A 1,153,433-nucleotide genomic window follows, 5' to 3' on the forward strand; every position below is an offset into this window, starting at 1 on the left:
CCAACGCATCGTCTTCCCTCCTCTCAATGTCATCATCAGTGACTCCTTCCCTAGACCCACCACGTCCTCCTGAGGATTCTCCTGAACTCTTTGAGCACAGTGTTGGGTACATGCTCCAGGAGGATGCCCAGTGTTTGGTGGGCTCTGATGATGACACTCAGCTAGAGGAAGGCAGTAGCGTGAGCGCAGAGAGAGGGGATGCTCAAGAAGCACAGCAATCTGGCAGTCATGTTCCACAAGCTGCAGCATACTGCCAGGTTTGCTACAGCGATGAAGAGGGAGGGGATGATGAGGGCACTGACTCCACGTGGGTGCCTGGAAGGAGGGAGGAGGAGGAGGAGGAGGAGGCACATGTCCAACGAGGCAGGATGCCCTCCGGGGGCCAGCTTAGGGGCAGCACACCGACTGAATCACACCGCAGAGCTCCGCCTGCGCAGAGCGCTTCCTCTGCGCGTTATTCTAAAAGTTCTTTGGTGTGGGCCTTTTTTGAGACGAGTGCATCAGATCGCACCGCTGCTATTTGCAACATATGTCTCAAGCGTATCTCACGTGGCCAAAACATCAGCCGCTTGGGCACCACATGCTTGACCAGACATATGTTGACCTGCCATGCAGCTCGTTGGCAAGCGTACCTCAAAGACCCACACCAAAGAACAAAGCGGACCTCTCCTTGCTCCTCATCAGCTGGCATCTCCAACCCCACTAGACCTTCAGTCCTCTCTGAAACCTGCTCTGAGAGGAATGAAGGTGTAGAATTAGGTGTGTCACAGCCAAGTGCTTCCGGGAACTCTGCTAGTGGTACATCCACATCCGATTATAGCAGGCAAATGTCCCTGCCCCAGCTGCTGGACCGGCGGAAGAAGTTTACTCCCAGCCATCCACATGCCCAGCGGTTGAATGCTAGCTTGGCTAAATTGCTAGCACTTCAACTGCTGCCTTTTCAGTTGGTAGACTCGGCCCCCTTCCGTGAGTTTGTACAATGTGCGGTTCCTCAGTGGCAGGTCCCCAAACGCCACTTTTTCTCACGGAAGGCGATTCCGGCTCTCTACCGGCATGTGGAAGGCAATGTCCTTGCCTCGCTGGACAGGGCGGTCAGCGGTAAGGTGCATATTACCGCTGACTCATGGTCCAGCAGGCATGGACAGGGACGTTACCTGTCTTTCACGGCCCATTGGGTCACTCTTCTGGCTGCTGGGAAGGATGCAGGACAAGGTGCAGTAGTGTTGGAGGTTGTTCCGCCACCACGCCTCCAAAATGCTACTATTGGTTGTGACACACCTCTCTCCTCCACCCCCTCCTCTTCTTCTTCCTCCATGGCCTCTTCCAGTGCTCTGTCCTCAGAACCAGCGGTGCTCTGTAGGCGTTCCAGGGGCTACGCAAGTACGCAGGCAAAACGATGCCATGCCGTGCTTGCGCTGGTTTGTTTGGGGGACAGGAGCCACACTGGGGCGGATGTTTTGTCAGCTCTGCAGGGGCAGGCCGAGAGGTGGTTGACGCCACGCCAGCTTAAGCCAGGAATGGTGGTTTGCGACAATGGCACCAACCTCCTCTCCGCCCTCCGACAGGGACAACTGACCCATGTGCCCTGTGTAGCTCACGTCCTTAACCTGGTGGTGCAGCGGTTCTTGGGCAGGTACCCCGGCTGTGTGCATTTCCGCCGATCATTTAATGCCTGTGCTCGGCTGGCTGAGCTCCAAAAGGAGTTGAACCTGCCCAAGAACCGCCTTATATGTGACATGCCCACCAGATGGAACTCAACATTGGCCATGCTGCAGCGGCTGCACATGCAGCAGAGGGCCATCAATGAGTACCTGTGCGACTACGGCACCAGGACAGGGTCAGGGGAGCTTGGTTTTTTCTCACCACGCCAGTGGGGCATGATCAGGGATGCATGCACTGTCCTGTCACCGTTTGAGGAGGCCACAAGGATGGTGAGCAGTGACAGTGCATGCATCAGTGACACTGTACCTCTTGTCCACCTCTTGGAGCATACGCTGCGTGAAATAATGGACAGGGCACTTGAGGCAGAACAGAGGCAGGAAGAGGAGGACTTCCTTGCCTCTCAAGGCCCCCTTTATCCAGACAGTGTTCCTGCTGTGCCACCCATCACACAGGAAGAGGGTGAGGAGGAGGAAGAAGAGGAGGAGGATGATTGTGTCAGCATGGAGGTGGAGGCTGGCACTCAGCATCAGCAGCAGCAGTCTTATAGGGATGATTTACAGTCCCAAGAAACACGTGGACTTGTACGTGGCTGGGAGGAGGTAGCTGCGGATCATGTTGTCCTTAGTGACCCAGAGGACTCCGGACCGAATGCCTCAGCTAACCTACGCTGCATGGCCTCCCTGATCCTGCAAAGCCTGCGGAAGGATCCTCGTATTCTTCGGATCAAGGAGAGGGACCATTACTGGCTGGCCACTCTCCTTGATCCACGGTACAAGGGTAAGGTTGCCGACCTTATCTTGCCATCGCAGAGGGAGCAGAGGATGAGACATCTCCGGGAGGCCTTGCAGAAAGCTCTGTGCAACGCGTTCCCAGAGACTGGGAGGTCACAAACTCCTGGTCCTGGACAACGTGTTGCTGAGGCATCAGTCAGAAGGAGCGGTGGAGAAGGTGGCCGTCTGACTGATGCTTTCAGACAATTTTTTAGTCCGCAGCCCCAAGGTATGATTGGTTCCAGCACCCATCGCCAGCGTCTAATTTACATGGTGCAGGAATACCTAGGGGCAAGGTCAGACTTGGACACCTTTCCCACTGAAAATCCTCTGGCTTACTGGGTCTTGAGGATGGATCACTGGCCAGAGCTTGCACAGTATGCAATTGAGCTACTGGCCTGTCCTGCATCCAGCGTTCTTTCGGAATGCACCTTCAGTGCTGCTGGTGGCTTTGTTACCGATCACAGGGTGCGCCTGTCCACCGAATCAGTTGATCGACTGACCTTCCTCAAGATGAATCAGTCTTGGATCACCCACAGCTACCAAGCACCTGAAGCTGATGTAACCGAATATTTTTTTTTGAAATACCACATCCCTTCAAGACTGCCTATGCTGATGCTGAGTGACTGTCCTATTATGTTGATTGTCTATCCTCTTCCTCCTCCGCTGATATGTTGGAAGAACATTTTTGGTTCTGGGTGATGCCAGCAGCCCAATTTTTCTGCCCCTGTTTAACAGGGGCGTTTAATTACAATTTTTGATGCAATGCTTTGCAGCAGGGCTAATTCCTGCAATAAAACTAGAGTATATGGCAGAGGTTGGAGTGTGGTGGCACCAGCACCAGTGCCTAAGGCCCAATTTTTCTGCCCCTGTTTAACAGGGGCGTTTAAGTACAATTTTTGATGCAATGCTTTGCAGCAGGGCTAATTCCTGCAATAAAACTAGAGTATATGGCAGAGGTTGGAGTGTGGTGGCACCAGCACCAGTGCCTAAGGCCAAATTTTTCTGCCCCTGTTTAACAGGGGCGTTTAAGTACAATTTTTGATGCAATGCTTTGCAGCAGGGCTAATTCCTGCAAAAAAAACTAGAGTATATGGCAGAGGTTGCAGTGTGATGGCACCAGCACCAGTGCCTAAGGCCCAATTTTTCTGCCCCTGTTTAACAGGGGCGTTTAAGCACAATTTTTGATGCAATGCTTTGCAGCAGGGCTAATTCCTGCAATAAAACTAGAGTATATGGCAGAGGTTGCAGTGTGATGGCACCAGCACCAGTGCCTAAGGCCCAATTTTTCTGCCCCTGTTTAACAGGGGCGTTTAAGTACAATTTTTGATGCAATGCTTTGCAGCAGGGCTAATTCCTGCAATAAAACTAGAGTATATGGCAGAGGTTGCAGTGTGATGGCACCAGCACCAGTGCCTAAGGCCCAATTTTTCTGCCCCTGTTTAACAGGGGCGTTTAAGTACAATTTTTGATGCAATGCTTTGCAGCAGGGCTAATTCCTGCAATAAAACTAGAGTATATGGCAGAGGTTGCAGTGTGATGGCACCAGTGCCTAAGGCCCAATTTTTCTGCCCCTGTTTAACAGGGACATGTAATTACAATTCTTGATATAATATTTCACAGGAGGGCCCCTTCCTGTGCCCACCCAGAGTAACGGTGAGGACTTATAGTGTTGTGGCACCAGCACCACAACCACCAAAGGTCAATTTTTCTACCACTGTTCAACAATGGCATGTAATTACAATTCTTGATATAATCATTCACAGCAGGGCGCTCCAGCGCCCACCAAGAGTTACTTTGAGGGCTTACAATGTTGTGGCAAAACCAACACCTTGTTCCGCCATTTCTGCAGAGCATATAGGGCAGGCCCCTACTTTCAAACATCCAATTTACAAACATCTCCTACTTGCAAACGGAAGGAGACAACAGCAAGTGAGATGAAAAAAGATGGACGACAAAACAAATTATACAGGGGTGATAACCCTTCCCTATGTTTTCCAAAAAGCTTAAAAATAGTTTTTTTGACTGGAGCTACACTTTAAAAATGTACCAGTTGAAAATGACAAACAGATTCAACTTAACACAACAAACCTACACAGTCCCTGTCTTGTTTGCACCGCCTGTATACTGCTGTTCTGAGTATATAGGGCCTGGGGGCCACACGCATTTCCTTTTTTTAATATGGGTACGGGGTTCCCCTTAATATGCGTACAAGACCCAAAATGGCTGGTAATGGGCATGGAGGGCTACCCATGCCATTTTTCTCAATGATTTTCAACCATATTGCAGGAACATAACATTAAAACCGCAAGCAGCTTTAAATGGTGTTATTTCCGTTTAATGTCATTTTGTGCAGGGACTGTTCTAAACACGGGAAACACGTGGCACTTCACAGGCATACTACAGACACCCCCCAGGCACCATATTTAAAGGAATATTTCACTTTTTTTTTCACTTTAATCGTCATTAAAATCAGTGTTCCCACCAAAACGGCCATTTTTAAAAACATTTTAGGCATTGACCCATGTCCCCTGGGGCAGGAGCCAGGTCCCCAAATCTTTTTCAGGACAGTATCTTGCATATTAGCCGTTAAAATTAGCACTTTCCATTTCGAACGTTCGAGTCCCATAGACTTCAATGGGGTTCTAACGTTCGTAACAAACGTGGGGTCCGTTCGAAAGTTCTGGTGCGAACCGAACCGGGGGGTGTTCGGCTCATCCCTAGTTCCAAGGGAAGAATTTACATGTTAAATAGTGTGAAATGAGTTAGTCCATAAGGCTGAGTAAACTTCTCATTATTTTGTGAGATTCCTAAAACATTTTTCAAAATACAATAGCAAGTGGTCTGACTATATATTTCAATTGTACTGTATAGTGCTAATTAAATTGCTCTGAATGATAATGTTAGAAACATAATAGCTGAAGTTTTAGGGCAGGATCTATTCTTTTCAAACATAGTGTACTGAAGTTTGCAGAATATTCTGAAAAATTATATGTGATTTTTTTTTTCACAAAATACTGTTTACCTCCAAGAAGCTAACAATTTCTTACAAAAGTCTGCGGAACATTATTATAATTATAGGACAAATAAATACACATCTTTCTCATTTGACCAAGAACCAAAACACAGTGTACTAAAAAGACAAGCTATTCAAATAAAATAAAATAAAATGATATATACAGTATATATACAGTATCTTACAAAAGTGAGTACACCCCTCACATTTTTGTAAATATTTTATTATACCTTTTCATGTGACAACACTAAAGAGATGACACTTTTCGTACAGTGTACAGCTTGTATAACAGTGTACATTTGTTGTCCACTCAAAACACAGCCATTAATTTCTAAACCACTGGCGACAAAAGTGAATACACCCTTAACTGAACATGTCCAAATTGGGCCCACTTAGGCATTTTCCCTCCCCGGTGTCATGTGACTCGTTAGTGTTACAAGGTCTCAGGTGTAAATGGGGAGCAGGTGTGTTAAATTTGGTGTTATCGCTCTCACTCTCTCATACTGGTCACTGGAAGTTCAACATTGCACCTTTATGGCAAAGAATTTGCTGAAGATCTAAAAAAAAAAGGAATTGTTGCTCTACATGAAGATGGCCTAGGCTATAAGAAGATTGCCAAGATCCTGAAATTGAGCTGCAGCATGGTGGCCAAGACCATACAGCGGTTTAACAGGACAGGTTCCACTCAGAACAGGCCTCACCATGGTTGACCAAAGAAGTTGAGTGCACATGCTCAACATCATATCCAGAGGTTGTCTTCGGAACATTTACGTATGAGTGCAGCCAACATTGCTGCAGAGTTTGAAGGGATGGGGGGTCAGCCTATTATTGCTCAGACCATACGTCGCACACTGCATCAAATTGGACTGCACGGCTATTGTCCCAGAAGGAACCCTCTTCGAAAGAAGATGCACAAGAAAGCCTGCAAACAGTTTGCTGAAGATAAGCAGACTAAGGACACAGATTACTGGACCATGTCCTGTGGTCTGATGAGACCAAGATAAACATATTTGATTCAGATGGTGTCAAGCATGTGTGGAGGCAACCAGATGAGGAGTACAAAGACAAGTGTGTCTTGCCTACAGTGAAGCATGGTGGTAGGAGTGTCATGGTCTGGGGCTGCATGAGTGCTGCCGGAACTGGAGAGCTACAGTTCATTGAGGGAACCATGAATACCAACATGTACTGTGACATAGAGAAGCAGAGCATGACCCCCTCCTTTCGGAGACTGGGATGCAGGGCAGTATTCCATTATGATAACAACCCCCGAACACACCTCCCAAACGACCATTGCCTTGCTAAAGAAGCTGAGGGTAAAAGTGATGGACTGGCCAAGCATGTCTCCAGACCTAAACCTTATTGAACATCTGTGGGGCATCCTCAAACAAAGGGTGGAGGAGCCCAAGGTGTCTAACATCCACCAGCTCTGTGATGGCATCATGGAGGAGTAGAAGAGGACTCCAGTGGCAACGTGTGCCTCTCTGGTGAACTTGATGCCCAAGAGGGTTAAGGCAGTGCTGGAAAATAATGGTGGCCACACAAAATATTGACACGTTGGCCCAATTTGGACATTTTCACTTAGGGGTGTACTCACTTTTGTTGCTAGAGATTTATACACTAATGGCTGTGTGTTGAGTTATTTTGAGGGGACAACACATTTAAACTGTTATACAAGCTGAACACTCACTACTTTACATTGTAGCAATGTGTAATTTCCTCAGTGTTGTCAGATGAAAAGATATAATAAAATATTCACAGAAATGTGAGGAGTGTACTCACTTTTGTGAAATACTGTATATGCAGCCCTCAAATTTTCCACTCGCCTAGTTTTACGAGTGGAAAATTAGGGCTGGCGAGGAGATAGGTTGCCTGAGAGCCGAGGGGTGAGCCCTGTCGGCAGACGGGGTCGATTGTGCGCTGTTCTCCAAGTGATCAGCTCGGGGGAAGAGCTCGTGGAGGAAGAGGAGAGCCTTGGGATCACAGAGAGTGGATGGCCCGCTGTAACAGCTCACATTACAGTTGCCTCCTCTCTGCTCGCTGGCACACACAGCCCTGCCTCCTCCTGGCCCTGTGCCTGTCAGATAGAATGCGGGTCCAATGCTGGGATGTATTCTGTCTATCACAGGAGGTGGGGCTGTGTGTGAGCGAGCAAAGCGGAGACAATTGTAATGTAAGCTGTTCCAGCGTGCTATCCTGCTCTGTGATCCCGTGGCTCTCCTATTCCTCCAGTCATGATCCAGCTGCCCTCTCTCTTCCTCTGCCCAGGCAAGGCTGGAATAGTGGGCACAGTGAGGCTGCAAAGGTGGGCACAGTGTGGCTGAAACGGTGGGCACAGTGTGGCTGAAACTGTGGGCACAGTGAGGTTGCAATGGTGGGCACAGTGAGGCTGCAATGGTGGGCATGGTATGGCTGCAATGGTGGGCATGGTTTGGCTGCAATGGTGGGCACGGTGAGGCTGAACTTGTGGGCACAGTAAGGCTGCAATGGTGGGCACAGTGTGGCTGCAATAATGGGCACAATGAGGCTTCAATGGTGGGCACAGTGAGGCTGCATTGGTGGGCAGAGTGTGGCTGCAATGGTTGGCACAGTGAGGGTGCAATGATGTGCACAGTGAGGCTGTGATGGTGGGCAAAGTGAGGCTGCAATGGTGTGCACAGTGTGGCTGAAATGATGGGCACAGTGTGGCTGCAATGATGAGCACAGTAAGGCTGCAATGATGGGCGCAGGTGAGGCTTCAATGGTGGGCACAGTGAGGCTGCAATGGTGGGCACAGGTGAGCCTGCATTGGTGGACACTGGTGAGCTTGTGCTGAGGGGCACTGATAAAGTTGTTATTAATTTTTTTTTTTGTAACCTAATTCTGCATAAAACATTTAAGTGTAATTTCATGAGATAATTTATGAGGGCATGTTTAGAGGCGGGATTAGGAGCGGGGCAGGGTGGGGCAACTGGTAACGAGGCCTGGCTAGTAGCTCAGGACTTGAAATTTGTAGCCCTGTATATATGTATGTATATATATATATATATATATATATATATATACACAGTATCTCACAAAAGTGAGTACACCCCTCACATTTTTGAAAATATATTATTACATCTTTTCATGTGACAACACTGAAGAAATTACACTTTGCTACAATGTAACGGCTAATTGGGCCCAATTTGGACATTTTTACTTAGGGGTGTACTCACTTTTGTTGCCAGCGGTTTAGACAGTAATGGCTGTGTGTTGAGTTATTTTGAGTGGACAGCAAATTTACACTGTTATACAATTTGTACACTCACTACGTTTTTTAATTTTTTTTTGTGTATGTCCCTATTCATCACATTTGTAGATAATAGAGAATAGAGATATTTGGCTACAAAGGAAGGGCACCTGGGACCTATGCAGTATGTATCAGTATTTGTTTTAGATACATATTATATGCAGAATTATGTTAAACATGCGAAGAGTGAAGAGTCATGAATGCAAAAATCATTATTTTCTAGTGTGTAACAAAGCCAAATTAGATAAGAATACTTACATTAATCCCATTTTGCAAATTAAAAGTTAGAGATAATACACCTCGAAGGCTACTGATTTGTGTATACATGCCAGAATTGCGGATATGAATATTCCCATTTGTATAAGGTACTTCAACCCTATAACGAAACAAAGCAAATATCATTACTGCATTTTTATTAATTATAGTATTATTTTATTAAAATGCAAAACAAATTAAAAGTCTTCACTGCTTTGTTAATAATACTAATGCTATTTACAAAAAATGTTTACAGATTTCAATGTCTATAACTCACATTTTGTGTTACCAGTTGTCTTTAGATGGCAACTAATGCTCCTACTTAGTAAACATTTGCACCACTCTTCGTGTATTACATGTCCATAATGCCATACCACATTTCAATGAAACATGAAAGTATGGGATTGGTCACACATTTCTTGGGAACTGTAATAACACTAGCAATATTGGAATGTAAACAGGCAAGGGTAAAAGCTCTATGTTAACCTGCAGGGCAAATAACATAATTGAAATGGCTAATTTACAGATGTGGTGTAGAGAAATAATTTTATAATCCTATGTAATAATTCACAAATTTATGTATTTCAGACAGTGGTTTAATGCAGTGGTCATCAACCCTGTCCTCAGGGCCCACTAGCAGGCCAGGTTTACAAGATAACTGAAATACATCACAGGTGATATCATTCGCTGCTCAGTGATTGCAGTATTCTAGTCTGCATATCCTCAAGGTAATACATAAAACCTGGCCTGTTAGTGGGCCCTAAGGACAGGGTTGATGACCACTGGGTTTTTATATATATAAAGGCAAATTTCAATTTTGGGTGGAGTGGTAAATGGTTAGAACCACTGTCAGGTTTTTATTCCCTAGACAGAAACACAGATAACTTCCAGAAACCTTAAAAAATTATGTTTTCAAATGCACATGTAAGCAGGTGCTTATAAGCATTGGGGTTGAAACAAATACATTTTCCTGGCTGCCCAGGGAGAAGGGGTTAAGCTGGTCTCTGCATTTTTGAAGGCCTTTCTGGGCTCTGCCATCCTCCCTGTGTTGATATGAAAAGGAGTACAGCTTTGTTCAAGTGCTCTGCCATGGCCTGCATAGGAAGGAGTCGAGAGGCAAAACCTCAAGATGTAACTACCAGCAACATACAGAGTGCCCTCTAGGGAAGTATTCCTGAGCCAGGACTCTTCCACATTATGGACTTTCTCCCTGGGGAACATATGCACCAGGCAGCCAGACTCTAGCTAGTTAGGAAAGGACTGTTACTGCATTGTTGGACTGTGGTGCTAAGTGCGTTCAGTAAAGTTTTATTAAGGAGTCTCTCCACTTTTGTTGAGAAAAAAAATTCTCCTCTGGGTGATCTATGCAAAATGCAAGGATTTTAAACGTTGAAGCAGATTTCTACCTTTTGTTATTCTGCAGAAATAGCTGTTTGTTTTTCTGTATCCATGCACACAGTGAATCCATAAGGGAGTAGCTTTATAAGTGTCATTTAGCTGCTGCACCTGCAGAGCTCGATTGAGAAAATTGGTGGGATTTCCCTTTGGGAGTATCTCACCAAAAATTACATTTTTGAGGATACTCAAAATATGATTTGCATCTTAGTGCAGAATTTTGAGAAAATCAGTAAGCCAATCACTCAAGCAGGAAATTTTCAGGGGACATTGTGTACACCAGCCCTGTACAGAACGCCTCCAGGTAGCCATATTGCATTGCATTTTACAGAAAATTACAGCACTGCAGATTGAAAGGGAAAGGTTATCTTTAATAATTTTCAATTGCAATATGTCTTGAGTGGCAATTGTATATGTTTTCTTTATTTGCTATTTTTTTCCCCCACTAAAGTGGAGTTACCCTTTAAATGTTAAGAGCCTGGTCTGAAGTTACTTAAAGGGGTGCATGGTGGTACATGGCATATCTAAAAGAAAAGGGCCTGTAAGTACATATGGAGGTGAAGAGGAAAGAAGTTGACAGGAAATGTGTAGTTGCTACAGATAACTATGAACTGGTGGGGGTGTAATAGCAGCCAGACAGCAAAGAGTGGTACCAGCCATGGGTGACGTGTTCTCCAGTAGCAAGGGGGTCATTTCTATGGCTTTCTCCCTAGCGGTCAGTTCCCCAAAAGCAACCAACTAGTGGAGCAGGACACAAGCTCAGCAGTATTCCCCACTAAATGCTATATTTTGGAAGAAAAGGTGTGCAGCAATATGGGACAGAGCGTTTCATGGAAGGAATCGGTTTGGTATTACACAGCTGCACAAGTTGTATGGCTTACCTATTGAGCTAAAAGTAGCGCCTGCAACCCGACAGCCACTGCTGTGTCTCCAGTGTGAATATATATACAGTATATTTAATATATATATATATATATATATATATATATATATATATATATATATATATATGTAGAGCACTACTCCCTTGGGAGCTGCTGGTGTAGTTCATTACAGTACTGCTGGTTTAACCCCCATTTCTTCCACCCCACTCGAGTAACAACAGACACAGTTCAACAGTTGAACAAGAAGCATTTATTTTGTTTGCTGCAGCGTGTTGTATATTGGTGATGCAAGGAAGTAGAAGTATAAGCTGCCTCTTCTTCTTGTTCCATGTGAGTAGTTAGAACCCTTTCCCTTGGCAAACTGGCCAATACCCCTCTGAAAGACATCTTGGTGTAGAGGAATGCTGGAAGTCCCATGCCTCACCTCCTTCTCTTGGCTCCTGCGATTCCTCCCCAGACCACTTCAGGAAAGTCTAGGCGCCCCCGGTCTACTCTGTCCACTTGGCAGCTACTTCCCAGTTCCTGTAACGTGATCCATCCTAGCCGGGATGCCTGGTTTCTTTTACCAGGGTTTTGAGTGTAGATTGTAAAATTGTACCATCCAGCTCTGAGGTCTCTGAACCCTCAGGCATTCTAGTTAAGTTCCTGCTCTCCAGCCGGGGACCTCTGACGTACTAGGCCTTTGTGCCTGCTCCTGATGGTCACATTATGCAGCCTCTCTCGACCTAGTCTCTTCCCATTTTCCCCTGGGAAGCATGTGACCTCCGTATATATGTCTGTCCCGCACCTGCCCATACAAATTAATGATTGGGCCACAGCCAAATACATGGCCTGCTCTTCAGTCCCTGCCCCGCCTTATTTCCAGAACATTACCCTGGAGAAGCAAGGAAGATCTTCCAGGTTGAAGAACAGGTGGTCACACCCCCCTCTATTCTACTGCTCCTTCCAAACCCAGATCAAACCCACCAGACCTAAACAAAAAAAACAGTAAGTCACTGGAGATTTCTCCTGCCTCGAACCTGTTAGCACCCACCTAAAGGTGGGGGGGCGCTACATACACCCCCTTCTAAACTCACAACTGTCCCCAGTTGTGGAAAAGGAATCCACGAACCAGGGAACAGTCCCGACCTACCTCCTAACCACGAGGCATCTCATACATTCCCAAGGTGTAATGTGTGTAAATACAGGAACATGAAAAGGAATATGTACAAAGAATCACATCACATTACATTTATCAATTCCAGACTATCAATCCCTATACTAAACAAGCAATACAAGGAGAACTGAAGCACTGTCAACAACTTTTTGCTGTTGCTAGGGGTAACGGGTCAGCAGTACCATGTAGCGCACTACTCCCTTGAGAGATGCTGGTGTAGTTGATTACAGTACTGCTGGTTTAACCCCCATTTCTTCCAACCCCACTCGAGTAACAACAGACACAGTTCAACAGTTGAACTAGGAGCATTTATTTTGTTTGCTCCAGAATGTTGTATATTGGTGATGCAAGGACGTATAAGCTGCCTCTTCTTCTTGTTCCATATGAGTAGTTAGAACCCTTTCCCTTGGCGAACTAGCCAATGCCCCTCTGAAAGACATCTTGGTGTATAGGAATGCTGGAAGTCCCATGCCTCACCTGCCTCTCTCGCCTCCTGCGATTCCTCCCCAGGCCAGTTCAGGAAAGTCCAGGCGCCCCCGGTCTACTCTGTCCACTTGGCAGCTACTTCCCAGTTCCTGTGAAGTGATCCATCCCAGCCGGGATACCTGGTTTCTTTTACCAGGATTTTGAGTGTAGATTGTAGAATTATACCATCCAGCTCTGAGGTCTCTGAATCCTCAGGCCTTCTGGTTAAGTTGCTGTTCTCCAGCCTGGGGTATCAGACACCCCAGGCCTTTGAGCCTGCTCCTGATGGTCCCATTGTGCAGCCTCTCTCGACCTAGTCTCTCCCCATCTTCCCCCAGGAAGCATGTGACCTCCCTATATATGTCTGTCCCGCCCCTGCCCATTCAAATTAATGATTGAGCCAGGGCCACATGCACGGCCTGCTCTTCAGTCCCTGCCCCTCTTTCCAGAACTTTACCCTGGAGAAGTAAGGGAGGTCTTCCATGTTAAAGAACAGGTGGTCACACCCCCCTCTATTCTACTGCTCCTCCCAAATCCAGATCAAACCCACCAGGCCTAAACAAAAATAACAGTAAGACACTGGAGAGATTTCTCCTGACTTTAATCTGTTAGCACCCACCTAAAGGTGGTGGCACCACATATAATGATTTGAGCAAAGATTGTATGGCTCAGAGCAGTGGCAAACAAAGTCTTACTTTGGAAGTTTGCAGTCAGGGTGTCCAAGCTGAGGTGTCCTCCCATACACCAATAGACAAATGGTCATCAAATAAAAGCAGCCGGAAACTCCATACCATCAAGCGTATTTATGTTAAAGCTTTCAGAGTGGTTATAGTCAGCAGCAGACTAGTTTTGGCGATAAGCCTTGTTCACAGCAATATATATATATATATATATATATATATATATATATATATATATATATATATATATATATATATATATATATATATATATATATTATTATTATTATTTTTTTCTTTTAAGTAAAGTGTATACTGTATATTTTAACTATTTGTCTGTGGTGGTAGCTGTGTGAGCCTTTTGGAGGAAATATATATATATATTTTATATATTCTAAAAAACACGTAATATACATCACACATCTATTATGTGTGGAGTGTGGAGGGGGGCTCCAACTGCTTCTCAGTCATGATCTTCCTCTCCTCCCCTGCTATCACATGCTAATGAGCTGATGTGGTATGCAGGCAGAGCCAGATGGATGATTGATTATTTGTATATGACACACACACAATGCAGAGGCCTATGGGGCGGCACCCAGATTGTGATTTTTGGCCAGGGGAACAATGACATCTGCAGACTGGTTCAGGAATTTACTGCTTGCTTCATTCACCTCTTTTGCAGTGCAGAGTAAGTGAATGGCATCATTTGACTGCAGTATATTATAGAGAAAATTAGGTACTTATACTATTGATTTATATGCAATTTACCCTTGACTGATTTTCTGCCATATATGTGAAAACTTTGAGAGCATGGTAATGTGTTTAATAAAACTTTAACTGAAGCTAGAAGGTAAAGAGATAACATTTTCTCTGCCATACCTTCTTAGCAGTCTTCTTGTGGCATGATTAATGTTTTAGTAAGCTCTAACGAGCGGGGCCCTCTGATTCCTCCTGTATTGTAACTGTACTGTCTGCCCTCATGTTGTAAAGCACTGCACAAACTGTTGGCACTATATAAATCCTGTATAATAATAATATAATAGCAGTCATTTCCTGAAAGTGGTAGCAAACTCAGTGAAAAAAAAAATCCCTCCTGTAAGGTAATGTTATAAAGTGCTAGTATGCATCGCATAAAAGCACATTATGTGAAACTTACCTTAAAAGTAAGCCATCCAGGGGCACGCTGTCATCGCTCACAGGGCTTCCACCTTCATTCGTTCTTCCTGCCATGTTGGTGGGCTCCGGTCCTTTGATTAGATAGGACGCAATGACACATGCTCACGGGAGGGACTGTTCACGGCACAGGGCTCTGAAGGAATGGCACGAGTATGCCGTTTCTTCAGCTACATGCTCTGGTGACATCAATGACAGATTCACAAATGAATTTCTCCTAAACCGTGCACATTTAGGAGATATTTCTTGTACCTATAGTTAAGCCCTATTATAGGCTTACCTAAAGGTAAAAATCAACCAAAAGAGTTTACTCCCACTTTAATGCAAAGAGACACCACTGTTCTGTACAGTTTATATGATTAGTAGTCTATAAAATTATGACTTTTATTTACTTACTTGTCGTTGTTAACATAGATGTCACTGGTATTGATAACAATATCACTGTTGTCTATTTTCGCATACATTTTTACAAGTGATCCAGAGTCACGTTGACAGTAAATAAGAAATTCTGGGTTTTCCTCATCGCTGTGATACATTAGAGCTACTTTATTATTAGTGTTAGCATAATGTGTTTGACCATTAAACAATTTATAGTTTCCACTGCCCCATGTGCTACATCGCCCTGTATATAAAAAAAAAAGCATATATTATATTATAACACATGACATATGTATGCTTACATGTTTAATATTTTCAAAGAAAGTGGAACATTTACACAATTGTAGACAATGGGGGTTATTTACGAAAGGCAAATCCACGTTGCACTGAAAGTGCACTTGGAAGTGCAGTCGCTCTAAATCTAAGGGGTAGATCTGAAGTGAGTGGAAGCTCTGCTGATTTTATCATCCAATCATGTGCAAGCTAAAATGCTATTTTTTATTTTCCTTGCTTGTCCCCGTGGGATCTATAGCAACTTTACTTCCAAGTGCACTGGAAGTGCAAAGTGGATTTTCCTTTAATAACCCCCAATATGTGGTACTAATAATAAGACAACATTTTATTAAAAGAATATCATTAAAGATTATTATAATTACCAGACGTGCCAGAACGTGTTTCAGGGGTTGTTTCTGTAAAGAAAAGATTTAGAAAAGTTCAGTGTCCCACAAAACACATTCAATGGTGATGTCACTGCAATAATACAAAAAAATTAATGAACATAAACAGTCATGGTTAGGCATCATGTACACTGCTGCTGGTAAACGGACTAAAATGACCAACGGATGTAGTTGGGCATTTTTTTTCAGCTGGAACTGAACTCTCCTCTGTGTTATCTTATCAGTACCTATACACTGGATTTATTTACTAAAGAAAATCCACTTTGCACTGCAAGTGCACTTGAAAGTTTTAAAGATTTAGAGTGACTGCACTTCCAAGTGCACTTTCAGTGCAAAGTGGATTTGCCTTTCGTAAATAACCCCCAATGAGTCGTTTATAGTTGTTTCCAGGCAGTTGAGGTTAGAAGCATTTTTTGGAAAGCAAAAAAATCTGTTCAGGATGGATGTTCAGAGGCATTTGAAATTCCAAATGCCTGTAACAGCTTGTAAACACGTGTAAACGCAATGACTCACATTTAGCCACGTTTCATTTTTAGCCATTTTTAATGAGGATACATTTTTGACCATTTTCAATGCAAAAAATGCTTCTAAACGCAAACACAGCAAAACACAGCATGTAAACGCAGCACAACAGACATTTTTAAATGTCAGTTACTAGCTGTCAAGTTCCATCGTTCAGGAGAGATTTAAAACGTCCTGTGTACATGAAGCCTAAATTCTACTGCCTTTCCAAGATGAAAACAAAGGGGGTTATTTACAAAAGGCAAATCCACTTTGCACTGAAAGTGCACTTTAAGTGCACTTGGAAATGCAGTCGCTCTAAATCTAAGGGGTAGATCTGAAATGAGTGGAAGCTCTGCTGATTTTATCATACAATCACGTGCAAGCTAAAATGCTGTTTTTTATTTTCCTTGCATGTCCCCCTCGGATCTATAGCGACTTTACTTCCAAGTGCACTGGAAGTGCAAAGTGGATTTTCCTTTAGTAACCCCCAATATGTGGTACTAATAATAAGACAACATTTTATTAAAAGAATACCATTAAAGATTATTATAATTACCAGACGTGTCAGAACTTGTTTCAGGGCTTGATTCTGTAAAGAAAAGATTTATAAAGTTCAGTGTCCCACAAAACACATTCAATGGTGATGTCACTGCAATAATACAAAAAAATGAATGAACGTAAACAGTCATGGCATCATGTACACTGCTGCTGGTAAATGGACCAAAATGGCCAACGGATGTAGTTGGGCATATTTTTTCAGCTGGAACTGAACTCTCCTCTGTGTTATCTTACCAGTACCTATACACTGGATTTATTTACTAAAGAAAATCCACTTTGCACTGCAAGTGCACTTGAAAGTTTTAAAGATTTAGAGTGACTGCACTTCCAAGTGCACTTTCAGTGCAAAGTGGATTTGCCTTTCGTAAATAACCCCCAATGAGTCGTTTATAGTTGTTTCCAGGCAGTTGAGGTTAGAAGCATTTTTTGGAAAGCAAAAAAATCTGTTCAGGATGGATGTTCAGAGGCATTTGAAATTCCAAATGCCTGTAACAGCTTGTAAACACGTGTAAACGCAATGACTCACATTTAGCCACGTTTCATTTTTAGCCATTTTTAATGAGGATACATTTTTGACCATTTTCAATGCAAAAAACGCTTCTAAACGCAAACACAGCAAAACACAGCATGTAAACGCAGCACAACAGACATTTTTAAATGTCAGTTACTAGCTGTCAAGTTCCATCGTTCAGGAGAGATTTAAAACGTCCTGTGTACATGAAGCCTAAATTCTACTGCCTTTCCAAGATGAAAACAAAGGGGGTTATTTACGAAAGGCAAATCCACTTTGCACTGAAAGTGCACTTTAAGTGCACTTGGAAGTGCAGTCGCTCTAAATCTAAGGGGTAGATCTGAAATGAGTGGAAGCTCTGCTGATTTTATCATACAATCACGTGCAAGCTAAAATGCTGTTTTTTATTTTCCTTGCATGTCCCCCTCGGATCTATAGCGACTTTACTTCCAAGTGCACTGGAAGTGCAAAGTGGATTTTCCTTTAGTAACCCCCAATATGTGGTACTAATAATAAGACAACATTTTATTAAAAGAATACCATTAAAGATTATTATAATTACCAGACGTGTCAGAACTTGTTTCAGGGCTTGATTCTGTAAAGAAAAGATTTATAAAGTTCAGTGTCCCACAAAACACATTCAATGGTGATGTCACTGCAATAATACAAAAAAATGAATGAACGTAAACAGTCATGGTTAGAGTCCATTCACACAGGAGCAACTTTGGATCCGACTTGAAGTCGTCCCAAGTTGCCTCAAGTCGCGCAACATGATAAAATCAATGTAAGTGAATGAGAGCCGTCCTAATGTACACTACTGAAGTCGCTCCGACTTCAGAAAAGGTTCCTGTACTACTTCAATCCGACTTCTAGGCAACTTGTACCCATTGATTTCAATAGAAGTTGCCTCCAAGTCTGATCCCCTGTCTTAACTGAAGCAACTTTCCAGGAAGTAAAAATAGTTTTCTAGGCAAACCCCTCCCTCCCACAGAGCTGATTATTATGTGATTGGCCACTGGTAAAGTCTCCTCTCCTGGAAGCAACTTCAAGTTGCCTTGTAAGTTGCCTCAAGTCGTGCTGTGATTCATACTCAAGTCGTGTACAAGTCTCACTCAAAGTCGTGTTGCCCCTGTGTGAACGGACCCTTAGGCATCATGTACACTGCTGCTGGTAAATGGACCAAAATGGCCAACGGATGTAGTTGGGCATATTTTTTCAGCTGGAACTGAACTCTCCTCTGTGTTATCTTACCAGTACCTATACACTGGATTTATTTACTAAAGAAAATCCACTTTGCACTGCAAGTGCACTTGAAAGTTTTAAAGATTTAGAGTGACTGCACTTCCAAGTGCACTTTCAGTGCAAAGTGGATTTGCCTTTCGTAAATATCCCCCAATGAGTCGTTTATAGTCGTTTCCAGGCAGTTGAGGTTAGAAGCATTTTTTGGAAAGCAAAAAAATCTGTTCAGGATGGATGTTCAGAGGCATTTGAAATTCCAAATGCCTGTAACAGCTTGTAAACAAGTGTAAACGCAATGACTCACGTTTAGCCACGTTTCATTTTTAGCCATTTTTAATGAGGATACATTTTTGACCATTTTCAATGCAAAAAACGCTTCTAAACGCAAACACAGCAAAACACAGCATGTAAACGCAGCACAACAGACATTTTTAAATGTCGGTTACTAGCTGTCAAGTTCCATTGTTCAGGAGAGATTTAAAACGTCCTGTGTACATGAAGCCTAAATTCTACTGCCTTTCCAAGATTAAAACAAAGTGGGTTATTTACGAAAGGCAAATCCACTTTGCACTGCAAGTGCACTTAAAGTGCACTTGGAAGTGCAGTCGCTGTAAATCTAAGGGGTAGATCTGAAATGAGTGGAAGCTCTGCTGATTTTATCATACAATCACGTGCAAGCTAAAATGCTGTTTTTTATTTTCCTTGCATGTCCCCCTCGGATCTATAGCGACTTTACTGCCAAGTGCAATGGAAGTGCAAAGTGGATTTTCCTTTAGTAAATAACCCCCGAAGTATCCTAATGTGTGATCAAGGAAAGTAATGCACTTGGACCTACAGTCTTAAATAAATTCCATTGTAAAATTAAGTTAGACTTCTTTTGCGTATACCTGCCATTATTGTTTAATGATGTTATAAATATATCCCAATTGGCATGTGTGTGTGTACCAATTATCTGTGTTTCCCCAATACCCTATTTGTTGCTTAATTATCCCAGCAGTGAGTCTCTCAGCAAAGATTTTAATTTCTTGTAAGATCCCCACAGGTCCCTTCTAAGTGAACATCCTTGGGTAAATCTATCAAAGAGTACTCCACATTACCATTCAAACTCTACTTCTGTGGAGCAATACACCACATTTGGCACCCCTGGCGAAGCCCCGATAGAGGCAAAACATGTTGGGTTGAGCATTTTTTGTTTTAATTTTTTTCACTTTACAATGGGCACTTACAGTATCTATTTGGGAAAGCGGGGTGACTATGCAGAAGAGTAAAGGCAGACATATAAGCGCAAAAGGAGGAAGTGCTGTAATAGTATAGTGGTGTTAAAGGGACTGTGTCATGTTGACATTTAGAAAGGCAACCAAGGGAGGTGCATGCGTGGCAGCTCCTTAGATGGCTGCTTGAATCAGGAGCTTCAACCCACTCTGGCTGTCTAACAGCCTCCCAGCCTGCAACCTTGAGTGGCCTCCATCCTCACTAGACGCCAGACAACATGCAGCACCCTTTGCATGTCTAGTGAGCCATCCAGGAGAGAGGTAGCCCACCAGTTGAGCTTCAGCAAGTCGACCCCAGGGATTTCAGATATGGTCGCGGTGGCCCTGCCATGCAGAGGTACGTTGGATACAGACTCCATTTCGGACCCTTTCCCAGACTCTCAGGACCTGTGCAGACCACCATGCACTCCAGTGAGTAGCATGTTTCCCCAAGCCTCATCCCAAGCTTCCACAGAATCCCTTCTGGGCAGGACTCTGGATGAGTTGTTGGGGTCTCTTGTTGTGGACAGCCCTTCGGGCCTAGAAGCATTACATCAGGCCTCTCCTTCTTTTCCGGGCCACCTCCCTGACATGGGGTCGGTTAAATGCTTTATTAAGACCCTTATTCCTGACATTCCACAGGCTTCAGCTGGATAGAGCTCATAGAGCCGTACAACCCCCCAGGCAAGACGGACTCCTCGGGGATATTGTGGCCAAACCACATTTCTATACAATAAGGGAGGAAGTCATGAGACGATCTCCTGATTCTGAAAATGTTTCCTTCCAAGGTCATCCTATCCAAATATTTGTGAACCTGTTTCCCACGACCATCCAAAAGCGAAGATCTTTAAAACCTCTGCTGACAGGGTTATCTCAAAAATCTGCGAAATACCGGTGGTCCTTGCCATTTTGCCTACAATTCCAATTCTGGAATAAATCCTTTGGCCTCTAAACCCTCCAGGACGGAGAGCACCTACTACTTCAACTCGGGATCATCCCCCAAGACCCCTCCTCATTATCATCCAACAGAAAGCAAAGGGCTTATCCCCCCCCCCCAAGGAGTCCTCTCACACCAGTCTGGAACAAGCAAAAATCGAAGAGATCCCGAGAATATCTCCCTTCTTGATGGTGACTCTAGTCTGTGGGCACTACCTTGGTCAATTATTGACCCTTCTTGGTTGGAAGAATGTCTTCCATGGCACTTATTTCTTATCCTAACCCTATGAACTTTCACTTGTTTGCTTGGGGGGGAAGAACACAATTTAGTTGGGTTGTCTTCTGATCCCTCCTGTATTGATTTGTATTGTAAGTGTACTGTCTGCCCTCATGTTGTAAAGCGCTGTGTAAACTGTTGGCGCTATATAAATCCTGTATAATAATAATAATAATAATAATACCCATGTTGATGTTTTGTTTCTAGTCAGCTCACACCCCCTCCTCTTTGTTTTCGTTTTGTGATCACTGATATGTTCGTATTTTTTCAGGGTTCTTTTTTGGCTTCTCTTAACCCTCCTCTTTAAGCTTCTCACCTTTTGTGGTGAGATCTTGGGGGGAGGGTTGGACTGAGGATTGAGATCCACTTTTGGAGGTCTGGTCTCATATCAAATGTCCCTTTTGTATATTGTATACTCTACCTCTCTTTACCCTGTTTTAGTTTGTTTGGGGGTCCCACTTTCACAGAGGCTTTAAGGCTGGAGTGGTTACCATTCTCCTTCTCCTATTGTGACACAGTTGTTCTTACCTCTGGGGACAGCAGGACAGCACCCTACTTGCCCTAGGTCACACTTTCAAATGGTTTCTTGTGCAGAACTGGGCAAGCCCTGTTCTGCTTTGAGGAAACACAGAGCAGTAAGTTTTGTGTTCTCTTCTCCCCTCTCCCTTTTTTTCTCTCTCTCCTATTTGTGTACCCCATTCCTGCTCTCATCCTTTTTTTTCCAAATGCCTATGTGGATGCCACAGCAGTTTCCAGGTGACTTGGAGCCTGATCCTCCCCGATCAGTCTTTCCATGGACCTATTCCAGGACGGTCGAGTATGTGTCCATCATTTGATGGCTTTCTTCTCCTCTTTTTTCCATGACTAGCTCAGTTTCTACAGGCACGTCTCTACGAGTGGCATCTCTTAACACCCAATGCCTCAATTCCCTGGTAGAGAGAAGCAAAGCTTTCCAACATTACCATTCCCAGGGACTTGATGTACTCCTTTTACAGGAGACTCATTTCCCTTGACAATTCAATCCTTTGTCTGTCCACCACAAATTCCCAAGTTTTTTCCTAGCAAATGCAGATGACAAAAAGAGAAGGGTGGTATATTCTTCTCCAAGAGGGTTTCTTTTTCTCCCACTCAGATCTTTAAATTACATCCTAATCAAGATTAATGTAGATGATTGTTTATACACATTTATTTCCTATTATGCCCCGAACCAAGGTCAAGCTGCCTTTTTCTCAAATATGCTCCATATTTTGGCTCCTCACTTTAAAGTGCATGTCATAATGAGAGGTGATTCCAATATCACCTTTGATCAGCTCCTAGATAGATCGAACAATGGTAAGCCCCGTCTTAAGAGACTCTCTAAGCCTAGCATGTGCATTGCCAGGCTTTTAAACTCTCTGGTTCTGGTAGATATTTGGAGGGAACTGGATCCATCTACTAGAGACTTCAGACATTTTTCAGTTCCTCATAATACGCATGCTAGTATTGATCATATTCTCCTCCTGACCTCAGATATACATTTAGCAACACAAGTCTCCATTCGTGATACCTCGTGGTTGGATCACTCTTTGGATTTACTCAGTCTTCACAAAGCCATCCTGGGCGGGCGTCATATGACATCCTCTCATTCCCGGACATCTAGGGGGCGGCGCGCGCGCACCCGCTGCATCGCTCGGGACCCGCTGCGCGAGCCCGGTGGCCGTGATTGCCCAGGAACACAGCAGGACTATGGATCTGTGTATGTAAACACAGATCCACGTCCTGTCAGTGGAGAGGAGACTGATGGTGTGTTCTCAGTATAGAGGAACACCGATCGGTCTCCTCCCCTTGTGAGTCCACTCCCCCCACAGTTAGAATCACTTCCAGGGAACATAATTAACCCCTTCCCTGCCAGTCACATTTACACAGTAATGTAATGCAATTTTATAGCTCTGATCACTGTGTAAATGTGAATGCTCCCAAAAATGTGTCAAAAGTGTCCGATGCGTCCACCATAATGTCGCAGCCACGAAAAAAAACGCAGATCGCCGCCATTACTAGTAAAACATTATTTTAAAATGCCATAAATCTATCCCCTATTTTGTAGATGCTATAACTTTCAATATACGCTTATTGTGTTTTTTTTTACCAAAAATATGTAGAAGAATACATATCGGCCTAAGCACTGAACAAAACACACACACATATATATATATATGTGTGTGTGTGTGTGTGATTAAGGCAAGACTATTAATCTATTAGAACTAGAACTAAATGCTAAGACTACTAGGATTTTAAGGCTGGACGTATGTCTCTGACATCATTACCCTTTGCTCATTCTATACTCCTACAGTTTGGGGGGGTCTGCTACTACAAAAATGACATTGTCGACAAAGAAGCAGATTTTGTGAGCATGGGGGTGTTAATGATGCCTGTGACACCAGGAGTCTGACAGATTACTGCAGATAAAAGCGCCATAACTAAAGTAAAAATATTCAGTGTTAAAAGGCACCCTTGTCTTGTACCATTAGTGATCAAAAACTCTCTGGAATGAAGATCTGCCAATAGAACTCTAGCTGAAGGCTGTGAGCACAATGAAAGAGTTGCAAAAAACATCCATCCTAAAAGACAAATCTCCCTAAACCCATGCACAAGTATAAAGAACAGAGAAGAAAACTCATGTATAGCTGCATACTGTAGTAAGATAATAATTCTTCTAGTTCCATTTGGAGCTTGTCTGCCCTTGAAAAATTTGCCCTGGATCAATACCTTCCTGCAAACCTAACAGAAGAGTTTTGCACAGATTTTATCATCAGCATTTATGAGAAATATGGGTCAGTACTTGCCGGGGACATATGGATCTTTACAGGTCTTGGACAAAACACCTGTTTTTTATCTTTTAAGCTAATATTTTTATGTCTTTTAATAGGGAAATTGAGTACTCCAACATTCCAGGATATGCATCCCAGCTCCATATCCTCAGGACATTGTCCTACTCTGCCTGAATCTTAGAACAAATCAGAAAAGAATAGGTAATTTCTGGTTGGCCCACTAACCTGATGTTATTGCACCTTCATTTATTCTCCAAACCATTAACCATATCGATTAGTCTGATCAAACCCCAGCAGTGTTTAGCACTGAATAAAAAAAACAGCTGTCCCCTGAAACGCTTCTTCTCTCCATATGCTTAGAGGGGGGTAACCTGCTTCCTCTTTTTTTTTTTTTACAACTTTTGCTGAAGAAACTTGAAACAGTAATCGTAGTCCTTCAAACTGTAGGGTGCCCCTTGTAAGCAGTGAGAATTTCCATTTTATCTTGAAAATGAAGGCCTTTCAATATAACTGTACTAGGTTTTATTCAGTACCTGTCACATTAACTCTTTTAATTTGAATGTTTCCTTTTTTCATGGGCAACTTGGGCAGTCTGGAACTAACAAACTCTTCTAGGTTCTTTCTGGTGGCCCCACTAACCTGATGTTATTGCACCTTGTTCTAGTCTCCAAATCATCAACATTATCTATTAGTCTGATGTTTGCTTTTTGTAATTTTGTAAGCACTCATATTGAAGAATTTGGTCTTCTAGTAGAGATCTGCAATTTTGCTTTGCCAGCCTCTAAAAATAATTGACAGGTTTCTTTCATCTGAGTCACATTCCTTTAGACATTGTCAATAAATGGCTTTAGATTTTTACCGGCCTGGTAAGTTGTGCTTGTGCTCAAAAGTTTGCATACCCTGGCAGAAATTGTGACATTTTGACATTAACCACTTCTGGGCTGCCGCATGCCCATGTACGTCCCTACTTTTGGGACGGATATCATTGTTATGGCAGTAGCTAGCTGCCATAACCCCAGTATCCCCGTGTTCGGCCAACGGTCTGTTACAAGATAAAAGTGGTCTCTGCAGCGGATTTGTCACAAGATCACTTTTATCGGCAGCGGGAGAGGGGCCCCCTCCCTCTCATCATGATCCGGTGCTCTCCGCCGCTTACCAGAGCCATCGGCAGCAGCGGAGGTGATCGGATCCTTCTCAGTGCTGTACATGGAGACGAGTGAGGGGAAGATGGCCCACCCATCTCCATGACACTGCAGGGTGGAAGCGACTTCATAACGTCACGTCCGCCTATAGCTCTTAAAGGGCCATATTATTTTTTATTTTTTTAAATGACAAATTTGTTTTTTTATTGCATTTTAGTGTAAATATGAGATCTGAGGTCTTTTTGCACCTACTTCGGTGTGCCATCACCAGGACAAAGCACATACCATCTGCTTACCAAAAAGTTTGACCTTGTCATCTGCTGGGTATTTGCAGCCAGTTCACTCAAAAAGTGACAATGCATGTATACGCAAAAGAATAGGACATACTGCACTGCTTTATTAAAGTAATGTACTGACATCCAACTTTACTAAGATAAAGAGATACATTGTTTACTTGTCCTGGTATTGTACTAGACTAGAGCATGCTGTATTCTTTGCATATATGGGGTTGTCTGTGGTTGGGACTGGACCAAGTTACTATACCTGCAGTGTTAATTTTTCAGAAAAGTGGTTGTAAATATCTGGCAGATGAGAAGCGCATGGGACCTTTTAGGTAAGCAAATATTATGTGCTTTGTCTTGGTGATAGTAAACTGAAGTTGGCGCAAACAGTGGATCTGCAAAATTTATCACAGCACGGTTTTATTGAATTTTTTTTTTGTGTGAAATGTATGTTTTATGCTTATTATTTATTGTACTAACACTTTGGAATGTACATATATTAATTATTCTCAATATCTATCACATTATAGCCCTTTATTGTGGTACACACTTATGTAGACAGGAGAAGAGCTCCCATACATTTTCCTGCTTCACCCCGGCTCTGTTCTGCATATGTGCAGTCCCAAAGCCAGATGATTATTAGACAGCTAAGCTCCACCTGACTTGGGCAACATGGGGAGTACTGAAGGGTGCATGTGACATGCATTGTGCTTGGTGCCTGTTTCCATTAGTTTGAAGAAGACAGGAGGGAGGGGGAGGAAGGACTAACAGCCTGCCTGAGCCCCAGCCAAGTTGCAGTTCCCTACAGCCCACCGTCCCACAGTATCCTATAGCACCTTAGAGTCCACAATCTCATAGTGTCCTACAGTCCACCATCTCACAGTGCCCTACAGCCCACCTTCCCACAGTGCCCTTCAGCCCACTCTCCCTCTGTGTCCTGCAGCCTGCATGCATGGAATGGACAATGATGTAAGAGGGAAGAGTGACTGGGGACCCAAGGATAAGGGGGGAGTGAGGAGGACATTGATCTAAGGGGAACTTTGCAAACTCTGGTGTAAAGAGGAACTCTTATGTAAGGGGACTCAGAGCCCTCTTTCATCATAGTTACCCCTTACAGTGTAAAGTGGAACTGTACAGATTCTGCTGAAAGGACTCATGCAGAAAGGCACTGATTCATGTCCTCCAAGCAGAGCTGCTGTCTGCTGTGTGTCCATTCACCTCGCAGCTGCATGCAGGCAGCCCACAGAAGTGCATGAAGATGCAGCAGCTGCTTTTAGATCGGTACATCTGCTCCTGCTCACATGTAAAATTTTCACATGCAATTTTGTCTGTGTAGACACTGTGTTTGCATCCATTTCTTTAGGCTGCCTGCACACAGCTCCAAAGTGGATGTCTATATAGCGGGCAGCGGCTCAGTATAGGGGACTGATCTGAATGAGCCCTAAGGGGGAACTCCGGGGGCTCTAATGTAATAATGGGGAACTTTGCAGACTCTAATGTATGGTTGGAACTCTGCAGACTCTGATGTAAATGAGGCTCTGGGAACCTTGATTGTAAGGTGGGAATGTTGGGGACTTTGATGTAAAGGGGAATTCAGGTGTAAGGGGGACTCTGGCAACCTTGATTGTAAGGAAAGAATGTAGGGGAACCCTTTTGTAAAGAGAGACTTCTGGGGACTTTCATTTAGTGAAAAATATGTGCACTCTGATGTAAGGGGAACCCAAATATACAGAGGGAATGCTGGGGACTTTAATTTAGGGGCAACTCTGTGGATTCTGATGTGAAAGGGAGGCTTGATGTTAAGGTGGAAAACTGGAGACTCTGAGGTAAGGGAGCACTCTGGAGACGCTGATATAAGGAGGAAATCTGGGCACCCTGATGTATAGAGTAATTGTGGGGACACTGACATAAGAAGAGATTCTGTTGTTCAAATAAAGTGTATGCCATATGGGACGGGGGGTTGCATTGTGAAGAGGAGGGGGTGGCGGAAGGACGGTGGGAAGGAGGGCACCCAAATGCACCTTTGCCTAAGTAGATGAAAATCCTTGCACTGGCCCTGTGTTAATAAGTGTGTGCAGCCTATTGCATTAGGGTGTGCACCCCTAAGCTCAAACACACATGTGTGTGTGTGTGTGTGTGTGTGTGTGTGTGTGTGTATAAATATATATACTGTATACATACACACGCACACTTATCTAAAGAAATGTAAACAAACACTTTTTTTTTATTTTTTTTTAAAGACACATCAATGTAAACAAATGCTTAATTTTTTTTTAACTTATAGAAAATATGGTGTGGACAGTCAGTGGGCATGGGCAGTATGCAGTGTGGACAGTAAGGGGGCAGTATGTAGTGGGAGCACTAGGAGCAGTTCTCCAGTTCTTTGTGTGCATTGTAAGGGTTGAAGCAGCACAGATGGAGCATGGAGGGAATTCCTGCTGGGAAAAGGTAAACCTCTCCTCATCAGTCACCTACCTATTGGCTGGGGGTAGAAGACTCCAGTCTACCATCTCTGCTCCACCTCCTTCCAAGTTTCAGCTGCTTGATCAGCCAGAGCAGCCACCAGTAAGTGTGTATGAAGGAGAGTTTGGGCACATTCTTGCCCACCACCTCCTTTGTTGGCTGCACGGGTTGATATTGAAAAACTGAAAGAGAGTCCCTGCAGGCTGCAAGCTTCAGAATGCTGTGTGTGGTACACTACAGGGGCACCTCGGCCTGGGAAGAAAGTCAAAAACAGCCCTTGCTGGCTTGGCAACAGAGATGGTCATAGAGATAGGGGTGAACCCAAGCTCCCCTCTGCTGCCTCTGAAATAGAGTGTGCCCAGGCACACCTGGCACACCCCCTGCGCATGCCTATGGTTATGTTAAATATTTGTGAACATCATAAAATGCAACTTTGATTTTAGTATTTCCTAACTGAACACCAAAATGACTTTTTAAGAGCATATTAGAAAACTTGGTTTGTCAGACAAATTTTTATATATTTTTTTTCATCCACAATTTATGCATTCTACTAGCAATTCTGTCTAATGATATCTGCCATTCAGCTGGGGTGTACACAGGCGTTCACTAGGCATACCATACAAGAATATTGTTTAACCTACACAAAACTGGCAGCAAGATAAAGCCAGCATTTAGCTTCTATGGACACAATAATATTCTCCATGCTATAAATTGTGTTATTACTTTCCTAATGTGAATGGCCAATACAATCATGTGGCATGAATAATTACTATAAGCAAGAAATTCTGTAAAAATTGCTAAATTAACATATTCCAGTAGTATTATTTGCAGAATGTGTACTTGTGAGAATTTAAAAAAGGTGTAGAACTTTACAAATACAGCAAAAGTTATTGATAAATTCTCAACTCACCTTGACATAAGGAAAGCTGCAATAGCAGGAGTAGACCTATAAACAGACATATTTTTAAATTCATCTTTCTAGCTAGTAGTCTAATACTAGCATCCGTTAATATGCGGGCTGTTTCCTTTGCACAGCTTTTATATAAACCTATGTCCTCTCTATTTGCGTAAAAAACACACCTTTTAATCAAAGAGCTAAGTAAATAACTTTTTCCAAAATGCAAAATTCATATTGTAGTTTCCCAGAATTGTTTGCTGAATCTTCTGTAATGCCAATGTAGTGGAGACTCATATTATTTTTAATTATTACTTTCTGCAGATAATTAAATCAGAAATGATGGCACTGTTCCATCTTGCTTATTAAATATTCAGCAGATTTAAAGTGTATTCAAAGCCAAAATTCTTTTTTGTTTTTGAGAAAGTAGGGAACAGGTAAAATGTGTCTCTACCTTTTTTAGTTATGGATATAATTGGGGAAGGGTTATACCCTCTGTAATGTTTTTATTTCTGACTGCATCCTCATTGGGGAGATTCAACTATTTGTCATGGTGACCATTGTCAACGAGAAAGAAAGTAAAGGTAAATCTAGGTTATGTGTACCTAACAAATCCCATAGACTCACTGCACCATTAATCTTTAACCACTTCAGTTCTCATACCTGTTCATCCCTATTGACCAGAGCACATTATACATGTTTGTTATGGGACACTTTATTTGGCAATAGCTTTGTCATTACTTAAGACAACGTAATAGATATATTTGTTTCCTTTTTTTTAATATTTTTTTTTAATTGTTTTTAAAAGTAAAATAACAACAAATCCAGCCATGCATGGGGTATAGCTAATTTCACAAACAGTAGGTTGTATGTGGTCAAGCGTTCTCAGACATTCGAACATACCGTATATATTCAGGGATCTAGCCAGAGATATATTTAACTCTCATATAACACCCACTGATGCAGAACATCCCAGGTTTCAAATGTACAAATGTACTAGGTTTCAAATGTACCTAGTGAAATGGCAAGAATGGAGATAGGGGTTGAAAGACAAGAGGAAGACAGAATGATGGAATAGGATAAAAAGCAAAAGTAAGGGGGGTATAGTCATACCATCTCTCACTTCTTGAAAGGGGACAAAGGGCCTTTTCCAGGCTTTACCTATGGCCTGTTTGGTTGCCACAAAAAAATAGGTTGCTAATTTCAATTGGTTTCAAAAGAGGCCAGGGATTGGGCAATGTAACAAGGTTACCCGGGCCTCTTTATGGATCGTCAGGTGGAATAACCTGAATAAAGAAAGCCAGAAATCCTTGACCAAAATTCCACCAATTGTGGACAGGACCACCAGGTGTGTAAGACATTCCCACACTGACCACAACCTCAAAAGCATATGTCCCTGCATGTGGGATTTGCATGGGCTATGCAGGCAGGGACCTAATACCACCTGAAGAAATCTTCATATGCTGACTTGATAATGGACATGTTGAAAGAACATTTTGCTTTTCTAGACAAAGCTTCGTGCTAGTCCTTTATGTCAATGGTCTCCAAACTGCAGCCATTTGCTTGCTTTTATCTGGCCGCTGGGGTGCTATTTTATTCACCAACACCAATGAAGGGTACATTTCCTCTCAATGACACCAATGATGGGGCCCAATGACACCAATGATGGGGCACAATTTCTCCCAATGGCACCAACAGTGGGGCCAAGTGGCACCAATGGTAGGGCAAAATTCCTTCCAATGACACCAAAAATGGAGTTCAGTAACACCAATGATGGGCAAAGGTAGGGAGGGTTGGAGAGTAGAGAACATCTTAGTCCCCAAGGTAGGTGTTGTTACCCGTTTAGCGAGAAAAGGGAGGGCAGCCAAAATGAGTCGATCCTAAAGAAACCCAATGGATAGTGAACAACCAATGACTGCATAGAATCAAGGGCCTCATTGCTCAATTGAGGAATCCCGTAGGTGCAGAGTTCAGAGACAATGCAAAAAAAAAAAAAAAAAAAAAAGCTGTCTCAAATACAACCCCTTTTGGGGGGAAGGTAAACTTATAGACCCAACATAGCCCAGGTGTGCTGAGTTATCACCACATTTTAACTCTCAAAACAACAAGGCATAATATTATATAGCAAAAGGCCTGATTTCAGCTGAAAGCATGAAGCAAGGCTTTAGCCATAGGTAGCCATTAGCAGGCCAGTTAATATATGTCAGACACAGTCTAGGGATGATGCAATGCTGTTGTCTCAAGCTGTATGTGTCCATAAAGTTATTCCAAAGCCCAAACCTGCTGAGGATAGAGGAATATGATTAGGGTAGGCAAACTCAAGTCTGAATAAGGATCAACATCCGTGTCACGTACTTGGTGGAGATGGAGCTGTGGAGGGGGCTTCTCTTGCACTTCCTGTCCAACACCCCTGATAGTGATGACAGGGAGTGGAGGACACAGAGTGGCACAAGGGCTGATGTGGCGGATGACTCTGGCTGTACTTTGGCAGGAACCAGGTAACTTGAGAGTGATGGGCCAAAACTGAGGACAGGAGCTCCAGGATGCTGAATCAGTAGCTGGAAGCGTAGCCGAGACGTAAGCCAAGGGTTCATCAGAAGCCAGGCAGAGCAGTTACCGAGCCGTGAGGCAAATGCAAAGATGGGACACAGGCCGGGTTCGGTACACAGGCGGGCAATGATGCACAGGAACATCAGGCAGAAACAGAGCCAAACACAAGCCGGGGTCACAAGTAGGCAGGCGGAGGTCAAGAGGTGGTTCAGGCAAGCCGGGTTGGGATGCAGGGAACTGGTCCGGGAATGGGTAATCAAGCACTAGCTGAAGAGACCACTCAGCAAGTTGTGCATGTTACTGTCAGGTTTAAATAGGTGAATTGGCGCCAATGCGCGCACGTACGTGCACACCCGTGCCAATATGTGCACCAACGCGCACACCGACGTGCACACATGCGCACACACGCGGATGCACCCATGCGCACACACTCGCATATGTCTTTTCTTGAGCATCTCCTGGATTGTCCATGCCTGCGCACCACTGTGTGCTTGTTGCCTGGGTTTTCCTTACAATCCAGCTGGTTTCGCTTTAGAAATATTACAACAGTCTATTGGAACACAAGAGTCAACCAGATCAGAAAAACAGATGAGCTATGGAAATAGAGCCCTTGGGTTATAATAAACGTACTAACTTGTGAACCAGTAAGGTTCCAGAGTCAGGCAAACCATAGTGTTATAGTTCCATGGCATCCCCTGAGTTGTAGGTTCCCTGGTGGGATCTGTTCTCAAAATCTTTAAGGCATAAGAGGTCTGCACTGAGTTATCCTTTAATATCAGTGAGTTACTGTCTGTGACTCTCTATTACTGTTGCTGCAGCATCAATCTTGTCCTAAAGCACATTTGTGCAGTTCCCTAGTTTCTTGAATTCCTTTGTCAGATGGGCTACAAATTTGGAGGTGGCTGCAGATAATTCATTTTGTACCATAGTCTTGAACCAGAATTTCCACGTCCCTGAGGGGTGGCTCCACCGAGCTGTCATTGCCTGAGGAGAGATCTAGGACACCTGAAAGAAGTGGTGGTGATGAGTGGTTGACCCATAACCTTCCCTGGGTGTTCAAGGACAAAGGCCCACAGGTGGAGTGAGGCTCACCAGAAAGCTGCACTGGTTGCCAATGTGGCCATAGATCGAGGAGCATGAACACCAAGCAGCCATCCACAGTTGCCACACGAGCCCTCCCCCAATATATATATATTTTAAGGACAAACATGGAACTAAAAAGAATGCACAAATAAAAATGGTCACAAAATAGAAATAAACAACAAACAACAGCGAGAAGGAAAGAGAGGAGTTAATTAGGACTGATTACAGTAAATGAAGTGTTAATTTAATATATATATATATATATATATTTATACAGGTTACTGCAGTATTTACACATTTTACCCAACTTTTATTTTAAGAAGAATTTCTGGCAAGATGGTGGGGGGGGGGGGGTGCAGCAGCAGGACAGAAGGTCTGGATATGCTGCGTACATCCTGTATACTCTGGTGAGGATTTTGGAGATATTTATCACTCCCAGTGTTCTCAATGACCTGAACAATGCTTGTTCTTGTATTGTGTAAAATTGCATTACAAATGTTTTTACAAACAGCATTGTTGAAAGAGTTGTGCTTCTGTGGATCTATTTGATTTTGTGTTGGATGCAAACATACTGACACATGCAATTTACATTCATGTTTATATATTATAGCTTTACATTTTTTGTGACTCGTGCTGTAGCTATGCTTCAGAGTCTGCAGCTTTTTCATCAACATCACCTGTTTTCTGTACTATAGTTCAAACTTCCACACTGAAAACAAACTTAATTTAGTTTGTTTCAGTTTGAACTTTGTTTCTACAGTAAACGGAACTATACACTTGTTTTGCCCTTTTGTACAGACACTTGATTTATCACAGCGCTGCAACTAATGAGCATTTTTTTTTTATTATTATTTTGAATTTGTACATTAGTGTGACCGCCCTTTGCCTTCAAAACGCATCGATTCTTCAAGGTACACTTGCAGACATCTTGGAGAACTAACCACAAATCTTCTGTGAATATAGACAGTCTCAAAACCTTCTGTCTCTTTGTGTAATCCCAGGCAGACTCGATGATGTTGAGATCAGGGCTCTGAGGGGGCCAAGCTATCACTTCCAGGACTCCTTGTTCTTCTGAAATGCTTAAGACAGTTCTTAATAACATTGGCGTTTATTTACTAAAGGCAAATCCACTGTGCACTACAAGATAATAGAAATCAGCGGAGCTTCCCTTCATTTCAGATCTTCCCCTCAGATCTACAGTGACTGCATTTCCAAGTGCACTTGTAGTGCACAGTGGATTTTCCTTTAGTAAATGACATGGAATTTTATTTATAAGAAAGGGGAGAATAGTGCTATTAACAGGTATATGTAGTACATCGTCTAGATAAAGTAGTTTAGAGGCAAGAGGGTAGAGAAGAGAAAAAGACTGGCCAGTCATTAAATTAAGTAAGGAATTGAAGGGTAAGAGACCCTCAAAAAATGCCCAGTGCAAGAGGAGCGCTAGAAAATATACGAACTGAAGGTGCGGATTCTGCCTATACTGAGCCCCTAGATAAATGGTTAGAGTGGACAGGGACTGAGTAACTGAATTACCAAAGTCCATAGGGACTTTGAAAGTCCACAGGGACCAAATTCCACAGGGACTAAGAATCATGCAGAGTAAACAGCCAGAGAAACAGCTATCTATGTGAGCAGGATGGATCAAGGGTGACAATTAACACTAGACAGAAAGGGACATTTTGGTGTTAAGTTGTATTTGGGGTCAGGCACTACAACTAGTAAAGAAAAAAAAGAAATATTAAGATGAGGTTGGTAATTGGAATACAGCTGTCATAATATTTAACAAAGCCAAGATGGATGGGATACATTAGATTTAATCTTTGTAGAAAAACTTCTTAAGGTCTGATAATAACTTGATGTGCGGTCCATGATGTCAGATCAATAATAAATAAAATTTTAATATAACAGACCCATCAAATCAAGTCCACACACCCTGTTAGGATAGATGCCACCTGCAGCCAGTTGTTTTATAGTTTTTGATCTGGCCGAGAGCTTTCTGTTCTGTCATATACAGATTGTTGGTCCTTTTATTTTTATTTATTTTTATTTTTGAAATCCAAAGCAAAATGTGTGGCTTGTGAAATGATGTGCATCTTTTCCTTGTAAGTGCAGTGGTATAATCAGAAGAATACTTTGGATTTATGAACATCTCTGTATGACTGCAGGGGTATTGTTCTAATTTATTATGTTATCACTAGGGATCAGCCGAGCACCCACCGGTTCGGTTCGCACTAGAAAATGCAAACAGGCAAAAAATTTGTATGAACAAGCGAACACCCTTAAAGTCTATGGGACACGAACATGAAAACTCAAAAGTGCTAATTTTAAAGGCTTATAGCCAAGTTATTGCCAGAAAAAAAGTGTATGGGGACCTGGGAGCTGACAGCTGTAATGAATTCTTGGATCCCAGCAATATAGATAAAAATCATTGAGAGAAATGGCATGGAGACCTGGGTCCTGCCCCAGGGGACATGTATCTATGCAAAAAAAAAGTTTTAAAAATGGCAGTTTTTTTAACCACTTGCCGACCAGCTGCCGTCATTATACTGCAGCAGGTTGGCAGATCCCACGAGTCGTTGTAGCTCCTTTAAGCGGGATAGCAGGCACGAGCACGCGCCCGCTGCACTGCGGGGGTGCCGATGCTCGTGACCGGTTGAGATGACCGCCAGCCACGAGCGAACGCAGGCATGAGAGGCAGAACAGGGAAGTGTGTGTAAACACACAAATCCCAGTTCTGTTCTCAGAGGAGATGCAGATTGTGAGTTCCTAATAGCTAGGAAACACTATCTATCATCTCCTATAGTCAGTCCCCTCCTCCTACAGTTAGAACACACAGTCAGGGAACACAGTTAACCCCTTGATCGCCCCCTAGTGTTAACCCCCTTCCCTGCATTTATACAGTAATCAGTGCATTTTTATAGCACTGTTTGCTGTATAATTGTCAATCGTCGCAAAAATGTGTCAAAAGTGTCCGATGTGTCCTCCATAATGTCGCAGTCACAATAAAAATCACAGATCGCTGCCATTACTAGTAAATATTAATATAAAAAACACCATAAATCTATCCCCCTATTTTGTAGGCGATATAACTTTTGCGCAAACCAATCAATATACTGTTATTAAGATTTTTATTACGAAAAATATGTAGAAGAATACATATCGGCCGAAACTGAGAAAAAAATTAGCTTTTTTAAAAAAAAATTGGGGATATTTATTATAGCAAAAAGTACAAAATATTGTGTTTTTTTCAAATTTGACTGATTGAATTTTTTTTGTTTATAGCGCAAAAAATAAAAAACGCAGAGATGATCAAATACCACCAATAGAAAGCTCTGTTTGTGGAAAAAAAAGGACATCGATTTTGTCAGTTAAATTGACGCAGTGCCATATTGCAAAAAGTGCTCTGGTCATTGAGCAAATCTTCTGAAGTGGTTAAAAATGCTTAAAGTGAAACAGGTACTCCAGTTTCCTCCCACACTCTAAAGACAAGCTGGTAAGTTAATCAGATCCCACCTAAATTGGCCCTAGTATGTAAGAATGTGTGTTAGGGACCTTAGGTTGTAAGCTCCTTAAGGGCAGGGACTGATGTGAATGTACAATGTATATGTAAAAGCACTGCGTAAAATTGACAGCTCTATATAAGTACCTGAAATAAAAGAAAAATATATAGATAAAAAACAGCATGGGTCCCCCCCCCCAGACCATTACCAGGTCTGGTATGGATATTAAGGGGAACCCTGTGACAACATTTTTAAAAAGACGGTGTAGGGGTTCCCCCAAATTCCATACCAGACCCTTATCTGAGCACACAACCTAGAAGGCCACAGGAAAAGGGGAGGTCAAGAAAGCGACCTCCCCCCATTCTAAACCATACCAGGCCACATGCCCTCAACATGGGGAGGGGTGCTTTGGTGTCCCTCCCAAAGCACCTTGTCCCCATATTGATGGGGGGACCCTTATGCCATTTTTGACATTTTGGGGCAGGGTTTACCTTAAAATCAATACCAGACACCATTTTTTATAAAAAAAATTGGACGCGGGGTTCCCCTTAATATCCATGCCAGACCTGAAGGTCCCCCACACATTTTGTTTTTTAATTTTAGTGCAGGGTTCCCCCTAATATTCATACCAGACCCAAACGGCCTGGTAATGGAATGGGGGGGATGTCGTTTCAATGATTTTTATCTATATCGCCGGGATCCGACAATTTATTACAGCCGTGAGCAGTTTTAAATGACTTTTTTCCCTTTAGAAATTTAATTTTACTGCAGAGGTACTAGAGTCATAGCTTCTTTAGACACGGAGAAAGCTTTCGACTACGTAGAATGGGACTACCTATGGGAGATACTGAAGAGGTTTGGCTTCGGTCCTAATTTGCTGAAATGGCTGGGTCTGCTGTATAAATCTGCTGGGTCTGCTGTATAAATCCCCTAGGGCTAGGATCCGCACCAATGACGCCCTCTCCAATTATTTTCTCCTCCAAAGGGGCACTAGGCAAGGGTGCCCATTGTCACCCAGTCTATTCGCACTGGCTCTTGAACTGTTGGCTATCCTAATTTGAGAGTTGTCTAGAGTCCAAGGATTTAAAGTTGGCCCTCTGGAGAAGAAAATCTCCTTATATGCGGATGATGCATTACTCTATTTACATGATGCTAAAGCTTTATTGCAAGCGGCACTAGAGATTTTTAATACATTTGGGAGGTTCTCGGGGATCAAAATTAATTGGTCAAAATCTGTAATTTTTACTATATCTGGGGATCATAGTAACTAGAGATCTCCAAGCCTTCCGTCACCTTAATCTTCAGCCCATCGTCACCAAACTGAAAGAACATTGCACCAGATGGAAAGAATTACCTGGTAAAAATGCTATATCTGCCTAAATGTAATTATATATTCTGAAACTGCCCGGTATGGCTCCCCGGCTCCTTATTCAAGGAATTGGATAGGTATATAGGCTTTTTCTTTGGAAAGGATCATCCCCCAGATTGGCCATGTCGACCCTACAGCTCCCAGTTCACTGTGGTGGTCTTGCACTGCCCAATATATTGGTTTATTACTGGGCAGCGATACTAGTTATGGTGAGATGGTGGTTCGAGCAATCTAGGTCGAATGAAGCCACATGCTTGGAAGCTGCTATTCTAGGCTCCTTCATAGAACTTGGGAACTTAGTGTACAGAGTATAGGTAGCAGCCAGGAAAAGATTCCACTCACCCTTCACCCCGCTATGGGGAAACCCCTCCATCTCTCATTTTAGGACAGTACCAGACCCGCAGCTCTGGGCCCGAAATGGGATTAAGGTCCTCCAGGATGTAATACATTCAGGAACACTGCTTTCATTCCAGCACTTGGTAAGGAAATAGGGACTCCCAGAGAGAATGCTATTTAGATATTACCAACTGCAACACGCGGCTAGAGCCCAATTTCCTGGGCCCATACATTTGAAAATGGACCCCACTGAAGCAATTCTAGCTCAGGAACCCTCAAAAATCCCTTTCTACTATGTACCTTGCCCTATTAGGAGTTGACTTGCCCAAAATGAACACCCTCTGGGACAAGTGGCAGTATGACGTCCCTAGTGTTGACAGGGAAACCTGGCAGGAGTGCTTTGAGGAAGGATCTAAACTGCTGGTGTCCTCTAGAGATAAGTTGCTGCACACTAAATTTCTGCATCGCATATATTAAATGCCGCAGAGACTGCATCAGATCTACCCCCACAGGTCACCAAACTGCTCCAGATTTCAATCCCCTGATAGCACATATATGCATATGTTCTGGACTTGCCCCCATATTGTGCAATTTTGGTTAGTGTTTTTTTAATGTATAAATATTCGCCTACAACTAACATTATCGGAGTTACCCGAACTGGCTCTATTAGGTATCCAGGAAGACGATCAAAGACCTAGGTACACAAAGCTGCTAATCTCATTCTTGTTGTTCTATGCCAAGAAGGAAATCCTTAAAAAGTGGGCATCGCCCTCTCCCCCCAAGGTGGAATCATGGGACCCCGCTGTTAATGCTGTACTCCCGATGTATAAGATGACCTATACTAATAGAGGTTGTCCACAGAAATTTGAGAAACATTGCTCCAACTTGTCTCTCTTGAACATTTACACTTGTAATGCTAAATGTAACGCTGAATGTCTTGATCTATACAATGTACATACTCTCCTTGTTTTGTTTTTTGTGTGCATAAGAGTGTAATATATGACTGTTGTTATATGATGTCTTCTCAATAAAGACCAACCTTGTTGTTAATAAATGTAATTTTGCTGTGGAATTGTTCTAAACACGGGAATGATGCGCTATTTTACAGGCATACTTAGGACACCCCCAGGCACGATATTTAAAGGAATATTTAATTTTTATTGTTTCACCTTAACAACTTGCCGACCGGCTCACGCCAAGATATGTTGGCAAAGTGGCATGGGTGCACAAAACAACGTACCCATACGTCGCTGTGTCATCCACAGCTAGCGCACTCTATCCACCGGTGGCCCGCAATCATGGCATTGGGAGGCAGAACCTGGAGAGGCCTATGTAAACAAGGCATTTCCCTGTTCTGCCTAGTAACATGACAGGGATCTACTGCTCCCAGTGATCGGGAGCAGTGATCTCTATCATGTTCTAGTGAGCCCACCCCCCCTACAGTTAGAACATGCTGAGGGAACACAGTTAACCCAGTGATCGCCCCCTAGTGTTTACACAGTAATCAGTGCATTTTTATAGCACCAATCTCTGTAAAAATACCAATGGTCCCTAAATATTGTCAAAAGTGTCTGATCTGTCTGCCGCAAATGTTGCAGTCATGATAAAAATTGCAGATCGCCGGCATTACTAATAAAAATATCAGAAATCTATCCCCTATTTTGTCGACGCAATAACTTTTGCACAAACCAATCAATATACATTTATTTCATTTTTCTTTTACCAAAAATATGTAGAAGAATACATATTGGCCTAAACTGTGGAAGAAGTTCGTTTTTTTTATATATTTTTGGGGGATATTTATTATAGCAAAATGTAAAAAATATAGCTTTTATTTCAAAATGAATGCTCGTTTTTTTGTTTATAACAAAAAAAATCCACAGAGGTGATCAAATGTCACCAAAAGAAAGCTCTATTTGTGGGAAAAACAGGACGTCAATTTTGTTTTGGTACAACGTCGCACGACCGCGCAATTGTCAGTTAAAGCGAAACAGTGCAGTATTGCAAAAAACGGCTTGGTCAGGAAGGGGGTAAATCCTTCTGGGGCTGAAGCAGTTAAAGATTCAAAATATGAATTTGTTTTGTTTGTTTATGTAAAAATCTAACATTTTTATTTTATTTTTTACCAAAAATATGTAGATGAATACATATTGGTCTAAACTGTGGAAGAAATTCGTTTTTTTATATATTTTTGGGGGATATTTATTATAGCCAAATGTAAAAAATATTGCTTTTTTTCAAAATTGATGCTATTTTTTGGTTTATAGCGCAAAAAATAAAAACCACAGAGGTGATCAAATACCACCAAAAGAAAGCTCTATTTGTGGGAAAAACAGGATGTAAATGTTGTTTGGGTACAATGTTGCACGACCATGCAATTGTCAGTTAAAGCGACACACTGCTGTATTGCAAAAAACGGCTTGATCAGGAAGGGGGTAAATCATTCTGGGGCTGAAGTTGTTAAAGATTCAAAATATGAATTTGTTTTGTTTATGTATAAATGTAACAATGAAAAATGCATACATTTGATTCCAGCCACCCTATTGGAGGAGGCAGGAGACAAAGAAAAGCCACATGTGTTAAATTGATGACGTAGGAATCAGCTGCTGTAAGCTCAGTGCAGGACTCCCTGAAGACCCAGATAATAAATTTTTTGTAGATTTGATCCCGGCTTTATACTGAGGATGGCAATACCCATACTGAGTGTGCAGTGTATCACCCAGAAGGACACTCTGGGGGTTATTTACGAAAGACAAATCCACTTTGCACTGCAAGTGCACTTGGAAGTGCAGTCGCTGTAAATCTGAGGGGTAGATCTGAAATGAGGGGGAAGCTCTGCTGATTTTATCATCCAATCATGTACATGCAAAAATGCTGCTTTTTGTTTTCGTTGCATGTCCCCCTCAGATTGGCAGCAAATGCACTTCCAAGTGCACTTGTAGTGCAAATTGGATTTGCCTTTAATAAATAACGGGTAAATAATATGGGAAAAAGGTAAGAAACATGGGAAAAACATGAGAAACACGGGAAACTTAAGAAAACACAAAAGTTGCCTGAGACACGTAAATTGCATCAGACACGCAAATTGCATGGGAAAATGTAAAACCTGAGAACCATGACTTCCCTGAAAACCCTATAAGAACCGTAAAATGTGTAAAACGTCAACCGCCTGAGAAACGCAAAATGCATGAGCAACGCAAATTGCAAGAAAACCCGTAAATTGCAGAAAACTGTAAAATTGCATAAGAAACCGTAATTTGCAGAAAACTGTAAATTGCGTGAGAAACCGTAAATTGCATGAAACGTAAATAGCATGAAACCATAAATTGCACGAGAAAACCGTAAATCGCATGAAATGTCAACTGCATAAGACACACAAATTGCATGAGAATCATAAATTGCGTAAACCGTAGTTGCATAAAGCCGTAAATTACAAAAATCGTAAATTGCGTAATAACCCGTAAATTGCATAAGACCGCAAATTTGCATGAGAAATCATAAACTGCATGAGAACCATAACCTGCATGAAAAAAAAACTGCATGAGAAGACCATGAACTGCATGAGAAGACCATAAACTGCATGAGAAGACCATAAACTGCCTGAGAAACCGTAAATTGCATGCAAAACTGTAAATTGCACGAGAAACCGTAAATTGCATGGGAACCGTAAATTGCAGGAGACCCCCCTCCCCCAGCAGAACCAGGCGAGCGAAACCTCCCCCCCAGCAGAACCACCAGGAGAAGGAGGAGGGTGGGAAAAGCTGCTCCCCGGAGCCACTAGGTGGACGAACCCCCCCTTCCCCGGCAGAAACATGTGACCTGAACCTCCCCACCCCCCCCCGGCAGAAATACCGGGAGAAGGAGGCGCGTGGGAGAAGCATCTCCCGGCACCCACCAGGTGGACTAACCCTCCTTTCCTCGGATGAACCCCCCCCACCCCTCGGCAGGCGATCAAAATCTCCACCCCACCCCCGGCAGAACCACCAGGAGAAGGAGGAAGGCAGGAGAAGCGGCTCCCCTGGAGCCACCAGGTGGACGAACCCCCCTCCCCCAGCAAGCCAGCGGGCAGGAGAAGTGGCCCCCGTGGAGACAGAGACATCAGGTGGCTGAACACCCCCCCCCTCGCAGAACACCGGGAGAAGTGGGTCAATGAGTGGAGCTGGCGGGGGATGAACCCCCCCCCCCTCTCCGGAGGAACACCTGGAAGAAAAAGGGCGGCTGAGATAGTTGCCCATGAGCCAAAAACGCCCCTGTCCACAGCCACCAGAGCAGCCGAACGTCCTCCTCTGATCTGCCGGAAGTGACGTCAGCATGAGAGCCAGCGTCCACGAGAGGAGGAGGCAAAGGAGGGCAGGCTATATGCAGCCTGACTCCTCCTACAAATACAGGCCTGCGGTCAGCCTTAGACTTAGCCATGTTGAAGTCATAATTGTCTTTTGTACATCTTCCATTTTATGAATAATTTGTCTGTGTTTACATAAGCTGATAAGTCAGCATGCCAACAATTAAGCTAGAGGGCCATTCTGGCCACAGGAGTGTACAGCCAGTACTCTATAAATCTGTCTTATCAATCATTTTTCATTACAAAATGACTATTCATTGTGAAAAACAAAGCTTCTTAGCTATTATATTCTCCACATTGGAGTTTCGTCTCTATAGCCAGGACTACCTCCACCTAAGCGTGTGGAGGTTCCAGGTTAAAGGTGATAGCAGGTATGGTAAGTGATCAAAAGAGAGGAAATTATAAAGGGAATTTGTAAGTTCTGCATATAATTGTATTCTATTTTGTATGTATTGTAGTCTGCCTATGTTACTCCCCTTGTTACCATTGTAATATTAATGTTATACCTACATAATCATGTGCATAAAACCTTCAATTATGTCATAATAAAGCATAACAGTTATTTGGAAAGATGCGGAGTGTATCTTTTGTATCTATTCCCTACTGCAGTAGTTGTTATTTATTTGAAACCACTAATCAATATGAGGATAGGAGTTGCCTATCTATAAAATTCCATGTCAGTAAATCAACCCCATTGGCTGCATGTTTGGGGTCGTTGTCTTGCTGCAGAATAAATTTGTGGTCAATCGCATACAATGGGTAAAAAAAAAAGAATCATCCTCCCCTCCTTTAAAATGATTACATTTGTTGAGTTGCAGCCTGAATTGAAGACAGACACAATTTTTTGTTTTATCCAGCTGTATTTACTGAGTGCAACTTATTTTTATTTTTTTCTGACATGTTGGTGTTATATCTTTCACTTGGATGTTATAAGTTGCACTGACGGCTACAGCGCAGACCTCAATTTCTGGGAGGCTGTCATAGGACGTCCTCCCCTGTGCACTCTCCCTGCGCATGCCTTGCAGGGTGTGCGGGGAGCGCGATGTGATCACCGAGTAAGGGGCCAGTCCCGGCCCCTTACAATGTGATCAGCTGTCAGCCAATGACAGCTGATCACATAATGTAAACAAAAGCTTGGTAATCGTTTTTTTCTCTCCTCACGCTGACAGAGTGAGGAGAAAAAAAAGCCGATCACTTGCTTATGTAAAAGGGACATCGGTCCTGAAGAGGAAGGAACAGAGGCACCTCATCTGTGCCAATCAGTACCCCCCTGCCAGTGCCCACAGTGCCACATATCAATACCCACAAGTGCCATCTATCAATGCTCACTAGTGCCACCTATCAATGCTCACCAGTGGTGCCAATGAGTGCCATCTATCAGTGTAAGCAATCAGTGCCCATTATTGCCATCCATCAGTGCCTATCACTGCCTCCTATCGGTGCCCATTACTGCTGCCTCATCAGCACACATCAATGAAGGAGAAAAATTACCTGAAGTGCCTGGTATGGAATTTCGGGGGACCCCCATGCATTTTTTTTTCTAACATTTTTTTTCCATAATGCTAATGACCTGTGTGCATTGCAGTGCAAATAGCCTTAAAAAAACCCATAGAAGACATACAACATTAGAATCCTACTATAGCTTGTAGTCGAAATATTCGACCAGGAATGTATGATTCCAGCATCATAAGTGAGTTTCGCTGCTCCGTTGAATCCTCTTACATTTGACAGACACCATAAGCCTAAAATGACAGATTCAACCGTAATTCATTTGGATTTTTGGAATGCAATTTTTTAACAAAAAACAAAATAAATAAAAACGAATTTCGGGAGTAACTAAATAAAATAATTTTTTGGACAAAAACAAAATATTTCAGTCTGCACATGTCTAGCATATTGTGGATAGTATAGACAAGTGAAGTCAGAAGAACATGGAGCATCCTTAAACGATTTCAGGGACTCAAAGGACTTCCAAGGTATTATTCTCAGAAATACTACTACAACTTTTAAGGTAGGATGTTGGGGAGGGATCGGAGGAAGGTATGCTCTGCAGTGAATAGTCAGAATGTACAGATGGGGTGAAGTTGGGGAGGAAGGGGGCCACAAACTAGATGACGTTAAAACAAATGCTTCTAAGGCTAGCAGGCATGCCGAACCTAAAAGAAATCAAAAAGGTGCGTGGGGGGGGGGGGGGCGCTTGTGAGCAGCGATCCAAGATGGCCGAGCGGTAATCTTGCTCCTCAACCACCGGTCACATCGGCCGTTTTCTTGCCATGCCGTGGAGTCCTTTTTGCCCTCCCTGTCCACCCTACACCTCGGCAACCTCTTCCAGCACTGATGGGGAGAAAAACCGACGCTACACGCGCCACCAACAGCACGCTAAATAGCCATGAAGATAAGGTCTCTCCACAAACGGACTCGCCTGAAGCCCCAGCCTTGAGCTTGGAGCTCCTCCTGCCCCTGCTATCAGGTGAGGCGGACCTGTTCTCAGATGCAGTCAGGCAGGGGGATCTTTACCACCGCAGCCTCCCCCACTGAGAGACGCTGAGCTACTGGGGTGCTGTAAGTCCATGCTGCAGAGTTGTCTGCAGCAACCACCAAGCTTCCAACCCATCTCACAAAAGATATCCGTGAGCTGGGGAGCTGCACTAATGAACTAGAAGACAAGATGGATGCGGCCATTACTGTTATAGAAAATCATGAGCAAGATTTGTCTGACCTCAAACAAGAGCTGAAATCAACCTTGCTGCGGCTTGAGGATTTTGAAAATCACGCTCGCCGTAGGGACCTCCGCTTGCGGGGTATCCTTAAGATCATTACTGATCTTACCTCCACCGCGATGGTGCTATTTCAGGAATTGGTGCCCGCCATCTCTATTGATCGAGTTTGATTGCATCCATTGGGCCCTGGGGCCAAAGAGACAGGTGGGTCCCCCAAGGGACATCATCAAGTTTACATATTATCGCACAAACGAAACCCTCCTGATGGCGGCCAGAAACAAACCGGAGCTGTGCTTCAAAGGACACCACTACAAGCTTTTCTCTGACCTTTCCCAAATCACTCTCCAGAAGAGGCATCAGATAAAGCCATTCACTACAGCCCTGCTGAACCACATTGAATATGCCTGGGGCTTTCCTTTTCGGCTGTCCTTTGACTTCAAGAACAAAAGCTACTCTGTTAGCACCCCTGAAGAGGCCCAGACAACACTGCAAGCCTTACATCTTCTTCCCCCTGGAGGTACTAGCAATGGCCCAACACAGCTCCCAAACCAGCCTGACCACCTTTGGGAGAAATCTTCTGCCTGCAAGAGATCCCGCCGCCGCTATGCTTCCCGGTCACTCAAGCTCCTCCTGAAAGTCCTACTGGTTCCTGCTCTGGAGTTTGACCTCCTGACCCTGCCATCTCTCTTTGTGGGTCTGACTGTGTGGCCATCTTCCAGTCAACCCGTTGTCATTGGGTTTCTCCTCTACCCTTGGTTGCTGTGTCCCATAATTTTTTTTCTTATGCCCCGGATGACTTCAGCAATATGGGCTGCATCTTCTTAAGACTCCTCCTGAGTGACTGTGTTGACTTACTCGGTCCCCTGGGGAGCATCTTACCCTTACCAAAGATGCCTAGTCCATGGATACTGGCTATGTCTACTGCGCTGGAAATGGCACCTGAGCAAGTTACTGTTGCATGGTTGAATTCTTTTTTTTTCAATTCTTTTACCCATAGATTACTGTGGAACTTTTTTATAGTGTCCCTAATTGTGCCTACAGGCCCTTACCTTAGCTGGAGGTCTCCTCCCCTTAGTTTCATGGCAGTATTGTTGACCCCTATTTTACATGGCCTCCCCCGGAGGCCCACTATGGGTTAATGACGTGAAGTTTATTGTTCTATTGTTCACTTGATATATAAGACTGAACTGCTGTGCCACTGTTTTCTACATGTTAATGCCATCCTAGATTGACCCTTATGCCGTGTACACATGACCGGACTTTTTGAAAGCAAAGATCTGACGGAACAAATCCGGCAGACAATTCGATCGTGTGTGGGCTCCATCTGACTTTTGCTGTTCAAAAATCTGACGGACTTTAGAAATAGAACATGTTTCAAATTTTTTCGCCAGAACTCCGCCGGACCCAGTTCCTATTGAGAAATCCGCTTGTGTGCATGCTAGTCCGACAGACAAAAACTGACACTAAGGCAGCTATTGGCTACTGGCTATGAACTTCCTTATTCTAGTCTGGTCGTACGTCATCACGTTCGAATCCATCGGACTTTGGTGTGATTGTGTGTGGCCAAGTCCGTTCATTCGGAAAATCCGTCGGAACTCTGCCGAAAGTCCGTTGGAAAGAGTGTCGGACCTAGTCCGTCAAAAAGTCAGCTCGTGTGTACGCGGCATTAGGCTGGCCTCCCCTGGTCCCTTTCATGCTGGTGGCGGTGTGAAGGCCTGCCCTTCTCTTTATATGCCATCTTTTGCACATTATGCTCCGCTACATCATCTTCATTGGTCTCTAGGGTCCTGCAGTTGACCGTGTGTGTGTGTGTGTGTGTGGGGTTGGGGTTGGAGTCTGAGTTGTGTCCCCCCCCCCCCCAACTTTCCTCAGAGAGTTTATTGTTTGAATTTATAGTTCATGATCTGCTGACCTATGTGGCTCCCCTTCTTGAGAATATGATGTGTGTCCCCTTTTTTTTGCGTTTTAGGATGCCTTATCCCCACCTACGGTACAAATTTCCTCCCGCTCTCTTCCCTTCCCCTCTCCCCCTCTTTTGCAGGTTGCACTGAATTCTGGCTTCCTGCTACTTCTAGTACCTTTTTCTCTTATCTCCATGGGAGCTATAATAGGTGTTATGTTTGCACCCGAGTGTCCGGTGGGGTAGTTACTCCTCTGAACATCCCTCACTGCTGGGATGTATTCCACCTGTTTGGTGGTCCCTTCTTGTTGCTACTATTTGTTCTTTTCTCTCCATTCGTCTCTTCCCTTTTCTTCCTCCCACCCTTTTTCTGTTCTCTCCTTGGGTCCCAGGGCCCATCGGAAAGTCAGCCAATCACCATCAAGGGAATCTGTTGAACCTTTCTGTGTTGACAAGCACTTTCACTCATCCGCACTATGGCCACTCCTAAGCTGAAAATACACTCACAAAACATCCATGGCTTTAATTCACCCATCAAGCAATCCAAAGTGTTCCATCAAAAATCTCAACGAGTGGATATAATATGCCTACAGGAGACCAGAAGGGCCTACTCCTTTTTATGGGTAACTCTTATATCACCCTCAACTCGACCTTAGACAGACTAAATGCTCAGGGGTCTACCCCCTCTCACGGGGCTCAGACGTGTGCAGTCCTGCAAACCTTTAGTTTAATAGATGTCTGGAGGGAACTCCACCCTACGGACCGTGATTTTACCTATTACTCCAAACCCCATGACAGTTTTGTAGGATTGACGTTTTCGTGCAGATACATCACCTTCCACTGGTCCGTAAAATCTCTATTCTTTCCTCACCATGGTTGGATCATGACCCCTTGGTCTTTCTTGTTTCTCTCTGGGTATGGCTAAGCACCCTTTTTTATGGCGAATTAATGAGTCCCTACTGTCCACCCAGGCTACGTAGCTACAAATCCAATCTTTCATACAAACGTATTTTGTTGACATTGGCTTGGTCGCTTCAGCTGTGTCCCTGTGGGAAGCCCATAAGATTACAGTTTGGGGTCATATCATTCAACCTGCTTCCGCGCATAAACGAGTCAGAGAACGTTGCATCACACATCCCACGGCTGCACATAAAAAAGCTTGGCGACAGAGCTTGACCTTCTCTCCACCTCCCGAGCCGAAAACTTCCTACGGTGGTCTAAGCACAGGTACTATACCTGAGCAGATAAACCAAGTCCTATGCTGGCCAAGAAACTGAATTTGGTGGGGAAACCGTATAAGCCTGTTCTGCTCCGGGCGAGAACTGGGGGTCTTACCATATAGATTCTCTGAGTTTCTTTTCTCTCTTTACACTAAACCAGGTCCTTTACAGCAAGCGGAACAATTCTTTTGGGACCTAAATCTTCCTTCACTTCCTGGTGGCGCACATGATGCTCTCAACGTAAACATCTCAGAAGCTGAAGTCCTCCGGGCAATCAAGTCCCTTAAGCCCTCTAAGGCTTCCGGGCCCAGACACCTTCTCCGGTCTTTACTATAAGACATTCCCTGCGTTGTTAGCGCCTCACCTTGCTAACTACTTCCACGCTCTAAACCAGGGCTCCTTGCCTTCTCCTGATGCTTTAAGGGCCCACATTGAAATTATCCCTAATAATGTCGGCAAGGTGGTTCATCTTATTCATCTCATGCAGCATCGGAAAATTCCGGGCTTCCTTCTCTCCCTAGATATTTATAAACCCTTTGACACTTTGTCGTGGGAATACTTGCAATTTGTGCTCTCTCTGGGTTTTGGGGAAGCCTTGCTGACTTGGATACAGGCTCTATACTTGGCCCCTACAGCTTTGGTCAAATGTGCAGGGCACTTTTTAGCACCCTTCTCTATCCATAGGGGCATGAGGCAGGTGTGCCACCTTTCCCCAGCTTTGTTCCTCCTGGCTTTGGAACCCTTAGCACTTGCACTTTGTGCAGACCAGAACGTGATAGGAATCCCCTATGCAGGTCATGTTCAAGTTAAGCCTTTTTGCTGACAACGCTACTCTAACCTTGATTAATCCCCTTACTACCCTCCCCAACTTGTTATGCCTCGACACATTTCTTGTCCATTTCAGGCCTTCCTATTAACTTAAGAGAAATCTGTAGCTCTAAATGTTTCCCTGGACCCTGGCATGGTAGCACGCCTGCAGTCCAACTTCCCTTTTCGTTGGACAACCACATACATTGAATATCTGGGAATCTGGCTGACTCCCACTTACTCTTCTCTGTGAATTGCTATTCCCTACTGAGATTCTTGACCACTCTGCAGACTTGGCAATTTCCACACCTGTCCTGGTTGGATCGAATCCATTCTGTTAAGATGACGGTCTTACCAAAATGTCTGTACTTTTACCGCACCCTACCAGTACAGGTCCCTCCACGTTTTCTCCGCCTACTCTGGAGCAGGATTATGCGCTTTACCTGGGCTAATAAAGGCCCTAGAATTTCTAAGGCCAACATTTTTACACATAAATTGCAAGGCGGTTTGGGTGTTCCCCATGTCTCTAGGTACTATCTGGCATCTCAGATCTCCCAATTATCACTACTCCATGCTTCCTCCAATGTTCCTCTATGGGTGCTTCTGGAGCTCCCTAATTGTGCCCCTCTTTCTTTGCAAGTGCTTCTTTGGCTCCCCCAGAAACTTCGGCCAACTTAATTAAGCCCTCTCATGTTACATAGCTTAAAGTTGTGGGACTCAGATACTCAAGCTCCCTTATGTCTCCTTTCCTACCCCTGCTGCCTATTACAAATAACCCATTATTCCCCCCATGTCTCGACCAACCCCAGGTGTTCACTTGGTGGACCTCACGGGGCCTTACCCAGGTAAGCTGTCTACTGACTACATGTACTCCACCAACGTGGTCTGCATTCTGCGAATCCCGTGACGCTCCCCAGGCAGAATTCTTCCGCTTTCAGCAATGGATAGCTACGCTCCGATGTACTTCCTCCTACCCGTTCCAGACATCTGCTTTTGAACATATCTGTCTTTAGACCCCGGGCTCCCCAGGACTTATCTCCACCCTCTATGCAGCTTTGAATAGTCGAACATCTCTCCCCTCACTCTGTCCCTGTGGGAGCGGGATTTGGGACATGGGATCGATCTGGCGGACTGGAGCAGGGCCTGGTCTTCTGTAGCTAAATGTTCCTTTAATACTGCTATCTTGGAGGCAGCATACAAAGTGCTATTGGGTTCCAGCACGTATTGCCCATGCCAATCCAACCTCTAGTGATTGCTGCTTCCAGGGATGCGACCATTGTGGGGATGTAATTCACACCTGGTGGGCCTGCCCGTGAATAGTGGGTTTCTGGTCCAGAGTGTTTGGCCTGTTTTCTCTGTTACATTTAAATGTCTGTAAAGAGGCCAAATTTGCACTATTACATTGCCCCATACCAGGTTTGTTTGCTTGTCAACAGAAATTGGCAACCTATCTGTTCATAGCGGCAGGAGTATTTATTTATGTGCATAAAAGACGCCAAGCGGTTTTTCCCTTTTATGAAGTGAAAAACCGCTTGACGTCCATGATGGTCAACGAACAAATGTCTATTATACTCAAAGACATGCATGCCAAGTTCCTCAACGTTTGGGAGCCATGGCTGACATATGCTTTGCCCAAACTCCCTCTGGCTAGTATAGATTGGCTCTGACTGGTTTCCTAGATGGCCCCCGGGTCCCACTTTCCTTTTCCCTTCTCTCCCTTCCCCGCTCTCTAATTCTCCCTGTTGTTCTTTTACTGAGGCTCTTAGCCCTTTTTTGATTGCTAACAGAGACTCCAGAGAATCTTAATGCCGAGTTAATGCACTTTGTCCTAGTTATTCCTGCACTTATGGGGGTTACCCCAAACTATGTATGTTGCACTCAGGATTTCTGTGACTATTAACCACTTGACAACTGGGCACTTAAACACCCCTCGTGACCAGACCAATTTTCAGCTTTCGGTGCTCTCGCACTTTGAATGACAATTACTCAGTCATGCAACACTGTACCCAAATGAATTTTTTGTCCTTTTTTTCCCACAAATAGAGCTTTCACCTCTGGGTTTTTTTTTTTTTGCGCTATAAATGAAAAAAGACCGAAAATTTTGAAAAAAAACACATTTTTCATTGTTTCTGTGATTCAATTTTACAAATTATTTTTTTTCATGAATTTTGGCCACAATTTATACTGCTACATATCTTTGGTAAAAATAACCCAAATTAGTGGATATTATTTGGTCTTTGTAAAAGTTAGAGAGTCCACAAGCTGTGGTGCAAATCATACAAAATTGATCACATCTTATGTACTGGTGGCCTATCTCATTTCTTGAGACCCGAACAAGCCAGGAAAGTACAAATACCCCCCAAATGACCCCTTTTTGGAAAGTGGACATTCCAAGGTATTTAGTAAGAGGCATGTGAGCTTTTTGGTGTTATTTTTTCCCCACAATTCTTTGCAAAATGAAGATTTTTTTATTTTATTTATTTTTACAAAATTGTCATTGTAATAGGTTATTTCTCTCACGTGGCATGTGTACACCACAGATGATGCCTCAAAATAAATTCTGCTACTCCTCCTGAGTATTACGATACCACGTGTGGGACTTTTCCATAGCCTGGCCACTTAGAGAGGCCCAACATACAGGGAGAATTGTCACGTGTTCTAGCAGCATAAATTACACATCTAACTTGTTGACTATTACACTTTTGAAGGCCCTGGAGCACCAGGACAGTGACACTGATGACAGATAGCACTGATACGTGCCACCGATGACACGTGACACTGATGTGGCACTTATGACAGATGCCACTAATACGTGGCACTGATGACACGTGACACTGACAGATGGCACTAATATGTGGCACTGATGACACATGGCTCTAATACGTGGCACTGATGACAGATGGCACTGTGTGAGGAGGGAGAGCCGCCGATGAGAGATGATCTCATATGTTTACATATGAGATAATTTCTCAGTGCGCACGCCGATCGCACTGTGATTGGCCTTTTAGAGCGATCTGTGACCTGCTGTGTCCAGGGGACAAGGCCAGCACAGAACTTGCCCGATGCGCGCTCGCGGGAGCCGCATTGCGTAAGTAAACAGGAGGCCGTCCAGGGACGGCCTCCAGGCTATTGGTGTCCGCTCTGCATCCGTCTTTCGGCTATAGAGCGGATGCCTAGTGGTTAATTAGGAGGCTACCCTCCTCAGTTTCTGTTGTATTTCCTTTTGTTGTTTTTGTCTCTATCATGCCAATGCTAGCCCCTGCGTTGTCACTATTTCTGCAATAAAACTTATTGAACCAGAAAAAGGTGTGTCAAGATAAAATGTACAAAATTAAAAGATGTGCACAAATGCTAGAAGTCTAATTAATTAAATGGAAGAACTAAAAATTCCCTTACATGAGGATTTTGAATTTGTGGGAATATCAGAAACATGGTTTGAAAACTAATTTGACTGGCTTTTAGCTGTCCATGGGTACTGCCTGTATTGGAAAGCCAGAGTGGGTAGAAGAGGAGGAGGGGTATATTTTATGTGAAGAGCGATTATATAGTGAATAGGAGGAATGACACTTAATAAAGTTGGTGAGGACGTAGTGTCTTTGTCGTTGGAGCTTCCAGGAAGCTAAAAAAACAGTAATTAGTTGTGGGTGTATGCTACAAGCCCCCTAACAGTAAGGTGGAGGAGGAGACCAATCTATTTTCACAGTCAGAGATGGCGGGGAGGTAGGGTGATGTTATAATCATAGGGGAATTCAATTATCCTGATATTGACTGAGCATTGATGGAACTGATCGCTCAACTAAGTGACACCATTTATTAAACGTAAAACAGAACAATATATTGAGTCAAATGGTGGAAGCCACAACTAGAGAAAGCTTTGCTGGACCTACTAATTACAAATAACACTGAGCTGATTGTAGATGTGGACGTAAGGGTTAATTTAAGTAACAGTGATCAGACTAATTACCTTTGCCAAAAATTATAGGAAAAGGGCACGGACAAGAACAATACATTTTAATAGAGCCAGCTCTAATATCTTGGCCAACACATTTTGAAGCAGAATCTCTTCATCAGAGCCAACTTTTGCAGCTGTGGAAAAGCCATAGTCACTGTATTATGATACAGCTTCAATGATATCTAAATCATATTAGAATAGTCAATGGAAAGTGCAGTTGTATCTTAACCACATGCCGATTGGGCCATAGCCGAAAGACAGCTACAGCTTATTCTGGGTGGACGTCCCAGAATCTTGCTCCTGCACGCCCCCTGGGGCGCGCACCCGGGAACATCCATGACCGGACCCGGCACACCACGGATCACGGTAAACGGGCTCTGATCGCGGCCGTTTACCACGTGATCGTTCCGTCAAATGACAGAGCGATCACTTGTAAACAAACCGGTGTCACGTCATGACGCCAGTTCCTCCCTCCCCTCTCTGTACCGATAGGTACAGTGAGAGGGGAGAGGTGTAGAGATGGCAGCAGCGCTGTGCGCTGGATGTGAAGTGCCCACAGCGCTGCTCAATGCCAATCCTCTGCCCATACTCTGCCAATACTCTGCAACACTGCAATAATCTGCCAATACTCCCCAATAAATTTTTTACCACATTTTCAGTCTTTTTTGATTAATAGCGCAAAAAATCAAAAACTGAGCGGTGATTAAATACCACCAAAAGAAAGCTCTATTTGTGTGAAAAAAGGACACCATTTTCATATAGGTACAGTGTTGCATGACTGAGTAATTGTCATTCAACGTGTGAGCACCAAAAGCTGAAAATTGGTCTGGTTAGGAAGGGGGTTTAAGTGCCCAGTGGTCAAGTGGTTAAATGCAAAAGTACAAAACGTAACTTCTATGAAATAAAATGAACAAAGGCAGGGTTTACTTTCTTTATTAAAAATAAAATAAAAATAAAGTGTAAATATATTAAAGCATATCTTATTTGAGATTTTCTCCAAAGATCTTACATTCTCAAAACTTTTAGGTTGAGTTCACACTTGGGCACACAGAGGCTCACAGCAGGAGTCAGTTGCGTCTCCATTCACCGTTTCAGGTCCGATTTCAGCTTGAATTTGGACCTGAAACGGACCAATACACACACAGGGCTCCTGTGCGATTTGTGCTGGAGCCGCTGTGGAGATGTGTTAACCAGGTCCATAGAGAGCTGGTCACAATCTCCTGCTTTATAAATGTGGGGAAACCTGCATCCAATTTATAATAATGTGAACCCAGCCTTACTGGAAATTCTATATATAAAGAAATTAAGTAAATGGCATAAGTATGTCATACATAGAAAAAAACATGTACACAGTATAACATCTGTATGAAATTAGGCTGACAGCAAACAAAAAAAACTGTACATATGTACAAGTACACATACAATTGTTCTTTTTAGAATGCAAAAAAAAAAAAAAACGTAGTCAGTGGGTTATATGCTTAACACATCCACAAGCATTGTTGTTTCCACATGTGAAATTTGTTTCAAAAGGTTCCCTTTAAATTTTTGGAACTCCCATTAAGGATCCAAATAAATAAAATACCAACATACATTGCAAATGCATAACGTGTGATTTGTATTATATATGCATCTAAATTGCACTGAAAACAATCAAATATTAGCTACTTTTCAAAAACTCATTAGGGAAACAAACAGGTTATTCTGTGAAAGTGTTAGCGTCCATTCACACTCGTGCGATTTGTCATGTAACTTTGATGTCCAAAGTTGCAAGACAAAATTGCACACCAATCTTTTCAATTGCACCCATTCAAATCAGTGCAACTTAAAGTTGCAGCAACTTTGCAAAGGTGCCTGCACTACTTTGGTGTGACTTTTGATCTGACTTTGATTTATAGAATGTAAAATCGTGCAACTTTGAGGAAGCGGTAATGTGGAAGGAACCTTGTTAGTTTCAAATTGCACGTATGGTTAATTTTTTTTAGTACATCAATTTTCTACAAAGATATCAATGAGTGAGTTTGGTTTCCACATCTGTTCTGCAATCTGCGTTTCTTCATGTTACAATGATCCTTATATTTATAAAGATGATACAGAAAACCGAATACACGGAGCAATGAGCAGCATTTACTGTGTTAAAAAAAGAGAGAGAAAGCCAATTAGTTTTCTTGCATAGCATAAACCCATATGCAGGTGAATAAAAATGATAACACTTAAAACATTTCAAGTGCTAGGTAACAAATGCTATTTTCATACATGAACACATGATTTATTCACATTTACGTATACATATTATATGTGAATAATATATGATAGAGCGTAAAGTATATGCTCATTTTTGGATAAAGCGGGGAAAGGTTAGAACACCTGTTGTCTTTTTACTGCTATCTAGGACTCCATAAGGGCTCATTCACACTTTCGACAGCCCTTGCCATCCCTCTGAAATGTAGTGTATCAATTTTCAGAGGGTGTTTGACATGTGGCTGGGAGGTGAGATCTTGCTTCTTACCTTGCTGCACTACCATGCAGGTACTGCTGGAATGACTCATATTTAGTGACAATATTGCCTGCTGAATGCAACAGGGGTATCAATCTTGAAGCAAAGTATTGGGCTGCACCATGTGTGCAGCCCCATATGGCTGCCTTTACTAGTTACGGGGGTGGTAAAATTGCAGCTCAGCTGCCCATTTCTGTGGCTCCTGAGGGTGAACTAGGTCTTGGAGATTTTACCTCACTTTCAGCATGTTCAGCACAGTCAAATACACACATTTAGTAGAATGAGGAAGTTTAGGCCAACTGTAAATTTTTTATTGCCATCTGTGCCCCTGTTGTCAATTCTCCCTCACATCTTAGTGAAGCTTTTATTGTGACTCTCCTACAGAGCACTAAATAGCAGTAAAAATATGACAGTTTTTTCATATTGATTAGTTTGTTAGTAATATGAATTAAAATTGCCACAGCCGTGAAGTAGAACATCGCAGCTACAGCATGTGTACGGCCCCATCTAGCTGTAATGTTGGACTTTAGGTGTGTAGCTGCCTATTTTTATTGCCCCACAGCCACCCGTATGAAAAGAGCCCTGAGTCTGTGGATGGGAGAACTGTCCATGAAAAATCCAACGGTTGGGTTCAGCTATGTGTCTGCCTTTGACAGTGCCCAGAAGTCTCCATTGTTGAGTATCGATTCTCTTCAATTCTAATAGGAGTTTGTCATATTTCAATTTGTCAGTAAAAAAATTAGACAGTCACGCCACATGAAGTCCAATGCATTTTTAATCTGCATCAAAAATGCATGGGCAGTAGTTACCATGGATTCCAATGACCCAAGTTCATGCCAGTGCAGTGCGTTCCAGTGCAATCAAAAAAAAAAAAAAAAAAGTACAACATGCTACATTTTCTCTGTATGGAATGCATCTGTAACATGGCAACAAGCATCATAAACACAGGGGAATGTGTTTTTGCCTGTAATTTCTGTGGGATATCAGAAGCTGTCAGCTGCTGGTGTCCTAACAACCAGTGACTCACTACTCTTGAGGGGGCAAAAAAAAGAAAAAAATCACTGGCAAAAAAAATAAAAAATAATGAAACTTTGGCACCAAAAAAAAAAAAAAAAAAAAAAAAAAAAAAAGGGAAAAACATGCACTGGAACCCATTGAAAACACAAACATGCATTTAGAAACGCTAAGGGCCGGTTCACACAGGGGGCGACACGAGGCGACACGACTTGCCGTGCCGCGATCTGACAAGTCGCCCCCGTTCTGTACAATGGAACCGTTCTAAGAGGAGCGACTCGAGTCGCTCCGTCTTAGAAAAAAGGTTCCTGTACTACTTTTGGGCGACCTCGGGGCGACTTGCATTGACTTCTATACAGAAGTCATTTGCAAGTCGCCGCTGAGGTCGCGGCGAGGCAAGTCGTGTCGCCTCGCATCGCCCCCAGTGTGAACCGGCCCTAATGGATATCGAAAGCGTGGTGTGAACTAACGCCTAAAAAAAGTTGTGGGGGTTGGCAACATTGCTGACATAGGAGGGGTTTCTAAAGCCTAGAAGTGCATATCTGCAATGTGAGATCTCTATGGCATATCCCACTCCTAATATTTTAATGAAATTTGGTGTGTACTTTTCAGGGCCTGCTGGAAAGGAAGTTATACTGTAAAAAAGGATGTACAGTGTCTTATTACTCATTCTACTGCCTCCTGATCCTTCTCTTCCTGCTTCACTGCCTGTGTGTGAAGATCTATGCACGTCCACCCCTTCTGATGTCTCTGGTTTTCCCTGTCTGTGCTGCTGCTATCTACTAATCTGTGCCTGCCCCCCCCCCCCCCACCTCTCCTGTTGCTTCCAGATCTACCAAAGCTGGGTATACACTAATAGAATTGCATTCAACATATTTAGTTGAATGTTCTAAGGACATTTTTCCAATCATTAGTGGGGTCAAATTGATGTTAGTTTTCAATCACAGTTAAAAGAAAATTTGAAGAACCAGGATGTAAAATGTTTCCGAATGTACGACTTTCTAACAGTATATGTGATTTTTGTTTGGTAAGGTTTATTCCAAAATTGAATGTTAAAGCGGAGGTCCACCCTAAAATGGACCTTCCGCTCATCGGATTCCTCCCCCCCTCCGGCGCCACAATTGGCACCTTTCAGGGGGGAGGGGGGTGCAGTTACCTGGATAATCCAGGTAACTGCACCCACTTCCGGGCTAGCTCTCTGCGGAAAGGGGCGTACATTACGCCCCTTTGCGCAAGTGCCCGCCCCCTTCCGCAAGTGCCCCGCTGCCTGCTGGGAAACACACAGATCCCAGAGGCAGCGGGGACCGTCCTCATTGCGCAGCGCGGCTCGCGCATGCACAGTAGGGAACCGGGAAATGAAGCCGAAAGGCTCCATTTCCTGATTCCCATACCCAAGATGGCGGCGGCAGCACTCGAGTGTCGATCTAGAGATCGGCTTCGGGTGCAGACATCGCGGGCGCGCTGGACAGGTAAGTGTCACTATTTTAAAAATCAGCAGCTGCAGTATTTGTAGCTGCTGACTTTAAAAAAAAAAAAAAAAAAACGCGGAGTCCCGGTGGACTCCCGCTTTAAAAGCTAACAAAATCTTGAACTACTTTCAAACGGCATTTAAATGCTCTGATATTTTTTGTACACATTTTTGTTCGAAATTCTACTAGTGTATTGAATGAATGAAATACTTGTATAGCGCACAATGCGAACTGAATCGCCTCTAGGCGCTGTGGCGAGCTTTGATCATCTGCTAAAAGAGGAAGGTCTTGAGTTTTTTCCTAAAAGCCAGGTGATTTTCTTCCTGGCGGATGTTGATTGGTAGAGCATTCCATAGCCGAGGCCCTTGGACAGCGAATCTCCGATCACCCTTGAATTTATACTGGGCTTTGGGCACGAGGAGGAGGTTTTTGTTGGCTGATCGAAGACTGCGGTTTGGTGTGTAATGATTTATTTTCTCCATTAGGTATTGCGGAGCTTCTCTATGCACGCATTTGTAGGTGAGGCACAGGGTCTTGAACGTGATCCCATTTTTTACGGTTAGCCAATGTAAGCTCCTCAGTGAAGGAGAGATGGATTCCCAGTTTTTTTTTCCTGTTATCAGCCTTGCCGCCGTGTTTTGGATCAGTTGTAATCGCGCAAGTTGATATTGTGGTAATCCTATGTAAAGCGAGTTTGCGTAGTCCAGTCGTGAATTAATGATTGTTCCAACTACCACTGCTTTGTCTTTGGGATAAAAGGGATGAGTCTGCGAAGCATGCACAGCAGATGGTGAGATCGACTGACTACAGATCCTATTTGCGCATCCATTGACATTTGTGCGTCTAAAATAACCCCGAGACTCTTCGCTTTGGTCTTTGGGGAGATAGTCTGCCCAAAGACGGTTGGTGGAGACCAGGAGGTTTTGGTTGCGGGCTTATGATTTGGGTGTAAGATAAGAAGCTCTGTCTTTGATTCGTTCAGCTGGAGGGAGTTGGTGGTCATCCAGTCCTCTATTGATTTGAGGCAGTTTTCAAGTTGTTGTTGGTGATCTTTTTTTCCATTGATCCGGAAATAAAGTTGCGTGTCGTCAGCGTAAGAGTGGAAGCAGAGATCTGAGCATCTGATGATTTGAAGGAGTGGGCGAATGTAAATGTTGAAGAGAACGGGTGACAACGGAGAGCCTTGAGGGACTCCGCAGGTGACTGCCCGAGTTTCGGAGAGGAATTTTCCTAGTTTCACTGTCTGTGACCGATTTCCTAGGAAGGACGCGAACCATTGGAGATCTATGTCTTGGACTCCGGCTACTTCTGTGAGGTGGACGAGTAGAGTATTGTGATCTACTGTATCAAGTATTAAGTTGGGACATACCACACCAAGGTACACTGAGGATTGAGGCATGATATATCAGTCTTGAAATGATCACCTGTGGAAAGCACACAAGTTATACTAGTGACTAGTCCTTACCATATATCCCTGACTGAAACATTGGACTGGATTTTCCAATTAGTGGAGGCTGCCATTGCTGATTTCACCTTTTGAGAATCCTAGGCCTCTATTCTGATGCTTTGCATTTTAATGCTAGCTAAATATCTCATTTCTAAATAGCTCCATTTTCCCTGGGATGCCCTGTGCAGTTTCCATGGGCGGCAGCAGATATTAGCCTAATGCGATCTGTTAGTGATTTCATGGACCACTTTGCATACATTGAGAGTGTACCCTATAGCATCAATATGCCATGTAGTTGATTATTTCTATACTACCTACTTTTGCATCTTACATTTTAGAACTGATATACCCCTACCTTGAAAGAAATTGTCTTCTGAAACATGATGGGATATGCTTTTTAGGTGTACTTTTGATCAGCAGGGTATTTGCAATATTTAAGATTTATTCTGTGCAAAATTTTTAAACGTTTTATTTGACCTGTGGGTCTTTTTATGACTTTTTGTAATAAAGATAGTAATTTTTTTTCTATGCAATGTATCCGTGATTCTGCCTTAGATTTCCCATGGGGGGTTCTTTTCTCTTTTGTATACAATTGCAGAATGCTGGTACTGGGTCTGTGACTTAATGAACTGAAGTCAGATAAGCAGGCATTCAGCACCATTATACTATGTAAAGTACAGAAAACATAGTAATGCATGCATACTGCCTCTAGTCCAAAAGCAAATGCTTTCATGCAGACCAGTGACTTTAAAAAAATAAGAATTATGATGAATGGGACATATTTCCCTAATGTAAGCTAGTTGAAAGTTCATAGCCCTCATAGAGTTGCCTAGTCAAATAGTACTAACGAAAGGACTTTGCAGATCTCAACTCAGCTTTAAATGGCTAATACAGAACAAATTTGCAAGGAAATGGCTTTATCAGGAGAAAAACTAGATTTCTCTCATAAAAAGGTATCTACAATTTGTTAGGTTATGTTCTCACTATAACACAAATGGCATCAGTACACCACATAAAGATTTACTGCATATATTAACTTACCTCCAATTACAGGTCTAGAGACAACCCCCGTGCTTTTTCTGCCAGCTCTTGTCTAATTTCATTGTGTTTCTTAAGGTGTTGAACCTCATGTGGGAGGTTTGTGTCCCACACAGAAAGAAAAGATTGTATTTCTACAGCAAAATATAAGAAAAATGGTTTATTGCAAAAATCAATATGAATTAAAATATACGCATTAAAAAAAAAAGATATAAAAATATGCACACACCAACACACAAAATACCTTTTTGTGGTGTGCAGCGGCACCCCAAAATGAGTACAACATTTTTAACACTTCCTTTATCTGGAAAAAATAAAAAGTTACAAAGCATTGTTATGAAGATTTAGAGACTCACTAAAGCTGCAATATAACAGCAGATCTGGCTGCCTGACTGGAGTAAAAGATAACTGGATCTATATCAGTTACATAGTTGGTAAGGTTGAGTAAAGACACCACTCCATCCAGTTCAACTTGTGTGGGTGTATGCATGTATGTGTTTGTGTCACTACAATTTCCAATATCTTGCATTCACTCAGATACCCATCTAAAATATTTTGTTTTGAATGTGGCTGACTAAAGGGTGAGAGAAAGCGTTGTTCCTACTTCTGTCTCCTCTCCCCTGACAGAACCGGGATTTGTGTGTTTACACAAACAGATCCCAGTTCTCGCTCTCTCACGAGCGATTGCGGATGCCCGGCAGTCATCACGCCCTCGGGGCAAATGCTCTGGGGACACGCTGCGCGCGCCGGCTGTGGTGTTTTAAAGAGCTACGATGGCTAACGCAGCAGTACTAACCTGCGGCAGTATTAATGCACCGGCTGGTCGGGAAGGGGTTAAAGAAAAACCCCATCCCATCCAACTGAATTGAATGGCCATGTGTCTTCTTAAGCAACCTGAGACAGAATAGTTTTCTCCCTATGCTAGAGGGAACTTAGTACACTACCGTTACAATCTAGAAGCCTGGTGCCCAAAAAAGACTGTATTATACAACAGACTGAATAAGTGGTCAAACAATAATCCCAGCTGAGGATCCGCTGTAAACTCTCACATCCAAAGCTGTGGGGAGGTTTGGGATTTCCAGATTCCATTAAATACTATCAGGCCACTAGCTATGCTAGAGATCAGGACTGGTCCAGACACTAAAAAACCAGTGGATTGCTCTAAAAAAGTAGTAGAGAGACACCCCTTCCATGCTTGCCCTTGCTATCACAAACCCACACTACATCTGACAAAATCCACCCCACCACTATTGGTTGCATTTTCACGTGCTCATATTCCTCTGCTTTACATGAGGACCTTTGACCCCAGTTCTGGGGAACTCCGACTAGTATGCAAGCATAAGTGATAAGCAATTTATAAAAAAAAAATCCCCCAGGAACACAAATTCTTTCCCTCTCCGATTTTCACAGCTTATCCAACTCTTCTTTTTCCATATTTCAAGCCCCTTTTGAAATTGTATGTACTGGAGAGGGCACACTCCTTATTTCACACTTGCTACTTCTTGACAAGACCCTCCAAACATTATTGCTTGCCCTTCTTATTCACGTGGGAAAGAGAAACTGAAGCCGCGTACACACGGGCGGACTGTCTGGCCAACTTAGTCCGTCAGACAATCCGACGGACAGTCCGTCATACTTTCGAATGAACGGACTTGACCACACACACCACTTTTTGAGCGGACTAATACGGCGTACTAAGTCCGCCATACTATCCGCCCTACTTTTGAAATGAACGGACTCGCCCACACACGCGGAGGAAAGTCCGCTCATTTCGAGCGCGTCTCCAGGTAGGCGGGGCCCACGAAGGAGACGTCGATGGCCCCGCCGCCTGGTATGGACTTAAAGGGGAACCCCAACGCCGAAAAAAATCAGCGTGCCCCCCCCCCCCCCCAAGTCCACAACAGACCCTTGTCCGAGCACGCTACCCGGCCGGCCAGGAAAGGGGGGCGAGCGAGCGCCCCCCCTCCTGAGCCGTACCAGGCCGCGTGCTCTCAACATGGGGGAGTGCCTTGGGGAAGGGGGGGCCGCGTGGCCCCCCCACCCCAAGGCACCTTGTCCCCATGTTGATGAGGACAAGAGCCTCTTCCCGACAATCCCGGCCGTTGGTTGTCGGGGTCTGCGGGCGGGGGGCTTATCGGAATCCGGGAGCCCCCTTTAATAAGGGGGCCCCAGGATACCGGCCCCCCACCCTATGTGAATGAGTATGGGGTACAATGTACCCCTACCCATTCACCTGTAAAATAAAAGTACCAAAAAAAACACAACACACAAGATAAAATACTTTATTGCACAGCTCCGGGGGTCTTCCGTCTTCGGGGGTCTTCTCGCCGGACTCCTCCGCTATCTTCTTGTAGCTCTTTTGCTAGCGGAGGAGTCCGGCTTTCTTCCTCGCCGCCGGCCTCTTCTCCCGACTTCGGGGGTCTTGTCCCCCTCTTCGGTTCTTCTGCCGGGCCATCGCGCCTTCTTATAGCTCTTTTACAGGCGGAGCCCGGTCTTCTGTCGCCGCCGCCTTCCGTTCTTCTTCTTCTTCTCCAGGAGATGTTGCCTCGACGATCTCTTCGGCCGGAATGCCAGGGACGCACTGCGCGGCCACTTATATAGGGACAAGGGGCGGTGTCACATGGCTTTATGTCACATGGGTTGGTGTCACATGGTGACCCCGCCCCCTTACGATGTCATAGTCCCCATGTGACATCAACCCATGTGACCAACCCATGTGACATAAAGCCATGTGACACCGCCCCTTGTCCCTATATAAGTGGCTGCGCAGTGCGTCCCTGGCATTCCGGCCAGAGAGATCGTCGAGGCAACATCTCCTGGAGAAGAAGAAGAAGAAGAAGAACGGAAGGCGGCGGCGACAGAAGACCGGGCCACCGCCTGTAAAAGAGCTATAAGAAGGCGCGGTGGCCCGGCAGAAGAACCGAAGAGGGGGACAAGACCCCCGAAGTCGGGAGAAGAGGCCGGCGGCGAGGAAGAAAGCCGGACTCCTCCGCTAGCAAAAGAGCTACAAGAAGATAGCGGAGGAGTCCGGCGAGAAGACCCCCTAAGACGGAAGACCCCCGGAGCTGTGCAATAAAGTATTTTATCTCGTGTGTTGTGTTTTTTTTGGTACTTTTATTTTACAGGTGAATGGGTAGGGGTACATTGTACCCCATACTCATTCACATAGGGTGGGGGGCCGGTATCCGGGGGCCCCCTTATTAAAGGGGGCTCCCGGATTCCGATAAGCCCCCTGCCCGCAGACCCCGACAACCAACGGCCAGGGTTGTCGGGAAGAGGCCCTTGTCCTCATCAACATGGGGACAAGGTGCCTTGGGGTGGGGGGGCCGCGCGGCCCCCCTTCCCCAAGGCACCCCCCCCATGTTGAGGGCATGCGGCCTGGTACAGCTCAGGAGGGGGGGGCGCTCGCTCGCCCCCCTTTCCTGGCCGGCCGGGTAGCGTGCTCGGACAAGGGTCTGTTGTGGACTTGGGGGGGGGGGCCCACGCCGTTTTTTTCGGCGTTGGGGTTCCCCTTTAAGTCCATACCAGGCGGCGGGGCCAGCGACGTCTCCTTCGCGGGCCCCGGATACCCTCTCGAAATGAGCGGACTTTTCTCCGGGCAGGAAAAGTCCGCTCATTTCAAAAGTACGGCGGACTGGCATACACACGGGCGGATTGTCCGCCGAAATGCGAGTACGACGGACAGTATTTCGAACATTCCGAAATACTTAGTCTGCCGTACTGCGCGCTGAAAAAGTCCGCTGAAGCCCACACACGAGCAGACTGTCCGCTGAAATGTGTTTCGGCGGACTAAGTAGGCCATACAGTCCGCCCGTGTGTACGCGGCATAACACTTGCTTCTCACCAGAGAAAAAAAATAATTTACTTTGCGCATCACTCCCCTATCTCCAGGAGACTCCAGGAAACTGTATATAAAATTTGAAAACAGTAGTACGGGGTTCCCATTGTGTAAAAAAAAGGAATAAAGGGTATGATGCTTCATATCTTTTGGGAATGAACTTTTCTGAGCCAGGATGTGGATCTTACCAGTAAACTAACAAATGTGAACCTGGGTGTTGATCTTGTTGCCTATCTCCTTTATGCTAACAACCTTCCTAAAAACAGAAATAGGCGCTCCATGTTACTCTACATATTTAAGTGCAGCCAAGGCCTGTATCTAACTTTTCTGGAGACAAGAGGCCAATATATCACCAATGGCAACATATCTGTTATCATGCCCGTTTTCTTTGGTCATACCTGATCATACTCTTTTGGTCTTTGTTATCATTTTGACATCATAACACCTGCATTTTTCATAAAGAATTTACAAAAAAAAAACTGTCACCTGGAAAAATGTGCATGTGTGATGGGCTTCCCCCAAGTTCTGCACTGAAATATAGGCCAGCTAACAAGTGAATGTTTTGAAGTGAATATCTGGAGACAAAATTGGGATTTTTTGGCTTACCTTGAAAATGCATTTCTTGGAGTATCACAGGACACAAAAGAATAAATTAACACGATTACTTGTCTTATGCTACCACCTCCAGGTGAATAGACACTGGCCCAAAAAAAAGACAGTAACCACTGTTCATGCATAACTCCTCCCAGCTCAGCAAAACCTTGGTTTTGTAGCAAACAATTATGAAGACAAGCAAGAGGGGAGGGATCTCTGTCCTGTGATGAACTGCCATCTCAGTTTTTCTTTTTACAGGCAAACCAAAAATTCTGATTTCTTAATCGTACATCATAGGACACAGGGCAGTTAGCATACATGACTCAAAGCACTGAACATGAGGGGAGGGCAATACAGCAACAAGGCCAACATGCCCAAAATCCTCTAACAGGAAAGAGTGAACTTCACTATCAAGCAGTTTGCAAGACCTTCCACCCAAAACTGGTGTTAGCAGAGACATGAAGAAGATCAACCTGCTAGAACTTAGAAAATGTATGAAGAGAAGACCAGGTAGCAGTCACGGCAAAAGCTATATGCGCGTGTCCTGTTGAAAGGGCTTTAACCAGGAAAGGAGGAACTTTGCTCTTGATCACATAGGCATGAGAAAAAAAAACCTGACAAATCCACCTAGATATAGTGGATCAAAAAGCAGCCTGACTTTTGCAAGGAGCCTCGGGCAAAACAATCAGACTGTTGAAGCTAAGCTGTAGATTTCAGATTAACTTACATCCAAAGAGTGAAGCATCTTCTCTGTATCCCTTTACAATTTACTACCACATTTACATTGGAAAGATGGCTTGGAACTGTCCACTGTTAATCCAACGTGCTGCTTTATTATAAATCTCTACTAAGCCTTGTTGCTGGCTGTCCATTTGAAATGCAGTGCCTTGCGAAAGTATTCGGCCCCCTTGAAGTTTTCAACCTTTTGCCACATTTCAGGCTTCCAAAATAAAGATATAAAATTTAAATTTTTTGTGAAGAATCACCAACAAGTGGAACACAATTGTGAAGTGGAACAAAATCTATTGGATATTTAAACTTTTTTAGCAAATAAAAAACTGAAAAGTGGTGTGTGCAAAATCATTCGGCCCCTTTACTTTCAGTGCAGCAAACTCACTCCAGAAGTTCAGCGAGGATCTCTGAATGGTCCAATGTTGTCCTAAATGACTGATGGTGATAAATAGAATCCACCTGTGTGTAATCAAGTCTCTGTATAAATGTACCTGCTCTGTGATAGTCTCAGGATTCTGTTGAAAGCGCAGAGAGCATCATGAAGACCAAGGAACACACCAGGCAGGTCCGTAATACTGTTGTGGAGAAGTTTAAAGCCGGATTTGGATACAAAAAGATTTCCCAAGCTTTAAACATCCCAAGGAGCACTGTGCAAGCGATCATTTTGAAATGGAAGGAGTATCAGACCACTGCAAATCTACCAAGCCCTGGCCGTCCCTCTAAACTTTCAGCTCAGACAAGGAGAACACTGATCAGAGATGCAGCCAAGAAGCCCATGATCACTCTGGATAAACTGCAGAGAACAACAGCTGAGGTGGGAGAGTCTGTCCATAGGACAACAATCAGTCATACACTGCACAAATCAGGCCTTTATGGAAGAGTGGCAAGAAGAAAAACATTTCTCAAAGATATCCATAAAAAGTCTTGTCTAAATTTTGCCACAAGCCACCTGGGAGACACACCAAACATGTGGAAGAAGGTGCTCTGGTCAGATGAAACCAAAATTAAACTTTTTGCCCACAATGCAAAACGATATGTTTGGCGTAAAAGCAACACAGCTCATCACCCTCAACACACCATCCCCACTGTCAAACATGGTGGTGGCAGCATCATGGTTTGGGCCTGCTTTTCTTCAGCAGGGACAGGGAAGATGGTTAAAATTGAGGGGAAGATGGATGCAGCCAAATACAGGACCATACTGGATGAAAACCTGTTGGAGTCTGCAAAAGACCTGAAACTGGGACGGAGATTTATCTTCCAACAAGACAATGATCCCAAACATACAGCAAAATCTACAAAGGAATGGTTCACAAATAAACGCATCCAGGTGTTAGAATGGCCAAGTCAAAGTCCCGACCTGAATCCAATCGAGAATCTGTGGAAAGAGCTGAAAACTGCTGTTCACAAACGCTCTCCATCCAACCTCACTGAGCTCGAGCTGTTTTGCAAGGAAGAATGGGCAAGAATTTCAGTCTCTCGATGTGCAAAACTGATAGAGACATACCCCAAGCGACTTGCAGCTGTAATCGCAGCAAAAGGTGGCTCTACAAAGTATTAACGCAAGGGGGCCGAATAATTTTGCACGCCCCACTTTTCATTTTTTTATTAGTTAAAAAAGTTTCAAAAATCCAATAGATTTCGTTCTACTTCACAATTGTGTCCCACTTGTTGGTGATTCTTCACAAAAAATAAAAATGTTATATCTTTATGTTTGAAGCCTGAAATGTGGCAAAAGGTTGAAAAGTTCAAGGGGGCCGAATACTTTTGCAAGGCACTGTATAACTCCTTCTTTTTTTATATAAAGTTCTCTTACATGATTTACCATGATTATAAGGGGATGCTGTATTTTATGATGTTTTACTAAGAATAATTAACAAGCTCCTGAAGAAGCAATCATTTGCGAAACATGTAGAGCTTTTTTGCATACCATAATTTAATACAGGGATATACTCCTGTAAATGTTATGCCTTTGACGTACATGACCTATACTGGAGAGATTTAGCTAGCCTTTTGCATTTTACTTGCAATGTTTTAATGATCTTTTGTATTATGTGTTTAATAAAAATGTACATATATTTTTTAGAATTGGCTCCTGAAAAGTCCATCCTTGCTGCTTTTCTATTTAAACATTGACGTTTAGGATGTGGCACTTCTTTACCATAAAATTCCCACAGTTCCATCCTATGCTGGAGTTTGGTAAACGTTTTTTTATAAACATTGCTCATAAGAAGTGACAAGTGGAACTGTTGGGGGAATTTAAAGAGGAGACTGTAATAACCACAAAACCAAATTAAGGACCCATGGGGATAGAGGAGTCACAGAGGAACTATGCAACACCCTGTGCAAAGGCTACAACTAAGAAATGAGATGTAATAGGTCTCTGAAAATGGTAGTCATCTTTGACTGTTGAGGCTGGACCTTATGAGCTTCACACCAGTTGAAATAAGCCTTCTATACATGATGCTACACCTTCCTTGATATTGTCTGTACAGCCCTGATAAGGGTAGCAATCCCTCAGGGCTTAGGTTTCAACAGCCATTGTGTAAAAGCCAGTGACCATAAGATGGAAGATCAGACCCTATGAAGGCAAGTCTGGTTGATCTGGAACAGCTGACAGCTTGTTCTCCAAGAGATATACAATATCCGCACACCACATTCTTCTTGGCCAAACCAGTGCAATTAGAATCAAAATAATGCCCTCCCACCTAATCCAGTGCAAAAGACCTGGATAGAACTGGAGTAGAGGAAAGACATAGATCAGAGGAAGCCTATACTAAGGTGTCACTAGGATATCTACTGCAAGGACCAGAGGATCCTTGGTTCTGGACACAATCTTGTCCAGTATGTTGTTCAATCTGGACACCAAGAGATCCACATCTGGACAAATCCCTACGAACACTTCCATGTGGAGGGCCTAGCCAATCTGCCTGTGAAATTTTCCACACCAGGAATGTGCAAGGTGAAGTGAATTTTTTCCCAGGACAAGATCGGCTCCATGTCTACCTGAGCAGCACAACTTTTTGTTCTCCCATGATAGTTGATATATATCATAGCAATCGCACTGTAGGACTGCACCTTAAGAGGAAGATCTCACAACAGACAGATCAGTGTACAAGAGTTAGCCAAATTGCTTGAATGTCTACTCCTCTGATGATCATATTCTTTGAAGAGGTTCTCCAGAATACCTCCCCAGCCCAACGGGGTTCCATCACCAAAACCTTACAATAGCAGGAGGAAGGATTTCCTGGTATCCAGTATTAGAGTGGATATGTACCATTCCAGAGTCGATCTAGTCTTGCAATTGACAGAGCCAAAGACTCAAGTTTGTCCCATTTATACTCTAGAGCCCTGCAGGATATTGGCTCAATGACTGCAAAGTTCCATAGACCCCCCTCCACCCAAGTCCTCCCTCAACCAATAGGGGGTTAGCTTCTGGAGCAGGAGGACTTGGGGGTCCAGTTCCTTTTTTGAAAGTTTACTTGGAGCCTGAATATGGTTGCCTATGAAAGGAACCCTTCTTGGACTCTGAAAGCATCACCAGTTTATTATCTGTCACCTTCCCCTTCTGGGGTAAAAGTGTGTTCTTCCCCACAGTAACCTTCTGAATATGAACATCCAAGGCTGGTCCAAACAAGGGTTTGCTCCAAAAGGACAGCCTCTAATTTGTTTCACTCATAAAAGCTGCCTTATGGGCTCTTCCAAGGCTTCCATGCAGAATCCCTGGGGTTTCAGAAAGCCTTTAAGGAGCTGCTAAATGGCAGGATCTTCTACATCAAAATCCCTAGAATGTATAACCTGCTTAGTGCAGACTTTGGGAGCTTGGCACACTCTTACCAAGGCCACCACAGGCTGCAGAGCTGCTCCCACCAGAGAGGATGCCTTAGAGAGGGCATTCAACTTCTTATTCATGGCCTCTTTATGGACAGAGACCTCATCCACAGGGACTGTCAGGGTCCTATTTACAAAGAAAATGGCAGGGAGACGCATTTTTATGCAGAATTCTTCCTCCATACTGGTAAGCAAACTGTTTTGGGGGTGAAATCACCCTCCCTGGGTAAGCCCCATTGGCATACATCCCTTCTTGTAAGTGAGGGTGTGATGGGATAGGATGAAGATATTTAGGTTCAATACGTTTTTATTGTTTTTAACATATTTTAAAACAGAAGAAAGGCATTCTGGCCTAATAGATTTGAGTTATACACATAAAAAAATATAGTGTATTCTATTGCATACATATAGGAAACTAGAGATTGTGTTTTTAAGGGCAACTTTCAGATGTAGTGATGACAATTGTATAAGTGCAATTTCTGTCGGTCCAGGAGCCCCTATGGTATCCTGCTGCATCCGGAGACCAAGGAAATCAATGTACAGTATTTAAGCTGAACATGGGGAATTAACAGCACCCTAGTGGTGATGTATTTTCAAGTCTCCTGGGAGGTTGAGATACTCATATTTGGAGATCAGAGTACTTGGGGTTATATGATATATAAAACCTTCGAAAAACAGCGCTGGTCTAAACAAAGTGCTAGACAAATATATATGAAAAAATCAAGTGTAAATAAAACAAAAACTTGATATTAGTGTTAATACTGACAATAGTAAGTTCTTGCTGCAACCCAATGCGAGACACACACAATATACAACAATCAAAAAATATAGCTGCGCTAAAACGTATAAAATAAAATTATAAAGTGACATAATTTTTCTAATTTGCAAAAAATCCCAAAAACATGCAAAAATAGTGCCAAAGTAATGATTTCCAGGCATATAAGCAGTCCAAAGAAAAGGAAAGATGGATAGGATGCTGAATCTTAGTCCATTTTCGGTGACTCTCAAAAACCACCCTTTACACACGTAGCAGGTGCACCCAGAGTAGAAAGAGATTATCCACCACCAAATTAGAGGAGGCTTACCAGCTGTCAAGATCTCTTTTTAAGGAGATCATACGGGCTTGTAAAATGTTACGTTCCTGGTCCCCACACTGGGCCTTGTTGGTAACACCAATCTATCTGCTCCCTCTTTATGGTATATCTCGTTCCACCACAATCATTTAGTACGGCAAAGAGAGAAGAAAAAAAGCTCCCGTAGCATAATTCCGTAAAGATTTATTAAAATATAAAAAGTAAAGTAACAACTCACGAATTCCCAGCAGAGTGTAAGCGTATATGATATGCCTATACACAGCTGAAAAAGAGAGTTTAGGGAAGAATAGAAGCGATAGAAAAAGGGGGGGAAGCAGATGGGGGAGAAGGAGGGCTGTAAGGGTACTAGAGGGGGGAGAGACAGTGAGCCTCATCTCAATAGGGGTTTTACATTCCAGGTTATGGGGTTGTGGTTGTGGAGTCTTTTAGTCTCTCAAGGAGTACTCGCCATTGAGAGACCGCACTTTAGTTTATCTGAGGTAGAAGTAATGCCTCCAGATACTTCAGATGAAGGGAAATTTTGCATGTTTGTCTAGGGCATTGGCTTGCATCTCCTCCATAAGAATAGTATTGTTTATCTCGCAAACCCATTCTATAAGGGATGAGGGGGAGGTGGTTTTCCAGTGTCTAGGGATTAATTTCTGCCCTGCACTGAGAAAAAATGTTAGGAGTTTTTTTTTTTGTGATTTAACAGTGCCAGGTAATATGGAAAGGAGGGCAATAAAAGGGGAGGGCGTGATCGGTTTATCGTAAATTTCCGTATAAATCTGGAAGATTTGAGTCCAAAATAGGCGAAGCACATCGCATTCCCACCAAATGTGGCTGTACGTACCTTCGCTGAATTACATCTCCAACAGATGTCAAGGGCTGATGGGAATATGATCCTGAGGTTGGTTGGCACACGATACCATGTAGATACCATTTTATAATTTTTTTCCTGAGTATAGCTCGACATTGCTGATTTTAGAAAGAAGATATAGGCAGCTGCCAGGACCAGAAAATTCTGGTGGCAGTTGGGTTAGTGCATCACATCCACCAGGAAGCCTGCCATGGCCTTCTGTGTCGGACAGTCATGGACACCAAGATTCCTCCTGGGGGAATATATGTATAGAGGATTTCTGCTCCTCAGTGACTTCTACTTCCCCCTTTTCCAGAGGATTGTCTTTTGTTGCCCCATCAGTCCATGAAAGGGGAGGGGAGGAAGCAGAGCACCCACTTTGCATCCCAGGTGTTCCAAGAAAGGAGGACCAAGAGGTGCTATTCAGAGCAGGAAAGCTGCAAGAGAGCCGGGAGGCTGAATGTTCGGTTTGTTCACATTGAGGGTGAGAACCCCATGCATTGGAAGACATATCTGTATGAACTTTTGAAGTTCTTTTTAAATAAAAGCGGGCAGGAAAGCCCTGAAAACTATTTCTGACATTGAAAAAACTCACTGTTTTGGGACTACCACTGAGCTAAAAAAAAAAAAAAAACATGTCATAGTAGATATCAGCTTTGATAGGTGGCAGCATGATGCAGATTCACACTTGATTCTGTGGAGTTAGGGTGGGGCATAGAAACAGAAGTACTCAATGATAACGCTGCGCACAGGCCGTACCAGACCACACTTTTTAAATGCTGTCATAGCCTTTTTTAGCACCCTATAGGGGAAAAAAAAACACATTCTGGCAGTGTCCTGCCTGCCCAATGCCTCCAGAATCCAGGGCACACTGCAAGGGGGAGTGTAAGAGCTACACCTTACACAGCTGCACTCACCAGTTGACCCTATGGGGCCATTTCATCACCTTCAGATATCAGCACAAAACTTGCGGGGGGGGGGGGGGGAGGGGGTTGGATGAGCTGGCTTTTTGGCCGGTATCCAGTCACTTGAAGCTGTATATTAACTCCTTTGTGTCCTATGATGTACAGTTAAAGGGGAGTTCCACCCAGAAATTGAACTTTTGTGGATCAGACCCCCCCCCCCTCCAGTTTGGCACCTTTCAGGGGGGAGGGGGGGAGTGGATACCTGTCAAATCCCGGTATCTTCTCCCACTTCTGAGGAAAGATCTGCAAAATCTTGTGCGGTGATCTACGCAATGTCCGCCCCCACCCACTGCCTTCTGGGAGACACACAGATCCCAGAAGACAGCAGGGACCATTCAAAAAGTGCAGCGTGACTCGCGTATGCGCAGTGGGAAACACGCTTCTGGTTTCCCTTAGTGAGGATGCCGCTGCCTGCAACCAGAGTCGAGGGACAGGTCAGCTTCAGTGCCGACATTGCGGGCTCCATGGACAGATAAGTGTCCATATATTAAAAGTCAGCAGCTGCAGTATTTGTAGCTGCTGACTTTTTTTTTTTTACCCAGGCGGAACTTCGCTTTAAGAAATAATTTGTAAATAAACAGGGCACAAAACTGTTTGCAGTTAACTTACCAGCTTATTGTTTTTCATTTAACATACTGTACCAACTGTAATTAGCACCCCACCACTGCTATCCTGGCAGCTGTACATTAAAATCCTCACATTTCTAAAGTCTGATGATGATACAGAATCAGCAGATCGCTGGTTCCATGCAGGTCTCCTGCAGATCTTTCTGTATACTGTATCTGTGTGTCCGTACATCCTGGGCAAGCAGATACACCGACAGGAAGAATTAATCATTCAATACTGCTCGAACTACAAGCTAACAGCCTCAAAGGATGTCAGGGCTTGTAGTTCATTCTCACACAGAGCTGTGTGAATGAATAACATGGCAGTGTGGGCGGAGCTCCGCACAACTACACTGATTTCAACAAGTGACAGCTAGTACAGAGAACTTCTCTGCTGCTATGAGGGGGGAGGCTGCAGCATAGGGAACATTGTAGGTCTCTTCTGAATCAAAAATCTGCTTGTTCACAAAGATTTATTAAGCAGAGTACCACTGTAAAAGTAAAGATACAACAGTAGCTTTAACCCTTTGATGTGACTGCAAACCCGCTGGAAATTCAGGTTCTGTTAGTACAATTATGTATTAAAATCTTATATATACAGTCTAAGTGAACCAAAAAGCTGCCAAACAAGATAATGTATTACATTTTTCTTTACCTAGCTGGGCAGGAATCATGGATCGAATAGAGTCACAGAAACTAGAAATAATTTTTAGCGGGCGCCGTGTTGACAAGTCAATGAGAAGAATGTGTCCTCCTCCAGTCCCCACCCACAGAGCAGTATTCTTCTGCAGAAATAAAGCTTTTACGCGTGAAGTGTAAGAATCTTCCTTCTTCAGTTTTCTCTGTTTTACAATTTCCTCTCTACAACAAAGGAAAAAAATATATATATTATATATATATACATATATATATATATATATATATAAACATAAAAAAGCTAAAAAAACACAAATAGTAAAAATATAGCCTTTACTTCAGAAACTGAGCGCAGTCCAGTACTCCAGATAGTTTTTCTGACTTCTTATCCCAAATTTCCACATGAGGACTGTATTTTTTTGCTACATAGATGTATTTGTCAATTGCCAACGACGTTATGTTTGAGTCATTTAAAGATCCATTCGAAAATCTAGGGGGGGAGGGGAATACCACATATTGATGTAAATGCAACTTTATGACAATATGTACAATGTTATTTTTTAATTTTCTTGTCCCCATAGGGTTTGGAAGTAAAATCTCAAAGGGTCATTTTGTTTAAAATTAGTACAATTAAAAATGTTTGCCAAAAAATTCTTTAGTATTTTATTTATTTTAATAGTGCTTTACAGAAATCGTGTACATTCACATCAGTTTAGCGAGGCTGACAATGTTTTCAAATAACACTCCGCACAATACTAACCACCTTACACACTTCCAGAAACCTATGATAAAACCCCATTCCAGCTTGGGTCACAAATACATTTTGCCTTTTCCCCCCAGCAGTGGAAGCTCCAGCTTCTCTACTTAAATGAAAGACAGTTGTTTGGCATGATCAGTCATATTTTCAATATCAATGCCAACATTTCACCATTTCTGTCAGGTTATGTAAATGTTTCAGCACAACTGTCTCTGAACTCCAGCACTGTCCCCTACAGTCACATCTAGCAATGCGATTACGTTTCTCTGGGTATCATTCAACCCACTTCATATGACTTCAGAGCTCATAGGAGAATGCTGCATGGAGCTGTGCACATCCTTACATGATAATATGCCACTCTCTGCTGTGGTACTGGAGGAAGTAGAGGGTGAAGAGGACCAGTGATGTCACTAGACCCAGAATAAGACACTTAGAAAAAAAGTGTCACACTTTTTGTCATGGATGCAGGGGAAGACCAATGGGAAGGTGAGGAACAGAGTTGTGCTTTAATACTCAACTATGAAAAAGTGTAGAAAAGATATACAGTATAGTAGTTTGCAGAGGTTTCATTGAGAATCCTGAAATGTGTATTTTTACTTGAGTCTTTAGGATTTTTTCCAGGTCTGTGTAGTGATCTAGTGTGAAACTCTGCCTCTGTGTATGAGCTTCCTGCAATTACAGTGCCTTGCAAAAGTATTCGGCCCCCTTGAACTTTTCAACCTTTTGCCACATTTCAGGCTTCAAACATACAGATATAACATTTTTATTTTTTGTGAAGAATCACCAACAAGTGGGACACAATTGTGAAGTAGAACGAAATCTATTGGATTTTTGAAACTTTTTTAACTAATAAAAAAATGAAAAGTGGGGCGTGCAAAATTATTCGGCCCCCTTGCGTTAATACTTTGTAGAGCCACCTTTTGCTGCGATTACAGCTGCAAGTCGCTTGGGGTATGTCTCTATCAGTTTTGCACATCGAGAGACTGAAATTCTTGCCCATTCTTCCTTGAAAAACAGCTCGAGCTCAGTGAGGTTGGATGGAGAGCGTTTGTGAACAGCAGTTTTCAGCTCTTTCCACAGATTCTCAATTGGATTCAGGTCTGGACTTTGACTTGGCCATTCTAACATCTGGATACATTTATTTGTGAACCATTCCTTTTGTAGATTTTGCTGTATGTTTGGGATCATTGTCTTGTTGGAAGATAAATCTCCGTCCCAGTTTCAGGTCTTTTGCAGACTCCAACAGGTTTTCATCCAGAATGGTCCTGTATTTGGCTGCATCCATCTTCCCCTCAATTTTAACCATCTTCCCTGTCCCTGCTGAAGAAAAGCAGGCCCAAACCATGATGCTGCCACCACCATGTTTGACAGTGGGGGATGGTATGTTGAGGGTGATGAGCTGTGTTGCTTTTACGCCAAACATATCGTTTTGCATTGTGGGCAAAAAGTTCGATTTTGGTTTCATCTGACCAGAGCACCTTCTTCCACATGTTTGGTGTGTCTCCCAGGTGGCTTGTGGCAAACTTTAGACGAGACTTTTTATGGATATCTTTGAGAAATGGCTTTCTTCTTGCCACTCTTCCATAAAGGCCAGATTTGTGCAGTGTACGACTGATTGTTGTCCTATGGACAGACTCTCCCACCTCAGCTGTTGTTCTCTGCAGTTCATCCAGAGTGATCATGGGCCTCTTGGCTGCATCTCTGATCAACTAGTGTTCTCCTTGTCTGAGCTGAAAGTTTAGAGGGACGGCCAGGTCTTGGTAGATTTGCAGTGGTCTGATACTCCCTTCCATTTCAAAATGATCGCTTGCACAGTGCTCCTTGGGATGTTTAAAGCTTGGGAAATCTTTTTGTATCCAAATCCAGATTTAAACTTCTCCACAACAGTATTACGGACCTGCCTGGTGTGTTCCTTGGTCTTCATAATGCTCTCTGAGCTTTCAACAGAACCCTGAGACTATCACAGGGCAGGTACATTTATACAGATACTTGATTACACACAGGTGGATTCTATTTATCACCATCAGTCATTTAGGACAACATTGGATCATTCAGAGATCCTCGCTGAACTTCTGGAGTGAGTTTGCTGCACTGAAAGTAAAGGGGCCGAATAATTTTGCACGCACCACTTTTCAGTTTTTTATTTGCTAAAAAGGTTTAAAATATCCAATAGATTTTGTTCCACTTCACAATTGTGTCCCACTTGTTGGTGATTCTTCACAAAAAATTTAAATTTTATATCTTTATGTTTGAAGCCTGAAATGTGGCAAAAGGTTTAAAAGTTCAAGGGGGCCGAATACTTTCGCAAGGTACTGTAAGACCAGTCACTGTTGTTCTCTGCTATTGTGCTGGATGGCTGGTCTCATCTCTGCCCCCTCTGTAGTTTTCTGCAGACAGCCTAGAGTGTCAGGGGTGTGCCGGGCCTATCCTATTGCTCTGCAAACTACACAGGCTATTTTCAGTACACATTATTGTCACTGTTACATTGCAAACCTGCACACAAATTGGATTTATATCTTTAGTGGCTATTGAGGAATGTATTCCAATGTATTTCAAAGCTTTTGTGCCCAAAATTCAGCTTTAAATTGGTTTTAAAGGCTGCATTAAGGAGTACAGCTCTACCAACCCTCTCCCTCCTTGTAAGCTCAAAGACAGCACTGTGCAAATGAATGCACAGAGCATGGGTCGCAAGATGGTTTGTCATGGTGGATAGGGTTGAGTGAACCTGTTTCGGTTCGTACTGGACTTTTGGGTCCCGGACCCAAACAATTTACTGTATGTTCGGGGACGGTGTTTGGTAATGTAATGGCGTTTTTTAAACAGCTGCAGGGCAGCCAATCAACATTCGTTTAACTTGTGTGCCCTTAGAAGCCATCACAGCCATGCCTACTAATGGCATGACTGTGATTGGCCAGTGCAGCATGTGACCCAGCCTCTATATAAGCTAGAGGCACATAGCACAGCATGTTAATCTGCTTTAGGTAGTGTAGGGAAAGGTTGCTGCTGCTTTGAGGGAGAAAATTAGATAGGAGTCCTGCTTCAGAAATCAAATTACTCAGTGATCTACCTTGATTTTCTTGTGTGGGTGCAGTGCACAATCTTTTTACACTGCCCTGAGCCCAGTGCCAGAGAAAAGATAGATAGTGTAGGGAAAGGTTGCTGCTGCTGTTTTGAGGGAGAGAATTAGATAGGAGTCCTGCTTCAGAAAAAAAATTACTCAGCGAACTACCTTGATTTTGTTGTGTGGGTGCAGTGCACAATCTTTTTATCCTGCCCTAAGCCCAGTGCCAGAGAAAATATACCTTTTATCCGTCTGTTAGGTTGGTGTCGGCGGGCATTTCATGCAAGCTCAGTGCACCAGCACTGCATATGTTACTGTGAGATACACCCTTTAGATAATGTTGCTATATTCTGCTATTCTAAAAACACCCATTTAGGGCAAAAAATAATATTTTAGTGTTTCCTGCATATGTGTACATGTGAGATACACACTTTAGATACTGTTCTTCTATTCTGCTATTCAAAAAATACCCATTTAGGGCAAGATCCTAAATTTGAGAAATATGAGAACGTCAAAGAAGGGACGTGGCCCCTGGTCGTGGTGCTGCTGGTGGAGCTCCTGTTGCAGGGAGAGATGACGTGGTCGATCTGTGCCAGCTACACGCACAAGTGAAACACCTTCTTCAGGTGCGAGTAGGCGACAGAGCCTGCAGCAGTATTTGGTCAGGCCTAATGCGGCTCTACCAATGTTGAGGCCAGGACAAGTACCCACCCAGTCTCCTGCTGAAACATCAGAGTTGGCACCTGCAGCCGAAGTCCATCAGTCTTTCACCTCACCCCCTTGCAAATCAGCCAAGCAGTCAGAGCCCCAAATCATGCAGCAGTCTCTTCTGCTTTTTGATGACTCTGTTAGCAGGGTTTCCCAGGGCCATCCTCCTAGCCCTAACCCAGAAGTGGAAGAGATTGTGTGCACCGATGCCCAACCACTTATGTTTCATGGGAAGACCATCGCAGCACGTCTCGGATGATGATGAAACACAGGTGCCAACTGATGCTGCTTTCGCAATTGTGCAGACCGACAAGGAGGGCAGGGGTGAAGACTGGGTGGAAGATGATGTAGAAGACGATGAGGTCCTCGACCCCATATGGAATCAACGTCATGCAGGTGACCTGTGTAGTTCAGAGGAAGAGGCGGTGGTCGCACAGAGCCACCAGCACAGCAGAAGAGGGAGCAGGGTGCAAAAGCAGAGCGTCCATTCCCTAGTCGGTATACCTGCTACTGCCCAACGCAGCAAGGGACCGAGCACACCAAAGCCAGGTCCAAGGAGTTCCTTGGGGGGCAGTTATGCAGACAAAGTGCTGATGACAAGACACAAGTGGTTTGCACGCCATGCAATCAGAGCCTGAAGCGAGGAATAAACATTCTCAACCTGAGCACAACCTACAAGACCAGGCATCTAAGTGCAAAGCACGAGCTGCAGTGGAGTAGACACCTCCAAAACCAAGAAAGGTCTCTCGCTCCTCCTGCTTCCTCTTCTGCTGCAGTCTCGGCCTCTTCATCCACCTCTGTAGTAACAGTGGCACCTGCCAACCCACAAACAGAGGCTCTGCCAGCAATACTACCACCTGGGTCACCAACCATCTCCACAATGTCCTATGGAAGCATTTAGCTCTCTGTGTCCCAAACACTGGAGCGGAAGAGGAAGTACCCCTTTCCTGTTTGTGAGAAAAAGCCCACACCGCACAGAAGTTGTGGAGGGACATGGAACAACAGACAGATGAGTAGTTGGTGGCAGCAAGCCTCAAGCCTGGCCTGGTGGTGTGCGATAATGGGCGAAATCTCATAGCAGCTCTGGGCCTAGCCGGTTTGACGCACAACCCTTGCCTGGCGCATGTGCTGAATTTGGTGGTCCTTAAAAATTACCCCCATATGCCAGAGCTGCTGCAGAAAGTGCGGCCCATCTGCGTGCACTTTCGACGTTCTCACCCTGCTGATGCTTGCCTGTTGCCTTCCTGCTCACCGCCTCATATGTGACGTGCCCACAAGGTGGAACTCCACCTTGCACATGCTGGCCAGACCGTGCGAGCAGCAGCAGGAGTTTCAGCTGCAGCACGCATGCGTGAGTCGCTCTGTGGAACAGCACCACTTCACCACCAATAACTGGGTCTCCATGTGAGACCTGTGTGCCTTGTTGCGCCGTTTTGAGTACTCCACCAACATGGCCAGTGGCGATGATGACGTTCTCAGCGTTACTATCCCAGTTCTGTGTCTCCTTGAAAAAATGCTTTGGGCGATGATGGAAGAGGATGTGGCACAGAAGGATGAGGAGGAGGAGGAGGAGGAAGAGGGATCATTTCCCAAGGCTTTCAGGGCAGTCATTCACAAGTGGCTCAGAGAGTGGGTTCCTGTACCAACAAACGCCAGGTACACAATTGTCCAGCAAGGGCACAGTTCTGGATGATGACGAGGTGGAGGATGAGGAGGAGGAGATGGAGGAGGAGGAAACATGTTCACAGCAGGGTGGCACCCAGACCAGCTCATGGCCATCACTGGTGCATGGCTGCAGGGATACAGAGGACACAGACGATACACCTCCCACAGAGGACAGCTTTTCGTTGCCTCTGGGCAGCCTGACACACATGAGCGATTACATGCTGCAGTGTCCACATTGCCCACATTCTAACTGGTGCTGATTACTGGGTGGCCACGCTGCTGGATCCCCGTTACAAGGACAACGCACCGTCCTTAATTCCCTCACTGGAGCGTGATCATAAGATGCATGAGTACAAGCACACGCTGGTAGACACGCTGCTGGTGGCATTGCCACCTGAGAGCGGGGGCACAGTGGAAGCACAAGGCAAAGGCAGGGGAGGAGGAAGAGGTCGCCAACGCAACCGGGGCACCGTCAGCACCTCAGAAGGCAGGGTTAGCATGGCCGAAATGTGGAAAAGCTTTGTCAGCACGCCACAACAACCAGCACCACCAGCTGATATGGAACTACTTAGCAGGAGGCAGCATTTCACCAACATGGTGAAGCAGTGTGTGTGCACACGCCTACACGTACTGATTGACGGGTCTGCACCCTTCAACTTTTGGGTCTCCAAATTGGGCACATGGCCTGAGCTTGCCTTTTACGCGGTGGAGGTGCTGGCCTACCCTGCAGCCAGTGTATTATCTGAATGTGTATTTAGCATGGCAGGGGGCGTTATCACAACCAAGCGTAGCCACCTGCCCAGAGCCAATGTGGACAAGCTCACATGGATTAAAATGAACCAGGCATGGATCCCACAGGACTTGTCTGTACCTTGTGCAGAACAGAGATGTATACCGGTGTTCTGACAAAAAATTTCCGGCCATTGGATAGTGTCCGCCCCGTACTGCGCAGGGGCATCGCTTGAGCAGTACAGAGGATGAGATTCCGAAAATCTCCGAAGATGAACGGCGCCCGCGCAGTGAGTGCAGGTTCAAGCCCCACCATCCAAGTGGACATACAGTACCACATAGTAACAGGGACAATCGCGGGCTCACTTCGCTCGCCACGCTTCGGGCATGGCCTTGCTTCGCTCGGCTACTTTTTAGTCTAAGCCCTTGTACACACGGTCGGACATTTCGACGGAAAATATTCGATCGGACCGTGTTGTCGGATAATCCGACCGTGTGTGGGCTCCATCAGAATATCCAACCAACAAAGTTTTAGAGCAGGGCTATAAAATTTTCTGACAACATGATCCGATTGGACTTTGTCCGATCATTTGTAGAGAATTCCGATCAAAGTGCCACGCATGCTCAGATCAAATTCCTAGACCAAAGCTATTGGCTACTAGCCTGAACGTAGTCCCGTCATAATGAAATAACGTCACCACGTTCTGAACGATCGGATTTCCCGACAACTTTGTCCAAAACTGTTGCATACACACGGTCGGACAAAATCCGTCGGACAAAATCCAACGGATTTGGTTGTCAGAATGTCCAACCGTGTGTACAAGGGCTTACTCTATGTCCACTTGGATGGTGGGGCTTGAAACTGGACTCACGGCGCAGGCACCGTTTGTCTTCGGAGATTTTGGGAATCCCCTTGTCCTCCGTACTGCGCAAGCACAGTACAGGGCGGTCACTATCAGACGGGACAGAATTAGACCGGCCTTACCCAGCCATTGTAGTATTTTTAATCTTTCTCACTCTTTTGGGGTTTACCCTAATTTAAAAAAATAAATAAATTAAAAACAAAAACCAGTGTTGGCTACCTTGTCCTCCTCTATCTCCGCTTCCACATACACCGCCACCTCAACCTCCTACTCCATATGGACCTTGTCTTTCTAGGTCAAGATTATTATTTTTTATTTTTTTTATTTCAAAGTATTTTATTTTGTATCACAAGAATAATACATTTGAAAGTGACATTCAGAATATCAATTCTGTCAAAACATATAAAGGTTACAGGCAGCGCAACAAGATGAATCGAGTGCAACACGTCAGAGATATAAAATGTAAAATCATTTTAGACAGATATGGTAGTGTTAAGAGTGAAGGGTTGGTATTCCTGTTAATGGTAGGAGGAACTTAACCACCGACCCCTAGGAGTGAATGTAAGGAGAGGGATGGAAATGACCATGTGTCTTTTTCCCTAAGATAGGAATCCATGACTAGGCATCAGTGTTTGTCGTCTGCAAACAGGCCCCATTTGTGAACCCGAGAGCCACTTTGAACTCTTGTATGCTGGGATCCCGGAGAATGGAGATGGCGAGTGTCTCAATTGCTATTGCAAAGATTAGCGGAGATAAAGGACAGCCTTGTCTGGTGCCTTTGGCTATATGCATTGGTTTGGAGTAATGGCCTTGAAGCCTAATATAGGCTTTAGGATTTGAATAAAGAGCTCAGATCAGGCCCATAAACTTGTCGCCAAAGCCCCTACATTCAAGGGTTGTAAAGATGTATGGCCAGGAGACGGAATCGAAGGCCTTTTGAAGGTCCAGTGATAAAAGCATGCCTGATTGTTTTGGACCTCCTGTCCAGTTTGTCTGGAGGATGGAGACTATGTCTATGGCTCTTCTGATCTTATCAGGGCCCTGTCTGTCTGGGATGAACTCCACTTGATCCTTATGAACATATCGGTTAATGAAGGAAGCTAGACGATTTGTAAGGAGTTTGGTAAGGATTTTTAAGTCGCTATTGATGAGGGAGATTGGTCTACAATTAATGACTACTTCCGGGTTTTTATCCGGTTTTGGTATTACTGAAATGTAGGCTGTGTTTAGGTGAGGATCAAGTGGGGTTCCCTGTGTCTTTGCGTTAAAAAATTGTGTCAAATGTGGAGTCAGGGTGATGGTAAATGTCTTGTAATAGGGGTTAGGGAGACCATCGGGGCCTGGAGCAGAACACAATTTGAGGTTCTTAATGACTTCCTGTACCTCTTCTTCTGAGAAGGGGGCCTCCAGCATATTATTTTTATGTACATTATGTTATTTTAAGCGATTTCCCTATCCACATTTCTTTTCAGAGCTCTTGCCATGCTCTTAACAACATTTTGCTGCCATTTGCAGCCCTCTAGCCTTTTCCATTACTTTTTTAGAGCCATTTTAGTCCTCAAAAGTTCGGGTCCCCATTGACTTCAATGGGGTTCGGGGTCAAGTTCGGCTCAAACTTTTTTGTGAAGTTTGGCCGAAACCATCTAACCCGAACATCCAGGTGTCCGCTCAAACCTAATTAAGACTCTTACACAAGGCTCCAAGTTATATAAAACAGTAATACAGTTTCATCAGGAATACCATAACCTGTAACGCACTGTTACAAAATGCAGGGATTTATGAGCATGAAACTTTGTGCCAAACATACGGTTAAAGCTTTATAACAAGTCATTATTTCATTTGCTACAGTCCTAGAACAACAAAGCACTTTTTTTTTTCTGCTGGTCATTAAAAAAACAAATGAATGCAAGATAAAAGTTGGGGGAAAAAAAAAAGCATCATGCAAACTTACAATACAGCAGTTTTTGTTTCAATAGTCTTTTGAATAGTAAAATCACTGGAAAGAGACAAGATCTTTGTTCCACAGATCCCCCAGACAGCAGTCTTTTCAGATGAATATGTAGATTCACATAGGCACATCACTGGAGTGCTGATATCTCCGACATTAAGTACCTTCACAGGACTCACATCTTGGCACTAAAAAAGAACAAACATTAACAAATTCCTAATGTATATGTAAAGACCTTTTTTTTTTTGGATAGAGTAGGGTACAGTTTACTTTTTACTGTGTGTGTTCCTTAGGGATATGTCCCTTCAAGTCCTGTCCTAAAGACCCAACTGGAACTAGGGTAAACCACCCCAAATTTAGAGAAATTCCCATCTTAGCCAGTCATCACAGATCAATTGTACCCATTGAATTAAACCTCTGCCCTACTCCAGCGACATTTTCAGTTTACTTAATTTTACTGGGATAACCACTCCTACCAACATGCTTCACTTTAGCAGCAAAGCAGTACCACAAACATGATAAAAAAGGAAGGGCGGGACCTATGTCCCTTAAGGGACTACAATAAAAGGATTTTATGATGAGGGAACAAATCCTGTTTTCTTTCTCATCAACGGATATGGAAAGCCGTACATCTTCAGGATGACCAAAGCCTCCCAACTTCGGGTTCAGCAACACAGCAAACTGCTAACAGGTCCAATATAAAAACTGGGGACTGCCTGCAACTTCTACAGCTGCCTTACGTCCTAAGCTGGCACCAGAAGAGGTCGCAACATCCACAGGTAAAACTTTGAAATCATATGAACTGAAGACCAGGAGGCAGCCTTCCAGATTTGGGAAACAGAAGCCTGATGTCGAAACGCACAAGAGGCACTTGCAGCCCCATAGGAGTGAGCCTTAATTTGAAAGGGGAGACCTGATGTTTGTCATAACTAACCTTGTCTGTGCCACCCAGTCTGTTATTAGTGGGGTCCCTAAATGAAGGGAAATCCTCAACTTGACCTTGTTAAGGAGAGAGATGGATTTGTGCACAGCCGGGATGGGCCACTTACTGTCAAACTCCTCATTAAAAAGGTACAGCATCACCAAACAGTATTGGAGATGCAGAAGTTCTATCAGGGTGCTCCTAATCTTCATACAGAAGCAACTAAAAAGAAAAAGTGTGTGCAAATGGAAGTTATAGGAGGCCTCAGGGAGACCGCATTATTTGGAGCGACAGGCAGAACTTCCAGTTTTAGTGTGTGGAACATCAAATCAATAAGGGTCAAAACTGTCCCTTTCAGTTTAGGCGTAATATCCCATGGCTAATTCCAGAAGTGGGGAGCTCATTAGTCAGCAACCTGAGAATCATAGTTTCCGTAGCCCAAGGCCTGGAATCGGCCAATGCCACAAGCAGATCAGGCAATGAATTTGCAGGGAAAGGTGCAGTGACGTGTTGCCTTCCTCTGCACTCAGACAGCATTCACACTTCAGTGTTTTGAATCGCAGGCAGACTTGCCACGACTCTGCCCGCAATTTCAAAGCGCCAATGTGTGAATGACAAATCGCTGGGCTTACATGTGCGATGTCATTCATCTGACACCTATAATCATGGTGCGGGTCTGCCACAATTGTTGCACGATAAATCACGCTGCAGTCATTGCAATCCTCATCATCTGAAGCTTGTCACCAACAAAAAGTTCAGGAGCTACTTTTAGGCAACATGTTTCCTGCAATGCGGGTTGCCACAATGTCAGCGTGATTTATCATGTAACAATCACGGCAGATTCGCAACACAATCTTAGGTGTCATTAAAATTAATGGCATCTCAAATGCGAGTCCCGAGATTGGTCATTCACACAACGGCTATTTGGAATCGTGGCAAATCTGTCACGATTCAAAACGCTGAAGTATGAATGCGGTCTCAGGGTGAGAGATAAGCTGGACAATCTGCAACATAAAACTGTGCATGACTGTAGTAAAAACCTCCTCTTAGAAGAAATCAGGCACAGCAATATCCAAAAAAGCCATTGAGGATTCTGAGAAGGGGACATACCCCAACATTACTCCATGTTACTGGCATTGTCACTATCAAAGGATGCGCGTTGCAAATAGACCCCAACCCGTTAAAGGTTGGTATGCCAGAGACATGAAGAAAAACCAAACTGCCCAGTCAATGTCTAGAAACAGACAGACATTCTGCAGCCACAAGTGTGGTAAGCAGTGTACAGGCTAATCATAGAATGCTAGGCTAGGCTCCACGAGAAGCCACAGACTCTAATGCTTAAGACAGTAGGTAAACCAGAAATCCTAACTTCTTGACTGATAGGACACAGTGGACTTCATATCAATGACTACTTGGGATGTCCCTAAGCACTGACCATGAGGGGAGGCCAACGCAGAAATAAGACCAGCATACCCAAAAATCAAAAGACACAATGGGGGACCAACACTACAAAGCTGATGCAAGACCTTTTGCGCAAAACTGGTGTTCGCCTATGTATAATGATCTACCTAATAAAACTTAGTAAACGTGTTAAGAAAAGACTAGTAAGGAGCCTTACAAACTTGAACAGAAGAAGCTCTGACCATCCTGGTGTAATGGGTCTTGAGTGGGAAAGGAGGAACCTTGCTCTTAACCACTTCAGCCCCGGACCATTTTGCTGGCCAAAGACCAGACCACTTTTTGCGATTCGGCACTGCAGCGATTTAAGTGACATGCGACGTGACTCCCAAACAAAATATACGTCTTTTTTTCCCCACAAAAAGATCTTTCTTTTGGTGGTATTTGATCACCTCTGTGGTTTTTATTTTTTGCGCGATAAACAAAAATAGAGCGACAATTTTGAAAAAAACTATTTTTTACTTTTTGTTATAATAAATATCCCCCCAAAAATATATAAAAAAATTTTTTTCCCTCAGTTTAGGCCGATACATATTCTTCTACATATTTTTGGTAAAAAAAATAAAAAAAATATCGCAATAAGCGATTGATTGCTTTGCGCAAAAGTTATAGCGTTTACAAAATAGAGGATAGTTTTAATGGCATTTTTATTAATAATGTTTTTTTACTAGTAACGACTGTGATCAGCGATTTTTATTGTTACTGCGACATTATGGCGGACACATTGGACATTTTTGGGACTATTGTCATTTATACAGCAATCACTGCTATACAAATGCAGTGATTCCTGTGTAAATGACACTGTCAGTGAAGGGATTATCTAGTGGGTGGCAGTGTAGGGGTTAAGTTTTCCTAGGGGTGTGTTACTAATTGTTGGGGGCTTTCATTTAGTGAATCACATGGAGCAGAGATCAGCGTCACTTGTTGCTAGGCAGAACGGGGAGCTGCTGTTTACCACGGCATCTCCCCGTTCAGCCACCCCGTGAGACTATCACAGGTATGCCCACGGCGTTCGAGTCCGCGGGACCCGCGACTGGACTCATGGGGGTCCAGACCAGCACACGAGCATGCCGCTGCCGGCGCGCTCGCGATGGCAGGGTGGCATTAAAGATTGGACGTACCTGTACGCCAATATGTCTGTCCGTGCCATTCTGCCGACGTACATCGGCGTGCGCTGGTCGGGAACTGGTTAATATCACAGGCCTGAGAAAAGATCCGACAAATCCATTTAAGATATTTCAACGCCAGACTACAGAAAAGCCAAAGTGCTCCTCGCAACATACTGTTGGGGTCTAAAAATGTACAAGCATCACACCATGTACAATGGTACACCTTCCTGAAGGTGGACTTTCTAATCTTGAGGAGGGTAGGGATTACAGAGTCAGAAACGCCCCTATCCCTGAGGACTTGGGTTTCACCAGCCATGCTGATAAAGCCAATACCTGTAAAGCACACATGATGATATTGAAACAAACGAACCCACGGCTCATCTGTCAAGAGATTTATGAAGTCTGTATACCACATTCTTCTTGGCCAGAATCAGAATTACCGGAATGCCCTCCACTTTTATCCTTTGAAAGAAGCGGAGGGAGGCAGGGGAGGGAAGGCATATGTTAAGGAAAATAAATCCCAAGGAGTCACCAGGTCATCTATTGAAACACTTTAGCATCCTTGCTGAAGGACACAAATCTGTCTAGTTTTTGGCTTGATCTGGACACAAAGAGGTGTCTTTCACGACAGAAAAATCTATGTGAACAATTTTGGGTGATATGCCCATTCACCCAGATTCAGTTATTGGCTGAAAAAATCTGCCTGCCAATTTTCCGTGCTGGAATGTGCACAGCAAGAAGAGCCAGAATGGGAAAAGCTGTTCAAGACAAGATCAGGTCTGCTTTCTAAGCTCGGTGACTTCTTGTTCCTCAATGGTTTATGTATGCCCCAGCTGTGGCATTGTCCGAGCCCAGACAGGGACATGTACCTAGGTGCAAAGTGACAAGCATTTTTCCAATGGAATCAATACCTTCTGTACCTTTGCCTGCTTCATGTTGAGTACAAAGCGCAAGTACGCCAGACATTGTGTTGGAAGCAAAACTGACTACTGGTGGTTTAACTACTTAGCCAAACCTCTCCAGAGCTTGTGCCATTTGTTGGACATTTCATGTCAGTTTCTGAGCAGAAGGTTGTTCAGGTAGCCCACAATGGGAATACAGAAGTCCTAACTAGCCCCAGAACCAGAGCCAACACGTTGGTGAGCCCTCTTGGTGCCGTGGACAGGCTAAAAGGTCGCACAACGAATTGATAATGGCGAACACAGCTAAATGCAGAAACTGTTGGTAAGGCTATAAAATCGCAACATAAAGAGAGGCATCATTAATATCAATGAATACCAGGAAGTCCCCTTTATGAAGCAAAGTAATCATTGACTGGATGGACTCCATCCTCAATTTCTTTTAAGAACTTGTGACCTTTGAGGTCCAGATAAACCAGACATCTCAGTTTGTCTTGGGAACTGTGAACAGGTTGGAATAAAAGCTGTAAGACCTCTCCTCTGCCAGCAAAGGAGCAATGGCCTATTAGTGGCCAAGTGTTTCAAGGGCTTCAAAAAAAAGCTCCAGTTTGTAGCCTCTGAATACCACACTGTAGACCCAGTCGCCTTGGAACTCCGGAGTCCAGGTGGTCTGTAAGCACCTCCCCATGCATGTGGGGGGGGGGGGCATCCCTTAATTGTTAGGAGTGTTTTCCTCCAGACTTGAGCATCCAGTTTGTTTTGTAAGCAATCAGCCTCAGGCTCTAAGCAAAAATCTATATGCCAGTTCTACAAGACAAACTCTTTTTTGATTCCAAAAGTGATCCTTCCCCTTGGTCCAAACATGCATTTGCAATTAAAGAGCAGGCGCTAATTTCGCTTCCTGCATAGAGGTTCAGCCAACCAAAACACTAGCTCTTCCGAAAGCATTTCATCAGATGTGATGTCATCAGGTGACCCTGATGTCACATCTGACAAAATGCCCTGGGCGGAGCTAGACTGCTGATGTCACCACACATGTCCACACTTGCCAGCCAGGTCCTGGGGGCAAGTGTTAATAAAAAATGTAATTTAATTTACACATTTGGGAGCATTCCTGTTTTTTTTTCTCTACATATATTGCTTATGAAGCCATTTTCAATGGAAAACAATAGAGCCCTATATGTAACAAGTGGGTTCATCATAACACATCATCCATACGGTTTATGATCACTCAGGCATTGAGGGCCATTGCCTTCTGGTAAGCATTCACTCCCAGCACTGTCATGGTGTGGTTAACACTGGGAGGATTTCCCATATCCGAAGAACCTTTTTGAACTTGTGTGGCAATTTGGACTTTTATATTCAAGTTTTCATTTGACTGCTTATATTAAGTCAATGTTTGGCATTGTTCGAGTCACATATGTTTATGTTAAAGGGGTTGTAAAACCTTTTTAAAAAACAAAAAACAAACATGTCACACTTACCTCCACTGTGCAGTTCATTTTGCACAGAGTGGCCCCCGATCCTCGACATCTGGGATTCCCCGGAAGCGCTGGTAGCTCCTTCCCACATTGAGTGTCCACGTTGGAGAAGGCTCTCCTAAGGTGGACAACCGCGCGGACACGCTCCCGAGTCCTGCATCTGTGTACATTCATACAGAATGCAGGACTCAGCCCCGCCCCCCGCGTCACTGGATTTGATTGACGGCAGCGGGCGCCAATGGCTGCGCTGCTATCAATCTATCCAATCAAGAGCCAAGACGACGGGCAGAGAGGAAGAGCGTGTTTCCGCTAAGGGAACAGGCGGGTTTAGGTGAGTAAAACGGGGGGGGGGCTTAGGGGGCCAGTCAGTGTCAGAAGTTTTTTCACCTTAAAAATACAAGGGTTTACAAGCCCTTTAAGTAATACTGGACACGCTGTTTTTTTTATTTGGTTTGAAGTGATTGTTAAAACCTGTGCAAGGGGATTAGCGCTGTACTTATATTAGTAACATCCCAATACTTCCCGTGCCTGGAGTAGGAAAATGCAGAGCCATTCCTGTAACAACCATGGAGCAGGGCTGGAGACAAAGGAGGTGATGCGCAGCTGCGTTCAGAGCAGTATGACAGGATTCCATGCTGTGCGGTTAAAATTCACTTGCACTGTAAAATGCCATAAGTACATGAGAAAGTGCATACTGTGCCTGAGTGTCCCACAGTACTCTTCCACCACTGTATGGACCCTTATGCACTGTCCAGACAAAACCGATCCAAAGCCATTCTAGTACACTGACCATTCACAGGCAACACTTAGGGGAATTTGCCAAATAGTTCCACAATTAGGGGCACCTGCACCCATAATGGCATGTGCATCCCGTAGGGTCTTCAGGGTCTCTACTGCCATCCAGACTGCTGTAGAGCACCCTGTCAGTAAGGTTATTTTGTACACTGTATGCAGGTTGGTGCTGAATCCTGCAGGCAGGGTTCTTCAGCACACAGTGCACCCGTTGACCTTACTGGCAAGGTGCTATACAGGTCAGGACAGTAATCCCTCTGGAGAGGAGTGGTGTCCCTTATGGCCCCATCAGGATTGTAAGAACAGGAGTTATGAGAAGAGAGCCCATGAAACATATCAAAGAGACACAGAGGCACATACATCACCTATAGACCTCAGCACAAAATTAAGGCTTAGTGGAGCTAGGAGAGGTTATGCCTGGGAGGGGATTCCTGCCTTTTTTAGCCAGTGTCCATTCACATGAAGGCAACAGCGTAACCAAAGTATGAATCATGAATATCTATTTACTTCTCCATGTCCTGTGATGTACAATTAAGAAATAAGGGGGCTCCTGGTGCCTGGCAGAAACGGCCAGTCACAGACATGAGTCTTCAAAGACAGAGCAAATACAAAGGTAATGCAGCTTTATTAACCAGAACCAGTGTGGTTGTAAGATTTTTCTTTTTTTTTTTTGCTATTGCCCAATCCTCATGAACTTCTTGTGTGACCCTCAATGGACAAAAAGGAAATAGTTTTGTTCAGTGCATCAACATATTTAGTTACTTTACCTTCACTGCAGCGTCATCAAATACTGTGATAAGGCCATTGGCTGTACCAACAAACAGAAAGTATTTTTTCTGGCTAAAAAAAATAAAAAAATAAAGGAGGAAGGAAAATCAATACTCTAGCCAACACACACACACACAAAAGAAAAAAAAGAAAAAATCTTTATCAAGGAAATGTGATATCTGTTTTGTACTCTGTGCTGTAGAGCCTCACATAAAGGTTTAAGGAAATTTGACCTGGTGACTGGTGGTGACTAAAATTTGTTTTTACATTATTGTGGTGTTCTTGTAACCTCTCTTAAAGGCAGAGGCAGAAGTTTTTTTTGAATCTTAACAAATGCATTAAGATATAAAAACCTTCTGTGTGCAGCAGCTGCCCTGAGCCCCCCCTAATACTTACTTGAGCCCCATGTCTATCCAGCAATGTCTACGAGTCCCTCGGCTGTCCAGGACTCTTCCTCCTGATTGGCTGAGACACAGCAGTGGCACCATTGGTGCCTGCTGCTATCAAGGTCAGCTAGCCAATCAGGAGAGAAAGGGGGCGGGGTCGAACCGCAGCTTTGTGTCTGAATTGACACACAGAGCGGCAGCTTGGCATGGGTGCCCCCATAGCAAGCTGCTTGCTGTGGGGGCACTCGACAGGAGGGAGGGGCCAGGAACTGCAAAGAGGGACCCAAGAAGAGGAGGATTCGGGCTGCCCTGTGCTCTAAGGTGAGTGTTGCTTGGGCCTGTGGCAGAGTGAATATTCGCCTGAGATTTTTTTTTTGCATTGGCTCCCCTTCGTTTTAGTCTCCACCACAGCTAAAAATCAGGGTATTCCCCCGTATGGTTCTCACGGAATAGACTGCAGAGTATAGGGTAAGCATGCTCATAAGGAGTACAAGGTACACAGCTATGGCAAAAGCATTGGAGGAAGCTCTTGAATACCTTATAAGGGCTCTAGGGCTCACGCTGGGCGTATATCCAAAGGCAGTGGTCATTAACCCTGTTCTCAGGGCCCACTAACAGGCCAGGTTTGTAAGATAACTGAAATACATCACAGGTGATATAATTTGCTGCTCAGTGATTGCAGTATTCTAGTCTGCATCTCCCCAAGGTAATACATAAAACCTGGCCGGTTAGTGGGCCCTGAGGACAGGGTTGATGACCACTGCCCAAAGGGGTTTTCATGGACTGGGTTTCAAAGTAATGGACCATGGCTCTGGAACCATATAGCAATCACATAATAATTAAACGAAGGGTGAGTTTCTTCGTGAAGGGAAAAAAGGTCCAATGCCTATACACTAACAAACGGAGGACTCCGCGAATGGAGTAGGGTTATAGGGGAGGCACCCAGGGGTTCCTCTAAAGCTTTGCCAATGTTCAATCACCTAAAACTACATTCCTATAACCCATTTTGTAGGAATATTCTGCCTGTGTCCTGTACAATTGAGATAATAAGATTCCTTAATCTGGTGTGCTAGTTTTGTGCATCGAAACCAAAGGTGTAATAGAGAGCACACATCCTAATTTGGGTTTAACCCTATCAGCGCCACTGACATGTGCCTTATGTCTACACCAACCCTGACAAACATTAGTTTACATTTGTTAAGCTGACATATTTGTAAAGCTGTTTGATTCCCCCCCCCCCCCCCACCTTACCACCACGTAAACCAGGTTCATCTGTGCCTCCTGGGTGTCTGGGACATCTGTGTAAGGCATCAGTAGGGAGAGTGGAGGGAACCCACAAATATAAAAGCATTTCAAAAGCCCATATGTACACAAAACATGCTTGTCAGGTGCACTCGTGTATGAAAATTACAATTGTTCCACACATTTTAGGTATCACTGCACGCACGATTGAAGAGCCATCAATCATGGTTAACTAAATTGATTAGGTGTAAAGACATTGCCTATGGATAATTTGGGGTATAATCATTTTTTATATTTTCACAAGGTAGATGGAATTTTGAGGGTAGACATGTTTGACATCTATACATGCAACACAACCTCATCTTTTATATTTTACCAAAGAAAATGGGCATTTTTTTTATTGTGTTTGTGTGCACAAAGATTGTGTGATATACAAAATTGCAACCACGAAAATGTTACTTTACAGGTTCTTTGCTTTCAGAAAATAAATGTATTGGGTGTTTTAAATAATCTTCAGGCCTAAAATGTGCATTTTAGCATGTGCAAAAAATAAAATGCAAAAATGGCTTTGGCAGTGGTAGGGTTAAACAAAATAGCTGTTCAGAAAAATATAGTTCCACTTACACAAGTAAATAGTACATAATAAAATATGTAGCAATTTATGGTGTACACACTTTTATCAACAGATTTACCAATGCAGTTGCAACATTTAAAATGGCAAGTATTGTTTTTTACTGCATATTATTTTAAGATTATACAAGATTATAATAATCATACTTAAAATATACCTCTGCTTCACTACACAGCAAAACAACAAGCAAGTAATGGAATCAGGCATTTTCTGAATGCAGTGTTTTGTTTTTAGATCTTCAGTTAGCATCGAAACTATTTCACCAGACTGTGTCCCTGCCAGAATCCACTGCTCTCTCTCACCAGGTAGGGTCACAAGTGCAAGACACAGGATTCTGCTGTCTGAAAAGTCCTGCAAGCAGCATAAAGGTAATGTTATTTAAAACACACAGAAAACGTCTTATGATAGAATTAAAACAGTTATAATCTTAAGAATGTTTACATACAGTGGAGCAAATAATTATTTGACAAAGAAATGAAGGGGCTATAATGTTTATCATAGGTGTATTTTAAATGATAGAGATGGAATATCAACCAAAAAACACAATACAAATGTTATAGATTGAGTTGCAGTTCAGGGAGTAAAATAAGTATTTGATCACCAAGAAAAACATGACTTAGTACTTGGTGGAGAAACCCTTGTTGATGAGCAAAGAGGAAAGATAGTTCTTGTAGTTAAGTTACCAGGTTTGCACACATCTCAGGAGGGATTTTGGTCCACTCTTCTTTACAGATCTTCTCTAAATCCTTAAAGGAGAGTGCAGCCAAAGCTTGTTTGGCTGTACTTCTCCTGTGGATCACAGTAGTGCTATTCGTTTTGCACTCCTGTGACCTGTTTTCACCACAAAGCGCACTAAAGTCCGCTCTCTGCTGGCTTTTACGGCTGAGAGCCTGATCCGGTCGCTCCCCACCCCTCCACAGCTCAGTGCTCCAGTGAGCAAGGAGGGGGCAGAGCGGAGAGCTGCTGACTGACAGTCTACAGCTCTCTGCTTACGGAGCTCTGAAAATTGAGTAATCGTGGTGTTCGATCACTCGGTTCTCATTGCAAAGGCGCCAGAGAACAGATGCAGCATCGGACCGATGCCGCATCCACCTAGGCAAGTATAAATCTGAAAAATTTATTATTTTACTTCTCTTTTAAGGTTTCTTGGATGTTGCTTGGCAACTCGAAGATTCAGCTCCTTCCATACATTTTAGGTCTGGAGACTGGCTAGGCTATTCCATGACCCTAATGTGCTTCTTCTCGAGCCACTCTTCATTGCCTTGATGGTATGTCTTGGGTCATTGTCATGCTGGAAGACCCATCCACGACCCTTCTTCAGTCGAGTTAATGCCAAAGAGCTCAATTTTGGTCTCATCTGACCGCAGCACTTTCTCTGAATCATTTAGATGTCCATTGGCAAACTTCAGATGGGCCTGCCTTCTTGAGGAGGAGGACCTTGTGGGGGCTGCAGGATTTCAATTCATGATGGCGTATCGTGCTACCAAAGGTTTGTGTGGTGACTGTGGTCCCATCTGCCTTGAGGTCATTCACAAGCTCCTCCTGTGTAGTTCTGGGCTGAGCCCTCATTTTTCTCATGATCATCCCTACCCATAAGGCAAAAAATTGCATGGAGCTCCAGACTGAGGACGATTGATGGTTATTTTGTATTTCTTCCATTTGCGAATAATCGTTCCAACAGTTCTCCTTCTCCCCAAGCTTCTTGCTGATTGTCTTGTAGCCCAATTCAGCCTAGTGCAGGTCTACAATCTTGTCTTTGATGTCCTTTGGCAGCTCTTAGGTCTTGCCCATGATGATGAAGTTTGAATGGAAGAAAGATTCTGTGGACAGGTGTCTTTTGTACACATAACAAGTTGTTAGGAGCACCTTCTTAAATTGACAGGACTAATCTGTGTACCACATGAGCACAAACTCTAGCCTGTCTGTGGGAGCCAGAATTATTGCTGGTTGGTAGAAGATTATTATCATTAGGGGATCTAAAGGAGTTTGCACAATAGCAGCTAGACCCTGCAAGATGCTTAGTTCCTAGTGTGGAGAGCCTAAAGTTCACTATTCTTCCACACAAAGATCCATGGCAAAGCTGCGTAAGTGGAAGTGAAGACAGCCGCTAGCCTGACACAGAGGGACCTCACTCCAGGAGATAAGTATATATTTGTGGCATCTAGCTGCTATGTTGTAAGCAGCAGACGTAAATAAAATTTCATCATTGCAATTGCACTTTAAAAAACAAACATTTTCACTAGTGCTGTACAATAATAAACCACACAAATTAAGAAAAAAAAAAAAGGGAATCCTTTTCAACAGGCATGTGTCAGAAGCTATGGTTGTGGCTACTTGAATGTAAAACAATCATTGAAGTGATACTTTTTTAATACAGACACACAAACAATTATAGGAAGAAGCTGTAAAGCCCAACAATTTTGTAGCACTGTAAAGCATGGGTTTGTAAGGTTCCATTTGAAAATCAGTGGTATGGCTTTACCATGACAATCTCAGGGATGTAGTCTCCCTCTCTATAAACTTATCTTTGAACTTCAGAAAAAAAAAAAAAAAAACTGTTTGACAAGATTTGGGTCTGCTGGATCTCTACTCGTACTTTGACCTCTCTGGATCATAGGATAATTTGATGAATACTCTACTGGTTTACCTTGTTGCCTGATCATTAGGCTTGCTATGATAGATTTTTCACGACTACACTGTAGAGTTGATAAGACACTGTATAGGCCTGCTTTTTCTTTTTTTGTAATGCATTGTTTTCTTTATACAAAATGCCAATATATATTGTATCTTAAAAAAGCATAAACATATGAAATTATAACATAAGCATACAAAAAGATTTACATTATATTGAAATCTATTTATGGGGAGTCCAAAAAAAAACAAAAAAAAAAAACGTATTTGCTAAATGTTTCTTGCAGTATAGTACAAGACAGAGGATTCTTAAACCCTTTCCCTGACAGGTTTGTACATTGTACGGACCTGATGGTGGTGGGTTTTACATCCCACCCAGGGGCTGCAGCCACCAGGAGTGTGTGTATACTGACAAGTTGACTTCTGGCTGTCAGACAGAAGCAATCTTTCTTCTACAACTCCCTCTCCCCCTGTAATACACTGCATTACATTAATTAGTGCACGTGAGACGTTCTGGATGTCTCCTTAGAGCCCCTAGTCGCCTCAAGTCGCGCTACATGTAAAAATCAATGTAAATGAATGAGAGCCATCTTAATGCACACTACGAAAAACGGCGTGGGGTCCCCCCCAGATCCATACCAGACCTTTATCCGAACACAAAGCCTGGCCGGTCAGGAAGGGGGTGGGGACGAGCGAGCCCCCCCCTCCTGGACCGTACCAGGCCGCGTGCCCTCAACATGGAGATGTTGGTGCTTTGGGGAAGGGGGGTGCCCTGCGCTCCCCCACCCCAAAGCACCTTGTCCCCATGTTGATGAGGACAAGGGCCTCGTCCTGACAACCCTGGCCCTTGGGGTCTGCGGGCGGGGGGCTTATCGGAATCCGGGAGCCCCCTTTAATAAGGGGCCCCCAGATCCCGGGTCCCACCCTATGTGAATGAGTAAGGTGTACAGCGTACCCCTACCCATTCACCTGGGGAAAAATGTCAATAAAAAACACAACACAAGTTTCAAAAGTAATTTATTAATCAGCTCTGTTCGGCCTCTTCTCCCGATGTCCGGCCTCTTCTCCCGATGTCCGGCCTCTTCTCCCACTCTCCGGCACAGACCCCGACAACCAACGGCCAGGGTTGTCGGGAAGAGGCCCCTGTCCTCATCAACATGGGGACAAGGTGCTTTGAGGTGGAGGGGCCGCAGGCCGCCTGCACGCGGCCTGGTATGGTCCAGGAGGGGGGGGGGCGCTCGCTCGTCCCCACCCCCTTCTTGACCGACCAGGCTTCGTGCCTCGGATAAGGTTCTGGTATGGATCTGTGGGGGACCCCACGCTGTTTTTTCGGCGTAGAGGGTTCCCCTTAAAATCCATACCAGACCTAAGGTCCTGGTATGCTCTCGGAGGGGGAAACCATGCCATTTTTTTTTTTAATTTGCCGTGGAGTTCTCCCTTGAGAGCTCAATGTCTGATTGGCCACGGCCAAAGTCGCCTGGCCTGGGGCGACTTAAAGTTATGTTGTAAGTCGCCCCAAGTCGTGTTGACAAGACGTGTCCAAGTTGCCTACAAAAGTCGCGTTGGAAGTTGTGTTGCCCCTGTGTGAACCGGCTCTTAAAGAGAACATGTCACCAAAAAAATCATCAAATGGGAACTTTTTGATGAGATTTGATGAGATGTAATGAGAAAAACATTAAAATTGTAGACAATTAAAGTTACACTCAAGCACATAAAATACCCTTCCCCCCGCATGAACAAAATGTTAACACATGTGTTGGGGGCACCAACGCATGAAAAGTGTTGATTGCGGTAAACATTATATAAACGCCATGCACACCAGAGTGAAAGCAATATTTCTACCAACAGACCACCTTCATAACACTAAACTGATGTCCTAAAGCGGCTTTTAATGCATCGACTATGGAAGGGAGCCTTGTAGTAAAAAGTCTCCAAAGCACCCTAGGATATAAATGTGAAGGGTGTGTTTCAAAAAAATAGCAACAAATAATGTGGTGATTTTTGTAAGCAATGTAAGGACTACACTGATGTACGAGTAGACAGGGAGAAAAATAACCATTAGAGTTTGTTATTACAAACAGAAATTTTCCCTTATGAAGGATATAGTGGCAGGTCCTTAGGGAAACAGGCAGAAGTCTAGCTATTGCAGTAGACATGGTAGCAGGTCTACACAGGACAAGGTGTTCCTCACAATATTCCTGACAGGGGAGTGGAAAGAAGTATCAGAATAGTTGTCCAAGAGCCAAGGACCCCTCGTGGAGAGCTTCAGAAAGACATGGAATTAGCAGGTACAACTGTTTCAATGAAAATAATAAATAATGCACTCAACCGTCATTGCCTGTATGCACGCTCACCACACAAGACTCCATTGCTGAAGAAAAAGCATGTTAAAAGAATATAGTCTGGTCAGAGGAGACCAAAATTGAACTCTTTGGATGCCATAATACACACCGTGTTTGGAGGTCAAATGGCACTGCACATCACCCCAAAATCCCCATACCAACAGTGAAGTTTGAAGGTGGGAACATCATGGTGTGGAGCTGTTTTTCAGCATACGGTACTGGCAAACTTCATATCATTGAAGGAAGGATAACTGGAAAAATTTTCCAAGACATTCTTGATAAAAATCTTCTGCCATCTACCAGGGTGATGGAGATGAAACGAGGGGGGACATTTTAGCAAGACAATGATCTCAAACACAAAGCCAAGAAAACTCTCAATTGGTTTCAAAGAAAGAAAATAAAGCTGCTAGAATGGCCCAGCCAATCATTCCAATAGAAAATCTAGAGAAAAAATTCAAGATCAGAGTTCATATTAGAGGCCCACAGAACCTTCAAAATTTGAAGACTGTGTGGAAGAATGGGCCAAAATTACACCTGAACAATGCATGCGACTACTTTCTCCATACAGGGGGCATCTTGAAGCTGTCATTACCAACAAAGGATTTTGTACAAAGTATTATATACATTTCTGTTAGTGGGTTACTTAATATTTAATACTTTTTCCCTGTGCCGTTCCACTTTTACAGATAACCTAATTTCTGAACTTCTTTATTTTGGTTGCTATTTCAGGTCAATAGCATACAGCATATATTTACCTAGAAAAAAGATTGACGCGTTCAATACCTATTTTTCCCACTGTATATAAAGGGTATTTGCTACAACTCATCTTTGACTACACATGTAGACCATCATGGACCATACCTTTCTTTAGATTACCTAAAGTGAGGGTTTTACCTTAAGTTACATATATAATACGTGATTCCAAACATGAATAATTAAAGTTTGTTTTTGAGGGTTTTCTCATTTTAGGCAATGGCTCAAAGTATGGGCTCTTGAGTATATGTGGGCTGCTATTCATTCTTGAAGGTGGTTTTAAAAAACAGAATTCATAGACATGCATACTGCAATTTGGTATCATCCTATTAAGCTGTCCACAGTGCCAATACTTAAACATTATTGCCCAAAAAAACGCACTTATGCAAATACGGGTTGGTAAGCCTTATAGATCTACATTTCGAGTTAAGATAAAATAAATTTAGCTTGAATTATTAGGTTTGAAACATTATTTCCAAATAACGAAGACCAGCTTTTGCATGTCATGATGTGATGTTTTAGCACCTCATGTAAGTACTGCAGTTCAACATCCAACATGCTGTTTGAGAGACAGTTCCAACTTTATATTGAGATTTAAAAAAAAAAAAAAAGAAAGAATTACCTCACAAGTGTGTCCACCTTTAACTAAATTCAAGGAGGAAATCTGTCCCTTATCAGTGCTGCCGCTTCCGACCCAAACAGTGGGATTCCTGACACGGGGACTTGTCGATACAATGCATTCAGCTGTAAGATGGCTTGGTACCACAAGGTTCCTCATCAAACAAAGAAGTTCTGCAGAATTTAAAATGTCATAAACCTATTAAAAAATACAGAAAGTATGATTATTTTCAAAATAAAATATCTTAAAAGAGCACACAGCAAAAGTAGTATTCTGTCAATGTTATTCTCTATGTTAAATATTTATTCCTTTGAGTACCAAATATCCCATGTAGTCTTACCATATCTCTAGTACCAGTTATGGACATGTATTACTGAGATTCCCTCATTATCCATTATTAAATAAAAAAACCTTTGTAACATTTTATGACTAGGTGTCACGATCGTCCTGGCGTTCCGGTCGCACACGGGAGACTTACGTGTCGTTGAGAACCCGTCGTTCCCCTTTGACGCGCGCTAAAGCGAACGGACGCTCTCGCGGCGGCACGAACGAGCGCACGCGTGCACGTGGGGTCACGAACGGGCGCACGGCCACTCGCGGGGGCACGCTGACTCGTCGTGCGACCGTTTTGGCGCCCTAAAGGCTTCTTAAGGTCCTTGCTCCATTCCCTCCTTGCTGTCCAGTCTACAGCGTGTTCGGAGATCCTGCTATTCAGTTCCTGTACCTGTTACCTTGGTTCCTGTTACCCGGCTAGTTCTTGACCTTGATCCGTTGCTGCCTACCTACGACTTCTTGCTTGTCTGACCACGTCTCTGCCTCATCCTCTTGTACTGCGTTGACCGTTTCCTGCTGACCCGGCCTGCACCCGACTCCGCTGTTCCTGCCTACCCGTTTGGATTTCCTGTGACTGCTGTCTTCGCTGACGACCGTCTGCCTGCCAGTCTACCCACTTGTGCCTGCCTCACCAGCCGATTACCATCAGCCCTACCTACTCGCTGTCGGTGTTCTGCTGCTTATCCGGACCTGCCTCTATCTGCCAGGCACTTGTGCCCTCTGAACTTTTGAATTCCTGTTACCACCTCCAGGGGTTCATTAGCCAGGGGATACGAGGGGCTGCTCCCTGCATTCCGGGCTCGTCTACTAGGTACGTGACACTAGAGCTTTTTATACAGAAGTAAAAAAATATCTCTGTGGTGTGAGTATTAAAGAACGTATGTATTGAAGGTATTATGATACACTTTGAATCATTTAAGAGCTTTTTGTCCACTTAATGCAATTCTGCTGCTTTCCTCAAAGAAAACTATACCCTGCAATAAACAAATTATAATTACCTTTCCTCTGAATGTCTAAACTCATCTGCCTTCCAGAGCCACAGCCTATAGAAAAACCTTTAACATTTCCAGGAGTGTCAAAAGCCTTGGTCTCCTACCACATATGTTTTTTATCCTACTGGCCCATTCATCATTGAGTCCTATAGTGATGTAGGGGTTAGAGATGGAACCATGGGTGAGAGAGTGAAGCCCTTCAACACTCCTTTAAGTGTTGAATGCCTTATAGTTTGTCAATGGTTCACAGAACACAAAGCATTCTATGGATGACCAAGGGGGGAAGGGGTGGCTAAATTGCACTAAGGCTTCCATGTATGAAAGATGTAGCGCACACAAAGTACACAAAGCTGCCTGTAGTATCTGGCATAAAGCAAGTTATGAATTATACAGTAGAGAGCAGCGATCTGCTCAATTTGAACACCTTACTAGAGGTAATTTGTTTGCACTTGTGTGTGCCCAGAGCTCCCCTTTAACCACTTGACCTCTGGATGATTTACTCCCTTCATGATCAGGCCATTTTTGCAATACAGCACTGTGTTACTATAACTGACAATTGAGTGGTTCCGTGACACTGAACCCAAATAAAATTCATGCCCCCTTTCCCCCCACAAATAGAGCTTTCTTTTGGTGATCTTTGATCTACAAACTATGAGATATATCTATAAAAAACATTTTTACTAGTAATGATGACAATTATTGTGGCGGATATTCTAGCGCTGACACTTTTTGGGAATGAATACAGTGACCAGTGCTAAAAAAATGCACTGTTACTGTACAAATGACAGTAGCTGGGAAGGGGTTAACATCAGGGGAGATCAAAGGGTTTACTGTGTGCCTAACCAGTTTTTATGTCAACTGTGTGAGGTGCTTTTACTAGGAGAAGAGATGGAATTTATTCCCTGCTTTGCAGGAACACAAATGCCATCTCTTCCCCCCTTTCAGAATGGTAATCTGCCTTGTTTACATAGGCAGATCGTAGTTCTGTGTCTCTGCCTGACAATCGGCTCGTGCCGGAGGACACTGAGTAAAACTGCTACATGGCAGGTAGGAAGCAGTTAAAGCGATAATAAACCCAAATGCAAATATTTATTATATTGCAGTTTACCAATTCTTAGATGTGCTGGCTGTGTTAGTTCTCTATTTTTTTTCACCTGGTGATCTAGCCAGTGAGTCTGTTGTTTTTCAACGTAATGAGCTGTCCTGCAGATGTAGAAGTTAGAGGGTTGAGACAACCAATTTACCACTGACAAGGATGTTTACTATGATCAACTTTCATTTATTTATGTGAAACCTTTATTCCAAAAGGAAAAACTGCTTAAAAAGTGTGAGCAGGAGTTTGGCTTCAATTTGCGTATCTAAATCTGCTAGTCTAACACTGCCTTCCTCCCAGATTAACAATGATGCTATCCAAAGGTGTCTCTGTTGCTTCCTCATCAGGCTGTAGGCTCTCTAAGCTTTGTACACACGGTCGGACATTCCGAAGGACAATGTCCGATAGGACCGTGTTGTCGGATAATCCGACTGTGTGTGAGCTCCATCGGACTGTTTCCGTCGGAGTATCCGACGGACCAAGTTTTCCAACTTGGCTATAAAATTTTCCAACAACATGCTCCGATCGGACATACACCGATTATGTGTAGCCTACTCCGACGGACAAGGCGCCGCGCATGCTCACAATCAAATTCGGACACGGAAGCGCTCGATCAGGTAAAACTACCGCTTGTAATTGATATAGCACATTCGTCACGCTGCAATGTTAAAAATTCTTTCATGCAGCACATTCTCTTGTTCTTTACAATGCTGCAAGAATGAACTTGTTTTGATGCTCATATTCACACACACTTCTCCCCAACGTATTTCTTTATTCTTTTTACTAATTTCAGCAATACAATATTTTAAATCGTCACATCTACCCAATCTTTTTTTTTTTTTGTGGTTGTTTTTTTAATCAACATCTCCTTTTTTGACAGTTTGCTCATCTTTGCATTTTTTTGGGTGTGTTTTGTGTGTCAACTTACCACAACACCATTATTATCTTTTTCATTTTGTTTTTCTTTTTTAATATACAGGAGGTTGTTTAGTATTGGTGCCCCTTGTTATTCATTTCACTTTGTATTTTTGAAATGTACCTGCCTACTCACAAATAAACTGTCCTTTTTGAAGTAAAACACATACGCAAGTATTTCTTCAACCAAAAAAACCTTTATTTAGGTGTCAGTAACAAATAAAGAGGGAGGCAGCGCTGGAGAAACTGGTCAATTTGGCGAAGCCTTTGGCCCCCAGGGCAGACATGAACTAATTTGAAAATGCAAAATTGGTGGCCTGAGGAGTACATATCTCAGGGAGAGCAGTCTGGTCCAGAAGTCCTAGAGATCAGGAAGAGCAGATGCCATCTATGTCCCCAGGCTGTGGTTCTACAAGAGGCTGCATCTTCTGTCAGACCAGACTGAACCCAGGCCATCACTCTCTAGTCTTCCTTGGGCACTTCCCTCCACACTTCCTTCCAGGCTGTGGCTCGGTTCCTGTAGTTGTGGCAGGAGGAGGAGGAGGAGGAGGAGGAGGAGGAGGAGGAGGGCGATGGTCGACCTCCCGGCTGCCACTTGCCACAGCCTCCCCCCGGCTGAGGTCTTCCTGTGTATGAAAATGGGACATAGTTTTAGTTTTTTTGCTCAATCAATCACACAATTTTGTGCTCATGACTGTTGCAAATTGAATGTTACCAAATAGAACAGGCTATCATTCTGAGCCCAGCATTTTTCATTCTTGTCCCAATCATTTTTGGTCACTTCTCTCTATTGAGATGTAAACCGCTTTGTTAAATCACAACTTACTGATCAATAATAACATCTAGTTAACATCATTAAATGTACGAAAAGAAATATGTTGAACAATGCTATACCTGTCTCAAGCTGGGCCCCTACACATGTTGCTGCCTGGAAGGCCCAGGTTGGACATCGGAAGCCTCAGCTGGGGGTGAAGGAAGCCTTGAAGGAAGACTGGAGAGTGGTGCCCTGGGTTCCCCCTGGTCTGCCATAAAATCCAGCCTCTCGTAGTACAACATCCTGGGGTAATAAATGGCATCTGGATCTCCTGATCTCAGGGAATTCTGGTGCATATTTCACTCCCTGAGATATTATACCCCTCAGGGCACCAACTTTGCCCTTCAGATAGGTCACGTCTACCGTGCGGACCATAATCTTCACCAAAGCAAGAAGTTTCTCCAGCGCTGCCTTCCTCTTTCTTCGGTCATTATAAAAGGGGTTGTTCTTCTGCCACAGGCAGGGCAGCTCCCTGAGCAGATCTATGAATAGCCCCATTAAATTAGAGTTTTTGAAGGGATCCATCTTGTCTGCAAGACACAAGACAAACCCTAATAATAATAATGCCATGCTAAACCCTCCTAATCCTGTCCCAACATAGGCCTATATAGAAGCAGTATAGGCTAGTGATGTACCAAGTTAAAAATTGTACCTTCGTGTGCACGATCGGCTCGTCAGCTCCTCACTCTGTTCACAGATCGTATGTACGACACACGCGTGTTGCGTTTTATATACAGTGTGCATGCGTGAAACTCTGCCCGCCCGACGTTCTTTCTAGACTATTCCCCGCCCCTTCTGTTTTGGCGCAGTGGGGAGAGCACATGACCGAGAGAACACAGGTACGCAATCAGAGTTCCACTAACGAGGAGGGCGAGGAAAGCCCGGAGCCTGAAACATCCCGATCCTGGAGGAGAAGATTTAAGGCCTCAAATATGTTTTTTGGAGAGATGTTGGAGATGGTGGACATATTGAAGAGGACCGACTATGATGGGAAGTATGGACCTTACCCAAACATCAGAAAGGCCAAGATCATGACTAAAGTTGTGAAGAGTCTTCAGAAGAATTTTGGGGTACGACGATCCAAGGATCAACTGAGAAAACGCTGGTCAGACCTGAAACTGAGGGAACACGATCAGTACAGAAGGATCAAGCGTGTTCTTCAAAAAAGTAACTAGTTGTCGTGTGTTCATATTATTATTATTATTATTGCATACTGCTCCATGTGCTTTGAGTTAATGTTGTACAGTTTAAAATGGCCACTTTCATGGTCATGGATTCAATCGTTCGTACTAAACATCGCTCGTTAGCCCACTCCCAAAACGATGTTTTCCCAAATTACACTTCACTACATTTCTTCACACTGCAGGTAAGTATTCCAGCTTTAGAAAGTGTCCAAAATAATGTTCTCACCTTTGAACTCGGCCAAAAAACACAATTGGATGACGCTTCCAAGCAATGTTTCATATTCCTAGTTCTGCCCTCTGTGTGCTAAGTATTCCTTTTTTACATTCTCATAGGGGAGAGAAGACTCGGGAAGTCTGAGGACACCAGGGACCCCACACCTCCCAAAGAAGGTGAAATTCCAACATCAGAAGCAGAGGAGCAGGAGGAGGAAGGAGAGATTGTTGAAGTTGGACAAATTGTCACCACAACAGGTGAGTTTCGGAGACCACAGCTTATGATAAGCTAATCAATGTATGTCGGCATATTTATAATACATGGTGTGTTTATTTTTGTTTTCTTAGGTGATGTGGAATAAGAATCACATTTTACCAGTGAAAGTGCCCAGATCCTGATTGGGGGTGCAATCGCGATTTAGAAATTATACAGAAAAACATCAATGATGTTCAACATAAAATGAAGATCATTGATGTTTTGGGGAGAGCTTGAAACACCCCAAACTAGCTTGGGTTTTTTTTTTCAAACAAACAACTTTTGTATTTTACTAAAAGCCAAATTTGGAAGATGCACACAGTGTGTCAACATGTGCTATCTCCCATCATGGGGGATCAATGTATGTGTTTTGTGAAAAGTGGCTGAGATGAAGGGGTTGCACCCCCAAAACATGTACATTGATCCCCCATGATGGGAGATAGCACATGTTTACACACTGTGTGCATTTTCCAAATTTGGCTTTTCCAGGGGTGACACCCCATGTGATGAAGGCAATATCAGCCCAGTTTGTACATACTCATGTCTGCTATTGTCTTCACTTTTCAAAGTTGAACTCTGTAAGTTCCTGTGTTCTGTATGTTATGCTTTCATACATGCCTGTTTACACAAAAACGCCAAGTTACAAATAAGTTACCGAAAAAAATGTTTTCGATACACCCAATATGTTGGTTTGTTGTAAAACCCTTTTCTAAACGTACATGTGAATGTGCTTTGATTAAAAAGTAAAATTATCAACAATGTGTGCCTTCCTTTTTCAATGCGCAAAAGCAGTATTTGGAGTAAAGTTGTTGTTTTCTGTAGCAATGGGTGTTATTTACTAAAGGCAAATCCACTTTGCACTCCAAATGCAGTTTCAGGTGCACTTTTGCAGTGCACTTGTAGTGTATAGTAGATGTGCCTTTAGTAAATAACACCCACAGTGATGTGCAAATTTCCCCAATCACTCAATTTTCCTGACCCCACATATTTCTGCCATGGTGCTGAAAATGAGCAATATTTTTGTCAGTAATACACTACCTACATTAGCAACAAAAAGAAGGTGTGTGTGTAGCAGACCCACAACATAATAAGATTATCTGAAGAAGAGACTGTCACCTCATCTCGCTCAGAACTTGGGTTTGCACTGTTGTAGAAAAAGGCCCAACAAAAAAAAGCAAAAATACCTATGAGACACCTAAAACCAAGCCAAGCAGTAAATGAAAACAAAGATTATTGTAGTTTCAAAGAAAAATTTATTAAAAAAATGCCTCTCAGACATTGTCTGGCATATCAATGGCCCCCCTACCCACAAAGTACACCATGTATTGGGTTCTGACCTCACGGCCACTTTGGGGGGGGGGGGGGAAGCCAGGACGAGCTGCATTAAGGGCCATGAGATTGTCATTTCAGGCAAGTTGCATCTGGGCCAACTGAGACCACATAGTTTGCTGGGTATTCCAAAAGTGTTCTCCACGACTCTTCTGGCTATGGCCAGCCAGAAATTAAAGATCCTCTGATCCGGGGTGAGGGTCCTCATCGGGAAAGGCCGCATTAGGTGGTTTGCCAGGGCAAACGCCTCATCCGCGACAAATACGAACGGGAGTTCTTCCACATTCTCCTCTGGGGGTGGCAAGCCCAGACTGCCACTCTGGAGACGCCAGTAGAATTCCATCCATGAGAACACTCCACCATCCGACATCTGGCCATTTTGCCCCATGTCCACATAAATGAAGTCATAGGTCGCTGACACCACCGCCAACATCACAATACTATTAAACCCCTTGTAATTATAATAGTACGACCCTGAGTTGGGGGTGGGATGATGTGGACGTGTTTCCCATCAATTGCACCTCCACAATTGGGAAAGTCCCAACGGCTGGCAAAGTGGGAGGCCACAGTCTGCCATTTCTGTGGCGTTGAAGGAAACTGTGGAGTGAAACAAGACAAAAAATTAGTAATTTGGCACATCAACATTGCAAGCAGATTAGACACAAACATTGTCAGTATAACATTTTGGGAAATGAGTATTTAAAGCCTAAAGTATAAGGTCCCCTCATCAGAGTCATCACCCCCACCCCCCATCTGATGGGTCCTTACAAAAAAAAGAGGGGGGGGGGGTGTTTTGGACAGGTAACCCTCTATACTTGATTGAGAGCTGAATGCATAAATAATGTGTGATACTTTGGGCAGCCCCTCCTTACTTACACTATTAGCAGCCCACCGGACAGGTAAGAAGTGTCATAATAACAAAACAAAAAAAAAAAAAAAAAAAAAAAGAATGGAAGCACATTTTGACATTCTGCTATTACCTATCAAGATAATAGGAGAAAAAAATTAAAATAAACTGTAGCATTTGAAAGTATTGAGGTAGGCCCTTGCACTACATGCTTTGGTGAATTTGTCCATAAATCTGACCAGAAAAAAGGTAGGTAGAATGTGTATTGGATTTGGCAAAGTCAGCAGATAGAGGATTGCTATCAGCTGACCTAGCAGTTGGGGGGCGGGGGGTTCTTAATGAGTTTGGCCCAACCAAAAAAAAAAAAAATGGCACTCTGCATGAATTTAAGCACACACATAAAATTTGTAGACATTTTAGGGGGTGTTTAGGGGAAAGCAATACTATGGAGCTGACAAAAGACATTGCCAAGTGACTAGACTATAGGTTTATGGGCCCAGAATAGCATGGTGGGGAAGTTATTTCAGGCAAATATGCATGAAGGACAAAAAAGGAACTTGAAAAGCTTCCAGCATGCATGAGGACAAAGGGGCAGAGCATATCAATTAGAGCATATTGCAATCATGGTAATTAGGGAATGAGGAAAGAAATCCAAGACATTAACAATCATTAAATACATAGAATGTGATGTTAAAGGATAAAACTTACCTTCATATAGTCCTTCTGCAGGACCTGAATGATGGAATAATGATCCCCAGAGCCTGGGGGGAGATGCCTTTGGAGAACTTGAGGTCCTGAAGGTTTCTCCCTGTCGCCAAGTAGCGCAACGTGGCGATGAGCCTCTGCTTCGGAGTGATGGCTTGCCGCATGCAGGTACCCTGCCTGCTGATATAAGGGGACAGCAAAGCCAGCAGACGGTGAAAAACGGGGTCCGTCATCCGGAGATAATTCCTGAAATCATCAGGATTATTCTCCCGGATCTCACGGAGCAAAGGCATGTACAAGACTGGTCACGCTGGCGCAACCAATTCTTTGTCCACAAACGCCTCCTCGCCCTGTTCATGGACCGGGCTTGTGTGAAAGCTAAAAGCCCAACACCAAGCCCGTGCACAGCACAAACTCTATGACGAGTACGTACACGAAACATGGTTTAAAGCGGTCGGCTAGTCAGAACGGACAACAGAAAGCACAGATAAACAGCAATGCCTGAAAGAACGACGTGAAAAGCAGAAGCAAGCAGACAATAAGCAATGCAAATCAAAGTGTACTATACCAAGATATAGTCCAAAATGAGAAACAAATGCTTACTGACTACACGCACTGATAATCAGATACGCACCCACAAGCACAAACTGAAGAGCAGTAACGAACTGAAGCACAAATCTGAAAAGCGAGAATCGTCTCTCACCAAACTTCTACTAACACGCGATAAACATGAGATCAGCAGAAGGAGCCCAAAGGATGCCGGATGTGGTGCTGAACTTCCTTTTTCTAGTCCCATCGTATGCGGCTTATGTCACTGTGTTCTTGGCAACCGGAACTTCCGACAAGTTAGTCCGACCTTGTGTATGCAACACAACGTCCGGACCTCTTTCGGACTAAATCCGTCGGAATTTATCCGACGGAATTGGTTGCCGGAATGTCCGACTGTGTGTACAAGGGCTAATACATAAGGTTAAGGTGTGTTACTGGTTAGATCACCAGTAAAAACAGAAGAAAAAAAAGAAAAAACAAATGCAGCCACCACATCTAATATTTTATGTTTTTGGGTTGGATTAATAATTTAAGTCTCTTCTCCAAGTTAAATTTCCCAGTAGGTTATATTTTTTGTAGCCCAGTTAAAAAAGCATTTGATCCTACAAGCTTATTTTTAATTATCTTCAACTACTTGCCCCCCAAGCCTATTCTGACACTTTTTTCCTAGAAATCTTTTTTTTGGCTTGAAAACTACTTAAAACCCCCAAATGTTATATATTTTTTTAAGCAGAGATCCTAGAGAATTAAATGGTGGATGTTGCATATTTTATGTCACACACTGGTGCTATAATTATTATTGGAGAGATCTGGGGTCTACACAGATTGGTCTGATTGGCTGCTTTACTGGCTGGCCCTCGGGTAGTAAACACAAAAAACGACAAAATACTTGTCGCTTGAACCTTCCTAGACCATAGAGATGATGGGGGACCTTCTGGTTCTCCATGATCTCTATGGTCAGTTGTAAAAAGGGGAAACAGTGCAGCGCTAACTGAATACAAGTAATAAATTGATCACCCAAACTAGCATAAAAAATAACATATAATGACAAATTATAAAAATGCAATGTGAATCAAATAAACTAGAATAGAACAAAGTAAAAACTTTTTTCTAGATATGTGATGAAAAAAAGTCCAAAAGATGATAAATAAAGTGTCCAGAAAGTGTTGGTGAAGTCCAAAAATGATAAGCGACTATCAAACAAATAGCGACTCCGTGAGTGTCCACCCAGCAAGTGACAAACATGATCCACCACAGACAGCACAAAATGCTTACCGGAACACACTGACACACACAAGCATATACATGGTGGGTCAAACAGGCTTAGCAATACAATTCCAAGATCCTGAATTATTAGATGCAGATCAGACCTTTCCAGGGATCGTTCTCAGATAATGGGATCAGATTATAACAGGATCAATCTCACCAGAGGAGCCAGGTAGGAAGAGAGAAGGAGGAACATAGCATAATTCCGTATAAAAGGTGTTTATTAGAATAGTATAGGACAGTGATGGCAAACCTTGGCACCCCAGATGTTTTGGAACTACATTTCCCATGATGCTCAGCTACACTGCAGGGTGCATGAGCATCATGGGAAATGTAGTTCCAAAACATCTGGGGTGCCAAGGTTTGCCATCACTGGTATAGGAAATGCAATTACATGCTTCCGAGTAATGACAAGCACTTATAAAGGACAAAAACAGCGGTAATGAACAGGTCAGCATACAGGCTGACGCATTTCACTTGATTAAGCATCATCTTAATCAAGCGAAACGCATAGGGACTGTATGCTGACCTGTTCATTACCACTGTTTTTATCCTTTATAAGCGCTTGTCATTACTCGGAAGCATGTAAGTGCATTTCCTATACTATTGTACTAATAAACACCTTTTATACGGAATCATGCTATGTTCCTCCTTCGCATTTCCTATCTGGCTCCTCTGGTGAGATTGATCCTGTTATAAACTGATCCCATTATCTGAGAAAGATCCCTGGAAAGGTCTGATCTGCATCTAATAATTTGGGACCCCTGGAATTATAATACTAAGCCTGTTTGACACACCAAGTTTATGCTTGTGTGTGTCGTGTTCCGGTAAGCGTTTTGTGCGGTCGGTGGTGGATCACTTTGTCACTTGTTGGGTGGACACTCACGGAGTCGCTATTTGTTTGATAGTCACTTATTTTTGGACTTCAACACTTTCTGGACACTTTATTTATCTTTTGGACTTTTTTCATCACATATCTAGCAAATATTCTATTCTAGTTTATTTGAATCACATTGCATTTTTATAATTTATGTCACTATATGTTATTTTTTATGCATAGTTTGGGTTATCAATTTATTACTTCAGTTAGTGCTGCACTGTTTCCAATTTTTACATATGTTATTTATTTACACCTTTAGTGCCGGCTGTTAAATATTGGGATAGCGCGATATATACATATATTACTCTATGGTCAGTTGGCTAAACCACTGGCTGGGTTCCCTCTGGTGGCTAATTGCCCACTAGGATCACCTTTACAAAAAAAGAGCATCTCCAGGCAAAAAAAAAAAAAAAAGATATTGGGATGATGCCCGCACTCTTTTTAACCTCTTCCCGCCTGCCCTACAGCCGAATGACGGCCGTAGAGCAGGCGCTTTCGTCCGGGAGGCCGTCCCTGGACGTCATGATGTTTACTTCCGCAATGCGCGCCGCCACGGGCGCGCATCTGGGAAGTTCTGTGTTTGCCGTGTCCCCCGGAGACAGGCAAACACAGATTGCTGTAAACGGCCAATCACAGCGGCCGTTTACAGCGCGATCGGCGTGTCAAATGGGAGATGATCTCATTTGTAAACATATGAGATCATCTCGCAGCGCTGCTCTCCCTCCTCACACAGACAGCGTGTGAGAGGGGAGAGATGAACGGCTGCAGCGGCCGTAAGTGTGAAAAAATAAATAAAAAAAAGTGCCATCCGCTCCAGTGCCATGCTCCCCAGTGCCATCCGTCCCAGTGCCACCTGCCCCCAGTGCCACCTGTTAGTGCTATCTGTCCCCAGTGCCACCTGTCCCCAGTGCCACCTGTCATCAGTGCCACGTATAAGTGCCATCTGTCATCAGTGCCACGTGTCATCAGTGCCACGTGTCATCAGTGCCACATAGTGCCATCTGTCATCAGTGCCACGTGTCATCAGTGCCACGTGTCATCAGTGCCACATAGTGCCATCTGTCATCAGTGCCACATATTAGTTCCATCTGTCATCAGTGCCACATATCAGTGCCATTTGTCATCAGTGCCACCTGTCAGTGTCACGTGTCATCAATGGCACTTATCAGTGCCATCTGTCATCAGTGTCATGCGTTATCGGTGCCACGTATTAATGCCATCTGTCATCGGTGCCACGTATTAGTGCCAGCTGTCATCAGTGCCACGTATTAGTGCCATCTGTCATCAGTGCCACGTATTAGTGCCATCTGTCATCAGTGCCACGTATCAGTGCCATCTGTCATCAGTGCCACGTATCAGTGCCACCTGTCATCAGTGCCACGTATCAGTGCCATCTGTCATCAGTGTCACGTGTCATTGTCCTGGTGCTCCAGGGCCTTCAAAAGTGTAATAGGTAGTGAACAAGTTAGATGTGTAATTTATGCTTCTAGAACACCTGATGGCGCTCCCTTCATGTTGGGCCTCTCTATGTGGCCAGGTTGTGAAAAAGTCCCACACATGTGGTATTGTAATACTCAGGAGGAGAAGCAGAATTTTTTTGGGGGTGTCATTTGTGGTATACACATGCCATGTGAGAGAAATAACCTATTACAATGACAATTTTGTTAAAAAAAATAAAAAAATAAAAAATCTTAATTTTGCAAAGAATTGTGGGAAAAAATTACATCAAAAAGCTCACCATGCCTCTTACTAAATACCTTGAAATGTCTACTTTCCAAAAAGGGGTCATTTGAGGGGTATTTGTATTTTCCTGGCTTGTTAGGGTCACAAGAAGCGAGATAGGCCACCAGTACATCAGATGTGATCAATTTTGTGCGATTCACACCACAGCTTGTAGACTCTCTAACTTTCACAAAGACCAAATAATATCCACTAATTTGGGTTATTTTTTTTACCAAAGACATGTAGCAGTATAAATTGTGGCCAAAATTCACGAAGAAAAATTAATAATTTGCATAATTTTGTCACAGAAATAAAGAAATGTGTTTTTTTTTCAAAATTTTCGGTCTTTTTTCATTTATAGCGCAAAAAATAAAAACCCCAGAGGTGATCAAATACCACCAAAAGAAAGCTCTATTTGTGGTAAAAAAAAGGACAAAAAATTCATTTGGGTACAGTGTTACATGACTGAGTAATTGTCATTCAAAATGTGAGAGCACCGAAAGCTGAAAATTGGTCTGTGCAGGAAGGGTGTTTAAGTGCCCAGTAAGCAAGTGGTTAACCACTTCAGCCCCGGACCAATGAACACCTTAAGGACTAGAGGTCTTTTTACAATTTTGCACTGCGCTGCTTTAACATGTAATTGCGCGGCCATGCAATATTGCACCCAAACGAAATTTGCGTCCTTTTCTTCCCACAAATAGAGCTTTCTTTTGATGGTATTTGATTGCCTCTGCGATTTTTATTTTTTGCGATATAAATGGAAAAAGAGCGAAAATTTGGAAATTTTCTTCTTTTTGTTATAAGAAAAATCGAATAAACTAAATTTTAGTCATACATTGAGGACAAAATTTATTCAGCCACATGTCTTTAGTAAAAAAAAAGTCAATAAGCGTATATTTTTTGGTTTGCGCAAAAGTTATAGCGTCTACAAACTAGAGTACATTTTCTGGAATTTACACAGCTTTTAATTTATGACTGCCTATCTCATTTCATGAGGTGCTAAAATGGCAGGGCAGTACAAACCCCCCCCAAATGACCCCATTTTGGAAAGTAGACACCCCAAGGAAACTGCTGATGGGTATGTTGAGCCCATTGAATATTTATTTTTTTTGTCCTAAGGGATTAAATAATGACAAAAAAATAAAAAAAATTACAAAAAGTTGTCACTAAATTATATATTGCTCACACATGCCATAGTTATATGTGGAATTGCACCCCAATATATATTCCGCTACTTCTCCCGAGTACGGGGATACCACATGTGTGGGACTTTTTGGGAGTCTAGTCGCGCACGGCACCCCGAAAACCAATCACCACCTTCAGGATTTCTAAGGGTGCAAATTTTTGATTTCACCCCTCACTACCTATCACAGTTTCGAAGGCCATAAAATGCCAAAATAGCACAAAACCCCCCAAAATGACCCCATTTTGGAAAGTAGACACCCCAAGCTATTTACTTAGAGGCATGTTGAGTCCATGGAATATTTTATATTTTGCCACAAGTTGCGGGAATATTACAAACTTTTTTTTTTTTTGCACAAAGTTGTCACTAAATGATATATTGCTCACACATGCTATGGGCATATGTGAAATGACACCCCAAAATACATTCTGCTGCTTCTCCTGAGTACAGGGATACCACATGTGTGGGACTTTTTGGGAGCCTAGCCGCGTACGGGACCCCGAAATCCAAGCACCGCCTTCAGGATTTCTAAGGGCATTAATTTGTTTATTTCACTCCTCACTACCCATCACAGTTTTGAAGGCCATAAAATGCCAAGATGGCACAAAACCCCCCCAAATGACCCCATTTTGGAAAGTAGACACCCCAAGCTATTTGCTGAGGGGCATGTTGAGACCATTGAATATTTTTTTTTTTGTTCCAAGGGATTGAATAATGACAAAAAATAAAAATATTTTTTTTTTTTACAAAAAGTTGTCACTAAATTATATATTGCTCACACATGCCATGGTTATATGTGGAATTGCACCCCAAAATACATTTTGCGGCTTCTCCTGAGTATGGGGATACCACATGTGTGGGACTTTTTGGGAGCCTAGCTGCGTACGGGGCCCCAAAAACCAATCGCCACCTTCTGGATTTCTAAGGGCGCAATTTTTTTATTTCACTCCTCACTACCTATTACAGTTTCGAAGGCCATAAAATGCCAAAATAGCACAAAACCCCCCCAAATGACCCCATTTTGGAAAGTAGACACCCCAAGCTATTTACTGAGAGTCATGTTGTCTGAACGAAAAAAAAAGAGATTGATCGGTGGGTATGCCCACCATTAGAATACCTCCCTTCATCCACCCACTTCTAATGATGGACATACATGCACCATTTATATATGCCGAAGCATGGGGGCATCCTCCCGCAAAAAAGTTATGCCGCGTACATACGTTCAAACTTTTCCATGGGCAAGCCCTCCGTCGGAATTTTGACCGTATGTACGCGGCATTAGGAGCAAAATCGCTCCTCCACCCCTTATGCCCCCATGCTTCGGCATATATGCTCTTTTTTAACTGTGGTGGTGAAATCACCTCCTACAGCACTGGAGTCACGGCTTTATGTATCGTGGGAGCAAACGCTGTTGCTGTCAAGATAAATAAATCCGCGCTGCAGCTGAATGGCGTACCTGCTAAGCAAATTATGGTTAACGTTAAAACAAAGTAACATCATAGTAAAACCTTACCATACCATACCTGCAAAGCAAATGCCAAAAAAAACAGTAAAAAATAAAACATTTTTTAACACAACCTGGGCCTAAAATATATATATGTCGAAGCATGGGGGCATCCTCCCGCAAAAAAGTTATGCCGCGTACATACGTTCAAACTTTTCCACGGGCAAGCCCTCCGTCGGAATTTTGACCGTATGTACGCGGCATTAGGAGCAAAATCGCTCCTCCACCCCTTATGCCCCCATGCTTCGGCATATATGCTCTTTTTTAACTGTGGTGGTGAAATCACCTCCTACAGCACTGGAGTCGCGGCTTTATGTATCGTGGGAGCAAACGCTGTTGCTGTCAAGATAAATAAATCCACGCTGCAGCTGAATGGCGTACCTGAAAACATGAAAAATGGTTAACAATAACACAGTAAACAGTAAAGTATAAAAAATTAGAGAGAAGAGAGAGAGAGAGAGAGAGAGAGGGAGAGAGAGAGAGAACAATAAAACGACAACTATTTTTGGTTTTTATATTTTATATTTTTTTTGGTTTTTTTATTTTACTTTTTTTATTTTTTTTATACACTTTTTTTTGAACTGTAAACTGTAACAACTGTAACGGTTCGGGTCTCTCAAAATGCGATGGCATCTTGGGAGACTCTGTGTTAGTGTGCCTAGCCTGTGAAATGCTGTACCCTACGCTAATACTTCACTAGTGTGTGGTAGCGTTCAAAACACTCACCCTGACAAAGACCAGGATTGCCAGGACAGCGTGGACAATAAGAACGGGTGTCACGCCTAAATCCACGCTTGGTACAGACACGACATCTTTTTTGGGGGGCTCGTTGGGTAGGGGTACTTGGGAGGACATAAGAATAATGCCTCTCATGCAGCCGGCTTACTGCATTTGGTTGGGAATGGTGAGGTGCAGAACCCTCTGGATACAGAAGCTCTGTGACAACCTCTCTTTGGAAGAAAAGAAAGGTTAAAGTCCCGCCTGAAGTTTTGTATAGCACAAAAGCATTCAGCAAAGCCAATTGAAATAAGTAAGCAGACACTTTTTTGTACCAGCGTCTGGCCTTACGGGAAGCTAGATACGGCGCCAACATCTGGTCATTGAGGTCCACCCCTCCCATATTTTTGTTATATTCGTGGACACAGAGGGGTTTCTCCACAATACCAGTCGCCGTAGAAATTTGGACCATTGTGTCTGCATGAAGGGAGGTAAGAACGAAAACATTCTTATTATCCCTCCACTTCATAGCGAGCAAATTATTACACCGATAGCAGGCTCTCTCCCCCAGCCTAAGAGGGGAATCTACAAGCCGCTGGGGAAAGCCCCGGCGATTAGGTCGCACGGTGCCACATGCTCCAATCTGATGATCAAATAAATGACTAAACAGTGGCACGCTGGTGTAATAGTTGTCCACGTACAAGTGGTACCCCTTTCCGAATAAGGGTGACACCAATTTCCACACTATCTTGCCAGCGCTTCCTATGTAATCAGGGCAGTTATCCGGCTCTACGTAACTATCTTTACCCTCATAAACCATAAAGCTCCATGCATAGCCTGTGGCCCTGTCACAGAACTTATAGAGCTTGACCCCGTATCTGGTACGCTTGTTGGGAATGTACTGTTTGAATGACAAGCGACCAGTAAACTTAACCAGGGACTCATCAACGCAGACAACTTTTTGGGGAGTAAACAAGTCTGCAAAACGTTGGTTGAAGTGGTTTATGAGGGGCTGAATTTTGTAGAGCCGATCGTATTCAGGGTCTCCACGTGGACGACAAAGTTCATTGTCACTGAAGTGCAAGAACCGCAAGATCTGCTCGTATCGTTTCCTGGACATGGAGTTAGAGAACACGGGCATGTGGTCAGCCGGATGCGTGGACCAATAAGCCCGCATCCTCATGAATTTATGTGTGCCCATGTTGAGGGAAAGGCCCAGGAAGGTCTTAAATTCGGAAACCGTAACTGGTTTCCAATCTCTGGCAAGAGACGGCAACTGGGGATTAGTGGCGATGTGTTGACCAGCATATAAATTGGTTTGGTCCACAATAGATCTATAGAGATCTTCCGTGAAATACAGAGAATAAAAATCGAGTGGCGTAAAATCATCTGTATCCACCTGAATACCGGGTTGGGCAGTGAATGGGGGAAGTACTGGTGCTGCAGAAGTGGTGGGCACCCAATCAGGATTGGCAAATTCTGCAGGAAGGGCACTATGGGAACGACGGGCCTGTCTTCGTCTTCTTGGTGGCAGCGGGACACTACTTGTGCTTGCCACCTCGCCAGCTTGAACTGCACTTATGGGACTCGCCACGTCACCACGTGATACTGCAGTGCTGGATGTACGTCCAGGGTGTACTAGGCCGCTGGTGCTTGCCAGTTCACCAAAAGGATGAGCGGCGCTAGTACTGGCTCTATACTCCATACGAGGGACTTGCGGTTCCTGCACCTCAACAACATCAGAAGATCGGGGTCGGGTACGCCTGAAGTTAGCAGGGACCTCTTCTTCGTCGTCAGAGCTATCTGACATGGAGGCGCTGTCCTCTACAGGTTCGTATTCTGAGCCTGAATCTGACAGATCAGTGTCTTCCTCTTCACTATCTGTCATGCTCAGAAACATGTAGGCCTTTTCACTAGTGTACCTTCGCTTTGCCATTTTGGGCTCTAAATTTAGGGGTACAGTAGTGAGACTCACAGGTAAAAAAGCACCTAGCCTGTCAGCGACTGTATAAAACGCTACAAAAAAAACTGTTAGCGATCGCAGGGATCAGGCCTGACTCTACAAATGCTGCAGTTATGTGTGTTGTGTTTTGTAAGTGACAGTGATCGATCGATACTGCACTTGGGTGGGCTGGGCTGGGCAGAGGGGCAAAACGCAGGTGCTAGCAGGTATCTGGATTGATCCTGCTAACAATGCGTTTTTTTAGAACCCTAAATTGCTGGGCACACTAGTATAGATCTGATCAGATCAGATATTGATCTGTTCGGATACTATACCACTAAGGGAGGTGTATGCTTTGCGCGTGGGTGTTAGCGGTACTGGCACTAACCTAGCACTGCCTGGGGCGACGCAGACCCTTTCTGACCCTAAAACCAAATGTATATCACCCGCCGGGTGATCAGGGGGTTAAACCTTTATTAGGTAATAAATGGCGGGTGCCCTGATGCTATAAAAAGCGAACTACCTAACCAGCGTCACCCGTAACACTTATACGGTGATCACTGGTGAAAGGGTTAACTAAGGGCAATCAGGGGTTAAAACCTTTATTGGGTATTTATATGGGGGTACCTGAAGCTTTATAAAAACCTGACGGGGAACCTAAATAACTAACTGGCTAACCAGCGTCACCAGTGACACTTATGCAGCGATCGCTGGTGAAAGGGTTAACTCTAGGGGCAATCAAAGGGTTAAAACCTTTATTAGGTTATATATCGGGGTACCTAACGCTATAAAAACCTGGCGTTGAACCTAAAAAAAAAACTAGCTTCCTAGCGGGACCAGTGACACTATTGCAGCGATCAGAAAAACGATCGCTTAGTGTCACTGGTAAAAGGGGGTGAAAGGGTTAACTGGGAGGGCAATCAAGGGGTTAAACCTTTATTAGGGGGGGTAGGGGGCTACCCTGGACCTAAAGGGGCCTAACACTAGCTGCCCTGACACTTTTTACAGTCACAACTGACACTAAATGTAGTGATCAATAAATAAATGAACACTGCATTAGTGACACTGTGACTGGGGGGGGGGGGGGGGGGGGGCGATCGGGGGGGTGATCGGGGGGTGACTGGGGTGAAATGTGTGTCTATGTGTACCTATGTGTCAGTGGACTGTTGGTGCACTTACTTGTGTGTCTTCACTCCGCGCTGTCCGGTCAAAAAGACCGCCACGAGGAGTGTGACATCACTTCCTCCTCCTGTGTTTACATTTTCACAGGGGAGGAAGTTCGTCACTGGCCAGGAGCGATCGAGAGGGGATGGCCAGAAACCAACGGCCATCCCCTGATCGCGGATCGCTCCGGCACCGAAAGGGACTGCCGTATCCAGCGAGAGGGGGTCCGATAGGACCCCCCACCCGCTGGAAGGCAGGCACGTACATGTACGTGCTTGTGCCTGCCTGTGCCATTGTGATGATGTACATTGGCAATACGGCGGTCCTTAAGTGGTTAAAGTGTGACGGAAGGTGCTGGGGAAAAAAACTGGGGGCTTAGAAAGGGGCTGCTGTTATGAGTGAATACAGGTGTAACATGTTATGAGAGGTGAACTTATCCATTATGGTTTAAATTCCGATCTGAACTTGTCTTATGGTTTACATTCCGATACAAAATAGGATGAATAAAAAAATGCACATTGTAAAAAGTATATGAAGGGAGGGAAATATAGGACAATAATTTCATCTCTCTTTTCATCCTCTAAATCAAACAATTCCAACTTCTGAGGTTGTCAGTTTGAACTCCCTCTTTTATGGATTGTTCACAGATTTGAAAAGGCTGACATATGATTTTTTAAACAAACTGTATATAGGCAAGGAGGTTATCATACCATTAAACTGTACCATTTACCTAGGACTTACACTGTATTAGGTAACCTCTGGACAGTGACAAAGTGAAGAGTAAATATTTAAATTGTGTCGACGTATAAGACATCCTGACTGCATACATAGTGACAAAACAAACTACCTCCTCAAAGCAAACATATTTTGGAACACTGAAAGCAAGAAATATAATTAAAATGCAAGCGTAAAGAGGATAATTTAAGGATTAAATGTGGTGCGGATAGTTTTGTCTTAATTACCTAACAGAGAATGCCATCATTTAACACACGGATTGGCTCTAACATGCACAGCTGCAACAGATTCTGACTAAAACCATTTTGGTAAATCTACCCCATAGTGTTTAATATAACATTATACTTTCACATTCTTGAGGCTTGAAAGAGGAATCAATATGTTTTAAATAGGGATCGACCAATATAGTTTTTTCAGTGCCAATATGATACCAATATATCGGCCACCTCTCAGGCTGATATTGTGTGCCAATATTCTGAACATTTAAAAAAAAAAAAAAAAAACGTACACACTTTTTTTTTTTTTAATCACTGTTATTGCTGTCACAAGGAATGCAAATAATAGGCAGTACTCTTTATGGAGGAATCAGGGGTCTATAAGACCCCAAACCCCTCCTCTGTACTTGAAAGAATTCAAAACATCAAGATCGGCATTTTTGAATACTTTATATTTTTTAAAACTGGCGCCTTTAAGATGCCCGTAATCCAGGAAGTGATGTCATGAGATCACTTCTGGGTTACTAGATCCTAGACCCGAACGAAGCATTGGCTTTGTTCTGGTCTTCGGCCTGCCGGCGGCAATTCCGACTGGTTGCTCAGGCCTCCCGGTGGGATGGCAGAGCCTGGGCGAGCAGTGGAAGGCGGTCCCGCTGCTTATAACAACAGCCGAGCAGCTGCTGAGCCGCATTGGTCATTATTACAATAAAGCCGACCGTCTGCTCTAAAGAATAGTACGGGGGTGATTGGTAAAACCCTTTGAAGTAATATCGGTAATATTGGGTACATTTGTGCCAGATACTTAAAAAAAGTCAATATCGGCCACCGATAATCTGTCGATCACTAGTTTTAAATACGGTGCTTAATATGCTGAGCTTATGCCACTGACACAAAAGTATCAATAGGGGGTTCTGAGTAATTTAATTAAATATACCATTAACACCCCAAATGTATCCATTTTGCTGCCACTGACATCAATTGCATTACTGGGTTTAACACACACTCCACATAACACACAAACCACTGACAACCCTCTTGTATCCAGGGCTATCCATCTGGGCCACATCACTGCAATGAGCACAGCAGGTGTCAGCAGGTAGAGTGGGGGGGGGGGGGCAGCAAACAAGCATTTTGTCACTTCCAGGTAAGAGTGGTCTTTCCCCAGCAGTGCTAGATGGAGAAAAAATCTTTCTGTGCATCTGTGTGCCTGTACAATCCGCACGGGCATGCAGATATAGTGACAGGAAGTACCGATCAACTACCACGGCGCTCCACAGTGGTCTGGGAGGGACGAAAGGAATGCTTCCAGGACCCGGAAGTGACAAGCTTTCTTCTTGCTAAGTAAGGGTTGCTTTTTGTGAGAGTGACATGCACTGACATGACTAAACAAAAATTTTGGTTTAGAGAATCAGCAAAACCATTTATGAGAAATGCAAAGCTGCCGGGGAGAGCTACAATTTTTAGAGTACAGAGGGATTAGCAAGGATGGATATGGAGTCGTATCCCGTGCACTTGTCCCAGACTGCTAGAGTTTGGCAAACAACCATAGACACCAACAGTTGCATGGGTGCACTTGAGATGGCAAATAGGCTCTAAAGCAGAACTGAAGTTCAACTGTAAGAAACAGTGAGCAGGCAGGCTTTTATTACAGAAACATTCACTGTGTCTTTTGCAAACAAAAAATGCTCCACCTGACTGCTCGCTGTGTTCTCCGGAGCTGTAAATGGAGCTGAGCATGTGCAGCCCAGCTTATGGCATTGGGCTGGTCTCTGAGTGCTGGGCGAGATGGCCTCCTGCATATACACAGAAGTGACATCATCCCCCCAACGGCCAATGAAGAGTCCCGAAGATCGGCACTGGACTGCTGGACAGGTGGGTAATAAAACCTTTGGTTGTCCAGCCTCTGCCAGTACTTGAACAGCACAGTGTGCACAAGTGGGTGAACCTGTTAGGATTTCTTAGTTTTGGAATGGGATTCCATACTGGAGACCTTAGGTCCTGCAGGTGGTTCTAGCTTAAAGCAGGAGGGCACCTCATCCACCAAAATCTTAATAGTTTCCTTCAGTTTGAGAGAGATAGAGGCCAATCATCCTTCTGGGAGGAGTTATCTGGCTCTGAGGTTTCACATTCCACAGTGTGCACAGAGTGTTCTGATCTGCCTCTGTGTCTCACTTCCCATCTATATGTCGTCTACCATGTGTGGGTCCCCTGTAGAGTGCATACAATCTTAGTCAGTGCAAGGACTGTAAGGGGCCATTCAAAGTGGTGGATACCAGGCCATGCCGCAAAAAAATATACAGCGTTGAATCCTTGCTGAAGTACTCTCACTGCCCACTCTATATTGCCAAAGGCAAGGGCCAATTGTTCAGATACTACTCTGTTAGCCAGTGTCCTCACCTAAAGATGGCAGCATATAAGAATCATCAAGACTTAAAAAAACTTGTGTCCTGCATGGTACAATTATAAAAAATATAATCATTCTAGCCAACAGAATGAGTTTAGGAGCATACGCATCTAAATACTATATGTTGGTAAAAGTGAATAAAAGTGCAAACAAGCATTTTTTAATCTGGATTTTATTTTATTTCCAGCTTCTGGAAGAATGATCATCATGGATGGGAGTATTTTAATGCACCTGTGTGCATGCAGTCCTACTGTTTAATAAAGCTGCCAGCTGAGGACCTGTAAGGCATCTAAAATGGCAGATTCTGATGTATTTATCCTCTCTTACTGTAGTGCATATGGGCCTTCCACTTTTCTATCCTAGTTAGACCCAATTTGCCCTATTCTCTCCAAGCAGTAAATGGACACTTGACTGAAGGCTTCAGCTTCTGGCCAATCTGACGCACACACCCAAATATGTTTTTATCCCTGCTAGAAATTCTTGCATAAGCACCATTAAAAATATACCTTAGCAGATGTGGGACGTTCTTGGGGATTTTCTTTCAAGCATTTCTTAATCAAAACTTCAACTTCTGGCCAGGGCGGGCAATTATACTCTTTGACTGGATCTAGAAAATAGAGAGAATCCATAATCATACATTTGAATTCTTAAATTAAAACGATAAAGACTTTTTTGTACATATATGCAACTGTGGGCACTCATGTAAAAAATCTTTATTTGTGTTAAGTGTATGTAATACAAATCTACAAATGGTACACAATGAGCATATCTGCTCCCTACATATTACCCTTCTTAATTCAAGTCTAAGTTCTTACTCACTGATGAAAATGCATTCTTTCTATGGATCTTAATTGTATGCATCTTTTGTGGAACATTGCAGTGACACATCAGCTTAGTGTGTAATCTCAAAATTGGTATATTTCAAGCAGACTTCAGTCAAAATCTAGTTAAATATAGGGTGGAGATGGATTAGAACATCTGTTAGGCTTTAAAAGCAATGTTCCTCCTGGGGAAATTTACCCTTCGTTCCTGATGTGGAACAGGAAGTTAGGGAAAATCTTTCCTCTGTCAACACAGAAAAAAATAAATGGAAACACTTGACAGATGATGTAACCCTTCCCCACTCTACACAAAACTAAACATCATTTTTGTTGATGACATTCTAGTGTAGTGATAAAACAATGATGGAACATAGTGCAGCATGCATTTAAAAATACAAAGGTTATATAACATGTTTGGTGGTATTTTAACACTCAAAAAAAATGAGACTTTAGTATCACTTTAAGGTAAAAAAAAATTCAGGTTTTGGAACCACTTTTACGTTACAAGAACAACCTATACCCATATGGACATAGTTTAGTTGGTGACAAGTATAATTCAAAATATAAGCTCACTGAAAATATAATTTTTCCTTTCAAGTAAAAATAAGGATTCACATATTTGTTCATTGCTTAAAGTTATTATAAGTCTTGTTTTTTTTTTCTCTAAAAATAACAAACATGTCATACTTATCTGCTCTGTTGCAGTGGTTTTTGCACAGGGCAGCCCAGATCCTCCTCTTCTCTGGTCCCTTTTTGGCTCTCCTGGTCCCTCCCTCCTGTTGATTGCCCCCACAGCAAGCAGCTTGCTATGGAGGCACGGAGCAAAGTCAAAGCCCCCTGTGTCCATTCAGACACGGAGTTCTCTTGAATGTCTAACTGACTTTGACAACAGAGGGAGCCAATGGTGCCGCTGCTGTGTCTAAGCTAATCAGAAGGAAAGTCCCAAATGGCTGAGGCACTTGTGGACATCGCCGGATAGAGATGGGCTCAGGAAAGTATAAGGGGTGCTGGGGCAGCTGCTGCACACAGATGTTTTTTTTTTATCTGTCATAGAATGCATTGAGATAAAAAAAAACCTTCTGACTCTACAACCACTTTAACAGCCAGTCTAAACAGTCTAGCATCAGAATAATTAAAAATATAATTAAACATTGTGACAGATAAGCCACATTTGCGGTGTAAACCTAGGAAATTGAAAATTAAACAATGTTGGAACAACCTAAAATGTTAACATCCTGTTCTGAAACTAATTAAAAACATGATGATTCACTAGAAGCCACAAGTTATTAAAGACTTTTTACTTTTAATACGAGATCTATTACAAGCCATATCACCTCTATATGCCGTTTATAAATTATGACTGTGTCAGCACTTCTGTATTTATATTTTAGCTTACAACATTAAATTTATCTAAAATGTACTAGTGTCTTTAATTTTACACTACACTAAAAAATTAATCCATACATTATAGAAGCTAGTCTTTGGGACTTTCCAGTGGCCTAATATTCAGCAGGTTTTAAACGCTAGATCCATGTTAATTAAGGCTAAACATGCAGGTACTCATTTTTTGACTATGTGGGCTAGGAGACGAAAACAATATGCCAATATAAATGTACTTATTCCCATAATAAAACCAATGAAATCATGAACAAAGCATACTATACAATATAGTGCATCAATGAATAGACAGAACATAGTGATGTGCTTTGCATGACCCAAAATGGAATGGGTTTGCTTTTATCTGGGCTTAGGTCAGTTGTTACACAATACAACAGCAAATTAATGAAATGGTGGTAATGCCTATTTTATGCTGGGAAAAAATACTGTATACCTGCTGTGTTACCTGTTATTTTCATATTGCCCCAGACATTAAGATTCTAGAAAGAGGTCTACTACTCATGTAGGTTTGTTCTCACTAATTATAAAAAAAAAAAAAAGGTAAAGTGTGCTGAAGTGCATCACACAAAAAATGTATATGGAAAAGTTGTAATCATACCATGTGATATCAACATAGTTAAATAAATATGACTAAAAACATGTTGCGCTGACCCTGAGTTCATATTAGCAAATATCCAGTATTAAAAAAAAACATAATCATAAACTGAATATAAAGTCCCAATCATGACAAATAAGTGAAGAAAAACCCCAAGAAAGGATGTGAGGTGATGACTATACACTTTAGTAGCATATAGGTAAGAACAGTGACTTAAAGGAAAAGTATGGAGTCCACCACCCAATAGTATCCAGAAAGGCTTACCAAATGGCCGTGACCTTCTTATAATAGGAAGATCAGACTATGGCTCGGCCCCAAAAGGGCTATTGGAAATCCTTCCAGCTTGTATCCTCCTAATATTGAGATAAAGCCGCTCGTCACCTGAGGTGCCTCTATAAGCTCTCGGCCATGAGATTATAAGGCCCCAAAAAGGGATAAAAAGAAAAAACATCCAGTCGCACGACGACCTCACAGCAGGCTCTTTCCTAAGCATTTTGTCACAACTGATGTCTTCCTGAGGTACGATGCCCCAGGAAGATGTCAGTTGTGTTCAGCCATACTGTAGAGTGGTCTGAGTCTCTGTACAGATTGTCTTTTCAATACAGTTTTTAATGTGTTACTCTTTTTAATAAATTATCAGTTTTTATGGGTACACACTGTGTAGATTTTTTATTTTGGGTACATAAAATCTCAAGGCTGAGAGCTTATAAAGGCACCCTAGGTAACGAGCGGCAATCTCCCAATATTAGGAGGATCCAAGCTGGAAATATTTCCAATAGTCCTTTTGGGTGCAGAGGCGTTATCTAACCTTTCTTCTATAAGAAGGTCACAGCCGTTTGGTAAGCCTTTTGGGATACTAGTGGATGATGTTCTCACTTAATTTAACCCTTTAAGGACTGGAAGATTTTCCTGCTTAATGACCAGGCCATTTTTGATCAGGCCATTTTTTGCAATACAGCACTGTCGCTTTAACTGACAATTGCGCATTCATTCAACGCTGTACCCAAACAAAACATCCCCCCCCCACAAATAGAGCTTTGGTGTGATCTGTGATTTTTGACAGTACTGCAACATTGTGGCGAACAGATCAGACACTTTTGACACATTTTTGGGATCATTGACATCTATACAGCAATCAGTGCTATAAAAAAGCACTGATTACTGTGTAAATGTCACTGGCAGGGTAAAGGGTTTACACTAGGTTGTTCCCTAGGTGTGTTTATAACTGTGAGGGGATAGGACTGACTAGAGGAGTCAAATCGTTGTTCCTACTTAGTAGGAACAGATGATCTGCCATTTCTCCCGTCAGAACAGGGATCTTTGTGTTTATACACACAAATCCCTGTGATGTCTCTCCTGCCCGCGATCACCCATCAGCCACGCACATCAAGTCCCCCGCTGCGCCTGCTATGGGTCTTAAAGGGGACAACATACCCAATATGGGGTTTTGTGGGAACATGCCACTTTGCCGACGTATATAGGCGTGAGCCTGTCGGCAAGTGGTTAATTAAGGCAATGTGCAACTTGTATTTGGATTGTATATTTTATTCACTTTGCCTAAATGTAGTACTACATCATACTTGAATATGTAAGCTTACCACAAACAACTTACAATCAAGCACCATGATCTATGGCAGGGGTCTCTAAAAGTTTTATTATGAGGCCCACATTGTATATTTTACAAATATTGTAGGTCTGCAAAAAAAGGAATTTTTATGTACCTGTAAATTCTATATCATTGAACATAGTTTAGGACACAGGAGTTATATGCCACTACTTTCTGGTGACTGGACATGGACTGGCAAAAGCTTTGCTGGGTACCACCCCCCCAATGTCCCCATATACCCTTGCCCACGAGGCTCCAGTTTTTTTTAGTAAGGAGACAGTAGAGGGACCTGTGTCCTAGGACCTGAACTGCACTTCAATTTACAGGTACATTAACATTTCTGAAGGATGGGGATGAGCAGCAGTAGGTGTATTTATCCCGAGACTAAAATGTGGGGGTGGGTGCATATTCATAATCTGTAAGCCCACTTTAAAAAGTCCCCCCTTGGAAAGGAAGGATGGCCTTAGGCATAAGACTACTTTGTGTTTTTGAAGGATGAGGAAGAGATGGCTGCTAGCCCAGAGTCTTACAGATGTGATACTGGCTACTTTCCAGCAGAGATATGTTAAAGTGGAAGCCCTTCTATTGTTTTCAGTCAAGGAAGCTGCCATCTTGGCCTCCAATGATGCTTCAACTGCCATAATGCTGCACATGTGATCAGTTATAACACTAGCCATTGGATGGTTTGAAAGTTTGGTTGAGAGCACAACCAATGTGAAAGTTAGCATTTCCGGCATGCCGGGAATGTAAGCGTTTTTTGAAACTGGGTTTGCTACCGCTTTAAGGTGATTCCCCTGATGAGTTCAAAAGGAGGTTTCTGCAGGACAAAAAGCACCACATTAAGGACCTAAGAAAGCAAAATCGAACTGTCCACTGCTGGAGTATTGAACTTGTCCTCTAGAGGTACTGGAACAATTACTTGATGAGGTGGTTCAGGGCATTCTACATATCTGACTGCCCTTTGTCAGAATTTGGATAATTTGAAAGAAATAGCAGTGAGAAGAGTTTCTCAAAACTATTTTGTACCCCTTTAAAACCATAAATTAAATGCACAGGTCTATCTGTGTGATCCAGAGATAGGCAAACTGTAACAGACGTCTCCCCACTCCTAGGAGTAAGGACCCCCTTCATCAGGAGGAGGGCTTCGGGGAAGACTTATTTGGTCAAAAGGAAAGGCCGATTTTGGGCTTCGAATTGGGATCCTGGGTAGAGTCTCTGTCTGTAGAACAGATAAGAGACTGGTAGAAGCTTCCGCAGAGGGAGGTTTATGGAAGTTTTCTGTATGGAAGAACGTTTCCTCCTGTAACATCTTTACGTGCCTCACCAAACAGATGTTCTCCTTCAAGGGGATACATAATGGAGCGTCTTTTGCAGGCAGCTTCAGCTTTGTGTCATAACCTGTTCTAGAGCATTGACACCAAAGAGCAAGGCAGAAGGTAATCGCTGTAGTTGCTCAGTTAAAGTATGGTCCTGGAATGCAAGGTTGTGTTGGTTGCAAAATCGAATGGATGAACCAACTCAGAGCAGTGTGCTGCCACGTCCCCAATGTTAAAATCAAACAGTCAAGTCAACCACTTGCTGCGCGTGCCTGAAACAGAGTTAGAATTGGATGCAGAGACTGGGGCTCGAATTGGTTCCTGTTTTGATGCAAGGGGAAAATCCTCACTCAGGGACTGAGTACTGTGCTGGCCATTGGCAGAGTGAATGTTTGCCTGAGCTTTTGCCATGGCTCTGTGATTTCTGCCATTGCTACAGGCAAGGGTTTTTCCCCCGTGGTTAAAGTATAACTAAAGGAAAAACTTTTTTTTTTTGGAGAGTGAATAGAACTCCTGTCAGTTTTTATTTCTCTCTGTGCCCCTGTTAAGGAGATTCACCCTCTCTATTTGCCCTGTTTGCCATTATATTGGAAGTGAAAGTAAAGAAAAGTACCAAACTGGGTTGTCCGCAGAAAAGTAATAGAGGGGAAATCTTCCAATGGGGACACTAGTTCACTAGGGGAAACCCTTAATTTGCAGGGATTTGCTCTCACTTCTTGTTTATCTATGGGACAGGAAGTGTAGGGAAATCTCCGAAATGGTACACAGATGGGAAAAACTGACAGAGGTTATAACGCTCCCTTGCTCTATACAAATTAAAAAAAAAAAGTTTTGTCTATAGTTCTAGCCTGTCCAGGGAGGACCATGCAGACCATCATGTTGCGAGTCCCCATGGCAAAAGGGAGGAAGGAACAGTATGAATAACTTTGTGCGTGAACTGCGGTGTGATGTCACACCTGGCCATCTGCCTTAGACTAAAATCGGAGTGGTGCCAATTTTGAAAAGTTTACACCATTAAGTGTATACATTCCAAACAAAGTCCCAGTTTACTGATAGTCATAACATTTAAAATACTATTTAGGATTGAGGGCCACAATAACAGTTCAATTAGCAAGGTGACCGTGTCTTACCTTGTTCATGCCTCTGTGCCCTATATAGGAAAAAGGCTTTGCACGTTGTAGTAGGACTACCCTGAATGGGTCTCTATTGATTGGGCTTCCTAGGTATGTACAACCCTGCAGCTAACTACATGCCTTGCACAAAGTGCTGAGGTGAGCACACATGCAGGATCCAGGGCACAAAGCAACATTACAGGCCATCCCCACTGTGGGGAGGGGGCCAGGTACAGTTTCAAAGGTTAGCCAAAGGTTACACTGATCCAGATGCACTGCTTCTATTGTATGAGAAAAGTTGATTGAAGAGTCTAAATAAAATTATAAACTAGTTAACTAAAGTGATTTGTCCAAAGGGGAGAAGAGCCTCATGACCTTAGGACATAGAAAAAAAAACTAAAAAAAAACAACTGAGGACTCGCAGAATGGGTTAGGGTTATATGAGGGATGCCCAGGAATGTATCCTGAAAAGCTCTGCCATTGTCCAATAACTCAAAGATAAATAACCCAGTGTCTATGAATATTCAGCCTGTGTGCTGTATTGTTTGATTAATAGCCATCAGAAGCCCCCCATTACATCAGAGCCCCTCCAGCCATATCAGATCACCCCTTTACATCACAGTAATCATTCTCCCAGCCCTACCTTATAATCTTCAACACAGCGACAGCATGGCCCAGGGCATGAGGCAGTGCATACACTGGAACTCGTTTAATTGCTGGGGTGGCCATGGTTGTCACTTCCCTGAACCATTTCATGAATTTCCATGGTGTAGTCAGGCCAGTTGCCAACAACGTAGCAGCTATGCGTCCTGGCTGCTTAGTGTGAATGCTTGTTACTGGCAGTTTGCAATGAAGCAAAATTCAGGACAGGTCGCTGCAGGCCAAATAAAATCTTGCAGCAGGCTGGATGTGGCCCACGGGCTGAGTTTAGAGACCCCAAATCTATGGACAGAGCCAACAAACACTGTACAGTTCATATAGGGCAGGCTTTTTATTCATTTTTAAATAAAATTATTTTTTACCAGGCAACTTTCCATTGATTGCAAGCTCATCAAATTCATTTGGAAACTTTAGTCCTTCAACCATTCTTGCTCCACTTGTCAAGATGTCATAAAGCAACAGCCCAAAAGAATATACATCAGCCTGCTGGTTGTAAATTACATTTCCTCTGGCAACTTCAGGTGCTCGGAATCCTAAAAGGGCAACAGAACTAATTTATATTTTGCATTCTGAAACATCCATTACCTGCACCTCCAAAAAAACTAGCAGTGGGCTAATGGCTAACAGTCTTCATATACAAAAAATCAATGCTAACCCAATGCTAATACATTCTTTTCGTCCACTGTATAGAAATAAGAAAATGCTCTTGGTTCGTCCACGCTTTCCCACAAACACTAAGTGCCAGTCCTACTCGTTTCTGTAGATATGTATAACAAGACAAAGAATGATGGCAGTCCAGCATAAAAATCAGATTATTTCAATACATTAAAATGGGGCACATCAAAAAGCCAGATCTTTCAAGTTTTATGCTCATGAGTGCTTTTTTTAATAGAAAAAAAATCTGTTGCTATAAAAGAAATCACAATGTCATGTTCATTTAAAAGTATTTTTTTTACGGGTTGAAGGGCAGTAAAAGCAGACAGTCGAGGCCCCATTTATATCAACCCCCTAATCCCATGTACTGTATGAATGGCTCATCCATTATTATGGAAAAGGTTCCTGTGCTACTTTGGTGTGATTGCTGCATGAGTTTGGTTCTATAGATGTCAATAGAAATCCAGCAAAAAGGTATGCATGTGCCTCCTAACAACCAGTGACTAATGCCTGCCATCAGTCAGGGATTCCTGACTGGCAGCAGAAAGTAAACAAAGGAGCCCTGTCTTAAAAAATAAAAAATGGAATGCATAGGAGTCTGCCTCACAATCCATACCAAGTTTTTTGGGTCGTTGTGGATTTTAAGGGGGATCCCACATCAAAAAAAAAAAAAAAAAAAAAAAATGGTGAGACCCAAGCCCCCACAAAAAAAATACCAATACTTATTCGAGTACACATTCTGGCAGGTGGGTAACAGCTCATTAACAACTAGCATCTGCAAATTAAGCAGTCTCATTTCCATACTATGTCCTGCCAAATTTCTGACCCGGGAACTGTGGAAAGCATAAGTTGAGGAGACAACATTTTTCCAGGTGCCTTATGGGTCTTTAGGAAGCTCACATTTTACCAAAGAAAGCCTTATGGATGACCTTATGTTCTAAAGTATTTGGTGAGTCTGTCATTTACAGAGTCCAATATAGACCTCCACATAAACCCCTCTTTCCAAAAGTCTGGATTTCTACTAATATAAAACTTCACTACAGTCCCCTGCTGGGCTCAAAGCACATAACGGACATCCACAGAGCTTTACCTCAAGCTTTGTTAACCTTCGGTGTACTTGCTGTGGCCACTCTGACCCATGTCTGTGTTTTATTGTAACCTTAAGGCCTGTTTCACATGGGACATTTCAAGTTCAATCTGTGATGAAATCATGTAATTGATGATACACATAGGGTGGAGCTAGATAATGCCAGAAGTGGAGGATCGGAAGTGAGGAAGGAGTTAGCCACGTGCCGAGGGATTATCATACATTTAATGCCATTTAAAATCTGCTGAAATGGGAGAGTGCATTTTTAAATACATTTGATGTTTGTTTTAAATACTACACAATGGTAGCTTCTATGTGGCTCTAAGTTCATCTTATACAGACATGCAGCAGTGCATTCTGAATTCTTAAAGGTACAGTGATCTTGAATATCAAAGTGGGTGAGTGGAACACCATCAAAACTGAAAGGCATCCTACATAAACCCCAGTGGGGGCAGCGCATTAAGACCTATATTTCACCTATGGGCCATGGTATTAAGATGAGAGTACAACTATTATTACTACTCCTTGAACATTTCAATTATTTTTCTGGACCTGGACTGACTCAGAAGTAATTGGATGTAAACGAACACTCATTTGGTCACCCATTGGCTAACATGGAGTTTCCAGTCAAACTTTATCAAACTACCCGTTTGAAAGGAGTATATAGTTATATTTAATTATATTTATTACCACAATTGTTCATATGATTTTTTTTCATTTATGACTGTTTACCAAAGAAAATATTAATTACCAGGAGTGCCTTCTGAGGTTTTAATTCCCATTCTGCAACAGTACTGCGCAATGCCATAATCTGCAATCTTTGCAATAACAGCAGAGTTTGGATACAAGGTGAACAGCAGAACATTGTGAGGCTTCAAATCCCGATAGATTATCATTGCTGAATGAAGATACCTTTTTTTGGAACAAAATAAATTATTATAATTCAAGCACAGTCAAGCAGTAATATTACCATTCTGCGGGATGCTAAATGCTACAAATGCATCTAAACACATTTAGAGCCAGTTCACACAACATGCAGTCCAGTGCTTTTTTTTCTGCATCAAAAAAGCATGGAAAGTAGGTTATATGGTTTTCAATGGCATAGTTCACACCAGTGTGGTCAGTTCCAGTGCATTCCAGTTCCAGAAAAAAAAAGTATAACATGTTGCATTTTTTCTGCACTGGAACGCTGTAAAACGCATCAAAAATGCACTGGAACAAGCCTAAATGTACCAAAAACACTCTGGAAAACACTTGTCCTTATTTAAGGTTAAGAAAAAAAGGGGGGGGGGGGGAAGCACTGGACTGCATCAAAAATGCATCAAAAACACACTGGAACGCATCAAAAACACGCACGCACAAAAGCACCTGGAACGCATCCAGACTGCATTTATATGGTGTGAGCTGGCCCTAAATGTTCTTGAATTTTTTTTTATAACAACATGCTACATAAATACGAGTTATCCTCGCATATGAAAAGAACAGTTGCTTTACGTTAGCTGACCATGGCGGTCATCAGACATTACATTGCATAGAAAAGGCAATTTGCTACTTTTTCCTTGAAATTTACACATCATTCACACACAATCTTGACTTTTACCTCAGCCCATCAGCAACATGGACAGCTATCCTGTGCTGAAGAGTTCTGGTTAGGCAACCACTGTCTTGTAGCAGACGGTCAAGGGAACCTTTGGACGCAAGTTCCATCACCAACATTCTAGGTCGAACACCAGCCGCCAGCAAACATACCAAGCTTGGGTGATGGAGTTGACTAAGTACAGTCAGTTCCTGAATAACAGTGGACAAAAGAAAACGATAGGTGTTTTGTGTAGCATTTATGTAATATAATTTTACCCTCATCAAATTTCAGTAATTTCAGCTTACCGTATATACTCGAGTATAGGCCGACCCGAATATAAGCCGAGGCCCCCAATTTACCCCCAAAAAAACTGGCAAACTTATTGACTCGTGTATAAGCCGAGGGTGAGACATGCCTGTCCATCCCTGTGTGTGTGTCCGTCCATCCCTGTGTGTCCGTCCATCCCTGTGTGTCCGTCCATCCCTGTGTGTCCGTCCATCCCTGTGTGTCCGTCCATCCCTGTGTGTCCGTCCATCCATCCCTGTGTGTGTGTGTGTCCATCCATCCATCCATCCCTGTGTGTGTGTGTCTCCATCCATCCATCCATCCATCCCTGTGTGTGTGTGTCTCCATCCATCCATCCATCCATCCATCCCTGTGTGTGTGTGTCTCCATCCATCCATCCATCCATCCCTGTGTGTGTCTCCATCCGTGTGTGTGTGTGTGTGTGTGTGTGTGTGTGTGTGTGTGTGTGTGTGTGTGTCCAGCCTACCTTTGTCCCGAGCCTCCGTCCCGTGCCTTGCCTCCTTGCCTCCGTCCCGTGCCGGGCCTTGCCTCCTTGCATCCGTCCCGTGTCGTGCCTTGCCTTGCCCCCGTCCCGTCCCGTGCCGTGCCGTCCCGTGCCCTCTTCGTCGGCGGCCATTGTAAGTTCAAAAGCTGCGCCGCCGCCTTCGCCTGTGATAGGCGGAACACTGAATTTCCCAGCAGCCTGTGTTCCGCCTATCACAGACGTCGTATCATCCTCGTCCGTAGTACGAGGATGATACGACGTCCGTGATAGGCGGAACACAGGCTGCTGGGAAATTCAGTGTTCCGCCTATCACAGGCGAAGGCGGAGCCGGAGGCGCGGCTTTTGAATAGAATGGCCGCTGTCTGTCTGCTCGACACGCTGATCGAGCGGGCAGACAGCGATGACTCGAGTATAAGCCGAGGGGGGCACTTTCAGCCTCAAAAAAGAGGCTGAAAATCTCGGCTTATACTCGAGTATATACGGTAATAAAAAAGCCTTATTTAAAAGTATATTGAGCAAAAGCACATTGGAAAATGTAATCACAAAGCGCACACAACACCACAAAATTCATAGGCACCTACCTTACTACCCAAAGGAAATCGACATTTCCATTTGCAAAAAAAAAAAAATTCAAAAAAGGGAGAAACTATGTCCCCGGGGATACCCGCGATCAGCTCACGGAGTGGAAGAACGGGGAAATGCTGATGTAAACAAGCATTTCTCCATTCTACCCAGTGACACAGACACTGATCACAGCTTCCTGTAATTGGGAGCGGTGATCAGTGTCATGTCACACATAGCCCTCCCCCTCCACAGTTAGAATCACTCCCTAGGACACACTTAACCCCTGCAGTGCCCCCTCCTGGTTAACCACTTCACTGCCAGTCGCATTTACACAGTAATCAATGCATTTTTAATCACACTGATCGTTGTATAAATGTGAATGGTTTCAAAATAGTGGCAAAAGTGTCCGATCTGTCCGCCATGTCGTCGCAGTCACAATAAAAATTGCATATCGCCGCCATTACTAATAAAAAACAATTATAAATAAAAAACGGCGTTACATACAGTTGAAATCCTTTTCCCGGAGTTTTTCAGGACAGCCACCGTAGAGAGACCCTGGCTCGTCCCCTCTTAGGAAACACCGCCTTTAATTTCACAATTTAAGTCTCATCCTCCCTCCATCCCCTCAGTTCTTCCAGAGTACCTCCAGCCAACTGGGGAGACACAAGAACACGTCAAACAAACAAACTATTAATCTTACTTGACGGTCTCATGCGTTGAGTTCCCAAAAATATCCAAAAACCTGGGTGGGAACCAGTGCTGTCCTGAAAGACTCCTGGAAAAGGATGTTACTGGTAAGTAACTTCGTTTTTTCCCAAGTCCAACCTTTCAGGACAGCCACCGTAGAGAGGATAAGCGAGCACCTTACCTTAGGGTGGGACTACTGCCTGCAGCACTTTACGACCAAAGGCTTGGTCCTTGGCTGACAGAAGATCCAATCTGTAGTGCTTTACGAATGTAGAAAAACTGGACCACGTCGCAGCTCTACAAATCTGTTTTGGAGAAGCACCAGCCCACTCTGCCTGAGAAGTCGCTGCTGCCCTGGTTGAGTGTGCCCTGATCCCAACTGGGGGTTCTAACCCCCCTGTCACATAAGCCTGCTCAATGGCCAACCTTAACCATCTGGCTATCGTACGTTTAGAGGCTCTGGAACCCTTCCTGGTCCCTGAAAATAATACAAAAAGTGAATCACACTTTCTGAACTGACTTGTGCAATCTAAATAATGAAGGACACATCTTCTAACATCCAATCTATGAAAAATGTGTTCCTGTTCTATTACAGGATTTGAACAGAAAGTAGGCAGCACAATCTCCTGGTTTCTATGAAAACCAGAGGCTACCTTTGGTAAAAAGGCTGGATCCGTCTTAAAAATCAAATGGTCCGGAAACCTGAAGTTCCCTCTAAAAGGCCCTGAGTGCCAGATCTACTGCTCTCAGTGCCCTCCAATTTGAGGATCTCTTTGACTCCCTCCTCTCCCAGGTACCTTGTTCCAGACGGGAATCTAGGTGCGCACCCCAGCCTGAGCCACTCGCATCGGTTGTTACAGCCCTGGATACTGGTAAAACCCACTCCAGACCTTGCGACAAATTTGTCCCCTTTCTCCACCACCAAGGGGACCTCTTGACCTGAGATGGAACTGAAACCAGAGAGTCCAAAGACCCCTGGCTGTGGTCCCAAACCCTCAAGATGAATAGTTGCAGAGGACAGAAATGTAACCCTGCCCACTGAACTGCTGGGAGTGTGGATGTCAGCAAACCCAAGGCCGACATGACCTTCCTCACCGAGATCTGATGGCTTCTTTGGAGAAACAATGCTTTGTCTACCTTTTGGATTTTCTCTAAAGGAAGGAAGACCTTTGTTCTGTTGAGTCCAACACATACCCCAGGAAAGTGACCCTTTGGGATGGAACTAAGTTGGACTTCTCCAGGTTCAGAAGCCACCCCAACCTCACTAACAAGTCTTTTGCTACCTGCAGATCCAGAATCAACTGCGCCGGAGAAGGGGCAAACAGGAGATTCCCCTGAGACGCAGGAATGTCAGAACTTCTACTATCACCTTGGTGAAGATGGGGGAGGGGGGAAGAGGATAGCCCAAAGGGAAGTGCTTTGAACTGGAGGTGTATCACCCCTACCAAGGTTTAAACTGCCAATCTGAGGAAACACTGGTGGCTCTTTGCGATGGGAATATGCAGATATGCATCTTTTAAATCTAACAATGCCATGAAACTGTTTGGTGGAAGAAGTGCCTTCCCCGAGTAAACTGAATCCATCCGAAACCTCCTGTAGGTGACTGAGACATTCAGAGGCTTCAGGTTCAGGATGAGCCTGAACTTTCCCGATGGCTTGCGAACCACAAAGATGTGAGAATAGAAGCCTTTGCCTGTGTCTCCTGCTGGGACCCGTACCACCACCTCCTCTTCCTCTAGCTCCTGTAGAGAGGAAAGAAGGGCAGCTGATTTTTCTGTACATTTTGGCAGTTCGGTAACAAGGAGTCTCAGAGGGGGGGGGGGGCTCTGAAAACTCCAATCGGTAACCTCTTCTGATGATCCCCAACACAAACTGATTGGAGGTGATCATCTCACTGTGGGAGGAAGGCCCTCAACCTTCCTCCCACTGTGACCTTGTCATTGAGACTTTTTGGGCTGTTCAGGAGGGCGAAAAATCGCCCCCCCCCCACGCCTTTTGCCCTTCAGCCCCCAACTTTTCTTCTGCCGATCACTTCTAGGGGCTTCAAACTTTTTCTGAGGACAAGCCTTACTTTTTGACTGCTCCCCATACTTCCTCTTAACGGGAAAGGCCTTTTTCTTATCTGCGGTGCGATCTAGCACTGCTTCAAGACCTGGCCCAAAAAGCAAGTCCCCTGTGAAAGGGATCCCACAGAGCTTTATTTTGGACACACTGTCCCCCTGCCATGTCTTCAACCATAAGGCCCTCCTGGCTGAATTGGTTAGAACCATAGACCTTGCAGACATTCGCACAGATTCAGCCGAAGCATCCGCAATGTATGCTACCCCCTTAAGCAGCATGGGAAAGGAGGATAGAATAGTCTCCTTTGCCGTCCCTGCTTCAATGTGTGCCTTAATCTGGGTAAACCAATATTCCATATTACGAGCCACCACTGTAGCTGCCATGACAGGCTTAAGATTTCCCTGTGATGAGTCCCAGGCTTTCTTCAAAAGTGAATCCATCCTTCGATCCATAGGGTCTGAAATTACCCCCATGTCCTCAAAGGCCAGATCAGTATGCCTGGACACATGAGAAAAAGGCAGCATCTAACCTGGGAGATTTATTCCAGACAAGAGCCTCCTCTTCCTCAAAAGGAAACCTTTGTTTCAACGTACCAGAAAATAAAGTTTTTTTTTCAGGATCCTGCCATTCCTTCTTGATGGCATCGATCAAGACATCATGAACCGGGAACACATGCTTTTTCTGTTCATCCAGGCCCTTGTACATCTGATCATGGAGTGACAATACCTTCCTTTCCTCTTGTATATCTAAAGTGGTATGAATAGCTCCTAAGAGCTCCTCCACTTCTTCCAGGAAAAGTTTATACCGTAAGGTTCTTTTGGTTTCCCCATCCAATCCCTCTCCATCAGATTCCCCTTGGGAATCTGAGGCAGCACTGTCAACTTCTTCCTCAACTTCCTCTCTGGAACCCCCTGGATTCTCCCCACTAGCAGGAGGAACATCCGCTGGGCTAGGTGGTACACTCTGATGCGCTGGTGGAGGAGTGCTCTGGGGCTGCGGCCACTGGAAACTAGAAAAAAGCTTTTTGAAGGACTGGAAAGTACTAGAGAGTTCCTTCACAGATGTCGCCAGGTCTGCACCCTGTTCTGCTGCCTGCTCCCTAACAAACCTCTCAATACACTCCTTACAAAGTGCCTTGGTCCAGGAATCCACCATAGAGACTCTACACGAAGGACACTTCTTCCTAGAACCATGGGGGGACTTGCTCGTGGCTTTCTGAAATACAGAAATAAAAGAGAGGGCAGCATAAGTTTAAAAAACACCAGCGCTACTTAGAGGACCACCGGGAGTTGCCCCCCGCAGGACCAACCACCACCAGGGTCCCAGACACACTCCCCTTCCCCCCGACCACCAAGGGGGAACAACACCAGTGGAGCTACTGGTTACTGAGTAACGGAACACCTCCCTAGGGTTCCCCTTACCTTTGAGTGGCTGGTGCTGTTGTCCCCAGGAGCCGCTCTTGAATCCTCTGCTTCAGACATTCTCCTGCTGAGGAGGAGTGGTACGAACGTGCCTCTGACAGCTGCCTGTACAGCTTAGAGAGAGAGGCTGCACCAGCTGAACGCTTGGTCCCCTTTCAAGAAGCGCATCCGGAACCAGAAGACGAGGATACAACAAAGATGTCCGCTCCCACCAGAAATGACGTCGCCGGTCATCCGGTCCAGCCTGCAGCTCCATGCCGACTGTGAACACAGGGGGACCTAGGACATCCTGCTGCAGCGCCCCACTGGGCGAACGAACGGGTGGACCTCCCCAAACTTCTTGCTGTCCCCAAGCGAAGTTTGGAGAGTGCGGAAAACGGTCAGTACGAACGTTCAGCTCCTTAGCCGACCGGACTGCCGAGTGTAGTCAGATAGACAATCGGACTGCCGAGCGGAGCCAGAGAGACCACTGTCTCCTCCACTCTAGATAACATAGCCTCAGCCTCCCGACTGTTTAGCTAAGGTTTCTTAGCGGTGTCTCCCCACTGGAAGAAACACCATAACTGAGGGGACGGAGGGAGGATGAGACTTAAATTGTGAACTTGAAGGCGGTGTTTCCAAAGAGGGGAGGAGCCAGGGTCTCTCTGCGGTGGCTGTCCTGAAAGACGGACTTGAGAAAATACCATAAAACTATCCCCTATTTTGTAGACGCTATAACTTTTGCGCAAACCAATCAAACGCTTATTGCGATTTTTTTTACCAAAAATATATAGAATACGTATCTGCCTAAACTAAGGAAAAAAAGTTTTATTTATATATTTTTTTATATTTATTATAGTAAAAAGTAAAAAATTATAATTTTTTTTCAAAATTGACGCTCTTTTTTTGTTTATAGCGCAAAAAATAAAAACCACAGAGGTGATCAAATACCACCAAAAGAAAAAAAATTTGTGGGGAAAAAAGGACGCCAATTTTGTTTGGGAGCCATATAGCATGACCACGCAATTGTCAGTTAAAGCGACGCAGTGCAGAATCGCAAAAAGCTTAAGTGGTTAAAGTGATTATAAAGACAAGTTTTAAATTATGTATTGGCACCCCTGCATTTCTGTCAGATAATGCGCTGCTTTGCCTAGAAAATTGTTGCAATTACAAATGTTTAGGCAGTCTTATGTTTTATTTCTTGTTTTTTCACCAGAAATCCATTGGGAAGCTTCCATGGCGAGCCCTAAGGGTCTCAGGAGCGGGGAGTCTACCGTTCTCCAGGAAATTGCCACAGCAGGCATTAGAATCATCCGTCCACTTCTTAAAAAATGCTATTTGTTCTCCTGAGGGAAACCAGCAAAAGCCCCCAAGTGGGGAGGGGGGGGAGTATATACTGTTGATCCTATCCCCAGAGTCTGGGTCATTGGGGAGAGGTAGTGTCTGACAACCCCCTGTGTTCCCTAGCCAGCCACGGAGCAGAAGCCAGGTCTCTACCTGGCATTTTTCCAGGGGTACCCAGAGCCTGGATCAGGTGATGAAACACCAGTTCAATATCCGCTGGAGAAAGTTAGCCCTGTAATAGCCCTCTGGATGTCTGGTATACCTAAGCCTCCGGCCCTCTTTGGGCGTTTCAGCACTCTCATAGCTATGCAGGGTCTGTTTGCATTCCGCACAAATTCTGAGAACATGCTGGTAATCGAGAAGAAAGTGTTAGGCAGAAGCACCGGCACCATCTGCAAATAGAAGAGCGCTCGTGAGAAAATATTCATTTTAATGATATTCACCCATTCGAGCCAGGTAAAAGCGATTTTTGTCCAGTGTTTAAGCTAATTTCTGACCACTGCTAGTAGAGCAGGATAGTTACTATGGTATAGAGTCTCATAGCGATCTGTTGGTTGGATACCCAGGTAATTTACAGAGGACTTAGCCCATGTAAAGGGAAATGCTGCCCGTAGGCTATCTGTAAGTGAAGGGGAAAGCAGTATCGGTAACATTTTTGAAGTTGAGTACTTCATTTTAAAATTGGTGAGCACCCCAAACTGGTGAAGTTCTTTCATGAGGTTTGGTAGCGAGATCATGGGTTCCGTTAAGTGGAACAGAACATCATCTGCATAGGCCGATAATTTGTGCTCCATGTTTCCAACCGTCAGCCCTTTGATGTCGGGGTTAGCCCGTATTTTGTGCAGCAACGATTCTAAAGTGAGGGCAAACAGGAGGGGCGAGAGGGTGCACCCCTGTTTTGTGCCATTCTGGGGGAGAGGAGGCAATTTACCTTGACCTGGGCACTGGGGTGGAATAGAAGGCCATGGTCCATGTCAGCATGTAAGGGCCTAGTCCCACGGTCTCCAGGATCGCTTTTAGGAAGGACCAGTCCACCTGATCAAAGGCCTTCTCTGTGTCTGTGGAGAGGACGAAAGTATGGGCCCTGTGGTGAATGGGTGCCCCCAGCCTGCAACAAAGCCCATCTGATCGGGGTGTACAATGTGGGGAATAAGGCGTTTCAGGCAGTTGGCTAATATTTTTGCTAGGATTTTAACGTCCATGTTCAATAGTGATATTGGACGGTAATTCTGAGCTAATGTGGGATCGTTGCCTTCCTTTGAGTGCAATGTAATATGGGCTAATAAGGCTTCAGAAGGGATCGGGTCTCCTTTGGCTATTGAATTAAAGTACTACACATAGGGCCGATCAATAGGGGGAGGAAAGTGCTATAGTATGTCTCCGTGTATCCATCAGGGCCCAGGCTCTTCCCATTGGGCCATGATTTTATTGTCGCCTCTATTTCAAAGGGCACGACAGGGGACTCCAATGCCTCCCTTTGTTACTCTGTCAAGCTAAGGAGCCTAGAGTCTGCCAGATAGTCCTGAATGTCAGATCATTTAAAGGCCATGGTCGCAGATGACATACCTGCATCTAATGAATAGAGTTCCGCATAATAGTCACGGACCAGAGAGGCAATCTTAGAGGAATGTGAGAATGCCGCACCAGAAGTGTATTGGCGTTTGTGGACGTGAGTTTGGAACCGACATTTCCGAAGGGCTCTAGCGAACATCCTACTGCACTTGTTATCATGCTCATAGTATTTATGAGAAAGGTAACAAAGCTGCCTGCAGGCTTTGCGGTCCAACAGGTGTGATAAAAGCTCTCTCAGCTGCAACAACCTCTTTAGAGCCTCTGGGTCTCCGTGACGCTTATGGCGGAGTTCTGCCTATTGACGGGCTTCCCAGACTCTCTGAAAGTCGGCCTGTCGTGCCCTCTTATACCTGGCCCCCGGCGAAATCAGCTTGCCTCATATCACTGTCTTGTGTCCCTCCCAGATCATCCCATCACCCACATTATCAGTAGTATTTTCTTTAACATAGTGTTAGGGTATCAGAGTCCGAGGTGGTAATATTCTCTATGGATGCTGCCTGCAGTAGCTCGAGGATAAACTGGTCCATGAAGAGGAGATCTATACGGGTGTATAGTGTCAGGAACCATGAAACAGACAGACAGAAGTACAATCAAATCACACTTGTTTATTAATAAAAATAAAAGGTAAATAGGAAAAAGCATAGTCAAGCAAGCCAGAGTCCAGTAACCAGATCGGGTAGTCAGGCAGTCCAAAGTTCATAAACCAAATCGGGTAATCAGCCAGTCCGGACATCAGGGATCCACGGAGAGCAACTGCAAGCAGGATGGAAGCCAGGAGGGATGTTAGCAAGCCAGTCTAGAAACAGCAGCAGGAGATGGTTCCTTGTGATGTGACCAAATGTGAAGGCAAAGGAGAAATGAGCTGGAAGACTTACAGTGCCTTGCGAAACTATTCGGCCCCCTTGAACTTTTCAACCTTTTGCCACATTTCAGGCTTCAAACATAAAGATATAACATTTTTATTTTTTGTAAAGAATCACCAACAAGTGGGACACAATTGTGAAGTGGAATGAAATCTATTGGATTTTTGAAACTTTTTTAACTAATAAAAATATGAAAAGTGAGGCTTTTTTATTTGCTAAAAAAGTTTAAAATATCCAATAGATTTCGTTCCACTTCACAATTGTGTCCCACTTGTTGGTGATTCTTCACAAAAAATTTTAATTTTATATCTTTATGTTTGAAGCCTGAAATGTGGCAAAAGGTTGAAAAGTTCAAGGGGGCCGAATACTTTCGCAAGGCACTGTATATATAGGCAGGCCAGACGAGCATCATCGGGAACAGCTGGTAACTGAAGAAAGAGAAGAGAGCTGGCAATTAGCTGACAGCTGAGTGGCCAGCCCAGAGGAGGAAGGGCTAAGCCAGCCCTGACAGTACCCCCCCCCCCCCCAATGACCCCTCTCCCTCGGAGGGCCACCGGGCTTGAGGGGAAAACGTCTTTGGAACTCGCGGAGGAGGACAGGGGCATGTACGTCAGAGGATGAAACCCAGGAGAGTTCCTCCGGACCGTAACCCTTCCAATGCACCAGGTACTGTATGCGCCCACGGAACCTACGGGAGTCAACAATGGATTGTACCTCATACTCCTCATGGTTCTCAACCTGAATAGGGTGAGGACATGGTAAATCGGTTACAGACCAACGGTTTCAATAAGGAGACACGAAACACATTTGAGATGCACATACTAGGACGACGTTCCAACGCGTAAGCTACTGGGTTAATCCTGCGAAGGATACGGAAAGGCCCAATAAACCGAGGGGCAAACTTCAGTGAGGGAACACGAAGCCAGAGGTTGCGAGATGACAGCCAGACCCTGTCCCCAACTTGGTAGAAAGGCGCTGGCAGGTGTCTGCGGTCAGCCTCCTGGACTTGTACCCAAGTGGAACGAAGACCACGGAGATGCTCCTCTAACGCAGGAATACTCTGCGGAACAAACGAGTCAGGCAACATGGAAGGTTGGAAACCATAATTCGCCATAAATGGAGACAATCGGGAGGCAGAATTCAAGGCACTGTTGTGAGCAAATTCTGCCCAAGGTAATAGGTCAGACCAGTTGTTATTATGGTCAGAAATATAGCAACGTAGGAATTGCTCCAAGGACCGATTGGCTCGTTCTGTGGCCCCATTAGACTGCGGGTGATACGCAGAAGAGAACGCAAGATGGATTCCCAACTGTGCACAAAAGGCTCACCAGAACCGGGAGACACACTGACTGCCCCTCTCCGAGACAATCACCTTGGGTAGCCCATGTAAGCAAAAGATCTCCCGAGCAAAAATGGAAGCCAGTTCCTTAGAGGTGGGCAACTTCTTAAGTGGAATACAATGACACATCTTTGAGAACCGGTCCACCACCATAAGGATAACAGTGTTGCCTTGGGAGTTGGGCAATTCCACAATTAAATCTATAGACAGGTGAGTCCAGGGCCTCTCTCCATTGGGTATGGGTTGTAGGAGGCCCACTGGAAGGTGTTGTGGAGTCTTACTCTGAGCACACACGGGACAGGCAGCTACGAAAGCAGTAACATCAGCCCGTAGACTAGGCCACCAGAATTGTTGGGAGATGGCCCAAATGAGTTGATTCTTCCCAGGATGGCCAGCTGCCTTGGGAGGAATGATAAGTCTGGAGCACTGCAGTGCGGAGACTCTCTGGGACAAAGCAGCGGTCACAAGGTTTATCAGGAGGAGCATCAGCCAGTCCAGATGTCAGGGATCCACGGAGAGCAACTGCAAGCAGGATGGAAGCCAGGAGGGATGTTAGAAAGCCAGTCTAGAAACAGCAGCAGGAGATGGTTCCTTGTGATGTGACCAAACGTGAAGGCAAAGGAGAAATTAGCTGGAAGACATATATAGGCAGGCCAGACGAGCATCATCAGGAACAGCTGGTAACTGAAGAGAGACGAGAGCTGGCAATTAGCCGACAGCTGAGTGGCCAGCCCAGAGGAGGAAGGGCTAAGCCAGCCCTGACATATACATCATGAACTTTAGAATAATAGCTGTAATCGCTAGCCAAAGGAAATAGTACCCGCCAGCTATCGAAACAGGAGATGGGAATGGAGGGTTTTTCAAGATCGCTTGACAAAAGCCTACGAAAGGGTCGAGCGATTATGGGACGTGTCAAATAAGGGGTCTGGGCTAAAGTTGCAGTCTCCCCCCAAGATCAGATGGCCCTCCCTAAATTCAGACAGTCGTTCCAAAGTGGTATCTAGAAAGGCAAGATGGTTAGAATTAGGGGCATATACGTTTGCAAAGGTGTATAGTATAGTGTATAGTTCAGGCTATTTTCCCTTTCAGGAAGACAAACCTGCTCAAGGGGTCTGAAAAATGTTCTGTAGGTTGAAAGGGGCATGATTTGTGGATAGCTATGGCCATACCCTTTGCCTTTGAAACCATAGAGGCGCTTAGGAACCACTGGTTGAATAAGTGGGTGGGTGGTTTAGGTGTGGACTAGGAGGTAAAATGTGTCTCCTGCAAAAATAGTAGCTGAGCCCTTAGCCTTTTCAGTTCCAACCACAGCCTGCTCCATTTGTGTGGAGAGCGGAGACCCCTGAAATTGTAAGATATTACCTTAACAAACGTCATGAGAGCCCACGGATACCGTCAAAGTGGGGGAGCACCACTCATCATGGCGTGAGCAATGCGGTGAGTAGCGTGCCTTAGAGTACCCCGAGTGGAGACAAGGGAGGGAGCAGAGAAGAAAAGAGAAAAGGAGAGAGAAAAAAACCCAAAACATATTAACATAAAAATCAACGCAGTTAAACAGGTCAGGAAATACAACCCATCATAGCAGGTAGAGTCTAGCCAGCCTGCTATATAATTAGTCAGTGAGCCTGACCCCTTACTACAGGGAGGGCCCTGTTTACACCAAATGTTGGTAGGCCTACTGGGGGAACAGAAGCCAGCATGGGGAATGTGAAGAACCCACTCCTCTCCCATTGCCTCTACAGGGTATTAGTAATCAGACAGGGGACACCAATTGTTCATGTCCAGAGTCTAACATCTAGAAAAGAGAGAAACAACAGCAGCACTGTCCCAGTAGTGAAACCTGAGTTTGAGACCAGGGACTCCCTGCTAGACCATCGAGGCTAGAGGTGGTTTGGTTAGGCCCAGGGAGAGAGGGCAGTCTCTGGTGGTAGCAGGGGAAGGAGAGGCACTGGTAGTGTGGTGTCTGTTGCCCCTAGATTGACCTTTGCCTGTTGCGGTTTGCCATGGCTAGGGGAGGGAAAAAGCAGGTAAATCCAGGTCTCCCCTCCAGTCTGGAAAGTCCATGTCTCCGAGTTGCAAAGCAGAGTGGAAGTGTGGTAAATCATCTTTACTGTGTAGTGTAACTTGTCACCCCTCTTTCAGCACTTGTAGGCTAAAGGGGAAACCCCAGCTGTAGGCAAGGCCTGCATCTTGAAAGGCCGTTAGCAAGGGATGCAAAGCTCTGCATTGCATAAGAGTGAGCCTAGAAAGATCTTGGTAGAAAAACAATTTTGCTCCATCAAAATCAAAGTATGGTTTGTTCCGCATAATGCAATCTTTCAGCGTATACTTATGGAACTTACAGATAATGTCTCGTGGGGACTCAAGAATCTGTGAAAGTGGCTTCAGAGCACTGTGGGCCGATCGATTTCTGCCGGGGTAGTGTCCCGAAGTCCAAGTATTTCCCTAAATACTCCTACCAGGGATGGAATGATATCCTGCCTGTGAAGCGCTCCAGGCCTTCTCTAGTGGGGAGAGACCATATATGGCACTTAAGATTACCATCCCCCAGCAGGTCTGTAGAGTCAGGGCCTTGCTCTAGTGGGGACAGTGAGCCTGGGGATGCAGAGTCACTCACCAACCGCAGCTATGGGACCAGGGATGCTGCCATCTCAGGTGCTGGAGACGCGTGTTGTCTTATTCTCTGGCGCCTACTTGGGACTTCCGTTCCCAGACCTGTGGGTCTGTGGGAAGTACATGTCCAGCGGGCCCTGCTTTGTCCGGACGGTCCTCGGAGGCTAGGAGAGTGGACACGATCGTTGTGACATGGTTAGAGCCGGTCACAGTCAGGTTTGCCCCTGTATAGCCGAGAGAAGCTGCGGTGAGAGCGGAGCTGAGGGAGAACATGTCCTCACTCCTCTATCGCTTGGCCATGCCCTAATGTTTATTTCTTTTGTTTGTATTGCTATGACACAACAAGTGGGGAAACAAAAAGCCAAATCTGACACATTCCATGCAAAACTCCAAAAATGGACTGGACAAAATTATTGGCACCCTCAATTTAATATTAAAAAATAACTGAAATCAGTCGCTTCCTGATTTTCTTACACTGCTCTACTGGAATATTGGACCACTCTTTTTTTGCCAACTGCTTCAGGTCTCTCAGATTGGTAGGGTTCCTTTTCATAACTGCTGTTTTGAGATCTCTCCGCATGTGCTCTATGGGATTTAGATCTGGACTCATTGCTGGCCAGTTAAGTACTCTAAAACACTTCGTCTTAAAAAATTTCTGGGTGCTTTTTGACATGTGCTCTGGGACATGCTGTAAAACCCATGACCTCTGACGGAGACCCACCTTTCTGACACTTGGCACAACATTGCACCCCAGAATTCTTTGTCAGTCTTTAGATTTTATAATGCCATGAACACGGGGTCAACACATCCAGAACCTGAAGCAGCAAAGCAGCCCCAAAACATTAGTGAACCTCCACTATGTTTGACTGTATTACTTTCCTTAAAGGCCTAATTTCTTTTTCAGAAAACAGTAGAATGATGGGCTTTACCAAAAAGCTGTAATTTTGTTTTGTCTACCCAGAGCACATTCTCCCAAAAGGATTTTGACTTCTTTAGGTAAGTTTTGCCAGACTCCAATCTGGCTTTTTTATTTTTCTGTGTTAGCAGTGGGGTCCTCCTAAGTCTCCTACCATAGCGTCCCTTTTCATTCAGATGGCGACGTATAGTGCGAGCTGACAGTTGTACCCTGTGCCTGAAGGTCAGCTTGAATTTGTCTGGAAGTTGATCGAGGTTCTTTCTCCATCATTTGAACAATCCTTCGTAGTAATCTTTGATTTTTCTCTTTTGTCCACGTCCAGGGACATTAGCTACAGTGCCATGGGTTGTCAACTTCTTGACAATGTTGCGCACAATGGACACAGGAACAATAAAATCTCTGGAGATGGACTTGTAACCTTAAGATTGTCCATGCTTTTCCACAATTTTTGTTGTAAAATCCTTAGTAAATTCTTTGCTGCTCTTTCTCTTCTCCATGCTCAGTGGGCGAATCAATTTCTACCTTTAAACTGGTTGCCAGTGTGACCTCTATATTGTGAGCACCTGTTAATTGATATAGGCGAGTTTAATTACAAATGACAGGAGCATCACAAACTTGGAATGCAATTATTTCTTACAATTTTGAGAAGGTGCCAACAATTTTGTCCAGTCGATTTATGGAGTTTAGCATGAAATGTCAGATTTGGCTCTTTGTTTCTCCACTTTTTGTGTCATACCAATACAAAAGAAATAAGCATGAGAATATGCCTTAACATTTGTAATTGCAAACTTTTTGGTGAAACGGCCCCTGTAAGGCTTCAGAAACAAAACAAATCCATCATAGATATAGCAGCAACATTAGGAGTGGCCAAATCAACAGTTTGGTACATTCTGAGGAAAGAATAAAGCACTGGTGAGCTCAGCAACATAAAAAGGTGTCCGGCCGGCAGAGGAAATGGCTCCCGCTGCCTCACGCTAGTATAATCTACACAGAGCACTATGGGAGAGGTCCCCAGGACCCCAAACATCTCACGGAACTGACGATCACCTGCAGAAGAGATGTCCAAGAGACGGAAACAGCTTAAACAGCCCCAAAGACTCACGGACTTCTATCTCATGGCCGGACCGTGAGACAGCCAAGATGGCACCGGCCCCAGCTCCAGAGATGCGCTCCGCTCCCCTCACGGCCAGCACACAGTGAGTCACGTCACAAATTCTCAAACTAAGATGGGAGAGATCTCACCCCCCTCTACCCCCACTATGTGCAGCCTAGCTAAAACCAGGCAGCGTAGGAAGATGAGCTCTCTCCTGGGCTTCAGCATGTCTTGTCACAAGCCTCCACACAGAGGAAACACAGAGGAAACACAGAGGAAACAGAGGAAACACAGAGGAAACACACTGAGCCTCTGATAGAAGCATTCCCAGCCTCAGACCAAAACATGTCAGAAAGCACTATGAAGAACATGCTTCTGTCCCTCAGGAGATCATTATTAATGATTTCTCGGACCCAAATTCAGCATCTAGAATCCAAAATGGCGGATCTCACATAGCGATCTTGTTGACGCATATACTGATCAGGATTCTGAGATACAATGCCTCCAAAATAAAATTGTGGATTTAGAAGACTGCTCGAGGCAGAACTATATTAAATTAAGAGGAATACCCAAATCAATTTCACCTAACGAACTTTGTCCAAAGGAATGCTCTCATACCTTCTCTGACTGATACTGAATTATGCATTGACAGGGCCCACCGCATCCCTAAACTAGGGCCCACCGCATCCCTAAACTAAAATTTCTACCTGACACGGCACCCGGGGATACCCTGGCGCGTATTCCACCACTACCATGTAAAAGAACGAGTAATGGCGGTGGCTAAACAAAACCATGTAGTGCCAGATGAGTTTACTGGTATCTCATTATATACAGTTATATCTCAACAAACAGCAGCGAACCAACAAACTCTGCGCAACAACAGTGTAGTATACCGCTGGGGATTCCCCACATTACTACTTGTCACATGAAATGGCAAAATATTCCCAATATACACTGAGGAAAAGGGCATGTGACTTTTCAAGCAATGGCAACTGCTTCCTCTGCATGCACAACTACCTGCTCAACCCTCCCCAGAACGTCTGGAAACAGAATGGACCTAAATCCCCAGCTGAGCCTCTCCCTACCATCACAAGGTCCTCAGTAGTGTGAGACAAGGAGTCCAATCACTCAGTTGTATCTCCCTTCTGATACCTAGTGCACTGCACTACTGGCTGATTACCCCCGGGTACCACAGCAGCTCTGACTGCCCATTGTACCTGCATTTTGACAGTTTTTTTTTTATGGACCCGTTGTCCCCGTTTCTTATTCTTACTTCTCCAGTCACCACCTATGATACATCACCTATATTGAATGGACCAGGTTCCCTGATCTTGCAATAGACGCTCAACAATGGCATCAACGTTTTGCTACTCATCGTGACAACTCCGAGCTACTCACACTCCACTACCAACCACGGATCTACTTGTCAGACTCTTAAGCCTCCTCCTTACAGGTAACTCTGTCTTTGTCATTTTTATTGTTGAAATCTAAGTGCACTACACAACATATCAGCAAATAACCGATTCCTACTAAGCCTATAAACCTTATGTCCTTAAATTCGAAGGGCCTCAATAGCCCCCTTTAAAACGCACAGTTGTCTTATTCCTTTACTCCACCCCATCAGCCATCGTTCTTACCTCAAACTTCCAAACAAGACAGGGCACAGGAACCATTGGCAGAGAGCATTAGGTCTCAACCTAACATTACAGGAATCTCCATAGCGGGTGAAGAACATAAAATGAGTCTCTTCCCAGACAATGTCATGCTCATGATCTCCAATCCTAAAGACATCATTATCTGAGACAATGAAAATCCTAACCGAATTTAGTGCAGTATCTTATTATAAATTAAATGCCACCAAATCCCAAATTCTATGCAATTTAAAATGGTCTCCTCGCTCTCTGTCCTTTCTGGGAGTTCAACTGACTCCACACTCCTCACAACTTTATAAAAACAACGTTAAGCCCTTTTTAGAATCGCTACCCCAGCAACTATCCCATCTAAAATCGCAAGAATTATCAACGGCAAGGAGAATAAGGAGAATAGCAACTCTAAAAATGCTGATAATGTGGATAATGACAGAACTCTGGACAGGCGCACTCCAAAGCTAAAATGATGCTTTATTCAAATAATATTTAGGGACACAGCAAATGACATCACAGCAAAAGATGCTAACAGTTGACGCATTTCGCACTAAAGCTAGTGCTTACTCATAGCTGGCACCAGCTATGAGTAAGCACTGCATGTTGTGGCTCGCACCCGGATCCCTTCACCTGGATCAATTATCTCTGAGTTCCCAGGACCTGCCTTTGAGTGGTGGTGTATATCTCTAAAAATGCTGATCCTTCCTAAGCTCCTCTACTTATTTCGTAGCCTAATAATTCCACTGCCAAATACCTTCCTCTACTCTGTACAAAAGCTTTTTAAGCAATACATCTGGAACCACAAACCTTCTAGGTGCTCCCTCACTATTATGCTAAAACGTAGAAGACAGGGAGGAATGAGAGTCCCCAATGTCCTAGCCTACTATAAAGCATGTGTAATGGACCAGATTAAATATTGGTGGACCCCCTCCGAACATAAATCTTGGACCCTCATGGAATCCACTGCTATTCTGCAAAAAGATCTTAAATTAGCACTCAATGCCATGAAAATGGGAGCCCCAATACCAACCTCCCTTATCCCAACAGTCCAAATCTCTGCCAAATTATGGTTGGAGATCCCCATCACCTAGTGGGTCACTCTGCAAACTTTCTACTCCACTATCAGTGCTCCAGCACTTCCTACCTGGCTTTAACCTAACTCATTGGACTTCCAATGGCTTTACCATTTTAAAAAAACGATATCAGAACACTTTCCTCCACAACTTTGACTATTTGTCCACCCAATTTAATCTGCCTCCTTCAGCATATTTCCCCTACTTACAAATCTGATCCGTTCTGCTGAAACACTCTTTACCCTTATATTTAGAGCTACCAGCTCAATATATACATTCTTCCAGGAACCTACTTCTCCAATAAAAGGAATCACATTATTTTACAATCTTTATAATGGTCAAAACTCCTTCTCCAAGGCTACCACTATTGTCAAATGGGAAAAAACCCTAGGCAAAACTTTTACAGACATCTGCTGGAATAAAGCTTTTTCCACTACCTACTCATCAACCAGATGTGTAAATCACTGGGAAAAGTTCCAGAAGGTTATACACTCTTGGTACCACACTCCGTAAAAACTCTCTAAATTATATCCCTCTCACTCAGCCCTCTGCTGGCAGAATTGCGGAGAACCTGGCACACTATACCACATCCTTTGGTCGTGTAGATCTGTACGATCCTTCTGGAACAAAATCTTCTCTACAATTTCGGATATACGCAACCAACGGGTAGATCCCAATCTTGAATTAGCCATATTACATCTATCTAAATATCCACAAATTTCCCCCCAATTTACGAGTAGTAGTTATACAACTTTTGCAGCAAAACTTACAATCACAAGACTATGGAACACAACGGACCCTCCATCTCCTACTGATACCATCTTAACTCTCAACCATCAGTGTGAAATTGAGAAATTGCTGGCAATCACCGACCTTAAGCTAATGCCATTTAGAACTAAATGGGACATTTGGCTATCCAATTAAAAATGCACAAAGTATGATAACTTGTACAATCTGACCTTACCATGATCCAGTCCATATACTGTCATAATATCTAACATATGGTGACTATCCTATCTCTGTCCTCTTTCGACCTTTCTTCCCCGCCCCTTTTTTCTCTCTCTCTCTCTCTCCCTCGCTCTTTCCCTCATCCCTTCAAGGGCACCTTATCTACCTTCATAAGTACCCTGTAAGATTATTTTAGTATGTTTTACCGACAACAAAAGAAGGGCCATATGTTATATTACCTCCATTTCCAACAGGTGTCTCGTTACTCACACTCTTAATATACTTTATTTCTTGTTTCTGTATTACCTTACTTTATTCTTCATAAATAAAAATAATCTCACTGACGGACAAGGGTGTTCCCATGTGGGGTGTCTGGGGAGGCTGGACAATATCCTTGCCTGATGAGTAGCAATAAAAAAAAAAAAAGGCCTGAACGTCTATGGAAGACAATAGTGGTGGATGATTGCAGGATCACCTCTACGGTAAAGTAAAACCCATTCACAACATCCAGACAAGGGCATATCATTGTCAAAGTCTACAGTCAAGGGAAGACTTCAAAAAAGCAAATACAGAGGGTTCACCACAAGGTGCAAACCATTCGTAAGCCTGAAGAATAGAAAAGCCAGATTAGACACTGCCAAAAAAACATCTAAAAAAGCCAGACTAGTTCTGGAAAAGCATTCTTTGGATGGATGAAACCAAGATTAATCTGTACCAGAATGACAGGAAGAAAAAAATGTGTGGAGAAGGCTTGGAACAGCTCATGATCCAAAGCACATGTCATCTGAAAAACATGGTGGAGGCAGTGTGATGGCATGGCCAAGCATGGCTTCCAGTGGCACTGGGTCATTGGTGTTTATTGATTATGTGACAGAAGACAGAATCAGCCAGGTGAATTCTGCAGTTTAGACACACTGTGAGCCCAACAATGATCCAAAACTCACTGAAAAAGCAACCCAGGAGCTTTTGAAGGAAAAGAAGTGGAATATTCTGCAATGGTCGAGTCAATCACCTGATCTCAACCCAATTCCCATGCATTTCACTTGCTGAAGGCAAAACTAAAGGCAGAAAGAAGCACAAAGAACAACTGAAGACAGCTGCAGTTAGAGCCTGGCATAGCATCAGAGAGGAAGAAACACAGTCTTTGGTAATGTTCATAGGTTCCAGACTTCAGGCAGTCATTGCCAGTAAAAGATTCTCAACAACATATTAAAATTTAACATTTTATTTATGATCACATTCATTTGTCCAATTGCATTTGAGCCCCTGAAAATGGGGGTACTGTGTATAAAAATGGTTGCAGCTTCTCGACATTTATGTTCAACCCCTTGAATTAAAGCTAAAAGTGTGCACTTCAAATTTATTTGGATTGCTTCATTTTATTTTTATTCTGGTGGCATACAGAGCAAAAGTATGAAAATGGTGCCTGTGTCTAAATACAGTTGAAAGTGTGAAATGTTGGCATTTATTCAAGGACAGTGATCACATGAAGCCATTTATCATCACATAGTTTTTTGGCCCCTTTTAAAATCATAATAACAGAAATCACCCAAATGGCCCTGATCAATAGTTAACATACCCTGCAATGTTTGGCCTTGGTACAGACACAGAAAGTGGCACACACAGGTAAAAATTGCTATTAATGTTTAATTTCCCACATTTGTCTTTTTAAATCGCAATTAGTGTATAAATAGTCAATGAGTTTGTTAGCTCTCACATTGATGCACTAAGCAGGCTAGATACTAAGCCATAGGGAGCAGAAAAGAACAGTCAAAAGACCTCCATAACAAGGTGATGAAACTTTACAAAGATGGAAAAGGATATAAAAAATATATCCGAAGCCTTGAATATGCCAGTCAGTACTGTTGAATCATTTAATAAGAAGTGGAAAATTTGGGGATCTCTTGATACCAAGCCAAGGTAAGATAGATCTAGAAATATTTCAGTTACAACTGCCACAGGAATTGTTCGGGATATAAAGAAAGGGTAACCTCAGGAAAAATACAGGCTGCTCTGGAAAAAGATGGTGTGGTTGTTTCTAAGGAGCACAATACAATGATACTTGAACAAAAAAGAGCTGCATGGTCAAGTTGCCAGAAAGAAGCCTTTACTGTACAAGTTCCACAAAAAAGCGTGGTTACAATATGCCCAAAAACACCTTGACATGCCTCATCTGTCTTTTTTGTGGCATTGGAGCAGTAAAGGCTTCCTTCTGGCAGCTCAACCATGCAGCTCTTTTTTGTTCAAGTATCGTTGAATTGTGCTTAACTGTAGGTTTTTCTTTGTATCCTGGGCAATTCTTCTGCTAGTTGTGGCTGTAATCTTTCTTGGTCTATCAGACCTTGACTTGGTATCAAAAGAGCCTTGAATTTTCCACTTCTTAATAAAGGATTAAACAGTACTGACATCCAAGTGAGAGCTAACAAACTCATTGACTATTTATACACAGACACTAATTGTGATTTAAAAAGCCACAAAATGTGAGAAATTAACAGTTAATTGCCATTTTAACCTGGATGTGCCACCTTCTGTGTCTGTACTAAGGCCAAACATTCCAGGGTATGTAAACATTTGATCAAGGCCATTTGGGTGATTTATGTTATCATGATCATTTTAAAAGGAGCCAAAAACTGTGATAAAAAATGTGATAATAAATGACTTCATGTGATCACTATCCTTGAATAAAGGACAGTTTTTTGGCATGATTAGTTATATTTTCAATATAAATGCCAACATTTCCCACAACTGTATATATGGACCTAACTGTATATAAACACACACATACACACAATGGATATACAAAGTCTACCGACCCCTGTTAAAATGTCAGGTTTCTGTGATGTTAAAAAAATGAGACAAAGATAAATAATTTCAGAACTTTTTCCACCTTTAATGAGACCTATAAACTATACAACTCAGTTGATGAACAAACTGAAATCTTTAAGGTGGAGGGAAATAAAAATAAAAAAATAAAATATGCATTAGTGTGCACACCCTTAAAGAGGAAGTAAACCCTGATGAGTTTACTTCCTCTTTCATTCCCTGCAAAGGCAAAGCATAATGGACTACTATGGATCGCATAGTAGCCCATTATGTGTCACTTACCTGACACAGGAGCCAGCAAAGTCACCGCTGTCCCCTGTAGTCCGGTGCATGCATCTTCTCGGTGGGGTCTCGCAGCTCCGCCGCTGTCATTCAGAGAAGCCGCGATGACGTCACTCCCGCGCATGCGCACAGGAGCCGAGATGTGCGGCATCTTCGTCATCAAAGATGCCACGCTCAGTGCGCCTGCGCGCCGCTGTCTACGGCGTCTTCGGGCAAATATCTCCTAAACCGTATAGGTTTGGGAGATATTTCTTGGACCTACAGGTAAGCCTAAATTAAGGCTTACCTGTAGGTCAAAGTGGTTTGTAAGGGTTTACAACCACTTTAAACTAATACTTTGTTGAAGAACCTTTTGATTTTATTACAGCACTCAGTCTTGGGTATGACTGGATAAAATATGGCACAACAGTGACATTACCAAAAACTGGATGTCCCTCCAAAATGTATGAATAGACTAGAGGAAAACTGGTTAGAGAGGCTGCCAAGAGGCCTACAGCAACATTAAAGGAGCTGCAGGAATATCTGGCAAGTACTGGCTGTGTGGTACATGTGACAACAATCTCCTATATCCGTCATATGTCTGGGCTATGGGGTAGAGTGACAAGACAGAAGCCTTTTCTTACAAAAAAAAAAAAAAAAAAAAACATCCGATAACACAAAATTTAACACACCTGCTCCCCATTCATACCGAGACCTTGTAACGAGTTACATGACACCAGAGAGGGAAATGGCTAATTGGGCCCGATTTGAACATTAGGGGTGTACTCACTTTTGTTGACAGCAGTTTAGAAATGAATGGCTGTGTGTTGAGTTATTTTGAGGGGACAGCAAATTTACACTGTTATACAAGCTGTACACTCAGTAGTTTACATTGTAGCAAAATGGCATTTCTTCAGTGTTGACACATGAAAAGATTATAAAATATTTACAAAAATGTGAGGGTGTACTCACTTTTGAGAGATACTGTATGACATTTTTATTTTTATATATATATATATATATATATATATATATATATATATATATATATATATACAGCCCTTCCAAATACACAAGCACTTATGGAGTAGGTGCAATACATATAAATCCCTTATATCGATTCACATCTATGCATGTTGCTTACCTGCGTTTTTGCGGTTTTCTTTTTTTACACTGTGGTTGCTTAGCAACCAGCTATATACGGTGAGAAAATAAATGAAAAAAAAACGCAAATCGCGGCAAAATCACAGTAAAAACGCGGTACTTACGTTTTTGATGCAGGTCCATTGACAAAAAGGCATTGATATGAACATGTTCCATAGGAACCCATTTTAAAAAATTTCCCTGCATTTCTGCAAAATGCATCAAAAAACGCGTTAGTGTGAATCAAGCCTTAATGGGTGAAAGATTGTGGCCAATTAAGGCTGAAGCTGCTACCATAAAACCTGCTAAAAAGCAAGTATCAAAAATAAATAAAAATAAAGAGTCCTGCGCAAATCGTGCCACTGAAAAAATGGATGATATATATAAATGTGAAAAACAAGAGTCAATGGAAAACTCATAAATAAATACACCAATAAGTGTAGGTGTATGATGAAAAAACTTGAGAAAGAACAGGACCAAATGTTCCAAAATATCAGGCTCTCAGAACTCTCACCTCAAAGAAGGAATAATCAGGCAAAATAAAGATGATCCCAATAAACTTCTCCTTTACTTCTCTGTGCACAATAACCAAGTGGTATAGACTTCTGCCACTAGAGGGCCAATTCAACCTCTTGTATGTAATACTGCAGCATTTGTATCCTCGTGGTATAAAACTTGTGTTGTAACGTTTTTTTGCTGCTAGCACTATTTGCACTTTATAAACACAGCATGGAACATGCATTTTGTTATATTGGATTGATTGTTATCTGTATTTTTTCACTTGGCACTTTATAAACACCGCATGGAACATGCATTTTGTTATATTGGATTGATTGATATCTGTGTTTTTTCCACTTGGCATGTCACATTGGATTGTGCTTATGTGATTATTCTCACTGTACACTTTTAGTCATATATTTTGGACTATCACCTTAGGTTATATATTCATTTATTGTCAGCATATTTTATTGCAGTTTTGCACAGCACCCACGATTTGTATGTCTATTGTTTCAGGCATTCATCCATTACTGTGAGTTTTTATTTGTATGGCACTCTATCAGAATCTATATTTGATTGCCACTCTCTAACATTTATTCTAGTTTAGCACGTACCGAACAAGGATTTGTGCACACCCAGACACATATAATTTTACACAAACACTTTTTGACCTTTACCCTTTTATCCTTTACCTGCATACTCATCTGTTCCCCTTCCCCCTCCCTGCCCTTTCTTCCCCTTCCCCTTTTTCTTTTCTCCTTCCCTCTCTTTCTCCCCCCTTTCCCCCTCCCTCCCTTTCCCCTCCTTTCTTGTATTCCCCCATTTGCGCAACACTAAAACCACTTAATCGAAGTAGTGAGACTTGCAAGACAAGGCTGCCAACTCCGAAACCCTCCTGGCAGATTTAATGGCCACTAGAAAGACAACTTTCTTAGAGTGTGTCAATAAGGGAATCGCCCTAATGTTTTCAAATGGCGATTTCGGAAGCACTGAGAGCACCAAAATCAAATCCCAAGGAGGTAGCGGTGGTCGAACCGGAGGTGCCACATGTCGAACCCCCTGAACAAACATACTCACCAATGAATGAGTTGCCAAGGGATGCTGAAAAAAGACAGCCAAAGCTGATATCTGCCCTTTTATGTTGCTTAACCCTTTCATGACTAAGCCTATTTTTGGAATTTGGTGTTTACAAGTTAAAATCCATATTTTTTGCTAGAAAATTACTTGGAACTTGGAACCCCCAAACATTATATATATTTTTTTAGCAGAGACTCTAGAGAATAAAACGGCGATTGTTGCAATATTTTATGTCACACGGTATTTGCGCAGTGGTGTTTTAAACACAACTTTTTGGGAAAAGGGACACTTTCATGAATAAAAAACAAAACAAAACAGTAAAATTAGCCCAATTTTTTTGCGTAATGTGAAAGATAATGTTACGCCAAGTAAATAGATACCAAACATGTCACACTTTATAATTGCGCGCACTTGTAGATTGACGACAAAGTACGGTACCTAAAAATCTCAATAGGCGACGCTTTAATTTTTTTTTACGGTTACCAGGTTAGCGTTACAGAGGAGGTCTAGTGCTAGAATTATTGCTCTCGCTCTGACGATCGCGGTGATACCTCACATGTGTGATTTGAACACCGTTTACATACGCGGGCGCGACTTCCGTATGCGTTTTCTTTGCTTTGCGAGCTCGCGGGGACGGCGGGCACTTTAAACATTTTTTTTTTATTTTTTTTAAAAAAAATTTTTAAAATGACTAAATTGTTAAAAAAAAAAAAAAAAAAAGTATCACTTTTATTGCTGTCACAAGGAATGTAAACATCCCTTGTGACAGTAATAGGTGGTGACAGGTCCTCTTTATGGAGGGATCGGGGGTCTAAAAGACCCCCCACCCCTCCTTTACACTTCAATGTATTCAGATCGCCGAAAACGGCGATTCTGAATACCGGATATTTTTTTAAAACCGGCGCCATTGGCAGCCGAGTAAACGGGAAGTGACGTCATGACGTCGCTTCCGTGTTTACGATGAGGAGACTGGAACGAAGCCGATTACGGCGTCGTTCCAGTTCCTCCCCAGCAGCCGGAGGCGTCGGATCACTAATCGGTGCTCCCGATCGAGCGGGAGCACCGGTAAAAGCGGCGAGAGGCGGCGGGAGGGGGGGACATCCCCTCCCGCTCCTCCGGCATAACAGCCGAGCGGCTTTTAGCCGCATCGGTTGTTATGCCTGGATAGCCAATCGCCTGCTGCAAAAAACGGTACCGGGATGATGCCTGCAGGTGCGGGCATCATCCCGGTATAACCCCCGGAAGCCGAGTACGCAGATCTGCGTACGCTTGGCGGGAAAGGGTTAATGCAAGTTTCTGATCCACTCCTCGCTGCAAAAACATCAGGATCCTGGAAACTGAATATGTAAGTGGACACCACCCCATCTCCTCACACATGGAGATGCAGGCCTTCCATGTACGGTGATAAATCTTCCAAAAAGATGACTTCCGTGCCCTCAACATAATGGATATTACCGAATCCGACAGACCTCGGTCCCTTAGCATCTGGATTTCAACAGCCATGAAGTTAAAGCCAGTTACTGTAAAGCAGGATGCAGTATGCAGTATTGGACCTTGCGACAAATGGTCCTCTCACATCGGTAGTCACCAAGGAACATCGGCCACCATTCGTACTATGTCGGCGTACCACGGACACCGGGGCCAATCTGGGGCAATCAGAATCACCGGAATCCCCTCGGCCTCCACACTGAGAAGCTGGCATGGTATAAGTTTGAGTGGGTGGAAGGCATAAATCAGCCGATCACGTCCCCATGGAGCCACCAACGCGTCTGCCAGGGATCCTTTGACCTGGCCACAAACCTCTGTACCTTCCGATTGAGTCAAGAAAGCCAGGAGATCCACATCTTGTGTGCCCCACCTTAGGCAAAGCAGCCGAAATACATCCGGATGTAGCGACCATTCCCCTTGGTTCAGCAACTGACTTAGGAAGCCCGCTTGCCAGTTTTCTACGCCCGGAATGTACACAGCCAACAGAGCCGGCACGCACCGATCTGCCTACCGCAGGATGTGAGTGACCTCCAGTTCTGCAGCCGAGCTCCTTGTTCCTCCTTGATGGTTGACATATGCCACCGCGTTGTTGGATCCTGACCGGATGCCCCTGCAGCCTCTGTGACCATGTGGTGAGGCACCACCTGATTGTCCGAAGTTCCAGCATGTTGATTGGCAGGCGGGATTCTTCCTGAGTCCACCGACCCTGGGCTGACTGTACGCCCCAACTCCCCCACAACCAATCAGGCTGGCGTCCGTTGTGATCACCATCCAATGAAGAGGAAGGAACAACTTCCCGGACCTAAGGACCGGCGACAACAGCCAGCAGAGCAGGGAATCCCTGACTAGCTGGCTCACTCAAATTTGACAAACCAGGGATAACAGAGATTTGTCCCATTTGGACAGGATCTCCTTTTGCAAGACTCGAGTGTGGAATTGAGCATACGGTACCACTTCAAAAGTGTCTACCATGAGCCCCAGGACTCACATGCAAAAACGCAGCGATGACCAACTGGGGAACACCAACAACTTTACCGCAGCTGGAAGAGTCTGCAGCTTGTCCGAGGGGAGGAAGACTGTCACCTCTGAGGAGTCCAGAAGCAAGCCCAGGTACTCCAGGCCTTGAGTCGGCACCAACACCGACTTCTGGAGGTTCAGTACCCAACTAAAGTTTGCTTGGTGATTGCCACATCCTCCCTTAATTCTGAGGCAGAAGCTGCCCTCAGAAGGAGGTCATCCAGGTATCCCACAATTGCGATCCCTCGCTGCCTTAGCAAAGCCAACATGAGGCTTGGCACCTTGGTGAAGACCCTCATTGCCGAAGCCAGGCCAAAAGGGAGAGCTACAAATTGGTAGTGCCTACCCCCGACCGCAAAATCACAGAAATCTCTGATGGTTGATGCATATGGGGACATGCAAGTATGCGTCCTTCATGTCCAGGGATGCCAGAAAATCCTCCTGATGGCGTGCAGCAACCACTGAGCGAACTGATTCCATCTTGAACCTTTGTACTTTCACAAAGCTGTTGAGGGCCTTGAGGTCCAGGACCAGGCGGACCCCTTCCTTCTTTGGGACTACAAACAGATTAGAGTAGAAACCCTGAAACCTTTCCGGCGTCGGTACAGGTACTATCACCCAGCGCAGCAGCAGGTCCTGTACTGTCCCAAACAGGGCCTCCCACCAAGCCAGAAGATGAAGGTTGGAGAGAAAAAAATCTGTTTGGCGGACAAGAAAGAAACAATTTTGTACCCTGAGAAAACCAGTTCGCAGACCCACTGGTCGGAAAGTAGGGAGGTCCACCGGGCTGCAAACTCCGGAAGGTGACAGCAAACCTTCATGCGGTAACAGATTTGCTTGCAGGCTTGTTTGGCTTGCGAAACCAGGGACGCTTTTGTCCCTCAGCAGGCACCTTGTCGGACAACTCCTGACCCGGGCAGACAAAAAAATCCGCTTCTGAGCGGAAAAGGAGGGCCCTTGCCTATGGCGTGGCTCCTTCCATTTTCTGGACTGAGGGAGTAACGTGCTCTTACCGCCAGTAACGTTCTCTCCCTGAAAGGGCAAGTCCGCCAGTGCTTTCTTAAATGCCTGGTCCGCAGACTAGCATTTCAGCCAAATCAGGCGACGTAGCACTACTGCTGATACTGAGGCTCTAGAGAGAAAGGGGGCCGCATCTAAGGCTGCATCACAGACATACTTAAGGTCCTGCACCAACTGGTCCACCAGCTCCACGCAGACCGGGGAAGCCTGTTGCTTCTCCAATTCACGGTGCAACAATTTAGCCCATTCAGTAAGCGTCTGCGATACCAGGGCCATGGCTAACACTGAGCACAATGCTGGCCCCACCAAGGTAAATATGGACCGGGCAACCGCCTCGGCCCTTCTGTCGGCAGGGTCCTTGAAAGCAGGCGTCCCTTCCACTGGAATCGTGGTTACCTTATGTAACCTGGATACCGGGGGGGGGGGGGGGGGGGGTTTGGGGTCAACAATCGGATATGTCCATTTCTTCAGGAGACTCTCCTCAAAGGGATAACACACCACCATGTGTTTTGGGACTGAAAAGGGCCGGCTTGTGGGACCCGAAAGGGACAGACACCTCTGTAGATGCCCCCGCCGTATCCTCCATTTTTAGGGTATCCCTTTTTTGCCTTTTCCTGCGCTGACCCGGACACTGTCTCAACGGTCCAGGTCTGCATCCTCTGATACGTAAGAACAGGGGCTGCCTGTCACAGCAGGGGCCGAGTCTGAATCCGAGCTTTCCCCAGAAGAAGGTAGGGCGAGGGGGCGTTTTTTACTCCCTGGCGCTCGCACACCACTTCCCCCCTGGAAACAAAGGCCTCCAGGACTGCCGACAGAGCGTCCATAGGCACCGCGAGTGCAGATGAACCATTTGCAATAACAGGGATGTCTGGGGAAGAAGCTCCAGCTTCTGACGCCATGCTGATCCACATTCGCCTGTCAACACTTAGGGACCTAAGGCAAGTGACACAAAAAGTCCACCCTCCTAGTTGCACAGACTGAGGAACCCCCCCGCAGGACTCGACACCCTGACCCAGGTACTGCGCTGTGCTGCTGTCCGCTCTCCCCTGTGTCATCCATGAGGTGTCTGTGTGGAAAGTGCTGTTCCAGAAGGAAACAAGCACCCAGCGCTAGGCTACTCAGCAAAAACGTCTAAGGGGGCTAAGAAAATGGCAACAGAACTACTAGAAAATGTCTGAAAGTCAAAAAACTGCCTATGGCTACAAAAAAACTGTCCATGGCCCCAGGAAAATGGCCCAGAAACCAAGAATTAGATGAGCGGACCCCCCCTCCCAACACAGCCCCCCTGTGCCCAGTCAAGCAGCAGCCCATAGCATGGGGAGGAGGGAAGGGAAAGAGAGAAGAAAGGGAGAGTGGGAGACCTCCTAGTCGACCTCACAGGGAATGCCCAGCTGCTCCATCCTGCCGAGACATGTGGAACCATACTTACTCCTCCTGCAGGGACCGCTGGACACATTCCACAGACAGACCCATCACCCGAGCAGTACGGGGTGGCTGGCGGCCATGGCACACTGTGACACAGACAGCAGGAGCCCGGTCATATGCGTGCCCCGGAGCATATAGCTCACCGGCCACCCCTGGATTAGATGGAGCATGTTGAAGCTGACCCAGCGTGTAGCTAGGGCCTGGTCACGCTCGATTGCCAGACTGGGAAGACTACAAGGATCTATATTATCCAGCCTGTCACCCAGCCCGGCTGTTGATTGTAGATCACAGGAATCAAAAATGCAGAAAAAAGAAAAATATTCCAAGGAATAATTGTCCCAATGGGAGCCAGGTCCTTCTACACTAGGCAGAAAAAAACTGAGCTGCTAGATGCAGTGTGAGGGGTTATAACCAGTAGGACTGCCCCCTGAGCGGTACTGTGCAAGTGTTGCTGTTTTTAACACTTTCTGCCTAGTCCTCTCCTAAAGGGGTGACATAACCCTAAGGTCAAGAAGAGCTGGTGTGTCTGTTAATGAATGAGAGAGAAAAGTGTGCTTTTTTGGTCTGTTTCAGGTCCGAATTCAGCCCAAAATTCAGGCTGAAATCAGACCTGAAACGGTGAACCAGCATGAACCCAGCCTTAGAGAACTAACCACAGATCTTATGTGAATGTATAGGCTGCCTCAAATATTTTGGTCTCTTTATGTAATCCCAGACAGACTCAATGATGTTGAGATCAGGGCTCTGTGGGGGCCAAACAATTACTTCCAGGACTCCTTGTTATTCTTTACACTGAAGATAGTTCTTAATAACATTGGATGTATGTTTGGGGTCGTTGCCTTTCTGCAGAATAAATATGGGGCCAGTCATACGCCTCCCTGATGGTATGGCGTGATGAATATGTATGTATCGTCCTGTGTTTCTCAGCATTGAGGACATTGGCAATGTTGACCGTAGATGCAGTGGTTGGCTAAGAAAACAATGCAGCAGATAAAAGACACATCATGCTTACTTCCCATCATCAATGGAAGATGTCCAGCAGTGCCATCAGCACAGAACTGGCAGAAACCAGTGGGGCCCAGGTGCACCCATCTACTGTCTGGAGAAGTCTGGCCAGAAGTGGTCATTGTGAAAAAATTGCAGCCAAAAAGCCCTACCTCCAACATGGAAACAAGTCTAAGTGACTCAGCTATGCATGAATACATAGGCACTGGGGTACAGAAAAATAGTAGGTGCTCTAGACTGATGAGTCAAAATGTAAAATATTTGGCTATAGGAGGCAATTTGTTTTGGAAGGGCTGGAGAGTGGTACAATACCGAGTGTCTGCAGGCAACAGTGAAGCATGGTGTTGGCGATTGTGTTGGGATCAATGGTGTTCTCAAAGGGTTACTAAACCCTCTCACTTTTTTTTAGAAAACAAAAATGTCATACTTACCTTCATTGTGCAGTTTGTTTTGCAGGACATGAGACACCGGCCAGAGCTGGTGTGCTCGCTCCTGGCGTGGGACTTACAGGGCTCAGGTATGTATAAGGGGGGCTCGGGGGGGCTGCAACACTACAGAAGGTTTTTCACCTTAATGCATAGAATGCATGAACCCCTTTAATGTTGTTTAAAGGCAAAGGGTGGTTATACCAAATATTGAATTGATTTGAATGTCTATTCATTTTTTTTTTTTTTTTACTGATCGTTAAAAGTGGCAGTAAAGTCCACCTTTTTTATTTATACCTACAGGTACACCTATAATAATGTACAGTAGATAAAGTAAACGTGAACCATTTAGTAGCTAATTTAGTAGTTGATGATGCTGCACTGCGGCCGTGTCCCCAATGCGCATGCACAGAAGTGACATCATCGCGGCTCAGCTATTCAAACAGCCAGAGCCTGCTAACCTGGAAGGAAGACCGGGTGAAGATGAAAGACTGCCAAGCGATGACAGCCCACCGCATGAGGGCTTCATTTTAACCCTTTCATGCCTAAGCTTATGTCTGACATTTGTTGCTTACAAGTTAAAATCCGGATTTTTTGCTAGAAAATTACATAGAACCCCTATATATTTTTTAAGAAGAGAATCTAGAGAATAAAATGGCGATCATTGCAATATTTTATGTCACACTATACTTGTGCAACGGTCCTTCAAACTTTTGTTTTTTTTAATTCGTGAAAGTGTCTTTTTCCCCAAAAAATTAACAGTAAAGTCCAATTTTTAATATGAAATATGATGTTATGCCGAGTAAATAGATACCTAACATATCATGCTTTGAAATTGCGCACACTCGTGGAATGCCGGAAAACTACCATGCCTAAAAAATCTCCATCCTTTAGTCTTTCCTTTAAAAAAAATTATGGTTACCAGGTTAAAGTTACAGAGGAGGTCTAGTACTAGAATTATTTTTCTTGCTCGTATGATCACGGTGATACCTCACGTGTGATTTGCACACCATTTACATCAGCAGGCGTGACTTGTGTATGCATTTTTTTTTTGCTGTGGTAGCTTTTTTCTAGTTTATTCTTTTACATTGTCTTTTTAAAAAAAATATAAAGTTGACCACTTGTATTGCGGTCACAAGGAATGTAAACATCCCTTGTGACAGTAACAGGTACTCTTTATGGAGAGATCAGGGGTCTAAAAGAAAGTAAGCAGATCGCAAAAAATGGCTATTCTGAATACAGTAATTTTTATTTGCCGCGGATTGCCTGATTAAACTGGAAGTGACGTCACTTCCATGTTTACATATAGTAGACTGGAAAGGACACTGGAACTAAGCCGTTCTGGCTTCCTTCCAGCCTTACTCTAGCCGGCGGAAGTGGCGGATTGTGGATCGGTCTCCTAGTGGGTTGGGAGGCCCGAGAAGAGAGACGGAAGGAGGGGATGTCCCCTCTCGCTCCTTCATGATAACAGTCGAGCAGCTTTTAGATGCATAGGTTGTATTTCCTGAAGAGCCGACCGCCAGCTCTAGAAAAACGGTACCGTAATGATCCCTTAAAGACATATATGCGTACGGTCGGCACTAAGGGGTTTAGATAAGTCTGTCATAATATGCAATCCTATTATGACATTATCCTGCAGAATCCATTTTTTTGTTTTACTACTGCTTTATTTGATAAAAATAAACTATTGACACTTCCATTTCTGAGAGCTTTCTTAATTGACAGCATTTTTTTTACACCTGCCTAAAAAACTTTTATACAGTACTCAGTAAACATTATAAATACCTTATTTTTTTATGTGCTCTCGTAACCTTGGCTCTCAGCTGCATAAGAGAATTACAGAGGTGGAGGATGAAAAAACAACCGTACACTAGTGAATGGCTGTGCAGCAGGGCGCATCAGCAGAATTCTTGGCCAATGGAGAACAGCACACCTAGAAAACTGAAAGTGTTGGGATGGATATACCTCTATGCCTAGTGTGGCTCAGTTTGAAATAGGAAAGCAGCGGGACAAAGGATGAAGTACAAAGAGAACAGGATACTCTTTAATACAAGTACATGGTACAACAGATACTTTAGAAATATGAAATGTTGGGGTAACATACACTTTAAATTGTTAGCTGAAAATGCTTATACATTTTAAACAGCTTACACTAAATGAGACCTGACAGGACACACCTCAAAGAGTGATAAAAGCACGTAAAATACTCTCCTCAAACTTATTTTTATGAAAACTTTCCATCTTCCATATCATAAGCCTATTAACAAGTTATTTTTCTCTGATTAACCACTTGTGGACAGCTTGCCCCACCCAAGGCACTGCACCACTGGATTTGACTGACAGCAGCGGGAGCCAATGGCTGCGCTGCTATCAATCTATCCAATCAGGACACGAGACATAGAATGCATCAAGGTGAATGCATCAACCCCTTTAACACCAACAGCAGAGAACCCAGAATTTCCACTGGAATTTAAAAATCTATTATTATGACCTAAACATGATGGCGATCCCCTAATTGCATTTGATTGATCTTACCACACAAACAAAAAATTATTTCATATCCATCTTCTCTCCACTACACATGTCCAACATTCCCCTTAGAAAATATTTAAAAAAAAGTTAACTATACACCTACTAAATGCAGCAAAATCTATAATCCCATTACACTGGAAAGGGACCTCAAGGTCTTAATTCAAACAATCTGACATTGTCTGGGGGGGGTGTGCCAATAATCTGCAACCATTAACGGTAGCGGCGCAGCCCCATTGACTTTATTAGCCGACTTTGATAGATGGTGCCGTCTATCAACTCTGCATGTCATAGTAAAAGCATCACAGATATGTCACGTGAATGGCCTTCCCCAGCTGCTGTTAAACATTTAGGCGAGTCACAAAACTGAAGCTCACATGCCTATTTTTACTGCTCCCCTCCAGACAACTGCGTGAAAGAAGCTCTTAAATATAAATGGAAAATACAGGCCTGTAAAATGCAGCTGAAGATCTGTCAGGGTGCATACACAAAACACAACAGATACTGAAGCTGGTTGCCAATTGATCAAAATAAATGTAGCATTTACAAATAAGCAGTTTTACGCTGGCTGAATGACTGTTTTTTTTTTTTTTTTTTTGCACAAAAGCCTTTAGCAGTCACAAAATATTGCACTAATCTTAAACGTCATAAATTAAAAGAGGAGTCATACTGCCCAAACAAACACTACAGGAATTACCTGTCTCAAGAGTCTTGGGGACGTATGCTTGTTAAAAATTTTAACAGCCACATCTTTGCCTTTATATACAGCTCTATAAACAGATCCAAAACCTCCATCTCCTGTAACAAAAGACAGTTATATTTTATAAATGCGTCAAAAATCTGAACATAAATTAGAAGAGAAAAAAAAGGAGAAAAATAAGAACAATGCAGTCTGTCTTAAAGAAAAAAAAAACTAAGAAAAACAAAAAAGGACACTTACCCAGTAAAAACTCAGCAGATTGCTCAAATTTCAACTCCTCGCTGTTTAACATAATATTTCTGGGCAAATCAGCCAAAACAAGGTCAGGCGCAATCTGAGAAATAGGAATGGTAGACCTCGGATCTTCAGGATTTATTAGCAAGTCTCCTGTTATGCAAAATAAAACATTGCACTGCAATTAGATTTACAAAAAATTGCTTATATTAGTTTTACGATTTAAGTACTTTTTTTATTGTTTTTGAAAGCCCATGGAGTATGAAACATACTCAAAAACTTTATCCGATGCCAAAAAATATCCACACACAGAGTAAAACACAAAAAAGTGCAACGGGTACACAAGCCCTCTGAAATCAGAGGGCCTTGCCCTGAATCCCCCTGGGGCGTTAAGCTCCTGACAGGGACAAGGGTACCTAAAACATGGTCCATCTGTTTGAAACCAGACAGACCCCTTTCTCTGGAAGGTCTGCCGAAACAGACCCACCCAAGTATTAGGTAGGGCTCCCCCAAAGGGAGACCCCATGAGAGGGTGAACTAAGCCAGAAGGCCATGTCCACCCCCTCCCAAGACTTTCAGGGCAGAACCGAGGACCTGCAACCCTACTCATCACACATGCAAAAAAGTGTAAAAATACAAAAAGTGTAAAACAAAGGGAATAAAAAGCAAGTGGAGGAAAAGGAAGTAGAGAGTGAAAAGGTGGCCATTGTGCAATACAATGTACAGGCCGTTCCGGCCAGGAATAAAATATTCCTCCTCCGGTCCCAGCCAAAAGGCCCGGCCCAGGAGGCAGGTGCTAAAAAAGCATGTAATGGTGCAGTAAACGTGGTGCCTCAAATCAAAGTGACCCTTACTCGCAGCAATTTTTCAGCACCCCTGGACTGCCACTCCAGGGTCACATACACCATATGATTTCAGGACCAACCCTCACCATCATATAAAAATACCCCACGCAAACAAAAATAAAAACAAAATTAGCAGCTAGCACAACAAACAGATACATTTGTTCTCAAGTATAAAAAGTGCATATAGTGCAGTGCTAAAACGTACCAGATTTATATGATCAAATCATGCATAAATATGAGTGAAATATTGTGACATAAACCGAAAGAACAACATTAAAACAGATTAAGTTTGATACTGTAAAAATTGAAGGTACTTCTTAAATGTAAGTGCACTTATTTTAATAAATATTTTGCTATACTTACGGAATTACGCTATGTGGCCCTCTCTCTATTCCTCCTATTTTTTGAGTATCAATTGATATTAACCACCTGTTTGCGGAGAGGCAGTGTTCACAAGGTTCGGGACAAGATCCTGACAGGTCACAATCTAGCTGCCAGTGGACACCATAAAGCCTTATCGATGCATAGAAGATATGTTCTTTTTGGATCCTCATCAGTGGTGGTGTTGTCACATGGGTGGTCGCAAGAGTATGTCCTAACATTTGGTGGATTTGAAGATTTTCAAAGTTTTGATCACTATGGTGGACTCTTTTCACTAATGCTTATGGACTTTCACATTACTTTTTTTATTTAAAATTTTGTTTATGCACTTTACTTGACACATGCAAGTGTCGGTAAAACATTTTTTTCACATTTACTAAATGTGTGTGTTGTTCAAATATGTAAAAAAAAAAATGTATACGTTTTTCGGTTTATGTCACAATATTTCACTCATATTTATGCATGATTTGGTCATATAATTCTAGTGAGTTTTAGCGCTGCACTATATGCACTTTATTCAACCCTCACCATCACCAAGAGTTAAAATGAAAGAAAACCCCCAAATTTTGGGTTGCCACCAGAACAGTAATAGAGGGGAAAGCATCTATTGGTCCACTAGTTCTGGTGACAACCATGGTTTTCTCTCATTCTGGAAAGATTTTCCCTCACTTTCTGTTTTGGCAAGGGGACAGGAAGAGAAGGAAAATCTCCCTGATGGGATGCAGATGGAAAAAAACAAACTGACGGGTTATAAGCCTCCATTACTCCATCCAAAATTCACTACTGAGAGGAAGCTTTGCCTCTGGAACTGGAGAACTTGGGACTTTAGAAAAAATGGGGATGTGGGCCTTTGTTTGGAGCTCGAAGCTAGTTTCTTACAAAAATAATCGTCCTGGGACTCCCTAGTTTCTGATCTGTCACCTTCGTCTTCTTATAGTGACCTTCAGAACATAAGCATCCAAGGATGGTCTGAAAAAGCATTCATGCTCAAACAGCAGCCTCCCAATTTGCCTCTAGCAGAAGTTCCACTTATTAATATTTCAGTTATGGGATCGTTTTTATGTGGACAGACATGATGCCTACTCATGAAATCTGCCTCCAAGACATTCTCTGAGAAATTCAGGGCTCTGTTAACCACTTCAGCCCCGGAAGATTTAGCTGCTCAATGACCAGGCCATTTTTTGCAATATGCCACTGCGTCGTTTTAACTGACAATAGCGCGGTCGTGCGACGCTGTACCCAAACAAAATTTACGTCCTTTTTTCCCCACAAATAGAGCTTTTGCTTTGGTGGCATTTGATCATCTCAGAGTTTTTATTTTTTGCGCTATAAACAAAAAAAAGCTACAATTTAGAAAAACAAAAGACAATATTTTGTACTTTTTACAAAAATCAATATCCCCAATTTTTTTGAAAAAAAAAAAAAGCAAATTTATTCCTTAGTTTAGCTCGATATGCATTCTTCTACATATTTTTTTGTAATAAAAACCGTAATAAGTGTATATTGATTGGTTTGCGCAAAATTTATAGCATCTAAGAAATAGGGGAAAGATTTATGGCATTTTTAATATTTTTTTACTTGTAATGGTGGTGATCTGCGATTTTTATCGGGAGTATGACATTACGGTGGACAGATCGGACACTCTTGACAAATTTTTGGGACCACTGACAATTATACAGTGATCAGTGCTATAAAAATGCACTGATTACTGTGTAAATGTCACTGGCAGGGAAGGGGTTAACACTAGGGGGCGATCAAGGGGTTAACTGTGTTCCCTCATGTGTGTTCCAACTGTAGGGGGATGGGACTGAGTAGAGATGACAGATCGTAGTTCCTAGCTAGTAGGAACTCACAATCTGTCTCTCTTCACAGAACAGGAATTTGTGTGTTTACACACACACGTCCCTGTTCTGGCTCTCGTGCGCATGATGGCCGGCGGTCATCGGACCATCAGTCATGCACATCGGCACCCCAGCAGTGCAGTGGGCACTGCTTAAAGGAGCTGATGTACAGCTATGGCGGCTCGTGGGATCGTGCCGGCCTGCCGAAGCATAATGACGGCGGCTGGTCAGCAAGCAGTTAAAATCTTCCAGGAGCTGCAAAATGGAAGGATATTCCAGATTGTACTCCCCATAACAGAGCACCTGCTTTGCACAGACTTTAAGGGCTTGGAAAACTCAAACTTTAGCCACAGCAGGCTACAGAGCAGCTCCCACCAGACAGAGGGATGGGTTAGGGAGGCCTCTAACCTAATTTCCATGGTATCTTTGAAGACTGGGACCTAATCAACAGGAATCATCAGGGCCATTTAAATATGGATAGAAAAAAAGCTGGGTCAACAGCCAAAGAGCCCCATTTTTTTTTTTTTTTTGTAGAAGTCTATTTTCAGGGAGTACTGGTAAGCAAACCATTCTGGTTGTGAAAACACCCTCTTCAAGTGAGCCGAATTGGCATACATCACTTATTGTAAATGAGAGTGCGCTGAGAAGGACTGTTTGGCAGACGGCAGGATCCAAAAACACTGACCTCAGGAGAAGAAGATTCTAGTAATGGTAACTTAAGGTTAGAGCAAACCACATATGTCAGGAAGCCCACCAAGCACTTCTGTGTCTGAGAGAGCACTAGACCCCGAGATTCCCTGAGGTTGGTAAGGAGAGCACCAGGCATTCCAGACCAGTGAGAACACCTGAGAGAGGATCTTACAGTCCAAAAATGATTGCAGAAAAATCATCCCTAGACACAAAGGAAGTGGATGATTGAGTCCTGAAATAGTGGTGGATCCAGGAATTCAGAGCTAATCTGATATTTAGGGGAGACGTTTCAAAATACTCTGCCTATAGGCATAAGGCGCTACATAGAGCGCACGGAGTTAGTAAAAGCCAGGAAGCTGAGTAAATAGACAGGGAAACTTCATCTTACTTTATCCATGATGCTGGGCATACTAAAGGTCCATACTTGGCCTGTCATGGTGGGCATACCCCCAAAGGAATCTTTAGGGTCTGTGACCCATAGACATGAACCAAATGCCTGGACCTGTGGTTAACTACACTAGTTACAGTACATGGCAAGATGAGGGCCTGATGCAGAGTCCAGTGCCAAAGCAAAAATTACAGACCAGCCCCACTCAGCGAGATCTGGGTATGGTCCCCAAGGTATATACCCATGAGTACCTGACCTGGAAACTGCTAGATAGCCCAAGGAAGTAAGCAGTCAAATTTTTATACATTTTGTAAGAAATGTAAGAAAAGTAAGAAAGGTAAGAAATGTAATGGTTACAAAAGGAAAAAAAAATCCACAGTAGAACAGATCTATCACCTAAGGATGCTAGCAAAAAACATAACAGAGTGGGCAAGGTTGTTGTTTTTTTTCAGTGCCTGAAGATAGTTTCATATAACCAATGGTTTAAGAATGTATAATTAGAATATCATTTTTAATGCTTGAACAAAAATTTAAAAAAATAACCACTTGCCAACCTCCTCCTGTAGCTTTATTGCTACAGGGCAGCTTGGCTGCGCAGGATCATGTAAATATACATGATCTGCATTTTCCGGATAGCTGTTATTTGCTACAACACAAGCCAATCAGTGGGTCCCAGCCAATGATTTATTGTGAATGACAGAAGAGGACCCTTTGTTGGTAAACAACACAGGGCACTCTACAAACAGCAAAGATGTGCTGGCAAATTTCTTAGTAAAAACAAAACACAGTACACAAAGTAAACATTGTTAGGTACTAGAGCTGCACGATTCCGGCTAAAATGAGAATCACAATTTTTTTGCTTAGAATAAAAAGATCACGATTCTCGCGACGTAAAATCTTTAACGTTATACAAAAAAAAAAAAAAAAAAAAAAGCGGCTAACTTTACTGGTTAGTTTTTTTTTTTTTTTTAATAAATTAAAGTAATAAAAAAAAAAAAATGCATTTGAAAGACCACTGCGCAAATACATTGTGACATAAAATATTGCAACAAACACCATTTTATTCTCTAGGGTGTCATATAAAAAAAAAATTATATATATATATTCTGATATATGTTATATATATATATATATATATATATATATATATATACTGAGTAATTTTCTAGCTAAAAAAATTATTTTAACCAGTTCCCGACCAGTGCATGTACGTCGTCAGAATGGCACGGGCAGGCATATTGGCGTACAGGTACATCCAATCTTTAATGCCGCCCTGCCATCGCGCTCGCGTGACGGTTGGGACCCCGTGAGGTTGCGGTCGTCTCACGGGGCGGCTGAATGGAGAAATGCCGTTGTAAACAGCATTTCCCCATTCTGCCTAGCAACTAGTGATCTCTGCTCCATGTGATTGGAGCAGAGATCAGTGTTCACTAAATGAAAGCCCAGCCCCCCACAGTTAGTAACACACCCCTAGGAACACTTAACCCCTACACTGCCACCCACCCACTTTAAACGTCTCCATAACTTTATCCCTGACCTGTCTGGTGTGTTCCTTGACCTTTGTGATGCTGTTCGTTCACTAAGGTTCTCCAACAAACCTCTGAGGGCTTCACAGAACAGCTGTATTTATACGGAGATTCAATTACACACAGGTGGCCTACATTTACTAATTCTAAAGGCAATTGGTTCCACTATATTTTAATTAGAAGTATCAGAGTAAAGGGGTCTTAATACTAATGCACACCTCACTTTTCAGATATTTGTAAAAAAAAAATGAAAACCATTTATAATTTTCCTTCCACTTCACAATTATGTGCTACATTGTGTTGGTCTATCACATAAAATCCCAATAAAAAACACATTTACATTTTTGGTGGTAACATGACAAAATGTGGAAAATTTCAAGGGGTATGAAAACTTTTTCAAGGCACTGTATTTAACAGGTTTAAAATGCACCTCTGAAGGGCTGAAGAACTTTGGGAAAAAAATTAAAATAAAGAATTCTCCCATGCAGTGGGGCTGTGCCTGCACTGAATGGGTTAACTGTTTGTTTTTGTCTCTTGTGTCTGGTGTAAGAACTTTGCACATGTAGGTAAGGAAAGATTTTTCCACTGTTAGAGCTTGGCTGGTGATTCACAAAGACGAGGAAGTTCTTATTTGCCTGGATGGGAGCATGGGTAAGTTCAGGGAGAAAGACTGCTTTTTCCAGGCTGACAGAATGTTTTGTGGGAAAGTTCTTGAGTGGAAATGAGTAAAAAGTACTGTCTTGGAGGAAGCAAACATTAGACCCAGAACTCTCATAGAGAATCTAACTGTGGGATTTCTGTTGGATCTTAGTTGTTGAGACCTTAGAGAGAAATTTCTTTTTTGGAAGTAAAGACTATTGCTTGGGATGTATCCAGGATCAGACCCAAGATTTTTAGGTAAAGGCTTGGGTACAGATTTGTTGAAATTGATCACCCAGCTTTAGACCTGGAGCAGCTGAATTGTCTTTTGACAATTTGATACCTTTCAAGGCCTCTAGGCAAAAAAAAGGAGAAGGCGGCAATTTTTGTAATTGCTCTGAATTAGCACGTTCCTGAAAAAGGTCATATCGATTCTTCATTGTTCTAGCCCAGTTTGAAACACAAATAGCAGGGAGAACTGGTTGCAGCGCTGGGCCTGCCACGTTAAAAGAGAACTTTTATAAGCATCTCAAAGTTTTGATTAGCAGAATCTTTGAAATTACATATTCAATAGGTACAGTGGGATGTTTTAGAACAGACGGCAGGTTCTACCACAGGAATAGCCCATTTCTTTGCAAATTCTTTTTCCAATCAGTATTTTTCAGCAAAGATTTTAGGGGGGAGTGAAAATCCTTTCAGGACTGACCCAATAATTATATACTGCATATACTATCTGTTCATGAACAGAAACAGTTTTCCAAGTTTTTGTACATCTCTTTGTGCCCAAGGGAGCATGGCGAGATGGAAGAAAGTAAATTTACACAATGCTAAGGCTATTGTCGAAAGAAGCAATGAGCGTATCAATGTTAGCAAGCATGCTGCGTGATGCTTCAATTTAGTGGCTATGCGGGAGAGAATAATCTTCTTCAGCTGCCTCCAACATTCCCCAGTATCACCCTTGTTTTCTTCTGATTCTGGGGTGTCCAGGACCGGCATACCCAATCTGGTTGAGAAATTAAAGTAGGAGAAAAGGCGGGGCATTTATGAGCCCTGGACAGAGGTGGCTTTATTAAGGCCATAATCTGTCCAAGGAATTGTGACACAGATGCAGAAAATTCATGCCTGAACTAGATATGGATGCTGGTCTCTGCTACAGCTACAAGTGAAGGCATTCCCCTGTGGGTAATCACAGAGTAGAGTGTGGGAAATGGGGTATGCATGTTCAGTAGTAATACATGGTAACCCAGGTCTAAAAGTGCCCTGCAGCGAATGCACATGGCAAATGGTGGGAGGGAATACCTGAGTTCCCTTATAAGAGCTCTAGGCAGAAGTAGTGTTAAAGTGTGTGACCAGTGGTATGAGGTAACATCTGGTCATCCACCTAAGACTGAGCTCGGAGCTGTTGAATTTTAATGCAAAGTTTGAATACTGTGAAGCGAATACTTACTAAAAATAAGCCAGATTTTGTAGTAATAGATACAGGGTGAACCAGTCTTACCTGTTCATGACACTGGACTGCAAAGTCCAGGCTTCATCCATCATGGTGCGCATATCCCCCCAAAAAGGCCTTCAGGGACTGGGTTCCACTGTGATGGACCAAGGCCCCTGGACCTGTACAGGACCCTGTTGCTAACGCAACACATTGCACCTAGTGCCAAAGTGAGCGCCTGCAAATGAGTAACAGAACAGCAGGGCTGAAGGACAAGGCATACTACACACTCCCTGTGTATTTCAATAAATTTTTTAAGGCATTTGTATCATGCCCGGTGTTGACAAATTACCAGTTATCTTTAGGTTGATATAAATAAAAAGTTAATCAAATAAGGCAGTGTAAGGCTAGGGTTACACTTGTTCAATTTTCCAGTGGCTGCATTGCCCATGCACAGCAGCCCATTCATTTGAATGGACCGCTGTATCCACTGAAAATGCAGGGAAAAGGTCACTTTACCTTTTTGAGAAAACGCAACCGCAGGGAAACTGCGTAGTGCAGTGCAGTTCCTAGTGCAGGAAAACTGCTCTGCGGTTTCCAGTGCATGTGGGTGCCACTAGGATTAATGGTACACACATCTCCTGCGTGGCAGCCCATTTTTCTGTGCGGGTGATTGCGGCTGCAGGAACAGAAGCTGTCCTGCAGCAGCAACCATCCTAAAGAGTAATGCATATTTACAAACTGGAGCAACAAATAAGCAAACCATCAGATTATCTAAGGCCTAGCTGTATATTTCCTTACAAAATTACAGTTAGATTCTGGGTGCTAAAAATACCAATACGGCAAGTCTTACAATTATTTTTTATGGCTGGTAAGCAATCTCAAGCACTAGTTGCAAATACCATTGCTTGGCAGGCTGCAGAGAGGATCAAAGGTATCTGGGTGGGAGCAGTGGTATACAATCAGCAGGGAGTGCGAGATATGATGAGCTTCTGGATTATGTGAAATGGATTAATATTTTTGCCCTACTGTACATAGGTGGTTTGATGGCAGTTTTTTTCTAGGAAGACTTTGTGAGAAGGAAATGTAAGATACTACAATTGTGAACGTGCAATTTTTCTAAGATAGTTATTCAATGTTTTCAGTTGTTCAGTTGCGCTTTAGAATTAGTACATTCTCCATAATCTAAATGATAGTTCAAGCTGAAATCATTTCTAAAGAGAAAAATTTTGCAAAAAGAAATTATTTATTCTTTGAATCTAGCACCAGGCATGGTGATAAACAGGAGGTTATGGCACTGGCGATTGTAAAACAGGATCCACAGAGGTGAAGCGGGTATAATACATAAAACTTAAACGAGGGTATTTTATTATATACATTTGTTTATTATGTCATCATGCAAAAGAAAAAAGCATAGTGGGTAAGTGATTAGAATGCTTGTTCTGCAGCTTTGTATCTTTTGTTTGAATCCATCCTGGAATACAAATACATATTCTGTGTTTGCACAGCTTTACTTCCACTTTCCAAAAACATACTTTTAGGTTAATAGTCATCAAAACTTTAGAATGTGAACTGATCCGGGGAAGAAGGGTGTCACTGGATATATGTAAACCAGCACTCAGGGATGCTAGAATATTGGAAATAAAAAATGTCAGATAATTACATGTGAACTATTATTGCCTTTTTTTTTTTTTAAACAACGTCGGGTCTATAACCAATGTAAAGCTTTCACTGCTGTTTGTGTCCTTACTGGGGCCATTTTTACACATTGGAAACAGAAGCGAATAGAATTTCTGTAAAAAGATCTGAACAACATTAAAAGTATGTTTCTAAGCTGTATTTATGGCTGCCTATGTTGAGCAGATGCTCTTTGGTTTCAGTATGTTCACCAGACAGAAGATGGCTTCACTAGAAAATAAATAGTATCCCAAAATATTAATGGCTTACCTTCCTCAGCTTTTGCTTGAAGATCAGACAGTAGAATTTTTTTGTGCTCTTGGCCATCATCAAAGCTGTACAATGCCCATTTTTTCAGCAATGTTTCACATTCTCCAGAAATATCAGTTTCCAACAAACCTGGAAACCATTCCTCCATAAGAGAATCAATATGATCCACAACGTGTCCCAGTAAAATACAACCTAAAAATAAATTAGATACAGATTTAAATAACACACCAGCTTATAAAGAAAAGATTTCTTAAGACCACAGTGATTGGATTTACAGTAGGTGACCGCGGTATTGTGTCAATCTCGCCACTGTTATGGCGAGATTTGACACCTGCAAGCCTCGTCGCGGGAGCCAGTGCCGAGCTGACTCGCTCATCGGGAAAGGAAAAATTTATTTTTTTCCTTTCCCGATGAGCGACAAGCATTGCTGACAGGTGTTTGGTATGAAACATGAGGGGGGACTCCACGCCAAATTTTAAATAAAAAACCAGCATGGGTTCCCCTCCAAGAGCATACCAGGCCATTAAGTCTGGTATGGATTTTAAGGGGTACCCTCTATGCCTAAAAAATAGGATTTTTGTACTCACTGTAAAATCCATTTCTCTGAAGTTCACCGACTGACACAACTCCATTAGTCTTGACCGCAGGGTTATTACGCCACCTTCAGGAGAGGACTAGGTAGAACATGTAATTCATGGGAAAAAACAGAACTTTACAGTTCTGCCCAGGGGGCAGTCCCTCTGGTAATAACCCCTCAGCCTGCTTCCTGCAGCTCAGTACGTCAACAAGCAGTATAAAGTAAACCAATAGGAGGGGAGGGTGCTGTGTCAGTCAGCGAACTTCAGAGAAAAGAATTTTACGGTGAATACAAAAATCCTATTTTCTCTTTCGTTCACTGACTGACACAGCTCAATTAGTCCTGACCGTAGAGATGTCCCCAAGCAGTGTCATAACGAGGGGTGGGAACAGCATAAAAACGTCACCCACAACCAAAAGTGCTCCCTAACAGGGGAGTCACTATCTTAACTAGCCAAATCAGAACTTGCGGTCAACTAATGCAACAGTGCATTAATACTCAAAGTAACTGTATTTTTAAAACAGAGGAGAGTGCAGAATTGCAACATTACACGGCTGCCTGCAAAACTTTGCGGCCAAAGCAGGCATCAGACGATGCGCTTACATCCACTTTGTAGAGTTTGGTAAAAATGTGAACGGACGACCAAGTCGCCACCTTTCACACTTGCGCGACTGACGCTTGATGTCGGAAAGCCCAAGAGGTTCCAACTGCCCTGGTGGAATGGGCCGTGACAGGAAAGGGGGGCACCTGCCCCTTCAAGGCGTAGGCCTGTACCATAATCTGTCTGATCCACCTAGAAATGGTGGCCAACGAGACCGCTATACCTTTTTTTCAGACCAGCTACCGAAACGAACAGAGAGTCTGACTTCCGGAAGGGAGCCGTGGCAGACAAATACACCCTTAGAGCCCGGACCACGTCCAGGGAATTTAGGGCCATCTCCTTAGGATGTGTTGGTTTAGGACACAGAGATGGTAACACAATGTCTTCATTGATGTGAAACGCCAAAACCACCTTCGGCAGAAAGGAAGGTTGCAGACGCAATACCACCTTATCCTTATAAATAACCAGATAGGGCGACTTGCAAGACAAGGCCGCCAGTTCCGAAACCCTCCTGGCTGATGTAATGTCCACTAAGAAGACCACATTCTGAGAAAGAGTCAACAAGGGGATTTCCCTGATGCTCTCAAATGGTGGTTTTTGAAGCATCGATAGCACCAGGTTCATATCCCATGGGGGTAAAGGTGGAAGCACCGGAGGAACTACATGCCGGACCCCTGGCTAGAGAGTGAGACGCCAGGGGTCATTGGAAAAAAAACAGCCAAGGCTGATATTTGTCCCTTAATGGTGCTTAAAGCCAATTTCTGGTCTACTCACTGTAGAAACAGCAGGATCCTGGAAACGGAATAGGTGCGCGGACGCCAACCTTTCTCCTCACACATGGAGATGTAGGCCTTCCAGGTACGATTGGGGGGGGAGATAGGAACAGGGAGAGAAGAGAGGGACCCCTTAATCGACCTCCCAGGGAATGCCCAGCTGCTCAATCCTGCCGAGGCAGGACAAGCTAGAGATATCCCATCACAGACCCACTCCACGAGCAGTATGGGGTGGCTGCTGGCCATGGCACACTGCGACAAGGACATTGGTAGTCTGGTCATATGCGTTTCCCCCGGAGCGTGGCACTCACCGGCCGCCCCTGGAGCTTGAGGGGCATGTCGTGGCCGACCCAACGCGTAGCTAGGGTCTGCACACGCTCGATGGCCAGGCTGGGGAGACAAGGATCTAGAATATCCAGCCAGCTGTTGATAGCAGATCACAGAATCTTAAACTCTTCGGCAAAAAAATCCCAGGACCGATGGTCCTGCAGGGAGCCAAGGTCCATCTCCTTCACAAGGCAAAAAAAAACTGAGCTGCAGGAAGCAGGCTGAGGGGTTATTACCAGAGGGTCTGCCCCCTGGGCGGAACTGTAAAGTTCTGGTTTTTCACATGTATTACATGTTCTGCCTTGTCCTCTCCTAAAGGTGGCGTAATAACCCTACGGTCAAGACTAATGGAGCTGTGTCAGTCAGTGAATGAAAAAGAGAACAGCTTGGGGGCCCCCCAAAATCCATACCAAAACCTTTGCCGAGCAGGCAGCCCGGTCGGTCAGGAAGGGGGGTGGGGACGAGTGAGCCATCATGCCCCGGGACTGTGACGTCATAAGGGAAGAGGGTCATCGGGTGACATCACCCGGTTTCCATGCCCCATGCCTACATAAGTCTTGCGCACCTCGCACACAGCATTACAGCGGGAGAGAGTGTTGTGTCTACATTGGAAGAAGAGAAGAGGGATCCAGATGACGGAGAAGACCGGGCCACCACTAGCAAAAGAGTGGCAAGAGAGCAGAAGATAGCGGAGGAGCCCGGCAGAAGAACCAGAAAGCGGAAGAATAACCGGAGACCTGGAGAAGAGGCCGGAGAGCAGAAGAACCGGACATGGGAGAAGAGGCCGGAGAGAGCAGAGAAATCGGAAGAGGCCCCCGAAGTTGGAAGACTCCCAGAGCTACCTAATAAATTACTTTAAAAACCTGTCTAGCGTGTTTTTTTATTGACACCCCCCCCCCAGGTGAATGGGTAAGAATGTACTCATTCACATAGGGTGGGGGGCTGGGATTCGGGGGCCCCCCTCATTAAAGGGGGCTCCCGGGTTTCAATAGGCCCTCCGCCCACAGACCCCGACAACCAATGGCCAGGGTTGTCGGGAAGAGGCCCTTGTCCTCATCAAAATGGGGACAAGGTGTTTTGGAGTTGGGGGGCCGCAGGGCGCCCTTTTTCCCCAAAGCACCCACCCCCCCCCATGTTGAGGGCATGTGGCCTGGTACGGTTCAGGAGAGGGGGACCCCTTGCTCGTCCCCACCCCCCTTCCTGACCAGCCAGGCTGCGTGCTTGGATAAGGTTCTGGTATGGATTTTGGGGGGGACCCCCACGCCATTTTATCGGCGTAGGGGGTTTCCCCTTAAAATCCATACCAGACCTAGGGGCCTGGTATGCTCTTGGAGGGGAATTCCCTCTCGTGCTCGCTGCGATAGGAAAATGTGTTTTTCCTATTCCAACCAGCGCAAGATGTACAGTACCCTGTCGCCGAGAATGAAAGATGGGATCGCGCTGGAAACACATTCTCGCGGACAGGTACTGTAAGTGACTGAGTTGTCCATGTGGCTACAAATGCTGGGTTGTGTTTCATTTGAATTGAGGAAGCCACTTAAAGTCTTCAACATACCAGAATAAGTCCAGTTAAATGTTACTATTCCTAGTTATACCATGACCTGTATAATTGAAAATCTTCACAAAGATAACTCATTAGATGTGCTCAATGAAAATATACAATACTTTCTCTTAAATAAGAGATACTAAACAGGGACGTGTTATTTGTCATAATTCATTCACATAAAAACAAAATACAGTGGCATTTGATTTATCTATAAACTCTCTAAGTACTATTTCTGCAGCACTCTTGTGTGGTCACATGATCTTTCAGGTTCTTTGGCATTTTCAGGGAAAGATCCCTGAGAGGGGCTTCTATTACTCTGCTGATGTATGCCATCTACTGTGTGAGTGTGTCTGACCAGCCTTGATTGGTGCTGTGCCCGTCACATAACAAATAAATAAAAACGTTTCAGAAGAGCAATTTGAATTAGAATATAAATTTCAAATAACTGTTTTTACCGGCACCCAATAAATCTTTATTGAACCTCAAATATGATTTTTTGTGCAATAACATGGTGTAGGGGGAATAAAAGATGATTGACACTAACTTTCAGACCACATCTGCATTCAAGGCTCTTTCTTTTTTACTTTACAGGTATGTAAAGTACCTGAGATAAATTACATGACATATATTTAATACTGATTTGTATTAAAACTATGTTTTTTTGTGCATTTCTTAGTGAATGCAATTAATCAGCATACTATAGCCCGCCCCCACGGTGTTTAGCAATGAGAGCATGGAGGAGGAGGGAGGGAGGGAGGAAGAGAGGAAAGTGTAATTTACCCACTGTGTATATGACCGCATATGTGACTCTATAGTCACATGGGCTGCAGAGATGAGAAAAAGGAGGAATTGAAGCACTTAGAAGGGAACTGAAATTGCAGCATTCTCCGTAGAGGACACCAGCTGGTCTACATAATTTCAGGCTGTAATGGGGACAAAGACAAGATGGGAGGGGCAGCTGAATGCAGCTATAACCAGGTATAGTTCATACTCACAGAGCCACTAAAGCATTTGTTTTGTGTAGAATGAACAATCTGATATAGCATGTAATGAGAATGTTCCATAGTCTAGGTCCAAAGACACTTTAAATCCAGATATATCTATTTAAATATCTTCATTCCATCAATATGCTGGTACATATCAGGTATTTAATAGATCCTTGATTTACCTTTCCTGCCAGATGGAACAGTGATTTTTAGAAAACTGTTTGGACTGCGGTTTAGACTTGCAGACTCAACTAAGCAGTAGGCTTCTGGGGACCAATTCAGATAGATACCCTGTCTCCAATACATTCTGTTGGGACGCTGTGCTCGTTCTGTAGTAATACAAGTCAAAATACAAAAGTTTGTTTGTTAATATGCCACTGTTGAGTACTACTTTTATGAAAAGCATTAATATTTTTTGCATATGCAATACTAGAGAATCACAGTTCACAATCACAGTTAATGTAAACTTTATCTGCTGCAAGACGAAGTTAATTTGAAACAAGAGGTTCAGTAGTACTCTGACCAACATTGGCTGCCCACCTCAATGTAGGATGTTCATGAGTGAAGTAGTATAATAGTTTGAATCTATCTGTATGCTAACCATTTACAATTTTATTCATGTTAAATATAATTTTTACTTGTTTCCTCCATTTATAAACCTGGTACAGGCAATATCTCCATTTGCATTTACAGTGTTTTTACTTGGGTCCCATTCACATCTCAGTAAAAAAATAGAAGTTAAGAGTATAGTTACATTGTTAGTTTGGTTGAAAAAAAGTCCAACCAATACTAGGGCAAAAAAATTATACAATCCTATACCCTCAGTTGATGCAGAGGAAGACAATAAACCCCAATAAAGCATCATTCAATTTGCTTCAGCAGGGGAAAAAGTTCCTTTCTGAGCCCCCCCAGAAGCAAATCAGATATTCCACGGATCAACTTTACCTATACAGGTTAGTATCCAGTTAAATTATTTGCATCAATGAAAGAATCAAGGCCTTTCTTAAAACAATCTACTGAGGTGGCCAGAACCACCTCTTGAGGGAGTCTATTGCAACTGTGGGCACCTGGCTGCGTTGTGATTGGCCGTGCAGTCATCTGGGACCTGTCACGTGTCCCAGATGACTGACAGGAGGGAGGAGGCAGAGCTGAGCCCTTCCTGCGCTGAGGGGAAGTGATGTCATCAGCCCAGGCACTGAAGGAGGCAGACTATGAAGGACCCCCTAGCAACAGGCATTTAGAGGTGAGTTTAAAAAATAATAATTCCAAATGTGTTTTTTTTTAGGAATTAAAAAAAAAAAATTGTGTGTGTGGAACACCACTTTAAAGTGAATAACTTAACAAGCAGCTCACTATATGGACACTTAAGTATTTATACAGTGCCTTGAAAAAGTATTCATATCTCTTGAAATTTTACACATTTTGTCATGGTACAACCAAAAACGTAAATGTATTTTATTGGGAATTTATGTGCTAGACCAACACAAATCTGCACATAATTGTATAGTGGAAGGAAAATGATAAATGGTTGTCAATTTTTTTTTTTTTACAAATAAATATCTGAAAAGTATGCCATGCAGTTGTATTGAGCCCACTAATCTGATACCCCCAACTAAAATCTAGAGAAACCAAATGCCTTCAGAAGTCAACCTAATAAGTAAATAGAGTCCAGCTGTGTGTAATTTAAATCCAAGTATAAATACAGCTGTTAGAGAATCTTAGTGAACAAACAGCATCATGAAGGCCAAGGGACACACCAGACAGGTCAGGGATAAAGTTGTGGAGAAGTTTAAAGCAGGAATAGGTTATAAAAAAAATCTCAGGCTTTGAACATCTCACGGAGTACTGTTCAAGCCATCATCCAAAAACAGAAAGAGTATAGCACAACTGCAAACCTACCAAGACATGGCTGTCCACCTAAACTGACAAGCTGGGCAAGGAGAGCATTAGAGAAGAAGCCAAGAGGCCCATGGTAATTCTGGAGGAGCTGCAGAGATCCACAACTCAGATGGGAGAATCTGTCCACAGGACAACTATTAGTCGTGCACTCCACAAATCTGGTCTTTATGAAAGAGTGGCAAGAAGAAAGTCATTGTTAAAAGAAAGCCATAAGGGGGCGCATGCGCGGCGCTGAGCGAGATGGCAGCCTAGTGTGAGAGCTCCGCACGGACCGGGATTTCATCAGCGCCCTGGGGGCTATACATCACCTTTTTTGCCTCAATTTTGCTACCCCCCAGGTCCCCTCAGCACGGTGCATGTCTGCCCGAAAGAAGAAAGCCCGTAAATCGAGCCAACATACTCTAACCCATTACCTCCTCCGGACAAGGGACAGCGGCGTGATGTCTCAAGATGGCGCGGGCCAGGGCGGCCTCTCTGTCTCTCCGTCTTCCGCGCCTCGGGCCTCCCCGGACCCCTTCCCTCCGCTGATCGGAGCCGGTGAGTCTAACTCCCTCTCTAAAGCTTATTTGGACGCCAGCCTTGAGGCCATGTACGATAAAATGGCGGCTAAATTTCAGTCGGAACTGCACAAGACATCCCACGTGCTATCGCAGGAGATTGCCGCTTTGGGCTCCAGAACTGAGAAACTTGAAAGTAAGCACGACGAACTAGCTTTAGCCCACAATGAATTGAGCAGGGAGCATGATAATCTGGCCTCTGCTTTCACTACTATTCAAATGCAACTCGAGGACTTAGACAATAGGAATAGACGTAATAACCTTCGTCTGAGAGGTATCCTGGAAACAGAAGTGGACCTAATTCCGACGGTTATCCGCCTGTTTAAATCTCTTCTGCCCGAACACGAAGCCGTCGCTTTTAAATGCGATCGTATCCACCGAGCCCTTCGTCCGAAGCCTCCGGCCGACAAACCACCAAGGGATATCATCCTATGCCTCAAAGATTTCCTAGTAAAGGAGGAGATTCTACGGGCGGCTAGGAATCAACCGCGCATTCTTCTGGATGACGTCCAAATTCAAATCTTCCCAGATGTCTCTCCCGCCACCCTGGAAAGACGTCGTTCGTTGAGGGAGGTCACATCTGCCCTACAATCCGCGCGGATTCGGTATAGGTGGGGCTTCCCGTTCAGGCTGATCGTTCCACATAATGGCAGCACTTACTCTGTGTCTACGCCTCAGGAAGGACAAGATCTACTAGTTAAACTGGGTCTTCTGGAAGCCATGGAGGTTCGTAGACCCCCGCTGACTCCTAGACCGGCCCCCATCTGGCAAACACCACCGTCACGGAGGGGTGGGAGGCGGATTCGTTATGGAGCTGGAGAGCTGGGCGGAAGAAGCCCTCGTTGAGACCCGCTTCTTTTCTACACTCCCTCTTGTCTACACCATTTTGCTGGCAACGGCTGCGGACATGCCTCCCTATTTTTCCTTGTTCTCCGGCGGCAGGTTGCTATTGTCGTTTGGTGCAGTGACATGCTTCTCCCCCCCAGCAGTTTTCTTTCACATTTTTGTTTTCTCTATTTCATTTTGCAGACACACGCTGGGACTGAGACCTTGGTGTCTCGTGGTTACCTTTGGGTTTTTTGTTTTTCAGGTTGTGAGTCTCACCTAGGGACTTGGGCCCCGATGCTCAACTTTTTGATGGTCATCGGTCCCCCTGCCAACCTGACCCCCTGGTTAAACGTTCTTGGACCTGGACTCTATGTGCTCTGGATTTGGTTTATGCTCCGGGGTACTGGTCTCCTGGGAAAGCTTTTCCCCCCCGATCTTTCTGCCTTCTCTATATCTTCTTTTTCCCCTCTTTTTTCTCTCCTCTTCCTCTTCTACTCCGTTTGGCTTAGCACTTTTTCTACATTCTCTTTTCACACCGTGTTATATGTATGGCTGCATTTTTTGTGCTTGATATGGCTTTAATATATGATTATGTATTTGGTAGCGGGCTGATGGCTGTGCCCTTATTTGACCTCCCTCAGATTGGTCCCCTCCACTCTATTTTCCCCGACTATTTGTGGATGGTTGGTGCTTCCCATGTGCTCGTCCCCCACATTTTTGGTCATGGCAATTACATGTATGTCACATAATGTTAAGGGGTTTAATTCCCCCATCAAGAGACGCAAGGCGTTTGACTTCTACAAGGGAGTAAATGTTAAAGTCCTCCTCCTTCAGGAAACCCATTTCTCTCATAACTCCCACCCTAAATTTTTTCATAGGGACTTCCCGCAGGCGTTCTACTCTTTGCACCACTCTAAGTCTAGGGGCGCAGCCATCTTCTTGCATTCCTCCTTTCCTATGGAGGTGAAACGTATCTATAAGGATGCTGATAGTAGATATGTCATTATCAAAGGTTTGATACACAACAGAGAACTGACTATCGCAAGTGTTTATGCCCCCAATGATGCCCCAGCTGCCTTTTTTAAATCCTTTTTTTTGAAACTAGCCTCTTTTCACTCATCACACCTGATTGTTGGAGGGGATCTTAATCTGGTCGCTAATCCAAATTTGGACCGCTCCTCTCATACCCCCCTCACTAGGGCCTTCCCCAAGTCACTTACCCACGGTTTATTAGAATATCAACTTGTTGATACCTGGCGTGCGCATAATGTGGGGGTTCGGGAGTTTACATTCTACTCCCACCCACACAATAGCTCAGCCAGGTTGGATTATATTTTTGCCTCCCCTGTCATTCTAGCCAACTCTACTCAGAGCCGTATCTACCCCTGTGCCTGGTCGGATCACCATGCCACTGCCTTCACCACGACTTTCATTAGGTTGTCCCCCACATCACACTCTTGGCGACTTAATGAGTCCCTTTTGACGGAAGCTGACATAGTTTCAACAGTGGAGGAAGCGATTGAGGATTATTTTTTACTTAATGACTTACCAGAAATGTCCCCATCCACTGTTTGGGTAGCGCATAAGACAGTTTTGAGGGGTAAACTGATTGCGATTTCGGCTGCCCGCAATAAACTATTAAACGGTAGAATTCTAACCTTGACTAAAGAGCTAGACCACCTGTATAAGAACTCCTCCATCTTACACTTAGATTCTACTAGACAAGAGATTGACCGTAAACGTTTAGAATTGGACTCTCTCTTGACTAACAACACTGAAAAAGCTCTTAGATTTGCGAAAGCGAACCATATCCTGTCAGAGAGTGCGGCTTCCTCCAGATTCGCACGTAAGTTGCAACATTCCCAAAGACCTACACATGTTTACAAACTGACGTCTAGGGAAGGCCATCTCACGTCACACCCAAAGGAAGTTTTAGCGATCTTTGAAAAATTTTACGCCACTCTATTGGCCCATGACCCAACTGTTAAGACTTCGGAGATCGACACATGGCTGGATGAGGTGCCATTACCGACCCTATCTGAGTCACAATTGTCGAGTCTGAACTCTTCTATCACTACGGAGGAGGTTTTAAATGTAATCAAATCTCTAAAAAGAGGTTCTGCCCCAGGCCCGGATGGTTTTGCATCCGTCTACTATAAGAAATTTGCCTCGGTTCTGGCCCCCAGACTCGCCTACTTTTTTAACTGGGTAATGAAGGGTGGTAGCTTCCCGGAGGAAATGTTACTTGCCACAATGTCCATGATCCCCAAACCAAACAAAAATCATACACTCCCCCAAAATTATAGACCAATTTCAGTAATGAATAATAAATTTAAAAATATTTAGTAGGATCCTTGCAGATAGATTGGCCCTTCAAATCCCCCCGCCTTATCTCCCCTTTCCAATCTGGTTTTATCCCCCACAGATTAATCACAGATAATATTAGATTAGCCACTAACATAATTCAGGATGCTAATATACGCTCTCGTAGCCTTCTGCTTCTCAGTTTGGATATCCAGAAGGCATTCGATAGTGTCTCTTGGTCTTACCTTACTAGGGTGTTGCAGCGGTTAGGCTTCCGGGGCGGGTTTTTGCACTCTTTCCACTCCTTGTACAAAGACCCCAAAACTAGGATAAAGATTCCGGGCTGCTGCTCAGCCTTCTTTGATGTGGGAAGGGGGTCTAGGCAGGGGTGCCCACTATCCCCCCTTTTGTTCGCCCTGGCTCTCGAGCCCCTAGCTATAGCCATTTTGAACAACCCAGATATCTCAGGATATTCAAAAGGACCCTTAACTAGCAAATTCTGTATGTATGCAGACGACGTCCTGATGTTTCTGACTAACCCATTAGTTTCCCTTCCCAATCTGTTTGAGTCCTTGTCGAGATTTGCTACTATCTCAGGATTATCCATCAATATATCTAAATCTGAAGCCCTTAATATAGATATTCCCCCGCAGGAACTCTCTCACCTCAAACAGACATTTCCCTTTCGTTGGCCCTCCTCCCACCTCTCTTACTTAGGCATAGCCCTCTCTAGTGAATATAAACTCCTCTTCTCCTCTAATTATCCTCAGTTGTTTACTAAAATTAGGTCCACCTTGAAATCTTGGTCTAACTTACACATCTCCTTCCTAGGGCGCATAACGGCTATTAAGATGGTTATACTCCCCCGTTTATTATATGCTTTTCGATCCCTCCCAATTAGGATCTCAAAATCTTATATAGACAGTCTTCAATCATGTCTTAATAGATTTATTTGGCAGGATAGACCCCCCAGATTTGTGAGAGCGGTCCTGTACCGTTCTGCCTCCAGGGGTGGCCTAGGTGTCCCACAAATTTGGCTTTATTACTTGGCGAGCAGATTCTCCCAGCAGGCCCAATGGTCAATTAGGAACTCTAGGGTACCGTGGGTTCAATTTGAGCAGGAATCCATACGTCCTTTGGTTCTATCGAATGTCATGTGGTCCCCATATATACCGCATTGCCCTTACATCCATAAAAAATTTTGTGTTTTGGATGCCATGCGCCTCTGGCATATGTATGGCAGTAAATACGGCTTAGTACCCCAGACTCCGGTTGGGGTCTCTTTCTTAGGTGACCCCAGATTCATATCGACTCATAATTCTAGTGACGCGTTCCGTATCTGGATTGAACTTGGCCTGGTCACTTTGAAGGATTTCCTGGTGGACTCCCGGTTTGCCTCATTTCAGGAATTACAATCCCATCATCCCATCCCGAATTCAGAATTCTTCCACTATCTGCAGATTCGCCATTTTTTCTCACAACATTACCCTGGCCCTTACTCCCGTCCCCAAGGGTTTTCCTTCGAGGATATTTGCCTCACGGCTCCTAGACAGAGGGGCCTTATCTCTGACCTCTACGTGTCCATGTCCTCGATGATTGAGACCGTAGGGTTGCCATACCGTGCCAAATGGGAAAGTGAACTTGAATTGGATCAGGACGCCTTGGACTGGGACCGAGCCTGGAGGAACATGCGCCAATGCTCTAAATCTCTCTCCCTTAGAGAAACGGCTATTAAGTTACTTACCAGATGGTATTATACGCCTCAACGGTTACACCGCATGTTTCCCCAGGTCTCCCCCACCTGTTTTAGGGGCTGCCCCTGTCTGGGTTCATTTAAACACATTTTTTGGGATTGCGCCCGTATTCAGCCGTTCTGGGGTTTGCTTTTTGATATGATCAATAAGGTAGCTGGTTATACTATAGACATGGATGTATCTCATGCCTTATTATTTGTTGCTCCACCGGACACTCCTAAACCTTTAAGATGTTTGATTCATTCGATCTGCCTAGCCATGTTATGGTCTATAGCACTTAATTGGAAATCTCCCTCTTTGTCATTTTCCCAGATCCTCTCCCGTATAGATCTCATGATGCATGTTGAAAAAATTCACCACACTTTGTATGACTCTATCCCTTTATATGACACTAAATGGAAACCCTGGTCTACCTTTAGACTTCTCTATTAACTGTGCTGGTCTCTCCTTCTCTTTGCTCTGCTATCCTGTCACCTTCTCTTCTTTCCTTCATATTCCTTTCTTTTGTCTTTCCTGATTTCTCACCAATATTCTTTTCCTTTCGATCCATGTGGTATTATTTATCTGAAAAGTTGCCTCTCAGGTTATTCACTTTGTTTTCGTAGTGTCCTTTTTTTTGCTTACTCTGCCATGTTCACTCATTGTTGAACTTATACGATGTGCACTATATAACTCGCATCTTTTGTTTTGTATAACTATATATGCTTCACCACAGTGTATCCTATATTCTGATTGTTATTTTCTAATAAACACTTTTGAAAACAAAAAAAAAAAAGAAAGCCATAAGAAGTCTTGTTTGCAGTTTTTCAAGAATCCATGTGGGGGACACAGCAAACATGTGGAAGAAGGTGCTCTGGTCAGATAAGACCAAAATTGAACTTTTTGGCCTAAAAGCAAAATGCTATGTGTGGCAGAAAACAAACACTGCACATCACCCTGAACACACCATCCCCACCATGAAACGTGGTGGCAGCATTATGTTGTGAGATGCTTTTCTTCAGCAGGGACAGGGTCAAATACAGGGCAATCTTAGAAGAAAACCTGTTAGAGTCTGCAAAAGACTTGAGACTGGGGCCGAGATTCATCTTCCAGCAGGACAACAACCCTAAACATAGAGCCAGAGCTACAGTGGAATGGTTTAGATAAAAGCATATTCATGTGTTAGAATGGCCCAGTCAAAGTCCAGACCTAAATCCAATTGAGAATCTGTGGCAAGACTTGGAAATAGCTGTTCAGGTGCTCTCTATCCAGTCTGACAGAGCTTGAGCTATTTTTCAAAGAATGAGCAAAAATGTCACTCTAGATGTGCAAAGCTGGTAGAGACATACCCAAAAGACTTGCAGCTGTAATTGCAGCAAAAGGTGGTTCTACAAAGTATTGGCTCAGGGGGGCTGAATATAAATGCACGCCACACATTTCAGATATTTGTAAAAAAACAATTGAAAACCATTTATCTTTTTCCTTCCACTTCACGCAAATCTCCTCTTCTCAAGAGAGAATACATTCAGTTCAGCTAATAGTTCCTCATAGCTGAGCTCCTCCATGCCTATTAGTTTGGTTGCTCTGCACTTTCTCCAGTTCCCAAATATCCTTTTTATGAACTGGTGCCCAAAACTGAACTACTTATTTCAGATAAGGTCTTATTAATGATTTGTACAGGGGCAAAATTATATCTCTCTCTCTCTCTCTGCCGTCCATGCCTTTAATATGTAAAAATGCACACGAAATCCATGAAAAGATCTGTGCTATTATAATCAATAGCACTCAAGGTGTGTGAAGAGTATGAAGAAATAGGAATATGGCCACTGACTATAATAGCACAGGATGCATCACACATTTTCGGTTCAGTTAAGGACTTCTGATTTTTTATTTTTTTTCCTGATCTGCATACACCTTTTTGCTCAGTGACTTTAAAAGTACTCAAGCCAAAAGATACACACGATAATCTAGTAATTAGCATTTTTAGAAGGAAATCAGCAAGGGCTGCCCCCTTTTTTTTCACTATAGTTTTCCTTTAAAGGATAAGCGCACTTTAAGACAAGGTGTTATTATCCGTTTTGCCCCTTTGCCCTGACTTAAACCAATGCCTCCCCCCTTACAGACACGTACTTACCTTGATCTGACAACCACAACCTCTGGTATTTGTCTACATTTAGCGCCGCAAGTCTCCCTCTCCTGGTTGTGACTGCATGTTTCAACCTCACAGACATCTATGGGGCCGCCTCACTTTGTATTTCAACTTGGGACACAGCCTGATAGAATTTTATAGGGCTGTAATTGCACGGACTAGGCCAGTAGAGTGAGACCTATGGAGCTGCATGTAGGCAAACACTGGAGGCTGTGGCCATCAGATGGAGATAAGAATTCAACTATGAAGGGGGAGGATGGTTGGATAAAGTCAAGGAAAAATAATTACACTTTATCTTATAGTGCACTTATCCTTTAATTAAATCACAATTTAGTAGAGGAAAAATCTATGTCCAATGTTTTAATGGGGTAAATGCCTATGGTTATACGCTAAATGTCCATGACCAAACAGCCATGACCACAATAAGTAATGTTTGGGATACAAATAGAAACAACTAACCTCTGCCACACAACATGTACGAGGACACTTCAAGAAGTCTGGTAATGAGCCTAGACCAAAAACCCATAGGAAAGTATGACATCTCATACAGTCGTATGATGATTTCTGAATTTTCACAATGAGGCAGTTCTATTACAGGCCGGTGATCTGATAAACTATAAAAGAAACATAGAAACAACACATGTATGTTATCACATTTGCAATATAATTTATCTTTTAAGAGATTCATCTAAAGACATATCTAAACACAAAAACAAAAAATATTATATATTACAGTTTACCAGTGCTGAGGTGCCTTCATTAGGAAGCCTTGTATTTTTCAATGTAAACATGGCTTCTTGTAACTGGGCAAGGTGCAGAGGGAGGTGGATACTGTTACAATCTCCACTCTAGCCAATAAGAGGAAGCCTACTACTTATTGATACAAATTCAAGGCTTCCTCCGAATGGTTGAGAAGCAGTCAGACTGACTATTTTGTACCGGCAGCAGACAGAATGTCTCCATAAACGCTGATGGAACAAAAGTGACGGAAAACCTGGATTTAGGATTTAACTAGTCTTCTAATCCCTTTCATGGATATATGGAATAGGATATTAAAGACGGTTTCCATACTGTTTCTCACTGCTTTGATATTTACAAATAACTTGGAAGATAAAGTCAGACCACTCTGTTATTAACAGCTCTGAAAGAGTATTGTAATTTTGAGGCCTTAGTCCTTACCCTTTCAGTAATGATTTCAGAACTAAATGTACCGTATTTATCGGGGTATAACACGCACCTAAAGTTTAGGAGGGCATTTTAAGGAAAAAAGTTTTAGGAGGGAAGTTTAAGGAAAAAAAAAATTACATTTAAATGCCAGTCAATGCAGCCTTATCAGTGTGCATCTGCAGCCTTGTCCATCATTGCAGAATGACCAGTGTCATTTGCAGCTTGCCCCACGCTGTTTGCAGCTTTGCAGTGTCATTTTCAGCTTTGCAGTGTTATTTGCAGCTTGGCCATGTTTAAATTTCCCGCCGCCGAGACAGACCGAGCAAGCGCTGCTGAAAAAGACCAAGCCGACTTGCTCGGCTCCGCTCGTAGTCCCGCCTCCCTGCTGTTTCTCTAGCGAGCGCTGCCGAAAAAGACCGAGCCGTCTGTACTGTGTATTCGGCTGGGCTCCGCTCGCAGTCCCGCCCTATAATAGGGATAGTGTAAGATTCTTGGATTTGACGATAATGCTAACTATAGAGGATCATGTGAGAACTAAACTATCGTAAAAATACGGCAACAAACATTTTATTACATGCAGGTAGTTACCATCCGAAATCCCTAATTAAAAATATACTCAATGGCTAATATTTAGGGGCACGCCACCACTGTATGGATCAGTTGGACTTTGAGAAGGAAGCAAAAGTTAGGGGCTACAATAATAAGTGGCTTACAAAGGCATATAATAGAGCCAGGGGCAGTACAAGCGAGCCTTATTTTCAAACAGGAGATGGATAATAAAAGGTGCAGATTCTACCAGACTGTCTACAATAGTCTCAGAAGGTGGATGCGGGGAGGGACATTTGCACCACACACTGGCACCTTCTGAGAGAGGACACTTCAGTGAGTAAATTTATCTCACAGAGACCACAGTTGGTATACGGGGGGCTCACTCAATGGGTGACCACCTAATACACAGTGATATTTCATGGAAAGCCTCACAACAGTCAACGAGGGCGGGTATGACCAGATGTGGTACCTGTGAGTTATGCAGCTAAATGATCAAGGGCGATATTCTACATCTACCAATAGTTAGATTATTGAGATGCAGACACAAGGTCCCCTGTAATACCTCAAGAGTGGTATAAGTTATTGTTTGCTCCTGTAAGTCGTTTTATATCGGCAAAACCACCAGGCCGGTATGGAAACGATTTCAGGAGCATATTTATGAGATTGATAAATATCATCTAAAAGCACCTTTGGCAAGACATGTATGCCCACAGCACAATAGAGATCCCAGTTGTCTAAAATGTTGGGTCTTGGAGGTTATACCTTGGGACCGAAGATGGAATAATTTCGATCAAAGAGTTCTCCAATGTGAAACCAGATGGATTTGGGAACTGGAAGCTATGAATGCACGTAGCCTGAACAAGAGTTTAAACTTTGTGCCCTTCCTTAACCACTTCAGCCCTGGAAGGATTGGCCTCCTTCCTGACCAGGCCATTTTTTGTGATACGGCAATGCATCGCTTTAACAAAATGTATGTACTTTTTCCCCCACAAATACAGATTTCTTTTGGTGGTATTTGGTCACCTCTGCGGTTTTTATTTTTTGTGCTATAAAGAAAAAAAATAGTAATTTTTTTAGTTTAGGCCGATATATATTCGACATATTTTTGGTAGGGGAAAAAATAAATAAATATCGCAATAAGCGTATATTGAAAAGTTATGTCTACAAAATGGGGGATAATTTTATGTCATTTTTATTATTTTTACTAGTACAGCAATCTGATTTTTATCAGGGCTGCGACATTGCGACGGACAGATTGGACACTTCTGACACTATTTTGGGACCATTGACATTTATACAGCGCTAAAAATAGCCACCGATTACTGTATAAATGTCACTGGCAGAGAAGGAGTTAACACTAGGGAGTTCTCAAAGGGTTAACCGTGTTCCCTAGGTGTATTGTAACTGTAGGGGGATGAACACATATGTCTCCTCTCCCCTGAGAGAACCGGGATTTGTGTGTTTATACACACACAAATTCCCATTCTCGTTCTGTCACGGACATCACACCCGTCAGGCATGCGCATTGGCTCCGTTTGGTGCCATTGCAGCCATTAATAGAGCTGAATGAGACACATGGCAGGGAAGTTCATTCCAAACTCAGCCTCTGACGCAGCCGGCGGTTATCAGCGAAACCGGTCAGGCACTTTCCCCCTCCAACTCTCAATTTCAAACATATGAAAAATTTAAGCTTATAGATGGGACTTTTTTCAGATGACTGAAGGATTTTCTGCTTGCACAAAAACTAATAAGTATCTCCTTTTCACATATATGTGACTGTTGAAGCATTTGAGTGAGCTGCTATCTGCTATTCATCTTTCAGCGAAAGGACTATCTATTCACATGGATAATCCACTATGTGCTATTCATTACTAATCAATCACACTTCTCTATGGTGTGAGGGAGGTTTCCCCAAGTTACAACCATCTTCACTGAGAACCTCCTCTGGACCACCATAGATGATGCCATTATCTACTCGTTCAGGAGAGGTTGTAAAAACGTCCCGTGTACATTAAGCCTAAAAGAATTTATAGACTGGTTTTGCTAAAATACCTGCTTGGAATGAGAAGCTGGTCTTCACCAAGGGGTAAAGCAATCTGGAATTTTTCCAACAGCTTAAAGTACTGAGACATGTAATTTTTAGGAAACTTTCTTTTATTGGAAAGAAATTTCTCCACATCTACACAATGAATAATTCCTTTGGGATATTTCTGACACCCATCAACTTTAACGGTCAAAATCTGAATAAATGCAAGAGAAAGGTATTAATAAAAAAAAAAAAAAAAATGGCATACATACATATATTTGTGCGCCATGCTAGTTTTGCAGTTATTACTTTAAGGCCTGTCTCAAACTGATGCAATTTCAGATGTGACTTGGGTCATACTGAATCGTAAGACAATGGAAATAACTTTGCTTCCAAAGATGCTTATTCACATCAATGAAGCGCAGCTATGAATGCAACTTTGGGGAAAGGTTCTGTGCTACTTGGGTTTGATGCGGTGCAATTTTGTGGTCTATAGACTTCAATTGAAGCGCAACAAAATTGCATCTACATGTGTTCTTTTGCATGCAATTTGTGGGTGTTCTTAAAGGTGACATTCACCTTTGGAACATGTTACATCCTTATTTAGGATCTTCTCCCCACACTCTCTGTCAGAATCTAAAATTAACACGTCCGCACAAGGCTCCGCCAACACAGCCACATCATTCATTCACAAAGTAATGTCAATGAATGAACTACAAGTACCATCAACCTCTGTGGCTTGTAGTTCTCAATGAACTGCAAGGGTGCTGGTGAGTGTTCTCATAGCCCATTGATTCTCCCTGCCATTCAGTAATGGTGTCTGCACATATTGGATGTATGGACAGACAGTGTACTGGAAGTCTGCAGGATCTAAGCATTGTTGATCGCAGGTGCAATGCCTTAAAGGCTGCAGAGTAAAAATAAATGAACTTTTTTTTGGTCCGCAAAAAGATGTGCATTTATTATTTTTTTGTAAAAGGTGAACTTGGCCATCCCCATGGCAACGTGCCGCTACACCACCCCCATATTGAGGGCATGTGGCCTGAAATAGTTGGGTTGGGGTGGGGGGCACCACACTTTTTTTTTTTAACTTAACAACTGATAACATTGCTGCTGCAGGTGCCAGATCCCCAACAACCAATGACGAATCGCAGTTGTAAAACACCCATTAACCACTTCACCTCTAGATGATTTACCCCCCTTCGTGACCAGGCCATTCTTTGTGATATGGCATTATGTTAATTGAATTGGCCATTGCATGGTTGTACAAAACTGTACCCAAATAAAATTTATGCTATTTTTTTCAAAATAGAGCTTTATTTGGGTGGTATTTGATCACCACTGCGTTTTTTTTAGATTTTTGCACTATAAACAAAAAAAAGACAATTTTTGAAAAAAAGAAAATAAATAAAAAAAAAAGAAAAAACATTTATTTTACTTTCTGCTACACACAACCAATAAAAATATTTCTTCATAAATTTAGGCCAATATAACACGTTTTTGGTATATAAAAAAAAAAAATCCCAATAAGCGTATAATGATTGGTTTACGCTTATGTTATAGTATCTAAAAACTATGGGATATATTTATGGAATTTTTTTTTTACTAGTAATGGCGGCAATCAGCATCTTATAGCAGGACTGTGTTACTGAGGTAGACAATGGGACACTGACACTTTTGACACATTGCAGGAACCAGTGACACTAATACAGTGTTAAAAATATGCACTGCACTAAGAACACTGGCTGTGAAGGGGATAAACATCTAGAGCGATCAGAGGGTTAACTGTGTGCCTAGCCAGTGTTTATGTGTACTGTATGTGGTGCTTTTACTTGGGCAAGAGATGGAGTCTAGCCCATCAGGAACACAGAATCCATCCCTTCTCCCCTGTCAGAGCGGCGATCTGCCTGGTTTACATAAGCAGATCCCAGTTCTGTGTGTATTACCAAGGACCGGTGGGTGCCGGCAGACAGAGTGCCTGGCACCCGCAGGTCGGCTTCTGCTGTGAATATTCACAGCAGAAGCGGGCCACCGGCAGCATGCACGTGCCCCCTGCAGATTGAAGTGCAGAATTATACTATATATATGTGTGTGTGTGTGTGTGTGTGTGTGTGTGTGTGTGTGTGTGTGTGTGTGTGTGTGTGTGTGTGTGTGTATATATATATATATACACACACATACATACATACATACATACACACACACGTGACTTTCCAAAGGAGAGCCACCCTTTAGTAGTAAAACTGCTATGGGGGACAGACAGGAAGTGGTTAAAAACATATCACAAACGTACCAAGCTGCACTGCAGCTTCACTACAAAATCGCATTGAAAAACGGATTAAAAATAATAATAAAAAAAAATGAAATTGCACTGCACTAGTGTGAACCTAGCCTAAGAGTTAAAGCAAGCTACTGCAATGCATTACCTGTGCCATGATTTTACAAAGCCACTGAGGATCAACAAAATAAAGGTCTTGAAGTTGAAGAGCGGGGTCCTCGAAATGCAATAACACCCCTATGAAAATATAAACAAGTACAATATTAATGAACCATGCTTCATGATGAGCCTAAATCACATCATAAAGCACTCAAGTTGCATGCAATAGTGCACCACAAGTTGCACTTAGATTCAAACCTAAAATAAGAACAAAATCACATAAAATAAAAAAACATTTATCAAAGTACAATTATGATAATAAAAACATAGCACAATAGAGCAGGTAAAACCACTTTGTAATAAAAAAACTATTTAATTGCACTGACATAAAAGTGATAGCGCAATACCATGTCCTGCCAACAGATAGACATTACCTCTAATTAAGAAGCTGGCAGTAGGATAGAAAGCAATCAGAATGGATAATCAAAGGTGGATACTGGAGAAACCATAAGGAAGCATCCCAACGTGAATCCAAAGACGGGACACAGATCTCATTATGAGGTGATACAGTGCCTCCACTAAACTAACATGTTGGCCTCCATAATTATCAAATGGAAGCCGGTTTGACACAACCAAGACTCTTCCAAGAGCTGGTCCCCTGGCCAAATTGAGCAATCAAGGGAGAAAGGCCTTAGTAAGAGAGGTGACCAAAAATCCGATGGTTACTCTGAGCTCCAGAAATCCTGTGTGGAGATGGGACAAAGTTCCAGGAGGACAACCATCACTTCAGCTCTCCCTCCACTCATCTTAGCTACACGGAAGCCACTACTCACACATGAAAGGCCACTTGAAGTTTGCAAAAAAAAATTTCCATTTGAGAATTATGGAGGCCACTGTGCTTTTGGGAACCTTCAGTGCAGCAGAATTTTTTCGTAGCCTTCCCAAGATCTGTGCCTCATAATAATCCGGTCTCTAATCTTTACAGGCAGCTCCTTTGACCTCATGGCTCATTGTTCTGATACAGTATGCATTGTCAGATGTAAGGCCTTTTATAGAGAGCTGTGTGTCTTTCAAAATGGGAGTATGCTATAGGCCCCCTAACCTGAGGGAGGAAGGGGAGACAGATCTGCTATCACAATTTGGATTATCAGCAAGGGAAATGTTACCATAACGGTCTATTCCCCTCTATATAGAGTGTGGTTTACCATATCTGTACATTTTAGAGGAGTGGAGATACATCCATGAAACATGTCTAGCTACATTGGATGCTACAGTGATATCTATTACGTCCTGATGTCATCAATATCAACTCAGTACTTTTTTTTTATACTATGTGATTATAGACACAGGTACCAGGTATGCTGCCTTAGGCACTTGCAGGCCATACTACTGCTCTACATACCATCTATTATTTATATATGCATCTTGATTGATGCGTTTTTATATATACCTTGATATTATCATAAACATATCTTGTGCCAAATAGATGTACATGTATGTATATATGAATTTATCCTGTATCATATATTGTTATGAATTCAATTAAATACTTTTTCTACCTCTACATCCGCACTTCAGCCGCTTCCTTTTAAACTCCCAACCTCCTTTTAAATTTACCTGATACCGGGATGGAGGCACTAACCCATGCCTCATTTAAAGTCCCAAACTGTTTCTTATTTAAATCCTCAAGACACATCACAGGAAGCACCTCTATGGTTAACAGGATAGAATTACAATTAGACTTAGGAAACCTAACATTAATAAATCACCGGGACCAGATGGCTTGCACCTGAGGGTACTTGGGAAACTAAGTCAAGTAATTGCCGGACCATTGTTCCTAAATTTTACTGACAGTCTACTGACTGTAATGGTACCAGCCGATTGCAGAAAAGCCAATGTAGAATCAATATTTAAAAATGGCCCAAAATACATCCCTGGGAATTACAGACCAGTTAGCCTAACATCAATAGTATGTAAACTCTTGAAGGGGATGATAAGGGACTATATACAAGATTATTTTAGCAATGAGAACGGTATCATTAGCAGTAATCAGCATGGATTCATGAAGAATCGTTCTTGCCAAACCAATCTAATAATCATCTATGAGGAGGTGAGTTCCCAGCTAGATAAAGGAAGGCCCGTAGACGTGGTGTATCTGCATTTTGCAAAAGCATTTGACACAGTTCCCCATAAATGTTTACTGTACAAAATAAGGTCCCTTGGCATGGACCACAAGATGAGTACATGGATTGAAAACTGGCTACAAGGAGGAGTTCAGAGGGTGGTGATAAATGGGAGTATTCAGAATGGCCAAGAGTGGGTAGTGAGTTCCTCCAGGGTTCTGTGTTGTGACCAATCTTATTTAATTTGTTCATAAATGACCTGGAGGATGGGGTAAACCGTTCAATCTCTGTATTTGTGGAAGATACTAAGCTAAGCAGGGTAATAACTTCTCTGCAGGATGTGGAAACCTTGCAAAAAGATCTGAACAAATTAATGGGGTGGGCAACTACATGGCAAATGAGATTCAATGTAGAAAAATGTAAAATAATGCATTTGGGTGGCAAAAATAGGAATGCAATCTATACACTGGGGGGAGAACCTCAGGGGGAATCTAGGATGGAAAAGGACCTGGGAGTCCTAGTAGACGATAGGCTCAGCAATTGCATGCAATGCCAAGCTGCTGCTAACAAAGCAAATAGAAAATTGCCATGTCTTAAAAAAGGGGAACAAGAGATAAAATGATAATTCTCCCGCTCTACAAGACTCTGCCTGATGAAGGAGCACGTATGCTCAGAACGCGTGCGCAACGACGTCATCACAGCGCGACCCCGAACGATCCATCAGCTGACCCCCGTGACGCTGCAATACCGAGCCGGAGACGCTGGGAACCACCGACGCCCACCGGACGAGAATCCACAGCCAAAGAGGACAGCTTCCCACCGGGAACCCTGTGATGTACCTGATGACCATATAAATGATGTGCCTGATTTACTCCAATAGAGAGTGAGTGGATTACCTTGTGAATAAATACCTGTGTTTTATTATACTGCACTTAGGTTGGTGCTGTTTTTTTCTGTTTGTATACCTGAGCTAAATTTTAAGTGTTGTTGCAAAGGCTAATACTTAAGCCAATGTGATATTTCATTTTTTTTATTTTTTTTTTATAAAGTCACAGACATTTCTAAAATTCTGTTTTCGCTTTGTCATTATGGGGTACTGAGTGTTTAACCACTTCAGCACTGGAAGGATTTACTCCCTTAGTGACCAGGCCATTTTTGCACTGTGTCGCTTTAACTGGCAATTACGCAGTCATGCGACATTGTACCCAAACAAAATTGACGTCCCTTTTTCCTGCAAATAGAGCTTTCTATTGGTGGTATTTTATCAGCTCTGCGGTTTTACATTTTTGCACTATAAACAAAAAAACGACAAATTTGAAAAAAATTAAATATACCAATTTTTTTTTTTTTTTTAAAGCGATTTTTTTCCCTCAGTTTAGGCTGATGTGTATTCTTCAACATATTTTTGGCAATAAAAAAATCGCAATAAGCATATATTGATTGGTTTGCGCAAAAGTTATAGCATCTACAAAATAAGGGAGATTTATGGCATTTTTATAATTTTTTTTCACTAGTAATGGCGGTGATCAGTGATTTTTATCGGGATTGCGACATTATAGTGGGCAGATCGGACACTTTTGACCATTGGCATTTATACAGCGAACAATGCTATAAAAATGCACTGATTACTGTGTAAATGTCACTGGTAGGGAAAGGGGTTAATACTAGGGGGCCATCAAGGGGTTAACAGAGTTCCCTAGGGAGTGATTCTGTGGGGGAAGGGGACTGACTGGGTGAGGGGACCGATTGTTGTTCACCCGACAGCACGGAGATCTGTCTGTTTACATTGACAGATCTTCGTTTCTGTCTCTGTGTGGACCGATCTGGACCGCCGGGCACGTGCTTTGGCCCAAGAGACACGCCCCATAGTGGTCAAAAGACAAACCGACATCTGTTTGCCCAGGGGAGTCAACCTGCGGCAGTACAACTGCGGCAGATGGTCAGGAAGGGGTTAACTGACAATTACAAATAGAGCTTTCTTTTAGTGGTATTTGGTCATCTCTGTGGTTATATTTTGCATTATAAACAAAAAAAAAATTTTTTTTTTTTACTTTTTGCTACAATAAATATCCCAAAATTAAAAAAAGAAAAAAAATGTCATCAGTTTAGGCCAATATGTATTCTTCTACATATATTTGGTGAAAAAATTGCAACAACAGTATAGTGATTGGTTTGCACAAAATTTATAGCATCTACAAAATAGGGAATAGATTTATGGCATTTTTATTATTCTTTTTTTTTTTACTAGTAATGATCAACAGTTTTTAGCAGGACTGCAACGGACAGATCTGAAACTTTTATGGGACCAGTGACATTATTACAGTGATCAGAGCTAAAAATAGCCACTGGTCACTGTATAAATGACACTGGCAGGGAAATTGTTAACACTAGGGGGCGATCACGGGGTTAAGTGTGTCCTAGGGAGATGTTTCTAACTGTAGGTGGAGTGGACTGACTGGGAGTAGAGAGAGATCACTGTTCCTGATCACAAGGAACAGACAAATTCTCTCTGCTTCCCTGTCTGAAAGTGGATCCAATTTGTTTACACTGGCAAATCATCATTCTTGCTCTCTGTGGAGCGATCACGGGTGGCTGTTGCCTCCTATAGCCATTGTACGGTGCGCCGTACCAGTACGGCAATTTGTGCAATAAAGCCACTCTGCCGCATATCTGCGGTGGCTGGTCGGCAAGTAGTTAAGGAGCAAAAAAAATGGCTAAAAACTGTAGTATAAGGCTGCAACATAATAAAATTGAAAAAAGGGGGTCTGGATACTATATGAATGCACTGTACATGAATCGCTCATGATCAGAGCTTACAAGTAAGTACAATATTTTATACACAAAATTTCAGACTGAAAACGTCCCCTGGCCAAATTCCTTTTGGAATGTATAGTGTTTGCCCTGACCCATTACTACCCTTTTTAGAGGGCTTTCTAGTTATATTTACAAATTTATGACAAAACTATGTGGGTGGGGTTTGCCCCTAGTTATGTGTATCTCTTCATAGGATATTGGAAAGATTTGTACATTTGGGAGAAGAACTACTTTGGAGCAAACTGCACCCCTTGTATTGACTACTTCGATAATATTTTGGTTCTCTGTAAAGGTCCTGCCATTCTCATCACAGATTTAGTCACATATTGCAATAATTATCCAGGTGTACACTTTACTTATGTCACAGATCACCAACAGGAGGAAAATGTTACCTCCATGGCAGCAGTTGTCAGACTAAATGGATACACGAGCTTCCTTTCAGCCAATTCTGTAGATTACTTAGGAATGCTCTAGCCATCAAATTTATCTTGCACACTCCACATAACTACTTCTGCTCTACAGCATTTTTTTTATTTTATTTTGTGCACACTGTGTTCTTTTTTGGCCTGGTGTCCTACTCCTGTAGATGGCACTATAACCCTCTGGTGAAGAACAGAAGAGCTGTATCAGTCAATGGACATTATGATTGTTATTTTGATAGCCATTAGGAGTGAAGCCTCCCTCTGCTGTGCATTTAGTGCTACTAGCTTCAAGCTCTCATAGAGCGGACAAGCATTTGTCAGCTCTAAATTTTCATTCAGCTCTGTGACAATTCTGACAGCTCAGCTGGTCTTTGCCTTGTTCTGGCATTTCCCTTGCCCTGGTCCTTTGACAATATGAGGCACGTTTGGGCACCATTTTATGATCTATAAGAGCCTATATAAAAGCTCACAGTAGCGCAATCTCTCCACTCTGATGAATGGGCATAAACCCCAACATGTTAGTTTAGTGGAGATTCTGCATCACTTCATACACAGGCTCCGTTTCCTAGCCGATTATTGCTTTATATGCTTGCATAGTTGCCATCCTTATGGTTTCTTTAGTATCCACTTCAGATTAACCATCCTCATTGCTTTTTCTCACACCACATTTTCTCTTTTTCAACCCACCATAACCTGTCGAGACCTGGACTCCACTAGAACTCTGAAGGTATGCTGTGGTATCTAGCACCAAGCTTTCAGTGGAAAGTGATTTAAGTCCTGTAAGTTGCAAGGTGGGCCTTTATTAATCAGTCTTGTTTTTGCAGCACATTTCACAGGTGCTCATTTGGATGGGGTTAAGGAGAATTCGGAAGCCAAGTTGACACCTCCCCTTTTATTGTCCTGTGGCCCAGTTCCGATGTTCATGTGCCCATTGTAGGTGCTTTTGGCTGGGGACACAAGTCAGCATGGGCAGCCTAATTGGTCTATGGCTATGCAGCCCCATACACAAAAAACTGTGATACACTGTATGCTCTGACAAGCCAGCACTCATTCCCCACATGCATCAATGAGCCGTGGCTGCCCATGACATGTCCTTCCTTGGACCACTTGTCCAATAAGTACATTTTATAAAAATTCAATTTAGATAAATTCTCTTTAGTTCAGAAAGTACAAAGCAAAGTATACCAGAAAAGCTGATGGTACATTCCACTGAAATTATATTACCATTATTAGGCTGTTACTGTCTAAATTTTCAATTCTACCTTCTCAAGAAAATTATTACATTAGGAGTGCATTACCAGACTCATTTAAAAAATGAACTGCATGTGGAAGTTCATTTTCATCCAAATGCAACTGGTTTTCCTCTACGATTTCCAACATCCTTTTTCGGCTGACTACAGGGAATGCAGCGGGGACATTCTTTCGTTCAATAAGTATTCTCTTCTCAAGTTCAAGGTAACTGTCTGGAATAAGCTGCCCCAGAACTGGCTGGTCTCTGATCTGTACAAAAAAATAGGTAATGGATTAAAATAAACGACTCTACTTGTAGAAGTTATCATGTATGTCTGATTCCTAAGTATTGCAAACATTACATGTTTATTTTGAAATGAAAACCATGCAAAACGAGTGCAGAGGTATAAGCAGCATTTATGATACAAACCTAAGGATTGACGTTTTACAAAATGTAGCAGTTAAGCTAATACGTTATAATATTTCCAATAATTATCCCTTCTAGCTATACTAAAATCAGCATTTGTTGGTGAAATGTGGCACTTCTAGATGTTTATTTGATAATAATCTGTGTTAGACGCTTTTGCTGGAAAAAAGAAACAGAAAAAAAAAAAAAATGTCCATTTGAAATATCCCATGAAATTGTACATGCAAGTTTTTCAGAATATAAAATCTGTGCACTGTAAAGGTATAATGCACCAGATTTTAACTAAGAAATGAACACAAACTTCTGGAATCATCCCTATGATACCCCTTTCTTATGCCCTATTGAAAATGCTGAACTTGCCAGATCTCTAAACACCTGTGACTGACGTAATTTAAACCGTGAAAGATTTGTGGGTCGCCAAACCAAATGGAATCCCACAATTGGGGGCACTGCATTGTTAGAATGCATATTTATTTACCTGCAAAGTGAAAGGCTGAGGCTACATACATGCTTGAAGTGACCATGTCAGGAGGTTAAAAAAAAAAAAGACAAAAGCAGTAACCTGAGAAGAAGGCAGCAGTAAATTTTTCTTGGCCTGTTTGCTAAAATTTCAATCTGTAGTAGAGCTCTGGCACAAATTAAATTTTACTCATCTGCCTGGTTGAAAATGGGTCCCTAATCCGCTAACCATTAGTGACAGCAGGACACTGTAGTGATGAAGCACAATGTAAATTCAGCAATCACCATTGTTTCTCTGGATGAAATCCTAGACTAGTGCTCAGACAGGCTGCCCTAGGAGATCCTACTGCAGCATGGGTCTCTGTGCTAATTTAATCCATTCCCTGTCTTCAATGTAATCCAAAATAGTCATATGCTGTGAGTGCCCTTGAAGTATCATCTTTAAAGTAATATTGGACATACGATGTAGGGGTAGGCCAGAAAAACCACAGTGGCGAGCACAGGATGTTCTTCACACCCCCAAAAGTGAGGGATAGGAAAGTTACTGAGCTTTGTTACATAGTAACTTTTCAACAAACAGGCGACAAGACAGTATAATGCCAGTGTGATTGTGTTAAAGCAGTAGTAAAACCGCTAATGTTTTTTTTTTACCACCTGCAAAGCAAAAGGCATAATGAGCTAGTATGCACCGCATACTAGCTCATTATGAAATACTTACCTTAGAACGAGGCCCCGACATCTGGCCCGATTCACGCCGAGGGAGCGGACATGCTCCCTCGGCGTTTCTTCTGGGTATCGCGGCTCCGACGCTGTGAGTGGCCAGAGCCGCGATATAGTCACTCCCGCACATCCCCTTGTGCGCATGTGCATACCGAGGGGAATATCTCCTAAACCGTACAGGTTTAGGAGATATTTTTTTTACCTATAGGTAAGCCTTATTATGGGCTTTCCTGTAGGTAAAAGTAAAAAAAATGAGTATACAACCGCTATAACCTTCTAACAGGGTCAGTTTAGAGCCATTCAAAAACAAAAAAAAGGAAATCTAGGTAACAGATGTTTTCAAATGCAAGGATATCTGACCAATTTACCATAAATATTTAAATATACCTGCAGATAAAACTATAATAAAATGTTTTAAAGCTTAAATACACAGTTCAATGTTATATATAGGAGCAGTTTTACCTGCCAATAAATTTAATTTTGTCAATGCATTTCTGAGATTTACACAGCCCTACCTAGGCATCAGAATCAAGAGTCTTCTTCCTGCAAGTCCCAGCTCATATACATCAAAGTCTCACACGGATAGACCAACTGCTTTTGCCATCCTGCTGATAGAGCCTGGTGTCAGTCCTCCAGCATTTCCTCCATCAGCCTTGTACAGACCAAACTCTTCCCTGGCTGCATAGCCTCTCACCCGTCACACACCATTCTGTAGATCCATGAATATGAGGTAGTTGTTCCATTGCTTGTAGTACACAGGCATGTCAAGCAGAAATGCTGGAGAAATACTCATAGTAAGGCTTGATCGGCAAGGTGGCAGAAGCAAGTCTGAGTGATGCTTGAAACACATTTGACCTAGGACTGCAGGTGATGCACTTATACTAGATGTGGTTCCTGTGATCTATTTGGCAGAATTGGGGATATACCCCTCTAAGTAACTAAAGCGTTTTTGGAAAAAATACTGGCTAACGGATTACTATGCTGTAAGTCTGGATTTGCAGGAAGAAGACTCTTGGTTCTGGCTCCAATGTGAATACAGGATTAAGATTGTGGGATTAGAGCCTGACTCTTTGGGTGTGCATGAGGATAAAAGAGTTCTTATTCTTGTGTTGAATTATCCAGATGTTGATGTGACTATGCCAGCAGCTCCAAACAGAACCTATTACCTTTTACGGTTAGACAATTAAGCAGTAATGCTAGGCCAACTCCCTGGTCCCAGCCTGTAACTGGACACTGCATGAGAAGCAGCAGCTTACACCTCTGTTCACACTGCTCTCTCCACATTAGAGCATGTTACTGGTCAACGCTTTTCCTTGCATCAAACCTAAGTGGCTCCTAGTGTTGCCCCTGATGCTGCCAGTCCGAGTGCTGGTTTACACTCCAATTACAAGGGCTGACGGCCAAGCCAGATTCAAAAATACTCCTACTAGCTGTATTTAATAATACATTACTGTGTTTTAATGAACACATACAGTGGCTATAAAAAGTCTACACACCTCTATTAAAATGTCGGGTTTTTGTGATGTAAAACAAATGAGACAAAGATAATTTCAGAACTTTTTCCACCTTTAATGTGACCTGTAAACTGAACTCAGTTGAAAAACAAACTGAAATCTTTTATGTGGAGGGGAGGGAGGTAAAAATAAAAAAATGTGGTTGTATAAGTGATAATAAAGTTCAGTTGTTCTAGTAGCTCTTTGACATTTACCTTGGTCACATCCTACAGCAACTGCCATGGTCCGCAGAAAGCTTCCAAAGCATCAGATGGATCATTGTTAACCACTTGACCACTGGGCACTTAAACACCCTTAATAACCAGACCAATTTTCAGCTTTCGGTGCTCTCACATTTTGAATGACAATTACTCAGTCATGCAACACTGGACCTATATGAAATTTTTGTCCTTTTTTTCACACAAATGGAGCTTTCTTTTGGTGGTATTTAATCACCGCTGGGTTTTTTATTTTTTGCGCTATAAAAGAAAAAATACAGAAAATTCTGTAAAAAAATGAATTTTTCTGTGTTTCTGTTATAAAATTTAGCAGATTAGTAATTTTTTCTTCAAAATTTATACTACTACATATCTTTGGTAAAAATAAGTACAAATTGGTGGATATTATTTGGTCTTTGTGAAAGTTATAGAGTCCACAAGCTATGGTGCCAATATCTGAAAATTGATCACACCTGAAGTACTGACGGCCTATTTGAATTCTTGAGACCCTAACATGCCAGAAAAGTACAAATACCCCCCAAATGACCCCTTTTTGGAAAGAAGACATTCCAAGGTATTTAGTAAGAGGCATTATGAGTTTTTTGAAGTTGTCATTTTTTTCCCACAATTCTTTGCAAAATCAAGATTTTTTTTACTTTTTTTTTTTTTTTTCACAAAATTGTCATATTATCAGTTTATTTCTCACACAGCATATGCATACCACAAATTACACCCCAATACACATTCTGCTATTACTCCCGAGTACGGTGATACCACATGTGTGAGACTTTTACACAGTGTGGCCACATACAGAGGCCCAACATGCATGGAGCACCATCAGGCGTTCTGGAGCACCCAGGACAATTCTGACATTTCTCTCCTACATGTAAAAATCATCATTTATTTGCTAGAAAATTACATCGAATCCCAAAACATTATATATGTTTTTTTTTAGCAAATACCCTGGAGAATACAATGGTGGTCGTTGCAACTTTTTATCTCGCACGGTATTTGCGCAGCAATTTTTCGAATGCTTTTTTTTGGAAAAAAAACAGTTTTGTGCTTAACCACTTCCCACCCGGGCAATGCATATATACGGCCGGGTGGGAGCCGTCTACTCCTGATAGGACGTTCCTGAACGTCATTCAGAAGTAGCGGGATCGCGCGTGCAGCGGCGCGATCCCGATGTGCTCGTGTCACCCGGACACGGCACATCTGAGATCGGCAGGAGGGCTCTGTGATTGGCCCTCCTGATCACATGACGGCCGTGTCCAATCACGGCCGTCATGTGATGTAAACAAACAGCCGGTTGCTAGGCAATCGGCTCTCCTCTCCTCACACGGAAGTCATCGCGGAGGAGAGGAGAGCAGAACGCTGCAGCCGGCTGATGATCAGTGAGTATGGGCTGCTTTTTACAGCTTTTTACTCACTGATCATCAGTCTAGTGTCAACACACAACACACCACACAGTACAAACACAGTCCCCACATATGTCCCCAAACCACACATGTCCCCAAAACATACATGTCCCCAAATAATAAAAACACATGTCCCTAATAATAAAAACATGTCCCCCACATATGTCCCACTAAAATCACATGTCCCAATGATTATCTGCACACATATGTACGTGATCACCTGCACACACATGTACATGATCATTTGCGTACATATGTTCGTGATCACACAAACCAATTATTATACAGTTAACGGATTTTTTTTTACCAAAAACATGTAGCAGAATACATTTTGGCTTAAATTTATGACAAAATTTGATTTTATTGGATTTCTTTTCAAATAGAAAAAAGAAAATATTGTTTTTTTTCCAAATTTCCGCATTTTTTGCGCTTATATCGCAAAAAATAAAAAACGGAGTCGTGAATAAATAACACCAAAATAAAGCTCTATTTGTGCGAACAAAATGATAACAATACGGTACAGTGTAGCATGACCGCGCAATTGTCACTGAAAGCGCTAGAGCGATGAAAGCTGAAAATTGGGCTGGGAAGGAAGGGGGTGAAAGTGCCCTGTATTGTAGTGGTTAAAAAAAAAAAAAAAAAAAAAAAAAAAAAAAAAAAAAAACACAGTAAAGTTAGCCCAATTTTTGCATAATGTGAAAGATGAAGTTACACTGAGTAAATCGATACCTAACATGTCACTCTTCAAAATTGCACAGGCTCGTGGAATGGCGCCAAACGTCGCTATTTAAAAAAGACGATTTAATTTTTTTTTACTGGTTATATGTTTTGAGTTACAGAGGAGGTCTAGGGCTAGAATTATTGCTCTCACTCTGACGTTCGCAGCGATACCTCACATGTGTGGTTTGAGCACCATTTTCATATGTGCGCGGGACTTACGTATGCGTTCGCTTCTGCATGCGAGCACATGGGGACAGGGGCGCTTTAAAAAAAAAAAAATGTATTGTTCATTTTACTTTATTTATTTTAGTTTGACATTTTTTTCCCCCCAAAAATTTTTTTGGATCACTTTTATTCCTATTACAAGGAATGTAAACATCCCTTGTAATAGGAATATGGCATGACAGGTCCTCTTTACAGTGAGATATGGGGTCAATAAGACCCCGCATCTCACCTCTAAGCTGGGAAGCCTGAAAAAAAAAAAAAAAAGATTCTGGATTTGATCGTATGGGCGAGTAGGTAGAAGCACAGGAGGGCAGCGGGGGGGGGGGGGTGTCTATGGCTGGGTATTGCAGGGTATCACCGACTATGGCTGGGTATGGCTGGGTATCTCAGAGTATGGCGTTGCAGAGTATTGCGTTGCAGAGTATTGCAGGATATTGGAGGGTGTTGCAGAGCATTGCAGTGTTGCACAGTATTGGCGGGTGTTGCAGAGCATTGCAGAGTGTTGCAGGGTATTGGTGGGTGTTGCAGAGCATTGCAGAGTGTTGCAGGGTATTGGCGGGTGTTGCAGAGCATTGCAGAGTGTTGCAGGGTATTGGTGGGTGTTGCAGAGCATTGCAGAGTGTTGCAGGGTATTGGCGGGTGTTGCAGAGCATTGCAGAGTGTTGGCGGGTGTTGCAGGGTATTGCAGAGTGTTGCAGGGTATTGCAGAGTAATGCAGAGTATTGCAGGGTATAGCAGAGTATTGCAGAGTATTGCAGAGTATTGCAGAGTATTGCAGTGTAATGCAGAGTATTGCAGTGTAATGCAGAGTATTGCAGTGTAATGCAGAGTATTGCAGTGTATTGCAGAGTATTGCAGGGTATTGCAGGGTATTGCAGGGTATTGCAGAGTATTGCAGGGTATTGCAGGGTATTGCAGAGTAATGCAGAGTAATGCAGAGTGTTGCATGGTATTGCAGAGTAATGGCAGGGTATTGCAGAGTAATGCAGAGTAATGGCAGGGAATTGAGGGGTTAATTTTCGGTGAGCAGAGATGTGGGCACTGCAGATGCAGCCCACATCGCTGCTGACACTGATCTCTTCCCCCTCCGCTGTTCCGATCGGTACAGAGAGGGGGAGGGAGGAACCGGCGTCATAACATGACGCCGGTTTGTTTACAAGTGATCACTCCGTCATTTGACGGAGCGATCACGTGGTAAACGGCCGCTATGAGCGGCCGTTTACCGTGATCCGTGATGCTCTCGAGTGCGCGCCCCAGGGGGCGCGCGAGAGCGGAATTCTGGGAGGCCGTCATATGACGGCCTCCCAGAGATAAGAAACCGCCCTGTAGCCGTCATTTGGCTATAGGGCGGTTTTTAAGTGGTTAAAAGGTATCAGTCCGGTACAAAAGAATTTCCAAGGCATTAGATATACCATGAAACACAGTGATGACAGTCATCATCAAGTGGAGAAAATATGGCAAAACAAAATATTGCAAATAAAAGTTGGCAAATATTGCCAAGTCAAGATGTGCTATGCTGATAAGACTCATACCCAAAAAGACTGAGTGCTACAATAAAATCAAAAGGTGCTTCAACAAATTATTAGATTAATGTTGTGCACACTTATGCAACCATATTATTTTATTTTTTTATTTTTGCTTCCCTCCACCTAAAAGTTTTCAGTTCGCTGTTCAACTGAGCTGTACAGTTTATAGGTCACATTAAATATTTCTGAAATAATTTATATCACAGAAACCTGACATTTAAACAGGAGTGTGTAGACTTTTTCTATCCACTGTAGCTGGGTTAGTTGGTGTTTTATATCTTCCTAGAATCTAACTTTAATAATGAAATCCTAAAGACATTACTTTGAAGTTTAAACATTCTTTAATGATGGACTTCCTAAGCTTCACCAAAGCATCGGAATCTTCAGTAGCATCCACAAAGTGATAATCTTGCACAGAGGGAAGCTCCCGTTGGTTACACAGTTCCACTTTTATTTTGTTTATGCAGGCTTTTCGTTGTTTCTCATCTGAAACATCTAGGTGTGTTCCCACAAGAATAACAGGAGAAGATGAAGCACGAGCCTGAAAGGAGTTAGAACAAAAAACGTTTAAAAACATGACAGAAACACCCACATATAACTAAACACGTTAGAACATTACTGAAATATTAATGGCTGAATATGCAGCAAAGTATATGTAAACCCTAAAAAAGATGTATATCTGGTAAAATAAAACCTACAATGTCAAACCCAATCAGAATTTATAAAGGTTAGGTACAACATCCCTACACTGATGCTATCATCGAAAATACACTATGGTATTGGCATGGGACTTTTAAGGCACAGCATTCTTTAGTTTGCTTATATTTGTTAAAAAAACATCAATATATATATTTTGTGTTACATAACAAGAGTACATAATAGTAAAATATCAAAAATTATAAAAAGAAAAAAAAAAAAGTCAACATTAGTATTACAATATGTTCACATGTACAGTAGTCTTTACGGCTCAAGGTGTTTGTTATGCGCAGGATGTTTTTGTTTTTTCTTACCTGCAAGGTAAAGCCATAATGTGCTAGTTTGCATCTCATACTAGCACATTATGTGAAACTTGCCTGAAAACAAAGCATTCCAGTGATGCGGTCATCGCTGGAGGCTGCTTTCATCTTCGTCAATAGGTTTTTATTGTTTTGTGATAGGAACCTTATCTGTTTTCCACAATCTTGTTATACTTAGTCTTGCAGACCCAGAGTTGTTTATACCATCTGGGTCTGTAAAGTCCATAGGTAGGTATGGGAGAGCTGGGCTTAGTTTATTACATTTATATATTTATCCACATCCCGGTTTAGATCCCATATTGCAGCATTGATTACACTGCACCTTGTGGGAACATTCCGCCCCCTGTATGGATTGGCCGTATTAGAGTCAAGGGGGTGGGATTTACATGGCTGCGCTCCCTTATAAAGTGTAGGGTGTAGTAAGATGGCACCGCTACTGAAGATGTCTATGATGAAACGCATACGGCACCACCACGCACACTACGCTACCAATGGGAATCAAAGCTAGTGAGTCGAAAGCAGTTAAAGCGCATGCTGCATATCCACAGCTTGGGTTCCCTTTGCTACCCATCAATTAGAGCTGTTTTATGAGTAAGAACACCTATGCTAGATGGACTTTTTTTTTATACTTGCTTTTTATATTTGATTTTTTAAATATTTTTAATAAAATGAATATTTTTTGGATACTACACTATGGGAGACAATTTCTCTTTTCCATGAGAAACATAATTGTATATATCTGCCATTGCCTGGAAATCCAAGGAACGCTCGAGAGACTGCAGATGCTGGAATCTGGGAATGGGGATATTTATTATAGCAGAAAGTAAAAATTATTGGTTTGCTTTCAAAATTGTCGCTCTTTTTTTGTTTATAGAGCAAAAAAAAAAGCTCTATTTGTGAGAAAAAAAGGATGCAAATTTTGTTTTGGTACAGTATTGCATGACTACGCAATTGTCATTTAAAGCGACACAGTGCCAAATTGTACAACGACTCTAGTCAGGAAGGGGGTAAAATCTTCCGGGGCTGAAGTGGTTAAAAGTTCCTCCAACCTTCTAAACCTTCCCCCCCCCCCCCCCAACAGATCTGCACACTCCCGATTTAGGTGCAGTTCATCTCTGCTGCAAACCCAGTAAACAATCACAAAGTCGGCCCAGTTTTCCATGAACCCAAAACTGTCCTCCTTGTACCAGTTTATCAGCCACTTGTTTAACTCTTGAAGCTCCAGCTGCCTCTCTGGTGTGGTTCATGGTACCTCAGAGGTCCTTTAGCACTTAAGTGCCTGGAATCTGTTTTAAAAATGTGCCATCTTTCTCTTGGCCTTTTGTACTAATACTTTGTACCAATATGTACTGCCTCCTGTAAGTGGCAATATGACCCAATTAGTCTCTGGATCCTTTGTACCTCAATGAATGTTTAATCCCTTCCCGCCGAGCGTACGCAGATGTGCGTACTCGGCTTCCGGGGGATATACCGGATGATGCACGCACCTGCAGGCATCATAACGGTGCCGTTTTTCACAGCGGGCGATTGGCAATCCAGCATTAACAACCGTTGCGGCTAAAAGCCGCGCAGCTGTTATGCTGGAGGAGCGGTAGGGGACGTCCCACCCTCCCGCCGTGGTTACCGGTGCTCACGCTCAGTCGGGAGCACCGATTCACGATCCGATGGCTCCGGCTGCTGGGCAGGGACTGGGATGAAGCCGTAAGCGGCTTCATTCCAGTCTCCTAATAGTAAACACAGAAGCGACGTCACGACGTCACTTCCCGTTTACTCAGCTGCCAATGGCGCCGGTTTAAAAAAATATACAGTATTCAGAATCACCGTTTTCAATGATCTGAATACATTGAAGTGTAAAGGAGGTGATCGACCCCCGACCCCTCCATAAAGAGTACCTGTCACCACCTATTACTGTCACAAGGGATATTTACATTCCTTGTGACAGCAATAAAAGTAATCAAATGTATTATAATTTTTTTTTAAACAATTTATTCATTTTAAAATAAAAAATTTTTTTTTTAAAGTACCCGCCGTCCCCGCGAGCTCGCGAAGCAAAGAAAACGCATATAGAAGTCGCGCCCGCATATGTAAACGGTGTTCAAATCACACATGTGAGGTATCGCCACGATCGTCAGAGTGAGAGCAATAATTCTAGCACTAGACCTCCTCTGTTTAAAATTTAAAGCGTCGCCTATTGAGATTTTTAGGTACCGTACTTTGTCGTCATTCCACGAGTGCGTGCAATTATAAGGTGTGACATATTTGGTATCTATTTACTCAGCGTAACATTATCTTTCACATTATGCAAACAAAATGGGCTTATTTTACTGTTTCATTTTTTTTTTTAATACATGAAAGTTTCCTTTTTCCCAAAAAGTTGCGTTTAACACCACTGCGCAAATACCGTGTAACATAAAATATTGCAACAATCGCCGTTTTATTCTCTAGAGTGTCTGCTAAAAAATATATATAATGTTTGGGGGTTCCAAGTAATTTTCTAGCAAAAAACATGGATTTTAACGTGTAAACACTAAATGCCAAAAATAGGCTTAGTCATGAAAGGGTCTCCATTTATTTATTTTTTAATAGGCTTAACATTAAAAAGTTAATTTTCAACAGGAAGCAATTGTTAGGCTCTCATCCTTTTTTGTTGAAAAAGTTTGTTTACAGTGGGCTCATTACATCAAATTGAAATTTACACTACAATAAAGTAGATCAGAGAAGTGAGTCTCCTTCTCTCTTTCAGCCTGCAGTTTACGGAGAGCTCTAACCAAAGTTTAAGGGACACTATCTAAAAAGCACTTTTGAAAAAAACAGTGCTCTGTGCAAGTTGTGTCATAGGTCTATCCTGTATTACATATTTACCTGTGGAACAATAGGCTCTTGTACATGGATCAGTTGAGCTCATTCAGTGTAATGCCCAGGGTATTTCCTACTCCGAGGCAGCCCAAGTAAAATGTACAGCTTATTTTTTGGCTACACTAACCCATACACTCTACTCATGTAAACGATTGCACTGCCAAATACACAAGTACCCTGCACCTGGACTGCCCAGGCAGAGGAAATATCCCAGGCATTACACTGATCAGGCTCATCCAGCCCATGCTCAAGAGCCCAAATGTGTAAAATATCAGTTTAAACCACGAAACATATAACCTACTTTTGTCACAAAACCATTATGGTTTCTTCTAAACAAGCAGCTATTTAATTCTGTATTACAGAGAACAAACATATAGCCATTCTATAAAATAGCAAATGTTTTTTTTTAGATGAGGACTCCTTTTTCACTGCCTTGTAAAACAACCCATTCAGTTTAACCACTTTAAAGTGGTTGTAAAGTCAGAAGGTTTTTTATCTTAATACATAAAAATAAAAAAACCTTCAGTGAGCAGCTGCACCCCCAAAATACTTACCTGAGCTCATCTCGATCCAGCGATGTTGCAAAAGAGACTTGGCTGGCTGGGATGCTTCCTTCTCATTGGCCAAGAAAGTAGCAGGGTGCCATTGGCTCCCGCTGCGGTCAAAGTCAGTGAGCCAATGAGGAGAGAGAGGGGGTGGGGCCGAACAATGGCATCATGTTTGAATCGAAACATCGAACAGCAGCTCGGCTCGGATGTCCCCATAGCAAGCTGTGTGCATTGGGGCACTCGGCAGGAACCAGCAGCACCAGCGGGGAGACCCGAGAAGAGAAGGATCTGTGAAAAACCACTACACAGAGCAGGTAAGTATATCATGCTTGTTTTTTTTAGATACAATAAAATTAAACTTTACTTTCACTTTAAGACCGGACATTTTTCTAACATCTATTGTTTACAAGTAAAAATCTGTATTTTTTGTGAGAAAATTATTCCAAACGTTCTATTTTTTTTATTTTTTAGCAGAGACCCTAGAGAATAAAATTGCGGTTGTTGCAATATTTTATATTACACTGCATTTGTGCAGCGGTCTTTCAAAATGCAATTTTCATGGAAAATATACACTTTAATTAAAAAATAACAGAAAGATTATTTTTTCTTTTCAGTAATGAACTTCATTCCACAAAAAAGAGTGCACTGCAAACAACAGCACCTGCCAGACCCTGCTCCTCCTACACATTTCACCCTATGCCATGGATAAAGAAATCCTGACGGCTTTTAAACACCAGGTACATACCAGTTCAAGGATTCCAGCAATGTTCTGAATCTGGGAGCCGGCTGTGACTTGGTGATGAATCACAGCCGGCTTCCCTATCATGCGGTACAGTGAGACCCAGAAGGCTATGGGTGGGAAGGGTGGGCAGGAGGAGAAACCTCATTCTTGCCTAGATGTAAATTAAAGGTGGAACAGGTAATGAACCAAAAAAAAAACACTCCCCCCAAATAAAAGCTGACATTGAATTGCAGGTTGGGGCGTGGGGAGATGGGTTTGAGTTTTGAGTGAAGTTCCATGTAATTAAAATTTTACATGCTTTGGCCAACATTAAGACAGCAAAAATCACACATTTTGTTAGATTTTGTTTATTTTGCCAGTCAATGTAAACTTTTTACATTCTTTCTAAATGAATACAACATTTGTTAAAACTAGACTCACCTTTATGTTGAAAAGCCATGGCTTTATAGCATCGACTTCTGATGCTCCTTTACTGAGATCGTAAACCACAAGATATAAAGCACGTGGCGTCATAAAATGTGGGTGAGTACTGTAAAACTCCTCTTGACCTGTAACCAAACATAGAAAAACATTAGACCAGACTTATTCTGCCATAACCTAGCAATCAAAAAAAAAAAAAAGTACTGTAATACTGACATATTTTAGAACATGATTGCCTCCATGGAAAAATATTTTTTTGTGTCAGAGCATCAGAAGTTTAAATATTTATAACCAAGGACTTATTTTAAAATGGCAACATTCAGGAATAATTGAATGAAAAGGACTTCTAGAATATAATGTCCAAAATAAATAACTGAGAAGTAAAATCTATTAATCACACTTTATTGGAATTAATCATAATACTGTAGGTGTCAGGTCTTAGCATGGCTTTCTTTAATCTAATTTCTCATATTTTATTTTAATAAATGCTTACAATATTTACTACTCTATTTAACCACTTGCCAACGGGGCCATAGCAGAAAAACAGTTACAGCATGGTCAGATAACTCTGGGAAGGGTGAATTATAATGTCCCTCCAAAATCGCCCACCCTGGAAAGGGGTGGGGGGGGGTTAGCCAGTCAGTGCTCAGACCACACGCCGCAAACTGCATCAAATTGGTCTTCATGGCTGTCGTCCCAGAAGGAAGCCTCCTCTAAAGAGCATGCGCAAGACAGTTTGCTGAAGACAAACAGACTAAGGACATGGATTGCTGGAACCGTGTCCTGTGGTCTGATGAGACCAAGATAAACTTATTTGGTTAAGATAGTGTCTCAAGCGTGTGGCGGCAACCAGGTGAGGAGTACAAAGACAAGTGTGTCTTGCCTACAGTCCAGCATAGTGGTGGGAGTGTCATGGTTTGGGGCTGCACAAGTGCTGCCAGCACTGGGGAGCTACAGTTCATTGAAGCAACCATGAATGCCAACATATACTGTGACATACTAAAGCAGAGCATGATCCCCTCCCTTCAGAGACTGGGCCGCAGGGCAGTATTCAAACATGATAAAGACCCCAAACACAACTCCAAGATGACCACTGCCATGCTAAAGAAGCTGAGAGTAAAGGTGAGGGACTGGCCAAGCATGTCTCCAGACCTAAACCATCCTCAAACGGAAGGTGGAGGAGCACAAGGTCTCTAATATCACCTGGGCTGTAATCGCGCTGCTGTTCACTGTATTCACACAGCGCTCTGACGCCAACCACTCAGATCTCAGCAGCGCCAGGTGGTTTTACCTGCCCCCTTGCCCTACTTAATGTAGTAGGACCATTTAATGCGTTTCTATCGTGATGTTTTTGTATGTACTGTAATAACAGTTGGTTATGCAGTATATTCATTGTTCAATTAAGAGGCTGGAACTGATATATGTGCCATTCCATTTTAGTGTTCTTGCTGAAACTTTAACTGAAGAAGCAGGTCATCTCTTGCGAAACGCAAACTGTGTCCAAATTACAGCAACTCATTGTGCTCTACTGTTGTGGAGCCAACAAGACCCTATACATTATGAGTATCAGATGGTTTTGGTTATTTTTAAGTGCAGCTTTTGTGTGCCATGTTTGTTTTTTGATATGTACATGTGAATTTTTTTATCATATAATAAATAATTTTTGATACTTTTTACCAATTTTGGGTATTATTATAGTCCTTACACTTTTTTAGGGTCTATTACCTTCGTATTTGGTGGAGCTGCCTACTAGCCCAATCATTTGGGTTGAAATTATCCATATTCTTTCTGCCCTCATTGGAAACACCTTAGCCCCCGACCCAGCCATGGCTCTATTTGGTAAAAAAAAACTCCTGATGTAAAATATCTCCAATTCAAGTTACTCCTGCAATTCACGACTGCTGTGAAGGAAACCATCATGAAGGCCTGTAAACCCGCCCCCCCCCCCCCACCCCCTCAATGTCTTGGAAATGAAGAATAGAGTTACCAGAGCCATGATCCACGTCAAAATAGATGCAGTTCTCCTAGACAGGGTCAACTGTCTAGAACAATATAAACAACGAGAGAGAATTTCTCCTGCTCTCATGAAGGCGTTATTGATATAAAATGAAAGTACTTTCAAAAGGAAAAGATTAACTAGAAGATGATCATGCGAGTCCCACTGCCTAAAATAACCAGGGGTGGTCCAAAGAAAGCCAGGTGTAAGAAAGAGATGGAAGGTGCATGATCTGTGGCATTGATCAAGATGTTACATTATATTTATATACACAAAAGATGAATGCATACAAAAAGTATCTACATGTTCATAAAAACTAGGTTAAAAATATACACATTAAAATTAGGAATTAGACATGCCCATACAAGGGCAACTGTCTAGAACTCCTTTAAAAACCCTGGGTCGACCACTACCTTCCTTCTGACTTTGATAACACATTACTTCTTCCCTGAACAGCCTTTTCTGTAACTTTGTTTACCCATAGAGACCAGATTCACACTGAAAATCCCCCCCCCCCCTCCTCTCAGTGATAACCCTCCTTGTCCTCCACCTCTTCCTTCTGAGCTACCTTCCCCCTCTTTCTCAACTCTCCCTTTCTCTTTTTCCTTTCATCCTATTTCCTCACTTCTTCCTCCACCTTTCAGCTCTTCTCTTCTGTATGTGAACTTCCCAGTCTGAACTAATTTATCAGCCCATCATGCAGAAGTGGGACACTCCCCTCCAACTGCAATCTCCCCAAGTTCAAGCCTCCAAAAGCTCCTGGTATTTATCCTGCACTCTATCCTTCATCTGTTTTAATGACTCCAAGATAACTGTTTGTTGATTTCGGGCCAATTCAGACTGGAACTCTTGGTAACTTGCCTCTGTTTATAGGAATTTTATCGGCTCCTGGATTTAATTTATCAATAATTTCTTGCGTGTCCTCAAATTCACTCGTGCAAGTAACCTTATGATGACTATTTATGCTTTGCTGTTCTTGATGTTTTGTTACAAAGGGTTGCGTTCCTACCTTTGCATTATGTCACTAGACTACCATTTTCTCTGCCACGCTTGGGGGACGACTTCTCTTTGATGCATTTTGTGACTTATTGTACTTTCCTTCAATTTGAACAAGGAATATAGAATCTTGGAGAGAAAAAAAATCATAGTACCTGCAAAGTCCCACACATTCAGTGTGATTTCCTTTTTAACTTTTCCTCTGATCAAAATGGGCCAATCCTTTACATCTATTCCAATAGTGGCTTTTTCATGTCCTTTTCCTGGGCGCTTTTCTTTCATTAATTGCTGAACTAGTGTTGTTTTGCCACAGCCTGTGTTTCCCATGATCAACAGTTTCATACGATTGTAAGGACCTGCCTTTTTCAAGCGTTGTTGAAGAAATCTAAAATCAAGTGAACAATTTACAAACATGGCAGAATGTATATATTATGCACTGTATTATTTGGTGTTATGCATTAGGTAGCCTAATTATCCCATATTAGGAAATGACTAGAGACTAGGGGTGAATTAGGTACATTTATGCATGTCTACAATTTTTTCTGCTCAAAGGGCCATTCCTGAACGCGATGGAGATATTTTTTTCCTCAGTCTGTAAATGCCTATATGTGCATTGGCACATAGGCTAACATAAAGGTGCTTTTATGGGCTGAAAAAAAAAAAATTCAAACACCTGTAAAAGCAGTGTTTTGTAAGCCCTGTGTGCAAGAGATCTTATGCAGCTACAAATTACTCAGAAAAGTAACACAGCCCTTCTCTTTCTCAGAGAAAGAACATCTTTATTTGCACTAGCAGTCAACAAGTGAGCAGGAACTGGCTGCCTTTCTTAATTGAAATCTATCATGTTTTGCAATCTGACTCGAATGCACACAGCAATCATTCCTTTTAATAAAATAAAGCTTTATAAATATTATTTTAAAATGCACACAAGTTAAATTTTGCAAGACTACCTCTGAAACAGATGTCAATTTAAAGTGATACCAAACACACAATGTTTAATTAACATTGTCCCTTCTATTTCTGCATGTGAATGATGACACTAATTATTTTAATTAAAAAAAAATATCTAAGTACCTTTTTCGTAATAAATATACAGCTGTCACATGAGCCACCTCTTTCCCAGCCTGTCTGCAGGGAAAAATAAGCAGGAGGAGCTTCAAGTCCTCTGTTGTTGGTCACTGTCAGGGCTGGCTTATTCCTTCCTTCTCTGGGCTGGCTGCTCAGCTGTCGGCTAATTGCCAGCTCTCATCTCTCTCCACAGTTACCCAGCTGTTCCTGATCTTGCTCGTCTGACCTGCCTACTTAAAGCTGTCCAGCTCACTTCATCTCTGCCTTCACCTTGGTCACATCACAAGAAACCATCTCCTGCGTAAAGACCGACTTGCTGACATCCCTTCTGGCACCTTATCCTATTTGCTGTTGCTCCACTTGGATCCCTGACTTCTGGCCTGGCTGATTACCCGATCTGGTTATTGAACTCTGGCTATGCTTTGACTACACTTACTCCATTTACCTTTTTATTAATAAATAAGTGTGATTTAATTGTACTTCTGTCTCAGTCTGATTCATGGTTTCTGACAGTCACATGTTAAAAAAAAAAAAACAGCCTTTGGAATAGAGTCAAAATAAATAATAACAATAAAAGGTATTTTTGGCAATAACATGGTGTGGGTGGATTTCTGCCAGTTACAGGCTGTGTCACGCCCTCCAGCCTAGGTCTTAGAATAAGAGGGAGGCGAAGACTCCATCAATCAAGATGTAACATCCTACCCTCATTGTGTTTATTATTATTATTCAGGATTTATATAGCGCCAGCAATTTACGCAGTGCTTTACAATATAAAAAGGAGACAATACCGTTACAATACAATAAAATACAAGAGGATTAAGAGGGCCCTGCTCAGAAAAGCTTACAATCTAATAGGGTGGGGCAGGTGGTACAAAAGTTTATAACTGTCGGGAATGAGCTGATGGAAGTGGTAGATTCGTTTGAGACGTGATAGGCTTCCCTGAATAGATGAGTTTTCAGGGATCGCCTGAAGGTAGCAAGAGTAGGGGATAGCCGGACGAGTGGAGGTAGCAAGTTCCAGAGGATTGGAGGGGCTCTGGAGAAATCCTGGAGACGAGAGAGCTTGAGAGTACGAGGTCTTGAGAAGAATGGAGGGGACGATTTGGGTGATATTTGGAGACAAGATTGGTGATGTAGCTCGGGGCAGAGTTGTGAATGGCTTTGTATGTTGTGGTTAGTATTTTGAATTTAATTCGCTGGGTGATTGGGAGCCAATGTAGGGATTGGAGGAGAGGGTTTGCAGAAACTGAGCGGTTGGTAAGGTGGATAAGTCTGGCAGCAGCATTCATGATAGACTGAAGAGGAGAAAGCCTATACAGAGGCAGGCCAATGAGAAGGGAGTTGCAATAGTCAAGGCGAGATATAACAAGGGAGTGAATAAGGAGCTTGGTGGTTTCATTTGTTAAAAAGGGGCGAATGTTAGAGATGTTACGGAGGTGAAATCTACAAACTTTTGACAACAATTGGACATGTGGCTGAAATGACAGGTCAGAGTCTAGGGTTACACCGAGTACCCTGGCGTGAGGGGAGGGCCTGATGGTTGCATTGTTGATTTTGATGGAAAAATCATGGAGGGGGGCATGTGCAGGGGGGAATATTAATAGCTCAATTTTAGAGAGGTTTAATTTAAGGAAGTGGTGTGACATCCATGCTGATATATCAGTTAGCAGGTTAATAATGCGAGAGGAGACTGAAGGAGTGAGGTGAGGAATAGACACATAGATTTGCGTGTGTGTCATCGGCGTATAAGTGGTATTGGAAGCCGTGGGCGGTTATCAAGTGACCAAGGAAGGAGGTGTACATAGAGAAGAGAAGGGGTCCAAGAACAGAGCCTTGGGGGACCCCCACAGAAAGGGGCAATGGAGAGGAAGAGACAGAGTTGTACGTGACACTGAAGGAGCGCTGTGATAGATAGGCAGAGAACCAGGAAAGAGCAGAATCTCGGAGGCCAAGGGAATTTAGTTTATTGAGGGGGAGCGGGTGGTCAACAGTATCAAAGGCAGCAGAGAGGTCAAGTAGTAGCAGTATGGAGTACTGGCTGTTGGTTTTAGCAGTTAGTAGATCGTTAGTAGTTTTAGTAAGGCAGTTTCCATGGAGTGCTGCAGCTGGAGTGTTTAGCTGGTTAATGAGCATGGAGGAGGGAGGGAGGGAGGGAGTGGGCTGTCATTTACCACTATGTACATGCCCATATGTGTGACTCTATAGTTACATGGGCTGCGCAGATGTGATAGGGTGCTACCAGTGCTCTCCCCCCTGCTCTCCCCCTCCAGTGCTTTCCCCCTCAGTGCTCTCCCCCCTGTTCTTTCTCACTCCCCAGTGCTCTCCAGCTCCCCCCATCACTCTCCAGCCCCCACCCCAGTGCTCTCCAGCCCCCCATTCTCCCCACCCGCGTTCTTTCTGGCCCCCTGGTGCTCTCAAGCTCCACCCATCACTCTCCAGCCCCCGGTGCTCTCCACCCATGTTCTTTTTGGCTCCCCCCAGCACTCTCCACCCCTTTACTCTCAACTCCCCCCCTGCATTTTGACCCCACCCATGTGCTCACCAACCCTGCCAGTGCTCTCCACCCCCCATAGTGCTCTCCAGTTCCCTGTGCTTTCCACCCGTTCTTTCTGGCTCCCACTGGTGCTCTTAAGCTCCCCCCCATTGCTCTCCACTCCCCCTGCTCTTTGTACCCCCCCAGTACTCTCCAGCCCCCGTGCTCTTCACCCCTGTTTTTCTGCCCCCCCAGTGCTCTCAGCCTACCGTGCGCTCCATCCCTGTTCTTTTTGCCCCCCCCCCCCAGTGCTCTCAAGTTCCCCCCCAGAGCTCCTCGCTCCCCCTGATCTTTGCCCCACCCATGTGTTCTCCAACCCCGCCAGTACTCTCTGCTCCCCCTTCTCTCCAGCTCCCACCCAATGCTCTCCACTTCCCCAGGAACAGAGGACAGGCTGACTGGGGCTGGAAAATAAGAATGGCTGAAGGTGCAGGTGGCCAGGGACCACTCCATCTCACAGCAAACAGATCCTCTGGAAGGAGCACCGTCCCCATCCAAAATGAGAACGGACCCTGCCTGCTGTTGGCCGTCATGGATATCCTGCTTGCATGCAAGGTACCGTACCAAGCATCAACACACCTTCCCACAGACAGGGACTGCAGACTGGGACATGGGGCACAGGAAGGGCTGCAATGATGGGCACAGTGAGGCTGCATTCATGGGCACAGTGAGACTGCATTCACGGCACAGTAAAGCTGCATTTGATGGGCACAGTGAGGCTGCATTGGTGGGCACGGTGAGGCTGCAATGGTGGGCACAGTGAGGCTGCAATGGTGGGCACAGTGAGGCTGCATTCATGGGCACAGTGAGACTGCATTCACGGCACAGTAAAGCTGCATTTGATGGGCACAGTGAGGCTGCGTTTGATGGGCACTGGTGAGGCTGCTTTGAGCTCTTGCATCAAGTCTGCAGTCTCTGACCATCTCCTGTATCATGTCTGCAGTCTCTTAGGGAGTCTGGAGAGGAGTCAATAGTGGGAGCGCTGCCGGGATGGGGGTCATGGGAGAAGTCAGACTTGTGTGGACTGTGGAGAAGAGACTATAGGATAAAAACCAGAGCCACCAATCTGGAGCCGACTGACTGAGCCCTGCACAGTGCACCTGAGAGTAGGTCAGTGACAGCACCACCAGGCCAGTCTGAAGGGGGGGGGGTCACTGATGTAAGGGGGAAGTGAATACGATAATGTAAGGGGGCACTGATATAAAGGGTTTCCACCTTATATTAGTGACCCACCCCCTTACCTTAGTGTATTCTTTCTGCGGAAGGTGCCCCCCCCCCCCCCACGTTCTGAGTTCCTGGGGTCCCGCTAGGATGATTGACCACGTGATTTCATATCTATATATAATACACTTTTCATCAAATGTGCTTTAAAATGTATGGTTTTCACTTTCATGAACAAGAAAATAATGACGTTATGCTGTTGGGCTGGTATAATAATGCTGTGTTTTTCCAGGGCTGGTTTTTACTCCCAGTCCGGCCCTGTCTCCAAGATCTCATATGACAAGTACTACTACAGATCATTTTCTCTGGATTATCACAAAATGTGAGTAGGGGTCTAAAACTCAATTTACATGAGGAAAGCCTCAGTCAAAGGCAGAAAAAACTCTGGTTCTAAAAGGTACTTTTTTATGCCTTAGATTTGTTTTTTAGACTAGTGTTTAGGGACAAAACAATAAACCAAACCTGTATTCGGAGAGAAGCTTACGGGCATAATGTATGCATAAAAGGTCCACGTACACATGTAAATTAATTCTAGTAGATAAAATAATGTAATATTCTGCACAATAGAATGAGTTTACTCTCATAAGCTTCTAAATGTAATTCACCTGTAAAATCACATAAAACCACACAATTTTGGGCCAAAATGACATTTTTTTACACTTGATTTTTCTGGCATTAAGTTCCAGCATAAATAAGAGTATCTTAAAGCCGGGTACACACAATCAGATTATCGGACGAATTTTCATCCATTTTTTTGTTGCATGCTAGTCTCATATCGAAAGTGAAGTGGTTACTCAACATACGAAAATTCTCGTACGACAGAATTCAATTTCACAAGTGATGTAATGTATTGAATTGTTTTGTACGAGTTCTTTCGTTTCTGAGCATGCGTAGTCTTGCTCTTATGATTTTTTTTCAGACAAGAACTGTACTAATTAAACTAAGATCGGACATTGTGTTCACATACAACAAAAATTGTATAGCCTGCACATCCAGTTTTTGTCATCGGAAAATTCAGAATCGGCTGTCGAAAGCACCATACCAACGTTTAGAAAAACGGGAGATCATTCATCGGATGAAACTTTACTTCCGATTTTCTGATGGTGTGTACGGGCCTTAAAGGATAAGTTCACCTTATAATAAATAAATAAATACATGCACATCTTTTTGCAGGTAAAAAAGAAAGAAAAAAAAGCAGCCTTTAGACCCCTTTCACGCCAGGGCGTTTTGCAGGCACTATAGCGTTAGAAATAGCGCCTGCAATCCGCTCTAAAGAAGCTGCACCATTGTATGTAGTGTGAAAGCCCCGAGGGCTTTCACACTACAGCGGTGTGCTGGCAGGACGTCAGAAAAAAGTCCTGCCAGCAGCTTCTTTGGAGCGATGTGTTTACCGCTCCTCCACCGCTGCTCCCCATTGAAATCAATGGGGCAGCGCTGTAATACCGCCGGCAAAAAGCCGCTATTGTGGCGTATTGCCGGCGGTTTTAACCCTTTCGCGGCCGCTAGCGGGGATAAAAGCACCCCCCTAGCGCCCGAAATGCACCGCAAATCTGGTGGTAAAACGCCGCTAAAAATAGCAGCGTTTTACCGCCGACGCAATGGGCGGTGTGGTGTGAAAGGGGTCTTAAATCAGGGGTTTCCAAACTTTTTTCAAAGAGGGCCAGATTTGATGAAAACCTGAAACCACTTTTGGCAAAAAGCCTAGACGAGGGCGTACCACCACTTTTTCCTCATGAATAACCGAATATGGGTCTTTACAACAAAGAGCAGCCAATTCTGATACCCTCCTTGCTGAGGATATAGCAACCAAAAATACCAGCTTCCTTGTCAAAGGGACTAAAGGAATATGCTGTATTGGTTCAAATGGCTGTTTTTGTAACACATGACAAAACTAAATTCAAGTCCCAAGGGCTTAAGGGTGATTTAACTGGCGGATTAATCCGCAGCACTCCTTGCATGAAACCTCAGAATAAAGAATGCGTAGCAAGCGGTCATTGAAATAAAAATTGATAAGGCTGAGACTTGGCCCTTAATAGTAATATATCTCCAAGGGTGCCAACCCTTGGATTCACACCAGGAAACATAAGCTTTCCAGACTCTATAATATATAACTCTAGAAGCTGGTTTCCTAGCATTAATCAAAGTAGAGATAACTGACCCGGATAGCCCACGTTTATTCAGAATGTGGGTCTCAATAGCCAGGCCATTAAATTTAGCGTTCGTAAAGTAGGATGCAATATCGGCCCCTGTGATAGCAGGTCTGGCCTTAGTGGGAGGAGCCATAGACCCTCCACTGCCATCTTTATGATCTCTGCATACAATGACCTTCTGGGTCATGCTGGTGCTATCAGAATTACCGGCTTACTTTCCAGCTTGATCCTGCGAAGAAGTCGAGGCAGCAACTGAATCGGGGGAAATGCATAGATCAGTGAGAATTGATCCCATGGAGTCACCAAAGCATCTGTTCCGTATGCGAGTGGGTCCCTTGTCCTGGACACAAAGTTGAACCTGGACACTAGAAGGTCTACGTCCGGAGTCCCCCATCTTTGGCAAACAACCTGAAAAATCTCAGGATGAAGAGACCATTCCCCCGGGAATAACTGCTTGCGACTTAAGTAGCCTGCCTGCCAATTCTCTACTCCCAGAATGAAAACTGCCGATATTGCATGGGACATTCTTTTCTACCCAAGTTAGAATCTGGTTCACCTCTCTCTGAGCTGAGACACTTTCGGTGCCCCCTTGGTGATTGATATATGCCACAGCCGTGGCATTGTCAGATTGGATCCTGACAGGACAATTCTTTAACCTGGAGGTCCAGGTTCTCAGAGCCAGATACACTGCCCAAATCTCTAGGATGTTGATGGTCAAGGCTTTTTCGGTTCTTGACCACTGTCCCTGGACAGTAGTCTTCTCTAGTACTGCTCCCCAGCATGAAAGGCTGCAATCTGTTACAACTTTCTAGATAATCAGTCTGAAGGACTTTCCCTTCAGCAAGTTCCGAGTTAGTAACCACCAACTGAGGCTTTGGGACAGTCTTGAGGACAGCCGTGTTGGCAAACCCAAAGCTTGAATCGTCTTGCTCCAGGCAGACCGGATACGGTTTTGAAACCTCATGCAAAGGCGAATTGAGGAATTTCTCTTTGATCTGATCATCAGCACCCGCTCTTGCACGGAGCTGATCCTTGTGGGAGGCAAGAAAACCCTTTCCTGGGCTGTGTCTATTTAGTGGCTTTAAGGAGTATTTATTTAGGTTGAGAATCCAACCCAGACTCTCCAGGTAACTGCTTGTAATGGCTACATCTTGCTTCAAGCGAGCTAACAACTGGTTTATTAACAATAGATCGTCTAAGTAAGCCAAGACAGTTATGCCCTGTGCCCTTAATCTGGCTATAGGTGGGGCTACTTTTGGGAATACCCAAGGTGCTGTAGCAAGCCCGAAGGGCAAGGCTACAGACTGAAAGTGCTACTTCGAACTGCAAAAACCTCTGGCGAGGAGGAAATATAGGGACATGCAGATATGCACCTCTGATGTCGATGGATGCCAGAAGTTCTCCTCCTTGTAAGATGGAAACGACTGACTTGATTGACTCCATGCGAAAGGAGCGGATCTTCAGGAACTGATTTTGATTCCATAGATCTAGAATTTGTTTGACATCCCCATTTGGCTTTGGTACCGTAAACAGGTTTGAGTAAAACCCCAAACCTTGCTTTTGAGTGGGAATCTGTATGATCACCCCTTGAGCCAATAATCGGTCTAATGCTTGCAACAGGGATTGCCTTTTCCCTGGATCCTTGGGAATGTTTGTTCTCAGAAAACAAGACGGTGGAATTGCTCGAAACTTGTGTCCTAGAGACACTGTGGAGAGAGTCTATTTGTCCTGAATTTACATTTGCCAGACTTCTGAGTACCTCAGAAGTCTTCCCCCCACTTTGGTGAGGGGAGATGCCTCTTCTTGATGAGGCCTTGGTATTCTGCTTTGCAGACTTGTGGCCCCAGGTCTTCCTTTGTGCCTGGGTTTGACCCTGAGGTCTTCCTCTAGAGTCTAACAACGGAGGCCGCCACCCCTGCCTCTAGAGGTGGATGCACCTGGTGCAGGAAAAAAAGTGATTTTAAATGAAGGACGTCTATCTTTTCTTTTGACTGGCAAAAGAGTACTCTTTCCGCTAGAAATTGTTAGGATGTATTTATCCAAACTCATGTTTGCACTCTCTTTTTTTCCCTAAAATCAAAAACTTCTCTATTTAACCTTTTCTTCCTCAATCCACACATACTGTTTCCTCTCCACACAATCACTTCAGCTCATTTTTTAAGGACCCTTATTGCTTTTTATGGTCACTTAACTTTTCACTTTACACGCAGATTTGCCTCGTGAGTTTGTGCCGGCCGGCGCCGTGTGGGTTGCCTCCGCTGATTTGTCCGCCTCGGCTCCCGGGGATGGTGCCTCTAGGTTGCTGGCGGTGACCGACATCTAGCTACTGCCATGTTTCACCATTTCACCTAAGAATGTACTCTGGGTGGGTTTTTTTCTTATCGCCCTACCTTTATTGTAAGTCTGCTGATAACAGACCACTTCTATTCCATTTTTTATCAATACTTTTTTCAATTGGATATCCGAGCCATTTGTCAGGCAGGCACTACCTTATATCTATGGTTTTACATTAACATAATTTGGTGTACGGTGGAAAATGTTCTTGTGTTCATATTACTCTGTATAGATGTTTCATTATTTTTACTTGATTGTACCCAATATTTTCTTACATGGAATTGATAATATTGAATGTATACTGTAATTATATTGATTAACTTTATGAACCAATTAATACATTTTCCCAATTGCTCACCAAATTTGATCTTATTGCACTCACGCACTTCATGTAAAGTCCCACTTTTGTTGCTCCTCTCAATATATCACTATAGGGATGGAAACATATGATTTTACCAAATCATAGTTTCACTCAAAGTCCCATGGGATGGAAATAGGTGGCTCTACCAGGCCATCATTTCATAAAAGTCCCTAAATTCTTTTCTCCAATTAACAAACTCTCGCCAAACAGTCGTTCTCCCTTAAAGTGTAAACTAGTTAAAAAGTTCTTGCAAGGCGCTTCAGCTGACCAACCCTTTAATCAAAGGGTCATTCGCATGTGTACTAGTACAAGTGCAAGGCGAGAAGCCTGATGAATAAAATCCTTCATAGCATCTATGGCAAAGCATAATGCTTTTGGTAGATCGGCCAACTCCCGGGCCTGTTGTGCAAGGAACTCGTTAAGAGCATCTGTAAACTGGTCCTTTAAGGACTGACAGATGCCTATAGCTGCAATTGCAGGGCGAGTCACAGTTCTTGCTAAGGAAAAAGAGAATTTTAACAGACCTTCCAACTGTTTGATCTTTAAGCATATGCGCATTGTCCACTGGACAAGTTAAACTTTTATTCACATTGGAAATCGTGTCAACTGCTGGAACTTTCCATCTTTTTTGTGAAATTTTCCTCCACAGGATAGAGAATTGAGAATCTCTTTGGAGGGGAAAAATGCTTATCCGGATGATCCCATTCAGTATAAGCTTTTCTAGTAATGAGTGAGTGGATGGGAAATGCATGCAAAGGCTGTAAAGGTTTCAGGGAACCCAGGGAGAAGGCCAGACCTTCAGCTAACTCTGTTAGGGGTAGCATGAAAGCAGAGCAAACCATTTCAGTAAGGCTCTGTGCTTCAGTTTGTGAAGCTGAAACATCAAGTATTGTTTCCTCTGCAGAGGAATAAGTGGCTTGTCTTTCCTCTAGATTAGCTGAGGGTAATACTGCATCTTGCTCCCACAATTCCCTTGGACCCTTCACTGTTTGTAAAGAGTTTAAGGTGGGGGAGCGGGATCTAGGACACTTCCTATCCACCTGGATGGAGGATGCGATTAAAGCCGCTAATCTTCCTTCTAATGCCGTGTACACAGAAGCAAACTTCTCGTCAGACTGAACTCTTTTCAAGGGAGTTCCGCCGAAACGGACTTGCCTACACACGATCACACCGAAGTCTGATTGTTTAGAATGCAATGACGTATGACGGGACTAGACAAAGGAAGTTCAATAGCCAGTACCCAATAGTTGCCCTTGCATCGTTTCTGGTCCGTCGGAACAGCATACACACAAGCGGTTTTCTCGTTAGGAACTGTTTCAGATGGAGTTCCGGCAGAAAGATTTGAAACATGTTCTATTTCTAGGTATGTCAGAGTTTTAGAAAGAAAAAGTCAGATGAAGCCCACACACGAACGGAATGTCTGACAGAATGATTCAGTCTAACCTTTTCTGCCAGCAAGTCCGGTCGTATGTACAGGGCATAAGCCCTGCAGGGCTGAGGAGAATGCATTTTCAGTCACGTACCATATATAGGGGCTGAAGTGTGTAAAGCAGTTGCACCATCAATAACTTCCAATGACTCACCCTGGCTTGCCATGTCTGGTATCTCTGGAGAGGATGACAGTATGGCGGCATGTCTGGGTTTCCCCGGCGCCTGGGGGTGGCTTAGGTACCTTTACAGTAGCTCTGGAAGTTATAGTGCAAAGCACAAAGCAGAGGTAACAAAACGCATATTTTTTATTATTTTTTTATTTGCTTTGACAACAGTTTTAACAAGAGAACAATGTCAGCATAGGATCAGTTTTAAAATGCTGATAACAATAGTGTTTTCTGTACTGGAAATGCCTGCTTTACACCCCTTACATGTCCAGTGTTCCTGTGTCTCCTCAGTGTGATATAGCCGTAGGCTGTAACGGACTCCTTTCTTCAGTTTACAGCTGTGAAACTGAGCGTCTGTCTAACAAGCGTCAGGTGAAAACCCGATTAGCGTCCTCTGCGTTTTCTGCCCTTCCATGCGGACATTTTATGTCCTGCACTCGGCACCACTTTCCTTGTAGGAACACGCCCCTTTGGGAACCCTCCCCCTCCTCCTCAGTATAACACAGTCTGCACGCACGCGCAATGCTTTTCATTTAAAAAGAAAAAAACAGACACGAGAGGAGGAGGCGGTGTTGCCGTCTAGAGCCTGCAAAGTCTGGTACTTTGTCAACACCTGCAGAGCACTACTGCCTGTCAGGCTGGTGAACCATTACAAAAAAAAAACAGCAAGCTAAGTATAAGAAACTAAAGTGCTTTTATATAAAGGAAGTATATTTTATATATTGGAAGTGGCCACCACACCTCTCCAAGAGGAGAGGGTGGGGGAGGGGGATTTTCGTCAGCAGTATCTATAGCTCTTATGGTAGCTATTTATTATACATAATATGTGTTTATATAAGAAAAAAAACTTCAATTGTTAAACTGGTGGCTAGTGGATATAATCCCATGACTGTCAGGAAGTCTCTTAAGGCTGCGCTGGCTGCCAGAATACTTGAACCTTTGTATGCTGCTTCTGTAACTGCTGTACCCCATATTTAAATCCTCTAGAAGAGGGACACCATTTGTTCCTAAGAACCCCCCTCTGGCTGCTGGGACCACACATGGGCCGTTATAGCTGGACACAGAGCTGCTGAAAGCATCGTATTTAAGGTATGTGTAACTTACTCCCTCTAGGAGGAGACATTTTAAAGGCATAAGTTTTAAAAATATGGAAGGAAAGACATAGGAACCTTTTCACAGTTCCTAGTCTCTTCCTTTACCTTTTCCTCACTGCAGGATATTGCTGATTTAACATACAGATCCAAATTTCACCCATCATGGCGGGCAGAGTAGTTAAACCTTTCGAAGACTGGGTGCCTTTTAATAGGAGCTCCACTCCTTTGGACCTGTACAGCACCCCTGAGTAACAGCTTTAGGTAATGTAGCAAGACCAAAAAGAATACTGGTCCCTAGGGTCCAGCTCTCAGAGAGAATCGTTAGAGGCAAAACTTTGTTCTTGAATCGAGGTCAAGGTAGCATCCTATGGCCTCAGTGGCGAGGATGGATCTGGTTGTGGAGGTTTTTTAAATCTAGCATGGATCCCTCCATGGAGCTCCTCAGAGCACATCTTGTGACCAACACCTTTAGACACTGGTGAAAAAAACAGTACTCCTGGAAGGAGGAGGGGTTATATAGAGGAGTCAACATCCTGTATTTATTATACCAGTGTCAACACCTGAAGGTAAGCCTATGACCCATCAAGTAAATACTTGAGGCTTCGTGTCCTATGATGTACGATAAAGAAATATCTTTTGTGGCCCCAACAAATCCCAGAGCGCCACTCAGGACTAAGGATGAGCTTGGGCCTGTTATTTGATATTCCGTATTTATCGGCGTATAACACGCACAGGCATATAACATGCACTTTCACTTTAAGAGGGACGTTTCAGGGAAAAAATAGGATTTTTTGTACTCACCGTAAAATCCTATTCTCTGTAGTTTCCCGACTGACACAGTTCCTCTCTTAGACCATTGGGTTTTACGTCACCTTCAGGAGAGGACTAGGCATAACATGTTAACATGTAATAATAAAACTAGAACTTTCTCATTCCGCCCAAGGGGCAGTCCCTTAGGTAACAACCCCACAGCCTGCATTGCAGCTTCAGTACGTCAACAAGCAGTATAACGTAGAGAAAAATAGGAGGGGCGGGTGCTGTGTCGGTGACCTACAGAGAAAAGGATTTTACAGTGAGTACAAAAAATCCTATTTTCTCTTATGTTTATCGACTGACACATTTTCTCTCTTTTAGACCATTGGGATGTCCCCAAGCAGTGCCAAAACGAGGGGTGGGAAAACAGCATAAAACTTAACCCACAATGGCATGTGGGAACAAGTATAAAAACTTTAGCCACAAAACAGTGTGTGGGAATAACCAAAACTTTTTTACCCACAAAAAAACAGGGTGCTCCTCAGCTGGGAGTCACTACCTCCAAACTGCACCAGAACTGCGGTAACAAATGCAACAGTGCATTACTTAAAAGGTACTGCGTTTTTACCAAAAAAACAGGAAAAAGTGTAAGTTCGATTGCAATTACACGCCCGCCTGCAAAACTTTGCAGCCAAAAGAGGCATCAGCTGATGCACTGACATTTACCTTGTAGAATTTTGTAAGTGTGAACAGACAACCAAGTCGTCGCTTTACAAACTTGAGTGATAGACGCTTGATATCGGAAGGTCCAAGACGTTCCGAATGCCCTTGTGGAGTGGGCCGTGACTGGAAAGGGGGGCACCTGCCCCTTCAAGGCTTAGGCCTGTACTACAATCTGTCTGATCCACCTGGAAAATGGTGGCCGACGAGACCGCCATTGCCTTTTTTCGCACCAGCCACCGAAACAAACAAGAAGTCTGACTTCCGAAAGGGAGCCGTAGCAGACAAATACACCCTCAGAGCCTGAACCACGTCCAGAGAATGAAGGGCCACCCCCTTAGGATGTGTAAGCTTAGGACACAGAGATGGCAACACAAGGTCGTCATTGATGTGGAACGCCGAAACCACCTTCGGCAGAAAAGACGGTTGTGGACGCAACACCACCTTATCCTTGTGGATAACCAGAGACAAGGCCGCCAGTTCCAAAACCCTCCTGGCCGAAGTGATGGCCACTTTCTGGGAAAAAGTCAACAGAGTGATCTCTCTGACATTTTCAAATGGTGTTTTTTGAAGAGCCAATAACACCAGGTTCAGATCCCACGGGGGTAACTGTGGACACACCGGAGGAACTACATGTCGGACCCCTTGAACAAAAGTGCTCACTAGAGAGTGAGACGCCAGGGGTCGCTGAAAAAAAAAGACAGCCAAAGCTGATATTTGTCCTTTAATGGTGCTTAATACCAATTTCTGGTCTACTCCTTTCTGAAGAAACAGCAGGATCCTGGAAATAGAAAAAGAACACGGATGCCATCCTTTCTCCTCACACATGGAGATGTAGGCCTTCCAGGTATGATATATCTTCCGAGAGGAAGATTTCCACGCTCTCAGCATAGTTGGAACCACCGAGTTCGAAAGACCTCGGTTCCTCAACACCTTGCTCTCAATAGCAATAAATAAAAAGCAGTGCAGCACAAAACAATTAAACACAAAAATACATAATGTATAGTGATTGCAAGAAAAGAGTCCAAAGATGCACCAATAAGTGTCCATACAGGGTGAGCCTATTAATGAACAAGCACGGTGTAAGACATTCTCTTCAACCAAGTGATCTCCTCCACCAATCGAGAGTGCTAGCAGCTCACCTAATCTGATGAACCCTGCAGCATGGCTAGGGTCAGACAAACAGTCCCTTAATACAGGGTAAATATGGTATTCCACGTTCACCTCTATAGCGCTAGGACTATATTACTAGGCAGTGTAGATCACATGTATCCAAAAGTAGGCTCCACTGATTTCCAAACGAGCGGACATGCAATGGCAATAAAGGTACACAATAGTGCTCTGCGTATAGTAAAATGGATACGAATTTATTAAACGACTATTGCACTTACATGTTATTGCACTGTTCCCAAGTGCGAAGGATCAATAGTAAAAAACAATCGTAATAGCCACAAGTATGAACGGAAGACGCGGGTGACGTCACTTGGTCATGTAATTCCATACGTGTTACGTCCCAGGGGGCGGGACTTCATTAGCGGTGACAGAGTGACGTAAAACACCCGCTATATATACACTGCTAAGACGCCGTAAATCAAGGGTGTCCAAAGCCATAGCAACCTAGTAAACAGAACAACCAGAACTTCCGGCTTGTCAGTGGCAACCTAGTAAACAAAACGACCGGAACTTCCGGCTTACCACTAAACCGTTCGGAACCCGGAAGGACTGGCACTCTGCATGGCAACATACCCATGATATAAAAAACAGTGACATTGCCGCAACACCAGACAGCAACATCACCGCCTACAATACCAACACTGATTTCAACATAGATATTACTTTTTCTAACTCACTGGCCAGCAAACTTACCAGCATATATAAGTGGCCATTAAAATATAGCTCTGTATTAGAAAAATACTTATAAAATTCATTATAAAGTTATAAAAAAGGCAACATGCCTAATTACTGAGTTTTGAGTCCCTTCTTAATGTTGTTTACATGCTCGCCTAATCTCAGATGGAGGGGCCTAGATCTCCTACCTATATTTTGTAGGCCACACTCGCATTCGAGCATGTAAACTACACCAATCGTAGCACATGTGATCAATTGCTGAATCTTGTATTCTTTATTTGTTGCTGAAGATACAAAGTTTTTACGTTTTTTAATGTTGCACTTTGATTGCTTGCACGCGGTACATTTACAGCCGGCATAGAACCCAGAGAGGAAGGAGAACAAACGATTATCTGATTGTGTAGGGGGAACTAGGGGCCAGCCGAATCCATAGGGACGGTGCCTTTTTATATATAAATGATGGCCATTATGGTAAATGGGGACCAAGTACCATATCTTGTTTCAAGATGGACAAGTATTTTCCGAACAATATTTTCAAATTTTTTGTGTTGGACATTATAGTTCAATATAATTTTAAAATGAGCAACATTAGTATTATCCTCCTTGATCTTATCAGAAAGAGCCTCTCTCTGCATGTCTCTAACATGCTCTACTTCACCATCAAGGGTAGATTTCTCATACCCCTTTTGTTGGAACCTGGTCACCAGAACCAGGAATTGGGACATAAAGTCTTCATCTCGGGAGCAATTCCGCCTAAGCCTAATAAACTGACCTCTGGGGATATTGTATAACCATGACCGGTGGTGGCAACTCCCTAGAGGGATACAAGAGTTTCGGTCTGTTGGCTTAAAATAATTACAAAGCGGAAATGATCATCATCCCTCGATATCTCCAAATCAAGGAAGACAATCTGTTCCATACTCACATTCCAGGTGAGTTGTATATTTTTAGAATTATTATTCATAGTGCATATGAATTTTTCCAAAGCGGCCCGGTCCCCCTGCCATATTAGTATAAGATAGTCAATAAAACACCTATAGCAGACAAGGTGATTTTTGAAGACAACGTCCTCCTCCCAGTGGGCCATAAACAAATTGGCCACACTGGGAGCAAAACGTGCCCCCATCGCCACTCCCCTTGTCTGCAAATAGTATTGTCCACCATACCAGAAATCATTTCTGGATAGGCAAAAGCTAAGCCACCTCAGAAGGAAGTTTTTATGCCTTCTCGAGAGGGTGGATGATGCCAAGGCCCATTGTACAGAGGACACAGCGTCCTCATGGCCTATTATAGTCTACAACGAGCTAACATCGGCAGTCACTAAAATAGTGGATGATGTACAGTCGATTGATTCAAAAACTTGTATAATGTGTTTAGTATCTTTAAGGAACGCCTCTGTTTTACACAAAAGTGACTGCAAGAAAGAGTCAATATACTGTCCCACTCTAGATGAAATAGAGTTGATTCCATTGACAATCGGCGTCCCAGGCAGGTTGGCACTGTCCTTATGGATTTTGGGTAGACAGTATATAATTGGGATCCTGCAAAATAGGGGGTCTAAATAAGCTGCCTCCTTTTTGTTCAATATACCCCTATTCTTACCTTCCTCAACCAACATGTGCAATTCATCCTTAAATTCCAACATCGGATCCTTTGCGAGGATTTTATATGTATCCTCGTCATTCAATAGCCTCCTCATCTCTGCCTGATAGTCAATCTTATTCAAAACCACCAAACCCCCTCCCTTATCGGCTGTACGAATGATGATGTCCTTGTGCTCTTCCAATAGTTTCATGCCCCTCCTGATGTATTGTGGGCCTGTTACCTTTCTTATTTTCATTGCATCCAAATCATTGAACACCATACATTTAAACACCTCCAAATATTTGTTGTCTGTATTTAAAGGGTTAAAAGTCGATTTGTTGCGTAAGTTAGAATGAGTTCCCACCTCTAATCTGGTGGTTCCTTTCATACTCGTGGCTATTACGATCGTTTTTTACTATTGATCCTTCGCACTGGGGAACAGTGCAATAACATGTAAGTGCAATAGTCGTTTAATAAATTCGTATCCATTTTACTATACGGAGAGCACTATTGTGTACCTTTATTGCCATTGCATGTCCGCTCGTTTGGAAATCGGTGGAGCCTACTTTTGGATACGTGTGATCTACACTGCCTAGTAATATAGTCCTAGCGCTATAGAGGTGAAAGGGGAATACCATATTTACCCTGTATTAAGGGACTGCTTGTCTGACCCTATCCATGCTGAAGGGTCCATCAGATGAGGTGATCTGCTAGCACTCTCGATTGGTGGAGGAGATCACTTGGTTGAAGAGAATGTCTTACACCGTGCTTGTTCATTAATAGGATCATCTTGTATGGACACTTATTGGTGCATCTTTGGACTCTCTTTTCTTGCAATCACTATACATTATGTCTTTTTGTGTTTAATTGTTTTGCGCTGCACTGCTTTTTATTTATTTTTCTGTAAGGATTTGATAAGTTGGTCCTCAGTGTTCAGCTGCTGTCTTTGTGATATATCTATTGAGCTGATTGATTTCCTTGCTTTTATTTACTCCCTCAATAGCCATGCCGTTAAAACCAGTGATGGCAAAGCAGGATGGAGAATCGGACCTTGAGACAGAAGGTCTTCTCGTAATGGCAGTCTCCAGGGGGCGTCTGCCACCAGGCGCACTAGGTCTGCGTACCAGGGATGCCGGGGCAATCAGTATTACTGGAATCCCCTCGGCTTCCAGTTTGCGGAGCAGGCGTGGCAACAGTTTTAGCAGAGGATAGGCATAGAGGCAGCTGGTACTGATCCCACGAAGCCACCAGTGCGTTTGACCAAGGATCTCTTGTCCTGAACACAAATCTCTGTACCTCCGATTGTGACGGGAGGCCAGCAGATCCACGTCTGGTGTGCCCCATCGCAGGCACAGTAGCTTGAACACCTCTGGATGCAATGCTCATTCCCCTGGATCCAGCATCTGGCAACTTAGCTAGTCCACCTGCCAGTTCTCCACTTCCGGGTTGTAAATGGCCGACAGAGCAGGTTCATGTCGTTCTGCCCACTGAAGGATGTGAGTGACCTCCCGTGTGGCAGCCGAGCTTCTTGTTCTTCCTTGGTGATTGACGTATATGCCACCGCCGTGGCGTTGTCTGACTGGATCCTGATCGGATGCCCTCGAAGTCCATTTCAGAGGTAGGAACGACTTCCCGGACCGAAGTGTCGGGGACCTCGGCCACCAGAGCAGGGAATCCCCCACTAACTGGCTCACCTGAATCTGCCGATCCAGGGACAACGGAGATTTGTCCCATTTTGTCAAAATCTCCTTCTGCAGGACTCTGGTGTGAAACTGGGCATATGGTACTGCCTCGAAGGAGGCCAACATGAGTCCCAGGACTTGCATGCAGAAGTGTAGCGACGACTACGTGCAGTTCATCAACAGTTTTACCACGGCTCTAAGAGTCTGCAGTTTGTATGAAGGGAGAAACACTCTCGCTTCCATGGAGTCCAGCAGTAAGCCTAGGTACTCCAAACGCACAATCACCGACTTTTTTCAGTTCAACAGCCACCCAAATTCCTGCAGGGTCTGCATGGTGATAGCCACATCCTCCTCTAACTTTGAGGAGGAAGATGCTCTCAGAAGGAGATCGTCTAGGTAACCCACGATCGCGATCCCAGCAATGCCAAAACAGGAGCCAATACCTTTGTAAAGACTCGGGGGGCCAATGCCAAACCAAAGGGGAGAGCCACAAACTGGTAGTGGGCTTCCCCAACTGCAAAACGCAGAAACCTCTGATGCTGAGGGCATTTGGGTATGTGCAGGTATGTGTCCTGGATGTCCAAAGACGCCAGGGAGTCCCCTTGATGGAGTGCAGTGACTACTGAGCGAACTGATTCCATTCTGAACCTCTGTACTTTTACAAAGTAATTGAGGGCTTTCAGGTCCAAGATTACACGTACCCCTTCCTTTTTGGGGGACTACAAACAGGTACCATCACCCCGCGACTCAGCTGGTCCCTTACCGCCCCCAATAGGGCCTCCTGGCGAGCCGGGAGTACGGGTATGCTGGAGGGGAATAATCTGTTTTGCGGCCAAGAGAGGAACTCCATCTTGAAGCCTGAGGAAATCAGATCGCAGACCCATTGGTCGGACAGCTGAGAGGCCCACCGGGCTGCAAACTCCCGAAATCGACCCCCCCACCTGAAGGGATATTTTAGCTTAATTTTTGTTTTAGCTTATTGCCTGCCATCTTAGATATTGTAACCTATAATATGAGTATCCATTTTAAAATAAATATTCATAGAGAGTCTGTTAGGAGTTAAATTAAGAGTTAAGTCCCTCTTATTGAGAACAAATGTTCTCGAGAACAATCTATTTTTTTCTACTGGCCTTTCCTGTGGCCATTTTCTATATGAATTTGGGGGTGTATATTGTTTTCTGCACGTAATGCAGAAATTAATCAGTAATTTTCCACTGCTTGTTTTAATTAATGTCTGTATTTTAACATATATTAATGTAAGGAGGGTTGGGCTTTCTTTGTGAGGTCATTTTGCCCTTATGAGCTGAAGTCTTGGAAATAAATTGTCAGACCACTTTGAGAACTGTATGGTGTTTGTGTGTTTGAATACTTCCTGATCAGAGTGGTCTCCAGGCCTGCTGGGTTTGAAATATACTCTAGGCAGATACCTTAACCGAGGGTCCACTCATTCCTAGACCTCTCTACACCCCAACGTGTTGCGGGCAGGGGCAAACCTTCATGCGGTAGCACTTTTGTTCACAGGCTAGTTAGGCTTGCAGTTCCAGGGGCGCTTTTGTCCTTCAGAGGTCGTCCTGTTGGGCTGGGGACACTTGGCCGAAGCCCGGGGCCAACAAAAAAGCCATTTGTGAGCGGAAAATGAGGGCCCTTGCCTACGGCGTGGCTCCTTAGCCTTTCTGGCCTGTGGGAGTAGTGTACTATTACCACCTGTGGCATTTTTTATAATGTCATCCAATGAGGCTCCAAAGAGCCGGTTGCCAAGGAAGGAAAGATCCGTCAGGGCTTTCTTAAATGCCTGGTCAGCAGACCAGCATTTTAGCCAAATCAGGCGCCTCAGCACCACTGCTGACACTGAAGACCTGGACAACAGAGGGAGAGTGTCCAGGGCCGCGTCACAAATGTACTTAAGGCCTTGCACTAATTGGTCTGCTAGTTCCACGTTGTTGCTCTCCCAATTCGTGCTGCAAAAGTTTTGCCCACTCAGTGAGTGTCTGTGACACAAGTGTGGATGACAGTACTGGTCGCATACTTGACCCCACAGCCGTAAACAAGGAATGAGCCACTGCCTCGGCATTCCTGTTCGCGGGATCCTTAAAAGCAGGAGTCCCCTCTACCAGGATCGTGGTTACTTTGTTTAACCTGGATACTGGGGGGTCCATGACCGGAGGAGCAGACCACTTTTTGAGAAGGCTCTCCTCAAAGGGGTAACGCACCACCATGTATTTGGGGACAGAAAAGGTCCATTGCGGTCGACCCCATTCCTTGTAAATGAACTTGTCAAAATAAGTCAGATACGGGAACAGTTTAGGTGAACGGGCTGTCTTACAGGACCCACAGGGGACCACTAGAGGGATCTGCTGGCTCCTGAATTTTCAGAGTATCACGCCCAGCTGCGATAAGTGCTCCAAAAAGCGATTTGCCGCGCACGGACCCAGACGGGGAGTCATCCTCACTGTCCGATCGGTCCTGGTCAGCGTCATCTGAAATGGCAGAACAGGGGTCAACAGCCTCAGCAGGGCCCGAGTCTGCGTCAGAGCTGTCCCCGGAGGACGGGGGGCAGGGGCCCTTTTTTACCAACTTTGCATCCACGCACCGCCTCCATCTTGGCAACGAACAAATTGAGGACCGCCGACAAAGCATCGAGAGGCATTGCACTGTCTGCAGGTGAACCAGTTGCAATTGCCTGGATTTCGGGGGAAGAAACAACAGTTTAGGAAGCCATGCAGACCCTACCATGTCTGCCACCTGTTGGGGACTTAGGACAGCAATGGTCCCACCTTCCTAACTGCTGCTGGCCGAGGGGCTCTTTCCGGCAGGACCACCCTCACTGGTTCTGTGTCGTCTAGCTCCTAGATGCATAGGAGACCACACCACGCTGTGCAGAGCTGCTCTGAATGGCACTGAGACTGAAAAAAAAACGTGTTCAGGCTTCAAGAAAATGGCCACCGAGCGGCCAGTATAAAGGACATAATCACAGGGAAAATGGCCACCGGACTACAGGAAAAAGACCACAGAGCATGCTGCTCCTTGGTCTCCCTAAAAATGGCTGCCGAGCACTCTATACCATGAGGGACAGTGAAAAACAGGCATAGAAATGGCGGTGAAACAGCGATCAACAGACACAGCCTCCAGACACCTCCAGGGAGAGACCTACACACATACAGGGCACAGCCAGCCAGTGCAGCCCCCCCCCCTCAGGTGAGAGCCCCCACGGAAAGCCCCTGTCTATGGCACACACACACACACCACTCAGCAGCCCATGCAGCATCCCCCACAGGGAAGGGGGGAGGGAAGATAGGGACAGAGAGAGAAGAGAGGGAGGTGAGGGACCCCCGAATGGGCCTCCCAGGGAATGCCCGGCTGATCAGCCCCACAGAGGCAGGGAGAGCTGTACTTACCAGTCCTAAATAGCTGGGAGACATTCCATTACAGACCCACTTTCCGATCAGTACGGGGTGGCTGCTGGCCCGCCACACTGTGATGCAGACATCAGTAGCCCGGTCACATGTGTGCCCCGGAGCATTTACGCTCACTGACCAAACTGAGGCATCTGGTGGCCGACCCAGCGTGGAGCTCTGGTCTGCACACGCTCACAGGCCAGGCTGGGGAGACAAGGATAAGAGTATCCAGCCTGTCACCCAGCCGGCTGTTAATAGCAGATCAAAGGATCTTTAATCTTGCGCAAAAAGCAAAGCTTCTGCAAAAAAAAAAAAAAAAAAAAAAAACACAGACCGATGGGCCCGCAGGGTTCCTAGGTCCTTCTTTAGGCAGGAAAAAAACTGAAGCTGCAATGCAGGCTGTAGGGTTGTTAACTAAGGGCGGAACTAGAAAGTTCTAGTTTTATTATTACATGTTAACATGTTATGCCTAGTCCTCTCCTGAAGGTGCCGTAACAACCCATTGGTCTAAAAGAGGAGCTGTATCAGTCGGTGAACGTAAGAGAAAAATCTTTTAGATCAAGAACTGTGAAGCAAAATAAGGGTCAGTGCCCATCAATACAGCCTAATCAGTGCCCATCTGCAGCCTTACCATTGCAATGAATGCAGCCTTACCATTGCCATCAGTGCAGCCTGATCCATGCCCATCTGTAGCCTCGGAGGGGACAGGGAGAGGGGTGGGAGGAGCACCAATAGATTACATACAGAAGAATCTGTTTACTTGGCAGTCTCTTTAACTAGATGCTGACCGCCGACCGTCAAATGATGGGCAGGCAGCGCACCTATTGTGGCGGGAGGCCGTCATATGACGGCCTCCCGTTTAAACAGGGAATGCGCGCGATCCTGCGCGCGCATCCCTGTTTCTTCGGTGGCAGCGTGTCACGGAGACACCGCTCGCCACCGAACGGGGTGAACAGCCATTGGTTATGGCTGTTTACCACGTGATCGGCCGTGATGAAGTCACGGCCGATCACACATGGTCACACCCCGGCTGTGCACAGCGCATGCGCGCGATCGCGCTGCTCGTGCACGTCGGTGGTGGCGCGTTCCCCGGGAACACTGCTCGTCACCGACGCTGGTAAACAGCCATTGGCCGGCTGTTTACCCACGTGATCGGCTGTGATCCTTTCACAGCCGATCAATAAAATGTAAACAAACCGCGGTAACGTGATGTTACCGGGTTGTTTTCCTCACACACAGTGAGGAGGAGATTGTGGTAACATCTCGTTATCGCCTAGTGTACACCAATCACACCGATTGCCCCCCCCCAATAAAGAGGACCTGTCACCACCCCTCATAGTACCTGTCAATCACAGTCCAGAGTACCCGAGTACCTGTCCCAGCCCATCAGAGTACCCGAGTACCTGTCACAGCACATCAGAGTACCCGAGTACCTGTCACAGCACATCAGAGTACCCGAGTACCTGTCACAGCCCATCAGAGTACCCGAGTACCTGTCCCAGCCCATCAGAGTACCCGAGTACCTGTCCCAGCCCATCAGAGTACCCGAGTACCTGTCCCAGCCCATCAGAGTACCCGAGTACCTGTCCCAGCCCATCAGAGTACCCGAGTACCTGTCCCAGCCCATCAGAGTACCCGAGTACCTGTCACAGCCCATCAGAGTACCCGAGTACCTGTCACAGCCCATCAGAGTACCCGAGTACCTGTCACAGCCCATCAGAGTACCCGAGTACCTGTCACACCACAGAGTACCCGAGTACCTGTCACACCACAGAGTACCCGAGTACCTGTCACACCACAGAGTACCCGAGTACCTGTCACAGCACATCAGAGTACCCGAGTACCTGTCACGGCCCATCAGAGTACCTGTCACAGTCCATCAGGGTACCCGAGTACCTGTCACAGTGCATCAGGGTACCCGAGTACCTGTCAAAGTGCATCAGGGTACCCGAGTACCTGTCACAGTCCATCAGAGTACCTGAGTACCTGTCACAGTCCATCAGAGTACCCGAGTACCTGTCACAGTCCATCATGGTACCCAAGTATCTGTCACGGTTCAACAGTGTACCCGAGTACCTGTCACAGCCCATCATAGTACCCGAATACCTGTCACAGCCCATCAAAGTACCCGAGTACCTGTCACAGCCCGAGTACCTGTCACAGCCCATCAGAGTACCCAAGTACCTGTCACAGTCCATATGAGTACCTGTCACCGTTCATCTCAGTACCCAAGTACCTGTCACAGTCCATATGAGTACCTGTCACCAGGCCATCAGAGTACCCTGAGTACCTGTCACCAGGTCATCAGAGTACCCGAGTACCTGTCACAGGCCATCAGGGTACCCGAGTACCTGTCACAGTCCATCAGGGTACCCGAGTACCTGTCACAGTCCATCAGGGTACCCGAGTACCTGTCACAGTCCATCAGGGTACCCGAGTACCTGTCACAGTCCATCAGGGTACCCGAGTACCTGTCACAGTCCAACAGGGTACCCGAGTACCTGTCACAGTCCAACAGGGTACCCGAGTACCTGTCACAGTCCATCAGGGTACCCGAGTACCTGTCACAGTCCATCAGAGTACCCGAGTACCTGTCACAGTCCATCAGAGTACCCGAGTACCTGTCACAGTCCATCATGGTACCCAAGTATCTGTCACGGTTCAACAGTGTACCCGAGTACCTGTCACAGCCCATCATAGTACCCGAGTACCTGTCACAGCCCATCAAAGTACCCGAGTACCTGTCACAGCCCATCAGAGTACCCGAGTACCTGTCACAGCCCATCAGAGTACCCGAGTACCTGTCACAGCCCATCAGAGTACCCGAGTACCTGTCACAGCCCATCAGAGTACCCGAGTACCTGTCACAGTTCATCTCAGTACCCAAGTACCTGTCACAGTCCATATGAGTACCTGTCACCAGGCCATCAGAGTACCCTGAGTACCTGTCACCAGGTCATCAGAGTACCCGAGTACCTGTCACAGGCCATCAGAGTACCCGAGTACCTGTCACAGTCCATCAGGGTACCCGAGTACCTGTCACAGTCCATCAGGGTACCCGAGTACCTGTCACAGTCCATCAGGGTACCCGAGTACCTGTCACAGTCCATCAGGGTACCCGAGTACCTGTCACAGTCCATCAGGGTACCCGAGTACCTGTCACAGTCCATCAGGGTACCCGAGTACCTGTCACAGTCCATCTCAGTACCCAAGTACCTGTCACAGTCCATATGAGTACCTGTCACCAGGCCGCCAGAGTACCCGAGTACCTGTCACCAGGCCATCAGAGTACCCGAGTACCTGTCACCAGGCCATCAGAGTACCCGAGTGTCTGTCACCAGGCCATCAGAGTACCCGAGTACCTGTCACCAGGCCATCAGAGTACCCCGAGTACCTGTCACCAGGCCATCAGAGTACCCCGAGTACCTGTCACCAGGCCATCAGAGTACCCCGAGTACCTGTCACCAGGCCATCAGAGTACCCGAGTACCTGTCACCAGGCCATCAGAGTACCCGAGTACCTGTCACCAGGCCATCAGAGTACCCGAGTACCTGTCACCAGGCCATCAGAGTACCCGAGTCCCTGTCACCAGGCCATCAGAGTACCCGAGTACCTATCTCCAGCCCATCAGAGTACCCGATTACCTATTTGCAGCCCATGTCTCATAGAATATACGCTGGGATGTTTGCTTTCCAAAATGGGGTCATTTTGTGGGTAATTTCACTGTCCTGGTGGTCCAGGACCTTCAAAAGTGTGATGGGTAGGAATGAAATGAGATGTGTCATTTATGCTCCTAGAACGCCTGAACGTACTACTTCAATGTTCGGCCTCTCTATGTGGCCAGGCTGTGTAAAAGTCCTACACATGTGGTATCGCCATACTCGGGAGGAGTAGCAGAATGTGTTGTGGGCTGTAATTTTTGCTATATACATGCTATGTGTTAGAAATATCTCATAAATTGACAATTTTGTGTAAAATAAAATGTGTTTTAATTTTTTTCCACATATTCCAAAAACTTCTGGAAAAAAATTAACCATTCAAAAGACTCATTATGCCTCACAGATTATACGTTGGGGTGTTTGCTTTCCAAAATTGGGTCATTTTTTGGGAAATTCCATTGTCCTGGTACCCCAGGGCCTTCAAAAGTGTAATAGGTGGTTGAGAAATGAGATGCGTAATTTTTGCTCGTAGAACGTCTGAAGGTACTACATCAATGTTGGTGCTCTGTATGTGGCCAGACTGTGTAAAAGTCTCACACATGTGGTATCGCTGTACTCGGGAAGAGTAGCAGAATGTATTTTGGGGTGTAATTTGTTGTATGCATATGTTGTGTGTGAGAAATAACCTGATAATATGACAATTTTGTAAAAAAATAATAATAATAAAAAAAAATCTTCATTTTGCAAAGAATTGTGGGAAAAAATGACAACTTAAAAAAAACTCATCATGCTACTTACCTAATACCTTGGAATGTCTACTTTGTAAAAAGGGGTAATTTGGGGGGTATTTGTACTTTCCTGACTTGTTAGTGTCTCAAGAAATGAGGTACACCTGATGTACTGAAGGCCTGATCAGATGTGATTAATTTTCAGCGATTGGCACCATAGTTTGTAGACTCTATAACTTTCACAAAGCCCAAATAATATATACTAATGTGGGTTATTTTTACCAAAGATATGTAGCAATATAAATTTTGGCCAAAATGTATGAAGAAAAATTACTAATTAGCAAAAATTTATGACAAAAACAAATAAAAAAGGCATTTTTTTCACAAAATTTACATTTTATTTTATTTATAGCACAAAAAATAAAAAACTCACTAGTGATTAAATACCACTAAAAGAAAGCTCAATTTGTGTGGAAAAAAGGACGCAAGTTTCATATGGGTACAGTGTTGCATGACTGAGTAATTGTCATTCAAACTGTGAGAGCGCTGAAAGCTGAAAATTGGTCTGGTCAGGAAGGGGGTGTAACTGCACTGTATTGAGGTGGTTAATAGTTAATACAAAGTTGTAAAAAGTTGTAAAAGTTAATACAAAGTGACACCTCCTTTGATAGACAGCACTGTCCACTGCCAGCCCAGAAGACGCGACTTCCTATTACAGAAGCCGCTGAGTAAACAGGAGATTCTCCTGTATGTAATCTGACTGTGCTCATCCTGCACCCTCCCTGTCCCCTCCGAGGCAGTGCTGCTAAATACATATATATCCAAATTACAAGGGGGGCCACATGAAACCGGAACGTGGGCTGCATTTGGCCCCCGGCCCGGACTTTGGACATGCCTGCTTTAAAGCATTGTAATGTAGTGCAAACGCATATATCCTGAAGACACTCAGTGAGCTGTCTGCCGGTACCCCCTTGCAGCTCATTGAGAACTACAGGCCATTGGCCGCAATAGCTGACTGTACTTGCAGTCCAATTCATTCAACAGAAACTGAATGAATGATGCGGATGTGTGGGCGGAACTCCACATGGCCAGGCTGTTTGTAAACTGTGACAGCTGATGTGGGGAGAAGATTTCCAAGCCCACTGACACAAAGTGCTGGCAGCGGTAGGCGAGTCACTAGAAGCATGTTACACCCTAAAAATGGGTGTAACATGCTCCTAAAAGGTGAACTTAGCCTTTAATACAGACATGTGAATGAAGCCTAACATATGACCACTGTACTGTATCCTTTGCAGCATCAAATTTGGCATTTAGAGGAGAGAGATACTGTATATTTGTTACATTATTTCAAGAAAAAATAATAATCTGAAAGTGGATGGAAAATACCTAATTAGGTCTTTGGCCTTGCAGCCTATATGTTTCAAGTCAAAGTCCAGATTTAAACCCTCTAGCGATAGATCCCAAGCTTTAGTAAGCTTTCCCATTTCATCTGGAAAAGATCTCAAGTCTGGATTGTGGCTCACATCAAAGCATGTGATGTTAATAAGAAATCCAATTTCAGGGGGGATCTGGAAGACAAAGACATAATAATCAAAGATTGCTTAAATAATGACACAAAACATCACCATTTTGCAACACACATTTTACCTCTTTGAGTTTATTATGAGACAGCTGCAGTTTCTCCAGCCTTGACCATCTACTTGGATTTTTGCAGTCCAGATTCAAGATGGAAATCTGATTATAGTTCAAGATAACTTCCCGTAAATTCAATGAAGCCCATTCTAATGGGCTTGGTAGATTTTCTATAATATTGTTGCTTAAATCCACTGTTCGCAAGCTTCAAACGTAAAAGAAAAAAAAAAAGATTTTATTTGGCATTTATTACATAAAAGATGAAATATAGCAAACTCAGCTTACCATATTTTTAACAGCAATGCCCCTGCAAAGCACAATCCTAAACATTACTTTAATGCATTTTACATTCACTCATGCACTCATTTACTTATGTTTCTTAATCATACACATCACCACAGAATACTGAAGGCATCACTAATGCAGCAGGAAGCCGATTCAAACTTGTCTGTACAGTATTGGCAACTTTTTCAATAGGATTCACATTTTACAATGGGTATAGAGAGCCATATCGGTATTAACATTCCACAAAAGTTAACTGTTAATTTGTAGTGTGCATCAAACAGACCAAAACACAAGGGTTCAGTTAACGATCGTTATAAATATGCATGCAAATTTTAAGGTCTCATGTACTGTCCCATCATATCATGACTTGGAAATTTCACAATCAATCAATTGTGATAGAATGGATGGGACTTGATCATGCAAATCTTTGAATCCTATGAAAGAAAGGGTAGGGGGTTGGGAAACGGCTGGCTAATGGTAGTAGGGTGGTAGGGCCAGCCTGAAAGGAGGGCAAGGAGGGAGGTAAGGCGGATGGATGAAGAAAAACAATTGAGAATGTGAGAAGGCTCAAGAGGGAAGGAGCAGGGAAGAAGAAAGGGTGCAGGATGACTCGGTAACGGGCCTCAAAGGATGGGGAAAAGGTGAGTCAAGAAGAGGTCCTAATCAGATTAACAACTTCCTGACTGGCGCACGCCGATGTACGTCGGCAGAATGGCATGGGCAGGCATATTGGCGTACAGGTATGTCCATTTCTATATGCCGCCCTGCCATCGCGTGCATGGCGGTCAGGACCCCCGTGAGTCTGGTCACGGTCCCGCAGACTAGTTCTCCGCAGGGATACCCGCGATCATTTCACGGGGCGGCTGCACGGGGAGATGCCGTTGTAAACAGCATCTCCCCGTTCTGCATAGCAACAAGTGACACTGATCCCTGCTCCATGTGATTGAAGCCCCTAGGAACACTTAACCCCTACACTGCCACCCCCTGGTTAACCCATTCACTGCCGGTGTCATTTACACAGGAATCAGTGAATTTGTATAGCACTGATTGCTGTATAAATGACAATGGTGTCAAAAATGTCCGATGTGTCCACCATAAGGTCACAGTCACAATAAAAAAAAAATCACTGATTGCCGCCATTACTAGTAAAAAAACAAAAATATTAATAAAAATGCCATAAAACTATCCCCTATTTTGTAAACGCTTTAACTTTTGCACAAACTAATCAATAATCGCTTATTGCGATTTTTTTTTACCAAAAATATGTAGAAGAATACGTATTGGCCTAAACTGAGGGAAAAAAACATTTTTTTTATATATTTTTGGGGGATATTTATTATAACAAAAAGTAAAAAATTATATGTTTTTTTTTTCAAAATTGTAGCTCTATTTTTATTTTTTTGTTTAGTTTTTGTCTGTTCATTGACAGGACTCCCTGTGGCACAACACTCAAATCCCATGGGACTGTAGAATTATTCAGAGCTTCCTGCAGCTGATAACACTGACACAGGCAAACATTAGATGATCGGCACAAGTAAATACTGTAGGGGTAAAAAAGTCGGCTATGACCATGGAGAACGGTTTCCATAGAAATGTTGGATCGAGAAGGAGGCTTGGTTAGATGTACAGGAAAAGCTATATGAAAGGCCGGAAATACACTGTACTAAGGACTCTAAAAACAATAAAAGATGGCGCTGCCTTACCCCTGGAAACATGATTTTTATTTAAAGTTTCTTAAAACAGTAATATGCGATTTGGGCTGAATTATAATGGCTATAGTTTGAGAACTACTTAATATAATGGACTAAATAAAAAGCAGAATCAGAATGAAAGGACCTCCCCTTAACCATTTGGGTGAATGTGTTTCCTGTCCCAGAGGGAGGAGCCCTATGTCTCAGAGGCTGTCCTAAAGGCGATAAGAGAAATAACTACTTTCTAGCAATAAACACCAAAGTGAGCATGTGCAGAGTGCCCTAAGGCACTGTGCTATCAGCAGATAGACTGGAAACAGTGGAAGAAGGGGAGGACCAGAGAAAAAAATCAAATAGCCTTTTTCACAGTAGGCAGATGATTTACCCCCTTAGGTTCCACAGTGAGTATAACAAGCATGATTTACTGCATATACAGACTGATTTTACTGTTGCGGGTTTAGTAACACTTTAAGTACCTAAGGTTGTCTAAGCAAGTGAAGAAAGTTAATGAAGTAATACCTCAGATTCTCCTGTTCAATGTGCAAGATCATAATAGTCAGCGAAAGGGTCATGGAAAAAGCCCCCCTTATGTTCATATTGTGTTTTGCAATCTAATACTCGACTGCACCTTTAAATTTATAATTTTGCTGATTAAGTGAATTTATTGTTGTTTTATAAGTGAACTTGTATTGAAGTTGAAATCAGACAGAGAAGTTACGTGTGTGTCATGAGATGGTCTGCAGTTATATCTGTCTGTGTGACATAATATAATACAGGGGTAGGCAACCTCAGCCCTCCAGCTGTGGTAAAACTACAAATCATGTCGAGGTTGCCGACCGAATATAATGTGACATGATATACCATAATGTGATATAATATAATGTGACATAATGGGTTTGCTTAGATAAAGAGTTAATGACTATGATTGGTTGAATGTATGTTAAAAGGAAATGTGTCATTTGAACATGTACCCCTTATTGGTGGAAGATGGTAGGTAAAGCCCACCTTTCATTTAAACTTAACATCCTATCTGACCCATAAAAAAAAAATGTAACAGTGCATGAAGCACTGTGTTGTGTCAATTATTTATATATGCTGTGCCCTATGCATAGAGATATTTGGAGGAAAGCAACAGAATCGGTCGATAAGGTGATTATAATTAGAGAATAGTCAGTACTAGTGGTTAAATGTGAAGTTGCACCTTTCAGTCAGGAACTGGTCCTAAAAAGAAGGAAACCATGTCTTACTTTCCCCACATCACTGGGTCCTTTAGTGAACCAGGCTTCACCTGTCATATTTGGACTACCCTGAAGAGGTCTTTAGGGTTTGGGAACTAGAGAGATGGACAACAGCCCTGAACCTGTATAGAACCCTGCCGCTAACTACATCCATTAAATTAATGTTAAGGTGAGCCCTTATCACAGGATCCAGTACCCAAAGAAAACATTGCAGGCCAGCCCTACACAGTGGGTTGAGGGTATTGTCCCCAAAGTATAATATTGAGAGGTACCGGGGTACCAATCCAGAAACTGCTAGATAGCCTAGGGCAGTTACATCTTGATAAGTGTCAGAAAAAAAACAAATGGCTAAAAGGGAAAATTCTTCTTGCAGCCCTAGCAAGTTTTTTGCTAGTGTCCAATCACCTGAAGATAGCCTTGATATAACCTTCATAGATAACAAGTCTAGTGTCCTGCACTGTATAATTAAGATACGTTTTTGCTTAGTGATAAACTTTAATCATGAAGACATAAGGCACATCTTCAACATAAATTCATGTATTATTCAATTTAAATATTTAATATTTACTAAAAACGCAAATGCAATTGTTCAGTTTCAAAACTACAAACTTACTGTGAAAGCTGAAGGATCTCTTTGGGTACAACTGCAAAATTATTATGAGATAACCTTAATGTAGTTAATTTTGAAGGCATACAGGGCAGATCAGCTGAAATAAAAAAAATAAAACTTACAGGTTATGCATAAGCAGTTAAAAATAAGTACTAATGGTATACCAAAGTGAATGCATGGAAAAAGTGCAATATAAAAAGTTAAAGCCGTATTAAACCAAAAAGGAAATATTATATTGCAGAGTACAATTCTTATATGTGATAGCTGTAATAGTTTCCTTTATAGCCCTTGTACACACGGTCGGACATTCCGACGGATAATGTCCGATCGGACCGTGTTGTCGGATAATCCGACCGTGGGTGGGCTCCATCGGACTGTTTCCGTCGGAATATCCGACGGACCAAGTTCTCCAGCTAGGCTATAAAATTTTCCAACATGATCTGATCGGACTTTGTCCGATTGTGTGTAGAGAATTCCGATCGGACGAAGTGCCATGCATGCTCAGATCAAATTCCTAGACCAAAGCTATTGGCTACTAGCCTGAATATAGTCCCGTCCTAACGGAATAACGTCACCACGTTCTGAACGATCGGATTTTCCGACAACTTTGTCCAACCTTGTGTATGCAACAGTTTCGGACAAAATCCAACGGATTTGGTTGTCAGAATGTCTGACCGTGTGTACAAGGGCTTAGACTTTCTTCTATTTTCATCTGGTGATCCAGCCAGCGGGGCTTTTTTTCACAACACAAGCTTTCAAGCAGAACATATCAATTTACATGGGTAAAACAAAAAACACTTAACACAGACAAAGGTGATTAAGCACTTAAGGACCGGACCTTTTCCTTGTTGCTTACCATTTAAAAATCTGTTTTTTTTTATAGCAGAGACACTAAAAAATAAAATGCCGGTCATTGCAATATTTTATGTCACACTGTAGTTGCGCTGCAATTTTTTTGGGAATAAATACACTTTCATGAATTAAAAAAACAGACAGTAAAGTTAGTCCATTTTTTTGTATAATGTGAAGCATCATGTTACGAGTAAAAAGATACCCAACATGTCATGCTTTAAAATTTTGCATTCGTGGAATGGCGTTCAAACCCTGGTACTTAAATAATTTCTATAGACAATGCTTGAACATTTTTTAACAGATACTAGTTTAGAGTTACAGAGTTTATCTAGTGCAAGAATAATTTCTCTCGCTCCAACGGTCATGGCAATACCTCACATGTGTGGTTTGAACACTGTTTACATTGGTGGGCGTGACTAACGTATGCATTCGTTGCAGCACACGAGCACGGAGGGATGGGGCTCTTTAAATTTTAAATTTTTTTACTTTGATTTATTTTTTTACAATGTCCCTTTAAAAAAACATTCATATATTTTATTGCTGTCATTCCTTGTGACAGTAATAGTCATGTGTCAGGTATTTTTTTGGAGGGATTGGACCCCAAATCCCTCCTTGGTACTTAAAAACATTTAAAACGCCAAGTTTTGCTATTTGAATACTGATTTTTTTTTTTTTATCTGGCGCCTCTAAGGCTCTAGTAAACTGGAGGTTACGTTGTGATGTTGCTTCCATGTTACTTGATCCAAGACACAATCAAAGCCGCCTACAGCTTTGTTGGGTCTCCGGTCAGATGGAGGATGACTGTAAAAAAAAAAAAAAAAAAAAAGGAGAGGTCTGTCATTTATGGCAAGCAGAAAGTTAGTTATTACTTTTGCAAATATGTACATCAACTTATTTCTCAAGCTACTGTGCAATAAGAGTGTACATTTAACTACTTAAGCCCCGGACCAATTTGCAGCCAAAGGACCAAGCCCCTTTTTGCGATTCGGCACTGCTTCGCTTTAACTGACAACTGCGCAGTTGTGCGACGTGGCTCCCAAACAAAATTGGCGTCCTTTTTTCCCCACAAATAGAGCTTTCTTTTGGTGGTATTTGATCACCTCTGCGGTTTTAATTTTTTGCGCTATAAACAAAAGTAGAGCGACAATTTAGAAAAAGATGCAATATTTTTTACTTTTTCCTATAATAAATATCCCCATAAAATATATATAAAAAAAAAAAAAATTTTTCCTCAGTTTAGGCCGATACGTATTCTTCTACATATTTTTGGTAAAAAAAAAAAAATCCCAATTGGTTTACGCAAAAGTTTTAGCGTTTACAAAATAGGGGATAGTTTTATAGCATTTTTATTAATATTTTTTTTTTACTAGTAATGGCGGCGATCAGCGATTTTTATTGTGACTGCAACATTATGACGGACATATCGGACATTTTTGACACATTTTTATACAGCAATCAGTGCTATTTAAATGCACTGATTCCTGTGTAAATGACACTGGCAGTGAAGGAGTTAACCACTAGGGGGCAGTGTAGGGGTTATGTATGACATTATGTGTTTTTTTTTTTATTGTAGGGGTGTGTGGCCTGGCATGCGATGTCACTGATCGTCCTTCCCTATAAAAGGGAACAGATGATCGGTGACAGCCACACAGGGAAGGATGGGGAGAGGTTCGTTTACACAGACCTCTCCTCGTTCTTCAGCTCTGTGACCCGATCGCGGGATAACAGCAGCGATTGGGTCTGCTGGCCCCACTGTCACAGGACCGGGTTGGGAGCACGCCGCTGCCGGCGCGCTCCCGACCCATGGCTGGGCACTTAAAAAGCAACGTACAGGTATGTGCTTGTGCCCAGCTGTGCCATTCTCCCGACCTACATCGACGTGAGGCGGTCCTTAAGTGGTTAAAAAGCAGAATATGGCCATAAATCAGGACACTGGTATAGTGGACATAAAAAGGCTTTTTGATTTCTCGTAAAATAATTTTCTTGGAATTTATTAGGGGCCACAGGGTCAGAAGGATTCCAGACATATAGGTTATACTGCTACCTACAGGAGAATTTGATATTGGTAAACAACTCTGTTAATAAGACAGTATAACCCCTTCCACTCATTGTGAATTAGTAAGATAGGGAGGGACAGGGCCTGTGCCACTAGTGAACGCTAAGACAATTATTTAATGGTAAGTTAAAAATGCTGTTTTCTTTATTGCTCATTAGAGACACACTCTGAAGAATTCCGAGATGCAGGAGACAACTAAAGCAGTTTAACTAAGGGTTTGCCAACACAGCAAATGCTAAAACGCAGACAAAACCACAGACTAAAACTGGGGGCAGTTTGCAGCACAAAACTGCCTGAGGGACCTTCTGTCAAAAAGTGGCATCAAGTGAGGTCTGAACATCCAACCAGTAAAGCTTAGACAGCATGTGAACGGAAGACCAAGTGACAGCCTTGGAAATCTGGGAAACAGATGCTCAAGAGCCTTTTCTTTTTGGGGACTTAACCACTTGCTTACTGGGCACTTAAACCCCCCTCAGTCCCAGACCAATTTTCAGCTTTCAGCGCTGATGCACTTTGAGTGACAATTACGCGGTCATACAACACTGTACCCAAATGAAATTTTTATCATTTTTTTCCCACAAATAGAGCTTTCTTTTGGTGGTATTTAGTTACAGCTCGGAGTTTTATTTTTTGCTAAACAAACAAAAAAAGATGCAAAAAAAAAAAAAAAAAAAAAATCATGTTTTAATAGTTTGTTATACAATTTTGCAAACGGGTCATTTTTCTCCTTCATTGAAGTGCGCTGATTAGGCGGCACTGATAGGCTGCATTGGTGGGCACTGATGGGCTGCATTGGTGGGCACTGATGGGCTGCATTGGTGGGCACTGATAGGCTGCACTGGTGGGCACTGATAGGCATAGTTAAGGCGGCACTAATAGGCACAGATAAGGCGGCACCGATGGGCACAGATAAGGCGGCACTGATGGGCAAAGATGGGCACAGATAAGATGGCACGGATGGGTGGCACGGATAAGTGGCACGGATGAGTGGCACGGATGGGCACTGATAGGTACCACAGATAGATGGGACTGATGGGCACTGATAGGTGGCACTGATAGGTGGCTCTGATAGGTGGCACTGCTGGGCACTGATGGGCGGCACTGCTGGGCACTGATGGGCGGCACTGGGGTGCAGCACCTTTGAGGCAGATTTTGGGTGGCACTGTGGGTGGCACTGCTGGGTGGCACTGTGGGTGGCACTGTGGGCACTGCTGGGTGGCACTGTGGGCACTGCTGGGTGGCACTGTGGGCACTATGGGCACTGCTGGGTGGCACTGACAGGGGGGCACTTACTTTATTTCAGGATGGCACTGCGGGTGGCAGGTGGGCACTGGCAGGGGGCAGGTGTCCGCTTGAATTGCTGGCCGTGATCGGGACTGATGTCCCGAACACGGCCGCCGGCGATCGGCTTTTTTTTTTTCTCCTCGCGCTGACAGCGCGAGGAGGAATACTAGCCGATTACCGGCTCCGTTTTATCACATGATCAGCTGTCATTGGCTGACAGCTGATCACGTGATAAGGGGTCAGGATCGACCCCTTACACGGATCGGTGATCAGGCGAGTCTCACGGACTCGCCGATCACAGAGCGCGCTGCGCGCGCCCCTCAGGGGGCGCGCAGGCCGCTCGTAACCGGGACGACGTCAATAGACGTAGTCCCGGCAATCTAGGTCTGCGCTAATGCCGTCATTCGGCAATAGCGCGGTACCCAAGTGGTTAAAGCACTCAGGAGGGGAGGTAAACCTCTTTGGCACACTCAATTGAGCCTGGTAATCTACCAGCATGCATAATAGTACTCAAGGACAAATGTTGATTCAGACTGATTGTAGGAAAGTCAGGATGAATCCTAAGGATTATTTCCTGGGATGAACCTTCCTGGGCTTGCCCCAAGTAAAAGCATACCCTTATTCTCCAAAAATAACCCCCACAAATCCACTACTTAATGTTCAGTAATCAATTTTTTTACGAAATAATTTCCTAGTGTGTTTCTCTGCCTCCGTATAAGGTCCTCAATAAGCTTTCAAAACTTTGTCCCTCACTTCCTTGTTCCTTTGTTTAAAAGTAGTTCCATATTTGCTGCAGTCATCTACACTGCCCTGGAATTGTAGTGTTGTTAATGTCCACAGTCCCTAGTCCATCTCAGAAGTGTGCAAAAAAGAGTGGTTAAGTTCCTACATAAAGTGTGACCATGGAAAACAAATGTAGACACCCTCCAAGAAGTCAGATCATAGCAGTAAAAAAAAAAAAAAAAAAGGAAGGAATTTGGAGAAGACTATGAGCAATAGAAGGTACTTTTTTGAGTTAATACAAACTTATTTTTTTTTCTTCTTTAAACCACTGTTTAGGGTCACTTTAATCCTTACAAGTGTGATGGTAGACTTTGTGCGTTGAGGGTGGATTTCCTTGTCCAGAAGTCCAAAAAGGAACACTAGCACCTTGGTGGATATTGGAGTCACAGTGGGCAAGCCAAAAAGGGAGGGGCAACAAACTGCTACCTGCAACTTGTTAGGAGCATCACCTAATACGGGTTTAAAATATACAAATGCTCCATTTACATTACATTTACACTAAAAATAAACACGTTATACTTACCTGCCCTGTGCAGTAGAATTGCACAGAGCAGCCTGGACCTACTCTTCTCGGGTCCCTCTTTGGTGCCCCTGGCCCTTCCCTCCTGTTGAGTGCCCCCATAGAAAGCAGCATGCTATGGGGACATCCAAGCAGAGCTGTGTCCATTCAGACATGGATCTGCGACCTGGCCCCACCCCTTTCTCTCCTCATTGGCTGACTGACTTTGATTGACAGCAGCAGGAGCCAATAAGGGGTCCCATGCAGATGAGACAATCTGCATGCAGCTGAGACCCAGCCCAATCTACATCCGCTGGATCTAGATGGGGCTTAGGTAAGTATTAGGGTGGGCTGAGGGGAACTGCTGCACACAGAAGACTTTTTATATTAATGTAAAGAATGCTTTAAGATGAAAAACCTTCTGCCTTTACAATCCCTTTAAAGACAAAATACAAACTCCATGCATATTTTTAACGTTTGTTCTGGTTAAAAAAAGATATCCAACAGAAACACAAACTGCCAGATAAGTGTAAAGTTACTCACAAAAATAACCCAAAAACAAATTAATTGCACAGATAGGAACACTAAATTCTCAGTTTCAGTCATTAGAGATGCTGAAAATCCAATATGCTAAAATGTATTATAATAGTAACATAAATCAATGAAAAACACTTTTTGCACAATACTATTGCATCTCAATTAAAATGAATCCTGAGTAAAGATTATTATTGCATATTGTTTTATAACAATAACTACAGTGGAACCTAGGATTACGAGCATAATCTGTTCCAGGAGAATGCTTGTAATCCAAAGCACTCGCATTTCAAAGCGAGTTTCCCCACAGAAATCAATGGAAATGAAGATACTTTGTTCTGCATTGACTTCTATTACATGCAATAACGCATGTGGCCAGAGGTGAGAGGCACGGGAGAGCCTCGGAAATACTTGGGGACAGCTCAGAAATCTTCGGGAACTGAGTATTCCTGAGTGTCTTCAAGTATTCCCGAAAGGCTCTGAACTGTTCAGAGTGTCCCTGGCGTCCCGCATCTCTGGCCAAACGTGGTACTGCACCGCCCATTAACTTGAATTCTGCTCGTTTTGCGAGACAACTCTTGCAAACCGAGTCAGAATAAAAAAAAAAAGTTGCTAGTTTTTTAAAAACTCTTGTTAACAGCGTTACTCATAAACCAAGGTCCCACTTTATATAAATTTGCCACTATATGATGCTTTGGCTGTAATATACAGTATATGCTTGACATGTAATGCATTAACTGTGTTTGTATGTAACCTCCAAAGATGCATAAATATTGATAATTTATAATGTAACGGGAAAACCCCATTTAAAGCATTGATTATTGTATGCATGTAAACATTACCTCCTCTGCAACTTAAATACTGTATAACTAGAAATAACATTGACTAAGAATACAAAATGGTAATGGTTACCGAGCCGATTTGTTGCAGCACAAAAGACTTCTAGCTTTGCACAGTCATGGAGAAAATCATAGGAAAGTGAAGATATTATGTTTTTATTCAAATTCAGAGTTCGTAGCTCAGGCAAGCAGAGTGGCATAGAGATTTCAGAAATGTTGTTCCTGTTAAAAAAATAAAAATAAATAAATAAATAATAGAGTATAGCAAACATTCACATATAAAAATATATATTTAATAAAAAAAGACATGAGGCCCATCACTAGCAAAGAACCTGAATTCATTTGTGTGTTAAAAGAACTATCAACTAGAACTCTACCAAAAAAAAATACATAAACGGTAAGATTCAGAACAGTAACTGCTTTTTGTGACCATCAGGGAGAAGAACAGTGTAAGAGTCAGAATGAGCTAAAAGATCAATACTATTTGCAAAACATGCTTGTGGGAAACAAGAAAAATTTGATGGAAAAATTTAAAACACAATGCTGTTCAGTTACTGTGGAAACACATTTTCAGGGCACCAATGTAAAATCACAATGATTATGGTGAAATTGACAGATATTACCTACATTTTGGGTTGACAATTAACCTGTAAAACAGAACCCTTTTCTAATATAAAATGTAAATCTTTGTTCTAAACTCATCTGAGAAACACCTTACCCTTCAAGCACTAGCTCTTCAAGCCTTTGAGCAACAGTTCCTAAACAAACAGGAAAACTTTTCAGTTGGTTGTAAGAAAGGTTAAGATGCTTCAAGGTCAGACAAATGGCACTTGTGTTCAAGTCAAAGGAAGGACCAATTTCATTTCTTGATATGTCAAGGAATGCAATACTGCTCATCTCCAGAACAGAGGTAGGGAACGATTTGAAACCATTATTACGCAAGTCCAAGTAAGTCAAAGACTTTAAAGCCTAGGTTTAAAATACACAAAAAAATGTATTACAATTATTGTCATTATTCTAATTATAAGCAATACTGCATCCAACAATTTTATAACGTTTCTCATACAGTAATTAATGGAAGACAATTCTTAGAGGGAAACAAAAGGTAAGGCTGGCCATCGTGGGGCAGATTTATACCAAATCCAACAAAGTTTTGACTAAATATTTAAACTTTTACAACTCAAAATTGCAAATGGTCCATATATGTAAAAAATGTTCTGTGATAAATGTAATGAAATAAACCAACTGCTTATGTTAATGTACAAATTTAGAGAAAGACAGTTACACATAGATAATATGATGTTGTAATAAACTTTATTGTACTTGGCACGGGCCGCCTGAGCTCAGACAGGCTGTGCTACATAAACTAAAGTTTACTGCAAAATTACATTTCAGAGTGTGGCTTTCACCTTTTTTAGGCAGACATTCTACTGTCTGGCTGATCTTATAGTCATCTTCAATACCAGCCTGTCAATGGCCTCCTTACACTACCAATACATGACAGGTAAAGTTGTTTAGACTTGGTTTGCTAGAAATCCTCTAAATTATGGAAATAAAGCATCCGGTTTGCAAAAATAATATGAGGCGCTTAAAATACGAAGGTACTTAATGTGGTAGTAAAATCTCATGATCCGATCTTATCCAGTGTAATTATATATATATATATATATATATATATATATATATATATATATATATATAATAAATCAGCCAGCACAGGATAACTCTACCCACAACCATCATATCTCAATTTTGTAGCAAGGTAGTACAGAGAGCATGGAAAAAAACAGAGTGGAGGTACCAGTGTCCCTCAATGAGCTCCAAGAAAAGATAATTTTTTTTATCTGTAAATTCCATATCTTGCAGTACAGTACAGGACACAGGCAGAATACTCCATGGGTTATAGGCATGTACCTCCAGGTGACTGAACACTGGAAAAACTTAAAAAAAAAAAAATGGGAGCCTCACCTCTAAACCTATCCCACTCCACGAGTTCTCGTTTTTTGGATAGTAAAGCAAGCAACAGAAGGGAGGGTGGGTCTGGTTCAAGATATGGAATTGCAGACAAGTCAAAATTCCTTACCTTAATCATACAGTACAGGACACAGGCAGGTGATTTATACAGCAAGGGATGTCCCTAAGCAATGAAAATGAAGGGTGCGCAACAATGAGCAAAGCGGTCAACGGGCCCAACAATAACTATCAAAAGAAGTTTGAAATTGTAACCAAAAGCTGCTTTGACCGAGACTGGACATCCACCTGGTAAAAGTCTGAAAAAATATGAACAGAAGGCCAGGTGGCAGCCATACACAATCAGGCCACTGAGACTTGGTGCTAAAATCCATAAAACCCCCACTAATCTGGTGGAATAGGCGTGTAGAAATACAGGAGGTGATTTCCCTTTGAGAATGTAAGCTCTTGCAATCAGATTTCATATCTATTGTGCAAAGGTGGATTTTAAAACAGGATGTCAGGGTGGACCTTGAAACAGGAGCTCCAGAAAACATGACTAATGCCGCGTACACACGGACAGACTTTGAGGGACTAAGTCTGACAGACTTTCGACGGAGTTCTGACGGAGTTCTGACAGAGTTCTGACGGACTTTCCGAATGAACGGACTTGGCCACACACAATCACACCAAAGTCCGACGGATTCGAACGTGATGACGTACGACTGGACTAGAATAAGGAAGTTCATAGCCAGTAGCCAATAGCTGCCCTAGCGTCGGTTTTTGTCCGTCGGACTAGCACACACACGAGCGGATTTCTCAGTAGGAACTGGGTCCGGCAGAGTTCTGTTGGAAAAATTTGAAACATGTTCCATTTCTAAAGTCCGTCAGACTTTTGCAAATCAAAAGTCCGCTGCAGCCCACACACGTTCGAATAGTCTGCCGGAATCATTCCGTCAGACTTTTGATGTTGAAAAGTCTGGTCGTGTGTACGGGGCATAAGAGTGAATCTATCCTTCTGATTAGAGCAATAGCTTTATGATATATTCGAATGGCTCCGATTATGCCTAGCCAATATACCAAGATTTCCTTAGTATGCTTAGGAGCAGGGCATAAGAATGGACTGTCCTCATTGAAATGGAATGCTGAGACCACTTTCAGAAGAAAGGATGGCCTTATTGTTGCAGACTAAACTTAGATGAATTTGTCATCTTAAGCAGTAGCCACAGGATTGAACGAGACCTTCAAATTCAGGCCCTTCCTTCCAGGTTTTCAGTTTTGTTGAATTTAGGTAATAAAATGTATACTTTTTTACATTTGGCTTAATCTGTTGACGACCCCAAGGGGTTCATTCACCATACCCTTGGAACTAGGTGTGGTTTTTCTACGTTTGCTATTATTGGGTAAGACCGACCAAGCATTTTCACACACAACCACACTCCTCTCTCCATTTCTTATATCTGCGTTCCAGCCAAGAAGTCTGACATAAGTTTGACAGTTCATGGTATTATATAGTTTTTTTACCCACTTCCAGAAGTAGAGTTAAATCTCACTTGTTTAACCACTTCCGGACCGCGGCACACCGATATGTGTCCTCTCTTTGAAGAGATAAATCTTTGTTATAGTAGCAGCTAGTTGCCATAACCCCGGTATCTTCTTCAGCGGACGGCCCTGTTACCGATAATAGTGGTCTCTGCGGCGGATTCGCTATGAGATCACTTTTATCAGTGGAGGGAGAGGGGACCCCCCCGCTTACCGGAGCCATTGGCAGCAGCAGGGGCAATTAGGTCCTTTTCCATGTTAGATGAGTGAGGGGAAGATGGCCCCAACCGTCTCCATACCATTGCAGGGGCGGAAGCAACGTCAAAACGTCACTTTCGCCTATAGCTCTTAAGACCGGACCATTTTGCTGGTCAAAGATCAGACCACTTTTTGCGATTCGGCACTGCGTCGCTTTAACTGACAATTGCACGGTCGTGCGATGTGGCTCCCAAACAAAATTGACGTCCTTTTTTTCCAACAAATAGAGCTTTCTTTTGGTGGTATTTGATCACCCCTGCGGTTTTTATTTTTTGCGCTATAAACAATAGAGCGACAATTTTGAAAAAAAAAACGCATTATTTTTTAATTTTGTCATAATAAATATCCCCCAAAAATATATAAAAAAACATTTTTTTCCCTCAGTTTAGGCCGATACGTATTCTTCTACATATTTTTGATAAAAAAAAAAAAAATAGCAATAAGAGATTATTGATTGGCTTGCGCAAAAGTTATAGCGTTTACAAAATAAGGATAGTTTTATGGCATTTTTATTAATAATTTTTTATTATTTTTTTTTATACTAGTAATGGCAGCGATCTGCGATTTTTATTGTGACTGCGACATTGCGGCGGACACATCGGACATTTTTGACACATTTTTGGGACCATTGTCAGTTATACAGCAATCACTGCAATATAAATGCAATGATTCCTGTGTAAATGACACTGGCAGTAAAGGGGTTAAGTGTTTCTAGGGGTGTGTTACTAACTGTGTGGGGGCTGGGCTTTCATTTAGTGAACACTGATCTCTGCTCCAATCACATGGAGCAGAGATCAGCGTCACTAGTTGCTAGGCAGAATGGGGAAATGCTGTTTACACGGCATTTCCTCCATTCAGCCGTCCCGTGAGACGATCGCGGGTATGCCCGCGGCGATCGAGACCCGCGACCGGACTCACGGGGGTCCCGACCGGCAAGCGAGTGCGCCGCCGGTGGCGTGCTCACGATGGCAGGGCGGCATTGAAGATTGGACGTAACTGTACGCCAATATGCCTGCCTGTGCCATTCTGCCGACGTCGGGAACTGGTTAAAGGGTCTTTTTTTTTTTAAATGGACTTTTTTTATTGCATTTTAGTGTAAATATGAGATCTGAGGTCTTTTTGACCCCAGATCTCATATTTAAGAGGTCCTGTAATGCTTTTTTTTCTATTACAAGTGATGTTTTCATTCCTTTTAATAGTAAAAAAAAAAAAAAGTTAAAATAAATAAGAAAAAAAAAAAAAGTTTAAATGCACCCCGTCCCACCGAGCTCACGTGCAGAAGTGAACGCATAAGTGAGTAGCATCCGCATAAGAAAATGTTGTTCAAACCACACGTGAGGTATCAACGTGATTGGTAGAGCGAGAGCAATAATGCTAGCCCTAGACTTCCTCTGTAACTCAAAACATGCAACCTGTAGAATTTTTTAAACAATGCCTATGGAGATTTTTAAGGGTAAAGGTTTGTCTTCATTCCACGAGCGGGTGCAATTTTGAAGCGTGACATGACCAGTATCAATTTACTCTGTGTAACAATATCTTTCACAATATAAAAAAATTGGGCTAACTTTACTGTTGTCTTATTTTTTAATTCAAAAAAGTGTATTTTTTGCTAAGAAAGTGCGCCTGTAAGACTGCTGCACAAATACCGTGTGAAAGTATTGCAACGCCATTTTGTTCTCTAGCGTGTTATAAAAAAAATGTATAATGTTTTGAGGGGTCTAAGTAAATTCTAGCAAAAAAAATAAAAGTTTTGAACTTGTAAAAAAATCTTAAAAAGAGGCTCAGTCCTTAATTGGTTAATAATAATAAAAAATATAAACAGAATAAACAGTCAAAACATAGCCAGAGCTCAGGAACCAAAAATGGATAGTCAGACAAGCCAAAACATCAGGGAATCAGAGATGAGAGTAGTAGAACAAGAAGCAGGATCTGGAGCCAGAAGGAATGTCAGCCAAGCAAGTCTTTAACAGGAACACAAGAGAACGTCTCTAGAGATGTGACAAAGGCAAAGATCATCTGGGCTGGACGACTTAAGTAGGCAGGACTGCCAAGCAGGATATCATCAACAGGAGAGTCACTGTGGAGCGATAGGAGCTGGCAATTAGCCGACAGCTGAGCGGCCAGCTCAGAGAAGGAAGGGCTGAGCCCAGCCCTAACACCGCCGCAGTTGGCTCCCCTGCGCGAGCCATCATAGCTGTACGTTGGCTCTTTAAGGCACCTAAATTTACTGTTTGAACAAAATTATAGCCCATTATTAATAAAAATAGAAGAAGATCTTAAGAGATGGAAAGGACAGACGTTAACATTGTTTGGGAGGGTAAATACGTTGAAAATGAGTGTAATGCCCAGGCTGTTGTATGTGTTACACACGCTACCCATTCCATTACCCCAAAGGTTCTTCAAAAGGATACGAAAATTTTCCTTACATTTATTTGGGAAAACGGAAGAGCAAGAATAGCCCACAAAATCTTGTGCAGAGGGAAGGACGCGGGGGAGTGGGTCTACCTGACATGGCCAGATACTATAGAGCCATGACACTGGTTTGCATATTGAACTGGCGCCATGATTCTCAGGGTAAAGAATGGGCGATGATTGAGAAAAGAATGGCAGAAAGAGAATTAGCAGGAGCACCCTGGATACCGGCAAAGGATAGGGGCTTATCTAAATGGACATCCCCACTAACGTGGAACACACTGGTAGTGTGGGACAGATTAAATAAAACAGGTAAATATGCCCCAGGGATATCTCCCCTAGCACCATTGGAAAGGTTTTCATGGTTTCCCCCGGGGGAAGAAAAAGGAGCATTGGGACCATGGGAATCAGAAGGGAATACAATGTGCCTAAGATACGCACCATCAGGAGTCCTACTGCCACAAAGGGAGCTAGAATCGAAACAAGGAAGAATGAAACTGTCAGGGGGGAGGTAAAATCAAATAAAATGTTTCTTCAAGAAATTAGAATTGCAGATTAGATCCCAAGACACCCTCACCATATTCGAAAAGATGTTCAGAAAAATATCAAGCCCTAAACATCTACTATCCCAAATGTTTAAACTGGTTTAAAGTGAGGAAAAGAATACCACACCCTACTTTATAAGGGAATGGGAAAAGGAATTGGACTGCCACTTCTAAACAAAACAAATAAAAAAATTAATCAAAGCAACATACTCCTTATCGACAAGCTCGGCTATACAGGAGATGTCGTATAAATCCTGACTAGATGGTACAGAACCCCGGCAAGATTAGCACAAATATATCCAACTGCAGACAATAGGTGCTGGAGAGGATGTGGTGAAAAGGGAACCTTTCTTCATATATGGTGGCCCTGTCAGGGGATAAGGAAGTTTTGGGAGGACATAGCCCCGTGGATCGGTAGGGTGTCAAAAGAGCGACTGGAGTTGGCCCCGAGATGCTTTTTTGTTCTACAGGGCTATGGATTCCAGAGGGGTATATAAAGGCAGTGTAATCCCTCACTTACTGAACGCGGCGAAGAAATTAATACCCAGATATTGGAAACAGGTAACCTGTCCAACATTGAAAGATTGGAAAAGGGAGGTGGATGAAATAAGAGGCAGAAAGGTGGATATATAGGATAAGAAACAAACAAGACACATTTGATGTAATATGGGAGGAATGGGAGAAATATACTCGAGATATAAAAATAAATATTTGTCAAAAAATAGGATGAGATGGGATAGAAGAACCTTTAAAGGATATGAGTGGAGAGCGGAACCATAACCTGTTTTCCTTATTATATGTTGTTATGTTATATATCTATGTTAATGTGGAGAAGTAAAGATATAAAGAAGCGCCTGCAGGATATAAGGTGATGGAGGGGGGGGGGGGTCTCTCTTCTCGGCTATAACGCCGGTACAAGTAAATTTTGAACCTCCGTGGGGGGAGAGAGGGAAGGGAAAAGAAAAAGGTAAAAGAAGAGACAGTAGGAAGGGAAAACTTTATAAAAAGAGTACTCAAAACACATATAAAAGGAAATGGTATTTTTGGTAGAAAGTAATGTACACCAAAATCACTAATATGAAAGAGAATTCACATAGCACGTAAAACACGTACAAAGGAAACAGTATTTTTTAGCAGAAAGTAACACACACTAAAATCACTAATATGAAAGAGAATAATCACATAGAGAACACTAAAGGAAAGAGAAAAGGGAAGGGGAGGGGCAAAGGCTAGGTAGGGTAAGGAAAAGGGGATAGGATAAAGAGGTAGATTGGGATCCCCCCCCCCCCCAAATGACCCCATTTTGGAAAGTAGACACCCCAAGGAAATTGCTGAGAGGCATGTTGAGCCCATTGAATATTTTTTTTTTGTCCCAAGGGATTGAATAATGACAACAAAATAAAAATAAATAAAATGTTTACAAAAATTTGTCACTAAATGATATATTGTTCACACATGCCATGGTTATATGTGGAATTGCACCTCAAAATACATTTTGCTGCTACTCCTGAGTACGTGGGATACCACATGTGTGGAACTTTTTGGAAGCCTAGCTGCGTACGGGGCCCCGAAAACCAATCACCACCTTCAGGATTTCTAAGGGCGCAATTTTTTTATTTCACTCCTCACTACCTATTACAGTTTCGAGGGCCATAAAATGCCAAAATAGCACAAAACTCCCCCAAATGACCACATTTTGGAAAGTAGACACCCCAAGCTATTTGCTGAGAGTCATGCTGAGTATTTTACAGCTCTAATTTTTTTTGAAAATGAAGAAAGTAAAGAAAAAAACTTTTTTTTTTTCTTTTTTCAAATTTCAAAACTTTGTGACAAAAAGCGAGATCTGCAAAATACTCACCATACCTCTCAGCAAATAGCTTGGGGTGTCTACTTTCCAAAATGGGGTCATTTGGGAGGGGGTTTGTGCCATGTGGGCATTCCATGGCCTCCGAAACTGTGATTGGCAGTGAGGAGTGAAATAAAAATTTACACCATTAGAAAGCATGAAGGCGGTGCTTGGTTTTTGGGGTCCCATACGCAGTTGGCTCCCAAAAAGTCCCACATGTGGTATCTCCATACTCAGGAGAAGCAACAGAATGTATTTAGGGGTGTAATACCACATATGCTCATGTCATGTTTGAGCAATATATTATTTAGTGACAACTTTGTGCAAAAAATAAAATAAAATTATTTTTCCCACAACGTGTGTCAAAATATACAATATTCCATGGACTCGACATGCCTCTCAGCAAGAATGATACCAAGATGATACCTAAACCAGCAGGCATCATTCTGGTATAACCATTCAAAGTCCAGCAACATACCAGTACGTTGGCTGGTCCTTGTTGGACGTATATTGTAATCTTTTTTTCATGCAGCCTGTTGGCTGAACGAAAAAAAGAGATTGATCGGTGTGTCCACCATTAGAATACCTTCCTTCATGCACCCACTTCTAATGATGGGCATACATGCACCATATAAATATGCCGAAGCATGGGGGCATCCTCACAAAAAAAAGTTATGCCGCGTACACACGGTCAAACTTTTCCACGGGCAAGCCCTCTGTCGGAATTTCGACCGTATGTACGTGGCATTAGGAGCAAAATCGCTCCTCCTCCCCTGCTGTCCCCATGCTTCGGCATATATGCTCTTTTTTTTTTTTTTTTTTAACTGTGGTGGTGAAATAACCTCCTACAGCACTGGAGTCACGGCTTTATGTATCGTGGGAGCAAACGCTATTGCTGTCAAGATAAATAAATCCGCGCTGCAGCTGAATGGCGCACCTGAAAACCAAAAAAATGGTTAACAATAAAACACAGTAAACAGTAAAGTATAAAAAAAATGTACATACCTGGAAAGCAAAGCAAGCATTATAAAACATAATAAAATATTGCAGAATAGAATACAGTAAAAAAGAGCAACAATAGAGAGAAGAGAGAGAGAGAACAATAAAACGACAACTATTTTTGGTTTTTATATTTTATATCTTTTTTTTCTTTTTTTTTTTACACTTTTTTTTTTTTGAACTGTAACAACTGTAACGGTTCGGGTCTCTCAAAATGCGATGGCATCTTGGGAGACCCTGTGTTAGTGTGTCCTAGCCTGTGAAATGCTGTACCCTACACCAAAACTTCACTAGTGTGTGGTAGCGTTCAAAACATTCACCAATGCAAAGACCAGGATTGCCAGGACAGCGTGGACAACAACGGGTGTCACGCCTATGTCCGCGCTTGGACATCTTCTTTGGGGGGTTCATTGGGTAGGGGTACTCTCGAGGACATTCAGAAAATGCCTTTCATGCAGCCGGCTTACCGCATTTGGTTGGGAATGGTGAGGTGTAGAACCATCTGGATACAGAAGGTCTGTGACAATCTCTCTCTGGGAAAAAAAAGGATAAAGTCCCCCTGAAGCTCTGTATAGCACATGAGCGTTCAGCAAAGCCAATTGAAATAAGTAAACAGACACTTTTTTGTACCAGCGTCTGTCCTTACGGGCAACTAGATACGGCGCCAACAACTGGTCATTGAGGTCTACCCCTCCCATATTTTTGTTATATTCGTGGACACAGAGGGGTTTCTCCACAATACCAGTCGCCGTAGGAATTTTGACCGTCGTGTCTGCATGAAGGGAGGTAAGAACAAAAACATTCTTATTATCCCTCCACTTCATAGCGAGAAAATTATTACACCGCAAGCAGGCTCTCTCCCCCAGCCTAAGACGGGAATCTACAAGCCCCTGGGGAAACCCACTGGCGATTAGGTCGCACGGTGCCACATGCTCCAATCTAATGATCAAACAAATGACTAAACAGTGGCACACTCATGTAATTGTCCACGTACAAGTGGTACCCCTTTCCGAATAAGGGTGACACCAAGTTCCACACCATCTTGCCAGCGCTTCCTATGTAGTCAGGGCAGTTCTCCGGCTCTACGTAACTTTACCCTCATAAACCATAAAGCTCCATGTAAAGCCTGTGGCCCTGTCACAGAACTTATAGAGCTTGACCCCGTATCTGGTACGCTTGTTGGGAATGTACTGTTTGAATGACAAGCGACCAGAAAATTTAATCAGGGACTCATCAACGCAGACAACTTGATGGGGAATAAACAAGGCTGCAAAACGTTGGTTGAAGTGGTTTATGAGGGGTCGGAATTTTGTAGAGCCGATCGTATTCAGGGTCTCCACAAGGACGACAAAGTTCATTGTCATTGAATTGCATGAACCTTAACATCTGCTCGTATCGTTTCCTGGACATGGAGTTAGAGAACCCCGGCATGTGGTCAGTCGGATGCGTGGACCAATTTGTCTGCAACATCATGAATTTATGTGTGCCCATGTTGAGGGAAAGGCCCAGAAAGGTCTTAAAATTCAGAAACCGTAATTGGTTTTCAATCTCTGGCAAGGGAAGGCAACTCGGGATTAACAGCGATGTGTTGACCAGCATATAAATTAGTTTGGTCCACAATAGAGATCTTCCGTGAAATACAGTGAATAAAAATCAAGTGGCGTAAAATCAGCTGTATCCACCCGAATACCGGGTTGGCCAGTGAATGGGGGGAAGTACGGGTTCTGCAGAAGTGGTGGGCACCCAATCAGGATTGGCGAATTCTGCAGGAAGGGCACTATGGGAACGACGGGCCTGCCTTTGTCTTCTTCTTGGTGGCAGTGGGACACTACTTGTGCTTGCCACCCCGCCAGCTTGAACTGCACTTATGGAACTCGCCACGTCACCATGTGTTAGTGCAGTGCTGGATGTACATCCAGGGTGTACTAGGCCGCTGGTGCTTGCCAGTTCACCAGAAGGATGAGCGGCTCTAGTACTTCTCTGCTCCATACGAGGGACCTGCGGGTTCTTGCACCTCAACAACATCAGAAGATCGGGGTCCGGTACACCTGACCTTAGCAGGGACCTCATCTTCGTCGTCAGAGCTATCTGTCATGAAGCCGCTGTCCTCTACAGGATCGTATTCCGAGCCTGAATCTGACAGATAAATGACTTCCTCTTCACTGTCATGCACAGAAACGTGTAGGCCTCTTCACTAGTGTACCTTCGCTTTGCCATTTTGGGCTCTAAATTTAGTGGTACAACTAGTGAGACTCACAGGTAAAAAAAGCACCTAGGCTGTCAGCGACTGTATAAAACACTACCAAAAAAAACTGTTGGCGATCGCAGGGATGAAGCCTGACTCTGTGAATGCTGCAGTTATGTGTGTTGTGTTTTGTAAGTGACAGTGATCGATCAATACTGCACTTGGGTGGGCTGGGCTGGGCGGAGGGGCAAAACGCAGGTGCTAGCAGGTATCTGGACTGATCCCGCTAACTATGCTTTTTTTTGGAACCCTAAACTGCTGGGAACGCTAGTATAGATCTGATCAGATCAGATATTGATCTGTTCAGATTATATACCACTAAGGGAGGTGTATGCTTTGCGCGTGGGTGTTAGCGGTACAGGCACTAACCTAGCGCTGCCTGGGGCGACGCAGACCCTATCTGACCCTAAAACCTAATTAATATCACCCGCCGGGTGATCAGGGGGTTAATCCTTTATTGTGTAATAAAGGGCAGGTGACCTGATGCTATAAAAAGTGAACGAACTAACCAGCGTCACCCGTAACACTTATATGGTGATCACTGGTGAAAGGGTTAACTAGGGGCAATCAGAAAATCACAAAACCTGGCGGTGAACCTAACAAATAACTAGCTACCTAGCGGCACCAGTGACAGTGCAGCGATCAGAAAAACGAATGCTTAGTGACACTGGTAAAAGGGGGTGAAAGGGTTAAATGGGGGGGAAATCAAGGGGTTAAACCTTTATTGGGGGGGTAGGGGGCTACCCTGGACCTAAAGGGGCCTAACATTAACTGCCCTGACATTTTTTACAGTCACAACTAAAGTAAATAAATGATCACTGCAATCAGTGACACTGTGACTGGGGGGGTGATCGGGGATGGGGGTGACTGAGGTGATTTGTGTGCCTATGTGTACCTACATGTCAGTGGACTGTTGATGCACTTACTTGGATGTCTTCTCTCCTCACCGTCCGGTTAAAAAGACCGCCACGGGGAGAGTGACATCACTTCCTCCTGTCTGTGTTTACACTTACACAGGCAGGGGAAACTTCTCATTCGCCAGGAGCGATCGAGAGGGGATGGCCTGAAACTAATGGCCATCCCCGCATCCCGGATCGCTCCTGAAGCGAAACGGACCGCCGCAGCCAGCGAGAGGGGGTCCTATCGGACGCCCCACCCGCTGGAAGGCAGGCACGTACGGGTATGTGATTGTGCCTGTCCGTGCCATTGTGCTGACGTATAATTACATGCGGCGGTCCTTAAGTGGTTAAGCTAACCTAAGCAATTTTGGTAGTTTCAGATTTGGAGTGAAATTAATTCTAATTGCTGTATGAATTTGTATATCTTTTTATATCTCAACAAAACTGACTTCTAAGTTTTATAATTGGATTAGTTATAGTATGGGTGTTGAACCATAGATTAATTCTAAACGCATCTTTATTTAAAAAGAAATCTTTGTTAAATCACCAAGTTTGTATATGGTTAACAAAATTGTCAATATACACTAAAAGAGGTTTAAACTTGTATATCTGTTTGTTTGAGAAGAAATCGCAACTTGTTAAAATCAACACCTAGTTTGTATCATAGTCTGTAAAGCCACGGAAAACTATTTACTAAGCCGTCATGAAGTGTTGAGACATGGTATTTTTGTAACAAAAGCTTGTGGTAAAATTTCTCAACATTTGCATCACAAATCTAACTGATTAACTGATAACTAGTTTGAATTTATATCTTTTTGTATATCACCAATATAATTGACGTTAAGTTCTTTGTATAATCACCAATTATATTTGATATTATTTTGCACTAAATTTTTAGTTAATATGTATATTTTAGCATACTGCTGTATTCCCTTTTTGTCTTCAAACTAGCATGGATAAAACAACATTTGAAATATTTGGTTTATTTAAAAAAAAAAAAAAAAAGACGTGAAAATATCCTAAACCATAGATTTTTGCATAAATATAATACTGTTAATATTACAGGGTCCATCCAGAATATATAAGGCTGAAAAACAGACTCTGAATGCCCAAATCACTACCCAACAATTGAGGGAAATTTTCTTTTTTGTGAATTGGAGCCAGATAGGAGCGACAAAAGAACAATATTCAGGTTGAGAATAAAGGCAAAAACCAGCTTAGCCAAGAAAAAGTCCTGAGGACACTAGCAAAAAAGGGAGGCATGATGTTTCTGGGTAGGGTTAGCATGTGCTGGAAAATGGCTTTTCTGTTGCCATTGTTAATTTCTCCTGTAGGCGGCAGTATAATCAGTTTAAGAATTTTAAAAATTTGAGTCCCTTAATGAATGAGAAAGAAAAAAGGATTTGTTAATAACAAGCACCACATTTCATTACCTCACAAAGAGACTTTGGTACAGACGTTAATCTGTTCTGCTGAAGCTCAATTTTCTCAAGGCGTTCCAAATGATTTACAAGAAGAGACTTTTTATTAATTAAGTCTATGTTTTCCAGGTCATTTGCAGACAGATCTAGGGATCGAATGTGCTCTTTTTCTGTCAGTGAAGAGGCGCTATCAGTTCGCTTCATGTGTAATGGAAACCTCAGCGCTAAATCTATAAGAAAAAAAAAATGTACCCAGCAGAGTAATGTAAAAAAATAAAATAAAAATTTAAAACAATAAATTAACACAGTATTGACACCAAATCATAAAAATAAGATTAGCAAGACCAGAAAAAAACAGGATTTTTGTACCCGTAAAATCCTTTTCTCCGAAGTTCATTGACGACACAGCTCCAGTAATCTTGACCGAAGGATTATTACGACACCTTGAGGAGAGGACTAGGCAGAACATGTAATATATGTGAATAACAACAGACCTTTACAGTTCCGCCCAGGGGACAGTCCCTCTGGTAACAACCCCTCAGCCTGCTTCCTGCAGCTCAGTATGTCAACAAGCAGTATAACGTAAACCATTAGGAGAGGAGGGTGCTGTGTGCATCAATGAACTTAAGAGAAAAGGATTTTACGGCGAGAACAAAAATCTTAAAATAGAAAAAAAACTGTGCAAAACCCAAAGAAATATAAATCAAAAAAAGTTCAAAAACTCAAGAGCAAAAAAGAAAGTGTAGCGCTAATTACTGCAAACATTATATCAAAGTACTAAAAAACAGGGATTATATGATAAAATGGTGAATACTGCAAAGAAAATAATGAAGTGTCAATGTGCTCAGACAGTGACAATGTGTAAATGACAGCAGTATATGCAATGCTTATCCCAGATCAGAAATCAGTGTATATAAACAAATATACATGCATAAACTTTATTTTAATATCATCGTGAGCTATTCCATATACAAAGTCCCACACAGTGAATAGTAGAATCAAGTGATCTGTGATTCAATTACCCAAATTTGTGGTGATAAAACAGAAAATCCCACACAATGAATAGTCCAATCAAGTGATCAGTAACTCAATCGCCCAAAATTGTAGTCAGAGTGAGTCTTGAATCAATCTCGGTAGCTTCACAGGTGGAAATCAGATAGAGAGATAAAACACTCTTACAAGATAAGTTGGATACAAGTACCATATGGCAATGTATCATGTATCATACAGGCTTGAAGTGCTGGAACCACTAGCACACAGGGAGGACGGAGCCAGACGACCCAGGCTACGAGGCGGCCATCATGGAGAGTAGCGCCTATCCACACCAAAAATCTTATGATGGAAATGTCTCAGCAAAGGTTCCAGAATGGCTCAGAACAATCCCATGGTGTAAAAAACAAAAAGGCAAAGAACGCCAATAGTGCAGGTCAAAAATTATCTAAAACTTTATTCACATCTTAAAGTAAAACAGATGTGACATAAAACGTGATCACATAAAAAGATTAAAAGCAATGTGGGAAGCGTAAGATAAGCGTAGTTTCCACGCAATAGGTCATTGACTGAGGAACTAGGAAGACTAGGAAGTCTTCAAGGAAGACCACTTTCTGGGAAAGAGTGAACAAGGGGATTTCCCTGATGTTCTCAAACAGCAGTTTCTGAAGCGCTGATAGCACCAGGTTCAGATCCGACGGACGCAAGGGTGGATGCACCGGAGGGCCTACATGCTGGACCCCTTGTAGAAAGGTGCTCACTAGAGAGCGAGACGCCAGGGGTAGTTGGAAAGGACAGCCAAGGCTGATATATATCCCTTGATGGTGCTCAAGGCCAGCTTCTGGTCCACCCCTCGCTGCAAGAACAGCAGGATCCTGGAAACAGAATCGGTGCATGGACACCACCCCATCTCCTCACACATGGAGATATAAGCCTTCCACGTACGATGGTATATCTTCTGAGAAGATTTTCGTGCCCTCAGCATCGTGAGATTACCGAGTCCAGCAGACCTCAGTTCCTTAGTACCTGGCTTTCAACAGCCATGCGGTTAAAACCAGGGATGCTAAAGCAGGAAGCCAAGGAGCATCCACCACCAGGCGTACTAGGTCTGCATACCAAGGACGCCAAGGCCAATCTGGGGTAATCAGTATTACTGGAATCCCCTTGGCATCCACTCTGCGGAGCAGACGTAGTAACAGTTTGGAGCAGAGGGAAGGCCTAAATCAGCCGGTACTGCTCCCATGGAGCCACCAACGTGTCTGACACGTCCGCCCAAGGATCTCTTGTCCTGGACACGAACCTCCACACCTTTTGATTGAGCCGAGAGGCCAGGAGATCCACATCTGGTGTGCCCCACCACACGCAAAGAAGCCTGAACACCTCCGGATGCAATGACCATTCTCCTAGGTCCAGCATCTGGCAACTTAGATAGTCCACCTGCCAGTTTTCTACTCTCGGGATGTATATGGCCAACAAGGCCGGTACATGTCGCTCCACCCACTGAAGGATGTGAGCGACCTCTTGCGCTGCAGCCAAGTTTCTTGTTCCTCCTTGATGGTTGACATATGCCACCATCGTGGCATTGTCTGACTGGATTTTGATCGGACGCCCTCGTAGTCTCATTGACCATGTGGAGTGGCATAGCCTGATCGCTCAAAGCTTGAGCACATTGATCAGTAACTGGGATTCCTCCCTCGACCAGAGGCCCTGGGTCGATTGTACTTCCAGTACTCCACCCCAGCCGGTCAGGCTGGCGTCCATTGTGATCACCATCCTATTAAGAGGCAGGAACGATTTCCCCGGACCGAAGTGCCAGAGATCTCAGCCACCAGAGAAGAGAGTCCCTGGCTAACTGGCTTACCTGAATCTGCTGAGCCAGGGATAACCGAGATTTGTCCCATTTGGACAATATCTCCCTCTGCAAGACTCTGGTGTGAAATTGGGCGTACGGTACCGCCTCGAAGGAGGCTACCATGAGGCCCAGAACTTGCATGCAGAAACGCAGTGACGACCACCTGCGGTTCATCAGCAGCTTCACCACGGCTCTGAGAGTCTGCAGTTTGTCTGAAGGGAGAAACACTCTCGCTTCCACGGAGTCCAGCAGTGAGCCTAGATACTCCAGGCCCTGAGTCTGCACTAGTACCAACTTTTTGAGGTTCAACACCCCCCCAAACTCCTGTAGAGCTTGCACGGTGATCGCCACATCCTCCCTCAATTCTGAGGTGTAATCTGCTCTCAGAAGGAGAACGTCTAAGTAACCCATGATTGCGATCCCACGTTGTCGCAACAACGCCAAAATTGGTGACAATACCTTGGTGAAGCCAGGCCAAAGGGGAGAGCCACAAACTGGTAGTGATCTTCCCCCACTGCAAATCGCAGAACCCTCTGATGCCTCTGAGGCAAATGGGTATATGCAAGTGCGCGTCCTGGATGTCCAAAGATATCAGGGAGACCCCCTGATGGAGTGTAGTGACTATGGAGTGAACTGATTCAATTCTGAACCTTTGTACTTTCACAAAGCAATTGAGGGCTTTTAGGTCCAGGATTGGATGTACCCCTTCCTTTTTGGGGACTACAGATTGGAGTAGAATCCCTGAAACCTTTTTCAGTTTTGGAACAGGCACTATTACCCCGTGGCTGAGCAGGTTCCTTACTGCCCCAGAGCCTCCCGGTGAGCCAGGGAGTAAGGGTATGCTGGAAGGATAAAAATCTGTTTGGTGGCCAAGAGAGAAACGTTCTTGTAGCCTGATGAAATCAGTTAGCAGACCCATTTGTCAGACAGACAGGAGGCCCACCGAGCTGCAAACACCCGAAGGCGACCCCCCCACCTGTGTTTCGGCCAGAAGGCAAACCTTCATGCGCAAGTACTTTTGCTCACAGGCTTGCGAGATCAGGGACGCTTTTGCCCCTCTACAGTCGTCCTGTCGGACTGGGAGCACTTACCTGAAGCCCATGAAAAAGGCTCTTTTGAGTGGAAAAGGAAGGCCCTTGCCTGCGGTATGGCTCCTTACCCTTCTTGGACTGGGGGAGCAACATGCTCTTCCTACCTGTGACATTCTTAATGTTTCCAGCGAAGCTCCAAATAGCCACTCACCAAAGAAGGGCATTTCAGCCAGATTAGGCACCGTAGCACCACTGCCGATACCGATGCTCTGGAGAGCAATGGGAGTGTGTCCAGGGCCACATCACAGACGTATTTAAGGCCATGCACCAACTGGTCTGCTAGTTCTATGCAAACTGGAGGGGACTGTTGCTTCTCCAATTCACGGTGCAATTGTTTTGCCCACTCAGTAAGGGTCACTGCCTCGGTCTTCCTGTCCGTAGGGTCCTTAAATGCAGGAGCCCCCTCTACTGGAATCGTGGTTACTTTATTTAACCTGGATACTGGGGGGGTCCACGACGGGGGGAATCAACAATTTTTTAAGGAGGCTCTCTTGAAAGGGGTACCGCTCAACCATTCTTTTTGGGACCGAAAAGGTCAGTTGTGGGCTTCCCCATTCCTTGTATATGAACTTATCAAAATAAGTCAGATAAGGAAACACCTTAGGTGTACGGGCTGGCTTACGGGACCCAAAAGGATCCTGCTGCATCCTGTATTTTCAGGGTATCACGCACAACAGTGATAATTGCTCCAACTAGAACTTTTTCCTGCACGGACCCGGACACGGAATCATCCTCACTGTCTGAACGGTCCTGGTCAGCGTCATCTGACACATCAGAACAGGGGCTGCCAGTCACTGCGGGGCCCAAGTCTGAATCAGAGCTCTCCCCAGAGGATGGGGGGAAGGGCCCATTTTTTATCCCCTTGCGCCCGCACACCGCCTCCACCCTGGCAATGAGCGTTTCAAGGACCGCCAACAAAGCATCCAAAGGCACTGCACTGTTTGCAAGTGAGCCGGTTGCAATTGCAGGGTGATCTGGGGAGGAAACGCCAGCTTCTGACACCATGCTGACCAACTCTGTCTGCCACTCTTGGGGACATAGGACAAAGTGCTCAATCCCACCGTCCTAGCTGCTACAGACTGAGGGGCCCCCACCGCAGGACTTGCCACCCTGACTGAGTGCTGCACCATGCTGACACTGATCGCTGTGTCCTGTGTCAGCTCACAAGTGTCAAGGAACAAAAACTGTGCTTTTCTGTGGCACAGGAACCAGCGCTGGGGAGAAAAACCGAGCTGAGGCCACAAGAAAATGGCCGCCGGCCGTCCTTGTGTAGAAAAAAACTGGGAAAATGGCCGAACTCGAAGAAAATGGCCGATGACCATGCTTCTCACAGAGGCCAACAGAAAATGTCCGACAATCATGCTGTACACAGAGAATGTACTGAAAATGGCGGCGGTCAGTGCTATGGCGGCAGCACATGCAGAGCCCACAGACACCAGCAAAGAGACAGGTGACAGCACAGGGACACAGACAGCCAGCACTTCCCCCAATCATGGATCAGAGCCCCCCGGAGGACCCCCGGCCCAGTTACACACCGCACTACAGCCCAGTCATGCAGCATCACCCACAGGAGGGAGGGAAAAACAGGGAAAGAGGAAATCGACCTCCCAGGGAATGTCCAGCTGCTCTGTCCTGCCGAGACAGGGAGAGCTGTACTTACTGTCCAGACGAGCTGGAGGCATCCCATCACAGACCCACCCCCGAGCAGTACGGGGTGGCTGCGGGTCACGGCACACTGTGACAAAGACATCCGTAGTCCAGTCATATTTGTGCCCCAGAGCATTGCGCTCACCTGCCTTCCCTGGAGCCTGAGGGGGATGTCGTGGCCGACCCAGTGTGTAGCTAGGGCCTGTACACGCTCGATGGCCAGCCTGGGGAGACTACAAGGATCTATGTTATGTCAGCCTGTCACCCAGCCGACTGTTGATATAAGATCGCAGGATCAAAAGCTTGCGCAAAAAGCAAAAAAATTGAAAAAAACCCCAGAACCGATGGTCCCGCAGGAGCCTAGGTCCTTCTCCTTCACTAGGCAGAAAAAAACTGAGCTGCAGGAAGCAGGCTGAGGGGTTATTGTCAGAGGGACCACCCCCTGGGCAGAACGGTACAGTTCTGTTGTTTTCCATGCATTACATGTTCTGCCTAGTCCTCTCCTGAAGGTGGCGTAATAACCCTACGGTCAAGATTAATGGAGCTGTGTCCATCAATGAACGAAAGAGAAAGGTCAATTTGGTTTGGATACAGCATCGCACGATCGTGCAATGGTCAGTTAAAGCAACCCAATGCCATATCGCAAAAAATGGCCTGGTCATTGATCAGCCAAATCTTCCGGGGCTGAGGCGGTTAAGGTAAAAGACCTTATGCTCTTATAACCACTTTAAGAGAGAGAACCCTTGATTCTTTTTAATATTGGTCAAATTATTGCAATTAACTGAATATTCAATAAGAAATAAAATGCACAAAAAAAACAAACAACAAAATAAGGCTATGCTAAAATACACAACAGATGGTACTAAGCAATTTGGATGTTTCCCCCTTTCACCATGGGGCAGCTCACTAGAATCCATTCAATTAACATTTTTACATTTCTGTAAACAACATAGTGAGTTCATAGCTTTGAATAGTGACAGGCGATCTTGTTTTTTATTCCTTGCAAAAAAAAAAGAAAGCAAGATCGCCAAGTAAAAGTACCACATAAGACATATATTACACATAGTTAGGCACATATTTAACCCCTAGATGTTAACCCCTTTCCAACCTGTGTTATTAGTACAATGACGGTGTATAGTATTAGCAATGATCACTGTATTAGTGTCACTACTGATGTCAGTGAACCGCCCAGCCAGCATCTAGCGTCAGATTGTCTGCCATATGATCACAGTCCCACTATAAGTTGCTTAACACCGCCATTACTAGTATATAAAAATAAATAAAAAAATTCAGTATCAATACCAGACACTATAACTTTCACACAAACCAAATAATATACATTGGGATTTTCTTTACCAAAAAGACATGTAACAGAATATATTTTGGCCTAAATTCATGAAAAAATTTGATTTACAATTTTTAATTGGATATTTTTTATAGCACAAAAAATAGGATTTTTAAAACAGCTTACATGTAAAATCCTTTTCTTGGAGTACATCATAGGACACAGAGCCTCAAGTATTTACTTAGTTGGTTATGAGCCTACCTTCAGGTGTTGACAATGGTACAACCAATACAGGAAGAGGACTCCCCTACAGTGCCTTGCGAAAGTATTCGGCCCCCTTGAACTTTTCAACCTTTTGCCACATTTCAGGCTTCAAACATAAAGATATAAAATTTTTATTTTTTGTGAAGAATCACCAACAAGTGGGACACAATTGTGAAGTGGAACGAAATCTATTGGATTTTTGAAACTTTTTTAACTAATAAAAAAATGAAAAGTGGGGCGTGCAAAATTATTCAGCCCCCTTGCGTTAATACTTTGTAGAGCCACCTTTTGCTGCGATTACAGCTGCAAGTCGCTTGGGGTATGTCTCTATCAGTTTTGCACATCGAGAGACTGAAATTCTTGCCCATTCTTCCTTGCAAAACAGCTCGAGCTCAGTGAGGTTGGATGGAGAGCATTTGTGAACAGCAGTTTTCAGCTCTTTCCACAGATTCTCAATTGGATTCAGGTCTGGACTTTGACTTGGCCATTCTAACACCTGAATACGTTTATTTGTGAACCATCCCTTTGTAGATTTTGCTGTATGTTTGGGATCATTGTCTTGTTGGAAGATAAATCTCCGTCCCAGTTTCAGGTCTTTTGCGTACTCCAACAGGTTTTCATCCAGAATGGTCCTGTATTTGGCTGCATCCATCTTCCCCTCAATTTTAACCATCTTCCCTGTCCCTGCTGAAGAAAAGCAGGCCCAAACCATGATGCTGCCACCACCATGTTTGACAGTGGGGATGGTGTGTTGAGGGTGATGAGCTGTGTTGCTTTTACGCCAAACATATCGTTTTGCATTGTGGGCAAAATGTTTGATTTTGGTATCATCTGACCAGAGCACCTTCTTCCCCATGTTTGGTGCGTCTCCCAGGTGGCTTGTGGCAAACTTTAGACAAGACTTTTTATGGATATCTTTGAGAAATGGCTTTCTTCTTGCCACTCTTCCATAAAGGCCAGATTTGTGCAGTGTACGACTGATTGTTGTCCTATGGACAGACTCTCCCACCTCAGCTGTAGTTCTCTGCAGTTCATCCAGAGTGATCATGGGCCTCTTGGCTGCATCTCTGATCAGTCTTCTCCTTGTCTGAGCTGAAAGTTTAGAGGGACGACCAGGTCTTTATAGATTTGCAGTGATCTGATACTCCTTCCATTTTAAAATGATGGCTTGCACAGTGCTCCTTGGGATGTTTAAAGCTTGGGAAATCTTTTTGTATCCAAATCTGGCTTTAAACTTCTCCACAACAGTATTACGGACCTGCCTGGTGTGTTCCTTGGTCTTCATGATGCTCTCTGCGCTTTCAACAGAACCCTGAAACTATCACAGAGCAGGTGCATTAATACAGAGACTTGATTACACACAGGTGGATTCTATTTATCACCATCAGTCATTTAGGACAACATTGGATCATTCAGAGATCCTCGCTGAACTTCTGGAGCGAGTTTGCTACAGACCTGGAAAGCCCATGTTTCTTCAGAATGTGGGTCTCAATGTCCAGGCCGTTAAATTTAGCATTCGTAAAGAAGGATGGAATATCAGACCCTGGGATAGCAGATCTGGCCTTAGTGGGAGGAGCCATGGACCCTCCACTGCCATCTTTACGATCTCTGCGTATCATAACCTTCTGGGCCATGCTGGTGCTACCAGTATTACCGGCTTTCTTTACAGTTTGATCCTGCAAAGAAGTCAAGGCAGCAACTGAATCAGGGGGAAATGCATAGATCAGTGACCAACGGGGTCACCAACGCATCTGTCTACGTCTGGAGTCCCCCATCTTTGGCAAATAGCCCGAAAAATCTTGGGATGAAAAGACCATTCCCCCAGGAATAACTGCTGGTGGCTTAAGTAGTCCACCTGCAATTCTCTAGTCCCGGAATGAAAACTGCCGATAGGCATGGGACATTCTCTTCTGCCCAAGTTAGAATCTGGCTTGCCTCTCTCTAAGCTGAGAGACTTTTGGTGCTCCCTTGGTGATTGATATATGCCACAGCCGTGGCATTGTCGGATTGGATCCTGACAGGACAATTCTTTAACCTGGAGGTCCAGGTTTTCAGAGTCATATACACTGTCCAAATCTCTAGGATGTTGATGGGCAAGGCTCTTTCGGTTCTTGACCATTGTCCTTGGACAGTCGTCTTCTCTAGTAGTTATTCCTTCCAGACATCTGAGTACCTCAGAAGTCTCCCCCCCCCCCCCCACATTAGTATGCTGCCTTGCAGATCTGCGGCCCCAGGTCTTCTTTTGTGCCTGGGTTTGACCCTGGGATCTTCCCGTAGAGTCTGACGCCAGAAGCTATCGCCCCTGCCTAGAGATGGATGCTCCTGGCGTGGAGGAAACCGTCCGTTTAAACTAGGGACGCTCATATTTCCTGTCGACTGACAGAAGAGTACTCTTTCCGCTAGAAATTGTTGGAATGTATTTATCCAAACTATCACCAAATAGTTGTTCTCCCTGAAAAGGAAAAAAACTAGTTAGAAGGTTCTTACAAGGCGTTTCAGCTGACCAGCCCTTTAACCAAAGAGTCCTTAGCATGTGTACTAGTACAAGCGCGAGGAGTGATGCCTGGTGAATATAATCCTTCATAGCATTTTTGGCAAAGCATAATGCCTTTGGTAGCTCGGCCAACTCCCGGGCCTGTTGTGCAGGGAACTCGTTTAGAGCATCTGTGAACTGATCCTTTAAGGCCTGGCAGATGTCTATAGCTGCAATTGCAGGCTGAGTGAGATACGGTCCCTGCTAAAAAAAAAAAAAAAAAAAAAATAGGATTTTTGTACTCGCCGTAAACTCCTTTTCTCTGTAGTTCGCTGACTGACACAGCTCCTTTACTTTAGACCATTGGATTGTTATGCCAACTTCAGGAGAGGACTAGGCAGAATGTGTTAACATGTACAAAAAGAGAACTTTATAGTTCTGCCCAAGGGGAGGTCTCTCCAGTAACAACCCTCTAGCCTGCATCCTGCAGCCTCAGTACGTCAACAAGCAGTATAACAAAACAATAGGAGGGGAGGGTGCTGTGTCAGTCAGTGAACTACAGTGAAAAGCATTTTAAGGTGGATTTTACGGTGAGCAAACAAAAAAACGTATTTTCTCTTACGTTCACTGACACAGCTCCTTTACTTTAGACCATCGGGACGTTCCCAAGCAGTGTCAAAACAAGGGGTGGGAAACAGCATAAAAACTTTACACACAAAAACAGAAGTGCTCCTTAACAGGGGAGTCACCACCTTATCTAACCACATCAGAACTTGCGGTAACAATGCAACAGTGCATTTTACTTAAATGTAACTGTTTCCTGTCAAAAAAACAGAAAAAATTAAGTGCAATTGCAAATTACATGGCCGCCTACAAAACTTTGCGGCCAAAAACAGGCATCAGCCAATGCACTGACTTCCTACCTTGTAGAATTTTGTAAAAGTGTTTACACACTTGATTTACACATTTGAGCGACAGACGCTTGATGTCGGAAAGCCCAAGAGGTTCCAATTGCCCTGGTGGAATGGGCCGTAATCGGAAAGGTTGGCACCTGCCTTTTCAAGGCGTAGGCCTGAACCACAATCTGTCTGACCCACCTGGAAATGGTGGCCGACGAGAACGCCATGCCTTTTTTCAGACCAGCTACCGCAACAAACAGAGTCTGAATTCCAAAAGGGAGCCGTGGCAGATAAATATACCCTTAGAGCCCGGACCATGGCCAGGGAATGGAGGGCCACCTCCTTGGGATGTGTCGGTTTAGGACACAGAGATGGTAACACAATGTCTTCATTGATGTGGAACGCCGAAACGACCTTTGGCAGAAAAGAAGGTTGCACACCCAACACCACCTTATCCTTATGGATAACCAGATAAGGCAACTTGCAGGACAAGGCTGCCAGTTCTGAAACCCGGCCACTAGAAAGACCACTTTCTGGGAAAGACTGTGGACAGGAAACACATGCAAAGGCTCTAAAGGTTTCAAGGAACCTAAGGAGACCGGACTTTCAGCTAACTCTGTTAGGGGTAGCATGAAAGCGGAGTGGACCATCTCCGTAAGGCCCTGTACTTCAGATTGTGAAGCCGATACATGGGCTGAAGTGTGTGAAGCAGTTGCCCCACCACTAGCTTCCAATGACTCACCCTGGCTTGGCATGTCTGATCTCTATGAAGAGGAAGATAGTATGGAGGCATGACTGGGATTCCCAGAGCCTGGGGGTGACACCTTAGGTATCTTTACGGTAGGTCTGGAAGACATAGTGCCAAGCACAAAATCAGAGGTACACACAAAATATTATTAACTTGACAACAGTTCTAGCAAGACAATGTCACCATAATAACAGTTCTTTTGCAGCCAACAATAGTTTTTCCTGTACTGGAAATGCCTGTTTACACCCTTATGTGCCAAGCGCTCTGGTGTCTCTTAGTGTGACAGACTCCCTCTCTTCAGCTTAAGTCTTTCTGAAACTGAGAGTGTCCATGTGATAAAGCCTCAGGTGGAACCTGATTGGTGGCCTCAGCACTTCCCCCTCAGGTCTGCGGCGAGTGCTGTGTGTGTGGATGTTACGTCTATACACAGCGCCAGGTGACCTTGTGGACATGCCCCTCTGCGTCCTCAGGCATACTCGCCCTTTCCTTGAATATGCCTGGTTCGCCAGTACTAATGGCATTCGGGTCTGCTATTGCAGACCTGAAGGGAGAAGGTGACGCTGGCCATTCCCTTATTGTCCACTGGTCACGGAAGCTGAAATGCCGCCTGAAACAGGGATCGAGATTAACGCTGCTCTGCTAGGAACCCGTTATGGCCAACACAAAGTAAGATGAGTATCTCTAACTTCTACAAGAGGGGAGGTGAAGAAGAGGAGGAGAGGTGATGAGGAGGGAGGGAGGGGGGGGAAGAGAGAGGGAGGGAGGGAGGGAGGGGAAGAGAGAGGGAGGGAGGGAGGGAGGGGAAGAGAGAGGGAGGGAGGGAGGGAGGGGAAGAGAGAGGGAGGGAGGGAGGGAGGGAGGGGGAGGGAGGGGAAGAGAGAGGGAGGGAGGGAGGGAGGGAGGGGAAGAGAGAGGGAGGGAGGGAGGGAGGGAGGGGAAGAGAGAGGGAGGGAGGGAGGGAGGGGAAGAGAGAGGGAGGGAGGGAGGGAGGGGAAGAGAGAGGGAGGGAGGGAGGGAGGGGAAGAGAGAGGGAGGGAGGGAGGGAGGGGAAGAGAGAGGGAGGGAGGGAGGGAGGGGAAGAGAGAGGGAGGGAGGGAGGGAGGGGAAGAGAGAGGGAGGGAGGGAGGGAGGGAGGGGAAGAGAGAAGGAGGGAGGGAGGGGAAGAGAGAGGGAGGGAGGGGAAGAGGGAGGGAGGGAGGGGAAGAGGGAGGGAGGGAGGGGAAGAGGGAGGGAGGGAGGGAGAGGAAGAGGGGGGGAGGGAGAGGAAGAGGGGGGAGGGAGAGGGAGGAAGAGGGGGGAGGGATAGGGAGGGAGAGGGAGGGAGGTGAAGAGGGGGAGGGAGGGATGTAAAGAGGGGGAGGGAGGGATGTGAAGAGGGGGAGGGAGGGAGGTGAAGAGGGGGAGGGAGGGAGGTGAAGAGGGGGGCGAGGGGTCTGTCAGCAGATTTATAGTCTTTAAAACCACAGAGGCACAGGGAGTTCCCCAATGTTATTCGCTGGAAACCATGCAGCTATAGGCCATGGTTTGAGGAAAAAACTGCTAAGCAGCTGTGTCAACCATTCAGCCACCACGCCGCCCATATAGAAGTTTATATACATCTCTGTATTAATAACTGCTGTATTTTTACCAATCCCTCAAGATTTCTATTAAGAACCCCCTCTGCCGCTGGGACCACACATGCTCTGAGACAGAGCTGCTTTAAGATATTGCACATAGGTAGTGTAAATTACTTCCTCTAGAGGAGACCTCTTTAACCAGTTGACGGCCAGGCGGCGCATCTCTTGTGGCGGAAGGGTGTCATATGACGTCCTCCCATTTAAACAGGAAATGCGCGCGATCGTGTGCGCGCATTCCTGTTTCTTCGGTGGCGGCATGTCACGGAGACACCGCTCGCCACCAAGGGGCGTGAACAGCCACTGGTTATGGCTGTTTACCATGTGATCGGCCGTGATGAAGTCACGGGCGATCACAGATGGTTACACCCCCACTGTGCATGGCGCGTGCACGTGATCGCGAGCGCGCTGCGCGTGCAGGTCGGTGGTGGCGTATTCCCGGGAACACTGTTTGTCAACAACGCTGGTAACCAGCCATTGGCCAGCTCTTTACCCACGTGATCGGCTGTGATCGTTTCACAGCCGATTACTAAAAGGTAAAAAAAACGCGGTAACGAGATGTTACCGGGTTCTCCTCCTCACACACCGATCGTGTGTGAGGAGGAGATTGCGGTAACATCTTGTTGCCGCTTACAGTGTACACTAATCACATTGATTACCCCTCCCCCCCAATAAAGAGGACCTGTCACCACCCATCATAGTATCTGTCACTCACCGTCCATCAGAGTACCCGAGTACCCGCCACAGCCCATCAGAGTACCCGCCACAGCCCATCAGAGTACCCGCCACAGCCCATCAGAGTACCCGAGTACCTGTCACAGTCCATGTGAGTACCGAAGTACCCTTCACAGTTCATCTGAGTACCTGTCACAGTTCATCTGAGTACCCGAATACCTGTCACAGTTCATAAGAGTATCCAAAAGCTGTCGATGACAATCAACACTGCGCTATCCCCAAGAAATTATATACAAAAAGAAGCTGCTAACACGATCACAAGGATAAAATAGTGAACAAAATACCAAATATTAAATTATAGTGTAGCGCTATATAAAAAAGAAGAAAAATAGTCTATTTAAACTACTTAGTGATATAACAATATTATATAAGTGTCAAAATTAAATAACACTCAGTGATGCTTCTCAGACTGCACCACACTTGCATAAAATCGTGAAAAATTATGAACTGAAGAAATCAAATAATGTGAAAAAGTCCAAAAAAAATAGTCTATTGTTTAATTTAAATTAAATCCAATCCACACGTGAGAGGGAAAGAACCATCCACCTTCTTCTTATGAGGACCACATGCAGGCACCCTGTGGCATTTCCATCACCAAATAGGATGTAAGCTTACCAAATTGAATGGATCCAAGCGAATATATATTCGAAGGATCAATCAGGCTTCTAAATACTCTTATATAGAGCTCTCCACCATAAGTGACTCTCCAGGGAATTTTCAACCAAGTACTCAAACGATGGGAAAATCTTCCGCTTTAAACTCCAACGCACATTATGGAACTCATACAGGGAGAAAATGAGGGCCACAATAGTGTAAATCCGTTTAAAATTTTTTTTAATAAAATAAGTAATGAACTTACATGTATCCAATGAATTAAGCGCTTATATCATATAAAAAATAGAGCTGCAGTAGGAGTCCCTACTGCAGCTCTATTTTTTATATGATATAAGCGCTTAATTCATTGGATACATGTAAGTTCATTACTTATTTTATTAAAAAAAAATTTAAACGGATTTACACTATTGTGGCCCTCATTTTCTCCCTGTATGAGTTCCATAATGTGCGTTGGAGTTTAAAGCGGAAGATTTTCCCATCGTTTGAGTACTTGGTTGAAAATTCCCTGGAGAGTCACTTATGGTGGAGAGCTCTATATAAGAGTATTTAGAAGCCTGATTGATCCTTCGAATATATATTCGCTTGGATCCATTCAATTTGGTAAGCTTACATCCTATTTGGTGATGGAAATGCCACAGGGTGCCTGCATGTGGTCCTCATAAGAAGAAGGTGGATGGTTCTTTCCCTCACGTGTGGATTGGATTTAATTTAAATTAAACAATAGACTATTTTTTTTGGACTTTTTCACATTATTTGATTTCTTCAGTTCATAATTTTTCACGATTTTATGCAAGTGTGGTGCAGTCTGAGAAGCATCACTGAGTGTTATTTAATTTTGACACTTATATAATATTGTTATATCACTAAGTAGTTTAAATAGACTATTTTTCTTCTTTTTTATATAGCGCTACACTACAGTTCATAAGAGTACCTGAGTACCTATCACCGCCCTTCAGGGTACCCAAATACCAGTCACCAGGCCATCAGAGAACCTGTCACCAGGCCATCAGAGTACCCGAGTACCTGTCACCAGGCCATCAGAGTACCCGAGTACCTGTTACCAGGCCAGAGTACTCAAGTGCCTGTCACCAGCCCATCAGAGTACCAGAGTACCTATCTGAAGTCCATCAGAGTACCCGAGTACCTATTTGCAGCTCATGCCTCATAGAATATACGTTGGGGTGTTTGGAATTACCCACAAAATGACCCCGTTTTGGAAAGCATTGTCCTGGTGCTCCAGGACCTTCAAAAGTGTGATAGGTAGGAATGAAATGAGATGTGTCATTTATGCTCCTAGAACGCCTGAAGGTACTACTTCAATGTTCGGCATCTCTATGTGACCAGGCTGTGTAAAAGTCGTACACATGTGGTATTGCCATACTCGAGAGGAGTAGCAGAATGTGTTTTGGGGTGTAATTTTTGCTATATACATGCTAGGTGTTAGAAATATCTTATAAATTGACAACTTTGTGTATAAAAAAATGCGTTTTCATTTTTTTCCACATTTTCCAAAAACTTCTGGAAAAAAAATGAACTGTTCAAAAAAATCATTATGCCTCACAGATTATATGTTGGGGTGTTTGCTTTCCATAATGGGGTCATTTTATAGGCAATTCCATTGTTCTGGTACTCCAGGGCCTTCAAAAGTGTGGTAGGTGGCTGTGAAATGAGATGTGTCATTTTTGCTCGTAGAACGCCTGAAAGTACTACTTTAATGTTGGTGCTCTCTATGTGGCCATGCTGTGTAAAAGTCTCACACATGTGGTATCGCCATACCCGGGAAGAGTAGCAGAATGTATTTTGGGGTGTAATTTGTTGTATGCATATGCTGTGCATGAGAAATAACCCGATATGACAATTTTGTAAAAAAAATAAAATAAAAAATATCTTCATTTTTCAAAGAAATGTGGGAAAAAATGACAACTTAAAAAAAACTCACCATGCTACTTAATACCTTGGAATGTCTACTTTCTAAAAAGTCATTTGGGGGGTATTTGTACTTTCCTGACTTGTTAGTGTCTCAAGAAATGAGATACACCTGATGTACTGAAGGCCTGATCAGATGTTATCAATTTTCAGTGATTGGCACCATAGTTTTTAGACTCTATAACTTTTACAAAGACCAAATAATATACACTAATGTGGGTTATTTATACCAAAGATATGTAGCAGTATAAATTTTGGCCAACATTTATGAAGAAAAATTACTAATTAGCAAAATTTTATGACAGAAACAAAGAAAAGGGCATTTTTTTTCACAAAATTTACTTTTTATTTATTTATAGCACAAAAAATAAAAAAAACCCACTAGTGATTAAATACCACTAACAGAAAGCTCTATTTGTGTGGAAAAAAAGGACACAAGCTTCATATGGGTACAGTGTTGCTTGACTGAGTAATTGTCATTCAAACTGTGAGAGCGCTGAAAGCTGAAAATTGGTCTGGTCAGGAAGGGGGTGTAAGTGCACTGTATTGAGGTGGTTAAGGCATATAAATATTGCTTCTTCCCTTACCTTGTCCTCACTGCAGGATACTGCTGATTTAACAGACAGATCCAAACTACACCTATCACGGCAGGCAGCGTAGATAAAACTTCAAAGACCGGGGCCCTTTAAATAGGGGTTCCGCTCCTTTGGACCTGTATAGAACCCTTCAGTACAACTTTAGTAATGTATCAAGACCAAAAAGAGTCCTGGTTCCTAGGGCCCAGGTGTCAGAGAGAAGCTTACAGGCAAAACCTCGTTCTTGAATGGAAGTCCAGGTACTATCCTAAGGCCTCAGTGTCAAGGATGGATTCAGCTATGGAGGTTCTTTTAAATCCATCATGGATCCCTCCAGGAGCTCCTCCGAGCACATCTTCACTCGTGACCAACACCTTAGACACTGGCGAAAAGACGGAGGTACTCCTGGAAGGAGGGGGGTTATATAGGGGAGTCAACTTTCTGTATTGGTTGTACCAGTGTCAACACCTGAAGGTAGGCCCATAACCCACTAAGTAAATACTCAAGGCTCTTTGTTTTATGAAGTACGATAAAGAAAAATATTGTTTTTCTTTCCTTTTTAAAAAAAAAAAATTTCCACTTATATCGAAAAAATTTAAAACCCAGTGGTGATTAAATACCACCAAAAGAAAGTTCCTTTTGTGTGCAAAATGACAAATTTGCTTAAAGTCTTGCATGGCCACACAATTGTAAATTAAAATAGCACAGAGCTGAATAGCAAAAAATTCTCTGGTCATGAAGGGAGTACAATCTTCCAGAGGTCAAGTTAAATGCAACTTGAAAGTTATAAAAAGGTATAATAATGTACATGTATGGATGTAAAATACGTTTATAAAATATACACAACCACCTACTTGGATAATCAAGGCTTACAAAATCTTTTCTGCGACGTATAACAGGTTCATCTCCAAATGCACCCTGTTAAGGAGAACACAGATAGGATCATTTTGAAAGGAAAACAGGCATATGACTCAACAGAAAGAAGCAAAAACTTCAAGCATCCACACTGTGACATTCAGAACTTGTAAGTGACAATAGCAGAGCTGTAAGCATCAAAAGTGTTCATATTTTTCTGCTCTGCAACAGATCCCTTTTGTTAAACAGTGCAAGAAACCATTTGCCATGCTTATGTTGCAGTTTTATCTGCCGAGTCAGTAACACAAACATGGCATGCCCCAGCATTAGAATAAGGATAGACCAGTCTCTCCTCATCAAACTTTACATAAACCGCTTCATGAAACCAACCACCACCAAAACCAACATCTTCCTTAGATATCTGACAGGCCAAGTTATCTATGGGACTGTCATTGGCCAACCTTTTCCCACATAACTGCAGAGAATGCAATTAGACGGTACTAGGTTTGGAGGACAGAGTCTCCCATAAAAGGTCATTGTCAAGTGAAAAAATAGGATTTTTTTTACTCACCGTAAAATCCTTCTCTCTGTAATTCACCGACCGACACAGCTCCTCTCTGTAACTAAATGGGTTGTATAGCCTACCATTAGGAGAACTAGGCAAAATTGTTACACAATACACAGAACTTTAATCCCGCCCCTGGGGGGCAGACCCTGTGCTATCAACCCTCCTCATTGCTCCCAGCAGCTTCAGTATAACGTAGAAAAAAGGAGGGGTGGGTGCTGTGTCGGTCAGTGAATTACAGAGAAAAGGATTTTACGTTGAGTACAAAAAATCCTATTTTCTCTTATATTCACCGACCGACACCTCCTCTCTGTAACTAAATAGGACGTCCCCAAGCAGTGCCAAATGAGGGATGGGAAAAAAAAAACAGCATAAAAACTTCATCCACCATGGCAAGTGGGAACTAGTGAAACTAAACCCACACAAAAACAGCAGTGCATGGAAAAACTCCACCATATAACCGGGTATCCTCAACAGGAGTGATCCCCAAGACCGCAACATTGCGGAGGTAATGCAACAGAGCACTAACAAAACAGTACTGCGTTTTTATCGAAAAAACAGGAAAAACTCAATTGCAACTAATCGGCCGCCTGCAAAACTTTGCGGCCAAATCCAGCATCAGCCGATGCACTGATTTCTACCTTGCAGAACTTGGTAAACGTATGGACAGACGACCAGGTCGCCGCCTTACACACCTGAGTGAAACACTTGGTGTCGGAAGGCCCAAGACGTTCCGATTGCTCTTGTAGAGTGGGCCGTGACCGGAAAGGGGGCATCTGCCCCTTCGAGGCATAGGCTTGGACTACAATCTTTCTGATCCACCTGGAAATGGTGGCCGACGAGACCGCCATGCCTTTCTTAGGACCAGCCACCGAAACAAACAGTGAGTCTGACTTCCGAACGGGAGCTGTAGCAGACAAGTACACCTTTCGAGCCCTAACCACATCAAGAGCATGAAGGGTCACCTCCTTGGGGTGCTTTGGCTCAGCACACAATGATGACAATACAATGTGCTCATTGATATGAAAAGCCGAAACCACCTTCGGTAGAAAGGACGGATGCGGACGAAACACCACCTCATCCCTGTGGATGGCCAGATAAGGCGACTTGCATGACAATGCAGCCAATTTGCGAGACCCTTCTGGCCGATGTGATGGCCACTAGAAAGACCACTTTCTGTGAAGGGGTCAACAAGGGAATCTCCCTGATATTCTCAAATGGCGGCTTCTGAAGCGCCGACAACACCAGGTTCAAATTCCACGGAAGTAACGGAGGACGCACCGGAGGGACTACATGTCGCACCCCCTGAACAAAGGTACACACTAATTAGTGAGATGCCAGGGGTCGCTGGAAAAAAAACAGCCAAAGCTGAAATTTGTCCCTTGATGGTGCTCAACGCCAACTTCTGGTCTACACCTTGCTGAAGAAACAGCAGGATCCTGGATATAGAGAAAGAGTGCGGATGCCACCCTTTCTCCTCACACATGGAGATATAGGCCTTCCAAGTACGATGGTATATCTTCCTGGAAGAAGATTTCCACTCCCTCAACAAGGTTGGAATCACCGAGTCCGACAGACCCCGGTTCCTCAATACCTGGCTTTTAACAGCCATGTCGTTAAAGCCAATGGTAAAGCGGGGTGACAGATTGGACCTCGAGATAGGAGGTCCTCCCGCAACGGCAGTCACCAGGGAGCGTCTGCCCCCAGACGCACCAGGTCTGCGTACCAGGCCCGCTGAGGCCAATCTGGGGCAACCAGGATCACTTGAATCCCCTCAGCTTCCACTCTGCACAGCAGGCGTGGCAACAGTTGTAGTGGAGGAAAGGTGTAGATCAGCTGGTACTGATCCCATAGAGCCACCAGCGCATCTGACATGTCTGCCCACGGATCTCTGGTCCTAGACACGAATCTCGGTACCTTCCGATTGAGACGGAAGGCCAATAGATCCACATCTGGTGTGCCCCACCTCAGGGACAGCAGCCTGAACATCTCCGGATGCAATGCCCATTCTCCTGGGTCCAGCATCTGTCGACTCAGATAGTCCGCCTGCCAATTTTCAACCACTGGGATGCAAATGGCCGACAGGGCCAGTACGTGTCGCTCTGCCCACCGAAGTATGTGAGTGACCTCCCGAGCAGCGGCTGAGCTTCTGGTTCCTCCTTGGTGGGTGATTTATGTACGCCACAGCCGTGACCTCAACCACCAGATCAGGGAGTCCCTGACTGGCTGACTCACCTGGATCTGTAGATCGAGGGACAACGGATATTTGTCCCACTTCGTCAAAATCTCCTTCTGCAGGACTCTGGTGTGGAACTGGGCATAAGGTACCGCCTGGAAGGAGGCCACCATGAGCCCCAGCACTCGCATGCAAAAACGGAGCGACGACCACTTGCGGCTCATCAGTAGATTGACCGCTGATCTGAGAGTCCTCAATTTGTCTGAGGGGAGAAAAATCCTTGCGTCCAAAAGTAACCCCAGGTACTCCAGATGCTGAGTCGGTACAATCACCGACTTCTTTAGGTTCAACAGCCACCCAAATTCTTGCAGGGTCTGCGAGGTGATTGCCACATCCTCCTCTAATTCTGAGGCAGAAGAAGCTCTCAGGAGATCGTCTAGGTAACCCACGATCGCGATCCCGCGTTGTCTCAGCAATGCCAATACCGGAGCCAGTACTTTGGTAAAGACACGGGGGGCTGATGCCAATCCAAAAGGAAGAGCCACAAACTGTTAGTGGGCTTCCCCGACTGCCAAACGCAGAAATTTTTGATGCCGAAGGCATATGGGTAAGTGCAGGTAAGCATCCTGAATGCCCAAGGAAGCCAGGAAGTCCCCTTGATGGAGTGCAGCAACTACTGAGTGAACTGATTCCATTCTGAACCTCTGCACTTTTACAAAGTGATTGAGGGCTTTTAAGTCCAAGATTAGACGTACCCCTTCCTTCTTGGGAACCACAAACAGATTCGAGTAGAATCCCTGGAAGCGTTCCAATTCCGGAACTGGTACAATCACCCCTCGACTCAGCAAGTCCCTTACCGCCCCCAATAGAGCCTCCCAGCGAACCGGGCACACGGGTATGTTGAAAGGGGGAAGAATCTGTTTGGTAGCCAAGAGAGAAACTATCTTGTAGCCTGTGGAAATCAAATCACAGAACTATTGATAAGATAACCGGGAGGTCCACCAGGCTGCAAACTCCCGAAGATGACCCCCCACCCGAAAAGTGGGTGGGGGGCAAACCTTCATGCGGTAGCACTTTTGTTCGCAGGCTTGTTAGGCTTACGGTTCCAGGGACATTTCTTTTTTTTTTTTTTTTTATTCTTTATTTAAATTTTTCATTTAAGTTGCGTACAATACATAATCAAGTATTAAAAGAAAACCATAGGACCAAAATACATTCATGCCCTTCAATTTTTCACATTATCCTGGTTTTCTTTCTTTACTTCTCGAGTTCTTCTAAAATATCTCCCTCCCACCCCTCTCCCCACCCCTACCGACCCATTACCTCGTTAAAAATCATAGATTGTCTAAAGATTTTCCAGTATTTCCATTTCACATGGAATCTCTTTCTTTCTCTTTCTTCCTCCATTCCCAGCCCTTCAATACTATACATTTCCTCAACTTTTCCTAGCCATTCCTTTACTTTGGGTGCTTCTATTTCTTTCCATTTTTTCGGAATCAGACTTTTTGCCACGTTTATTAATGAGCTTGTGAGGGAATTCCTATACTCCTTAATTGGGGTATCTACTGCATGGAATAGGCATAACCATGGGTTCTCAGGTAACTGTATTTTAGCTATTACTTCTATATATCTTATTATTTCTCTCCAATATTCTTTAATCTTGGGACAGTCCCACCATATATGGGCCAAACTTCCCGTTTGTCCACAATTCCTCCAACATTTCCCAGATTGTCCCTCCTGGTACTTTGCCATTATATCTGGGGCCCTATACCATCTTACTAAAATTTTATAATTTGTTTTTATCATCTTACTATTTTCCGTGGATCTGTGCACCATCTTCAATATTTTTTCTATATTTTGGTTTTCACCCCGTGCTCCTATCTCTTCTTCCCATTTTTTCTTGTAACATATTTTATTAACATGCAATACAACAGTTACACAGTACAGATCACTTGTTGAAGTGCAGGATTACAAATCGTTTTGTGATAATGTAACAAATACTTTATATTCATAATGGGCGTCAAAACCCGAACAGTAAAACAGAGTGGTCACAGAAGAATATGTTATAAAAAAATGCACAACAAATGTATGGTAAGGAAGGTTATGGGTAAGAGGATACTTAGGAGCGAGGAACGAAGCCTTCCTGAGTTTGAGGGCCGATCCCGAGTAGGGATCATGGTACTGCGTAGTGGAAGGTTTTCAGTGGGGGGGGGGGGTATAAAGAGAAAAGGGGAAGAAAAGAAAGAAGCAGGAAAGATGGAGTGGGGGTAGTGGAGAGGGGGAAGGAGAGTGGACGGGGGGGGGGGGGGGAGAGGCTGGCCGGCCCGCCCGGGCACGGGGGTCCATGAAGAACAAAGTTTCGTACAATGGTGAACAGGCTATTTCAGCAGTCCAATGCATCTAAGTCAACATCAAGAGGCAAAAAGTGATCAGCCCATGGTTGCCAAATTTTATTGTGTCTGGGGAGGCGGTCAAGGAGCTTGGCCACAATCCTGCAGTGAATCATAGCCTGTGTTACTCTATTTCTAAATGCGGGCAAGGGTAAAGTAGTGGTCTTCCAGGCGTGTGCTATGGTTTGTTTCGCTGCGGTGGTGAGTTGGAGGAATAGTTTTAGCTGATTACGGGTGCAGCACTCGGGAGATTTGTTAAGTATAGCAAAGATAGGATCTGGTTGTAATGCGAATTTAAATAGAGTAGATGCCATTTGGAACACCGCCTCCCAAAACTGCCGGACTATCGGGCACGTCCACCAGATGTGCAAGTGGGTGCCAATATCAGTGCAGCCCCTAAAACATAACGCTGAGTATCCTGGAACGTATTTGGCGATTCTAGCTGGAACTAGGTACCAGCGTATTAGCACTTTAAAATTAGCCTCAGAGGCAACAACATTTTGAGATGCGTTTTTGGTATTAGTCCAAATCTCGCTCCAGGTGTCAGCGTCTAGATCTCTAGAAAAGTCAGTCGACCATCTCATTGCATAGGCTGGAAGGGAAGGGGGGGGGAGAGTGAGGTGGGCATATAGTTGTGATATAATGCCTGGGGCGTGTGGGTCTGAATCACATGTCTTTTCATAAAATGATATGTGGTGTTGAGTTGGACTGGGTTTAGGCAGGGATTGTAAGAAATGTAGGATTTGGAGATAACGGAAATATTCCGTATGGGGGAGGTGATATTGATCATGGAGGTCCTGGAAGGTTTTTGGTAAACCACCCTTCAAGAGGTCTGAGACTCTATCTATGCCTGCTCTGGACCAGGCTACAAAAAGGCCCGGCTCCTTGAAAGCTGGGGGGAAGAGCGGGTTACCAAAAATAGATAGCAATGGGGAGTGTGTAGATATGAGTGTGGAAGATTTGCGAGTTACGTCCCAGATTTTCAAAGAATGCACAGTAACTGGGTTTGTAAGAGAGCCTCTCTTGGAAGGGGGTAACCAGAGTAGGTTAGAAATGGCAATAGGGTGGACATCTACAGCTTCGAGGCTAACCCACAGGGGAACTTCTGATTTAGCATGATAAAGAGCTAGTTGGGCTATCTGAGCTGCACGATAGTAATGTGAGAAATTGGGCACCCCTAGGCCGCCCTGTGTCCTGTGGCGGAAGAGTACGGATCTAGCGATTCTCGGTCTGGTTGGTTCCCATATATACTTAAGAGTTTTATTTTGTATAACACGATGAAAATATGGGGGTACTGTGATGGGAAGGACCCTATAGAGATAGAGTAATTTAGGTAGAAGAGACATTTTTATCGCTGTAATTCTACCCAGCCACGAGACACAGAGCGGTTGCCAAGAAGCCAAGATACTTGCAAATTTCCTGAGTAAAGGGAGGTAATTCGAGCGATAAAGGGAGGACGGGTCGCTTGTCAGTTGGATGCCCAGGTAGGGAATAGAGGACGAGGACCACAAAAAAGGGAAGTTACTTTGTAGCCGCATGAACTCGTCTGTTGGCAGGGACACATTGAGGGCTCTGGACTTGGCTTGATTAACTTCTAGGCCTGATATTGCAGCGAAACTATCTAAAAGTTTACAAAGATTAGGTAAAGTGGTATGGGGAGCTGTAATGAAGAGCAAGGCGTCATCGGCAAATAAGCATAGCTTATGGGTTGTCGAGGCTAGTTCGAGGCCGCGTATATCGGGGTGTGCCCTAATCAGGGCCGCCAGGGGCTCTATCGCCAAAGCGAATAGGATGGGGGAGAGGGGGCATCCCTGCCTTGTCCCCCGTTGTATAGGGAAGGGTGAAGAGCGCGAGCCAGCATATCGAACGTAGGCTTGGGGTTGAGCATACAGAGCGTCTATCCAACGTAGAAAATGGGGGCCGAAACCCCAGCGTTGTAAAATGTAGTGAAGGTACTGCCAGGATACCGTGTCAAATGCTTTACGTATATCGAGCGAGAGCAGATGCATAGGGATGTTTCTAGATTTTGCTATATGCTGGAGGAGAATCACACGTCGGATATTATCACTGGCCTGTCTCTGAGGGATGAACCCCACTTGGTCTTTATGTATCAGTCTACCTATACACGGGTTCAAGCGTAGTGCCAAGACCTTAGCAAGGATCTTGACGTCTACGTTGAGCAAAGAAATGGGTCTGAAATTGGACCAAATTGAATGGTCGGAGTTGGGTTTGGGGATCATAGTAATAATGGCTGTCAATGTGTCCCTGCCAAGAGACTGGTCTTGAAGGAGGGAATTAAAGGAGTTAGTTAGGAGCGGGGCTAGTATGTCAGAGAACTTTTTGTAATAGGATGCAGGTAGGCCGTCGGGTCCGGGGCGTTTATGGGGTTTGAGGGTTTTAATGGCCGCCAGAACTTCAGTCAACTTCAGGGTAATGGGAGCTTCAATAGAGTCGAGATTTACAGAAGATAGCTGGGGAAGTTGTAAAGGGTGGAGCAGAGCGTCAGCTTGGGAGGTAGAAAAGGGAGTTTTGGCTTCGTATAGTTTAGACAATTAAGTTCTGAACTCAGAGAGGATTTTGGCGGGGTTACTAGTGGGTCCCCTTTGTGATATTCGGAGTCTAATGGGCTTGTAAGATTTCTCGGGATTCTTTAAGCGCATCGCCAGAAAAGTATCGGGCTTGTTGGCTTTGGTATAGGCTATGTGGGAAGATCTACGTATTTGCTTGTCAGCCTCTTCAGTCAAAAGTAGGTCCAACTCTAATTTCGTTTTCTCAAATGCCAACTTATTGGAAACCGTGGGGTCGGATTGGAAACAAAGGTAACGTTGGTGGAGGGTAGCCTCTAGCTGGCAGGATCTCTCTTGTCTAATCTTCTTGAGGTGTGAGGCGACAGATATACATGTGCCTCTGATGACCGGTTTATGGGCCTCCCAGAGGAGGGTGGGGGAGATGCCTGGGGTAGTGCTATGGGTAAGATATTCCGTGAGTGCTACCTGGATATCCAAGCAATATGATTGATTGGAAAGGAGAGCTTCGTTCATGCTCCATTCTCTACCAGCGGGTGTAGGGATGATGGAGGAGACAGTCGTGATCATAGCACAGTGGTCTGACCAGGTGATGGGATATATACGTGAGTGAAGGAGAGTGGAGGCAGATGTTATAGGTATAAAAATGTGATCTATTCTGGAGAAAGACTTATGGGGGTTGGAGTAGAAGGTAAAGCTTTTCTTAAGGGGATTGCATTCTCTCCAGGTGTCCACCAATGCTGCCTGTTGGAGTTGTTTGCGGAGTTTTATGGAGGGGGCAAGTTGTTCTGGGGAGTAGGGTGACTTATCTAAGTGTGGGTACAGGGCTAGGTTAGAGTCACCGCACATGAATAGAGTACCTACTTGGTGTGCTCGAATGGTCTGAAGGAGGTGGGAGAAAAACGGATTAGGATTCGTATTAGGAGCATAATAGGAAACTCATAACATCCGTGTCCTGGAGTAGGCCTGTGACTATAAGGTACCGGCCCTCAGGGTCTCTGATTTCAGTTCTGGGGGTGAAAAGAAGGGTATGATGGAAGGCCAGAAGGACTCCTCTGTGTTTCGTGTCTGCGGAGGCAGTAAAAACTTGGGGATATTTGGAATGGAAGAATTTGGGAGTGGCGTGCGAGGAGAAATGGGTTTCCTGGAGAGCCACTATACCGGCTTTCAATGAAAGAAATGTACGGAAAGCCTTGACCCGCTTCTGTGGTGAGTTGAGTCCTTTAACATTCAAGGACACGATATTTAGGGGGGCCATAGTGTGGGAGAGAGGGTGTGTCCAAGAGACCACTTAGGGCCCGGGCGAGCCAACCAGCCAAGGGGGAGGAGAGGGGTGGGAAGGGCAGAGCAAAGGGAAAGAGAATGTGAGAGGAAGGGTAGTTTGAGTGGGGGGGGAAAGAGGTGTGAGGCGGTGCGAGCAAGGGCGCACCGCCCAACAAGTAGGTGTTGCAATCCGCCTGACCGCAGGCCAGACAGGCGGAGTGTGCATCAGCAAATGGGGGGAGCAGTGACAGCTCACCGCCGCGTACCTGTAAAGCTATCAATGAACAATATATACAAGGAAAAAAGAAAAAAACTTAACATCAACAAGCTCTACCGGATAGATGTGGCACTATCAGTGCAGGTAAAGGAGATGTCAAAGGATATTGGTCATAGTAGAAAAATTAACTGCGATGAAACAGTATGGAAGATGGAAATTGACCAAAAAATATTTATATAAAAAAAATTAAAAAAAAAAATTCTTAATTTTCTTTGTGAAATAGCTTTAGTGAAGCTGACATAAAAGTCGTATGATGGGTAGAGATGTCTGTACTAGAACAAAAAAACATAAAATAAACAAAGTCCGGAGGAAGGATCAGCATTTGCAAGTCCCAAAATCTGGCGGTTCAAAGGTGAGAAGACGCAGAGTAAAGAGGAGGACAAAAAAACCTGTAAATGGCGGTCGTCAGCGGGGGATAAATACCTTCGGGCTAGGGAAGCCCATACTGGAGGAGCGCTTAGGGGTATCCCGCTTGACAGAAGACGAGCTTGGTGTAGCTTGGCGGTTCCGCCTTGGCGTGGCTGCGTAGGAGTAGGGAGCAAGACGAGCTGGTGTGCGAGGAAGAGATGTTTCCTGGGTTTCAGGTGCGGCAAGGTGGAGAGTCTCCAATAGATTTTGCAAGGCTTCGGATGAGGAACAGGTATGTTGCTGGCCTTGGTAGGAGAAATGGAGCGCAAAAGGAAAGCGCCAAGCGTATTTTATCTGGTGTTGCATCAGTATTTGGAGCTGGGGTTTCATGGTACGTCTCTTCGCGATCGTCGAGGGTGCAAGATCGGTTAAGAGCTGATATGTGTGGCCTTGGAACAGTAGGTCTTGCTTGTTTCGTGCCGCAGAGATCAATTGCTCTTTCGTTTGGAAATAGTGAAGTTTCACGATTATATCTCGTGGAGGGCCTTCGGGTTGACGACGCGTTAGTGCCCTATGAATCCGATCGAATTCAAGTCGTTCGATCGGAATCGACGGGGACAGTTCTTGGAAGAGTGCTGTGGTGAAAGATTGGAGATCGTCCACGGTCTCGGGGATGCCCCGGAGGCGAAGGTTTGACCTCCGTGAGCGATTTTCTGCGTCCTCTAAACGGGACAGGAGGACCGCATTGTCATCGCGGAGGCTTGCTTGATCACGGGCCAGTTCTTGTAGGGTGAGCTCCGTGTCGTCCGCCCTTGTTTCGAGGTCAGCCGTGCGCTGGCCTAGGTCACGGATCTCGCGGGTGAGTCTATCTGTGATTTGGTCAGATGTGGCTTTGAGGGCCTTGTGCAGCATGGTCTCCATGTGTTTCAGAAAGTCAGTCTGAGACATACCTGTCGGTGGGGGAGATTGCGCTGCGTCTGTGCACTCCGCCGAGATGTCCTCCTCCTCGCTACTCTCGCGTTGTTGCGGGTTTGTGGTGAGCTGGGCTGCCGCTGAGGCCTTCGCCGCCATTTCGGAGGAAGCACGCGCCAGTGTTTCTTTTATAGGTTTTGGCTTGTTTTTGCCCCGATGGCCGGTCAAAACCATACCGGGAGAAGCACGGGGTGGTCCGCTACGGGGGTCCACAACAGCAGAGGTGATGGCCGCCTGGGATTGCAAATTTATAGGTCGGGATTGCGGCGGTGAGAGCGGAGCTCTAACGGGATGCGTCCGTCATGTTGAGCTTCGCGCATGCGCCCCCTCTTCTTCCCATTTTTTAATGAAAGTTGGTACCTCTGCTTCACATTCCCGTCTCAAGACCTTATAAAACTGGGCAATACCTGCCCTTGGGGATTTCCCCTCACATATCCGCTCCAAGGCAGTCAAATTTTCTCCATCTCTAAGCGGTTGTGGTAGTCTTGAGATGAAATGTCTAAGCTGCAGGTATCGCCACTCATTCAAATCCATCCAATCATTTTCTTTCTGTAATATTGCTAGTGTTTTCAATTTCCCCTCTTTAATTATGTGTCGTAATTGCATATTATCTTGTTTTATCCATTTCCCTCCTATTATACTTTTACCAGGTGCAAAAAAATCATTATCTTTTAAATAAATTAAAGGGGAATTATATTTCCACTTGTTATGTTTGTGTATTCCCTCCCATACTCTAAACACATTTTTTGTGACCAAAGGTGTTGTCTTCCCTAGTGATCTATATTTTAAAGGAGTCCAGATTTCTCTACCTAGATTTGTGCCTGATAAACTGTGTTCTATTTTTCCCCATCTTTTTTTACTTTCCAATTTTGCCCATTCCACCACCCGTGTTAACACTGCTGCTTCGTAATATTTTCTAAAGTCTGGGACATTCAGACCCCCCTCATCTTTTCCCTTTTGCAAAGTCTTCAGTGGGGTTCTAGGTTTCTTGTTGTTCCAGATAAATTTAGAGATTAAAGAATTTATCATTTTTAAATATAGGGGGGGGGATATATATTGGTAATAGCTGAAATTTATAAAGGATTTTAGGTTGAATAATCATTTTTAAGGCATTAATTCTTCCTAACCATGACAGGGGCTTTGTTCTCATTCTCCTTATTTCTTCTCTCAATTCTTCTAGAAGGGGGATATAGTTTATTTGGTATATTTTTTCTATTGATGCAGTAAGTTTAATCCCTAAATATTTAATTTCTTTTTGCCATAGAAATGGGAATTCTCTCTTAAAGCGGTAGTAAACCCGCAATTTATTTTTTTATTTTTTTAAACCTGCAAAGCAAAAGGCATAATGAGCTAGTATGCACCGCATACTAGCTCATTATGAAATACTTACCTTAGAACGAGGCCCCGACATCTCGCCCGATCCACGCCGAGGGAGCCGACATGCTCCCTCGGCGTCTCTTCCGGGTATCGCGGCTCCGGCGCTGTGAGTGGCCGGAGCCGCGATATCGTCACTCCCGCGCATGCGCGCGGGAGATTTCAATCCGGCCGGGCGAGCGCTGCCGGATTTTCACGGAGAGAACCCCCTTGTGCGCATGCGCCGCTGCAGTCAGCGGCGCATACCGAGGGGAATATCTCCTAAACCGTACAGGTTTAGGAGATATTTTTTTTACCTACAGGTAAGCCTTATTATAGGCTTTCCTGTAGGTAAAAGTTAAAAAAGTGGGTATACAACCACTTTAACCAGTTGCCGACCGCCGATGTACGTCGGCAGAATGGCACGGGCAGGCATAAGGGCTTACATGTACGTCCCTTGCCTCCCGCGGGTCGGGGGCCCGATCGGGCCCCCGCCCGGTGCCTGCGGCGGTCGGTTTTCGTCCGGGAGCGATCCGGGACGAGGGGGCGGCCATTCATTCATGGCCACCCCCTCGCGATCGCTCCCGACGAATAGAAATCCCCCGTGACATCACTTCCTCTCCTGTAATGTAAACACAGGAGAGGAAGTGATGTATTCTCTCCTCCGTGTCGGTATTTTTCGTTCCGACACGGAGGAGAGCGGATCGGTGAGTTGCACCAACACTCTACACACACAGTAGAACATGCCAGGCACACTCACACCCCCCCTTTACCCCCCGATCACCCCCCCAATTACCCCTGCCCCCCAGTCACAGTGACACCAATGTGTTTTTTTTTTTTTTTTTTTTTTTTTTTTTTTGCATTGGTGTCATTTGTGACTGTAATAACTGTTAGGGCAGTTAGAGTTAGCCCCCTTTAGTTCTAATGTACCCCCCTAACCCCCCCAATAAAGGTTTAACCCCGTGATCACCCCCCGTCGCCAGTGTCACTAAGGCTGGGTTCACATTGCAGCGGTTTATGAGAACGAATGTGATTCGCACCGCACTGCAGTGCAAATCACATCCGATCTCTGTGCGATTCGAGTTCAGGCATTCGCCGCACCCGCCGCAAATTCGCACGGGACCCTTTTTTTGGCCCGCAGCAGAATCGGATCGCATGGGTGTTCACACCATGCGATCCGAGTTTGCAGATCGCACTGCGATATGCGAACTGATCTGGGGGTGTCAGTAACATTTCACTGACACTCCCATCAGTTCGCATAGGGCAGTGTGAACTACCGCCGGGAGGCATGCGATGCGGGAACCCGCCGCGGATTCGCGGCGTTTCCGCATCGCTCCAGTGTGAACCCAGCCTAATAAGCGATCATTTTTCTGATCGCCGTATTAGTGTCACAGGTGACGCTAGTTAGGCAGGTAGGTATTTAGGTTCGCCACAGCTTTTTATAGCGCCAGGGACCCCCATATACTACCGCATAAAGCCCCCTGATTGCCCCCTAGTTAACCCTTTCACCAGTGATCACCATATAACTGTTACAGGTGACGCTGGTTGGTTAGTTATTTTTTTATAGTTTCAGGGCACCCGCCATTTATTACCTAGTCTCACTAGTGTACCCCTAAATTTAGGGGTGTCTACTTTCCAAAATGGGGTCATTTGGGGGGGGGTTTGTGCCATCTTGGCATTTTATGGCCTTCAAAACTGTAACGCCCTTAGAAAGCCTGAAGGCGGTGCTTGGTTTTCGGGGCCCCGTACGCGGCTAGGCTCCCAAAAAGTCCCACATATGTGGTATCCCCGTACTCAGGAGAAGCAGCAGAATTTATTTTGGGGTGTCATTTCACATACGCCCATAGCATGTGTGAGCAATATATCATTTAGTGACAACTTTGTGTAAAAAAAAAAAAAAATTTTTTTTTGTCATTATTCAATCGCTTGAGGCAAAAAAATAAAATATTCAATGGGCTCAACATGCCTCTTATCAATTTCCTTAGGGGGTCTACTTTCCAAAATGGGGTCATTTGGGGGGGTTTTGTACTGCCCTGCCATTTTAGCACCTCAAGAAATGAGATAGGCAGTCGTAAACTAAAAGCTGCGTAAATTCCAGAAAACGTACCTTAGTTTGTAGATGTGACAACTTTTGCGCAAACCAATAAATATACAATTATTGACTTTTTTTTTACCAAAGACATGTGGCTGAATACATTTTGGCCTAAATGTATGACTAAAATTGAGTTTATTGGATTTTTCTAATAACAAAAAGTAGAAAATATCATTTTTTTTCAAAATTTGCGGTCTTTTTACGTTTATATCGCAAAAAATAAAAATCGCAGAGGCAATCAAATACCATCAAAAGAAAGCTCTATTTGTGGGAAGAAAAGGACGCAAATTTTGTTTGGGTACAACATTGCATGACCGCGCAATTACCAGTTAAAGCAGCGCAGTGCCAAAGTGTAAAAAGACCTCTGGTCATTTACCAGCAAAATGGTCCGGTCTGAAAGTGGTTAATGTCAAGTTCTTCTCTCAAATTTATATTTACGTTTAAGACTTCTGACTTGCTTGGGTTAATTTTAAAGTCAGATAATTCCCCGTATTCCTGTAAAGCCTTTAACAAGTTTGGCATGGAGATTCGTGGGCTAGATACATAAAACAGAATATCATCCGCGAATGCGGCTGTCTTATGTATTTCCCCCTCTATCTCAACCCCCTTTATATCTGGGTTTCTCCTTATCGTCTCCAGGAGTGGCTCCAATGCCATAACGAACAATAGGGGGGACAGCGGACACCCCTGTCTAGTCCCATTGTTCATTCTGAAGGCTGTTGATAGTACCCCATTAACTCTTACCACTGCCTTGGGGCTGTTATATAGTGCCTTTATCCACTTCAAAATTTTGGGTCCAAACCCTATTCCCCTTAGGGTACCCATCATGAATCCCCAGTCTACTCGGTCAAAAGCTTTCTCAGCATCTATTGATAGGAGTAGACTGGGGATTCTACTCTCCTTCATCCTCTGAAGCAGTAATATTGACCTTACTCCATTATCTTTTCCTTCTCGCCCCTCAATGAATCCCACCTGATCTGCATGGACTAAGCTAGGCATTAACTTCTTTATTCTAGCGGCCAATATTTTTGCGAACAATTTAACGTCCGTATTGAGTAGTGAGATCGGTCTATAGTTTGAGCATATTGTATTCTCTTTTCCCTCTTTCAATATCGTGGAGATTGTCGCAGTGGAGACCTCCTCGCTTAGTCCATATTTTGTACCTAGTCCATTATACTATGCACATAAAATTGGGGCTAGTATGTCTCCAAACTTTTTTAGATATTCTATTATATAGCCATCAGGCCCTGGACTCTTTCCTCCTTTGGTCTCTTTTATTGCCTGTATTACTTCTTGGACTGAGATTGGATTCTCCAATTCCTGCACCAATTCCCCCGGTATTTTAGGGATATTTGCTTGAAATATATAGTCTTTGATTTTCCCCTTCTCTTCATCTCTTGTTTTTCTGTCGCTTTTTTTCTCACGGAATATAACTGCCCATAATATTCTCTAAAAACTTCTGCTATTTCCTTAGTTTTATAGACCGACTCTCCCTCTTTATTTAATATTTTCTCTATATAATTCTTTGATCTTTTTTTCCTCAATATCTTTGCTAAGATCTTACTATTTTTAATGCCGCTATAATATCTCTCTTTAGTAATCCTATTATATATCGTCCTCATTTCCTGTTCCATTAATTCCCCCGAATTCCTCTCTTTTCATAGCCAGTTTATGTAATAGGTCCACTACCTGTTCACTTTCCCTGCCATTTGCCTTTTTATGTTCTTGCTCTAATCCATGGATTTCCTCCCTCAACTCCCTACTCTTTTTAATACCTTCTCTCTTCCTATTTGTACCTAGTGAAATATATATCCCTCTTATATAAGCTTTATGTGTCTCCCAAATAATATTTTCCATATTCTCTTCATTTAAATTAGTGGTAAAAAAAAACTCCAATTCCTTTCTAATTATTTCCTCTCCCTTCTCGTCCAACAGTTCCCTATTCAATTTCCAGGAAAAAGGAGATTTCTGAAATCCTGGGATTTTGATCTTCAGGCATATTGGAGAATGATCAGACAATGTTCTAATTCCTATATCTGTGGATATCACCTCGTCCAGAACCCTATGTTCCACTAACCAGTAGTCGATCCTTGTGTACGTCCCGTGTACAGGGGAATAGAACGAGTAGTCTCATATCCTTGGGTGCATAGTTCTCCACGCATCCATAAGCTGATACTGATATAGCCTGTGTTTTATTATTCTCCTCTGCTTCTTCCCAATCCCCTGCATACGGGACGAACTATCCATTTGCGGATTCATACAAAAGTTCATATCTCCAGCTATAATTACTCTTCCTCTTTTAAAATCCCATCATTTCTCCAATATTCCTTTCAGAAAAACCGTTGGACTTCTATTTGGGCAGTATATGTTAGCGAGGGTATAGTCTACTCCCCATAGTTTCCCCTTCAGAAAGAGGAATCTACCCTCCGGGTCGACTAATCTTTCTTCTATTTTATAGTATGCCTCCCGTCCTATACCGATAGCTACCCCTTTTGATTTCCTTGAGTAAGAATCTCCATAAAACCACACCGGGAACCTAGGGGAATATATTCTAATCTTGCTTTCGTATGATAGATGGGTTTCCTGTAAGAACACTATACCCCTTCATATTGTTCTATTTCTTTCAAAATGTTAAACCGCTTTGCTGATTCATTTAGCCCCCTAACGTTATATGACAAACAATTAACTATAGACATAGATTTTAGTCAGGCTGTTTTTTTCTCTTTTCTCACTTAACGAGGTTCTCTGCTGTCGGGTCTTCTTTCTCCCCCCACCCCTCCCACCCCCCCTCCCAACCCTCCCAGACCTCGCTTTGGTCCTTGTACCTATATTCAGAATATATCCCCATCCTGGAATATGTACCTCACCCCTTGGGGTGAAGCTCCAAGCCCGGCATTCCGTGTCCCTCCACTCCCCCCCAGCCATGAAGGCCCGGTAGACATGGGGGGGGAGAGGAGGGAGCAGATAGTCCAGGGAGGCTCTTCCCGTTTCCACCCATACCCACATTAACTTTTATTTACTTTACCTCTCCCATCTCGTTTCTTTTGTAATAAATTACACCAGCCCCCCCTCCCCCCTCTCCCCCGACCCCCCCCCCCCCCCCCCACATTAAGCTCTCTGCCCTATTCCCTCTTCAATTAGTCTTTCTTCTCTTTCCGATCGCTTAGGTATACTAATGGTTGGAATCTGTAACTCTGTACAAAAGTCCTGTACTTCTTCCGGAAATTTCAATCTAACCGTCTTTCCGTCCCCTATGTACTATCAATGCTGCAGGGAACCCCCAACTATATTTAATATTAGCTTGTCTTAAATGTTCTAGTAATGGTTTTAATTGTCTTCTTCTGGATAATGTTTCACTTGACAAGTCCGCAAATACTTGCAAAGTTGTTTGCTCGTATTGCAACGGGTGTCTCTCTCTGAGGTTCCTCCATATTTTCTCCTTGTCTGTATACCGATGGAATTTAACAATGACATCTCGTGGGGTTTCCTCCTTCATTCCCAGAGGCTTTCTGATTCTATGTACTCTATCGATCTTTAACTCCTCGTCCTCTTCTCGTCCTAGTAGGGGGTTAAATATTTTCCTTATTTTTTCTTCCAGTTTCTCTCCATTTTGCTCTGGGAGGGCTCTTATCCTTAGATTTTGGCGTCCATTTTGATTTTCCTGTGCTTCCATTTTATAAAAGGTATTTCTTTGGTTTATTTGCAGTGCTTTCACTTGCGATTTTAATTCTGCGATTTCTTGTGTTTGTTTATCAGTTCTCTCCTCAGCCTCTTCTACTCTCCGCAGCAAATGGCCCAGATCCATCCGGACATTTGTAATCTCACTCTTAAACTTTCCATCCTTTCAAACATTGCCATCATCTCGATCTTTGTGGGCATTTGAGCTATACTTCGCTGTTCTTCCCCTTCCCCCTCGTTAGTTTCCATCTCTCTCTCTGTTTGTGTTTCTTCTCTTGTTTTATCTCCTTGGGCTCCTTTTAACTTAGCCATTTCCTTTTTTGCGTTTTTGGTTGGCAAGGATGTTTTTTTTTCTACATCTGGGCTTTTTTGGTTACCCTCTTTAGTTGTCAAGTATTTTTGTATTGAACTAGCAGTTACACTAGTATTTAAACTCTCCCTCTGGGTTTTAGGTTCTGTTGTTTTATGTGATCTTCCCCTGATCATGTATCTTGTTCACTTATCTTGTTTGACAAAATAGTTGTCCTATATAGAGGGGAGTACCTCTCGGTTCCAATCTTTGCTTTTATTGATTTGAAAGGAGGGGTAAGGGGAGAGAAGAATATCCTGCCGTTTCACCTCTCAGGCTCCCTAGTTTATATAGAATACTTCTCTTCACTTTTGCTTTAAGAATTGAAAATTCTGCGACTTGATGGATTTTTTTTTTTTTTTTACTTTTTTTTATTAGGGCACCTGTAAAGATCCTGTAAAGGACCTATAAAAAAAACGTACCCTTCGTCCCTTTTTTCCGATCTCTATATAGCGTAAGAGGGGCGGGAGGACACGTAGAGAGAGAGGAAAAAAAAAAACGCATAGGGAAAAAAAAAGGGGGAATGTCCTTATACTTTTGCAGCTCTATTTCAGCTTGACCCAATTGTCTAATCAGCTGCTATCCACCACATAATGGAAAGTTACTCTCCAGTAGATATCGCTCCGAGCTTATCGCATAGTTAAATCGCAGAGTTCATCACTTAATTTTCAGCTTAGTTCGTAACATAGTTCATAACCCTTTCAGTCAGTACTAAGCTGTATCAATACTTAGTCCTTAAGTGAGCTTAAAACTCAGTACTAGTTTCAACTATCAGTTTAGTAGTTTCCAGTACTTCCAGCATTTAATCAATTGAGCCACTCCTAGGGTTATTAGGCAGTCATTGACATTTAAACAGGTCCTCTCATTTGTACAGTTCATACAAACATTTCAATTCCATAGCTCTCATAGATCCATAGGTTTGAAAAAGAATCATTGCTCCATCAAGACCTCTCTTATGTCTCCAGTCATTTAAATTTTAGCCAGCCCCAGCTGCTGCATCTCTCCCTCAGTTAGTCATCAAATCTCTTTAGCTTCCACAGCAAACACAGTTCAAACACAGTTCAAACACAGTTCACGATGCAACAGCGCTGGATAACCTAGGGCAGTGATGGTGAACCTTGGCACCCCAGATGTTTTGAAACTACATTTCCCATGATGCTCCACTACACTGCAGAGTGCCTGAGCATCATGGGAAATGTAGTTCCAAAACATCTGGAGTGCCAAGGTTCGCCATCACTGACCTAGGGGCTCTGGAGGGTAGTATACAGAGCATAATATACAGAGCACACAAAGGCAGAGATAAGAGGGGGGGCGTATGGAGGAGACAGAGGGGAGGCCAGCACCAACAATCACTTGTGGGTTCTCAGGATCAGGTGTTTTTTCTTGCAGCCATTTTTTGATTGAACCAGGGATATCTCTCACTTACCCCTGTTCAGTTTCCTGCATCCTTTACTGCTGTCCACCCCGATCTATCAGTCGCTCCTCCTTGGTCTCCTGATCCAATATCGTGGGGAATAGGCATCTGCGGGGGTCACCATGTGCTGTCCTCTAACACGGTGTTCTATCCCACTTCACCAGCAACTGCATCGGACTTGCCGCCATGGATCTCCTGGCTCCCCTTCCGTCCTCACAGACACCGCCTCGGGCTCCTCCCCCAGCCTTCCCACATCACATCCTCCCCCAGCTGCACACCTGGTGGGCCTCCAGGGACACTTCTGATCATCCCTGGGCGTTCTGTTGGGCTGGGGGCGTTTTGCAGAAGCACCGTGGATGGACAAAAAAGCCGCTTGTTAAGGCCATTCACTAGTTGGTCTGCTAGCTCTATGCAGACAGGGGAGGCGTTCTGCTCTCCCAATTCACGGTGCAAAAGTTTTGCCCACTCAGTCAGAGTCTGTGACACCAGTGCGGATGCCAGTACAGGTCGCAGGGCTGACCCCACAACCGTGAACAAGGAACGAGCCACTGCCTCGGCCTTCCTGTCCATGGGATCCTTGAATGCAGGAGTCCCCTCAACCGGGATCGTGGTTACTTTATTTAACCTAGATACAGGGGGGTCCACGACCGGAGGAGCCGACCACTTTTTGAGAAGGCTTTCCTCAAAGGGGTAATACCGCCAAATTTTTGGGGACCGAAAAGGTCCGTTGCGGGCGACCCCATTCCCTGTAGATGAATTTATCAAAATAAGTCAAAATACGGGAACACCTTAGGTGAACGAGCTGGCTTGCGGGACCCAAAAGGGACCGGTACATCAGCAGAGGAATCCGCTGGCTCCTGAATCTTCAGGGTATCACGCACAGCTGTGATAAGTGCTCCAACAAGCGCCATGTCACGCCCAGACCCAGACGGGGAATCATCCTCACTGTCTGAACGGTCCTGGTCAGCCACGTCTGATAGGTCAGAGCAGGGGTCTCCAGCCGCAGCAGGGCTTGAGTCTGCATCAGAGCTCTCCCCAGAGGGCGGGGGCAGGGGCCTCTTAGGTGCACCTTTCCTGCCACGTGCCGCCTCTATCTTAGCAACATAGGAGTCAAGGACCGCCGTCAGGGTGTCCATGCGCACCGGGCTAACCACAGGTGACCCGGTTGCTATAGCCTTGATTTCAGGGGAAGAAACACCAGTTTCTGAAGCCATGCTGACCCTAGCCTGTCTGCCACCTGCAAGGGGACTTAGGACAGTGAAGGTCCCGCTCGCCTGCTGCCACCACGTGGGAGGGGTACTTAGCACTAGATTCACCACCCTGTGGCATTCTGTGAAAGCCACAAGCAGTGCCTGTAGTCCCTAGGAGGTTCCCAGTTGCAGAGAGGAGAAAACTGTGTCAGCAGCAACAGCAGCTATAAACAGCGGTGAAACGTTCTGCAGAGCTAGCTTCAGCGTTCAGCAAAGAGCCATCCAGAGTCCTGTAAACACAGTGGACACAGGAACCAGCAAGTGAGAGCACATGTAATGCTGCCACAAGAGAACAGCGGCGAATAAAGCGCTCAGGCTTCAAGAAAATGGCCGCCAATGTAACTAATAGGAAATCCTAAAGAAAATGGCTGCTTAAGCTCACCAGGGGAATATCAGCTTTCCTACATCCAAGATGGCCGCCGGACGGCGCCATGCGGTGACAGAACAAAAATTAAAAACGTGCTGCCTGCTTACAGTCAGAACAACCTCCACAAACACCTTAAGGGACCCCCCAGACCTGAACCAGGACCAACGCCAGCCGCACAGAGCCCCCACAGGTGAGAAAACAGCGAACCCACACACCACCCGCAGCGCATGCAGCCACCCCCCTCAGAGGGGGGAAGGAGTGGTGATAGGGACTTGGGAGAGAAGATAGGGAGGTGAGGTGGCCCCCGAATCGACCCCCCTGGGAATGCCCAGCTGCTCACCCCACTGAGGCAGGGAGACCCATACTTACAGTCCTGAAGAGCTGGGAGACATTCCATCACAGACCTACTCCTGCGCAGTTACAGGGTAGCAATTGGCCCCGTATACTGTGATCCAGACAGCAGTAGCCTGGTCATATGTATACCCCGGAGCATTGAAGCTCACCAACCACCTCTGTAGCTGAGGCATATCGTGGCCTGCCGAGCCTTAGCTGCGGCCTGCTCACGCTCGATGGCCAGACTGGGGAGACTACAAGGATGTCATTAAACAGCCTGTCACAGCTGTGACAGGCAGTTGATGAAAGATCCTGAGATCTTCTATCTTGCGCAAAAAGCAGGAAACCTGCAGCAAAAACATGGACCGAGAGGCCCTGTAGGGTTCCTAGGTCATTCTCCTTACTAGGCAAAATAAAAACTGAAGCTGCTGGGAGCAGTGAGGAGGGTTGATAGCACAGGATCCCCCCCCCCCCCCCGGGCGGGATTAAAGTTCTGTGTATTGTGTAACAATTTTGCCTAGTTCTAATGGCAGGCTATACAACCCATTTAGTTACAGAGGAGCTGTGTCAGTCGGTGAATATAAGAGAAATAAACAGTAAATCAAACCCTACCAAATTCCACACAGCATGGGCAGACCTCTGCAAAAAGTCGCTGATTTGTTATGTTACAGAAAGACTGGGAAATAAAATCTGTGCAGTCAGGTACTACATTTCATTCCAAATGTCCCTAAATTCTTTTTAAACTAATTTCTGTGTGGGTATTCTTCAACAATAGTTAACATGTAGTGCATTTTCAGCTGTGGAACAGATGGTAAATAGTACTTTTTGGCACAACCACTAAAGTAACAGGACAACTGATGCAAGTTCTCTTCCTCTGTCTTGATAATCTGAAAGAAACTTGCTTTGATGATAAAATGTTGTCTTGATAAAATGATCAAAAGATTGCCATTGCAAGGCATAACATTCAATTATTATTTTTTTTATCTGGACAAAGAATACTATGATCAACAACAAATTAAAAAAGTATGCAAACTTGTCAGCCACCACTGCAAGAATGCATACATTTCCTGCACTGCAAACACCTTTGAAGTCTACTGTAAACACAGTTTAATTTAAAAAGAAATGGTATAGGGTAACCCAAAATAATAAATGTAGCCTACCAATGAGTTAGTTTGTCTTTGCCCTGATGTTATGCGATTTAGCTTTGAATTTTCCTTGTGAATGTCAAGATTGACAAACGAGTGAGACTTTTTCACTGGAAGCGTCCCATCGCTACCTAAAAAATAAAAATAATAATTAATAAGCTTTATTCGTTATTACAAAAAATATTCCTATTAAGACAAGGCTAAAATGTAAATTTTGTCAGTAAAATGCCTGCTGATCAGTAAATGATTAGTAAACAAATTTCCATTGCTTATGCGTTGATTCGTCCCTTTCACACAGGCGGATAGAATTCAGCTTTTAGTTGCGGACAGATTAAGTTATCTACCCCACCTAAACAGGAAGCTTATCAGAAAGGCAAGAATGTTCCACCGTGGCCGCATGTAAATGCAAGTAATTGCTGTTAATCACAATGTACAACCGCAAGTGATCACTGTGCCTGGAGTCTTGTAATTTCAAAATAACAAAGCATGCTTTTACCAGACAGGACATTCACTCGTGTGAAAGGGGCTGACCGAGTACAAGTAAGTAGATGAAGACGTATGAATTTTCTATAACTTTCATTTGATGCATACTTGTCCTAGATTATTGAATTAGTGACACAAAATCAAAGTCAAAATATGGCAATTGAAATAGCATGTTCCATTCCTGAATCCACATACTGTTGACCGATTCCCTGCCCCTACTGGAAGTCTATCCCAGGCATCAACTGCTCTGTTAAATAATATATTCTAAGATTAGTTGTGAACTTTCAATCATGCTAGTTTATACTAATTTCCTTGTGTTCTTGATCCTGAACCGTATTCACACCATTAATGTACTTAAAAAGTTTTCAATTATGCTCCCCTTTCTTCTGACTGTACATAAGTCCCTGACTTATTTTCTGATATGTGTAATCCCTCATACGAGGTAAAAATAAGCCCCTTTATTCAGTAAACCATGGAGAAAAGTAACTATGCCCAGTTTGCAGTAACCTACATTAGTCAATAAAAAATATTTAAAAAAACAAAAAAACTGGCCTCTCGGGATAAGATCGGCAGGTGCCACTGGGCTGTTTTTTTTCCACTGGCTAGTGACTTTCCTCGCTGTGGGGTTCCTGTCCTCATCCTCTAAAAAACTGGCCTTTTGGTCTGGAGTCTGGATCACTGCGGTGGAGTCTAGCTTCACGGTTTCCTAAATCCCTGTGTTTGTCGTTGCATACCTCTGGTTTGATTTTTATTCTTCTTACATGTCGGCTTGGAATTCCAGCTCTCTTCTATGCTCTAAGATCCCACCCCTACTAACCTGGCTGCTAGCTGGCCTACCCAGGGATTTCAGTTTACTCGTTCTTCCATTGGTGGTTTTCCGCCTCCTCAACTATGTTCGCTCTGCTCCGCCTTCACATGGGTCCATTGACACTGTCCCTTGTTGACACTTGTAGGAAAATCAAAGTTACTTACCGGAAAAGACATTACCGGTAAGTAACTTTGATTTTCCCCCTTTTCGTCTTTCAGGACAGCACCATTGAGAGGATAAGCGAGCACTTACCCTAGGGTGGGACTACCACTTGCAGGACTTTACGCCCAAAGGCTTGGTCCTGGGCAGATAATAAATCCAGCCAATAGTGCTTAACAAAGGTCCTAAAGCTTGACCACGTCGCCACTCTACAGATCTGTTCAGGCATAGCACCAGTCCACTCTGCCTGAGATGTCGCCATGCCCCTGGTGGAACGAGCCTTAATACCTTCCTGGACCATATATGCCTGACTAATTGCTAACCTCAGCCATCTGGCTATTATTGTACACCTAGAGGCTTTGGACCCCTTCCTAGTCCATGAAAAGTAAACAAAAAAGGAATCCAACTTTCTAAACTGTTCTGTACTATCCAAGTACATTAGGACACATCTAACATCTAGCCTGTGAAAAACATGCTCCTGTTCCCTCACAGGATTTGATGAGAAAGTAGGCAGTCAGATTTCCTGGCTCCTTTAAATTTGGAAGCCATTTTTGGCAAAAAGGCCAGACCGGTTTATCTGATCCGGAAAGATTTGAAAAAAAGGGTGTCCTAATCGAGAAGGCCTCCAGCTCACTAACTCTTGCAATAGTGATCGCTACAAAAAAACAGCCTTGAGATTTAGAAAATTTCACTGCACAAGACTCTATAGGTTCAAAAGGGTTCCCCTGTAAGAGCCTGCAGTACCAGAGAGAGATCCCACATGGGAAAAGGATAGGAGTTAACTGGTCTCTGATTACTTAAGGCTTTAAAGAACCTAGATATCCAGGGGTTCACTGCTAAATGTTCTAAAAAGTTGCCAGGCTGCCAGATTCCACATCTCCACCTGGGGACAGCAGATTGGACCTTGAGAGAGGAAGTCTTCCTGGACCGCCAATATCCAAGGAGGTTCCACCACCAGATCCTTTATGACTGAAAACCAAGGCCCCCTGGGCCAGTGTGACGCTATTAGGATCAGGGTTGTGTCCTCTGTCTGGAATTTTCTCAAGACTGCAGGCAACAGTGCAGGAGGGGGGGGAAGGCATAGCACTAGATAAAACGCAAGCTCAGAGAGCACGTCCACCACTATTGCCCCGTCCCACCGGTTCAGAGAGAAAAAGTGGGGCGTTTTTGTGTACTCCCTTGAAGCAAAAAGGTCAACACATGGGACCCCCCACTTTTGGGCCTTCATCCAGTAAGTGTTCTGACTCAGGACCCAGTCGCTCTCCCTCAGTGGCCTCCTGCTGAGGAAGTCTGCCAGCTGGTTTAACTCCCCTTTTAGATGCATCACTAAAAAGGGACAACACTGTGACTTCGGCCCATTTAAAAATTGTGCCAGGGCCCACAGGGAACTGCTCCTGGTGCCCCCCCATCAGTTGATGTAGGCAACAGCTGAGTTGTCCGAGTGGACCTGAACAAGATGCCCCTGGAGCTCCTGCTGGAAAGCTTTCAGGGCCAGCGAAATAGCCTGCGTCTTCAATTCTCCAGGAACCCTGCACCAGACTCGCACCTTGGTGTGCTCCCCAACTAGTGCCACTTGCATCTGTTGTGACGATCATGGACGCTGGCAGCACCCATTCTAGTCCCAGGGATAGATTTGCTCTCTTTCTCTACCACCACAGGGATCTCTTTACCTGTATTGGAGAACCTTTGAGTCCAAAAACCTCTGAGTGTGGTCCCAAACCCTCAGGATAAACCACTGCAAAGGGCGGAAATGTAATCCTGCCCACTGTACAGCCGAGAGGGCAGCCGTCAGTAGACCTAAAGCTGACATGGTCTGTCTTATTGAGACTTGATGATTGCTCTGCAGAACTGCCAAAGTCCTGTCCACTTTCAAAATTTTTTCTTGGGGGAGAAAGTCCCTCCGCTGGGTTGAGTCCAGTATGTAGCCCAGGAAGGGGACCTTCTGGGACGGGACTAGGTTGGATTTTTCCAAATTTAAAATCCTAGATGTTCCAACACGCTCCTTGCTTCCTGCAAATCCTGGACCAACTGCTCTGTTGAAGGAGCAAAAAGGAGAAGATCGTCCAGGTATGCAATCACTGAGATTCCTTGTAGTTGCAGAAAAGCCATGACCTCCACCATGACTTTGGTGAATATGCAGGGGGAAAGTGGATAGCCCAAAGGGGAGAGCCCGAAATTGTAGCTGGACCGTCTCCTCCCCGAACCTTTCTGCTAGTCTGAGGAACCTCTGACTACCCTCTGCAATAGGAATGGGCAGGTAGGCGTCCCTTAGATCTATGGGGGCCATGTAGCAGTCTGGAGGGAGCAGTGTCTTCACGGAAAAGATGGAGTCCATGCAAAACCTTCTGTAGGTGATTGAGAGGTTTCAGGTTTAAAATGAGCCTGAACTTCCCTGAGGGCTTCCCCAGGTGGAACCCGCAGCACTACTTCCTGCTGTTCCAGTTCTTTCAGCAAAGAAAGCAGCGCTGCGCCTTCTCCGTACACCTTGGCAAGTATGTAACAAGAAGTCTGTGTGGAGGGGGCTTGAAAATTCCAGTCTGTACCCCCTCCTTACAATTCCTAAGATGAATTGATTGGAGGTAACCGACTCCCACCGGGGTTGACTTGTCATTGGGTCTTTCGGGGCTGTTCAAGACGACGAAAAATTGCTCCCCCGTGCCCTCTGCCATTGTTGGGCCAACCTTTTTTCTGAGCCTCCACCCTCGGAAATCCAAACTTCTTCTGGGGGCGAGGTTTCTTCTTAGAGGCTTCTTCTTAGCCCTTGTACACACGGTCGGAGAATCCGTCGGAATGTGTCCTATCGGACCGTGTTGTCGGATAATCCGACTGTGTGTGGTATGCATCGGACTGATTCCGTCTGAATATCCGTCAGACCCAATTTTCCAACTTGTTGGAAATATTTTCCGTCAAACTGGTCCGATCGGACATACTCCGACCATGTGTAGAGAATTCCGATTGGACAAAGTGCCACGCATGCTCAGATCAAATTCCTACACCAAAGCTATTGGCTACTAACCTGAACGTAGTCCCGTTGTAACGAAATAACGTCATCATGTTCTGAACTATCGGATTTTCCCACAACTTGGTCCGACCGTGTGTATGCAACAGTTTCGGACACAATCCGTCGGACAAAATCCAACGGATTTGGTTGGCAGAATGTCCGACCGTGTGTACAAGGGCTTAGACCCAATTTCCTCTTCAGGGGAAAAGCCTTCTTTTTGGTCCAGAGTTGGAAGCTGTCCTGGATTAGACAGCCGACAAATAGTAAATCTCATAAAAGGGACTCCGCAGAGCTTAACTTTGGACACATTGTCCCCTTGCCAGAGAGCTCTTCTGGCTGAATTGGCCAGGGCAGAGGACCTAGCAAACGGACCCTCTTTAAAAGCATAGGAAAAGAGGAGAGAATCATTTCCTTTGTGGTTCCAGCCTCAATATGTGCTTTTATGTGCGTCAGCCAGTGCTCCATGTTGCGAGCCACTGCTGTGACTGCCATGGCAGGCTTAAGATTCCCTAGGGAAGAATCCCAGGTCTTCTTGAGGAGGTAGTCCATCCTTTTGTCAATGGGGTCTGCTAACACCCCCATATCCTCAAAGGCCATGTCTGTTTTTCTGGACACACAAGAAAAAGCTGCATCTAGCCTAGGTGATGTATTCCAGACCGCCGCTTCATCCTCTGCAAAGGGGAATCTGCGTTTAAGGGCCCTGGAAAAGAAAGGCCTCCACTCTGGGTCGCTTCATTTTTTGATGGCTTCCACCTGGACTCCATGGACCGGAAAGACCCACCTCTTCTGTTCTTCAAGACACTTATACATTTGGTCATGGAGCAAAAGCGACTTCTTCTCTTCCTGGATCCCCAGGGTGGTGTGGATGGCTCCCAAGAGCTCCTCCATTTAAAAGACTTAACGGACGCTGCCAAATCTAAACCCTGTTCTGCAGAAGGTTCCTTTACTAAACCTTCTATGCATTCCCTGCGCAGAACCTTGGGCCAGGAATCCCCATAGTAGTCCCACACGATAGGCACTTCCTCTTGGAGTTGTGGGGGACCTTTTCTGTGAACTTGCTCTGAAAAGACAAAAAACAGATCTCCCAGACACAGCCATCAGAATCTGCCAGCATTAAATAGGAACCGACAACAGGAATGCACCACACCCAGGACCGACCACCACCAGGGTCCCAGAAGTACATCTCCCCTTTGACCACTTAAGAGAGGGGGGTTCACCCATGGAGCGGAATGAGAAAATTGGTAAGGGAACACCACCAGATCGGGAAACCTTGATCTCCGACATTACTCCAGGTCAGATCAGGCATGGTCCACCTCAACCTCCTCTTGCTATCACTACAGCTGTCACGCCGCGCGCCTTACGTCCTGCGGCTGGAACAGGAAGCCGCGGGTCAAACAGAAGTACCCGCCCCCGCTGAAAGTGACATCATCCGCCAGCCTTGAGCTAAACACACCGGCTTTACCAGATAAAGGGGACTAGGATACTTCTGCCATCTACTTACCAAGGTAGCAGAAAGCGAGTGATCTCCATCTTCCCCAGTAGAGGACAGGGTCCGATACAGCGCCATATAGGTAACTGGTTCACCAGCACAGTTGCTGTGTGTGAGAGACCTCTGTCTCTCCCTTTCCAGGATAACGGGCTCAGCCTCCCAAGGTGAAATGGCCCTGCTTCCTAGCAGTGTCTCCCCACCGGAGAAAACACCAAAACTGACGGGCTGGAGGGGATATGTGGCTTAAAGCTCTGGTGGAGGCGGTGTTTCCTGAGAAGGGAGGAGCTGAGGTCTCTTAAAGGTGCTGTCCTGAAAGACGAAAAGGGGGAAAGCATTTTGATTAACACTATAGATCCTGGTAGTCACCTGGCTCTGTTCCACACCTGACAAAGCCCCTAATTCTAATTCAAACACCTACACAACAGGTTCCATCAAGATCTTGATCCTTGATGGATTGATCAACTTGGCCACTACCTGCAACCTAGCCAAGAAAGCATACCACAGTCCTCTGAGACATTTATCAATTTTGGATGAACTCATGCCCTCACACTCATTCATTCCCTTTTAAGCAAACTATCCCCATCTCCTTACCTCAAGAAAAGAAAGAGTTACCTTCACGTCTACAAAAAAATCAATCATATTTTGAAACCAGACCACCCAATCTTTATTTCTAACACATATAAAGACTCTGCCTTGAAAATCATATAAAGGTGGTGTGACATTGGGGTGTTCAGCTCAAGTGGTTAGATGCATTTTCAGTCCACATCAGGCAGGCATTTATAGTTAAGGGCCTGGTAGCCCACGTTTATTAAATGAAAAACAAAACAATAGTCCATCCAGGAATCCCACGCAGGGGTTTAACTTCATTCAGCACACAAATGAAAACATACCAAGCCACCTGGCTCTCAATTGTCAGCAGTTCCTCTGCTTGCTCCCAACAGACTTATCGATTCTTTCCAGCCCCCTGGACTCACTGGCTTCCGTAGTCTTCCCGACTCTCAAGGCAGGCCAGCCTTTCCCAATCCCTGAGCAAAGAATCCCCCTTACACGGGCTACAGTCTCCCACCGGGCAGACCACTCTCCAAACTCTCTTCAAACAGCAGCAGCAAGCTGCTCACACTCCACTATCCTCCCCCCTCTACTCCCAACAGCCCCTCGTTATATGGGCTGTGTGCAGCTGGGCACACACCCTGCGCACTATCGTCAAGACCCGGACACAGGGTTGGAGATCCCGTCCCACCCATGACTCTCAGGGATCTCCAAACTACAGAATCCCATTTGGAGCTAGAAAAACCTGGAGAAAACTGACAGAGCAGTTTTCTCCATTTAAACACTACACTCTGTAGTCTTGCAGTCCACAGATATGCAAACTCTGTGTCTGTGTCTCTTTTTCATCCAATTTCATAAGGGCAGAGCCCCGCTCTGCCACAGTGGTAAAAAAACCCTATATAGCCTACATAAAAATGTACCTCTAGGTCTCCTCTATGTGCTGGAGATGTAATAACCACAGAGGTACACTACTACACATCTTTTGACGTTGTCCAAGCTTAAAGCGTATTTACAATTTTGCCGTTAAATTGTAAATTCAATAATACCTACTTTACTTTGTTACATGTCCCCTTTCACGTTACTTTAAAAAATATTTTAAAAATTGCAGTTTTTCTTTTTTGGTGCTCTATTCTGGACCCTCTAGCAAGTAAAAATCCTACATGGTTCTATATGTGAGGGGAGTGGGCAGTTGTGTTTGCCATAAATAACCCTGTCTGTACAGTGCAGGCAGAATGTCATTATCAATTGCAACTACCTTTGAACACTGTATGTCTTAAAAAAAGAGAGTTAGTTTTACGGGATAGGATTCTTGCATTGCATGTTAATGAGGACAGCCTTAAGACAGCTTAAAGCCAGCCATAGATGAATTGAAGTTTGGGAACCAGACAAATTTCGATCTATCCACAAGCAGACTAGTTGTACTGAAGTTTATCTAGCGATTCACTTCAGTACAACCAGCCTGTTAGGCTTTTTACATACAATCACTGCCAGCAGCTATAGCCACCTGCAGGGATCATTGTATTCTGATAGTAGGGAAACCTGACCCATGTTGATGGCAAAATCAATTTTCTTTCCTTCAAACTATGGTTGAAAAAAAATTAAATTGCATAATCAATGACCAGCCTTAGGACAGAATCGCTCTGTTAAAAAAAAACCTGCAGTCCTCCATGATTCCTTCTCCTGAGAAACAGTGGGGTTTTCTCTAATTTGACTGCAAAAGTAGAAGTATGCTTTAAATTCCTGCCGACTGCCAACAGTACTTTAACTGCGGGCAGCTGGAACAGACAGGCTAGATGATGTACATGTACTTCATCCAGCCTGCTTTCGGTTAGGGGTGCACAGTAGGCTGCACCTGCAACAGGTGCGTCCAGTGGAAAGAATGGATTGCAGGTCCTGGTACCTGCGACCCAGTAATCATGTGATCATAATCTCAACAAAGCTGGTATGAATGAATTCATAACAGCCATCATGTGTTTTCTATGCTGTGATTGACCCACAGCTATCACGTGGTATTTCAGCCAATCACATCACCCTGTACCATGTGATTAGCTGAAGCTAATCCCAGATCACAAGTAATCACAGATGTCATAAATGTAACCCCCCTTAGCCCCCCAGAATACAATAAAGCAGTAAGGAGAATTTCCCCAGCCACCTCGATGGCTTAATGAAAAAAATCAGAGCCGTGTATGATCAGCTTTACACTGGTCTGGCGACACTGGGACTAGTGTGGCAGCAATGAGGAACACTGTTGCTGGTTGCAGTGGTTTGGTGACCCTGTGACCAGTGAGGCTTTTATCGGGACACAGTTGGCTGGCTGCACTGGTATAGTGGCGCTATACTCGTGTGAAAGTGATCAGCGACACAGTGTCTGACTGCAATGGTATAGTGATGCTTTACTGCTGTGGGATCATGGACACTGTGGTTGGATGCAGAGGTATTGTGACTCTCTACTGTATTACTAGTGATTAGGGACACTAGTTGAATGCACTGGCATAGCAGCCACTGACCCTGCTCACTAACCACCCCAGTACAGTGTGATCATAGTAACATTGTACTGAGGTAGCTGGAGATCATGGACACTGCTGTAGAGATAGAGATATATTATATCAATATAAATCACAGTAGGGACTGTAGGAACACTCTGTTTCTGCTGACACAGGGAAATGCTGTTAGAGGAAAAACACTGGCTGCAGCGTGCAGCCTTTGATTACATATATGATTGCTGTGATTAGTCTATGTGCCCTGATCTGTGATCTGCTGTGTCAAAAGCATGCAAAAGTGGCAGGAGCAGGAGGCCGTTTATATACAACAACCGGACAGCAAGTGGTTAAACACTGATCGGATTATATGTAGCTATCAGGTAATTGGACAAAAAAGAAAGCTGCAGGGATATCTTCCTGTAGAACTCCTTCCACAAGGGTTGTAAAGGCTCAAAGTTTTTTACTTTCATACATTCTATACATGAAGGTAAAAAACCTTCTGTGTGGAACACCGCCTCCAGCCACCCCAAATATTTACCTGAGCCCGATCTTGATCCAGCAATGTGCACAATAACCTCAGCTCCATCTCCTCATTGGTCGAGACAACAGCTGTAGCCATTGGCTCCTGCTACTGTCCATTAAATCCAGTGAACCAATGAGGAGAGAGCAGGACGGGGCCGAGTCGTGATCTCTGTGTGTGAATGGACACACAGGAGTGAGCCTGCTCAGTGCCCCCATAGCGAGCTGCTTGATATGGGGGCACTAGGCAGGAGGGAGGGCCCCAGAACACCAGTGGGGGAACCAAGAAGAGGCGGACTGGGGCTGATCTGTGCAAAACCACTGCACTAGGCAGGCAGGTAAAACATGTTTCTTATTTAAAGTGGAACTTTAGTCAATACATTAAGTCTTGCTAGATGACTTCAGGCTGCCCCTTGTGCACGTATAACTATGTAAACCATTAAAAATTAGCATCTATACTGTTTAAAATCCAGCAATACACTGTCTCACCCAGCTCTACACATACTCAGTTGCTCTCCATTTTTAGGCACTGAGTTTATAGAGGCCAATCTGCTGACAAACCTTACGTGGAATTAAACCCTCCTATTCTTTACAGCCAAGGCAGCTGCCTCTGTTTGATCTGCAACTGCCATGCTGATCTGTTATGACAGCCGCCACTTAACGGTTTGACAGGAATGTAACAGTATTTTTAAACCATTAAATTGATGTGTTCAGTTTCACTTTATGATTTAATGCTGTTCAAGGGGCTCTGGGTGTCAATAAAATGGCAGCCTCCAGCAAGAAGAAACAGAAGCAATGCTGGAAGCAATTTACAGAAAACCATAATTCTGGTAGCATAATTAATGTGGTATGTATGTCCTTTCATAAAGAACATTATTTTTTATCAAGTTGTTATGGGTATAAGTTCCGCTTTAAAAACTGAAAAAAATAAAATAAAATAAAAAAACACCTTAAATAACACTTTAAGCCTGGAACTGGAATCTGAAAGGCCTGGTCATCCACCTGGTAGAATTTCAATGTCCAACAGAAACTAAAGACACTAGCAAAAAAAAAAAACTCAGCCTGAAAGTGAAAAGGGGTTATATAGTGGGAACTCCCTGCAAACTTCTTTTTTGTTAATGTACAACAAAATCTGCCTATAAAACAGTTATTTTTAAATAATCTGTTCCTACACACTGTACAAATAGGAATACAATGATAAAAAAATCTTATGAATGCTTAATTACATTAAGGCAAAAGGAAAAGTAAAAAGGGAGGTTAAAATACTTTCAAGTACATCACCTTCACTGTCTAGGTCATCACTGCAGGCAAATACATCTTCAAAACCATCCTGAAGGAATGAATCATCACTTTTATCAAGCAGGTCATCTTCACAACTCAAATCTGAAGATGTGCAGCCATAATAGCGTAAAACCTTCCTTGCTAAAACTGGCGCCAAGTCTGAAAGTAAAAAAACAATACAATATGACATGTTCAATTGGACAAATATACATTTAACAGACCTTAAAGGTTGACCTATACTTCAAGTAGTTGAAACCCCTTACATATACCCAGTGAAGTTACTAGCCTCAGGTTATACACAGAGATTAAACAAATCTTTCTACACAAGTTGTACCTTTTTATCTGTAGTCCTCTCTTCTCTACATGTGTTAAAAGAACAGAATTTATAAAGCTTGTTTGAGCTGTCAAAAAACTGGGCAGGGAGCTGAAATTACACACTGCAGAGCTCAGTGAGGACAGCTCAGAGTTGATTGGAGGTAAAAGACACACCCCTCTTCACACAGCACACAGGAACAGAGCCCAGGCTGCCACTCACAGGCTGCATGTGTGCTGAAGATCCCTCCCGTCACCTTTTGTTCACTTTGTTGCCAGGAAAAATTGTCAGAGGTGATTTATGCTGATAGCAGAGGAACAGGTAACAGACATAAATAGCACTACTATCAGTACTCTGAATTGAGACAGGCACACACTATAGAAGGATATGCTTTGTTCAGCAATAGAGACTAAATTGAGCATGTGCAGCAGGACTGCTCTGACGGTCTTATCTGACCTTGCCAAAAGACCCTGCAAGAGGGGGTGGATTTGTCCATACAGTATCAAAGAGCCTTTTTACACAATACAGAGGATTACCCCTTAAGTTCCATAGTGTGTGTAACAAGGATACTTTACTGCATATACAGTCAGATTCTATTGTTGTGGGGTTAGTAACACTTTAACAAGTCACCCTCCCCCAATATATGAATTCTTCAGTGTTTTCCATTTATCTTTATCTTGTGACACCTCACAGATGCTGCAGAGGTTTTTAGTCTGCCCAAGCTGGGAGGCAGGTTTTAATAGCAGGAAACCCAACTGTACTACATGTCCTGGGCTAACTGACATGGAGAGGGGTTAAGAACTGTGACAATGCCAATAAACCTTTTCCCGCTGCAAGTGCAGTGATTACTTACATGAAAAACACCCTCTAGTCCCACTCCTAGATCACTTTTTTTTGCTATGACTGCTATATCATAGGAAGCATAGGCTAATCAGGCCAACCTGGCTAATTATCTCTAACATTTACTGCATATCCCCAAAAAAGAGAAAGTACTCACAAAAGATAGTTACAAAGAAAATGTGGTCAGTAAACAAATCAACCACTGCATTTTTACAAGGTGAAAACATCCAAAAAGGAATGACAGCACAAAAAAACACCATATAGTTTACAAATTTAGAAACTCATGATTCCAATTTAAACATGCCCTAGAAACCCATGCTAACACCACAACGTTGTATATCCCACCCTCCCTTTAAAGTGGTTCTAAAGGAAAAAGTTTTTTACCTTAGAAGAGAACTACGGACTTTAAAAAAAAGCAAACATTTATACTCACCAAAGTGGATGCAGCATTGGTTCCCCGTCGGCTCTACAGTAAGAACTGACAGATCAAACACCACTGAAATCTCAGTTCTCCCCTCTGCTTTGAGCAGAGAGATGTGACCATCAGTCATAGGCTCTCTGCTCTGCACCTCCAGCACTCACTGGAGTGTGGATTGCTGAGAGACTGAGCCAGATGCTAGTCCAGGCATCTGGGTGGATCCTGACCATATGGTCTGGATCTTTTCAGAACATGGACCAGCTTCGCGACTTCAGCCAACAGCGGACTTTAGTCCACTGTTGGCTGAAAACTGGTCACAGGAGTGATCGAACAGAATGAACTGCACTCCTGTGACCCACAGGAGAAGTATAGCCAAAAAAGCTTTGGCCATACTATTTCTTTAATGTATTCCATGCATTATGGGAGAAAACCTTCTGAAAGCAGCCCCCCCCCCCCCCACCCCCCAAACACTTTAGCCATATCTCAATTGAGCGATGTGCATGAGAGCAGAGTCATTGTCTCCTGCTGCTGTCAGTCATATAGCCAGTTAGGGAGGGAGCAGGTGCAGGGTGAGACCCCAGCTCAGGAGCGAACTGAAAACGTACAGGGAAAAATTAAGCTGATTCTGAGAAACAAATTTCTGCAAGTGAAGTTTAGCCAGCAAAGCAAAAGGAAGAGAGAGAACTGCCAAGCCAATCCTTTAAACAGCTTAGGAATTTATTCAGTATATAGGTATAAAACAGCACTAAAAAGTTGCATGAATAATGATGGAGCACTTGCAGAGTGCTAGAGCAGGTGGGAGCTTCCACGTGTCGTGTCACAGGAGCACCACCGGGAATTCTTGATTGAGGGATCCACGAGTGCCATGTGTTAGCCGCAGCTGGAGCCTCGTGGAGACATCAGCTGTGTGTCTCTTGGTGGAAGTGGTCCAGGGTTGTCAAACTGGGGAGCCGCCCACACACTGGCCAATCAGAAAACATTTTGAAGGCACAGCCATGCCTTCTTCATCAACCAATATTGTGTATGCGTTTCCTCCTAAGTTTAGTCAGCACACTGAGTCAAAGTCTAAAGCGCATTTAGTAATTAAAGTGGTGCTTAAGCCAAAAAAAAAATATTACATTTTTTTTTCATTCTCTAAGGTAAAAAAATTCTTTGCCACTTTCTGTGCCCTGAACACTTAAAATGATTGTAAACCTCATTCATTAAATTTGACCTAAGCACATATATCTGTAGTGTTTACTCATCTCTTTCCACAACTCTAAGTGCCATGTTTGTCTGCTGCTCCATTCCTGTGTTATCAGCAGAGTCACTTCTGACAAGTGCTCTGACACACAAGATTACAGCAGCTGAAAATTTGTGTCAGGGAGGTAGATAAGCAGAGAGCTTGACTATTCAGAATACAGCTCAACATGCTCCTCCATCCCTCTGCCTATGTGGAGTGGGGGTGTGTTTGCCTTTCCTCCAATCAGCTCTCACACAGTGTAAGCGTCGCCTCCACACCCACTGCTGGAAGAGGAGGACATATTTCTAACATCTGCACTTTCTAAAGAGCATAGAAAGGGAAAGACAGCAGATATACGTGTAAAACTTATGTAGGGAGATTTGTTAAATCTCTGTATCATCTGCGGCTATTCACTTCACTGGGTATAGGAGAGGCTTTACAACCACTTAAGCTGAGCCGTGTGTAGATCCAGTACTGTTCCAGCAAGTTCCCATCCAAAATTAAAAACAAAACAAAAAAAAAAGGGTTTTGTCTATAGTTCTAATTTAAGTGTAAAGTAGAATGATGACATCATTTTGTTTCTTTTAATTATACTTGGTTTCACAAAAAGTATATTGTTTGGAAACGGCTTGCATGAGAAAGAAAGAAAACATTTTGCACCAGTCATTGTGTAGTGACTTTGAGGCAGACGTAGCAACTACAAGGCTTACTTTGCACAGTTGGTTTTCAGCAGTCCGTTAAAGCAGTAGCAAAGTTAGCAAGGAAACAAAAGAAATGGGCCCTCCTGCAGGTTTTAATCATAACGTACGAGTATGCACTGCATACTAGCACATTATGACAGACTTACTGACAAGCTGAGCCCTCCAGCGTGGTGCTTCCACATTCGCCTGCCTTCCTTTCAGGTCTTCTACCTTCGAGAACTTGCGCAGCATAGATTACATCGTCCGCTGTCAGGCAGGGGGAACATTTATGACAAAAGAGCACTCTAGGTTCTCTCCAGTTATAAAAGCCCTGCCTGTCAGTGATTTTTCTAACTTGTGACTTTATTACCACTTACTACCACAAGTGAGACTGAATGTTAAAGAAAGAGAGTTGATTTACTAGAGATGATGAGGCTGTTCACTTAGCTTTGTGAAGGCGGTGAAGCTCTGCTGAATGAAATCATTCAGTTACTTCAATGCAAAAAAATAATTTGGTTTCCCTTTAAAAATCCTTTCCTTGGGGGGGGGCGCATGCGCGAGGCTCGACATGGCAGACGCTCTCCCTTAGAGCTCCGCGCTCCTCGCTGCAAGATCGGATCAATATCACTCATCTGAACCCGCATTTTACCACGATATCACCCGGATCACCTTCGAGACAACACTGGCGTCTCCCGGGATGGTACTCACGGGACCGAAAGGCAAGAATAAGCCGAAACCCATCAAAGAAGCCCTGGCCCGGGCTTCTTCCAAAATGGCGGCTAAGGCCTTAGCTAAACACCACGCTGCCTCTTCTGCGGCCTCCGACCAAGCGGACAGTGGCGATGATGACGAATCAGACGCTAACCTTGGTGGGTCTCCACCTCTACCACCTTCAGGTATGTCTCAAACTGCCTTTTTAAAACACATGGAGACTATGCTCCAAAAGGCTCTCAAGACTACATCGGAACAAATAACGGACAGGCTATCACGGGAAATCCGTGAAATAGGTCAGCGTACGGCTGACCTTGAGACAAGAGTTGATGATATGGAGCTTACCCTCCAAGAACACTCTCAAAACTTTTCTGTGTTAAGAGAGGAGAATGCCACCCTACTCTCCCGTTTGGAGGATGCCGAAAATCGCTCCCGCAGGTCCAACCTGCGCTTACGTGGCATCCCGGAATCTGTGGAGGATGTACAATCTTTTACGACCGCACTGTTCCAGGAACTCTCACCCTCCATTCCAATAGAGCGGCTTGAATTTGACAGGATTCATCGTGCCCTCACACGCCGCCAAACGGACGGTCCCCCTCGGGACATTATTGTAAAACTACATTTCTTTCGCACGAAAGAACAGTTGCTGAATGATGCCCGTAAGAAAGAAGAATTGCTCTTCCAAACGCATAAATATCAACTTTTCTCCGACCTGGCTCCGCTGACTATAGCTAAACGTCGTGCCATGAAGCCTCAACTTCAAGTCTTAATGCTGCACCAGCTTAAGTACACTTGGAGGTTCCCCTTCGCCCTGCAATTTACGCACCAGGGCCAGCAGCATTCGTGCTCAACCCCGGAATCCTTACAACATCTGCTGGAATCCCTTCGTCTGACCTTGCCGGTTCAAGTCTCGGAGACTGCGCTACCCCGCACCCCGGCGCGATCCACGGCTCATCCATATTCGGCCACACCGAAGCGCAATCCGCTCGATCCGGCATCTATTCGTAAGGGGACCCCTTCGCGTCGTTCGGAAGATGCCTTCCTCAGCCCGAAGTCCCGCACGCCTCGCTGATTTACCTGAGGGTGCTCCCTCTTTTTTCCTCAGTACTCTCGGAATACCTCCTTGTGGTCCCGACCTCTGGACCTTTATTGTAACCCTACTGTTGCAGCACTTCCACTAACGTTACTTTTTTGTCACCTCGTGTTTGGTATATTTTTTTTTATTTTTTTCTCGTTCTCCACCTTTTCATTTTTATTTTTCATTTTTGTCTTCTCCTCTTGTACTTATTTGATAACGTGCTGCCACCTGGGGGACAGTAGCTGGGTGTGCTTGCGACGCCCTTATTTGGGTGTCCCATGGGGTCTCTATGTCCCCTAGTGGGGATATAGCAATGGTTAAGTTATTTCTATTTTTGATATGTATACTGTTATATACTTCGCTGACTTCATCTGTACGCATATCATTCCAACGCATGTTTTTTTGTCCTCTTTTTATTTACGTTTGTCTCTTTTTTGGTTGGTCTGCTGGGGGGGGGCAGGGGGGGGGGGTTGGGCGGGGGGTGGGGATATGACTTGCTCGTCTCCCCTCCTCTCGTCCCTGCGCCCCTCCCCCTCCCTTTTTTATTGGATGTCTCCTTCCGCGCCTCCTCCGGCACTATACTCAATAAACGGTGATATATGTTTTTTTTAGCCTGCTCCTATTTATGCAACTCGGGGGCTGGCTATTTCTCTCCCCCATTCCCCCTCCTTTTACCCTCCCCCTTTTCCTTCCCTGCTTCCCCATGTTTTTCCTCTCCTCCTATTCCCCTCCCCCCCATCCTTTTTTCCTCCTCCCCTTACCCTTCCCTTGTATTCCCCCCACCCTCCCATTCCCCCTGCCTTCCTTCCCTCCGATCCTTTCTTTATCCCCACCTCCGACCTGGGATAGTTACAAATCCCTTCTATTTAGAAGGCTAAAGATACTGCCGTTTGCCTCTTGTTTAGTTTATGTTACTTTTACTCAAGATGTTGTCCTAACTTTAATTATATGGTTTTCACTGTTAGATCCGCTTGCAGTGGGGAGTTGTCACTGCTCCCCCACCTTCGGTGCTCTCTCTCTTCGGTCGGTCTTCTCTGGCTGTAGAGCTAGCGCACTATTTGGTTGGGCACTACAGATACTCTGTTCAGTTTTTTCTCAATTAATGTGATGCCCTGCGTCTTGTACACCACTTCCTCTCTCTTCTTCTCCCCCCGCTGTCTCTTTTCTCCTTTGTGCTTCCTTATTGCTTTTCTTTCTTCCTTTTTCTCTCCCTTACTGGCCGGGTGGCTCACCCTCCTCTCTTCACCCCACCTTTTTTTTTTATATACTTACCCTTCCCCGCTCACATAGATGGCCCCTTTAAATATAATTTCCCTTAATGTTAAGGGACTTAACTCCCCTCATAAGAGAACTAAGGCCTTTCGCACCTTTGTTTCCCTGGGGGCCGACATTGTTGCCCTTCAGGAAACTAATTTCACTGCCCGTAACACCCCCAAATATTTCAGCTCCCGTTACCCCTTAGTGTATACCGCCTCTGCAGATACTAAACACAGAGGGGTTTTACTTGCTTTCCACCACTCCCTGCCCTTCACATTACAAACAGAGATCAAGGACCCCTCAGGCCGCTATATTATATTGGTGGGCCTTTTACAGGAAGTGGAAACTACGTTTGTCTCCTATTATGCCCCAAATGTCAACCCGATCCCCTTTTTCACCCACCTCCTTCAGGTAGTTAGGACACACTCCAAAGGCACGTTATTTATGTGCGGCGATTCAAATTTGGTACTTCATCCGCATCTGGATAAGTCTCCCTATTCCTCAGATCATTATTCCCCTGCCTCACAACTTCGCAGATTATTGCAACAACACTCCCTTTTGGATTCCTGGAGAGAGTGTAACCCATTGAAGAAAAATTATACCTACTATTCCCCCCCGCACAATTCGTTCTCTAGAATAGACCATATCCTTGTACCAATCGCATCCTCCCCAATCTTACTAAAATCCTCTATACAACCCATCACGTGGTCAGATCACTGCGCTGTTGTAACTACGGTCTCGTCATTAATACCCCGCCCTGACAACAAATCCTGGTGTATGAATGAGGCCCTCCTTACTAACCAGTCTTATTGTCTTGATATTCAAACTGCCCTTAATGACTATCTTCAATTTAATGCTAGTCCTGACATTTCGCCAACCCTCCTCTGGGAAGCCCACAAACCGGTGATCAGAGGTACCTGCATCTCAGTCGCCACTCATCTGAAGCGTGACAAAAAACTCAAATTACAACGGTTGGAGGCTGACTTCCAACGCCAGTTTCTACAATTCCAAGCGACCCCTTCCAATGATAACAAGAAACAGCTTGAAGTAACCAAGTTGGAGCTGGATTTGCTCTTGGCTGAATCTGCGGAGAAAGCTCTCCGCCGGTCCGGCCACAAGATCTACACTAAGGCCAACAAGCCAGACACCTTACTAGCGCTGAGTCTCCGGCGACCAGACCGTATACATAAACCTATTAGACTCCGGCTGGCTAATGGCACTCATACTAGCAACCCTGTTAAGGTGCTTTCTGAATTCCGTAAGCGTCTTGCTAACCTATATGAATCAAAAGGGTCTCTTCCCTCTTCTGAGGCGGAGGTGCTCTTCCAAGATTTATCTATACCTACGTTGCCTGATGCCAGCCGGGAGTCTATAGATAAATCTATCTCGGTGGAGGAGGTCCTTGGCGCCATTAAGTCACTTAAGCCTCATAAACGCCCTGGCCCGGATGGTCTTCCTGCTGTATATTACAAGAAGTTTGCATCTACTCTTGCCCCACTTCTTTCTAAATCTTTCAATGCCCTGCTACGGCAACAATCCCTTGGCCGAGACTCGCTGACTGCCATTATCGCCATGATCCCTAAGCCCAATACAGACCACGCCCTCTGGTCCAACTATAGGCCCATATCCCTTTTAAATGTAGATGTGAAACTACTAGCCAAAATCCTTGCCCTAAGACTCAACCCGATCATTGGAGGCTTGATACATAAGGATCAAGTAGGATTCATTCCTCGCCGTCAGGCTGCCGACAACATACGTCGGGTGGTCCTCCTACAGCACATAGCTATGTCTCGTAAGATTCCCATGCACCTTTTATCCCTTGATATTAGGAAAGCTTTTGATACGGTCTCATGGCCCTATCTTCATTACATTTTGGGACGTTGGGGTTTTGGCCCCAACTTCTTGAAATGGGTAAGTGCTCTATATACTCATCCGCAGGCATTTGTTAAGTACTCGGGCTTCAGTTCGGAGTGTTTCCCAATTAGTAGAGGAACAAGGCAGGGTTGCCCCTTGTCCCCGTTAATATTTGCCTTAGTAATTGAACCCCTTGCTGCCTTAATTAGATCCGATCCCAATATTCAGGGTATAGAGGTCGCTTCCACATATCACAAAATATGCCTTTTCGCTGATGACGCCCTGCTATTCGTTACATCCCCACATGTCTCCCTGCCCAACCTTCTACAACTCCTGTCCAAATTTGCAAGCATATCTGGGTTAGAGGTCAACCAAGAGAAATCTAAAGCCCTTAACGTGTCGCTCCCTCCAGAAGTCCTCGACCTTATAAAAAGTAATTTCCCCTTTCAATGGTCCTCCTCCTCAATTTCCTATTTAGGTATCAAACTAACCAGTGACCCAGCCCACCTATTTCGTTCCAATTATCTCCCAATGTTTAAACACTTGTCCTCCATGCTTGACACCTGGCTGCCTTTACACGTTTCATGGCTGGGGCGGATCGCGGCTGTGAAGATGTCCTTGCTGCCGAAGTTGTTGTATCTGTATAGAGTCCTCCCGGTCGCGATCCCACCTTATTTCCACAGGGCGATCCAGAGTCGGGTATACAAATATATTTGGGGCACCGGGTCCCCCCGAATTTCACGTTCAACTTTGCTCCGCAGTAAGCTCAATGGGGGTCTCGGTGTTCCCAATTTTCTCCGTTATTTTCAGGCTGCACAACTTGCTCAGTTGGCCCTTTACCACGCGAAAACGGAGATCCCTCTCTGGGTGGCTCTGGAGGCAATAGATCTTCATCCTATTCATATCTCCAATCTTTTGTGGCTCCCCGCTAATGTCTGTGGTCCTATTTCTAACCTTATAACCTCACTTTCTATGAAAATCTGGGACAAATTACGCAGACCCTTTAAATTGACCTCCCCGCACTTACCCCTGCTATCTCTTCTTGGCCACCCACTATTCCCTCCCGCATTTTCTCAGCCTGCCTCTTTCCTGGCCTGGTCTCGTGCCGGACTGGAAAGTGTGAGGGACTTCATCTCGAACGGTGTCCTGAAACCCTTTCCATCCATACAAGCCCATTCGCACCTCCCCTCCCGTGAGTGCTTCAGGTACCTCCAAATTTCCCACTTTATCCAAACCCTCTTGGGCTCCCAGAGGGTGATGAACAAATTGTCTATCTTCGAGGATATATGTGACTCAGACCCTCATGCCCCGGGCATAATCTCTAGTCTCTACGCATATCTCACGTCTCCCTCATCCTTGCCACCCTCGTATGTTTCTGCTTGGTCCAAGGACCTATCCTTGGACCTGGATGATAGCGATTGGTCAATGATATGGGCAACTACTAAGCTTTCCTCACAGAATGTTGTTGCACTAGAAGCCAGCTACAAAGTTCTCATGAGATGGTATCTGGTCCCGACCAGAATTGCTAGATATCTACCATCATACTCCCCTAATTGCTTTCGTGGTTGTGACACTGGTGGCACTCACTTGCATATTTGGTGGACATGTCCTGTGGTGCAGCGCTTCTGGGCAATAATATTCCACATGGTTTCAACTTTATTTAACGTGACCCTATCTCCCGACCCATCTCTGGCCCTACTTAATCTTCCACCGCGAGACTTTACTAAATCACAACTGCGTCTCTTTTTGCAACTCACTACAGCTGGCAAGCAGACAATAGCGAAGGCATGGAAGTCCCCATTTCTGCATATTGCGGAAGTTAGGATTAGGGTCACCCAGGCTATGATACACAGCAAAATAGAGGCCACAATAGTGGATAGGATCCCACAACATCTTAGGGTCTGGCGCCCTTGGTTGGACCATTTTCTTCCCCCTGGATTTGATAGACAACTGTTGAAACCCTAAGCTCTGCTCATAAGGTGCCGGGGAAACTCATACCCATTTGCGACACCCTTGAGCCATCTGGTCAGTGCCACCCCCCCTCCCAACCCCTCTCTTCCCTTAGTTCCTTTCCTTCCTCTGTGATCTGTCTCTAGCTCTGGCTCTTCCTCTTATTTCCTCCCTTATCTCTTGTTCTGTCTTGCCTTTCTCCATTTCCCGATATGCTCTTTTGATAATGAGGCTCAACCTACATGTTACGTATATGTTCACTGTTGCCGCAGTAATCTGGGCAGAGCCCCGCCCTCCTATTTTTTCCAGTGTTTACTGGACTCTGCCCTTGTGATACTACTAGTGCTGTGAGTTGTAGGCCCAAGTTCTAATTCGCGCTCTAGCGTGCAGTTCATTTCGTATATCTGAATGTAGCCTGACTCCTTATTGATGTTTGAAACTTTGATGCAATGTGTTTTCTCTTTGGAAATCTGTTTGTAACAGTGACTTTTTGTTCTCTAAGCTTGTTATCAATAAACTATTTGAAAGTAAAAATCCTTTCCTTGGAGTACATCACAGGACAAGCCGCATATTCACGTACATACAGAGTCATGCTGCCACCTTCAGGTGATCGGACATTAGCAAAAAAACAAGGACAGGAAGTCCCTTCCCAGGCATAACCTTTGTTCGTAGGCAAGGCTTTGGTTTCTATTGCAAGCTGCACAGAATGTGGGGCAGGATCTCTATATCATTTTCTCTATTGTACATTACGAGACACAGATCATCTTTACATTATTACCAATAAGGATGTCCAAAAGCCCTGACAATGAGGGGAGGGCAACACGGTAACAAGACAATAGCCCCCAAATAAACAAACAGGTTAGAACCTCATGTAGCATCCTGTTTTCAGGGGCTCTATACATCCACTAGAAAACTAAAAATATGAGTAGAGGACCAAATAGCAGTTCTACAAACTTGAGCTAGCAAAGAAGCCAGATGTTAGCTCAAGAAGTACCCACAAATTGTGGAAGTTTCTCTCCACACCGTAAACCTGAGAAATAAGCAGACAGATTCAAGAGACAATAGATATGAAAGCTGCATGACCCTTCCTTGGGCCTTTCAAAAGTACATGAAGGGAATCCCCACTGATGAAACTCAGAAGTCGACTTCAGGTAACACTTGATAGCATGAATCACATCTAAAGCTTGAAGTAATTTGACCCTCAGGAAGGGATGCTTGGAACAGAAGACTAACACAATGTCCTGGCCAAGATACATCAAAAGCCACCAAGGTAAAAATAAAGGCCATTTAACCATATTGTCACTGTGGAGCACAAGGAACAGTACAGGAAAAGCAGCCAAGGTTGGAACTATGGGAGCTGAAGTAACGGCAACCAGAAATATAACCTTACAAGTCAGAAGCACAAAAGGAATTATCTCCAGATGAGTTGAAAAACAGAATTCAGCAATACAGAAAGTGCCAGTTGAGGACCCACAGAAAACGGAATTCTGACCAGTGGAACAATATGTGTGATGCACCAACAAAACAAAACATGTGACATCACCTGCACCAAGGAACGTGAAGGAATTTGTCTCTTAACCACTTTCAGACCGGACCATTTTGCTGGTAAATGACCAGAGGTCTTTTTACACTTTGGCACTGCGCTGCTTTAACTGGTAATTGCGCGGTCATGCAATGTTGTACCCAAACAAGATTTGCGTCCTTTTCTTCCCACAAATAGAGCTTTCTTTTGATGGTATTTGATTGCCTCTGCGATTTTTATTTTTTGCGATATAAACGTAAAAAGACCGCAAATTTTGAAAAAAAATGATATTTTCTACTTTTTGTTATTAGAAAAATCCAATAAACTCAATTTTAGTCATACATTTAGGCCAAAATGTATTCAGCCACATGTCTTTGGTAAAAAAAAAGTCAATAATTGTATATTTATTGGTTTGCGCAAAAGTTGTCACATCTACAAACTAAGGTACGTTTTCTGGAATTTACGCAGCTTTTAGTTTACGACTGCCTATCTCATTTCTTGAGGTGCTAAAATGGCAGGGCAGTACAAAACCCCCCCAAATGACCCCATTTTGGAAAGTAGACCCCCTAAGGAAATTGATAAGAGGCATGTTGAGCCCATTGAATATTTTATTTTTTTGCCTCAAGCGATTGAATAATGACAAAAAAAAAAATTTTTTTTTTTTTTTACACAAAGTTGTCACTAAATGATATATTGCTCACACATGCTATGGGCGTATGTGAAATGACACCCCAAAATAAATTCTGCTGCTTCTCCTGAGTATGGGGATACCACATATGTGGGACTTTTTGGGAGCCTAGCCGCGTACGGGGCCCCGAAAACCAAGCACCGCCTTCAGGCTTTCTAAGGGCGTACATTTTTGAGTTCACTTCTCACTACCTATTACAGTTTTGAAGGCCATAAAATGCCAAGATGGCACAAAACCCCCACAAATGACCCCATTTTAGAAAGTAGACACCCCAAGCTATTTGCTGAGAGGCATGTTGAGTTCATGGAATATTTTATATTTTGCCACAAGTTGCGGGAAAATTACAAACTTTTTTTTTTTTTTTTTTTTTTTTAACAAAGTTGTCACTAAATGATATATTGCTCATGCATGCCATGGGCATATGTGAAATGACACCCCAAAATAAATTCTGCTGCTTCTCCTGAGTACGGGGATACCACATATGTGGGACTTTTTGGGAGCCTAGCCGCGTACGGGGCCCCGAAAACCAAGCACCGCCTTCAGGCTTTCTAAGGGCGTAATTTTTTGATTTCACTCCTCACTACCTATTACAATTTTGAAGGCCATAAAATGCCAAGATGGCACAAAACCCCCACAAATGACCCCATTTTAGAAAGTAGACACCCCAAGCTATTTGCTGAGAGGCATGTTGAGTCCATGGAATATTTTATATTTTGCCACAAGTTGCGGGAAAATTACAAACTTTTTTTTTTTTTTTTTTTTTTTTTCACAAAGTTGTCACTAAATGATATATTGCTCACGCATGCCATGGGCATATGTGAAATGACACCCCAAAATAAATTCTGCTGCTTCTCCTGAGTATGGGGATACCACATATGTGGGACTTTTTGGGAGCCTAGCCGCGTACGGGGCCCCGAAAACCAAGCACCGCCTTCAGGCTTTCTAAGGGTGTTACAGTTTTGAAGGCCATAAAATGCCAAGATGGCACAAACCCCCCCCAAATGACCCCATTTTGGAAAGTAGACACCCCTAAATTTAGGGGTACACTAGTGAGACTAGGTAATAAATGGCGGGTGCCCTGAAACTATAAAAAAATAACTAACCAACCAGCGTCACCTGTAACAGTTATATGGTGATCACTGGTGAAAGGGTTAACTAGGGGGCAATTAGGGGGCTTTATGCGGTAGTATATGGGGGTCCCTGGCGCTATAAAAAGCTGCAGCGAACCTAAATACCTACCTGCCTAACTAGCGTCACCTGTGACACTAATACAGCGATCAGAAAAACGATCGCTTATTAGGCTGGGTTCACACTGGAGCGATGCGGGAACGCCACGAATGCGCGGCGGGTTCCCGCATCGCATGCCTCCCGGCGGCAGTTCACACTGCCCTATGCGAACTGCTGGGAGTGTCAGTGAAATGTTACTGACACCCCCAGATCAGTTCGCATATCGCAGTGCGATCTGCAAACTCGGATCGCATGGTGTGAACACCCATGCGATCCGATTCTGCTGCGGGCCAAAAAAAGGGTCCCGTGCGAATTTGCGGCGGGTGCGGCGGGTGCGGCGAATGGCTGAACTCGAATCGCACAGAGATCGGATGTGATTTGCACTGCAGTGCGGTGCGAATCACATTCGTTCTCATAAACCGCTGCAATGTGAACCCAGCCTTAGTGACACTGGCGACGGGGGGTGATCACGGGGTTAAACCTTTATTGGGGGGGTTAGGGGGGTACATTAGAACTAAAGGGGGCTAACTCTAACTGCCCTAACAGTTATTACAGTCACAAATGACACCAATGCAAAAAAAAAAAAAAAAAAAAATGACATTGGTGTCACTGTGACTGGGGGGCAGGGGTAATTGGGGGGGTGATCGGGGGGTAAAGGGGGGGTGTGAGTGTGCCTGGCATGTTCTACTGTGTGTGTGAGTGTTGGTGCAACTTACTGATCCGCTCCTCCGTGTCGGAACGAAAAATACCGACACGGAGGAGAGAATACATCACTTCCTCTCCTGTGTTTACATTACAGGAGAGGAAGTGATGTCACCGGGGATTTCTATTCGTCGGGAGCGATCGCGAGGGGGTGGCCATGAATGAATGGCCGTCCCCTCGTCCGGGATCGCTCCCGAACGAATACCGACCGCCGCAGGCACCGGGCGGGGGCCCGATCGGGCCCCCGACCCGCGGGAGGCAAGGGACGTACATGTATGTCCTTATGCCTGCCCGTGCCATTGTACCGACGTACATCGGCGTGCGGCGGTCGGCAACTGGTTAAAAAGGGACCCCCAAGGTCGAAATCTGACCTATGATCAAACTCATGGCCAGTCACAGATAAACTCCAGATTGAAGAAAAGCCAGAATACTCTCTGAAAACTTAAAAGGAGAAAACCTTTAGCCTCATACAAAACAAAACAATATTTCCAAGATCTGTGGTAAATATTCCTTGATGTCACCCTACAAGCTTTCAATAGGGTAGGAATGACCGGAGACCGGATGGAAACCCTAATGCTACATCTTCAACCAACACCCCATGACACCACTCATATTCTACTGTGCTAAATACCACCGGGACCAAAGTCCAATCTTCTTTCACCCCTCATGGAATCCTTTGCAATGCACACCCTAAAATTCAAAAATTTCCTGGCACTCAGAGATTTCAACCTTTGGGCAAACGAGCCCAAAGACCCCATCGCGACTGCCTGCATCAATCAACTAGAAGAACTAGGTCTCCAGCAACTGATAAAGACTCCCACGCATGGGTCAGGACACACCCTGGACCTCATTTTCAAACAAAACATTGACGTCAACATACTCAACATAACATTGCCATGGACGGATCACCATGCCATCAAATTCAAAATCGCTACCAACATCACCAACGAAAAACGGAATCCTGTAACAACGCACTGGACCAAATCGCATAAAAAAACTGTACTCCGAATCCTTCAAATCCACTCTGTCCAACAAGATAACTACAATAACCTTAAACCACTCTACGGAGGAAACACTCAATTCCCTGAACAGGGCATTGCTGCAATCAGCAGACTCGGTAGCACCAAAACGCAGGGCCCTCATCAGGAAGGAAAACTCTGGATGGTTTAATAGCTCCCTCGCCGTACTAAAGCAAGAACGCAGAAGAGCGGAAAGAACATGGAGAAGAAATACCACCGAGGAAAACCACTTTAACTACAAAAGTCTCACAGAGAATTTTCGGAAAGCAATCTTCAAAGCCAAAAAGGACCACTTCTCATATACAATCTCAACGGCCGCAAACCAACCACGGGAACTGTTTAAACTGGTTAATCAATCAATGAATCCGGTGTGCCTAGAACCCCCAGAAAGTGAATCCCAGGATTACTGTGACAAACTGTCTGATTTTTTCATCAATAAAGTCAAAACCATCAGGGAAACAAGTTGTCAGAAGAAAACATCCAACCTCGGCCAGCAAATACATAAAGAGGATGTCTGCACCAACATACCGCAACCGCCAAAATTTTCACTATCCCCAATTACCGTAGACACCGCAAAAAACATAATTAATAAACTGCGTGACATTACCTCACCTATTGACATCATCCCCACAAAACTACTGAAAGAATGCTCCGACATCGTGGCTCCAACCATAACCCACCTCATAAACCGATCACTCCATGAAGGGATTGTTCCCAGCATCCTCAAACAAGGCATTGTCAAACCTCTACTCAGGAAACCAAACCTGGACCCTCAGGATCCAAACAACCGTAGGCCAATTACAAGCCTCAACACCATTTCTAAGATCATGGAGAAAGCTGTAGTACATCAGCTACAACTCCACCTGGATACTCACAAACTCCTGGACCCGCTGCAATCAGGCTTCCGCCCGGGTCATGGAACAGAAACGGCTATCCTCAAGATTTGGGACGACGCCCTCGAAGCAGCAGATGACGGAGAGCCTTGTCTCCACGTACTGCTAGACCTAAGTGCAGCGTTTGATACAGTAGATCACAATACTCTACTCGTCCGCCTCACAGAAGTAGCCGGAGTCCAAGACATAGATCTCCAATGGTTCGCGTCCTTCCTAGGAAATCGGTCACAGACAGTGAAACTAGGAAAATTCCTCTCGGAAACTCGGGCAGTCACCTGCGGAGTCCCTCAAGGCTCTCCTTTTTCCCCCGTTCTCTTCAACATTTACATTCGCCCACTCCTTCAAATCATCAGATGCTCAGATCTCTGCTTCCACTCTTACGCGGACGACACGCAACTTTATTTCAGGATCAATGGAAAAAAAAGATCACCAACAACTTGAAACCTGCCTCAAATCAATAGAGGACTGGATGACCACTAACTCCCTCCAGCTGAACGAATGAAAGACAGAGCTTCTTATCTTACACCCAAATCATAAGCCCGCAAACCAAAACCTCCTGGTCTCCACCAACTGTCTTTGGGCAGACTATCTCCCCAAAGACCAAAGCGAAGAGTCTCGGGGTTATTTCTGACGCACAAATGTCAATGGAAGCGCAAATAGGAGCAGTAGTCAGTGAATCTCACCATCTGCTGCGCATGCTTCACAGACTCATCCCTTTTATCCCAAAGAATGACAAAGCAGTGGTAGTTGGAACAATCATTAATTCACGACTGGACTACGCAAATTCGCTTTATATAAGATTACCACAATATCAACTTGCGCGATTACAACTGATCCAAAACATGGCGGCAAGGCTGATAACAGGAAAAAAACCCTGGGAATCCATCTCTCCTTCACTGAGGAGCTTACATTGGCTAACCATAAAAAAATCGGATCAAGACCCTTTGCCTCACCCACAAATGCGTGCATAGAAAAGCTCCGCAATACCTAATAGAGAAAATAAATCATTACACACCAAACCGCAGTCTTCGATCAGCCAACAAAAACCTCCTCCTTGTGCCCAAAGCCCGGTATAAATCCAAGGGGGATCGGAGATTCGCTGTCCAAGGGCCTCGGCTATGGAATGCTCTACCAATCAACATCCGCCTGGAAGAAAATCTCCTGGCTTTTAGGAAAAAAACTCAAGACCCTCCTCTTTTAGCAGATGATCAATGCTTGCCACCGCGCCTAGAGACGATTCAGTTTGGAGTGTGCGCTATACAAGTATTTCATTCATTCAGCAACTCCCTTATCTCACAAGGCCCTGGCTGTAACAGCCATGCTTTCAAGCCAGCAACTATTAAAAGGAAGGAAGATTGGGCCTTGTGGGAGAAGGTCAGGTTGATACAGAAATTACGATTGTCTACTGAAATATCACAATGTCAGAGCACCTAGTTCTCTTGTGCCAAGAACACTGTTATGCCGCGTACACAGACGATCAGACTATCCGGCGGACTTGGTCCAGCAAACAATCCGCCCGTGTGTGGGCTCCGGCGGACTATTTCTTTCCAAAAGTCTGCAGACTTAGAAAGAAGTTTTGACTCAAAATTTCCGCTGGACTCGGCAGTCCGGTGGACAATCCTCCCATCTGTGCACTAGTCCGGCGGACTTTTGAAATGAACGGACTTGCCCACACATGGAGGAAAGTCAGTTCATTTTGAACGCGGCTCCAGGTAGCCGTGACTAGCGAAGGAGGTCAATGTGGCTGCCTCCATCGGCGAGATTGACACCTCGCTGGCCCCGTCACCTGGTATGGACTTAAAGGGGAAGCCCTACGCTGAAAAAACGGCGTGGGGGTCCCCCCCAAAGTCCATATCAGACCCTTACCCGAACACGCAACCCGGCCAGTCAGGAAAGGGGGTGGGGACGAGCGAGCGCCCCCCCCCCCCCCCCGAGCCGTACCAGGCCGCGTGCCCTCAACATGGGGGGGGCTTTGGGGAAGGGGGGCCCTGCGGCCCCCCCACCCCAAAGCACCTTGTCCCCATGTTGATGAGGACAAGGGCCTCTTCCAGACAACCCTGGCTGTTGGTTGTCAGGGTCTGCGGGCAGGGGGCTTATCAGAATCCAGGAGCCCCCTTTAATAAGGGGGCCCCCAGATACTGGCCCCCCACCGTATGTGAATGGGTATTGGAGTACCATGTACCCCTACCCATTCACCTGGTGAAAAAAAGTGTAAAGAAAAAAACACAACACGTTTTTAAAATAATTTATTGCACAGCTCCGGTGGTCTTCCGTCTTGGGAGGGTCTTCTCGCCGGACTCCTCCGCTATCTTCTGCTAGCTCTTTTACTAGCAGAGGAGCCCGGCTTTCTTTTTAGTCACCGTCGGGGTCTTCTTCCGACTTCGGGGGCTTGTCCCCTTCTTTGGTTCTTCTTGCCAGGCCACCGCTATCTTCTTGTAGCTCTTTTATTAGCGGTGGTCCGGTCTTCTGTCACCGCCTCTTCTTCTGACTTCGGGGGTCTTGTCCCCCTCTTCGGTTCTTCATAGAAATCCTCTTCCATAGGATAAAGTGTGGAGAATTTCTTGGGAGGATAATATCGTTCATCCGGATGTTCTTATTCAGAATGCATAAGCTTTTTAAGCCATGCATGAATAAGAAAAAACATACCCAGATGGGGGAGGTTCTAATGAACCCAATTAGAGGTAGGTTCCTCAAGAGCCTGTGCTGCAGAAAAAAGGTTGAGTAAGGGAGTCCACAAGCAACCTGTCTTGTGACGCTACTCCTTGCATAATAGAATCCTCAGAAGAGGATAAATAAGTATCTTCCAAATATTTGGGAAGATCTACCTGATCCCAAGCCTCCTGTACCTCAATAAGAGGGTCCTGAGCACTAGATGGGAATCTGCTATGTTTAGCCCCACTATAACTAGACATCATAGCATCAATATTCTTTCCAAATTACAAATGGTAGAAGAAAGAAACCTCTTGTATGATATATACAGGGACTGAAGGGTTTATGCAACAACAGTTTCCCCTGATGGCTCAATCTGACCATCCGCATCCCTCTTAGAGGAGGATGACATTCTTTTGCAAATGGATTTAGTTTACAATGAAGAGGAGTTCCTGGCCCCATTACCACATAGTGCCTCTGCTTTTTGCTTCAGGCTATCAGCAAAAAAGAATGTACACTGCGAGACTATAGTCCAGGCGCCATTAGCTGCTATTAATCCTAGCCTGGTAGAGTATACGGTGTCAAAGGGAAATGCTTGTGTCACTAACCTGAACAAACCATCCTCCTCATGTGTCCCTCCACAGCCAGCAGCAGCTACATATACACAGAGCTTAAACACTTCCTCCATGTGTGGCCGGCATCTGACGCCGTTAGCCATGCCCCACACAAATTAAGCCCCCCCTTTCCTTTCAAAGGAAAGCAGTTTCCCACACTCAGGCATCCTGTAAAAATAGACATGGCAGGGGGTAAATGCTCCGCTGAGCAGCCGCGCGTTCTGTTCCTTTTTTTTTTTTTTTATTTAAAGGAAACTGATTTTATGTCATGCCTTTCCTTTTGAAAGGAAAGGGGGGGCTTAAATTTGGTGTGGGGATGGATAACGGCGTCAATATGGGAGGCCACAAGGAGACGCTGAGAGAAGGAGAAATTAAGGCTTCTGTGCTGTTTTTTAGCATCAGGTCAGTGAGTGCTCAATACAGCCCCCAGTGGTGACACATAGCCTTGATAGCATTATAAATAGAAGGAGAAATTCCTGAGAAAATCGCCCTTACCTTTTCCTCGCTGCAGGGTTACCCGAGATAAAAACACAATCTTCAACCTTCACTGTGGGCTCCGAGACCTTTAGAAAATCTTCAGGAACAGGGGAACCTCAGGTTACCCACAATCCTGAACCTGCAAAAGCACCCTGCCAGTAAAAACTGTATGGCCTTACTACCAAAAAGTACTGGATCCCGGAATCCGGCTCTCTAAAGAGAAACGTTCTTCGGACACGAGTCCCGGGTACCATCCATTTAGCCCATGAAAGGACATCAGAACAGATCCGGTCAGCATGGCTAGCCCCAGCAGGGAAGCTTCCAGTGGAGATCAGCACAGCACATCTTCACTCGTGACCAACACCTTAGACACTGGCGAAAAAACTGAGGACTCCCAATAGTGGCAGGGGTTATATAGGGAGCCTTAGGGCGTGCCAGTGTCCATCACCTATCAGTGGCCCTATAACCCACATAGTAAGTACTATGGCTCTGTTTCCCCTGATGTAAGAAAAGAAAAATCCACGGTTTGGTTGTTGGAAATTCCAATCGTGTATACGCGGCATAAGAGTTGTCAACAGGTCAAACGGCAGGGCCACAATTTTAAGGGGCAGCCTACTGCCACAAATTGCAGAACCTGTGTAATGTGCAAATAAGGATCTTTGATGTCCATTGATTCCAGGAAATTTTCTGCTGGAGAGGTGTTATCAAAGACTGGAACAATAAAGCCTTCAAACTTTTGTCCAAGGCATCCCTAATACCGGGATCTCATCTACTGGGCATGTAAGAGTCTTTTTAGTGAATACACCCTCCATGGGGCATTGCTGAGCAAACTTATGGCACAAAGTAAGGCTGAGCCATGTTAGTGTACAAAACATTCATTAAATGAGAATGTACAGTGAAGGTTTGTGAATGCAATGGCAGATGCCATGATCCAAATCCTACAACTTTTTGAGTGGAGAACTTGAGAAGCAGGAAACTTTAAAACGAGTCAAAAGAATTTCCATGAGAAAACTCAGTCTATTTGGGTCTCAAACCCCGATCTTTAGATCCTTCAGGAGTAGATTCCTGGAACGAGTATTCTACTGTGTCCTCTGCTACCAGAATGTACCCATCTTCCTCTACCTCATCCTCCATTAATAAGAAAATGGGAGGAGAGAGGGAACTCTTCCGTTTGCAACTAAGGAAGTTGAGACCTGAAAGTATTCTGGAAAGCTGCTGTTGAGCTGTGTGCTAGCAGATGAAAATTTCTTCCTTGGCACAGTCATCCCCTACCTCACTACTGTCAAGGAGAGATTGGCCTGTTGTCATGTATATCAGGACCCTTGCTGCACACAGTGGCCCAAGTCATTGTGTGCTGGTTGATTGCCCAATCTACATGTGCCAGTGCTCCACCATCCCCACAAGCAAAGGTGTGTGTGTGGCCTCTAATGTTTGCTGTAACCAGATGTTCCACAAGGAAGGTACTGTGTGACCTCTAATCCCACAAGGAAGCTCTGCTTGCCTGCTGTGACCTGTAGTTCTACCAGCAAGGTTGCCTTACAAAGACAATTTTTGCTCTCCGCCATCAACTTCTCTTACCACTGCTGACAGTACTGCAGTGCCTGTGTAGCAGCGACCTCTAGTTCAAACTCTGCTGCTCTCACAGGTGTTCCAAGATGGCCACCAAAATGTAAAAGACAAGTAATAAAAAAAAATTCCTATGGCCAGCACAATCCTTGTCCTGTCCCTGGAGCAGGTTAAGCTTTTACCAGCAGGGCAACCACAAGACCCTCAGCTATTCCATCCACAGGACCCCCTAGGGGGTCCAATCTTCACCCATGGCAGCAGGCTTTTGCCACAGGAGCCTTCAGGGACCTAATTTCTCAGTTGTGAATTACTGCCCTGGACCTGTATAGCACCTTACTGTCCAAAAGGCAATAAAACATTGCACAGGGTCCTGTTCCACAGGGTACAGTGCTGACTGGCAACATTACAGGCTGTTCTCGCATCCTGCAATGCAGCGTTAGGGTATCCTTCCCCTGAACTTTAATAAGGCATAGGATATGGATCCGGAAAAAAAACAGGAGACAATTGTTAAGAAGTTAGCTATTTTTATGCAGATCTGCACAGACATGATCATCGCCTTCAGAAAATAGCAAAAAAAAAAAAAAGGAAGTCCTTCCTAATGAGGAGGAGTTATGCCCATAATGGGACTTCCTGTCTTTTTTTTTTCAGTGTTCAATCACCTGACGTTGGCAGCACAGCCCTATTCACAATGAATATAAAGCCTTTTTGTGTCTGGTGATGCACTACAAATAAATTGTTTATTTAAATTCTCCTTCAATGTTACTGGGTATTCTTTGCAAAGGGAATTTTCTGTTTCACAAAGGTACCGTATATACTAGAGTATAGGCCGACCCGAATATAAGCCGAGGCCCCCAATTTACCCCCAAAAAAACTGGCAAACTTATTGACTCGTGTATAAGCCGAGGGTGAGACATGCCTGTCCATCCCTGTGTGTGTGTCCGTCCATCCCTGTGTGTCTGTCCATCCCTGTGTGTCCGTCCATCCCTGTGTGTCCGTCCATCCATCCCTGTGTGTGTGTGTGTGTGTCCATCCATCCATCCATCCCTGTGTGTGTGTGTGTCCATCCATCCCTGTGTGTGTGTGTGTCCATCCATCCATCCATCCCTGTGTGTGTGTGTGTCCATCCATCCATCCATCCCTGTGTGTGTGTGTGTCCATCCATCCATCCATCCCTGTGTGTGTGTGTCTCCATCCATCCATCCCTGTGTGTGTGTGTCTCCATCCATCCATCCCTGTGTGTGTGTGTCTCCATCCATCCATCCATCCCTGTGTGTGTGTGTCCATGTGTGTGTGTGTGTGTGTGTGTGTGTGTCCAGCCTACCTGTGTCCCGAGCCCGTGCCTTGCCTCCTTGCCTCCGTCCCGTGCCGTGCCGTGCCTTGCCTCCGTCCCGTGCCGTGCCTTGCCTCCGTCCCGTGTCGTGCCTTGCCTCCATCCCGTGTCGTGCCTTGCCTCCGTCCCGTGCCTTGCCAGGATCGCCGCTCTTCGTCGGCGCCTCGGCGGCCATTCTATCCTTCAAACGCCGCGCCTCCGCCTTCGCCTGTGATAGGCGGAACACTGAATTTCCCAGCAGCCTGTGTTCCGCCTATCACGGACATCGTCTCATCCTCGTCCGTAGTACGAGGATGAGACGATGTCCGTGATAGGCGGAACACAGGCTGCTGGGAAATTCAGTGTTCCGCCTATCACAGGCGAAGGCGGAGGCGGAGGCGCGGCGTTTGAAGGATAGAATGTCCGCTGTCTGTCTGCTCGACACGCTGATCGAGCAGGCAGACAGCGATGACTCGAGTATAAGCCGAGGGGGGCACTTTCAGCCTCAAAAAAGAGGCTGAAAATCTCGGCTTATACTCGAGTATATACGGTAAGTGGAAATTCGCTTTGCAAGTGTTACATGCTCTAATCCTTTAGTAAATTGACCCCCTGGGTTTAAAGCCAGCATAGCGACATAATCTTAACCACTTACAGATCGGACCATTATACTGGTCAAAGACCAGACCACTTTTTGCGATTCGGCACTGCGTCTCTTTAACTGACAATTGCGCGGTCCCAAACAAAATTGACGTCCTTTTTTTCACACAAATAGCTTTCTTTTGGTGGTATTTGATCACCCCTGCAGTTTTTATTTTTTGCGCTATAAACAAAAATAGAGCAACAATTTTGAAAAAAAAAAACATTATTTTTTACTTTTTGTTATAAGAAATATCCCCCAAAAATATATAAAAAACATTTTTTTCCCTCAGTTTAGGCCGATACGTATTCTACATATTTTTGGTAAAAAAAAAAAAATCGCAATAAGCGTTTGATTGGTTTGCGCAAAAGTTATAGCATTTACAAAATCGGGATAGTTTTATGGCATTTTTATTAATAATTTTTAATTATTTTTTTTTTACTAGTAATGGCGGCGATCAGCGATTTTTATTGTGACTGCGACATTATGGCGGATACATCGGACATTTCTGACACATTTTTGGGACCATTGTCATTTATATAGCAATCACTGCTATATAAATGCAGTGATTCTTGAGTAAATGACACTGGCAGTGAATGGGTTAACCAGTGGGTGGCAGTGTAGGGGTTAAGTGTTCCTAGGGGTGTGTTACTAACTGTGGGGGGCTGGGCTTTCATTTAGTGAACACTGATCTCTGCTCTAATCACATGGAGCAGAGATCAGTGTCACTAGTTGCTAGGCAGAATGGGGAAATGCTGTTTACAACGGCATTTCCTCCATTCAGCCGCCCCGTGAGACGATCGCGGGTATGCCCGTGGCGATCTAGTCCGCGGAACCCACGACCAGTCTCGCGGGGGTCCCGACCAGCCCGCGAGCACGCAGCCGGTGGCACGCTCGCGATGGCAGGGCGGCATTGAAGATTGGACGTACGTGTACGCCAATATGCCTGTCCGTGCCATTCTGCCGACGTACAACGGCGTGCGCTGGTCGGGAACCAGTTAATGCAACATTAGCTTCTGCAATTTATTGTTAAGGATATGAAGTTAACATAATTTCTATGCTGACAACCCTCAAATCTCTCTCTCTACCCCTCAGCTCACTACATCATTCTCCTCGCGCATCACAAAATTATTAACAGTCTGGATGTCACAACACTTCCTCAAACTCAACCTGTTCAAAACCGAACTCATAATATTTCCTCCCCTAAAATCCTGAAGATTAATGGCACAACTATCAACCCATCCTCGCGCACCAGGGTGCTAGGTGTTATAATGGACTCTGAATTCTCCTTTTGGCCCCACAGCCAATCACTTTCTAAAGCTTAACGCTTCCGCCTCCACTACCACCACATCTCCAAAATACACCCCTTACTTCCAATAACAAAACAAAGCTCCCGATTCACTCCCTGGTTATCTCTTGCCCCGACTACTGAAACTCTCTTCTCATTGGCTTACCTTTAGATAGGCTCTCCCCTATTAAGTCCATCATGAATGTTGCTGCAAGACTCATCCACCTTACAATCTGTCTGCTAGCCCTCTCTGCCAATCCCTCCAATAGCTGCCACTCACCCAACAAATTAAATTCAAAATACTAAAAAAACAGTAACCAACCAAAACATTCCCTTTGTTCCTCCCAAGATCTCCTGTTCTCTAGTTTTCTTGTCATCTCCTCCTATGCTCGCCTCCAGGACCTGAGTGTCTTTCATTCTTTGGAATTCCCTAACCCAATCTGTCTATCTCTTACTCTACTCACTTTTAGGCTATCCCTGAAAAAGTTTATTTTCAGAGAAGCCTACTGTGCCTACACCTAACAACTGTACTTTTATTTTCTCCATCAGCTCATCCCCCACAGCAATTACCTTTTCTATCACTTGACCCTCCCTTTTAGGATTGTAAGCTCTAATGAGCAAAGCCCTCTGTACTGAATTGTATTGCAACTGGACTGTTTGTCCTAACATCGTAAAGCACTGCGCAAACTGTTGGTGCTATATAAATCTTGTATAGTAATAATATAAAATTGACTAATATGTTATAGTAACCTACTGCACTGCTATACATATAGTATGAAGAGTACATGTTTCGGACCCAACAAGGCTCCTTCATCGGATACAAGAAGCATAAAACAGCCTAATGCAAACATGAATTTAAATCATATTCTCAATTGACTGGGAATAAGATACAGCTGACATGCATTCACACATCCAAAATATGGTAACTATTCCTTAAAAATTCCTCCAATGTCTTTAGAATTTTACTCATACTTTATTTGAGCTGTTCGAATTTATTCCACAAAGTCAGTTCAATCGAGTTCAACTCATTGTGAGCAATCAATAAGTAAAAAGAGAATAAGTGAAATGCAGAAGAAAACGAAAGCAAGGTTATATCCAGAAACTGAAATAATATTTGAGAGGACCACAAAGGGAGCCCATGAATATAGGACAGAGGAGATACAGTGACAGGAAGATTTTCTTTGTATTTCTATTTTATTCTGGGGCACACAGGATTTTCTCCATTATAAAAAGACATTGGAGGATTTTAATAACTATTTACCCTGATATTGTGCAATTCCAACATCAAGCTTTGCAGTCATTTGGAAGGGTAGATCTCTCCATGACAGGGCTGTTTATAAAGGTGAAATAATTGATAGACCCATTACATTTATGGGACCCAAGAATTCTGGGTAATTTCCATGTTTAACATGCACACAATTCTCTAGTGTGAGCAAAGGCACCGCTTTTACACAACCTCATACTGGGAGAAATATTTGCATTAAAGGTTTTTACATGTGTTAAAGCTCATTTGTAGTCTACATCAATTGCCCCTGTGTTATGTAGGGGAGACTACACCTAAAATAAAAGACAGAATTTCACAACATAGGTTATCAACATAGGTCACCATTGCACCCCGCTGTTGTCAATCACAGCCAGTGAGGAAGGAGCAGGGAGCAGTGCGGTGTCATGCTGTGTGTGTCAATGGAGACGCACAGTGTGGCTCAGGAGTGAGCCTGCACAAGTGACCACATAGCTTTCTTTAGTAGGCACTCGACAGGGAGGAAGAGCACCAATGGACCAGAGGGGATACAAATACAAATGTTTCCACCATCTTGATGCAGTGTGGGAAGACAATGTTATTCATAATAATGTCTGAACAGACCCAAAAACAATTTGGCAAGTATAACAGTTCAAATATATGCATTTTAAACATGAAGTAGCGGCTTTATTGAAAATCCATGTTAAGAGGCTGAAATTAATGAAGTATGGACAGATTATATACAAAATTTACAGTACCATGATCGTGTAACATATGAGGTCTGATGTGATCAGTTCAAAATGTACAGTTAGGTCCATATATATTTGGACACAGGCACCATTTTATTTTTTTCCCCAGGTATTTACCAAAATGTTTTAAAGCTATAGTTGTACAATAGATATGGGCTGAAAGTGCACACTCTCAGGTTTAATTGGAGGGTATATACATCCAAATTGGATGAAGGGTTTAGGAACTACAGCCCTTAAGAATAGCCATCCCCCTTTTTCAAGGGACCAGAAGTAATTGGAAAATGCAATCAAAAGCGGTTTCATGGCCAGGTGTGGGCTGCTACATTGTTATTTCTTCATCAATTAAGCAGGCAAATGGTCTGGAGTTGATTCTAAGTGTATTTGCATTTGGAATCTATTGCCATGAACCTACCATGTGTTCAAAGGAACTGTCCATGCAAGTCAAAAAGGCTGTTGTAAGGCTTCAAAAATTAAAGAAATCAATCAGAGAGATAGCAGCAACATTGGGACTGGCCAAATCAACACTTTGGTACATGCTGAGGAAAGAAGAATGCAATGGTGAGCTCAGCAACATAAAAAGGCCTGGACATCCACGGAAAACAACAGTGGGGGATAATCATAGGATCCTTTCTATGGTAAAGTAAAATTCACAATTCCCATTCACAATATCCAGACAAGTGAAGGACACTCTCCAGGAGGTGGGCATATCATAATCAGTGTCTACATCAAAAGAGGACCTCACAAGAGCAAATACAGAGGTTTCACCACAGGGGGCAAATCATTCATAAGCCTAAAGAATAGAAAAGCCAGATTAGACTTTGCCAAAAAAAATATCGAAAAAAGCCAGACTAGTTCTGAAAAAACATTCTTCAGATGGATGAAACTAAGATTAATCTGTACCAGAATGATGGGATGAAAAAAAGTGTGGAGAAGGCTTGGAACAGCTTGTGATCCAAAGCATACCTCATCTGTAAGACATGCTGGAGGCAGTGTGATGGCATGGGCATGCATGGCTTCCAGTGGCACTGGGACATAGGTGTTTATTGATGACGTGACAGAAGCTGTTTGGATGGCGCTTCACAGTACGGATGGACAAGGATTCAAAAAACACTGAAAAAGCAGCCCAGGAGCTTTTGAAGGAAAAGAATTGGAAAATTCTGCAATGGCCAAGTCAATCACCTGTTTTCAACCCAATAGAGCATGCATTTCACTTGCTGAAGGCAAAACTAAAAGGCAGAAAGACCCACAAACAGTGAATAACTGAAGACAGCTGCATTAAGAGCCTGGCAAAGCATCAGAAAGGAGGAAACCCAGTCTTTGGTATTGTCCATGGGTTCCAGACATCAGACAGTCATTGCCAGTAAGGGATTCTCAACAAAATGATAAAAATTTACAAAATAATCATTTGTCTAATTACATTTGAACCCCTGAAAATGGGGGGACTGTGTATAAAATGGTTGCAGTTCCTAAAATGTATACTTGATATTTATGTTCAACCCCTTGAATTAAAGCTGAAAGTCTGCATTACAAATTAATTTGGATCGTTTCCCTGAAAAGGCACCACTAAATGCCAAGCAGCAGATAAAAAGTAAAATAAAGACTTGCCATGTTCAGAGAGTTATAAAACAATTGATCAAGTGCAGCATTATGGGGAGGGGATAGAACTACTATCAGATGTTTATATTGCTGTCCGCATCCCCAGTTTTGGACTACCATGAAGATGAAATACATCAATGTATATACATAAATCACCATTACAAAGTTTATGGATAGGAAACTAAATTCCCAAACAAATTTTCTTTACTAAACAAATACTTTCCAGGAGTTGAGATTACAAACTTCTAAAATAAAAGCTAAAAAAGCTAAAAAAGCTAAAAAAAAAAAAAAAAAAAAATTACCTCATGTTTCCAGTAACAAAACCAGAAATCAAAAATAAGACAACACATTTTTGTGTTTACAGATATTCCCCTGATCTTAATCTCTTCAATCACAAATTAGTATGAGAAAACATACCTGGTTTCCCTTCTTGATCTATAGAAGTATGTTTGAGTGTTGGTTGTTTTTCTAAAAACAGTGGATGAAGCCATGATGGTTCAATCTTTCCCATATGGAAACCTCCAAGGCAAATGCTGTTATTGGCCACATCTAAACCAAGCTTTTTTAACAGTAAGCTTATATTCTCATTATTGCCATTTTTAATGCTGATCTGAAGGGCATTCTGTACATCCTGCTCACGAACTCCATGATTTAACAAAAGTTCAACCATTTTAGGACTGGTACCTTTTTCACAAGCCTATTGAGACAAAAATATGAAAAATAGTGTGTAAATATAAACATTAGCTCATGAAATATATAATAAAAAAAATTATAATGTCTCTTGGATCAAAGGTGTATCTAGTATGCTGTACCTATTACCCTGGCAGTGCGCTCCCATTTTTGAAAGTTCTTGACCCAGTTTATGTACAAGGGTCGGTACCATAATTTTCCTAAATTTCCCAATTGAATCATATCTATTTCAGTAAACAAATGTATTTGTAATTAGCTACAGATGTTCCGTGCAACTACATTTTATTTCAGATATGGTAAACGTACGTATTTCCTGTCTTCCCACTTCTGATTAACCACTTATTAAAGTGATTGTAAAGTTTTGTTATTTTTAAAAGAAAAAACTAACTGTCATACTTACCTCCACTGTGCAGTACGTTATGCAAAGAGTGGCCCCGATCCTTGACTTCTGGGGTCCCCTGATGGCGCTGGTAGCTCCTCCCCGCATCATATAAACCCCTAGGAGAAGATTTCTCCTGGGGAGTTACCTTGCATGCGTGCACATCAGTCCAGCATTTGCTTCCATAGATGCAGAATTCCGGACCCGGCGCCCGTGTCATTGGATTTGATTGACAGCAGTGGGAGCCAATGGCTGGGCTGCTATCAATCTATCCAATCAAGAGCCAAGTCAACGAGCAAAGGGGAAGAGCGAGTCTCCAGCATGGGAATTACGGGGCTCAGGTGAGTAAAATGGGGGGGGGCTGGTCAGTGACAGAAGTTTTTTCACCTTAATGCATAGGATGCATTAAGGTGAAAAAACACAAGGGTTAACAACCCTTTTAACTGTACAACCCTTCCCCATGCCCAGCTTTCTTTTTTGCAGTTCTATTTTTTTTTTATAGAAAATGTTACATCAGAAAGAAGAAAACACACACACACACTTAAATCTACTGTAACATTGTAAATGCTATTGTAATATATCATTACAGTATACAATATAATAAATTCAAAAATACAGAAATAGATTTTTGCATATTTGCCGGTCTAGGGCTTCTAGGTCATGGAAGGGGTAAAGATGAAGTTTGGGAAATAAAAAAATAAACATTCACTCACCCAAATGAGTCAAATTATTTTCTGTAAAATGCCAGTCATCAGTCAGATGGGCTTAGAACAGCAGGTCTGGCCTGTTGAGAAGTGGCCAGGGTTCACCCTCCTTGTAGTCTGCATATGTCTGTGTACCTGGTTCTTCTTGGCCAGTTTAGTGCAATCTGAATAATTTTTTTTCCTCATGCTCTATCTTCTTTAATAGATACAGTAAAATTTGCACAAGGGGGTGGGGGGCGAGGGCAATAGAATAGACTGAACTGAGAACAGGGGATTACCAAAGCATCCGATTCAATCTCTAGGGGATCCTTGTCGTGGCCACAGAGGTAGTTTGCTGTTGAATCTGAAGGTCGTGATGTCCACATCTATGATCCCCCATTTCTGACATATCAGGGTGAAGATGTCTGGGTGAAGAGCACCATTCCACTTGATCTGGGTGGTGACAGCTGAGATAAACTGCTTTCTAGTGGTCTACTCCTGGAATGTGGACCTCATGGACAATGGGTTGCTCTCCATGAGATTTGGCTTGCTTCTTTCAAGGCTGCTTGAATCCTGGTGCCCCCTTGATGAATGATGTAGGCCATGGCATTGCCTAACTGCACCCAATTGGGTGTCCTTGCCGAAGAAGGTCCAGTATTGCAGAGCTATTATTTTTGCTCTGAGCTCAAGGATGTTGAGGAGCTTGGCTTCTACTGGTAAACATGTTCCAAGGACCATAAGGGACAGGAACACTCATCCGCAGTACTGAAAGTCTGGCGTCTGTTATCAATTCCCAGTGATAAGGAAGGAAAGACTTTCTAATTGTTGTGGCTAGGCTTAAGATCCAACAAGTTAGGGAATTCCTTGCTTGGTAGGACAGGAGCATGAGAAGGAGCATGCTTCTTCCAGATCAACAAGATGTTGTATTGGAGAGGTCTTGAATGAAATTGGAAGAATGGTACAGCTTCAAAGGAGACTACCCTGAGGCCTAGAACTCCCACGTACATTGTTTTTTTTTTAACTCCTGTCAGATCACAGTAAAGAAGAATTTAGAGCCTATAAACGGTGATGCCAACTTTTTCTGTTTGTAACGAGGCGAGCGCCCATGCAGAATCCAGTACCTGAAGCAACATTATCTGGGTACGGCTCCCAAGATTTTACTGAGGTTGCATCGATACACTTCAATTTAATTTGCCATTAGAGATTTAAAGAATAAAGAGTTAATTGAAGAATCCAAAGATAAAATAAACTAGTTAAAGAGGTATTAAACTCAAAATCAAAAATGAAATAAGTTGCTGCTTAACAATCATTAGATGCGATGGCTGTATACTTTTTTTTTTCAGTCTTTTTCCCCTCTGTTTTCACCTGGAGATTTGGTCAGTAATACACCTCCTGTAATAGAGTGCCCCCACTCTGGATGAAGAAGGGGCACACGGGGGACATTTGGACAGCAGCATTGTCAGTGTGGGGGAAGAGAATGTAAGAGGGACTAGCAGATTTAGATACACTAACAAATTGAAGCCAGACTTCAGCTAACACGTTATAAGCAGTTACAGCAAACCGTTTTTTCCTTTTAGGATAAAGGTTTTACATGAGCTGATCATTGTAAAAACTCATGCCAGTGTTAGATGATTTCTCTTATCTCTGTAAAATGATACATCTGGAAGAGATCATCTTTTTAAAAACAGACCCGCCAGCTGATTTACCAGATGAAAATACAAGAAAGCAAGCCTAAAAAAGAAAACCAATGTAAGCATCTCATCTAAGAATTAGTAACCTGCAATATAATAAATATATTTGCTTTTGGGATTAATACTGCTTTAAGCTAACAGTGATTTCTCATTAAGAGGTCCATCACCTTAAAAAACTAGCAAAAAAGCGAGGACTCACATATTGGGATAGGCTTATAGGGAAGGCATGTGCTTTTTAGCCCAACACCTGAAGACACGAGCCTATAACCCAGGGTCAATGAACATTTATTGTAAGACCTTACTGTGTGATTAAAATATAGATTTTAGTTGACCCTAGCTTAATTTTAGAGTAATGACCCTTAAATATCAAGCAAACTATTACACAACACATCAATATGAGTACCTGAATGAGCAGGGACGTATGTTTGGTCTTTTTGTTCACATCTGCCCCCAACAAAAGCAAGCTTTCAGCTATTGCTAAATGATTTTCAGCACATGCCTTTACAAGCAAATTGTTTTTCAAGTCTTCTTCCAAAGTCATTTCAGCAAAACATTGATAACACAAAATCTGCAACTAAATCATAAAGAACATAAGTATAAAGCAAACTGAAAAGCAAAAAGTTATACATTTGCAGAATTACTAGTTCTGTTCAATAAGAATTCTTCTGTTATGCAATTTTATTTAAGCTAATGTTTAATGTAAGTTTTCAAATCAATGTGTATGCTTCTGTGCAGCCCTATGGATACTAGGCCCATACACATTTGGCATTCTAGCAATTTATTAAAAGTTGTTCCCATAGCATAATGTGATGGTAGAGGGCCTCCCTGAGGCCAAATCAGAAAAAAATCAAGTCAGCACATGTACAGGGACCAGGATAGGAGGAGAAGGGATAGCAAAATGTCACTGTATTAACACTCTGTGGTGGTTGCTAACTATGACTTAAGCCAGTTTGTACTGTATTTTTTTTAGGGGAAAAAAATCCCTTTTAGGTTAAACAAGAAGGTATGACTTTAGCCAACTTCACAGTTTCCTCCAAAGCATTAACAATTCATGGATTGATTTGATCTATGGCCTGGACATAGCCTTGAACAACTTCCCAACTGATGTATGCATATATACATCCTCAGGAAGTGGTGGCGAAAATCAGGATCATGGCTGCAGCTGATATTCTTTAGAGCCGGTGATGAAGTTTCTTGTAAAATTAGTCCAAGTGGCTAATCAGTGGTCTGATCACATTTATGAACAGCTCCCAACATCCTTCCCCTCAACACGGGTGCCGCCATTTCCCGACTCCCCATCACACCCCTGATGACGTCAGATGTTGCTGACGAAACATGTCACTTCCAGTGTTTGGAGCGTTGATGGAGCGCAAAGAGGCAGTTTGAGTTTCCATTTGTATTCTGCGATACGCCTACTCGAATTTTAGTTATGTTAAAGTAATTTTTAATAAACTTTTGATAATACTACACTATGAGAGATTCTCTACATTTATCACTGGTCAGGGAGTTTTATACCAAGTCTCTTAAAGGTGCACCTCTCTTATAGATACAGTAAGATCAAATCTGACAGGACACCAGTGGGGAACAAGAAATCCAGCAGATACATATGGAGGCATCTAACATAAGCAAGTGCAGTGTGTGTGTGTGTGTGTGTCTGTCGGGTAGAGAAATTTTTTTTTTTTTGGTGGTGCTTTTTTCCTTCACAAAATGGATGAACCCATTGGCACAGAGCACTTTAAAATTATGGACTTTAATGCATTTAAATTTAGGTTATGTGATATATTTTTGTTTGTTGAACATAATGAGTTGTCTATAGTTGAGAGAGGGCTTCTATTATCTCTATACAAAATTAATACAAGCCAAAAATCATGTGAAATTGTTACTTTCTGACTCCGTCTGTTTGCCAAGCACAGGGAAATCTGATAGAAAAGCACAGTGTCAAACTCTTCTAGATCCAAAAGCTTTGCAAAGCTATGTGACAACTTTATCAGTGTTATGGCTGTCCGAAATCCCTACAAAAAAAATAGAAAGGAAAAAATATATTATTCTGCATAAAAAAAAAAAGAAAAAAAAATTATCCTTAAAGTGGACGGCAAGTCAAAACCTAGCTAAGCCTAAATAGACTCCCTCCCCCACTAGAAACCTATTCTTTATATCCTTGCTATACTTACTTATTCTGAAGCCATTCTGGTCTGGTCACATGATCGAATCCCAGCGCAAGCTTCAGTGTAGAGTAGGGACAGCCAACTTTTTATAGATATTTCCTACATGCATCATCCCCCCCAAAGAGCGAGCTCCATCTCGCAAAAAGCGTTGGGTATTATAGATTTCATGCATGTCCATGTTACTTCAATTATACCATTGTAATCTTTAGCCATGTGCCTAAGTGCATCGGCTCAGCAATTGCTTATGCTATGCATGTATGTATTACCATTTAATAAATGTCATCATTGCATTTATCCGTTACTCATTAGCAAACTGTGCATACTTCTTAAAAAGTCCCAAGGGCTATTCCTTTTTTAACTGTTCTATAATCAGGGAAGGAGGTGTGTCACTGGTGACCCCAGTCCTTTCTTTTATTAGTAGGGACAGCCATCATAGTAAGCCTATGGATGATATCATCACACAGGCTCTGCAGCTGTTGCCGGCGATCTCTCATCTAAACTATAGCCGGCACTGGAGAGATCATGTGACCCGGGCCGGCGCGACTTCAGAAGAGGCAAGTATAGGCATCTTTTCTATTACAGGGTAGATAGAATAGGCTTAGAATGGGGCCGGGAATAGATTTAGGCTTAGTTAGGTTTCGTTTTGACTTTCCTTCCACTTTAAACCAATAAACAGGCAGATTTATAAATCAGAAGTAAAGCAAACTGTATAACCAAATGGCAACATGAAAGTAATCAAGGAACAGAGTGCATTATAATGATATATAACCGATCACTTTTTTCTACAGATCTGCCCCTTTTGTAAGGCATAAGCCCCATTTTTCTTCAACTACTGATTTTATTTGTAAGTTGCTTGTTTCCCAGATGTCATGTTTAAGTTTACAGATTGCCACATTGCTGGTCCATTACAATTATGCAGCCAGCCAAGTAAAAAATGCAGATTAGAAAACCAGTGGCTATTTCAACCAAATACTAGATTCATGGCTGTGCCTGCATGGACAGTTTATTTGTAAAGTGTCTGGCTTATATGAAAGATCTAGACACTTATAATAGCAAAATTGACCGCTTCTCTTTCTGGTCACTGTACAATCCACACATTCAATTGTATGGTGAGCCCCAGAGAAAATCAAGAGGGAGATGTGATTGTTTTCCTGGTAAAACCCACTTTTGCAGGTAGACCGGGTACTTTAAGCGTAGGCACCCAGCACTTGATTGAGTATGCAAAGACAAATAATAAGCATAAGAGCAAGGTGAACTAGCAACTTATAAATGAAGATGGGGATGCCAGCACCTGTATATCCACCATTACAGGTTCAAGTTAAATAGCATACCTCCTCTTGAATCCTCACAACATCCTTGTACCTCTGTAATGTGGAAACCAGATGACTTGATAAAAGGTGCATAGTGGCTATACACAGGTTTTTTCTTGTAACCAGATAGGACAAGAGATAGAAACCAAAGCACTGGATTTCTAGAAGATGAAAATAATTAATGTAGGATCACAGCAACTATTTAATGATGACGACAACATACATTTCAAAGTCAAAACTAAACCAGTAGGTGTTGCCACCAGTTTCAGTGGTCCCTGTGACAGCAAATTTCTAATGTGGCAACATTGTTGCAAAATGGCAATAGGGACCTACCTGAAACGTTTTTACATAAATACTGCAGTCATACCAGTATTCATTTTTTTGTATTTCCAATTTTATTAACACTGACCTATGCAGCAATTGATATAATACATAGAACCATTAACGTTAGTCGCTTTCCCCATTGGAGTTCACAATCTCATTTCTAAGTCTGGCCAAAGCCCAATTAATCAACTAGTATGTGGTATTGGTTTGTGAGATGTAACTAGAGCTCCCAAAGAACCAACAAACCCTATGAGGATAGCATATCCATCAGAATGCATGTGCCTCCACTGTGGGGACACTTATAAGTTAGTGTTAGGTACCACGGATACTGGGGTGCCTTGGCGGGACTCTGTGGCTTACGCATGCATTTGCAAATGTGTGCAGACTAAACCCCTGTTTTTAACGCATACTGTTAGACAGGTTATTCGGTTGTCTGTGGGCTGGTGGTAAGTAAAGCTTTTTTTTTTCCTCGGTTTATCCTTGTGTTTGTTTGTATCTATGAGGATAGCATCCTTGGTGGGACTCAAACCCAGCACCCAAAGGACCAGGTCATTGATGGCGCCCTGTGGGATGGTGAAACATATAGATGTAATTTCCGGTTCCTATTGACGTCACTTCCGACATCGTGGAAGGCACACCATGAACAGCGTTTTTGTACTCACAGCTTCATGTTTTTTATGCCTGGTTTTATCTTGCTTCTTGTAAGTATTTCTTTTTATGTGCAATAAATCCTTTGCAAAAGGGGTATTCACTATTAGTCCCTTCCTTCCATTCTGAGTAGCTGTTTTCCTGGCTGAGGATCCTTAACAAGGGAGGTCTACCTGATGATCTGATGTTAAAGCCACCATTCCTGGCCATCACTAATAAGCCTGAAGTGACCCCTAGACTAAAAAGCTGGAGGTCCATTCCATCTGGCGAGTGGGGACACAGGAGGGGGTGTTGTGGTACACCTTGAAAACTCTGGAGCAGTTTGCACTTTTGTTGGTTTGGAGCACATCAGTCACTTTATATGGACTTTCACTTTTTATTATTAATGAATTGTTTGAGAGAGAGAGAGAGAGAGAGAGAGAGAGAGAGAGAGAGAGAGAGAGAGAGAGAGAGAGAGAGAGAGAGAGAGAGAGAGAGAGAGAGAGAGAGAGAGAGAGAGAGAGAGAGAGAGAGAGAGAGAGAGAGAGAGAGAGAGAGAGAGAGAGAGAGAGAGAGAGAGAGAGAGAGAGAGAGAGAGAGAGAGAGAGAGAGAGAGAGAGAGAGAGAGAGAGAGAGAGAGAGAGAGATTTTTTTTACCTTAATGCATCGAATGCATTAGGGTAAAAAATGTTGAGCCTTTAGAACGACTAACACTGATGAAGATGATGTCCACTATCCGTAATCCGCTATTTCTGGGATATCAGATTGAACACATCTGGATGAAGAGATCTTTTCCCTGGTACAAGCAGTGGCAGCTGAGACAATCTAATTTGTTCATTTTTCAGTAGACGACAGCTGTGTGGAAATGCGTATATCGGAGAGTACATGCTGTGCTATCTGAGCTAGTTGGCAGAATGACACCGCCACTATAGATATCATTTATGCTGGAATTTTTTAACCTCTAAGTTCATCTATAAAAAAAAATTAAATAAAAATGGCTGACTTACACTATGAGGCTTCTCCCTTTTCATATATGATCTTTTTCTCATCCCTGCAAGTGTATTATGACACGCGGTTTGAAATCTCCAAACCTGTGATCATTCCTCCACAAGCTTCCTTGATCTCTGTAATACAATTACTGGGACATTTTTTACCTTAATGAAGGGAATATATTAGTGTAAAAAATTTGGAGCATTTAGAACCACTTTAACACTGATGAAGATGATGTCCACATCCAGATATGATCTGGTTTGTTTACCTTAAGGCAGCCTGTGTCCCTTTGATGACTGATATATGCTATATAATAAAAAACGCACACTCCCCATTGTCATTTTATTACAACAATTAGTATTCTAGGTATTACCTTGGTTTCCTGGGTACATCTGTATGGTATGTAAAATTGTATCAATTGCTCCCTGATCTGAGAGCAATTCCAGTGCTCCTGAGCATTCTGATAGGCAACTCAGAACCTTAAAACCACATTCCTGTATAGCAGGATTGCCAATAAACTGAAAATGAAATATATAAAAAAAAAAAAAATGTAACATTGGGAGAAAAGTGATTTTTGCATTACAGGTCACTGTAAACAGAGCTTTTGCCCCAAAACTGATGTCAACAAAGATATGCCATCTGGGTAAACATCATAAAAAAAATAATAAAAAGTTTAACCATGTGGTGGTTAGCAATGGCCATAGAGCTCTTTCACACTGGCATCTGGGGGTGTGGCATTGGAATTCTGGCGATACAGCCTGTCAGACCACCAACATAACCACACTGGCTTCAGTATTGACTCCTGAATGATTGGCAGATGTCACCCTCTGAAATAGGTGGTAGAAGATCAACCATGAATCTCTTTTCAGAGGGCGGTACACATGACTGCCAGTGCGAAAGAGCCTACACACAGCAGTTTTGAAGCAATTCAAATGTTTTAACCAGCTTTAAATATACTGACTGTGGTGAACCACCATTAATTTACACAGTTTCAACAAACTGTTGACCAGTGTTTTTTGCTATTTAACCAAGTTGAAGGTGGTAGAAATGGCTTGAAAAACTGCTACTGGATATGCATTGCCAGCATTAAATTACTACAAACAAGTAGGAAAGACTGCAGGAAATTATCCTTGATTTTTGCAGTCCAATCAGTAGAACTAAAATGAAACAGGAGAGAAAAATGTCCTTAATCTGAAAAAACATGTCAATTTATTAGAAAAACAAGGCTAAATGCCACAACATAATGTAAACCACAGATCTAGCAGGGAACAGAGCTATCATTTGGATAAACCAAATAGTCTGTGTTAATAGGGGGAGCGCCTGCTATGGTTAATGAGGAGAGAGGGGCAGACTGCTTAAGAGAGGGTCTCTAAACCTGGCAAAAAGCAAGCCAATCAAGAGGCAAGATGGGCAGGTTGGAAGGTATGAGAAGGTTAGTATCTGGGAGATCTTACAGGGTTGAGTATACAACCACAAGAATAATACGTTCAGGTGCGCATGCGCAGGATTTTCGGAACGGTGAGCTAGTCCGGAGCTCCGCACCGCTCCGGTCCTTCGGCAGCCTCCACAGCAGCAACAGCGAACAGGACCCCTGGGTGAGACCCCCCCTGTCCGACAACGCTGAGCACCCGGGGCCACCAAAAGAGAGAGAGGTACACAGACACTTACAGTTCGGCCCAGCAACCCCTCAGCCCTCCAAGATGGCAGCCCCTCCTTACACAGACACAGGAGCACAGGACTCCATAGTGGACCCACTGCCTCCTCCCTTCCCAGCCTCTACTCCCTGTGATCACCAGGCATGAGCTACTTGTTTCCCCAGCCTCCACAGAGTCTCTCCTGGGCAGATCTCTGGCAGGCATGTCTCATACTCCCATGATGAACACTCCTAACAGCCTTGCTGACTCCCTGCAAGCCTCACGCCTGATCCAAAACCACCTTCATGAAATGGCTCAGCTTCTAAGCAGCTTTTCTGATATGCTAGCTGCAGGACTCTCACAAAATGCCTTGCAAATCACATCATCCATTAAAGCTGTTCTCCAGAGCCTAGGAGCCTGCATGGGCACCATTGAACAGGCAGTAGATAAATCTGCAGCACGCACTAATCAGAATACCACATGTATCCAAAAAAAAAAAAAAGTTCTTATTTTTTTGTTAGTAAATTTTTGTAAATAATTTTTATCCTTCACTAATGTGTGTTGATGAGCTGCACTGATGGGCACCGATGAGGAGGCATTAATATGTCGCACTTATAGGTGCCAATGATAGGTGGCACTGGTGGGCACTGATAGGTGGCACCGATGGGTACTGATAGGCGGCATGGATAGGCAACACTGATGGGCACTGATTCGTGGCACTTATGGGCACCAATAGGCACTGCTGGTGCCTGTTATTAGGGCACTGATGATCAATGCCCTGATTACCTGCCCAGGTCTCCTCTGCAAGGAGATGCCGCTGATCAACACTCCTCGCCACCCACTGTCAGTGTAAAGCGAGGAGAGCCGTTTCACAGCACTTCTGTATTTACATGTGACCGGCTGTGATTGGACACCGGGACTCTAGTGGTTAAAGCGGAGTTCCACTCAAAAGTGGAACTTTCACTTATGCGTCTCCTTCCCCCCTTTGGGGCCACATTTGGCCCCTTTCGGGGGGGGGGCAGCTACCTGTTTTTGACGGATACCATTCCCCACTTCAAGGAGACAGGGCCATTGCCCGGTCTCTCAGAAGTTTAGCCCCCCCCCCCCCCCCCCCCCCACCACCAGATCAATATGAAAGCGCAGCAGGGACCAGGCTGTGATACTTAAAGGCTTCCTTGCTGGGTTCCCCTACCAGGAATGGAGGCGGCTGCACCCGACAGCCTATCCGAAGATCGGCTGCAGTGCCGACATCGTGGGCTCCCTGGGACAGGCAAGTGTCCTAATATTAAAAGTCAGCAGCTGCAGTATTTGTAGCTGCTGACTTTTAATTTTTCATAGTGGGGCTGGACCTCCTTTAAGGACTCCAGCTGGCAGATTTCAAAAACTGATGTCAACTAAACCATTTTTTTCTTTGAAAGAAATGGATGACACCCATGTGAAAGGGCAATCAACTAATGGGACATGTGGAATACAGAAAAAATCCATGATTTATTTTATTTATTTTTTTATACCCACTTATAAAATTAACCAGACGCACACAGAGTATACTTCTGTTCTGTTTTTTTCCTGTCCTGCACATATTTATGCATAGACTTGCCAAGTGATAGCCCAGTTTAGGCTGCCAGTAGCATTCTAGTGTAAACAAACCAACACAAGTTCTCTTTCAATGTTCCAAAATGCAGCATGACCTCAAATACATGTGAACTTTTATTAAATCTTTTTACTATCTTGTATGAATTTTTCACATAGTAGCATACAGCATTACACACTCTTTTGGGGGCTGTAACAGTAACTTTTCAGTAGTGTCCTTAAGCCAACATTAGTACATTGAGGCCTCTTAACAGCATACAGGTCCATGAGGTTCCTGCTCCTGTCTTCTAATGTGCAGAAGCCCACCAACAGATCAATAAGTATACAATATAAATACAACAGAAAAAAAAAGGTGTGTGTGAGATATGGTTGGTAAGATAAAACATCATTCATCAAAGCAGTAAGAATCTTCAAACAGGGGGTTCTTTCGGGAAAAAAGTGCCAGCTTGCAGTTAATTAGCAAAGAGTACAATGGAAAATATTTTAAAAGAATTTAAAGCAACACTTTTTTCAAACATACTTTGTTGAGGGCTTCTAAAATTAACTTGTGCGTTCCTTCTAGTAGACACTGGTTTTTGATCACTTTAACTGGGAGATTCAGACAAGCCGTTTCTTTTGCATTCACGGCATCATTTGGTACATCAAACATGTTTTCTGAAATAGAATTGATTAAATGCTTAAAAAAAAAAATTCAAACATCCTCATACTTTTAAATTTTTATTGGCTTTTCTCAAACTGTAGATCACATGTAACACTATAAAAAAGGGCCTATAGCAAACTTTCCAATTGCTAATACACTTCTATGATCATAACTACTAGAAAACTCCCAAAATTACATTCCCCTTTTAAATTATTACACACATTAAACTACCCTGAGACATTCAGCCAAAATCATCTTAGCCCTGGGCAAAGATGGTTGTATTGTCCAAGGAATTGTAACAGATGCAGAAAAACCGGAGTTAGACTTACCAGTAACTCCTTTTCCAGTGGTCTTCCAGGACAGCCCTTGAGAAATGAAGTCCCTCCCATCACCACAGGAAGCACATTGCCACAGTTCAAAAGGCGGTCCCTCAGGTCCCTGGCCATTCATTTACCAAGAACCAAAAAGGATGGAACTAAAAAATATAACCATAACAGGTAATAACATTAATACATCAACATAATTCAAGGGTGGGATCGTGCTGTCCTGGAAGACCATTGGAAAAGGAGTTACCGGTAAGTCTAACCCTGTTTTTCCCCAGTCATCTTCCAGGACAGCCCTTGAGAGGATCCCCAAATACTCACCAGATTAGGGGTGGGGCACGGCTTGGAGGACTTTCCTCCCAAAAGCCTGATCCTGACTGGACATTAAGTCGAGTTGATAATGCCTTTTAAAGGTAGAGAAGCTTGATCATGTGGCTGCTTTACATATTTGCTCTGGGGTGGTACCAGCTCTTTCTGCCCAGGATGCAGACAGTGCCCTTGTGGAATGGGCTTTAACACTCCCAGAAGGATCTCTGTTGTTCTATACCCTTCTGCAATACCTAGCCTGATCCACCTAGCTATGGTGACCTTAGCCTTCTGACCCTTATGCTGTCTTGAAGAGAGGATAAAAAGTGAATCCTTAATTCTAAATGGTTTGGTTACCTTTAGGTACTCTAGTATACACCACCTCACATCTAGTAAATTAAATTGTTTCCCTTTCTCATTTTAAGGCGTTTTGACAGAATGACGGGAGGACAATATCTTGCGACCTATGAAACCTAGATACCACCTTTGGCAAGAAACCAGGATCCGTCTTTAGGATGACTCTGTCCTCAAAAATCTGAAGGAATGGCACACTAATGGAGAGACTTTGGATATCACTAACCCTACGGGCTGAAGTGATTACCACGAGGAGCACCGTCTTAAATCTGATCAGTCTTAAAGAGGCCTCTGAGATAGGTTCAAAAGGTGGACCAAAAAAAGCCAAAAAAAGCCTTGTAACGATCGATAGGTCCCAGGATGGAGTTATAATAACTCTGAAAGGTTTGTGTCTAGAGATTGCTTTATAGAATCTAGCGATGAAGGTATCTTCCTGTAATCATTTATCTAGGTATCCACTTAAGGCCGCTATCTGTACCTTAATGGTACCAGGAGTTAATCCCTTGTCTATCCCTTCTTGGAGAAACTGTAGGATGTTTGTTGTATCCTTGTTTACCTCACTTTTCAGCCAGCAATTAAACTTTTTCCAGACTGCCCTGTAAATAGCTCGGGTGACTGGTTTTCGACACTGTAGTAAGGTCTGAATCACTTTGTTAGGCCTTTACGCCTCAGAATTTATTCCTCAGTAACCACGCTGAAAGGTTCAGCATGGCCACTTGAGGATGCAAGAGAGGTCCCTTGACAGGAGATGTTGTCTGCAGGGAAGCCTCAGAGGAGGCTGGTCTGTCAACTGTAGTAAAGTTGTGAACCATGGCCCCTTGGGCCAAAATGGTGCCACTAGGATTACACACGTTTCTTCCGCTAGAAACTTCGCTAGAACCCTCAGGATGAGGTGAAGTGGTGGAAATGCTTCAACCAAGTTGAAGGTCCAGGGAGTCTAAGGCATCTACCGCCAAGGGTTGATCTCCTGGGCATAGCGAGCAAACACTGGGATTCTTTTTGTTTGCAAATAGGTCCACTTCTGGCTTCCCCCAGTAAGCTATGTGGTCGAAAACTTGCAGAGACCACTCTTGATTCGAAACCATTTGTCGACTCAAAAAGTCTGCAGTGCTGTTCTGCACCCCTTTCAGGTGTATAGCAGATGGATTCTAGACTGGATTCTGCCCACTGAAGTATGTGCCTGCCCACCAACATTAGTCGAGGACTTCTGGTGCCTCCCTGTTTGTTTATATAGGCTACAGCGTCATATTGTCTGAGCATACTTGTAGATGGTGACCTTGTATTGTGTCCTAAAAGGCTAGCTGTTAGCTCCTTCCAATTGGAGGAGAAATGTTTGTCCTCTGGCATCCATCTGCCTTGAGCCCATCTGGAGTTGAGATGGGCTCCCCAACCACATCTGTAGTCAGTGTGGCTGTGGTAGGCAAGACCCATTTGTTTAAATTCTCTGTGTCCTTCCACCACCAGAGGGAGCGTTTTACTCTGGTGGAGATTGATACATATTCTTCCAGATCCTTGTCTTTTAACTGTTCCAACACAAACCTCTGAAGGTCTCTCTGGTGGAATCTGGCCCAGGGCTGCCATCAGAAATTTTGGGGCCCCTTACACAGCTTTAGCACTGCCCCCCCCCTCCCCAGGCCGGACCACCAACATTCCCCAGGATCCACCCACTGGCCATCCCACCGAATCCTCTGAATTGAGAGGGATAGAATTTACAGCTTACCAATACTTAGCTGTGGTGGCTGCATTAATTTTATTTTTTTTAGGCTTTTTTTTTTCCCCCTTGTTATCTGGTAAGTAACACTCTGGATAAAGGAGCAACAGAGACACCTTTGGATAGCAGTTTGAGTCAGAGAGAGAGAGAGGGGGGTCAGAGAGAGAGAGAGAGGGGTCAGAGAGAGAGAGCGGGGTCAGAGAGAGAGCGGGGTCAGAGAGAGAGCGAGAGAGAGAGGGGTCAGGGAGAGAGCGGGGGGTGAGGGAGAGAGCGGGGGGTGAGGGAGAGAGAGAGAGGGGTCAGAGAGAGGGGTCAGAGAGAGAGAGGGGTCAGAGAGAGAGAGAGAGAGAGAGAGAGAGAGAGAGAGAGGTCAGAGGGGTCAGAGAGAGAGGTCAGAGAGAGAGAGAGGTCAGAGAGAGAGAGGTCAGAGAGAGGTCAGAGAGAGAGAGAGGTCAGAGAGAGAGAGAGGTCAGAGAGAGAGGGGTCAGAGAGAGAGAGAGAGAGAGGTCAGAGAGAGAGGGGTCAGAGAGAGAGAGAGGTCAGAGAGAGAGAGAGAGAGGGGGGTCAGAGAGAGAGCGAGAGAGAGAGAGAGGGGTCAGGGGGAGAGAGAAGGGGGTCAGGGAGAGAGAAGGGGGTCAGGGAGAGCGGGGGGTGAGGGAGAGAGAGAGAGAGGGGTCAGAGAGAGAGAGAGGGGTCAGAGAGAGAGAGGGGTCAGAGAGAGAGAGAGAGAGAGAGAGAGAGAGGTCAGAGAGAGAGGGGGGTCAGAGAGAGAGAGAGGGGTCAGAGAGAGAGAGAGAGGGTCAGAGAGAGAGAGAGGGGTCAGAGAGAGAGAGAGGGGTCAGAGAGAGAGAAGGGGGTCAGAGAGAGAGAGAGAGAGGGGTCAGAGAGAGAAGGGGGTCAGGGAGAGAGAAGGGGGTCAGGGAGAGAGAAGGGGGTCAGGGAGAGAGAAGGGGGTCAGGGAGAGAGAGAGAGGGGTCAGAGAGAGAGGGGTCAGAGAGAGAGAGAGAGAGAGGGGTCAGAGAGAGAGGGGTCAGAGAGAGGGGGAGAGGGAGAGAGAGAGGGGTCAGAGAGAGAGGGGTCAGAGAGAGAGAGGGGTCAGAGAGAGAGAGAGAGAGGGGGAGAGAGAGGGGTCAGAGAGAGAGAGGGGGGTCAGAGAGAGGGAGAGAGAGAGAGAGAGAGGGGGGGGTCAGAGAGAGAGGGGGGGTCAGAGAGAGAGGGGGGGGTCAGAGAGAGAGAGAGAGAGAGGGGGGGGGTCAGAGAGAGAGAGACAGAGAGAGAGAGAGAGAGAGGGGTCAGAGAGAGAGCGAGAGAAAGAGAGAGAGGGGGGGGTCAGAGAGAGAGAGGGGTGAGAGAGAGGGGTCAGGGGGAGAGAGAAAGAGAGATAGAGGGGGGTCAGGGGGAGAGAGAGAGAGAGAGAGGGAGGGGTCAGGGGGAGAGAGAGGGAATCACAGAGAGAGAGATAGGGGGGTCAGAGGGAGAGAGGGGTCAGGGTCACAGTACTCACTTACTTGGAAGGTGCCTGGAGGCACTCAGTCAGCTGCTTTTTTCAATGTGGCTGTCGGCTACTTAATCTTCCCTCCCCCACATCCCCTTAACAGATACATTAGCACATGAGCAGGGAGAGAGGGTTGTGAGAAGGGATGTATGTGTGTATGTGTGAAGCTCAGGCATGCCGGATGGGACAGAGCAGTGTTTCCTTTCAGGAAAGCCGAACCTCCTGAGCTGCCAGTCACTGCACACTGAGGCCAGAAAATGGTTAGGACAGAGCATCTTAGCGGCCATCAAAGGAGCAGGTAGATGGAACCAGGGAATTCTGGGGGGGGTGGACACTCATTTCTGCGCCCCTCGAGCACTTCGGCTAACTGAGTCAGAAGCTAGTGCAATGGGCAGCACCAACGGGAGTTGGGACTTGTGTAGGGAGGGCAAAAGAATAAAGGGGATTTGCCAACTTGGAGCCCGAGTGTCCTGAGGGACTGGGCCCCTTACACTTGTATCGGCTGTACCCCCCTGATGGCGGCCCTGATCTGGCCCATTGTATGGCCAGAATTGCTGCTGTCATAAGTCCCAATACTGACATCACCTCTTTCACTGTACATTTGGAGCTGGTTTGAAGAAAGGACATGCTCTGCTTCAGATTTTGTATCTTTTCTTCCGGCAAGTATATCCTTTGAACTACAGACAGGATTTTGTAGCCCAATCACAGAATATTCTGTGTTGGGGCAGTTTTGGACTTTTCCAAACTGATTATCCACCCCAATAGACTCAGGCAGAGTTGTTTCTCCGAGTGGGACATGAGGAGCAAGTCGTCTACATACGGAATGATCGATACTGACTGAAGTCTTAACGGAACTAGTGCCTCCCCGAGAACCTTGGTAAAAATTCTCGGGGAGGATGACAGTCCGAAGGGAAGTGCTCTGCACTGAAAGTGATACATTTTGATGTGTATCTGAATCGTCATCCGTAGAAATTTCTGGCATTCCTTCCCTATTGGGGAAAAAAAACTCTTTTTGGAGAAGATTCTATATTGAGTAAATGGACTCCATCTGAAATCTTTTGTATCGGAGAGGTTCAGGGGTGGGAGGCTCATGATTAATCTGAACTTCCCTGATGGTTTTTTCACCACAAAGAGGCAAGTAAAAACCTTCCTCGTTCCTGAATAGGGACTGGTGTCAATACCTCTTGATCCAACATCTCCCCTATTAGTAGTGTGTCTTGGAAGCTTTGTCACTAGAAATTTTGAGGGTGGATCGCTGTAAAATTCCAGAGCATAACCTCTTTTTATTATGTTTAAAACAAAGTCGTTGGAGGTTCTCTTTTCCCGCTGCAGGAGAAAATTCTTTAATCTTCCTCCCATGGGGACCCTGATATCACTGGATTTAAGGGTTCTGACTGGGGCGGTTAAAAAAAAACGATACCCCCTTTTCCTTTCCCTTTTTGCCCTGTCCAGTGCTTTTTGGGTTTGAAGTACTTTTCTGTTTTTAAGGGTTCTTTTGAAGGACAAAAAACTTATTTTGACAGTTTTTATTTTTAGTGGGAAAAGTTTTCTATTGATCCACCATTCTTTCTAAGGCGGCATCTAATTCAGGGCTGAAGACCAAGTCTCCTGTAAAAGGGGCACTGCACAGACGTGTTTTGGATGCCGTGCCCCCCCCCCCCCCCCAGTTTTCATCCAGACTGACCTCCTGGCTGGGACAGAAAGCACTGCAGCCTTAGTCGTACATTTTACGGAATCAGTAGAGGCGTCAGAAATGAAACTTGTCGCCTTGAAAAGCATAGGGAAGGTTTTTAAGAGCTCTCTCTAGGAGTGCCTACTTTTAGGTGTTCTAGTCTTGGCAACCAGTACTCCAGATTTATAGCTACACAATGCCGCGTACACACAAACAATTGGGTGGAAAAGTCCGGCAAACTCAAGTCCGCCGGACATTCCCCCTTGTGTAGTCCCCGGCAGACTTTTTACCCGAAAGTACGGCGGACTTAGAAAGTAGTTTTGCACTCCAATCTTCCCGCCGGACTTGCATTTCGGCGGACAATCCGGCCGTGCGTATGCCAGTCCGCCGTACTTTTGAAATGAACTGACTTTTCCCGCACGGAGAAAAGTACGCTCATTTTGAGTGGGTCTCCAGGTAGGCGGGGCCCGTGAAGGAGACGTCGCTGACCCCGCCACCTGGTATGGACTTAAAGGGGAACCCCAACGTCGAAAAAAAACGGCGTGGGGGTCCCCCCAGGTCCACATCAGACCCTTGTCCGAGCACACTACCCGGCCCGCCAGGAAAGGGGGGGGACAAGCGAGCGCCCCCCCCCCTCCTGAGCCATACCAGGCTGCGTGACCTCAACATGGAGGGCACCTTGGGGAAGGGGGGGCCGTGCAGCCCCCCCACCCCAAAGCACCTTGTCCCCATGTTGATGAGGACAAGGGCCTCTTCCCGACAAACCTGGCCGTTGGTTGTCGGGGTCTGCGGGCGGGGGGCTTATCGGAATCCAGGAGCCCCCTTTAATAAGGGGGACCCGGATACCGGCCCACCACCCTATGTGAATGAGTATGGGGTACAATGTACCCCTACCCATTCACCTGTGGAAAAAAAGTACAAAAAAAAAAAAAACACAACACAGGGTAAAAATAGTTTATTGCACAGCTCCAGGGGTCTTCCGTCTTCGGGGGTCTTCTCGCCGGACTCCTCCGCTATCTTCTGCTAGCTCTTTTACTAGCGGAGGAGCCCGGGTTTCTTCCTCGCCGCCGGCCTCTTCTTCCGAATTCGGGGGTCTTGTCCCCCTCTTCGGTTCTTCTGCCGGGCCACCGCGCCTTCTTATAGCTCTTTTACAGGCGGTGGCCCGGTCTTCTGTCGCCGCTGCCGCCTTCTGTTCTTCTCTTCAGATGTTGACTCGTCGCTCCCTCCGCTCACAATGGTGAGGACCGGGCGCGCGGAGACTTATATAGGGACATCACCGGATGATGTCGTCAAAGGGGCTCTCTCCTGGAAGATAACTGGGGAAATTCTGCTTTTGTCAGACACCGGTGTGGGAGTTGGCTCCTGCTCCGGTGCAAGGGACACATCGTCACACTGAAATTAGATTAAATCAACAGAGTGAATGTTCACTTAGAGTTTTGCAATGGCTCCCGTCCGCCATGACTACATGTGAGAGTATTCGACTGTGAAGTACTCATTAAATAGGGTGAGGAATATAGGGTAAGTATTTCCAGAAGGAAAAAGCAGAAATCTGGGTGTGGACTGTCCAGTAGCATGATGAATGGGTGGGAAGAAGCGCATGCGTACAATATAAGGGCTTTAGGAAAAATTGGTGCTAAAATGTGCCATCTGTGCTTTCATGTTAACACGTGGTCATCCATGTAAGACTAACCTTTGAGTGGCTGAGTTTTAGCACCACACTGGAAAAGTTTACACTGTACTGTAGAGCTGCACAATTAATTGTTAAGAATCATTATCGCGATTTTTTCTCCCTTGCAATCTTGACAAAGTATTTCCAGATTCTTTCTATGCAAGGAATTCCCTCTGCTCTGCTGAAGCCAACAGCCATCAAAAGAAAGGAAAAAAAAACAAAAAAAAAAAACGGACAGTCTGCCAAGAATCACATTCTTTAGCAGTGAACTAAAGATACAAATTGTAACAATTTCTTCTTTAGATCAAAGGAATACACTTTGGAATGTAAATGAGGGAAGTTAAACCACTTAACCACTTCAGCCCCGGACCAATAAACACCCTAAGGACCAGAGGTCTTTTTCCAATTTCGCACTGCGCTGCTTTAACTGGTAATTGCGCGGTCATGCAATATTGCACCCAAACGAAATTTGCGTCCTTTTCTTCCCACAAATAGAGCTTTCTTTTGATGGTATTTGATTGCCTCTGCGATTTTTATTTTTTGCGATATAAATGGAAAAAGACCAAAAATTTTGAGAAAAAAATATATTTTCTACTTTTTGTTATAAGAAAAATCGAATAAACTAAATTTTAGTCATACATTGAGGGCAAAATTTATTCAGCCACATGTCTTTAGTAAAAAAAATGTCAATAAGCGTATATTTTTTGGTTTGCGCAAAAGTTATAGCGTCTACAAACTAGAGTACATTTTCTGGAATTTACACAGCTTTTAATTTATGACTGCCTATCTCATTTCTTGATGTGCTAAAATGGCAGGGCAGTACAAACCCCCCCCCAAATGACCCCATTTTGGAAAGTAGACACCCCAAGGAAATTGCTGATGGGTATGTTGAGCCCATTGAATATTTATTTTTTTTGTCCTAAGGGATTGAATAATGACAAAAAAAAAATGTTTACAAAAAGTTGTCACTAAATGATATATTGCTCACACATGCCATGGTTATATGTGGAATTGCACCCCAAAATATATTCCGCTACTTCTCCCGAGTATGGGGATACCACATGTGTGGGACTTTTTGGGAGTCTAGTCGCGCACGGCACCCCGAAAACCAATCACCACCTTCAGGATTTCTAAGGGTGCAAATTTTTGATTTAACTCCTCACTACCTATCACAGTTTCTAAGGCCATAAAATGCCAAAAAAGCACAAAACCCCCCAAAATGACCCCATTTTGGAAAGTAGACACCCCCAGCTATTTACTGAGAGGCATGTTGAGTCCATGGAATATTTTATATTTTGCCAAAAGTTGCGGGAATATTACAAACTTTTTTTTTTTTGCACAAAGTTGTCACTAAATGATATATTGCTCACACATGCTATGGGCAGAAGTCAAATTACACCCCAAAATTAATTCTGCTGCTTCTCCCGAGTACGGGGATACCACATGTGGGGGACTTTTTGGGAGCCTAGCCACGTACGGGACCCTGAAAACCAAGCACTGCCTTCCGGATTTAAATATAAAATGCTACCAAAAAAACTGTTAGCGATCGCAGGGATCAGGCCTGACTCTGCGATCGCTGCAGTTATGTGTTTAGTGTTTTGTAAGTGACAGTGATCGATCGATACTGCACTTGGGTGGGCTGGGCAGAGGGGCAAAACGCAGGTGCTAGCAGGTATCTGGGCTGATCCCGCTAACAATGCGTTTTTTTGGAACCCTGAACTGCTGGGAACGCTAGTATAGATCTGATCAGATCAGATATTGATCTGTTCAGATTCTATACCACTACGGGAGGTGTATGCTTTGCGCGTGGGTGTTAGCGGTACTGGCACTAACCTAGCGCTGCCTGGGGCGACGCAGACCCTGACCCTAAAACCTAATTGATATCACCCGCCGGGTGATCAGGGGGTTAAACCTTTATTGGGTAATAAATGGTGGGTGCCCTGATGCTATAAAAAGCAAACTAACCAGAATCACCCGTAACACTTATACGGTGATCAGTGGTGAAAGGGTTAACTAGGGGCAATCAGGGGGTTCAAATTTTTATTAGGTAGTATATGGGGGTCCCTGGCGCTATATAAAAACCTGACAGGGAACCTAAATAACTAACTGGCTAACCAGCGTCGCCAGTGACACTTATACTGTGATTGCTGGTGAAAGGGTTAACTAGGGGCAATCAGGGGGTTAAAACCATTATTGGGTAGTATATCGGGGTACCTAGCGCTATAAAAACCTGGCGGTGAACCTAAAAAAATAACTAGCTACCTAGCGACAGTAGCTACACTGATGCAGCGATCAGAAAAATGATCGCTTAGTGACACTGGCAAAAGGGGGTGAAAGGGTTAACTAGGGGCAATCAGGATGTTAAAACCATTATTGGGTAGGATATCGGGGTACCTAGCGATATAAAAACCTGGCGGTGAACCTAAAAAAATAACTAGCTACCTAGCGACACTGATGCAGCGATCAGAAAAATTATCGCTTAGTGACACTGGCAAAAGGGGGTGAAAGGGTTAACTCTAGGGGCAATCAGGGGGTTAAATCTTTATTGGGGGGTGATAGGGGGCTACCCTGGACCTAACACTAACTGCCCTTACAGTTTTTACTTTTACAACTGACACTGAATGCATTGATCAGTAAAGAAATGATCAATGCAATCAGTGACACTGTGACTGGGGGGGGGGATCGGGGGGCGGGGGGGGGGAGTTTGTGTACCTATGTGTACCTATGTCAGTGTAGTGTTTTGGTGCACTTACTTTTAGTCTTCTCCTCGTAGTCCGGTCAAAAAGACCGCCCCAAGGAGAATGACATCACTTCCTCCTTCCTGTGTAAACAATACACAGTGGGAGGAAGTTCATCATTGGCCAGGAGCGATCGAGAGGGGGTGGCCAGAAACCAACGGCCATCCCCTCATCACGGATCGCTCCCGGAGGGAAACGGACCGCCGTATCCAGCGCGAGGGGGTCCGATGGGTCCCCCCACCCGCTGTAAGGCAGGCACGTACATGTACGTGCTTGTGCCTGCCTGTGCCATTGTGATGACGTACAATGGCAATACGGCGGTCCTTAAGTGGTTAAACACTAAACCTTTTTCTGACATTTGTTAGTTTCAAGTTAAAATCATGTTTTTTTGCTAGAAAATTATGTAGAACCCGCAAACATTACATTATATATATATATATATATATATATATATACACATATTTATATTTTTTTTAGCAGAGACCCTAGAGAATAAAATGGTGGTTGTTGCAATATTTTATGTTACACTGTTTTTGCGTAGCAGTCATTCAAATGCAATTTTTGAGGGAAAAAATACACTTTATTAAAATAAAAAAAATTAACCAGTAAAGTTAGCCCAATTTATTATTTATTTTTTTTTTTTTTTAAACGACAATTTTATTGAAGAGAAATAGTAGGCACAAAAGTATAAATGCGGAAACGTACAAAGAGAAATCCCCAACAATTGGAGAGTTAAGATGTCAACAGACGTACAGATAACATATCAAATGAAACAAGCAATGAGTTTGATAAGGCAATGCATATAGAAAGACCCTAATTGAGGGGGGGTGAGTAGGCATTAAGAAGGGCATAAGAGGGGTTTGGAATTGTCCGCAACTTGAAGCTCGGAAGATAGCTGCCTTGGGCAGGTAAGGGAATCCATCTGGGGGATACAGGCTGGGCCCAAGGAGCGAGGAGGTGGATCCTTTCCAAAAAGAGTCTAGGGGTAACTGGTAGGACAAGTCAGGTAATGAGTTTCTTAGGTAGTATCGTGCGGTAGCTAGATAGAGTGGCCTGGGTAGGGTCTGCATTGGTAGAGTGTTGGGGGTTCGTGTTCGTGAGATATAGCGGAAGGTGTGTGTGCCTAGGTCGAAGCATCTGGGATTAGGATTCTTACAGGGGAGGGGGGGACCGGAGGGAGGATGTAGAAGAGAAGAGAGAGAGAGCGGTAGAAAGGAGAGGGGAGGAGAAGGAGGGCAATGGGGAGTATGGAGTAGAGGCAGATGGGGGGAGCAAAGGTACAGGGTGGATTGGAGCTGTCTGGAGTCCCCTTTCCCAAGGCCCCCCGGAGCATATAGAGTAACATGTAGAACAACTTTTTGTTTGCTTTTGTATTTCGGCGACCTCAAGGTTAGCAAGTACTAGGGTAAAGAAGTCTGAGTAGAAAGCCTGTGATGGAAAGTGCCAAATGCGAAGTGTGGAATGTAAAAAATGTGAAAAAAAAATGTAAAATGTAAAATGTAAAATGTAAAATGTCCCCCTCATCGCACATTCAAGTAATCGGCAGTGGTCTGGAAGTGTTTCCAACAGGCCCATTTTGTGCTAAATTTGGAAGGGGTATCTCTGGATATATGAATCAATTCTTCCATTTCAGCTATTTTGTTGATTCTGGAGAACCACTCTTTCAGGGAGGGAATTTCGGAGGTGCCCCAGTGAATAGGTATGCACTGTTTGGCTGCGTTGAGCATGTGCATAGCTAGAGAGCCATGGTAAGTTCGTCTCGGTAGAGGCGAGAGGTGGAGAAGGCATTGGGCTGGGGTTGGGGCAATGTTATAGGTGGTAATTTGGGAAACGAGACTGCACACTTCTCTCCAGAAATTATGTATTGAGGGACAGGACCACCAAATATGAAGTGGTGTACCCCTGTCTTGGTTGCACCTCCAGCAGGTGTCAGTGGCATTTGGGGCAAATTTGTATAGTAGAGAGGGGGTACGGTACCAACGGGATTGTATTTTATAGCCGTTTTCTTGGGTGCTAACATTCAATGATCCTTTATGAATGGTTTGAAAAATGGCGTCCCACTGTTCATCACTTATCGATAAGGCAAGGTCTTCCTCCCAACGTTTGCATGCTAAGGTGGAGCCGGGACGCTCCCCATCAAAAAGCAAGTTATGGGTAAGCGCAATGAGATGCCTTTGGGGGGTGGATTGGGTGCACAGGATTTCGAACGGAGTAAGTGCCCTAGAGCATTGCGAATTTGTGTCTAGCGATCGTAGGTAATGAGCGATCAATAGGTAGGTCCAAGGAGGGATGGGTGGTCTATCCATGTTATTAGCGATGGTCGAGGCTGGGATGAGTGACCCTTTCTCATTATTTTTTTTTAAATATGAAAGATTTTGCGCCGCGAGAATCATGATCTTTATTCTAAGCAAAAAAATTGTGATTCTCATTTTGGCCAGTCTCTACTTGTAGCTCTACTGTACTGAATACAAAGCAAATATAGCCCCGGTCTTCAGTCAGAAGTATACAGGTGTGACCCCATCTTGCTTGTCCACCACGCAACTGCGACCCAAGTTGTGCACGTGTATGTAAACATGTATATTAAGACATTTAAAGTGTCTCATTGATAATTTTGCACCGTTTCATAAATGCATGCAGTTTAGAGGACCCGGCACATTTGGGATCCATTTACAATACCCAATTTTTTATTTCCTTAAAAACGTTACATAGTTAGTCAGGTTGAAAAAAAAACAAATCCATCCAGTTCAACCACAAAAAAATAAAAACATATATATATATATATATATATATATATATATATATATATTTATTAATGATAATATCATACCAGCCCATATACCCAATTCTATACCCACAGTTGATCCAGAGGAAGGCAAAAAACCCCAGCAGAGCATGATCCAATTGGCTAAAGCAGGGGAAAAAATTCCTTCCTGATCCCCTGAGAGGCAATTCGATTTTCCCCGGATCAACTTTCCCTATAAATGTCAGTACCCAGTTATATTATGTACACTTAGGAAATAATCCAGGCCTTTCTTAAAGCAATCCACTGAGCTGGCCATAACCACCTCTGCAGGGAGTCTATTCCACATTTTCACAGCTCTTTTTTTTTTTTTATCAAATATATTATTTTATTCAACTCCAAACAAGGGAAGACAGTCCCCAGGGTACAATACAAAACAAATAAATGCAAAACAAAAAAGGCAGACAAGTAAGACAGCTCTTACTGTGAAGAAACCTTTTTCTGTATTTGGAGATGAAATCTCTTTTCCTCTAGGCGTAAAGAGTGCCCCTTTGTCCTCTTTGTTGACTGTAAAGTGAATAACTCGACACCAAGTTCACTATATGGACCCCTTATATATTTGTACATGATCATATCCCCCCTTAATCTCCTCTTATCAAGAGTGAATAAATTCAGTTCCTCTAATCTTTCCTCATAGCCGAGTTCCTCCATGCCTCTTATCAGTTTGGTTGCCCTTCTCTGCACTTTCTCCAGTTCCCCGATATCCTTTTTGAGAACTGGTGAACAAAACTGAACTGCATATTCCAGATGAGGTCTTACCAATGATTTGAACAGGGGCAAAATGATATTTCTCTCTCTGGAGTACATACCTCTCTTAATAAAGGAAAGGACTTTGCTCGCTTTGGAAACCGCAGCTTGGCATTGCATGCTATTATTGAGCTTATGATCTACCAAAACCCCAGATCCTTCTCCACTATGGATTCCCCCAGTTGTACTCCCCCTAGCATGTATGATGCATGCATATTCTTAGCCCCCAAGTGCATAACTTTACATTTCTCAACATTAAACCTCATCTGCCACATATATGCCCAATTAGACAGAGCATTGAGGTCGGCTTGTAAATTGGAGACATCCTGTAAGGACGTTATTCCACTGCATAGCTTGGTGTCATCTGCAAAGACGGAAATGTTACTTTTGATCCCAGACCCAATATCATTTATAAAGATATTAAAAAGTAAGGGTCCCAGCACTGAACCTTGGGGTACACCACTGATAACCTTAGACCATTCAGAGTAAGAATCATTAACCACTACTCTCTGAATTCTGTCTTTTAGCCAGTTTTCTATCCATTTACAAATGGATATTTCCAAACCTGTAGACTTTACCTTAAACATGAGCCGTGTGTGCGTAACTGTATCGAACGCTTTTGCAAAATCCAAGTATATCACGTCCACCGCCACCCCTCTGTCCAAGGTTTTACTTACCACCTCATAAAAATAAATCAGGTTTGTCTGACAACTTCTGTCTTTCATGAATCCATGCTGTCTGTTGCTTAAAATATTTTTTTCCTGCAAGAACTCATCTATGTGGCGAATACATTTTTGTGTATATAGTTTGTGTGCAATAACATTCATTGTAGTGTATTTTTTCCTTAACCACTTCAATACAAGACATTTATACACCCTTCCTGCCCAGACAAATGTTTAGCTTACAGCGCTCTCACACTTTGAATGCCAATTACTCAGTCATGCAACACTGTACCCAAACAACATTTATCATTTTTTTGATACAAATAGAGCTTTCTTTTGGTGGTATTTAATCACCACTGGGTTTATTTTTTTGCAACATAAGTGAAAAAAGAGCTAACATTTAAAAAAAAAAAAAAACTCACTTTTTTTTAGTTTCTATGATAACATTTTGCAAATAAGTCATTTGGGCCAACATTTGGGCCAACATTTAAACTGTTACATCTCTTCGGTAAAAATAGCCCAAATGTCAGGAAAGTACAAATACCCCCAAATGATCCCTTTTTGAAAAGTAGACAGTCAAAGGTATTCAGTAAGAGGCATGGTGAGTTTTTTGAAGTTGTAATTTTTTTCCCCACAATTCTTGGGAAAGCTAAGATTTTTTTTTTCCCCACAAAATTGCCAAAACAATGAGTCATTTTTCTCACACAGCATACGCATACTTCCACCTCCACTGGCCACACAGAAAGGTCACACATGTAGGGAGCACCATCAGGGGTTCTAGGAGCATAAATTACACCTCTAGTTTCCTAACAACCTATTACATTTGTGAAGGCCCTGGAGCACCAGGACAGTGGAATTACCCACAAAATGACCCAATTTTGGAAAGCAAACACCCCAACGTCTATTCTATGAGGCATAATGAGTCTCTTGAATGGTACATTTTTTTTTCCACAAGTCTTCGTAAAACGTGGAAAGAATTTTTTTTATTTATTTTTTATTTATTTTTTTACAGAAAGTGGTCAGTTTATTAGATATTTCTATCTCAAAACATGTATATAGCAAAAATTACACCCCAAAATACATTCTGCTACTCCTCCCGAGTATGGCGATACCACATGTGTGAGACTTTTTCACAGCCTGGCCACATACAGAGGTCCAACATTGAAGTAGTACCTTCAGTCATTCTAGGAGCATAAATTACACATCTCATTTCATTCCTATTACACTTTTGAAGGTCCTTGAGCACCAGGACCAAGGAATTACCCACAAATGACCCCACTAAATGACCCCACAAAATGACCCCATTTTGGAAAGCAAACACCCCAACGTATATTCTATAAAGCATGGGCTGCAGATAGGTATTTGGGTACTCTGATGGCCTGGTGACAGGTACTCTGGTACTATGATGGGCTACAGATAGCCCAGAGTACCAGAGTACCTATCTGTAGCCCAGAGTAACAGAGTACCTATTGACTGGTACTTGGGTACTCTGATGGGTGGCGACAGGTACTCAGGTACTGAAATGGGCTGTGACAGGTACTCGGGTACTCAGATGGGCTGTGACTGTTACTTTGATGAGTGTTGTAAAGTAAGTATTCCCACGCTAATAAGGAGTAAGGTATGGCAGCCTATCTGGTGATGCAACCAATTTATGGGTCAAACGCTACTCACAAAATTATGTATAGTGATAATCAAAGATTGGTGTTGTACTCCTGGTGAAAAAAAAAAAAACTAAAAAAAAAAATCGATTTGCTGAAATTTTTAATCTATTTGACCTCTCAACTCGATTTGAGATTTAAATCTATTTTGTCCCCAGCCCTAACATGACACCTGCTGGACTAGCTACAATTTATACCTCAGCGCATCTTAGGGGATGCCAAATATTGGGCACGTTAGCCTACATATGGTGGAAATGCCCTAGAATCAGGTCTTTCTGGAGAAGGATCTTTAACCTCATTATAAGGGCCATGAGCTGCAAGATCCCCAGGTCTCCAGAAGTCACACTACTGAACTCACATATCCCAAAGATCTCCAAATGTAACCGAAAATGTGTACACTTCATACTGTTAGGAGCCAAACTAACCCTAGCTAAGGCCTGGAAGCAACCTTAAGTCTCAATAAGGGCAGTCAAACAAAGTTTAATGGATTATGGCACAAGAATAACTGGCTAGTATCCCCTCAAACTCGGCACATAAGTTTGAAATTATCTGGGAACCTCAGGCTCTTTTTATGGGAATCTCCACCATCCCAGGTGTTGAACCCCCCCCAGGGTTCAGCCCAACATACTGGTGAATGAATCTCCCTCTTTCCCCCTAATCCCCCCCCCACCCCCCCCACTCTATTCTAGCTCTAGCTTTCTATCCTCTTTCCCGCTCAGGTATCCTAATCAACATCTACTGGGATGATCCTAAAAGTTTTGAGAGGAGACCCTCGCGGGGGGGATGCCCCATTACTCCTCCTACCCTCCCGGAGGGGGCCTATGCCTCCAAGATTAAGAGAAGATTAAGAGCCTCTAACCTGTAGCAATGGTTACCACCGGGGGCGATTAGTCTACAAGTCTATTACAGATCTTCAGAGACTGGTAATTATTAATGTTCATTATATTATATATATATATATATATATATAACATACACACACAAAAAATAGGATTTTTAAAATAGCTTGCATGTAAAATCCTTTTCTTGGAGTACATCATAGGACACACAGTCTCAAGTAATTACTTGGTGAGTTATAGGCCTACCTTCAGGTGTTGACACTGGTATAACCAATACAGGAAGTTGACTCCCCTATATAACCCCCTCCTCCTTCCAGGAGCACTCAGTTTTTGTAGCCAAGCAATATAAGTAATATACTCTTACCCCATAAAACAGAGGGGCGGGAGCTCTGTGTCCTATGATGTACTCCAAGAAAAGGATTTTACAGGTAAGCCGTTTTTAAAATCCTATTTTCTTTATCGTACATCATAGGACACAGAGTCTCAAGTAATTACTTGGTGGGATGTCCCATAGCAATGCTACTTGAGGGGAGGGAGACACAACCCGTAGGGTAACCCCCAGACCTGAGGACTTAGACTGCTGCCTGCAGCACACTGCGCCCGAAGGCGATATCCTCATTCCATCTTACATGCACTTGATAACATTTTGCAAATGTATGTACTGAAGGCCAAGTCGCGGCCTTGCAGATTTGAGACCTGGAGGCCTGGTGACACACTGCCCAAGAAGCACCAACCACTCTGGTAGAGTGCACCTTAACTTGAAAAGGGGGAATCTTTCCCTTTAAATCAGAAGTTTGAATTATAACTTGCCAAATACACTTAGCGACAGTGGATTTTGACACTGCCTGTCCCTTCTTAGGACCCTCTGGCAGAAGAAATAAGACATCAGTCTTTCGAATCGGAGCAGTTTTCTTAAATACATTTTCACTGCTCTCAATACATCAAGACAATGTAGTGACCTTTCTTCCCTGGAACAAGGTCTTGAGAAAAAACCCTGGCAGGACAATATCTTCATTCAGATAAAAGCCTGAAACCACTTTTGGCAAAAAACCTGGACGAGGGCATAACACCACTCTGTCCTCATGAATAATCAAATATGACTCCTTACAATTAAGAGCAGCCAATTCTGAAATCCTCCTTGCTGAGGATATAGCAAACGAAAATATCAGCTTCCTAGTCAGAAGGACTAAGGGAACATACTGCAACAGTTCGAATGGCTGTTTTTGTAACACTGACAAAACTAAATTTAAGTCCCAAGGGCTTAAGAGTGATTTAACTGGCGGATTAATCCGCAGCACTCCTTGCATGAAACCCTGGACTAAAGAATGCATAGCAAGCAGTCTTTGAAATAAAAATTTGATAAGGCTGAGACTTGGCCCTTAATAGTACTCAGGGCCAACTTAATCTCTACGCTTAATTGTAGAAAGGTAAGAATTCTGACTATGATATATCTCCAAGGGTACCAATCATCAGACTCACACCAGGAAAGGAAGCTTTCAAGGCTCTATAATATATAGCTCTAGAAGCTGGCTTCCTAGCATTAATCAAAGTAGATATAACTGACCTGAAAAGCCCATGTTTATTCAGAATGTGGGTCTCAATAGCCAAGCCGTTAAATTTAGCGTTTCTAAAGTAGGATGGAATATTGGCCCCTGAGATAGCAGGTGTGGCCTTAGTGGGAAGAGCCCTGGACCCTCCACGGCCATCCTTACGATCTCTGTGTACCATGACCTTCAGGGCCATGCTGGTGCTACCAGTATTATCAATTTTCTTTCCAGCTCGATCCTGCAAAGAACTTGAGGTAGCAACTGAATCGGGGAAACGTGCATAGATCAGTAAAAACGCAGTTCCGTATGCAAGTGGGTCCCCTGTCCTGGATGACTAGCTTAGTGTTGAATCTGGACGCTAGAAGGTCTACGTCCAGAGTCCCCCATCTTTGGCAAACAGCCTGAAACACCTTGGGGTGAAGAGACCATTCTCCTGGGAATAACTGACTTAGATAGTCCACCTGCCAATTCTCTAGTCCTGGAATGAAAACTGCCGATAGGCATGGGACATTCTCTTCTGTCCAAGTTAGAATCTGGTTCACCTCTCTCTGAGCTGAGAGACTCTTGGTGACCCCCTTGTGATTGATATATGCCACAGCCGTGGCATTGTCGGACTGGATCCTGGCAGTCAATTCTTTAACCTGGAGGTCCAGGTTTTTAGAGCCAGATACACTGCCGGAATCTCTAGGATGTCGATGGGCAAGGTTCCTACTCCCCAGCCTGGAAGGCTGGCATCTGTCGTTACTACCTTCCAGATAATTGATCTGAAGGACTTTCCCTTCAGCAGGTTCCAAGATAGTAACCACCACTCATGGGGACAGCCACATTGGCAAGTCCATAGCTTGAATCATTTTGTTCCAAGCAGACAGAATACTGCTTTCAGTTTCGAATGCAATTGAGCATAAGGAACTGCTTTGAATGAAGCTACCATCTTCCCTAACAACCTCATGCAAAGGCGAATTGAAGGATTTCTCTTCGACCTGATCATCCTCACCAGCTTCTGTATGGAGCTGATCCTTGCGGGAGGCAAGAACGCCCCTTTTCTGGGCTGTGTCTATGATCAGGCCCAGATACTCCAGCCTTCTTAGTGGTTTAAAGGAGGAATTTCTTTAGGATGAGAATCCAAATCCAATCCCAAACCTTCCAGGTAACTGCTTGTGATGGCTACACCTTGCTTCAAGCAAGCCACTGACTTATCTATTAACAAAAGATAGTCTCAGTAAGCCAAGACAGTTATGCCCTGTGCCCTTAACCTGACTAGAGGTGAGGCTAATACCTTAGAGATGCTCTAGCAAGCCCGAAGGGCAAGGCTATTAACTGAATTTCTGTTCTACTTAGAACCGCAGAAACCTCTGGTGAGGAGGAAATATATGGACAAGCAGCTATGCATCTCTGATGTCGATGGATGCCAGAATTTTTTCTCCTTGCAGGATGGAAACGACTGACTTGATTGACTCCATGCAAATGGAGCGGATTTTCAGGAACCGATTTAGATTATGTAGATCTAGACTTGGTCTGATATCCCCATTTGGCTTTGGCACCATAATTAGGTTTGAGTAAAACCTCAAACCTTGTTCTTGTTTGGGAATCTGTCTGATCACCCCTTGAGCCAATAATCGGTCTAATGCTTGCAACAGGGATTGCCTTTTCCCTGGATCCTTGGGAATGTTTGATCTCAGAAAACGAGATAGTGGAAACTCTCAAAGCTCTAGCTTGTATCCTAGATACACTGGAGAGAATCCATTTGTCCTGAATCTCCCTTTGCCAGACTTCTGAGTGCATCAGAAGTCTTCCCCCCACCTTGGTGAGGGGAGATGCCTCTTCATAAGGAGGTCTTGTATTCTGCTTTGCAGACTTCTAGCCCCAGGTCTTCCTTTATGCCTGGTCTGATGGCAGAGGCCGAACAGTTTAAATGAAAGATGCTTATATTTTCTTTTGACTGGCAAAAGAGTACCATTTCCGCTGGAAATTGTTTGAATGTATTTATCCAAACTATTGTCAAATAATCGTTCTCCCTTAAAGGGAAAACTAGTTAGAAGGTTCGTACAAGGCGTCTCAGCTGACCAACTCTTTAACCAAGGGGTCCTTTACATATGTACAAGTACAAAACGCAAGGCGTGATGCCTGGTGAATAGAATCCTTCATAGTGTCTACAGCAACGCATAATGCTTTAGGTAGCTCGGCCAGTTCCTGTGCTCATCTGAGAGCATTTGTGAACTGGTCCTTTAAGGACTGACAGATGCCTATAGCTGCAATTGCAGGCTGAGCAACAGTACCTGCTAAGAAAAAAAGGATTTTAACAGACCTTCCAACTTCTTATCTGTTGGATCTTTAAGCATAAGCACATTGTCCACTGGGTAAGTTAAAAAAATATATATATTTTTTCACATTGGAAATCGCAGCGTCAACTGCTGGAACTTTCCATCTTTTAGTGAATCTTTCTTCCATAGGATAGAGCTTAGCGAGTCTTTTTGTAAGGGAAAAAATGCTTATCCGGATGATCCCATTCGGTATAAATAAGCTTTTTTAGTAATGCGTGGACGGGAAACGCATGCAAAGGCTGTAAAGGCTTCAAAGAACCCAAGGAAGAGGCCGGCCCTTCAGCTAACTCTGTTAGAGGTAGCATGCAAGTAGGGCGAACCATCTTTGCAAGCCTCTGTACTTAAGATTGTGAAGAAGAGATCCTTGGGAACTTCAAGTATTGTTTCCTCCGCAGAGAAATAATCGCATGTCTTTCCTCCCGATCATCTGAGGGCAATACCCCCATCCTGTCCCCATAATTCTCTTGGACCCTCCACTGACTGTAAAGAGTCTAAGGTGGGGGAGGGGGATCTAGGACGCCTTCTATACACTGGATGGAGGATGCGATTAAAGCCCCTAATCTTCCTTCTAAGCCTTGCAAGGCAGAGGAAAATACATATTCAGTCACCTCTATAGGGGCTGAAGTGTGTGAAGCAGTTGCACCACCGCTAGCTTCCAATAACTCACCCTGGCTTGCCATGTCCGAACCCCCTCGAAGAGGAAGACAGTATGGAGGCATAACTGGGATTCCCAGCGCCTGGGGGGGGTGACACCTTAGGTACCTTTACGGTAGGTCTGGAAGACATAGTGCAAAGCACAAGCAGAGGTACACAAAAATAACTTTTACTTAGTAGCAAAAGAACTATCTGTCTAGAAATGCCTGTTTACACCCTTACATGTCCAGAGCTCTGGTGTCTCTTAGTGTGACAGACTGCCTCTCTTCAGTTAAAAAGTCTTTCCGAAATGAGAGTGTCTGTGATATATAGCCTCAGGTGGAACCTGATTGGCATCCGCAGCGCTTCCCCTCAGCTATGCAGGGAGTGCTGTGTGTGTGGACGTTACATCCATACACAGCGCCACGTGACCTTGTGGACATGCCCCTCTGCATTCTCAGGCCCTGCTAGGGACCCGAATGGCCAACACAAAGTAAAGTAAACGTACTATACACCTCTACAAGGGGGAGGGGGAAGAGGGGGAGGGGGAAGAGGGGGAGGGGGAAGAGGGGAAGGGAAGAGGGGAAGGGAAGAGGGGAGGGGAAGGGAAGAGGGGAAGGGAAGAGGGGAAGGGAAGGGAAGAGAAGAGGGGAAGGGAAGAGGGGAAGGGAAGAGGGGAAGGGAAGAGGGGACGGGAAGAGGGGACGGGAAGAGGGGACGGGAAGAGGGGACGGGAAGAGGGGACGGGAAGAGGGGACGGGAAGAGGGGACGGGAAGAGGGGACGGGAAGAGGGGACGGGAAGAGGAAGAGGGGACGGGAAGAGGAAGAGGGGACGGGAAGAGGAAGAGGGGACGGGAAGAGGAAGAGGGGACGGGAAGGTGTTTGTTTTTTGAACACAGAAGCATAGGGCGTTTCTCAATGTTACTAGGTGGAAGTGCTGGGTTGTAATTAAACCATGCAGCTAAAGCAGCTGCGTCAACCAATCAGCCACCGCCCATAGTTTATACACATCTCTGTATTAATACCTGCTGCATTTTTTACCAAATCCCACAAGATCTATAGTAAGAACCCCCCTGTGCCACTGGGACCAGACAGAGCTGCACTAAGACACATCATAGGTAGTGTAAGTTACTCCTTATAGAGGAGACATTTATAAGGCATATAAGGTATATTGAAGGAAAAAGCAAAGCTTCTTCCCTTACCTTGTGCTCGCTGCAGGATACTGCTGATTTAACAGACAGATCCAACTTTCACCCATCACGGCAGGCTGCGTTTAAACACGCTCAAAGACTGGGGCCCTTCTAAAAGGGTTTCCGCTCCTTTGGGCCTTGTATAGCACCCCCTCAGGACAACTTTAGGAAATGTAGCAAGACCAAAAAGCGTCCTGGTTCCTAGGGTCCAGCTCTCAAAGAGAAGCATTACAGGCAAAACCTCGTTCTTGCATCGAGGTCCAGGTACCATCCTATGGCCTCAGTGGCGAGGATGGATTTGATTGTGGAGGTTTCTTTAAATCCAGCATGGATCCCTCCTGGAGCTCCTTTAGAGCACATCAGTCCCTGCTGCAGTGCCCCATTTCTTTCATCTCAGTACCCTTTATGCACCTCCCCCTTTCTTGTACCTCATTCCTATTCACAGACCCCTTTTCTTGTACCTCAGTCCCCTTCACAGCCCCCCTTTTCTTGCATCTCAGCCCCCTTCACAGCCACAAATTTACTTCCAGCATGAACCGAGAAACAATCTGTGCTCTATATCACTTTTACTTAAAATTTGGCACATCAGCAAAAGAGGATAGATGCGTACAAAGTACTGATTTGAATGGTAACTAAACTAGCTTAGAAAAGGACAGACAACAGTAAGCTTTAAAAGGGCAGAATGCATTTTGGTCTGCATCTTAACCACTTAAGGACCGCCGCATGGCAATGTACGTCGGTGCAATGGCACCGACAGGCACAAGCAGGTACATGTACGTGCTCGCCGCCTTCCAGCGGGTGGGGGGTCCGATCGGACCCCCTCCCGCTGGATGCGGCGGTCCGTTTAGCTGCAGGAGCGATCCGGGATGAGGGGATGGCCGTTGGTTTCTGGCCATCCCCTCTCGATCACTCCTGGCGAATGAGAAGCTTCCTTCCACTGTGTATAGTAAACACAGGCAGGGAGGAAGTGATGTCATTCTCCTCGGGGCGGTCTTATAGACCGGACTACGAGGAGAGGACACAGTAAGTCTGCACCAAACACTACATTAACACATAGGCACACACAGGCACACAACAATTTTTCTGATCGATGCATTAGTGTCACTAGGTAGCTAGTTATTTTTTTAGGTTCACCGCCAGGTTTTTATAGCGCTAGGTACCCCCATATACTATCCAATAATGGTTTTAACCCCCTGATTGCCCCTAGTTAACCCTTTCACCAGCGATCACTGTATAAGTGTCACTGGTGACGCTGGTTAGCCAGTTAGTTATTTAGGTTCCCTGTCAGGTTTTTATATAGCGCCAGGGACCCCCATATACTACCTAATAAAAATTTGAACCCCCTGATTTCCCCTAGTTAACCCTTTCACCAGTAATCACCGTATAAGTGTTACGGGTGACTCTGGTTAGTTTGCTTTTTATAGCATCAGGGCACCCGCCATTTATTACCCAATAAAGGTTTAACCCCCTGATCACCCGGCGGGTGATATCAATTAGATTTTAGGGTCAGGGTCTGCGTTGCCCCAGGCAGCGCTAGGTTAGTGCCAATACCGCTAACACCCACGCGCAAAGCATAAACCACCCGTAGTGGTATAGAATCTGAACAGATCAATATCTGATCAGATTTATACTAGCGTCCCCAGCAGTTTAGGGTTGCAAAAAAACGCATTGTTAGCAGGATCAGCCCAGATACCTGCTAGCACCTGCGTTTTGCCCCTCCGCCCAGCCCACCCAAGTGCAGTATCGATCGATCACTGTCACTTACAAAATGACTAAACACATAACTGCAGCGATCACAGAGTCAGGCTTGATCCCTGCGATCGCCAACAGGTTTTTTTGGAAGCGTTTTAGATTTAAATCCGGAAAGCAGTGCTTGGTTTTCGGGGTCCCGTACATGGCTAAGCTCCCAAAAAGTCCCCCACATGTGGTATCCCTGTACTCGAAAGAAGCAGCAGAATTTATTTTGGGGTGTAATTTGACTTATGCCCATAGCATGTGTGAGCAATATATCATTTAGTGACAACTTTGTGCAAAAAAAAAAAAAAAAAAATGTTAATATTCCTGCAACTTATGGCAAAATATAAAATATTTCATGGACTCAACATGCTTCTCAGTAAATAGCTTGGGGTGTCTACTTTCCAAAATGGGGTCATTTGGGGGGGTTTTGTGCTATTTTGGCATTTTATGGCCTTTGAAACTGTGATAGGTAGTGAGGAGTGAAATCAAAAATTTGCACCCTTAGAAACCCTGAAGGCAGTGATTGGTTTTCGGGGTGCCGTACCCGGCTAGACTCCCAAAAAGTCCCACATATGTGGTATCCCCGTACTCAGGAGAAGCAGCAGAATGTATTTTGGGGTGCAATTCCACATATAACTATGGAATGCGTGAGCAATATATCATTTAGTGACAACTTTTTGTAAACTTTTTTTTTTGTGTCATTATTCAATCACTTGGGACCAAAAAAAATATTCAATGGGCTCAACATGCCCTTCAGCAATTTCCTTGGGGTGTCTACTTTCCAAAATGGGGTCATTTGGGGGGGGTTTGTGCCATTTTGGCATTTTATGGCCTTCGAAACTGTGATAGGTAGTGAGGAGTGAAATCAAAAATTTGCACCCTTAAAAATCCTGAAGGCAGTGATTGGATTTCGGGGTGCCGTACGTGGCTAGACTCCCAAAAAGTCCCACATATGTATCCCCGTGCTCAGGAGAAGCAGCAGAATATATTTTGGGGTGCAATTCCACATATAACTATGGCATGTGTGAGCAATATATCATTTAGTGACAACTTTTTGTAAACTTTTTTTTTTTTTTGTGTCATTATTCAATCACTTGGGACAAAAAAATATATATTCAATGGGCTCAACATGCCCCTCAGCAATTTCCTTGGGGTGTCTACTTTCCAAAATGGGGTCATTTGGGGGGGGGGGGGGGGTTTGTACTGCCCTGCCATTTTAACACCTCGAGAAATGAGATAGGCAGTCGTAAATTAAAAGCTGTGTAAATTCCAGAAAATGTACTCTAGTTTGTAGACGCTATAACTTTTGCGCAAACCAATAAATATACGCTTATTGACATTTTTTTTACTAAAGACATGTGGCTGAATAAATTTTGCCCTAAATGTATGACTAAAATTGAGTTTATTCGATTTTTCTTATAACAAAAAGTAGAAAATATATTTTTTTCTCAAAATTTTTGGTCTTTTTCCATTTATATCGCAAAAAATAAAAAATCGCAGAGACAATCAAATACCATCAAAAGAAAGCTCTATTTGTGGAAAGAAAAGGACGCAAATTTCGTTTGGGTACAACATTGCATGACCGCGCAATTACCAGTTAAAGCAGTGCAGTGCGAAATTGTAAAAAGACCTCTGGTCCTTAGGCTGAAAATTGAAAGTACAATTACACATGGTTTACTTATGAAAACACAGTAAGCAAATACTCACCATTAAACATAATCTGTAGCATTAACCGCAGAGCCACCAGCTGAACACATGACACTTTCTTGTGCTTCTTCATTGCATTATTCAGACAAGTCATAGTCACAGTCATTACATCTAAATTAAAAGAGCTTAAAAATACAATGAAAAGCATTTACAATAACAAAAAAAAATGTAAATTCTAAAATGGATTTTAGTACTCTTTATAGCATAGCTACTATTTTCGTTAAAACCTCAATTATAACTAACTATATTAAAATAAGGAAAATACACACACATACACACATATATACATATATACATATATACATACATACATACATATACATACACAATCGTAATGCAAAAGGGGTTACAGCACAGTAAGTATACACTTATAGCCAGTAATATAGCAACTAAAGGCATCCCTGCCCTTTGTAGTTCCCAACCTGCACCATGGAGCAGAAATGGAGAATTGAATGTTCAGGTCCAAATAGTTTCATAAATACAACACATGTGAAACCAATAAGGTGTTGCCTTTTGTAGCACTTTCCTATAGCAAACTGTTACTTATACAAAATGGGGATTCTTAGTTGCCATATATTGCAATATATGTTCAAGCTGGTCAACTGCATCAAAGTGATTCCTTTCTTTTTTGGCATTAACAAAAAAACACAGATCCAGAGCTGAACAATGCATTGAACCAGATATGTCTAAAGCCCCATACACACAATCAGATTTTCTGCAGATTTTTCCCTTCAGATTTACCAAAACCATAATATATGAGGTCAAACCTTAGGAGTTTCAATTTGTATGCAATCAGGCAGGCCCTACTACATGGTTTTGGTAAATCTGAAGGAAAAAATCAGCAGAAAATCTGATAGTGTGTATTGGGCTTTACAGTGCGACAGGAGGGGGAAGCTGATGTCTGTGCTCTTAGGCTTACAGGCAGCCCAAATGCATGGAAAACCCCACAAAAACAGATGACATGCCAGCAAGAGCATGAGACTCAAGGCTCAAGACCTCGGCCTCACCCCCATGGAAGTAGTCAGTGACACAGAGGACAACAAGAAATAATCTGCAAACCGGGGTTCTAGAAGAGCATTAACAATGACTCGCAAGCACCTGCCAGAACCCTACACAGGTCGGAAACCACAACCGGATGCAATGTCTAATCAGATGGATGTCTAAGAGGCTGGCATCCAAGCTGAGAATTATCAAGACACAGGGAGAACACATATTCGAGTCACCAGGCCAGGAAGAATCAGGTCTTAGAGATCACATGAGGAAGTCTGACCAGAGAACAGGACTCATCTCAGCATGACCAAATGTAGAGAAGCAGGATCTGGAATGGACTGGGTATACAAAACCATCTTGAATGAAGACCACCACAGCCATATACAGTGCTTTGAAAAAGTATTCATACCCCTTAAAATTTTCCAAATTTTGTTACAACCGTAACGTAACATGTATTTTATTTGGATTTTATGTGATAGACCAACACAAAGTGGAACATAATTGTGAAGTGAAAGGAAAATGATAAATTTTATTTACAAATAAATATCTGAAAAGTGTGTCGTGCATTTGTATTCAGCCCCCCTGATTCAATACTTTGTAGAACCACCTTTCACTGCAATTACAGCTGCAAGTCTTTTTGGTTATGACTCTGCCAGCTTTGCACATCTAGAGAGTGAACTTTTTTCCCATTCTTCTTTGTAAAATAGCTTATGCTCTGTTAGATTGGATGGAGAGCATCTGTGAACAGCAATCTTCAATTCTTGCCACAAATTCTATTGGATTTAGGTCTGGACTTTGATTGGGCCATTCTAACACATGAATATGCTTTGGTCTAAAACATTCCATAGTAGCTCTGGTTGTATGTTTAGGGCAGTGTTTCTCAAATCCAGTCCTCAGGCCCCCCCAACAGGTCATGTTTTCAGGATTTCCCTCAGATGAAACGGCTGTGGTAATTGCTAAGGCAGTGAAACTGATCAAATCACCTGTGAAAAATAATGGAAAACCTGAAAACATGACCTGTTAGGGGGGCCTGAGGACTGGATTTGAGAAACACTGGTTTAGGGTCATTGTCCTGCTGGAGGGTGAACCTCCATCCCATTCTCAAGTCTTTTGCAGACCAACAGGTTTTCTTCTACGATTGCCCTGTATTTGGCTCCATCCATTTACCCATCAACACTGACCAGCTTCCCTGTCCCTGCTGAACAAAAGCATCCCCACAACATGATGCTGCCACCCCCATGTTTCATGATGGGGATGGTGTGTTCAGGATGATGTGCAGTGCTAGTTTTCCACCGCACATAGCCTTTTGCTTTTAGGTTGAAAAGTTAAATTTTGGCCTTATCTGACCAGAGCACCTTCTTCCATATGTTTGCTGTGTCCCCCACATGGCTTCAAAAACTGGCAATTGGACTTCTTAGGGCTTTTTTTTTTTTTTTTAACAATGGCTTTCTTCTTGCCACTCTTCCATAAAGGCCAGATTTTCGGAGCGCACGACAAATAGTTGTCCTGTGGACAGATTCTCTCACCTGAGCTGTGGATCTCTGCAGCTCCTCCATGAGCCTCTTTGGCTGCTTCTCTGATTAATGCTCTCCTTACCCGGCCTGTCAGTTTAGGTGGACAGCCATGTCTTGGTAGGTTTGCAGTTGTGCCATTTCCTTTCTTACTCTTTTTTCGTATGATGGAATAAACAATGAGGTAGCAATGTCACAATGTGGTAGCAATGTCACTTCAAGCGTCCTCGCCCTCGCCACTCAGAACTTCAGGTGAGGGCTCTGCAATAGTGTAGAAAATAGAGGAAAACAGCTGAACGACCGCATTAGGAACACCACCTTTTATTCATGGCAAAACAGTGTAGAAGATCCAAAATCTCTTACATCATGGTGATGAAAGGTACAGACAGGCTACTGCGTTTCACATCAATATAGATGCTTAATCATTAAGCATCTATATTGATGTGAAACGTGGTAGCCTGTCTGTACCTTTCATCACCATGATGTAAGAGATTTTGGATTTTATACACGGTTTTGCCATGAATAAAAAGGTGTTATTTGGAGAGGGGCCGTTCAGCTGTTTTCTTCTATTTTCTACATGGATTGATTAGTGCTCTGTGAGATGTTGTGATGGTCCATCACATAAAATCCCAATAACATACATTTAAGTTTTTGGGTTTTAACATGACAAAATGTGGAAAATTTCAAGGGCTATAATATGTTTTCAAGGCACTGTAACCAACCAAAATGAAGAATGCAGGACTACTGGATTGAGATTAGAAAGCCAGTAGTGGAAAGTCTAAAAATCATCCAAGAAACAAAAGCACACATGAAGAAAAACAATCCTAAACATGATCCTAACACAGATGCTAGAAACTAAGTATAGCAAAACTGTAGCTGAGCAGAAAAACTCCAGCTGCAGCCAGTGTCAGCACTGACTGCCCCAACAAACTAGAGGTTGTTGAAAATTACAAGAACACAGAAGGGCTAGCAGAGGGACAAGCATCAGCAAATAACCTGGACACAGACATGATGTTGGCAGGAATATCATCAGAGATGTTAGGAAAGAGGGTCATACAGATCTAATGGATTTCACAAGGAATGCCCAGGCCTGAGGAAAACAAGAGGACTTAAAGGGTAGACCTCTTAATTTTGAGTAGTGACAAAGATGAGATGGGAACATTCTTGAACCATTCCCCATAGGAACTTGTGTAGAATAAAACCCCTATTCCCTAAAAACTCACAACTCACTCTGCACATAGGCCTACTATACTTACAAAGAAAAAGGTCTACAAGCTGACCAAAGGGTAGCCAAGATGAAAAATCTAGCTACCAGTCACAGGAAACTGCCTCCCCCCAGGCAAGCACCCAGATGATAGCTGCAGAGGCTCAAGGGGAATAGATGCCACCCTCTAAGGAGGCAGAGTGTCACTCATTCTGCAATCATGAGGCTTGTGAAAGTCAGGACATGGCTTCCGAACCTAAGGCATAGTGAAACCAGGAGGTCCAATCACACTCAAAAGGGATGAGAGATACTCAGAAGGCCATAAGCTTTCCCAGCTGTAAAAAATAGGTAAGCATCCCCCTAACGCTATCCACTAGAGTGGGGTCCCCAACCCCCAGGATGCGGACCAGTGCCTCTCCGTGGCCTCTTTGCAGCCACGAAGGCTGCACTGTAAGAGCTGCGGAGGGAGAGCAGAGAGATAACCACCCCCCCCCCCCTTCATCGCTGATCTACTTTCACAGCCGGGCCACGAAGGCTGCTCCATCAGAGGTGTGGCGATAGAGATGTGCTGGTTTACACACTCGGGTGCCATAGTGCTGGTGGCAAGTGACATGCTACATCTGGTAGCAAGTGACGTGGCAAGTGACAAGCTGCAGCTGGTGGCAAGTGACGTGACAGGTGACAAGCTTCATCTGGTGACAGGCGACATGGAAGATTAAATCTTCCACACAGTATCATTATTGTACACATAAAACCACACACTCTAGAGTCAAGAAAGACAGTACAGCCACTGTGTCCCTGCAGAAGGCTATTAGGCAGGAATCACAGCCAAGACCAAATACTATATATGACAGGACCTGCCCAGTAAAGCAAGGTTTAAAAAGGGGGACTCCTAAGAAGGGCACAAGCTGCAATCCATGAAGAGGAAGCAACAACCAATAAAGGTATCCAATTCAAAGGAAGGGCAAGTAGCAGCGAGTTGAATGGAGTCAGGGAGTGTATAAGGTAATCGTCATAGAAAAGGCTAATCTGCCAGATCCAGAACACAGACACAGAGAACTGCACTATAGTAGCCAAAAACAAGTTTGTGTTACCCTGCCCTAAAGAGCCTGCGCACCTGCAGTAAAAACCTCCAACCCCTGTGGCAAAAGCGAGGGAGAACGCCACAACCAAAGGAAAGGGGAGTAGTGAACAATTAAATCGATAAGGGCATATAGAGGTCAGGGAAGGAGTAAAAGATCTCATGCAGTGGAACTGCTCAGGAGAAACAGGCCAGAGCCACAGGAAGGGCAGGTATCCCAGATACACGATATGCAGTCAAATGCATGCATACAGTACACATACTGTAGAAGGGTGACTATGATATAACTGCTAGCTGTGTCATGTGGTCCACTTATAATACAAAATCAAAAGAAAAGGAGTTATGAATACCCCCTGGCGGGGGAGTATGGGATAGAAGAGCTTGGCTTCCAACCAATGGAGATTGAAGTGCCTGATTACATGACTGCAAACAAATCTTCAAAGATCAGCAGTTGTTAAAATGACTGATTTAGGCTGGATTCACACCTATGCAGTTTTAGTGCTTTTTACATATTGCATATTTGCACTACAGTCCATTTAACATGGTTTCCTATGTGTGACGGAACCGATCCCACACTCCGATTGAGTGCTTCCGTCAGTATACCGCTTCCTAAGTCTGAATATAGATATCAGATATTCCAACCCCTCACAAGCATAAAACAAGACGAGAATTGATTAGTGCTAACATGGATTCATTTATTAGAACCAAAATGCCAAGTATTTATAATACAGTAGAAGGAAAACTGAGCATGCGCTCAAAACATCAAGGAAAAAACTCAAAATTAGAGAGTTTCCTAGTAGTTAAGTGGGAACAATAGGGACTATTGCGGTATCATGTAATAATCAAAAAATCATAATTCATAAAATTTACTCATATTTTATTATAAATAGATATACACAAATAGACACATGACAAAACAAAAATAGACAAGATATATTCAGCCAAAAAAAAGGCAGAATAAATTCGGAAATGATTTAGAGGTTTTCCAACAAGGGGATTTTTTACAAAGGTGTAGAATTGACGTGTAGATCCGACCGGTTTCGCGGCACTGAGAACGCCGCTTCCTCAGGGAACGTCACTTTATAAATCTAATATATATAAAAGGATAAAAATTTTAATGAATACAATAGATAAGAGTTTCGTAAACAAAAAATACATAGATAAAGATTACAATCATATACAAACAGAAAATAATGATCAATCCAAACATAGTATATCATGAATAGAAATACAAATAGAAACAATAGTAAGTCATGACTCACCCCTGGAGCTCCCAAACCCTCTACAGCCAAGCGACCAAACTCGAGACACCCTAAATTAGGGTGCCCCCCCTGGGGGCGGACACGGGGGGGTATGTATAGTGGATAGAGAGGCTTTACACAGCGAATAAAGGACTAGAATAAAAAATAAATAACAATCCATTTGAAAAAATTTTATAAAAATATATATTGAAGACCATGGACTGAAAAATTTAAGGGAGCTAGGTTTGTTAGAAGATAGATAGAAAAAATCTATCACACCAGAGAAAGAAAGCACCCAGTGGTCCATGGTCTGTATCACTAAGTGGAAACCAAAAAGTATGGCTATTAGGCAGAACCTACCCATACTCTGTCAAAATTGCTATAAAGTATGCTGTTTAATATAGAACCCAGCAAATCTTCAGTATACAGCACCCACAGATTCAATATTGGGTATTCTCTATTAAAAAAGTCAGAGAAAAGGGTTGGATCAGCCTGGGTCATAGTTGCAGCTAAACTTGAGGATGACAAGCGTAAAAAGGAAATCAGTAAGACCGAGATATAAATGGTGGCTTTACCTTGAAAATGATAGCCGTACACATGTGTGTGTCTACTCCACCACGGCGTCGCTCAGAAAATTAAAATTCCAGCGGCGTCTTACATAACCCCGACCCGGAAATGATCAGAGCGCAACTGTGCGCTCCTTCTCAGTGTCCCTCCGTCTACTGCACAAGCACAATTTAATTTTCTTCTAACAAACCTAGCTCCCTTAAATTTTTCAGTCCATGGTCTTCAATATATATTTTTATACATTTTTTTCAAATGGATTATGTTATTTATTTTTTATTCTAGTCCTTTATTCGCTGTGTAAAGCCTCTCTATCCACTATACATACCCCCCGTGTCCGCCCCCAGGGGGGGCACCCTAATTTAGGGTGTCTCGAGTTTGGTCGCTTGGCTGTAGAGGGTTTGGGAGCTCCAGGGGAGAGTCATGACTTACTATTGTTTCTATTTGTATTTCTATTCATGATATACTATGTTTGGATTGATCATTATTTTCTGTTTGTATATGATTGTAATCTTTATGTATTTTTTGTTTACGAAACTATCTATTGTATTCATTAAAAATTTTATCCTTTATATATATTAGATTTATAAAGTGACGTTCCCTGAGGAAGCGGCGTTCTCAGTGCCGCGAAACCGGTCGGATCTACACGTCAATTCTACACCTTTGTAAAAAATCCCCTTGTTAGAAAACCTCTAAATCATTTCCGAATTTATTCTGCCTTTTTTTTGGCTGAATATATCTTGTCTATTTTTGTTTTGTCATGTGTCTATTTGTGTATATCTATTTATAATAAAATATGAGTAAATTTTATGAATTATGATTTTTTGATTATTACATGATACCGCAATAGTCCCTATTGCTCCCACTTAACTACTAGGAAACTCTCTAATTTTGAGTTTTTTCCTTGATGTTTTGAGCGCATGCTCAGTTTTCCTATATACATTAACTGGGACGATGGTATCTTATTTAAATTCGAGGCTGTCACATTATCTATAATACAGTAGAAGACTAAAACCTAACCTAATTAGCATAAACTAGTTATCTAAATCAACACTCAGACTAGTTGACTGAGGGATAAGACTTTTTCGGCTCCTAGCTCACTAACAATTCAATAAACATTACCATAAACATAAACACAGGGTTAATTAGCACAAACAACAATGTGTCGAATACTCCTACAAGCCAGACTAGATTCATTTACACAACAGACAGGTGGCTGGAGTTCATGAAATTAGCATCTAACAGTTTGTGTCCCAACAGCATGAGGCAACACACATTATATATACATATATACAGAATTGAATATGACTAGCACAGATTCTAGTGGGGTTCTCATTCACCCTGTGCCTCTTAAAATCCAGGGCACATAATCAGTCGGCAAGAGGCTCACATTCAGTACTCTGAAAAAGCCTGTGTCCCGGCTAGGTCTGTCACACATCTCCCCTTTCGGCAGGAGACTAACACAGGAGGAGACCCCAGACGGGTTGACTCCGAAATTAGTTAGGGGTCCCAGTCCTCTAATGCTGGTATCCACACAGTACCCCAAATAAATTGTCCTAAACAGAGTATTCCTCACCCAGCCAACCTCTGCCTCTCTCGGAGAACACGCCCACCACTGTGGAGAGGCCTGGACTGGCCCTTCTCCCTGGAGTCCTTTCAGATGCTGGAGAGAAGACAGGGTGACTGGGCTCACTCCATAATGCTGTTGGGCATCTGGGCCGATCGCCCAGCATCCCTGGGGTATACAAGTGGGGACTGAAGTCCCATCCACTTTGGTAGGTGAAAATCCCCCAATTCTTGTTAAGCAAGGCTGACATCCTCCTGTCTCAGTGCCACACCATTTTCTGGCATTGTGTCAGTGGAGACCAAAGTTCCATACCCCGATATCAGCTCAAGCTGCAGTTGTGTGTAGGGGCCAGTAGCATTCTGCCCTGTTGACACCTCAGCTGAGGTCCCCACATCATCCACTCTAACAGTTGGGGAGTGACCATCTTCTCACCACGAGCCCCTAGAATTACTGCAGGTGTGGGGCAGAGGTCTTGGACCCTCTGTCCGGTGGCCAGTACTTCAGCTGGAGGAGTCTCTTGTAACTCCACAGTTCCGGGTGCTGGGCAGAGGTTGGTAGCACTCTGACCTGTTGCCAGCACTTCTGCTGGGGACTCCACATCCACCGCTCCAGTTAACTGTTGTGGCAAAAAGCTGGCTTCCTCCACTCCCAAACGGTGTAACTGCCATGGGGAAGCTGAGCCGGCTGATTCCTTTTCCGTTCCCTCATCTGGCTGCTGGGATGACATTTCTCCATCACTGTCTTCCATGTGCACGGATCTTTGCTGGAGAGGAAAGCCTGCTTCCTCCACCCTGGCCAACTGTTGGGGAGGGACGACGAACACCTCCTTTCCCTTCTCCCCCTGTATCCTGATCTGCTGCTGGGAAGTGACCACCACCTTGTCACCCTGAACCTCTGGAACTGCCACAGACGTGGGGCAGAGGCCTTGGACCCTCTGCCCGGTGACCAGCGCTTTAGCTGGTGAAGTTCCTTGTAATTCCAGAGATAGTGCTGTTGGTGCTTGGCAGAGCACAGTAAAGTTTGGCCCTAATATCAGCTCTTCTGCTGGAGGCTCATCCGGTTCTTCTTCTTCAGCAGAAAAGTCTATCAAATCCCCTGTCTCTGCAACTGGTGTCTGGGATAGAGTTTCACCATCTCCTGTCCGTAAAACCCAGAAGATGCTATCGGTGCTGAGCAGAGGTTAGCAGAGCTTTGCCCTGTTAGCACTTCAGCTTTGGGGATGGCAATCTCCAGATTTTCCACTGCCGGTTCTCTGGCATGCTGCTGGACAGGCACATTCGTCCATCCAAGATCATCCCATGCAGAAACAGGAGGGCAGGTTGGCAAAGCACACTGTTACTCTGCCACATTGCCGACTCTTCAGCCAAGATTTCAGAGTTGTCCACTGGTATTTCCTTATAGTCCCAGGCCAAGGGAGTCCAGCCCTGGCACTGAGCAGAGTCTAGCAGCCGTCTGTAGGCGATCTCCAGCTCCCATTCCTGATCGGCCAGAAACTCCAAATCTTCCAGTGCCCAGTGCACTTCCGAGACGTTCAGTATCTCTTTTCTGTAATCCATGATTTCATCCAACCGCCACTCCAAATCACTCCCACAGTTAGAGTCCCCTGTCAGCTTCACATACAACAGTCCCAGGCTGCCATAACTTAAGCCTTCTGTTGGGCTGTCATCAGCTATCCAGGGATATGCTTGGGATACATGCCACTGGAGGGCTCTGTAACTCTCATCCAGCTTCAACTCTGCCCAGATCAGCCTGCTTAATTCAGCTGTCTGCTCCTTGTGCGGTTTTTCTCCAAAAAACAGCACCCAAAATCCATACTGCAACCAGTACTTTTCCTGGTTGGAGGGGAGAACTTTCTCTGGTGGCGCTGCTCACAGGCTAGCAATTCCTTCCAGAGTCCACAGGGAATAGAATCAAACCATCTCAGCAGGACCTGCTCTGATACTGGTCCTCTGTGCTGTAGCTGCATCTCTCGCAACCTCCTTCTGAATTCCTTTTCCATGGCGGCTGGTATCTGTACCTCTCCTGCTATCCAAACCTTGGATCCAGGTGGAGGTTTGGATGTTCTAGACTGCAAGAAGTGTCCCACTGCTTGCCACCAATGTGACGGAATATGTTGGTGGAAAGTCAGACAACAATTGTCTGATGGAGCATACACACGGTCAGACTTACTGCCAAGCTCACATCCAACAGTCAGAAGTCTGATTGCATGTACGGAGCTTTAGAGGCATGTAAAAAAAAAAAAATAAAAAAAAAAATAAAAGACTATTTGGTATATTTAGAAAATACTTTATTGCTACAAAATGTGGCTCGCATTGAGCCTACAAATTATATAAATAAGAAAATAGTTGAATAAAGAAGCTCCTTCCAACACCATAACTCTTGAAGGTGGCACCATAACCAATGGTCAGGGATCAAGATCTCTGCTGTGCCCTTCAATGAACATAGGGAAAGTTTTTTCACCCGATAAATCAGAAAACAAGAGGTTGTCCAAAGACCTCTGTACTAGGAGAATAACATGTCAGGGAAAAAAATACCAAAAGGGTGCAGACACCAGCTTTAGGGAGTATGGAAAGCACTAACTGTGAAGTAATTGATGACAGAATTCAGTTATTGGAGGTCTATGGACTTAAGTCTCTGAAATATCCCCTGGTTATCCAAGGAGTCGAGGAAGAACCCTAAAGGACATAATGAATAAAAATTGTCAAATCTTGTCAGTAGGGGAAGGTTTACAAAGATATGGGAACAGAAGGGGTGTGTAACCTGTCAGACTGCCAAACCTTCAGGAAGGCATGCGATTGGCCCCAAATACATTCTGCAGCAGGATAATGACCCCAAACATGCAGCCAATGTCATTAAGAACTATCTTCTGTGTAAAGAAGAACGCAGTGTACTGGAAGTGATGGTTTGTCCCCCATAGAACCCAGATCTCAACTTTGAGTCTGTGTGGGATTACATGAAGTGACTTGAAGTGGCCTGCATCCACAGAAGACCTGTGGTTAAACTGCGTGTAAAGTGTACCTAGAAGAATTGAGCAACTGATGTGGTTTTTGGAGGTCAAAGGACGGTCATACTAAATATTTATTTGATTTATAATTCTCTTCTATTCATTTACTTTTCACTTTATTATTAAAAATAAACTATTAACACTTCTATTTCTGAAAGCATTCTTCATTTACAGCATCTGCTCACACTTGTAAAAATGATTGTGCTGTACACGAAGGGATCTAGTTACACATTTTTTTTCACACCGTTTTCGCTCAGGATTCATACATTTTTTCCAACTGAATCCGACCCGATAAAAATGTCTGAATCCTGGGATAGCGTTGAGTGAAAACCATAAACCCGAACTCCAGGTTTACTTTCACTTTAGATAGTTTGTTTGGGTCAGCTTGGGTCAAATACATTTTTACCATTCCAGAATAGTCTGGCCACTGGATGCTTGCAATTCACTGTAGAATCTTGTGCTACATAAAAGTAAGCTAAGCCATTTTGCAGCACAGCTATGAGATATTTCTCTTTTGCGCCTGCATGGAGAGAAAGTCTGTCATATGGCATTTCAGCTATTCAGGAATAGCCTTGTGTTTTTGTATCAGTAAAAAGATATTGTCATTTGGCATTTCAGATTTTCAGGAACAGCCTTGTATTTTTTATCAATGAGTAAAAGACATTTTCTGACTGTGGAAGAGGCAGGTCTTGCATCCAGTTGCAGAAAGGAACCATCTCAAAGCCAGGCAGGAAGACCGCACAGCTAACTGTATATAGCACAAGCTACTACAGTGTATTACAGCATCCCAGACAACCAGACCATTTTGTAATGGTAGGAATCAATGTAATCTAGGCTGGCCCAAACAAACTAAAGTAAAAGTAAAACTGGAATTCTAATTTAAAGTGGATGTAAACCCTCTCCCATACTCAGTGAAGTAAACAGCCTCAGATGGTACACAGAGATTAAACAAATCTCCCTATATAAGCTTTACATGTATATCTGCTGTCTTTAGCTTTCTTTTAGAAAGTGAACATCATGTTAGAATTTTTACTTCCTCTTTCAGGAGTGGGAAGAGAGTCTGGGCATGCACTGTGTGACAGCTGATTGAAGGAAAGACCCCCCCCCCCCTCCACAGGCAGAGGAAGAAATAAACTTGCAGAGCTGTGTTGTGAATAGACAAGCTGTCCGCTAATCTATAGCAATGTCCCCGACACAAATTTTCAGCTGCTTTTATCTCCCGTGTCGGAAAGCTCGTCTGAAGTTATCATGCTGATAACAGAGACTTGAAGTAGCAGAAAGACACGCAACTTAGGGCTTTGGAGAGAGACAAGTAAACACTACAAATATATGAGGTCAAATTTCATGAATTGGGTTTACATCCACTTTAATAAATAGACCACAAATGTGGCCTTCAATGAGGAAAGGAGAAAATAAATTGTGCTCTGAGCACTATCAGGAGGCAAACAATTTACCATACATATTGCCTAGTTTTAAAATGCAGCGACCCACCCACAGATGCACAAGAATACATAGAGCATAGCTACAAGTGCATTATTTGAAACCCATGGGTAGTTGTATACTACAGCCAAGCATAAAGAGAGATCTGGATTGCAGATGATCCGGTTTCCAATTTGTTCATTCATAATACCTTTCGCTGAAGAGATGAAGTAATACTCTGCAGGCACTCTCAGTTGCTTCTGGTGAATCAAGATGTTTTTTCATAATTTCAAGCACATTTATATGAACACCCTTCTCCAATAAAGTTATTCTAATAAATGCTGCAAAATAAATAAATATTTCCCTTAATATTTTATGCATGCTGTGAATACACCAACACATTAGTTTACTGTTGTGCTTGTTTGACAAAATCAAAGTTACTTACCGGTAAAGTTTTTTCCAGGAGTCTTTCAGGACAGCACACCACCTCCACCAGATCTTTAAACCATTCCTTCCCTCCAGCCCTTCAGCTTTTGCACGAGCACCTCCGGTCAGACCAGGGAGACATAAGGATACATCATAAAAAATGATACATGCCTGATACTCTCATGTCCTAATAGTAAGATCTTATTTTGGGTGGGTACCGGTGCTGTCCTGAAAGACTCCTGGAAAAACATTACCAGTAAGTAACTTTGATTTTCCCTCTTTTGTCTTTCAGGATAGCACACTAGAGAGGATAAGCGAGCACTTACCCTAGGTAGGACTACTGCTTGCAGGACTTTATGCCCAAAGGCCTGGTCCTGGGCAGACAATAAGTCCAGTCTGTAGTGCTTAACAAAAGTCTTAAAACTTGACCAGGTTGCTGCTCTGCAGATCTGCTCAGGTGTAGCACCAGCCCACTCTGCTTGTGACGTTACCATAGCCCTAGTGGAATGGGCCCTAATACCTACCAGGACCTCCACCCCCTTTGCTATGCATGCCTGACTGATTGCCAACCTTATCCACCTGGCTATAGTATTTCTAGAGGTTTTGGACCCCTTCCTAGCCCCTGAAAAATAAACAAAAAATGAATCAGACTTCCTGAATTGCTCCGTAATCCCCAGGTATTTTAACACACACCTCCTGACATCTAACTTGTAAAAGACATGTTCCTCCCCACAGGTTTCGAACAAAAAGTGGGCAAACAAATTTCCAGACTTCTATGGAATTTTGAAGCTACCTTTGGCAAAAAGGCCGGATCGGTTTTAAAAATGATCTGATCCGGAAAAACCTGAAGGAAAGGCGCCCTCCTTGAGAGGGCTTCTAGCTCACTAACCCTTCTCGCGGTAGTGATTGCTACCAAAAAAAACGTCTTGAGGGTTAAAAAATGTTTACCGTACAAGAACTGATAGGCTCAAAAGGATCCTCTGTAAGAGCCTGCAATACTAAAGATAGATCCCAAACTGGAGAGGGATGGAAACTGACTGGTCTCTGTCTACTTTAACCTTTAAAGAACCTGGAAACCCAAGGATTCGCTGCCAGTTGCTGTTCAAGAAAAACACAAAGCAGAAACCTGTCCTTTAAGAGTACTGAGAGCCAGTCCCTTATCTGCCCCCCTCCGTAGGAATTCCAGCACTGCTACTGGACTACGAACGTTAAAGGAGCTCTCCGCACACCAAGAATTGAATTTTTTCCATACTTTCAAATAAATCCTGCGTGTCTCTTCCTTTCTAGAACTCAGAAGAGTCGCTATCAACCTTTCTGAGAACCCCTTGTTTTTCAGTATCTCCTCGTCAGTAGCCAGGCTGCCAGACTCCACCTCTCCACTTGAGGGCAGCAGATTGGGTCTTGAAAGAGTAGATCTTCCCTGACCAGAGGTATCCAAGGCGGTTCCACTGCCAGCTTCTTTAGAACAGAAAACCAAGGTCTCCTGGGCCAGTGTGGAGCTATCAAGATTAGGGTTGTATCCTCAGAACTGCCGGCAACAGCACAGGAGGGGGAAAGGCATAGCACTTGGCAAAAGGCCATCACTGAGAAAGAGCATCCACTCCTATTGCTCCGTCCCCCCGATCAAGAGAGAGGAATAAAGGAGTTTTTGCGTTTTCTCTTGACACAAAAAGATCCACACACGGGCTCCCCCACTTCTGGACAATTATCTTGTAGATTCCCAGATTCAGGACCCAGTCTCTCTCCCTCAACTTCCTCCTGCTGAGGAAGTCTGCTCTCTGATTTAGCTCTCCTTTCAAGTGTACTGCTGACAGAGAGCGCACTGTGACCTCTGCCCAGCTGAATATTGCTTCCGTTAGAGAACAAAGGGAACGGATTCTTGTGCCCCCCTGTCGATTGATGTAAGCAACTGCTGAAGAATCGTCCGAACGGAACTGAACATGATGTCCCTGGAGTTCCTGCTGGAAAATCCTCCAATTCGAGGACTTCCCCGTGTCCTCGAAACTCCAGGATCCTTGGGCCAGACCTTTCCCCAGGTGTGCTCCCTAACCCGTGCCGCTTGCATCCGTTGTGACGACCTTGGGACACTGGAAGTACCCATTCTAGACCACGAGATAGATTTGCTACTTTCCGTCACCACCACAAGGACCTCTTTACCTTTATTGGAATGAGAACCGTAGAGTCCAGAGATCTCTGTGTACGATCCCAAACCTCCAGAATGAACAGCTGTAAGGGACGGAAGTGTGCTACTGCCCACCTTACCGCTGGAAGGGCCGACGTCAGCAGTCCCAAAGCGGACATGGCCTTTCTTATAGAGATTTGCTGATTGCTTTGTAGAGCTGCCAAAGCTTTGTCTACTTTGCAAATGTTCTCCTCTAAGAGAAAGACTCGCTGCTGAGTTGAGTCTAGAACGTAACCTAGGAACGTCACTCTGAGATGGAACCAAGTTGGATTTCTCCAAATTTAAGAGCCATCCCAATTGTTCCAAAATATTTCTTGCTATCTGCAAATCCTGAACCAGCTGCTCCAGCGAAGCTGCAAACAGGAGCAGGTCGTCCAGGTATGCTACCACTGAGATTCCCCTGAGAGTCACAGAAAAGCCAGAGCCTCCACCATAACTTTGGTGAATATCCGGGGGGAAGAGGATAGCCCAAAGGGAAGGGCTCCAAAGTGAAGATGTACTACTTCTGACCCTGACCTTACCGCCACCCCGAGGAATCTCTGGCTGTCCTCGGCAATTGGAATGTGCATATAGGCGTCCCTTAGATCTGTGGACGCCATGAAGCAATTTGGAGGAAGCAGTGTTTTCACAGAAAAAATGGAATCCATCCGGAACCTTTTGTAACAGATTGACAGATTCAGAGGTTTCAGATTCAGGATAAGCCTGAACTTCCCTGAAGGCTTTCAGACCACAAAAACGTGAGAATAGAAACCTCTGCCTATCTCCCCAGGAGGGACCTGTGACACTACATCCTGCTGTTCCAAATCCTCCAGAGAAGTCAGAAGGGCTGCCGCCTTCTCCGCACACCTTGGTAGATCTGTGATTAACAACCTGTGTGAGGGGGGTCTTGAGAACTGCAGTCTGTACCCCCTCCTTACAATGCCTAGTATAAATGGATTGAAGGTAACCGACTCCCACTGTGGGAGAAAAGCCCCCAGTCTTCCTCCCACCGGGGTTAGCCTGTCATTGGGACTTTTGGGACTGCTCAAGAGGGTGAAAAATCACTCCCCCATGCCCTCTGCCCTTGTTGGTCCAGACTTTTTTCTGAGACTCTGTCCTCTGGTCCCCTTCTGGCTGAATTAGCCAAGGCAGAGGATCTAGCAGACATGCGGACTGACTCTGCTGACGCTGTATGCGACTCCTTTTAAAAGCATTGGGAAGGAGAAAAGAATGGTTTTTGTGGTCCCCGCCTTAATATGAGCTTTTATATGAGTCAACCAATGCTCCGTGTTACGTGTCACCACTAACAGCCATGGCAGGCTTAAGATTGCTTAAAGAAGAATCCCAAGATATCTTGAGGAGAGAATCCATCCTCTTGTCAATAGGGTCTGCTAGCATACCCATATCTTCAAAGGCCAAATCTCTCTTTCTGGATACCTGAGAAAAGGCTGCATTCAGTCTAGGAGATTTGTTCCACACAGCAGATTCAGCTCTAGAATAGAAAGGCTTCCTCTCTGGGTCTTGCCATTCCTTCCTAATGGTGACTACCAGAACCCCTTTTCTTTGGTTCTCCGAGACCTCATACATCTGGTCATGGAAAGACCAGGATTTTTTCTCCTCTTGGATAACTAGTGTAGTGTGAATAGCTCCCAGGAGCTCTTCCACTTCCTCCAAGGAGAGCTTGTAACGGGAGGATGTGGAGGACTCACCATCCACCTTCTCTCCACCTGACTCTGAAGAGTCTGAGGATTCACTGTCAGGATCATTCTCTGGTGTCGTTCTGTTACCCCCAGGTAACCCTTCATTAGCAGAGGGACCTGCTAAGTAGCCAGGTGTGACATCTTGTTGTGCTGGCAGAGGACTAGCTGGGGGTTGTATAGGCTGAAAATTCTAAAACAAAGACTTAAAAAAATGAAAAGTGCTGGAGAGCTCTTTAACAGAAGCCGCCAGACCAGAACTTTGTTCCTCAGCATGATCTCTACCTAAGCTCTCAATGCAATTCCTGCATAACACTTTCCCCCAGGATTCCCCCAACACACTTCTACATAAGGGGCACTTCTTCTTGGACCCGAGTGAGAGCGTAGATTTTTCAATGGACTTGTCCTGTAACGACAAAAAAACCCCACCAGTATCAGCCCCTGGCAGCAAAAAAAAAAAAATCAACACCAGACCGACACCAGGAGTGCACCCTCGCAGGACAGACCACCACCAGGGTCCCAGACGTGCAACCCCTCCCCTCCCACCAAGGAGGGGAGTTCAACCATGGAGCTAAGCGGGAAAATAGTAAGGGAAAACCACCCCAGGGTTCCACTTACCTTAGAATGGCTGGTGCTGGCATCAACCGGAACCGAACGGGAACCGTCTCGGACATCCCTTCGGCCCAAATGGTCGGTTCGCCACAAACTGCTCCTCTTAGCTGTCGCTACAACGTGAATGGGGCAAACGCCAGCTTTCGCGCCATTCGTTTTAGTGCCACTCGACCGGAACCAGAAGTCGTGGGAGAACCGGACGTGACCTCTCTCGTCAGAAAAGACGTCGCCCGTCATCCGACCCAGCCTTGCACTCCATGCTGGCCGCACTAACGAGGGGGAGACTCGGACACTCCAGTAAATACCTTCCCCAGGCAGCGCCAAAACGAACGTCCGAGACCTCCGCTTTCCCAAAGGAAGGATGGGACATACCACTGCAGGCAACGGACCCCCAGCCCTGCTGCCATGTATGCCAGAATGATCAATTCCCCTTCAGGATAACACTGCACTCAGCCTCCCCAGCTGTATTAACCACTTGCCGACCGCCTCACGCCGATGTACGTCGGCAGAATGGCACGGGCAGGCATAAGCACGTACATGTACGTGATTTGCCTCCCGCGGGTCGGGGGCCCGATCGGGCCCCCGCCCGGTGCCTGCGGCGGTCGGTTTTCGTTCGGGAGCGATCCCGGACGAGGGGACGGCCATTCATTCATGGCCACCCCCTCGCGATCGCTCCCGACGAATGGAAATCCCCGGTGACATCACTTCCTCTCCTGTAATGTAAACACAGGAGAGGAAGTGATGTATTCTCTCCTCCGTGTCGGTATTTTTCGTTCCGACACGGAGGAGAGCGGATCAGTGAGTTGCACCAACACATCCCACACACAGTAGAACATGCCAGGCACACTCACACCCCCCCTTTACCCCCCGATCACCCCCCCAATTACCCCTGCCCCCCCAGTCACAGTGACACCAATGTCATTTTTTTTTTTTTTTTTTTTTTTTTTGCATTGGTGTCATTTGTGACTGTAATAACTGTTAGGGCAGTTAGGGTTAGCCCCCTTTAGTTCTAATGTACCCCCCTAACCCCCCCAATAAAGGTTTAACCCCGTGATCACCCCCCGTCGCCAGTGTCACTAAGGCTGGGTTCACATTGCAGCGGTTTATGAGAACGAATGTGATTCGCACCGCACTGCAGTGCAAATCACATCCGATCTCTGTGCGATTCGAGTTCAGCCATTCGCCGCACCCGCCGCACCCGCCACACCCGCCACACCCGCCGCACCCGCCGCAAATTCGCACGGGACCCTTTTTTTGGCCCGCAGCAGAATCGGATCGCATGGGTGTTCACACCATGCGATCCGAGTTTGCAGATCGCACTGCGATATGCGAACTGATCTGGGGGTGTCAGTAACATTTCACTGACACTCCCAGCAGTTCGCATAGGGCAGTGTGAACTGCCGCCGGGAGGCATGCGATGCGGGAACCCGCCGCGGATTCGCGGCGTTTCCGCATCGCTCCAGTGTGAACCCAGCCTAATAAGCGATCATTTTTCTGATCGCCGTATTAGTGTCACAGGTGACGCTAGTTAGGCAGGTAGGTATTTAGGTTCGCCGCAGCTTTTTATAGCGCTAGGGACCCCCATATACTACCGCATAAAGCCCCCTGATTGCCCCCTAGTTAACCCTTTCACCAGTGATCACCATATAACTGTTACAGGTGACGCTGGTTGGTTAGTTATTTTTTTATAGTTTCAGGGCACCCGCCATTTATTACCTAATAAAGGTTTAACCCCCTGATCACCCGGCAGGTGTCATTTGTGACTAATAACTGTTAGGGCAGTTAGGGTTAGCCCCCTTTAGTTCTAAGGTACGCCCCTAACCCCCCCAATAAAGGTTTAACCCCGTGATCACCCCCCGTCGCCAGTGTCACTAAGGCTGGGTTCACATTGCAGCGGTTTATGAGAACGGATGTGATTCGCACCGCACTGCAGTGCAAATCACATCCGATCTCTGTGCGATTCGAGTTCAGCTATACAGATAGTATGGCTGAATTCGTGTCGCACCCGCCGCACCCGCCGCAAACTCGCACGGGACCCTTTTTTTGGTCCGCAGCAGAATCGGATCGCATGGGTGTTCACACCATGCGATCCAAGTTTGCAGATCGCACTGCGATATGCGAACTGATCTGGGGGTGTCATTAACATTTCACTGACACTCCCAGCAGTTCGCATAGGGCAGTGTGAACTGCCGCCGGGAGGCATGCGATGCGGGAACCCGCCGCGCATTCGTGGCGTTCCCGCATCGCTCCAGTGTGAACCCAGCCTAATAAGCGATCGTTTTTCTGATCGCTGTATTAGTGTCACAGGTGACGCTAGTTAGGCAGGTAGGTATTTAGGTTCGCCGCAGCTTTTTATAGCGCCAGGGACCCCCATATACTACCGCATAAAGCCCCCTGATTGCCCCCTAGTTAACCCTTTCACCAGTGATCACCATATAACTGTTACAGGTGACGCTGGTTGGTTAGTTATTTTTTTATAGTTTCAGGGCACCCGCCATTTATTACCTAGTCTCACTAGTGTACCCCTAAATTTAGGGGTGTCTACTTTCTAAAATGGGGTCATTTGGGGGGGGGGGGTTTGTGCCATCTTGGCATTTTATGGCCTTCAAAACTGTAACGCCCTTAGAAAGCCTGAAGGCGGTGCTTGGTTTTTGGGGCCCCGTACGCGGCTAGGCTCCCAAAAAGTCCCACATATGTGGTATCCCCGTACTCAGGAGAAGCAGCAGAATTTATTTTGGGGTGTCATTTCACATATGCCCATGGCATGCGTGAGCAATATATCATTTAGTGACAACTTTGTGAAAAAAAAAAAAAGTTTGTAATTTTCCCGCAACTTGTGGCAAAATATAAAATATTCCATGGACTCAACATGCCTCTCAGCAAATAGCTTGGGGTGTCTACTTTCTAAAATGGGGTCATTTGTGGGGGTTTTGTGCCATCTTGGCATTTTATGGCCTTCAAAACTGTAATAGGTAGTGAGAAGTGAACTCAAAAAATTACGCCCTTAGAAAGCCTGAAGGCGGTGCTTGGTTTTCGGGGCCCCGTACGCGGCTAGGCTCCCAAAAAGTCCCACATATGTGGTATCCCCGTACTCAGGAGAAGCAGCAGAATTTATTTTGGGGTGTCATTTCACATATGCCCATGGCATGCATGAGCAATATATCATTTAGTGACAACTTTGTGAAAAAAAAAAAAAAAAAAAAAAAAAGTTTGTAATTTTCCCGCAACTTGTGGCAAAATATAAAATATTCCATGGACTCAACATGCCTCTCAGCAAATAGCTTGGGGTGTCTACTTTCTAAAATGGGGTCATTTGTGGGGGTTTTGTGCCATCTTGGCATTTTATGGCCTTCAAAACTGTAATAGGTAGTGAGGCGTGAAATCAAAAATTTACGCCCTTAGAAAGCCTGAAGGCGGTGCTTGGTTTTCGGGGCCCTGTACGCGGCTAGGCTCCCAAAAAGTCCCACATATGTGGTATCCCCGTACTCAGGAGAAGCAGCAGAATTTATTTTGGGGTGTCATTTCACATACGCCCATAGCATGTGTGAGCAATATATCATTTAGTGACAACTTTGTGTAAAAAAAAAAAAAAAATTTTTTTTTTTGTCATTATTCAATCGCTTGAGGCAAAAAAATAAAATATTCAATGGGCTCAACATGCCTCTTATCAATTTCCTTAGGGGGTCTACTTTCCAAAATGGGGTCATTTGGGGGGGTTTTGTACTGCCCTGTCATTTTAGCACCTCAAGAAATGAGATAGGCAGTCGTAAACTAAAAGCTGCGTAAATTCCAGAAAACGTACCTTAGTTTGTAGATGTGACAACTTTTGCGCAAACCAATAAATATACAATTATTGACTTTTTTTTTACCAAAGACATGTGGCTGAATACATTTTGGCCTAAATGTATGACTAAAATTGAGTTTATTGGATTTTTCTAATAACAAAAAGTAGAAAATATCATTTTTTTTCAAAATTTGCGGTCTTTTTACGTTTATATCGCAAAAAATAAAAATCGCAGAGGCAATCAAATACCATCAAAAGAAAGCTCTATTTGTGGGAAGAAAAGGACGCAAATTTTGTTTGGGTACAACATTGCATGACCGCGCAATTACCAGTTAAAGCAGCGCAGTGCCAAAGTGTAAAAAGACCTCTGGTCATTTACCAGCAAAATGGTCCGGTCTGAAAGTGGTTAAACCCAGGTTCCTAGCGATGTCTCCTCGCCAGAGGAAACACTAAAACTGAAGGGCTGGAGGGAAGGAATGGTTTTAAAGATCTGGTGGTGGTGGTGTTTCCTGAGACGGGAGGAGCCGAGGTCTCAAGTGTGCTGTCCTGAAAGACGAAAGAGGGAAAAACATTTTTATCACTCTGGGGAAAGGGATTTTTACAAACGTCTGCATTTTTGAGTTCAAGTATATGGCTTCCAACAACAATATGAATATAGAATCTGATTTACCATTATGGTCAGAAAGGGTGGCCAATGCTGTTGAAGACGCATGAAATACTTCCTTGGAAGAAGAATGCATTAGCATGGACAACATCACCTCTGTATGTACAGGGTACCTGATATAATGATATATATAGTTAGTGATCAATAATGGTTTCTGTAATGTATGTAAAGTATAAATAACTTTGCATTACTTACTGATGTTGTTCATCCCCAATATTATCATGAAGCTCAGGATGGTACATAAACAGATTGTTCAGAGCCCAGCATGCAGCTTCCTAAAACATAAACAAAAGGATATTAGAGTGGTAAAAAAACAGAAACCCACAGGTGTAGCTTACCAATCATTAGGTATTGTAGCTGCATTTGTTTTGTTTTTTTAGGCTCTTCTCTGTTTTCACCTGGTGATCTGGAGAGTAACACACCTTCTGTATTAGTAGAATGCCTACAGTCAGGATGAAAGAGCAACAGAGACACTTTTTGGCAGCCACATTGTCAGGCTTGTGGGCATGTTAGATACACTAGCAGAATTAGGCCTAGATTAGTGCAGCTGTGACTGAAATACATTTTCAGTGTGAGTCTGTACCGCAACACTAGTGATTAGACAAGTTTTTCATGCTGTTGTGTTTTTTTTGGAGGGGAAGGAGCCTGCTCAATTCACAAATGCATGAATTTGCACTTAGCTTCTGTAAGTGCAAATCTCTGTTTTTTATTATTGTTAATCGTTTTATTGGCACCATCCAGTGGGCTTGTTCTTTTGTAATCACATTATATAAATAGTCTGACCCTGAACATGCTTACTGGATAACAGAACACATGGATAACCATTATTAGAATGTTGCGGTTTCTTCACTGTTCAAACAGACGTGTCTCCATGACCAAGCTGTGATGGTGATGCGATGAATGCCCAGGACCTAGAATTGTGTCTTGGTCTGTGATCCAGCTTGGAGGTCAGTAACTGTAGCAGTAGAGACGTTCACAGTAGTCAGCTGGAAATATAAAAGAAGATCCCCCTAGCAGATGAAACGGGCTCACCCAAGGCACTGGGTATAAGCACTTGCTGGTCTTCAACAGAGCTCCCGATGGTGGTGATGTGTTTTGCTACATGCTAATGACAGGCCACGGCGATCTGGATTTCCCCAGCAGAAGAGCAAGTGGGGGTCAGATAATGGATGAAGCAGACAAGGACCAAGCAGAAATGCAGTCAACAAGCCAAATGGTCAGTAATGAGTAGAAGCTCAATGGGATCAGACAGAAGCATAGTCGATAAACAAGCAAACAGTTGATAACAAGTGTTAGCGAAGATAAGAACAGCAGCAGGTAAGGCAAGAGGAGCAAGAAGCAAGATATCAGTTGAAGAGAGCACAATAATCTAGCAAGTGCAGAGCTATGGCTTAAATCGAAGCTCATGGGAGGAGCAAAGGGTTCAAGGTTCACCAGAAACAAGACACAAAAGTAAGAAGTGCCCAAGGAATCAGGCAGGGAGCTGTCCAGCATCCTCAATAACACAGTAAGTAGAACCACAGCCAGACACCAGAGAGGTCTGAAGTTCAGATCCAGATCCTAACACTTTGGGGTAGATTTACTACAACTGGAACACTCAGAATCTGATGCAGCTGTGCATGGAAGCCAATTAGCTTCTAACTTCAGCATGTTGAATTAAGCTCTGACAATAAAACCTGGAAGCTGATTGGTTTCTGTTTGGTTAGGGTTAGGATTAGGAGTTGAGGCCAAGATTAGAGGTTAGGGTTTGGGTGGGGGGGGGGTTAATATTTTATTTATTCTTATTTATTTGGGTGAGTGTGTTAATAATACTAATAATAATCATTAGAAATGAATAAATAACAAAATACACAAAAAAATCATAAATAAATACAATACATTAATACTATGTTTACTACTATCACAGCTCCCTGTGTCCATGCAGACATGGAGCCCCGACCCAGCCCCCTCTCTCCCGATTGGCTAGCTGACTTTGATCGACAACAAGGGCAGCCAATGGCCTCGCTGTTGTTTCTCAAAGCAATCAGGAGGGAGAATCTCGGATGGCTAACACACTCATGGACATCGCTGGACAGAGAGGGACCCCAGGTAAGTGTTAGGGGGGCTGCACACAGAAGGCTTTTTATCGTAATGCATAGCCTACATTAATATAAAAAAAAAAATGCCTTTAACCCCTAACCCTTAAAAAAATAAAATAATAAAAAAATGATAACACACAAAAAAGATCATTAATAATAATAAAAAGTATTACTATTTATATTATTCTTCATTTATTTTGTTTTTGTTCGGGCGTTTATTATTTTATTATTAATAATTTTTTTTTTTTTTTTAAAGGTTAGGGGTTATTATTCATTATTACATATTCATTTATTTTATTTATGATGATTTGTAGGTATGGGTGTATTTTCTAACGTTCTCTCAATGCAGAAAATCGCATGACAAAACACGCAAAAACACATAAAAACCTGCAAATGGCGTGTTTCCATTTATTTCCATGGGGATAAAAACGTGCCGAAAACATGCAAATTGAGCTACAAAAAAAAGCTCCAGAACTTTTTTGACCTTAAAGTCATTGTAAAGCTTATATGTTACAGGTTACATGTTACATGTTATACCGAACTCCTCTTTGTAAGGGTTTTGCACAGAGTGCCTCAAGCCTCCTTTTCTGGGGGCCCCTGCAGCACTCCTCCTCTTCTTGAGTGCCCCCATGGAAAACCACTTCTTATGGGGGCAATCTCGCGGGAGCGCTCCCAAGCCCTGTTGCTGCGTCAATTGACACAGACAGCAGGACTCGGCCCTGCCCCCCAACTCCTGTGTCACTGGATTTGATTGACAGCAGCGGAAGCCAATGGCTCCTGCTGCTAGCAATCTATCCAATGAGGATCCGAGATAGTGGCCGGAGCTGCTGTGCTCTATCCCGTCACTGGAATAATCAGGCTCAAATAAGAAAAAGGGGGAGGTCTGGGAGGGTGCAGCAGCACAAAAGGTTTTTCACCGTAATGCATAGAATGCATTAAAGGTGAAAAAACGTGAGGGTTTACAACCACTTGAAGTGACTTTAAGTGATGTTAACCAACTCCATAGAGAATAACAGATTTTCTTCTCCTCCAGCATTTTGGAGCTTCAAGTTTCAAGCTACAAAATGCTGAGGTGTGAATGGGGTCTCAGACAGGCTATGATTGCAGATGGTAGAAAAATAGGATTTTTGTACTCACCGTAAAATCCTTTTCTCTGTAATTCACCGACTGACACAGCTCCTCTCTGTAACTAAATGGGTTTGTTAGCCTGCCATTAGGAGAACTAGGCAAAATTTTAACACAATACACAGAACTTTCAGTCCCGCCCCGGGGGGTGGACCCTGTGCTAACAACCCTCCCTGCTGCCCCAGCAGACTCAGAACGTCAACAAGCAGTATAACGTAGAGAAAACAAGGGGTGGGTGCTGTGTCGGAATTACAGAGAAAAGGATTTTACGGTGAGTACAAAAATCCTATTTTCTCTTATATTCACCGACCGACACTGCTCCTCTCTAACTTAATGGGACGTCCCCAAGCAGTGGCAAACGATCGGTGGGAAAAAACAGCATTAAAACTTCATCCACCATGGCAAGTGGGAACTAGTGAAACTAAACCCACAAAAAACAGCAGTGTACGGAAAAATACACAGTCATAAAACCGGGTATTCTCAGCAGGAGAGATCCTCAACCCCGCAAATTGTATGCGGAAGTAATGCAACAGTGCATTAACAAACAGTACTGCGTTTTTATCGAAAAACCAGGAAAAAAAACTCAATTGCAACTACACGGCCACCTGCAAAACTTTACGGCCAAAACCGGCATCAGCCGATGCACTGACGTCTACCGCCTTACACACCTGAGCGACAGACGCTTGGTGTTGGAAGGTCCAAGACGTTCCGATTGCTTTTGTAGAGTGGGCCGTGACCGGAAAGGGGGGCACCTGCCCCTTCAAGGCGTAGGCTTGTACTACAATCTGTCTGATCCACCTAGAAATGGTGGCCGACGAGACCGCCATACCCTTCTTTGGACCAGCCACAGAAACAAACAGCAAGTCTGACTTCCGAAAGGGAGCTGTGGCAGGCAAATACACTTTTAGAGAAGTAACCACGTCGAGAGCATGAAGGGCCACCTCTTTGGGATGCTTCGGCTTAGGACACAACGATAGTAAGACAATGTCCTCACTGATATGAAAACCCGAGACCACCTTCAGTAGAAAGGACGGTTGCGGGCGCAACACCACCTTATCTCTGTGGATGACCAGATAAGGCGACTTGTAGGACAAGGATGCCAATTCCAAAACCCTCCTGGCCGATGTGATGGCCACTAGAAAGACCACTTTCTGTGAAAGGGTTAGCAGGGGAATCTCCGTGATATTCTCAAACAGCGCCTTTTGAAGTGCCAACACCAGTTTCAAATCCCACGGAGGCAACAGTGGGCGCCCCGGAGGGACTACATGTTGTACCCCCTGAACAAAGGTACTCACTAATGAATGAGACGCCAGGGGTTGCTGGAAAAGACAGCCAGAGCTGAAATTTTCCCCTTAAATGGTGCTCAACGCCAACTTCTGGTCCACACCTTGCTGAAGAAACAACAGGATCCTGGATATAGAAAAGGAGCACGGATGCCACCCTTTCACCTCACACATGGATATATAGGCCTTCCAGGTACGATGTTATATCTTCCTTGCGCCCTCAACATAGTTGGAATCACTGAGTCAGACAGACCCCAGTTCCTCAGCACCTGGCTCTCAACAGCCATGCCGTTAAAGCCAGCAATGGTAAAGCAGGGTGAAAGATTGGACCTTGAGATATGAGGTCCTCTCGCAGCAGCAGCCGCCAGGGAGTGTCTGCCACCAGACGCACCAGGTCTGCATACCAGGGCCACTGAGGCCAATCTGGGGCCACCAGGATTACCGGGATTCCCTCGGCTTCCACTCTGCGCAGCAGGCGTGGCAACAGTTTTAGCGGAGGAAATGCGTAGATCAGCCGGTACTGATCCCATGGAGCCACCAGCACGCCTGACGCGTCTGCCCAGGGATCTCTCGTCCTGGACGCGAATCTCAGTCCCTTCCGGTTGAGGCGGGAGGCCAATAGATCCACATCTGGTGTGCCCCATTTCAGGCACAACCGCCTGAATATCTCTGGATGCAATGCCCATTCTCCTAGGTCCAGCATCTGTCGAATCAGATAGTCCGCCTGCCAATTTTCCACCCCTGGGATGTAAATAGCTGACAGGGCCGGAACATGTCGCTCTGCCCACCAAAGTATGTGAGCGACCTCCCGAGCAGCGGCTGAGCTTCTTGTTCCTCCTTGGTGATTTATGTACGCCACAGCCGTGGCGTTGTCTGACTGTATACTGGTCAGACGGCCTTGCAGACACGTCGACTATGTGTGGAGGCACAGCCTGATCGCTCTCAATTCGAGCAGATTGATCGGCAACTTGGATTCGTCCGTCGACCAGAGGCCCTGAGCCGACTGAATCCCTATCACTCCACCCCAGCCTGATAGACTGGCGTCCGTAGTGATCACTGTCCAGTTCAGAGGAAGGAAGGATTTTCCGGACGGAATCACCGGGGACCTCAACCACCTGATCAGAGAGTCTCTGACTAACTGGCTCACCTGGATCTGTTGATCCAGGGACAAAAGAGATTTGTCCCATTTTGTCAAAATCTCCTTCTGCAGGACTCTAGTGTGGAACTGGGCATAAGGTACTGCTTTGAAGGAGGCTACCATGAGCCCCAGCCCTCGCATGCAAAAGCAGAGCGACGACCACTTGCGGTTCATCAGTAGTTTGACCACAGATCTGAGAGTCTGCAATTTGTACTCCAGACACTGGGTTGGTACAACCACCGGCTTCTTTAGGTTCAACAGCCACCCAAATTCTCACAGAGTCTGCATGGTGATCGCCACATCCTCCTCCAATTCTGAGGCGGAAGATGCTCTCAGGAGGAGATCTAGGTAACCCACGATTGCGATCCTGCGTTGTCGCAGCAATGCCAATACTGTTGCCAGTACTTTGGTAAAGACTCGGGGGGCTAATGCCAGGCCAAAGGGAAGAGCCATAAATTGGTAGCATATGGGTATGTGCAGGTATGCATCCTGGATGTCCAAGAACGCCAGGGAGTCCCCTTGATGGAGTGCAGCGACTACTGAGTGAACTGACTCAATTCTGAACCTCTGCACTTTTACAAAGTGATTGAGGGCTTTTAAGTCCAAGATTGGACGCACCCCTTCCTTCTTGGGAACCACAAACAGATTTGAGTAGAACCCCTAGAAGTGTTCCGAATCCGGAACTGGTACAATCACCCCGATTCAGCAAGTCCCTCACTGCCCCCAACAGGGCCCCCCGGCGAACCGGGGACGCGGGTATGCTGGAGGGGAAGAATCTGTTCGGCGGCCAAGAGAGAAACTATCTTGTAGCCTGTGGAAATCAGGTCGCAGACCCATTGGTCGGATAATCAGGAGGTCTTCCTGGATGCAAGCTCCCGAAGGTGACCCCCCCACCCGACATGTGGGTGGGGGCAAACCTTCATGCGGTAGCACTTTTGTTTGCAGGCTTGTTAGGCTTGCGGCTCCAGGGATGCTTTTGACCGTCCATGGATGTCCTGTCGGGCTGGGAACATTTTTTCAAAGAACCAGGCGGACAAAAAAGCCACTTGTGAGCAGAAAAAGAGGGCCCTTGCTTGCGGCATGGCTCCTTAGCCTTCCTGGCCTGTGGGAGTAGTGTACTCTTACCACCCTAGCATTTTTAAAAATGTCATCCAACGAAGCTCCAAAGAGCCGGTCGCCAAGGAAGGGAAGATCCGTCTGGGCTTTCTTGGATGCCTGGTCAGCAGACCAGCATTTTAGCCAAATCAGGCGCCTCAGCACCACAGCTGACACTGAAGCCTTGGATAACAGAGGGAGAATATCCAGGGCCGTGTCAAAAACATACTTGAGGCCTTGCACTAGGTGGTCTGCTAGTTCCACGTTGACAGGGGAGGTGTTTTGCTCTCCCAATTCGCGGTGCAAAAGTTTTGCCCACTCAGTCAGTGTCTACGACACCAGTGTGGATGCCAGTACTGGTCACACTGCTGATCCCACGGCTGATCCCACAACCATAAGCAAGGAACGAGCCACGCCTCGGCCTTCCTATCCGTGGGATCCTTGAATGCAGGAGTCCCCTCAACCGGGATCGTGGTTACTTTATTTAACCTAGATACGGAGGAGCCGACAATTTCTTGAGAGGGCTTTCCTCAAAGGGGTAGCGCACCGCCATGTTTTTGGGGACTGAAAAGGTCCTTTGTGGCCGACCCCATTCCCTGTAGATGAACTTGTCAAAATAAGTCAAATACAGGAACACCTTAGGTGAACGTGCTGGCTTGCGGGATCCAAAAGGGACCGATACATCAGCAGAGGGATCCGCTGGCTCCTGGATCTTCAGGGTATCACACACAGCTGTGATAAGTGCTCCAACAAGCGCTTTGTCGTGCCGGACCCGGACAGGGAATCCTCCTCGCTGTCCGAATGGTCCTGGTCAGCCTCGTCTGATAGGTCAGAGCAGGTGTCACCAGCCACAGCCGGGCCCGAGCCTGCATCAGAGCTCTCCCCAGAGGACGGGGTAGGGGCCTTTTACGCGCACCTTTCCTTCCACGCACCGCCTCTATTTTAGCAACAAAAGAGTTAAGGACCGCCGTTAGGGTGTCCATGGGCACAGCGCTATCTGCAGGTGACCCGATTGCAATAGCCTGGATTTCGGGGGAAGAAACACCAGTTTATGAAGCCATGCTGACCCTACCCTGTCTGCCACCTGCAAGGGGACTTAGGACAGTAAAGGTCCCGCCCTCCTGCTGCTGCCGCCGCCTGGGGGGGGGAGGGGGGTTCTAGCACCAGACTCACCACCCTGGGGCGTTCTGTGATGTCACTAGCCATGCATGTAGTCCCTAGGAGGTTACCCAAGTGCAGAGTGAGGAAACTGTGCCGGCAGCAGCTGTAGAAAATAGCGGTGAAATTATCTGCAGAGCTTGAACCAGCATTCAGGAAATGGCCATCCAGCGTTCTGTATACACAGTGGACACAGGAAACAGCATGTGAGAGCGCATGTAATGCTGTCACAAGAGAAAAAAATGGCTGCCAATGCAACTAATAGGAAAATCTCCCAGAAAATGGCCGCCAAGGCTCACAAGGGGAACCTGCTTTGCCCACAGTCAAAATGGGCGCCGGACAGCGCCATGCAGTGACAGGAAAAATCAAAGAGCGCTGCCTTAAACCAGCAAGAATACCCCAATAGACACCTTTTGGGACCCCCCACAAAGGGACCAGGACCATCGCTAGCTGACCCCCACAGGTGAGAGACCCAGCCATCCCCATACACACACCGCCTGCAGCACATGCAGCTGTCCCCCCCCCTCCCGGGGGGAGGGGGGAAGATAGAGACGTGGGAGAGAAGAGAAGGAGGTGAGGTGGCCCCCGAATCAACCTCCCAGAGAATGCCCAGCTGCTCAACCCCCCAGGAGGGAGAGCCCTACTTACCAGTCTTGAAGAGCTGGGAGACATTCCATCACAGACCCACTCCTGCGCAGTTACAGGGTGGCTGTTGGCCCGGTATACTGTGATCCAGACATCAGTAGCCCGGTCATATGTATACCCCGGAGCATTGAAGCTCACGACCACCTCGGGAGCTGCGGTATGTCGTGGCCTGCTGAGCCTTAGCTGCAACCTGCACATGCTCGATGGCCAGACTGGGGGGACTACAAGGATAACTCAACCAGCCTGTCACCCAGCAGTTGATAGAAGATCCCAGGATCTTTCATCTTGCTCAAAAGCATCAATCCTGCATCAAAAAAATGGACCAAAGGGCTCGCAGAGTCTGCTGGGGCAGCAGGGAGGGTTGTTAGCACAGGGTCCGCTCCCCGGGCAGGACTGAAAGTTCTGTGTATTGTGTTACAATTTTGCCTAGTTCTCCTAATGGCAGGCTAACAAACCCATTTAGTTACAGAGAGGAGCTGTGTCAATCGGTGCATATAAAGAGAAACAGAATTTAACTGTGAATTTAGCAGTTCATTTGTAAACATTAAACACATAAGATGCCAGCTCAAGTGAAGGACCTCACGGGAGTCGAACTGCTGGGACTAAGGTAAATATGCATGCTTTTAGTTCTGCTTTAACTTTGAGCTCAATTCCCAATCACATTATCATGGGTACACATCACAAATACTAAACAAGATCTGGAAATCAGGATAGACCGCGCAATTGTCAGTTAAAGCGATGCAGTGCCGTATCACAAAAAATGGCCTGGTCAGGAAGGGGGTAAATCCTTCCGGGGATGAAGTGGTTAATATGCTACTTTTGCTAAAGAATCAAAGCTTTCCATTAATTTTACAGACACTTACTTCACTGTTCTAATGGATGTTTGTACAAACAGATTGTATAGTAAATTATACACATAAAATTACTAGTTGCTTTCAGTGCCATTAATTGTTAACGGCACACCAAACACACATTTTGCCATGTAAAAAAACTAGTAGCAAATGCTGCAAAATGCACAGTAAGAAAACATGCAACCCACAAAACGTCAAAATGTTCCATGAGCAACATGTAGTGCAGCAAATTGAAATCAACAGGTTGCCCTATGCATGTCAAAGAAAAAACGAGCCACACAATGTGCACTCCCTCCTTTGCTAGATGTGAATGGGACCTGAAAGTGAAATTGGTGCGTTTTCATAAGAACAATGAGGCTCCCCTCACATCTGTGCATTTTCTTGCATTTCAGAAATGTGTTGCACCAAAAATCACAGTTAAATAAAAAAAAAAAAAAAAAAAAAAAAAAAAAAAACGCACGAGCCCCGCTCTATATAAAACAAAAAGTCTTGAGCTTTCTTGGGGGCGATTGCAGAGTGCAGGGCTATGCGCGATGAGTGAAAATGCTCCAAAACACACCCTCCCCCCCCCCCCGGTGAATCGGAGTTACAGCTATGCAGAAATGTGAACGGCGCTTGTCAACTGAGTGTTTCTGTCCATCCCCTTCAATGTACTTGTATAAAGATGGCCATACACTATGCAATCTGACTGTATATTGTATATTTAGTGAGAAGCATTAAAATTTAAAAACTTGCAGCTGGGAATGGGTGGCTAGGTAGGAGGGTGAATGATGCAGGGTCTAAGCTAATAAAGTCAGCCCCTTTATGACGTCACAGTCCTAGCATGCCCCGGGACTTGATGTCATAAAGGGGCGGGATCACCGTGTGAAATCACCCGGTGACCACGCCCCATACCTATATAAGTCGCCCAAGCCATTACAGCAGAAGAGAGCAGAGTAGATTTAAAGAGGAACTGCAGTCTGCTCACATAATTTGTAATAAAAACATCTTTGCCATTCTGAAGCCTCCCTCCAACCACTTTGCATGTTATTTTATATATATTGCAGAAATCTCCCTCAAGTCTGGCTGCAGCCATTTTAACTGTGGGCAGCTGAAGCTGCTACCTGTTCACTTCCTGGATTTACACAGACACACAGGAGGCACACCTTCAGCTCTGCAGCCCTCCAGTTCTCATTGGCCCTCTTATGACTCATCCCCCTCCCTTTCTGGTAAACTCTCACAAAAATAAGAGAACTGTGCATCATAAGACATCATAAGCCTAGGTTTTTTTTACCAGGCATGAAACAGGAAGTGGGCTGTATAAGGTATTTACTGGCAGAACAAAAAATGTTTTAGTATCCAAAAATGACTGAAGTTCCGCAACAAATTGGCGGTCACCTGCAAACAGACAACTCCCTATTTACATATTTGCAATTTTGAATACTTTTTCAAGTGAAACTTTTATCACAAATTCTTACATGTTATATATATGTATTCATGCCCTTTTTATGCTTACTTTTATTTAGTTTGAATTCGATTTTTCTTATTCTCTTTGAGTTTATATTACTTACACTATGTATTGTACATCTGTTGGTTGAATATTTACATTAGCACCTGTTCACCAAAGCCTAGGTCTTTGCTAGATTTTATATTATACTGTATATATTATATATATATATATATATATATATATATATATATATATATATATATATATATATATATATATATATATATATATATATATATATATATATACACACACACTTCTGTGTGACCACAGTTTTTTTTTTTTGCTCTTGCTTTCAATTATCACCTAATAAAAATGTATTTAAAAAAAACATAGCATGGTAATGAGGGGGGAAGAGAAAACAGAGAAAGCAAACTATAATTAGATTAAACTTCAGCTTTAACTTATGCTTTATAAGAAGCATAACAAACATGTATCAATAACCTGTACATCTGTGTTCTTTTTGTGCAGCTTTAAAGCTTTATAGGAAGCTTCAAACCAATACAGCTGTCCTCTAGCATCGTCCAAATCTTCTCTAGCCTCCAAGTCCTTGTTCAGAAAAATAGTTTCAGCTAAAAGGAAAAAAAGATAAATTGTCAGAAAATGAGTAAGGCTAACAGTTTTATAATAAACCAACCAAGCCCCACTTTTGAAAGCCAAAGCCTCCTAATGTAAGTGACTGGACCTCAAGCTCTACTAAAATATATATATATATATATATATATATATATATATTAGTAGCGCTTGAGGGGCTGGTTGGGCAGGGGTACTCGGGAGGACATACGGAAAATGCCTCTCATACAGACGGCTTACTGCATTTTGATTGGGAAGGTGAGGTAGGGCACCGTCTGGAAACAGAAGGGCGCTAATGATCTCTTCCTGGAATTTAAGGAAGGATCCAGTCCATCCTGAAGCTCTGTATAGCACATGAGCGTTCAGCAAAGCCAATTGTATTAAGTATACAGACACTTTTTTGTACCAGCGCCTGGCCTTACGAGCAATTAGGTCCGGCAACAACTGGTGGTTGAGGTCCAACCCCTCCCATATTTTGGTTATATTTGGTTATATTCATGGACACAGAGGGGTTTCTCCACAACACCAGTCGCCATAGCCAGCGGCTCTACATGACCATCTTTTTCCTCGTAAGCCATAAAATTACATGTATAGCCTGCGGCCCTGTCACAGAGCTTATACATCTTAACCCCATATCTGGCACGCTTGCTGGGAAGATACTGTTTTAAAGACAAGCAGCCGATCGTATCCAGGGTCTCCACGAGGATGACAAAGTTCAAGTTCATTGTTGTTGAAATGGATGAACCGCAAGATCTGCTTGTATCGTACCCTGATCATGGAGGCAAAGAACACAGGCTTATGGTAAATTGGGTCAGTGGACCAATATGACCACAACATACTCATTTTAACTATGCCCATGTCGAGGGATAGGGATAGGCTCAGAAAGGTCTTACATTCGGAAACCGTAATTGCTTTCCAATCCCTGGCAAGGGAGGACGGGATTAGCAGTGATGTATTGACCAGCATACAAATTACTTTGGTGCACAATAGATCTATAGAGATCTTCGGTGAAAAACTGCAAATAAAAATCAAGTGATGTGAAATCAACCGTTTCCACCTGGCCGGGTTGGTTATTGAAGGGGGGGGGGGGGGGGGTGGGGGAGTACGGGTGCTGCAGAAGTGGTGGGTTCCCAGTTAGGATTGGCGAATGCAGCAGGAAGGACACTATGGGCTCAACGGGCCTGTCTGTCTGTCTTGGTGGCAGCGGGACACTACTTGTGCTTGCCACCTCACCATCTTGAACTGCACTCATGGGACTCTCCACATCACCACATCTTACAGCCGTGCTGGTTTGACTACGACTAGGGTGTACTAGGCCACTGGTGCTTGCCAGTTCACCAGAAGGATGAGCGGCACTAGTAGTTCTCTGCTCCATACGAGAGCCCTGCGGATCTTGCACCTCAACAGCAGAAGAAGTTCGTCCGTCGCCAGAGCTACCTGTCTTGGAGCCACCGTCTTCTACAGGATCGTATTCTGAGCCTAAATCTTACAGATGAGTGACTTCCTCTTCACTAACCGTCATGCTCAGAAACGTGTAGGCCTCTTCCCTAGTGTACCTTCGATTTGCCATTTTGGCCTCTAAATTTACTGGTACACTAGTGAGATTCACGGGTAAAAAAGCTCCTGTTAGCGACTGACTAAATTCTACCAAAAAAATCTGTTAGCTTTCACAGGGATCAGGCCTGACTGTGTTTTGTAAGTGACAATGATTGATCGATACTGCACTTGGGTGGGCTGGACTGGGCTGGGCGGAGGGGCAAAACGTGGGTGCTAGCAGGTATCTGGGCTGATCCTGCTAACACTGGATTTTTTGGAACCCTAAACTGCTGGGGACGCTAGTATAGATCTGATCAGATCAGATATTGATCTGTTCAGATACTATACCACTAAGGGGGGTGTATGCTGCGTGCATGGGTGTTAGCGGTACTGCCACTAATCTGATGCTGCCCCTAACTGACCCTAAAACCAATATCACCCGCCAAGCGATCAGGGGGTTAAACCTTTATTGGGTAATAAACGGCGGGTATAAAAAACAAACTAACCAGCGTCACCAGTAACACTTATATGGTGATCACTGGTGAAAGGGTTAACTAGGGGGCAATCAAGGGGTTAAAACCTTTATTAGGTAGTATATGGGGGTACCTGACGCTATAAAAAACAGACAGTGAACCTAAATACCTACCTGGCTAACTAGCGTCACCTGTGACACTAATACGGCGATCAGAAAAAAGATTGCTTAGTGACACTGACAACAGGTGGGTGAAAAGGTTAACTGGGGGGGGTGATCGAGGGGTTAAACCTTTATTAGTGGGGGTTAGGGAGTAATCCTACACCTAAAAAGGGGCATACAACTAACTGCCCTAACACTTAAAACAGTCACAATTAACACCAATGCAAAAATAAAAACTGCTATTGGTGTCACTATAATAGGGGGTGCAGGGGGGGTGATCGGAGGTATGTGCCTATGTGTGCTAGTGTCAGTGTAGTGTTGGTGCAGACTCACAGTAGATATCTCCTCTCCTCGGAAGCCAGAACAAAAAGGCTGCACGAGAATAGACAATAATTCCTCTTCTTCTGTTTACATTACAGAAGCAGGGGCCTCCCCCTCAGGACAGATTGCTCCTGGAACAATGCCAACCGCCTCGGGCACCGGGGGCGGGAGGGAGTGATGACGCCCCGCCCGCAAGAGAGGAGCAACATACCCATACGTTACTCTGCCTGCCTGTGCCATTCTGCCGCAGTATATCTGCGTGAAGTGCTTTCAGAAATATAATTTTTCTCAATTAACAAAATGGAAATTAAATGAACAGAAGAGAAATCCAAATAAAATCAATATTTGGCGTGACCACCCTTTGCTTTCAAACAAGCATCAATTCAAGGTAAACTTGCACACAGTTTTTGAAGGCACTCGGCAGGTAGTTTGTTCCAAACATCTTGGAGAACTAACCACAGATCTCCTGTGGATGTAGGCTGCCTCAAATAATGCTGTCTCTTTGTGTAATCCCAGACAGACTCAATGTTGAGATCAGGACAAACGATCACTTCCAGGACTCTTAACTTTTTTACGCAGACGATAGTTCCTAATGGCATTGGTTGTATTTTGGGGTATTTGTCCTGCTGCAGAATGCATTTGGGGCAAATCACATGCCTCCCTACTGGTATGTCATGATAGATAAGAATCTGCCTACATTTCTCAGCATTGAGGATACCACTGATCCTGACCAGATCTCCAACTCCATTTGCAGAAATGCAGACCAAAACTTGCAATGAACCTCCTCCATGCTTCACTGTTGCCTGCAGACACTCATTATTGTGCCGCTCCTCAGTCCTTTGACTCATCAGTCCAGAGCACCTGCTGCCATTTTTCTGAACCCCAGTTCCCGTGTTTTTATGCGCAAGATATAGAAATAAGGCTAAGTAACTCAACTATGTTCACTTGGGGACATGGACACAGGAACATTAAAGAGGAACTTCTGTCTGCTCACATAATTTGTAATAAAAACATCTTCACCATTCTGAAGCTTCCCTCCAACCACTTTGCATATTATTTTATATATAATGTGATTCAGTACGTGCCAAATAGACCGCAGAAATCTCCCTTCTGCAACCATTTTAACTGTGCCTGTTCACTTCCTGGATTTACACGGACACACAGACGCACACCTCTAGCTCTCCTGGCAAACTCACAAGAGTCAGAGAGAGCTGTGCATGATGTCATAAGCCTAGGCTTTTTACCAGACAAGAAAGTGGAAATGGGCTGTATAAGGTATTTACTGGCAGAAAAAAAAATTATTTTACTATCCAAAGTTAAAACAACAAGGGCAGAAGATTTAATAGTTGGAAAGATGAAAAAATGAAGTTCCTCTTTAAGATTTCTTGGGATGGACTGTAACCTTGAGATTGTCCATTCTTGTCCACAATTTTTGTTCACAAATCCTTTGCTGCTCTTTCTCTTCTCATGCTCCGTGTGGTAAACAGAGACAGGCGGAGTAAATTTTCACCATTTTAACTAGTTGTGGGTGCGATTTCTATATTGTCAGCACCTCTTAATTGATCAAAAGGTAAGTTTAACCACTTCCGGACCACCGCATGCCAATACACATCCTAACTTTGAAGAGGAATATCGTTATGGCAGCAGCTAGCTGGTATAACCCCAGTATACTCTTCTTCAGCTGGTGGTCCAGTTTCCAATAATAGTGGTCTCTATGGCAGATTCACTGTAAGATCACCTTTATTGGTCGTCGCATTCCGATACTGTCCACCGCTTACCGGAACCATCGGCAGAGGTGATCGGATCCTCTTCCTTGCTGGGTAAAGACACGAGTGAGGGGAAGATGGCCCCCACCCATCTCCATACAATTGCAGGGTGGAAGCGACGTCAAAACGTCACTTCTTCCCATAGCTCTTAAAGGGTGCTTTTTTTTTATTTTATTTTTTTTTTATTACTTTTTTTTATTGCATTTTAGTGTAAATATGAGATCTGAGATCTTTGACCTCAGATCTCACATTTAAGAGGTCCTGCCGTGCTTCTTTTCTATTACAAGGGATGTTTATAAAAGGTAAAATAAATAAGAAATGTTTTGTTTAAACACACCCCTTCCCGCTGAGCTTGCGCGCAGAAGCGAACGCATACATGAGTAGCACCCGCATATGAAAATGGTGTTCAAACCACACTTGAGGTATCACGCGATCGGTAAAGCGAGAGCAATTCTGGCCCTGGTCCCTCCTCTAACTCAAAACATGCAACCTGTAGAATTTTTTAAATGTTGTCTATTGAGATTTTTAAGGGTAAAAAAGTGAAAATGTCCAAATTGGGCCAAAAGTGTCAATATTTTGTGTCACCACAATTATTTTCCAGCACTGCCTTAACCCTCTTGGGCATGCAGTTCACCAGAGCTTCACAGGCTGCCACTGGAGTCTTCTTCCACTCTTCTTCCACTCCTCCATGATGAAATCACGGAGCTGGTGGATCTTAGAGACCGTGTACTCCTCCACCTTCCGTTTGAGGATGCCCTACAGATGCTCAATAGGGTTTAGGTCTGGAAACATGATTGCCCAGTCCATCACCTTTACCCTCAGCTTCTTTAACAAGGCAGTGGTCATCTTGGAGATGTGTTTGGGGTCATTATGTTGGAATACTGCCATGCGGTCCAATCTCTGAAGAGAGGGGATCATGCTCTGCTTCAATATGTCACAGGACGTTGGTATTCAAGGTTCTCTCAATGAACTGTAGCTCTCCAGTGCCGGCAGCACTTATGCAGCCCCAGACCATGACACTCCCACCACCACACTTGACTGTAGGCACCTGTCTTTATACTCCTCACCTGGAGTCTGCCACACACGCTTGACATCTGAACCAAATACGTTGATCTTGGTCTCTTCAGACAACAGGACATGGTTCCAGTAACCCATGTTCTTAGTCTGCTTGTCTTCAGAAAACTGTTTGTGGGCTTTCTTGTGCATAATCTTTAGAAGAGGCTTCCTTCTGGGACGACAACCATGCAGACTAAATTTGATGCAGTGTGCGGCGTATGGTCTTAGCACCGACAGGCTGACCATCCACCCTTTCAACCTCTGCAGTAATGCTGGCAGCACTCATATGTCTATTTCTCAAAGACAACCTCTGGATATAACGCTGAGCACATGCACTCAACTTCTTTGGTCGACCATGGCAAGGCCTGTTCTGAGTGGAAGCTGTCCTACTAAACCCCTCTATGGTCTTGGCCATCGTGCTGCAGCTCAGTTTCAAAGTCTTGGCAATTTAAAGTCTAGGCCATCTTTATGTAGAGCAACAGTTTTTTTTCAGATCCTCAGAGAGTTCTGTGCCATGAGGTGCCATGTTGAACTTCCAGTGACCAGTATGAGAGAGGGCGATAACACCACATTTAACACACCTGCTCCCCATTCACACGTGAGACCTTGTAACACTAATGAGTCACATTGCACCGGGGAGGAAAAATGGCTAATTGGACCCAATTAGGACATTTTCACTTAGGGGTGTAAGTACTTTTGTTGCCAGCAGTTTAGACATTAATGGCTGTGTGTTGAGTTATTTTGAGGGGACAGCAAATTTACACTGTTATACAAGCTGTACACTCACTACTTTACATTGTAGCAAAGTGTAATTTCTTCAGTGTTGTCACATGAAAAGATATAATAAAATATTTACAAAAATGTGAGGGGTATATGCACTTTTGTGAGATACTGTATGTTTGGGGGTTCCAAGTAATTTTCTAGCAAAAAAAAAAAGTTTTTAAACTTGTAAACACCAAATCTCAGAAAGAGGCTCGGTGCTTAAGTGGTTAAAATTTGGCCAAAGCAAATCGTATTATGTCTTATTTTATTGCCATCTCTGCATCCAAGGCTTTTTTTTTTTTAACTTTACAGATATTAGCAATTACATTTGATATATTTAATACTGATTTACATTAAAACTACACTTTTTTGTGAATGCAATCAGCATACTATATCCCACCCCTATAGTGTTCAGCAATAGGAGGATATGAGGAGGGAAAGAGGGGAGTGTCATTTACCACTGTTTATACACCCACGTGTGACTCTATAGTCATGTGGGCTGTACAGATGAAAAAGGCAGACACTTAAGAGCTTAGAAGGCAACTAAAACTGGAGCATGCTCAGTTGATGGCAGCAGCTGTTCTACACAATCTCAGGCTGCAGTTGGGACACAAAGAAAATGGGCGGGAAAGCTAAATGCAGGATCAACCAGGTTTATATTTCACTCCACACAAAACCAATGCATAGCAAAAAGGTGAAACTAATATATGAGATAGATTCATTACATGCAAGCAAGATAGTTCAAGCTGTGAGTTGTCATAATTGTGATGATTATGGCTTACAGCTCATGAAAACCCCAAATCCACAATCTCAAAATTAGAATATTGTGAAAAGGTGCACTATTCTAGGCTTAAAGTGTCCCACTCTAGTCAGCTAATTAAGCCATAACACCTGCAAAGGGTTCCTGGGCCTTTAAATGGTCTCTCAGTCTGGTTGAGTATGAATCACAATCATGGGAAAGACTGCTGACCTGACAGTTGTGCAGAAAACCATCATTGACACCCTCCATAAGGAGGGGAATCCTCAAAAAGGTAATTGCAAAAGAAGTTGGATGTTCCCAAAGTGCTGTATCAAAGCACATTAATAGAAAGTTATGTGGAAGGGAAAAGCGTGGAAGAAAAAAGGTGCACAAGCAGCAGGGATGACCGCAGCCTGGAGAGGATTGTCGGGAAAAGGCCATTCAAAAGTTTTAGGAGTGGACTGAGGCTGCAGTCAGTGCATCAAGAGCCACCACACACAGACGGATTCTGGAAATGGGCTTCATGTCGTATTCCTCGTGTCAAGCCACTCCTGAACAACAATCAATGTCAGAAGTGTCTTACCTGGGCTAAAAAAAAACAGACCTGGTCTGGTGCTCAGTGGTCTAAAGTCCTCTTTTCTGATGAGAGGAAATTTTGCATCTCATTTGGAACCAGGCACCCAGAGTATGGAGGAAGAATGGAGAGGCACAAACTGCAAGATGCTTGAAATACAGTGTGAAGTTTCCACAGTCTGTGTTGATTTGGGGAGCAATGTCATCTGCTGGTGTTGGTCCACTTTGCTTTATTAAGTCCAGGGTCAATACAGCCGTCTACCAGGAGATTTTGGAGCACTTCATGCTTCCTTCCGCAGACAAGCTCTATGGGGATGTCAACTTCATTTTCCCAGCAGGACTTGCCACCTGCCAAACGCACCAAAACCTGGTTCAATGACCATGGGATTGCTGTGCTTGATTGGCCAGCAAATTTGCCTGACCTGAACCCCACAGAGAATCTATGGGGTGTTGCCAAGAGAAAGATGAGACACATGAGACCGAACAATGCTGAAGAGCTGAAGGCCGCTATTGAAGCAGCCTGGTCTTCCATAACACCTCCGCAGTGCCACAGGCTGATTTTGACTGCATTGAGGCAGTAATTGCTGCAAAAGGGGCCCAAACCAAGACTGAGTACATATGCATGCTTATACTTTTCATGGGTACGATATTGTTCTATGTACAATACTTGTTTTATTGATTGCGTATATGTATTTATATGTATGTGCATATATATATATATATATATATATATATATATATACACATACATACATATATACATACACATACACACACCGTATTTATCGGCGTATAACACGCACCCCAAGTTTAACTTCCATTTAAATGCCCATCAATGCAGCCTTATCAGTGTCATTTGCAGCCTTGCATTGCAGCCTTATCAGTGTCATTTGCAGCCTTGCATTGCAGCCTTGTCAGTCATTTGCAGCCTTGTCAGTGTCATTTTAAAAATGGCTTTTGGGTATTATCGGCCGCACTTGGCTATTTTCGGCCGCACTCGGCCGTTCTCAGTGGCTTTCGGCTTTCCGAAAGCTGCCAAAAATAGCCGAGAACGGCCGAAAATATCGGAAAGCCGCCGAGAGCGGCACAGAAGGTTAGGAAAGGAGGGGGATCGGTGTATAACATGCACCCCTGGTTTCCCCCCGATTTTAGGGGGGAAAAGTGCATGTTATACGCCGATAAATACAAAATTATATATATATATATATATATATATATATATATATATATATATATATATATATATACACACATATACATACACACACATATACATACATACATACATATACACACACACACACACACACACACACACACACACACACACATACACATACATACATACTGTGCCTTGCGAAAGTATTCGGCCCCCTTGAACTTTTCAACCTTTTGCCACATTTCAGGCTTCAAGCAAAGATATAAAATTTTTATTTTTTGTGAAGAATCACCAACAAGTGGGACAATTGTGAAGTGGAACGAAATCTATTGGATTTTTGAAACTTTTTTAACTAATAAAAAAAAGAAAAGTGGGGCATGCTAAATTATTCGGCCCCCTTGAGTTAATACTTTGTAGAGCCACCTTTTGCTGCGATTACAGCTGCAAGTTGCTTGGGGTATGTCTCTATCAGTTTTGCACATCGAGAGACTGAAATTCTTGTCCATTCTTCCTTGCAAAAAGGCTCAAGCTCAGTGAGGTTGGATGGAGAGCATTTGTGAACAGCAGTTTTCAGCTCTTTCCACAGATTCTCGATTGGATTCAGGTCTGGACTTTGACTTGGCCATTCTAACACCTGGATACGTTTATTTGTGAACCATTCCTTTGTAGATTTTGCTGTATGTTTGGGATCATTGTCTTGTTGGAAGATAAATCTCCGTCCCAGTTTCAGGTCTTTTGCAGACTCCGACAGGTTTTCATCCAGAATGGTCCTGTATTTGGCTGCATCCATCTTCCCCTTAATTTTAACCATCTTCCCTGTCCCTGCTGAAGAAAAGCAGGCCCAAACCATGCTGCTGCCACCACCATGTTTGACAGTGGGGATGGTGTGTTGAGGGTGATGAGCTGTGTTGCTTTTACGCCAAACATATCGTTTTGCATTGTGGGCAAAACGTTCAATTTTGGTTTCATCTGACCAGAGCACCTTCTTCCACATGTTTGGTGTGTCTCCCAGGTGGCTTGTGGTAAACTTTAGATGAGACTTTTTATGGATATCTTTGAGAAATGGCTTTGTTCTTGCCACTCTTCCATAAAGGCCAGATTTGTGCAGTGTACGACTGGTTGTTGTCCTATGGACAGACTCTCCCACCTCAGCTGTAGTTCTTTGCAGTTCATCCAGAGTGATCATGGGCCTCTTGGCTGCATCTCTGATCAGTCTTATCCTTATCTGAGCTGAAAGTTTAGAGGGACGGCCAGGTCTTGGTAGATTTGCAGTGGTCTGATACTCCTTCCATTTCAAAATGATCGCTTGCACAGTGCTCCTTGGGATGTTTAAAGCTTGGGAAATCATTTTGCATCCAAATCCGGCTTTAAACTTCTCCACAACAGTATTACGGACCTGCCTGGTGTGTTCCTTGGTCTTCATGATGCTCTCTGTGCTTTCAACAGAACCCTGAGACTATCACAGAGCAGGTGCATTTATACAGAAACTTGATTACACACAGGTGGATTCTATTTATAACCATCAGTCATTTAGGACAACATTGGATCATTCAGAGATCCTCGCTGAACTTCTGGAGTAAGTTTTCTGCACTGAAAGTAAAGGGGTCAAATAATTTTGCACGCACCACTTTTCAGTTTTTTATTTGCTAAAAAAGTTTAAAATATCCAATAGATTTCGTTCCACTTCCCAATTGTGTCCCACTTGTTGGTGATTCTTCACAAAAAATGAAAAATTTTAAAACCTTATGTTTGAAGCCTGAAATGTGGCAAAAGGTTGAAAAGTTCAAGGGGGCCGAATACTTTCACAAGGCACTATATATATATATATATATATATATATATATTAGTCTTTCAATAACACGTCACTCAATGCTATCTTGTTCAGGTCACGTGTAAGTAGGCCTTTTCATTTTCAGATGCACCTTTCACTTCATCACAATTCATCACGCAGGTTTTTACTTGCGTTCACTTACCATTATTTGTTGGCAATAAGTTTATTATATTTTATTAATTTAGACTCTAGTCCTAATTGCCTCCCCCAGTCACCATGGGAGGCTTGGCCGGGTAGCCTGTATGCTCTTTTGGTACTGATGTATGGTTAAGCAGCTGCTTATTTTATGTATATCCCTTTTTTCCCCCAAAAGAACACCAGAATTGTAATATTTAAGGCAATATCATTGTCACTTCATTATGAATGTCCTTTATATATTTTTCTGATGTATCCCTTATATTTCCTGACAAAGCGATTAAACCTCGAAACTAGTCGCAATACCACACCATCTGTAATTTTAGAAACGGATTTTTTCTTTTTTGTATTAATAAATTGTTTCAATTATATGTCCGTTTATATATTCATTTATATACAAAAGAATTTCTATTTGTTCCCGAGATAGTCCAAATGCTCCTTCCTTCTGGTGGGTCTTGGTTGGGGACCAGACTCCCAAATCTCTATTCTATTCAAATATGGATGATGGTACACCGTGTATTTGTTACCATTTAATTTACACCATCTTGTGAGGCCACTCATTCCTTTTTATTGATTGCATGTAATATTCTAATTTTCTGAGAATGTGGATTTGGGGTTTTCTTGAGCTGTAAGCCATAATCATCACAATTTTGACAAATCGTGGCTTGAAATCTTGCTTTGCATGCAAGGAGTCTATCTCATATTAGTTTCACCTTTTAAGTTGCATTAGTGAAATAAATTTACTTTTGCACGACATTCTAATTTTTCATAGTATAGGTTTAATGACAGGAAGTGAAGAAACACAAATTAAAAAGATTGGTTATTATGCACAGCTGCTCCAGATTCTGTCTGCTCCAGTTTTAGTAAATTCCATCCAACAAAACATGACAGAATAAGAGTAACCCATTGTAATTTTGTAGCTTTCCTTTTGTTTTCAACTGCAGCAATCTTTAAATAATTTTCAAGTTTGGATTCCAGCATGAATGGAAACAGATGAAAAATGCTTTTTGGTTGGCAAAGCAGAGGTTTTGATCAATTTTCATTCAATTTCAGATGGTTTAGTCACTTAAAGCTAAACAATTGTTGGGGACAGGTTTCTGTACTTGAAATTCACATACAAAGCTCCAAAATTGCCAAATCATTTGTCAAAAATGGCCAACAACATTTCAGTATAGCTTCTAGTTTTGCTTCCTGAACATTTTACATTTTGTTGCCACTGAGTCTACCACATGGTGAAGAAAAAAAAGCTCTAACCCCTCCCTTCGACCCCTTTCACACTGCCGGCATTTTTTAGGTGATACATCGCTAAAAATAGCGCCTGTAAAAAGGGGCTCCATTCACTCCAGTGTGAAAGCCCCAGGGCTTTCACGGTGGAGCAGTGCACTGGCAGGGCGTCAATTTTCTGGCAGCAGCTTCTTTGGAGAGGTGAACTCGCCGCTCCTCCACCGCTGCTCCCCATTGAAATCAATGGGGCAGCGCTGCAATACCGCCGGCAAAACGCTGCTCCGGCGGCGTTTTGTGGGTGGACTTAACCCCTTTCCAGCCGCTAGCGGGGGGTTAAATCCACTAGCGGTCAAATAGTGCCCAGGGTGGCTCGGTGTGAAAGGGCACTTAAAGCAGACCCTTTACTTCAGAAACAGAAGTCAGTTGTGCCAGTTTGAGAGAAGCAATCTCACTGTCTGAGCCTTTAAGAGTAATTTAGGTCCGGAGGAAAGAAAAAAAAAAAAAAGACAAACATTTCCTGCTTAACCCAAAATGTATCATTTATAAATACAAATATGGCCAACACATATATAAATTGAATGCTCAGTAAAACTTACTAAGAAGAGCCAAGCATGATAAAGCAGCTGCCTGCAGTTTTGGATTTGCAGGATAGTCGGTCAGTGCCTTTATGACGACTTCATGAGCTTCATTTAAAACCAGAATATTGAAGAAGCTTCCTTAAATGAAAATAAAGAAATACAACCCTCTAATGAGACATGAAATTCATGAAAACAAAACAAAAAACACAAAGGAAAACTGTAGTTAAAAAAAAGGAATTTAAACTTTCCTATAAAATACTGTAAATTCCATATCTTGGGAGCACAATACAGCACACAGGCTTTATATTCATATACCCCGAGTTGTAGGCTGGTACTGTCAGGTGATTGGACTCGGACAAAGCTTTTGTGGACACTAAACCCCCCCCCCCCCCATAACTGTATCCCACCCCGAGTCCTCAAGTATTTAGCAAGCAACATAGGAACAGAGGGCTGATGAGAACTCTACAGCTAAACCAACAGTAAACACAATGTTTCATTTTCATTGTCCCTTTTATATGTGGATGATGGTACTGTAATTATTTTTATAAAAAAATAAAAGTACCTTTTTTCCTAATCAATAAACAGCTGCCACCTGACCCAGCTCTGCCCAGGTCCTGGGCAGAAGGGGATAGAGAACAGCAGGATCAACCAAGATATTTGTAGAATACAGAAAACAAATGCCATGGTGACTAAGAACAGCATGTATTGCACCATTTGAGGTTTAGTGGCACTTTAACCCTTTCGCTGCCAGGCCCTGTGCTTCAACTTTACAATCCGGTGGCAAGAGCATTTTTGCCTTTTTTGCCATTGCCTTTTTATTTTCCCTTACAGCTTTCAGAGTTTGGGAAATACCCCCAATCCATATTTTCTCTCAAAGCACATGACAAGTAGGAGAAAAAAAAAAAAAAAAAAAGGTGCTGCTGATTTTTAAAAAGCCCCGCGTTTTTTTGCACAAATGTTTATCAAAGCAATCCCTCTCCGGATCTTTCATCCTTGCTTGACAATCTACAATCTCTTTCATTGTCTTGGTTGGTAAAGGAGGCTGCTTCTCTAGAGGTAGATATTTCTGTCTCCAAAATAGAAAAAACAATTAACTAATTTCCCCCTAATAAAACACCTGGGCTTGACGGGTTGCTGGGGGATTGGTATGAATTACAATTTGAACAACTATGCAAGGTTTTTTCTGAGAGCTATAAGTCCCAGTCACTGCCCCCATCTATGCATCAGGCACATATCCTAATCACATAGTAGGTGAGGTTGAAAAAAATTGCATTTTTGTATGCAAAATCCTTTTCTCTGAAGTTCACTGACTGACACAGTTCCATTAGTCTTGACCGTAGTTATAACGCCACCTTCAGGAGAGGACTAGGCAGAACATGTAATACATGTGAAAAAACAGAACTTGACTGTTCCACCCATGGGGCGGTCCCTCTGGTAATAACCCCCCAGCCTGTGTCCTGCAGCTCAGTACGTCAAGAAGCAGTATAACGTAAATCAATAGGAGGGGAAGATGCTGTGTCAGTCAGTGAACTTCAGAGAAATTGGATTTTACGGTGAGTACAAAAATCCTATTTTCTCTTTCGTTCACTGACTGACACAGCTCCATTAGTCTTGACCGTAGGGACATCCACAAGCAGTGTCATAACGAGGGGTGGGAACAGCATAAATACTTCACCCACAACCAAAAGTGTTCCCTAACAGGGGAGTCACCATCTTAACTAGCAGCATCAGGACTTGCGGTCAAGAAATGCAACAGTGCATTAATACTCAAAGTAACAGTTTTTTTAAAACAGAGGAAGGAGTGCAGAATTGCAACATTACACGGCCGCCCGCAAAACTTTGCGGCCAAAGCAGGCATCAGACGATGTGCTTACATCCACTTTGTAGAATTTGATAAAAGTGTGACCGAACGACCAAGTCGCCGCCTTACACACTTGTGCGACTGACACTTGATGTCGGAAAGCCCAAGAGGTTCCAACTGCCCTGATGGAATGGGCCATGACAGGAAAGGGGGGCACCTGCCCCTTCAAGGCGTAGGCCTTTACCACAATCTGTCTGATCCATCTAGAAATGGTGGCCAACGAGACCGCCATACCTTTTTTCGGACCAGCTACCGAAACGAACAGAGTCTCCGACTTCTGGAAGGGAGCCGTGGCAGACAAATATACAACCTTAGAGCCAAGACCACGTCCAGGGAATGAAGGGCCACCTCCTTATGATGTGTCGGTTTAGGGCACAGAGATGGTAACACAATGTCTTCATTGATGTGAAATGCTGAAACCACCGTCGGCAGAAAAGAAGGTTGCGGACACAACACCACCTTATCCTTATGGATAACCAGATAGGGCGACTTGAAAGACAAGGCCGACAAATTCCGAAACCCTCCTGCCCGATGTAATGACCACTAGGCAGACCACTTCGAGAGAGTCAACAAGGGGATTTCCCTGATGTTCTCAAATGGCGGGTTCTGAAGCGTCGATAGCACCAGGTTCAGATCCCATGGGGGTAAAGGCGGACGCACCAAAAAACGACATGCCGGACCCCTTGAATAAAAGTGCTCACTAGAGAGTGAGACGTCAGGGGTCACTGGAAAAAAACAAACAGCTAAGGATGATATCTGTCCCTTAATGGTGCTTAACCACTTCAATACCGGGCACTTAAACACCTTCCTGCCCAGACCACTTTTGAGCTTTCAGCGCTGTCGCACTTTGAATGACAATTGCACGGTCATGCTACACTGTACCCAAATGAAATTTTTATAATTTTTTCCCCACAAATAGAGCTTTCTTTTGGTGGTATTTGATCACCTCTGCGGTTTTTATTTTTTGCTAAACAAATAAAAAAAATACCGAAAATTTTGAAAAAAAAAATGTTTTTTTTTTTTGTTTCAGTTTTAAAACTTTGCAAATAAGTAAGTTTTCTCCTTCACTGATGGGCACTGATGGGCACTGATGGGGTTACACTGATGGGCAATGATAAGGCGGCACTGATGGGCACCAATGAGGTGACACCAATGAAGTGGCACTGATGAGGTGGCATTGATGGACACCGATATGTGGCACTGATAGGCGGCACTGATGGGTGGCACTGATAGGTGGCACAAATTGGCACGGATGGGCATGGATAGGTGGCACAGGTGGGCATGGGTTAGGCGGCACAAGTGGGCATGGGTTAGGCGGCACAGGTGGGCATGGGTAGGCGGCACAGGTGGGCATGGGTAGGCGGCACAGGTGGGCATGGGTAGGCGGCACAGGTGGGCATGGGTAGGCACTGATAGGCGGCACAGATGGGAACTGATAGGCGGCATTGTATTATAATATATTGTACTAATGGATGCCAATCAGTGCCAATCAATAATGCATGCCAATCAGTGATGCCCATTCTGGGCACTGAGTGGCATCCATTATGGGCACTGATTGGCATCCATTGTGGCACTGACTGGAATCCCTGGTGGTCTAGGGTGGCATACCTTGTCCTTGGCATCCCTGGTGGTCTGGTGGCGTCCCTGGTGGTCTAGTGTGGGCATCCTTGGGGGGGGCTGTGCTGATAATCGATCAGCACATACCCCCCCTGTCAGAGGAGCAGCCGATCGGCTCTCCTCTACTCGCGTCTGACAGACGCGAGTGAGAAAAAGCCGATCACCGGCTTTTCCTATTGACCTAGTGATTAGACACGGCTGATCACGTGGTAAAGAGTCTCCGTCGGAGACTCTTTACCGAGATCGTAGTTGCTGGGTGTCAGACTGACACCCCGCAACAACGATCGCCACGATGCACGCCCCCGGGGGCGCGCAGCGGCTCATAATCCTGATCACGTCATATGACGTCCGGTCAGGATTATGCAACCACTTTGCCGCCGTCTATTTGCTATAGGGCGGGCGGCAAGTGGTTAAAGCCAATTTCTGGTCTACTCCTCAATGTAGAAACAGCAGGATCCTGGAAACGGAATAAGTGCGCGGACGCCACCCTTTCTCCTCACAAATGGAGACGTAGGATTTCCAGGTACGATGGTATATCTTCCGAAAAGATGCTTTTTGTGCCCTCAACATTGTTGAAATCAATGAGTCAGACAGGCCCCGGTTCCTTAGCACCTAGCTCTCAACAGCCATACCGTTACAACCAGCGATGGTAAAGCAGGGTGGAGAATCGGACCTTGACACAGAAGGTCCTCATAACGGTAGTCGCCAGGGAGTGTCCGCAACCAGGCGTACCAGGGCGCTGAGGCCAATCTGAAGCAATCAGTATTACTGGAATCCCCTCGGCCTCCACTCTACAGAGCAGACATGGTAACAGTTTTAGCAGAGGAAAGGCACAGATCGGTCAGTACTGACCTCACGGAGCCACCAGCGTGTCTGACGCATCTGCCAAAGGATCTCTTGTCCTGTATACGAATCTTGGCACCTTCCGATTGAGACGGGAGGCCAGGAGATCCACATTTGGTGTGCCCCACCACAAGCACAGTAGCCTGAACACCTTCGGATGCAAGGCCAATTCTCCTGGGTCCAGCATCTGGCGACTTAGGTAGTCCGCCTGACAGTTTTCTACTCCCGGGATTTAAATGGCCAACAAGGCCGGAACATGTCTCTCTGCCCACTGAAGGACGTGAGCGCCCTCCCGTGATGCAGCCGAGCTTCTTGTTCCTCCTTGATGGTTGACATATACCACCGCTGTCTGACTGGATCCTGATCAGATGCCCTCGTAGTCTCATCAACCAAGTGGAGAGGCATAGCCTGATCGCTCGGAAGCCCGAGCACATAGATCAGCAACTTGCCCTAGGTCGACTGTACTTCCAGTACTTCACCCCAGCTGGTCAGCCTGGCGTCCGTTGTGATCACTGTCCAATGTACAGGTAGGAATGACTTCCCAGGCCGAAGTGCCAGGGACCTCAGCCACCTCTGCCGATCCAGGGATAATGGAGATTTGTCCCATTTTGTCAAGATCTCCTTCTGCAAGACTCTGGTGTGAAATTGGGCATATGGCACTGCCTCGAAGGAGGCAACCATGAGCCCCAGGACTCGCATGCAGAAGTGTAGTGACGACCACTTGCGGTCCATCAACAGTTTTACCGCGGCTCTGAGAGTCTGCAGCTTGTCTGAAGGGAGAAACAAACACTCTCACTTCTATGGAGTCCAGCAGTAAGCCTAGGTAATCCAAACACTGAGTCGGTATGAGCACTGGCCTTTTTAGGTGCAACAGCCACCCAAATTCCTGCAGGGTCTGCATGGCGATTGCCACATCCTCCTTTAATTCTGAGGCGGAAGATGCTCTCAGGAGGTGATCGTCTAGGTAACCTATGAAACCTGCATTGTCACAACAACGCCAAAATTGGAGCCAATACCTTGGTAAAGACTCGGGGTGCTGATTCCAAGCCAAAAGGGAGAGCCACAAACTGGTAGTGAGCTTCCCCAACTGCAAATCGCAGAAACCACTTATGCCTGAAGCATATGGGTATGTACAGGTACGCATCCTGGATGTCCAAAGACGCCAGCGAGTCCCCTTGAGGGAGTGCAGCGACTACTGAGCGAACTGATTCCATTCTGAACCTCTGTACTTTTACAAAGCAATTGAGGTCTTTCATGTCCAAGTTTGGATGTACCCCTTCCTTTTTGGGAACTACAAACAGATTGGAGTAGAACCCCTGGAACCTTTCCAACTCTGGAACAAGCACCATCACCTTGTGGCTTAGTAGGTCCCTTACCGCCCCAATAGGGCCTCCCGGCGAGCCGAGAGTAAAGGTATGCTGGAGGGGAAGAATCTGTGGCCAAGAGAGGAACTCCATCTTGTAGCCAGAGGAAATCAGTTCACAGACCCATTGGTCGGACCCCCGGGAGGCCCACCGGGCTGCAAACTCCCGAAGGCGACCCCCCACCACCCGAGAGACGGGTGGGGGCAAACTTTCATGCAGTAGCACTTTTGCTTGCAGGCTTGTTAGGCTTGCGGTTCCAGGAATGCTTTTGTCCCTCAGAAGTCTTCCTGCCGGACTGGAAGCGTTTAGCCGAAGTCTTGGACAGGTGAAAAAGCCTCTTTTGATCGAAAAACAAGGGCCCTTGCCTGTGGCGTGGCTCAGTCTTCCTGGCCTGTGGGAGCAAGGTACTCTTTCCACCTGTGACAATCTTAATAATCTCGTCCAACGAGGTTCCAAAGAGCCGCTCACCAAGGAAGGATAGATCTGTCAAGGTCCAACCCATGTGTGTGATATGTCAGTATTACATTGTATGGTTTTATAGGAAATAGCCGCACTTGTGGAAAGGAACACGATAGATAGCAAAACAGTTATGGGGAAAATGAATAAGTGCTGTCGCACAGCAAGAAAATAGGAAGAGGTTGCTGCCTCCCTAGATACACGGGCTTTAATCAAAGACAGTGCTTTAAGATTTATTAAAAGATTAGTGTGGGCTATTGGCGCTACCTCCAATAAATATATTTGAGCTATTAAAAATACCGTTAGTGAGCCTCACCACTTTACAGGCCTGAACTAGATCTATATTAGTGATATAACACTTTCCTTATTGTCTATATGTATAGATTGACAACTCCGCTAGTGTATATCAATCCATATAGACAGTAGCCTCTGCTGGTGGGTGATAAATTATATTTATAACAAGAGCCTTAAATCAAGGGTTAAACATTGAAGGAATAAAGTATTAGAGAATTAGAACAGATATGTAAATAGAATCCGTTGTAGAGTGTTTTGGTTCCACTAAAGGGGGAATGAGCAAGGAAGTCACCAAAAATATTCATGATCACGAAAGTCACTCTCTGATTCTCCTGAGCTGGAAATTTGCACATTATTGGACATTTAACAGAAGAACCATTGTGGACTACCTTGTTACTTTATATCATTTTAAAATTTTCTCAGGTTTTTCATTTTCCTTTTTTTTCTTTTTTATCTATTTTTTTGTTTTTTGCTGTCACACTTCCTATGTGGATAGGAAATTTTCACACAATTTTTTAGTATAATCTTGCACTATTTGTATATGGTTTACATATAATTGGCACATATAGAAGTTTTTCTCACGCTGTTAAAAAAATAGGGGGGATAAGTCCTTGTTTTTTTTTGTTTTTTATGTATATTCCTCGGTTGATGTTTGTATAGAAACCACCTATTTGTGGATTAATGATTTAGAGACTGATTATTTTAAATTTACACTAGCAAATAGGTGTTGTGATATGTTCACATAGGTACTGGCACTGAAGTGTTAGCCATTGAGAAGTATAAGGGAATACGTATAAACACTAATATTAAGATTAATTATTTGATATTTTTTGGAAATTTGCCATTTTTCACTTGTGAGGGGATATTTGTATAATTTAGTGGAACCAAAACACTCTACAAGGGATTCTATTTACATATCTGTTCTAATTCTCTAGTACTTCAATATTAAACCCTTGATTTAAGGCTCTTGTTATAAATATAATTTATCACCCACCAGCAGAGGCTATTGTCTATATGGATGGATATACACTAGCGGAGTTGTCAATCTATACATATAGACAATAAGGAAAGTGTTATATCACTAATATAGATCTAGTTCAGGCCTGTAAAGTGGTGAGGCTAACTAACGGTATTTTTAATAGCTCAAATATATTTATTGGAGGTAGCGGCAATAGCCCACACTAATCTTTTAATAAGTATTACATTGTATATCCCTGTATGTTACGGTCGTTCAGGTACTTATCTAATAGTTTCAAGACACTATCGATGCTCCCCGCTGAAACCACCACCTGTGGATGGGAAATCCACATCCTTGCCTATCTTACAGTAAAGAACCCTCTACGTAGTTTAAACCTTACACCCCTTTTCTTCTAATTTTAATGAGTGGCCATGAGTCTTGTTAAACTCCTGTAGCGGCGGCTCCTGAAGAGCACGGGCTATGCATTTTTCAAAGTTAAAGTTATGCCTGAACTGCAGTTTGGTTTGGGTACAACTGTCTAAATTTAGACTTCAGCATCAGTCTGACTGGACTGTGAGATGTTCAGCCTGGCCACAGGAGGCACTATCTATTCTGGCAGGCATGGAACTATGGTCTGGTTAGGTGCTTAAGTTACTCTCTCACGGAGAAGAGAAAAAGTTATATCCCTATTGTGGGGTCACCAGTATGGTATTTGTATATTGAAATCATATCCCTTCTCAAGCCTCTCTTCTCCAGGTGCAGCCGGAACAGAGTCTTGTAGAGTGGGAGAATTATTTTATCTCTGGAGTTGATCCCTTTTTAATGCATGCCAATATTCTGTTTGATTTGTTAGCAGCAGCTTGGCATTGCATGTCATTGCTGAGCCTATCATCTACTAGGACCCCTTTTCCAGCCTAGATTGCCCCAGAGGTTCTCCCCCCAGTGTATAGACTGCATTCTTATTTTTGCCACCCAAATGCATTATTTTACATTTTTCTACATTGAACCTCATTTGACACATAGTTGCCCACCCCATTCATTTGTTCAGATCTTGTTGCAAGGTTTCCACATCCTGCGGAGAAGTTATTGCCCTGCTTAGCTTAGTATCATCTGCAATTACAGGGATTGAACTGTTTACTCCATCCTCCAGGTTGTTTATGAACAAATTAAACAGGATTGGTCCCAGCACAGAACCCTGGGGGAGCTCACTACCCACCCCTGGCCATTCAGAGTACTCACAATTTATCACCACCTTCTGAACTCGTCCTTGTAGACAGTTTTCAATCCCTTTTTTACCCTTGCTATCCTTGCGATAACGGGTATACCTTGGAATGTTTCCTAGCCAGAGCTGTTGAACCAGGTCTCTGAAATTCCCACAAAAGCCAAATCCTTCTTGTACAACAGTATTTCTAGTTCACCCATCTTGTCCACCAGGCTCCTGGCATTGGTGAACATGCCACGTAGTTTAGACCGGTCGCATATTATCTTCTTATTGGGTGTTCCGAGATTGCAACTAGGACTTGCTACTATACTTACCTTGGGTTTATGTGCTTTGGTCAACCTACCACTAATGCCCCCGATAATACTACCCTCTGGAATATGTTCCGCACTGACTATCTCTACCTCTGGACCCTTCCCCCCCCCCCCCCCATTGCCTACTTTAAAACCCCTCAAATTTTTTGGCCATCTTCATTCCCAGCTGATGTGCACCCTCCTCATTTAGGTGCAGTCCGTCCCTTCTATAGTACCGGTTATTGACTGAGAAGTCAGTCCAGTCCTCCAGGAACCCAAACCCCTCCTTACTACACCAGCTCTTCAGCCACTTGTTAACTTCCCTAATCTCCCTCTGCCTTTCTGGTGTGGCTTGATGTACCAGTAGTATTCCTGAGAATACTAACTTGGAGGTCCTTTTCCTCAATTTAGCTCCTAAGTCCCTAAGATCATTCTTTAGGACACTCCATCTGCCTCTGACTTTGTGATTGATGCCAACGTGCACCATGGCAACTGGGACTTCCCTAGCCCCCCCCAGTAATCTGTCCACTAGATCTGCGATGTGCCGAACCAGAGCGCCCGTTAGACTACATACTGTTCGGCGCTTCAAGTCTTTGTTACAGATTGGCCTCTCTGTCCTAAGAATTTAGTCCTACCACCAGAATCCGTTTTGCCTTTCCCTTTGCTTCCCCCCACTCTCACTGGAGGGGTTCTTCCCCTGGCAGCTAGGAGAGTCCCTCCATTCCAGTAGTGCTGGTCCCTGACTGGTTTCACCAATATCACTCAATGGAGCGTACTTATTGGGATGCTCCAGCCCTGGATCTGCCTCCCTGGCACTCCCCTCCTCTACCCTTCCTGACTGTCACCCATCTACTCTTTGCTAGTGCCTGCACCTCTTTGTCTCCACCCGCCTCTGTGCTGGCCCCAGCCGGCACCTGCCATGTACATTGCTGGCTCTCCTTTAGTATGGAGGGACTTTCCAGTGCTGACAGTTGCTTACCCAAGCCAGTTAAATATCCCAACATTGTGCGTCCTATAGGCCGATTTACAAAAGTGCTGACCAAAGTGCTAACAATGAGATTGCCAGAATTCTTACCATCCTCGGTTAGTATCGACTAGGCTGGCTTTATCCCCAGGAAAATCGACAGGCATTAACCTACGCAGAGTTCTGACACACTTGCAGCTTCCCTCTGACGAATCAGTTTCTAGAGTCCTGGTTATGCTTGACATAGAGGAAGCTTTTGATTCAGTTAAAGGCATTCAGGTAGGCACCATCAGTGAAAAAGTGGCGCTCTACGCTGATGACATGGTCCTTTTTCTAAATGACCCCGGGCCTGCTCTTAAACCGGAGTTCCACCCTAAAGTGGAACTTCCGCTGATCGGAACCCTCCCCCCCTCCGGTGTCACAATTGGCACCTTACAGGGGGGAGGGGGGTGGAGATACCTGTCAAAGACAGGTATTTACACCCACTTCCGGGCATAGACTCCCATGTGAGTCTATGTCATTTCCTGTCCTGCTGCGCTGTCTGCTGGGACACACACGGGTCCCAGTGACACCGCGGACAATTCCTATTGTTCTGCGCGACTCGCGCATGCGCAGTAGGAAACCGGGAAGTGAAGCCGATTCGCTTCACTTCCTGATTCCCTCACCTAGAATGGTGACGGCAGCAGCCGAGAGCCGATCGATCGGCCTCGGCTGCCGGCATCGCTGGAACCCGGGACAGGTGAGTGTCCATTTATTAAAAGTCAGCAGCTGTAGTATTTATAGCTGCTGGCTTTTAATATTTTTTTTTGGTGGAATCCCTCTTTAAAGAGGCACTGGCTTTGCTCTCCTTGTATTCTCCCTCAACAGGTTTGAAGGTTAATTGTGACAAATCTCTCATTCTCTACATAGATCGAGAGGCGGAGGCCAGGGTTGCTCCAGATTTGCCTCTAAGGTGAACCTCTTCTGCAAAATATTTGGGAATAGCAATATCCCCTAATGCATCAGACTACACAACCCTGAATTTACTGCCACCATTGAATTTAATGAAGCAACATTTATTGTCATGGTCTCACCTCCCCCTCTCCCTTGTGGGCAGGATTAATCCTATTAAAATTAAGTTGCTCCCCTCCATATTGTATATCCTTTGCCATGCCCTGGTGTTGATCCCTAGGAAATATTTTCGCCAATTTGAATCTGCAATGACCTAATTTCTGTGGGTAGCTCAACTGAGGGTGGATTGGCATGCCCAAATTTATTTGCGTATTACCTTGCCGGCCTGCTTACAGGCTCACAACTGTTTGCTAGCTGATGAGACCAACGCTGTTGTAGTGCTTGAGGTACCACAGCTTGGCTCTTATGAAGCCCTGCATAATATACTATATAGAGGCCAGTCAGCCATATTCCCGATCACTCAGTCTATGAGAGATTTCATTAAGGCTTGGTGACTTCAGCATCTGGTATTCTCAATTACTTTTTCACCACACACACCATTATGGCATAATTCCTCCCTAAAGCAATTTTCCTTGTTTCCTGACCCTATTGTGGGGCCTCGAATGGGATAAAATATCTTAGCCAAATTTGTGAAGGGGGAGTGCTCCAGACATTCGACTCCCTAAAAGAGAAATACGCACTCCCTAACTCATATTTATATAGTTACATATTTGGTGAAGTTGAAAAAAGTCCATGAAGTCCAACCTAAGCGTGTGATTATATGTCAGTATTACATTGCATAACCCTGTATGTTGCTGTCATTCAGGTGCTTATCTAATAGTTTTTTTAAAACTATCGATGACCCCCACTGAGACCACCATCTGTTGAAGGTAATTCCAAATCCTTGCTGCTCTTACAGTAAAGAACCCTCTACATAGTTTAAGGTTAAACCTTTTTTGCTTCTAATTTTAATGAGTGGCCACGTGTCTTGTTAAACTCCCTTCCGCCAAAAAGTTTTAACCCTATTGTGGGGTCACCAGTATTTGTAAATTGAAATCCTATCCCTTCTCAAGTGTCTCTTCTCCAGAGAGAATAAGTTCAGTGCTCGCAACCTTCAGTTACATGCCTTTCAGCTGCAATTTGGCAATCAGCCTATAACATTTACCTTGTCCGGAATTGAATCCCTACTACATGAGGATATTCTAGAAAAAACAAACTCTCTTCCATATACAAGACCCTTCAACCCACCGTTCACGGTGGCCTTGACAAATTATTAGCGTGCTGGCGAGCAGAGGTGCCAGAGTTACATTCAGAGGGCTGGGAGGATGTTTGGGACTATCCCATGCAAAGCTTGGTCTCAGCCATGCACAGGCTAATAACATTTAGGATATCTAATGTCTCAAAGGTTACATAAAATGTATCCCTCACACTCCTCACAATGTTGGCGATGTACGGCAGAGCCTGCCATGTTCCTGCATGTGTTTTGGGAGAGCACGGGTATAAAATTATTCTGGTAAGTGGTTTCCCAATATATCTGCATAGTTATCACCATTACTGTACCATTATCTATTGAGATTTGTATTTTTTGTATTTTAGGTCTCATTTATTTACTGGCTACCTCTAGGGCTCCGATAGGCCTCTTCTTGTTTTAGGCATGCAAGTCTATACTTCTTAAATGGAAATCTGCTCAGGCACCTACCTTAGATGGTTGGAAGACTGTTGTCAACAAAATGGTTCCATTGCATAAATTTACATATGAATCTAGGGAACGCCCCAAAACAATTCTCTGAGGTATGGAGGGAATCCAGGGATACTGTCAGGTTATCGGCAATGCCTCCATAGGATGCTCCGTTTTGCTACTGTGTACCTTTTCTTTTCTGTTCTGTCCTGTGCAAAGGGATACTGTCCTACGATGTTTTCTTAGTACACTTCAGCTACCTTGAATTGATCATCCCAGGCCTTGGTTATCAAACACCGGGTTTTTCTATGTTTTACTTTTGTTACATTTTTTGTTTCCCCCCCCAAGCCTGGGTACGCCCAATAGGCTTTGTTGTGTAAAATAACCTTATCATCTTAATTTAAAAAAACAAAAGAAAGAAACAAATTCCTGGACAAGAATCACAACCTGAAATTATTAATACAGCTTTTAAAAGCCCTGGACCGTGACATGAGGTCTTTGTTGGAGAACAAGAGTAATACAAAAAAGACAAAAATACCCATCTGTGTACTGTATTCCCATACTGTGTAGATAAGGATAAGGTTACGGAAATGATTAGAAAATATTAGTCAATTATAAGAAATTACCTGATCCTTCACCTTGCAAACCTAAGAATGTATTCAAAAGGGCTCTGATTTTAAAAGATCTATTGGTGAGGAGATACATACAAGAGAAAAAAGCTGCAATAAGGAACTTTTCACTGTTACTGAGGAATTATGAAGTCAAAGCATTCCTGTGCCTGGAGCAGCATTACAGGCTGTTCCTACAATATGGGGTCCTGGGCCCAGCACCGAAGCTTTTACAAGTTTGCACTGACTCAAATGCACTTCTCTATTGTTGTATTAGAAGACAGTTAAGAGTTGATCCAAGAATAAACAAAATTATAAACTAGTTAAAAAGCAAAGAGTGAGCAAAAAAACGAAGGATTCACACAGTGGGATAGGGTTATAAGGGGGAGACATATCTTCAAAAGCTTTGCCAGTGTCTTCTCACCCAAAGGTTCCAGCCCAGAGCCCAGGATCTATGTGGAATATCAGGTATGTGTCGTGTAAAGTAGAATTAAGATATAGTGTATAGTCATAATTCATCATATGCTTGTCTGGTGTCAAATTATGACTGGTTGCTATGGGATACTGAACTTATGTGTGAGGGGAGATGTCCATTCCATTCAAACAGCTCTCTCCTCACTGAGTTCTGCAGTGTGTCATTTCAGCTCCCTGCTCCCTGTTTTTTGACAGATCAGACAAGCGTTATACATTTTGGAATTTGAACAGGTGTAGAGAATAGGAGATTGCAAATAAACAGGTGCAGCCTATGTAGGAGGATTTGCTTAATCTCTTTGCATCACCTAAGGCCAGTCACTCCACTAGGCATATGTAAGGGTTTACAACCACTTTAACAAAACATACCCCTTTAATCTTTTAGTATCAACATAAAGCAAGAATACCGCCCCCCCCCCCCCCCCCCCCAACAGCAATGTGCATGTACAGCATAACATTCCAATTACTAACACTTTAATATTTCTATTTACAAAACACAACACTCACCAAATGTAAGTTTCTGAAATAAACAACAGCACACTTCTTGAACTTTTTCACTGTTTGGAAATGTCTTCATAGCTTCCATTATGATATTGTAGCATCTTACATTACCAGACATAAGTACTTCCACATTGCTGGCTGCAATAGAAAGACGTGAAAGCTAAATATATGTACATATTAGGATATTCTATAAAAAAAAAAAATGTAAAATATGATAAAATAATCAGTTACATTGTAACAAATTAGAATATAATGAACACAGTTCTTACAGCCAACCTGGCCACCTGTAAACAGGTCACAAAGAACTTTAATAAAATATGCAAAGTACCAATACACCAAACAGTCGAACATGGTGGTGGCAGTGAGATGGTCTGGGGTAGCTTTGCAGCTTCAGGACCTGGACAAATTGCCATAATTGATTGAACCATGAGTTCTGCGATCTACCAGAAAATCCTAAAGGAGAATGTTCGGCTATCAGTTCATGATCTCAAGTGCACTTGGGTTAAGCAGCAGGACAATGATGCAAAACACACCAAGTCCACCTCTAAATGGCTCAAAAAAACAAAATTAAAGGTTTTGGAGTGGCCTAATCAAAGCCCAGACTTAAATCTGATTGAGATGCCGTGGCATGACCTTAAACAGGCTGTTCGCTCGAAAACTCGCCAATGTGACCAAGTTAAACCAATTCTGCAAATAAGAGTGGTCAAGATTCCTCCACAACAATGTGAAAGACTCATTGGCAGCTATCGCTATCCCTTTTAGCAAGGGGAGGACAGATTTTAGGACCACTCTCTCTCAAGACCCGGGCTTCAACAACCATGACGTTAAAGTCAAAGTTTGGAAAGTAGGATGAAAAGGAGAGCCTTGAGATAGAAGTTCGGGCCTGATGGGAAAACGTTAGGAGTTGTCTTATTCTAGTCTGATTACGTCTGATTACGTCTGTATACCAGGTTCTTCTGGGCCAATTTAGTGAGATGAGAATCATCATCTTCTCTTGCTCTATCCTTGTGGAGCAGACAAGGAACAATCCACACTTGAGGGACAGCAGAGATTAGCCTGAACCAAGACCAGGGGATAATCAAGGAATCGCATGCCAGTGCCAAGGGATTCTTGGTCCTGGCCACAAACAAGAGTTAATTTGTTGGTGAATCTAAAAGGTCAGGATGTCCACTTTTGGGACTGCCCATGTCTGATACATCAGGATGAAGATGTCTGAATGCCAAGGACCCATTCCCCTTGATCCTGATGGTGATCGATGAGGTAATCCACTTTAGAATTGTCCTCTCCTGGGATGTGGAGTCTTTGTCCATGAGATTATCAGGCCTGCTTCCTTCAAGGCTAAATGACTAACGGTGCCCCCTAGATAGTTCATCTAGGCCACACCCATGGTATTGTCTGACTGCACTCAGATTGGGGTGTCCTTGCAGAAAAGGGGGGGGGGCGTAAACTGAGCGTTTCAGTACCATCATTATTGCTTTGATTGCTTGATTTCCAGAGGTGACCATGTTCCATGGATCACGAGGGACTGAAAATCTCTTCCCCAGCCAGAAAGACCGGTTATCACTTTCCAGTGTGAAGGAAGAAAAGTTTCAAGGATACTGAATGCAGGCATCCAGCAGCGGGGATGACCAGATCTGTGTAGCTGCACTCAGGAAACCCAAACAAGACTATACAAGATTTAAGCGAATTTGTTAACAGTGAAACAAAATCTATCCAAACAGCAGCAAACTGAGTAAACAGCAAACCTGAAGATATCAATGAACCATAATCAAATGATAAAATATCTAACTAGCAAACCAACTAAGAGACCAAAAATCTAACTAAAATACAACATATAAAGACAAAAGGGGACCACAGATCAACAGGGTAAAACTGGAGGTGCAAGAAACAGGTCAGGAAGGGGAAAGAAGACTGGGAATCAGGAACAAGGGGAGCAGATACAAGGCAGCAGAGTACAAGGTACAGATACAGCACAGGAGTAAAAGTAGGAGCAGGATTTAGGCTATAGATAAGGCAAAACACAGAAGCAATAGGGAAATGTAGAGGAGGGGCAAAATACCCTCTCATCAACCAGCTTCAATTGGAGACCGATTACTGGGATCTGCTGACTTCTAGGAGACACCCGCTTTAGAAAGTTCAGATCGTGTTAGGAGATTTTCTCTTCCCAATTAGTACTGCATTAAAGCCTGGGAATACAGCCAAGACAGCTGATTGGAGGAAAGGCACACACCCCCACTCCTCATAGGTAGAGACTTTCAGAACTGTTCGTTGAATCGTTCAGCTCTGTGCTAATTTATAGCACTCTCCCCAACACAAACTCAGCCTGCTTTTATCTCCTGTGTCAAAGAGCTTGTCAGAAGTTCTCAGGCTGATAGAAGAAGAACGGGGTATGAGAACGATACGGGACATAGGGCTTTGAAGTGACAAGAAAACACTGCAGATATATGTGCCTAGCTCACATTTCATGATTTGGGTTTATGTCCACTTTAATTCCCTTGGAAAGTCCAAGGAAAAGCGCAAGACAAAGACAAGAGGAAAAAGAAATGCAAAGGGAAAGAGAAAAGCAAAAGGGAAAAAGAAAAAGAAAGGCGAGGGTAAAGAGAAAGACAAAAACAAGCAGAAAGGCAAAAGGCAAAGCGACAAAGACAAGGGGAAAGAGAAAAGAAACAAAGAAAAGCGGGATTGAGAAAGACAAAGTAAGTAAAAGTGTGTCCCTACAGCGTGAGGTCCAGGTATACCTCCCAAGGTTTTACCAAGGCTTCACTGAAGCATTGCTTTTATTGTAGTAATAAATGAAAGCAAATTGATTAAAGAAGAACTCCAGGTATGGAATTTTTTTGCATAGTTACAATCATCCAGCTTGGATCAATGTAACTGAGCATATACATAACATACCTGTAGGATCCCTCTAGTGGCTGAAAACCACTATAGGTCGACACCGTTACTCCAGTTAACTCCACTAGCTTCTGGATCCAATGGTGAACGGTTGCTCAGCACAGGCACAAATCAGAGAACGCTTCCAATCCAATAAAAAAATAAAAATAACTACTTAAGCATACAATCATTTCTCCGTAAGGAAAAAGAGGTCCATCACCTAAGGACACTAGAAAAAAAAATGTCTCATGGAATGGGGTAGGGTTATAGAGGTATGTGTCCAATCACCTGAAGGTAGCAGCCTATAACCCAGGGTCTATAAATATCCAAGACATCCAGTGTCCTGTACCTTAACCACTTCCTGCTGGCCCTATAACCGAATGATGGCTATAGAGCAGGCGTTTTCGTCTGGGAGACCGTCCCTGGACGTCCTGGTGTTTACTTCCGCAATGCGCGCCACCGCGGGCACGCATCGGGGAAGTTTTGTGTTTGCCGTGTCCCCCGGAGACAGGCAAACACAGATCGCTGTAAATAGCCAATCACAGCAGCCATTTACAGCGCGATTGGCGTGTCCAATGTGAGATGATCTCATATGTAAACATATGAGATCATCTCTCAGCGCCGCTCTCCCTCCTCACACAGACAGCGTGTGAGAGGGGAGAGATGAACGGCTGCAGCGCCGTAAGTGGGAAAATAAAAAAAAGTGCCATCCTGCCCCAGTGCCATCCTGCCCCAGTGCCACCTGCCTCCAGTTAGTGCTATCTGTTCCCAGTGCCACCTGTTAGTGATATCTGTCCCCAGTACCACCTGTTGTCAGTGCCATTTGTCCCCAGTGCCATCTGTCATCAGTGTCACGTATCAGTGCCATTTGTCATCAGTGCCACTTATCAGTGTCACTTGCCATCTGTTGTCAGTGTCACGTGTCATCAATGCCACTTATCAGTGCCATCTGTCATCGGTGCCACGTATTAGTGCCACGTATTAGTGCCATCTGTCATCAGTGCCATGTATAAGTGCCACATGTCATCAGTACCACGTATAAGTGCAATCTGTCATCAGTGCCACATATTAGTGTCATCTGTCATCAGTGCCACATATTAGTGTCATCTGTCATCAATGCCACGTGTCAGTGCCACGTATAAGTGTCATCATTGCCATGTATCAGTGCCATCTGTCATCAGTGTCACGTGTCATTGTCCTGGTGCTCCAGGACCTTCAAAAGTGTAATAGGTAGTCAACAAGTTAGATGTGTAATTTATGCTCCTAGAACACCTGATGGCGCTCCCTGCATGTTGGGCCTCTCTAAGTGGCCAGGCTGTGAAAAAGTCCCACACATGTGGTATTGTAATACTCAGGAGGAGTAGCAGAATTTTTTTGGGGGTGTCATTTGTGGTATACACATGCCATGTGAGAGAAATAACCTATTACAATGACAATTTTGTGGAAAAAAAAAATTTAAATCTTAATTTTGCAAAGAATTGTGGAAAAAAATGACAACATCAAAAAGCTCACCATGCCTCTTACTAAATAACTTGGAATGTCTACTTTCCAAAAAGGGGGTCATTTGGGGGGTATTTGTACTTTCCTGACTTGTTCGGGTCACAAGAAGCGAGATAGGCCACCAGTACATCAGATGATCAATTTTGTGCGATTCGCACCACAGCTTGTAGACTCTCTAACTTTCACAAAAGACCAAATAATATCCACTCATTTGGGTTATTTTTACCAAAGATATGTAGCAGTATAAATTGTAGCCAAAATTTATGAAGAAAAATTAATAAATTTGCATAATTTTGTCACAGAAACAAAGAAATATGAGTTTTTTTTTCAAAATTTTCGGTCTTTTTTCATTTATAGCGCAAAAAATAAAAACCCCAGAGGTGATCAAATACCACCAAAAGAAAGCTCTATTTGTGGGGGAAAAAAGGACAAAAAATTAATTTGGGTACAGTGTTGCATGACTGAGTAATTGTCATTCAAAATGTGAGAGCACCGAAAGCTGAAAATTGGTCTGGGCAGGAAGGGGGTGTAAGTGCCCAGTAAGCAAGTGGTTAAGATTAGGTATAAATATGAAAAAGACTGTAGTTCCATGTTATAGCTGCTGCACATATCCAAATGATGCTGTAAGGCTCTAAGGGCAAAATGATGGGGTACAAGAGAATAAATTAAAGTGGCATTAAACCCAACAAATGTATTATATTGCAGCATCAGTTTTCTTTGGCTTTTTTTCCCCTCAGATTTCACTTTGTGATCTGACCAGTAAAACACCTCAAGTATTAGTTAGACCAGTGTTTCACAAATCCAGTCCTCAAGGCGCCCCAACAGGTCATGTTTTCAGGATTTCAGGATGAAACGCCTGTGGTCATTACAAAGGCAGTAAAACTGATCAAATCACCCGTGCCAAATAATGGAAAGTTTAAAAACATGACCTGTTGGGGCGCCTTGAGGACTGCAGTAGAGAAACACTAAGGCCGCGTACACACGGGCGGACTGTCTGCCCAACTTAGTCCGCCGAAACACATTTCAGCGGACAGTCCGCTCGTGTGTGGGCTTCAGCGGACTTTTTCAGCGGACTGTCTCACGAACAAAGTCTTACGGAATTTCCGTAAGATTGTCCGTCCAAACTTGGTTTGAGCGGACAGTCCGCCCGTGTGTGTGCCAGTCCGCTGTACTTTCGAAATGAGCGGACTTTTCCCGCTCGGAGAAAAGTCTGCTCATTTCGAGCGGGTATCCAGGTAGTATCCTGGTATGGACTTAAAGGGGAACCCCGACGCCAAAAAAAATCGGCGTGGGGGTGCCCCCCCAAGTCCACAACAGACCCTTGTCCGAGCACGCTACCCGGCCGGCCAGGAAAGGGGGGCGAGCGAGGGCCCCCCCCTCCTAAGCCGTACCAGGCCGCGTGCCCTCAACATGGGGGGTGTCTTGGGGAAGGGGGGGCCGCGCGGCCCCCCCACCCCAAAGCAGCTTGTCCCCATGTTGATGAGGACAAGGGCCTCTTCCCGACAACCCTGGCCGTTGGTTGTCGGGGTCTGCGGGCGGGGGGCTTATCGGAATCCGGGAGCCCCCTTTAATAAGGGGGCCCCCGGATACCGGCCCCCCACCCTATGTGAATGAGTATGGGGTACAATGTACCCCTACCCATTCACCTGTGAAAAAAAGTACAAAAAAAAAAACACAACACAGGGTTAAAATATTTTATTGCACAGCTCCGGGGGTCTTCCGTCTTCGGGGGTCTTCTCGCCGGACTCCTCCGCTATCTTCTTGTAGCTCGTTTGCTAGCGGAGGAGTCCGGCTTTCTTCCTCCCCGCCGCCGGCCTCTTCTCCCGACTTCGGGGGTCTTGTCCCCCTCTTCGGTTCTTCTGCCGGGCCACCGCGCCTTCTTATAGCTCTTTTACAGGCGGTGGCCCGGTCTTCTGTCGCCGCTGTCGCCGTCGTCGTCGCCTTCCGTTCTTCTTCTTCTTCTTCTCCAGGAGATGTTGCCTCGACGATCTCTCCGGCCGGAATGCCAGAGCCGCGCTGCGCGGCCACTTATATAGTGACAATGGGGCGGTGTCACATGGTATATGTCACATGGGTTGGTCACATGGGGACTATGACATTGTAAGGGGGCGGGGTCACCATGTGACACCAACCCATGTGACACCGCCCCATTGTCACTATATAAGTGGCCGCGCAGCGCGGCTCTGGCATTCCGGCCGTAGAGATCGTCGAGGCAACATCTACTGGAGAAGGAGAAGGAGAAGAAGGAGAAGGAGAAGGAGAAGGAGAAGAAGGAGAAGGAGAAGGAGAAGAACGGAAGGCGGCGGCGACGACAGAAGACCGGGCCACCGCCTGTAAAAGAGCTATAAGAAGGCGCGGTGGCCCGGCAGAAGAACCGAAGAGGGGGACAAGACCCCCGAAGTCAGGAGAAAAGGCCGGCGGCGGGGAGGAAGAAAGCCGGACTCCTCCGCTAGCAAAAGAGCTACAAGAAGATAGCGGAGGAGTCCGGCGAGAAGACCCCCCAAAGACGGAAGACCCCCGGAGCTGTGCAATAAAATATTTTAACCCTGTGTTGTGTTTTTTTTGTACTTTTTTTCACAGGTGAATGGGTAGGGGTACATTGTACCCCATACTCATTCACATAGGGTGGGGGGCCGGTATCCGGGGGCCCCCTTATTAAAGGGGGCTCCCGGATTCCGATAAGCCCCCCGCCCGCAGACCCCGACAACCAACGGCCAGGGTTGTCGGGAAGAGGCCCTTGTCCTCATCAACATGGGGACAAGGTGCTTTGGGGTGGGGGGGCCGCGCGCCCCCCCCTTCCCCAAGGCACCCCCCATGTTGAGGGCACGCGGCCTGGTACGGCTCAGGAGGGGGGGCGCTTGCTCGCCCCCCTTTCCTGGCCGGCCGGGTAGCGTGCTCGGACATGGGTCTGTTGTGGACTTGGGGGGCACCCCCACGCCGATTTTTTTCGGCGTTGGGGTTCCCCTTTAAGTTCATTCCAGGCGGCGGGGCCAGCGACGTCTCCTTCGCGGGCCCCGCCTACCTGGAGACGCGCTCGAAATGAGCGGACTTTCCTCCGCGTGTGTGGGCGAGTCCGTTCATTTCAAAAGTTGAGCGGATTGTATGGCGGACTTAGTCCGCTGTATTAGTCCGCTCAAAAAGTGCCGTGTGTGGGCAAGTCCGTTCATTCAAAAGTTTGGACGGACTGTCTGTCGGATTGTCTGACAAACTTAGTTGGCCAGACAATCCGCCCGTGTGTACGCGGCCTAAGTTAGATACAACTCTGAAGAAATTAACATAGGAGGCACAGCAGACGGCAGCATTGTCAGTCTGGGGAGTGGTAGTGTTAAATGTAATAGAAGATTTTGTTTAACCCTTTCATGACTAAGCCTATTTTTGGCATTTGGTGTTTACAAGTTAAAATCCATATTTTTTGCTAGAAAATTACTTGGAACCCCCAAACATTATATATATTTTTTTAGCAGAGACTCCAGAGAATAAAATGGCGATTGTTGCAATATTTTATGTCACACGGTATTTGCACAGCGGTGCTTTAACCGCAACTTTTTGGGAAAAGGGGCACTTTCATGAATTAAAAAAAAAAAAAAACTGTAAAATTAGCCCAATTTTTTTGCATAAAGTGAAAGATAATGTTACGCCGAGTAAATAGATACCAAACACGTCACACTTTATAATTGCACGCACCCATGGAATGACAACAAACTACGGTACCTAAAAATCTCAATACTCAGCATTTTATAGTTCTGCCCAGGGGGTGGTCCCTTTGGTAATAACCCCTCAGCCTGCTTCCTGCAGCTCAGTACGTCAGCAAGCAGTATAACGTAATCCAATAGGAGGGGAGGGTGCTGTGCCCGTCAATGAACTTCAGAGAAAAGGATTTTACGGCGAGTACAAAAATCCTATTTGCTCTTCATTGACGGACACAGCTCCAGTAATCTTGACCGTAGGGACATCCCCAAGCAGTGTCATAACGAGGGGTGGGAACAGCAACATAACTTCACCCTCAACCAGAGGTGCTTCCTAACGGGAGAGTCACCTTCTGAACCAACCGCATCAGAACTCGCGGTCAACATATGAATCAGAGTGCATTAACATTCAAAAAAAGGCAACTTTCTTTTAACAGAAAAAAGAATGTAAAATTGCAACATTACACGGCCGCCTGCAAAACTTTGCGGCCAAAGCAGGCATCAGAAGATGCGCTTACATCCACTTTGATCCTCCTGGAAATGGTCGATGATGAGACCGCCATTCCTTTTTTTGGACCAGCTACCGAAACAAACAGAGTCTGACTTCCGTAAGGGAGCCTTGGCAGACATATACCCTTAGAGCCCGAATCACGTTGAAGGAATGAAGGGCCACCTCCTTAGGATGTGTCAGTTTAGGACACAGAGATGGTAACACAATGTCTTCATTGAGGTGAAAATCCGAAACCACCTTTGGTAGAAAGGAATGTTGCGGATGCAACACCACCTTATCCTTGTGTATAACGAGATAGGGTGACTTACAAGACAAGGACGCCAGTTCCGAAACCCTCCTGGCCAATGTAATGACCACTAGGAAGACCAATTTCTGAGAGAGTGTTAAAGGGATTTCCCTGATGTTCTCAAACTGCGTTTTCTGAAGCGCCGACACCAGGATCAGATCCCACGGAGATAAGGGTGGATGCCCCTTGATGGCGCTTAAGGCCAGTTTCTGGTCCACTTCTCGCTGTAGGAACAGCAGGATCATGAAAACGGAATAGGTTCGCGGACGCCACCCCTTCTCCTCACACAGAGATATAAGCCGTCCAAGTACCATGGTATATCTTCTGGGAAGAAGATTTTCGTGCCCTTAAACATAGTGGAAATCAGAGAGTCAGACAGACCTCGGTTCCTTAGCACCTGGCTTTCAACAGCCATGCTGTTAAAACCAGCGACGGTAAAGCAGGATGGAGAATTGGGCCTTGCGACAGAAGGTCTTCTCCCATCGGTAACCACCAAGGAGCGTCCGCCACCGGGCTTACTAGGTTAGCGCACCAAGGATGCAGAGGCCAATCTGGGGCAATCAGTATCACCGGAATCCCCTCAGCCTCCACTCTGCGGAGCAAACGTGGTAACAGTTTGAGTGGAGGAAAGGCGTAAATCAGCTGGTACCGTTCTCATGGAGCCACCAACACGTATGATGCGTCCACCCAAGGATCTCTTGTCCTGGACACGAACCTCCGCACCTTCTGATTGAGCAGAGAGGCCAGGAAATCCACATCTGGTGTGCCCCACCGCAGGCAAAGAAGCCTGAACACCTCCAGGTGAAATGACCACTCTCCTGGATCCAGCATCTGGCTACTTAACATCCGCCTGCCAGTTTTCTACTCCCGGGATGTATATGGCTGACAGGGCCGGTACGTGTCGCTCTGCCCACCGAAAGATGATAGTGACCTCCTGTGCTGCAGCTTCGAAGTTCGAGCATATTGATCGGCAACTGGGATTCCTCCCTTGACCAGAGGCCCTGGGTCGACTGTACTCCCAGCACTCCACCCCAGCCAATCAGGCTGGCGTCCGTTGTGATCATTATCTAATGAATAGGTAGGAACGACTTCACGGACCGTAGGGCCGGAGATCTCAGCCACCAGAGAAGAGAGTCCCTGACTAACTGGCTCACCCGAATCCGTTGATCCAGTGATAACGGAGATTTGTCCCATTTTGCCAATATCTTCTCTCATTAAGTGTCTGCGACACTAATGCTGTGGCCAGTACCGGTCGTATCGCTGACCACTCTACCGTAAACAGGGAGCGGCCGCTGCCTCGACCTTCCTGTCGGTAGGGTCCTTAAATGCAGGAGTCTCTTCTACCGGTATCGTGGTTACTTTATTTAACCTGGATACGGGGGGTCCACAAATGGGGGTGCCAACCATTTTTTAAAAAGGCTCTCCTCAAAAAGGGTCACCTCTATTTTTTTTGGGGACCGAAAAGGTGCGTTGCGGGCTTCCCCATTCCTTGTATATGAACTTATCTAAATAAGTCAGATACGGAAACACCTTAGGTGTACAGGCTGGCTTACGGGACCCAAAAGGGACTGCTACTTCAGCAGAGGATCCTGCTGTATCCTGAAGTTTTAGGGTATCACGCACAGCTGTGATAAGTGCTCCAACTAGCGCTTTGTCTTGCGCGGACCCAGACACGGAATCATCCTCACTGTCTGATCGGTCCTGGGGCCCAAGCCTGAGTCAGAACTCTCCCCTGAGGACAGGGGCCATTTTTTACCACCTTTGTGCCCGCACACCGCCTCCACCCTGACAACAAACGTTTCAAGGACCGCTGACAAAGCGCCCAAAGGCCCTGCACGGTTTGCAGACAAGCCGGTTTCAAATGCAGGGAGGTCTGGGGAAGAAACACCAGTTTCTGATGCCATGCTAACCCACCCTGTCTGCCACCCTTGGGGACTTGGGACATGGTGCTCAACCCCACCCTCCTAACTGCTGCAGACTGAGGGGCCCCATCACAGGACTCACCACCCTGACCTGACCGAGCAGTGTGCCATGCTGTTACAGGTGCCTGTGTCCAGTGTCAGCTCCCAGGTGTCCAGAGCAAAAAAAAAAAAAAACGCACTGTTCTAAGGTACAGGAACCAGAGCCGAGAAGAAAAACCACACTGAAGCTATGAAAAAATGGCAGCGGGGTGCCCTGTATAGAGAAAAACCACAGGGAAAGTGGCTGCCGAACTTCGGGAAAATGGCCGCTGACCATGCTTCCCACAGAGACTCACAGAAAATGGCTGACAATAACAGTACACAGTGAATGAACACAGATAATGGCGGCAGACAGCGCTATGGCGGCAGCACATACAGAGCCCATAGACACCAGCAGAGAGATCACAGATAGCCCAGGGACACAGACAGCCAGCGTAGCCCCCAGACAAGGATCAGAGTCCCCCGGAAGACCCCTGGCTCAGGTACACCCATCGCTCCGCAGCCCAGTCATGCAGGGGGAGGAGGTAAATTAGGGACAGAAGAAAGGGAGGAGAGGGACCCCCTAAATCGACCTCCCAGGGAATGCCCAGCTGCTCTATCCCACCAAGGCAGGAAGAGCTGTAGTTATCATCTGGACAAGCTGGTGACATCCCATGACAGACCCGCACCCGAGCAGTACGGGGTGGCTACTGGCCATGGCACACTGTCTCAAAGGCATCTGTAGTCCGGTCATGTGTGCCCTGGAGCATTGCGCTCACCAGCCAGCCCTGGAGCCTGAGGGGCAGGTCGTGGCCGACCCAGCACGTAGCTAGGATCTGTACACGCTTGATAGCCAGGCTGGGGAGACTACACGGATCTATATTATCCAGCCTGTTACCAGGAAGGCTGTTGATAGCAGATCACAGGATCTTAAAATCTTGCACAAAAGGGCAAAAAACGAAAAAAATCCCCAGGACCGATGGTCCCGGCAGGGAGCCTAGGTCCTTCTCCTGCACTAGGCAGAAAAATCTGAGCTGCAGGAAGCAGGCTGAGGGGTTATTACCAGAGGGAGCGCCCCCGGGCAGAACTGTAAAGTTCTGTTAGTTTTTCACATGTATTACATGTTCTGCCTAGTCCTCTCCTGAAGGTGGCATAATAACCCTATGGTCAAGATTACTGGAGCTGTGTCCATCAATGAAAGAAAGAGATAAAAGGACGCAAATTTAGTTTGCATAGAGCATTGCATGCATGCATTACCCGTTAAAGCAGCGCAGTGCCAAATTGTAAAAAGTGCTCTGGTCATTGAGCAGCCAAATCTTCCGGGGCTGAAGTGGTTAAATTAAAATATAAAAAAAAACTAAAAAAATAAACAAACAAACACAGTCTTAAAACTCCAATGTACCCAGGCTTTAAAAATAAACCTTGATTGTGGAAAACCACTGCTGACTTCAAAATATTCTTGTTGCCTATCTGTTGGGCTAACACAGTGGTTTCATTGCTTTCTGAGCCAGAACACATACACCTACATGTTGGGAGCTCTGCCCTCTGACTTAACTGGCTGCATACTTACTTCAGCTAAGTGACTATTAAAGCACTAAAGAGGGGGAAAGACATGTACCAATATTTTCATTAGGAACATACGTTAGAAAGTAGACTGACAATTTCTATTTTAGTTAAACGGTAATGCGATTTGTGTATATTGCATTTGCAATAAAAATCCACTGTGTTTAGGATAAATTATCCAATTATTTGCAATTTTTAAAAGTTAATTCCTTCTCTGCGTGTCGGAGAGCGCATTTAAACATGATAAAATTAGTAGGAATGCGTTGCAGAAAATGTTATCATATACGGTATATAAAAAAAGGGAGTGCACCCCTCACATTTTTGTAATGATTTTATTATATCTTTTCATTTGACAACACTGAAGAAATGACACATTGCTACAAATGCAATGTAAAGTAGTGAGTGTACAGCAGGGGTGCTCAACCCTTTTAAGAGCAAGGGCCATTTAAGCAACTTGGTAACCAGTCGCGGGCCACAACGAGCAGAGTGCGGGTGGATGACAGGTCACGGCAACTCTATAGGCCCTCTGATCCTTTCCACCCAGATGGAAGGGGACGAATTCCCTTCTATTTTTTTAATCAGATTTTTAGGATCGGATTGGAGGCAGGTGGGAGTAAAATGACAAAAGTCTGTTTACATCTGCCACTCTGTAGAGGTGAATCGAGGGTCCAATTGGGTAGGGCCTATCGTGTGAAAAAGGGTCTAAACTGCTTTCACACTGATGTGCTGTGGTTTACCCACACTGCGGGTGCAGCATAGTGCACCTTTGTCTGTCCTGTGGGTTAACTGAACTTTGACATAGACTCTGCCTGTGGCAAAACCCAGTGCTGTACAGGAAGCATCGGCATATGGGGCTCTGCTCTGCAGCCACTTTCTTCCTCTACCACCAGCTTCATTCACAACACTGATGCTGTGGTATGACGGGTCGGCAACCTGCGATCTGGTCTTGCTAACCCACCATTCCAGAGCAGAAGGTCGCGGGCCACATCAGAGGGCTCCGCGGGCCACTGGATGGCCAACCCTGGTGTACAGCTTGTATAACAGTGTACATTTTCTGTCTCCTCAAAATAACTCAAACACACAGCCATTAATGTCTAAACCCCTGGCAACAAAAGCGAGTACACTCCCAAGTGAAAATGTCCAAATTGGGCCCAAGCAGAAATTTTCCCTCCCCTGGTGTCATGTGACTCGTTCGTGTTACAAGGTCTCAGGTGTGAATGGGGAGCAGATGTGTTAAATTTGATGTCATCGCTCTCATTCTCACATACTGGTCAATGGAGGTTCAACATGGCATCTCATGACAAAACTCTGAGGATCTTAAAAAGAGAACTGTTGCTCTACATAAAGATGGCCTAGGCTATAAGAAGATTGCCAAGACCCTGAAACTGAGCTGCGGCATGATGGCCAAGACCATACAGAGATTTAACAGGACAGGTTCCACTCAGAATAGGCCTTGCCATGGTCAGCTTAAGAATTGGAGTGCACACGCTCATCGTCATATCCAGAGGTTGTCTTTGGCAAACAGATGTATGAGTGCTGCCAGCATTGCTGCATAGGCTGAAGGGGAGGGGGGTCAGCCTGTCAGTGCTCAGACCATATGCTGCAAACTGTATCAAATCGGTCTGCATGGCTGTCATCCCCTCTTCTAAAGATGATGCACAAGAAAGCCCACAAACAGTTTGCTCAAGAAAAGCAGACTAAGGACATGGATTACTGGAACCATGTCCTGTGGTTTGATGAGACCAAGATACATTTATTTGGTTGAGATGGTGTCAAGAGTGTGTGGCAGCAACCAGGTGAGGAGTACAAAGACAAGTGTGTCTTGCTTACAGTCAAGCATGGTGGTGGGAGTGTCATAGTCTGGGGCTGCATGAGTGCTGTAGCACTAGGGAGCTACAGTTCACTGAGGGAACCATGAATGCCAACATGTACTGTGACATACTGAAGCAGAGCATGATCCCCCTCCCTATGGAGACTGGGCCGCAGGGCAATATTCCAACATGATAATGACCTCAAAACGCACCTCCAAAACCACCACTGCCTTGCTAAAAAAGCTGAGGATAAAAGGTGATGGATTGGCCAAGCATGTCTCCAGACGAAAACCCTATTGAGCATCTGTGGGGCATCCTCAAAACGGAAGGTGGAGGAGCGCAAGGTCTCTAACATACACCTGCTCCTTGATGTTGTCATGGAGGAGTGGAAGAGGACTCCAGTGGCAACCTGTGAAGCGCTGGTAAACTCCATGCCAGAGGGTTAAGGCAGTGCTGGAAAATAATGGTGGCCATATAACATATTGAAACTTTGGGCCCAATTTGGACATTTTCACTTAGGGGTGTACTCACTTTTGTTGCCAGCGGTTTAGACATTAATGGCTGTGTGTGGAGTTATTTTGAGGGGACAGAAAATTTACATGGTTATACAAGCTGTACACTCACTACTTTACATTGTAGCAAAGAGTAAGGACTTCAGCGTTGTACCATGAAAAGATAAAAATAAAATATTTCCAAAAATGTGAGGGGTGTACACACTTTTGTGAGATACACAGCTGTTATGCTGTGTACAGCTGTAATGCGTAAATACATAACCGATTTAAAAAAAACTGACATTATTAAATAAGGAATATCCATGCATATATAGTATGCAAGCACATTTAAAGGCTTATACGCCAACTTAAAATACGTATAATAAAAGTATATTTTCATTTTTTTGTAAATTTCAATATGCCATATACACAGTATATGGTTTGTATGTGACTAGGTGCTCCTTAAGGGCCAATTTCACCTTTTGGACCATGTTCCACCCATATTTAGGTGCCAATGGGACTCCCCCTTAACCCCAAACTTTTGCCCGCCCTCAAACAGCCCCCTCACAGACAATGTGCGTGGGGTTCTTCTCAGCCGCAGCAGCTGTCAGATTTGTAATCAGTATAGTTTTACAATATTCATTCACAGAGATCCATGAATGAATGAACTGCAAGTCCCAACTGCCAATGTGGCAGAGGAACTTGTAGTTCTCAATGGAACACAAGTGCAGTCATCACTAGTAGTCCACTGACACTTTCTATACATCTCTCACTGAAAGTCTGTACCTTGGCATATACAGACAGCTGGAGTAAAGAGTCTGCAGATTCACTGGTCATGGTTGCAATGCTTTGCAGGCTGATTTGCAAAACGGAGTACGTAATATAGAGGTGGTAGCAGGGAGTTTTGCACACACTTCCAGTGGGTGTATATCTGACAAGCTGACTGCTGGCTGTCAGATGGCAGCAATCCGGCAGCTTGCTGATGGGACCTTTTTATACGTACAGCAGTTAGCAAGTAGTTAGTTATGGTATACTACAGCAACACATTTTCTAGGAATATAAAGATTACTTTTTTTGAAAGTAAAAACCTCAACATACCGAATCTCTAAAAAAAAAAAAAAAAAAAACACAACACAAAAAAAAACACCTTATATTTTATCCCTGAATCCCTGATGTTTTTACATGATGGGCTTCTGAAATCCTCAAAAATGCAGGATTGTATATAACAGACATTTATGTTTTGTTCTGCAGCCTGTATGTGGGCAAAATGACCATTTTCCTTTCAAGTTTAAATGTATTAAGGAGCTCAAAACAACCAGATTTAATACCAGTGTATATGCCGGTAACTTACAGGGTCCAGCCAATGGAAGCAGTACATGCAAAGCTGGTAAAGTAACACATTCTGTATCCTTAAATTCTGCCAGCACTTTCAAGATTATTAAATAATCTTTGCTTTCAACAAACTCTGTCAGTTGTTCATCTGTAACTGATGAAAAAAATGAAAACATGATATAAATATTGCATGTCAAATAAATAAAAAGATGCATTTTTTACATCAAGTATATTACTAAACACTGCAAATGGATATGACATACAGTCAATCTACCTATACATTTTATTCTCTCTTTCTGTAACCCTACAGGGTAGACCAAACGTTTAAAAGGGTAATTCCATTTCTATATAATTCTTTGCCATAACCTAATACATTGAGTGTAATTAAAGCTTGCTGCACCATTATGATAACCCAGGAAACTGGTGCGAGCAGCTTGCACCACATTAAACGAGTTGTAAATGCAGAAGTTGTTTTTATCCTAATGCATTCTATGCATTAAGAAAAAAAAAAAAAAAACTTCTGTGTGTAGGTGTAGCAGCCCCCCCAGCATCCCCCCCCCCCCCAATTACCTACCTGAGCTCCTTCTCTCTGGAGTAATGTCCACGATCCCCTAAGCCATCCAGTACACTCTTCCTGATTGGCTGAGACAGCAGCAGCGCTATAGACTCCCACGGCTGTCAAAGTCAGTCAGCCAGGTCAGGGTTCCGTGTCCAAATTGATACATGGAGCTCTGAATTGGCTTGGGTAACAACCTGTAGCAAGCTGTTGGCTGAGGGGCACTCAAAGGAGGGAGGGATTAGGAGCAGCAAAGAGGGACCAGAGAAGAGGAGGATCCGGGCTGCTCTGTGCAAAACCAAATGCACAGAGCGGTTAAGAATAACTAAATACAAATAACTAAATAAATAGAAACTTGCATAGGTTCAGAGCTCAATTAAACAAAGGGAACACAGCAATTTCAATATAGTGCAAATTGCATACAGTGCCTTGAAAAAGTATTCATGCCACTTGAGATTTTCCACATTTTGTCATGTTACAAATAAAAATGTAAATGTATTTTATTGGGAATTTATGTTGTAGACCAAACACAAAGTGACACAGAATTGTGAAGTGGATGGAAAATGATAAATGGTTTTCAAAATGTTTTACAAATAAATGTGAAAAGTGTTGTGTGCCTTTGTGTTCAGTCAATACTTTGTGGAACCATCTTTGGCTACAACAACAGCTGTCTTTTTGGGGATATCGCTACCAGCTTTGCACATCTAGTGTGAAATGTGTGCCCATTCTTCATTGCAAAAAAGCTTAAAGAGGAAGTAAACCCTGATGGGTTTTACGTTGTCTTTTGCTCGCTGCAAAGCCTGCAAATGAAAAGCATAATGGGCTAGTATGCATCGCATACTAGCCCAGTATGTGTCACATACCGGCTAAACGGCGCCTGTTTAGGAGATATTTCCACTAACTATAGGTAAGCCTCATTCTAGGCTTACCTATAGGTAGAAGTCCAAAAAGAGGGTTTACAACCACTTTAAGCTCTGATTGGATGGAGAGCATCTGTGAACAGCAATTTTCAAGTCTTTTCACAAATTCTCAGTTGGATTTAGGTCTGGACTTTGACTTGGTCATTCTAACACATGAATATTCTTTGGCATTGTAGCTCTGATGGTATGTTTAGGGTCGTTGTCCTGCTGGAAGGTGAATCTTCGCCCCAGTCTTAAGTCTTTTGCAGACAAATTTCCTTCTACGATTGCCATGTACTTGGCTCCACCCATCATCCTATCAACTCTGACCAGCTTCCCTGTCCCTACTGAAGAAAAGTATCCCCACAACATGATGCTGCTACCACCAAGTTTCATGGTGGGGGGTGGTGTGTTCAGGGTGATGTGTGGTGTTAGTTTTCCGCCACACGTAGCGTTTTGCCTTTAGGCCAAAAAGTTAAATTTTGGTCTCATCTGACCACATGGCTTCTCACAAACTGCAAACAGGACTTTCTTAGGCCGCGTACACACGGGCGGACTGTTCGCCCAACCTTGTCCGCTGAACAGTGTTTGGGCGGACAGTCCGCTCGTGTGTGGGCTTTCAGCGGACAGTTTCAGCGGACAGTTGGACGGACAAAGTCTTTCGGAAATTCCGAAAAACTGTCCGCTGAAACTGTGTTTGAGCGAACAGTCCGCCCGTGTGTGGGCCTGTCCGCTGTACTTTCGAAATGAGCGGACTGTTCCCGCTCGGAAAGTCCGCCCATTTCGAGCGCGTGTACAGGTAGGCGGGGCCCGCGAAGGAGACGTCGCGGGCTCCGCCGCCTGGAATGGGCTTAAAGGGGAACCCCAACGCCGAAAAAAATCGGCGTGGGGGTTCCCCCCAAGTCCACACCAGACCCTTGTCCGAGCACGCTACCCGGCCGGCCAGGAAAGGGGGGCGAGCGAGCGCGCCCCCCCTCCTGAGCCGTACCAGGCCGCGTGCCCTCAACATGGGGGGGTGCCTTGGGGAAGGGGGGGCCGCGCGGCCCCCCCACCCCAAAGCACCTTGTCCCCATGTTGATGAGGACAAGGGCCTCTTCCCGACAACCCTGGCCGTTGGTTGTCGGGGTCTGCGGGCGGGGGGCTTATCGGAATCCGGGAGCCCCCTTTAAGAAGGGGGCCCCCGGATACCGACCCCCCACCCTATGTGAATGAGTATGGGGTACAATGTACCCCTACCCATTCACCTGTGAAATAAAGTACAAAAAAAACACAACACATAGAAAAAGTATTTTATTGCACAGCTCCGGGGGTCTTCCGTCTTCGGGGGTCTTCTCGCCGGACTCCTCCGCTATGTGTGTGTAGCTCTTTTACTAGCGGAGGAGTCCGGCTTTCTTCCTCCCCGCCGCCGGCCTCTTCTCCCGACTTCGGGGGTCTTGTCCCCCTCTTCGGTTCTTCTGCCGGGCCACCGCGCCTGGTCCGGTGGCCCGGTCTTCTGTCGCCGTCTTCCGTTCTTCTGTCGCCGCCTTCGGTTCTTCTGCCGGGCCACCGCGCCTTCTTGTAGCTCTTTTACAGGCGGTGGCCCGGTCTTCTGTCGCCGATGTCGCCGCCGCCTTCCGTTCTTGTTCTTCTTCTTGTTCTTCTTCTTCTTCTCCTGGAGATGTTGACTCGACGAGCTCTCCGGCCGGAATGCCAGGGACGCGCTCTGCTGCCACTTATATAGTGACAATGGGGCGGGGTCACATGGTATATGTCACATGGGTTGGTCACATGGGTTGATGTCACATGGGGACTATGACATCGTAAGGGGGCGGGGTCACCATGTGACCAACCCATGTGACATATACCATGTGACCCCGCCCCATTGTCACTATATAAGTGACCGCACAGCGCGTCCCCGGCATTCCGGCCGGAGAGCTCGTCGAGTCAACATCTCCAGGAGAAGAAGAAGAAGAACAAGAAGAAGAACAAGAACGGAAGGCGGCGGCGACATCGGCGACAGAAGACCGGGCCACCGCCTGTAAAAGAGCTACAAGAAGGCGCGGTGGCCCGGCAGAAGAACCGAAGGCGGCGACAGAAGAACGGAAGACGGCGACAGAAGACCGGGCCACCGGACCAGGCGCGGTGGCCCGGCAGAAGAACCGAAGAGGGGGACAAGACCCCCGAAGTCGGGAGAAGAGGCCGGCGGCGGGGAGGAAGAAAGCCGGACTCCTCCGCTAGTAAAAGAGCTACACACACATAGCGGAGGAGTCCGGCGAGAAGACCCCCGAAGACGGAAGACCCCCGGAGCTGTGCAATAAAATACTTTTTCTATGTGTTGTGTTTTTTTTGTACTTTATTTCACAGGTGAATGGGTAGGGGTACATTGTACCCCATACTCATTCACATAGGGTGGGGGGCCGGTATCCGGGGGCCCCCTTCTTAAAGGGGGCTCCCGGATTCCGATAAGCCCCCCGCCCGCAGACCCCGACAACCAACGGCCAGGGTTGTCGGGAAGAGGCCCTTGTCCTCATCAACATGGGGACAAGGTGCTTTGGGGTGGGGGGGCCGCGCGGCCCCCCCTTCCCCAAGGCACCCCCCCATGTTGAGGGCACGCGGCCTGGTACGGCTCAGGAGGGGGGGCGCGCTCGCTCGCCCCCCTTTCCTGGCCGGCCGGGTAGCGTGCTCGGACAAGGTTCTGGTGTGGACTTGGGGGAACCCCCACGCCGATTTTTTTCGGCATTGGGGTTCCCCTTTAAGCCCATTCCAGGCGGCGGAGCCCGCGACGTCTCCTTCGCGGGCCCCGCCTACCTGTACACGCGCTCGAAATGGGCGGATTTGCCTCCTCCTTACGTGGGCGAGTCCGTTCATTTCAAAAGTTGAGCGAACTGTTTGCCCAACCTTGTTCGTCAAACAGTCCGCTCGTGTGTGGGCAAGTCCGCTCATGCAAATTTTGAGCGGACTGTTTGACAAACTGTTTGCCGAACAAGGTTGGGCGAACAGTCCGTGCGTGTGTACGCGGCCTTATGGCTTTCTTCTTGCCACTCTTCAATAAAGGCCAGACTGTTGGAGTGCACAACTAATAGTTGTTCTATGGACAGATTCTCCCACCTGAGCTGTGGATCTTTGCAGCTCCTCCAGAGTTACCATGGGCCTCTTGGCTGCTTCTCTGATTAATGCTCTCCTTGCCCAGCCTGTCAGTTTAGGTGGATTTCCACTCTTTCCATTTTAAGATGATGAACAGTGTTCCGTGAGATGTTCAAAGCTTGGGATAATTTTATAACCAAACCTTGCTTTAAACTTCTCCACAACTTTATCCTTTACCCTGACCTGTCTGGTGTGTTCCTTGGCCTTCATGATGCAGGTTCTTTAACCACTACAATACAGGGCACTTTCGCCCCCTTCCTTTCCAGCCCAATTTTCAGCTTTCATCGCTCTAGCGCTTTCAGTGACAATTGCGCGGTCATGCTACGCTGTACCCAAATGACATTTTTATAATTTTGTTCGCACAAATAGAGCTTTATTTTGGTGGTATTTATTCACGACTCCGTTTTTTATTTTTTGCGATATAAGCGCAAAAAAAGTGGAAATTTGGAAAAAAAAAAACAATATTTTCTTTTTTCTATTTTAAAAGAAATCCAATAAAATCAAATGTTGTCATTAATTTAAGCCAAAATGTATTCTGCTACATGTTTTTGGTAAAAAATATCCGTTAAGTGTATAATAATTGGTTTGTGTGATCACGGACATATGTACGCAAATGATCATGTACATATGTGTGCAGGTGATCACGTACATATGTGTGCAGATAATCATTAGGACATGTGATTTTAGTGGGACATATGTGGGGGACATGTTTTTATTATTAGGGACATGCATGTTTTGGGGACATATGTGGGGACATTGTGTTTATACTGTGTGGTGTGTTGTGTGTTTACACTAGACTGATGATCAGTGAGTAAAAAGCTGTAAAAAAAACAGCTCATACTCACTGATCACCAGCCGGCCTGCGATCTGCTCTCCTTTCCTCAGCGATGACTTCTGTGTGAGGAGAGGAGGAGCCGATTGCCTAGCAACCGGCTGTTTGTTTACATCACATGACGGCCGTGATTGGACACGGTCGTCATGTGATCAGGAGGGCCAATCACAGAGCCCTCCTGCCGATCTGAGATGTGCCGTGTCCGGGTGACACGAGCACATCGGGATCGCGCTTCTGCGCGGACAGGCACGCGCGCGATCCCGCTCCTTCTGAAGGACGTTTCTGAACGTCCTATCAGAAGTGGATGGCTCCCACCCGGCCGTATATGTGCATTGGCCGGGTGGGGAGTGGTTAACAAACCTATGAGGGCTTCACAGAACAGCTGTATTTATACTGAGATTAAATTACACACAGGTGGACTATATTTACTAATTAAGTGACATCTAAAGGCAATTGATTCCACTAGATATTAGTTAGGGGTATCAGAGTGAAAGGGGCTGAATACAAATGCAAACCACACTTTTCAGATATTTGTAAACAAAAACTGAAAACCATTATCATTTTCCTTCCAATTTACAATTATGTGCCACTTTGTGTTTGTCTATTTATCACATAAAATCTCAATAAGATACATTTATGTTTTTTGTTGCAACATGACAAAATGTGGAAAATTTCAAGGGGTGGGAATACTTTTTCAAGACACTGTAGCATAAAGAAAACTGAACCGATCGCTCCTAATTAAACTGGCTTGTGCCCTCTCACTGACAGAAGATCAAGGATACCGATCTATGCAGACAGTCTGAACAGTCTCTCAGAGCAGCTTCTTGGAAAGGCAGCAACCCAATAATATTTCTTATGGCATGTAATGTTTAAACAAGTTCTTTAATACTGCCCTGATAAATATATATTTCACAAAAAATAAGACATCTGTGACATAAAGCACTTTTTATGTAGCTTTGCGTTCATTTTACAGGACAGCACAGCAGACCAGCTTTCTTTATTGTACATTATGGGACACAAAGCCTAAGTTATAACTTAATGGGTATATAGGCACCTTCAGGTGATGGACACTGGTATACCCAACACAGGAAGTTCACTTCCTATACAACTCCTTAACCTACCAGGAGTACCTCAGTTTTCTCGCCAGTGTCTAAGGTGTTGGTGTTGTGGGATTTAAATAGCCTCCAAAGACCGGATCCATCCAAAGTGCCACTGAAGCCAATTTGGATTTTACCCGGGCCTCGTATACGAAACACAAGGTTTTGCCTGTAACACCTCTCTTTGAGGGCTGGACCTCGGGACCCAGGGCTTTTACAGGCCCAAGGGAAGGGAACCCCGATAAAAAAGGCACCCGGTCCTTAAAGGTTTGCTAAACGCAGACTGCCGTGACGGGTGAAGGTTGGATTGACTTAAATCAGCAAATCCTGTGGAGGGAATAAGGTAAGGGAAGAAACTTTGGAACTAAAAAGTCTGCTTATGATTTCTTCAAGGGAAAAAATGTTTAAAGGGAGTGGAGACATACCTTAATCTGTTGTCTTCACTTTGCTCCAACAGTTGTTTATTTTTTGTTTGCTGGTATCATGGCCTCTGCCTCTCCCCCCCTCCCCTTGTGTTGAGCCTGTGGACCCAAAAGCTGCGAGAGCGGGAATATTTTTGAAAACTAAAGGAGGGGGGCAGATTTTAGGAAGGGGCGGGCCTAGGCACGACACAGTGTAGCGTCCATGAGGATGCATGGCAAAACAAGCAGATTTAAGAAACAGCTGCAGCAGGCTCTCTTCAGCTGATAGCGAAGAGGAGCAAGCAGGCTGCACACGGGACACAGGAGGAGTGGGTCATGCAAGGGCTGCAAGTGGCATTCCTGATACAGGAAGGACATTTTTCCCAGCACTAGGCTGACCTTAGTAGAGCCATCATTTATCACTATATTCAGCAAGTTATTAGTGCCTCTGCTTTTGTGCTTAGGACTCTGCGTACCAAAAGAAGACACCACAAAAACCAAAAGATTTCACCCCCAGGAGTTAGGAACTCCAGTCATGTCTCCACACGGTCATCCCCACCTGAAATATCAATTATGGCAAGGCAGGGTGAGCCACTGGAATAAATTGGTGGTGCAGCTGCTTCTCACAACTCGGCCCCTGTATACATGACTGAAGATGTCTTTTCCTCCACCCTGCAGGGCTTGGAAGGAAGATTAGCGGCTTTAATCGCATCCTCCATTCAAATAGATAGGAAGTATGCTAGATCCCCCTCCCCACCTTAGACCCTTTACAAGGGGAACAGTGGGCACAGGATGAGTTGTTACCTTAACCACTTAAGGACCGCCGTATTGCCATTGTACGTTATCACAATAGCACAGGCAGGCACAAGCACGTAGATGTACGTGCCTGCCTTCCAGCGGGTGGGGGGTCCAATCGGACCCCCTCCCGCTGGATACGGCGGTCCGGTTCGCTCCAGGAGCGATCCGTGATGAGGGGATGGCCGTTGGTTTCTGGCCACCCCCTCTGGATCGCTCCTGGCCAATGACAAGCTTCCTCCCACTGTGTATTGTTTACACAGGAAGGAGGAAGTGACGTCATTCTCCTCGGGGCGGTCTTTTTGACCGGACTACGAGGAGAAGACTAAAAGTAAGTGCACCAAAACACTACACTGACACATAGGTACACAAACCCCCCCCCCCCCCCGATCGCCCCCCCCCCTCCCCCCCCCTGTCACAATGTCACTGATTGCATTGATCATTTCTTTACTGATCACTGCATTCAGTGTCAGTTGTAACAGTTAAAACTGTCAGGGCAGTTAGTGTTAGGTCCAGGGTAGCCCCCTATCACCCCCCAATAAAGATTTAAACCCCTGATTGACCCTAGAGTTAACCCTTTCACCCCCTTTTGCCAGTGTCACTAAGCGATCATTTTTCTGATCGCTGCATCAGTGTCGCTACTGTCGCTAGGTAGCTAGTTATTTTTTTAGGTTCACCGCCAGGTTTTTATATCGCTAGGTACCCTGATATACTACCAAATAATGGTTTTAACCCCCTGATTGCCCCTAGTTAACCCTTTCACCAGCGATCATAGTATAAGTGTCACTGGTGACGCTGGTTAGCCAGTTAGTTATATAGGTTCCCTGTCAGGTTTTTATATAGCGCCAGGGACCCCCATATACTACCTAATAAAAATTTGAACCCCCCGATTGCCCCTAGTTAACCCTTTCACCACTGATCACCGTATAAGTGTTACGGGTGACTCTGGTTAGTTTGCTTTTTATAGCATCAGGGCACCCACCATTTATTACCCAATAAAGGTTTAACCCTCTGATCACCCGGCGGGTGATATCAATTAGGTTTTAGGGTCAGGGTCTGCGTCGCCCCAGGCAGCGCTAGGTTAGTGCCAGTACCGCTAACACCCACATGCAAAGCATAAACCTCCTGTAGTGGTATAGAATCTGAACAGATCAATATCTGATCTGATCAAATCTATACTAGCGTCCCCAGCAGTCCCCAGGCAAACGCTACCAGGTCGGTTAGTGCACTCATTATATATTTTTTTCACATTACCGTTTACCATTGTTAAGCCCATTGGTTTATTTCCAATGGTTTGTGTCTCACAAGTTAATCTTTAGCGCAGCTTCTTCTGTGTCCCATTATGTATAGCCTACCTGTAAAATCCTTTTCTTGGAGTACATCATGGGACACTTAAACCCCAAAAAGAGGGGCGGACCCAAGTTTATTGCTTTGCTACAAAAATTGAGCTACTCCTGGTAGGAGAAGGGGTTATATAGGGAGTGAACTTCCTGTATTGGGTATACCAGTGTCCATCACCTGAAGGTGCCTATATACCCATTAAGTTATAACTTAGGCGCTGTGTCCCATGATGTACTCCAAGAAAAAGGATTTTACAGGTAAGCGGTTATAAAAATCCTATTTTTTAACCACCCTGCACATTTAAACTGACACCAGAGCCAAAACACAAAATTTGCTGTGCAACATTACACTGGCACCTGCAAAACTTTGCGGCCAAAGCAGGCATCAGACGATGTGCTTACATCCACTTCGTAGAATTTGGTAAAAGTATAAACAGACGACCAAGTCGCTGCCTTACACACTTGAGCGACCGACGCTTGATGACGACCTGGTGGAATGGGCCATGACAGGAAAAGGGGGGGCTCCTGTCCCTTCAAGGCGTAGGCCTGTACCACAATCTGTCTCATCCACCTAGAAATGGTGGCCGACAAGACCGCCATACCTTTTTTCGAACCAGGTACCGAAACAAACAGAGTCTGACTTCCTTGATTGATGTGAAACGCTGAAACCACCTTCAGCAGAAAACCTTCAACACCACCTTATCCTTATGGATAACCAGACAGGGCGACTTGGAAGACAAGTCCGCCAGTTCTGAAACCCTCCTGGCTGATGTAATGGCCACTAGGAAGACCACTTTCTGAGAAAGAGTCAACAGGGGAATTTCCCAGATGTTCTCAAATGGTGGTTTCTGAAGCACCAATAGCACCAGGTTCAGATCCCACAGGGGTAAAGGTGGACGCACCAGAGGAACTACATGCCTGACCCCTTGAATAAAAAAGGTACTCACTAAAGAGTGAGACACCAGCGGTCGTTGGAAAAGAACAGCCAAGGCTGATATTTGTCCCTTAATGGTGCTTAAAGCCAATTTCTGGTCTATTCCTCACTGTAGAAACCGGATCCTGGAAACGGAATAGGTGCATAGACTCCACCCTTTCTCCTCTCACATGGAGATTAGACCTTCCAGGTACGATGGTATATATCTTTCGAGAAGATTATCGTGCTCTCATCATAGTTGAAATCACCGAGTCCGACAGGCCCTGGTTCCTTAGCACCTGGCTCTCAACAGCCATGCCATTAAAACCAGCGATGGTAAAGCAGGATGGAGAATCGGACCTTGAGACTGAAGGTCCTCTCGTAACAGTAGTCGCCAGGGAGCATCCGCAACCAGGCGCACTAAGTCGGCGTACCAGGGGCGCCAAGGCCAATCTGGGGCAATCAGTATTACTGGAATCCCTTCGGCCTCCTCTCTGCGGAGCAGACGTGGTAACAGTTTTAGCGGAGGAAAGGCGTGACCCCACAGAGCCACCAGTGTGTCTGACGCATCTGTCCAAGGATCTCTTGTCCTGGTTACGAATCTTGGCACCTTCCGATTGAGACGAGAGGCCAGCAGATCCACGTCTGGTGTGCCCCACCGCAGGCACAGTAGCCTGAACACCTCCGGATGCAATGCCCATTCTCCTGGGTCCAGCATCTGGCAACATAGGTAGTCCGCCTGCCAGTTTACTACTCCCGAGATGTAAATTGCCGACAAGGCCGGTACATGTCGCTCTGCCCACTGAAGGATGTGAGCGACCTCCTGTGCTGCAGCCGAGCTTCTTGTTCCTCCTTGATGGTTGACATATGCCACCGCCGTGGCATTGTCTGACTGGATCCTGATCGGATGCCCTCTTAGTCTCATCGACCATGTGAAGAGGCATATCCTGATCACTCGAAGCTCGAGCACACTGATCGGCAACTTGGATTCCTCCCCCGACCAGAGGCTCTGGGTCGACTGTACTCAGTACTCCACCCCAGGTGGTCAGGCTGGCATCCATTGTGATCACTGTCCAATGTAGAGGTAGGAACAACTTCCCGGACCGAAGTGCCGGGGACCTCAGCCACCAGAGCATGGAGTCCCTGAAAGGCTCACCCGAATCTGCCGATTCAGGGATAACGGAGATTTGTCCCATTTTGTTAATATCTCCTTCTGCAAGACTCTGGTGTGAAACTGGGCGTACAGTACCGCCTCGAAGGAGGCCACCATGAGGCCCAGGATTCGCATGCAGAAATGCAGAGACGACTACCTGCGATTCATCAATAGTTTTACCGTGGCTCTGAGAGTCTGCAGTTTGTCTGAAGGGAGAAAAACTCTCGCTTCTATGGAGTCCAGCAATAAGCCTAGGTACTACAAGCGCTGAGTCGGTATGAGCACCGACGTTTAGGTTCAACATCCGCCCAAATTCCTGCAGGGCTTGCATGGTGAGCATCACATCCTCCTTTAATTCCGAGGCGGAAGATGCTCTCAGGAGGAGATCATCTAGGTACCATCTAGGTAATGATTGCGATCCCGCGTTGTTGCAACAACGCCAAAATTGGAGCCAATACCTTGGTAAAGACTGATGGGGTGCTGATGCCAAGTCAAAGGAGAGAGCCACAAATTGGTACTGGGCTTCCCCAACTGCACACCGCAGAAACCTCTGATGCCTGAGGCATATGGGTATGTGCAGGTACACATCCTGGATGTCCAAAGATGCCAGGGAGTCCCCTTGATGGAGTGCAGCGACTACTGAGTGAACTGATTCCATTCTGAACCTCTGTACTTTTACAACACAATTGAGGGCTTTCAGGTCCAAGATTGGATGTACCCCTTACTTTTTGGGGACTACAAACAGATTGGAGTAGAACCCCTGGAACCTTTCTGACTCTGGAACAGGCACTATCACCCCGTGTCTTAGCAGGTCCCTTACAGCCCCCAATAGGGCCTCCCGGCAATCCGGGAGTAAGGGTATGCTGGAGGGGGAAAATCTGTTTGGTGGCCAAGAGAGGAACTCTATCTTGTAGCCAGAGGAAATCAGTTTGCAGACCCATTGTTTGGATAACCGAGAGGCCCACCGGGCTGCAAACTCCTGAAGGCGACCCCCCCACCCATGTGACGGGCGGGGTCAAACCTTCATGCGGTAGCACTTTTGCTCGCAGGCTTGCGGTTCCAGGGATGCTTTGGTCCCTCAGAGGTAGTCCTGTCAGACTGAGTGTTTAGCCGAAGTCCCAGATGGACGAAAAAGCCTCTTGAGCAGAAAATGAGGGCCCTTGCCTGCGGCGTGGCTCCTTAGGCCGCGTACACACGGGCGGACTGTTCGCCCAACCTTGTTCGGCAAACAGTTTCATCAAACAGTCCGCTCAAAATTTGCATGAGCGGACTTGCCCACACACGAGCGGACTGTTTGACGAACAAGGTTGGGCAAACAGTTCGCTCAACTTTTGAAATGAACGGACTCGCCCACGTAAGGCGGAGGCAAATCCGCCCATTTCGAGCGCGTGTACAGGTAGGCGGGGCCCGCGAAGGAGACGTCGCGGGCTCCGCCGCCTGGAATGGGCTTAAAGGGGAACCCCAACGCCGAAAAAAATCGGCGTGGGGGTTCCCCCCAAGTCCACACCAGACCCTTGCCCGAGCACGCTACCCGGCCGGCCAGGAAAGGGGGGCGAGCGAGCGCGCCCCCCCTCCTGAGCCGTACCAGGCCGCGTGCCCTCAACATGGGGGGGTGCCTTGGGGAAGGGGGGGCCGCGCGGCCCCCCCACCCCAAAGCACCTTGTCCCCATGTTGATGAGGACAAGGGCCTCTTCCCGACAACCCTGGCCGTTGGTTGTCGGGGTCTGCGGGCGGGGGGCTTATCGGAATCCGGGAGCCCCCTTTAAGAAGGGGGCCCCCGGATACCGGCCCCCCACCCTATGTGAATGAGTATGGGGTACAATGTACCCCTACCCATTCACCTGTGAACTAAAGTACAATAAAAAACACAACACAGAGAAAAAATATTTTATTGCACAGCTCCGGGGGTCTTCGGGGGTCTTCTCGCCGGACTCCTCCGCTATGTGTGTGTAGCTCTTTTGCTAGCGGAGGAGTCCGGCTTTCTTCCTCCCCGCCGCCGGCCTCTTCTCCCGACTTCGGGGGTCTTGTCCCCCTCTTCGGTTCTTCTGCCGGGCCACCGCGCCTGGTCCGGTGGCCCGGTCTTCTGTCGCCGTCTTCGGTTCTTCTGCCGGGCCACCGCGCCTTCTTGTAGCTCTTTTACAGGCGGTGGCCCGGTCTTCTGTCGCCGCCGCCGCCTTCCGTTCTTGTTCTTCTTCTTGTTCTTGTTCTTCTTCTCCTGGAGATGTTGACTCGACGAGCTCTCCGGCCGGAATGCCAGAGCCGCGCTGTGCGGTCACTTATATAGTGACAATGGGGCGGTGTCACATGGTATATGTCACATGGGTTGGTCACATGGTGACCCCGCCCCCTTACGATGTCATAGTCCCCATGTGACATCAACCCATGTGACCAACCCATGTGACATATACCATGTGACACCGCCCCATTGTCACTATATAAGTGGCAGCGGAGCGTGTCCCTGGCATTCCGGCCGGAGAGCTCGTCGAGTCAACATCTCCAGGAGAAGAAGAAGAACAACAAGAAGAAGAACAAGAACGGAAGGCGGCGGCGGCGACAGAAGACCGGGCCACCGCCTGTAAAAGAGCTACAAGAAGGCGCGGTGGCCCGGCAGAAGAACCGAAGGCGGCGACAGAAGAACGGAAGACGGCGACAGAAGAACGGGCCACCGGACCAGGCGCGGTGGCCCGGCAGAAGAACCGAAGAGGGGGACAAGACCCCCGAAGTCGGGAGAAGAGGCCGGCGGCGGGGAGGAAGAAAGCCGGACTCCTCCGCTAGCAAAAGAGCTACACACACATAGCGGAGGAGTCCGGCGAGAAGACCCCCGAAGACCCCCGGAGCTGTGCAATAAAATATTTTTTCTCTGTGTTGTGTTTTTTATTGTACTTTAGTTCACAGGTGAATGGGTAGGGGTACATTGTACCCCATACTCATTCACATAGGGTGGGGGGCCGGTATCCGGGGGCCCCCTTCTTAAAGGGGGCTCCCGGATTCCGATAAGCCCCCCGCCCGCAGACCCCGACAACCAACGGCCAGGGTTGTCGGGAAGAGGCCCTTGTCCTCATCAACATGGGGACAAGGTGCTTTGGGGTGGGGGGGCCGCGCGGCCCCCCCTTCCCCAAGGCACCCCCATGTTGAGGGCACGCGGCCTGGTACGGCTCAGGAGGGGGGGCGCGCTCGCTCGCCCCCCTTTCCTGGCCGGCCGGGTAGCGTGCTCGGACAAGGGTCTGGTGTGGACTTGGGGGGAACCCCCACGCCGATTTTTTTCGGCGTTGGGGTTCCCCTTTAAGCCCATTCCAGGCGGCGGAGCCCGCGACGTCTCCCTCGCGGGCCCCGCCTACCTGTACACGCGCTCGAAATGGGCGGACTTTCCGAGCGGGAACAGTTTGCTCATTTCGAAAGTACAGCGGACAAGCCCACACACGGGCGGACTGTTCGCTCAAACACAGTTTCAGCGGACAGTTTTTCGGAATTTCCGAAAGACTTTGTCCGTCCAACTGTCCGCTGAAACTGTCCGCTGAAAGCCCACACACGAGCGGACTGTCCGCCCAAACACTGTTCAGCGGACAAGGTTGGGCGAACAGTCCGCCCGTGTGTACACGGCCTTAGTCTTCCTGGCCTGTGTGAGCAAGGTAATCTTCCCACCTGTGACATTCTTAATAATGTCATCCAAAGAGGCTCCAAAGAACCGCTCACCAAGGAAGGGTAGATCCGTCAAGGTTTTTTTTTTTTTTTTAGAAGCCTGGTCCGTAGACCAGCATTTTAGCCAAATCAGGCGCCTCAGGGGAAGCGTATCCAGGGCCACGTCACAAATGTACTTAAGGCCGTGCACCAACTTGTCTGCTAGTTCCATGCAGACGGGAGTAGCCTGCTGCTTCTCCAATTTGCAGTGCAAAAGTTTTGCCCATTCAGTGTCTGCAACAAAAGTGCTGTGGCCAGTACTATTCATATTGCTGACCCCAGAACCGTAAACAAGGAAGGGGCCACTGCCTTGGCCTTCCTGTCAGTAGGGTCCTATAATGCAGGAGTCCCCTCTACCGGGATCATGGTTACTTTGTTTAACCTGGATACTGGGGGGGGTCTACGACCGGAGGAGCCGGGCATTTTCTAAGAAGGCTCTCCTCAAAGGGGTAACGCACTGGCATTCTTTTTGGGACCAAGAAGGTCCGTTGAGGGCTACTCCATTCCTTGTATATGAACTTATCAAAATAAGTCAGATACGCAATCACCGTAGGTGTACGGGCTGGCTTATGGGACCCAAAAGGGGCCGCTACTTCAGCAGAATTTTCAGGGTATCACGCACAGCTGTGATAAGTGCTTCAACTAGCACATTGTCTTGCGCGGACCCGGACGGGGAATCATCCTCACTGTGCGATTGGTCCTGGTCAGCGTCATCTGAAGCAACAGAGCAGGGGCCGCCCGTCTCAGCGGGGCCCGAGTCTGCGTCAGAGCTCTCCTTGGAGGACGGGGGGGGGGGGGGCAGGGGGGTGCTTTTTACCACCTTTGCGCCCGCACACCATCTCCACCCTGGCAACGAAAGTTTCAAGGACCGCCGACAAGGCGTCCAAAGGTACTGCACTGTTTGCAGACAAGCCGGTTTCAATTGCAGGGAGGTCTGGAGAAGAAACACCAGTTTCTGAAGGCATGCTGACCCACACTGTCTGCCACCCTTGGGGACTTAGGGCAGGTGCACAATCCCACCCTCCTAGCTGCTGCAGACTGAGGGGCCCCCAACGCAAGACTAACCATTACTGAGTGAAAAACCGCGCTGTTCTGGAGCAGCAGGGACCAGCACTGAGCATAAAAACAGAGCTGGAATACAACAAAATGGCCACCGGCCACCCTGTATAAAACGGACATAATCACAGAGAAAATGGCCACCAAGCTACAGAAAAATGGCCCCTGACCATGTTTTCCACTGAGGCACACCAAAAATGGCCGACAAACAACTGTACACAGTGAACAGACAGAGAAAATGGCGGCAGAACATCGCTATGGCGATCAGCACATGCAGACCTCCAGACACCCAGCGGGGAGACCACAGGCACCCAGGGACACAGACACCCAGTGCAGTCCCTCAGCTAAGGAGAGAGCCCCCCAGGGGAGCCCTGGCTACAGGTACACCATTCAGCAGCCCATCATGCAGCATCCCCCCAAAGGGGGGAGGGGGGAATAGGGACAGGGAGAAAAGAGAGGCAGGAGAGGGACCCCTAATCGACCTCCCAGGGAATGCCCAGCTGCTCAATCCTGCCGAGGCAGGGAGAGCTGTACTTACCATCCAGACGAGCTGGAGACATCTCATCACAGACCCACTCTCCAAGCAGTACGGGGTGGCTGCTGGCCACGGCACACTGACAAGGACATCGGTAGTCTGGTCATGTGTGCCCCGGAGCGTTACGCTCACCGGCCTCTCCTGGAGCCTGAGGGGCATGTCGTGGCTGACCCAGCGTGTAGCTAGGGTCTGCACACGCTCGATGGCCAAGCTGGGGAGACCACAAGGATCTAGATCATCCAGCCTGTCACCCAGCCGGCTGTTGATAGGAGATCACAGGATCTTAACATCTTGCGCAAAAAGCAAACATTCAGCAAAAAATCCCAGGACCAATGGTCCCGCAGGGAGCCTAGGTCCATCTCCTTCACTAGGCAGAAAAAAAACTGAGCTGCAAGAAGCAGGCTGAGGGATTATTGCCAGAGGGACCACCCCCTGGGCGGAACTGTAAAGTTCTGCTTTTTCACATGTATAACATGGTCTGCCTAGTCCTCTCCTGAAGGTGGCGTAATAACCCTACAGTCACAATTAATGGAGCCGTGTCAGTGAACGATACAGAAAATTTTTGGGGTAAAAAAACACTTTATCTGGGTGATCCTATCCCACATATAACATCTGTTCTAAAAGAGGATGCAAGGGAAATGCCTGAGAACACTGCGGTGGATGCAGAGATCCCAAACTGCTGAGGTTTCTACCAGAGGCAACCTAAAATTAGAGCAAACCATTTCAGAAAGGGACTGCACTAGTATCTTCTGGGCTTGACACACAGATAGTCCCTGAGCCTCCTCAGGCTCACAATCCTCAGATGCAGACCGCTTGACCTTCCTCAAGTTCTACCACAACGTCCTTCTCTTCAATATCCACCCATTCTTCATCCACCGCCAGAGGGGGATCAGGTGAAGGGGATTTTTCCCTCCCTTTACCACTCTAAAACATGGATAGAACCATCCCAGCAATCTTTCCTTCCAGGCCCATGATGCCGCAGCCATGTTATGCTTAGTAACATACGCTAAAGTTGACACGCAGTAAAAACAATGCCAAAACAAACCCAGTGGCTCAGATGCACCTGATGCTTCTGGAGATGTGAACACAAAAGGATTATGACTAGAGTCCCCTGCCCTGATGGCGGTGTACTTGCGCCCCTCCCGGCTGAGCTTCCCTCACTTAGCTTTCTGGAAGACATTCCTGTCAAAATAGGGTTTTGTTAAATAGCCGCTCCTATCTTCCAAGCAAACAGATCAATGCAGCAATAATGCAAAGAACAGGAATGCAGGCTTCCAGCATCCACCCCCTTAGCAGCGCTCATGTGGCCCAAGTCTTTAGCCTGCACTGTGTCCCCTGTCTCTCCCTTAGCTGCCAAGCCAGTCTCAGCTGCCTCCATAAGCCTTGTCAGTTAAGTAAAGGCTTCATATAGCTAATGCATTTCCACTTACGGTCTGCACTGTACATGCGTGTGGACTACATGAACCCCCCGCTCTCCCACCCCAGGCTCAAAAAAAAAAAAAAGCAACAACCTTATAAAAAGTCACAAATCCAAGCTGCAGGTGAAGAAAAAAAATAAATAATAAAAAAGGGGACCACAAAGTTTCTTTACACAAAAAAAAAGGGCCCAGGAATGAGGCCAATGTTTCTAATGAGGCACATCACATATAGCCCAAAGAAAAAAAAGCCACAACACATACCCTGCTCCTAGTGGACAAAATGAAAAGGACACCAGGCAGCCCAAAATTTCCTAAGGAGAGCCTGCTAAAAGCAAATAATCACTTACCAATCCTGCCGCAGAATTGTCCTAAAGCAGGTATCTTCAACCATCATGGTGGGTTTCGTCACCAAGGACCCTCATGGAAGCTGTCCCCCTTGTTCTGGGGTCCACTGCCCTGGACCTGTACATCACCCCGACAAAAAAAATCTTGGCCAGTGCTGAACTGTGCAGGGTTCCTTAATGCAGGGTCCAGCACTGAAATTACAGGCAATCCCCACAATCTCCCATCATTTTCTAGCGGGGCCCAAGTACCATACATTTCAGCATCCCAGCTACAAGAATGGATCTGCTCCTTTGATCCCTACTGGATCCATTTGAGACCAGTGGTAATACCATAAAAAGTGCTAAATGTCAGTGACCATCACCTTCAAGACAATGACAAAAAAAGTGAAGTACTTCCTGTATCGGAGGAGTTCTATGTAAGGACTTCTTGGTCTGCCAGTGTCCATTGACCTATAGGTAGCGCATAGCCCAGATGGTCATGATTATAGCCTGCTCTGTGTCTTGTGATGTAGGATAATGAATACCTGTTCATACTGAGAAAAATCCAGGGAACATGCAGCCATATTAGGTAAATGATGCAACAAGCTTTCCCGCCCACAGCTCATTAGCCAAGTAGCAGCAGCTGATTTTCAGATTTGGAACAAACACAAACTCACCCCTGACTATACTATACGCAGGGCTGGTGCTACCACTAGGCGAACTAGGCAGGCGCCTAGGGCGCACTGCCGCCTAGGGCGCCCGGCCACTGGTGTTCCTACTCCCTCTCTCCCTCAGCAACTGCCGCTCTGCTCTCGAGTCCCTCCATACAGCATCAGAGGCGCCAGTGCAGCGGCGGCGGGGTACTGTATCCATTAAGAAAAGGAAACATCCCCTGTGCCGCTGCGCTCTCCTGATGATCATAGTGTAGTGCCAGTGAGTGTGACCTCGGTCACATCGTCACTGTCTCTGATCTTCCCTAGCGGCGGCAGTGAGAAGAGGAGGGGAGAGAGCCCGGGGAAAGAGCAGCGTCAGCCAGCTTTGGATTGCTTGCCTGCAGGATACATAGAACCGGCCGGGGCAGATGAGATGGAAGCCCGGCTGCATATAGGTTCGGGATTGGCGCCATTTCACTGCCCTCCTCTCCCTGGACCATCGGGATCGTTTGTGAGAACAGACAGCAGCGCCACTCTTCTCAGCGAGGTTACCAGAGCCACAGACAGGTAGTGGAAAAACAGTAACCTGAATAAAAAAAAAAAAATTCTGCTGGCTGGTTTATATTGTATTATGTACAGAGGGGGACAGAGGTGTGGGGGGGTGGTCGCAGAGAAGAACTGAAGTGCTTTGGGGGGGGGGGGGGGGGGGGCTGCAGAGGAAAACATATTAGTGTATGTGGGGGAGGAGGTTACAGAGGGAAACAAATTGTGTGTGGGGGGGGGCAGAGGGGAACATATGTGTGTGGGGGGGACAGAAGGGAACATATGTGTGTGGGAGGGGGACAGAGGGGAACATATGTGAGTGGGGGGGCAGAGGGGAACTTATGTGTGTGTGGGGGGGGGGGACAGAGGTACATATGTGGGGACAGAGGGGAACATATGTGTGTGGGGGGGACAGAGGGGAACATATGTGGGGGCAGAGGAGAACATATGTGTGTGGGAGGGGGACAGAGGGGAACATATGTGGGGGAGGGGGACAGAGGGGAACATATGTGGGGACAAAGGGGAACATATGTGTGGGGGGGGGACAGAGGGGAACATATGTGAGTGGGGGGGCAGAGGGGAACATATGTGTGTGGGGGGGCAGAGGGGAACATATGTGTGTGGGGGGGGACAGAGGAACATATGTGGGGACAGAGGGGAACATATGTGTGTGGGGGGGACAGAGGGGAACATATGTGTGTGGGAGGGGGACAGAGGGGAACATACATGGGGGCAGAGGGAAACATATGTGTGGGAGGGGGACAGAGGGGAACATATGTGGGGGAGGGGGACAGAGGGGAACATACGTGGGGGCAGAGGGGAACATATGTGGGGGAGGGGGACAGAGGGGAACATACGTGGGGGCAGAGGGGAACATATGTGGGGGAGGGGGACAGAGGGGAACATATGTGGGGGCAGAGGGGAACATATGTGTGGGGGGGACAGAGGGGAACATATGTGTGGGGGGGACAGAGGGGAACATATGTGTGGGGGGGAGGAGGTTAGAGGGGAACACAGGTGGGGGGGTACAAAAGATAAACAGAAGTGTGGGGAGACTACAGAGGTGCAGGGAGGGTACAGAGATAAACAGAGTTGTGAGGGGGGGTGGGGTGCAGCGGGGAACAGGCATTCAGGGGATTGATGAAGCAATTGGGGTGATCTGAGGTGCTGAAAATACAGGAATTGGGGTGATTTGAGGTGTGCAGGTTCAAACTAGGGCGCCCGTCCGCTGGTGTTCCTACTCCCTCTCTCCCTCAGCAACTAACAAGCATCCGCTCTGCTCCCAAGTCCCTCCATACAGTATCAAAGGTGAAAGTGCAGTTCAAGTTCACCTTTGTGAAAAAATAATAAATGCAGATCTTTTTGCAAAAAGGTAAAAAAATGTGCATTTATTATTTTAGTCATTGTCAGTGCATCTGTCTGCTCGTACGGACAGGCAGTTACACAGTTAGCCTGTCCATATACCTGTGTACCATGGCTGATGCAAAGGAAGCGAGCTGGTGCCGCCAATATTTGTCTTCAGGCCGGGTCCAGAGGCACAGGTGTAGAGCTACCGCAAAAATCTCCCCCCACCATCTCCACCATAACCATATACATGGGCAGGGAAAAGGGGTGGAGTCAGGGGCGGCACTAATGGGGGGGCGCCAAAATTAGGTTTTGCCTAGGGTGTCAAAAATCCTTGCACCAGCCCTGACTATACGTAGCAATTTTTTCCTCCCCAGAGTGTTCCTGCCAGAGATGACAACGGTCCTCGCCTCCTCTCTACTGTCACTCAGAGTTTAGACATTAGTTTCCTTGTGAGCAGCGTGGTTGACCAAAAATGGAGGCTCTCTACATTACACTGAGCTGAGCTACAGGCACTTTATACCCCTAGGGAAAAATCTTTCTGGTGAGAATTCTTGGTTTAAAATATGCAGTTTAATTGAGTCTATGGATCACAAAAATAGCCCTTTTTTCAAGGTAATAAAAACGACTGCCTTTTGCTGATATCAGTCAAGATGTACTATTTTTTTGCATGGCTTGTTCTCTTGCCCTTTTCAAATTACGGGTCTTTAGGAGTAGAAAGAAAAAAAAAAGGTTATAATCCAGCGGGTACTAGGCACACTGATATCATCTGAAATTTAATTTTTTATATTTTTATACAGCAAAAGAGAAAAGCACAATAACATACCTTTCACTAGAAGAAGGTATAATGCTTGACATCCATACATTTGAATTTCTTCTTTATCAAAGAACATTTTCATGGCATCAAATATAAGCATAAAAATATCTGCATCATGATCCAAAACCAAGAAATGTATCACGTCTGTAAAATGGAAAGGTGTTTTAGAAGTCTGGACACAGACCAATAGCATACATTAACAATTAGAGGCAAAAACCTATTTCATGTAAGCAACGATATTTTTTCTAAAATAAACCAAAAAATAAATAAATGTCCACACATATTTAAAAGGATGAATTACAAAAGAAATACAGCCATGGGGGGAGACTGAGGCATTAACCACTTCAGCCCCGGACCAATAAACACCTTAAGGACCAGAGGTCTTTTTCCAATTTCGCACTGCGCTGCTTTAACTGGTAATTGCGCGGTCATGCAATATTGCACCCAAACGAAATTTGCGTCCTTTTCTTCCCACAAATAGAGCTTTCTTTTGATGGTATTTGATTGCCTCTGCGATTTTTATTTTTTGCGATATAAATGGAAAAAGAGCTCAAATTTTGAAAAAAAAAAAAAAGATATTTTCTTCTTTTTGTTATAAGAAAAATCGAATAAACTAAATTTTAGTCATACATTGAGGGCAAAATTTATTCAGCCACATGTCTTTAGTAAAAAAAATGTCAATAAGCGTATATTTTTTGGTTTGCGCAAAAGTTATAGCGTCTACAAACTAGAGTACATTTTCTGGAATTTACACAGCTTTTAATTTATGACTGCCTATCTCATTTCTTGAGGTGCTAAAATGGCAGGGCAATACAAACCCCCCCCCCCAAATGACCCCATTTTGGAAAGTAGACACCCCAAGGAAATTGCTGATGGGTATGTTGAGCCCATTGAATATTTTTTTTTTTTGTCCTAAGGGATTGAATAATGACAAAAAAAAAAGAAATTTACAAAAAGTTGTCACTAAATGATATATTGCTCACACAAGCTATGGGCATATGTGAAATGACACCCCAAAATACATTCTGCTGCTTCTCCTGAGTACAGGGATACCACATGTGTGGGACTTTTTGGGAGCCTAGCCGCGTACGGGGCCCCGAAATCCTCACTACCTATCACAGTTTTGAAGGCCATAAAATGCCAAGATGGCACAAAACCCCCCCAAATGACCCCATTTTGGAAAGTAGACACCCCAAGCTATTTGCTGAGGGCCATGTTGAGACCATTGAATATTTTTTTTTGTCCCAAGGGATTGAATAATGACAAAAAATAAAAATTTTTATTTTTTTTTACAAAAAGTTGTCACTAAATGATATATTGCTCACACATGCCATGGTTATACGTGGAATTGCACCCCAAAATATATTCCGCTACTTCTCCCGAGTATGGGGATACCACATGTGTGGGACTTTTTGGGAGTCTAATCGCGCACGGCACCCCGACCAATCACCACCTTCAGGATTTCTAAGGGTGCAAATTTTTGATTTCACTCCTCACTACCCATCACAGTTTCGAAGGCCATAAAATGCCAAAATAGCACAAAACCCCCCCAAAATTACCCCATTTTGGAAAGTAGACACCCAAAGCTATTTACTGAGAGGCATGTTGAGTCCATGGAATATTTTATATTTTGCCACAAGTTGCGGGAATATTACAAACTTTTTTTTTTTTGCACAAAGTTGTCACTAAATGATAAATTTCTCACACATGCTATGGGCATAAATCAAATTACACCCCAAAATAAAGTCTGCTGCTTCTCCCGGGGATACCACATGTGGGGGACTTTTTGGGAGCCTAGCCACGTATGGGACCCCGAAAACCAAGCACTGCCTTCCGGATTTAAATATAAAATGCTACCAAAAAAACTGTTAGCCTGACTCTGCGATCGCTGCAGTTATGTGTTTAGTGTTTTGTAAGTGACAGTGATCGATCGATACTGCACTTGGGTGGGCTGGGCAGAGGGGCAAAACGCAGGTGCTAGCAGGTATCTGGGCTGATCCCGCTAACAATGCTTTTTTTTGGAACCCTAAACTGCTGGGGACGCTAGTATAGATCTGATCTGATCAGATATTGATCTGTTCAGATTCTATACCACTACGGGAGGTTTATGCTTTGCGTGTGGGTGTTAGCGGTACTGGCACTAACCTAGCGCTGCCTGGGGCGACGCAGACCCTGACCCTAAAACCTAATTGATATCACCCGCCGGGTGATCAGAGGGTTAAACCTTTATTGGGTAATAAATGGTGGGTGCCCTGATGCTATAAAAAGCAAACTAACCAGAGTCACCCGTAACACTTATACGGTGATCAGTGGTGAAAGGGTTAACTAGGGGCAATCAGGGGGTTCAAATTTTTATTAGGTAGTATATGGCGGTCCCTGGCGCTATATAAAAACCTGACGGGGAACCTAAATAACTAACTGGCTAACCAGCGTCACCAGTGACACATATACTGTGATCGCTGGTGAAAGGGTTAACTAGGGGCAATCAGGGGGTTAAAACCATTATTGGGTAGTATATCGGGGTACCTAGCGCTATAAAAACCAGGCGGTGAACCTAAAAAAATAACTAGCTACCTAGCGACAGTAGCAACACTAATGCAGCGATCAGAAAAATGATCGCTTAGTGACACTGGCAAAAAGGGGTGAAAGGGTTAATTCTAGGGGCAATCAGGGGGTTAAATCTTTATTGGGGGGGTGATAGGGGGCTACCCTGGACCTAACACTAACTGCCCTGACAGTTTTTACTGTTACAACTGACACTGAATGCAGTGATCAGTAAAGAAATGATCAATGCAATCAGTGACACTGTGACTGGGGGGGGGGGGGGGGGGGGTTTGTGTGCCTGTGTGTACCTACATGTCAGTGTAGTGTTGGTGCACACTTACTTTTAGTCTTCTCCTCGTAGTCCGGTCAAAAAGACCGCCCCGAGGAGAATGACATCACTTCCTCCTTCCTGTGTAAACAATACACAGTGGGAGGAAGCTTCTCATTGGCCAGGAGCGATCCAGAGGGGGTGGCCAGAAACCAACGGCCATCCCCTCATCACGGATCGCTCCTGAAGCGAACCGGACCACCGTATCCAGCGGGAGGGGGTGCGATCGGACCCCCCACCCGCTGGAAGGCAGGCACGTACATGTACGTGCTTGTGCCTGCCTGTGCCATTGCGATGACGTACAATGGCAATACGGCGGTCCTTAAGTGGTTAACCAACAACAATAGTATAAAAATTACAAAGTTTTTATTGAAACATAACTAAAAGACAGCGAGAAAAATTAGTGAAGAAAAATTTGATAATTTTACTGTCAATCTGCCATGAGGGCTGAAAATCCCAGTGGTAACCCCTAGGCGTTTCAACCTGCAGAGTCTTCTTCAAGGGGATTCTGATTAACAGAATAATAACGGATTTTATAAAATAAAGCCATACATAAAGAAAAAAAGTATATACAGAACACGTGTAAGCATAAATAATCTCACATCTTTTGAGTATTGATTTAGAATTACAATTTACAAAAAAAAAAAAATCAGCAGAAGATTAAGCATCGTACAGCATCGCTAGAGGGCATAACAGAGGGCCCAAATATCCATGAATGACACATGGGATAGGAGCCTAATAATGTGAGGAATACCATGAATTAAAAAGACATTTACGTTCAGATAAGAGGGACAGTGTCCTTGAGGGTCCTTGGTGACGGAACCCACCATGATGGTTGAAGATCCCTGCTTTTAGGACAATCCTGCAACGTTTTACTCTCAGATGCATCTGATTTTGTTGAGTTGGATGGGGGTCAAATCTTTCTATATGTTTTGACCATCATTACTTCTTTATGAAGTAAATCTGCCTCCATTGATCTGTGTGTGGCCAACTCACTCCAATACCTGCTGTCTACACTACTGCTCCTTTTTTGGTCATATTGCGACTTATGATTAAGTACCGATTTGGCTATGACATGACCCTGGTTGTCTTGTCTGAATTTAAATGTCTTTTTAATTCATAGTATTCCTCACATTATTAGGATTCTATCCCTTGTGCCATTCTGGGATATTTTGGCCCTCTGTTAGGTCCTCTAGCGATGCTATAAGATGCTAAATCTTCTGCTGATTTTTTTAAGTTGTAATTCTAAATCAATACTCAAAAGATATGTGAAATTATTTATGGTTACACATGTTCTGTATATACACTTTTTTCTTATATATGGTTATTTTATAGAATCCATTATTATCCTGTTCATCAGAGCCCCCTTGAAGAAGGCTCTGCGAGTTGAAACATGAAGGGCGGACACCACTGGGCTTTTCAGCCCTCATGACAGATTCACAGTAACATCATCTAATTTTTTTCACTCCTTGTTTTTTATGTCTTTTAATCATGTTTCAATGAAAAAAAAATTGTAATTTTTATACTATTGTTGTTGGTTATTGCCTCAAACTCATATATATATATATATATATATATATATATATATATATATATATATATATATATATATATATATATATATATATATATATATACACACACATATACACACACATAATATATATATATATATATATATATATATATATATATATATATATATATATATACACACACACACACACACACACACACACACACACACTTCTTTTATACACAACTTTAGCCAGTTGGCTCCTTTAAAAATTTAATACTGTATTTTTTTTTATTTTTTTTTAGTACAGCCCAGCAGCAAGAGGCCTCAGGTAAGTCATTGTTCCTGTAGAAAAGGTATATTGTATGGCTCACATGCTCAATTTAATCACAAATAAGCAATGGTAGTGATTACAGTCACATGTAACATCCTACCTGAAGCAAGTATAGTAGTTAAAACTTTCAATCCAATTGTCAAGACACTAAGATTTGTAACATAAATGGATAGGATTTTCAGAATTTGCCTGTGAATAAAACCAACAACTATATTAAGATCATATTTTTATCAAAAGAGAAAAATGAACAGATTCTAAAACACACAGGTGAGCATTGTTTTTAGAAAGTTGGCGACTGACTTGGACAGTGAGAAATTAGGTCAGACTCTCAGATTTACAATGCGAGAAATTAGCAGCAAAGTAGAGTAAAATAGGAATAAACAGAGCCCCCATATGTAAGGTATAAACAAACACATTATAATTACAAAAACTATGCATTGATTAACATTAAGCCAATAACCTATACACGCATCTAAAAAGAGATTATAGTTTCCATTTAATAAGGTCAGTACATAGTTCTATTTTTTTTTAAAGTGGAGATTAAAAAACAGAGTTAGACTTACAGGTAACTCGGTTTCTAGGAGTCGTCCAGGACAGTACTAGAGAGAAAGGGTTTCCTGCCTCTGGAGGTAGAGCCTAAGGGTTAAATCCAAAAAGGGCGGCTACCGTCCCTCTTCCTTAGTCTTTATCTGAGAACTTCCCCAGAATGGCTTCTGAACAAAAAACACTCCCTGCTGTCCTGGACGACTCCTAGAAACAAAGTTACCTGTAAGTCTAACTCTGGTTTTCTCTAGCCGTCTGTCCAGGACAGCACTGGAGAGGATCAATGAGAACTTAACAGATTGGGGTTGGGGAGACTACCGCCTGATCCTACGCTAAGAAAAAGGTCCAGTTCATAATCCTTCATGAACGTCAAGTAGCTTGATCATGTCGCTGCTCAGAAAATTTCTTCTGGTGTCGCTCCAGCTCGCTATTCCCACGAAGCAGACAGCTCCCGCATAGAGAGAACCATCAGGGGAAAAAGGGCACTCGTCCAAAATTTTGTAAGCTTCCAATAGCTTGTTTAATCCACTGGACGATTGTGCTTTTCGAAGCTTGGAATCACAACTTTTTACCAGAATGCAATATGAATAGGGCATTCGATTTCCTAATGCCTTCGGACAATTAACGCAAGACACAGGCCCAGTTGGTGGATTTCTGCTTCTTTTGGATTAGAGACGCACAGAAAGAAGGCAAAAATTATCTCCTAAGTCCTGTGGAATTTAGAGACCACCTTAGTCAAGAACCCCAGGTCCGTATGCATTACTAGCCTGTTCTCAAAAACTTGCAGGAAAGGCTCTTTAATAGAAAGTGCATGAAGCTCGTGCTTGTGCATGGCTGTGGAAACTGCAAACAAAAAATTTTGAACAAAATGGACCTAATTCTGGCCAACCCCTTAGAGAACCTGCTGACTAGCGGGACCAATGCCAGGCATTGCTCCAAAAAAAAAAAAAAAAAAAACAGGCAAGGCTGCCACTTAAACCTTTAATGTTGGCCACTCCTTGGTCCACTCCATCCTGTAGAAACTCCAAGATGGTTGGTATACTAGCAGGCACCTAACCATGAACAGAAAACTTTCCAAAACTTAACATAAATGGCTTGGGTCACTTTCTACTGGAGAATCATATTCACCACCCTGTCTGAGAGCCCCTTAGACTTCAGGAGGCTTTCCTCAGACACCATGCTAACAATTTCAGGCTCTGTATTTTTGACGACAGAACTGAGCCCTGAGACAGCAGATCCTCCCTCTCGGGCAGCATTCGGCCAGTACGGGACCACTAGAATGTGGTGCACTCTTGAACAAACTTTTTCAGGGCCAGGGGAATAAGTTTGAATGGGGGAAAGGCATAGCATAGGCAAAATGCCCACTTTTGAGCCAAGGCATCCATCTCTTTCCAACAAGAAGTACACTGGAACCTTGGCATTTGCCTTGCTGGTGAATAAATCCACCTTAGAAAGGCCCCACTTCCCTTCTAATAGCTGGAAGACATCCTTGTTCAGTGACAATTCTGATTTGTGCACTTGGTGTTATCTCAGAAAATCCAGCAGATTGTCCACTCCCTTTAGGTGGACTGCGGATACTGAGCATAGGTTTCAGCTCGCCAGCCTGATTAAGGAAGGGCACCATGTCCCTCCGTTTGTTTTTATAAGAGACTGCCACCACACTGTCCGAGAGGACTTGTACATGGTGATTCTTCAACTCTTTGGCAAATGCTCTTAGCGCCTCCCAGATCACCTGTAACTCCCTCCAGTTGGCTGATGTTTGGGACTATGTTTTGGCCCAGTGCCCATGGGCTACTCTCGACCCCCAGTGGGCCCCTCATCCCCAGGCACTGGCATCTGGTGATATGGACGGACACTGGAAAAGACCACTGCAGACCCTGCAAAAGGTTTTCTTCATTCCTCTACCACCAGAGACCTCTTGGTCTTCAGGGATAAGCAGAAGGTCACGTCCAGCGATTGTTGTTTCCCATCCCAGCTTCTCAGGATATTGGCTTGGAGACACCTGAATTGGGCCCTTGCCCACAGTAGTGCTGGGATTGCTGTTGCCAGAGAACCTAGACCAGACATGGCTGAACGGACAAAACCGCCAGATTGTTCTGAAAAAAAAAGCTGCTGTTGCCTTTACCTTTTCTACCTTCTCCTCCGTGAGATAGACCTTTTGCATCACAAGGTTCACTAAGAACCGTTGGTATCGCAAAGCCTGTGCCAGGGTCAGGTTTGATTTGTCATTGTTTGTCAACCACCCCTGATCTTCCAGAAAGAAAAATGGTCACCAGCAGATCCCTTTGTAGTTGGAGCGAGGAGGGAGCAAAAAATAAAAAAAATGGTCTAAATATGGGATGACTGAGACCCCTTTTAGTCTCCCAGCATCCGGCCAGCAGAGAAACATCCCACTTGCTGCGAGCCCATGCAGGGAGTGTCCAGCCCTCCCTCATCTGATATGGAGGGAAGGCACCGGTTCCAGATTGTCTCTCAGGATCTCTCGTTCTCAGGATCTGTCCCCCACCCCGCAAGGTACAGCAGACATTCCTCCCTCCCTAGGTAGCTTTCCTAGGTTCTGGGGTTAACTGGAGCTCCAACCAGCCTCCTCCTCCATTGTGGGAAACACAAAGACTGAGGGACAGTATACACCGTTTATGGATTTAACCCTTTGGGTTTCCTGCCTCCAGAGGTGGAGCCTCTCTCTAGTGCTGTCCTGGACAGACTAGAGATAAATAGAATTTTTTTAAACCTCCCTGACCCAAAATACTCAGAGAGCTTGATGCAAATCAGAAGAGGCCTGGAGATTCAACCAGTAAAACTTTAAAAAGGTATGACCAAAATACCAGGTGGCAGCCTTTGGATGGATGATGCCGATAGACCCAACAAAAATGGTGCAGTGGTCCCAGAAAAGAAATTAAGGAACCCTTTCCTTGAAAGGCATACGCCTTAAAAATTTGCTTTCTGAACCACCTGGCTATGGTGGAATAGGAAGCAGAATGTTCCTCCTTGAGACCTTCAGGAAGGACACAAAGATTTTTTTCTGAAAGTAGATGTTACAGTTAAGTAAATCCTAACTGCTTTGACCACATCCAGGTAATTGAGTGAAATCTCCATGGCGTGATTCAAGACAGAACAGAGGGAAGGGAGGATAAAATGTTCATTAAGGTTACAGGTTAAGTTTACTTTTGAAGCATGTTACAGTGAGGAAAAAAAGTATTTGATCCCCTACTGATTTTGTATGTTTGCCCACTGACAAATAAATTATCAGTCTATAATTTTAATGGTAGGTTTATTTTAACAGTGAGAGACAGAACAAAAATATCCAGAAAAATGCATTTAAAAAAAGTTATACATTGATTTCCATATTAACCACTTCAGCCCCGGAAAAATGTCCCCCCCTTCTCAGCCAGAGCACTTTTTGCCTGTCTGTCGTTTTAACGGAAAATTGTGCGGTCGTGCAACGTTGTACCCAAAACAAAATTGACATCTTTTTTTCCCACAAATAGAGCTTTCTTTTGGTGGTATTTTTTTTATCGCCTCTGCAGTTTTGAGCGACAATTTTGAAAAAAAAGCAATATTTTTTACTTTTTGCTATAAAAATTTTTTATATTTTTTTCCTCAGTTTAGACCAATATGTATTTTTTTTTTTAAATATTACAATAAGCCTATATTGATTGGTATGCGCAAGATGTATAGTGTCTACAAAATAGGGGATGGTTTATGGCATTTTTTAAACATTTTTATTTATTTTTTTAGTAGTAAATGGCGGCAATCTGCGATTTTTATCAGGACTGTGACATTATGGGGGACACAGACATTTGACACTATTTTGGGACCAGTGTCATTTATACAGCAATCAGTGCTAAAAAAAAGAAATTGATTACTGTGTAAATGACACTGGCAATGAAGGGGTTAACCACTAGGGGCAGTGAAGGGGTTAAATGTGTCCTAGGGAGTGATTCTAACTGTGATGGAGCTGTACTTCAACACACAGGACAGTGATCACTGCTCTCGATGACAGAGAGTTGTGATCACTGTCCTGTTACTAGGCAGAATTGGGAAATGCTTTGTTTAAAAAAAAGCATCTCCCCATTCTTCTCCGTGACATGATTGCAGGCACCTGGCGAACATCAAGTAACGGAGTTCTCGGGACCCACAGTCACAGAGACCGCAATGGCGCGCACAGGCTTGCGACACCACTTCTTAAAAGGGGACGTACCTGCACTCCCTTTTTGCCTGCCAGTGCCATTCTGCTGACGTACATCAGTGTGCGCTGGTCAGCAAGCGATTAATGAGTGAAGCATTTGACCCCTTCGCAAGAAAAAAAAAAAAAACATAGTACTTGGTGGCAAAACTCTTGTTGGCAATCACAGAGGTCAGACGTTTCTTGTAGTTAGCTACCAGGTTTGCACACATCTCAGGAGGGATTTTTGTCCCACTCCTCCCAAAGTCATCAAGGTTTCAAGGCTGACATTTGGTAAATCGAACCTTCAGCTCCCTCCACATATTTTCTATAAGATTGAGGTCTGGAGACTGGCTAGGCCACTCCAGGACCTTAATGTGCTTCTTGAGCCACTCCTTCATTGTCTTGGCCGTTTGCTGTGGGTCATTGTCATGCTGGGATACCCATCCACGACCCATTTTCAATGCCTTGGCTGAGGGAAGGAGGTTCTCACCCAAGATTTGATGGTAAATGGCCCAGTCCATCATCCCTTTGATGCGGTACAGTTGTCTTGTCCCCTTACCAGAAAAACAAGCCCAAAGCACAATGTTTCCACCTCCATGTTTGACCGTGGGGATGGTGTTCTTGGGGTCTTAGGCAGCATTCCTCCGCCTCCAAATGCAGTGAGTTGAGGCCAAAGAGCTTGATTTTGGTCCTATCTGACCACAACACCTTCACCCAGTTGAGCTCTGAATCATTCAGATGTTCATTAGCAAACTTCAGATGGGCCTGCACAAGTGCTTTCTTGAGCAGGGGGACCTTGCAAGTGCAGCAGGATTTCAGTCCTTCCTGATGCAGTGTGTTACCAATTGTTTTATTGGTGACTATGGTTCCAGCTGCCTTAAGATCTTTGACAAGAGAGATTGACAGTTACAGTATTTTGCGTTTCTTCCATTTGCAAATAATCGCACAAAATGTAGTCACCCTCTCACTAAGCTGCTTGGCGATGGTCTTGTAGCACATTCCAGTCTTGTGGTGGTCTACAATCTTGTCCCTGACATCCTTGGACAGCTCTTTGGTCTTGTCCATGTGAAGAGATTGGAATCTGATTTATTGCTTCTGTGGACAGGTGTCTTTTATACAGGTAACAAGCTAAGGATTAGGGGCATTCCCTTTCAGAGAGTGCTCCTAATCTCAGCTCGTAACCTATATAAAAAAAGACACCTGGGAGCCATAAGTCTTGCTGATTGATAGGAGATCAAATACAAATTTCACTCATTAAAATGCAAATCAATTTATAACTTTTTTTGAAATGTGTTTTTCTGGATATTTTTCTCCTTATTCTATCTCTCACTGTTAAAATAAAACAACCAATACAATTATACACTTATTTCTTTGTCAGTGGGCAAACTTACAAAATCCACAGGGAATCTAATTTTTTTTCCCCCCCTCACTACACCCATATTTAGCGGGTAACCTGTAACATGCACGTTTTCTGGAATAGAATGGATAAGGCAGAAACCTGTTCCTTTAGAGCAGGGATGTCAAGCACCATTTAATTTTGGTGCCACATCAGCAGTGTATTTGCCCCTGAAGGGCTGGTTGTATCTGGGGTGTGCTTAGTACAGAGTGCAGAGTTCAGAAGTGTGTTACATACAGAGTCCAGTGTTCAGGGGTGCGTTATGTACACAGTCTAGAGTTCAGGGGTGAGCTATGTACAGTGTGCAGAGTTCAGGGGTGCCCTATACACAGAGTGCATAGTTCAGGGGTATGCTACATACAGAGTGTAAGTATTCAGGAGTGAGCTACATACGGAGTGCAGTGTTCAGGGGTGCGCTACGTACAGAGTGCAGGGTTCAGGGGTGTGCTGTGTGCAGATTTAGGGTTGCGCTATGCACAGTGTGCAACTCCAACGGAGTCCTGCCACAGTCTAGCTGAAAAAATGGGTCCGAGAGTCACATGACAAGGCCTAGTGGGCCACATTTGGCCCGCAAGCCTTGTGTATGTTTAGAGTACTAAGAACCAGATGTGGTCCCTGTTGCCACTGCAGAGCTTTCCCCATCACTTTGTGTACTTTTCTCTAGTCAACAGACCAAAAAAAGGTAAGGTGAAAATACCCAACAGGTACACAAAAACCAGTAAAAAATCTCAACATAATTTAAAGCGGTATTAAACTCTGTTACACCACTTATACCACAGGTAAGCCTATAATAAGGCTTAACTGTAGGTACTGTGAATATCTCCTAAACTTGCGCTGTTTAGGAGATATTCAGAGTGCATGCAGCTGTTGACGTCACCGGCGCTTGCGATCTGAAAGTCCGGCATACACTGCTGGACATTCAAAGCCCATGCCCTTAACGGTGGCTCCTACTCTTGTAGCTGGAGGCCGCAAGCCCCGGATGCAAGACCAGGGGCAAGAGGGAAGCCCTCCCAGCTGTGACAGCGTGGCACTGGATGGCTGTGTTTTAAAAGGCAAGTTTGACAATGTGCTAGTATGCGATGCACACTAGCACATTAAAACACTGGCTTGCAGGGAATTTCTTTTTTTTTATCCAATTGTGGTTTACTACTGTTTTAACCGATTCAGCCCCGGAAGATTTGGCTGCTCAATGACCAGGCCATTTTTTGCGCATCGGCACTGCATAATTTTAACTGACAATTGCGCGGTCGTGCGATGCAGTACCCAAACAAAATTGATGTATTTTTTTGCCCACAAATAAAGCTTTCTTTTGGTGGCATTTGATCGCATCTGCGTTTTTATTTTTTTGCGCTATAAACAAAAGAGCGACAATTTAAAAAAAAAAAAAAGAAAAGAAAAAAAAAAAACAATATCTTACTTTTTTCTATAATAAATATCTCAAATGTTATATCAAAAACACAGATTTTTCCTCAGATTAGACAGACAAGTATTCTTCTACATATTTTTTGGTAAAAATACAATTAAAAATCGCAATAAGCGTATATTAATTGGTTTGCGCAAAATGTATAGCGTCTACAAAATAGGGGATAGATTTATGGCTTTTTTTTTTTTTTTATCCATTTATTAAGTGAGATACAGCTGTAGCATGTCTACAAGAAAAGAACAAACAACCTAGTGCTGTACTGGCTCCCACTCAATTGAAATATCTAAGGAACAAATCTTGCACTCGTAACCCAGGGGACAATAATAATCAAATAAACCCATAACAGATTACATTACAAAAAAACCAAACAAAAAAAAACCCTCAATGTTTCAAAATCCCATCCACCCGTAGAGTGGTGTTATATTCAAGCTCAGTTTGCGGTTGCCATGGAGGCCTCGGACAGCCATTTGGCCCACACTCTATTGGGGCATCCTCTGTTTTGGTATGTTTGATTTATGGAATTTTTATTATTTTATCTTTCTCTAGTAATGGCGGCAATCTGCGATTTTTAATCAGGACTGCCACACTGTGAGAGTGTGAGAGTGTGCGAGTGTGAACACACTGTCTGTCTCTTCTCCCCTGAAAGAATCGGGAACTGTGTTTACACACACAGATCCTAGTTCTCGCTGTTACAAGCGATCACATGACCCCGGCAGTCATCGCGCCTGCCGCGCACTCGCATCGGGGTCAGGCACACGCTGTGGGCGCCTGCCCCTAGTGGCCAAAAGGTGAAGCGATGCAAGGTAACTTTGTTTTGCCCAGCCGGCAAGCGGTTCAAGTTGATGTATGGCTAAAACTAACTTTGTACATTTGCACACCAAGAGGGGAGATTGTGACATTCATTGGCACTTCCCCCATACACAGAACACCTTCCAAGAATGCAAGCGGTTTTCTGGAGGGGAGAAGGTGCTGCGCAAGCCACCAACTTTGATCAGTGTACTGCAGCTGGAATTACAAGTCTCAGGAAACCGTGGTCTGAAAGAAAGTAAGGAATCTTCATTAGTTACATAGTAGGTGGAGGTTGAAAAAAAATGGGATCTTTATATACAGCTTACCTGTAAAATCCTTTTCTTGAGAGTACATTCTGGGACACAGGAGCTTCATTACATAGTGGGTTATATAGGCACCTCTGGTGATTGGACACTGGTTAACCACAATTAAGGAGAATTCCTCCCCTATATAACCCCTCCCATATGGGAGGCACCTCAGTTTTGTAGCAAAGCAATAAGAAACCACGTAAAACCCAAGAGGGGCGGGAGCCCTGTGTCCCGTGATGTACTCTCAAGAAAAGGATTTTACAGGTAAGCTGTATATAAAGATCCCATTTTTTTGGGAGCTTCATTACATAGTGGGATGTCCCAAAGCAATGCTCAGATTGAGGGGAGGGAGACACAGATCATAATTATAGACCGCCAGGGACCTGAGGACCTAAACTGCAGCCTGCAGTACACTGCGCCCGAAGGCGATATCCTCTTGCCCTCTGACATCCACCTGATAGAATCTGGTGAATGTGTGGACTGATGACCAAGTTGCAGCCTTACAGATTTGAGCCAGGGATGCCTGGTGATGCACTACCCAAGAAGCACTTACAGCCCTAGTAGAGTGCGCTTTCACTCGAAAAGGATGCATTTTCCCTTTAACACTATAGGCTTGAGAAATAACCTGTCTAATCCACCTTGAGAGAGTGGATTTTGACGCCGCCTGGCCCTTCATAGGGCCTTCCAGCAAAATAAACAAGCAGTTTTCCTTATCTGAGCAGTTGCTTGAAGATATATACTGATTGCTCTAACCACATCCAAAGTGTGCAAAGATTCTTCTTCTGCGGACTGTGGGTCCGGAAAAAGGGATGGTAGGATTACGTCTTGATTCAAATGGAATCCTGAAACCACCTTAGGTAGAAAGGACCTGTTGGGACGCATGACCACCCAGTCCTTATGAATAATTAGATACGGCTCCTTGCTGGAAATAGCTGCTAGCTCTGATACTCTTCTAGCCGTGGATATGGCTACCAAGAAAACCAAATTTTTTAGTCAGGAGAACTAATGAAGCCAGATGCAAAGGTTCAAATGGTTGCCCCTGCAAAGCCGAGAGAACCAAATTCAGATCCCATGGGCATACCGGAGGTTTGACTGGCGGTCTTATCCGCATGGCCCCCTGGATGAAAGCCCGCACCAGGGAATGTGATGCAAGTCGTTTCTGAAAAAAAAAAAAAAAAAAAAAACAACACTGACAGGGCCGAAATCTGCACCTTGATAGTGCTTATGGCCAAATTCATTTCTAGGCCTGACTGGAGAAAGGCCAAGATCCTGCTAATGCCATTTCCTGAGTTCACACCAGGAAACATATGCCCTCCAGATTTTGTAATAAATAAGCCTGGAGGCCGGCTTTCTGGCATTGACCAGAGTAGAAAGGACTGGCCCCGAAAGGCCACGGTCTCTCAGAATGTGGGTCTCAGCAGCCAAACCGTCAAATTCAGACTGTGTAAAGCAGGATGGTAAATTGGACCCTGTGAGAGCAGATCTGGCCGGAGAGGGAGGATCCATGGCCTGCCTACTGCCAACTTCATGATCTCTGCGTACCACGGTCGCCTGGGCCAAGCCGGGGCCACCAAAAGGACCGATTTTGTCTCCCTCTTGACTCTTCCCAGGAACCGCGACAGAAGCGGGGTCGGGGGAAAGGCATAGATCAGATTGTACTGATCCCAGGGAACTGTCAGAGCATCTGACCCCTTTGCAAGTCCTTGACACAAAATTGTCCAGTTTCCTGTTGAACCTGGATGCAAACAGATCTACGTCTGGAGTACCCCACCTTTGACATGTTCCGAAACACGCCGGGGTGCAGAGCCCATTCTCCTGGGCACAACTGCTGGCGGCTCAGAAAATCCGCCTGCCAATTTTCCACTCCTGGAATGAAGACTGCAGAAAGACACGGAACATACATGCTTTTCTGCCCAGACAAGTATGCGATTCACCTCTTTTTGCGCAACCAGACTCCTGGTACCGCCCTGGTGATTGATATAAGCCACTGCTGTGGCATTGTCGGACTGAACCCGAACAGGGAGACCTCGTAGTCTGTAAGACCACTTTATGAGAGCCATATAAACTGCCCGGATCTCCAGGACATTTATGGGCAATAGCTTCTCGATCTCAGACCATTTCCCCTGCGAGCACGTCTCCTCCAACATTGCTCCCCAGCCTGTCAGGCTGGCATCTGTCGTGATAATCTTCCATGGAAGAGGAAGAAAAGTTTTGCCCTTCAGCAAATTCTTGGTTTGTAACCACCAGACGAGACTCTTGCGTGTCCCTGGGGATAGACGCATAGGAAGATCCAAGGATTGGGGCTTCCTGTTCCAAGCCGCAAGGATGCATCTTTGCAGAGGCCTTGAGTGGAACTGGGCGAATGGGATGGCCTCGAAGGAGGCGACCATTTTCCCTAACAGTCTCATGCACAATCGAATGGGGGAAGATCTCCTGCCCAGAATTAGGCGCACCAGATCCCCAATGGCCAAGGCTTTTGGCCTTGGAAGAAACACCTTGCCCTGAGCGGTGTCGATGATCATACCAAGGTATTCCAACCTGGTGGCAGGCTGTAGGGATGACTTTTCTAGGTTTATAATCCAACCTAGGCGTTCCAGGTGTTCTAGCATTCTGGTAACGCTGTGGTTCAGGAACGCTACAGTTTTCTCCATGAGAAGCAAATAGTCTAGATAAGCCATGACGGCTATACCCTGAGCTCTTAGGTTTGCCAAGAGAGGGTCCAGAATCTTTGTGAAGACTCAAGGGGCCGTAGCAAGCTCGAACGGCAAGGCCACAAATTGAAAATGGTGCCGCTCTACCGCGAACCTTAGAAATTTTTGGTGTGTGGGAAAAATTGGCCGTCGCCACTGCTTAGAGCTTGATGCTCTGGGAGAGAGAGCATGCCTAAATGAAGGACGTTTGCTCCCTTTGACTGGAAGAAGAGTAGATTTTTTGGATGAATTTGTCTAATTCTTCTCCAAACAAACGTTCCCCTTTAAACGGGAACCCAATCAAATGCTTCTTGCATGACAGCTCAGCTGCCCAATTCTTTAGCCATAGGGCCCTTCGCATGTGTACCAACAGGAGAGACAAACGTAATGCTTGTTGGACAGAATCCAAAATCGCATCAATTTATTAAACACAGAATATGAGGTATTTCTGCATAATTCTCTACTTCCTCACTGGGAAGAAGCCCAAGCATCTGCTTAACCTGTTCCTTGATGAACTGACACAACCCCACGGCTGCGACTGTAGGTTGCACTACAGCGCCAGTCATGAATTAGGAGGCTTTTAATAAGGTTTCCAGCTTCTTATCAGTTGGATCTTTAAATACCTGCACATTATCCAAGGGATAAGTCAGGTTTTTATTCATGCAAGAAACAGCTGCATCAACAGATGGGACCCCCCACTTCTTGGTGAAACTTTCCTCCAGAGGATAATGCATAGAAAACCTTTTAGGTGGAGCAAACGGTTTATCGGGATGTCCCCAATCCTCATACAACAATTTATCCATTAAGGGATGAATTGGGAAGGAATAGGCAGTCTGTGGGGCTTTCCTGACTCCCATGGAAGAAACAGAGGACGTAGCGACTTCAGCAGCAGGCATTCTGAATGTGGTACGCACCAATTCAGTATAATACTGCACCTGTTTTCTGAGCACCTGGGAGGAGGGGACTCTCTCCTCTTCCTCCGATTCCTCTGACTGCTCTTGATCCCTGTCCCAAGACTGTCCCATTGTCAGTAGAATCATCTGAGAGAGGAATCTCAGCAGAGGGAGGGGGATCTACCCCTTTTCCTGCTATCTTTCAGGGAAGCAGAAATAAAATTCATTATTCTCCCTTCAAAACCCTCCAATGTAGCCCTAAGGGAGTCCTCAGTGACATAAACCGGGGCTGGGACATTAGCAGAGGCTGCAAAACCTGACAGGGGCACCGACTCATCCTGAGAGGCTGGCTCCAGTCTTGCAGGGGGGGATGGTAACTTACAGGCACTTTTAGAACCCCTGGACCTAGGCAGTGATTTACCAGTGCTCTTGTTACCTCCCCCTGAGACCCTCTTACGAGGAGACATAGTCCTAAGCTACAATGCAGAGGTACTAGTACAAGTGCAATCACTGTTGTGCTTAAAGTCTCACAATAAATATATATGCTTAAACTGCACAACCTGATGCTGAGTAGGTGTCTAAGGTTTGCCTGGATCCAATCCCCTGGGATGCTTACTGCCCACAGCTCCTGTGTCTCCACTTACAGCCCCCTGACGCTCTGGGCTTTTAAAACTGCCGCCTGGCACCTGCGCAGTACAGCACCGTGCACACTGATGTACACGGCTCACAACCACACTCCCCCCTCCTCCATTAGGCTGGGAGCACGCCCGGCGCGCGTGCACGAGGACCGCGGAATCCAGGGGGGAAGGGGAACTCCATCAGAGCTGCGTGGGACCCCCAGACTACGTGGAAGCCCTGTATTACCTCTATTGTGGCAGGGACTGCAGTGGAGACGTGAGGCAGCTGGAGAACCAGGCTTCACTGAGCGTGTGTACTGAAAGGCATATAAGTATGTATCAGGCTGCTCTTACTCCCTCTAGTGGTGGAAACCAGGTAAGACATACAACTACTCAAAAAATGAAGAAATCCATCATACAATTATATATATAGGATTAACTTCCCTTACCTGTCCTCGCCGCAGGAATTGCTGAAACAGACAAATTCCAGCCTTCACCCATCACGGCGGGCAGTGTTAGCCAACCTTCAGGTTTATCTCAGAAGAGCCTCCTACCTGGACTATGTAAAAGACTCTGCCTTTCGTGCGCTCTGTGTAAACAGTACACCAAGTCTGGTTTTCCCAGAGCCCAGTCTTCCAATAGGAGAGGACTTACAGGCCAAACCTTGTTTTTTCGGCTGACGAGGCCCGGGTACCATATCATTTTGGGAGTCAAATATCGGCCCGAGATATGGATCCGGTTTGTTGTAGCCCTTAGGCCCCCGCAGGGACCTGCACAGAGCTTTCTTCATAGCACATGTTTTACGTGACCAACCATCATAGACACTGGCGAAAAAACTGAGGTGCCTCCCATATGGGAGGGGTTATATAGGGGAGGAATTCTCTTTTAATAGGGGTTAACCAGTGTCCAATCACCAGAGGTGCCTATATAACCCACTATGTAATGAAGCTCCTGTGTCCCGTGATGTATGATCAAGAAAAGACACAAGTCCAACCTATGTGTGTGATTATATGTTAGTATTGCATCATATATCCCTGTATGTTGCAGTTGTTCAGGTGCTTATCTAATGCTATATCTTATCTAGGTACTAATAGTTTCTTGAAACCATCGATGCCCACCCCCCCGAACTGAGACCACCGCCTTTGGAAGGGAATTCCACATCCTTGCCGCTCTTAGAGTAAAGAGCCCTCTACGTAGTTTAAGGTTAAACCTCTTTTCTTCTAATTTTAATGAGTGGCCCTGAGACTTCTTAAACTCCCTTTTGCGAAAAAGTTTTATCCCTATTGTGGGGGAACCAGCATGGTATTTGTATATTGAAATCATATGCGCTCTCAAGCGTCTCTTCTCCAGAGAGAACAAGTTCAGTGCTTGCAACCTTTCCTCATAACTAGCATCTTCCAGACCCTTTATTAGCTTTGTTGCCCTTCTTCGCACTCGCTCCATTTCCAGGCAACTTGTTTTTACTGTACAAACGTAAAAGAATACTTCACTATCATTCCATTCAAAACTATTTTTATATATAAAAAACGGTAGAATGCTAGTTATATACAAAAATAATTTAAAGAATAATTTAAAGAATAATGTGCTCCATAAAATGTATTCTTTGGTATAGCTGTAAACACACTTGGGTATATAAATTCTTAAAAAAAAAACTAAATCAAAACATGACTATCTATTCTGGTATCGATTCTGGTTTCTATTTCTAGATATGCCGTGTGGGATTGTGGGATTAACCAGTTGGGGAACTTGAACAATTTACACAAGGCCAAAAAAAATGAAAAATAAAAAAGTACACAGGGTGTGTGTAGTATAGAGGCGCGTATCTTCACTAGTGTCACGATTCCATTTGATTACAATTTTCCTGTCAATGATTCAATTTGATTCCACGATGCATCACAATTACTGCCCGTGGTTTTCATCAAAAAATTTCAAGCAGTCAGAAGAGCTACTTTTTTTTATTTTATCTGCACTCCCTGCATGTAGCAAAGTTTGAACATAGCAGACAACAGCAGTATTTATTTAGTACATGGTCTGAGCGTCATCTGTGTAGAGGGACACTATCTCACCTTTGTAGAGGTGACACTAGGTCACATGTATAGATAGAGGGGAGGATGTCAACTGGGTAGAGGGAACACTGTCATGTATACATGTATAAATAGATGAGAGGATGTCACCTGTGCCCCCATGCCTTGTGCAGTACAAAGGTAAGTCTTTGTGTGCGGGTGGTCCAGGGGTCCCCTGGGGTAATCTAACTGGGTGGGCCATAGTGCTGATGTGCCTTCCCCCCCCCCCCCCCCATGTCCTGCATCCCATGTAGATGAGTTTATGGTGGGATCTGTGGTCTGTACAGTATACAAGGCTCCTCCTCCTCCTCTTGAACCTGCCATGTAGCAGTCTGGAACAACTGCCTGAGACAAGAGATGTTCAGGACATTTTACAAATCTTAACTGTATTTGAGCAGCTTTTGGCTGATTTAAAGAAGAAAACAGAGAGGAGGAGTTTCTAGCTACACATTGTACCATTTTGAAACCACTCATTTAAACCCATAGGTCTGGGACATCTCTGACCCAAAAAGAAGCAAAAAAAAAAAAATAAGACATCCGCCAACTCATAGAAGTGAGGGCACCCCTTCCTTGTGAATAAGGTTAGGGGGCTTGGTGTTCTTGGTAGGCCAATGCCTGTGACAAAAATAAGCAGTGAACTTAGGTTTTGAAGTTGAAGCCTGGTTACAGTGGACAGGTGCTCTGTGCTTTCGGGAGCTAGAGCAGTGGTCATCAACCTTGTCCTCAGGGCCCACTAACAGGCCAGGTTTGCCAGATAACCAAAATATATCGAAGGGGATATTTTCTGCTCAGTGATTGCAGTATTCTAGTCTGCCTCTCCCCAAGGTAATACATAAAACCTGGCCTGTTAGTGGGCCCTGAGGACAGGGTTGATGACCACTGAGCTAGAGTATCCTGAAGAAGGGGGTTTTGGCACCATCTGCTGTGGAAGAGAAACCTTCCCACCTGTAGCCTCTTTGATAAATTGGTTGAGTGCTTCAACCGAACAAGCATCTTCGTTGGAAAGGCATACATGTGAGGCATTTTTTGTAGATGGCTTCAGTTGTCTAATTTTAGCCAGAAGATTCTGCATATGTGAATGGAGATTAGACCCATTCTGGAAATTTGTGCGAGGGCATGTTCTAGGGCAGGGCTGCCCAACCTTTTGAGGAGCGAGGGCCACTTTAGTGATCTGGTAGCCAGTCACACTGAGCGGAGGAACAACAAGACCGTGTCCACTCTGCATATACAGAGCAGATACGGACACAGCCCGCTCTAAACTATGGGCCCTCCGATCTGACAGAAAGGGACAGATCCCCTTCTGTTTTTTCAAGTGAATTGAATTGGAGATAGGCGGTTGTAAACAGACACAATTTAATTTACATCTTCCGCTTTATAGGTGAATGGAGGGTCCGATTGGGTCAACCTGAAAAACAGACAGGCGGATCCAATCTGACCGATCATGTGGAAGGGGCCTAAGGCTGCTTTATCATTGATGCACTGCGGTTTACCTGCACCTGAGTCTCAACTTGCTCCATAGTTTTCCTGAAGGAATCACTGGCTGCTGCTGTCCCCCAGGCAGGTATGGCTGGTGGCTGCTGCTGGCTGTCCTCCAGGACTGGTACTGCTGGTGGATACTGCTAGCTAGTTCCCAACCTGCCATCCAAGAGCATCAGTGTGACAGGAGCCAACGCTGGAGAAAGCATGCAGCTGCAGTAGAGCAGAGCCAATGCTTCCTGCATCACTCCTGTCACAGGAGTACATTCGGAATCACTCTGCCTTTGACAGGAGCCGGCACTATACAGGAAGCATCAGATCCGCTTCCTCTATCACCGGCTCTGTTCTTCATGCTGATGCCTGGTGATGGCAGGTCGGGAACCCATGATCTGGGCAGAGCAGGAGGTGGCGGGTCACATCAGAGGATGCTGCGGGTCACCTTTGTTCTAGGGCATCTGCACAGAAAAGTAGAGTAGTAGCAATTGATGTGTAACAGCGCTATCCTGAAATGCATCATCATGTTGGTTGTTAATCCTAGTCCAGTTAACTGCAGTTGGACATACTAAAATTGCAGCAAGAGTTGGTTGCAGGGCTAGGCCTGTATGATTAAAGACAGCTTTTAGGAGTGTCTCAAACTTTCTATCTGCAGAATACTTGAAAGAAGGAAAATCTTCAGTTGGAACAGTGAGAAGTTTGTTTAGGACAGAGACAACAAGATCAACTACAAGTATAGCCCACTTATTTGTCAACTCTTTCCCCTGAATAGAGATCAGTAAAGATTTTGAGAGGAGTGAAATTTTAGGAGTGACCCAGATAATAGACTGCACGTTCTATCTGTTCACAAACAGGGAATGTTGTGTAGTTCTTTTTGTACCCAAAGAGGCATGGCGATAGAGTCTGCTTGCACATGTGAAGGCTTTTGCAGACAGTCAATAAGCTTTACAATGTTAGCAAGCAAGCATGTTGTATGAAACTTCCTCTTCCATATAGTGACACTTGGCGGAAGAAAAATCTTCTGTTGCCTCTGCCAATATTTCCTTAATAACCTCTGCATTTCCATCTGTGTCTCTGTCCTTTAGGACTTGCATATCTGGATCTGATTTCTACTGAGAAAAATGAGCAAGGAGTTTTTGGGGCCTGGACAGAAATGGCTGTATTAAGGCCCTAATCCGTCAGAAACATTTAACATAGGGATATAATTGGATGCCAATACTGGTGTTAGAGCCGGTTCTTACTCTGGTACAAGAGACCCATCGTCACACTGAGGTTGACTTTTGAGGAGCGTATGTTCACTGCAATTTTGAGTTGGCTCCATTTCATCTGGCCTCCACCTTAAGTAAGGTTATTCCCCTGTGGGGTACTTGCAGAATAGAGTGCAGCGTATAGAGTAAGCGTGTACGTAAAAAGTACACAGTAACCTAGGAGTAGATTGTACTTGAATTAATCCTTGTGGAGAAAGAACATAAGAACACATTCAAGTACTTTAGAAGGGATACAGGCCTTAAAGCGGGATTCCACCCTAAAGTGGAACCTCCGCTGATCGGATCCCTCCCCCCCTCCGGTGTCACAATTGACACCTTTCAGGGGGGAGGGGGGTGGAGATACCTGTCAAAGACAGGTATTTACACCCACTTCCGGGCATAGACTCCCGTGGGAGTCTACGCCATTTCCTGCCCTGCCGCGCTGTCTGCTGGGACACACACGGGTCCCAGTGACAGCGCAGAGATTTCCTATTGCGCGGCGCGGCTCACACATGCGCAGTAGGGAACCGGGAAGTGAAGCCGATTCGCTTCACTTCCTGATTCCCTCACCTAGAATGGTGGCGACAGCAGCCGAGAGCCGAGCGATCGATCGGTCTCGGCATCGCTGGAACCCGGGACAGGTGAGTGTCCATTTATTAAAAGTCAGCAGCTGTAGTATTTATAGCTGCTGGCTTTTAATATTTTTTTTTTCGGTGGAATCCCTCTTTAAAGAATGCAACCCAATGGTGTGATCAAACAACTGGCCATCCACCTGAGACTGAGCTCTGAGTGGATGAATTTTAGCACCATTTTTTTTTTTTTTATCAGGAAAGTTTTATTAAAGATTTTACAACAGTACAATAGAAACAAATAGAGGTACATGTAGACCAGTAACCACAAGTGCAGTACAGAGCAAGTTTTCAATTACAAAAGCCAGAGTGCAAAAGGTGCAGGTAGACCAACAACAGCATACATAACACCAAAATATGCAAACTGGTAGACAGTCATATCCCTGAGATACAACAAATGTGCCAATGAGGGAAAGGATAGGAAAAAAGGAGACGGACAAGGAGATTTGGGGAGAAAAGGGTGAAAAACTAAAAAAAGGGGGAGGGGGGTCAGGGACCAGGGACCAGGGTCCAGAAACAATGACAATGTAATGGCATAATAAAAGAAAAATGAGGGTACGGAAGGAAGTACAGTTAAACAGTCAGACCCTGAGCATCAATTTAGCCATTCCACATTTTATCAAACTTATTGGGACAATTCCTATTAGCATAGGTAAGTTTATACAATGGAAGAGTACTATTGACCATCGTCTTCTAGAGACAGTCTTCGTTGGAGTAGGGGATTTACATTTAGGGAGTATTTCCCTTCTAGCGTAGTATGCAGCAAAAAATATTAAAAATGTAACATACAAACTCCAGTAAAAAAAAAAAAAAAAGAGAGTCACACAGAAGAGACAGTCCACTAACCCCATTGATAGTAGCTATAAAACCACTCCAGAACTGCTGCAGTCTAGAACACATCCAAAAAGACATGAAAGTAGGAGCCATCAGCGGCACTACACAAAAGGACAATTAACAGTTTTGTCGGGGTATATCACAGCCAACCTCTGCGGTGTATAATGCAATCGGCGAATACTTTTAAATTGGAGAAACCAGTCCCTAGCAGATATAGTAGGCACAAATTGCAACTAACAGAAGAGGGAGGACATCCTAGGAAGAGAAAGAGTGGACAATTCCAAATAAAGGGAAGAGAGAGGCTTAGACAGATCTGCATCCAGCAATAGACTCTCCCCTAAGGATCCAATTGCAAACTCAGAGCGTAGAAATTTCTGCCCTTCACAGCACAGGGCTCTGAAGAAATGGCACAGGTGGCTGTTCTTTCAGAACACATGCGTCAGTGATGTCACTGGCTGCATGTACACTAAATATCTCTTAAATGGTGAGAAAGAGTTGTTCTCAGCTCATATGCAATGTTCCACAGAGCACATCACTATGCAGTATAGTTTCACTTTAAGTAATGACTAAGTTATTATCATATACAATATATACATAGCGCTAACAGTTTAAACAGTGCTTTACAATGTATAGGGGGGACAACACAAGTACAGTACAGTTCAATACAAAAAACGTACAGGAGGGCCCTGCTCATAAAGCTTACATTCTAAAAGGGAGGGGGTGGCGGTACAAAAGGTCATAGCTGCAGAAAAATGATTTAATGGGGGTGGCTCGGGGACAGTTGTTAGGTGGGTGTGGGATAGGCTTCCCTGAATAAATGAGTTTTCAGGGATTTCCTAAAGGTGGACAGGGTAGGGGCTGATCAGATATACCGGGGCAGGGAGTTCCAAAGGATGGGAGAGGACTGGAGAAGTCCTGAAGGGGACAGGTAGTGAGGTGGGCCATAGAGTTATCAAATAAACAGGCATATAGCAGAAGTGTAAAAATTCCTTTGATCAATAGGGGTTGTACAGGTGCACTCCCACAAGATAGTCTGCAAGCAACTTCAAAAACCATCGAAAAAAAACGTCTTTTTCCAATAATGAAAAGCTATCTTATGGGTAGTGATATTTTAATATTTAAGCCGTTATATTTTAATATACAGGCAGTCCCGGGGTTTGATTTTGTAGGTTTTTTCTTAAGATGAATTTGTATGCAAGTTGGAACAGGTACATTTTTTTAAGTGTAACTTAAGTTTTGGGTAGCATAGGGAAGGGCTAACATCTGTAGTATTTTTTTTGCTGTCTGCTGCCATTCAGAAGATTTCAACCTCACTTGTCCCTGTGACAACTGAATTCTGAAAATTTTGGGTTGTCTTGGAAACAAGGATTGGTAACAAAGATTTTGTGGGGACACCTTTTTCCCAAAAATAGCTCTTACAGGGGTATATTTCCTCTCACTACTGATGTCTCTCTCTCTGTTTTAAGTATCGTATGCAAGTTGGATGTATGTACTCGAGGACTGCCTGTATTCTGCTATATTGTTGTGATACCATCTTATACCCTGGAAACATTCACCCATTTAAGGCCTTATTCATATTTTCAGGTTGTAGTAACACATGTGATGTGTTCATATTAATTTTGAATGGGACTACAATGCACTAAGACAATGCACCTACATTAAAGCCCATGGAAGTGCACTGAAAAAAGGGCCATCTCCTTTTAAAGTTCATCAAAATGCATTGGCAGCCCATTCATTTTGATCACCGCTACATAATGTGTGTTGATATACAGCAAATAAGTAAATGGGCACTAAGGTTGTTCTGTTTAATGGGTTTTATCTCATTCTGTGTGAAAAAAAAAATATAAAAAAAAAATAGGAATACTCAATAATGCATTGCGATTAGTTACAAAGCACGGTTTTCAATTATTATGTGACAAGGGTATTAATCTTCATTAAACAGGTTTCAGCTTATTGCAGTCAGGGTAACGCAAGACACGTGTATGGCTTTCTACAATAGCCAAACAGAGCAAACTGCATCCAGTGGCTGAAAGCAGACATAATAAATTATATGAAAGAACATTCCCACCACAGATTGACCTTACAAAAGAAAAGTGAACAGTAAGATATGGGTAAAGCCACTCACTGATGAACACCAAGCACTTCCCATTCACGTCCAATATCCAGAGGAGTATGTAAGCTATGCAAGGTTTGTGGACAAATCTCTATCAACCTGCACAGGAGAGACCAGCCCACCTGTAACACATAAAAGCAATCCATTAGTGCAAAGCATTCAGATTAACAGCTATATGTCCATATTCTAAATCATTATAGACAGGAGTATAATGAATAATTGACTGTGCCAAAAATGAAAGAACTGGAACATTTGTCTTTTAAGAGCAAACACTTAACTCTTTCGTTAGCAAACATGATAAAAGCTGAGGCTTACAAAAGCACATTTGCAAAGAGAAAATTGCTCAACAGATTAACTACTTCTAATACTGATAATATTTCAGGATATCTGGCTTTCAGCAATCAAGAGGATTGATAATAAGAGCTGGCGATCAGTTATTCATTAAATGTGATCTGGGTAGCACTACAGCAACGGATTACTTTTACTGAAGTGAGAAGGGCTTCACTTTCACCCATTCCTGTTGCCACACATGGTAGTTCCTGGGCTCTACTGTTCCTCTGGGGAGCCCGGGACTGCGGAAAACATCTGGAATTGCAAGCTAGGGAAACATCCACTCTCTGATATCCTCTGTAACTAATGAACCCAGAAGAGATGAGGATTTAGTCTCAAAGTTTCAGAGCTGTCAAAAACTGATTAGCTGCACTGGCGGTCAGAGGAGACAGAGCCTTGATGTCAACAGTTATCTGCCCAAAGCTATCACATAGGAGATGTTTGAGCTCCCTTTTGACAACAAAGTTAAATTAAAAAAATATGTAAGCAAAATTAAAGTGTAAGCTTCATCATTCCCATATCGCTTTTCCTGTGTTTACACATATACCTTTGTTTAGACACATTTAAAGGTATCTAGTCAGCCCCTGGGTGCACATATTTCTATTTACTTTAAAAGCCAGTAACAGGAACATATCTGAAGTAAATGCAGTGTGAATTTATACAATTTAAAACAAATAAACGTATTTAAACATATTTAGAAATATCCTATAAAAACACTTTAAGCCCATGTATGTCATTGCTAGTTTGCATGAGCCTGAATTCTCTAGGAGGTTAACAAATTTTCTGAATTCATTTCTGTCTGCTGTGTAATGTATGCAACTGTGGGATAAGGATTATTGTAATAATAATAAAAATAATAACACGTTTTTGCTTTTGTTTTCTTTTATACACAGAAACTAGTGGATTGTGGGTGCAATGTGGAGAAACTTACTAAAAAACGTTATGCCCATATCTCTGTATGGACTTTCAGTGTGAAAGCTGGAGGAATTGTGAATGGACTACAAGCACAGTGATCAGTTTGCTTGCTTGTATTGAGAACTACAAGTCTGCCATGGTGGAAGATGGGAGATCTCTGAATGAATGACGCAGCTGTGCCAATTTTAAATGTGACAGCTGTTGCAGGGGAGATGAATCCCCACCTGCTATAACAGGGGAAAACTAAGGGTTGTGAGTGGGGCTGCTGCATAGCAACATATTACACCCTAAATACACGTGTAACATGTAACATAGTGCCTAAAGCTGAACCTATCCTCTAAATTCAAAAATTCCAACAGCGACATACATCATTATCTCTTTGTATAAGAAATATTACCTTTTGTACAGCAGAGACTTTCATATAAGAGTCCAGTACAAGCAGCAGAGGCGAATGCACATTTATGCGACTGCATATTTCCGATGCTATTGTTGAAAAAAGTTAAAAACAAAAAAGAGTTTAAGGTTCAGGAAAAAAGAAAATGCAACAAGAAAAGATGGTTGATACTTACCACCTAGACAAAAGGTTGAACTATGTAAATCTTCCAATATTTGGACAAGGGTGTCAATCTGTTTTCCCTCTTCCACATTTTTGAGTCGTACTACAAGCTTCTTAATAGTTTCTTCAAGTTCTACCATACTGGTCATTGTTAGTCTCCAGCTCCAATGAGGTTCATCATTTACAGTTTCTCCACATTACAACAAAACTCCACTGCAAGATGAGCAACAGAAACAATACACTGGGGCAACCCTGAAGAGCAATCATATTGCCAAGTCTTTTTGACAGCAAAAAAAAAAACATACTTACTAAACAGTGAAGCCAGTGTCAGTCACACCCAGCATACTCACATGAGCACATCGGTCACTAACACTTAGGTATGTTTACACAAAGATGATCTGAAACAAGAAGCAATAAAGGAGAAACAGGTTGAAAACGAAAGTATGATTTTTACCGCAAAGTCATACAAAGTAAAAATGGTATTATTCTTAAGTCGCAAATAAATAAAACAACTAAAAACCTGTGCATTTAAACTTCTCTGAACCACTCACCAATCATAGAATTTTAGAGTCAGCTGCTGTAAAACTACTGTATATGCTCAGGTTTTGCACCATCATCTAATGTCTTGAATACTTACTTACCGTAGAATAGCATGTGAGGCATATACATAAGTAGGCTCTGTGCACAAATTCAGCCTATTTTAACATTGATTGCTGCAGCTCCTACACTTCCTAAGACACTGGGAAAGGGGTAGGAAACAAACACTGAGGCAAGGGCTGTCTGGCAACAGTGGCCCTTTCTGGCACTCTCAATTTCCTGCAGTACTGGCACACTATGCTCAAGTGTGCCTACCCATGATCTCGACTGTACCACAACCGGATACAAGGAAGGCGTGTAATATTTTGCAACAAATCCATTTAGAAGTCAGCAGCGGCATCATAGTTACAGTGGAATGCTAGTCAATTTCCTCATTAATGAGTCCACAAAAAAGCATAGCATCAACTTTATAGTGATTGTAAACCTCAGACATTAAATACGAACAAATCATTTCCCTCTATAATGTTTACTTGTCTCAATTAAGAGCACCAAGTGTCATTGCTGTCTGCTGCTTTGTTCCTCTGCTATCAGCATGAACCACTTCTGACAAGTTTTCCTGACACCAAGAGAAAAAGGTGACGAGGAGGGTTGGCCAGCACACAGCCTGTGATTGACAGCTTCAGCTCTGTTCCTGTGTGAAGGGGTGTATGTCCCTTTCCTCTAATCAGCTCCCAGAGCTTTTCTTACTGAGTTCTGCAGTGTGTAACTTTAGCTTTCTGCCCCCCTGTGGCCATAAAAATTGCTGCAAGGATTAGCTTTGCCTTTTACCAGCATGGTCTACCGAGTTACTACATGGAGTGAAAAGGCAGAAAAGCCTACATGAGTAAAAAAAGTCTAGGGCTTTGCAACATATCTAGGCCCTGCATCTTTTTCCCTATGAAAGAGTTTTGGGGCTTTCCGGTTTTCTTTCTAGCAGAAAGGGCAGAATCACAAGCCAATTATAAAACTGAGATAATACTGAGATGTTGTAGTTCTGCTATAACAAGACATACAGCGGTTAACTATAAAAACTACATTAGAGCGACATGCAAGCACAATTTATTACTAGCATTTTGCATACATCTCTGTATTAGATCACCCAAGGGCCGACCAGACAGTAAGTAGACAGTCGCTTACATAGAAGATCTCTGACCCCAATGTCACACAGGATTTATGCTTTGCAACATATCCATATCTCCCTCCTATGTGAGCACTGGAATGGCATCTAATCTAAGTACACTATATAGACAAGTCCTTTATACATCTAGCAGGTGAAATGACCCAAGCAGGGTAAATAATGACTTACTTTTACAAATGTCAAATGCCTTGCCTGATGTCTGAAATCGAATGCGATTCCAGCACCATGGGGTGTATCTTAATATTAATGCAAGTTGGGTCAATACTTCAGGAAACTAAAAGCCTGTAGCATTAACAAATATTCAAACTGAAGTGTTAAACAATGTTCTGTTAGGCGGTCTGTGCTGTAAAAAGACATGAATATTAGTGATGCACCGAAATTTCGGCCGCCGAAACATATCGGCCGAAAATGCCCTTTTCGGCAATTTGCCGAAAGAGAAAAAACGGCCGATAATGGAGCCGAAAATGGGCGTGGCCTGGGTGGGGGCAGGGCTCCTCTCCCCGCACCTGGTGACGCCCATCATTGGGGGTGTATAGTGCAGGTGAGCCGCCTCCTGTTTGATCACAGCACCGGGAACATCACAGCTTTCATTTCAATAGCTGTGTGTTCCCGGCCGCGCGCCGTCACACGCAGCCCCTCCCCCTTGTCTGGGCACTTAGATAGACAGATCATCCGCAGGATTGGACGGATGATCTGTCTATCAAAGTGCCCGGACAAAGGGGAGGGGCTGCGTGTGACGGCGTGCGGCCGGGAACACACAGCTATTGAAATGAAAGCTGTGATGTTCCCGACGCTGTGATCAAACAGGCGGCGGAGGCGGCTCTCCTCTTCCCTTCACAGGCTGGCTGCAAAATGGCACACAGACTGCAATGGGACACACTGGCTGCAATGGGGGACACTGGCCTGCAATGGGGGATGCCTCCTGTACCATGTCGCCAGTCTCTGACCGCCTCCTGTACCATGTCGCCAGTCTCTGACCGCCTCCTGTACCATGTCGCCAGTCTCTGACCGCCTCCTGTACCATGTCGCCAGTCTCTGACCGCCTCCTGTACCATGTCCCCAGTCTCTGACCACCTCCTGTATAAAAATATTTTTTTTAAAACAGTAATTTTCGTTATCGGTGCTGTTTCGGTATCGGTTTTCGGCCTAGTGTATTTTTCATTTTTGGTATCGGTTTAGGCACCAAAAAATCCATTCGGTGCATCCCTAATTGAATATAGTACTATAACCATACCTCCTAACTTTCTGAGATGGGAATGAGGGACACCTATTAGCAAAAGTATAGGCATAGGACACACCCCCTGTCACGCCCTCCATTAAAGGAGAATTGTACAAAAAAAAAAAAAAAAAAAATGGGGATTGGTTAAACCTCCACAAGTGCTTTTTTTAACCACTACTATTGCTTTATTATTGGCTTCTGGAATGAAAAAATGCAGCAATTTAGAAATTGGATAAAAAGGTTTAGCACTAGGAAACACTTTTTGAAAGATAAAAAGTGCATTTTATATACAACTATATAGATCAGACCAAAATGAGGAACAGATGGAGGAGGAAAGAGGGACAGAGGGACTTTGTCCCAAATCAGGGACAGTCCCTCAAAATCAGGGACAGTTGGAAGCTATGCTATAACATACAAAGACGCATTTCAGTGAGAGCAAGCCATAATGATCCATCTACAGGCTGCAACACTTCCCATAATTCTGCACGTAAATATGCCCAGTAGCGCATCACATAAAACATTAAAAGGGCAACTCCACTTTTGTGGGCAAAATAAAATAGCAAATAAAGAAAAAATAATTTAGCGTATACAATTGCGACACGAGCCATATTGTAATTAAATGTTATTAAAAAATACCTTTCCTTTACAACCTGCAGCCGCTGTCATTTTCTGAAAACGCAATGCAATATGGCTACTTGAATGTGTACAGAACACCCCCCAGAAACATCAATTCCTGCTTGTGCAATTGGCTCACTGATTTTGCCGGAAGTCTGCACTAAGATACAAGTCAGATTTCAGGCATCCCCTGCAACAAAAATGTAATTTATGATGTGATACTCCCAATAGGAAAAAACGTCTAAAGTGATGTAGGCCCAGCAGCTTTCCTCTTTAGTGCCCTGAAGGTGAACAGCTGACTGATAATTATAAAACCACTCCCATAAGAGCCCTTTCACACTGAGGCAGTTTTCAGGCGTTTTAACACTAGAAATAGCACCTGAAAACTGCCTCACATGCCGCCTGAATGTGAAAGCCTGAGTGCTTGCACACTGGGGCAGTGCGCATGCGGGACGTTAGAAAAAGTCCTGCAAGCAGCATCTTTGGGGCGGTTTGGAAGTGCTGTATACAGATGTAATAGCCACTAGAAAAAGTCTACTTTCTGAGAGTGTCAATAAGGGGATCTTCCTAATGTTTTCAAAGAGCAGTTTCTGAAGCACCGAAAGCACCAGATTCAAATCCCATGGAGGCAGCTGTGGTCAAACCAGAGGGGCCACATGTCGAACCCCCTGAATAAACGTACTCACCAATGAATGAGTCGCTGAAAAAAAAAAAAAATAAATAAAAAAAAAAAAAAAAAGACAGCCAAAGCCGATATTTGCCCCTTAATGGTGCTTAAGGCAAGTTTCTGATCTACTCCTCGCTGCAAAAACAGCGGGATCCTGGAAACTGAGTATGTACGTGGACGCCACCCCATCTCCCCACACATGGAGGTGTAGGCCTTCCACGTACGATGATAAATCTTCCGAGAAGAGGACTTCCGTACCCTCAGCATAGTGGCGATTACTGGATCCGACAGACCTCGGTTCCTTAGCACCTGGCTTTCAACAGCCATGCTGTTAAAGCCAGCGACGGTACAGCAGGATGAAGTATTGGACATTGCAACAGAAAGTCCTCTCGCATCGGCAGCCGCCAAGGAACAATCGGCATCATTAATACTATGTCGGCTTACCACGGACACTGAGGCCAATCAGAATCACTGGAATCCCCTCGACCTCCACTCTGTGAAGCAGACATGGTAAAAGTTTGAGTGGGGGGGGTTGGGGGGGGAGGCATAAATCAGCTGATAATACCCCCATGGAGCCACCAACGTGTCTGCCGTGTCCGCCCAGGGATATTTTGACCTGGCCACAAACCTCTGTACCTTCAGATTGAGTCTAGAGGCCAAGAGATCCACATCTGGTGTGCCCCACCTTAGGAGAATGAGCTGGAATACATCCGGATGTAACGACCATTCCCCTTGGTCCAGCATCCGACGACTCAGGTAGTCCGCATGCCATTTTTCTATGCCCATGATGTATATGGCCAACAAGGCCGGCAAGCGCCACTCTGCCCACTGTAGGATGTGAGCAACCTGTGCTCACACATAGAGATGTAGGTCTTCCACGTACGATGATAAATATTCTGAGAAGATGACTTCTGTGCCCTCAGCATAGTGGAAATTACAGAGTCTGACAGACCTTGGTCCCTTAACACCTGGCTTTCAACAGCCATGCCGTTAAAAACAGCGATGGTAAAGCAGGATGAACTATCAGACCTTACGACAAAAAGTCCTCTTGCATCGGCAGCCGCCAAGGAACACCAGCCACCAGTCATACTAGGTCAGCGTACGAAGGACGTCAAGGCCAATCTGGGGGTAATCAGAATTACCAGAATCCCCTCGGCCTCCACTCTGCATAGCAGGAGTTTTTTGTGGGGGGGGGCATAATCAGCCGATAATGCCCTCATGGAAACACCAATGTGGCTGACACGTCCCCCCAGGGGTCTCTTGTCCCGGAGACAAACCTCTGTACCTTCTGATTGAGCAGAGAGGCCAAGAGATCCACATCTGGTGTGCCATACCTTAGGTGAATGAGCCGGAATACATCCGGATGCAATGACCATTCCCCTTGGTCCATCATCTGACGACTCTGGTAGTCCGCATGACAGTTTTTTTATGCCCAGAATGTGTCAGGTCAACAAGGCTGGCATGCGCCGCTCTGCCCACCGCAGGATGTGAGCGACCTCCAGTGCTGCAGCCCAGCTCCTTGTTCTTCCTTGATGATTGACATACGCCACCGCTGTGGCATTGTCTGACTGGATCCTGACCAGACGCCCCTGCAGCCTCTTTGATCATGTGGAGAGGCACCGCCTGATTGCCCAAAGCTCCAGCACATTGATTGGCATTCAGGATTCTTCCTGCGTCCAGCGACCCTGGGCCGACTGTACATCCCAAACTCCTCCCCAACCGGTCAGGCTGGTGTCTGTTGGGATCACCATCCAATGAAAAGGAAGGAACAACTTCCAGGACGGAAGGGCCGGTGACCTCAGCCAGAGCAGGGAATCCCTGACTAGCTGGCTCAACCGAATTTGACAATCCAGGGACAACAGAGATTTGTCCCATTCGGACAGGATCTCCTTTTGCAAGACTCGAGTGTGGAATTGAGCACACGTACCACCTACCTCGTAAGTGGCTACCATGAGTCCCAGGACTCGCATGCAAAAATGCAGCGATGATCACCTGTGGGACACCAACTCCAGCGCAGCTTGAAGAGTCTGCAGCTCGTCCGAAGGGAGAAATACTCCTGCCTCTGAGGAGTCCAGAAGCAGGCCCAGGTACTCCAGGTGTTGAGTTGGCACCAACACCAACTTCTGGAGGTTCAGTACCCAAACTCCCGAAGAGTTTGCATGGTGATTGCCACATCCTCCCTTAATACTGAGGTGGAAGCTGCTCTCAGAAAGAGGTCATTCAGGTAACCCACTTTTGTGATCCCTCGCTGCCTTAGAAAAACCAGAATTGGGGCTAGCACCTTGCTGAAGACCCTCGGTGCCGATGCCAGGCCAAAAGGGAGAGCTACAAATTGGTAGTGCTCATCCCCGACCGCAAATTGCAGAAACCTTTGATGCATGCTAGTATGCGTGTTTGATGTCCAGGGACACCACAAAATCCCCCTGATTGAGTGCAGCGACCACGGAGCAAACCGATTCCATCCTGAACCTTTGTACTTTCACAAAGATGTTGAGGGCCTTGAGAACCAGGACCGGACGGACCCCTTCCTTCTTTGGGACTACAAACAGATTGGAGTAGAATCCCTGAAACCTTTCTGCATCAGTACAGGCATTATCACCCCACAGAGCAGCAAGTCCTGTACTGCCCCAAACAGGGCCTCCTGATGAGCCAGAAGAAGATTTATGTTGGAGGGAAAAATCTGTTTGGCGGACAAGAAATAAACGATTTTGTAGCCGGACGAAACCAGTTTGTAGACCCACTGGTTGGAAAGCAGGGAGGTCCACCGAGCTGCAAACTCCCAAAGGCGACACCCCCCCCACCCAAGAGTCGGGCGGGGGCAAAACCAGGGACGCTTTTGTCCCTCAGCAGGCACCTTGTCGGATTGGGAACACTTACCTGCCGACCTGGGCGGAAGAAAAATCCACTTCTGATCGGAAAAGGAGGGCCTTTGCCTACGGCGTGGCTCCTTACCTTTCCTGGACTGTGGGTGCAACGTACTCTTACCCCCAGTAACGTCCTTAATAATGTCATCCAGCGAGGCTCCAAATAGCCTCTTTCCCTGGAAGGGCAAATATGCCAGTGCTTTCTTAGATGCCTGGTGCTACGTCACCAAATCAGGTGACGTAGCACTACTGCTGATACTGAGGCTCTAGAAAGCAAGGGGGCCATATCTAAGGCCGCATCACAGACATACTTATGGCCCTGCACCAACTGGTCCGCCACCTCCACGCAGACCGGGGAAGCCCGTTACTTCTCCAACTCACGACGGTGCAACAATTTAGCCCAGGAGCAGCTCAACTCTATTGCCATTCTCAACCAGGTTTAGAACTTCCACAGGTTGCTAGGGGTTCCTTGAGCTGAGGCCGATGGACTTCCCATTTGAAGGTGCCTGCATAATTTTGAACCCAACACTACTTGTCACAGCCAGTGGCATGACAACAATGATCTTTTAAGCTGCCTGTATGGCCTCATTTGCACTTGGGGAGGCGGGGGGGGGGGGCTGTAAGCAAGCAGTTGAGCTGCATTTTGTGGGGATATAACAGGTGGTGAGGAGGCGACATAATACCTCCTCACTATCTGTCAAACTTCCTTTGAAAAATCGATCCACCATGGATTGTGCTCCAGAGCAAAGGCAGTGTAAAAGAGTCCTAAGGGTGCCCTTATGAGCTCCACTATAAAGCTTCTAACACGGGCAGCATAAACAGACAGACATTTTGGTTGCATTTTTGCTGCTTGCAAATCGCCTAGTAACATTCTTCATTGGTTTTAAAATAGTGACTGGACAGAGCTGTACATATTCATGAGTCGAGCCTTAGGTATCGGCAAAGCATAATTAATGCTGCATGTAGAGTTCAGCAGACACTGAATATTTGAAACTGCCTCCACTGACTTGTATTGTATCGTGCGTGCCTTAACCGCTTGCTGACCGGCTCACGCCGATATATGGTCGGCAGGAGGGCACGTACAGGCATATTAACGTACCTGTACTTTGCCCTTTAAGAAGCGGTTTGCAGCCACGCGCACCCGCCGCAAGCTTCGTGAGTGTGATCGTGGTCCCGCGGGTTTGATGTCCACGGGGATACCCGCGATCTCACGGAGAGGAAGAACAGGGAAATGCTAATGTAAACAATAATTTCCCAGTTCTGCCTAGTGAAACTGATCACAGCTCCCTGTAATCAATGCATTTTAATAGCACTAATCGCTGTATAAATGCGAATGGTCCCAAAATAGCGACAAGTGTCCGATGTGTCCTCTAGGGGAGAATCAAATACTTATTTTACTCACTGAATTGCAACTTGATTTATAACATTTGTATCATTTTTTTTCTGGATTTTTGGTTGATATTCTGTCTCTATCATTTAAAAAAAACACCAATTATAGATCCTTAAATTTCTTTGTAACTGGGCAAACATAGAAAATAAGCAGGGGATCAAATAACTATTTTCCACACTGTATTTATTAAAATAAATTGCATTTCCATGTACTGTGGGAGACCAGATATAGTAAATGCAGGGTCCCGGGTTTAGCAACACTAACTCCTTTTTCCCCTTCTCCATTTAATTATTTTCCTGTCGATTTTGTTTTTTGCACCCTTCTTTTTTATAAACTATTAACACTTAAAACTTTTTTTTTTACTTTGTTTGTTAATATTTTTTCACTTTTTTTTTTTGACATGAACAGAATGTTCCTTTATTGAAATATAGGCATACAGTTTATGAAGTACAACATGGAAATAGCTAAAGATACATGGAAGTCTTACAGCAGTTGAGTCATATTCAACAGATCAATAGAGTGCAGTCATAACACACAAAACCCGGTGCCCCATGAGAGAGAAAAGTTGGGATTAACACGTGAGATCTTGGGTCCCAGTCTGTCCAGAAGAGATGTTGCAGGGGAACTACCTCACCTATACAGTCCAGGGTTGCCAAAAGTTCTCATATTTCTTAGGGTAGTTTCTGCTTATACATAGGAGGAAGTTACCAGATTTCCCCCCCCCCCCCCCCCCCCCCAAGAACCTGCAGAGGGAGGGGATCAGGAATTCCACCTTAGTATGATCTCTCTTCTAGCATAGTATAATAAGAAGTATACAAGTAGTTTGGTGTATCTAGGCCTTAGGTCATTATTGGGAATATTTAGGAGCAGCAGCTCAGGTGTAGTCGGGAGGACCAGCTGGAGGCAGAAGTTTATGAGCTCAACCACGTCTGTCCAGAACCGAGTCACTCTAGGGTAGCTCCAGAACATATCTATGTACGTGCCAATATCACTCCCACAGCGAGTGCAGTTTTCAGATCTCTCAGGTTATAAATATTTTTTTCACCTTTAAAAGATGAAGTAAACCCTGATGGGTTTACTTCCTCTTTGATTCCCTGCAAAGGTAAAGCATAATGGACTACTATGCATCGCATAGTAGTCCATTATGTGTCACTTACCTGACACAGGAGCCAGCGAAGTCACCGCTGTCCCCTTGTGTACGGAGCCTCCATGTTCTCGGTAGGTCTTGCTTCTCCGGCGCTGTCATTCGATGAAGCCGCGATGACGTCACTCCCACGCATGCGCACGGGAGCCGCCACTCGCGGCATATCGCCGTTGACAGCGGTGCCTGTGTTTTGGCAAATATCTCCTAAACCGTGTAGGTTTAGGAGATATTTCTTGGACCTACAGGTAAGCCTTAATCTAGGCTTACCTGTAGGTCAAAGTGGTTTGTAAGGGTTTACAATCACTTTAACATATATTTACACATTTCACATTGAAAAAAAAATTGATTTTGTTTGTAAATAACTCTTTAATACATTGTACGACAGCTGAAGAGCAAACAAAACAGTTGTGGTAGGCATCAGTAATTGGTTAAAAATAAGAAAAAAGGGGAAGAAGAAGTAGTAGTATCGGTACCCATACTTGAAGGGAAAAAAATAAAAAAATAAAATGGTATTAGTGCATCCTTAGTTAAAAGGAGAAGTATAGCCTGGACTTGTTTGGCTGTACTTCTATGGATCACAAGAGTGCAGTTCGTTTTGCACTCCTGTGACCATTTTTCACCAGAGAGTGGGCTGAAGTCCACTCTCTGCTGACGTTAGAAAAGTCGGTCCAGGCTCCGCGTCATCGTAACAATGGAAGTTGCGATTTGGCAGGTGCCTAGACAAACACCTGGCTCAGGCTGGGTTCACACCACTGCGAATTAGATGTGGTTTTCTGCATCCAATTCCCAGTAGCAGGAGATTTTGACCTGCTTTCTATGGAGCCGGTTCACATATCTCCCCTGATGCTCTGAAGCAAAATTTGCACAATAGTGCTGTGCATCTTTTGGTCTGTTTCAGGTCTGAATTCAGCCAAAAATTCGGGCTTAAATCGGACCTGAAACGGGGAAGCAGTACGCACCGGACCCCTGCTGGGAGCTGCATGCAGCGATGGTGTGAACCAAGCCTTAGCCTCACTGAGAGCCTGAGCCAGCCACTCCCACCCCCTCCACAGACCAGCGATCCAGCGAGAGAGAAGAGCGGATAGCTGTGACTGACAGTCTGCAGCTCTCTGCTCAGGGGATCTGTCAGAACTGAGCGATCTGCGGTGTTCGATTGCTCGGTTCTCAGTGTAGAGGCACCAGGTGACAGATGCTGCATCCACCTAGGTAAGAATGATTATTGAAAGAAACGTATTCGCATACTTCTCTTTTAAAACCAACAATGGGGCAGCGATGACTCTCACAGATGCTGGGACATTTTCTACTTACGTTGGCCACAGTTCAGTCCCCCCCCTCAAGACTGAAGGACAGTAATCTGGCCCTCTGTTTAAAAAGTTTGAAGACCCCTGCCCGAGATAAATAGAAGCTGACCTGCTCAGGGTGGGCACAGCCCCAATGCATGGGAACACTTCTTTTTTTTTTGTTGACCAGAGTTGGGCTTTACCTCACGCATCATTTAAATTGGTAGGTCTGCGCCAAAAACACTGGGTACTGTACTGACGCCAGAGCACAGCGTAAAACTTTATTCCTAGTGACGTTCCTTTTTTAATGGGCACTTTAGAAGCTTTTATATAAAAGCTCTAGTCAGGTGCGTCGTAACTCAGGTGCGTGTCTCCTGGGCTGGTCAAGAGACGTTCCAGTGGAAGAGTTTTTCCGACACCTGCAAACGTGTGTGTGTGTGTGTGTGTGTGTGTGTGTGTGTGTGTGTGTGTGTGTGTGTGTGTGTGTGTGTGTGTGTGTGTGTGTGTGTGTGTGTGTGTGTTTACAGGCGCACCCAGTAAAGTCTATGGGGGCAAAAAATGTCTGGAAAAAATAAAATAAAAATAAGCGTAGGGTGACCTACTGTACAAGTGTGCACAGGCAGAATGGGATTCTGCACACCAAGTCTAGTCAGACATAAGGAAACAAGCTGAAAAACACTCAAGTGTGACACCACCATAACTACATCACTAACTACATAACTACACCAGCACAGAAAACAGGAGAGCACATATCACACATCAATAACACTATGTATACACTGCATAACAACAGATCCTGACCTGGCAGCCGTGTGTCCTCTCCCCACTGCTCGCCTAGCTCTCTTATGCCGAAAACATAACAAGTCCCAAACGCACTTAGCATACCGCACTGCCAAGCATGGGCTGCTAAAGGAAAGCCTTCTCAGCGCACCGATTGGATAAGTGAGCTGCCACTCTGCGGACCTTGCACTCTCATTGGTGAGGTCCCCACCCGCTGGCTCCAGAGAGAGGAAGGGTGTAGCGTTCTCAGTGGTTTTGAAGTTGTTGAGGAGAAAGTAAAGTGAGAGGTTGTGGATTCCCGCAGGCGGGCTCCTCTGTGTGCAGAATGTCTGACAGACGGGGAAGCTGGACTTCCTGTCTAATAAGTGGGTTCCGGTGTGCTTCACTGCCCTTGTCCCCCCAGTATACCACCCTTCCCCCGGGAACCACCCACAGTAACTGGAGCTGACGGTAATGATACCTCCCTGCTCAGGAACTGAGAACAAGAATAGTCATAGCTCAGAGACAATGGCATGTAAAGGAGTCTCTTCCATACAGGCTCTCATTACAAGGCGGGCAGAGTGTGGAGGACTTCACTGAACGAGGAAGTTTACTGAGAGGGGAGGGGGTGCTGCAGGCAGAGAGCTTATTTATGTCAGGGAAGAGAGGAGGAGGGAGGTTTTCTTGGCTCATTTTTGTTAAAATGTTTAATTTATTGTCAAAATCGTATACAGTCGACCCCCCCTGCAAAGTCACGGTTCAGAGTTTGCGGCCTCAGTCGTTGGCTGTTTTTTTTTTTCCCCAGCCTAGTGTTCCCGTGCCATAAGTGGCGGTTCACACAGGGGTGAACTGGCAAGTCGCGCTCTATGCAGTGCAATGGAAGCGTTTCAATTAGAGTTGCCACTAGGGATGAGCTCAGGCGTGTTCGCAAGGAAGTCGGCGCATCGCTGGCAGTGAGACATTGCCCCAATGTGCGGCTGCAGAGATTGAGCAACGTCTCATTGCCTGTGATTGGCGCTGCGCGGACTTCCTGGCGGGCTCTGCGCATGTTCCATGCGAACGCGCCTGAGCTCATCCCTAGTTGCCACCTCATACCTTTGAATTACACAGGTTCTGAGGTTAATTAACCACTTCAGTCCCAGAGGATTTGGCAGCTCAATGACCAGAGGGCTTTTTACAATTTGGCACTGCGTCGCTTTAACTGGTAATTGAGCAGTCATCCAAAGGAAATTGCTGAGAGGCATGTTGAGCCCATTGAATATTTTATTTTTTTGTCACAAGTGATTGAAAAATGACAAAAAAATAAAAACATTACATAAAGTTGTCACTAAATGATATATTGCTCACACGTTCTATGGTTATATGTGGGAATTACACCCCAAAATACATTCTGCTGCTTCTCCTGTGTACAGGGATACCTCATTGGTTAAACTTTTTGGGAGCCTAGCCGCATACAGGACCCCGAAAACCAATCACGGCCTTTAGGATTTTGAAGGGTGTACATTTTTGATTTCACCCCTCACTACCTATCACAGTTTTAAAGGCCATAAAATGCCAAGATGGCACAACCCCCCCCCCCCCAATGGCCCCATTTTGGAAAGTAGACACCCCAAGATATTTGATGAGAGGCATGTTGAGTCCATGGAATATTTTATTTTTTGCTGCTAGTTGCGGGAAATTTATTTTTTATTTTTTGCACAAAGTTGTCACTAAATGATCTATTGCTCAAACATGTCATGGGCATATGTGAAATTGCACCCCAAAATACATTTTGCTGCTTCTCCCGAGTATGGTGATACCTCATGTGTGAGACTTTTTGGGAGCCTAGTCTTGTACAAGACCCTGAAATCCAAGCACCGCCTTCAGGCTTTCTAGGGGCGTAAAATGTTCACTTCCTCACTACCTATCACAGTTTCAAAGGCCCTGAAATGTCAAAATAGCACAAACTCCCCCCCCCCCCCCCCCCCCCGCCATGACCCTGTTTTGGAAAGAAGATACTTCAAGCTATTTGCTGAGAGGCATGTTGAGTCCACTGAATATTTTATATATAGTTTCGGGAGCATTACAATTTTTTTTTTTTTTACACAATGTTGTCACTAAATTATATATAGTTCAAACATGGCATGGTTATATGTGGAATTACACCCCAAAATACATTCTGCTGCTTCTCCCGAGTATGAGGATACCACTTGTGTGGAACTTATTGGCAGTTTAGCCTTGTACAGAAACCCGAAAACCAATCACCGCCTTTCTAAGGGCGTACATTTTTCATTTCACTCCTCACTACCTATCACAGATTCATAGGCCATGAAATACCCAGTTAGCACAAACCCAAACCCAAATGACCCCATTTTGGAAAGTAGATGCCCCAAGCTATCTGCTGAGAAGCATGTTGAATATTGCTGATGTCACTTTTTGTCACAATGTTTTGAAAATTGAAAAAAGAAAAAAAAAAAATTTTTATTTCCTTAATTTTCAAAAATAAATGAGATCTGCAAAATACTCACAATGCCTCTTAGAAAATACCTTGGGTGTCTACTTTCCAAAATGAGGTCATTTGAGGGGTTTTGTGCTATGTGGACATTTCAGGGCCTCCGTAACTGATAGGTAGTGAGGAGTAAAATCACAATTTTACGCCTTTAGAAATCCTGAAGGCGGTGCTTGGATTTTGAGGTCTTGTACGTGGCTAGGCTCCCAAAAAGTCTCACACATGAGGTATTCCTGTACACAGGAGAAGCAGCATAATGTATTTTGGGGTATAATTCCACATATAACCATGCCATGTTTGAACAATATACTGTATAATTTAGTGACAACTTTGTGCAAAAAAGAAAAAATTTAATTTTCCTGAAACTTGCGGCACAATATCAAATATTCCATGGACACAACATGCCTCTCAGTAAAAAGCTCGAAGTTTCTTCTTTCCAAAATGGGGTCATTTGGGGGGGAGGGGTTTGTGCTATCTTGACATTTCAGGGCCTCCGAAACTGTGATAGGTAGTGAGTAAGTGAAATCAACATTTTACGCCCTTAGAAAGCCTGAAGGCGGTGATCGGTTTTCGGGGACTTGTATACGGCTAGGCTCCAAAAAAGTCTCACACATGTGGTACTACTACATACTCAGGAGAAGCAGCAGAATGTATTTTGGGGTGTAATTTCACATATGCCCATGGCATGTTTGAGCAATAGAACATTTAGTGACAACTATGTACAAAAGAAATGTCATGTTCCCGCAACTTGTGGCAAAATATAAAATATTCCATGGACTCAACATGCCTTTCATTAAATAGCTTGGGGTGTCTACTATCCAAAATGGGGTAATTTGGGGGTTTTGTGCTATCTTGGCATTTTGTGGCCTTCAAAACTGTGATAGGTAGTGAGGAGTAAAAGCAAATTTACACCTTTGGAAATCCTGAAGGCGGTGATTGGTTTTCGGGGTCCTTTACATGGCTAGGCTCCCAAAAAGTCTCACACGTGAGGTATCCGCGTACTCAGGAGAAGCAGCAGAATGCATTTTGGGGTGTAATTCCACATATAACCATGCCATGTTTGAACAATATATCATTTAGTGACAACTTTGTGCAAAAACAAATAAAATAAAAAAGTGTAATTTTCCCAAAACTTGTGATAAAATATTCCATGGTCTCAAAATCCCTATCAGCAAATAGCTTGGGTGTCTACTTTCCAAAAAGGGGTCATTTGGGGGGTTTGGACTGTCCTGGCATTTTATGCACAACATTTAGAAGCTTATGTCACACATGACCCACTCTTCTAACCATTGAAGACAAAGTCCTTTCTGACACTTTTTGATTACATACATTTTTTATTTTTTTGCTAGAAAATTACTTTGAACCCCCAAACATTATATATATTACATTTTTTTTTCACACAGTATTTGCGCACCGATTTTTCTAACGCAATTTTCTTGGAAAAAACAAACTTCTTTTAATTGTAATGCACTAGAACAGATTATATTCCCAAAATGTTTGATGAAATAAAAAAGATGATCGTATGCTGAGTACATGGATACCAAACACGACATGCTTTAAAATTGCGCACAAACGTGCAGCGGTGACAAACTACATATGTTTTTAAAAGCCTTTACAGGTTACCATTTTAGATCTACAGGGGAGGTCTACTGCTAAAATTACTGCCCTTGATCTGACCTTTGCGGTGATACCTCACATGCATGGTGCAATTGCTATTTACATATGACACCAGACCAACGCTTGAGTTCAGCCCTTGCGCATGAGCATAGGGGAACAGGGGTGTTTTTTTATTATTTATTTTTCTTTTTTATTATATTTTTAAACTGTTCCTTTTTTTATCATTTTTATTGTTATCTCAGGGAATGTAAATATCTCCTATGATAGCAATAGGTAGTGACAGAGAGGGGAGACATTCCCTCCCACTGCTTATAAAAGCAGTCTAGAGGCTAATTAGCTGCTAGGATTTATTTTATATGAAAGCCGACCACTGGCTGAAAAGAATGATACCAAGATGATCATTCTGGTATAACCACTCAAAGTCCAGCAACATCCTTGTTGGGTATACATTGTAATGTTCTTTTTTTCATGCAGCCTATGGGATGAACGAAAAAAAGAGATTGATCGGTGGGTATGCCCACCTTTAGAATATTGCCCTTCATCCATCCACTTCTAATGATGGGCATACAGCACCATTTTGTTTTTAACTGTGGTGGTGTAATCACCTGCAGCGCTGGAGTCGCTGATTTACGTATCATGGGAGGAAACGCTGTTGCTGTCAAGATAGATAAATCAGTGCTGCAGCTAAATGGCCTAAGAAATATATGCCAAATGGCATGGTATGGACACATCTTGACAGGCATAATAGGACCAGCAAAACGAGAGAAAAAACGTACAGCACTCATGAATAGGGACTGGTATCGGGCTCACGTCCTGGAGCTACCAGGATAGAGCCCAAACTAAATGCAGCCATCAATTAGATCAGGGCAGGTCTAGGGGGTGGTCCTATATCAATGGGGCAGCCAATAGAGTAAGTGATAAGGCGGTCTGGAGTGCAGTGGCGGGAGAGGAATAAATCCAATAACATTTTTTTTTTTTTTTTTTTTCTCACATATCCAGTTATCCTGTATTTAACTTTGTTTCTCTCTAACATTGTTACCAATTTTGCTGTATTTTTGCTTTGAGATTTCCTGTTCTTTATGTGATGCAATATTTATATACCCCTGATGAAGAGACTTTATTGATGTAAGATCTCGAAACGCGTTGGGTTTGTTGCCCTCTGTCCACTGCAGGGTCTTCTACAGTTGGATCGGGGAAGCACACAGTATAACAGGATATGTTCAATCATTTGTTGATGTTTGGAAACAGATGTTATGTATATTGTATTTAGTATTGTTTATTTTAATGTTTCTATACTATTAAATTACGTATTGTTATTTCAATTAAATTTTGTATATTTTGTATGGCCACTTGCCCATTTCAAAGTCCTCTCCCCAGTGGAGTAAAAGTGTGTTTTTTTTTTTTTTTTTTCAAATTATTTGGTATATTAGGATGGGGCACTGTTAAGGCCTTTCTAGATTTGTGATGCTCAGCACCTGGTTCAATTTGATTTCTCATTGATGTTTTAGGGAGAATCGGAAACACCCAAAACTAGCTACCATCAATTTTATCTTTTAAAAACCAGTTTTATATTTTGATAATAGCCAAATTTAGAAGATGCACACAGTGCTTCAACGTGTGCTATCTCCAATCATGGGGGATCAATGTACGTGTTTTGTGGGTGCAACCCCTTCCTTGCTACTAAAGTGGCTGAGATGAAGAGGTTGCACCCCCATAACACGTATATTGATCCCCCATGATGGGAGACAGCACATGTTGACATTAGGCATGGGATCAGGAGGAAAATGCCCAATTTGAATCACAATTTGTGTGCATCTTCCAAATTTGGCTCTTACAGGGGTGACACCCCATGTGATGAAGGCAATATCAACACAGTTTAGACATACTCATGTCTGATATTGTCTTCACTTTTCAAAGTTGAACTTTGTAAGTTTCTCAGTTCTGTATGTTATGCTTTCTCAAAAACGGCAAGTTATATTAATGTTACCAAAAATAATGTTATATACACCAAATATGTTGGTTTGTTATAAAAACCCTTTTACAAACGCACATGTGAATGTGCTTTGAGTAAAAAGTTTAATTATCAACAATGTGTGGCTTCCTTTTTCAATGCACAAAAGCAGTATTTGTAGTAAAGTTGTTGCTTTCTGTGGCAATGGGTGTTATTTACTAAAGGCAAATCCACTTTGCACTCCAAGTGCAGTTTCAAGTGCACTCTTGTAGTGCATAATGGATTTGCCTTTAGTAAATAGCACCCACAATGCTTTTTAATTTTCCCCCGATCATGCCATTTTCATGACTCCACACATTTCTGCAATGGTGCTGAAAATGAGGAATATTTTTGTCAATAATGCACTACATACATTAACAACAAAAACAAGGTGTGTGTGTGTAGCAGACCCACAACATAATAATATTATCTGAAGAAGAGACTCACCTCATCTCGCCCAGAAATTTGGTTTGCACTGTTGAAGAAAAAGGCCCAAAACATAACCAAACAAAAAGCTAGGAGACACCTAAAGCAAACCCAAGCAGTAAATGAAAACAAATATTATTGCAGTTTCAAAGATACATTTGAGGGTGAGAGTCCTCATAGGGAATGGCTGCATAAGATGGTCCCCCAGCGCAAACGCTTCATCCGTGATGAAGACAAAGGGGAGTCCTTCCACATTCTCCTCTGGAGGTGGCAAACCCAATCTGCCACTCTGGAGACGCCATAGAACTCCGTATGCGCAATCACTCCATTTTCTGACATTTTTCTCCACGTCCACATACAGGAACTCGTAGGCAGCTGACACCACCGCCAACATCACAATACTATTATACCCCTTGTAATTATAATAGTAGGACCCCGAGTTGGAAGGTAAGAATATGCAGACGTGTTTCCCATCAATTGCACCTCCACAATTGGGAAAGTCCCAACAGGTGGCAAAGTGGGAGGCCACAGTCTGCCATTCCTGTGACGTTGAAGGAAACTGTGGAGTCAAACAAAAAAAAAATGAGTCATTTTGCAGCTGAATGCATAAATAATGTGTGTTAAATTTTGCCAGCCCCTCCTTACATACACTATTGGCAGCCCACTGGACAGGTAAGAAGTGTCATAATACCAAAAAATATATATACACTGAAAAATGGAAGCACATTTTTACATTCTGCTATTACCTATCAAGATAATAATAGGAGAAAAAAAATTTAAACAGTAGCATTTGAAAGTATTGAGGCAGGCCCTTGCACTACATGCTTTGGTGAATTAATCCATAAATCTGACCACAAAAGAGGTAGGTATAGTGTGTATGGGTTTGGCAAAGTCAGCAGATAGAGGATTGCTATCAGCCAACTTATCGGTTGGGGGAGAGGGGTTCCTAATGAGTTTGGCCCACCAAAAAATAAGCCTCTGGCTTTTTTGGAGGTGTTTAGGGGAAAGCACTACTATAGAGCTGACAAAATACATTGTTAAGTGACTAGGCTATAGGTGTATATGGGCCCAGAAGAGCATGCTGCGGAGGTTAGTGAAGGCAAATATGCATGAAGGACAAAAAAGGAACTTTAAAAGCTTCCAGCATGATGGCAGAACAGGTCTCTGGAATAATGATCCCCGGAGCCTGGGGGGAGATGCCTGTGGAGAACTTGAGATCCTGCAGGCTTCTCCCTGTCGCCAAGTATCACAACATGGCAATTAGCCTCTGTACCGGAGTGATGGCTTGCCTCATGCAGGTATCCTGCCTGCTGATATAAGGAGTCAGCAAAGCCAACAGATTTTGAAAAACGGGGTCCTTCATCCTGAGATAATTCCTGAAATCATCAGGATTATTCTCCCGGATCTCACAAAGCAAAGGCATGTGCGAGAATTGGACACGCTGGAGCAAGCAATTCTTGCTCCATGAACTCCTCCTCACCCTGTTCATGGACTGGGCTTGTGTCAAAGCTAAAAGCCCAACCCCAAGCCCCTGCACAGCACAAACTCTATGGATTATCAGAAAGCACCGATAAATGGCAAGGCCTGAAAGAATAAACTGAAAATCAGCAACAAGAGGACAATAAGCACTGGAGATCAAAGAGTACTATCTAAAATAGCATGCAATGACAAACAAATGCGAACTGACTACACACACTGATAAGCAGATACGCACCGACAAGCACAAACTGAAGAGCAGTAACGATCTGAAGCACAACCCTATCTACTAACACGTGATAAACACGAGATCAGCAGAAGGAGCCCAAAGGGTGCCGCACGTGGTGCTGAACTTCCCTTTTATAGTCCCGTCATATGCGGTTTAAGTCATTGCGTTCTTCATGATCGGAAAATTCCGACAACTTTATGCGACCGTGTGTATGCAAGACAAGTTTGAGCCAAAATCCGTCGGAAAAAATCTGAGAGATTTTGTTGTCGGAATGTCTGACCATGTGTACAGGGCATAAGTCTTACCATACCTGCAAAGCAAATATAATAAAACATAGTAAAAATAAAACATTGCAATCTGCGCCTAAAAAAATATATGTCGAAGCATGGAGGCAATCCACCCCTAATGTTAGGAGCGAATCGCTCCTCCACCCCTGTTGCCCCCATGTTTCAGCATATATGCTCTTTTTTTTTAAACTGTGGTGGTAAAATCACCTCCGACAGTGCTGGAGTCACGGCTTTATGTATTGTGGGAGAAAACGTTGTTGCTGTCAAGATAAACCCATGCTGCAGCTGAATGGCGTACCTGCTAAGCAAATGATGGTTAACAATAAAACAAACATTACCGCATAACATATCATACCTGCAAAGCAAATACAATAAAACATAGTAAAAATAGAGAGAACGATAGATATAGAACAATGGTGAGCAGACAGTAGAGAGCGAACATAAGAGAGAGAACAATAGAGAGAGAGGAGAAAAATACAACCACAACTATTTTTGGATTTTTTATTTTAGATTTATTTGGGAGGTTTTTTTTTCACTTTTTTTCACTTTTATAAAAACTGTAAACTGAACGTTGCAGATTAGGGTCTCTCAAAATGTGATGGCCTTCACGTCTTTCGAGACCCTGTGTTAGTGTGCCTATGACTGTGTGGTGCTGTACCCTACCCTAAAACTCCACTAGTGTGTGGTAGAGTTTGAAACATTCACCAATGCAGAGAACAGGTTAGTCAGGACAGGAGGGACAATAAAAGCAGGTGTCACACCTAAATCCGCATTTGCTGCAGACACAACATCTTTTTTGGGGGTTTCTTTGGGTAGGTGTACCAGGAAGGACAAAAGAAAGGAAAATGCCTCTCATGCACCCGGCTCACTGCATTTGGATTGGAAAGCTGGGTAAGAGCACCATCTGGAAACAGAAGGCCTCTGCCGATCTCTTTAATGGAATTTAAGGAAGGATCCACTCCGTCCTGAAGCTCTGTATAGCACATGAGCGTTCAGCAAAGCCAATTGTATACAGACACTTTTTTGTACCAGCGTCTGGCCTTAAGGGCAATTAGGTACGGCACCAACAACTGGTCATTGAGGTCCACACCTCCCATATTAAGTTTATATTCCTGAACACGGAGGGGTTTCTCCACAACACCAGTCGTTGCAGGAATTTGGACTGCCGTGTCTGTGTAAATCGAGGACAGAACAAAAACATTCCGTGAATCCCTTAACTTCACTGCTAACAAATTATTACACCTCAAGCAGGCTCCCTCCCCCCATCTAAGTCAGGATTCTACAAGCCATTGAGGGAAGCCCCGGCGATTAGATCGCAAAACGTTGGTTGAATTGGTTCACGAGTGGGAAAATTTTGTAGTGTTGATCAAATCCAGGGTCACCCCGAGGACGACAGAGTTCATTGACACTGAAGTGCATGAACCGCAAGATCTGCTCGTATTGTGTCCTGGTCATGGAGGCAGAGAACACGGGCATATGGTGAATTGGGTCAGTGGACCAATAGGACCGCAACTCACTCTTTGGATATGCCCATGAGGAGGGATAGGCCCAGAAATAAATTCGGAACCCGTAATTGGTCTCCAATCTCTGGCAAGGAACAACTGTTGATTAACAGTGATGACTTGACCAGCATACAAATTGCTTTGGTCCACAATAGATCTATAGAGATCTTCGGTGAAAAACAGTGAATAAAAATCAATTGCCGTAAAATCAACTGTTTCCATCTGAATTCCGGGTTGGCCAGTGAATGGGGGAAGTACAGGTGCTGCAGAAGTGGCGGGTTCCCAATTAGGATTGGCGAATGCAGCAGGAAGGGCACTATGGGCCTGTGTTTGTCTTCTTTTTGGTGGCAGCGGGACACTACTTGTGCTTGCTAGCTTGAACTGCACTTATGGGACTTGCCACGTCACCAAGTGTTACTGTGTTACTGCAGTGCTGGATCTATGACCAGGATGTACTAGACTGCTGGTGCTTGCGAGTTCACCAGCAGGAATAGCGGCACTACTACTGGCTCTCTGCTCCATATGCACCTCAACGACAGCAGAAGAAGATTGGGGTCTGGTACGCCTGACCTTGGCAGGGACCACAACTCCGTCGTCAGAACTATCTGTCAGGGTGCCGCTGCTGTCTACAGGTTCGTATTCTGAGCCTGAATCTGGCAGATGAGTGACTTTCTCTTCACTCTCTTTCATGCTCAGAAGCGTGTAGGCCTCTTCACTAGTGTACCTTCGATTTGCCATTTTGGGCTCTAAATTTACTGGTACACTAGTGAGACTCACAGGTAAAAAAGCTCCTGACTGTTAGCAACTGATTCAAACGCTACCAAAAAAAACTGTTAGCATTCACAGGGATCAGGCCTGACTCTGCAAATGCTGCAGTTTTGTGTGTTGAGTTTTGTAAGAGACAGTGATCAATCAATACTGCACTTGGGTGGGCTGGGCTGGGCGGAGGGGCTAAACGCAGGTGCTAGCAGGTATCTGGGCTGATCCCACTAACATTGCATTTTTGGGAACCCTAAACTGCTGGGGACCTAGTATAGATCTGATCAGATCAGATATCAATTTGTTCAGACACTATACTACTAACGGAGGGGTATGGTGTGTGCGTGGGTGTTAGCGGTACTGGCACTAATCTGATGCTGCCTGTGGAGACGCAGACCCTATCTGATGCTTAAACCTAACTTTGATCACCTGCTGGTCGATCAGGGTGTTAAACCTTTATTGGGAAAAAATACAGAAGATGCCTTGACACTATAAAAAATAAACTAGCTAAACTGCGTCACTCGTGACACAATACTGTGATCACAGGTGACGGGGTAATCAAGGGGTTAAACCTTTTTTGGGGGGGGTTAGGGGAGGTCCCTAGTCCTATCTGGGCCTAAGACTAAATACCCTAACACTGATTTTTGTCACTAATGAGACTAGTACAGCGATCAAAAACAAATCTGATTGCTGTACTGCGTGACACTGTGACAGATGTGGTGAAGGGGTTAAACGGGGGTGGGGGGGGGGGGTGATCGGGGGGTGAATTGTGTGCCTACATGACCTGGTGTCAGTATAGTGTTGTGCAACTCACTTTTAGATGCTCTCTCCTCTCAGTCTGGAATGGAAAAGACCGACACGAGGAGAGATGACATCACTTCCCCTGTCAGTGTTTACAGTTACACAGACACGGGAACGATATCATTCATCAGGAACGATCACCGGGTGCAGGCCAGATATCATTGACCTGGGCCTGGGGATTGATCAGCTCCTGATTGAATATGATCATCGGGGATGGCGGGGGCATGCACGTGCACCCCCCCCCCAGCAGGCCGCACATCACGTATAGTAACATGATCTCTCAAAGCTAGACCAACCTGCCACAGTAAAACTGCAGCTGCTGGTCCGGAACCGGTTAAATGCAGATAAGGCACCAAGTGAGTTTAGTAAAGGGATAAGGTGGCGACCATAGTTCTAATAGGAGTGACTCAAGGTTCCTGTACTACTTGGGGGTAACTTCAGAGCGGCTTGCATTGATTTCTATACAGAAGTAGTTTTGCTAGCCACTCCTGTGTGAACCATTTATAGGCCTTTTTATTTTTACCACATCTAAAATTCGCAGATTTTCCCAATTCATGGGTGCTCAAAAAACATAACCCCCCCCCCCCCACGCAAGTTTCAGGTTTAATTTCCACATTGTATTTTACAGTATTCCTAGTCCACTCCTATTAGGGTACTTTTACACTTGGGCGGAGGTGCGCTGGTGGTAAAGCGCTGCTAGTTTTAGTAGCTCCTTACTGTCATTTTAACAACGCTTTCCGGCCACTAGCGGGTTGCTTTTAACCCCCACTAGAAGCAGCCAAAGAAAGGGTTAAAAGCACCCGTGTTGCAGCACTTTGCAGGTGCTTCGACAGCACTGCCCTTTAATGTCAATGGGCAGGCTGTCTTGAGAGCGGTGTATACAGCGCTCCTACGCAGCTCCAAAGATGCTGCTTGCAGGACTTTTTTTTCCTATCCTGCAAGCACACCACTCCAATGTGAAAGCACTCAGACTTTCACACTGGGGAGGCATGAGAGGCGCTTTACAGGCGTTATTTTTAGCACTGAGATGCCTGAAGAGCGCACCAGCGTGAAAGGGGTCTTAGGGCCAATTCACACCAGAATGCAGTGCCAGAAACCTGGCATTGCCCACAACACATTCAAAATGCACTGCACTTGCGATCTGCACTGGGTATCGGTTTGCACCTGATTTAGGGTTGCCACCTTTTCTTAAAGCCAAACCCCTGAACACTTTAGCGACTTTTTTTTTGTAGTATACACTATGCATATTAGAGCTGCACAATTCTGGATTAAATGAGAATCACATTTTTTTTGCTTAGAATAAAGATCACAATTCTCAGCGTAACATCATCATTCGCATCATCATTTCAGGCCATGCTGTTTTTTAGTGCTTTCTGTTAGTCCGTTCTGACCAGCCAACCGTTTTGAAGCCATGTTGCGTGTACGTACTCATCGTAGAGTTCATGCTGTGCAGGGGCTTGGTGTTGGGCTTTTAGCTTTGACAGAAGCTTAGTCCATGAACAGGGCGAGGAGGAGTTCATGAAGCAAGAATTGGTTGCTCCAGCATGACCAATTCTTGCACATGCCTTTGCTTTGTGAGATCCGGGAGAATAATCCTGATGATTTCAGGAGTTATCTCCGGATGACGGACCCTGTTTTTCCCAGGCTCTGGGGATCGTTATTCCAGAGACCTGTTCTGCCATTAATCAGGTCCTGCAGAAGGACTATATTAAGGTAAATTTTCTCCTTTAACATCACATTCTATGTATTTAATGTTTGCTAATGTATTGTATTTTCTTTCATCATTCCCTAATTACCATGATTGTAATATGCTGTGCCCCTTTGTCCTCATACATGCTGGAAGCTTTTAAAGTTCCTTTTTTGTCCTTCATGCATATTTGCCTTCACTAACCTCCCCAGCATGTTCTCCTGGACCCATATACACCTATAGCCTAGCCACTTAACATTGTATTTTGTGAGCTCTATAGTAGTGCTTTCACCTATAAAATGTGTACAAATGTTATGTGTGTCCTTAAATTCATGCAGAGCACCAGAGGCTTTTTTTTTGTGGCCAAAACTCATTTGGAGCCCCCCTCACCTCAACCTAAGTCAGCTGATACCATTCCTCTATCTGCTGACTTTGCCAACCCATACACACTATACCTACCTCTTTTGTGGTTAGATTTATGGATGAATTCACCAAAGCATGTAGTGCAAGGGCCTGCCTGAATACTTACAAATGCTACTGTTTAAATTTTGTTTCTCCTATTATTATCTTGATAGGTAATAACAGAATGTAAAAATGTGCTTCCATTTGTTCAGTGTTTATTTTTTTATTATGACACTTCTTACCTGCCCAGTGGGCTGCCAATAGTGTAAGTAAGGAGGGGCTGGCCAAAGTTAACACACATTATTTATGCATTCAGTTCTCAATGAAGTGGAGAGGGTTACCTGTCCAAAACACCCCCCCCCCCCCCCCCAAATCTTTGCAATGGGCCATCAGATGGGGTGAGGAATCTGATAAGTGGACCTTATACTTTTGTCTTTAACTACATACTCATTTTAAAAAAATGTTATACTCATGTTGGCCAAAAATGTTTGTGTCTAATCTGCTTGCAATGTTGATATGCAAAATGACTATTTTTTTCTTCTTGTTTGACTCCACAGTTTCCTTCAACACTACAGGAATGACAGACTGTGGCCTCCCACTTTGCCACCCATTCGGACTTTCCCAATTGTGGAGGTGCAATTGATGGGAAACACGTCCACATCATCCCACCCCCCAACTTGGGGTCGTACTATTACAATTACAAGGGGTATAATAGTATAGTGATGTTGGCGGAGGTGTCAGTTACCTACTAGTTCCTGTATGTGGACGTGGGGAAAAATGTCCGGATGTCGGATGGTGGAGTGATCGCCCAGACGTCTGGCATCTCCAGAGTGGCAGTTTGGGCTTGCCACCTCCAGAGGAAAATGTGGAAGGACTCCCCTTTGTCTTTAGCGCGGATGAAGCGTTTGTGCTGGAGGACCATCTTATGCGGCCATTCCCGGTGAGAACCCTCACCCCGGACCAGAGGGTTTTTAATTACCAGTTGGCCAGAGCTAGAAGAGTAGTGGAGAACACTTTCGGGATAATGGCCAGCCGGTTCCGCCTATTTTTGACTCCAATCCACATGGCAGAATATAAACTGAATCATATAGTGGTTTCCTGTTTCATTTTGCACAATTATCTAAAAAATAACACAACAAACTATGTGGCCTCAGTTGGGCCGGAGGCAGACTTTCCTGAACTTTATAACCTGACAGCACTTGAAGTAGACCTTCCTGGCATGCACCCACAAAGCGCCCGCAAGGTCCGAAACACATATATACAGAGTACTTTGCAGGTAGGGGGGCCATTGATATGCCAGACAATGTCTGAGAGGCATTTTTTAAATACATTTATCTTTGAAACTGCAATAATATTTGTTTTCATTTACTACTTGGGTTTGTTTTAGCAGTCTCCTAGGTTTTTCTTTTGAATTTTTTGGGCCTTTTTTTCTTCAACAGTGCAAACTGATTTTCTTTGAGACATGAGGTGACAGTCTCTTCTTCAGATAATATTATAGTGTTGTGGGTCTGCTACACACACCTTGTTTTTGTTGTTAATGTATGTAGTGCATTACTTCAGCACCATGACAGAAATATGTGGAGTGATAAAAATGTCGTGATTAGGGCAAATTAAAAAGCACTTTGGGTGTTATTTACTAAAGGCAAATCCACTATGCATTACAAGTGCACTGCAAAAGTGCACTTGAAACTGCACTTGGAGTGCAAAATGGATTTGCTTTTAGTAACTAACACCCATTGTCACAGAAAACAACAACTTTACTACAAAAAATGCATTTGAACATTGAAAGAAAAGGAGAAGCCACACATTGCTGATGATAAGAACATTTTTTACTTAAAGCACATTCACATGTGCGTTTATAAAAGGGTTTTACAACAAACCAACATATTTGGTGTATATATCATTATTTTTGGTAACATTACTAAAACTAGCCATTTTTCATAAAACAGGCATGTATCAAAGCATAACATACAGAACTGAGGAGCTTACAAAGTTCAACTTTGAAAAGTGAAGACAGTATCAGACATGAGCATGTCTAAACTGTGTTGATGTTGCCTTCATCACATGGGGTGTCGCCTCTTTAAGAGCCAAATTTGGAAGATGCACACAAATTGTGATTCAAACTGGGCATTTTCCTCCTGATCCCATGCCTAATGTCAACATGTGCTATCTCCCATCATGGGGAGTCAATGTACGTGTTTTGGGGGTGCAACCCCTTCATCTCAGCCACTTTAGTAGCAAGGAAGGGGTTGCACCCAAAAAACATATATATATATATATATATATATATATATAATATAAAAATATAATAAAAATATATATATATATATAAAAAAAAATATATATATATATATATATATATTGTACAGGATGCCGTGGCTGGGTCCTGGAAGGTCGCTATGTTTCCCCTCTGTTTGGACTGTGGTCCCTTTAAGGGAACAAAAGTGGTTAACTCACCTGTCAGAGGAAGTGTGTTTAAAACAAGGCAGGAAGTTTTAGATGGGGGTGGAGGAGTGTAGAGGAGATGGTGGATGGTGTTTTGTGTTTGGTGATTGGTTTGCAGCGACAAAAGTGGACAACAGTGTCCTGCCTGGAAGCCTCCTGGCAGGGTAAGCTACCTGCCACCTAAATAAAGGACTGTTTGATGGAGATAGCAATTTTGGACTTTGCAAGTCAGTGAGATTGAAACCTTTTTCTTTTGTTTTGCTGCTGTAAAGCTATTTAAGTTCAATAAACCTCCTTTTAAGTGAAAAGCCTGTGTCCTGCAATCTAGCTGATCCCCCGAACTTTACAAGTGGTGCTCGAATGCAGGCAGGACAAAGTAACAGGCGTTTTTCTTGCAATTTTTTTTTTGCATTGGATGTAAACTGACATTTAAAGGGACAGTACAGTGAATTTATGTCCTGGGTTAAAGCCGCACAACTGCTGAAACCTGAAACAATGGAGGAGCTAATTAAACAGCTGTCCTTGGCTAATGTGCAAGCACAGACTCGCCATGAGGAAGCTACATTTGAGAGGACGGAAGAGAGAGAAGGGTGGCCCCAGGATCAGTGGGCTGGCTTAATTGCTCCTTTCCTCACCGGAGATCCTCAAAAAGCCTATTTCGACCTACCACCCGAAGACGCTAAAGATTATCAAAAACTAAAGGCAGAAATACTGGCTCGGTTGGGGGTGACTACGGCTGTTCGGGCCCAACGAGTGCACCAATGGAAGTATCGTCTGGATCGGTCACCACGGTCTGAAATGCATGACCTGGTGCAACTAGTAAAAAAATGGCTGCAGCCCGAAGTGTTGTCTGGCTCCCAAATTGTGGAGCAGGTCACTGCCAGATGACCTTCAACGGTGGGTCAGCCATGGAGACCCCAAAACTGTGAACCTCCTCGTCGAAATGGTGGAACAATATACAGTGGTGGAGGATCTGCTTGGCCCTACCAAGCATCAAGGGCCCAGTCTGCCACGGCCTTTCCGATCAACTGCCAGCCTTTGAAAGGATGTCCCCAGGAGCCCTGGAACCAACACCCCGGAAGGCCAAGAGTCATACCCGTTACCCCCCTCAGCAATCTGTTCCTGTTCGGAGAGGAGGGGATGTACAATGTTGGCAATGTCATGCCTGGGGCCATACCCGGGCCCACTGCCCATTGCAGGAAGAGCCCATGGAATGCGGGGTTCTTTGGAGGGGGTCTTTTTATGCCCATAAAGCGTGTACAACACATCTTGACCTTGGAGAGGGGAAATTTGAGTGTGAAGTCCAAGTGAATCGGGCTTTGCTGGACTCTGGAAGCATGGTAACCCTGGTTCACCCTAGAGTAATGGGGAAGATCGGTCCGGTAAGCAAAATTTTACAGGTTGTGTGCATTCGTGGGGACACTAGAGAGTACCCTCTCATCTCGGTGTCCATCTCCACAGCATCTGGCACTGGTACTCAGGAGGTGGGGGTGGTAAAGAACTTGGTACATGACGTTATCATAGGACGAGACTGTCCATTATTTGCAAAACTGTGGGGACAAGGAGAACTATCTGAATGGTCCAGAGACTGGGAAGAAACTAGTCCCTCTGTTCCTGCTGTTGAGGGTACCAACCCTGAGATGCCACGTGATTGTAATATGGACCCAGTTGATAAAAATGCCAAGGATTTGGTTAATGGTGATGAAAGTAGTGCTGATACTGTTAAGGATGTCAAAATGTGTGGTTCACAGACCTACCTGAACACTGAGGGGGGGGGGGGGGGCTTCCCCACTTCAGGTAATGCTGGGGGAAGAGGATGAGGAAGTGGCCTCTACCCCTGCCTTGCCAGATTTGGGTGTTCCCCAGGGAGCATTTGGTACTGCCCAGATGCAGAACCCCACTTTGGCCCGGGCATGGGAACAGGTTGTAGTAATAAATGGGGATCCCCAAGAGCCAGGTGCGAATGAGCGGTGGCCACACTTTGCAATATGTAATGAATTGCTTTATCGGGTTACCAAAGTGAGAAAAAATGTGGTAGAACAATTATTGGTACTCCAACAGTATAGACGCAAGGTCCTGGACCTGGCCCATAATGATGTTTTAGGGGGACACCTGGGAGTTGAAAAGACGGAGGCACGGATCGCCAACTGGTTTTACTGGCCAGGCCTGAAAGCGGAGGTAAGGAGATACTGTACCTCTTGTCCCACCTGTCAGTTGACCGCTCCGGCGACCCACTTCCACACATGCTCCAATCTGCTGATCAAACAAATGATTAAACAGTGGCACGCTTGTGTAATAATTGTCCACGTACAAGTGGTACCCCTTTCCGAATAAGGGTGACACCAAGTTTCACAATATCTTGCCAGCGCTACCTATGTAATCTGGGCAGTTCTCCAGCTCTACGTAACTATATTTTCCCTCATAAACCGTAAAGCTCCATGTATAGCCTGTTGCCCTGTCACAGAACTTATAGAGCTTGACCCCGTATCTGGCACGCTTGTTGGGAATGTACTGTTTGAATGACAAGCAGCAAGGACATTTAATCAGGGACTCATCAATGCAGACAACTTGATGGGGAATAAACAAGGCTGCAAAACGTTGGTTGAAGTGGTTTATGAGGGGTCGAATTTTGTAGAGCCAATCGAATTCAGGGTCTCCACGAGGACGACAAAGTTCATTGTCGTTGAAGTGTAAGAACCGCAAGATCTGCTCATATCGTTTCCTGGACATGGAGGTAGAGAACACGGGCATATGGACAATTGGATGCGTGGACCAATACGTCATTAATTTATGACGTATTAATTTATGTATGTCCATGTTGAGGAAAAGGCCCAGAAAGGTATTAAATTTGTAAACCGTAATTGGTTTCCAATCTCTGGCAAGGCAAGGCAACTGGGGATTAGCAGAGATGTGTTGACCAGCATATAAATTAGTTTGGTCCACAATAGACCTATAGAGATCCTCCGTGAAAAAAAGCGAATAAAAATCAAGTGACGTAAAATCAGCTGTTTCCACCTGAATACCGGGTTGGCCAGCGAATGGGGGAAGTACGGGTTCTGCAGAAGTGGTTGGCACCCAATTAGGATTGGCAAATTCTGCAGGAAGGGCACTATGTGAACGACAGGCCTGCCTTTGTCTTCTTCTTGGTGGCAGTGGGACACTACTTGTGCTTGCCATCCCGCCAGCTTGAACTGCATTTATGGGACTCGCCACGTCACCACGTGTTACTGCAGCGCTGGATGTACGTCCAGGGGGTACTTGGCCGTTGGTACTTGCCAGTTCACCAGAAGGAGTAGCGGCGCTAGTACTGGCTCTCTGCTCCATACGAGGGACCTGCGGTTCTTGCACCTCAGCAACATCAGAAGATCGGGGTCTGGTACGCCTGACCTTAGCAGGGACCTTACCTTCGTCGTCAGAGCTATCTGTCATGGAGCCGCTGTCCTCTACAGGATCGTATTCTGAGCCTGAATCTGACAGATGAGTGACCTTCTCTTCACTATCTGTCATGCTCAGAAATGTGTAGGCCTCTTCACTAGTGTACCTTCGATTTGCCATTTTGGGCTCTAAATTTTGTGGTACACTAGTGAGATTCACAGGTAAAAAAGCACCTAGGCTGTCAGCGACTGTATAAAACATTGCCAAAAAAAAACTGTTAGCAATCGTAGGGATCAGGCCTGACTCTTCGAACGCTGCAGTTATGTGTGTTTTGTAAGTGACAGTGATCGATCTATACTGTACTTGGGTGGGCTGGGCTGGGCAAAGGGGCAAAACGCAGGTGCTAGCAGTTATCTGGGCTGATCCCGCTAACAACGCGTTTTCTGGAACCCTAAACTGCTGGGGATGCTAGTATAGATCTGATCAGACCAGATATCGATCTGTTCAGATACTATACCACTAAGGGAGGTGTATGCTTTGCGTGTGGGTGTTAGCGGTACTGTCATTAACCTGGCGCTGCCTGGGGTGACGCAGACCCTATCTGACCCTAAAACCGAATTGATATCACCCGCCGGGCGATCAGGGGGTTAAACATTTATTGGGTGATGCTATAAAAAGCAAACTAACTAACCAGCGTCACCTGTAACACTTATACGGTGATCACTGGTGAAAGGGTTAACTAGGGGCAATCAGGGGGTTAAAACCTTTATTAGGCAGTATATGGGGGTACCTGACGCTATATAAAAACCTGACGGGGAACCTAAATAACTAAATGGCTAACCAGCGTTACCAGTGACACTTATACGGTGATCACTGGTGAAAGGGTTAACTCTAGGGGCAATCAGGGGGTTAAAACATTTATTAAGTTGTATATGGGGGTACCTAACGCTATAAAAATCTGGCGATGAGCCTAAAAAATAACTGGCTACCTAGCGGCACCAGTGACACTAATGCAGCAATCAGAAAAACGATCGCTTAGTGACACTGGAAAAAGGGTGTGAAAGGGTTACCTGGGGGGCAATCAAGGGGTTAAACCTTTATTGGGGGGGGTAGGGGGCTACCCTGGACCTAAAGGGGCCTAACACTAACTGCCCTGACACATTTTACAATCACAACTGACACTAAAGGCAGTGATCTGTAAATAAATTACCACTGCAATCAGTGACACTGTGACTGGGGGTGGGGGCGGCAGGGGGTCATCGGGGGGAAAAGTGTGCCTATGTGTACCTACGTGTCAGTGTAGTGTTGCTGCACTTACTGTGATGTCTTCTCTCCTTGCCGTCCGGCCAAAAAGACTGCCACGAGGAGAGTGCCATCAATTCCTCCTGCCTGTGTTTACACTACACAGGCAGGGGAAGCTTCTCATTCGCCAGGAGCGATTGCGAGAGGGTGGCCAGAAACCAATGGCCATCCTCTCATCACAGATCACTCCTGAAGCGAAAAGGACCGCCGCCACCTGTTGGAAGGCAGGCACGTACAGGTACGTGGTTGTGCCTGTCTGTGCCATTGGTTAAACTGACCTCATTTACAGACAGAAGTTCACCCCTTTGATCTAAAAGAACCAAATTATACTTCATTTATAGTTATTTCAGCTCTGAACAATGTGGATAAACATTGCATAGATTCTAATATTGGGTGGTCCTTACTCTGCACACAACGCAGAATTGATGTAATGACGTAAAAGTGCCATTCTGCGCAGGTGTAATACGAGCCCATGATGATGTACCCCCAGGGATTGTATCTTTGACATAGGCATCTGCAGAGGGTGTGCCTAGGTCCACCTTAATCACTATGTGCATTGCCAATTCCCCCTACTTTCTGGGCTTCCCCCCTCCGTGTTGCCCCCCTGCTCTGCAGTGCTGCTGGTTGCCTTCTCTTCCCCCCAGATGGCTGCAGGAGATGTTTCAGGGTGGAGAGCGGGGGAAGGGGCTAGTAAATAGTTCCTTAACACAGTGAACACACTCGCTTACTGCATCCATTCTTAACGCAAGCATAGTAAATTGTGTTTACTATGCTTCAGTTTGTGAATGAACAGGAAGCCACTCAGCACAGAGTACTTGCTATTCATTCTCTGTCCATTGCAGCTGAGGCTGCAGAGAAAGGCAAGTGTGTTTGAGCTTTGGAGTGCAAACTCTAATGCAATAGGCTGTGCACATCTATGATCTGGGCTCAGTAGGTTTAATGGTGCTGGGTGAACCCAAATTAAATTTGTATATTTTTTTCATACAAATAGAGCTTTCTATTAAAGCTCTATTGGTTAAAGCCCAACAACCACTTAAATACTGGACAACTTTCTTTGGACTCTAATCTAATGGGGGTCTGTAAGGGGGGACTGATATAAGGGGACTCTGAGCTAATAGGGGGGTCTCTATGGGGAGGGGTGCTAATATAAAGGAACTCTAATCTAATGGAGGTCTGTAAGGGGGGGGGGGGGTGCTGATATAAGCTGACTGATATAATGGTGGTCTCTAATGGAGGGTGCTGACTGCTGATCCAATGGTTGGTCAGCAACCATTAAATCAGCAGTCAGTATCCCCCATTAGAGACCCCCATTAGCTCAGAGTCACCTTATATCAGCACCCCCCCTTACAGACCCCCATTAGAGTCCCTCTATATTAGCCCACACACCCCCTATTAGGTCAGAGTCCCCTTATATCAGCACCCGCCAATTGTAAGCAGGGCTGAGTTCCATTCTGACAGGGGGAAGGGATTGATTCTATGATGCTGCAAAGCAGAGACTCAAATTCATCTTTTCCCCTAGTAAAAGCAGCACACATAGTACACTAAACACTGACTAGGCACACATTTAACCCTTTGATGTTTAACCCCTTCCCAGCCAGTGTCATTAGTACAGTGCATATTTTCAGCACTGATCACTGTATTAGTGCCACTTTTTCATGTCCACAATATCGCAGCCCTGATATAAATGATCACCTCCATTACTAATATAAAAAAAAGAAGACATTCCATAAATATATACCATAGTTTGTAGATGCTATAAAGTTTTCGTAAATCAATCATCATATGCTTATTGGGATTTGTTTTTGTTTTTTTTATTGGATGTTTTATAGCAGAAAGTAAAAAATACCGTTTTCATTTTTTTTTTAATTGTCAGTCTTTTTTTATAAATAAAACATGCATTGGTGATCAAGTACCACCAAAAGAAAACTTTATTTGTGGGAAACAATTTCTACAAACTTTACTTGAGTGCAGCGTTGCATGAGTGCACAATGGTCAGTTAAAGAGGGATTCCACCTACAAAAAAATATTAAAAGCCAGCAGCTATAAATGCTACAGCTGCTGACTTTTAATAGACACTCACCTGTCCCAGGGTCCGGCGATGTCGGCAGCCGAGACCGATCGATTGCTCGGGTCTCGGCTGCTGCCGCCGCCATTCTAGGTGAGGGAATCAGAAAGTGAAGCGTTGTGGCTTCACTTCCCGGTTCCCTACTGCGCATGTTCGAGTCGCCCAGCGCACTAGGAATGGTCCGCTTTGTCTCTGGGACCCGTGTGTGTCCCAGCAGAGAGGAAACGGCATAGACTACGGGAGTCTATGCCCGGAAGTGGGTGCAAATACTTGTCTTAGACAGGTTTCTGCACCCCCCTCCCCCTGAAAGGTGCCAAATGTGACACCGGAGGAGGGGAGGATTCCGATGAGTGGAAGTTCCACTTTAGGGTGGAATCCCGCTTTAAAGTAATGCAGTGCCATAACACAAAAAGTGGCCTGGTCATGAAGGGGGGTACATTTTCCAGAGGTCAGGTAGTGCATGCACAGCTTTTGGTGCAGTTCAGTGCGATTTCAGCCCATTCAAACGAGTGGGCTAAAGTCGCACTGCGCCCAAATTGCATAGGAATGCACAAGCACGTTCTTGTGCAATTCATGCTGTGAACCAGCACTCCGTCTGAATGGCTGTGAAGTTTGTAAACATGCTTTGTGGAGAATTACACACATTTACTTCCTTGAATTCTGTGACACAAGCTTCAGAGGTGCTGAAATTTGTACTCCTTCAGACCTAAAGGAGCATTTAACACTTGCAGTGCATAGGCAGGATTTTTCTTTTTCTTTGGAGTTCAATTATAACCGCTTAAGCCCCGCCCACAGTATATATACAGTGGGCAGACAGCCCTGCTGCGCCAGATCACGTACGTGTACATGACCTGGCATTTTTGGGAAGGTGGTGCATGCCCCCACCCTATCTGTGCTGTCATTCAGCACAGAACATGTTGGTCAGCAGTTCTCGGCCAATGAGTTATGACTGGTGACCTGCTGACCAGCTTAGTGAATCACAGCACAGGGCTCTGTGTTTACTAACACCATAGGGCTCTGTACAGAGAGCAGCATTGTGGCTGTTAAGAAAATCAGCCATATCTATCAGTAAAAGTAGCACATGTTACACATTGTTAGCCACACAGTTAAGCCCTTTCATTGCCCCTAGATGTTAACTCCCAGCCAGTGTCATTAGTACAGTGACAGTGTATAGTATTAGTACTGAGCACTGTATTAGTGTCACTGGTGATGTCAGTTCCCACGCAGTGTCAGATTGCCCGCCGCACTACATCACTCCGCTGCATCACAATCCCACTATAAGTCGCTAATCCTGCCATTTAATAGTATAAGAAATAAATAACAAACCAATTTATTTGCACTTAGGGCTCATTTACACTTACTTTGGCTTCAACAAGGTTTTGTTAAAGCTCTCTGAACACTAGTCAAAGCTTCTGTCACTAAATAAAATGGTTAGCTTACAGTCCTGTTTGGCTTCACTTCAAAAATTATACCCCATGTAGCTTCAGTGGTGCTTCAAAGCATCTTCAAAGCCTCTATAGAAGTCTATGACAAAGCTCACTTGAAGCCTCACTGAAGCTGCATCAAAGCTCCATCAAGCACCAAGCAAAAGTAGGTGTAAACAGAAGTGTAAGCTAACCATTTTATTTAGTGGAAGAAGTTTTGACTAGTGTTCAGAGAGCTTTAAAAAAGCGTGTCAGAAGCCTTGTTTTGAAACAAGTGTAAACCAGCCCTTATTGAGTTTTATTTATTTATTTTTTTACCAAAGACACGTATCAGAATATATTTTGGCCTAAGCTTATGATGAAATTTAGATTTTTTTTGCTTGTTTTTATTGGATATACAGTATCTAATAACAGAAAGTAGAAAATATAATTTTTTTTCAAAATTTCTGGGTCTTTTTCAGTTATATAATAAAAAAACCCAGTGGTGATTAAACACCACCAAAAAAAGCTCTATTTGTAAAATTGTAATTTGCGTACAGTGTTGCATGCAATTGACAGTTAAAGTAGCACAGTGGTGAGTAGCAAAAAATGGCCTGGTCACAAAGTGGGTAAAACCTTCCAGAGCTTAAGTAGTTAAAGTAATATCAAAGCTTTGTTTTGTTTTTTTCAAATAAACGAATAAACCTTATGTCCTACTTACCTGCTCTGTGCAACGGTTTTGCACAGAGCAGCCCAGATCCTCATCCTCTTGGGTCTCCTGCCGGTGCTCCTGGCTCCTCCTCTTCGGTTGGGTGGCCCCGTAAAAAGCCACTAGCTATGGGGGTACTTGTGTAGGCACACTCACGAGCCACGGTGTCTGCATCTATTGACACAGACAGGGTGGCTTGGCCCCACCCCCTGCTTACTCATCACAGGATATTATTGAGAGCAGCGGGAGCTAATGGCTCCCGCTGCTATCAATCTGCCCAGGAGGAAGAAATAGAGCTGAGAGCTCTTATGCACAGCACTGGATTGAAAATGGGCTCAGGCAACTATAAGGTGGGGGGGGGGGGGGCGGCTGGGGGGATTCTGTGACACAGAAGGTTTTTTAGCTTTATGTATAGAATGCATTAAGGTAAAAATACAAGCTTTAGGCTTTAGAACCACTTTAAGTGTTGTCATTTTTCATTCATTATAATTTTGCTATCTGGAAGTTTTGATTGTATTTCCAATATTTTATTAGCATATACAATTATTACAGCTGTAACCACATAACAGAATTCCAGTTTTACAAAAGATATGAAGAATATGCTAACCCGATTCATTTGTGGAGTTGTCCACTATGCAGAAATTTTACACATGCCAGTCTTCATTGTTGTATACACAAAAAAAGTTAGTATTTGTTTTACTATTTTGTTTGTTTTTATTGTACCCTCAAATTGAACAATTTCTTTCTGTCATCTTTGAAAGTTACAAAGTGACCAAAATGCAATCTGTCTGTTTCTGGAGGATTGAAATGTGCCACTTCTTTTTTCTGATTGCTTCATTACACATTGTATTGTTCAACACACTAATTGCTTCAGTGCACAATGTCTTCTGCCTGTCTTACCAGGTTTAAATCAAAACACTTGAGTATTGGGATTTTTCTCAAGAGCAGTCCTTTTTATCTAAAGAGAATATGAAAGCACAGTTTAAAGCGACATAAAGGTGGAATGGTCAGTGGTTTTAGAATTGATAAAATCACCCAGCACAATCAGACAGATAAAACAGATTAAGCACATGTGAAAAGCTAATGCTTTCAGAAGACTTAAGCCTCGTACACACGGTACGAAAATCAGAAGGGGATTGTTGTTTGAAAGGCTGTTGTCAAAAATTCTTACTGTTAGTACGATCCTTTCGACAATTGTTTTCTAATTTTCAGACAACAAATGTTGGATAACAAAATTTTTGGCAAATGACGGCTCCCCGCCTGATTTTCAGATGTCCATTACACAAATCCGTCACACAAAAGTTGAAATTAAAAACCACGTATATCGGAATTAAGGAACGACTAGGAAGAGCTTGGTCTTGTAATCTACTGTTCATAATCAAGAATTAACATTCGTGATGCGGCAATTGATGACATGTCAAAATTATCATCTTCTTTAACCACTTGACAACTGGGCATTTAAACCCCCTTCCTAACCAGACCACTGTTCGGTGCTCTCACAGTTTGAATGACAATTACTCAGTCATGCAACACTGTACCCATATGAAATTGTTGTCCTTTTTTCACAAAAATATAGCTTCCTTTTGGAGGCATTTAATCTGTCCTGGGTTTTTTATTTTTTGTGATATAAATTAAAAAAAGACCAAAAATTCTGTAAAAAATTAAATACATTTTTCTATGTTTCTGTTATAAAATTTTCCAAATAAGATTTTTTCTTCCTAAATTTTGGCCAAATTTTATACTGCATCATATCTTTGGTAAAAATAATTCAAATCAGTGTATATTATTTGGTCTTTGTGAAAGTTATAGAGTCCACAAGCTATGGTTCAAATCTAATTTCTTGAGACCCTAACAAGCATACCACAAATTACACTCCAAAATACATTCTACTACTTCTCCTGAGTATGGCGATACCACATATGTTTAAGACTTTTACAAACCGTGCCACATACAGAGGCCCAACATGCAGGGAGCACCATCAGGTGTTCTAGGAGAATAAATTACACATCTAATTTGTTGACTACCTCTTACATTTTTGAAGGCCCTGGAGCACCAGGACAATAAAAGTGCCCCAAAAAATTACCCCATTATGGAAAGAAAACACCCCAACGTATAATCTATGAGGCATATTAAGTGTTTTGAACATGTCATTTTTTTCTACAAGTTTTTGGAAAATGTGGAAAGAAAATGAAAACGCATTTTTTTTTTATACAAAGTTGTCCATTTATACAATATTTCTAACACTTAGCATGTACATATCAAAAATTACACCCCAAAATTGATTCTTCTACTCCTCCTGAGTGCAGTGGTACCACATGTGTGAGACTTTTACATAGCCTGGCCACATACAGAGGCCCAACATGCAGGGAGCACCATCAGGTGTTCTAGGGGCATACATGTCAAATCAAATTTTACGAAAATTTACAATCTTGAGGCACTGTAGTGGCAATGTAGTGGCATGGATAAGCAGTGGATGGAGGTGGCTAAGCATGGTTGAGCCATGAATGTCGATGGCTGAGTATGGCTGAGTATGGCTAGGTGGGTATGGCTGAGTGTGGATGGGATGGCTGGGTATGGCTGAGTATGTCTGGGTGGGTATGGCTGAGTATGGATGGGTTGATGAGTATTACTGATTATGAGTATAGGTGGCTGAGCATGGATGGACGGATGAGTATTGCTGAGGATGGATGAGTATTGCTGAGTATGCATGGATGGATGGATGAGTATTGCTGAGTATGAATGAGTATTGCTGAGCATGGATGAATGGATGAGTATTTCTGAGCATGGATGGGATGGATGGATGAGTATTTCTAAGCATGGATGGGATGGATGAGTATTTCTGAGCATGGATGGGAGCATATTTCTGAGCATGGATGGATGGCTGGAATTGGCGCAGATAAGTGCTGTGGGCAGTACACATGCAGCCCATAGAACTGCTGCACCTGATCTCTCCCCTCGCACTGTACCAATAGGTACGGGGAGAGGAAAGATGACCGGACGTGACGCTGGTTTGTTTACAAGTGATCAGTCCATCATTCGACGGAGCGATCACTGTCAGCTGCCATTTAGCCTGATCTGTGATGCGCCGGGTCCTCTGGACCCAGTGGTCATGGATATTCCTGTGTGCATGCCCCAGGGGGCGTGCGGGAGCACGGTTCTGGAAAGACGTCAATGGAACCCTTCCAGAATAAGCTGACCGCACAGCAGCCGTCTTTCGGCTATGGCCCAATCGGCATGTGGTTAATGGAATAATAATCTGCTTTGCATGTAGTTATGCCAAATGTACTTTAACCACTTAACAACCGCCCATTGCCGATTAACGGCTTCAGGGCGGTTGTTTAACTCTGAGAGGCTATTAATTAACGGCCTCCCAGAATTCTGCTCTCGCGCGCCCCCTGGGGCGCGCACACGAGAGCATCCGTGACCGCGGGGTCCAGTGGACCCGGCACATCACGAATAGCGGCCGTTTACCACGTGATCGCTCCGTCAAATGACGGAGTGATCACTTGTAAACAAACCGGCGTCATGTTATGACGCCGGTTCCTCCCTCCCCCTCTCTGTCCGATCGGTACAGCGGAGGGGGAAGAGATCGGTGTCAGCAGCGATGTGGGCTGCATCTGCAGTGCCCACATCGCTGCTCACCGAAAATTAACCCCTCAATTCCCTGCCATTACTCTGCAATACCCTACAATACCCTACAATACCCTGCAATACCCTGCAACACTCTGCAACACTCTGCAACACTCTGCAACACCCTGCAACACCCTGCAATACCCTGCAAACCCTGCAACACCCTGCAATACCCTGCAACACTCCGCAATACCCTGCAACACTCCGCAATACCCTGCAACACTCTGCAATACCCAGCAACGCTCTGCAATGCTCTGCAACACTCTGCAATACCCTGCAACACTCTGCGATGCTCTGCAACACCCGCCAATACCCTGCAACACTCTGCAATGCTCTGCAACACCTGCCAATACCCTGCAACACTCTGCAATGCTCTGCAACACCCGCCAATACCCTGCAATGCTCTGCAACGCAATACTCTGCAACGCCATACTCTGAGATACCCAGCCATACTCATAACATGACGCCGGTTCCTCCCTCCCCCTGTCTGTCCGATCGGTACAGCGGAGGGGGAAGAGAGCGGTGTCAGCAGCAATGTGGGCTGCATCTGCAGTGCCCACATCGCTGCTCACCGAAAATTAACCCCTCAATTCCCTGCCATTACTCTGCAATACCCTACAATACCCTGCAATACTCTGCAATACTCTGCAACACTCTGCAACACTCTGCAACACCCTGCAACACCCTGCAACACCCTGCAATACCCTGCAACACCCTGCAATACCCTGCAACACTCCGCAATACCCTGCAACACTCCGCAACACTCCGCAACACCCTGCAACACCCTGCAACACCCTGCAACACTCCGCAATACCCTGCAACACTCCGCAATACCCTGCAACACTCTGCAATACCCTGCAACACTCTGCAATACCCTGCAACACTCTGCAATGCTCTGCAACACTCTGCAATACCCTGAAACACTCTGCAATGCTCTGCAACACCCGCCAATACCCTGCAACACTCTGCAATGTCTGCAACACCCGCCAATACCCTGCAACACTCTGCAATGCTCTGCAACACCCGCCAATACCCTGCAATGCTCTGCAACGCAATACTCTGCAACGCCATACTCTGAGATACCCAGCCATACTCTGAGATACCCAGCCATAGTCGGTGATACCCTGCAATACCCAGCCATAGTCATTCCCCCCCCCTCCCGCCGCCCTCCGGTGCTTCTACCGAATCGCTAATACGATCAAAGCCAGAATCTTTTTTTTTTTTTTGTTCAGGCTTCCCAGCTTAGAGGTGAGATGTGGGGTCTTATTGACCCCACATCTCACTGTAAAGAGGACCTGTCATGCCATATTCCTATTACAAGGGATGTTTACATTCCTTGTAATAGGAATAAAAGTGATCAAAAAAATTATTTTTGGGGAAAAAAATGTCAAACTAAAATAAATAAAGTAAAATTAACAATAAAAAAAATGTTTTTTTTAAAGTGCCCCTGTCCCCATGTGCTCGCATGCAGAAGCGAACGCATACGTAAGTCCCGCCCACATATGAAAACGGTGTTCAAACCACACATGTGGATGCGTTCGCGGAAGCCCGAGAGTGAAGGAACACGAGGGTCTGTGGGCATCGGAGCGTGAGAGGCTCCGAGCGGGACACGGACCGAGCGGCGAAGTCACCGCCAGCACCGTCGGAAGAGACGCAGGGATTGACTCTGCGCCCCGGGAGAAGGAAAAGAGCGGAGGTTTACTGGAGCGGTGAGGTGGCTGCTGGCTCGTGTGTGTCAAAACTGGAAAGACTGGTAAGACTTTTTTGACACAAAACAAACAAATGTTCCTTTTTGACATCCTTAAACCTGTAAAGGAAATTGAGTGGAGTAGCTCTCTTAAAGGAGAAGCACGAGGTGTACAAGTTCTGTCTTATACTGTTTTGGTTGAGCGTTTTCCCCTATGTGTATAATGGCATGGAAAGCATGAAAGAAATATGAATTTGGAGGAATACTATGCGACAATTACAAATTAAATGGTGGATGTGTTCAGTGGCAATTTTATCCCCTATTAGGAGGACTGAGAGCATATGTGGTTCACATAAAACCCTATTATATAGAATGCGATTTGAGGAGGAGGAGGAAATAGGGCGACAGGGAGAATTGCTTTGGAAAACGGGAGAATTCTAAAGAGGTTCAGTGGAAGGTTGGTGCTAGTAACCGGATAAAATCCTAAAGGTTGGTAATCAAGTCCACTGACCCGGATCCCCCTACAGAGGCATGGAATAAAGGGCCGTGGAAAGGAATTAGCATCTTTATGAGTTTACTACAAGTTGAAGGGCGTCTAAAGAATTGGATTCCCAATAACTCTATACGAGCTAACACCTAAAAATAACTGTGTATGGATAGATAATTAAAGAACCAGGGAATAAAAGCCTAAATATCCTGTATATCCAAAAGTTCACGGATCATAGAAGGTGAATTTACAAGCGGATTACCTGGCAGGCAAACAAACCTGGTGGCCCAGTAACAGGAGATTAGAGGGGAAATTGGAAGAACCTGGATAGTGTTCCACCAATAATAATAATTGGCCTAAGAAGGGGATAGACGCCCATTTGTAGAGGAAACTGGGGAAGCGAATAAGAAAAGGAAAGGAAGTTACAATGAGTAAGTCTACAAGCAAAACAAAGGGAGGTCCCTTGAAAACTCCAAAAGACAGAGGGAACGAGAGTTCAATAAGACAGTTCTTGACACAGGGTTCGAGCCCCAGAGACCAGGAAGGAACCAGACACCAACACCCCAAGACTGTGAGGAGAAAGGGACGGGAAGATAAACTCGGGGAGACCCCAGATCAGTCCTTAGAAGAACTAGGAAATGGCAGTGATACAGAAATAAGTAAACTAGGGGAAGGAAGAACGGAGGACCAAATATTAACAAAAGGCGATTTGATGGAAATGTTTACACGAATGGAAAAGTCTATTAAAGCAGATATAAATCTGCTACGGGTCGACTTGGGTCATCTGTTAACAAGAGTAGAGGTGACGGAGGAAAGAGTAGAGAACCAGGCCCAGGAGGTCATAAAGTTGAAAGAAATGGTTAAACTTTCCCAGCAAAATCAGAGGGGACTATTATATAGACTAGAAGACCAAGAAAATCGTAACAGACGGAAAAATATGCGAATCCGATCAGTACCAGAATCTAGAGGGGAAGATTTAAACAAAATTATTAAAATAATATTTGGCCCATTTTTGGAGAAAGATAAGGAGGAATTTCCAGCAATTGAGAGAGTACATTGGATTGGTCAATGGAGAAATGACAGGGCTAGTAGACCCCGGGATATTATTTAGGTTTCATAAGGATAAAGAAGATATCGGGGTGAAGTTGAGGAGAGGGGTGGTCCCCTTATATATGGACACAGAGCTACAAATATTCACGGATTTGGCCCCCGAGACGTTGACCAGGAGAAGATTATTAAAACCATTGCTGGAAGAAATGAAGAAGAAAAATATAAAATATAACTGGGGTTTCCCCTCATGTTTAATTGGTTCGGGGGACGGTGTGTCAGCTAGACTGAGATTCCCGGAGGAATTTGAGGATTTTTGTAAAAAATTGGATTTGCGGGTTCCAGATCTTCTGGGTTGGGGGGACGGGGGGGTGGGGTGAGGGGGGGGGGGTGGATTGGACAGCGGGAGAGTCAGGGGGCTCCTGTCCTCCCTCCCGGCCCCCCCCCCACATGTTGGGGGCCGGGAGGGAGGACGGGGCAGGCGTGCGGGTTTACCCTGGAGAGGAGACTCAATGATGGTTAAGTATTATAGAACCATCAGCGAGTTAAAGGCCGACTGTGGGCCGGGGATAGGGGAGGGGGGAGAAACCTATGCGGGGGAAGGGGGTGGACGGAGGTTCAGAGGGAGAGGGGGGAAGCGACAGGACCAAAAAGGGGACACTAGATGTCGGTCATAAATTTTATGACGTATAACGTCAAAGGGCTGAACACCCCAAGTAAGAGGCATAAGATCCTAAAAGAGCTCAAATATTATAAAGTAGATGTGATTAGTCTACAGGAAACCCATTTTGCCCATGAAGCGAATACTAAATTATATTCCAAAGACTTCCCAGTCTGGTACTATGGCGATGCTATAACAAATAAGAGTAGGGGAGTGGCTATAGGGTTTGCAGGGAAGGTGCAGTTTAAATTGGATGATAGATTAGTCGATCCTGAGGGAAGGTACTTAGTATTAGAGGGTAAACTGGGAGAAATGGAGTGTACCTTAGCTAACCTATATGCACCTAATCGTGATTCTGCAAAATATTTGGTCAACTTTCTTAGTAAATTGAGGGATTTTAAGAAAGGCCCGGTAATCTTGATGGGAGATTTAAATTTTAGTATGGAACCGAGTTTGGACAGTACGTCCTGTGCACAGGGGACTAGTAGGATTCAACTTAAAAGAACTAAACAAAAATTACATGCATCCCAGTTAGTGGATGCATGGCGTGTACAACACCAAAATGAAAAAGATTATACGTTTTACTCCCCTGTGCATGGGACGTACTCCTGGATCCATTATATATATGTTGAACATCGAATATTAGAAAGGATTGTAGAGACCAGGATCGAGACAACTACTATTTCGGACCATGCTCCGGTGGGAATGAAGATGGTAGTAAGGGGAGAGGAAAGGATACCTTTCTCATGGCGTCTGAATGAGGGTTTACTCCAAGATGAGGAGGTAGGAAAAGAGATTGAGAAAGAATTAAAACAGTACTTTGCTATAAATAATACGGAGGATATATCAAGGCAAAATTTATGGGAGGCTCACAAAGTTTATATCAGGGGTATCCTGATATCTCAGGGAGCTAGGAAGAAAAAAGAGCGACTAGTTAAAATAGGAACCATAATGGAGGAAATACATATAATTGAAAAACAACATAAACAAAATGAGAATCAAGACAAAAGGATCCTCCAAAAATGAATAGCCAAGAGGGATGAACTGAAAATTTTAATGGAACAAGAAACTTAAAAAACCCTCAGTCAGAGAACCAGGGATAGATATTATGGGGGGAATAAACCCACCAAATATCTAGCAAGAAAGTTACAAAAGGAAAAATCTAGGAACTTTATAGAAAAGATTCATTCAGGAAAGGGAGAAATGGTTTTTGGATCAACTGAGATTGCAGGAAACATTCAAAAACTATTACGAGATAGTATACTCAGTAGAGCAGTTAGAGGGACTAGTGGGGGAGGATAAGGAAGCACAAAGAGAAGAGTTCCTGGAAAAGGCCCAGCTAACAAAAATTACGGAATTAGACAAGGAAGATTTGGATAGACCCATAACAGAGGAGGAACTAAATAGGGCACTTATGGAATCAGCTTCAGGGAAAAGCCCAGGCCCGGATGGGTTTACGGTATACTATTATAAAAAATATAAAGAAATATTAATTCCGCATCTATGTAGCTATATGAATGGACTGGGTATGGATTATGAGTTGAGTAAAGATGCAGTTTCTGCTACTATAACTATAATCCGGAAGGAGGGGAAGGATGAGACAAGGTGCCCTAATTATAGGCCTATTTCTTTACTTAACGCTGATACAAAGCTTTTTGCTAAGGTGCTGGCGGAAAGAATGAAGGCCTTGATGGGCACATTGATACACCCAGACCAGGTGGGCTTTATACCAGGGCGGGAAGGAAAGGATAATGGGGTGAGAACGGTGCTCCTTCTGTCCCAGGGAAATGGGGGGTGGGGCCCCAGTCTACTCTGGTCGATTGATGCCCAGAAGGCTTTCGACAGGGTGGGCTGGGGCTTTATGCTTCAGACGTTGGGAATGATGGGGGTAGGCCCCAAAATGATCAAGAGGATTAGGACATTATATAGCCACCCTACCGCGAGGGTCAGGGTTAACGGTATGTTGTCCTTACCTTTTGAGTTGAAAACTGAAAACCTCTATCACCCATTCTATTTGTATTATCCCTGGAACCACTGCTTGCCACGATCCGCAATGACCCACAGATTAGGGGAATCAAAATAGGAAAGGAAGAACATAAATTGGCTGCTTTCGCAGATGATATTTTATTATACATCAGCAACCCCGGTGTCTCCATGCCCAAATTAATGAAAGTAATAGTACAATATGGTCAACTTTCGAATTTTAAAATCAATCAGGCGAAATCAGAAATCTTGAATTTAAATACGGGTAAATTGGACAAAGAGAAGCTTCAAAAAAAAGTTTGAGTTTCCTTGGCGGAAGGAATTGAACTATCTTCGAATAAAATTAGCGACCTCTATAGAGAAGATGTATAAATTAAATTATCTTCCCTTATTAGAGGAAATCAAGAAAGAAAGCAAAAGACTAGCCAACAGATCATTAACCTGGATAGGACGTATCTGTGCATTGAAGATGTATATCGTGCCAAAAATACTACATAAATTACAGATGATCCCCTTAGCAGTCCCAAAGTATTATTTCTCTAAGGCCGCGTACACACGGGCGGACTGTCTGGCCAACTAAGTCCGTCAGACAATCCGACAGACAGTCCGTCCTACTTTTGAATGAACGGACTTGACCACACACGATGAACAGACAGTCCGCTGAAAGCTTGCGCGATGACATGTACAGCACGTACGACAGGACTAGAAATACGACATCCAATACACTGCAATGCAACCTTCGGCCGTGTAAATCCTTTCTGAGCATGCGCCATACTTAGTCCGTCCAACTTGCCTACACACGAGCTGACTGTCCGCTGAAACCAAAGTTGGACGGACAATATTACGGAAATTCCGAAAGACTTAGTCCGCCAGACTGTCCGCTGAAAAAGTCCGCTGAAGCCCACACACGAGCGGACTGTCCGCTGAAACACGTTTCAGCGGACCAAGTCTGTCAGACAGTCCGCCCGTGTGTACGCGGCCTAAGATGAAATCCTTATTAATGGAGTATATTTGGAATAATAAGAAACCGAGAATACCCTTCACTACATTAAAACGAAGTAAAGGAAAAGGGGGTTTAGCGGTTCCAGACATTCAGAAATACTATAAAGCTATCGTGCTGTCAAGAGTAGTGGAGTGGGTTAGGGGGAATAATAAGGAGAAAAGATGGATAGATATAGAGAACACTTTTAGTAGGGCACGGTTGAATAAGATAGTGTGGAATCCACCAAAGTATAGGACACTAGATGTAAATACAAATGTTTTAACACTAAACGCACTTAAGGTTTGGAATGGGGCATATAAGAAATTGAATGGTCAGTATAACTCGCCACTTATTGAGTTAACAGAGAATGAATATTTCCCTCCGGGACTAAAAATTAATAGTGGGAATTGGTTAAATAAGGGAGAGGGTGCGGGTAAAAGATATTATAAAAAACGGGAGGATGAGGTCACTATATATGAGTTAAAATATAAAGGGGAAATAGGGAAAATAGATAAGTGGAGGTATCTCCAGCTGGCCCACTTTGTGGGGAGCTTACCGCAGCCACTGAAAAGGGAAAGCGAGCTCTCTCCATTGGAGAGGCTGTGTTTAACCGACAACTCAAAGAGGATCGTCTCCAGGCTGTATGAGCTCCTGACCGAGGGGGAGGAGCTGGGGAGCCCCCCTTATATACAAAAATGGGAAAGGGAACTAGGCTCCCTATGTGATAAAGGTACACTGGGAAAAAAATTTAAACTTGTTCATAGATCAGCAGCGGATAGCTTTACTGCAGAAATGAATTATAAATGCATTTCAAGATGGTACGCTACACCAGATAAAATCCATGAATTCCAACCGAGTAGGTCAGGGGACTGTTGGCGAGGGTGTAAAGTGGCAGGGACGATGACTCATTTGTGGTGGAGTTGTCCAAAAATTAACACATATTGGAAAAAGATTTTAAATTATGTAAAAGAAATTACTAATATCATAATCCCGGAGGATCCGTGGATCGTTCTATTCCACGGCACTAAAGAAGAAATAAAAAAATATCAAGAGTCATTAGTCCCGCATCTTTTGAATGCCGCAAAAAGAGTGATTCCTAAGAACTGGCAAAAAGAGGAAAGTCCACCATCTGGGAATGGATTGACGCGGTAGAAGAAACTTACCAAATGGTCAGACGTAGGGATAGATACGATGATAAAGACCTGGCAATAGATAGTTGGCAGAAGTGGAAAAAGTTTAAAAAAACCTGGAGCTATGCTGAGCAGGTCAGAATATAAAGGGATAAAGGGAGGAGGCCTGATTGTTGGTTTGATGTTTATTGTCTTGTTTCTTTCTTTGGGTTTCCTTTTCCTTTCTTCTACCCGCATAGGAAATAAAAGAGGGGGGGGGGGACTGGGGGGGTAAAATAATGTAAAGACGCAGTGTGAGGGTTGGTTTGGGTCAACCACCAGGGATAGTATGGAATAGTTGGGCTCTTCCTTTTATACATGATTGAATAAAAACTATTGTTGGTAATGTTAACATAAAAAGATGGGCTACAATGATGTGAAGACGAGGAAAACTAAATGAACGTCAAGTTGATTGGAGCCTCGCCGATAAATTCGCTGATGTAGCAAAAAAAAAAAACCACACATGTGAGGTATCGCTGCGAACGTTAGAGCGAGAGCAATAATTCTAGCCCTAGACCTCCTCTGTAACTCAAAACATATAACCAGTAAAAAAAAATTAAATCGTCGCCTATGGGGATTTTTAAGTAGCGACGTTTGGCGCCATTCCACGAGCCTGTGCAATTTTGAAGAGTGACATATTAGGTATCTATTTACTCAGCGTAACTTCATCTTTCACATTATGCAAAAATTGGGCTAACTTTACTGTGTTTTTTTTTTAAGCACAAAACTGTTTTTTTTCCAAAAAAAAGCATTCGAAAAATTACTGCGCAAATACCGTGCGAGATAAAAAGTTGCAAAGACCACCATTGTATTCTCCAGGGTGTTTGCTAAAAAAACATATATAATGTTTTGGAGTTCTATGTAATTTTCTAGCAAATAAATGATGATTTTTACATGTAGGAGAGAAATGTCAGAATTGTCCTGGGTGCTCCAGAACGCCTGATGGTGCTCCCTGCATGTTGGGCCTCTGTATGTGGCCACACTGTGTAAAAGTCTCACACATGTGGTATCGCCGTACTCGGGAGTAATAGCAGAATGTGTTTTGGGGTGTAATTTGTGGTATGCATATGCTGTGTGTGAGAAATAAACTGATAATATGACAATTTTGTGAAAAAAAAATCTTGATTTTGCAAAGAATTGTGGGAAAAAATGACAACTTCAAAAAACTCATCATGCCTCTTACTAAATACCTTGGAATGTCTTCTTTCCAAAAAGGGGTCATTTGGGGGGTATTTGTACTTTTCTGGCATGTTAGGGTCTCAAGAATTGAAATAGGCCATCAGTACTTCAGGTGTGATCAATTTTCAGATATTGGCACCATAGCTTGTGGACTCTATAACTTTCACAAAGACCAAATAATATCCACCAATTTGTACTTATTTTTACCAAAGATATGTAGTAGTATAAATTTTGGTCAAAATTTATGAAGAAAAAATTACTAATCTGCTAAATTTTATAACAGAAACGAAGAAAAATTAATTTTTTCACCGAATTTTCGGTATTTTTTCTTTTATAGCACAAAAAATAAAAAACTGAGAGGTGATTAAATACCACCAAAAGAAAGCTCTATTTGTGTGAAAAAAAGGACAAAAATTTCATATAGGTCCAGTGTTGCATGACTGAGTAATTGTCATTCAAAATGCGAGAGCACCGAAAGCTGAAAATTGGTCTGGTTATTAAGGGTGTTTAAGTGCCCAGTGGTCAAGTGGTTAAAAGGCATTTGTTTTGTCAACGATCACCAAACTTCTACTAACATGAAATTAGCAGAACGGCCCAAAGGGTGGCACTTGAGAAATTAACTTGCTCTTTATACTCTCACAATTTGCAGATAGTTAGCATGCTAGACAAAATCCTGCACACACCCTTTTTCCATACCAGGCTCTTCAGGTCTAGTATGGATTCGGAGTGGACCCTCCTTCCCCCCACGCCAAATGTAAAGAAAATGGTGTGGGGCCCCCCAAAAATCCATACAGATCCTTATCTGAGCATGCCCCCCTTGCAGGTCTGGAAAGGGAGGGGACAAGCAAACCCTGAACCATACCAGACCTCATGCCCTCAACATAGGGGGTGCTTTGGGGCAGGGTGGCTCTGCGCCCCCCACTCCAAAGCACCTTGCCCCCATGTTGATGAGGACAAGGACCTCTTCCAGACAACACTAGCCAGTGGTTGTCAGAGTCTGTGGGCGGGGGGCTTATTGGAATCTGGGATGCCCCCAGATCCAGGCCCCCCATATGTGACTGGGTATCGGGTACACCGTACCCCCTTCCCAGTCACCAAAAAAGAAGTGAAATTAATAAAAACACAAGAGTCAGTTTTTGTCAATTCCTATATTAATAGCTCTGTCTTCTCTAGCTGTCTCTTCCCGACGTCTTCTCCTTCCCGCAGTCTCTTCCTGCCATCTTCTCCTCGAGCTGCCTCTTCACGCCGCCGCCATCTCTTCCCGCTGCTGTCTTCTTCCTTCCTGCCAGATACCCGCTAAAAAAAATAGCCTCTCTTGTTGCTTTTTTTTACATTCAGCTTTCATCGGGAAACCCCACTGACAGCTGATGACTCACAGGTTGTTAACTTGTTGCTGACCGCCGGCTGTCAAATGACGGCCAGGCGGCGCAGCTCTTGTGGCGGGAGGCCGTCATATGACGGCCTCCCGTTTAAACAGGGAATGTACGCGATTGTGCGCGCGCATCCCCGTTCCCTCGGTGGCGTCGTGTCACGGAGACACCGCTCACCACCACCGAGGGTGGTAAACAGCCGATCACAGCTAGTGCTCGTAGCGTGTAAACGGCGCATGCGCGGGATCGGGAGCGCGCTGCTCGTTCACATCAGTGGCGGCGTGTTCCCCGGGAACACTGCTCGTCACCGATGCCGGTAAACAGCCATTGGCTGTCTGGTTACCCATGTAATCGGCTGTGAACCTTTCACAGCCGATCACTAAATGTAAACACAGAGCGGTAACTGACTGTTACCAGCTCTACTCTCCTCACACACCGTTTCCAGTGTGAGGAGAGAAGAGCCTGGGGCAGTGAGTTATCGATCTGTGTTCTGTAGTGTCTGCACAAACACCACACTGATCAGATCGCCCCCCTCCCCCACTGTCATCTGTCACCCAACAGTCACCACAGTCACCCAATAAAGTGAACCTGTCACATAGGAGACTGCCATCAGTGATCGTCAGCGGTACACCTGTCACCCATCACCCGTCACCCATCAGTGACCGCCAGCTGTCACCCGTCACCCATCAGTGACCGCCAGCTGTCACCCGTCACCCACCAGTGACCGTCAACTGTCACCCGTCACCCATCAGTGACCGTCAGCTGTCACCCGTCACCCATCAGCCACCGCCAGCCGTCACCCATCAGTGACCACCAGACATCACCCGTCACCCATCAGTGACCACCAGACATCACCCGTTCACCCGTCATCCATCAGTGACCACCAGACGTCACCCGTCACCCATCAGCCACCGCCAGGCGTTACCCATCAGTGACTGCCAGACATCAACCTTCACCCATCAGTGACCGCCAGACTTCACCCGCCATCCATCAGCCACCACCAGCCGTCACACATCAGCCATCGCCTGTCACCCATCAGTGACCGCCATCCATCGCCTGTCACCCATCAGTGACCGCCAGCCATCGCCTTTCACCCATCAGTGACCGCCAGCCATTGCCCGTCACCCATCAGTGACCGCCAACCATCACCCTCCACCCATCAGTCACCGCCAGCCATCAGTGACTGCTAGCCGTCACCCATCACCTGTCACCCATCAGTGACCGCCAGCCATCACTCGTCACCTGTCACCCATCAGTGACCGCCAGCCATCAACCGCCACCCATCGTGACTGCCAGCCATCAATGACCATCACCCATCAGTGACCGCCAGCCATCAGTGACCATCACTCATCAGTGACCGCCAGCCATCAGTGACCATCACCCATCAGTGACTGCCAGCCATCAGTGACCATCACCCGTCACAGTCCGTGGCCTGTCACACCGTCATCACCTGCCACCCATCGCCCAGCCCATCAGTGAACGTCACCTGTCACACAGCCATCAGCGTCATGGCCAAAAGAGTATACACCAGCGAGGAGGCGTTCCAGATCCTCTCCATGACCGATGAGAGCAACGGGGAATTCTCATCAGATTCCAATTCCGATTCTGATTCTGATTACGAATCAAATTCGGCATTTAACCCGAATAGTGAATCGGAAAATGATTCGGAGGAAGAATGGGTCCCTCCTAAAAGGGCAAGGCCCTCTGAAAACCAGGATTATATTCCCAGGCCCAGTATCAGAGCTCCTGCCAGCAATAGGCCCCAAGAACAAATTCCCAGGCCCAGTACCAGCGCTGCTGTCAGCGTTAGGCCCCGGGATCAAATGCCTAGTACCAGCTTTGCCGCCGGCGATGGGCCTCACCAACAATTGCCCAGACCCAGTACCAGTGCTGGCACATCACGCCTGAGTACCAGCATAGGAAATTCCAATCCAACTACTAGAGTGTCACATCCCCCACGAGCCAGGGCCTCTACATTTATGCCAGATGGTCTTGCCAACCCAACATGGCTGCCTTCCGACTCGGCATCACCAATTATTCCCTCTTTCACAGCACAGCCAGGTGTGCAGACCAACACCCAAAAATTTTCAGAGATCGATTTTGTTCATCTGTTTTTGCCCATTTCACATTTCTGCAATTAGTTGTGGACCAGACAAATTTATATGCCCAGCAGTATATTGCCAATAACCCCCACTCATCATATGCCCGTCCCTTTGAGTGGCGAGATCTCAATTTGAAGGAGTTCAAAATTTTTATGGGCCTCACCCTGAACATGGGGATTACAAAAAAAAATGAAGGACATGCCTATTGGTCCACCCAACCCATCCCCCACATGGCTATTTATTCTGCCGAAATGTCCAGGTCCCGATACAAGAAGATAATGCGCTTTCTTCACTTTAGCGACAACACCGAGTGCCTTCCCCACAATCATCCAAATTATGACAAGTTATGTAAACTTCGCCCACTGATAAATTTCTTTTCCCAACAATTTGCAGAACTCTATGTTCCCGATCAAAATATATGTGTCGATGAGTCCCTGGTACCCTTTGCAGGCCGGCTAGGAATAAAGTAATATATACCTAGCAAAAGGGCCAGATATGGAATAAAATTATACAAGCTGTGTGAGAGAGCCACGGGATATCTGTATGCGTTCCGCATATATGAAGGAAGAGATTCCCAGCTCCAGCCCCCTGAGTGCCCGGCCTACATGGGCACAACTGGAAAGATTGTATGGGACCTGGCATACCCACTTCTGAACAAAGGATATCACATATACCTTGACAACTTTTACACCAGCCTGCCCCTTTTCAGACACTTATACCTTGCAAAAACCCTGGCCTGCGGAACCTGCAGAAAAAATAGAAAGGGCTTCCCACAATCACTGGCAAACAAAAAGCTGTGAAGGGGGGAAAGAGCATCACTGAGATGCAACGAAGTGCTGGCCTTGAGGTGGAAGGATAAAAGGGATGTGTACATGATGTCCACCATCCATGAGGACACTACAATTGATGTTCAAAGAAGACAAGGTCCCACTGAAAAGCCAACGTGTGTCCAAGATTATAATCTCTACATGGGGGGAGTGGATTTCAACGATCAAATGATTCAGCCCTATTTGTCAATAAGGAGGTCCCGATTCTGGTACAAGAAAGTAGCAATCTATCTAATCCATTTGGCCATTTATAATTCCCACATAGTCTACACCAAATCCATGGAAAGCCCCGCCCCCTTCCTAAAATTCATCAAAGAAGTTGTCATGTCCCTCATCTATCACCAAAGACCCCCCCAGAAGACCTTCGCTCTGAGGCTGTTTGCCGACTTCGTGAGCGCCACTTCCCCTTCAGAATTCCAGCATCTGAAACAGGCCGAAGACGGCAAAAAAATGTTGCGTGTGCACCAAAAAAGGGTTTCGAAAAGATACCAGCTACCATTGTCCCGATTGTCCCTCCCAACCTTGCCTTTGCATTGGTGAATGCTTCAAACTTTATCATACATCCCTAAAATATTAGCCCATATTTTTAACCATTTCCCCATTTTCATTATCTGTGCTGACCATTTTTCATGCTTCCCCAAATAACCATGCCACTGCCTTCCACATGAACTGACCCTGGCCTGTTTTTTGACTATGCCTCTGCCTACTGTTTGGACTGCTTCTACGTGAACTGACCCTGGCCTGTTTTGTGACTAAGCCTTTGCCTACCGTTTAGATTGCTTCCACGTGAACTGATCCTGGCCTGTTTTACCAACTACGCTTATGCCTACCGCTTGGACTGCTTTCACGTCATCTGACCCTGGCCTGTTTTATGGACTATGCTTTTGCCTACCGCTTGGACTGATCTGTTGCCCTGCTACTCTAGGACACAGGGGTCTCACATGTGAGGGGCTCCAGAAATGTTTTTCCGGATGGAGGAAACAATTTTTATTGTTTCTTCCGGTTTTCAGAATAGGGTTTGGAGTCCGGAGGCTTCTTAGAGATTTGGGTGGGTCGAAGCCTCTACCCCTGTGCCCCTGTGCACAGGTCTTACGTGATTGCGGCCCTCAGCCTGCCGCTGACTTACTGCCACCATGCCTCTGCCTGCCGCATGAACGGACCACACTGCTACCTGGACTATGCAAATAATTAGCTGTAGCAAGAGGCAGGATGTTTATGAAGGGCTGGAGAGCGGTGCGATAATGAGTGTCTGCAGGTAACAGTGTACCAGGACCAATATTATGGCTGTGCTGGCTGTCTCTGCCTGGACAATTTCTATGGACTGCTGTGCTGACAATATCCTTGTGCTGACTATAGACAATATTCCTGCCAGCTGCCTTGATAACTACCATTGCTGTCGCTAAGCACATCCCTGCCTGATGCCTGGACCAGCGCTCTGGTGGATACTACACAGGTAATGCTTTTTTTTTTCCCTTTCCACAATAGAATTTATTTTGGATTGTAATTCTTGGTATGTACATGCTATGTGTTAGAAATATGAAGGGCCTTCAAAAATGATAGGTTGCCAGGAAACTATATGTAATTTATGCTCCTAGAACGTCTGATGGTGCTACTTGAATGTTGGGCCTTTGTATGTGTCCAGGCTGTGTAAAAGTTTCACACATGTGGTATCGCCATACTCAGGAGGAGTAGCAGAATGTATTTTGGGGTGTCATCTTTGCTATGTACATGCTATCTGTTGGAAATATCTGATAAATGGACAACTTTGTGTAAAAAAAAAATGCGTTTTAATTTTTTTCGACATTTTCCAAAAACTTCTGGAAAAAAATGAACCGTTCTAAAGACTCATTATGCCTCATAGATTATACGTTGGGGTGTCTGCTTTTCAAAATGGGGTCATTTTGGGGGCAATTCTATTGTCCTGGTGCTCCAGGGCCTTCAAAAGTGTAATAGGTGATTGAGAAATGAGATGTGTCATTTTTGCTCGTGGAATGCCTGAAGATGCTATTTCAGTGTTGGGCCTTTGTATGTGGCCAGGCTGTGTAAAAGTCTCACACATGTGGTATTGCCATACTCAGGAGGAGTAGCAGAATGTATTTTGGGGTGTCATCTTTGCTATGTACATGCTATGTGTTGGAAATATCTGATAAATGGACAACTTTGTGTAAAAAAAAATGCATTTTCATTTTTTCCCACATTTTCCAAAAACTTTTGGAAAAAAATGAACCATTCAAAAGACTCATTATGTCTCATAGATTATACGATGGGGTGTCTGCTTTCCAAAATGGGGTCATTTTGGGGGCAATTCCATTGTCCTGGTTCTCCAGGGCCTTCAAAAGTGTAATATGTGGTTGAGAAATGAGATGTGTTATTTATGCTCGTAAAACGCCTGAAGATGCTTCTTCAATGTTGGACCTTTGTATGTTGCCTGGCTGTGTAAAAGTCCCACACATTTGGTATCGCCATACTCGGGAAGAGTAGCAGAATGTATTTTGGGATGTAATTTGTAGTATGCATATGCTGTGTGTGAGAAATAGCCTGATAATATGACAATTTTGTAAAAAAAGAAAAAAAAAATCGTCATTTTGCAAAGAATTGTGGAAAAAAATTACAACAAAAAAAAAAAATCATGCTACTTACTTAATACCTTGGAATGTCTACTTTTTAAAAAGGGGTCATTTGGGGGGTATTTGTACTTTCCTGACTTGTTAGTGTCTCAAGAAATGAGATACACCTGATATACTGAAGGCCTGATCAGATGTGATAAATTTTCAGTGATTGGTACCATAGTTTGTAGACTCTATAACTTTAAAAAAGACCAAATAATTTACACTAATTTAGGTTATTTTTACCAAAGATATGTAGCAGTATAAATTTGGACAAAATTTATGAAGAAAAATTACAAATTTGCAAAAAATTTTGATGGAAAAAAAGAAAAAGGCATTTTTTTTCACAAAATTTATGGCAGTTTTTATTTATAGCACAAAAAATAAACCCCACTAGTGATTAAATACCACCAAAAGAAAGCTCTATTTGTGTGAAAAAAGGACGCAAGTTTCATATGGCTACAGTGTTGCATGACTGAGTAATTGTCATTCAAAGTGTGAGAGCGCTGAAAGCTGAAAATTGGTCTGGTCAGGAAGGGGGTGTAAGTGCACTGTATTGAGGTGGTTAAGGATGCAGCGGTCGGCTTCCTGGCCCCCTGCTTAACAACCACCTATATACAGTGGTAAAATAAGAACCGCAAAATACATAAAAAATGCACCACTTGCGTTTCTGGTACAACTCGATTGAAGTCTATTACATGCAAAATGCAAACGGCAGTGGGAAAAAAAATCTGAGACCCTTTCCAAAAAACGCAATGCCGCAAAATGTACAGATGTGATCTAGTATCATAGGATCATAGGAAACCATGTTAAAGAGGAAGTAAACCTTGATGAGTTTACTTCCTCTTTCATTCCCTGCAAAGGTAAAGCATAATGGACTACTATGCATTGCATAGTAGTCCATTATGTGTCACTTACCTGACACAGGAGCCAGCGAAGTCACTGCTGTCCCCTGTAGTCTGGCGCATCCATCTTCTCGGTGGGGTCTCGCCGCTCCGCCTCTGTCATTCGGCCAAGCCGCGATGACGTCACTCCCGCGCATGCGCACGGGAGCCGCCACGGGCGGCATATGCGCCGTTGATGGTGCCGCGCTCAGTGTGCCTGCACGCCGCTGTCTACGGCGCATGCGCCGTAGACAGCGGTGCCTGTCTTTTGGCAAATATCTCCTAAACCGTGTAGGTTTAGGAGATATTTATTGGACCTACAGGTAAGCCTTAATCTAGGCTTACCTGTAGCTCAAAGTGTGTTGTGAGGGTTTACAACCACTTTAAATGGACAGTAGTGCGTTTCTGCAAACTGAAAAATGCACTAAAAAACACATAGGTGTGAACGTATGGTCAAAGTCGGGTACACACTACACTAAAAAAAACTGACAGCTCCAGTCAGAGCATCTGTACTAACTAGGGATGCACCGATTCCATTGTTTTTATAATGAGTAAAAGTACCAATACTTTTTTTTTAGTACTCGTCAATACCAGTTACCGATACCTGTCGCAACTGTTTTGTTTTAACTTAAGCTGTCAGCAATGGTACAAAGCATTGAAAAGTTATTTGCAAATTAACCACTTCAGCTCCGGACCAATAAACACCTTAAGGACCAGAGGTCTTTTTGCAATTTCGCACTGCGCTGCTTTAACTGGTAATTGCGCGGTCATGCAATATTGCACCCAAACGAAATTTGCGTCCTTTTCTTCCCACAAATAGAGCTTTCTTTTGATGGTATTTGATTGCCTCTGCGATTTTTTTTTTGCGATATAAATGGAAAAAGAGCGAAAATTTTGAAAAAAAAAGATATTTTCTTCTTTTTGTTATAAGAAAAATCGAATAAACTAAATTTTAGTCATACATTGAGGGCAAAATTTATTCAGCCACATGTCTTTATTAAAAAAAATGTCAATAAGCGTATATTTTTTGGTTTGCGCAAAAGTTATAGCGTCTACAAACTAGAGTACATTTTCTGGAATTTACACAGCATTTAATTTATGACTGCCGATCTCATTTCTTGAGGTGCTAAAATGGCAGGGCAGTACAAATCCCCCCCAAATGACCCCATTTTGGAAAGTAGACACCCCAAGGAAATTGCTGATGGGTATGTTGAGCCCATTGAATATTTATTTTTTTTGTCCTAAGGGATTGAATAATGACAAAAAAAAAAAATATATATATATTTTTTACAAAAAGTTGTCACTAAATGATATATTGCTCACACATGCCATGGTTATATGTGGAATTGCACCCCAAAATATATTCCGCTACTTCTCCCGAGTATGGGGATACCACATGTGTGGGACTTTTTGGGAGTCTAGTTGCGCACGGCACCCCGAAAACCAATCACCACCTTCAGGATTTCTAAGGGTGCACATTTTTGATTTAACTCCTCACTACCTATCACAGTTTCGAAGGCCATAAAATGCCAAAATAGCACAAAACCCCCCAAAATGACCCCATTTTGGAAAGTAGACACCCCAAGCTATTTACTGAGAGGCATGTTGAGTCCATGGAATATTTTATATTTTGCCACAAGTTGCGGGAATATTACAAACTTTTTTTTTTTTGCACAAAGTTGTCACTAAATGATATATTGCTCACACATGCTATGGGCATATGTGAAATGACACCCCAAAATACATTCTGCTGCTTCTCCTGAGTACGGGGATACCACATGTGTGGGACTTTATGGGAGTCTAGTCGCGCACGGCACCCCGAAAACCAATCACCACCTTCAGGATTTCTAAGGGTGCAAATTTTTGATTTAACTCCTCACTACCTATCACAGTTTCGAAGGCCATAAAATGCCAAAATAGCACAAAACCCCCCCAAATGACCCCATTTTGGAAAGTAGACACCCCAAGCTATTTACTGAGAGGCATGTTGAGTCCATGGAATATTTTATATTTTGCCAAAAGTTGCGGGAATATTACAAACTTTTTTTTTTTTTTGCACAAAGTTGTCACTAAATGATATATTGCTCACACATGCTATGGGCAGAAGTCAAATTACACCCCAAAATAAATTCTGCTGCTTCTCCCGAGTAAGGGGATACCACATGTGGGGGACTTTTTGGGAGCCTAGCCACGTACGGGACCCCGAAAACCAAGCACTGCCTTCCGGATTTAAATATAAAATGCTACCAAAAAACCTGTTAGCGATGGCAGGGATCAGGCCTGACTCTGCGATCGCTGCAGTTATGTGTTTAGTGTTTTGTAAGTGACAGTGATCGATCGATACTGCACTTGGGTGGGCTGGGCAGAGGGGCAAAACGCAGGTGCTAGCAGGTATCTGGGCTGATCCCGCTAACAATGCGTTTTTTTGGAACCCTAAACTGCTGGGGACGCTAGTATAGATCTGATCAGATCAGATATTGATCTGTTCAGATTCTATAGCACTACGGGAGGTGTATGCTTTGCGTGTGGGTGTTAGCAGTACTGGCACTAACCTAGCGCTGCCTGGGGCGACGCAGACCCTGACCCTAAAACCTAATTGATATCACCCGCCGGGTGATCAGGGGGTTAAACCTTTATTGGGTGGTTAAATGGTGGGTGCCCTGATGCTATAAAAAACAAACTAACCAGATAACACTTATACGGTGATCAGTGGTGAAAGGGTTAACTAGGGGCAATCAGGGGGTTCAAATTTTTATTAGGTAGTATATGGGGGTCCCTGGCGCTATATAAAAACCTGACGGGGAACCTAAATAACTAACTGGCTAACCAGCGTCACCAGTGACACTTATACTGTGATCGCTGGTGAAAGGGGGTGAAAGGGTTAACTAGCAGCAATCAGGGGGTTAAAACCATTATTGGGTAGTATATCGGGGTACCTAGCGCTATAAAAACCTGGCGGTGAACCTAAAAAAATAACTAGCTACCTAGCGACACTAGCGACACTGATGCAGCGATCAGAAAAATTATCGCATAGTGACACTGGCAAAAGGGGGTGAAAGGGTTAACTAGCGGCAATCAGGGGGTTAAAACCATTATTGGGTAGTATATCGGGGTACCTAGCGCTATAAAAACCTGGCGGTGAACCTAAAAAAATAACTAGCTACCTAGCGACTGTAGCGACACTAATGCAGCGATCAGAAAAACGATCGCTTAGTGACACTGGCAAAAGGGGTGAAAGGGTTAACTAGCGGAAATCAGGGGGTTAAAACCATTATTGGGTAGTATATCGGGGTACCTAGCGATATAAAAACCTGGCGGTGAACCTAAAAAAATAACTAGCTACCTAGCGACACTAGCGACACTGATGCAGCGATCAGAAAAATGATCGCTTAGTGACACTGGCAAAAGGGGGTGAAAGGGTTAACTAGCGGCAATCAGGGGGTTAAAACCATTATTGGGTAGTATATCGGGGTACCTAGCGCTATAAAAACCTGGCGGTGAACCTAAAAAAATAACTAGCTACCTAGCGACTGTAGCGACACTAATGCAGCGATCAGAAAAACGATCGCTTAGTGACACTGGCAAAAGGGGGTGAAAGGGTTAACTAGCGGCAATCAGGGGGTTAAAACCATTATTGGGTAGTATATCGGGGTACCTAGCGATATAAAAACCTGGCGGTGAACCTAAAAAAATAACTAGCTACCTAGCGACACTGATGCAGCGATCAGAAAAATGATCGCTTAGTGACACTGGCAAAAGGGGGTGAAAGGGTTAACTCTAGGGGCAATCAGGGGGTTAAATCTTTATTGGGGGGTGATAGGGGGCTACCCTGGACCTAACACTAACTGTCCTGACAGTTTTTACTGTCACAACTGACACTGAATGCATTGATCAGTAAAGAAATGATCAATGCAATCAGTGACACTGTGACTGGGGGGGGAGGGGGGGCGGGGGGGGATCGGGGGGGGTTTGTGTGCCTGTGTGTACCTACATGTCAGTGTAGTGTTGGTGCACACTTACTATTAGTCTTCTCCTCGTAGTCCGGTCAAAAAGACCGCCCCGAGGAGAATGACCTCACTTCCTCCTTCCTGTGTAAACAATACACAGTGGGAGGAAGCTTCTCATTGGCCAGGAGCGATCCAGAGGGGGTGGCCGAAAACCAACGGCCATCCCCTCATCACGGAGCGCTCCTGGAGCGAACCGGACCTTCGTATCCAACGGGAGGGGGTCCGATCGGACCCCCCACCCGCTGGAAGGCAGGCACGTACATCTACGTGATTGTGCCTGCCTGTGCCATTGTGTTGACGTACATTGGCAATACGGCGGTCCTGAAGTGGTTAAATAAATTGATTTTTTTTTTAAATTTAGCCCTCTTTCAATGTGAAATGTGTAAATATATGTTATTATATATGTGTAAAAGTATTCACTAACAAAGCAAACCAAAAAATTTTTTAATTGTTTATCGTTTATAAAATAGACGTGAAAAAAAGAAAAAAAATCTGAAAAAAAATAATTAAATGGAGGAGAATAGGGAGTTAATTAAGGTTGATTAGAGTAAGTTACATAGCTACATATTAGGTGAGGTTGAAAAAAGACACAAGTCCATCAAGTCCAACCTATGTGTGTGATTATATGTCAGTATTACATTGTATATCCCTGTATGTTGCCGTCGTTCAGGTGCTTACCTAATAGTTTCTTAAAACTATTAATGCCCCTTGCTGAGACTAACACCTGTGGGAGGGAATTCCACATCCTTGCTGCTCTTACAGTAAAGAACCCTCTACATAGTTTAAGATTAAACCTCTTTTCTTCTAATTTTAATGAGTGGCCACGAGTTTTGTTAAACTCCCTTTTGCAAAAAAGTTTTATCCCTATTGTGGGGTCACCAGTAGGGATGAGCTTGGTGTTAAAGTCGAACGCATGTTTGACTCGAACACTGGGCGTTCGCCTGTTCGGTGAAGCCTGAACTCTGTGGGCTGTTTGCCCCATATTCGTGTAGCGCTCATGGCCCACAATGCACTGCGGCATCGCAGTGCATTGCTGGCTGATGATTGGCCAAACATGCACTGTGACCCACATGCTTGGCCAATCACAGCGCCAGCAGCGAGGAGAGCCATATATGGCCACAGGCAGGATGCACATGGCCAATTATAGCTCAGGGGATTTAGTACACGCCCCACACTGCATAAGGCCACCTGCGCGACGGCCTTGTGTAGTGTGTTGCGGCGTTCATAGAGAGACAGATGGGCAGGGATAGTGTCTTCATTTCTTGTAAACCTAGCGCAATTACAGTCGGTGTATTGTGCCCCCTGCACAGTGTACACCTGAAGCTACCCCAATTGATGGTGTTGTTCTGGTCCTATACCACAGGCAACTGCAGCAGTTACAGTTGGTGTATTGTGTCCCCTGCACAGTGTTTACCTTAAGCTACCCCAATTGCTGGTGTTGTTCTGGTCCTATACCACAGGCAGCTAGCAGTTATAGTCGGTGTATTGTGCCACCTGCACAGTGTACACCTGAAGCCACCCCCAATTGCTCCTGTTCTTCAGATCCTATACCACAGGCAGGCAGCTGCAGTAATTACAGTCGGTGTATTGTGCCATCTGCTCAGTGTGCACCCCAAAGCTACCCCAATTGCTGGTGTTCTCATTTCCCTGCAGGCCATTAGTATGTCTGGAATGCCAACAAGGAGAGGCATACAGTCATGAGCCAATAAAAGAGGGCAAGCAGGCTCTGTGTCTAGATGCAACAGTGCTGGTCGTGGACGCGGTGCATCATCATCAGCACATTACCATGGGACACGCTTGTCCTTATTTCCGGCAGCTGGACGTGTTGAGCCGCAACATGCCGAAGACTTGGTAGAGTGGATAACCAAGCCCTCCTCATCCTCTCTCACCCAGGCTCAGGGTACTGGCAAAGCAGCTGCCAATGTAGCCTCTTCCCTTGTCTCAATGGCATCAGTCACTCCTTCCCTAGACCCACCATGTCCTCCTGAGGAGTCCCCCGAACTGTTTGAGCACAGTGTTGGGTACATGCTCCAGGAGGATGCCCAGAGTTTTGAAGGCTCTGATGATGATACCCAGCTAGATGAAGGCAGTAGTGTGAGCCCAGAGAGAGGGGATGCTCAAGAAGGACAGCAATCTGGCAGTCATGTTCCACCAGCTGCAGAATACTGCCAGTGTCAGGAATCCGTCCGTTCCGTGCGATCGAGGCTCCGTTCGCGCACGCGCGTTCGTGCCGCGGGTCGTCGTGGGCACGCGCGCCGCCAGACGCACGCGGGTACACGCCGTTTGTATGTGCGCACGGCACACGCACGCACGTGTGCGCGCTAGCGCGATTGGCGCCAGTGGCCCTTTTTAAAGGTACAGCTGCAGATGTTCTGTGCTGTTCGTCTGCAGCTAGTACCTGAAGCAACCCGTTATTCTGCCTGAAAGCTACCTGATACCTGACCCGGCTTCCGTTTGACTCTGCTGTCTTCTCCTGCTCCGACCCCGGCTTGTTTGACCCTTCTTGGACTGATACCTGTTGCCGAACCCCCGCTTGTTGTCTGATTCTTCTGCTGGCTCCTGCTTGCTGCTGATTCTACTTGCTCTCCTACTCAGAGATCCTTCCGGGCCTGCTTCTGCCTCTCCAGATCCGTGCACTACCCGGTCTGATACCACAGCCTGTTTGCCAACCATCATCGGCTGCCTTCTGCTGCAGAGAGCTCCTGCATCTGGAAGATCTTCACCTCATCAGCACCTGCTGCTGCATCTGGCCAGACGCTCCTACCACGCTGTGCTCCTGTCCCTCTGTTCGCACTTCAGAGAGACTTGAACCAGAGTCGTAAGAGAGGTCTCCTTCCACCAAGTCAGACTCACCATCCGAAAAACCTAACAGCCAGGTTTGCTCAAGTGATGAGGGAGGGGATGATGAGATCACTGACTCCACATGGGTGCCTGATAGGAGAGAGGAGGAGGAGGCACATCTCCAATGAGGCAGGATGCCCACTAGGGGCCAGCTTAAGGGCAGCACGCCGACTAAATCACACCGCAGAGCTCTGCCTGTGCGCTGCCTCTGCACATTATTCCAAAAGTTCTTTGGTGTGGGCCTTTTTTGAGACGAGTGCATCAGATCGCACCACTGTTATTTGCAACATATGTCTCAAACGTATCTCGTGTGGCCAAAACATCAGCCACTTGGGCACCTTAAAGACCCACACCAAAGAACAAAGTGGACCTCTCCTTGCTCCTCATCAGCTGGGATCTCCAACCCCACTATACATTCAGTCCTCTCTGAAACCTGCACTGAAAGGAATGAAGGGGTAGAATTAGGTGTGTCACAGCCAAGTACTTGAGGGCACTCTGCTACCAGTACACCGACGTCCGATTGTACAAGGCAAATTTCCCTGCCCCAGCTGCTGGACCGTCGAAAGAAGTTCACTCCCACCCATCCACATGCCCAGTGGTTGAATGCTAGCTTGGCAAAATTGCTAGCACTTCAACTGCTGCCTTTTCAGTTGGTAGACTCTGCCCCCTTCAGTGAGTTTGTGCAATGTGCGGTTCCTCAGTGGGAGGTTCCCAAACGCCCTTTTTTCTCACGGAAGGTGATTTCGGCTCTCTACCCGCATGTGGAAGGCAATGTCCATGCCTCGCTGGACAGGGTGGTCAGTGGTAAGGTGCATATTACCGCTGACTCATGGTCCAGCAGGCATGGACAGGGACGTTACCTATCTTTCACGGCATGTTGGGTCACTCTTCTGGCAGCTGGGAAGGATGCAGGACACGGTGCAGTAGTGTTTGAGCTTGTTCCGCCACCACGCCTCCAAAATGCTACTACTGGTTGTGACACACCTCTCTCCTCCACCCCCTCCTCTCCTTCTTCCTCCATGGCCTCTTCCTGCGCTTTGTCCTCGGAACCAGCAGTTTACCGTAGGCGTTCAAGGGGCTACGCAAGTATGCAGGCAAAAAGATTCCATGCCGTGCTTGCGCTGGGGGACAGGAGCCACACTGGGGCAGATATTTTGTCAGCTCTGCAGGAGCAGGCTGAGAGGTGGTTGACACCACGCCAGCTTAAGCCAGGAATGGTGGTTTGCGACAATGGCACCAACCTCCTCTCCACCCTCCGACAGGGACAACTGACCCATGTGCCTTGTGTGGATCACGTGCTTAACATGGTGGTTCAGCAGTTCTTGGGCAGGTACACGGGCTTACAGGATGTCCTGAGGCAGGCCAGAAAAGTCTGTGTCTGCGGTCATATAATGCCAGTGTCCACCAGGTGGAACTCAATGTTGGCCATGCTGCAGCAGCTGCACACTCAGCAGAGGGCCATAAATGAGTACCTGTGAGACTATGGCACCAGGACAGGGTCAGGGGAGCTCGTTTTTTTTCCCCACGCCAGTGGGCCATGATTAGGGATGCATGCACTGTCCTGTCACCATTTGAGGAGGCCACGAGGATGGTGAGCAGTGACAGTTCATGCATCAGTGACACTGTACCTCTTGTCCACCTGTTGGAGCACACGCTGCGTGGAATAATGGACAGGGCACTTGAGGCAGAACAGAGACAGGAAGAGGAGGACTTCCTTGTCTCTCAAGGGCCCCTTTATCCAGACAGTGTTCCTGATGTCCCGCCGATCACACAGAAGGAGGAGGAGGATTGTGTCAGCATGGAGGTGGAGCCTGGCACTCAGCAGCAGCAGTCTTTTAGGGATGATTTACACTCCCAAGAAACCCGTGGACTTGTACGGGGCTGGGAGGAGGTGGCTGCGGATCATGTCGTCCTTAGTGATCCAGAGGACTCCGGACCGAATGCCCCAGCTAACCTACGCTGCATGGCCTCCCTGATACTGCAAAGCCTGCTGAAGGATCCTCGTATTCAGCGGATCAAGGAGAGGTATCATTACTGGTTGGCAACTCTCCTTGATCCACGGTACAAGGGTAAGGTTGCGGACCTTATCTTGCCATCGCAGAGGGAGCAGAGGATGAGATTTCTCCTGGAGGCCTTGCAAAAAGGTCTGTACAACGCGTTCCCAGACATTGGGAGGTTACAAATTCCTGGTCCTGGACAACGTGTTGCTGAGGCTTCGGTCAGTCACAGAAGGAGTGGTGGAGAAGGTGGCCATCTGACCTATGCGTTCAGACAATTTTTCAGTCCGCAGCTCCAAGGTATGATCGGTTCCAGCAACCATCGCCAGCGTCTGATTTACATGGTGCAGGAATACCTAGGGGAAAGATCAGACTTGGACACCTTTCCCACCGAAAATCCTCTGGGTTACTGGGTCTTGAGGATGGATCACTGGCCAGAGCTTGCACAGTATGCAATTGAGCTACTGGCCTGTCCTGCATCCAACGTTCTTTCAGAACGCATGTTCAGTGCTGCTGGAGGCCTTGTAACCAATCACAGGGTGAGCCTGTCCACCGACTCGGTTGATCGACTGACCTTCATAAAGATGAATTAGTCTTGGATCACCACCAGCTACCAAGCACCTGATGCTGATGTAACCAAATAATTTCTTTTGAAATGTCACATCCCTTCAAGACTGCCTATGCTAATGCTGAGTGACTATCCTGTTATGTAGACTGACTATCCTCTTCCTCCTCAATGATCCTGCTGATAGCTTGGAAGAACATTTTTGGTTCTGGGCGCCGCCACCAGTGGCTAAGGCCCAATTTTTCAGCCCCTGTTTAACAGGGGCGTGAAATTACAATTTTTGATGCAATATTTTGCAGGAGGGTTGGTTGCTGCGCTCAACTACAATATTTGTGAGTGGTTGCAGTGTCGTGGCACCAGCACCAGTGCCTAAGGCCCAATTTCTCAGCCTCTGTTTAACAGGGGCGTGTAATTACAATTTTTGATGCAATATTTTGCAGGAGGGCTAATTCCTGCTCTCCAACTAGAGTTTCTGTGAGATGTTGCAGTGTTGTGGCACCAGTGCCTAAGGCCCAAATTTTCAGCCCCTGTTTAACAGGTGCATGTAATTACAATTCTTGACATAATATTTCACAGTAGGGCCCGTTCCAGCACCCACCAAGAGTAACTGTGAGGACTTACAGTGTTGTGGCACCAGCACCACCACCACCACCACTAAAGGCCCAATTTTTCTACCACTGTTCAACAATGGCATGTAATTACAATTATTGATATAATAGTTCACAGCGGGGCGTTCCAGCGCCCACCAAGAGTGACTTTGAGGGCTTACAGTGTTGTGGCAATACCTTAGGCCCAAATTTATCCAGAGCATATAGGGCAGGCCCCTACTCTCAATGATTTTCATCCATATTGCCAGAACCAGACATTACATTAAAACCGCAAGCAGTTTTAAATGACTTTTTTTCCATTAGAAATTTCATTTTGTGCAGGGACTGTTCTAAACATGGGAAACACATGCCACTTCACAGGCATACTATAGACACCCCCAGGCACTATATTTAAAGGAATATTTCACTTTTTTTTCACTTGAAGCATCATTAAAATCAGTGCTCCTGAAAAACGGCTGTTTTTAAAAGTATTTTTTTGCATTGATACATGTCCCCTGGGGCAGGAGCCGGGTCCCCAAACCCTTTTTAGGACAATAACTTGCATATTAGCCTTTAAAATTATCACTTTTGATTTTGAACGTTTGAGTCCCATAGATTTTAATGGGGTTCTAAATTTCGTACAAATTTTCGGTCCGTTCGCAGGTTCTGGTGCGAAACGAACCAGGGGTGTTCGCCTCATCCCTAGTCACTAGTATGCTTTTTGTATATTGAAATTATATCCCCTCTTAAGCGTCTCTTCTCCAGAGAGAATAAGTTCAGTGCTTGCGACCTTTCCTCATAACTAATATAATCCAGACCCTTTATCAGCTTTGTTGCCCTTCTTTGTACTTGCTCTATTTCCAGTACATCCTTCCTGAGGACTGGTGCCCAGAACTGGACAGCATACTCCAGGTGCGGCCAGAATAGAGACTTGTAGAGCGGGAGAATTATCGTTTTATCTCTGGAGTTGATGCCAATATTCTCTTCTGGTTTGTTAGCAGCAGCTTGCATGCCATTGCTGAGCCTATCATCTACTAGGACCCCCAGGTCCTTTCCCATCCAAGATTCCCCCAGAGGTTCTCCCCCAGTGTATAGATTGCATTCCTATTTTTGCCACCTAAATGCATTATTTTACATTTTTCTACATTGAACCTCATTTGCCATGTAGTTGTCCACCCCATTAATTTGTTCAGATCTTTTTTCAAGGTTTCCACATCCTTCAGAGAAGTTATTGCCCTGCTTAGCTTAGTATTGTCCACAAATACAGAGATTGAACTGTTTATCCCATCCTCCAGGTCGTTTATGAACAAATTAAATAGGATTGGTCCCAGCACAGAACCCTAAATTAAGGGTTGTTAAGGGGTTAAACAGGGGAACATTTGTTCATCCCTTTGATCTGCAGATGAAGAAACAGAAATATACAAAAAGAAACAATGGGGGTTATTAACGAAAAGGCAAATCCACTTTGCACTGAAAGTGCACTTGGAAGTGCAGTCGCTCTAAATCTAAGGGGTAGATCTGAAATGAGTGGAAGCTCTGCTGATTTCATCATCCAATCATGTGCAAGCTAAAATGCTGTTTTTTTTATTTTCCTTGCATGTCCCTCTCTGATCTACAGCAACTTTACTTCCAAGTGCACTTGCAGTGCAAAGTGTATTTTCCTTTAGTAAATAACCCCCAATGTTTATTTTTATTTTAGTGTTTCAGGGCTGAGCAATGTTGGTATTAAACATTGCTGGCTGCTTTTTTTTGACAGCTCCAATTACTGGACTTCTTTAACACTGGGGAGACCCACTGACAGCTCAAAGAGCTGAGCCTGAAAGTATCGGCTTCAAGTAGAGGTGCATATGCACAAGTACCGATACTTGTGCAAATACTTGGTATCGGCACCGATACTAGTATCGGTGCAACCCTAGTACTAACCATGCGATGTTAGTTCAGCAATCTCCCCCGCTGAGCTGTTATGTTCTGACGGGGGGGCAGCCTCCCGCCAGAACACTCCAATTAGCTCTCCCACCATTGGCTGAGAGTGCAAATCGTAAGTCATTGGCTGTGGGTTTTAGAGCATGCTCAGACAGAAACTGAACGAATGGTCAGCTTCTGTTGGACAGACCAACATACACACGGACTGAATGTCGGATGTTTTTTTAGTTTTTTTTTAATGGGCCATTATCTCCCAACATTTGGCCCATGTGTACGGGGCTGTAAAGTGGTTGTAAAGGTACAAGGTTTTTTACCTTCATGCATGAAGGTAAAAATCCTTTTGTGTGCAGGTGCCGTCCCTAATACTTATAGCCCCTCTCAATCCAGCAATGTCCACAAGAGCCTTGGCTCTCATGGGATTCACACTTCTGATTGGCTATTGGCAGAAGTGGGAGCCATTTTCTCCCACTGCTGTCAATCACAGCTAGTGAGACAATCAGGAGATCGAGGGGATGGGGCCAAGCCACGGTTCCATGTGCGAATAAACAGAGCCGAAGCATGGGAGCATGCATGCTTACGTGCCCCCGACAAAATGCTTGCTGTGGGGGCACCAGACAAGAGGGAGGGGCAAAGAGCATCTGTGGGGGACCAAAGAAGAGGAGGATTCAGGCTGCCCTGTGCAAAACAATTGCACAGAGCAGGTAAGTATAACATGTTTGTTATTTAAAAACAAAAAAAGACTTTAATATCGCTTTAAGCAAATCTTTTATTTGCCCATTTGGGGGAAAATCAGGAGCTTGTGCATCTTATTTTGGCCATACACGGTTAGAAAATTGCATTAGAAAAAGGCGTTCGCTACACTCTATCATTAAACTTTCGAAACTTTAGTAAACTTATTTCGATTATCGAAATGCAACATTTTATGGCTACAAAAACTAACCGTAATGTCGGATTTTATGAGCGTAAACAAACGATTTTCTAAACATTAGTAGAGGAATCAGTCAAAAACTGTTTGAAAAAATCTTCAGCACTTGCACCTGTTAAAATATCACCCCGGATTGTGTAATTGATTGATGAAAAATGTACCGTTTATGTTTGGTAATGATTAATAATATGTTGATAATCCCCGCATGCCAAGGTGCTAGGTGTAGTCCTGGACTCACTTTCCAAAGCTTGCCGCCTCAACCTCTGCAACATCTTCAAAGTACGCCCCTTCCTAACCAATAACACTACAAAGCTCCTAATTCACTCTACTGCAACACCCTCCTTATTGGCTTACCTTTAAATAGGGTCTCCCCTATTCAGTCCATCATGAATGCTGCTGCAAGACTCATCCACCAACCATTTGGCATCTACTACCCCTTTCTGTCAATCCCTCCAGTGGCTGCCACTCACCCAATGAATTAAATTGAAAATACTAACAAAGCCACCCACAACTCTGTCCCCAGCTACATCACTGACCTAGTCTCAAAATACCAACCAAATCATTCTCTTTGTTCCTCCCAAGACCTCCTGCTTCCTAGTTCCCTTGTCACCTCCTCCCATGCTCGCCTCCAGGACTTCTCCAGAGCCTCTCCTATCCTTTGGAACCTTTGGAATTCTATACCACAATCTGTTCATCTATCTCCAACTCAATCCACTTTTAGGCAACCCCTGAAAACTTTTCTCTTAAGAGAAGCCTATCCTGCCTCCACCTAACAACTGTACTTGTATTTTCTTCATCAGCTCACACAGTTTTTATCTTTTTGTATCACTTGACACTCCCTTTTTGATTGTAAGCTCTAATGGGCAGGGCCTTCTGGTTCCTCCTGTATTGAATTGTATTGTAACTGTACCCTCTGCCCTCACATTGTAAAGTGCTGCACAAACTGTTGGTGCTATTTAAATCCTGTGTAATAATTTTTTTAGTTTTTTTTTTCTAACGATTATCTAATTGTGTACGGCCAGATTTATTGGTGACCCACCAATAGCATATACTTACCATCCATTTGCACCCCTGCAACTCTGCTCTTACTCCTCTTCCTTCCACTTGACAGTACTTGTATCAGCTCAGGCACCCAACACTGTTACTCAGGGAAAAGGAGAAAGTCCTGAGCTTGCTGTTGGCTCCAAGTTGTAGTTTACTGCTTACACAGTGCTTCTACTTTTTGCTTACTCATGGACAAAGCACAGATTCACTTTAAGCTTAATATACTAAGTTACAGTGATCGTTAGTTGCCATAAGGTGCAATATTTTTAGCCTTAAAATGGTAGTATATACTATTAGAATTTAGCAACACATGTGCAGCTCAGCTTATAGCACCAGGCCAGTCTCTGAGTACTGGGGTAACTAGCTCCTATGCATACACAGGGGTGACTCAGACAAAGATGCCAGTGAGGGACCATTGGACAGGTGAGTATTGAGCCTTTAGTTCTACTTTAAGAGCCACCGACCAAACAGGCATACAAAATAAGTCACAAGGTTAAAAATAAGGGTCATTATGATAAATATTGCACATACTAGGCCTTATGCACACTGGTTAATTGTTTAAAAACTTGCCTAAGCTGCATTTTTTCAAACCAGTTTAGGTGAGTTTAGCAACATTTGGTGCTTGGAAGCATATTTATTTTGTTGGCCAGAATTAGATTTTTTTCTGGTCATTAAAATAAATAAATGTTTAAGTGCCAAATGCACCTAGTGCTTACTGTGACCCAAAAAAGACAAAATTTAGGTGCTGCTCAGGTAGAGAGGTAAAGTCCAACTAGACTGTTGTGAGTGCAGGCAAATACAGGGAGCTTGTCCTAGCTCCAAGCTGCAGCAATGTCAAAGGAAAAGACCCATAAGCCGTACATCATGAAGCAGACCTATGTGCATGGAGTAAGATAAATGGCAGCCTCAGCTCAGGCTCCAGCCAGGCCACATCCCAATGTGTTTTGCTCCACCCCTTGGATCTTAATCATTCCCCATGATTAAGCTCCACGGGTCAGCGTGAGGGGACATGTATTGGGTACTTGGCCTGGCTGGAGTCCAGACAGAGACTGCCATTCATCTTATTTCATGCACATGGGTCTGCTTCATGATGTGTGGCTTATAGATCTTTTATTTTATTTTGTTTATTTATCAAAACAATTTTTATTGCCGACAGACAAAAATACAATACATGCCTTAGTCATATCAGTGTATACATCATTTCGAAGCCAAACTTCCACTAATACAGGTTGACACGCATTGTATAAATACAATCAATGAGATACATATGGAGGATAGCAGCATATAAAACAAGAGAAATAAAACATAACATGAAATACACGCATTTTCCTTTCCTCTTCCCCCGCCCCTGGGGCCAGCTACGAATAAGTTATAAGGTGGGTGAACCAGGCAGTCTACCTAAGTTTATAAGTGAGCTTCTAAGGGCAACTCTTTCCTCAACGCATATATTTATCAAATGGTTGGTGCCCTAACCTCAGGTAGCCATCTACAGTATTTCCCATAGGGCTTACAATAGCCGCAGTCTATCTCTAACCAGCTGCGTGAGAGCCATATGTATCTTTTCCTTTGACATTGCTGCAGCTAGTGCTTAGGCACTTTTAGACGCATTTAAGGCGCATTTGCCATTTTTTATGCCCCTCTTCTAAAACACAATTTCTCTGCATTCAGGAGAGGAGCTTTGACTGCCCCTTATCTCTGCTGCTCCTAAACTCCTCTATTATTGAGGTGCGTTCAGAGGCTTAGACAAAAAAAGGCCAAAAGCTAAAAAAAAACATCAGTTTAGAAGCAGAAGTGTGCATGGGGCCTTAGGATAGTAATCTGAGGCTACAGTGTATTTGAGAGAAATTGTGAAATTGAAAAAAAAAGTACAACAAAATATACTAGAACAAAGAAATAACTATTTTCATTACAAAATGATTGTGCATCAATTATATACAGGTATGTTAAATCTGCTTTTAGTGGAACTGATTTTCTTCAACTATTTACAACAATTAGAGGAGGTGGTCACACCGTTTTTTTTTTTTTGTTTTTTTATGTTGCCGTTGGTGGTCTTGGAGAGATGAAAATAAATTAAATAATAGTTTGTGGTGAGTATTATGACCATTATTATATTTAGTTGAGTTTCAGCTGGAAAATAATTTATATATATATATATATGTAAATATATATATATATATATATATATATATATATATATATATATATATATATATATATATATATATATATATATATATATATATATATATATACGGGCTATAGAAAAATTGAGAAATGTAGAACAAAAGTGCAGCTGTTACCAGCAACCAATCGTTCATCCAGGTGTATAATGTTATTCTCTGCGATATCACTGAGGGCCCATTCACAGCTGTGCTTTGCAGTAACCAGCACCACAATGCATAGCAATACACATAACGTATGTTGTGATGCACTTTCACAAAATTTGTGCATCTCCAATTTTGGCTGTGTTTGTTTTGGTACTTTACCAGCCTAATAATAATGGACTGCTTCAATGCAAGTCATGTTAGCTCATGGTCCTTAATGCACCACAACGTAGTGTAAAACAGTAACTGGGACATGCACAGAGTTTTCAGATATGATTTACTGAGTATGGAAAATATACTGATAACTGATAACTTTATTGTCTTAATCATTATAAAAGCCTGAATGAATCAAATCTGTAGAAATAGTAACAATTCCAATTCCAGACATTTTGTTTAAAAAAAAAAAAAAAAGAATATTAGTGTATTTTGGTAGTTTTGTGTCACACGATTTCTTTCAGACATGTTTCATGCATAAAATAGTGTCAAAACATGTATATGTCTGAAGAAAATAATATTTCAGGTTTTAGCTTGCTAATTTCAGTGAATTGCAATAGTAAACTATTGAAGAATGACTGAAATAAATCTTGTCTTCATGAGAAAGAGGAAGGATATTTCACTACTTTTCAATTGCTACAAAATAAAACTGAAGTCAGTATAGGGAAGTTATAGAGAAACTTATTGTTTTCAAAGACAGTTTTAACCACTTCAGCTCTCACCTCTGTAACCAGTGCCGGGACAAGGTCATCCAGTGCCCAGGGCAAAAATGGCAAACTGCGCACCCCACTCCCGCCTATCACCCCCACCAACCCCTGTTGGTTGGAGAAGGGGCTGAGGCTGATATAGTGTCATGTGACAACATGTTTGTAGCATGCAATTAAATAGTACCAATATTTGAGGTACACTACAGAAAACCGAAAGGTTTAAAATTGATGCACCAGTATCGGACTAACATTGGCAAATTGTCCCTAGGTGGGTCACTGAAAGGAAAAAAAATATGTTTCCATTAGCAATGTCACTGAAATGAAGAAATGCACCCCAATCGATGGTGTGACTGGAATAAAAAAAAATGTCAGTGGTGGAAGTGGAAGTGGGTTTTCTTCCACCACCACAAAGCTCTACCCCCTATCACCCAGTACAAAGCTGTTCCCTCAACCCCCCCCCCCCCATCCATTATAAAGCTCTCTCTTAACCCCCCCCCCCCCCCCCTGTACACAGCCCATTTGGTCTTCAATATTGAAAAATGCCATGGTGCTTAGGTGAAGATTGGACTGTTTAGGAGAGGACCATATCTCTTTCAATTAAGGCTGGATTCATACCTATGCAAATTGGATATGGGTTTTCCGCATTCAATTCGCATGACAGGAGATTGTGACCGGAGCTGGTTCACATATCTCCGTTGCGTCTTTGGCTCCATTTCAGGGCTGAATTCAGGCAAAAATCGGGATGCACCTGACCCTTGCTGCAAGCCGCATCCATTGGGGGTGTGAACCCAGCCTGAAAGTCTTCATAGTGCATGCACTACTTCAGTCCATCAGTCAAGTCCACATAAGAAGGCCAATCAAAAGATCACCAACCAGATAAATTTCTTAGCACTTAAAAATTATTGTACGAATAGGGATCCTAACTAAAAGCCAAATTCTAAAATAGTAGGTGCTTCTAATCTACAAGCATGGAGCACCAGCCCAAGTTTTAAGAGGTGATCCTTCTCCTCTACCTCCAGCTTGCATTAACAGGAACCAACCAAACAAATGCAGGGAAGTAAAGGGTTAACCTCCTCACCTGATAACAGAACCTTCACTGCCACTTAGGCTTATTTGCTGCCAGGCAGACTGGAGAAAAGTTCAAGAAGCAGTGCAGGGATAGCCAAATATAGCAGAACACCTCTGTCTTCCTGTAACAAAGGGAGATCGAGATGTTGGGATCAGCCTGACAGTAAAGAAGGCTGAGCCTAATATGCAGTGAACACCATTTTCAAGTGAGGCAATTTAATGCTTTACTTCCCTGCATTGGTTTCTGGCTACTGTAGAAGAGAGGCTAGCTGCTCCAGCACCAAGTGCGCCCCTACTTCTACACAGAGCTGCTCCATTCAGGGCAGGTGTCCCTTCTGCCCATGCCTTGTACCGGCCTTGTCTGTAAGCCACTATGGACCAGAGCAATTTTTACATTTCTGTGGGTCTGCTTATTTGGCAACAACTTTTTAACTATAAACTGTATTAACAAAGTAATGCATATGTTGTTTTTTAACCAGTTTAAGACCAGTCACCGCAGTTGCACTGCGGGAGGTTGGCTCTCCTTGGCGAATCACTGTCACTGTGTGTCAGCTCGCGCAGCACAGTTGAGGAAGGGCTCGCACCCGCTGCATGCTGCAGGAGCATGCCCGTGGGTTGGATGGACTCGTTGTCTGCCGGCGACCCGCGATCACCTAGTACAGAGGTAGAATGGGGATCTGCCTTTGTAAACAAGGCGGATCCGCATTCTGACAGATGACATGACAGAGATCTACTGTTCCCAGTCATCGGGAACAGTGATCTATGTCATGTCCCAGGCAGCCTATCCCCCCTACAGTTAGAACATACCTAGGGAACACAGTTAACACCTTGATCACCCCTAGTGTTAACCCCTTTCCTGCCAGTGTCATTTTTACATTGATCAGTGCATTTTTATAGCACTGATCAATGTAATAATGTCACTGGTCCCCAAAAGGTGCAATTTGGGGTCAGATTTGTCTGCCTTAATGCCGCAGTCCCTCTAAAAATCGCAGATCACTGCCATTTCTAGTAAAAACAATAAAAAAAATGAAAGTCACTAAATCTATCCCATAGTTTGTGGACGTGATAACTTTTGTGCAAACCAATCATTATGCGCCTATTGCAAATTTTTTTTTTATTCTTTTTTTATTTTTTATTAATGCAATTTTTTTTAATTGGGTGGCCCTCCACTTTAACTAGTTAAAGTGATTGTAAAGTCTCGTTTTTTTTGTGTCATTGCTGGGGCTCCCTCCTCCTACCTCCTCCTTCCCAGCGTGAAGCCATATTGGCTATATTGCCGGGTTGCCTTACTCACAATGGAGGCGGCAGCACCCGACAGCTGATAGAAACATCAGCTGCAGTGCCGACATTACTGGACTCCATGACAGGTAAGTGTCCGATTATTAAAAGTCTTTTAATTATTGCAGTGGTGGGTGGACCTTCGCTTTAATGATCTTAACCTGCCTGTGTTGCTGTTTGTTATCAAGGCTTCTTTCACATGGGGTGGAATCCACTTGGTTTGCAAAGTGGCAGATGACAGGTCCATGGCTGCTCAGCTTATGCAGAGCGGACACGGACACAGCTGACTCTGCTCCAAGGATGGCTAGTGTAAATGAACAAACGGTTGCCAGCTTACACTTGACCACCTTCTAATCCAGGGGTGCCCAACCAGTGGCCCGGGGGCCACATGTGGCCCGCGAAGGCCTCTGATGTGAACCGCGACCTCCTGCTCTGGGATGGCAGGTTGGCAAGCCCAGATTGCAGGTTTTCTACCTGCCATGCCAGAGTATCAGTGTTGTGAATAAAGCCAGCGGTAGAGGAAGTAAGCAGCTGCAGAGCTGCATAAGCCAATACTTACTGTATAGCACCGGCTCCTGTCATAGGTGAAGTGATACCAAATGCACTCTGCCTGGGACAACAAGTTTATTACTAAAATCACAGTGTATACATGGACATATCTGTTCTGCAGTGGTTACTGGGCTACTTTTAAACTGATCTGCAGGTGTAGCGCAGGGTACCTGCAGCTTACCTGCACTGAGCCATAGACTTCTGTTTTACCTGTGGGTTTGGTGCACTTTCAGAAAGTGCACCACACCTGCAGGATATGATAGAATTCTATGGAAAAGTACAGCTAACCTGCAGGAAAGCCACATGTGCGGGTAGACTGCAGACCATCAGTGTAAAAGTAGCCTTAGCCCCTTTAACGTGATCTGTCTGACCCAATCGGACCCTCCATTCACCTCGAGCGGCAGATGTAAACAAAATTGTGTCCATTTACACCTGCCTCCTTCCAATCCTATCTGCTAAAAAAAACAGAAAGTGGTTCTGTCCCCTTCCATTTGATCAGATGAGAGGGCTCATAGAGTAGAGTGGGCTGTGTCTGTGTCAGCTTTTCATACACAGAGTGGATGCAGAACTGTCATCTGCTCATTGTGGCCCATGACTGGTTACTAAGACGCTTAAGTGGCCCTCGCTCTTCAAAAGGTTGGACATCCCTGTTCTAATCTGATCAGCTAGAGAGAAGGGAATGGATCCCATGGATCCCAAAAATGGACAGGTGGACCTGATTAAACATGTCTTGTGAGCCCACCCCCAACCTCTTCCGTTTAACTGATTGCCGCCCACCTTCAGTACATTTACTGCGGCAGGGTGACACGTGCAGGCCGGGGGCAGGGCCAGGGGTGGGGTTGAGGATGGGACTGAAGGGGGCCCTGTCAGGTAGGCTGAAGGGACCCCATGATTTCTATCAGTGGCCCTGGTACCAGGCATAACTCCATATTGACTCCCTTCCCCAGGCCGGTGTTCCTTTCTTGTCCTCCTCTCGTTGTAGGGCCAAGGAAGTTGTGTAAGCAGTTCCCCTTACCTGGCTGAAATTATCCTGTGGCTGACCACCTGTTTCTCCCCAGGCAAAGACCCTGCTTTACAGACCCTTAACCCCACCTGCCCTTTAAGGGGTTTGCTATGCCAGGGGGCAGGGCTTATGGTCACGTGACCGCCATGGTTGGCTGACAAACGGCGATCTTGGAACTTTCCGTGTGCCGCCAGTCACTGTGCCGGAAGCATGTAAGGCATGCACTCTCGGCACAGCACTGTTGGCGCTATCATGTGTAAATATGCGGTAACTCAGCGTCAAGGCCCGGCTGCCAAAAGGCCACATATTTGTGTGTGCTCGGTGCCAAGTGGTTAAATAAGCTTTTTACATGGGTCTTGTTGCTGACATTTGGAATTTTTGCTCTGCTAAATGCACGGCTATTCTCAAGGGTGAAACCATGGCTATGCAGCTGTCTGGCATGTAGATTCTGCTGATTGTAATGCATTTTTAATTACCTCATGCATGCTGCTACTTACTTTGCCTTATGCGTCTCTAGATCTAATGATTCCCCTTATGCCAGCTGGAACCCTTTGAGCTCCACAGCGATTTAGGGTGGAATGAATGCACCTGCCTGGATGCATGTGGGCTATTTGAAGTTTAATGACACTTTTATTTAAAAAAGAAAAAAATGTAATTATGATATTGACAATCCCTTTGGGTGATCTGTGTACGTGACACAATATCATTGTAAATATGTTAGGCTCCTTTCAGATAGGGCAGACTCCATCAAGAGTATCTACCTACTCAGTGGGGGATCTCTCTGCTGATCCTCGCTGAGCAGGTGGATGACAGGTCTGTGTCCACTTTGCACAGCTCGCTGTTCTCTATGGGACAGTCAGATGGAAATGGACTGCCTGTCTGTTCCTATCCGACTGTCATCCGACCAGCTGGACCGATGGAGAATGGAGCCCCATCCTTCTGGTTTTCTGCGCATTAGAGATGCCACGGGGTGATGGGTGTCCGATCGGGTCCACCTGAAAAATGGACAGATTGTTCTGATCGGTCCACTGGTGTGAAAAGGGGTGTCATGTACCTGGTGGAGATTGAGCTGGAGAGAGGGCTTCTCTTGCACCTCCTGTCTGACACCCCTGATAGTGATGACAGGGAGTGATGGAAACAGAGTGGCACGGGGGCCGATGTAGTGGATGGTGCTGGCCGGTCCTTGGCAGGAACCAGGTGGCTGAAGAGCGCTGGGCAGGCTTTGAGGATCGGAGCTCCGTATCGCTGGGTCAGCAGAAGGAGGCGTAAGTCAGGAGGTCATCAAGAGCCAGACAGAGCAGGTACCGAAACGAAAGGCAGAGGCAGGGACGGGACACAGGCCAGGTTCTGTACACAGATGGGCAGCAAGGTACAGGAGCATCAGGCAGTAGCAGAGTCAAACACAAGCAGGGATCAGTCAGGCAGGCAGAGGTCAAAGAGAAGGTTCAAGTGAAGCCGAGTCAAGACACTGGAAACTGGAACATATCGGGTAAACAAGCACTAGCTTAAAGACCACTCAGCAAAGTTCATGTGTAAGTGCTCAGTTTAAATAGGCTACTTGGTGCCCAGGTGTGCATGTGCGCATTAGCGTGCACCTGTGTGCACGCATTGCCGTGCGCCTGTGTGTGCCCGCTCATGTGCAAATACAAGTTCTTCTTTACAGGTGCATGTCTGTAAGGCCCCTTTCACACGGGGCGGATCAGTAATGATCCACCCCGTGATGATCCGCTCGCTCAGCGGGGATTGCTCCGTTGTCCCCGCTGACCCGGCAGCAGACAGGGCGGTCTCCGCACACTGTGCAAGGACCGCCCTGTCAGCTCTCCGCTCTCCTCTATGGGGATCGGATGAGCACGGACCGTCTGTCCGTGTTCATCGGATCCGCTCTGCAGATGGATAGAAAAATAGGATTTTCCTCCGTCTGCAGAATCGGAATGTTGCGGAGGCGGACAATAGCGGGTGTCTGCTAATGTTTATCCGCAGACACCCGCTGTCCCATAGGGATACATGTATGTCCATATTTCATCCGCAAACGGATGGATGAAATACGGACATACTGTCCGCATGTGTGAAAGGGGCCTTAGCCAGACTTCTCTTACAAGGTGCTTACAGATTCCTACCTTTTTATTTCTGTTCTGAACAAAACTTTTTCATCCTGTCCTGCTGTCTGGCATGACAAGGTTGAATAAATTAACCACCTGGTGAAATCTTAGGGCACGGTCTGGGAGGCTGGAGTATCAGCCTCTCTTTAGCAATAGTAAAGCCCCGTACACACGAGCGGACTTTTCAACATCCAAAGTCCGACGGACTGAGTCCGTCAGACTATTCGATCGTGTGTGGGCTGCAACGGACTTTTGACTCGCCAAAGTCCGAAGGACTTTAGAATATGGAACATGCTTCAAATTTTTCCGAAGGAACTCCGCCGGACCCGGTCCCTTCGAAAAATTTGCTTGTGTGTATGCTATTCCGACGGACTAAAACCGACGCTAGGGCAGCTATTGGCTACTGGCTATGAACTTCCTTATTCGAATCCAGTCGTTCGTCATCACGTTCGAATCCGTCTGCCAGAACTCCGTCGGAATTCCAGCAGAACTCCGACGGAACTCCTTCGGAAGTCTGTCGGACATAAGTCCTCTCGTGTGTACGGGGCTTAACCCTTTATAGGTTTAATAAGCTATTTCTTATTGCATTGAATTTGTTTTTTAACTACTTTATTAAAGTGCAGGGCCTTTATTTTATTATATTTAAGTTACCAAATAACTTGAGTAGCAATTGTACATGTTATATTATTATTTGTAATAATGTGGAGTTCCTCTTTAGACTTGCTCAGTATTCTTATTTGTCAGGGATTTTATTTTTACAAGGACGGGTCCTTGTGCAGCTTGCAGTCTGATCCCTCTATTCTGTCACTGGTCTACTGTATGTAGGTTAGTAACTTGTGGATGCCAGTACACTCGTTTCTGGTATTTTTTTTAGCTTACCAGTCCTTCTGTGGGCCTCTTAAATCTGTATGTTCTTATCTAGTTGGCTTATCTATCCTAAGCCATGGGTTGTCACCTCATCCTTGTAGAAGGTAAAGGGCATCTTTCAGGTAAGAGTTTTCTTTCAGGTGAATGGAAAGCTAACTAATTAACTAACTTTTCCATTTAGTCCCTCCAGATCGGCATACATTATCTGGGCCTGTGTGGCTCATGCCTTGACAAGCATACATTTTTTTTATTATTACTATTTATTTTATTACATTTTTTCTTATTTTTACACTGTCCCTTTTAAATTTTTTAATCACTTTTATTCTTATCACAAGGAAAATAAACATCCCTTGTGATAGAAATAAGGCATGACAGGTCCTCTTTATGGAGAGGTCTAGGGTAAATAAGACCCCACTTTTCTCCTCTACAATGGAAAGCATTAGATCAAAAATAAATAAATAAATAAATAATTGATCTAATGCTTTAACCACTTGCTTACTGGGCACTTAAACACCCTTCCTGACCAGACCAATTTTCAGCTTTTGGTGCTCTCACACTTTGAATGACAATTACTCAGTCATGCAACACTGTACCCAAATGAATTTTGTGTCCTTTTTTTCCCACAAATAGAGCTTTCTTTTGGTGGTATTTGATCACCTCTGGGGTTTTTATTTTTTGCGCTATAAATGAAAATTTATAATATTTAAATTTAAATATAATTTAAATTATAATTTTTTTTTTCATAAATTTTGGCCACAATTTATACTGCTACATATCTTTGGTGAAAATAACCCAAATTAGTGGATATTATTTGGTCTTTGTGAAAGTTAGAGAGTCTACAAGCTGTGGTGCGAATCGCACAAAATTGATCACACCTGATGTACTGGTGGCCTATCTCATTTCTTGCAACCCGAACAAGTCAGGAAAGTACAAATACCCCCCAAATGACCCCTTTTTTTAAAGTAGACATTCCAAGGTATTTACTAAGATGCATGGTGAGGTTTTTGATGTTGTCATCTTTTTCCCACAATTCTTTGCAAAATGAAGATTTTTTTATTTTTTTTTCTCACAAAATTTTCAATGTAATAGGTTATTTCTCTCACATGGCATGTGTATACCACAAATGACACCCCAAAATACGTTCTGCTACTCCTTCTGAGTATTACGATACCAAATGTGTGAGACTTTTACACAGCCTGGCCACATACAGAGGCCCAATATTGAAATAGCACCATCAGGCGTTCTAGGAGCATAAATTACACATTTCATTTCTCAACCACCTATTACATTTTTGAAGGCCCTGGAGCACCAGAACAATGGAAATGCCCACAAAGTGACCCCATTTTTGGAAAGCTAACACCCCAACGTATAATCTATGAGGCATAATGAGTCGTTTGAATGGTTCATTTTTTTTCCAGAAGTTTTGGGAAAATGTGGAAAAAAAATTAAAACACATTTTTTTTTACGCAAAGTTGTCCATTTATAAGATATTTCCAACACATAGCATGTACATAGAAAAATGACACACCAAAATACGTTCTACTACTCCTCCTGAGTATAACGATACCAAATGTGTGAGACTTTTACACAGCCTGACCACATACAGAGGCCCAATATTGAAATAGCACCATCAGGCGTTCTAGGAGCATAAATTACACATCTTATTTCTCAACCACCTATTACATTTTTGAAGGCCCTGGAGCACCAGGACAATGGAAATGCCCACAAAGTGACCCTACGTGGCACTGACGACACATGGCACTGACAGATGGCACTGGAGGCAGATGGCACTGGAGGCAGATGGCACTGGAGGCAGATGGGGCTGACAGATGGGGCTGGCAGATGGGGCTGGCAGATGGGGCTGGCAGATGTCGCTGGCAGATGGGGCTGGGGCTGGCACTGGCAGATGGCACTGGCAGATGGTGCTGGCTATTTGCTCTGGCTAATTGCTCTGGCAAATGGGGCTGGCAGATTGCACTGCGGCTGGCAGATGGCACTGGCGCTGGCAGGTGGCACTGGCAGGTGGCACTGGCAGGTGGCACTGGGGCTGACGGCACTGGGGCTGATGGATGGCACTGGCGCTGGCAGGTGGCACTCGCACTGGCAGGTGGCACTGGCATGGGTTGGTCACATGGGTTGATGTCACATGGGGACTATGACATCGTAAGGGGGCGGGGTCACCATGTGACCAACCCATGTGACATATACCATGTGACACCGCCCCATTGTCACTATATAAGTGACCGCACAGCGCGGCTCTGGCATTCCGGCCGGAGAGCTCGTCGAGTCAACATCTCCAGGAGAAGAAGAAGAACAAGAAGAAGAACAAGAACGGAAGGCGGCGGCGGCAGCGGCGACAGAAGACCGGGCCACCGCCTGTAAAAGAGCTACAAGAAGGCGCGGTGGCCCGGCAGAAGAACCGAAGGCGGCGACAGAAGAACGGAAGACGGCGACAGAAGACCGGGCCACCGGACCAGGCGCGGTGGCCCGGCAGAAGAACCGAAGAGGGGGACAAGACCCCCGAAGTCGGGAGAAGAGGCCGGCGGCGGGGAGGAAGAAAGCCGGACTCCTCCGCTAGCAAAAGAGCTACACACACATAGCGGAGGAGTCCGGCGAGAAGACCCCCGAAGACCCCCGGAGCTGTGCAATAAAATATTTTTTCTCTGTGTTGTGTTTTTTATTGTACTTTAGTTCACAGGTGAATGGGTAGGGGTACATTGTACCCCATACTCATTCACATAGGGTGGGAGGCCGGTATCCGGGGCCCCCTTCTTAAAGGGGGCTCCCGGATTCCGATAAGCCCCCCGCCCGCAGACCCCGACAACCAACGGCCAGGGTTGTCGGGAAGAGGCCCTTGTCCTCATCAACATGGGGACAAGGTGCTTTGGGGTGGGGGGGCCGCGCGGCCCCCCCTTCCCCAAGGCACCCCCCATGTTGAGGGCACGCGGCCTGGTACGGCTCAGGAGGGGGGGCGCGCTCGCTCGCCCCCCTTTCCTGGCCGGCCGGGTAGCGTGCTCGGACAAGGGTCTGGTGTGGACTTGGGGGGAACCCCCACGCCGATTTTTTTCGGCGTTGGGGTTCCCCTTTAAGCCCATTCCAGGCGGCGGAGCCCGCGACGTCTCCTTCGCGGGCCCCGCCTACCTGTACACGCGCTCGAAATGGGCGGATTTGCCTCCGCCTTACGTGGGCGAGTCCGTTCATTTCAAAAGTTGAGCGAACTGTTTGCCCAACCTTGTTCGTCAAACAGTCCGCTCGTGTGTGGGCAAGTCCGCTCATGCAAATTTTGAGCGGACTGTTTGATGAAACTGTTTGCCGAACAAGGTTGGGCGAACAGTCCGCCCGTGTGTACGCGGCCTGACGCCCTTAGAAAGCCTGAAGGCGGTGCTTGGTTTTCGGGGCCCCGTACGCGGCTAGGCTCCCAAAAAGTCCCACATATGTGGTATCCCCGTACTCAGGAGAAGCAGCAGAATTTATTTTGGGGTGTCATTTCACATATGCCCATGGCATGCGTGAGCAATATATCATTTAGTGACAACTTTGTGAAAAAAAAAAAAAAAAAAAAGTTTGTAATTTTCCCGCAACTTGTGGCAAAATATAAAATATTCCATGGACTCAACATGCCTCTCAGCAAATAGCTTGGGGTGTCTACTTTCTAAAATGGGGTCATTTGTGGGGGTTTTGTGCCATCTTGGCATTTTATGGCCTTCAAAACTGTAATAGGTAGTGAGGAGTGAAGTCAAATATTTACGCCCTTAGAAAACCTGAAGGCGGTTCTTGGTTTTCGGGGCCCCGTACGTGGCTAGGCTCCCAAAAAGTCCCACATATGTGGTATCCCCGTACTCAGGAGAAGCAGCAGAATTTATTTTGGGGTGTCATTTCACATATGCCCATAGCATGTGTGAGCAATATATCATTTAGTGACAACTTTGTGTAAAAAAAAAAATATATATATTTTTTGTCATTATTCAATCGCTTGAGGCAAAAAAATAAAATATTCAATGGGCTCAACATGCCACTTATCAATTTCCTTAGGGTGTCTACTTTCCAAAATGGGGTCATTTGGGGGGGTTTTGTACTGCCCTGCCATTTTAGCACCTCAAGAAATGAGATAGGCAGTCGTAAACTAAAAGCTGCGTAAATTCCCGAAAACGTACCTTAGTTTGTAGATGTGACAACTTTTGCGTAAACCAATAAATGTACAATTATTGACTTTTTTTTTACCAAAGACATGTGGCTGAATACATTTTGGCCTAAATGTATGACTAAAATTGAGTTTATTGGATTTTTCTAATAACAAAAAGTAGAAAATATCATTTTTTTTCAAAATTTGCGGTCTTTTTACGTTTATATCGCAAAAAATAAAAATCGCAGAGGCAATCAAATACCATCAAAAGAAAGCTCTATTTGTGGGAAGAAAAGGACGCAAATTTTGTTTGGGTACAACATTGCATGACCGCGTAATTACCAGTTAAAGCAGCGCAGTGCCAAATTGTAAAAAGACCTCTGGTCATTTACCAGCAAAATGGTCCGGTCTGAAAGTGGTTAAGGAGACTTAACGAAAAAATTTAATTGTAGTTTTAAAAATAAGAGTATATAACTAGTAAGAGGAAATGCATGCATACTTTGTTAGTTCCTTATTTTAAAGGCTTTATATGTGTACTACAAAAGGTTATATATTAACCCCTTAATGATCAAAGGGATTCGATTTATTTCCTTATTTGTAGTGTATGTATTATGTATTTATTATGCTTGGGGCATTCAGACTATGCATCATTGGTTAACCCAATGTGATATCACGTGTTAAGGCAGCCCAGTTATGTTATGTCAATGGGAACAGGTAACAAACAAGTGTAGCGCCGACTCCTGAATAGCACGCGCTATGTTTTTGAAATTTAATGTTACACTTCAACTGCAGTTTGGTTTGGGTATAATTATTCCAAATTTGGATCTCAGCATCAGTCTGACTGGACTATAGGGTGTTCAGCCTGGCCATAGGGGGCACTGTCTCTTCTGGCAGGCATGGAATCACAGTTTGGTTGGGTGCTTTAAGGTTACTTTCTCTTAGAGCCAGCCCAGTGGGAGTGTCACTCTTGCTGTGCTTGCTGTGAGAGGGTCCTTAAGATGCGGGTGTCACGTGGTTCGGGGTTTCCGGTCCAGAAGTATGTTCTGACTCCATGGTCCTGGTCCTCCTGACCAGCCCCCAGGAAGGCTATGGCCTGGGGTGCGGATCCACCCGACTTTATGTCTCGGGGCTGGCTAGCCCAAGGCAAGGAAACGAAAGAAAGGATTCCAATGTGGTCCGGTGCTGTCTCCGGTTGTGGAGAGGCCCAGCATTTGTATCTATCCAGGGGAGGACTCTTCAGAAGAAGGCAATGTACCGCTTGGCTTCTTAGCAAGAGCCTGGTGAGGCTGAGGAACCTAAGTGATTCCAATCTCCTAGGTATTACCATACCGGCTGAAAGATCCAGATATCACACAAGTGTTCTACAAGTCCTAGTTTCTGGCAGAAACCATGAATCAGACCGAGACAGAAGTACAATTAAATCACACTTGTTTATTAAATAAAAATAAAAAGGTAAATAGAAAAAGCATAGTCAAAGCATAGCCAGAGTCCAGTAACCAGATCGAGTAGTCAGCCAGGCCAGAGTTCAATAACCAGATTGGGTAATCAGCCAGGCCAGAAGTCAGGGATCCAAGTAGAGCAATAGCAAGCAGGATAAGGAGCCAGAAGGGATGTCAGAAAGCCAGTCTTTAAACAGAACCGCAGGAGATGGTTTCTTGTGATGTGACCAAGGCGAACGCAGAGGTGAAGTGAGCTGGACAGCTTTAAGTAGGCAGGTCAGACGAGCATGATCAGGAAAGCTGGTAACTGTGGAGAGAGATGAGAGCTGGCAATTAGCCGACAACTGAGCAACCAGCCCAGAGAAGGAAGGGCTAAGCCAGCCCTGACAGTTTCCTGCATGTTCTACAATAATGTCTGTGGCAGAGACTTATTCCTACGTGTTCTACAATAAAGTCTGTGGCAGAGACTTATTCCTGATTTAAGCACCTTGTTGGGTGCTAGGCCTTGTGAGAGAGGGACTATCCAACTTGAGTGAACATCCAGCTGTGAATGGCTATTCTCTGGATTTAGTCAAAGTAAGCAAGTTCTTTATTATTGACTTTGACACTGTCACGTACCTGGTATGAGAGCCCAGAATGCAGGGAGCAGCTTCTCGTAAGCCTCTGGCTCGAGAACCCCTGAAAGTGGGAACAGGAATTCAAGAGTTCAGAGGGCACAAGTGCCGGGCTGGTGTAGGGCAGATCCGGACCAACAGTAGCAAGGGATCCACAGAGGCACTGGATAGAAGACACCCGGCAGGCAGGTAGGAACGTGGACGACAGCAGGCACGGGTAGATGGGCTGGAACAGCTGGTGGCAGTCAGCAGATGGCAGCAGGCACAGGCTATCAGACTGGTACAGCAGGTGGCAGTCAGCAGAGTCGAGTACAAGCCGGGTCGGTAACAGGCGGGCAACAACGGTACACAAGAAGAGGCAGAGACGTGGTCAGACAAGCAGGAGGTCAGTGGCGGGCAGCAAGCAGACGTAGTCAGGAACAGGCCGGGTAACAGGAATCAGAAGCAAGCAGAAAGCAAATAGCAGAATAACCGAACACGCTGTAGACTGGACAGCAAGGAGGCACAGTGGCAGATTCCTTAACCACTTCAGCCTCGGACCAATAAACACCTTAAGGACCAGGGGTCTTTTTACAATTTTGCACTGCGCTGCTTTAACTGGTAATTGCGCGGTCATGCAATATTGCACCCAAACGAAATTTGCGTCCTTTTCTTCCCACAAATAGAGCTTTCTTTTGATGGTATTTGATTGCCTCTGCGATTTTTATTTTTTGCGATATAAATGGAAAAAGAGTGAAAATTTTGAAAAAAAAAGATATTTTCTTCTTTTTGTTATAAGAAAAATCAAATAAACTAAATTTTAGTCATACATTGAGGGCAAAATTTATTCAGTCACATGTCTTTAGTAAAAAAAATGTCAATAAGCGTATATTTTTTGGTTTGCGCAAAAGTTATAGCGTCTACAAACTAGAGTACATTTTCTGGAATTTACACAGCTTTTAATTTATGACTGCCTATCTCATTTCTTGAGGTGCTAAAATGGCAGGGCAGTACAAACCCCCCCCAAATGACCCCATTTTGGAAAGTAGACACCCCAAGGAAACTGCTGATGGGTATGTTGAGCCCATTGAATATTTTTTTTTTTGTCCTAAGGGATTGAATAATGACAAAAAAAAATAAAAATAAAAAATTTACAAAAAGTTGTCACTAAATGATATATTGCTCACACATGCCATAGTTATATGTGGAATTGAACCCCAAAATATATTCCGCTACTTCTCCCGAGTACGGGGATACCACATGTGTGGGACTTTTTGGGAGTCTAGTCGCGCACGGCACCCCGAAAACCAATCACCACCTTCAGGATTTCTAAGGGTGCAAATTTTTGATTTCACCCCTCACTACCTATCACAGTTTCGAAGGCCATAAAATGCCAAAATAGCACAAAACCCCCCAAAATGACCCCATTTTGGAAAGTAGACACCCCAAGCTATTTACTGAGAGGCATGTTGAGTCCATGGAATATTTTATATTTTGCCACAAGTTGCGGGAATATTACAAACTTTTTTTTTTTTTGCACAAAGTTGTCACTAAATGATATATTGCTCACACATGCTATGGGCATATGTGAAATGACACCCCAAGATACATTCTGCTGCTTCTCCTGAGTACAGGGATACCACATGTGTGGGACTTTTTGGGAGCCTAGCCGCGTACGGGACCCCGAAATCCAAGCACCGCCTTCAGGATTTCTAAGGGCATAATTTTTTTATTTTACTCCTCACTACCTATCACTACCTATCACAGTTTTGACGGCCATAAAATGCCAAGATGGCACAAAACCCCCCCAAATGACCCCATTTTGGAAAGTAGACACCCCAAGCTATTTGCCGAGGGCCATCTTGAGACTATTGAATATTTTTTTTTTTTGTCCCAAGGGATTGAATAATGACAAAAAATAAAATAAAACATTTTTTTTACAAAAAGTTGTCACTAAATGATATATTGCTCACACATGCCATGGTTATATGTGGAATTGCACCCCAAAATATATTCAGCTACTTCTCCCGAGTATGGGGATACCACATGTGTGGGACTTTTTGGGAGTCTAGTCGCGTACGGCACCCCGAAAACCAATCACCACCTTCAGGATTTCTAAGGGTGCAAATTTTTGATTTCACCCCTCACTACCTATCACAGTTTCGAAGGCCATAAAAAGCTAAAATAGCACAAAACCCCCCAAAATGACCCCATTTTGGAAAGTAGACACCCCAAGCTATTTACTGAGAGTCATGTTGTCTGAACGAAAAAAAAGAGATTGATCGGTGGGTATGCCCACCATTAGATACCTCCCTTCATCCACCCACTTCTAATGATGGACATACATGCACCATTTATATATGCCGAAGCATGGGGGCATCCTCCCGCAAAAAAGTTATGCCGCGTACATATGTTCAAACTTTTCCATGGGCAAGCCCTCCGTCGGAATTTTGACCGTATGTACGCGGCATTAGGAGCAAAATCGCTCCTCCACCCCTTATGCCCCCATGCTTCGGCATATATGCTCTTTTTTAACTGTGGTGGTGAAATCACCTCCTACAGCGTTGGAGTCGTGGCTTTATGTATCGTGGGAGCAAACGCTGTTGCTGTCAAGATAAATAAATCCGCGCTGCAGCTGAATGGCGTACCTGCTAAGCAAATTATGGTTAACGTTAAAACAAAGTAACATCCCAGTATAACAGTAAAACCTTACCATACCATACCTGCAAAGCAATTGCCAAAAAAAACAGTAAAAAATAAAACATTTTTTAACACAACCTGTGCCTAAAATATATATATGCCGAAGCATGGGGGCATCCTCCCGCAAAAAAGTTATGCCGCGTACATACGTTCAAACTTTTCCACGGGCAAGCCCTCCGTCGGAATTTTGACCGTATGTACGCGGCATTAGGAGCAAAATCGCTCCTCCACCCCTTATGCCCCCATGCTTCGGCATATATGCTCTTTTTTAACTGTGGTGGTGAAATCACCGCCTACAGCACTGGAGTCACGGCTTTATGTATCGTGGGAGCAAACGCTGTTGCTGTCAAGATAAATAAATCCGCGCTGCAGCTGAATGGCGTACCTGCTAAGCAAATTATGGTTAACGTTAAAACAAAGTAACATCCCAGTATAACAGTAAAACCTTACCATACCATACCTGCAAAGCAATTGCCAAAAAAAACAGTAAAAAATAAAACATTTTTTAACACAACCTGTGCCTAAAATATATATATGCCGAAGCATGGGGGCATCCTCCCGCAAAAAAGTTATGCCGCGTACATACGTTCAAACTTTTCCACGGGCAAGCCCTCCGTCGGAATTTTGACCGTATGTACGCGGCATTAGGAGCAAAATCGCTCCTCCACCCATTATGCCCCCATGCTTCGGCATATATGCTCTTTTTTAACTGTGGTGGTGAAATCACCTCCTACAGCACTGGAGTCACGGCTTTATGTATCGTGGGAGCAAACGCTGTTGCTGTCAAGATAAATAAATCCATGCTGCAGCTGAATGGCGTACCTGAAAACATGAAAAATGATTAACAATAACACAGTAAACGGTAAAGTATAAAAAATTAGAGAGAAGAGAGAGAGAGAGAGAGAGAGAGAGAGAACAATAAAACGACAACTATTTTTGGTTTTTATATTTTATATATTTTTTGGTTTTTTTATTTTACTTTTTTTTTTTTTTTTTTATACACTTTTTTTAACTGTAAACTGTAATGGTTCGGGTCTCTCAAAATGCAATGGCATCTTGGGAGACTCTGTGTTAGGGTGCCTAGCCTGTGAAATGCTGTACCCTACGCTAATACTTCACTAGTGTGTGGTAGCGTTCAAAACACTCACCCTGACAAAGACCAGGATTGCCAGGACAGCGTGGACAATAAGAACGGGTGTCACGCCTAAATCCGCGCTTGCTACGGACACTTTTTTTGGGGGGTTCGTTAGGTAGGGGTACTCGGGAGGACATAAGAATAATGCCTCTCATGCAGCCGGCTTACTGCATTTGGTTGGGAATGGTGAGGTGCAGAACCCTCTGGATACAGAAGCTCTGTGACAACCTCTCTTTGGAAGAAAAGAAAGGTTAATGTCCCGCCTGAAGTTTTGTATAGCACAAAAGCATTCAGCAAAGCCAATTGAAATAAGTAAGTAGACACTTTTTTGTACCAGCGTCTGGCCTTACAGGAAGCTAGATACGGCGCCAACATCTGGTCATTGAGGTCCACCCCTCCCATATTTTTGTTATATTCGTGGACACAGAGGGGTTTCTCCACAATACCAGTCGCCGTAGAAATTTGGACCGTCGTGTCTGCATGAAGGGAGGTAAGAACTAAAACATTCTTATTATCCCTCCACTTCATAGCGAGCAAATTATTACACCGATAGCAGGCTCTCTCCCCCAGCCTAAGACGGGAATCTACAAGCCGCTGGGGAAAGCCCCGGCGATTAGGTCGCACGGTGCCACATGCTCCAATCTGATGATCAAATAAATGACTAAACAGTGGCACGCTGGTGTAATAGTTGTCCACGTACAAGTGGTACCCCTTTCCGAATAAGGGTGACACCAATTTCCACACTATATTGCCAGCGCTTCCTATGTAATCAGGGCAGTTCTCCGGCTCTACGTAACTATCTTTACCCTCATAAACCATAAAGCTCCATGCATAGCCTGTGGCCCTGTCACAGCACTTATAGAGCTTGACCCCGTATCTGGTACGCTTGTTGGGAATGTACTGTTTGAATGACAAGCGACCAGTAAACTTAACCAGGGACTCATCAACGCAGACAACTTTTTGGGGAGTAAACAAGTCTGCAAAACGTTGGTTGAAGTGGTTTATGAGGGGCCGAATTTTGTAGAGCCGATCGTATTCAGGGTCTCCACGTGGACGACAAAGTTCATTGTCACTGAAGTGCAAGAACCGCAAGATCTGCTCGTATCGTTTCCTGGACATGGAGTTAGAGAACACGGCATGTGGTCAGCCGGATGCGTGGACCAATAAGCCCGCATCCCCATGAATTTATGTGTGCCCATGTTGAGGGAAAGGCCCAGAAACGTCTTAAATTCGGAAACCGTAACTGGTTTCCAATCTCTGGCAAGAGACGGCAACTGGGGATTAGCGGCGATGTGTTGACCAGCATATAAATTGGTTTGGTCCACAATAGATCTATAGAGATCTTCCGTGAAATACAGAGAATAAAAATCGAGTGGCGTAAAATCATCTGTATCCACCTGAATACCTGGTTGGGCAGTGAATGGGGGAAGTACTGGTGCTGCAGAAGTGGTGGGCACCCAATCAGGATTGGCGAATTCTGCAGGAAGGGCACTATGGGAACGACGGGCCTGTCTTCGTCTTCTTGGTGGCAGCGGGACACTACTTGTGCTTGCCACCTCGCCAGCTTGAACTGCACTTATGGGACTCGCCACGTCACCACGTGATACTGCAGTGCTGGATGTACGTCCAGGGTGTACTAGGCCGCTGGTGCTTGCCAGTTCACCAAAAGGATGAGCGGCGCTAGTACTGGCTCTATACTCCATACGAGGGACTTGCGGTTCCTGCACCTCAACAACATCAGAAAATCGGGGTCGGGTACGCCTGACGTTAGCAGGGACCTCTTCTTCGTCGTCAGAGCTATCTGACATGGAGGCGCTGTCCTCTACAGGTTCGTATTCTGAGCCTGAATCTGACAGATCAGTGTCTTCCTCTTCACTATCTGTCATGCTCAGAAACGTGTAGGCCTCTTTACTAGTGTACCTTCGCTTTGCCATTTTGGGCTCTAAATTTAGGGGTACAGTAGTGAGACTCACAGGTAAAAAAGCACCTAGCCTGTCAGCGACTGTATAAAACGCTACAAAAAAAACTGTTAGCGATCGCAGGGATCAGGCCTGACTCTGCAAATGCTGCAGTTATGTGTGTTGTGTTTTGTAAGTGACAGTGATCGATCGATACTGCACTTGGGTGGGCTGGGCTGGGCAGGGCAGAGGGGCAAAACGCAGGTGCTAGCAGGTATCTGGATTGATCCTGCTAACAATGCGTTTTTTTAGAACCCTAAATTGCTGGGCACGCTAGTATAGATCTGATCAGATCAGATATTGATCTGTTCGGATACTATACCACTAAGGGAGGTGTATGCTTTGCGCGTGGGTGTTAGCGGTACTGGCACTAACCTAGCACTGCCTGGGGCGACGCAGACCCTTTCTGACCCTAAAATCAAATTTATATCACCCGCCGGGTGATCAGGGGGTTAAACCTTTATTAGGTAATAAATGGCGGGTGCCCTGATGCTATAAAAAGCGAGCTACCTAACCAGCGTCACCCGTAACACTTATACGGTGATCACTGGTGAAAGGGTTAACTAAGGGCAATCAGGGGTTAAAACCTTTATTGGGTATTTATATGGGGGTACCTGAAGCTTTATAAAAACCTGACAGGGAACCTAAATAACTAACTGGCTAACCAGCGTCACCAGTGACACTTATGCAGCCATCGCTGGTGAAAGGGTTAACTCTAGGGGCAATCAAAGGGTTAAAACCTTTATTAGGTTATATATCGGGGTACCTAATGCTATAAAAACCTGGCGTTGAACCTAAAAAAAAAAATAGCTTCGTGACACTGGTAAAAGGGGGTGAAAGGGTTAACTGGGAGGGCAATCAAGGGGTTAAACCTTTATTAGGGGGTAGGGGGCTACCCTGGACCTAAAGGGGCCTAACACTAGCTGCCCTGACACTTTTTACAGTCACAACTGACACTAAATGTAGTGATCAATAAATAAATGAACACTGCATTAGTGACACTGTGACTGGGGGGGGCGGGTTGGAACCCGGAAGTGACGTCCATATCCGGTTTGCTTTATGCTGTCTGTCAAATGTGCCTATCTCTACTTCACTTGTGAGTAGTCTTAATTTTTTTATAAAATTGATACATTTTAAAAAACTACTACACTATGGCGGTTCTCTCTAATCCATTCCCCTGAGTTTACCTACCATCCATGAGGAAGTTAGAGAAGTCTCCTAAAGATTGTGTTATACAGCCGTCCCTGCAAGCATCTTGGTGTCCATTATTAATTTTGCTGTGTACCCACAGCAGTGAGGTAATTGCATAGTATTTACACTATCTGCACGGATCATCACGGATGGATTGACTGCCCAGCACGTTGCACGTTTAATTTAGTGTGTTTACCGAATTGCACGATTTGATTGGATTGTGTATGGGACATTTATATCTTCAATCACGCTGGTCACTTGGATTTAATATTTTATAATTTTTTCCCCCTTTTTATTTATACCCGTTTTTGCTCCATTACATACACATTGTAATACGTTTCCACATCTTATATTTGTATTTTGGTCTATATGTTAAATTTGCGTTTTTTTGCACATTGAGTCACCTTATGGTCTATGCACTAGTTAGCACTTTATTATATGCACAGAGGTATCCTCTGATTTATTTATGCATGGTTGCACCTTTTATAATTGCACATTAGTGGTTCACTGCGATCATCGAAAGTCTTGAGATTAGCGCATCACATTTTTTTCTACTTATTTATTTCCCATTAGTGAGAGACAACTCACCTAGTGACTGCTGCTTTTTTCTTTTCATTAGCTACTTTTGCTTTGTCTTACTTTTTCCATAGAGCGCAGAAGTTTTTAGATATACACAGGTCTCCCATGTGCCATTGGATCCCCGGAACGACCATGACAGACACTAATGCCCCGTACACACGAGAGGGATTAAGTCTGACAGACTTCCGACGGAGTTCTAGCGGAGTTCCGCCGGAGTTCTGGCGGACTTTTCGACCGAACGGACTTGACCACACACCATCACACCAAACTCCGACGGAGTCGAACGTGATGACGTACGACTGGATTCGACGTAGGAAGTTCATAGACAGTAGCCAATAGCTGCCCTAGCGTCGGTTTTAGTCCGTCGGAGTAGCACACACACGAGCAAATTTTTCGAAGGGGACCGGGTCCGGCGGAGTTCCGTCGGGAAAATTTGAAGCATGCTTCATTTCTAAAGTTTTGCGAAGCTAAAGTCCGTTGCAGCCCACACACGAGCGGATAGTCCGCCGGACTCAGTCCGTCGGAGTTTGGATGTCGAAAAGTCCGCTCGTGTGTACGGGGCATAAGAGTACCTGAACTTTCCTCCTAACCCTCTGATCCTATACTAAGTTAGTTCGTTAACTATGTTTTTGCAAATAAAAATCCCTTTAGGCGGATCTGTTGTCAGTCTCTAAAGTTTCTGGGCCATCTACCATGGGAAACCCCTAGATGCAAATCCAGGTGAAGAAGGTAACGGTAAGCCCAATTAAACCAGCAGCTCCTTCGGGGGTTAGTGCTACATGTGGGGGCTCGCAGTCCAGGATTTACCGTTACTCCTCGAAAGAAAGAACTGTGCACATGGTGAATACAGAACAGAGGGTTGTGTTTTTTGACTATGCCATTTTGTGAAATGATGGACATCCACTGTTAATGCGTAAGCATGGGAGGAACCTGGAAAAAGCCTGCGAGTTGTGCAGCCAAAGGAACCAGTGGGAGGAGTCTAGCCTGTTTTGTTTCTCTGCACGAGGCACCGCGTGAGTGTGTTGCGGGAGAGGAAGAAGCAGGTTGTTTTTTCTGGACGTGGAGAAAAGAGACCGTTAACATAAAAATGTTCCGACCTCCGGGAATGCCACCCAGCATGGGACCTCGTATGCCGTCAGGAGCAGGTCTTATGGGTGTGAGACTCCCAGGAGCTACTTTGACTGACACAGCGATTCACCTGGTCCCTCAAGGGCAGTTTGTCCGGTATGCATCGGGAGATGTTGAGGCCCTGGGGATGCTATGTGGAAGGTGTGAGGGACTGTTTGTGAACCCCCGGCCATTTGTCCGCTGTCCTGCCTGTGCGGAATACTTTTTCAAAGTGGAACAGTCAATCGCGCTACCGAGGGCCTGCCATGTGGACTGGGCCACGGGCTTGACAACCAAGGAGTCAGCCATCTTTGCTCCTTCAGTGAGGCCTTCCACAGCAGTGATACCTGTTGCTGCTGACACCCCTGAGGGAGATGCCGCTACTTCTACGACTGCCGCTGCTGGAGAGACCACTCTGGAGCAGATGGACACTGCTTCAACCACCATTACCGAAGTCACCATGCCTGCTTTGGAGAAAGTGGGGCAGACAAAATCTTCCCGGAATCACAACGGAAGACCGATACCGAGTCCAGCTGGATCCAATCGGTGGAAGAAGGTTGCTTCAGGGAAAGCTACGCAGACTGTGAGTAAAACTGTAGTGAACTATTTACCAGCAGAAGAGTACTGGGACTCAGAGTTAGAGTCCTTGTCAGATACGGGGGACGATGACATTTTTGAGACACTGTCCCAGGAGTTGTTATGGGCTGGAGGGGATGATGTAGCTGCCACTTGTACAGATGTTTCGGGCTGGTTATCACTTACTTCAGGGGGTGGAATGCCGAGTGTGGAAAACCCCATCACGGTGAATGTGACTTTGCCCAAACCCGTGAATTTGCCCACACTTCAGAAGGACTTTGCCGCATTGGTGCAAAGGTCCCCAAACTTCTGTATACCTCCCGGGGAGGGAAGTGCCCATGCGCTGTCAAGGCTTGCAAGGTCGCAGCGACTCCTTAACAAAAGAGTAGCCAATGAATATGGACTGGAATTCCCATATGTCCTGAGGGAAATTATGGATGTAATTGAGGAGAAACGTGAGGCATGGCAGGAGGACGATGTCTGGAACTGTTTAAAAGTACCAAAGCCACTTCGCAAAAGAAGGCCTTTTCACCGGAGCTGTATGAACAGTTTGTCGGATGTCTACAGCATTGGAGTTACAGTCGGCACATTTATGGGGACAAAGTTGTTATTTGCCGACTGGAAAAAGATGGTTCAGTTTATTTTATTACCACTGTGGATGCACAGGGGAAAGACTTAACCTTACCAGATGCACTTTTCTATTGGTAGGAGAAAGGCTACCGGAACTATGTTTTTGAACTTAAAATAAGAATTTTACTTTTTTCCCTAATTTCCTGAAAAAGGAAAGGAAAAAATCCAGGAACTGTGGGGTAGTTAGACATGGTCAGCTCAACAGAATGCCATGTCAAGGTTACCTTATAGGTCGCAGTACCTGCTTTAGGGAAAGACTGCACTTCAGTGAATTTTACCAGTAAGTGGCATGAGTCGGCACAAATAGTACTGTTTTTACCTGTCGGCAGGGGCAACATATTTTTATTTGTTCCATTTGGGATTCCCTGGGGTTTTTTTTTTTTTTTTTTCCCCCTCTCTCTCTCCTCGGTTCTATAAGTCCCTCACGGGATCTAAGGCCTTGGAGCAGAGGGTTGTTAAGGGGAATCGTTTTTGTAATATTGTTAGTTGTTTAGAAGGGGAAAAAAAGAGGAAAAGGAAAAGGAAAATTCGCAGGAATGCAATGTGTATCATTGGTTAAATTAATAAGTTTTTGTTTTGTAAATTGATTTGATAAGTTGATCTATGTAATTATTATTTATTTATTTATTTATTTATTTTTTTGTGATCTTTGTCATGTATTCCTGCAGAGAAATAAAGTATTATAAAAAAAAAAAGAAAAAAAAAAGAGTTTTAAAGTTTAGGAGAGAGGGCTCCGTTGAGACTGGGATGAAACCCAGCCTTCTAATAAGTTTGTGTGCAATTTGTTGGCTGTGTATTTTCTTCTTTCTTTTAGGATTTACCAAAAAACATCTATCTAGCTGCCGGAGAGTGGGTGGTTTAGGTAGACAGGCTTTGGGCTGCATTGTATGCGTGTGATAATTCTGTGTTACTAAACAATGTTTTAATAATGTTTAAAGTTTTATTTTTCTTCCCTTTTCCTCATTCCTATGCCAGAGTTCAGGGACTCAAGTTTTTCTAGGTTTGGGAACTACTTTTTTTTTGCCTAGACGATGGGGACATTATCTAAATTGGCAGGGGGAGTGTGTAGCACCGGCTCCTAAAGAGCACGCGCTATGTTTTTGAAATTTAATGTTACACCTGAACTGCAGTTTGGTTTGGGTATAATTATTCCAAATTTGGATCTCATCATCAGTCTGACTGGACTATAGGGTGTTCAGCCTGGCCATAGGGGGCACTGTCTCTTCTGCCAGGCATGGAACCACAGTCTGGTTGGGTGCTTTAAGGTTACTTTCTCTCGGAGCCAGCCCAGTGGGAGTGTCACTCTTGCTGTGCTTTCTGGGAGAGGGTACTTAAGATGCGGATGTCACATGGTTCGGGGTTCCGGTCCAGAAGTATGTTCTGGCTCCATGGTCCTGGTCCTCCTCACCAGCCCCCAGGAAGGCTATGCCATGGGGTTGCGCATCCACTCGACTTTATGTCTCGGGCTGGCTAGCCCAAGGCAAGGAAACTAAAGAAAGGATTCCGAGGTGGTCTGGTGCTGTCTCCGGTTGTGGAGATGCCCAGAAACTTCGTAGCTATCCAGGGGAGGACTCTTCAGAAGAAGGCCTTGTACGGGTTGGCTTCTTAGCAAGAGCCTGGTGAGGCTGAGGGACCTAAGTGAATCCAATCTCATGGGTATCGCCAAACTGGCTGAAAGATCCAGGTATCACACGAGTGTTCTACAAGTCCTAGTTTCCTGCATGTTCTACAATAACGTCTGTGGCAGAAACTTATTCCTACGTGTTCTACAATAAAGTCTGTGGCAGAAACTTATTCCTGATTTAAGCACCTTGTTGGGTGCTAGGCCATGTGAGAGAGGGACTATCCAACTTGAGTGAACATCTAGTTGTGAATGGCTATTCTCTGGATTTAGTCAAAGTAAGCAAGTTCTTTATTATTGACTTTGACACTAATGCCGCGTACACACGATCGGAATTCTCGTCGGAAAAAGCTCTGACGGCATCGCAGTGCATTTCTGGCTGATGATTGGCCAAGCATGCACTATGACCCACATGCTTGGCCAATCACTGCGCCGTCTGTACAGCGAGCCATAAATGGCCAAAGCCAGGGTGGCATTGGCCAATTGTGGCTGAGGGGGTTTAGTACACACTATATAAGGCCCCCTGGAAGTCGGCCTTGTGTAGTGTGTTCTGGCGTTCTGATAGAGAGAGAGAGATAGACAGTGTCATTTCATTTCAGTTGAGTTAGATAGAGCAGGCAGGAGGCGAGTCAGTTAGCTGCAGTGAGTTTATTGTGTGTGTATATATATATATATATATATATATATATATATATATATATATATATATATATATATATATATGCATCCTAGGTGTTGTATATATTTTATATATACATACACTGTATTCAGTTTAGCTAGACTTGTTCCTGTGTACCATGTGCTTTGCATAGTGTGCACTTAAAGCTACCCTAATTACTGGTGTTCTTCTGATCCTATACCACAGGCAGGCAGCTGCAGTAATTACAGTTGGTGTACTGTGTACTCTGCACGGTGTGCACCTAAAGCTACCCCAATTGCTGGTGTTGTTCTGATCCTATACCGCAGGCAGCTGCAGTAATTACAGTTGGTGTACTGTGTACTCTGCACAGTGTGCACATAAAGCTACCCCAATTGCTGGTGTTCTTCTGATCCTATACCACAGGCAGGTAGCTGGAGTAATTACAATTGGTGTAATGTGTACTCTGCACAGTGTGCACCTAAAGCTACCCCAATTGCTGGTGTTCTTCTGATCCTATACCGCAGGCAGCTGCAGTAATTACAGTGGTGTACTGTGTACTCTGCATCGTGTGCACTTAAAGCTACCCCAATTGCTGGTGTTCTTCTGATCCTATACCACAGACCGGCAGCTGCAGTAAATATAGTTGGTGTACTGTGTACTCTGCACAGTGTGCACTTAAAGCTACCCCAATTGCTGGTGCTCTTCTGATCCTAAACGCAGGCAGCTACAGTAAATACAGTTGGTGTACTGTGTACATAAAGCTACCTAAAGACAATTGCTGGTGTTCTCATACTAATAATACTAGAGACAAGCAGTTGATTCTGCTTGCTGCAGTATAATCAGTATGTATGTCCCAGCTTTGTGCAGCTACATCTCCCTGCAGGCCATTAGTATGTCTTGAAGGCCAACAATGAGAGGCAGACAGTCAGGAGCCAATAAAAGAGGGCAAACAGGCTCTGTGTCTAGAGGCAACAGTGCTGATCATGGACACGGTGCATCCTCATCAGCACATGGCCATGGGACACGCTTGTCCTTTTTTTCGGCAGCTGGATGTGTTGAGCCGCAACATCCTTTCTCACCCAGGCTCAGGGTACTTTGTATGACAAAGCAGCTGCCAATGCGCCCTCTTCCCTTGGCTCAATGGCATCAGTCACTCCTTCCCTAGCTCTACCATGTCCTCCTGAGGAGTCCCCCAAACTGTTTAACCACAGTGTTGGGTACATGCACCAGGAGGATGCCCAGCTTTTTTGAAGGCTCTGATGATGGTACCCAGCTAGAGGGAGGCAGTAACGTGAGTCCAGAGAGAGGGGGTGCCCAAAAAGGACAGCAATCTGGCAGTCATGTTCCCCCAGCTGCAGCATACTGCCAGGTTTTCTCCAGTGATGAAGAGGGGGGGGGGGTTGATGAGATCACTGACTCCACGTGGGTGCCTGGGAGGAGGAGGAGGCACATCTCCAAAGAGGCAAGATGCCCTCCAGGGGCCAGCTTAAGGGCAGCACACCGACTGCATCACACCGAAGAGCTCTGCCTCTGCATGCTATTCCAAAAGTTCTTTGGTGTGGGTCTTTTTTGAGACGAGTGCATCAGATCACACTGCTGCTATTTGCAACATATGTCTCAAGCGTATCTTGTGTGGCCAAAACATCACCTGCTTGGGCACCACATGCTTGACCAGACGGTATCACAGTGGCAGGTTCCTAAATGCCCCTTTTTTGCACAGAAGGCGATTCTGGCTCTCTACCGACATGTGGAAGGCAATGTCTTGGCCTCGCTGGACAGGGTGGTCAGCGGTAAGGTGCATACTACTGCTGACTCACAGTCCAGCAGGCATGGACAGGGACGTTACCTATCTGTCACGGAGCATTGGGTGACTCTGCTTGCAGCTGGGAAGGATGCAGGATAAGGTGCAGTAGTGTTGGAGGTTGTTCCACCACCACGCCTCCAAAATGCTACTACTGGTGATTCTGACACACCTCTCTCCTCCACCCCCTCCTCCTTCGTCCTCCGCGGCTTCTTCCTGTGCTTTGTCCTCTGAACCAGCGGTGCTCCGGAGGCGTTCAAGGGGCTACACAAGTATGCAGGCAAAAAGATGCCAATGCGGTGCTTGCGCTGGTGTGCTTGGGGGACAGGAGCCACACTGGGGCAGAGATTCTGTTAGCTCTGCAGGGGCAGGCTGAGAGGTGGTTGACGTCACACCAGCTTAAGCCAGGAATGGCGGTTTGCGACAATGGCACCAACCTCCTCTCTGCCCTCCTACAGGGACAACTGACCCATCTGCCCACGTCCTTAACTTGGTGGGGCAGCGGTTCTTGGGCAGGTACCCAGGCTTACAGGATGTCCTGAGGCAGGACAGGAAAGTCTGTGTGCATTTCCGCGGTCATATAATGCCAGTGCTAAGCTGGCTGACCTCCAAAAGGAATTTAACCTGCCCAAGAACCACCTCTGTGTCATACCCACCAGTTGGAACTCAATGTTGGCCATGCTGCAGTGGCTGCACATGCAGCAGAGGGCCATCAATGAGTACCTGTGTGACTATGGCACCAGGACAGGGTCAGGGGAGCTTGGTTTTTTTCCCCACACCAGTGGGCCATGATGAGGAAGGCACGCACTGTCCTGTCACCATTTGAGGAGGCCACGAGGATGGTGAGCAGTGACAGTGCATGCATCAGTAACACTGTCCCTCTTGTCCACCTGTTGGAGCACACGATGTGTGGAATAATTGACAGGGCACTTGAGGCAGAACAGAGACAGGAAGAGGAGGACTTCCTTACCTCTCAAGGTCCTCTTTATCTAGACAGTGTTCCTGCGGGCCCACCGATCACACAGGAGGAAGACGAGGAGGAGGATTAGGAGGATTGTGTCAGAATGCAGGTGGAGCCTGGCACTCAGCATCAGCAGCAGTCTTTAAGGGATCATTTACAGTCCCAAGAAACACATGGACTTGTACGTGGCTGGGAGGAGGTGGTTGCGGATCATGTCATCCTTAGTGACCCAGAGGTCTCCGGACCGAATGCCCCAGCTAACCTACAATGCATGGCCTCCCTGATCCTGCATATTTGTCGGATCAAGGAGGGGGATCATTACTGGCTGGCAACCCTCCTTGATCCATGTTAAAAGGGTGAGGTTGCAGACCTTATCTTGCCATCGCAGAGGGAGCAGAGGATGAAACATCTTTGGGAGGCCTTGCAGAAAGGTCTGTACAATGCGTTCCCAGAGACTGGGAGGTTACAAATTCCTGTTCCTGGACAACGTGTTGCTGAGGCTTTGGTCAGTTAAAGAAGGAGCAGTGGAGAAGGCGGCTGTATGACTGATGCGTTCAGACAATTTTTTAGTCCGCAGCCCCAAGGTATGATTGGTTCCAGCAACCAATCAGCCAGCATCTGTTTTAAATGATGCAGAAATACCTAGGGGCAAGATCAGACTTGGACACCTATCCCACCGAAAATCCTCTGAGTTATTGGGTTTTGAGGATGGATCACTGGCCAGAGCTTGCACAGTATGCAATTGAGCTACTGGCCTGTCCTGCATCCAGCGTTCTTCGGAACACACATTCGTGCTGCTGGAGGCTTTGTAACCGACCACAGGGTGCACCTGTACACCGACTCAGTTGATCAACTAACCTTCATAAAAATTAATCAGTCTTGGATCACCACCAGCTACCAAGCACCTGATGCTGATGTAACCGAATCTTTTTTTTTTAAATGTCAGATCCCTTCAAGACTGCCTATGCTGATGCTCAGTGGCTATCCTGTTATGCTGAGTGACTATCCTCTTCCTCCTCAATGATCACGCTGATAGCTTGTAAGAACATTTTTGGTTCTGAGCGCCGACCACCAGTGGCTAAGGCCCAATTTTTCAGCCCCTGTTTAACAGGGGAGTGTAATTACAATTTTTGATGCAATACTTTGCAGCAGGGCTCATTCATGAGCTCCAACTAGAGTATCTGTGAGGTGTTGTAGTGTTGTGGCACCAGCACCAGTGCCTAAGGCCCAATTTTTCAGCCCCTGTTTAACAGGGGCATGTAATTACAATTTTTAATGCAATACTTTGTAGCAGGGCTCATTCCTGTGCTCCAACTAGAGTTTCTGTGAGGTGTTGTAGTGTTGTGGCACCAGTGCCTGAGGCACAATTTTTCTGCCCCTGTTCAACAGGTGCATGTAATTACAATTCTTTATATAATATTTCATAGCAGGGCCTGTTCCAGCACCCACCAAGAGTAACTGGGAGGACTTACAGTGTTGTGGCACCAGCACCACCAACACCAAAGGCCCGATTTTTCTACCACTGTTCAACAATGGCATGTAATTACAATTCTTGATATAATGGTTCTCAGCAGGGCATTCCAGCAACCACCAAGAGTAACTAGGAGGGCTTACAGTGTTGTGGCAACACCAACACCTTAGGCCCCAAATTTCTGTAGAGCATATAGGGCAGACCCCTACTTTCATACATCCAACTTACAAATGACTCCTACTTGCAAACGGAAGGAGACAACAGGAAGTGAGATGAAATCTACCCCTAGGAAGGGAAATTCTCTCCTGTAATGCTGCGTACACACGATCGGAATTCTCGTCGGAAAAAGCTCTGATGGTTTTCCGGACCAAATTCGGCTCAAGCTGACTTGCCTACACACGGTCACACCAAATTCTGATCGTTTATAATACGGTGACGTACAACATGTACGACGTGACTACAAAAAGGAAGTTCAATAGCCAGTAGCCAATAGCTTCTGTCTCGTAGTTGAATCTGAGCATGCGTGATTTTTGGCATGTCGGAATTTCATACACATGATCGGAATTACCGATAGAAAGTTTTTCCGTCGGGAAAATTGAGAACATGCTATCAATTTTTGGCTAGTGGAATTGCGGACAGCTAAATTCTGATGGAGCATACACACGGTCGCATTTTCCCCAATCGTCTTTCAGGACAGCCACCTTATAGAGACACCGGCTCCTCCCCTCTGAGGAAACACCGCCTTCAATTTCATAATTTAAGCCTCCTCCTCCCTTCGTTCCTCAGTTATGGTGTTTCCTCCGGCGGGGAGACACCGCCAAGGAACCTTAAGGCTAAATTCGGTTGGTGAAACTGAAGCCATCCGAGCGGGGCCCTGGCCCCGTTCGGCTATCCGACCGTTCATCGGTCGGTCCAGGACAGTCCTATCAGCGGGGAGCTGAAGTGTTCGTACTGTCCATATACCCTAAACTCCGCTTGGGGAAAGCAGGAAGTTTATGGGGTCGTCCGTTCGTTCACCCGCGGGTGTTTCAACGGAACAAACAGTCCAGTCGGCTGGGGAAGCTGAATACTCGACTGACCTTTACACGCACTCCAATCTTCGCTTGGGGAAAGCAGGAAGTCTTTGGAGAGGTTCATCCCTGCGTTTCGCCCAGTGGGGTGCTGAACGAAGGCGTCCAGGGCCCCCCTGTGTATGCAGCCGGCTGGGAGCTGGAAGCCGGACCGGTAGGCGGGCGACGTCAGTTCCGGTGGGGGCGGACCCCTTCGTTCGATCCGCGTCTTCCGGTTCCGGACGCGGCACGTGAAGGGGAACCTAGCGTTCGGCTGGTGCAGCCTCTCTTTTCACAGTTGCACAGGTAGCTGTTAGAGGCACGTCCGTACCACGCTTCCTCAACGGGAGAATGTCCGAAGCAGAGGCTTCAAAAACTCCTGGAGACAACAGCACCAGCCACTCGAAGGTAAGAGGAAACCTGGGGAGGTGTTCCCTTACTTGTATCCAGTAGCTCCACTGGTGTTCCTCCTTGGTGGTCGGGGGGAAGGGTAGTGTGTCTGGGATCCTGGTGATGGTTGATCCTAGGGGGGGGCACTCCCGGTGGTCCTCTATGTAGCGCTGGTGTTGCTGTTTTTTAGGCTCATGCTGCTCCTTCCTGTGTTTTTGTGTCTTTCAGAAAGCCACGAGCAAGTCCCCCCATGGTTCTAGGAAGAAGTGCCCTTCATGTAGAACGTCTATGGGAGACTCTTGGTCTAAAGCTATTTGCAAACAATGTATTGAGGATTTACTTAAGGAACAGGCAGTAGAGCAGGGTGCAGATCTGGTAGCTTCTATGAAGGAACTCTCTGGTACCTTTCAATCCTTCCAAAACTTTTTTTCCAGTTTTCAGTGGCCCCAGCCTCCGAGCACTCCTACACCAGCGCAGCAGAGTGTACCATCCAGCCCTGTGGATGTTCCTCCTGCAAGGGGAGAGAATCCAGAGGGTCCCAGGGAGGAAGCTGAGGAGGAAATTGACAGTGTCGTTTCAGACTCCCAGGGGGAGTCTGACTCTGAGGTGTTGGATGGGGAATCCAGCAGAATCTCGCGGTATAAGCTTTCCCTGGAGGATGTGGATGAGCTCTTGGGAGCGATCCATACCACTTTAGGCATTCAAGAAGAAACTAAGACATTGTCACTCCATGATCGGATGTACAAAGGCATGGGGGAACAAAAGAAGCGGGTGTTCCCAGTGCATGACGTCTTGATCGATACCATCAGGAAGGAATGGCGGGATCCCGAAAGGAAACCTTTCTTTTCTGGGGCATTAACACGTAGGTTTCCTTTTTCGGAGGAAGAGACTCTCGTCTGGAATAAATCTCCCAGACTAGACGCTGCTTTTTCCCAGGTGTCCAGACACACTGATCTATCCTTTGAGGATATGGGGGTACTTTCTAACCCTATGGATCGAAGGATGGATTACCTTCTTAAAAAGGCCTGGGATTCATCACAGGGAAATCTTAAGCCAGCCATGGCAACCACGGTGGTGGCCCGCAACATGGAGTATTGGCTCACCCAGATTAGCGCACACATTGAAGCAGGGACAGCAAAGGAGACTATTCTATCCTCCTTTCCCATGCTTCTTAAAGGGATAGCCTACATAGCGGACGCTTCGGCGGAATCCGTGAGAATGTCGGCAAGGTCCTTGGCCCTGACCAACTCTGCCAGGAGAGCCTTATGGCTGAAGACCTGGCCGGGAGACAATGCATCCAAACTTAAACTTTGTGGAATCCCCTTTACAGGAGATCTACTGTTTGGACCAGGTCTTGAAACAGTGCTAGATCGCACAGCAGACAAAAGAAAGGCCTTTCCTGTTAAAAGGAAATTTGGGGAACAAGCCAAAAGAAAGACTCGTTCCCAGAAAAGGGTTGTACCACCCCGTACTGTTCAGCAGAAGAAAAGTTGGGGACTCAAAAGAAAGGGCCCCGGGGGAGCAATTTTTCGCCCTCCTGAACAGCCCAAAAAATCTCAGTGACAGGGTCACGGTGGGAGGAAGATTGGGGGCCTTCCTCCCACAGTGGGAAATGATTTCCTCCAATCAGTTTGTCTTGGGGATCGTCAGAGGAGGTTACCATTTGGAGTTTTCGGAACTCCCTCCTCTGAGGTTCCTTGTCACCGAGCTGCCAAAATGCGCAGAAAAATCATCTGCCCTTCTTTCCTCCCTTCAGGAGTTGGAAGAACAGGAGGTGGTAGTACGGGTTCCAGTAGGAGAGACAAGCAGAGGCTTCTACTCTCACGTCTTCGTGATTCGCAAGCCTTCGGGAAAGTTCAGGCTCATCCTGAACCTGAAGCCCCTGAATGTCTCAGTTACCTACAGAAGGTTTCGGATGGATTCGGTTTACTCAGTAAAAGCACTCCTACCTCCGAACTGCTTCATGGCATCAATAGATCTGAAAGATGCATACCTGCATATTCCCATCGCAGAGTCCCACTAGCGTTTTCTCAGACTGGCAGTAAGAATTTCAATGGAAGTACTACACCTTCAGTTCAGAGCGCTTCCTTTCGGGCTATCCTCTTCCCCCCGAATCTTCACCAAAGTGATGGCAGAAGTTCTGGCGTTTCTGCGTCTCAGGGGAATCTCGGTGATCGCATATCTCGACGATCTCCTTCTGTTTGCCCCTTCCCCAGCACAGTTAATTCAGGATTTACAGGTCACAAGAAACCTGTTAGTAAGCCTGGGTTGGCTCCTGAACCTGGAGAAATCCAACTTAATCCCTTCCCAGAGGGTCACTTTCCTAGGGTACGAGTTGGACTCAACAGTACAAAGGGTCTTTCTTCCTTTGGAAAAAATTCAAAAGATAGACAGGGCTCTGTTGTTTCTTCAGGGCAACCACCAGATCTCCATAAGGAAGATCATGTCAGCGCTAGGGTTGCTGACATCCGCTCTTCCAGCGGTTCAGTGGGCAGGATTACATTACCGCCCTCTACAATTATTTGTGCTGAAGGTTTGGGATCACAGCCAGGAATCTTTGGATTCTCTGGTTTCGATTCCAGATCAGGTAAAGAGGTCCCTCTGGTGGTGGAGGAAGGCAGCAAATTTGTCCCAAGGTCTAGAGTGGGTCATGCCAACCTCCAGGGTGGTCACGACCGATGCAAGCAGCTCAGGTTGGGGGGCACACCTAGACTCCCGATTAATACAGGGTATTTGGGAGAAGAGGGACTCGAGGAGATCCTCGAATTGGAGGGAGCTGAGGGCAGTAGATCTAGCTCTCAGAACCTTTCAGAAGGAGCTCCGGGGGAATCACGTAAGGGTAAGGTCGGACAACTCCTCGGTGGTAGCTTACATCAACAGACAGGGGGGCACCAGGAGCAAGTCCTTATGGGCCCTAGCGGAAGCCATCCTCAGATGGGCCGAAGCAAATATCCTGTCCCTTTCAGCAATCCACTTGAAGGGAGAACAAAATCAGGTGGCAGATTTTCTCAGCAGGAGAACTCTGAGAGAAGGCAATTGGGTTCTCAAGCAGGAAATATTCGAAATGATCACCCGGAGATGGGGGATTCCTGCAATAGATCTCTTTGCCGCAAGGGAAAACGCGAAGGTAGCAACGTTCTTCTCCATAAACAGGGGGGACGGGGCATTGGCGGTGGACGCACTAGCACAGAGTTGGGGTTTCTCCAGGTGCTATGCCTTCCCCCCTCCCGTGCTCATTCCAGCAGTATTAAGGAAATTTCAAGTGGAGAATACTACCCTCATTCTAATTGCACCTCACTGGCCCAGGAGGCCGTGGTTCTCGATCCTGAAGGGCCTGTCTGTAGAACCCCCCTGGATTCTCCCAGTGCAGGAGGATCTCTTGTCTCAGGGTCCGGTGTTCTGCCCTCAGGTAGGACGATGGAACCTGGCAGCGTGGCTTCTGAGGAAGAATTGCTGAAAGCCAAGGGCTTCTCAGACCGGTTGGTAGCCACTCTTCTAAACTGTAGGAAAAAGGAAACCCAGTCCATTTACTTAAAGGTATGGAAACGGTTTAACAACTGGTGTTCAGAGGGTTCCTTCAACGTACACAGCCCTGTAGCCGTTCTAGAGTTCCTACAGGCAGGGGCAGATAAGGGGTTAGCGCTTGGAACACTAAAGGCTCAGGTTTCCGCTTTGAGCGTGTTTTTAGAGAAACATCTAGCGTCAGATCCTTGGGTCGTAAGGTTCTTCAGGGCCCTAGGTAGGCAAAGGCCGGCTTCAAGCTCCCCCTTCCCAGTTTGGGATCTTTCTTTAGTTTTACAGGTTCTCACAGGGGAACCTTTTGAGCCGTTAGAATCTTGCTCATTAAGGCTGGTCACTCTAAAAATTGTGTTTTTGGTGGCGATCACTACAGCAAGAAGAGTAAGTGAACTCGAAGCCCTTTCTGTCAGGGCTCCTTTTTTTCAGGTTTTTCCGGATCGTCTGGTTTTGAAGATAGATCCGGCCTTTTTGCCTAAGGTAGCCTCTAGTTTCCACAGGATGCAGGAGATTGTGCTACCTACATTTTGTTCAAATCCAGTTAGAGAACAGGAACACATGTTTCACAGACTAGATGTTAGAAGATGTGTTCTTTATTATTTAGACTGCACAAGTCAGTTCAGAAAGACGGATTCACTTTTTGTTTTATTTTCAGGGGCCAGGAAAGGTTCCAAAGCATCTAGACGTACCATAGCTAGATGGTTAAGGTTAGCCATTGGGCAGGCATACGTGGCAGGGGGATTAGATCCTCCAGCTGGGATTAGAGCACACTCAACCAGGGCCGTGGCAACTTCTCAGGCAGAGTGGGCTGGTGCATCTCCGGAACAGATCTGTAGAGCTGCAACGTGGTCCAGTTTTTCTACGTTTGTGAGACACTATAGACTGGATCTTCTGTCAGCCAAAGACCAAGCCTTTGGTCGTAAGGTGCTACAGGCAGTAGTCCCACCCTAAGGTAATATACTCGCTTATCCTCTCTAAGGTGGCTGTCCTGAAAGACGATTGGGGAAAAATGGAATTACGTACCGGTAATGTCCTTTTCCAGGAGTCTTTCAGGACAGCACCGGTTCCCACCCAAATTGTTGCAGATCATCGGGAACTCATTACATGAGACCGTCAGGTAAGACTTAAAAAGTTTATTTGTTTGACGTGTTCTTGTGTCTCCCCAGTTTGGCCGGAGGTACTCTGGAAGAACTGAGGAACGAAGGGAGGAGGAGGCTTAAATTATGAAATTGAAGGCGGTGTTTCCTCAGAGGGGAGGAGCCGGTGTCTCTCTAAGGTGGCTGTCCTGAAAGACTCCTGGAAAAGGACATTACCGGTACGTAATTCCATTTTTCTGATGAAAAGCTCTCATCGGTCTTTTTCTGGCCGGAATTCCGATCGTGTGTACCCGGCATAAGAGTTGATATGGGAAAAATGTGTCTCCTCTCCACTGATGCTTTATGACCAATCCTTGTTTCACTAAAAACCCCAAATTTTCTAAAAACATTTGTCATTGTGACAGAAAGTCAGGTTAAATCTTTTGAAGAGGTGCATAGACAGCAAAACCAATGTTACAGGGATGATAACCCTTCCCATGTTTTCCAAAAAGCTTAAAAATAGATTTTTTGGCTGGAGCTACACTTTAAAAATGTACCTGTTCAAAATTGAAAACAGATTCTACTTAAAAATAAACCTACTGTCCCTGTCTTGTTTGTAACGCCTGTATACTGCTGTTCAGAGTATATAGGGCCTGGGGGCCCCACACCTTTCCTTTTTTTAATTTGGGTGTGGGGTTCCCCTTAATATCCATACAAGATCCAATGGGGGTACCCATGCCGTTTGTCTCACTTATTTTCATCCATATTGCAGGGACCAGACATTACATTAAAGCCGCAAACAGATTTAAATGACTTTTATTCCTTTAAAAATGTAATTTTGTGCAGGGACTGTTCTAAGCATGGGAAACACATGCCACTTACTATAGACAGCCCCCAGGTATGATATTTAAAGGAATATTTAACCTTTTTTTCACTTTAAGCATCATTAAAGTCAGTCATCCCAAAAAAACTGCAGTTTTAAAAACTTTTTGCATTGATACATGTCCCCTGGGGCAGGACTGGGATCCCCAAACCTGTTATAGGACAATAACTTGCATATTAGCCTTTAAATTTAGCACTTTTGATTTCGAACGTTCGATTCCCATAGACTTTAACGGGTTCTAACATTCGTGCAAATTTTTGGTCCGTTCGCTGGTGCGAACCAAACCAGGGGGTGTTCGGCTCATCCCTACTTGTAAGCTAAACATCCTATGAGCTTGAGCAGCATGGTCTTTGAAATGTGTCCCCCAACCTTTCTGGCTGTGGTCTGATGTGATAATGTGCCATTCGAAAACAACAAATGGTCTGTTAAGAAGAACCAAGGATTTACTCTGAGGAATACAGACAGCTAGTAAACCGACCCCAGTAAAAGGGAATAGTTGATAAAAGGCAGACAAAGAAAAAGAAAAAAAAAAGGAAAAAAAGGGACAGAAAAACAAAAATAAAACTCTCCACTTGGACTGGCTGTGCCCGGACAGGGGTATTAAAACCCTCCCCCCCTCCTTTTTTTTTTCCTTTACCCTCTTCTTCTGCCCATACTTACCTTTCCTTCTCTCTATCTTTTCAGCTCCTTTTGTTTCTAATTCTGTATTTATAAGTTGTTAGTACATCAAATATTGACAATAATGGGTCGGTGAGATCCGACTCTAATCCCTCACCTACTCCCCTAAAAATATGGCACTCGCCTGTAAAATTAAGGGGATTGTGGGGGGCACGGAGGACACCTATTCTTTAGACACACATCCTGCCTCTATCTGTGAGGTGCTCTCATGATTATGTGTGTATGTGTGTGTATATATATAATGTAGGGATGTACAACTTACATTCTCACTGTGATGTCCCTCATTATGTTTTTCGTGCTTTCACATGTTCTCCCTTGTTAAATAAATAAAGAATTTATAAAAAAATAAGAAGAACCAAGGATACCCAAGCACTGTTCTGGAAGAGACTTAACTCCCAAAGCACCATTCACTATCTCTATTAGAGGACGGATCTTCTCTCATGGAAGTTCTACTGATTTTTTTCTGTGTATCCAAAAATGCCCCAAGAACCTCATTCTTTGGGCTGGACTGAGCAGAGGAAGCTCTTCTTCCAATTAATTAGCTATCACAATTTTGTAGATTCTGTAGCAGAGAATTCCCATGATGGATAAGCATCTCCCAATTGCTGGCATAGAAGAAGGATGCTGTCAGGGCTGGTGCAAGGATTTTTGGCACCCTAGGCGAAACCTCATTTTGCCGCCCCCCATTGGCCCCGCCCCTGACTCCACCCCCAGAATACCGCTTCACCAGCGCTCAACAATTCCGCCTCACCAGTGCCCATAAATTACAGACTTGGGGGGACATTTGGCAGATCAGTCAACATAATAGATATATATACACTCACATTTTAAAATTAAATGTCATGGTCATCACATTCACATAATGTTATTCTCATTAAGGCCCCTTTCACACTGGGGCGGTGCGGGCGTCGGCAGCAAAGCGCTGCTATTTTTAGCAGAGATTTACCGTTGTTTTAGCGGCGGTCTGCGTTTAACGGCCGAAAAAGGGTTAAAACCGCCCGCAAAGCGCCGCTGCAGCGGCGCTTTGCCGGCGCTTTGCCGGCGGTATAGCCGTGCTCCCCCATTGATTTCAATAGGTAGGAGCGGTTTCACCGCTCCAAATATGCGGCTAACAGGACTTTTTTCACCGTCCTGCTAGCGCACCGCTCCAGTGTGAAAACCCTCCGGCTTTCACACTGGAGTGAAAGGGGTCGGTTTTTTCAGGCGCTATACAGGTGCTATTTTTAGCGCTGTAGCACCTGAAAACCGCCCCAGTGTGAAAGGGGCCTAATAGAGAGAAAGCAACAGTTTTTTGCTTACCTCACGGTCACACCAGTAACCTGTTGCTGGCACCAACTGTATTTGCCAGCCTGTGTACCTGCCTCGTGTGGAGTGGTGCCTCTTCTCTTCCTGTTCCAGCTAGCCCAGGCTGCGCGCACCTGACCCCAAGCTCAGAGAGTGGCCTTCAAGCGCCACGCCGACGTCGCCCTGCTGTATCCCATGATGATGCATGCTGCATCCATCCTCCATCCATCCTCTATTCCAGGAGAGCGTGGGGGCGGGGCCAGGGGTGCTGTGCTATCAAATGACACGTGTTATCATGTCACAGAGGACTGAGGGGGAGGGGGGGAACTGCTGCTGCTGCTGTGCCTGTGTTATCATCATGAGTAATGTCACAGACCGTCGGACTGACAGAGAATGGAGGGGGGGGGGGCGGCTGCTGTGTCTGTGTGTTATCATCATGACGACTCCCCCCCCCTCCCCTCCACTCTCTGTCAGTCCGATGATCTGTGACATACTCATGATAACACACAGGCACAGCAGCCGTCCGCCCCCCCCCCCCACCCCCCCTCCCCTCCACTCTCTGTCAGTCCGATGATCTGTGACATACTCATGATAACACACAGGCACAGCAGCACCCCCCCTCCCCTCCACTCTCTGTTAGTCCGATGATCTGTGACATACTCATGATAACACACAGGCACAGCAGCCCCCCCCCTCCCCTCCACTCTCTGTTAGTCCGATGGTCTGTGACATACTTATGATTCATCAGCTGCTGCGTGTCATCATCATCATCATGGCTAATGTGACATAGTCACAGACAGACTGACAGAGAGCGGATCGGAGGAGGAGGGGCGGATCGGCGAGGTGATACTATAACAGAAGAGAGGATTACTGGAAAGCCGGAGCGGGGCGGGGCGGGAGGGCGGATGGCGCTGTTGCTTGACATGGCACTGGCACAGTAGTAGTTGCAGTAAGGAAAGTGCAGCCAGCCAGGAATAAAATAACCAGCGGCCGGGCGCCCTAGGCGGCAGTGCGCCCCAGGCGGTTGCCTAGTCCGCCTAGTGGTAGCGCCGGCCCTGGATGCTGTTCAAGTAGTGATGTATTCTCATCCCTCTCGCTATTGCAGACAGTAGGACCTTTGTGAATGTGCTGGGGGAGGTGGACAGACTAAAGGGGAGGCACCAAAGCTGGTAATGAAACTGAAATGTAGGATGGAATATAGGTAGGTATAAGATAAATAGGTGTCTGATAAACCTACAGAGATCATCCAATCTCCCAGATTTATCAATAATAGAATTGATTGGAGGTTCTCTATCTTGCACGACCCCAACTTTCTGTGCTTGTTGGGTCTTTTCAAGTTTAGCACTGGGCACAGATCGCCTGATTTAGTTTTTTGTTTTTTTTTACTAGGAACAGAGGTAAATCAAATCCTCATCTCCTCGGGGCACTTGGAACCTTCATGAGTGCTCGTTTTTTATATAATTTGGCTACAAACCAGTCCAGAATTTTTACTTTTCCATCAAATCCAGTAGCCTGACTGGCTGAAAGAGATTGGAAGATGGACATCCCTTAAAATTCCACCAATGGCATGCCAATATACTGTAGCTGATATGGCCCACTGATCATGAATATTTTTAATCCACAGTGTGTGTGTGCAGAACTTCATCTGGCTCCCACAGGCACTCCCTTAAAAGAACTTATGCTGTTCTCCCAAGAGAGGTGCCTTAGATTTTTAGGGGTTCATCAGTGAATATTGGGTACTTCTCTAGTTCCGTTTGAGATGCCGCCTATATGCTGCACCTTTCTGATTTTTGTCAGATTATGTTTGCCCTGACCTGCTGGTGGTCAGCCTTGAGATGGCTGTTTCCAGTCTACTCCCAAACTGATTGGGGTCGTCATCTGGTATCTTGCACTAGTTTGATTCTAAGGTGGGATCCTCCGAACATGGCTTCAGCCATAATGACCACGATGACAGTCAACATCGCTTTTGACGAACTTCAAATTACTACTGGCGCCTCTGCCACAGAGTCTCCCGCCAGTTTCAGCTCTTTCAAAGCTGTTACCACCTTGTCTCTCTCCACTTTTTATAGAAGGGCTTCTTTAATATTAACCATCATTTTATTGCTGGTCTGTAGGCACCTGCAGATGCCACAGTACGTAGGAGCACAGATCTAGCACAGATCTAGAAGTGAAGTTTCCTCCACTTCACCCCAGGCAATTGCATCCTTAACTGCCCTTGCAAAAGGCTTTATTGGGCAAACATCAAAGCCTGTGGCCCCTTTAATGTCTTTGTCCCTCCGACAAGCTTTCCAATTAGGACATTACCTCCTGGCTCTGTTGGAAGTGCTAGGCAATTCAGCCACAGACTGAGGAATACAGACTTAATTTATCAACTTCTTGGCCGATTATTTAATCAAGGCTGCTACTTTTCTGACATCTCCTTCTTTGTCAGTTGCCGCTTCCTCCAAGCAGACTTGACATACTAGCCTGTCAGGTAATGACTTTTCACCACAAATGCAGCAACCATTAGGGCTGATAACCTATGGTGTTTGTAGATAGAGAGCAATAATAATGAAAAGCAAGATGATGAGCTTGGTCAACATTGCCTGAATGCATGCACCTAAATGTCAACTGTTAGAGGGCTCCCTCCATCTTAAGGTCCTTACAGGGCTGTATGCCACTTACCCCAGGCATATTTGACATAATAGCTTGTCGGGTAATAACTTTCCACCACAAACGCAGCAACTATTAGGTCTGGTCATCTGTGGTGTCTGTAGATAGGGAGCAATAATAATTAGAGGCAAGTTGATGACCTTAATCAATGTTTCCTAGATGTCTGCACCTAAATGTTGACTGTTCAGGCCTTTAGAGGGCTCCCTCAATCTCGAGGTCCTTGCAGGACCAAATTCTGATCGTTTATAATACGGTGACGTACAATATGTACGACGTGACTACAAAAAGGAAGTTCAATAGCCAGTAGCCAATAGCTTCTGTCTCGTAGTTGAATCTGAGCATGCGTGATTTTTGGCATGTCGGAATTTCATACACATGATCGGAATTACCGATAGAAAGTTTTTCCGTCGGGAAAATTGAGAACATGCTATCAATTTTTGGCTAGTGGAATTGCGGACAGCTATATTCTGATGGAGCATACACACGGTCGCATTTTCTGATGAAAAGCTCTCATCGGTCTTTTTCTGGCCGGAATTCCGATCGTGTGTACCCGGCATAAGAGTTGATATGGGAAAAATGTGTCTCCTCTCCACTGATGCTTTATGACCAATCCTTGTTTCACTAAAAACCCCAAATTTTCTAAAAACATTTGTCATTGTGACAGAAAGTCAGGTTAAATCTTTTGAAGAGGTGCATAGACAGCAAAACCAATGTTACAGGGATGATAACCCTTCCCATGTTTTCCAAAAAGCTTAAAAATAGATTTTTTGGCTGGAGCTACACTTTAAAAATGTACCTGTTCAAAATTGAAAACAGATTCTACTTAAAAATAAACCTACTGTCCCTGTCTTGTTTGTAACGCCTGTATACTGCTGTTCAGAGTATATAGGGCCTGGGGGCCCCACACCTTTCCTTTTTTTAATTTGGGTGTGGGGTTCCCCTTAATATCCATACAAGATCCAATGGGGGTACCCATGCCGTTTGTCTCACTTATTTTCATCCATATTGCAGGGACCAGACATTACATTAAAGCCGCAAACAGATTTAAATGACTTTTATTCCTTTAAAAATGTAATTTTGTGCAGGGACTGTTCTAAGCATGGGAAACACATGCCACTTACTATAGACAGCCCCCAGGTATGATATTTAAAGGAATATTTAACCTTTTTTTCACTTTAAGCATCATTAAAGTCAGTCATCCCAAAAAAACTGCAGTTTTAAAAACTTTTTGCATTGATCCATGTCCCCTGGGGCAGGACTGGGGTCCCCAAACCTGTTATAGGACAATAACTTGCATATTAGCCTTTAAATTTAGCACTTTTGATTTCGAACGTTCGATTCCCATAGACTTTAACGGGTTCTAACATTCGTGCAAATTTTTGGTCCGTTCGCAGGTTCTGGTGCGAACCAAACCAGGGGGTGTTCGGCTCATCCCTACTTGTAAGCTAAACATCCTATGAGCTTGAGCAGCATGGTCTTTGAAATGTGTCCCCCAACCTTTCTGGCTGTGGTCTGATGTGATAATGTGCCATTCGAAAACAACAAATGGTCTGTTAAGAAGAACCAAGGATTTACTCTGAGGAATACGGACAGCTAGTAAACCGACCCCAGTAAAAGGGAATAGTTGATAAAAGGCAGACAAAGAAAAAGAAAAAAAAAAGGGAAAAAAGGGACAGAAAAACAAAAATAAAACTCTCCACTTGGACTGGCTGTGCCCGGACAGGGGTATTAAAACCCTCCCCCCCTCCTTTTTTTTTCCTTTACCCTCTTCTTCTGCCCATACTTACCTTTCCTTCTCTCTATCTTTTCAGCTCCTTTTGTTTCTAATTCTGTATTTATAAGTTGTTAGTACATCAAATATTGACAATAATGGGTCGGTGAGATCCGACTCTAATCCCTCACCTACTCCCCTAAAAATATGGCACTCGCCTGTAAAATTAAGGGGATTGTGGGGGGCACGGAGGACACCTATTCTTTAGACACACATCCTGCCTCTATCTGTGAGGTGCTCTCATGATTATGTGTGTATGTGTGTGTATATATATAATGTAGGGATGTACAACTTACATTCTCACTGTGATGTCCCTCATTATGTTTTTCGTGCTTTCACATGTTCTCCCTTGTTAAATAAATAAAGAATTTATAAAAAAATAAGAAGAACCAAGGATACCCAAGCACTGTTCTGGAAGAGACTTAACTCCCAAAGCACCATTCACTATCTCTATTAGAGGACGGATCTTCTCTCATGGAAGTTCTACTGATTTTTTTCTGTGTATCCAAAAATGCCCCAAGAACCTCATTCTTTGGGCTGGACTGAGCAGAGGAAGCTCTTCTTCCAATTAATTAGCTATCACAATTTTGTAGATTCTGTAGCAGAGAATTCCCATGATGGATAAGCATCTCCCAATTGCTGGCATAGAAGAAGGATGCTGTCAGGGCTGGTGCAAGGATTTTTGGCACCCTAGGCGAAACCTCATTTTGCCGCCCCCCATTGGCCCCGCCCTGACTCCACCCCCAGAATACCGCTTCACCAGCGCTCAACAATTCCGCCTCACCAGTGCCCATAAATTACAGACTTGGGGGGACATTTGGCAGATCAGTCAACATAATAGATATATATACACTCACATTTTAAAATTAAATGTCATGGTCATCACATTCACATAATGTTATTCTCATTAAGGCCCCTTTCACACTGGGGCGGTGCGGGCGTCGGCAGCAAAGCGCTGCTATTTTTAGCAGAGATTTACCGTTGTTTTAGCGGCGGTCTGCGTTTAACGGCCGAAAAAGGGTTAAAACCGCCCGCAAAGCGCCGCTGCAGCGGCGATTTGCCGGCGGTATAGCCGTGCTCCCCCATTGATTTCAATAGGTAGGAGCGGTTTCACCGCTCCAAATATGCGGCTAACAGGACTTTTTTCACCGTCCTGCTAGCGCACCGCTCCAGTGTGAAAACCCTCCGGCTTTCACACTGGAGTGAAAGGGGTCGGTTTTTTCAGGCGCTATTTTTAGCGCTGTAGCACCTGAAAACCGCCCCAGTGTGAAAGGGGCCTAATAGAGAGAAAGCAACAGTTTTTTGCTTACCTCACGGTCACACCAGTAACCTGTTGCTGGCACCAACTGTATTTGCCAGCCTGTGTACCTGCCTCGTGTGGAGTGGTGCCTCTTCTCTTCCTGTTCCAGCTAGCCCAGGCTGCGCGCACCTGACCCCAAGCTCAGAGAGTGGCCTTCAAGCGCCACGCCGACGTCGCCCTGCTGTATCCCATGATGATGCATGCTGCATCCATCCTCCATCCATCCTCTATTCCAGGAGAGCGTGGGGGCGGGGCCAGGGGTGCTGTGCTATCAAATGACACGTGTTATCATGTCACAGAGGACTGAGGGGGAGGGGGGGAACGGCTGCTGCTGCTGTGCCTGTGTTATCATCATGAGTAATGTCACAGACCGTCGGACTGACAGAGAATGGAGGGGGGGGGGGCGGCTGCTGTGTCTGTGTGTTATCATCATGACGACTCCCCCCCCCTCCCCTCCACTCTCTGTCAGTCCGATGATCTGTGACATACTCATGATAACACACAGGCACAGCAGCCGTCTGCCCCCCCCCCCACCCCCCCTCCCCTCCACTCTCTGTCAGTCCGATGATCTGTGACATACTCATGATAACACACAGGCACAGCAGCCCCCCCCCACCCCCCCTCCCCTCCACTCTCTGTTAGTCCGATGATCTGTGACATACTCATGATAACACACAGGCACAGCAGCCCCCCCCCCCCCTCCCCTCCACTCTCTGTTAGTCCGATGGTCTGTGACATACTTATGATTCATCAGCTGCTGCGTGTCATCATCATCATCATGGCTAATGTGACATAGTCACAGACAGACTGACAGAGAGCGGATCGGAGGAGGAGGGGCGGATCGGCGAGGTGATACTATAACAGAAGAGAGGATTACTGGAAAGCCGGAGCGGGGCGGGGCGGGGCGGGGCGGGAGGGCGGATGGCGCTGTTGCTTGACATGGCACTGGCACAGTAGTAGTTGCAGTAAGGACAGTGCAGCCAGCCAGGAATAAAATAACCAGCGGCCGGGCGCCCTAGGCGGCAGTGCGCCCCAGGCGGTTGCCTAGTCCGCCTAGTGGTAGCGCCGGCCCTGGATGCTGTTCAAGTAGTGATGTATTCTCATCCCTCTCGCTATTGCAGACAGTAGGACCTTTGTGAATGTGCTGGGGGAGGTGGACAGACTAAAGGGGAGGCACCAAAGCTGGTAATGAAACTGAAATGTAGGATGGAATATAGGTAGGTATAAGATAAATAGGTGTCTGATAAACCTACAGAGATCATCCAATCTCCCAGATTTATCAATAATAGAATTGATTGGAGGTTCTCTATCTTGCACGACCCCAACTTTCTGTGCTTGTTGGGTCTTTTCAAGTTTAGCACTGGGCACAGATCGCCTGATTTAGTTTTTTGTTTTTTTTTACTAGGAACAGAGGTAAATCAAATCCTCATCTCCTCGGGGCACTTGGAACCTTCATGAGTGCTCGTTTTTTATATAATTTGGCTACAAACCAGTCCAGAATTTTTACTTTTCCATCAAATCCAGTAGCCTGACTGGCTGAAAGAGATTGGAAGATGGACATCCCTTAAAATTCCACCAATGGCATGCCAATATACTGTAGCTGATATGGCCCACTGATCATGAATATTTTTAATCCACAGTGTGTGTGTGCAGAACTTCATCTGGCTCCCACAGGCACTCCCTTAAAAGAACTTATGCTGTTCTCCCAAGAGAGGTGCCTTAGATTTTTAGGGGTTCATCAGTGAATATTGGGTACTTCTCTAGTTCCGTTTGAGATGCCGCCTATATGCTGCACCTTTCTGATTTTTGTCAGATTATGTTTGCCCTGACCTGCTGGTGGTCAGCCTTGAGATGGCTGTTTCCAGTCTACTCCCAAACTGATTGGGGTCGTCATCTGGTATCTTGCACTAGTTTGATTCTAAGGTGGGATCCTCCGAACATGGCTTCACCCATAATGACCTCCTTGCCACGATGACAGTCAACATCGCTTTTGACGAACTTCAAATTACTACTGGCGCCTCTGCCACAGAGTCTCCCGCCAGTTTCAGCTCTTTCAAAGCTGTTACCACCTTGTCTCTCTCCACTTTTTATAGAAGGGCTTCTTTAATATTAACCATCATTTTATTGCTGGTCTGTAGGCACCTGCAGATGCCACAGTACGTAGGAGCACAGATCTAGCACAGATCTAGAAGTGAAGTTTCCTCCACTTCACCCCAGGCAATTGCATCCTTAACTGCCCTTGCAAAAGGCTTTATTGGGCAAACATCAAAGCCTGTGGCCCCTTTAATGTCTTTGTCCCTCCGACAAGCTTTCCAATTAGGACATTACCTCCTGGCTCTGTTGGAAGTGCTAGGCAATTCAGCCACAGACTGAGGAATACAGACTTAATTTATCAACTTCTTGGCCGATTATTTAATCAAGGCTGCTACTTTTCTGACATCTCCTTCTTTGTCAGTTGCCGCTTCCTCCAAGCAGACTTGACATACTAGCCTGTCAGGTAATGACTTTTCACCACAAATGCAGCAACCATTAGGGCTGATAACCTATGGTGTTTGTAGATAGAGAGCAATAATAATGAAAAGCAAGATGATGAGCTTGGTCAACATTGCCTGAATGCATGCACCTAAATGTCAACTGTTAGAGGGCTCCCTCCATCTTAAGGTCCTTACAGGGCTGTATGCCACTTACCCCAGGCATATTTGACATAATAGCTTGTCGGGTAATAACTTTCCACCACAAACGCAGCAACTATTAGGTCTGGTCATCTGTGGTGTCTGTAGATAGGGAGCAATAATAATTAGAGGCAAGATGATGACCTTAATCAATGTTTCCTAGATGTCTGCACCTAAATGTTGACTGTTCAGGCCTTTAGAGGGCTCCCTCAATCTCGAGGTCCTTGCAGGGCTGTATGCTGCTTGCTCCAGAAAGAATTGGCATACTACAGTATCTTGTCAGGCAATGATTTTCTACTGTAAATGCCGCAATTATTAGGGCTGTTAACCTGTGATGTTTTTTAGATAGGGAGCAATGATAATGATAGGTGAGATGATGACCTTGATCCACCTGAATGTCTGCTCTTAGATGGCGACTTGTCTTGACCATAATAGGGCTCGCTCCATCTTAAGATCCATACAGGGCTGTGGATATTGGTTCTCTTTTTTTCAACATCTTCACTACTTACTTATTTCCTTTACCTTATAAGCAATGGGTGGTCTGACTGGACAGTGTTCCCCATTGAAAAAGAGCAAAACAGCAGACTGAAATGAAAAAGAGAATGACAAAGTGATCCCAGAGCAAGCATTGAGAAGGAGATAGAAAGAGCTCAGGTGAATGCCATAACGAGCACAGTGATCCCAGAGTAATACTGAGATGGAGATAGGAAAATCCCTGGTGAATGCCATAAAAAGGGAAAACATACCTGCAAACAATGACCACATAAGCGACCAGCAAACATGAGTAAAAAACATCACCATGTGTTGCCCAAAGATGCCTTAAAACCATTTTAAAATAGTAACCTTATCCACAGGTGATGATATCAGTGCCTGAGCATGCTCATATCGCCATCTTGGAAAGGTCAAGCCAGGAAACTGACCACAGTGGCAACTTCCTGCCTTTCATGCTCAGAGTGTACTTGAACTGCTGCAGCCATCATGGAAATGGCAAACGCCGACAACACAGACAGGTGTAGGAAAGGACTGACAAACAGAGAAAAGAAGTGAAAAGCATATGGAAAGCAAAGGAAAAACGCTGCCACTTACACCAAAGCTTGATTAAAACTTTCTTTGATAGGCCTGCACCACCAGAATGGGGCTCCAATCATATATCTAATTTAGATGCTGTACAGAAAGGACTTCCACCCAGGAGAAGCTGAACCTGGCTGGGGTGATAAATGTAAAATACACAGTTATAAGCAACCACAGTGTGTTTAAAAAAATCCTGATTACCTCCCCAGACCACTACAGTGTTATTATTGTAACACTGTATTGCTCTGGTCACTGTATGTAAAAGAAAGAAAAAGAAAAAATGTAATAAAAAAATATTTATACATACAACTATACAATTTATACATTTATATATACCCAATTGAAAAAAAATAATAGTTTTATTTTTTATTTTTTACATGCTGTCACCAGTCAGTGACCCTGATCACCACCATACCAGTTATATAATTATGCTATCTTGCAATGGTAACAGTATGTAAACAAATTTTATTTTAATTTGTTTATTTTCAAAAAAAAGTGACAAAAAAATATATAACTTCAGAAAATTCACCATGCCAGATAGTAAGAAATTGTGCTGTAAGTTTGAAAATTACTTGCTAAGCTATTGCTAAATTTGCCAGGCTTCGCAAGTTTGTTGCACAATTGCAGCAAGTCTGCATTGTATGACTCTAGATCAACTTTTGTTGCAAATATTCTGCAAGTCTGCTGCAAGTTCTGGTTACGTTATGTTGAGCAATAGTCATCCCACCACAGGTGTCACCGTGTTTGAATTTTCATGTTGTAGACTTGCAAATCTCTTGGTGTAGACTCACCACTGCAACTTTGCTCTTGCTAGAGACTTGCCATGCAAACTTGCTACAAATTGGAAAAGTGGCAACTTGAACTTGTGCTTGAAGTGTACAACTTGCCAGTGAAAATGTGCAGCAAGTTAACAGACTTACAATTCCAAACTGCCACAAATATGTGGCACGCTATCCTTGCTATTTGGGATGCCTCTTACTAAATACCTTGGACTGCCTACTTTCCAAAAAGGGGTCATTTGGAGGATATTTGTACTGTCCTGGCATTTTCATGCCTCAATAAATTAAATAGGCCATCAGTACATCAGGATTGATCGATTTTCAGATATATATTATATACTGTACCATAGTTTATGGGCTCAGCGGTGATTAAATACCACCAATATATCTTTTTTTTGTGTGAAAAATTTATAAAAATATCATATGGGTACAGTATTGTATGACCGCGCAATTGTCATTAACCACTTTCAGACCGGACCATTTTAATGGCTTAAGACCAGAACACTTTTTGTGATTCGGCACTGGGTCGCTTTAACTAACAATTGCGTGGTCGTGCGACGTGGCTCCCAAACAAAATTGACGTCCCTTTTTTCCCACAAATAGAGCTTTCTTTTGGTGGTATTTGATCACCTCTGTGCTTTTTATTTTTTGCGCTATAAACAAAAATAGAGCAACAATTTTGAAAAAAAACACATTATTTTTTACTTTTTGTTATAATAAATATCCCCCAAAAATATATAAAAAAAAATTTTTTCCCTCAGTTTAAGCCGATACATATTCTTCTACATATTTTTGGTAAAAAAATCGCAATAAGCGATTATTGATTGGTTTGCGCAAAAGTTATAGCGTTTACAAAATAGGGGATAGTTTTATGGCATTTTTATAAAAAAATTTTTTTACTAGTAATGGCGACGATCAGCGATTTTTATTGTGACTGCGACATTATGACGGACACATCGGACATTTGTGAAACATTTTTGGGACCATTGTCATTTATACAGCAATCACTGCTATACAAATGCAGTGATTCCTGTGTATATGACACTGGCAGTGAAGGGGTTAACCAGTGGGTGGCAGTGTAGGGGTTAAGTGTTCCTAGGGGCGTGTTACAAACTGTGGGGGGCTGGGCTTTGTTTTAGTGAACACTGATCTCTGCTCCAATCACATGGAGCAGAGGTCAGCATCACTTGTTGCTAGGCAGAACGGGGAGATGCTGTTTACAACGGCATCTCCTCGCTCAGCCGCCCCGTGAGACGATCGTGGGTATGCCCGTGGTGATCTAGTCCGCGGGACCAGTGAGCGGACTTACGGGGGTCCCGGCCCACATGCGAGCATGCCGCTGGCGGCGCGCTTGCGATGGCAGGGCGGCATTTAAAACTGGACATACCTGTACGCCAATATGCCTGCCTGTGCCATTCTGCCGACGTACATCAGCGTACGCCGGTCGGGAAGTGGTTAAAAGCTGGCCTGAGCAGGAAAAGGGTAAAAGTGCTCAGTATCGAAGTGGTTAAATCCTCATTTTCTCCAGACATAAATAGTGCCCCCTTCTCCTCTGTGATGACCTTAAAGTGATTGTTTTTTCTCAAAAAAAATAAGAAACATCTTATATTTATATAGCACTAACCCCTGAAGGAGCTGCTGGTTAGATTTGGGCTTACCATTACCTTCTGTCTTCCTCGTTGCATGTCTAGGGGTGTCCCGTGGTAAATGGCTCAGTAACTTGAGAGACCGGCAACAGATTCACTTGAATGGATTTTATTTGCAAAATGTTGACAAAGAACAGTCTCTTAAATTGGGATCAGAAGGTTGGAAAGGAAATTCAGGTACTCTTATGGCGCGTACACATGATCAAATAATCCGGCGGACTCGAGTCCGCCGGACAATCCCCCCGTGTGTGGGCTCCGGCTGACTTTTTTTACTCAAAAACTTTTTGAAATGAACGGACTTTTCTCGTAGCCGGGACTAGCGAAGGAAGTCAATGTCGCCTCCTTCATCGCCCCGTCACCGAAAAAACGGAGTGGGGGTCCCCCCTAGGTCCATATCAGACCCTTATCCAAGCACGCAGCCTGGCCGGTCAGGAAAGGGTGTGGGGACGAGCGAGCAGCCCGCCCCTCCTGAGCCGTACCAGGCCGCGTGCCCTCAACATGGGGGGGTGCTTTGGGGAAGGGGGGCGTGCGGCCCAACCACCCCAAAGCACCTTGCCTCCATGTTGATGAGGACAAGGGCCTCTTCCCGACAACTCTGGCCGTTGGTTGTCGGGGTCTGTGGGCTGGGGGCTTATTGGAATCTGGGAGCCCCCTTTAATAAGAGGGCTCCCGGATCCTGACCCCCAACCTATCTGAATGAATATGGGGTACAATGTACCCCTACCCATTCACCTGTTAAAAAAATGTAAATAAAACATATCACACAATGGTTAAAAATAGTTTATTGCACAGCTCCAGGGGTCTTCTTCAGTCTTGGGGGGTCTTCTCGCCAGACTCCTCCGCTATCTTCTGCTAGCTCTTTTACTAGCGGAGGAGCCCGGCTTTCTTCTTCGTCGCCACCCGGGGGGTCTTTTTCTGACTTTGGGGGTCTTGTCCCCCTCTTCAGTTCTTCTTGCCAGGCTTCCGCTCCTTCTTCCAGCTCTTTTACTGGTGGTGGCCTGGTCTTCTGTCACCGCTGTCTTCGCCGTCTTCTGTTCTTCTGTTCTTCTCTTCTTGAGATGTTGCCTCGTCGCTGTCTCTGGCTGCAATGACAGGGACGCGGCATGCGGTAACTTATATAGGGGCATCGCCGGGTGATGTACCCGCCCATTATGATGTCACAGTCCCAGAAGATAGCAGAGGAGTCCGGAGAGAAGGCCCCCCAAGACAGAAGAAGACCCCCGGAGCTGTGCAATAAATTATTGTAAAACCTTGTGTTGTGTTTTATTTAAAAAATTTTCACCAGGTGAATGGGTAGGGGTACATTGTACCCCATACTCATTCACATAGGGTGGGGGGCCGGTATCTGGGGGGCCCCCTTATTAAAGGGGGCTCCCAGATTCCAATAAGCCCCCCGCCCGCAGACCCCAACAACCAGCGGCTAGGGTTGTTGGGAAGAGGCCCTTGTCCTCATCAACATGGGGACAAGGTTCTTTGGGGTGGAGGCCGCAGGTCCCCCTCTTCCCCAAAGCACCCCCCCATGTTGAGGGCACGTGTCCTGGTACAGTGGGGGGGCGCTCGCTCGTCCCCACCCCCTTTCCTGACTGGCCAGGCTGCGTGCCCGGATAAGGGTCTGATATGGACCTAGGGGGGACCCCCACGACATTTTTTTTTGGCGTAGAGCTTCCCCTTTAAGTCCATACCAGGTGACGGGGCCAACAACGTGTCAATCTCGCCGCTGTAGGCGGCGACATTGACTTCCTTCGCTAGTCCCGGCTACCTGGAGCCGCGCTCAAAATGAATGGACTTTCCTCCGTGTGTGGGCAAGTCCGTTCATTTGAAAAGCACGGCAGATAGTCCCATGTGTGGGCAGGTCCGCTCGTTCGGACAGTCTGGCGGACTTTACGGTGGTTTGTCAGCCAGACTAAGTCCTCTGGATAGTCTGATCGTGTGTACGCGGCATTAGTGTCAAAGTCAAAATGTTGAAGAACTTGCTTTCTTTACTGCATCCAGAGAATAGCCATTCGCAACTGGATGATCACTCAGGTTGGACAGTCACTCTCTCACAAGGCCTAGCAGCCAACAAGGTGCTTACTCAGGAACACAGATGTTGTTGTAGAACATACAAGATAATGTCTCTGCCACAGACATTGTAGAACACGTAGGGAAACTAAGCTTGAAAACACTCATAGGATACCGGGATCTTTCAGCCAGCTTGGCGATATCCACAAGACTGGATTCTTCCGGGTACTTCAGCCCTTCCAGGCTCTTACTAAGAAACCAATCCATATATGGTCTTCTTCTGAAGAGTCCTCTCCTGGAATGCTTGAAGTCACTGGGTCTCTCCCAAACCGGAGACGGCACCCAACCACCTCAGAATCCTTCTTTAGTTTCCTTGCCTCGGGCTAGCCCGCCCCGAGACATCAAAATCGGGTGGATCCACACCCCAGGCCATAGCCTTCCTGGGGGCTGGTCAGGAGAACCAGGACCATGAAGTCAGTACATCATTCTGGACCGGAACCCCGACCACGTGACGTCCGCATCTTAAATACCCACTCCCAGAAAGCACACCGAGAGCGAGCTCTGAGAGAGAGTAGCTCAAGCACCTAACCAGACCATAGTTCCATACCTGCCAGTAGAGACAGTGACCCCTGTGGCCAGGCTGAACATCTCACAGTGCAGTCAGACTGATGCTGAAGTCTAATTTAGACAATTGTACCCAAACCAAACTAAACTTCAGTTTAGGCAACTTTAACTTTGAAAAAAAAATGCATAGTGCGTGCTCATCAGGAGCTGCCGCTACATTTAGCTGCTCTGTGCAAATTTTTGCACAGAACAGCCCCGATTCTCCTATTCTTGGGTGCCCTGCCAGCGCTCCTGGCTCCTCCCCTCCATTGGGTGCCCCCACGGATAGCCACTTTCTCTGGGGACACCCGTGCGGGCATGCTCCTGAGTCCCACTGCTGTGTTTATTGACACAGACAGCGAGACTTGGCCAAGCCCCCCGCTCTCGTGTCACTGGATTTGATTAACAGCAGCAGGAACCAATGGCTCAATCTGTCCAATGATGCATGCTGATCGGTGCAGATAAGTAAAAGGGGGGATCTGGGGGGGAGCCAGGGCCGTCTTAATAGCATCATGGGCCCCTGAGCAAAGTAATGCTCTGAGACCCCTACAAGGGTGATAGCGCAGGTAAACAGACATCAAGTAGGTAGGAGGCAGACAAGCGGGGCTTCCCCTCTTGGGTGAGCTCCGCTTTAACTACATGAACAATCATTCTGTACAGCAAAGAAACAGTGGGAAAATACTACATACATAAAGTAACAAAGCTGTCCTGTGCATATAATATATCTGCTAGAATGATGCTCAGGACAGTTGTAACAAGTATAGACACAGCTGCCAATAAAAATCATGAGGCACCATCCAGCCTGACAGGGCCTCAAATACCCCCAACATTGTAACCCCTCTACATCTTTTATACATCCAGCACTCCTAAATCCATCCAATATTTTGCTTGCTTTAGAAACTGCAGCTTGGCATTTAGGGATGAGCTTGGTGTTCAAGCCGAACGCATGTTCGACTCGAACACCGGCTGTTCGCCCGTTCGGCGAAGCCAGAACTCTGTGGGCCGTTTGCGCCAAATGCGCCACAATGCACTGCGCCATTGCAGTGCATTGCTGGCTCATGATTGGCCAAGCATGCACTGTGACCCCGCATGCTTGGCCAATCACAGCATCGGCAGCGAGGAGAGCCATGATTGGCTTCAGGCAGGATGCCTGTGGCCAATTATAGCTCAGGCTGTGTAGTACATGCCCCACACTATATAAGGCCGCCAGCGCGGCGGCCTTGTGTAGTGTTCTGGCATCTGCAGGAGTTAGTGGGTGTTGTCTGTGTACCTTCAGCGCAGTATACACCTGTATCTACCTATTTAGCGTTATTGTTCTTCTGTAATTGAGCCATCTGCAGGAGTTTGTGGGTGTTGTCTGTGTGCCCTGAGTGCAGTATACACCTGCATGATCAGGGATGTATGCACTGTCCTGTCACCGTTTGAGGAGGCCACAAGGATGGTGAGAAGTGACAGTGCATGCATCAGTGACACTTTACCTCTTGTCCACCTGTTCGAGCATATGCTGCGTGGAATAATGGACAGGGCACTTGAGGCAGAACAGAGGCAGGAAGAGGAGGACTTCCTTGCCTCTCAAGGCCCCCTTTTATCCAGACAGTGTTCCTGCTGTCCCACCCATCACACAGGAAGAGGACGAGGAGGAAGATGGTTGTGTCAGCATGGAGGTGGAGCCTGGCACTCAGCATCAGCAGCAGCAGTCTTGTAGGGATGATTTACAGTCCCAAGAAACCCGTGGACTTGTACGTGGCTGGGAGGAGGTAGCTGCGGATCATGTTGTCCTTAGTGACCCAGAGGACTCCGGACTGAATGCCTCAGCTAACCTACACTGCATGGCCTCCTTGATCCTGCAAAGCCTGCGGAAGGATCCTCGTATTCTTCGGATCAAGGAGAGGGACCATTACTGACTGGCCACTCTCCTTGATCCACAGTACAAGGGTAAGGTTGCGGACCTTGTCTTGCCATCGCAGAGGGAGCATAGGATGAGACATCTCCAGGAGGCCTTGCAGAAAGGTCTGTACAATGCGTTCCCATAGACTGGGAGGTTACAAACTCCTGGTCCTGGAAAACGTGTTGCTGAGGCATCGGTCAGAAGGAGCGGTGGAGAAGGTGGCTGTCTGACCGATGCGTTCAGACAATTTTTCAGTGCACAGCCCCAAGGTATGATCGGTTCCAGCAACCATCGCCAGCGTCTGATTGCAGGAATACCTAGGGGCAAGGTCAGACTTGGATACTTTCCCTGTCTTGTTTGCACCTCCTGTATACTGCTGTTCTGAGTATATAGGGCCTGGGGGCCCCACGTCTTTCCTTTTTTTTAATATGGGTACGGGGTTCCCCTTAATATCCGTGCAAGACCCAAAGGGGTTGGTAATGGGCAGGGGGGATACCCATGCCATTTTTCTCAATGATTTTCATCCATATTGCCGGAACCAGATATTACATTAAAACCGCAAACAGTTTTAAATTACTTTTCTTCCGTTAAATGTCATTTTGCGCAAGGACTGTTCAAAACAAGGGAAACACATGCCACTTCACAGGCATACTATAGACACCCCCCAGGCACAATATTTAAAGGAATATTTCACTTTTTTTTTCACTTTAATCGTCATTAAAATCAGTGCTCCCGAAAAAACTATCGTTTTTAAAAAAAAATTAGGCATAGACCCATGTCCCCTGGGGCAGGAGCCAGGTCCCCAAACCCCTTTTAGGACAATATCTTACATATTAGCCATTGAAATTAGCACTTTTTATTTTGAATGTTCAAGTCCCATAGACTTAAATGGGGTCCTAAAGTTCGCACAAATTTTCAGTCCGTTTGAAAGTTCTGGTGCGAACCGAACTGGGGGGTGTTTGGTTCATCCCTATTGGCATTGCATGCTATATTTAAATCTATGATCTACAAGATAGTATGGTGGTATTCAATAGTAATCATAGTTCCATATTTATCTGAAGTTTTTTTATAATTATGTTGATACTTCCAATACTATTGCCTATTTGTTTTTTATAATTTATATAATCTTTATTTATTTTCTTAATTTTTCATTCACAAACTTTATACAGTTAAACACTCCGTTTTCCACATTAACATTTCCCTCCCCCTCTCCCCCCCCCAGCCTATTTGTTTTTTAAATATGACCCAGAGAAATGGATTATGTATTGATATTGTAGTGATATGCAGATGTCCTTATGTTTTTTTTTCCAGGGGGCACTCTTGGACCTCTGAAACACATTGGTTACTTTTTGGATTTCCCCCCTGATTTTTATTGGAATAAAGTTATATCTGAGTCTGCTGGGGCTACTGAGATCGTGTAAAAGTTTGTGGAGATCTGCAGCATTCTCTTTCGGATGTCTACACAAGGGTGTCTTTTATGGGTAAATAACATGCCTGATACATGTTAAATGCATATACAATCTTTTGGGAAGACTGCTGTTGAAACAACTAGTCTGAAGTGTTATAATAACAACGCAAATTGTTTTGCTATTTAAAATATATTTATAATCTAATCATTATACTCTTTGTTTTCACTGTATTGCCGCATACTTTAATTTAGACAGCAGATGTCAGTATTTAACCAAAGTACGGTTACTGTGTATTTATTACTTTAGATGCTTTGATTATTGCACTTTTCTGAAGAGGGACTTTTCTGAAATTTGTAATGTTAAGCATTATTGAATTATTTAAACAGCATGAGTTTTTACACCCTGGCAGGTTACAAGTACCTCCTCTTTGACTTGCAGTACATTTTCCAGTTGCTTCAATCAGCCCACAAACATCATAGGATTATACATAGATCTACAAATCAGGAATCATGTGAAATCAATTGCTTCAACTACAGCGCCCTCTCTCTGTCTCTCTTCTCTCTCTGTCTTTCTTTAATTATCTCTCACTCTTTCTTTCTCCCTCTCTCTCCTTTTCTCTCTCTCTTACTTTCTTTCTCTCTCTATTTTTTTCTTTCTTCCTATCTCTCTCCCCAGCTCCAGATCTTGAAAGCCTCGACCTTTGATTCTATCCATTGATTCCAGCATCCTGTTGACATACACGCGATTGGTTTTAATCTTTTTAATGTGAATAAACAAATATATAGAGAGTGGAAATGGGGAGTATTACTGTGCTAACTCAATAAAGTGATGAAGGATATACAGCTGCTACATAAAAAATATTTCAAAAATTCAAAAGCAAAAGGATTGGTGTAAAATATAGCGCTAAAACATAAACATTAAATAAAGATTTCAGGAGGTAGTTTAATGGGACTTTCCAGGTGCCAAATACACAGACAAAGAAACCAATAAATATAACAAAGTTTATTCAACAATAACACAGACATTTAAAACCAATAAAGATGGCTATACCAAACATTGCGCAGTACAGTTATACATCATAAAGTATAGATGGATTGAAGTCTTTCAGCAATTGTGTACCGACATGTTTCACCCGCTGGGGCTTCCTCGGGGGATATCTGTTGCAAGACAAAATGCATGTGTAACTACATAAAACAAAAATACAATTATAAACATGCAAAACAATACCAATATACAAGGAAATGTGTGTCATAACCGGCCATATCCATTGATTACCCACAGGGCTTGTTACCTGCGCGTTGATGAAAAGCCAATGATGACAGGAATGGAAGAACAAGCACTGGGCTACGCTCAAATGGCTGACCAAAAATGGCCCAAGGCCAGAGGCCTTTACCTGTCATTTACCTTTCCCTTCTCTCCTTTTAATTTATTTTTGGTTAATCTTTTTCTTTTTTGGTTAGACTGGCCTGGTGATGGCGATAGAGAAATACATGTGTTGATTCCTGAGTATCTTCTCAAAGAATGGTGACTGCTTCACTTCCTGTGAAGATTCTACCCAAAATTCCCTGCTTACTAACAACTTCCTTAATTACACACACAGTCAAATAAACCGAATAACTGCCGCAATATCAAAAAGGAATGCTAGATGGAGCCTGCACTTCACTTATGATTGTCTTATGTAAATTACACACTTTACATGTAAATTTAACACAGGTACAAATAACCAGCATAAACATCTGGTGGACAGAACACTCCCCGCCTGACATCAAGTGATGTCACTAACAGAGTCTTCCGTAGAAAGCAAGAGAATACGTTTGGTCACTGGTCTTAAGAATACTTTAACCTCATTGTGTTGAAAGATCTTGACCTCAACCTTACGGACACGATTATACTTGCTTGAGAGTACTTTGATGATCAGACCTAAAGGCCACATATTCCTTAGTGTCTGGCAATCCTTCGTGAGCACAACATCACTAGTCTTTTGCGTGAGTAACATGGCAGGTGTGAGGACCACTGGATCTTCAGAGTCACTTAAGATTGATGTCAAAGGTTTGGCGTTAATGATAGCTGTAACCTCTGCCATAAATGTCACTAAACATTTGTGACTAAGCCTTGCAGTTCCTTCTTGTAGGAAGATCGAGTCAAGAATTCAGCGGACTATGCCTATCATCCTCTCCCATGTGAGAAGAGTGAGGTGGGTTGAAGATCCACGTGCAGTCTTGTTCACTCAAGTATCTTTCTACTCTGAGAAGTCCGAGTTAGAAGGAATTTGAAGTTATTTTACTGCTCCTAAAAAGTTAGACCGTCTGTCAGAGCAAATGAGTTTCACTGAGCCTCTGATTGCAATGAAACGTCTAAGAGCATTAATGAAACTTGAAGTGTCCATTGACTCAATCACTTCAATGTGGACAGCTCAGATAGACATGCAGACGAATATGACTGCCCAGCGTTTACTGTTAGAGTGCCCCCGTTTGCTGTACCAGGTGGCGACAGACCAGGGACCAAAAACATCAAGTCCAACATTAGTGAATGGCAAATCCATGCTAAATCTGTCAGATGGTAAATTGGCCATCTTTTGTGTCTGTAACATTCCACTAAGTTTTCTGCAGATAACACACTTGAAGAGGAACCTACTCACACATCTCTTAGCTCTGACTATCTACAGTCCAGCAGCTCGTAAGGCTCCTTCAGTAAACAATCGACCCTGGTGTTTAGTTTGGTCATGGTAGTGTTGAAAGAGTAAGTAGGGAATATGATGGTGACCAGGGATCACTAAAGGATGTTTCTCTGAGAACTCTAACTTGCCTTCTTTTAAACTATCTCCTACTCTCAACATGCCATTTTCATCAAGGATTGGATCGCGTTTCTTTAAAACACTGTCTTTAGGAACAGGTTTCTGGTTGAGAATACAATTTATCTCTTTGGCAAAGACTTCTCTCTATACAACAGATATTAACCAATTTTTAGATAGTTCTAGGTCAGTTGCTGAGTAGACTTTCCTACAGTGGTGCCAACCTCCGCAATTGTCATGAGTTGGCGGTTCTATTTTGTAGGACTGAGCTATGTGGATTAAGCAAGTGATAGCTCTAACTAGTGACCTCCAGGTGGAGAACCTGCTGAAACGGTGGGTTTTAAATTGATTAAGAGAAGTTGTTGTGACTGTGGTAGAAACCTGAAGGCCAATTTCTTGATCCTTTTCTGCATCTATTAGATCAAATGTGGTGAGGTCTTTAGTGTTACAGTCGGTACTGCATAGAAAGGTGGGACCTGTAAACCACAAAGTACTTTTGAGGCAGCTGGCTGCCACAGATCTAGTGGCTAGGTCTGCAGGATTAGAGTATGTAGGCACAAAAAGCCAGTCCTCTGGGCAGGTGGATCTCCTTATACTCAACACTCTGTTATTGACATAGACGTAGGAACGCCTAGTTTCATTATGGATGTAACCCAGAACTACTTTACTGTCTGTGTAGAACTCAGCCTTTTGAATTTCTAGGTTTGTCTCTGTTGTAATTAGTTCAGCTAGCTCTGTAGCCAATACTGCAGCACAAAGTTCCATCCTGGGTATGGTGTGTTTGGGAAGTGGTGCAAGTTTTGCTTTCCCCATTACGAACCCTATGTGGCATTGTCCTTTAATGTCTATGGTTTTCAGGTAAGCTACAGCAGCAATTGCAAACAGAAGCATCCAAAAACACACAAAGTCTTTGCATCTGAACGTCAGCAGATGACAGAGGAGCATATAGTCATGTAATTTTAAGGTTGGATAGAGCTGTTAGTGAGTCCTTCCACTCTAGCCGTAGGTTCTTCTTGTCGTGGGGAGAGTGTGGTCCCAATCTAGCGACTCACAGGTTAAGTCTCTAAGTAGTGCCTTACCCTGGATGGTAACAGGTGCTGCAAAGCCTAAGGGATCATACAGGCTGTTTATGGTACAGGACACCTCTATGGGTATTTGTTTACTTGGAAAGTAAACGTGTCAGATCTTAAGTCCCAAAGCAAACCAAGGCTGCGTTGCATGGGAATTGAGTCTGTGCCTAGATCTAAGTCCTTTAACCTACTCTATTGTTGGAAGCAATCTTGTGGAGTCTTAAGTTGGAACAAACAAGCATTGCTTGAGTTCTTTTGAGGAGACTGATTGCAGCTTCATTTGTAAATAGTGATTTCAAGCAATCGTCTACATAGAAATCTTTGTCCACAAACTGTCTGATATCTGACCCATACTTTAACTCTCCCATTCTAGCAGAGTGTCTAAGGCCATATATAGCAAATGCAGGGGAAGGACTGTTGCCAAATATGTGCACCCTCATGCAGTATTCTGTGATGTCTCCAGAGGGGTTGTTGTCCCTGAACCAGAGAAACCTCAGAAAGTTTTGGTGTTCTTCTTTAACAAGAAAGCAAAAGAACATTTGTTGTATGTCTGCCATGAATGTGACTGAATCCTTGCGAAAGCAGAGAAATACTCCTAATAGTCTGTTGTTAAGGTCAGGGCCAGAGGGAAGAACATCATCTAGAGAGACACCCTCATGCTTGGCGCTGGAATGGAACACCACTCTAATATGCCCTATCTTCTTAGGGTGATAGGCTCCAAGTATGGGTAAGTACCAGCATTCCTCTGAGTCTTTAAGGTTTGGGGCTTCCTCAGCATGACCATTCTGGAATATTTTCTCCATGAAGGAAAGGAAATGTTCTTTCATCAAGATTATGTCTTAGGGAAGTGAGGCATTTATATGCTAGTTCTCTGTTGTTAGCCAAACATCGTCTTTGTGGTCTAAAGGGAGGTGGTGCAACCCAGCTATTAGTCACGCCTTTCTCCATACTCTTTTTCATGACCTCTAGGAAGAGCCCATCCTAAATGGACATTGCTATCTAGTTTGAACACTGTGCTTCCTAAGTCGCTATGGTCGTCATCATAGGTATTGCTGTCACAGAAGGGACTTAGGAAAGGAAGACATACAGAGTTGTTGTGATGTAGTTCCTTTATGAGGATGTGATTTTGACAGGGTTGGAAAAGATAAGGATGACCATTCTCAAGGGTACTAGTGAGCAGGTTATTAGGAAGAGGTCGGTTTGTGTGAACCTCCCAGGCAAACATCGCCTATAATAATCCACCCGAGATCCATAGATTCAGGCCGTCAGCTCTTCTCCCTGCCATTTCCACTGTACCTGCACAAGTCCTAAGGGAGTAAGGACTGCTGTGGCCTTTAAGGTTTAGAATGTCAAAAAACACATATCTAGCTAATGACTTGTTACTCTGATCATCCAAGATGATGTAGAGCTTGACTGCTTTGTCTCTGCGTCCCTTTTGGTAAACTCTCACGAGGCAAAATTTAGAGCAGGGTCAGCCACCTCTACTTCCTTTGCAGACTTCAGTGCACTGTGAAGTGATTGCTATGGCGTCTGTACTAGAGTCTTTGGTCTCCCTGCCTTGCTCCTTGTCCCTATGAACAGGAGGGAAAGTTCTTGGAGTAGGCCTTGGGTGTAGAGCTGTGTTGTGCTCTGTGCTGTCACATTCTGTACATTTGACACTGACCTTACAGTCCTTGGCAAAATGTGTGGACGAAGAGCAGCACTTGTAACAGATGTTGTTCTCTTTGAGAAAAGCTTTGCAATCTTGGAAAGTGTTTATCCAGAAGGCTCTGCATTCCAGAAGAGGATGTGGCATCTTATGTAGAGGGCAGAACTTAGTAGGGTCGCTGTCTTCATCCTCTGGCTGAGACTCTGCAAATCTGCGGGAAGAAATGTTAGTTTTGTGCACTGCTACTGGAGCTCTGAGTTGTTTAGGGCTAGAAGAAGGGGTATAAGACACTGGAAAAATGAAGCTGTGGTCATCTTTCCTTCCTGCTTGTCTGTCAACAACGTCCGCAAACTCACTAAAGGGTGGAAAAGGCACATTGTGTTTTCGTTTGTAGTTACAACCATAAGTAATCCATCTTTCGTGTAACTCATAAGGAAGTTTTTTCATGCTAAGGAGTTAATACCTCTAGCAGAGTCAAGATAAGAAAGGCCAGGTAAGTCTCCTTCTGCTTTAGCAACTTGTAACTCCATACACAGGTCACTGAATTCTCTGAGTGTTTGGTAACCTCTGCTAGGTATTTTTGGGAAGTCTTCTATCCTTTTAAACAGTGTACTCTCTATAGCCTCTGGTGAGCCATAACATCTATCCAGTCTGTTGTTACAGATGTTTGTAAGGCCTATCTCAGGGTGGTTTATATTAATGTCTCTGATCCTTTTGGCATGTTCAGCAGAATCATTGACAAGCCACTTTACAAGGAGTCCTATCTGTTTCCTGCAGGATATATGTAGACCTTGAATGACACTCTGGAAAGAGGATCACCATGCCCTGTAGTGTTGAGGGTGATCACTGAATTTGACATGTCCTTGGGTAACTAACTCTCTTTTGGCCAGGGAACATGGCAAAGTCTACAGTAGCCTGATTAGCATTGGGGTAAGCTGCTGGTGTATTGCGGTGTGGTGTAAAGGCATAGTCTCTTCCTTAGGCACGCTGGGCTCAAACTTGCATAAGGTTGGCAGTTCGTTTCGGCTCATTGCATACACCTTTCGCGAGTGAAGACTGGTGTTTGAAGTTTGATGTTTGTATGAAGGCTGGGTACCTTGTTGAGTAGAATTTCCTGGATTTTTCTTGCTTGTAGCACTGGGTTACAAGGTCGTCTTGTTGCTGCTTTATTTGATGTGACTCACTGACGCCATATTTAATTTCTTGTTGTGGGATGCTGCTTGGGTCACAGTGCCGTTAGACATAATCTGATGTGCATTGTGAATAATCTTGTTGGTCCTCCTCTAGACCCGGTATGCTGCTGCCTACTCTTGGCTCATCGTAGATGGCTGCTTCTAAAGCTTCTGCTTCTGCAATGGCAGTGGCAGCATCTCGGTCCACTGCCAGCTTCTCCATATTAGCTTCTAAGATAGCTTGCTGCAATTTCCGAGATGCTTCCTTCTGAGCTAGTTCTTCCTCCAGGTGTATTCTTTCTGCTTCAAGGTAGGCCTTTTCTTTTTTCATCTGCAGCTCTTTTTCTGCGAATGCGGCCCTGGCTCTTGCTGCTTCAGCTTTTGAATGGGTGATGGCTGTTGCATTTGCAAAAGATGACTTAGATGAGCTGGCTCGTGATCGTGTTTTGTAAGAAGATGTCCCAATGTGAGATATGGCTGCAGGGAAGCTGTCTTGCTGTATAGAGACTGTTCTAGTATTGATGCTGCTTGACAGAATGCGTCACGCTGTGTAGCGTGGCTGCTTGCTTCGCCTCCCACAGGCCTGTTTCTTTAAGGCTTCTGACTATATGGATACTGCGTAGCCCTGGGCTGTACAGACTTCCGAAGTCTGCTTATCTTTCCTTCAGAGGTCAGCTTAAAAATGTCACTGTTCTGTCTCAAGGACATGAAGTTAAACCTTCTTTTCTCAATAACTTCAGATACCATATTTCTTTGATCTCAGTTTTATTATAACAAGTCTGGTCAAACTACAAAATAACAGAAATAGACCACATTAAGTACAATATTGCATACAATACAGCATACATTGCAGAAACAATGATATACAATACAAGATGTGATAGTAAAAACTTACTTTTTAAGTTCTCTAAGGGGTGATGGCAATAGACTGAGAAATACATGTGTTGCTTCTTGAGTATCTTCTCAAAGAATGGTGGCTGCTTCACTTCCTGTGAAGATTATACCCATAATTCCCTGCTTACTAATAGCTTCCTTAACCAGTTGTACGTCGGTACAATGGCACGGGCAGGCATAAGGACATACATGTACGTCCCTTGCCTCCCGCGGGTCGGGGGCCCGATCGGGCCCCCGCCCGGTGCCTGCGGCGGTCGGTATTCGTTCGGGAGCGATCCCGGACGAGGGGACGGCCATTCATTCATGGCCACCCCCTCGCGATCGCTCCCGACGAATAGAAATCCCCGGTGACATCACTTCCTCTCCTGTAATGTAAACACAGGAGAGGAAGTGATGTATTCTCTCCTCCGTGTCGGTATTTTTCGTTCCGACACGGAGGAGAGCGGATCAGTAAGTTGCACCAACACTCTACACACACAGTAGAACATGCCAGGCACACTCACACCCCCCCTTTACCCCCCGATCACCCCCCCAATTACCCCTGCCCCCCAGTCACAGTGACACCAATGTCATTTTTTTTTTTTTTTTTTGCATTGGTGTCATTTGTGACTGTAATAACTGTTAGGGCAGTTAGAGTTAGCCCCCTTTAGTTCTAATGTACCCCCCTAACCCCCCCAATAAAGGTTTAACCCCGTGATCACCCCCCGTCGCCAGTGTCACTAAGGCTGGGTTCACATTGCAGCGGTTTATGAGAACGAATGTGATTCGCACCGCACTGCAGTGCAAATCACATCCGATCTCTGTGCGATTCGAGTTCAGCCATTCGCCGCACCCGCCGCACCCGCCACACCCGCCGCACCCGCCGCAAATTCGCACGGGACCCTTTTTTTGGCCCGCAGCAGAATCGGATCGCATGGGTGTTCACACCATGCGATCCGAGTTTGCAGATCGCACTGCGATATGCGAACTGATCTGGGGGTGTCAGTAACATTTCACTGACACTCCCAGCAGTTCGCATAGGGCAGTGTGAACTGCCGCCGGGAGGCATGCGATGCGGGAACCCGCCGCGGATTCGCGGCGTTTCCGCATCGCTCCAGTCTAACCCAGCCAGCCTAATAAGCGATCATTTTTCTGATCGCCGTATTAGTGTCACAGGTGACGCTAGTTAGGCAGGTAGGTATTTAGGTTCGCCGCAGCTTTTTATAGCGCCAGGGACCCCCATATACTACCGCATAAAGCCCCCTGATTGCCCCCTAGTTAACCCTTTCACCAGTGATCACCATATAACTGTTACAGGTGACGCTGGTTGGTTAGTTATTTTTTTATAGTTTCAGGGCACCCGCCATTTATTACCTAATAAAGGTTTAACCCCCTGATCACCCGGCGGGTGTCATTTGTGACTAATAACTGTTAGGGCAGTTAGGGTTAGCCCCCTTTAGTTCTAAGGTACCCCCCTAACCCCCCCAATAAAGGTTTAACCCCGTGATCACCCCCCGTCGCCAGTGTCACTAAGGCTGGGTTCACATTGCAGCGGTTTATGAGAACGGATGTGATTCGCACCGCACTGCAGTGCAAATCACATCCGATCTCTGTGCGATTCGAGTTCAGCCATTCGCCGCACCCGCCGCACCCGCCGCAAATTCGCACGGGACCCTTTTTTTGGCCCGCAGCAGAATCGGATCGCATGGGTGTTCACACCATGCGATCCGAGTTTGCAGATCGCACTGCGATATGCGAACTGATCTGGGGGTGTCAGTAACATTTCACTGACACTCCCAGCAGTTCGCATAGGGCAGTGTGAACTGCCGCCGGGAGGCATGCGATGCGGGAACCCGCCGCGCATTCGTGGCGTTCCCGCATCGCTCCAGTGTGAACCCAGCCTAATAAGCGATCGTTTTTCTGATCGCTGTATTAGTGTCACAGGTGACGCTAGTTAGGCAGGTAGGTATTTAGGTTCGCTGCAGCTTTTTATAGCGCCAGGGACCCCCATATACTACCGCATAAAGCCCCCTAATTGCCCCCTAGTTAACCCTTTCACCAGTGATCACCATATAACTGTTACAGGTGACGCTGGTTGGTTAGTTATTTTTTTATAGTTTCAGGGCACCCGCCATTTATTACCTAGTCTCACTAGTGTACCCCTAAATTTAGGGGTGTCTACTTTCCAAAATGGGGTCATTTGGGGGGGGTTTGTGCCATCTTGGCATTTTATGGCCTTCAAAACTGTAACGCCCTTAGAAAGCCTGAAGGCGGTGCTTGGTTTTCGGGGCCCCGTACGCGGCTAGGCTCCCAAAAAGTCCCACATATGTGGTATCCTCGTACTCAGGAGAAGCAGCAGAATTTATTTTGGGGTGTCATTTCACATATGCCCATGGCATGCGTGAGCAATATATCATTTAGTGACAACTTTGTGAAAAAAAAAAAAAAAAAAAAAAAAAGTTTGTAATTTTCCCGCAACTTGTGGCAAAATATAAAATATTCCATGGACTCAACATGCCTCTCAGCAAATAGCTTGGGGTGTCTACTTTCTAAAATGGGGTCATTTGTGGGGGTTTTGTGCCATCTTGGCATTTTATGGCCTTCAAAACTGTAATAGGTAGTGAGAAGTGAACTCAAAAATTTACGCCCTTAGAAAGCCTGAAGGCGGTGCTTGGTTTTCGGTGCCCCGTACGCGGCTAGACTCCCAAAAAGTCCCACATATGTGGTATCCCCGTACTCAGGAGAAGCAGCAGAATTTATTTTGGGGTGTCATTTCACATATGCCCATGGCATGCATGAGCAATATATCATTTAGTGACAACTTTGTTAAAAAAAAAAAAAAAAAAAAAAGTTTGTAATTTTCCCGCAACTTGTGGCAAAATATAAAATATTCCATGAACTCAACATGCCTCTCAGCAAATAGCTTGGGGTGTCTACTTTCTAAAATGGGGTCATTTGTGGGGGTTTTGTGCCATCTTGGCATTTTATGGCCTTCAAAACTGTAATAGGTAGTGAGAAGTGAACTCAAAAATTTACGCCCTTAGAAAGCATGAAGGCGGTGCTTGGTTTTCGGGGCCCCGTACGCGGCTAGGCTCCCAAAAAGTCCCACATATGTGGTATCCCCATACTCAGGAGAAGCAGCAGAATTTATTTTGGGGTGTCATTTCACATACGCCCATAGCATGTGTGAGCAATATATCATTTAGTGACAACTTTGTGTAAAAAAAAAAAAAAATTTTTTTTTTTGTCATTATTCAATCGCTTGAGGCAAAAAAATAAAATATTCAATGGGCTCAACATGCCACTTATCAATTTCCTTAGGGGGTCTACTTTCCAAAATGGGGTCATTTGGGGGGGTTTTGTACTGCCCTGCCATTTTAGCACCTCAAGAAATGAGATAGGCAGTCGTAAACTAAAAGCTGCGTAAATTCCAGAAAACGTACCTTAGTTTGTAGATGTGACAACTTTTGCGCAAACCAATAAATATACAATTATTGACTTTTTTTTTACCAAAGACATGTGGCTGAATACATTTTGGCCTAAATGTATGACTAAAATTGAGTTTATTGGATTTTTCTAATAACAAAAAGTAGAAAATATCATTTTTTTTCAAAATATGCGGTCTTTTTACGTTTATATCGCAAAAAATAAAAATCGCAGAGGCAATCAAATACCATCAAAAGAAAGCTCTATTTGTGGGAAGAAAAGGACGCAAATTTTGTTTGGGTACAACATTGCATGACCGCGCAATTACCAGTTAAAGCAGCGCAGTGCCAAAGTGTAAAAAGACCTCTGGTCATTTACCAGCAAAATGGTCCGGTCTGAAAGTGGTTAATTACACATACAGTAAGTCAAATAAACAGAATAACTGCAGCAATACTAAAATGGAACGCTAGATGGAGCCTTCACATCACTTATGATCGTCTCATGTAAATTACACACTTTACATATAAATTTAACAACACAGCATAAACATCTGGTGGACAGAACAAACATACAAAAACAGCTCCTTCGGGGGGTATCGCTAAACATATGTGTGTGTGTATATATATATATATATATACAGTGCCTTGAACTTTTCAGGCTTCAAACATAAAGATATAAAATTTTAATTTTTTGTGAAGAATCACCAACAAGTGGGACACAATTGTGAAGTGGAACAAAATCTATTGGATAATTTCAACTTTTTTAGCAAATAAAAAACTGAAAAGTGGTGCGTGCAAAATTATTCGGCCCCTTTACTTTCAGTGCAGCAAACTCACTCCAGAAGTTCAGCGAGGATCTCTGAATGATCCAATGTTGTCCTAAATGACTGATGGTGATAAATAGAATCCACCTGTGTGTAATCAAGTCTCTGTATAAATGCACCTGCTCTGTGATAGTCTCAGGGTTCTGTTGAAAGCGCAGAGAGCATCATGAAGACCAAGGAACACACCAGGCAGGTCTGTAATACTGTTGCGGAGAAGTTTAAAGCCGGATTTGGATACAAAAAGATTTCCCAAGCTTTAAACATCCCAAGGAGCACTGTGCAAGGGTTCATTTTGAAATGGAAGGAGTATCAGATCGCTGCAAATCTACCAAGACCTGGCCGTCCCGCTAAACTTTCACCTCAGACAAGGAGAAGACTGATCAGAGATGCAGCCAAGAGGCCCATGATCACTCTGGATGAACTGCAGAGAACTACAGCTGAGGTGGGAGAGTCTGTGTCAGGACCTGGACTTGAACCTGGGACCTCAGCTGTGTCTGGCAATGAATCTTCTCTCTGAGCTATCTGAAATGCTGGACAGTTCTTTGTCAGATCCTTTTGACAACCCTGCCTTGTACCTTGATTTCAGCTGAACCTTGAACTCTTTGCTCCTCCCATGAACTTCCTGATATAAGCCATGACTCTGCACTTCCTCCTTGCCAGAATATTGTGCCATCTCCAGCCTGTATCTCGCTCCCGTCTTCTCTGCTGCCGCTTATATTTACTACTGCTTGTTATCGACCCTTGGCTTGTTCCACGACTACGCTTCTGCCTGATCCCAATCTGCAACAACTCGTTACAGACCTTTTTGGCTTGCTTACTGACCACGCTCTAGTTTGATCGTTACCTGTTCATCCGCTACTGAACCCCGGCTTGCTCACCTCCTGGTGGGGCGATCCTGAGGACCGCGACCAGGTACTAACACGCAGCTAAATCCTTCTCTACCATCTGGAGCTCTGGTGAAGACTGGTTAGTACTTAGACTCCGCACCTCAGGTGAGCCTGTGTCATCTGCCAGGGTGACTGCCTGTGTTCCTATCCTGCTGGTTAGTGGTAATCCTGCAACTGCTATAGCAATTGGTCTTCGAGCCTGACCCCTGATCGTGACATAATATTCTGGCCAAAAACATGGAGGCCGCTATAGAAAATGCCGTGGCTCCGTTCAGGCAGCAAATTGCTGAGCTGCAGCGAGAAGTCCGCTTGTTTAGAGGCACAGTACACCCAACCCCGGAACCGGTATGTCCAGAACCGTTTGTCTTGATGCCTGAGAAGTTTGATGGTAATCGTGCATCCTTCTTTTGTTTTAAGATGGATTGTGAGCTGTTGTTTTCCCTTAAGCCTAGGACCTATGCCACTGACTATATTAAGATTCGTGCTTCCATCAACCTGCTCACTGGACAATGCAAAACATGGGCTCATCAGCTTTTACAGGAAAGGAGTCCAGTCTTGGATAGCTGGGAGGCATTCATGTTTGCTCTGGACTCTTACATTCCTGTTTCTAGGAAAACCAGAGTTCTCAAGTCTGCTCTTTGCTTCCGTGGCCTGCGGGCATCCAGGGACAGGAGTACCCGGTACAGATACGACTCCATGCCATCACAGTATGTTCCAAGCCATGAAGCTGAAGTCCTTACCCCACAAAGCCTAGACGCTCCTAAGGTCACACGCACACCTTCCCTGGGAGACGTGGAACCCATGGATATCGGGGCCATCCGGCCCAAGCTATCTCAAGGTGAAAGAGAGCGGAGGAGAGACTGTGGTCTTTGTTTTTACTGTGGGGGGAGAGGGCATCTTATCTCTCTCTGTCCAATTCGCCCACCTCGGCCAAAGGTTCTCCAAGTGGGTACTTCTAGGATCCTTCCTGCTGTCCCTGAATCTCTGCCTGCTATCCAGCTCGAAGTGTCGGTGCCTGTTTCCCCAGTTAAAGTTCCAGTGTGGTGTCCCCAGTCACAGTACCAGTGCCGGTGTCCCCGCTTGAAGTTCCTGTGCCGGTGACCCCGCTACCTCCTGACTGTACGTATGCCTCAAATGGCACCATAGTCCGTAAGCAGGACCTGAAGACTTTCGAAAGAGCCTTGCGAGCGACGAAAGTCTCCCCAACTGGAACTTCTAAAACTAATAAAGCCCAAAGGAAATAGAATGTTCATGCTCCTAGATAAACAAGAGAATTCCACCAGAGGTTCCCTCACAAACCGGGCCCTAAGACGTCCAGTGGACGTCCTGGGAGGAGGGGAGTACTGTCAGGACCTGGACTTGAACCTGGGACCTCAGCTGTGTCTGGCAATGAATCTTCTCTCTGAGCTATCTGAGATGCTGGACAGTTCCTTGTCAGATCCTTTTGACAACCCTGCCTTGTACCTTGATTTCAGCTGAACCTTGAACTCTTTGCTACTCCCATGAACTTCCTGATATAAGCCATGTCTCTGCACTTCCTCCTTGCCAGAATATTGTGCCATCTCCAGCCTGTATCTCGCTCCCGTCTTCTCTGCTGCCGCTTATATTTACTACTGCTTGTTATCGACCCTTGGCTTGTTCCACGACTACGCTTCTGCCTGATCCCAATCTGCAACAACTCGTTACCGACCTTTTTGGTTTGCTTACTGACCACGCTCTAGTTTGATCCTTACCTGTTCATCCGCTACTGAACCCCGGCTTGCTCACCTCCTGGTGGGGCGATCCTGAGGACCGCGACCTGGTACTAACACGCAGCTAAATCCATCTCTACCATCTGGAGCTCCGGTGAAGACCGGTTAGTACTTAGACTCCGCACCTCAGGTGAGCCTGTGTCATCTGCCAGGATGACTGCCTGTGTTCCTATCCTGCTGGTTAGTGGTAATACTGCAACTGCTATAGCAATTGGTCTTCGAGCCTGACCCCTGATCGTGACAGTCTGTCCATAGGACAACAATCAGTCGTACACTGCACAAATCTGGCCTTTATAGAAAAGTGGCAAGAAGAAAGCCATTTCTCAAAGATATCCATAAAAAGTCTTGTCTAAAGTTTGCCACAAGCCACCTGGGAGACACAGCAAACATGTGGAAGAAGGTGCTCTGGTCAGATGAAACCAAAATCGAACTTTTTGCCCACAATGCAAAACGATATGTTTGGCGTAAAAGCAACACAGCTCATCACCCTCAACACGCCATCCCCACTGTCAAACATGGTGGTGGCAGCATCATGGTTTGGGCCTGCCTTTCTTCAGCAGGGACAGGGAAGATGGTTAAAATTGAGGGGAAGATGGATGCAGCCAAATACAGGACCATTCTGGATGAAAACCTGTTTGAGTCTGCAAAAGACCTGAAACTGGGACGGAGATTTATCTTCCAACAAGACAATGACCCCAAACATACAGCAAAATCTACAAAGGAATGGTTCACAAATAAACGTATCCAGGTGTTTGAATGGCCAAGTCAAAGTCCAGACCTGAATCCAATCGAGAATCTGTGGAAAGAGCTGAAAACTGCTGTTCACAAACGCTCTCCATCCAACCTCACTGAGCTTGAGCTGTTTTGCAAGGAAGAATGGGCAAGAATTTCAGTCTCTCGATGTGTAAAACTGATAGAGACATACCCCAAGCGACTTGCAGCTGTAACCGCAGCAAAAGGTGGCTCTACAAAGTATTAAAGCAAGGGGGCCGAATAATTTTGCACGCCCCACTTTTCATTTTTTTATTAGTTAAAAAAAGTTTCAAAAATCCAATAGATTTCGTTCCACTTCACAATTGTGTCCCACTTGTTGGTGATTCTTCACAAAAAATAAAAATTTTATATCTTTATGTTTGAAGCCTGAAATGTGGCAAAAGGTTGAAAAGTTCAAGGGGGCCGAATACTTTCACAAGGCACTGTATATATATATATATATATATATATATATATATTGTACAGGACGCCGTGGCTCTGTCCTGGAAGGATGCTATGTTTCCCTTCTGTTTGGACTGTGATCCCTTTAAGGGAACAAAAAGGGTTAACTCACCTGTCAGAGGAAGTGAGTTTAAGACAAGACAGGAAGTGGTAGATGGGTGTGGAGGAGGGTAGAGGAGACTGTGGATGGTGGATGGTGTTTTTGTGTGCAGCAGCAAAAGTGAACAGCAGTGTCCTGCCTGGAAGCCTCCTGGAAGGGGAAGCTACCTGCAACAGAAAACCAAGGACTGTTTAACTGTGATAGCAGTTCTGGATTTTGCAAGTCGTGAAACTGAAATCTCTTTCTTCTGTTTTTGCTGCTGTAAAGCTATTTAAGTTCAATAAACCTCATGGATGAGTTGTCATCATGCTCTTGGAGTAATTTTTGTAGACTGGCCACTCCTGGGAAGGTTTACCACTGTTCTATGTTCTCTCCATTTGTGGATAATGACTCTTCCCGTGGTTCATTGGAGTTCCAAGGCCTTAGAAATGGCTTTGAAACCCTTCCTAGACCGATGCATGTACATTGCTTTGTTTTTAATCTGCTCTTGCATTTTGTTAGATTGTTTCATGATGTTTGTGATCTATTAGCGTTCTTCACTTTCTCAAACAGCTTCTATTTATGTGATTTCTTGATTCAACAGGTCTGGCAGTAATAAGGCCTGGGTGTGGCAAGTGAAATTTAACTCAGCTTTCCACAAAATTGTGGTTAATCACAGTTCATTGATGATTCAGCATGAGAGGGAGCAATTACTTTTTCACAGGTTTGAATAGGTTTTTTTCCCTTAATAAATGAAATAGTTACTTAAAAACTGCATCTTGGGTTTTCTTTGTGTATGTCAGACTTTCATGTATTATCTCCCACATCATAATTATTTTCCACTGTAGATAATTTTCAAGAGAAGAAGGCCACAGGATAGAGAAGAGCCTTGGCTCCCTGCCGTTGGGACAGCACAGCCCCTACTGCGATTCAACTTCGAGGACAAACGGAAAGGCAGGGTCAGGGTGCTTCAGGATGGAAACTGAAGTGAACAACTCCTTAAGTTTTTCAAAGGCGGATTGTGCATTAGAGTACCAGAAAAATCGGGTTCCTTGTTTAGTAGTTCTGTAATAGGAGCAATTATTTTGCAAAACCCCCGGATAAATTCCCAATAAAAATTGGCAAAACCGATAAAGTGCTGAACCCCTTTTTTATCTGTGGTGGCAGGCCAGTCCAGGATGGAGGTGACTTTCTGAAGATCCATCTTGATGCCTTCGACAGAAATGATTAGTCCTAAGAACTGGATACACTGGCACTTCTCCAGTTTGGCATAAAGGCCACGGTGCCTGAGTCGGCTTAGAACATTTTGGACGTGTCTGTGATGGTCATCTACTGAAGAGGAAAAGATCAGGATGACTTCCAGGTATACAATGTCATACAAATCCAGATAGTTATGGAAAATGTCGTTGACAAAGTGTCAAAATCCAAAAGGCATAACAAGGTCCTCAAAGTGTCCCAAATTGGGTACGGAAGGTCATTTTCCACTCGTCTCCTTCTCAAATACGAATTAAGCTGTAGCCTCCCGGAGATCTAACTTGGTAAAAATAACTGCAGACGCCAGCCTTTGGAATAGTTCAAGTACAAGAGGCAATGAGTAACGTTTTTGATGGTAATCTTGTTCAATTCCCGATAATCAAAAAAGATGCCAGCACTGGCCGGAGAGGTAGAGGGACGAATAAAACCCTTCTTAGGTTATCGTCAATATAGTCCTTTAGTGTGCTCAACTCCTGCTCAGTTAAAGGAAAGATTCTCCCAAATGGACTTGTGCACAACGGAAAATTTAGTTTAGTTTCGGTTTGTTGTCGTTCGTAAAATACATAATTTCATTCTGCTATATTCGTTATGTTATGTTAATTCCTTTTCAGATAATTAGTTATTTCTGTAGCGTGTCGATATTCGTTATACTTAAATTTGCCCATTGTCCCTATATAAGTTGCCGCACAATGCGTCCCTGTCAATGTGGCCGGAGAGAGCGTCGAGTCAACATCTCAAGGAAGAAGAAGAGAAGGCGACAGGAGACCGGGCCAATGCTAGTAAAAGAGCTATAGGAAGATAGCGGAGGCCCGGCAAGAAGAACCGAAGAGGGGGACAAGACCCCCAAAGTCAGTAGAAGAGGCAGCGGCAACAGAAGACCAGGCCACCGCTAGTAAAAGAGCTGGAAGAAGAAAGCGGAGGCCGGACAAGAAGAACCGAAGAGGGGGACAAGACCCCCAAGGTCGGAAGAGGACCCCCGGACAGCAACGAAGAAGAAAGCCAGGCTGCTCCGCTAGTAAAAGAGCTAGCAGAAGATAACGGAGGAGTCTGGCGAGAAGACCCCCCAAGACGGAAGACCACCGGAGCTGTGCAATAAATTATTTTAAAAACATATGTTGTGTTTTTTTCTTTACGCTTTTTTTCACCAGGTGAATGGGTAGGGGTACAGGGTACCCCAATACTCATTCACATAGGGTGGGGGGCCGGTATTTGGGGACCCCCGGATTCCGATAAGCCCTCCGCCTGCAGACCCTGACAACCAACGGCCAGGGTTGACGGGAAGAGGCCCTTGTCCTCATCAACATGGGGACAAGGTGCTTTGGGGTGGGGGCCCCCCTTCCCCAAAGCATCCCCCATGTTGAGGGCACACGGCCTGGTATGACTCAGGAGGGGGGGCGCTCGCTCATCCCCATCCCCTTCGGCGTAGGGCTTTCCCTTTAAATCCATACCAGGTGACAGGGCCAGCAAGGTGTCAGTCTCGCCGATGGAGGCGGTGAAATTGACTTCCTGCGCTAGTTCCATATACCTGGAGCCACGTTCAAAATGAATGGACTTTTCTCCGTGTGTGGGCAAGTCCGTTCATTTGAAAAGTCCGGCTGACTCCCACCATAGTCCAACGATTTGTCCGCTAGAAAAGTCTGGTCGTGTGTGGGCAGGTCCGTCATTTGGAAAGTCCAGCGGACCTCAGCTGCAAAGTCCAGCGGGTGTTCCGCCGGACAAGGTCCACCATATTAAGTCCGCCGCATAGTCTGATCGTGTGTACACGGCATAAGATTTACTTTGAATTGACCTTTTGTTTCATTAGATCTTTAATGAATCATGCCACATTCATTCGTTATAATCGCTATAATTTCTTTTGTATTTGTTGAAATTCGTTTTTTTTTTATTCGGACATTCGGATGCACCAAAATTTCTGAAAGATGCAAAATTCTGCCAAATTTCGATTCATTATGAAACAAATTGCACATGCCTAGTCCCAGGTAATAGTTTGATAGGGCAGTCGTAAGGCCTGTGAGGGGGAAGAGTTTCTGCCCCTTTCTTACTAAACACGTCTACAAAGTTATGGTATGATAGTGGGAATGACTGCTGTAATTCAGTGTCCACATCAAGGCAGAGAAGTTCTGAAAGTTCAACTGAAGCTCCTTGCAAACAGTGCTGCTGGCAGTAGCTGGAAGGGAATTTGATCTCTCCAGTGGCCCAGTCAATGCTGGGATTATGGGCTTGCAGCCAGGGCATCCCCAAGATGATGGGAAACAGTAGTAAAGAGATGGCATCCAGGCATAAAAGTTCCTGATGATGGGGAGCCATGGTGGCCAGCAAATGGACAGTCTCGTGAGTGACTGGACCAGATGTAATGAGGGAGCCATCAGCAAGGTGTACAGTTAGTCCCCGGGTCTTTGGTTGGAGAGGGATATGGTGGTTGGTTGCAAATGCTAAGTCTATGAAGCAACTGAATGCTCAATTATGACAGAGACTGGGATGATCATTCCTGGGAGCTGCAACATGATGGAAAGAGCAAGGTGAGAAGCTGAATTAGGTAAAACAGGTGCAGACATTGAAGTGATTGGAAGGCACTTACGTATCTTGGTAGGACAAGACCTCACGTAGTGCCCGGGTTTTCCACAGTACATGCAGAGGTTGTTGAGCCGCCTGCGCTGTCGTTTTTTCCAGGGTGAGGGAAGGACGAAGTAAGCTCAACTGCATGGGCTCAGAGGTATCAGGAACCAGAGCAGCTGGAGTAGGTGGAATCTGGCTGGAAAAGCTGGGAACCTTGGGAAGCATCCAGTTGGGCCGGTATTGGCTGTTAGATTTCTTGGAGCTGCGCTCTCTCTTAAGCATCAGTCAATTTGGATTGACAGGTTAATGAGCTCATCCAAAGATTGGGGTACCCCGACTCGTGTTAACTCATCCTTAAGTGGATCAGACAGTCCCATCCAGAATTGGTAACGGAGGACAGCGTTGTTCCAGTTAGTGTCAGAACTCCAACACCTGAACTCTGCTATGTAGTCTTCTGCCGCTCTGTGACCCTGTTGCAGAGCATGTAGTGCAGCCTCAGCAGTAGCAGTCTGTTGAAGATCCTTATAAAGCTGAGACATAGTGGCAAAAAATGTGGCAAGGTTTTTCAAAGATTCTGCCTTTTTGCTCAAGAAGGTGGTGGGCCCAGGTTTGGGGTTCACCAGACAACAAGGAGGTAACGCCCACTTTGGTTGTTTCTAATGAAAAGGTGAGATGTTGCAGAGCAAAGTACAATTCGCAAGCAATTCGGAAAGTCCGGTATTTGCTACGTTCACCCGTAAAGCATTTCTACTGAGGCTGACGGTGAAAACCCAGCTGAAGCAGCACCTTGTGGGTTGGCAGGAGATGACAGAATTTGAACTTGTTCTTCCAGCCTTGTGTAACCTTCTTGAAGATCCTTCACTGCTTGTGTCAGCCCCGGCAGGTGTCTACACAGCTCCTTCATAGGGGAGTTCCTCCCTCGGGCTTGAACATGGCTATCTGATACTGTCAGACTTTCACGTACCTGGCTGATGAGCCCAATGGAGCAGAGGAGGGTCTCCCTTACATATCTGAGTCACGGCCCCTGGTAGAGCAAACAGGAGGCGTGGGAGTACAGAGTGGTATGAGAGCCTGGTGGGTTAGTTGCAGGAAGTGCGGCTCTTGGATCCCAGTTGCCGGAGAGATGATCACCAACTGAACAGCAGACAAGCAGGCAGATGCACAGGCAGATGATGCAGGTGCAGGACAAACAGGTCAGGTCACAGGCCGGGTCGATAACAACAGGCAGGCAATGAGATACCAGAGGAGCAGACGGGTTCAAAGTCAAAGGCAAGTTAAGGTCAGGTGCAGGCAGAAGACAAGGAAAATCCAAGGGCCAAGCCGGGATGTCAGGAGATCAAACATACAAGACAGATAAACAGAAGCAAGGGTCACAGGGAGCTGCAGATCAGACAGCACCGGAGTGCACATCCAGTTTAAATAGACTGATTGGAGCCACGCACGCACACCAGCGCACACAGGCGCGTGTCAAAGCGTCCAGCACTACGTCTTCCACAGGGACTTTCCTGACAGTGTAATATTAAAATTTGTTTGATTTGAAGTGTGAGAAATCTGCAAAAAAAATAAAAAATCAGGAAAGGGCCAAGTACTTTTTCACACAACTGTATATACACAGTACTGTACATATCCTAACAACAAATAAAAGTGTTCTTCCCCCAAATTGTTATCACAGATCATAACATGAAAAAGCTCACTTAATGAATGCAAAAAGTTTCTGTCATGCTCATTTATGCCCTCATCAATCCAAATGAGGATTAGGATTAGGGAATATATATATACAGTATATATATATATATATATATATGTTGTTGTTTTTTCTCTTTTTTATGTTCGGAATGGTATTGTGGTTTTGAATGTTGGATATTGAATAAATGTAAAATGATGTATGTTTTAAAATTAATAAAAAGTAATTTGAAACAATTATAAAGATTGAGATTCTATTCTGTCCAAAGCAAGATCCCTGGGTGATGCTCTCGTAATGGATAACTAGAAGATCTCATGGTTCCCAGATTTTTCAACAGAGGTCCAAAAGCAGAGGGTCCAGTTCAATGAGGTCAAAAGAAGACTTTGCTCCCTGGAAATACAGTATGTCATGCTCTATCCCACCCACCTATGGGTGGTAGCCAGGGATGAAGTTCAAGCCCACACTGATGATGCAATGGCTGGATAGAGAAGAGCGCTCCATGCGAGAGGAACTTAACAGATGGCGGAGGGCAACCTGATTACTATTATATATACACCCCATGCACTGAACCACACTGTTTCTGAAGAGACACTGTTTAAGTTGTGTACAATGATCCTGGAAAGGCGAAGGACTATATACACAAGTCACCCCAGAACTAATAAGGCCGCAAACAACACCATGTGGCCTGGTGCCTGTTGGCTCCCCAATGCCGGCTACTGAACTTAGCCCCCAAGTTGCAGGTCCCTCGTGGACAGTACAGTTTTTTTGTTGATTCAGTAAGGCCGCGTACACACGGGCGGATTGTCTGCCCAACTAAGTTCGGCAGACAATCCGACAGACAGTCCGTTCAAAATTAGCATGAACGGACTTGACCACACACGATGAGCAGACAGTCCGCTGAAAGCGTGCGTGATGACGTGTACAGCACGTACGACGGGACTAGAAAAACGACGTCCTATACACTGCAATGCAACCTTCGGCCGTGTAAACCCTTTCTGAGCATGCGCCATACTTAGTCCGTCCAACTTGCCTACACACGAGCGGACTGTCCGCTGAAACCAAGTTTGGACGGACAAAACCAAGTTTGAACGGACTGTTTTACGGAAATTCCGTAAGACTTTGTTCGTCAGACTGTCCGCTGAAAAAGTCCGCTGAAGCCCACACATGAGCGGATTGTCCGCTGAAACACTGTTCAGCGGACTAAGTTGGGCAGACAGTCCGCCCGTGTGTACGCGGCCTTAGTTGGACCTTGTTGGCCCATATGGTCTCTACTTGCCCAATATCTTTTTTTTTTATAGGACCCACCCTCAGGTTCAAGAACTACTATATACCCTCTCAGTTGGTGCTAATTTTTTTTTTTTTTATCCTCATGGTTCGCTGCCTGGGTTTAACCCAAGCCACTACATATATTTCTCACTGCTATATGCTTTGTATGATGCTGTCTTAACACTGTAAGCTTGCGGTTATCAGACTCAAACGGTAGGTGCGTTTTCCAGTGAGTACGCCAGTACAAAACTGTATTTTTAAGGGTCTGGTAGCCTATTTTTATTTAAAAGCACGGAAAAGTTCACAAAGATATCAGTACTCACGCAGGGGGGTTCCACCATTTTTTATCTTGCACACTCAATACTTTAGCCTCCTGGCTTACATTCTTCCCATACGGCTGATTCAGGCCTTTAGCCTAGGCCTTAGGTCTGCTCCTCAGACCCCAAAGAGTTTCCTAGAGTTAAGATCTCTCCTAGCTCACTACTGATCAGCGCCTTGCTGCTCTGACACCAAGTGCATCTGTCTGCAGACATGCATACTCTGGCTGCCCCCTGCAGCCTCTGACTCCTCTCAGAGGAATGGGAGTCCACCTGACTCCCATGCACAGACATCCTGTCTGTTGGGTGGAACACTGAGCCATAGCCAGGTCACAACTAAATAGCCCTGCACACAGCTGTGCAATCAGCGTGCTTTTCCCACCACAATCTGGCATAAAACAGCAATCTTCCAGGTAGCACAGGGTCCTAATGCCACATATCCTCCCCCTTGTTTCAAACCGGAGGGAGGAACACATAAACCCGTCACTATGAATGGGACACCTCTGTGCCAACCATTAGCCGCGTAGGACTATTTCTTTTTCTGGGTATGTTTCCACCAGCACTTCACCTTGGCACCTCTGTGCCAACTATTAGCAGCAGGAGTCCTAATCTGCCCAACCTTTCTTCTAAAGGGGCACTCCACCCACATCTTCTTCCAGGTGTGCTTCCGCCAGCACTTCCTCCTAAACCATGAGCTCCACTAACCTCTCTATCCCTTCTACCTTCTGGCCACGGGATCCTCCCTTTCTTTTCTCCCATAGACCTACTCTCCCGGGACTGTTGGGGAACCACTTCCACGAAACCTGTCATGGACTGACCCCTCTCACTACCTGACGCAAAACACTAACCAACAACATCCATTTCTCAGGTTCAGCTTCAGGGTTATTCAACTCAATATTATCATTATCATCAGGACCCCTTGTCACCTTGTTTGCTAGGACAGTGTCTAGGGAGGGACCATCTACAGGCAAGCAGTTACTCCCTATGGGACATTCCCACAGTTTCACATCACCCTCTGTTGTCCAACACTCCAATAGTGACTGTCCTACCATCGCACATTTTTCAACACATTTTTCCACACCAATCTCTTTAAGCATTTCTGTGTCCATTGGTACCTCAACCAATACCTCTGAGCTGTCCGACAGTGCTCTACAGTGCTTCTCTCTACAGTGTCTCAAACTCCACCTCCCTGCGAGTGATGGACTGAATTCCCACTACTGCCGCATCTTTTCTGGGTCCTTCCTTTATATGAGGTCTAGCGGGTGAGACAGCACATGTGCCATGTACCAACCACTGCTCAGCTGCAGGAATGCACCTCATCACACCAGCATACAGAGAGACTTCCACTATGTCTATCATTTCTGATTTCTCTAGCAGTTCCCCTGAACGTCTTCCGCACTAACTGGCGCTGGAATCACTCTCGCAGAGAACTGTGAGACCACTTTCCACAAAAGTAACCAACATTGCAGTAACCAATTTTTATCAACATTGCTTAACATTGCCTGTACCACGTGTCTCCACTAATTGGCACAGTACCAGATCGCCCATCTGCGGTGGATACATGCAGGTGTACAGCGGAAAGATTTTCACCAATTCCAACAACATCTCAGTTATTTCTAGGCATGCCACATCTAAACACAGAACTCTAGGGACTTTTTCTTTACCAACGATGTGGAGGGGCTCATTTGCTAAGGCTTGAGAGGTGGAGACACTCAAAGAGATCTTCACCTCAGAGGCAACTGACAAAACTTGCGGCTCCCCAAGAGCACTGCAAATCGCATGTCTAACACTACTCCTCTCATTTTTAGCAATACTGAGCCCTTCCAAGTACCTATCCATTATCCCACCAACCTGACACTCAACTTTACTCATCTCTTTTGCTGTGGCCAAAACTTCTGCTATGTATGCGCCCTTTTCTGATCCTTTCGCCTGGAGGGGGTTAAGTTCTGCAACTTCCAATGCACCAATGTCTACTGGCTTTGCAGACTCTCCATTTTGTCACAGCAGCAATAGTGTCCAGCTTACTATTACCTTCAGAAATTTCTTTCCACCCGCTAACACCTTTATGGCGAGACTATCCCACTCTATCCTGTCTGTGCTCCAATCACCAGCACTCCGTAGCACTGCTCCCTCTTCCCAAGGAGAGACAGGTGGACAGAGTGGTTTAACAGCAGACAACCTGCACCAGTCACTGTCAACCACATCAGATTGTGATAATTCATGCTCCATTCATTGAGCCGTTTTCCCATTGTGTTCCACCTGAGCAGTATCAGAGCTGCCCTGGACCACCGCTGGCTCAAACACAGGGAGTCCTCATGAGGTTTCCTGGGACAGCTCTCCGGCACTACTTGTGGTTACCATGGGAGACACCAAATCATCCACATTGTCAGTAATACACGTTTCAACATCATCATTATCCACCTTCCTGCCTTGTATAAGCTGTGTTAGCACATTAGCCGTTTGAGGTTGTAGGATATTTAGTACATTGTTTTTCACCTCATGTGAAACACACTTGTCAGTCGAGGCGGCGACACAGTTATCCTGGGAAACCCTGAGCTCAGACACCATGAACTCCTGGGCGGTCTCCAGGGACACCTCCGCTACACCGGCCATGGTTGCCAGGGGCAACGGCACACATTTCTAAGTGGTCACCCCTGACATTTCTGAGTGCTATATCACTTTTTTAATCGCATTATCGAGCAACACATTATATTCCTTTTACCACTTGTCTTCCTGCTACATGGTACACTGCCTGGAGACAAGTCCTTACCAGTCCTCAAGCTTGCTGAAGGTTCAGCTTCAAGCGGGGCTTTGCTACTACACAAGATATTCACTTGCAGCAAGTCTCTGAAAACAATTTTTTTCACTGAACTTTTTCCCACTTCACAGGTAATAGTCCCATAACCAGTCTCTCTCACATTTGTAACTGCAACAGTCTAATGCCGCGTACACACGAGCGGACTGTATGGCGTACTTAGTCCGTCGAAACACATTTCAGCGGACAATCCGCTCGTGTGTGGGCTTCAGCGGACTTTTTCAGCGTGCAGTCCGGCGTACTAAAAATTTCGGATTTTTCGAAATTCTGTCCGTCGTACTTTGGTTTCAGCGGACAATCCGCTCGTCAGTATGCTAGTTCGACGGACTAAGAATGGCGCATGCCCAGAAAGGATTTACACGGCGGAAGGGTGCTTTGCTGTGTCTTGGACTTCCTATTTCTAGTCCCGTCGTACGTGCTGTACACGTCATCGTGCAAGCTTTCGACGGACTGTTTGTGCATCCGTGTGTGGTCAAGTCCGTTCAGTCGAAAGTACGACGGACTGTCCGTCGGATTGTATGACGAACTAAGTACGCCATACAGTCCGCTCGTGTGTACGCGGCATTACCATTCCATGTGGCAGGTGTTGAACGCTTCAATTGAGGGCATTGTCCCTTCTTTGCTGTGCTCTCACAAGCTAATACCTCCACATGGACACGGGCAACATTGCATCCTTCTTGGATTTTCCAACATCCCTTGCAGGCCAAACAGATTTCCTGTTGCCAAGGGTAACAGCAGACCCACACACATGGTCATACCCCTTGCAGGATGCTGGATACTGTGCGTTCATCTCTAGGCTGACCACTTCAGAAAAGCAGCCATAACTTGTGCTCTCCATCACTCCCTGCAGGCTGAACAAAATTTGCTTCACGGTTACCAGGAGTGACAACAGACACTTTTGCACACACCTCTTCACTCAGAATTTGAGCCACATCTCTGCTGTAGCTCCTCCTTTCTGCAAACAGACTTTCTCTGGTTGCTATGGGAGACCACATTGGTACTCCTCCATCAGAAAAGGTTGCATCAACTCAACCCAGCAACTTTTGGGCCATCCTCTGTAGGAAGCAACCATCGCAAAATCATCCAAAAAGTCTTCAATATGTTCAGAAGGTTATATGAAGTCAGCTGTATGGATTTCTGCTTTGTTGCCATGGGCAACCGCACCCATCTGCTCACTCTTTGCACTAAGTGACGGCTTGCTTTCCTTTTCCCTTTGCTCCAGTGCAGCCAAGTGCATCGTGCACCAGTCTGGGGCTTTTTCTGTCGGTAATAACCCCTCCAGCCACATGGTTCTGTCTCTCATCTCAGCAAACATTGCTTCCTTTTTGCGTTTTGACCACCCCATCTCTGCAGTCAGGCGCACAACGCTTTTTAACAGAGTTCCTTTTAACACACAGCGTACTGTCTTCTTTAAGACTTGCAAACAGCACACTTTCACATGCAGACTCCACTGGTTCACATTAGCTGCTCCTTAGCATTTCTATAAAGCACAGTTTCTTTCTACTCACTGTTTTTAGTATGCGAGGATCTGGAACTCTTCCAAATCTGCCTGAAGCAATATCTCCACCATGTGTAAGGCCGCGTACACACGGGCGGACTGTCTGATGGACTTGGTCCGCTGAAACGTGTTTCAGCGGACAATCCGCTCGTGTGTGGGCTTCAGCGGACTTTTTCAGCGGACAGTCTGGCGGACTAAGTCTTTCGGAATTTCCGTAATATTGTCCGTCCAAACTTGGTTTCAGCGGACAGTCCACTCGTGAGTAGGCTAGTTCGACGGACTAAGTATGGCGCATGCTCAGAAAGGATTTACATGGCTGAAGGTTGCATTGCAGTGTATTGGACGTCGTATTTCTAGTCCCGTCATACGTGCCGTACACGTCATCGCGCAAGCTTTCAGCGGACTGTCTGTTCGTCGTGTGTGGTCAAGTCCGTTCATTCAAAAGTAGGACGGACTGTCTGTCGGATTGTCTGACGGACTTAGTTGGACGGATAGTTCGCCCGTGTGTACGCGGCCTAAGATTTGGGTTATCAGACTCAAATGGTAGGTGCGTTTTCCAGTGAGTACGCCAGTACAAAACTGTATTTTTAAGGGCCTGGTAGCCCGCTTTTATTTAAAAGCACAAAAAAGTTCACAAAGACATCAGTACCCACGCAGGGGGTATCACCATTATTGTATCTTGCACACTCAATACTTTAGCCTCCTGGCTTACATTCTTCCCATATGGCTGATTCAGGCCGTTAGCCTAGGCCTTAGGTCTGCTCCTGAGACCCAAAAGAGTTTCCTAGAGTTAAGCTCTCTTCTAGCTCACTCCCGATCAGCGCCTTGCTGCTCTGTCACCAAGTACATCTGCCTCCTGCAGACATGCATACTCTGGCTCAGGGCCAGGACAAGGGGTGGGCAGGAGGGACGGCTGCCCCTGGCACAACAGTCTATTGCATGGGTAGAGGGTACCCTGACCCTAAGGGAAAGGGGGGAGCAGTTTGGCATCTCTGCCCTGGGCACTGGATGACCTTTACCCAGCACTGCTCTGGCTAACCCCTGCAGCCTCTGACTCCTCTCAGAGGAATGGAAGTACACCTGACTCCAGCTGTGCAATCAGCGTGCCTTTCCCTCCACAATCTGGCGTACACAGCGATTGCACAAAGCGAAAATACATAACAGACTTCTGCAGAACATTAAACAGACTACAGGTGACCTGATTCTCCTAACTTTTTCTTCTCTCATTCATGCTTCCTCTCAATATCACCACTCTGTATCATGCACTCTCTACTTTTCCTTCTCACAGTTGCATCCTCTCTGCTTAAATTCTCACTCCTTCACCCACCTTCTCCCCCCCACAGCTTATATATATATCACCCTCGCTCCTGTCTTCACCTTACTACTGCACTCATCAGCTCCTGCTAATTCTAAATCCATATACCAATAAAGCCTGCGGGCCACTGGGACGTGTCCCCCCACATAAGTCACACTCCCATATCACCTCTCTCACCCTTCTTCTTCTCCTAACTTCTGGAGATATTTCCCCAAATCCTGGACCACAATCATTTACCTTTGGCCAACATACCCGGCACAACCCATACTCCGCTAGCAGCCGCAATCCACACAATCTCATTTCTATTCCTCTTAAACCTAGAGCTAGCCTCCCCTTCTCCTGTGCCTTTTGGAATGCCCGCTCTGTTTGTAACAAACTCACCACCGCCCATGACCTATTTATTACTAACTCCCTGAGCCTACTTGCAATCACTGAAACCAGGATTCAAGAATCTGACTTTCCTTCTCCTGTTTCTCTCTCCTATGGTGGCCTCCTGTGGACTCACTCTCCTAGGCCTAGTGGACAGAAAGGAGGTGGTGTTGGAATCCTGCTATCCCCTCAAAGCACTTTTCAGGTTCTTCATCCACCCCCCTCTCTGTCCCTCTCTTCATTTGAAGCACACCGTATTCGTTTATTTTCTCCAGTTTCATTGAGAATTGTTGTGATCTATCGGCCCCCTGGACCGGTATCAAACTTCCTTGACGACTTCTCCCCCTGGCTACCCTACTTTCTCTCCTATGAAATTCCAACAATTATTCTTGGTGACTTCAACATCCCTGTTAATCTTAACACTCCTGCTACTTCTAAGCTGCTGAACCTAACCTCCTCTTTTGATATAAAACAATGGACAAGTGCTTCCACTCACTCTGTTGGCAACTGCCTTGACCTCATCTTCTCCTACCTATGCACTCCGCACACCCTCACCAATATTCCTTTGCCTCCACCTTATTAGTTTCAATCTCTCCTTGTCTGCCTCCTCCTATGCACAGAATCAGGCCACGACCGCTACAACTCTGGCAGACAGACAATACCAGAAGCCTCAAAAAACGTAGCCGCGCTCTTGAGCATCTGTGGTGTAAAACTAAGTTACAGCAAGATTTCAGCCAATAAAAATCTGCCCTCCAAAAATACCATTCCTGTCTGCATGCTGCCAAACAGACCTACTTTATCACTCTCATTAACACCTTCTCACGCAGTCCCCATCAACTCTTTTCTACCTTTACCACTCTACTTCGTCCTCCATTACCCCCACCCACTAACTTACTCACTGCCCAGGAGATTGCTTATCACTTAAAAAATAAGATTGAGACGATTCGTCTCGAGATCTCCGCTCTCCCTCATCTTACACTCCTTGTCCTCCTGCACAATCAATACTTTCCTCTTTTGACCCAGCTACTATAGAGGAAGTCACTAAACTTTTTTCAATGCCCACCTAACCTCCTGCCCCCTGGACCCTGTTCCTTCTCAAATACTACGGTCACCATCTGACTCAATCCTACATTCCTTAACTCATATCTTTAACCTCTCGCTCTCTACTGGCATCTTCCCCAACCCTCTAAAACATGCACTAGTTACTCCCATACCAAAAAAGGCCTCAGACCCCACGCATCTTAACAACTTAAGACGAATCTCTTTACTCCCTTTTGCCTCCAAACTCCTTGAACACTTAGTCTACAACCGACTGAGCAACCACCTCATTGAAAATAACCTTCTCGATCCTCTTCAGTCTGGATTTTGCCCACAGCACTCCACAGAAACTGCCCTCCTAAAACTCACTAACGACAGCCAAAAACAACGGTCATTATTCCATACTCTAAGGCCGCGTACACACGGGCGGACTGTTCGCCCAACCTTGTCCGCTGAACAGTGTTTGGGCGGACAGTCCGCTCGTGTGTGGGGCTTCAGCGGACAGTTTCAGCGGACAGTTGGCCGAACAAGGTCTTACGGAAATTCCGAAAAACTGTCCGCTGAAACAAGGTTTCAGCGGACTGTTCGCTCGTGTGTAGGCTTGTTCGGCCAACTAAGTCTCGCGCATGCTCAGAAAGGATTTCCACGTCGGAAGGTTGCATTGCAGTGTATTGGACGTCGAAATTTTCGATCCGTCGTGCGTGCCGAAACGTCATCGCGCACGGTTTCAGCAAACTGTTCGTCCGTCGTGTGTGGCCATGTCCGTCCATGCTAAGTTTGAGCGGACTGTTTGCCGAAACTGTTGGACGGACAAAGTTGGGCGAACAGTCCGCGCGTGTGTACGCGGCCTTAGTCTTGGACCTTTCTGCTGCCTTTGATACAGTTGACCACCCCCTCCTCCTCAAAAAACTCAAACTTGCTTGGTCTCCATGGCTACACTCTCCGTTGGTTTGAATCTTACCTATCTCATCGCACCTTCAGTGTCACTTACAACTTCACTTCCTCTTCTCCAACTCCCCTTTCCGTTGGGATCCCCCAAGGTTCTGTCCTTGGACCTCTACTATTCTCGATCTACACATCCTCCCTGGGTCAGTGGATAGCTTCCCATGGCTTTCACTACCATTTATATGCTGATGACACCCAAATCTATCTCTCTGCCCCTCAGCTCACCCTATCAATCTCCTCACGCATCACTGATCTACTAACAGACAGATCAGCCTGGATGTCACACCACTTCCTCAAACGTAATCTATCTAAAACCTAGCTCTTAATATTTCCTCTCCCACGTGCCCCTTCACCTGACTTCTCTGTCAAGATCAGTGGCACATCTATCAGTCCGTCCCCACATGCCAGGGGTAACCTTAGACTCCGAACTGTCCTCTCAGGCCCACATACAAGCCCTGTCCAAATCATGCCGCCTTAGCCTCTGCAACATTTCCAGAATACGCCCCTTTTTAACTAATGACACCACCAAGCTTCTAATTCACTTCCTGGTCATCTCTCGCCTCGACTACTGCAACTCCCTCCTCGTTGGATTACCTCTACATAGACTATTCCCCCTTCAGTCCATAATGAATGCCGCTGCCAGACTAATCCACCTTACCAGCCATTCAGTGTCCTCCACCCCTCTCTGCCAATCCCTGCACTGGCTTCCACTCACCCAACGAATAAAATTCACAGTTCTAACAATAATTTACAAAGCCATCCATAACTCTGCCCCTAGTTACATCACTAACCTAGTCCCAAAATACCAACCAAGCCTCTCTCTTTGGTCATCCCAAGACCTCCTGCTCTCTAGCTCCCTTGTCACCTCCTCCCATGCTCGCCTCCAGGATTTCTCCAGAGCTTCTCCCATCCTTTGGAACTCCCTACCCCAATCTGTCCAACTGTCCCCTAATCTATCCATCTTTAGACAATCCCTGAAAACCCTTCTCTTCAAAGAAGCCTATCCTGCTTCTAACTAACACTGTTTTACTTCCTCCATCAGCTCATCCCCCACAGCTATTAGCTTTTGTATCAATTGCCCCTTCCTTTTTAGATTGTAAACGAGTAACTGTAATGTCTGCCCTCATGTTGTAAAGCGCTGAGCAAACTGTTGGCGCTATATAAAACCTGTATAATAATAATAATGATAAACCAGCAACCAGTAGCACAGGTTCCTACTGCCACAACACCTTATGGCTAAGTGCAATGTGATCACAAGCTGGAATGTACGTGGTCTTGGAGACAGGATGAAACAGCTGACGGTGCTCCAGATGCTTAAGCGTCTGGGCTCCTCTGTGGTATGGCTGCATGAGACTCATTTGTCCCCTGGTTAGACATCTATGTTTTCCACCAGGATGTTTGGCACTCAGTTTCACTCTGTCTTTTCCTCCTACTCCAGAGGAGTCGGTGTATTTGTTGGCACGAGAGTGCCCTTTGCATGCTCAACCTGACTTGTTGACCCACATGGTTGGTATATATTTTTATTGGGTACACTCGATGGTTTACAGTGCGTTATCATGAGTATGTGTATATGCCACCTCCTTTTTTCAGTAGAGGTTGTCGAGCTGGTGGATAATTTTCTAGCACATCACCCTAATATACCTGCACTCGTTGTAGGTGATTTCAAAAATTATCTTGATGTATACCTTGACAAATATTCTAAACGAGCCCAAACACATACCCTAGGAGGGAGCCAGACTCCCTTTGCTCGGCTTCTTTTGGAGCTGGGCTTATGGGATGTTTGGAGGCTACAGCACCCGCAGATCAAGTGCTACTCATGCCACTCAGCCTCAGAGGACTTTCCAGGATCGACCTTGGCCTAGGTAATCAGACAATGCTCCTACTGATAGCATCAACCTAATACACTGCTAGAAATGTCAGAGGTGGCCTAGCGTGTCTGCTGGAAAATCCCCCCATTTTGGTTGTCATTATTCCCTAACCCTGACCCCATACATCATAGCCTATCCACTGTACAGGACGCCGTGACTAGGTCCTGGAAGGACGCTATGTTTCCCCTCTGTTTGGACTGTGGTCCCTTTAAGGGAACAAAAGTGGGTAACTCACCTGTCAGAGGAAGTGTGTTTAAAAACAAAACAGGAAGTTGTAGATGGGTGTGGAGGAGTGTAGAGGACATGGTGGATGGTGGTTTGTGTTTGGGTTGCAGCAACAAAAGTGGACAGCAGTGTTCTGCCTGGAAGCCTCCTGGCAGGGGAAGCTACCTGCCATAGAAATCAAGAACTGTTTGATTGAGACAGCAATTCGGGACTTTGCAAGTCGGTGAGACTGAAATCTTTTTCTTTTGTTTTTGCTTCTGTAAGCTATTTAAGTTTAATAAACCTCCTTTTGAGTGAAAAGCCTGTGTCCTGCACTATAGCTGGTCCCCCGAACATTACAAGTGGTGGAGAATGCTGGCAGGACAAAGTAACAGGCGTTTTTCTTGCTATTTTTTATTTTTTTTGCATTGGATTTAAACTGACATTTAAAGGGACAGTACAGTGAATTTATGTCCTGGGTTAAAGCTGCACAACTGTTGAAAGCTGAAAGAATGGAGGAGCTAATTAAACAGCTGTCCTTGGCTAATATGCAAGCGCAGACTCGCCATGAGGAAGCTAATCAGCACTTAGCAACCCAGCTGGAGGTACAAAAAACACACCACAACGAGGTGCTGGCTCTGCAGCAAGAAAATACTCGCCAGCGAGCGACCCAACAAGGGGTCATGCAGGCTCAGATGGCTGCCCTAAAAGAAGCAGTGCAGCAGCTTTCTAAGGGCCGTGAACAAGTGGCCGTTGCCCCTGGCAACCAGGCGACCATAAGGGCAAGCCATTTTCTGCAGAAATTGTCCCTGAGTGATGATGTAGAGGCATTTCTGGCTACATTTGAGAGGACAGCAGAGAGGGAAGGGTGGCCCCAGGACCAGTGGGCCGGCTTAATTGCTCCTACCGACCACCAGAAGACACTAAAGATTATCAAAAACTAAAGGCAGAAATACTGGCTCAGTTGGGGTGACTACGGCTGTTCGGGCCCATCGAGCGCACCAATGGAAGTATCGTCCAGATCGGCCACTGCGGTCTCAAATGCATGACCTGGTGCAACTAGTAAAAAAATGGCTGCAGCCCGAAGTGTTATCTGGCCCCAAAATTGTGGAGTGGGTCATGCTGGACCGATACTTAAGGTCACTGCCAGACGACCTTCAACGGTGGGTCAGCCATGGAGACCCCAACACTGTGAACCTCCTTGTCGAGATGGTGGAACAATAAACAGTGGTGGAGGATCTGCTTAGCCCTACCGAGCGTCAAGAGCCCAGTCTGCCACGGCCTTTCCGATCAACTGCCGCCCTTTCGAAAGGATGTCCCCAGGAGCCCTGGAACCAACACCCCAAAAGGCCAAGAGTCATACCCGTTACCCCCTCAGCGATCTGTTCCGTGTTCGGAGAGGAGGGTATGTACAATGTTGGTGATGTCATGCCTGGGGCCATGCCGGGCTCACTGACCATTGCAGGAGGAGCCCATGGAATGCGGGGTTCTTCGGAGGGGGTCTTTTTATGCCCATAAAGCATGTACAACACATCTTGACCTTGGAGAGGGGAAATTTGAGTGTAAAGTCCAAACTGAACCACCACCCTGCCCGGGCTTTGTTGGACTCTGGAAGCATGGTAACCCTGGTTCACCCTAGAGTAATTGGCAAGATCGGTCCAGTAAGCAAAATTTTACGGGTTGTGTGCATTCATGGGGACTCTAGAGAGTACCCTCTCATCTCGGTGTCCATCTCCACAGCATGTGGCACTGGTACTCAAGAAGTGGGGGTGGTAAAGAACTTGGTACATGACGTTATCATAGGACGAGACTGTCCGTTATTTGCAAAACTGTGGGGAGTATCTGAAAGGTCCAGAGACTGGGAAGAAACTAGTCCCTCTGTTCCTGTTGTTGAGGGTAATTACCCTGAGATGCCACATGTTCATAATATGGACCCAGTTGATAAAAATGCCAAGGATTTGGTTAATGGTGTTGAAAGTAGTGCTGATGCTGTTAAGTCAAAATGTGTGCTTCACAGATCTACCTGAACACTGAGGGGGGGGAACCTTCCCCACTTCAGGTAATGCTGGGGGAAGAGGATGAGAAATTGGCCTCTCCCCCTGCCTTGCCAGATTTGGGTGTTCCCCAGGGGGCATTTGGTACTGCCCAGATGCAGGACCCCACTTTGGCCAGGGCACAGGAACAGGTTGTAGTAATAAATGGGGATCCCCAAGAGCCAGGTGCGAATGAGCGGTGGCCACATTTTGCAATATGTAATGAATTTCTTTATCGGGTTACCAAAGTGAGAGAAAATGTGGTAGAACAATTATTGGTACCCCAACAGTATAGACGCAAGGTCCTGGACCTGGCCCATGATGATGTTTTAGGGGGACACCTGGGAGTTGAAAAGACGGAGGCACGGATCGCTAATCGGTTTTACTGGCCAGGCCTGAAAGCAGAGGTAAGGAGATACTGTACCTCTTGTCCCACCTGTCAGTGGACCGCTCAGGGGACCCACTTCCAGAGCCTGTTGGTCCCTCTGCCCATAATTGAGGTCCCATTCGAGAGGATATCCATGGATATAGTGGGTCCCTTGGTAAAGTTGGCTCGAGGTCATTCTTACATACTGGTGATCCTCGACTATGCCACTCGTTATCCTGAGGCACTACCCCTGCGGAATACCTCCTCTAAGGCTATTGGCCGGGAACTATTCCAGTTGTTTACACGGACAGGTTTTCCCAAGGAAATACTCACAGACCAGGGCACCCCGTTTATGTCAAAGGTTATGGCTGATGTATGCAAACTGTTCCGGATTAAACAGCTGTGCTCATCGGTCTACCATCCCCAAACAGATGGATTGGTAGAACGTTTTAATAAGACCCTTAAAGCGGAGGTCCACCCTAAAATGGACCTCCGCTCATCGGAATCCCCCCCCCCCTCCGGCGCCACAATCGGCACCTTTCAGGGGGGAGGGGGGTGCAGTTACCTGGATAATCCAGGTAACTGCACCCACTTCCGGGCTAGCTCTCTGCGGAACGGGCGTAGGTTACGCCCCCGTTCCGCAAGCGCCCGCCCCCTTCAGCAAGTGCCCCGCTGCCTGCTGGGAAACACACAGCTCCCAGAGGCAGCGGGGACCGTCCGGATTGCGCCGCGCGGCTCGCGCATGCGCAGTAGGGAACCGGGAAATGAAGCCGAAAGGCTCCATTTCCTGATTCCCATACCCAAGATGGCGGCGGGACCCGGCAGCCGAGCGAGCGATCGGCTTCGGGTGCCGACATCGCGGGCGCGCTGGACAGGTAAGTGTCACTATTTAAAAGTCAGCAGCTGCAGTATTTGTAGCTGCTGGCTTTTAAAAAAAAAAAAAAAAACGCGGAGTCCCGGTGGACTCCCGCTTTAAGTCTATGCTCAAGAGAGTGGTACAAAGGGATGGGAAAGACTGGGATTGCCTGTTACCAGCTCTCCTGTTTGCTATCCGAGATGTGCCCCAGGCCTCCACTGGGTTTTCGCCCTTTGAATTGGTATATGGGCGGAGACCTAGCGGACTACTGGACTTTGTTAAAGAAGAATGGGAAAGTGAACCAATTCAGCATAAGAGTGTTCTTGAATATGTCTCCCAAATGCAGGAGAGGATCTGAACTGTGATGCCACTAGTTAAGGAACATTTACAAAAAGCTCAGGAGGCTCAACAACGGGTCTATAATAGGGCTGCCAAAATTAGGAACTTCCAAGTGGGGGATCGAGTAGCAGTGTTGGTTCCCACTGTGGAAAGCAAATTCTTGGCCAGATGGCAAGGCCCTTTCGAGGTTGAAGAAAAAGTGGGAGAGGTAAATTATAGAGTCCACCACCCAGGCAAGAGGAAACCCTATCAGATATATCATGTAAACTTGTTAAAGCCCTGGACAGACAGGGAACCAGTGAGCTCCCTGGCTAGTGCAAAACTTGAGCCTCGGGTTGGGATGGAGAGTGTCCAAGTAGCAAATACCCTGTCTAAAACCCAAAGTCAGCAGGCAAAGGAGTTCTTGCAGAGAAATAAAGAGAAATTTTCAGACTTGCCAGGGCTCACTAGTGTCATAGAGCATGATATTATCACAGAACCAGGAGTCAAAGTTTTTGTCCGGCCCTACCGCATCCCAGAGGCTCAAAGGAAGGCCGTTTCAGAGGAAGTGAAGAAGATGTTAGACCTGGGGATTATTGAAGAATCGCAGAGTGAGTGGTCGAGCCTGTTTGTATTGGTACCAAAGCCCAGGAAACGTAATGAAGTTTCACAGTTTGATGCCTACCTCATGCCCCAGGTAGATGAGCTTATTGAGAGACTAGGTCCAAGCAGGTATATCACTACATTAGACCTTACCAAGGGGTATTGGAAAATCCCATTGACTAAGGCTGCTAGAGAGAAAACTGCTTTTTCTACCCCAGAGGGGAGTTTTCAGTACAAAAGAATGCCTTTTGGATTGCAATCTGCTCCAGCCACATTCCAGAGAGCAATGGATAGGATTTCCCAAGCTCACCGGGAGTATGCCTCAGTGTACTTGGAAGATATAGTCATTTTTAGCAAAGACTGGGAATCACATTTGCCTAAAGTTCAGGCAGTGCTGGACTCTCTTTGGAAGGAGGGGTTTACAATAAACATTGAAAAATGTCCTTTGGGAATGGAGGAGGTGAAATACCTGGGCTATATCGTGGGTAGAGGGGTAGTGAAACCTCAGGTCAATAAGATAGAGGCTATACAGAATTGGCCCCGTCCCTTCACAAAAAAGCAGGTACGTGCATTCCTGGGCATGGTGGGATACTACAAGAGGTTTGTACCCAACTTTGCCACGTTGGCGGCTCCATTGACCGATCTGACTAAGGGTCGGAAATCGGTCATGGTGGAGTGGAATGCAGACGCTGAGAAGGCTTTTTTGGAGCTCAAGTCGGCACTGTGCCAACACCCTGTCCTGGCAGCACCCAATTTTTCAAAAGAGTTTGTTGTCCAGACTGATGCTTCCTATGTAGGATTGGGAGGGGTGTTGTCACAGGTTATTCATGGCGAGGAACACCCGATAGTCTTCCTCAGCAGGAAGTTAACACCAGCGGAGAAAAACTACACTATAATTGAACGAGAGTGTCTGGCCATTAAGTGGGCTCTGGAATCCCTCAGATATTACCTTTTGGGGAGGAAGTTTAGGCTGATTTCTGATCATGCCCCTTTAACATGGTTGAGACAAGGAAAAGGGACTAATGCCAGGGTTACTTGGTGGTTCCATGCACTCCAGGAATTTCTATTTGTAGTACAGCATAGGCCCGGGAGACTGCATCAAAATGCAGATGCCCTCTCCCGAGTCCATTGCTTGAGCTCCACTGTTGCCTCCACCTCCTTGGTGTTGGGGCATGGGGGGGGGGGGGGTATGTACAGGACACCGTGACTGGGTACTGGAAGGATGCTATGTTTCCCCTCTGTTTGGACTGTGGTCCCTTTAAGGGAACAAAAGTGGTTAACTCACCTGTCAGAGGAAGTGTGTTTAAAAACAAGACAGGAAGTTGTAGATGGGTGTGGAGGAGTGTAGAGGACATGGTGGATGGTGGTTTGTGTTTGGGTTGCAGCAACAAAAGTGGACAGCAGTGTTCTGCCTGGAAGCCTCCTGGCAAGGGAAGCTACCTGCCATAGAAATCAAGGACTGTTTGATTGAGACAGTAATTTGGGACTTTGCAAGTCGGTGAGACTGAAATCTTTTTCTTTTGTTTTTGCTTCTGTAAGCTATTTAACCACTTGACCACTGGGCACTTAAACACCCTTAATAACCAGACCAATTTTCAGCTTTCAGCTCTCTCATTTTTTGAATGACAATTACTCAGTCATGCAACACTGGACCTACGTATATGAAATTTTTGTCCTTTTTTCACACAAATTGAGCTTTCTTTTGGTGGTATTTAATCACCGCTCATTTATTTTTATTTTTTTATGCTATAAAAGAAAAAATACCGAAAATTCTGTAAAAAAATGAATTTTTTTTTGTTTCTGTTATAAAATTTAGCAGATTAGTAATTTTTTCTTCATAAATTTTGGCCAAAATTTATACTACTACATATCTTTGGTAAAAATAATTACAAATTGGTGGATATTATTTGGTCTTTGTGAAAGTTATAGAGTCCACAAACTATGGTGCCAATATCTGAAAATTGATCACACCTGAAGTACTGACGGCCTATTTCAATTCTTGAGACCCTAACATGCCAGAAAAGTACAAATACCCCCCAAATGACCCCTTTTTGGAAAGAAGACATTCCAATGTATTTAGTAAGAGGCATGATGAGTTTTTTGAAGTTGTCATTTTTTCCCACAATTCTTTGCAAAATCAAGATTTCTTTTACTTTTTTTTTCCACAAAATTGTCATATTATCAGTTTATTTCTCACACACAGCATATGCATACCACAAATTACACCCCAAAACAAATTCTGCTATTACTCCCGAGTACGGAGATACCACGTGTGAGACTTTTACACAGTGTGGCCACATACAGAGGCCCAACATGCAGGGAGCGCCATTAGGAACATAGAATCCCAAAACCTTATATATGTTTTTTTAGCAAACACCCTGGAGAATACAATGGTGGTCGTTGCTTTTTATCTCGCACGGTATTTGCGCAGCAATTTTTCGAATGCTTTTTTTTGGAAAAAAAACAGTTCTGTGCTTAAAAAAAAAACCAGAGAAATGTTAGCCCAATTTTTGCATAATGTGAAAGATGAAGTTACACTGAGTAAATAGATACCTAACATGTCATTCTTCAAAATTGCACACGCTCGTGGAATGGCGCCAAACATCGCTACTTAAAAATTCCCATAGGCGACGCTTAAATTTTTTTTTTACTGTTTATAGAGGAGGTCTAGGGCTAGAATTATTGCTCTCGCTCTAACGTTCGCAGCGATACCTCACATGTGTGGTTTGAACACCATTTTCATATGTGGGTGGGACTTACATATGCGTTCGCTTCTGCATGCGAGCACATGGGGACAGGGGCGCTTTAAAAAAAAAAATTATTTTATTGTTCATTTTACTTTATTTATTTTAGTTTGACATTTTTTTTCCCAAAAAAATACATTTTTTGATCACTTTTATTCCTATTACAAGGAATGTAAACATCCCTTGTAATAGGACTATGGCATGACAGGTCCTCTTTACAGTGAGATATGGGGTCAATAAGACCCCGCATCTCACCTCTAAGCTGGGAAGCCTGAAATAAAAAAAAAAGATTCTGGCTTTGATTGTAATGGCGAGTCGGTAGAAGCACCGGAGGGCGGCGGGAGGGGGGGGATGTCTATGGCTGGGTATTGCAGGGTATGACCGACTATGGCTGGGTATTGCAGGGTATCTCCGAGTATGGCTGGGTGTCCCCGAGTATGGCTGGGTATCTCCGGGTATGGCAATTTATGGCAGGGTATTGCAGAGTATTTTTCAGGGTATTGCAGAGTATTGGCTGGAATTGTACTGCAGAGTATTGGCGGGTACTGCAGAGTATTGGCCGGTGTTGTAGAGTATTGGCGGGTGTTGCAGAGTATTTGCGGGTTTTGCAGAGTATTGGCTGGTGTTGCAGAGTATTTGCGGGTGTTGCAGAGTATTTGCGGGTGTTGCAGAGTATTTGCGGGTGTTGCAGAGTATTTGTGGGTGTTGCAGAGTATTGGGGGGTATTGCAGAGTAATGGCAGGGTATTGCAGAGTAATGGCAGGGAATTGAGGGGTTAAATTTCGGTGAGCAGCGATGTGGGCATTGCAGATGCAGCCCACAGCGCTGCTGACACCGATCTCTTCCCCCCTCCACTGTACCGATCGGTACAGAGAGGGGGAGGGAGGAACCAGCGTCATAACATGACGCCGGTTTGTTTACAAGTGTTCACTCCGTCATTTGACGGAGCGATCACGTGTTAAATGGCCGCGATGAGCAGGCGTTTACCGTGATGCGCCCAGTCCTGTGGACCCGGCGGTCACGGATGCTCTCGAGTGCGCGCCCCAGCGGGCGCGCGAGAGTGGAATTCTGGGAGGACGTCATATGACGGCCTCCAAGAGTTAAATAACCGCCCTGTAGCCATCATTCGGCTATGGGCCGGTTGTTAAGTGGTTAAGTTTAATAAACCTCCTTTTGAGTGAAAAGCCTGTGTCCTGTGATCTAGCTGGTCCCCCGAACATTACACCACATTTATACACATTACTAAGCTGAAGGCTTTTTTAAGAGGTCAATTTATCGAAACAATTGCTGCCATTAAGGAAAAAACAGGGTCCTGGGAAAGATCCATGCTTCGGGAAGTTGAGAGGGCAGAGTCAATGTTTGTCGACTGTCCCTCTGAACAGACTGAAAGGGCTTGGAAAGAGGCTCAGAATATTGCAAAACATATGGTTCTGACAAAAGTCAAAAATAAAAGGTTGTTTCTTCAACAGAGATATTTTGAAGGGGAAAGTACAGGACATATGCTAGCCTTCATGATATGATCACAAAGGAGATCCTCATTCATAGAGGCTATTAACAACCCACGGGGAGACCTGGTCACCTCTCATGCTGACATTTTTTTGAGATTTCTATGCTGATGTGTACTCCTCTAAAGTTTCACCAACTCTGGAGGAAATAAAGGTCCTTTCTTGACAGGAGCCACATCCCACAGCTCTCGGCATTGAATGCGGAACGGCTGAATGCCTCTCTTGTAATTGATAAGATGCTTGAGGCACTAGTGCTCTCCTCTCCGGGCAAGTCTCCAGGTGCGGACGGCTTGTAGGTGGAGGTATACAAACGCTACTCTGAAACGCTGATGCCCCAGTTGAGGGAGATATTTTGAGATGCTTTAGAAAAGGGACGCCTACCCCAATCTATGAATGAAGCGATAATTATCTTACTGTTAAAAGCAGGCAAGGAGGCTCAATCCCCAGATTCCTATAGGCCCCTTATGGAAACCCCGCTATGGCAAAATACTAATCTGGCAGAGATATGCAATCTAGAAGGGTTTCAATTATGGAGAGCTGCTGGTATTTGTAATATTTTCCAATTATATCATAACAATGCGTTAAAATCCTTTACGGATATTCAAACGGAATTCCACCTACCTAGACATCAATTCTACAAATATCTCCAATTAAGACATGCCATCCAGGCACAGGGCCATATATCTACATTAATACTCTCTAGCCACTCACTGATAAGGGACATTTTCTATGGTCAAGAGAAAAGGGACCTGATCTCTCATATCTACTCAAGACTACTTGCATCGACACAGGACCCTATCTAAGCTATTCTTGTTACATAGGGCATACCACACTTCCATTCAGCTGCATTGTTGGGGTAGAAGGGACTCCCCTCTTTGCCAGAAATGCAATAGGGAGCTCTAATTCATCTAATCTGGCACTGCTCCAAACTACACCGATACTGGGTCGAAATAACTGAAGCTACCTCCACAGTTTACTAGGTTAGGGTCCCTTTGAATACCATGGTGTGTGTATTAGGAGCTATTGATGAAGAAATGTATCCCTCACCTTCCTATATAACAGTGATCAGATTATTATATCTTGCCAGAAAGGTGGCCAGATTCTGGCTATCCCCCCATGCCCCCATGAAAAAACAATGGGCGGACCAGGTTAATTACATCCTTGTTAGGGAGCACCTAACATATCAGCATAGAAACGTATCTCGCATCTCGTTTTACATCGGCTGCTAAAGGTATGAAACTTTATGACCAAACGTTAGCTGATTGGAACGCGTTAATAGTGGGTAGACACAGAGTCTGGTATGGATTTCACATAGCAAACACATTCAACCCCTGTTAGAAAACAGAAGGAGAAATTCCAATAAGAGCAGGTAGAATATGAGCACCTTTGGTTTCTGTTTGGCCAGTTGGCCCTCAGTTTAGCTGGGTGAGTGGGAGAGTATTACCTCATCCACTTGGCATAGATTCTTTTTCTTTTCTTTACAAGATATGTTGTTGTACTATATGTGGTGTTGTGGATTTAGATCATTGACTTACACTTCACATAACCTGTTGATCTGAGAACTGATTAAGGTTTTCTTATTTCTGTTTTGCTTCTGTTATGCAACATGTGTCATACTTTGTATGACACAATAAATCTTTCTCTGATTTATTAAAAAAAATTGCTTACAAATGAAAGCCCTATGCATCCCCATACAATTGTATATAGTATGTTAGGGTAGACTACAAAACCTTAAAAAAGGCCTGGGGACTAAACTGGTTGTTAGCATGTTTCTTTTTGTGAATTTTATCAGTACATGTAATACTTGAATCTGTGCTGCGTATTAAGGATAAAATGATGCAAAGAAAACAGACATACACTCAAAGCTTAGTTGTAATTCCTCATGTCTTGAGCAGGATATGGATGTGCATAGAGAATACACTGGCTTAAAAAGTGGGATTTTGCTTTTGTTGCCTTGACAACAGTTGCAGGTGCAAAGAGACACACTACACTGAATGAGACTGAATGTATTATTAATGGGGTCATGTGTGAAATCTCATGATATAAGGTGAAAACAATAATGCTTATATGAACTGCTTATACTGTACAGTAAAGATAAACCCAGCTAAGAAAACAAAACTTTTTTTTTTTTTATATATATATACCTATGACTACTTAGCATCAAAGATGCACATGTACTGTATTTTTCAGTTGACCTTTTTGACCAAAACCTTTTGATTCCATAAATTGGTATAAGTAGAAGTGATTAATGAGTCTAAGTGCATTTTCCTCCTTTAGAGATTAGTAAACTTCATAAAATGTGTTCCAATTGGTTGCTCTGTCTTTTTCTGCTATGTTTATCTGATAATATTTTTTGGCAAAAACTGGGTCAAATCAGTCTTCTGGTGGAAATCAAAAAAAAGTTTTGGGTTTTATTCATTACAGGTACTTTTTATAGCACTGTCAATTTACACAGTGCCTTACATATACAGTTGCAAAAAAAGTATGTGAACCCTTTTGGAATGATATGGATTTCTGCACAAATTGGTCATAAAATGTGATCTGATCTTCACCTAAGTCACAACAATAGACAATCACAGTCTGCTTAAACTAATAACACACAACAAATTAAATGTTACCATGTTTTTATTGAACACACCATGTAAACATTCACAGTGCCAGTGGGAAAAGAATGTGAACCCTTGGATTAACTGGTTGAACCTCCTTTGGCAGCATAACTTCAACCAAACGTTTCCTGTAGTTGCAGATCAGATGTGCACAACAGTCCAGTGTAATTCTTGATCATTCCCTTTTACAGAACTGTTTCAGTTCAGCAATATTCTTGGGATGTCCGGTGTTCATCTCTTTCTTGAGGTCATGCCACAGCATCTCAATCGGGTTAAGGTCAGGACTCTGACTGGGCCACTCCAGAAGGCGTATTTTCTTCTGTTTAAGCCATTCTGTTTTTGATTTACTTCTATGCTTTGGGTAGATGTCCTACTTCTGTTGAGCTTCAGCTGGTGGACAGATGGCCTTAAGTTCTCAGGCAAAATGTCTTGATAAACTTGGGAATTAATTTTTCCTTCGATGATAGCAATCCATCCAGGCCCTGATGCAGCAAAGCAGCCCCAAACCATGATGTCCCCGCCACCATACTTCACAGTTGGGATGAGGTTTTGATGTTGGTGTGCTGTGCCTCTTTTTCTCCACACATAGTGTTGTGTGTTTCTTCCAAATAACTCAACTTTGGTTTCATCTGTCCACAGAATATTTTGTCAGTACTGCTGTGGAACATCCAGGTGCTCTTGTGCAAACTGTAAACATGCGGCAATGTTTTTTTAGACAGTAGTGGCTTCCTCTGTGGTATCCTACCATGAAATCCATTCTTGTTTCGTGTTTTATGTATCCTAGATTCGCTAACAGGGATAGTGCCAGAGACTTTTGTAAGTCTTTAGCTGACACTCTAGGATTCTTCTTCACCTCATTGAGCAGTCTGCGCTGTGTTCTTGCAGTCATCTTTACAGGACGCCCGCTCCTAGGGAAAGTAGCAGCAGTGCTGAACTTTCTCTATTTATAGACAATTTGTCTTACCATGGACTGATGAACAGCAAGGCTTTTGGAGATACTTTTATAACCCTTTCCAGTTTTATGCAAGTCAACAATTCTTAATTGTAGGTCTTCTGAGAGATCTTTTGTGCAAGGCATCATTCATATCAGGCAATGCTTCTTGTGAAAAGCAGACCCAGAACTAGTGTGTGTTTTTTATAGGGCAGGGCAGCTGTAACCAACACCTCCAATCTCATCGCATTGATTGGACTCCAGTTGACTGACACCTCACTTCAATTAGCTCTTGAAGATCTCATTAGTCTAGGGGTTCACATACTTTTTCCACCTTCACTGTGAATGTTTACATGGTGTGGTCAATAAAAACATGGTAGCGTTTAATTATTTGTGCGTTATTAGTTTAAGCAGAATGTGATTGTCTATTGTTGTGACTTAGATGAAGATCAGATCACATTTTATTACCAATTTGTGCAGAAATCCATATCATTCCAAAAGGGTTCACATACTTTTTTTTGCAACTGTATATGGTACATTCACATCAGTCCCTGCCCTCAAAGAGTTTACAATCCCTAACTCCCTTTCACACATAGACATACTAAGGCCAATTTAGACAGGAGCCAATTAGCCTACCAGCACATCTTTCAAGTGTGGCAGGAAATCTGAGTACCTAGAAGAAACCCATGCAGGCACAGGAAGGACAGGCATACTCTAAGCAGGTAGTAGCATTGTTGGGATTAAAACCCTAGTGCTGCTAGTCAGGAGTGCTAACCACTTAGCCACTGTGCTTCCCCAATGCTACATACAGTTTTACTTGCGATTTACACTGGCTTAAAATTGTCAAACTAAAACTTAGGGTAATGCCTCTTTTACATGACCAGGGTGGCTGTGGTCCCACATTCTTGCAGCAAGAATCATTAGATTCTTGCTGCTAGAATGACTGGGTTATGCGATCAGAAGCAGCCACTCAGCCCTTTTAAACTAATGGCAGGCTAACGGAAGTCACTGCTGTTCGCATGCACCAGCACACAAAGCAGATTACGGTTAGGGACAGATTACGGTTAGGGACAGATAATCAAGACTGGGCGCAGCTGACATAAGGACATAGCAGCAAGGATCTTACAGTAAAATGGCTTAAGCTGTGGGGTTGGAGCAGTGGAGAATTGAAGGGGCCCAATAGCCATCTGTATGGTTAAGAAAATGCCACGAGTGTTTGCAAAAAAGTAGCTTGTTTTTCCTAATATGCTTTTAAAGAAAGTGTCCAAAAATGGTAGCATAGTAATCATTCTTCTCTTTAATCTGGAATTAAAATTACAATTATGTGTAGGGTAGTGTTCTTTTGTACACTGTATGTGAGGTGGTTTACATTCATCACTGGTAATTACCATAGAGTTCTTGTTACAGATTCTTCCAGCTAATAAAAAAATGCAAATAAAAACCTTTTCTAAAGGACTTTTGTGGTGTCGGCGTCCAAAGTTGTTGGGTACTAACTCTGGGAACCCCTAGACGTGGAAGAATCAGCCAAGCGGAGGTAACTGGTAAGCCCAAAAGTTAAGGCCGCCCTGCCAAGGGTTATGGCCACTACACGTGGGGGCTCGCAGTCCGGGTTTACAGTTACCTCGCAGGGCCTTGGAACAGAGGTGAAGAATGTTTTTTTGAACTGCGCCATAAAGATCATCGCCATTTTGGAGAGACTTTCACTGAGGTGCATAAGCATGGGAGGAGCCTGTACTGAAAGACCGCAAAATTACACAGAAGCCAGCGCCCAGTGGGAGGAGTCTAGGCTGATATTTTCTCCGCACGAGGCACCACGTGAGAGTGTGGTGCGGAAGGAAGAGGCGAGTCCATTTTTCTCTGAGTTTGGAGAAAACTTTTTTCAGAATGTACCGTGTTCCGGGTGTGCACCAGGACCCAGGATGCCTCTTGGAAGGGGTCTCACAGGAATACAGCCACCTGGTTCCATATTCACAGACACGGGCATTCGCTTGCTGCCGCAGGGGCAGTTCATACTCTACACTACTGGAGACATCGATGGCCTGGGTATGCTGTGCGGGAAGTGCAATGACTTGGTCGCCAATCCTCTGCCATTTTCTAGATGCAGGAAGTGTGGAGAGTACATCTTCAAATTGGAGCAGGCAGTCACGTCACCAAAGGCTTACTACGTGGACTGGGCCACAGGCATGATAACCGAGGAGCCGGCCATCTTCACTCGTTTTGTGAAGCCTTCCACGGAGGTGACACCTGTCGTTGCTGACATCCCAGAGGGAGATGCTGCTACATCTGTTACAGAGACTGCTGAGGAAACCACTCTGGAGCAGATGGACACTGTTTCTACTACCATTTCGGAAATCACTATGCCTCCACTAGAGAAAGTGAAGCGTACAAAGTCCTCACAGAGGCCACGCAGAGTTCTGCCACCAAGTCCGGCTGAATCCAATCGGCGGAAGAGGGCTGCTTCGGAAACGAGGCTGACCGTGAGTACATCCTTGTCTAATTATTTACCAGCAGAGGAATACAGAGATTCAGCGCTAGAGACCCTGTCGGATCTAGAAGATGTGGACATTTTGGGGGTATTGTCAGAAGAGTTGTTGTGGGCTGGGGGAGATGATGTGGCCGCCACTTGTGCAGATGTTTCGGATTGGCTGGATCTAACCTCCGGGGATGGAACGCTGAATGTGGAAAATGACATCACGGTGAATGTGACTCTCCCTAAACCTGTGAAATTGTCCACACTGAAGAGGGATTCTGCCACGCTGGTTGAGGATTCTCAACAAAGCAAGTTGAGTGGCTCCAGGGGGTTTGCTTAATGCAGAGGGAACTGGCTTTTCAGTTTCCTCATAAGTCCATTTTGGGACCTGCAGCCTGGAGATTTCATAGAGATCCAGGTAAGATGAAATCTCCAATCCTGCATCCAAGTTTTCAGAACCACCAGCATGGCAACTGGTCAAGTGTGGGCTGGGCATTTTGCAGAGACCTGACCATGGGTCTGGGCTCCACCTGGCAGACAGAGGATGTCTCTGTCCAAAAGTACAGATGGAAGCCAGAACAGCAAGTGGCTGCCAAGTTTATGGATCAATGTCCTGAGTGGAAAGTGAAACAGTCTGTAGGAGCCAGACAAGGGCCTGAAGTTCAAGGCCAGAGCGGAAGTGTTGCATGTACAGTATAAGCCAGGAGGCCGAATGTTTAGAGTCAACAGGGAAATACTGAAAACCCCTGTGAGGGAAACCTGTTTTAATTTTCTGGAACCTTGAACTTAATAAAACTGGACAAGAAAAAGCTCTTAAAAAGAACAATGCGAGTGGCGGTATCCTGCAAAGCTCTGTCATTTCATGGTAACTCTCACAATACATAAAAAATATTGTACAGCCATGGCCACAAGTTTTGAGAATGGCACAAATATTAATTTTCGCAAAGTCCGCTGCTTCAGTGCTTTTAGAAAAAAAATCTTCAATGTTACTATGGTATACTAAAGTATAATCACAAGGAATTCCATAAGTGTCAAAGGCGTTTATTGACAATTACATTAAGTTTATGCAGAGTCAATATTTGCAGTGTTGACCCTTCTTTTTCAAGACCTCTGCAATTTGCCCTGGCATGTTGTCAATCAACTTCCGGCCACATCCTGACTGATGGCAGCCCATTCTTGCATAATTAATGCTTGGAGTTTGTCATAATTTGTGAGTTTTTTTTGTTCACATGCTTCTTGAGGATTGACCAGAAGTTTTCAATGGGATTGTTTTGTTCCCCAAGTCACTTAGTTATCACTTTTGCCTTATGGCAAGGTGTTCCATCATGCTGGAAAAGGCATTGTTCATCACCAAACTGTTCTTGGATGGTTGGGAGAAGTTCCTCTCGGACCATTCTTTATTCATGGCTAGGGATGAGCCGAACACCCCCCCAGTTCGGTTCGCAGCAGAACTTTCGAACGGACCCCAAATTCGAACGAACTTTAGAACCCCATTGAAGTCTATGGGACTCGAACGTTCGAAATGAAAAGTGCTAATTTTAACGGCTAATATGCAAGATACTGTCCTAAAAAGGGTTTGGGGACCTGGCTCCTGCCCCAGGGGACATGGGTCAATGCCTAAAATGTTTTTAAAAATGGCCGTTTTGGCGGGAGCACTGATTTTAATGGCGATTAAAGTGAAAAAAAAGTGAAATATTCCTTTAAATATGGTGCCTGGGGGGTGTCTGTAGTATGCCTGTGAAGTGCCACGTGTTTCCCGTGTTTAGAACAGTCCCTGCACAAAATGACAATAAACGGAAATAACACCATTTAAAACTGCTTGCGGTTTTAATGTTATATCTGGTTCCTGCAATATGGTTGAAAATCATTGAGAAAAATGGCATGGGTAGCCCTCCCTGCCCATTACCAGCCTATTTGGGTCTTGTACGCATATTAAGGGAAACCCTGTACCCATATTAAAAAAAGGAAATGCGTGTGGCCCCCAGGCCCTATATACTCAGAACAGCAGTATACAGGCGGTGCAAACAAGACAGGGACTGTGTAGGTTTGTTGTGTTAAGTTGAATCTGTTTGTAATTTTCAACTGGTACATTTTTAAACTGTAGCTCCAGTCAAAAAAACTATTTTTAAGCTTTTTGGAAAACATAGGGAAGGGTTATCACCCCTGTATAATTTGTTTTGTCGTCCATCTTTTTCCATCTCACTTGCTGTTGTCTCCTTCCGTTTGCAAGTAGGAGATGTTTGTAAATTGGATGTTTGAAAGTAGGGGCCTGCCCTATATGCTCTGCAGAAATGGCGGAACAAGGTGTTGGTTTTGCCACAACATTGTAAGCCCTCAAAGTGACTCTTGGTGGGCGCTGGAGTGCCCTGTTGTGAACGATTATATCAAGAATTGTAATTACATGCCATTGTTGAACAGTGGTAGAAAAATTGACCTTTGGTGGTTGTGGTGCTGGTGCCACAACACTATAAGTCCTCACCGTTACTCTGGGTGGGCACAGGAAGGGGCCCTCCTCTGAAATATTATATCAAGAATTGTAATTACATGTCCCTGTTAAACAGGGGCAGAAAAATTTGGCCTTAGGCACTGCTGCTGGTGCCACCACACTGCAACCTCTTCCATATACTCTAGTTTTATTGCAGGAATTAGCCCTGCTGCAAAGCATTGCATCAAAAATTGTACTTAAACGCCCCTGTTAAACAGGGGCAGAAAAATTTGGCCTTAGGCACTGCTGCTGGTGCCACCACACTGCAACCTCTTCCATATACTATAGTTCAGGGGTGTCCAAACTACGGCCCTCCAGTTGTTCAGGAACTACAATCCCCATCATGCCTAGTCATGTCTTTGAATGTTAGAGTTTTACAATGCCTCATGGGATGTGTAGTTCTGCAACAGCTGGAGGGCCGTAGTTTGGACACCCCTGCTCTAGTTTTATTGCAGGAATTAGCCCTGCTGCAAAGCATTGCATCAAAAATTGTACTTAAACGCCCCTGTTAAACAGGGGCAGAAAAATTGGGCCTTAGGCACTGGTGCTGGTGCCACCACACTGCAACCTCTGCCATATACTCTAGTTTTATTGCAGGAATTAGCCCTGCTGCAAAGCATTGCATCAAAAATTGTAATTAAACGCCCCTGTTAAACAGGGGCAGAAAAATTGGGCCTTAGGCACTGCTGCTGGTGCCACCACACTGCAACCTCTGCCATATACTCTAGTTTTATTGCAGGAATTAGCCCTGCTGCAAAGCATTGCATCAAAAATTGTACTTAAACGGCCCTGTTAAACAGGGGCAGAAAAATTGGGCCTTAGGCACTGGTGCTGGTGCCACCACACTGCAACCTCTGCCATATACTCTAGTTTTAATGCAGGAATTAGCCCTGCTGCAAAGCATTGCATCAAAAATTGTAATTAAACGCCCCTGTTAAACAGGGGCAGAAAAATTGGGCCTTAGGCACTGGTGCTGGTGCCACCACACTGCAACCTCTCCCATATACTCTTGTTTGATTGCAGGAATTAGCCCTGCTGCAAAGAATTGCATCAAAAATTGTACTTAAACGCCCCTGTTAAACAGAGGCAGAAAAATTTGGCCTTAGGCACTGCTGCTGGTGCCACCACACTGCAACCTCTCCCATATACTCTTGTTTGATTGCAGGAATTAGCCCTGCTGCAAAGCATTGCATCAAAAATTGTACTTAAACGCCCCTGTTAAACAGGGGCAGAAAAATTTGGCCTTAGGCACTGTTGCTGGTGCCACCACACTGCAACCCCTTCCATATACTCTAGTTTTATTGCAGGAATTAGCCCTGCGGCAAAGCATTGCATCAATAATTGTACTTAAACACCCCTGTTAAACAGGGGCAGAAAAATTGGGCCTTAGGCACTGGTGCTGGTGCCACCACACTGCAACCTCTGCCATATACTCTAGTTTTAATGCAGGAATTAGCCCTGCTACAAAGCATTGCATCAAAAATTTTAATTAAACGCCCCTGTTAAACAGGGGCAGAAAAATTGGGCCTTAGGCACTGGTGCTGGTGCCACCACACTGCAACCTCTCCCATATACTCTTGTTTGATTGCAGGAATTAGCCCTGCTGCAAAGCATTGCATCAAAAATTGTACTTAAACGCCCCTGTTAAACAGGGGCAGAAAAATTGGACTGATGGCATCAACCAGAACCAGAAATGTTCTTCCAACATATCAGCGGAGGAGGAAGAGGATAGACAATCAACATAACAGGACAGTCACTCAGCATCAGCATAGGCAGTCTTGAAGGGATGTGATATTTCGAAAAAAATTATTCTGTTACATCAGCTTCAGGTGCTTGGTAGCTGTGGGTGATCCAAGACTGATTCATCTTGATGAAGGTCAGTCGATCAACTGATTCGGTGGACAGGCGCACCCTGTGATCGGTAACAAAGCCACCAGCAGCACTGAAGGTGCGTTCCGAAAGAACGCTGGATGCAGGACAGGCCAGTAGCTCAATTGCATACTGTGCAAGTTCTGGCCAGTGATCCATCCTCAAGACCCAGTAAGCCAGAGGATTTTCGGTGGGAAAGGTGTCCAAGTCTGACCTTGCCCCTAGGTATTCCTGCACCATGTAAATCAGACGCTGGCGATGGGTGCTGGAACCGATCATACCTTGGGGCTGCGGACTAAAAAATTGTCTGAAAGCATCAGTCAGACGGCCACCTTCTCCACCGCTCCTTCTGACCGATGCCTCAGCAACACGTTGTCCAGGACCAGGAGTTTGTAACCTCCCAGTCTCTGGGAACGCGTTGCACAGACCTTTCTGAAAGGCCTCCCGGAGATGTCTCATCCTCTGCTCCCTCTGCGATGGCAAGATAAGGTCGGCAACCTTACCCTTGTACCGTGGATCAAGGAGAGTGGCCAGCCAGTAATGGTCCCTCTCCTTGATCCGAAGAATACGAGGATCCTTCCGCAGGCTTTGCAGGATCAGGGAGGCCATGCAGCGTAGGTTAGCTGAGGCATTCGGTCCGGAGTCCTCTGGGTCACTAAGGACAACATGATCCGCAGCTACCTCCTCCCAGCCACGTACAAGTCCACGTGTTTCTTGGGACTGTAAATCATCCCTACAAGACTGCTGCTGCTGCTGCTGATGCTGTTGCTGAGTGCCAGCCTCCACCTCCATGCTGACACAATCATCCTCCTCCTCCTCTTCCTCCTCCTCATCCTCTTCCTGTGTGATGGGTGGCACAGCAGGAACACTGTCTGGATAAAGGGGGCCTTGAGAGGCAAGGAAGTCCTCCTCTTCCTGCCTCTGTTCTGCCTCAAGTGCCCTGTCCATTATTCCACGCAGCGTATGCTCCAAGAGGTGGACAAGAGGTACAGTGTCACTGATGCATGCACTGTCACTGCTCACCATCCTTGTGGCCTCCTCAAACAGTGACAGGACAGTGCATGCATCCCTGATCATGCCCCACTGGCGTGGTGAGAAAAAACCGAGCTCCCCTGACCCTGTCCTGGTGCCGTAGTCGCACAGGTACTCATTGATGGCCCTCTGCTGCGTGTGCAGCCGCTGCAGCATGGCCAATGTTGAGTTCTATCTGGTGGGCATGTCACATATAAGGCGGTTCTTGGGCAGGTTCAACTCCTTTTGGAGCTCAGCCAGCCGAGCACAGGCATTAAATGATCGGCAGAAATGCACACAGACTTTCCTGGCCCCTCTTCAGGACATCCTGTAAGCCGGGGTACCTGCCCAAGAACTGCTGCACCACCAGGTTAAGGACGTGAGCTACACAGGGCACATGGGTCAGTTGTCCCTGTCGGAGGGCGGAGAGGAGGTTGGTGCCATTGTCGCAAACCACCATTCCTGGCTTAAGCTGGCGTGGCGTCAACCACCTCTCGGCCTGCCCCTGCAGAGTTGACAAAAACATCCGCCCCAGTGTGGCTCCTGTCCCCCAAACAAACCAGCGCAAGCACGGCATGGCATCGTTTTGCCTGCGTACTTGCGTAGCCCCTGGAACGCCTACGGAGCACCGCTGGTTCTGAGGACAGAGCACTGGAAGAGGCCATGGAGGAAGAAGAAGAGGAGGGGGTGGAGGAGAGAGGTGTGTCACAACCAATAGTAGCATTTTGGAGGCGTGGTGGCGGAACAACCTCCAACACTACTGCACCTTGTCCTGCATCCTTCCCAGCTGCCAGAAGAGTGACCCAATGGGCCGTGAAAGACAGGTAACGTCCCTGTCCATGCCTGCTGGACCATGAGTCAGCGGTAATATGCACCTTACCGCTGACCGCCCTGTCCAGCGAGGCAAGGACATTGCCTTGCACATGCCGGTAGAGAGCCGGAATCGCCTTCCGTGAGAAAAAGTGGCGTTTGGGGACCTGCCACTGAGGAACCGCACATTGTACAAACTCACGGAAGGGGGCCGAGTCTACCAACTGAAAAGGCAGCAGTTGAAGTGCTAGCAATTTAGCCAAGCTAGCATTCAACCGCTGGGCATGTGGATGGCTGGGAGTGAACTTCTTTCGCCGGTCCAGCAGCTGGGGCAGGGACATTTGCCTGCTATAATCGGACGTGGGTGTACCGCTAGCAGAGTTCCCGGAAGCACTTGGCTGTGACACACCTAATTCTACACCTTCATTCCTCTCAGAGCAGGTTTCAGAGAGGACTGAAGGTCTAGTGGGGTTGGAGATGCCAGCTGATGAGGAGCAAGGAGAGGTCCGCTTTGTTCTTTGGTGTGGGTCTTTGAGGTACGCTTGCCAATGAGCTGCATGGCAGGTCAACATATGTCTGGTCAAGCATGTGGTGCCCAAGTGGCTGATGTTTTGGCCACGTGAGATACACTTGAGACATATGTTGCAAATAGCAGCGGTGCGATCTTATGCACTCGTCTCAAAAAAGGCCCACACCAAAGAACTTTTAGAATAACGCGCAGAGGCAGCGCTCTGCACAGGCGGAGCTCTGCGGTGTGATTCAGTCGGTGTGCTGCCCCTAAGCTGGCCCCCGGAGGGCATCCTGCCTCGTTGGACATGTGCCTCCTCCTCCTCCTCCTCCTCTCTCCTTCCAGGCACCCACGTGGAGTCAGTGCCCTCATCATCCCCTCCCTCTTCATCGCTGTAGCAAACCTGGCAGTATGCTGCAGCTTGTGGAACATGACTGCCAGATTGCTGTCCTTCTTGAGCATCCCCTCTCTCTGCGCTCACGCTACTGCCTTCCTCTAGCTGAGTGTCATCATCAGAGCCCACAAAACACTGGGCATCCTCCTGGAGCATGTACCCAACACTGTGCTCAAAGAGTTCTGGAGACTCCTCAGGAGGACGTGGTGGGTCTAGGGAAGGAGTCACTGATGATGACATTGAGAGGAGGGAAGACGATGCGTTGGCAGCTGCTTTGCTAGTACCCTGAGACTGGGTGAGAGAGGATGAGGAGGATGAAGAGGGCTTGGTCATCCACTCTACCAAGTTGTTGGCATGTTGCGGTTCAACATGTCCAGCTGCCGAAAAGAAGTACAAGCGTGTCCCATGGCCACGTGCTGATGACAATGCACCGCGTCCACGACCAGCACTGTTGTCTCTAGACACAGAGCCTGCTTGCCCTCTTTTATCGGCTCGCGCCTGTCTGCCTCTCCTTGCTGGCCTTCCAGACATGGTAATGGCCTGAAGGGAGTTGGGTAAAAAAGCAGTTGGGTAGTGTATATTGTGCTAGAGGCACACAACACCCACTAACTCCTGCAGATGCCTTTATTATAGAACACCAGAGATAAAGGGGTATATACAGATGTATACTGTGCTGTGCTGGAGGCACACACAACTTCCAATAACTCCTGCAGATGGCAAGTGGTCTCAAATAGAGAAGAGCTATGTAGGTGGATATAGCGGTATGTACTGGGTACAGAGCACGCAGACAGCAAGCACTATCTCCTAACACTACTGACTGCAAGCTCTATTATAAAAGATAGATCACTAGCTATATAGGTGAGGTGAATATAGCGGTGTATACTGCGGTCAGGGCACGCAGACAATAACCACTACACAACAGCAAGATCGAAAATCGGCCGAAAACGATCGGTGTGTACTGTGTTGAAGGTACACAGAACACCCACTACTTTAGACGCCAACACACTACACGAGGGCGCCGCGCTGGCGGCCTTATACAGTGTGGGGTGTGCACTACACAGCCTGAGCTATGATTGGCAACAGGCATCCTGCCTGTGGCCAATCATGGCTCTCCTCGCTGCTGGCGCTGTGATTGGCCAAGCATGCGGGGTCACAGTGCATGCTTGGCCAATCATGAGCCAGCAATGCACTGCGCCATCGCAGTGCATTGTGGGCCGTGAGCGCCACACAAATTTGACGCGAACGGACCAAAATGTTCGGACTTCGCCGAACGGACGAACAGCCAATGTTCGAGTCGAACGTATGTTCGACTCGAACACGAAGCTCATCCCTATTCATGGCTCTGTTCTTAGGCAAAATTGTGAGTGACAAAAAGATAACTGTAAGCGCAAAAGATGGTGTGACTGTGTGCATATAAGTGGGCAATAGATAAAAAATTTTAGTCCATTAGTACATGGGGGGGGGGGGAGTAGTTCTTAACATAGTATAAAAGGGGGGCAGCTGTCCTCAGAGAAAGTCAGCTCTGGAAACAGGATAGAAAGGAGGGGAGACAGTTTAATTGCAAGGTAAGGAATGCACCTACAGAATACAAGATACAATAAAGCTCATCTGTATGTGGGTATGGAGGGTAACTTTCCTGGTGTCCGAGACAGGCATCAACGTGTATGGCAAGATGAAAGGGGAACCATGATCCATCCTGTGGCCATCAGGAAGTAGGCCAGAACCAGCGTGGAACACAAGAAAGTGACGTCACTGGAAGGAACATCAGGAAGACAACGACTGGATAGGCAAGGCTACCCACTCGGAGCATCAGCTCCTTGTACAGGCCTAACATGATAGTGCTGAGGTGGTGCTATTTATGCTATTTATGTGCCAAGGCTGGTCGTGGAAAAAGCTCCAGCGCACATAGCATACCATAGGCAACTGCTTAGGAATTATAATGTGGGTTGGCCAGCCAATCAAGACACTGAATATATTATACAATCTAAGGAGTGTGAGAGTTCAAACATATAAAATTTACAAGTTATAGAAAATATATCGAAAATATATGCATAGAAATTATGAGCAGTGTACTCCTAGTGCTGCAGCTAGCCTAAGGCACATAGGATCACAGAGGAGCAATAGGCATCCAGCTGTGTACAGACGCACACCAATGCGTGTGTGCAGATCGCACACAGTAACTATACCTTGGCGCCCAGTGGCCTTTAAAAGGGGCTTCAGCTGGACTAGTTCTTTGCTGTTTGATCTGCAGCTTTGCCCTGTGACCTGATCCTGAGCCTGCATCTGATCTAATACTGACCCGGCTTCCTGTCCTCACTGCTGTCTCTAGCCCTGACTCATGGCTCCCTTAACCTTGCTCTGTCTGTCTGCCTGATCCTCTGTTTCCAACCTGGCTTGAACTCTGACTGGCCCAACTCTATCAGTGCTGGAACCTCTCCCACAGGGAGTGCCGTCTCAGGGGAATTGCCTGGATTCTTAAATTGTAGCACACTTTCCTCCTGGCCGTAGCAACTGCTCCAAAACCAACTCCTTTCCCACCTCCTCTGAGCTATGCTCAGCTCTGCCTTATAATGGGTGTGTGCACCTGGACACACACACACACAACCTGCAGAAATTCTGGAAAGCCTGGACACAAGATTGAAGTCTCCATCCCTCCCAATGCTCTTTGATGTCTTTATATTTTCCAGCCCCAATCCAGACTTACAAAATCCAGAGAAAACCTAAAGCATAGCTTTCTCTGTGCACAAATCTTGTGCTGGAACTTCTCAAACTGCCTCTTTGAGAGTCCTGTGTCCATTTAACCCTAATTTTCAGTGAGACAGGGGTTCTCACTCTCACAATATAAATATATATTTTAGGTTAAAAGCTGATAAATAGCAATATATATGGGTCAGAATCACAATTAATTGAAATAAAATAGAAATAAAGATAAAAATGAAAACTAATACGCATATATCAGAAGACTCTGACAAATGAAGAATGAATGAATAAGTAATGAAAGATAAAAGAATGCAAACAGCAAAGGTTTCGGCAGAAGATCTCTATGTAAAGTTATGTCAGTGGTTTGTATGTAGGGAAGTAGTCAATGGCACATATGTACAGGTATACAGTATATGGTAATCCATATATGTCAACACATGGATACATGTGTGCATGTGAGTATAAGCCAGTGTAAAAACATGCAAACCCTATGACATGGCTGCCTAAAGACAGTCATACCACACCAGAGACAAGTCCTAGGTAATAAAGGGGGACATGGAACTGTTAATGCAATACTTACTATAGATGTTGCTATTGAGTAGAGTGAGAATAACGAGAAAGGGCCATAAGCGTTTGCTGGAAAAAAGGGATTTTTTTTTTAAAATATGAATGATGAAATATCAATAAATAACGGATAAATAAACTGGGACTGTAATGCATCGTAAAGGGTTATTATAGGAGGGTGTGGCCTTCTATCTCTTCATGTAACCCTCCTAGTGCCGAAGTTCCCAGAGAATAAATACAAAAAGATTCCTGTTGGCATAAACGTTTGAAACGTTCAGCCACAGGAAGTGTCCTAGTGTCCTAGTGTCCTTTCACAGCCGATCACTAAAATGTAAACAAACCGCGGTAACTAGATGTTCTCGTTACCGCCTACAGTACACATCAAGCACACTGATTGACCCCCCCAATAAAGAGGACCTGTCACCACCCCTCATAGTACCTGTCAATCACAGTCCATCAGAGTACCTGTCACAGTCCATCAGAGTATTTGAGTACCTGTCACAGCCCATCAGAGTACCCGAGTACCTGTCCCAGCCCATCTGAGTACCTGAGTACCTGTCCCAGCCCATCTGAGTACCTGAGTACCTGTCACAGTTCATCTGAGTACCCGAGTACCTGTCACAGTTCATCTGAGTACCCAAGTACCTGTCACAGTTCATCTGAGTACCCGAGTACCTGTCCCAGCCCATCAGAGTACCCGAGTACCTGTCACGGCCCATCAGAGTACCCGAGTACCTGTCACGGCCCATCAGAGTACCCGAGTACCTGTCACGGTCCATCAGGGTACCCAAGTACCTGTCACGGTCCATCAGGGTACCCGAGTACCTGTCACAGTCCATCAGGGTACCCGAGTACCTGTCACAGTCAATCAGGGTACCCGAGTACCTGTCACAGTCCATTGGGGTACCCGAGTACCTGTCACAGTCCATCATGGTACCCGAGTATCTGTCACGGTCCATCAGAGTACCCGAGTACCTGTCACAGTCCATCAGAGTACCCGAGTAGCTGTCACAGCCCATCAAAGTACCCGAGTACCTGTCATGGTTCATCCGAGTACCCGAGTAGCTGTCACAGCCCATCAAAGTACCCGAGTACCTGTCACGGTTCATCCGAGTACCCGAGTACCTGTCACAGCCCATCTGAGTACCCGAGTACCTGTCACAGCCTATCTGAGTACCCGAGTGCCTGTCCCAGTCCATCTGAGTACCCGAGTACCTGTTACAGTTCATCTGAGTACCCGAGTACCTGTCACAGTTCATCTGCGTACCCGAGTACCTGTCACAGTTCATCTGAGTACCTCAGTACCTGTCACAGTTCATCTTAGTACCCGAGTACCTGTCACAGTCCATATGAGTACCTGTCACCGCCCTTCAGAGTACCCAAATACCAGTCACCAAGCCATCAGAGTACCTGTCACCAGGCCATCAGAGTACCCGAGTACCTGTCACCAGGCCATCAGAGTACCCGAGTACCTGTCACCAGGCCATCAGTGTACCCGAGTACCTATTTGCAGCCCATGTCTCATAGAATATACGTTGGGGTGTTTTGCTTTCCAAAATGGGGTCATTTTGTGGGTAATTTCACTGTCCTGGTGGTCCAGGACCTTCAAAAGTGTGATAGGTAGGAATGAAATGAGATGTGTCATTTATGCTCCTAGAATGCCTGAACGTACTACTTCAGAGTTCGGCCTCTCTATGTGGCCAGGCTGTGTAAAAGTCCTACACATGTGGTATCGCCATACTCGGGAAGAGTAGCAGAATGTATTTTGGGGTGTAATTTTTGCTATATACATGCTATGTGTTAGAAATATCTTATAAACTGACAATTTTGTGTAAAAAAATATGCGTTTTCATTTTTTTCCACATATTCCAAAAACTTCTGGAAAAAAAATAACCATTCAAAAGACTCATTATGCCTCACAGATTATACATTGGGGTGTTTGCTTTCCAAAATGGGGTCATTTTATGGAAAATTCCATTGTCCTGGTACTCCAGGGCCTTCAAAAGTGTAATAGGTGGTTGAGAAATGAGATGCGTCATTTTTGCTCGTAGAACGTCTGAAGGTACTACATCAATGTTGATGCTCTGTATGTGGCCAGGCTGTGTAAAAGTCTCACACATGTGGTATCGTCGTACTCGGGAAGAGTAGCAGAATGTATTTTGGGGTGTAATTTGTTGTATGCATATGCTGTGTGTGAGAAATAACCTGATAATATGACAATTTTGTAAAAAAAAAATAATAATAAAAAAAAATCTTCATTTTGCAAAGAATTGGGGGAAAAAATTACAACTTAAAAAAACTCACCATGCTGCTTACTTAATACCTTGGAATGTCTACTTTGTAAAAAGGGGTCATTTGGGGGGTATTTGTAATTTCCTGACTTGTTAGTGTCTCAAGAAATGAGGTAAACCTGATGTACTGAAGGCCTGATCAGAAGTGATACATTTTCAGTGATTGGCACCATAGTTTGTAGACTCTATAACTTTCACAAAGACCAAATAATATATACTAATGTGGGTTATTTTTACCAAAGATAGGTAGCAGTATAAATTTTGGCCAAAATTTATGAAGAAAAATTACTAATTAGCAAAAATTTATGACAGAAACAAAGAAAAAGGCATTTTTTCCACAAAATTTACGTTTTATTTTATTTATAGCACAAAAAATAAAAAACCCACTAGTGATTAAATACCACTAAAATAAAGCTCTATTTGTGTGAAAAAAAAGGACGTAAGTTTCATATGGATACAGTGTTGGATGACTCAGTAATTGTGAGAGCACTGAAAGCTGAAAATTGGTCTGGTCAGGAAGGGGGTGTAAGTGCACTGTATTGAGGTGGTTAAACAGGAACGCAGGAGATGGTTTCTTGTGATGTGACCAGGGCGAAGGCAGAGATGAGGTGAGCTGGACAGCTTTAAGTAGGCAGGTCAGACGAGCAGGATCAAGAACAGCTGGTAACTGTGGAGAAAGATGAGAGCTGGCAATTAGCCGACAGCTGAGCAGCCAGCCCAGAGAAGGAAGGGCTAAGCCAGCCCTGACATTAACAAAGTTTTGTGCAAAAATGAATCTATCATCATGGCATAACTCTAAATCTAGAAAGGCTAAGGAGCGTTGATTGAGGACATTGGTGAAAGACAGGCCTAGGGTGTTATGGTTACAGTATTGTACAAATGCCTCTATGCCCTGGGATGTGCCATTCCATATGATCACTATGTCATCAATATAACAACCATAGTAGATCACATGAGACGCAAAAGGATGGTTGGCCAATAGATACAGGTGCTCCCAAAAACCCATCATCAAGTTTGCATAGCTGGGGTAAAATTTGCCCCCATAGCTGTGCCATTAATCTGGAGATCATGGGTGTTATTGAAATCAAAATAGTTGTGTTTTAAACAAAACATTAAGCAGCAGTAAAAAAAACTCGCTGTCATAAACCGGATGTGACCAGAACTGTGTGACTGCGATAGAGTAAACCAAACATAAGTAGGTGAAAGTAAGTGATTTTATTAAAGCGGTTCTGCACTGACATATTTATTTTAATTTTTTTAAACTGTTTAAAAATCATTTTCATTTTAAAGTCACAGTAGTGCTGATGCTAGTTATCCAGGTCCGATTTTCGGTCTAATCGATACTTTATAAAATCAATCACATGTCATCTTGCTTTTGAAGCCCACAAGCAATCACTTCCGTGTTCCAGCACATTTGAAGTACCAGCATTTCTTGCTGGTTCCAATGCATGCTCAGTGGCTACTGCTCTGAGCAGACAGTGCGACGATCACCGGATATGATGCGGATAACCACAGAAACACCGCCCACAGCCGCAGGGACTGAAATATGAAATTTTAAACCTGAAAAGGTACGCTGAAAAAAAAAAAACGTTGATTGTGCACTCTTTCCTGCATGTAGAATAGACTGAGCCAAACTTATCAAAATGTGTGCAGAACTGCTTTAAGATAAATGCATATAATGTGAATACACCACCAATACCAAACAGAGTGAGAAAACCGAATAACAGTGACAACCAACCAGTATATATAACAAAGGGGATTCCAGAATCGTAGTCAAGCCAGGCCAGGGTCATGAACAGGAGGTCAGCAGGTGGGGGGGACAAGAAGAAAGGGATCAGGTAGCAGGACAAGGTTCCAGGGATGCAGGAATGGACAGGATCGGGTACAACAGGATCAGGATGCAGAAATCAAGGTTCAGGGTAACAGGTAACAGGTAACAGGTAACAGGTCAGAGCTCAAAGACAAAACCAAGGCAAACATGTGAGTGCTTGCCGGCTATTTATAGGCCTGTGATTGGCCTCAAGTGACACCTGATTGCAGGAGGTGCTGTCTGCTCCACACTGCCAGGATCCATTCACTGGTGGATGCCAGTACTGCAGCCCAAAGATGACATAACATCAGCAGGGAAAAGCTCTCCTGACAGTTCCAAACTGCCAGGCGACACCTGCTGGTGGTCTTCAGTACTGCACGCCAAAAGACAGATATTATCAGCGGATGGAACATTTCCTGACACTCGCTAATAAGCAAATGGTAAAGAAGCAAAGTGAGAATATAAAAACAGTTTGCTGCGCTTAGGGTTGATCACATTTATGTAAACATGCAGAACACACAAAAAATGAAAAGTCCCATTAGGTGATGAAACAAAATGCTTGTGCTTAAATTGACATCTTCTGTGCAATGGTGTTCAGACTGGGTGCCCCACATAGGTGTACACACACCCTGGTTGTTGACCAACTATCGCTAGTATGGTCATTTAGGCATGTGGGGATACCTCTAGGGAGCCTGTTGAAATGACGTCTCATGCATGAATGTACCTCATAAGTATGGATGGAAATGACAAAGGAGAACCTTCATTGCACATTGCTTAAAACCAGGTTTAAATACACAAATTAAAATAATTCACTCACATTTAAAAGTGCATTGTAGTCCTAGCATCCGGCATGTGTAGCAGGTGATTATTAAGGGTAATCGTTGTCAGAGAACTCACAGTGCTAATGCCCTTCTCCATGCAGCAGTGGCTAATTTCCATTCCGCTAATGCCAATGGACATTGTCAGAGAACTCACAGTGCTAATGCCCATCTCCGTGCAGCAGTGGCTAATTCCCATTCCGCTACTGCCAATGGCCATGCGCAGTGTCCCCGACAGAGGCAAATGAGTTCCAGAACGAACGTGCACACGTGCGCACCAGTGTGAACGCATGTGCGCACTCGCACACCAATGCGAACGTGTGTGCACACTCACGCACGCACATTCACATCCACCAATCCTGGTGTATGGCGCCCTATATAAACAGAGTCTCTGCCTGATACCAGTGCTGGATCGTCTTCAACTTGTTCCTGATTGCTGTTTGACCTGCTACCTTGCTCCTGACAAGCCCAGCTTCCTTGATCATTCTCCTGGATCACCCCTGCCTGTTATCTACCTTTACTGATTATACAGATTTCGGCTTGGATTCTCTACTACGGCTCTGCTTCCTGATTTTGTACCATGCTGCCAGCCCGTTGCCAACCTCTGCCTGTCCTTGACTACGAACTTGCCTTCTGTTTATGTACCTTGTTGCCAGCCAGTTGCCAACCTTTGCCTGTTCCTGACGTTGCAGTTGTTCCTGAATCCATACTTACCTGCCTGGCTTACGCTGAATAGTTCTGGTGGTCTTCACGCCTTCCTCCTAGAGGATCCTGTATCTTGGGGCGGCACAGTGGTGTAGTGGTTAGCACTCTCGCCTAGCAGTAAAAAGGGTCGCTGGTTCGGATCCCAACCATGACACTACCTGCCTGGAGTTTGCATGTTCTCCCTGTGCCTGCCTGGGTTTCCTCCGGGTACTCCGGTTTCCTCCCACACTCCAAAGACCTGCAGGTAGGTTAATTAGCTTCTGTCCAAAACTGGCCCTGGTATATGAATGGGGACCTTGGATTGTGGGCTCCTTGAGGGTAGGGATTATAATTCTAGCATGGAGAGCACCGGGGGTAGGAGGTTGTGTCTTTTTTCAATGCAGGGCAATAAGTCACCTTGCGGCCGTCAGGACATGTCGAGAGAATTTCTTTTGGGCTCTTGAGAGTTTAGGATAAGAAATACCTAGCAGAAAGGTTTTGGGAGTCAGGGTCAGTTGCTGATCTAGAATACAGGCTAGAAGTTGCTGGACCTCTTTCCAAAAAGGAACTATGCGGGGGCACTGCCAAAAGATATGGAAGAGGGTGCCCTTGGACTCCAAACACCGCCAGCATCTGTCAGGTGTGGAGGGGTAGATGGCATGGAGGACGTCCGGGGTCATATACCAAAAGTAAAGGATTTTGTATGCATTTTCCCTGTAAAGTGTACATATGGAGCTTTTGAATGCCTGTGACCATATCACCTTCCATTGCTCTCCAGTAATTTCCTCACCAAGAGCTTTTTCCCACTTGAGCATATATGCATGTTTGCCTTTAGATTCCATAGGGAGTGCATTGATTATTTTATAGATATCAGAGATCATTCCTCTTTGGGCCGTGCCCGCTAAAATTATATTTTCGAAAGAAGAAGGGGGGGGGGGGAATTGTAGGTCGGGCGATATGGTCTGAGCAAAATGTCGTATTTGCAAGTAGCTGTAGAATCCCTGGCGAGGGAGGTCGTATTTTGATTGGAGGTCAGCATAGGTCAGCAGCTTCCTCGACCTGGGGTCCACCAGGGTCCCCAGATGGAATAGGTTCCGTGAGGACCAGGGGTGTGACATCTGGTAAGTTAAACTATCTGGCACCCTGGGATTGCAGATGAAAGAGGTCAGGAGCGACTTATCCGAAGACAAATTATGTATCTCGGAGAGCTTGCGCCAAAGGCGTTGCAATTGAGACATAGATCCCAACAAGCGGGCATGGGGAATCAATGTCGCCACACTCCAGAGCATGCTATTGGAGTGAGTCTGGGCTATCCAAAGCTTTTCAATTTCTGACCACCGGTTATAGGACCTCTGAGTAAACCAAGAGGCAACCACTCGGAGCTGGGCCACTTGATAATATTTAATGAGGTCCGGAAACGCGAGGCCTCCGTCCGCACACGAAGATGTCATTACCGAGCGGGGAATTCTATGGCGTTTATAATTTCATGTGAATTGAAGTAGATCCATTTTAAGTCTTTTCAGGTGGGTGTATGGTACAGGAATGGGAAGGATTTGGAAAAGATAAAGGAGTTTTGGGAGAATCGTCATTTTCACCGAAGCTAACCTACCAAAAAGGGAAATTTGGTGCTTCCGCCATTGCGAGAGTAAGAGCCTGATAGTCCCATACAGGGGAGGGAAGTTTGCCTGATAAAGAGAGGCAAAGGTGGGGGTGATGTTTATCCCCAGGTACTTCAGGGAGGTAGTCTTCCAATTGTAGGGAAAGTTGGAACGTAAGTGGTCCACCTCTGGGGCGGGATATTAACCGGGAGGGCCTCCGATTTAGATGCATTTATTTTGTAGCCCGATAGGGCGCTATATTGGTCCAATTCCTTGTGTAGGTTGGGCAGGGAGATCCTAGGTTGGGTCAGGGTAAGGATGACGTCGCCAGCAAACAACGAAATCTTAAACTCCTTGCCCCTAACCGGTATACCCCTTATATCTAGGTTACGTCTGATGGATGCCGCCAAGGGCTCCATGCAGAGGGTGAATAGCAAGGGTGAAAGAGGGCAGCCCTGGCGTGTGCCATTGGAGACCGAAAAGGTAGAGGAAGTCGCGAATGGGGTCTTTACTTGAGAAGACGGAGTGGAGTAGAGGTATTTTATGGCTCGTAGGAATGGTCCCCCTATCCCTATATGTGTCCAGGTGGCGAACAGGAAGGGCCACCCCAGCCTATCAAAGGCTTTTTCAGCATTTAGGCTAAGAAGCAAGGACGGCACGCCCTCCCTGTTCGCCACGTTGATCAGGTCTATCACCTTCCTGGTGTTATCCCCAGCCTGACGGAGAGGGACAAAACCCATCTGGTCTTTGTGAATGAGGGAGGGGAGGACTATATTGAGCCGCATGGACAACAGTTTTGTGAAGATTTTTAAGTCTGCGTTCAGTAGCGCTATGGGGCTATAATTGGCACAGAGGATGGGGTCTTTATCAGGCTTAGGGATCAGGGTAATAAAGGAGCGCTGCATGTCCGAGGGAACGGGAGTGTTTTGTAAAAAGGCGTTGAATAGTTTACTCATGCACGGGAGTAGGAGGGAGAGGAACTCTTTATTATATTCATAGGGTAGGCCTGGGGATTTATGTGCTGGTAGGGATTTTATGGTCAGTTCTATCTCTTCCTCTGTGATTGGCATGTTTAAGGATGCTAGGTCTGTCTCCCGGATATGGGGTATACCACTCTCTGACAGATACTGCTGCATACGGTGCGAAAGGTCAGGAGGTAGGGGGTCGCTGGGAATGTCAGGGTTGTTATACAGTTCCGCGTAGAATTCCGCAAATGTGTTAGTTATATCCGTAGGATGGGAAATAACCTTGCTAAGTTTATTTTTGATCTGGTGGGTGGTGGACAAGAGGGCGTTTCCTCACCAAGAGGGAGTGTGCTTTATTACCCCTGTCATAATAAGTCTGTTTTATCCAGAGAAGAGCCTTTTCCACCCAGTGAAGTGCTAAGTCACTAAGCGCCATACGGAGATGAGTTATTTTTTTGAGGACTGTCAGGGACGGGGAAGATTGTAGTTTAAGTTCCAGCTTTCTAAGCTCTCTTTCAGTATTTAGTTTAGATAACTCTTATTTTTAATGAACTTCAGTACCAATACAGTATCACGCTATGGTTCTCTTTTCTATTTATATGGTGCTTGCCGTTACGAAAACACACGGATTGCTGAGCCCAAGGGTCCATATCTACCTGGAGGAGGTTGTGATTGTAACGATATCACGTCTGAGCCAGGATATATTATAACTAGTTGCCATTTTGTGTGGAACGCAGCCATGACAGTTTGGCTGACCTTAGAATAATCTGAAACCCCCCCCCCCTCCCTGTCTTAGGAATTCCAAAGCTTTTAACATCTTCAAAAGGAAAGAAAGGTTATCTTAGCAGAGAAAACAGAATCAGGCTAGGTCAATACACAAAGCTCAAGTTGCCTGGCAAGGTATTCCGGCCTGTCGTAAAACTGTCACCCTCTCCATGCAGAGAACTAACAGATCCCCGTCGTAAATACTTCCAACCAGATAGCGTGCAAACAGATTAGTAAAGTGTTGAAACTGTAACATTTTTTATAACTTTCAAAGCCCTCATAGCACAGCCATAATATGGATATATTTAGTTTCCTCTGATAATTTCTAACATTTCAAGTCCAAACACCCCTATGTCAGGTCATATGGGAAGCCACTGGGACCCCTTACTCTTCCTAGGTAACCCTGAAATGGAAAACCTGTCATGTGTGGACTTGTTTTGAAGCAAATATCATGCTGATCACTAAAATGGATATTTGCAGTCTATAAACAATAGAGAGGCAGAGATATGAATATGTATCATAAAGTGTACCTGGGACAGGGTCATGAGTGTAGACACCTCCCAGCAACCAACCCCTAAACAAGATGACCAGACGATTGGTCACTGGTCGCTGTCAACACCCCCTTTGATTTGACAGAAAAGAGGAGAGGCCAAGGCAATGGTCAGTTCTCCTTTTACCATCCAAGCAGGAACATCTGCCAAGTTTGAGAACCGATTACCTTTGCTCATCGATTGAACTCTGATCAACCCTTGGACATTAACTGCAAGTATACTTCCTTCCCAATTCTACCTTATTTCTTTGTGGCTGTATATTGTCTTTATTTTTTGAAACATCCTTTTTCTGTAAATGTTTTATTCGCACCAACCTTGACCTTTTCATAATAAATCCTTATGTTGAAAAGTGTTAACCTTGTCTTTAAAGCTCTTGATGCAAACTATAAACGAACCTGTCTCTTAAAAGGGCGCTACTGTGGTAGAGTAAGGCACTGAGCAGACCTGTCTGTGGTGGCAGTGTGTGTTGCAGGCGCTTATTCTAAACTTATAATTGGTATTGCTTAAATTACGAGTCCCCCCCGGCTCTGTCTTATAAACGGGGGTGGTGGCAGTTAAAGGGTTAATTGTGTAATTAGCCCAGTGACAATCGCTCTCAGGCTGCCCGCACCTAGATTGTGGTCCCGCAAGCTTGAAAATCTTTGTGCTGGGTGCAGCTGAGTGTGGCATTGTTACGTAAGTGACAGCGGGGTGTGAGGTTGGCCGGTCCTTTGTCGCCAGTTAGCGAGGAGGGCAGGAATCTGACACCCGCGTTCGTCACAGTGATGTGTGTCTATTCCCCATGTGTAAAGATCGTAGCTGCGTTTTTATGAATGCTATCTAAATTTTATCTGGTAAGTGGCTTTTATATCGGTGGTGGCACGTACTATAGATGTGGAGCACAGCGTGGTTCAATGAAGATTTTGGCATATTAAGAGACTATTCACTTCAGTTTACTACCATCCCTATACTTATGAACTGAGAGAACTATAGTTTAGCTGTTCATTTCAGCACAAACAATATATTGAGATCTCCATTGGATTGTATAGGATCCCCCTTCCATTCCATGTTGGACATTTATCGTTATTATTGTGTTTTCATTCTGCATTTGATTTATTTATTTAATTAATTTTTTCTACTTACTACAGGTATGATTGTTTGAATCAATATAAACACCTGCATACTTGGTGAGCATACAATCTTGGTTTAAACAATGTCTATAAGGACTGGGCTGACATTGATATCTACAAAATGAAGATTATTTTTAAAAATGTACGTCCATATGGAGAAACAAGTAAAAATTAAAATACAAACAAAAAGGTGAAAATTAAAATGGGACGAGTGAGGTGGTAAGAAATAAAAGGCCCTCTGCTGGTCATGGACAGTAAATGAGCTCTTGTTCAAATCAACCACATTAAAGCGGAGGTCCACCCTAAAGTGGACCTTCCGCTCATCGGAACCCTCCCCCCCTCCGGCGCCACAATTGGCACCTTTCAGGGGGGAGGGGGGTACAGATACCTGTACAGTACAGGTATCTGTACCCACTTCCGGGATAGCTCTCTGCGGAAAGGGGCGTAGATTACGCCCCTTTCCGAAAGTTCCCCGCTGCCTGCTGGGAAACACACAGTTCCCAGAGGCAGTGGGTCCATCATTGCGCAGCGCGACTCGCGCATACGCAGTAGGGAACCTGGAAATGAAGCCGAAAGGCTCCACTTCCTGATTCCCATACCCAAGATGGCGGCGGCAGCACCCGAGAGACGATCGAGAGATCGGCTTCGGGTGCCGACATCGCGGGCGCGCTGGACAGGTAAGTGTCACTATTTTAAAAGTCAGCAGCTGCAGTATTTGTAGCTGCTGGCTTTTAAAAAAAAAAAAAAAACGCGGACCCCCGGCGGACTCCCGCTTTAAATGAGCTCATGTTCAACCACATTAAAGAAGCCATCTAGTGGAGTGATGTGATATTACATTGGACATAAAGTGAAGATATAAAGGTAGATGTTGTGGGACGAATTGCTAAGTGGAAATCAGTGGTATAATATTAATATTAGAACGTGACATATTATATAGTAATAGATGGATAAGTTAAGTGAATAAGATGACCCATATGAACATTCGCACAATTAAATATAAAAAATTGTGTATTAGATAGATTTAAGCACAAGCACTTTGTTTCATCACCTAATGGGACTTTATTCATTTTTTGTGTGTTCTGCATGTTTATATGAATGTGATCAACCCTAAGTGCAGCAAACTGTTTCTATATTCTCTAGGATGAAAGAGGCTCGTCTAAGATTGGTGTGCGGATCCTCGGCCCAAAAAAAAATTTCAACTGCCTGAACCCCCACATCATAAGGAATGGACGTGTATAAGGATGATGCAACCAAAGAAAACCACCAATACGTAGACTCCCAAGTGTATGATTTTAACATATCTAGTAAATGGGGACTGTGACAAATGTAATAGGGTGCAGAAATTGGTCAATGTAAACTGAAAAAACACTAGAAATACTACCTATAGCTGCGACTATACGGCGACCAGGAGGGTTGGTAAGATCCTTGTGAATTTTTGGCAGATTATAAAAATATGGTGTTCTATAGAAGTTTTTCTTAAGAAAACAGGCCTCAGTTTTGCAAATTATATCCTCCTCTAAGGCCCTATGGATAATATCAGCAGCTTCAAGTGAGTACTGCATAGTGGGGTCTTGAGAGAGAGTTTGATATGTACTGGTGTTGGATAATAACCTACTATATTCCTGTAGATAGTAGGTCCTATCTTGGACCACTGTACTACCACCAGAGGCGGCTCTAGGCTTTGTGAGGCCTTAGGCAAAATTTAGACACGAGGCCCCACTCACGCCCATAATGGATAAAAAAAAAATTCAAGCAAGTAAAAATGGCTGCAGAAAGATGCGTGGATCTAGCATACAGGCGATCAGCACCACCTCCAGGGTACCCTCCTCACCCATCAGACATATGCAGCCAATACAACATCTGGGACCCAGCAAGGTGACAACCCCTCTAGGATTTCCCCTTTTGCCTTGGGAGAATGGAAAGGGGGTGTCACTGAATCATTCCACATCCACAGAGGAAGTAGAGTGGGGGGATCCCAGCGCAGTGAGGGAGGGTGAGAGGGAGGGAAAGAGAGTGAGGGAGAGGGGGAGAGAGTGTGGGGGGGAGAGAGAGAGAGAGGGGGGAGAGAGGAGAAAAGAGGGGGAGAGAGGGGGGGAAAGGGAGGAAGAGAGAGAGGGGGAAGAGAGGGAGGAAGAGAGAGAGAGGGGAGGGAGGAAGAAAGAGGGAGGGAGAGAGGGAGGGGGAGAGAGAGAGGGGGAGGGAGGAAGAGAGAGAGAGGGGGAGAGGGAGGGGGGAGAGAAGGAGGGAGAGAGAGAGAGGGGGTGAGGGGGAGGGAGAGAGAGAGGGAAGGGGAGAGGGAGAGAGAGAGGGAAGGGGAGAGGGAGGAAGTGGGAGAGAGAGATCTTTAGCCCTGTTCCTGTCTGCAGCCCCTCTTGTGTACCATGTCCCAGTCTGCAGTGCCTGTCTGTGGAAAGCTGTGTGTGATTGTCATGGTCGTTCCGGCAATCCAGTGGTACATTGGAGGTCTGCCCGCAGAATTCCTATGTTAAGAACTAAACGATATCCTAGGGCGCACGCGGGTGCGCATTGGTGCGAACTTTCGCACGCGGGTGCGTGCTGGTACGAACGGGCGCACGCGGGTGCGCGATGACACGAATGGGCACACAATGTTACAAACGGGCGCACGCGGGTGTGCGAGGTCACGAACGGGCGCATGGTTACACGCGGGTGCGCACAGACGCGCCGTACGACCGTTTTTGGCGCCCAGAAGGCTACTTTAGGGAAACTGTTACTGTGCCTCCCTGCTGTCCAGTCTACAGCATGTCCGGTGATCCTGCTATCTGCTACTCTGTTTACTTCGATCCCTGTTTACCCGGCATGTTCCTGACGACGTCTGTTTGCTGCCAGCCTCCGACCCTCGGCTTGTCTGACTACGCTTTTGCCTCTTCCTAGGAACTGTTTGCTGCCCGCCTGTTACCGACCCGGCTTGTACCTTCGACTACCCCTGGCAATCCGCTGTTCCTGCTTGACTGTTGTGTTCCTTCTGCTACCCACTGCTCCAACCTGCCTACTGAGTGTACCGGCCTCCGGCTTCTTCTGCGCTTCAGGACACCTCCTCACTGCCAGCTGCTCCAGTGTCCCTGCCAAGTTTCCGTGCATCATCTGCTGCCTGCTGATCCTGCGCTTCTGTGTTACTTACGCTTCTCCAGAGGTCCGGACCAGTCCTACACCTGCTTGGCACTTGTGCCCTCTGAACTCTAGAATCCCTGTCCCCACCTTCAGGGGTTCTCGAGCCAGAGGCTTACGAGAGGCCGCTCCCTGCATTCTGGGCTCCTACACCAGGTACGTGACAGTGATGCTTGGTATGGTAACTTCCATGCCAGCAGGATGTTCATGATGGCCAGCAGCAGTCAGGATCCATTCTCATTCTGGGTTGGGACAGTGTCCTGCTCCTTCCAGAGGATCTGGTTGCTGTGAGATGGAGTGGTCCCTTGTCACCTTTACCTTCCACCCGTCCTCGTTTTGTGGCCCCAGTCAGCCTGTCCTCCAGTCCTGGGAGGTCTTTAGAGCTCTTCTCCCTCCAGGACTATCAATCCTTGCAAGCCTCACTGCTCAACTTGCCCACCAGGCCCGGACTGGGACAAAAAATAGACTGAGCAGCCCACAATAGCGGTCCCTTCCCCTGAGAGACCCCTGCAGCAGCCTGAGTAAAAAGAGGGGGAACCTAGCAGAGCTGCTCAGGGGTGAGGGGGCCAGAAAAGAGAACAGGGGTGGCGGAGAGCATTGGAGTGATGCTGAGAGCAGCAGAGGGGGGGCCAAGAGTATGGGGTAGCATGAGCACTGGGGTAGTGGAGAGCAGGGGGGTGGAGAGCATGTGTGGGGTGATGGAGAGCATAGGGGCCAGAGAGAACCGGGTGAGGGGCAGAAGAGCATAGGGAGGTGGAGAGCCCTGGGGGACCTGGATAGCATAGTGTGGTGGAGAGCATAGGTGGAGCCAGGGAGCACAGGGGGGTGGGGAGAGTTGGAAAGTATTGGGGGGAGCTGGATAACATAGTGGGGTGGAGAGCATGGGGGAGCCAGGGAGAATAGTGGGGGCTGGAAAGCACAAAGGGGAGCTGGAGAGCACTGTGGGTGGAGCTGGAGAGCACGGGGGGAAGTTGAAAGCACAGCGGGAGCCATGGAGCATGGGGGGCAGAGTGCACTGGGGGGGGAACTGGACAGCACAGGGGGCAGAGAGCACTGGGGGTGCAGGTAGAACTGGTAGGGGTTAGGGAGCACGGGGGAGCAGAGAGCTCTGGGGGCCTGGAGATCACTGTTGGGGGGAGCCAGGAAGGACCAGAGAGCACTGTGGGGGGGATATCAGTGGGGGGGAGCCAGGGAGCACAGAGCACTGGGGGGGAGGTGGAAAGCAGTGGGGGGGGGCGACTGGACATAACGGGGGAGAGCATGGGGGGAGCCAGGGAGCACAGAGGGGACCAGAGAGCACTGTGGGGACCAGAGAGCACTGGGGGGCAGATTGGGGAGCAGTGGGGGGGGGGGAAATAGACAGCACTGTGGGGGGAGCACTGGGGGGGAGCCAGGGAGCACAGGATTGGGGGACTGAACAGCACAGTGGGGGGAGAGCGTGGGGGGAGAAGTGGGGGGGCTGGACAGCACAGTGGGGGAGCACGGAGCACCAGAGAGCAATGCGGGGAGCCAGGGAGCAGAGGGGGTATGCAGGGAGAGCTGTGAGGAACCAGGGAGCATGGGGGCAGTAAAAAAGTTGGATAGGAGGAGCTCTGGTGGATGGAACCCATCCCAGCGCCTGCTGCAACCTGGCCAACCACCCCCAGAGATCGTGAGTGCCCGGCCGTGCTGCCCTCCTGTGTGCCTGGATAGGAGGAGTGGCAGGGACAGCTGCATATGGAGGAATTGAGCTTTCCATATTCTTTCTGTAGCCAATGAACGCCCGCAGAAGAAGCGGTCATTCAGCGGCTGCAGGAGGAATATTGAAAGCTCAATTCCTCCATATGCAGCTGTCCCCGCCGCTCCTCCTATACAGGCACACAGGAGAGCGGCACGGTCGGGAACTCACGATCTCTGGGGGTGGTCAGCCAGGCTGCAGCAGGTGCTGGGATGGGATCCATCCACCGGAGCTTCTCCTTCCCTGTCACAGTCATAGGGCAGAGATAGTTTCCCGCAGCCTGGCGGCTTTTACAGATGGAACCTGGAGCCTGTTGTTCAGTCCAGTGATCGAGCAGAGGCAAATTAGACGGCCACAAAGCCCCTGTGAGGGCGAGGCCTTAGGCGGCTGCCTAATTTGCCTAATTAGAGAGCCGCCTCTGACTACCAGCTTTGTCAGCTGGTTTAATGATGATGGAATCATTCTTCATAAGTTGTTCCAAAGCCTGACACTCCAGTATACTGAGATTAGACCTAAAATGGGTCTAAAGAGAGAAAATTGTGAGTGAGCCCACTCCCTTGGCTGAGAAGCAACCCCACACATGAATGGTCCCAGGATGCTTTACTGTTGGCATGACACAGGACTGATGGTAGCGCTCACCTTTTCTTCTCTGGATAAGGTTTTTTTTCTGGATGTCCCAAACAATCAGAAAGGGTATTCATCAGAGAAAATTACTGTACCCCAGTCCTCAGAAATCTAATCCCTCTACCTTCTGCAGATTATCAGTCTGTCCTTGATGTTTTACCTGAAGAGGTTTCTTTGCTGCCCTTCTTGACACCAGGCCATCCTCCAAAAGTCTTTGCCTCACTGTGTGTGCAGATACACTCACACTGCCATTCCTGAGCAATCTCTGCGCTGGTAGTGCCCCGATTCTGCAACTGAATCAACTGTAGGAAACGGTCTTTGCGCTTGCTGGACTTTCTTGAGCACCCTGATGCCTTCTTCAGAAATGCAGTGGAGATTTTTTTTTTTATGGGACTAAGTTCATTTGCATAGCAAAGAGGGACTGTGCCATTAATTGCAATGCATCTCATCACTCTTCATAACATTCTGGAGTATATGCAAAATTGCCATCATAAAAACTGAGGCAGCAGACTTTATGAAAATGAACATTTGTGTCATGCTCAAAATATATATATATATATATATATATATATGGATTTATTTATAGATATTGTGGTTTCTTTTCATGCACGCGTTATTCAAATAAAATATTAAATATTTATTTTTTTGAATTGCTGTACAGTAGAAGGCTACAGAACATCCATAAACATAATTAATATTTAATTAACCATATTTTCATTACTACTGATCAGGCTCTGCAGGATTTAAACTGGGTCTGTATTACACAAACATCCTAAGCATCACCCTCAGCCGCTGGGATACTGGCCCTTCTTTGACGTAGAAATTAATCCGTAAGCTATTATTATAAACATTTTTGCTTAATTATCTACCTGTTCTTCATGCTTTTCCATGACTAAAAATAAAATATTACTCATTTTATTTTGATTGGTTAGGACAACTGGTTCTTCTTGTATGTTTACTGGTTTACATTGTTAACATAGTCGAGTGGCTTGCATGTGTGCTATCCCTGGTGCTGATTCCTGTCATTATTCATTCTCTGCTTATTTCCTGATGCGGTTTTATATTGCTTCTCTCCAGAACAGATGTATACATCAGCTTAACTAAGTACTTTCCTGTTCCTGGTTCTTAATAAGACTATTTCCCATAAGACCCCCTCCCCCAATCATTATCATTTTCAAGGACTTTAAGTCATTCTACTGAGATAAAAATAATCTCTTTTGATTTTAATGACGCATTCATTATATTGTATGGGAAAGCACTGGTCTATGGCAATAAATGTGTATCTTTTATTGGCCAGTGTGTCAGTTAAAATTGTCAATCATCTGAACATTTTCTTGTGTCAGCACAGTGGAAAATAATTGAGATTTTCATATTTAATTAGCATGCAATAATAATTAACAAGTGAATAAATCAGACACTTTTAACTAACATCAATACACATAACATTGCAAGATTATGTGTTTTGTGTATTCCAGGACAGAGTATATGTTTATTTTATATAGTATTACATAAGGAATTGCTGTGATACACTGCAAGTAAGAACTATCTGTAGAGGCTTAAAAAAAATAAAAATAAAGGAAATCTCTTTTGTTTTATTTACGAGAAAGGCTATTCATTTATAGTGACTGGTGAGACTGACATACATTTGATGTATACATTATTTTCTTTGAGGTTTAGTGGTTCTAAAATTGATCATCTCCCTCATTCCTATTGATATTTAATTAGGCTGTTGGAAAAAATCCACTGAAGGCACATGCACCGACTTGTCTCTTGTGGTTTACTGATTTGAACTACATGTTCTCTACTTGACTATTTTTGTACTAGATCTTTCTATAACTTCCAAAACTAAGCAAAATATAAATAATAAACTATTTATCTGAAGCCATCTACCTGCCCACAATTACATATCAAATACTTGTGAATACCCATGTGCTTTGCTGGCCCAATACTTCAGTACAATGTCTCATGTATAGCAAGGGTACTAACAGTAGGGCATAAAGTGCACAGCTGCATCCTGCAGGCCAAATTCATCAATAATGTGGCATGCTGGCACAATAATAACTAAGTTACATGGGGAGCCTTCTTCTGGAAATCAAGGACTGATAGAATTGAAGCAAAATAGCTCACACGGTATACTGAAGTGGACAATGTCACTGTATTTTATAGACATTTGTATTGGCCTTAAAGTGGTTCTAAAGTAAAAATATTTTTTTTACATGAATGCATTCTCTGTATTAGGCTGGGTTCACACTGCTGCAGTGACGAGAACGGATGTGATTCGCACCGCACTGCAGTGCAAATCACATCCGATCTCTGTGCAATGCGAGTTCAGCCATACAGATAGTATGGCTGAATTTGCATTGCATCCGGCCCAAACTCGCACAGGACCCTTTTTTTAGTCCGCAGCAGAATCGGATCGCATGGGTGTTCACACCATGCGATCCAATTCCTGTCCGAGTTTGCAGATCCCACTGCGATATGCGAACTGATCTGGGGGTGTCATTAACTTTTCACTGACACTCCCAGCAGTTCGCATAGGGCAGTGTGAACTGCCGCCGGGAGGCATGCGATGAGGGAACCTGCAGTAGATTTGCAGCGTTCCCGCATCGCAGCAGTGTGAACCCAGCCTTAAAGCGGAGGTCCACCCTAAAGTGGACCTTCCGCTCATCGGAACCCTCCCCCCCTCCGGCGCCACAATTGGCACCTTTCAGGGGGGAGGGGGGTAAAGATACCTGTACAGTACAGGTATCTGCACCCACTTCCGGGATAGCTCTCTGCGGAAAGGGGCGTAGATTACGCCCCTTTCTGCAAGTGCCCGCCCCTTTCCGCAAGTGCCCCGCTGCCTGCTGGGAAACACACAGATCCCAGAGGCAGCAGGGACCATCCTTATTGCGCAGTGCGACTCGCGCATGCGCAGTAGGGAACCGGGAAATGAAGCCGAAAGGCTCCATTTCCTGATTACCATACCCAAGATGGCGGCGGCAGGACCCGAGAGACGATCTAGAGATCGGCTTCGGGTGCGAACATCGCGGGTGCGCTGGACAGGTAAGTGTCACTATTTTAAAAGTCAGCAGCTGCAGTATTTGTAGCTGCTGGCTTTTAAAAAAAAAAAAAACGCGGAGTCCCAGCGGACTCCCGCATTAAGGTAAAAATAAAACCCTCCTAATTACCTATCCTATCCCCAAAAATGTAACTGACTTACCTCTAATGCCTTGTACACGCGGTCGGACATTCCGACCACAAAATCCATCAGATTTTTTCTGACAGATTTTGTCCGAAACTGGTGTTGCATACACACAGTTGGACAAAGTTGTCGGAAAATCCGATCGTTCAGAACGTAGTGACGTTCGTTGCGTACGACGGGACCACATAGAGGTTAGTAGTCAAATAGTTGTGGTCTTGTAATTTGATCTGAGCATGCATGGCACTTTGTCCGTCGGAATGCTCTACAAACGATTGGAAAAAGTCTGATCAGATTTTTTTGTCGGAAAATTTTAAATCCTGCTCTCAATTTTTTTCCGTCGGAATTTCCGATGGAAAAAGTCAGATTGAGCCTACACATGATTGGATTTTTTGACAATATAATCCGATCGGACCTTTTCCGTCTGAATTTCCGACCGTGTGTGCAGGGCATAACTGATTCAGAGGTGTCCCAGTTGCAGCAACGCTCTCTTCTCTTCTTGGTCTCACAGGAGAAACTGACGGCAGCATGAAAAATAGGCTCCTGTTGCTGTCAGTCAGTCTCCTGAAAGGAGGGAGCAGGGGCATGGCTTAATGGCGCATGTGTTTCTATGGACCTACAGAGCCCAGATCCGGAGCAAACACACACAGATGCCCCCATAGCACCTGGCTTGCTAAGTTGCATTCAGAGCAAGAAGGAATGGACAACACCAGCAGGGGACCGCCAAAGGAAGGTAAAGGACAACTATGTGCAAAATTGTTGCACAAAGCAGGTAACTATCCTCTTTTTAATTTTAAGCACCTTTAGTAAATGATAGAATGGCTATAACCTTGTGTCCAGTTGTCCAGCTTTCAGGCAAACTGTTAAAAGATAGCTGTCTTCAAAGTGACTCGGTGAAAAGATACAACATACACTTTATTACCAAAAGTATTGGGACGCCTGCCTTTACACACACACATGAACTTTAATGGCATCCCAGTCTTAGTCCATAGGGTTCAATATTGCGTTGGTCCACCCTTTGCAGCTATAACAGCTTAATCTCCTCTGGGAAGGCTGTCTACAAGGTTTAGGAGTGTGTCTATGGGAATGTTTGACCATTCTTCCAGAAGTGCATTTGTGAGGTCAGGCACTGATGTGGACGGGAAAGCCAGGCTCGGAGTCTCTGCTCTAATTTCATCCCAAAGGTGTTCTATCGGGTTGAGGTCAGGACTCTGTGCAGGCCATTCAGTTCCTCCACCCCTAACTGTCTCATCCATGTCTTTATTGACCTTGCTTTGTGCACTGGTGCTCAGTCATGTTGGAACAGGAAGGGGTCATCCCCAGACTGTTCACACAAAGTTGGGAACATGAAATTGTGCAACATGTCTTGGTTTGTGGACACCTTAAGAGTTCCCTTCACTGGAACTAAGGGGCCAAGCCCAGCCTCTGAAAAAACATTCTTCCAGAAGCACATTTGTGGGGTCATGCACTGATGTTTGATGAGAAGGCCTGGCTCACGGTCTCCGCTATAATTCATCCCAAATGTATTCTATCGGGTTGAGGTCAGGACTCTGTACAGGCCAGTCAAGTTCTTCCACACCAAACTCACTCATCCATGTCTTTATGGTCCTTGCGTTGTGCATTGGTCCAAATCATTTGGTGGAGGGGGGATTATGGTGTGGGGTTGTTTTTCAGGGATTGGGCTTGGCCCCTTAGTTCCAGTGAAGGGAACTCTTAAGGCGTCGGCATACAAAGACATTTTGGACAAATTCGTGCTCCCAACTTTATGGGAACAGTTTGGGGATGGCCCCTTCCTGTTTCAACATTCTGTTCCCAGAAGAGTTGAAGCTGTTATAGCTGCAAAGGGTGGGCCAACTCCATATTGAACCCTACAGACTAAAGTCTCGTACACACGATTGGATTGTTGGCCAACAGAGCGTCAGAGTTTTGTCCAAAGGGCGTATGCCTGGATCTTGTCTTGCATACTAACGGCACACAATTGTCGGCCAACAAACACGAACGTAAGGACGTACTATGTGAATTTCAGCTCTTGAATGTCACCCTTTGGGCACCTTCTGCTAATGTCGTGTATGGTGAGCATTGATTTAGAGCATGCGTGTTTGTACTTTGGACTTTTGTGTGACGGACTTGTAAACAGACGATAGGAAAATCTGACAACAGACTGTTGTCTGCCGAAAATTTACTAGCCTGCCATCCAACATTTGTTTGCTGAAAGTTGGACAACAACTGTCTGAAGGAACGTACTAATGGTCGTATTTTAGGCCAACAGTCTGTCATCACACAATCCGCTGCCAACAATCGGATCGTGTGAGGCTTAAGACTGGAATGCCATTCAAGTTCATGTGCATGTAAAGACAGGTGTCCCAATACTTTTGGTATCATAGTGTATATAGTGTTGTACTGTGTACATAGGTTACCAAAAAAGTTAAACTATTGTTTGCTGATATTATTTGATAAATTCTTCTGTGAACTGCATGCATGCCAATCCAACTGATCTGCCTGTCAATTCCATTTCTAGTTGATCAAAAGACAGATTGACTGCCGCTACTTTCCTTTTCAATAAATTTGACTGTTGCCAAGCAGAACAAACTGTGGCAGAAAAAAATTGAGGCCGCGTTTGATCAGATTTCTCTTTTTTTTGCATGCTTGATCTTTTCTTTTTCTTCTTCTTATTATTGTTTGACCGCTCCATTCTCTCTATATGCATTATCAGATTGATCTTATTTTTTTTTTATGATTGATCTTTTTTTATTTTTTTTGACCATGCCCTTCTCTCGATCTGCATTATCGGATGTATTTTTTTTTATTATTATTATTTGACCACGTCATTCTATTTGCATTATCAGATTTATCTTCTTTTTTTCCCCATGATTGATCTCTTTTTATTATTATTGTTTGACCACTCCTTTCTCTCTATCTGCATTATCAGCTTGACTTTTTTTTAATTATCATTATTGTTTGATTGTGCCCTTCTTTCTGCATTATTAGATTTATCTTTTTTTTCATGATTAATATATATATATATATATATATATATATATATATATATATATATATATATATATATATTTTATTTTTTTTTATTTTTTTTTTATAATTATTATTATTGTTTGACCACACCATTCTTTGTACTGTATTATCAGATTTATCTTTTCTTTTTTTTTTTCTCTCCATGATTGACCTTTTATCATTATTATTTGACCATGTCATTCTCTCTATCTGCATTATCAGATGTATCTTCTTTTTTTTTTCCATGATTGATATTTTTTTTATTATTATTGTTTGACCACTCCTTTCTCTCTATCTGCATTTTTTTAAAATTATTATTATTATTATTTTTTGATCATGCCCTTATTTCTACATTATCATATTTATCTTTTCTTTTTCATGGTTGATCCTTTTTTTATTTATTATTATTATTGTTTGACCACACTGTTCTTTTTATCTGTATAATCATATTTATCTTCTTTTTTTTTTTTTTTTTTATGATTGACCTTTTATCATTATTGTTTGACCACACCGTTCTCTAGATCTGCATTATCAGATTTATCTTTTCTTTTTCATGATTGATTTAAAAAAAAAAATGTGTTATCATTATTGTTTGACCACACCGTTCTTTGTATCTGTATTATCGTATTGATCTTTTCATTTCTTTTATGATTGACCTTTTTTCATTATTTTTTGACCACACCATTCTTTGTATCTGTATTATTAGATGTATCTTTTCTTTTTTTTTATGATTGACCTTTTATCATTATTGTTTGACCACACCGTTCTCTATATCTTCATTATCAGATTTATCCATTCTTTTTCATGATTTTTTTTTTAATTGTCATTATTGTTTGACCACACCATTCTTTGTATCTGTATTATCATATTTTTCTTTTCTTTTATTGTTGACCTTTTATCATTATTGTTTGACCACACAGTTCTTTGTATCTGTATTATTAGATTTATCTTTTTTTTATTTATTTTTTATGATTGACTTTTTGTCATTATTATTTGACCACGCTGTTCTCTATATCTGCATTATCTTTTCTTTTTAGGATTGATCCTTTTTTTTATTTTATTATTATTATTATAATTGTTTGACCACACCGTTCTCTATATCTGTATTATCAGATTTATTTTTCTTTTTCATGATTGATCCTTTTTATGTTATTTATTATTATTATTGTTTGACCACACCGTTCTTTGTATCTGTATTCTAATATTTATCGTTTCTTTTTATGATTGACCTTTTATCATTATTGTTTGACCACGCCGTTCTCTATATCTTCATTATCTTGGCAAAATGAATGGAAACGATGCGCGCTAAGCATCCCTTTGGTTCATTCGATCTCACACGATCACTTTATCGATTGAGAATTGATTAGAACTGGTGAACCAAAACAAAATTGCTGTGTTTGTACCGTTCAATGGGTATGTGAGCAGCGCTTCCTTAGAGGGATAATATGCTTTATTCATAGAGTGGAGCGTAGCTGTCGGCTTCCATCGCCCTATGATGCCTGATGAGTGTCATTATATGAGGATCAGCCGCTCCCGGATCTGAGCAGTACACGGATATGAAAAGCCTACTGACTGGAGGCGAAAACACCTCTGAAGCCTCCCGGTGACGTCAGAGAATCAGCTGCCGCCTGTCATGTGACGAGCCCAGCCCCGCCCCTCCAGCGTTCTTCTCCAGTGTGAGAGCGGTGCGAGTGGACGGCCGCCTCTGTCTGTATCTCTGTGAGGGGAGAGCGGTCCGTTCAGTCACCCGGAGGCAAGAGGCACAAAGTGGCCGTAAAGTACGATGCTGTGCTCCGGGCTGCTCGTCTAAGGCGCCACACGTGTGACCCGAGCGGCCTCACCAGTCACCACCTATGTCCCGCAAAGCCAGCGACAATGTGGAGTACACCCTGCGGAGCCTGAGCAACCTGATGGGGGAGAAGAAGAGGAGGAAGCCGCCTCAGCAGCCGGAGGAGGGAGCCGGGGAGAGGAGCCTCATCGCCGCCGATTCGTGCAGCAGCATTAACAGTCAGGGCACCGGGCCGTCCTCCTCTATGCCCGGCGGAGACCTGGAGAGGGCGGCCCGCCGGCAGTTCCAGCAGGATGTCACCCCGACTTTTGTATACGTGGTGTCGGTGTTCTCCGCCCTGGGGGGCTTCCTGTTCGGGTATGACACCGGGGTGGTGTCGGGGGCCATGCTGCTGCTGAAGAAGGACATGAACCTGTCGGCTCTATGGCAGGAGCTGCTCGTGTCCAGCACGGTGGGGGCGGCGGCCGTGTCGGCTCTGGCAGGCGGGGTGCTGAATGGAGTTGTGGGGCGCAGACCGTGCATCCTCCTCGCCAGCCTGATGTTCATGGCGGGAGCCGCTCTACTGGCCGCTGCCCGGGACAAGGAGACCCTGCTAGGGGGCCGGGTGGTGGTGGGACTCGGCATCGGTAAGTGCCCAACCTCTACACACAGCTTGGTCCTCACCAACTCACATCGGTGCAAGACACTAGTCACCTCCAGTCTGTACAGATCCTAATAGGAGTGCTGATTGCCACTTTATACAAGCTGATAGCAGGCTTCTTGGAAGCCTGCTAGCAGCTTGCTTGAAGTAATTGAACAGCGCAGCTGGTACTAAACTTTACTTTTTTTTTTTTTTTTTGAGGGGGCAGCAACAATATTGAATCACTAGTGTTACAAGTGCGTGGGTTCACTGTGCCCCAAGCCCAACATTATTTTTATTTTTTTTAAAGCGGTTGTATCTTCTGCTTGGTGGTGTGTGTTTTTTTTTTTTTTTTTTTTTTTTTTTCTTCTTCTCTTACAGGTAAGCCTATAATAAGGCTTACCTGTAGGTAATGTGAATATCTCCTAAACTTACACGGTTTAGGAGATACTCACACTACATCCAGCCGCTGTCAGCAGGCGAATGCGCTTCTGAAGATCCAGCAGATCGCGCCAGGATAGACGACTCCCGCGCATGCACGCTCTGGCCGCTGACAGCGCTGGAGTTGCGAACCCGGAAGAAAAGCTGAGGGAACATGTCAACTCCTGCTGTGGGGGTGACTTCGGAATGGCTTGCATCAGCTTCTATTTAGAAGTCCTTTGCAAGGTGTGCTGTGCGACTTAGAAGCCTCCCCAGCGTGAGCCAACACCTTGTGGACCGGCCGCTCCTGGTTTCTAAGGCCTCATGCACACTGGATGTGTTTGGACACTATTACTACTGCTGTTTTTGGCTTCAGATGTGTGGGTTTTTTTTTTTTTTTTTTTTTCTTCCTACAGTCAAGGAATTCTCCAGCATATTATTCTATGTGTCCATGCACGTACACATAGGCTGATATCAACTGTTTTTGGCTGTAAACCCCCCCCCCCCCACAACTAGTGGGTTTTGAGAGGAGTTTTACAGCTGTAAACAATCAAATGCGGCTCACCAGCGTTTGTTTTTTGATCAGATAAAAAAAAAAACAATTGCAAAAAACTTTGAAAAACCTCACTACAAAGCTACTGGCATTTGTTATAACGTCCAGTGTGAATGAGGCCTAAAGGTTTGCTTAAAGCGGAGGTCCACCCTAAAGTGGACCTTCTGCTCATCGGAACCCTCCCCCCCTCCGGTGCCACAATCGGCACCTTTCAGGGGGGAGGGGGTGCAGTTACCTGGATAATCCAGGTAACTGCACCCACTTCCGGGATAGCTCTCTGTGGAAAGGGGCGTAACTTACGCCCCTTTCCGCAAGTGCCCGCCCCTTCCCGCAAGTGCCCCGCTGCCTGCTGGGAAACACACAGATCCCAGAGGCAGTGGGGAGCGTCCTTATTGCGCAGCGCGATTCGCGCATGCGCAGTAGGGAACCGGGAAATGAAGCCGAAAGGCTCCATTTCCTGATTCCCATACCCAAGATGGCGGCGGCAGGACCCGACAGACGACCTAGAGATCGGCTTCGGGTGCCGACATCGCGGGCGTGCTGGACAGGTAAGTGTCACTATTTTAAAAGTCAGCAGCTGCAGTATTTGTAGCTGCTGGCTTTAAAAAAAAAAAAAAAAAAAAAAAACGCGGAGTCCCGGTGGACTCCCGCTTTAAAATAAGTCACGCTTACCTGCTCTGTGTAATGGTTTTGCTCAGAGCAGCCTCAATCCTCTTCTTGGGTCCCCTACCAGCTCTCCTGGCTGCTCCTCCTTGTCCAGTGCTCCCCCACCATAGCAAGCCACTTGCTATGGGGGGCCCTGGTGCATGCTTGCTCCTGAACCCTGCTCAGTGTGTCCATAAGACATGTAGAACTGCGATTTATTTATTTTTCTCTCTCTCCTTATTGGCTCGCTGTACTATCTCAGCCAATGAGTGAAGGGCTACTCTGGACAGTTAAGGTTCCCTTGCACGTTTCTGGATCGAAAAGGGGCTCAGGTGAGTATTTGGCTGTGGCGGGGGGGGGGGGGGGGGGGGTTGGGAGCAGCAGACTTTTTTTTTTTTTTTTTTTGCCTTCAGCCTTTACAAACACTTTAACCACTTAACCTTGAAGATTTACCCCTCCCTTCATGACCAGGCCACCTTTTCTTCTGATACTGCACTGTTACTTTGACAGTTGCGTGATCGCGTGATGCTGTACTCAATTTTGTCCTTTATCTTTTTTTCCTTCTCACAAATAGTGTTTTCTTTTGGTGGTATTTGATCACCTCCAGCTTTTTTTTTTTTTTTTTTTTTTTTTTTTCCTAAATAAACAAAGACCGACACTTAAAAAAAAAAAAAAAAAAAAAAAATTTCTGCTATAAAACGCATCCAATAAAAAAAAAAAAAAAATCTAATTTTGTCTTCATAAATTTAAGCTAGTGTGTTTTTTGGTGGGGGGGGGGGGAATAAATAAAATCTCAATAAGCATCTATAGCAGGGATATGCAATTAGCGGACCTCCAGCTGTTGCAAAACTACAAGTCCCATGAGGCATAGTCAGACTATGACAGCCACAAGTATCCCACCCAGAGGCATAATGGGACTTGTATTATATATATATATATATATATATATATATATATATATATTACATTTTTATTATTTTATTTTTTTTACAAAATTGAGTACACCCCCCCCCCCCCCCCCCCAAGTGAGAATGTTCAAATTGAACCCAATTAGTCATTTGCCCCCCTGGTATCACATGACTTGGTGTTACAAGGTTTCAGGTGTGAATGGGGAGCAGGTGTGTTAAATTTGGTGGCCTAGGCTATAAGATTGCCAAGACCATACAGTGGTTTACCAGGATGGGTTCCACTCAGAACAGGCCTCGCCATGGTCGACCAAAGAAGTTGAGTGCACATGCTTGGCGTCGTATCCAGAGGTTGTCTTTGGGAAATAGACGTATGAGTGCTGCCAGCATTGCTGCGGAGGATGAAGGCATCAAATTGGTCTGCATGGCTGTCGTCCCAGAAAGAAGCCTCTTCTAAAGATGAGGCACAAGAGAGCCCACAGTTTGCTGAAGACAAGCAGACTAAAAACATGGATTACTGGAACCATGTCCTGTGGTCTGAGACCAAGATAAACTTATTTGGTTCAGATGGTGTCAAGCGTGCAGTGGCAACCAGGTGAGAAGTACAAATATAAGTGTGTCTTGTCTAAAGTCAGGCATGGTGATGGGAGTGTTATGGTCTGTTATGTGTCCGCTCCGTACTGCGCATGCGCAGTACGGAGCAGACGAAGCTTCGGAAAATCTCCGAAGCTGAACGGCGCCTGCGCCATGAGTGGAGGAGGTAGCCCCACTATCCAAGCGGACATAGGGTTTAGAATTTTAGAGGGCCCCTCGCGGGCGAGCTTCGCTCGCCACGCTTCGCTCGCCACGCTTCGGGCTCGGCCTCGCTGCGCTCGGCTCTTTTTTATTCTAACTCTATGTCCACTTGGATAGTGGGGTTAGAACCTGGACTCACGGCGCAGGCGCCGTTCGTCCTCGGCAATTTTCGGAATCTGTGCTCCTGTGTACTGCGCATGCGCAGTACGCAGAGGACAGCATCTGATGGAGGACCCTATTTGACAAGACACCGGCTCTGAAGAGCTACAGTTCATTGAGGGAACTGTGAATGCCAACGTATACTGTAACATACTGAAGCAGATCATGAGCCCCTCCCTTTCAACATAATGACCCCAAACACCCCCCCCCCCCCCCCCCCAAAGACGACCACTGCCTTGCTAAAGAACCTGAGGGTAAAGTACTGGCCAAGCATGTCTCTAGACCTAAACCCCATGGAGCATCTGTGGGGCATCTTCAAACGGAAGGTGGAGGAGCGCAAGGTCTCACATCCATCAGCTCCGTGATGTTGTTGAGGAGTGGAAGAGGACTCCAGTGGCAACCTCTGAAGCTCTGATGAACTCCATGCCCAAGAGGGTTAAGGCAGTGCTGGAAAATAATGGTGGCCACACAGAATGTAGACAGTTGGGCCCAATTTGGACATTTTCACTCACTTGTTGCCAGTGGTTTAGACATTAATGGCTGTGTGTTTGAGTTATTTTGAGGGGACAGCAAATTTATACTTGTACAAGATGAACACTCACTACCTACTTTACATTGTAGCGCAGTGTCATTTCTTCAATGTTGTCACATGAAAAGGTATGATAAAATATTCACAAAAATGTAAGGGGTGTACTCACGTGTGTGTGTATGTAACTTTTTTTTTTTTTTTTAACTAGACTTATAGTGGGACTGTGATATTGCCGCACACAATCAGGAACAAACTGACACTTTATGGGAACCAGTGACATTAATTCAGTGGTAAAAATATGCACTGTCACTGTACTAATGACACTCTGGGAAGGGGTTAAACATCTAGGGCAATCAAAGGGTTAAATTTATTCCTAGCCAGTGCTTTTACTAAGGCAAGTAATTGATTTTATTCCCTGCATTGTAGGGAAAGAAATCCATTACTTCCCCTGCTGACAGGGCTCAGTTCTGTGTAAATCCCAGATAATCGGTGGGTGCTAGTGGTCATCAGACTCCTGCTGATCCACATTTGCTGTGCCTTAATCACTGCACAGCTGGGTCATCAGTGGTATGTGATCTGGCACAGGAGAGTCCCCTTGTTTCTGTATTTTTATATTATCAGCATAATTCTAAGGCCCCTTTCACACCGAGGCGTTTTTAAGGCGCTACAGCACTAAAAATAGCGCCTGAAAAAAACGGCCCCTTTCACTCCAGTGTGAAAGCCGGAGGGCTTTCACACTGGAGTGGTACTCTAGCAGGACGATGAAGTCCTTCTAGCAGTATCTTTGGAGTGGTGTATTCACCGCTCCTACCCACTGAAATCAATGGGGCGGTGCGTCTATACCGCCGGCAAAGCACTGCTGCAGCGACGCTTTGTGGGTGGTTTTAACCCTTTTTCGGCCGCTAGCGGCGGATTAACGCTGCTAAAACCAACGGCAAAGCGGCGCTAAAAATAGTGCCGCTTTACCGTCGCCGCAGCTCCTGCCCTAGTGTCAAAGGGGCCTTAAGGTTGTTTTTAGATAAAAAGAAAACCAAACGCATCAGACTTTATTGCTCTGTGTAATGGTTTTGCGCAGAGCAGTTTCGATCCTCTTCTTCGGTCTCCTGGCTGCTCCTTGACCAGTGCCCCCAATAGCAAGCAGCTTGCTATGGGGACACTGGTGCAGGATCGCTCCTGAGCCCTGATCTATGTGTCCCTAAGACAGCTGTGACTCAGCCAGCCTGCTTTCCTCATTGGCTCACAGACTGTGGCAGCCAATAGCTCCAACTGCTGTGTCTCAGCCAGTGAGTAGAGTGTGACCCAGGACAGCTGAGGTTCCCTTGCGCGTTGCTGGATTCAGAAGGGACTCAGGTGAGTATTAGGGGGGCTGTGGGGGGAGCAGCACACAGAAGCATTTTTCCCTTGATGCATTTCAGCGCTGTCACACTTTGAATGAATTTTGTGTGGTCATGTAACTCTGTACCCAAACAAATGTATGGGTTTTTTATTTTATTTTTATATTGTTTTTTGTTTTGTGATATTTAATCAGGGTTTTATATTTTTTGCTAAACAAAAAAGACCGAAAAATTTTCAGTGTGAGGAGAGGACTTGCGATACCGGCAAACTTTGTTTACACTGTGATTGGACACAGCTGGTCGCATAGTAAAGGGCCTCTGATCAGCATAAGGATACAGGGATCACAGATCTGTGCCAATGCTGCCCGGAAGCGTGATCACAGGAGGACGTCCATAGGCTAATTCCCAGTAATGTGAGCCTGCACTGTAGCTGTCTTTTGGCTATAGGGTAGGAGGTGATTAAAGTGATTGTAAAGGGTGGTGTTTGTTGGGGTTTTTATTTTTATTTTTTTTAAGGAGCATGTTATACTTGCCTGCCTTGTGCAATAGTTTTGGGCCCCTTTCGCACCCGAGCGAAATAGCCGTGGAGGGCCGAGGAAGTTCCTGTACTTCATTTTGGCACTAAACCAGGCACGTTTGGCATTGGGTTTTTTTTTTTTTTTTTTTGCTGTGATTTTCATGTGTTGTGTTGCAGCATAATTATGGCAAAATTGCACTGTTTGGGGTGCCTGGCTCTGCACCTCTGCTGAGTGCCCCCTTAGCAGGTTGTTTGCTATGGGGGCACTTGTATGTGCTTGCTCCTGAGCCTCACCCTCTGCTCTCTCCTCACTGGCTGTGATTGACAGCCAATGGCTCCCGCTGCTGTATCTGAGCCAGCAAGAAAGGAGCGAGCCACTGCCCTTGTACATATCGCTGGATTGAGATTGTCTAAGTAAGGTATGTATTTAAGGGGGGTGCTGCAGGCAGAATTTTGTGTGTGTGTATGTTATTATATTATATTTTTTTTATTTTTTGCCTAACTGCATAGCGCAGTATTTTTCCAGTCCTCAAGGTGCCCTAACAGATCATGTTTCCAGGCATTCCATTATTTTGCGGAGGTGATTTGATCAGTTTCACAGCAGTTTCATCTGAGGGAAATCCTGAAAACATGACCTTTTGGGGCGCCTTGAGGACTGGAGTTGAGAGACACTGGCATAGAAAAAAAATGCCTTTTACATTCACTTTAAAGTGGAAATCACTTTAAGACTCTGCCAACATTCACTATTAACCTTTTAGGCTGTTGGCATTAGTAAATCGGTTGGAAAGTATATTCTATTTACTTGTGTTAAACCTTTCTTTTTAAAACCCGCAAAATAAAACATGGAGACATGGGTGGATGGGGGGGGGGGGGGGGTTTGTTGCTTTGAATATTAAAATGGAATTCAATAGCTTTTTTGGTTTGTTGTGCTCAGATACAGTGTAGTTCTGCTTTAAAGGGGAACTAAAGTCTCCTCCATACTGGTCTGGCACTGGCTAGTTCTCAGTGCTTCTTTTCAGGTCTCTTCATTTGCCGGCGGTGGGTTATGTCACTCCTGCACATTCTTATCAGTTTGCAGTGCCAAAGGAGACGGTGAGCAGGCAGGTAGAGGGATTTTGTTGCACAAGACACAGTGCATGTCTCTTTAATAAAAGCCTACAGGGGTTTTTATTTTTATTTTTTCATTGGTACTTCAGTTCCACTTCAATGCAATAATCAACACTCCCATTAGGATCTTTGTCATTTACAAACTGGACTTTATTATGGTACTTTAAAAGCTTCAATAAAGCTTGCTGTTCACACTGCTCTTGTACAAGATGAGGCCCATGGTCCACAGAGCGGTATTCAATCCAAAAGCAAACCTTTGTTTCAGTTTAACAAATCTTTTGAAGTGATGGTTGCATTAGATCTTTTTCAGTCTGTACCCCCCCCCCCCCCCCCCCCCCCCCCAGCTGATCCTGCTGTTTTTCAAAAGAACAAGGTCTCTTCGGATGTATCGCTATACAGGGATGGAACAAACTATTTTCCACAAGCAGGGGTTCTTATAATGATCAGCTATTATTTATGTCAAACTTTTATACCAAAAGGAACAAAACTGTTGCTCCAACTTTGGCTTCAATTTGTTAGTGTATTTAAAGTGGTTCTAAATGCGAACATTTTTATTACTCTAATGCATTCTCTGCTTAAGTGGTTCTAAAGCTAAAGGAGTATGTTTGTTTTTTTTTTTTTTAATGCTTTTACCCCCATTAAGGTAAAAACCCAGCCTACGCCCTCCATCGATCGAGCACCTTTCATAACTGCGTCTTCTCCCCTATCCCTTGTCTCACGGACTAAAATAGCAGGAGTCTTTGGCCATCAATTAAATGCTGTGAGTAGAGAGAAGGGCGTGGGGCTGAGCCACGCTGCATGTGCCAAATGTGCACAACCTTGCTTGGGATTGAGCCTGCACATCTGCCCATGCCTGCTATGGGGGCAAATGAAGAGAAGGAGCTAACATGGGGGACAGTTATCAATAAGAATAAGAACAAGTTGCAAATCTTTGATAGCTTTGGAGACCTGTGTGTCAATTTTTCTGTGCAGTCAAGTATGACAGCTGGCAAGGTTCCAGGACAGATTTCCTGTCTCAATAGATGCATAATTGAAGTGGAATTCCAGGTGTACCTTTAACTAGCCTTTAAAAACTGCCCCTTCCTAACAACCGTGCCAACTAGCCTGTGTAAGAAAGATGTGTATTCTTGCCTATTTTCATCCCTCTCCATCTTAGGATTGGTTAGGTTTTGGACCTTAGAGCAGCCAAAGCAGGAATTTCTATTAAATCTTCCCCGTGATGTCTCGCTACTCCTGTTAAGCATTGGCTTGCCTTGCAGGATTCAGAAATGTCCCCCCGTAGTGTAATTGAGCACTAAGACTCCTCACCTTCCATTTATTTTTCTTGCACTTGAAGGAAGGAGAAAAAAATATATATATATAATAATTCTGGGTGGGAGGGAGGGTCAGGGCTGTTCTGTGCTTGCAAAGAGCAGGTAAGTATAACGTGTTTTTTTTTTTTTTTTTTTTTTTTTTTTTTTTTTTTTTTTTTTCTCTAAACAAAGGTTAGCAATCACTTTAAGACAAAGAAGATGATGGTTAAAAATGGTCCTCTTTTGTGGAGATTTTTTATTACTTCCTGTCCTAGAGGCTCAACATGAAGTGAAATCGTTCCAAGAGGGAAACTTTCTTTCAAAACAGTTGACGGAACTGGTTCAACTGGTACTCCAATAGTAATATTTACTCCCGCCTCCTGTTCTAGTGACAACCATAACATTTTAGATTTTATAATTGCTGTCTGATGTGGGGACAATGAATAGCAAGATAAATTAAGTGATTTCCCCATAGCAGTGTAAACTTGAGAGGGTGTTTGACTTTTTTTTTTTTTTTTTTTTGTTTGCATGCATACTGGCCTTGCTTGTTCGTTGGTTTCACGTTTCAGATGCGGTACATGCCCTCCTCTGGACACAAGTGCTATGGCTAAATACAAACTGACCAATTTGCCGTGCCCGATATGTGTTCAGCTAGAAACGGTGTGCCCCTAGAAGCACACTGTTTGCGTGCAGGGTCAGTGTTTGCATGTACCCACTCAGATGAGTGGCTCCGGCTGTTGAGTTGTACAGAAAGCAAATCTGACAGTTGCTCCGGTTTGCACACACTGCGCATATATCATTTAGATCTGCCATCAAGTCTACTGCTTCTCTCCAGCAACTGCACCTTGCTGTCCATGCAAATGTAACCTTACAATCTACCTAATAAAAGTTTTTACCTTCAGATACATTTTTTTTTTTTTTTTTTTTTTGATGTGCTGCTTTCATTTAAGAGAGAAGTGTGGGAATGTATAAAATATATACACTGTAATGCTGCAGCTGTTCCCTGCCGACTGTAAGCCAGAGCACATGTCCGCTGATTGCTCAGTTCTTGGTCCTTCTAGAGAAGAGAGTGGTGACTATCAGTCACCCCCCTCAGCACTCACTAAAGTGACAGTCCTGGAAGGGTTAAACCTGCACGCTGAGGCTGATCGGGTATCTGAGTGGATTCCCACTTTTTTTTTTTTTTTTAAATAGGCTGAAGCATCTCCTGGATGTTAGCTGACACCAGGCTGTAGTAAGTGCGTGCACGTCTGTGACCCAGAAGGTCTGGTTCACACCTATGCAGGTTGCAGTTTGTGTATTCCAGGTGCATTTTGTGTTTTTACAATACATCTCTTTGATCCATTGAAGCCTTTGGAACCAAAAAACAGGAAAAAGCCCCTGGCCCTTTCCGTAGAATGCAGATGTGAACGTGCCCTATAGCAAACCATGTTTAATGTACTGCAGTGTGTTTCTGCAAAACTGAAAACACTAAAAATGCATAGGTGTGAACCAGACTGAAGAGAAGACCAAAAAATGCTTTGCCATTACATCTTTTATTAACGGCAACAAAGTGTATGGCTCTTGGCTTCACCCACTCTTCTTTTATGTAATCCATAGCAAAAACAAACTTTTTTTTAATTCCACGCACTATTGATTTTTACTTGCTAACTGTAAGCTTTGCCAAGGCAGTTGGATAGCATATACACTCACTGGCCACATTTTTATTAGGTACACCTGTTTAATTGCTTGGTAAAACAAATTGCTAATCGGCCAATCGCATGGCAGCAACGCATTCGTTTGCGGAGAATGGTCTGAAAAAGAGAAAATTTCCAGTAAATGGCAGTTGTGTGGAAAAAATGCCTTGTTGATGGCCGGAGAATGGGCAGACTAGTTTGAGAAGATGTTAAGGCAACTGTAACTCAACCACTTGTTTTAAATCAAGGTATACAGAATACCATCTCTGAATGCACAACACATTGAACCTCGAAGCAGACGTGTTACAGCAGCAGAAGACCACACTGGGTGCCACCCCTGTTGGCTAAGAACAGGAAACTGAGACAACAATTCGCACAGGCTCACCAAAATTGGACAATAGAAGATTGGAAAAACTTTGCCTGGTCTGAGTCTGTTTCAGTTGTGACCTGTAGATGGTAGCATTTGTTGTAAACAACATGAAAGCATAGACCCATCCTGCCTTGTGTCAACAGTCTAGGCTGGTGGTGTAATGGTGTGGGGAATATTTTCTTGGCTCACTTTGGGCCCCTTAGTACCAATTAAGTATTGTTTAATACCAGAGTATTGTTGCTGACCATGTCCATCCCTTCATGACTGCAGTGTACTAGTTTTCTGATGGCCACTTCCAGGAGCATAATGCACCATGTCACAAAGCTCATATCATCTCAAACTGGTTTCTTGAACTCTACAACGAGTTCACTGTACTCCAATGGTGTCCACAGTCACCAGATCTCAGCCCACCTTTTGGGATTTGGTGAAACGGGAGATTTGCATCATGGATGTGCAGCCGACAAATCTTCAGCTACTGTGGGATGCTATCTTGTAACTATGGACCAAAATCTCTGAGGAATGTTTCCAACACCTTGTTAAATCTATGCCACGAAGAATTAAGGCAGATCTAAAAGCAAAAGGGGTTCCAACCTGCTACTGGCAAGGTGTAACTAATAAAGTGTCCTGTGTAGGTCCTTGTGCAAGTGCTTGCTGTTAAATGGGACAGTGTCTCCTGTACTTGTATTCCATTTTTTCAGCATTGTCTTATGCGCTTTTACTGGAGACTGTAGGCTCCTCCTGAAAATGCACAAATCACTGCAATGGATTGCATGCATGTAGACAAAGAGGCTGCATGGAACTGCAGGAGATCAGAGACGCTAAGATGCACCATTATATTTATTTTTTGTTAAAGTAAAATAAACAAGACAGTCGTTTTGATATACAGTCCAAAATGTCATCCAGTTGGGCCAGTGTTTCTCAACTTCAGTCCTCAAGGCGCCCCCAAAAGGGCATGGTTTCTGTGTGTGTGTGTGTGTGTGTGTGTGTGTATATGTATATGTATATGTGTATATATATATATATATATATGTGTGTGTAAATTGTATTTATTTTACACAGGTGATTTGATCAGTTTAACTGCCTTAGCAATTACCACAGCTGTTTCACTTGCTTGAAATCCTGAAAACATGACCTGTTGGGGTGCCTTGAGGGCTAGAGTTGAGAAACATGGAGTTGGGCTACATTCGCGTCTCCAAAGTCGCACGACTTCCCATGTGACTTTGACCTGATTTTACATTTTCTAAACCAAAGTTGCATTGGAGGTCGGACCGAAGTAGTGCAGGCACCTTTTCTAAGTTGCACCATTTGGGTTCTATTGAAAAGAATGGGCTGCGACTTTGTCTAAAGTAACATGTCAAGTTGCACAAGTGTGACTGGAGCCTTAGAGTTGACATCCACTTTTTTTTAAAGTGTTAAATTTTTCAAAATAAATGGAAAAGTAAATAATCGCTGTACAGCCCATTAGCCCTTGCTGTACTTAACCTCCAGGGGTGCTGAGCTGTCGGTGCCCAGTGCTGGTTTTGAAATCCTTGCTCTTCCACTTCTAGGTGCAGTGTTTCTGGGATGGACAAGAGCAATTCTGATTAGGCAGCACCTGCACCATGAATCTCTGGTCTGTCCCAGAAGGGCTGCGCAGAGAAGAGCAAGGGTTTCAAATCCCGACTCGCTGGACCTGCTTCATGGGCACTGACAGCTCAGCATTCTCGGAGGTAAACACAGCAGGGATGGGGAGGATGGTAAGCTGGCTATACATGGGTCAAAATTTGGACACTTTAGTATGAACCATCTGAATTTAGATCCATGTATGGCCACTACTGATTGTGTGCTGTTCGGCCGCCTTGTCAGCATTTAGCTGCGTGAAGTGTCCCCGCTGTCAGAATTCAATTTTATTCATTTTTTTTCCAACCCAGCTGTTGAAGAAAAACTGACACCTCTACGGCTTGTGCAAGACTGACTATTCTTCTTTAGTTCACCTTCATCTTCTTTTCTCTTTTTTTTTTTTTTTTTTCCTGAAAAGGCAGATTTTTTTATTTTTTATACGGTTTCCCCAGTTGCATTCCTGTGAATGTCAAATGCGTTCAAATGTTTTTAGGAACTTTAACATTCGCTTGTGCTCAGAAGTCCACATACCAAAACATTCCATCTGAATTAAAAAAAAAATTTTATATATATGTTTCTGTGGTGTGCTGAGGTGTAGGTGTGTTTACAATGGGAATGCTATTTAAAAATGAATGAGCATGCATGCCATAGCACATACACCCCGTGTTTTACCACATGCTAAAAAGTGTGGCCCAAGGGTCTATTTGCACTAGAAATTCCTGTTTTATTTTGCATACAAGGCATGTGTTGCTGTTTGAATACAATGACATTTCTCATGTCTGTGTGTATTTTGCCTGTGCTGTGAAAATACAGGACAGCGCTTGTAGTGAAAACAAGCCCAACGCACGTGCTTGCTCTAACAATGTTTACCTTTCACCCTGTGTTTTTATTGAATGTCTTGGGCCCATGCATTCTGGGCTTAAAAAAATATATACCCACACTGGGCTTAAAAAAATAAATAAGTGTGTATATGTGTGTGTGTGTGTGTGTGTGTGTGTGTGTGTATAGATAGATAGATAGATATACCCCCCCATAGAGCATTTTTGTACACGGTTTAGGAGAATTTAGTGTGGTTTGTTTTGTGTTTTTGTCTTTTTTTTTTTTTTTTTTTTTCTTTTGCCTGAAAGCTCCAATCCAAGCCTTTACCTTTCCTCTAAACTAGGGGTCTCAAACTGGCGGCCCTCCACCTGTTGCGAAACTACAAGCCCCATCACGCCTTTGCCTGTGGGACTCGTGCTTGTAACTGTCACCCATGCAATGCCTCATGGGACTTGTAGTTTCACAACAGCTGAAGGGCCTTCAGTTTGAGCCTAAAATATGCCTGTAATTGTACTAATGTGCATGGACACATTGGATAACATTGAGTAACTTCTACAGACAAAACTCCTGTAGATGCAGCGATTAAACCGGATTGCATGGACAGACAGAGAATAATATAGAATATGTATGTAATAAAATTGTATAATACTAAAAATACACATACACCCTGGTTTGAGAGCGTTTTGCAAGACAAGCAAATTTTTTTTAATTTTGACTTGATATGCAAGTAGCGTCAAGTCACAACTGAGTATAAAAACAGACCCCTCGAAGTGTATCAATAGTTACATTTAATTTATACATGCATATAGTTGATTTAAAATGGGCACGTCTAAGTATACAAGCATCCGGGGTAAAGCTGTCCACATCGACCATCCTCCGCTTCGCCATTGACTTCTTCCCTCCACGAGTGGTTCAAGCCTTGCTTTTCAGATCGCTCGACTGCAGGGTAGTCTTCGCGGTCGTGATTGCAGACTGACAGCGGTGAGAGCCGGTGGTGCAGGGGATGGTCTATGTGCACTGCTATCCCCGGATGCCTGCATACTGTGATGTGCCTCTTTTAACCGCTTCAGCCCCAGAAGATTTTTACCCCCTTCCTGAACAGAGCACTTTTTGCGATTCAGCACTGCGTTGCTTTAACTGACAATTGTGGGGTCGTGCGATGTGGCTCCCAAACAAAATTGACGTCCTTTTTTTTTCCCACATAGAGCTTTCTTTTGGTGGTATTTGATCACCCCTGCTGTTTTTATTCTATACGCTATAAACAAAAAGCGACAATTTTGAGAAAAAAAAACATGATTTTTTGCTATACTATTTTCCCCCCCCCCCCAAAAAAAAAAAAATATAAATATATATTTATAAAAAAACCCTTTCCCTCCATTTCGGGCCGATACGTATTCTTCTACATATATTTGGTAAAAAAAAAAATTGCAATTGGTTTGCGCAGAAGTTATAGCACTTACAAAATAGGGGATAGTTTTATGAAATTTTTATGAAAATTTTTTTTTTATTTTTTATTTTTTTTTATCGTGACTGACATTATTGCGGACGGGTCGGATGTTTTTGACACATTGGGATCATTGTCATTTATACAGCAAACAGTGCTATACAAATGCACTAATTCCTGTGTAAATGAAACTGACAGTGAAGGGCTTAACCACTAGGGGGCAGGGTAAGGGTTAGGTGTGTCCTGGGGCGTGTGGCTAACTGGGGGGGCGTGGCTACATGTGACACATGACTGATCTCTGCTCCTAATCACAGGAAGCAGAGATCAGTGTCACTAGGCAGAAAGGGCAGATGCTTGTTTACATTAGCATCTCCCCATTCTTCCTCCCCGCGGCACCCGCGTCCCAACTCCTGGAGGCCCGGCCGGCGTGTCTCCTCGATGGCATGGCGGCAAATTTAAAGGGATGTACCTGTACACCCATTTGCCTGTCCGTGCCATTCTGCCGACGTACATCGGCGTGTGCTGGTCGGGAACCGGTTAAAGCAGTTGTATACCCCTTCTCTTTTTTTTTTTTTTTTTTCTTTGACCTAAAGGTAAGCCGTGTGTATTAGGGGTGCACCAAATGGGTATTTTGGTGCCGAAACTGATACCGAAAATGAAAAATAGATGGGCGAAAACTGATACCGGAACATTGTTAAAAAAAAAATTTTTTATACGGGAGATGGTCAGAGACTGGGGACATGGTACAGGAGATCAATGCAGCCTCACCAGTGCCTGTCTGATAAAGCCAGCCAGTGTCGTTCCCCCCCCCCCCCCCCAGTGCAGCCAGCCAGTGTCCCCCATTGAAGGGAAGAGAGGAGCCGCCTCCGCCGCCTGTTTGACTGTTTTGATCACAGTGCCGGGAACATCACAGCTTTCATTTCAATAGCTGTGTGTTCTTGGCCACGTGCCATCACATACAGCCCCTCCCACTTGTCTGGGCACTTTGAGAGACAGATCATCCGTGATCTGTCTGGCTATCAAAGCTCCCCACACGGGGGGGCTTTATGAACTGGCGTGTGGCTGTGATGTTCCCGGCACTCTGATCAAACAGGGCAAATTGACGAAAAGGGCATTTTCGGCCGATATGTTTCAGCGACAGAAATTTCAGTGCATCCCTGTGTGTGTGTGTGTGTGTGTGTGTGTATGTATGCATGTATAAATTTTTGCCTTTTTTTTGCTCACTTAAAACTTTAAAATATTTGGCGTACGTCATGTCTGGTGTATCTGATGCTTGGTCCCACACTGGTTCCTCTCAGCGGCGCTCTACCATTGCTGTATCGTAAACTACTAATGTATAGCCACTTGTATTAATAGTTGAATGGTTATGGTGAAATAATTTTGAATTACCCTCCTCCTTTTCCAGTTCGTTTACTGTATGAATGACATGATCTTGTAGCTGTTTCCATCAGTTCAGTAACAGTGATTAATTTTCTGTAGGTGCGTCAAGCCTTTGCCAGGTGATTAGTTTTTAAAGCAACAGTGAAGCTATTGTACAACTGGGTCTCAAAATAGAGACCATCAGGTGGTTGCTAGGATACTAGGTGATTTCCAGCACCCTGCTTTCCTAGCATCATCTTCTGCTGTCATTTACCGGATTCACAGGGATGTGTCCCGGCTAGGTCCAAGACATTATAATTGCATGGTGTGTTTTTTTTTTTTTGTGTGTTGTGTTTTTTTTTTTTTTTTTTTTTTTTTTTTTTGTGTGCATTGATGCCATTTACTCCCAAGTTTTACAGAAGAGTCAGTTTCCTAAATCTGTTTTCTAGCTATTGAGCATCTTGGAGTTGTCGACACACATGCATACCGCTCAGCATTTAGCATAACTAGTATAAATGGGTTTCTGCAGAAACAACGGTTGCAAACTGTATATATTTGAATAAATTCTATTGTTAAGGAACATAAATGCATTGACCTAGAGGTAGTAATATTTAATGTATGTCTAAAACGGTGGCATTATTTATTTTTAATTGGTAATTTTTAAGTGTGAAATGTGTTTTTATTACTGTGTGAAATCGATCTGACATTCTGTAACCAGCTATAGTATAAATAATTTGAAAGGATTTGGCACCTTGGCTGCTTTTGAACATGGCTTCAGTAAAGGTTATCGTACATAACCCAGTGCCTTCCTCTAATCTAGCTCCAAAATCCTTAATAAATCAGTGGGGAGGGGGGCTAATTTATATAGTGCAACAGATGACTGCCTTGACTACCTTTTCTGATGCATCATAACACTTGCATAATTTGGCATCTCCGTGATCCCTTTAGACATGCTGTACTTTTGTAAGGTTGATCTGTAGAATTGGCAGCAGTTAATTATTGCAGTAGATACATAGGCTAGCCAAATAATGTACAGCTTATGTAATCCATTTTTCTATATTCACAGCAGATGGTGTACATGCATGAATGCATGTGTTAGAGCTGCATGATTAATCACTGAGAATCAAATTGCAATTTTTTATTTTTTTTTATCCACCCCCCCACACCCCCTTCGCGATCTTAAAGTGGTTGTAAACCCACTTTTTGGACTTCTACCTATAGGTAAGCCTGGAATAAGGCTTACCTATAGGTAGTGGAAATATCTCCTAAATGTGCGCTGTTTAGAAGATATTTCACTTGTAGTCCGCCGAAAATTGCAACGGCGCATGCGCGAGCAAGAAACAAGACTATTCCCTAGCCCGTGCCATTAATCGCTGCTCCCGTGCGCATGCACAGGAGTAATGTCACGCGGCTCCGGCGAATCACATTGCTGGAGTCCGCAGCCCAGAAGGGAGAGGAGACAGAAAATGGACGCTGCCTACACAGGGGATATTGCTAAAACCTGATGGGTTTTGCTTCCTCTTTAAAGCATTTTCCGGATTTCTATGCAGAGTTCTCTGCTCAAGCCAACTGCTGTCAAAAAATAAAACAGGCAGTCTGCCAAGTTTCACAACGTTCCTTAGCGCAGCGGCTAACTTTAAACATTTTGTAATGTTTTTTGTTCTTTAGATCAAAGGAATGAACTTTGAGGTCAGTTTAACCACTTAAGAACTAAACCTTTTTTAACACTTGGTTTCAAGTTAAAATCAATTTTTGCTAGAAAATTGCTTAAGGTGGTAATGTACTTTTAGTTTTAATGACTGAAAGTTTGATGGGCTACCAGTGTTTCTTAACTCCAGTCCTCAAGGCACCCCAACAGGTCATGCTTTCAGGATTTCCCTCAGATGAAATGGCTGTGGTAATTACTAAGGCAGTGAAACTGATCAAATCACCTGTGCAAAATAATGGTAAACCTGAAAACATGACTTGTTGGGGTGCCTTGAGGACTTAATTTGAGAAACCCTGGGCTACACTAAGGTTTTTATAAAAAAAAATGTTTTATAATGTTTTAAACTTCCCTTAAGTCATGCTTGTTGGCACTCCCCCCATCAATTATGTTAGGTCAGACCTAATAGCTTATCTATTGATGACACTGTACTTGAGATTCAGTCTGAATTGAAAAATCTAGGGGTACAATTTTTATGCTAATTTAGTTTAACCACTTCAATACAGGGCACTTATACATTTTCCTGCCCAGACCAATTTTCAGCTTTCAGTGCTCTCACACTTTGAGTGACAATTTAGTCATGCAACACTGAGCCCAAACACTTTTTTTTTTTTTTTTTTATTGTTATTTTTTTATAAATGTATTAATTTTTTTCACACAGGGCTTTCTTTTGGTGGTATTTAATCACCGCTGTGTTTTTATTTTTTTTTTTTTTTTTTTTTTTAAATGCTTCTGTAGAGCCTTAGTAATCAATGTGTTCCAGGCCATAAGGGTAGGAGCCAACGGTTTCTTTCACAATAAGATAATCACTTTGCGGGCATAGTACAGGAGCAATCTGTACAGAGAACAGATCACATTTTTGGGTGCTAATGTGTTTACTAAGCCCAACAGACAGATTTTGATGGTGTAATGGAGGTTGTAGTAACCGACCTAACAGTCCATCACATCCACCCAGAACTGCGGGATGTGCGGGCAAAGCCAAAAAATGCAGAAAATCTGCTCCAGGTGCATCACACTTCCATCAGTTTGAGAGGTGTGCAGGGACAATCGTTGCTAATTAAGCAGGAGTGTAGTATATCCTATGAAGAAGCTTGAACTGTATCAGGTGATCACGTGCCGATAGCAGTCTGACAAATGTGATGCTCCAGACAAACCAATCATCATTTTCAAGCTGCGGGAAATCCAACATCCAGGCAGCACGGCAGGATGCGAGAAGCTTCGCAGTATCGTGAACAATTCCTTGTATATAGTAGACAAGGCTTTGGGTAGGTCCTTGTCCCTGTGTAATGATTCCAGGTCACCAGCCCACACATTTAGGGTGGAGGACCCAAACTGGACCGAAAAAAGCATGCATGAACAGTAAAAAACAGAACAGGTCCGAGCTAGGGAGCTGGTACTTCTGAGCACATCAATGACCTCCCGTTCCCAACCACCACACTCACTGTTTTAATCCTAAATCTGGTCCAGACTGTTTTATCCGGATCTGCAAAAAAAAATATGGGATAAGCACAATTGTATTGTGCCAGACATGAGTATGAGGTGACACTACCCACCCCGAAGTGCCGTCCTTCTAGTCAAGTCCCATGCTCTGATGACTGAGGGCATTGACCCTGTTATGGGATACGGGGCCCCTCTTCCCCTGTACTGTAGGTCAGACAGTGCCTCATATGAGCCAACTACTGCAGCTTCCAGAGTTACTGCAGCATCATCCTTGGGTTGAGTTGGCCATCTATGTGCAAAAAACAACTGCCCCGCTAAAAAATATCTAACAAAATTGGGTACCACAAACCCCCCTTCTTTTCAGGACTGCTGTAGCACTTGCAGTCTAATGCGTGGTGTCCCCCCCACCCCAGAGAGTCTGTAATCATTTTGTCAATGGACTGGATGATAGTCTGAGTATCCAAACTGGGGAATGCATAAAGATGTAAAAGAATAGGGGGAGAAATTTCATTTTCAGTAAGTTTATTTTGCCAATCAGGGACAATGGTAGGTTATGCCAGGCCAGTGTGTGCAGCTTAAGCATCTGAACGATCGGAGCAACAATAAGGGGGATAAAGTCAGATACCGACTGAGTGATATGCAGTCCCAGATATTTCACCTTCTCCACCCACTGGAGTGGGCAGCCTGTTGGGGCCCCTAAGGGTTGGGGATGGAACTTGTAATGGTAGAATTTGCGACTTGCTCTAATTTAAAGACTAGAAAACCGGGAGAAGGTGTCTAGGATGGACAGGGCTGTGGTCGACGAATGGTCATGCTTCCCCAAGAAAAGCACCATATCTGCGTATGGGTATACACCTATAAGGTATATTTCTAACACATAGCCTGCACATATCAAGTGACACCCCAAAATACATTCTGCTACTCCTCCTGAGTTTGATACCACATGTGTGAGACTTTTGCACATCCTGGCCACATACAGAGGCCCAACATCCAAGTAGTAGAGGTCAATTTATTAAAAAGTAAAATTGCATACTAGCAAACGAATGATAACAATCAGGCAGATAGTAAAATGTCCATTTGCATCATCCATCAAGATCTGTTGCCTAGTAAACTTAGGTGGGATGTAAAGTAAAAAAAAAAAAACATGCGTTTCAAGGGATGTCCCTTCTTCTTCAGAGCTAGGTTTGGGATGCAGGTAGACTGTTTATATATATATATATATATATATATATATATATATATATATATATATATATATATATATATATATATACATAGATAAATTTTAGTAGAGCAGCCAGATTCTGGCCAAAATGAGAATCGCAATATTTTTGCTTAGCATAAAAAGATCACGATTCATGTAGTGTAAAATTTTTCACATTATACTTTTTTTTTTTTTTTTTTTTTTTTTTTTATTCGAAGCAAAAAAATTGATTCTCGTTTTGGCGAGAATCATGCAGCTCTAAAACATTGCAATAAATATTTAAAGGTAAAATTGTAAAAATAAACAAAACACTGACTGTCCTTCCCCCCCCCCCCCCTCCCCCAAAAGAAAAAGAAAGCGTTATAAGAAAACAAATTAAAAAAAAAAAAAAAAAATTGTAAATCCAATGTTAATCAACTTCAATATGTTGCAAAAATTTTGCAGCCGGAATCCCGACTAGCTCTGGTACATGTGATCATCTTGCCCCCTATCCTGGCGTACTTGCACTGGCTACCCGTCAGGTCTCGCATAGACTTTTAAGTGTTTCCAAACCCGGTACCCTGTATTCACTATATCTGGTCCCCCACAGTACACAGATCATGGAAATGCCATTACGTTAGTAAATATAAACTGCTAAATACCTTTTCTCATTAGTCTTTTGACTTCTATCAGTGCCTGGTTAAAGCTTGTAGGAGGAGTTCTCATACTGCACTGGCTTATCAGGATGCAAGACCCTTGACCCTCTGTCTGGACAGAGCCAATTGGCCCTGTGCTGATCACATGCACTCTCCCAAGGAAAAAAAAAACTCTCTAGCCATACACACCAAACTGAGCATGTGCACACTGATTCCACAAACTCCGGACGTCTTATCCGGACATGTTTTGGGGACAAACAAGAAGGGGAGGATCTGTGCATACAGAATCAAACAGCCTTTTTACACGATGCAGAGTATTAACCCCTTAGGTTCCACAGTGAGTATAACAAACATACAACAACTGCATATACAGACAGATTTTACTGTTTGTGCGTTTAGTAACACTTTAAGATCCTCTTTCTCACCTATTAGGCTCTGCATGCCTTGGCACCCCATTATCTCTCTGAACTTTTATCAACCCCCCCCCCTCTGTCACTCATCCTCAAATTCTTGTCCTCTGTGTGTCCCTTCTACTCACCCACGCCCAATGGGGGACAGCGCCTTCTCCGGGTAAGCGCCAAAACTCTGGAATTCACTTCCAAAGAACATTAGAGTCATCTTCTCTAAACTCTTTCAAATCAAATCTAAAAGGTTTTTTTTTTTCTTTTGTTATCCTGTGTATTCCTTGTGTTTTCCTTGTACAGTACTTTGAGAAGCTACCTTTTTTTTTCTTTTTTAAATGTGCTATATAAAATACAATTTATTATATTTTTACAATGATACATACTACATTAGATACACCAAGGCATTTTCCCTACTTTAATGGAAGTTTATGTATATGGCAATTGACCTGTTCTGTATTAAATTAACCTTGTGTAACAGATTTTGTTTTATTCGGTTAGTCTTTCAGTGAGGTAATTCTAAAGTATAAGATGAGACAGCGAGACCATCAAGTAAAGTGGATGTAGACCAATTATAGCATTTAGTATATTGGTCAGCTAAAGGAAGATAATCTATACTGATGTTAAAAAATTTTTTTTTTTTTCAACAAAGTCTGAAATGTAATCCTATCAACATTCTCAGAATGTGTAAGTTTCAGACATCAAAGACCCATAGACATAAAATTTTGATTATTTAATAGTTTATAAAATTGTGTACAACTTGATCAAGATGTCATTCCTTGTCTGTGATATGTGACATTACTCTGTCCTTCTTGGATATCTTTAGGTTCCATTTAGAGCTTAGAGGTGTGCTACCAACCTATTCAATATACATAGATCTACCATACCATAATGGCAGAAAATGCATAGCGGGAATCTGGTCTATAACTTCAGGATCATTTGATATTTTTACTTGTCGTTAGGCAAATTCAACACAAATCAATGCAACACAACCTCATTAGACAACATTAAACATCAATCCATGTATCTGCATATAAAGTCCATACAAAGTGCTGTATAGTTAGATGTACAGTGGTGTGAAAAAGTGTTTGCCCCCTTCCTCATTTCCTGTTCCTTTGCATGTTTGTCACACTTAAGTGTTTCGGAACATCAAACCAATTTAAACAATAGTCAAGGACAACGCAAGTAAACACAAAATGCAATTTGTAAATGAAGGTGTTTATTATTAAAGGTGAAAAAAAATCCAAACCATCATGGCCCTGTGTGAAAAAGTGATTGCCCCCTTGTTAAAACATACTATAACTGTGGTTGTCCACACCTGAGTTCAATTTCTCTAGCCACACCCAGGCCTGATTATTGCCACACCTGTTCACAATCAAGGCATCACTTAAATAGGAGCTGCTTGACACAGTAAGGTCCACCAGAAGATCCTTAAAAGCTACACATCATGCCGAGACCCAAAGAAATTCAGGAACAATTGAGAAGGAAAGTAATTGAGATCTATCAGTCTGGAAAGGGTTATAAAGCCATTTCCAAAGCTTTGGGAATCCAGCGAACCACAGTGAGAACCATTATCCACAAATGGCAAAGACATGGAACAGTGGTGAACCTTCCCAGGAGTGTCCGGCCGCCCAAAATTACCCCAAGAGCGCAGCGACGACTCATCAAAGAGGTCACAAAAGACCCCACAACAACATCCAAGGAACTGCAGGCCTCACTTGCCTCAGTTAAGGTCAGCGTTCATGCCTCCACCATCAGGAAAAGACTGGGCAAAAATGGCCTGCATGGCAGAGTTCCAAGGAGAAAACCACTGCTGAGCAAAAAGAACATCAAAGCTCGTCTCAATTTCTCCACAACACATCTTGATGATCCCCAAGACTTTTGGGACAACATTCTGTGGACCGATGAGACAAAAGTGGAACTCTTTGGAAGGTGTGTGTCCAAGTATATCTGGCGTAGAAGGAACACTGCATTTCATAAAAAGAACATTATACCAACAGTAAAATATGGTGGTGGTAGTGTGATGGTCTGGGGCTGTTTTACTGCTTCAGGACCTGGAAGACTTGCCGTGATAAAAGGAACTATGAATTCTGCTGTCTACCAAGAGATCCTGAAGGAGAATGTCCGACCATCTGTTCGTGTACTCAAGCTGAAACGAACTTGGGTTCTGCAGCAGGACAATGATCCTAAACACACCAGCAAGTCCACCACCGAATGGCTGAAGAAAAACAAAATGAAGACTTTGGAGTGGCCTAGCCAAAGTCCTGACCTGAATCCTATTGAGATGTTGTGGTATGACCTTAAAAAGGCCGTTCATGCTCGAAAACCCTAATGTAACTGAATTAGGACAATTCTGCAAAGATGAGTGGGCCAAAATTCCTCCAGGACGCTGTAAAAGCCTCATTGCAAGCTATCGCAAACGCTTGGTTGCAGTTGTTGCTGCTAAGGGTGGCCCAACCAGTTATTAGGTTTAGGGGGCAATCACTTTTCCACACAGGGCCATGATGGTTTGGATTTTTTTTCACCTTTAATAATAAACACCTTCATTTACAAATTGCATTTTGTGTTTACTTGTGTTGTCCTTGACTATTGTTTAAATTGGTTTGATGTTCCGAAACACTTAAGTGTGACAAACATGCAAAGGAACAGGAAATGAGGAAGGGGGCAAACACTTTTTCACACCACTGTATTCATAAAAGTCCAGAAACCTTTTATCTTCTTTGTGTTCCTCCACCATCCACAGACAAACACACACATAAGCCTCTTACTTCAGATTTTTGACCCACTGTTTAGTTAGGTCAAAAAGCCCCTGGCCCTTTAAATAGGGCTATCAAGCTTGCCTGTATCAGAGATATCAATCCTCTGTAGGTTGTATGCCACCAAGGCCCCTTCAGCAAATCCAGCTAAAAAAATAATTAAATAAATTATTCTCCTAGTTAAGTATATTATATAATCAACCCCCTTTACTTTACTTTTCTTGAATGTCATAATGGATTACATGTACAGTATCTCACAAAAATGAGTAGACCTCTCACATTTTTGTGAATATTGTATTATATCTTTTCATGTGACCTGAAGAAATGACACTTCACTACAATTTAAAGTGTTCAGTGTACAGCTTGTATAACAGTGTAAATTTGCTGTCCCCTCAACATAACTCAATGCACATTAATGTCTAAACCGCTGGCAAAAAAAGTGAGTACACCCCTAAGTGAAAATGTCAAAATTGGGCATAAAGCGTCAATATTTTGCGTGGCCACCATTATTTTCCAGCACTGCCTTAACCCTTTTGGGCATTTAGTTGACCAGAGCTTCACAGGTTGCCACTGGAGTCCTCTTCCACTCCTCCATGATGACATCAAGAAGCTGATGGATGTTGGAGACACCTCCACCTTCTATTTGAACAAGGCTGTCTTTAGCCACTTCACGACCAGCGCATGACAATGTACGTCCCTTTTTTGAAGAAGGATATCCCGGTAATGGCAGCAGCGCCGGTTGTGTTTACGATAATGGTGGTCTCTGCGGCTGATTTGCTGTAAGATCACCGTTATCGGCAGGAGAGGTGACACCCCCGCCGCTTACCAGAGCCATCGGTAGCGGCAGAGGCGATCGGGTCCTGTCTCCTGCTTGGTATGGATACGAGTGAGGGCAAGATGACCCCCCCCCACCCGTTTCCATACCATAGCAGGGCGGAAGAAACATCACTTCTGTCCATGCCTCCTTAAAGGCACATTTTTTCGATGTAATTCTTTCAAATTACAATTTTATTTTTATTGCATTTAAGTCCAAATATGAGATCTGAGGACTTTTTTGACCCCAGATCTGGACCTGTCATGCTTCTTTTTTTTTTTTTTTTTTTTTTTTTTCTATTACAAGGGATGTAATAGGAATAAAAGTGACCCCTTTTTTTGTTTTTTAAACAGTGTAAAAACAAATAAAATCCAGTTAAAATAAGTTTTTTTTTTTTTTTTTTTTTTTTTAAACGCCCTATCCTGACAAGCTTGCGTGCAGAAGCGAATGCATATGTGAGTAGCACCCGCATATGATGGTCAAACCACATGTGAGTTATCGCTGCGATCGTTAGTGCGAGAGCAATAATTCCAGCCCTAGACCTCCTTTGTAACTCAAAACATGCAACCTGTAGAATTTTTTTAAACGTCGCCTATGGAGATTTTTGAGGGTAAAAGTTTGTCGCCATTCCACGAGCGGGCGCAATTTTGAAGCGTGACACGTTGGGTGTCAATTTACTTGGCGTAACATCTTTCACAATATAAAAAAAAATTGGGCTAATTTTACTGCCATTTTTTTTTTCTTTTTTTTCCCCAAAAAAGTGCGCTTGTAAAACCGCTGCGCAAATACGGTGTGACATTTTTTTTTTGCACTGACCGCCATTTTATTCTCTAGGGTGTTAGAAAAAAAATAAAAAATTTCTACCAAAAAAAAAAAAAAACAGCTTTAAACATGTAAACACCAAAATCTCAAAACGAGGCTGGTCTTTAAGTGGTTAATATTGATTGGGACCCCAACTGCTCTTCGACGTGTAACAAATAGCAGAAAGACTCAACAATCAGTTTACTGCAGCAGATCAGGCAGCAGTTGCAATTGATTGCCAGAGGCTACAGCATATTATTACCGCTCACTGACTGGTTGCTAGAGGTTACAACACATCATTTTTGCTTCCTCATTCATTGCTAGAGGTTACTGCACATCATTAATGCTCACTGAGAGACATACTACCGTAGATAACCAGAGACTGCACATCTAGTACAGGATATAACCAGAGACTGTGGCTCTAATACGGGAGATGACCAGAGTACAGGAGGTGATCAATGAAGTAACCATTTTAAAATTGTACCCATCAGCAGGGTACAGCTATACTGTTCATAAACGGGCCAGGGCTAGGATAACGGTCAACAAGCAGTCTAAGTCGAGAAGGACCTACCTAGACAACCAGGCTCACCACCTGCACTCATTGATTCAGGGACGGTGCTCTCAGACGTCCAGGTGCAGGTCCCTCCGATGTCAAGGTGTGTTGCCCTCAGGGGTCTAGAGGCAGGGCTTGCAAAGGTCTGGGGGACTCAGGTCTGGAGGCGAGGTTCTCGGTGTTCCTACTCCGATCTCAGCTCCGAGCATACAGGCTGCATTGGGTGGGGTCAGAGCAGCAGTGGAGCTCCCAGCCCCGCCGGCCAGAGAATGCAGCGCTCGGCGGTGTTATGGGACCCCAATTTTGTGGGCAGCACGGGCTCAAGGGGCATCTGCTTTGGGAAGCCCCCCCCCCGGACAATCCCAGGGCAGATGCCCCTTTTTGCCCTACATTAAAGATGGCCCACAGATGCTCAGTGGGGTTTAGGTTTTCCCCACAGCAGCTCAATAGGGTTTAGGTCTGGAGACATGCTTGGACAGTCCATCACCTTTACCCTCAGCTTCTTTAGCAAGGCAGTGGTTGTCTTGGATGTGTGTTTTGGGGTTGTTCTCATGTTGGAATACTGCCCTGCGGCCTAGTCTCTGAAGGGAGGGGATCATGCTCTGCTTCACTATGTCACAGTACATGTTGGCATTCATGGTTCCCTCAATGAACTGTAGCTCCCCAGTCCCGGAAGTACTCGTGCAGACCCAGACCATGACACTCCCACCACCATGCTTGACTGTAGCCAAGACACACTTGTCTTTGTACTCCTTATCTGATTGCAGTCACGCATGCTTGACACCATCTGAACCAAGTACTGTACTTTTATCTTGGTCTCAGACCACAGGACATGGTTCCAGTAATCCATGTCCTTAGTCAGCTTGTCTTCAGCAAACTGTTTGCAGGCTTTCTTGTGCATCTTCAGAAGAGGTTTCCTTCTGGGACAACAGCAATGCAGACTAATTTTATGCAGTGTGCAATGTATGCCCCCCCCCCCCCCCCCACCCCTTCAACCTCTGCAGCAATGCAGGCAACACTCGTATGTCTATTTCCCAAAGACAACCTCTGGATATGACACTGAGCACATGCACTCAACTTCTTGCTGTATGATCTTGGCCACCCTGTGGCAGCTCAGTTTCATTGTCTTGGGAATCTTCTTATAGCCTCGGCCATCTTTATGTAGAGCAACAATTTTTTTTTTTTTTTTTAAGATCCTCCGAGTTCTTTGCCAGGAGGTGCAATGTTGAACTTCCATTGACCAGAATGAGTGAGAACGATAACCCCAAATTTAACACACCTGCTCCCCATTCACACCAGACACCTTATAACACTGAGTCACAACACCGTGCAGGGAAAATGGCTAATTGGGCCCAATTTGGACATCTTCACTTAGTGGTGTACTCACTTTTGTCGCTAGCGGTTGTTAACCCCCCAAAAAATAACAATAAAGATCCTGTTCCTTTAACCACTTTCAGACCGGACCAATTTGCTGGTCAAAGACCAGACCACTTTTTGCGATTCGGCACTGCGTCGCTTTAACTGACAATTGCGCGGTCGTGCGACGTGGCTCCCAAACAAAATTGACGTCCTTTTTTTCCCACAAATAGAGCTTTCTTTTGGTGGTATTTGATCACCCCTGCGGTTTTTATTTTTTGCGCTATAAACAAAAATAGAGCGACAATTTTGAAAAAAACGCATTATTTTTTTACTTTTTGTTATAATAAATATCCCCCAAAAATATATAAAAAAACATTTTTTTCCCTCAATTTAGGCCGATACGTATTCTTCTACATATTTTTGGTAAAAAAAATCGCAATAAGCGATTATTGATTGGTTTGCGCAAAAGTTATAGCGTTTACAAAATAGGGATAGTTTTATAGCATTTTTATTAATAATTTTTTATTATTTTTTTTTTTACTAGTAATGCCGGCGATCTGCGATTTTTATTGTGACTGCGACATTGTCAAGGGACCCATCGGACATTTTTGACACATTTTTGGGACCATTGTCATTTATACAGTAATCACTGCTATATAAATGCAGTGATTCCTGTGTAAATGACACTGGCAGTGAAAGGGTTAACCTGTGGGTGGCAGTGTAGGGGTTAAGTGTTCCTAGGGGTGTGTTACTAACTGTGGGGGGGTTGGGCTTTCATTTAGTGTACACTGATCTCTGCTCCAGTCACATGGAGCAGAGATCAGCGTCACTAGTTGCTAGGCAGAATGGGAAAATGTTGTTTATACAGCATTTCCTCCATTCGGCCGCTCCGTGAGACGATCGCGGGGATGCCCGCGGCGATCGAGTCCGCGGGTCCCGCGACCGGACTCGCGGGGGTCCCGACCAGCGCGGGAGCGCGCCGCCGGCAGCGCGCTCCCGATGGCACGGCGGCAACGAATATTGGACGTACATGTACGCCAATATGCCTGCCCGTGCCATTCTGTCGACGTACATCGTCGTGCGCTGGTCGGGAAGTGGTTAAAGCATGTTATACAGCACAGTGCTTGTGCTATGTCATTTGGCCCCCTGTATCATCTGAAATACCTGGCTGATCCTACCAGTTTCTACCTCCGCCCGCCCCTCCCCCCCGTACTTTGACCCCATATATCACAGTTGTCAATAGAGTATGACAGAGGCACGTACATCTGCAGCTCTGCTGTCTCCTCCTGTCCTCTTCCTCCTCCTCCTCCCCGCCCATCATCTCTCACTATCGCAGTTCTGCTCTTCTCTCCACTGCTTTAAAACTAACTGATCTGTATATCATCCCCTCTGTCAGATAAAAATCTGCATCCTAGTGCTTGTGCTTTATTAAAAAATGATTTCTTCCTTTTTTAACAGTGTCTTCCAGCAATCACATGACTCCAGGCTCTCTGATCCTTTCCTCCCTGGCTGACATCCACAGGGGAATCTCAGCCCCACCCATTGGAGATATCAGATGGAGAGAGAGGAGAGCCTGGAGTCATCTTTGCGCTAGAAGACACTGTTAAAACAGAAATCTTTTCTTACCTTTTTATAAAAATAAAAAAAGCACAGGCACTAGGATGCAGCTTTTTTTTTTTTTCTAACTGAGGGGAATGATATAAAGATGAGAGAGTGGCTTAACAACCACATTAATGGCTGTGTGAGTTATTTTGAGGGGACAGCAAATGTACACTGTTATACAAGCTGTACACTCACTGCTTTACATTGTAATTTCTTCAGTGTTGTCACAACAAAAGATATAATAAAATATTTATGAAACTGTGAGGGGTGTACTCACTTTTGTAGCTCTCTTCTGGTTCCATCGTACTCAAGCCACTTGGCCACGCCTCTGACATGTTTGTCACCTACCTCTTACTTCCTCGAAGAGAATTAGCCGTGACACACTTTCCTGTTGGTAAATATTCTCTCATATTACAGTGCGATTTTTTTTTTTGCCTAGTATCTAATGTGTACACTAGAGGCAGAATTGACTGCCATATTGAAGACCAAAAAATAATCTGGTCTCCAACAGGAAGTGCCGAGTTCCATACACCATCTTGATTAAGCCCGGGGTTGGGTGAAATGTGTTGAAGGGTTGTGGCTGCTGAAGCTGCTATTATTCTTATGGAATATGGCTTTGTATAGTGTGCTGTTATTGGGCCTAGTTTTGTGTGTTTAAACTTGACATGAAGATAAGAAATCCTAATCTGACAGGAGAAGCCTGTGGTGTACTCAAATTCATGTTCTATAAAACGTGTGGTTGGCTTAGTCACATTGAGGCAATAAGGCCCTTCCCCACATACAAATCTGGGTATCTGTAGACGGAGGTGTTTGTGCAAAAAGAGGGTTGTACAGTCCTTCTCTATTTTTTTCTTTTTTTTTCTCAACAGCAGCAGAGTGCACTACCATGGCACTTAATTTTAGTTTTAACCTTCAAAACAAATCCATGTTTAGAAACTCATGTGACAAAAGTAGGACAGTGGTTTGTGGAGTTGCAAACATTGACCAGTAATGCTCCAAATGTCACAGAAATTCTGTGTTTACACAATCTCTTATATTTCTTATCCCCAGACTTCCTTTTAATTGCAGGATTGCATAAGATATGAAACTAGAGAGAGATAACATTTGCAGTTGGTTTATCAAATATAGCTTACTGCTTTTTCAGTATGTATATGTATGTATGTGTGTGTGTGTGTGTGTATATATATATATATATATATCTGTTCAAAAGCATGCATGCAGTTTTACTCTATTTTCCTGTTAAACCACATTTTGCATTCTGTCTAGTTGTACAGTTTAAAAGCAGATCTATATCCTAGATTACATGTTCATTCTTTAACATCAGCATTGTAATGGCATGATGATTGTTTTTGACAATCCAATATACTTATTTAGCTGTACTATAAAGATCACCAACCAGTAAGGCGAATAACTGAATATCTTAATTATAATGGGCACAATTCACTAGACAATATTTTACCGCAACCGACTATGCTGTAAAATAATGCACAGCGTTTAAAATAAATAAATAAATAAATTCACAAAAACTCTTAAAATCTTGCCTGAGTTATATTTAGGAATTATGCTTTAAATGCCACATGAAAACATGCTGTAAGTTATTGCAAGCAATCTCACAAGAGATGGCCCTAACACCACCCCCTGTTTGGTTTGCAGTATCTTTAGCATGCATAGAGCAGCAAAACTGACATTTCTAAAGGGAAAAAAAAAAAAAAGTCAAATGCCATTTAAAATGTCATGTGGTTTCAATTGCAGGGACTCGGCTATTGAAAAACATTAAAGAAAAAAAACAAAAAAAAAAAAAAACGGTGTGAACACCCCCCCTTCATACCAGGCTTTTTGGGTCTGATATGGATTTAAAGGGGAAACCCCATGCCAAAAAACAAAGGCCTGATGCCGTTCCCCTCCTCAAAATCCATACCAGACCCTCATCAGTGCATGCAACCCGGCAGGTCAGGAGAGGGAGGGCCAGCAAGCCCCCACTCCCCCCCCCCCCCCCCAAAGCACCTTGTCCCCATGCTGATGGGGACAAGGGCCTCATCCCCCACAACCCTGGCTGGTGGTTGTGGGGGGTCTGGGCAGGGGGCTTATCAGAATCTGGAAGTCCCCTATGTGAAGGAGTATGGGGTACATGGTACCCCTACCCATTCACTAAAAAAGTGTAAAAGCGAATAAACACGAGGCAGTTTTTCTGACCGTTGCCATAGTTATAGCAAGCTTGGACCAATACCTAATTACCGCGTGCATTTCTTTATTTCCTTTTGTGAGTTGGCTCTTGATTGGATAGATTGATAACAGCGCAGCCATTGGCTCCCGCTGCTGTCAATCAAATCCAATTATGCGGGCGCAAGGGGGCAGGGCCGAGTCCGGCATTCGTGTCTGGACGCAAATGCTGCACTCCGGAGCGTGTCCGCAAGGCAACCCTCTCGAGAGAGCACTTCTCTCAGGAGGTTATCTGATGGGGGGACCCCAGAAGAGGATGTTCGGGGCCACTCTGTGCAAAATGAGCTGCACAGTGGAGGCAAGTATGGCATGTTTGTTTTTTTGTTTTTTTTTAAATAAAGACCCTTTACAATCGCTTCAGTTTAGGGAATCGGGAAGTGAAGCCTAGTTCTCTACTGCACATGCGCGAGTCATGCTGCGCATTCTAAGTGGTCCCTACTGGCTTCTGGGACCTGAGTGTCTCCCAGAAGACAGCGGGAGAATGGAGGAGGGGCCGGACATGGCTTAGATCGCCACGCATACTGTGGCAATCTTTCACCAGAAGTGGGAGCAGATACCTGTATTAGACAGGTATCTGCTTCTCCCCCCTGAAAGGTGCCAAATGTGACACCAGAGGGGGGGAATTCAATTTTTGGGTGGAACTCCGCTTTAACTCAGATGGTGGGCTAATATACATACAGTGGGTATAGAAATCACATCCTTTTAAAATCATTTTTTTTTTGTTTTGCTTTGCAGCCTGAAATGAAGACAGACACAATTTTTTTTTTGTTTTATCCAGATGTATTTACTATGTGCAACCTGTAACATCTAAATGAGATAGAACGCCAACATATCAGAAAAAAATATAAAAATAAACAATCACAGAGCTGTAAAAGGGCTCACCTGTTGTGTCAGTATTTTGTTGGACCACCTTTTTGCTTTAATCACAGCCTTTAGTCTGTTGGGATATTTTGCACATCTAGAATTTTCAGTATTTGCCCACTCTTCTTTGCAGAGCTGCTCAAGTTCAGTTAAATTTGATGGTGACTGCAGTCTTCAAGTCATTCCACAGATTTTCCTTGTCAAAAAGATTTTATTGAACATACTATAGAGTATTTGACAATAGGTTAAGTACATAATATATATACAACAGAAGTAATGAAGCTCAGAGTTATATATTCAATACAATGTAAATTATATATCCAACTATAATTACTACTATAACAATAACACATATTAATGGTATGGTTTATTACAGGAATTAGCTTCTTAAGTAGGAAAGAGCTTTAAAATCATAATAGGAATAGCTAGAGAAGAAAGGAAAGATAGGAAGAGAAGAAACTAGGAAGGGAAGAAGAGGGGTCCGCAGGGCCGAGTCGAGGGCCGCCATATCACTCAGAATCCATATACTGTAATCACTTACCCATCGGGTCAGCTACCATGGTAATGGAACTTCTTTGTTAAAATTTGATGGTAAATTTTTTATCCACGGATGCCATACTTTTTCAAATTTGATAAGCGTGTCAGCTTCAAGAGCTGCCATTTTGGCTTGCGTCATAGTGGTGTTCATCCTATTCACTATTTCATCCACAATCAATGAAGGGGATTTCCAGGTTTTTGCAAGTGTTTGTTTTGCTGTGGTGAATAAATTAACAATTCATTTAAATTGGGTGTGTGTTAGAAAGTCTGGCTTTTGATTGATGAGTGCCATTGAGGGATCTGGGGTAATGGATATTCCGAACATTTTAGATGCTATAGTAAAGATCTCATTCCAATAAATTTGAGCTTTGGGACATGACCACCAAATGTGGAAATGTGTTCCTAACTCAGCGGATCCATGGTAACAATCTGAATAGTTATGCACATATTTCGCTATTCTAGCCAGTACAAGGTACCATCTTATTAGTACTTTATAATTCGCTTCTACCGCTAATATATTGGAAGAGGCTGTTTTGGTTGTTAACCAGACTTCCATTCTGTGGTTTCCAGTGTTTGTTCTAAGTCCACCTCCCATTTCTGGACCTAAGCTGGTTTTACTGTTTCAGGTTTAACAATTAAACATATAAGGTCGAGATTACATTCCACAGATTTTCAATGGGGTTGAATGCTCTATTCGCACCCATGCATGTTGCTTTTGAGTGTTTCTACAGTGCTTTTTGCTATGTTTTTGGACACATGTTTGATGCGTTTTTGTGTTTTTTTTTTATTTTTTTTATGCTTTGGCTAATTTGTTGTTGGGCAGATTAAATAATACAAAATTCATCAAACGTGCTAAAAATGCACTACATGCTTTTCTGCAGCATCTCTATTAAAGTCTATTGAACTAAAAAAAGCAGCGATTTGTGTTTAAAAAAAAATTCCCTGTTCCAAAAATGCATTAATAGGAACGTGTTCCATAGGAACCCATGTTCAAAAAACATGTCCCACGTTTCTGCAAAAAGCATTAAAAAACGCATTGGTGTGAACTGAGCCTGGGCTCTGATTAGGCCATACAAAGACATACACCCTTTTCTCCCACTCTTCAACCACTGTTTGGTAATTTTTTTCTGTGTGTTTTGGCTCATTGTCATGTTGGGAGGTAAACCTTCTTCCCATTGACAACTTTCTGGCAGATGGCAGCAGATTTTCCACAATAATTTGATGCTGTTTGCCCCATCCATTTTTCCTTCTATCCTGACTAGTGCTCCAGTCCTTGCTACAGAAAAACACCCCCATAACAGGATATTACCACCTCCATGCTTTACTGTAGGAATGGTGTTATTTGGATTGATTTATGTCAGACAAATCATTTGTTGTTGAGGCCAAATAATTACATTTTAGTCTCATCTGACAGAACACGTTTTTCCATGTGGCCTCAGAATCTTCAAGGTGGGTTTCGGAAAACTCAGACGTGACTGCATATGGCCTTTCTTGAGGCGTGGCTTTTTTCTTGCAACCCTCCCATACAAGCCACATTTGTAGATGAGAATTTGTGATGTTTTTGTCACATGTCCACAATGTCCACAATGATCACACTATGTCATAAATTCCTGTAACTGCTTCAGAGTTTCTGTAGGCCTCTTGGTAGCCTCTCTAACCAGTTCCCTCCTGGTTCTTTCATCCAGTTTGGCGTGGCGCCCTGATCCAGGGAGGGTCTGTGTTGTACCAAATTCCTTCTGTTTCTTAATAATAGACTTCTGTGCTTCCAGGCATTGATAAAGCCTTTGAATTTTTTTTTTGTATCCATCTCCTGACTTGTACCTGTCCACAACTTTATCCCAGTGACAGTGCCTTGCCACCTATAGTTGATTGTTTGCTTCAGTTGCACTACCAATGACTGAAATGCTCCAGGAAATCTTTTCATGCTAAGCTAATCTAAATGACCACTGCTGATCATAGTTGAAAGTCAGATGGCTCTGTGTTCCACTGAGAAGGTGATTAGCTACGCCTGATTTGAGTTTACAAGTCATTTTTTTTGGGAGGGGGTAATCCTTTTTCCAACTCAGTTATTCTGTGTTTTATTCAATTTTTTTGAACATGTTGGAGTTATATCTTCTACTTGGATGTTATAGGTTGCACTGAGTAAATACAGCTGGATAAACCAAAAACTGTGTGTTTGCAAAGCAACACAATATGATTATTTTAAACAGAGAGTGCTTCTTTTCTATACCCATTATAGACATGGTATTTTGGATGCATTTGTTTACATTTTCAGTGTTGTGCCTGACATAAACCAGAAAAAACAGTAATGCTGCGTACATACGGTCGAACTTTCCGGGAGAAAAAGTCAGACGGAATAATTTCATTGGATATTCCGATCGTGTGTGGGCTTCAGCGGACCCTTTTTTTTTTTTTTTTCTCATTCTGACAGACCTAGAAATGGAACGTGTTTAAATCTTTCCGAGGGAATCAATTTCTATCAGGAAAACCGTTCGTCTGTATGCTATTCCGATGGACCAAAAATGACACAAGGGCAACTATTGGCTACTGAACTTCCTTTTTCTAGTTCTGTTGGAACGCCGTTGGAAAAAACGTCAGTTTATTCTAACGGAAAAAAAGATAATTTGTACGCGGCATAACAGTCATTTCCCAAGATATAAATAAGGACTCCATAGCTAAAACTGTAGACCTTGTACTAGTTTCAGTTTTTTTCTGAGCTAAAATACAGCCCATTAATTGTAATGTGCCTGACATGCACGTTAACAACAAGCGCCGTGTATTCTTCAGTAAAAAAATAAATAAATAGAAAAATCTGCATTTTTGGTCAGTTATTTATGCCTCGTGCGTATGTGAACATTTGCAAGCAATCGGGCATTGACATATTGTGAACGCGAGAATAAGCTTGCGTGCGAAAATATGCAAAATTGCGCAAATGCATTTGCACAAAAATAGAGAAAAACAGCTAAAAATAGATGCTCAAACAGGAGTATCGTGTGCACAAGGCCTAAGTGTATTCTGCTTAGCATTGAGATTACTACCTAAAAAAAGAAGGCACAGTGTGTATACTTCACATAAGAGATTGTCAGAAAAGACAGTTCAAATGATATCACTTCATCCATGAAAGCCAATAGACTTTTTCCAGTGGAGAAAAATTAAACCGACAACCGTAAAATCATTCTGTATATGCAGTAAAACATGCTTGTTATACTATGGAACCTAAGGGATTAATCCTCTGCATTGTGTAAAAAGGCTGTTTGATCTTCTCTGATCCTCCACTTCTTCCACAGTCCCCAGTCTATCTAGAACAAAGCCTTGGGGGCAAGCTGCACATGCTCAATTTGGTGTGTGTGTGTGTGTGTGTGTGTGTGTTTGTTTGTTTTTTGTATATTTTTTTGTTTTTTTTTTGTTTTGTTTTTCTTGGGACGGTGCATGTCATCAGCACAGGGCCAATCATCACTTTCCAGACAGAGGGCCAGGGGTCTTGCAGCCTCAGGACAAGCAGGCGAGAATGAAAACAACTCCTAGGCCGTGTACACACGCGGGGACTGTTCGCTCAACTTTGTCCGTCAAACAGTTTCAGCAAACAGTCCACTCAAAATTAGCATGGACGGACTTGCCCACACACGACGAACGAACAGTTTGCTGAAACCGCGCGCGATGACGTGAACAGCACGTACGACGGGACGGAAAATACAACGTCCTATACACTGCATTACAACTTTCGGCGTGTAAATCCTTTCTGAGCATGCGCGGAACTTAGTTTGACGAACAAGCCTACACATGAGGGGACTGTTCGCTGAAACCAAGTTTCAGCGGACAGTTTTTCGGAAATTCCGAAAAACCTTGTTCAGCAAACTGTTCGCTGAAACTGTCCGCTGAAAGCCCACACACGGGCGGACTGTCCGCCGAAACACTGTTCAGCGGACAAAGTTGGGCGAACAGTCCCCGCGTGTGTACGCGGCCCTACAAGCTTTAACAAGACATTGATTGAATTCATAAGACTGCCATACACTGCGGATGACAAAAGTTATTTAGCAGTTTATATTTACTAAAACTATTGCATTGCCTTGTTCTGTGTATTGTGAAAGACCAGATATAGTGAGTGCAGGGTGCTGGGTTTAGTAACATTTTAAATGAACAGGTCCCCAGTTTAATAGTTAATTGCAAATGTTAAGAGTTGCCTGAAGGAAGGTATTCTCTTTCTGAAAGCCGCATCAAATAGTTGTGGTGTAAAAAAAGATGAGTGACCATGTTGCCATCTGGTAAAAAGTACATACAGTACTAGGTAGAAACATACAATATATAAGTTTCTATAGGCTACATAGTAGTTCTACCAAACATCTAATAAAAAATAAAATGCCTGGTGTTGGCAATTGATCAGTGCTCTTCTCACTTGTTGGTGACATTCTTAAAATTTTAATACAAGAACTGTAAAATATTTTGTTCAGCGAGTTTTTTTTTTTTTTTTTTTTTTCCTTGACACCAGTACAGTCTCCCTTGTGGGTTATTAACCACTTGGTGATCAGCTGCTCTCTTTATACTGCAGCAGGTTGGCTCTATTGTGTGAATCACTGTAGCTGTACATCGGATCGTGCAAGAGATACAGTGGGATTACACATGGACTGGTCGCTCCACAGCGAGCCAGAACGGGGATCTATCAGTGTAAGCAGACAGATCCCTGTTCTGACAAGGGAGTAGAGTGAGAACGTCTGTTCCTAATGGTCAGGAACAGCGATGTCCTCCTTGTCCTTGAAAGGGCTTCTATGCCCCCTGAAACGCAAGGAAAATGTCCCAGCAGCATTTTAGAAATCGCAGCCCATATAGGAACTGCAAGTGCAGCGTGATTTCCAGTGTGTGCGGCGTGCCATTAGTATTATTGGCTCCTGCCTGTATCTCCTGTGTTTCATTGTGTGGGTGCTTGCGGCTGTGGAAACGGGTGCGGATCAGCAGCGGGAATCGCCTGCACAAGCGTGAACCTAGTCTCAGAAGGTTCCAGTGCTGCACTTGTTTGTCAAGGGGCAGAATCTAGGGAGATTGTGAAGAGGGATTAGAACACCCGAGAGATTTAATGCTTTAATTTAATTCACATTCTCGATTTTGTTCTACTTAACTGTAACTGAAAAAAATAAAAATCAGTCAACAGTGCAGAGCATTATTCTGCAAAACTGCATTGCCATAAGATTTCATTGCTTGCTTGTCTTGTGAAATGAATTTAAGAAAATTGTATTACATTATTACACACCAAAAATTCACAAGGAGAAAAAGCAGCCACCAGGAAGGCCAGTTGCCGATGAAATAGATTCCTTGTTTAGTAGATTAGGCGTGTGTGTGTGTATGTAAAATATATGTATGAGATTATATATTTTGTGTGTGTGTGTGTGTGTGTGTGTGTATATTAATACAATCTATCTTTCTCTTCCTTTTTTATTTTATTTATTTTTACCTTTTCTGTGAAAAATAATTGTGATCCTTCCTTTTGTGAAAGATGGTGGAGAATTATTCTCATTACTAAAAACTGTTCTCTATAAGGTGGGACTTATATTTGCTAAAATAGACGTGAAATTCTTTGTATAATAGCATAAAACAAAAAGTTTGGTTAATCTCTAGAAGGTTTACCCTTCTTTATGACAAGGCCATCTTTTGCAATACGGCACTGCATTACTTTGACTGACAGTTGCGCGGTCATGCGATGCTGTAACCAAATTAATTTGATATTCCTTTTTTTTTCCCCCACAAATGGAGCTTTATTTTGGTGGTGAAATAAAGAACGGCAGGGGGCTTATGGACTTTTTAGGCACCATAGACAAAATAATATCCATAATATAAAATCATAAACTTTATTGTTTAAAATATTATTGTATCATATTTAATACAACAAAACCATATATCACAGCAATACTTGTGGTTTCTTGTATAACATACAGTAATTACCGCTACTATATTCTATTCATTTTCCGAAAATTCTGCAAATGGTAATAAACAATATGCATTTACTTCAATATTCTCATATATAGAATTAGTACTCGCGGCATGATGTATGCTGTTTGGAGAAAAGGCTCAACATGTTTCGCATGAGTTACTCTTCTTCTGGAGCTTTTATTAATGTGACTGGTAAGAAAATAGGAGATAAACATAAACAACAATTAAACATGGATATCAATCATATTGAAGATATTATACAAAGAAATAAGACAAGAACATGCTTATACGATATCTAGGATTAGCCAAGGCTTCAAAGGCCCACCGACCAGAACAGGAGGTAAGGAGCAATTGGTCACCATGGGGGCGTGTATAACACGATACGAAGGATACTAAAATATTCAAAAACATATACTATCAAGAACTTACTCAGAGAACTACTTTTATATAGGGACTGTTGGAAATTGGACGACACCACGTAAAGGAAGCGCTACATATCCATCAATTGTATCAACCGTGTGGAGGAAAAGGTTTAAAGGTTCTTGAGTATACTATGCTAATAGCACGCTCTGCGCAGCTGATCTCAGTTGGATACACTACACGGCTGACACTACTTTGGCGAACGCACGGGTAAGCGCTGGGACATTTTATTTATTTATATATCGCTGACAACATTATGGCAGGGCTCGACAAACCCCGGTCGCCAGGTCGCATTTGCGCCTAGATTTCGTGTCCTGGCGACTGGGGCAACGCTGCTGGGGTATCCTGTCTCCATTTGGACCCCGAACTCCGCCGCGCAATTCCATCGGGCCGCGCCGGCCAGTAATTGAGGCCGCGGCTTTGCGGCCTACTAAAATCTTTCGGTAGTCTGGCGCCATCTTGTGGTGGATGTAGAAATTACACCCTATTCCAATAATGATAATTCCTAATGGAGTGAAGCTCCCTGACTGTTTTTCACTGCCCGCCCATTTCCTTCCCCTAATTAAAATAATTTTTTTAACTTTTTACAAAAAAAAAAAATAATAATAATATTATATATATATATATATATATATATATATATATATATATATATATATATATATATATATATATAATTATTTAATTATTATTATTTTTTTTTTGTAAAAAGTAAAAAAAATTATTTTAATTAAGGGAAAAAAAAAATATTATTTGTAATCCTCCCTGCTTGACCCCTTTCACAAGGGCTGTCTGATCAGGTTCACCTGTCAGTTTTTCAGGCGGACCTGATCTAACCCTTAGCGGGGATATGACGTTAAGAAGCGGGAACATGGCGGAAATAAAAGTCACATTCTTTTGTTAACCACTTCGTGCCCGCGCTATAGACAAAAGATGTCTACAGCACGGACACCAATTGCCGGGAGGGCGTCCCTGGACATCCTCCTGTTTACTTCCCCTCTGAACGCCGCCATGGGCGCACATCGGGGAAGTTCTGTGTTGGCCGTGTCCCTTGGATACAGCAAATCACAGATCATGCTAAATGGCCAATCACAGCGGCCATTTAGCACTCAAGCGGTGTGTCCAATGAGAGGTGATCTCATATGTGGGGGGCTGGAGGCTATCTTCCCCTCACTTGTCTCCATGTCAGGCCAGGGACAGGTCCAGATCGCCGTCACGGACCTGGCTCCTAACTTTTTTAGCTGGCTCCCAGATTCCAAACAAATTTGTCAACCCCTGCATTATGGCATTGCTTGGGATTCAATACACTTTACAATATGATTGCAGATGCTCGGCTGGCTTCATATTAATTACCCGGCGCTGTTCCCTGGTGGAGGTTTCCCTTTCTGCTATACGCTGTATCGCTCTTATGCATCTTAATCCATAGACCCTATGATCTTAGGTCTACAGAGTTTAAAGAAATTCAGGCCACATCACAGCCTTCGTCTGTGGTGAGTTTTCATTATAGTTTTTGATCAAAATACCTTACGTAGTCCATGACTCTCAATATTAAATTAAATTATTGTTTATCCTGCTATTGCAGAGAATTATATATGTTTTTATACACCTACAGCTCGACATTAGAATGATATTCTAAATATAATCATATAATAACTAATATACATAAATAATAATAATAATACATAATAATGATAGAAGTAATTTAGTAATATCTGGATCACAGTATTGCTAGATTACATTTAAATTTTTTATAACCCTCTGTATATAATAATAAAAATTATATATTATTTGCCTAACTCTTCTATAGGCCTTTCTAGGATTTAACCCTGTTTCAGGCTGCGGCCTGACTCAACCTTTTCCTCCACACGGTTGATACAATTGATGGATATGTAGCGCTTCCTTTACGTGGTGTAGTCCAATTTCCAACAGTCCCTATATAAAAGCAGTTCTCCGAGTAAGTTCTGATAGTATATGTTTTTGAATATTTTAGTATCCTTTGTATCGTGTTATACACGCCTCCATGGTGACCGATTGCTCCTTACCTCCTGTTCTGGTCGGTGGGCCTTTGACGCCTTGGCTAATCCTAGACACCGTATAAGCATGTTCTTGTCTTATTTCTTTGTATAATATCTTCAATATGATTGATATCTATGTTTAATTGTTGTTTATGTTTATCTACTATTGTCTTACCAGTCACATTAATACAAGCTCCAGAAGAAGCGTGTAACTCACGCGAAACATGTTGAGCCTTTTCTCCAAACTGCATATATCATGCTGCGAGCACTAATTCTATATATGAGAATATTTAAGTAAATGCATATTGTTTATTACTATTTCCATAATTTTCGGAAAATGAATAGAATATAGTAGCGGTAATTACTGTATGTTATACAAGAAACAACGAGTATTGTTGTGATCTATGGTTTTAAGCCTATGTTGTATTAAATATGATACAATAATATATTAAACAATAATGTTTATGATTTTATATTATGGATATTGTTTTGTCTATGGTGCCTAAAAAGTCCATAAGCTCCCTGCCGTTCTTTTATTTCATGATATATTGGGACGTGGCACAGATCTATACCTCCTATGTATCCGCAGTACCACTCTGTGTGTTGTGATACATCTACCAAATTCTTTTTATTTTGGTGGTATTTACCTCCTGCGGTTTTTATTTTTTGCGCTATAAACAACATTTTGGGGGAAAAAAAGAATATTACTTTCTGCTATAAAACACATCCAATAAATAAAAAAAATCAAATGCCTTCATTAATTTAGGCCAATATGTATTCTGCTACATAGTTTTTGGTTAAAGTCCCAATAAGCGTATATGGATTGGTTTGCACAAAAAGTTGAAGCATCTACAAACGATGGGATATATTTATAGAATACAATTTTTACTTTATTTTACTAGTAATGGTGGCGATCAGTGATTTTTAGCGGGACTGCGACATTGCGGTGGACAAATATGACACTAAGTGACATGTAAATATTGCAGAATATACAGCCTCGTGCTACATAACTAAGCTCAATTTCATGCTCAATAAAATGATTAATGTATCTTAAATCGAAAGCTGTCTTTAGATAGATTTTTACTTCTAAAGCATTTTATTAAAATAAAATAAATCAAATTTTTATCCACCCTGCAGGTCCGTTATTTCACTCTGAAGGGCCACCCTGCTGCAGTAAATGTATGTGGGGTGGTCCATAAGCGGTTAAATACAGTTAGGGGGACCTTGGAAGGAAAATCTTGACTAAAGCAAGAAAAAATAGATTATAATAGAGAGCTTGTAGTTGGCTATAAAAAGCAGCGACTTCTGGAATAAAAATAAATATCTGCAAACAAAAGGAGTTTCCATGGGAGCTAAATATGCCCCCAGCGTAGCAAACTTATTTATGGTAAAGCGGGAAGAGAAAGAAAAACATGGAAAGATGAGACCAGAGTTAACATTTTATAAATGCTATGATGACATTGTAATCACCTACAGGGGTGGACTGACAACTTATGGGGCTGCACAGTATACACAGACATGTTTCTATTGGCAGAGAAGGTACTGGAGAGGTGGGGCAGCTATAATCTCGGGATTTTTTAGACCAAAAGGATGTCGGTAAGGGACATTTCAGAGACGGATGTAAAAAAAAATACAGATTTTTACATACTTTCCCTGGTTTTACTGAGGCTGGCAACCCTGATAGGGCCCCCTAATGGCACGGGGCCCTCGGCAGTGCCCGAGTAGCCCAATGGTCAGTTTGCCCCGATCACCTATGATTGGTAGTTAGATTTACATTTTTAACAATGGAGAAAAGCTTTGCACAAAAAAGTTTATTCTAACAGTTGCTATAATCTAAAATGGGTAGGCAGTATTCCAAAGAGACAAATGATGAGGATAAAAAAAGTTGTGATTAAGGCTGGAGTCACACCTATGCATTTTTAGTGCATTTTGCAGATTTGCACTACAGAACATGTTCCATAGGAAACCATGTTAAATGGACTGTAGTGTAAATCTTCAAAAAACACTAAAACTGCATTGGTGTGAAATCCAGCCTTAGAAAAGGACTTGTAGGAACAAAGCTGTGTCCTTATTGAAGGGTTTAAAACGGTATATAGGAAAACCATCCTCAAACACTAAAGCTTGATTCACACCAATGCATTTTTAGTGCTTTTTGCATTTTGCAGATTTGCTCTACAGTCCATTTAACATGGTTTTCAATGGAACACGTTCTGTAGAGCAAATCCACAAAGTGCAAAAAGCATTAAAAAAGCATAGGTGTGAATCAAGCCTTATGCCGCGTACACACGGGCGGACTGTATGGCGTACTTAGTTCGTCATACAATCCGACGGACAGTCCGTCGTACTTTCGACTGAACGGACTTGACCACACACGGATGCACAAACAGTCCGTCGAAAGCTTGCGCGATGACGTGTACAGCACGTACGACGGGACTAGAAATAGGAAGTCCAATACACAGCAAAGCACCCTTCCGCCGTGTAAATCCTTTCTGAGCATGCGCCATTCTTAGTCCGTTGAACTAGCATACTGAGGAGTGGATTGTCCGCTGAAACCAAAGTACGACGGACAGAATTTCGAAAAATCTGAAATTCTTAGTACGCCAGACTGCACGCTGAAAAAGTCAGCTGAAGCCCACACACGAGCGGACTGTCCGCTGAAATGTGTTTTGACGGACTAAGTACGCCATACAGTCCGCCCGTATGTACGCGGCATTAGAGACCGGTAGTCTTTAACAAAAGAGTAAAAAAAAAATCTAAATAAAAAAATAAAAATAAAACACATAATAAGGGACTTTGTGACTGATTTAACAGGCCATATAAATTGATTCAGAAAAGGAGTCTGTTCAGTTTTACACGACTGTGGTGGTTTTGATGCGATGTTCAGTGTGATTATGTAGTGTGACTTTGGATGTGATTAGCATATTCTATGGAGCCAATTAGCACCAAAGTAGCACCGGAACCTTTTCCAAAATCGCCCTGCATGTTTGTTGCATTGATGTGAACAGGCACCATGGAAAATAGTGTGATTTTCCTTGTCATGCAATTCTGTTAGATTCAAGCTGCATCTAGTGTGAACTAGCACGTAAAAAGACAATTTTGCTAAAAGATAAGTTGTTGGCCAAAATTCTTTCAAAACCCCCAAGGTTTTTCGATAGGAGGCCTCCCCCACTAAATATACTGGTCCAGAATGTAATGGATGAAAAGAGTTTCTTCACATGTAAAAGATGTATTCCTTGCAAAACAGTGTATCTTGATAAAAAAAAAAAAAGTATTATCTTTCTATTTTGATTCTGCACTAACACATCTTATGAGATTAACCACTTACAGAACGGAAGATTTGCCTGCTTAACCACTTCCATACAGGGCATTTTGACCCCCTTCCTGCCCAGGCCAATTTCCAGCTTTCAACACTGTTCCTCTGTAATGTGAACACACGGATCGGTCTCCTCACCTGACGGGATGTGGATCTGTGTGTTTACACACACAGATCCACGGTCCTGCACAGTTAATGGGCAATCGCAGGTGCCCGGAGGAGATTGAGGCCATCGGGCACACGCATCTGGTGCCGAGCGTTGCAGCGGGTGCAAGGGCTCTCCACAATGCAGGGAATCCCAGGAAGTCATATGACGCCTGCCCGGAGGGGCGAAGGTTTCCTGCGGGTGTCGTATAACAATACAGTGGTAGGGAAGTGGTTAATGACAGCCCATTTTTTGTGATACGGCACTGCGTCACTTTAATTGACCATTGCGACGTTGTACCCAAACAAAATTTACATCCTTTTTTTTCCCACGAATAGAGCTTTCTTTTGGTGGTATTTGATCACCTGTGGTTTTTATCTTTTGCACTATAAACAAAACAAGAGGCACAATTTAAAAAAAATTTTTTTTTTTTACTTTTTGCTGTAATATCCCCAAAAATGTATTTTAAAAATCCAATGTCTTCATCAGTTTTGGCCAATATAAATTCTTCTACATGTTTTAGGGAACAAAAAAAAAATTAGCAAAAAGCGTATAGTGATTGGTTCGCGCAAAAGTTATAGCATCTACAAACGGGGATAGCTTTATGGCATTTTTATATATTTATTTACTAGTAATGGTGGTGATCAGAGATTTTTAGTGGTACTGCGATATTGCGGTGGACAGATCGGACACTTTTGACACATTTTTGGGGCCACTGACATTTATACAGCAATCGGTGCTATAAAAATGCACTGATTTCTGTATAAATGTCACTGGCAGGGAAAGGGTTAACACTAGGGGGCGATCAATGGGTTAAATGTGTTCCCTCATTTGTAGGGATGCACCGAAATTTTGACCGCCGAAACATATCGGTCGAAAATGGTCTTTTCGGCAATTTGCCGAAAGAAATGTTACTGATAATTGCGTTGAAAAAAGGGGCAGGGCCATCCCACCGGGTGCCGCACATGTTTCCCCTCCCTCCTCCTCCTCCTCCTCTCACTCCTGTCATACACAGCCTACCAGTGCCTGATAATGCATGTCATGCTGTGTGGATCTGAATCGCCTTGCAGCCGATGTAACGATGTCCTGCCTCCTATGACACATGGCACAATGATTCCTAGCATTGGATCAGAGTGCTGTCTATCACAAGAGGCGGTCTAGGAGGCGGGGCATCATTACATCGGCTGCACAGCGATTCAGATCCACACAGCGTGACATGCATTACCAGGCACTGGCGGGCTGCACGTCATGGGCACTGGCGGGCTGCTGCATCTGATGGGCATGGGCATTGGCGAGGCTGCATGGCATGGGCACTGGCGGGCTGCTTCATATGGACACGGGCAGATAGGCTGCTGCATCTGATGGGCGCAGACACTGGTGAGGCTGCATGAAGGGCACAGGCAGGCTGCTACAGCTGACTGGTAGGCTGCATCTGACGGGCACTGGTGAGGCTGCATTGATCTATACCACATCTGAAGTCTCTGACCATCTCCTGTACCACATCCCCAGTCTCTGACCATCTCCTGTACCATGTCCCCAGTCTGACCATCTCCTGTACCATGTCCCCAGTCTGACCATCTCCTGTACCACGTCCCCAGTCTGACCATCCTTCTGTACCACGTCCCCAGTCTGACCATCTTCTGTACCACGTCCCCAGTCTGACCATCTCCTGTACCACGTCCCCAGTCTGACCATCTCCTGTACCACGTCCCCAGTCTCTGACCATCTCCTGTACCGCGTCCCCAGTCTCTGACCATCTCCTGTACCGCGTCCCCAGTCTCTGACCATCTCCTGTACCGCGTCCCCAGTCTCTGACCATCTCCTGTACCACGTCCCCAGTCTCTGACCATCTCCTGTACCACGTCCCCGGTCTCTGACCATCTCCTGTACCACGTCCCCGGTCTCTGACCATCTCCTGTACCACATCCCCGGTCTCTGACCATCTTCTGTACCACGTCCCCGGTCTCTGACCATCTTCTGTACCACGTCCCCAGTCTCTGACCATCTCCTGTACCACGTCCCCGGTCTCTGACCATCTCCTGTATAAAAATATTTTTTAAAAACAGTCACTTTCGGTATCGCTACTGTTTCGGTTTTCGGCCCAGTGTATTTTTAATCTTCAGTATCGGTTTCGGCACCAAAAAAAACATTTGGTGCACCCCTACCTGTTTCTAAATGTGGGAGATGGAACTGACTAGAGGAGACATATCGTTGTTCCTAGCTAGTAGGAGCAGACTATCTGTCTCTCCTCACAGAACAGGGATTTGTGTGTTTACACACACAAGTCCCTGTTCTGGCTCTTGTGCCTGCAACCGCCGGCCACACGCATTGGCTCCCCCGCCATGAGGCGGTTGCGCGCGTGTCTGCTATAGGCATTTAAAGGGCTGACAAACAGCTACAATGGTTTGCGGGATTGTGCCGACCTACCACAGTATAATGATGGCGGTTGGTCAGCAATTGGTTAAACAATTGATTTCCTGTGATGGTAAGTACAAGTTACATATGTACACTATATTACCGTAAGTATTGGGGCACCTGTCTTTACACGCTTATGAACTGTGATGGCATCCCAGTCTTAGTCCGTAGGGTTCAATATTGAGTTGGCCCACCCTCTGCAGCTATAACAGCTTCAACTCTTCTGGGAAGGCTGTCCACAAGGTTTAGGAGTGTGTCTATGGGAATGTTTGACCATTCTTAGAGAAGTGCATTTGTGAGGTCAGGCACTGATGTGGACAGGAAGGTCTGGCTCACAGTCTCCGCTCTAATTCATCCCAAAGGTTCTGTCAGGTTGAGGTCAGGCCAGTCATTTTCCTCCACCGCAAATGCGCTCATACATGTCTTTATGGACCCTGCTTTGTGCTCTGGTCCAAATAATTTGGTAGAGGGGGAGTTTATGGTGTGGTGGTGTTTTTCAGGGGTTGGGCTTGGCCCCTTAGTTCCAGTGAAGGGAAATCTTAAGTCACCAGCATACCAAGACATTTTGGACAATTTCATGCTTCCAACTTTGTAGGTACAGTTTGGGGATGTCCCCTTCCTGTTCCAACATGACTGCACGCCAGTGCAGAAAGCAAAGTCCATAAAGAAATGGATGAGCAAGTTTGGGGTGGAGGAACTTGACTGCCCTGCACAGAGTCTTGACTTCAGCTGGATAGAACACATTTGGGATGAATTTGAGCAGAGACTGCAAGCCAGGCCTTCTTGTCCACATCAGTGCCTGACTTTACAAATGTGCTTCTGGAAGAATGGTCAAACAATCCTATAGACACAGTCCTAAACCTTGTGAAGAAGAGTTGAAGCTGTTATAACTGCAAAGGGTGGGCCAACGCAATATTGAACCCTACAGACTAAGGGGGAAGGGGGGGGGGGGGTTACTGACGGGACATTTTCCTGAATTCATACAGCATACAGAGTGCAGCATTCAGGAATATTTAATCAACTGCTGTACATTCTCCTGACTGCCATACTCCATACACGCCCCTCTCTGTTGTATGTGCTATGAACTCTGTACACTGGATTATATGTTGTATACTGCATTCTGTACATTATATACTGCACTTCTAATCTTGCATGCTCTAAGTGTTCAATGTGTCAAAAGCTATTGTTTGCTAAATGATGTCTGACTAGAATGAAGTTTGTTCTTTAACCTCAACCCCCCATATCCACTTCTCATACTTTTGATTTTTGTATCGGATGATGCCTGGCATCACCCTAAAATAATTTTTTAGGACTGGAGGTCGGTTCTCTTGTAATAGCGAACGGAGCGGCTTACTAGCTGCCCGATTGCTATTGCAAGCAGCGGGAGGGGACAGCTGCAGCTTCTCCATCAGACCCTATGACTAGAACGGTATACCGCAGCTGGGGAGGGACAAATTTAGATGGGGGTGGTATGGGCACCTGATTTTAATCTTGATTAGGGCTACATAAAACCAAAATACACCACTGGGCATTGTAACCAGTGGGTACCCAAAGCACTCAATGCATACTTGTCGATTTATTTAACTGCTGTGACTGCCAATCACAGCGGTTACATGATTTGATTGCCCACCTCTGCCTCCCGGCATTTAGAACCTCTTAAAGGGCCAGGAGGCAGCAGTGGGAAGGAGTTAACACGGGCTCAGAGAAAATGTTTGTATTTTGACATCTTTGCCCTGGGCACAGGATAACTTTGCCCTGGCACCGAGGAATGAAAGGGGAACTAGAATAGGTCAAATAACTGTCAGACCTTTACATTTTAAGAATGTTTTTCATTTTCTCTAGTGTGGTCTGTCATGACACTCCCAACTCTCATCACCCACAAAAGCCATAGTGTTTGGCCTATGATTTCAGACTGTGAAAGGGGTTTCAGTCCTAAGACATGTGAGGTGTGCTGTGGAGTCAAAGGGGACTTCAGCAACTTGTCTAGAAAGGTCCGGATATTTTGCCTATTTTGTAACAAGATAAAAATGATGTAGTAGAAACTAATTGCAGATCAAGGTAATAAACTTTTTCTGTCCATTTACCTCTTTTAACACTAGTAATTTACTGAAACCTTAACCACAATGATCCATTTTAATTTTGGGTAAGTTGGAAAATAAACTTTTCACTGTGGAATGCTTTGTCCATTCTTTTCAGTTTGACATTTCAGCATTCTGTTCAACCTTTTAGAATTCTTAGAGTATAAAGAAGAAAGCAATGAATTTGTAATCTTTATAAACCTAGCTGGTTTCCATTATTCCAAAAGGATTAGCTATAGAAAGTAAGCACAAAGGTAAACCCTTTGCTGTCTACACTTGTACTATAAGACCCCTTTCACACCAGGGAATTTTGCAGGCGCTATAGCGTTAGAAATAGCACCTGCAATCCGCCCTAAAAAAGCTGCACCATTGTCTGTAGTGTGAAAGCCCGAGGGCTTTCACACTACAGTGGTGCGCTGGCAGGACATCGGGGAAAAGTCCTGCCAGCAGCTTCTTTGGAGTGGTGTGTTTACTGCTCATCCACCGCTGCTCCCCATTGAAATCAATGGGGCAGCGCTGTAATACCGCCGGCAAAACACCACTAAAAGCGCCCCACTAGCGGCCGAAATGCGCCGCAAATCCGGCGGTAAAACACCGCTAAAAATAGCACGTTTTACCGTCCACACTATGGGCGGTGTGGTGGGAAAGGGGTCTAAAACAGGTGCATTTGGTAAAGTTATGTTTTAAAAGAATTACTGCAGGTGCATCAACTAGTAACATCGTTGCATCACACACATTTAATGAAATACAGTAAAACTTATTGTATTTTTTTCATTTTTTTTTTTGGCTATTGCGCTTCGTCAAAGATACAAAACAGTGTGTAGTTGGGAAAAGAAGCCTTTATGACATTCCTCTTCTGTGGGCACCAACTAGTAATTCTATCCAGCACAAATTTATCTTACAGTGGGCCATCTCAACAATGAGATTTGATTACTATAATCGATTTTCTATTTTGTACAGGAAACAGATTTGTAAAACAGACTCCCAAAGCAATTGGCATGCTGTTCAAATTAATTAATAAAAACAATTTGGCAAGACAGCCTAATTTCCTGACCTGTTAGGCATGTGATAGGCCTCACCTCATATTACGGAGCTCTTTTTACAGAATAATAAAAAAAAAATAGTATAACTGTATGGTACTCCACAAGCTCCACACCACTACCTGCATTTAATGAATGTCATTTAAAATGGAGGCTATGGTGTGGAGTAACATAGAGTAACATAGGGATCTACTAAAACTGGAGAGTGCAAAATGGCTGGTTTTAGCGATTCAATCATCCCAGCACCATGGTTGTTGTGTTGTCAGGATGATTGAAAAGCATTATTTCTATCATTACATTGTAATATAGCATGAAATAGTTCAACTCACCATAATGCAGAATCAGTGGGAGCCTTTAGTGTTTCACTTGCCACTATGCCTGCCACCAGATGGGGATCTCACTTGCCACTATGCCTGCCACCAGATGGGAATCTCACTTGCCACTATGCCTGCCACCAGGTGGGGATCTCACTTGCCACTATGCCTGCCACCAAATGGGGATGTCACTTGCCATGCTGCCTGCCACCAGATGGAGATGTCACTTGCCACTATGCATGCCACCAAATGGGGATGTCACTTGCCACGCTGCCTGCTAGCAGATGGGAATGTCACTTCCCAAGCTGCCTGCTAGCATCATGGGGAATGGGGAATGCCACAGTTACATGGCTGCCACCCAGAAAATAGCAGTTTGTCATGAATTAACCCCCCCCAGCATTGCAGAGTACTTGCAGCCAGGTGCAACGCTGTCAGCCTCTCCAAGGTGCGGGTACATTAGCTGCAGGTTAAACACAGGCACATGCAATTGTGAGTGAGACATGAGAGTGAGTGAGTGAGGGCGGTGAGAGATATCATTTTCTCTGTTCTGGGTCGTGGCTGCACCTCTGTAGAGCAGCCTTCGCAGCCCTGTAAGTGAGGGTGGAACAGCGGTGCGGGCAATGAGAGATGATGTCTTCTCTCTCCCCCGCCACCGCACCACTGACATTACTTGTCTCCGCTGCGGCCTGGCAGCAGATGCGCTGCGGCCCACAGGTTGGAGACTTCTGCTCTAGAGGTATAGCTATCAAAGCTCTTAAGAAAACCCATGCTGATAGAAATATATAGGCTAACATTGCTGAAAATGCTAATTTTCCCGACTGTCAAGCTGAAAAATTGCTTCATTGTATTGTCATTGGCCTAGAACAAGTACAATTAAATCCCATATAAATTTGGACACAGGCACAATTTTCATACTTTTGGCTCTGTATGCCACCAGAATAAAATTAAAATACAACAATCCAAATACATTTGAAGTGCAGACTTTCAGCTTTAATTCAAGGGACTGAACATTTAAAGTGGTTGTAAACGCTTACAAACCACTTTGACCTACAGGTAAGCCTAGATTAAGGCTTACCTGTAGGTCCAAAAATATCTCCCAAACCTATACGGTTTAGGAGATATTTGCCCCAAGACGGGCACCGCTGCTACTGAGCGTGGCATCCTCGATAACGAAGATGCCGCGCGTCTCGGCTCCCCTGCGCATGCGCGGGAGTGACGCCATTGCGGCTTCGCCGAATGACAGCGGCGGAGCTGCGAGACCCACCGAGAAGATGGATGCGTCGGTCTAGGGACTACAGGGGACATCGGTGACTTCGCTGGCTCCTGTGTCAGGTAAGTGACACATAATGGGCTACTATGCGATGCATAGTAGTCCATTATGCTTTGCCTTTGCAGGGAATGAAAGAGGAAGTAAACTCATCAGGGTTTACTTCCTCTTTAAATATCAAGTATAAATTTTAGGAACTGCAACCATTTTTATACACAGTCATGTATAATGTAAATGTTTATTTTTTAATATTTTGTTGAGAATCCTTTACTGGCAATGACTGTCTGAAGTCTGGAACCCATGGACAATGGACCAAAGACTGGGCTTCCTCCTTTCTGCTGCTTTGCCAGGCTCTAAATGCAGCTGTCTTCAGTTGTTCTTTGTGGGTCTTTCTGTCTTTATTTTTACCTTCAGCAAGTGAAATGCATGCTCAAATGGGTTGAAATCAGGTGATTTGGCCATTGCAGAATATTCCCCCTTTCCTACAAAAGCTTCTGGGTTTTTTTTGCGGTTTGTTTTGGATCATTGTCCATCCGTACTGTGAAGCGTCGTTCAATATAATTTGCTGCATTTGGCTGAATCTGGGCTCACAGTATATCTCTAAACACTGCAGAATTAATCCGGCTACTTCTGTCACATCATTGATGAACACCAATGACCCAGTGCCTCTAGAAGCCATGCATACCCATTCCATCACACTGCCTCCACCATGTTTTACTGATGACGCTGTGTGCTTTGGATCATAAGCTGTTCTAAGCCTTCTCCACACCACTTTTTTCTTCCCGTCATTGTTTTACAGATTCTTAGTATTTATCTTAATAAAATCACTTACTTCCACCTACTTATGTTTGGTTCACTCTGTCGCAGTCACACCGTTCTGGTCACATCTGGTTTATGACAAGCGGGTTCTTATCTCTTTGAAAAAAAGGGGTGGCTATGCTTAAAGCAGAACTCCGGGATTTTCAAAAAATCCCCCATTAGTGCCCCCCACAAAACACTAAACATATGTGAGATTTCTTACCTTTTAAGAGATATGACTGAATGTTTTGGTAAATATCTGAAAAAACAAATTGTGCCTATAAATCTATATGGACCTAACTGTATATAGATCTGTTGTTTTTTTTTTGTGTTTTTTTTAAACTGGATTTGCTACATGCTTATTATGAGTTGGCACTAAAGCTAAAGTTAGCCAGGTAACTAGCATTTTAGGCTGGCATTACAATTGTGCTTTGTAGTAAGACTTTACGACACAGTAACGCTCAGCAGTCTGCACAGTGCGTTGTGGTGCTTTCTTCAGAAAGGCCCCAACTCAATGCACACTTAAAATTGGTGTTGACAGATTTGTGCCACAGCATAACCTACATGCTCTTTGTTGTGTTGCGCCACACTTAAAATGCAGGTCCATTTCGTGTGTTTTTTTTTTTTTTTCAGTCTGCCTATTTCTCACAGCTTAGTATGTCTGTCAAGTATAATGTTTGTGGCACTGGAGTATTAAGTGTGTGTGCGTGCGCACACACACACATATATATATATATATATATATATATATATATATATATATATATATATATATATATATATATATAATATGTGTGTGTGTGTGTGTGTGTGTTATATATATATATATATATATATATATATATATATATATATATATATATATATATATATATATATATATATATATATATATATATATATATATATATATATATATAGGATCCGAGGAAATACGGAAGTGCACAGTTTTAGGTGCACGTTGCAAACGATCGTTTCTCCTCGGACGGATTCGACTCAGCGGAATAAGGCACAGTATTTTTAACGCTTAAACAGTTTTCCACTTGGTACGCATATACAGATTTTGCTTTTACATAATAAATATTGTTATACAGTATTATGCTATGTCTGGGCATTTTTGTTTCCTATATGTGAAAGCCGATTTCCAACAAGGGACATAACTAGTGGCAAAAGGAGAAAACTGCATTGGCATTTTGAAGGCTTATTGGTTTCATATGTTTGGTGAGTGCATCCCCATAGGGGGTCGTCCTTTGTTCCACAAGTGGTGATCTATATGGTGGAAGCTGTGTTTCAATCACAAAGCAAGTGGATAGAACAAAGCACCCTGTCTTCTGAACACTGAACTTAACTTTAACGCATGTTTTGAAAAAAATGTGCATGCACTGCTATACATAAAAAGTGGACTTTTTAGTTTGAGTTACATGCTTTGTGTATTTTTGATATGTTTTTGTTCTAAAAGCAGCAGCTGACTAATAGATGATATATTGAATAAATATTGTATTTAAACACCCAAAAGCGCAGAGTAGTGTGCTATAGGGGCTGGCGAGAATTATTGTTTTAGCACATCTTTTGATAGATATATATATATATATATATATATAATTTTTTTTTTAATTTGTCCACTTTAGTATTTAGGGTGTGACATCATGTTCTTCTGCTTCCCTTCATTGTGACAGTGGATAAGGGTTACTCTCCCCACACTTGCTGTCATATTTTGAAAATGGCGCAGCTGTTGGGGGTTGTGCCCGCACTCCGTGTCATTCATTCATAGGAATCTGTGAATGGAAAGACTAAAATTCCTATTCGCACCACAGCAGACGGTAATTTCAACGAACTGCGGTTTGCTGATCAGCACACTAATTCACATTTCCTACAGCTCTGACTGTAGGCAGTGTGCGGTTTATTTAATAAGGCTGGAGAGTGCAAAATCAGGCTTACTTCTGTGTAGAAACCAATCAGCTTCCAGGTTTTAGCCCTGGTTCACATTGAGCTGCGGGAATGAAGCCGTGCGAGTTCAGCTGAACTCGCACAATTTCACTCCTGCATTTTTTTTTTTAAATTTGCAAAAAATAGTACATAAACTACTTTTTGAATTTGGCACAGCACTGTAAATGCAGCATCACACAAATTAGGATGGCGCCATTGCAGCCGATTTGTTATGTCAAATCGCAACACTGTGAACAGGAGCTCATTGCCAAAACTTAATTGAACAAGCTGAGGTTAGAAGCTGATTGACTACCATGCACAGCTGCACCTGATTCTAAGTGCACCAAGTTTAGTAAATCTACCCCTTTGTGCAGGAGCCTTACATTACACCCGCAATATGCTGGTCATGGATGTAGGCTCCTGTCTTTAAAAAAAATAAATGCCCTTTTTTTTACCTGCAAAAATATGTACATTTTTTTTTTTTTTTAATTAAATGAAAGCGTATCCTTTTAAGACTCCTGCTCAGATTTGCAAACTTGAATGTAATGATTCCGGGTAGGAGATTTTGACATTTGGCCCAGCCCTGCAAGCGCTTGCTCCTAATTAATAGCATTTGCAGAAAACTATTTTGTGAAGGAGAAAAACAGCTGCACCCCCTTTGTGTTCTTGACATTGCCTTGATCGTTAGTTAAAAATAAATGTAATGACCTTTGCCAAGTTTTCATTCTACTTTCCTGGGCGCCAGTATATTTTAGGAACTGCCCCTAGGATGGTTCTGTTACAAATAACATTGAATGATGTGTTGGCATCTTTAGTGGCATTGTCTGTCAGTTAGATTTTTTGTCATGTCAATAGCACTAATACTTGTATTAAAATGGTTTCATAGGTTTTTTGTATTTTTTTTTGTTTGTTTGGCGAACAGAGTTTGCGTAAGGACATGAGCGAAGAAAACCTTACACCGACCCTCATTTATTTTTTCCTGTGCTATTCTGTTTATTTTTGTATTGTATACTCTTTTTGAGTCCATTTTGTTTTTTCTTTCCTTTTTTTTTTTTTTTTTACTCTTATAAACTGAAAAAAAATATTTACAGTGACCTAGCACCAGCCTTTAACAAGGGGAAACCCTGAACAAAATGTTAATGTTATAGGGAACCCCTAAAAGCTTCTGATTTACATTTTGAGTGCATGTGTGTGATCTGTGAGTTGTAGCTATAATGAATTAAAAATGGGAAAACATTTTTTTTTCTTTCTTTAGTGTAAATCTGGACTTTTTTTTTTTTCTGCACAAATATTAAAAAAGATAGGCGCGCACACAGATGCTTTGGGGTGGCAACCCTATCTTGGAGGGGAAAAATGTCTTTCTTTGCTGCTGCTTCAAAATAGGGATGTCAGATGGCAAGCCTGAGTGCCAGTTTCCACCACATGCAGTCCAGTGCATTTTTTTTTTTCTGCAGGGAAAGAGGAAAATGTTATACTTACCTGATGGTAATTTTCCTTTCCTGTATGGGTAGGCTCCGCCCCCTGGCCTATTCCAGGACCGGTTATACTATAAAAGTAAGTCTCCTCCCTGCAGGCCACAGTCTCGTAACTTAGTATCACTGCGAAGCCCTTTTGGGAGGGGCCCATATGCTGTCATGCTTTGCATCAGGAAACGAAAATTACTGTCAGGTAGGTATAAAGTGTTCCTCTTTCCTGACACTGCACAACAGCAAATACATATGGGATGTACCAACTCACCAGACAACAACTCACCATCTCTAGGCTTACTTGTATACAATTCAGTCCTTACAGTATGGAACAGAAGATTCCATCCTTTAAATTCTGTAGGGTTTCCCCTGCTCTAATGTACTTGAATTTTTGGAGTAGGCACCCTGACCTCCATAAGATTTCAAACACTAAAACACTAACATTAAATGTGAGACCTCTATGTGAGCCTTCACTTCTTGGTCTCCAGCATCTAGATATAACTTGTCTGAATTTGGAAGACACCATTGGCCATGCTGTATGAGGTGTTGGATCACAGATAGAATAGCAGGTTCTCAGATCTGAGACTACCCGCAGATATCATGGCTTGCAAGCCACCAGGCAATTATTGTCCCCATCACCACTGAACGACTGCAGATCCTGGAGACTATTAGGTTTGTTCGATATATACATATTGCTAATCTACAGACCCAGCTGGATGTCAGAAGTTTCATTGCTTCCCCCTCTGGGAAGCCACCAAGGTTACTGTCAGATCAATATCTTGATCGCTCTATTAGTTGCCGAACCCTTGAATGGTTTTTGTTGGTTTGGAGACCATCCCTTGACATCCAACGGTTTTGTACCTTGCGCCATCTGGCAGTAAGCTCTAGGAAGCCGAACCTAAAGGGCTGGCAGACCTGACTTGGAGATATCTGACAGAGGTTGGCTAGTCTTGCATTCCTTTGTCAACGAACATAGTACTTCCCCATTTTGCTGGGGCTCTATTTGATGCGTTTTCGGAAGGACTTCTGCGGCCACTGAAACTCTGACTTTGGACATCTTGTCCTCCATTTGCATGAATACCCGACAAACAGATTATGATGACTGGTATACCTAGTAGCTGATAAGCTAAAAGAGTAGCTAGCTTAGCTCCCTCCAAAAAGAGACGTGTCTCCTCTGGATTCACTGTTCCTGGTGCAGGAAGCAAATCTTTCCTTACCACAAAAACCAGGTAATACCGTTTTCAACCTTCCATTGGGCCCCTCGGACCACATAGGTTATCACAGGCTATTAATTTGTTCAAGTGAAATACTTATAATGTTGCTTTCTCTGTATTCTTCAGAGATTCAGAACTGCTTCCAGGCAGGTCATTGCTGTAATGAGACTAGTTGGTCTCTCTATGATGGCTACTCCCAATTCGATCAGAATCTGAACTTGAACTTTTTTCGCCAGGACCTGGAAGACATTGCGCCAGGTTGTTGCCTAAACAAGGCTCACTAGAAGTCTTTGCTCCTGCAAGACGCCCACTACTGGACCTAATATCCTGGGAAATGCCTGGAATTTGTGGCAAGGCCACAGTTTGCCAGATGAACTCGTAGTGAACTCGAACAGCCAAGCGAAGATATTGCAGGAACATGGGTGTCTCGAAGTATGTGTTCTGTGTTCGTAGATTTGCAGAGGCATGTCTGTACATTTATCTGTTGTGTCTTGAGGTACTATGTTATGTAGATGATTCCACGCTGCTAGTGTGGCATCTATAGAGGGAAAGGGTTTATGAATTAGTGCCTTGCGGGTCAGGCTCGACAAGAGGAATGCAGACAAATCTTTATTGCCCACCATACTCCTCTCAATCCAGACCCACAGTTTATCTGAGTTGGTATCCATCCATGCTTTAGTCTGATCTAGGCGAGCTGCATAGTAGTCGTTTTTAAGGTTGGGGAAATTAACTCCGCCATTCGATTTGTGTTTTAGCAATATAGGATATGAAATTTTACACATTTTCTTACCCCATATGAAACTTCTGAATAGTTTATTTTCACCCTTAAAGAATTGGTCTGGAACAGCTATGGGTATGGTTCTAAAATAGTATATAATTTTAGGTAACAGAGTCCTCTTAAAGTGGAAGTAAACCCTTCTATCGATTTCAGTCAAGGTAGCTGCCATCTTGTCCTCTAATAATTCTTCAACTGTCACAATGCTGCATATGTGATCAGTTACGACATCAGCCATTGGATGGTTTGAAAGTTTGGTTGAGAGAACAACCAATGTGAAAGTTAGCATTTCTGGCATGCCGGGAATGTAAGTGTTTTTTGAAACTGGGTTTACTTCCGCTTTAAGAGCAGCTATTCTGCCCACCCAGGATAGTTCGGACTTTGCTATGTGTTGTAGGTCTTGTATAATTACTCCTAGTAGTTTGGGGAAGTTGGCTTCATAAGTAGTTGCTGTTGGGAGTGCAAGTGTGACTCCTAGATAAGTCAAGTTGTGCAGAACCCATTGGAATGGGAAAGAGTCTTTGATATGTTTTTTTTATGGTTTTGGTTAGCCCAATCGGTAGGATAGAAGACTTATTGGCGTTCAATTTATAATAAGATGCTGACCCAAAATCATCTAGAATTGTCTTTAGTTTACTCAGCGAGGAGACCGGACTGGTTAGTGTCAGGACGACGTCATCAGCAAATAACCCAATTTTATGTGAGTAGCTACCTATATCGATACCTGAGATTGCGTCACAAGATATGATGGCTTCTGCCAAGGGTTCCATAATCGGGTTGAATATCAATGATGAAAGAGGGCACCCCCTAGCGAGTGCCATTAGTTATGCGGAACATGTCTGATAATACATTGGAATTGAAAACCTGTGCTGTGGGCTTTGTGTATAGAGCCATGATTGCTTTGAGTATCATGCCTTCCAGGCCAAACTTTTGCAGAATTTCGTCCAGGAACCCCCTATGTACTCTATCAAATGCCTTTTTGGCGTCAAGTGTCAGTACTACAGTGGGGGTTCCACTGGACTCAGCCACCCTTATCAGATTATATAATATTTGGGTGCCATCAGGTGCCTGTCGGCCCCTCACAAAGCCCACCTGGTCGGCTTTCATCAGGTGGGGCGTAATTAAAGGCTAAACGTTTTGCAATAATTTTCGCATTGGTTTTTTAAATCGGTTTTCAGCAGCGAAATTGCCCTAAAGTTTTGAGGGCAGTCCGGCCTCTTTCCCCGGTTTGGGTAAAGCAATAATAGTGGCTTGCAGCATTTCTTCGGGAAAAGAGGCATATGCCTTATGGGCACACCAAAGAAACATTACATTAGTTTCTGCATTATCATTAAGCTGAAAGTACTCCTCAATTTTAGTAAATAAGTGCCCCTTGTGTTGCGGATTAGAAAGTAATGATGTATTGTTCCTCCATAGATAAGCAGGGTTGCAGGATTGCTGTTCATTAATAATGATTGACACTGGGGCATGGTCCGACCATTGGATCTTTACTTCCATGGTCCGTTGCAAAAGAGACAGATCCGAAATGATAAAGTCAATCCTTGAATAGGAATTATGTGGGGCTGAAAAGTGCGTGTAGTCCCGTTCTGAGGCATTCATGCACCTCCATGTGTCATATAGGTTAGAGTCCTTAAGGAATGCCTTGATCTCATACCTGTGTATGCCCTTAGAGGAGGAACAGTCCATGGATTTATCTATTACACAATTAAAGTCTCCACTCATAAGTAAAGCACCTTTGCTATGTTTTTGTATTAGTTGATAAAGGGACTTCAAGAATGATGCCTGTCTTGTATTGGGTGCATACAGGTTGACCATGGTATACATTGTGTTGTTTAGTTAGCAAACTAGTATGATGTACCTGCCTTTTGGGCCCGTTATGACTTCATGCTAAGTTGCACCACTATTAACGGTACAATCCTTCTGCTTGTTGACCAAGTCCTACTTTTGACTGAACATGCAGTCACAACCCTTGTGCTCTAATGCGTCATCGAGGGAATGCAATGAGTTGGAGGAGAGGAATGAAAAATTCCAATGGCTTCCTTAATGCACAGGACCCACGGATCCTAAAGCTCAGATTTTACATAAAATTCTGTCAGCTGACCCTACTGGGCGACTTGGGTTTAGGTAGACAAATAAAGATGATTGATTCTTTATTCTCCTTTTTTCCCAGGTTTAACCTGTCATTCAATCTTTATTAATTTGCCTTTTGGCAATCCCCTGGTCATTGGTGATTAACACAAGGGATTAATCCCCCTTCTAGATATCACCGGTTATGACTTGAACAGTCAATCATCACTCTGACTTAGAAGCGGGATGTGATACTTGTGGGATGAGCCATAAGGATTAACTGACCACAACTACCAGAGAAACCACTTTAATCTTGTGTGGGGTCCTGACAGCCTGGTTACCGAAGTGAGCTCCACCGCAGGTCACAAAACAATACTTAACATGCTTCCTGACGACGTCATCACGATGAAACGTACGTCGAGGCACATCCCTGTCACGTTTACCCTCTAGAACTTAGGGTTTCTTCAGCCCAAGCGGAAGAGCACATGCAATCGTGACAGCGGTATGGCCAGTTCACAGCATACCCGATCTGTCATACCTATATCCTTCAGTGCCAAGGCAAGGCACCTTTTAATGTAAGAGCCCATTTGGCTGTTTTATTTTGTATGTCATAGAAGTTTTTATTAAACGTTATAATACTATGGCTCTGCTCTTTTTTTTTTTTTGCATTTTCTCCGAGTGTTTTTTGGATGGAATCAACATTCACTGGCTTATCAAAAGCAGAGATTTTCCATCAAGGGCGGCAGTTCCTTAATCTGCCAAAGGTGCACCTGACCTGTCTTTTTAATTAAAAGGGTCATGGTGAGTAGGCTACCTACTATTATTCACCGGGCGATTCAGCTATTATTTCATATACAAGTGGTGACTGTTTAATGAATCTATTCACTTCAGAGCAAATTTTTCTTCAACTATATGGACTTTTTTGAGATTTATTTATTGTTTTTTTATATAGATAAGTTATCTATGTTTATGATTGTATAAACAGCATGGCTTGTTAATAATAGCACTAGAACACTTTATGTTCACTTAGATTGGTATAGCGCCCCCCTATTATATACCACTCACACAATACTTTAATAGTAGTATAAACCTTCGTCGTCTCCATATCCATTCGCTGTCCCATGATCTCTGTAAACGATATTGCTTTTCTTCTGGCAAAATGGCACCCCTGGCTAATCTGATGAAGCCTATTTGGCCGACTGCTTCTGAGGCAGAGGTACCTTTTTTAAACAACTTATTTTAATAGCTTAGTACCTGAGCATTATTGCAATAGAGAGTCAGTTTGGACAGAGTTAAAACATCCACTTTCTCTTATATTCACCGACCGACACAGCTCCTCTCTGTAACAAAATGGGATGTTAGCCCTATCACAAGGAGATACTAGGCAAAGGTGTAATACAACACTTCAGAACTATTAGTTCTGCCCAGGCGGTCGGTCCCTCAGGCAACAATCCCCCACACCCTGCACCAGCAGCCTCCGTTTTATTTTGCCTAGTGAAGGAGATAGACCTAGGAACCCTGCGGGCCCATAGGTCCTTTTTTTTTTTGATGCAGAAGCTTGGCTTTTTGCGCAAGATGAATGATCCTGTGATCTTCTATCAACAGCCGGCTGGGTGACAGGCTGGTTCACTTATCTTTGTAGTCTCCTCAGTCCGGCTATCGAGCGTGTGCAGGTCGCAGCTACGGCTCGACAGGCCACGACATACCTCAGCTCCAGAGGTGGTCGGTGAGCTTTTATGCTCCGGGGCATACATATGACCGGGCTACTGATGTCTGCGTCAGAGTATGCCGGGCCAGTAACCTTCCCTGTACTGATCAGGAGTTGGCTACAATGGAATGTCTCCCAGCTCTTTTGGACTGGTAAGTACAGCTCTCCCTGTCTCGGCAGGGTTGAGCACCTGGGCATTCCCTGGGAGGTCGATTCAAAGGCCCCCTCACCCCCCTCTCTTCTCTTCCCTGTCCATATCTCCCCTCCTCCCCCCCTCACGGGTTTGGGGGGGGGGTGTGCATGGGTACTGAGTGGGGTGTGTATGCCCCTGGGCTCTCACCAGGGTTCTGGCTGATTGATTGGAGGTGACTGGATCCTGGGTGCTTAAACTCTCGGGAGGTGCCTGTGAGGTTTACTTGTGTGTCGGTGCTGCGCTGGGTCTCTGCCACATGTTTGTATTATAAATGTAGGTAGTAAGGGGCGCTCTACTCTAATGTTCTATATAACCCCAGGGAATGAAATACGTGTGAAAATACAATACATATAAAAATAAAATTTGGTGGGTGTGTTTTTATAAATCCTGAAAAAAAAACAAAAAAATGGCACAATGTGAAAGATAAAAAATAAAGCATGGTGTGAAAATGAATCAATAATCAGATGCAATAATCAGATGCTAATACATATATTGTATTATTTAGTTATTGCACACTTGGAGATATATTTAGCACATGGCATAATTTTTAGATTAGCATCTGATTGATTCATTTTCACACCGTGCAACATTGTGCCGTTTTTATTTTTTTTTCAGGATTTATAAAAACACACCCACCAATTTAATTTTTATATGTATTGTGTGTGTGTATATATATATATATATATATATATATATATATATATATATATATATATATATATATATATAATTATGAAAAAACGTTTGTCACAATTGTATACAGTAGTCCAAATACTAGGCAAATGTTACTCCTCTACTTAGTGTCCATAATACACAGATTTAAAACATGTGAAAACAAATCCAAAGGTGCAAAGTGATAAGTGCAAATGATCCTTGGGGGGTAAAAAATCCGGTGCGATTTGGTGCAATTTCCATGCAATAAGCAGAATTTGCATTCACCAACTCCCCTGCCCTTGCAGAGGTAGAAGCGCCTTCACAGTATTAGCCACTGTGTAGCTCTTTGTTGATCCTAGTGTTCCAAAAGAGCTATGTTTTTTCATATATATATATATTTTTTATATTGTATTATTTAGTTATTGCACACTTGGAGATATATTTAGCACATGGCATAATTTTTAGATTAGCATCTGATTATTGATTCATTTTCACACCGTGCATGTATTATTTTTTATCTTTCACATTGTGCTGTTTTTTTTTTTTTTTTTCAGGATTTTTAAAAACACACCCACCAATTTTATTTTTATATGTATTGTATTTTAACATGTGTTTCATTCCCTGGGATTATATAGAACATTAGAGTAGAGCGCCCTTACTGCCTACATTTATAATACAGATATACAGTTCCAACTTTTTGTTGTGAGCCTGAGGTAGTGGCAGCCCTCTTATTCACCGAACCTTTTTATTTTTTATTTATTTTTTAGTCTATCCATAGCGCAACCCCCTCCTTTTTTGTTATCTGCCACATGTTTGTTTCCGTCTCTCATGGCACTGGCTAGTGGCCATTTTCAGTGTGGGCAAAGGACAGCATGCTTCTGGGCTTCAAGCGGCCATTTTCCTGGTGATTCCCTATTCAGGACACTGACGGCCATTTTCTTGAAGCCGGACCACGTTTTTGTCCTCTAGCAGCAACTTCATGTGCCCTCAGCTTCCTGTTTGTCACTACTGAGCGCTGGACAGCCTTCTAGTCTGAGCACGCTTTTGAGATCACTCAGCGATCGTTCTGATGGACTGCCACCGACACAGTTTTGGTTCCTCTGCATCTGGGAGCGCTAGGGGTCTACAGGCACTGCTGTAAACCGTGCAGAACTCCTCAGGGCGGTGAGTCCGGCGGGTTAGAACCCCTCAGTCAGCGGCAGCAAGGAGGGTGCGACTGTCCCCATCCTAAGTCCCCTTCGGGTGGCAGACCGGGTAGGGTCAGCATGGCTTCAGAAACTGGTGTTTCTTCCCCCCAAAATCCAGGCAGTTGCAACCGGGTCACCTGCGGATGGCGCAGTCCCCATGGACACCCTGACGGCTGTCCTCAATTTGTTCGTTGCCAAGATGGAGGCGGTGCGTGGGAAGAAAGGTGCTAAAAAGCGGCTCCTGCCCCCCTGTCCTCTGGGGAGAGCTCTGACGCAGACTCTGGTCCTACTGAGGCCGGTGACCCCTGCTCTGTCTTGTCAGATGACGCTGACCAGGACTGTTCGGACAGTGAGGATGAGTCCCCGTCCGTGCGCGACAAAGCACTTGTTGGAGCACTTATCACAGCTGTGCGTGATACCCTGAAGATTCAGGAGCCAGCGGATCCCTCTGCTGATGTACCGGTCCCTTTTGGGTCCCGCAAGCCAGCACGTTCACCTAAGGTATTCCCGTATCTGACTTATTTTGACAAGTTCATTTACAAGGAATGGGGTCGGCTGCAATGGACCTTTTCTGTCCCCAAATACATGGCGGTGCATTACCCCTTTGAGGAAAACCTTCTCAAGAAATGGTTCCTCTGGTCGTGGACCCCCGGCTATTTAGGTTAAATAAAGTAACCACGATCCCAGTTGAGGGGACTCCTGCATTCAAGAATCCCATGGACACGAAGGCCGAGGCGGTGGCTCATTCCTTGTTTACGGTTGTGGGGTCTGTACTGGCATCCGCACACTGAGTGGCCAAATCTTTTGCACTGCAAATTGGGAGAGCAACAGGCTTCCCCTGTCTGCGTGGAACTAGCAGACCAACTAGTGCAAGGCCTTAAGTACGTCTGTGACGTGGCCCTGGATACTCTCCCCCTGTTATCCAGGGCTTCAGTGTCAGCTGTGGTGCTGAGGCGCCTAATTTGGCTAAAATGCTGTTCTGCTGACCAGGCATCCAAAAAAGCCTTGACGGATCTTCCTTTCCTTGGTGACCGGCTCTTTGGAGCCTCGCTTGATGACATTATTAGAAATGCCACAGGTAGTAAGAGTACACTGCTCCCACAGGCCAGGAAAGCTAAGGAGCCACGCCGTAGGCAAGGGCCCTCTTTTTCCGCTCACAAACGGCTTTTTCATCCGACAGGAGCTTTAACAAAACATTCCCAGCCCGACAGGACGCCTACAGAAGGTCAAAAACGTCCCTGGAACCGCAAGCCTAATAAACCTGCGAACAAAAGTGCTACCGCACTGGGGGAATCGGCAGACGGACTATCTGCGTCAACAGATGCTGGACCCAGGAGAATGGGCATTGCATCCGGAGATATTCAGGCTGCTGTGCTTGAAGTGGGGTACACCAGATGTGGATCTACTGGCCTCCCATCTTTTTTTTTTTTTTTTTTAACAGAAAACTGGCCTCCCATCTTAATTGGAAAGTACCAAGATTTGTGTCCAGGACAAGAGATACGTGGGCAGAAGCGTCAGACGTGCTGGTGGCTCCGTGGGATCAGTACCAGCTGATCTACGCCTTTCCTCCACTGAAACTGTTGCCACGTCTGCTTTGCAGAGTGGAAGCCGAGGGGATCCCGGTAATACTGGTTGCCCCAGATTGGCCTCAGCATCCTTGGTATGCAGACCTGGTGTGTCTGGTGGCAGACACTCCCTGGCGATTGCTGTTGCGAGAGGACCTCCTATCTCAAGGTCCAATTCTCCATCCTGGTTTACCATTGCTGGCTTTAACAGCATGGCTGTTGAGAGACAGGTGTTGAGGAACCGTGGTCTGTCCGACTCGGTGATTCCAACTATGTTGGGAGCAGGGAAATCTTCTTCTCGGAAGCTATACCATCGCACCTGGAAGGCCTACATCTCAATGTGTGAGGAGAAAGGATGGCATCCACGCTCCTTTGCCATATCCAGGATCCTGCTGTTTCTCTTGCAAGGAGTTGACCAGAGATTGGCATCAAGCACAATCAAAGGACAAATTTCAGCCTTAGCTGTCTTTTTTCAACGACCCCTGGCTTCACACTCCTTAGTGAGTACCTTTTTGTCCAGGGGGTACGACACGTAGTCCCTCCGGTGCAGTGGGATTTGAACCTGGTGTTATCAGCGCTTCAAAGACCGCAGTTTGAAAATATCAGGGAAATTCCCTTGTTGACTCTTTCCCAGAAAGTGGTCTTCCTAGTGGCCATCACATTGGCCAGGAGGGTTTCAGAACTGGTGGTCTTGTCCTGCAAGTCGCCCTATCTGGTTATCCACAGGGATAAGGTGGTGTTGCATCCGCAACTGTCCTTTATACTGAAAGTGGTATCGGCTTTTTATATCAATGAGGACATTGTATTACCTTCTCTGTGTCCTAAGCCGAAGCACCCTAAGGAGGTGGCCCTTCACACTCTAGATGTGGTTAGGGCTCTGAAGGTGTATTTGTCTGCCACGGCTCCCTTTCAGAAGTCACACTCACTGTTTGTTTGTTTTGGTGGCTGGTCCAAAGAAAGGCATGACGGTCTCGTCAGCCACTATTTCCAGGTGGATCAAACAGATTGTAGTACAAGTCTACGCCTTGAAGGGGCAGGTGCCCCCCTTTCCGGTCACGGCCCACTCCACTATCCAGTGGCCAGCTGCTTTTCTGGAACGTTTACACCTGAAGGGTGATGTGTCCTTTCACTGTGGCTCAGACAGAACAGCAGTACAGTGATTGGGGACACTGAAAGGAACCACGGGAGATGCAGTTTTGCAACCAATAGAAAGCTGATTTATCAACTCCCCCTGTTGGCTGTTATGAAGAGCCATGCAGCAACAGCAACTACAGGGTTGGACTAAGAATATACAGACATTTTTAAAATATGAAAAAATATTTTAACAATACTATTACAGCCTTTTGAATCGGTGATTAATACTATTTATTGTGTATATGAGGGCTCCTGCGCTATATGTAAAAAAATTAAAATTTTTTAAAAGGCACAGTTCTATTCCAATAGGTGCAGCAGACACTTTATGAGTTGGCTCTCATTAAATATTAATAGAATAAAAAGGGGTGTTGCGCGTCCTAAAATAAAACTCAACAGCTACTAAATACTCAATCTATATCTTAAAAGTGTCAAAGATATGATAGTGTGAATAATAATTAAAAACAAAGTGCAAACGTGCTTAATAAATCAAAAATAATAATATCAGGAAAAAATAGAACAAAGTGCATCTGTGCATAGCATATCCAAAATATTAAACTTCAAAATAATATGTTATAAGTAATTCAAATATCAGCACCACTGTCGTTGATATTTGAATTACTTATAACATATTATTTTGAAGTTTTTTAATATTTTGGATATGCTATGCACAGATGCACTTTGTTCTATTTTTTCCTGATATTATTATTTTTGATTTATTAAGCACGTTTGCACTTTGTTTTTAATTATTATTCACACTATCATATCTTTGACACTTTTAAGATATAGATTGAGTATTTAGTAGCTGTTGAGTTTTATTTTAGGACGCACAACACCCCTTTTTATTCTAATACTATTTATTACTACTTAATGTGATGTATGAGGATTTTAGTACTTCTTTAAATGGTTCTGTAAGGAACAGTCAGAGAATAATCTTTCGGAATATGCCAGGTGGCTACAAAGAGTGTGAAGAGCGTATTACAAGAAATGTATAGGGCATGTGATAGGGTACCCAAACTTTTCTTAAATTGTAATGGGTAGTACATTTTACAACTGTCACTGCAAAGGATGGTAAAGCATAGGAAACAATATATTTTGTAGTACATCTAGCAACTCATTTTTATGAACCTGTAAGTTGTTGTTTTTTTTTTTTTTATCTGCAAACTTCTTGCTAGTAACAGCACCTCCTGTTGCAGGATAATGATGCTAAGCCACTGCCTTGCAATTTGAACAGGCTGACAACACTGCTACTAATTGCACCTGAATGGAGGGAGCACTTGTGCTCCTGCTAATGTGTGGTAGTGGCTTAGTGTTATCAACCTGCACAGGAATTGCTGTTACTGGGAAGATCTCCAGGTACATCACCTTCTAGCAGATTTACAAAAAATGATTTGCTTAAGAAAACCATATACAATGAGGCACAATGCCAAACATACTAAAAACATATTTTGGGTCTACATATACCTCAAGTTCACTTAGGCCCTATACACACAGATTTTCTGCAGATTTTTGTCTTCAGATCTGCCAAAACCATATAATATGAGGTCAAACCTTAAGCGTTACAATTTTTATGCAATCAGGCAGGCCGTTGTGCTACATGGTTTTGGTAATTCTGCAGAAAATCTAATATTGTGTATGGGGTCTTAGTCAAAATGTTTAGTTGATCACTGGTGCCCAAACTTGTGCAGAGGACCTTATCTTTATATACTGAAAACAAATATGATGTTCGTATTAACGTTAAAGTGGCTGTAAAGGCTGAAGATTTTTTATTTTTGTTACCTCGAGTTCTTTCTCTGCATTAAATAATAATAATAATAAAAAGTTCATGTTCAGCTGCCCCCAGCCACCCCAAATACTTACCTGGGCTTTATCTTGATCCAGAAGTGCTGTTTGCTATCACCTCACAGGGACCTGGTGAGAGCAGTGGGAGACCTTGCCTTCTGCGGTCAATCAAATCCTGTGAGGAGTGCACTGGGGATGGTGCAGAGCCACACTTTGTGTGTAAATAGATGCACACAGCCCATCTTGGGATCGTACCTGCACATCTGGTTCAGGACCATTGTGTGCAATACCATTGCAAAGAGCAGAGTATAACATGTTTATTATTTTCATAAACATTTTTTTACTTTAAAAACACTTTAAGACTATACTTTAGTTGAGTTGAACCTTGCTTCTTATTTTAACATATTTGCCTTTTTTCCTTTTGTTCAAGGTATTGCATCTATGACTGTCCCAGTGTATATAGCGGAAGCTGCTCCCTCACACTTGAGAGGAAGACTAGTAACAATTAACACACTCTTCATTACGGGTGGACAGTTCTTTGCAGCAATTGTGGATGGCGCTTTCAGCTACCTTCCAAGAGATGGATGGAGGTTCGTAATGAATTTCTCAAAAGGTTAATAATTCTCTCTAATATTTAAGGAGAACTGAGTTTTTATGTACAGTAACTGTGATAACTTCGATATTTGTATTGTATGTATTTTCTTTCTAAAGGGAGTTGTTTAACCACTTAGACCATACGATTTGGCTGCTTAATGACCAGGCCATTTTTTGCGATAAGGCGTGGCGTCGCTTTAACTGACAATTGAGCGACGCTGTACCCAAATTAAATTAATTTTTTCCCACAAATAGAGCTTTCTTTTGGTGGTATTTGATCACCTCTGCGGTTTTTATTTTTTGCGCTATAAACAAAAAAGCGACAATTTTGAAAAAAAAACAATATCTTTTTGCTATAATGACCCCAAAAATGTTTTTTTTTTTTTTTTAAATAAAACATAAACAATTTCTTCCTCACTTTAGGCCAATATATATTCTACATATTTTTGGTAAAAAAAACAAAATGCAATAAGCGTACATTGATTGGTTTGCGCCTAAAGTTATAGTGTCTACAAACTAGGGGAAAGATTTATGGCATTTTTATTACTATTATTTTTTTTTTTACTAATAATGGCGGTGATCTGCGATTTTTAGCGGTACTGTAACATTGCGGCAGAGAGATCGACACTTGACACATTTTTGATAGCAACCACTGCTATAAAAATGCACTGATTACTGTGTAAATGTCACTGGCAGGGAAGGGGTTAACACTAGGGGGCCATCAAGGGTTAAATATGTGTTCTAACTGTGAGGGGATAGGACTGACTGGAGGAGGAGACCTGATGAAGAAAAGGAATCTGGACAGCCGTACTCCAATAAAAGCCTTTATTGTAGCAGATAGTCAAAGTTCATGTGACAACAGAAGCAGGGTAAGATGACTGACGCGTTTCACAACATCACCGTTGCTTAAAGTGGTTGTAAACCCTTACAAACCACTTTGGCCTACAGGTAAGCCTAGATTAAGGCTTACCTGTAGGTCCAAGACATATCTTCTAAACCTACACAGTTTAGGAGATATTTGCCAAAACACAGGCACCGCTGTCTACGGCGCATGCACCGTAGACATCGGCACGCAGGCGCACTGAGCGCGCCGCTGTCAACGGCGATATGCCGGAAGTGGCGGCTCCCGTGCGCATGCGTGGAAGTGACGTCATCGCGGCTTCGTCGAATGACAGCGGCAGAGCAGAAGAAGTATTTACATTGTATTTCAAACCCAACAAACAAACATTTTCACAATAACTGAATAAAGGTTATCTTGAACATAAGAAGATCAGCCCACCATTAATGTATCTCAGACTTTGAAAGTGGTTGGAGAAATACTATTAACATACTGACGTGACTTATGTAACACAAAATTGAACACCCAGAATTTATTAAAATTAAGATGAATATGCCCTAGGTTTTAAGGGCTTTTATGTTTCCTACTTGGAAAGGCATGGTTTCCCTTCCAATTAAGGTCTTCCATATCATGGATCTGGTGTGAGTTGGCCCACAATAACTAACTGGACTTTTAATAAAAATAATGAGCATTCTGACTTTGTTCCTTGTTGCCTTATGTGTACCAATGCTGCTGTTTATGTTACATTAGCAAATTACTGTTATATATTGTATTTCTTTTATATCTTGGAAACTTAATAATAACTTAATATCTTGGAAACTTAATAAAACAATTGAAGAAGAAAATTGAGACGATTAATGTTAAATAGTCTCAAAGGTCAAATACCTGTCAACCAACAAATGGCAGATTTGCCAGGTTTTTTATTTGGCATGTCATGGACATTGTTTCTGTTAGAATTGGCATGGCTAAGTTGGGTAATTCTTCTTGTTTCTGCAGTAGTCTATTTACCAATGTCGTTTACTAGGCATGGTGCTTTCTCTGAAATTCCCTTTTAAGCATAAAGGTTGATTGACTGTTGAATGGAGTTAAGTGAAAGTCACACTCTCTAGAATTTCTATGTACTTTTGTGGACAATTGATTTTAGCATTTTACATGACAATGTGAAGAAAGATATCATGTGATGTGTAACTGGAGTTTTAGTACAAATGGGTTCCAGAAATAGTTACCGGCTGTTGCCAGTTTTATTTATACCTCTGTTCTTTTTTGCTCACAAGTCATCTGTACAAAGAGAACATTTCTGTAAGATGGCAGCACAACTAAACAGGTGAAGAATGAACACTGTTACTAATGCGCATATATATATATATATATATATATATATATATATATATATATATATATATATATATATATATATATATATTTGTGAAAAAGTCTTAAGGCACTCTTGAAATCATAAATAGATTTGTCTGTCATTTATTGTAGTGGGTGTACGGGTGTAGCTTCTTCATCAAGATGTTTAATTTTCGTAATCAGTGGCCAAGGTGGAATTTATGCATGCAAACCTTTTGCTACATTAGCAATGCCAAGAGATTATCTTTAGCTAATTGGGGGCTTATTCATGTATGTAAAAAAGAAAAATTACTAGAGCACTGAAATGAATATAAGAATGTAAACAGTGACTAGAACATAACTAATTAAGCTGCAAAAATTCTAAGGTGATCTGACACTATAAACGTGTATATAAAATTAATAATAAATATTGCACTCTAATTAACTTCCTAATCAAAGCACTAATTAATAAATTAATAATAATAATAATAAAAAAAAAAAAAAAATATATATATATATATATATATATATATATCTGTGTGCTCAAATTATAAAAACCCACTACACGCTAGTAACCATGCGTCTGTGGACAATTCAGTATGTACAAAGAAGGACATTCTCTGCAGCCAACTTTTTTTGTGGGTTAAAGATGGGGAGGGGGTTTTATTTGGAATGAGGCTTGCCATACATTATATAATTTTCCTTAGATTTACCTTCAACTATGTAGTGCAAGGGCATGCCTAATTGGATATCATTGAAAATGTTGTTTAGTTTTGACCTCATATTTTGTTTTTTGGTAAAGGAAAATTGTACAAGTACATTGAACATGTATGGCCAGCCTTTTTTCTTAAAAAAACGTTTAATAACCTTAAATAAACATGAACAACACTTTCCATTGTATTCAATTAGGCAGGCACTACATACCGTATTTATCGGCGTATAACACGCACTTTTTTCCCCTTAAAATCAGGAGAAAATCATGGGTGCGTGTTATACGCCGATCCCCCCCGCTGATCAGCCGATCTGCGCTGTCTGTGGAGCGCCGCCGACATTTACAGAGCCGAGTGTACTGTGTATTCGGCTCCGCTCTCAGTCACACCCAGTCCCGCCTCCTAGCCTTTACGTCTATCCATTGGCCCGGTGTTGTGTCCATCACAGGAGCCAGGACAAGGGGCGGGACAGGGCCGTTATTGCGAGCAGAGCCGAGTAGCCGAGTACCCTCGGCTCAGCTCAGTCTATGTCGGCGGCGGCAGGAGCTGAAGATCTCGGTGGTGGCGGCGGCAGGAGCCAAAGATCTCGGCGGCGGCGGCAGGAGCCGAAGATCTCGGCGGCGGGAGGAGCCGAAGATCGCGGCGGCGGTAAATTTAAAACTAAACCATGCTGCAATTTTGGGGAAGGCTGCTGGGGGACAGTGCAAGGCTGCTGGGAGACAGTGCAAGGCTGTAGGGGGACAGTGGAAGGCTACATTGATGGGCATTTAAAATGTAAGGTTTTTTTCCTTAAACGTGTTATACGCCGATAAATACGGTAGTTGAAGGTAAATCTAAAAGTCAAATTGTACAAAAATTGTATAATGGAAGGTCGGCCTAAGGGGACTGAAAAAACCCTTTACCCGTTTTATTTTTATTTATTTTTTTGCATAGATTTTTGTGTTACATGGGGGACAGCCTGAACCGCTTGATTTGATGTGACTGTATACATGTGGATCCTAGTGTGTTTTTTTTTTTTTTTTTATCATTATTCATTAGCAACAGAATTGCCCATATTTCCTCCCCTCCTTTTGAGTGCTTTAGCTTTGTTTATGCCCCGTACACACAGTTGGATTTTCCGAAGGAAAATATTCGATGGGAGCTTTTTCTTGGAAATTCCGACTGTGTGTAGGCTCCATTGGAATTTCCGACGCACAAAATTTGAGATCTGGATCTCCAATTTTCCGACAACAAAATCTGTTGCCAGTAATTCTAATTGTGTGTACACAATTCTGACGCACAAAGTTCCATGCATGCTCGGAATCAAGCAGAAGATCCGAACTGGCTATTGAACTTCATTTTTCTCGGCTCGTCGTACATGTGGTACGTCACCACGTTCTTGACGTTCGCAATTTGAGACCAACTTTGTGGGACCATGTGTATGCAAGAGAAGTTTGAACCAACATCCGTTGGAAAAAATCCATGGATTTTGTTGTCGGAATGTCCGATCAATGTCCGATCAATGTCCGATCGTGTGTACGGGCCATAAGAGCCCATCTTTCATTCAAAACGCCTGTTGGACCCAAAGCATGGGGGCTGCACATTCCCCATCTTCTTTCTATGGGTAAATTATCTTTTCAGATTTTATTTTTTTTTTTAAATAAAACTACAAACCAGAAAAACAGGCAGATCATGTAATCTGCACTTATCTGTAATGAGTTTTTTTGTGCCACAGTTGAGTTTTTAATATAGTTCTAACCAAAGCAACAGTCAGTTGTTCAAATTACATTTCTAACCTTGCATTGCGAACCCGCCAAAAAACTGTAAAATGTTGTAATAAACAGTATTTTATGACATTTAAATACACCTCTGTGTCATATGGTGAAACATCCTCTTTATGTAAATGAGCTATGAATATGGATACCCACCTACCTATGCATAGAAATCAATGTGACTCATTCTATTCTTGGCTTATATTCTTGGCCTAAATTTTAGTTTTCTTTTTTGTGAAACACTAATCTATGATGTCTTGTTATGAAATTGCATTAACGGGGTTAAGTAATTTTGTATATAAAATACACAAAAGGTTCCCCAACCTTGAAGATGCACTTCTCTTTAATACAGTCCTTATATCATGTTAATTATTTGATCCTAATCTCATTATCTCTGCTCTTGACATATTTAGCATTATGTGAACTTGGAAATAAATATTCAAGCTATGTGCAAAAATTGCATTTTAATCTCTACCAACTTTTAATTGTCAGTTTTTCGCACTATTAAAGCGGAGGTCCACTCACTGCTGCACAAATTAAAACCCAGCAGCTGCAGACTTTTAATTATCGGACACTTACCTGTCCTGGAGTCCAGCGATGTCGGCACCGCAGCTGATGTTTCCATCAGCTGTGGGGTGCATGCCCCCTCCATTGTGAGTGAGGGAACCCGGCAGTGAAGCCTTATGGCTTCACACCGGGAACCCTACTGCATATGCACGAGGAGGATGGAGCTCGGCGGTGACGTCAATACCCACAGCTGAGGCTCCTGGAATTGGGGACAGGATACCTGTGAAAGACAGGTATCCTGCCCACCCCCCCCCTCCAAAGGTGCCAAATGTGACACCGGAGTGCTGTAGGAGTACGAGTGGAAGTTCCACTTTTGGGTGGAAATCTACTTATGGACCACCGCACACCACTATACTTCCTGACTTTGAAGAGGAATATCTTTGTTATGGCAGCATAACCTGGTATCCTCTTCTTCGGCCGGCGGTCCGCTTTCAGATAAAAGTGGTCTCCACTGCTTACTGGAGCCGTTGGCCATGGCGGAGGTAATCGGATGTTGTGCCTTCCTTGGCATGGAGACGCGTGAGGGGAAGATGGCCCCTACCCGTCTCCATACGATTGCAGGGCAGAAGCTCTTAAAGGGCCAGTTAAAAAAAATATATACAGGCTCGACAAAACCCGGGCGCCAGGTCGCTTTGCAACTAGAATTAGCGACCTGGCGCCTGGGGCAGCACAGCTGGGGGTATCGTGTCTCCGTGGACCCCTCCGGGGTGATCGCGTCGGGCCGTTCCGCCGGCGGCCGGTAATTGAGGCCGCGGCTTTGAGGCCTTCTGCGGTCCTATGATTCCTTCTGGAATCTGGCACCCTCTTGTGGTGGCCGTTGGTATGACAACCAGCAATGCTAATGGAGCTTCCCCTGCCTGTTTTTTATTGCCTGCCTATCTCCTTCCCTTTATTTAGAACCCCTAAACATTATATATATTTTTTATTCAAACACCCTAGAGAATAAAATGATGGTCGTTGCAATACTGTCTGTCACAGCGTATTTGCACAGCGGACTTACAAGTGCACTTTTTTGGGGGGGAAATCATTTATTTAATAAAAAAATAAGACAACAGTAAAGTTAGCCCAATTTTTTTTTATATTGTGAAAGATAATGTTACGCCAAGTAAATTGATACCCAACATGTCACGCTTCAAAATTGCGACCGCTCATTATTTTTTTCACTGTTCTTTTAAAAAAAAAAATTTGTGTCACTTTTATTCGTTATTACAAGGAATGTAAAAATCCCTTGTAATAGAAAAAAGCATAACAGGTCCTCTTAAATATGAGATCTGGGGTCAGAGAGACCTCAGATCTCATATTTACACTAAAATGCAATTTAAAAAAAAATTGTCATTTGAAAAAAAAAAAAAATAAAAAAAAAAAAATGTCCCTCTAAGAGCTATGGGCAATGACTTGGAGACGGGGGGGGGGGGGGCTGCGCTATCTTCCCCTCACTCGTCTCCATGTCAGGCCAGTAAACAAACCTCTCCTTTTACCAAAAATATGTAGAAGAGTACGTGTCGGCGTAAACTGAGGGGAAAAAAACGTTTTTTTTATATATTTTTGGAGGATAGTTATTATAGCAAAAGGTAAAAAATATAGCATTTTTTTCAAAATTTACGCTCTATTTGTTTATAGCGCAAAAATAAAAACCGCAGAGGTGATCAAATACCACCAAAAGAAATCTCTATTTGTGGGGAAAAAAGGACACAAATTTCGTTTGGGAGCCACATGGCACAACTGCGGAATTGTCAGTTAAAGCGAAGTAGTACCGAATCGCAAAAAGGGGCTTGGTACTTTATCTGGAAAATGGTCCGGGGCTTAAGTGGTTAAGAGGTCCTGTCATGCTTTTTTTTTCCATTACAAGGGATGTGTTTTTTAAAGGACAGTGTAAAAATTAAAGGTATAATAAGGAACAAAAATATATATATTTTTTTAAAGTGCCCGTCCCACTGAGCTCGCGTGCAGAAGTGAACGCATATGTGAGTATCATACGCATATGAAAACTGTGTTCAAACCACACGTGAGATATCGCCGCGATCGATAGAGCGAGAGCAATAATTCTAGCCTTAGACCTCCTCTGTGACTCAAAACATGCAACCTGTAGAATTTGTTAAACATCGCCTATGGAGATTTTTAAGGGTAAAATTCCATTCCACGAGCGGGCGCAATTTTGAGGCGTGACATGTTGGGTATCTATTTACTTGGTGTAACATTATCTTTACCAATATAAAAAAAACAATAATAATTGGGCTAACTTTACTGTTGTCTTATTTTTTTAATTAAAAAAGTGTATTTTTTCCCAAATAAAAGTGCGCTTGTAAGACCACTGCTCAAATACTGTGTGACAAAGTATTGCAAAGCCTGCCATTTAATTCATGGTTAAGAATGCAGTGGACATCTTCCCAGCCCCCTGCTTCACAACCAGCTATATACAGTGTGTTTACAGTGTTTTTAAAGAGAAGGAAAAAAAAATGGAAAATGCATAAACACTGCATGAAAAACAAGGGTTTAAAAAGGCAAAATGCTCTGCAAAAAAGTGCCTAAAAAACATACTAAGCGCAGCCGCATTGATAAGAACCTAGACTTAAACCCCGACCTAACCAGACCAATTTTCAGCTTTCAGTGCTTGCACACTTTGACAATTACTCAGTTGTGCAACACTGTACCCATATTACATTTTTGTCCTTTTTTTCACACAAATAGAGCTTTCTTTTGGGGATATTTGCTCACCACTGGGTTTCTTATTTTTGGCACTATAAATGCAAAAAGACCAAAAATTTGGTAAAAAAAATGTATTTTTCTTCGTTTTGGCTATAACATTTTTGCAAATTAGTATTTTTCTTTATAAACTTTGGGCAAAATTTATACTACTACATATCTCTGGTAAAAATGACCAAAATAAGTGTATATTATTTGGTCTTTGTGAAAGTTAGTCTACAAACTATGGTGCCAATCTCTGAAAATTGATCACACCTGATATACTGATGGCCTATCTCATGTCTTGAGACACGAACAAACCAGCAAAGTAGAAATACCCCCAAATCACCCCTTTTTGGAAATGAGCTATTCCAAGGTATTTAGTAAGAAGCATAGTGAGTTTTTTGAAGTTGTAATTTTTTCCCCACAATTCTTTGCAAAATTAAGATTTTTTTTTTTTCACAAACTTGTCATAATAACAAGATATTTCTCACACACAGCATATGCATACCACAAATTCCACCCCAAAATACATTCTACACTTCATTTGCTGAGTATGGCGATACCACATGTGTGAGACTTTTACACAGCCTGGACACACAGAGAAGCCCAACATGCAAGGGGCACCATCAGGCGTTCTAGGGACATAAATTACTCATTTAATTTCTTGACTACCTCTTACACTTCTGAAGGCCCTCGAGCACCAGGACAATGTTAACGCCCCAAAAAATTACCCCATTTTGTAAAGCAAACACCCCAACTTATATTCTATGAAGCATAATGAGTCTTTTGAACATGTGATTATTTTTTTCCCACAAGTTTTTGGAAAATGTGGAAAGAAAATTCAAAACACTTACATTTTTATTTTTATATTTTTACACACAAAGTTGTTTGTTTATAATGTTTCTAACACATAGCATGTACATGGCAAATTAACATTACATAACATTAAAATATTCTGATACTCCTTCAGAGTATGGAGATACCAAATGTGTGAGACTTTTACACAGCCAGGCCACATACAGAGGCCCAACATGCAGGGATCACCATCAGGTTTTCTAGGAGCATAAATGACACATCTAATTTGACTACCTATTACACTTTTGTGAGACACTGATGGGCACTGTATTGACATGGATAAGAACTGATGTGGCAAGGATGAGTCATGGATGGGCACAGATGGGCATGGATAAGCATGGCTGGGCGTAGATGGAGCATAAATGAGGATGGATGTATGAGCCATGAATGGGCACAGATCAGTGGCACCCAGTTGCAATTCTGGGTCCTTAAAGTGATTCATATTTTCTGTAAAGACAATACACAAGACAAAACACTATGTTAGCCTAAACTCTCATAATCTTACTGATGTACCAAAGTCAAGATTTTATCTTCGTTAGATCATTCATCCTCCTTCCTCAGCACAACAATCGTATGTACAAAACACACGTGTTATTTTTTATATAAACTGCACATGCGTCGCCCGCCCCTGATGTTCTTTCTAGTGTATTTCCCGCCTCTTCTCTTCGGCATGCAGTAGGAGCGACATAGCGGAGACACAGCAGGTGTGTGATTGGAGTAACAAGGAGGAGGAAAGCCCGGAGGCCGAAACGTCCTGTTCCCGGGGCGGTGATTTAAGGCCACAAATATGTCCTTTCTTGAGATGGTGGACATCTTGAGGAGGAACGACTATGATGGCAATAATGGACCGTACACTAACCCCAATGTGAGAGAGGCCAAAATGATGACGAAAGTTGTGAAGAGTCTGCACACCAATTTTACGACGAACAAAGGAGCAAATAAGGAAACGCTGGTCAGACCTGAAACTGAGGGAGCTGGATCAGTATAGGAGAATCAAGAGAGTGCTTAGAAAAAGTAAGTAGTTGTGTGTTATTCTTTATTATTACTTGCATGCTGCGCTATGTGATTTTCTTTACTATAGGACATTTTAAAATAGCAAGTTTCAGGTTAGTGGGCACAGTATTCGGTCGTAGGAAACATACGATGTATTAACCTGTATCTGCCCAAAACATTTGGTCATGCCTAAATATCTGTGTGCTAAAGTATACCCTTTGTTTCCTTCTCATAGGGGACCAAAGATTCGGAGGACACCTCTCAACAGAGGACCCCAGGAAACCACCACCTGAGAAAGAAGGGGAACTCCAAATGCCACACCCCGAGGATCTGGAGGAAGGCGAGGTGGAGGAACTTGGCAAACTTGTCACCACAACAGGTGAGTGTCTGACACCCCAGCTTCAGGTAATGTGTGCCTGCATATTTATAAGACATGTTTTTCCTAAATTTTTTAGGTGATCTGCTGGTTGTGCAACAGCAAGCTCAACATTTCACAAGTGCACAACTACTAATCAAGGTCATCATGACATGGAATCGTGAAATCGACATCATAAGAAACAAGCTAAATTTTATGGAGCAACAAATGAAGAACATGATTGAATTTAAACGATCTTCAAAATACAACCATTTTATCAATTGTTTTTAGGAATTAGTAAAAGCCAAATTTTGAAGATGCACACAGTGCATGTGCTATCTGCCATCAGGGGATTTCAATGTACCCATTTGGTGGGTGCAACCCCTTCCTCCCAAATGAAGTAGGTGAGAAGAAGGGGTTGCCCCCCAAAACACATCCATTGATCCCCCATGATGCGAGATAGCACATGTTGACGTTAGGCATGCGATCAGGAGGGAAATCCCCAATTTGTGTGCATCTTTGGCTTTTACAGGGGGGACATCACCCCATCTGATGAACGCAATATCAAGACACTTTGGACACTAGAATGTCTGATATTGCCTTCTGTTTTTCTACCTTGAACTTTGTAAGTTCCAGAGCTTTGTATGTTATATTATTAGCCACCTCAATACCGGGCACGTTCATCCCCTTCCTGCCCAAGCCAATTTTCATCTTTCAGTGCTGTTGCATTTTGAATGACAATTGCGCGGTCATGCAATGCTGTACCCAAATGACATTTTTATAATTTTTTTCCACCAATCTGGAGACCCTGGTAAAACTCCATCTGGGTAAAGACTCTTCCATTCAACAACTGGCCATTCTTCCCCACGTCCACATAGAGGAACTCATATTGTGCCGACACCACCGCCATTAACACTACACTTTTAAACCCCTTATAGTTATAATAGACCCTGAATGGGGTGGTGGCATGATGCGGATGTGCTTCCCATCTATAGCCCCTCCACAGTTGGGAGAGTCCCAATGGTCGGCAAAATGACAGGCCACAGTCCTGCCTGTGGCATTGAAGGAAACTGGAATAAAACAAGAAAAATAATATATAAGTATTTTTGCACATAACATTGCAAGCAGATTACACAAAAAACATTCTTGCACAATATCAGTATAATATTTATGTTGAGGAGTATTTGAAGACAACAATATAAGACCAATGTATCAGATTCCTCACCCCCTCTGATGGCCCATTGATAAAATTTTAGGAGGGGGGTGGGGTTTGAGGTGATTTTGGGAGGCAAAAATAAAAATGCCTCCAGCACTGTGCCTGAATTTAAGGACACCCATAACATTTGTACACATACAATGGAGCTTACAAAATACATTAAAGGACTAGACTTTAGGTGTATATGGGTCCAGGATAGCATGCTGGGGAGGTTAGTGAAGGCAAATATGCTTGTAGGCCAAAAAAGGAGCATTAAAAGCTTACAGCATGCATGAGGATAAAGGGGACATTCACAGCATATTCCAATCATGGTAAATAGGGAATGATGAAAGAAATGCAATACATTAGCATACATATAATGTGATATTAAAGGATACAACTTACCCTAATATAGTCCTTCTGCAGGTCCTGAATGATGGCAGAACAGGTCTCTGGAATAATGATCCCCAAAGCCTGGGGGGAGATGCCTGTAAAAAACTTGAAGTCCTGTAGACGTCTCCCAGTCGCCAAGTACCGCTAGGCGTTGACTAGCCCATGCTCCAGGGATATCCAGAGGTATCCTGCCTGCTGATATAAGGGGTGACCAAAGCCAACAGATGGTGAAATACGGGATCCATCATCCTGAGAAAGTTCCTGAAATCCTGGATCTCACGCAGCAGAGGCATGTGCGAGAATTGGTCACGCTGGAGTAACCAATTCTTGGTCCATGAACTCCTTCTCGCGCTGTTCATGGACTGGGCTTGGGTCAAAGTATAAACCCCAACACCAAGCCACCACACAGCACGAACTGTAGGACGAGTACATAACCGCAACATGGTTTCAAAACGGTCGGCTGGTCAGAACGAACTTAACAACGCACTGAAGAACAGCAAGGCCTGTGAAGAGCGAGCTGAAAATCAACAAGAGGACAAGAAAGCACTGAAAAACAGATACGTACTGACTGCACGCACTGAAGACCAGATAGAAACTCACAAGCACAAACTGAACAGCAGTAAAACTACTGAAAAAGCAGGAGTCTGAAAAGTGCGAATCGTCTCTAACCAAACTTCTACTAGCACCAGATTAGCAGAAGGAGCCCAAAAGGTGACGCTCTGGGTCTTGAACTTCCTTTTTCTTGTTCCGCCATACATGCTGTACATCACCGCTTTCTTGACGGATTTGGTGTGATCATGTGTACGCAGGACAGTTTCAGCGGAATTCATTTATACCGACAGGAAAACCGGTCATGTGTACTCGGCATTACTGATATACACAGCTGTTTACTCCAAAAACAAACAAGTCAAAAATAAACATATGAATCAAATAATAATTCTAAGAAAATACTAAATTTTATGTTAATTACTTGCTGTCTGAGGCAATTTTTATATTTTTTGCACACAATAAATCAGCATTTTTTGCTCCAGAATTACTTAGAATCCCCAAACATTATATATTTCTTGAAAGGAGAGGCCCTGGAGAATAAAGAATTGCAATTTTTTTTTTATGTCACACAATATTCATGCAACTGTTTGTTAAATGCAAATTTTCTGGAAAAATACATTAAGAATTTTAGTGCACACAAACACAATATAATATCAATTTTTTGGTAAAATATAAAAGATATTTTGTCAAGTAAGTAGATAACCAAACATGTCAAGAAATGGTGAATTAAAGTACCTAATATCTGTCCATAGTTGGCATTTCAAAAGCCTTTAGCGATGGTTATCAGTTTAGAGTTAACCTAACCACTTCAGCCTGTGGCGTGAAAAACACACTCAAAACTGTATACAACACTGTATACAACAGTGTTTTTAAATAGTGTTGGGTAGAAAAAGTTGTAACAAAAGGGATGATAGGCTTCTCCCTTTCTTTACCTAAACCAGCCTTCAACAAAGAGGCTCTGTCAGCATCAGCAATCTGTTCTATAGTTAAATCCATGGACTCAACGTCATACCCCATGGATGGATTTAACTATAGAACAGATTGCTGATGCCGACAGAGCCTCTTTGTTGAAGGCTGGTTTAGGTAAAGAAAGGGAGAAGCCTATCATCCCTTTTGTTACAACTTTTTCTACCCAACACTATTTAGTTAAAAAGATGCTGCGAAAACATTGGCACCTATTATCTAATGATAGAATCATTCGCACCTTCCTTCCAGCTAACCCAGAGATCATTTTTAGGGGGGTCCCTTCTTTGAGGCATAGAATAGCTCCTAATGTAATAGATCCCCCCCCACTAAGAAAGTCTCCTTCTTTCAACAACTAACAGGGTACCATCAATGCCGACGGTGTCAGATCTGTAAATTAAATAAGAGCAAAAAGAAAAAAACAGAGTCGTTTGTTTCTACCAGCACTCGAAGGGAGCACAAAATTGAACCTTTCATAACATGTAGCTCTAAGGGTGTGGTATACCTTTTACAATGTCCATGCGGGCTCCAGTATATAGGGAGCCATGCAGGTTCGCTTGGGAGAACACATTACGAACATTAAGAATGGATATAAATTTCATTCTGTATCCAAACATTATGATTTACATCATGGTCGTAATCCAGCAAACACCTTATTTTTAGCTATTGACAAGTTCAGTGCGCACTGGAGGGGTAGTGCCCTGGTGCGTGACTTGTCCAGACTAGAAATGATGTGGATACACAAAACACGATGTTATACACCTTATGGTCTTAATGTGGATGTTGACGTGAATGCTTTTATAGATAACGGTTAGACCCTCATATTGTGAACCATTTCCGAATTCCTGGTTTGGATCCAATGATTTTGATCTGATTGTATTTTTTGGACAATCTTTACGTGTTCTTAATGCGAACAACCTAAATGTTCTGTGAGAATATATCTATCTAACTGACATCATCTTTCTTGAGGAGATGTGATGGGTATATTTTGCTTGATACAGAGGATTATGCGCATTGAATATGATTCATATATGCACATTCTTCTAGGTATGCAGGGGTAGACATTTTATCAATAGATGCCCAATGTGGAGCGTTCACTCCAACTAACAAGATAATGACATTTTGGCACTTGTTGGCCTGGCCAAGGGTTTCAGCCATTCATGACACCATCTGATGCTGCCCAAGGAGGGTGTTTACCCTTTGGGTGGGAGATGAGGTGTGTCTGAACGCCTCTCTACTATGCAACCTACATTGATTGTAATGAACCCTGTAGACGTTCTAAAGGTTAATTATAAATCTTGAGTATGTTCTGTGGCCTTGATATATCCCTATAATGAACTTTGAGGGGGGTGTATGAGCCAGTCATAATTTTTTGGGTATGCCTTGTGATTTTGGTGTGAGGGGTTAACCCACACATTTCTTAATCTAATCAATATTCTTTGAGTTGATTAATTTTTAATTCAACTTAATTTAGTTTGTTGGCGGCCCATGGTTGATTATGGAATATTAATCCTCCTTTGCGATTGGGGTTAATTGATTTCCCCTTGGGGGTTTTGGATTCATTTAACATGCATCCTATGGATGCAGAAATATAAATTTTCCAATAATTTTTTATTTATAAGGATAATTGGAATAATGTCCTGTAAAAAAGAACGTTTTTTTTTTATATATATATATATATTTTTTTTATAAGTTTTTAGATCCTATAAAATGATCCGACCACCTGTTCTGGGCATGTATCCCTTATCTATGAAGGAGAGTATGACTGGTGGAACGGTTATGGGTCCTTTCATGTTGTATTGCATATAATGGAATTGTGCGATTGAACATGGAGGTACGCCTTTATCCGAATATATGCTCCTGATGGAGCTATTAAAGGTTATAGCGGAGTTTGTAAATGTGAACCTACTATTATTAATTTAGGAAATGGTCTCCTCTCCCTTTCAAATAGGCTTATTATTCAGGAGTAAAGGTAAGGGCGAGTGATCAATATTGCCCTGTTCCAAAAATCCCCGTTGACCAGGAAGGGCGGGCAGTGTAAACAAGAGAGAGCCGGCCGGCTCGTTATTATACACACGCTTATATTCAGCTGGAAATCTGTGAGTTTGTTATTTTTATTTTACTGTGTTTGAATTAAAATTTTATATGGAGTTACGCTATGGGAGCCTTTTTGTTTTATCTTACTAAATGATTATGGTGGAACGGGAGACGCTCTGAGAAGGGGGTACAGGAGTTGGAGACACCAGCAGAGCCTATTAAAGGGACCAGGAGTGATTGTCTTGTTTGCAAACTCGTATGATCTCCCTAAAAAGAGATCTTGTCAGCTGGTAAGCCTTACTGAATCTGGTGGTGGATGAACCTCTCTCTCTGGGTGCACCTGCTATATACCTGAAGGGTGTTTTACGGAGTCACTTTAATGGACTGAAATTCATCTCCTTGTCTCTCTCCCTCCTTTTTAGACTGTTCATGTTTTCTAAATACATTTTATATAAATTTTTGCACTATTTGTGGTTATATTAATTTTTTGTTAACAGGATATATTATGTCATATTATTATCCTGGTACTTTATAAGTTCTAGCGCAGCTTTTCTTTTGGATTATTGTATATTGTGTGTGTCTCACATTATGTTGCGGCAAGAATTTATTATTATTTAATTTGTTGTTTCACTGGCACAGGATTTTTGATTATTTAAGTATTTTTTTGGACAGCGCTGTTTTCCAATGGTTTTTTAATGTGAGTTCTGCCCCTAAAGTTATTGCTCTCACTCAGATGTGTGTGGTACAAACATTTGTTTACATATGCCAGACCTACACATGCAATTACATTTGGTGAGAACTAATTTTTTCTACAGTATTAGGTTAAGGCCTCATGCACACTGGATGTTGAAATAACAGTATAAAAATGGCAATAGCTTTGCAGTGAATTTTTCAACTTTTTTCCAATAGCGTTTTTTTAGCACTTTTAGCGTTTTATTTATTTTTTGCTCTAAAAAAAAATTATGATTTTTTTTCAACTGATCAAAAACGTTAAACGCTGGTGAGCAACGTTTTTGACAGTTTAGCGACATTTATCAGTGTTAGTGTTTTTACAACTGAAAAACGTCTCTCAGAACCCACTAGTTTTGGGCGTTTTTTACTGCTCAAAAACGCCACTGCCCAAAACTGCTAACAGCCTATGTGTGCATGGACACATAGAGTAACATGATGGATTGTTTAATGACTGTAGAAAAAAACATCTACATCCAAAAACAGCTGCTGTAAAAACGTCATAAAAAACCTCCAGTGTTCACGAGGCCTAAAAGCTACGGTATAGTTCTAGGAGGTAGGTTAAGGGTAGGGATAATATGTTAAGTATTGGACAATAATTGTTAGAAAGAAATGGTAGCTGAAGTGATAACAGAAAGTTTAGGTTTTTGCTAGGCACCAAAAATCTCACACTTTGGACACCTAATAATATAGCAGAAAAAAAGAGGATTGGGAACATGTTACAGGAATTTATTTTACTATTAAGCTACTGCCACACTGGTGATTCTTTCCAGCTTGATTGAACAACTCATTTGAGAAAATATGATTTATTATTTTCATTATATGAATTATTTTGCATGGCATACTTTACTTGTGTTTCATGAAAACACCTGCAAAACTCTCTAGTTTTAGAAAATGTAACATGACAGATATAAATGCTAGTGGAAGCACAGGAAAAGTTGCCCTGAGGTCATTCAGGGAATTTTTTTTGTCTGTAAATGCTGTAGAATGCATTTTGCTAAATAGTGTTATATGTCTAAATAATGTGGAGCTCTTTTTTGTAAGACAAGTATATTTGTAAATAAAATTTATTAAAAATTAGAGGCTATTTTAATAGTAGCTCATTTGTTTCAATTTAGTGTTTTAAATTGCTGATCATTTTTTCAAATTGCTTGTAAAATCCATAATGGTTTTGTGCCTTTTTATTATTTTAAATTTTATATACAGTATGTGGTTTTCAAATCTGCCTACAGATAAGGGTGATATGTTTGAAAAAAGAAAACAAGTAAATGTGTATTTTTGATTTATCCAAAAAAGTATCAACAGGTATAATGGTGTACTGTGAAAACAAGTATTCATCAGGAGCTGTTCCTGCCCCCTTTGGCAGAAATGCCTTGTACATGTTTTTAGCTTGAATATGTGTCCATTCATCCATGGGTTCCTTTGCATGAATAGCCTATTTCAATTCTAGTTGTCTCTTGTCATTTTAGTGATTAATGGGTACGGTATATCATGGTTGTTTCAGGTTCAGAAAGTTGTGGTTTTGTAGGCAGATGTTGGTGACCATGGGAAATGGGGCAAAAAAAAAATACATTTGTATTGGGCTATTTCCTGTGCTAGTTAAAGAGGAGCTGCACCTTTAAAAAAAAAAAAATATTAAAAGCCAGCAGCTACAAATATTGCAGCTGCTGACTTTTAGTTGACACTTACCTGTCCCATGATCCAGCGATGTCAGCGGCAAATGACGAGCAATCGCTCGTCTCTCCGCTGCCCCCACTGCCATCCTCTGTCAGGGAATCTGGAAGGGAAGCATTGCAGCTTCACTGCCCGGTTCCCTACTGAGCATGCGCGAGTCGCACTGCACATCTCCACTGGTCCCCGCTGTGTCCTGGGAACTGTGTGTTTCCCAGAACACAACGGGGGGGGGGCGCATCTGCGGCTAGCTTGTCCCGGCAGTGGGTGCAGATACCTGGATTATTCAGGTAACTGCAATTGGCACCTTTCAGGGGGGAGGGATCAGATGAGCGGAACTTCCACCTCAGGGTGGAGGTCCGCTTTAAAGTGGAACACACTGCATTTTTTTCTTTTAAAGATATTTATATTGCTTTTTTTTTTTTTAACAAACTTAAAATAATACATACATACATACATACATACATACATACATACATACATACATACATACATACATACACAAAAAAAACCTCGGAACAGTAACACAAAGTAGAGAATGCTCCTATTCCAGCTTATAACGAAGGGAAATATGTGCATCATATAGACACTATACTAGGCAGCGCATATCATGTCTGATTGGGGTATAAATCTTGGGAGGTAGGTACTATAGTTCCAAACATTAAAACCATGGCAAATCAGAGTAGTAGTGCAGTACAAAACTCACAGTGAAATCTTCAATTATGGCAGTATGGGGGAAGAAGGTCAGAGGACTGGCTAGTCGCCTGCCCCAGATTTTATGGATTATTTTTTTCCCTCTTTCGAGTAATATCAAAGGTAAGCTTGAATAGAGGCAGAGACGCATTAACCAGTTTTAACCAAAGATTCTGAGTCGGGTCGCTGATCCCTTCCATGTCAGTAAAAGGGACTTCCTCGCATAAGAGAAGATAGAGGATAGAGGATACAAAGTAGTCTCTTGGCTTGAGAGGGAATAGTAAGGTCACCAAAGATGCACAGAAGACAATTTTTGGGGTTGACTATATTTGGGAGACTCGGTGCTGAAGAGATGAAGGAGCCTATGATCACCCAGAAATCTTGTACTATGGTACAGGTCCAGTGGATAAAATCTGCAGTTTGGCCACATCCCCGGAATCATTTAGCAGAGGGGGATATTCCCATTTTGTGCATTCTAGCCGGAGTGAGGTGTGAATGGTGAAAGATTTTTAATTTGGATTACCCTGTCCTTGGAGGAGATAAGAGGTCTTAAATGTATCACAGAATTCAGACCAGTCTTCTGTAATGGGGATAGCTAGTGAGTCCCATTTCTCTTGTGCTGTCCTAAATCTAGGGTCGGTGTCTGTCACAAGGGCCAACTAATAGGTGGAGAAAAGTTTTGTCTGGTCCGGGGATCTCAGGAGTTTTCCCAGGTCAGGTGTCCTAATAGGGCTGTCTATGGAACCAAACTGTTCTCTTACTGCATGTCTAAGTAGGTACGTGGTAGGCCAAAGTCTAAACACACCTGAGAGAAGGATTTGAAACCCTGAGGGGTGTATATGTGGCATGAGTTCCTAATTCCCCTGGACGTCCATCTTTTTTGGTCAGGCAGGGAACATAACTCCTTAAGAGTAGGGTTAAACTACAGTGGACTATTGGGAGAGGCCAGCCAGGAGTCAGTTGAAAGCTTTGCTACCACAGTTGGAACAGGGAAAGGGAGGTACCCATAATTGACATGCCTAGTCCAGGTGGTATGCATCCTCTATAGACAATGTTATAGAGTGTTTCAAATGAGGAGACTATAGCTCCTTCAGTAAAGGTACAGGCATTATTATAGTTGGGGTGAAGCCAGACATGAATATTAACCAGCTGGGATGCCAGATAGTAAAGATAGAAGTTGGGGAAGCCCAAGCCAGCCAGGTAGAAAGGGAGGCATAGTGTTTCCAATTCAATTCTAGGGGGTCGTCCGTTCCAGAGGAAAGCAATACAAATATAGTCGATATTTTTAGAAATGGATTTGGGAATTTTACAAGGGGAATTGGCCATGACATACAGGATTTTGGGAAATAGATCATTAATGCTATTGGCTCTGCCCATGAGATCCAGGGGCAAGTCCTTCCATGATTTGGTTTGTGTTTGCAATTGGAGCAGTGAGGGGCATAGATTATTGGTTGCGTATAGGGATAATGGAAATTGAATTGTGAGTCCTAAGTACCTGAAGGAGGTAGCGACTTGTAGCCTAGTGCCCGGGCTGAGCTCAGCCCTTCTCTCTCTGAGCTGGCCACTCAGCTGTTGGCTAATTGTCAGCTCCCATCTTTGCTGACTTCCCTTCTGGCTCCGGATCCTGCTTGCTGTTCCATTACTTTGATCCCTGACAACAGTACATCAGGTGTGGTACATTTTTAATGATTGGTACCATAGCTCGTAGACTCTCTAACTTTCACTAAGATACACTTAATTGGGTTATTTTTACCAAAGAAATGTGGCAGTATACAATTTGGCCACAATTTATGAAGAAAAAAATATTCCTTTGCAAAATTGTATAAATATTTGAATTTATAGAGCAAAAAATAAAAAAACCCAGCAGTGATTAATTACCACCAAAAGAAAGCTCTATTTGTGTGACAAAAGGACAAAACATTCATATGAGTACAGTGTTGCATGACTGAGTAATTGTCATTCAAAATGTGAGGGCACTGAAAGCTGAAAATTTGTCTGGTTAGGAAGGGGGTTTAAGTGCCCGGTGGGCAATTGGTTAAAGAAGATAAGTGAAGCTGCTCGCTCATGATGCCCATGTTGCCTGACAGGGATTAAAGTTCATTTCCACTTTTGTAGTAACATTTTCGGAAAAAAAAAAAAAAACCTGATGCATTTATGTGATTCCATTCATACTGCATACCTAAGAACAAACAAACAAAAATAAAACATTTTAACTTTTTGTTTTTAGATGTTTCTTAGGAGAAGGTGCCTTGGCTGACTACAAGTATTTCTTAACCAGTTCAGTGTTATCTGTCCCAATTGAAAGCCTTAGGAAAGGATGTGCTCCCTCTAACTAAAGTGATGTTTTTGTTTGAAAAAAACAAACATGTCATGCTTACCTGCTCTGTGCAGTGGTTTTGCACAGAGCAGCCCAGATCCTCCTCTTCTCGGGTCCCTCGCTGGTACTCCTGGCTCCTCCCTTCTGCTTAGTGCAATGGAGGCACTCGAGCCAAGCCGCTTCTCTGTGTGTCCATTCAAACATGGAGTGGCAGGTCCACTCCGACCCCTCTCTCATCATTGGCTCATGGATGAATGAATGGATGTTATTCATAAACATGTATATTGTAGTACACTGCACTATCAAAATTACATTTCCAAAAAATGTGCTGTATATCATCCACAATAAAGTGACAATAGTGCTTCAATATACACGCAATGCTGCAAGTAAATTGCACTCACGTGAAAATTATCATAACATCCTTAGTGAGAGAGTATAAATAAATCTAAACATCAATCAAAAAAAATTGATACATATATTAAACATGTGAATAAAAATAAACTTAGAAGTGCTATAGTGTGCTGTGCATTTCAGTCCATAAGTGCTGCAAAATCTTTCATGCGATTCACTGGATGTTGTGCAATCAGATTAAATATTAAAGTGCTGTGTTCACACTCCGGTGTCCCCCCTAGGTATTAGCCGCTCACCTTAGAGTGTGTGCCCCCGCTGTTTAGGCTAGGTCAGTACATGCCTTGGAACCTAAAATGGTTCGGCAATATATCCGGAATCCTAGGTGGTCTTCACATATATCTCAGTGTACCAGTGGGGTCCCTCTTGTGCCTCGGTATAACAATAGAGAGAGGAGGACTTCATACTGTAGTATTTAAAGAACGTTTATTATAAACACATTAAAATCCCACACAGGGTAATCACATTACCATGGTGCATCAGAGTGCCACTCTAAAACAGTGTGAAACAGCAGGATATGCCGGCCGTTAACGGGATGGTATGCTGATCGTGTTCGACAGGTACACTGCCTTGCTGTCCGTCCTGTCCCCTTCCTCAACACGTGTCGATACAAGGGGATTTCCATATCTTCCTCAGGAGGCAATGTAATTGGATGGTAAGACTGTCAATCAATATAGAGCGTCCGTGGCCATTTTGTTGTGGTCTAAGGACACGCTAGTATCGAATTAATGTTTCAATGGTAATTACATCTATGCAACTAATAGATGGATACACATGCTGTGCTTTGTTGCTTACAAAACCTCCATTTTGTTTGTGCCCAACGGTGGCTTAAATATACCATTAAACCTAGCGAATTTCTAAACAGAAAAAAATAATATCCACAGGACCAGCAGTCCTACTTTCCTACAGACTAAAACATAGTTTTGGGTTATTTTTACCAAAGAAATGTAGCAGAATACATTTGGCCTACATTTTATGTAGAAAAATTATTTGCAAACATTTTTAGCAAACACAAAAAAAGCTTTTGTTTTCAAAATTTTCAGACTTTTGTCTTTTTATTTAGCAAAAAAATAAATAAAAAAAAAACCCAGTGGTGATTTAAATACCAGCAAAAGAATGCCTCGTTTAAAAAAAATTTATAAAAATTGTCATTGAAAGTGAGTGTTGAAATATTCAATTGGCCTGGGTAGGGAGGGGGTGAAAGTGTTTTGGTGTTGAAGTGGTTAACTACTTCCCGCCAGCCATCAAATCACGGCTGCGCTGTGCAGCTCTCGTTCTGGGTGGACGTGCCCTCCAGAACAACTGCTCTCGTGGGGGCGCGCATTGCGGCAATCGGTGGTTTGGTGTGTCAGTGTGACACACCGCTACAATGATCTTGGTAAAGAGCCTCTGATAGAGGACCTTACCATGTGTCACGGCTGATCATGATGTAAACAGTAAGAGCCGTTGATCGCTTTTTCTCACTCGAGTAGAGGAGAGCTGATCGGCTGCTCTCCTGATGGGGGGGTGGGTTTGTGTTGATTGTTAACAGCGCAGCCTCCCCTTGGATGCCCGCCCAGGACCCCCAGGGATTGCTACCACACTGGACCACCAGGGAAATGCCAATCAGTGCCCATCCCCAGTGCCTGCCAGTGCCATCAGTGATGCCTATCAATGCCATCTATCAGTGCCACCCATAAGTACCCATCAGTGCAGCCTTTCGGTGCCCATCAATGTTGCCTATCAGTGCCACCCATGAGTGCACATCAGTGCCGCCTATCAATGCCCATCAGTGCTGCATATCAGTGCCACCCATCAGCGCCGCCTCATCAGTGCCCATCAGCGAAGGAGAAAACTTACTTATTTACAAAATTTTATATCAAAAGAAAAACGTTTTTATTTTCAAAATTTCAGGTCTTTTTTTATTTGTTAAGCAAAAAATAAACGCAGAGGTGATCACAATCCACCAAAAGAAAGCTCTATTTGTGAGAACAATATCATAAAAAATTCTGTTTGGGTACAGTGTAGCATGACCGCGCAATTGTCATTTAAACAGCGACAGTGCTGAAATCTGAAAATTGTAAGTGCCTGGTATTGAAGTAGTTAATGTGCTGGGTTGTGTCAGCCCTTAGCTGCCATTTTTTAATACTGTCTGACTGAATTGGATTGGCCGGACCAGCATCTTGCCCTTCATGTCCCGATTGCACATGCCTGTGCACAATCTCGGGGATCCTGCGAACATGCAAGGTGCCATCTTTGATCATAGTGCACACATGCAGCCTCCATTTTAATGGCTACTGCAGATGCACCCATGTTATTCTGTTGCACAGAACAAAAGCTAATACAGGCTGATTGTTTTCTGAATTCAAGAGCCAGACATCTGCATCAATAGATTTATCGCTAGGTCCACAAGGAGAACCGAACCAGACACAGGCGCAAAACCGTTGTCACACCCCAAGATGTTCAGCAAAGGCCAGGGATTATTCACCTACTTAGGAACCATTCAAATTGCCTGCTTTTGTGAGAGAGGTCTGCCTTTACCCTAAGGGTTCAACATCCAGCACACAATTCAAATCTTACAGGATATCAGATTCCTCAATCTTCAAAAATCAGTTCCGGTGTCTTGTAAAATAGTGTCCCCCATCAGATAGTGTACACAGATTCCGAAAATTGCCGAGGATGAACGGCGCCTGCGCCGTGAGTCCAGGTTCTATCCCCACTATCCAAGTGGACATAGAGTTAGAATAAAAAAGCCGAGCGGAGCGAGGCCGAGCCCGAAGCGTGGCGAGCGAAGCTCGCCTGCGAGGGGCCCTCTAAAATTCACGACCCTATGTCTGCTTGGATGGTGGGGCTACCACCTCCACTCACGGCGCAGGCGCCGTTCAGCTTCGGACTTTTTCCGAAGCTTCGTCTGCTCCGTACTGCGCATGCGCAGTACGGAGCGGACACCATTTGATGGGCGGACTCTATTAGGCAGAACACCGGGATCCTCCTAAATTATGGAATGTAGAAGTGGAAAATTTCAGACAGGAATTGACACCGGGGTTGTGGTTGCTACACCTGGAATTGGTCATGAATGTCTTTTTTTGTTGAGGACTCTGGACATGGAGCTCCTGGTGTCCAGGTTCAAAGTGAAGTTATAGTTAAGTGATTTTGTTTGTGAAACATGTTAACCTTGCTACTATAGTCCTGTTGCATCAGGGTCTATTGATGTAATGCGTGTATTTTTACGATTAAAGCATTCATACTTCTGAAGATTGGAGTGCGGTCACAATTTTTGCACATACTTTGACAGTCTTTGGCCCCTTTCACACAGGGCTGTCTATTTTGACGGACTGTGCTTGCTCAGCAGGGATCATTCCGTTGATCCTCGCTGAGATTGCAGATGACAGGTCTGTCTGCTCACTGTGCAGGGATGTACCTGTCAGATTTCCGCTCTCCTCTATGGGGGATTGGATGAAAATGGATCCGTCTGTCTGTTTTCATCCGATCTGTCAGACGGATGGAAAATAGGGTTTCCATCAGTCTGGATTCAGCAGATCTGATGTCAGCGGACATTTCACTGCTGACATCCATCGCTTGATAGACCTGCATGCAGCGTTCGTTCAGGTCCACCTAAAAAAAACGATAGGCGGACCTGAACGCACCAGATCTTCAGTACAGCTATTGTATCACCTGGGGCAGTGTTGCAGCCTCTCTTAATATTATCAGTTTCAACACAAAGCTGGGCAGCTTTGTGTTCACAATAAGGGATCCTCCAGCGTTGCAGATAGACACTCTGGTAACTCCATGGGAACAATTACATCTGATGTATGCATTCCCACTGTTTCAGATGTTACCATGTCTGCATCACAGGATTAAGGTTGAGAGGGCTATGGTACTTCTGGTGATCATAAATTGGCCAAGAAGGGCTTTGTGCTGGGACATTCTTTGCATCTTGATAAAAAATGGATGTGGCCTCATCGGATCAGCCAGACTTTGTCACAAGGTCTCATTTACCACCCTTCTTTGGGATGGCTGACTTTGACTACATGGTGACTGTTGAGGCCTAGGTCCTAAGGGAAAGGGCTGTCTTGGAATCAGCACTTCCCACTCTTCTTAAGGCAGGAAAAATTACTTATAAGATATAGCATAATACATAGAAGGGGTTCCTCCATTGGTGTGAGCAGAGAAACTTCTGCCCTTACCATTATTCCATGGGTCTCTTGCTTGCCTTCCTGCAGTCAGACCTGGATCAAAAAATTGGCCTCAGGTACCCTGAAAGGTCAAGGTTCTGCTTTTGGCCATTTTGTTCCAGAGACAGAATGGCTTCTCACTCATTTGATGAAGGGCTTTATTCAGGTGCTTCCTCATATTAAACGGCCTTGTCAGACACCAGTGACACAGTAGGACCTTTTTTTTGGCACTTTCGGTCCTACAAAAGCTGCCCTTTGAACTGATCCAGGATATTTCCTTGACAGATCTTGAAAACCAAAAATTCTGTGCTAGTGTTAAATTTTATCCCTAAGCAGCTTGGAAAAGCCTACCCCCAAGATAGGAAAAACTAAATAAACTAGAACAGTGACACATAAACTTATAAAGCATACACAAAACTATTAATTTTTTTTATCATAGTGGTATTTCAGATGATAGATACAGAATATCAAAAAACATAATTCCAGAAAAAAACACATGATACAAATGTTAGAAATTGAGTTGCAGTTGAGTAAAATAGTAAAGAGTAAAATTAAAATATTTGATCCCCTGCCAATCAACAATAATTCTGGCTTCCACAGACTGGCTATAGCAGGTGCTCATGTGGTACACAGATTAGTCCTGTCAATTTTAAGAAGGTGCTCCTAAGGACACCTCCTTATGTGTATGAAAGAATCCTGTCCACAGAATCTTTCTTCCATTCAAACCTCAAAATGATGGGCAAGATCAAAAAACGGTGCCTGGTTTCCATACAAATGAAGTTGTGTTACCCTCCCCATGTCCTCCTAAGGGTTCAAAAGAAGGAGCTCTCCACTGTTTGGACATATGGTACGAGCTGTGAGGTTTTACATTGTGGCTAGCACCTCAGACTTATTCTTTACCTTACCTGATTGGGCCATAAAGGGTTCTTCAGCATCATGATTCATAATTGCAGGGTGGAGTCACCAGATACATTTCTCAAGCCCATTCTCTGAGGTAAGGAATTTCCCATCCTGATTAAAGCCTGGTACACACGGGCCAAATGTTGAGACATTCACCGACTCAAAAAAATAAAAACAGTGGACCTTTGGCCCATGTCGGCCAATGGCAGAGAGCACTGATCGGAGTGTTCCAGCAGGGGGGTGTCCCCCTCTCAGAATACAATAGCTCTGCGGGGGAGATCTCTATACTAACTTTGCATAGTTAGTATAGCAGCTGGAGCTGACAGTTTTTTTTGTTTTTGTTTTTCATTCAACCCGCTGGTTTGAATAGAAAAGAACTAATAGTGTGTACCAGGCTTCATGCTCATTCCAGTAGATCTATTGGCGTGTCTTGGGAATTTCAACATTGGGATTCACTACCTGATCTTCTGTGCATGTTGTCAGCATGTCAGTACTAAGGATCCCCAGACCAAGTTCTGTTGTGAAGAAGCATTGCATTGGGATGGGTGGCTGAGGTACATACTGGTATTAACCTTCTGAGTTTTCAAATAGAGCGCTCTGGAGCAGAACAAAGATGCAATGTTATGCCTGGGTGGGTGCAGTGATGCTTCATACAACTGTGGTACACTAGTTGCCGCGCCACTGAGGTTGAATCAAATTAAGCTTGTTGTATCTGTGTAGACTGTTGTACCAAAAATGTGAGTGCATGTGCCAGTGGTGTTTTTGTTTGATTTGAAATAAACAGTGTTTTTAAAGGTGTAATGCTATTTGGAGAACTTCATACAGTATCTATTTTTACATGCTGTTTGGGTACGATGTGATGTGGATGCTATGCATGAGCACATGAAACCTGAAATTATAGTAATGTCAAATAGTTCTTTTGGCTAATATTATGTTCAGGTGGTGGGCACACATGGTGTTTGTTAGTTTGGCACATTTTCAAGGGATTGAGGACTATAGAAGGATGGTTTATGGACACCATTTATTTAATTTTAAGAGACTTTTCACTGTTATCTTTTTTCCGGTGTGAAGGGTTTATTATTAATATATTATGCATTTTTTACACTGTTTTGGTTTGACACTGCACTGTCTGGTTTTTATTTTTTTATTTTTGTATGATATAATTGGAAAGTGCAGATAGTGCACTTCTTTGTCGGTTGCAGTTGTTTTCACATTTATTACACATTGTATAATTGTTGATCATATTTTGTAATTAAAGTGGTTGTAAAGCCACTTTTTTTCCTTACAATAATCCGCAGTATTAGATTACATTATGTACCCCAATGTATGTTGTTTATAAAAAAAAAATGCCGCTGTATACCATATTATAGAGCACCACTCGGCGCTCACATGACTGTGTGCCGCTCTTTTCCCCCAGATCCGGCAGCTACAGTGGGAGGGGTTAAGAATCCTTTGTGGATGTCAGCAGGAAGGAGGGGAGAAACGGAGGAGAGCGTCAGGCGGTCACATGAGCGCCTAGCGGTGCTCTGAAATAGGGAATACAGCCACACTTTATTTTATTTTTTTATAAAGAACATACATTGGGGGACATAATATAATACTGTGGATTATAGCAAGAAAACACAGTAATTTTAGCAGCACAAGGGGAGGGGTGGGCACTGACACTGCTGACAGGGAGGGAGGAGGAGAGAGAACACAGGAGAGACAGCGTATGACGGAGGCACGTAAACTGACCACAGTGTCAGGACTCAGCAGTCATGATAAACGTGGTCAGCTTACGAAAGGGAAGGCAGCACCAGGCAGGATCAGCCAGGTGTTTTAGGTAATAGAGCCAAATTACACAGCACAAGCACTGTACTCTATAATATGCTTTAAAACAGGGGTAGGCAACCTTGAAGAGGTGGAGATCTATGTGAACAACATGGGAGAAGTCAAAGATCACCGGGCACAGTGTTGCCTCCTCACACCTGATTTAAATCTCTAATTGCAGTGCTACCATGTCGCAAACACGTGAATTGCATAGCAATCATTGGTTTTAATCTGGTGGTGAGAAGGAAACATATCGCTTCTTCACCACCTATCAACACACGCACTGATTGATTTTCAAAGGAGCAGCACTCGTGAATGAGCCCTTAGCTGCATTCAGCAACGGCACCCTTAGGACTCGTTCACGCGTAAAGTTGGGGGTGGTAAAACAGCAGGATATAATAGAATTATATGGCTTAAAGGCAGCAAACCCGCAGGAAAGCTGCAGGTACATTGCATCGCACCCACAGTGTACTTAAGTGTGAAAGCAGCCCTATTTGATTATGCGCAGTGTATTGCTTCACACTGATCTGAAGATATTCTCTTTCCTGCTGCTGGCACCACTCTGGGGACTGCTAGTTAGGATGAGAGATGGCATGCAGTTGGTATCACTCCTCATGGGACAGGAGCCAGCACTACAGAGGAGGCATTGGCTTATGCAGCTCTTGCTCCCTACTACAGATCTAAATTTACAAGTAGCCCCTCTGCAACGCACTGTTTGATGGTCTGGAATGGCAGGTCATCAGCCCTAGACCACAATCTACCAGTCACCTGTCCCTGATCTACTGGTAGATTGTGATCTACAGGTTGCTGACCCCCCCACTTTAAAGGAACAGGATCCATTTATTTTCCTTTCCTAGGGTTACAACCGCTTTAATGGTAGTTTAAGTATACCGTATCATAGTGGAACCTTTCAATTATTGTTTTCTATTGAATTGCTTGGTTAGGATTTAACATAACATAAGACATACAGGATCTCACAAAAGTGAGTACATTTTTGTAAATATTTTATTATATCTTTTCATGTGACAACGCTGAAAAAATGACACTTTGCTACAATGTAAAGTAGTGAGGGTACAGCTTGTATAGCAGTGTAAATTTGCTGTCCCCTCAAAATAACTCAGCACACAGCCATTAATGTCTAAACCACTGGCAACAAAAGTGAGTACACTCCTAAGTAAAAATGTCCAAATTGGACCCAATTAGCCATTTTCCCTCCCCGGTGTCATGTGACTAGTTCTCAGTGTTACAAGGTCTCAGGTGTGAATGGAGAGCAGGTGTGTTACATTTGGTGTTATCGCTCTCTCTTTCTGTTACTGGTCACTGAAAGTTCAACATGGCGCCTAAGGGCAAAGAACTCTGAGGATCTGAAAAAAGAATTGTTGCTCAACATAAAGATGGCCTAGGCTATAAGAAGATTGCCAAGACCCTGAAACTGAGCTGCAGCATGGTTGGCCAAGACCATACAGTGGTTTGACAGGGCAGATTCCACTCAGAACAGGCCTCACCATGTTTGACCAAAGAAGTTGAGTGCACATGCTCAGCGTCATATCCAGAGGTTGTCTTTGGGAAATAGACATATGAGTGCTGCCAGCATTGCTGTAGAGCTTGAAGAGGTGGATGGTCAGCCTGTCAGTGTTCAGACCACACTCTGCATGCTGCATCAAATTGGTCTGCATGGCTGTTGTCCCAATAAAGCACAAGAGCCCGCAAACAGTCTGCTGGTCTTCAGCAAACTAAGGACAAGGATTACTGGAACCATGTCCTGTGGTCTGATTAAACCAAGATAAACTTATTTGGTTCAGATGGTGTTAAGCTTGTGTGGCTGTAACCAGGTGAGGAGTACAAAGACAAGTGTCTTGCCTACAGTCAAACATGGTGGTCTGGGGCTGCATGAGTGCTGCCGGCACTGGGGAGCTGTAGGTCATTGAGGGAAATATGAATGCCAACATGTCCTGTGACATACTGAAGCCGAGCATGATCCCCTCCCTTCGGAGACTGGGCTGCAGGACAGTATTCCAACATAAGGACCCTAAACACACCTCCAAGATGACCACTGCCTTGCTAAAGAAGCTGAGGGTCAAATGTGATGGACTGGCCCACCATGTTTCCAGACCTAAACCCTATTGAGCATCTGTGGGGCATCCTCAAATGAAAGGGGGAGGAGTGCAAGGTCCACCAGCTCGGTGATGTCAGAGGCATTAGAAGAGGACTCCAGTGGCAACCTGGGAAGCTCTGCTGAACTCCATGCAAGAGGGTTAAGGCAGTGCTGGAAAATAATGGTGGCCACACAAAATTTTGACACTTTGGGCCCAATTTGGACATTTTCACTTAGGGGTGTACTCACTTTTGTTGTCAGCAGTTTAGACAATGGCTGTGTGTTATTTTGAGGGGACATCAAATTTGCACCATTATACAAGCTGTACACTCACTACTTTACATTGTAGCAGTGTAATTTCTTCAATGTTGTCACATGAAAAAATAAAATAAAATAATTTAAAAAAAGTCAGGCATGTACTCACTTTTTCGAGACACTGTATATCTTGTGGTTTTTGATCTGTAAATACTTTTCTATTTTCTCTAGTCTTTCATTTGAATATTTTTGAAATGTGGTGCTATTCTATTTATGCAGCATTTTCATTTTCTTTTTCTTTTTCCAGGTACATGCTTGGCCTATCTGCAGTTCCAGCTGTTTTTCAGTTTCTTGGCTTTTTGTTCCTACCAGAAAGTCCACGTTGGCTTATACAAAAAGGTCAGACACAGAAAGCCCGAAGAGTTTTATCTCAAATTCGGGGAAATCAAACAATTGATGAAGAGTATGACAGCATTAAGAATAGTATTGATGAGGAGGAAAAAGGAGGAGCAGGTCAGTCAATCTATTGAAATGTGTGTTTGGATCTTCAGCCATGTACTGTATATGTTACACTTTATATGTAAAAGTAAGGACAACTGTTAATGTACACTGTGGCTATGGAACTTCTTTTTCTTGTTATATTGCATTGTAAAAGCAATATAAAAAATCTTTTTTTGACAATCGAATATAAGCTTTTTTACTAACGTTAGCCCAATTTGTTTTCTATAATGTGAAAGATGTTATGCCGAGTAAATAGATACCTGACATATCACGCTTTAAAACTGCGCACACTTGTGGATTGGTGCAAAACTTCCAGTACTCAAAAATCGTCATAGGCAGCGCTTTAAATTTCTTTTACAGCTTACATGTTTAGAGTTGCAGAGGAGATCTAATGCTAGAGTTAGTGCTCTTGCTCGAACGTTTGTGGCGATACTTCACATGTGTGGGTTGAACGCCGTTTACATATGCTAAAACAAAACAAGTCCTTATGCTAGTTAAATTAGTAAACTATGAGAACTAATGAAGGTGCTATATATAATCAGAGAATGGTTCAGGTTCTATTATTTTATTAAATAGATTATATATGGCACTTTCATTAGTTCTCAAAGTTTACTAATTTAACCAACATAAGGACTTGTTTTAATAAAATTAGGACTGTTGGTAGATAGCGCACAGTCTAATTTTTATTTTTTGCATTCTGTAACAGCCCTGTACTTGATCAGTGAAATCTCAGCATTTACAGGGCTGTTACAGAATGCAGAAATAAAAAATAAAAATCTGCTGTCCAGTAAATTCCTTTCATCAAACGCTTATTTGTCTGGGGGAATCTGATTGACTGCCTGCATCCTAACGCGCAGGTTTTTAAGCGTAAACCACTACCTCACCAGCCACTGACCTCACCGCACTGATCTGTTCCCTACATGGTTTGCAGCATTTCCTCTGCTGTTTATATTCAATTTCTAAGAACTGCATATCCCATGGTATCTTGCTGCCTGCAAGCAGTAATTGCTGTACTAACACAGCCTTCTGAAATTCCTTCTTTCTTTACTTCAAAGGGCAGACATTGTAAATTCTGTGAAACCGTGCTGCACAGGGCATAGTGAATACATGTCACAGAATTTAAGGAAGTACAGTGAGGAAAATAATTTGATCCCCTGCAGATTTTGTAAGTTTTCTCAGTTACAAAGAAATTAAGAGTCTATACTTTTTATCATGTGTGTATTTTAAAAGATAGAGACAGAACATCAATCAAAAAATCCAGAAAAAATATGATACAAATGTTGTAAATTGAATTGCAGTTCAGTGAGTGAAATAAGTATTTGATCCCCTACCAACCAACAACAATAATTCTGGCTCCCACAGACTGGCTACAGTATGTGCTCACGTGGTACACAGATTAGTCCTGTCAATTAAAGAAGGTATTCCTAACAACAACTTGTTATGTGCATAAGTCACCTGTCCACAGAATCTTTCTTCCATTCAAACCTCACTATCATAGGCAAGACCAAAGTGCTGTCAAAGGATGTCAGGGACAAGATTGTGGACCTGCACAAGGCTGGAATGGGCTACAAGACCATTAGCAAGAAATCTTGTGAGAAGGAGACAACTGTTGGAGTGATTATTCACAAATAGAAATATGAAATAACCATCAATCCCCCTTGGTCTGGAGCTCCATGAAAGATTTTGCCTCATTGGGTAAGGATGATCATGATAAATGTAAGGGATCAGCCCAGAACTACATGGAAAGAGCTTGTAAATGATCTCAAGGCAGCTGGGACCACAGTCGCCAAACAAATCATTGGTAAAACAATACGCCACCATGCATTAAAATACTGCAGCACCTGCAAGGTCCACCCCCTCAAGAAGGCACATGTACAGGCCCGCCTGTTTGCCAATGAAGATCTAAAGGATTCGGAGAAGGATTGGGAGAAAGTGCTGTGGTCAGATGACACCAAAATTGAGTTCTTTGGCATTACCTGGACTCACCATGTTTGGAGGAAGAAAAATGCTGACTATGACCCTAAGAACACCATCCTTACATTCAAGCACGGAGGTGGAAACATTATGCTTTTGGGTGGTTTCTCTGCTAAAGGTACAGACTGACTTTTCTGCATTGAGGGGCCAATGGATAGGGCCATGTATTGTAAAATCTTGGATGAGAGCCTTCTTCCCTCAGCCAGAAAGCTGCAGATGGGTCGTCTGTGGATCAAAGGGGGTCAAATTAATTATTTTCCCCACTGTAAATGTGTGGGGCTCTTCACAAAGTAGGTTTACAAACTTCATTAAAGTGTATGTAAACCCAACATTTCATAATCCTGATATGTGCCTTCTGAACCTTGTACTTGTATGAAAAAGTATCCTATTGTCTTTGCATTGCTTCCTTTATGTGAAATCTCTGGTGTTCCTGTCGGTCCCTCTGCTTTCCTATCAAAAACTGACCACACTAAGCAGGAGAGCACATCGTGGCCAGTTCCCTAGCAATGCTGGAGATGAAATGTGTTCTCCAATGGTCAGGCGTGTCCTGACACGCCTCCACTGCACAGCCATACACTGGGAATCTCTGTGTACTGCTGCTTCTCCTCCTAGCTCTTATGCAGCTGAGAACAGATGAAACAGAGAATACAGTATGTGATCATTTATAAAAAAAGGAAAAAAAGGTACTTGATTTATTTTTAATTTTTTTTAGATCTGTACACAAATGTTTTGCCTTTTTTATTTCACTTTTAAACTGGATGGGCTAATTTACAAGGTGAAGGTTTACAATTGTTTTACGAATTAATAGGAGTGGGCTAGAAATAATTAAAATAAATGCAATGGGCTAAATGAATATATGATTTTAAATTTTTACCATACCTACTTTTAACCAGTTCCTCTGGAGCAATGCTTTCATTTTCACACACATGTTAAAGATCAGAATTTTTGGCTAAAAAGTTACTTAAAAGCTAGAACATTTTAAATATTTTCTGAACGCAAAGGCCCTGTAGTATAAAAACATGTATGTGTATGTGTGCGTAAGCTGTGCTTGCCCTAAAAAACGACTCTTATTTTTTTGTTATAGAATAAAAAGTTAGTTTATATTTGCTCAATGGTTTACCAAATTTATAAGTTAAAAAAAAAAAAAAAAAACTAATTGTATTTCACACAAACACAATTTAACCACTTTCAGACCGGACCATTTTGCTGGTCAAAGACCAGACCACTTTTTGCAATTCGGCACTGCGTCGCTTTAACTGACAATTGCGCGGTCGTGCGACGTGGCTTCCAAACAAAATTGACGTCCTTTTTTTCCCACAAATAGAGCTTTCTTTTGGTGGTATTTGATCAGCCCTGCGGCTTTTATTTTTTGCGCTATAAACAAAAATAGAGCGACAATTTTGAAAAAAACGCATTATTTTTTACTTTTTGTTATAATAAATATCCCCGAAAAATATATAAAAAACATTTTTTCCCTCAGTTTAGGCCGATACGTATTCTTCTACATATTTTTGGTAAAAAAAAAATCGCAATAAGCGATTATTGATTGGTTTGCGCAAAGGTTATAGCGTTTACAAAATAGGGATAGTTTTATAGCATTTTTATTAATAATTTTTTATTATTTTTTTTTTTTACTAGTAATGGCGGCGATCAGCGATTTTTATTGTGACTGCGACATTGTGGGGGACCCATCGGACATTTTTGACACATTTTTGGGACCATTGTCATTTATACAGTAATCACTGCTATATAAATGCAGTGATTCCTGTGTAAATGACACTGGCAGTGAAGGGGTTAACCAGTGGGTGGCAGTGTAGGGGTTCCTAGGGATGTGTTACTAACTGTGGGGGGGGTTGGGTTTTTTATTTAGTGAACACTGATCTCTGCTCCAATCACATGGAGCAGAGATCAGCGTCACTAGTTGCTAGGCAGAATGGAAAAATGTTGTTTACAACGGCACTTCTCCATTCGGTTGCTCCGTGAGATGATCGCGGGGATGCCTGCGGCGATCGAGTCCGCGGGTCCCGCGACCGGACTCACGGGGGTCCTGACCAGCGCGGGAGCGCGCCGCCGGCTGCGCGCTCCCGATGGCAGGGCGGCAAATTTAAAGGGACGTACATGTACGGCCATTTGCCTGCCTGTGCCATTCTGTCGACGTACATCGTCATGCGCTGGTCGGCAAGTGGTTAAAGAGGAAGTAAACCCCTGATGGAGTTTACTTTCTCTGTCGTTCCCTGCAAAGTGAAAGCATAATGGGCTAGTATACATCGCATACTAGCCCATTATGTGGCACTTACCTGCAATTAAAGCCTGCATTGTCCCTGCTGGTGGAAGCATCCATCTTCTGCCCTCTTCCTTCCAGGGCTGCGGACTCCGGCTCTGTGACTGGCTGGAGCCGCGTGACGTCACTCCTGTGCATGCGAGTGGGAGTCGTCAGTCACGACACATACGAGTGAAGAAACGGCACGGAGGTCCGTTTTCTTCTCAGCGCATGCGCCAATTACATCATCTCCGCACTACAAGGTAAATATCTCCTAAACGGCATATGTTTATGAGATATTTCCACTACCTATAGGTCAGCCTTGGTCTAGGCTTACCTATAAGTAAAAGCGACACAGGAGGGGTTACAACCACTTTAATCTCGAAATTTAATTTGTAGAAAGCCGAAACAAGTTCAGAGCTGTTCTGAGCTTGTTTTAAACTTTTCAGACTGAGCTGATGTTGTTATAAAAAAAAGTTTGTGAATGGGAAAATTTAAAGTGGTAAACAATCACATATACCCAGTGAAGTCAACATCTTCAGATGATACGCAGAGATTAAACAAATCCTCCTACATAGGTTTAATTTGTATATCTGCTGTCTTCCGTTTTCTATACTGTTTAGAAAGTGAACATTGTGTTAGGATTTTTTTCTTTCTGTTCCAGCACTGGGAGCAAAGTCTTGGCATACACTGTGTGTGAGCTGATTGGGGAAAAGGCACACACCCACCCTCCACATAGGCAGGGTAAGGAAGAAACATGCAGAGCTGTGCTGTGAATAGACCAGCTCTCTGCTAATATATCTCTATACACCCACCCTGACAGAAATTTCCAGCTGCTCTTATCTCCAGTGTCGGATAACTTGCCGGAAGTTATCATGCTGATAACAGAGGAATGGAGCAGCAGAAAGACATGGGAAAGCCCAGGTCAGATTTCTTGAATGGGGTTTACATCCACTTTAGGCAGGGGCGTACCTAGAGCATTTGGCACCCAGGGCCCATCCTATATCTGGCACCCCCCCAACTGTAAAAACACCCACAAAAAAACACCCTCCTCTGCCAAGATCAGCGTTTTTTAATTCTGCTTACTTTTTTAAATGGCGCTGTTGGCTACAGAGTAAACCGGAAGTGACACTGTGCTGTCGCTTCCAGTTTTCTACATCGGAGACCTGATCAAAGGCAAAATGTTCGGATTTCTGGCCAGCTGGCTGGTGGCTCAGGTCTGCGGGTGGGATGGGAGACCTGGGCGGAGCTGTGGGGGATGGGGACGTCCCCTCCCGCTCCTTGTAATAACAGCGGATGCTGTTCATCCATGGTAGCCAGTGACAATAGACGGGAAAGGACAGAGGTGTCAGTCACTCAGGTGTGAGCAGATGCCACATTTTTGGACAGATTGTGCCGCGGTCAGGAAAGTGGAGAGCTGGACTGGAGCTGCTATGAGGGAGACATCAGAGTGAGAAGGGGAGAGAGCTGACAATACAAAGTATGGCCCATACTTTGCATTATCTACTGTCCTCAGGGACAGATCTGATCCAGAGATCCCACTGTATGGCGATCTCTGGATCGGATCTGTCCCTGGGGACAACATTGGCATTGATGATTTCATTCAGATTTGGGAACGGACCTACTGACAAGGCGTGTTGCTTGCTGGACGTGGATGGGATCTGATGGCCGCAGGGAAGATGGCAAGATGCTGCAGTGACCTGCTGCTTGCTGGACGGATCTGATGGCTGCAAGATGTGGGTGTAAGTCCCCCCTTTATCAGATACTCTATACCTGGTTTGTGAACACAGCAACACCACCCCCCCCCCCCCTTACCAGGTAAGCTCACAGCTCAGCTACTATAGGTGGGTGGTAGTCACAAAGCAATATACAGCACACACATGCATTCTGCAACCTGTATACAGCACACGCCTGGAATCTGCAACCTGTACATAGCACACACATGCATTCTGCAACCTGTATACAGCACACGCCTGGATTCTGCAACCTGTACATAGCACACACATGCATTCTGCAACCTGTATACAGCACACGCCTGGATTCTGCAACCTGGACATAGCACACACATGCATTCTGCAACCTGTATACAGCACACGCCTGGATTCTGCAACCTGTATACAGCACACGCCTGCATTCTGCAACCTGTACATAGCACACGCCCCCATTCTTCAACCTGTACATAGCACACACCTGGATTCTGCAACCTGTACATAGCACACGCCTGCATTCTGCAACCTGTACATAGCACACGCCTGGATTCTGCAACCTGTATACAGCACACGCCTGGATTCTGCAACCTGTATACAGCACACGCCTGCATTCTGCAACCTGTACACAGCACACGCCTGCATTCTGCTACCTGTATATAGCACAAATCTGGAGTCTACAACCTGTACATAGCACACGCCTGTATTCTGCAACCCCCCCCCTTCCCCTTCTATGACAGAGCAGCACAGTAAGGATGGCAGGACAGACACACTCCTCCAAGGTCTTCTCTTCTCACAGCTCACACACCCCCTATCACCAGCTCACCTCGGCTCTCAGCTTCAGCTAGGGAGGTTTAGACTCTGGAAGATGGTGTGGACACAGAGTTTAACAGCAACCACCCCTGCGCTGAATGATGACACACTCAGCTCGGCTGCTCAGCAGTGGTGGGTGGAGCTAGCAGGTGAAAACAGAAACTAGACCATACTATTTCGGCCACAGTGCTGGGGGTGTTCAAGCTCACAAAAAACTCACAAAAAAGAGCAGCCAGAGCCAGGGATTCCCTTCAGGATACTGTCAGACAGTATCTGAGTGCAGAGTGAACCCCATAGCAATGCCACCCAGTCACTTACACCCCCTTCAATGTGTGGCACCTGGGGCGGAACGCCCCCCCGCCCCCTGCTTGGTACGCCCCTGACTTTAGGTAATATGCCTGTAGGGGTCATTCACACCAGGTGTGCTGGGGTGCATCTGTGAGCACATGCCCCACACATGGCCTTAGTTAACCACTTGGCCTCCAGAAGATTTACCCTCCTTCATGATCAGGCCATTATTTTGTGATACGGCACTGCGTTACTTTAACTGAACATTGCACGGTCGTGCAACACTATACCTAAATAAAATGTATTTACAGATAGAACTTTCCTTGGTATTTGATCACCTCTATTTTATTTTTTTTCCTCATTAAACTATGTCTGTGAACCTGCTACATCCAAATTAACGTGAATGGAACTGCTTGTACAGGGATGCACAGAACACTGCATGTGAAGGTGTAGGTGAGCAACCCTGCACGCCTGTTAAATTGGGTCCTGCTGCTATGTAAGTACAGCTGTGTCCCCATTAAATAACATAGGCTGTTGGCACAAAGCTCCAGCTGCACAGGAAAACCATGTATCATGCTGTACAGGCCACAGTATATGTGCCAATGAACCCCAAGACCTCATGTTTGCATATTGCTTTAGTCAGCAGTTATGAATCAATGACAGGCTGACAGATACTGGGGCTGCACCAGGGGCGGACTGAAAACTCATGCAATAGGAGATTATGAAGCCCCAGGCAATCAGAGATTATGGGGCCACACAGTATACACACACACACACACACACACACACACACACACACACACACACACACACACACACACACACACACACACACACACACTATACAATCACACACACACACACACAGTATACAATCACACAGTACACACAGACATGTTTCTATTGGCTGAGAAGGTACTGGAGAGGTGGGGCAACTATAATCTCGAGATTTTTAGACCAAAAGGATGTCGGTAAGGGACATTTCAAAGACAGATGTAAAAAAAAAACATTTTTTACATACTCTCCCTGGTTTTACTGAGGCTGGCAACCCTGATGGGGGCCCCCTAGTGGCATGGGGCCCTCGGGCAGTGCCCGAGAAGCCCAATGGTCAGTCCGCCCCTGGGCTGCACACATGTAATCTTACACCCTGGATGCAAACTGAACTTATACATTTCTACAGTAGGATGTGCAGTGACATGTGTACAGCCACGGTATCTGTCAGCCAGTAATTGATTTGTACAGGGTGCATCCCACAGCTGTGCGTAAACACATTATACTCCTGGGCACAGAAATTAGCTGCTTCTTGATGCTATGTGGGCCTTTGTGACTGTGTAAATGAGGCCTAAAACACAGCACAAATGTACATTGCTGAGCATTGTGACACACTGCGTTGCAATAAAATGTATGCCTGCATCATGTTATCACAACCTACACCAATGGAACTGCAAATGGGCAGTAGCAAAATACATAGGTAAAATCCAACCTCTAGTAACAGTTCTGCATACCTTTGATTTTTCACAGCTTCTCATAAAGGCACAATTTAAAATTTGAAAAACATTTGATTTATATTAACTCAATACAGTTTTCGCTTGATTTATTAGGAATTTAGAAGGAAATGTGCATGTTTTACTGTGTTTTTGTCCGCTAATAATGATTTTAATGTATTTTTAGCAGAAATATCGTTTTGATAAATGTTTGTGCAACTATAGCGGGACCTAAAAAATCAGTAGCAGCTTGTTGTAATGACGCGCACACACGACCGGATTTCCCATTGTAATAAACTCTGAAGATTTTTCCAACAGAGTTCCGACGGAGTTCAGCTGAAACGGTCTTGCATATACACAATCACACCAAAGTCCGATCGTCAAGAACGCGGTGACGTACAACACATACCATGGGACTAGAAAAATGCATGCATCGTATTTGGTCTGAACAGCATATAGGCGAGCGGTTTTCCCAATAGCAATATATGATGAAAAGCTTCCGTCTGACTTTTTCTGTCAGACATTCCACTCGTGTATGCTGCATTTTTCTGCAGATCATGTGCTTTCAGAAAATATATGGTTTGGGGGATGTTTTTTACAAACTCTGAAAGCTGTAACTGAAAAAAAGATAACCTCCAGATTGTGAGTAATTTGCCTTAGGTACAGTTTTTGCATACTGTAGATTTTCACCCTTTAACAAAAAGACACAACTTAAAATTGTTTTACTAAATTTGTGTCTAGGGCTGCAACTAACAATTATTTTCATAATCGATTAGTTGGCTGATTTAGTGTTTTGATTCATCGGATAATAACCTTAAAAAAAAGTGTGGTTTATAATATAGTTAATAAGTAAAGTTAAAAAAGGCAATTTATTCTTAAATATCTCTATGCAGTGGTAAATATAAATAACCAACTATCTGGTTAGGCAGCAAAATCTCTAATCCACTCTGAGAATAACAGACAGAAGAGATATACTGTATATACTATTAGAGCTTGAATCTGGTAAATATCATCAGACTCAGTTAAAAAAAATGTATCCAAAGAAAAAAAATAAATGAAACTTTTGTGGCTTTTTAGAGAGAACCGTAATATATTATGTATGAGAGACTCCTTTGTCATAGGTAGGTGGCTGTCATTTATGCTGGCCGTACAAAAACAGTGTCTTCCTTCAAAAAATATATTCATTTTAAGAACATTTGTTCGATTTTCTAATTGTTAGTGGGGTCAAATCTATGTTAGTTTTCGACCAGAGTGGTGGGAAAATTCAAAGAAGCAGAATAGAAAACTTTTTGGTCAAAGTTATTTTCAGACAGTGTACAGTATAGTATACGGATGTTTTTGGACATTTTAACAGCAGCTGTTTATGGCTTCAGATGTTTTTTTTTTACTGCAGTCAATAAACTCATTTTATCCTATGTGTCCACACACACATAGACTGTTAGTTTTTGGCTTGGACGTTTTTTGGCTTTAAAAAAACAAAACTGCGAGGTATTTTTTAGCAGTTTTCAGCTGTAAAAACTCTGTCAAGCACTGATAAACGCTCAAAAATGTGGCTCGCCGACGTTTTTGGACATTTTTGATCTATTGAAAATAAAAAAAAGATATAAAAAAAAGTTCAAAAACGCTAAGACAGAAAAACGCTATTGCAAAAGCTTTGAAAACTCACTGCAAAGCTACTGCCATTTTTAGAACGTTATTTTAACGTCCAGTGTGCAGAAGGCCTGAAAGCTAAGGCCTTGTTTAGACTTGCTGTTGGGTCCAACTGCCCCCCCTTAAGTTGCAATAGATAGGGTTGTTTACATGCCGCGGTGCTTCATGCCCGCTGCATAGTTTAAACGACTTGTAGCGATCGATGGGCAGCAAGCCCTTTAACTGAAAGTACCATAAATATGTTTGTTGTTATATTGTGGCTAAAGCAATTTTTCCATTTAAAGTAGAACCTCACTCTCACTATTAATGCTGCTATATCATATTTACCTGTGTTAAACTTTTTTTTTTTTTTTTTTTACATTTCTAAAGTTAATTGCCGGTTTATTGCCTAGCCAAATGATGTCATAAATCCCAAGAGTCTTCAGGAGGGGTTTTCTCAGCCAAGCACACTCTCCCGAATGCATGCTTGAGCAAAGGGCAAATGGATTCCCTAAAGTAAATGCTACATGAATCATTTGCTCTTATTCAAGATGGCCACTAAGGCTGCGTACACACGGGCGGACTGTTCGCCCAACTTTGTCCGCTGAACAGTGTTTGGGCGGACAGTCCGCTCGTGTGTGGGCTTTCAGCGGACAGTTTCAGCGGACAGTTGGACGGACAAGGTTTTTCGGAATTTCCGAAAAACTGTCCGCTGAAACCTTGTTTCAGCGAACAGTCCGCTCACGTGTAGGCTTGTTCGTCAAACAAAGTTCCGCGCATGCTCAGAAAGGATTTTCACGCCGAAAGCTATAATGCAGTGTATAGGACGTCGTATTTTTCGTCCCGTCGTACGTGCCGTTCACGTCATCGCGCACGGTTTCAGCAAACTGCTCGTTCGTCGTGTGTGGCCATGTCCGTCCATGCTAATTTTGAGCAGACTGTTTGCCGAAACTGTTGGGCCGCGTACACACGCGCGGACTGTTCGCCCAACCTTGTCCGCTGAACAGTGTTTGGGCGGACAGTCCGCTCGTGTGTGGGGCTTCAGCGGACAGTTTCAGCGGACAGTTGGCCGAACAAGGTCTTACGGAAATTCCGAAAAACTGTCCGCTGAAACAAGGTTTCAGCGGACTGTTCGCTCGTGTGTAGGCTTGTTCGGCCAACTAAGTCTCGCGCATGCTCAGAAAGGATTTCCACGTCGGAAGGTTGCATTGCAGTGTATAGGACGTCGTATTTTTCGTCCCGTCGTACGTGCCGTTCACGTCATCGCGCACGGTTTCAGCAAACTGTTCGTCCGTCGTGTGTGGCCATGTCCGTCCATGCTAAGTTTGAGCGGACTGTTCGCTCAAACTGTTGGACGGACAAAGTTGGGCCAACAGTCCGCGCGTGTGTACGCGGCCTTGGACGGACAAAGTTGGGCGAACAGTCCGCGCGTGTGTACGCGGCCTGACAGAAATGATAAGGGTTGTTTTTCAACATAATTTATGAAAGAATTAAAGCATTGAAACATGGATGGATGGGGGAGTTTGCTACAAATTAAATAGTGTTTGTGGTGCCCAGATCCACTTTAACTTTATTTGCAGTTCTTCTTATTGAAGCTTAGATCCTTAAGTGATCACACATCCTACCTCATTTTATTTAGGACTAGTTATCAAAAGTTAAAAACCCAGGAACACAGATATTAAAGAAACAGTCGACCTATAGAAATGGCTGCGTCAAAGATTTTTGTTGCTAATTAGGAACATACCTCTCAGTTAGATGGAAAACAGCTAGAAAAGGTCAATCTGCCAATTAGAGTCAATGGATGGAAGAAAGTTTTGGTATAATGCCAATAACATTGTTATAGTGTTACTTCTTCCAGAAAGGTGCTATGCTATTTATCATAGTACACGAGATACAAGTAGCTCAACATTTGAGAAAAGTACAAAAAGGTATCCTGACAGTCAAGGAGTAATATTATGAGCTCATAGTGCGAGTTTAGGACCATGTCTGAATACTGTTAACCGGTTCCCGACTGGCCACCGCAGTTATACTGAGGCAGGTTGGCTCCCCCAGGCGAACTGCCGTAACTGTTCATCAGCCCTTTAAGACGATGTACGAGGCATTCCCACAGCGTGTGCCCAGAGGCAATGCAAGTGCCTGGCGAGCCTGATGACCACCAGACACCCGCGACCGCTCGTGACAGAGCAAGGACCGGTATCTTTTTGTGTAAACACACAAATCCCGGTTCTTTCAGGGGAGAGGAATACCAATACCAAGTATGAACACCAATCTCTCTCCTTCCCTAGTCAGTCCCATCCCCCCTACAGTTAGAACACACCTAGGTAAGTTAACCTCTTGATCGCCCCCTAGTGTTAACCACATAGTCCCTGCCAGTGACGCAGTATACAGTAAATTGCAGTATACAGTAAATTATGTCCTAAACAGCGCACCCTCATCCTCCCATTCTACGCGGGTTAGTGGATTTAACACCAGCCACCTCCTTGCTATCAATTTCCATGCAAAGAAAAAATATTTCTGCTGGTCTCCCCCACATGTTATTGTCCTTTTCCATACAACCCAGTAGTCCTATCTTGGGGTCTAGGTCAAGGGTTATTCCAAATACCTATACCTACATTAATATTTATTTTTCCAATAACTTCACTCCAGTATCTATTTAGCTTGGGGCACCTCCACATCATATGAATTGGGTCTCCTTTTGGGTCCCTACATCTTGGGCATTTAGCATCCATCCTCCACACACATAAAAATAATTTCCGAGGTGTTTTATACTCTTTGCAGCAGCATTAAATATGACACTGATTGCGATGGTGACAGGGTACTTAAGGGACCTATTTCCAGGATGTGCTTCCACTGTTCGTTTCATATGTTCCCCAGGTCTTCCTCCCATCCCCTCCTGCAGGGAAGCTCCTCGTTTCTTTTCATACCCTGTCACATATACCATCATATATGAATGATTCAACCCCTTATATGCATTAATTATTTTCACTCCACTCCACTGGCCTCTCTTTGAATTGTGTCTTCAGAGCTGTCTGACTTGCATATATTTAAAGAGGGATTGATTTGGTATGCTATATTCCACTTAAGTTCCAGGAATGATTTAAATACACTCATCCTATATAACTGAGAGAGATGAGCAAGACCGCATCTCTCCCAGTCCCTACTCTTTTCTACATTAGATAAGTTAACCTCTTGTTAAGTTCCTGCAAGTATTTGTTATTCCACAACGGTGAGAATTTTGTAAATCCCCAATATGCTAATATTTCTTTAACCACTTTCCATAGTGTCTTTATCAATAAAAGCGTAGAGAATTTAAGTGGAAAGGAATCAGCCTCCAGAGCCTCCATCAATGTATCATGGCTCGTGCCCAATAACAACATTCCCCTACCTGGATTCTGTTCAGGGAGATCATTACATTCTTTTAGATGTTGCAGCTGGGATGCCAAAAAATGGCACCATGGTTTCGGGACTGCCAAGCCACCCCTATCCTTTGGCAATTGTAAAGTACATATCCTTCACTGTTCCTCCCCCCCAAAACAACTCTGTCTCCATACCATCCCCTTACACCTACGTTTAGTGGGACGATATTATTTATTATATACTCTTTGGAATTTAGGGTTGTATATATTCCTAGATATTTTAACTTATTAACTAGTTCCAATCGTGGAATCTCTAGTGGCAGGTCCATCTTTAGTGGGTCAATTGGAAGCAACAATAATTTATCCCAATTTATATTTGGACCAGATATATGCCCAAAATCTGCAATTACTTCCATTGCTGCCACCAGGGACCCCCACGTATCCCCCAGGAACAGCAACACATCATCAGCATATAATGCTATTTTCTCCACTCCTGATGCCCTCTGAAATCCCTGTATTTTGACAGATGACCTAATGGCTATAGCTAGGGGTTCCATTGCCAAATAGCAGGGGTGACAAAGGACCCCCCTGCCTTGCCCCGCGGGTCAAAGAAAACATAGCATATATATGGAGCATATATTGTTTTTCCTCACTTTCGCTTTGGGGCTTTCATATAAAAGCCTTACCCAATCAACGTACTTCAGGCCAAACTGGAAGGCAGCCAAGGTCTGCCACAAACATAATAAATGACAAAGGCATTTCCCTTTTTCCGTTGTCCTCTCTCCCCCCTACCAGCAAGGGGAGGGAGGACAGAGAGAAAGGGTAAAAAAAATCAACCCAACTGAGAAGAATTCTCCTCCCCATAGTGCAGCCCCCCCTCCCCCCCCAGCTAACCAAAAGAATAGCTCATTCAAAACGAAATCATTATAATGTAATAATATTATTATCATAATGCCACTACCTGTAGCTGAGAGGGATTATAACATAGCGTATATAAAGAATAAAAATCTTGATTACATTATAGTATATATCTCTCCTTTCCCTAGCTTTCTGGAGTATAATCTCTTTATCTTTAAAAAAAAAAGTAGTTTCACCAAAAATTATCTAGGCTGGCCCCCTGGAAGGGATACTCTATATGGCACTCTGTGTGCTCTCCCTATTGCAAAAAAAGGGGAACAAAACTTCCTTCCCAAAAATTTCCACAAGCTATTTCTCCATAAAGTCTCTAGGGTTGGAGCTCACAGTGCTCGGGAAGCCCCAAAATTCTCACATTGTTCCTGCATAGTCTGTTCTCCACTTCCTCCATTTTAAGGACATATGTATTTAAGTTTTTCACTAATTATCTTCACTTCCTGCATTAATGGGTCTAGATCGTCCACCAAACTCATGCTCCCTTCCAAAGCAAAATGTATCTCTTCCTTTATCCCTTGGAGTTGCTCAGTCATTTCTCATAGAGAAGATTTACAAAAGTACACTGCCCACAGTACTTCCTTTAATGAAGATTCTTCCCCGCCCCAGCACCTTCTTCCAAGCAATGATAGCATTGGATTTTCCATTGTTGTTACTGTTTCTGCTCCTATGTCAATCTTTTGCTGTCCACGGCTTTTCCTTGTTAATGCCTCACCCCGGTTTTTAACTTGTGAGGACGTTTTGGGTTGCTTTTAACCTGTGTATGTGCATATTTTTCTAATTTTAGCTGCTGCCTGACTTCCCTTGTCCTTTACTGTGCGTTGCATTTCTGAGTTTGTGCCCTCTTGCTGCAAAGCTTCCTCATCCTTCTTCCTTGTCATCTTCTCCTTGTTTGTTCCTCCTGCAGGCTCCCAAGTGTCTGTGTCACTAGCTCCACCACTCCTTTAGACACTAATTCCCTTTCCAGCTTCAGCCGTAGATTTTTACAGATCCCTGTCAGCCCCACACTGACCTTGGGTCTGTCTCTGTATTTGATATGTATAGTGGGTGCCTCTCATTCATCCATCGTCAATCAGCCAAGCACACAGCACTACAGGGGATAATCTTCCACAACTTTAAATCTGTTGGAATGCTGACAAGTCCTTTAGGAGTTACAACAGTTACCTGTCACTTTCCTCAATCCCAGTCAGCGTTATTGAAAGGTAGACGGGGGGGGGGGGCTGATGGCAGTGTTCTCCTTTTCTTCTCCAGACAAGGTTCTTATTTTTGGATGCCCAAACAAACGGAAAGGGGATTCATCAGAGAAAATTACTTTATCCATGCTCAGCTGTACAATCCCTGTACCTTTTGCACAATATCAGTCTGTCCCTGATGTTTTTTCTGGAGGGAATTGGCTTCCTTGTTGCCCTTTTTGATACCAGGCCATCCTCCAACAGTCGTCTTCTCTCTGTGTGCAAATTCACTCACATCTGCAGGCTGAGCAAGCTCTGCACTGGTGGTGCCCTGATCCCGCAAATTAATCAACTGTAGGAGACGGTCCTGGCACTTGCTGGACTTTCTTGGTCACCCTGAAGCCTTCTTCACTAATATATATGCAAATTGCCATCATAAAACCTGAGGCAAGACTTTGTGAAAATTAATATTGGTGTCTTTCTCAAAACTTTTGGCCATGGCTGTACATGTCTGAAAATAGTCATTAGTGTTATAGTACTGTGCACAACTTGAAAGGGTGAAATAGAAGTGATGTGCTCTATGCCTGGATTTCTTTATTCCTATGTTTGTGTGAGTTTCCTCCAGGAGCTCCAATTTCCTCCATAGGTCAAGAAACATACTGATATTTTAAATTGCCTTTGTTTAAACTCTGGGGCAGCCACTTATGTGCATGGGTGAGTGATCTCCGTACAGCATTGTATAATATCATGCTGATAAACTTGCTTATTAAAGGAGGGTCTCCTGTAGCTCCCACAATGTCCAGAAGACCACCCAATAGCATGCATGTAGGTCTACAAAGCCAAAGGGTTGAATAAAAAAAAAAAAACAATTCCCTCATTCACACATTCGCTGTGGATAGGTTAATCCCTTATGCTGAGCTATTGTATTCTTCCAGGGGGGGAGCCTTCCCCGCCGGCAGGATACAATAAATGTTGCTGGCTAAATCCGGAAGCACTAATTATTCTGGAAAAACCCAACAGGCAGGCTTTACACAAGTCGATCAATAGCCTGACTTGTGTACAACCAGCTAGCCCATACATACATCAACATTTGTCTAGTTCCTGCCGAACCAACAAACTTTACGCTATCAAAGGAAGAAAACAAAGTTTTGGCTGTATTTCTACTTTAATTTGTTACTACGAATTTCAGCATTTACATTGGTCATTATGATAAAAGAAGGATTTCATGGTTTTTGTTGCAGAACTAAAAAGTCAAACTTCATGACACAATCAAACAGGATTTGTTAAGCAAAGTAAACTGTATTGTTTAAAATTTTCAATAAACGCTAATTGTTTCCTTTAAATTGCCATGCTTTGCAGTGTTTAGGAAGCTGCATGTTGAAACTTTAACAATTTGTATACAGGAAATTGTATTGACACAAAAGAGGCAATCAATTTTGCAAAAAATCAGATGTCCAGCTCCCAGTACATAATTAGCATTTCTAATACACTGGATTCATGCCATCCTCTTTAGATGACATATGGTTGCATTGTACTTTGTATATTTGTATTTTCAATTTCTTTTAATTATGGTGGAATTGGCTAATGCAGCTTAGCAGGGCAATCCATACAGACTCAAGGGGTTCACTGGCTTGTACAGGCTACTTTATAAATGTGTGGGATTAGGGAGGGTAGGCACTGCAAGGGTGTATTTTTTTCATGTCGGGTTTAAATGGATAAGTTCATCTTTGGGAACGTTACATGTTCCACCTGTTTTTAGGGTGGATCTTGTAACATGTTCCCACTGCTGCAACCGCTCCCAACTGCTTTCTGTACAGTGAAAAGTTCCCCATACAAGCTGTCTCTTTTTGAGAACAGAGTGGGCATGTGGGGCTCCGCCCACACAGCATCATTTTTACAGAGTTATGTGTAGGAATGAACTACAAGTTTCTACATCCGGTGTGGCTGTTTGCTTGTAGTTTTCAATGAACTACACTGGCGATGTTGAGTGCTGTGGTATTTCATTGAGTCTTCCTGTCAGTGTGAAACTGCTTGGTCATACTATGTACGGCCAGCTACCTTACACTGAAAGTATGCAGGAGACCTGCATGGCATAAGTGATCTGCTGATCTCTGGTGAAATGCTTTCCATGCTCCTAAAACAAAAATAGTAATTGCAATTTTTTTTTTTTATCTGCAAAAAAAGTGCGCTTCTCCTTTAAAATTTAACTCCAGGCAAACCATGAAATACACAGTACAGTTGAAATGTGTGTGAGCTGTTTTGCATGCAATTTCTGTTTCTGACCAGCCAGTTCTCAGATGAACAGAGCACCTGCAGACAGCAGGGCCAGGTTGGTGATTAAGATCAGCAGTACACAGCTAGGTCACTTAGTTGCTTCAAGCCTGTGATTGGATGTTCAAGTGTTAGGCCCCTTTTCACACGGCATCATCTGTTCAGCCACGTTTTTGCCAAGAAAAAACGGATTCTGTTTACATCAGTTTTACATCTGTTTTTTATCTTCCATTTTTTAAATGGAACAAAAATGCAGACTTGTTTTGATTAAAGGTATTCGGCATGGCAATACACAGGTTAACCACTTCAGTCCTGGAAAAATTTACCCCCTTCCTGACCAGGCCGTTTTTTTGTGATACGGCACTGCGTTATTTTAACTGGCAATTGCGTGGTCGTGCAACGTTGTTCCCAAATGTACGTCCTTTTTTTTCCCCCACAAATAGAGCTTTCTTTTGGTGGTATTTGAGCACCTCTGTGGTTTTTATTTTTTTGCACTATAAACAAAAGAAGAGCGACAAAAAAAAGACAACTACAAAACAAAAAGAAAAAAAAAGATGGGGGAAAATGATGACAAAACATAAAAATCATGTTTTGAAAGATTTTGTCTTATTTAGATTCTGTTCAGGTTCTCATGAATTCTAATTTCCTGATGACTCCCTAAAAGTCATCCAGGGGGCCCATACCTGATGGCATTTTTCATATTTATCCAAATTATGTGCCAGGAGGGTCTCCATCCTCTCAATGTAATCCATTTCCATTATCCATGCCTTCACTGATGGGGATTATATTGATCGCCAATATTGTGGGATAACTAGTCTTGCCTCTACTAAGACAACTATTGTCTTAGTAGACCCTTTTTAATATTTTTAAAGGCGCCTGGGAGAATGGATAGCAGAGTAATTTGTGGTGTATTGGGGACTAGCTTTCCTGTAACTGTAGTGTGCAGCTGTATGATCCTGTCCCAAAAATTATGAATTTGGGGGCATTCCCACCAAACGTGTATCAACGAACCCTTGGCAGAATAACACCGCCAACATATGTTAGATGCATCTGGGTATATACGCTGTAGGGATGGACATCAATACCAACGAGAAACAAGCTTATAGCTTGTTTCTTGGGCTTTAGTTGTCGGTGACAAGCAATGTGTGAGAATAGATGATTTCTCCCACTCTTCTTCTCCAATTTGAACATTAAGATCGTATGCCCATTTATTTGTACATTCTGGAGGCTCAGGATGTTTTTTTGCAATAATAATCTAATATATTGCTGATAGAACATTTTTTGGTTTAGTACTTTGTAACAAAATAGACTTAAACAAATGTAGATCTCTATTAAAAGATTGGTTTAAGGGAGTAGAGGACAGGAATGACAATACTTGCTGATATTCCAACCATTGCATAAGTGAGGGCTGTTGTGTAGAAATTAAATTCATTATGGATGGAAATTTGCCCTGACAAAGAATCTGGCTCGCTCTTCAGTGAGACTCTGTGTTCAATATTAAAAACTGTAACTGGTCTACTGCAGGTGGAAATTGAGGCTTGCCAAGTAAAGCCCCATACACACTATCAGATTTTCTGCTGATTTTTTTCCTTCAGATTTACCAAAACCATATAATAAGAGGTCAAACTTTAGGAGTTTCAATTTGTATGCAATCAGGCAGGCCCTTGCACTACATGATTTTGGTAAATCTGAAGACAAAAATTAGCAGAAAATCTGATAGTGTGTATGGGGCTTAAGGGTGTCATGGGTCCTACTTATGAAGAAAGCCCTAACCGCAAAATCATTTTATACCAGATGCTCAATAAATGAGATGTAAGAAAAGGTAAAGAAGAGAGCATGTCTTGTTGAGTACCACAGGAAGATACGTTTAGCCAAGGAAGTGCCTGAAGATCAAACTGATTCAACCCCTGTTTTTACTGATGCCCATTGTTTGGTATCTGAATGGTGAAACCAGTTCACTAATCTAGTCAGAATTGCCGCAATATAGTGATAATATACACCCGCTCCTCCTTTCACTTTAGGTAATGTTAATGTTTTCCTATTTAATCTAGATCTCTTATGCCCCCATATAAACTTTGTAAAGGCAGATTGTAAAATCGAGAAAAAAGATCTAGGAATAGGAACAGGGATAGTTTGAAAAAGGTATAGAAAGCGGGGTATTATGACCATTTTCAGTATGTTAATCCTCCCGAACCATGAATATAGATTAGAATCATATTTTTTAAGATCTGGAAGAGTATGTTGCATAAGAGGGGTATAATTTGTTGAATATAAATGGGTCGGATCTGAAGGAATATTGATTCCTAAATATTTTAGTGTAGAGGAGCAGAATCTAAATGAAAACATTTCTTTCATTGTTATCACTTGGTGTGATGAAAGTGACACATTAAGAATTTCTGATTTTGATACATTTATCTTGAAGTTATTCCACACCTCAAAATGCTGAAATTCAGATATAGAGATATGTGGGTTGGTAACATAGAGTAACAGATCATCAGCAAACAAGGTAAGTTTTATTTCCTGCTGATCTATCTTTATGTCAGTGATAGGAGGATTCTGTCTGATTGCTATTGCTAAGTGCTCCATTACTAGGACATAAAGCAAAGGCTGGCAAGTACCATTTTGTATAGAGAAACTTGTAGTCAATGATCTATTAATTCTTATTCTAGCCTTGGGTTTAGAAAATGGCACTAAAATCAAATCCAATCCAATCCAATCCAAATCAAAAGCCTTCTCCGCATCGACCGAGAGAAGGCATGCTGGTATTTTAGCTGTTTGGGCATAGCCCATAAGTAAGAATGTTTTTAACGTGTTGTCACTTGTTTCTCTTCCTTGAACAAATCTGGTCTGGTCTTTATTTACTAGACTCGGAATAAGAGATTGGAGACATGACGCAATCAATTTGGTGTAAATTTTCATGTCTACTCCAATTAGATATTGGACGATAGCTGGAACATAGTGTCAAATCCTTATCAGGTTTAGGAATCAAAGTACTATGGGCTTCCAGTTTTGAGTTGGAAATAGGTTAGTAAAGGAGATGGAACTAAATACCGGGAGCATAAATGGGGACAAATATTCTTTAAACATTTTATAGAATTTTGGACTAAATCCATCTGGGCCAGGGCTCTTACCTGATGCAATATCCAAAATTACTCCCAATAATTCCTCACTTGAAAAAGGGTAATCCAATAACTTCCTGTAGTCAGCATCTAATGTTGGAAAAGCAGTTACCTGTACATAGAAAAACGATGGTTGAGCCAGATTATAAAGAGCTGAAAAATATTCCCGGAATGTTTGTTGAAGACATTGTGGATCTGAGGTAGTTTCCACTGATAACGTCGAATGTAATATATGTGCTGTCTGTCTCCCATATTTATTCCCATATCTGTAACTACTTATGGTGCATTTATGTTGATATGAACTGTTAGATGCTTCCAACAACTCTAATAGTGATGCCCTAGTAGATGATATATTAGCTAATATTTCTGTAGATTGTGAGGCTTTATGTAGAGTTTCTAGGGAATGAAGCTTTGATAGAGTATTTTCAATAGCCATGGTTCTTTCTTTTTTGAGACGAGAACCGTGTTGGATAAACAACCCTCGTAATACCACTTTAAGAGCTTCCCATTTTAGTGGTAATGCTGTTTCATCCTGTTCATCATCACTGACAACGTTGCCAATTGCCTCCACAATTGCTTTGTGACAAAGTTTGTCTGACATAAGCGTATTGTCCAAATGCCAAGACCAACTTGTGCCCCAAGTCTAAGTGGGATATATTGTTAAAAATACCGGTAAATGGTAAGACCAAAAAAAATAATCCTATTTCCAAAGAAGGCTTCCACTCCAACCTTTGGGCCTGATAAAAAATAGTCTAGTCTACTATAAGATTTATGGGCTGATGAAAAATATGTATAATTATGATCTTTAGGATATAGGATCCGCCATAGATCAAGTAGCCTATGATCAAACAATTTGCTTTTTAAAAGCTCTCAACTGGGCGTGAGGAATACTGGAACGCTGAGTAGAGATGTCCAACTGAGGCTCTGAGACTAAATTGAGATCTCCTCCTACAATAATGACACCTTCTGCAAAATCCGCTAGGAGCCAAAGATAAAGAGAAATTGTCATGGTCTGATCATGATTCGGAAAAAAATAATTAGCAATTGTAAAAAGTTTATCCCACAACCGACATTTATGTAAAAGATATCTACCATCAGGATCAGCTATATGTTCCAACTGCTGAACCGGTAAATTTTTATGAAAAGCGATGGAGACCTCTCTTGCCTTTGAATTAGGCATAGTGCTGTGAAACCACTGGGAAAAGTGTTTACTAGAACATACAGGAATGCCATCAGTACGAAAATGGGCCTCCTTAAGGAGTATGATGTCGGCCCTAGCTTTATGCAAACTATATAAGATATGACCTCTTTTTGACTTAATTTCAATGAAGATACCAAAATAGAACTCGTTGCCATCTTGAAAGAAAAAGAAAAACCTGACAAATAAAAAGAGAGAGTAGCTTAGGGCCCTCTCTCAGGGCCCTAAGCTACTCAGAGGCCACAAATATGACAATATATGGAAAAAGAAAACCACACAGAAAAACAAAAGGATTTGGAATCTAACCAAAAACTTTTTTTTTACCAAACCCTACCAGAGGGCTGGTGTACCGACTAAGGGGTTAAGTGGGTGAACACAGGGGATGTCTCACAACCGAAACCCGGGAAAAACATAATATATTCCTTATTCTCCTCCTGTTATTGCTATCTGCACTGGGGCCTAGAATTTCACCAAGGTGGTCTGGGATGTGGGTCGTATGGAAGAACATCAATAAAAATAAGGGGGAGGGAAAATGGAAATTCTCTCCCTTCCACTTCCTTCCTTCTCCCTTCTTCACTCTTTCTTGTCTCCCCTTTCCCCCTTCCCTCCTCATGCCTATATATATGTATAAATATATGCACATACATACATACATACATACATACATACATACATACATACATACATACTCATATACACACATGTCCTGCGCTTTTTAAAGTGGTTGTAAACCCTTACAAACCACTTTGACCTATAGGTAAGGCTAGATTAAGGCTTACCTGTAGGTCCAAGAAATATCTCCTAAACCTATACGGTTTAGGAGATATTTTCAAAAAGACAGCCGCCGCTGTCTACGGCGCATGCGTCGTAGACATCGGCGCACTGGGCAGATCGCCGCGAGTGCCGGCTGCCGTGCGCATGCGTGGGAGTGATGTGATTCGCCGGAGCAGCGAGACCCGGAAGTCACTCCAGGATCCATAGCAGCGGCAGACATGAAGACGGAGGACCGCTTCTGGGGCTTCGTTCTCAGGTAAGTTATTCATAATGAGCTAGATTGCTATGCATACTAGCTCATTATGCCTTTGCCTTGCAGGTTGCTTCCCCCCCCTATGGGTTTACAACCACTTTAAGGTAGAAGTTCCACCTAAAACCTTACAAATTTATTGTTCACTTTATGAATTGTTTTTTTTTATTTGTTTGCTAGTCTTGCGCATTGATACATTTGATAGATTATTTCATTCACTCAGTGTCTTTAAAGGAGTGTTTTTTTTGTTATTGATGTATTTATCATGGTCAGAATTTTGCGTTAAATACCACTTTGATTGTCTGTAGGCAAAAAATTTAATAAAAAATAAAATTGGCCAAAAAATCATTGTAGTTTTACAGAATTGAACAACCATAATGTATTACCGTAATGATTAATTCACTTTGAAGTTGGCAACATTAACTTCAAAGCCTGCAGTGATGAGGTTGGTCTAAAGCCATTTTTTTGTTGATTTGGCTAGCATGTGTAATTAAGTTTTCCAAAATTGTATGCAGATTTTGTAAAAAATATGTTTGATAAAAAGAGCAGCTTTTAACAGTTGTCAATCTGTTATTAGGCTACAGTGTTGTATCCTGTTAGCAATATTTTGCTTTTCAGTATACTGTATATGACAGTATTCTCTCAAACATATTGTACCATTAATACAACGTAGTTTGCCAAAAAAGAAAAAAAAATCTATATCGATAGATTTATTCCTATTGGTGATTACAAAAGTTTAAAGCTAATCTCTAAACATATAAAAATTGCACATTATTTAACCCAGTTATGCATTAAAAGTTTGTTCATAAGGGCCAGTTCACAGCACATGCAGTCCAGTGCAGTTTTTTTTCCTGCATCAAAAATGCATGGAAAGTAGGTTTTATAGTTTTCAATTACATAGTTCACACCAGTGCTTGCAATTCCAATGCGTTCCAGCAAAAAAGTAGAACATGCTACATTTTTCCTGCACTGGACTGTACTGGAACGCTGTAAAAAGCATCAAAAATGCACTGGAACACACGTCTTTAAGATTAAGAAAAAGGAGGGTGGGGGGGAAATGTACCGGACTGCATCAAAAATGCATCAAACACACTGGAACGCATCAAAAATGCACATGCAGAAAAGCATCTGGAACACATCTGGACTACCTTTCTATGGTGTGAACTGGCCCTAAAACTGGATTTGGGTTGCAATTAATTGCAAAGGGTCAGAACTAATCGCTAAACAGATAGAAAAAATAGTTTTATGTGATAAGTATGTTGTAGCAATTATTATTGCATAGTCTCATTATATGCCAATCATGTATGATTGATCACTACAAGATATTACTATATTGCTACTGTGTAGCTTACTCCATAGGGAACCATGTTTTCCATCTGTTTTGCTATACATTGCTACTGCTAATAGCTTCAGTAGCTTGATTGTTGAGATGCTAACTATCAACAAGTTGTTAAACTTTTCAAGTGGAACTATAGTCAGGAAATTAGGTCCTGATAGATCACTCCATGTTGACCCCCTTTGCAGGTATAGCTATGTAAAACATTAACCAGTTGCTTACTGGGCACTTATACTCCCCTCCTGCCCAGACCAATTTTCAGCTTCCAGTGCTCTCACACTTTGAATGACAATTACTCAGTCATGCAACACTGTACCCAAATATTTTTTTTGTTCTTTTTTTCATGCAAATAGAGCTTTCTTTTGGTGGTATTTGGTCACCTATGGGTTTTTTATTTTTGCTCTATAAATGAAAAAAAGATGGCATTTAAAAAAAAAAAAAATTTTCTTCATTTCTGTGATAAAATTATGCAAATTAGTAATTTTTCTTCATAAATTTTTGCCACAGTTTATACTGCTACATATCTTTGGTAAAACTAATGCAAAGTAGTGGATATTATGTGGTTTGTGTGGAAGTTAGAGTCTACAAACTATGGGTCAAATCATAAAAAAATTACATAACATCTGATGTACTGGTGGCCTATCTCATTTCTTGAGACTCTAACAAGCCAGGAAAGCACAAGTGACCCCTTTTTGGAAAGTAGATATTCCAAGGTATTTAGTAAAAGGCATGGTGAGTTATCTGAAGTTGAAGTCATTTTTCCCCACAATTCTTTGCAAAGTTAAGATTTAGTTATCATTGTAATATCTTATTTCTCTCACATGACATGTGCATACCACAAATGACACCCCAAAATACATTCTGCTACTCCTGAATATTACGAATCAACATGTGTGGGACTTTTTCACTGCCTGGCCACATACAGAGACCCAACATGCAGGGAGCACCATCAGGTGTTCAAGGAGCATAAATTACACATCTCATTTCTCAACCACCTATTACAATTTTGAAGGCCCTGGAGCACCAGGACAATGGAAATGCCAACAAAATTGCCCCATTTTGGAAAGCTAACACCCCAACGTATAATCTATGAGGCATAATGAGTCTTATGAATGGTTCATTTTTTCCAGAAGTTTTTGCAAAATGTGGAAAAAGATGAAAACGCTTAGATTTTTTATTTTTTTCACAAAGTTGTCCGTTTATAAGATATTTCCAGCACATAGCATTTACATAGCAAAAATGACACCCCAAAATACATTCTGCTGCTCCTGAGTATGGCAGCCTGGCCACATACAGAGATCCAACATCCAAGGAACGCTGTCAGGTGTTCCAGGGACACATAGCATGCACATACCAAGAATTACAGCCCAAAATACGTTATGCTGAGCAAAAGGTAAACAAAAGATTACCTGTGATTTTAGTAGCGCAGTTGTGCACAGGAGGATAGCACTGGTCCAGGCAGGAACTTCGTCAGCACCAAACACATTTGTCCAGGCAGCAGGCAGAGATACTGTCCATATACAGTCCAGGGTCAGTGCAGGCAGAGATATTGTCAGCAGTGCCAAAAATATTGGTCATGATAGTAGGCAGGAACATGTGGTGTGGTCAGTGCTACAGGCAGAGACATGATGGCAGTAAGTCTTATAGGCAGCAGACAGAAATAGGGCCTCGTTCAGGACAGAATGCGGACATGTGTAGAGGCTTCTCTCTCCCAAATCTCTTTGAAGCCTCTGAGTCTCCTGACCCTAATCTAGGAATGAGAAAACAACCAAAAAAATTGTTTTCTTCATCCAGAAAAACTATTCTGGAGCCCCTCACATATGTGAGACCCCTGTGTTGAATCCCACTAGTCCAGTAGCAGGGTACAAGGTCAGTCCATGAGGCAGGCAAAAAAACAGTCAAACAGTCCAAGGTCCGTTCCAGATCAGGCAGAGGTATGTACAGAATTGTTGGGCAGAAGCAGGGTCGAGTAGCAGTCCAAGGTCAGTTCCAGATCAGGCAGAGGTATGTACAGAATAGGCAGGCAGAACCGTGGTCAAATAACAAGCCAGGGTCAGTCACAGAGCAGACAGTGGCACAAGGTGTGTGAAGGCAGGAACTGACGATTACATTTACCATACTTCAATAATAATTCACTGAAATATGGGAACGGTGAAAACAGTCACCTATGCAGAAGCCTGGTTGGGAAGGACAATGGGGACAATAATAAGATTTGTCTCTTCTGACTCCTCTACTGGTACACACCTTACATTTTTTTGGACTTCTTTGGCCTGTTTGGGAGGGATTTTATTGGCAAAGTGGCGTTCAGAGAGTCGACTAAGAAGATCTGATTGCATGTTTTCTGGTGGGCCGTTCGGGAATATAAGGGCAGTGAAAATTTCCTCCTGGTAGCCAAGGAAGGGTTGGGGGTTTTGGGTGGAGTTGCGGCAAATGATATAGAAGTTGTATATGGCCAGTTGAAGAAAATAAATTGCTACTTTTTTATACCAATAGCATGTCCATCTTGTGGCAAGATATGGTTCGAGCATTTGGTCATTGAAGTCGAATCCCCCCATGAACAATTTGTATTCATGGACACATGTTGGCTTTTGGATGGGGCTATTCCTTCTGGGGATTTCCACAAAGGTGTTATTGTGGATCGAAGACAACATGTAGACATCCCTTCTGTCCCTCCACTTTACTGCCAGAACCTCCTTGTTTCACAGACTTGCCGTCTGTCCTCTTCTCAACTTCATATTGACAAGTCTTTGAGGAAAGCCCTTCTGGTTCTTTCTTATGGTGCCACATGCTGGCGTGTTCCAGTGAAGGTTGTGGAGCAGTTGTAGACATGTGCAGAAGTTGTCTACATACAAGTGGTATCCTTTTTTGTGTAGGGGGTATATGAGGTCCTAAACAACTGTCTGGGCAATTAGGGGGGTGCAACTGGGTGTCCTTCTGTCAGAAACCATGAATCAGACCAAGACAGAAGTACAATTAAATCACACTTGTTTATTAATAAAAAAATAAAAAGGTAAATAGAGTAAGCATAGTCAAAGCATAGCCAGAGTCCAGTAACCAGACCGAGTAGTCAGCCAGTCCAGAGTTCAATAACCAGGTCGGGTAATCAGCCAGGCCAGAAGTCAGGGGTCCAAGTGGAGCAACAGCAAACAGGATAAGGAGCCAGAAGGGATCTTAGCAAGCCAGCCTTTACGCAGGAGATAGTTTCTTGTGGTGTGACCAAGGAGAAGGCAGAGATGAAGTGAGCTGGACAGCTTTAAGTAGGTAGGTCAGACGAGCAAGATCAGGAACAGCTGGGTAACTGTGGAGAGAGATGAGAGCTGGCAATTAGCCGACAGCTGAGCAGCCAGCCCAAAGAAGGAAGGGCTAAGCCAGCCCTGACACTACCCCTCCTCCTCAAAGATCGCTCTACCTCGGAGGGCCACGGGGCTTGAGGGGAACTCGCGGAGGAGGACAGGGGCATGTACGTCCGAGGATGAAACCCAGGAGGGTTCCTCCGGACCGTACCCCTTCCAATGCACCAGGTACTGTATGTGCCCACGGAACCTATGGGAATCGGCAATGGTTTGTACCTCATACTCATGGTTTTCAACCTAAATCTGGTGAGGACGTTACACCGAGGTGGTAAATCGGTTGCAGGCCAACAGTTTCAATAAGGAGACATGAAACACATTTGACATGCGCATACTAGGAGGAAGGTCCAACACGTAAGCCACTGGGTTAATCCTGCGAAGGATACAGAAAGGCCCAATAAACCGAGGTACAAACTTCAGTGAGGGAACACGAAGCCGGAGGTTGCAAGATGACAGCCAGACCCTGTTCTCAACCTGTTAGGAAGGTGCAGGCAGGCGTCTGCGGACACCATGGAGTATGTACCTATCATTAGCGAGGCGCAAAGCCTCCTTGATTTATATCCAAGTGGAACGAAGGCCACGGAGATGCTCCTCTAACGCAGGAATACTCTGCGGCACAAACGAGTCGGGCAACATGGAAGGTTGGAAACCATAATTCACCATAAATGGAGACAATTGGGAGGCTGAATTTAAGGCACTGTTGTGCCCAAGGTAATAGGCCTGACCAGTTGTTATGGTGGTCAGAAATATAGCAACGTAGGAATTGCTCCAAGGACTGATTGGCTCGCTCTGCAGCCCCATTAGACTGCGGGTGATACGCAGAAGAGAAAGCAAGCTGGATTCCCAACTGTACACAAAAGGCTCGCCAGAACCGGGAGACAAACTGACTGCCCTGTCCGAGACAATCACCTTGGGTAGCCCACGTAAGCGAAAGATCTCCCGAGAAAAAATGGAAGCTAGTTCCTTAGAGGTGGGCAACTTCTTAAGTGGAATACAATTACACATCTTTGAGAACCGGTCAACCACCATAAGGATAACAGTGTTGCCTTGGGAGTTTGGCAACTCCACAATGAAATCCATAGACAGGTGAGTCCAGGGCCTTTCTCCATTGGGTATGAGTTATAGGAGGCCCACTGGAAGGTGTCGTGGAGTCTTACTCTGAGCATACACGGAACAGGCATCTACAAAGGCAGTAACATCGACCCATAGACTAGGCCACCAGAGTTGTTGGGAAATGTGCCAAATTAGTTGATTCTTCCCAGGATGGCCAGCTGCCTTGGGAGAATGGTAAGTCTGGAGCACGGCAGTACGGAGACTCTCTGGGACAAAGCAGCAGTCACCTGAGGAGCATGGACCTGAGCAGCAAGAATTTTGTCACCCAAAGGAGAAGTAAGACTGGTGCGAACCGTAACCAAGATACGATCAAGGAGGAATCACCGGAACCAACTCCGACTTGGAAGTGGAGGAAAAATGTGGTGACAAGGCATCAGCCCTTACATTCCTAGTACCTTAATTCCTAGTCTCAGACAAGAATGTAAGATTCTTATGGTCAGTAAAAATAAGAATCGGCACAGTGGTACCTACAAGGAGATGCCTCCAATAATGATCGCCAACAGCTCTCTGTCACCAATCTCATAATTGCACTCAGCAGGTGACAATTTCTTGGAAAAAGTAGCCACACGGATGCATATCACTCTGAGATAGGATGTTGAGACAGAAGGGCACCAACTCCAGTCTCAGAAGCATCAACTTCTAGGATAAAAAGCAACGTAGGATCAGGATGTGCCAACACAGGAGCAAAAACAAAGGCAGCCTTGAGAGTCTCAAAGGCCTTAATGGACTCCAGAGACCAACTCTGTGGATTACCGTCCTTTCTGGTCATATCAGTCGGGCTTGACCAAAGACGAGAAGTTACGAATAAACGTCTGATAGTAGTTGGCAAAGCCCAGAAAACACTGCAGAGGACACAAACCATGGGTCGAGGCCATTGTAGGACTGTCGAAAGTTTCTCTGGGTCCATTTAAGAACCAGCAGTGGAAATGACATAGCCCAGGAATGTAACCTGTTCATGATGGAACTCGCACTTCTCCAGTTTACAATAGAGATTGTTCTCTTAGTTTCTGAAGCACATGAGAGACATCTGTGTGGTGGCTCTCCAGGGACTTGTAAAATATGAGGATATCATTGAGATAAAACCACCACACATAACTGCAACAAATCTCGGAGGACATTGTTAATAAATTCCTGGAAAACTGCCGGGCCGTTACAAAGGCCAAAAGGCATTACCAGGTAATCATAATGGCCCGCCCCGCTCCACCCCCCCCCCATTTACCTGGAAGCCCGGCCTCGCTAGTTCCAGGAATAATATTTATATAACATAATCTTAACCTGACATTCAATTATACCCGTCTCCTCCAAAAAAAAAAAAAAAAGGAAAAAACCCTCAGTGGAAAGGTCTCTAGCAAAATAACCCATCCATAGCATTCCTTCACCACATCGGTATAAATGGGCCTTTTGCTACACAACATCGGTGAGAATGTTATAATTCACACTATATAAATGCCATTACTTCATACCTCTCACCCCCTAAATAATATACACACTTCTAGTCTAATTACACTATTATTTAATTCACCCCAGTATAGTGAAACGAAAAAAAAAAAGAGAATGTATAATAAGGTTTGTGCCATATAGGTTCACCCCTAGCATAACCCCCACCCCCCCCCAATAAGTGTCAAATTAGTGTCCCATTAATTACATAACACTTCATATCTAAACTATAATTCTATTTGCGCATACAATATTGCTAAATGATTCGTTTCTTCTTCGTGCAAGTCTCATGTTGACAATACATGTTGCAAGTTAGTGTCCCAATAATTACATAACACTCCATATCTAAGCTATAATTCTGTTTGTGCATGCACTATTGTTAATTAATAATTGGTTTCTTCTTCGTGCAAGTCTCATGTTGACAAGACATGTTGACAATACAGAGAAAAACAAAAAAAGGGGGAGAGGAATCTTTAGTTCTTTAGACATAATAGCCCTGGATAATGCTAAAGGTCTCCTTTATGTTCTTATGGAGCATGCAGGAACGTCAAATACTCTTTTTTTAAAGGAGGCCACAAACTGAGGGTAACTCAAGACAACAGGTTTTTGCGTCTCACAAAGAGGGCTAGCCGAGGCCAAGGCTCTCTCAGAAAGCAAATATATCACACAACCTACTTTGCTTCTGTCCTTGGGAAACGTCTGGGGCAGCATCTCAAAGTAAATCTCAAACTGATTGAGAAACCCTCTGCATTGAACTGGATCGCCCACAAATTGCTGGGGAAGAGGAGAGGAACCAGACATACCACTTATAGAGGTAATACTCGAGGCGGGTGCCTGCACAGAGACTGGCGCAGCAGCAGGGACGGCCTGCGACTCAGGTTGTACCGGAGGAGCCACAGTGGGGGATTCCAGGTGAGCCATGCAACTCAGGAGCATTTGTAACGCAAATGTGAACTGATCAATGCGGTGATCTTGCTCATCCAATCTGGGGAAAAAAGATTACCAACAAGTGTATCTTCTGAATTCATGGCCTTCGCCTACTGTCAGAAACCATGAATCAGACCGAGACAGAAGTACAATTAAATCACACTTGTTTATTAATAAAAAATAAAAAGGTAAATAGAGTAAGCATAGTCAAAGCATAGCCAGAGTCCAGTAACCAGACCGAGTAGTCAGCCAGTACAGAGTTCAATAACCAGATTGGTTAATCAGGCAGGCCAGAAGTCAGGGGTCCAAGTGGAGCAACAGAAAACAGGATAAGGAGCCAGAAGAGATGTCAGCAAGCCAGCCTTTACACAGGAGATGGTTTCTTGTGATGTGACCAAGGCAAAGGCAGAGATGAAGTGAGCTGGACAGCTTTTAAGTAGGCAGGTCAGACTATCAAGATCAGGAACAGCTGGGTAACTGTGGAAAGAGATGAGAGCTGGCAATTAGCCGACAGCTGAGCAGCCAGCCCAGAGAAGGAAGGGCTAAGCCAACCCTTTCATACACTATGCAGGAATATGTGTACCCTGTGGCTCTGTCACATAATTTGTACACCTTCACCCCATAGCGGGCCCTTTTGCTGGGGATAAATTGCTTGAATTTTAAGCCTACCGACTCATCCACGCATATGTGTTGGTCTGGGGTAAACAACTGGGGGAATATTTCTGAAAAATAATTTAGTAGTGGCCGAATTTTGAAAAGCCTGTCAAAATTTGGGTCATTTCGGGGTGGGCACTTGGTATTATGTTTAAAATGTAGGAATCTCATGATCATGAGATATTTAGTTCTGGGCATTACCGCAGAGAAGATCGGTGGATGGGGGTGGGTTGACCAATAGGATACAAATACAAAAACCTTCACTGTTAGGTCTCTCCACTCATAGGGATAAGCATAAAAGGATGTTGAATTATTCACAATAAATTGTTGTGCAAACTGAGTGCACTGGGCCACAATTGACGCTAACGTGTCCTGCATAATAATTTCATTAAAAAAAATTGATTATAGAAAAATGTTGTGTGTCCACCTGGAATCCTGGCTGGGCAGTGAAAGGGGGAATATCAGCTTCTCCTGAATTAGGAGGAAGCCACAAAGGGTTCTGAAGGGCATAGGGAAGGCTGGCATGGGTCCAAACCCTTTGAGGCTGAGGTGACACCCCACTGGTACTTGGCCTTTCTTGCCGAGGTACTGCGGTGCTGGTGGATGGCACTGCAGTGCTGGTGGATGCCACTGCCTTCTCACCAGAATGCCTTTGGCGGGCAGAATATCTTCTGCCCACAAAAGATAATGTTACACTGAATAAACTGATACCCAGCACGTCACGCTTCAAAATTGCACCCGCTCGTGGAATGGCGACAAACTTTTAACCCTAAAAATCTCCATAGGCGACGTTTAAAAAAATTAGATGTTTTGAGTTACAGAGGAGGTCTAAGGCTAGAATTATTACTCTTGCTCTACCGATTGCGACGATACCTCACGTGTGGTTTGAACACCATTTTCATATGCAGGCGCTACTCACGTAGTTGTTTGCTTCTGCACGCGAGCTCAGTGGGGCTGGATGTTTAAAAAAATTTTTTTTTTTAATTCTTGTTTATTTTACCTTTTATTTTTACACTTTTTTTTTTTTTTTAAAAGATCACTTTTATTCCTATAACAAGGAATGTAAACATCCCTTGTCATAGAAAAAAGCATGACAGGACCTCTTAAATATGAGATATGGGGTCAAAAAGACCTCAGATCTCATATTTACACTAAAATGCAATAATAAAAAAAAGTTTTCATAAAAAAAAAAAAAAATGGCCCTTTAAGAGCTATGGGCGGAAGTGACGTTTTGATGTGGCTTCCGCCCTGCAATGGTATGGAGGCGGGTGGGGGCCATCTTCCCCTCACTCGTCTCCATGCCACTGACGTGAGAGGATTCGATCGCCCTTGCCAATGCCAACAGCTCCGGTAAGCAGTGAAGGGCACCGGAACATGGTGGGGAGGGGCCTCTCCCACCACCGATAAGTGATCTTGCAGTGAATCCACCACAGAGACCACTTATTATTATCGGAAACCGGACCGCCGGACGAAAGCTAGCTTCTGCCACAACAACAATATTCCTCTTCAAAGTTAGGACATATATTAGTGTGCAGTGGTCCATAAGGGGTTAAGGAAAAATTTACAGAACCTATATTGTTTGTAAGTGCAAAAGTAGAGCTACACACCAACTTGAAGGCTCCTGTCATGGGAGGAGGGAGCACAAGCGTCTGCATCTAGAGCTGCACATACCTTTATTGGCCTCCAAAACACTCCTTTCATGACTTTTCACAGTCCCTATGCACGTAGGGCATTAGAAGAAGTTAGCTGCAAAGCTACTACCGATGCTAGGAAAAAGTGGCTATAAAAATGCGCTTTTGGTAGTTTTTTGCACTGGTGTTAATGCGCATATAACGACGTTAGCTTTTAGCAGCGTTTCTCTGCCTCTATTCAAAATCAATGGTTTCCAATGAGAGGCATTTTAAATGATCAGACTTTCAGCCTATAGATTTGAATAGACGTCGCATCCAAGTCGGATCATGATGATCTGAATTGTGGTGCGACTTGTGCTCTTAGGGGAATCCCACCCCCCAAAAAAAGAAGGCATGGGGCCCATTGAGTCTGGTATGGAACTTGAAAGGGACCCCCACCCACCAAAATGAAGAGAAAAATGGCGTGAGGTTCCCCCCAAGACCAAACTACACCCTTCGGTTTGGTATGGATTTTGAGGGGAACCCCCATGCCAAAGAAAATAAAAGCGTGGGGTCCCCCCTAAAATCCATACCAGACACTTATCCGAGCATGCAGCCAGGCAGATCACGAAAGGGGCGGTGAGCTCACCCCCGCTCCCTCCTGGACCATACCAGGCCACACGACCTCGACAGTCGCTGCTGTCTTCTCTGCCGCCGTCCCGGTCCTCCTCCAATGCTGTCTCCCGTCATTGTGCCAGCTCCGCTCTCTGATTCTTATATAGCCATGGGGCATGGCCATCTGTGACATTACCATGAGACCCTGCTCCTTGTGATGGCATAAACAAAAAAAGTAACAATTTTGAAAAAAACAAAAAAAACTAAAATCCCAATTGGCATATATTGATTGGTTTGCACAGAATTTATTGCCTCTACAAACTATGAGATAGATTTAGGGACTTTTTGTTTTACTAATAATGGCGGGATCAGTGATTTTTAGTGGGACTGCGACATTACAGCAGACAAATTGAACACCTGACACTTTGTTGGGGACCGGTGACACCAATACAGTAACCAGTGCTAAAAAAAAAAATGGAGTGTCACAGTATAAATGACACTGGCAGGGAAGGTGTTAACATCAGTGGCAATCATAGGGTTAAATGTGTGAAAAGGAGGGGAGGACTTGGATATAAAAAAAATATATTGAGAGAATAACCCCAAAGGAAACCACATAGCAATGTATTAGTCACAAAAATAGAAAATATTTATTAATAAGATTTCCACAAAAAGGCAACATTCACCACACCACAGTAAAAACCTTTATAAGACAACGTTGTCAATAGTGTTAAAAATGAAGAAAAAGACCTGGGCTCACATGCATTATCCACTATCATATCAAAAGTCAGCCATTTGCAGGAATGAGGCACTTAATTGCTAGCAATGATGGCCATGGAATTGCTGAGACAGTTTGAATCTAGCTAAACCAAGGGTTTGGACACATCAAAAACTTCCTTGTAAATAATGAGGGGAACCAATCCGTCTGTATTGTGTGGACTGCTTGTTGATTAGACAGATGTCTGCAGGTGCTTAATGGAAGATTAAGGATCAGATCAACTAGCATGTGCAAAGGCTGAAGGGAACAGAGGCAAGGGAGACTACCTGTTGATGTTACAGCCTGATATGTGAAAGTGAAGGGACATCCACGCAGCTTTATTATTGTCCCATTAAAGAAGAAGAGAATGTGGGCTCCATTTCGTGCCACGAATGCTAATTCTCCATTACGAACTCTATTTTACAAGACCGACCGCTTCTGGCTCATCCTTGCCTCCGAGCATGCGTGTTTGTACTTTGGACTTTTGTCTGATGGACTTGTGTACACATGATCCGAAAATCCGACAACAGACATTTGTCTGTGGAAAATTTATAATAAGCCTGCCATCCAACATTTGTCCGCGGAAAATCTGACAATTGTCCAATGGAGCGTACAAACGGTTGGATTTTCCGCCAACAGTCTGTCCTCACACAGTTCCTGACGGAAAATCTTATATGTACAAGGCTTTACAGTGATTGTTAGGTTTTGGGTCTGCTACTGGTATGTGCAGGCACCTGGTCTTACCATCTGCAGCAGTTCCCCCTCCATTCACTGCAGCAACAAGTCTCTTTTAAATCAAGCTGCACAAATGTAATCAAATTCAGATTCTCACATTTACTGCTAATACTCCATAGTGATCAGCCAAGCTACTTAGCAGATACTGTTTTTATACCTTCAGTTTTCAGATTACCATTCTGGTGCATCTGAAAACTAAGATAATTGTGTAATGAGCAATGGATATTCTTAGCCATTGTTTAAGATTCATTGCAATAGCCATTTGTGCTCATCATAAATGCCATTTCAGTGGTTCTAATTAGGATATGACCTTTTTTTATCTTAAAACTTCTGATAGTCTAATAGAACAAAAATAATGGAAATAAGGCTGCTTTAGTCAGATGTATTGCACTCCAAATGTTCAGATAAAATGTTTTTTTCATCGCCTCTCTCAATTTGTATTGAACAAGTACTGTACTCAACGTGAAAATATATGCAAAGTATGTCACTAACCAAATAACTATTTAACTCATCACTGTCCATGTGAAAACAGAATCCCCTTTGTACTGTATCCTAGCAACTGGTATTGAACTATATCCATGGCATGAGTGAGGAAACCATAGGGGACGTTTCTTGGCTATATCAATGTTTCCCGTATGAAAATATAAATCTTTAAATTAGAAATATATCCTCTTTTAATATTTTATTATAATGTATGTTTGTTTTTATGTGAGTCCCACAAAGCTGCATTTTTTTTTTTTTTAATGGGACCGTGGGTTTGGGGAATGTTGGAAAATTATCACTTAAAGTGGTTGTAAACCCTTACAACACACTTTAACCTACAGGTAAGCCTAGAATAAGACTTACCTGTATGCGTTGCATAGTAGCCCATTATGCTTTGCCTTTGCAGGGAAACAAAGAGGAAGTAAACCCATTAGGATTTACTTCCTCTTTAAGCAATACCTGCAGCCAACCGACTACAGCGTGGATCAGTGTGTTCTGACAATGGAAGAGTCTTTGCTGTTAGAATACAATAGCGCACCAGGAAGGACTCCTCCATCCACCTTGGGGATGGGAAATCCATTCGAATCTCTTTTCTCTTGCTTTTTTTGATCAGCTGACTGGCATAAAAAAAAAAATATCCAACAGTGGCCAGTGGCCAGCTTTAGTTGGATAAAGCTTTTTCTTATATTTCTGAGATGATTTATTTCTTATACAGTGCTGTATTTTTTCAACCCTTTCACTGCCAGGTCCATACCATGTATGGACCTACAGCACTGCTTCCAGCTGGCAAGGTCGGTACACCATATGGACCTGCATTCCTCCTCTACTATAAGCTCATGGTCACTTCATTGACCATAAACTTGTTCAGCAGATAGGGAAAAATAACTTTTTTTTTTTACACAAAGTTAGCACTAAATGATATATTGCTCAACCATGCCATGGGCATATGTGGAATTACACCCCAAAATACATTCTGCTGCTTCTCCTGAGTACAGGCATACCACGTGTGAGACTTTTTTTTGGAGCCTAGCCGAATATGGGAGTGGTCAACCCTGCCTACTAACAGGCCAGGTTTTGTGTATTACCTTGGGGAGATGCAGACTAGAATACTGCAATCACTGAGCAGCAAATTATATCACCTTTTTTTGGGGGGGGGGTTTTTTTTACTTTTTTTAATTTCCAAAACTTTGTGACAAATTGAGAGATCTGCAAAATACTCAACATGCCTCTCAGCAAATAGCTTGGGGTGTCTACTTTCCAAAACGGGGTCATTTAAGGGGAGGGGAGAGTTGTGCTATCTAGGCATTTTATGGCCTTCGTATATGGTGATGGGTAGCGAGTAGTGAAATCAAAAATTTACGCCCTTAGAAAGTCTGAAGGCGGTGCTTGGTTTTTGGGGTCCTGTACATGGCTAGGCTCCCAAAAAGTCTTACATATGTGGTATCCCCATACTCAGGAGAAGCAGCAGAATGTATTTTGGGGTGCAATTCCACATATAACCATGGCATGTGTGAGCAATATATGATTTAGTGACAACTTTGTGTAATCTTTTTTTTTTTTTTTTTCAATCACTTGTGACAAAAAATAAAATATTCAGTGGGCTCAACATGCCTCTCAGCAATTTTCTTTGGGTGTCTACTTTCCAAAATGGGGTCATGGGGGGGGGGGGGGGAGTTTGTACTGCCCTGCCATTTTAGCACCTCAAGAAATAGACATTCCTGAAAATATACCCTAGTTTTTAGACACTATAACTTTTGTGCAAAACCAGTAAATATACGCAAGACATGTGGCTGAATACATTTTGGCATAAATGTATGACTGAAATTGAGTTTATTGGATTTTTTTTTTTTTATTAACAAAAAGTGGAAAATATTTTTTTCTGCCTTTTTCCATTTATATCGCAAAAAATAAAAATCGCACAGGCAATCAAATGCCATCAAAAGAAATCTCTATTTGTGGGGGAAAAAAGACTCAAATTTCGTTTTGGTACAGCATTGCATGACTGCGCAATTACCAGTTAAAGCAGTGCAGTGCCAAATTGTAAAACGTGCTCTGATCATTGAGCAGCCAAATCTTCCAGGGCTGAAGTGTTTAAAATTTACAAATATTTGTAATTTATTAACTTAATATAGGCTAAGCTTTTATATTTAGTAGAAATTTAGCAGGAATTTTGTAAAATTTGCTGTGTTTTTGCTAATAATCTGCTAATAATGATTTTAGTGTATGTTTAGCGAAATTATTGTTTTGATAAACATTTGTGCAAATATCATTGGGCCCTAAATATCAGTAGCTCTTTGTATTCTACCAGTCATGTGCTTTCAGAAAATATATGGTTTGGGTGGTCTTTTGCAAGCTGAAAGCTGTAAGGGAATAAAAAGAAAACATGGAAATATTGCAAAAATGGTCTGGCCAGCTGAGTTTAAAAGTGGAGCACAGGGCCTGATAGTGAAAGGGTTACAGGTTCCCTAAAGATCATTTTATATAATGTTATAAATGTTATTATGTAATAGAGATTTGTCAATTTTCTATTCTAGATTTGTAAATATTTTAGAATTATTAATGGATAATTAAAGGAAATGTATGGAGGTTTTGTAACTATTTTCTATTATGTTTAGACTTCAAAACAAAATGTTAATTATTTTGTTTTTCAATTGGGTAATATATGCAGTTAACAGGTGGAATGTTATGCTGCTTCTGGCATGTCTTTTTAACAGCGCTCTTGTATAAAGTCTGTTTTCAACAGAACGTCTCACATTCTAACTAAGGCTAAATCTACTCCCAAATACATTCTGTTACTATTCTGTCTACCTTGTAAAAGAAAAGATGCCTATAATTAACTATTCTGAAGCCGCTCTGGTCCGGCCACATGATCGGGTCCCAGCATTGACTTTGGTGTAGCGAAGAGGCAGCAACAACCGCAGAGCTTGGGCAATGGCTTCACCCATAGGCTTACTATGGAGCATCTGTTGTTGACTATCCCTCCTTGAACACAAGTAACTATAGCTCTACTCTCCCTTTAGAAAAACAGTTGTGCTCTGGGCATGCTGCATTTTGTTTTTCTTCAATACTTTTTACCACTGGGTCCGAAGATTTCACACATGAGACAGTCAATCTGTGATGGACAGGAAGCTGACAGTTAATACAATAGTCCAAGACCAACTCTGTTATTTCCTGTCCAGGGAGTATTGTCACAGGACCCTTATGTTCTCTGTTTATGGCTCTCATCCATGTCTGTCCTTTCTTCACCCCAATAGGTATATCTTGCAGTTTAGGAAGCCTTATAGGCTCACCTTATGGCTCCTAGGTGTAAGTTCCTGGCAGGCAACCCTAGGACTTTTCACCATGCTTTAGGGGAAGTTGATCACTGTTTGGGGTCTCTCACTCTCTCTTAAAACTCAGCAGGCAGGCTATAGTTTGTAGGTCAGTGCTGGTGTGGAGAAGGTTAATTTTATCTGCAAGTTGGCTGATCTTTGGTTCAATTCACAAATGCATCACGAATGTCTCCTTTGTAGAAGCTGTTTATAAGGTACTATCCCGTTGGTACCTGATCGTTAGTGGAGTTATTCGCTGGCCAGGGTTAATGTCATTTAAAAACCCCAGGGTTGTGCCTCTCAATGAGCCCAAAAAAGGGTACTCTAGATCTACTTAATGTTATGTTCCTAGCGGCCAAAATTGCCATTGTGACGCTTGGAAGAGCCCACTAGTGGGTTTAGCGGTGATTAAACAAAACCAAACAAGGACAATTATCAACAAACTGATGGTTGGCATTCTATGTGATACTACCACAAGGTTTAAGAGGGAATGGAATCCAGGGATAAGCCACCTACAATCCTCTTTGTAATAACCTTTGCCATGGCATTTGGGCTTGGCGATCAGTCAGGCTTTCAACGCTCCCCCCTCCTTTTTTTTTTTTTTTCTTTGACCCTTTGATAATATAAAAGAAAAGAAAACAAAGTGCAGCGCTTGGCCACTAAATGTGAATGTGGCCTGACAAATTGTGCAAAAAAAATAAATATAAATCAAAAAAAAACTGTGGAATCAAATACACAAATATTGTGAAAAATCTTAATGAAAAAATCTTATAAAACTCAAGTGTCCAATGAGATAAAAAAAAAAAAACTGTGAATTCAAATGACCATATATAAATTGATGCAAAACAATATATAAGTAATGTCCCATGTAAATATGAAGCAGAAGTAGCTGAAACTTGTTTATTCAATGAAATAATACTTGACCATGTGGGTAGCCACGCTCACACCCATTGTGCATCTGCGTTCGCATTACTAACTCATGTTGATGAGTTTTTTTTTACCTTGCTAGCATTTCGTTCATTTTTTTAAACATTATTTGTATCTTCTTATGACTCGGTGGAGTCATTTTAAGCGCTTGATTATTCGGTTTAAATAAATCCTGTTGAAACTATATCACGCGATTTGGCGCATTTTTGTTTCTCTATGGTGATACGTCGTTTGGAGGCGTGCTGAGAGTATCCGAGCGGATCTGAAGATCACGGGACATCCGAACGATTGGGACGATCTCCGGCATCTGGTTATCGAGACGTCTATGTGATTCATGATCGAATCTGCGCAGTTTGGCCTCCCCTAACAGGTGGTCACTAAGGATCTGGTAAGCCTCCATCTATTAGTGGTGTTTAGAGGTGAAGGGTCCACGTGGTCAAGTATTATTTCATTGAATAAACAAGTTTCAGCTACTTCTGCTTCATATTTACACGGGACATTACTTATATATTGTTTTGCATCAATTTATATATGGTCATTTGAATTCAGTTTGTTTTTTTTATCTCATTGGACACTTGAGTTTTATAAGATTTTTTCATTAAGATTTTTCACAATATTTGTGTATTTGATTTCACAGTTTTTTTGATTTATATTTTTTTTTTTGCACAATTTGTCAGGCCACATTCACATTTAGTGGCCAAGCTCTGCACTTTATTTCTTTTGTTTTCTTTGTGCCCAGTATCCTGGTTATGGTGTTCAGCTGCTGATTTTTTATTGGTTTTTACTAAGCGCAGATTTTTCTATTTCCTTTTGATCAGGGCTCGACAAAACCCGGGCGTCAGGTCGCATTTGCGACTAGAATTAGCGACCTGGCTCCTGGGGCAGCACAGCTGGGGGTATCCTGTCTCCGTGGACACCTCCTGCGTGATCGCGTGGGGCCGCGCCGCCGGCAGCCGGTAATTGAGGCTGTGGCTTTGAGGCCTTCTGCGGTCCTATGGTTCCTTCTGGAATCTGGTGCCCTCTTGTGGTGGCCGTTGGTATGACAACCAGCAATGCTAATGGAGCTTCCCCTGCCTATTTTCACTGCCCGCCTATCTTCTTTCCTTTACTTAGAACCCCTAAACAATATATATATTTTTTATTCTAACACCCTAGAGAATAAAATGGTGGTCTTGCAATACTGTCTGTCACACCGTATTTGCGCAGCGGATTTACAAGCGCACTTTTTTGGGAAAAAATAATTTATTTAATAAAAAATAAGATAACAGTAAAGTTAGCCCAGTTTTTTTTATATTGTGAAAGATAATGTTACGCCGAGTAAATTTATACCCAACATGTCATGCTTCAAAATTGTGCCCGCTCGTGGAATGGCGACAAACTTTTACCCTTTAAAATCTCCAGAGGCGACGTTTAAAAAATTCTACAGGTTGCACGTTTTGAGTTAGAGGAGGTCTAGGGCTAAAATTATTGCTCTCGCTCTACTGATCACGGCGATATCTCACATGTGTGGTTTGAACACCGCTTTTATATGCAGGCGCTACTCACATATGTGTTCGCTTCTGCACGCAAGCTTGGCGGGACAGGGTGCGCTTAAAATTATTTTATTTTTCTTATTTTAACTTTTATTTTTATTTTTTTCACTGTTCTTTTAAAAAAAAAAATTGTGTCACTTTTATTCCTATTACAAGGAATGTAAAAATCCCTTCTAATAGAAAAAAGCATGACAGGTCCTCTTAAATATGAGATCTGGGGTCAGAGACCTCAGATCTCATATTTACACTAAAATGCAATTTAAAAAAAAATTGTAATTTTAAAAATATAAATAAATAAAATGTCCCTCTAAGAGTTATGGGCAACAACTTGGAGACAGGTGGAGGGGGGGGGGGGGCGGCGGCACTATCTTCCCCTCACTCGTCTCCATGTCAGGCCAGGGACAGGTCCGGATCGCTGTCACGGACCTGGCTCCTAACTTTTTTAGCTGGCTCCTAGATTCCAAGCAAATTTGTCAAGCCCTGCCTTTGATAATATGCTGAAAACTGGTTCATCATGATGGGTCGTATCATATTATGATGGTTGTGCCTACTGTATTTCCCAGTATGGAATAAAGCTTGTATCTAGCTCCAGTCTACTGATTTTTTTTTACTTACTTTTTTTTTTACTTGAATTTCTTTGGTGTATGTGTATGTGTGTATATGTGTATATATATATATATATATATATATATATATATATATATATATATATACATGTCTTGGCCACTTCAGGTTTACTGTATTTACCATGTGTTCTTTATTTGTGTAATTATTTTTTATGTCTCACCTGCATTGCAGGATTTTATTTGAATATGCCATCAAAGGCCTACTGCCGTATATTTATTCTACTGTTTAAAACCTTAATAAAAGCATTGAAAGCGAGAATGGAAAATGTCTGAAAAACCTCTGTGTATGGCCAAACCTCATAAGGAACAATTCTAAGTTTTCAAAGCTGCCAAGGTACCGTATTTATCGATGTATAACACGCACTTTTTTCCCCTTAAAATCAGGGGAAATTCGTGGGTGCGTGTTATACGCCGATCCCTCGCTGATTTTAAGGAAACGAGCGGAGCCGAGATACACAAAGCCGAAGTACACTCTGCTTTACTCGGCTCCTGTCGCAGTCCCACCCACCTCCACTGATTGCGAGAGGAGTGAGCGCTGCTGACATACAGAAAGCCTAATGTACTTCAGCTAGTCTTGGCTCCCCTCGCAGTCCCGCCCACCTCCACTGATTGCGAGAGGAGCGAGCACCGCTGACATACAGAAAGCCAAATGTACTTTGGCTAGTCTCGGCTCCTCTCGCAGTCTCGTCCGACTGTGAGCAGAGCCGAGTCTAGCCGAAGTACACTCGGCTTTCTGTATGTCAGCGGCGCTCGCTTCTCTCCTCTCACAATCAGTGGAGATGGGCGGGACTGTGAGCAGATCTGAGTAAAGCCGAAGTACTCCCAGCTTTCTGTATCTTGGCTCTGCTCGCTCCTCTCCGCTGTCCACTCACAGTCAGCGGAAATCGGCACCAAATTTAAATCAGGCAAATGCTGCAAAGAGACTGCCAAGGCTGCAAAAATACTGGATTAGGCTGCAATGATGGACAAGGCTGCATTGATGGGCATTTTAATGTAAGTTTATTTTCCTTAAACGTCTCTCCTAAACTTGGGGTGCATGTTATATGCCAATAAATACGGTAGATGTCTCCAAGACTTGGAAAAATGTTGTCCTTCCCATGAGGATACGAGTTCCTTTAAGGACCCAGAGAAAATATTTTGCCCTAAGAAGAACCTGGTAGGCAGCTACCATGATCTTCCATCCTAGCATTTCCACTACAGAGGTCACCAGATCCTTAAGAATTTGAATGTCCGTTAGAATCACATATGCCGAAAATGATCCCCAGGCAAAAGATCTTCCTCACCAGTTTTCACTAAGGTGGTAGTTTATATATGTGATACATTGTTAGACACTATTTGCATTGCTGTTAAAACAGCAGCTTTATCCAACTACTAGAAGAGTGCTCTAAGTTGAGTCTTGGTGGAGTTGATGCTGGGTCCAAGGCAAAAACTCTGTGGAAGGGGAAAACTCTAGAACCTATCTTAGAGAAGGCATCTGATGAAAATAAATATTTCAAAGCCAAAGAAACATTTTAAAAGAAGGATTTCTATAATGGGTCATTGCAAGAACAAAGATAAGGCAAATAGCAGCTCAGAGAATATCTGGGAGATATGTTTAATCTCAACAGTGCCCTAAATAACGCCACACAATGACTTGCATCCAGTAGAGAGGAGACTGTCTTGGTTCCTAGAAGATCGGAAGATGATCACTGTGAATCCATGGATACTCAAGGTCATCTAGACTGGTTACAGTGAAGTGACCCCAAGACAGTTTTTTTCTGCCTGGACTTCAAGCAGGATTGGACAAAGTGCTGAAGCCAAGCATCCTGAAAGTCCAGATTTTTGGCACTTTTTTCTTCTATGATTTCTATCTGGTTGACTTTCCGTGGATTAAAGAATTTATGAATACCGCTGCATGTTTTAAGGTCTTTTCCCCAACTCAAAATTCCTCCCTGAAATCTATTGTGGGTATTAAGAGGACTGACGAAAACCCCCTTTGAAGACCAAGCCTCTCAAACTCCTGACAGTCAAGACGGCTTTTCTCCTAGCCATCAACACTGATAATAGAGAAGGGGGATATTAAGTCCTCCTTGATGTATAAACCTTTTTATAATAATACAATTCATTGTATTCCAGGATAATATTGTTCTGCCTTTGGATTTGTCATACATTACCAATGTGGCATCAAACCTCCATCACTTAACTGAACTGCTTTGAGTCGTGTGTTTTATGCGGTGCACTGTTTACATACATTGTGTAGTTAAAAAAAATTAAAAAGCATGCACCAGTCAGTGACATCACAAGAGGGCAGGGCCACCATGTTATGTCACAGGGTGGCTCTGCCCCTTGCCTGTTTAAGAACTGTCAGACAGAGGAGCGGGCAGTCGGAAGTTAGCCTTTGACGAGTGCGGAGAGCAGAGGCCCCCCTGCCCCAAAGCACCCCCTCTGTGTTGACATTTGGCCTGCTTTGGTTTGGGGGGGGGGGGGGGGGGTTGCTCGTTCATCTCCTCCTTCCTGACCTGCCGGGCTGCATGCTCGAATAAGGTAACTGATAACTCGGTTGTTAACCACCATAATATGGGCACTTTCACGCGCTTCCTTCCCAGACCAATTTTCAGCTTTTCATGCTCTCACACTTTGAATGACAATTACTCAGTCATGCTACACTGTACCCAAATACAATTTTTGTCATTTTGTTCACACAAATAGAGCTTTCGTTTGGTGGTATTTATTCACAAGTGGGTTTTACATTTTTTGCGATATAAGCAAAAAAAAGAGCAAACATTTTGAAAAAAACAATATTCTCTTATTTCTGTTTTGAAAGAAATCAATAAAATCTAATTTCTCTTATATTCACCGACCGACACAGCTCCTCTCTGTAACAAAATGGGTTGTTAGCCCTATCACTGGAGATTACTAGGCAAATGTAGTAGTAATACAACACTTCAGAACTTTGTTTCCTAAGTACCTATCACATTTTGAAGGCCCTGGAGCACCAGGATAATAGAAATTGTCACAGAATGACCCCATTTCGGAAAGCAAACACCCTAATATGTATTCTGTGAGGCATAATGAGTCTTTTTAACATGTCATTTTTTTCCACAAGATTTTGGAAAATGTGGAAAGAAAATTAAAACTTTTTTTTTTTTTTTACACAAAGTTGTCAATTTATAAGATATTTCTAACACACAGCATGTAAATGACACCCCATAATACATTCCGCTGCTACTCCTGAGTATGGCAATACCACATGTGTGAGACTTTTACACAGCCTGGCCACATACAGAGACCCAACATTCAAGTAGTAAAGGCATAAATTACACATTTCATTTCCTGACTACCTATCACATATTTAAAGGCTCATAAATCTCTTTTTTAGGATTCTGTCCTCAGTTTCCATTTCAGAGCCACTGCTTTCTACTTGCTCATACTTGCTATACGAGTCTGATGGAGAGAGTTTCCATCTATTATTGTCCGACATACTCTGGAGTATATGGAAATCCTCCTCTCTGCTGAATAATGTTTTAGCCATGTTGACAGATTACTGGGACAGATGTGACATGTCAGATGTGTGACAGATGTTGATCACTGGGACAGATGTGCGCACTGGGCAGATGTGCACTGGGGCAGATGTGCACAGATGTTCACTAGGACAGATAATTTTAGTGGGACAGATTTCTGAGAGATGTGTTTCACTGTGTGGGGACACTAGCTGGGTGATCGGTGTGTAAAAAGCTGTAAAAAAAAAACAGCTCATACACAATGATCCCCCGCTCGCAGCACAGATCCACTCCCCTTCTCCTCACTGACAGGCTTCATGTGAGGAGAAGGAGAGCCGATTGCCTGGCTATGTCTCTCTATTTATATTTCATTGTGGCTGTGATTGGACACAGCCATCATGTGATCAGGATTGGCTATCACAGAGCCCTCCTGGCGATCTGAGATGCGCCGTGTTAGGGGGGCATGAACACATCAGGATCGCGCAGCTGTATGAACCTGTTCCTTCTGAGGAATGTTTAGGAATGTCCATTCAGAAGCAGGAAGCGCCAAACCCGGCCGTTTATATGCAGTGGCCGGGTCGTAAGAAGTTAAGGATGTGGCAGCTGGCTTCCTGGCCCACTCCTTAATGGCTGAAAAATGCATAGATGTGAACGTATACCATAAGAAACCATGTTAAGTGGACTAGTGCGTTTCTGTAAATTGCAAAATGCACCAAAAAGCGCATAGGTGTGAACATAGGGTAAAACAATCTGCACGGGATACAGTTTGGTACTCTCTTTGCAATTGTTTCTGTAATTCTATTCTTACAGAACAATTCTTTGCTGTGGTCTGTCTGGTCTGGATAAAAAAATTTTTTTTTTGTGTCATTTAATGCCTACTATGGACTGTAGCTTGTTTGAGTTTTGTAGGCTTCTAATTTGCTTTTTTTTTTTTTTTCAGTTTTTCCACTTTTATTTACACAGTAGGGCAGGCCTGAATGTTCAATATTTTATTGTTTTGTATCTGCTGAACATTAAAGCCTCCTGTGCACCGAAAATGTGGACAGGCATATTTTAAAAAGTAGTCTCATAGGTCTATTGTTTACTGGAAAGGCACTTTATTCATAAGTCAGTAATTAAACTGTATTTATTGATATGTTTTTAATTAAGCTGTAAGCACCACTTTGAAATATAATAATCTGTATGAAAGTGCAGGCATCACACTTTGTCAGCAACAAAATCTCCCCATAGATAAAAATGACAATAGTACATGATCTAAACGGACAGAGCAAACTATTCTCATAGGATTTTGTAGGCAGATATTGTTATAAAAGTTAATTAGTAGGCACATATTATTATAGAAGTTAATTAGTACAAACCTGTAACTAATATTCTGCAGTACTTGTAATGCCGTTTTTAAAATTTGAATGTTAATGGGAGGAAGTGCATTGTCATAAACTTGTTTAATCTAATTTGGAGATTAGATTATTTAGGCATGGCAAATTAAAAAGTAACTTCAGCGAAACTTTATTATCGTTTTGCATACAATGATTAAAACAAAGAACCTTAAAGCGGAGGTCCACCCTAAAATGGACCTCCGCTCATCGGAATCCCCCCCCCCCTCCGGCGCCACAATTGGCACCTTTGAGGGGGGAGGGGGGTGCAGTTACCTGGATAATCCAGGTAACTGCACCCACTTCCGGGATAGCTGTCTGCGGAAAGGGGCGTAGATTACGCCCCTTTCCGCCACTGCCCGCCCCTTTGCGCAAGTGCCCCGCTGCCTGCTGGGAAACACACAGTTCCCAGAGGCAGCGGGGACCGTCCAGATTGCGCCGCGCGGCTCGCGCATGCGCAGTAGGGAACCGGGAAATTAAGCCGAAAGGCTCCATTTCCTGATTCCCATACCCAAGATGGCGGCGGCAGCACCCGAGTGTCGATCTAGAGATCGGCTTCGGGTGCCGACATCGCGGGCGCGCTGGACAGGTAAGTGTCACCATTTTAAAAGTCAGCAGCTGCAGTATTTGTAGCTGCTGACTTAAAAAAAAAAAAAAAAACGCGGAGTCCCGGCGGACTCCCGCTTTAAGCTGACCATACACTCTACAATGTGACAGTGCAATCTCCTTTAAGTCTACCATCATTGATGTAGTTCAAGGGCCTGCCTGATTTGATATGTATTGACATCATTGTCCTCATATTACATAGTTTTAGTAAATATAAAGGCGATTGTACATAGGTCATGCATTCAGATTGTCTAGTATAATGCCTGCATCGGCCAGGTGTTTGCATTCTTTCTGCCCATTGGAGTCTTCCTTCTATTTACTGTTGTAACAAACGGGAAATGAGTGGAGCACTCCCTAGCAGGAATATAGACAGACAGCAGTACGTATCTAATAGAGGCTTTAGTTTAAACATTCCCAACTCTATCTATTCTATCTACTTTACATTTTGTTGTCATAATGAAAGAAAAAACAATGTAATGCTAGATTTTTGATGTCTTGGGTATGCCAGTATTTTGTAATGTATTTTATATTAGCAGAAACTGTAGGGCATTACATTAATGTGTCGCCTAATGTGTCGTGTGTGGAATAGAGCCACAAAAAAATAATCTAAAAACGAAATTAAAAAAACATAACCTGGAGATTTTAGAAATATTAGATGGCCAGAATACAAGTAAGCATTTTTTCTTTTTATGTTTTGTGGTTTACATACATAAGTGGCATAGCAATTTAATCCCTTCATGCCTAAGGGTAAAACAAATCCTAATGCCTAAACCCAATTTTGCAGCTTTGACATGTGTTAGTAAAACGTACATATTATCACAACTGCTTTGTGCATCCATGTTACATAGTTGGTGAGGTTGAAAAAAGACACAAGTCCATCAAGTCCAACCTGTGTAAATGTTTTTATGTCAGTATTACATTATATATCCTTGTATCTTGTGGTCGATCAGGTTCCTATCTAATAGTTTTTTGAAATTATCGATGTTCCCTGCTAAAACCACTGCTTGTGGAAGAGAATTCCACATCCTTACCGCTCTTTCAGTAAAGAACCCTCTACACAGTTTAACCACTAAAGGAGCAGAAGGATTTGCACCCTTAATGACCAGGCCATTTTTTGCGATAGGGCATCCTGTCGCTTTAACTGACAATTGAGCGGTCATGCAACACTGTACCCAAACAAAATTTTCTCACAAACAGAGCTTTCTTTTGGTTGGTATTTGATCATCTTGGTTTTTATTTTTTACGTTATAAACAAAAAAAGTGAAAATTTTGAATAAAAATCTGTATTTTTTTTACTTTTTGCTATAATATCCCCAATATTTAAAAAAAAAATTCTTCATCAGTTTAGGCCAATATGTAATCTTCTACATATTTTTGGTAAGAAAAAAAATCTCAATAAGCGCATTTTTATTATTATTTTTCTTTACTAGTAATGGCGGCGATCTGCAATTTTTAGCGGGATTGCGGCAGATGGGACACTTTTTTGGGACCATTGACAAATATACAGCAATTAGCTCTATAAAAATGCACTGATTACTGTGTAAATGTCACTGGCAGGGAAGGGCTTAACATTAGGGGGCGATCAAGGGATTAACTGTGTTCCCTCACGTGTGTTTCTAACTGTGGGGGGATGGGACTGACTGGAGGAGGAGGCAGATTGCTGTTCCTAATTACTTGTAACAGCAGATCTGTCTCTCCTCCGCTGTCAGAATAAGGATTTGTGTGTTTACATACACAGATCCCCTTTCTGAGTATCGTACTGCTGTCCATGCGTATCAGGTCCCCTGCCGTGCAGGGGGCGTGTGTGCCTGCTATGGCTCTTAAAGGAGCCCACGTACAGGTACAGCGATTCGCAGGAACAAGCCGACCTGCCGCCATATAATGATGGCGGCTGGTCGGAAGTGGTTAAGGTTAAACCTCTTCTCTTCTAAACTTGGTGAATGGCTGTGTGTCTTTTTAAATTTTCTTTCGCAAAGAGTTTTATCCCTATTGTGGGGTCACCCGTACAGTATTTGTACATTGAAATCATATTCTCTCTCAAGCGACTCATCTCCAGAGAGAATAATTTCCGGGCTTGCAGTATTCCCCGTATCGGAGATCCTCCAGTCCCTTAACCACTTCCGGGGTGCCGCACGCCAATATATGTCCTATCTTTGAAGAGGGATATCTTTGTTATGGTATCAGCTAGCTGCCATAACCCTGGTATCCTCTTCAGCGGGCGGTCCGGTTTCCCATAATGGTTGTCTCTGCAGTGGATTCGCCGAGAAATCACTTTTATCAGCGGCGGGAGAGGGGCGAATGGATCCTTCTCCTTCCTGGGTATGGAGACGAGTGAGGGGAAGATGGCCCCCACCAGTCTCCATACCATTGCAGGGTGGAAGAGACGTCAAAACGTAACTTCCACCCATAGTTCTTAAAGGGCCTTGTTTTTTTTGTTTTGTTTTTTCAAATGACAAAATATTTTTTTTTTTTATTTCTTATTGCATTTTAGTGTAAATATGAGATCTGAGTTCTTTTTGGCCCCAGATCTCATATCTAAGAGGTCCTGTTGTGCTTTTTTTCTATTACAAGGAATGTTTACATTCCTTGTAATAGGAATAAAAGTGACACTTTTTTTTTTTTTTTTTAAGAACAGTGAGGTATCATCTGCGATTGGTAGCACAAGAGCAATAATTCTAGCCCTAGACCTCCTCTGTAACTCAAAACATGCAACCTGTAGAATTTTTAAAACGCTGCCCATGGAGATTTTTCAGGGTAAAAGTGTCGCTATTCCATGAGCGGGCGCAATTTTGAAGCGTGACATGCTGGGTATCAAGTTACTCGTTGTAACATTATCTTTCACAATATTAAAAAAAATTGAGCTAACTTTACTGTTGTCTTATTTTTTAATTTAAAAAAGTGTATTTTTTCCAAAAAAGTGTGCTTGTAAGACTGCTGTGCAAATACAGTGTGACAGAAAGTATTGCAACGACCGCCATTTTATTCTCTAGGGTGTTAGATAAATAATGGGTAATGTTTGGGGGTTCTAAGTAATTTTCTATAAAAAAAAACAGTTTTTCACTTGTAAACAACAAATCTCAGAGGCTCAGTCCTTAAGTGGTTTATTAGCGTTGTTGCCATTCTCTGGACTCTCTCAAATTCCTGCACATCCTTCCTGTGAACTGGTGCCCAGAACTGGATGGCATACTCCCAGATGTGGCTGGAACAGAGTCTTGTAGAGTGGGAGAATTATCGTTTTATCTGTGGAGTTAATCCCCCTTTTAATGCATGCTAACATTCTGTTGGCTTTACTTGCAGCAGCTTGGCATTGCATGCCGTTGCTGAGCCTGTCATCTTCTAGGACCTTTAGGTCCTTTTCCATCATAGATTCCCCCAGAGGTTCACCCCCTAGTGAGTAGATTGCAATCATGTTTTTGCCACCCATATGCATTATTTTACATTGAACCTCATTTGCCATATAGTTGCCCACCCCATTCATTTGTGCAGATCTTCTTGCAAGGTTTCCACATCCTGCAGCGAAATTATTGCCCTGCTTAGCTTAGTATCATCCAATACTAAAATACTGAGATTGAGCTGTTTATCCCATCCTCCAATCGTTTATGAATAAATTAAATAGGAGTGGTGCCAGGACAGAACCCTGGGGGACCCCACTTTCCACATCGGACCAATCCAAGTACTCCCCATTTATCACTATGCTCTGAACTCACCCTTGTAGCCAGTTTTCAATCCATGTACTCGCCCTTTGATCCATGCTGACAGACCTTTAATTTGTACAGTAAACGTTTATGGGAAAATTTATCAAATGACTTTGCAAAATACAGATACACCACATCCACGGGCCTTCCTTTATCTAGATGGCAGCTCACTTCCTCATAGAAGGTTAACAGATTGGTTTGGCAAGAAGGATTCTTCATGAATCCATGCTGATTATTGCTAATGATACCGTTCTCATTACAAAAATCTTGAATATAGTCCCTTATCATCCCCTCCAAGAGCTTGCAACCTATTGACGCTAGGCTAACTGGTCTGTAATTCCCAGGGATATATCCTGGTCCTTTTTTAAATATTGTTGCTACATTGGCTTTTCTCCAATCTTCTGATAACATACCTCGTCAGTAGACTGTTCTTAAAAATAAGGAACAATGGTCTGGCAATTACTTGATTGAGTTCCTTAAGGACCCTCGGGTGCAAGCCATCTGGTTCCAGTGACTTATTAATGTTAGGTTTTTCAAGTCTTCAAGTGGATTATAGCTTGTTGTTCTTTTTTTTTGGGGGGGGGGGGGACAAATTGGGCTTTCATTTGGTGGTAAATGGTAATGGATATCTCCTGATTTCTTTTTATTATCAAAGAAAAACTGGGCCAAAATAGTAAATATGTAGCTGTATATGTCTTGCTACTACTATACCCTACCACTAAGAAACAACTCAAATCAACCTAAATTCTCCTGCTCCTGACGATCACAGTGATACCACATAAATGTGTGTCATTTGTTGTCAGTGTGTTTTAGCTTTTTTTATTCTAGGTAAAACACACTGACACTAACTGACCCTGATACTAATAATAAAAAAATCTGCCTTAAAAAATACTTGACCTTTGACCCTGACCTTGACCCAAACATTAACCCTGGCACTCACCTAAATCAAACCTTGGTCTAGGTATTCTTTAACCACTTCAGCCCCGGACCAATTATCAGCCTAAGGACCAGAGGTCTTTTTACAATTTCGCACTGCAATGCTTTAACTGGTAATTGCGCGGTCATGCAATGTTGTATCCAAACGAAATTTGCGTCCTTTTCTTCTTCTAGTATTTGATTGCCTCTGCGATTTTTACTTTTTGCGATATAAATGGAAAAAGACAGAAAATTTCGAGAAAAAAAAATATTTTCTACTTTTTGTTATAAGAAAAATCGAATAAACTCAATTTTAGTCATACATTTAGGGCAAAATTTATTCAGCCACATGTCTTTAGTAAAAAAAAATTCAATAAGCGTATATTTATTGGTTTGCGCAAAAGTTATAGCGTCTACAAACTAGAGTACATTTTCTGGAATTTACACAGCTTTTAATTTCTCATTCTTGAGGTGCTAAAATGGCAGGGCAGTACAACCCCCCCCCCCCCAAATGACCCCATTTTGAAAAGTAGACACCCCAAGGAAATTGCTGAGGGGCATGTTGAGCCCATTTAATATTTTTTTTTTTGTCCCAAGTGATTGAATAATGACACAAAAAAAAAAAGTTTACAAAAAGTTGTCACTAAATAATATATTGCTCACACATGCCATAGTTATATGTGGAATTGCACCCCAAAATATATTCTGCTGCTTCTGAGTACGAGGATACCACATATGTGGGACTTTTTGGGAGTCTAGCCGCGTACGGCACCCCGAAAACCAATCACTACCTTCAGGATTTCTAAGGGTGCAAATTTTTGATTTCCTCACTACCTATCACAGTTTCGAAGGCCATAAAATGCCAAAATAGCACAAACCCCTCCCCCCCAAATGACCCCATTTTGGAAAGTAGACACTCCAAGCTATTTACTGAGAGGCATGGTGAGTCCATGAAATATTTTATATTTTGCCACAAGTTGCAGGAATATAAAAAAAAATTTTTTTTGCACAAAGTTGTCACTAAATGATATATTGCTCACACATGCTATGGGCATAAGTGAAATTACACCCCAAAATAAATTCTGCTGCTTCTCCCAAGTACGGGGATACCACATGTGGGGGACTTTTTTGGGAGCCTAGCCACGTACGGGACCCCGAAAACCAAGCACTGCCTTCCAGATTTAAATATAAAACGCTACCAAAAAAACTGTTAGCAATCGCAGGGATCAGGCCTGACTCTGCGAACGCTGCAGTTATGTGTTTAGTGTTTTGTAAGTGACAGTGATCGATCGATACTGCACTTGGGTGGGCTGGGTGGAGGGGCAAAACGCAGATGCCAGCAGGTATCTGGTCTGATCCCGCTAACAATGCATTTTTTTGGAACCCTAAACTGCTGGGGACGCTAGTATAGATCTGATCAGATCAGATATTGATCTGTTCAGATTCTATACCACTACGGGAGGTGTATGCTTTGCGCGTGGGTGTTAGCAGTACTGGCACTAACCTAGCTCTGCCTGGGGCGACGCAGACCCTGACCCTAAAACCTAATTGATATCACCCGCCGGGTGATCAGGGGGTTAAACCTTTATTGGGTAATAATTGGTGGGTGCCCTGATGCTATAAAAAGCAAACTAACTAACCAGAGTCACCCATAACACTTATACGGTGAAAGGGTTAACTAGTGGCAATCAGGGGGTTAAAATCTTTATTAGGTAGTATATGGGGGTCCCTGGTGCTATATAAAAACCTGACGGGGAACCTAAATAACTGGCTAACCAGCGTCACCAGTGGCACTTATACGGTGATCGCTGGTGGAAGGGTTAACTAGGGGCAATCAGGGGGTTAAAACCATTATTGGGTAGTACATCGGGGTACCTAGCGTTATAAAAACCTGGCGGTGAACCTAAAAAAGAACTAGCTACCTAGCGGCACTAGTGACACTAATGCAGCGATCAGAAAAACGATCGCTTAGTGACATTGGCAAAAGGGGGTGAAAGGGTTAACTAGGGGCAATCAGGGGGTTAAAACCATTATTGGGTAGTATATCGGGGTACCTAGCGCTATAAAAACCTGGCGGTGAATCTAAAATAATATCTAGCTACTTAGCGGCACCAGTGACACTAATGCAGCAATCAGAAAAATGATCGCTTAGTGACATTGGCAAAAGGGGGTGAAAGGGTTAACTCTAGGGGCAATCAGGGTTAAACCTTTATTGGGGGGGGTAGGGGGCTACCCTGGACCCAACACTAACTGCCCTGACAGTTTTTACTGTTACAACTGACACTGAATGCAGTGATCAGTAAATAAATGATCACTGCAATCAGTGACACTGTGACTGGGAGGGGGATGGGGGGGTGATTGGGGGGGGGGGGGGGGTGTGTTGTGTGCCTACATGTCAGTGTAGTGTTGGTGCACACTCACTTTCTGTCTTCTCCTCGTAGTTCGGTCAAAAAGACCGCCCCGAGGAGAATGACATCACTTCCTCCCTGCCTGTGTTTACTATATACAGCGGGGGAAGCTTCTCATTCGCCAGGAGCAATCGAGAGGGGATGGCCAGAAACCAACGGCCATCCCCTCATCCTGGATTGCTCCTGCAGCGAAACAGACCGCCGCATCCAGCGGGAGGGGGTCCGATTGGACCCCCCACCCGCTGGAAGGCGAGCACGTACATGTACGTGCTTGTGCCTGATGGTGCCATTGCACCGACGTACATTGCCATGCGGCGGTCCTTAAGTGGTTAATGTATTTTTTTAATAATTAATTTCAATTTTATTTTTTTCTACACACACTTTTTTTTTTTTCTATCTCTGGAAGGACGTATAAAGAGAAATTCACAGAAAATATGGGGCGGGCTTCACGGCTACTGATTAATCAGAGACTATCATAGCGATCAGGGGACACAGAATCTTGAGTTCTGGGTCCTGATCATCAGTACGAGGCCCAAGGCTCATGGTGAATCCCCAATCTTGGTGCTGGAAGTGTGCCGTGCGGCATGCTCCCAGCACAAAGGCAGAAAATTCAACTATGCAGCCCTGTGGCCGCATATTTGTGTGACCATGACAAGGCCAAGTTCACTTTTTCTGGCAACATTTCACTTTTCACAATAAATAGAAGCCTTTTCTGGCCCAAGCCATCATGCACTGCCTTATGCATCACAGAATAAGATCTGTTTTACCACTGTGGACCACACCTCCCTCATTACTATAGTACCCTTTTTTTATTTCTACCCACTTTCCTACTTCTTCCTTTGAGATGACCATACGCCATAAAATCTTATTGTGCAATCGCTTTTAAATTTACCATCAGCTAAGCAGTGAAAGTGCCTGTCTGATTTAATACAGATTGAATGGATTATTCAGATGGGTTCTCTTTTTCTATACTTTTTGGTAAATCTAAAAGAAAATTTTATAGAGATTGTACAGTGAGGCCGCGTACACAGGGGCGGATTGTCTGCCCAACTAAGTTCGGCAGACAATCCGACAGACAGTCCGTTCAAAATTAGCATGAACGGACTTGACCACACACGATAAGCAGACAGTCCGCTGAAAGCGTGCGTGATGACGTGTACAGCACGTACGACGGGACTAGAAAAACGACGTCCTATACACTGCAATGCAACCTTCGGCCGTGTAAACCCTTTCTGAGCATGCGCCATACTTAGTCCGTCCAACTTGCCTACACACGAGCGGACTGTCCGCTGAAACCAAGTTTGGACGGACAAAACCAAGTTTGAACGGACTGTCTTACGGAAATTCCGTAAGACTTTGTTCGTCAGACTGTCCGCTGAAAAAGTCCGCTGAAGCCCACACACGAGCGGATTGTCCGCTGAAACACTGTTCAGCGGACTAAGTTGGGCAGACAGTCCGCCCGTGTGTACGCGGCCTCAGGCTGCAGTGTATGGCCAGCTTTATCAAAGACCAGACATTCAGCTGTCATTCTTGTAATTGGGGTCCAGCTCAGGGAGGGGGAGGTTGTAAACACAGCAATTTCATTTTCAGTCCCCATTCACAGTGTATTCGGAGTGCGACTTGCAAAGGGAATTGGTTTCAGTGGTCTATCCTACGTCCGACAAATGCAGCAAAGTAGCTCATGGGGCATTTTTGCAGATGAAGTTTGCATATTTTTTACCAGGCATTTGTCACACATTTTTGCACTTGACAAAATGCATGTTTGCATTTGGGGTGCTGTTTGTGTATTAATGCGGCCATACACTATACAATTCCATTGTACAACCTCTGTACAGTCTGTTTGATTTACCAAAAATATATAGTAGGAGGGCACACCTATCTATCCAATCAATTTTTCTTTTCTTACATCAGGGGACACAGAGCCATAGTAATTACTATGTGGGTTATATCGGACCGATAGGTGCTGGACACTGGCACGCCCCTAAAGCGTGTACTCCCCAATCTAACCCCTCCCATTACTGGGAGTCCTCAGTTTTTTTGCCAGTGTCTAAGGTGTTGGTCACAAGTAAAGACGTGCTGTGCTGAGCTCCAGGGGTAGTAATCCTGGATGAGGGCTAGCCATGCTGACCGGATCCGTTCTGATGTCTTTTCATGGGTGAAATGAATGGTACCCAGGCCTTGTGTCCAAAGAAACTAGGTTTTGCTTGCGAATGCTTCTCTTTAGAGAACTGGGCCCTGGGATTCAGTACTTTTTGGTAGTTAGGCCATAAAGTTTTTGCTGGCAGGGTGCTGTCGCAGGTCCAGGATTGTGGGTAACCCGAGGTTCCCTGGTTCCTGAAGGTTTCCTATAAGGTCTTGGAGCCTACTGTGCAGAGCAGACACATTAGTCTTCCCATGGGATCAGTTTTCTCTGATCTTTGCATTTCCTCCAGTTCTGCTTCTTCCGCGTCTTCTTCGCAGGATCAAGCATGAACAAAAGGAGGTGATTCTGGTGTCCCCAGCATGGCCCAGAAGATCTTGGTTTTCTGAGATCATAAAGATGGCAGTAGGGGTCCCTTGGACTCTGCCATTACTGCCAGACCTTCTCGCGCAAGGTCCGGTATTCCATCCTATGTTAGACGCTAAATTTAGCGGTCTGGCTATTGAAACCCGCATTCTAAAGGATCGTGGGTTGTCCCGCCATGCTCCCAGACACTGGTCCTTCGATAATATCTACCTTGATTAATGCCAGGAAACCGGCTTCCAGGGTCATTTACTATAGAGTCTGGAAGGCATATGTTTCCTAGTGTGGATCCAGGAGTTGGCACCCCAGGAAATATGTCATAGGTAGGATCCTTGAGTTCCTGCAAATGGGATTAGAAATAAAGCTGGCCTTGAATACTATCAAGGGCCAGATCTCGGCCTTGTCAATATTTTTTCAATGGCCTCTGGCTTCTCACTCTTTCGTGCGTAGCTTTGTTCAGGGGGTAACACGGAACAATCCCCCTATCAAGGCACCTCTAAATCCTTAGGATTTGTATTTGGTCTTGTCGGCTTTGCAGAATCAGCCTTCTGAACCTTTACGTGAAATTCCCTTGGTTCTTTTAACTAGAAAGATAGTCTTTCTGGTTGCCATTTCTTCTGCTAGAAGAGTATCGGAACTAGTGGCTCTGTCTTGTAAGCCATATTTGATCATGCATAAGGATAAGGTGGTGTTATGTCCTCATCCTAAATTCCTGCCAAAGGTGGTGACAGGTTTTCACTTAAACCAAGATATTGTTCTTCCTTCTTTCTTCCCAGAGCCTCGATCTAGGGAAGAAAAGGCACTACATTACCTTGATGTAGTGAGAGTGGTCAGAGTGTATTTAAAGGTGACCGTTCAGGTTCGTAAAACAGATGTTTTATTCGTACTGCCAGATGGTCCAAAGAGAGGACAGCGTCAAGATCCACTATTTCCAAGTAGATTTGTCAAGTCATTATTCAGGCTTATGGTTTAACTCTTTCATGACTAAGCCTATTTTTGACATTTGGTGTTTACAAGTTAAAATCCGTAATTTTTTTTTTATAGAAAATTACTTAGAACCCCCAAACATTATATATATATATATATATATACATATATATATATATATATATATATATATATATATATATATATATATATATAACAACAAAGAAAAACACACTACCCAGAGGGTTTGGAGAGTGCTGCTCACCCCGAACGAGCAAAAACATTTGACAAATTCCCCCACAGTGGGGTTTTTAGCCAGCAACAACAACAAATGTATGGAAGTATAGTATAAAAAATTCAATATTTATTAATATAGAAAAATGTAGCACATAAGTTAAAACATGAGCTCCACTAAACAAATAAAAAATCTAAATAAATCAAAAATAGATAATAAACAATGGCCGCCAATGCCCGCACCCACTTCCTGTTTCACAGGGGGTGAGGGACAAGTGTGACCTCTTGCAAGCCACACCACTGGACTCTGCATTCCTCCCTTGGTACTCGGTGATACTATGGGCCTTGGGACTCTTTGTATGTGGGGGAAATAGAGGTGTCCTTTTAAAAGGGAACTCCACTGGGACTACTTCTTTCATCTTTTTGGATGTGCACCATTGGGTAATCATATTAAGTTATTAGGTACCCATACCATAGAGAAGTATTAATTGATATATATATTCATGACATTCTTGTTTTATAGCAGACCCCTGTAGTGGGTTGAAACGCGTCAGGACTATATCTTCACTGTTGCCAAACCTGTACAGTGTCTGTAATAGTCGTGTCTGCAAGTGTACATCCATTGTTTATTATCTATTTTTGATTTATTTTGTTTTTTTATTTGTTCAGTAGAGCTCATGTTTTAACTAATGTGCTACATTTTTCTATATTAATAAGTATAGAATTTTTTATACTATACTTCCATACATTTATTGTTGTTGCTGCCTAAAAACCCCACTCTGGGGGAATTTGTCCCAACATTATATATATATATATATATATATATATATATATATATATATATATATATATATATATATATATATATATATATATATATATAAACATTATATATGTTTTCTTTAGCAGAGAATCTAGAGAATAAAATGGCGATTGTTGCAATATTTTATGTCGCACGGTATTTGTGCAGCGGTCGTGACAGGTACTCTTTATGGAAGGATTGGGGGTCTAAAAGTTTTCCAATACCTCCAATTTCTCCCTCCTAAAAGACCTCCAATCCCTCCGTTTCACTTCATAGTATTCAGATCGCTGTTTTTGGCGATTCTGAATACTGCATATTTTTTTTAAACCGGTGCCATTGGCAGCCGAGTAAACGGGAAGTGACGTCATAATGTTGCTTCCATGTTTACAATTAGGAGGCTGGAATGAAGCCGCTTATAGCTTCATTCCAGTTGGTCACTAGCCGCCAGAAGCAGCGGATTAGTGATCCGTTCCATCGGGAGCCCCGGAAAGAGTGGCGGGAGGGGGGGACGTCCCCTCCCGCTCCTCCGGTATAACAGCCGAGCGGCTTTTAGCCGCATCGGTTGTTATAGCTTGAAAGCCGATCGCCGGCACTAAACAGTACCAGGATGATGCCTGCAGCTGCGGACATAATCCCGGTATAACCCCCGAAAGCCGAGTACGCACATCTGCATACGCTCAGCGGGAAGGGGTTAAAGAAGAAGATTCCTCATTTTCATGTTAAAGCACACTCAACCAGGGCGATTAGTGCCTTTTGGGTAGTGCATCATCAGGCCTCTATGGCTCAGATCTGTAAGGCCGCGACTTGGTCTTCAGTTCATACGTTTACCAGATTTTTTTCAAATCGATGTTAAAGGTCATGAGAATATTGCCTTCGGACGCAGTGTGCTGCAGGCTGCAGTATGAAACATCTGACTTCCTTTCTTTTTGTTGTGTCTCCCCCCTTCAGTTGCCATTGCTATGGGACATCCCACATAGTAATTACTATGGCTCTGTGTCCCCTGATGTAAGAAAAGAAAATGGATTTTACAGGTAAGCTGTTTTAAAAATCCTTTTTCTTTGATGTACATCAGGGGGCACAGAGGTCCCTCCCTTCTTGGTATACACTTGTATTGGTTGTCTACAAAACTGAGGACTCCCAGTAATGGGAGGGGTTATATAGGGGAGTACACGCCTTAGGGGCATGCCAGTGTCCAGCATCTGTCGGTCCGATATAACCCACATATTAATTACTATGGCGCTGTGTCCCCTGATGTACATCAAAAAAAATGATTTTACAAGTAAGCTGTTTTAAAAATCCTATTTTATACAACCAGGCAGGCCCTTGCACTACATAGTGGATGGTAGATCTAAAGGAGATTGTTCAATCAGATTATATAGTGAGCTTTATGAACTTCCAGGGACACACTTCTTCTGCTTTCAATACTACAGCTCTGCTCTAGAGGTCGACCGATATATCGGCCGATATTTGCCGTTTTTTAATTAATCGGCATCGGCCGATTGAGCTGATAAAAAGGCCGATTTAGAACAGCGGGACTTGGAAATGACTTCTGTAATAGAAGTCAGTGCAAGTTGCCTGAGTCGTCATAGAAACGACTTTCCTCCTCTCTGGGCAGCCTGCCAAGAAAAGAACAGAAAGATACAATGTTTACACTTGAATGAATGAAGTCAACTTAGTGTGTAGAGTTCTCAGTTTAATCATTTAAAGACTAAATCTTTTCTGACACTTGTTGCTTACAGGTAAAAGTCCTGTATTTTCTGCCAGAAAATCACTTAGACCCCCCAAAAAGTATATATATATTTTTTAGAGGAGATCCTAGGGAATAAAATAGCGGTTGTTGCAACATTTTATGTCACACAGCATTTGCGCAGAGGTCTTTCAAATGCATTTTTTTGGGGGGGGGAAAAAATACACTAAATGATTAAAAAAAAAAAAAAAGAAAAACTAAAACAGTAAAGTTAGTCCATTTTTTTTTTTTTTCGTCCAAAAGTTTTGAGTACTTGTTTTTATTTTATAGACTGCTTGCACACTGGAGCGGGCAGACGTTGATGGTAAAATGTTGCTAGTTTTAGCAGTGCTTTACCATCATTTTAGCGGTGCTATTCGGCTGCTAGTGGGGTGCATATAATCCTAGCTAGCGGCCGAAGAAGAGGTTAAATGCGCCCGTGAAGCACCGCTGCCAAATCGCATTGCATGTGCTTGGGCAGTGATGCCCATTAATATCAATGGGCAGGAGTGGTGGAGAAGCGGTATACACCACTCCAAACGTGCTGCTTGCATCGCCTCAGTGTGAAAGCACTCTGTCTTTCACACGGACTGCAGGGGAGCCGTTTTGCAGGCACTTTACAGGCGCTATTTTTAGCCCAAAAGCCACGTTTTTGTTGTGCATCATTACAACCTTATAGACACCGGTGTCCTAACAAGCAATGATATGATTGGTTGGTAAGGAGGTCATCCGAGTCCTGCACAGCATTCTAGTTTGCCCTCCCCTGCCTCTCCCTATTAACACTGAGTGAAGGCTAGAAACTGAGTGGGAGGAGAAATGCTGGAATATGAGTCAGTATCTGGTGTATTTGCTTTGGAAGAATGAATCCCCTTTAATGTTAGGTGTCCGTGTGTGCATGTTGCTGCATTATTTAAAAATATTAGTTTAGTTTTTCACATTTCAGATTGGGGTGCCTACAGATTTTGCTTAATTTTAAAGGATGCTTTGACTGAAAAAAGGTTGTGTGACTTACTGCATAGGCTGCTGTTGCAGTATAGAGAACTGTCAGTTGAAAGTCAAACAAGAACTGTTATTTTAACTTTCTTAAAAATTGGTAAATGTCTAATATACTTTTTTTCTGGCTTGAAAGTTGGCTATGTTCAAACAAATGTTCAAACAAACTCGCAAAGATAAAGAATTTTCTTTGTGGTGTCTGTGGAAGACCATTTATGTCCAGATCATTGTATTTGCCCCGCGTGCTTTGAAATGCGCAAAATGATTTAACTGTTGATTCTGCATCATGTTTCCTTTTGTTATGAGAGGAATCACGCAATAGCCTACTCATGCCATCAGGAAGGCATCTGTGTGGATGTCTGCTTAGTGCACAATTGTGTTATTACTTGCACGATAATCAGATATAAGATAAAAATGAATTAAGTGTCAAGCAGGAGATAATACAAACAAAAAAAAGCCTGTCAGTATTTGAAAATGAGTGTTCTTCAAAGGATGTATATGTTTCATTGATGAATAGCCAGGTCACCCTTCAGGCCCCTGTTAGTTTTACAAAAATGAGGATTGTGGTCCCTGCAGCATTCAGGTTTGTATGTAATGGTTCTCTGTAGATAGACCACCATGCCACTCTGACCTGTTTAGGTCTCTTTTACATTGCTTTTGGGCTGTTATATAGCAAAATGATGGTAAAAAACTGCATATTATAGAGTTCACTGAAGGTTTAAGTATTCTTAACCACTTCAGCCTCGGAAGGATTTACCCCCTTCCTGACCAGAGCATTTTTTGCGATTCGGCACTGCGTAGTTTTAACTGACAATTGCGCGGTCGAGCGACGTGGCTCCCAAACAAAATTGGTGTCCTTTTTTTTCCCCACAAATAGAGCTTTCTTTTGGTGGTATTTGATCACCCTCTGCAGTTTTTATTTTTTGCGCTATAAACAAAAAAAGAGTGACAATTTTGGAAAAAAAAAAACATTATTTTTTACTTTTTGCTATAATAAATATCCCCCAAAAATATATATAATTCCCCTCAGTTTAGGCCGATACGTATTCTTTTTATCATGATTGCAACATTTTGGCAGACACATCGGACAATTTCGGCATATTTTTTTAATACAGCGATTGATGCTATAAAATTGCATTGATTACTGTAAAAATGTCGCTGCCAGTGAAGGCGTTAACCATTAGTGGCAGTTTAGGGGTTAAGTGTTCCTAGGGGCGTGGCAGTGTGTGACACCACACTGATCACTGCTCCCCACAGGGAGCAGACGATCAGTGTGCTGTCACTAGGCAGAATGGGGAGATGCTGTTTACATCGACATCTCCCCGTTCTTGAGATCCTTGACACGATCGCGAGTATCCCCGCGGCGATTGAGTCCGCGGGACCCGTGACCACGGTCATGGAGCTCTCGGCAGGCGCGCATGGCGGGAAATTCAAAGTAACGTACGGGTACATTACTTTGCCCAGCCGTGCAATTCTGCTGACGTATATTTACAGGAGATGGTCGGTAACTGATTAAAGAACTGGGTTATACTACAGCCCACAAAAAAGTTGAACCCTAGAAAAAGGAAACAAACCGTTCTTGCTGGTGGTGGCATTAAAATAATTACTCTGCAGGACTCTACATGGGCGCTGATGTTATCTGCAAGAGTAGAGTTATGAGTGCACATGCACTCTATGCCCTCTTTCTGGTTGAGAAACAATTAGGATGCATTTTCTATTCTATTCCCTAATACCTTAAGCCTAATGGATTCTCCAAGCAACTATATCTATAATGAATTTGAATTTTAGCACCTCTTCTTCCCCTGAGCCCACAAGATGTGGACACAGTTTCCTGTTTTTGCTACTAACTGCCAGTCTGCAATGACACTTGGTTATCTACAACTACATATGTTCTAGACCTGTTGGTCTGGAGTCTGATATCCTTCTGCCCACCCTTTTTGACACAAAGGTGCACCTTGAGCATATCTTTATCACTGTTTTCCCTAACTTTAGCCACAGGATGGCTTACTGTAAGCACAGGGATTATCCCTAGGCAGTCATGTGGAATCCCTGCATGTAGTTTTTTTATATAATTTCTGCTCTGCATGCAGTGTTCTGCACCCTCTCCTGCTGTGTCTGCAGCAGACTTGCCATTTTAACTCAGATCTTCTCTCTGTCCGTACTGTCAGGTCACCTGAGGCCAGGTGGCAGATGCACACAACTGGGGTTAGGAGAGCACCTCTAAGGTTGTGGACCCTTCGGCTGAGTGCTGAGAATGGAGCTCTGGGTGGTTCAAGAAAGCAGCTCCATTTAAACACTGACACAGACCAAACAGGAAGCTAGAGCGTAAAATTCCCCAGGTCACAGAATCTAAGAGCCAGCAGGTTTTCACCAGAGCCTCTGATGGTAATGATGCATTTGGCTGCAGCTAACCCCAGGTCACAGCTCCACAGGTTCTCTCGGCTCATGCTCATGGACTGGCTCTGGTGAACAGAGCAGAAGCAGCAGTTCAGGGTTAAACACAGACTAGTCAGGAGAACAAGCTAAGGATCAGGGCAACTAGCAGACAGGGATGATCAGAAGACCATGCCATGATCGGTACATGGAAGTCAGAGATAAACATGCAGCAGTGCGCCACACTAGAAGCCTAATCACAACATTGCTCGACTTTGTTTGGCTTGCAGTGCATGGTGTTAAATAGTGTTTCCTTTTGAGAGGATGGGATGGAGCCATGTTGAGAGCTCATACTTAAATGGCCAGGTGTGGGAACACGCTCTCTAAAGCTGAGACCTGAGAGGTAAGCAGAGCGTAAAACATTATTGCAGATCCATGACATAAGGTCTAATGACTGAAGGATAGGCTCCCTTTTTCCTTTTATAAGCTCACACCATTAGGTTTGTGAGTGTTCCCTGGGCATTTTGGCATCAGGCCTTTGATATAAGGTTGCCACCTGGTCCTACCTTCACACAATCTCATAATTTTACCAAGTGGAGGTTTCATTTCAGCGCCTGTTGATGCTGGCTTCATTTCTTGAACTTCTGTATTGTCCACCATTTTGTCACAATAATTTTAGACATTACTGATGTTTTAAAAATATTTTGGCCATTCAAGAGGATTTTTGTGTTTTTTTGTAAAATGTCTTTGTTGGAGTCCATTGAGGACACAGGCCCTTCCTTGTGCCTTTGACCATTTGCTCTTTGTACTGTAGGTGGTGTTACAGTGGATATAAAAAGTCTACGCACCCCTGTTAAAATGTCAGGTTTCTGCAATGTAAAAAATGAGACAAAAAATGAGACAAAGCTAAATCATTTCAGAACCTTTTCCACCTTTAATGTGGCCTATAAACTGTACAACTCAGTTGAACAACAAACTGAAATCTTTTAGGTGGAGGGAAGTAGAAATAAAAAGCTAAAATAATATGGTTACATAAGTGTGCACACCCTTAAACTAATACTTTGTTGAAGCACCTTTTGATTTTATTGTAGCACTCAGTCTTTTTGGGTATGAGTCTATCAGCATGACACATATTGACTTAGCAATATTTGCCTACTCTGCTTTGCAAAAACACTCCAAATCTGTCAGATTGCAAGGGCATCTACTGTGTACAGCCCTCTTCAGATCACCCTACAGCTTTTTGATCGGATTCAGGTCTGTGCTCTGGCCGGGGCCATTACAAAACTTTACGCTCATTCTTTTTAAGCCATTCATTTGTTGATTTGGATGTATGCTTTGGGTCGTTGTCATCCTGAAAGATGGTAAGCTTTCTAGCAGAATCCTGAGGGTTTGCGCCAATATTGAATGGTATTTTGAACTGTTTATAATTCCCTCTACCTTGACTAAAGCCCCATACACATTATCAGATTTTCTGTTGATTTTTTTCCTTCAGATTTACCAAAACCATGTAATATGAGGTCAGGCCCTTGCACTACATGGTTTTGGTAAATCTGAAGACAAAAATAAGCAGAAAATCTGATAGTGTGTATGGGGCTTAAGGCCCCTGTTCCAGCTGAAGAAAAACAGCCCCAATGCATAATGCTTCCACTACCAAGATTCTATGTGGGTATGGTATTCTTTGGGGATGTGCAGTGGTGTTTTTTCACCAAACATATCTTTTGGTTTCATCAGACCATACCACATTTTACCACATCTCAGCGATGTGTTTTTGTTAAATTTAGCCAGGCTTGGATGTTTTTCTTCGTAGAAAATGGTGTCCCTCTTACCATTCTACCCATAGCCCAGACTTATGAAGAATATGGGAGATTTTTGTCACATGTACCACACTTCCAGTACTTGACAGATTTTCCAGCAGCTCCTTTAATGTTGCTGTAGGCCTCTTGGCAGCCTCCCTGACCAGTTTTCTTCTTGCCTTTTCATCAATTTTGGAGGGACGTCCAGTTCTTGGTAATGTCACTGTTGTGCCATATTTTCTCCACTTGATGATGACTGTCTTCACTGTGTTCCATGGTATATCTAATACCTTGTAAATTGTTTTGTACTCTTCTCATGACTTGATACCTTTTACAGTGTGGGGAAAAAAGTTTTTGATTCCCTGCTGATTTTGTACGTTTGCCCACTGACAAAGAAATGATCAGTCTATAATTTTAATGGTCGGTTTATTATAATGGGGAGAGACAAAATAACAATAAAATCCAGAAAAATACATTTCAAAAAAGTTATAAATTGATTTACATTTTAATCAGTGAAATAAGTATTTGACCCCTTTGCAAAACATGACTTACATGAATCACAGAGGTCAGATGTTTCTTGTAGTTGGCTATCAGGTTTGCACACATCTTAGGAGGGATTTTGTCCCACTCCTCTTTGCAGATCCTCTCCAAGTCATAAAGGTTTCTGGGCTGGTGTTTGGTAACTTGAACCTTCAGCTCCCTCCACATATATTTTCGTCTGGAGACTGGGTAGGCCACTCCTGGACCTTAATGTGCTTCTTCTTGAGCCATTCCTTTGTTGCCTTGGTTGTGTGTTTTGGGTCATTGCCATGATGGAATTCCCATCCACAACCCATTTTCAATGCCCTAGCTGAGGGAAGGAGGTTTACATCCAAGATTTGACGGTACATGGCCCTGTCCATCATCCTTTTAATGCAGTGAAGATGTACTGTCCCCTTGGCAGAAAAACACCTCCAAAGCATAATGTTTCCACCTCCATGTTTGACAGTGGGGATGGTGTTCTTGGGGTCATATGCAACATTCCCCCTCCTCCAAACACAGCGAGTTGAATTAATGCCAAAGAGCTTGATTTTGGTCTCCTTTTCCCCTAACACTTTCACCCAATTCTCCAGTTCAGTTTGAATGTCATTGCTTAATTCTGAACACAGCTACATCCCCAGTTAGAAGAGGGTGTGCACACTTATACAACCACATTATTTTATTTTTTTATTTTTACTCCCCCCTCCTCCTAAAATATTTCAGTTTTGTCGGTTGAGTTGTACAGTTTATAGGTCACATTAAAGGTGGAAAAAGTTCTGAAATTATTTATCTTTGTCTAATTTTTTACATCACAGAAACATCATCCCATGCAGGAAGTGTATTTATACCCATCAGATGCTTGCACACAGTGCCTTGGTATTGTTTCCTTGTGTCCTGACCTGTGTTTGCTAGCCTGTGTTCCTGCATCCTCAACCTTGTATCCGGAACCCTGTATCCGTTCCTGGGCCCCTGCCCTGCAGCCTGATCCCTTCTGCCTGCTCTCCCTGTCTCCTGTTACTCTCTCCCTGTCCTGTCTTGCTCCAAGCCCTATCTACTTGATCACCTGTGTATGACCCTGACTTGTTTACGATTATGATTGTATCTTACACCTGTATATACATTTGGGTTGGATAGTTATTTGTTATGTGTCGCCGTGGTTGGTTGCTGGATTATTTTTTTGTTGGCCATATCAGAGGGGCGTTTGCTTTTGTTTATTCACTTACCTTTTTAATAAATTATATTTTTTATACTGAATCTGTTGGATTTTCTGTGACAGTCCACATACTTCTGGTCACATCGGTCCCCAACAGGTTCAGTTTAACATTGCATATTTTATATTACTAAGAATTAGTGTGGATGCATTTATTTTGTTGGATATTGTATTTGGAATTTTGTTATTCTTCTTTAGTAAGGTAAAGTACATTGCATATTTGTAATCTTAACAAAAACAAAGGGAGACTATTGTGAACTTTTTATGATCTATCAGGACTATGAAGAAAGGAAAAAATTGGCTTTCAGGTCCTTAAGCACTGTTACCATGATGCACGCCATGATGGTTTCATTAAATTCTTTTGTGTGTTTACAGTGCGGGAAGCTGCTAAAAGTGACTCTGCCAAGGCCAGGCAAAATTTGTTGTACTAGAGTAGCATCAGTTTGAGATGAGTTGGGTAACATTGTGTAAGCAAACTCCTCAGACCTCTTAGAATAATGGTACATTTCAGTATCTAGCTTGTACTTGAGTCTTTGGCTTGAATAGTTGAGAACATTTTGTATTTTATATTGTATCGCATTGTATTTCAGGCTTCATCGGAACAGATGAGTAAACCATTTTCTTTTTAACATATTCTCAAATGCTGCCAATTGTTTAAATATTGGAACACTTCCAAAACTTGATTGTTTAATCAATCCTGCCAATGCTAATTTTTGTATGAGACACGATACAAATCAGTTTGTATAGCAGCTGTATTCATTTGTTGCCTAGAAAAAGGTTTTGCATATTTTCTGCATTGAGTGGTAAACCGTTACTATTAAATAAAACTCATATAGGTATCGTTTTCAAGATCAATAGCAGAACCATTTTATTTATTATAATTGATATTTATTTTTATTTTTTTATTTTTTTACTACTACTGTTTCTCAAACTTATCTAGCTGATACTCCCTTGTGAGCTGCAGCGTCTGGGGGAGGTAGATAGTGAAACGCGGAAGATGTTTTGGCTCTATCAGGGGAGTAGAAGGAAGTCATGAGATGTATGGGTTATTCTGCCACCTTCAGAAGAATTGGACAACAGAAGCATTAAAATGGTTGGCCGGTACAACATGCCCCCTCCTGTCATGCCTCAGTTTCTTACTAGTGTCCTTGGAAAATAAATGTCTTTCCTTCACGGAGAAAAGCAACTACCATTTGTTTCCCTTTTTATCAAGGCATTTTTTCTTCAAATAAGGTACTTCATTCACTAAAGAGTCAAGGGGCCTCCCTTTGCAGGTTTCCAGGTTAGCCGAACCTTGGCACTGCCTTTAGGGCCGTTCCTTGACACTGTCATGAGGAAAATGCAGGGCCGGCCTGCAATGTAACACTAGAGCGCTGGGGTCTCGGGGCACCTAATGTTTTCTTAGTTACTGAGAGCTCTTTTGGAATATTTCCACTGGAGGGGCGAAAGGTATTTGGAATGTGACTGTTAGCTGCAGTAGATGATGCGGAGACTTGCTCCTCTTTTTAACCATATATGTTCACTACTTAGTGGCCCTGTAGTCTATTTTTCAATAAATTATGTCTTATGTGGTAAATTATAACTAAAGGGACTTAAGGGGGATATTGCAAAAGTATCAAAAATGCACCTTATTTATGTATATTTATCATGTACCAGGTGCTGGAGGCCAATGGAGAGAGGGCTTCCTTTGCAGCCAAGTTCCAGACTCCCCTGAAGGTGAGACAGGAGGACTCAATCACAAAGTAGCACAGATTGTCTGTGGAGTTGCTTGCAGAAGGACTCAGGAATACTGCTAATTTGATGAACAGAGTCTGGAGGCAGGTGAGGTGTGGCAGTTCTGTAGAATCACTAAGACGGTAGGGTAGTCACAAGCTGGGGTCGTGACACAGGTAGGAAGCAGAGCAAACAGTCAGGTGGTAGCGGAGGTCAAACATGAGAAGCAGGCAGAGGGTACCTGTTAGACGAGCCGGGTTCAGGGACTGGAGACAGGCAGGAGACGGGTCGGAAACAAGCTGGGTCAGAAACTAGGGATCACAGGAGCAAGGTAACAAGGGGAAGATCAATCAACAACTTCAACCACTGGCAGGTTTCTTTAGGCTCATGTGAAGTGCTGGTGGAGATGTTGGGTCCTAGAGCCCTTCTTCTGCCATTGGTGACTGACAGATGCTGGGTCCTAAAGTCCTTCACTTGCCCTGACAATATGCAAAATACAATAAGATTCAAATAGTGCCCCTCCCTAAAGATAATAAACCCTTCACCATAGACAAATAAAATATTTTTTTTTGCTTAACCACTTTCAGACCGGACCATTTTGCTGGTAAATGACCAGAGGTCTTTTTACAATTTGGCACTGCGCTGCTTTAACTGGTAATTGCGCGGTCATGCAATGTTGTACCCAAACAAAATTTGCGTCCTTTTCTTCCCACAAATAGAGCTTTCTTTTGATGGTATTTGATTGCCTCTGCGATTTTTATTTTTTGCGATATAAATGGAAAAAGACCGCAAATTTTGAAAAAAAATGATATTTTCTACTTTTTGTTATTAGAAAAATCCAATAAATTCAATTTTAGTCATACATTTAGGCCAAAATGTATTCAGCCACATGTCTTTGGTAAAAAAAAAGTCAATAACTGTATATTTATTGGTTTGCGCAAAAGTTGTCACATCTACAAACTAAGGTACGTTTTCTGGAATTTACGCAGCTTTTAGTTTACGACTGCCTATCTCAGTTCTTGAGGTGCTAAAATGGCAGGGCAGTACAAAACCCCCCCAAATGACCCCATTTTGGAAAGTAGACCCCCTAAGGAAATTGATAAGTGGCATGTTGAGCCCATCGAATATTTTTTTTTTTTGCCTCAAGCGATTGAATAATGACAAAAAAATAATAATTTTTTTTTTTTTACACAAAGTTGTCACTAAATGATATATTGCTCACACATGCTATGGGCATATGTGAAATGACACCCCAAAATAAATTCTGCTGCTTCTCCTGAGTACGGGGATACCACACGTGTGGGATTTTTTGGGAGCCTAGCCGCGTACGGGGCCCCGAAAGCCAAGAACCGCCTTCAGGTTTTCTAAGGGCGTAAATATTTGACTTCACTCCTCACTACCTATTACAGTTTTGAAGGCCATAAAATGCCAAGATGGCACAAAACCCCCACAAATGACCCCATTTTAGAAAGTAGACACCCCAAGCTATTTGCTGAGAGGCATTTTGAGTCCATGGAATATTTTATATTTTGCCACAAGTTGCGGGAAAATTACAAACTTTAATTTTTTTTAATTTTTTTTTCACAAAGTTGTCACTAAATGATATATTGCTCACACATGCTATGGGCATATGTGAAATGACACCCCAAAATAAATTCTGCTGCTTCTCCTGAGTACGGGGATACCACATATGTGGGACTTTTTGGGAGCCTAGCCACGTACGGGGCCCCGAAAACCAAGAACCGCCTTCAGGTTTTCTAAGGGCGTAAATATTTGACTTCACTCCTCACTACCTATTACAGTTTTGAAGGCCATAAAATGCCAAGATGGCACAAAACCCCCACAAATGACCCCATTTTAGAAAGTAGACACCCCAAGCTATTTGCTGAGAGGCATGTTGAGTCCATGGAATATTTTATATTTTGCCACAAGTTGCGGGAAAATTACAAACTTTTTTTTTTTTTCACAAAGTTGCCACTAAATGATATATTGCTCACGCATGCCATGGGCATATGTGAAATGACACCCCAAAATAAATTCTGCTGCTTCTCCTGAGTACGGGGATACCACATATGTGGGACTTTTTGGGAGCCTAGCCGCGTACGGGGCCCCGAAAACCAAGCACCGCCTTCAGGCTTTCTAAGGGCGTTACAGTTTTGAAGGCCATAAAATGCCAAGATGGCACAAACCCCCCCCAAATGACCCCATTTTGGAAAGTAGACACCCCTAAATTTAGGGGTACACTAGTGAGACTAGGTAATAAATGGCGGGTGCCCTGAAACTATAAAAAAAATAACTAACCAACCAGCGTCACCTGTAACAGTTATATGGTGATCACTGGTGAAAGGGTTAACTAGGGGGCAATCAGGGGGCTTTATGCGGTAGTATATGGGGGTCCCTGGCGCTATAAAAAGCTGCGGCGAACCTAAATACCTACCTGCCTAACTAGCGTCACCTGTGACACTAATACAGTGATCAGAAAAACGATTGCTTATTAGGCTGGGTTCACACTGGAGCGATGTGGGAACGCCACGAATGCGTGGCGGGTTCCCGCATCACATGCCTCCCGGCGGCAGTTCACACTGCCCTATGCAAACTGCTGGGAGTGTCAGTGAAATGTTAATGACACCCCCAGATCAGTTCGCATATCGCAGTGCGATCTGCAAACTCGGATTGCATGGTGTGAACACCCATGCGATCCGATTCTGCTGCGGACCAAAAAAAGGGTCCCGTGCGAGTTTGCGGCGGGTGCGACACGAATTCAGCCATACTATCTGTATGGCTGAACTCGAATCGCACAGAGATCGGATGTGATTTGCACTGCAGTGCGGTGCGAATCACATCCGTTCTCATAAACCGCTGCAATGTGAACCCAGCCTTAGTGACACTGGCGACGGGGGGTGATCACGGGGTTAAACCTTTATTGGGGGGGTTAGGGGGGTACCTTAGAACTAAAGGAGGCTAACCCTAACTGCCCTAACAGTTATTACAGTCACAAATGACACCCGCCGGGTGATCAGGGGGTTAAACCTTTATTAGGTAATAAATGGCGGGTGCCCTGAAACTATAAAAAAATAACTAACCAACCAGCGTCACCTGTAACAGTTATATGGTGATCACTGGTGAAAGGGTTAACTAGGGGGCAATCAGGGGGCTTTATGCGGTAGTATATGGGGGTCTCTGGCGCTATAAAAAGTTGCGGCGTACCTAAATACCTACCTGCCTAACTAGCGTCACCTGTGACACTAATACAGCGATCAGAAAAATGATCGCTTATTAGGCTGGGTTCACACTGGAGCGATGCGGGAATGCCACGAATCCGCGGCGGGTTCCCGCATCGCATGCCTCCCGGCGGCAGTTCACACTGCCCTATGCGAACTGCTGGGAGTGTCAGTGAAATAATGACACCCCCAGATCAGTTCGCATGTCGCAGTGCGATCTGCAAACTCGGATCGCATGGTGTGAACACCCATGCGATCCGATTCTGCTGCGGACCAAAAAAAGGGTCCCGTGCGAGTTTGCGGCGGGTGCGGCGGGTGCGACACGAATTCAGCCATACTATCTGTATGGCTGAACTCGAATCGCACAGAGATCGGATGTGATTTGCACTGCAGTGCGGTGCGAATCACATCCGTTCTCAAACCGCTGCAATGTGAACCCAGCCTTAGTGACACTGGCGACGGGGGGTGATCACGGGGTTAAACCTTTATTGGGGGGGTTAGGGGGGTACATTAGAACTAAAGGGGGCTAACCCTAACTGCCCTAACAGTTATTACAGTCATAAATGACACCAATGCAAAAAAAAAAAAAAGCAATTGGTGTCACTGTGACTGGGGGGGCAGGGGTAATTGGGGGGGTGATCGGGGGTTAAAGGGGGGGTGTGAGTGTGCCTGGCATGTTCTACTGTATGTGTGGTGTGTTGGTGCAACTCACCGAACCTCTCTCCTCGGTGCCGGAACGAAAAATACCGACACGGAGGAGAGAATACATCACTTCCTCTCCTGTGTTTACATTACAGGAGAGGAAGTGATGTCACGGAGGATTTCCATTCGTCGAGAGCGATCGCGAGGGGGTGGCCATGAATGAATGGCCGCCCCCTCATCCCGGATCGCTCTCGAAGGAATGCCGACCGCCGCAGGCACCGGGGGGGGGCCCAATCGGGCCCCCCACCCGCGGGCAGGCAGGGACTTATATATACGCCCATATGCCTGCCCGTGCCATTCTGCCGACGTATATCGTCGTGCGGCGGTCGGCAAGTGGTTAAACTGACAGTCTGACTCTCACCTACCAGCCAAGTGTAAGCAAAGTGCGCAGTCAAATATCAATTACATATATTAAATCATAGTGAGGACTGCAGTACTTCATCCACAGCTGGTGAGCTCAAATGAGCAAAAGGACCTGCATCATATCAGGCAACAAAAGGATGCAATGGTAATCTTGACTATCCCCCCCTCAGAGGATCACATTTCCACTTATTGAGCAATGTATGTTAGTGAAGAGCCACCCTTTTCATAGAGTCCAGTATTGAAGATCCTTTCCAACATACTCATGCACTGACATGGCAATAAAGTCTGTGTACTCCATACAAAGTCCAGATGCCTAAAGTAAGTAGCATAGTTCATAAGGCAGCAGAGTGCGGACTTCAGAGTGAATTACAAAAAATTACTGCTCTATCAAAAATCAAGGTGAGAATGTGAAACCAAGCTGAAACTTCTTGTGAAATGCACACAAAACATACACCTTTCAATAATTAAGTTTTGCTAGACTCCTGTATTACTAATAAATATAGTGAAAAAAATTGAAAAAATAATATCACAAATAAAGTCCATCCGATGTAAGATGAACAATGATGTGAAACTGACAAACGATGCACCCAAAGGTTGTGATAGGAGAAAGATGACTTCAAGTCAGTAAGCGGCAGTGTGTTTAGTACAGGATCTCAATGATCTCCTATCACAGGAAATCACAGGTGCTTTTGGCTTAATACCCAGCCTGGGCCTTTGGTAAACACAGCAATGGCCACAGCGTCTTCCTGGATTGCACCACTCAAAGGGACATATTGACACATGATCCTCATAAAGAAATAAAGGCTTCCATAGTGTAAAATCTTTGTGGTAATTTAATAGGTAAAAAAGTATTGCACTTACTATTAGGTAGAATATACAAAGCTTAAAATCAAGCTGGCCAGCTCTCCAATGTAGCCCGTTCTTCAGAGTGTAGCGGATTTCAGAGTGTAGCTAAGGGGAAGGCTATTTAGGATGCGAGGAATCAGCAAAACAGCGGCATTTAGAGCAGTTAGCATAGGCAAGCAGGCTGGAGCAGAGAGGCAGTAGTTTAAATAGTCACTAAGCATAATAAAGTAACTGTGCCATCATATGGACTCTCCAATGTGTGTAGTGTTCGGTAATTAGTGTGGTTCTCACCCACAGCAAAGCTGCTCCTCTTCTCTGCCTACCTTTAAATTATATGCACCGCTTTGCTCAGTTCAAGTCCTCAAGCTATTTTAACCAGAGCCCCTTGCATCAACCTCCAGAGCCACTTGACAAATGTCAGAGTTTCCGCTGGAAGTCTCGCTGCTCACCGGTTTCCTGTAAAGCCACATCGGCTTCCCGGTAGTGTGGGCATGGCTCTTTTGATCACGCCTTCAAATGCTTTTGCATGAAACTGAAGCATGATGGGAGTGGAAGGGATTGTATTGGCTGCCTAAGAATTCCTCTGAACCCTGTGTCCCTTAACCACTGGTTTACTGCCATAAGTTTATATACAATAATTTGTGGGCTATAAAATTCTTGAGTGCCTTTTTGTTTTTTTAAATGGCACTGCCTCTAGTCTGCATTCATTATGTTCTGTGATCTGATCTGTCATCAAATGACTCACATTGATGGTCCACTGTACAGCGCTAATTTGAGCGGCTCTGTACCTTGTGATTGCTGTGAGGACTACTGTTTATATTTGAGAGCCCATCTCTTCCTCTCACTGCTGAGGAAGAAGGAACTAATGAAACTAATGAAAAAATGATCACCCATCAGAGCTAGATTACAGGCAGTATCAGATTGTGATTGTTGGATTATTTATTTATTGTACCGCTTCCATCACCCTTTCTCTCCTGTACAGCCGATCTCTATACTGACCTGCATAGTAATTCCTCACCTTCTCCTACATATCTACAGAAAACCCCTTCCTCTCCATCCTCCCACTGTATGTGACCTAGTGCCCATCACCATGTTTCATGTTGTAACCACCGTAATGCCATCATTTTCCTTAAGTTAGAAAAAACTTTTGGCAAAAATGTGATCCCCTTGGGGTGTCTACTTTCCAAAAGTGATCGTTCTGGTGATTTCTTTTTTTTCCCATCCTGGCATTTTAATTTTAAAAGCGAGTTCGGGAAAAGGTCTCTTTTTTTTTTTTTTTCTTCTACGTTTTGACTTTTTTCCTTTTTATATATAAAAGACAAAAGAAAAAAAAAGGGTTTATTGAATACCACCAAAAGAAAGCAGCATCTGTCTCAAATGTTATAAAATTAATTTGGGTTTGTGTTGCATGAAGTAGTTATGATTGGGCTCATGCATGAATTTGAATATCCAGTCTCAATTTAGAGAGTTAGGACTTGATTACTTTGCCTAACACAAGATAGAGATACTGCACACTCAGAACATGGAAGTTGGTGTGAGAGGTAAAGCAATTGAAAGTTACCTGTGACCTGCAGCAGTAAGGCTAGGTTCACACATGTCCGACTCTGGTTTGCAGTCTGGAATCCGGTGAAGTTTTGTTCACCAGTTCAGGTGTGGTTGAGGTGCACATTTTTACTTACATTCTCACCTAAACCAGACCCAAAATTGCACAGGACTAGGCAACTCCTGCCCTCATATTTATTAGTGGTTCCAAATGAATAATAACTACTGCAGTAGAGAACAGACACAAAAGATACACTGCACATCTTTCCAAATAACTGTTCTGCTTTATTATGACACAATTGAAGGTTTTTATACACATGATTATGTAGGTATCACATTAATATTACAATTGTACATTTATGGTAAGAAGGGTGTATTAGGCAGACTATTTCTAATCAGGACTCGAAAGAATGCAAACATGTAATGAAACCATTATTAGCGCAGTGTGCAATACATTCAAAATAGAATACAATTATATACAGAACTTACAAATTTCCTTTACAGCCCCCTCTCTTTTGATCAATATTTTGATCACTAACCATACCTGCTATCACCTTTAACCTGGAACCTCCACACGCTTAGGTGGAGGTAGTCCTGGCCAAAGAGGCAAAACTCCACTGTGGAGAATATAATAGCTGAGCACCTTTTTATTGTCATTTTGTCCTTCCAGCTTATCACTAATCTCTCATCCCAGCTAAATTCTTTCTTGAGAGCACAAAGGAGGGGGTCACATCTGCACACATGGCACACACAAGAGATAGAACTAAAGGTTCCAGCATTCACACACATACACGAATATCTCTCTAAAATTGCTTAATTTTTTCCTATTTGTACATAACACATTCATATCATCCTTTCACTTTCTTTTAACTCTTTAATATTTCCCTGCTTAACTTCTGCTTTCCTTATTTTGTTCTGATATCCTTTGCATTACATAAATTGTAATCCCATACTTCACATACTCTAGCTTCTATGATCAGGCGGGCAGCCATAGTGCTCATCCCATCTTCCCTCTCTAACAACATTATAAAGTATTCTGTTTTAACTTTCATTTCTCTGTTTTAACTTTACTAGTTGTAATGCCTGACCTCAAATTCATCCCACAACTTAACATCAAAATGTCCCTTTTTGTCTAGTGTTAATTGCCACCCTTGAGCCATCTTGCTCACATCGATACCTGTTTCTCTAGCTGTTTACTCTGCATGATTCTTAGTCCCTGTGGACTTTGGTAACCCAGTTACCCATTGTGGATCCCTGTCCACTTTAACCATTAATCTAAGGGCTCAGTATTGGCGGAACCACACCTTCAGTTCATATATTTTATAGTGCTCCTCTTGCACTGGGCATTTTTGAGGGTCTCTTACCCTTTATTCCCTTAATTTAATGCCTGTAATGCAGGGCTCGACAAAACCCGGGCGCCAGGTCGCATTTGCGACTAGAAATAGCGACCTGGTGCCTGGGGCAGCACAGCTGGGGTATCCTGTCTCCGTGGACCCCCCCAGCGTGATCGCGTTGGGCCGTTCTGCCAGCGGCCGGTAATTGAGGCCGCGGCTTGGAGGCCTTCTGCGGTCCTATGATTCCTTCTGGAATCTGGCGCCCTCTTGTGGTGGCCGTTGGTATGACAACCAGCAATGCTAATGGAGCTTAGCTCAATTTTTTTTTTATATTGTGAAAGATAATGTTAAGCCGAGTAAATTAATACCCAACATGTCACGCTTCAAAATTGCACCCACTCATGGAATGGCGACAAACTTTTACCCTTTAAAATCTCCATAGGCGACGTTTAAAAAAATTCTACAGGTTGCATGTTTTGAGTTACAGAGGAGGTCTAGGGCTAGAATTATTGCTCTCGCTCTACCGATCATGGCGAAACCTCCTATGTGTGGTTTGAACACCGCTTTCATGCGGGCGGGACAGGGCGCGTTTAAAAATATATATTTTTTTTTCCTTATTTTAACTTTTTTATTTTTATTTTTTTCACTGTTCTTTTAAAAAAAAAATTGTGTCACTTTTATTCTTATTATAAGGAATGTAAAAATCCCTTGTAATAGAAAAAGCATAACAGGTCCTCTTAAATATGAGATCGGGGGTCAGAGAGACCTCATATTTACACTAAAATGCAATTAAAAAAATAAATTTGTCATTTGAAAAAAATAAATTAATTAAATGTCCCTCTAAGAACTATGGGTAATGACTTGGAGACGGGGGGGGGGGGGGGGGCGGAGGCGCTATCTTCCCCTCACTCGTCTCCATGTCAGGCCAGGGACAGGTCCGGATCGCCGTTACCGACCTGGCTCATAACTTTTTAAGCTGCTAGATTCCAAGCAAATTTGTCAAGCCCTGCTGTAATGATTGGCCAGTCTTCTCTACGTGTGCCTATAACCTCTTGCCTCTAAACTACTTTATCTAGCAGATGTACTACATATACCTGTGAACAGCACTATTCTTCCCTTTCTTATCTATAACACTCCGATGGACAGTAGACAGTAACAACATAACATATACCCACCAATCAATACAGTTTGATCAAGGGGAGTAAAATAGGTACCCTTTGTCCCGAAAATGCCTTAACGATCAAGGAATACTGATAACTCAAATGTAAGTAAAAGGCTTACCTCAGCCATCTGATTATCAGAAATTACCGGATCGTTTCAAGCTTCTCGTTTCGGATTCGCAGTGTCACCTGTAAATCCTCCTGGGCAAAGCTTGCCTTTTGACCTGGCCATTTTATAGATAGGCAACTCCTATCCTCATATTGATTAGTGGTTACAAATTAATAACTACTGCAGTAGGGAACAGACACAAAAGATACACCCCACATCTTTCCAAATAACTTCTGCTTTATTATGACGCAGTTGAAAGTTTTTACATATACACATGATTACATAGGTATCGCATTAATATTACAATTGTATGTTTAAAGTAACAAGGGGTTTATCATAGGCAGACTAATTCTAATCAGGACTCGAAATAATGCAAATATATAATGAAAACAATATTAGTGCTGTGTGCACAGTGAGGGCAGTGGGCAATACATACAAAATAAAATACAATTATATACAGAACTTACAAGTTTCCTTCACAGGACTCTTCAGAAATGGACTGCGGCCACCCTGGACATATGTGAACCGATTCTCATGCTATGTTTAAAACGCATACAATTCGTATATATGTGAACTGAGACTAAAGGTTTCCATATTTTTTTTTACTGAATGGTTTATTCTAAAGTTTAGTCTCCTAATAGACGTTGAGGGGTTGATTTACTAAAACTGGAGAGTGCGAACTCTGGTGCTGCTCTGCATATAAACCAGTCGGCTTCCAGGTTGTTGTTTTTTGTCAAAGCTTAACTGAACAAGCTGATGTTAGACGCTAATTAGATTAGATCAGCAGCTGCACCAGATTTTACACTATCCAGTTTTTGTAAATCAACCCCTCAAGGTTTTTAAAATGATTGCTTTTAGGTGATGAAATAAAAATAAAAAAAGACCTTACTTGTTTTGTATTTATTTTTTTCACTTTGTTAATGAACAAGACATATCATACATAGGATTAACATATGCTGTCTTTACAGATTCTATTTGAATTTCTAGAAATGGTGCAGTCAGATATTAATAAATGTCTTCTCATTTTCCACGTATTTTTGCATTAATGAGGTTGCTAAGCGACATACTGTTGTAACCTTTGAATTATACATAAATCTTTTGTTTAAAAAGAAAAAAGAATATTCATGCCATACTCCTGAATGTAATAATCATTTTGAATGTTAGATTAGATACTGATTTTCAAATATTGATGACTGGTTCTTTGCAATTCCATTTCTTTTGATTGTATTACACTTTCTTAATCAATTCTAGCAGTAAAATATATTACAGTTTAGCTGCATGCATGTTTGTGTGTACATATGAGTGGAATTTAGTAGTTTGAGACATATGAATGACATATCTTAGTTTATGTGGAATAAATATATAGCATTTATATTGCTGATTTAATCAGTATTAAACCCAAAAGCAAACTTTTATTACACTACAACTCACGAATTCTTAGAGGTGTGGGTTTTTATTTTTTTAAGGTTAGAAGCTAGGTCTTGGGTACAGTCCGAAAATATTCGAGGTGCTGAAGTCTTCCAAGCCCCCCCCCCCTTAGCTATGAATTCTGGGTATTTCTCCCATAAGCTCGCTGTCAATGCACATAATATAGTTTAGTTCAGATATCCATTCTTTAATACTGGGAATTAAACTAAAATTCCAGTGTCTGGGTTAGGGATGAGCCGAACACCCCCCGGTTCGGTTCGCACCAGAACTTTTGAACGAACCGAAAACTCGTGTGAACTTTAGAACCCCATTGAAGTCTAGGGGGCTTGAACGTTCAAAATAAAAAGTTCTAATTTTAATGGCTAATATGCAAGATATTGTCCTAAAAAGGGTTTGGGGACCAGGCTCCTTTCCCAGGGGACATGGGTCAATGCCTAAAAATGTTTTTAAAAACGGCTGTTTTTTTGGGAGCACTGATTTTAATGACGATTAAAGTGAAAAAAATGTCGTGCCTGGAGGGTATCTATGGTATGCCTGTGAAGTGGCACATGTTCCCCGTGTTTAGAACAGTCCCTGCACAAAATTACATTTTTAACGGAAGAAAAGTAATTTAAAACTGCTTGCGGTTTTAATGTAATATCTGGTTCCGGCGATATGGATGAAAATCATTGAGAAAAATGGCATGGGTAGCCCCCCTGCCCATTACCATATAATATTAAGGGGAACCCCGTACCCCAAAAAAAAAAAAAAGGAAAGGCGTGGGGAGTCCCAGGCTCTAAATACTTTTGAACTGGTACATTTTTAAAGTGTAGCGCCAGTCAAAAAATCTATTTTTAAGCTTTTTGGAAAACATAGGGAAGGGTTATCACCCCTGTATAATTTTTTTGGCCGTCCGTCTTTTTTCATCTCACTTCCTGTTGTCTCCTTCCATTTGCAAGTAGGAGACGTTTGTAAGTTAGATGTTTGAAAGTAGGGGCCTGCCCTATATGCTCTGCAGGAATGGGGGCCTAAGGTGTTGGTGTTGCCACAACACTGTAAACCCTCTTGGTGGGCGCTGGCGCGCCCTGTTGTGAACGATTATATCAAGAATTGTAATTACATGCTATTGTTGAACAGTGGTAGAAAAATTGGGCCTTTGGTGGTTGTGGTGGTGTTGCTGGTGCCACAACAATATAAGTTCTCACAGTTACTCTCGGTGGGCGCTGGAACGGGCCCTGCTGTGATATATTATACCAAGAATTGTAATTACATGCCCCTGTTAAACAGGGGCTGAAAAATTGGGCCTTAGGCACTACTTGCTGGTGCCACAACACTGCAACCTCTCCCAGATACTCTAGTTGGAGTTCAGTAATGAGCTCTGCTGCAAAGCATTGCATCAAAAATTGTAATTACATGCCCCGGTTAAACAGGTGCTGAAAAATTGGGCTGGTGGCATCACCCAGAACCAAAAATGTTCTTCCAAGATATCAGTGGGATCATTGAGGAGGAAAAGGATAGTCAGTCAACATAACAGGACAGTCACTCAGCATCAGCATAGGCAGTCTTGAAGGGATGTGACATTTCCAAACAAATGATTCGGTTACATCAGCTTCACGTGCTTGGTAGCTGGTGGTGATCCAAGACTGATTCATCTTTATGAAGGTCAGTCGATCAACCGAGTCGGTGGACAGGCGCACCCTGTGATCGGTTACAAAGTCGCCAGCAGCACTGAAGGTGCATTTCGAAAGAACGCTGGATGCAGGACAGGCCATTAGCTCAATTGCATACTGTGCAAGCTCTGGCCAGTGATCCATCCTCAAGACCAAGTAACCCAGAGGATTTTTGGTGGAAAAGGTGTCCAAGTCTGACCTTGCCCCTAGGTATTCCTGCACCATGTAAATCAGACGCTGGCAATGGTTGCTGGAACCGATCATACCTTGGGGCTGCGGACTAAAAAATTGTCTGAACGCATCGGTCAGACGTCCACCTTCTTCTGCGAGTGACCGAAGCCTCAGCAACACGTGGTCCAGGACCAGGAGTTTGTAACCTCCCAGTCTCTGGGAACGCGTTGCACAGACCTTTCTGTAAGGCCTCCTGGAGATGTCTCGTCCTCTGCTCCCTCTGCGATGGCAAGATAAGGTCCGCAACCTTACCCTTGTACTATGGATCAAGGAGAGTGGCCAGCCAGTAATGGTCCCTCTCCTTGATCCGAAGAATACGAGGCTCCTTCCAAAGGCTTTGCAGGATCAGGGAGGCCATGCAGCGTAGGTTAGCTGAGGCATTCGGTCCGGAGTCCTCTGGGTCACGGGGGACAACATGATCCGCAGCCACCTCCTCCCAGCCACGTACAAGTCCACATGTTTCTTGGGACTGTAAATCATCCCTAAGAGACTGCTGCTGCTGATGCTGAGTGCCAGGCTCCACCTCCATCTCCATGCGGACACAAGCCTCCTCCTCCTCCTCCTCTTCCTGTGTGATGGGTGGGACAGCAGGAACACTGGATAGTGGCTCCTGTCCCCCAAACAAACCAGCACAAGCACGGCATGATATCTTTTTGCCTGCGTAGCCCCTTGAACGCCTATGAGCACCGCTTGTTTCCGAGGACAGAGCACTGGAAGAGGCCATGGAGGAAGAAGAAGAGGACGGGGTGGAGGAGAGAGGTGTGTCACAACCAGTAGTAGCATTTTGGAGGCGTGGTGGCGGAAAAACCTCCAATACTACTGCACCTTGTCCTGCATCCTTCCCAGCTGCCAGAAGAGTGACCCAATGGGCCGTGAAAGACAGGTAACGTCCCTGTCCATGCCTGCTGGACCATGAGTCAGCGGTAATATGCACCTTACCGCTGACTGCCCTGTCCAGCGAGGCAAGGACATTGCCTTCCACATGCCGATAGAGAGCCGGAATCACCTTCCGTGTGAAAAAGTGGCGTTTGGGGACCTGCCACTGAGGAAGGGGGCCGAGTCTACCAACTGAAAAGGCAGTAGTTGAAGTGCTAGCATTTTAGCCAAGCTAGCTTTTAACCGCTGGGCATGTGGATGGCTGGTAGTGAACTTCTTTTGATGGTCCAGCAGCTGAGGCAGGCAAATTTGCCTGCTACAATCGGACGTGGGTGTACTGCTAGCAGGGTGCCCGCAAATACTTGGCTGTGACACACCTAATTCTACACCTTCATTCCTCTCAGTGCAGGTTTCAGAGAGGACTGAAGGTCTAGTGGGGTTGGAGATCCCAGCTGATGAGGAGCAAGGAGAGGTCCGCTTTGTTCTTTGGTGTGGGTCTTTAACCAGTTTCCGACCAGCGCACGCCGATGTACGTCGGCAGAATGGCACGGGCAGGCATATTGGCGTACAGGTACGTCCAATCTTCAATGCCGCCCTGCCATTGCGAGCGCGCCACTGGTTGCGCGCTCGCATGCCGGTCGGGACCCCCGTGAGTCCGGTCGCGGGTCCCGCGGACTCGATCGCCGCGGGCATACCCACGATCGTCTCACGGGACAGCTGAATGGAGGAAATGCCGTGTAAACAGCATTTCCCCATTCTGCCTAGCAACTAGTGACGCTGATCTCTGCTCCATGTGATTGGAGCAGAGATCAGTGCTCACTAAATGAAAGCCCAGCCCCCACACAGTTAGTAACACACCCCTAGGAACACTTAACCCCTACACTGCCACCCACTGGTTAACCCTTTCACTGCCAGTGTCATTTACACAGGAATCACTGCATTTATATAGCAGTGATTACTGTATAAATGACAATGGTCCCAAAAATGTGTCAAAAATGTCCGATGTGTCCACCGCAATGTCGCAGTCACAATAAAAATCGCTGATTGCCGCCATTACTAGTAAAAAAAATAATAATAAAAAATGATTAATAAAAATGCCTTCATAAAACTATCCCTATTCTGTAAATGCTATAACTTTTGCGCAAACCAATCAATAATCCCTTATTGCGATTTTTTTTTTTACCAAAAATATGTAGAAGAATACGTATCGGCCTAAACTGAGGGAAACATTTTTTTTTATATATTTTTGGGGGATATTTATTATGACAAAAAGTAAAAAATAATGTGTTTTTTTTCAAAATTATCGCTCTATTTTTGTTTATAGCGCAAAAAATAAAAACCGCAGGGGTGATCAAATACCACCAAAAGAAAGCTCTATTTGTGGGAAAAAAAGGACGTCAATTTTGTTTGGGAGCCACGTCGCACGACCGCACAATTGTCAGTTAAAGCGACACAGTGCCGAAACGCACAGAGTGGTCTGGTCTTTGACCAGCAAAATGGTCCGGTCTGTAAGTGGTTAAGGTATGCTTGCCAACGAGCTGCATGGCAGGTCAACATATGTCTGTTCAAGCATGTGGAGCCCAAGCGGCTGATGTTTTGGCCAAACGAGATACGCTTGAGAAAATATGTTGCGAATAGCAGTGGTGCGATCTGATGCACTGGTCTCAAAAAAGGCCCACACCAAAGAACTTTTGGAATAACGCGCAGAGGCAGCGCCCTGCACAGGCGGAGCTCTGCAGTGTGATTCAGTCAGTGTGCTGCCCCTAAGCTGGCCCCCAGAGGGCATCCTGACACATTGGAGATGTGCCTCCTCCTTCTCTCTCCTATCAGGCACCCACATGGAGTCAGTGACCTCATCATCCCCTCCCTCTTCATCACTGGAGCAAATCTGGCAGTATGCTGCAGCTGGTGGAACATGACTGCCAGATTGCTGTCCTTCTTGAGCATCCCCTCTCTCTGCGTTCATGCTACTGCCTTCCTCTAGCTGGGTATCATCATCAGAGCCTTCAAAACGCTGGGCATCCTCCTGGAGCATGTACCCAACACTGTGCTCAGACAGTTCGGGGGACTCCTCAGGAGGATATAGTGGGTCTAGGGAAGGAGTGACTGATGATGACATTGAGACTAGGGAAGAGGACGCTTTGGCAGCTGCTTTGCTAGTACCCTGAGCCTGGGTGAGAGAGGATGAGGAGGATGAAGAGGGCTTGGTCATCCACTCTACCAAGTCTTCCGCATGATGCGGCTCAACGCGTCCTGCTGCCGAAATAAGGACAAGCATATCCCATGGCCACGTGCTGATGACGATGCACCACGTCCACGACCAGCACTGTTGTCTCTAGACACAGAGCCTGCTTGCCCTCTTTTATTGGCTCGTGACTGTCTGTCTCTCCTTGTTGGCCTTCCAGACATAGTAATGGCATGCAGGGAGATGGGAAAACCAGCAATTAGGTAGTGTATATTGTGCTGGAGGCACACAACACCCACTAACTCCTGCAGATGCCTCTATGAGAGAACACCAGCAATAAAGAGTAGATACCGGTGCATACTGTGCTTGAGGCACACAACACCCACTAACTACTGCAGATGCCTGTATGAGAGAACACCAGCAATAAAGGGTAGATGCAGGTGTATACTGAGCTGGAGGAACACAACACCCACTAACTCCTGCAGATGCCTGAGAAAAGAACACACTGTCCCTGCCTATCTAGCTCTTTCCCTGCACACCGGAACACACTACACAAGGCCGCCGCACTGGCTGCCTTATATAGTCTGGGGCGTGTACTAAATCCCCCTGAGCTATAATTGGCCACAGGCATCTTGCCTGTGGCCAATTATTGCTCTCTTCGCTGCCGGCGCTGTGATTGGCCAAGCATGTGGGGTCACAGTGCATTCTTGGCCAATCAGTGAATTGTGGGCTGTGAGCGCCACACGAATTTGGCACGAACGGCCCATAACGTTCGGTATTCGCCGAACGTGCGAACAGCCGATGTTCGAGTCAAACATACGTTCGACTCGAACACCAAGCTCATCCCTAGTCAGGGTATAATGGCCCTGACTGCAGCAAAGATCAATCATATTAGACCCTTCTTGGTCATCTGTGTTTATCCTAGATAGACAGTAATGCCAATTCAGGAAGCCTCATGCCTGTAGTATGTGCTGTAAGTCGAATTACAGCCTTCTAGTATGATCTCAAGTAGGGACAAGTCCACCAGAGATGCAACATTGTGCGAAGTTCCTTGTCACAGCACCAGCAACTAGATGAATAGTTATATAACATGTTTTGTATTCTGTCAGGGCATCAATACCACTTAGGATTTTATAGTCCCTCTCTTTTAGAGGCTTAACAGCTCCAGGATGGACACTGCTGCAACATACGTGAGCAGGTTGCCCTCCTGGAGCCTCGCATTAGAGATCTGGAGGAGCAAATTGCAACACTGGGCAGAACTGACAACAATTTTTTGTTTTTGTGTAAATGACTTTTTATTAGTAGTTTGCATAATACAAAAGAAAAAGTAAAAACATCTCGCTCGCAAATAGGGGTGCAACGGATCAAAAAACTCACGGATCGGATCTCGGATCAGAAACACGGGTTGGATAATTTTTCGGATCAAAAAATAATTGATTTTGCAAAAACCTGTGAAAATTCCACCACCATATAGTCCCCACTGTAATATCCACAATCTCCCCACTGTAATGGACATCTCCCCCCACTGTAATATTGGCTGAGCTTGGCTGGGTATCACCGAGTATTGCAGAGTATGGCTGGGTATTGCAGAGTATTACAGAGTATTACAGAGTATGGCTGGGTATCGCAGAGTATGGCTTGGTATCGCAGAGTAGTACAGAGTATGGTTGGTTATTACAGAGTAGTACAAAGTATGGCTGGGTATCGCAGAGTAGTACAGAGTATGGCTGGGTATTACAGAGTAGTACAGAGTATGGCTGGGTATGGCAGATTATTGGCAGGGTATTGGCTGGGTATGGAGGGATGGCTGTCACAGAGCACAGCTGTGGGCACTACAGATCCAGCCCACAGCGCTGCTTCCATCCGACCTCTCCCCTCCACTGTACAGATCAGTACAGAGAGGGGAGAGAGGACATGACGCCTCTTTGTTTACAAGTGATCGCTCTGTCATTTGACAGAGCAATCACACTGTAAACGGCCTGGGTGTAGAAAGATAGCCACCGATTCGGAGCTAGGCCAAAGCCACGGCCTTTCCTAAGGCCGAGACCTATATAGGCAGCAGGCAGTACCCAATTAATCCCAATGGGGATTCAGGAGTTATAGACCTCTGTGCGCCCATATCCAGCACCAGGCAGACAAGCCCCTCCATCTCAGTGAAATCTATATAGTCATTAGGCTACAGAAAGATCACTATCCAGTCAAATTTTCCAAACTTTCAAAGATGGTTGGTGGTAATATGGGATTCCATAATCTGATAGAATAAGACTGATAGAATCATTTGTCACCAGGATCGCCTCAACCAAATTATTTTCTGTCTCCCTGGTGTCAGGGTTTGTCATGTGGTGGACTGGGTTGATAAATTACTGGAAGGGGCTTTGCATGACGCAGCTGTCTTGGTCCACGTTGGAACCAATGACAGAGTATATGGAAGATGGAGGCTCTTTAAGAACCAATTTAAAGAACTAGGCTGCGAGTTGAAGGGAATGACCTCCAAGGTGATATTCTCTGAAATATTGCCTGTGCCATGCACAACACAGCAAAGACAGGGGGATATTAAAGAGCTGAATGCATGGCTAAAGACCCGGTATAAGTTTTTTTTTTAGAACACTTGGCTGACTTTTCATTGGGGTGCAACCTATATGCTAAAGATGGTTTACACCTAAATGGAAAGGGGTCTATTGTGCTGGGGGAGAGGTTTATGGGAGGGTTGGTGCAGTATTTAAACTAGGATTGTAGTGGGAGGGTGAATTAGATTATAATGGGTCAGACAGGGGTCAGCCCCTATTGGTGGGTGGAATGGGGAAAGATGGGGGGAGGCTATGGCAGATGATATGAAGGTTCCTATGTTACAAACAACCATTGGAAATGGTACTATTTGTACTTAATTAAAAATTTTGCAACAAACGTTTGCAAAATGTGTGTATGTATTCAAGTGTTTGTTCACCAATGCCAGAAGTCTGCCAAGCAAAATAGGTGAGTTGGAAGCTCCGGTGCACGAAGAGAACTAGGATCTAATTGGCATTGCTTAATCTTGGCTTCATTCTCATGACTAGGCTATTAATATTCCTGGATATTCTCTCTTTCAGAAAGACAGGGTAAAATGGAGGGGTGGTGGTGTCTTTCTCTACGTGAGAAGTGATCTCAAAGTGAGTGTGAAAGAGGACCTAGTTGATGGAGAGTGTGATAAGTTTGACGTATTATGGGTGCAACTGTACATGGGTGTGCGTAATACTAAGGTTTTCTTTGGAGTTTCTTATAGACCTCCCAGTGTTAATGAGGAGGTGGAGACTCGGCTCCTTGCATAGATGGAAAGAGCTGCAAGGGCTGGGACAGTGATAATAATGGGGGATTTTAACTACCCAGAAATTTATTGGAGTAATGGCACTGCTGGGACAGTTAGAAGACAAAAATGTATAAACCTATTACAAGACAATTTTATAGTCCAGTTTATTGAGGCTAGGAAGGACACTTTGCTTGACCTGGTAATCTCAAACCATGCAGAGCTTATTACCAATATTCATATAAAATAACATCTGTGTAGCAGTGGCCATAACATGATTTCATTTAATGAAAGCTGTAAATAAAAACAATTAACTTTAACCACTTTCAGACCGGACCATTTTGCTGGTAAATGACCAGAGGTCTTTTTACACTTTGGCACTGCGCTGCTTTAACTGGTAATTGCGCGGTCATGCAATGTTGTACCCAAACGAAATTTGCGTCCTTTTCTTCCCACAAATAGAGCTTTCTTTTAAAGGTATTTGACTGACTCTGCGATTTTTATTTTTTGCGATATAAACGTAAAAAGACCGCAAATTTTGAAAAAAAATGATATTTTCTACTTTTTGTTATTAGAAAAATCCAATAAACTCAATTTTAGTCATACATTTAGGCCAAAATGTATTCAGCCACATGTCTTTGGTAAAAAAAAAGTCAATAATTGTATATTTATTGGTTTGCGCAAAAGTTGTCACATCTACAAACTAAGGTACATTTTCTGGAATTTACGCAGCTTTTATTTTATGACTGCCTATCTCATTTCTTGAGGTGCTAAAATGGCAGGGCAGTACAAAACCCCCCCAAATGACCCCATTTTGGAAAGTAGACACCCTAAGGAAATTGATAAGAGGCATGTTGAGCCCATTGAATATTTTATTTTTTTGCCGCAAGCGATTGAATAATGACAAAAAAAAAAATTTTTTTTTTTTTTTACACAAAGTTGTCACTAAATGATATATTGCTCACACATGCCATGGTTATATGTGGAATTGTACCCCAAAATACATTCTGCTGCTTCTCCTGAGTACGGGGATACCACATGTGGTCGACTTTTTGGAAGCCTAGCCGCGTACGGGGCCCCGAAAGCCAAGCACCGCCTTCAGGATTTCTAAGGGCATACATATGTCATTTTACTCCTCACTACCTATCACAGTTTTGAAGGCCATAAAATGCCAAGATGGCACAAAACCCCCACAAATGACCCCATTTTAGAAAGTAGACACCCCAAGCTATTTGCTGAGAGGCATGTTGAGTCCATGGAATATTTTATATTTTGCCACAAGTTGCGGGAAAATGACAAACTTTATAAATTTTTCACAAAGTTGTCACTAAATGATATATTGCTTACACATGCTATGGGCATATGTGAAATTACACCCCAAAATAAATTCTGCTGCTTCTCCTGAGTACGGGGATACCACATGTGTGGGATTTTTTGGGAGCCTAGCCGTGTACGGGGCCCCGAAAACCAAGCACCGCCTTCAGGCTTTCTAAGGCCGTAAATTTTTAATTTCACGCCTCACTACCTATTACAGTTTTGAAGGCCATAAAATGCCAAGATGGCACAAAACCCCCACAAATGACCCCATTTTAGAAAGTAGACACCCCAAGCTATTTGCTGAGAGGCATGTTGAGTCCATGGAATATTTTATATTTTGCCGCAAGTTGCGGGAAAATTACAAACTTTTTTTTTTTTATTTTTTTTTTTCACAAAGTTGTCACTAAATGATATATTGCTCACGCATGCCATGGGCATATGTGAAATGACACCCCAAAATAAATTCTGCTGCTTCTCCTGAGTACGGGGATACCACATATGTGGGACTTTTTGGGAGCCTAGCTGCGTACGGGGCCCCAAAAGCCAAGAACCGCCTTCAGGCTTTCTAAGGGCGTAAATCTTTGATTTCACGCCTCACTACCTATTACAGTTTTGAAGGCCATAAAATGCCAAGATGGCACAAAACACCCACAAATGACCCCATTTTAGAAAGTAGACACCCCAAGCTATTTGCTGAGAGGCATGTTGAGTCCATGGAATATTTTATATTTTGCCGCAAGTTGCGGGAAATTTACAAACTTTTTTTTTTTTATTTTTTTTTTCACAAAGTTGTCACTAAATGATATATTGCTCATGCATGCCATGGGCATATGTAAAATGACACCCCAAAATAAATTCTGCTGCTTCTCCTGAGTACGGGGATACCACATGTGTGGGATTTTTTGGGAGCCTAGGTGCGTACGGGGCCCCGAAAGCCAAGAACCGCCTTCAGGCTTTCTAAGGGCGTAAATCTTTGATTTCACGCCTCACTACCTATTACAGTTTTGAAGGCCATAAAATGCCAAGATGGCACAAAACCCCCACAAATGACCCCATTTTAGAAAGTAGACACCCCAAGCTATTTGCTGAGAGGCATGTTGAGTCCATGGAATATTTTATATTTTGCCACAAGTTGCGGGAAAATTACAAACTTTTATTTTTTTTTCACAAAGTTGTCACTAAATGATATATTGCTCACACATGCCAGGGACATATGTGAAATGACACCCCAAAATAAATTCTGCTGCTTCTCCTGAGTACGGGGATACCACATGTGTGGGACTTTTTGGGAGCCTAGTCGCGTACGGGGCCCCGAAAACCAAGAACCGCCTTCAGGATTTCTAAGGGTGTAAATTTTGGATTTTACACCTCACTACCTATCACAGTTTTGAAGGCCATAAAATGCCAAAATAGCACAAAACCCCCCAAAATGACCCCATTTTGGAAAGTAGACACCCCAAGCTATTTGCCGAGAGGCATGGTGAGTATTTTGCAGCTCTCATTTGTTTTTGAAAATGAAGAAAAAAAAAAATAATGTATATTTTTTTTCTTTTTTTCAATTTTCAAAACTTTGTGACAAAAATGAAGGTCTGCAAAATACTAACCATACCTCTCGGCAAATAGCTTGGGGTGTCTCCTTTCCAAAATGGGGTCACTTGGGGGGATTTTGTGCTATCTGGGCATTCCATGGCCTCCGAAACTGTGATAGGCAGTGAGGAATGAAATCTAAAATTTACACCCTTAGAAATCCTGAAGGTGGTGCTTGGATTTTGGGGTACCGTACGCGGTTAGGCTCCCAAAAGGTCTCACACTTGTGGTATCCCCGTACTCAGGAGAAGCAACAGAATGTATTTTGGGGTGTAATTTTACATATAACCATGGCATGTTTGAGCAATATATCATTTAATGACAACTTTGTGCAAAAAAAAAAAAAAAAATAATAATAATGTATTTTTTCCACAACTTTTGTCAAAATATAAAATATTCCATGGACTCGACCTGCCTCTCAGCAAATAGCTTGGGGTGTCTACTTTCTAAAATGGGGTCATTTGGGGGGGTTTTGAACTGTCCTGGCATTTTATGCACAACATTTAGAAGCTTATGTCACACATCACCCACTCTTCTAACCACTTGAAGAAAAAGCCCTTTCTGACACTTTTTGTTTACATGAAAAAATATTTTTTTTGCAAGAAAATTACTTTGAACCCCCAAACATGTAGTGTTTTTTTAAAGCAAAAGCCCTACCGATTAAAATGGTGGGTGTTTCATATTTTTTTTTCACACGGTATTTGCGCGGCGATTTTTCAAACGCATTTTTTGGGGAAAAAACACACTTTTTTTTATTTTAATGCACTAAAAATCACTATATTGCCCAAATGTTTGATGAAATAAAAAATATGATCTTAGGCCGAGTACATGGATACCAAACACGACATGCTTTAAAATTGCGCAGAAACGTGCAGCGGCGACAAACTACGTACATTTTTAAAAGCCTTTAAATGCCTTTACAGGTGACCACTTTAGATTTACGGAGGAGGTCTACTGCTAAAATTAGTACCCTCGATCTGACCTTCGCGGTGATACCTCACATGCATGGTGCAATTGCTGTTTACATATGCCACCAGACCAACGCTTGTGTTCCGCGTTGCGCCTTAGCAGGGGGGGACAGGGGTGGTTTTTTTTTTTTTTTTTTTTTTTATTATTTATTTTGCTTTTTTATTTTTTTTTTAAACTGTTCCTTTCATTTATATATATTTTTTTATGATTTTTATTGTTATCTCAGGGAATATAAATATCCCCTATGATTGCAATAGGTAGTGACAGGTACTCTTTTTTAAAAAAATTAGGGTCTATCAGACCCTAGATCTCTCCTCTGTCCTCAAAGCATCTGACCACACCAAGATCGGTGTGATAAAATGCTTTCCCAATTTCCCAATGGCGCTGTTTACATCCTGCAAAATCTAAGTCATGAAATGCTCGTAGCTTCCGGTGTCTTAGGCCATAGAGATGATTGGAGCCATTCTGGTCTCTGATCAGCTCTATGGTCAGCTGGCGGAACCACCGGCTGCATTCTCAGGTTCCCTGTTGGGACAGGAGAGCCTGAGAAAACCATGGAAGATGGTGCGGGGGGGGGGACATTCCCTCCCACTGCTTGTAAAAGTAGTCTAGAGGCTAATTAGCCACTAGGATTGCTTTTACATAAAAGCCGACCGCTGGCTGAAAAGAATGATACCAAGATGATACCTAAACCTGCAGGCATCATTCTGGTATAAGCACTCAAAGTCCCGCAACATACCAGTATGTTGCTGGAACTGGTTGGGCATATATTGTATTTTTTTTTTCATGCAGCCTGTGGGCTGAACGAAAAAAAAATATTGATCGGTGGGCATGCCCACCATTAGATACCACCCTTCATCCACCCACTTTCTAATGGTGGGCATACATGCACCATTTATATATGCCGAAGCATGGGGGCATCCTCCCGCAAAAGGTAGGAGCAGATCGTTCCTCCACCCCGTATGCCCCCATGCTTCGGCATATATGCTCTTTTTTAACTGTGGTGGTGAAATCACCCCCGACAGTGCTGGAGTCGCGGCTTTATGTATCGTGGGAGCAAACGCTGTTGCTGTCAAGATAAATAAATCCGCTCTGCAGCAGAATGGCGTACCTGCTAAGCAAATGATGGTTAACAATAAAACAAAGTAACATTACAGTATAACAGTAGGACTTACCATACCTGCAAAGCAAATACAAAAAAAATCGCAAAAAATAACACATTTAACACAATCTGTGCCTAAAATATATATATGCCGAAGCATGGGGGCATCCTCCCGCAAAAAAGTTATGCCGCGTACATACATTCAAACTTTTCCACGGGCAAGCCCTCCGTCGGAATTTTGACTGTATGTACGCGGCATTAGGAGCAAAATCGATCCTCCACCCCTTATGCCCCCATGCTTCGGCATATATGCTCTTTTTTAACTGTGGTGGTGAAATCACCTCCGACAGCGCTGGAGTCGTGGCTTTACATATCGTGGGAGCAAACGCTGTTGCTGTCAAGATAAATAAATCCACGCTACAGCTGAATGGCGTACCTGAAAACAAAAAATGGTTAACAATAAAACATTGCAGAATAGAATACAGTACAAAGGAGCAGAACAATAGAGAGAGAATAGAGAGCGAGAGAGAACAATAAAACGACAACTATTTTTGGTTTTTTTATTTTATATTTTTTTTGGTTTTTTTGGTTTTTTTACTTTTTTATTTTTTTTTTTTTAACACTTTTTTTTGTAACTTTAACACTTTTTCTGTTGTAACGGTTCCAGCGGTTTGGGTCTCTCAAAATGTGATGGCATCTTGGGAGACCCTGTGAACGTGTGCCTAGCTTGTGCAATGCTGTACCCTGCGCTAATACTCAACTAGTTCATGGTAGCGTTCAAAACACTCACCCTGACAAAGACCAGGATTGCCAGGACAGCGGGGACAATAAGAACGGGTGTCACGCCTAAATCCGCGCTTGCTACAGACACGACATCTTTTTTGGGGGGCTCGTTGGGTAGGGGTACTCGGGAGGACATAAGAATAATGCCTCTCATGCAGCCGGCTTACTGCATCTGGTAGGGGAAGGTGAGGTGGAGCACCGCCTGGATACAGAAGGGCTCTGCAGATATCCTCCTGGAATTTGAGGAAGGATCCAGTCCGTCCTGAAGCTTTGTGTAGTACATAAGCATTCAGTATAGCCAATTGGAATAAATAAACAGACACTTTTTTGTACCAGCGTCTGGACTTACGGGCAACTAGATACGGCGCCAACAACTGGTCATTGAGGTCCACCCCTCCCATGTTAAGGTTATATTTGTGGACACAGAGAGGTTTCTCCACAACACCAGTCGCCGTAGAAATTTGGACCGTCGTGTCTGCATGAAGGGAGGTAAGAACGAAAACATTCTTATTATCCCTCCACTTCATAGCGAGCAAATTATTACTGCGCAAGCAGGCTCTCTCCCCCAGCCTAAGACGGGACTCTACAAGCCGCTGGGGAAAGCCCCGGCGATTAGGTCGCACGGTGCCACATGCTCCAATCTGCTGATCAAACAAGTGACTAAAGAGTGGCACGCTTGTGTAATAATTGTCCACGTACAAGTGGTACCCCTTTCCGAATAAGGGTGACACCAAGTCCCACACTATCTTGCCAGCGCTTCCTATGTAATCAGGGCAGTTCTCCGGCTCTACGTGACTATCTCTTCCCTCATAAACCATGAAACTACGTGTATAGCCTGTGGCCCTGTCACAGAGCTTATACATCTTGACCCCGTATCTGGAACGCTTGTTGGGGACGTATTGTTTGAAGGACAAGCGACCAGAAAATTTAATCAGGGACTCATCAACGCAGACAACTTGATCGGGAGTAAACAAGGCTGCAAAACGTTGGTTGAAGTGGTTTATGAGGGGCCGAATTTTGTAGAGCCGATCATACTCAGGGTCTCCACGAGGACGACAGAGTTCATTGTCGCTGAAGTGCATGAACCGCAAAATCATCTCGTATCGTGCCCTGGACATGGAAGCAGAGAACACGCGCATATGGTGAATTGGGTCAATGGACCAATATGACCGCAACTCACTCTTTTTGGTTATGCCCATGTTGAGGGAGAGGCCCAGAAAGATTTTAAATTCGGAAACCGTAACTGGTTTCCATTGTCTGGCAAGGGCGGACTGGGGAATAGTGGCGATGTGTTGAGCAGCGTACAAATTGGTTTGGTCCACAATAGATCTAAAGAGATCTTCGGTGAAAAACAGTGAGTAAAAGTCAAGTGTCGTAAAATCAACTGTTTCCACGTTAATGCCAGGTTGGCCAGTGAATGGGGGAAGTACGGGTTCTGCAGAAGTGGTGGGCACCCAAATAGGATTGGCGAATTCTGCAGGAAGGGCACTATGGGTACGACGGGCCTGTCTTTGTCTTCTTCTTGGTGGCAGCGGGACACTACTTGTGCTTGCCACCTCGCCAGCTTGAACTGCACTTATGGGACTCGCCACGTCACCACGTGTTACTGCAGTGCTGGATGTAGGTCCAGGGTGTACTAGGCCGCTGGTGCTTGCCAGTTCACCAGAAGGTTGAGCGGCTCTAGTACGTCTCTGCTCCATACGAGTGACCTGCGGTTCCTGCACCTCAACAACAGAATACATACGGGATTGGGCACACCTGTTCTTAACAGCGGCCTCATCTCCGTCGTCAGAGCTATCTGTCATGGAGCCGCTGTCCTCTACAGGATCGTATTCTGAGCCTGAATCTGACAGATGAGTGACGTCCTCTTCACTATCTGTCATGCTCAGAAACGTGTAGGCCTCATCACTAGTGTACCTTCGCTTTGCCATTTTGGGCTCTAAATTTAGGGGTACACTAGTGAGACTCACAGGTAAAAAAGCACCTAGCCTGTCAGCGACTGTTTCAAAACGCTACAAAAAAAACTGTTAGCGATCGCAGGGATCAAGCCTGACTCTGCGAACGCTGCAGTTATGTGTGTTGTGTTTTGTAAGTGACAGTGATCGATCGATACTGCACTTGGGTGGGCTGGGCTGGGCTTGGCGGAGGGGCTAAACGCAGGTGCTAGCGGGTATCTGGGCTGATCCCGCTAACAATGCGTTTTGGGAAACCTAAAATGCTGGCAACGCTAATATATATCTGATCAGATACTATATTACTAAGGGAGGTGTATGCTTTGCGCGTGGGTGTTAGCGGTACTGGCACTAACCTGACGCTGGGGCGACGCAGGCCTTATCTGACCCTAAAAAACTTATATCACCCGCCGGGTGATCAGGGGGTTAAACCTTTATTAGGTAATAAATGGCGGGTGCCCTGAAACAAAAAAATATAACTAACCAACCAGCGTCACCTGTAACAGTTATATGGTGATCACTGGTGAAAGGGTTAACTGGGGGGCAATCAGGGGGCTATGCGGTAGTATATGGGGGTCCCTGACGCTATAAAAAGCTGCGGCGAACCCAAATACTTACCTGCCTATCTAGCGTCACCTGTGACACTAATACAGCGATCAGAAAAAAATCGCTTATTAGTGACACTGGCGACGGGGGGTGATCACGGGGTTAAACCTTTATTGGGGGGGTTAGGGGGGCACCCTAGAGCTAAAGGGGGCTAGCCCTAACTGCCCTAACAGTTATTACAGTCACAAATGACACCAATGCAAAAAAAAAAAAAAAAAAATAAAAAAAAAAAAGTGTGCCTGGCGTGTTCTACTGTTAGTGTAGTGTTAGGTGCAACTCACCGATCCTCTCTCCTCCGTGCCGGAACGAAAAAGACCGACACGAGGAGAGAATACATCACTTCCTCTCCTGTGTTTACATTACAGGAGAGGAAGTGATGTCACGGGGGATTTTCATTCGTCGGGAGCGATCGCGAGGGGGTGGCCATGAATGAATGGCCGTCCCCTCGTCCGGGATCGCTCCCGAACGAATACCGACCGCCGCAGGCACCGGGCGGGGGCCCGATCGGGCCCCCGACCCGCGGGAAGGCAAGGACGTACATGTATGTGCTTATGCCTGCCCGTGCCATTCTGCCGACGTACATCGGCGTGCGGCGGTCGGCAACTGGTTAAGAGCAAATTGGGAGGGAATATTGGCATCAATGGACACAGAACAGAAATGGTCATTCTTCTAAAAGACTGTATGCAAACTCAATGCAAAGTATATTCCCATAGGCAATACGTTTAAAAGGCTAAAAATAAAACCTATGTGGCTCACGGCCAAAGTTCAAATGTCTATAAATAATAAGAAAAGAGCCTTTAAAAAAAATATAAAAATGAAGGAACACTATCATCGTTTAAATGCTACAAAGAATATAACAAAATACGAAAAAGGTAACTCAAGGATGCAAAACTTCAAAATGAACGGCAGATTGCAAAAGATAGGAGAAACCACAAAAAAGTATTCAAATACATTTAACAGTAAAAAGGTCAGGCCTGAACATGTAGGCCTTTTACAAAATAATCTAGAGTGGGTGACTGGGGACAAAGAGAAGGCTAATTTATTAAATACTTTCTGTGTATACAAAGGAGCCTGGGGGAGCTCATGTCCATAATGAGGGTGGTATTTGCACAGCCACAAATGATCCACAATGGCTCAAAAGTGATATGGTCCAGAAATATGAAATATGAAAGGGGTCCAACTGGATTGGCGTAGGGCCAATGTGGTGCCCATATTTAAAAAGGGATCAAAGTCTTTACCAAGTAACGATAGACCTGTTAGTTTAACTTCTGTAGTCAGAGTTTAATAAAAGATCACATAGACGAGTTCTTGCTGGAAAAAAATATTTTGAGCAACAGACAGCATGGATTCATGAAAGACAGAAGTTGTCAAACAAATCTGATTTCTTTTTACAAGGAGGTAAGTAAAACCTTGGACAGAAGAGGGCTGTGGACGTGATATTTTGCAAAAGTGTTTGACACAGTTCCCCAGACACGACTAATGTATACGGTAAAGTCTACAGGCTTGGAACGATCAATTTGTAAATGGATTGAAAACTGGCTAAAAAAACGAATTCAGAGAGTAGTGGTTAATGATTCTTACTCTGAATGGTCTAAGGTTTTTAGTGGTGTATGCCAAGGTTCAATTTTAGGACCTTTACTTTTTAATACCTTTTATAAATGATATAGGGCCTGGGATTAAGAGTTAAATTTTTGTCCTTGCAGTTGACATCAAGCTATGCAGTGGATTAATGTCCTTACAGGATGTCTCCAATTTACAAGCCGACCTCCTAATTGGGTAACTAAGTGGAAAATGGGGTTTAATGTTGATAAATGTAAAGTTATGCACTTGGGGGCTAAGAATATGCATGCATCATACATGCTAGGGGGAGTAAAACTGTGGGAATCCATAGTGAAGAAAGATCTGGGGGTTTTGGTAGATCATAAGCTCAATAATAGCATGCAATGCCAAGCTGCGGTTTCCAAAGCGAGCAAAGTTCTTTCTTGTATTAAGAGAGGCATGGACTCCAGAGAGAGAGATATCATTTGCCCCTATACAAATCATTAGTAAGACCTCATCTGGAATATGCAGTTCAGTTTTGTCGTGGGAACTGGCAAAAGTGCAGAGAAGGGCAACCAAACTGATAAGAGGCATTGAGGAGCTCAGCTATTGGAGAAACTGAATTTGTTCCTTTTTGAGAAGAGGAGATTAAGGGGGATATGATCAACATGTACAAATACATAAGTGGTCCATATAGTGAACTTGTGTTGAGTTATTCACTTTAAGGTCATCACAGAGGACAAGGGGGCAGTCTTTACGTCTAGAGGAAAAAAGATGTAATCTTCAAATATGGAAAGGTTTCTTCACAGTAAGAGCTGTAAAAATGTGGAATAGACTCCCTCCAGAGGTGGTTCTGGCAAGCTCAGTAGATTGCTTTAAAAAAGGCCTGGATTCTTTCCTAAATGTACATAATATAACTGAGTTCTAACATTTATAGGTAAAGTTGATCCAGGGAAAATCTGATTGCCTCTCAGGGGATAAGGAAGGATATTTTTCCCCTGCTGTAACAAATTGGAGCATGCTGTTATTTGCCTTCCTCTGGACCAAATGTGGGTGAAGGATTGTGTATATGGGGTAGTATTTTTTATTTTTTTTCGGTTGAACTAGATGGACTTGGACCTTGTTTGGTGAGCTGACCAAAGAAATATTAAAGTTGAAAATAGCACAGCCAATTGCTTGGGCTGCTGAGCTCCCCTGCTGTAAGTTCAGATAGTGGAAAAAGTCCATCAGCATTGTACGCTTGTTTTATTGGGGAGAGTAGACCCATCTGCCAGTGCAAAAAAATGAAGTAAGGAGAGCCCTGCGGGGAAGCCCTTGATTTTTGTAATTACTGATAGATTTCAGCTGATGTCTTGACTTTCCATGCTTTTGTGCACCTCCCTTTCATGTGTCATTCCATTTTATTACACATAACTTAATTTTATTGCAATAGCTTATTTGTTCTGGTTTCTTTGTTATGTATGGATTACATGGGTTGTTACCGACAAGTGTGGAAAATTTCATGTCAATAGCACCTTTGGAAATATAAGTACCTTGAAAAATTGTGGCACGTTTAATACTTATTTTAACCACGGTATACACTTGTATAAACAAAAAATAAAATAAAACACAACCCCATATCCATTGGTGAAAGTATCTAACAAATTCATCAGCCCCTAGCCACTCTCTGACCATCCAAGCAACTGCATAAGGAAGGTGCTCCACCTCTATTTAGGAAAGTGGAGAGACTATCTTAACATAGTGGATGAGCAGAGAGGGAGCAATGGGAGCTGAAAAAAAAAAAAAAAAAACCTTAGTAGGCCAATTATGAACACCTTCTCTGGCTACACGTAGCCCTCTTCCCCTCTATCTCAGCTTACTATGGGTTAATAAAACACCAACCTTCAGGAGGTATATGGACGAAGCCATCCAGAGAAACTCTTTCACAAAAATAAAGCATGAGAGGCCAGCCAATTTTTCAGCCCCTAGCCACCACTACTAATCTAGGCATCTATCTTGAGAATAAAAGTAAATAGAAGAAAGGTTAAATAGAGGCAGGAGGTAAGCCAAAGACGAGCGTCATCCATCATTGTCTAGCCATCCTAGTTGGCCATATTGATGGCACATAGCCCCCATTCCTGGTGACTTGCCCTAAAGCACACACCACCTCAGAGGGGGTGTCAGCAAAGCCATCTATTATGCATCTGGTTTAAATAAGTATTTTGTTACCAATTCATTTCCCAAAAACTAGAGAATTGAAAGGCACTTGTATAGACAGTGCCCTGATATAGAGGAAATTTCAACATGTCCAACAGGTTTGGATGCTCGCCCCAGGTGGCACTGTCCATAGATAAATTCTGTAACCAGTACCTCAGGATGATTTTTGCAAGTCACGATGAGTGATTAAATTAACGACAGCAGTGTCGGTCATGAATATAATACTCATGTAACCCTGAGTTACATTAAACAATAATTATGCAATTTGTGCTGTCTCTCATCTCCCGCAGACCCGGGTTACTAGGTAAGTATGCCAGAGTCCAGGGTTCCCAAGTCTGTGGTTCCGTAAACTGTTGCATTGGGGCTCTGACCAGGAATCCAGTTCAATTGGTTCAATACCCGTATTTTTACAGAGTTTATTTTTATTTTATTTTTTTACACATGCAGGCCCAGTTCTGCAACTAGCTATTGCTGCAGGTTTAGTACTTTAACTGAGCAATTACCTTCTGCTCTGCTTTTTTGTGTGGATGCCCTAGAACAAGTACTGAGACAAATCTCCAGCATGGCTCTAAATTCCATTCACATGTGCAGAATCTTGTGGCTCAAAGCCTGGTCAGCAGAAGCTACCTGTAATTGACCACTTAAAAGTCCTACATGCTCTTTGAAGAAGGGTGTCTCTTTGGTAAAGCACTTAAACGCTAACTCCACTTTCATGGGGAAAAAAAAATAGCAAATAAAGAAAAAAATAATATTATAGCACATATAATTGCAACATTAATCATATTGTAATTGAATGTTATTAAAAATTACCTTTCCTTTTCAATCTGCACCAACTGTAATTTTCTGAGAATGCATTGCAATATGGCTATCTGGAGTTGTTCTGTAAACAGAATGTGTACTGATCACTCCCCAGAAACATTTTCTGCTTGTGTGATTGGCTCACCAATTTTCCCTGAAGTCTGCCTAAAGCCGCGTACACACGTAGCCATCTGTCCGACGTACTTAGTCTGGCGGACTTCCGCCAGACTGTCCGTCGGAATTTCCGAACGGGCTACTTGCCCGCACATGGCACTTTTTCAGCAGACTAATACGGCGTACTAAGTCCGCCGTACTATCCGCTGTACTTTCGGAATGAACGGACTCGCCCACACATGCGGAGGAAAGTCTGCTCATTTCGAGCACGTCTCCAGGTAGGCGGGGCCCGCGAAGGAGACGTCGCTGGCCCTGCCGCCTGGTATAGACTTAAAGGGGAACCCCAACGCCAAAAAAAATCGGCGTGGGGGTCCCCCCCAAGTCCACAACAGACCCTTGTCCGAGCACGCTACCCGGCCGGCCAGGAAAGGGGGGCGAGCGAGCGCCCCCCCTCCTGAGCCGTACCAGGCCGCGTGCCCTCAACATGGGGGGTGCCACCCCAAAGCACCTTGTCCCCATGTTGATGAGGACAAGGGCCTCTTCCCGACAACCCTGGCCGTTGGTTGTCGGGGTCTGCGGGCGGGGGGCTTATCAGAATCCGGGAGCCCCCTTTAATAAGGGGGCCCCCGGATACCGGCCCCCCACCCTATGTGAATGAGTATGGGGTACAATGTACCCCTACCCATTCATCTGTAAAATAAAAGTACAAAAAAAAACACAACACACGAGATAAAATACTTTATTGCACAGCTCCGGGGGTCTTCCGTCTTCAGGGGTCTTCTCGCCGGACTCCTCCGCTATCTTCTTGTAGCTCTTTTGCTAGCGGAGGAGTCCGGCTTTCTTCCTCGCCGCCGGCCTCTTCTTCCGACTTCGGGGGTCTTGTCCCCCTCTTCGGTTCTTCTGCCGGGCCACCGCGCCTTCTTATAGCTCTTTTACAGGCGGTGGCCCGGTCTTCTGTCGCCGCCGCCGCCTTCCGTTCTTCTTCTTCCTGTAAAAGTTTGCCGGACTTTTCCACCGCATTGTTTGATCCTGTGTACGCGGCATAAGATACAAATCAAGCCAACTAATTACTGGCTTTCAGATGGAAGCAATCTGGCCCCCCCACAGCCGCTGGATTGCTTACACAGCCCACCCCCACCTCCCCATGTTTCCCGGGCTCCACTTGCCTATCTGCAGGCCCAGTACTGGCATGGGGGGTGCCATCGAGTAGATGGGAAGGAGCTGAGTGGACATACCTCCGCTCTCTTCCCCTTCTTATTGACCCGGAAGTGACAGATAAAATGTCACTTCGAGTTCCCCTTTTCACTTGGGAGGTACATGGTAGGTATAGGAAATGCTGTTTATTTTTATTAAAGTTATTAACCGAGAAAGTGGTTTGCTTTCCTCGCAAAAGCAGCAGAAATGTTTGGTAGATTTGCCTACAAACATTCCTAGAGTTGAGCTTTAATTTTCTTTTGAGATAAACATTGTGTTTTTTTGTTTTTTTTTTTGATTGTGCCATAACACAAACAACTGGCTTTCAGGATAGATACCGTATCACATTGTCACTTAGGAAAACTACACAAAAACATTCAGGCAACTCTGTGTCATGGCTTGCTACCTGACAGCGGTTTGTATTTGTGACAAACTGTATTCCATACTTCCCTTATACTTAAAAAGGTTTCGACGCACACAATTAAGAAACAAGATAGAACAAGCAATGACTACCTTTATTCAGCATGTGCAGATACTTCTACCATGTTGCAAGAATGACAACCTTTACATCTTGACTATATATAGGACCTTTGATAAATGAGATGCTTTTCAATTGCTGCTTGACCAGCGCAGCAAATTGAACAGGGTAAATGATATGGTAATTTTACATATATTATTCCACAAGTGTGATGTTTCAGAAATATGCAATTTGTTACTTGGTTATTGTTGTAAGAAGTTTTTCGAAAGTAATTTTTCTCTTTTTTTTCCCCCTAAGGCGGACCTGTTATCTACAGAATGTTAATCTATCCTCCAACACGTCGTGCTCTATTTGTTGGTTGTGGATTGCAAATGTTTCAACAGTTGGCGGGCATCAACACAGTCATGTATGTATTTAATTTTCCAAATGACAAAGATTGAGATAATGTATGACACACTCTGAGCCCCCATTCACATAAGTGCCATTTCTAAAGTAGCTACTGTCACGCTGCACTGCACGACAATGGAAATCACATTCTCTTTGGTGCATGTTCACATCAATGCCGTGCAGGTACAGTGTGTTTTTATATTTCAATATTTTTATTGGAAAAGAAATAAAGTCTGGTAGGAACAGATGTATTATTGGAACAAAGCCAATTCTCAGGCTGGCAACATAGTAATACAAAGGCACGAAAAATATGACCACAAAAGATAACTGTCATCCAACATTACATCAAAGAAGCATGTTTTAGGCAAAAAAAATAAAAAATCTCAGGTTAACCTGCAAGGGTTGAAAATACTATCCATCATCAAGACAAAACAATCATCGTCAAAAAAAGAAAAGAAAACAAAAACATAATCCTGAGTAGTAATGGGACCGAACAATCGCTTCTCATTGGAAATCAGGAATACAACTATGGATGATGGAGAGCAATAACAAGGGCATGGTATATGGAAAAGGGGAAGGGGGGAGGACAGTAATTGGTAAGGAGCCACAGAGAAATCCGGACAGTGATTCATGAGATTATCATAGGGTTCACTACTGTGTGAGGCCCCATGAGCAACCAAATGTACCGTACATGTAGGTACCGGAAAAGGAGGGAAATAATGAGGAAAAAGAAAGAGAGGAAGGAGAAGAAGAAGAAGAAAAAGGAGAGGGTCATCTCAGAGTTCATTAGAGAGTCAATAAGATCCACGGGTCCCATATCTTATCACATTTTTTGGAATTATTACAAGGCATATAAGTGAGTTTATCATTAATCATGATCCAATTGAGTTTACTTCTAACGCAATTGAGTGTAATTACCGACTGTTTCCAATGTACAGTGGTGTGAAAAAGTGTTTGCCCCCTTCCTCATTTCCTGTTCCTTTGCATGTTTGTCACACTTAAGTGTTTCGGAACATCAAACCAATTTAAACAATAGTCAAGGACAACACAAGTAAACACAAAATGCAATTTGTAAATGAAGGTGTTTATTATTAAAGGTGAAAAAAAATCCAAACCATCATGGCCCTGTGTGAAAAAGTGATTGCCCCCTAAACCTAATAACTGGTTGGGCCACCCTTAGCAGCAACAACTGCAACCAAGCGTTTGCGATAACGTGCAATGAGGCTTTTACAGCATCCTGGAGGAATTTTGGCCCACTCATCATTGCAGAATTGTCCTAATTCAGTTACATTAGAGGGTTTTCGAGCATGAACGGCCTTTTTAAGGTCATACCACAACATCTCAATAGGATTCAGGTCAGGACTTTGGCTAGGCCACTCCAAAGTCTTCATTTTGTTTTTCTTCAGCCATTCGGTGGTGGACTTGCTGGTGTGTTTAGGATCATTGTCCTGCTGCAGAACCCAAGTTCGTTTCAGCTTGAGTACACGAACAGATGGTCGGACATTCTCCTTCAGGATCTCTTGGTAGACAGCAGAATTCATAGTTCCTTTTATCACGTCAAGTCTTCCAGGTCCTGAAGCAGCAAAACAGCCCCAGACCATCACACTACCACCACCATATTTTACTGTTGGTATAATGTTCTTTTTATGAAATGCAGTGTTCCTTATACGCCAGATATACTTGGACACACACCTTCCAAAGAGTTCCACTTTTATCTCATCGGTCCACAGAATGTTGTCCCAAAAGTCTTGGGGATCATCAAGATGTGTTGTGGAGAAATTGAGACGAGCTTTGATGTTCTTTTTGCTCAGCAGTGGTTTTCTCCTTGGAACTCTGCCATGCAGGCCATTTTTGCCCAGTCTTTTCCTGATGGTGGAGGCATGAACGCTGACCTTAACTGAGGCAAGTGAGGCCTGCAGTTCCATGGACGTTGTTGTGGGGTCTTTTGTGACCTCTTGGATGAGTCGTCGCTGCGCTCTTGGGGTAATTTTGGGCGGCCGGCCACTCCTGGGAAGGTTCACCACTGTTCCATGTCTTCGCCATTTGTGGATAATGGCTCTCACTGTGGTTCGCTGGATTCCCAAAGCTTTGGAAATGGCTTTATAACCCTTTCCAGACTGATAGATCTCAATTACTTTCTTTCTCAATTGTTCCTGAATTTCTTTGGGTCTCGGCATGATGTGTAGCTTTTAAGGATCTTCTGGTGGACCTTACTGTGTCAAGCAGCTCCTATTTAAGTGATGCCTTGATTGTGAACAGGTGTGGCAATAATCAGGCCTGGGTGTGGCTAGAGAAATTGAACTCAGGTGTGGACAACCACAGTTATAGTATGTTTTAACAAGGGGGGCAATCACTTTTTCACACAGGGCCATGATGGTTTGGATTTTTTTTCACCTTTAATAATAAACACCTTCATTTACAAATTGCATTTTGTGTTTACTTGTGTTGTCCTTGACTATTGTTTAAATTGGTTTGATGTTCCGAAACACTTAAGTGTGACAAACATGCAAAGGAACAGGAAATGAGGAAGGGGGCAAACACTTTTTCACACCACTGTATAGCAATTGTAATTCTCGCTGCCAGCAATATATAAGTAATCCATTTCACAGATTTTCTGGGCACTTCATCAGGCAGTTTGTGAACAAGAGCTGCTTCTGGAGATCTGCGAATGTTCATCCCCATCACTGAGTTTATTAGATTAAATATCCTAATCCAGAACCTAGTCACGAGGGGGCAATGCCACTAATTATGGTTCATCGTCTCCAACTGGCCACACTGTTGGAAACAATTCGGCGCAGTGAAAGGATGCATTTTCTATACCCTACTCGGAAACCAGGTACCAACGCAGGAGTGTTTTATAATTATTTTATATTAGTCGTATTGATGAAAACTTTAGATAAATTATAAGCAATGTCCTGCCACTCAGTCAGATCAAATGTAAGGTTCCAGGTCCCTTTCCCATTGATTCATATAGGCAAGTTTTGAGTCCGGCTCAGCGAGAGAGGCGTATACTGCAAATACACGCCCCCTCTGGAAGCCCCTGGCTTAACAAGATAGTTGAAAGGTTGTGAGTGTAAGGGGTCCCACCAGTAGGTTAAGTTTACATCTGGCAAAGGATGCAATTTGATTGTATCGGAATATTTCACTAGGAGGCATTTGCAACGTATCCTTAAAATGTTGCAAAGTGTATATTTGATCTCGCCAATTCTTAATATCCCCTTATTAAGCCATCATTGAAATAATCTTGGTATCAATCCAGGTGGAAACTCTGGGTTACAAAAAATGGGAGCTAGTGGTGTAATCAGGGATGATAAAGGGCTGCAGTGACGTGTTCTGTCCCAAACTGTTAAAGAATGTGATAGAGAAGGACATAATATAGGCGGGCTTAAATGGCTAGGAAGCCACATTAATGATCCTATGTCAATTGGATGGCAAGAGAGTGCCTCAATAGAGACCCAAAGGGGGACTGAGCCTTTAGTGGTGTTCTAGGCTAATTGGTCAATCTGGGCTGCTTGGAAATATGCCTGTAGATTAGGAAGACCAAGCCCACCCCCAGATTTTGGGGTATAAATCGTTTGTTTTTGCATCCGAGGCCTCTTGTTACCCTACACAAATCGCAGAACTTCAGCTTGTAGACATTGTAAATCTCCCCTCGGGATTTCCACAAGTAAAGTTCTAAAGTAGTAAAGTTGTCTGGGTAAGAATGTCCTTTTGAACAATTTTAATTGACTTGATTCTGCCAAACCATGAAGTTACAGGTGTGCTTTTATCAAAAAATTACAGGTGCTACTTTGGTGCAGTTTCAGCGTGATTTTGGCCACATAGACTTTAATGGGATGCACCAAAAAAGCATGTAAAATGCATGTACATGGCAAGGTTTTATGTATAAAATCTAGTTTCCATCTACAAAAAAAAGACTCGATACAAAATCGCACTGAAAATTGGATTGAACTGCAGCTGCAGTAGTGTGAACCTATGTCAGTCTGTAAGTACAGCTACGGCAGCTCCCATTTTTTTTTGTTGTCAGAGGATCCTTAGACAGTCATACAACCATTTTCAGGATTAATTAGACTTGTGTAAAACTGCATCTGGATGACAAACTACCTGAAACAATTAGTTGTCTTTTAACCCTTTCACTGCCAGGTCGTACGCCGTATGGACCTACAGATGTGCCTGCAGGTGGCCATGTCCGTACGCCTTATGGACCTAATTTCTCCCTCTGCTATAAGCTCATGGTCACATCAATGACCAGAAACTTATAGCAGACTCTGCTGAACAATTCTATAACGCCGATCAGCGGATTACAATCCGTTAATCAAAGTTATTAACCTCAAATGTGACAGCCCCACCCATGCCGCCACTTCCCTGACCTCCCCCCCACTCCCTTTCATCTAGATCTACTCCCCCCACTCTCCTTTACTATCTCCTCTCCCCTGCAGCACTGATTCCCCCTCCCCTCACACTCGATCCAACCTCCCCCCACACTCGATCCAACCTCCCCCCACACTCGATCCAACCTCCCCCCACACCCGATCCAACCTCCCCCAAACCCGATCCCCTGCAGCTACCATCAGAAGTAGGCATCCATCCTCTTCCACTCCCGCTGGCTTCAGATGCTGCATGGGGCTTAGGGGGAATCCAGATGTGCCCCCCCTGCGATTGCTCCTATGTCTACTGACAGCTGATACATAGTAAACCTTGAGTGTTACTATGTATCAGGCTGTAATTTTTTAAATGAATGAAAGGAATCTTTATACAGATTCCTTATTCATTCAAGCATAGTACTGCAGAGAAAGGGACTATCTTCAGTTCTTTTCTCTGTCTCAAAAAAAGAGATATAGGGGTCAGCTCAGACCTCTGATAGCTCACCAAATACCCCCCCCAAAAAAAATACAACTGTAAAAAAATGTAAAAAGTAAAATAAAAAATAAACATAGTAAGACCCAGTGGTGTCTGGTGCTAAACTTTTTTGGGGGTGCGGTAAACAAAACACCCTGCCCCAGGTCCACCCACACTCAGCCTCTCCGCAGTGATGGTCCTCCCTCGCACTCACCCCTCCATGGCTTCCTTAGCTTCTCTTCCCGGCCATCCCGATCCATCCTGCTTTGGCCAGGAGGAGAAGCCAGAACGTGATATCCAATATTTATTCGCTATTGTCACAAGTAGGTGGGTTCAGGGTACAATGCTCTGCGCTCCAAGCCCAACCTTTTTCAAGCCAATTAGAGCCTCTGGCTCTAATCATGTAGCTAGAAAAAATAAAAATCATACAAATGTATGAGTCCCGCCCCAAACAGGGGGGCAGTGCCCCTAATGGACCGGATGCTTCTCGTAAGACGCCCTTTAAATGGTGCATGGCATCTGTCTGCTGATCCATGCTGAGGCGGATGACAGGTCTGCGTCCTCTCCGCTGATGTGGAATGGACACGGACAAAGACCGCTGTTCTCTATGAGGTGGTCGGATGGTAGCGGACTGCCTGTACATTTCCATCGGATACCATCCGATCCAATCTGCTAGATGGTTGGAAGTATACAGTGGGCAGGGGTTTCTCTTGTAAATGGGTGTACTCACTTTTGTTGCCAGCGATTTAGACATTAATGGCTGTGCATTGTTATTTTGAGGGAACAGCAAATTTACACTGTTATGCAAGCTGTACACTCACTACTTTGCATTGTAGGAAAGTGTCATTTATTCAGTATGTGACATGAAAAGATATAATAAAATATTTTACAAAAATGTGAGGGGTGTACTCACTTTTGTGGGATACTGTATATAAAGCAGTCAATGTAACATCCACTTCAGATAAATGATTCACTGTAATTCAAAGAAGAACTGCAGTCTGCTCACATAATTAAAACATCTTTGCCATTCTGAGTTTCCCTCCAACCACTTCGCAGATTATTTTTTCTATATACTGTGATTCTGTACTTGCCAAAATGCTGCAGAAATCTCCCTCCATTAGGTCTGGCTGCAGTAGTTTTAACTGTGGGCAGCTGAAGTTGCTGCCTGTTCACTTCCTGGATTTACACGCACATATCCAGCTCTGCAGTTTTCATTTGCCCTCTTACTCACCACCCCCCCCTTCCTGGAAAACTCTTGTGAGAGAGAGAGCTATGCATGATGTCGTAACCCTAGGCTAATGACCAGACAAGAAACAGTAAGTGGGCTGTATAAGGTATTTACTGGCAGGAAAAAAATATTTTACTATCTAAAGTTAAAACAACAAGAGCAGAAGATTTAATAGATGGTAAGTTGAAAAAATGACTGAAGGTCCGCTTTAAAGAAGTTCAGCTTTAGCAATATGTTGCTATGCAGCAGCCTCTGCACCTCTTGTGACAGTGGGCAGGGGTTCCTCTTGTAGTTCTCAATGGACTATGAGTGTGCTGATCAAAAGGTATGGGCAGAAAGCTGACCTAAGATTCAGTGACCACAGGTGCAATGTTTTGCAGACTCCTCTGCAAAACAAATAAAAATAAATTATAAATGCACAATTGTTACCCCGCAGAACATGGGCATTTATTTTTACCATTGTTTATTTTTTATTTTTTTTTTAAAGGTGAACGTATCCTTTATGCATACACCTAGAAGATTCATCTGTGGTACATGTGTGGTGAATGTAATATTCACTGAATTGTAAATACTATATATTAATCGTACTTTCTGCACATGGGTAAGGGTGTTATGTCACATATTTAATTTCACAGGAAAAAAAAAACACATTGAAAATGATTCTGAGTAGAATTTGCAAAAAATATTTTAAAAACGCTGACAACGCCATTAGAGGGACCACACTAGAATTTAGATCTGGGGATCTCTAGCTAGATTATCATCTCATATCAAGTCAAGCTAGTTCTCCAATACAACTGCAGATACTTTTAGTATCTATACTGGTCTTTGATCTGAACCTGTATTATTGTCCAGTTGATCTTTTTTTTTTTTTTTTTTAATCTTTATTTAAGGTATGCGGGTTACACAAAGTGGCATAATATCACATACATTGATCAACTACATCAAATGATGGGCCATAACAATAGCCCTTCAGAATTTTCAAGTATCTTAATGATATAACAATCTAGGTTCCCTTATAGTGTCCCGGTAAATCAGAAAACAGTGGTTCCAAAACTCCATACTATGAATATATTTTACATTAATCTGTACTGCGATGGGAACCGCTTAGCTATAGAGAGTGATAAAGTTATTGGACCTATGAATATCTTACTAAAGGTACTAAAACAGGGCATTATAACCTGATATAGGGTGTGGATTCGCTGGCACAACACCAGTGGAACACCGCCAACAAAGAGAATTTTCTCTTTTTTAGGGAAGGAAAGTGGATGACACCAGAGGTGTCAGTGGGGGAAAGAAAGATCTGAAAAGCTATAAGAAGGAACAGTTAGGGGGGGAATAGAAAGTTCCGGCAAGGCCGACAGCCCGAGGCCCTCCACTCTCCTTTTGGTGAGTCATTCAAAAGTAAGACTTGTATTCAGTGTCCAGCGAGTGTTGTGTTCCTCTTCTTTATCCCCTATGGCAGCTGTAAGATGCTCCATCCGCTGAATATCACACACCCTGGCAAACCACTGTGACACTGCCGTGTCCCAGTTCCAGTTTGGGCACCACATCTCCAGCACAGAGGGCTATGTCTTGGGAATATTGAAGCTAACACTGATGGGGTCTTATACCAGCGCGTCAGGATCTTGTAAGTGATCTCCTGATATTTGCTACACAAGGACGATTTATGTGCAAAAAGGAGGATGCGGTTCTTTTGATCCTCCGTAAACATAATGTTGAGATCTCTCTCCCATTTTTTCAAATATGGGGGATCATGTTGTGATGTGTGAGCCAGTAAGATGTATGAGTAAGAAAGAGATTTCCGTACGGGATCCTCTCCAAGGCACAGCTCTTCAAAGGACGTAGGCTGTCTTCGGAAATCCCCAGTTTCCGCGAGGGATCGGAGGAAGTGAGAAAGTTGTGAGATCTTCCATCTGCCCAAAATGGAAGCATTGAGGGTAGGATAAAGGCTTGAGAGGTCTACCAACTCAGAGGGGCCAAGAAAGGAAGAGGCTCTAACCAAGTTCTGTTCTAACTGGAGCCGGAAGGACCTGTCAGATATACCAAGTGCGAAGTCCGGGTGTCCAATTATAAGTGTTAACGGGGAGGGAAAGCTGGCCGTCTCTGCTATCCTAAAGTATCTGTGAAGCTCCTGCAAATTGGGCTCGATCAGAGGGTGTGGGGAGGAGAATTGTGAGAACCGGGTCCCACACCAAGGTAAGCCTGCTAAGGGAATTGGCACTGTTTCTTGTTCCAGACAGACCCATAATTTGTGGGGTAAATGCCTACACCAATCCACTACTCTGTTCATGTGAACCACTGTATAATAAAGAGCTGGATCAGGGAGGCCAACTCCACCTCTGGTTTTTGGTCGCTGTAGAAGTGATCTCTTAAGCCGCAAAGGCTTGCCCTGTCAGACATAGTTAATGAAAGTTGTATGTAGCTTACTAAAGAAGCTCTGTGGTATCTTAATTGGCAAGGCTTGTAGAAGGTAGAGCAGCCTCGGCATGATGTTCAGCTTTAAGATATTCCATCTACCGAACCAGAAGACTGCCATATTCTTCCATCTATCTAAACCAGATGAAAAAACATTCAGGAGAGGCTGGAAATTAAGTTGGTAGATGAGATTTAGGTTAGAAGGGATCTTGGTACCCATGTATAGAATAGCCTGAGTCCACCGGAAGGGAAAATTGTTATTAAGGTGAACCTGAGAACCAGGTGTGAGGGATACATTGAGTGCTTCTAATTTTTGTAGATTGATCTTGAAGTCCGAAAGGTCACCGTATTGGCGCATTGCAGAGAGGAGGACCAGGAGGGAGGTATGCAGTTCTGAAACGTTGTGGCTCTTGCCACAATGTCTATTGTCCTTGTTGTGTTATCCCGCACTTCTCTGTTAAATCCAACCTGGTCTAGGGGGATTATACGCTGAAGGACAGAACCTAGTCTCTTAGCCAAAATTTTTGTGAACTTAAGATCACAATTAAGCAGAGAGATAGGCCTGTAGCTTGCACAGAGAAGCGGGTCTTTTCCTGGCTTAGGGATAACGGTGATGCTTGCTTGCAAAAGATCCGGTGGCATGGTATGGGTCACCAACTGTGCTTGGAAGGTTTTATAATATGAAACTGTGAAGCTATCTGGGCCGAGCGATTTCCCCTTCGGAGACCCCGCAATAGCGCTCGCAAGTTCATCTGTGGTTATTGGCTGCGAGAGCAGCTCTACCTCCTCCGCATTCAGAAAAGGCAGGTTTGCTGCCGCCAGATATGCTTCTATTGCCTCCATTCTTTCCTATGGTCCGTCTGTTGAAGAGCGGGGGTGCCGATTATAGAGGGCTTCATAGAAAGAGTGGAAGGACTCTGCCATCTTCCTGGAATCATGAATTTTAACTCCTGCTGGGGTGGATAAGGCAGGGATGTAGGATAAATTGCGTTGGGTTTGAATGGCGTTAGCCAGTGTTCTGCTACATTTGTCTCCGTATTCATAAAAGGTCCTACGTGCCTTCAGAAGTCTGTTCTTAGATTCAAATAAGGCGTGTTCCCTGATTTGTTCTCGAAGACTGGTTACTTCTGCTTCCAGGACCCTATCTGGATGTAATTTATGGCGTTTTTTCGCGGTCATGGAGTTTTGAAAGTAATCCGGACAGTGTTTTTGCCCTGGCCACCTTAAGTCTGTGGTCCAGTTGATCTTGATGCTATTTTTGGGTTTACTTCATTAATTCCCGACAGCTTGACATTGTACAAGCAAATTGTTTTGTATCCCTTCTTCATCGTTGAAAATGTAATAAAAACTATTTAAGCAGAAAAAAGTTCTGACAAAAGGTATTCAAGCTCCACCTGTCAAAGAACTTGCAAATTACAATTCAGCGGAGCTTGAAAACCCCCTAGATTGTATCAAGCACCTTCTAAATTTTCAGTAGTTGCTAAATAAGAATGCGGGTGTCTTGTTGACCCAGTTGTGAAAATGCCTGCATGAGAAGCAATAAGGACATGCCCCCATTCAACTTTCTGAAAAGTACAAACTTGCACTAGACTGTGTATGGCTTCTGGGGCACAGTGGAAGGGCTTTAAAGTTACAAATTACAGTCTGCAGACTTCAGACGTAATAGGTTAGTTTAATGTTATTTTTATTTTTTTTTCAGTAGATTTGCACCTAGAGTAACTTGTGATATCAGAGGTATAATACCTACTATGGTGAATGATCTGTTGCTTAGCAGTGGAGACCTGGATACAACCTGGGTGAGCATTTGCTGTTAGTTTACATAGCATACTTGTCTTTAAAGAGGAGGCCTGGCCGTTTTTGTTTTTTTTTACAAACATTGTAACTGCTGACTTTTAATAAGGGCACTTACCTGTCCAGCAAGCCCGTGATGTCGGCCCCCGAGGCTAAGGGAAACAGGCAGTGGAGCCTTGCGGCATCACTGCCTGTTTCCTACTGCGCATGCGCGAGGCGCGCAGCGCTTTGTGAATGGCCCTGTTGTTTTATGGGACATACACATGTCCCAGAAGGCAACAGGGCTGCTTGCCAAAGAGGAGGAAGTGAAGAAACAGTGCAGTGAAATAGGAAGGGGCAGATTAGGAAGACTGCCTAGCAACAGGGGTTTCTGCTAAGTTAAAAAAAATACATATATATATTTTTTTTTTGATTTTTTTAAGAATGTTAATGTAATTTTTTGTTTTAGGGTAAACCTCCACTTTAATGTTTGGTACAAAATGATAGCTTGCAACGTGTAGAGTCTATATTTAAGTGACTGAACTTTTGCAACTGATATGACGGGAGAATGGAGTGCAATAATTAGCTGAGGCAGCAGGTATTGAAGCATGAAGAATGAAAATGTATGTCAACCTTTTGCAATGATGATGAATCAAGGAGCTAGAGGGGGATAACATATGGATCCAGTTAGCTTTGCCAGGTTTGCATAATAACTTGTCATATTTGATTGTGTCAGTCTTGTCCTTAAGGTACTTGGTAAAATCTTCCATGAAAAACATGATATTAGTAGATACAAAACAGATTTAATGAGCAAATGACAACAGTGGGAAATGATTAACCTCTACGGGGCTAGCAATTATTTACCCTTTAGGCACTAGACTAACCTTAACAGTTCAGTTATGAGTTTGTTTTTGCATTGCATATGATGCCAAAGTAATTACTACATTTTTTGGGGGGGAGGGGGGAACACAAGGCATTTGTATTGTGGCATTTAAAAAATAAAATGTAAATTACTTTAACCACTTCAGCCCCGGAAGATTTGGCTGCTGAATGACCGGGCCATTTTTTGCAATTCGGCACTGCGTCGCTTTAACTGACAATTGCGCAGTCCTGCGATACTGCACCCAAACAAAATTGATGTCCTTTTTTTCCCATAAATAGTTTTCTTTTGGTGGTATTTGACCGCCTCTGTTGTTTTCATTTTTTGCGCTATAAACAAAAAAAAACGACAATTTTGAAAAAAAACAACACAATATTTTGTACTTTTTGCTGTAATAAATATCCCCCTTTAAAAAAAAAAAAAAAAAGCAATTTTTTTCTCAGTTTAGGCCGATATGTATTCTTCTTCATATTTTTGGTTAAAAAAATCACAATAAGCGTATATTGATTGGTTTGTGCAAAAGTTATAGTGTCTACAAAATAGGATATAGATTTATAGCATTTTTTATTATTATTTTTTTTTTTACTAGTAATGGCGGCGATCTTCGATTTTTATGGGAACTGCGACATTATGGCGGACACATCGGACACTTTTGATGCACTTTTGGAATTGGCATTTATACAGCGATCAGTGCTATAAAAATGCACTGATTACTGTAACAATGTCACTGGCAGCGAGGGTGTTAACACTAGGGGGGAGCGATCAAGGGGTTAATTGTGTTCCCTGCTATGTGTTTCTAACTGAAGGGGAGGGGACTGACTAGAGGAAGTGACGGATCGTGGTTCCTAGCTAATAGGAACACATGATCTGTCACAACAGGGAAGTGTGTGTTTACACACACGTGTCCCTGTTCTGTCTATCATGCTCGGCGGTCATCACGACCATTGGCCACGAGCATCAGCACCCCCGCTGTGCAGCGGGCGGCAGGGCTCCTGCTATCCCGATCCCGCGAGTCGACGTATAGCTACGAAGGTTCGCAGGATATTGCCGACCTGCCGCAGTAAAGTGACGGTGGCTGGTCAGCAAGTGGTTAAAGCAGGGGTGTCCAACCTGTGGCCCAAGATGGCTATGAACACAACCTAAAATCATAAACTTTTTAAATGTTTGTTTTGTTTTTTGTGCAAAAATGTACATGCAGCCAAAGAAAAATTTGACAGCCTCTCTTTACTGAACTTTTTATAAGTTTTATTTTCCCCCAAAAAAAAAAAAAACTTTTCAAAATCATGCCTTTTTCATGTCACCCGTTCTCAGCAGCACCTATATTTGTGAACAACTATTTTTCAGGATGAAGAACACGAAGGGCACAATTAGAATCAAAAATCTAATTAGCACCTTGAGAATCTATTTATTATTGCTACTACATCCATTGGATCAGATATTTATGCCTTAGTTTATCAAAAACCGTGTCAAATATTGCATTCGTTTTTATGTTGCCCTCTTTTACTTTTATAAAAAAAAATATATTACAAAAAAGTTTTGTTACTCAGATTGTGTTACTCACATTATCTATATAGGTACAGCTATATTGTATAACTCAGTTGAACAACAAACTGAAAACTTTTAGGTGGAGGGAAGTAAAAATTAAAAAAATTAAATAATATGGTTGCATAAGTGTGCACACCCTTAAACTAAGAATAAGCAACAAAGATTATCAGGCATCTGCTGTGGAGGACAACACTAAAAGAAAGGCTGGAATAATGTCAATCCTGTAAACCTTGGCTGCTAGAAATAGCTCCTGGGAAGTAGTCTCATGGAAAAGCCCCATAACAAATTTCATAAAAGCGTTTCGATCCAGATAATATTCTTAATTATGTGGATATTCTGAGTGAAGGCAAAGAACCTGACAGTCTCTCAGATTCTGTATATTAAAATATAGTTTACTGTAGGAGAAACATCATCTTGATTAAAAACGACATGAAAGGTCTGCCGACTCACTGATACCAATCTATTGTACACAAAAATCATTGGCTAAAAATGCATACTTGCCCTCCAATGGAAAGGTCCTGGTTGTGCCTGCCAATTCCAGCATCAGTGTATGATGGCTGGACTGGGTCGATGGATGGGGTGGCAGAGGGAAGGTAGATGGAACGAGGGGGCTGGTTGCAGTTCCGGCAAGGAGTACAGCAATCAGGAGCTGTGACAAGTCTCCCCACAGCGACATCATGCAGGGGCGGCGGCTATCGATGATGTCATTTGCTGCGCCAGGAGGACAGAGCAGAAGCCAGTGTAAAGAATGGAGAGAACACCAGGGTGGCAAGCCAATAGCATGGTCCCGTCACCATGATGACATGTTTCGCGCTCATGCACCTTGTCAAGTCATGTGACAGGACGGACCAATGTATTTAAAAGACAAGGAACCGGAACCTAGCAAGGGATGGAACAATGTGATTGGCTGTAAACACATCTTTGACCCTTCACTCCGAGGATTACGCTATTGCAGTTCCAGCTCCATATACAATATGATATATACTTGCAATATATGAAGAATATACAAAAAATTATTGTTAAAACCTAACTAAACATAAAATCATAACTATACACAAATGTAAATATGCAAAAATTTTAAATGAACAAAATTGTAAGATATGTACTTGAACATTATAGAATAGATGATAAAAACAATGTATATATTTATATGTGTAAAAAAAAAATATATATATATATATGTATGTATAATACATAAAACCCATGCGCATGCATGTGTTACTAAAATGTGGAAATAATGACAATGGATGTTGATGCCTTATGACAGCTCGAGTGTGAATTTATTGTTCATAACTTGGTATTCCTATAACGGTTATTATTACCAAGTTATTGTAATTTTTTTGCTATTTGGTGTTAATTGCATATTGCAAAGCAAGACACATTTTTCATTATCTGTTAGTTTTCTGTCTGAAATGTATTTGATCGCCATAACCTCCACACATTTGATGTCCACATTGTGGTGTAACAAAAAATGTCGGAAGACACCCTTAAACTAATACTTTGTTGAAGCACCTCTTGATTTTATTACAGCACTAGGTCTTTTGGGGTTTAAGTCTAATCATCATGGCACATCTTGAATTGGCAATATTTGCCCACTCTTCGTTGCAAAAACACTCCAAATCTGTCAGATTGCAAGGGCATCTCCTGTGCACAGCCATCTTCAGATCGCCCCACAGATTTTCAATCAGATTCAGGTCTGGGTTCTTGCTGGGGCATTCCAAAACTTTAATCTTCTGGTCAAGCCATTCCTTTGTTGATTTACATGTATGCTTTGGGTTGTTGTCATGCTGAAAGATAAAGTTGCTCTTCATGTTCAGCTTTCTAGCAGAAGCCTGAAGGTTTTGTGCCAGTATTGACTGGTATTTGGAACTGTTTCTAATTCCCTCTTCCAGCTGAAGAAAAACAGCCTTAAAGCATAATGCTGCCACCACCATGCTTTACTGTGGGTATGGTATTCTTTTGTTAATGTGCAGTGTTGTTTTTGCTGCTAATAACATCTTTTGGAATTGTGGCCAAAAAGTTCAACCTTTGTTTCATCAGACCATAACACATTTTCTCACATGCTTTTGGGAGACTTCAGGTGTGTTTTTTTTCTAAATTTATCCAGGCTTGGATGTTTTTCTTCATAAGAAAAGGCTTCAGGCTTGCCACTCTACCCCATAGCTCAGGCTTATGAAGAATATGGGAGATTGCTGTCACATGTACCACACAGCCAGTACTTGCCAGATATTCTTGCAGCTCCTTTAATGTTGCTGTAGGCCTCTTGGCAGCCTCCATGACCAGTTTTCTTTTTGTCTTTTCATCAATTTTGGATGCATGTCTAGTTCTTGGTAATGTCACTGTTGTGCCATATTTTCCTCACTCGATGATGACTGTCTTCACTGTGTTCCATGGTATATTTAATGCCTTGGAAATTCTTTTGTACCCTTCTCCTGACTGATACCTTTTAACAATGAGATCCCTCTGATGCTTTGGAACCTCTCTGCGGACCATGGCTTTTGCTGTAGGATGCGACTAAGAAAATGTCAGGAAAGGCCTACTAGAACAGTTTAACTTTATTTTGAGGTAAATCAGAGGCACTTTAAATGCTGGCAGGTGTGTACTGACTCCTAATAAACGTGAGTTTGAATATGATTGCTCAATTCTGAACACCGCTACAGCCCCAGTTATAAGAGGGTGTGCACCCTTATACAATCAAAGTTCTGAAATTATTTACCTTTATCTCATTTTTTTACATCACAGAAATCCACTGTATCAGTGATCATTAATTTGTGATCTGCCCGACTTTTTTTGCTCATCAGCTATCCACAATGTTAGCAAATTTTGTGTGTGTGGCCCAAGACAATTCTTCCTATGTGGCCCAGGAAGGTCGAAAGGTTGGACATCCCTGCTTTAAAAAAGCAAAAATATAATATATTGCCGCTTACCAATCTTTAATTGTGATGGCTATATTAGTTATATTTGTTTATACTTTTTTTTTTTTAAATGTATTTTCTGGCAAGTAAGTCTGTTATTTTTCAACATCCTTTAGCAGACCAAGCTGTCCAGCAAAAGTGGCAGTTAGAGCGTTGAGACAAACCATTTAACACACTGACGGTGGTGCTTTAACCACTTCCGGACCGCCGCACGCCGATATACTTCCTCACTTTGAGGCGGAATATCGTTGTTATGGCAGCAGCTAGCTGCCATAACCCACAGGATCCTCATGTTCGGCCAGCGGTCTGCTACAAGATAAAAGTGGTCTCTGCGGCGGATTCGCCACGAGATTACTTTTATCGGCAGAGAGAGAGAGAGAGGGGACCCCCTCCCGCCATGCTCCGGTGCCCTCTGTCTCTTACAGTGGCCGTCGGCAGTGGCGGAGGTGATCGAGTCCTCTCTGTGGCTGTACATGGAGACGAGTAAGCGGAAGATGGCTCCCACCCATCTCCATGACATTGCAGGGCGGAAGCAACGTCAAAACGCCACTTCTGCCCATAGCTCTTAAAGGGCCATTTTTTTAAATGACAATTTTATTTTTTTCATTGCATTTTTATTGCATTTTAGTGTATATATGAGATCCTCCTTTTTGACCCCAGATCTAATATTTAAGAGGTCCTGTCATGCTCTTTTTCTATTACAAGGGATGTTTACATTCCTTGTAATAGGAATAAATGTGACACAATTTTTTTTTTTAAACAATGTAAAAATAAATAAAAGGTAAAATAAGAAAAACTTTTTTTTCATGTTTGCTCTAGTGCAGAAACGAACACATACGTGAGTAGCGCCTGCATATGAAAACAGTGTTCAAACCACATATGAGGTATCGCTGCGATCGGTAGAGTGAGAGCAATAATTCTAGACCTCCTCTGTACCTCAAAACGTGCAACCTGCAGAATTTTTTAAACGTCACCTATGGAGATTTTTAAGGGTAAAAGTTTGTCGCTATTCCACAAGCGAGCGCAATTTTGAAGCGTGGCATGTTGGGTATCAATTTACTCGGCATAACATTTTCTTATTTTCTTTCACAATATATATATATATATATATATGTATATATATATATATATATATATATATATATATAAAAAAAATGGGCTAATTTTACTGTTGTCTTATTTTTTAATCCAAAAAAGTGTATTTTTTCCAAAAAAAAGTGAGCTTGTAAGACCACTGCGCAAATACGGTGTGACAGAAAGTATTGCAACGACCGCCATTTTATTCTCTAGGGTGTTAGAAAAAAAAAAAAGTATAATGTTTGGGGGTTCTAAGTAATTTTCTAGCAAAAAAAATGTTTTTGACTTATAAACAACACATCTAAAAAAGAGTCCTTAACCACTTTAGCCCCGGACCAATTTTCAGCCTAAGGACCAGAGGTCTTTTTTTACAATTTCGCACTGCACTGCTTTAACTGGTAATTGCGCGGTCATGCAATGTTGGACCCAAACGAAATTTGTGTCCTTTTCTTCCCACAAATGGAGCTTTCTTTTGATGGTATTTGATTGCCTCTGCGATTTTTATTTTTTGCGATATAAATGGAAAAAGACCGAAAATTTTGAGAAAAAAATATATTTTCTACTTTTTGCTTTAAGAAAAATAGAATAAACTCAATTTTAGTCATACATTTAGGGCAAAATTTATTCAGCCACATGTCTTTAGTAAAAAAAATGTCAATAAGTGTATGTTTATTGGTTTGGGCAAAAGTTATAGCGTCCACAAACTAGAGTACATTTTCTGGAATTTACACAGCTTTTAATTTATGACTGCCTATCTCATTTCTTGAGGTGCTAAAATGGCAGGGCAGTACAAACCCCCTCCCAAATGACCCCATTTTGGAAAGTAGACACCCCAAGGAAATTGCTGAGGGGCATGTTGAGCCCATTGAATATATTTTTTTTTTGTCCCAAGTGATTGAATAATGACAAAAAAAAAAAAAAGTTTACAAAAAGTTGTCACTAAATGATATATTGCTCACACATGCCATAGTTATATGTGGAATTGCACCCCAAAATATATTCTGCTGCTTCTCCTGAGTACGAGCATGTCACATATGTGAGACTTTTTGGGAGTCTAGCTGCGTACGGCACCCCGAAAACCAATCACTGCCTTCAGGGTTTCTAAGGGTGCAAATTTTTGATTTCACTCCTCACTACCTATCACAGTTTCGGAAGGCTATAAAAACCCCCCCAAATTACCCCATTTTGGAAAGTAGACACCCCAAGCTATTTACTGAGAGGCATGTTGAGTCCATGAAATATTTTATATTTTCCCACAAGTTGCAGGAATATTAAAAAAAATTTTTGCCCAAAGTTGTCACTAAATGATATAATGCTCATACATGCTATGGGCATAAGTGAAATTACACCCCAAAATAAATTCTGCTGCTTCTCCCGAGTATGGGGATACCACATGTGGGGGACTTTTTGGGAGCCGAGCCACGTATGGGACCCCCGAAAACCAAGCACTGCCTTCCGGATTTAAATATAAAACGCTACCAAAAAAAAACTGTTAGCGATCGCAGGGATCAGGCCTGACTCTGCGATCGCTGCAGTTATGTGTTTAGTGTTTTGTAAGTGACAGTGATCGATCGATACTGCACTTGGGTGGGCTGGGCGGAGGGGCAAAACGCAGGTGTTAGCAGGTATCTGGGCTAATCCTGCTAACAATGCGTTTTTTTGGAACCCTAAACTGCTGGGGACGCTAGTATAGATCTGATCAGATCAGATATTGATCTGTTCAGATTCTATACCACTACGAGAGGTTTATGCTTTGCGTGTGGGTGTTAGCGGTACTGGCACTAACCTAGCGCTGCCTGGGGCGACGCAGACCCTGACCCTAAAACCTAATTGATATCACCCGCCGGGTGATCAGGGGGTTAAACCTTTATTGGGTAATAAATGGTGGGTGCCCTGATGCTATAAAAAGCAAACTAACTAACCAGAGTTACCCGTAACACTTATACGGTGATCACTGGTGAAAGGGTTAACTAGGGGCAATCGGGGGGGTTCACATTTTTATTAGGTAGTATATGGGGGTCCCTGGCGCTATATAAAAACCTGACGGGGAACCTAAATAACTAACTGGCTAACCAGCATCACCAGTGACACTTATACTGTGATCGCTGGTGAAAGGGTTAACTAGGGGCAATCAGGGGGTTAAAACCGTTATTGGGTAGTATATGGGGGTACCTAGCGCTATAAAAACCTGGCGGTGAACCTAAAAAAATAACTAGCTACTTAGCGGCACTAGTGACACTAATGCAGCGATCAAAAAAACGATCGCTTAGTGACACTGGCAAAAGGGGGTGAAAGGGTTAACAAGGGGCAATCAGGGGGTTAAAACCATTATTGGGTAGTATATCGGGGTACCTAGCACTATAAAAACCTGGCGGTGAACCTAAAAAAATAACTAGCTACTTAGCGGCACCAGTAACACTAATGCAGCGATCAGAAAAACGATCGCTTAGTGACACTGGCAAAAGGGGGTGAAAGGGTTAACTCTAGGGGCAATCAGGGGGTTAAACCTTTATTGGGGGGTGGTAGGGGGCTACCCTGAACCTAACACTAACTGCCCGGACACTTTTTACTGTCAAAACTGACACTGAATGCAGTGATCAGTAAATAAATGATCACTGCAGTGACTGGGAGGGGTGTCACAGGATTTGCTTACCAGCAGCAGGAGCCAATGACTCCTACTTCTATCAGTCTGTCCAGTGAGGAGAGAGGCAATGGCTGGAGCTGCTGGGCTCCTGCAAATCACTGTATCGGCTCAAGCTCAGGTAAGAAAAAAAGGGGGAGGGGGGTATAGCTGCAGCACAGAAGCTTTTTCACCTAAATGCATAGAATGCAAACCTGGAAGGTTTTAGAGCCACATTAAGGCAAGATAAATTGCACTCTTTTGGTACCAGGCCTTCAGTCACTTCTGGGCCAGGTAGAGCTGCAAGACCTGGTCAGAGAGGTCGACCCTACCCTATGTATTTGTTATATGTGTTGACACACACTGGCTTTTTCTTCAGTGTAGCTGATCCTCATTCTGTTACAGCCACAGTGCCCTCTGGATGGTTTGTTGTCAGCATATTTATTTTCTGTCTGAAAATTTGACATCAGTTCCCTCTATTGGTGATTAAGCAATGTGGTTTTCTGCAGGCCTTGCTTCACCAGCTGCTGTGGAAAATCTTTGTGGTTTTCCTGCATGATCCAATGTCAGCAGCAAGCAGAGATCTAAAAAAAAGTGGCACCAGTACTACCAGTAGTAAATGCCCACATAATTATGGTAGCCTCTGTGAAATAGAGGTTGCATCAGCTGTCACACAAGTTTCCTGTTGACTTCAAGATTGTCTGGGCAGCCCTGAGGGGTGACTTGTCTGTTCTATCCTTAAACACTTTTGGACCACCGCACGCTGATATATGTCCTAACTTTGACGGGGGATATCGTTGTTATGGCAGCAGCTAGGTATCCTCGTGTTTGGCTGGTGGTCCGGTTTCTGATAAGAGTGGTCTCTGTGGTGGATTCACTGCGAGATCACTTTTATCGCTGGCAAGAGATGCCCCCCTCTCTTGCCTCGCTCTGGTGCCCTCCCCCGCTTACCAGATCCCTGGGCAGCAGCAGAGGCAATTGGATCTTCACCCTGGCTGGGCATGGAGACGAGTGAGGGGAAAATGGCCCCCACCCGTCTCCCTAATTATGTAGGGCAGAAGTGACGTCAAAAGTCACTTCCGCCCAGCCCACAGCTCTTACAGGGCCATTTAAAAAAAAAATGTCAATGATTTTTTTTTATTGCATTTAAGTGTAAATATGAAATCTGAGGTCTTTTTGACCCCAGATCACATATTTAAGAGGTCCTATCATGCTTTTTGTTCTATCAAAAGGGAAGTTTACATTCCTTGTGATAGGAATAAAAGTGACACAATTTTAGATTTTTTTTTAAAAAACTGTTTTTAAAAAAAAAGTTAAATAAATAAGAGAATTTTTTTATTTTTTTTTAAACGCGCCCCGTCCCACCGAGCTCGCGTGCAGAAGCGAACGCATACGTGAGTAGCGCCCGCATATAAAAACTGTGTTCAAACCACACGTGAGGTATCGCCAGGATCAGTAGTGCAAGAGCAATAATTCTAGCCCTAGACCTCCTCTGTAACGTAAAACATCAACAACAACTTGAATTTGTTAAACATCGCCTATGGAAATTTTTAAGGGTAAAAGTTTGTAGCCATTCCACGAGCGGGCGCATTTTTGAAGCACGACATGTTGGGTATCAATTTACTAAAAAATAAATAAATAAAAAATTGGGCTAACTGTACTGTTGTCTTACTTTTTAATTAAAAAAAGTGTATTTTTTCCCCCAAAAAAAGTGCGCTTATAAGACCGCTGCGCAAATACGGTGTGACAGAAAGTATTGCAACGACCGCCATTTTATTCTCTACGGTGTTAGAAAAAAATGTATCATGCTTGGGGGTTCTAAGTAATTTTCTAGCAAAAAAATATGTTTTTAACTTGTAAACAACACATCTCAAAAAGAGGCTTGGTCCTTAAGTGGTTAATAAATTTGGAATGTGAAAGTATACCTTGTGCTTGCGCACACTTTATTTTGATGCCGTAATAGGTTTGCATTATATGAACTGCCTAAAATGCAGCAGGCCTTTATAATTCATCAGGCTCCTCTACGAAAATATTTTTTGAGGGAGGGGTATAAAGCACTGGAAAATTTTCATTAAAAAAAATTACGGGCTGATTTGGAAATCATAATTAAAGTGTAAAAAGTGCAGCACTACTTCAAAGGGATCTCTTATGATGAAAAGATGGAGTAGCATGGGTGGGGCAAACGGCCCAATGGTGCCAAATTGTGGGCTTTTGGACTGGGCCCATGTTGAGTAGGACACTCAGTACGTTTTTTTCTTCTGTGAGCTGTGTTCTCACTCAGTTTCTGTGACAAAATGTTGGGTGTTGAGCCAGAAACTGGGTGATGTAAAGATTAGTTTGAGTAATAAGCTCTAGGAGGTCGTTATTTACAAATACTTTGAGAAAATCCACAGGACTAAAATATGTTATGTTCATATTTATTCCTGGTGATGCCATAAATGTTGGTATGTGGGGGATGAAAGATTCTGCTGGTATCCATTAAGGCCTCATGTACACTGCTGCTGGTAAACTGACTTTTTAGGAGCATTTTGGAGTTTTTTTCTTTCCCCCTGAACTCTCCTCTGTTACCCTATCTGTCCATGTACAACGAGTCATTTACAGTAGTTTCTAGGTAGTTGAGTTTAGAGGCATTTAACACGGTAACTCGCGTTTAGCCGCGTTTCCTTTACATGTGTTTTTCATTTTTAGCTATTTTGAAAAAAAGAAAGTTTTAAACGTGGTTTACTATCTCTCAAGTTAAATAGTTCAGGAGAGGTTGTTAAAAAGGTCCCGTGTACATGAAGCCTATTGCCCGTATACACACGATCCGACAACAAAACCATGGATTTTTGTTCGAAGGACGTTGGCTCCAATTTGTCTTGCATACACTCAGTCACACAAATGTTGGCCAACAATTACGGATTTGGGAACGTGGTGATGTACAAGACGTACAGCGAGCCGAGAAAAGGGAAGTTCAATAGCCAGTGTGGCGTCTTCTGCTTGATTCCGAGCATGCGTGAACTTTTGCGCGTCGGACTTGTGTACACACGATTGGAAATTCCAACAACAAAGTTTTGTTGGCGGAAAATTTGAGAACCTGTTAGCCATCATTTGTTGGCAGAAAGTCTGACAAAAAATTTTCCGTTGGAGCATACACACGGTCGGACTTTCAGCCAACAAGGTCACATACAACATTTGTTGTCGGGAAAATCTGATTGTGTGTCCGGGGCATAAAAGAGTTGAGTGGAGTTCTGCTCTGCAGAAAATGATGTGTCGCTGTCCTGGATGTTTTCTCGCTGCCTGCTAGTACTGGGCCTCGCAGACTTTGTGGAGCTGTCTTAAAGGATAAATTCACTTTTCAGGGAAAAAAAATAAATGCACATATTTTTGCAATAAAAAATGCATTTAAATTTTTTTCCAATAAAAGCCTGCAAAGCATTGCACCTGCAATCGGTGGATCTTGGGTGCAGTGTTAGGCTCCTGCAGACATGTCCTCCAACTTTCTTGCCCATACCTCTGTACAGACTTTCTGTTTGAAAGCTAGAGTGTGCCATTGGCATATGAGGGCGCTTATCAGTGCTTTGTCAGCTGAACATCTATGATGCAAATCTCCCATTCCACCACATCCCAAAGGTGGTCTATTGGATTGAGATCTTGTGATTGTGGAGGCCATTGGAGTACAGTGAGCACATTATCACGTTCAAGAAACAAGTATGAGATGATTTGAGCTTTGTGACATGGTGCATTATCCTGCTGGAAGTAGCCATCAAAAGATGGGTACACTGTAGTCATAAATGGATGGACATGGTCAGCAACAATACTCAGGTAGGCCATGGCATGTAAACAATGCTCAGTTGGTACTAAGGGGCTCAGTATGAGCCAAGAAAATATCCCCCACACCATTGCACCACCACCAGTCTGATACAGGGCAGGATGGATCAAGTTGTATTTTTGAGGATTCATTTCATTATTGAACTACAGCTCTCAGTCAATCCAAAATGTTTAAAATGCTAAATTTAAATCTGAATATTTAAGAAAGTAAAAGTGCAGTTTTGGCTTTCTTATTATTGGGCAACTATTAGTGTGCAGAATTATAATGCAACTAAATGAAAAACGAGTTTAAAGGTATGCCTCAGTTTAGGTAGTCTTTATATAGGGGCAGGTACCATCATCCACAATGGTTTAATTATGAAAGGGTAAGCCTGGGGCTGCCCAAGCATGTCCCTGGCAGAAATAGAGAGAGTTTTGGACTATCTCGTTACCCAAGGATTGAGCTGAAATATAATTAAAATGCAAAAATGTATTAATAGAAAAACATGATTAAAACAGGGCAGTGAAAGGAACAATTTTACAAAGGTAGCTATATACAGTCAATAGTTACAGCCGTGCATGATTCTTAAAAGATTGTAAATGGTCGATGAACCCCAATGATGACAAGAGGTACCGGATATAGTATATCTTGACAAAAATCCACTACATGTTTCACATCGTGAACTGCTTACTCAGGAGGAGCAAATCATTGTCATCTACAAGGTATTTTATAATTATGATTTCATAGTCAAACAGCCATAACATATAATGACTCACTGGCTCTTAACACCAATGAAATTAATTTGCCTTTAGCCTCTTGCCCCTGAGCCTCAGGATGCTATATCGGATACCCAGACATACTTAGTTGGTTCCTGATATGTAAATAACTACCTCAATTCATGCCAATTTATCCACCCTTCTTTTCAATAACATTCATAAGCCTTCCATTCATGAAGTCTGTCAGTTTCTTGATCTGTTGATGATCAACGTTTTGTACTTCTGGGCACTCCAGGTAGGTTACAGTTCTGGAATATGACAGCACTGGAGGATAATGGGCTTTTTACAATTTTTGACCTTTCAGGGTCAGTTAAATCTCTTTATTTTTGGCAAATTTTGGCTAAATTTGCCTGAAGAAAAGAAGCTGCCTAATAATTATGCACACCTTGAATCTGTTGCACTTTTTCCATCTAACCATAGAAAATCTGCAGATAATCTATAGGTGTATGGCCAGCTTTAGACTACACTCTCCTTCATTACACTAATACACATCACCTGATATGCATAAATCCAATAAGTATTCAAGTTTATACATAAATCCAATAAGTATTCAAGTTTATACAGCTTGGAATTGAACAATATGCATAAAAATGATGATTTGGTCTAAATACTCGCCTAATAATTGTGCACACCGTGTTTATGCGGCCTAAAGAACCACTTCCATGACACCACATATATGGAAGGAGTGAAGGTGTATTGTAGACAGTGGGACCCAAAAACAGAGTCAGGGGAAGAAACTGTAAACTGTTAAATGTCCTGAAAGCATGAGTGAAGTCCTGCAGGATGTTAGTATTATGTAGCAGAACTTCAGGTGGTTAAAGTTATTCCAATAGTATATACTGTAGCATGGCAATAAGGACCTGAATAACTGCTGTTTACTGGAAAACAAAATAGTATGTACAAGTATGTACATTGCAAAGCAAAGTGACTTGTCACTAACATGAACACATTCTTGCAGTAACAGTTTTATTGCGCGTGATCCTTTCAGTAAATCTGTTTTTCCATTTTATTTAACAGGGTAATCTTAGATTAACTTTTTTTTTTTTAGTTATTGGAGAGAGGTCCAAGCCATATTAATAAAGGCTAATCATTGTATGCACCTTTTGTCTGGGTTATTTGATTTATACTGTAACTGCTGTTTGTGTATGTGGGGAAGTGGTGGACAGGGAAGGATATCTTGTGACCTGGGGTGGCTGGGGAGGGATGTCTGTATTGGGTCCCAGGTTATCTAGGGAGAGACGCTTGGTGTCTTGGAAGTGATATGCTGTGACCGAGGGATGAGATAACTGGGGAGGGGATGCTCTGTGACTGGAGGATAAGATGGCTGTAAAAGATGATCGAGAGTTGATGTGGGCCAGAGGAATCTGCAGTGACCAGGAGGTTGGGGTGGCCAAGAAAATTATATGCCATAACTCAGAGAGGTGTGTGAGCAGGGGATTGTGCTGTTGGGGGACAGATTGACCATGGAAAAATTTGATGCGCTGTGTGTAGGTCGGGTAAGGGGATTCAAGCATTGTAATTGGGGATGAGGAGGCAGGAAGGGATACACTGGGCAGGGGGGAAATGTGTGAGGTGTCCCTGGAGGAATGAATTGTGACTAGGGGTTGTGGTGGCCCTAATAGAATGCACTGTGGCAGGGAGGATGCTTTGTGCTAGGGTTTGCTATTTAGCTAAGGGTCTATTATTTGGACCTGTGCTATAAAAGCTTGGGCTGTGAAGTAGGATTGTTCATATAATTAACCCCTTCACAACTGTGTTACACATGTATACCACACCCAGGAAGTGGAATTTACTGTATGTGCTCTTGTGTTTGTGCTTGAAGCATAATTGTATACATGCTCCCAGCACTAAGACTGAACCGTCGGTGACAGCTCCGGGTCTCATGTTAATGATCGGGAGCTGGAAGAACAATAACCCTATCACAGTGATCACTACTGTGATGACTTGTCCTAGTGCTGTTTCTCCTCTGTGAAGTTGAAAAGATGCATAGGGGTTGACGTACTAAACTGGAGAGTGCAAAATCTGGTGCAGCTCTTCATAGAAAATGATCAGCTTCCAGGTTAATTAAACAAGTTGAAGTTAGAAGCAGGTTGGCCACCATGCACAGCTGCACCACATTTTGCACGCTCCAGTTTTAGTAAATCAACCCCATTGTGTCATTTGTTCCTTGCTAGAGGAGATTGCTGTTTAAAAAAATTTAATTAAATCTGTCGACAAAAAATAAATAAAATAAAGCTTAATTAGATCAGGGCTTCATCTAGTTTAGTATGTGTCAGTTAGGGTCAGTGTGTTTTAGGTAGGAAAAAATATATACTTTTAGTGTCAGAATGTTTAGGTAGGACAAAACCCAAATGTGTACTATACTTTCTTGATACTACTATGGGTACAAATGAGAATAAAAATCCCCTAAACAGCTAGGCAGGACTTTTTAGACTCAGAGTGTACAGACACATGCAATATGTTACATGAAAGGGAAAACTCATGAATGGCCCAAAATAGTATTGGACCACTGTGCAATGATGAAATAGGTGTGTAAACCTGACACCAATATGTTTTGGAGTTCTATACGCTCCTTCTTCAAGGTAGGTTTAAAAAACTTTAGAAAATGTCTTCTATAAAATAAAACACATATGAGAGCATATTCACAGAGGTCATTGTGTGTACATTAAGCAGGAAAAAGACAGTAAGGAGACAAAAGGAAAACATTTGAAGAGTTACTCACATTGCCAGAGAGTGAGCACACAGAGCAAACAGGCCAGTGAAATAAAAACTTTTATAAGGTCCACAGAAGATGGTAGGGGAGCACAAAGTACCCCACCCAGGCTTGGGTTTAAACCATGGGAGGCTACACAGGGATAACCTGACACAGAGCACAAGGGGCAAATCATAGAGAAGGTAGAGTCAATATATACTGTATGTGTATACATATATTTTTTCAAAAATATCTTTTAAGATACGTTTGGGACCATACCATCCTCCTGCATCACCAGTTGCTGTTTTGGGGAGTTCTCTTCTCATTTAAACCTTAGGGATGCGGCCTTATTAAATAGCGATCTGTAACCTCTTTTTATTTATCGTACATCATAGGACACAGAGCCTTAAGTATTTACTTAGTGGGTTATAGATACCTTGACTCCCCTATATAACCCCTCCTCCTTCCAGGAGTACTTTAGTTTTTTCACCAGTGTCTAAAGGTGTTGGCACAAGTGAAGATGTGCTCTGCGGAGCTCCAGGAGGGATCCATGCTGGGTTTAAAAAACCCTCCACAACCGGGTCCATTCCACCACTGCGGCTTCAGGATGATACCCGGGCCTCGCATAGAAGAACACATTTTTACCTGTAACGCTCCTCTTTGAGGGTTGGACCCTAAGAACCAGGACTCTTTTTGGTCTTGCTACATTACCTAAAGCTTTCCTTAGGGGTGCTATACAGGGTCCAAAGGAGTGGAACCCCTATTAAAATGGCCCCAGTCTTTGAAGGTTTAACCACGCTGCCCGCCCGTGATGGGTGAAGTTTGGATCTGCCTGTTTACAGCAGTATCCTGCAGCGAGAAAAAGGTAAGAGGAAAGCATAGGAACTGCAAAGTCCACCTATGACTTTTCTTTCAATTATATTCTAAAATGCCTTAAAAAAACTCCTCTAGACCCTGTTTAAATCTGTTCTAATACAGCGTGTGTCTCAGCAGTTGGAGGGGGGGTCTCCTCTCCCCCTAAATGGGGAAACTGAGTGAATAGGGATACAGGTTATGTTTAAACAAGCAAAAATCTGAAAAGCTGATAAAAAGGCTGTGTAAATCCCTTTCCCCCTCCCCCGCCTCCCCTCTGAGGTTACTCTCGCTAAAGCACAGGAAAGGATGTGGCGCATAGACAATTAGGCTCACACCTGAAAAAACTTAAAGCTGATACTCTGGGAAACACAGTGTCTATCAGAGCAGCTGAAGTAAGGCTGCCACAGGACACAGAAGCACTGGTGCACGTGAGGGGTTTACATAGGCATTTGCAGTACAGGAAAAAACTTATTGTTTAGCATTAGATCATTCTATGCTACCACTGTTTTTCCTCCTATTGTTCAAATAAATAGAACAGTTCTTATGCCGTGTACACGCGATCGTAATTTCGGCCAGCAAAAGACCGATGAGAGCGTTTCATCTGAAAATGCGACCGTGTGTATGCTCCATCGGAATTTAGCTGACCAAATTCCTACCAGCAAAAATTTGAGAGCATGTTCTCAATTTTTCCGATGGAAAAACTTTCTATTGGAAATTCCGATTGTGTGTATGCAATTCTGACGTGCAAGAACTCACGCATGCTCAGATTCAACTCCTTTTTTTAGTCCCGTCGTACGTGTTGTACGTTACCGCGTTCTTGACGGTCGGAATTTGGTGTGACCGTGTGTATGCAAGAGAGCTTGAGCGAAATCCCATTGGAAAAACCATCAGAGCTTTTACCGACCAAAATTCCAATCATGTGTATGCAACATTAGAGTACCTTTGCTTTTTGTGCTTTGCACTATGGCTTCAAGGCTTACTACTAAGGCACCAAAACCACACCCAGACGCTGGGAACTCCAGAAATGCCTCCACATTGTCATCCTCTCCGGAGATACCTGACATGGCAAGCCAGGGTGAGTCATTGGAAGTAATTGGTGGTGCAACTGCTTCTCATACTTCAGCCCCTGTATATGTGACTAAAGATGCATTTTCCTCTGCCCTGCAGGGCTTAGAAGGAAGATTAGCGGCTTTAATCGCAGCCTCCATTAAAGAGGATAAGAAGCATGCTAGATCCCTCTCTCCCACTCCAAACCTATTACCAGGGAACAGAGGGGACAGGATGAGGTATTACCTCAAACAATTGGGAAAAACAAACCGATTACTCCTCTGTGGAGGAAACAACAGTTGAAGTTTCAGCTTCATAATCTGAGGTACAAATCCTTACGGACATGGTTCGCTCCACTTTCATGCTACCCCTAACAGAGTCAGCTGAAAGTCTGGTTTCTTCTTTGGGTTCCTTGAAACCTTCATAACCAGTGCATACATTTCCAGTCCACATATTAATAGAGAAGCTTATTTATACCAAATGGGATCATCCGGGTAAGCATTTTCTCCCTCCAAAGAGATTCAGTTCTCTAGCCTATGGAGGAAAAAATCACCAAAAAATGGAAAGTTCCAGCAGTAGATGCTGCGATTTCCAGTGTGAATTAAAGTTTAACTTGTCTAGTGGACAGTGCACAAATGCTAAAGGATCCAACAGATAAAAAGTTGGAATTCCTGTTAAAATCTTCTTTTTCTTTAGCAGGTACTGTTGCTCAGCCTGCAATTGCAGCTATAGACATCTGTTCTTAAAAGACAAATTCACAGAGGCCCTTAATGGGCTCCCTGCACAACAGGCCAGTGAGTTGGCTGATTTACCAAAAGCATTATGTTTTGCCATAGATGCTATAAAGGATTCTATTCACCAGGCGTCTCGTCTTGCACTTGTGCTAGTACACATGCGTAGGACCCTTTGGCTAAAGGGTTGGTCTCCCGAGCCACCCTGCAAAAACCTACTGTCTAGTTTCCCATTTCATGGGAAGCGACTTTGGATAAATACATCCAGACAATTTCCAGTGGAAAAAGTACTCTTTTGCCAGTCAAAAGAATGTATAAACGTCCTTCATTTAAACTGACTTTCTCTCCTGCGTAAAATGCATCTGTCTCTAGGCAGTGGCAATGGCTTCCACTGTCAGATTCCAGAGGAAAATCGCAGGGTCAGGCCCAAAGGAAGACCTGGAGCCGCAAGATTACAAAGCAGAATAAAAAGACCTCTTCATGAAGAGGCATCTCCCCTCACCAAGGTGGGGGGAAGACTTCTGCATTTCGCAGAAGTCTGGCAGAGGGAAACTCAGGACAGATGGGCTCTCTCCACAGTGACTCAAAAGGATACAAACTAGTTTCAGACGTTTCCACCATCTCACTTTCTGAGATCAAACGTTCCCAAGGATCCAGGGAAAAGACAATCCCTGTTTCAAGCATTAGACAGATTATTGACTCAAGGGGTAATCATACAGATCCCCACAAAAGAACAAGGTTTAGGTTTCTATTCAAACCTTTTTATGGTAGCAAAACCGAATGGAGATGTCAGGCCCGTTCTGGATCCAAAAAATCTAAATCGGTTCCTAAAAATTTGCTTATTTCGAATGGAATCAATCAGGTCAGTGGTCTCCATCCTACAAGGTGGAGAACTTCTGGTGTCCATCGACATCAGGGATGCATATGTGCATGTCCCTATATTTCCCGCTCACCAAAGGATTCTGCGATTCGAAGTGGAACAACGGCACTTTCAGTTTGCGCCCTTACCCTTCGGGCTAGCCACAGCACCACAGGTATTTACAAAAATACTGGCCCCACCTCTAGCCAGGTTGAGGGCACAGGGCATAACAGTGTTGGCGTACCTAGACTATTGTTAATAGACCGTAGTCAGTGACTCCCTTAAAGCAAAGCGTACGTCCTCAACCTAGAGAAGTCTTCCTTAAAACCAGTAAGAAGGCTGGGTTACTTAGGCCTGATCATAGATACAGCCCAGAAAAGGGTGTTCTTGCCTCCAGCAAAGAACAGCTCCATACAAGGTTGGTATGGATGGTCAGGTCAAAAGCAAATCCTTCAATTCGCCTTTGCATGAGGTTGTTAGGAAAGATGGTAGCTTCATTCAAAGCAGTCCCCTATGCCCAGTTCCATTCAAGACTGTTGCAAAACAGAATCCTCTCTGCTTGGAACAAGACGATCCAAGCTTTGGACTTGCCAATGCGGCTGTCCCCAAGAGTGTCTCAAAGCCTTGGTTGGTGGTTACGAAGGTAGAATTTGCTGAAGGGGAAATCCTTCAGACCAATAATCTGAAAAGTAGTAACGACAGATGCTAGCCTCTCAGGCTAGGTAGTGGTACTAGAGGAGACGACTGTCCATGGACAGTGGTCAAAACTCGAAAGAGCCCTGCCCATTAACATCCTAGAAATGTGGGCAGTGTATCCTGCTCTGAAAACCTGGAACTCCAGGTTAAAGAATTGTCCAGTCCAGATTCAATCTGACAATGTCACGGCTGTGGCATATATCAATCACCAAGGGGTCACCAAGAGTCTCTCAGCTCAGAGAGAGGTGAACCGTATCCTAACCTGGGCAGAAAGGAATGTCCCGTCCCTATTGGCAGTTTTCGTCCTGGGAGTAGAAAATTGGCAGGCGGACTATCTAAGTTGCCAGCAGTTATTCCCAGGGGAATGGTCTCTTCACCCCAAAGTGTTTTGGGCTGTTTGCCAAAGATGGGGGACTCCAGACATAGATCTTCTAGCGTCCAGATTCAACACCAAGTTAGTCAACTTTGTGTCCAGAACAAGGGATCCACTCGCATACAGAACAGATGTGCTGGTAACTCAGTGGGATCAGTTTTCACTGATCTACACTTTTCCCCCCGATTCAGTTGCTGCCTCAACTTCTTTGCAGGATCCAGCTGGAAAGAAAGACGTTAATTCTGATAGCACCAGCATGGCTCAGAAGATCATGGTACGCAGAGATCGTAAAGATGACAGTGGAGGGTCCTTGGCCTCTCCCACTAAGGCCAGACCTGCTATTGCAGGGGCCGATATTCCATCCTACTTTACGAACGCTAAATTTAACGGCTTGGCTATATGCTAAATTTAACGGCTTGACTATGGAAACCCACATTCTGAAGAAGCATGGGTTTTCCAGGTCTGTTCTCTCAAATTTAATCAATGCAAGGAAACCAATTTCCAGAGCTGTGTATTATAGAGTTTGGAAAGCTTATGTTTCCTGGTGTGAATCCAAGGGTTGACACCCTCGGAGATATATTATAGGCAGAATCCTTGCCTTTCTACAATTGGGCGTAGAGATGAAAACTGAGGTACTCCTGGAAGGAGGAGGGATTATATAGGGCAGTCAACTTCCTGTATTGGGTGTGCCAGTGTCAACACCTGAAGGTAGTTATAACCCACTAAGAAAACACTTAAGGCTCTGTGTCCTGTGATGTACTCCAAGAAAAGGATGTTACAGGTAAGAGGTTTTAAAAATCCAATTTTTTTATACTATGGATACAAATAACAAATAACACACACATGGTATCTCCAGATTTTTTGGGTGGTGTGTCATGTTAATGGCATAAAAATGTATATGAAGTTTAAAAAAAATATATATTTTTTTTACTGTTTTGGAGCAGTTTTCCTTTCATAATAAAACAAAATCAGGAGGCATCTATTAATATTTACCTCCAAATGAAAGCACAATCTGTCCTGAATTAAACAAGATGTGCACTAAATAGTTGCAGTGATATGTACAGTTTTACTAAGACATGTCAAAAGTTGCAAAATGGTTTCTGTAATCTGTTAGAAGTCTCTTTTAAATCTATAGACAAAACCTATAAATGTCTCTTTTCCTGATGCTGGAAGAGCTGCTAGATTGCAAATTATCTAAATCATTTGGATCATTTGGCAGAGAGGCTAGTTGAACTTGTCTAACATACAGCTAGCCACTGGAGGGAGAATTTCCAAATTTCACATCGAAAAATACTTTTAGGAAAATTTTACAGCAATAACTGAAAATCAGTGCACACTAAAATACATTAAAGTTTCCCTTTAAACCCAAACAACATTTTATAAAACAAGCCTCACTACCTTAGCAGACCCTTGAAAGCATGACAGATATGTTGATGATCAGTGATTTGCGCTGGAAAAAATTTCTGAGCACTCAGAAGAATTTTTGACAAATGTCTGGGTTTGAATCAATCATTTAATTAAATCTTATTAAAGATTAATGCATTTATAAAGTCAGATCACATCAGATTAGAAGACAAGTTTGAGGTCTCATTTCTTCCTTTCCCCAATGGCTTTAATCATCTTCTTTTTATGCACTCATACACACAAAATATGAGTCACATCTGTTCGTTTGCAGTCTAAGAAGCTGTGAGGGAATTGTTAAACTTTGAATTACATACAGTATAGCTACATATTTACATGTATTGAAAATAGGTCCATTTTGCATGCTTTGTCTACTGCAGCAAACACCCTTGGCATCATGCTAACTCTTTTGTTATGTACTTGCATTCCTAAAGGGCCGCTCATAGCTCGCATATCGGGCGGTATCGGCTGGGACATTCAACCTGTGTGTATGGCAGCTGGTCTGATAGAAGCCGGCCAAACATCCGGCTTCTGTTAAATGGGCATGGCTGAAAAAGGCTTGCCGATCGGCATCCAATCAGCCATTGGCTGAGAGCACTGACCGGTGTGATCTGATGGGGGGAGTCGAGCTAATGCCTAAGAGCTCAATTTTGGTCTCCCAATGCTTCTCTGAATCATTTAGATGTTCATTGGCATGACCGTACATGTGCCTTCTTGAGGAGGAGAACTCACCATGTTTGGGGAAAGAAAAATGCAGACTATGACTCTAAGAACACCATCCCTACAGTGAAGCACGGAGGGGGAAACATGTTTTTCTGCTAAAAGTACAAGCTGACTTTGCCGCATTGAAGGGCCAATGGATGGGGGTATGTATTGTAATGTCTTGGATGAGAAACTTCTTCCCTCAGCCAGAACACTGAATATGAGTCATAAATGGATCTTTCAGCATGGCATTGCCCCAAAACATACCACCAAGGCAACAAAGGAGTGGCTCAAGACATTTCCAAGAGATAGCCAAGAAACCTTAAGGATTTAGCAAAGATCTGTAAAAGTGGTCCAAAATCCCTCTCTAGATGTAAGCAAACTTGGTCACTTACCAAGAAAGAAACGTCTTACCTCTGTGCTTGCCAACAGTGGTTTCTACACGAAGTACTAAGTCATGTTTTGCCTGGGGATCAAATACTTCTTTTACTCACTGAACTGAATCTCAATTTATAATGTTTGTATCATGTGCTTTTTCTGGATTTTTGGGTGATAGACTGTTTTTTATCATTTAAAATACACCTATAATAAAAATTATACACCCTTCATTTCTTTGTAAGTGGGGAAACTTACAAAATCTACAGGGGATCAAATAATTATTTTATGTCAGGTTATTTTTAATAGTAATCCAGCTGGATCACATTTACAGGCGGTGGAAGGGGGTGGCTCTCCCGTTCCATCGGGGAGCCTGGGACCACTGACCAGTGGCATCCGTTGCACTGCACAGAGAGAGAGGAACTGATGTTGTTCAGAAATGGGAATCGACTAGGCTTTTGTCACGGTTTTGGTTTGTTTGTTGACAAGCTCTTACTGGCTTGTGAAGCAGCAGATCAAACTGATTTTGGTTTGATCTACTGCTTTATAGACCCCAGATATTTCTATAAAGTGTACCTGCCCATGTTATCACAAGGGAAGTTGGAAAAAAAAAGTATGGTGTAAAAAAATATGTAGCACCACCCCCAAAACAGCTGCTTGAGTATATTTGGTTCTTTACTCTGCCTCTCAACCCCAAGAACAGTCTGAGCCCGTCTGGCACACCTGGCAGTAACATTATTGCAAACGCAACAGTAAATAGACACAGGTTGTAGTGAACACAAAAATTATCTTTACTGGAAAATTTTCTTTAGCAATGAAACTCCGTAACTTCCAGTTATCACTTGTTGAAGATTTGCTGCAAGTAAGCCTGACGGCAAAAAACTGGCAAGGATAATAATGCAAGCACATGTAGTAAACCAACAGAACTCTGCCTGGTTTGAGCCCTATAGGTTCAGGCAGGAGGAGGGCAGTGGAATGACCAGACTTGTGTCAGACCACTCTTTTCTATTCCCGGGCACCACAGTCCCAAAGAACTGTTTGAACACAACAATGAGCTCAATTTCATTACTTTAACATCTAAGTCTTTAGACTCGCTCAATTAACAGAGTCCAGGATGACAGTATCGGTCCTTATGGCACCAATGGACTTAGTCCCTTGTGAGGGAAATATGTTGTAGTCTCACAGAAACAAAGGGTGGCCTTGTGTTATTAGCTAGCTCTATGTTGGTGCACTTTAGGTGTCCTGTTTAGCAGGGTGGAACAAAGTAGGTTTAAGATGTCCTGGCAAGAAAAGTGATGTAACGTGTACTGTGGAGTTCTGGCAAACAGGAGAAATCCTATCGCAGCTAAGCAAAGTAGGTATGGCTCAAGGTCTCTCTCTGGCTTAGTTGAAGCAACAAGATATAACAGTGTCTGCATGCAGCGTCTCTTTGTTCTAAAAGATGGGCAAGTGCCCACTCACCAATCCTACAACCAAGGCCAGAGGAGAGATGTCCTAGAACAGGCTCTTTAGGTTGCCTGACTGGCTACCTTACCACCAGAACTCCCCGCAACATCTGCAGAGATTCGCCTGCCGATACACCCGGGGACACTCTCTGGTGAGATGACCGCAAACCAACAATGAAGCTGTGTCAGGAAACGGTCACACCGACCCTGGATGACAGCACCCTTCTCCTGTGTCCAGTCTTCCCCTCGCCTCATGGTCTCTGCCCCTGCTCCATGGCAGCCTTGTGGTGTCTGTTTTCTCCTCTCCTGTGTCGGCATGCTGGGGTGTGTAGTCTGTCTCCAGGAAATACAATGCGACCACTGGTGACCATGACTACATGTCTCAAGATGCTTTCCTGCTGCAGTTCTGCCCGGTGATTGGTTTCCTCCCCCTGCAAATGAGAAAGTAGGGGAGGAAGCAGGGTGGGCAGCTGCCTGTGCAAGTGCTGAAGTGCTGGTCACATTCTGTAGAGTGAAGAGGAAAGGGAGGGGGAGAATTCCCCTGAAGCTGTGTCTCCCTAAACATTTCTCTGTACCCGCCATGGTAACAATTAATATTAAAAATATGACTGATTATGCCAAAAAACTGTCTTTTATTTAAGGATAGCAATCACATGAAGCCATTTATTATCACACAGTTTTTTGGATCCTTTTTAAATCTTAATGATAACAGAAATCACCCAAATGGCCCTGATCAAAAGGTTACATACCCTGGAATGTTTGGCCTTGGTACAGACACAGAAGGTGGCACACACAGGTTAAAATGGCAATCAAAGGTTTATTTCCCACATTTGTTGCTTTATAAATCACAATTAGTGTGTGTGTATAAATAGTCAATGAGTTTGTTAGCGCTCACATGGATGCACTAAGCAGGCTAGACACTGAGCCATGAGGAAGTAGAAAAGAACAGTCAAAATACCTGCGTAACAAGGTAATGAAACTTTACAAAGATGGAAAAGGATATAAAAAGATATCCAAGGCCTTGAATATGCCACTCAGTACTGTTTAATCACTTATTAAGAAGTGGACATTTTGGGAATCCCTTGATACCATGCCAAGGTCAGGTAAATCAAGAAAGATTTCAGCCACAACTACCACAAAATGGCAGCCTCCACAAGGGGATTAGAAGCAAAATCCAGCAGCAGCTACAGTGTATAGAAGAGAGGCGCCTCTCTAAATGTAGCAGTATGCTTGCATTTACAGTAATTTAGCAACTCACATGGTTGATTAAAAGAGGCACACCTAAGTATGCCAGCATCCATGGTAAAGCTCTCCACATAGACCATCCTCCACGCCGCTGGCTTTCAGTGATGTCAGTCTGCAATCATGACCAGGAAGACTACCCTGCAGTAGAACGATTTGAAAGCGAGGCTTGAAGTGCTTGTGGATTGCAGCGTAGAAGGGATGGCGTCAATGGCGGTGTGGAGGATGGTCTATGTGGACAGCTTTACCCTGGATGCTTGATTGCTTAGAAGTGCCTTTTTTGATCATCAACCATGAGAATTGCTACATTTTGTACCTTTTATCAAATGTAACAATATTGCTACACTTAGAGGCTCCTCCATTCTGTTTTATACTCAGTTGTGACATGACGCTACTTGTATATCAAGACATGGCTTGTATATCAAGTCCAAAATGTATTTAAAAATTTTGCTTGTCTTGCAAAACGCTCTCAAACCAAGGTTTTACTGTATTATGATTTCTTGGCAATTTTTCAGAGAATATGAATGATAGCGCAAAAACTTTGTGGCTGAGGCTCATTATCTTCTCAGATGGTAAAGCTGCCCATTCCTCTTGGCAAAAAGCCTCCAGTTCCTGTAAATTCTTGGGGTTTCTTGCATGAACTGCACGTTTGAGATCTCCCCAGGGTGGCTCAATGATCTTGAGGTCTGGAGACTGAGATGGCCACTCCAGAACCTTCACTTTATTCTACTGTAGCCAATGACAGGTCGAATTGGCCTTGTTTTTTGGATCATTGTCATGTTGGAATGTCCAAGTATGTCCCATACACAGCTTCCTGGCTGGTGAATGCAAATGTTCCTCCAGTATTGTAGCATTGATACCCTTGTCTTCTGATGTGTATTAGCATTAATTATAATGAAAGTCTATGGACGGTTCTATAGCTAAGCGTTTGGCACCATCTAGCGGCCAAATACTGAAAGTGAACTTAAATGACATTTGGGTTTCAAGTATTGAACTATTTACAGGAAGTACTGTTATTTACATTGGAGAGTTGACCCCTTTACCCAGGATGCTGAGTGACCTACCCGTGAACACCCTCTCTTGCATTGCATGTTGGGTAGGAGATAAAAGGACCCTGAGTGGCCGTTATAGGTCTCTTGGGAATGCATGGCCTGCATCTGAGGACTTGTGCAGAGGCCTCCCGGAGGAAACGACTTATTGCCTGTATGGAGCGCAACCCTGCTCGGTTGTGGAGTGACCTGAAGTGCCAGCGACTCAGAAATCAGATTGAGAGGATCCAGAGATGCTCATTTGAGCATTGGAAGACCAGGTCCACCTGGCAGAACGGGACGGAGTGCCGAAGCCGGCTGACACAAAAGCAAGCTGCAACTACCGGACTAAATTTACCATACCAAGGTTTCCGATCCAGTTGGTGAGCGGGTTGCTACCCACTGTTTTCTAAACCATTGCACCTAGCCAGACTCATATACAGGCCTCGCTGGGATACTTAGTCCCATGAAGGAGGAGTATAGCAACTGACGCTAACACTGTATTATATTTGTGGAAGCAAGACTAGGATAATTCTTAATTCAACTTTAACTGCTTTAACCTTGGATTACAAATTTATATGGAGTCACCCTTGCTAGCGAAGATCCGAAGATAAAGACTGAGTACTTTAAGTGAGATCTCACGCATAGCTATAAAAGTAGGGGGAGCTATATATAATATATATATATATATATATATATATATAATATTGGTTGTAACTTTCATCAAAGTTCATTGTCCTGTCAATCTATGTTGGATGACAGTACAATTTCTGTAATCACCTATTTACAATTATATATAGTAAAATATACTTTGGTTAAGTACCTCGTTGTGTGGAGTATTTTCTCCCAGCAGGTGGAGCCAGTGGATCCTGAGAGGACAATACAGGTATATTGTGATATATTATATTGTAATGTATTGCACCCCCCGCTGTGTCAAGGGGACTGAGCAAAGTTAGTGGGGTGTTGTTACTAGAGTGCAGGCCCAAATCAAACCAGCTGCTCTTTCGGGAGTCAGTGCTACACGTGGGGGTGTCGTCCGGGATCCTGTAACTCTGAAAACAAGCCCATCCCAGCAGTGCCAGTATGGACCCCCTCACAGTGGTCCAGTGGGGCAAGGTGGAGGGCACACGCTCAGAAGCGAGCGTGGCTATTGAACTCCCAGGAGAGGACTGGGGAGAAAAACAAGTTAAAGAGCTTATGCAGGCATTGTCCCCAGACAGGAGGGCCTATGTGGTCGCAGTAAGACCAGACAATGGGACCGATCACACTTACGCACTACTAGAGTGGAGGAAAGACGTCCCTAAGAATCTCCAGGGTACCAGCGTGAAACTGTCTGACAGAACCAAATTTTGTCTGACACACCCAGAGAGGCAAGGTGAAAGGCCTGTCCGCTCTAACCATGAGAAGTTAATCAAAGCAAAAGTTCCCTCCCAGTCACACCCTACCACGATTAAGCCAGAGTTTCTTACAGCCATAGGAGACTTTTTGGCGAAGTGTCAGAAAGAAACCCTGCATACCCTGGGAATTCCTACCAGAAACTCAGTGTTTTCTCAGGAAGGCAACCCATACCCCTGGAGGAAAATAACTTTTTAGGAATGGTTGGAGCAGACCACACAAGCCCTGGATGAGTGGGACATCCCTGACACACACAAAAAACAAAGGATTAAAGAGAGCCTAAGAGGGCCTGCTTCAGAAGCTATCAGAAACCTCAAGTTCGGCAAGCAGAACTGCGTGGCTCAGGACTACTTAGATATCATACAGGATGTGTTTGGACGGACAGAGAAGGTCTCCGACCTAATTTACCAATTGGAACACACCTATCAACAAGCGGGAGAAAAGCTGTAAGATTACATAGGACGGTTGGACAAAGTCCTGCATCAGATCTTGTTGAAGAAAGGACTCGATCCCAGGGAAGTGGATGAAACAAGGGAAAAGCAAGTCCTGAAGGGTGCCCAACCATTAGACCCCATCATGATCCAATTAAGGGCCCATCAAGACGGTGGCATTCTAAAGTAGCCGGATCTGATCCGGACTGTGTGGTAAGAGGAGGCCATTCTTGAGCGGAAAAAGGAAAAAATCCAAGGGCCAAAATCAGTGGTTGAAATCAGGGCGGCTGGTGCCCCTAGTGGCGACCCTCAAATAGAACTTCTCCAGACACAGGTGGCACAGTTGATGGAAATGATGGCTCTGTTAACCACTCGGCACACCACCTCCCCTGATAGGGGAGTTCAAGCACCCAGAGAACTGACAAGTATCACAGCGGTGATGAAAGAACCCATGACCTGTTTAAACTGTGGAGGAGTCGGACATCTCAGGCGAGTGTGTCCAAGCCTAAGAAAGAGGACAAAATCCCAAAAGCCAGCTTTAAACTTCAAAGGGCCCCAGTGAAGGAGTCAACTGGGCACCTAGTTATCAAACTCCAATCCAACCCATACGCACCAGACCCCTGAGACTGCAGTCAAGTTAAGACAGAAGAAGGAGAGGCTACAAAAGCCAATGATAAAGGTACAAGCCACTAAGCAGGCCAAGAGTTCCACCTCTAGTGAGCTCCCCCCCAAGTTAGTGGGGCCCTCTCCAATTGTCCCCATCCAGATAGAGGGAATATATACCAAAGCCTTGCTGGACACTGGAGCACAGGTGACATTGCTCTACAGGGACTTCTATGACAAGCATCTCAAGCGCCTGCCTTTACAAAAGCTGGAGGAGCTGGAGATATGGGGAATAGGGACCCAGAACTTCCCATATGACGGTTACCTGCCGGTCAAGCTCACTTTCGACCCAAGTACAGCATTGAAGGCGGAAATCTTTAACACCCTTGACAGTGGTGTGCCCTCGCCCCCCAGGAGTTGACAAAAGTTCCCTCATCATTGGAACAAACACTGGCTTGGTAAGAAGACTACTTGCACCGCTTGTACAGCAGGAAAGGATTCTCCCCACAAAAATACACTCAATGTTAGCTCAGGTGTACCGAGACCTTAAACATGAAGAGAAAGCCCCAGAAGAGGTAGTGGGAAAAATCTGGCTTCTAGATAGGGAAGAGAGACTGGTTCAGCCAGGTGAAGTAGTCTGCCTGAGAGCTTCCATCAAGTTAAGCTGGAAAAGACCGGGCCCTTTCATTGTTCTTGAGACTTCATACCAGGAAGAACACGGGGGTTAGAACTTATCCCTGAAGTATTGCCAACCAAGGCATTGGAAGAGGAATCGCGGCAAGAACACAGCAGTTGTGCCAGTGAGGGTGCCAGCCAGAAGACTGTTGGGACAGGCCAGCCCAGCAACTCCAGTCTCGCCATGTGGCTCAATGGGAGAACAGGCCGGAGAGACTCCCCAAGAAGAATTCTCCCTGAAGAACGCACGTCCTGCCTGGATGGAGAGAGCTAAAGCCCAACTCCTGAGATGGAAGTCAACTTTCTCTACAAGTGAGTTTGATGTGGGGCTGGCAAAGAGTGCGACTCACCAGATTCGTCTGGAAGAAGACAAGCCCTTTCGGGAGAGAATCAGACGAATCTGGGGGATCTCGAATATTTAAGAGAACAGCTGTCTGAACTCAAAAGGACGGGCATTATTAGAGAGTCCCAGAGTCCTTACGCCTCCCCAATAGTGGTGGTAAGGAAGAAGAACGGGTAAGAACGGGTGTGCATTATAGGACCCTGAAGCTGAGAACCATTCCTGACCAGTACACCACACCTCGGATAGAAGATGCCTTGCAGAGCCTGTCGGGGGCAAAGTAGTTCAGTTTGCTGTACCTGAAAAGCGGGTACTATCAGATCCCCATGTGTCCTGAAGATAGGGAAAAGTCTGCTTTTATCACTCCTGTGTGTTTTTTTTCGAATTCAATAGGATGCTGCAAGGCCTGTCTGGAGCTCCAGCAACCTTCCAGAGACTAATGGAGAAGACAGTGGGCGTCATGAACCTGATTGAAGTGCTGGTATACCTGGACGATATCATAGTGTTTGGGAGAACGTTAGAAGAGCATGAAGAACAGCTGGAGAAAGTCCTGAAGAGGCTTCATGACGAAGGCCTGAAGCTCTCCATGGAAAAGTGCCAATTTTACCAACCTTCAGTGAACTACCTAGGACACATTGTGTCTGAAGAGAGAGTAGCAATAGATCCTGAGAAATTGGAAGCCGTTACTTCTTGGCCCAGGCCTACAAATGTGACCGAGCTCAGGTCGTTCCTAGGGTTCTGCTCGTACTACAGGAGGTTCGTGGAAGGGTTTGCCAAAATAGCCCACCCACTCACTGAGCTTCTGAAGAACCAGGAGGGAGCTGGTGCAGACTCCGATCAGTCTGGGGAGCCAAAAGAAGGGCCCAGGAAGAAGAAAGAGAATACAGGACCAGTGGACTCCAGAATGTGAGCAAACCTTCAGGCAGTTGAAGTGGAGCCTTACCACTGCCCCGGTCCTGGCCTATGCAGACCCGGCCAAACCGTATGAGCTACACGTGGATGCCAGCCAAGACGGGATAGGAGGAGTGCTCTAGTAGGAATATGACGGACGTCTGCGGCCCATTGCCTATATGAGCCGAAGTCTTCTTCCTGCCAAAAGAAACTATCCTACTCACTAGTGTATATATATATATATATATATATATATATATATATATATATATATATATATTGTTTGCAACTGTTTTATCAAAGTTCATTATGCTGTCAATCTATGTTGGATGACAGTACGATTTCCGTAATCACCTTACAATTATATATAGTAAAATATACTTTGGTTAAGTACCTCGTTGTGTGGAGTATTGTTTTCTCCCAACAGGTGGAGCCAGTGGATCCTGAGAGGACAATACAGGTATATTGTGATATATTATATTGTATTGCACCACAGCTGTGTCAAGGGGACTGAGCCAAGTTAGTGCGGTGTTGTTACTAGAGTGCAGGCCCAAATCAAACCAGCAGCTCCTTCGGGAGTCAGTGCTACAGTATTTTTTGATTACATACTACATTCACCTTGCCATCAATTTTAACCAAATTTCCTGTGCCTTTGTAGCTCACATATTCCCAAAACATCAGCGATCCACCTCCGTGTTTCACACTGGAATGGTGTACCTTTCATCATAGGCCTTGTTGACTCCTCAGTTGGTCTACCTGACTATGGTTTGGTTTCAACAGAACCCCTCATTTTCCACTACTTGAACACTTTTGAACACTACTGATTGGCATTCTCAATTCCTTGGATATCTTTTTATATCCCTTTCCTGTTTTATATAGTTCAACTACCTTTTCCCGCAGATCCTTTGACAATTCTTTTTCTTTCCCCATGAATCAGAATCCAGAAACATCAGTACAGCACTGGATGAAAGATACAAGGATCTCTCAGAGTCCAGAAACTCATTGGCCTTTTATACATACAAACGAATTACAAGCAAACAGATCACAAGTGAGGATGGTTACCTTTTAATAGCCATTCAAACCCCTTTTGTGTCAACTTGTGTGCATGTTATCAGGCCACAATCACCAGGGTATGTAAACTTTTGATCAGTTGATGATAAATGGCTTCAGCCAAGCACTAACCATGAGTGAAAGAAATGTTTTTGTGTTATCATTTATATTCTCTGAAAAATGGCCAAGAAATTATAAATTCTGCTAGGGTGTGCAAACATATGAGCACAACTATGTGTGTGTGTGTGTATATATATATATATATATATATATATATATATATATATATATATATAATGTATATAGTAGAGGGTCAGCCTGGGGCAGTGTTAAGAAGGGGTTAATCGAAGAAGTCAGGTATCTTCCCCTTCAGACCTGCTTGAGTAGAAGAGAGAGACACAGCAGCAGCACGCTGTGTGAAAAGGTCCATTGCTGGATGTGTGTGAAAAAGTCCACTATTGGATATTGTACCTGCTGGGTGAGCTTAACCACATAAAGACTGTAGCTCTGATTGGAGACATGAACTTTTACCTGTAAGCCTGTGTGCTGCTGAACTGTGAGCTGTACCTCTGTGCCCAACCGTGTGACAAGACAAGTCTGCCTGGTATTATGTTGATTTTTTTTTGCCATTTTGGCACTTTTATTTTACTGGACTGCCTCAGAGCCAGCTCTTCACTCCCTGATATAATTTTTTTTCTTTTTAAGTGCTCTCGTCTCCCTGTGCAAAGGTGCCTTTCAGTCTCGCACAAATATGTCAATGACAGTTGCACTACACATATGAGGTACCACCATAAATGTCAGAGCAAGAGCAATAATTCTAGGACCAGACTGTGTATGTCTAAACTGGTAATCTGTAAAGGCTTTTAAAGCCTTGTCTTTGGATAATTTAATGTACCATAGTTGGTCGCCGTTCCATGGGAGTGCGCAATTTTAAAGCGAGATTTACGCTGTGTGACATCTTTTATATTTTACCAGAATATTGGGCATTATATTGTGTTTGTGTGTATTAAAATTCATTACTTGCCGACCAACAGTTGTCGTACTGTGGCAGGTTGGCTCATTCCCATGAATCACCGTCATTGTACGTCAGCTCACCCACTGGTCAGTGGGTGGGGCAGACTCCGCTGGCCACCCGCAAACGTTCCCCGCAGTGACAAAGGGGATCTGCCTGCGTAAACAAGGCAAATCCCTGTTCTGGACTGGAAGATCACACAGATCCTGTCTTTCTGATATGCAGGAAGATGTATCTGTGTGTTTCCCCAAGCAACCCATCCCCCATACAGTTAGAACACACCTGTAGGGAACACATGTAACCCTTTGATCACCTCTGATGTTAACCCCTTCCCTGCCAGTGTCATTAGTAGAATAAGAGTGCATATTTTTAGCATTGATTGCTGTAATAATGTCACTGGTTCCCAAATAAGTGTCAATGTCAGGTGCAATGTTGCAGTCCCCGCTAAAAATCGCAGATCACCGCCATTACTAGTAAAAAAATAAATAATAAAAATGCCATAAATCTAATCCCTATTTTGTAGATGCTATAACCTTTGCACAAACCAATCAATGTATGCTTATTGCGATTTTTTTTTTTCTTTACCAAAAATATGTGTATGTAAGAATATATACTGGCCTAAACTGAGAAAGAAATTTGTTTTTTAGTTTATACATTTTTTGGGGGATATTTATTATAGCAAAAAGTAAAAAATATTCCTTTTTTCAATATTGACGGTCTTTTTTTTTTTTTTTTTTTTTTTTAGCGCAAAAAATTAGAAACCGTAGAGGTCATTAAATACCACCAAAAGAAAGCTCTATTTGTGGGAAAAAAAGGGCGTAATTTTTGTTTGGGTACAGCGACACATGACCACGCAATTGTCAGTTAAATTGACAAAGTGCCGTATCGCAAAAAATGGCTTGGTCATTAAGGGGGAAAATCATCCGGTCCTTAAGTGGTTAAAGTGTATTTTTTTTCAAACAAAAAAAATGCATTTAAATAACCACTGCACAAATATTGAGCAATACCCACCATTTTACTCTCCAGGGTCTTTAAAAAATATATTTTTAATGTTTGGGGTTCTAAGTAATTTTCTAGCAAAAAAAAATGCAGATGTAGGACTGGGGGTTAAGTAGTGTGATAATGTGATACCTAGGTAAATAAAAGAAGACCGAATAAAGATATAACCGTTAGGTGGAAAGATATTGATTGCATTAATTTGTGTCAGAGTGCTCTGAGCTTCCATTCAATTCCAGTTCAGATGTATGATCTCCTAGATTGTCTGCTCATCATGCTGTATTGTTTATATTGTAATTCTGTTAATGTATTTAACGCCAATTTATTTTTTTATCTTATTTTTTAAAATAGGGATAAGGGATGTTATTTTCATTTAATCTGAAGTGTCCCTTGTGCTGGTGCCTGTTGTCATAGTGGAAATCTTTAATCTTCTGCCCCCTCCCAGATGTAATCTTCCCATGCCGTGGAGGTTAATGCCAGTGCTGGACCTGTGACAGACACTCATCAACAGTGCCGACTATGTCCACCCTTTCTGCTCCCCTCCTCCATTTTTTTAGAAGCTATATAACTTCCATGAATAAAAAGTGACCTATGTTCGAAGAGTGGGCAGATGAATGAAGGGTCCTTCCTAACATAATAACCATACCTAAAGCCGGCCATAGATGGAGTGATTTTCTATCCGGCAACCACGGGTTGCTAGAAAGAAAATCGCTCAATTCCCCCATCAACACAATCAGCATTAATGGGAGAATCCCTTCGGTGGAGCCATTGGGGTTGATTTACTAAATAAAGGCAAAAATATTGTTTACTGCAAGTGCACTTGCGCTCCAGAGCATGGTAAATGAGGTAAAGCTTCACTTTGCAAAGAATACCCAATCACATTTAAGGAAATTTTTAAAAAGCATTTTTGATTGGATGATAGAAATCAGCAGAGCTTCCTCTCAGATCTAGAGCAACTGCAGTTGCAGTGCACAGTATATTTACCTTTATTAAATCATCCTCAGTGTGTTTTCCAGGTGGGGTTCTGAGGCAGGGGGAGCCATCCCTGCCAGGAGACCACAGTAATTACTGCTAGCGGCTATAAAAGCCGCTAACAATAATTGTATTATTGCATGTAAAATCTGACAGGCTGGTTGTACCCAAGTTAATCATCCCTGCTGAACCAGATTCAAACAGTCTATGGCCGGCTGAAGTTTAACTACAGCTGTGTAGTGGTTGCTCATCCATACTGAATTTTGTATTTTTTTAATATTGCTGAGCTTGGCATTTATTCTGCAGATTTAAATACACAGTTACCACCCATTTCCATAATTTAGCAACTTGTGGTTTACACAAGTTTTGTGTATTGGCCCAGCTGATATACTAATTAAATGAAAAAAAAAACTCAGAATTGGACACAATATGCCTTAAATCAAAGTCCAGTGACCAAACAGGAAAGAAGGGTAAATCCCAAGATACATTTTCTGGTGATGAAGCTACTTGTAGAGAAGTCAGGCATGCTAGTCAGAGCATCTACATCATGGCAGAGGGCCTGCAAGAATACAAGGCTAAAATGGAAGTCAGTGTCATTAAAATTAGAAGAAAAGAGGTTTAACCTTAAACTACTTAGAGGGTTATTTACTGCAAGGATGTGGAATTCCCTTCCACAGGTGGTGCTCTCAGCGAGGGGCATTAAAAGTTTCAAGAAACTATTAGATAAGTACCTGAATGACCACAACATACAGGGATATACAATGTAATACTGACATATAATCACACACATAGGTTGGACTTGTGTCTTTTTTCAACCCCACCTACTATGTAACTATGGTATATTACCAGTCCACTGTGCAGCATTGCTTGCACAAATATGAGTTTAACCACTTGACCTCCGGAAGATTTACCCCCCCCCCCCTTCTTGACCAGGCAATTTTTTGCGATACAGTACTGCAGTACTTTAAATGACAATTGCCTGGTCATTCAACACTACCCAAATACAATTTATGTCCTTTTTTTTCCATTTGTTCACACAAATAGTGCTTTCTTTTGGTGGTATTTGATCACCTCTGTGGTTTTTATTGTTTGTGCTATAACCTGAAAAAGACAGACAATTTTGAAAATAAAATTTTTTTACTTTCTGCTATAGAACATATATATGTATTCTGCTACATATTCTTGGTAAACACAATCCCAATAAGCATATATTAGTTGGTTTGCTTTATAGCATCTACAAACTGAGATATTTTTTATTTATTTTCTTCTAGTAATGGCATTGATAAGTGACTTATAGCTTGACTGTGATATTGTGGTGCACATTCTGACACTAACTGACACTTTTTGGGAACCAGTGACACTGATACAGTGATCAGTGCTAAAAATATGCACTGTCACTGTACTAATGACACTGGCTCAGAAGGGTTAACATCAGGGGCGATCAATGGGTTAACTCTGTGCCTAGCCAGTGCTTTACTAAACTGTGGGAGGGGCTTTTACTGAAGGAAGACATGGATCCTACTCCCTACTTTGCAGAGACACAGGATCCATGCCTTCCTTTCTGTCAGAAAGGCAATCTGCCTTGTTAACACACACACACACACACACACACACACACACACACACACACACACACACAGTGAAGGGAAAAAGTATTTGATCCCCTGCTGATTTTGTACGTTTGTCCACTGACAAAGAAATGATCAGTCTATAATGTTAATGGTAGGTTTATTTTAACAGCGAGAGACAGAAAAACAACAAAAATATCCAGAAAAACTCATTTCAAAAAAGTTAAAAATTGATTTGCATTTTAATACATAAAATAAGTATTTGATCCCCTATCAGCCAGCAAATTTCTGGCTCCCAGGCGTCTTCTACAGTGCCTTGTGAAAGTATTCGGCCCCATTGAACTTTTCAACCTTTTGCCACATTTCAGGCTTCAAACATAAAGATATAAAATTTTAATTTTTTGTGAAGAATCACCAACAAGTGGGACACAATTGTGCAGTGGAACGAAATCTATTGGATAATTTAAACTTTTTTAGCAAATAAAAAACTGAAAAGTGGTGTGTGCAAAATTATTCGGCCCCTTTACTTTCAGTGCAGCAAACTCACTCCAGAAGTTCAGCGAGGATCTCTGAATGATCCAATGTTGTCCTAAATGACTGATGGTGATAAATAGAATCCACCTGTGTGTAATCAAGTCTCTGTATAAATGCACCTGCTCTGTGATAGTCTCAGGGTTCTGTTGAAAGCGCAGAGAGCATCATGAAGACCAAGGAACACACCAGGCAGGTCCATAATACTGTTGTGGAGAAGTTTAAAGCCAGATTTGGATACAAAAATATTTCCCAAGCTTTAAACATCCCAAGGAGCACTGTGCAAGCGATCATTTTGAAATGGAAGGAGTATCAGTCCACTGCAAATCTACCAAGACCTGGCCGTCCCTCTAAACTTTCAGCTCAGACAAGGAGAAGACTGATCAGAGAATCAGCCAAGAGGCCCATGATCACTCTGGATAAACTGCAGAGAACTACAGCTGATGTGGGAGAGTCTGTCCATAGGACAACAATCAGTCGTACACTGCACAAATCTGGCCTTTATGGAAGAGTGGCAAGAAGAAGGCCATTTCTCAAAGATATCCATAAAAAGTCTTGTGTAAAGTTTGCCACACGCCACCTGGGAGACACACCAAACATGTGGAAGAAGGTGCTCTGGTCAGATGAAACCAAAATCTAACTTTTTGCCCACAATGCAAAACCATATGTTTGGCGTAAAAGCAACACAGCTCATCACCCTCAACACACCATCCCCACTGTCAAACATGGTGGTGGCAGCATCATGGTTTGGGCCTGCTTTTCTTCAGCAGGGACAGGGAAGATGGTTAAAATTGAGGGGAAGATGGATGCAGCCAAATACAGGACCATTCTGGATGAAAACCTGTTGGAGTCTGCAAAAGACCTGAAACTGGGACAGAGATTTATCTTCCAACAAGACAATGATCCCAAACATACAGCAAAATCTACAAAGGTGTTAGAATGGCCAAGTCAAAGTCCAGACCTGAATCCAATCGAGAATCTGTGGAAAGAGCTGAAAACTGCTGTTCACAAATGCTCTCCATCCAAACTCACTGAGCTTGAGCTGTTTTGCAAGGAAGAATGGGCAAGAATTTCAGTCTCTCGATGTGCAAAACTGATAGAGACATACCCCAAGCGACTTGCAGCTGTAATCGCAGCAAAAGGTGGCTCTGCAAAGTATTAACGCAAGGGAGCTGAATAATTTTGCATGCCCCACTTTTCATTTTTTTTATTAGTTAAAAAAGTTTCAAAAATCCAATAGATTTCGTTCCACTTCACAATTGTGTCCCACTTGTTGGTGATTCTTCACAAAAAATAAAAATGTTATATCTTTATGTTTGAAGCCTGAAATGTGGCAAAAGGTTGAAAAGTTCAAGGGGGCCGAATACTTTCGCAAGGCACTGTATACAGGTAATGAGCTGAGATTAGAGCACTCTTTTGAAGGAAGTGCTCCTAATCTCAGCTTGTTACCTGTATAAATGACACCTGTCCATAGAAGTAATCAGAAGCAATCAGATTATAATCTCTTCACCATGGTCAAGACCAAAGAGCTGTCCAAGGATGCCGGGGACAAGATTGTAGACCTACATAAGGCTGGAATAGGCTACAAGACCATCGCCAAGCAGCTTGGTGAGAGGGTGACAACAGTTGGTGCGATTATTCGCAAATGGAAGAAGCACAAAATAACTGTCATTGTCCCTTGGTCTGGGGCTCCATGCAAGATCTCACCTTGTGGAGTTTCAGCGAACATGAGAACGGTAAGGAGTCAGCCCAGAACTATATGGGAGAATCTTGTCAATGATCTCAAGGCAGCTGGGACCATAGTCACCAAGAAAACCATTTGTAACACACTACGCTGTGAAGGACTGAAATCTTGCTCAAGAAAGCACATGTGCAGGCCCATCTGACGTTTGCTAATGAACATCTGAATGATTCAGAGGAGAACTGTGTGAAAGTGTTGTGGTCAGATGAGACCAAAATCAAGCTCTTTGTTATCAACTTAACTCTCCGTGTTTGGAGGTGGAGGAATGCTGCCTATGACCCCAAGAACACCATCCCCACCATCAAACATGGAGGTGGAAACATTATGCTTTGGTGGTGTTTTTCTGCTAAGAGGACAGGACAAATTCACTGCATCAAAGGGATGATGGACGGGGCCATGTACAATCAAATCTTGGGTTGGAAACTCCTTCCCTCAGCCAGGGCATTGAAAGTGGGTCGTGGATGGGTATTCCAGCATTACAATGACCCAAAACACACAACCAGGGCAACAAAGGAGTGACTCAAGAAGAGAAGCACATTAAGGCCCTGGAGTGGCCTAGCCAGTCTCCAGACCTTAATCCCATAGAAAATATGTGGAGGGAGCTGAAGGTAACCGCCTCGGAAACCCTAATGACTTGGAGAGGATCTGCCACCAAGCACTAAGTCATGTTTTGCAAAGGGGTCAAATACTTACTTCACTGATTAAAATGCAAATCAACTTATAACTTTTTTTAAATGGGTTTTTCTGGATTTTCTTGTTCTGTCTCTCACTATTACAATAAACCTACATTTAAAATTATAGACTGATCATTTCTTTATCAGTAGGGATATGTACAAACCAGCAGAGGACCAAATACTTTTTCCCCTCACGGTATAATATATATATATATATATGTGTGTGTGTGTGTATATATGTATGATCCTGCAAACAGCTGTTGCCCTGTAGCAGTAAAACTGCTATACAGTGGTGTTGCATATAAATGGGAGACTTTTTTTACAGTGCAGTACCTGGCTATGTGAAGGAAAGGTATTATACTAGAGCTTTTAAAAGGGCTTTATACATGAGGGTGTGTACATGTGTCTGTATGTTTGTGTGTGTGTGTGTGTGTGTGTGTGTGTACATGTGTTTGTATATGTATGTACTTTTTAATCATGACCCCGCCTATTCCTGTACAATCAGAACTGCTTTTTTAGAGCTTGTTTGTGATAGCAGCAAGCACTGCTGCTTCTCTGAAAACCAATCCATGCTCAGATAGCTTTCAGAGGCATTTGGCAGGCGGTAAAGATGCCATATGTTGCCTCTTCACCACCTGTTTTAAGCCCTAAAATGCAGCATCACCACACCACAACCGTGCAATGCACAATGTTGCGGGGTGGTTGCAATGCAACCACCCTGTGTATACCTCCAGCTACATGTGTACACCCACAGCTGCTGCCTCTGCAGGTAAAGGGGGAGAAGTTGGGGGGTGGTAAAAACAGCTCAACCATGTATTTTTACCTCCCCTCCAATGTGATGTGAACAAACCCTTGGTACACATCTGTGTGGATGCATGTAGGGTAGCCCATTAATTTCAAGAAATGCAGGGAAAGAAGTCCCTGACCCTTTTTTTTTTAATTGTGCCGCACCAAAAGCACATCATGTTTGCCAATGTGTGGGGTACCATTGAGAATTAATGGTACCCCTAAAGAGCAGGGCATTTGTGTCAGTAACGACCACGATTTTGCACTTGTTCCGCAATCCTCAGTTACGTGAACCAAGCCTTGGACGGGGTTCCTCAAGACTAAAAATACTTTTAAAAGATGCCCCGACTGTAAAAACGGTTGAGAAACATTGAGCTAGACAGACGTTTTTATTTGTCTTTGCCCCCAGGTAGGGAAATTTAATGCCACTTCCTTTCTCAGTGTCACAACGGGAAATATGAAGAAATCACAAAGTGCAAAAAAATTGCACCAAAATGTGTGTGTATGTGTACTGTGTGTTTGTATTTCTGTATATATGTATGTGTAAAAAATAGTAATCCTTCCTCACTTTATTCAAAACTTATTTATACATTTTGTCTGGAGTGCTCTGCTCTAAGGTCTTGAAAGGGCATTTACAGTCATCAAACTTGAGTGTGATTAAGGCAAGTAAGGCAAGAATAGTTCTAAACTGCTCCTCTACTACACGAGAAGGAGTGGAAAAAATATCTGATATAGAACAAGGGAGTCTATTAATTGGAACTATTTTTCTGCCATTTATGTTTTCATTTTTACAATCTGTGAAATATATCAAGGAAATAGTAATACTGCATTAACATACACATAAATATGCCACGGTTTGTTCCCAAGAGAGGTTGTGTTAACTTTATACACAATTGTATAAAATAAAACCTTGCCATACTCGGCAAATGAAAAATGTCCTTAGTTCTCTTGCTCCCATAGCCTTGTGGAATGCAATTATCTTGATTTTGTTACACATCAGGAAATTTCATCTATAATTATGTCTATAATGTCTTTACATTGTACTAATTAAAGAACAGAAGATGACATTTGTGTGCTCTTGTCTGACATTACTGCTTGATGCACAGTTTTATTGTATGTAGTTTTTCTTGGTGTCTTCTTTTTTACATTACTAACATTTTTTGTTTGAATTGTAAAAAGTTAAACTAGTTTGGGGCATATAAAAAGGTATAAACAGATCTTGCCTTCAGTGAAGGATGCAGCTTCAGTTCCGTGTGTCCATTTAGATATGGAGCTGTCATTCGGCCCCACCCCCTTCTCTCCTGATTGGCTATCTGACTGATTGACAGCAACAAGAGCCAATGGCCCCACTGCTGTGTCTCAGCCAATCCGGATGGTCGAGGAACTCATGGACATCGCTGGACAGAGATGATGTTCAGGTAAGTATTTGGGGATGCTGAGGGGGCTGCTACAAACATAAGGCTTTTTTATCTTAATGCATTCTGCCCCTGCAACTCCTTTAACATAGCCTTTCTCAAACCTTTTATCGTGGAGAATCCTGTCAAGCTATAGCTACAGCCCATGGAACATTTTTGTGATTAATTTGTAGAAGTTTAAAGAGGGCAAAGACTGTGGCCTGCTTGGCATATTTGACATGCAGATCAGAATTTTATGCCTACTCTATATGACTAAATTGTTAGTAATTATAAAATGTAGGAATATTGGGCAGAAAAAAATGCAGGTGGTAAAAATTGTACATTGGTGATCAGAGAACAAAGGTTCCCTTTACATTGGTGGTCAGAAAAGAAAGGTTTCTTTTATATTGGTGGTCAGAGAAGAATAGTTCCCTTACATTGGTGAGCAGTGAAGTGCCCCCTTGCATTGGTAGGAAGTAGCAAAGTACCTCCCTACACTGATGAGCAGCACAAGAAAGGCCTTTTTTATTGATAGGCAGTGCAAAAAGGAAGAAGGCCCCCCTAACACCGGAGGTTAGTGAGAGAAGTGTCCTATTACATTGGTGGTCAATGGAAAAGGGCAACTGTAGAGACTTCACTTATTTTCCTGTGCAGTCATCGGGACAAGAACTAAGTGCAATCTCTCCAGTAAGTATTCAAAGAGCAATACAAACACTTTTTTTGGAGAATGGATAGGGTTTGACACCTTTTTTTAGATTTTGCTGGCTTTGTTGTCATCAGGGAAGATAACAGCTCATTACATTTAAAAATCAAAATGCATGTTGGCTTTGAAACATTGAGCTGGCTTCACAGATGAGCATTGCAGAAATGTGCACAGTTTAACACTCATTACAGAAACAATTGGCAACAGATGTACCACAGTGTGTTGCAATGCTGTTCATTTACAGTAGCGCACCATTGCAGTAAACCAAAGCATCTACTTTGCAGCACACCACTGCCATAAATTGCAGTGTGCTGTGTTTAAAAAAAAAAGCCCAGTTGTGATTTTTGATGTGCTGGCAGTCCATTTGAATGAAAGGGCTGTGTTAACACCCTGCACCTTTAAAAGCCCTGAGCTCAAAAAAGAACGTGAGCTTCTTTGGGGCAGATTACAGACGTTTTTCTGCCTTTCACATTGGTGACCTGAACAAAAACGTGGCAAAATCACGGTTAAAAAATGCGACTTTGAAATGCTCTGGTGTGAATGCAGCCTAAAACTCACTTGTTCACCATACAGCACAAACCAAAACATATAAAGCAGGTTAGGAGTTGGGCTCCTACCAGGTCTCCCCCACCTGACCTGTGGAAGGGCACGCTGGGGGCAAGGAAAGGCAACCATCTATATAGAGCATGGATAATAGTGCTAACACGTAATGTTTGTGTACCAATAAATTAAAAGAAAATGAGTGCACAGTGATCTTCTCCACTTTTTTGCTAAATGAATGTCTGTGTGTCTTCCAGCAATCATGCTCAGATGCTTACCAAAGGAAATGTGACTCTCATATGAGATTTCAGACTGCACTTGTTATTATCATAGATGTGCACTTAACCTGTATTACCAGCTGGGAAATCCTGTGAACTCTGTTTCCAAAGGTATCCTAGCATAAAGCATGTAGAAACAAAACAAATGCTCCTAATAGTGTAAATCTGGGTGACTATTTTTATTTAAAGTGGTTAGAAATGCTTACATCAGCATAATGTATAGTAAACCACATTGCACTACAATTTCCAGAATCCTTTTTTATTTTTTTTTATTTTTTTTTACAGAAAGTTTTTTTCAGGGCTGTTACTGATTAAAATTTTCGTGTTCGATTAATCATTTTTTTTTTTAAATCGATGAATCGACTAATTTCGATTTATTATAACACACATACAGATCCAACTACTTTTAGCTGATCTCCTTGCATTGCAACACTGCATTAGTCAGTGGTAAATATGGTATACACTATATACAATCACCTGACACTAGTTAGTTTCCACAATCTTAAACTTAACTTCACAGTTCACACAAATACATTTTAAATTCAAACTGTAGCACTGACGTAATTTTTTTCTTCCCCACAGTAGCGTGGCAATCCCTCCACCTCCGGTCTAACTAATCATTCTCACCTTATGGCATGGACCCCTGTGCAAACAGGTGGACATGCAAGCGGGTATCAAAAGGGTTAACATGGACCATAAACTTCTGTCACGTCTCCAAAGCCCCTGTACACATGGATTTTGTCCGTCGGATTTAGTTCGACGGATTGTGTCCGAAACTGTTGCATACACACGGTCGGACTAAGTTGTCGAAAAATCCAATCTTTCAGAACGTGATGACGTAATTTCGTTACGATGGGACTACATTCAGGCTAGTAGCCAATAGCTTTGATGTAGGAATTTGATCTGAGCATGCGTGGCACTTGGTCCGATTAAAATTCGCTACACATGATCGGAGTATGTCCGATCGAACCAGTTGGTCGGGAAATACTTCCAACATGTTGGAAAATTGGGTCCGACGGATATCCGTCGGACGGAATCAGTCCGATGCATTCCACACACAGTCGGATTATCCGACGACACGGCCCGATAGGACACATTCCGACGGATTCTCCGACCGTGTGTACAAGGCTTTAGATCACAGCAAGGACGCCAGGTCATGGGTAAAAAGAAAAAGATCTAAGTGCTAACAGCTTAACCCCTTCCCGCCGAGCGTACGCAGATCTGCATACTCGGCTTCCGGGGGGTATACCGGGATGATGCCCGCACCTGCAGGCATCATCCCGGTACCGTTTTCTTCAGCAGGCGATTGGCTTTCCAGCCATAACAACCGATGCGGCTAAAAGCCGCTCGGCTGTTATGCGGGAGGGGACGTCCCCCCCTCCCGGCGCGAACGGGAGCACCGATTCCGTGTGTGATGCCTCCGGCCGCTGGGGAGGAACTGGAACGAAGCCGTAATCGGCTTCGTTCCAGTCTCCTCATAGTAAACACGGAAGCGCCGTCATGACGTCACTTCTCGTTTACTCGGCTGCCAATGGCGCCGGTTTTAAAAAAAAATATACGGTATTCAGAATCGCCGTTTTCGGCGATCTGAATACATTGAAGTGTAAAGGAGGGGTGGGGGGTCTTTTAGACCCCCGATCCCTCCATAAAGAGTACCTGTCACCACCTATTACTGTCACAAGGGATGTTTACATTCCTTGTGACAGCAATAAAAGTGATCAAATTTTTATTTATTTTTTTAAAGCAATGTAGTCATTTTAAAATAAATAAAAAAAATTAAAAAATGTGTTGTTTGTTTGTGTTCAAATCACACATGTGAGGTATCGCCGCGATCGTCAGAGCGAGAGCAATAATTCTAGCACTAGAGCTCCTTTGTAACACTAACCTGGTAACCGTAAAACATTTTTAAAGCGACGCCTATTGAGATTTTTAGGTACCGTACTTTGTCGTCAATCCACAAGTGCGTGCGATTATAAAGTGTGACATGTTTGGTATCTATTTACTCGGCGTAACATTATCTTTCACATTATGCAAAAAAATTGGGCTAATTTTACAGTTTTTTTTTTTTAATTCATGAAAATGTCCCTTTTCCCAAAAAGTTGCATTTAAAACACCGCTGCACAAATACCGTGTGACATAAAATATTGCAACAATCGCCATTTTATTCTCTAGAGTCTCTGCTAAAAAATATATATATAATGTTTGGGGGTTCCAAGTAATTTTCTAGCAAAAAATATGGATTTTAACTTGTAAACACCAAATGCCAAAAATAGGTTTAGTCATGAAAGGGTTAAGTATAAGATTTAATTTTTGTGTTCAAACACAGACTACTCACATAAAGATGATAAAAACACATGTAAAGCTGACAATCCTGTTAGTTCCGTAGGGCAGCAGCCGCCGCAATCCGATGCCCTCCGCTGCTTACCGGAGCCGCTGGCAGTGGCGGAGGTGATGGGATCCTTCCTGTGACCTGACATGGAGACGAGTGAGGGGAAAATGGCCCCCACCTGTCTCCATATCATTGCAGGGTGGAAGCAACGTCAAGAAGTCACTTCCGCCCATAGCTCTTAAAGGGTCATTTTTTTTTATTTATTTTTTTTATTGCATCTTAGTGTAAATATGAGGTCTTTTTGACCCCAGTGCTCATATTTAAGAGGTCTTGTCATGCTTTTTTCTATTACAAGGAAAAAATAAAATGTAAAATAAATAAGAATAAAAAAAAACGATTTTTTTAAACACGCCCCGTCCCGACGAGCTCGCGTTCAGAAGCGAACGAATACAAAAATGGTGTTCAAATCACACATGTGAGGTATCGCCGGGATCGGTAGAGCGAGAGCAATAATTATAGCCTTAGAACTCCTCTGTAGCATAAAACATGCAACCTGTAGAATTTTTTAAACGTCACCTATGGAGATTTTTAAGGGTAAAAGTTTGTCGTCATTCCACGAGCGGGCGCAATTTTGAAGCGTGACATGTTGGGTATCAATTTACTTGGCGTAACATTATCTTTCACAATATGAAAAAAAAAAGGGCTAACATTACTGTTGTCTTAATTTTTAATTTAAAAAAAAAAGTGCACTTGTAAAACCGCTGCACAAATACGGTGTGACAAAAAGTATTGCAACGACCGCCATTTTATTCTCTAGGGTGTTAGAAAAAAAATGTATAATGTTTGGAGGTTCTAAGTAATTTTCTAGCAAAAAAAAAAATGTTTTTAACAGTTTAAACGACAAATCTCAGAGGATCGGTCCTTAAGTGGTTAACAAAAGCCTCCAGTGGAGTCAGCAACAGTATCTTAATGTGGAGACCCACGGTGTCTGGGATACTGCAGCACAGCAAGCGTGTGTTTGGGCCTGTGGTGGACATCCGGCAGCATGCCGTTTTTCTTCCTTGGATTGTATATGATGTGATCCAATATCCTGTTACATATATGGATATTTATTCATGATAATCATATACCCCAAAGTTATTAAATGCTTATTTTGAAACACATTTTTTTTTCTGTCCCCATGTTCTTTTGGCTGACAGAAGACCATGATTATCTGCTTTAATCAACTATCAACACTGTCTTTGCTGTAACCGCAGCCATCATTTTTAATTGTTGTAGTTTCCATGCAGCCTTGTTTGCGTTGACACAACCACCTATTCATTTTGACTGGGCTGGTGTACCTGCAGAGAAAATATCCTTGCACTTTTTCTAAAATTGCAGCTGCACAGAACCTGAATGGTCCTATGCATTTCCCAGCCCCAATGCCCAGTCCAATGCGTGGCACCCCCACGCATTTGCTAATAGAATTCATCAATAAAGAATAATGCTAATATTTATTCACTCGGATGTTCGCTATTGCTGAAAATGTTCAATATCAATGGTAAGGAGGTATAGTCTAGTAAGCAAACAGCCTGGAAGCTGCCATCTGCTGTTATGTTTCTGTGCAGAGACTGTTGGCACACACTTTGTGCATGAGTGCCCTTACTTGTTATACAAGTATGTGTGATTCCATCTGATCGTATTTAGAGACACTAGCTCTGTTAACAATCATAGCTTTCCTTTTCCAAATGTTAATAGTTGCCTAATAATTGCTGCTTTACTTTTGTCAAAGGATGTATGTGTGAATCTTCTTTTTCACAAATGCAGACTAGCAGCTGCTATATAGTACACATCTGTAAAAAGCATTGGTTTATGCACCAAAGTCTTAGTTCAGCCGCTTGGTCAATGGATGATTTTATGCACAAAATGGTAGGGCTCAGACCTGCACTGCACTGTGGTCCAGAGGTATATCTTTACATCCATAAAGTAGGCTGCCATTTTCATCTGTCCTGAAGGTTACGGTCATACTAATGGATTGCTGATTTTTTTTTTTTTTTTTTTTATTTATTTATTTTAGGTACTACAGTGCAACAATTCTGCAAATGTCAGGTGTGGCTAATGACAGACTTGCTATCTGGCTTGCATCTATTACAGCATTTACAAACTTTAGCTTCACGCTTGTTGGTGTTTGGCTTGTAGAGAAAGTTGGTCGAAGAAAACTCACACTTGGAAGTCTTACAGGTATGTGGATAATGTGGCATTTATTTGTGTGTAACAAATTATCAGACTCAGTCTTGTATGTGATTTATTTATTTATTTTCTATAATGCTATAATGTCACACAAAAGGAAGTTTAGTATTTTTCCCAAAACATATAGCTCCTAATGCGTGATGCATGAAATGGGAAGAAAAGTTCATGGGGTACATAGATCTCCATGAGAGTCTACATACAAAAGCCCTCTCACACTAAAGTCCACACTAATGGACTTTTGATGTATTCCCATTGACTTAAAATGGAAGGTGCCTTTTTGGTGAAACCGCGGATGCACTGCGCTTTGAAAAATCCTGCATACTGCATCTTTGGTACAGTGTGGAAAGTTACAAAGGTTTTCGTGTGGAATAGTTTTCATGTGTTTTTGTCACTCTGCAAAAGTGTGGAAAAAGCGCATTGGTGTAAAAGTGGCCTAAGAATTGTACATTTTTGGTTGGAATTATCCATTATTGGGAATAGGAATTTAGATACATGATGATCTGGAAATTTCTCATGACATTAGAGTACTATGCATAGCTGTCCTCCTAACCCCCTTGACTTTTCCACACGTTGGAAACATGGAATGAAGATGAATTTAATTGGAATTGTTAAAATTTGTTTACACAATGCATCTAAACATTGAACATGAAACAAATGTTTTTATTGTGACACAAAAGTTAAAGCAGAGTTCCCTATACTGAATATATTTTAGACATTTGTACATTTGTGTTCCTTTTTAGGGTATTGTACTTAATTTTAATAGTTGGTCTCCGTGTCCCAAAAAGCCTCATAATATGTTGCTTTCTCTCATTCAGAAGGCACCTACTTCCTGTCATGGCAATTTGGCACCTCAGCCTACTTCCTATGGGCTGTGTATCCAATCTTCTCAGCATCCCTCAATATTTTAAAGCTGGCAGTGCTCACATCCCCACATAGTCGCTGTATGCTGTGCGTGGATCTTAGCTTTGAGTGTAGGCAGGGCTTCTACTACTTCTTCCATCACAGCACCCCCTTATTGTCATTTTTTTCCATCCTACCTTTCTGCCCATCCCTTCCCAACTGAAATGATCCGTGTCCTAAAGCTCTCTTAACAGCTCTTAGCAAGGTTGCAGTGTAGTGGTCTTGCTGCCCATTCTCCCCTGGCATTCTTCCTTCTGCAGGGTCACTTCATTGTTCATGAGCTTAGCGCAGAACTGTACAGCAGACTCTGCTTAACAAACTAAAGCTGACAAGCCACTAATCAGAGCTATTCACCTAAAATGTGACAACCCTCCACCCTCACTGCTGCCAGCTTCCGGCAGCATCAGCCAGATAGATATACATTTTTGCAATTGTCCAAGCTGGATCAATGTAACTATATAGAACATGCCAATGCCTGTAATTATTCTTTCAAGGGGTTGCAAATCCACATGTTTTTTCATCTATGCATTTAGGAAAAAAAAACTTCTGTCACTGACCAAAATGGTTAGCTTACAGTCCTGTTTACACTTTGCTTTGGCTTTGCTTCAAAAATTATACCTCATGTAGCTTTAGTGGTGCTTCAAAGCGTCTTTAAAGCCTCCATAGAAGTCTATGGCAAAGCTCACTTGAACCCCCACCAAAGCCTCTTTAAAGCCTCATCATAGCTCCACCAAAGCCTCATGAAAGCACCAAGCAAAAGGAAGGTGTAAACAGGACTGTAAGGTAACCATTTTATTTAGTGACAGGAGCTTTGGCCAGCGCTCAGAGAGCTTTACCAAAGTGTGTCCAAAGCCTTGAATTGAAGCAAGTGTAAACTAGCCCTAAATCAGTATTAAAACCAAAAGTTTGTTTTCTCTTTTGGGCTTTCTTTCTTTGGTTCATTTCTTTCATTTGGTGATCTGGCCAGTGAGTCTGTTGTTTTTCAAGCTCTCTTACAGATATATCGGTTTACAGTGATGAGACAAACCATTTGCCACTGACAAGAGTGCTTACAATGATTAGCTTTTATTTATTCATGTAAAACCTTTATCCTAAAAGAAACAAAACTGCTGTAAATATAAAATGTGAGCTGGAGCTTGGCCTAAATGTATTAGTGTATCTAAATTTGCCCCTAGACTGACAATAGTGCTGTCTGCTGTGCTCATTCATCCAAACTGGGGCACTCTAACATTGGAGGTGTGTTACTGGCCAGATCACCAGGAAAAAATAAAACAAATGCAGCCACCACATCTAATGGCTGGTAAGCTGCAATACGGTACGTTTTTGTCTTTGGGTTTAATATCGCTTTAAGCTATAACTCAAGTCGGCATTAATTGAGTAAAGACTTTCCATTTGTAAATACATTCAGTTGTATAAACTGCTTTTAGAATCGACTGAGCTCAGCCTAGTAAAGATAGACTCTTCTTTATTGCTTTGGGTTATTAAAATTGGAAGTAGGAAACACAGGGCCATATAGCATTTATCAAATAAACAGTTTTTTTTTTTTTTAATTAGCTATTGAAATGTTTCCTGATATTGTCAGATAAATGTTACTATACTAATTGCATATGTTTGTAGGTACAACAATGGCCCTTATTGTCCTTGCTCTGGGCTTTCTGTTATCTGCTCAAGTCTCACCACCAGTCACATTAACACCGACAGATCCCCGAAGTCAAAATTCCAGTTGCACAAAATATAGGTGAGTGTTCATTTTAAATAGGGATCATTTTATACCTGAATTGCTAAAAGTACCTTTAATGTATCTTGCTCTTTACACTTCCTGATAATATAAACCTACGGTATACACAAAGAAATGGTTGCTCACCAAATCATTTAAAGGTTACATTTATTCTATAAAAATGTTGATACTGTTGATACTGTAGAACATGGGCAAATAGGAATTATTGAGTTTATTGGTAATGTAAGGAAATCACTGTGAGTCGGACATTAAGTTATTCAAATATCTTTGACCAAAAGGACAATAATGCAGGGCAGTCCCACAACATATGAAAATATGTACCCGGGGGCAGTGTGGGTCCCTATCGGGATATATTCTGGGCAATCTCACTGGGGTAAAGAAAAAACTATGTAGAAACTTTATTTGAATCAGTTTGTCCCCCACGAGACTACCAGCTTAGGACCTTGTTCCAAACAGTCCACCAAATCCTCTTTATCCAGAGCAGGAATATCTAGCTTCCACACATCCCACAGTCTATCCAATTTGGGTGAGTCCTTAGGCAGCAGAGTACTGTATAGAGCAGAGAGAGCCCTCTTCAAATCATTACATGACAAGAGGTCCTCCACCGGGTCCAATTGTAGGAGTGGGGGTACTGGGAACTGGGCCCTGACGCAGCTGGGCATATCGAAAGCACATCCAGCCCGGAAGATCAAATGACCTGGAGAGTTGGGTGAATGAGAGCAGTGTACCTGCAGGCATAATATCTCTTAGTGTCTTAATGCCAAATCTCGCCCACACTTGAGGATCTGGGATTGTCCTGAAATGGGGCAAATTAGGGCTCCCCCAGAGAGACTGGACAGGTGACCAGCGTTCAGTTTGGAAAAACCTACGTCGGCCCACAACCCAGACTTGTAGCGTCGCCTTTGTTGGAGCAGGTAGTTCCGCATAGGCCTTTACCCCTGTTATGCTAAATTTTGTAATGCTTGCAAGGATCTCAACCGAGCATTGGAACGTCTCCCCTCAAACCACCAGTAGGCCGTAACTAGCATCGCAACCCTATAGTAAATCCGTAAGTTGGGGAGAGCAAGTCCTCCCAACTGTGTGGGCAAATACAGCGTGGATTTTGTTAGATGGGGAATGGAACCATTCCATATGAAGGAAATAATGCAACTGTCCACCTCCCGAAAGAAAGATGGCGAAAATCCAGATCGGATTATTTCGAAATAGATAGTTAAACTTAGGTAGCATCACCATCTTTAAGATGTTAACGTGCCCCAGCAAGTTTAGTGGGAGTCCTGACCAAGGCTTGATCATTCTTAAAGGCGGTGGCTTGAAGAAGGTGAAGGAATCGGTGAAGGTGAAGGAATCCGCCAGCGCCAGGAGTTAGCCATAGAAAGAACCGAGGGCCAGATGGTCCCCAACAGTCTCTATGACTCTCAGAGGCCCAGGCGCGACATTATGACGTCACGTCCGGCCCGGTGAAAGTAAACCATGCCAGGTACTTGGCAGGAAAGCATGAGATCATTTATTTATTTTTGATCTCAGGCTTTCCAGCCTGGAGGAGTGATGTGGGGGTCTTATAGTCCATAAAGAGGACCTGTCATGCACTATTCCTATTTATATTCCTTGTGATAGGAATAAAAGTGGGCAAAAAAAAATATTTTTTAAGGGGAAGTGTAAAAAGAAAAATTTTTTAATAAACAATAAAAATTTAAATGCCTCCGTCCCTGCATGCTCACACACAAAAAACAGGTAACTTTGATTTAAGTACCAAAGTTTGGAGCCATTCCATGTGCGTGCACAATTTTAAAGCGTGACATGTTGGGTATCTATTTACTCAGCGTACCACCATCTTTGACACTGTACAAACAAATTGGGCTAACTTTACTGAGTTTTTTTGTTTTGTTTTTTATTCATGAAATAGTTTTTTTCCCCAAAAAAACACAATTGAAAAATTGGTGCGCAAATACATTGCGACATAAAAAGATTCAACGACCATTTTATTCCCTAGGGTCTCTGCTAAAAAAAAAACATATATAGACCCCTTTCACACTAGGGCCGCGGCCACGTTGGCACCAAAGCACCTCTCGTTTTTTAGCTGCTAGCGGGGCGCTTTTAACCCCAAAGAAGGTGTTACAAATTCCCATGTTGCGGCACTTCCGAAGCACTTTTCAGGCACTTCAGAAGCGCTGCCCATTCATTACAAACCACCCCAAAGATGCTGCTTGCACTACTTTTCTGAATGTCCAGCAAGCGCACCGCCTGGGTTTGAAAGTATCAATTGTAATGAATGGGAGGCAATTTGCAGGCTCTATTTCTAGCGCTAAAAACGCCTGAAAACTGCCTTAGTGTGAAAGGGGTTGTAATGTTTGGGGGTTCTGAGTAATTTTCTAGAGAAAAAAAAATTATGATTTTTACATGTAGGCGCAAAATGCCAGAATTGGCCCAGATGCTGCCTAAATGCTGCCTCTTTTATTGTTCAAAGGAAGCACACATTCTGTGTTCCTAGTTTTTACTGGTATGCTCTTAAATTTTAGGATCCCCTTCCCCACCAACTTCTTGACTTTTTGGGCAAGATGAACAAGCTGTTAGTCTGAGCCAGAAATGAGGTTGCACAATTGTTTCTTTCGAAGTTCTCAAGTATTCGATTTGACAATTAATTGAATAGCCTCATTTTAAATTCACATCCTAAGAACAATAATAAGCTAGCATTTTTATTACCCCAGATGTCAAAGGCCTCAGCCTTACTGTAATAGTCAACAAAAGCTAAAAGTCTATCAACAATGTAACTACTTATTTTTACAGCTTTTGCAATGGATGTATGCTAGATCCCAACTGTGGATTTTGCTACAAGATTAATGGATCGCATATTTTCAATTCCTCGTGTATCCCAGTTGACCCAAAAAGTACAGAACATTCCGCATGGGGCAGGTAATATATTTTACTTACTACATAAACCTGATGAATGTATGGATTGATGTATACATTGTCATCTGCAGTTAGAATAATATTCATTCTGAACACTGGTTACAATATGGACTTTTGTGGACTTGGAGCACATTATTTCACTGCAAACCAAGGATATATGTGTAAGCCACTGAGGCTGTATGGGAATAAAGTCCTGTGCCCACTGCTGTGAGTGCTGGCCGGGAAGGGAGCTTGTCTATGCTCCAAGCAATGGTAGAGAGTGACTAGGTGTCCCCGGAGTCGCACATCGAGTCAAGAACTGCTGTATGATAGTGAATGGCAGTCTCAGCCTTGACCCCTGCCAGACCACGCCCCCAAGACATTTTACTCCGCCCACCAGAGCTCACCCATGAGTAAGCTCCTATGGGGCTGAGTGAAACGCATTGGGGTGTGGCATGGCGGGGTTCCAGGCTGAGACTGCCATTCACTAGCATATAGCATGTCTTGACTTGATATGCAGCTCCCAGGACACCTAGTATCTCCCTACCATTATTTCACTGCAGTTTTATATTGTTTTTTTTTTCTTTAGTGCTTCATAGTGTTTTTACTCACTTTTATACTGACACTTTTTAGATTTTTTTTTTTAACACAGGCTTAATAGTTAATGAGCACAGCACTTGCAGTATCTCACAGGAGTACACCCCTCACATTTTTGTAAATATTTTATATCTTTTCATGTGACAACAGGGAAGTGAAGTGAAAATGTCCAAAGGGCCACCATTATTTTCCAGTACTGCCTTAACCCTATTGGGCATGGCATTCACCAGAGCTTCACAGGTTGCCACTGGAGTCCTCTTCCACTCCTCCATGACGAAATTACGGAGCTGGTGGATTTTAGAGACCTTGCGTTCCTCCACTTTCCGTTTGAGAATGCCTCATAGATACTCAATAGGGTTTAGGTCTGGAGCCATGCTTGGCCAGTCCATCACCTTTACCCTCAGCTTCTTTAGCAAGGCCGTGGTCATCTTGGAGGTGTGTTTGGGGTTGTTATCATGTTGGAATACTGCCCTGTGGCCCAGTCTTCGAAGGGAGGAGGTCATGCTCTGCTGTATGTCACAGTACATGTTGGCATTCGTGGTTCCCTCAATGAACTGTAGCTCCCCAGTGCTGGGAGCACTCATGCAGCCCCAGACCATGAGACTCCCACCACCATGCTTGACTGTAGGCAAGACACACTTGTCTTTGTACTCCTCACCTGGTTACCGCCACACACACTTGACACCATCTGAACCAAACACGTTTATCTTGGTCTCATCAGACCACAGGACATGGTTCCAGTAATCCATGTTCTTTGCTTGTCTTCCGCAAACTGTTTGTGGGCTTTCATGTGCATCATCTTTAGAAGAGGCTACCTTCTGGGACGACAGCCATGCAGACCAATTTGATGCAGTGTGCGGCGTATGGTCTGAGCACTGACAAGCTGACTCCCACCCCTTCAGCCTCTGCAGCAATGCTGGCAGCACTCATACATCTATTTCCCAAAGACAACCTCTGGATATGACGCTGAGCACATGCACTCAACTTCCTTGGTCAACCATTGTGAGGCCTGTTCTGTTAAAGCTGTTGTTGTATACCCGCTGAATTTACTAGCTCATTATGAAATACTTACCTTAGAACTAGGCACCGACATCTGGCTTGATCCACGCCGAGGGAGCTGACATGTTCCCTCTGCATTTCTTCTGGGTATTGCGGCTCCGGCACTGTGAATGGCCGGAGCCACAATATCGTCACTCCCGCGCATGTGTGCGGGAGATTTCTTCCCGGCAGGGTCCGGCGTCTGCTGAACTTTCAGCCGAGAATCCCCTGTGTGCATGCTCCGCTGCAGTCAGCGGCTCATTGCGAGGGGAATATCTCCTAAACCGTACAGGTTTTGGTGATATTTTTTTGCCTACAGGTAAGCATTATTATAGGCTGTCCTGTAGGTAAAAGTACCACAATTGACTATACAACCACTTTAAACTGCTGTATGGTCTTGGCAACCATGCTGCAGCTCAGTTTCAGAGTCTTTGCAATGTTTTTATAGCCTAGGCCATCTTTATGTAGAACAACAATTGTTTTTTTTCAGATCCTCAGAGAATTCTTTGCCATGAGGTGCCATGTTTAACTTCCAGTGACCAGTATGAGAGAGTGAGAGTGATAACACCAAATTTAACATACCTGTTCCCGATTCACACCTGAGACCTTGTAACACTAACGAGTCACATGACACCGGGGAGGGAAAATGGCTAATTGGGCTCAATTTGAACATTTTCACTTAGGGGTGTACTCACTATTTTGCCAGCGGTTTAGACATTAATGGCTGTATGTTGAGTTATTTTGAGGGGACAGCAAATATAAACTTATGTGTAAAAAAGTAGTGAGTTATACAAGCTGTACACTCATTACTTTACATTGTAGCAAAGTGTCATTTCTTCAGTGTTGACACATGAAAAGATATAATAAAATATTTACAAAAATGTGAGGGGTGTACTCACTTTTGTGAGATACTGTATTTATAATTATCTCAGTATTTTGTACCATTTTTGTTAGCAGCTATTTATGTACATTTATATTTTCACTATAGTGCAATTCTTAATTTTATTTTAGTACTCAGATTTAACTGCTTTTCAATCGCAATTTGTTTATAAAAGGTGAAGTGGTAGACAGTTATTTACCCAGTGCCCTTTATGAACAGCACTGAATAAGTAATGAGAGGTTGTTTTGCTGGTTAGTGGCTGTCAACTGAGCCATTATACATTGACTGCATTCAGACTAGGTGGGGTTTATTTACTAAAATCGGAGAGTGCATAATCTGGTGCACCTGTGCATGGTAGCCAATCAGATTCTAACTTGTTCAGTTAAGCTTTAAGAAAAAAATGGAAGCTGATTGGTTTTTATTTTGCACTCTCTAGTTTTAGTAAATCAACCCCAGTGTAACGAGGTGATCTGAGCATCTCAGTACCTTTATGATTGCTGTGATGACCAGTCACAGTGATCTCAAAAGTAAATATTCTACTGTTTACATTGTTGATCTTCTCCTTTCTTTAACAACAGAGGAATTGTAGTAACATGTGAATGGAGAATTATTTGATCAGCAGCAGTTGATTCTTTGAGAGGGAATTTCACTTTTTTTTTTAACCCTTTCCAGTGCTTCCTCCTCTCCTGTACATCTGATATTCAGCCTCTCTCTGTATGTGACATTCACCTCCCTTATCCCTGCACATTAACCCCCTCATCTCTTTCCTCCCACTGTATGTTACCTGTACACTCGTTTCTCCATTTGTGTAAAACCTATGCATCTAGTGCAGTGTTTCTCATAAAAACAAAACTAATACTTGGATAATGCAGCAGCATCCCCACACTTGAGGCACCCAACATTATAAGTGATTTATTATTTCAATGCAAATATACTTTAGTACACTGGTACTGACTAGTATTCCACCAAACAGTGGGGGGGGGGGGGGATTAAAGATTGGTATAGGAAGACATGAAATATGGTGAAGAGAAACATTCACGGGTAGTTAAAAGAATAAGCAATTGGAGCATGGGTAACAGTTCATCCTAAAATAAGTTGAAGTATAAAAGTTGAACAAACAACACCATCTGTGTAGTAGACAACTTAGTCTTCTTCAAGTCTTCTTCAAGAGAGAAAAGGGAAGAGGAAGAAGTCTAATAGAGAGGATGAAGAAGATAAGTGGAAAGAATTACAATTTCCACAAGCTGGAAATTACGCCACCAGAAAGACCTTTTAACGTGTTTTCGCTTCGTCCAATGTGTGTCTTCAGGAACATTTATGATTCCAGCTACAACCATTATATATACAGAACTCTGCTTTCTACACCCAGCGGTTCCAATTCCACCCACTTTACAGTCTCAATCATTTCCTAAAAGGTGTACTCGGCCTCATCTTCATTGCCCCATATTGCTGGTATATTACGTCCTGTATCTAATACAAATACAACAATGAGCATAAAACATAAAAAAAAAAATAAAAAAAAAATTTTAAAAAACAACAAAATTATATATACACTGAGCAATATTATAAACACAACACTTTTGTGGTTTCCCCTATGTATCATGAGCTGAACGCAAAGATCTACGACTTTTTCTATGTACACTAAAGGCCTATTTCTCTAAAATAATATTCACAAATCTGTCTAAATCTGTGTTAGTGAGCACGTCTCCTTGGCCAAGATAATCCATGCACCTCACAGATGTGGCATATCAAGATGCTGATTAGACAGCATGATTATTGCACAAGTGTGCCTTAGGCTGGCCACAATAAAAGGCCACTCTAAAATCTGCAGTTTTATCACACAGCACAATGCCACAGATGTCGCAAGTTTTGAGGGAGCGTGCAATTGGCATGCTGACTGCAGGAATGTCCACAAGAGCTGTTGCCCTTGAATTGGATGTTCATTTCTCTACCATAAGCACATCTCCAAAGACAATTCAGAGAATTTGGTAGTACATCCAACCGGCCTTACAACCACAGACCATGTGTAACCACACCAGCCCAGGACCTCAACATCCAACATCTTCACCTCCAAGATCATCTTATACCAGTCACCCAGACAGCTGCTGCAACAATCGGTTTGTATAACAAAAGAATTTCTGCACAAGCTGTCAGAAACCATCTCAGGGAAGCTCATCTGCATGCTCGTTGCCCTCATCAGGGTCTCGACTTGACTGCAGTTCATTGTCATAACTGACTTGAGTGGGAAAATGCTCACATTCAATGGCATCTGTCACTTTGGAGAGGTATTCTCTTCATGGATGAATCCCAGTTTTCACTATACTGGACAGATGGCAGACAGCGTGGGTGCATTTTATTGATGGCATTTTGAATGCACAGAGATACCGTGATGAGATCCTGAGGCCCATTGTTGTGCCATTCATCCACGTTCATCACCTCATGTTGCAGCATGATAATGCACTGCCCCATGCTGCAAGGCTCTGTACACAATTCCTGGAAGCTGAAAACATCTAAGTTCTTGCATGGCCAGCATACTCCCCAGACATTTCACCCATTGAGCATGTATGAGAGGCTCTGGATCAGTGTATTGAACAGTGTGCTCCAGTTCCTGCCAATACCCAGCAACTTCGCACAGCCATTGAAGAGGAATGGACCAACATTCCACAGGCCACAATCAACACCCTGATCAACACCCTGATCAACTCTATGTGAAGGAGATGTGCTGCACTGCTTGAGGCAAATGGTACTGACTGCTTTTCAGACCCCCCCCCCCCCCCCCCAATACCTTACAACTGCATATTTTAGAGTGGTCTTTTAATGTGGCCAGCCTAAGGCACACCTGTGCAATAGAACTATTCAAAACTTGCGCTTAAGTACTAAATCAAAATAAATATAGAAAAAATATACACAGAACTGAAGCCGCTGTGCAAAGGTGCTGTAACCTTAAAAGTGATAGAAAATATAAAACAGTGCTGGCAGCATATATTATTCAATACACATCATGGTTACTAGTGCCATATACATAAATGTCTTTGTGCCATACAAAATCAAAATGCACAAATCTATGAAGTGCTTATATGATAAAAAAAGTGCAATGGTGCTCCAAACTTAGCAATGTGTGAGGTGACTCCCCCCTTTGGTGACCCCACTCACCAGAAACAATGGACCCTCAGCTTCGCAGTCTGGGGTCAAAAAGACAGTGATCTATTGATCTGGGGATGTGTAGGATGGTTCCTCAAAAAATCTTCCAAGAGGGTACTTTATAACAGAAAGGATACGCCACACTCCATGGATGGGGAAATAGAGAAAAAACTCATAGTGAAATACCACTAAAATAAATTATCACGTGCATTAAAGGCACCACTTACAGGATATCTGGCAAAAATAGGCATCAGTGAAAACATCCAAGATCACCACTGTATGGCATGCATTCCACGGAGGCGGAAATTGCGTCAGTGGTAAACATGAACAGGAAGTGTGTTGACGCGTTTCGCCCCTCCTCCAGGGCATCAAAGGACCGTGACAAGAAACGTGAATGCTATTGTGCAATTAAGGTGAGGCCGAGTATACCTTTTATTAAATATCAGGTTGAGAGAATGAAGTAAGAGAATGTGAACCACAGAGTGTAGTAGATGGAGCTCCGTGTATATATAAGGGTCGTAGCTGGCACTGGAAACAATGGCTCCTGAAGACGCACATTCGGCGAGGAAAAACTTATTGAGCGGGGCTTTCCGTTGACGTTACTTCCAGCCCATGACGTGCATGCCGTGGCACTTTCAAGTCTTAAACGCCTTTGCTGTTTTAAATACAGTTGAGTGCAATGTATTTTATATTTTAAATAAAAGATCAAAGTTACTGCACTTTGGAATTTTCCCTCCTTTTTTTTTTTCTCTTAATACATACTGAATGGAGAGGTATTGCCCATTGTGGGGACCTGGTGAAAAGGTGTGGAGGACAACAAAGAAAGAAATACAGTTCATACCTAAAGACCTGGGAAGGGTATATCCACAAGTGAGGCAGGTCCTTGCTGTAAAGCAGGGGGTCCACAATCTCTGGTGAGTGCAGGAACATTGGGGTCATGAGGCACTGCATTGGATCACAATTGGATGAATGTTTAAAGATGCTGCATTGGAGGGGTCTGTTAATATTATTCACAAGGCATGGTAAGATTGGGACTTTTTAATACTAATACTTCCCTACTTCTCCTGCTTCCCCCTCCCATGGTGGCCATCTCTGGACTCACTCCCCCAGGCACATTGTATTTGCCTATTTTCTCCTGTTTCTCTAAGAATTGCTGTCATCTTCTGGCCCCCTGGATCCGTATCAACCTTGCTGGATGACTTCTCTGCCTGCCTACCCTACTTTCTCTCTTCTGAAATCCCCACTATAATTCTCGGTGACTTCAACATCCCTGTTAATGCTAATACTACTACTACTTCTAAACTTCTCAGTCTAGCCTCATCTCTTGACCTGAAGCAATGGATACAGGCTCCTACTATAAACTCAAATTTTCAATCTCTCCCTCTCTTCTGGCATCTTCCCCCCAACTCTCTAAAACATGTGCTAGCCACCCCTATCCTTAAAAAGTCCTCACTGGACCCCACCAATCTTAAAAACATCCCCTCCCATCCCCTTACTCTCCTTCTCCAAACTCCTTGAAAGACTGGTCTGCAACCGACTGAGTGACCATCTGACTATGAACAAACTTCTTGATCCCCTTCATTTTGGATTTCATTCTCAACACTCAATGGAAACTTCTCTCCTTAAACTCGCCAACAACCTACTAACGGCTAAACCCAATGGACACTATTTTGTTCAACTTCTCCTGGACCTCTCTGCTGCCTTTGATACAGTGGACAACCCCCTCCCTCCTCCTCAAAAAACTCCACTCCTTTGGTCTCCATGACTGTACTCTTTTGGTTCTCATCCTACCTATCCCACCACTCCTTCAGTGTAACTTACAACTCTCCTTCCTTCTCTCCTGTTCCTCTCTCCGTTGGAGACCCCCAAGGTTCTGCTCTTGGACCTTTCCTTTTCTCAATCTACACCTCCTCCCTGGGTCAGTTGATAAATAGTTAAATATCATCGCTACTCAGACGACACCCAAAGCTACCTCACCATCGCCCAACTCGTTCCATCTGTCTCCTCATGCATCACCAACTTACTAACAGACATATCAGCCTGGATGTCACATCACTTCCTCAAACTCAACCTATCCAAAACCAAGCTCATGATATTTCCTCCCCCACGTGGTACTTCCCCTGATTTCTCTGTCAAAATCAGCGGCTCAACTATCAACCCTCCCCCCCACGCCAAGGTCCTAGGTGTAATCCTGGAGTCTGAACTATCCTTTTTTATATGCATTTTTATATGTTAAAATTGTGCGCATATAGGAGGAGGCTAAAGGCAGGACGAGAGAATGGGGTATCCAGTTCAGTGGTGGGAATGGTAGTTGGCGTTGCTAGTATGGCACGAAGGGAGGAGGATGGTAGTCAGCTGCAGTTAGCTGCAGAACAAGCTAGGGGGATAGGTTGGGAAACCTGATAAAGAGGCCAGAAATTAGAAAGTCATGTCCCATTGTAACACAGACTGACTTGCTGCAGGAACCACACAGGCTGGCCTGCTCATTGGGTATTGCTGATTTTAATTGCACTGGTCTGCATTTAAACATTGATTCTACTGCACGTGCATAGTAATTACTCAATGTTATTACCTTTCTGCCTTTACTGTGCATGCTCCAAGTATTGGCAGTGTCTTGGCTTATCCAAAAGACCTTTTATAGTACATACAGGGCAGACCTGGCACTTAGATACAGTGCTGTTTATCTTTAATCTGCAGGGATATTTTGCAATTGGCTTCCAGCACAGGAAGTCTCCTTTCACTAATAACTTATTTGTGACTTCTACATGTCAAATGATTTACTGAAGGGAGTTGCAAATAAGACATTAGCGATGGAAGACTTCCTGTGCCAGAAGCTGACTTCTGGCATGTTTGTGATCGCTAGAGGTTAGAGAAGATAATGGTTCTGGGTCCTGACCCTACACATGAAACCCCATAGATTTCTATGGGTCTGGGAAGATATATCATTCTCCTCCTAGGGCTCTACTGCACACAACAGTGGAACATAGAAGACCCACTGGCCAAATGTAAAGATTGTGGCAGAATACCAATGGACTCTGTGCCTAGATCTGTCCGAATATACAGCGAGGGAAGGATGGCCTAGATCAAGTGGGAAAGGGTGAAGAAATATTTAGCAAACGCTGTGTGACATTTTCTTATCTTTTAAGCTAAAAGCAATCATTAAATGATAATAGAGGACATTCAAAACAATAATACACATGCCCCACCTCTCACTGGCTGTGATTGACAGCACTAGCTCAAGATCAGGCTAGGGTTGCAACCTGTCCGGTTTTGACCCAGACAGTACGGGTTTAGGAGGCTGTGCCCGGGTTTCCCTCTGCCTCACACCCGGACACCATTTCCAGCTGACAGGGGTACCATGGGGCCTCCTTTTACGAGCCCCAGCACAAAGGGGGACCTGGACAGCAGGGGCATCGGAGCGGCAGGCGGGGGAGCAATTACAGAGCAATCAAAACATATGAGAGAGAGCGGGCGACAGACAGCTGCTGGTGCGGAAGGTTTTAATAAAATAAATGCTTAAAAGCAATCCACTCACTCTACATGTCAGAGCTGTATATGTCAGTCTGTGAAGTTGGATGTCCCATCCTCCCCTCCGATCCACGCTGCTCTTATCACTGAATCGCTGGAGGAAGCCAAGGATACAGAGCTGCGGGGAGACTGCAGTGAGCTATCAACTTGGGATGCTGTGACCAATCAGAGCATTCCAGAGGCTTAACCACGCCTCCATCATCAGAGGCTGACAGTTCACATGAGTTCACATGAGTTTCCCGATTCAGTGATAAGAGCAGCGTGGATCGGAGGGGAGGATGGGATAGCCAACTTCACAGACTGACATATACAGCTCTGACATGGAGAGTGAGTGGATTTCTTTTAAGCATTTATTTTATTAAAAACTTCTGCACCAGCAGCTGCCTGTCGCCTCTCTCTCCCTTATGTTTTGACCCTTCTGTGTTTGCCACCCCCTCCTGTGTATTTGCACCCCACTCCTCTGTAATTGCCCCCCCTTCTCTGTAATTGCCCCCTCTCTGTAATTTCCCCTCTCCTCCTGTATTTGCACCCCCTTCCTCTGTAATTGTCCCTCCCTTCTCTGTAATTGTCCCTCCCTTCTCTGTAATTGCCCCCCCTCCTCTGTATTTGCACCCCTCCTCTGTATTTGCACGGGCCCCTCCTGTCACACCGCACCCCCTCCTGTCACGCCGCACCCCCTCCTGTCACGCCGCACCCCCTGCTGTCACGCCGCACCCCCTCCTGTCACTCTGCACCCCTCCTGTCACTCTGCACCCCTCCTGTCACTCTGCACCCCCTCCTGTCACTCTGCACCCCCTCCTGTCACACCGCACCCCCTCCTGTCACACGCTGCACCCCCTGCTGTCACACCACACCCCCTCCTGTCACACTCTGCACCCCTCTTGTCAAACTGCACCCCCTCCTGTCACACCGCATCCCCTCCTGTCACTCTGCACTCCCTCCTTTCACACACTGCACTCCCTCCTTTCACACACTGCACCCCCTTCTGTCACACTCTTCCCCCTCCTGTCACACTCTGCCCCCCCTCCTGTCACACTCTGCCCCCCCTCCTGTCACACTCTGCCCCCCTCCTGTCACACTCTGCATCCCCTCCTGTCACACCCTGCACCCCCTCCTGTCACACTCTGCACCCCCTCCTGTCACACTCTGCACCCCCTCCTGTCAAACTGCACCCCCTCCTGTCACACCGCATCCCCTCCTGTCACTCTGCACTCCCTCCTTTCACACACTTCACTCCCTCCTTTCACATACTGCACCCCCTCCTGTCACACTGCACCCCCTCCTGTCACACTGCACCCCCTCCTGTCACACCCTGCACCCCCTCCTGTCACACCCAGCACCCCCTCCTGTCACACCCTGCACCCTCTCCTCCTGTCACACCCTGCACCCCCTCCTCCTGTCACACTCTGCATCCCCCTCCTGTCACACTCTGCATCCCCCTCCTGTCACACTCTGCATCCCCCTCCTGTCACACTGTGCCCCCCCTCCTGTCACTATGTGCCCCCCTGTCACACTCTGCTACCCTCCTATCACTCTGCCCCCTACTTTCACACCGGGGTACTGATGTAAAGAAGACTACTAATGTAAATTGAGATTTGAAAGAGGGTCTCTTGATTTAAGGAGGGCTCCTAATGTAAAGGGGCCCTTGATATGTGGAGTTACTGATATAACAGACCCCTGCTGTTGTGAGGGAGGACTCTGATGTGAAGGGGGGGGACTCTGATCTCATATGGGGACCATTGATGCTCAGTACAGTGCTCCTAATGTAAAGGGTGACTCCTGGTGTAAAGGGGGACTCCAGACTCCCGAAACCTGATGAAGGGGGACTCCTGATCTAAAGGGGACTTTAATGTGAAAGGGGGATTCCTGAACTGATGGAAGTCTTTAGGGGGCACTGATATAAAGGGACTCTCATATAATGGGGGTCTTTAATCTAATAGGGCACTGATATAAGGGCACTCTGTTCTAATGGGGGGTCTCTAAGGAGAGGTAAAAATTTGCTCTGCGCTGTTAAAGTGTTCGGGTTTAGCTTGAAGAAAAGGTGGCAACCCTAGATCAGGCTCAGGTAAGTATATGTAGGGGCTGGGGGGAGCGTCACACAGAAGGCTTTACCTTAATGCAGAGAATGCATTAAGGTAAAAAAAAGACACCTACCTTTAGAACCATAATAAAGCAAACCATAGCTATACGGGTGGAAGGAAAGAAGATCACTCTATTACTCCCATCTGTTGATAGGGGAAATCCCTCAAACAGTGCTATTCTTTTCATGCTGGCGGGGAGCCTTCTCTGCTGGCAGAACACAATGGTCACTGCCAGGGGCTATAAGGACCGACATTGATCGCATGAAAAAAATCAGGCTGGTTATAGCGAAGTTGATAGATGGATTGACCATAGATATACGGGTGGAAGGAAAGAAAATTACTCTATTACTCCCATCTGTTGATAGGGGAAATCCCTCAAACAGTGCTATTCTTTTCTGCTGGTGGGGAGCCTTCTCTGCTGGCAGAACACAATGGTCACTGCCAGGAGCTATAAGGACCCACATTGATCGCTTGAAAAAAATCAGGCTGGTTGTAGCGAAGTTGATAGATGAATTGACTTCAGTAGAACCAGGCCTGCCTATAGATGGATCGAATCTAGGCCAGTCCCTGCTGAACTGGACGAGATTCGATCTATCTATGGTAGGCTTTAGCCGCCCTCTACAAACTGCTTTAAAGCCTATTTGTTACAACTTGAAACCTGTAATATAGCAGCTGAAATTTAAGTTTGAAGCTTCTCAGAAAACCTATAGAAAACACATACTGTCTGCCATTTTGGGAAGCCTCCTCACAAGTCCTCATATTGCACATATGATAGGATCAGCAGTCCAAATAAAAATATTAAGGCCCGATTCACATTGTGTTTCATTGTGGTGTGCTACTACATACATGGTAACACGTGTTACATTAAGGCAACCATTTCATAGAATGCGCTGTAGCATGAGTCTGTTGGCACCTACAATACTTGTGCATTGGGGTGTGATTCTAAATTAATGGTCCCGCAGCTCACTGCAGAGTGCTTTGTTTTACCATGGGCGTGAAGTGCACATGACCACAGCAAATAGGTCTGAAGCAGGCCAAAATGATAACTATACTTGCAAATAAATAGAGGAATTCCAGGTATGTATATTTTAGAAATGCTTTTCATAGCTTGTACCAATTTAACTATGTATGTGCCATACTTGACCTGATGTCCCTGAAACCTGGAAATCACTGAAGTACCGGTACATTGAAGGAAAAAGTGCATTTGATCCCCTGCTGATTTTGTACATTTGTCTACTGACAAAGAAATGACCAGTCTATAATTTTAATGGTAAGTTTATTTTAATAGTGACAGACAAAATAACAACAAAAAAATGCATAAAATACATTTAAAAAAAGTTATAAATTGATTTCCACTTTAATGAGTGAAATCAGTATTTGATCCCCTATCAATCAGCAAGATTTCTGGCTCCCAGGTATCTTCTATAAAGGTAACGAGCTGAGATTAGGAGTGCTTCTAATGTCAGCTTGTTACCTGTATAAAAGACAACTGTCCACAGAAGCAATTAATCAATCAGATTCCAATCTCTCTACCATGGCCAAGACCAAAGAGCTATCCAAGATTATCCGGGACAAGATTGCAGACCTACACAAGGCTGGAATGGGCTACAAGACCATCACCAAGCACCTTGGCGAGAGGGTGACAACAGTTGGTGAAATTATTCTGTCAATTTCCCTCAGTCTGAGGCACCATGCAAGATCTCACCTCGTGGAGTTTCAATGATCATGAGAATGGTGAGGAATCCGCCCAGAACTGCACGGTAGAATCTTGTCAATGATCTCAAGGCAGCTGGGCCTATTGTCACCAATAAAACAATTGGTAACACGCTACGCCATAAAGGACTAAAATTATGCAGCACCCGCAAGGTCCCCCTGCTCAAGAAACCACATGTACAGGCCCATCTGATGCCTGCTAATGAACATCTGTATGATTGAGAGGAGAACTGGGTGAAAGTGCTGTGGACAGATGAAACCAAAATCGAGATGTTTGGCATCAACTCAACTCGCCGTGTTTGGAGGAGGAGAAATGCTACCCTATTACCTCAAGAACACCATTCCCACCATCAAAGATGGAGTTGGAAACATAATGCTTTAGGGGGGGTTTTCTGCTAAGAGGAGAGTACAACTTTACCGCATCAAAGGGACGATGAACAGGGCCATGTATCGTCAAATCTTGGGTGAGAACCTCCTTCCCTCAGCCGGAGCATTGAAAATGGGTAGTGGATGGGTATTCCAACATGACTATGACCCACAACACACGGGCAAGGCAAAAAAGGAGTGGTTTAAGAAAAAGCACATTAATGTCCTAGAGTGGGCCAGACAGTCTCCAGACCTTAATCCCATAGAAATATGTGGAAGGAGCTGAAGGTTCGTCAGCCTCGAAACCTTAATGACCTGGAGAGGATCTGCAAAGAGTGGGACAAAATCCCTCCTGAGATGTGTGCAAAACTGGTTGCCACCCACAAGAAATGTCTGACCTCTGTAATTGCCAACAAGGGTTTTGCCAAGTACTAAGTCATGTTTTGTGAAGGGGGTCAAATACGTATTTCACTCATTAAAATGCAAATCAATTTATAACTTTTTTTTAAATGCTTTTTTATGGATTTTTTTGTTGTCATTCTGTCTCTCACTGTAAAATGAACCTACCATTAAAATTATAGACTGATCATTTCTTTATCAGTGGGCAAACTTACAAAATCAGCAGGGGATAAAATACTTTTTTTTCCCTCACTGTAGATACCACTACTACTCCAGTGATCACTACTTGCTTCCAGGACCTGTGCTGAGCAGCTGGCCTAGTGCGTTCTGAACACAGAAGGTTGGATGCTCAGCATGGCCCAAATCATAATGTGTGACTTTTCTGCGTGAATGCAAAGTGTTCTATGATTGAATGAGGTGGAGAAACGGGGTGGCAACGTAAGTATAGGTTGCAAAATGGCACATAACTGTAACATATTAACTGAGTGGAAAATATGGAAAGCTGCGCCAGTACCAATATATAATAAAACTAACTGTATAAAATGAAAATATATAGAGGGTATATGGCTCTCATACAAAATAAATGTCTAAAGAGCAATCACCCATTGTGCATATAGCAAACACAAAAACATATTTAAGTAGAGAACAGGTAGTCCATGTGAAATGTAAAACTGCATATAAAAATTAAAGTGAAGGTAGAAAGATTTTTTATAGTCCAATAAGGTGTTCCAATGTAAAGGCGATAAACATGTCACCACCGTGAATCCACACAAAGCTGAAGATCTGTTCCCGTCACCAGATAAGTGATGTGCTTACCAAAAATATAGACAATAACAGCCTTATTGACACTAGTCCGCGGCAGGGTAATGGAACATCAAATCACAGTACTTGCATCCAAAATGGCCCTTAACGTAGGTATATGGCGATACCCCAGCCTTTAGAAATGATTATCATTTCGCTTCTAAAGTCAGAATAGCAAGAGACCATAGGCCAAGATAAGATCAACACATAAAACATAGGCATCTCTTTTTCTTTAATGGTGTTACCGGAGATATATGTGACCATTGACCATTGGAGCTCTAAAGGCTGGGGTATCGCCATATACCTACGTTAAGGGCCATTTTGGATGCAAGTACTGTGATTTGATGTTCCATTACCCTGCCGCGGACTAGTGTCAATAAGGCTGTTATTGTCTATATTTTTGGTAAGCGCATCACTTATCTGGTGACGGGAACAGATCTTCAGCTTTGTGTGGATTCACGGTGGTGACATGTTTATCGCCTTTACATTGGAACACCTTATTGGACTATAAAAAATCTTTCTACCTTCACTTTAATTTTTATATGCAGTTTTACATTTCACATGGACTACCTGTTCTCTACTTAAATATGTTTTTGTGTTTGCTATATGCACAATGGGTGATTGCTCTTTAGGCATTTATTTTGTATGAGAGCCATATACCCTCTATATATTTTCATTTTATACAGTTAGTTTTATTATATATTGGTACTGGCGCAGCTTTCCATATTTTCCATTTATTTCAGTGCTTGTATCCCACTCAGAGCTGCTGCCTATAGTTTGTGTTCATTTTTATTTATTTGCATCTCTATTTGTGTATTTTTCACATGTAATCCTCTCCTGAGCGCAGTTTATATAATTTTTCTATACTAACTGAGTACGTCTTTTGTTTTGTTTTTTGTACTTTCTACCTGTATCTTTTTAGTCTAGTGAATTGTCATAGACATTTTATACATGTTTAAAGTGATTAACGCAATACAGATTTATGAATTACACCTAAAGTGCACGAATGATAATGCCCTTAGCAACCCAAGAAAACGATTTGTGACAATGCATTTCTTTTATTTCAGATGTACAAATGAATCCAGATCTACATCCGGTTCATTTTGGGCTTATAATTACTGTCCAACATCATATTCCTGGACTGCACTTATCGGTTTAATTCTCTATTTAATGTTTTTTGCACCTGGTAAGTTTTTATAATGGCATCAATTAAACCCACTGAAAAAACGTTTACATTTGTATATGACACATTCAAACAAGATCCTTTTTGGAAAGCACAGGGCCTTTTTATAAGTCAAGGCTTGATTTTTTTTTCATCTTTAAAAAAAAACTGCTGCTGGTGTTACATCTGCCTTACTCTGCCAGGATTTGACATGGGAGCTCTCTATACATTTACAGGGACTCTAGAAGCTAGACAGAGACGAGACAATAAAGGCATCTTACATTACCCACTATGCTGCTGCAGTTTGTACTTCTTGCTTTTCCCTACAAGGGCATTACATTATTTGCTTATTATATTTACTGTTCCCTAGTATCAGAAGCAGAGTCAAAGTAAACCATCTCAGTCCTGATTTAACGTCTATACCACCCTGCATTTCTGACTGCACAAAGCATGATATTGTTTTACCTATGGTGGAGCACATTCATAGTGATTGTATTGTCATTGTCACAGAAGGGTTGTAGTTTGTCTGCAAAGGCCTAAGATAGATCTGGTCTGTGTTACCAGTGAAATAATGCAAGTGCTAGATAATACCTCAGACTTGAACAAGGCAATTTTCCCCACTGAAATTACTGATATCAGCCACCCAGGGGATCAGCAATGTTAATCCCCCCTGTCATGTGATACTGCTTGGACTTAGCAGTTTGCTAATAGACCACATCACTGGTTGCAAAGTAGTCTTCAAATATTTTAACAATGTTCTTCTTATTTACACCAGAATTCATGTGCTTTAACACTGTGCTGTACATTTTCAGTTCTAACACAGGAAGTTCCATTCCAGGAATTACTCCATGGGATGCATTCTGACTTTTTTGCAGTCTAGTCTATATCAGTGTTTGGCTTTGTTTATCTTCAAGGGTGAAGTCTCTGCCTTGGTGGATCTCTTACAGAGGCTACTTGCCTCTCACTCCTTGGTGAAGGCCTTTGAGTAGGGTTTTGCTCATATTGTGCCTCCTGTACATTCTCCTGTGACTCCGTGGGATGCCAGCCCCATCCTGTCAGTCCTATAGAGACCACTCTAGGAATCTATTAGGGCTCTTCCCTTGTGTTCCTTTTTACAAGGTTGCCATCCTCATTGGCCATGGGGAGACCCCAAAGGGGAGGGGGGGTTCTGTGCGCCCGTTTTATAGCAAAGGATACTGGAAGGGTCTTAGCCCCCAGAGTTTCCATTAGTCTGGAGACCAGGAACCATTTAGAGTACCTTCAGATTTCTCCAGAAAGCCCGCAAAGTGGAGGTTGTTGCAGCGTGAGCAGTTTTCAGGGTCATCCAGCTTGGCTCTGAGGGATGCCATTTTGAAGGTGGCATTCTGCACAAATGTAGAACGGGGGGCCATAAAGTCCTCCATAGAGCTGATACCCTTTCTCTCCCTTAGGTTTTACACATCTTGCTTAAGGAGGGAGAAATCTATATGGATGGAGTCAATCTGAGCTATGAGAGAAGCCCTGCTGTCTTGTATAGCCTGTATGGTCTAAGCTAGTGTAGGCCCTGTGGCAGGGATCTCTTCATCTGCTGTATCTGTGGGCGCTAGTTTGGTACTGTCGAGAGAGGGAGAGACACAGCAAGTGTCAGTGGCATCCTCAGGCTGAAGAGCAGAAGTAGAGGAAGCTTCAGCTATGAGATCCGGTGGCAGATATGTCGGAGCTTTGTGGGAGCCGACCGGTAAGTTTCTCAGCGGGGGTAGACTTCTTTTTCTGCCCCATTTTACCATGGCAGCAGCTGGGAGGCAGAGTAAGGGCAGTGGAGCACCATGTGCCAACTCTGGAGAAAGCAGAGAATGTTCAGGATGACTGGACGGATGTATGAGAAGAGACGAAGCTCAGTCATTAGCATCCTGAAAGGTCAGCTATCAAACCATGCCCCCCACCACCATCAAATTCTTGAGAAAAATCTGCTGCCCTCTGCCAGAAAGTTGTCAGTGGGGAGGTGGTTTACCATCCAACATGGTAATGACCCAAAACACACAGCAAAAATAACCGAACAGTGGTTGAAGGAGAAAAAGGTGAATGTCCTTGCATGGCCTAGTAAGAGCCTAGACTTAAACCACATTTAAAATCCGTGGAATGACTTGAAGACTACAGTCCACATATAGTTACCGTCAAATTTAACTGAACTTGAACAATTTTGCAAAGAAAAGTGGGCACATCTAAGTCTAGATGTACAAAGTTAGTAGAGACATATTAAAACAGACTAAAGACTGTAATTAAAACACAGGGTGTTTCAACAAAATACTGACACAAGGGGGTGATTCTTTTTCCAACTCAGTAATTCTGTTTTTGCATTGTCATATTTATTTATTTTTCTGAAATGTTGGTGTTTTCACTTGGATTTTATAAGTGGCACTGTGTAAATACGGCTGGATAAAACAGGCAAGTGAATCTTTTCTATACCCACTGTTTTTCTTTCTCATACAGTACATGGCACAGGTCTTCATTATTATGAGTGAGTTATATTCCGCATGTTCAGGTGACTGAACACTGGCAAAGCCACTTAAAAACTTCAGACACCTCCTCATATCACCTCACTTACCATGTGATGTTTGCTCTACCAAGACTGTTACTAACTATACAAAGCCACTGCAGCAAAGAGTCCTGGACCTGAAGCAACAGCCTAGGCCAGTGATGGCGAACCTTGGCACCCCAGATGTTTTGGAACTACATTTCCCATGATGCTCCACTACACTGCAGAGTGCCAGAGCATCATGGGAAATGTAGTTCCAAAACATCTGGGGTGCCAAGGTTCGCCATCACTGGCCTAGGCCATCTGGTTACAGTGTGCAATGCTTGTGTTGACACCTGGTGCTACACAGGTACAAGGCAGTGGTCCGCCTGTGGGGGATTTAGGTCCTTGAATATCCCTCACCCTAATTGGGGGAGGGATAAGCCTGACATAAGTAGGTGAAGTTTTTCCTCTGGGTCCAACGGGACCGCTTACAAGGATTGGTAAGTAATCTTCTCCTCTTCCCCTGCTGAATATCCTTGTGGCCTGACCCAGGGTGGCACAGCTACCCGGGCAGGTAAGTGTACTCCTGCAGCGGCAGTCATTTTAATAATGGATTCCAGGGCGCTGCGGCCATCGAGCCTCTCATCCTACTCACTCCACAGTCATGGGCGACATTTTGGGAAACCCTAATGAGCATCCAGAACGCATGCGTTGGCATCATTTGGATGAGGAATTGACCAAAAATGGTAAGGTAGACAAAATTATCTCTTGCCTAAATCTCTTAAGGCTCCAGTTAAAGAATTACTTTCAGGGACCCAGTGGATGAGCCCTATGAAACTATACTCTTTTTCACTATATGGACCGACTGCACAGCCTGTTGTGGTTGCCATGGCCGTGTGTGAGACATTGGGTCCAGATGTCTGGCTAGGAGCCCTAGAGGTATTAGAGGTAGTTCTCCCTCCCAATACCAGTTGGAATTATTTCCAGCAGCTGTTCTCTACTGTGTGGGTGGCATCAGCGATGCACTCTGTTAATTTGCACATATTGTACTGCTTGTAGAAAAACTAAGAATTCTTTGGCTAAAGTTTCGGTCTGTAAGAAAAGGCTAGAAAGAATGATTTTTGAAAGTGAACGCCTTTTTGGTAATCTGTGGATACTACGTTAAGTAGATCACAGGTGGAAGAAGGAAATCACTCTTTTGTCCCAAATAGGCTTCTTTTCTTTCACCAAAATTCTTTGTCCTCCAAACCCTCTACATGAGGCCACAAGTCCCCTTCACTATGAAGGGCAATCCCACTGGGATCAGTGGGGGGATTTGTTTGCTGACCTTTGCCAACAGCTGGTGCCAGGAGATTACAGACGCCTGGATATCGGAGGTTATTTCCTTCAATTACAAACTGGAATCTCAGAACCCGGCCTCCCCCTTTTTTTTGGCTGTCAGATGTGCCTTTTGTCTCTTTAGTGCAGAGTGCACAAAGCTGTATCCCAACTTCAGGGTCAGGCTCATTCTGAACCTCAAATCAATAAAATGCCCCAAGTTACCAATCAATGGATACAACAGGTGAATGCTATACTTGTAAGGGACAGGAATGTATCGGGTAAATTCACCAATATCTGGCAAGAGTGGTTAGAGAACCTGGGAGTAGCTTCTCCTCTACTTGTTCTTACCAGAGTGCTCCAAGTCTAGGAGAGGGGACAGGAATGCCCTAGATACAGGACTTGAGTGAGATTGGGGATTTCAGGATACAATGGATACTGCCTTGGGATGGGTATTCACATTGTTCATTGAGGATGCCTTCTTAGAGGATAGTACGCACTTTGTGAGGTGATTATTCTTTGTTTTCTCTGTGCTATCTCTGATTGTTTGTACCTTCTTTAATTTTTTGCACAATAAAAAAAAATTCTGATCAAAAAGAAAGTCACAAAGTTCCAGATGGAAACTGTGGCCCTCTGGCTGGAGAAAGTGGGGGCAACCACTTTCAGTTTGGGAACCTCCCCTTCAGAGCCACGGTCCCCCTGAGTCTTTATGACTATTTTTTTTTTTTAACCAGGTCTCCTTTTCTTTGTTCCAGGGCATGTTGGACAGTAATAGCTGGCAAGGTTATTTGTACAACTGTAACAGCAGTTGTAAAATTACTTATTTTTTTACCTTTTCTCTATTGTTTTGGCTTCAGGAAAACCTTTTCTTGCTGGAAAAAATGACAAATGACAAAGACCTAAATTCGGTCCTGAGCTACTAGCCAGGCCCAAAGGGTTACTCGACACCAGTTGCCCCACCCAACCCCAACCCTGCCTCAGCCCAAAACACGCCCTCACAAATTATCTCATGAAATTACACTTAAATGTTTTATGCAGAATTAAGTTATACAAATAAATATTAACAACAACTTTATCCATGCCCACCAATGCAGCCTGCCTATGCCCAGCAATGCAGCCTCTGCCCACCATGCATCCTCTGCCCTCCATGCAGCCTGTGCCCTCCATGCAGCCTGTGCCCTCCATGCAGCCTGTGCCCTCCATGCAGCCTGTGCCCTCCATACAGCCTGTGTCCACCATGCAGCCTGTGATCAGAGCGGAGGGAACAAGGTGGTAACGACTTTCCTTTCAATTGCTGTGTTCCTGCTGCTCAATGTCACAGCTCCACCCCCTGGTCAGGGAATTTTGATTGACAGATTTCCCGCCTTGGGATTGGATGGATGATCTGTCTATCAAAGTCCCGGGACCAGGAGAAGGGTCTATATAAGACAGCGAGTGGGGGGGAACACAGCAATGTGAAATGAAAGCTGTTATTACTCTGTTCCCTGCACTCAGATCATCCGGACGGCTGTCCCTTCTCTTCCCCTCCGCGATCACTGGGAGAAGAACTTCTATACAACAGAGCAGTGTCCTCTACTCGCATCTGTCAGATGCGAGTAGAAGACAGCCGATCGGCTGCTCCTTTCACAGGAGAGTCTGTGCTGAATGATTATCAGTGCAGCCCCCCGAGGATGCCCACACTGGACCACCAGGGATGTCACTAGGACCACCAGTGATGTCACCATCAGGTATGCCACCCTAGACCACCAGGGATGCAATCAGTGCCCACAATGGATGCCAATCAGTGCACACAATAGATGCCAATCAGTGCCCACAATGGGCATCACTGATTGGCAGGCATTATTATTTGGCACTGACATCCATCCGTACCATCATATACTGTACATTTGTGCTGCCTATCAGTGCCCATCCATGCTGCCTATCAGTGCCCATCCGTGCCACCTATCAGTGCCCATCCGTGCCGCCTATCAGTGCCCATCCGTGCCGCCTATCAGTGCCCATCCGTGCCGCCTATCAGTGCCTATCCAGGCCGCCTATCAGTGCCCATCAGTGCTGCCTTTCAGTGCCCATTAGTGCCACCTATGTGTACCCATCAGTGCCGCAAATTAGTGCCCATCAGTACCACCTCATTGGTGCCACCTCATCAGTGCCACCTTATTAGTGCCCATCAATGCAGCCCCATCAGTAAAGGAGAAAACTTACTTTACCACATTATCGGCATATAACACGCGCCGGCCTATAACACGTACCCCAAGTTTAGGAGGGAAGTTTAATGAAAAAAACTTACATTTAAATGCCCAGCAATACAGCCTTATCAGTGTCCATCTGCAGCCTTGTCCAGTGTCTCTGAAGCCTATTGTCTTTGAAGCCTGTTGTCACTGCAGCCTGGTGTCACTGCAGCCTTTTTATTTAAATTTGGCACTGCTCTCTGCTGATTACGAGAGGAGAGGAGCCGAGGCCCCGCCGACATACACAAAGCCGAGTGTACTCGGCAAGGCTCAGCTCCTCTCGCAGTCCCGCCCTATGATGGACATAACACAGGTCAAATAGTGGGACTAGGCGGGACTGTGAGCGGAGCTAAGCGCTCCTAGCCGAGTGTGCTAGGTTCGGCTCCTCTCGGCTCCGCTCACAGTCACGCCCAGTCCCTGTGTTATGTTCATCATAGGGCATAACTGTGCGAGGAGTCGAGCCTAGCTAAGTACACTCGGCTATGTATATCTCGGGGGTGCTCGCTCCTCTGCTCACAGTCAGCGGGGGATCGGCGTATAACATGCACCCACGATTTTCCCCTGATTTTAAGGGGAAAAAAGTGCATGTTATACGCCGATAAATACGGTATTTACAAAGTTTTGTAACAGAAACAAATAAATAAACTTTTATTTTTTTTTTACATTTTTAATAAAAATCCCAGAGGTGACCAAATACAACCAAAAGAAAGCTCTGTTTGTGGGAACAAAATTATAAAAATTTAGTTTGGGTACAGTGTTGTATGACCGCGCAATTGTCATTCAAAGTGCGACAGCACTGAAAGCTGAAAATTTGTCTGGGCAGGACAATACCATACAATACAGGGCACTTATACACCTGCCCTGTATTGAAGTGGTTAAATTAACACATTTTTACAGAGCTGCTGTCTACACTGCTGTGTTTGCATTATTCAGTAATTTACTCAGCATGAACTGGCCATTGAAAGTTTCTTGACAAAAAAAAACTGCTTTTGTTTGTATTTGTTCTATAATGATGAATGCTTGACACTTAAAATGTGTATATTGCATAGGAATGGGACCAATGCCTTGGACTGTCAACTCTGAAATATACCCACTGTGGGCAAGGAGCACAGGAAATGCGTGTTCATCTGGAGTAAACTGGATATTTAATGTGGCGATTTCACTCACATTTTTACATACAGCGGAATATCTTACATATTACGGTAAGGACAACACCATTTTTTTCCTGTGTTAGCAAGCTTTTCCAGCACTGCTTGTACCATTATGGAGAGTATTTTTTATTTTACATTTCAAATAGTTGTATGAGTTGTACATTCTGCTATATCTGCACAAGAGCATTTGTAACAGTAAAATATGTAATCAGTTATGTTGTACTTCTGTGTTTGCTTTGTTGCTCAAAACTGTGAACCGACTGGTGGCTAATCATGGGCACCACATTCCTTAGCGCAAAGGCAAAACTTTTTTTGAGTTTTAGACAGAGTGGAGATGGATTAGAACACTTCTCTGTGCCCTCGATACAGAGATTTACCCTCCCTATTTGTCCTATTTACCATTATTGAAAGTGAAAGTAATGACTGGGAGAGCAGCAGACTGTGTGTGTGCTCGATCTCTCTGTCTCCTGTTGTGTATCTGGAGTGAGAAAGGCTGTGTGCCCGGGCTGTACACAGTAGGGCAGTGGCAGCAAGGAAGTGAAATCCTTATGTGTCTTTTGACAATAGATGCAGGAAAAACTTTCAAAAGGGTGACCTGGAGGTTCCTGCAGCTTACCCTGTTAAAAACAGGCTTAGCATCCAATATGCTATCCTGCATTATGGCTCTCTATTTAGATCCTTCCGTCAGAATCTGAGTTAATGGTTGCCTATTCCCAGTTTTGAAATCAGAAATGGTACTAGCCAGGGTTTCTTCTTTCCCATCCTCTTTGTACCTTAACAGTGGAACATCTTGCTGGGTCATTACGTCAGAATCCTAATATATCTGGCTTCAGATAGGTTCCCATCATACAAAATGTGCTATTTGCAGACAACCTTCTTCTATATATATCAAATCCTCATCCTTTTCTTGCCTTCTATTCTACAAAAGTTTCAGTGTTTTGGTTTAAAAAGTAACTTTAGGGTGAATCTCATTAAGTCCGAGATTTAAAATGTCTCGCTATCTCCGACCCAGCTACAAATAGGAATCAATTTTCCATTTTGAGATCTGTTCTTCCATACGCCATCTCGGGGGCTACCTTTTCACAAATTTACCTAAAATTTTTCAATTGAACTACCCTTAAATAATTCTGAACAAACTTCAACACCTATTCACTAAAACATTTGTTGTGGTTAGGTAGGATTAATTCCACTTCCAACAAACAAACAAGATGTTCTCCTGAGGTTCTTACACATCTTCCAGACACTACCAATTGTTGCTAAGGCATATTTTAAAATGTGTTAACTGTTTAATGTTTTTATCTGGAATACCCGTTGCCTTCTAATATGCCACAGAATTCTGTTGTTCCCATAGACTAAGGGAGGGACAGGATCCCCTCATGTAAATGTATATTCTTGGCAGTAATTACAAGAATAGGATGATACACCCATCACTCCCAATAAAACTTATATTTGAAAAAAAAATTACAATAGTAAATTGGTTTCACCATTCAAATATGAAAGTATGGCTACAGTTGGAAGGAGAAATTACTTCTACGGACCTTGGGTTTTCCCAGGCCTCAGGAAAGACCTTAAAACTCCTCCAGACCATCTACTGGGGACAAAATGATGTACAAATTTTAGGTTTCCCACTATATAGGTCCTATTGCACCGCTTTTTAATAACCCAACATTTCCACATGCTGTACAAGCTTCTGCCTTTGGCCCATGCCATGAAGGCATACATCGTAGAATAGTCATGCTAATACAGCCAGAACCCAGCCCTCATCCTTACAAGGGTAGGTCTACTGGAACCCAGAACCATGGGCCGTTGATTTCAGGATACACCAACTTCACTTATTCCTTCAACCTAATCCAAACACTTGAAGGATTCGATCACAACCTACCCCATTTGAGGCTCTTCTTCTTCAACATCCCCTACCTACCCACGTAATATCAGCTATAAACTCAGTTCTGCAATCCCAGTCCCATACCTCTCTCCCCTCCAATCTCCTTGAGAATCAAAGTCAGAAATGAAGTCAAAACAAACAAGTAACATAGTAGCTATTTCTATTTATTTCTTGCATTCCCTGTCAGACAAATTTGTGAGTGTGAGAGCTAACTCTTAATAAACAAGGACATGCTTTTTTTTTTTTTTTTTTTTTTTTTTTAAATACTTAACCCTTTCATTTTAACCTGTATAATCACTAATTAACAGTTTCATCTTTCTCTTATATTCACCGACTGACACAGCTTCTCTCTTTGGACCATTGGGTTGTTATGCCACCTTCAGGAGAGGACTAGGCATTACATGTTAACATGTGATAATAAAACTAGAACTTTCTAGTTCCGCTCAAGAGGCGGTCCCTTAGGTAACAACCCCTCAGCATGCTACTGCAGCCTCAGTTTTATTTTGCCTAGTGAAGGAGAAGGACCTAGGAACCCTGCGGGCCAATCGGTCCATGGTCTTTTCTGCAGAGGCTTTGTTTTTTGCGCAAGATGAAAGATCCTGTAATCTGCTATCAACAGCCGTCTGGGTGACAGGCTGGATACTCTTATCCTTGTAGTCTCCCCAGCCCAGCCAGCAAGCGTGTGCAGGTCGCAGCTACGCCCTAGACCGGCCACGACATACCTCCAGCTCCAGAGGTGGTCTGTGAGCTTTTATGCTCCGGGGCGCACATATGACCGGGCTACTGATGTCTGCGTCACAGTATGCCGAGGCCAGCAGCCATCCTGTACTGATCAGAGAGTGAGTCTGTAATGGAATGTCTCCCAGCTCTTCAGGACTGGTAAGTACAGCTCTCCCTGCCTCAGGGGGGCTGAGCAGCTGGGCATTCCCCAGGAGGTCGATTCGGGGGTCCCTCACCTCCATCTCTTCTCTCCCTGTCCCTATCTTCCCTCACCCCTTCCCTGTGGGGGATGCTGTGTGTGGCTGATTAGCGGTGTGTGTGTCATGTGCAGGGGCTCTCCGGGGGGGCTCTCACCTGTGGTGGGGCTGCACTGGCTGGCTGTGTCCTGAGTAGTGTTTTTCATGTCCCTGGGGGTGGCTGTGAGGCTGTGCCTGTGATATCTGCAGCACTGATTCCTGCATTTTCTAGCTCTGTCCCTCATGGGTTTTCAGTGTCAGCGACCATCTTAGTATGGGCAAGGGAAAGCATGCTCTTTTGTTTCGGCGACCATTTTCCCTGTGATTTGTCCTTATACTGGATGCCGGCAGCCATTTTCTAGAAGCCTGAGCATGTTTTTTTCATCTTCTCTAGAGACCGCATGTGTTCCTGTAATCCGGCTGCCATTTTCCCAGTGCTTTGTCCTTCTGCTGGAAACTGGGTGGCCATTTTCTTTGAGCCTGAGCACATTGCAGAGCGGTTTCAGCGCCATTAGCAGCAGCTTTGAATGACACAGAGCAGATTCCTCTGCACCTGGGAGCTGAAAGAGAACACGAGCACTACTTGCTGGACAGTGCAGGACCTGTCAGGGTGGTGAGTCCTGCGGGAAAGAGCCCTCAGCCAGCAGCAGTAAGGTGGGTGGGACCATCACTGTCCTAAGTCCCCTTCAGGTGGCAGATGGGGTAGGGTCAGCATGGCTTCAGAAACTGGTGTTTCTTCCCCCGAAATCCAGGAAATTGCAACCGGTCCGCGGTTGCGCAGGAATGCGCAGTGCCCTTGGACACTTTGTCGGCGGTCCTCAATTCGTTTGTTGCCAAGATGGAGGCAGTGCATGGGTGCAAGGTGCTTAAAAGTGGCCCCTGCCCCCCCCCCCGTCCTCTGGGGAGAGCTCTGACGCAGACTCAGGCCCTGCTGAGGCTGGTGACCCCTGCTCTGATGTTTCAGATGACGCTGACCAGGACCGTTCAGACAGTGAGGATGAATCCCCGTCCGGGTCCATGCGTGACAAAACGCTTGTTGGAGCACTTATCACAGCTCTGCGTGACACCCTGAAGGTTCAGGAGCCAGCAGATCCCTCTGCTGATGCTGATGGGTCCCGTAAGCCAGCCATTCACCTAAGGTGTTCCCGTATCTGACTGACTTATTTTGACAAGTTCATTTATAAGGAATGGGGTCGACTGCAATGGACCTTTTCGTTCCCCAAATACATGGCGGTGTGTTGCCCCTTTGAGGAGAGCCTTCTCAAAATTGGCTGGCTCCTCCGGTCGTGGACCCCCCAGTATCCAGGTTCAACAAAGTAACCACGATCCCGGTAGAGGGGACTCCTGCATTTAAGGATGCCACAGACAGGAAGGCCGAGGCAGTGGCTCGTTCCTTGTTTACGGTTGTGGGGTCAACCATGCGACCAATACTGACATCCGCACTTGTGTCCTAGACACTGAGTGGGCAAAACTGTTGCACCACGAATTGGGAGAACAGCAGGCTTCTCCTGTCTGCATGGAACTAGCAGACCAACTAGTGCAAGGCCTTAAGTACGTTTGTGACGCGGTCCTGGATACCCTCCCCCTGTTATCCAGGGCTTCAGTGTCAGCAGTGGTGCTGAGGCTCCTAATTTGGTTAAAATGCTGGTCTGCTGACCAGGCATCCAAAAAAGCCCTGATGGATCTTCCCTTCCTTGGCAACTGGCTCTTTGGAGCCTCTTTAGATGACATTATTAAGAATGCCACAGGTGGTAAAAGTACTCTACTCCCACAGGACAGGAAGGCTAAGGAGCCACGCCGTAGGCAAGGGCCCTCTTTTTCTGCTCACAAATGGCTTTTTTGTCCGCCCGGAGCTTCGGCTAAAAGTCCCCAATGCGTCAGGACGACCACGGAAGGACAGGAACGTCCCTGGAACCGCAAGCCTAACAAGCTTGCGAACAAAAATGCTACCGCATGAAGGTTTGTCCCCACCCATGACTCGGCTGTCCGACCAATGGGTCTGCGATCTGATTTCCTACGGCTACAAGATAGAGTTCCTCTCTTGGCCGCAAAACAGATTCTTCCCCTCCAACATACCCGTTTTCCCGGTTTGCTGGGAGGCCCTCTTGGGGGCAGTAAGGGACCTGCTGAATCGCGGGCTGATTGTGCCTGTTCCTGAATCGGAACGTTTCCAAGGGTTCTACTGAAACCTGTTTGTAGTTCCCAAGAAGGACGGGGTACGTCCAATCTTGGATCTAAAAGCCCTCAATCACTTTGTGAAAGTGCAGAGTTTCAGAATGGAATCAGTTCACTCAGTAGTCGCTGAACTCCATCGAGGGGACTCCCTGGCATCCTTAGACATCCAGGATGCATACCTGCACATACTCGTATGCCTCCGGCATCAAAAGTTTCTGCGATTTGCAGTCAGGGAAGCCCACTACCAATTTGTGGCTCTCCCTTTTGGTTTGGTATCAGCCCCCTGAGTCTTTACCAAGGTATTGGCTCCTGTGTTGGAGTTGCTACGGTAACGCGGGATCGCGATCGTGGGTTACCTAGACGATCTCCTCCTGAGAGCTTCTTCCACCTCAGAGTTAGAAGAGGATGTTAGCGATCACCATGCAGACCCTGCAAGAATGTGGGTGGCTGCTGAACCTAAAAAAGTCGGTGATAGTACCGACTCAGCGTTTGGAGTACCTAGGCTTGCTGCTGGACTCCAGAGAAGAGAGAGTGTTTCTCCCTTCAGACAAGCTGCAGACTCTCAGAGCTGCGGTAAAACTGCTGATGAACTGCAAGTGGTCGTCGCTGCGCTTCTGCATGTGAGTCCTGGGACTCATGGTGGCCTCCTTCGAGGCAGTACCATATGCCCAGTTCCACACCAGTCCTGCAGAAGGAGATTTTGACAAAGTGGGACAAGTCTCTGTTGTCCCTGGATCAACAGATCCAGGTGAGCCAGTTAGGGGTTCCCTGATCTGGTGGCTGAGGTCCCCGGTGCTTCAGTCCGGGAAGTCATTCCTACCTCTGAAATGGACGGTGATCACAACAGATGCCGGCCTATTCAGCTGGGGTGGAGTGATGGGAGTTCAGTCGACTCAGGGCCTCTAGTCGACGGAGGAATCCAAGTTGCCGATGAATCTGCTCGAACTGAGAGCGATCAGGCTATGCTTCTCCACATGGTCAATGAGACTGCAAGGGCGTCCGATTAGGATCCAGTCAGACAATGCAACTGCTGTGGCATACGTCAATCACCAAGGAGGAACAAGAAGCTCGGCCACCGCACGGGAGGTCGCTCACATACTTCGGTGGGCAGAGAGACATGTACCGGCTCTGTTGGCCATTTACATCCCAGGTGTGGAGAACTGGCAGGCGGACTATCTAAGTTGTCAGATACTGGACCCAGGAGTATGGGCATTGCATCAGGTGGTGTTCAGGCTACTGTGCCTGCGGTGGGGCACACCAAATGTGGATCTTCTGGCCTCCTGTCTCAATCGGAAGGTGCCGAGATTCATGTCCAGGACAAGAGATCCGTGGGCAGACGCGCTGGTGGCTCCGTGGGATCAGTACAAGCTGATCTACACCTTTCCTCCACTGAAAAAGAGTGGAAGCCGAGGGGATCCCAGTAATACTGGTTGCCCCAGATTGGCATCAGCGTCCTTGTTACGCAGACCTAGTGCGCCTGGTGGCAGACACTCCCTGGCGACTGCCGTTGTGAGAGGACCTTCTGTCTCAAGGTCCGATTCTCCATCCTGCTTTACCATCGCTGGCTTTAATGGCATGGCTATTGAAAGCCAGGTGTTGAGGAACCGGGGTCTGTCTGACTCGATGATCCCAACTATGTTGAGAGCACGGAAATCTTCTTTTTGGTTTGTGCAAAATTTATAGCGTCTACAAAATAGGGGATAGATTTATGGCATTTTTTTTTTATTATTATTAATGGCAGCGATCTGTGATTTTTATCGGGACTGCGACATTATGGCGGAAACATCGGACATTTTTGATACTATTTTGGGACCATTGTCATTTATACAGTAATCAATGCTATAAAAATGCATTGATTACTGTTTAAATGACACTGGCAGTGAAGGGTTTAACCACTAGGGGGCAGTGAAGGGGTTAAGTGTGTCCTAGGGAGTGATTCTAACTGTTAGGGGGCTGAGCTTTAACACACAAGACAGTGATCACTGCTCTCGATGACAGAGAGCTGTGATCTCTGTCCTGTCACTAGGCAGAACGGGTAAATGCTTTGTTTACTTTGTGTAAGATTACATTATACCGTATGTAATGTGTGTGTTTCACTTTTTGAATTTGGCACCGTTCTTTGTCCTCGTGCGTCGCAACGCTCGCAGTGAACGGAGCGGGCGATGTGATGAATCGAGCGAGACACGTCTCGCTCGTACAGCACAGGGACATCGCTGGATCCAGGGGACAAGGTAAGTAAACCTCTCCCTGCATTCAGCGATGCGGTCCCGAGTCTGGTTCGGGGTTACCGCTTTTGTTACAGAATCTCCACCCCGAGCCAGACTTGGGAATACCGCCAGGGGGGGGGTTAATCCCTGACAGTGACAGGGCTATGAGAGTGAGCACAATAAAGCTTCTGTCATTGTTCTTTTCTATCCGAGCCAAAGCACACAATCAAGGATTGAAATATACATATATTAATTGAAGAAAGTGACATAATTTTTTAAGACAGAGGAGAGGGGGAGTGTTTCAAATAAAGAAGTGACTGCTTTTAATTGTTATCAAATTGTTATGGGGAAAGGTCAGCCTTAAGCCATTTGGCCTTCATTGGTCCCTGAGTCAGCAGAAGCTGTAGTCTGCTAAGTGCTGCTCCAAGTTCCAAAGAAAACAAGGTAGCCAAACTGTTATGAATGTGCAAACTTTTAGGTGGACTGCACCTTCTTGGCCTAGTTACACAGTCCATATCATCTATACACTTTACACCATAACTGGATAACAATTATTTTTACAATAAAAGCACCAGAAGTCCAGTAATGTTCTTGTGAAAATCATCACGTTGAAATGCTACTAGTATTATTGCCTGAGGTGCAAACATAGAGAGTACATAGAAGAAACAGAATTCGCTCATGTGACAAAGAAAACTGCTTGGACATGCTTGCATGAATAAAAACGTAAGGCCTCATTCACACTGACACCGTCAATTCTGCATTTATATGCATTTACAGACATTTCAAAATGCATGTAATGATTTTTCAATGGTGCCATTTACACTGTGCATTAACCTGTATTTAGGTGAAGTCAGTTTGGCTGAGTTTAGAGAAGACAGAATTTCATGCGCCCAGGTCTAAAAATAGATAAAAATACTTTAAAACCTCTAAATGCAGAAAAAAGTGTTCTGGGAAGCATTACAATTATTTATACATTTATAAAAGCTAAATACAGGGAGTGCCAGTGTGATTGACGCCTAAAGCTGTTAAATATCCATATAAAGATAATGTGTAATTGGTGAGGTAGAACATTCTACTGTTGACCATGTAGCTAGAGATGTCTGCTCCTTCACCCTCTCATGACCTAGTGACCGTTTCTGTCCAACAGAAGTATAATTTGTGTTAGATGACTAAGATTTATAGTGCAAATTAATAAGTGCTGTTTTACAATGACTGATTCTCTTTAAGAACAGGCATAACGATGCACTTAACAAACGATTTCCTTCTTGCTCTATTATTTTCTAACGCTAATGTAGATTTCTGAAGTGGTTAAAATGCATTCAGCCCTTCTGTGCAATAAATAAGATGAGCAAAGATGAACATCTGTGTTTGGTCACAATAATATTTACAGTAATTACTGAGAATTTGCAGACATTCCCATCATTAAGCAGCTCTTTGTCAGTGATTTTGAAGGCTGACACTCATGCATGTTTTCAGCTTTGTGTTAGAAGCTTTTCTGTAAAAAGATTTAAATCTAGTATGACCTGACCATATTGATTATGCCTGTATGTTTATCAAAGGTTGGTTCACAGCTTACATCTTCACTTTACAAAATATTCACCATTTTGAATGTTTTCTGTGCTGAATCTCAGATTAATAGTATACTGCGGTGGTCTCCAAACTGCAGCCCTTTGCTTGCTTTTATCTGGCCCTTGGGGCACTATTTCATCCACTGATCCTAACAGTGTGGCATAATTCCCCCCCCCCCCCCGTGACACCAATGAAAGGGCACAATCATTCCCAATGACAACGATGACGGGGTCCATTTTCTCCCAATGATGCCAACGCTAGACCCTAATTCCTCCCATTGGTACCATCAATGGGGCACAATGACTCCAATGATGGATCCCAATTCCTCCCTTAGACGCCAATAATGGTCCCAATGACACCAATAATGGGGCACTATTCCTCCCAGTGACACCAGTGATGGGGCACAATTCCTTCCACTCACTCCAAAGATGGAGCATTGTTTTTTCCCACTGACATCAGGACCTTTTCTATGCCCCAATGGCCACAGTTCGGTCCGCCCAACGTCTGCGGGACCGTAAACTGGCCCTTTGTTTGGAAAGTTGGGAGACCCCTGGTATAGAGGATTTTACAGGATACCGGGTAAAAAAATGCATTACACATATGTTGCTTCAAAGTAGTTTTATACCCTTACATATACCGAGTAAAGTGACTGGTCTCGAGTGATACACAGAAATGAAACAAATCCTCCTACAAAAGCTGTATCTGCTTATCTGCAATCTTCTCTTGTCTACATCTGTTCAAAGTGTAAAAATTATAAAACCTTGCCTGAGCTGTCAGAAAAATGGGGAAGAGCTGAAGTTACACCCTGCATAGCTCAGTGAGAGGAGCTCTGAAATCTGATTGGAGGGAAGGGACACATCCCTGTTCACAGAGCACACATGAACAGAACTGAGGCTGTCAACCAGCTGGAGCTCTTTCCCCTGTCACCTTATTTCTCTTGGTGTCAGGAAACCTTATTAGATGTGATTCAAGCTGATATAAGAGGAATGTAGGAAGAAGACATAAATAACACTTAGTGCTCTTAATTGAGACAAGTACACACTATAGAGGGATATGTGTTGTTCATATGTCATGTCTGAAGTTTACAACCACTTTAATGTTTTCATAAATCTGTGCCTCTAATTGCTGCAGTTGATGGCTCCAGCGATGTTTTAGCTTTAGTCAAAATGCTGCTTTTATCTTTATGTTGGAAATCTCTCACGTGCACGTAGAATACATTTTATCCACTTAGTTTAGAGGGAATTTTTTTATAATGGTACAACGAAAAGTCTTTTTCTATTAAATGCGAACCATATATTGTGGCTAAGCAGAAACCTCTGTCAAGAGCACAGCTATCCACACGGGTTTGTAAGGCAGGGGCACTCACTACATTTCACTGGGAATCACAGAATGAATGCAAATGGCCATTATAGATTGCTGATCACCTGGGAAAATACACTCTGCACTGCTAATAATTGGAAGAAAATGCCTACCAGGAAATGTAACAGCCATGTCCTACACACAGGGTCATTTAAATTGTTGGACCTCAGTGTATGAATATAATCAGAGTCTGCTGTGGTTACAGTAAGCAGATGGTTAGCAAGGTGAGGGCTGTTCGCTTTGAATAAAATAAGTATAAAATGTTAATGGAACAAGGACTTAGGCTGCATTCACACCTGAGCGTAGCTTTTTCAAGCGTTTTTTTGCGGCCTTTTTTACCGCGATTTGCGGCCTTTTTTACCGCGATTCGCGGCGTTTTTTACCGCGATTGCGGCGTTTTTTACCGTAATTCGCGGTGTTTTTTGCCGCATTTTGTCGCGAATTTGTGCAGGGCAAAAGGTCACCAATGTTAATTGGTGTTAGTGATGTTAGTGATGAGGGTAAAATTAGTTGTTTTAGAATATGTTGGTGCTATGTTACTAAAACATAGATTGCCAGCTTTTCCTTAGGTACCTATTACCATGGACTGTTTTTTTTACATAATAAGCATTAACAAATACTTTACATTTTAGGGTGTACATTTGTAAACCGGCTGCTTTAGGCTATGCAGGGGACAATCTTTGGCAAGAATGTGTGCACTGGTTCATATCTTGTTTGTTTTTTCTATATTATTGGAGCTTTAGGATTGAGCACATTTTCTTTAACCCCTTCCCGCCGATAGTACATATATGTATGCGGCCTCACTGGACTGGGCTTTTTCCGTGGGGCCACATATATGCATATCTTTTTGCTAGGAGCATGCCATACTAATGATCAGGAACCAAAAGTCACGGTTTTGGGTCATCTGATTGCGGTGATAGCCTCTAATTGGTTATCACAGTGATCAGTCACTGTGAAGCCCACCCCTGTTTTCTTTCTTTCTAGATGGAGAGAGATGCATTGGGGGTTATTTACTAAAGGTAAATCCACGCTGCACTACAAGTGCACTTGGACGTGCAGTCGCTGTAGATCTGAGGGGAAGATCTGAAATGAGGGGAAGCGCTACTGATTTTATCCAATCATATGCAAGCGAAAATGCGGTTTTATATTTTCTTTGCATGTCCCCCTCAGATCTACAGCGACTGCACTTCCAGGTGCACTTTTAGTGCAAAGTGGATTTGCCTTTAGTAAATAAGTCCCACTGTGTCACTCTGTCCTTGCAGGGAGAAAGAAAAAAAATGTGAGTAAAAAAAATAAAGAACAAATAGCTAGATCAAGGTTTCATCTAGGTCAGTGGCAGGGTTATGCCCATGTACGCATGATCGGACTTTCCGACAATAAAACTGCGGATTTTTGTTCGAAGGTTGTTAGCTCCAACTTGTCTTGCATACACATGGTCACGCAAATGTTTGCCAACAATTACGAACGTAGTGACATACAAGATGTACGTGCTATCTCCATTAACAACGCTAGTTTTCCAAGACTGAGCGCTTCCGGCTCGTAATTGATTCCGAGCATGCGTGTACTTTTGTGCGATGAACTTGTGTACACACAATCGGAAAGTCCAACAACAAAAATTTGTTGGCGGAAAATTTGAGAACCTGCCAGCCAACATTTGTTGGCGGAAAGTCCGACAACAAATGTTCGATGGAGCATACACACGGTCGGACTTTCCGCCAACAAGCTCACATCCAACATTTGTTGTTGGAAATCCAGATCGTGTGTATGAGGCATAAGTGTTTTAGTCAAGTAAGGGTCAAAGTCATGGTCAATATATTTTGGGCAGGATTTAAAACAAAAAAAAAAAAGCATTTTTTAATTACTATCACAGTTTCAGTTAATGTGACTGTTTTAGGCAGGATAAAAAAAAAAAGCAAAATGTACACTTAATTATTTATTATTTGTATTGTTTCTGGGCTGTACTATGGGTACAAACAACAACCAACATACACATATGTGGTATTGCTGTGGTAGGAACAAGAAAATGTATTTTGCGTTGTTCTTTGGTGGTAAGTTATGGTAGTAGAAAGAAATATACAGCTAAATTTATAGCAATTATTTATTTATTTTACTATTTTGGGCCAGTTTTCCTTTGATACTAAAAGAAAAATCAGGAGATATCCATTACCATTTACCACCAAATGAAAGCCCAATTTGCACAAAGTAGTTGTGATGATGTGTATAATTTTACTAACACGTGTCAAAGTTGCAAAATTGTGCTTAGGCATTAACATTTGTTTTACCCTTAGGTGCGAAGGGGTTAATTTTGGCCAGTAGAGGTAGATGTTATGGCAATAATGTGCAGACATTAGACATTAGGCATTTTGTGGCCTGCAAGCTAAAAAAAAAAAGTCTCATGAAACATAAGTAATATGTAAATCAACCTTACTATTCAAAAGCGTTAATTATTTACACTTTTACGTTGCTACTCTCTAGATATTATTAGCAGTGGGAATGCTGCTTCAAAGATAAAAAGGATATTGCATATTATACAGTACAATATTCATATATTGATGTCAGTAGTCTGTTCCTTTTTTGCTCTTTCCCTCTCTTCCCCCTCCCAGTCTTGCTCTCACGTCTTTTTGTTACTTACTTTATCTTTTAAACAGTCTAACAAAATATACAATCCATATTTTAGTGTACTAATACTCAAAGTAAACCTTAATCATATATATATATATTTTTTACTTTTTTGCAGGAGCTTTTTTCTTGTACGCAGGATTTGCTTCTCTTGGACTTCTATTCACTTATGGCTGCCTCCCAGAGACTAAGGGAAAGAAGCTGGAGGAAATTGAATCTCTATTTGAAAATAGACTTTGTACATGTGGTACCTCCGACTCTGATGAGGGGAGGTATATAGAATATATTCGAGTCAAGGGAAGTAATTATCATCTTTCTGACAATGATGCCTCTGATGTGGAATAATTTTCCTTGGCAGATGCATACCAATCATTTAACAACCGTCTGGAGAAGCACAGCTATAGGTGACCTCACAGTCCTGCTTCTGGTCTGGTCCTCTGGAGAGCTTAAAATAACCCTACCAAAATCTTGTTTGTTACTGGTCTAGAAGGACATTTCAGTTATTAAGAGCAAAACAATTATATGTTGGAAAATAAATGGCTGGTCATATTTGGAAAAGGATTTTCTAATTCCTCTTACAGTTGTTCTCTAAACACTAGTTTTAAAATCATAATTTAAGTTAATCTAATTTCCTTAATTTTTTTCAATGTTGACTGTAAAATAGGACTAAAAGCTATGATTGTAAAATTTCTCATCATCTTACGTTAAGTCTTCCTTTTGTTAATGCCATAGTTGGGGGCATTACTGTAACATGCACATGATCAAAACGTATAGGCCGAAAATATTGCATAGTTTAATCTGGCTATGATCAGCTAGACAGACACAAACAACATGTTGTAGAAACTGTTCCTTGGAATTTTGTATAAAATACCATTTGAAATATAACTTTTTACAATTTCAGATTTGTCACTGAAGGGGTAGCCTTTTGCATGTAATAATGTTTTCAAAATATTTGTCAAATGGCCAGACACAAAGCATATTGATATTATGAGGTAAGATTAGAGGAGAAGTATGACCAAAGCTTTTTTTGGCCATACTTATCCTATGGATTACATGAGTGCAGTTCATTCTGCCCACTGTCAGGTCACAGAGCCAGTCCAGGCTCTGAAAAAATTGGGCCAGAAGCCTGTATTGGCACCTCCCGCCCCCTCCACAGCCCAGCACTCTAGTGAGCGCTGGAGGGGAGAGCAGAGAACCATGAGTGCCAGAGCAGAGATGAGAACTGAGTGACCACTGGTGTTTGATCGCTCAGTTCTCACTGCAGAGCCAGCGGGGGACAAATCCAGCATCAGATCAATGCTGCATCTGCCTAGGAGAGTATACATGTTTATTTTAAATCCTGAACTTAATAAGTCTCTGTGCCAAAGTTTAATAGAGTTGTGATGATCTATAACACAAATAGCTACAGCTATCACATTAACTTAAGTGTCAGCAGGATATTTTTGTTTATTAGGTTCCTGTAGACACACTTTTGCGGTTTACACAGATTAGGCAGATTAATAACTAATAGTCATTAAAATCCAGATTGCATATTAGGAACTATTGATACAAGAGGCACAATGTGTGTGCTTTTTTTTCTTCCCAGTGCTTCCTTAGAATGTAGGAAACATTTTGGCCTTAAAGGGGAATGATGATCAATGTTTTTTTGTTGTAGAAAAGTAAATAGTCTTAAAACTTTGATGTCTTTGAACTTAGAAATATGTAATCACTTATTGTCACTATAATCTTCAGAGCCCTTTCAGTCTTCTCTGGGGGGACCTTGGTTAACCATTTTATACAACTTATTTTTCATAGACTGCTACTAAGAGCTGATGAGGGGTGGCTCTGTGGTTTAGTGGTTAGCACCTATGCCTTGCAGCACTGTGGCCCAAATCTTGGCCAAGACACTGTCTGCATGGAGTTTATATGTTCTCGCTGTGTTCAAGCAGGTTACCTCCATGTACTTTGGTTTCCTCCCACACTTCAAAAACATTTCTGGCAGGTTAACTGGCTCCCATCTAAATTGTCCCTAATATGTGTGTACAAATTAGCGATGCACATGTGTTATCACATTGTGCATGCCAGTCCCAAGCTGAGCAATTGAGGAGAGTTAAGGAATGGCCTGGTAACCTAACTTGTACAAAAAAAACTAGCAAAATTCAGCATACATCACCACACATACTCTGCCCAGGCTGATGTTTATGAACTTCAGTTCAAACTGAAAAAAATTGAAACACAGCTTCTGTGTGGACCAAATCAATTTATATATCTGGTTATTTAGTATTAATAGACTGTGATTTTGTTTTCTCTTCCATCTAACCATGGGTTAATTGGTGCTGCCTGAGAGTATATAAAAAAACCAGCTATAGTGATACAAAAGATGCCTTAAACCAAGAATCCTACAGAACAGAAAGTAGCAGCTAATACTGGTTCTCAGTTCCCAGTAACAGGACAAGTGGTGTGCTAGCAAAAAAAACAGGTTAGCAACTGCATGTAGGTGGTTGATGTAAATTGCTGTTGTGCTAATCACTATCTAGATAATTTAAATTTAAACCATAAAATAAAATTATAATACATGTATTTAAATTAAATCACTAAAAAGTGATGTCACTCCTAACAGTGCTATAGGAATAGATCATACAAAAATACACATAAATTCAAATAAAGGCAAAGAAGTGTTTTTTTTTTTTTGTTTTTTTTTGTTTTAGAACTTTAGTTTTCCTGGGCTCTGTCAGAAGTTTGCCTTTACTCATTGTCACAGTGACAATGGGTTTACCAAACAGGAAAGAGGGGTAAAATGTACAACAGGGACACAGACCGCATTGAAAAGCAGACATGTGTTTTAGCCTTACAAAAATAAAAAAAAATCATTTTATTTCTGCCTGTGCCTGGTGAAACCATGAAATCGTTATCACTGTTATAGTAGGTGAGAGGAATCTCTGTCAGAACTGCATATAAAATTTTGGCTAGATATACAATTTAATAGTCAATGGCATCATGTAAAGCTACAAACATTCTGGAGAAAAAGGAGCATATGAACGAATAGAATGGCTTCAGGAAAAATATAAATATATTGTATAATATTATATACACCGCACCCAGATTCTTTTCCCAAGTTCTTTTGGATGGAGAGAAACAGGGTATAATGTTTGCTAAATTTGCTTCATTTTTATTATTCTCCGTGACATCAATGTACATTTCCCAGAACACAGCACTGTAATGCTGTATGTAGCTGAGGGCAGGGGAGGGCTGGCAGCCTAGACCTGGGGGGCAAGTGGCCCATTGAACCAGTGAATCCGCTCACCATCCATGCCCACCTGGTCTTTCAACGCAGCCTCACCATTGCCCAACAGCTCAGCCTCATCAGTGCCCATCAGTGCAGCCTGATCAGTGCAAATCAATGCAGTCTGATCAGTGTAAATCAATGCAGCCTCACCAGTGCCCATCAGTGCAGCCTCACCAGTTCCCATCGGTGCAGCCTCATCAGTACAGCCTCACCAGTGCCCATCAATGCAACCTGATCAGTGCCCATCCAATGCAGCCTCACCAGTGCCCATCAATTCAGCCTATCATTGTCAATCAATTCAGCCTAATCACTCTAATCACTTTGGCAGGGTAAATGGGGTGTATTGGGGGGGATAGGATGTGGGGGTCAGCTGGGGGTGTCATGGTCTCTCACCTGGAGGCTCAGCTTAGCAGGTTCTTGCATGCCACGGCCTCCTGGGGGGGTAATGTTACTGGTCCTGAAGCCTGCCGCCTGAGCCAGTCATGTGTCCTGACTCCCTGGCATGCCCTGCATGTAAGACTCCGGAGTTGTTTCCTCTGCGCTGCTCTCATCACGAGAGCTTCAGCGTGGACTACAACTCCCAGAATGCAACAGCAGCCAGCCGCCATGGCCACTCCCCCACCCCCCTGCCCAACTTCTAAGAGAAGAAAAAAATGGTAGGGGGCAGTGGCCTCCGGCCATATTGGATATTAGTTTGGGCGGCCTGGGGGGGACATTGCCACTCTGCCCCCCAGCCCAGCCTGGCTGAGGCTAAATAAAGTTTATACAAGCCACACAGTGGGCACATCTAGTAGTACAAGTAATTGTTTGGTCCAGCTTAGCTAGAACTAAAAATTTAAACTTCACTAAAAGCTGGACATCTACTTTAAAGTGAAATGAACAGCCTCAGATGATACACAGAGATGAAACTTCCTACATAAGTTGTACATATATGCTGTCTTCAACTTTCTAGACTGTTTAGAAAGTGCACATCATGTTAGAATTGTCTCTTCCTCTTCCACCACTGGGTGTGAGTCTTGGCATACTCTGTGTAACAGCTGATTGGAGAAAAGGTACACACCCACCCTTCCACATAGGGCTAGGCAGAGGAAGGAATAAATATGCAGAGCTGTGCTTTGAATAAACCAGCCCTCTGCTAATCTATTTATACCACCCACCCTGACACAAATTTCAGGCTGGTTTTATATATTTACAGATTGACAAGAGGCAGGAAGGTGAGGATTACAGATTGGTTTGGTCACTAAAATACAAATATTGTTTAATAATAAAAAATGTGTCAATTATCTAGTAAATTAACAACCTTGTGAGGAATTTGCATCCCATAAAATATTACTGTGCAGTTAGACTTTGCATAATTTTAAACAGTGTTTTGAGCACAGTAAATGTAGGATTAATTTCAAACTCCTTATGGTCAGAAATCAGATCACAAAATAAATATTCCAGTTTATAGACAACTCAAGGAAATAGAAGTCCATATTCAGTTCCATCCCCTCGTGTAGAATGCTGTATTTTATTGCAATGGGCCAACTCTCGCAACACTCATAGCTCTATGGTACGCAATTCTGTTAACATACAGATAACATAATTTTAACAGACTTGCTAGAATAGATTTAAAAAATAGATTTTAAAAAAATCAAACAATCTATAAGCTGATATTTTTTCCCTTTTTAAAGCTTACTTGGATGCTTTTTCAAAATAATTATGACAGCATTTCATAGCTATTAGGAGATAGATCCTAACCGGTTTTTATTGAGCCAAATATAACAAATATAACAATATTTTCATAGACCTGTAATTAGATGTGTCTATCATATGAATCTATTATCTTTAAGTGGTGACACTGGCCTCTTGTGTAACCTCTTCAGAATGACCCATACTGTTATGTCAGTACAGCTCACGCATCCACAGTTTGGCTATAATATTTTGTTTGCGTAGATTCCTATACGCTCTTCTTAACAGCTGTAATTATGCAGAATAGCAAACACTACCAAGTAGGTGTAAAGCTTTTATAACCATTAATGTATTAAAATGTACTGCACAATTAGTAACTACAATAAATCATGAATGTGTTTGTGTGTCTATTGTGTATACATATTTCTGAAAATTGGCGATCATCAGCAGTGTGGCATATACAAAACCATATGTATTTTGAAAGAGTTATATATTTGCCATTATTGTTAATATACTGTGATACTTTTATCTCTAAATAGGTTCATAATTTTTTTTTTTATATATATATATAGTTAAAGGAAAATGCCAGGCAGTTGCTAAATACATATACAGTTTATATATGGTTATTTTTTTGATTTACATAGCTCTGCCATACTTCTCAGAAATATCACTCTTCTATTCATTTGGCAGTTAACCTGGAAAGAAAGCTGCATTTCTGACCCAGAAAATAAGTGTGTCACCTATCTGGCTATGCAGTGAGGTAGTTATGTTTAAATCACAAGATTGACTGAAACAGTAATAATACTTTGGTAGGTAAAACAGTGAATATATATATATATATATATATATATATATATATATATATATATATATATATATATATATATATATATATATATATATATATATATATATATATATAAAAACTATGTTTAGCTTTTTGACAGAGGTTTGCTTTAAATAACTTCACTTAAGGGTTTTTACGTGAAAGACAAAGACGATACGGTAGCACTATGTTTATTACATTGCTCAACTAACCACCCTAAAGGTGGAGATCTTTAAATCAAGATAATGCTTTGATTTAAACATTATTGCAAATAAAAAAAAATACAGCAGTTTGCTCTTAACATAGAAATAATATGATTAATATGTAACTGAATATTAAATAAATATCTGGAAAAAAATATCAGTTTTATTATACATATCTTGTAGTATTTTTGTATTTTATTATATTCATTGTCTACATAAAAAATTCCAGTAGTTGGAAAAATGTTGTGTAACTACTGTAAGCACAAAACAGGGCATTCAGCAATTTTTCATACTCAGAGTTTGGGCAATTAGGATGTTTGTACTATTCTTGGCAGGGAATATATTCTGTTCTACTTAACCAAAATAATGTTTGGTTTTGAAAAAATGTAATTATTATTTAATTTATTATTTGTTGGTATAAAATAATGTACTGTACCAGGCCAGAAGCAGAGAATACACAATGTGTGCTTTATGGCTAAATCTGTATTTTGGTGGGTACAGTTTACAAAAAATATGTAGCTGCAATGTGCAAAGTTTCTGTCCTCTTAAATTGCAATTTAATGTAATATATTTGTTTTATAATACATTTTAATAGCCTTGTGTACAGTATCGTATCCCTTCTTAAGTAAACTAGTTTGTGACAGTGTTATGTCAGCAAACTCTGACTGTATGTTTAATATACACAGTTTGTGTACTTCAGGGTAAATTAATTCAACACTATGTCAGAGGAAAGAGAGGTCCTTTTGCTTCTAATGTATGTTTTTCCTTGAAAAGATTTTTTTTTCCTTTTACAGTATGTGCCATCAGCACAGTGGTGTTTTGTATTGAAGTGTCAATGGTGTATAAACTATATGAAAGTAATTTAGTAACCTAGTTAATAAAGAAAATATTGTTCATATAAACACCCGTGTATGTCATTAATTTTTCATCACTAATTATGGAGGACTTATGCTAAGTGAGAACCTACCACCTCAGGTGAATAGGTTCTCTGCTTTTGGGAAAAAGGAGTAATCTTCACCTTTGCTGCCATTGTGCCAATTGCTGGGTGTCTAATGTGCCCCTGTGCCTTTTGAGGAGTGGGCTCCCTTCGGGCATACCTGCCCTCCATCTAACCATTATTATATACAGTCATCATGGCCAAAAATATTGGCACCCCTGCATTTTTGTCAGATAATGCACCACTTTGTCCAGAAAACTGTTGCAACTACAAGTGTTTGGGCATTCTCATGTTTATTTTGTTTGCATTGGTATGACATGCAAAAGTGGAGAAACCAAGCCAAATCTGACATATTCCACGCAAAACTCCAAAAATGGACTGGACAAAATTATTAGCACCCTCAATTTAAAGAGAAACAAAATGATACCCCAGCTCCACTGCCAATATGATGATCTATGAACTGTGGACCGGTGCTGTAGCCAGAACGTTCAGGCCCCAAAATGCAGTACTTGAATAAAAAAAGGGCTGGCCACTCGGATGCTCTTGAATAAAAGTCCTTTATTTGGTTACACTGTTACAGGATACACTGATGCGTTTCGGCTAAGAAGCCTTCATCAAAGCATACCATATGCTTTGATGAAGACTTCTTTGCCAAAACACGTCAGCATAGCCTGTACCCGTGTACCCAAATAAGGGACTTTTTTTTCAAGAGCATCCGAGTCGCCAGCCCTTTTTTTTTTCAAACCCTCAATTTAATATTTGGTAGCACACCCCTTGGAATAAAAATAACTGCAATCAATCGCTGCCAGTTAACCATCAATGATTGTCTTACACTTCTCTACTGGAATTTTGGATCACTCTTCTTTCACCAACTGCTGCGGGTCTCTCGGATTGGAAGGGTTCCTTTTCTCAACTGCTATCTCCACAGGTGCTCTATAGGATTTAGATCTGGACTCATTGCTGGCCAGTTCAGTACTCTCCAGCCCTTTGTCTCAAACCATTTCTGAGTGCTTTTTGGCATGTGCTTTGGGTCATTGTCCTGCTGTAAGACCCATGACCTCTGATGGAGACCCATATTTCTGACATTGGACCCTACATTGCACACCGGAATTCTTTGGTAGCTTTCAGATTTCATAATGCCATGCACACAGTCAAGATATCCAGTGCCTGAAGCAGCAAAACAACCCCAAAACATCAGTGAACCTCTAACCTGTTTGAATGTAGAGACTGTGTTTTCTTTAACCACTTCACCCCCAGAAGATTTGGCTGCTGAATTACCAGGTAATTTTTTGCGATTCGGCACTGCGTCGATTTAACTGACAAATGCTCAGTCGTGCAACGCTGTACCCAAACAAAATTGACATCCTTTTTTCCCACAAATAGCTTTCTTTTTGTGGTATTTGATCACCTCTGCAGGTTTTTATTTCTCTTTCATTCATTGACAGACACAGCACCTTTAATCTTGACCTTAGGGTTATATCGCCACCTTCAGGAGAGGACTAAGCAGAACGTGTAAAAACTGCCCAGGGGGCAGTCCTACTGGCTATAACCCCTCACTCTGCTTTCAGCAGCTCATTTTTTTCTGCCTAGTATAGGAGAAGGACCTGGCTCCCTGTGGGGACCATTGGTCCTTGGAATTTTTTTCTTTTTGCTGCTTTTTGATTCCTGTGATCTACAATTAACAGCCGGGCTGGGTGATAGGGTGGATAATATAGATCCTGGTAGTCTCCCCAGCCTGGCCATCGAGCGTGTGCAGACCTTAACTATGCACTGGGTCGGCCACGGCATGCCCCATCTAATCCAGGGGTGGCCGGTGAGCTATATGCTCCGGGGCACACATATGACCAGGCTACTGCTGTCTGTGTCACAGTGTGCCATGGCCAGTAGTGTATTTAGGTTTTGTGCTGCCCTAGGCCTGACTAAACTCATGCACCCACTAATTTAAATATGACCCACTCCTTCCTGTTAAGGCCACACACCTTGCTGTTTAAGACCCGCCCTGAAATTTTCAAGTGGGGACACTAGTTCTGAGGTCCTGGGGGGGACAATGTTACTTTTAGGCTATGGGGCAGGAATTGAAGGGAAATCTCTGCAATGGGACAGGGATGGTAAAAAATAAACTGACGGGTTATAACCCTCCCTTACTCTATCCAAAATGAAAAATGTTGCCTATACTACTTTAAAGCACACATTTCTGATAATTTTATGGAAAGGACTAAGAAGATATAACCATGCCAATGGAGCAGCAGAAAACATATAGCACAGTGAGGAAGGTTTGTGGTCCAGGATGAGAGGACAGTCAAAATTAGAAGCCCCCCCCCCCCACAGTTGCGGAATGCTAACCGCCTGCATAATGGAAGCAGTGTGGCCACTTTATGGGGGCGCTAGACTAATTTGCCTGTCAGCCCAGTCCTCCCCATAAGACTGGTGCTACGCTAACAGTGTAGCGCAAGCCAGTGGGGACTCTTCCCGTGCTGCCCCCCCTGCAAAGTGCTGCCCTGGGCCTGGGCCTTGTCGGCTTAGGCCAGGATACAGCATTGGCCGTGGCCGACAGCCACCCCATACTGCTTGGGTGATGGGTCCCTGCAGGAGGGCTAAATATGGTTCCACCTGTCTCGGCAGGATGGAACAGCTAGGCATTCCCTGGGAGGTCGACTAGGATGTCTCTCTATCTCCCTTCTCTCCCTGTTCCTTTCCATCCTCCTCATGCTGTGTGGGCTGCTGTGTGACTGGGCATAGGGGGTGCAGTGCCCGTACCTGGCCGGGGGTCTCTGGGTCCTGGCAAGGGGCTGCGCTGGGTGGTTGGTGGTCTGCTCGTTTTCTGCCTGTTTTTAGCCCGTTTTTGGGGTGTCTGTGTTGACATGTGGGGACTGGCCGTCGCGGAAGCCACTGTCATTTTCCAGTGGCCGCTGCCATTTTCGTGTAGCTGCAGCCAGTTTCTTATCCACGGCTATTTTCCTAAAGTCCGGCAGCTATTTTCCCGGCACTCTCAGGCATTTTTTTACTGAGGTGGCCGGCTCCCATTTTCTAGTAGCCTCAGGCTTGTTTTACTCTAGCGCTGGGCGGCTGATTCAGCCTGGAACCGCGTGAAATTAACACAGAACACCTTGTGGCAGGCACAGGGGAGAGTGGACGGCGGCAGCACAGCACAGTACCCGGGTCAGGGTGGTGAGTCCTGCGGGTGGCCCTTCAGTCTGTGGCAGCTAGCAGGATGGGCATTTTTGGTGGCTTGACTAAGGTCCTCAGTGGTGACAGGGGAGAGTGGTCAGCATGGTGTCAGAAGCTGGAGCGTCTTCCCCAGACATCCCTTTTATTGCAACCGGTTCCCTTGCACCTGCGGTGCCTATGGACGCTCTGTCAGCGGTCCTGAAGTCCTTTGTTGCCAGGGTGGAAGCGACATGCGGAGGCAAGGGGGGTAAAAATGCCCCCTCCCCCCACTGTAGCTCTGACTCAGACTCGGGTCCCACTGTGACAGGTGGCCCCTGTTCTGGCATTTCAGAGGATACGGACCAGGACCATTCGGACAGTGAGAATGGCTCCGTGTCCGGGTCAGCACAGGAAAAAGCTCTAGTAGGAGCATTTATCACAGCAGTGCAGGATACCCTAAAGATAGAGGATACGGCAGGAACGTCTGCAGAGGTGCCTTTGGGTCCCACAGGCGAGCCCGTACTGCTAAGGTATTTCCGTATTTAACTTATTTTGATATGTTTATTTACAAGGAGTGGGGAAGACTGCAGTGGGCCTTTTCAGTCCCGAGACGAATAGCGGTGCGTTACCCCTTTGAGGAGAGTTTCCTGAAAAAAATGTCTTACCCCCCCCCCCCCCCGGTATCCAGGTTAAATAAGGTAACCACAATTCCGGTGGAAGGGTCCCCCTCTTTCAAGGACCCTGCCGACAGAACGGCCGAGACAGTTGCCCGGTCCATGTTTACAGTGGTGGGGTCACCATTACAGCCAGTGTTAGCCACAGCCTGGTGTCACAAACACTTACTGAATGGGCTAAGTTGTTGCACCGCAAGTTGGAGAAGGAACAGGTTTGCCCGGTCTGTGTGGAACTGGCAGACCAGTTGGTGCATGGCCTGAAGTATCTTTGTGATATGGCCCCCTGCTTTCTAGAGCCTCAGTATCAGCAGTGTTGCTGCGTCAACTGATTTGGCTTAAATGCTGGTCTGCAAACCAGGCTTCTAAGAAAGCACTGGCGGATTTGCCTTTCCAAGGTGAAAGGCTATTTGGAGCATTGGACGACATTATTAAGAATGTTACTGGGGAAGAGTACTTTGCTCCCACAGTCCAGAAAGGGTAAGGAGCCACGTCGTAGGCAGGGGCCCTCCTTTTCAGCTCAGAAGCAGATTTTTCATCAGCTCAGGTTGGCAGGTAAGCGTTCCCAGTCCGACAAGGTGCCCGCTGAGGGACAGAAGCCTCCCTAGTTTCGCAAGCCGGACAAGCCTGCGTGCAAATCTGTTGCTGCTTGAAGGTTTGCCCCCACCTGACTTTCGGGTGGGGGGTCGCCTTCGGGAGTTTGCAGTACGTGGACCTCCCTCCTTTCCGACCAGTGGGTCTGCGAACTGGTTTCATCCGGCTACAAAATAGTTCCTTTCTTGTCCGCCAAACAGATTTTTTCCCTCCAACCTTCATCTTCTTCCGGCTCGTCGGGAGGCCCTGTTTAGGGCAGTACAGGACCAGCTGCTGCGTTGGGTGATAGTACATGTACCGATGCCAGAATGGATTCAGGGATTCTACTCCAATCTGTTTGTAGTCCCAAAGAAGGAAGGGATTCATCTGGTCCTGGATCTCAAGGCCCTCAATGGCTTTGTGAAAGTGAAAAGGTTCAGGATGGAATCGGTTCATTCAGTGGTCGCTGCACTCCATTAGGGGGATTTCCTGGCGTCCTTGGACATCAAGGACACATACTTGAATGTCCCCATATGTGTCAGGCATCAGAGGTTCCTACGATTTGCAGTCGGGGATGAGCACTACCAATTTGTAGCTCTCCCCTTTGACCTAGCATCGGCATCAAGGGCCTTCACTAAGGTGCTAGTCCCAATTCTGGCATTGCTAAGACAACGGATCACAATCATGGTTTACCTGGACGACCATCTCCTGAGTGCAGCTTCTGCCTCAGAATTAAGGGAGGATGTGGCGATCACCATACAGAGTCTCTGGGAGTTTGGTTGGGTGTTGAACCTTCAGAAGTTGGTGTTGGTCCCAACTCAACATCTGGAATACCTGGGCTTGATTCTGGACTCCTCAGAAGCGAGAGTCTTTCTCCCTTCGGACATGCTGCAGACTCTCCAATCTGCAGTGAAGTTATTGATGTCCCACAGGTGGTCGTCGCTGCATTTTTACATGCACGTTCTTGGTCTCATGATAGCCACTTTCGTGGTGGTACCATATGCTCAATTCCACACTCGAGTCTTGCAGAAAGAGATCCTGTCCAAATGGGACAAATCTCAGACATCCCCAGATTGTCAAATTCAGGTGAGCCAGCTAGTCAGGGATTCCCTTCTATGGTGGCTGAGGTCTCCGGCCCTTCAGTCCGGAAAGTCGTTCCTTCCTCTTCATTGGACTGTGATCATGACGGACACCAGCCTGACCAGCTGGGGGGGAGATTGGGGGAGAATCCCGCTTGCCAATCAATGTCCTGGAGCTTCGGGCGATCAGAAGGTGCCTCTCCACATGGTGGAAGAGACTGCAGGGGCGTTCAGTCAGACGACAGCGGTGGCGTACGTCAACCATCAAGGAGGGACAAGGAGCTCAGCTGCAGCGCTGGAGGTCTCTCACATCCTACAGTGGGCACGGCTGCGTGTGGCGGCTCTGTCAGCCGTGTACATTCCAGGCGTAGAAAACTGGCAGGCGGACTACCTCAGTCGTAGGGTTGCTGGACCAGGGGGAATGGTCACTACATCTGGAAGTGTTTTGGCTCATTTGTCTGAGGTGGGACACGCCGGATGGGGATCACTTGGCCTCTCGGCTCAATCGCAAGGTTCAGAGGGTTGTGGTCAGGTCAAAAGATCCTTGGACAGACCCGTCAGTGGCTCCATGGGGGCATTATCGGCTGATTTATGCTTTTCCCCCGCTCAAACTCCTTCCTCATCTGCTACGCAGAGTGGAGGCCAAGGGGATTCCGGTGATTCTGATTGCCCCAGATTGGCCTCGACGTCCTTGGTATGCCTACATAGTCAGAATGGTGGCGGATGTTACTTGGAGGCTGCCGATGCGGAAGGACCTTCTGTCGCAAGGTCCAATACTTCATCCTGCTTTACCGTCGCTGGTTTTAACGGCATGGCTGTTGAAAGCCAGGTGCTAAGGGGCCAAGGACTGTCAGATTCGGTGATCTCCACTATGCTGAGGGCACAGAAGTCCTGTTCTCAGAAGATTTATCATTGTACGTGGAAGGCCTACATCTCCATGTGTGAGGAGATGGGGTGGCATCCATGTACATATTCAGTTTTCAGGATCCTGCTGTTTTTGCAGCAAGAAGTGGATCAGAAACTTGCATTAGGCACCATTAAGGGGCAGATATCAGCTTTGGCTGTCTTTTTTCAGCGACCTTTGGCGACTCATTTTTTGTTGAGTACGTTTGTTCAGGGGGTTCGACATGTGGCCCCTCCGGTTCGACCACCATTGCCTCCATGGGAATGGTGCTCTCGGTGCTTCAGAAACCGCTGTTTGAAAACATTAGGGACATTCCCTTATTGACACTATCTCAGAAAGTAGTCTTTGTAGTGGCTATTACATCTGCAAGGCGGGTTTCTGAGTTGACGGCCTTGTTATGGAAGTCTCCCTACTTGATCCTCCACAAGGATAAGGCGGTGCTGCGTCCGCAGCCTTTGTTTCTTCCAAAGGTTGTTTCGGCCTTTCATCTAAATGAGGACATTGTGCTTCTGTCCTTATGTCCTCGGCTGTCACATCCAAAAGAGGTTGCTTTGCATTCTTTGGATGTGGTCCGGACTCTGTGGGTGTATCTGCTACAGCTCCCTTCCGGAGGTCAGACTCGCTGTTTGTATAAGTGGCTTGGCCAAAGAAGGGCCTGGCGGTCTTGTCGGCCACCATTTCTCGGTGGATCAGACAGATCGTGGTTCAGGCTTATACTATAAGGGTGTGGTCGCCCCCCTTTCCTGTCACGGCACATTCTACCAGGGCAACTGATACCTCCAGGGCTTTCCGACATCAAGCGTCTGTTTCCCAGGTGTGTAAGGCAACCTGGTCGTCCGTTCACACTTTCACAAAATTTTACAAGGTTGATGTGAGCGCATCTTCACATGCATGCTTTGGTCGTAAGGTTTTGCAGGCGGCCGTTTAAGGTTGCAACTCCTCTGTTGAGGAGTTCTTTTTGTTATGGGTGGAGTTTATTTTCTTGCTGTTCAAATCCCACGTTTTTTGACTCTGCTTGGGGACATCCCTAAGGTCAAGATTAAAGGTGCTGTGTCTGTCAATGAATGAAAGAGACAATGGGATTTTTTTCCCTCAGTTTAGGCCGATATGTATTCTACATATTTTTGGTAAAAATCACAATAAGCGTATATTGATTGGTTTGCGCAAAACTTATAGCATCTACAAATGTGGGGATAGTTTTATGGCATTATTATTATTATTTTTTATTAGTAATGGCAACGTTCTGCGATTTTTATCATGACCGCAATTATGGCGGACACATCAGACACTATTTTGGGAACATTGTCATTTATACAGCGATCAGTGATATAAAAATGCACTGCTTACTGTGTAATGACACTGGCAGGGAAGGGGTTAACCACTAGGGTGCGAAGAAGGGGTTAAGTGTATCCTAGGGAGTGATTCTAACTGTGGGGGGGGGGGCTACCTACGACATGACAGTGATCACGGGGAGCTGTGATCTGTCACAACACAAGGAAGAATGGGGAAATGCCTTGTTTACACAGGCACTTCCCCGTTCTACCTCTCTACACTGCAATCGCAGGCAACATCGAGTTCCCAGCCCTGCGGACATGCGCACGCCCAAAAGACAGCAAATTTAAAGGGACGTACCTGTACTGCCTGTGTCATTCTGCCGACATACATCTGTGTGCATCGGTCGGCAAGCGGTCAAAGGCCTAATTTCTTTGAAAAAAGTAGAATGATGGGCTTTACCAAAAAGCTGTAGTTTTGTTTCGTCTGTCCACAGCACATTCTCCCAAAATGAGTTTGGCTTCCTTGGGCACATTTTGGCAAACTCTTTGGTACATTTTTCTTCCACGTCCAGGGAGATTAGCTACAGTGCCATGGGCTGTAAACTTCTTGATAATGTTGTGCACAGTGGATATAGGAACATTAAGATCTCTGGAGATGGACTTGTAACCTTGAGATTGTCCATGCTTTTCCACAATTTATTTTTCAATATTTTTACTGATTTTACTAACTAGAGTACAAAAACATGTAAAAAAAAAACATGTAAAAGATAAATGTTCGAGTCACGGCCAACATAGACAAATATTAAAGTAGGTGTAAGAAGAACAATATTGCATTTAATGCACGGTACCAAGAAACGAATTGTGCATGACAAATTCTAAGCATCGAACAAGACATTTAATGTGAGGCTAGGCACATAACTTTAAGGTAATGGGAGGATCTGAAGACCTGGGCAGCCAGGCCTGCCACCCCTAATGGGATCTAACTGTAGTCAGGCTAACTCCAACCAGGTGCCTTGGCCTCCAGAGACCGAACTCACTCTTGATTAGTATACATGGATCAAGGAGAAAAAGAAAAAGGCATAAATTATCTATACGGCAATAAAGTGCAATGCATCCCCAACTTTAAAAAGCAATCTTACACCAGTATTGAGAGAGTGAGGGCTGAACGCCGGCAAAGAGGAGGGAAAAAAGGCAGAAGAAAAAGGAGTCGGGGTATAGAAGGTTAGAGAAAATGATCGGACTAGAGGAGTGCATTCATATGAGTAGAGTGTACAGTGAGTATGAGGTCAAGTGTGTAGCGAAACCTTTGTGAAGCTTGTCCAAGGTTCCCAGATTGAGTCAAACTTCTCGGTGCTGTCCAAGAGTATACCTGCTATCTTTTCTTGAGCCATGATCCATGAGATTTTCCTTTTTGATAGCAGAACAGAGAAGGTTGACTGTTTCTAAGATTTGGCTAAGGTGAGTTTGGCACCCAGGAGAATGATGAAGATAAGATCTTGCATACTCTTGGAGGCAGACTTGACGGGGAAGTTGAGAAGGGCAATATAAGGAGATTTCGGTATTGGAATACTGGAGACCTTTCGGATAATAGCAAAAGTTCTGTTCAGGAAACCCCTTATTTTAGGACATTGCCACCACACATGAATCATATCTCCCCTGAGATTGCAACCTCTGAAGCATATTGGGAAAGATGTAGGGTAGAACTTAGCTAGGCTAGCTGGAACCAGGTACCATCTAGATAATACTTTTATACTTGCTTCAGCTAGAGTAATCTTGAGAATCCCCTTGTAGGACTTAAAGAAGTTCCTGTTCCAAGTCTCAAGTTCCCATTGTTGATGGGTCGCCTTTCCAGGCCAGCATAAAGGACATTTTAGAGTGAGTCGAGGACAGTGCCCTGTAGATTACTGTGATTCCCCCCTCTACTACTCGGTCTGACAACACCATTTTTCATAAGCTGTGATTTTGGGATACTTATTTGGGAATTCCATAGCTTGTGCAGGAAGTTGCAAATTTGGGTAAAACTAAGGAGTTCAGAGAGTGACATGTCCAATTTGCTAATACAATATGCTTTGAGGAGTGGGCCCAGAGGTCAGAGGAAATGGCCTATCCTAAATAACACCTTGTTGAGCCACCAAGCTGAAGGCTTTGATTTCCATCCCAGGCTGGAATGCTGGGTTCCAGAAAAGATGCATTAAAGGCTCCAGTTTGGAGGTTAGCTGGGAGTGGTGTCTCAAGTTTTCCCAAAAGGAAAACGAGTGTGAGAGCGAAGGGGAAAATATTGGGGGCCTTCATTTCTTTTTGACGCCATAGGAGGAAGTCCAAGGTGTGAGAGGGGACCGTCTGTCTCTCAATGTGGATACAGTCAGGCAATTCCCACTGGGAGTAGACAATTGAGATCTGGTCTCAATACCAGAGCAGGTTGGCGAGGCCCAGACCACCTTCATCCCTCAAGCAAAATAGGACCGCCCTAGAGAGCTAATAACCCCCTGAACCCCAAATGAATTTGATCATTTTAGCTTGAAAGTGTCATGGCGAGCCTCGACTAACAGGATAAGGAGGGACCTAAAGAAATATAGTAGCATCATTTTTATCGCATTGATTCTACCCAGCCAGGAAAGAGAAAATTGTGACCCCCTGGAGAGATCTGCCTCTATTTTTTTAAAGAGAGGGGGGTAGTTGGTCTGGTAAAGGTGTTCAAGTTTGGCAGTCAAATTGACCCCTAGGTAAGTGCTCGAGTTATCACACCAGGAGAATCGGAAGTCCTACTTGAGTCTGTTAAGCAAAGGTGTCAATGGTCAGAGCCTGGGATTTGTCATAGTTAACTAGGAGGCCAGAGATTTTGCTAAAATATTTCACGAGCCAGCATATGTTTGTGAGAGAAATTAATGGTGAGGTTAAGAATAGGAGTATATCATCAGCGAATAAGGCACATGTGTGACAGCGAGTCCTCAAAGAAATTGAGTGTCTAATTGGCTTGAAGAGTCATTATATGGATTAAGAACATTGCACACAAAAAAAATTTGGGGGAATTTTACTGGTATTTTGAATGATATTGGGAGGTTTAATTTTATTCATCAATTTGAGAACATTTGGGGGATTATTTACTAAAGGAAAATCCACTTTGCACTGAAAGTGTACTTGGAAGTAAAGTCGCTGCAGAACCGAGGGGGACATGCAAGGGAAATTTAAAAAAAAACATTTTAGCTTGCACGATAAAATCAGCAGAGCTTCCCCTCATTTCAGATCTACCCCTTAGATTTAGAGCGACTGCACTTCCAAGTGCACTTTCAGTGCAAAGTGGATTTGCCTTTCATAAAGAACCCCCTTAGTGTCACAGTTTACATATGCAGATTTGCACATACACATTGCACTTTATATTGTTGATAATATATACCACTTAGATCATTATTTATCAAATATTATTGATTTATTCACATATAAAATTAGTTTCACTGCATGTTTGCACAGTGTATATAATTACACATATAAGTTTACTTTGCATATTTGCACACAATGATATATGATTACAAACATATTCAACAGAGTTAATAATATATTGAGGACTATACTCCATGCTTCAGAGTATTGTGAACCTGCGCAAATCTTGCTTTTAACTTTTAAGAAGGTGCCAATAATTTTGTCCATTCCATTTTTGGAGTTTTGAGTGTAATGGCAGATTTGACTTTTTGTTTCTCCACTTTTTTTTGTGTCATACCAATACAAACTAAAGAAATAAACATGAGAATGCCTAAACATTTGTAATTGTAACAATTTTCTGGGCAAAATGGTGCATTATCTGATGGAAATGCAGAGGTGCCAATATTTTTGGCCATGACTGTATGTGCTCCTACTATGGAGGTTCTCAACATTTTAGAGTTAGGACAGCAGATAATACTGGGGTGCCTTGCAGCAGCCTCTGCAGCTTACGTACGTATTTGCAAATGTGTGCAAACTGTTAGGCCGCGTACACACGGGCGGACTGTTCGCCCAACCTTGTCCGCTGAACAGTGTTTGGGCGGACAGTCCGCTCGTGTGTGGGCTTTCAGCGGACAGTTTCAGCGGACAGTTGGACGGACAAAGTCTTTCGGAAATTCCGAAAAACTGTCCGCTGAAACTGTGTTTGAGCGAACAGTCCGCCCGTGTGTGGGCCTGTCCGCTGTACTTTCGAAATGAGCAGACTGTTCCCGCTCGGAAAGTCCGCCCACTTCGAGCGCGTGTACAGGTAGGCGGGGCCCGCGAAGGAGACGTCGCGGGCTCCGCCGCCTGGAATGGGCTTAAAGGGGAACCCCAACGCCGAAAAAAATCGGCGTGGGGGTTCCCCCCAAGTCCACACCAGACCCTTGTCCGAGCACGCTACCCGGCCGGCCAGGAAAGGGGGGCGAGCGAGCGCGCCCCCCCTCCTGAGCCGTACCAGGCCGCGTGCCCTCAACATGGGGGGGTGCCTTGGGGAAGGGGGGGGCCGCGCGGCCCCCCCACCCCAAAGCACCTTGTCCCCATGTTGATGAGGACAAGGGCCTCTTCCCGACAACCCTGGCCGTTGGTTGTCGGGGTCTGCGGGCGGGGGGCTTATCGGAATCCGGGAGGCCCCCTTTAAGAAGGGGGCCCCCGGATACCGGCCCCCCACCCTATGTGAATGAGTATGGGGTACAATGTACCCCTACCCATTCACCTGTGAAATAAAGTACAAATAAAAACACAACACAGGGGGAAAAAATATTTTATTGCACAGCCGGGGGTCTTCCGTCTTCGGGGGTCTTCTCGCCGGACTCCTCCGCTATGTGTGTGTAGCTCTTTTGCCAGCGGAGGAGTCCGGCTTTCTTCCTCCCCGCCGCCGGCCTCTTCTCCCGACTTCGGGGGTCTTGTCCCCCTCTTCGGTTCTTCTGCCGGGCCACCGCGCCTGGTCCGGTGGCCCGGTCTTCTGTCGCCGTCTTCCGTTCTTCTGTCGCCGCCTTCGGTTCTTCTGCCGGGCCACCGCGCCTTCTTGTAGCTCTTTTACAGGCGGTGGCCCGGTCTTCTGTCGCCGTCGCCGCCTTCCGTTCGTGTTCTTCTTCTTGTTCTTCTTCCAGGAGATGTTGACACGTCGCTCCCTCCGGCCGGAATGCCAGAGCCGCCCTGCGTTGCCACTTATATAGTGACAATGGGGCGGTGTCACATGGTATATGTCACATGGGTTGGTCACATGGGTTGATGTCACAATGTGACATCAACCCATGTGACCAACCCATGTGACATATACCATGTGACACCGCCCCATTGTCACTATATAAGTGGCAACGCAGGGCGGCTCTGGCATTCCGGCCGGAGGGAGCGACGTGTCAACATCTCCTGGAAGAAGAACAAGAAGAAGAACACGAACGGAAGGCGGCGACGGCGACAGAAGACCGGGCCACCGCCTGTAAAAGAGCTACAAGAAGGCGCGGTGGCCCGGCAGAAGAACCGAAGGCGGCGACAGAAGAACGGAAGACGGCGACAGAAGACCGGGCCACCGGACCAGGCGCGGTGGCCCGGCAGAAGAACCGAAGAGGGGGACAAGACCCCCGAAGTCGGGAGAAGAGGCCGGCGGCGGGGAGGAAGAAAGCCGGACTCCTCCGCTGGCAAAAGAGCTACACACACATAGCGGAGGAGTCCGGCGAGAAGACCCCCGAAGACGGAAGACCCCCGGCTGTGCAATAAAATATTTTTTCCCCCTGTGTTGTGTTTTTATTTGTACTTTATTTCACAGGTGAATGGGTAGGGGTACATTGTACCCCATACTCATTCACATAGGGTGGGGGGCCGGTATCCGGGGGCCCCCTTCTTAAAGGGGGCCTCCCGGATTCCGATAAGCCCCCCGCCCGCAGACCCCGACAACCAACGGCCAGGGTTGTCGGGAAGAGGCCCTTGTCCTCATCAACATGGGGACAAGGTGCTTTGGGGTGGGGGGGCCGCGCGGCCCCCCCCTTCCCCAAGGCACCCCCCCATGTTGAGGGCACGCGGCCTGGTACGGCTCAGGAGGGGGGGCGCGCTCGCTCGCCCCCCTTTCCTGGCCGGCCGGGTAGCGTGCTCGGACAAGGGTCTGGTGTGGACTTGGGGGGAACCCCCACGCCGATTTTTTTCGGCGTTGGGGTTCCCCTTTAAGCCCATTCCAGGCGGCGGAGCCCGCGACGTCTCCTTCGCGGGCCCCGCCTACCTGTACACGCGCTCGAAGTGGGCGGATTTGCCTCCTCCTTACGTGGGCGAGTCCGTTCATTTCAAAAGTTGAGCGAACTGTTTGCCCAACCTTGTTCGTCAAACAGTCCGCTCGTGTGTGGGCAAGTCCGCTCATGCAAATTTTGAGCGGACTGTTTGACAAACTGTTTGCCGAACAAGGTTGGGCGAACAGTCCGCGCGTGTGTACGTGGCCTTAGACAGGACAATTTGGTTTGTTGCAGCCTGGTTGGCAAGTTGAGCTGGAAATTTTTTTGTTATTCCATGTGCTCTTTGCTGTTAAGGCCAGTTGCCATTTGTTTGCACTGTTTTGATTGCAGTTGGCTGAAGTTTAGTGATATTTGGATATTGTGTGATGTCGGTAAGTAGGCGGCCCATCCATTAAGGACACATGGGCCCCACCCCCTCTATCCATGCCACCCCCTATATTATTAATGGATAGATCCATGCATAGCATGCATAAACCCCTTTCAGGACACCGGGTGCATTAATTACAGTGGCGGGTGTGATTTTTTGAAGCACCTGTTTAGAGCCATAGGCTCTAATAGGTTTCAAAATAGGATGAACTTGGAGCGCAGAGCATTGCGCTTGGAGCCCACCCAAGTGTGTTAGAAAAGTAAATGAATATTCTCTTTTCTAACACACCACTCTGCCAATTTCCAGATTGGCTGAAAGGTCAGGCAATCCTATTGGACGCCTAGGAGGAGGGGGATCCACACCATAGGAGGGACATGGGACATGCTGCTCGCCTGCTTCCTAGATGGGGTAAGTGCAGGTGGTTAACTTGTGAAGATCCCCACACATTTACTTCCTTGAATTTTGTGACACTGCTATGTCACACACTTCACAGAGCCTGCCTTCTGGACTACAGAGTTACTAAAAAGAGGAGTTTCAGCAGGCCCAGTTAGTAATGGAATTGCTGCTTGCAATCAGCAAGGTATCATGGGATATGTAGATCTTGGTAACTGAAACAAGTACAGTGGAGAAGTTAAAAAGCATGCAGGGAATCCAAGAAGTTGTGGAAATAGATGCCCTGCAGAAAGTGTATGTTGTGACCATAAAAGTCCTTTAACCACTACAATACAGGGCACTTTCACCCCCTTCCTTCCCAGCCCAATTTTCAGCTTTCAGCGCTCTAGCGCTTTCAGTGACAATTGCGCGGTCGTGCTACACTGTACCCAAATGAAATTGTTATCATTTTGTTCGCACAAATAGAGCTTTATTTTGGTGTTATTTATTCACAACTCCGTTTTTTTTTTTTGCGATATAAGCGCAAAAAAAGCGGAAATTTGGAAAAAAAACAATATTTTCTTTTTTCTATTTGAAAAGAAATCCAATAAAATCTAATTTTGTCATAAATTTAAGCCAAAATGTATTCTGCTACATGTTTTTGGTAAAAAAAATTCCGTTAAGTGTATAATAATTGGTTTGTGTGATCACGGACATATGTACGCAAATGATCATGTACATATGTGTGCAGGTGATCACGTACATATGTGTGCAGATAATCATTGGGACATGTGATTTTAGTGGGACATATGTGGGGGACATGTTTTTATTATTAGGGACATGTGTTTTTATTATTTGGGGACATGTATGTTTTGGGGACATGTGTGTTTTGGGGACATATGTGGGGACTGTGTTTGTACTGTGTGGTGTGTTGTGTGTTTACACTACACTGATGATCAGTGAGTAAAAAGCTGTAAAAAGCAGCCCATACTCACTGATCATCAGCCGGCTGCAGCGTTCTGCTCTCCTCTCCTCAGCGGTGACTTCCGTGTGAGGAGAGGAGAGCCGATTGCCTAGCAACCGGCTGTTTGTTTACATCACATGACGGCCGTGATTGGACACGGCCGTCATGTGATCAGGAGGGCCAATCACAGAGCCCTCCTGCCGATCTGAGATGTGCCGTGTCCGGGTGACACGAGCACATTGGGATCGCGCCGCTGCGCGGGCACGCGCGCGCGCGATCCCGCTACTCCTGAATGACGTTCCTGAACGTCCTATCAGGAGTAGACGGCTCCCACCCGGCCGTATATATGCATTGGCCGGGTGGGAAGTGGTTAACTACTTAACCACTTCACAACTGGGCACTTAAACCCTCCTCGTGACCAGACCAATTTTCAGCTTTCGTTGTTCTCACACTTTGACAATTACTCAGTCATGTAATACTGTACCCAAATTAGTTTTTTTTCATACAAACAGAGCTTTCTTTTGGTGGTATTTGATCACCTCTGGGTTTTTTATTTTTTGCGCTATAAATGAAAACAGATCGATATATAATAAAATTTTGCGAATTATTAATTTTTCTTCATAAATTTTAGCCTCAATTTATACTGCTACATATATTTGGTAAAAGTAACCCACATTAGTGGATATTATTTGGTCTTTGTGAAAGTTAGAGAGTCTACAAGCTGTGGTGCAAATCATAAAAAATTGATCACACCTGATGTACTGGTGGCCTATCTCATTTCTTGCGACCCAAACAAGCTAGGAAAGTAAAATACCCCCCAAATGACCCCTTTTTTAAATTAGACATTCCAAGGTATTTAGTAGAGGCATGGTGAGGTTTTTGAGGTTGTCATTTTTTCCCACAATTCTTTGCAAAATGATTTTTTTTTTCCCCCACAAAATTGTCATTGTAATAGATTATTTCTCTCATATGGAAGGGTATACCACAAATGACACCTCAAAATACATTCTGCTACTCCTCCTCAGTATCTAACTTGTTGACTACCTATTACACTTTTGAAGGCCCTGGACACAAAGACACGTGACAGTGACGTGGCACGGATGACACATGACACTGATGCGGCACTGATGACAGATGGCACTAATACGTGGCGCTGATGACACATGGCACTGATGACAGATGGCACTAATACGTGGCACTGATGACAGGTGACACTAATACGTGGCACTGATGACAGATGGCACTGATACGTGGCATTGATAACAGATAGCACGTGACACTGACAGGTGGCACTGATGACAAATGGCACTAATATGTGACACTGATGTGGCACTGATGGCACGTGGCACTGATGACAGATGGCACTGATACTTGGCACTGATGACAGATGGCACCGACAGGTGGCACTGGGGACAGATGGCACTGACATGTACTGTGGGTGCTTTATTTTCTTTTTTCTTTTTTTTTTTACACTCACCGCTGCAGCCGTTCATCTCTCCCTCCTCACACGCTGTCTCTGTGTGAGGAGGGAGAACTAGCGATGAGAGATGATCTCATATGTTTACATATGAGCTCATCTCTCATTGGAAGCTCCGATCGTGCTGTGATTGGCCATTTACAGCGATCTGTGACTGGCTATGTCCAAGGGACACGGCCAGCACAGAATTTCCCAGGTGCATGCTCGTGGGAGCACGCATCGTGGAATTAAACAGGAGGACTCCAGGGACGCCCTCCTGGGGCAATTGGCATCCACGCTGTAGCCGTCTTTCGGCTATAGTGTGGGCGCCTAGTGGTTAACTACCTCCCGCCTGCCGTATAAACAAAAATACAGCAGGCAGGATGCTTTGTTGTTCTGGGATGTCATTATAGGATGTCGCCCCAGTCTCATGGTGCTTGCGCACTCCTGGGGATGCACAGCGTGGCGATCATGCTGTGTCACTGGAGCACAACGCCACCCTGATCTTGGTAAAGAGCCGATGATGCAGCTCCTTACCCATGTGATCGGCTGTGTTCAATCACATGTAGACAAGGAAATTACAGTTTTTGGCTCTCCTCAATTCACACTGACAGAGTGTGAGGAGAGGAGACAATCGGCATTTCCTCACAAGGAACATGTACAGATAATCAGGGCACTGATCATCAGTGCCCTGATTATTAGTGCAGCCCCAACAGTGCCTATCAGTGAGGCCAATCTATGACCATCAGTGATGCAAGTCAGTGCCACCTATCAGTGCTGCATATTAGTGTTGCCTCATCAGTGCAGCCTCATTAACACACATCAGTGAAGAAGAAAAATGTATTTATTTTACTTTACTTATTTACAATATTTTCTGACAGAAACGAACAACATTTCTTTTTCAAAATGTAAATTTTTTTTAGAAAAAAAAAAAAAATGAGAAACCCAGTGCTGATTAAATACCACCAAAAGAAACCTCTATCTGTGTGAAAACATTTAATTTGGGTACAATGTTGCATGACTGCCCAATTGTCATTCAAAGTGTGGCAGTGCTAAAAATTGGCCAGGGCAGGAAGGGGGTAAAAGTATCCAATTTAAAGACAATATGTAAGACACAGAAATCATTTAATTAAATTGTTAAAAAGATGTAAGGATAGCAGGTTATAAATGATGAAGGATTACCAATTACCAATGCAAGCCCCACTGGAGTCAAAAGACCTGGAGACATACTATCACTGTTAGTTAGATTTGATAGTAACCTGAAACTGGTGAGAGCCCCAAATGTTTAAAAACAAATATGGCAGTGTCATCCAGAACTGTGGTGTACAGGAAAAATGGCTACTGCAATAGCTAAAGAAAAATGGCTACTGCAATAGCTGAAGAAACCCTGCAAAGCAACCAGTGGACACAGTAGTAGCTAACTGTATCATCTGCATACAGTTGTGCTCATAAATTTACATACCCTGGTAGAATTTATGATTTCAGAGAATATGAATGATAACACAAAAACTTTTCTTTCACTCATGGTTAGTGTTTAGCTGAAGCCATTTATTATCAATCAACTGTGTTTACTCTTTATAAAACATAATCACAACAGAAACTACCCAAATGACCCTGATCAAACATTTACATACCTTGGTGATTTTGGCCTAATAAAATGACACAAAGGGGTTTAAATTGCTATTAAAGGTAACCATCCCCACCTGTGATCTGTTTTCTTGTAATTAGTGTGTGTATATAAAACCTTAATGAGTTTCCTGGACTCCTGACAGACCCTTGCATCTTTCATCCAGTGTTGCTCTGACATTTCTGGATTCTGAGTCATGGGGAAAGCAAAAGAATTGTCAAAGGATCTGCAGGAAAGGGTAGTTAACCTGTATAAAACACAAAAGAATACACTGAATTAAGAATTGGGGTATGTAAACTTTTGATGAAGGTAATTTGGGTAGTTTCTGTTGTGATTATGACTTAAAAAGCGTAAACACAGTTGATTGATAATAAATGGCTTCAGTCAATCACTAACCATGAGTGAAAGAAAAGTTTTTGTGTTATCATTCATATTCTCTGAAAAATGACCAAGAAATCATAAATTCTGCCAGGGTATGTAAACTTATGAGCACAACTGTGCATGATTAACAATGTATAAAACAATGAAGCTGCATAAGTGTGACCAGTAATTTACAGCAAAAAAGGTTGATGCAAAAGGGGACACTGTACATAATACAAATCATATTATACTTATACATAAAGGAGGTGTAAAAATTAAATATAAACCAGCAGCAAGCACTACCACTTGTGGATCTCATTTTCGATACAAAGTTGCATTAATGCTGTAGCACTCCTCCCAGGGCAGCCTGAAACATTGTCAAGTTCCTGTACCCTCTGCTATTTCAATTCGTCTAGTTACAGTGCTAGCCAAAAGAGGAACACATGCCACCTTTACAACTGCAGCCTCTCCTAAAATTTCACAGCAAATGTCCTTAGCAACAGGCAGAAGCAACTATTCTCCAATAGTAAAGCACTTCTTAGCTTTAGCAATGCAGTTAACCACTATGAATGATGTTTTCAGTACATGTACACACTTAATCAGTTCTTCGTGTTAACGTTTTTTAACTTTTGAAAAACTCCAAAGGCTTGTCTTTTAACCACTTAAGGACCGCCTCATGCCGATGTACGTTGGCAAAATAGCACGGCTGGGCACAATCACGTAACTGTACGTGATTCTTTAAGTGCCCAGTCGTGGGTCGGGAGCACGCCGCGGCGGCGTGCTCCTGACCCGGTCCTGTGCTCCATGACCATGGCCGCGGGACCAGCAGACCCGATCGCCGCTGGTGTCCCGCGATCGGGTCACAGAGCTGAAGAACGAGGAGAGGTCTGTGTAAAAAAACCTCTCCCCGTGCTTCCCTGTGTGGCTGTCACGATCATCTCTTCCCTTTTATAGGGAAGGACGATCAGTGACATCACATGCCAGGCCACACCCCCTACGATAAAAAAAAAAACACATAACGTCATACATAACACTACACTGCCCCCTAGTGGTTAACTCCTTCACTGCCAGTGTCATTTACACAGGAATCAATGCATTTAAATAGCATTGATTTCTGTATATCTGACAATGGTCCCAAAAATGTGTCAAAAATGTCCGATGTGTTCGCCATAATGTCGCAGTCACAAATCGCTGATCGTCGCCATTACTAATAAAAAAAAAAATATTAACAAAAAATGCTATAAAACTATCCCCTATTTTGTAAACGCTATAACTTTTGTGCAAACCAATCAATAATCGCTAATTGCGATTTTTTTTTACAAAAAATATGTAGAAGAATACGTATCAGCCTAAACTGAGGAAAAAAACATTTTTTATACATTTTTTGGGGATATTTATTATAGCAAAAAGTAAAAAATATTGAATTTTTTTTCAAAATTGCCGCTCTATTTTTGTTTATAGCACAAAAAATAAAAACCGCAGAGGTGATCAAATGCCACCAAAAGAAAGCTCTATTTGTGGGAAAAAAAGGATGCCAATTTTGTTTAGGAGCTACGTCGCAAGACCGCGCAATTGTCAGTTAAAGCGACGCAGTGTCGAATCGCAAAAAGGGGCCTGGTCCTTTGGCTGCAAATTGGTCCGGGGCTTAAGTGGTTAATGAAGGATACTTGGTCTCCATGTGGCAAAGCAGTTTTGAAGGTTTTATGGCTTTGTTGGATAGCTGATCACCACATACTATATAAAGCGAGCTTGGAGAATGTAAATCACCTGTTGGAATGAACCTGTAATTTAAGTGGGAGTTTTTTTTTTTTCTTTTAACCAGTTCCAGACTGCCCACCGCACATATACTGTGACAGGGAGGCCCAGCTGCGCAAAACAACGCACCTGTATGTTGTCTGCGCGACAGTGGTCTGCTGATGTAAAAAAGATTGTATTCATACTGCTCTACCTCTGACCCTCTATCTGGGAAGGGACACCAATGTCTGACAACAACGTGTGATATGGGGTGGAGTGCTGAGCAAGATAAATAAACAAGGCAAATGCTGATCCATACGTTGGGCGATTCCTACCATCCACAACTCGGACGATTTCCACCAGAGCTTCGATCTCATCTTCCGGTGTATGAGGTCCTTTTTCCCTTCTCGGAGTCTACCTATTCTGCATTTTCTGCCTGACAGAACCACTGCCACTGGCATGTGTGTCCACATCATCCGGTAAGAGTATTTACCCCCTTAATTGGGCCGAGGATGCACTATCCTGGGTGATCCAATTGTGGCTTTTCATATCTGTGCGACTTCAAGATGCAGCGACTTCAAAGTAGTTCCTGCACTACTTTGGTCCCACTTTGATGCGACTTGAGGTCCATAGACCTCAAGAATACACAGGCATTGCTTGAAGTCGCAGCAAAAAATTGTGCAACTTTGGGGACGCAATAGTGGAAACATAGCCTAAATAAACTATACAGCTAGGAGGTTTTAGGCACAACCAACCTTTCATACCAGGAAGTACACTTCTAATTTTAAGAGAGAATTCAAGACAAACTATACATTTTTAAAGGGTATCTCTTGGGCAAAGTTCCTTGGTGCTCCCTAAAACATAAATCATCAGGTCTACTTTGCGTTTGTGTACATGAGCGTGATAAGCAAGCCAAATGCATGCTTTTAGGGCTTACATAAGAGTGCATGAGTTGGTTTTATGCATTCATGTTGACTTACTTTGTGGGGGGAGCAGTTAACAGCAGAAAAGGGAAAGAGACAATGAAGGAGATTTACTAAAACTGGTGCACACAGAATCTGGTGCAGCTGTGCATAGTAGTAACCAATCAACTTTTAGGTTTTAATGGCAAAGCTTGATTAAACAAGCTGAAGTTAGAAGCAAATTGGTTTAGGGTGTGTCCAGCTATGGAGGAGAGTGGTTTCCTGTGAGGGGGGTTTCATACCAACAGGGCCATCCTCCGGCTTTTGTCAGCTACCTTTAACAAGCTGCCTGCCTATGATTTCATCACCTAAGCAGCATGATCTTCCTTAACCATCTTCCTGGCCTGACTTGCGGGCTTGGTTTGCTTATACTCGTTGGCAGCTTCCAATATGGCGCCAGTAAGGTCTGTTCCAAAGACCATTTACAAGAGGGACGCAGTCCCAGTGCAGGCTAAGGGAACCGCTGCATCCCCACAGCATCCACCTCACTTGCCCATACCTACCCGGCTGGCACCTTCCTCCTCTGGTCAGTTGAATCTCAGCCAGTAGCATGCATCTGGATCCCCAAGGCTTGACGCTGAGCTCTGGTCACTGCTGCTCTCCCTGCCTACCAAAAAGGATCTGAGCCTCATGACCACTGAAACAAAGGGGGCTTTGAAGACTGAGGTCAAGGCATTGGAGCAGGACCTCGTCTCAATGGATACCAAGGTAGAAGAACTGGGTACCTCCACTGCTCACTTGCAGCACAGGTGAGCATGCTGGAGAAACCCATCACTCCCTTATCATGCTTCATCTTCAAGTAGAGGATGGAGAAAATCGCTCCTGCCGCAAAAAACACCTCCCACCCTCAGATCTGAAAGCTAGGATTACTGCTATACTTGCAGAGAGTTGGGAAAACCACTGAATGAGGAACTGGAGCTCCATAGAGTAACCAGGTAACTTGTCCAGGGATTGTAACTTCGCTGAACCCAAGAGATGTACTTTGCAGAGTTCACTTTTTTCTATTAAGGAAAGCATCATGCCCTGAGTCTGGCACCTACGTCCAGTTGATTTTGATGGAGTTGCAATTCACTTGTTCACCGATGTCTCCTGGATCACCTTTATAAGTTCCTTATGCACTTCCTATTCAAGTTTTCAGGCACAGACCCCACAGACACACCTAATTTGCTTGAGCTTACTGAGGAGGAGAATGGGCCTCAACCTTCTTTGCCCCAGAGTTAGAATTGATTGTGATCCCAACAATCCAGACAGCTTACCCTCTGCAGCCAGTGGACAACAAACCTTCGTTCACATGGGCATGACCTTAACGGCTTTGTTTTGACAGCATGCAATACTTGACAATATTGATTTTGAACCACTTCTGCCCTTTCTGTTACTCCCTGCCTACTTGTATTTGTGACTACCTGGAGGCTTAGCCCCATGCTTGGGCCTGGTTGAGCTATAACGGACTAGTCAGGCTGAGCTGTATGTTCCTGTTATCGCTCATTTTACATGTTTGAAAGTTCTGTGGCGGCTGCCTTCCTTTTTTTAAAATGCAATACTGTTTTTACTATGGATACCTGTAAGTGCAATACTTTATATTAAATGCAACCCTTAAGAGGTTTTACACTATCCAAAGTTTTGTTTTATTTGGATCTAACTACACCAGGGGTCTCAAACTGGCGGCCCTCCAGCTGTTGCGAAACTACAAGTCCCATGAGGCATTGCAAGGCTAACAGTTACAAGCAAGACTCCCACAGGCAGAGGCATGATGGGATTTGTAGTTTTGCAACAGCCGGAGGGCCGCCAGTTTGAGACCCCTGAACTACACGATCGTTGTTTGGGTGGAGTCCCCTGGATGCTCTGGAGCTGTTCCTTTGTACATCCCCTGCTGATGACCCCTTCCCGGGACATATTCATCGAGCCTGTTTGACCCTTCCTAATAAAGGGTTAAGGCTCTCTGGTAAGAGTCCAACCTATTGTGGTGGAGGGGTTGGATAACATTATCCACAGTTGAATAATGGAGTTTACCATTTGACCATTACGGTGCTTTCGAGAGACTGATTTTTCTGGACTGTTTATTTTATGATTTTTTTTTTGTATTTTTAATATCAATCACTGTAGCGCAACATACCTTTATTTTGTTTCTTGTTTTTTTCTTGTTCAAAATTTTTTATTTTATGTTAAAATAAATTACATGTACAGAATATAAGACAAATTATGTGATACCAGAAATAAAAAGTAGACATATTGAAGTACGGATGATACAAAGCAAAGAAGAATTTCAAGATATTCTCGTGGGAATGACAATAAATGGCCTTATATATTTTAGAATTTGAAAACATTCTTATAGCTGAGTTTTAAACATTTTAATCCCAAGAAAATATAAATATGTCTAAAAGAAAATATATGATTTTAAAGTTTTGACCATAACTTCTAAAGTATGTTTATAGTAAGTATTATATAGTAAGGGAAGAACATAAAAGGTATATAGGAGGGGAAGGGGAGGGAATAATTCTCCGGAGGAGGTTTTATATATCATCTAATGTTATAATTCTATAAAAAATCTTAATCACCATAACAATAAAACTCGGTTGTCAATATTATCTGACATATCATATTTAATCCAGGGTTTCCATATGATATCAAACTTTGTCATCTGGTTTTTATCTATAGCGTCCATTTTAGCATGGATGAAAGATTGATTCATTTTACGTTTGGTTTCTGCAATATTCACCACATCTGTTTTCCACGCATTGGCTATAGTCTGCTTTGCGGCTATCAGGAGTGTAAGAACTAATTTGAATTGTTTCTGATTCAGAAAGGCTGGTTTTAAATTAAGGAGAGCTATAATTGGGTCTGGAAAAATTGGACGATCAAAAAATTTTGTAATTATCAGAAAGATCTTTTTCCAAAATTATTGTACAATTGAGCAATGCCACCAGGTATGTATATAGGTACCTTTTTCTGGACAGCCACGAAAGCAGAGGCCAGTGTTGTCTGTTGAGAATTTGGCGATTCTCGCAGGAACCAAATACCAGCATGTGAGAACTTTATATGATGATTCAGATGCCAATATATTTATAGAGGAAGATTTTGTGAAAGACCATATGTTGGACCAAGACCTAGAATCGATCGTACAATCCAAATCTTTTTCCCACTTGGCCACATATTTAGGTATAACAGTATTAGAATTAGATATCAATTGTGTATACAATGATGTAATACGACCTTTAGCATGTGGTTCCTTGAGACAAAATCTTTCAAATTGAGAAATATGTAAGTTTACATTTAAATTGAGAAGAGGAGTATAAAAATCTTTGATTTGGAGATATCTGAATATTTCTGATTGTGGAAGCTTATATAATTCACATAGATCTGTAAAAGATTTTATTGATGTAGTTGAAGTTAAATTATATAGACAAGTGATACCAGCCTTAGACCAAGCTTTAAAGGTTTTGGGATATTTCCAGGCTGGGTAAAAAGTCGGATTCTTGTGGAAAGATAATAGCGGATTTTGTGGAGATTGCAGACCATGTGAATTTCTATACCTATCCCATTTAGATAGAGAGTGCTTAGAAATGGGGTTATTTATAGACTTACGATCCACAGGTTGTAACCATAATATATTGTTTATAGGAAGAGGATCACAGTCTACAGCTTCAATGAGGACCCATAAAGGAATCTCTGTAGAACAGTGATATTTTGTTAATTGAGATAATTGAGCTGCCTTATAATATATGTTAAAGTCTGGGAATCCCAAACCACCCAAAGCTTTGGGGAGAACAAGTGTTTTTTTGTGAAGTCTGGGTTTTATTTTCCCCCAAGTAAATTTCGTTACTTTTTGTTGAATCAGCCTAAGAAAATATGCAGGAATATGAATCGGGAGAGTTCTGAATAAATATAAAAATTTCAGAAGAACAGACATTTTTATGATATTGATTTTCCCAAACCATGATATCGGCATTGATGACCAATTAGATAACGACCTTGTAATATTTTTTAATAGAGCTGGGTAATTAGCTGCAAATAAATCGGAGGGATTAGGAGTAAACTGCACACCCAGATATGGGAGGCTATGATCTACCCACTTAAAGGGTAGTGAATTTTGTAAAGATTGTTTATCTTTTTCGACAAGTGAAATGTTTAATGCTGAAGATTTTTGAATATTGACCTTAAGGCCTGAAATAAATGAGAATTTTTGTAGTACAACCATAAGATTTGGGGCCGAAACATGTGGAGAAGATAGAAAAAGGAGAATATCGTCTGCGAATAAACAGAGCTTATGATGAAAGCCACCCATTTCAATACCTGTTATAGTGGGTTCCATCCTAATTCTTTGTGCTAAAGGTTCAATGAGTAAAGCAAATAATAATGGCGAAAGTGGACATCCTCAGTATATTAAACTCGTCCGATTTGTACCCTGCATATCTGATATAAGCTTTGGGATCTTGATACAAATTAGAGATCCATCGTAAAAAATGAGGGCCGAATCCCCATTTGGAAAGGGTATAGTTCATATATGACCAAGATACTGTGTCAAAAGCTTTCATAATATCTAAAGAAAGAAAACAAGTGGAAATACGTCTTTTTTTAGCGGCATGTGACAGGAGTGTTGCACGTCTAATATTATCTCCTGCTTGACGTAATGGAATGAAGCCCACTTGATCACGATGTATTAGATTGCCTATAATAGTATTTAATCTGTTAGCTAGAATTTTGGCTAAAATTTTTATGTCCAAATTTAATAACGAAATAGGGCGATAATTAGACCATATTGAATCGTCTGTGTGAGGTTTAGGGAGCATACAGATAATTGCAGTTAGGGTTTCTCTTCTAAAAGAATGACCTTCCAAAAGGGAATTAAAAGTGTTTGTCTAGACTGGAGATAGGGTGTCTACAAACGTTTTGTAATACAGCGCAGAAAAACCATCAGGACCTGGCCTTTTATTTAGTTTCAGATTTTGATAACTTCAGATACCTCTATAATTGACACTGGTTCCTCCATCATTTCCATTTGTGTTTTAGATAGTGTCGGTAGAGATATATGAGAGAAAAAATCATTTGCTCTAGAAGGGTCCAACTCATTATTAGAAGAGTATAAATTTTTTAATTGTGTTTTGAATTTTTGTAATATTTTTAAAGGATTATTTGTGTATACCCCCCTAGAGATTTTCAGATGTATCGGTTTTGTTGGGTTCTGGCAGGATTTTAATGCCCTGGCTAATAGTGTGTGAGGTTTATTCGCATTGATATAGAAATTGTGTTGTGATCTCTTGATGGTTTTATCCGCTGCTTCAGTAAGGAATAGATCAAATTCCAATTTAGCTTTGTCAAGATTTATTTTAGATAAAGAAGAAGGGTTATTTTGGAATGCTGTGTGACATTTATTGAAATTTGTTTCTAAAGTCCGACAAAGGATTTTCCTCTCTCTGTTGAATGTTTGCTTGCTGTAGACATATGCCACGGAGAACAGGTTTGTGTGCTTCCCATAATGTAGTTGGAGAGACGTCAGGTGTGGAGTTATATTTTATATAATCTTTGAGCGCAATTTCAATATTATTTTTATGAGCTGTATTTTTGAGTAGGAAATCTCTTAATATCCATGTTGGATCTTTTTTTTTTTTTAATTATAGAGGCAACAGTAATGTAGCCTGCACTATGATTGGACCATGGGATGGGAATAATTTTTGTAGATATTATTTCTGGAATTAGCCCTATGGACATAAATATATGGTCTATCCTAGAGAATGAACGAGTAATGTGTGTATTGTCTCTTGGTTGGATTCAATTCTCTCCAAGTATCTACTAGGTTATGTTTTGTAATTAGTTTTGATAAGAGTTGTTTGTCTGCTGTATGTGACTGTGGGATTGGTGATTTATCCAAAAATGGGAATATGGTCTGATTAGAATCTCCACATAGAATTGTAGTACCTATTTTGTGGTGTTCTATAGTTTGAAATAAATGAGAAAGAAAAGAAATAGGATTTTTGTTAGGCGCATAGTATGATGTAATGGTGATAGCGTTATCAAGTAGGTGTCCTTTAAGAATCAAGTAACGACCTTCTGGATCCTTGATTTCCTTCATTAGTGAAAATGGTGTATGGCGATGGAAAGCTATAAGCACGCCTCGTTTTTTAGAGGAGGCCGAAGCTGTGTATACTTGGGGGTAGTCTTTACTGAAAAATTTGGGAGTGGATTGTGACGCAAAATGAGTCTCTTGGAGGCAAACTATATGTGCTTTCTTGGATGAAAATGTGTGGAAGGCTTTAGTGCGTTTGTGTGGAATGTTTAGTCCCTGAGTATTTAATGATATGATGTTTAATGGGGCCATGGAGTTGGGAAAAGTAAATATGTGTTGGTGTTTATGTTAGAACGTGTGTCATATAAGAAATTATTTGTCTCGGGAGTATAGGGGTGGAGGGAAAGGAGATAATGACTGGAAAAAAAAATACAATTAATATACAATATTGAAATATATCTTAACATATCTATGTTCTTAATGTGTCCGTTGGGAGGAGAAAATCTCTCCCTCCAAGGGTACATGAGCCACTGTCAACTGCCCAGTGTACACCGAGCTGCTGAGGGTAGCAAGAGAGGGTGCAAGGAACTTCCCTGCAGGACACCAAGAGCCAATCATATAATTTCATTTTTCAAGCAAAAAATAAAAATGTAAGATTAAAGCAACCTCAGAGACAAAGAAGAGAAGAGAGAGAAAAAAAAGTTATAATAAGGTGCCTAAATTATTAGGAACATTTCTTAAATAAGATTATGATAAAAATATTGATTGGAAGTCAGAGAAAAAACTCGGCAGTAGCCATTCTGTTGAAAAGGCAAGATAGTAGCCCCAGTACAAGTGTTTATCAGTCCATAGTGTCAGCCAGATCTGGAGGTGGAGATTGTATGTGGCTTCTTTTCTGTGGATTGTAGTCTTCTTCTCTTCTGGAAGCAGAGGAGGGAGTATCAGCATATGAGGATGATTTTTGGCGAGTGTCCGCAGCATCTCTTGATGTGTTTATCATCCCTAGTTTCTGTAAAGTAGTTTGCAGGTCCTTAGCTGTTCGGCACATATATTTGCGACTTTGGAAAGTAAAACGCACTGAGAAAGGAAAGCCCCATTGGTAGATTATGTAATTTCGCTGTAATATTTGCAGTAGTGGTTTCAGGGTTCTTCTTTTGTTGACTGTAATCTGTGAGAGGTCTGTGAATAATTGATATTTATGACCCTGGAAAATGAGGGGATCTTTATTTCTAGCTGTATTTAGCAGTAGTTCCTTAGTGCGGTAGAAATGCAATTTTGCGATAATGTCACGGGGAGGACCATCTATTTTCTTTGGTGCTAGGGCTCTATGAACCCGGTCCATTTCAAGACGCTCTAGTGGGATAGCTGGTTGTAATTCTTGAAAAAGTGCAGTAATAGCACCGTTTAAATCAGTCACAGATTCGGGTATTCCTCTAATACGTATATTGGAGCGTCTTGCACGATTTTTGAAATCCTCCAATTTGGATTGTAATATGTCATTTTCCTCTTTAAGAAAATCAATTTCTGAGGCAATGTTAGATGTATAATTTTCCAGATCGTCTGCTCTAATTTCCAGTGCTGATGTACGCTGACCAAGTATTCTAATTTCTTTGGTAAGGTTTGTGGTGATGGTATCTGCAGTGGTTTTTAGTGATTTTTGAAGCAGATTTTCTATTTGTTTCAGCGTTACAGGAGGGGATAAGTCTTTTTGTGTGGAAAGTTCTAAATTCTCCAGAACTGACATATTTTTCTCAGGTATTTGGTTAGAGAGACTATGTGCCTTTAATGAGAGAACATCTTTATGTAAAGCAGCAGAAGGGGCTGTCTGTTTGTTCTCCTCACTGTGTCTCCCTTCAGAGGGGGAGGGTTTCAGTGCCATACTGCTGTGTGTGTGTGAGGCGGCGCTTTCTTGTTAATTTTCTGCCTCATGAGTCTCCTCTGACCCCCCCGAATGCCACCTAAGTAAGGTAGGGATATGTATCTACCGTTTGGTATGATATATGTGCGGAGGGTCAAGTTACCGCCGCCGTTATATGGCTCCGTTGTCCTGCTGAGAATGGAGCTCTAGGCCAGCATTACCTCTCGGCTAGGCTCCGCCTTCTCCCTCTCTGTTTCTTGTTTTTTTGTGTTAATATCTCACATTTGTGGTGCTGCTTTTTTTCACACTGAATTATCTTTACACGTGCGCAATATTATTCTTGTAATTGACCCTAGTTTACTCCTAATGCCACGTACACACAAATCTGAATTTTGGTCGGAAAAAGCTCTGATGGTTTTCCCGACAGAATTAAAAATGGGATTTCGCTCAAGCTGTCTTGTATACACACGGTCATACCAAATTCCGACCGTCAAGAATGCGGTGATATACAACATGTACGACTGGACTAGAAAAAGGAAGTTCAATACCCAGTAGCCAATAGCTTCCATCCCCTAGTTGAATCTGAGCATGTGTGAGTTTTTGCGGTCGGAATTTTTGCTGGCAGGAATTTGGCCAGCTAAATGCCGATGGAGCATACACACGGTCGCATTTTCTGATGAAAAGCTCTCATCGGTCTTTTGCTCGCCAAAATTCCGATCGTGTGTATGCGGCATAATAGGAGTATCCTACCATCAGCATCATAAACTGAACGGGAGGGGGCGGACTTATGTGCCCTTTTCCTGCAGGTCCGCTTATTTAACTAGAACTCGGGAGATTAGCAGCAGGGGAATATACAGTTTATTTGTTGTTTTTTATATGTTTCTTTGTGGAGTGATGCCGCAGGCTTTTAAACTCTATCTTAGACCTCTGGCACAATGTCTCACCTTTTGTATCTAGCCGACAAGGAGCCTTGTTACCTTTATGGTCCCTTTTCAGGGGCTTGCTCTTGTAGTGTTCTATCCCAGAGTGATTTTTAGTTTCACCTTCGTTGTTACATAGTCTGATACCTCTGGTGATTACATGACCCAGATGTTATCCTGGTTACCTTCTGTAGACACTGCCTACCAGGAAAACTAGTCTCATCGCTCCACCTTTGGATTTCTGACCCTACACATGGGGCTTCAAAATATTGCCCATGCCTGTTTTGTTGGAGTGGAGACTTTTGGATTCAGGGTCCCTCTGAGAACGTATGGGCGAGACTCCATGCTCTTTTATAGGATAAGACACTCATATTAGCTCTGTGGTGCCGCACATGCTGGTGGTCTCTGTCTCCATAAGGCAATGGACCTTATTTTCATGAATCATTGTTGTATGTTATGCCATACTCCTTTAACTCATACCGCATCCTGTATTGTGGGAGACAACCATAGGTGTTATGGGCGGTGTAGGGGTATGAACCTAGGCTGCAAACCTTTTCAGTAAATCTTCTCTGCAGTGGTTTTCAGGCAGATGAGGACTCACTCTTGAGAGCAGTTTGTGCCTACCCTACCCGATGCTCCTGTATAGTCTACAACCTGACTATTTTTCTTAAACAATACACACAGAATCTTTCATGTCCTGTTGCTGGCCTTGTTTAATTGTATTGATTGAATGGCTGGTTATGCTATGTTATATTGTTTCACGGTAATGCATGTATGTATGTATGAAGGATGTCCCGGGGCATAAGTCGATTCGACCCATAGCTGTAACCCACCGCACATAGGGTATACTCCCACACCCCTGGAGGGTTTGGGACATTTAGTGCTTCACAGATTTAACGGTTTCCTTTTGATGACAATTTTTATTTTTTTCTCGTTTTTTTTTCTCTTTTGAGGACTGCTTTTTTGGCCACCTCCCATTCACTTACCTCCCTTTTTTCCCCCTTCCTCCCTTTGAAAAATATGTTTTTCTTTTTCCAGCTCTTACCCTCTCCCTCTCTCCCTTCCATGGCTGCTGTACATGGGGTTGATAAAACAGATCTCCTTGAATACCAAGGGACTTAACATTTCGCAAAGGGGAACCCAGGTTCTCAGAGAACTGTAGAGCCAAAGAGCCAATATTGCATTCCTTCAAGAAACACACATCTGCATCACTAAACCTAATCTAAGAGATTACAGACTTCCAGTTGGATTTCACAGTGATTCCACAAATTCAAAATCCAGGGGAGCTTCTGTTTTGTTGTCGCACTCCCTTCCATGGACCAAAATAGACAGCTTTACTAATACACAAGGCAGGTACATTTTTGTGAAAGATAAGCTATCCATGCAGATATTTACATTAGCTAATGTGTACTTCCAAAATTAAGCACATCTAACCTTCTTGCAGTCCTGCACTGTGGATCTCTCTGTTTGCTGAGGGCATTGTAGTCTTAGGAGGGGATTTCAAGGTGACTCTGGATCCTCTGCTCGATGTATCTAGAGGCTCCTCTCATTTGTCCTATGCTTATCTGAAGCATTTTAAAAATGCTTATTTGAAGCTTATTTGATTGTAACCTAGCGTTTTTTGTATCACAATACCGAAAACTATATCTTTGTTTCTGCTGTCCATCAGTCATACTCCAGAATAGATTATTTTTTTGTTTCTTGTGCCCTTCTCAACAGACTCGCCTCCTCTACCATTAAACCAATGTTCCTTTCAAACCATGCTCCAATTGCCATCACACCAACTCTATCTCCTTCCAATGCTACCCAGTTTCGTTGATAATCAATCAATAAAAGTCTACTACAGGATACTCAGATCAAGGCAGACCTCATATGGGAGATTACTGCATTCTCTTCTTCTAACACACCAGAGGTGAGGCCCCTCTAAACATGGGAGGCACACAAATGTTTTGTCTGGAACTTACGAATTATGATAGGATCATAATGGAAAAAGGGCCACATGATCCAGCTCTCTTCTCAATCAGATCCATACTTTAGAAACGCAACACAAAAAATCTCTCACTCAGTCACTCGCTGGTGTATTAAATCTCCTTCGCAAACAGCCTAATTTCTATACTTCTGGAGAGGGTTAGGGTTAAACTTATCTATAGTAGGAAGCGTTTCTTTTAATTAGGTAACAAATCTAGCTGATTACTGGCGAGGTCCCTTAGAGCAGTGGTTCTTATCCCTGTCCTCAAGTACCCCCAACAGGCCATGTTTACAGGTTTTCCTTTATCTTGCACAGGTGCTTTAAATCAGAGTCAATGGCTTGGTATTTTGGACAGATATTTTATCTAATGCCGCGTACACACGGTCGGAGAATCTGTCGGAATGCGTCTTATCGGACCGTGTCGTCAGATAATCCGACTGTGTGTGGTATGCATCGGACTGATTCCGTCTGAATCTCCGTCCGACCCAATTTTCCAACATGTTGGAAATATTTCCCGACCAACTGGACCGGTCGGACCTAATCCGATCATGCGTAGAGCATTTTGATCGGACCAAGTGCCACGCATGCTCACATTCAAATTCCGACACGGAAGCGCTCGTTCAGGTAAAACTACTGCTCGTAAGTGATATAGCACATTCGTCACGCTGCAAAGTTAAAAAATCATTCATCAAGCGCATTCTCTTGATCTTTAACAATGCTGCAAGAACGAACTTCTTTTGATGCTCATAGTCACACACACTTCTCCCGAACGGATTTCATTACTCTTTTTTAACCATTTCAGCAATACAATTTTAGTTTGCGTAACATCTACACAATGTTTGATTTTTTTTTTTATGTTTTTTGGGGGGGGGGGGGTTCCCTAAAAATCTCCTTTAAAGACACTTTGCTCATTTCTCCTTATTTATTTTTTTTGGGTGTAAACTTACCACAACAACATTATTGTATTTTTTATATTTTCTTTTTTAATCTACAGGAGGTTGTTTAGTGTTGGTACCCCTTGTTCTTTAGTTCACTTTGTATTTTGGAAATGTACCTGCCTGCTCACAAATAAACTGTACTTTTTGAAGGAAAACACAATACACAAGTATTTCATCAAACAAAAATAAAATGTATTTTTTTTGCTCGAAAATAAAACTAGGAACGCAGCACTGGAGAAACTTCTTAACTTTGGTGCAGCCTTTGGCCCCCAGGGCAGACATGACTAAATTAGATATAAAAAAATTGGTGGCCTGAGGAGTAGATAACTCAGGGAGAGAAGTCTGCTCCCGAAGTCCTAGAGAGCAGGAAATTCAGATGCCATTTCTGTCCCCAGGATGGTGATCTTGAAGAGGCTGCATCTTCTGGCACACCAGACTCATCTCAGGCCATCACTCTCTGGTCTTCCTTTGTGACTTCCCACCAGGCATCCTTCCAGGCTGTGGCTGGTCTCCTGTAGCTGGGGCAGGAGGAGGAGGGCGTTGTTGGACCTCCTGGCTGCCACTTGTCACAGCCTCCCCCCGACTGAGGTCTTCCTGCGTATGAAAAGGGGACATAGTTTTAGTTTTTTGATCATCAATCACAACATTTTGTGCTCCTGGCTTTTGCTATTTGACTGTTACCAAATAGAACAGACTATCATTCTGACACCAGCATTTTTCTTTCCCATCCCAATCATTTTTGGTCACTAGTGTCTATTGAGATGTAAACCACTTGGAGAAATCACAACTTACTGATCAATAAGAACATCTAGTTAACATCATTAAATGTACCACAAGAAATATGTTCAACAATACCATGCCTGTCTCAAGCTGGGCCCCACCACATGGTGCTGCCTGGAAGGCCCAGGTTGTACATCAGAAGCCTAGGCTGGGGGTGAAGGATGCCTTGGAGGAAGCCTGGAGAGTGGTGGCCTGGGTACCCCCTGGTCTACCAGAAAATGCAGCCTGTCAAAGTGCACCATCCTGGGGTAGTAAACAGCATCTGGATCTCCTGCTCTCAAGGACTCCAGGTGCTTCTTTCTCTCCCTGAAATATGTAAGCTTTATGGCCACAATTTTGCGATTCAGATATGTCATGTCTGCCGTGGGGACCCTGATCTGCACCAAAGCAAGCAGTTTCTCCAGTGCTACGTTCCTCTTTGATCTGTCATAATAAAATTTGTTGTGGAACTGCCACAGGCAGGGCATCTCCATGTAGAGCTCGAGGAATAGCCCCATAAAGTTGGGATTGTTGAATGGGTCCATTTTGTCTGCAAGACACAACACAAGACAAACCCTCAAATACTAATAATGCAATTAAAATCCCTCTTAATCTTGTCCCAACAGTGGCCTAGATACAAGCAGTCTAGTCTAGTGAAGCACAAATTTAAAAATGTTACCTTCGTTTCGACGTTCGCCGCATCCGTGACTCACACTCTCCTCCCAGATCATACGGACGATACACATGTGTGGCGTTTTATATACAGTGCGCATGCGTGAAACGAGAAAAATATTAGATTAACATGGGATATCAATGAAGAAAAAATTAATTTTTTAGATTTGGTGATTGAGAAAGAAGAAAACATAATAAATACTTGTACCCATTTTAAAACAGTGGACAGAAATAGTTACCTACCCCTGGACAGTTGCCATCATCGTAGATGGCTGGACAATATACCCAGGGGACAGATGATTAGGTTAAGACGTAACTGTACCAATGAATCAATGTTCCTTACACAAGCTAAATTGATTGGGGATAGATTTATCCAGAAGGGGTACCACACGGACTTCATTGAGGACCAAATAAAAAGTGTGGCACTACTGGATAGAGAAAAATTAATACAAGATAATGTCACCAAATCAGAAAAACAAGATATGGTATCCATTGTCATGGATTATAATATCCAGTATAAACAGATAGAAAAAATCATAAGAAAACATTGGGAGATTATTAGAATGGATCGACATCTCCGAGATATCCTACCAGAAATGCCCAAGTTTGTATATAGGAGATCCCCTACTTTGAGGGACAATTTGGCTAAAAATGTCCTTGATCCCCCCAAAAAGCCTTTTTCTTTCTTTGAAGGAAAAGGTTTTTATCCATGCAAAAGGTGTTACGCATGTAGACATGTAAATGAAAAACAAAAAAGAAATCATTCATATCTACAGTAACACAAAAAGAATATAAGATAGACGACTTAATCACCTGCTATAGTGAAGGGGTAATCTATGTTCTGGAATGCCCATGTCGCATTCAATATGTGGGAAGGACAAAGAGACAGCTATGGAAAAGACTCAGAGAACACGTCCAGAACATTAAAAAAGGTTTTGACAAACATAGCTTGTCTAGACATTATGCTAAGTTCCACAAAAAAGATCCTTCATCACTAATCATATGTGGCATTCAGAAGTATAAACCACATTGGAGGGGTGACAATAAGGTGATCAAAATTAGTCAGGCTGAATCCCGCTGGATACACGAACTCCGTACGTTGACACCTTTAGGCCACAATGTTGAGTTTGATCTCAATTGTTTTTTTTCGAATTTTTAAAAAATATTTCTTCCTCCGATTTGAATTCATTGTAGTATTTATTCATTTTTTACACACCCCCCTTTTTTTATTAATTTTCTATTAATTATTTTTTCGGTTTTAATATTTGTACATGGTACTGTATGGCTTTATTTACATTCTAGCTCTGGGTATTTTTTCCTATAATATATACAAGGAGACACCCATTAATGGATGATAGTAATAGTGAGGAAAGATGGGGTATTGCTTCTGAGTTACACCTTTCTTGATAGGATTTTTATTAATTACATTTTATTTTAATATATATTAAAGGAGAATTAATATGTTTTTTTTTATTTATTTATTTTTATATTTTTTATATTGTTTTTAGCAATTTATATATAATTGTTTATATAGATTTGAATGGTGTCTATGTAGAACTATATAGAAAGTGAGAATTGAGATTTTACCACTAGATGTCGCTCTCCATTTAATATTATATGTGAGAGGATACGATGCATATTTTTACCACTAGATGTCATTCTTTACCTTTTAAACTTATTATTTATTAATCTAGAGTGTCCAGGGTATTTATATATATTTTTTTGCAATGTTGAATATGTTTTTAACAATTTTTAGAGAAAGACACTACTAGGATCTGTTAGTATTGAGGTTTATATTCGTTATTTGCTTGCTACGGCGCGGCCGTGGTTACCATGGCGACGGCGCCGATCAGATAAAAAGCTCCGTACACACCACACTCCCATTACCCTTTGAAAAAGTCATGTGATCGTGACGCAACGCGTCAGGGAAGGAGCTGTGGTGTTGCACTTGTCACTTCCGGTCGCGGCCGAGACCGGAAGTTCGGATTGTAATACAGTTACTTGCTGATTTCTACTTAAATGTAAGTTGCTACTTTCGTTATTAAAACATCATATTTACATACTACACATGAGAGCCCCCCTGTCCTTTTGTTCCACACTGTATGTATCGCACACCTTAACGAGTGAGATGTGAAGAACCTGGGAAAGAAAGATACAGGTGGATACTAGCCGTTGGACGAATGTGGATGGATTAGCTTTGGCTTTTAAATTGTGTTTCTATACCAAGTAATTGAGGTGAGAGGCTGGGGGAAACTGGTGGTGCACTGGCTTGGCACTGAATTCAGTCACTGGATTAGCACACACTTTGGAAGTCACCTTTGTGCATGGACTTTGTTTTTTGTTCACGAAGCATTTGCATGAACTGGAATTAATGAGCATTAATTATTTATCAATATATTTTTTTGATTTTTGAAATTTTTTGCACATTTTCTTCTCAGTAATGTTTTTGGATTTTATATATTTTGGCATGAATATGTTATGCAAGCACATATAATATTGTAGTAATTATTTTATTTGTATTTTTTGTATCGCACATTTTGCACTTTGTGAGGTGATTCACACTGGTTGCACTTTACATTTTTTAGATAAGTATTTATTCCATTTAGTTGTTTTTCGTGGTTAGCGCCGCAATTTATTCACTTTTATTGTATCACTATTAGTGCCGAGATCACTATTTTTGTAGGCTGCTTTCACACACTTATAGTATTTCATTTTTTATCTTACACATTGATTAGCAAGGTGAAGCGCACTAGTACCCTTTATTTATATTTTTATACCATCTCGTTTTCCTAGTGCAGCACACCATGGAAGTATTTAATTTTTTAAACAGTAGAACCTTAAATGTAGATGAATTCTTTGAAAAACAAGAAGTTAGCAATATAGGGTCTATTGAAAATTCATTTAGAAAAATGGGACATTTAATGGAAAAGAAAATCAATGCATGGTGGGACATTGTGACTCATGAAAAATATATTAAAGAAAAAATAGTCCCAAGGAGGCTTAGATGGGATGTTCCCATGAATGATGGCCTGACCGATAAAGAGTCCTTAGATGAATGGTTCCACTTTTTTAATGATAAAGGTCTAGAGTTGTTGAATTTTTTAATAAAACGTAAACAGAAAAAGATTAGGTTAATAGAGAAAATGGTGGGAGACATTAGAACTAATCTTGAGCCACTTAAGGATCTCCCAGAGTTTATTGCATTATCGAAACAACTGAATAATGACCTAGAACAAAAGGATAACGAAACAGCTGCAAGAAAAAAGAGAAAATACCAGAGGGATATAAAGGATTTTAATGATGACTTGGTATTTAAATGGCAGGAAAAAGTAGAAGAACCTGTCATTAACTCTAATAGCAGCTCTCCGGTCAAAGAAGAAACGAAAATAAACAAAATAGAAGAAATGGTTCCTCCACAAACCTCCCAAATAAGATATGCTACACCGATGAAAAGGTATGGCTGGAATGGGAACCGAAAAAATTGGAAGAAACCTTTCTGGAAAAGGAATGGATATAATAACAACAACTTTAAAGACAATAATTTTAAAGGGAAATCTTTTAGACCTCCCTATTACGCGAGAAGATCGCCCTCTCCCCCAAGGAGGTACCATGAGGGGAATCACACTGGATATCAATATGTAGATCAAAGAAGAAGGGAAGAAGCACGTGGATATACACCCCATTATGACAGAAGAGACAGATCTCCCCAAAATTACTATCATCAATATACAAGACGAAGAGAAAGATCTCCTCAAAAGGAGCACTATGCAGTACCTGTTCACAATAGATATGAACAATTAAGCAAATACAATGATGAAAGACGCTATGAAGACAACAGGACTCCTACACGTCAATACCATCAGTCTGAAAGATATAAATATGAAAAGACCCCGTACCATTTTTTAGACCAACGTCGGTGGGATCCCCCTCGATATCACGATCAAAATGTGACTCCATGGAGACCAGACAGGTATTCCCCGATATCCAGGGAAAACAGGAGCCCCAGGAAACAAGATTATCAGAAAAACAAGGAGAAAGAAGTCCTCCAAGTGAACAAAACTCCCAGAAGATCTCCAGAAAAACAGGACAGAAGAAACGGCAAAAACGAAAAACGAGAAGAGGCTGCAGATCCGGAGTCAAAAAACAAAAGAAAAAGAGAAAGATAGGAGAGGGTATTATTAATCTAAGTGGAGCCGTTCTGACAAAAGAAGAAATTAAAGTATTAGACAAGGGGTTAAAATTTGCTCCAAAAAGAAATTGGAGCAAGTTTAATACTTATGTAGATATTAATAAATTTATCAGGAGCATGAACATAAAGAAATACATGCTGACAGATTCAGGAATTGGAAGAGGAATTAAACTTCCAGAACAGAACGGTACACAATATACAAATTTACGAAATAAATCCCTCTTCAATCCACCAGTGGCAAATGATGGGCACATTGAAGTATTTAAGAGAATGGTTCTAAATGATATACAAGAACTGAAAATCAAGAAAGTTTATGATCCTGTGGACATTCGGAAAGGTATAAAACAACTTGAGTCCAGAAAGGACATTGTTATAAGACAAGCCGATAAGGGTGGAGCTATCGTGATACAGTCCAAGATGACTATAATGAAGAACTATATAGACAGTTAGGAGACGAAACCACATATTTAAAGTTACTTAATAACCCCACCCTACGATATAAAAAGGATTTGTCCAAAATTATACAGAAAGGCCTGGATAAAGGTCTATTGAACAAGAAAGAAGCTAAATACTTAGTGCCCAATACTTGTAGGGTGCCTGTCATTTACACCATTCCTAAAATACATAAAAACGAGACAAAGCCGCCTGGTAGGCCCATAGTGAATGGTATTAATTCGGTCTGCTCCAGATTAGGAGAATATATTGATTTCTTTCTACAGCCCATTGTAAAGGAGACCAAATCGTTTCTAAGAGACACGAAACATCTTATTCAATTATTAAATGAAATTAGATTAGATAATGGCCCTATTTATTTAGTTACTGCCGATGTAAATTCTTTATATACCATCATTAACCACGAGGAGGCAATAGAAGCCACTAAATGGGGTTTAAGAAATTTTAGTAATCTCAAATGCAAACAAAGAAAATTTATTACTGATTGCTTGCGTTTTGGATTGGAGTCAAATTATTTTTGGTTTAATAATTGTTATTTTAAACAAATATGTGGTATCGCTATGGGAGCAAAATACGCACCGAGTGTAGCCAATTTATATATGGCCCAGTGGGAGGAGGAAACACTTTATAGAAATCTGCCTAAACAAGTCACACTATATAAAAGATATATAGATGATATCATTTTAATCTGGTCAGGTGACAGAGAAAGCCTTAATGATTTTTGTTTTACCGTATATACTCGAGTATAGGCCGACCCGAATATAAGCCGAGGCCCCCAATTTACCCCCAAAAAAACTGGCAAACTTATTGACTCGTGTATAAGCCGAGGGTGAGACATGCCTGTCCATCCCTGTGTGTGTGTCCGTCCATCCCTGTGTGTCCGTCCATCCCTGTGTGTCCGTCCATCCCTGTGTGTCCATCCATCCATCCCTGTGTGTGTGTGTGTCCATCCATCCATCCATCCCTGTGTGTGTGTGTCTCCATCCATCCATCCATCCATCCCTGTGTGTGTCTCCATCCATCCATCCCTGTGTGTGTGTGTCTCCATCCATCCATCCATCCCTGTGTGTGTGTGTATCCATCCATCCCTGTGTGTGTGTGTGTGTCTCCATCCATCCATCCGTGTGTGTGTGTGTGTGTGTGTGTGTGTGTGTGTGTGTGTGTGTGTGTGTGTGTGTGTCCAGCCTACCTGTGTCCCGAGCCTTTGTCCCGAGCCTCCGTCCCGTGCCTTGCCTCCTTGCCTCCGTCCCGTGCCGTGCCTTGCCTCCGTCCCGTGTCGTGCCTTGCCTTGCCTCCGTCCCGTCCCGTCCCGTGCCGTGCCGTGCCTTGCCTTGTCTCCGTCCCGTGCCCTCTTCGTCGGCGCCTCGGCGGCCATTGTAAAATTCAAAATCCGCGCCTCCGCCTTCGCCTGTGATAGGCGGAACACTGAATTTCCCAGCAGCCTGTGTTCCGCCTATCACGGACATCGTATCATCCTCGTCCGTAGTACGAGGATGAGACGATGTCCGTGATAGGCGGAACACAGGCTGCTGGGAAATTCAGTGTTCCGCCTATCACAGGCGAAGGCGGAGCCGGAGGCGCGGCTTTTGAATTATAGAATGGCCGCTGTCTGTCTGCTCGACACGCTGATCGAGCGGGCAGACAGCGATGACTCGAGTATAAGCCGAGGGGGGCACTTTCAGCCTCAGAAAAGAGGCTGAAAATCTCGGCTTATACTCGAGTATATACGGTAATCTAAATACGAATGAGAAAAATATTAGATTAACATGGGATATCAATGAAGAAAAAATTAATTTTTTAGATTTGGTGATTGAGAAAGAAGAAAACATAATAAATACTTGTACCCATTTTAAAACAGTGGACAGAAATAGTTACCTACCCCTGGACAGTTGCCATCATCGTAGATGGCTGGACAATATACCCAGGGGACAGATGATTAGGTTAAGACGTAACTGTACCAATGAATCAATGTTCCTTACACAAGCTAAATTGATTGGGGATAGATTTATCCAGAAGGGGTACCACACGGACTTCATTGAGGACCAAATAAAAAGTGTGGCACTACTGGATAGAGAAAAATTAATACAAGATAATGTCACCAAATCAGAAAAACAAGATATGGTATCCATTGTCATGGATTATAATATCCAGTATAAACAGATAGAAAAAATCATAAGAAAACATTGGGAGATTATTAGAATGGATCGACATCTCCGAGATATCCTACCAGAAATGCCCAAGTTTATATATAGGAGATCCCCTACTTTGAGGGACAATTTGGCTAAAAATGTCCTTGATCCCCCCAAAAAGCCTTTTTCTTTCTTTGAAGGAAAAGGTTTTTATCCATGCAAAAGGTGTTACGCATGTAGACATGTAAATGAAAAACAAAAAAGAAATCATTCATATCTACAGTAACACAAAAAGAATATAAGATAGACGACTTAATCACCTGCTATAGTGAAGGGGTAATCTATGTTCTGGAATGCCCATGTCGCATTCAATATGTGGGAAGGACAAAGAGACAGCTATGGAAAAGACTCAGAGAACACGTCCAGAACATTAAAAAAGGTTTTGACAAACATAGCTTGTCTAGACATTATGCTAAGTTCCACAAAAAAGATCCTTCATCACTAATCATATGTGGCATTCAGAAGTATAAACCACATTGGAGGGGTGACAATAAGGTGATCAAAATTAGTCAGGCTGAATCCCGCTGGATACACGAACTCCGTACGTTGACACCTTTAGGCCACAATGTTGAGTTTGATCTCAATTGTTTTATTTCGAATTTTTAAAAAATATTTCTTCCTCCGATTTGAATTCATTGTAGTATTTATTCATTTTTTACACACCCCCCTTTTTTTATTAATTTTCTATTAATTATTTTTTCGGTTTTAATATTTGTACATGGTACTGTATGGCTTTATTTACATTCTAGCTCTGGGTATTTTTTCCTATAATATATACAAGGAGACACCCATTAATGGATGATAGTAATAGTGAGGAAAGATGGGGTATTGCTTCTGAGTTACACCTTTCTTGATAGGATTTTTATTAATTACATTTTATTTTAATATATATTAAAGGAGAATTAATATGTTTTTTTTTTTTTTTTTTATATTTTTTATATTGTTTTTAGCAATTTATATATAATTGTTTATATAGATTTGAATGGTGTCTATGTAGAACTATATAGAAAGTGAGAATTGAGATTTTACCACTAGATGTCGCTCTCCATTTAATATTATATGTGAGAGGATACGATGCATATTTTTACCACTAGATGTCATTCTTTACCTTTTAAACTTATTATTTATTAATCTAGAGTGTCCAGGGTATTTATATATATTTTTTTGCAATGTTGAATATGTTTTTAACAATTTTTAGAGAAAGACACTACTAGGATCTGTTAGTATTGAGGTTTATATTCGTTATTTGCTTGCTACGGCGCGGCCGTGGTTACCATGGCGACGGCGCCGATCAGATAAAAAGCTCCGTACACACCACACTCCCATTACCCTTTGAAAAAGTCATGTGATCGTGACGCAACGCGTCAGGGAAGGAGCTGTGGTGTTGCACTTGTCACTTCCGGTCGCGGCCGAGACCGGAAGTTCGGATTGTAATACAGTTACTTGCTGATTTCTACTTAAATGTAAGTTGCTACTTTCGTTATTAAAACATCATATTTACATACTACACATGAGAGCCCCCCTGTCCTTTTGTTCCACACTGTATGTATCGCACACCTTAACGAGTGAGATGTGAAGAACCTGGGAAAGAAAGATACAGGTGGATACTAGCCGTTGGACGAATGTGGATGGATTAGCTTTGGCTTTTAAATTGTGTTTCTATACCAAGTAATTGAGGTGAGAGGCTGGGGGAAACTGGTGGTGCACTGGCTTGGCACTGAATTCAGTCACTGGATTAGCACACACTTTGGAAGTCACCTTTGTGCATGGACTTTGTTTTTTGTTCACGAAGCATTTGCATGAACTGGAATTAATGAGCATTAATTATTTATCAATATATTTTTTTGATTTTTGAATTTTTTTGCACATTTTCTTCTCAGTAATGTTTTTGGATTTTATATATTTTGGCATGAATATGTTATGCAAGCACATATAATATTGTAGTAATTATTTTATTTGTATTTTTTGTATCGCACATTTTGCACTTTGTGAGGTGATTCACACTGGTTGCACTTTACATTTTTTAGATAAGTATTTATTCCATTTAGTTGTTTTTCGTGGTTAGCGCCGCAATTTATTCACTTTTATTGTATCACTATTAGTGCCGAGATCACTATTTTTGTAGGCTGCTTTCACACACTTATAGTATTTCATTTTTTATCTTACACATTGATTAGCAAGGTGAAGCGCACTAGTACCCTTTATTTACAAATTTAAAAATGTTACCTTCGTTTCGACGTTCGCCGCATCCGAGACTCACACTCTCCTCCCAGATCATACGGACGATACACATGTGTGGCGTTTTATATACAGTGCGCATGCGTGAAACTCCGCCCGCCCCTGACGTTCTTTCCAGACTATTCCCCGCCCCTTCGCTTCCTGCGCAGTGGGGAGAGCACATGACGGAGAGAACGCAGGTGCGCAATAATAGTTCCACTAACGAGGAGGAGGGTGAGGAAAGCCCGGAGCCTGAAACGTCCCGATCCAGGAAGACTCGGCAAGTATGAGGACACCAGGGACCAGGAGGACACCAGGGACCACACCCCTCCCAAAGAAGGGCAACTTCCAAAAGAAGAAACAGAGGAGCAGGAGCAGGAGGAGGAGGAAGAAGAAGGAGAGATCGTGGAGGTTGGCCAAATTGTCACCACAACAGGTGAGTGTCGGAGAATACAGCTTCCGGTAAGCTCATCAATGTATATCACCATATTTGGATTACATGGTGTGTTTGTTTTTTTTTTTCTAGGTGATGTGGAGGAAGATTCCCATTTTACCAGTGAAAGTGCCCAGATCTTGATCGGGGAGATAATGGGGTGCAATAGGGATTTGGAAATTGTACAACAAAACATCAATGATGTTAAAAATAAAATGAAGAACATCATTGATGTTTTGGGGAGAGTGTGAAAACGAAAAAACTAGATAGGGTTTTATTTTTGTTTTAATTGTTTAATTTGTTTTGCATAATTCCAAATTTGGAAGATGCATAGAGTGTGTAAACATGCGCTATCTCACATCATGGGGGATCAATGTACATGTTTTGTGGAAAGTGTCTGAGATGAAGGGGTTGCTGCCCCAAAGCATGGACATTGATCCCCCATGATGGGAGATAGCACATGTTGACACACTGTGTGCATCTTCCAAATTTGTATTTTTCAGGGGTGACACCCCATGTGATGAAGGCAATATCAGCCCAGTTTGTACATACTCATGTCTGATATTGTCTTCACTTTTCCAAGTTGAACTTTGTAAGTTCCTGTGTTCTGTATTTTACGGTTTGATACATGCCTGTTTACACAAAAAAACAAGTAAAAAATAAATATGATTAAACTGGGTTTTGGATACCCAAAATATCTTGGTTTGTTGTAAAAACCTTTACTAAACGCACATATGAATATGCTTGTATTAAATAGTTAAATTCTCAACAATGTGTGGCTTCCTTTTTCATTGGGATTAAAATGTATTTGTAGTGAAATTTTAGTTTGTGCTGAGGAGTGTGATTTACTAAAGGCAACTCCACTTTGCACTCCAATTGCAGTTTCAGGTGTACTTTTGCAGTGCACTTGTAGTGCATAGTGGATGTGCCTTTAGTAAAAAGCACCCACAGTGATATGTAAATTTGGACAATCATGCCATTTTCCTGCCATGGTGCTGAAAATGAGCATGATTTTGATCAGTAATGCACTACACATTAGTTAACAAAAAGAAGGTGTGTGTGTGTGTAGCAGACCCACAACATAATAAGCTTATCTGAAGAAGAGACTGTCCCCTCATCTCGCTCTGAACTTGGGTTTGCACTGTTGGTGAAAAAGGCACAACTTTAATAAAACTGGCAAAGTGGGAGGCCACAGTCTGCCATTCCCGTGGCGTTGAAGGACACTGTAGTGACACCAGAAAAAAAAACTAGTAATTTGACAAATCAACATTGCATGCAGATTAGACACCCACATTTTTTGGCAAAATTAGTATAACATTTTTTGAAATTAGTATTTAAAGCCTAAAGTATAAGGTCCCCTTATGAGAGTCATAACCCCCCCCACCCCCCCCCCCCCCTCCATCTGATGGGCCCTTGCTAAAAAATGAGGGGGGGATGTTTAGGACAGGTAACGCTCTCCACTTGATTGAGAGCTGAATGCCTAAATAATGTGTGATACTTTGTGAAGCCCCTCCTTAGTTACACTATTGGCAGCTCACCGGACAGGTAAGAAGTGTCATAATAACAAAATGGAAGGACATTTTGACATTCTGCTATTACATAGCAAGAAAATGAATGTGTTTAAAAAATAAAAATAGCATTTGAAAGTATTGAGGCAGGCCCTTAAACTACATGCTTTGGTGAATTTGTCCATAAATGTGATCATGATAAAAGGTATTTAGAGTGTGTATTGGGTTGGGTCAAGTCATCAGATAGAAGATTGCTATCAGCTGAGGTAGCAGTTGGGGAGAGGGGGGTTCCTAATGAGTTTGGCACAACTCCAAAAAAACAAAAAAAGGTCACTTTGCATGAATTGAAGCACACACATTACATTTGTAGATATTTTAGGGGGTGTTTAGGGGAAAGCAATACTATGGAGCTGCCAAAAGACATTGTTAAGTGACTAGACTATAGTTTTAGGGGCCAAGAAGAGCATGGTGGGGAAGTTAGTGAGGCAAATCTGCATGAGGACAAAGGGGCAGAGCTGGTATCCTGCCTGGTGATCTAAGGGGTGAGCAAAGCCAGCAGACAGTGAAAAACGGGGTCCGTCATCCTGAGAATAATCCAGAAATGATCAGGATTATTCTCGCGGATCTCACAGAGCAAAGGCATGTGGGAGAACTGGTAAAGCTGGCGCAACCAATTCTTGGTCCACAAACGCCTCCCCTCCCTGTTCATGGACTGGGCTTGTGTCAAAGTCAAAGTAAGACCCCTGCACAGCACAAACTGTACGATGAGTACGTAGATGAAACATGTTTGGAAAGCGGTCGCCTGGTCAGAACAGACACCAGAAAGCACCGATAAACAGCAAGGCCTGAAAGGACGACCTGAATAGCAGAAGCAAGCAGACAATAAAAAATGCCTTTCAAAGCGTACTATACCAAGATATAGTCCACACAGGGTCACACAGGCCACCGGATAGTTTTTAACATCACCATGCACACAGGTGACCCCAATCTGTTCCCTTGGTACCAGTTTTCTTGGCAACCCATCCAATCGGAGCAGGGTAATGACACTCCCAGAGTCAAGGAGTGCTACCACCTCCTGTCTATTGACCCGCACCACACACTCATGCGGATTTAGGTTGGTTGCAGCACATAATGCATGGATATACATGGAGCGATGGTGACCCATGTTGCACTCCATTGGTTCTTCCCGACTTGGGCACTGGGCCGCCAGATGACCCAGTTGATGGCAGGACCAACAGCGAACCTCACTGGGTTCCCCCTGTCGGTTCCCTGGAAGCTTAGGTCCTGTGGTGCTCTTGGTAGTTGTATTATCCCACTGAGCAGCCACTATGCGATCACGGGGAGGCACACTAGTGCTGTAACGCACTTCTTTTTATTTAAGTGGGATACAAGCTATTAGCCAGGTAGTATAGGGTCCTTACTAAATTACGTAAAATGTTCCTGGAGGTTTCTCCAAACTGTTGGAAATGTGGAAATGGAGATGGTACTCCAATTCATATGTACTGGACATGCTTGGAGATTCATCCTTTCTGGTCGTGATCTGTGCCTTGATCCATGATCTCACTGATCAGAACTTGAGTGATGATCCAGCAGGCTTGCCTTCTACATTTAAATGCTCCCTCAAAGAGGAAATACAACAAATCTTTAACTATCCATCTTCCAAATGCTATTTCTTCTAACTGGAAGTCGCTCTAGGCTACATCTAAAACCAATGGATCAACATGGCTAATGAGATTCAGAAAATGGATGACCTTACTTTGTCATTGCATGAACAGAATTGGCGTTTTCATAAGACATGGTTCTATTGGCTTCAATTCCAATTCTTGTTATAGGCAACTCCGGATGGAAGACTACCCACAGGCACTGTGATAGGAGACCTTTCCTTAAACCATTCACTCTCCTTCCTTCCTCATTCTTCCCAGCTTCACACCCGCCCCCCCCCCCCCAACCCCAACCCCAACCCCCACACACACTTTTTTTCTTTCATTTTATTTAATTTTAAATGTTAAAAATATCTTCATAACAAGGATTTTTGTTTGTCACTCCACAGACAACTAAGACTTCTGTACCATCTACTGGAGCCATCCTCCGGGTTTTACTTCATATTAGAGCTTTAAGGCGAACTACAAATTTTACTCATCCATTTCCTGTTCTGTACTTCTTTATGATATAGAAGTTCTTAAAGTTGGCACCAGAGTTGGTCTCAGAAACTGTTCTGAAAGTGCCCCGTATATCAAGTTATCAAGTTTGGACTTTACGCTCTTGGGAACCACATTTTTTTTTCTTTTACCAAGACAGGGGAAATCAACTGACTTGGACTAAGCAATGTAATGCAATGTTCATAAAACGTGCATCTAGATATGGTTATTTTAACATTGTGTCATATATATATATATATATATATATATATATATATATATATATATATATATATATATATATATATTTATAAGGATATATTGCCATACATAATTGAAACATGTTAAAAAAAAAATCAATTTGTGTTTAAATATTTTCATGACTTGTACTGGAAATGCCACAGCTTAAAATACTGTTTGAGAAAAAGCTGGACAGATCTCCCTTGCTGTCTTATATTCAGTTCTCAAGGGATAAAATGCCCTCATTCTGCCTCAGATTTTTAGAGCAAGACACTGTTTTCAAGGACATTAAAGTGCAATGTATAGAAGTACAGTATATGGAACTACCATAATTTTCACTGAGCAGCACAAGAGTTTACAATGCCTAAAGGCACATAAAATAGATTTCATTTGTCTCTATTGCTAGTTATTAACCTTTTTGTCATTCATGCAGCTACATTTTTAAAATAAATCCTCAATTTAATTCTGTACGTACATTCATATGCCATTGCCCACATATCCTTAATTTTTTTATTGTTAAGAAAATAATATATTACATTGCATCAAGAAAAGTCTGCTAAAACACACACACACACACTATATATATATATATATATATATATATATATATATATATACACACACACACACACACACATTTTTACAAAACTAAAAACTTTCATACTTGAGCTTTTGGAAATCTGCTTCCTGAAAATGAATGGGGGCAGGAATAAGTCTCATACATACCAAATAGTGGGTGTGACAAAATTGTGCTAACAGTGAGAGGGGCTTAATACTTGAGGCTCTGTACAGGAGTGTCAGGGCTAGCTTAGCCCTTCCTTCTCTGGGCTGGTCACTCAGCTGTCAGCTAATTGCCAGCTCTCTTCTCTCTCCACAGTTAGAAGCTGTTCCCGATGATGCTCGTCTGACCTGCCTACTTAAAGCCTTCCAGCTCACTTCACCTCTGCCTTCGCGTTGGTCACATCACAAGGAACCATCTCCTGCGGTTTGTTTCAAGACTGGCTTGCTGACATCCCTCCTGGCTCCTCTTCCTGCTTGCAGTTGCTCTACTTGGATCCCTGACTTCAGGCCTGACTGATTACCCGATCTGGTTATTGAACTTTGGACTGGCTGACTACCTGATCTGGCTATGCTTGACTACACTTTTTCTATTTACCTTTTTATTTTTATTAATAAACAAGTGTGATTTGATAATACTTCTGTCTCAGTCTGATTCATGGTGTCTGACAAGGAGCCACAAGTATGCATTGTACATAGTGCAGCGGTCTGGGGTGTAATGAACAAAGGGTGGGGGTAAGGAGTGCAGAGGGTTCAGGGGTCAGGTGTATGTAACATACATAGTTTATGAGCCAGATGTATATACAGTCCAACACACTGCAGCCCCTTTCATTCCTTCTACTGCCAATATCCTATATATAGCACAATGCTACCACTTATGTTCATACACAATGCATACACATGCACAAAACATACATACTCAGTGCTTACAATAAACATACACACTGCATATACATACAGTGAATACACATGCATACAACATACTGTGACAGTACGAGGCTCTGCCACTGGTTTTACAGCTTTCTCTGGATTTGGTATTCCTGGATTGGGCCCTGAAGTTTGGCGGTTTCAGAGTACTTTGGGAGGGAAGAAGCCCAGTGTCCAGGTCTTGCAGAAGACCAGCAGGGTATGTTTTGAGGTGTGCAAAGACCTTATAATGATAGGCTTGGGCAAAGCTCAGGGCTCCCGTTAGTGCACATAGGTCTGCGAGTGGTCTGTGAGTGCACGTAGGTAGGCGAGTGGTCTGCGAGTGCACATAGGTCTGTGAGTGGTCTGTTGGTGTACATAGGTCTGCAAGTGCAAGACCAGCAGGGCAAGTGGGAATAGACCTTATAATGATAGGCTTGGGAAAAGCTCAGGGCTCCTGTTAGTGCAAGTGGTCTGTGAGTGCACGTAGGTCTGCGAGTACACATAGGTCTGCGATTGGTCTGTGAGTGCACGTAGGTCTGCGAGTGCACGTAGTTCGACGAGTGCACGTAGTTCTGTGAGTGCGTGTAGGTCTGTGAGTGGTCTGCGAGTGTACGTTGGTCTGCGAGTACCTGTGTATTGTCTTGTTGAGTATTGGTGTCAGGAAGCTAGCTGTTAGGTAATTTTGACAGGGTATAATCCCTAATCCTCATTACATTGAATAGGTATGATGCCCGGCGGGTGTGGAGAGGCAACTTGTTGTACATCTTCAAACAGAAGAAAAACAGCGCCAACCTAAGTGCAGTATTTTAAATCACAGGTATTTATTTGTAAAGTACTACACTCACTCTCTGTCGGAATGGTTCAGGCACATCACGTTTTACGTGGAAGAAAAGTTTGTGGGGGACATCACAGGGCTCCCGAGGAGAAGTGGTCCTCTTTCTGCTGTTGGTTCCCGGCCGGTGGCGCCAGTGGTTCCCAGCGTCTCACGGCCCGGTGTCGCAGCGTCACGGAGGTCAGCTAGTTGGTCGTACGGGGTGGCGCTGTGATGATGTCGTTGCACGCGTTCGGAGCATGCGTGCTCCTTCCTCAGGCATATCGACCACCATGTTGGAAGTGGTCAAATAGGGAAAGGGCGGTGCTGATTGGTCAGTATGGTTAGGGTACCACCCTCTGTGGGGCGGGGTTATTGCGGCCAGAGCCTGGTGTTCATAGGATATGTGTTACAGGCTGGCTGCGTGACATAATATGTGTGTACCTATGTATAAGACTTTGTTTGGAAACAGTTCATTGTATGAAAGCCTTTTGAAGAATGGCATTTTGTGGAGAATAAAAAGTTTTATTTATGAATATATATGAAAAAATATATAATAAAAAATGGATATGGATTTTAGTGTCACGAGAAAAAATGGGAAAAAAATGTGGATAAAAAAGTTGATGTGGATAAAAAAATGAAATTTTATTATTAAAAACAAAAGGATTTTGGCAAAGGAAGATAAAAATATAAATATAAAAATAAATATACATATATTATAAAAAATGTGAAAAGAGTCACCAAGAATGTATTTCTTTGTGGGATATACAAAAATTGATAATCTAAAAAAATTGATAATCTAAAAAAAAATTTTTGTTTTGAAAAGAAAAAAGGTTATATATGAAATATGAAATAAGAGAAAATATATGAAGGAATATATGTATGCAAAATAATATTAATAATTGATTTAAAAAAAAGAAATTGTAAACAAATTGTAAAAAATTGATGATGGTAGAAAATTAATAAACACATATATGTGTATATATATATATATATATGGGAGAAAAGAAGCACTTTGGATAATAACCAAATAATGGAGAATAGGTAGGACCAGGTGATTATATATATATATATATATATATATATATATATATATATATAAAATATTTTTTTTTAAATGAAAATATATGAAAACGAGGTTAATGAAAATAAAAATAGAAATAAAAATAATAATAATGATAAAAATAAAAATGAAAAGAGATTAAAGTGAAATGAAAATAAAGGTAAAAGGTAAAGATGAATAGAAATAGAAATGAATACAAAAAATAGAAAGATGAAAATAAAAAGATGAAAATAAAAATAAAAATAAAGATAAGAATAAAATTAAGATGAAAAGGGGGGGGGGAAGGGGGGAAATATACACTCATGTGCATGAACAAGGAAAAGAAAAAGAAAAAGAGAAAAAAAGGGGGGGAATGTACGGAACACATGCCCAGGATATATACTGTGTGCTTCAGTGCGCTCCTACATACACGTGTGCATGCACACCTGTATAGAATCAGATATGAAATATGGACAGGAGGTTCTAAAAAGGCGTGTCAATCTTAATTGTGTTAAGGGGGGGAAGAAAAGGGGGGTGGGGGGCTATAAGGGGACAAGGAAAGGGACGGGAGATGTGATAGGAAGGTATGGTGAACGAAGATTATGCATCTCTTGTAGTGCCATCCCTGGTTACACAACTGAGTTTATTTCTATTTCTTCGTTGAGGCCTCCAGGCGTAAGGGTGTCTAGCGTGTATATCCAGAAGGTTTCTCTCTCACAGAGACGTTTAAAACGCTCTGCGAGGGAGAAAGATCCAGGTACCTGTTCAATGGCCCATACTTGCATACCCTCAGTGGAACCTTGGTGATGTTCTTTAACCACTTGCTTATTGGGCACTTAAACCCCCCTCAGTCCCAGACCAATTTTCAGCTTTCAGCGCTGATGCACTTTGAATGACAATTGCGTGGGCATACAACACTGTACCCAAATGAAATTTTTATCATTTTTTTCCCACAAATAGAGCTTTCTTTTGGTGGTATTTAATTACAGCTCGGAGTTTTATTTTTTGCTAAACAAACAAAAAAAGATGCAAATAAAATAAAATCATGTTTAATAGTTTGTTATAAAATTTTGCAAACAGGTCATTTTTCTCCTTCATTGAAGTGCGCTGATGAGGCGGCACTGATAGGCTGCACTAGTGGGCACTGATGGGCTGCATTGGTGGGCACTGATAGGCTGCATTGGTGGGCACTGATAGGCATAGTTAAGGCGGCACTAATAGGCACAGATAAGGCGGCACCGATGGGCACAGATAAGGCGGCACTGATGGGCAAAGATGGGCACAGATAAGATGGCACGGATGTGTGGCACAGATGGGTGGCACAGATGGGTGGCACGGATGGGCACTGATAGGTACCACTGATAGATGGGACTGATGGGCACTGATAGGTGGCACTGATAGGTGGGTGGTGGGCACTAGCAGGGCTGGCCGTGATCTGCTTTTTTTTTTCTCCTCGCGCTGACAGCGCGAGGAGGAATAATAGCCGATTACCGGCTCCGTTATATCACATGATCAGCTGTCATTGGCTGACAGCTGATCACGTGATAAGGGGTCGGGATCGACCCCTTGCACGGATCGGTGATCAGGCGAGTCTCGTAGACTCGCCGATCACAGAGCGCGCCGCGCGCGCCCCTCAGGGGGCGCGCAGGCCGCTCGTGCACGGGACTACGTCAATAGACGTGGTCCCGGAAAAGGAGATCTGCACTGTAGCCGTCATTCAGCTATAGCGCGGGTCTCAAGTGGTTAAAATGTTGTGGGATGGTAAGATTGGAGTCTTCTTCCACCGATCTGCGATGCTCACCGAACCTCTTTCTCAGGGTTCGAGTGGTACGCCCAATGTAGAGTAGATTGCAGGGGCAGCGGATCGCATATACTACGAATTCTGAAGAGCAGTTGTAAAATTCTTTAAGTTGATATGTATTGCCCTTAGTGCTGAAAGATTTTTGACGATGGTGAATGAATTTACAGGTCAAACACTTCAGTTTTTTACATTGATACATGCCCTTCAGGGTAAGAAACATCCTGGGTGGTCTAGATTTGTTGTTAGTTGTTTTCAGTTTACTCGGGGCGATGAAACTTTTTACATTATGGGCTCTGCGGTATGTGATCCTTGGGGTATTTGTAATGGAGGTTTTTAGTAAGGGGTCTTCCAGAAGGATACCCCAATGGTTTTGGAAAATCCTTTCCCTTTTTTTGTGTTGAGAGTGATATTGGGTGATAAATCTGGTGATATGGGTTTGGGAATGGGCAGTCTGTTTGTTCGGTATGGTTTCGTGTTGCTGGGGTAAGTCCTGGGGTGTTTCTAACTGAGTGTCCAGGAATTTGGCAAAGGCTTCCTCCACCAGGGTGGAGGGATAGCCTTTGTCCTCAAATTTTCTTTTAAACAGGGTACCTTGCTCTATGTAGTCTGAATTGTGGGTGCAATTTCGTTTCAGATGATTGAATTGGCTTTTTGGGATATTAGTAATCCACCTCAGGTGGTGGCAACTTTGGAAATGTAGATACGAGTTACCTGCAGTGGGTTTGATGTGGTTTCTTGCGAAAATGCTTTTGTCAGTATGGCAAAGTTCAAGATCTAAAAAGGGTAAACTATCCGAACTGAATTCGAAAGAAAAAGATAGACCCAGGTTGTTGGCGTTACAATGGGATACGAAGTCATCTATGGGTGGTCCGGTACTGTCCCATATGATGATAATATCGTCTATGTAACGACCTATGTAAATTATGTGTTCTGTATAGGGATTGTTGTTCCAGATGTATAAATGTTCCCAGAGGCCCATTGCCAGATTTGCATAGCTAGGTGCAAAATTAGCGCCCATAGCTGTCCCTTGGATTTGTAGATAGAATTTTTTATTTTAGCCTTTGCCAAATTCCTGGACACCCAGTTAGAAACACCCCAGGACTTACCCCAGCAACACGAAACCATACCGAACAAACAGACTGCCCATTCCCAAACCCATATCACCAGATTTATCACCCAATATCACTCTCAACACAAAAAAATGGAAAGGATTTTCCAAAACCATTGGGGTATCCTTCTGGAAGACCCCTTACTAAAAACCTCCATTACAAATAACCCCAGGATCACATACCGCAGAGCCCGTAATGTAAAAAGTTTCATCGCTCCGAGTAAACTGAAAACAACTAACAACAAATCTAGACCACCCAGGACGTTTCTTACCCTGAAGGGCATGTATCAATGTAAAAAACTGAAGTGTTTGACCTGTAAATTCATTCACCATCGTCAAAAATCTTTCAGCACTAAGGGCAATACATATCAACTGCTTTTCAGAATTCGTAGTATATGCGATCCGCTGCCCCTGCAATCTACTCTACATTGGGTGTACCACTCGAACCCTGAGAAAGAGGTTCGGTGAGCATCACAGATCGGTGGAAGGAGACTCCAATCTTACCATTCCACGACATTTTAAAGAACATCACCAAGGTTCCACTGAGGGTATGCAAGTATGGGCCATTGAACAGGTACCTGGATCTTTCTCCCTCGCAGAGCGTTTTAAATGTCTCTGTGAGAGAGAAACCTTCTGGATATACACGCTAGACACCCTTGCGCCTGGAGGCCTCAACGAAGAAATAGAAATAAACTCAGTTGTGTAACCAGGGATGGCACTACGAGAGATGCATAATCTTCGTTCACCATACCTTCCTATCACATCTCCCGTCCCTTTCCTTGTCCCCTTATAGCCCTCCCCCTTTTCTTCCCCCCCTTAACACAATTAAGATTGACACGCCTTTTTAGAACCTCCTGTCCATATTTCATATCTGATTCTATACAGGTGTGCACACGTGTATGTAGGAGCACACTGAAGCACACAGTATATATCCTGGGCATGTGTTCCGTACATTCTCCCCCTTTTTTTCTCTTTTTCTTTTTCTTTTCCTTTTCCTTGTTCATGCACATGAGTGTATATTTCCCCCCCCCCCCCCCCCCTTTTCATCTTAATTTTATTCTTATCTTTATTTTTATTTTCATCTTTTTATTTTCATTATTTATCTTTACCTTTATTTTCATTTCACTTTTATTTCTTTTCATTTTTATTTTTATTATTATTTTCATTAACCTCGTTTTCATATATTTTCATTTAAAAAAAATTATTATATATATATATATATATATATATATATATATATCACCTGGTCCTACTTACTTTTTATTTATATATATATATATATATATATATATCACCTGGTCCTACCTATTCTCCATTTTTTGGTTATTATCCAAAGTGCTTCTTTTCTCCCATATATATACACATATATGTGTTTATTAATTTTCTACCATCATCAATTTTTTACAATTTTTGTACAATTTTTTACCATCACTAATTAAATCAATTATTAACATTATTTTGCATACATATATTCCTTCATATATTTTCTCTTATTTCATATTTCATATATAACCTTTTTTCTTTTCAAAACAAAAAAAACATTTTTTAGATTATCGATTTTTTTAGATTATCAATTTTTGTATATCCCACAAAGAAATACATTCTTGGTGACTCTTTTCGCATTTTTTATAATATATGTATATTTATTTTTATATTTATATTTATATTTTTAGCTTCCTTTGCCAAAATCCTTTTGTTTTTAATAATAAAATTTCATTTTTTTATCCACATCAATTTTTTTATCCACATTTTTTTTCCCCATTTTTTCTCGTGACACTAAAATCCATATCCATTTTTTATTATATATTTTTTCATATATATTCATAAATAAAACTTTTTATTCTCCACAAAATGCCATTCTTCAAAAGGCTTTCATACAATGAACTGTTTCCAAACAAAGTCTTATACATAGGTACACACATATTATGTCACGCAGCCAGCCTGTAACACATATCCTATGAACACCAGGCTCTGGCTGCAATAACCCCGCCCCACAGAGTGTGGTACCCTAACCATACTGACCAATCAGCACCGCCCTTTCCCTGTTTGACCACTTCCAACATGGTGGTCGATATGCCTGAGGAAGGAGCACGCATGCTCCGAACGCATGCAACGTGCAACGACGTCATCACAGCGCGACCCCGTACGACCAACTAGCTGACCTCCGTGACGCTGCGACACCGGGCCGTGAGACGCTGGGAACCACCAGCGCCACCGGACGGGAACCAACAGCAGAAAGAGGACCGCTTCTCCCCGGGAGCCCTGTGATGTCCCCCACAAACTTTTCTTGTGCCTGAACCATTCCGACAGAGAGTGAGTGTACTACTTTACAAATAAATACCTGTGATCTAAAATACTGCACTTAGGTTGGCGCTGTTTTTCTTCTGTTTGTATATCTCTTAAAGGTGCCTTCTACCCTTGAACATGCTGCCTACCTGCTTGTGCTAAGAAATCCTCCTTTCCCTATGGCTATAACTAACTATTCTTATAACTGTTGACTATTGGCTACAACCTATGATTTTATACCAAAACCTGCCAATTACCTATTGACTATTATCTGCCATACTTATTTAGAACTGCAGAATTCTGTGGAGCAGCAGATTTGAAACCCTAATACTGCTATATACCAAAACCACAGCATATACCCCTTATCTCCCCATCCTATTTTCCTCCCCTCCTTTTCACATAAGCCTCCCCCCATCCTGGACATACATAACCCAGCAGCGCAACACAAAAAAATGTTTTGTTGTACATCTTGCGGCCTGTATGCGTTCATTGAGCATCCGATCAAGAGTAAATACTGCTGTGCAAAATGTAAGCGCATTGTTTCCCTGGAAGCCCAGGTTCTGAATCTGAAGCAACTGTCAGTACTGAGAAGTCCCTTCATACTAAAGGAGAACCAGGAACGTACACGGCAGGTGTCAACTGGGGCCAGCATGGAGGCGGGTGGAGACAAAGAGGTGCAGGCACTAGCAAAGAGTAGATGGGTAACAGTCAGGAAGGGTAGAGGGGTAAGTGCCAGGGAGGCCGATCCAGGGCTGGAGCATCCCAATAAGTATGCCCCATCAGAGGCGGCCCTTTAATTAGGCAAATTAGGCGATTGCCTTAGGCCTCGCCCACAGAAAGGGCCTCGCCGTCGCGCGATTGCCTAATTTGCATATTGCATTTACGGTTGTTGTGTGACAGTGTGTCTGTGTGTTGACTCACTGTCATCATCATCATCATTATGTAACTGGGCGGCACTCGCAAGCGGCAGGGTGAGCGGGCGGCGGGCGCTCTGCGCATGGTGAGCTGACTCGTGCACGGTGCTTTCTGGCGTGCCACCGCCGCGATCCGCGGCGGCAGACGAGGCGGGACTACAATCTATCATGGTGGATGGTGGTGCTGGGCATGGCTCAAGCTGCCTGCATCCAATAGCAGGCTCCACTGCCACAGCGCCGTCCTCCAGCCTTTCCCCAAGTCAGCGATGGCGGCCCCAATGCATGGCGGGAGTTGTAGTTCTCCAACAGAGCACAGCACACAGACTTCAATAGGGCCATCTGGTGCCTGTGCTCTGCAGAGACAGTGAGACTACAACTCCCAGATTGCACTGCTGCAAGCAGAGAGAGAACATCGTGTATTGCTCCTCCCTGTCCTGCTGGCTTTAGCAGGGGACCGAGGCGAGGAGCAGGAGCAGGTATTCTAACTATAAATTAATATTAATATTTATATATATATATATATATATATATATATATATATATATATATATATATATATATATATATATATATATATATATATATATATATATATATATATATAAGGAACTTAGGAAGCACTTTGCCATGAATGCAGAAAACAATTTAAACTCCTCCAATAATTCATAATAGGACTTGTGGATGCATTGCTGTAGTTTTTTTTCACACGCACACACACACACACACACACATATATGTATATATATATATATATATATATATATATATATATATATATATATATATATATATATATATATATATATATATATATATATATATATATATATATATATATATATATATGTATGTGTGTGTATATATATATATATATATATATATATATATGTATATATATATATATATATATATACATATATGTGTGTGTGTGTGTGCGTGTGAAAAAAACTACAGCAATGCATCCACAAGTCCTATTATGAATTATTGGAGGAGTTTAAATTGTTTTCTGCATTCATGGCAAAGTGCTTCTTTTCTGAAATGAATCTTTTGAAAATGTTGACCTATTCATTCATGTATCTTTAACCGCTTGAGATCCGCGCTATAGCCGAATGACGGCTACAGCGTGGACCTGCTTTCCCGGGACCACGTCTATTGACGTCGTCCCGTGCACGAGCGGCCTGTGTGCCCCCTGAGGGGCGCGCGTGGCGAGCTCTGTGATCGGCGAGTCTATGAGACTCGCCTGATCACGGATCGGAGCAAGGGGCCGATCCCGACCCCTTACCACGTGATCAGCTGTCAGCCAATGACAGCTGATCATGTGATCACAACAGAGCCAGTAAAAAAAAAAGCCGATCACCGGCGGCCATGATCGGCCCCGATCACGGCCAAGTTATCAGTACCCACCTGCCCCCTGCCAGTGCAACCTAATTAAAGTAAAAGTGCCACCCATCAGTACCGGCCCTTAGTGCCTGTAGTGCCACCCATCAGTGCCCATAGTGCCACCTATCAGTGCCCATAGTGCCACCTATCAGTGCCCACAGTGCCACCTATCAGTGCCCACAATCTGCCTCAACAACACTGCTGCACCTCATATGCCACATATCCGTGCCCATCAGCGTCATCTAACAGTGCCCATCAGTGCTGCCCCTCAGTGCCCAGCAGTGCCACCTATCAGTGCCACCTATCAGTGCCCATCAGTCCCATCTATCAGTGGTACCTATCCGTGCCCATCCGTGCCACCCATCCGTGCCATCTTATCTGTGCCCATTTTGCCCATCAGTGCCGCCTTATCTGTGCCCATCAGTGCTGCCTTTTCTGTGCCTATCAGTATCGCCTTATCTGTGCCTATTGGTGCCACCTTAACCGTGCCTATCAGTGCCCACCAGTGCTGCCTCATCAGTGCATTTCAATGAAGGAGAAAAATGACCTGTTTGCAAAATTTTATAACAAACTATTAAACATGATTTATTGTAATTTTTATTAGTAAAAAATAAAACTCCGAGCTGTAACTAAATACCACCAAAAGAAAGCTCTATTTGTGGGAAAAAAATGATAAAAATTTCATTTGGGTACAGTGTTGTATGACCGCGCAATTGTCATTCAAAGCGCATCAGCGCTGAAAGCTGAAAATTGGTCTGGGCAGGAGGGGGGTTTAAGTGCCCAGTAAGCAAGTGATTAACAAGACACTTTTATTTTCCCCCCCAAAAAAAAAAGAATAACTTGTCATCTGCTTTACTGAGGTTTTGGTATGCCTTTTGCTAGATCAATAGAATTAGCCCTGGTGTTGCATACACACGGTCGGACAAAGTTGTTGGAAAATCCGATTGTTCGGAACGTGATGACGTTCGATCGTTGCGACAGGACTACGTTGCGGCTAGTAGCCAATAGCTTTGATCTCGTAATTTGATCTGGGCACTTTGTCCAATCGGAATTCTCTACAAACGATTGGACCAAGTCCGATCGGATCATGTTGTCGGAAAATTTTATATCCAGCTGTTAAACTTTGTTGGTCGGACATTCCGACAGAAAAAGTCAGATGAAACCCACACACGGTCGGATTATCCAACAACGCAGTCCGATCGGACATTTTCAGTCGGTGTGTACAGGGGCTTAGAATAGTTCCACCATACTGAAGGTTGGTTCTCTATGAACCTTAGTAGCTAATGGGCCCATCATGGCACAAGCCATATCTTTATCCATTTCCTGTAACATGATCCACAATGTGCGAGTCAGCAAAAGCTTAGTATTATGGGTGACTCTTCCTTTCTGGATCATATTCACCTTTTCCTAACTTTCCTATCCAATACTTCCATTACTTTTTATTAGCTTCCATTACACTCCATCCTTTCCGTCTTAGACATGCTGTCTGTCTGTACTGTACCCAATCTCTGTCTATTGGTCTCATCATCGTTGTCTGTACTGTACCCTGTCACAGTGACAACTATTGATGAGCTCAGTGGCTGCGTTTTATGGCACAGTGGCTGCATTTGATGGGCTTGGTGACTGTGTTTTATGGCACAGTGGCTGCAATTGATGGCACAGTGGCTGCAATTGATGACACAGTGGCTGTGTTTGATGGGCACAGTGAGCCTGCAATTGCTGCTTTTTTTTCAGTTTGCACCCCCCCAAAAAAAATTTGAGCACCAGCCACCACTGGATGGGATCATCATTGTGCCCTTCTCCTTACTTGTTGAATGACAGGCTGAGGGCATGTACATTCCAGTTGAATGCCGTTGAATGAGGCTGGCTGTCATTCAAACTGGAGGGATTATTTTCTTTTTCATTTTAATTATTTTAATTCATTATCTTGCTGCAGTTCTGCTTTCACACACATATTCACACACATATGTGAAATGTTTCCTCCACCAAAAGATTTATAATTCTGTGCAGCTATTTTTGTGATTCATATTCCTCTGCCAGACAGTACAGAATGGTGTGACAGTACCACCTTTTTTATTACAATTAAGTAATACAGCAGTTTTATTTACCCTCTCCCTAAACCTGCTGACGATGAAGAAGCATTACACTGATAAGTTATCAATTATGCTCATTCTGTTATCATAGCCGCGCAGTCTCTGACCGTCTCCTGTATCATTGTCCGCACAGTCTCTGACCATTTCCTGTATCTTTGTGGTGTGATTGTCTGTCAGCTCCCTGTCTGTGGCTCCAACTTTTCATACCGTGTTGGCAAGGTAAGAGTTTGCTTGTCATTACCATAATAAAACTGTCTCCTGTATCATTTTCTGCACAGTCTCTGACCGTCTCCTGTATCATGGCCACACAGTCTCTGACCGTCTCCTGTATCATGGCCGCACAGTTTCTGACCGTCTCCTGTATCATGGCCACACAGTCTCTGATTGCCTCCTGTATCATGGCCGCACAGTCTCTGACCATCTCCTGTATCATTGTCCACATACAGTCTCTGACCATCTCCTGTATCATTGTCCACACACAGTCTCTGACCATCTCCTGTATCATGGCTGTGCAGTCTCTGACCATCTCCTGTATAATTTTCCGCACAGTCTATGACCATCTCCTGCATCTTTCTGGGGTGATTGTCTGTCAGCTCCCTGTCTGTGGCTCCAACGTTTGATATCGTGTTAACCAGGTAAGAGTTTGCTTGTCATTACCATAATAAAACCATCTCCTGTATCATTGTCCGCACTGACCATCGTCTGTAGCACTGTCTGCACAATCTCTGACCATCTCCTGTATTATTGTCTGCATAGTCTCTCACCATCTCCTGTATTATTGTCTGCATAGTCTCTCACCATCTCCTGTATTATTGTCTGCATAGTCTCTCACCATCTCCTGTATCATTGTCGACACACAGTCTCCGACCATCTCCTGTATCATTGTCCATACACAGTCTCCGACCATCTCCTGTATCATTGTTCATACACAGTCTCTGACCTTCTCTTGTGTCATGGTTTGGACTGTCCCTCAGGTGGGCTTAGCTGTCCCTTAGCTGGGACTGTACCTTTTCTGGATTGGATGGGTTGGACTATGTCCCTCACCTGGGTTGGACTATGTCCCTCAGCTGGGTCAGACTATGACTATATCCCTTAGCTGATTTGGACTGTCCCTTAGGTGTACTGGATTGTCGCAGTCCCATAGCTGAACTGAACTGTAACACTCCTATAGCTGAATTTGGCTGTCCCTCAGCTGGATTGGACTGTCGCTTAGCTGGGACTGTCCCTTAGCTGGATTTGACTATTCCTTAGGTGAATTGGATTGTCGCAGTCCCATACCTGGATTGAACTGTGACACTCCCATAGCTGTATTGGGCTGTCCCTTAGCTGGTTTGGACTGTCCCTTAGGTGGATTGGATTGTCACAGTCCCTCAGCTGGATTGGACTGTCCCTCAGCTGGGTTGGACTGTCCCTCAGCTGGGACTGTCCCTTAGGTGGATTGGATTGTCACACTCCCATAGCTGGATTGGCCTGTCCCTCATCTGATTGGACTGACCCTTGACTGGATTGGACTGTCCCTTAGATGGGTCACACTGTCCCTTAACTGAGTAGGACTGTGTATTGGGTGGATTGGATTGTCACAGTCCCATAGCTGGATTGAACTGTCACACTCCCATAGCTAGATTGGCCTGACCCTCAGCTGGATTGGACTGTCCCTCAGCTGGATTGGACTGTCCCTCAGCTGGATTGGACTGTCCCTCAGCTGGGTCGGACTGTCCCTCAGCTGGGTCGGACTGTCCCTCAGCTGGGTCGGACTGTCCCTTAGGTGGATTGGATTGTCACACTCCCATAGCTGGATTGGCCTGTCCCTCATCTGATTGGACTGACCCTTGACTGGATTGGACTGTCTCTCAGGTGGATTGGATTGTCACAGTCCCATAGCTGGATTGAACTGTCACATTCCCATAGCTAGATTGGCCTGACCCTCAGCTGGATTGGACTGTCCCTCAGCTGGATTGGACTGTCCCTCAGCTGGATTGGACTGTCCCTCAGCTGGGTCGGACTGTCCCTCAGCTGGGTCGGACTGTCCCTCAGCTGGGTCGGACTGTCCCTTAGGTGGATTGGATTGTCACACTCCCATAGCTGGATTGGCCTGTCCCTCATCTGATTGGACTGACCCTTGACTGGATTGGACTGTCCCTTAGATGGGTCACACTGTCCCTAACTGAGTAGGACTGTGTATTGGGTGGATTGGATTGTCACAGTCCCATAGCTGGATTGAACTGTCACACTCCCTTAGCTGGATTGGACTATCCCTTAGTTGGATTGGACTGTCTGTTAGGTGGATTGGATTGTCACAGTCCCATAGCTGGATTGAACTGCCGCACTCCCATAGCTGGATTGGCCTGTCCCTCAACTGGATTGGACTGTCCCTCAGCTGGATTGACTGTCCCTTAAATGGGTCAGATTGTCCATTATCTGGGAATGTCCTTTAGCTGAATTGGACTGTCTCTTGGGTGGATTGGATTGTCACAGTCCCATAGCTGGATTGAACTGTCGCACTCCCTTAGCTGGATTGGACTATCCCTCAGCCGGATTGGACTATCCCTCAGCCGGATTGGACTATCCCTCAGCCGGATTGGACTATCCCTCAGCCGGATTGGACTATCCCTCAGCTGGATTGGACTGTTTGTTAGGTGGATTGGATTGTCACAGTCCCATAGCTGGATTGAACTGCCGCACTCCCATAGCTTGATTGGCCTGTCCCCCATCTGATTGGACTGTCCCTCGGCTATATTGGACTGTCCCTCAGCTGGGTCAGGCTGTCCCTTATCTGTTACTGTCCCTTAGCTGGGCCGGACTGTCCCTTAGCTGGGCCGGACTGTCCCTTATCTGGGTCGGACTGTCCCTTATCTGGGTCGGACTGTCCCTTATCTGGGACTTTCCCTTAGCTGGATTGGACTGTCTCTTAGGTGGATTGGATTGTCACAGTCCCATAGCTGGATTGAACTGTCGCACTCCCTTAGCTGGATTGGACTATCCCTCAGCTGGATTTGACTATCCCTCAGCTGGATTTGACTATCCCTCATGGGTTTGGCTGTCCCTCAGCTGGGTTTGGCTGTCCCTCAGCTGGGTTTGACTGTCCCTCAGCTGGGTTTGGCTGTCCCTCAGCTGGGTTTGGCTGTCCCTCAGCTGGGTTTGGCTGTCCCTCAGCTGGGTTTGACTGTCCCTCAGCTGGGTTTGACTGTCCCACAGATCGGACTACCTCTTAACTGGATTGGACTGCCTCTTAGCTTTTTGTCAGATATACACTGAAAAACTCATTATGCAAGTACCCTTGTTAACCAGTGAATTTGTTTGCTTATAAAGGGTGTGACAACAGCAAGTGATTTAGCATGAAAACAGTTTGACCAATTGAGAGACCAGAAGCAGAAATCACTTCAATCAATTAAATTCTGTTCCAGCATTGGTCTTTTTACCATTTTGTTTATTTTGTTCTAAAATTGTGTGTTAGTACACTGTGTGTAATTACTAGATTAGCAGAATTTACTTTAGTTTTCCATAAATTTAAAACAAATATGCAAAAAGGTGGAAGAGAACGTGACAAAGGGCGAAAATTTGAATCTGGTCACCAAAAAAGAAAAAAGAATATTGCTTTTGAGGAATGCAAACAAGAGCTACGTGGCTCTATGCATAAGTTTTTGAAGACAGGCAAGATAAATACAAGTCAAGAGGTGCCTGAGCATCAACACGAGACGATGGAATCAGTTTTGACTGAAATAGAAGATGATTCACAGCCAAGCACTTCTGTTGAATCTGAATCGTATGCCATTTGGGGTAGCGCAGAAGAAGGAATTCAAGAAAGACCTAGTGTTCCTGATTCTGAGCAATCAGAGTCTACATATCAGCCTCTAAGTTATGATCCTGGAGAATGGACTTTTCCAGTGGAAGATAAAGACCGAATCTGTTTTATACAGAAAGGACCAGTAAGGGAAGAAAATTTAACTTTTCCATTAGACAGTGGAAAAAGACATTTTTCTACCTTTCATTACACCAGGGTTCTAAGCAACAAGGAAACACAAGACCGGCGCTGGTTAGTTTATTCCAAAAGCAAGGACTGTGTTTTCTGTTTTGCCTGTCGTTTGTTCTCACCATTAGGGAGCGCTTTAGTGTCTAATGGCTGCAATGACTGGAAGAACCTGAGCAATCGTCTTGGTTTGCATGAACACAGTTCTGACCACTTAAAGAACATCATCACATGGATGGAAACTGAGAAAAGATTTAGATGTGGGAAAACTATTGATGCATCGGTGCAAAAGCAAATACTCCTGGAAAAGCAACGTTGGCATGAAATTCTGGAAAGGCTTATAGCCACTGTTCAATTCTTGTCATGCCATAACTTGCCATTTCGAGGACACAGAGATAATTTAGAGGAAGAGAATAGTGGCAATTTTATCGATCTAATAAAGCTTTGTGCAAGGTTTGATCCTGTTCTTCGTGAACACTTGCAACGAATTGAAGCGAAACGTATTCACAACCATTACTTGGGAAAAAACATACAAAATGAACTAATTTCATTGATGGCCAAACTTGTCAAGCAAAAAGTAATTGAAAAAATTCTTCAAGCTAAATATTATTCCATAATTCTGGATTGCACTAGGGATGTGAGCCACATTGAACAGATGACTGTGGTATTACGACATGTTGATGAAATATCTGGAGATGTTGAAGAGCATTTTATTGGATTTTTACCAGTTGAGAAAACGACAGCTGAAGAGTTAACTAAAACCATACTGCTGGAAATTGAGGAATCAGGTTTGGACATCAAAAATTGCCGTGGTCAAGGATATGACAATGGAGCAAACATGCGAGGGGAGAAAAGTGGTGTAAAAACTAGGATATTAAATATCAATCCTTTAGCTTTTTTTACACCCTGTGGTTGCCATAGTTGGAATTTGGTTCTGGGTGATGCAGCAGCATCTTGTGTAAAAGCCAAATTATTTTTTGGCGTTTTGCAAAGACTTTACACATTGTTTTCTGGCTCATCCAATAGATGGGCAATTTTAAAAGAGAAGGTAAATATTACCCTCAAGCCATTGTCAGAAACCAGATGGGAGTGCAGAGTCGAGAGTGTAAAGGCTGTCCGTTACCAGCTAAAAGAAATTGCTGAGTGCCTGGAAGAGATGACACAGATGAATGCTGATCCTGCTTTCTGTAGTGAATGTAATTCACTAAAAGAAGAAATTTTGTCATACGAGTTTGTTCTGTCATTAATTGTATGGTATGAGATTTTAGTAAAAATCAACCTTATCAGCAAGGTGTGGCAAAAGTCTTGTATGCAGCTGGACACTGCAGTAAAACATTTGGAGGCCTTCCTGTGCTGGCTGAAAGAATATCGCCAACATGGCTTTAATTCTGCCATTGTTACTGCCAGAGAAATTGCTGAAGAAATGGACATTCCAAAAGAATTTCGACAGTGCAGGATACGCAGGACCAAAAGAATGTTTGATTATGAGTGTCCAGATGAAGCAGTTGTTAACCCTGCAGACAGGTTTAGAGCAGAATATTTCAATGTTATTGTCGACAAGATTCGTGCTAGTGCTGAGCCTCGCTTTGAAGGTTTAAAAAGCTATGTCAGCAATTTTGGATTTTTATATGATATCTCCTCTTTATGCATGAAATCTGAGAAAGACTTATTAGAAGACTGCAAAGAACTTGAAGCCCTACTTACTTTACCTAATTCTTCTGATTCTGACATAAGAGGTCTGGAATTGTATGAAGAGCTACGAATGTGTATGCGTACTGTACCTCCAAAATTGAATATGTCCGATTCCTTGAAATATCTCATTGATAACAATTTAACTGACGTTTATCCAAACATCTATATTGCATTGAGAGTCATCTTAACAATTCCAGTTACTGTTGCATCAGCTGAGAGGAGCTTTTCAAAACTAAAATTAATAAAAACTTACTTAAGATCAACTATGAGCCAAGAGAGATTATCTGCCTTAGCAGTTTTGTCCATTGAACGTGATCTGGCTTCAAAATTAAATTATTCATCTGTGATAGATGAATTTACAACTGCCAAATGTAGGAGAATGTTTTGAAACTTCTGATATTGAAACATTAAAAAAAAATGTATTACTGTTAAAACTTTCCAGGGGATTTGTGTATGAGCCCCAACTATAGTTAGCACATGTATTGTGGCATTGTATATTGAAACAAAGTTTTTTTTTGTTTGTTTTTGTTTTGATTGACTTTCAGTAAGTGCCTGAGAATTCTAATAGGGCACTCTTACACCAGGCTGTTTTCCTGCAGGCACCGTAAATAGACACGTGTACAGAATTGACAGGCATTTATTGGAGCAGCACCATGGTAGCTGCAGATCAAACAGAAGCAGCTTCCTTGGCTGTATAGGATAGGAGAGTTTAATGTCACTTTAAGGCTGTCAGCAGATTGGCCTCTACAAACTCAACAGTGTCTAAAAATGGAGAGCAACTAAGGAAGTGCAAAGTGGGGTGAGACAGTGTACTACTACTACTACATTTTAAACAGTATAGACACTAAATCTACCAGGACTTAATTTTCTGACAAAACTTCCAATTTAAGGTTTTTTTTATATTTTATTGATGTTTTGCTAAAGAAAACAAGAAACTGAGTTATTTTCTTACTTGAGAAATATTGCACTTTACACCTATTATGTTCCATGCACTACTGAGCAAATATGCCAAGTTACATATTTCTATGTTTTTATGTTTTCCATTTTTGTAAAAAAAATCACTTGTTGCATCCTTGTTGCATTAAACAGGTTATATGCAAGAATAAGTTTGTTGACACATTTATTTTACATTTACAAGACAGACAGCACAGAGAATAATAAGTAGGCAGCTGCACAATTTGATCTATATCTGTGTGCGTGTAACATATATATATATATATATATCTATATATATATATATATCTATATATATATATCTATATATATATATATATATATATATGTATATATATATATATATATATATATATATATATATATATATATATATATATATATATATATATATATATATATATATATATATAATCATACCTACCCACCCACCCTATGTTATGATAGTTGATTAAAAAATAATTGGTTAGAGAAATTTATAGCAACTGTGAATTCATAGGATTTAAGTTAATATATGCATTTATACAGTTAATTTTTAATAGTTTTTTAAAATATTTTTGCCATTATGGGTGTGAGTGGGGCCTCATGTCTAAGTTTTGCCTAAGGCCTCACAAAGTCTAGAGCCGCCTCTGTGCCCCATTGAGTGACATTGGTGAAACCAGTCAGGGACCAGCACTGCTGGAGCTGAGGGACTCTTCTAGCTGTCAGGGGAAGAACTCCTCCAGTGAGAGTGGGGAGGAAGCGAAGGGAAGAGAAAGACAGATTCTAGTGGTAGGGAACTCAATTCTTAGAAGGACAGAGAGGCCAATCTGTAACAAAGACCTGAGGCGCCGAACAGTATGATGTCTACCAGGTGCTCAGGTTCGGCACATCACGGATCTGGTAGACAGATTACTGGGAGGGGCTGGGGAAGACCCAGCTGTCATGGCGCACGTTGGGACCAATGATAAAGTCAAAGGCAGATGGAGTGCCCTAAAGAACGATTTTAGGGTCTTAATTGAGGAAAAAGACCTCCAAGGTAGTATTCTCAGGAATACTACCAGTACATCGAGCCACACCAGAAAGGCAGAGGGAGATTAGAGAAGTAAACAAGTGGCTGAAGAGCTGGTGTAGTAAGGAGGGGTACCGGTACTATAGAAGGGATGGACTGCACCTAAATGAGGAGAGTGCAGATCATCTGGGAATGAAGATGGCCAAAAAGTTAGAGGAGTTTTTAAACTAGGCGATGGGGGGAGGGTCCAGAGGTAGAGATAGTCAGTGCGGAACATATTCCAGAGGGTAGTATCGGGGGCATTAGTGGTAGGTTGACCAAAGCACATAAACCCAAGGTAAGTATAGTAGCAAGTCCTAGTTGCAATCTCGGAATACCCAATAAGAGGATAATATGCGACCGGTCTAAACTAAGTTGCATGGGGGCCGTTGCCTTGCGCATGGAGCCGTAGCAAAAATTGCGGCAGCTCCCAGTCCCGACGATCTCCACGAGGCTGCACTACCATTACGGCGACCCACACAGCTCCCAAACCGCTCTGATGGGCAAAGGGAAGCCCAGGGAACATCCCAAGCCCGCCAGTGACTGGATACAGAGCGATCTAGGCCGGTTTGTGACATGGGCTTCCGCGGCCTCCAACACGCAGGGGAAATCCAAGATGGCGCCAGCACCTCCATCCCCCGCCCGCTCAGAGCTATCAGACACCATCCAGGTATGCTCCAGAGACCGTTCGCCTTCACTAGCTGACCTGATGCCCTCACTACACAGCTCCCACAGCCCCTCTCAGGCATCCCTGCAATCGGAGGAGGGTTGGGATATGGAGTCGCAGATTTGATCCCTCCACACATACATGCGACCTCTCCCTACCAAAGCTGACTTTGAGCACTATACCTCCCGCATGGAGAAGACCTACAGGCAGGAGATAATAGAGCTTAAGAGGGACATGGAGGCCCACATAGAGGATGTAGAAAATACCACTGAAGGTATTTGCACCACCTTACAATCCCAGTAGATGTGTAACAGTCAGGAAGGGTAGAGGGGGAAGTGCCAGGGAGGCCGATCCAGGGCTGGAGCATCCCAATAAGTACGCCCCATTGAGTGACATTGGTGAAACCAGTCAGGGACCAGCACTGCTGGAGCTGAGGGACTCTCCTAGCTGTCAGGGGAAGAACTCCTCCAGTGAGAGTGGGGGGGAAGCGAAGGGAAGAGAAAGACAGATTCTAGTGGTAGGGAACTCAATTCTTAGCAGGACAGAGAGGCCAATCTGTGACAAAGACCTGAGGCGCCGAACAGTATGATGTCTACCAGGTGCTCGGGTTCGGCACATCACGGATCTGGTAGACAGATTACTGGGAGGGGCTGGGGAAGACCCAGCTGTCATGGCGCACGTTGGGACCAATTATAAAGTCAAAGGCAGATGGAGTGCCCTAAAGAACGATTTTAGGGTCTTAATTGAGGAAAAGGACATCCAAGGTAGTATTCTCAGGAATACTACCAGTACATCGAGCCACACCAGAAAGGTAGAGGGAGATTAGGGAAGTAAACAAGTGGCTGAAGAGCTGGTGTAGTAAGGAGGGGTTTGGGTTCCTGGAGGACTGGGCGAACTTCTCAATCGATAACCAGTACTATAGAAGGGACGGACTGCACCTAAATGAGGAGGGTGCAGATCATCTGGGAATGAAGATGGCCAAAAAGTTAGAGGAGTTTTTAACCACTTCCCGACCAGCGCACGAAGATGTACGTCGACAGAATGGCACGGGCAGGCATATTGGCGTACAGGTACGTCCAATATTCAATGCCGCCCTGCCATCTGGAGCGTGCCGGCGGCGGCGCGCTCCCGCGCTAGTCGGGACCCCTGTGAGTCCAGTCGCGGGACCCGCGGACTCGATCGCTGTGGGCATCCCCGCGATCGTCTCACGGGACGGCTGAATGGAGGAAATGCCGTGTAAACAGCATTTCTCCATTCTGCCTAGCAACTAGTGACGCTGATCTCTGCTCCATGTGATTGGAGCAGAGATCAGTGTTCACTAAATGAAAGCCCAACCCCCCCCACAGTTAGTAACACACCCCTAGGAACACTTAACCCCTACACTGCCACCCACTGGTTAACCCCTTCACTGCCAGTGTCATTTACACAGGAATCACTGCATTTATATAGCAGTGATTACTGTATAAATGACAATGGTCCCAAAAATGTGTCAAAAATGTCCGATGGGTCCCCCACAATGTCGCAGTCACAATAAAAATCGCTAATCGCCGCCATTACTAGTAAAAAAAAAAATAATAAAAAATTATTAATAAAAATGCTATAAAACTATCCCTATTTTGTAAACGCTATAACTTTTGCGCAAACCAATCAATAATCGCTTATTGCGATTTTTTTTACCAAAAATATGTAGAAGAATACGTATCGGCCTAAACTGAGGGAAAAAAAAGTTTTTTATATATTTTTGAGGGATATTTATTATAACAAAAAGTAAAAAATAATGCGTTTTTTTCAAAATTGTCGCTCTATTTTTGTTTATAGTGCAAAAAATAAAAACTGCAGGGGTGATCAAATACCACCAAAAGAAAGCTCTATTTGTGGGAAAAAAAGGATGTCAATTTTGTTTGGGAGCCACGTCGCACGACCGCGCAATTGTCAGTTAAAGCGACGCAGTGCCGAATCGCAAAAAGTGGTCTCGTCTTTGACCAGCAAAATTGTCCGGTCTGCAAGTGGTTAAACTAGGCGATGGGGGGAGGGTCCAAAGGTAGAGATAGTCAGTGCGGAACATATTCCAGAGGGTAGTATCGGGGGCATTAGTGGTAGGTTGACCAAAGCACATAAACCCAAGGTAAGTATAGTAGCAAGTCCTAGTTGCAATCTCGGAATACCCAATAAGAGGATAATATGCGACCGGTCTAAACTACGTAGCATGGGGGCCGTGGCCTAGCGCATGGAGCCGTAGCAAAAATTGCGGCAGCTCCCAGTCCCGACGATCTCCACGAGGCTGCACTACCATTACGGCGACCCACACAGCTCCCAAACTGCTCTGATGGGCAAAGGGAAGCCCAGGGAACATCCCAAGTCCGCCAGCGACTGGATACAGAGCGATCTAGGCCGGTTTGTGGCATGGGCTTCTGCGGCCTCCAACACGCAGGGGAAATCCAAGATGGTGCCTGCACCTCCATCCCCCGCCCGCTCAGAGCTATCAGACACCATCCAGGTATGCTCCAGAGACCGTTCGCCTTCACTAGCTGACCTGACGCCCTCACTACACAGCTCCCACAGCACCTCTCAGGCATCCCTGCAATCGGAGGAGGGTTGGGATATGGAGTCGCAGATTTGATCCCTCCACTTATACATGCAATCTCTCCCTACCAAAGCTGACTTTGAGCACTATACCTCCCGCATGGAGAAGACCTACAGGCAGGAGATAACAGAGCTTAAGAGGGACATGGAGGTCCACATAGAGCAGTGATGGCGAACCTTGGCACCCCAGATGTTTTGGAACTACATTTCCCATGATGCTCATGCACTCTGCAGTGTAGTGGAGCATCATGGGAAATGTAGTTCCAAAACATCTGGGGTGCCAAGGTTCGCCATCACTGACATAGAGGATGTAGAAAATACCTCTGAAGGTATTTGCACCACCTTACAATCCCATGAGGAGACCCTTAACTTCCACACTGTTCTGATACAACAGCTCATGTATCACCAGAATGATATTGAGAACCGCAATAGGAGAAATAACATTAGAATTTGCGGTATCCCTGAAACAATCAAGCATAAAGACCTGACAGGGGCTGTAACCGTCATATTTAATCAGTTACTCCAACAACCCAAAGACTCTCATATTGAATTGGATAGAGTGAACAGAACCTCAGGCCCATGAAACCCTGATTCTGCTTTTATTCGTGACACCTTATGTAGGGTATACTTCTACAAAGTCAAGAAAGCATTATGAGAGCTGCCAACACACAGGACTCCATCAGGCTAAATTACACCCCTGCCATGCAACTCCCAGACCTATGCCGCCAAACGCTGTCCATGAGGCGCTCTCTGAAACCCCTGACAGCACTCCTGCAGGAGAGACAAATCAAGTATCAATGGCGTTTCCCATTTCAACTAAATGGCTGATACACACACGGATCTTATGCCTTGGCTTCTCTTTCTATCTCCATTTTATGGAGCTGTGATTGAACCCCTACTTTCAGCTTAGGGCCCTGACCCTAAACACCTTGTTACCTGGTATGGTGGCCTGGAACCGCCCGCTTAAAGTACACACTGACTTTGTTGATTCTACTGTGCTACCTCACCCAGATGTGTCCCTCGATGGGTTTGTTACACGCTCCACACTCACCATCAGCCTGTGTGGATTATCCCCATTCTGGAATGGGGGGGGGGGGGTGGGGGCTGGGAGGGATAATACTTGTACTTATATATGTTTCAATATAACCATTTTCTCCTTTTCAGATGGACGTTCACTGTAAAAAAATGCATTCCTTCCACACTGTGTTTAAATTGAGTCTGTCTGGGACAGGGGTTGATTGTCCCAGCGCCTCCACCCTCGCCCCCTGTAGTCCCTCAAATACACTCCACCTGGGTGGAATAACACTGTGTCTCTCTAAATACCCCCTTCATAGTGTGGAAGAAAAGTTTATCACACAAAGTTTTGTCGCAGACACTTGCCTAAAGTTATTTATGATTGCTGTTACTAGTTTGATATTATAATTTTTACCTTGTGGACCCCAGGACCGGGAGGTGCGCTTACCATGTTTAAACCCCAATTAGGACCAATAGTGCCTATTATTGCACTGTTATGTTGTTTAGCATGCTCTCTTTATTGACCTTCATATTTTACTATTTGAATGTTCTTATGTCGCCACTCTGTTATACCGATATACGATACTCCGATATACTACCCAATAATGGTTTTAACCCCCTGATTGCCCCTAGTTAACCCTTTCACCCCCTTTTGCCAGTGTCACTAAGCGATCATTTTTCTGATCGCTGCATTAGTGTTGCTAGTGTCGCTAGGTAGCTAGTTATTTTTTGAGGTTCACCGCCAGGTTTTTATAGCGCTAGGTACCCCGATATACTACCCAATAATGGTTTTAACCCCCCGATTGCCCCTAGTTAACCCTTTCACCCCCTTTTGCCAGTGTCACTAAGCGATCATTTTTCTGATCGCTGCATTAATGTTGCTAGTGTCGCTAGGTAGCTAGTTATTTTTTGAGGTTCACCGCCAGGTTTTTATAGCGCTGGGATATACTACCCAATAATGGTTTTAACCCCCTGATTGCCCCTAGTTAACCCTTTCACCCCCTTTTGCCAGTGTCACTAAGCGATCATTTTTCTGATCGCTGCATTAGTGTCGCTAGTGTCGCTAGGTAGCTAGTTATTTTTTTAGGTTCACCGCCAGGTTTTTATAGCGCTAGGTACCCCGATATACTACCCAATAATGGTTTTAACCCCCTGATTGCCCCTAGTTAACCCTTTCACCCCCTTTTTCCAGTATCACTAAGCAATCGTTTTTCTGATCGCTGCATTAATGTCACTGATGTCGCTAGGTAGCTAGTTTTTTTTTTTAGGTTCACCGCCAGGTTTTTAAAGCGCTAGGTACCCCGATATACTACCCAATAATGGTTTTAACCCCCTGATTGCCCCTAGTTAACCCTTTCACCCCCTTTTGCCAGTGTCACTAAGCGATAATTTTTCTGATTGCTGCATTAGTGTCACTAGTGTCGCTAGGTAGCTAGTTATTTTTTTAGGTTCACCGCCAAGTTTTTATAGCGCTAGGTATCCCCATATACTACCCAATAATGGTTTTAACCCCCTGATTGCCCCTAGTTAACCCTTTCACCAGCGATCACAGTATAAGTGTCACTGGTGACGCTGGTTAGCCAGTTAGTTATTTAGGTTCCCCGTCAGTTTTTTTTATAGCGCCAGGGACCCCCATATACTACCTAATAAAAATTTGAACCCCCTGATTGCCCCTAGTTAACCCTTTCACCAGTGATCACCGTATAAGTGTTACGGGTGACTCTGGTTAGTTTGCTTTTTATAGCATCAGGGCACCCACCATTTATTACCCAATAAAGGTTTAACCCCCTGATCACCCGGCGGGAGATATCAATTAGGTTTTAGGGTCAGGGTCTGCGTCGCCCCAGGCAGCGCTAGGTTAGTGCCAGTACCGCTAACACCCACGTGCAAAGCATAAACCTCCCGTAGTGGTATAGAATCTGAACAGATCAATATCTGATCAGATCTATACTAGCATCCCCAGCAGTTTAGGGTTCCAAAAAAACGCATTGTTAGCGGGATCAGCCCAGATACCTGCTGGCACCTGCGTTTTGCCCCTCTGCCCAGCCCATCCAAGTGCAGTATCGATCGATCACTGTCACTTACAAAACACTAAACACATAACTGCAGCGATCGCAGAGTCAGGCCTGATCCCTGCGATCCCTAACAGTTTTTTTTTGGTAGCATTTTATATTTAAATCGGGAAGGCAGTGCTTGGTTTTCGGGGTCCCATACGTGGCTAGGCTCCCAAAAAGTCCCCCACATGTGGTATCCCCGTACTCGGGAGAAGCAGCAGAATTTATTTTGGGGTGTAATTTGACTTATGCCCATAGCATGTGTGAGCAATATATCATTTAGTGACAACTTTGTGCAAAAAAAAAAAATTTTAATATTCCTGCAACTTGTGGCAAAATATAAAATATTTCATGGACTCAACATGCCTCTCAGTAAATAGCTTGGGGTGTATACTTTTCAAAATGGGGTCATTTGGGGGGGTTTTGTGCTATTTTGGCATTTTATGGCCTTCAAAACTGTGATAGGTAGTGAGGAGTGAAATCAAAAATTTGCACCCTTAGAAACCCTGAAGGCAGTGATTGGTTTTCGGGGTGCCGTACGCAGCTAGACTCCCAAAAAGTCCCACATATGTGGTATCCTCGTACTCAGGAGAAGCAGCAGAATATATTTTGGGGTGCAATTCCACATATAACTATGGCATGTGTGAGCAATATATCATTTAGTGACAACTTTTTGTAAACTTTTTTATTTTTTTGTGTCATTATTCAATCACTTGGGACAAAAAAAAAAATATTCAATGGGCTCAACATGCCTCTCCACAACTTCCTTGGGGTGTCTACTTTCCAAAATGGGGTAATTTGGGGGGGGTTTGTGTTATTTTGGCATTTTATGGCCTTCGAAACTGTGATAGGTAGTGGGAAGTGAAATCAAAAATTTGCACCCTTAGAAATCCTGAAGGCAGTGATTGGTTTTCGGGGTGCCGTACGCGGCTAGACTCCCAAAAAGTCCCACATATGTGGTATCCCCGCACTCAGGAGAAGCAGCAGAATATATTTTGGGGTGCAATTTCACATATAACTATGGCATGTGTGAGCAATATATCATTTAGTGACAACTTTTTGTAAACTTTTTTTTTTTTTGTGTCAATCACTTGGGACAAAAAAAAATATTCAATGGGCTCAACATGCCTCTCCACAACTTCCTTGGGGTGTCTACTTTCCAAAATGGGGTCATTTGGGGGGGTTTGTACTGCCCTGCCATTTTAGCACCTCAAGAAATGAGATAGGCAGTCGTAAATTAAAAGCTGTGTAAATTCCAGAAAATGTACTCTAGTTTGTAGACGCTATAACTTTTGCGCAAACCAATAAATGTACGCTTATTGACATTTTTTTTACTAAAGACATGTGGCTGAATAAATTTTGCCCTAAATGTATGACTAAAATTGAGTTTATTAGATTTTTCTTATAACAAAAAGTAGAAAATATAATTTTTTCTCAAAATTTTCGGTCTTTTTCCATTTTTATCGCAAAAAATAAAAATCGCAGAGGCAATCAAATAGCATAAAAAAAAAAGCTCTATTTGTGGGAAGAAAAGGACGCAAATTTCGTTTGGGTACAACATTGCATGACCGCGCAATTACCAGTTAAAGCAGTCCAGTGCGAAATTGTAAAAAGAACTCTGGTCCTTAGGCTGTTAATTGGTCCGGGGCTGAAGTGGTTAAGAGCTCGGGCACCCCATCTCTAAACAGTCCCTACTATCATCAATGGTAGCACAGCACCAACCCGTACGCCAAGTCTAAGGGAGTGTCAATAACCTTCCACAAATCATTTCACCTGGAGGTCATAGACCCATTGTTTGATCCCTCCGATCGTTTTCTCTTCCTTAAACTAAAATTTTAATCTTCTATTTTTACAGTGGCTAATGTATATGCACCGAACCAAGACCAAGGGATTTTCCTCTCCATGGTCCTGGACAAATTAATATCCTTCGATGGTCCCCGTTTTATTCTGGGTGGAGATCTCAATGTGACCCTCTCGCCAGCTGTGGACACCTCCTCCGGAAAGTCCTCCATTCCACACTCCACCCTCACGCACATAAAATCACTCTTACATTCTGCCCAACTGGTGGATATTTGGCTGGTTCAACACCCATTCGAGAGAGACGACAGCTGTTTTTCTGTGGCTCACAAATCATACAGTCGCATTGACTATTTTCTTGTGTCCCAATCCGTTAGACGTTCCTTTGGATGCATCTCTTCGTAATATTCTCTGGTCAGATCATGCCCCAGCACACTTAAGCTTAGCCCATCCACCTAAATCCCATAGGACATTCTCCTGGCGCTTAAAGGACAATCTACTAAAAGACACCCCCTGCGTAGCAGCTATTGAGCAATCAATCCAGGACTTTGTACAGGACCACCTCTCAGACGACACTAACCCACTTACTAAATGGGAAGCCCTGAAATGTGTGCTCCGGTTAACCTTTATCCAGCACGGTTCCCAGCTGAAAAAGGACAGATCAGCTGATATTACCAGACTGTTATCCTCCATCCATACCTTAGAAACAGCCCATAAGAGAGACCTTGACCCCACTACTTTTGTTGACCTCTCCAACTCTCGTAGGGAATTGCTACACATTCTAGATGCAAACTCTCATATTGCCAGAGATAAAGGATGACACCGACACTATATTTTGGCTAACAAATGCAGACAATACTTGGCTCGAGTTCTCAACCCCGTCCCCCACGGCGTCCAAAACCATACATCTGTACCACTAACCAGCAAAAAATCCAAAACTCTCGTGGCATTGCTGATGCCTTCCAGCAATATTACACCAAATTATACAATCTCCCCACACAAACAGGCCAGCCCCACGTAGCTGACGCACAGCACCCCGATCTACAGAACTATATCTCAGAAACGGCTCTATTGCAAATTGTCCCCTCTGATTCCGCAGACCTAGATAACCCCTTAAAGACGTCAGACTTCCTACTTGCCATTAAAGGACTAAAATCTGAGAAGTGTCGAGGACCCAATGGCTTCTCCCCTATATTCTACAAATCATTCGCTCGCTTATTAGCTACACCCCTCACAGCAGCATTTAACCATATTGACGACAATCACCCCCCCCCCCAAGAATCTCTTGTCTGCCACTATCCCAGTCATACCCAAACCAGGCAAGGACCCCTCCCAATGCAATAGTATAGACCCATTTCCCTTCCCTAGACATCAAACTTTTTGCAAAGATTTTAGTGAACCGCCTCTCACCCCTCTTACCTTCCATTGTACATAAAGAACAAGTGGGATTTGTCCCTGGCAGGGAGGCCAGGGACAACACCACTAAAACAATCCACCTAATCTCTTACATCCATCGACAAAATTTAAAAGCATGCATCCTGTCCTTTGACGCTGAGAAGGCATTTGACCGGGTTAACTGGCAATTCTTACGCTTTTCCCTGGAGCAGATAGGCCTCGGTCCTCTCTCGTTTGTATCCAGGGTAATGGCATTATATTCTCATCCCACAGCCTCTGTACTGGTCAATGGCTCCCCATCCACCGCATTTCCAATCGCAAACGGAACTCACCAGGGTTGCCCTCTATCCCCCCCTACTTTTCGTACTGGTGATGGAACACCTGGCCACAGCTATCAGACAAAACAGCAACATTTTGGGGATACGGACACCATCAGCCGAACACAAACTCTCGTTCTACACAAATGACGTCCTCATTTATGTCCAACAACCCCACATATCCCTCCCCTCTGATGCAGGAATTACACAGATTTGGAGAACTCAGTAATTTCAAACTCAACATGTCCAAGACAGAGGCCCTTAATATTTCCCTGCCACCCTCCACTCTTACGCAAGTACAAACTAATTTCTCCTTCCAATGGGGATCAAAGGGCATTTCATACCTTGGGATCACCATCCCATCCAACTTATCAGAGCTATACAACCTTTACTATCTACCCCTGTTATCCCGTATCTGTAAGGAACTGGATACATGGAACACATCCCCTCTACCCTGGTTTGGTCGTATTAACACACTTAAAATGGACATCCTCCCAAAATTGCTTTACTTATTCCAAACCGTGCCTATAAATGTCCCCAAATGGTTTTTCAACTCTTTAAGATCTTTGTTCGTACCCTTTATCTGGCAGCAAGGGATGTCCCGCATGCATCACACATTGTTGACATGACCCAAAATACAAGGCGGAGTGCCAGACTTTGAAATGTACCATAAAGCTGCCGTACTCTCCAGAATACTAGAGTGGTTCCCATGACCATTCCCCAAGATGTCCACTATGATTGAACAAGATCTTTCCATTCTCGATCTCCAGACCTTGCTATGGGGATATGGACAAAAATTGCCCCTCCTATCTAACTCCTCTCCATTAACAATTGCAGCACTACATCTTTGGTACAAAAAAGGGCTGTCTTCACTATTGTCTTCTGACCCCTCACCTCTCATTTCACTTTTTGACCACCCTGACCTCCCCCAGGGTATGAGATCCAATCTGGTAGGCCCCTATCTCCGCGTCTACCTGGCCTACGGCGAGCACTTTTATACACCCAACTTTAGGTACACCCATCATGCCAGATGAACGAGGCAACTGGCTTACAGCTCTCCGCATTGTCCTCTTTTAATTCAAACCTATTCTCTTCTAACCAAATACACAGACCCTTGACGAGCTACAAACAGCTGTGCTCCCTCTCAGAAACTCACAAACACTTAATATCCACCTTATACAAATTACAACATTCACTGATCCATGATCAACTTCCGTCTTATACGGAAGTTGGACCACAGACCTAGGAAGGGACCTTTCACTGAGTGACTGGCAAAAGTCATTCCACTTTACGCATAAGTCCTCCATCTCCTGTTATACACAAGAGAAGAACTTTAAACTCCTATCCAGGTGGTACAGGGACCCCAGATCGCTCCACAGAATCTTCCCCTCCACTCCTGCTTCATGTTGGAGATGTAGGGGTGCAGATGGAAGCTATCTCCACATATGGTGGGAATGCAGAGCCATACAACCCCTTTGGTCGCAGGTTTTTGCCATATACAGCAGCCTTTACGATAGATCTATGACACCACGCTGGAGGTCGCCTTGTTGTCTATGCTTCCGAGTTCCATACCCTCACAAAAACTCACTCTACTCTGATTTTTCCTATCGTCTACCAGACAACTTATACCCCTTTTCTGGAAAACCACCACCACCCCTCCCTTATCTTCCTGGGTTTCAGTGGTCAATGATATCATGAGAATGGAAGAGATGATAGCTTTGGATAATGATACTATTGACAAATTTACAACTCTTTGGCTGGTCTGGATTGATTATTCTACCTCAGATGCTTTAAAAATCTTGTTAACACCTCCAAGCTGAACTGGCTCAGTCTGGCCCCCCTAGCCCCCAGCATGCTGCACCAGGGTCTGCTCACTCCCTCTAACCCCTCTTTATTCCCCCCTATTTTTTTCCTAATCTCCCCTTTTTCTATCTTCCTCTCTATCTCCCTAAGTTATCCACAATAATGTCTCGGAACAGGTGACTCTATCTGTACTCTCCACTAGCTATCTTACAACACCCCATATGTGAATCGACCTGCATTAATCCGCAATGTATACATGAACCATGTCGGTTTCTAGCCAAACTACAATCATAATGCAGAATGTTTTGTATATACCTACTGTTCTGGACATTCAAATGTAATATGCTTGGTAATGTATCACCCTGTTTAAAATTTAATAAAAACATATTTGACTCTAAACTACATGGCATGTTCCCCAATGCCAGGAGCCTGGCAGACAAGATGGGTGAACTAGAGATACTGTTGTACAAGAAGGATTTGGATTTTGTGGGAATTTCAGAGACCTGGATCAACAGCTCTCATGATTGGCTGGCAAACATTCAAGGGTATATCCTTTATCGCAAGGATAGAGAGGTTAAAAAAGGGGGATGGGGTATGCCTATATTTTAAGAATAATGTACAAGTGAATGTGAGAGATGACATCACTAAGGGAGCTAGGGATGAGGTGGAATCCTTATGGGTAGAGCTCCAAAGGGATGAAGCTAAGGGGAAAATAATACTGGGAGTATGCTATAGGCCCCCTAACCTGAGGGAGGAAGGGGAGACAGATCTCCTATCACAATTTGGAGTAGCAGCAAGGATGGGAAGTGTTATCATAATGGGGGATTTTAACTATCCAGACAGACTGGGCGGAGGGACGTCTTGCAGGACAATTTTATGGGTCAGATGGTAGATGCACCAACTAGAAATAAAGTGTTACTGGATCTACTGATTACCAACATTACAGACCTGATCACGGATGTGGAAATACGGGGCAATTTAGGTAACAGCGATCACAGGTCAATTGGCTTCAGTATAAATCACACAAATAGGAAATATAAGGGGAATACAAAGACACAATGAATTTCAAAAGAGCCAACTTCCCTAAACTACGAGCCTTGCTAGAAGGCATAAATTGTGATAAAATCTTAGAAACAAAGAACAAGGAGGAGAGATGGGTTTGCTTTAAGAGCATATTAAATAAGGGCATTAGCCAATGCATCCCATCGGGTAATAAATTTAAAAGAGAACAAAAGTCATGGATGGCTTAACTCCAATGTAAAAATGCATAAAAAAGCAAAGGAGAAAGCCTTAAAAAAAATACAAGGTTGAGGGATCATCAGCATTCAGACTTTATAAAGAATGCAACAAGAAATTTAAGCATGCAAAAAGAATGGCTGAGATAGAACATGAAAGACACATAGCGGAGGAGAGCAAAAAAACAAAACAAGAAATTCTTTAATTACTTAACAACCGGCCCATAGCCGAATGATAGCTACAGGGAGGTTACTTAACTCTGGGAGGACGTCATATGATGTCCTCCCAGAATTCTGCTCTTGCGTGCCCCCTGGGGCACGCACACGAGAACATGACGGATCACTGCAAACGGCTGCTCATCGCGGCCTTTGCCACGTGTTCGATCCGTCAAATTATGGAGCGATCACTTGTAAACAAACAGTTCCTCCCTCCCCTCTCTGTACCGATTGGAACAGTGAGAGGGGAGAGATCGACAATTAACTCTGCAATTCCCTGCCAATACTCTGCAATACCCAGCAATTCCTTGCCAATACTCTGCAATGCCCTGCCAATACTCTGCAATGCCCAGCAATGCCCTGCCAATACTCTGCAATACCCAGCAATAATCTGCAATACCCTGCCAATACTCTGCCATAAACTGCCATACCCAGCCATACTCAGCCATACTCGGTGATACCCAGCCATTCTCGGGGATACCCTGCAATACTGTCAGGAACCATGAAACAGACAGAGACAGAAGTACAATCTAATCACACTTGTTTATTAATAAAAATATAAATATGGAAAAGCGTAGTCTAGCAAGCCAGAGTACAGTAGCCAGATCGGGTAGTCAGCCAGTCCAAAGTTCATAAGCCAGATCAGGTAATCAGCCAGTCCAAAGTTCATAAGCCAGATCAGGTAATCAGCCAGTCCAGACGTCAGGGATCCATGGAGAGCAACTGCAAGCAGGATGGAAGCCAGGAGGGGTGTTAGCAAGCGAGTCTTGAAACAACAGCAGGAGATGGTTCCTAGTGATGTGACCAAACATGAAGGCAAAGGAGAAATGAGCTGGAAGACTTATTTATAGGCAGGCCAGACGAGCATCATCGGGAACAGCTGGTAACTGAAGAGAGAGAAGAGAGTAGGCAATTAGCCGACAGCTGAGCGGCCAGCCCAGAGGAGGAAGGGCTAAGCCAGCCCTGACAAATACCCAGCCATACTCGGTGATACCCTGCAATACCCAGCCATACCCGGTGGTACCCTGCAATGCCCAGCCATACTCGGTGATACCCTGCAATACTAGGTGATACCCAGCCATGCTCGCCCATGCTCGGCCATGCTCAGCCATGCTTGGCTGTACTCAGCCACTGTATGTGGCCAGGCTGTGGATGTCTCACACATGTGGTATCGCCGTACTCAGGAGGAGTAGATGAATCTATTTTGGGGTGTCATTTTTGGTATGTACATGCTATGTGTTAGAAATTAAACAAACAAGAAGATACGAAAATAATAATAAAAGAAAAAGAAAAAATGAAAAAGAAAACAAAAAGTGACAAAACAAAACAAACACAATACCCCCCACCAGCAGCAGCTCAAATATGTGAGATATGCACAAATCCAAGTGTAGTAACAGAAAAAAGCTGCGCTAACTTATACCCCTTATAAAAAAAAATATATATATATATATATATATATATATATATATATATATATATATATATATATATATATATACGTTTTTGTGTATTCAATAAAGAAACAATTTGATATTAATAGTGAGAAATAGAGTCCAATAAAGTCCAACTGAGTAAAGGTGAATGAAAACTATGATTATACAGACACCACCAACGCTTGATCCACCAAACGCGAACCCGGTAATGGCACTTCCGCAGACCACCTGGATATTAATCATGCAGCAAGAGACGTTTCGGATTCAAATCACTGGCATCACCCTTCCTTATTCAAACGTCAATGATAGACCAGGGACGGCAGCGATCATATAGAGCTCACCTCCGTCATGAATTCATAAAGATGAAGAAAAGACTGGCCATAGTGTGAATCCGTGTGAATAAAAATTGCACTTACATATATGTAGTTAAAACAAGCAAATTAGGAACTCTTTTGCCGGCCGGCAGCATACATCCGTTCACATACAGGTCAGAGATTGACACACTGACGTCATCATTAGTGATGGACGAACTTCCGACGGGACGTTTCGCGAACGCGAACCGCGAACGCGGCCGATAGTTCACGAACCGTAACGTTCGCGGCGGACCCCATTGACTTCAATGGGAGGCGAACTTTACAAACCTACAGGTCATATTTGCAGCCACAAAATAATTACTAGCTGTGCACACATAGTCCCATCACATGGCCAATGACATAACACATGTATGAGGTGAATCTGGGATCGACAACTACAAGCATTCTTTTTTTATATGTGAAATTGTGACAATTCAGGACTGTGGAGCGCATGAAGGTAATGGAGGAGAGGGAAGGTCAGGGTAGGCAAAGAAGAGGGTGCAGGAGATGATCACCAGCACCGTGATATAGAGCACTGACACCTGCACCGTGAGAGAGTCATCTGACACCAGCACCGTGATAGAGAGCACTGACATCAGCACTGTGACATAAAACACTGAAACCTGCACCATGATAGAGTGATATGACACCAGCACCGTGATAGAGAGCACTGACATCAGCAGCGTGACATAAAGCACTGACACCAGCACCGTGATATACAGCACTGATACCTGCACCGTGATAGAGTGATCTGACACCAGCACCGTGATAGAGAGCACTGACATCAGCACCGTGATAGAGAGCACTGACATCAGCAGCGTGACATAAAGCACTGACACCAGCACCGTGATATACAGCACTGACACCAGCACCGTGATAGAGAGCACTGACATCAGCAGCGGGACATAAAGCACTGACACCAGCACCGTGATATACAGCACTGACACCTGCACCGTGATAGAGTGATCTGACACCAGCACCGTGATAGAGAGCACTGACATCAGCAGCGTGATATAAAGCACTGACACCAGCACCGTGATATACAGCACTGACACCTGCACCGTAAGCAGCCCCAGGAGGAAGTCAGCATAGCACAGGGATGGTGGGAGCCCCTCATAATGAGCATAGCACAGGGATGGTGGGAGCCCCTCATAATATGCACAGCAGAGGTACAGCCCCAGGAGGAAGTCAGCACAGCACAGGGATGGTGGGAGCCCCTCATAATAAGCAGCCCCAGGAGGATGTCAGCATAGCACAGGGATGGTAGGAGCCCCTCATAATAAGCAGCCCCAGGAGGAAGTCAGCACAGCACAGGGATGGTGGGAGCCCCTCATAATGAGCATAGCACAGGGATGGTGGGAGCCCCTCATAATATGCACAGCAGAGGTACAGCCCCAGGAGGAAGTCAGCACAGCACAGGGATGGTGGGAGTCCCTCATAATAAGCAGCCCCAGGAGAAATATGACACCGCTCAACCTCTTCAAACAGGAGGGTACGGGCATATAGTACGGTATGGTTTTTTTGTACAAGGAAGTGAACCAAATGAAGAAAGAAGGTCTGTGTGCTCGATTAAAAAAAATGTTTATAGACCATATACATGGTCTACTGGTCACATGTGTTGAATTCCTCCGAGATCCATGCCTCATTCATTTTTAGAAATGTGAGGTAATTAACACTGTCGTGAGCTAGGCGAGTACGCTTATCGGTCACGATCCCCCCTGCTGCGCTGAACGTCCTTTCGGACAGGACACTGGACGAGGGGCAAGCCAACAGTTCGATTGCAAATTGGGCAAGCTCTGGCCAGAGGTCAAGCCTGCCCACCCAGTAGTCCAGGGGTTCGTCACTCCTCAGAGCGTCCACATCGGCCGTTAACCCGATGTAGTCGGACACCTGACGTCTAGGCGTTCCCTGATGCTGGATCCGGATGTCACCTGTCGATGGGTCGGCTGAAAGAATGACTTCATATCAGAAGTCACCAACACATCTTCAAACCGGCCTCTTCTTGCAGGCGCTGTTGGATTGGGAGTGGGAATTGCTCCTCTGCCAGCGCACGCAAAAGCAGAATGCAGCATTTCTCGAAGCAAGGCCTGGAAGTGCTCCATTCTGACAGCCCTCTGTGATGGCGGTAACATTTCTGCCATTTTGTGTTTGTATCGGGGGTCTAAGTACGTTGCCACCCAGTACTGGTCCTTAACCCTTATGCTTTTTATACGGGGGTCCCTATTAAAACACAGTGGAGCATGAAGGCCCCCATTTGCACTAAACTGGAAGCGGTGTGGTGGCCTGGCTCCTGCTCATCATCCAGGATAATGTCGTCCTCTTCTTTCTCCTCTCCCCATCCACGCACAACAACAGGGATCCCAGAAAGGTTTAAAGCATGCTCTTCTTGCTCCTCCTCATCTGCCCCGGCACCATCCTCCTCTGACTCCTCTTCAGACTCCTGTTGTTCACTTGTCTCAGATAGAGTAGCCCCCCCTGAGAATTCATCCAGCATTGCGACTTCCTCATCTTCCCGCTCCTCCACAGCTTGATCAATGACACAACGCAATGCACGCTCCATAAAGAAGGCATAAGGTACCATGTCACTGATGGCGCCATGGCTGCGACTGACCAGTTTGGTGATCTCCTCAAATGGCCGCAGAAGTCTGCATGCGTTGCGCATGAGCAGCCACTGGCACGGTGAAAAAAAAAACAGCTCCCCAGAACCTGTTCTGCCGCAGAGTTCATACAGGTAGACGTTAACTGCACGTTTCTGCTGGAGCAGCCTATCAAGCATATAGAAGGTTGAGTTCCATCGCGTCGGGCAATCTGACCGGCATATTGTGTCACCGCTGAATGTTAGCAAGGCGAGCCATGGCCGTGTAAGATCTTCTGAAATGGCCCGAGATTTTCCTTGCCTGCCGCAAGATGTCCTGGACCCCAGGGTATTTGACAACGAATCGCTGCACGACCAAGTTTAAGACGTGTGCCATGCATGGCACGTGCGTAATTTTGCCCTGTTTCAATGCGCTAAACAGATTGGCACCGTTGTCACACACCACTTTACCAAGTGTCAACACGGGTGCCACGGGTTACATGCTTGGCGGCCGTCAGAAGGTTCAGCCAGTGGGCAGTAAAAGTGATATACCTTCCCTGCCCGTGTTTGCTAGACCATGTGTCTGTGGTCAGATGTATCTTGGCACTGACACTGTGCCAGAGATACATTCACTTGCCGCTGAACATGGCCATATAGCTCTGGGATGCCCTTCTGTGAGAAATACTTCCTTCATGGGACCTTCCATTGTGGTGTTCCAATGGCCACAAATTTTCGAAAGGCCTCAGAGTCCACCAGTTTATATGGCAGTAGTTGGCGGGCTATCAGTTCTGACAAGCCAGCCGTCAACCGTTGGGCAAGAGGGTTATCCGGCATCATAATTTTTTTTACGCTCGAACATTAGGCCCATGGAAGACTGCTTTTTTGCAGAAAAACGTGAGCTTGGCGTGATGGAAGGTGGAGTGGAGGACAATTGTGAGGAGAGAGGAGAAGTAGAAGACGAGGCTGGACGGTGAGAGCCTGGAGTGTGGCTTTGTGTGTTCCATTGCTCCCACTGGGCTCGGTGATGGCAGCTCATGTGCCTTCTTAAGGCGGTCGTCCCTAGGTGAGTGTTGGGCTTACAGCGACTAATGCATTGACTGCAAAGATTGCAGAGGCAACACTATTGTCAGCAGCGGACACGTTAAAAAAAGCACACACTGCGGAGCCATGTGCCGGCGTCCTGGGAGCGCCAGATGTGACCGTACATGGTCAATGACTCGCTCCTGATACATTAGCAGTCTGCTTTGTCCCTCCTGTGCAATGTAAGTTATTCCTGCTTCTCCTCCCTATCTGATGGTCCATATCTCCCTCTGAACTCCCCTCCTCTTCCTCTCTTGTGGGCACCCACGTGACATCACTAGACACGTCATCATCGACGTCACCTTCCCCACCGCTATAAGTAGAGATCTCGGAGTAGGCAGCAACACCGGGGACCAACCTCCTCCTTGGGCTGATCTGGGTACTGTCGTCAGACTGCTGAGTGGCAGTTGTTGCTACCTCCTCTTCCTGATCCAATGCCAAGAGTGGCTGCGCATCAGAAATGTCTTGATATGGATCAGAAAATAATTCCTGTGACTCAAGCAGAAGGTATGTGGTGGTGGTGGTGTTGTTGGTGGTAGTGTCTTTGGGGGTGCACATAGCAGAGAGTGAAAAAGAGGGTGCAGATCGAGAGGATGAGGAGGGTGCAGAAATGTAAGGCTGAGTGAGCCACTCAACCAATTCTGGTGCTTCCTTTGACGTAATCACACGCACCTTCTGCAATTCCCCACTTTGGCTCAAGCCTGTTGCTCCTCCCCTACCCCTACCACCCCTGCGGAAGGGCCTGCCTCTTCCTCTGCCTGTCATTTTTTAAATGACCCTGTGACAAAACTCTCTAGAGACGTGCAGTATGTATGTGGAAGAAGGTATATAACACCCCGCTTCAATCTGTTGTTTTTGGGGCCACTGGTCTATCACACCAGTTACAATACTTTTTTTTTGGATTGCGTTTGTCACTCTTTGTAATATCGCTGCAGAACCGCTCAGCAGTCACAATGCTGCACAGTGGAAACGCACTATACTATGCTTTCTATATGTGTAAGTATTTTATACGTGTATTACACAACTATATACTGCACACCAAATAGTACACCCTTACCAGTCCTTAGAAGGACCTTTGTGGAACTAGTAGGTTGTGATTAGCAGACTGTACCTCAGTCCCTATACTGATAAAGGACTGCTGCAGAATAGGGCAGCAGTCAGCAGTAGTGCACCTCAACCCTATATATTGTGGACCTATACCAGTCCTTAAGGATTAGCAGACTGTACCTCACTCAACCCTATATACTGTAGTACACTATACCTTACCAGTCCTTAGAAGGACCTTTGTGGAACTAGTAGGTTGTGATTAGCAGACTGTACCTCAGTCCCTATACTGATAAAGGACTGCTGCAGAATAGGGCAGCAGTCAGCAGTAGTGCACCTCAACCCTATATATTGTGGACCTATACCAGTCCATAAGGATTAGCAGATTGTACCTCACTCAACCCTATATACTGTAGTACACTATACCTTACCAGTCCTTAGAAGGACCTTTGTGGAACTAGTAGGTTGTGATTAGCAGACTGTACCTCAGCCCCTATACTGGTAAAAGACTACTGCAGCAGAAGGGCAGCAGTCAGCAGTAGTGCACCTCAACCCTATATATTGTGGACCTATACCAGTCCTTAAGGATTAGCAGACTGTACCTCACTCAACCCTATATACTCTAGTACGCTATACCTTACCGGTCCTTATAAGGACCTTTGTGGAACTAGTAGGTTGTGATTAGCAGACTGTACCTCAGTCCCTATACTGATAAAGGACTGCTGCAGAATAGGGCAGCAGTCAGCAGTAGTGCACCTTAACCCTATATATTGTGGACCTATACCAGTCCTTAAGGATTAGCAGACTGTACCTCACTCAACCCTATATACTGTAGTACGCTATACCTTACCAGTCCTTAGAAGGACCTTTGTGAAACTAGTAGTTTTTGATTAGCAGACTGTACCTCAGTCCCTATACTGATAAAGGACTGCTGCAGAATAGGGCAGCAGTCAGCAGTAGTGCACCTCAACCCTATATATTGTGGACCTACACCAGTCCTTAAGGATTAGCAGACTGTACCTCACTCAACCCTATATACTCTAGTACGCTATACCTTACCAGTCCTTAGAAGGACCTTTGTGAAACTAGTAGTTTTTGATTAGCAGACTGTACCTCAGTCCCTATACTGATAAAGGACTGCTGCAGAATAGGGCAGCAGTCAGCAGTAGTGCACCTCGACCCTATATATTGTGGACCTACACCAGTCCTTAAGGATTAGCAGACTGTACCTCACTCAACCCTATATACTCTAGTACACTATGCCTTATCAGTCCTTAGAAGGACCTTTGTGGAACTAGTAGGTTGTGATTAGCAGACTGTACCTCAGTCCCTATACTGATAAAGGACTGCTGCAGAATAGGGCAGCAGTCAGCAGTAGTGCACCTCAACCCTATATATTGTGGACCTATACCAGTCCTTAAGGATTAGCAGACTGTACCTCACTCAACCCTATATACTCTAGTACGCTATACCTTACCAGTCCTTAGAAGGACCTTTGTGGAACTAGTAGGTTGTGATTAGCAGACTGTACCTCACTCAACCCTATATACTGTAGTACACTATATCTTACCAGTCCTTAGAAGGACCTTTGTGGAACTAGTAGGTTGTGATTAGCAGACTGTACCTCAGTCCCTATACTGATAAAGGACTGCTGCAGAATAGGGCAGCAGTCAGCAGTAGTGCACCTCAACCCTATATATTGTGGACCTATACCAGTCCTTAAGGATTAGCAGATTGTACCTCACTCAATCCTTTATACTCTAGTACACTATACCTTACCAGTCCTTAGAAGGACCTTTGTGGAGCTAGTAGGTTGTGATTAGCAGACTGTACCTCAGTCCCTATACTGATAAAGGACTGCTGCAGAATAGGGCAGCAGTCAGCAGTAGTGCACCTCAACACTATATATTGTGGACCTATACCAGTCCTTAAGGATTAGCAGACTGTACCTCACTCAACCCTATATACTGTAGTACGCTATACCTTACCAGTCCTTAGAAGGACCTTTGTGGAACTAGTAGGTTGTGATTAGCAGACTGTACCTCACTCAACCCTATATACTGTAGTACACTATACCTTACCAGTCCTTAGAAGGACCTTTGTGGAACTAGTAGGTTGTGATTAGCAGACTGTACCTCAGTCCCTATACTCATAAAGGACTACTGCAGCAGAAGGGCAGCAGTCAAGTATAATATTCTTTCTATATTTGGAAGAAAGAATATTATACGTGTACAACCCTATTACCATACCAGTCCTGAAAAGGACCTTTGTGGACCTAATAGTAACAGCTACTGATTAAACTGACTGTCCCTCACTGCCTCACACACAGCTTCCTGCCTGTCCCTATTTAAACTGACAAAACAGAGGCTGCTGGAACAATAACATGAATAGCACTTTTGTGGACCTAATAGTAACAGCTAATGATTAAACTGACTGTCCCTGCAGCACACAGCGTCTTGTCTCTCTCTCTACACTGACAAAAAACAGGCTGCTGCAAAAATCAGTAGCACAGCAGTGCCTCAAACCTATATCCTGAACTACACCTAACACCTATACCAGTCCTGAAAATAACTTTTGTGCTAATGATTAAACTGACTGTCCCTCTCTGCAACACACAGCATCCTATCTGTCCCTCTCTCAGCACTGACAAAAGACAATCTGCTGCAACAATGACTTGAATAGCAGTGCCTCAAACCTATATCCTAAACTACACCTATACCATACCAGTCCTTAAAAGAACTTTTGTGGACCTAATAGCTAGCGATTTGGGTCACTGCAGTCTCTCCCTGCTCCACACAGCAACCTCTCCCTATAGTGACAGTAGAAAGAATGTAAAATGGCCGCCGGATCGGGTCTATTTATAAGTTAGGGGGAATGTCCAAGTGTCCATGTGCTGTAATGTCTCAATTGGCTGTCCTGTACCACATGATGGATGTGTCATCATAGGTCAAAGTTTTTTTACACAGTAAACACGTAAGTCCGCCGGGCGAACAGTGGCAATAGTCCGCCGATTGGGCGGACCGCGAACAGCCGAAATTCGCCGCGAACCGACCGCCGGGCGAACCGTTCGGCCATCCCTAGTCATCATGACCTGAATGTGAACGAGTGCAATTTTTATTTTTATTTAATATTATCCTACGGATTCATTTACCTTTACTTTATTGGACTCTATTTCTCACTATTAATATTGAATTGTTTCTTTATTGAATACACAAATAGGGGTATATATATATATCACACATTATATATAGGTGTTAGTGCAGCTTTTTTCTGTTACTATATATGTGTTAGAAATATTGTATAAATGGACAACTTTGTGTTTAAAAAAAAAAAAATGCATTTTAACCACTTCCCTCCCGCCGGCCGTCATATGACGTCTTTGGTGCAGGGATATCTGAATGATGGGTGTAGCTAGAGGCATCATTCAGATATCAGCTTTTTCAGCCGGTGATTCCCTACACCATAAGAACGATCATAGCGGCTGTTCTGCTGCTTGATCATTCTTACATTCTTACAGGAGGCGAGAGGGGACATCCCCCCGCTCTCACCGCCCTCCAGTGCTTCTACCGACTCGCCAATACGGTCAAAGCAAGAATTGTTTTTTTTTTTTATTTCAGGCTTCCCAGCCTAGAGGTGAGATGTGGGGTCTTACTGACCCCATATATCACTGTAAAGAGGACCTGTCATGCCATATTCCTATTACAAGGGATGTTTAGATTCCTTGTAATAGGAATAAAAGCGATCAAAAAATTTTTGGGGAAAAAAGTGTCAAACTAAAATAAAGTAAAATGAACAATAAAAAAAAAAAATTTTTTAAAGCGCCCCTGTCCGAATGTGCTCGCAAGCAGAAGCGAACGCATACGTAAGTCCCGCCCACATATGAAAACGGTGTTCAAACCACACATGTGAGGTATCGCTGTGAACGTTAGAGCGAGAGCAATAATCTTGGCCCTAAACCTCCTCTGTAACTCAAAACATGTAATCAGTAAAAAAAATTGAAAGCGTCGCCTATGGGGATTTTTAAGTAGCGACGTTTGGCGCCATTCCATGAGCATGTGCAATTTTGAAGGGTGGCATGTTAGGTATCTATTTACTCGGCGTAACTTCATCTTTCACAATATGCAAAAACATTGGGTTAACTTTACTGTTTTGTTTTTTTTAAAGCAAAAAACTGTTTTTTTGTTTTTTTTAAACGCGTTCGAAAAATTGCTGTGCAAATACTGTGCAAGATAAAAAGTTGCAACGACTACCATTGTATTCTCTAGGGTCTTTGCTAAAAAAAAAATATATATATATATATATATATATATATATATATATATATATAATGTTTTGGGGTTCTATGTAATTTTCTAGCAAATAAATGATGATTTTTAAATGTAGGAGAGAAATGTCAGTATTGGCCATGGTGCTCCAGAACGCCTGATGGTGCTCCCTGCATGTTGGGCCTCTGTATGTGGCCACGCTGTGTAAAAGTCTCACACATGTGGTATCGCCATACTCTGGAGTAATAGCAGAATGTGTTTTGGGGTGTAATTTGTGGTATGCATATGCTGTGTGTGAGAAATAACCTGATAATATGACAATTTTGTGAAAAAAAGTCTTGATTTTGCAAAGAATTGTGGTAAAAAATTACAACTTCAAAAAACTCATCACGCCTCTTACTAAATACCTTGGAATGTCTTCTTTCCAAAAAGGGGCCATTTGGGGATTTTGTACTTTTCTGGCATGTTAGGGTCTCAAGAAATGAGATAGGCCATCAGTACTTCAGGTGTGATCAATTTTCAGATATTGGCACCATAGCTTGTGGACTCTATAACTTTCACAAAGACCAAATAATATCCACCAATTTGTACTTATTTTTAACAAAGATATGTAGTTGTATAACTTTTGCCCGAATGTATGAAGGAAAATTACTCTGCTAAATTTTATAACACAAACGAAGAAAAATTCATTTTTTTACAGAATTTTCGCTCCTTTTTCTTTTATAGCACAAAAAATAAAAAGCCCAGCGGTGATCAAATACCACCAAAAGAAAGCTCTATTTGTGTGAAAAAAAGGACAAAAATATTATTTACAGTGTTGCATGACTGAGTAATTGTCATTCAAAATGTGAGAGCACCGATAGCTGAAAATTGGTCTGGTTATTAAGGGGGTTTAAGTGCCCAGTGGTCAAGTGGTTAAGTATGTAGCAGTAAAAAAGGGAGGACAGACCATATTGGTCCCATAAAGAATGAGGAAGGACATCTGGTTACAAAGGATGGGGAGATGGAGAAGGTATTGAATTTATTCTTCTCCTCAGTCTTCACGAGGGAATCGGGGGGCTTCAGTAACCAAAACTGCGTTTATCCTCATGACAAATCACAGGAAGCACTTCCATGGTTAACAGAGGACAGAATTAAAATTAGAATTGGGGAGGAGAACCGGGAGGTGACCGGATGTATGTGGGGCGTGGTGTGAGGAGTGAGGATGTGGCTGGGGTGAGCTGAGCGAGACGCCGCCACGCTGTCTCTCCCTCGTCCTATCTGAGTGACAGGCGGTGTAGGAATCGATGAGGTTCGCCGGAGGTCTCCAGGAGAGCGGAAGCGTCGGTAGATGCCGAAGCCGGCCGACAGTGGCCGAAGATATCTTGATGTAAGCCGACGCCGGCCGAGGACTACCCGAGCAGCGCAGGAGTGGAGGCGCCGACACACACGCCGGCCGAAGAGGACTTCCCGGGCGCTGCACGAGCGAGGACACCGGTATCTGCTAGCTGCCAATAATGGTATCCGTGAGTACCCCCTGGTGGGGAAAATAGTCTGGGAATAGCCCCTCTGGAGGTGAGAAAAAAATTGATCAGTACACTGGATTTCTCCGGCCAATAAACAGTAGTAGCAGCTTCATTTGTCTGTTCTCTGGTACACAGGAGTTTAGGCAGCAGGATGTAACTCACACTTTTTATGCCTTTCTATGCTTTTTCTGCTGATGGAACTGAAAGAGTACACATGCTTATACTGCTATCTATTGGATTGCTACTAGATTCGGTTTCTCTTAGGATGACAAGATTTTTTTGGTAAACTGTTTGAATGATATTCCAGTGATATTTTTTTTAAAAATAAGCTTTGCCTCCCTAAGTGCAATTATATAACTGAACACCCACACTTATTTAAATGTTTCGCAAACGCAGCAACGGACGATACAGCTAGGAACGTTTTTTAAAAGAAAAAGAAAACATAAGAACATTTTTTTTTTTTTTTGTATTTTCTTCCCCCTTCTCCTTTTCTTCCCTTATGCAGCATGGATTTATAGTAATGTCTGAAAGGTCTTAATACTAAGTCTTTCTTCTCTTTTGCTCTTTTTGGGGTAACGGCTGCATATAGCATCGGTGTCATAAGTGTTATTGGCCCCCTCTTTAAAAAATTATTTATTTATTTATTTTTTTATATACTTTTTTATAAGTCAATATGTCAAGGCGAAGAGGGGAGGAACAGTCGCAGCAGGAGGGTACGGGGGTACAACATCTCCGCTCCTCCAAAGAAAAGGAAAAAAGTAATCAGGCGGCAATGTCAGCCGCAGCAAAATTAGAATGGTTTATGCATACCCCGGCCCAAACACCAACAAAAGGAGGACAGATGGCACAAACTAAATCCCACCACGGGGGTCCGGCTGACAGAAAAAGCCAAGGCCAATCGGCCGCTTTGACCACGCTAGTACCTGAGGGTAAGAGTAAAAAGAGCCAGGGGGGTACCCAAGTAGATCTGGAGTCAGATGTGTCTGACAAGCCACAGGAGGAGGAGGAGGCCCCAACACTGAAAGATGTACTACAGGCGGTAAATGCATGTAAACACTCCTTGGGAGACTTGGCAGCCCAGTTAACAGGAATGAAGGAGGATATATTGTTAGTTCGACAAGACATTCAAAAAGCAGTTGAAAGAACAACCGCCCTGGAATCGAGAATTAGTCAACTGGAAGATGATTTATGCCCAATCCAGTTGGTGGTTTAGAATATGCAAAAGCACTTGGACAGTTACGCTACTAAAATGGACGATTTAGAGAATAGATCTCGCAGGGATAACATTAGGTTGTTTGGCCTACCCGAGAAAAGCGAAGGCCCCGATATTATAAAATTTTTGGAGTCCTGGTTGGTAGACAAGTTCGGAAAGGAAGGTTTCTCTCCCTTCTTCTCGATAGAACGAGCCCATCGGTTTCCTTTTAGAGCACCGCCACCCGGAGGGCGTCCCAGACCCGTGCTGCTGAAGTTTTTTAATTATAAGGACAAGGTGACATTAATGCGCAAGTCGAGGGAGATGGGGGACATCTCCTTTAATGGTTCAAGGATTTCACTTTACCCAGATTACTCTCCCGACTTGCAGAGACGCAGAGCGGAATTTCGGACAATTAAAGCTACTTTGCAGTCATATAAAGTAACATATGCACTCTTATATCCAGCAAGACTGCGTGTGACGACCCCGGATGGGGTACAGATTTTTGACTCTGCAGATGCGGCATTACATTGGCTGGAAACTAATAAGGAGTCCCTACGGAGTAGCCAGGGGGAAAGGGAGGGTAGATAGCAAGGGAGGGGGGTGGTTATATATTGATTGATAAATTCTTAGTTGGAAGTGGAAGTTAAGTTTAGGCAGGATGGGGGGGGGGTCAACGGGGTGGTGTCTGTGAGTTTGGGTACCAGGTGGGTTATGGATGTTTCGGTCACGTTAAACTCCCAAAGGGAGCACCTTGTTAGGTGGCGAGAAGGGTGGGAGGGGGTGGTATTAAAAGGGAGGGTAGGACACCTGGGGGGAAGAGGTGGGGCTGGGTTGGGTGGGAGGGGAAAATTGTTAAAAAAAGCAAACACGTGAAGGGAAAATTCGAATATAGCACGATAAATACACAAGAGAGTAAGAAAAGCAACACTAAGCACTATTACAAGATATCACAAACTAGGGTTGAATTTAATTGTAAGTTACAAATATATAAAGTATGGAAAAGTCATAGGATGATGAAATGGAGCTGGGAGCACTTTTTGAATATCGGTACTCCGGTAGGGTCTATATATTATAAGTACTATGTTTACACACATTGTTTGGCTGCGTGGCGCTTTCCGCTTGTTAGTTTGTGCTTTTTTTCTGTTTGATGGTACAGATGTTACAGGCTAAAACCCTTAATGTTGGGTCCTGGAATGTGAGGGGCTTGGGCACCCCGGTAAAAAAAAAATGGTGGTTTTTGCTATGCTGGAGAGATTTGACGTAGGACTGGCCTGTCTGCAGGGGACTCACCTAACCAATGTGTCTAAACCACAGCTAAATAATAGGAAATATCAACAGCAGTACCTTCCAGTATCTTATGGTACCCTGGAGGGAAAATATGATAGATGCGGGATAATTGCACAAGAGAGAAAGTATATAAACACAAAGCACTATGATAAGATAATATCTGGGGTTAAATTTAACCCTGAGCTATTAATGTACAAAGTAGAGAAACATAAACTGTATATGACACCAGGGTGGGTGTACTTAATAGAGATAGGTATCCCAGTAGACTTTATATTTTATAATTGTTATGTAGTTGCTCTCTGTGTAACTGTTCCGATGGTAAATTTGATGCAGGGTAAATCTATAAACATCGGGTCTTGGAACGTGAGGGGCTTGGGTACCCCGGTAAAAAAAGCGATAGTTTTTGCTATGCTGGAGAGATTTGATATTGGACTGGCTTGTTTGCAGGAGACCCACCTTACCAATATATCCAAATCACTGTTAATTAACAGGAAATATCGACAACAATACCACTCAGTATACTCCTCCTATTCAAGGGGGGTAAGTGTGATAATAAAGGAAGGGGTGAGTTTCTCCTGCAACCAGGTCAGCATAGACGAGCAGGGCCGATATATTTTTTTGTACGGTAAACTTGAGGGCAGTAGCTGTATTCTGGCAAATATATATATATACCCCCGCCGTTTAAAATGGAAGTTATGTACAGACTGTTGGAATTTATTGGGGATAAAGAGGATATTCCAGTTATTGCGATGGGAGATTTCAATGAAGTCCTTGATGTAAATTATGATAGGTTTCCCCCTAAGGTGCAACCCAGGGACCTAGGTGAAACTAGGCTGAGCTGTTTTCTGAATGAAATAGGCTTGAAGGACCTCTGGAGAGAGAGGCATCCGAGAACTAAACAATACTCCTGCTTTTCAGGTACACACGGTACCCTTTCTAGGATAGACATGGCTATAGGAAATGTGGAAATGGCACAAAATATAAGTAAGATAGAATATATGCCTAGGGGGATCTCAGACCACTCCTTGTTGAGGGTCGTGCTTAATACGGGGATTAAAAAAATTCAAGGGTGTTGGAAGATTAGCCCGTTCTGGCTTGAACTTATGAAGGACGAAGCGGAAGTTAAACTAAGCTTAAAAGAGTTTATAAGTCTTAATGCCGGCTCGGCCCCAATGAGCGTGATCTGGGATACCCTAAAAGCGTTTATTAGGGGCGTTTTGATCCAACAGGTAGCAAGAATGAAGAGAAAATCTAGATTATGGGAGGAGAATATTAGGAAGGAACTTCTAGAAGCTGAGAATGCCTATGTCTTGGACCCAACCCCAGAAAACCAAAAAATCTGGTTAAATAAACAACAAGATTATAAAATAGCAATTGTAAAAAAAGAAGAGAGTAAACGAATATTTGTGAAACAGCGCTACTTTGGAGAAGGGGAGGGGGTGGGAAGATTGCTTGCACAGCTGGTTAAGACAAACACCTCCCCCTCACTCATTTCTAGTATTAGAAATTTAAATGGGGTGATAACATGCAAGAGCGAGGAGATAGTAGAAATTTTTGGAAACTACTATAGAGAGTTGTATCAGTCACGAGGCTCAGGGGAGCAAGGGGTAATGGATAGTTTCCTGGAAAACTTAGAAATGGTGACCCTCACTCAGGAGGAACGGGAAATCTTAGATGCCCCGATAACCATTAATGAGTTACAACAGGCACTGGCTGGGATGCCAAATAATAAGGCTCCCGGACCGGATGGGCTCCCGGTAGAAATATACAAATATTATGGAGAATTGCTACTTCCCGAGTTGCATAAAACTTTAATAGACTCAGCGGAAGGGAGACACCTTCCGGCTTCAATGACAGAGGCAACGATCATAGTAATCCCCAAAACGGATAAGGACCCGTTGGAAGTGGCCTCATACAGGCCAATTTCATTACTGAATGCGGATGAAAAAATCTTAGCTAAAGTACTTTCAAATAGGCTGAATCAGTTCATGACAAAGCTAGTGCACCCAGATCAAACTGGGTTTATTATGGGAAGATCTACAAGTATGAACATCAGAAGAACCTTCCTAAATATGCAGATCCCAGTAGAGAATGTAGGGGCGAGGGCCATAATGTCCCTGGATGTATCAAAAGCTTTTGACAGTTTAGAATGGAACTTCCTATGGCGGGTGTTGGAAAAAGTAGGAATGGGCCCCACCTTTATTGGCTGGATTAAAAAGATGTATAATGCCCCTAGCGCCAGGGTAAGGGCCAATGGTAGGTACTCAGAAAAAATTGAAATGAGCAGGGGGACAAGGCAAGGTTGTCCCCTGTCCCCTCTGCTCTTTGCATTGGCCATAGAGCCATTAGTCATAGCTATTAGGGCCAACTCTGGGATTAAGGGATTTCAAAGAAGCGGAGAGAGACAGGAAAAGATTGCCCTATATGCAGATGATGTGTTATTGTTTTTGGGAGATACCGGACCATCTCTGACGCAGGCAGTAACTTTAGTAGAAGGTTTCGGAAACTTCTCAGGGCTGGCTATTAATTGGGAGAAATCTGAACTGCTTCGAGTCGACTGTCACGTACCTTCTAGTAGCGAGCCCGGATTGCGGAGAGAGGCCTCCTTTACGACTCCCACTACCGGTTTCCTGGCAATACAACAGGGAACACAGGAGTAAGGAGGGGTACAGGTGCCTGGCAGGATCAACAGATGGGTAGGATGGGTAGGCGAGGATCAGTGGAGCAGATGATCACAGTGAAGGGACCAGCAGGTAGTTTATAGCAGATACACAGTTCAATGGAGCAGGTAACTTGGAGATAAACAGTGCAGGGAAGCAGGTCACTAGTAGCAGGTGAACAGGGTAATATACACAAGTGCTTGCAGCAGATAACAGTCTATATCAGCAGGTACTAGAAGCAGATGGATAGTGTAATACTAGCAGATCACTTGTAGCAGATAATACAATCCAGTATAAGCAGGTGACTTGCAGCAGACAGGTAGTTCAATATGAGCAAGCACTTATAGCAGATGAACAGTTCAGTAAGCAGATTATTTGCAGCAGATAGGTAGTTCAATATGAGCAGGCACTTATAGCAGATGAACAGTTCAGTATAGCAGGTTATTGCAGCAGATAGGTAGTTCAATATGAGCAGGCACTTATAGCAGATGAACAGTCCAGTATAGCAGGTTATTGCAGCAGATAGGTAGTTCAAAATGAGCAGGTACTTATAGCAGATGAACAGTTCAGTATATAAGCAGGTTACCCTTCTAGCAGACGGATGGTCAGAGCAAGCCGAATCGGATACCAGGCGGGAACGAAGTACAAGGGAACAGGCAGGAGAATAGTCACAACAAGCCAAAGTCGGGTGCAGGCGGATAGCAGATGGGTCACAGGCAGGCCGGGTCAAACAGGAACAAACAACACAGATCAGGTCTCACAGGTATAACGCTGTTGAGCAGACAGCAAAGACTGTTGGCAAGAGGCTGGTTTAAATAGGCCGTTTGGCGCCAATACGGACGCACGCACGCGACCGTGCGCGTGCTCGTGCACGCGCACCTGTGTACGAACGTAAGGGCGTTCGTACGATCGTGCGTACCCGCGACGATCGTACATCAGAAGACCTGGAGGACAATCTCTTCGTGAGATTTTCATGACATTGCCCCCTCCCAAGGGGCAGCCTCCGGATGCCCTTTTGGGCAAACTTTTCCGGATGGGCCCTTTTAAAGGATCGAATCAAATTTTTCACATGAATGTTGTCCTCAGGCTCCCAGGAGTTCTCTTCAGGACCATATCCTTTCCATTTGATTAAGAACTGGTTCTGGTTTCCTCTTCTTCTGGATTTTAGGATGGCTTCAATTTCAAATTCTTCTTCACCATCAACCAAGATCGGATCAGGAGGAGTGGTTTTTCGGTTAGGAAATGGATTGGGAGTGAAAGGTTTCAATAAGGATACATGGAATACCGGATGAACCTTTAGTGAGTCTGGAAGTTCTAGTTCAAAAGCAACCTCGTTAATCTTCCTTTTGACTGAGAAAGGTCCTAAAAACTTGGGACCTAGTTTCCGTGAAGGACACGCCATTTTCAAGTTTACCGTGGATAGCCACACCAAATCACCAGGTACCAGTACTAACTCTCCTCGACTCTTCCTGTCAAAGGTTGCCTTGTTGTGCTCTTGAGTCTTAGTCATTGTTTCTTGTAGAAGTTTGTTGTTGGTTGAAAAAAAGTTCATCTTTTCCTGGACCGCAGGTACTGAACATTCAGGAAGGGAGTTGGGTAAAAATGAAGGGTGGAAGCCATAATTGGCAAAAAAGGGTGTCTGTTTGATGGCGGAATGGAGAGAATTATTATACGCGAATTCAGCTACTGGAAGCAGGGAGATCCAATCATCTTGTGCAAAAGAGGAAAAACAGCGTAAATATTGTTCGAGAGTTTGGTTTGTCCTCTCTGTCTGCCCATTGGACTGAGGATGATAAGCGGATGAGAACGATAGCTCAATATTCAAGGCCTTGCAGAGGGACTTCCAGAATCGAGAGGTGAACTGTACTCCTCGATCCGAAACTATATTGGCTGGTACCCCATGGAGCCTAATTATTTCTTTGATAAACACTTGTGCAGTTTCAGAGGCTGAAGGGGTACCCTTCATGGGAATAAAATGTGCCATCTTTGACAGACGATCGACCACCACCAAGATAGTGGTATGATCGTCTGCCGGAGGCAATTCAACAATGAAGTCTAGAGACAGCATTTTCCATGGCCTGTCCGGAACAGACAACGGTTTAAGGAGGCCCCAGGCCTTGGTTTTACAGTTCTTACTCCTAATGCACGTAGTGCAGGTGTTCACGTATTTCCTGCAATCCTCCCGTAACTGAGGCCACCAAAAAGTACGCTGTACCAAATCAATGGTTCTAGTGATACCAAAATGTCCGGCGAGTGCGTGGTCATGACACAGCTCTAGAACAGATACCCGCAGAGTTTCGGGGATGTAGATCTTGTCTTTATACCACAGTAACCCACCTCTGGTTTGTAGTTCTGGTTCTGAGAAGGGTCTTTGTCCCATGGAGGCTTGTCTAAGCCGAGAGAGAAGATCTTCCTGAAGCAGAAGGAAATTCCCAGGAGCGAGAATGGTATCCGGAGGAGAATTCTCCTGGGACTTGTGGAACATCCGTGACAAGGCATCTGGTTTTATATTTTTAGACCCTGGGCGATACGTCACATGGAAAGAGAACCGGGAGAAGAAGAGTGCCCACCTGGCTTGTCTTGGTTTTAGTCTTTTTGCAGATCTTAAGTACTCCAGGTTTTTGTGATCTGTAAATATTAGAATTGGATGCGAAGCTCCTTCCAACAAATAACGCCACTCTTCTAATGCGGATTTAATGGCCAACAGCTCCCGGTCTCCGACATCGTAATTTTTCTCGGCTGCAGATAACTTACGTGAAAAGAAAGCCACAGGATGAAGCAGGGCCTTAGTTCCTTGTCTCTGGGATAATATACCTCCTACGGCGATTTCGGATGCATCCACTTCTAAAACAAATAGCAGGGAGGAATCTGGATGTCTTAAAATAGGAGCGGAGGTGAAAAGTCCCTTGAGAGTCTCGAATGCTTTTTGAGCTTCAGAGGTCCAATGAAAACGGGTTCCTTGTCTAGTTAGTTGTGTGATGGGTGCAACAATAGCTGAGAAACCTTTAATAAATTTGCGGTAGAAGTTGGCGAATCCAATAAAACGTTGGATTCCTTTCCGGTCTACAGGAGTCGGCCAGTCCAAAATCGCAGCAATCTTCTGGGGGTCCATTTTTATACCCTTACTAGAGGTGATCAACCCCAGGAATGGTATACTTTCCTGTTCGAACAAACACTTGTCTGCTTTTGCATATAGTCCATGTTGGCGGAGCCGACCCAACACGCTTTTGACGTGCTTGCTATGGGCTTCAAGGGAGGAAGAAAAAATCAAAATATCATCTAAATAAACGACAGCAAATAAGTCCAGAAAGTCCCGGAGCACATCATTGATAAAATATTGGAAGGTGGCGGGGGCATTACACAAACCGAAGGGCATCACCAAATACTCGAAGTGTCCGAATCGGGTACGGAAAGCAGTCTTCCACTCATCTCCGGCCTTGATACGGATCAAGTTGTAAGCCCCACGGAGATCGAGTTTAGTGAACACCGTGGCAATTCCCAGTCTTTGGAATAACTCTGGAAAAAGAGGGAGAGGGTACCGGTTCTTTATAGTGATGTTGTTTAATTCACGGTAGTCTACGCAGGGTCGGAGAGTGTGGTCCTTTTTCTCAACAAAGAAAATACCTGCACCTGCTGGGGACGTAGACGGGCGAATGAACCCCTTCTTTAAATTTTCTTCGAGGTATTCTTTGAGTTTCTCCTGCTCTACTTCTGTTAAGGGAAAAACCCTTCCAAACGGAATCTTGGCTCCAGGAAGTAACTCAATGGGGCAGTCATAAGCCCGGTGGGGCGGGAGCACCTCTGCCTTTTGTTTACTGAACACGTCCAAAAATTAATGGTAGACTTCGGGAATGGCTTGACGTAAATCGATCTCTGAGGCCGCGTACACACGCGCGGACTGTTCGCCCAACCTTGTTCGTCAAACAGTTTCGGCAAACAGTCCGCTCAAAATTAGCATGGACGGACATGGCCACACACGACGAACGAACAGTTTGCTGAAACCGTGCGCGATGACGTGAACGGCACGTACGACGGGACGAAAAATACGACGTCCTATACACTGCATTATAACTTTCGGCATGTAAATCCTTTCTGAGCATGCGCGGAACTTAGTTTGACGAACAAGCCTACACACGGGCGGACTGTTCGCTGAAACAAGGTTTCAGCGGACAGTTTTTCGGAAATTCCGTAAAACCTTGTTCGTCAAACTGTCCGCTGAAACTGTCCGCTGAAAGCCCACACACGAGCGGACTGTCCGCCCAAACACTGTTCAGCGGACAAAGTTGGGCGAACAGTCCGCGTGTGTATACGCGGCCTCAGTCAATAGATAATAAAGTTGCTGGTCTCAGAGAACCGGATGAACCACAGAACTTCTGGCAATACGGTGAAGAAAAGGTAATTTCTCCTGTAGTCCAATTTATGGTTGGATTGTGAGCCTGTAGCCAGGGCATCCCAAGGATTACAGGAAAAAGAGGGGAGGTGATAATGTCCATCCGGAGAAGTTCTCGATGAGAACCAGAGATAACAGTAGATAGAGGTGCAGTTTCTCGAGTTACAGGACCAGATTTAATAGCGGAGCCATCGGCCAAATGAATAGAGAGTCCACGGGTCTTAGGTAGGAGAGGAATCTGATGTTGGGCAGCAAAGGATGAATCCATAAAACAGCTGCATGCCCCGGAATCAATAATGGCGGGTGTCTGTAAAGTCTTTCCTGGGAACTGAAAGGAGACAGAAATGATGAGGTGAGATGGAAACTTCATTAGAGAGTCTGGGAGATAAGGAGGCACGGATGGACACTTACGAAGTTTTATTGGACAGTTCCTGACGTAATGTCCAGATTCCCCGCAATAGAGGCATAAGTTATTATTCCGCCGACGTTGACGTTCTTCGGGGGTAAGAGATGGCCGCAAGACTCCAAGTTGCATTGGCTCAGGTGTGTCAGACGTGGATCGGGTGGCAGGTGCTGGATGTAAATGGCTTGGGGCCTTTGGAAGCATCCAGGTTGGACGAGAGAAACCAGTGGCCCTCTCAGCTCTCCTCTCTCTCAGACGACGATCGATCTGTATCGCCAAGTCAATTAGTGCGTTTAATGTCTGTGGGACACCGACTCTAGCAAGCTCATCCTTCAAAGAATCAGAGAGTCCCAAGCGGAACTGATGGCGAAGGGCAGCATCATTCCAGTTCGTATCCGCACCCCATCGCCTGAACTCGGCCACATAATCTTCCACCGCCCTTCGTCCCTGCTGGAGGGTCCGCAAAGCGGTTTCTGCAGTTGAGGATCTTCATACAATTGAGCCATAGCATCAAAAAAAGTAGAAAGATTAGTCAACGCTGCGTCCTGGTTTTCTAACAGGCGGTGGGCCCAGGTCTGGGGGTCTCCAGAGAGTAGAGACACCACAAAACCCACCTTGGTAGCCTCTAAAGAGAAGGTCCGTGGTTGGAGGGCAAAATATAATTCGCAGGAGTTGCGGAAGGCCCTGAAGCCACTGCGATTCCCAGAAAATCGCTCGGGTATGGGAACTTTAGGTTCTGGTGGTAGCATCACAACTGTAGGTGTTGGAACTGCTTCAGCTGAAGAAACTGATGGTTGAGGGGCCCCCAAGGATCCGGAGGGGTTGGAAAGAGTAATTACCCGTTCCTCCAGCCGAGTGTAGCCTTGTTGAAGGCCCTTAACTGCCTCAGACAGTCTTGCCAGGTGTTGACAAAGTTCTTCCATGGCGGAGGCTCCCCGCTCGGGCTCAGACATTTTGCTGTCTGCTACTGTCACGTACCTTCTAGTAGCGAGCCCGGATTGCGGAGAGAGGCCTCCTTTACGACTCCCACTACCGGTTTCCTGGCAATACAACAGGGAACACAGGAGTAAGGAGGGGTACAGGTGCCTGGCAGGATCAACAGATGGGTAGGATGGGTAGGCAAGGATCAGTGGAGCAGGTGATCACAGTGAAGGGACCAGCAGGTAGTTTATAGCAGATACACAGTTCAATGGAGCAGGTAACTTGGAGATAAACAGTGCAGGGAAGCAGGTCACTAGTAGCAGGTGAACAGGGTAATATACACAAGTGCTTGCAGCAGATAACAGTCTATATCAGCAGGTACTAGAAGCAGATGGATAGTGTAATACTAGCAGATCACTTGTAGCAGATAATACAATCCAGTATAAGCAGGTGACTTGCAGCAGACAGGTAGTTCAATATGAGCAAGCACTTATAGCAGATGAACAGTTCAGTAAGCAGATTATTTGCAGCAGATAGGTAGTTCAATATGAGCAGGCACTTATAGCAGATGAACAGTTCAGTATAGCAGGTTATTGCAGCAGATAGGTAGTTCAATATGAGCAGGCACTTATAGCAGATGAACAGTCCAGTATAGCAGGTTATTGCAGCAGATAGGTAGTTCAAAATGAGCAGGTACTTATAGCAGATGAACAGTTCAGTATATAAGCAGGTTACCCTTCTAGCAGACGGATGGTCAGAGCAAGCCGAATCGGATACCAGGCGGGAACGAAGTACAAGGGAACAGGCAGGAGAATAGTCACAACAAGCCGAGGTCGGGTGCAGGCGGATAGCAGATGGGTCACAGGCAGGCCGGGTCAAACAGAAACAAACAACACAGATCAGGTCTCACAGGTATAACGCTGTTGAGCAGACAGCAAAGACTGTTGGCAAGAGGCTGGTTTAAATAGGCCGTTTGGCGCCAATACGGACGCACGCACGCGACCGTGCGCGTGCTCGCGCACGCGCACCTGTGTACGAACGTAAGGGCGTTCGTACGATCGTGCGTACCCACGACGATCGTACATCAGAAGACCTGGAGGACAATCTCTTTGTGAGATTTTCATGACATCGACCCCCTGGATGCTGCAGTCCCGCACCCGGGGATAAGGGTAAGAGAGGTGGATGTGCTGAAGTACCTCGGCATATACTTGACATCGAACCCCGATCAATATATTAATAAAAATTTAATCCCTCTTCTGCATAAATTTAAGTGCAAATGCGACGTCTGGAGTAAACTTCCGCTTTCAGTTATGGGCCGTTGCAGCTTGATCAAGATGATCTGGCTGCCACAGCTGCTGTATGTTTTGCATAATGCGCCCGTATGGATATGCAAAAAATGGTTTAAGAAAGTAGATACCCTTTTTCGGGAACTTATTTGGAAAAAGGGTACAGCCCGGATACGACTCCAGACGTTGCAGATGTCAATAGATAGAGGAGGCCTGGCTGTTCCACATCCTAGGAACTATTACCTGGCGGCGCAGATGCAGCATCTGGCAGGTTACGACTCGGAGCAAGGAAGAAAGCTAAAAGAAGGGATTAGAATGATAGGAGCCCCGCATGAGTTTATAGCTGAGGTCCTGGAGGCTGACTCCTTTCAGTATAGTAATTCGATAACTAAAATGGTAGGTAAGGTTTGGAAAGCGGTTAAATTAAAAATGGGTTTCTCAGGGCTGTTAGAAACCACACCCCTCTGGGACAACAAAAACTTACCTGAAATATTTAGTATCGGTAAGATTAAATCCTGGGAAAGGAAGGGTATAACCAGACTGATCCACCTTTATGATGGAGGGGTCTTAAGGACATTCTCGGACTTAAAAAAAGTATACGATATACCACAACACTCATTCTTTAGCTACGTGCAGATGAGACATGCTTTAGCAGCACAGTTTGGGGGAAATATGCCACCGTGGGATAAAATACCTTCACTTCAGAAGTTGCTCACCTCAGATAGCGTAAAGGGGTCCATCTCAGGTATTTACAATCATTTAGGTATGAATTCTAATGACGAAATAGACTACCCGAACTTGAAGAGGAAATGGGAAGAGGATTTAGGAGAAATCTTAGATACGCAGTGGAGGAGAATAATGGAATTAGGGCCAGTGACCTCGCTCTCCCCTTCTCAAAAGATCTCACAATTGATGCTGGTGCATAGGGCTTATTATACCCCTAAAAGATTACGTCAGATTGGTAGGAGAATAGATGACAGATGCCCTAGATGTCGGGGACAGGGAGATCTCTTACACATGCTGTGGCGCTGCCCGAAGCTCTTTCGGTATTGGAGAGAAGTGACGGCGAGTATCAATAGGATCTTTAAGTTAGAAATGGGAATGGACCCGATCTTGTGCGTACTGGGATATAGGCAAGACCCAAGAGATGGGAAATATGTCACGGTGGCAGTGGTAAGATGCCTGTTTCAGGCACGCAGATTGATCGCGCAAAGATGGCAAGCTGAAAGAGCCCCTACAGTAGGAGAATGGACCCAAAGTATTAATGAACTAGTTTGGAAAGAGAAGACTCTGTATGTAAGGAGAGGAAATTATAGAGTATGGAAGGGAATATGGTCCCCATGGACAACCGAGATGGGATCTCCTATAGATTAGAATGAATAGGAGACATAGTGGTAGCATATTGATGTTTATGTGCAAGTGGGTGCAAGGGAGGGATGTGTAGGGGGGTGAGGGGGGGGCGGATTAGGATGGGTAGGGGTAGGGCGGGTAAGGGATAAAATATAGGTAGATTGTTGTTGTCTAGATAGGCCTCAGGAAGGTGGGTAATTTTTGCCGGATATTGTAATAGCAAAAAAAAAAAAAAAAAATATTAAAAAATATTGAAAAATATTGAAAATAAGAATTATAATCCACGATGATGAGATATGATGCTGAGATAAAAACTGAGAGGCAATATGATTGTGTCTCAAGCACAGGACCTCTGACGTGGCAAAAAAAAAAAAAAAAAATTAGAATTGGGAAACTTAACATTAATAAATCACCATGACCAGATGGCTTGCACCCGAGGGTACTTGGGGAACTCAGTCAAGTAATTGCCAGACCGTTGTTCCTAATTTTTACTGACAGTCTACTGACTGGAATGGTACTGACCAGTTAGCCTAACATCAATAGTATGTAAACATTTGGAGGGGATGATAAGGGACTATATACAAGATTTTAGTAATGAGAACAGTATCATTAGCAGTAATCAACATGGATTCATGAAGAATCATTCTTGCCAAACCAATCTATTAACCTTCTATGAGGAGGTGAGTTACCAGCTAGATAAAGGAAGGCTCGTGAATGTGGTGTATCTGGATTTAGCAAAAGCATTTGACACAATTCCCCATAAACAATTACTGGGGTGGGTAGTGGGGTCCCCCAGGGTTCTGTGCTGGGACCAATCCTATTTAATTTGTTCATAAACGAACTGGAGGATGGGGTAAACAGTTCAATCTCTGTATTTGCGAACAATACTAAGCTAAGCAGGGCAATGACTTCTCCTCGGGATGTGGAAACCTTGCAAAAAGATCTGAACAAATGAATGGGGTGGGCAACTACATGGCAAATGAGGTTCAATGTAGAAAAATGTAAAATAATGCATTTGGGTGGCAAAAATATTAATGCAATCTATACACTGGGGGGGGGGGGGGACCTCTGGGGGAATCTAAGATGGAAAAGGACCTGGGGGTTCTAGTATATGATAGGCTCAGCAATGGCATGCAATGCCAAGCTGCTGCTAACAAAGCAAACAGAATATTGGCATGCATTAAAAAGGGGACCTGAATGACCGCAACATACAGGGATATACAATGTAATACTGACATATAATCACACACATGGATTGGACTTGATGGACTTGTGTCTTTTTTCAACCTCACCTACTATGTAACTATGTAAGGTCTGCTCCATCCAGGAGACGGGTCTGCTTTGTTGAGGGGATGGGTGTACTCCAGCCAAAAGCCAGGAGGTCTCACTCTAAGAGACAGAAGGGCTCCTCATGGGTGCCAGGAGATCCCCTATTGAGAGGCCAAGGTATGGGCTAGTGCAACAGGGTACTGCAACTAAAGGCTGAGAGCCAGGAGGGGTGGGTGAGGAGGGATCTTAGGGCAAAATCAAAAGTCTAAGGCAAAGGTTTAGGGCCTAAGCAGTGGTGCTGCTGAAGAGAGAGCCAGGTGGCTTGGTATTTTGACTGTGTCTGTTTTTTAATGGTAAAGACCCCTGCATGGGAAACTAAAGACCTTGCTTTATTTTTACGTTAAAAAGGGTTTATTGATTGAAAACAAAGCCATAAAACAAGCCAGACACCATACATGTAGCCAGAGAAGCATAACACATTACAGGGTGCATAGAAAACAGTAGCACGAAAGGAACATCAGCCCATAATCTTTGATATGGATATTAAAGGGAACCCCGCGTCAAATAAAAAAAAATTGACGTGGGGTCCCCCTAAACATCCATACCAGACCCTTTATCCGGACTTATCAGAATCTGGAAGCCCCCTTTAACAAGGGAACCCCCAGATCCCGGCCCAACCCTGGTTTGAAATGGTAAGGGGGTACAAAAGTGCCCCTACCATTTCACAAAGAAAGTGTAAAAAATAGTTAAATAAGACCAACACACTTTTGAAAAATTCCTTTATTAAAAATAAAAAATAAATAAAAAAAAGATAAAAGATTCCAGCGGTGGTAATCCACTCTTGCTATCCAGCGACAGACGATCATCTCTCCGGGATCCAGCGATGGCTCATCTGAATCAGCGCAGCGAATCCATCCATCTTCTGTCTCCACGGAGGAGACACTGCGGGGATTCCGGCGGCCTGACGTTTGTTATATGTGGAGGGCGGGGCCACCCGTCACCTGACCCCGCCCCCCTCTGACGCAAGGGGAAACCCGGGGTTCCCCGTGAGGTATGGGTGATCCCGCACCCCTCTGATGTAACACAGGCAGGTTTCCGTTACATCAGAGGGGGGCGGGGTCACCCATACGTCACAGGCAAGCCCGAATTGCGTCGGGGGGGCGGGGTCAGGTGACGGGTGGCCCCGCCCTCCGCATATAACAAACGTCAGGCCGCCGGAATCCCCGCAGTGTCTCCTCCGTGGAGACAGAAGATGGATGGATTCGCTGCGCCTATTCAGATGACCCCGCCCCCCTCTGATGTAACGGAAACCTGCCTGTGTTACATCAGAGGGGTGCGGGATCACCCATACGTCACGGGGAACCCCGGGTTTCCCCTTGCGTCAGAGGGGGGCGGGGTCAGGTGACGGGTGGCCCCGCCCTCCGCATATAACAAACGTCAGGCCGCCGGAATCCCTGCAGTGTCTCCTCCGTGGAGACAGAAGATGGATGGATTCCCTGCGCCGGATCAGATCAACCATCGCTGGAGAGATATCATCCATCGCTGGATAGAAAGAGTGGATTACCACCACTGGAATTTTTTTTTTTTTTTTTTTTTTAATAAAGGAATTTTTCAAAAGTGTGTTTGTCTTATTTAACAATTTTTTACACTTTCTTTGTGAAATGGTAGGGGTACTTTTGTACCCCCTTACCATTTCAAACAGGGGGGGGGATCTGGAGGTCCCCTTGTTAAAGGGGGCTTCCAGATTCTGATAAGCCCCCCGCCCGCAGACCCCCACAACCACCGGCCAGGGTTGTGGGGATGAGGCCCTTCTCCACATCAACATGGGGACAAGGTGCTTTGAGGGGTCACAGACCCCCAAAGCATCCTCCCAATGTTGAGGGCATGTGGCCTGGTACAGTTCAGGAGGGAGGGGGGCCTCTCTCTCCTCCCCCCTCTTTTCCTGCGGCCTGCTAGGTTGCGTGCTCGGATAAAGGGTCTGGTATGGATTTTTAGGGGGACTCCACGTCCATTTTTTTTTATTTGACGCGGGGTTCCCCTTAATATCCATACCAGACCTGAAGGGTCTGGTATGGATATTTAGGGGGAACCCCACGTCAATTTTTTTTTTCAATTTGACGCAGGGTTCCCCTTAATATCCATACCAGACCTGAAGGGCCTGGTAATTGAATTTGGGGGACCCCACACTTTTTTATTTATTTATTTTTTTATCAATGACATTCAATGAGTGTTCTCTGTATTACGGAGCCTACAATTCATAATAGCTGCGAGTGATTTTAAAGGACTTTTTTTCCTGCATAAATGACACTTTGTGCAGGGACAGTTCTAAGCACCAGAAACATGCGCCCCTTCACAGGCATACTATAGACACCCCCCCTACGAAATTTAAAGGAATATTACACTTTTATTGTTTCACTTTAATCATTATTAAAATCACTGCTCCCGAAAAAACTGTAGTTTTTAAAACTTTTTTTTGCATTGATACATGTCCCCTGGGGCAGGACCCGGGTCCCCAAACACTTTTTAGGACAGTAACTTGCAAATTAGCCTTTAAAATTAGCACTTTAGATTTTGAACGTTGGACTTTAATTGACTTTAATAGGGTTCTAATGTTCACACAAAGTATGCTATATACTAGCTCCGTTAAATCTTCTTTATACATTTGACAGACACCATAAGCCTTCAAAGACAGATTCGACCGTAATTCATGTGGATTTTCGGACAAATGCAATTTTTGAACGAAAAACGAAATAAATAAAAACGAATTTCGGGAGTACCTAAATTAATTTTTCGGACGAAAACTAAATTCCGAAACGAAATATTTTATTCTGCACATGTCTACTGTTCATAAGCAGTTAAGGATGGGGGCTCTGTTGAGAATTGGAGGGTTCTTAAAAAATTTGCAATTTAAAAAAAAAAGAAACCTTTCGGAGAGGGGCATCTCTACATTTTTTTGGTTTTCACAATATTTATTTTTCCCGCATTATATTATTATTATTTTTTTACATTTTTTTTAAAGAAACAGACATGTTTTAAAACATAACATACATAACTCTGGAACTTAAAAAGTTCAACGTATAAAACTTGAAGGCAATATCAGACATTATAGTGTAAAAAATGTCTCGATATTGCCTTCATCAGATGGGGGGGATGTCACCCCTGTAAAAGCCAAATTTTGAAGATGCACACAAATTGGGAGTCCAAATGGGTAATATCAACATGTGTTATCTCCCATCATGGGGGATCAATGGATGTGTTTTGTGGGTGCAATCCCTTCCTCTCACCTACTAGAGTTATGAGGAAGGGGTTGCACCCACAAAATCCCCTGATGACGACACACCGTGTACATCTTCAAAATTTGTCTTTTAAAATTTAAAAAACTTAAAATCACAGAATGTGGTCATCTAAAAAGGAAATGAAGAACATGATCAATTTCATTGATGGAAAAAGCGATTGGATTCTCCCCAAAATATCAATCATGTTCTTAATTTCCTGCTGCATGATGTCCAGGCGATCGCGCATTGCATCGATCTCCCCATTCCAGGCCATGATCGGCGCAATAAGTCTTGGGTGCTACTGCTTGTAAATGGTTCCGCCGCTTCCCCTTCCACAACCAGAACATCACCTAAAATTGATGAAAAAATATGTATTAAGAAATATACAGGCATACATAGATTACCTGAAGCTGGGGTGTCAGACACTCACCTGGTGCCCACTTCCTCCACCCCTCCTTCCTCCACATCCTTGGGGGGGCTGGGGCTTAATTCCTATTCAGGCTGGCGAGGTCGAGGGTCCCTGGGATCCTGTTGTCTGAATATTTTTTCCCCTATGAGAATGAAACAAATGGTATACTTAGCACACACATATTTGAGTCCAGAAATAGAAATATGAAACATTGCTTAGAAGTGGTGTACAATTGTCTGTTTGGGAAGAGATCCAAGTTGAAGACATGATTCAAATTCCCTTTAAAACAAACTGCAATAGTTACCCTTTTGGGGCAAGTTTCACAGATGGAGACACCCCAGGTATCCCCTGGAGCACCTGTGTGGGTTACCCTAAAAAATGTTCTCTGGTGTCCCACACTAGTGAGTCCAGATGTGTGAACAGCTGCTGAGTGTCCTCTCCTTACATTCCACTGAATCAAGTTTGCAATTCATTCTAGTTTCCAAGACATCTACACAACAATATTCTAAACGTATTTAATAGGATAAATTAGCATGACCAAAATGTAGGTATAACCCTGTATCAGAACGATGTTTCCTACAAACGATGTTTCCTACGAATGACTGCTGTACTGTACAATAGTAAAGAAAAGCACATGGAGAAGCATGCAAGTTAATTATCATTACAGGAACACATGACAAGTACTTACTTTTTTGAAGCTCTTTCTTGATGTTGCGATACTGATCCGGCACCCTCAGTTTTATGTCGGACCATTGCTTCCTCAACTGCTCTTTTGACCGGCGTACCCCAAATTTCTGCTCCGGGGTGCTGCCCACAGTTGACATGATGTCGTCCTTTCTTCTATTCGGATGGGTGTATGAACCATGTTTCCCATCATAATCCTCCCTCCTTAAAAATTCCCATCATCTCTACCATTTCCTCAAAGGCCATGTTGGTGGCCTTCAATCTCCTCCTGGATCCAGGTGTTTGTGGCTCCGGGCTTTCCTCCACGCTACTTCCACAATGTGTCTCTGCCATTTTTCTCAATACACTCCTACTGCGCACCGAAGAGAGAAGGGGCGGGGAATAATCATCAAAAAGAATGTCAGGGGTGGGCGACGAAGGCAGAGTTTGAAACATGCGCAGTGTATATAAAGCTAACATGCACCGGTCATATGTCCAATTTGTGTCAGACGAGCGGCAGTGACGAGTGTCCTAAAGGAAGGTAACATCTGAACTAGGCCCAGATCGAGGCCTATATTGGGCTAGTTTAGATTGACATTGTTGTTTTTGTCATATCAAGCTAACACGCGTCGTATGTCCAATGTGTGTGTGTGCGTGTGCCCTGTATTGGGATAAGATAATAATGAGAGTTTGGACTGACATTAGTGTTTTTGTTTTGTGTATTGTTTTACAGAAAAAAATGTATCAGTTTAAAGAGCACAATTTTTTTGAGCATTGGGTGATGAGGAATCTGTGGGGAGGTCAAACACAGTTTGTATTATAATGAGCAAGCAAGGCAACACTGGAGACACTTCTGGGATTTGTCAAGACTCGGGTCCCTGAAGCAAAGATTACATTTTTGGAAAATAAAATTGGGATCTTGAGGAACGTGTACAGCCGGGAGCACAAGAATATCCAAGCAGCAGATAATGTTTATGTCCCCAAGCTGTGGTACTTCCACAAACTGCATTTCTGGATGACCAGACTGAAGTGAGGGAATCTCTTTTCACCCTTCCCTGCAGCCTTCCCTCCACCCCAGCAGAGGCTTTCCAGGAACAACCGGGCCCTTCCATCCTTGAGGAAGTGGATGTGTCCATCTGGAGCAAGGTATATTAGTTTGTCCTAATATTAATGATGTTAACTAAGATGTTATAATTGATTACAAATCAATGATTTTATACCAAAAATTGAACAGAACAGAATGATAGCCTTTTTTATTTATTAACATTCAATTTACAAGTCATGAGCTGAAAATTGTGTGTGATTGATGAAGCAAAAACTACAACTATGTCCCTTTTTTATACACAGGATGAGCTGAGCCAGGAGGGTCTGGAAAGCATCAGCCAGAAGGAGGCCGTGCCCAGTGGCAGCCAGGAGGAGGCCGTGACCAGTGGCAGCCAGGAGGTGGCTGGGACAGTAGGAGCTTCACACAATCACAGGTGCCTCCCCTCTGCCTTACCACCGAAAGGCCCAGGAAGGCAACAATGACAGAGGAGGCATCACTTGCCATCATTTCTGAAGCCAGCCAGTTCCTGAGGCGCCCCCAACACTGAAAAGGCCCATGGCTGCTATCTGGCCACCAGGTTGGTGGAACTGGAGAAGAGCCAATGCTTCCTCTGTGAGGGAACATTTGCTGAGGCCCTTCAGAAAGGGTTGGGCCAGCTCACTGAAAACAGCCATATATATGTGCAAGCCCCTACTCCTCCTGCCACAAGTCCACCACCAGAGGCACAGCCTCCAAGAAAGGCTGCAGGGAAGCATGGAGGGATGGCTGCAGCGAAGAGAAGAAAGTGATGGCCTGGGTTCAGTTTGGTCTGACAGAAGACACAGGCTGTGGTAGTAGCAGTCTGGGGACAGATATGTCATCTGCTGCTTGTCCTGATCTCTGGCATTCCTGGACCAGATTGTGCTCCCTATTATATGGACTCCTCAAGATCCCAATTTTGTTTTCCATTGACTTGATGCGTGCCCTGGGGGCCAAAAGGCTTCACAAATTCCAAAAGTTTCTCCAGTGTTGCCTTTATTTTGTTAACCAGAATAAATGGATATTTTATTTTCACGAAATACTTTCCTATGTATTTTTATTCAAAAAGGACTGTTTGTGAGTAGGCAGGTACATTTCAAAAAGACTATGTAAATCTGAGAGGTAGATCTTAAATGAGGGGAAGCTCTGCTGATTTTATCATCCAATCATGTGCAAGCTAAAATGCTGTTTTTTATTTCCCATGCACGTCCCCCTCGGATACACAGCAACTGCACTTCCAAGTGCACTTTCAGTGCAATTTCAAGTGCACTTTGCACTTGTAGTGCAAAATGAATTTGCTTTTCGTAAATAACCCCCTATGTCAAATTAACAAGGGACACCAACCTCCTTAAGGTTAAGAAAAAATACAAGATAATAATGTTATTGTAGTAACTTGAAACTCAAAAAAATCTAATTATATGGAGATCA

The 1,153,433-nt window shown here is 43.9% G+C and overlaps 2 protein-coding genes and 1 long non-coding RNA gene across 5 annotated transcripts; 1 reads left to right on the top strand and 2 right to left on the bottom strand.

The window, feature by feature from the left end:
• Window positions 1–53,338: 53,338 nt before the first annotated feature.
• On the bottom strand, window positions 53,339–527,829 carry LRRK2 (leucine rich repeat kinase 2). 3 transcript variants are annotated; one of them, XM_077468370.1, is made up of 54 exons: window positions 527,488–527,823; window positions 516,103–516,191; window positions 515,807–516,006; window positions 515,635–515,720; window positions 514,005–514,114; window positions 492,910–492,998; window positions 488,097–488,231; window positions 466,631–466,765; window positions 450,624–450,755; window positions 436,579–436,698; window positions 424,118–424,245; window positions 413,007–413,086; window positions 412,818–412,924; window positions 403,679–403,808; window positions 390,887–391,011; window positions 364,657–364,790; window positions 361,286–361,430; window positions 358,993–359,132; window positions 357,380–357,508; window positions 355,900–356,070; window positions 352,471–352,750; window positions 323,555–323,713; window positions 312,801–312,916; window positions 290,288–290,351; window positions 272,733–272,950; window positions 259,322–259,572; window positions 258,677–258,825; window positions 251,760–251,853; window positions 247,948–248,137; window positions 247,687–247,868; window positions 219,728–219,957; window positions 216,581–216,708; window positions 211,321–211,539; window positions 203,861–204,062; window positions 197,253–197,341; window positions 194,853–195,040; window positions 191,544–191,698; window positions 181,797–181,943; window positions 176,805–176,996; window positions 167,125–167,271; window positions 166,882–166,982; window positions 132,589–132,776; window positions 131,740–131,900; window positions 129,610–129,780; window positions 122,246–122,346; window positions 98,781–98,975; window positions 92,590–92,783; window positions 90,173–90,245; window positions 82,748–82,932; window positions 73,351–73,503; window positions 73,033–73,238; window positions 60,128–60,187; window positions 59,887–60,017; window positions 53,339–54,548 (listed from the first exon to the last, which is right to left on the bottom strand). In XM_077468370.1, exons 3-53 carry the CDS (start codon window positions 515,940–515,942, stop codon window positions 59,893–59,895), a joined length of 7,545 nt encoding a protein of 2,514 aa, XP_077324496.1. In that variant the 5' UTR covers window positions 515,943–516,006; window positions 516,103–516,191; window positions 527,488–527,823; the 3' UTR covers window positions 53,339–54,548; window positions 59,887–59,892. The 3 variants fall into 3 exon arrangements, with proteins under 3 accessions (XP_077324496.1, XP_077324497.1, XP_077324498.1); XM_077468371.1 differs by lacking the exon at window positions 436,579–436,698 and having other exon boundaries at window positions 527,488–527,824; XM_077468372.1 differs by lacking the exons at window positions 53,339–54,548; window positions 59,887–60,017; window positions 60,128–60,187; ... (4 more) ...; window positions 92,590–92,783; window positions 98,781–98,975 and adding an exon at window positions 103,930–104,042 and having other exon boundaries at window positions 527,488–527,829.
• A 119,145-nt stretch (window positions 527,830–646,974) lies between these two features.
• LOC143964225 (uncharacterized) lies at window positions 646,975–653,643 on the bottom strand. The gene is made up of 2 exons (XR_013271099.1): window positions 653,570–653,643; window positions 646,975–653,462 (listed from the first exon to the last, which is right to left on the bottom strand). It is a non-coding gene; the product is annotated as an uncharacterized LOC143964225 (long non-coding RNA).
• A 73,886-nt stretch (window positions 653,644–727,529) lies between these two features.
• Window positions 727,530–1,037,768, top strand: SLC2A13 (solute carrier family 2 member 13). Its single transcript, XM_077471319.1, has 10 exons — window positions 727,530–728,294; window positions 796,521–796,680; window positions 827,246–827,451; window positions 931,180–931,288; window positions 989,536–989,699; window positions 992,226–992,346; window positions 995,131–995,256; window positions 1,010,844–1,010,962; window positions 1,018,030–1,018,182; window positions 1,031,020–1,037,768. The coding sequence occupies exons 1-10, from the start codon at window positions 727,733–727,735 to the stop codon at window positions 1,031,244–1,031,246; spliced, it is 1,947 nt and encodes a 648-aa protein (XP_077327445.1). The 5' UTR covers window positions 727,530–727,732; the 3' UTR covers window positions 1,031,247–1,037,768.
• The last annotated feature ends 115,665 nt before the right edge of the window (window positions 1,037,769–1,153,433 follow it).

Source organism: Lithobates pipiens, unplaced genomic scaffold, assembly GCF_037356315.1.
Source record: "Lithobates pipiens isolate NorthernLeopardFrog02 unplaced genomic scaffold, aLitPip1_a1.2 Scaffold_8, whole genome shotgun sequence".
In the NCBI taxonomy this organism is placed as follows: Eukaryota; Metazoa; Chordata; class Amphibia; order Anura; family Ranidae; genus Lithobates; species Lithobates pipiens.

Bases quoted from the DNA above. Each gene is read 5' to 3' on its own strand.
- LRRK2 (XM_077468370.1), bottom strand. From the start codon at position 515,942: ATGACCAGTATGGTAGAACTTGAAGAAACTATTAAGAAGCTTGTAGTA. The intron at 436,699-450,623 runs GTGAGTGTTGTG...TTTTCATTTAAG, and splicing joins ATTTCAGAAACTTACATTTG to GAAGCTTCTTCAATATTCTG. The intron at 195,041-197,252 runs GTAATGCATTGC...GCATTTATTCAG, and splicing joins TTTGTAAAATCATGGCACAG to ATTTTGACCGTTAAAGTTGA.
- SLC2A13 (XM_077471319.1), top strand. From the start codon at position 727,733: ATGTCCCGCAAAGCCAGCGACAATGTGGAGTACACCCTGCGGAGCCTG. The intron at 992,347-995,130 runs GTGAGTGTTCAT...TTATTTTTACAG, and splicing joins TCCAGTTGCACAAAATATAG to CTTTTGCAATGGATGTATGC. The intron at 1,018,183-1,031,019 runs GTAAGGACAACA...ACTTTTTTGCAG, and splicing joins GGAATATCTTACATATTACG to GAGCTTTTTTCTTGTACGCA.